The 1153433-nt window shown below is 36.4% G+C and overlaps 5 protein-coding genes and 2 long non-coding RNA genes across 8 annotated transcripts; 3 read left to right on the forward strand and 4 right to left on the reverse strand.

The window, feature by feature from the left end:
* Positions 1–51734: 51734 nt before the first annotated feature.
* Positions 51735–662257, forward strand: LOC124166963. Of its 2 annotated transcripts, none has more exons than XM_046544703.1 (12): positions 51735–52805; positions 169603–169718; positions 209816–209874; positions 267460–267499; positions 347568–347688; positions 409727–409769; positions 504985–505207; positions 558837–559117; positions 570907–571120; positions 653852–654029; positions 656305–656441; positions 660301–662257. In XM_046544703.1, exons 7-12 carry the CDS (start codon positions 505081–505083, stop codon positions 660450–660452), a joined length of 1089 nt encoding a protein of 362 aa, XP_046400659.1. In that variant the 5' UTR covers positions 51735–52805; positions 169603–169718; positions 209816–209874; positions 267460–267499; positions 347568–347688; positions 409727–409769; positions 504985–505080; the 3' UTR covers positions 660453–662257. The 2 variants fall into 2 exon arrangements, with proteins under 2 accessions (XP_046400659.1, XP_046400660.1); XM_046544704.1 differs by having other exon boundaries at positions 660304–662257.
* A 153231-nt stretch (positions 662258–815488) lies between these two features.
* On the reverse strand, positions 815489–827526 carry LOC124167333. Its single transcript, XM_046545321.1, has 7 exons — positions 827372–827526; positions 827041–827213; positions 826708–826737; positions 823902–824083; positions 819856–820050; positions 818697–818906; positions 815489–816641 (listed from the first exon to the last, which is right to left on the reverse strand). Exons 2-7 carry the CDS (start codon positions 827195–827197, stop codon positions 816453–816455), a joined length of 963 nt encoding a protein of 320 aa, XP_046401277.1. The 5' UTR covers positions 827198–827213; positions 827372–827526; the 3' UTR covers positions 815489–816452.
* Positions 827527–856713: 29187 nt separating this feature from the next.
* Positions 856714–867615, reverse strand: LOC124167334. Its single transcript, XM_046545322.1, has 6 exons — positions 867508–867615; positions 867168–867336; positions 864995–865176; positions 863190–863384; positions 860397–860606; positions 856714–857440 (listed from the first exon to the last, which is right to left on the reverse strand). The coding sequence occupies exons 2-6, from the start codon at positions 867295–867297 to the stop codon at positions 857285–857287; spliced, it is 873 nt and encodes a 290-aa protein (XP_046401278.1). The 5' UTR covers positions 867298–867336; positions 867508–867615; the 3' UTR covers positions 856714–857284.
* A 29519-nt stretch (positions 867616–897134) lies between these two features.
* Positions 897135–920652, reverse strand: LOC124166808. The gene is made up of 10 exons (XM_046544499.1): positions 920386–920652; positions 920051–920298; positions 918671–918822; positions 915653–915901; positions 913468–913655; positions 911220–911987; positions 910266–910464; positions 907884–908359; positions 907123–907197; positions 897135–899453 (listed from the first exon to the last, which is right to left on the reverse strand). Exons 1-10 carry the CDS (start codon positions 920423–920425, stop codon positions 899284–899286), a joined length of 2565 nt encoding a protein of 854 aa, XP_046400455.1. The 5' UTR covers positions 920426–920652; the 3' UTR covers positions 897135–899283.
* An 8779-nt stretch (positions 920653–929431) lies between these two features.
* On the forward strand, positions 929432–931396 carry LOC124166639. The gene is made up of 3 exons (XR_006866471.1): positions 929432–929911; positions 931094–931200; positions 931287–931396. It is a non-coding gene; the product is annotated as an uncharacterized LOC124166639 (long non-coding RNA).
* A 32-nt stretch (positions 931397–931428) lies between these two features.
* On the forward strand, positions 931429–934369 carry LOC124166638. The gene is made up of 4 exons (XR_006866470.1): positions 931429–931459; positions 932839–932970; positions 933127–933269; positions 934240–934369. It is a non-coding gene; the product is annotated as an uncharacterized LOC124166638 (long non-coding RNA).
* A 934-nt stretch (positions 934370–935303) lies between these two features.
* On the reverse strand, positions 935304–1015859 carry LOC124166432. Its single transcript, XM_046543964.1, has 12 exons — positions 1015836–1015859; positions 1015401–1015511; positions 1009524–1009749; positions 962496–962779; positions 949771–950108; positions 947052–947472; positions 946274–946472; positions 945350–945678; positions 942052–943891; positions 940815–941049; positions 939209–939328; positions 935304–935669 (listed from the first exon to the last, which is right to left on the reverse strand). The coding sequence occupies exons 1-12, from the start codon at positions 1015857–1015859 to the stop codon at positions 935480–935482; spliced, it is 4317 nt and encodes a 1438-aa protein (XP_046399920.1). The 3' UTR covers positions 935304–935479.
* Between the last annotated feature and the right edge of the window lie 137574 nt (positions 1015860–1153433).

Below are 1153433 nucleotides of genomic sequence, written 5' to 3' on the forward strand. Positions count from 1 at the left end.
TCCAAGTGAAGAACATTTTTTGCATGTGTACTTTTAAAAAACTCTATTTTTTCCCAACTACCACTGGTTTTGTAAAACTTTTTATGCGAAATATTTATCACTCACTCAAATATGAGACTAAGATCAAGAATGTGAAAGGCTTAAAATAATATTACTCTGGATAATGCAAGATTTTATGCTGCTTTGATTCATTCCGTTAGTCAAAGATTTTTTATTTCATATTTCGGATGCATTCATATATTTCTGTCAACATTTTGAAGTACGTAAAGCACAGTACTTCAAAGTAGATCATAAATTCACTCCTATGGTGTAAGAAAGTATTTGCCTGGCGGTAGTATCAGTCATGTCATGGCAAAATTAGCAGTGCCGGAACGCACTTTCCGTTACTCTTATGAGAAGTGAAATATTAATCGGTGTGTTTTCCTTATTACATTTTTTTCACATTTATTACAACATTTTTTGTTTTGGTGACGAATACATTTGTATATATGTACATTTGTATATATGTACATTTTGTATGTATTAGAAGTTTTGAGGAAAAAAATGATAAAAGTGTTATTTGACTATTATGTCTTTTGTTAACCAGTGCTGGGATGGCGTTTCGGCGCATTCAGGCACCGTGACACCACAAATTTATATTCATAAACCCTGGTGGATTCAAATACCTGATACAGCTATATTTCGATTCTTTAGAGTTATTCTCATTTCTTTTAGACCTACCCCTCATTTGTAACGTTTTTAGGTCTAATATTTCTAATTCACTCAAATATGATGCAAACATCAAGGACGTGCGCTACGGAAAATAATGGACTTGTATTATTTACATGTTGCATCGGTTCTTCCCGTCTTTCAAAGATTTATTATTTCATATTTCGGATTTCACATATTTTGCACAATTTTTTGAAGTCCGTAACGCTTCAAAGTATGTCATCCTTTCATGTGAAGTGTGAAAGTGTTTTTAGGACGTCAGTACTCATAAACTCTGATGGATGCAAATGCCTTCTAGAACCAAATTCTCTTTTATATAGGTCCTTCTCATTTTCTTCTCCCCTTTTAGCATATGCCTAATATTTCACATTTAGTCAATTTTGAGGTAAAGATGGATGAATAAAAAATAACACTACACACATGAATGTATGATTTTCATGCTACATTGATTCTTTCCGTTCGTCGAAGATATTTTATTATCATATTTTATTCGAATGCATGCACATATTTCTCCATAATTTTTAAATTCCGTAAAGTTAAGCGCTTCAAAGCGGGTCAGCTATAGTCAAAGTATTGGTAGGACGATAGTATTAATAAACTCCGATGGATGAAAATACCTTCTACTACTAGGTATAGATTTTTAAATTTTCTCTCACTTTTTTATTCTCACCAGTTTTCATATTATATTTATAACTATCAAATATGTTGCTAAGATTAAGAACGTGACGACTGAAAATAAGTTCAATAATGCAGAATTTTCATGCTGCTTTGATTCTTTCAGTTAGTGGAAGAATCATTACTTCATATTTCGGATGGATTTGCGTATTTTTACTAACTTTTTGATGTCTCTAAATCAAATTCTTCAAAGTGGGTCATCCTTGTATGTGAAGTGTGAAAGTATTTGCAGGAGGCTGGTATTCATAAGCTCCGACGGATTCAAATACCTTCTGCGGCTATATTTCATTTTCTGAACTTTTTTTAGGCTACTCTTCATCCGCCCTGGTTGAATCGACTTCAACGCCAAGATGAGTGGTTAGTGGTGGGTAAAAAATAGTTCGCGAAGTGGAACGGGGTTCCGGAACCCGAAGCAAACAATTTCCTTTTTAAAGAGAAACCTCGTAATTGGGCTCTGGCGTCGATTCGGCCTTTTTAGAGTGGTTCAAAGCAGGCTGGCTACTTTGGCAATCTCAATACCGTACGGCCCCAGCCGACTGGAAAGCCTTTTATGAAATCAAGGGTGGTCCTGAGATTTCCTACCTTCCATTGCTAAAATAGTCTCCTTTTTCCCACAAAAATTCACTCCTTCTGCAACCACTAGAAAAACAGTTTTTCATTGTTGTCGCCTCCTTTCCTTTCAAATGTCAAAACGGCGTCAGTATATTAAAAGGGATAGATACTCAAAATAGCCTTTTTGCCGTCTGAAATAACAAGGGCAGGAAAGCAGCTTGTTCAGAGTTCTGTATTGTAGATCAGATTTTTTATAGTTACGCACAGAATTCAAATGGTTCGGGAATAATTTTTTTGTTGGGATCATATTTTTTCTGTTTGAAAAAATATAATGCCATCTCATTTTTCTTTGTCAACACTCACAACCGTATTTCGTAGCGCCAAATACGTAACCAATGGAACATATTTATTTCACAATTTAGAGTGCTAAACGAGAAGTGCTTAAGTTTTCTTGTGTTCATTATATGCTAAATTTCATTTAAACGGTAATTTTACTTGTATTTTTTCTAATTTCTTTTACTCATAAGGTTAGAGTAATATTTTTAACTCTCAACACTAGAATCGCTACGGCGGTCATTTTCACCATTTTTGAATTTCAAATGGTCTCTCCCTTCACATTGGTTAAAAATTGTTGATGTTTTGTGACTTTTCATGAATTTTCATCCTCGGACGTCCCGCCAATAATGTTTATTATCGGCTGTATATTTTATGAAATAATTGCTGATCTTCCTAATAGCGCCATAGCGGTCATTTTCACCAGTATCATTAATATTCTGCATATTATTTGTGGTCTTTAAAGTCAGACTTTTTTCAAGCATTATGATTGACAGTCACGTTGACAGATTGAATTCACCGCTGATTTTCTGCATGCTTCCATTCATTTTTTTTAGTGCAATGCTGTTATATCAGAGGATCATTGCATAGACTACTTCAGAGTTTACCTACCGAAGATAATGCTGAAGTTGAAAAACGAAATTGTTTTATTAGTTTAAATTTACAAATAAATTGTTGAATTTATTTGTAAAGTTTTATTAATTAATTTAAAATATTGTTAATTCGATTTAAAAATAAAACAAATGTACTTCAATAATGATATACGAAATAAATTACACAGGTCAACAGTGGTTTTGGTGCCGGAGATTTTAAAGCTGATTTCAAGTATAATTGGGGTGCTGAATCCAAATATGATATTAGTTTTTTCCTATCAGCTCTAGTTTTCAAGATACAGATATGTTGTTACTTACGCAAAAAAAAGTTCAATATGATAATATGGGATAATTACATAAATGATAAAACCCACATAATATAAAGACTTGATTAATTTATAGGAATGTTATAACCCCTACAATAACAATAGTTTTACAATACGATTGAATACAAATAGTAACATTTTTTTACTGAAATAAAATACTTTAGAGAAAAAGTGTTGAGTGACGTAAAAACGGAAGCTTCTTTCGCGCAATTTTCTTGCGTGCACTTTGTTAAAACAGACTCGTTTTAAGCACCAGCAGTAATCTGCCATCATATCGTTATCCCATCTTCCTTGGTAGCGATCTTCCATTGTTTTGATTTCCTGGTGAAATCTTTCACCTTGTTTTTCACTTGTGTCGTCTAAATTTTCAGGAATACAGACTAATTGTAAGTGACTGTGCAGGTAGTGAACTTTTATGCTCATATTACATCCAAGTGATTAAAAGTTAGTGAGCATATTGTTTACCTACTCGAGATAATTCTCTCCTTTGTGATTTCCCAGAAAATGTTTTATTACAAATGAAAGCCAACTGTTTTTTTTTTCAATCCCATTCATTGACTTGACAAAAGCAGGATCCTTTGTAAGTTGTCTGATTTGTGGCCCATCAAAAATACCAGCTTTCAGTTTTTCTATACTTATCTGCGGCAATTCTATTCTTATGTAGCCGAAGCAATTTCCATCCTTGTCAAGAGCCTTTACAAATTGCTTCATTAGGCCTAGTTTAACATGAAGGGGTGGTAAGGTGATTTTCCTACGTTCAACTAAAGACTCAGCAATTATGTTTTTACCCAACAATTAAGTTTTCTCTCTTTGACCACTCCTTCTTAATCCAGTGGTTTGTCTGTCCCTGCTAGGACAGAGGCACAAGAAACAAGGATATTTTGTGTTGCTAAATTGCTGCCCAAGAAGAAAGTTCACCATTTTTAAATCTACATGAATCACCTAGCGATGTCCCTGGCATTTTATCTTCCAACACTATTGTATCATATTCTTCTTTAATTTCTGTTGAATGGGCGACTGGTATTGAGCAAAAAACTTGTTAATATTGTGAAGAACACATTTTAAACTACGCTTAGGGCTATCAATGAACAAACGCGAATCACTAGCTTCATATTTCGGTAGTCCCATTCCTTTCAGAAGACCTCTAACGTCTAAACAAAATGTAAGATTGTCTTCTTGAGTAAAGAAGGGTAGCAGATCCTTTTCCCTTGTGTGATAAAAATTAATTGTTGTACCTTGTTCCATTAAATTCTTTTCATGCATCCTAGAAGCTAGTAGTTCAGATGCTTCCTTCGATAAGTTCAATTCTCTAACAAGGTCACTTAGTTCATCTTGATTAAATAGTGGAGGATTTGCTGATACTACCTCGTAGTCATTCTCACTGTCGTCAATAGAACCAGGAATATGTTCACATAGCTCATATCCTCACATACAACTGGTAATGTCTGAAATATTAGGATCGGGATTTCTTCTGAATTGGGTACCGGGCGTCTAGCTGAAGGCAAGTCTGGACATTTCCACTTGTGGCGATTGTTTCTATTAATTCCCAAAACATTTACCATGCAAAAATAACAGTCATCAATATGGTTTGTAGGTTCTCTCCAAACCATTGTCACACCAAACTTTAAACTTTTCCTTTTTCCTGTAGTCCACTACCGCTGATGTTCTGCTCATGTTTTACACATAACATGTGGTTCCCACTTTTTACCTTGGTCACCAAGCTGAACACCAAAATATCCCAGGTATGCACGTTTCATAAAGTCTGTAATGTTTTCCTATTTTATTTTAAAGTATATTCCCTACAAATTTAACAAAACTCATCACAATGATTTACACAGCTTCTTCGAATTGAGCTCATTTTTAGAGGTTACTTTACAAAAACTTTGAGAATTTGAACATTTGTTTTCGGAAATCCCCTCACCCATTACTTACTCCAGCCTCTTCATTTTCAAAGACACGCTCTCTTTTTACCCTATCCCCTTTTTTTACTCTTCTCTACTTTTCTGTGATTCTTTCCACGTGTCGTTTTTCTACAGCTTTGACTAGGGTCCTTTTCCACCGTGGGTTTCCCACTTCCCTTAGTTGTATCTTTTCCCTCTGTCTCCACTCTGTACGCCTGTCTCCCCCTTCTTCAAACACGCCAAATCCTCCCCAACCCCTTTCTCTAAGGTATATAGGTGATTTTCCAAGTAAATACTGCAGAGTGGTTATGAATTAGTTTATTTATAGATTGATTTAAATTTGAAAAATATTTTCTGAAATATATCAAATATTTAAAAGAATCTAATCATAAAATGCACCCTATCTAAAAAAGTAGAGCTGTTACATAAAAACGGATATCATATTTGGATTCAGCACCACACATATTGTTAATATCAGCTCAAAAATTCCCGGCACCAAAAAAAAAATTTTTTTTTGTTGTGTATTATTGTTATTTACACACATCACCACAACGAGGGGAAAACATACTGGTCAAAATGACCGCTGCTGGGACTTTTAGGTAAGGGAAAAAGACTTGAGTGTTAAGGAAATCTGCATGATCAAAGAAGGTTGAATTCAAAATTCTTTGTTGAACAACATTTTCCTTACATCTGAAAAGGAAAAAACGCCCCAATTATTGAAGTTAGTGGGAACAGAAAGTGAATGAAGAATATTCTGTGCGATGTCAATGATGATAGGTTGGTTTGAGGAAAATAGTGATAATCCATTCTTTTTCCTCACTAGATGTAGACATTTCTCAAACCCAATGTTTCGTTAATATTTCGGATGACGTTTAAAAAAATGGTTAATATTTAACGTTTTTATTCACATTTTAGTTTCCCCAGAATTAATAGATCATTAAGTATGTGTCGAAAAGCTGAAAGCCAAATTTCCGGATACTTATGTATTTTTTTGGCTACTAATTACTTTTTTTCTGTAAATCTGGTATGGCATTTTGACGTTCAATACAGTGACGTCATGGCAGAATTAGCTGCGTCGGAACGCACTTTCCTTAACTTATTGTAGCAGTGAAATATTGCTCTTAGTGCTTTTTTGCTACACGGTATTATATACTATTTATTATAAATTTTTTGCTTTAGTTACGAATGTATATTTTAGAAATTTTAAGGAACCAAAATTGATAAACATGTTACTTAACTAATATGTCTTTTGTTAACCAACACTGGAACACCTTTCTGGCGTTCGCCGGCACCATGATACCTCTGGTTGAATATGAAAGACCAATGATGTTATAACGAGATTGCAAAGGTAATTCGAAATGAGGGCAAAATTTTCAAATACGATTCATCTTTCACTTTTTTCCGACTTGTTTTACTGACAGAGGTATGAGATTTTTTTAAAATAACCATTATTATTCGATTGAAATAGAGAATACTTTGGGCTTAAAAGTGGATGGATGCATCTATCCCCAATTGCTCTTTCTCTACACTGAGCATCTGCAGACATTACTGAATTCCGATAACATATTCCAGAAATTTCGCGATTGGTTGGAAAACCTGAATTGTTTTTATTTCGTGCAGGTAGGCATATTTTTAGGCTCCTCCGAGATTTTAAAGGATGAATGTCTCTGGTGTTCCTATCCAGAGAAAATATTCGTAGTAAGGAACATTTTTTTAAGCCCATTACGTTCTCGTCTCCTGGATTTTAACGAGGAAGGATATGTGCCTGATACATTCGTTAAATTTCCTTCATATTAATGTGTTTGCCTAAATATTAAAGGGGCTTTATGGGTGGAGATTTTTCTTGTTTTCTAAATAAAATAATTTATAACGAGGTCGTAGAATACTAATTTTGTGTTCTATTTTTTGTTAAAATGTAGTGTATTTGAGTGATATTTACTTTTAGAATTCCAATAAATGTTTTGCGACCACAAACCGGTGGATTTAATCTATTAAAAATGTTAAAAAATAATTTTTGTTGGTATACCACCAGAGTGTATGTGATAGCTTGAATATAAATTATAATGTATGTATATAAAGTTTGAGAATAATTTGAAATATTTAATAGTTAAGTGAGTGGACTCAAAATTTCTCTTCTTTTTCTGCTAAATTAACGTTTAAGAATAATTCAAGAGAAGAAAACTTTTATCAGACAAGAATTGATGTAGTCCACATTTTAGTTACAGTAATTAGACAGAGGTAACTAATGACACTAGTTCTTTTCTTCAGGCTTGCTCAAATGCTCTTTTCAATCTTATTGTCTCACTTGGATGCTGTAAATGTTATACGTTAAATGATAACATTTTGAAGTGAAAAAGAAGCAAAGATAAGATTAGCATTAACAATTGCAGGTGATTTAATGAGAATTGGTTCATATTCTAATTCTCATCGTTTAGTCTCACTGATAATTCTATGAACCAAATCATGCTTTTCAATAAAAACAAATATGTGATTATATGGCATATAAGAGCTGGAAACTCAAAATTTGATAGGAAAAATTGCATATTATAATTTTACTCCAAAGGTATTCTCAGCAATTGCATACGTTTAAGCTTCTATTTCCAAAAAGAATAACGGATTTAAACCCAGATCTGGCAACGGGTATTTTTTTAATGACAGCTCAAGTGAAAAACGGCGAAAATTATAGAGATGACGGAAACACGATGACTACGGTCATTATTTCAATCTAACATGCCCAAGTCATCTTTGCAGAGTATAAATAAATAATTTATAGGCATATTGATGTAAACGAGGGCTTGTTTTTTCGTTTAACTCTCTTAATTCTTTATTATCTTCTTAAAATCAACTTCATTTATCCTTTTTAAGCATATTACGTATTATTGTTCGCTATCCAAAAATGTATTCCATGTTTTATATAACAATTGGTTGTGGTTATGATAAGTCATAAGCCTGCTTAAATAAAGGTTGCAGGTTCGACTCCCTCGTGGTTTTTGACCATCCATTGTTGTCTGTCATTAACCCGAACCCTACTGGGCAAGGCCTGGTTCTGTTTTCGGGGTGACAGAGATAACAAAGTAAACAACTGTACATAAAAAGAATTTTTACTCAAAAAGATGTCATATAGGATCATCGCTTTCTCTTCTTTCAATCTGCTAATTCATACCGCAGATTGTCTCAGCAATTGGCATGGATAAAATTTTGCATGATCTCAGTCGTTGAGTATCGTCTCACGATCTTTGCTATTGAACAGCTCACCTTTCCATGGTTATTCCTCATAGTTATCTGACTAAACTTTATTTATAATATTAAGACACATAGCACATGTCTAAAACCGTACTCCAAGTGCAATTTTTGTTAAATATGTAAAATGGGCTTCATTTTACTCGAATAGACACCACGTGGGGTGATCGCTTTCACTCTAGCTGGAAAACTAAACAGCGAGTTGGCTCATCAATAAGCTCCATTTCATTTACCATTGTAATGCGCATAACCCATATTTATTTACTGTCTCAAAACCGCACCCCAAGTTTCTATAAAATAATGCTATTTATATTAAATATGTGAAAAGAGCTTAATTTAACTCTAATACACATCCCGTGGGGTGATTGCTACCTCCTCTAGCTGGTGTACCATAGGGCGGGTTGACTTATCAATTTCCATAACAGAAGATTTTGCAACTTTCGAGCAGTTTAGTCTCCTTTCTATCGGTATTTGCCATCCAACAGCTCCCCTATCCATCGTTATTTGTCATAATAATATCAAATACATCCTGTTCTAGGCGAATGATTTCTTTCTTTGGATTATTTACATCAAATAGGTTTTACTTATAATTTAAACCCACGTAACGCATAATTATTTACTATAACAAAACCGTGTCAAAAGAGCAATTTTTATTAAATATGTGATAAGAGCTTCATTAAGCTCTCTCTCCCTCTCTCTGCCCTTAATGATTCACGTTTATTGTATCCAACCTAATAGGAAGCATTTTTTTACAGTGGGAAAGTATATTTTTCCATGAGATGATTAAATACATTACCTACCTGATGTCTAATTTAATGGGAAGCTCAATGCAATACGTAATATTTTGAGTATAAAGCCAGAGATTCCATCAGTCAATTTGTCATATCTGTTCGCGCAATTTGAGATTAAAAGATATAGCTCCTAGATTTGCAACACATCTTTAATTTTTGTTTAACTCAAATGTGTTAATAAATGAATGGTTGGCTTTTCTTTGTAACGAGCATAAGCGATCAGTACAACATCTTTCTGTAGTCACAAGTTATTCTCGAGAAGTGGTGGCGATATACGGCATGAAAATTAAAAATTGTTTCCTTTCTACTATTTCTAGGTATTCGATTTCTCTGCTAGGTGTAAAACCAAACAGATAGCGAGTTGGCTCATCCATTACCATGACGGAAGATTTTGCAAATTTCTAGCCGTTTAGTCTCCTCTCAATCGTCCCTTAGCCATCCGACAGCTTCCCCTTTCCACCACGTCCATATCGATTTGCGGAGACCATAGCCTCTCGATTGAATTTTGGGAGTGGTCCTGTTGAACCGGGCCGGGTTCTACGTCGCTGGCGTTGCATGCGCCCCTCTTGTGTCGCTCCCCTTTAAAAAAAAAAAAAAAAAAAAAAAAAAGAGGGTCCTTTTGAACCCTCACCACCAATTCAGACCACTTTAGGGATAAAAAAAAGTAAAAGGAATTAAAGGGAACTCCGGGATGCTGTATCCAATTAGTACCGCTCCGAAACCATCATCGCATACATGTGAAGCTCAACCGACGAGTTTACCACGGCCTAGCGTCACTTTCCGTTTATCCTGTTTCCGTAACTCTTGCGAAATCGCGCAATTATTTGCACCTGTACTTAATAATTTAGGTGAATTTTATGAAATCACGTATGGAAATATTTAAAAGCGGGAAAATGCCTTTATTGACCAAATTGCTATATAACCTACCCTACATAAATAACCTAAATAAACCTAAGCTAGGTTTATTTTAATGGGAACGTCAATATACTACGTGATATTTAGGGTTTTCTTCGAGAGATTGCATCAGTCAATTTTCCATATCTGTACGCGCAATTTGAAAACAAATATTATGTTGCTAGGTCTTCAAAATATCTTCAAAATTTTCGTTTTTCAACTATAACCAATTGGTGTAACAGTGTTTTATTTGATTGGACGTTTTTCTTGAAAAGTAATGGCAACATACATTAGAAAAATGAAAAAGGTGTTCCTTTCTACCCGTTTTTACCGCGTTTATGCACGTTTCACATCACGGCCTAGTATCACTTTCCGTCTATTCTATTTCGGTAACTCTTGCGAACTCGCGAAATTATTTGTAATTGCACTAAACAAGTTACGTTTTATCCAACCATATGTGAAGAAACTTTTAAAAGCGGGAAAATACATTTTTCCGTCAGATGATTAAATACATCACATACCCTATGTCTATTTTAATGGCAAGGTCAATGCAATACGTTATACTTTTGGGTATAATTCGAAAGATTCCATCAGTCATATTTCATATCTGTTGGCGCAATTTGAGATCAAAATATTTAGTTCCCAGATCTGCAACATGTCTTTAATTTTTGTTTAACACTATTGTCATAAAAAAATAAATAGCAAAAATTTTCTTTGTAGCAAGTACAACTGATCAGTATAAATGTTTTCCTTAGTTGCACGTTATTCTTGAGAAGTGGCAATAACATAGATTATGAAAATGAAAAAAACCTGCTTTTTACACGTTTTTTAACATGAGAAAAATGAAAATTTATATAATATTATCTAAAGCACAAGTGACTTTGCTTTTAAATTTATTAATGGCATACTTCTATCAAATAAAGTTTAAGAATCAATGGTTATATTGATTCATTGTTATTTGATACATTGTTCACAGTTTGCGGTAAGTTCTCTTAACTTTCCCTTCACCTAACTGATGCAATCTAGTTCATGAACGTGATTTGGGTTTGTTTCAACCGCGACTATTAATTTGGGTAGCCGTAAGCTGATTGATAACCTTCGCAAGCCATAGTTCTGACATTGAAGGGCATTTCCAGTCTAATAATGGAAATTCAACGGTTTCCAAGGTAAGAGCTTCTTGTAACCAATCAAATCACGGGAATACCGATCCACCCAAACTAGCAACATTGTTTTGCGTCTTTTCAGATATTATTTCCAATGATTTGTTTTTTTAATTTTGTCTCCAGCATTTTTAAACAATGCTTATGTGCATGAACATGCCACACTTTTTCTTACTTTTTAAGACTTTATTTCAATGTAAAGCATAGATGAGAGAACTTTTCTTTCCACTTATCGCAGGGTTAAAATGACTATTGTTATCCGAAAACATCAAATTTAAACGAAAAATGTTTTGGTGTCGAATTCAGCAACATTCAGTGAAGTAAAGACTACTATATACATCCCAGGTACCTCCTAATTAATGAAATTTAGCTGGCTGTCTGTAATTTTATGCTGCATTAAGCGTACAAAACAATGGAAAACTAGCACTTTTCTCTATCAGTAAAATAATATTGAATAATGTTCAATATATTAATTAACTAACATATGAAAATGTAAAATACATCAACAAGCATATTGTGTATTTATAATAACAGCCGTATATAAAAAAGAAAAAGGGATAACCCGTTACAAATCCTCGACAAATCTTGGATTAAAGTTATTTGGTATGTCCGTGAACAATGGTAAAAGAGTTTGCCTTATCCACAAGTTACAAATGCACACCGGGAGAATCTTTGCTTGAATATAAGGATGGCAAAACTAAATGGATTTTGCTTAAAAATTCCCACAGCAGTGATATACTTCAAGTCTTCTAGTGTAAGTCTATCATCGCTTTTGATGCTTTGCAGCAACTCATTCGTAAATATTCTATGAGGGCGAATTGAAAAATTTTATTACGTCTCCTAAGGGTGAAGTTACGACGTACAGTGTAGCTAGGATAATTCGAACATCAAAGGACGAGTTAATAACTTCAAATTATTCAAAAGTTTGAATTCAAGAAGTCCTTAATGAATATGTCCAAGACAATAAAATTCATATTTCCGATCAATATTTAATTGACACTCTTGAAATATCAATACTTTGACTAGCGCCTGTTAACAATATTAAAATTACCTTAAGACAGGAATATATTTATTTCAATAATCTTCGAAGTAAAGTATAGAAGCATTTTTATTCTGACCATAAAATGTCCTCAGCAACATCTGAACTGCTGCTCACTACCAAGTTAACTCGTAATCTTATACGTTTAGACAAGATGTCACAACGTAATACATTGCGATAGAATCATAATAACCAAAGAGATAAAAAACATTGAATACGTACTTGTAAGTATTGTAAAGTAAAAAACATTGTACGTACTTCTTAGTAACGAGGAAGTCCTAAGAAGGGTAGGAGAGAAGAGAAGCCTCATGAAAACCTTAATAAGAAGACGGAACAACCTTATAGGCCACATCTTGAGACATGATGGCGTGATGAAGACAATCGTCGAAGGACAGGTGGAAAGCAAGAATGGAAAAGGAAGACCTCGAACAAAATATATGGAACATGTAAAGAGAGATGTGAGAGAGAAGAAATACGTAGGAGTGAAAAGATTAGCTGATAGGAGAACTGAGTGGAGAGCTGCATCAAACCAATCCTAGGATTGTTGACCAGTGATGATGACGTACTTTATGTATTTACACAATATTTGTCGGTAAAATAACGCTCGGCGCGGCGGGCGGGAGGGGAAGGGTGAGTCATCTGACTCTACGCTGGCACGCATTTTGTCTAACACAAATCTTAAGACAATAGTGTTAGTAAAGCATATTTTCCATTGGTTTCACAATTAGTTCGAGTCGCAGATTATAATTTATACCTTAAAATTGACGCATCAAAAATTCGAATTATCCCAAATAATTCGAATTTACCACGATTTTTTTAGCATTCTTTGAATACAAAATGGTAGGGGCCAAGAGAAATATGCGATTTAAAGAATATTTAAAATTAAAGAAGTTCGAATAATCCAGGTTCCACTGTATTTTGATACGTAGGGAAATACCCTGATGATAATGGGCAACTCGAAAATCGAAACGTCGCGTCGGCCGAGATGGAGTTGGAGATCCTGACCCGGCGGTTTTCCCCAATAACCTTCCACGAAAAGTATTATATATTTTTTTAAGTTTTTTGCAAACGATAGTCTCCAGCATTATGGGATATTTTGTTATATATTCAAATATTAATTGCATTTTTTCAGATTTCATAATGCCACCAGGCAAAAAGTACTTGCGTTTCGGAGTTAGAATATCTATGTAATTAACGTGGCACAATTTAGAAATAGGTTCTATTATTGAATTATGCAGTCACAAAGATATCTCTTAATATAGTGTGAAAAATTGGTATTCGTTGTCTAAGTTCCCTTCTCTCAATCTCCGTGCCAAATTGGCTAGTGTTCCTATCCCTCGGGCATGATCAATTCCTTGGGGTGATGCCTTAACCACAAGTTTCCTGCGTCAACCAGTCAGGAACGTACCATGGGGGCCAGAAATGCAAGACCCAGAGGATTATACTGTCAAATTTTGTCAATAAAGACATCATACAATTATTTGAGTCGAAAAATATAAACAAATATCTTTTTAAGGTAAAGTGGTAAGTGAATCGGTAACATATCTTCAACTTCATTAGTGAATTTCTCGATTTTGGATACACTCTCCCATCTTTGCACTTTTTAATTTTAGTAGGATATATGCCTATCATCCTGTTTTTTATTTATTAAATTTTTTTATATGATAGGTATTGTCCCCTTCAATGATACAATATAAGTAAATCCTGTAAATGCTCAAGCATTTCATTCGACATGCTCCGTCATCTGTCAAATGAAATGTTCGTCATCTGTGGTATCCATGTAGATATAAAGCCAAGTTTATCTGTTCGATTTGATTCCCTCTAACTGCATTCGCAAATTCTCAGCTGCATCACTTTTTTTCATTCCTTTTATTTAGGAAAATTGCCTTTTTTTATTCCAAGCAGTATTGTAGAAAAGAAGAATCTTAGTTTTCTTCTCGAGACACCTCATTAGTTTGCCTCGCTCCTGCCCGTTTCTGAGAGACATTGGCTGGCTTTCCTCTTCCTACGGCCATGATCAATTCATTTTTGGGATTCATTCAGGGGTGATGCCTAAGGAATGTTTTTTTGACTCCATCGATAAACTATCCGGTTATTTTTAAAAAGTATTTTCTGTTTATAGTGAATTTTTTTGCTAATACTAATATCTTTTTAAATAAAAATCAAGTAAAATTATTCAATTGCCAATTTGATTATATATTTAGCCAAAGATGTTATTTTTGTTCATTCTGGTACATGCCCTATCTTCACTATTTATATACCAATGCATGAAAAATTATTACATATAGATACACTGGTCCGTATTCTAGTTTACCTGAAGCTCTAATATTTTGTTTATGCCTTTTATATATTGGTGATTTATTATTTTTATCGAAAAATAATTTCAACAGGTAGAGTCTTATACATGAAGAAATTTCATCAGTCCGCATTATTAGATAGCTATCAAATACTAATTTTCACTCCGACCCGTTTCCGAGCAAGATTGTCTCCATTCCTTTTCCCACGTCCATGATCAATTCCTTGGGGGTGATGCCTAAGCCGCAAGTTTCCCGCGCCAAGCGGTGGGAAACGTGCCATGGAGGGCGAGATAAACAAAACACATGGGTATCTGTATACGACCGAGCTGCGATACACGTTCAGGAGTGTGCGGAAGGAGGGGTGGGAGGCGAGAAGGACTGACGGGCATTGTGGAAGGGGGGTAGCGGAACACAAGGGGCAAAGGGGAAGAAACCTTACACGACCATTAGCCTGTCCTTAACGGCGGAGAGGGGTGGCCAAGGGGTGCACAGGCGCAGGGTAAGGGTAGGCTAAGGGGCCATGGTGAGGGGAACCCTGAGGAGGGGTAGATGGAGGGTTTAAGGGTCAAAGGGCTTTCCCTCCCTTCCCATGTTCACTATCGACAGAGGCGTGCCGAGTGTCGCATTCTCCAGCTACGCGTCACAGTGTACCTCGATCGCCGCTGATCCTCTCCTCAAGGAGATTTCGCCTCCTTAGAGCAAGAATGGAAGCAAATATGTCTTCAGTTCAAAATATTGGTTCATATTATTTTGAAATATTTTTCACCGTTATTTCAATCCTCTTCAAATAATATACAACATGGATGATTCGGTATGAAATAAAGTTTGGTTTCTATATATCTTCGAATCTCTGATCGAGAGATTTAGGTTCGAATCCCGGATAAGCCAAATATTTTTTCGTGTCAAGCTTTATCCTTGGTGTAGACAACTTTGACCCGTACGGGTGACTGGATACAAAATCACTTGTTTCATTCGGTGATTTTCAAATTATCTTTTGGGCTATTATGTGAGCCTAATTTTTTCTTGATCCTTTAATGAAACGAATATCTTCCGATCGAGCAGTCGTATTTTTTTCGGATGCAATATTTTTTTCCTACTTCCCCGTGAACAGCACAATACGGCCTTTACAACGTGGATTCCGAAATTAAGAAAGCATGACATTAACATCCATGCCCACGATAGGGACCTCTTACTCAGTCGGGATTCGAACCCTCGATGTACGTTTTAGCAGGCTCACCCTACCACCTCCGTGGCCGGCAAATTACTAGGGTAAATTTGAAGTACTATCATCAAATTATCATTTCCAATTGCTTTAAACAATACGTAACTTTTATCACAGCCATGAAATTTTGCATGGCCCCGAGCATGCTAATACAGCTTATATGTATCAACTCAATCGCACTGCATGATCATTACCATGGTAAACATAGACGTCTGCTCACGCGAGTAAAAGAAAATCTGCTGCAATTAGTGTAGGACCCTTTTCTTTCCGTTCCATTCATTTCTCGTTCACTTGAATCTCATTCTTGAAATCGCCCTTAAATAAGATTTTGAATTAAATATTATTTGATACCATGACCCGTATATATTTGGGGATAGAATACTGGTTTAAAATGTTAGCTTGTGATCTACATCTAGCGAGTTGGCCACTTTTTATAGATCTAACCACACTTTCCATCGCAAGACTTGCTTTAGTGGTAAATTTGGTAACGTACTTAAGGACCAATCTCTGTGCCGAATGAATTAGAATTATCTGGTAATTCGCTTGTTTGCAGTATGCAATGGGGATTTACTATCAGGTTTCCATCAAATACATTTACCTTCATCGAGAAAGTCGTCAATGACATTTTGGAGAAGGCTTCAGACGTCAATGAAAGGGATTGGTAAAAATTTTTATACGCTACAATCACTGACAAGTAATCATTGCCTGGACCGTGAACAATTTGAGGATTCTGATAAAGATGGAAAGGACAATGGCCAGATATCAGCGTCAAATCAAGGAAATGGCAATAGAGATATAAGTACGCGGTAAGTGTGATGATGTTAGGACAAATATTAAAAAACGAAAACAAAGCCTTGAAGAAGTGAAACAGTTTTATTGCCAAGTTACCGAATAATTAGAGACGGGCGAAGCAAAGAGAAAAACTCTGTAGAATAGCTTAAACGAAAAGAGCATTCCACAAATAGAAGAATCTACTTATAGCCTACAACACAAACTCAAGGAAAAAATAATCAAATGCGAAATATGCATCATGTTTTTTTATGGGACCGAGGCTTTCACGTCGACGGCAGCAAAAATTAAAAGTGGAAGCACATAAAATATGGTGTTGCCAAAGAATTATGAAGATAAAGTGGATGGACCTAATAAGAAATAAGAAAGTTCTTAGACGAGTGGAGGCCTTCTGAAAACCCCAAGAAGAAGACGGGACAACTTTGTTGCCCAAATTATGTGGTTAATGGCCTGATGATAAAAAATCATTGAATAACAAACGTGCGGGAAGATGGGCCATGATTGGTCATAAATGAGTTACATAGGACAGGTTTATAAGGACATAAAAGAGAAGAAATATGTCATGATGAAAAGGCTAGCAGACAGGAGACCGGAATAGAGAGATAGCTGTAGCCAATCTAAAGATTGTTGACTCACAGTGACGGTAACATTTATGCTGAGGAAATGCTCACAAAAGTTATAAAAAAAGGTTGTTAAATGCTAGTGTAAGTATCTTAATTATCAAGATCGTACTCTGAATTCTCCCTTCTGTGCGCCAGAAAGGAAGTTAAGCTTGCGAGACGGGAAGATAGGCGTGTTGTGGTGGCGCGCGCAGCAGTAACATTCAAACCTTCAAGCATTTGAAGCTCCCTTCGTAATTAACCATTAACTACTGGCGCAGTTTTTGGATACGTTATCACTGGCTTGGGGACCTACCTGATCACCAAATTATTTATTTAAATTCTTAATAACTTATGATATTTTGTCAATACCACCATGCATTTTTAAAGTTTAAATTGTTTTCCACAGTTGTAGATTATTATATTTTCAATACGCAATTTTTTTTTCATATTTTCAGAAAAAAACCTTGCATTTTTTTGTGAAAATGTAAAGTCCTACCACCACCTAAGTCGCGGGTCGCACGTTTTAAAGAGTGAGTTCTTGCCCTTGGTGTCGGGAAGTGAATAATCGCACACATACAGTTTAAGTTTTTACTCAAAGTTTATTTCCCTCTAAAATCCCAGTTTCGAAATCAATTCAATGAAAAGACATAAAGTAATATTGGATTTTTGCGTCTTGAATAGCAAAAATCTAGGATATCTTCAATGTCTCGAGAAGGAGAGGAGCTGCTAGTGATGACACGGGTGGATAGCGAGGCGATTCGGTCGAACGGCTCATCCGGCCCGCGCTTCGACCCCCGCCGACGCGACGGCTACATTGTGACTGACGAGAGACGAGTGACTAGTGACCGAGTATGAGTTACTGAGTCATGTAAGTGAGTGAGCGACAATGGCATCTCCACCGTGCCATGAGATTGGGAAGTGGAACCAGGATGTTTTCATCAAGAGGAAGGGGAAACGGTAGGTTAGGCGTTCTCGAAAGTGATAAGGTACAAATCCCGAGGCATAGTTTGACATGGCTAGATATTCTGAGACGTCACAAAAAAACACATTTATGCATATTTTTGAAATGGAAATCTTCCATTTCCGGATCACTACAATATAAGGCATAGTTTTCTACGGACTTGGCATCGTAAATGGAACTAAATTCTGTCGTATGTAAATAAGAAGGTTACTAATTTTAACCTTACAAAAATTACAAATTTTGTGTGTAAGATTTGACTTATTCTCTCACTCATGAACAACCTCTTGTCCGAGTTAGTTATAAATCAAACTATTCTTATTGGAGAAGAGGGTTGAAGAACCCTTCTGTATTATTTTCATGTCAAATTCCGGAAATGGTGAGAAGATTTGCATTCATCACATCCGCGTTCGTAGAGTGAAAAAAATATTTTTGTTAATGTCAATATTAAACTATATGAACAGATATTTCGGTCAAAAATATGGAACGTTTTTTTTGCATCTTATTAATTAATTGGGCATCGAAATGTGCTATGTTTTGAGATTTCGAAACTTTGCATTTAATGGCTTCTGTAGAATAACATAGGAAGCAAATTTCCATGAGAGCCAGTGTTGTTATCTAAATGTATACCACAATGCACCATTGCGTTTCAATACCGATAAAGAAGTCTTGTTCAAAAGCACGAGGAATTTCAAGGATTCCTTTGGTCTGGTTGCCGTTAACCGGAATATGATGACGTCGCAGCCGTAACTTGAGAGCATTTTAAGCTTAAAGCAAAGCAAATTGAGTGAGGATAACGGTTAAATTTGACCAATGAATATAATTGGAGGCTTCGTTAATTCAGGTTTTAATGCTAAGCTAAATTTGGCGCTTGGATATTATGAAATTAGCTCTCAATTAAACGGTGTGAAGACAGAGTTTTATTGAAAACACAAGCGCCCTCAGAAAATAAGTAATATCCCATGTATTCATCGGAACGATCGTGAAACCTTTCTGTGATGAACGAAACATCATCTTTTTTGGAATTGGTGATGATACAGGCTCCATGACACTAATATTCACTATATAGGTATTTATTTTTAAATTCCTAAATATTCCTAATTTGCGCCCGGATTAGAAATAAAACATTTTAATTCCGGTACAAAACCAATTTAGTTAACAATTTAATTTAGTTAGGAACGGTCCTCGTCCTGAACGATGTTCATTCAAAAGCTTCGCTATACTAACAGATAAGTGATAACGAGGGTATCCTGAAATGAGTTTCGGAGGAACTTTTAAACGACGATTCGGAAAAATTTTAAACCGAGTTTTACGGCTCGTCGACTCATCGAACCGTGATACTAGGCTCCATGCAAAATGTATTTAGCCGCGCTGAAGAACTTCGCGTGCTTTTGATGCCATTCTCCGTCCTTTAGCCGCAAAGATATAACAACCGTCGCGAAAATCTAAATAGAAGCAGAGTCCTCTAGATTGCTCTCTCAACACTACTCTCTCAGTTATTATATGGCAATGTAGAGGACTCTGAATAGGAGTGATTTAAGCTGACATCTACTTCTACATCTACGTACTACCTGGCAAGCCGCGTCAGTATGTTTGTGGGGGGGGGGTATTTGGGCACCAGCTGTTTACATATATACACGCCAGCCGTTTGTATATAAAGGATGTGCTCCAACGTAATAACGCATAGCGTTTATTATAATCCTTTATCGATCAGGGAAAAACGAGTTCCCATAGCTATCCATTCGTCAACATATCTCTTAATTTATCGTTTCTGTCTGACCTGAAAATGTGGTGGGGTTCTAATATGATGTTCTCCGAGTCGCTCTTAAAGATTTCCATTCTCAATTGCTTATGACATCTAAACCTAGCCCACAGCCTCCGAGTCTTTGCGGTTCCCAGCCTAATTCGCTTAATATCTGGGTAACGTTGTCTGTTCGTAACAGTTTTTGATGAATCGCTCAGTTTTCTTTAGTTTTTTATTCAGTTCACGGATGAAGTCTTTCTGCACTGGATCCCATAGCATGCACAATGCATATTCACGGTATGGCCGGACGAGAATGAAATAGCACCTCCCTTGTACTTTCTCGTCCGAAAATCTTATCACAACATACTTTTAACATACTCCAGTGTGGAATTGCCCCGTCCCTAAATCGACGCGTCTCAAGTGTTTCCCGATGCCGATTTTTCTTTCAGGTGGATCTACCATGTCCCTAAGATACAATACTAGCATAAAAACCTAATGAATACTCCAAATTACCAAGGGCGTACCCAGGATCAAAGCATGGAAAAGGAGAATGAAATAAAAATTTTAAGGAAACTGTAACAGCTTTTTATTAGTTTTAAAAATTATTTGCTTGAAAAAATATTACTTTCTTTAAAGGCATTTACGATGTTACCTTCTAGGGGGGATATGTCAAATCTCTCAAAATTGATGATTGACATTAATCCGAAAAAATTTTAAATTATTGCAAGTGGAATTCTCTTAGGTCGATCGGAAAATTGGGTTAAATAAGCAGCGGCCCCCTCCTGCCCCTCGCTGGGTACGCCCATGCCAATTACTCATTCATTTGGTTTTAGGATAGCCACTCTTTGCCAAGATACAGTCAGTGGCGCGGACTCCATGGGGCCTGAGGGGGCCCGAGCCCCCTCAAAAATTCGTTATGGGTGTGAGGAAAAAAAGTGCCAGGCTTGTGTGTCCAGATCTCGATATTCGAGTTAACAGGGTTCTAATGTTGATGATATGACTCTTCTCAAATGCTTTAAAAACTTAAAACTCACTAATTATAAACTTTCCCGGGGCAATATCCCCGGCTTCGGCCCCCCTAATATTTTTTGTAAGTTGGCGTCCCTGGATACAGTCCTTTTTTGGTAACTCGCAAGAATAGCCCCTATGAAAATGGTGTCTGAAAAATGGCCGTTAGAAAATACTGGTAAGTGTAGTAAGGTGCAATTGGTTGACAATTTCATTTCTGTGATGTTATACACAAGAAGAAAAGCATCGTTCCAATCATTAATTGCACATTTTAACGCACTTAGTGCTGTAATTATTTGATTGTGCGCTTTAGCCTTTGTAAACTGATTAATAGAAATATTCATATGTGTTTATCCTGCAAATATTTGAACGGAGGATAATTTAATCGAAAAAAAATTAATCCGACGGGAGAACTTTGAATTTCATGACTCAAAATTAATGATTGAAATTAATGGGAAAAAATTAAAATTATTGCAAGTGGAATTCTTTTAGGTCGATTGGAAAATTGGGCAAAAAAGCTACTCTGTTCATTGGAAATTTGATAACGCGTGCCGTTAACACTTTGAGTGCCGGCTGCTAAATTTAAAGCCCTAGTGAAAAATCCAGCCATTTTTACTATATTCGTACATTTTTTTAAACATTGGCATCAAAAATATATTTATATCGATGTGCATTTCAATAAAAATGGACTTTGCTCTTCTTTATGAATGAGTTGAATATATAATTTAACAATGAAAACCTACTGTTTTTGAAAAATAATAAAGTTGCAACATATGATGTACCGCCATAACATGCATAATAATTTTTTTAATACGCTCAATTTGAACTATTTAAAGCATGGAAATCATAAAAAAGCATTGTTCCAAGCAAAGCATTAAAAATCCTGGATGACAAAAAGGGTCAATGCACCCCCAACGAACCCGTTGGCCCAAAGAATTTTCACACTAAGTGGCCTAAGATGAGGATGCCGGTAGCTACGGAGGACTTTTCGTCCTCAAGACATAAAGTGAACTCTTTTTCCATCGAGCAGTTGATTTTTGAAAAACCAGAACCCCTAAGCAGTAAATTGGAAAAGTACCACGGGCGAAATATTACGGCTTCACGCATACAAAGCCAATTAAATGGAAAGACGTAATATTACGTCCATGTCACGCAAAGTGTTAAAAAGAACGATGGGAGTACAGGGAAAAAGCATAGTCCACTTAAAGTTGCTGAAGGATTGGATTAGTATAGCTGGCGGAATATTAAGGAAAATAGTGAATGTTTGTGGTGGTTCTTTTTCTAGATAGCGGGAAAAGGCCTGAATTTTGTGAATATAATAATCTTGTTTCATATTTTTAGGGATTACAAAAGCTAATGATACATAATTTGTTTACACTGCTTGCGTACCAACAAGTTTTACTGGTCTTTTGATCCGACAGCAGCGTCTTTTCCATAGAACTAGCGTATGTTAAACTCCGAGAGGAATACTTTTAGCTGACTGCTATATTAACGAGACATGTCTATAACATGCTATTTGCTTTGTTTATGCACAAATTATGATATTTGTGTACACTTAAAGCTAATTATTACAATTTCGAGACATTACAGTTTTCAAATGGATTAATCCATACAATTGGAAGCCCAATATTTTAATTTTTTTTACATCTAGTAAATAAAGGTTAACTTCACTTTAGCCACCTATGCTGCGTTTCGGCTCACAGAGCCATCATCTGGTACAAGACTTGGACATGGTCAAAAAGTCTTGTTATGCATGACGGCTCAGTGAGCCGAAACGTGTGGTATGTATTAAATTATTGAAGAAATTGCAACTACCTTTCGCTTCAAGTAGCTAATCCTTGCACACCAAGAGCTGCTTCTGGGAGATACTATTAAATCTCGAAAGTTCTCATTTTAAAAAAGTGAAACATTTCTACCTAGTCACAATTATTGTAGCAACTAAATATTTCGCCATTGAACTTTACAGCACAGAAGAACGAGTAGTTTAAATCTTTCCTGAATAGAGCTGAAAATTTGTACATTTCTGATGTTACTTATAGGCAACATTAGATTTTAATGGGTCAAAGAAATCTGCTTGAACGTTCTTCAAAGAACTTCTTTACCATAGAGCAACCCCTGTTAGCAGTCAGCTTATCTCTAAATCCTCAACCATCTCGTGAACATCCCAAATGGAGCTGGTGACCCCTGCCGGGAGTTCTCTCTTGACGATGTGGGATTTGAGATCATAGGCGAGGACTTTACGACATTATACGACCGCGCTACATGAGCGTTGCAGCATTCCCCATTCGTAGTTAAGCGCGGTTATGTCCAAGTCCTTAAACCCCCTAGGTATCCCGTCGAGCCGTGAAGGGCTATGGAGGGGCCGTAGGTCAGTCATCCGAAAATTAGAGAAATGATAATAAATGGCGTAAACACATTCCTTGCGTCCTTGCCTCTCAGCGAAAATTACAATTCCCTTCATAGGCTGTAGTCCCTGCCCTGATGGAATGCAAGCGAATCAAAGGATAGAGGATATTAGGTTGATATGCATGCACGGTGAACTGCTTTGAGTTATTCGGAGTATTAAGTGTGTGTGAATATAATGGGAGCATATTTTGCCTGAAGTGTTTGTAAGTCCGCTCAATAAAAAGTTTGTTTGAATGGGTATATAAGGTGTTAAGAGTAACATATGAATTTACTCAGTTTAATATGGGTGAGTCTAGAACAAAAAGGATGATTCATAATCATATGATGGATAAGTGGAATATAAATAATGTAATGATGAAATATAAATGATGAATCGTACTAATATAAATGATGTTTGAAATTTGTTGTAGGATAAAAAGAAGTCCAAGTCTAGCTCCTTCACTGGGATCCACTTTGGCTCCTTATTTGTGCATTAACTTCCCAGTTAAAACCTTTTTTGTTATCTCCTGATTACTACTAATTTCAATTATTAGATATTAAGCTTATACAAACACTATATTTTGATTCTAAATGGTTCAATCTCCAAAAAAAATGTTCGAGTGCTTCAGTAAAATTTAAAAAATTAAATTTTGTTATATAAGAACCAAAATTGTGTTATTACAGATTCTAATCATACAATCTAATGACGTAAGTGGTAGAGATCCTTAGAAAGATTTTCAATGTTCCTTTTTAATTTTTTCTTTTGTGCTATCTACGGAGATGATGTCCTTGTACACAGCAGAAGAGGAGCATTGTGTTTACTCACGAGAAAAAGTTTGTTATATTTGTCATTGAACATTCTGTAACTAGCCATAATGTATTATCATGATGTCACGGACATGACACTTTCCTCTAAATTAAGTTCTATTATGGACTGAAAATAAGTTAGGAGACTCTCCTTACTACATTGAACTTGCATCTTATAGCTGTAAAAGACATCTCCCTTGTAATTTGTAACATATTTTTACTTTACTAATTTTTACTTGTCCACGCACATGACTGATGGTCTTGGCTTTTGCATAAACTGAACTAAAATTTTTCTAGCAGCGTTACAACATTGGCAGAACCAAGTATAAACTCAAAAAACCCAATAGAGCTAACAATCTTCTTCTCTACACACTGGTTCCATCTCCTGTGAATAGTTCCCTCTTTTTCCTTTGTGTCCACGGACATTGGTTTTTGGGTAGGACAATTTTTTTAAATTTTTTAATAAACATTATGAAATATGAGCACCCCAAAAAGACTGATTTGGAATTTGTAAACGGTTTTAACTTGTTTAATGATAGATTTTATATTAAATTATATGGTAAAAGTTTTTAATACAAAAAACACCTCTTCAAAAATCTATGTGGGACTGCACATGGACATGACGAATCATAGTTTGTCGACAGTAAATTTGGGGATTTATTTTTTTATAATTTTTATCTTTAGTGATTTGTCACTGAAATTAGTAAAAGGGTACACAAAATAATGTGCCAGATTAAGTAGTTTTGATTGAAAAGTTTTGGTTTTTTATGGCAATCCATGGATATAATTTTTTTATGATTATGGGAGAATGATCCCAATGCGGTCGATAATGTTTAAGAGATCTAATTTCAATTTTTGTTCTAAATAATACTCATTTTTAATCATTTTTCATAGTTTATACTCGCACATTCTATCTTCTTTCGAGAAAGAGTGATCGCTAACACCAATGATTCCATGATAATATTCTTCTATTACATCAATGTTATTTCATAATTATCATAGCTTTGTTTCGTTTAGTGGTCCAGTTTTGTTTAGTAATGTTTCCTTGGTGATCTAGTTTTAGTTTCCAGTGCAGAGATATGGTTTTATGAAATCGCCCTAGGCTAGACGTGGAGACGTGTTGGAAAAGTGATATATTTGATTATTAAATATAACCGCAGAGAGGATCCTGGTCAAGGCGAATAATTGTTTTCTCTGCGGATTTTTCGCACAATGTGTGCGTTGCGGGTGACTCCCATAAAGTTATTACAGTGGCTAGTCACGGTATACTTAAATATAAAATATATAAAAAAACAATAGTGATTCCGAAGAGTTGAAAAAGAGCGTCGAAACCACCGTCGGTGGAGGAGTAACTTATTAAAGTGTGAACATTTCCATTACCGAATTATATTTTATCATATGTCTAGTATAACTTCAGTTTAATTCGGTAAGTTAGGGATGGAACGATCCTGCGAGTTAGGCTAGAACCTAGGCTAGGCTAGGCCTTGCTTGATGAAAGAAGGTGCTAACGATCACGTCACTGCGCTGCTTGCTTTCAACTGGAGCAAGCCTTAGTCTCGCTTTCTTCTTTTCTAAACGCTGCGAGGAAGGTTATCTTCGTTGAAGGAAACGGTCCCGAGAAGTACGGTCATAATAAACTATCTTCTTATTTCGAGCCTGAATCCTCGGTATTACCACACTCCCTCCATCTTTTCTTCTGATGAGCAACATTCAGTTTCCTTTCAGCGCTAGTCATTCTCACATCTTGAACCAACTAGAATCCATGTTCCTCCCCCTTCCCACGTGCAGATGTATTTTTTTTAATCTCCAATAATCTACCCTGCTACAATTTCATCCACATCTCCCCCCAACTATCTCAAATAAATCCCACACGCGTTCTCCATCTACTTCCCCCCACGTATTCGCTCCTCACACTTGTGTTCCTTGGGGATTAGCGCCGTATGGGGCCTTATCACCTTGGAGACCGCTTTCATGGGGCCCTGGGGCAAGGCCATTGTGACTTCCTTTAACGGCTGCTAACGAGTGGGGGGCTTCAAGGGGAACTGGAAACGAGTATGCGGGTTGGTGAAAGAAGAGGTGCCGTTGAGGTAGACGGTGTAACAAGCCGGAAGATGGTTTTGATAGTTGAAAATAAGTAAGAAAAAGTGTTGTACCGCGGAACACTCTTTCAAATTTTTTATTTAAAGCAAAATATATGTAATCAAGGTTCAGTCTAGTGGTGAAAACTCAATCCATCAGTATAACTTGACATAAGTTCTAAATTTTAAACTTGTACCTATACCGTTAATGGATCTAATTAAAACTTCTAAAAGTGCTTAAAATTGTTCCTAGGTACATCAGGTTCACCTATGGCACCAAGGAACACAAGTTATATTGGTTGTAGCAGCAATTAAAAAGTGAAAAATGGAAATATATATGATTTTTTTATTAAATATAAAAAAAAATTAACGTGTCTAATAAAGAAAAATTAACTTAGCTGAGGTAAAAACTCAATTTTAAAATATAACTCACTTACAAGTAAAAATAAACTTGGGTTTAACCCTCCTAAAATTAAGAGCATTCTTTAAAGTACAGTTATGTAATGAATTTCGCGCAAAAATCAAAGTATTGAATATTAGACCATAAATTACGGCTGACTACAAAAATCATAAACACAGTAACATTTTCCTAGTGCCAGATTAAGTACCTAGTGTGTTTGCGTTCCTTGGTACAAGAGGTAGCCATTTTTAACGTCAGCTGAATTTACTGTTTACTATTACATCTAAAATACCAAATAAGAAGCTAATACTAATCAACATTATAATGATAAATGAAGTGTAAACTTAGTAAGCTTAAACACTAAGTTCAGTAATACTGTGGACATGCGCCAAGTTTACTCTTCATTTGTCATTGTATCATTATGTTCCACAACATCTCGCCGAACACCGTTGAATACATCAACATTATAAGTCCATTTCACCTATTCTACGATAGCCACTGTTGTAGTGATCAATTTTTGGAAAAAGACTTCGGAATGTAGCCAAAAAATTTTACTTATCAGCGTCAAAAACTTCAAACTAGCGTCTACTTTGTAAACGTAATCTAAATGAACTCAAATTGACCCATACTACACTTTAACGCTTCTTTCACGTAGGTGATAGCTTACTTTAAAGCCCCTAGATCGCAGCACTTTCCGATAGTTTCAAATGTCCCTAGGGACACTATGCCTTAGGCACACCACCCTCCCCTATATATGTGGGGATTTCTAATACTAGCTGCATGGGGGATCGGGTTGTCGTAGTGGCTACAGTGGCTACAGCTAAGGGAGCTATAGACCCCCTTGGACATCCTATTTACATTAGATAGAGAGGCAATTTTTGTTCGGACCCGAAATAGTTCTGGGAGTTTACCTAACACTTAGCCACCCCCTTGTCCCTATCTTGGACCCGCTAATGGCTACAGTGCTGGCTTCTCAACCATAAAAAACATTTGTTAAAACTATCAAACGGGTACGAAAGGGAGTATTTTTGTTAAATATAGTTTAACTTTGACGCAAATAATAAAGTACTTAATCCATTTTATCAAACGTTCTTGATAAATTTTATCAAACATTTCAACATTTGATATATTGTACGATAGAGGTTGGTAAAAATGACTGCATAGATTCAATAGGCTTCAGAGTTTGGTAGCTTTCATCGAAGTGATGCTTTATTTTACGAAAATGCTTGCTTATTTGGTAGTAATCATAAAATTATATTGTTTGGTTTGAAGAATTTTCTACTCCTATTGCGTGATCTATCAGCTAGGCTGTCGTTTCTGTTTTGTATTCCAATGCACAATTGCACTTGAAAGATTCATATATGGACCTTACTTAAAAGATAAGACCTTAACCCTACACTGCATGGTGTGCCATATATGGCACAGCTTATTTAATGACTTGCACATCGGGTATTATTCTAGATACCGGCTTGAAATTTTCAAGCCCTATTGCCTGTAGTCTGCTGAAAACCATGAAGTGCAATGGCTACCGCTACTTTGCAGCACCATTGTTTCATGTACTCATATCCATGTGAATGCGTCAAAATTTTTTTTGCAATTTTTTAACATTTTTACTTTCTTATAAATTGTATTTCTAGCAAACACAGGCAGCCAAAATAATTTAATTATTGATAAGATATGTGTATACTATATTTCTGGTAGTTTGAATAGCACAAAAGTATTTGTTTGATGCGTAAAAGTTGTTATAAGTATCTGTGCCTGATATGGCACACCATGCAGTGGTGGTCCTTTTTTGTTTTCGAGTGATTTCTTCGTCACTGGCCTAATGATATGTATGCTACCTTTTTGTTCGATAGTGACGGTCTGATACCAGCACCGTGATTTAGTGCACTTCGTTGCATAGCTGTGAAATATTTGTTCTGCGTAGTTTTTGCTTTATTTTCCCACTGAAGAGTACTTCCCGTGGGTACAAGTAGCTGAAGCATATAAGTGAGGTACCTCAGTGAATACTGAAATAATGCTGATTTTAATTATTCAAAAGTAATTTTTTTATGCATGGGCAATTATTATAACAGTGAGTGCACATATTTGTTGCCATTTAATGTTGACAATTTTTCGGATGGGCGAGGACTACATGGACCTGCCAAAGTTGGTTTTTTCATGGTACTAGTGGGCTTATGTTATTATGGGTGTATATTATGTTACTCTTCAAACTCCATTATGGATAACAGTACTAATTTTTCCTATCCTACCCCTCCAATGTGTAACGCTGCCTCTACAAATTAAATCAGTTCAAATATCTTTGAACGACATTCCCATTACATCGATGACCCCTGTGACGTCACCAGATAGCTATTTCATCTGCGAGATGGATAAAAAGAAGTAAATTTTGTGGCATAATTAATCGAAGCATTGTAGATGCAGTGGCTCAGTTACATTGAATTAAAACAGAAGATTGGCCAACATGAAACACTCCTTGCACCTTTTTGTGTTCAATTTTACAGTATTTATTACGCTTGGCGAGCACAAAACGTAAACAGGTGCATTGTAAATGCTATGTAACTTTTAGTTGATCCCATCTCTCCACAGGTTTTTAGATGACGTCCTCCCCCAAGTTTGTATTCAATGCCTTCAAGGTCTTTCCAAATACCGTAATATACTGTAAAAAAGGGACGAAACCAATCGGCGTGCTGAAGAGCTTTATTTGGGTGCAAGTGCAAATGTAGTAGTGCGTCTCTGGAGTTATATTCCACAACATAAATACCATAAGGTGTTCTTTGACAACTAGCACATATCATTGCCCTTGGTGGTTTACGTAAACAAACGAGGAATTGAATCACTAGGGACATTACGAAGAAACAGAGTACAATGTCGGAAGCTCTCTTTGGAAATAGATTTGAGAAAAAAGGGACGTGGAACTTTAGAAAAATGTACCACGACAGAAGAGGGTGTAGATGTGTCAGCTGTGCAATGGATGGATAACAAAGATTTCACTCTGCCCTCAAATTCATTGGCCAGCTGTCACTCAATCAAGTCAAAACAAAAGAAAACAAACAAAAAAAAACAAAAAGACACGAGAAAAAGAAAACATACAGCCCACAAATGATTATGATATATAACCATCAAATGGGAGGAGTAGATCTCCTAGACAGCATAATAGGGAGATTAAAATGTGATAAAAAAGTAGTACTCTCGGCTATTCTACCACCTTCATGATGTCATTGTGATCAACTCACGGCTATTATATGGATGAATGTTCATTCATAAGCATATCGCAAAATACACATCTCTAGCAGAATTCAGAACTGAGCTGAGGATTACTCTGTGCAAAGGGGCAAGAAAATAACTTTTTGCCGGGGTCCTCCCTAGGTCACCATTCCTGACATTGCTTGCACAGAAAAGCAAGAGGGAAAAGGCAGTAATCCATCCAAAGATGGAAAAAAAAATGCTGAAGTTATGCAATCCGCAGCACAACAATACGCCATCAGTGCTCTTCATCATAGCGAGGGTGTAGAAGGGCCCATTATTTGGATTGCGGGGTGTATAATATGCAGGAGTGTTCTGGTACTTCCCGTTACTAATATCTCGAAAAGTATTGAGCGTTGGTGGCGGAACAAAAACTGCATCTCATGGGTAACCATTTCCTATCACCTACCCAAATTTGAACGAGATCTGGTGGTGACACTTGAATGGCTTCCTTTGCAAGTCAAGTCGTACACTATTTGTATAATTTCTCTCCTTTACTTACAATTACTGAGTGATCAGGGCCGGCGGCAATGAGAGACAGGTGGGGGTATTCGCCTGGTGGCCTGGATCAAAAATCGATTTAATTATAAATTTGAATGAAAGTAAGTATAAAAACTTATATAAGGTACGTATGAAATAACCTGAAAGTGCCTATATCTCGTCTAAAGTGAGTAAGGGGTGGGGGGATTTAGGATAGGATTTAGTGGCTCACATGCATCAGTAATCCAGGGGCCCATGAAAGCCATCACCGGAAATATATGCTATCATTTAGTCTTTTAAAGTGGTAATCTGTGCTTTACATAGGTTTTTGAAAGCACTAATAAAATTGGGTGACCACTGCATGGTGTGCCATATATGGAACGGCTACTATTTTGCAACTTTAGTACTCAAAATTTTGGAAAAAAATTTTTTCATTATTTTTTCCATGAACATATGCTTAATGTACGTACCTATGATTTATTTCATCAATTTTGAAAAAATCATGCAGTGTAGGGTTAAAGACCACGTTCAATGCTTCCTGAAGGAGTAGTTTCCCCAATTTTTTAAATTTATTTTCCGGAAACTTCAATTAAACTCCTAATTTTATTATTTTCAGCAAGTGCAATGTATTTCTGAGTTTAAATCTTTTTAGTGTTTCATACTATATAGTATGATTTTAGTAGTTTTTATTGAACTGCTGTGGCCATTTTGACAGAGTTTATCAAACCGGTTTGGTAATTGTTGCCGAAATATTTAATGTTGCATATGAACTAAATTTTTAATTAATTTCATCAGAATCTGATATTCCTAATCAAAATATTATTCAATGGAAAGCCTGGGTTCAAATCCCGAGGTGGCAGATATTATATAGAGACCACCATATTCCTACTTGAGTACTTTGTGCAGGGCATTTCAAGTGCAACACTCCGTCCGTCGAATAGGACGTTAAGCCGTGGTCCCCTTGGTGTCATTCCTTAGGAGGAGGCTAACGCCGTCGCTGGGTTACTCTCCACCCTTCCTTCCATACCTTTCCCTCATGGCCCAAACGACCTTAGTTGTTGGTCGCCTCCTTCAAATACCATACCATATTAGTTGAACAGGAATAGTATGTAGCTCAGGGTTTGGGGTTTTAGACGAATCATAGCATCCTGAATAGTAGATTAGCCATGTCGATACTGCAGGAATGTTTTTTTCCAAATCCAGTAATATCATTTAATATATTTACCAGAATATAATTTCATAGAGAGAGAGGGTGAGAAAGGAACAGTAACACAATCTAGAACCGGGGTAACGGCGCTGTGGTAGATGGAAAAAGCCATAAATCAGAGGGGAATGCGGTATGACTGAGAATCGAACCCAAAACTTTGTTGCGTTTATTACGATATATTTATGAAACTACTCTCCTTATATCTCAACCGTTTGCTTCGACGCGAATGAACAAAACTCAGAAGTGTCATCAAAATACCTTATTTCATTCCTCAATTTTTTTTTTTCCTTAAAACAAAACTTTGGGAATCTGCTTAAAATATTTTAACAAATTAAAGTAATTGGTTTGGAATAAATTTCCCTGCGTAACATATGGTCGACAGTAGGAAACTTTTTTCTGGTTATTACAATTTTTTCCTAGAAAAAAGCAGATTTTTTTTACATTATCAATAAAAATTTGGCAAGTGATAGTTAATTGCATTATATATAAGAATATATTCAAAAACAGCAATATTCAAAAAGACAACGGTTCAATTATTTCAAAATGCAGAGATATGCCATTTTGTTTATATCAATTTGGAGTTATTTTGCCCACATTTTATTGTCTTTTAGTTATAAGATGTCATTACGCGCAAGTCGAGATTGAAGTGTGAGATAATGAGTAGATAGAGAAATTTCGTAGATATAAACCCTAGATATATAATATTATACTGATATCAAAAATAGCTAACTAAATTTACGATTTTATATTTCATAGTTCATGTAAACCTTTGGTTTACTTTTTATATTAGAATAACCATTATTCCGTATAGCAAATTTCACAAAACGCAATGCAGTTTGTTGGGAACCCCTATTTCTTTCTGAACGAGGGGCTTCTCTCGTTTTCCTGCGCGATGTACTGGTGGTTTGAAGGAGAAAAGACTCGAGAGGATGAGGAGGGAACGTGTCAGGAGGGCACTTCAACGAAGAGAAGGAAGGAGAGAGGGAATGTGAGAAGAGGAAGCTGAAGGCCCTTTCTCCAGGAGGTCGGGAGAGGGCAGCAGGAGTATTGGGAGGAGGACTCGCTGTGAGAAGGGGAGGGTGGCCTGTGGAGCGTAGTGCACGGAGTGGAAGGGGTACTTTTCGTCTCGAAAGAGGGCGTGGCATCTTCTCCCCAGACGTTCTAAACCTTTGGTTTCCCTGGCTTCTTCCCCGAGGGCTCATGAGATCCGTTCCCTATTCCCTGCCAGTGACGTCTGGTGTTCCTTTGTTGCTCCTAGAGCTTAAAAACATGGGTCTATTCATGGTCAAAGGGTTTAAAGGTGATCAATCGGGGCAAAAACTGATGTCTCAGAAGGGTTGGGTGAGTTTTGCAATGACCGGACATTCCTATTTATCCTTGAAAAATAAATTTAGGCACGCACATCAGAAAATTTAATACAAGCGTTATATTTCTTACATTTTTAACCGATACATAATTAATATATTGTCAATTATTCAAAATATCTCTATTCAGTTATTGCTTTAGGAACAATCCTTATTTTTTTCTTCAATTACACTAATCGCGTCGGAGTTATTTGGTAGTTCCTTATATCTTAGCAACAAGGTTGTATCAGTTATTAGCCCGAATGTTGGGTTGCTTATTATGGATGAGTTCATCAGTTTCGATTTATGAAAATTAAATTTAAAAAATTACATTTTCATGTTCCTCTGGAAACTCTTTTAGCAAGAAACGGATATTATTTTATTGAGCAAGCTATCGAAAATATCAATTTAACCTTTCATGAAAGAATTTAAGGGAGAACAGTTCACTATTCTCTGCTTGTAACTTCTGGTCTTCTTTTTCTGCTCCAAAAGCTTAAAAAATGGATCTATTCATGGTCAAATGGTTTATAGGTGACCAACTTGAGCAAAAATTTCCTCTCACTAAAAAAAATTAGTCTCAGAAGAGTTGGGTGCATCTGTGACTGGATAATAGCGATTGGAGGATCTAAGTCTTATGCATGGGTGCATGTTATACCAATTGTTTGGAGTGATTGGTACCTTGATGTGGCATTCCGGAATTGCGATGAATACTTGTATAGCATTGGGCTTACTGCTACATACGAAACTTAACACACACAGAGAGTAAAAAAATTCGTTACAAACAACATCATTGCCATATTTTTTATCGCATAGACAACCTATCTACAATTAGGTAGGAAGGATAATATCAATTATGATGTATTTATATCCCGGCGAATTGCTTGTGTGTCAAACTTATTCGTTAGGTAACCCAGAAGACAACGACGAGTCGTCCATTAAAACGTTGATGATAAAAAGAGATTCAAATCACTAGAAATCCTGTGAACACTTAAGCAAATGATTTCAATACTTCATCTTCCTTTACCCGCATTTTCAAATAGTAGTCATTATAAATAGTAGGTATAGAAGCCTCTTAGTGGTAAAATTGGTAGATTACTGTATCGTGTACACTATTGAGTAACAAATGTGGATTAATTAATAACCCTTGATTTATGTTTTTCATCATATTCGAATTTTTAGAGTAGCCTAATCTGTTCAAATATCTGGTCAAGTTGAAAGGAAATACTCCCGATGTATACTTTTGAGTGACTTTTGAGAAATTTTATCTTCAATGTGATTTTTAAAGTTCTTTTACATTCCGAAAAATGTTTCAATGGTTTCGGTTTTTTTGTAAAACCAATTATAGCTTGAAAATAGCAATAAAGTATATTAATTATAAATTATCAATCTTATTGTTAAAAAGTGTACTGCATTGGAGATTCGGCTGTTGCTGCAAAAATACGATGTCATTGTTAAGCAGTCAAGTTGGATAGGCTCGCATTTGTCGATTCATGCTATACGGGGATGAAATCAATTTATAAGTAACTCCAAATTCAATATTAAGGAAAGTATTTAAGGTCAATGTTATTTCAAATTACTCATTGAGTTTCATTTATGACCAAAACTGAACGAGATGCTTTGACATAATTGAGTGTAATTGAGGAATATCTGAAGGTCCCACCCCACATTAAACGTCAGTCCTCCTCAACTTAGAAGGATCATAGGCACCAGGAAACCTTTCCAAACACCAAATGCATATCTGTTGAGGGCAGGTAGGTCAGAATCCATCTCAACGGCTCATATACTTTTCGCAGGAGATGTTATTTCCCGGAAGTTGGCCATATGGGAAACAGGAAAATCAATTTCAGGTTAAAAATACTTTTTAAAATAGCTTGGATTTCCTGGATAATTCTACCTACTTACCACAAATTTTTAAGTGGGGAGAATTTTATTTCCGTTAATCTCCACACAAATCTCATTAAAATTAGAGGTATTAGAAGTATTTTACCCTACGATATATTATTCGTATTAACCGAACACAGGGTATTTATTGTTATCAAGAAAGTAATGAGCTATATGTAGGTCTACGACTGTATCTGTTTAACGACCAAAATGCATAACCAAGTTTGTATAAAATAGAGTTAATGGAGATGGAAATAGTAAAAATTGATTGCATTCGCATTAGCTATGGGTTAAATTCCCCTTATTCGGATTCCACGTGAAGCCTTTGGACATTTCCGAAACCCAATATTCGTTTAATCAGTAATATCACCCATTTAACGGGCCTGAAAACGAAATACCATGTCCTTGGCCGTGAATGGCATTCATTCGGTCCATAAAACAATATAAAACGAATTTAATGCATTTTTATGAATTTTACAATATAGAGATGGAGTATCATTATTTGTTGCTGTTATTCTTTGCAAACAGTTGCATCTACATGTATTAAGAATATTGGTAATGATTTAAATGACTATTTTATAAAATACTAGCGCAGAAATATAGTAAATACTTACAAATAAATAACTGCATGTTTCCCTTGTGCTAAATTAAAACACGTGTACTGAGCACCACCTTTCAGCCATTTAAGAATGAACTAAGATTCTTTTCCGCGCTCACTGTGATAATAAAGTGGATTTTTCTTTATTTTGCGCCAGTAGTGATTTAGTATACCTATTTTTTTGTGAGTTGAGTGACAACACGTATGCGTGGCCGACTGGAGAACCCTCTAAAGTAATATCCGTGCTTTTCATGATCGAATACAGATAACAAAGATGAATAAACACTTAAGAAAATCAATACATTAAATGATTATGACATTGCGTACCCACTAAAGAAATTTTGCTGAAATTAGCACCGTGAAACATTACGCTAGTTTTTACGTCGATTTACTCAAGGCTGTCACTAACTTCTTTTATGAATACCGGAAATGATTTTAGGGGACTTAAATCTTATGATTTCTTTCTCCAATGGTTTAGTTTTCGCTAATTTTTTCTATGCAGCGGAATTAACCATGGCAATTAATTAGTTTTGAATAGAGCAAATAAATTCTTCTCGGGATTTCATTCGGGTAATCTCCTCTATCTCCATAGCTGCTAAAGTTTCGGTGAATTCCTGTAGCATCGCCATCGGCTCTCATGAGGGAGGACATTTATGATTAAGTATTTATTATCACCACTCCCGGCAAAAGGTCCTTTGAATGGAGTACCCCTTATCTTTTCCTCCTTCATAAGCAGGATTATCTCCTGATTAGTACCTTGCGGCACCTCAAGGTGTTGCAACAGACCAGTTGGCAAACAATAGGTTTAGAGGCCATAGTTATTGTGTGCGTCTAATTCCAATTCTCGCATCGGCTTCGGGATTATGCGTCTGCATGCGTAGAGGGCGTCTGTTGTCCTCGGAACGGAGGCATGGGCGTCATCCTCCCGATGGTGTCTGGGTGGGTGACACCCGCACATGTGCCTTCGTTCTCACACCGACCCAGTCCACGCACTGGTTGGCTCCGAGCGTTGCCTGGGACCGAAGGGAAGGGAATCAGCAAAGGCGTTGGCTCGAAACTGTCTCCGCGCTTAAGTCAATGGCCATAAATTTCCATTTACATTACCTTTTGGTCCCCGGTGCGACCAAATGGCGTGTGGCATAGTTCGGTCTCCGCAGCGGCTGGGTGCCCCATGTAATTGAATCAGTCCCGCCAGATTTGGAGATTATTGCAGTGGTGCTTTTTTTTCGGTCTCATCCTCACAATTAAGTTTTTTCTTGTTTTAAGTGAAGGCAGACATTTAATTCATCGCCAGTTGAGTAACATCTGTATCAATATCTTCATAATAATTTACATTTTCGTTTTAATGAGGGATCCATATCCCCTCAAGGCACTCGCAGGAATTTAGTATATCGCCAAGTGATACCTGTGGCAATATCATGTATTTATTTCCATTTTCGCTTTAATGAGGGCTCCCCTCCAGGTAAACTCTTATAAACGTTTCTGGCTATGGCCTTAGATCCTTTCAAAGGCTGTATTGGTATTACATTATATTGTTTTGTTAGTACATAAATGAAAAAGTTAATATTGCTGTGTTAAATCTGATTTTATGAGTATAAGTAGGCGATGTGAGTTCGTGAAAATCTTTTAGTGTGATCTTTTAGTCTATTTTTTTTCTTCTTCCATCGGAACATTTACAATTTCTTATATTAGCCATTTCCTTGGAGTTTTTCGCAAACTCAGACGTATTCAATCCATCTCCAGGTGATGAAAAGACGAAAGAATTTCAAATTTCTGTTTCAGGTTTCCTTTGACTGAATGAAATTTGGTAAGAAAATTTTCCACTCTTCTTTTATTTTCCTGTTGACGTGTGGAATAATTAAGTTGGCTATATAACAGGATGACTAATGTGATTCAATATCACCTGATATCATATTGTTTCATTCGTCTTTGCATTATTTTGCCTTTATTTTTACAATTTACATGCTTTTCAACCGAGATTTTTCCGCGGTGTGTGAGAATCAAAATATATATTATATTACACATCATTCAGTTGGTGTTAGCTGGATCGATATCATGTAGTTTTTTTCTGTTTTTCTTCGTTAAAGTTTTAGAAAATGTAGCAACAATATTCTCAAAATCTTTTTCGATTTAAAAATATGGTGTGTAACTAGGTTAGGTCGTCGAAATGGTGTGGTGAGCATAGCAATTAAATTGTCCCCATCCAGTTTCTTCTCCGATAGATTTATTGTTTTCTTCCTTTTTATCATTGTAATAGATCATTTTCCTTGCGTTGATTTTCATCCCATGTGCATATATTTGACCCATATCCACGTGAGAGAGGGAGATCTATCAATTTCAGAAAGAAGTGTCAGTTTTCCTTTTAATGAGGAAAATGTTGCGTGACAGCAAGATTAATGGTATCCTCGACTTTGATTCCACCTCTTGCCTTCCAACAAGGTTCTCAATGTCTATCTAGAAAGAGACTTCAAAGATGATACTGTTGAGGTATGTTTCCTACCTATTGATGGAAGAGTTTATCCTATTAAAGCTATTGGTATTTACAATATTTCCAACGCCGACATTTATTCAAGTGCTGAATCAAGAGGAAAACCTTGAACGTTACGACTCATTTCCAATCCGCTTACTTTTAAGCGGCTCATCTTTGACAAAATACTTTGTAATTATACAGACTCACTCGGTCGTAGTTATGTATTTCCGTTGCCTTATTTTCCATTTTCTAGAAAAACACTTTATCATACGGCCGGTTTCAAAATAGACCTCAACGTCATCATCATCATCACTGGTCAACAATCATAAGATTGGTTTCACGCTTTTACTTTATAAATCAAAGGACTCTCATTCCGTCGTAGTTTGGTATTTTCCTTAGCTTTTCATATCTTTTCCATTTTCTACGAAACACTTTATTTATGACCAATTTTAATATAGTTCTCAACGTCATCATCATCATCACTGGCCAACAACCCTAAGATTGGTTTGACGCAGTTCTCCACTCAATTATCCTATCAGCTTATATTTTCACACATACATATTTTTCTTTCACATTCTTCTCTACCTATTCCATACATTTCAGTTAGAATCAACATCAAATTAAATTTATTATCAAATATTCATGTAAATTGTTTCAAATTTATTGCCTTTCTGCTACATTGATGTGATGCAAATAAACAGGATCAGGCCAGAAATGAAAACTTATGAATTAAATCGGCTTCTGGAAATACCTCGACAAATTTTGTAGCCAAAATTGTATAATTTGTGGCCGAAATAAAAATAAATGCTTCCTTTTAGTCTCAAAGTGTCCCACTTCCCGTCTGATGAAAGAATACTGTCTCTTTCTGAATGAACTCCGGAGGCGAATGAGGATAACGTAATCGTTGTTTTCCTCTCTGTCCAAAAAACCGCTCATTTTACATCTTCTTTCCCCTACGCTACCCGCAACGAGAATTTTATTCAAACGCGAGATTAGGGGAGGGAGGAGGGTATTGCTTACCTTTGAGGAAAAGAATCGCGAGTCCTGTTCCTCTGCGCTCAAACCTCTCTCTACTCTTCCACATGAAAAACCTCACCATGCAAAAAGGCTTGTTCCGTTTTAAGCCCCTCGAGACGAGCAATTATAGATTTAATTAAAGATGACAATATATTAAAGCTGTGTATATTGGGGAGATGGTGAAGAAGGGGAAAACGGCAGATAGAGTCCTCTTTGAGAATGAGTGCCGTGCGCTAGCGTTGGACGGTGCTCCTTAACGAGTTGATTAATGAAGGACTTGGATACGAGGTAGGGGGAGGTTCTCCAGGACAAAAAGGGGAGTTTTTGGAGGGAGTAAAAGGCAGAGGAACTGGTGGGATAGGAAGGTAGGTTTGGGATGGGCGTAGGGAAGAGTTCGTTCGTCGCAAAGGGTGAAAGGAAGTGGGCGAGATTGATGGTTAGATAAAAGTCTTTATTCTCTCTCGTCTCTCTCCGGAGGAATAACGGGGTTGGGAGATGAATGTGTTGGTGGTGAGGGAAATGGAAAAAAAGGACAATGTGGGGGAAGTCGCGAGGGGTGTAGTGTTGGAGGAACTGTTAAGGAGCCTTTTGGGACGAAAGGGAGGGCTTGGGAGAAAAGATATACCAGCGTGGTAGGGGTGGAAATACGGAAAACAGGAAAAGGAGTCCGCAGGGGAATGGGACACGGAGGTGGTAGGAAGAGGGTTTGTTGTGTACGGGACGGGTGCAGGTGAAGTCCCCAAACCCTTTTTTCTTCCACTTTTCTCCGTATCGGCGGAGAGAGAGAGAGAGTTTTGCGTCCCCCCTGGTGACGGGAGTGACGTGTTTTTCCTAGCTGGTTTTTCGGCTGATGGCGAAATTGCGAAGCGTGAAGGTCCAGAAGATGGGATGGTGGTGTTTGTGTGGCTGAGATGAGGCATAAACATGTTAGGCAAGAAAAAAAATTTTCTCAACTGCTATAAATTATAGTGAAAATATGTCCTCGTAATGGAGAGTTTTCTCCGACTGTATCAATTCACTTGCTTCGCTGGGTTCATTATGGTCAAATGTATCAGAGCATGTTCATCTTGCGATAACGGTTTTGTAGGGGTTTAATGTTTTCACATATGGCTACATCTATTGAAAAATATTATCAATTACCAGATTTTTTATTACGGTAGCGTATCATCCATATGCTCTTAGGCATCTATGCTAGTGATATTTACCATCTAACACCCTCCGGAGGACCAGCCGTGGTATGAGCAAGAAGAATAATTATTTAAACCGCTATAAAATGCATTTTTATTCTGAGCCTTCTGTACTCTTTTAAGAAAAATAAATCAATTTATCTGCATAGCAGTTATTCTTTTCCTATCCATCTTTAAACAAAAGTTTTTCCATATCCATTTACATTTTGTAGCAGGTGGTACATCGGTTCTAAGATTTTGTGCTATGTTTCATGCTGCTCTGCGGTGTAAGTGCAATGCTAATCTTATTGATGTATGGCATTTATCGTTATTCATGTAGTCAAGGAATAGGTTACTTGAAAAATGACCACCGTGAAAATATATTACTAGCCTAATCGTTGATACATTTTTAGTGTTTCAAGTGTATTGCATTCGATGGTATCATGTTTCCTGATTTTTATTTGAAATACGTGAGCATCACCATTGATGAAACTTAAACTGACAGCGTGAGAAAATGGGTGTTCATAAATTCATTATGAAATCCTATGACAACGTTCTCTATTTTTCTCTCCATTTGAATCATTGGATATGACAAGTAACTTTGCACGCGGTCATGCGAACGGGTAAATTTTACCCCAGGAAGAAAATGTGTCATTACAAAATATTTTCACCGATATTACACACTAATTAACATAGGTACAGGAGAATACTGTTGAAAGGTCCTTAATAGTACGTCCCACATTTAATTATCTGCAGAGGTTATTCATTTTGGTCTTTAGAAAAATAAATTACCCTAAAATATAAACAAATCTCGCCTTGGAAGCAAACAGCTTGGTGTAGCATACCTGATCTGATGATGAGGGTTAAAATACCACCTTAGCCGAATGATGCTTCCCGCGAATGATGGCGAATTTTATCCATGGTCTCCGTTTTGGCTTAAGTGGAGGATACAAAATTAATATTTAACTGACTTCACGGTAATTACATCATCCTTTCATTGGAATGAGTTGTAGATTCAAAGTGACTTATAGTGTTAAAACTCTCGTTACGGGTAGTGTCACCTGTACAGAAGGGTAGACAAATTTTATCCCCCAGCTGGCCTTGATTTCTGGAGACTAATTGGTTTCTTGGGGCTTGCAAAGCCAGGGTAAAGTCAGCTGTCCAGCAGTATCACCTGGATTCCACCCGCAAGCTCATGCCAAGGCACTGCTGCCCAGCTTCGTTAGAAATCCCAGCCAGACTGTTACTGGGAAATGGAGACAAACCCTTAGGATATACTGATCACCTGATATTTCATTGAAACTATTTGTATACGAGTTGACTATTCGGAAATTTAATTATATTAATTAAATTGATTAATTAATAACATTTCGGAATGTTCCACACTTCGATGTATTTGCTTCGCAATTTTCAGGAGGCTACTCTTCGTATTAGTCTAAATAGTATTCTGATTTCAAGTCTATTTACATCCTACTCTGTTATTACTGCTTTTGCATTAGAATTTTAAAATAGTCATTGTAAGCGTAAGTTATTTAATTAAAATAATCGGTATCTAAATTGACATATTGCACTGATGCGTTAACGGCAGTGAAGTCATGGAAAAATAAGCAGAGTCGGAACGCACATTCCTTTTTTTGCAAGTGATATATTACTAAATTTTTTTTTCAAATTATTATTCACATTTGTTACATTTTTTTGATTATGTTACGAATGCATGTATTAGAAGTTTTGATGCAACAAAATTGATAAAAGTGTTGTTTGACTAATATATTGTACTATTACGGCGTTCCAGCGAGTTCCGGCACCATGGTACCACTGGGTAACAGCTCCAAAAAATTAAGGCCAGAGTTACACAGTCATTTTAGAAAAAAATATGATCCAAGGACATTACTTTTTTGGTTGGTGGTGCAATCCTTATTCTGATACTAATATATTTTAGAAGGTTTATATCTGAATAATATTCCGCTCATATAAAATTGGACGAATTTGAGGTACTTTTAATAGAGATATTCAATTACCATTCAATTACAAATTATGTGATACGACTCTTATGAATCATATTATAGAATTTTTTCAGGGTGTGTATTCGCGCACGTGATACTGGCGTCTTGTGTTAAGAGATATACTTTTCTTCATAGGTGGCCACAGATCATCACCAGCGTGCATGGGGTTGAGGGAACTACCACAGGCGGGAGAAAACCCCAGCGGAATCGAACTATGAGTTATTTATGTGAATTAGGTTAGCATGTAATATTAAGACAGTTATAATTTATTTATTTATATACCATTATTAGTAGAATATGCTACAGCTGTGCTAGATTTGTTCTTGCATTCCAATTTTTGATACACCTCTTCTAGGACTTAGGATCTATCCTCTCACTGCGTCATTTGACGTCTTGCCTGCTATTAAAAAAACTTACATTTTATTTAGTTATCCATCATTAATAGGGAAAATACTACATCCTCGCAGGATTTTCTCTTGCTTTCCGAATTCTGAGAGATCTCCTCCAGGGATAAGGAGTCTATCCTTCCATTTTCCTCAGTTATCGTCGTACTAGCGCCACTCTTAATGTCCTGTGAAGTATACATTTTTATCGTTGTGTTGCTTATTGCTTCAAGTTTTGCTACTCAGGCCAAATTAATATTTTTCCTAGGTTGTCAACGTCAAGTTTTCTGTTTTCAATGTCGTATTTCATTTCGCAAAACATGAAGTTCATTCACTCTTCCATCAATACACTTGTCACATCAACAATGTCACATTACCTCATTACAATTGCATTATTAATTAAATTCATAAAAAATGTGACATCAAGTGCTCCTATCCGTCAGCATTCAATTTTCGAGATCCCAGTGAGGAGAAATATCTATTCAGAACGCTTGGTCACGCTGCATTGGGTTTTCGTCTCGTAGGCCTTAGAGATGAAAAGGAACCTCCCTGTTTCTTGCTCGAGGCATTAGTGGAAATGATGAAATAAACCGTGAGGTCCTCAGCTGCGATGAGGGTTGACGCAGGGAGGAACAGCGGCTCGGAGCAGGCGTCTCCACTGCTGGACAGAGACTGGCCGCAAAAACGCCCTGGGCTGGTGAAAGGGCGATGACTAATTAACTCAGGTATGGGGGGCGAAAACCGTGCAGAGTGGGAGCATATGCCCATGAAAAGCACGTCCCTGTTTTAATTATCTGCAGAAGTTATGCGTTTTGGTCCTCGAATACATAAATCACCCTGAAGTATGAATAAAGCAGAGGAAATTTTATTTCGACGATGTTGCAATCCCATGTACAAAATTTTGTCGAATTGGCAAAGGATTGGAACAGTGCTAAAATACTGAAATATTACCTTAGGGTTCTAATTCATGAACTTAAAAGTGGATAGCCATTTCATGAATTGATGATTATGCAAGTATTAAGTGGCACATAAGTTTTAGACGCTGAAAAACTTTCTTCCGTATCGTCATGTTATGGAGATACTCATAGATTGACTATTTGTTATGTATTGGTTAGCTGCTGTAATGCTATGTATTTGTTTCTTACCTGTACTCCATATCATGGTCGTGGTGTATTAAGTACTAATTTATGCAGTGCACAGCATCATCTAAAGACTGGATAAAGCAATAGAGTTGTTTTATAGACTAGTAAATGACTTTTTCACTTAAAAGTTCGGGTACAGATTGAATATAATACATGTTGGTATACAAGCCTCATAACTTTTTATTGAGCTATGTGCCTAATTACTAAATTTAATCAGTGCATATAAAATGGGCATACTATGCGCACAGACTGTGAAACTTATTTTTTCCCTTCCTTGAAAAGTTTTAATACATATTCTTTTCTCGAGGTATTTCGAGATGACGAACCATATACAGACGAATGAGCTTGATTCCACCGAATTTTTGGGTATTATAGAAACTGAGTAAAACACATCTTTATCACCTGATTACTGATGAGTTTGTTGTGTTAGCTTGATCATAAACCATGAGGAACGTGACGGCCGAGGTTGTATCTGCTTGAATGTTAAAGCCTTTGATGAAATCTATGTTTGGCCTTGCATGTAATACTCGGGCGTTCTTAATCTCCCTTTAAGTAGATTCTTTCATTTGCCTCACCTGGTATGCATGTCAGAAATCAGTGAAATCCATTCATTAGGAGCCAAGGTAGGAAGGTGGAATCCAGGTATTATCAAACAGATCGATCGATTTCCATGTCTTGTGGAGCTCTGTTATTAATATTCAGCGACATCTCATTGGTAGTTATGGACTTCCCTGATTCCCTAGAATTCGTCCATACTTGGGTGTGCAAACAAAGTCCAGCTCTCCGCATAGCCTTAAGGGATGATGCCGAGCATCGATGTCATAACTTTCCAAATCTTTGGCATCGCATTTCATCTCGAAGAGGGACGCGCATGCCCCAAAACAGAAGCCGTAAATTTTTACTCAGCTATATCTAACATTTTTATTAATCACAAAAATATGAAAGCAGCTCTCTATAATGCCTGTGATTGTAAATAAATAAATTCTTACATATATTGAGCATTTATAATGCTTGAAACTTTGCTTACTTTTGAGTAAAAAAAAACTTCAATTTATGCCGAAATTGGGTAGCTTTTCTGTAAAGGCTCTAAAATATACCTCAAGCCTATGATAAATTTTTTCTCCTGCATCCATTAAATGGCTTATTTGGAAAACATATTTTTGAACCACAAAATAAAAGGCTTAAGTAATCCAATACGTACTTTTTCGAAAGAAATGTTTTGCATTGGCAGAGGGTAATGGCTACCCTGGTTTCACGTTGTGGACTACTTTTGAGGTCATTATTGTAATATAGTATTATACCTATATTACGAAATCAAAATCTTAGATTTATTCATCATATCCTCGTTCTTTCTCATTGAAATCGTCATGGTATAGGCATTCCAAACGATTTTCCTGTATGCATATCCTTTGAATCCATTAGGCGTGGCTTATCCTATGACCAAATCAGTAGACCCCCATTTGCAATCATTACCTTAATGACGAAGAACACTCTACGGTGATATCGAACCCAGGATCTCAGGAGAGATGTAAAACTCTACCTCACTTACACTTTGTGGAATAAAAAGTTTTTATGAAGTATTGGCAGTGGTTAAAGTTAAAGGATCTGGATTTAGGATTCTCATAATATTTGGATAATATTTGGCTGGAAAAACACTTCATTAACGATAGTAAGATACTTTGGCTATCTTCAGTGCTTATTATTTAAGATACAGAGCAATACCACTTTTTTGAATGATATGTATTTTCAACCTGAGTTGCAGCCTTTTGTAGGTATATCTCTCATTTCCTTATCTAAATGATCGATGTTGCCATAGAAATAGCATCTTCATAATTTTTTGAGGATGCATCTTAATTTAAAACGTGGAGCTTACTCACCACAGAATAACGCTTGCATGTAATAAATTCATATTTTATTTTTCATTTTTACTGGGTGCAAGCTAGAGTAAAACGTGACGGATATATTGTCCATTTCGCACCTGTTGGTTTAAACTTTTATTGAACTATTCACAGTATCTTTTTTATTTCAATGTTATCACATTATTTGTGTTGTTTTTCAAGACTTAAAAAATAATTTTTAGCTCATTAATTCCAAATATGTTTTCTAATATCTTCGATTTTAGGGTAAAGTCGCATAGTAAGGGGTAAAATCAGTCCCAGTGAAACAAATTGGTGTTTTATGACGGATAATATTTATATGCTTGATCCGTAAGCCTCCGTTAAATATTCTGCTTTGCACTGATGTATTTACTCACACTTTTCTGATGATTTATTCTACAGGGACGCGATGATTTCGATGTTCTGATTCGATTAGGATATCCTTATAGAATAAAATGAATTTAAATTATCATTAGAATTCCAACAAGGAGAATGCAAAGAAAGCTATGCCTCACATTTTATCATCAACTAAATCATTTGTCAACCAAAGAGACAAAAAACATTATTGTGTATTAGGGATTAAAACTCAGAAGCAGAAAATTATGCTATGAAATTCTCTAGAGGATATAAATGAGATTTTATGAGCCAAGTTTGTGTGAAATAGATTTTATCGTTCACTGAGTAAAAATAATCGCCAAGGAGACCAAGAATGTAAATTGTATTCTTTTATTTTAAAAAGCCAACGGTGAGGATTCTTAAGGCAAATGGAGCGATAGAAATTCCTTGGATGGTGGTGAATGAGGTGGGTTTTTGGAATATCGACGCATCGTCTGCTGTGCGGGCTATTTATTCTCATACCGATGGGAGAAACGTATTCACATATCTTCGTGAAAATCTAGAGCGTCCTAGATATGCGTCTATTTGAGTCATCCATCGTCTCTATTCGAGTGGTTCATCTATGATGGAAGATGTTAAACGCCCTCTCCATCTCAGATTTGATTTTTATTTATTTTTTCCTGGTGAAGAAAAAAGCCATTTTCATCTTTTTCCACTTAAGGAAGTAGTCTTTCAGGCTGCATCTAAGGCGAGAAAAGTAGATCTATAACCCTCGGAAAAATTTTGACGTGACATTATATCTATCTCCTTGTTATGACATAAGTGTTCCGTCTGCACATCGGCTTCATATATACTCATCATTTTTCCATCCTACATCTAAGAATGCTTTTTTTCACGTTTATTTTATGCTGTCAACAAGTGGGATTTAGAGAACATTATTACGATGAATTTTATCATAGGGATCACAACCTTACCTTTTCTACTGTAGCTAGCACATTATTATCTAATTTTTACGCATTTAGTTTATTTTTTTAATACCGGGTCTAGCCATGCTGATAACTTTACGTAATCACCCGCAATGTAAAGAAAAAAATCATTCGCCTTGATCGGAATTCAAACCCGGATCCCAGGAGTCCCGGTCGAGTGCTTTAGCCAGTTAAGCTACCGAAGCTTCATTCTCAGGGGAGAAATTTCCACAGGGGAGAATGACGCCTCGGTACCTAAACTGGCTAAAGCACTCGACAGGTAATCGGGGGATCCGGGTTCGAATCATGGTGATGGCGAATCATTTTTTTCTCAGTGGATTTTCGCATAGTTTATTTTAATGAAATAAAAAATTAAATTGGGTAAATGCAGTTCATCACAAGCACAATAGTTGGTGCCTTGAATAAAGTCAATAATGAGAACGAAATCTTAGTCAAGATCTCATTATTGTTTTGATTTCATTAAGATCGCGTTTATAGGAAAGATAAAAGGTTATATATCATTTCCCAGAAGATAAACGAATTATATAAGATAATAGCTCTGAAGAAAATACGTAGCTCACAAAAGCCCCTAAGATAAATTTTGAATAAAGTATGTGATAAAGATTCCCTATGTAATGAAGCAGTAATAGTTTGTCATATGAGAGGACTGCTATGTGCAATACCATTGGTTTACATATCCCTGAAAATGCTTTTTTTAATTACTCTAGTGGTAGTTTTCTTTTCGTGCAGACACTTGTTCTTTAAGTCTGTGATCAATCAAAAATAGCCGGAAAAATTAAAATAAATTAATTCGTAACTAAAAATTGAATTATTATTTTTTTATTCCATTGTTTTTTACCAGTTGGGTTTGAACATTCGATTTATTTTGTCGTTCGTCAAAAAGACAGCTTGGAATAGGCTGAATTGAGTTATTTTCTCAGTGAGGCTTATTTGACCTTTAGCAAGCTGTGAAGGGTGAGAAACATTTATTTTTTTTTACGATTGTGATGCGTATCAGAGATTCCTTCGTGAGGAGGAGAGATGAAAACATCGTTGTATAAATAGCCGCAATGTATTTATACGGTAATTCAGTTTTAAAATTTGATTCTCGCTTTGCCTTAAGTCTGCCACAAAATGAGATTATTTTTATCTAATAATTTTAGGATTATTTCTAAAACTACTCATTATTTTCGATTATTCACGTTGTCAGTGTGAAATTTCTTTTAAATGATATTTTAAGCTTTTAATTAGCATAAATTTATGATTCATAAAGTTCAACTCCTTCCCAACGGACACGGTACTGTGTTCTATGGTGACTTTGTATAAACAGTTTCAATGGTAACTATGTAAAAGCCCAAATTATCCCCGGTGGCGGCTTCTGTCTTTTAATTAAAAACGCATGCATGGATGCCAAAAGAGCTGCGAAAAATAATTACAAAAATTCTTAGCTCTGATTTGTTAACTATGCAATTTTTATTTTATGATGTGATATCGCGTCAACCGCAAAGAGGGGTAGACACGTGATGCGGGTTGCATAATGTTGGCGCCATCGTTTGTTTTTTAATGTTTTCTCTGCGCGATGTATTCAAACAAATACGAGTAAAATGAATTAGTAATGTTCTTATGTATGTTCTTCTGGTATATCGATTGGTATTTTGCCACTGCCATAGCAAATTTTTGGTTTAAATGGATGGAATGCAAATTATAAGTACAAGAAATCGCTGTGAACAGCTGTTTGATTGGGATGATGATCAGTGGCGCCGACTCCATGGGGACTCAGGGGGCCCGAGCCCCGTCAAAAATTCGTTATGGGTGTGAGGAAAAAATATGTCACGCTTGTTGATTTTCCCCGGAGTGTCCAGATCTCAAGATTCGAGCTATCAGGGTTCTAATTTTGATCATATGACTCTTCTAAAAAGCTTAAAAAACTTAAAACTTTCTACATATAAAATTTCCCGGGACACAATCCCCGGTTTGGGCTCCTCCAATATTTTTTGTAAGTTGGCGTCCCTGATGATGATTCCACTCACGAATTCCGGCATATTCCTTTTACTTGTAAGTCTCAGTATCGGGGTAGGGCTCTAGAATATTGAATAATATCTATAATTTCTTCTCATCACAATTTCCTTTACTTTTACTAATTAACCGCAGATCATGCGTGACAGATTTCAACGCCCAGATGAGGATATCTTCCATTGATATCGCACGAGAAGCCAGCGGTGTTACTAGGCATTGCACACATCGGATTCCTTGTCAGAATAGAGCGAGTGTATACGCGCTGCGGGGCGCAGAGGTGGCGGTAGAATTTCAGAAAGTTCCCACCGAAATGAATCTCTGAGAATCCCTCGACCCTGGACCACCTCTCCCGTCCGCCGCCATATATATGTATGTATACACCCTACTCACGCCAACCCTATCTCTTTCGACCTCCCAAGCCTCGCACCCAATACGTCAAACGTGTCCCCCCCCCAACACACATTTTTCCCTCGTTCTCACGAGAGAGGAGAAGGGACGGGAAGACCCTGTGAAGACCGTCTATATATACGGAAGATAGGCTATGTTACGCGTTTGTGGGTGGGTTGGATCTGTGTCGTTTAAGAATGAGTCGTTCATTTTGAACAAAACCTTGTCGTCTTCTTACTATTTTGTAATTTCACGGTGACATAAGGCGTATTTACAGTAGATTATGAAATCAATAAGAATAGTAATTATGAAGTAAATAGATGGTAGCATTTCAGGTGAATCATTTTATATTTACACAGTTAAATTAAAAATTTCACATTTTATCTTCAAAAACGCGCTCTTACGAATGCACAAATATTCAACTCTGAAAGCCGTGCTGTAACTATAATGATAGTTACGATATTTAACTGTTTATAACCAGGGGCGCCGACTTATAAAAAATATTGGGGGGCCCATATCGGAGGTCTTGCCCCGGGAAGAGGTTAAATTCAAAGTGTGTCGCAGCACCGAAACACTACCATGATTCACATCACTTGATTCAGTTAGCCCTTTATAACCCAGAGCTGCTTAAGGTAGAAATCAAATTTCAAGATTTTTTATTCTGAATAGATGAAAATTTTGCACTCGATCATAATTGTCGAGGCAGATAAATATTTCGTCATCAAAATTTACACCCCAAAATAATACGTAGTTTAGATATTTCCTAAATAGAGCTGAAAATTTGTACATTTTTGACGTTGCTTTGAATGAACATTGGGTTATAATGGGTTATCCTGCTTAACCTTATAATTATTTTTTTCAGCACACGTTGTTGAATTTATTTTAAAAGGTAACTATTGTCAAACATGGGAAATAAAAATCACCAATATATTTTTGTGATTTCACAAAGCATTATATTACTTAATTATTTTCTTGAATTATTGAGGGGGCTCCGCCCCCCCCCAAACGAATCTTTGAGGGGGCTCGGGCCCCCTCAGGCCCCATGGAGTCGGCACCACTGTTTATAACCTTTAACGGAACGAAGAATAGTGTACATTGTTCGTTATATAATTTTGTATCTCATTTCGTTCGAACTGTGATTTTTGATATTGGTTAAGAGTTCATTGGGACTTTGGTTAGAATATTCATTCCCCGTGTACTTTTAGTTCGCGGAAGTTAATTTCATAAATAGTTTTACTGGTCAGTACTTAGGACTTACAGTAAGTGAGACGCTTCACTGATCTCATCCAGCAGATGAACAGGCCATTCAATGGATGCACCGGGAAAGTTGGATATCATTCTTATGTATCCATTAGGTTCACCTCTTTCATTTGAAATAATCTGTTTCACAGTGTTTTTAGTAGCGGATTCAAAGTAAACTCAAGGGGGGGGGGGGCGAAAGATTTCTTGAGTTACCTACCTTTACTTTTATTATAATCAAGCCACTCGTAAAAATTAAGAAAGTTTCAATTAATGTGTTTATACACATATGAAAGGCAATGCTATTTTATGATATAAAAAAGTAACAATTTTTGGTTCCGCGATGCTTGGTATTACAGGCGGTCTCGCAACGGGGGTGCGCCCTTTATATGTGTCTGCTATGGGTGCTTCCAAGTGTCATTTGGCTCAGTGTAAAGTATTCACTTTAATGAACCAAATTTAACATCGATATGAGTCGCGAATCCCCGTCCAGTTCATTCATGCAATGCGCCGTGAAAGTTATGGATCATTTTTGTGAGTCCGTTCGATTCGCATCGTTCATTTGAATTCATCAATTTCGCTTGATTCTATTTCACAAATGGGTAGCTTTAAAAATTTGAAAAATAATTTATTTATCACTATTCGATGAAATGAAACATGATTGAGATGGTCAATGATCGTGACCAGTGGCGTGAATAGGAAAATGGTTGTGGGGGAATGAGGGTGATTTGGGGGAGAATAGTGAATAGGAAGTTAGTGGGGGCTACCCCCCAGGAAATGGGGAGTTCAGGAAAGATATTTAAAAAATGACTTGCCTGTAAATGCATTTTACATCATATTGGCACTTTAAATTTAACTTTAAGCAGACGCAGTTATTATGTATCGAATTATGACTAGATATTTAAATATTCTTTTTATTTCTTTGAGGCTTTGGGGGGGATACATCCCCTCATTACCCCCTCCCCATAGTTACGCCACTGATCGTGACAGCCAAATGCAACGATTCTTATGTCCTAAGCGAGTCGAGAGTGCCACCTACAGCGGAAAGACCCTTAAAAATATCTATACATATACATATAAGCCTTGTTTTCGTGTGCGTATCCGCGCTGAGACTCCTGCCCCTACACCCTACCCCCACCCCGCGCTTCCCGCGGAAAAACCCGAAGTTCGGCGACTTCACCCGAAGTCGGGTGGGGGAGAGAGAGAGCCTCGGACTCCGACCGGAGGCGGCGCTGGGGGTCCGCGGACCTTGCAGTTTGGTTCGTCACACGCTCCGGACCGCTCCTCTTTTCCCGAAGTGTGCGCTCTGCTCCCTCTTTCTCTCTCTCTCTCTCCTGCCCCTTCTCTTTTGCACTCCTCCTCTCTCTCTGCGCTTGGAATTCGCGATCTCTGGGGCGTGGGAGGAGGAGAGGTGGAGGGAGAATTTCGGGGGGGGGGGAAAGAGGGGTGTTTGGAGGGGGTTTTACCCTTTCTCCCTTCTCTTATCCTGTCTTCTCATCTCTACGCTGTGCTCAGTCTGAGGCCCGGGCGAGTGCAGCGGTGATCGAGACAATTGTGAAAGAGCTCGCGGACGTGTTCTCAATTTCGTTTCATCCCCCTTCCCCTCCTATTATCTTTCTCCCCCCTTTAACCACCCCTCTCTTTCTCCGTCAGAAAAAATAACCTTCCCACACCTTTACATAATCTTCACTTAAAATATTTATAAATCAGCAGTACACAGATTGTGGGGATAAATCACATATATATACCGCTCCGGAAGAAGTAACGAGGATGAACCGTGCTAATCTCATTTTTGCTCTGAGAAATGAAAAACTTTTGGGAGAATAACAAGAGAGAGGGTTGAAAATAATATTGTTTTTAGAGGCAAATACGAACATTTTGTGGAAGTTTTCGTGGTGTTTTTTTTTTAACCGAGTGCATTCCTTAGGAGGATGAAAATGTTTTAAATTGGTATCATCACGACGGGATCGTCATCCACGGAAGGTTTTTTGATCTTCCGGCGCTGGAGTTTTGTGACAATACCGGCGTTCAAAACCTCGTAAGGGGGTACCGCAGCCCCAATTGTTCCGGGCAGACGACTCGGAGAGTGATTTCCTTCGCCGCTGGAATCTAATGGATCCGTTGTTTCCCGTGTGAGGACTTCTTCGAAAATTGATCCTTTTTCTTCCCACATTCATAGGATTTCGTCCTGTTTTCTTTTCCCTCGATCGAGAAAATTTGTGTTCAGTGCTGTTGGTGAAATTTGAGACGGATGTGACGATTCCGGAAAAGATTTTTTCCGCTCCAATCGTAAAAAAAGTTTTTTCCCTTTTTTTTTTTTGAGAAAGTTTTTATTCCTTATTTTATTTTATCCCCTTCTTCCGGCGGAAAACAATTCCCCAGCCGTATGTTCTTCCCCATATCTCCTCATTGACTCGACTTCTCCAAGGATTGTGATCCCCCCCCTGTGACTGAAGTGAATACGTATTCTCCGTTATTTTCCGCTACACCGGGAAAAAGGATACGCTATCGAGAATATATTTGCTGAGGATAACATCGTCACAAAAGGTGAGATAGTGTTCCAAGATGTTTCCCATAAAATCGCTCTGACACACCTGCTCCGAGAGTTATTTATTGGTTGTAGAACGTGGGTTTTTTGGTCTTCCATCAGGACCGGGATGAAATCATGTTTCTGTCAAGTTCACTCTTCGGAAGATTCATCTTTTTGGGTGTATATTTGTTTATTGCCCTTTTATTCACAAATTAGGTAATCTTCCCACGCATTGAATGTTTTATTATTTCATATAATAATTTAATGCCATAAATATGTGACGCAAGTTTTGTTGGACGGAGGAAATAAAATTCAACACTGGAATTTTGCTCAAAACCCACCCTAGAAGCAATATGAGAAGGACTGATTGTTTGCTGTCCTTCGTAATGCGAGTGCTGAAATCATATCACTCTGTGATGATGAATATACGAGACATTATCTCAATTTTCTCGAAAAATGGGGTTAGTGAATAATCGGCTATTAATATATCGTCTGTTATGTTTTCAGATTCAATTTGACTAGCAATTAGACGTTTTTAAGAACTTACTGACTATATTGACCTATTATGGGTTAAAATATCGGACCCTCTCTTGTTTTCTTAGAGCCCCTGGTCTATAATCCTTAATGCTTACTTTTTATATCAGTTGTGGTACTTCGTCCATGTGATGTATCGCCAAGTTAGGAAACCCGTAAAGCCCGTTGCGCTAGTTAATTTATTAATACGGGTTCCACTTCATTTTTCCTCTATCACCTTCGTGTTTAGTTATTCACCAGCCAAATTGGACATTTAAATTATTTACATGGATTCTTTGGTGATGAATAACCAATGTGGAGTCTAATTATTGAGGGCCAAAACATCAATTTTTCTCCTATGTATTTTTTCTCTTGATACTGGTGAATAGATACCAAATGTTTTATTCATTACTTGTGGACCTTATTACGTTGCGGTTATATTGTGCCCCGAGATTGTATTCAAAGGAAATGTCGAAGCGTACTAAACAAAAGCCGGGATTTTCATCATAATATCTACTTCCATTCGGATATTTTCAAGAATTTACTTGACTAATAACGTATAAAATCGTATCCGGCTCAATTTTGTGGAATTTCTTAATATACATGATAAAAAGAAGAACACAATGGTAATTTCCACGTTTTTAATATTACGACTCAGCACCGACCATGGTTTCAACACATAAGTGTCATTATCAAGGTATATCTTGATAATGACACTTAGGTGTTGAAACCATGGTCGGTTCTGAGTTTTAATATTAAAAGTGTGGAAATTACCATTGTGTTCTTCTTTTTATCATGGATATTGACTAATAAGTATGGCTTCATTTGGTTTTAAAAATCCCCAATTAACAACTAGTGAATGATTCTTGTATGCGTTGGCGTAGCCAGGAAGGTCCGAGGGCTTGGGGTACTTCGCATCATAATAGAAAACAATATATTGAACATTCGTGAATGTACAAAAGATTTCTTCGAAAAGTGAAGTTTATTTCGATTGTGATAAGCGTTAAAATTAGTTTAAAACCCAGTACATCATACCCTGTTTTTCAAACATTTTCTCCCCTGATTGGACCCCCCCGCCGAACGAAATTCCTGGCTACGCTACTGCTTGTACGCGGTATATGTCACAACGCTAGTATATCTCAGTGTTCGGTCCTCTTCGGACATGGAGTTAACATTATCCTTTCTAAGTGCCATATGTCTTTTTGTTATTTGCTGATAATTTAGCAGTGTGCTTTCTTTACTGAACTCTCAAACTACTGAAGATTAAGAAGTTTTTTAAAAGTATTTGTTGAGGGGGTTCTGTTCTATTACCTTTCTTTCTCATAGGATTATGCATGATAAAAGTTTCCAATTACTCACCTCATGGGTGTAATTTAATGGTAGTAGTAAAAAACTCCAGAAATAACGGCGGGCTAGCCAACCAGCCATAGGCGCCTTTATGGGCATGTACGAGGGATTTTGGCGTTTTGTGCCTGTTAGTGTAAACCATACTGTCCTCCAATGTTAATGGAGCTACGCAGGAGAATATTTGCGTTGGGAGTTATTAAGGAAGAAAACCTAGCACAAAGTCAGGAAATCCAGGTTTGAGTCTGGATTGATTGGTCCTCAAGAATATCCGCACATTCACAAACTACTGTCCGGCTGTAAGCTACGTCAACTTACTCGGCAATTTTCCTGTTTGTGGGATACACTTTGGTAATTTTTAGCAGTTTTCAACAATTGAAAAAACCACGAATGAATTTATTGATGGATTCCTTTGGCAGTAGAGTTTTCCGCACTTTCATTAACTGCCATTCATCTATGAGCTAGAAAATATAATTCTATGTGCATCACCAAACTACTCGTCAACTTCCCTGTTTATGAGATACCTAGCTATAATTTCGAGCAGTTCTCAACCAATAGAATAACCACGAATCATTGTTTTCGTGAGTTGCTTTGCCAGTGAACTCGTGGAGTATGAAGAGGCACCACCCTTTTCCGCGCTGCCTCATACGGTGGGGATGTGTTCCGCGAACGCAGTCATCTCTTCGCCCGGCAGTGGCCCCGTCTCCTCCCGCCATCCAAGAGCTCCTTCCCTGGGGATTGTTTCCACTGACTCTTACGACCGTATCCTCATCACGTATAGTCTCTCTACCCACGCTTGAAAAAAAGTCTGCGTGGCAAAGAAACGGTGAAGATGAAACGTCAGTTAGGGATGTTGGGTAAAGAAAAGATCGAGGTTAGTGCTTCCGAAAACTCGATACCTTTGATCAACGGGAACCGCTTAAAAAGCCCTTGTTTCTAGATAAAAAAAGCCCGCACATCAAAGTGTTCTCCTCGTTAAGATAGATGTAAAACTTGAGAGCTCACAGGGTATCTTATTACCTATTCCGTTTACCTACCGCCTCCTTGGGTTCCATTACCCATTTTTCTTCGGTGGATTCCTTTTTGACGCGAAGGCAATGTCCTATTGTTGAAGGTTAAAACGAAGTGGTTCGATTACTCTATCGTGATTCTTTGGACTTTTTTGTAAGTGTTTGAACGATAACTTTGAGTTTCCAGTTTTCTTTTAAATTAAACCCAGTTTTTTGATCAGATTTATGAATTTCTATATGCTAACTCTGGGCATGTATTGTATGGTAGAAGAAATGAGCAAGAATAGCCGGTGAAAAGTTTCATATCGATATGGTTACGTCAGGGAAGTGAGAAAAAATGGACAAATTGGAGGAAAAATAGTAAAATTTAGTTTGACTGACTACTATCGCCAAGCAGTGTGAATAAATATTTTCAATTTAACTTTTCTTCAGATTGAACTTCTTCGGTTCCATTATGGTTCTTCTGTGGTTTTATTTTTGAGTACAGGACAAGATACTGTTGTTAAAGTTAGAAACGAATTGGTTCGATTACTCTATCGTGATTTTTCTCTACTTTTAGTGGATGTTCGATCTTTTGCGAGTGTTTGACGAATAACTTATAGTTATTAATTTTTTAAATTTTGACTGAGTTTTATGGTCAGATTTATAAAAATTTAGGTGATAAATTTGGTCGTGTACTTTACGGTAGAAGACACCAGAAACAATCACCGTTAAAATTTTTAGTATTGCCATGGTTACTTCATTTAAACGAAAAAATAGACTAAAATTGAACAAACCAAGTTAGAATTAGTTTAACTGGCTATAATCGTCAAATAATCAGGAAATATATTTTATGAGTGGCTTTTCTTCAAACTGAGTGTCTTTGCTTCCAATAATCATTTTTCTTCTGTGGATTTATTTCCGGCAAACATGACATGCACTGTTATTGAAGGTTATAACGAAATGGTTTGATTACTCTATTGTGTTTTTTATACCGTTGTTGCTTATTCAACCTCTTGATTTTGAACAATGACTTGAAGTATCATGTTTATTTTTTAATGTTTTTAACACAGTCTTTGATCATATTCATGAACCTTGGAATTAAGTAACACTGATGCAGTTACGCTCACAGAAGCAAAGTTGGTCAGGCTAAGTCACAAATATTTCATTGCAAATATCATCCTTGATGTATATGACAGAATTGTGAAAATCCAGCTTCTGCATTTGTCCAGATATTTTGTGACTGAAAAAACTAAGAAAAATTAATCCTGAAAAGATATTCTCATCGTCACGTTAATCGAAAGAGAAAAAAATACGCAAAATTTGAGGGAACCTACTTTATGTGATCGGTATCGTAAAATAGTCATGAAATATATTTTCACACTGAAAATTTTCGGAAATTTCTTTTCAAGTTAAAATTTATATGCATTATTCTGTTTATTACTTGGATTTACACCCTAAAAGCTAATCCACAAGCCATTCCTACAGCACTAGAAACTTACCCACGCAGTTCTGGAAAGCAGTAAATTAAAAATGTATCGTACCCATACTTTTTACATGTAAATATATTATAGGAAATGAATTGTTTGAAATTGAGTTTCAGAAAATTCTATTCTTTTGGATATTAGCATTTTTCTTATTGCCCACGATATTTTTGTATTGGTATTTTCTCAATGATGTGGTTTTGAATTTTATTCGTTACTGAGACGAAAAATGCATGGATTCCTGTTCCTAGTCACCGGCAGATAAGATAAAGCACCGATTCACATTCCTCTTCTCTCAGCACCACAGCCTTTTCTAGTTTACGAATTGTTATTAAGATGCACGTACGGATTCTCTCATTTGAGGCGAGCCAAATTTTTCCTCGTCCAAGCGATATATGCGTCGAAAAATAACATTTTCGTGCCTTTTATTTTTTTCTCTTTCGGATTTGCAGGACGTCCTAGATATCAGATTGCCGGACCATCCGAATGGAAAGAAACACATTGCTACGAAATATTGCCAACAATTTCACGAGAATTGGAGAGAAGTGTATCTGACAGGCATGGGCATAACATTGTTGATGGCCCAGCTCCGCGCCCGAGTCCCCTTCGCATGCCGTCCGCAAAAACCTTTCCGTTCCCACCTCCCGATGCAAATCAAGAGCGACCACGGGGGAGAAAGAAAGAAAGCCCTCGTGAATTCTTCCCTCCATGCAATAATAATGCCATCCCCAATGTGAACTATATGGCCTCGTATGTATGTATAAGGACGTTATCTTTCCCGCCTGGCCACTCTGAAAAGAAATAGATATATTTGCGTGCCTATACGCATATGAGAATACTTTTAAGTAGCCATAATTGATGTGATTTTTCTTTTTCTATTGTGTTTAAGCTTTTGATTCTGTACAATTCTGCACTGCTTCTCAAATAAATTGGATTTTACGATTTTTTGCTTGAAATAAGGCTGCATTTTCAACTCAATCATCTCACAAGCAAGGAATAAGTAACTTTCATATGTACCCCTGATTGCCACTCGGAAAATAAATCGTTCATCGTGCGACTGTGCGACTCACGAAATCGTGCAATTACATTAACGTGCTCATATCCATACGAGAATTCTTGCGAGTAATGTATGTAAGTAGCCAAGATTGATGCGATACTGCTTTTTCGTTTCGGCGAGCCGTTTTGCATACGCTTATGATGCTTCATAACCTAGTATTGCTTAAAAAATCGAATTTTATGATTTGTCGCTTAAAATAAGGCTTTAGCTACAAGATGATAACTACACCAATTCCATCTAAAACAAGAGGTATCTCTTAGTTCATCCTATAAGAAAGTAACTTGAAAAAGAAGTAGATACATATACGTGCTCATATGCATATGAGAATACTTGTATGCAAGTAATCGGGATCAATTGATGTGATTCTTCAATTGTGCTTCTTCAATCCTTATCTATAAGCTTTTGATCCTTATCAACTCAGTATTTTTTCTGATAGAATGGAGTTTGACGATTTGTCGCTTAATATATATGCGCATTTTTGATGATAGCTTACATGTCAGCGACACAATTTATTCGTTACACCTACAACAAAAAGTAAGTTCAGATATATCATTGATAGCACTGAAGACGCACGAATTTCAAAATAATGAACCTTAAAATTTTGTTTTGCGTAGAAGAAACACTTGATGAGGATAAGTTACTTTTTTTATCAAGCACTGTTGCTGTATGAAATATCATGAATATTTTTTCTTGTTTTTTTCTTAAATATAACCTTCTTTTCTCTGACAGGTAGTTGAAAAATATTTATGATTATCTTTTTTTAATTTTTGCCTGAAATTTTCATTTTTAAGGGTACAATAATCCATGAGCTTCTTAAAATTATAATTGGTTCTAGAGCTTTTGTAAATGGCTGAGTGATGATTTTCCAAAGCATAGAAGAGAAAAAATAGCTCTTGAATTTAGCGTTCGGTGAAATTAAAAAACATCAGACGCTCGCCTAAAGTTAAGATGGGGAGTAAACTTTGTTACGGCACTGAGAAAAGGAGACAATTCTGCTTAATTTGCTCATAGAGGATTTATTAGATTAAGCACGCCTTTCAAACTAATTTGCTATGGGTAGCAGTATACGGTTCAGTAAAGGTTGGGAGGAAAAATGTGTTAGCGGTTATTTGCTAAAAGAAAGAGGTGGAAATTGCAGTTAAGGATTAAACCATTTGTAGGGCATGCATAATTATTTTACTAGCTAAAGAAAATTTAGGATACATGAGGAATAAGATTCTCTCCATCCGTGTATATTAGTTTTATTCCCTGACGGGCACTGCACTTGTGAATGTGAAGATATTTCCTCCCATTTGGCCACACAGATGGAGAAATGAACGTGAGGATAAATGGATTTGTGCATATATTCAGGAACCTTTCCGTCCATCTCGGTCTTTTTCTGAGCTTTTATTATTATTACTTTGGCCGGGGAAACTGCGGTTCGGAGGGTACCATTAATGCAGGAGATGAGGTGGAAGCTCAATCCCTTTGCCGCCCAGTCTGGGAAGAAACCCTGACAAGAGAAAGAGGGGTATAGATGCTAAATTGTTATTTTTTTGCTATGAGCGTGATCTCATTTGTATGGCTGGCAAGGTCGCTTATTTTTACAATATAATTTTGGAGGCATAAATGTGAAGGGACGGGAGAAAACACTTTCAATTTATTTTCATTTCATCTATCATATTTAATTTCCGTCTATTGGCACTCAGACCTGATCGGAAGAAGTGATCAGCATAGGCCATGAAACGTCGTCAGAACTCAACTTCGACGCAGCTAACCCGAAAAGCAATGGAGAGAAATGCAATGCAGCGCTGCAAAAGCCTCGAGCAGAAATTTATTTTCATTTATTCGTAACCTTGTTGCAGAAATTATTCTTTTCAAATAATACGGCATTTTATTTCGGTCGTCGTTACATTAACAAATTATTTGGCTGCATTTGGTGGCAAATTGGCCTCTTTTATCACTAGCATCTATCACTATCGAATATGTGTACAGATAGTATAAATATGCATGATGAATTGATAAATCGGTGAATGGATGCATCCAGGAACCATTACATTTATCTTTCCCTTTCAGTTGGCTCTTATTATTATTTCTTTTGCTGGGGAGACTATCGTTACGACATTAGCATTAATTCAGGAGATAGCGAGGATACTCAATTTTTTTATCCTCAAGTCTGGAAAGAACCCTGGTGAGAAAACTAGGAAGAATTATCGAGAATATTTTGGAATAGGAAGACGGTGTTAGCGGTATCTTGAACCAACACATATTTGCTTCCCTCAGTTTTTGCGATTAGACTCTGAACACCCGCTGTATAATTGTTCTTTTTCATAAGGAAGGAAAGCCTTAGGTATTTTTAAAGGAAGCCACCGACAGGCCTTAATCTCTTTTTTCAATTAATGGCGTTATTGTTTAAATTCACCCTATAAAAAGTTTTTTTTTCAAACTATCGTTTTTCCATCCTCATGGAGTTGTGATTTCTTCGATCATCGATTTTACTTAAGGTATTTGTTGATTATTATGCAGCATATAGAGAAGGGTGTTTCAGATCGTATAAATAGCGTCAGTATGATGACATTGTTCTGATTAATAAGCAAACTCCTGCTTCAGCTGAACTACATACTTGCTGAAGTTAAGGGGTTGCAAAAACTTACAGCCTTTCAGTATATTTTCTGTAACTGATATCGGAGTCACAGTTTATTCATTATTATAAAGATATAAATTTGAAATTCTACTCAAGCATTTCATTTTAACGTATTGATACATTATTCTCATCAAGTATGTTTGTACTTCCACTATCGGTTAATGATCCAATTCCTTTTCCATAGTATATGCTAATCGTTCTGAAGAATTCTCCGTAAAAATGGCAATATATGAATCCACTTTTTATAATTTGCCTTAATGTGTTATCACACAACGAGCGATGCGATATGTGCGACGAGCAGCAAGACACATATTTACATATTTCAAAACAATTAACGCCAAAAATACTAAACTTTGATCGATTTGTAACATAAAATAAGGATATGTCTTCTTTTCATCCTTTGAGACTATATTGAAGAATTTTGAAATTTTACTACTCCATATACTGTCTGATCAATGGCACTTTTCCGCTTATACAAGGGAAAATTGAATTTATTCAACAGTACACGTTGGGTCCGCTTCATCTGGTTAAAATTTGAAAAAGTGAATTTTCCTTTAAAATTTTCATCCAAATCCTCATGTGCATAACGCCGCGAGGGTCATTTCCATAGACATGCGAACTGTACTAGATCACAAACTTTTACGGTAGCATTTGTATTTTACGAATAGGTTTAGATTACTTGAATTGAAGCTAGTATTTTAGAATGAAACTAATTTGCCAAGGAAAAAACGAATTTATCCATCTCAAAAATGTCACCCCTCTCTATCGTTGTAATAGTTCACAAATCGATTGAACATATTGTTGAATTCAAATGTATACGCACTCTGCTACATAATCGCGGCGATAACTAATTTTTTTAATGTTAATTTCACTTCACTGCAAATATTTGCTGATATTAATACACAAATGTTATGGGATCGCACTAGAGATGCTTCCGAACCACCCCTCTGAGAACTGAAGCTGGGAACATGATTTTATTGTTATGTGCGTGATGACTCTGGCCTGGCCGGCAACAGGACACATTTTTTTGCGCTCCATTTTTGAAAAAAAAATTATGGAGCGTAAGGGTGGAAGGGAAAGCCTTTGATTGATGTGTTTGTTTCGGGGTCTGTGCGCTTGAGAGGGAATGTGTGCATTCGCTGGAGAGGAGAATGGGGAAAGGACGGCGCGAGGCGGAAAAGGCGTGAAGTTTACGATGCCGCAGCGACGGCCCGAAATCACACGGGGTAAAGGACGGGAGGAGAAGAAGAGATATGGGGGAGAGTAAGAGGGTCAAAGGACCGGACAAGGGTGTAGAAGGGAAAGGGCGAGAAGGATATAATGCAGAAGGGGAGAAAGTGTGAAAAGGGACTGAAAATTGGAGGAAATTTGCTGATCATATTGTATCTTGTCCTACACTTTGTTGCACACTATATATCGCAGGTATACTATCGGAGCAAAAAAAGTAGAACTGAACATATTTGTACGAAATTCTGCCAAAGCTCCAAAGGTTCGTGTAATACACCGATTTACTTATTGTTTATTCGACAACAATGAATCATTTAGCCATTATGAATCATTAACTAGCCCCGCGGCTATCAATATTATCAAAATGGCGATTTTCATCTCTGAGGTTTATTTTAAGTACATTTCCCTGCAGCTTTTCATGCAAGGAAATATTTCCTTGCAAGAAAATTTAAGAAATATATTTCCCATAAAACATAGGTAACTTCAATATTCATGTACTTTTCTTCGCATCGAAATTAGAAATCTACATTCAGGTCGTTGATGGTTTGAGGCGTCACTTTATGGAAGTTGCTCATGATGAATGAAAATTGTACTTTGTTTTTCCACGTTTATTTTATGTGGAATTGTTATAATATAAGTTATAATATATGTGGAATATCAAAGTACAATTTTCATTCATACTTTCAGGTCATTTGAAAAATCAAAGAATAAGTAAAATTTAATTTTAAAAAGTTATTTGTAGTGTGAAATGTGTTCTCTCTATATAGTAAAAGCATTTAAGTGCACCAATTGAATGTTTTGCTCGTGATGAGATAAAGAAGACGACCGTTTCGCTGTTCTCATAGTTTGTTCGCGTGTTATTCTTCCCTCTTTCGACTGTAGATGCTAAACGTTTACGTTTAGAAATTGTTTAATGGTTCATTATTGTAGTGTAACAAACAATGAGTAAAATGATACATTATTTCGACAGAATTTTAACAAATGTTTAAAGTTCAGCGTTCTACCTTTTTCAGAGCAGTCAGTGTGACAGAAATATCGTATAAGTTTTTTTCCGAAAACACGTACATTGGTATATCTTCGTATTCATTTAAGTTAGACAAATGAAATTAGGTGATGATATGCATCTTGACCTACACCATGTACCATACTATAGAACGTAGATCTAAGTAGGCTCATTTCCGATATACATTGAATTTGTGTTATCTTGAAATATATGAAATGGCTATGACTAATATGAATTATCATCTACCGGAGTTTTAATGTAATTATAAATGAGAATGTCCATTTCCTAGAAGAGAAAGCTATAGTGCCGTGAATTTTTAACTACAACAGTCAGTATGAAAGAAGAATCGAATAAATATTTTTCCGAAAACAAGCACAATGGTATATATTCGTATTTATTTAAGGTAGACAAATGAAATTTAGTGATGATATGCACCATGCACTTTGCCATGTCGCACATTATAAAATACAAATCTTGATGGACTCACTTTCAATAAATATCGAATCTATATTTCATGATAAGTATCGAATGGTTATACCTGACGGAAATTATCATCTACGGGGATTTTCAAATGTAATTAATATATAGAATCACCATTGCAGAGAGGGGAATCCTAAGCTGCCGTGACTTTTTCACTTCAGCAGTCAGTACGACAGGAAAATCGATTCGATTTTTCTCGACCGGACAAGGGCGAAGAAGGGGAGAGGGATATAATGCAGAGGGCGTGAAAAGGGACTGAAAATTGGAGGAGAAAGCAAAGAGGGTGACGAGGCCAGGATTTTGCTAGTCGTTGGGGAGATGTTATAAGGTCCGCAACCAAAGTACATACATGGCCAAGGGTGAGGAACAGGTTTTGGGATGGATGACGCCAATAACAGGAGCTGAGGGAGTTGGAGGAAAGTTACGGTCAAATAGGGGTTGAAATATGATGGATACAGTCAAAACCACTCTGGTGAGTGGCCTCATTACATGGCGACAGGGGTTTGAAAGTCATGTGTGGATTACTTATTGAGGTGACATGGCTGGGAGACTCCAATTATGAGCGAACAAGTGGGATTGATCCATCTTCAGAATCTACTTCAGTTCCCTTAGGAAGATTATCGTAACCGCTTCTTCCTCCGTTAACTTTATCTTGGTATTTTATAATCAGGGGTTTAAAATCTACCCAAATTCCCTGATTGGTTTTGGAATAATTATAAGGCACGTTAATTTAAGTTCAACAGATTCAGGCTTCAATTGGTGGAAGTTAGATATATTCAAATAAATAAAAGATTGAAGCACTTTTCCACAATTTCTTTTTAACCAGATGATGGCTCTGTGAGCCGAAACGCGTTGTACGCAGTTAAAAAAAAACTTGTGGAATAGTGCCACATTCTTTCATTTATTTGAAAAAAATACGTTTATTTGTCTGCCTCTTTGGCACAAAGTTCGAGGCGTAGTAAAGATTGATGAAACTATGGACGTATTTAAGTAAATAAGTTGAAACAATATTCGGCGGATATTTACAGCATTATGAATTAAAATTATAATCTAGCTAAATTAAGATCAAAGTAACATCATAGGAATTTTCTAGTTTGGTATCCTTTTAATTTCATGTTACATGCCAGGAAATTAAGGTTTAAGCTAGGTATTCAAGGTCAGTAATTGAATATTTATCGGGTAGAATATCCTAAATTAAACTCACTTCATGTTAAATAGGTTTGATGACTATTTAACTGACCACTTTAAAAATTAATGACTGTGCTTAAAATTTAGAAATATGAGTTGGACGGACTTAGTCACAGGCCTTGGTTATCATTAGATCTCTTCTTTATTACCAATGGCTTTAGCCCGCATTAATTTTTTTAATGCTATTTGACTTAAGTTAAGGCTGTGTTTAATTCAAAGTGTTCACGACTGAAAATATACCGTCAATCAAAGACAATAGTTTTATTTTTTTGCATTTTTGAGTACCTAATGAATTTTATGAGTTCATATGCACAGACGTAGTTAGTGTAATTGTTTAAAAAAATTATCTGGACGTGACTAAATGTTTGCATTTTCTAACTTTTAGCTAGAAAAATTCCCTCTCGTGTTAAACACGAATGTCATTGGAGATTTCGTTGGATTACTTTCGAACTTTTCATGGAATGCGTTTAATATGATTGGCAGCTCATCAATCACCTTTTTATTGCGATTATTCAAGTGCTGATAAATTTGAATGATGGGGAACATGAATGAGGCCCTCCAAAAAATGAAAGCATACGAAACCATACCAACAAAATGTGCAAGTCAGGCGGAAATTTTGATATCCGTCGGACGAATTACTACCATGCAGCCTGTCATTTTCCTTTGTTTGAGGAGAATATTTTTGTAAACTGGCTAATCCCAGTATGACATGAATTTTCCCCACTCACAATGCCATGCCGTCTGTTGGGAATCGATTCTTTAATAATTCCCATCTTTTTTCGTCTCGGTTATTTTTATCAAAAACTTTTTTAATTTTCTTATGATTGCGTTGGCAGGTTTGGTTTGGGCTGGATAATTTAGATGCTCCCTTGAAATTTTGTGCCTCTTTATCGCCTCTCTTCAATCAAGTGCTGAGAAAAATTTCCCTTCGGGTTATTTTTATGCAAAGCCTAATTGCTGATATATCTTGATTGATGGTCCTCGTCTGAAGACTTACCCCTTTTATTCTTCATGTCATCGCTGCCATCTCTTTTATCTCTGAAATATCAGCGTTAATTTTTTCTCTCGTCACAGCTAAAGATGATACACTATTGCACTCTCATGAGGAGGAACCTGCAATTATTTTCCTACGTTTTTGTTAAAATATCATTGAACTACATCCCGTCATAAAAATGTGATAAATTTGGTCCTTGGTTTATTATTTTGAGGTGTTTGCCATTTCAATTGCCTGGTGAATAGTAAGTTTGAAACATTCATTTAATAAGAAATGAGTTGACATCCTATTTCATATGATAAAAAAATCAACGTGACTTCTCCTAACATGTATTAAAACAATAACGGCATATTACGGCCGAAATTAGACGGATTTTTAGTATGTAACTATCAACGGGAAAATTAAATTTTCTAGTGAAATTCATTGTCATTTTTCGACCAAGATATTTAACCGCTAAGAATAGTACTTATCAATTTTTAAACGAAATTTTCGGCAAAGGTGTTGATCTCAAAACCACACCTTTGAGCTTCGTAAAGCGTCTTTGACTAATTTTTATACTTATTCTAACTGAGAGCTGCCTGAATGTTAAAGGTTGATAACCAATAACGGCATATGTTTTAGTATGATCATTATCGGGTCACATCCTCATAATATATCCAATGACATTTATTTCTGGGGGACTGTGGCGACTGATTACGGATAGATGTGTGCCACGATGTTAAATCAGCTCACTTAATTAAAAAGCTCATAAAATTTAATTGATATTCGTGGAAGTATCAAGAAATATTAGCCATTCTAATGCCAGACTCATGCTAGAATGGGAAAAAACAGACATTTGAACCGCATTTGCCGCAAGTGGGCAGACCTTGCTAAAGAGGCTGCGAGGAAGGAATAGGTCCATGACTTCTTATCTTCACAAATGGATACGTGGAGAATATGGTGTGTTGACTTCAAATTCTGTGGGCCCAGAGTCGTACCCCTGCGATAGCGGGTATTTGCGGTTACTTGATATCTTTGTCATATTTGTTATATTTTTTGTGAATAAGTGTTGCATAAGTGAGAAGTTGCTTAATAAAAAGGATTAAAGGCTTTTTAGGGAACACTACCTTTCGGAAAGGTGGGGATACACTCAAGCGTTATTTTACAAATTCAGTGGCAAAACGCTCGTCTAGGTTGGTCCTTAATGGAACAGAAGCGGAAATACCTAAACATATTTGAAGCGAATATAACATTGGTAACAAAAATTTCAATAATTTCGTTCCCGGGAATGAAATTATTGAAATTTTACTGGTTTTGACTTTCGTTTCGTTTCCCTTGCATTCCCTAAAGAAAATGCTTTGATCCCAGTTCTGATCAGGATATGCAATGGGCGTTATAAAGGTTTGATGGCCGAAAGGAAAATAGGCTTTGTATCCAATAATAAAGGCTCATGTGCTACGGAAGAGTATTGAGCTTTGTTTTGAGATAACTTAATTTAACCCCTAGCTCGTTATCCATAGATACAAGTTCAAGCCCACTGCATAATGAACGCTGTGGAAAGTACGAAAAAACGGCTAATAGTAATTATTATAAATAGTAAATAGTAAATATTTAGTAAATATTTAGTTTACTAAAGAAGGATTTCCCCTACCAATATCCAAATAAATCTAATCCCTATGTTTTCCTAAGAAGTGTTTACATATAATTACCATATTGAAAAGTAATATGGCATTTTCATTGTGTGGGACATTTCAATCAGTGAGTAGCTGGAATGATATTTGGTCAAACATATTTTTGCCAGGTTGAAATTCTGCTTTTTTAAACTAATAGTATCAGAAAAAGGATACAAAAGTCATCATTATTTTGTTCTAATTATGGCAAATGGACTAGAAGGAGAGAAAATAAGTAAAGAAATCTTTACCCCTTCCACAGTCTGACGTACGGAAACCCGGAGAACAAGATTTTAAACAAGGATGTATGAAGTACGCACTACATGCTAATACACTGCCAAGTCTATGTAGGTAGCTAATTAGAAAGTTCAGAAATTCCCTGCGAAAAAATATGGAAATTCATAACAAAATTTATCTTTTTTCGGATAGAAACCTTATTTAGCTTACAGAAAACTGGAAACTATAAGGTAAAATTTTTTTCCCACCACAGCAAAATATTTTAAGACAAAAGCCTTTTACCCTCAACTAATATGCTTAGGAATAAAAATCCGGTGATATTTTCTTCGAGATATTTTTGAAGAAAAAAATTCGAATTCTTTCCTGTCCTTTTTCAGTCAAGACGTAGTATCAGTCTACTAAAGCTTACCTCACCCTTAACGATCAGACACCGTTCTCCCCTGACTCACATATGCCTTCGGGCAGTGAACTTATTCCACCGCTGTGAAGTGATTTCCTATTCGTCCTCGGCTCGAGGCCTGTCGATAATTTCATCCGGAAACTGCTCTGCTCTCTCCCGGGGGACCGGATTACCTGGCGATGGAGCTCTCGTTTTGACCGGACTTCCTGCCACCGGAGTGCTCAGCATCGGAGCTCTGCGCCGTCCAAATATTGCATTATCTCTCGCCCGACTGGCGCAGTGGAGCCAAAGCCATTGCGCGTAGCAAGTGGGAAGGGAGGCCAAATTGTTTAGAAAGCCGAAAGGTGACTGCAGGCAATTACGTTTTTAAGCCTTCCACCTTGCGTGCGGTCGTTTGAACGGGACCCCATCGCTGTTTTAATTTGCGAATGTTGTGATTATCATATCTGGCTCGTCGGTAAACTTTGGAATCGAATTTGGAAGAAGGAATTTGAAAACACACGATGACCTTTGACTTATTTGCGGCGCCTTTTTCATTGATCGGTTCCTTTTCTCAGGTCAAAGTTTCAAGCCATTGCTGTCAGGGTTGGGCATTAGGTATTTCAAATAAAATTATTTTAAAATACCTACTTATATAGCTATCTTTGTCATTTTTATTAGGTATTTTAATTACACGATGTGAATGTATGTTGTATTTTGTATTTCAGATACAGATATTTGGTATTTTCCCATTGTAAAATAAAAATACACTTAACGTAATATACATTAGAAGTAGCTCGAAAAACACTTCCGTAACATCATGCTTTAGAGATTACTTCGTTTTCGTTATAATCGTTTCCCTCATGTTTGCAGCTATACATAACGAGCCAAGGCAGGATTGTCTTTAAGATCTCTTAGTTTCCAGAAGAATGTATTTTGTATTTTAAAAGGTATTTGAAATACCTACTATTTTATAGTTTTTTTTAAGTATTTTGTATTTTCCATTCGCAATTCATTTGGATTGGTATTTGTATTTCAAAAACTTCTCGGCATGCATTTTCCCCAGCTATGATTATCGTTAATGTAACCTGTACTATTCCATTGCTAATGAAGATCAAGTTACAAGTATACTTTATGGAAATGGTTCCTGAATATGATAACTATCCCATGAGGTGCTATATTAGTTTGCCACAGAGATTTTTATGTAATTTTGTTTTTAGGAAAAGAGATATGAAAATATAAACTTATGTTTATGAGAATTGTGTAATAATTCGATTTAAGCCTCCCGCATTGTTTTGTACAGAATTGAGAGGCACCATAATGTGGCCTTTTCCTGCTAAAATTTGCTTGACCTTGTTTTTCTTGGCTTCATAAAGACCAAAATAATATATCATTAGCACATCATCAAATTTAATCAAAATGCCAAAATGTTATATAAAAGTATTTAATTCTTTCATATTAACGGAAATAAATATTTTAGATATTAACAGATATAAACGGAATATTTTCTCAATTTATTCCTTGTTTAATTATGTTTCGTAACTAATTTCGTGAGCCGATGGAGCGAATCAATCGCTAAAAATACGCCCGGTATGCCAATATTATTTTCTCTCAAATTATCAATGCCATGCCCGATCTTATACCTCGAAATTAATGCCGTTGCGATATTTTTTTTATTCATCCTAAGAATAAATCACGTTTTTTTTATATCCATAATTTATATTATTATTATATGCGTTGTAACTAATGACGTAACCTTAAAATAGGGAAAAAATGATGTCGTCCAAATTCATAATTTTCCTTACATTATTTCCATGGGATAACTAACGTATTTTTTCGTTTCGTTTTTCTATATAATAGCTCATTTATCCTTTCTTGTACAGTTAATCATTGTTATGGAGCTATAGGCTGCTATCCGAACTATTTAATGCTAGTAGCTAGAGTACTTATTTTCCACACGAAATGGCTTTTAAGAATTGTAGCTCTACATATGGAATTCAGCGTTCAGGCATGTTGATTCTATTCAAACTCCCACCAATTTGCTTTTAAAAGAGTTTTCACAGGTACTTACGCCAGCTTTGTTCTGCTTCGTTGGATGCTATCAAAAGATTTTGTATGAGAGTACTCGCGTTAATCTAGATCGTTCTTCCATTAACAATTTTTTTATATACACTGACCGTTTTATTGTATTACCCTGGGGTAATGCATAATTAACATGACGGGACTTTAGGGTATAAATAAAATGCGATGAGAGATATCAGTTAAAAATCCGCGGGCTATTACGAGGATATCCTTATCAAAGCTCTAATCCGGCAGTTATTAATTGCATATACGTTTCCTCTGCACGAAATTTGAGATTGAAAAGGCGTTCCAATGGCGGTAAATCCTTTGTGTGTTTAACGACTAAACCAAAGCTTACGGTTTGATTGCAGTTTTGTTTTGCGTACCTAACCTTTTCATTCGCTAAAAGGGAAGAATACCTGAAAAATATTCGACTTCTATACAAACGCATGGGTAATTGTTTATGTAAGCGTTGGAAGCGTTGGAAAAAAGTTTGATTTATTCCGCTGGTAATCCCTAAGCATAGCTCTCGTACTCAGCGATTCCTCGTGTTTGTGATTGCGAACGCTGGAACCGCTCATGTACATCGCCGGGAATGAGCGAGACGCTTGTTTCAGCGAACAGAAAGTCAATCGCAATGGGACGCCACGGGGACGATTTGTGTCCAGCTGTTGATCATAACTACCACGGATTAATCACTCGCGGGACTCGAAGCCTTGTTGTGCATTGTTTGGGCTTGTTTTCGGCCCTGTTGCCACGAGACCTTTCCATCTTTCATTGGAGGAATAGATCTAGTGTGCCACCCATTTGCAGTCGTGAAAAGTCTTTGAAAAGGATTTTTTGGCATGAAATAAAGAAAATAATTATCATCAACGAGTATTTCTGCAATTAAATATGCTTTTCAAGCTCCCATGCTTGTTATGAAAGTATTGAGTCTTCTGATCTTAGGATCCAGGGTTCCAATGTTGAGTAAAGTCCTCTAGCACCCCAATTTAAATCCCATAAGTAGGGTATCCCTCAGGCCTCATGGCTGTATGGACATGATAATGCCTTTTTCATTATCAAATCATGCAGTAAAAATGAAAATAGAAGAAGATAAAGCTGTCAACTCCGGAAGGACAAACTTTAGGCTTAATTATAAGTTGAGGTGTATTAAATATTTTTATATTGTAAATTATTGCCCACTACAATACTAATATGTTATTGCCTTACATAATGATGATTTCATAATATTTTGGACATTCAGTTGACAATGATTTGATCAGAATGGCTGGCTGATAAATTTCCAATTTTTGTTAAAAATTGCATTAGGTTTTTTCTCCGTTAATATCCGTATCTCCGTTAATTAAGAGTCACATCAAATGGCAGTTATGGAATAATATAAATAACTTGCTTTCTAAAATACGCTCTATTATTGCTTGTATTGTGCTACGTTTTGCCGTGGGCAAATTCAAGAGTTAGGATCATCCCTGGGTTGATGAAACTAATATTTTGCAGACTGCTAACGAGAATCGAGCATTTAAAAAATTTCAATACCCTACTTTTTTGGAAATAACGGAAATAATAATTAAATTCTAATTTACTGCGTTGAAATGTGCGTGCAATTATCGCTATTGAAAGCCTAATTTACATGCAATTATATTGAATATGATCCTCATCAATTCCTACTCCATTACAACGTATGCATTGTAAGTAATGCAATTATGCAAATTATATCTAATTTTAAATTGAATACATTTACATGCTAACAATGGATATGTATATACATATATATAGCCAAATTAATAGCTTATATGTAGGAATGATTAAAAAATAGACAATACTGGTAGCTATATTTGAAAGCCCTCAAATAAATTTGGAGTGGTAAAAATGTTGATTAATAATATGGAATATAGATTCAATCGTAGAGTGAAGCGAAAATGTTAACAGAATGACCTAATGAGTAACAAATTTAAAAGTAGACTACATGCCCATCTATTTCCCTGGAGTACTATTATATTATTTGATATAGACACCAAATAACTTCCTTGCAGTAGCTGTTTTGAATTCAAGTTCTAGGCTCGTGACTGTAATATTTTGCTTCTAAATGCATTTCATGACGGAGGTCCCATTATTTATCTATCTTATCAAAACGCTGATGTGTCAATAACAGGAATTAGAGATTTATCTTTGGTGATTATTAGTGTAGACGTCCAAACCTTCATATCCATGAGTGTTATGAAAGCTCAAACGCACGTAAACTATTGAGTCATTATTTAAGCTTCAATGATTTTGGATCCATCGATAACGATCTTATAACCCTGTAATTCTCTCTCTCCTATTCGCTTGAATCAATACAATTAGTACAGGCATTTTACTCATTTGTGGGAAATCGGATTTGTGTTTTAATTAGATTTCGCTCCCTCTTTCCCCGTCATAACAAGTCATTATCAACAGTTGAAATCTAAAGCCGTCAAATCCATTTGACCTCTTAAATGCGCACTGGCACGAAATGCTAGGAATGCAGCTAGCTTTCTCTAGATTTAGCGCTTATTTATTCCGTTTAACTCGGTAAAGTGAGAATTTAAAAGAGGGCAGTGAAATTATTAGCCGTAAATAGCTATGAAATTGAATTTTTATAATAACACTTGTAGGTAGTGGCACTTTATATGCGGAATATAGCGATGATATTATTGCATTGAAAAGGGGAGAATGCCTGTATTATAGGGCTATTAATTTAAAAAATTATTTAGTGTTTATTTCATGAAATATCCAATTACTGCCTTATGTATTCAAATTCTATGTTGGCTAAGGAAGAAAAAAAAGAGAAAAGATTGGAGTTAATACAGAGTAGCTCGTGATAATGCCACATTCACTCGTTCATTCTTATATTTAGAGATCATAAAAATTATTTGAAGTATTTGGAACCATTTTAATGAAGTAGAAATCAAATTTTTGAGACAAATTGAGCACTTTAAGTTCCATTTATGAAGAAGTTTTAATAATCTAGTAACTTCAAATCACTTGGGTTAATAGTTTGTTTCATGTTTTTAACTATGTTCATCAAACTTAAAGAAGATCAAATTATGTCATAAGAGCTAAGTATTAGAGAAAGGCGTTAACGGCATCAGTTAAAAACATAACAAATGAGGTGGAATCTACCTTAATACCAGTTAAGAAGGAGAATTTTCAACAGAGGAAGGGACATTAACAATCGTAATTTTCCAAAAATAAGTTGGAGATTTTTTCCTAAAAAATAATTTACCAATTTTAGTTCCAAACACTCCTAAGTTTTGCAGTGAGTAGCGCTAAAATTAATGAATGTAATTTTAGAATGAGAGAAGAATTAATGAATATTTTGTGAAGAGCAGTTATAATAATTGAAATTGAATCTTATGAATCTTACCTCACTCTCATGTACCTACTATCATATGCCATTGATTCTCTCAGTAAAGTTAGCTTGTTCAGGATTTCCATTTTTAAAATTTCAACTGTCATCATTCCAATTGTTGGAGTACATATAAATGCGTAAGGTTTTTTTCTTAAAATATATAGATTTCAATTATCATTATGAAACTACCTCTGATATAAGTCATTTCGCGGTAGGAATTTTTTAAAAATGTCATCCATCGAAGTTATATTAATATTTTTTGCTCGCTTTTCCTCGTTTTACGTTTGCTTACCGGAGAATATCGTAGAGATTCAATATGATTTAGCGAATTCCAATCGCAACATTACTAGTATTCCAGAATAGTCTGACTTGGCTTATATTCATCAGTATATCGACAATGGTTGAACTTTTAGCAGCATTACATTGGAGAAATATGATTATAATTTTTCTTTTGCTTTAATTTCAACACTTTTAAGTCTAATTTTACTTATTTAACTAACATACTTAAGTACCTTTTTTCTAAGTACAGGGAAGGTTAATTTTATTCTAATATATTTCAAGTAGGAGTTTTGTCACTCTGCTTGTTGCCATATTTCAACCAAAATTCTTTTTGTAACCAATACAAACCAATGCCGCGATCTTTCACGGAAAATCTTCAAACTATTAAAATCCTTCTATTAATATTTTCAAATTATACCCATAAAATTATTTAAATATATATAATAGGACGTAGAATTAACACGTAGCTAAAAATAAGTCATATTAATAGTCGTTAAATCTAAGGAAAGTGTTGATTTTAACTAATATTAGTAAACTAGGTGATTTGAAAAATAATTAAATTCGCTGGTGTAAAATTGGGTTTCTTTATATTTCTGACATGTTGAGTTCCTTTTATTGCCAATTTATAAAAGTTGACCATTCACGCGAATGCCCCAGTTAACTGTTCCAGGATGCAACCCACCGCCTTTTCGGCGAGAATTTAACGCCACGAAATCTCCGCTTTAAGCCATTTATCAGTTTTGGAAATGGATTTAGGTGAACGGAGAGAATTACAGCTGCCGAAATAAATAAAAAATTTGGCACCAGTAATTACTCATGGCGGGATAATTTGTGCCTACAGCAGCAAATGTGAACACGGGGTAGCGAATAATGGGAAGGGATCGTGTGTGTTATCTCATTCCGTGTAGAAAGATTCATAACGATCTGGTGGGTTGGATCCATCGCAGCGTTACCTCCCCACCGTTCACCGCCCACGTCTCGTTCTTGCTCGGTGAGCTGCTGAGTTCTCAAATACGATGATTTATGTGCCATCGATTGACGAACGCGATCCTCGGTGTTCTAGAAATCCCCGTAACCATGTAGAACTCATATTCGTTCCCTATACATCTCATCCTTTCCTCCAATATTCCCTTATCCTTCTCCATGTGTTCCACCCTACTACGTGCTATCAGAATCAACAATGAAGTGTCAATTCGGTCAGCGTTACCGAGGCGACGACCAGCACAGTGTCAACTCGAATGATATCACCCGTCTACTGTATAGATGCGCGAAGAGTTCATCGGAAATGAACTACAACCGATGACCATTTTATGCCATTGGAGATTGACAACCTTAGCCTGTGTTATGCTGATTAATTTCTTCGGAAAATGTCGTTGGCGTGAGCAGATCAGAGATGGAGGTTAATGAACATCCAGTGAATTCAGAAGGAAAAGGTGTTGAAAGGTGTTGTAGTTGTTCTTTGAAATCAAGGAAAATATTTAAAAAATTAAATTCGTTGAAGAAACTCTGAAAATAGGATTTTAAAGTTCAATTTACGATACTTTGGAGGTTAATGATAAACAGTGTGTATTTTTAACAAAGCTTACGTATAAATGGACTTATTATTATTGGACATTCACAGTATCGCAATTTTAACATTAGAGTTGAATTTACATTTTTGTAAAAGCCTAGAAAAAATATTTATTATATTATATACCACATGACTAAATAACCTGCCCCTTTCATGGTTGTCAAGACGATTCGGGGGTTGACAATGAGGGAACCATTAAAAAAAAAGCCAAAATTCTTGGAAATTCTTTTTCCCTTAGAACGATTCCGTAAGTTTGGCATGAGAGGAGGTACTTCGAATCATTTTTTTGTGAAATTTATACCTTCGAATGAATGACCTTATTCATAAATAGTAAATCCTTGTCTTCATTAGCGATATAATTACCTTTAAAGAGAGTAGTGGAAAAATGCTACATTTGAATTACATTATGAAGACCTTATTTGCTATCTCATGTAATTCTGCTGTCAGCTCTCTATGGTTTAAAACCTGGCTTTGTCAAAAGGATATCATTGCTGCTATGGTAGTATTCGATTTCTTCGTATTTCATGAAATGTTATGGAGAGCTCAAACTGAGATGTGTTATTAGGAAATTTAGTTTTACGAACTGAATGCGTTTATGCAAAATTTATTCTTAGTCCTTTCTTAGAAACGACTAAAGTATAGAAAATAAGTTTTTATACTTTTAATTTATCAACATTTTCTTGGAATTAAAACAAATGGAATGGAACCCAAGCTAAAAAAAAATAAATTATCCCACATTGAATTTTTTCCTGATTAAAATTTTAAAATATTTTTTGCATCTATAATTCTGTGGGAAAGCTGGTTTGAGGGAGCTATGGCAAGGTGCTGTATTGAAATTTTTGCTCACGGGCATAAAATATAATTCTGTGGCTCTAGTCAAACTTTCATAGCATACCAATTTTTGCTTTTTAATTTTTCAGTAACACATATTTTCATGAACTTGAAACGGATATTTATTCATAAATATCTCTCTGACTTGTACAACGTGTTTCCTCTTTAAAATCAACAAATTTTACTTTTTTTCCATATGCATAAAAATTCTTTTTCTTTTATGCATTTTGTTATACAATACAAGGGGAGATTTGCAGTCACATGCAATGATATCCATCACTTCTTTCCACTGCACTTTCCCTTGAAAAGCAAAATTGTACAGAGAAAGTAAAATTATATATTTTCACCGAATAGGAATGGTGGGAGGAATAAACGGTGATGCGTTATGAAAAACGGCAGAATAAACCCGGCACGCGTTTTTGGATTCCACTTGTAAAGAATCCTCCAGCGCTCGAAAATGCAGCCGACATGTTACACTCTGAAGATTTTTTTTTATATTCAGACAGAAACTCGCACCTCACGGGACTCCCATGGAATTTTTCACCGAATAAGAAAAAACTGAGCCCCGAAATATATATTCCGTTCTGCGTTTATATTTTTTTCTGGGGCGAGAGAACATCGCGACCTCTGTGAAGCTTATTGGACCGCTGGCGAGAACCACCTCGGAAGATATTCCTATAGCTATTCTCTAAACTTTTCGTGGGGGTGAGACGACAGGTTCTTTATAGCACGAGGCAGTCTGGCTGAAAAATGGGAAAGAGATAGCGACACAAGGCACAGGAGAATAAATACGAATCGTTGAAAAAAATGCGTTTGGAAAGAATTATTTTCAATAAATATTTATCTCATCAATTCATTGGAGAAATTTCAACTGCTAATTCTCATGCTACTGCAGCAAAATTCGTTTCAAACACGTCTTCTCACTGTCTGAAATCTCAGTTTTATTCAGGACTACACCTTTTATCAATTTAATTAATATGGTTTGGCAATACCTGTACACTTCTATTCACCTATATAAGGCATTGATAAATTCAATATTATGCCGAATACAATAATATAATTTTAAATGATATTTTTTATTCCTTAATTACTTTGTTAAAACTCATTATACCACGAGGATTGGGAAGGTTATCGTTTATTGGCTAAATAAAACTCAAAATACGCCAATAGGCATGGCTCTAGAGGGAAAGAGTAAGAGCGAAGGTTTTTAGTTAATCTCAAGAAATTAAGCGAACAATTAAGAGAAATCCGTAGCAGAATTAATTGGCAGACATTATTTACTTGACTTCTTTCACGAAATTCTCCGGAAAGCTAATTTACTCATCACTCGTTTTCTTCATATATCATATTTAATTATTGAGGCTTGCTATTTAGATGATATGTTGATCAATTTCGTCTACCTCAACACCATATTATTCCATCTGCAATGTCCTACCCGAGGAAAAAAAACTGTTTGTTATGCGAGATAAAGCCAATTGATAATTACTCTTTTGTCGACTTTTTCTAATGGATAATTGCCGGATACATTCATCTGCAACCAATCAGCTTCTAAGCACTGCGGGAACAAGTGACCTTGTAAGCAGTCACGCGCACGGGTGCAAAGATAAATGCACCAACGAATGAAGCTCGCCATGAAAAAATATTTGACTTAGCCGGAATAAGTCAAATATTTCTTCATGGTGAACTTCATCCGTTGGTGTATTTAATTAGCTGCTACTTACATTCACGGCCACGAGAAAAAACTACATTTTTGAGGTTCATTATTCGACAAATTTTCATGATACTTATTCATAACTGACAGTAGTTTTATTAAATTATTTTAACAATTCCCCCAGCTAAATATTCATTTTTACTAACTCTATCAAAGTGCTCTATCATATTCTGGTTGAGTATTCTTCACCATCACTTCACAATATTCTTCACTCAACTCTTAGGCGCGTATCGGATCTGTTGATTTTTAGTGTATGATCCACTGGGAAAACGACTCGGGAGAATTCCTTTCCCCTGGGTCCTTCCCATCCCACTCCCTATTGCCTATTCCCTCTCTCTCGCCAGTCTGGTTGGGAAAAAATATGAAGATCCCCTGTGCGGTATGGATCTGTTTGCATCTGTTGCTCGGGGAAGGTGGCGTGTGCGGCGGGCCGCGGCTTATACATCAACAGGCAGCCGGGTGAAGGGCTGAGTTGTTCGGGGGGGAAGTTAGGTGGCTTCTGAATGGAAGGCGAGGTTTGCGAGCACCTCTTCAAGGGGACTTGGCCGCGTATATGAGTTTGCGTGCATCTCCGTCTGTGTTCTCAGCTTCGCGCCTCAAGCACGACTCTTCTTCCTGCCTCGATCTTTGCCTTCGTGTTTATTTTTCGTTTCTTTTTTCTCACTTTCATCACTGAGAACTCTCTCTTTCCTCAACCTGTGTTTCATTTTCTCCGTCTCTTTTTTTCGCCGAAATAAATGAAGCTACAGTATCTGCGTCTTGGTATCTACTTATGTATCTTTTGCTTTTATTTTGGTATCTACCAATGTATCCACCCGTCACAATATTTTCCTCCTGTAAATCTTTGTTACTTGTCTTGGATCTCGTTTATCCCTTCTGTGATTGCGCGGGTTAACTCAATTACCCCAAATTATGATTATTCTGTATATTTTTTTACTTTTTCACTTTGTTTTTTTTTTGTATTTTAGCTCACCACTTTGCCGCTTTTCTTAGGTGACGAATAATTTTTTAAACTGATTTTCCCCACCAATAAAAACTTCAATTTTTATTGGTGGGGAAAATGAGTCATCCCGCACAGCTGTTGGCTGGAAGAAAAAAAAAATTGTTTGTTATATGAGTACTAGGGTAAACCTTGAATGCAAAAAATTTTGTAATTTTATAACATCAATAACGTTAATAATTTACATGATGGCACCTTTTGTACTTGTTTTTTTCATACCATGTTTGTCAAAATACAGTTACAATAGCAAAATATGAAAGATTTCTGCCATTTCACCCAAAATCAATGCATCAACCAAAATGTAGCCTACAATTTATTTATAAATTATACAAAACAAGACATTATATCATTAAAAAAGAGCCATGGTGTTTAATTACAGGAAAGACTTAAATGCAACACATAGTATATGAATTATAAATGGGTATACCTGAGATACTCCAAAACGTCCTTCGCTTAAGTTTTCTAGGCACAGTCACGGAAGGGTTACTACCCCATTATGTTCTTAACCCTTACACTGCGGGAAAATTTTTATACGTTTTGCGCGCTAACTGCAGTATTTACCTAAAAATTTTATTGCTACCTGGATATCTTGTACTTTGACACTTAACCTCACCATATGGATCGCACAGGGGATTAACCTTACTACACCAGCCCTGGTGGCAGGGGCTACCAGGGAATATTTTCTGCGCAGCCTGGCTGCTATAATCGTGAATCCCGCAGTCAACGGTTAATGGACAAGTTCCAGAACAATATGTCATATTATTATTATTTATATTTATAATCTATTTATATTCAAAAGTGAATACACCTCCTTATTCGTTGAATTCGTCAGGATCCTCGAAGGGCGCCTTCCAGGCATTCTATGAGCTAAGTCTAATGCTATGCTAATCAAATATTTAATATGCCAAGGGTTCAGTGCAGCGATTACGTTTTTCTGGTTAAAATAAATTCAATCCTGGGATATATTATAATGAAATGAATATATTGGATGAAATATATTTATTGAATGGCCACAAATATGCGATTTTTCTTTTGTTCAATTGATTTGCTTTACGATCCTTTTTTTTGGAAATTGTTTTATCATGAAAAATACATGATACTTTTCTCTTGAAAAAACAGAATATTTATAGGACAGCCAGTTATTAAATTAATTTATAGTGATGGACAAACCGGTGCAATTCCCTTTCCATTTGAGTTGTGTTGAATTTTGGTCACTTTCTTTAAATACCATATCTTTGTACCTGATGACGACTCAAGCCAATTCAAACAATTGTTGTAATTTTTTTAAATTAAAGTAAGTAGACAATAGGATATCTTTGTGTATCTTTGCATGATTACTATAACCCATAAGATGTCGCCACTCGCGTCGCTGGCGGACAAATCCGAGTTCCACGTGTAAATAACGTATTATTAGGGGTGTCAACCAATTTTTACGTTCATGATGATGTGATTTCTCAATTTCATAACTTTCCAATGCTATCCTTCGAAATTTCAAAAATTATGCGAAAAAAATTGGAAATAAAAGTGGATCGCATTGCACTCATACCGCTCCGCGGACATTTTTTGGAGGAGGCGGTGCCCCAGTAATCAAATAATATGAATCTAACGTAGCAATATATTCTTTTTGATGATTGTTTCCGATTTATTTAAATATAGTTCCAGTGTTTTCAGAGTTACAAATTCATTGCTCTGTAATAGTCCATAAACATACTCAATACTGTACATAAAATTAGCTTTTTACGAAAACACTATGCTTGTTTGTGTTTTGTTTCTTTTTTTAAAGCCAGAAAAACGTGGTCGGATCGTCGTAAGTTGAGTTTTTGGGGCTCAAATGTTGATCATATGACTCTTTTAAATTTTTGTTATCCAATGTGACCTAACTGGCAACAGAAATCAGCCTTCTTTGTTATAGAGTTGGGCCTCATTTATGGGGTCTCCTTGAAAAAATCTTCCTCGATTCTTACCCCTTTTCACGGGTCGCTATTTCTCTCCAAGTCTGGAGCCGAACGGCCCTTCCCTGCCGACCTATTGCAGTCCATGCGCACCGTTCCGTGGCAAGAATCTGTTCTCGTTGCACAACGAGAGAGAGAGGCGTAAAACCATGCCCGCATAATACTTGGCGGCTCCCGACCACTTCACATCCCCGCCAACACCCGAATAGCGGCTCCCTCCCTCGGCAATCGAAATTCAAAAAGTCGGGAGATAAAGCCGATCGCTTGGGCAATAAATCTAGCGGAGAGTTCGATCGTCTTTTTTTTCTCGTATTTTATACATGCCCCATGGCTTGTTACCCAAGTTCCCTCTGATGTTTGAGGCCTAGTTGAAAGGGGAAAAAATGTGTCGATACCTACACTCTCGTATTTATTTTTGCTATGCATATATTTATTCTGGTATTGGTAGCCCATTTCAAAGGCATACATTTATATGAGCTTGGGGAAGTCTCGGATACATATTTTCAATATACTATCGAGGGAATTCAAGGAAATTTTCGCCCAAAAATCATTTTTTCATCCTTACATTCACCATCATCTCTTTGCATAAATGAAAACTTCTACCTTCATCGACAATTTAAACTCTTTCATGCACAACGTATAAGCTGAATATTACAATGAAGGTGTTCTCATTGTTTTCTACCTTTTAAATACCTTATTCATTGAAATAACTTTATTTTCTACGAACACAGTCAATAACTTTCGTATCCGTCTGTTGATAGATTTATATTATATTATGTGGACAAAAGGGTTGGGTAATGGTTTGTAATTGAGCGTATGCACCCTAGTAACTATGTAAATGATCTTTCAAGGATTCTTTCAATTGAATAGAAACAGATGTTTAGATTCATATCAGATTAAATTAATTTGATTACCCTTTCAACCTGGAGATCTTTCTGTGAGAAATAAAATTTCAAGGTATCTCTTTTTTTTTTATGTGAACATTTTCAGCTCATCCATAAATATTGTGGCAGCCACATATGTCGCCATTAAACTCTACAGCATAATAAAACACTTAGTTTGAATATTTCCTGACTAGAGCTGAAAATATTTCCTGTTTTTGTTACTTAGAAGCAGCATAGGGCTATAATGGGCTAAGCAAGACCTCTGAGTTATCCAATACCAATTCAGCATTGATGTCCTAATAAAGATATAGATACCATTCCATTACATTTTGGGTTAGGTTCCTTTTTGTTCAATCAAAGTTGCATTTAATGCTATTGCAAAAGCTGGCTCTTACTTACCATATTCTATTGCGTTTACCACTAACAGATGAGGAAAATATAAAAAAGACGCTATTCTAACCGTTCACTACACTTGAAATATTTGGGAAATGTCGTGTTTTTTAGTGTTTTTCTTATGAATCTACTACTGTTACTCATAAGCATATTTCTTCTGTTCCTACTCATTAATTTACATTTCTTTAAGCGAATTGGTAGTACTGAATTTTAAGGAACCTCCTTGAGGATACAAATTAATGTTTCAATTGAGTGGTAAGTATCGCATAAATGTCAACTAAGTTTATACCCGGGCATACATTTAAGCACATTTGATGTGCCAATGACTTTTGTTTATTCTTTTGAACATACATTCTAATAATGATTTATCCTTTGCTCAAAATCATAAAGAGTAGTTTCTCACTGCGATGATTCCCTCCTATTAACCTCCCTTTAGACTTTGTTGCCTTTCATGCAGCATCAGAAAACCTCTCTTTTCTTCCTATATGCCTTTATATTTTCAAGGTTACTTAATATATTTGCGGATCTAGTTATCTTGTTTGCTATCATAGTAGCCCAAAATATATTTGTACTTTTTCTGAACATGTATTTTCATCTTTTTACCCTTTATTGGTAATACTGAATTTCAAGGAACCTGTTTGAAAATTTTAATAACTGTTTGAATTGACGGATGGGTATCTCATTAACTCTCCCCAAATCCTCTAAAGTGAAGCTTATACCAGGGCATACATTTTATCATTTTTGATGCGCAAATGAGAATTGTTCATTTTTTTACATTCATAGTAATCACAATTTTTTTTTCTGAACTCATAGTCATAAAGAGTAGTTTCTCATTACAAATATTCCGTCCTGCTTACTTCCCTTTTAGGCTTGGTTTCCTTTAATGTATCTTCAGAGAACATCTCTCTTTCCTTCCTACATGTCTTTATATCCTTAGTGCTGGATAAAAACCTCGAAAATAGTCACCATTTCGTATCCTTTACGCCAACACCATTTCATGACAGACAAGATGAAAAGCCGAAATTTCTCTTTAATGTCCCTGGCTGTGTTTTCAGAGTGAAAAACCTCGTCATCTATAGGGCGTCGCTATGCGGGGAGAAGATTATACGGGCGGCGCTTCGCGTTTTTTTATTCGTCTAATCTTTTTCCCTCTCTTTTTTTTTGAACATCCTTCCTCCCCCTCCATAAAAACTAATTTATTTTGCATTCCAAAAGGGTGGTGGTGCCTTTAAGGACTGCCATCCGAGGCGTAGACTTGACTCCCGGAGGGAAATCTCACTTTAATAAGCGGATGCAGTGGCGCATCCTGGCGGATTACTCCAGCACTCTGCGTGTCCTGCCTTCCTCTCCGGGGTCCGGAGGATATTCATTGATGTAGTCCTCCTGCTTCCATACTCCTGCCCCACACTTCGCCTTCCACCGTGACTACTCCGTCCTATCCTCGGAATCGAGCCCCTTATAGCGGTCTATCCTACCGGTAATGTTCACACCGTAGATTTTCACTACATTTTCTGATTTTAGTCATAAATTTATGAATGAAAACATTGAAAATTACGAGGAAAGCACACAATTTGACAACAAAGTTGGAAAATTTAAGTTTCAAACTTCAATTAGCCAATAAGTGTTCATTTTTAGTTGAATTATTTCTACTTTTTGCTTCCAAATTCCGTGGTATTATTTCAACGCCATTTGATTTTGGCTTTTTGACGTAAGTAAAGTAGTTAATTGATGTGTACAATTTAATGATTGAATATCATGCCTGAAATCATGTGAATCATTTGCAAAAAATTGCTGTGATTATCCAATTTTCTCATATGCTAGTAATATTAGTGAGTGTTGACCTTTTTTTCGATTGTTGAAAGGAGTGACCTCCCTTCGCACTTGGATCAGAAGTATATTCATTGATATAGTTCTCGCACCTTGTGTCTTAACCTCTCCGAAACCCTCGTTCTACCACACCTTATACCGTGAATCATCTATCCTCAGAATTTAGCCCCGTTACGCGGTCATTCCATCCGCATGATAATTTATTCAATTCGCAATTTCCTTACTGGCGTTTCCCCTTTGACTTAATCGATGGCTTTCTCAGGGGAAATATTGAAAATAACAGAATAGAGGACACAATTTTAAGTGATTGTGTATTGAACAGTGGCACCGACATCATGGGGTCTGAGTGGGCCCGAGCCACCGCAAAAATTCTCAGGGGCAGGCGGAGCCCCAATAATTACGGAAAATTTAATCATTTGAATCTAATATAGCAATTTACTCTTCCAATGATAGTGTAGGACTTATTTAAAATTTTCAGTATGTTCAGAGCTACAAATTCACTGCTCTGCAATAGTCCACAAACTTACTAATTTCCGTACATTAAATAACCTTTTTACGAAAATACCATGCTTGTGTATGATTTGTTTCTATTTGTAGCCAAAAGAAAATGTCAGGCTCGTCGAGTCATCGTGAGTCGAGTTTTCGGCATTCTAATTTTGGTTATATGACGCTTATAAAATGCTTCTAAAAACCTCTAAAATTCACTATTTTTTATCTAAAATTTAGAAACTTACCTGGGACAAGGCCTCCGATATGGGCCTCCCAATATTTTTTTATAAGCCGGCGGTCCTGGTATTGAATGAATTTTCCAAGTGGAACATGAAAATAATTCTTCATTTGTGACGACATAATTCAATCTCATCCGTTTTAGTTTCTATTTTATTGGAAAACCCATTGAATTTGGCTTTTAGACTTTAAGTAAATTTGTTAATGGATGTGAAAACGGCAAATTAATTGTAAAAAATACCGAAATAACGGATTTTTTTCTTCATAATTGCAATAAGTTTCCAATTGTCATGTCTACCAGTGATATCAACGATCCGAAATGAGAGGAAAAACTTTGAAATACGCCACCAATTATTTCTCTGGTACCTTAGAAACAGAAAAAAGTAAGTTATATCTCACCAATTTATTCACAGGTAGATACCTATAAGAACATTATTTTTTATATACGATGAAGTGATCTTCGAGAAGGATGAGCCTGAGACGAAAGAGATGATATATATGTTTAAAAAAACCGATGGTTAATATTATTCGTGTCCTACATATAGGTCTGGAGTATATTCATTCATGTAGTGGTCGTCATGAATGTGAAAAGAGTGAATTAACTGTAGAAAATACCGAAAAAATGGAGTTTTTTGGTAAGAAATGCTGTGAGTTTTCAATTTTCATGTCTACCAGCAATTTCAACAATTCTATGTGAAAAGAAAAACTTTGAAATATTCCACCAACTATTTCTCTGGTACCTTAGAAACAGAAAAACTTAGTTTTATCCCAACAATTTATTCATAGGCAGATAACTATAAAAACGTTTTTATTTTTATTTAGGTTAAAATTATGTACCTTCAAGAAGTCCTATTTAATTTTAAATCTAATTTCATGATATTCATTGATTGCCCAAAAGTAATATACGTCAGGCTTCAATGAAAAAGTTGTTGGCAAACGAGATAATGAATATGTTAAAAACAATCGATGGTTAATCTTGGCCGTGTTCTATACATTGGTCCGAAGTACATTCATTCATGTAGTGGTCATACCTTGCTCCTCGTTCTCTCCCTAACTCTGTTCCCACCTCACCTTCCACCGTGGCTTCGCTCTCCCATCCTCAGAGTCAAGCCCTCTTACATGGTCAATCTACCTGTCTGACGTGGCTCGGAAAGGGAATTCTCCGGGTTCACCCGGATTTGAGCCAGCCATAGGAGGATCCTCGTCTTCCTGTTGTGGAGGAAGGGTCTTAAGGTCGCCTTGCGCTATAAGCGATGCTAAGCAAGGCAGCCGTTCCAGAAATGGACGTTAGCTATGCCCGTACACTCGCCGGAGTCCAATCATATCTCGGCATGTAGATGTACTTGTAGAATGTCAGGGTTGGAAATCAACTTTAGTTTATATAAAAAAAAACATCACTTATTCACTCACAAAATTATTGATTCACCCGATAATTCATTTTCTCAAGCCTGTGGTGGGGTCTCGCCTCACCAACCAATCCCGATGGTTCGTGTTGGAGTTAGGTTTACCGGCATGGTTTGTTGGTAAGGGTAGAGCTCATCTCAGACTAAGTCTTGGGCATTTTAATGAAAGACAATCCGGATCGGGTTGGGAGCAGTTTCAATCCCTGGATTTGGCAACTTTTTGACGCGGGTAGTCAGTAACGAGAATTTTACAACTATTCCTTGCGAATAATGTTTTATTTTAAATGTTATATTTCAGTGAGATGGTCTATAAATTAAATCGATAATTACTACAAAACACTGGATAGTTTGAAATCATATCCCTTGCTACATCTTAGGAATGCTGCACCACGTAAATGATTTGAACCGAAGGTGTCTATGGATAGGTGAGGCAAGAGAGTAGCCCAGACTAAGCCACAAGTGTGAAATTACATTCGCGGTTGTTGGGTCATTTCTTTTCCTGGGCGACATTATACTACGAAGGACTGTAGGAGTTCGAGATGTGGGTGCACAGGAGATTGGAGAAGTTGAAGTGGACGTAGAGGAGGAGGAATGAGGATGTGTTTGATATGAATGCCGGACTCACCATATCCCTGCGTAGGGAGAAGGAAACAACTTTGCTGGGAATCGAACTATAAAATATATGCCTTCTGTGATCACTCACTACGGTCGTCTCTCCGCAATTAGGTTGTAGTTAAACAAGCAAAGGTTTCAGCAGTGTCCTTCGGGATCAACTCCTAATTAAATACAAATAGCCACAGTAAAAACAGTAGCCACGGAATTACAACTATATTTTAGTATGATAGACACGTGTTTCCGCATTCGCCAAGTCATACGGTTCATTAACATTAGTATGTTCTTTTTAGCGGAAAATGTGTGAAATTCTGGAACAATTACTTTTATTTGAATGAGTTTTTAGAAGCTATTTCCAGGTGAGAAATTTGCCGGACCTCTCTTGAAGGGCACGTGTCATGAGTCTTAAGCGAGCAGGCAGCAATATTTCCATTTTTTTATTTCAAAATACGTATCTGGAATAGTTTTATGGCCTAACTACACACCCACTACGTTTCAATAAATAGGATGGGCTTGGGAGCCGGTGGCAGAGGCCGTAAAATTCTCCTCCCTGGAATACTAAAAAAAAAATTAAAGATAAGTAAATCGCTGGAAAGTGAATTATTAGCCGCACCTTGGAATGTATCTTGTCTTCTTTGCTCACGTAGAACTATCACCCATCCACAGATAAGTGAAGGTTTCGGGCCTGACTTAAGAAATCAGTATATGCTGTTATCCTAAACTAATAGTAGTATATTTCCATGCTTAACGTTGAGTTCCCTATCTGGTCAATGATTTATATAGCCTTCTAACATGAGATATCTTATTACTGATAGTGGTTTCTAGCAGATCGATTAGTAGGAACGCGAAGGCTACGTATATGTCTTGGGTGAAAGAAGATTGCTACTTTGATTACGAGACTAGATTGCTACATTCCCATTTTTCTGATTACAGAATAACGTTCAAGTATAGCTGTATTTCTTTGTTATGTTCTGGGTACGATTCAAACATTACGATTGAGTTTTAATGCCATATTTGATTAGTTAAGATTCACCATTCTATAATGCTTGGGTGGACGAAGGGGCTTAACTGAAAAAAGAGCTTTCACCCGATTCATTGAAAGGACAAGAACTCTAACAGTTAGTTTTAGTCTCACAGATTAACCATTCCTTACCACGGTTTAGTTATATGGATGTAACAAAAGGTTTCAGATGTGGTTCATTGGATCAACCAATGTTGAAATGTAAAAAAACCTTTTTTGCCATGTAATTCCAACGGTACAAAAGGTACTGATTCAGATGTTCGTATCTTAAACTAAGAAATGAGGAGTAACCCTTGAGTATGAGAAAAATAAGCTCAACACTTAGGCCCTATGATATCCTTCAATGAAAAAGATTTCAAAGTGGAACTTTTTTCTCTCTTTTTTCAAAGTGAAACTTTCGAACAATAAGTGCAATAAGAGCAATAAGTGGAAGGGAGGTGGCTCTAGGGACGGTCTCATAGCATGCGTTTGTCGTATGGAGACTGCGACGTACGTAGCAAGCATTGTTGTGTTGCTTAGCTTCGCTCTCGGTACGATTCAGGAATTAGGATATTGGCTTGAAGGTCGGGGTCGTAAGATTCGCCTCTCCGGAATGCCCGCTGCCTGGAGGGAAGGACTCGCGTGGAAAGGGAACTATGGGCCGTACCCTCGAAAGCACCCTGCCTACTCACGACAGTCGCCTCTTCACGGTTATCCCCTCCGGCTCCAGTTAACCCTTCCGATCGGATGGCAGTGTGTGTGTGGGTGTATGTGAGTTGCATATGCATGTGTTTTGGCGCGCCTGCATGTGTCACTTCCCCCGACCCCCGGACGACGTGTGGACGGGATGATATTGGAGCCAAGCCAGGGTTTGCTGTGCGTCAGGAACACATCCATTCTCGGCCAGCCTCCTCCAGCGTCTTTTTTTATTCACCCCATTCCCTTCGTCACCCTTGCTATGGTTACACGTCTCTCTTGTCGCCCTGACTGCGGTGACTATTTCCACTCACAGACGCCCAAGAGGGAAGGTGTCGCATAGAATATCTAATGTGGCCAGTGGAATATATATTTTAGGTCCTAATCTACAGTCCTATGTAATTTTATGATAGTCATTGATTGCCCAAAAATAATATGCGTCAGGCTTCAATGACAAAGTTGTTGAGCCTGAGTTTAACAAAGCCAGTTGAGTTTATGTTTTTAATACCAATCTACAATCCTATATGAGATTTTTAAGTACCATCAAATAATCAATTACTGATCTTCATTGAAGGATTTGACTGCCCAACAAGAAGCTACCTCAGGCTTTAATGAGAAGGTGTACATTAAAATTTAGTTAAACCTTTCGTAGGGTTATATTTTTGTTTAAAATAGAGTAATTTCTATCCCCTAGCTATCCTTTAGGGCCTTAAATACCCGAACGAAGTTCCTTCAAGCAATATTCCACCCTGAGTGTAATGACTAGTTCTACTCACCGATGGCCGGAAGGAGAGTGTCGCTTAGACTCCAGATGTGGCCAGTGGAGTTTATAGGGCGATTCCACGCGTCACAGACTGACCGTTACAATGCGTTTTTGAACTTTTAAGAACACACTTAGCGCGGACACACGGACACACTTAGTTGCAGACACTATTTTTCAGAATACAAATAAAATAAAAATAGCAACTATGGGCGGATATATGTCATTAAAGGAATAGAAAAAATGTATTCCTAATTGTAATTTATGATACTAATTTTTTAAATGGAAGTACTCATTAAATTTAGCATGTGGCTAAAAACTATAGTGAGCACATAAAAGAATGTCTCATGTCAGAGACACACGCGACTCATGCAAGTGTCAGCACTTGATAACGAAAGTCTAGACTTTAGAGCACAAATTTTGATCCATAACAGAAACTCCAACCAATTTTTTTATTTGACCAGTCAGTATGATATTTACGTGGAATCGCTCTATATTTTTTACCTCTCTTAACCATTATATATTAATATTGTTTGAAATGCCATCAAACACCCAAGTAATAATCTTCATTGAAGGCTTTGATGCCCAAAAAGAAGCTATCTCACGCTTAAAATGTTAAGGTATTTATTAAAAGTTATTCAAACCATCCGCAGTGTTAAATGTGCCTTAGGCTCTCATTGAGAAAGTACCCATTAAAGTTTATTTAAACCATTCGTAGTCATACATATTTGGTTAAAGGAGAGTATTTTTATTCGATAGTCATCCTTGAAGACTTAAAATATCTTAATAGAGTTTTTTTAGGCTTTCGTTACCACTCCACTCTCTTTTTCTCCTCCTCGACGCCAGAAGGAAGGGTTTCGCACAAAATTTCTAATGTGGCCAATGGAATTTATATTTTTAACTCCCTTCTACCACTCTATTTGTGGAATGCCATCAATTAGTGGTCATTACTGAAGGCTATGACTGCCCAAAAAGAACTTATCTAACGCTTTAATGACAATTTTCGTATTTAATTTTTGTATAATTGATTGGCAGTGTTAAATATTTGGTTAAAAGATAGTTGTTTTCCTATCTCAGACACTATTGAAGTTGCTTCAGGCTTTCATTACCATTCCATCCTCTTGACACCCTGACTGCTGTAACTAGTTCCCCTCTTGACGCGATAAGGAAGGGTGTCGAAGAGGACCTCAAATGTGGCCAGTGGCCAGTTTTATTTATTTTTTCCCAGTATACAAGCCTATAAAATAAGTTTGTGAAATGCCATCAAACTCTCACGTACTGATCTTGGCTGGAGGCATTGACTTCTGAAAAGAAGCTACCGCAGCTCCAATGAGATGTGAGTTGAGAATTATGGAAACCAGTCAAAGTGCTAAATTTTGGTTAAAAGAGAGTTATTTTCCCATTCTAGCCATCGTTGATGATTTTAAATATCCGAATAAAATTACTTTAGGCTTTCATTACAATTCCTCTCTATTGTCACTCTGTTTATGGTTACTTGTTCCCCTCCTCAACTTTAGAAGGAACGTGTCACATCAAACGCCTAAATTGGCCTGTGCATTTACGTTTTCAATCTCAATCTACCACCCTTGATAAAATCAAATACTATTAAATATATAAGACTTCGTCGAAGGTTTTGACCATGTAGATAGCCTCAGCCGTCACATTGTGAATGTCCATTGCACTTTCAGAATTAGACTATGAACTCTTCCCTTGACACTGACTATGTATGGGGTATTGGAAACGGTTACATCATAAATTCATGATGAAACGATGAAAAGTTTTTTTTTCAAGTGGAGATTTTAAATGCCAAAAGAAGAGGTAAAAGTCTTAAGACAAAAAGTAGCTTTTCAGATTACCATTCAAGCCACAAGAGCAAAATTTGTTGCTGTTCAAATTACCTTAACGTTGAAGATTTTAAAACAAATTATTGAGGACTTGACTCCATACTCATCAATAGCCATGCTTTTTTCCCTGAAATTTCACTCGGTTTTGGCTATTAGATCGTGATATTTCTTATCTAACGGAAAAGGTCTATTTACAGTGACATAGCGATAGATATGCAACGTTATATCTGGCTACTTATAGGTGCTTTATGATAAAATTTATATTTTAAAACCCAAAATCAAATTTTCGGTAAAAATGGTCAAAATAGCGAGAGGTCATTTAAATAAATGAAATTTTCAGGAATCAAATTAAATATCCGGCCGGCTTTTGATAGTTCAAAAATTCAGTATCAATAAAAACACGAATAATTTAAAGAATATCAGTTTAAATGGTCTCTGGCGTGAATTAAAGAAATAAATTCCAGAATGGACTTTTTTGCGTCACTCCACCATCACCCCCGTAACCAGAAATTCCATTCCAAACTCCAACGTCATGGATACCGAAACTCTCACTCACTACCTTTTTTTTCCATCCAGTTCGGCCGTTATGGTCACCGACGGGTGTCGATCCTGCTATACGACCAACTCCTCTTCCGAACATCCCACTTTTTATTCTTCAATCTTTTTTAGACCATTCACTCTGTCCAGACGTCCTCTCGTTACTCACTCGCTCGGATATCTCGCTCAGGCGGGTTGGTGGTTCTGTTATGTACCCCAGGGGCTTGCGGTACGTACGCGAAATTGAAAGGAAGCCGGCATGTCGTTGAGAATAAAACTTATGGGGTTGATCGAGGACATAGGGTGAGTAAGGTTGCTGGTAAAAATTGTACTGAAGCTAAACGCTGGTTATAGTCTAGGCAGAGAATGGGAGAGGGGCACTGCGATAAATGAAAGATGATCATAATTTATGTATTATGTACAGTATTATGTGAAAGAGCGATATTATATATTTTTGAATATGACTCACTGGTCACATTACGATCCAAATTTGAATGAAGAATGCATTTATTATTTTTCATAATAGGCAGCTAATAGGTGGGTAGGTTAGGTAGCACTAGCACATCTCTACACAATTGCACCAGCTTTTTTAGTTCCTCTGCATAGAAGCTCGCCGCCTGAGAGTTGAACCAATTAGCAAAGCCCTTCTTGATTTCTTTTTCGGTTTCAAAACGTCCACCGATCCACTGCTTCAAGTGCAAGTAGAGGAAGTAGTGGAGCAAGTAGAGGTAGGTGCAGGAATGTACGATGGCTGTTTAAAGAGTTCCTAACGACAATCCTTTTGCATGCAAGAATCGTATGACAGAACGCACATCACAGTTTGCGGGATCAACGATTGTCGCGGACATTGTTGTTTGCATGCACGGGTGAGCTAAGGACTTCTGAAACAAAACAATGCTGTTATAGCTTCTCACTGAATCAGCAGATGGCGCCGCCGGAGTAAAATTATGTTTTGAAGCGCCAATATTTAAATACAAGCTAATGGCCCTTACTTTATGAATGTGTCTCGTAGTATAATGAACGGCGATAAGGGATTTGTACAACTATCGATAGGGTAAATAAATATTTCATAAGCACTGATATTGGAAACTTTAAACTTAAAGAATAGCATAGATCATTCGTGCCGTGCATCTCCAAAGAGTGTATTGATAAATGTAACATGTTCACTTCCTCCATTAGAGACATGTTCATTTGCCAGTGTGATGCCTATGCTCGCAATAAGAGGAACTGATCGATCATCTTCTCGTGAAAAGTCTAGTTATTTTGTGTCTATGATTATTTGCGTGAAAATTCGTGCATGAAATCCTTTAATTCACGTTTTCGAAAAAAACGATCAAATATATACGTTATTATTAAGTTTCAGGGTCCGAATAAAATCAAGGTGATCAATCAACACCGCATTTAAACCCAAAATCCATTTTTTTAGTTTTTGATATCACTAGAGTATGAGCTTAAGAACCAAGGATATATGTTAATTTAAAACAATATGCATGTAGTTTTAAATATTAATTTAAAAAAATATGCATTTTTTTTGCCCTGTTTTATTTTTCCGAAAAATCAATGGATAGCGATGATTATATAGGAAACTTTTAGGAATGAAAAATAAAAAAATATGCTTCCCATCTTAATGGCAGAAAAGTCGTTGAAGTAGATGGATATTTGTTATTTTCACTTCATTTCGAAGGAATTGCATATAAATGGATGCAGAGTGCCTACTGTGGTTTTTCACATCTCCTGAAATTTGACAAGCAAAAGAGCGGCTGTGTCAAGTTGGTGTATTACGTCTGTACCTTATCAATATCCGAAAACGATGAAGCGGATAAAATCCATTAAAAAATACTGGGAAACGTATGTACTTCAATAATTATCATCACCTTACTTTTTAATTATTTCTAATCATAGCCTGTATTCAAAGGCCCGAAATATTTATTTCTCCCGTGAATTATTCGAATACTATTCAATTTACCTCCTAAAATAGATTTTTTTACTTGTTTCATCTCGTCTTTATGTCTCTTTAACGGTTCAATGTTCTAAATTTGAAATTCTATGGAACACTTTCATGAAGCATCATTTGGCATTTTTGGTTTGTATCAATATTCATGTGTTTACCTCAGTTTCAAAATGCTTTTAATCCAGTAATCGCGCACGGCTCCTAACCTTGTCACTAATGGTTCGTAAAAATCACCATGAATAATGTATTAGGCTTTTGCCGGAGAGATTTATTCCTTTTTTCGATTATTACCATACGAATTCTGCAGTTGGAAACGTTTCACGCATGATTGATATTTGTCCCCTGCTCTCAACTCGTATGTGTGCTCTAATCCCGTTGTCGCACAAAATTATTTAAAATAAAATAACAATAGCAAACATACGAAAGTAATATTTGAGTTTGCACTGAAATATTTTTTCTTGCCTCAACAATGGGACCAAAAAAATGTCACCTCTGTATGATGTTGGAAAATATTAAGTTTATAAATGTCGGTAAATATGTTAAGCAACTAGAAAATATTATCAAACACACCGTTTAATTTGATAGCAAATTTATTATAAAATTAAAATATAATTTTCTCTTAATTGGCGCATTCACTATCATATAGTTTAATTATTAAGTTTTTTAATACTTCATTCAATAAATGGATTGATTCGGCTTTCGCCTGGTGGAAATTCTTGCTGAATGAAGATAAACAACTTTGTAAATTTTCACAGAAATTGTTAATATAGTCTTCTTTTTTATTATTACTTTACGAATCCTACATTTGGAAACGTTAAGGAAGAATCAAATTGAATTAAGAATTATTATTTCACTAACGAATGTAATGTGTCTTTGACACGGATTTCCCCAATCAGGCATGGTATCTAATTATATAATCGAGAGAGGTGGCCACTTCTCCCTCTGAAGATCCTCCATCCATTTTTGTGTTATCAAATCACTAATAACGTCACCAGTTAGCCAAACGTGTCCCCCTACCCGAAAATTTCGGAAACAACAAAACTAGGAGCGAGAGAGTTTGGTGAAAAGAAGGAAGGTCCAAACCTCCATCTGCATGCAAATGTAATACACGGCCGTTCCCCTATTTTCAATCCCGAGATGTGGGTGTCCACTCCATCCCCGACGCTGCGACCGCACCCGCACGGACGGCACGTCACCCACAACTCCACAGAACCGCTCACCCACACCAGTGGCTCTAACCTCAGACCGCCACCCTCTATGACGTCACAATGGACTATGCATTGCCAGCCTCCATCCCATCTGCTGATGTCGCATCTGTGTACTCTTTCTCCGTTCCTGCCTCAGGGTAAATGTGAAGAGAGTACCCACGCTGTCTGCGCCGTAGTCGAGGACAATATTGAAACCAAAAACTTCAATACCACAATGCCAAGTGAGACTACAAATGTCATACCTGTATAATGTTGGAAAATATGTTTAATAACGAGCAAATCTTATCCAAATATACCTTTTAATTTCGTAGTATGTTAATTATGGAAAGGTACCTAAATATTTTCTAGAATGGAGTAATACACGATGGAATGGAATGGAATAGTTCACTGGTTCTAGGCTAAAAATTACTTCATCCAATATTGTAACATTTCTTCGGGCAGGCTTTATGAATGGGAAAAGGTAATAAAACTAAGCTCCAAACTGAAATCCCAGTATACATTTGTTCTTTTTTGTCCTCCAAAATGAAAAAGAATTTTTCATCGGAATCATCATCACTGGTTAACAATCGTAGTATTCGTTTGAGTCAGCTCTTCACTCTACTCTCCCATCAGCTTTTCTTGTCAAACTCACTTATTTCTTTTCTTTCACATCCTTCTTTACCTGTTTCATACATTTAATTTGAAGTCTTTCGTTGCCATTTTTGCCAGCAACTTGTCCACTGACGATTGTCAACGTGAGACTATCATGTCTAAAGATATGGCCTATTAGGGTGTTTAGTCTTCTTGTCAAGGTTTCCATGAGGCTTCTCTTCTCTCTTACTCTTCTTAGGACTTCCTCGATACCAAATCGGTCGATCCATTTGATCTTAATCATTCTTCTGTGGCACCGCATTACGAAGATCTCTACCCTTTATTTCTCCGTCGTTGTCATTGTTTATTCCGTTCTGTTGAAATAAATGGCTAAAATGTCGCAATAAAAACGGCACCGTTAAAGTCACCCCGCGATCGGGCGCCCGTGTTAGTTTCAGGGCATTGGAGATGCGGATGGGGATCACGTATTCTGTGTATTTTTTTCCAATTCTTTGAAATCTATAAATGATCTTCCTTTAACGTTAGGATTATAAAGTGCGATTTTATACTCCTGCGCATGAGATAAAGGATTAGGTGGAAAAAATTTACATTGCATGCCATCTCCACCCCTGACATTTTCGTGCATCGAAGGATTACTGATTCCGCTGATAGCTGCTTGACCGAAAGCGGAAAATTTCTTTATATAATGTTAGAACGTATGTTTCCGCGGCGATGGTTTGATCTCTGCATTTTTCAGGGTTTCCTTCCGCGTCAGCTTGTTTGTGGACAACAGTTTCTCTGGCTATCCTGCCAGCGTCTTCAGGTCGAAGGTGTCGGTTTCTGCCTCGCTTATATCCCGTAGGCTGGATGGGAGCTGCACTGTGATTGGCTGTCTGACTGGGCACTTTTCTCTGATTGGCTCCCTCTTTGATTACTCTTTTCCACGCGCTGTGCAGGAAGTATCCATCTTCTCTATTGAAATTCAATGGTGTTTTTTTGAATTTCTATTGCTTCCCTGATTTGTCTTGGGAAGTATCGGCACTCCTTAACTAAAAGTTTCTTTTCCTCAAATTTGATGTCGTGGCCAGGTTCCGACCATGCATGTTTGGCGATGACAGATAGCTGAAATTGTTTGCTCTTGGTCGCCCTTTGATGTTCTTTCATCCTCACATGCATGGAGCGCAAGTTTCCCCTATGTAGGATTTCCCGCATGAGCAAGGCACCTTGTTTATATAATATTAATTTTTGTAGAACATTTTGTATTCAATGAAATACACGACAGGAAATTAGAGCACCAGGATTTAAATAAAATGCATTCAGAAAAATTTAATCCACAAACATTTCCTGTATACATACTCGTGTGGAATTTCTGGATGACCTCGGCTTTTGCCTACTGCACATCCATCCGACTGATCTGCTTTGTAGTTAATCTTCATTCCAACACAATGGCACCGTAGCAGTTTACCAGCTTTCCTTTGATGCAGTGAATTAATACTCTCTTCAGTGAAAATAGCATAACAGCCTCCGTGTTAATAGGGTGCAGAAGTAGTTCAATCATCATGTAATCCGCCATCATTTTAAAAAATTTATGAAATTCAATGCCTTTTTTGTATCATTTTTTTCCTCCCCAGGCGCATAATATACATTTATCTTTCTAGATTTGTATCAAATCAAACACTTGCAGTACTCTATCGTAATTCATTGCAAACCGACCCAAATTTCGGTGACTGAAGACAAAAAAACATTGAAAATGGCACTAAGCTCGCGAAGTGTACATTTCATCAAATCATTTTACTATTTAAATACAAGTATTGCTAGTATATTTACTACAGCTATTACATTTAATGCCATACACCGTCAACAGAGTTATTCTGCGATCGATTTTTTTTAAATTAGTAATTTCACCCAATTCGTTGTCCAAGGAATCTATTTTCACCAAATAGGCCCGTAGTATGGCACAATAGCGTAACTATGGAGGGGAGAGAAGGAAATATATATATCCCTACAGAACCTTAAAAATTTTGTAGTAAAAAAACTTATGTATGTCAAACAAGTAAGATTGCGGCGAGATGTATTCTCACCGCAATCTTACTTGTTTGACATACATAAGTTACATATAATAGCCTTAAATTTACCACTATTGTTTATTCAAATCAGTGAGTTTCTCTAAAAATAGTAAAACTCAGCCAATTCTGCTCTGTTTTCTAAAAAAAATGTGTGGTATGCTGGTCAATCTGATTTAATGCAATCCCCCATCCCCAGAAAGTAAATTCCCAGTTACGCCGCCGGTGTGACGTACTTAGCAGATTGAGTGACCAAATGAATGTCTCCAAACTCACGTCCCTCTTCCATACGTGGACTACTTGCCTTCCCTGTCTCTCCTCCGAATTCCTGCTCGGCTCCGAAATCTCGGCTGGAATTGCTCCGAATATGGCTCCATTTTACCCTTGATGCAGCGCCCACGCTGGCCCAATTCCCGGTCCCACGTCCACGGTCTCCCATCTTACTTAACTGGCGTCGAGCACGCGAGCTTCTCATTCCGAACGCCACCCTAGCCTTCTCGTAACGGACACATCCAGTTGCCCACCCCGGAGGGAGTCGCTCCTTAATGCGAATGCGGTGAGCGAAGGTGGGAGGATAAGGAATAGGCTAGCGGGCGGAATCCGTCCCCGCCCCCCAAGTGCCAATCCCCTGGGGCTTGGCACGTATGCCGAGGGTATCACGGCAACTATGTCCTCAAGCATCGGGGACTCGTTCGTGGAAGATGTACCCGGTGTGATTTGAATAGGGGTCGCCCACTTTATTAAATAAAAGGCACCAGAGTGGACAGAGAGAGGGTTTTTAACATCAAAAACTGGTTTGGGAAGTAATGGATATTGGATTATATTTATTTCTCTTGACATCTACTTTTAACGATAATTAGTGACTTGGAGTGTTGGTCTTGAAGAATTAAAATAATTAATTTTGCCAACATTTTGGTGTATTCATATACCTTCATTAGGGCTTTTTTCAATTAATTGTTGTTGCTTATTTATTTCTTTGTTCGATGTAATTTATATTGAAGATATTCATGTCATATTTGTGAATATTAAACATATTTTGATGGTCTGAAAACATTTTCATCCCAATATTTCATTCAATTGATAGTCAAAATATTAACAGGACAAAGAAGTTTTACTTAAAATAGCTGTTTTCAAATATGATAGTCGACTTATTTGAACTTCTTTCGAGGATAAAATTTTCCTGCTCGACTGGGTGTATTTTTTGACGCATTCTTTGTTGAAAGCTTCTATCATCTGGATATTTTAAAGCATATTGGTTAAATGCTTCCTTAAATTTTCCTGCGTTCCCATTACAGAAATTAAACACCTCATTAGATACCGAGGCAAATTAGTATAAAATATAAGTAAATATAGAAAAGGCATTTTATTCGTACTTTTCTAAGTCATAGATTACGTTGTAAACGAGAACTGCATAGCAAGAGAAGACAGGACGAGCAGGAGTGATGTATTCTCTCTCATTTTGCATTAACTCCAAGTAAATATAAATAATCTAGTGTGTTTGGAGCATTGCAAAGTCCGTATTTTAATACCTCGAGAGTATTTTACGCTTTTAATGTTACATTGGTAGAAATTTATTTCGCGATTTCAAAGTAAACACGTAGTTTCCTTGCTTACGGAAATTTTCCTGAGTTAGTGCCTGAAGAAATCTCGTTTTCCAGGACACACACCGCTCATTTATTCAAACGATTACCGTTATCCGTTGTGATTGCTGCATAGCCGTAGGCGAGCTTTCAATGATCATGTGAGGGAGATTTTGAGATGCTTACCAAGCTTACATTTGAATTTCTGGGAGTAAGTGTTCCATGTAGTCCATCAAATTAATTAAAAATTTCTGGAATGATTTTTTTGATCAATAATAACCGTTTATTGCAAAATGAATACTTTGGCGGGATTAACTCCGTGGATACAATATATTTTCATCTTCTCCCACTATATATCCTGTCTTTTATGTCGTAACGGCGGTCCAGTCATTCGTGCCATAGTTTTTTTTGTCATCTTTGGAGTGGTTTGGATATTATCAGCGGAGTAATGCTGGCAGCTAAAAAGCTTTCGGGGATGACTCTCTTCGACTTCTCTCTTCCTTCTAAGCGAAAACCTATCCTCACAATTGCTCTCTGAATGTGAATTATACCAGACGTTCCTTACGGAAACTTCTTTGTTTCCGGCAGGAATTAACGTAATTGAATTATGTGGTCGTTTGGGTGGATGCTGACCTTCTGGGTACGTTTGGGGATAGTTGGAAAGCTTTTTGCGTCGCAGACCGGCCCTTGAGGCACTCTAAGTGTCGCTCTCAATTGAGACCTTTGAGCCTGAAGAAGACATTTAAATAAGGCATACTATTATATATGCTCACGTCCTTTCTACAGCTATGTGGAAGTAAAGTCAAATCTGCGATAATTGTGCACTTAATCCCGCAGCCGTTTTATGTTGCACAGTAGGTTTGCTAGAATTGACTCTATAAGCAGTTTATTGTTCGATGTATTGGTTTTTGGGGTAATTGTTTTACGTTTTTAAGTGGTATATATACCAGGCTATGTATAGATAATTTTGCGCATAGTTAGCAACGAGCAAGGGAAAATATATAAAATACTTTACCCCCTTTGACGTAAATTTATTGGGCATAGTAATTTAATTTGTAAATATTAAGGTACTCTTATTGATTTCGTAATAGCAAAAGTAAGTATTGTGCCGGGAAAGTGTTTGAATGGTTTTGCCGTTTTTTTCATGCTGGAGAGCCCACAAATTGTTACGCATCTAATCATCTAATTAATGCTTACAGTTTCCTACGTGGAAACAGTGATTTTTATAGATAGAGAAATATTTCGTGTTTTTGATATCTTTAATATGGTAAATCAAATGTCAGTCAAATTTAACGAAGAGAGCTCAGAGCGGCCAAAGAATGAGTTAGAATTTCATAAAGAATCTCTCTTTAAAGCTGTTCCAAGAAAGTTTTTGAGCCGATAGTCATCATTTTATTTCGTTAAATTAGTTGCAAAATGCCTTTTGATGCACTGTAATTTTAATTTTACTTCACGTAAAGCACACCAATGAGCTCCAGATATTATCCTGATAAATTCTGGAGATCATCTCTGCAAATTCATTTCTGCAAAGAGAATTATTTTCTGCATGATTTTATGAAATCTAATAGTGCTCTGCAACCGTAACTTTGCTCTGCAATGCATAGTTAATGGTTTGGAGAACCAGCTGCAATATTCGTTGCGCGACTGCTATTTACAAACCGTTGACCCACGCAAATTCTTGAGAATGATCTCAAGAGCCTCGGAATGTGAATGAGGGGAGTAAATATATTTTCCACGCATTACATCACGTTTCGTGAAACTCAAGGCTGAACGAATTTAATGGTCCCATTAGAGGTCTTTAGGCTGAAGGAATTAATTATCACGGGAGATGATGAGGGCCTTTGTGAACAAGCTCGTCGCCGGTTTTAAGGCGTCGTCTCTCCATATCCTATCCGCACTTGCCTTCTCGCCCTTGACTGATTACCGTTATGCTTAGGTGAGGAAAGGGAATATTCACGGCCCGGTTGAGGTGATGTGGCAGAACACGGGACCTTCCTCCACAGAGGAACTGAAATATGCTAAAAGGGCGTTGAGGTATGGAGGAAGGAGATGTTGAGGAAATCTGTCTGCGGAGGTCAGTGTGAAGAGAAGGGAAAGGCGTTGCCTAAGCACACGTACGTGTATTGTGAAGAATAAAGTGACGGACGGGTTTGGATAAGTGTCTTATCCGTTTCTGCCAGAAGGAAAAAGGACTTCGTGATCAAAGTGACGAGTAGGTGCTCTTCCATCACAGTCCTTTTGTACTTAACCAGCTCGTCACCTACTGAAACGTTTTCAACATTTCTTCTTCTCCTTCTGTTAGATTCCCTTAAGGACTCTTTCGTAAGAGAGAGAATACGTTGCATTGTATGTTGAAATTTGTGTGCCATGTCATATCAGAATTTTAGATAGTAAGCAATAAAGTCATTAAGACACCTAAATTCTAAAATGTTCTTGTTGTGTATGTATACTATTTTCATTTGCTCTTGAGAAATATTTTGGCGGGTACTAATTTGCGGCTTATATTAAAAATTATATGAGTTAGCGCAGTCCCGGTGAATAGAATGAGTATACTTTTCTCGGATTTCCGCGCGGGTAAGAAAGTCTAAGTTATCCATAAAGCTCCCCCACTACAATCGGGATGCGACCGATCCCGCCCCTCATGACGCCGTGCTTCAACGGTCATTTCAAATTTTTAATCAGTAGCCTTGACAATGGGTGACGAGTCGGAACCCGAAACATCGGCTGCCTTAGATTTTCTAATTCCTAAATAAAGGTATTCCATTCCAGTATATTACAATTCATTTTTAATGTTATTTAATGGAAATAAGTTCAGGTAATTGCTCATATTGTTACTCTATAGTATTACCTCAATATTCTTCTCTTTAAAAATTTCCACCTTGTCAGCTCTCCAAGTAAATTGAAATTTAATTTTCAATGATCCTATTTTGACGTAATCTCATTGGAAGTCACCTTGAACCTGGTAGTTTCAGGTGATATGTGGGATAATTATTAAAAATAAAAGAAATCTTATAATTTCTAATGGAATTCTCCTTGTTCCACTTTTATTTTCTGTACCTGAGCTCCAGATCTCGTCGTTACCTAGGTGATCTCGTTATCTATAGAGTAGGGTCGACTAATTGCGAAATTTCATGCTGCAGCCCTCCCAATGAACGGTGCCTTGCTCTTAACAATTGCCAGTGATCAACGCGTCAACTGTTTCAAGTGGAAATTTCAGTGCCATGTTGAACTACACGCATTCCATGAAACATCCTCGGCCAAGCTCTGCGTAACATATAACTAGCTCCATAGGTTATCTTGGTCTGAGTAGCGTGTGACAAGTTTTGAGCACGTTAAGGAAGTTGCGAAAATTTACTGGTCCAGCTGTGATGGATAATTTCTTGTTTCTGACGTTTGGGTTGTGTCACGGTGATGTAGTTGGTGGAGCTATGAGATACGGTCAAAGAGGCACTGGTAATTATAGGCACGTGAAATTATCAGAATTTTTTGGGGTAAAATTCATGCCTTGATGACTCGCACTGTCATAATTTCTAGAGAAATCGTAGCTTCTAAAAAAGGCTGAGATTGTTAAAATGGAGCCCTCATGTATTGCTCATTGGAGAGATATTTGCCACGCACATCACAATCAAAACTACTTTTTTTCATCCGATATAAGAATTAGTAAGTTGAAAGGTAGGAATTTGCCTAATTTTCAGGAGTCCGCGTTGCGTTCTTCAGCATGGGGCATAATGGGTGCCTATGAGACCGGAGAACTTTTTTTATATTTCTACTCATTTCTTGGTAACACATAAACATAAGTTATATATTATTTCCGTTGATTGTTCCCAATGTTTACATTAACTTAATTTAGTTTCACATAAATAAAAGTGTGTTTGGGATGAACCGTTTCTATGTATCCACCGTGGAATAGAACCTTTTTCTATACATCACCTTGGGGCTAAGGTACTTACGTCGCACTTGTAATATTGTTCAAAATGATTTTCGAATGAATTGTTTTATGACTAAGGCTTAAAGGGGTGGATAGTTGTAGGACGGAAGGAGATTTAAAAGTCATACGGGCATGTGAGACAAGAATCCGAATTTCAAAAATTCATTAGAAAAAGAATAGAAAATATGAATGATGCAGGAAACTCTTGCTCAGTCCCCATAAATGAGAATATTAGAGCACATATTTACACAAAAATTGAATTGAGAGTTGATAGTTAAAAGATCAGGTAATCAAAGACTGAGCCTATTGCAAAAATATTTGAGAATTCGACCATTTCAGTGGCTATTGATTTGTTTCAAAGTAATAAGATATTATTATCCTGCATGAAAATAAATGTTTCAATTTTTCCGGGAAAATATCTGGACTCAATAATAATAGAAAATATTTCATATTATTTTTGAGTGAGATGAGGAAGAAATGACTTTTTTCCTCGTGATATTGACGATATCTATACATACACATGATATTTTCTCAGTAGTAGATATTATTACTGAAGTGACTTTATTGCCCTTAGTGCCTATATAATTTAATGAGCGTGATGCGCCCGCTCCCAGCGGGCTTCCCCCGCTTTTTTCAATGCAGGTCCACAGAGGGATAGGCGCGTTTCTAATTTTAAAATGTAGAAAAAAAGGCAGGGTCTTATGAACAAATTTAATTGGAATGTTCATGTACCAATTGAGGTCAAGGACCTCTTTAAACACATCATTGGAATTAATTACACTATCCTCTGTTAATGCTTGTTTAGCGTTTTCCTTAACATTTGCAAAAATATTTTGAAAAGATCTTACCCTAGAGAATGCTACATAAAGTTGTCCATGAAAGAATAGAGGGTCAGGCAGGATTAAGCCAGCTCTTTGCAAAGTCTGACCCTGAGCCTTGTTAACAGTCATCGAATAGGAAAACTTTATGGGAAAATTCTCTGCGTGTCAAATTAAAAGGTATAGTGGGATCCGACGGCGTCAACTGTATTCTTGGGATGAGGACAATCTTGCCAGAATCGATTATTTTTTAAATCGATTTTTTTTTTCATTTTTTTTTATTTTTTAAAACCAATTTTAAGAAACAATAGCAACATTTAGGAAGTAAGATATGCCGTCGAATATTCTCTGATAAAGTCTGTGCATTTTGGTACCTCATTTGTAGAGTTTGGTTGCGTATAAGTTGAGAAAAAGGTATCTATACAGTAAAAATAATATAGTAGATAGAAAAAAATAATAATAAAATGAAGTTTGTATGGAGGAGAGATCACAGATGTGCTCAGGTAGACCTTTATGCCATTTAAGTAAGATTTCGCTCCCAAGACACAATTTCAGAAATAGTTTGTTTTCATGGCTTTCATTTTCCCGGAAAGACATTTTTCTTTTCATTTGAGTTCCTCGGAGAGATATTTACCAGATGCCTTCGAAGCTGTTTATCGTGGATATTAATATCGCTTGTTTGTTACTCAAGTAGTTTTTAAAGGAGAGACTCCGTAATAGAAGCGAGCATTTAAATTGTAGATTACTCCATTTATTTTCCAATACGACTATTCTGAAGGGCAAGTTGTTTTCAATAGCCTTATGATGATTCAAGGTGACACTGGTGATGGTACGATTTAGCCATAGCCTTTCTTCTCGTTATTCATAATTCTACCAGCAAAAGAGTACCACATTTTTTTTAGCTTTCAACATTGTATTGTGGAATTAAATTTTGGTATGGTTTACAATCATCAATAATAACTTGAATGCAATCGCTAACAGAAGGAAAATGAAAAGTAAATTGCATTTATGCAAGTTAATTATTTTTTCACACAAACATCTATTACTGGGAAATTTATTCATCATAAGTATATTTCCAATTATTATTTATGTAGATTTGTCCTACATTCGGCTTATCCTTACGAAAACTAGGCCTACAATTTTTCATGTTTAACACGCAACCGAGGACTTTCACGTTTTCAGGTTCGGAAAAAAGATTTATCTCGCGCAATTTCTAGGTGATGGAAATGAGATGCTATAATGGAAACAAATTGTGCAATACCGTAAAGAATACCAAATATTGGATATAATGGAGCCCGGACGTTTGAATTTTTTTTAATGAAAAAAATCAGGAGCGATGGACCAGGAAACTTTCCATTCTCTTGATTTTGCATGAGTAAACGCGCTGCGTGGGATTTGAGATCGCCATGTGATCTTTTTTTTATTTATGCCGCACGCAACGCTTAATATTTGAAATTCCATTTCCTCTATTGCGGTAGCTTCTGCATTTCGCGAAATTGAAACCAACCCGAGTTTTACTGAGTTCGTACCAGCTCTCTACTTATGACTCGGCCGCATACTTCAGTATTCTTTTGCTGACGGCCTTGGCTTTTTTCTGGTTCATTTAGCCTTCCTTCTAGCTCCCATTTTTTCAACATAAAAATCTATTCCCTAGTTTTAAATAAGTATTCTTGGCTATTATTCTACTGTTCTCTTTCTTCAACCCGCAAGTGCAGTGTTTTTCAGCCGCTAATATTTGATACCAATATCCCACGACTCAGGTTAATCTATCAGCTCTATTATTGACTGTTGGGTCGAAGATAGGTCAGTAATGAATAATGCAGAGACGCCTGTGGTCTAGAACATCTAAGGTCGCCGGTGATAATTTTTTTTTGCTGGACAAACATTGGCGTGAATATCCAGTTTTCGAAGATGATCACCTGTTTTCGGCTTAAAAATTTTATTCGCTCTTGATTATGAAAGCTTCTTACTATCGGTAAATTTTCGACATCCGCATATTCCTGACTATTTTTCGCTATCTTCATTTGATATTTTAATATCTATGATCGAAAATGGATATTTATGGATGATTTGATGAATTATATTTATAAAATTTAGTTTGATATAGCGTTTTATTGTCCCGGGTTACTCATGATCAGCTGTAGTTGGTTGGCTATTGTAACTTGGTAAGTGTTGAAATAAAACTACAGCTGCATTCCGTTATTAATTTCACTAACTCTTGCATTTATTTCAGCTTATGTACATAAGAAATAATAGAATCATGTAAATATTTAGAGTTTGGCCGTCTTCTTTCGGCTGTGCCAGTATTAATATCAGGGGGAAGCTGCGTGAATGACTGAATATATAGCGTGCTTAGGCGAGATCCCCTTAATTTAACGATGAATTACATCATTCATACAATTTCATCTTTAGTTTGTTCACCAGGTCAGCAGAAAGCCCTCATAGGTACTCTGGTACGATTCCTCTCAATAGTTTTTTCTCCACCATTTATCATGCGTTCTTGTCCTGATTTTTTCAATGTCCGCTCGCCTTCATTCTCCTCCTATCCTTGACGTTTGCGAGGTTGTTTCCACCGCTTGGCTTTCGCTAGGACGGACGCCACAGGCTCATCCTCCCGGCGGAGGAAAGCACAAACGCACACTCATGAACAGAATCTCTTTCCTTCAACATCTAGTACCTCGGGCGCTTAGCGGACGTACTGCATCGATATCAAACTTTGCCTTTCCACGCGCGGAGCTTTTCCCCGGGCGATAGGAGGAGGAAAGAAGCTTTTCAGGTCGCATCAACGGCAGGCAGTTTCCCCTACGTGTTTCCTGTTTAATCTTTGATATTTACGCTAGAATAGGGGATGCATTAAAATCACGGTACATACAATATTTCGCTCGAAACATCCGGGTACCGGAAGCTCACGCTTGAAAGAGGCCAGTTGGAAATATACGTCCATGAATCCGGTATATTGTCCTACATGCACGTATTCTCTTCATAAAGTTCCAGAGAAGTTGGGTAATTTTTCGCAAAGCCGATAAATAAGTAAAGGCATATTTATAATATCACAATTATCTTGCTAATAGTCGTCTATACTTATGCTCCTCATGAGAGGTAAAGCACACCTTAAAATTCCGTGTATCGTAATATTCTGGGAAATAATAAATACAGTAAAATAATGTATCGTAACAGTTTGAAAATCAGTGGAGGGCTTGAATATATCTTGAGTGACGATGCCGATCACCTCACTCGTGCCATTTTCTTTTGAAAACGGCCTGGGCGTTTTAGTCAAATATATTATGAGGACACATTTCCTGTACAATTGCTTTTATAATATTATATTGCACTTATAATTAGTCACTGGATAGTGTGGTGCTAATGATCAGAGTTGCCAACGCACCCGAATATTTAATGCTACTACTACAATTTTGAGCATAGTGATTAAGTAACTAAATAGCATGAGATTATTTACGTGGATACCTTTAGAAAATACATGATAAACAAATAATTTCATTCACATTTTCTATATATTTTTTAGATCACGAGATGTGGGTCAATTGTAAATATTATTTATTTTTACCAAACTTTGCTAACGTTTCGGACATTATATTTGTCCATCCTCAGGGCTATAAAAATGATAATTTATGATACAAAATTAGTTAAATACAGGCAATTTTATATCATAAATTATTAAAAATATTATAAATTATTAATAAATATTATTATATTATAAATTATTTATTTATTATGTATCATAAATTATCATTTTTATAGCCCTGAGGATGGACAAATATAATGTCCGAAACGTTGGCAAAGTTTGGTAAAAATAAATAATATTTACAATTGACCCACATCTCGTGATCTAAAAAATATATATATAATAAGGGGTCGTGAAGCATAAAGTTTGAATTCACATTTTCCAAAAAAAAAACTCACAGTGTGCGTAAATCAAGTTTTGAGGGCGAAAATATTTTTAAATACTGCACTACTGAACACTATCTGCCCATATTTTAAGTCTAAGAACATGATTAGTAGATTATTTATCACCTTTTTGAAAGCAAACTGGAAGGAACGTTGTATTACATACATGTAAACTGAAAGACGTACGTCGGACGTTGTTAGAGAACCATATACGACGAATATAGTAGATAGTAGGATAGAATATTGTTGGTAGTATCTGATTAGAGAGGGGAAAAGTAATTCAACTTATAGAGAGCTGCCAAGCGAGAATATACCTATCTACAAATAGATTGATGTAGTTCTATGTGTGAATATATTTGCGAATGGGATTGCTAATCTCTTTGCAGATACTTTAATTGGTCTAGAGTACAAAGAGCCTCTTAAATTAAAAAAATGCCGTTATTTTATTTATTTTGATCATTTTAGCAGTAGTACGAGCTTTCGTTGGAAATGTACCGTCATTCAGAATAACTTCAAGTTGCATGAGGAAACTGTATTTGGATTTTATTATTAGCTTACTGAGGTATATTTCATGCTTTCGTTTAACATGCCATCCATTCAAGTCTGCCATATTGGCTTGAAAACCTCACAATTTCGTGAAAATTTCTAAGGGAATTCTCTGTTTTGCCTCTCAAGCATAATGGAATGAATTATTCTTGACGATAGAGTTGGAGAGAAAGCGTAGTACAAAATCAAAGGTCGACTTAGGTATGTTTTTGACTCGGCAGTGGTATAATGTTTAAGATGTAGTAATCTCATTCTTTGTTACCAGCTCATTCTTACGCAGGGAATAAGTGAGCTACCTGAGAAAAAAATTCTGCTCCGACTCTATGGGAAAAACGTTGAAAGACTTGCTTATGTGAATGAAATATCATTTATTTCCTGCCATGAGCATTATTCCGTAAAATGAGCGTACTTCGCAAAATTTTCAGATAAATTCCATGCTGATTTTCAGGCTCTTTCTGTGCTTGTTGACCTACCTTGCTGACAAGTATGCTTGGGAAAAATCTTATATGGATTACTTGAATTCCTTCATAAAATATCCAATGCAATGACTCCAAAATTATTAAATGAAAAAAGAACTACAGTTAAGCATTCGGCTCAGAAAAGTTCAAGAGGCTTTGAGATACTTATTCCTATACTGAATGCTTCGCAGGGAAAATACATTGAGGAAATAACCCAACCCCTATTCATATACCTATCATAATTACTTCTTCTGGTCACGAGTGAAATATTTTCATGTACGAAACTTTTTTTCTTATTTTTCTGAATATTTTTTATTTTTAGCGCTCTCAAATGCGATTGAAAATTCATTCGAAAGGTAATAGTAATTCTACATGTAAATACTCGCATCGGAATATTATCAATTGAGTTAGTTCCTATTTATAAATATGAGAAAAAATTCGAGAGAAGCCATATCGCTAAGTAGTCACCCAGGGATAAAAAAAATACGAACCAGCTGAAATGGCTCAGAAGAGAAGTGTACCTTACTAAGTGAAATTATAAAATCATAATTGCAACGAGCAATTACTCAGATGTGTTCATCGTCCATAAAGTGATTATTCACGGAGCGCTTGTCGTGGAGTAAATGTGAATGTGGAGCTCCTTCAGAATTTCCTCGGCTTTAAACGGAAGTATTCTCGCCAGCTACTCGAGTGGAAAGTGCTTCGTTCCCGATTCTCCACCGTTGCGCCGAACTAGCTTCAGATACGCTAGATATGCATGAGCCGAGGAGATTTTTAATCCCCCAAAAATGCCTCTCAAGTGGGGGAGAGAGAGAAATTTATATATATAGAAAGAGGACGAAGTCACGGGAAGCACGTGATTGCAATTATGATAATTGCGATCACGTGACGTCGTCGGTGGCGCTGCCTGCTAAGGGGGGATGGTGGGGGTTGGCTCAGTGGCGCCACTTTTCTGGGTGGCGGACGGCGTTTGAGGCGATGGCGGGAGAGGAAGATTAAGTCGTTCGGAAGGATGCCTCGGAAACCTCTCAGCGCCTTCAGGCTCTCTATTGCAATGTGCAAGCGTCATGAAGGCTCGGAGGTGTGCATCCTTGCACGCGAGCATGTAAATTGGGCTTGTATATTTATTTGCATTGCTTCAGGCATGCAACTGCGCCTAAGGAAGTTCCATTACGATTTATGCCCTCAAAAATGAAGTAATTACGCATAAGTAACTTATTTTCTTTGAGGAAAGCTTGCACGAAAGGATGTGAATTGGGTTTACATATTCATTTGCATTCATTCAGGCATGTAAATGCGGCTAAAGTGGTTCAATTTCGTATTAAGCACTCAAAAATGGAGTAAAGATGCATATGTAATTTATTTCCTTGGGAAAAATTTCACGAGAGAATGTGAATTGGGTTTGTATATTTATTTGTATTTCTTTAAGCATATTCCTGCGGCTAAGAAGGTTACATTGCGATTTAACCGCTCAAAAATGAAGTAGTTCATCATATGTAGAATATTTTACTTGATAAATTTCGCTTTTAAGCATGGAATCCATTGATGCTGAAATGAGACATACGGGTAATTGAATGTGGATAATTCAATTCTAATACCTTTTCACTAATATTTTTTCAAGCTTTTTTATACGACCAAAATGATCAATTTGTCACCTAAGCTGATTTGACCTTAATCTCTTTTAATTCGACGACAACTTTAAATTTATGCAATAACTTACCTACGGTAGAATTAAATCATGATAACTATTTTAAGTCGAGTAGCCGCCATTTTTTGTCAGAGCAATAGATTGCTTGAATCATTGTCAATTTCATTCACATTTTTATGTGGTTAAATAAATAACGCAACGAAAACTTATACAAAAGTCTGATTTTAAAAATCGAGTCATGGAAAATATAGTGATTGAAAAGCATTTTTTTAACATAATTCAATGAAGTACAGTTGGAATTGCCTGTTTACAATTTAAACCTATAGAAACAGGTATCTGCATCGGTTTTTGTGGAAACTACAAATATTTCGTAATGCAGTTTTATAAGGAATTGGTAATATGAGTGAATGAAGACGTGGAAACGTAAACAAGATTTTAATCTAATATTACATATTTACATGAAACGTATGCGTTTTTCGTGTCCATGTAATGTATTGGCTCCTTCCGAGGGTATTCTTGTTAATGGTCATTTCGCAAAGGGGCATGTAGTGCGCACCGATTTGCATAATTAAATTGTATTTTTCCGCTGAACAGTGATGACTTTCGGGTCAGGGGGACGAGATATCAATTTATTTTTCGGAGAGAGTAGAAAATATGTATCATTATTCAGGATTGCCATTTCTTTTATTTCTCTAAGTCAGTTCGCTGTTCCTACGCGTTTTATGTCCAGGAATTATCTAAATTAGGCGTAAGCAACTTCTAAAACAAAGATCTTAATCAACCCCTTTCGCTTTACAGACTTCTGGTATACTTGCATGGTTGTATCGTACGGATAATCAAACGACTAAAAGTCATTTACAACTTTCGTTTTTCAAAGTCACACTAATTAAAGAAGATTGAGACTGAGGTATTAGATTTGTGCGAGAAGCCCTTAAACGGTTTAATATAAGAAGTAAATTCATAAATATTCCTGATTCTTTTATTTCTGAAGCTTTACTGACTACGTTTCTCAGTTCATTTTCAAGCAATTACAGTAAGACCATTGAAACTTGTTATTACACTGAATTTTAAACATGACTATGTACTTCGCATTAATTTTATTTATCTTCAAAATTGAACTTCCATTTATTTTGTGCACCAAAGCTTGATTATTCAATAAGCACTTTTATCTACTAGCCATTCCAGCTGAGTAAAAATCAGAAACTTAATTTTGTAAAATACACACTAAATTATCACCATTATGGTACCTTGTACGTTTTATAATTTTTTTTATTTAATAAAAACAGATTTAAGTGGTAATGAAGTGGAAAAATCGGCAGAATCTGTAGATACCATAGCTGACCATAGAAATAATGATGCCGAGTCATGAAAGAATATTGAATAAATCCAAATCTGCACAAGTCTACATGGCTGAATTAGATATAAACTATTTTTTGGCTTGCTACAACTCATAGTCTAACTGTTTTCCATGAATTAACATTAGGTCCAGGATGTATTCATGGGAGAAAGTAAAAGTGAAGGCTTCAGCAACTTTGAAGAAAGGTGGAGAGAGTGGATTATTTCAAAACTTTGCTCAATGTATTCTCAAGGAATCAATACCTTCACCTGCGTGAGGATTGAATTCTCAAGCATGATGCCTGGAGAAGGTGACCAACTGCTGTGGTCATTTACGCCGCGCGGGAAGGGTAGATTGCGAAGGATAGATAGAAACATGCTGTTGACATAAGCCTGCTATTTGCGAGAGGCGCCAAGGCAACCGCGGTTTAACGTTCCATCCGGCGCACGAAGTGAAGTAGTTGAAATGTTCTCCAAAATGTTCTCAATCAGGGATTTGAACCACCCGGATTTGATTCCAGATGCACTGTGTGGTAAGCAAACTTTCTAGCCACCACACCAACGCCATCTCCCTGAAGTATGTTTAAGTTTTAATGTTAACTTCGTGCATGCATGTGAGGATAGAAAGGATTCTCAGGTTTTCCACCCTGGTAAATTGTTCACTACGACTTGTTCTTCATCCTCTGGGATCTAATGAATGCCTTTCAAGGTGTTCTGGTATATATGCATGGGTAAGAACGTGTCAGAACTTGTTCAGACTTGTTATTCATCATCAGGGGCCCCTCGTAACGTCGTTCTTCGAAACGTCGATCTTCGAAACGTCGAAAGGTCTGGAGACTTGCGAACAATTACGCGACGGAGACCCCGAAAATCCCATATACGATCTAGCATGTGAGGTTAATTTGTCCTGTACAGGTGTGCACGTGCAGCAATGTATGCATTGACTTGCATCAATTACTGGCTGAGTCAGTGGGAAGGGTGGTTTTTAGTTTTGAGCTTTCACTTCGCATTTCCTCACGTTCTAATCTTCTCGCTTCCTCAGCTTGCCACCCCTCGCTTCCTGGAGGAAACGACCCCTTTCTTCCCTGGTGCGGAGTTTTGCTCTAATTCTCATTCAGCTCCCATAGCGTTCGGATCCCTCAACCCAGGGCACTCTCTCCATCCCCACCCTACAGTCTCCCACGTACTCTCTGTCTCTGGACCTTCGTCCCTTTCCCTCCTACTCTCAAGGATGTTGTCAGAGCCTTCTTCTCTATCTCCACCGTTCTTTCCTACCCCTTGCATCCTTTCTTTGGTGGTGCTATTAACTCCGTGTTTTCGTATTGTTTTCTATGTGACGATGATTAACATGCGGGAGTAAATTTGAGGGAACGATCTGTAAAGCCTTAGTTATCCTGGCGTTACAGGTTAGAAAAGAACAACACAGCAAAATATAATTTAGTTTTAATTTAATTAATTAGTATCAGCTGTAAAAAAAATATGTATTTATCAAGATTTAAAGAAATCATAACGAGCACTTAAATTTTTAGAATATTTTGACAATACCAAGAATGGAAAATGGTAAAAAAAACTTGCGGGTCTTCAAAGAACATCATAATCTATTTGAAAGCACTGATGGGTTTATATTGATTCAACGTTTATCTGTAGGAAATTCCCGAATTCAGAAGAGGTAAGACTAAAATAATTCAAATATATGTTGGTAAGGGCTTGAGGAGTATGGATTGACGTAATGAAAGGAAGCAGGACAATATGACTGGAAGAGGGAATAATAACAATGGGACGGCGAGAATACTTTAACCTTGCTACTATATGTTTTACCCATTCTGCTCTATGCTAACCTTAATGAACCGTTACACCGCTCTAGTATATAAAATACGAGTGTGCGACCAGCATTAATTTCAAGGTATATGCAATAGCATATTTCATTTTATACCAGAAGTAAAAGATAAGTCACATTGAGGTGCACTTTAAAGTCATTTATTGGACAGGATAAAAACTCAACGTTACCGATTGTCATGATACCAAAGTATTATTACAATTGTTATTTATGAAAAATTTATCATATAATGTACTTTTTCACAGTTTTTTTTCGGAATTTTTAGTCAATGTTTGTTCTACATGGCCTGAAGATATCTAACCTTGCTACTATATGTTTTACCCATTCTGCTCTATGCTAACCTTAATGAACCGTTACACTGCTCTAGTAAATAAAATACGAGTGTGCGGCCAGCATTAATTTCAAGGTACATGCAACAGCATATTTCATTTTATACCAGAAGTAAAAGATAAATCACAATGAGGTGAACTTTTTAGTCGTTTATTGGACTGGATAAAAACTAAACGTTTCCGATTGTCATGATACCCAAGTATTATCACAATTGTTATTTATGAAAAATTTATCATATAATGTACTTTTTCACAGTTTTTTTTTCGGAATTTTTAGTGACTGTTTGTTCTACATGGCCTGAAGATATCTAACCTTGCTACTATATGTTTTACCCATTCTGCTCTATGCTAACCTTAATGAACCGTTACACTGCTCTAGTAAATAAAATAGTGTGCGGCCAGCATTAATTTCAAGGTACATGCAACAGCATATTTCATTTTATACCAGAAGTAAAAGATAAATCACATTGAGGTGCACTTTAAAGTCATTTATTGGACAGGATAAAAACTCAACGTTACCGATTGTCATGACACCAAAGTATTATCACAATTGTTATTTATGAAAAATTGATCATATAATGTACTTTTTCACAGTTTTTTTCGGAATGTTTAGTTAATGTTTGTTCTACATGACCTGAACGTTAAAAAAAAATAAAAAGAAACCTGTTCTCTTTTAGACGGAGATTCTTAAGCAGTATTTTTGACGCATTTTATGTCAGATATAAAATAAAAATAAAACCCTTCAGGTGGAATTCTTAAGCAGCATTTTTGGACGCATTTTATGTCAGATATATAAGAACTTTGTGGCGCTGCGCTGGCGTTTACACTGAGGTCTATGCCCTTTCTATGACCAGGTCAATGAACACAACCCGATACGGTAAGGGAAATCCTATATATTCACCCACTTCCTCAGTTCTTTTTCTTGTAGATTTAATTTTCTGCAGTTCATGACAGAAATACCTCTGAGTTCTTGAGATCTGAAGAGGCCTTATTCCGACTGTACTGCGTCTGATTGATCTTAGTGGAAAATCGAGTCGTTTTACAGCTGGTTTAAGATTACTTGTGAAGCCTGGCACTGCCTGGTATAATTGACTCTTTGATCCTTTTTTCTACTTCTAGGCTCCATATCACAAAATAAATCCGGAGTGCACTTAAATAGTGCTGTACTGTTTTTTATAGAATTCATTGGTACAATCAAGGAACTTAGTAATATTTTAAAATCTGAGTTTTAGTCTCAATATTTTTTCATTGTTTAATCCACGTGGTTGTTTTCAACTACTTAGGGTACAGGACGGACAAAAAAATTAATATACAGGTATATTTAATCCAGGTGAAAAAAGTTTTAGAGTTACATCTCTTTACCTACAGGCTCTTTGAAACCTGGTTTTTTTACCTTATTTAATTTCAGAGTATTTAGTCATTTAACTCCTATAATGACACTGATTAAAGTTATTTTATTTATTATTTAACTCTTCTGAAGTTCTTTTTATTTCAGCTACGCGTAAAATTCGATCTGAATAATAAGCATGTTGGTGAATTTTAAATCATTTATGAGAGAGCACACCTCCAATTTCTGAAGGAAATCTTGCATACATGCACAGCATGATTTTTAAGAAGAGCAATAACATTTTTCCTCTATTCCTAACTTGGAAAGTCAAAAATTGATGAAAATAGAATCACTTAAAGTAATGATTAACGATATTTTTGTTTTATTAATGAGTGATGGCTTTATATTAGCAGTATGTAAGTAAATCCGCTGAATTTACTGAATGACAAGGAGTAATATTGTTTATTCATTGACAAATACTCGTTTATTTTTGCTCAAATACGTATAATTCCCGTGAAGTTTTTAGGTTAACGTTTTTATAAGTCTATTCTATGCGTGGTGAAGAAGAGTATATACGAGAAGGGAATTAAAAACGAAATTTTATTCTATTTGTAGATATTCTGTCGATATTTTTACCATGATGAGGCCGTGGAAGTAAGCGCGGATTCAACACATGAAAATGAAGTTACATCTCTCTTCATCAGATCACGAAGTATGGTGAATGCGTTATGAACACGGCAGTGAAGCGAAGCGGGTCAATAATAAACCCCTGTAGTTTTGCTTTGATGGGAGAATATCATAAAATGGAAATGATGAAAGCGTAGATATATGCTGAGTGCCCAGCAAGCTTCCGTTGCATAATTATTAGCTTCATTACTTCTCTTTGATAATTCATTCTGGCTTCTTTAAATCTGGGTTTTTATTCAGTTTATTATTCAATGAAACGGATTTTACATCATGCTTTACCTACAAATTATTCATTTCATTATTAGGGTTCTTAATTAGCTATTGACAGAGTCGTTTTTGGGTTTAAATGAGGAGATTTGAAGTTATACATAGGTTTACCTGCATTTAAAGTTAGTGGCGTGAACAGAATCCATACACTTACTGTCTTCAGAAGCTAAGCACAAGTTTTTCTCAAGGAAGATAGTTGGTTAGCCTTATAATGGATCTTTAATTGATTCACAAAAATAAATATTTATCACTAAATCAGGCCATTTTTCGCACTAGTATGAGATGAAAAGTAGTGAGCATATAAATATTGTCCAATAATGCCTGTACTGCTGTTGTGCGTACACTTTTAATTGGAAATAGGAGGAAGTTACATTTTCACATGATGACATGCCTACTAATCCTATGAAAACATGAACCAACATATTGCAAAATATTTATGTGATAAAGATGCTGAATATCGATAAAAATGAAACATCATTTTCTAATGCCATTCTTGATTACCAGAACTAGCGACTTCAAATGGCGTCATCGGCTAAATTGGTCTCTTAAAACGATAAATATAGTTTTAGATTCGTCAGTATCAACAAGTTAAGCAACAACTACTACACATAAAGGAATAGGTACTTACTTAGTACTTTTCAACCATTTTCCGATTGTATATATTACTTACACTCTAAATTCTGTATGAACGTTTAACGCATCTTAAATGATGTAACGTAAGAGAAATTCATATCCATATGATTGTAAAAATATTGCGCGTATGAAAAAAATATTCGCCATAAATGACCTTTTTGAGGAATTAGAAATGATTTGCGACATAAAATAATATCTAAAATAAATATTTTAAAAATCTAGTCGCGGGAGGAATTTTCCAAGAAGAGAAGGAAAACATCATCTTAAGTTATGACCTTGAAGTACCTTATAGTATATAAACTCTCGTGTGCTTTACATGAAGGAATGATACAAAACTAGAATTCAATGGGAAAAGGACATCAAGTAAGATGAAACCAAGTGAGAATATTCCCTTTCAGGTTAGATATAAACATGTGGCATAAAAGCTTTACAACTTCTACACTTTGAATGGAACGAAAGGAAAACTACCTGAATTTCTTAAAGCCAAAATACTAACTCGTCAGCTAAACCACTATACCTGAGGAAAGACTTTCGCAAGCATTGGAACGCGTTGGTGTGCTTCTTTCCTTCTTTTCCACGAATCTCTCTTTCTCCAGCATCTTTCATCTTCCTCACTCAGTTTCCGTCTGCTTCATTCTTACCTCCTATTCATCCCTCATCTTTCGTCGTACGCCATCCGCAACCACCTATTTCCCGTTTTCTTATTGGGCTGTGGTCCTTCATTGACTTTGAAAATTAACTAGCATATACTGTATATCAATACATCAATAACTGTATAGCCCAGCCATGCATCAATAACTGTATAGCCCAACATGCATACATTATAGAAACCCCGTGGCAATGCACAATACCAACAAAACAGTTTTTGTCTTTTTGGTATATTATAAGTATAAGGAACAATATAAAAATTTCCTCACATGAAAAGTTTAGAAATATTTTTACACATACCATATGTGACTTTGATATTAGTTTTCTTGCTGCACCTCGGAAACAGAAATCTACCTTTTGACCATTTAAAATATAGGAGAATGGTTAAAATTCAATTTTAAAAAGCTAGTCGTAATGCCAAAATGTTGTTCTCTCAATTAAAGACACTAAGTACACTAATAAAATATTTTTCCCGTAAAGAGGTGAAGAAGACGACCGTTTCGACGTTCTCATAATTTTTCGCGTGTTATTCTTCACTCTTTCCACCGTTGAATCCATATATTTACGTTTAAAAAATATTGAATAATTCATTGTTGCAGTCGAATATACAATGAGTAAAACGATTTATGACACGACCCTACGGAGCTTCGGCTTGCAAATGCTTATAGTCCAGCGTTCTACCTTTTTTTGAGGTGATAGTAGTCCATAAATTCCTTAGCGTTTGAAGAAATATTGGCAATCGATCATCCTGATACTGGCTCGGGATAATATACGAAAATACAATAACTTATTAAATGTAGCATGGATTATTATATTTATATAATAAAATCTAGGCTAGGGAGGATTGTTTCAAGTTGTGAAGATTTACCTTCTGATGTAAGAACTTCCTGAAAAACTTAAATCTTGACGTATCTCTGCATATTGAATCGGAGAGTAAAAAAAACCTTTTTTACACTATATACACTAAAATTTGTCTTTAGTTGATCGCATGATGGCATTTCACTCCTGCATACATTTTCCTGGTTCATCAGTATATCAAAGGAAGAATACAAAGGTTCTTTTTCAGGTTTGAAAATCAACTTCCACGCAGTCAAGGCTGAAATAAAAATGCTGTAGCGCAATGCGCTGTATACAGTAATGTGCTGCAGCGAGTCTGACAGGCGGGGAGAAAGGAGGGGAAAGGGAGGAGGGGCAGACACGACGGCTTCTAAACACATGAATTTGAAAATGCTTAATATGAATGGCATATTCACCACTTTATCGCAAGATAAAAATGATATCAGGAAATTCATATGGTTTGTAGTTCCAAACACGGACCCGTAAAATTAGAAATGCCTTCAAAGTCTCGCAAATATTAGCCTAAAAGCGAAATAATTATATATCTAAGCCATCGATTGATTTTAATTAATTATTAACATAAGAAGAAATAACCTCTTGGAATATTACTATGAAGAAATATTACTATTTGGCGAAAAGACACGCAAAATACTTTAAGGAGTCAAAATGACTCCCTTTGATAGTCAAAGGTAAATTTTGAAAAATGTGTACTATTATACTTTCTAGAACTATTTTGATCACAAAGCCTTATTTTGTGTCAAAAATGAATAAAAGTCACAGAATTTCAGGCCAGAATTTGGAAAATTTTAGTCAGGGCAGAGAAATAAAAATCGCGAGGAGTCAAAATGGTAGTCATCGGTAGTTCTAGTGTTTAGTTTTTTTTTGTTCCAGGAGATATATTTTGCGTGAATTCGCGATGACAGTCAGAATGTACTTTGGAGTATTATAGAATTTTAATGTAAATAAAGTGGATAAAATACCATCAGTACCAGATATCTAAAATTTTCCCATGCCTTACCTCTAAAAATAACTTTCAAAAATATTTTAGATACCAGAAATTCTTCTGAAAACTTTTAATACCTTGACTTTATACCTTCATTCTATACCCATCTTTTTCCTTTGGCACACTTTCTCCTGTATTTTTATCCTTGCCTCGTTCCTTGCTCAGTTTCCCCTGCTTCCTTTTCGTCTCCATTGTCTCCTTCCTCCCCAACTTTATACGCATTCGGTATCCACCCCGTTCCCGGTCTCTTATTTGGCTACGGTTCTCCTCGAAATTTCCATCAAAAACTTTATTTTCTACTTTATATATATTTTTGCGAATTGTACCATAAAGTAACAAAATTACTTTAATTGACTACCGGTTTCATCCAGCCGCAGACATCATCCTTTTATTGCGTACTTCGTTCGATAGGCCTTCATAACAATCAGCTATTAATCCTCCAAAGTTGAGGCTAAAATTTATGAATCCAGAAAATGAAATATACCAGAAAATATTCCATAGTTATTTTTACAAATCTGTTCAATAATTTAAAATGTTTTTTGTTCCTAAAGTTATGCGTTTTTCAGTATGGGAAGGGGATTTTCGAAAATTACTAGTTTTCCTTTTCGTGTATGCCTTGCGTTTATATAGGCTGTTGAAATGCGAAGTAGTACACGAACTGAATGCGTATAAAATTGGTATAATGCCACCAATGTATAGGAGGTTTTAAGTAATCTGCATGGCTTCCTTCTGACACAATTGTCAAAAAGCTGAAAGTTACATGAAATATTTATCGAAAATTTCGTTCTTTAACCACATTTTTCCTTAGGCTCACTTCCTCTAGCATTTTTCTCCTTACCTCGTTTCTCACTCACTGCTTCCTTTTCGTCTCTTTCCTCTCCAACCTTATACGCATTCCGCATCAATCTTTTTTTCCATTTCTTATTCGGCAGTGAGCCTTCCCGTGCCATTTCCCTCCATACTATATTTTCCTCGTCTTCTCAGCGCTACACATACGGTAGTATCTTGTAAAATGTATCCCGATAAGCCTTTATCAAATCAACTATCAGTTCTCGTGAATTGAGGCTAAAGAAATGAAGCCAAAAATGAAATAAACCTGAAAGTTCACCACATTTATTATGAAAATCTAATGAAAAATACAAGATTTTTTTTGCTTCTAGAGATATATATCTTACGTGTATTCGAGATGACGGACAGGGTGAACTTTGAAGTGTTACAGGAATTTAATGTGTATCAAATTGGTGTAATTCCATCAATACATGCGATCTAAAATATTTTTTCCTGGCGTTTTTCCGAAAAGAAGTGCATGAAAATGTCTTGCTAGTCGGTAGGTTGCACTGCGAAGTATTATAATAATTTAATACGCATGAAATATTTATTTACCACCAATATATGAGATATTTAGTATTACTAAGCTTCCATTTGAAAAGAAAAGTTTATGAAATATTTTAGATACGCGAAATCCTTCTCGAAAAGTGGAACCCGTTGGCTTCTTTATCCACCTTTTTCCACAGGCTCACTTTCTTCGAAATTTTTCTCTTTAACTCGTTCCTCACTCACTTTCCACCTGCTTCCTTTTCATCTCCTTCCTCTCCAACCTTATACGCATTCCGCATCCATCCTTTTTTCCATCTCTTATTCGGCCGTGCGCCTTACCCCACCATTTCCCTCCACACTACCTACCTTTTTTTTTTTTCGTCTTCCAAGCGCTACGCGTTCAACGGACCACCTCCTCCACTCCTTTTCCACAGCGTCAGGCACGTCCGAGCGACACCCATAGAGTAGAGAATTTGGTGGAGAAGAATGAGAGGGGTTTTTTCTCTCCGTGCGGAGCTAAAGGAGAGAGAAACGTAGGGAGAGGTTTGAGAGATAGACTCGGCCTTGCTCAGTTCTAAGGGATGGGGAAGTATAGAGTAGGAATGGTTTTGATGCGGGACTTCCCCTTCTCTTCTCTTTTTTTCCTTCCTTTCCGCGTTTCTTTTTTTTTTTTGAAAAAAATAGAAGGCTCACGATGCGGAAGGGGTGGTATACTTTTGGGAGAAGGGTATGCCGTGTGCTCGTGGTGCGAAAGAAATGGAAGGTTCCACCAAATACGTGGGTTTTTTCGTGCAAAGAGATTGAAGGGTTAGTTTTGTGGCGGGGAGGAAAAAGGTTGGGAAGTTACGGGTTACCGTCTGAAGGGAAAGCATTCATGTTTTTGCCATGAACTTTGTGATAAATATTTTAAAAATAGCATCAGGAACGGCTTTGGTGTTTTTTATTTAATATTATGATATTCTCGTTGATTTATGCATTTAATATCTCATTCGCTAGCACATTCATAGTATATTTTAAATTAACAACATAAATTCTGGTCATATTATTGTCCACAAGATGACGTTAACCGTAGATACCATGATCTTTACTTCATAAATAATGCTGTGGGAAAACAAAGTTCTAGTTATCCATTCAAAATGTTCAGCAAATTGCGCAAAGTAAAGCCGGAAACCACAAACTTGATCCATGGTAATCTTCACCAAGAGATGTGAACCATTGTTCCAATTATCTGCCATGTGCTTTGTTATTTTCACTCTTAGTGAGTAAATAATAACTGATTTTGCTCTCGCTTGGTTTCAGATCGAAGCGTTCAACTATTTTCATTGGTTCTTGCTAAAAATTCAGGCTTTAACTTACTTTATTGTTTTTTTTTTCAGGAGTACTATTTTGCTTGCTTTTGCGATGGCAGGAAGGGATCACTGTGAAGTATTATACTAATTGAATGTATATTAATATTTCATTATGCTATAGTTCAAATGATAGGAATAATTATTCCAAAGATCTGTGAACACTAAATAACCTATGGAAGGGTTTTAAGTTTCACTTATCAGTCACTTACATGATTAAATTTATATTGGTGTCATGGCAATTGCCAATTTCCCCTGCGGTTTGAACTCATGTGGAAGTTCTTCCCCACTTATCTGATTTTACCAGATTTTACCAGCTGTGTGTATACATATATATCTATTGTTGTGATAACACAGGAAGCTAGTAGTTTCTCATTTCGTCCGAATGAATGATATTCATGAATAGATCATCACTCTTCTCCTACTGTACAACATCCACGCGTTGAGGAGGAGACCCTTTTCACTGGGTACAAACATCTAGTTCGGTACTTTGAGAGGAACCCTTGAATTGTGGATCTCTTACTGGCATTGAGTGTAGCACGTGAGGGAGAAACTTCAGGTTTAGTGGTAAAGTTAGGCCGTCAGACACTATCTTAAACACTGGAAGCTTGAAGTTACAAATGTCACTTGTTTCCTCTGGTATGAATGCATTCAATTCTGGTTTACAATTATCTCTGTATTAAACCTTGAGAATATTCATATTCGGTAAACATCAATTTTGTTTCCCTGATAATCTCTGGTTTCATGGTATTTCAGTTGGCATTTTCGAAGCACAGTTAAAAACTTTAGAAAGTTTTTCGTAGCAATCAGTCATATAAAAGTACTTAATAAATTTTCCAATGTTAAACGGGTGCGAAAAATCCACAGAGGAAAAATCATTTGCATTGACCGGGATTCGAACCCGGATCCCTCGATTTCTGGCCTAGTGCTTTAGCGAGTGGAAATTTCCAAATGGGAAAATGACGCCTCGGTAGCTTAACTGACTAAAACTCTCGGCCGGAAATCGAGGGATCCGATTTAGAATCCCGGTCAAGGCGAGTGATTTTTCCTCCGTAGATTTTTCGCACAATTTGTGTATTGCGGGTGACTCCGTAAAAGTTATCACCTTGGCTTGTCCCGGTATACTTAAACAAATAAATGGGTATTTTATCTATAGGTAAATGCTTGAGGCTAGCATATTTAATATTTTCAACAGGTAGTGAAGTTGGCATCTAATTTCGGTCGTAATTTATTCTTCGATTTATTTTTCAAAATATGATTTATTCATATAAACATTGTTATATCTGTTAGTGCCTACCTAATGAAAACCGTGTGATAGTGGCTTTTTTCAAGTTTTCGCTCCAATTCAAACCCGGTATGAAGGTACCCGGTAGACTTGAAGGTTAAAAAAAGAAGGAAGGAATTTTTATCACTCATTACTCTTTTATTATCAGTACCCATTCAAGCCGTTTGAAAATATGGTAATTCCACGTACCCAGGGTAATGAAGGAACATTTTTCTTTCTATAAAATATTATTTTGTTTTAAGCAATGAGAAGTTATAGGAGGGCAGAATTTTTGGATATTTGAAAGCTGTAGGGATGAAAATGTAATTTTTTTCGTGTCTCCGAGAAACATCATATACTACCATTCGATATGTTCGGCCTATTCTTATATTTAGCCATGTAGATTTTGGTTAAGCCAGGCAAACATTATGTAAATGTGGCTAATATTACATGAAAAATCTGTAGTTCGTTTTTATTCTATCATTGATTCATCACTTGTCACTCGCAGGAACATTGGGTAAGGGAGATATGGGGCACGTCTGCTTCAGCCCTTGCGTTAAAACTGAGGATGGACAGCTTATGGCCTCAATATACGCACGAATCTGTCAAGCGCATGCTAGGTTTTGCTATTTGACCTCGAGGTACTTGGAAATTGATGAGAAGATCGCAAATGAGTTGGGAAGGATCTGTAAAGAGATTTCTCCCCGTAACGTGAAATTTTTATCCCTTGACCTTACGCGTTCTTGAACGAGTGTAGTCTAATATCGTAGTTTTCGAGCAAGAGTTTCAATGGAAACTAAAATGTAAAAGTGCCAATATTAATTAAAATTTGAGCATGTTCTCTGGAAATTTGGATGTTTGCTTTGTAAAATGCAGTGTATGAGCTTTTATCAAGCACACTGGCATTATTTCCGTTAATATTTTGACTAGGGATCTGTAAATATAAAATTTTGTGTATAAGACAGTGAAATCATTTTTTAAATTCTATAAATTACTATAAAATTCTCATTGTTGCAAAATATGTAAGGCGTAGTAGTAGAAACTTTAAATATAATAAGGAATACCTTTAAATGGCATGTTTTTGTACTTAATGCTCTCTATACAGATGTAATCCATGCACAATGTTCTCGATTTAATTAAGTTTATAGGTCAAAGTAAAAATAAAGAAATATTTTTACTAACTCCGAAATAACGAGAATCATAAAATGCGTGACATAAACCTGAGATTCCGTGATATCATGGGAAAAATACGCTAACAATCATACTAATACTAATGTTAGTTTCTTTCGTGACTACCTTAAATTCTTTGATAATAAAATTAACCGCTTGTGAATACAAAGAAAAGGCATGCGTCCATTAAAAATAAGTGAAGAAATAGCATTTTTTGACTTGTCGATGACATTTCATGTGAAATGCATTAGACGCGTATCTGTGGAGATCAATTTAATTGAAATATGCTCAAAATTGAAACTTTTTTAGTTATTAAACTGTTTTTCATATTTTTCATGCAGTGAAATTTGTTTTTAGGGGTTAAGTAGGAAAGTAGAAATTACAAATGGATTACGCAATGATTTAATCTCTCTTCAGTTTTAATTTACGAGTGAAAGAAGTTCGTATCAATAAACAGACTAATCCGGCCTATGACTTAACCTAATGTATCGAAGTGCGTATCAATTTAAATTAATCACTCAAAACCAAATGAAATGACTTTCTAATTGCGGTGAATATTTAAATTCAATGAATAAATAAATAGGATTTGAAATTTTAAATATTATTATAAGGATTGTGAATAATCAGGATTTTGTTTTCACACAAATGAAAAATATTGAGAAACAAATGTTAGCGTTAAAAATCTCAGTATTCGGAAACACCGATTCGTTTTAAAGTACATTTACCCTAAGGTATATTCACCATATGCCATTACTTTTGAGGCACTAAAGTTCCCTGGTGTTTAGAAAATGGCATTAAGAATTGGATGAAGTAGTATTTCAATTTCGGTGCATCATAAGCGATTCACAGAGATAGTATCTGCGGGTATTGATTCTAAGTTGCATTTATATTTCCAGAAAAATGTTTTGCGTATAGTATTATAGTTCTTCACATTATTATAAGCATATGTTAGATAGAAATAAGCAGTAATAGAGGATAATATGTAGTGTTTCGCTCTAAATTTAAAAAAATACTTTTAGATTAGCACTCCTTTTACTTATGAAAAGCAGCTCCTGGGAAAAAATATGGAATTTATGCCGAAAAAATTATAGGAAATGGGGTATCTTTACCTCCTTTTCTCAGGGAGAGTTTATGTATTATCATCTGTATTCCAATGGACGATTCATCAGAGCATTCATTAAATTTTTATTGGAATGTTCAATTCAATCTTTCCATAACTCTTGCAGAATGATTGGCTATTTTAAAGAAGGAAGCTAAAAGTTGAAAGAATAATAAGTTTTGACCATTTTTCGTGGTTGCAAACAATAGCTTTAGAGGTTAAATTGTCGTCTTTACGAAATAAGAAGTTGGTATCTACAATAAATGTCTCACTAATATCCACATGACTGAATAATCACTAAACGAATGGTGGAAAAATCAATCGCAGTAACTGTTTCACTTAGGTTATTTATCCGTGAAGTGGGATAGTGAAATCGTATAATTATTTTGAGGTTAATTCTGTATTCTCTATCCCTCTCAATAAAATCATTAAATCAATGCAAAAATTCGTCGAAATTAAAATTCACTACTCTTGATCACTCAATATTTATTTATTTCCGTCGTATTTGTTGCTCTATGTGATATCTCATTGGAATTGTTCAAAACTCTTGACGTATTGATTTTCGTACGGCCACAGTTTTAATTGAGGACCTTCCTTGTTTTCCACAGTTGGCGTGACGATAACAATCATGACAGTCACCTCGGGCTCATTTTAATTTGCAATTACATTAGTCTGGGACGCGGGATTTTATCAGAGCAGCCATTCACTCAATGCAGATTAACTCACGCCGGCGTAATTCTTTCCACCAATATCGCGTGACAGTTTAAAGTGTGCCCGGGGCTTAAAAAGTCAATCAGTTATCCCTCTCTCCTCCCCCCTGCTTTATATCCAACCCCCGCTTCCATCAGTTCGTTTCAAACGGGATGCCAAGCCGGACGCTCTCGTTACACCTACGGTCTGGGGTGAACCTCGGTGAAGGGCGGTAATTGGTTGGACTAATGGTCGGTCTACCGTTCCCGCCCTGCTTTTCCTACGTATCCTTCCTTCCTCTCCGTAGTGTCGCACCCCTGAAGGCCAAAACCTGTGTCTTTCCCCCCTGTTCAGTGGCCTACCATTTCCCCCAACCCATCCCTGTGTAATCTTCCTGCACCATGTGCGGTAAATCACTCGGTTTGTCCAATTCCCCTTCCCTTCTTCCTCACCTTCTCGCACCATTATCTCCTGTGGTTCTTCACCGATGTCTTATATCCCGATGTGTTCGCTACAAACATGCCCTATCGGACCTGGACGTAGCAGTAATTTAGCCGTGGTGGTGGTATCTTGCGGTTAGTGTAATTCAAAGGTAAATGCACGAATATTATAAATGGGGATCCTCAAGTCGGCTTCTAAATGTATTGTCACCCATCGGGTGCAAAGGGGGCTATAGCCCACTCCATCGGGTCGAAACACACACTGAATGAATCGAAATTCTAGGAGGTTACAAAAGTATTTAGGTATATTTTCCTACATATTTACATACTTTAACGATTGTAAATTCAACTAATGTTAAACTTAGGGCATATTTTACACGCTTTTTGTGGCAGATCCAAAGAGGGCTATTCCCCCCTAGGGTATCCAGTTAACTCTAGATAGAATGGTAATATTGCTCGGACCCCCACTACTACTGAGATGGTACTCCCCAATTAGCCTCCCCCCCGCTTATATCCTTATCCTGGATACATCGCTACTACCAACATGCCTTGTTGGACCGTAGCGTGGCAGTAATTCAGTCGTGGTGGTGCGTCGCGGTCAGTACAGTTCAAACGTAAATCTTTATATCAGTATTAAGATCCTCGCTGTTCCAAGGTACCAAAGATTATGGTCTGATTCGGTGTGGTCTCTCTGTGTATCCAGCAATTTGCTTTATTTCCCTATCTATCTAAAAAGTTCGGAATTTTTTCTAGGGAAATACTCGCAAGGACATTGAGTTGTTCTCCATTTCAGCCATTATGTATTTCGGACTATACGATTACGCATTCGCTCCTCACCGAGCTCTTACACCCCGATGTTTTCACTACCAACATGCCTATAGGACCGTGACGTAGCAGTAACTTAGCCGTGGCTGTGCCTCGCGGTTAGTGCAGTTCAATTGTAAATGTATATTTCCGAATTTTAGGTCCGCGTGGTTCAAAGTCCCCTTCGTTTATGGTCTGATACTGTCACAACGCATGTGGTCTCTATATTTCCATCAATCTGTCTTATCTACCTATCTTTCTCAGAATTTCAGAATACTTTCCTGGGAAAAGTTCCTCAGGATATTGAGTAGATTTCCATTTAAGTCCATATACATGGTTTTCAAAAAGGATATACGTAGTTCGAATGCATATATTTATGGAAGTAGAGTTGGTGTAATTTAGTGTTGGAAGTATTTCAAAGCTCTTAGTCGGTGCTCCTCCAAGATCTTAGCGCTAATGCTTTCTTTTGGTACGGCATGATCACGTTCTATCCACATCTTTAGTCATTAATAGTCAAACAGTCATTTTCAAAATTTACCTTTGGAATATCTTATGCGCCATAAGGACCTTTTTTGTCAGTGATATGTTTAGGGTTAAGCCTATCTCTCGGCTTCCTAGGTTTCTTTACCATCCTTGTCGTCATTCCGCGGCTTTTTTTCCTGAGACCCATCACTTTGTCCCTCATTTTCAAATGTTTACTCCGCCAATAGGTCCTATGTGGATGTGGCTTTAGATCTTTTGAACTTGTTCAATATAACGACAGAATTATGGTTCCAAAGTTTGAGTGGAAACGGTATGCTGCGTTATGGTACCAAATGCTTAAACCTATCCTATCCAACCAATACTAAACCTATCTGTGTCTCACATTCGCAATTTTCCGTAGACTGATATCACGCTGAAATCATTTTGTTTCTCATGGTGATTTTTTCAAATGTGGTTTTCCTAAAATTTCTATACGCCATATCTTAATTAGACACATCTTATGAAGTGCAAAGCGAAATAATATATGAAATGGAATAACTCGCGGGTTTTCGGTTGCCTCGTTACAATTGTTCTTCCATAAACCGCTTAAATTAAATATAAATTTCATTCATGAACCAACTGTCCAATTTTGACATCTTCCACCTCGTGCTTTTTTTAGCAAGTCAAACTTGTGATCCCAGAGTAGTCGCACGGATTGCCAACCAAACGACTACATCCAACATTCTCCCGAATGGTATCAACCCAATTTCGTAAGCTGACCGCCTCCATGCTCGGTAATTCGGTTCTCCGGGCAAAATTTTCCATTGTGGTTGTCGCGTTCATTTGCTCCGCTGGTCACGATATGCTAATGTGTTTCCAGCTCGGTACAAGTGGGCACATGCCGAAGATTATCGATAATTCGATTTCGAGCTTATCTAGCTGGCTTGGATATTAACGCGATCGTTGCTTGGGGCCCTAGTGACACTCTCTAATCTCCCTGCTGGCGTGGATTTCATGCTATAACGGTGGAAGTATCTTACAGAAGGCTTTTCTGACGGTGAGTGGTAATTTTCAAATCTCGCTCCTGTTTGCGAATTCAATGTATAGTTCCAATATTTCACTGCACGAAGAAATGGGTTGGATAGTTTATGCTCTCTGCTGAACTTAGTGACGTCGACATTGCGTGGCAGTGATACAGAATCGCTGGGTTTTCTCATTGATGTAGTGTTAGGGGGATGGTTTCAAAGAGATGAATGCCACGAAAGGTTGTTGCAGAGGATTTTGTTCATTTCCTATTCGTTGACTTTGAATTGGGAATCCAGAGTTGCGCAATTCAGCTGAGTATGAGAGACCTATAAAACCTCGCTTATTACACACAAAAGATGTATAAAATTATAAATATTTACGTATAATTTAACTTGAATAACATAAAAAAGAAATTTCAATTTTTTTAACAACACGCGAATGCATTATCTCCTAAATTAGGGGTGTGTTGAATAGGCCCAAAGCACTTTATGGACGATATATCCCAATTAATTTCAAAAGAAAGTCGCACAAGTTTCACAAATATTAACTTCCGACAGAATAGCAGTGGTCTAGAAGGTCTGAAAAAATTTGATAAAATATCGTAACGCATAAGTGGTGCCCCGAGTTTAAACCCAAGTTAGCCAATAAGTACCCCTTTCCTTATATGGTGAGGCTAAAAATCATATATTTTTCAATGGCAGATATTAATGATCTAGAAGCTAACACGCTATTCTGGAAAAATCCCATATCGTACCATTAGAATAGGTTTTGTAGTAATAAAAGTGTCCAGCATAAAGAAACAGATTTTGCCCTATCGCAATGTTCTCCGCGATTATCAGGAGAAAAGTAATTGTATTACACAGTCCTCAAGATGACATATGATACTATTATTCATTAATACTTTAATGCTACATGCAAATAAAATCATTGATCATTTTTGCTTCCCATTACCTCATGAATACCTGCTCTGAATTACGAGAAGTAGTATCTAATCCGAGCTTGGATTTATGGTTAATGGCTTTTATTCGTGCCATCTTTCTTGTCGGACGCCTGTGGCAATTTAACCATGATTAGTGGGGGCATTAATAATCATATTCTGTTGTAGTATACATTTCTCTATATCCTTGGCGAGGCGCCTTTGTTGTGGTGCTTCCTAAAGTGGGTTATTTGAATTCTGAGAGAACTTTAATGAAAAGTAGTAAAAATGTTAACGTAGGTACTGGAATATGGTTAGGCCTTTGTAATGTCCTCAATCTTGTTTCAATTTCCGTTCCACGTTAAATTTTAGCTGCCATTTGATGCGATAACCTATATTGGGTTTGTTATCAGTAGTTATCGATTTATTGTCTATAAAAAGGATTTTATTTAAGCTCTATTATGGATGGGAAATTAAAATAACTGATTCGTGGTTAAATTTCTAAAATTTTAGTATTCCTACGCCTTATTTAGTGTTATTTCCCTCTCCACACAGAAAATAAAACCCGTCTCACAGTCTCCAGGTAAAATAGTCAGTCGTTTTTAATACTGGCAAGTTCGAAAGAAGACTACGTTCACTAACCTTTTTATTGTGATGTCATTAAGACACGATAAATTTCTTCACCGGCATTAATTTGTTCATTGCTTCTATTATCTTGCAGCTTACGAAGAGTAATGTTTCAAATTACATTCTCCAAAGCACCGATTTTGAATCAGATTCTGTCGTAGCCTTAAATGTTGAGCTTCATTTATTTTCCGGGATTATTTGAAATTACTCGTGACGTGATTCTTTTTGACCGGAAATTTAAAATGCCCTTCTTCATTCCTAGGAGCTTTCAGTTTTTTATTCAGCTCATGTTACCAACTTTGAAATCTGTGAAATTTGATTGAGGTGTTTCTTTGGAAATACACTGCACTATCATGAATTATTTTATTAAAGGAAAGCAGTTATGTTTCAGTCGCAATATCAAGTTGTTGCAGCAAACATTTTGTGGTGGCGAGTTTTCGAGTCATAAATGGGAATCTTTTGTAAATCATAAGCCATTATTTTGGAAGAAAAAGCTTCAGTTATAAAAATTTTAAAAATTTTCAAATTATTATTCTATATTCATTTTATTTTCGTGACTGAACAAGTAAAATCCGGAATAGATGTTGATACTTCCTTTCAAGTACCAATTAGGTGGAATTGGTAGAAATTAGGTGGAATTAAATGAAATATTCGATCTAGAACGGTCTCGCCTGAATATTTTACATGGATGGATATTTTATATTTATAAATCCTCAATTGCTCCTTTCCTCAAGAAAGTTTTCCTCAAGTTTTACCCATCTGGCTTTCCCGCATAACTTAAATTTCGAATCGTATGCCCCGCCGTTAATGAAATGTCACAGTCACACTTAATCGTTCCAACTTCGGAAAGTTCAGTGCCGCCATTAACCATTTCCCAGGCCATTGCTCCGGAAGGGTAAAAGTGGCAGGCCCATAGCTTCGGGCAACACGGTCGAAACCAGAATGAGAAACCCCGAACGCGCGCTGCCTTCAGTCTCAATGGGGAATAACGAGTATCGAGCTGGCGTTTAAAACGGACGGACTTCTTGACTCTTTGACCCTTCCGAGCCAAGTTGACAACCGACTTAATTCCAAAGGGCCCGTCCTTGAGCTGCCCTCTGCCTTTTAGACCAATTCCCTCACTCATTTCTCCTACTCCACCTAAGTCCGCTTGCCGTAGCCCTTCAAACCCATCTCCCAACTTCGCATGGAGAGCTTTATTCTTCCCTCTATTCGCCACAGTGGCCATTAATGCCTTCTCTTGCCCTATTCAGAGAGTCTTTCTTTCCCATATATACCCTCAACGTCCGTTATCCACAGCACAAACTTCCTACTGTCTTTCCGAGAACCCTTAAGTGGTTTCCCTTCTGTCCAGCATTTTCACGGCTGCAATAGGGGTATCGCTGGAAAAGGGTTGTCACTTTCATCGTCACTAATTGTCGTCGTTAATTGTTGAGTCTTGCCGCGCTGGTCCGGTTTACTGCCCAATAAAGTGTCATCGGCTTCGTTTTCTTTCCTTCTCTAACTCTCCTCTAAAAGTGTCCGTATCTCAGTGAGAGCTGAGGGTGTGAGCGACTAATGTGGAACCCCGGAAATTGGTTCCGTCGCTGACGGAATTTTATGGTGTGAGATGTTTAAAAAATATAAACTGAGGCAGCTGGGGCCCCTCGTCAGTCACCCCAAATAAATTACACGCTTAGACATAGAAAGAATAATGTAGCGTATATTTCGTATTGATATCTTACCCGTATTTACGACTTTTCAATGTTAATACGTGGAATCTAAAAAGAGTTTGTGCAATAGTTTCAGTAGAATAAATATCTACCAGGTGATTTTCTGTTAGAATTTATTGAGGTACAATGAATTCTGCATTATAATACTTTGGGTCTATCAAACGCAGCCCTAACTTAGGGAGTAAAATAAAAATCATTATAAATAATATAGGCACCCATCAGCTCGAAGGAACTTCGGGGAATTCAAATAGAAGCACCTTTTTGGAGAGATGTAGTGATTGTAATGCCTTGCTCACTGATTGTATTGGAACTTGGAATTGGTACTGCTCACATCCATGGTGGTCATAATTTGACATTTATTAGGCTTTATAAAAAAAATATGAATGATTCTCTACATTGGTGGCTTAAATATAAACATGGTTTCATGTTTTAATTAATAGCTTAGCTCCATTGAAAGTTTTCAATTATTGGCTCTATTTGTGAGTGTTATGTAAAAATAATCGCTGATGTAAAAGGAATAAATGGACGGCGTGGAATTCCGATCATTTTTAATGAATGCAAAACTATTACTATTATTTGTGGGGGATAAAGTCATTAATTTCCTTTAATGAAATGTTATCAAATTGATATTAAAATGTAGCCTTACCATATTTGTTTGGAAAATTTAAATTCAAAGTCAACTTTTTCTAAAGAGATATCGTGGAAAAGTATATCAAATGATAAAAATAGATATTTTACTTCCTACTTATGTAACTCATTCTTGTTTCACATATACGTATTTCACATAATATTCGCTAGGAACAAAAGATTTATCTCTGTTTTTATATCTGGTGCAGATTTCAATGAAAAATTAATTGATAAAAATTCAGGTACCAACGAATAATCGATTCTATAATATTTTCGAAATAACTTCAGGACTCGAAAAATATTAATCGCTAAAAATTTCACCACAAAAAAACAGATTTCATATTTCCGGAGTTGTGAAAATGGCAAGTATCGCAGGAATGAGCACGATGAAATTTCTCCGAGCCGTTTTTGCCGCGGTTTATTTTATGCACGCGCTCCCCTATGCGGTTAACTGATAACTTTTTTCCGGTCGAATCCATTGCGATCCTTTTTCCGACTTCCTCCCATCTCGATGCTTTCCAATGCAACCCTTTTCAACCACTTCATCCTCGCCTCCCATACCCCAATCACCTGGCATCCAGCAGCGAACTAGCCCGTTTGCCGATGACGACTAGTAACAAACACGCTTATCTACCCTGCCTCATTGCCCTGCGCCTCGGTAATCACCAATCGGTCGTCGCAGAAACTCCGTGATACAGTAACTCCTGGCCTCGATTCTACGGCCCATCTGCCATTAGCCCACATTTCGCTCCGAGAGACTTACTTTTTCTTTTTATGTTTCTCTCCACCGCTGCCTCAGAGATCCCAACTTCTCCGCACCGTTCTTTCTCCTGACCATTACTTTATTTTATTTTTTCTCCCTCTACCGTATCTTTCTCTCTTTTTCTACAGCAATAACGCCCCCACCCCTTTTCTCTCCTATACACTGCATCATTGATATATCTCTCTCGGTTATCTCGATGAACTACTGCGGATGTGGAAGAAATAACTCAAATGTTCAGTGCGATAATGCTGTGCAATCTTGCGTACATAGTGCCCTACCATATCTCAAAGGAATGTGTAGCTAAATCTTTTTTTTTATTTCCACCTGAAGGTGGTTGAATTTTTTTAGGGTACCTCCGCGGGGTATATAATGGGAATGGCTAGCTTAAGTAAAGCAATACTTCAATGTGAATGTAGAAATGAAAAATTGATTCACGTTTTTGTCGTGAGTGAATTATAATTTGAGCGTTAAGAGCATTTTTTTCCCTCTCATGCATTTGGAAAACATATTTTTGGAACGCCTTTTCACGTATAATTTATCACTATAAAATGCTGTATTAACCATAACTATTTTTTGATTCCCCGCATAGAACTCTGAGGCTTGTTGCTTTATCTTTTATTATCGTTTTACAATATTTTTATTTGGTAATAAAATTATTAATTGTATATCTAAATACATACTCGTCATAATATCCATAATAATTCATCGATTGGCTAGATGATGTAAAGCAATATCACAATGTGAATGTAGAAATGAAAAATTGATTCAATTTTTTTTATGAATGAGTTATAGTTTATACGTTAAGACCAAATTTTTCCCTCTAATGCATAAGGAAAAAATTATTTAAGAACGCCTTTTCCTCATTGATTTATCATTACAAAATTATTTGTAAAATAGGATTCTCTATTGTTCTCCATGTAGGACTTCGAGGCTTGTTGCTGTACATTTTACTTTCATTTTATATAATGTGTTATCTGGTAATTAAATTTTTATTGCATACCTAAATATATGCTTGTTACTATTTTTTGAGTGATTGGCACAATTAAACCTTTAAAATTTCCATGTTCAAAAAAGTGGGATATGAAATTAATTGGATTGTCAAGAATGTCAGGAAAATCCATATATTCCGCAAATATTAAATGCCTGCCTTATATAAATAATGATTGTACATTTTTCAATGACCATTAAAAACTTCATTTGAATCAGTTTATTAAAACATTGAAGCTAAATTGCCGACTGAAGTACTCCAGTTACATGAGTTATTTTCACGATTGATTCTTTACATAAGTCATTAAATAAATATTTTGTGGTTGGTCATTAAAAAGGATAATATTTCATGAATAATTTGAGTGTAAAATATTCAGATGAATTTTGAGCCCATAAAAATTTAAATTTTGGTCGGCAAATGAAAAATGATGACTTTAACGTTAAAGTGGAAAATAATACCAAAATATGAACATTTAAAACTTTCCCTTGTTCAAAATACTAGGTATATATATCAAGTTTTATTAATATATTCTTTATTAAATTTTTAATAACGGCCATTTTATTTAAATTAAGACTTATACGATTAACTAAATTTTCCAATTTGGTTATTAAAACCGATAGGGATACATTGATTATCGAAGTGCTGGAGGAGAATCTTTGTCTTGATCGTAGCTACAAAATTAGTGAAGTAGGACGCTGGAGCCAATATTTTCATAGTTTTTAACGGCGTATATTGTGTAGTATTCACTTGCCTGTGGAGTCGTTTACTATGGGACGTTTACTATAATATGGTTTTAACTAACTAAAAGCAGCAAATACAAGTAGCGTTGCAGCATATGACATATATAGCATATACGTTGTTTCAAATTTTCATAAATTGGAATTTATGAGATTTTTCAAAGGGTGCCTTTCACCCGTTAAGTATTAATTAGTTTTGCCATCCTATTTTCTCTGCAGAATAAATATTAATTATCATATATTTATGCTAGAGCTCCTCCGTCAGAAGAGAGAGCGCTCGATACAAAACTATATATATTTTCATTATCTTCCATATTCTGTTAGTGGAAGTACATTTTCATAAAAAGCAGGTTTTCATAAAAATAACGGTGGTAAAAAAATATAGAATATCTACAAAAATTAAGTTAATAATCTTTATGTATTTTAAAAGAAATTGTCACTGATTTATCATCATACAGATGCAATCTTGAAAATGAATTTTATAATTACATTTAGCATCAAAAATTGCACTGGATGCAACAACAAATAGAAATAATAAACTGGTTTTGTAAAGCCATAAAAGTGAATAACATTGGCTTTCATTTGCTCCTCGTTCCTAAACGAATATTCTGTATTTAAAAAAATAAATCATATTTCTTAAATCAAAGTGAGATTAAAGATTTTCATTTGGTAAATAAAAGGTTTTCACTGGCGTCGAGGAGTAATTATTGATTGAATCTTAGTAGCAAGAAAAATATTTACGGAAACGGGAAATGGAATGATTAATTTATTCATGAAAACGTTGTTGAAATGAATTTTTCTGCCTCATAAGTTTTGATATTATTTCCGGGAATTGTAAGAACACTTTGACCTGCACGTGAATTTGATCATCACTGTACCTTATTTTGCATAGAATATTTTACTTCTTATGAATCAATACTTCCTATGCTTAAAAATTATATCCACTCTTATTAATTGGCGGATGAAAATGAATGGCTATGATGAAATACATTTTTTTGTATTTTATTAACTAATTCCATTCCCTCTTTTACCCTCAAAAATGAATTATTGGTTTTAAAATTTTCTTTGGGATAGAATTTCCAATATTTTGACCGCTGTTGATCTCCTAGCTGCTATTTACTTTGCCTTTTTGAATAAATATATAATAGCACACTCTCCTTATTCTGATCAAAATTAAAATATTTCTCTACTTAATGGCTGTATTTCCAACAATTGGTAAGTGAAAATGTTGATATAAAAGAATTTTGGCATCCCCCTCCGATTTTTAGCACATTTATTAATATATATTTAAATTTAGTCGATTATTTTATGTGAATTGATCTTGGCTACAAACTCAAACACCGTAAATATTTTATGTAAATACTTTTTTTGGGAACTTTTTTATGGAAACTTTTTTACTCCTCCAAAGTGATCTAAGTGAATTAAACTCGAAGTTATAGTTATTTATATTCTAATGTGAATGCTGCTCATTTAAGGATAAAATTTGAAATTCTTTTCTCGGAATTCTGAGTGTGCCCCATGGCTAATGCTGCTTTTAGTCGGATGATTTCAGACTTTTGCTCAAAGGATAGCCTCCGCACTAATGAGACAGTAATGTTCAATTGCACCACGTGGAAATGGTACTAGTCGGTCTTCCGGAATCCATGTAATTTCGATGACACAATCCCTGCACTCTCGAACATAGAAAAGACAATCGTGATAGTGCGTTACCGTAATCACGAGATGATCTCTAATGCTCCTCTATCGCGCATAACCCGTTTTATGGAGCACGTAGGTACGTTATTAAGAAATTAGAGAAGTAATTAAATCTGCAAAAGTGGAGCCGGCAGTTTTTTTTTTCTGCATAATGCCAAATGGTATGGTCAGAATTCAGTGTCCTTAGATGTTGATTGGGAGTAAGATCGTCAAATTCAGTGTATTTATATTTAAAATGACTTTATCGAATCAGCCGGTGAAAATACAGGCATTGGCCTCACGTGCATCTCCCCTGTTTGATCTTGCTGCCTGTGGATATGCAGCCGCTTTTGATCTCTTGATAAAGGAATGGAGATGAGATATTCTATCAATTCATACTTTCTCTGATTTTCTGATCACTGTGAAAAGAGACCAGAAGGATTTGTGTAAAGATATTTTTTCAATTCATACATACCCATGATCTCGGAATTTTTGCTGAAATCCATCTGAAATATTTCTTGGTTGTGTATACACACTCGCATTTTTCTTAATCAAGCCTTTCTAAATAACAGCTTGCATATGGTGATAATAGTAACTATTTTAATCTCTTTACATCTATTATATTTCTGGGTGTAAAGAGGCAATATTTTTTATCTTACAACATTACTATTTATTTAAAATGTATTTTGACCACAATTTTCCCACTGTATTTCCAAAATATGCTCTCTTGTGACTCCATGACCAGGAATCAATAAAATGCTTGTTTTTTCCCTTAGTTTGAAAATATGAACATGAGATGCATCATTTTATCCTGTTGGGACGTATGAAAATCGCATCCTGTGATGATCTTTCATTCACCCTATCTTTCATTTCCAGCGTGAGATAAGCGATTAAGTAAATCATTCAATTTCTACTCAATTTATTGCCAACATGTCCTTTGATCACCATTCTTTATAATATTTTTATTTCCCGAATCCCATACGCAGCCTTTTTTGGGAGTATATCTGTCGGTTTACATGAAATTTATTTGGCTTATTTATCTTGCCTAAAATCTGTATCTGTCCGAGACCTCTCGGTAAGAGTGGATCATGTCCTTGTCATAACTGCATTGTAAAGAGTTTTTGTGGAGACCAATGTCGTAGTGGGAGTCTTTTCAAATTTTTAATCAACTTTTTAAGTAGCCATTATCAAAAAATCTATCTTCTTTTGCTAAAAATTTCAGGGTTTGAATGATATATCCCCCAAAACATAATTAGTCATAATACGCTCCCAATAATTAACAAAAACTGACAATAGAAGAACTATTGGAGAGGCTACTAGGATATACTGCGAAAGTAGTCTTCCACTGGAGTGAGGACGGCAGGCAATTTCCTCTGTGATCGCTTTGTCGGGGGTTACGTTGGGAGATAATGCCCGGTGACGCGTCGTCCATTGGTTTTTTGCGACCTTAGTCACGTGACGCTCGCCCGGGACCACCCCCGGAGGGAGAGTCGGAAAGAAGACCTTTCTCTCTCTTAATTCCTCCGAAAGGAGTTCTTTACCGACTGTGTGCCTTGGAATTGAATCCGCCCACACGGCTGCTGCCACCGGAAACGAAATGAATCCGGCGCTGCCAACCTATCTTTTTTCATCCTCGCACCAGCGATTATCTACCCCTATCTTCTTGGCCTATTCCTTTCATTCTATCCTTCTTTATTACCTTGAAGCCATCCCTGTTTAAGTAAATATAATTTAAAATTGGTTTCATCGTCTACCCTTTCGAGCACGGATAACTTCATTCACTATCCTTAATACTTATCAGATGGATTGAATCCGTTAGTATATTTAAGACAGTAAAAATCGTGTAAGAAAGATTTGGTGGATTTTTAACGTACCCGTGTGATAGCTACTTCAGGATTTAAAAAGAAATGAATATTGTTTTATTTGTCTGGGTTATATCACACCCGTGGAGCGAAAATGCATCGCTCGTGAAATGAAAAAATTTATCGCTTCTTAAGTCCTGAATCAGCTATCACACGGGCAAGTTTAAAAATCCGCCAAAACTTTTGCACATGATATTTACTATTTTTTAATTTGTTAACGGATCAAATGAACTAGAATAACATTAAAGAGAGTGAATGAAGTTTTCGAGAGATACACCAGCGTTCATGACACCTTTCTGACCACATCCTTACATTCTATTCTCTTTTATGACAGAGAAACCATCCCTGTAAATATATTATAGCATAAGGTTTATCGTCTACTCTTCAAAGCATGCATCAATTCGTTCACTACCTTTCATATTTGACTTGCAAGGTTTTTTCAAATTAATGATATTTATTAATCAATTAAAAACATTAAAAATTATATATAAATTATTTGCTCATTCAGGACTGAAAAAAGGAGGGATTTTTATTTGACCAGATTTTTATGACAACAGAGTATCCACTAGCATATCTTCGCTATCAAATTAGTGTGCTTATTAGGAAATATATATCATTTATAAGGCCGTTTTACACGGGGCACGGAATTGCGCAAGTTAGAGCTGCATTTATTTCTAAAATTGCGTGGAATTGCGCGAATGCATGAAGGAAATGAGAACAGGGGCTAGGGGCTATTTTGCCGTTTCGCATCCACGCATTCCCGCATGTGTTATAGAGTTCACCGCTTTACGCGACGCAATTTTGACTGCGCCTTCGCACGTACGTCAGATTGCGCAATTTCGTGTACCGTGCAAAACGGCCTATAGAACTTTCTTTAGCAATTGTAGGAGGTGCTAATTATTTGTGAGGCCTCCAACTTATTTAACCGGGGCGATCGATGAGCAGATATAAATATAAATTAATGTTCTCCAACAGAAAAGACATCAAAATCACCCATATTGGCCATAAAAATAAACATATGTAGAATATAGATTTATTTCTTCGCCATTTATAGCGTACACCCTTTTTCTAAAGAAAAAGATATTATCTGAGGGTGAGTATTAGGTTTTCTTAGAGGTCTTAATAAGAATGTAGCCTGCTTCTCGATATTGAACTTATCCCCTTAGCAAAGTTCTTTCTCTTCTTGACTCTTCATTTTTGCCCCTTGACCTCAGTTTCATGCCCAGAATAAGGCCACCTTCGATTCCTTAACTTCCACCTACCCGTTCTGCAAACTCCCCCGGCTAAGAGATTTTTTTAGTCCCCCAAGCGAAAGAATGAGGAAAGAAAAAAATGAAGACCCTTCTCCGATCAGCAATTCCACTTCGATTTTTACCCCCGGATATATCCAACGGGTTCCCTTCAGGAATGAGAGGACGATTCATCCTGCGGGGATACAGGGAAAGTAAAAGACAAATTGACCGTTCCCAGAATTTTGTCGGGTTTTTTTCTTCCCTGATACCCTTCTTTGGAGATTTTTTTGTATAGAAACTTCATTTCCTACACGAATAGATAGTGATGCAATAAATGAAGTCGTGAATTAACGTTGAACAAAGTGTGATCAAAAAAAGTTCCTAGTCATTTTATTACTCGTTAATTTCTACTTATACAGCTTCATCGAACTTGTAGCCTTCAAACAACATGCCTTGGCTTACGACATACCATTGCCAACGATTCTTATAGTCTTGAACCCTGCCTCGTATGCCGCCGTAGGGGTCCTTCTCATTTCCGTCGTACAATTACTGTTTAATTTCCGCAACAAAGTCTCAATTTTCTCTGTGAAACACTAAACAAAGTTCACGGTTAATGTCCGGTTATTAAGGATAAGGGGGATAATAATTGTTGGGTACTTTGCTAAGGTAATTAATTAATTATACGTTAATAAACTGGAAAATCATATACAAATGATTTGGCGGAGTTTTGCTAGGCGGAGCTTGCCTTGTTTGCTTGTAACTTGGGTGTTCAGCTAATCTAATAACATTATATAACTAAGTCAATTTTTTGGTGGAAGTTTTAAATATGCCATATAATAGGTGCTTACGGTGCTTGTAAGCGTTTACGGATCCTGGAACTTATGCATTTTAGCAAGTCAATATTGAACGAAGGTTGTGCATTCTACAGGATATGTATTGTGGATACATCCACGCTATATTTTTCAAAATCGCTCCTTTTTTTCGTGAATTGATTAAAATATCTTTGTTTTCATAAAAATACATAGTTTTTTTGAAAAAATACTCAGATGTGTTGGGATTTTGATTGTATTTACCCGATAGAAAATCTGTTCAACATATTTCCTTGGGTTTTTATTTTACAGCTTTCTCATGTCTTTTACCAAGAGAATCTCAGTATGTATTCAGGAACAGTGTAAAAATATATCGGACTCTCAAATAAAAATAATATTGGCAACAAAATAAGTAAGTCTCTATTTGCGGGGGGGTGGGGGTAAGGTTTTCTCAATAAGATATGTCATTCCCCAGAATATTGATGGAGTTGTGATAAATCGAGAGTAATCGGTAAAAATTTTCTACTTTGGACAATACCTACTCGGTGACTGAACCAGTGGATAGTGACTATTTTTTCCTATTTTTACATCAGGAGGTACAATTATATAACGTTGAAATATGCGCCTAATTTTTTAGGCAATTAGTACTTTATTATTAGAGCCCATGGCCGTAGTCTAACCGATACTTTGAATTGGATAGGTAAATGAAAGAGCTGTCCTGCTTCCTCGTTGATCTTACCTCAAAACACTGCAAATGTAGGTTTTTCATACCTAGGCCCCGAAAATGACATTAAATTTTTTTCAGAATCCGTATTTAGAAATTCAAATTCTGTTAACACAGCTATGATTTCAGTAGTACCTACTATAATTTCTTAGATTACTAAAGTTTCTCTAGAATGGAAATATTATTGATTGGCATTGCATTAATTTCCTTAGCCCCCTTGTAACGTTACGTCGTAAAATCTGGTTGATTTTTCACGTAAGTCCAGACAAGGGAAATACTCCAACCGTCGGTCACATGCTGGATCAGGGTAAGACTCCACAAACAAGAAAAACAGCTCACAAGAAAAAGGTAGCCAAAAACAATTTACGAGTTATTACCGTACGATATCTATTCAAAGTAGAGTATTCAAAAAAATCAGAAGTATTACAGAAAACAATGATAGTAAATTCATGGTCCCAAAGGAAACATTACCAGCTAAATACCAGCAGAAAATTGCTCTAAAAATCTCATGCCTCACAAGACATGTGACTCCCAGCAGGTCACCACCAGAAAGAGAGCTTGCCTATGCAAGGCGAGACAGCATTTGAGGGGAGGGCTTCTTCCAGGGAGTGGAGGGGTAGCCAGGCGAATTCAACAACCGCCCACTGATGCGTCACTGCCCCTGCAGAAACGGCCGCTCCGCAAAACACCATTCCCTGGTTTTGAGACAACAGCCAGCACCCAGAATTTTCCCCTCAACTTCTGGGTTGGAGATATCAGAGGAATCAGAGGGATAGTTCATTGGAACACATGGAGGGGAAGGAGATACTGGGGTGAGGTTTTGGAGGGAGAGAGAGATTGTGATAGGACAATGGTAAAACTTCTCACTCCAAGTGCAATACTAAGGCCTTAGCACCGATTTCCCCTTGCTTGCCAAGGAGAAGTATTTCTCCGCAGTAGTCCTATATAAGTCTTGCATTGCAGGTAGGCTGGTTCGGGGCTGGTTCGGAGGCTGTTTCGGAGGCTGTTTCAGAGGCTGTTTCCAGAGGCTGAGTTTCCAGAGGCAGGGTTTTCAGAGACAGGATTTTCCAGAGACAGGATTTTGCGAGACAGGATTTTGCGCGAAAATCCTTTGCGCGAAAAACCTTAGCGCGAAAAATCCTTAGCGGGAAAAGTTCTGCGGATAAGTTCGGAGGAAGTTCGAGGAAGTTCGAGGAATTTCTGGGGGGGGGGGGTACCAGAAATTTTTGGGGGGGGGGGGACACTAAAAAATGCCACATCCTCTGTGGGAAAATGACCACAAAAATTGCTTGAACTTGGGGACCAAGACACGTCCACCAAGAACTGATTAATGCCTAGAAAACTTATCGAGGCATCACAGGTCCACTGGTTTTCACTGGATGAACCCCCACTGTTTAACCCCCATGAATTTCACAAAAACCATTATTCAGTGGTTAGAATTGAACTGAATATAAAAAGTTTATTGATTGAGACAATAGATTTCAAGAAATATCACTCAAAAATAGTTTTGACAAGAACATACATTTTTATCACTCTGTAAATAATAACCTCAGGAGTGATGTTTGGAATTCAACAGAATTCTTAAGTGAGTAACATGACATAATTACAAGAGTGAGACAAGAAATATTGCTGAATTGATATAGAGTAGATTATTTAGTATTACATAGCAAGAAAATAAAATTAATAATCAATATGTCATAATGTGATGCTTGTTTCGGTGTACAGTGAATCAAAATTACAAATAATTATCATCAGCGACTAGAAGGAACTGGGAAGATTTTTATTGGTATAACACCAGGATATCTTTACCAAACTCAAATGTTCCTTCTCTCATCAGAGATATTTTGTGGTTTTTAAAACCAAGTAAAGCAATACAATAACCAACCACTTAGTAAATGGGCAAGATTGGGTTGGTGAAGCAGTTGGGTTCATGAGAACCCTGGGTTGTCCCATTAGTTGGGTTCAACCACCTTATCAAAAATCAACGATTGACAAAAATGGGTTTTAACTTCTACCCAAAATTCATATTGCAACCCAAGAGAAAGTTAGGGTCGACCAACAAAATATATATCCCAATTTATATAAACAATAAATACAAGGTTATTCAAATATACGGTTATTCACTAAATAATTATTAGTTATCAAAATAGCAGCAAAAATATTCAGCATAATATGTGTCTCACTTAATTGATATACTTTGGCATTATTAATTCTCCCTTTAAACCCTCCATGTTTGTAAATATTATCAGTCCATAATTAATTATCAATAAAGAATCCTCCAAAATTCAACAAGATTTACATAAATGACAATAGATTGCACTAATTTCCTCGATTTTCCAATAATTATTAACAATTTACAAGGCATATGGTATTCATGTCAGCTATTGATCAAGTACTGACTAAATTTAATCAAGATGTGTATATATATCTCTCAGTATTAATTAAACAAGTCAAAAAAGAATCATAGGCGATGCTAACAAAATGAGAACTGCATATTGCATCAACAAAAGAAATCACTCTAAATTTCACTCTTCAATTAACAATAGGAATGAGAGCTACATGCTGGTTGCGACAAGATGAAAGTTCATACTTGTCGGGCGATGAAGGTCGCAACTCAACGCCAAAGCCACACTAAAACACAGTAGGCAGTCTTAAGATCAGCTGATCAATTCAATCACTCAGCCATCGATAGAATATCGAACACTGCGAAATCACAACACTTATCACTGTCAAGAATTGTGAGAATGTCCATAAAGTCTTGGTGGAGGAAAGGTGACACAAAACACAATTGAATCTTAATAACTGGGGCCACCTCCACAGCTTATCTGGAAACGAGCCATCTCGGGGATTTCCCCCCAAGTTATTCTCCCGTCCTCTCCCTCCAAGCACCCATAATTCCTCCACCTTACCCCATCTCACAATCACAGTAGACCAACACTAAATTACATGAGTGAATTAAGCAGATGAGAATAAGCAAGTACAATACAATATTTCAGAACAATTTCAATTACAAGCATAGAAATAGACTTATTATTCATTATTCAAAACAATATTATTAGGAATCAATAGAAATACAACACCGAAATCAAGCATCAAATAGTATTTGAGAAAGCAACATTAGCATTCATTGAGAAAAATAAAAAAAATAAAAAAATCAATGATATTTCTCTCCTTTTAATTACTGGAATTAGCAATGCCACCATGATATGCCTTTAAATGAGAAACATGACAAATTTTCTCTTTCCCAGGAGAAACTTCCAGAATAACTGTTACAGGAGAGAGATACTTTTTAAGGACGAAAGGTCCGTTCCACAGAGGTTCCAGTTTTGCCATTTTCTGTTCACCTTTAGAACTGACAGGATGGTTTTTGCAGAGAACAAGATCTCCCACACAGAAAGTGATTTGGGAGTGAGATTTATCATAGTATTCTTTATACCTTTTTCTGGCCTTTTTTAAATTAGCAATAACATGATTCAGACATGCTTGTCTGTCATTATCGCTGAGATCATTCTCGAATAAAGATTTTGGAATGTCCCACTGATTAATTAAAGGATGCTTAAGTTCTCTGCCGAAAATTATTTTGGCAGGAGAATAACCACTGCTCTCATGAGAGGCAGTGTTCAAGGCAAAATTTAAGTCAGCAAGCATAGAGTCCCACGTATGGTGAGCATTATTGCACAAAATAGCAAGTGCAGATTTTAGATTTCTATGCAATCTCTCTACCTGATTAGAACAGGGATAGTATGGAGAAACAAAAATTTGCTTAACCCCCAGTTGCAAACACATCTCCTTAACGGCATGAGATTTAAAAACTTGTGCATTATCAGACACCAAATATTTAGGAAAACCGAATTTCGGGAATACTCTTTGAGTGAGTATTGAAACAACCGAACCAGCAGTAGCCTTACGAACTGGCTCAAGAAAACAGAATTTAGAAAAACCATCAATAAGAGAAAGTATATATTGGTGTCCACCTTTAGTCAAAGGTAAAGGTCCCACAAAATCAATATAAAGTCTTTCCCAAACTTCAGAAGGATTGTGCGACGATAGCATGCCAGGAGGTGGAGCATTTCTGGGTTGACAAGTTTGACACAGATGGCATTTTCTGACCATGTCATAAACCTCTCTTTTCATATCCTTCCACCAAAAGTGTCTGCTAATCTTATCATAAGTTTTAGCCATGCCCAAGTGAGCAGACATACTAGAGCAGTGAAAATATTGAAAAATCATAGGCCTCAAGACCGTAGGCAAAACAGCTCTTCCTCGCTTAATTTTAGAATTCCCATAACATAATAGCTGTCCCTTCAGAAAATAGTTTTTGTCGTTCAAGGAATTATTATTAATCTGATTGAAAATATCCTTTAGAACGAGATCAGTTTCTTGGTGTTTTCGAATGTCGACAAATGACAAAGGCAATTTATGTAACACACAAGAATAAGGAACAGCTGACTCCTTATGAGTGTTAGATTCCACATCTGATTGACTATTAGTAGATGAGGATGGCTGAATGCGAGAAAGACAATCTGCGACAGAATTAGATGATCCTCGAACATGATGCACAGTGAATTTATAAGAGGATAATTTAAGAACCATCCTGCCTAATTTGCCCAACTGCTTAGGATGAGAGAAAAGCCATGTCAAGGCACCATTATCAGTGTACAAGTGAAATGGTTTTACTTGTAAGTAAACACTGAATTTTTGAATTCCAAAATGAATTGCGTGACACTCCAATTCATAAGAAGAAAATTTACGTTCATGTTCCAAGAGTGCCTTACTAGCGAAAGCCACAGGGACAAAATCACCATTTACTTTGTGATTCAGAACGGCACCAACCGCCAAATTACTGGCATCGACAAATAAATGAAATTCCTCGTCAAATCGAGGGAAAGATAATACTGGTGGATTGGTGAGAGCTTTCTTCAACTGGCAGAAAGCCTCATTTTCAACGGCTGTCCATTGAAAAGGAACATTTTTACGTTTCAAGCGATTCAGTGGCATAGAAATTTCAGAATACCTTGGAATAAACTTGCAGTAAAACCCACAAAGTCCAATGAATCTGGCCACTTCCTTCACATTTCTGGGAACTGGGAATTGTTCAATTGGTCTCACTCTCTCAGGATCAACTTGCAAGGTTCCATTTGTGATGAGATGGCCCAGAAAAGTGAGTGATTCCACACCAAGCTTAACCTTGTCCTCGCACACCGTCAAACCGGCACTGCGTAGTTTGTTGAGGACAGCATTAACATGAGATACATGGTCTTCAGCAGACTTGGAATAGATACACAAGTCATCAATATATGGATAGACACATGAATATTTCAAATCGCCCAATACTTCATTAATGAGACGAGTGAATATTTGAGGAGAATTAACAAAACCAAATGGCAATCTATTATACTGGTACACTCCGAACGGCGTCACAAAAGCAGTTAATTTCTTAGAATTCTCAGATAATGGTATTTGATGAAAGGCAGAATTGAGATCAAGAACAGTGAAATATTTTGCATCAGCAAGATATTGGAATGCATGTTCAACAGAAGGTGTTGGATAACCGTCTGATTTAACAACTTTGTTCAACTTACGGTAATCAACCACTAATCTTTCAGATCCATCCTTTTTAGGCACTAGAAAAGCTGGCGAACACCAGTTTGAATTGGAAACCTCAATCACTTTCTTATCAAGTAAAGATTGGATGTGCTTCTTCATTAAATTAGCCTTTGGAGGTGACAACGAATAAGGATGGGATCGAATCGGAGTTGAATCTAGCAGTTCAATTTCGTATGTCATAACAGATGTGACCCCCAATTCTTGAGAAATCACATCAGGAAATTTTGACAATAAGCCCTTCAACTTATCACACAACGTGATTTCAGTGGACGACAGAACATGTGATTCGGACGAGTTACTAACTGGCGCCGATTTAAACGCTTCGCAATTGTCCGTAAAAGAAAAAAGAGAATTCGGGGCAATTTCAAAACTGACGTTCGCCGGACGAATAATCATCTTTGAATTACAAATGAAATCCACACCCAGTAACACGGGAAACGGGATTTTAGCTAGATAAAACACATGGTTCCAAGAAAACTTGCCTATTTGAACCTTGAGTGAGACAGAGGAATTAATATGAAAAGGCTGCCCCGACACAGTGATTAAATCGACGTCAACATTCTTACGAATAACCTTTCTCCGGCAACATTTCAGAGAAGCAAAGAAATCTTCATCACACAGTGAAACTGAACACCCAGTGTCAATTAAAGCCTGGCATGGCATAGAATGAAGATTAATAGTTAATATTGGCAATCGAGTCGAACACTTGTCACGGACACTCATCAAACTCACGGCAGGCTGAATAAATCGTCGTCTTTTGCGACACTCGTTCACTTTGTGGCCAGGTTTATGACAGTAAGAACAATTAATAGGAAAAGAAACTTCCCTAGGCGCACTGGAAGAGGCAACAGAAGACGGATTCCTAGAGATACGATGGAAAGTGTTGGAATATTCAGCACAGTCCATTAAATGTTTAGAAGCCTGCGTGATAACAGAGTCCAATTCTACAAATGTGTTAGGCTGATTTGAGAACATAATTGCAGATTTTGTTAAAGGATTTAACCCTTGAATAATGAGTCGTACAATAGAAGACTCGGAATACTGCAAACCCAGCACCTGAGTGGCATTACGCACAGAACACACGAAATCGTGGGGCGTTTCGCGAGGGAACTGAAATCTCTTAACTGTCGTAGTGATCAAGCGATCAAACTCTCTGTCACTAACAATTCTAGCCCAAACTTTTTCTGTGATTTGAGACCATGCGAGATTCAAGTTTAACATAGACAACCAAAAATGACGAGAGCTGGCAGGTAGTTTAGATACTACAAGGTACAATAACGTTGACAGAGGAACCAAAGACAAAGAAACGATTTCATTAACTTTTAACATGAAATTAAACCAATTCTCACTGTTTGACACTTCAAATGGCGGAAAATCACTGAGTAATTGTTTGACAATTACTAACCCTTCAGAAACTGGCAATGTCTGAGAAGCAGACATTTCGTGAGAGACGTGAACATCACTGCTTTCCTCGTGCGTTGGGCGAGGTGGAACCACTTCTAAAGAAGATTCCCGTTCATTATTAGAAACTTCACTTCCTACGGACACATTAGCCGTACCCCTTGCCTTACGATCCTCGCCCGTGGTTAAATAAGTTTTTTCGTACGGGTTGTCAGTACCTCCAGGCATTTTGAAAAGTGAAGTGACGACAACGAGAAAAAGAGAGAGAAAGAGCGAGATTTAAAACTATCTATCTCTGCTGGAAGAGTCCAATCACCAAAAATAGTGCGAGAATAACTAGCTGCTATCCAAACTATCAAGAACATTACGAGCATTACGAACATTAATATCAAATGGCATATGACCACGAGGAAAAGTCGGCAACACTAGTCACGTAATCCCACACGAACCAAAAAGCACTTAATGGAACATATAATAACTCACTTTTAAGAGGAGAAACAACCAGAAACTGCAAAAAGTGGAGAAATAGTGGAGAATTGTCACCATTGTCCAGTACTCGGAGACCTCGACGAAAGGACAGGAAATCGAACCTCAACTCTGCTACCAATATGTAACGTTACGTCGTAAAATCTGGTTGATTTTTCACGTAAGTCCAGACAAGGGAAATACTCCAACCGTCGGTCACATGCTGGATCAGGGTAAGACTCCACAAACAAGAAAAACAGCTCACAAGAAAAAGGTAGCCAAAAACAATTTACGAGTTATTACCGTACGATATCTATTCAAAGTAGAGTATTCAAAAAAATCAGAAGTATTACAGAAAACAATGATAGTAAATTCATGGTCCCAAAGGAAACATTACCAGCTAAATACCAGCAGAAAATTGCTCTAAAAATCTCATGCCTCACAAGACATGTGACTCCCAGCAGGTCACCACCAGAAAGAGAGCTTGCCTATGCAAGGCGAGACAGCATTTGAGGGGAGGGCTTCTTCCAGGGAGTGGAGGGGTAGCCAGGCGAATTCAACAACCGCCCACTGATGCGTCACTGCCCCTGCAGAAACGGCCGCTCCGCAAAACACCATTCCCTGGTTTTGAGACAACAGCCAGCACCCAGAATTTTCCCCTCAACTTCTGGGTTGGAGACATCAGAGGAATCAGAGGGATAGTTCATTGGAACACATGGAGGAGAAGGAGATACTGGGGTGAGGTTTTGGAGGGAGAGAGAGATTGTGATAGGACAATGGTAAAACTTCTCACTCCAAGTGCAATACTAAGGCCTTAGCACCGATTTCCCCTTGCTTGCCAAGGAGAAGTATTTCTCCGCAGTAGTCCTATATAAGTCTTGCATTGCAGGTAGGCTGGTTCGGGGCTGGTTCGGAGGCTGTTTTGGAGGCTGTTTCAGAGGCTGTTTCCAGAGGCTGAGTTTCCAGAGGCAGGGTTTTCAGAGACAGGATTTTCCAGAGACAGGATTTTGCGAGACAGGATTTTGCGCGAAAATCCTTTGCGCGAAAAACCTTAGCGCGAAAAATCCTTAGCGGGAAAAGTTCTGCGGATAAGTTCGGAGGAAGTTCGAGGAAGTTCGAGGAATTTCTGGGGGGGGGGGGGGTACCAGAAATTTTTGGGGGGGGGGGGACACTAAAAAATGCCACATGCCATAGAACTTGCTGAACTGTGAAAATAGGTCCGAAAAAATTATCCCAAATTATGTCTAGCTAATAATTTCGCCTAACTCAGTAATATATTCGTGGCATCGTACTAGCGATAATTTGTACTAATATCACCTCCCATAATAACTGGTGAATGGAGAGAAAAAACGTTCCGAACGGTCGGAAATGTGAATAAATTAGTTTTGCTCTTAAGCCATGGATTTTTTGTCCGCCACGGTTTAATGAGAGGAGACATTCCGAGTGATTATGGCCAAAGCGAACTCATCTCAGGATCTTCGTTCAAGGGATTATATGCGTGGGTAGGAATTATTCCCATTTTCATTGGCATTGGGATCCGGGCTGGATCTTCTGGGTTCTCATCAAGCCAGCACGAGCGACCTTTGTTAGACTTTCAGACAAAAAATGGCCTTTTTGTAAAATACGCCTACCATTACCGAGCGTTGCCCATAAATGAGGAGGTTTGCACATGTATTTTCGGTAAAATATGATCCCATTAATCACTGGAAAAATTACATTGTTGATATTTCTCATTGCATACATTATGCTCTAACTTTTCCCTGAAAAATATTGTGTTGTCTAGTGCTTGGACAAATATTTTATAACAAACCCATGTCTCTGCTTTAATCTCTCTGCTTTAATCTCTCTGCTTATTTAAGTCAATGAATGCTTCTATTTTTAAATAGCAGAATATGGAGGTAGCTTTCATTCATATTAACAAAACTTAACTTTTAGATCAGCACGGAAATGGATATTGAGCTTTTAAGATTGAGCGTATATGCGTAGTTTACTACTCATTTGGTTTCGTACGTTACACATTATGGTTATAAATCTTTCAGGTTAACACAATGCTACTCTTAGAGAATGAAAATTATTCTTTATGCGAATTATAGGAGACTTTACTGCGTATAGAATGCCCACAGTGGCCCATTGGGACGAATATGGCCCTTGCCGGCAAAAACCACTGATATTGAGGGTTAAGTCATGAAATTTTCAACCCTTCTTCTATGAAAGCTCAGAGATTATAAGGTTGATATGTTGGCCTCATAAGCTTGAGCTTTAGTTTGGCTAGTTAAACTACTTTTTTTTAAGAGGACAAGTGTTTACGAAAGAAACAGTTGTTCCAAATCCACTCCAACGCACTCATCTTTCCTTGGAAGTGATGTGCAATATGCCGATATATCATTGGTACAGCGACCTTATTATTGAAGTTGAAAAAAAATTGATACCATATCCTAGTCATGAAGTAATTCCTATTTACTCTTAAAAGTCAGTAAATAACTTTCAACCCTTGAATGTACTTGAACAAATTGCGGTGATATATCGTGCAAAGAAAATGTGACCTTTTTTCACGTCGTGTTATCAAGTGAGCGTTATTTAGTTTTCATTGTCCTCTCGAGTAAAACGAAATAATTTATCGGAGTCATGACCACTTGGGAAAAGCTGCAACTATAGATGCTTGGTTTACCAGCACTTGGTAGCAACTGCAAACTAAAAACGTCACGATTACATACTCGCTAAAATGTCATTTTAAACAAAAATCATACCACAGCCTACACATTTAAAACTTTTTGTTTGCAACCTTAAAACTAATCCAAAAAATAGTAATTTTACTCCAATACCTTTCCAAAGTTCAGTGTCCGTCCACAACGTACAATAAAGTACTGTATTGGTGAACTTAAAGAGTACAGCGCTACAGTAAAGGATAATTCAACTACTCAAGCATAAAAGTCCTACTTGGCGATTTACGGAGAAGTTTGGACTCTTTAGTTTTGGTTACTTTGGTGGAGCTGGGTTCCCTTTCCCGCATAAAAATGCAGTGATTTACTGTGTACTGTTAGCATGTATCGAAACTTAACAGTCATTGGATTGTAATTTTCAATAGTATTTGAGAGTAGGCAGTAGAGTAGCAGTTAATACTTCACAGAAACAACGCTATATTTTCACAGGCTCAAAATTCACTAAACAAAAAAGATTCATCAAATACAACATCCTCATACCGTGGCATCATCTATATTGGTAAATTATCTGAACAAATTATGAAGGTATTCAAAAAAATAAATTATAAAATTGCGCACAAAAATCATAATACTCTAAACAAGCTCCTATACACAAAATTAAAATCTGAAACCCCTAAAAATCTGAAAAGTAACATAATATATAAAATTTCATGTCTCGATTGTAACACTTGCTATATAGGACAAACATCACAATATTTAAAAAATAGGATTTCACAACATAAATCAACAGTAAAAGGTGGTATAACACTGTGTGCTCTTGCTAGCCACAGCATAAGCAATGGCCATGTTTTCGATTTTGACAACGCCGAAATTTTAGATAATGAGATTATATTGAAAAAAAGACTTTCCAAAGAAATGGTTTATATATCTAAAACAAAAAACAGTTGTAATAAAAAAACAGACATTGATAACCTCAGTAAAATTTATTTTTATTTAATCGATCAAAATTAATGGTAACTAGTTGTTGCAATACCTTACCTAACATAACATAAACGTAACATAACATAAATAAATATGTACAAAGTTAAGAGGTATGTCAAAATTTTTTGTGTATTATATTCTGTTCTTATATATATATATGTGTGTATACTTTAAATTGTATTACTGTAAAAAAATGCGATCGTAACATTTTTATGTAAAACTATTGTATATCGTTGTCATCTTTGTATTTTATATTGTTCATGTTTTCACTTTCATAGCCCTGAGGATGATTTTACATAAATCGAAACGTTGGCTGTAACTTGGTTTCAATTTTGACCTAAACTCATGAAACATCAAAAAAAAATACCCATGTGTTCATATCTTTATTTTAAAGTGAATATTTTGTAAATTTTTAGCTGCATTTATCTCATCAATTTTGATAATTTTGTGTCAGTGAACGACACGAGTTTCAATCGCATTTAGCATTCTTTCAAATTTATTTTTGTCATAATTTCACTTACGCATGTATATTTCTCAGTAATTCAGAGCACGATATTAATAATACTTTAACCGCCTCCTTTCAGCGACTTCGACAGCATACACGTTTTAATAGTTGAGATCCTCGCAAGTGTGAGAATGTAAACGAAAATCATGATACTTTCTTGTCGAAAGGTAATATGTTAAAGCATCAATCATAAAAATCGGATTTTTTATAAAAGCATTCTCTTCTGCAAAATAGCCGTTAATTTTTTCTGTTCCTTGTGTGTGTGTGTGACCCTTTTTCGTCAGCTATTGTTCTTTCCATGGAAAGTTTTGGAGCATGCTTTGGGTCCCTGAGTTTTAGAACGTGTTGCATACTATGTGCATTCGACCTTGCTGAAGAGCCAACTCCCCCAGACATGTCTTTACGAAACTCGCATATTTGCCCGGTTGTGCACAGAAGACCCGTCTCGGCGATGTCCTTATTTGTTCCCTGATTTCAGGAAAACGTGCTCGCTCGCTCGGAAGAAAAGTCACGCGTTGCCTTTGTATTTTCCAATCGTGCATCAGGAGTGACTACACCTGACAAGGCTTTTCGAATGTCATAGATCACTTCAGCGTCGATTTCGAGTCCAAATACTTGCAATTTACCCGTACTGAAAAGCTTTTAAACACCTTTGCAGTTTTTCTTCATGAAAACGTTTTAATAAATAAGAAGAATATTTTTGAGTAAAACTTGATTAAAAGTTCCACGCCTTTAATGAGGTGAAATTTTCGCAAAATTCTATGACTAGATATTTTTTCAACCCGTTTCTTCCGCGTGAAACTTAAAAGTGATTTTCATCGGCAATCAGCAAAAAACATTGAACTAACGAAAAGTCTTGAAAATAGGTGTTTAATGAGTGTACAGTTTTACTTCAAGCTTCTGCTTATTGTATATTCCTAATTGAAAATAGTTAATTGGCCTCTCCCACAACTGCAGTCCGAATATTAAATGCTTGAGTTCATACATTGATGCATTTTAAGATTTTAAATTGAAAAAATAGCGAACGAAACGTAACTTTGTTTCACAAATGATATTACCTTGATTTAATGTGAGCTAAGTTACCTCTGGATGGATATATCATATAAGTTGAAACTCATTCCCTGAATATTCATGAAATATCTCCTTGAATGTATTCATTTCAACAACGAGAAAAACAGGTTTTAATTCCTGGAAATTTACAGACCTGATTTTGGGTGATCGCTTTTGCGTTCTATCAAGTGAATAACTTCTTTCATAGTTCCATTGCTTCTTATCATAAGTTCACTTTGGTAACTTTGATTAGTAAACTTCTCGGGGCGCAATGCTAGCATACATGTTCAAAAACTGACTTTTCTAATACCTCGAAGTATTTCTTCAATTTTTACATATTCTCTTCTTTCCATAAAGAAGCATTTTCTAGTATCTCTAAGTATTTTTCCCATCTCTAAGTCCCCTCTCACAGAATGCAGTGGAATCTAGAGGCATAGGGCTGGGAAAAGCTGTCTTTTTTTAGTGGACGAATGGAGCATATAAGAGGGCCTATGAAGCCCAACAGAAGTGTGCGACCTTGTAAAGCGGTGGGTTTTAATAGGTGACATAAGTGGTTATTAGACATTTTGGGATAGGGGGTTCATATTTATCTCGATAAAAAATTATCAGTAAGTCAACTACGTTCGCTAGCTAGAAATCAAAACTGCTCACCTTAAAAAAGGATACCTTGTATATATTCATAAAACAGCTAAAAATTCCTACATCTTGGAAAACTACAGACCTGATTTTGGTGGATCACTTTTGGATTGTAAACTCCACAATATCACCATGAAGTATTTTTGACATGCTACCTTACCCTCTACATTCTGAACTATATTATTCCAAACTTATAGAAATATGATTTTCTAATAAAAAAATATTAAATTCTAAATACCTCAGCTGCGGTTCGAGTTTTAGGTCATATTATGACGTAATTTAAGATTTTGAACAGGAAAAATGGCGTACGAAACTAATATTTGTTTATAATATAATTTTAAATTGATAAAACATTAGTTAAGTCATTAACGTTTAGATATAACCTAGACATTTAAATGTCTTGCTTTACCCAAATAATTCCTTGAAAATATTCATTCTAACAAGGAAAACACCCTGAAAATCTACAGACCTGATTTTGGTGGATCACTTTTGGGTTGTATAACTCATATCACCTTGAAGTATAACTTCTATGCTCTCTTTATCTCGCCTCATCATAGAGGAAAGCTTCAAGGATTTCCTTCTCTTCTTTAATTACCTCCTTGAGAGGGCAAGACAACTCTTTTTCTAATATCCCAAAGTGATTTTCTAATATCAAGATCATTATATACCCTCTTCCAAAGCCGCAGGCCAAGAGTTTGGTTTTTTAGGTCGTATTATGATGTAAATTTATATTTTGAGCTCAAAAATGTTTATTTAACCAAGATATTGAAACTTCTTGCCTTAATAAAAGGAGTTCCATGAATTGATTCATAACAACAACAGATAAACTGTTCTAATTTCTGGATATTTACAGACAGATTTATTTATTTATTTTTTTGGTGGATCAAGTTTGGGATGCATACCCCACTATGTCACCTTGAATTATTAATTAAATGCTCCCTTCCTTTCACCTCGTCATAAGCATCAATCATTTCACCCTTTTCTTCAATTTATACAATGAGCGGGCAAGACACCTCATTTTCTAATTTCTCAAAGTGATTTTCCCCGTTTCTCTAAGAACCCCTTCTCAGAATACAGTGGAGTCTAGCGGCATCGGTCGGTCGGGAGAAGCTTTCTTTTTTTTAGTGGACGAATGGAGCATATAAGAGGGCCTATGAAGCACAAGAGAAGTGTGCGGCCTTGCGAAGGGGTGGGTTTTAGAGGGAGAAAGAAAAGTGGTGGTTAGACGTTTTTGGATTGGAGGTCGACCGGATGAAGAAAAGAAAAAGAATATAAAAAGAAGTTCCCCCAAGCATCGGGAAGAGTGAATATAGGAGAAAGGAATGTTGAAAGACGTGGAAGAGTAAAAGACGGATGAAGCCTTACTCCCTCTGGGCATCTCGGAGTTTTGTCGTTTGTGGGAGAGGAGATTTGCTAAGAGAGGAGTCGGTTGGAAAAAAAGGAGTACGGGGCGTCCACAATCGAGGAAGATAAAATGGAAAGGGATGAGTTGGTTCTTTTAAAGAAAAGGGAAGAAGGAATCGTGAAAGGCTTCGGGTGAGACCGGATGATAAAAGATTGCGATGGAATGCTATGGGAGATGAAAGAAGGGCTCGGAAAGGTGGAGGAGAGAGAAGGAAACAATCAAGGAGGAGATATCAATGATGTCAGAATGCTTGGGAGAGGAGTAATGTTTGTTTTTATTATGAGAGCATGGAAAAAGAGCAATTAGAGATTTTTGGGGTCAATAGAGACGGTATAACTTTGATGTCATTCTTTTATTTCATTATAACGTCTTTTTGAACTATCAGCCGTTTTTTAAAAAACAAATTTCAGGAATTTATTCTAAATAATGGGAAATAAAAAGAATTTGCAAATGCCTTTCTGCCTAAAACTTGAATCTTCATACGACATATTTATGCAGAAAATCGAGTAATATATCCTACGATAAGAAAAATCATAATTAAAAATAGGAAGCGGTATTCTATCCAGCTTTATTGGCAAACTTATTTTTCTCCTAATCATCTATCTATATATGTATAAAATAAGATGTCAGTTTGTCTATCCCCTATATATTTCCATAAGGCTCCATGGATTGCAACCACACTTAGTGCGTAGGTATATTTAATGCCTCCAAATCCCTTGGTGCAATTTCTGCAACCTTAGCGTCGTTTTCTCATTACAGTTTGTAACGTGGCGTCACACAACTTAGAAGTCCTAACGGGTAGACACACCTCTTGACACGCTCAACGGGTAAAACAACTAAAGGATTCTAGTTTTAACTATTAATCCTCTTCGTGCGTTCACACGGCGGTATTGGTCTTATTCATTTGCCAAAAAATCCCACCTCGTGACCATGAATTTCAAGTTTCCCACTTCTCTGGGAATTATCATTACCGAGGAACGCCGGGTGGTCTGCTAGCAGACAAATAAATGGAATATAACTGTTATTTATAGGACGCTGTGAGTGGAAGCATAAAATATGCGATTTAATAGAGATGCAATGCATTATTGATACCAAAACTACCTAATCGATAATAATAAATTTTTACAGTTGTCTATCACGAAAAACATAATCGGAACAATCATGCGAAATATTTAGTGTTTCCATTCTACATTTTAAATATTTTGCATTCCAAAGTCATTCCAGGCATAAAATTTTCAGTTAATATTCCGTCAAGCATTCAAGTACCATAAGCTTGAGTTGCTCGATCCCTCGTTAACTCCCACGCTGTGAACTCTTATTCAATTCGAAATTTTTCAACCATTTAGAAGCGCAAGTGCCTTTGGCTTTTACAAAAAGCTAATATCCTTGGACTTGGACAACGGAAGTGTCCCGGTCATTTTCTAAAAATGACCCAAAAAATCCTCTTGATCAAAAACCGAAAGTAATTTCTTTTGAATAAACTTTTTCCCGGAGATCCGGGGCACGCAACACTTTTCGAGTTGTACTTGTGTGAGAACTGAGGTGCCTTTGAAGTGTTGCGAAATGTTCCCCATTCCACGTTTCCTTTACCCGGGAGTAGAGCATGTCGCACCTACCTGACCGTGTTGGAAAGAGGTCCCAGGATACGTGCAGTTGCAACACCGCGGTGACAGATTTTTCATTAAAAAATATATTAAGGTTTCTTTTTTCTCTACGTTTAAAATTTATTGCGTTTTATTCATCCTGAAATAGCGTGAATTTCTTTATCAGAAAAGGAGAGATACAAACTGGTGAATAGTAAAGTCTTTTCGGTGCAGGCAATCGAAATTTCTTTGCATTTTTTATCTTTGAAAACAAAAATAGCCTCCGCAGTTTTCAGAGGTCCATGATGAAATAAATTATAAAATAAATTTGTATGGATAGATTTTTAAAATTATTTTGGTTTCTTTTAGTGATTGCATCTCTAAATTAATTTCAAAGGAACAAGTATAGATATCATAAATATTTATTGCATGTATTCCATCAATGAACATACATTTTTGGTCCCTAATTCATGGAGTTCAGTAGCTAGTTGTATATTTTTTGAGACTAGAATAAACTGCAAGTAGCAAAAGAGGGATGAGTAGCATAAGCACAGGAAATATATGAGAACTTTTATCTATTTTTCATTTACAGACCCTTACTATTGTTGCACTTGGTGATGTTAATTTGCAGATCAAATCACTCTTATTTTATTCTATCAAAAAAAGCCCCAAGCAGTGAAAATTGAAATTATTTTTCTTTATCAATGTTAATTAATAACGGAATATTGCCCACATTTTGCATCGTGATACAAAATGATGGTAAATGGTATCAAGTAATATGTTTATTCTACGATAAAAATAATAACTTTTGGATAGAGAAAGTGGAGGATATATTCCATCTGTATCCATTGGCAGGGTTGTTTCAACAGTAGAAAGGAAAGAGAAATCGGAAAAAATTGATAATTCTATGCTTATATTTTTAAATGTTTTGCCAGAGTAACAGCTTCGTGAAAAGCATGTATGCCCATACATTTACAACCACATACGTCTATTTGGAAAATAAATTTAATACGTGACGCTATTAAGAGGTGAAATGTAGAACTAGCGGCATTTATAAGTGCGTTAAATAGTCGAAGTATATATTTAAAATCCTTGAAAACTGAAAGCAAATGGCTAATTAACGCATAAGAGAGAGTTCTTCATCATTTTTCACTTTTTAGTTTAAATTACATTTTTTATGAATTGCGCAGGCGAGAGCGTTTCTATTGTTCCCGGCCGGAAAGAAGCCACCGTGTGCGACCTTCTTTTGTCCAATATATTCCTTCCCTTTGTCTGTCAAATGAATGACGTTATTCATTAAAATGTCGCCAGCATTCTCGTTTGCGCAAGCTCCAAAAGCCCCAAAATAAGAATTTTGATTTTTTTTTATTCGTTAATTGTTCTTTAACCTCCACAGTTATTATCACTTTCGCGTGCCGAGCATGGGTTTTTGTAACTTTATTTACAAAGCGTAAAAAACTTTCATGGAGAATACTAAATGGTATTTTTGGATTGGAGTGATAAGGTAACCATATTTTGCGAGGAAATAATGGTTCCTGTGTCCCCAAATCCCTTACATGCTATCCACGTGATGAATGCAGGAAAACTAGTGTCAGAGCTCAAAATATACCAGCTCATCATAAAATTTGAATCACTACATCTTTTTTACGCTCAGGGGTCTTTAGTTACAATTTGTTTTAAATTGTGTCGGCAAATTTGTACGCAGTATATGTTAAGCGTAAATTGATAGCAATCTATATACTAAAACATTTCATCATGTGATATATTTTGCTTTACTGTGATCTGCCACATGCTATATCTTTGTATTGTACACAGAAGGCTGAGTTTTTAAGCGTTAATAATTGATAAGGGGTAGGTGAAGTGAAAAGAAGCTAGAGTCGTGGCACAGTGTGCCTCACTAATATTGCGACTAATTAGGTTATTTTTAGCTAGCTACTACACGAGAAAACTATAATATAAGAAGGGGCAATGTATTCACAAAATGGTAAGCAGAAAAATAATAAATCTATGGTGGATGCATTTGATTTTAACCAAGGAATACTCAGCGCAAATGAGAAAGGAAGAAATATCATATCTCTCAAATGTTGGAGCTTGATGCCAATATTTAAGATTATTACTCCTGATTGAATGTTAAAATATGATGCTTTTTTCGATAAGATTTTATTCTTAATTTTTAATTATGATAACATTTAAGAACTTTTATCACGGCTTTTCTCTTCTTTTGTAAATACGTACTATATTAAGTACTGCGTTTTTTTATTTATAAAAAGAAATGATTTAACTGCTTCCCACATTTATATTTAAAAAATATCTTTAGCTAGTAAACATACGGATGCATTTGAGCTCTACTATCATTCAAATCGCTCTCACTATCCGGCATTAATTTTCAACGAAGTTGCATATCAGTTACAAGATACAAAATAATATCCCTTTCTTCAATTTTCAAACCAGACAACACGTGCGTAATCAGCGCATTTCCTCGATTTATCAGGGCATCATTCTCGAGGGTGAAAAAGCATTCCTGAGGTGAACCTTGACTGAGGAAATTGCTCGCACATGAATTGGAACGTAAGGTTGCGGTGGAATTGAGGGAATTCTCTCCTCACTGAGGCAAGAAATATTTTTGTGCAAGCTTTCGGGCATCACGGTTACAACGCACGTCTGAAAATTGGATTTTGAGAGGGCAACCCGGTGAGAGATTGCCAAATAGATGGAAAGAGGAGAGTTAATTCGCTCGAGAGAAATTTCGCTGAAGCATTTCCCCAGGCACTAGGATGAGAGTCGGTCTTGAGATGAGTTAAATCGAGAGCAGATCTTGATTTGTGTGAGGGTGTACAGAAAATCATCAATTTTGCTTGAAAATGTTCTCTTCCAAAACTTGTTTATATCGGAACGCTATGGATTTCATTGCATGAACTATGTTGAACCAATAAGATCACTATAACCGATTGCTTCCAAAGTACGCTATTTTTTCGAGTGGATTTTTTTGTATTTATTTTATTTTGATAATTTATGCCTTTTGAAAAACTTCGTCTAACAGACATTCTCTGGCCAAGTCATGGTATAAAAAAATTCAGTACAGTCCTACTAACGTGTTGTTGTCGACCTCTCCGAGGCTATAACGTCATCCATAGACATTAAAACTAATTGAAAGCAATATTATGTTTGTGCAACAGCACTGTGTTTTGTATTCTGCCATAAAAATCTCCAAGCTCTACCAAGTCACGCCAAAATCATTTGATTTCATTCTCTGGCCAAATCATAGTTTCGTTAACTCGGCTCATGAGACAAAAGCCAACTTTATTTTTGAGCTAATTAACTGATTACGCATACTGCATACGCACTGCACGATCAGTAGACATACTCCTTTTTTAGTTTGAAAATAAAGTTGGATGCAGCACCATAAAATCGGTTTCCGAGTGTAAAAATCATAAAATTCGGTGCACTTAATTTTTTATGAACAAGTAAAGGTAGATGATATGAAAGAGCTTACAAATTTCAAAGCCTCAATTAACAAATTCCAGTTCTTATGTGTAGGATCTAGCAGCTACCTCGGTCGTTACCTATCATATTATAGCATTTTTATATCTTCTATTGCCACCTATTTGCAATGCAATGCTTTTTATCAGATCTATTCATCGTACTCTCATGGAACGGTTTGTAAAACTGTAGAGGCAAAGGCGATACAAGAATGAATATCTTTAAATTACTGGCCGTATCCCTTATCATAGGTAGAAGGGAACCGCATCGGGAGTTTAGCAGGAGTGTGAAGAGGGATGCGAAGTGGCAGATGAGATAGTTTGCGATAAGAATGATCGCAAAATGGCTTTTGGAATGTGATAACTTCCTTCTGCCGAATGAGAGAGCAGAGCTTATCTCCCCGTGGTTTCCCATAGGAACCACCATTTCTTCCATCACATTTACACATCATAATTCGGTGGATATAAAGATCAAACAGTAGATGACATGGTCATGGAGGGACGTACAATATTTCATTGAAATTGATAGCCATGATTACTGGAAAGAAACCTCATCTAAGGCTTAGGATTTTAACTCAGGATAAAAAATTACTTTATCCCCCCCATGCCCGTGCTACCTAATTTTGTTAATACACCCACAAAAATGCGTTAAATCTTGAACCTCAGCTGATTTTGAAAATATTTTTTGCTAAAATTCGAAAAAATTAATGTTATGAGTTGAATTTTTGAGCTTTGAAAATATAAAAAATGCCGGTAATAAAGGTTTACAGTGGATTTTATTTTTTCAAGAGTTTCCTTGGATGTATTACAATTAGTCTTCAATTACACATTGATTACGATTTATAAGACTTGCTACCTTCAACCTCACTACAAAAATCCTGAAACTTATCATTTAAGCGGTTTAGAATTTCCTAACCGAATACCTCTGGATGGAATTTATTAGTTGTACTATTCATTGTCATAATCGCTCTTCGATTTAAATTTCCTTTTCTACATTTCATACTAGTTGTCCTGTTCTTTTTATCGTCCGTTGATAAAGACGCATTTTATGTCTTCGTTTTATATTTTCCTTCGTTTTTAATCGCATTAGTATTCCTCTGGATTTTCCATTATATACAAAAACGAGTAAAACAAAGTTAAATTTTCGTGATCTCGCGTGACGTGACCTGCTCAAACAGGTGAGACGAGAATGAACGTTCGATTTTATTTCAATAATGAATCCTAAAAATAAATACGACACGTTTCAATCTCAAGAGGTAATTTTCAGTACTTGGAACTACCACTTGAGGTGGAAAATGTTGTACCGAGAATGCATATCCGTGGAAGAAAACGAAGTCGTTTTACCAATTGTGTCCTCTATATTAAACTGTTAGACCTAATAGTGTTATGGACGAACAAAAGTGAACGTTCTAGGTTAGTTGTGCATTAGATATTAACCTATACAATCAAAAAAACATTGGTTGACCGAGGGTAGATAATTCTCGTGCATCGGATCTTAATCTACACTATGAAAACACCTTTAGACGATGTCGATTTTTTTCTGGAGCAAAAATAATATGGTAAAGGATGATGAGCATGGGAATGAGATCAGTGGAGACGAGAACGATCGCAAAATGGCTTAGCGAATGTGACGCCTTCCATCTGCCAAGAGGGGAAGGAGGCATTGAAGGAAAGAGAGAACATCGACATGGGAGTGGGTGGCGAGAATGCTGCGGTGTCCCTGGTGGTCTGATCTCAAGGGTGTGGTCTGGAATAGGATAAGGGCTGGTTTTGCGTGGAAGGAAGTGAGAAGGAAGAGGAGTGAGAGAGAAGGGAATTCTGGCCTCGTGTGAGACTCTGGAATTCAGTATTCCGCGGCCCTCGTCGGAATAAATGAGGCGTTTTCGGGGAAGCAATGGCTGTCATAAAACTGGAAGTCCTACCCGCCCTTTCTCTCCATCTTCCACGCCCATTCAGCGGCGCTAAGAGGGATAAGGCTCTCTCGTTGCGAAGCAGCCCGTGAAGTCTGTCTGTTGAATTGAAGGGAGCGATGATGTTGGGTAGCAGCGGATAGTAACGGAGCAAAAGTAACGTCGTTACTGCTATTGATTGCGTTTTGGTATATTTCACTCCTAATTGTTGGCTATTGTTTATTTCACAACGTAATTGCCTTTATTAGTATATACAACTTGGTCCTTCTAAGCCCTAAGACATATCAGAGGGTCCCATTTATCCCACATAGTGACACATTGAAAGCATAGCACTTATATAACATTTCAAAGGATAAATTTGAAATAAATGCGAGTAAATTGCAATTCGTTATTGAAATAAATAAATGCAATTTTTCACGATTATGAAATTCCACAAGACTTGGTTTCAATGATCCTATGTAATTTTCAAGGTTCAGTAACATTTCACTGCATGTAACAAGTGACTTTGCACGCAGTTATGCGCACGGGTGCAAAGTTAAATGCACCAAAGGATGGAGTACGCCATGTAAAAATATTTTATTTAGTCGGTATTCGGACCCGGATCTCGGCAACACGCCTGACTGGCAATCAGGAGACTCGGGTTCGAAACCTAGCTTAGTAAAATATTTTTTTGGGTGAACTTCATCCTTTGGTGTGTTCAACTTGACAGTTACATTGTTACAATGTTATTACTTAATCTTCCAATGGAAATCATTGAGATATAAAATCATTCACTACATCATTAATGAATTTTCGGTTTTTATTTGTTGTCTTTATGTTATCTTAGTATTGTTTTCAGCATATTCCTTATTGATAACGAAATAACATTGCTGCCTGAGCAGATAATTAACAATTAATTTCATATGGTAAAGTCAAATATGCATGCCCAATGCAGAGTGTTGAAAATAATATTAAAATATAACATTTAGGATAAGGCACTGGATTAATGAGGCTTGCGATTAAACTCCATGCAAACTTTTCCATGATTTTTAAAAAGATTATTACCCTGGAAGAATTTGCTAATAATTTATGCTGAGAGATAACCTACATTTCCATGGAGAGCACCGGAATATAGATTGAGATTATGCTAATCACCAATATGAGAATATGCTAAACCAAAAAGAAATTCATCAATTTAATGCTCTGAAAATAATTGAAATTATCTATATTTTAATAATTTTTTGAGACGGATACAAGTTTTAAACCAAGCTGTTAAAAATCTTGATTTTAAAATGATACTTGATGATTTTAACGTATTACAAGTAAAAGTTGTAACTGATCCTAATCGTATTTTTGTACTCAACCCTTTTTTAGTGGCTGTGAAGTTTTATTAATACGTAGAGCTCAAAATTATATTTATCACCTTGATAGACAATGCGAAAACTGCACTGAAATGATATGCTCCTAAACCACTATTATAATTTTGGTTTCCTCACGTGTAGAGCATGGATGGTGGTAAATGTTACTCGATCATGTTTTTATCACGGTGAATGTAAAGAGTCTGCGAACAGTAGAACTATGCAGGCATAGGGTTCAGTAATGAGATGAGTATTCCATGTATATTGCGAGCATTTATTCTTGCCGGTAACATCTTTGTTGCATATCACTGAAGACACGCGGAAAATATATTTGGAAAAAAGGGAGCATTTACTATGGAGATTTGTGGTAGGTAATTAATATTTTCGTTTCAATTTCAAAGCACAGAAGTATTTTCTTCTCGCAGTCCTACAATTAAAAGTTTTTAAAGTTATTTTTTCAATATTTGATTAACAATGCCTGTTTTTCATATTCACATTGATATTTTTATATTATTGTAGTTGCAGTCTAAAAATTTTCCTTTTCTTTCATCTTTGCATGAAAGCATCGCAATGGTAGCAAACGTATTTTTTCCGATGTAAATAATGCAAAATATAGCGGTGACAGCCAAATATATTTGAATGAATTTAGGGAAATGTAGTAAGGCTGGTGTATTTCAAAACCTTTGCTGAAACGAAATATTGCTTTTTTTGTGGAATCTCCTCAAATGGTAAAATCTTGGCTTAGCCTTACGAATGCGCTGTATTCGCCCGAGTCAGTGAACTAGTAGTGGCCTGGCACCCCGTTAAGAGGGATTGTGGAGAAGAGCTTTGGTGGCGAGGGAATAAGCGAGGTGGAAAGAGGGTGGTTGAATGTAGCTTTTGGGAGGATGAAGGCATTGCTTGAATGGCAATTGCTCATTAGACGTCATCTTATGCTCAACCGGTCTTAATTCTTGTCTTTCATCTTGAGGTACTCCGTATTTGAAAATTACGCTGTGATCTTGAAAGGCTCAGATTATGTAGATCACAATCGTTTTAATTTTTACCACTTTTAAAGGTGTAAAAAATGTATTCCCAAAACAATGCTTCAAAATGTAGGGTTGGATAATTGTTTTAATGAAAGTACTGTACTTTTATTGACTGTTTTAAGATGATTGATTACATTCTATTAAAAGTATTATGTCCGGAATAATTACAGATACATATCGTAAATGATGAGTTATAAGGTGGTTGATGGGAGAAGCGAAAAAATGGCACTTTCTTGAAATTAAAAAAAAATATAACCTTTTATAAGTATCTCGGACTTAAACATTGTAGTCTGCGAAATTGCTGCGGTTTCAAATATAAGATAAAAAATACAAGTTGGGAAGGGAACCCTATAAACCCAGAAAATTATAATTTCAAAGCGTTGATTTAAAGAAATAACTAATCCGTCAGGAAAATATTCTAATGTATCGGGAGTAAAGAATATCCTCAAGAGGTTTACGACTGCGGTTAAAAGCTAAAAATTATCACCTAAATTGTAAAAATTATTTTTGACATCCTGAACGACATCGTCTGATGTTAAAAATATAAATTAAGGATACAGAGAATGTGAATGTTTCACTATTAAAATTATACAGTTTACACTTCTTCCAGCTATTTGAGGTGATCAGAGTGCTATTTTTGGGTTACTTGATATGATACAATGACTTCAATTACTGAACTCCATTGTTATTAACATTAACTAAAAATAAGTCATCTGTCGAGCATATTTCTTTTTTATGATGAATTATATGGTGTAATGAACAATATATCAGTTGTTCCAAATAGTGTGTATAACATTTAGCATTCTCCAATACTTATTATGATTAGACGTTTTTACGCGGTTGGAGTAGGTACTTTCTCTTTTTCCCTGATTCATGGCATGCTTCAAACTTGAATTATGACCATAAATTTCACGGTAACATAAGCACAGACGCTTGAAAACATTCCCTTTAAATCAAATAAAATAAAATACATCTAAAAAATATTTAGATGAAATGTTGATATTTTAGATCAACGTTGGCATGATACTATTAAGTCTGAAGTTTTCGAGGTGATGGTAAATGTTTTGAACAAGTACCGATATTGTTATGAATAATTATTGATACCTATTGTACTTAAACGTTTTACTTTGCTAGATCCCTCATTATTCTAGCATTTTTATGTGAAAATATCTTTTAGAATTGTTTAGGACGTAACATATTCGATCAGTCGCAGCAATAAATCTACATCTCAAGTACCTATAACAATTTTACATCTGACGTGGTACTGGGGAATCAAATTTGGTTTTGAAGTAGATACCAGCAGCAATGTATTCTAAATACCTTTAAAATCTAAGCATTACAGCCTCGCTTTTGAATTGATAATACGTCTGGAAAAAATAAAGCGTCTTACTGGAGAGACGGATCCTCGTAAGAGTGCGCTATAAGCGCTCAAGCTAGTAATGGAGTGGCATTCCTTTGAGAGAGATCGGGAATATTACCGCAGAGGATGTTGTCCTGTTGGCCTCAAAATTTTGCTGTCACCCACCGAGAATTTTTATTGGTTCACAAAAATCGCCACTTGTGTTCCACATAGATACTACTGTCATGGAAAATATCCTTTAATAAGGTCTCATCATCATCACAAATTTAAGATTGGTTTGACGCAGCTCTCCACTCAATTTTCTTATCACTCAATAATTTCTCACCTGTGTATTTCTTCTCTTTCATATTCCCCTTTACCTGTTCCATATATTTCACACAAGATCTTTTTATTCCGGCTTTACATTTGTACCAACTTTTTCCTTGACCATTGTCTCTATCAGGCCATCATTTCTCAAGATGCGGCCAATAAGGTTGTTCCATCTTCTTGCTCTGATACACTTCTTACGACCTACTCATTACTTACTCGTTCGAACCATTCGATCCTCATCATTCTTCTGTTAAACCATATTTCAAAGGCCTCTATCCTTGATTTCTCCGCGGCTGTCGCTGTCCATTCCTTACCCGTAGAGAGCATGCTCAAAACGTAAGTTTTGATTAACTTTTTTATCACTTTATTTAATTTTCCCGCTGTAAGTAGCTCTTTGGTTGATTGACCTCTACGCCACGGCTATTCTGCTGGTAATTCCATTCTTGCTTCTCGCATCGCTAATCATTGCAACGTTTGTAAAAATCATGTTTTAAACATTGAGAATAAATGTATCGCAGTCATGCTCGGGGCATTTTTAACACAGGATAGAATGCAACGAAAAAAGGCAGCAAAAATCAAGCTTCGACTGGTCGGGCTGTTACCTCCCTTATGCGGTCCCCTTGAGAGAAATCGTGAAACGGAGCGATAGTGAAGGCGCGAGGTGTTAGCTGGGGTTTTCGGGAGGATGAGGGAATCGCTTGAATGGCAATTGCTCATTAAGAGGGTCGCGGGGACGAATGGTTAGCGGTCGGAACCGTTTCCCTTTCCCTTTTCCCTTTAGCGCGACAGTGTTCGAGCGAACCCTCTTGCTTCGCCTTTGATTTCTTCATCCACGGCCGACGTATGGGGATTAGGCCGAGGGAGCGATTTGCGGAATGTAATGCGGTGAGAATGGAGGTGTGAGATGGGAAAAACCTCGTTCCATTTGCAACAATCTGGTAGTTCCCCAAAGCTGTTAAGGATCACTGTGCTGATGGCTTAGATAGATTCTATCACAGTAGTGAGGCTCAATTCTGCGTCGTCAACTGAAAGATGTCGGTGGCATACTTCCTTAAGCTATATATGAGAAAGGTTGCCAGTAAATTTCTCAGTTTAAATTGGGTTTTAATGTTCATTAAATGTGGGGAAAATTTAGGTTATCAATTTTGTGACATTTCAATGTCTCCTATGTTGACACTTAGGTAATTGTCCTCAAGCAAATGCCACATGTGCTCCTAATTTGATTTAATTTCATCTATCCATTATTCACCATTCTACTAATTGTAAATCAGCCTTGCCACCTTTTAAGTAACTTATAATAGGTGGTAATGAGTATTTTCTATATTGAGTATCTTGTTAAAATATAATGTATGATTTTATTCTATTTGCCAAGTTAATTCTTATACTCAAGACACAGATAAAATGATACTCCATTGTTTTTTAAACTAATGCCATACAAAATAACTCTTATTTGAAATTGCATGAGTATATTATTAGAGCAACCCTTTCGTCAATGTTCACCACGCGTCACAGTAAAAAGTATTATTTTGTTTGCTTATTTTAATTTATTTACTGAAAGATCAATGATGTGGCAGAATACCACAAGTACAAGTTTAGCATTTTTTTGAGGGTATTGTATTAGCAGAAAATAAAGTGTCAAGTTGTCCACGTGGAAAGGCCGTTAAAAATTTTAATAGAATTTCTTCCGGATTACCTTCCTTGCTCCCCAACCGAATGAATATGAAAGAGGTAGCCTTTGAGGTACAAATGTGGTAACTCTTTGGTTTATCTTGGTGAAGCCTAAATTGCTTGAAAAATTTAATGAAACCATGATTGATCTTTGGTCATCCATTTTCCAATTTTGTTCGTTAAGGTTTTCGAAGTCTGCTCAGACAGAGTAGGGTAGATTCCGTTTCATGGGTCCACCGGTTACTTGGGGCAGCCGCTTAATTGGGGCAGATTTTGAAGCCCAGAAGCCAATATAGGAATATCCCAGAATATTCTCCGCTTCATTGGGACAGTATGCCGCTTTATTGGGCCATGAGTCGGCGACATAGACTCTATACTCGCAACGAAATTAAAATTTTTTGTTTTCAGAATACTATTTTTATATATTCTCCTCATTTGATTTACTCTTATTTTTCACCAATGTTCCTATTCTTGCCCTATTTTGAAAGCTCTTGTTGTTATACTATCCGCAAGATGATAGGACTATTATTTTATAGGACTTAGTAAAAGACATTCATTCAGCGTCGCCCGAGGCTGTGAAAAATATTTTTAACTAAATTGTTATAATTCTTAAAAATGATAATAAATTAACTAAACTCGCTGATTTATTAATAAAATTAATATTTTAATAAACTTATGTTGCGCTATAAACATTCTTTAGTGTTCTTTCCATCATTTCAACGTTTTTTTATGCTCATATGATTGATAGTTCGCCTAATTGGGGCAGCCGCTTAATTGGGGCAGAGTGAATAAGTCCCGATATGTCCCAATTAACCGGAATCTACTGTACTTCATATTTCTAGAGGTTTATTGCAAAATTAATAGGTTTTCACATTTTTATTTTTTCAATGAAGTATTTGTAAATATTTTCTCTATAAATATTTCTTCTCTGTATTTCAGGACTATTGGTGGATTATATTGAATTAATATCCCGGCAAATCATGAGTGAGCCTGATCACACATTTTGAGTCTCACCAAACAGCCATCTTCATAGCTATTGAAAGCGTCACATGCAGGTAATTATCATTAAATATATGTAATCAATTTTATTAAATAATTATAATATTTTACTAGGACATTTATTAAATACTATGGGTAAAAAAATTATTTTGGAATCAATCTTTAAAAATGGAGTAATGTGGCTCACCCTTTATAAACATAAGTAACATTTTCTATTACTTTTAAATTGTATCTGCAAAATATTTTTATCCTTCAATATCCCAAGTGTCGCGTATGTACTAACACTTACCTCTATATGTAATTTGAATACCGTCTAATATTAGATGGTATTTTAAATCATCCTCTTAAGAGTCTATTCTGGGCATTCGAAATTCTATGGCTCCTAAAAACATCGTTGGTAATCACCGGTGTTATTTTATGAAGTATATGCTTCATTTCAGAGTCGTTATAAATCATTTATTTTTTATGCTATATTAGTCACTTATGCCTAATATATACTGATGGAGATCTTGTTTTTTTTTGTTATCCTTTTGTGAAACGGCTAATGATGTATCTGACCTGAGCCGTCACATTTTGACTTCAGTTTTACAAGAACGATGCAGTTTATTACCCACAATTGAGATGTAAACTTATAAATATATTTCCAGGATGAATATAAAATATATGTATCCTGGAAAATTTCCATACGTCAAGGTAAATCTGCTTAAGATACAAAAATAAATAGTTCTTAATAGAACAAAAGTAAATAATTTCCTTCTTTATATTTTCCTTTTTTTTAATAATAATAAATAATTGTGATAACAGTCGCAAAATATGTAAGGAAGCGTTTATGATAACTATCAGTGTTTTAACGAAAGATTTTTTAGTTTTTTTCCGAAAACAATTTCTTGTACTTTGGCTATTTCAATTGTTTTCTTGTGCAGTTTATATCCATAAAATATTTTGTGGCAGAAGGAAACAAATCGAGGAAGTCTTTAATCATCCTGACGATGAATAGTGTATTTGAATGCATGGATATAATAGGCATTGAACGTAAAAGCTTCCTTTATCACCCATCGTAACAACCGATCGCGATTAGCTATCGTAATTGTAGACCTATCTCAGATTTAAAATTGCAGGTAGGTGCCATTACCAAAGGCCTTGATAATGGCACAAGTTGCCGAAACCATGGTCGGTGAAAATAAAAGAGTGTGGAAACAGACAAGTTTTTTTGATAAGCTGATTATCAAAGATTTCCACCGTATCACGCCGGTCACTGTATCTTTTAAGTGCCCTTAATGTTACACTCGCCTTTTGATCCATCTCATCCATCATTTTATACCTTCAGATTCATGAAAAACTATTGTCAGTGCCGGAATAAGTAAAGTTCAGTAAGTTAACATATAGCTTAGGGACTACTAAACCAAGCAATTACGTAGCTAGTAAAGCAGTGTTCTTTACATGTCACTCATCGCCTTACGAGGCAATATCATCAGTTTTACCCAAGCCGATCGAGAAAGCCATTAGCGATCCTTTTTTTATAACTGAACTAAGGCATTGAAATAAATACCTGAAATATCCACTATTATAACATCTATATGGTACAGCATAGGTTTCAATGTTACTGCATAATCTTCATCTTCACGTAGTAACATGAAACCAATGGCGTAACAAATTTTTAATCTTATAAAATTGCAAGTATTTATTTCAATATGGAGAAATTGTACTCCATCATGCTTGAATCTTTATGTTTATCAAGCTAAGGTCATTCGTAACTGAAGTATCTCTGGAAAGAAATTCAATAAAAGATGCCTAATATATAATTCGTCAGCACAGGAAAAAAGTCGTAAAACAAATGTCCTGCTGTCCTACAACGTTATCCTTTTGTCCTACGTTAAAAGGTAGTGACCGTGTTCATGACAGAAATGTCACCAGTTCTCGGAACGAGTGAAAGTGTTTCGTATTTCACGCTCACTCTACCCGTTTAGAAAACGTTTTTGGCAGAGGTAAAAAATAATGGAAATTGAACTTGAGGGGTATAAAAGGGAAAATGTTTAATTTAGCTCCCCGTTCTTCTGTCCTTTTTGTCCTGAACCTATATCATTCCCTTCACCATCTCTTTCTTGTACGTTTCCAGCCTTTAGCATCGCTCGCATATCCCCCACCGCTGAGAACTCAATGGTCTCTTATAAGCCGACATGCTAAAGAGGTCGGAGAAAGAGGAAAATGGCTAGGGTTCCGGGGAGGCTTGGGTGGAGGGAAATGAAAAAGTTTGAAATGGCGCGAAAGAAGAAAAAATCTCACTTTTCATAATCCTCCCCTAAATGCTGCAGCGGGGAATTTCGTAAGTTCTTCGGATCGGGAGAGAGGGAGTGAGTGCACCAGAAAAGGATATGGGAATATTAGGACCAGGATTGCGACTCTGGCTTTGCGTATTTTTCAGAGACTATGCAGTGTATTTCACATGAGTTACGAAAACCCCGCTGCAGCGATGTGACTTGAGGTAAATTTATTGAGTAAAAGCATAAAAGGCATAAAAGCGAAATATTCCACTAATCACAATTCTGGAAGTGTATCATATCATGGAATACATTTGAGACAAACTTTTTTTTGTTTTTATGATAGTCAATAGATATAACTACCTTTTTTGATAATGATTACTTTTTAATTGATGCTGGGCTTTTCTCAACTAATGACTATCAAGTTGCGCTATGCCGCTTAAAGTTTTTGAGAACCACTACACATTTATTACAATTCTTCAGCTACCTTTACACTTCCAATCAATTTTTTTGTGAACGAGCACACCTTAGAGGTTTTTTTCTCAATTTTACTTGCGATTGTTTGTGATACATCAATTGAAATAAAAACTTAAGCAATTTTATTTTAACGCCAAATTTTTCGAAAGTTTCTTTCCACGCTTTGATCTGTTTGTCAAAACTCTTCATAAAACAACTTATTCAGCCCTATTTCCGAACTCAAGCCAACCAACCAATGTCAGCTAATAGCTTTGCCACTTACCTATGATGATTTATGAACCTTTCAAAGTAAATTTTTAAAAAGCGGATAAGTTTTTAATCGGGGAAAAGTGAAAATATTTTAAACAAGCTTTCGTAGAGTAATTGCCATGGCTAACGTGAGAGCTATTTAGCAGAAATTTAATGAAACACGTAGGACGTAAATATACAAAATTTCGCGAATGAAGTCTTTGAGGTGCAAAAGAATCTTCTGCTATTTATAGGTGCATTAATAAAATTCATTAGATTAATAGATATTGATATTTATAAATGAAATGGGATAACTATCAGAGAGGTGTTTTTTATCCAAGACACATTTTGAAACACCCTGTTTAACAGTGCCAGGGAAGAAAGTATAAAAACCCTCTGTAGTCCTACTATTTCTTTCCCTCCAAGTCGGAACCATCTTTTTCGTCCTCCCTTTAGTTCTGCTAACAGAAAAGCCTTGGGCGGTAATCCCCTCCGACCCCAGTTTCACCTACAGCCTCTCTCGCGTCCTCGAGCGCATTAGGCCATTAAGGCAGGGCCTACTCTCCACTTTCTCTTCCCTCAAACACCTCCCTAACCTCTCCAAAGGGTGTATCTTTCCCTCTTATTGTATGACAGTACGAGAGCAGGGAGGGCTAGCTAGAGAGGACAATAATCCTCACCTTTTCCATCTCTATCCCACTTTCATGGTAATCCTCTACTCTCGCCCCTTGTATTTCGGATGCTATTCTTCCCCTACTCAGAAAGCTTTGCCTATTTTTTGCTCCTCTTTCCGTGTTATCCGCCGTCCTTTCTGTTCCATATCGCCGAGCTATCCAACAATGAGGTATTGTACGTCGGAAAGTCTTTAATGAAATATCATGATTTAAAAGCGCTATTAATGAAAAGACATTTTTATTGCTCCCAAAGTTGCTTTGAGATGTCTAATTTAAAGTTTCTACATGATATTCCTATATGTAGAGTCTTAATTTAAGCAATATTGAAATAAATATTTTAAAGCAATCAGTGAAGAAAATTTCCGGAATTATATACCTATATATATATTTTTTTTTTATAATGACAAGTTTAAGAACAAGTATACAAAATAAACATTCTTGTATTTATATCACGTAATTAGTTAACACAGACCATACATCAATATCTCCTATTGAGAAAAACATCAGGTACATATTCGTAGCATATCATAAATATTATATTTCGCTAGATAAAAGTATATGTATACAAAAATTCGGATTAACATGCATGGTAAAAATGATAGGGTCCCGCTAAGCCATACAAGGCTTGTCAGCAGGTGCCACTTTTTATCTAAAGATCGGACTATTACATAAAAAGTCAACTGGTATTAGGTGAACGGAAAATTTTACCAGTGAATAAGATAGTTTGTAAAGAAAAAAAATACAGAGTTACATCAAATATTTTTCGTAATTTCACACCCACAAGAAAACTTTAAAAATTTTAATAATGGAGGATCACTATGGCTGTAAAAATAAAGGCTGTAACTCTACGTCTGAAAAATTCTTGACTGGAATACTTTCATGAACATTCCGGTACCGGTAAATTCTATTGGCAACCTCAATATTCCCCAAGTGTTCAAATATTCTCCAATGTAACACCCACTCCATTATTAATTTTCAATTTGTTACTATCCTATCCTAGCCTATCGTTCTCATTTACACGAAACTAATGCCTTGCTATTAATACTATTCTAAGTAGGTTCAAATCAAGCAGTCATATTACCATGAGAAAAGTCCTGGGCGGCGTGTGCTAAAACGAAAAACTTCCATGAAAATTTGCTATCTAAATTGTTTTTCTATTTTTCTACCCTGCCATCGCTTCAGTCATCAAAAATATATTGCTGTGAAAATTTTAACTTTTCCAATTCAGAATTTAGGTACTCATATAGTGTATAAATTCCATCTACTCCAGCTGAATGAGGAGAAACGACTTGTCATGCTCCTACGAACATAACGTGCACCATCCCTTATCTTCATTTCAGCTAATATTATTTTGATTCAAAGCATGAATCGTACCTTCATTTGTGAGCCTTTTCTGCTTAAAAGGTCATAATTTCCCTACATTTTCCACAGGAATAATTTTCTTATTGCCTTTTAGTATTTACTTTCACTTGGTGGAATCTCTCAGACTTCTCGATTCCAATAAAAGTAAACGTATTAGCTTCGTCATTTTTTTTAAGTTCCTTGCGAAATGCCGATTATAGGATATTAAAAACATTTTCTTTCTCTTCCAAATAAAGCATTTTTTTCATCTCGCGTTTTTGTATAAGTTTTAAAACCAGTCGAAATCAAAATGTGCCCAAGAATTTGATTATTAGTCATTTAGAAATATTATTATGAGAAATATTTTTCTTTAGAAATATTATTCTTAGAAATATTCTTAGAATATATTTAGAAATATTATTCTTGGAAATTAATTTATCTTCATGTAGGCAAACATGAACTCACTGCAAAAAGTATTGAAATTTCATCGTACATATTATGCGCGTATTTTATCTAACTGCCATTGTTTAGATTTATTTAAAAATAAGTAGGTATTATTAAAATTTAAATGTTCTTTATAAAAATAATTTTTTTTATTTAAGTATTCATAAATATTTAGATAATTATCCTTTTAAAAATGTTTTTTTTTTAATTCAGCACTCAAAAGAAAATTTTGAAAATTAGGGTTTGTTGTTCGACAAAAAGTACTAAAAATGAGCATTTGAGTATCTTCATGAAGGAATTGTAACAAGTTTAAAAAGCAATCATCAATTAAGTGGATCACCGCTTCGTATAAAGTGAAATTATCGAAGCAATATCGATTTACCTCATTTTGGTACCGCACATGAAGTTTATCTATCTCTTATGCTGAATGTGATAAAAATTCATTAATCCCCTGAGTAATTATCTTGAGTTATAAATACCCATATGTTTCGGCATGACATTGTTTTCACTAAGTCATTTTATCACGGATTCTCCTCTCATCCCCACATTGCCTTCTCGTCACTTTACCTTAACGTTTTGAAACGCCGTCTTGGGTCTTTTCTCTCCTCTTCATTCATATCCTTCCAAGATTTCGAAATTGCTCTTTTTCCCTCCCAAATGCTCACTAGAGCGTCACCTCTGGCCACTTTCTAACAAAGCCTGGCCAACCAGTCTGAGCTTTTCTTCATTTCTCCTCAGATTTCAGAATTAGCTATGGAATAATGAAAGATCATTTATTTTTGAAAGAGCATTTACTTGCATGATGTGTCCTATGAACTGCAGTTGCTCAGCCATTTTTAAGGATGAAAATAATTTGGATAATTAAACACCTGGTTTGGCGTTTCTGGTGGGACGTGTACGTTCATGAATATTTTCCTTGAAAACGGTTGCGGGTGTATGCCTGAAATTTGACTCAATACGGCTGTGTTTCTCAGAAACCTGATTAGTTATCCTATAAATGATATTTTTTTTCGTTTGAAAAAAATAATTCTTAACCGATTGAGTCTCTTGAGTGGCCAATATGCGCATAATAATCGACCTGATTATCATGATGTTGGATACTCTCCTCATATCTGCTAAAGCCGCTATACACGGTGAATGATCATGCTGTATAATCATGGAAATGAAATCATTCGCCGTTTATAACGGAAAAATTTGCGAAGGAACGGTAATGCGCATGATCATTCAGTAAAAATAATAGCATTTTCTATTTTGCTCGCATGATCCTGTGACTGATCACGTGATCAATTAGCATGATCATTCACCGTGTATAGCGGCCCATATAAGTGATTGAATTTTCGTTTCCCAGGATATTTCAAGATTATATACTCCCTAATAATCATTCTCCTATGGTCAAATTAATTTGTAGAGATGATTGCAACTTTAATAGTTATTTCCACGAGGAACCAAGTTAGATGCGTGGATGGCAATCTGGTATATCACAGTATTTGAAGTAAGGTATTTAAGTATCAAGTATAGTGCTCTTCTACCACCGATCAATAGTGCAAATAGAAAGTGACATATGATGAGTAGTATCTTGAAAAAGACTTTTTTACAATAATATGCCATCGACTCTTAAATCCATTTTAGTACCTTACATTTAGTATATTTAGTACGCATTTAAAATTTCTTTCTAATATTAAACATTATACGTTAGAAAAATAGTGAAAAAGTATGTTGTACCTCGTACCTTAATTTACCTGCATACCAAATACTCTGCGTGATCTGGGTAAAAATGGTTAATTAGCGTAATTATAAGCGTTTTATACCTTAAAATAACCTAATATTTATTAGTAATTTCCTAATTCTGTTTCAATATTCTATAGAAACATTTTGTATCATATTATTTTCATTGAATTTATATATGACGTTTTAATTCAAAAGAGTAATTTTTATGCAGAATATTAAACGCTATGCTTGTAATATGACACTGTATAACATAATAGTGAAACCTACTTATAAGCCTAACCATTTTGTACGACCAAGTTTGTATGGTTTCAAATAAAATCATTCCCTAATTTTAAAAAAATGTAAATTCCTCATTTTAAAAATTATCTTAGCAATATTTGTTTCGGCTGAATATTCTTGAAGTACACTTTTATCGGTAACCATCTTCAATGTTACTTCTTTCCTCTGAATATGCCCATATTTTTTTTTATCTCTAGAAGAAAAAGTATCTAGAATTCTTTTTTAATCTCTAGAAAAAAGATAGAAAAATTAAAAACATCGCCAAGTTCTTTCTTTTAACTTTCCTCTCGAATGAACGAAATAATCCTAATGAGAGTATCAGAAGAAACTTTGAGAAAGACTTACATTTTTTCATGGAAGTTAAAATACCCTGAACTCAGTCCTCATTGTACCATTGAGAAAGGAAATTTGGAAATAAAAAAATTCATGGAGTTGAAATGAAAGTAATTAATCTTCTTTAATGAGGCGTAATATTCAGTAATTAATTGAACGAATCTTGTTGATTCAAAGTTTAATTTTGCTTCATTTATTTCGCACTCTATAAGATTGGCATCATTACTATCGCTATATCTATTTTTTAGATTGTCATTATGGTACTAATTGAATGGATTTGAACTTAGAGTGGGCATGAACTATTTTTGTTTCTGAAGTTTAGTGAAATTAATGATCAGAAAAAAGGAGGCGTGGAAAATTATTACCATGACAAAGCTATCAAATATGCGAATGAATCAGTATTTTTGGTATATTGATATGAAAACGGAAACGATAGTAATATTTAGTAATCACTGTCACTGGTCTTAGTTGATAAATATTTCGTTTCAATAGATGGCGCGAAGGAGATTAAAAAAGCGAAATAATGCAAGAAAAATCTGTGAAACACATCAGTGGCGTAAACATATGGATGTTACACACTTTTCTGAACCCACGTTTTACCTCTTTCATGGGACAGATATTCTAAGCGATAAACATGTTGCTTAAAGGTAAAAAATTTTTTATATTTAGAATTTTTATTTCAGGAAGATTTATTCACTCTAAACGTTCTAGTGCAAGGTATTTTGAAAATTTCCATTTTAAATATTTTAACAAGTAATTCAAAAAGATTTCAGGTATACAGCTTCCAAGCTTCTATCACTTTGCCTACCTTCCTCCGAGTCATTAAGGTCACCTGTTTCCAATTTTATGATTTTAAACTCAGTTTCCATTAGATTTTTGGATGACACCTGTAAAAAAGTATTCGGCTGTCATTTCATCTCCACGCCATCGTCATATGCTTGTGTTCCTGTCTCGTTTTATTATTTTTTTCCGGTTGACCGTTTCGTGACATTTACCTTGTTAATTCTGCCGAATATTAGTATAACACCTCAATGTAACATCATTTTGGTCAATTGTGGACACCACCAGAAAATCCTCGATGATCGTGGTAAACAAACAAAAAAGGAACTGACCTCCATTCATTGTTTTGGTACTTTGCACGCATTGGTTCTATCCGGGTTAAGCTCTTCTGTAATCCATAAACCTCAACTTATTGGCTCAATCACTAGGTTAGTGAATAGCTTATGAATGAACTATAAATCCATAACTGTTTTTAGATAATACGATAGTATGTCAATAATTGTGGTATGGTAACGATAGTGAATGTCATTAGTCATGGTTTATAGTAATAAGCATGTATAATAATAATAATAAATATGAGTAATAAGCCATCAAAATCATCTTTGTCCAAAATATCAGAACATTTTCAAACAAAATTGTGAAGATAGGTAGTTTTCACTCAGTTGAAACAAAAATGTGATACGAAGACTTCGACGAGGGCATATTTATTTTACCTCCTCGAGTGAGACATGGTGCTTTACTGGTGCGGAGCCGAAAGCGGTGAAAACAATCGATGGAGCGCCCAGATTAAAAAAACGTATATCCCCGACTGATGAGAAAGAATAGCTTTCCGAAAAAAAACGAACGCAATTTCTCGCACCTAAAAACCATTGCTGCGTGAATTCTGCGTCACTGACGGAACTGTCCGAAAATAATATCCCCCCTTTCCCACAAATGCGCCGTGTGTCTTCCGCCGAAATCGAAAATTTGCTCATCTTGCCGAAAACAATTCTTCTCCCCTGTTGCGTGCACAGGACGGGGGAAAACACATAGAGGCGGCGGAGCAGAGCGAAGCTGCTTTCCCCTGGCCTCCACTCTGATGAATCTCCGGACCGGAGCTACAGCGGTGTATTGGAATCTCTCCACTGCGTCTGCCAGCCGCCACGTTATCAAAATGAGTTCATAAACCCCGATATTGGTCTCCCTCCTGTGTTTTAGTACCACCTCTCTCTCTCTCTTCGGCTGCGGTATAGCCTACTGCTTCATCCTCCTCAACCTAGTGTACTGTCGGAACACGTTCCATTTTGGAAATACGAGGTTGAGAGTATCCTTTCCCTTGTGTTCACGGCCTTATATTACGATTTAGTACCGCCCGTAAGGTAGTTAAAGTAAGTAGCCGGAATGATGCGAGAAAGTTTATTCCTGTCGTGATGCTTGAGGAACGCGTTTGAACTGATGTGCTCACGCATCTGCAGGGTAGAGCTCTGGCCGGATTTAGATGAGATGAAGTCCTAGGCTATTCCACTTATGAGGCCCTTTCACCTTTCCTTTTTAAGTTTACAAATTGCCAAAGAGGTAATGAAATACATCATTACTGCTTTATACAGGTTGGAGAGAAATTGTGTTCAGAAATTTTAACCCTGGATGGCTGATGCCAGTAGGAACTAAAATTAATATTTCCTTCATCAAAGGAAACAAAAGGCATTGATTGCGATTAGTTACCCAACATTAATTTATTTATAATATACAAATTATTAGGTTTTAGAAATCCTAGTTTAGACGAATGTCAATGGTCATTTTTAACCTCATTTGCAAAAGGCCAGATTGGCTTCCATGCGATGCCACTCCACATGACGTCACAGGGACCTAGGTTCTATACGAGTAGTCAGTAAAAGTAGTTTTACATCGTTCTACAATACTAATGCATGCATGTGGCCCAAAGCTTAGGGAAACATTTCTTAATAATGACCTATTAAAATTGCCTATGGTCGGAAAATTTCCTTCGTTTGATAGGGTGATAATAATCCTTATTTAAGCCAAGCGCTACCTGCTAGCAGGGTACACTGCTACCTGCAAGCAGTCTGCATTGTATCGGCGATCATAGCCTCGCACCAAGGCGGTCTCACAGGCGGCAGCTGGAACCAGAATGACGTAACACGGGCTTTTACCAGCATTCATACGTAGCCGTCGCGTTTTCGCGCGCTTGAAAAGTTTCACTTTTCATTTAATTGTGAAAAATAGATTTCGTCATTTAAAAATCTAAAAGCGTGACATACGTACTCCAGGAGTAACAGTCGTTCGATTTAAGTAATTTAAAAAAATTGGAAACTACCCTATTAGGTTGTAAACGCACCATTTTTTAACCACAGTAGCTCTGAGCAAAACGCTCCGATGGATCACGAGTTTTCCCTGTTGCCGTATGTTCCGGAAAATTCATGACTTCGAATGCTTTGCCTGCCGGAGATTGCGATGTATCCAAGGCATGTCCTAGACATATCCTGTAATGTGATTGGTACCTTAACTCTTCAGTGACTGTGACGAGAAAACTTACGCGAACTACTATGTGGGTGTATCAGGCGATCAGGTGTTTAAAAGGCGATTGATTTTGTTTAAATTTTTGTATAAATACTTTGGTTAGTTATATGGGTGCCATTACAACCAATCGATTTAATACCAACCAACCAATAACAGTTGAGTTTCATACAAAATAAAATACTCACCGCCTTCTCTAAATAGGTTATATAAGTTTTTTTATGATTATTAAACCTGTTCCTATTTAAGTTTTATAGGTTGACTTGAATATTTATAAAACATTGATGCATATTTTATTTTCTAGTAATTTTTACGCCCTTTATCTACATAATCGTTCTTTCAAAGACTCCATCCCATTAAATCGACGACGGAATCGTCCATCTTTTTTCCATTGTTGCCAATGTATCCCCCGGAGAGAGGTATTACGTGTAGCGAAAGCCTCGAATGAAAAGCAGCTCAGAATGCATTCCCGCCTACTTTGGACTTCTTTCTTCGAGAATTGTGCGATTCCAGCGGTAGGGAGGAAATTTAATCCTCCGCTCAGGGAGAATTAAGCGGACTGTATTGTCGGTATCGCCATTCCAGAGCCCCCGGTTTCATTTCAACGCAACTGATCCACTTTCTTTCCGAACCATTCATATTTACAGCCTCCTCGATCACCTCTTTATGCTATCTACTCCCCTTCCAACTCATCCCATACTTTTAATTTTCAAGCCCAATATCTTCTATTCTAATTTTCGTATACTTAAAGTGCTGCTGTGAGGAATGAAGTTAATGTAATGTTGATGAAAATGACATGATATGCTGTACCTCATTTCTGATAATACTCAGCCTTAAATTATGGGATCTTTGTATTATTTTTCATTTAAAAATCAGAGCATAAAAATTAGTTCTTGGTCCAAGTAATTAAAAGATGTTGATTAATGTCACCGAAAATATTGTTTTCATAAGGAAAATCATTATGTAATGCACGTTATAACCTCGGAATCTTTAGTCTTTTTAATAATTTTGCCGAACTTCTTCTGGGAATCTTTTGCACTGTCAATTTTGCAGTCCATGTCCATAGTTATCAACAGATGTACAGCTCAAGATTCAAGAATCCTCCAAAGGTCATGTCCATTTTAATGGACAGTTTAACTGAAGGGGTCAATGTTGACTGTTTGGGTAATATTTCATTTACATTGGTTCTGATGCCAAATTTTGGTCTGGAAACATAAAAAATGTTGATTAATGTTAACAATAGTATATTTTTCATATGAAAGCTGTTGTAACACCACTTATAACTTCAGAATTATGGTAAAAATATCGACTAGGTGTGTCAACTTTATATTTTCTTTTCAACTATAATTGCTATCGTTCATGGTGTAAAACCTTTCTTTAGGCTCTGGGTTTTTATCTGACATTCGCGATTCCAAAGACCTCGTAGTTAAATTTCAACGGAAGTGATCCACTTTCTTTCTTAACCATTCATATTTACAGCCATATCAATCTCCTCTTTATACTCCACACCCTACTGATCCCATCTATTTTACTTGCTCCAGCCGAAGCCACCTCATACATATTAATTTTCATGCAGAAACAAAGAGGTTGCAGTTAGAAATGAAATAAATGTCATATTCATGAAAATTTCGTGATATCCTATACTTCATAATGGAAATCTTGCTGTGTTAAAAAAAGGCTTCTTGGGTAATATCTCATTAAAAAATCAGGGCATTCCCATGTTTTCTTACGCCAATTTTTTGTTTTATAATACATAAAATGTTGATTGATATCAATAATAATATGTTGTTTTGGTATTAAAATACTTGTAATCCTCGTTATAACTTAAACTTTATTACATTTAGGCATTACGTGGTTTACCTTTCGGAATTTTAAAATCGAAGATAAATCACGTAAACAAGATGGAAATTGATGAAAAATTTCTCGGGATTCCCACCGGGTGTGGTATTGGGTTAATTCTCCCAACGTTTCAAAGGCTGAGTCTGCCATCGCCTTCAGGGGTTTACTCTTAATGGTACTTTTTTGCGGTACTTGCCGTAAAAAGTACCATTAAAAAAAGTAAAAGTACCGTTAAATCTACCATTAAGAGTAAACCCCTGAAGGCGATGGCAAACTCAGCCATTGAAACGTTGAGAGTATTAACCCAATACCACACCCGATGGGATTCCCGAGAAATTTTTCATCAATCTATACGCCAGGAAAACCTAAAATTTTAAGGTGGAAATTCTCAATTTGCTGTACCTAACCGTTATGTTTTTTATTACAAAGAATATAGGCATGTTAGCTCCTTTAAGCATAGATTTAATCTGTCAAGCAGTATTAGCGAAGCGGGCGAGATGTCGCGGAGTACAATAAACGAGGCAACCAGTGAGGGCTCAGGGGAGCCCTTCGAGGATACAACCACCGGGGCCAGGAACCAAGGCCGAGCCTTATACGCCCGGTCACCCGGGGAGGGGCTGGAGGGGAAGGAAAAAAGGATAGAGGCGCCGTCGCGATCGGAGCCCGCCGACGCCTCTGGGAAAAGGATAGGAGCGGAAGGGAGTGGACGGGGAAAAACACCTTAACGCTACAGAGCGAGAAGGGCCCACTAAATAGCGAAACCAAGCATACGCAATTAATCTACCACCATCCCGGGGAGATTTTCCTATGAGGAAGAAAAATCCCAGATAGGAATAAACGAGGCAATTGTCCTACTTGCACTGCAGTTCAAAAGAGAGAGAGAGAGAGAGCGAACAGGCGCTCACAGCAGTTACTAGAGTTACGGACACGTTGCACCGTTGTGTATCCCTAGCAGCAAGAGCTTGGACTAAAAAGTACGCTAGGGCGCACATTTGAACACGAAAAATCCGTAACACGTTATAAACATAAAAATACTTTTGAATTTGTTCTATGAAAGAAAATCCAAATACCAATCATAATTTATTGCAAAATATTACAAAAACCTGTTTTTCGGTTGTTATAGGGAATGGAACCAATCACTCGTAATGTCTCCATTGGAGGGTTACCACCAGTTCTCGACAAAGATTATGATTGCCAAAGATCAATTTAGAACTAATTAGGGTGATCTTTTACCCGCAACTTAAATAAGAATTTTGTTTTCCGTTTCTGACACATTCACGTTAGCTGACTAGCAAATCAAATTTACATATCCAAAACTATTATAATTGAATTCCCATAATTCCCTTAACTGTAATGGTTATCTCTCATCGTAACAGTTTTTTAGAGTTTGAGTTACTATTTAAAATTCAGAATGAATCTTACCGTTCCAACAAATACTTTTCAAAATGCAAAAACCACATATTAATGCAGATATTAAAACACATTTTTCGTATACTTAGACCAAAAATTGACATTAACTACAATGGTAAAGCTCCAATTTTTTGATAAAATAGCTCAAAAGTAGAATGTTTGAGCTATATTTTTGGGCTGTATTCCATCCGAAAATCAGAGCTTAAGCATTGATAAGCCAATTGTTGGTCAAGTCATACGCATAATGCTAGTTAATGCCAGCAGTATTACTGGTTCTGACATTAAAATAAAAGATTTTTATAAAATAATTACTCTGAATTTTTATAGATCTAAGAGTAAATTTTTGTCATAATTCTTTTCAAAACAAATTATTATGAAAGTACTTATTTTGAATCGCATAGTCACTAATCTACCTCCTTATAGAACATATTCTGTTTCCGCGTACTTATTTTTCATGTCGTTCTCTTTTCATATTTCCCAGTTCTAATAGCCCATCCAAAATTTTTCTTCATTCACCCCCATTGTTCATATTCTTTATATATTTTTTTTCTCCTTCCACTGCTTGTAACACCCGCATACATTCAAATCCCCCCTTTTTAATATCCCATTCGCACAACATAATGTTCTCCACGCTTACCCTCTGTGCTCCCTTTTAAATACACGAGCTTTCTCTTCTCCGACTGGCATTCTTGAAATTAAAAGTTCCAAAAATAGCCAAAAAATCTTCAGTTTTCTGCGTAGCTGCTCATTCAGAGGTAAATAGCCGTGACTTTCCAGCACGTAGGTGAAATATTTCGGACGTCCGAGGTCTGTGCTCGAACTGATTAAAAAGAATGCTTCTGTAGCTATATTTTGGTGCCTTAAAGCCGTATTAATTTGGAATACTAGGGCAAAAAATGCAAATCTGGAGCGAAAAAATCCCGTACTACCGAGTTAAATCAGTAAAATCAGTTAAAAAAGAATAAAAATCCAGTCAATGTACGTATCGAGGCAACTTATAAGTAATGCTAACTGCAATGTCATTTATGAAAAACATGAAGAAGTTCTAGAATAGTTACTTACTGGTCAGGTAGTTTGTATTTTTACGGTAAGTGTCTTCTTTGCTGCAGGCAATAGAAATGGTAACGAAAAGCTAAATATCAGGATTTGCACTATGTTTTTACCAGAAAGTCAATTAAGTCTCGTTTACTCAAACAATCCATGTATTTTAACTCAGATCTTGTAACGGTTGTCAATTTTACGCCCTAATTATTTTTTAGGGCCTGTTATAAAATGCATATGTGAATGGCCACTTCAAAGCTTTTCCTGCATCCTCAAATACCAGGGACCGTTAAGACGGTTAAAAAAACATTTTAGCAACTCCTAAAAATGAATGGTGCTTTATTCTTCATGAAATTTCTCAGAAATTTATAATACCACATTCCATTTTTTATGAAGTAGTCTGGTACAAATTAATTTTTAGGAATAAATTAATAATTTGGAGGATTAATTTTTGACCTTAAAATGCTGCTATTTTATTGTTCATAGTAAAAAATCAACTGGTTGTGATATTATGCATGTTTAATCAAAGATTTCCCTCTGAAATTATCCAGTACATGATATTTCTTGGAACAATTTCCTTGTATAAACGCTGCGCCGTTGGCCACAAAGAGTCAAACTACTTGTCTGAATATTGTCTGTTTCGTAATTCAGATTTATCATACCTGAATATGCATTTTTTCAAGTTGGATACAGGGATCTTTATTTATATCGATCAATTAAGATGATAGAGAGGATATCTTGAAAAATTAATTGACATACATCGTCGTTGATGAAATTTTCATTTCAGAGGTAGATTTCAAATCTATTTTGATGCAGAAAATCTATGTTATTGTAAAAAATGCACAAATATATTATTTAAAGCATTTTTTTCACTGCTTTGGTAATAATTTTATATCTTATAAAGTTTTGATGAATATCGCCAGCCAGAAAAATGTTGGTGGCCCGCAGATCGGAGGTAGGCCGCCCCTGGTTTTATGTCACAACTAAGCAGCGATGGTTTTACTTCGACACTGATTTGCCGCTCGCAGGAAACGGATCATGGAGTAATTTGAGTCTCTGGAGTTGAAAGTGACTTGTCCCGCCGAATGTGTAGGTAACGCTAATGCTGGGACACATTTTCTCACCCGAAGAGAGTAACTACATGAAGTAACCAGCTCCCTTGCTAACTAGGAGAGTCTCACTAAACATGCAACACAAGCACTCAGTTCAGTCTGCATTGCACAGCTTAATTTACTTTGAAATCCTCGCATTCGCTAATAGGCGCTTTTCCTTAAATATTGTGGATGTAAGTAATAAGCAAGGAGCATAGTTTCTTGTAGACATGTTTAAATACTGAGAATTCTAATAGAACAAAAGGTAATCACAAATATCTCAGAAACGAAGGACCCTTGAGATGGATCAAAAAAGCATTAAGCTCCTCCCAAACATAAATTCATCAAGATAAGGCCAAGGATTATTGAAAGGGAAATTACAGTTTGTACTAAATAACGTTTCAGTATCGCAGCAAGGACAGAAAGATGGATCTCAGAAAATGTTTTATTTTAATCTAGAATTGTCAAATGCCTAACTTAAAAAAATATTTAAGCCATAAATTTGAATCAGGAGTATCTTATGATTTTCAGTAATCTAGTGATTTTCATTTTATTTAAATTTTGGAGCTGAGTGTGCTATCTGATATGTGTATACGTTGTGGCGGAGGCAAATATCTAAGTATCTTGTTCCTTATCGTGTATAATTTTATGACTTTAACTTTGAAGATTCTTCTTTTTTCACTTTATGCTACACCACCTACAAATTACTCCTTACCCCAGAAATAGACCAAAAACGAAATTCACAGTTGAAAATGTTTTTAGGCGTTACGCGACAGTCGTAGGCGTGATTAAGGCCGCACGAGTCGAAAGCCCTATCCCATTGTCGTGCCCAATTTTCACTCATGCTTGCACTGGTCCATATTTCCCAGCCCTTTAGGGAGTAAGTAAGTAGAGGGAAGGCGGAGGAACCAGCTCCCTTGTCGCCGGTCCAGTTTGCTTTAGAATACGACCATGCCCAGCGGGGGAGTCCGACTACAGTCCTGACTCGAGCACTCGGGTCCAAAGGCGCTGGATTAGGGCATGGTGTCGAAGGGAGAGAACTCCATATCGCGAGCGTGGAAAGCCCTTATTCCAACGAGCGTGAAGGGTGTGGCTGTATTTGCTCGTATTCGAATAGAGACGTGGCGTTGGGCCCACCCAAGGGTATAAGAGGCCCATTTGACTCATTGTTGTCCCTTTCAATGGACCTTTCCCTGGCACAGTCCGCCGACGTACCAAACAGCAAGCATTTTCCACTGCTGGAAAATCCATTGTGTTTTATTTTTCTTCGCCTCACAGTCGGAGTACGTTCCCTAATTCTAGACAATCCTCATCAAAGTACGCTAGTCCTATCTTTTTTCCATTCCTCCTATCCGCCCTTCCTGCGGGATTTCGCCACAGTTTCAGTACTGTATCGAGCTTACCACCCTCCCAGAAACTCAATTCCCTCATCACATCGTTCGCGACACTGCATTCATCGCGTAGGATGAGTCTGTTAGTGCGTTTGTGTTCGTTTATTCAAATATCTTTATACATATTTACCGTCTGAAACAATACTTGTGCGTATTTTTTTCGTGTGTATCGCACTTCCTTTAGATTCTAGCGTGAATGTATTGCATGATATTATAATAGGCACAAAATAAAATATTATTACAAATAATAATAAAATTATTATTATTAATATTCAAATGGGCATAAAATTGTATCTCCAATTGCCTCCAAAATTATTTCAGATTCCTCCTAAAAAACCTTAGACACATACAGTTATTACATACATGTATAGAATTTATTTGAATGCTTGCGCTTATGGCGTCGTGTGAATGTATGAAGGAGTCCATCGGCCATGTAAGGTTGTTTCACTTGGTCTCACCGTGCCCCGTATTATATTATTATTACCTTATATTACTCTGATCGCGGCGGCGCCTCTATCCTTTTTCCTACCTCTCCAGCCCCTCCCCGGGTGATCGGGCGTATAAGCCACGGGCTTGGTCCCGGCCCCGGTGTGTTGTATCCTCGAAGGGCTCCCCTGAGCCCTCATGCATTATATTACTCTAAGCTCTCGTTTAATTTTCAAAGGTTAATCGTTTCCTACAATTATAACGTACATGAAAATCCAGTGTTTAGTAAGATTTCTAAAAGGTTGGAAACCTAAGAAAAACAGTTTTCATGGTAACTGCACAGTGCATCTTATAAGAGGCACAGAGAAATTGGAGGAAACATTTACGTGGAGAAGGACACCACTGGAACCATCACTGTAATCCATCTGCAACACGAATCTGACGACCTATTATACACTATGTTTAAGGAATCCGCAATACTTCAGGAGACATTTCAGCATTTTTTGGGGTCATTGTCAAAACGGGTGAGGTGGTGGAATCAAATTGTTGATACTCGCCCAAAGCTTTCGTTTAATTCTTTTCAAAGATAAGGAAATTATAATTACACATTTTCGTCAAAAATTAATTATTTTATATCCATTAAAATCCAAAGTATATAATAAAACGAGGAAAAGGCGGGATATCCAAGAAAAGCCGTCTTCGTGGTAACTACAAAGTGCTCCAAAATACGTTTGCCTTGCCATAGCTCAGTAACTAAGAAGTTGTGACCCCGTGTTTATGAATAAAAAATTCATAAAATTGTATCTCCTATCACCTCCAGAATTATTTAAGATTCCTTGTAAAACACCTTACACACATAAAGTTATTATATACATATATAGAATTTATTTGAATGTTTGCGCTTATGGCGTCGTGTGAATGTACATATAATGCGGTGAGCGGTTAACTGCCCCAGTGCCATCCATTGGTTACTCCTGTGCGCCAAAATAAAGGGAGTTTTCTGTGTATAAACCCGCCGAAATCATAGTGTATGTAAGCGTCCTAATAGACAAATTGAAGGCCTCGGGCTCGAGCCCCGCCTGAGTAGGTTGCTCCTATCTATGGCATAGATGTTCGTGTAGGTAGAATTATTAAATGTTAGAGAAGCTCCGATATGAGAGGGCAAATAGAGCTGTTTTCGCTGGTAAGGTTACAAAGAAATAGATATAGGTAAATGAACACAAGTGCACAAATAGACGTATATGTACATATATCTATACGGATACGAACCGATTTTTGTTTTTTTAAGAATGTGTGGGCTACAGTGAATGAATGCACGTGTTGATCCGGAATCTGAATGGCTGGCTTTTAATTAATGCAGGCTGCGAAAATCTTCTCTTATTCAGGGCCTCGGTATTAAAAGGCTCTAAAATGCTGGCGCCGCGACGCCTATAAATCATTCGTGCAAAGCCTCTCCAGCCATCAAGCTCTTTTTTGTCCCATCGCATCCCGCTACTTCCGTCAAGGCAAACATAGACTGTGATTAAATTCCAGTCTCTTCTTTATTTTTTTATACCCATGTGTTCAATATTGATTGAATGGAAACCTGCCCATTCGGGTTGACTGTTATTCCTCCGCGTTTTGTGGGCGTTGATGATATATACCGTTCAGAAACCTCGAGAGCGTGTGTTTCCGAAATTGGTTTCGGATTCGCCGCGTGATGAGAATCTCAAATATGTCTCCTCCGATCGCTTTATATTAATTTCTCCATCCCACGACAAATATTAGCACTAGGCGTGCAGGTTTTCCAACCATCAAAACCGACCCGTATAATTAGGCGGATTTGGATTCTGAGGTGATCCGCAAATCATCATCAAACGAACGATGCGCATATCCCTCGCGGCAAATAGAGCGCGATGCAAGCTAATTAGTTTGAATTCATCAACCTGTCGATGGGCCTTAATTGATAATTTTTTTCTGATAGTGATTGATTTCATCGCCAAAGTGTGATTAAACTCGTGATTTTTTTCTCTCTCTCTCTCTCGTGCTCGTATCTGTGTCAACCTGTATCACTGGCACGATATCATTCACAATATCAATTTCATAGTTGTCAATTCAAATTAGAGAATTTAGGATCGTGCCTATATTACCCGTCGTCTAGCTGATGTCTGTGGGTTGCTTCACCTCGCTAATGATAAACCATCATTTTTCACGAAACGTGTTGGTGGTAATGGGCACAGGAGGATCAAAAGATTTATCGTGGGAGGTATATTATAAGCATGAGCTCAGGAAATGGGTCACATCATAGCTAATACGGTATCACTGCAGAAATTTAGTTCACCTGGCCACATTTTATCTGTACAAAAGCGTTTCATACGCATGTCCCATGAGTTTTTGAGCAGTATTTCTGCGCTACTGATAATGTGAGAGCAGTTTCATGTCTAGTTTCATTACTATATAAATACGCCCACTCTTAATTGAAGCAGGAAAAGATAAATAGTATGAGGGATCCTTACTTTCCTTTAATATATTTTTGCGGAAAATGTCGAGTGAGATAGTATGACAAATTAGGTTATATATTTAATTTGATGTTTTTTTACCACCATGAAGTACTAGGCCGGTGATTATTTTTTCAATGTGATCCGATTTAAAAATTCGTGGTCTCAAAATGTGCAAAATGGTGAGAAAAAAAAGAAAAAAGGTTTTAGGTTGGTGCGACGTCGGTTAGCCGTGCCTTATGCGCCTAAAGGAGCCTACAGGGTCTTGATGCAGTCGTACCCGACCGTTTTCCCGAGTCGTTTTTTCCGACGACCTTTTTCCCGAAATAATTTTTTCCCGAATCGTAACGCGTCCTCTTTCCCGAAAGCTTTTTTCCCGAAACCCTTTTCACCGAAACATTTTTTACCGAACACCTTATTTCCCGATTGTATAAAAATGAGTTCATATTATTCATAACCAAATATATTCATACACAAGATGCACCATTTTTTTAGAAAATTATATTGTGCGCGATAGCTCTGAAAAATTCAAGAAAATTCCTATCGTTCTTGTAATCTTCATATTCTTCTACAACCGATTTCAGCCTCTCGTGCATGTCGTGCCATTTCTTTTTTGGCTTGCCCTTGATACTTTTCCCAACACTTAATTCAATCAAGGCAATCTCTGTGTCCATTTGTTCTTTCTGCAGCTCTTTTACAGCTGAGTATAAATCCGGGTGGTTTTTCCCGACTAGTAACCTAAAGCGGTTATTCCAACCTTCAGATGCATTATTTGTTGTTGCATAACCTGCTTTTGTAGCTTCATGTTGATTCCATAGACTAGGAGGATATCGAGGAGGAACAGCGCGTCACCTGCCAACAGCTTTTACACCAATAACGTATGTTTCGAAAAAAAAGACGTTTGGTATAATTGACTTCGGGAAAAAGGTTATTCGGGAAAAATGGATTCGGAAAAAAAATCGGGAAAAAGGTCGTCGGAAAAAACGATTCGGGAAAAAGGTAGGGGATCGATGCAGTTATTTTGAATGCTGAGTGTTCGACCCGGATAAAACGTTTTCTTAGGCAAACATAGTATTGTAGAGGACTTAAGGGAAAATTTTCAACCGTTTAATTGTACCTCGATTCCTTCACGCCGAAGCGCTGCCTCAAATGTGCGCACCGCACGCCCCCCGTCTCCCTGCCGCTAGGAGCGCGGCGCGTTTCTTGATTCGCGCGGCACTCCTAAGTACCGTGGATCTGACCTCCTTCCCCGTACATGCCGGCAGATTGGATCTTTATTGAGTGATAATGACAGGCCGGGAGCCATAGCATTCATTTGTCAATGCTATTTTATAAAAAGCTACACTTTAACCGAAAAGAATGAGGAAAACTAGGATTTTAACGAGGTAAATACGTTGAAACAACTGTGTGAGATCTCGTTACCCTTCATTTCTAATAATAAAATTTAGCATTTGAGTTTTTAAATCGGATAATTACGAAAAAATGAGCGCCACAATAATGGAATATGGGTGATCAACAATAAATATTTTTGAGCTATATATGACTTCACATGGCAATTATAATTTAAAACTAAACGGTTTTTTAAATTACAGAGAAAATACAGTGATTGCGTATGAAGAGGAATATCTTTGAAGACATTTATGAAAATCAGTTTTACTTTTGTAATTCGCAGTTGATACATATAGATCAGCCTCCCCTTCAGCGAATAATAATATCCTTTAAATGTAATTTTCCTTTATTGCTCGAATTCCAAGTTTCTAATTGGATTTAATGGTTAAAAAAACATCGAATCGTTACCATTGTTATCATTACGAGTCTTGATTTTAATAACGTGGAGCAAACATTTACCTTTAGAATGAAAATTTCTTCGATGCCATGCATATCTAATAATTTGCTTTTTCACTGCATGAGATCCGTTAATTGGACTTGGATCGATGATTTCGTATCTCATTAAAGTCCTCATTGTCGGAATAAGGTTCTAGAATCCTCAAAGAGTAACTAATGGTACACTGTTCTTACATGTTGATATCATGAGTTTCTATTTGAGGATATAATGTATCTTTAACTTATGGTGCATCCTATAGTAAACCATTAACGCCACCAGGAATAATTGAGCATTCATATATTTGCATAAATAATGAAAAGTGAAGAGATAATGCATCAAACACAATTTGGACCAGTTTCAGGAGTTAGTTCGCTACTGCGGTTGCTCCAACTTACGTGGAGTACGGGTCTGCCTGACGTTAAGTTTCTAATGCAATTAATCCATTAGCCAAGCCACAATAATGTTAACATTATTTTATCTCTATCCGGACCTGTTTCCTTCTATGTTAGTAATTAAGTTAATGGGAGTACGGGAAATCTTTATCAGGTGATCCCTTTTCCCGGAATCACAGATCATTAGACCTAGTGTTCTCAACCAGGCTCTAATTTAACCTGCAGAATGTTAAGCGTGTGTAGTACTTAGTCGCAATAGTTATTTCTAGAAATTTGATTCCATATCTAAACCCAAAAATCTCGTTTTACCTCAATTGTAATCATTAGGGATTTTTTGTATTATAGCCGAAATGTGTAGTTCATTTAGTAGATGCCGGATAGAAAACCCACAGGATTCCGCTTTTCGTCGAATATTTGATACAATTATTGGAAGTTCTGCCGGATATTAAAAGACTAAGAGCTATTTTGTAATGAGTGGCCTATGCACCTAATGGTTCCATTACAAAACTATTATCATATAATCGTATATTCCGTGATTTTGATGAGTCTAATTTGAATAAAAATATGTTCCATATTTAGTTGTTTAATGCTAATAGCTATACCATTCATCTAGGGTCTTCCTTTTTCAATTTAGCGTACACTCACTAATTGTTACAATAAAAAGTTAAATTTCATAATTCATGTGGGAACTAATATCGAACGAGTTTGTAACGGTGATTATGAATTATATTAAAAAAATGAGATTCCTCATAATTACGGCTTACACGATTGTGTGCTTATACAACTTTTGTAAGGGAACCCTTAATTGAAAGGTCACTCATAGAAAAACAGCACATATGTATTTTAATATCTGGCAGAACTTACAATAATTGATGCTTTTGTTCAAGGCAATGCGGACTCCCATGGGTTTTTTTACTCAGAATCTGCCTAATAAACTGTACGTTACTCCTATACAAAATATAGAAAACTCTTAATGATTATCCTACAGCTGAAATGAATCTTCCGGGCAAGTGGAATCCTGTGGGTTTTCTATCCGGCATCTGCTAAATGAACTACACATTTCGGCTATAATACAAAAAATCCCTAATAATCACAATTGAGGTAAAACGAGATTTTTCGGTTTAGATATGAAAATCAAATTTCTAGAAATAACTATTGCGACTAAGTACTATACACACCCTTAACATTCTGCAGGTTAAATTAAAGCCTGGTTGAGAACACTAGGTCTAATGATCTGTGATTCCGGGAAAAGGGATCACCTGATAAAGATTTCCCATACTCCCATTAACTTAATTACTAACATAGAAGGAAACGGGTCCGGATAGAGATAAAATAATGTTAACATTATTGTGGCTTTGCTAATGGATTAATTGCATTACAAACTTTACGTTGGGCAGACCCGTACTCCACGCCAGTCAACTCACCGCGGAAGCCTCCGTAATAGTTTCCACGGATTGTTTTGAACCGGTTTCAGTATTTGATGATGTAAATTTATTAAAATTACATCATATGATTTTAATTCGATAGATACTAGATTACTCTAACGCATGATTGGTAACGGTAGAGGCCGGCTACCTTAAATATCTGCCTTTGGGTCCATATTTTAATGCGAATTTAGGTGAGAAAACATGTGTGAAATTCATGCATAAATTCCAAGATGTATCGGATCATCTCATCAGAATTATTTGACATGTCATTGCTGTTCAAGATAGCGCAGAAAATTCATCGCCATTCAACGCAGTAAAACATGCTAGAATTATTAATGTCGTTTTATATCTCATGCATAGTATTCATCTATGTTTTTTAAATCCATTTTAGCACTCTCTCGTATAAAATATTCTCTCGAGTTTCTGCTTGTACGGTGACATTTCTGTTACGTACATCAACTTCACGTCCTTTCATCATTAGCAATTCATGATCTTGATTGCAATTATGCGTACATTTAAATTACGACACCATTCTTCCGACTTGAAGCCTGGTGTAGTCCCCTCTCTTGATAGCCTAAAAAGCGCTGGTACTTTATTTTGGTTCCCAGAATATCTCCATTTCCATATTCTACCATCTCAGTTCTTTTTCGACGGATCGCACTGACGACGAAACTCTTCGGAAGTTTTGGAAAGTTGACTCATTTTAATTTCTCACGTCCCCGGCCAATTCTTCAGCTAGTCAGCGTCGCAGATTTCCGAAGCTGGTCGTCGCCAAATTAATTCATAGGCTGGAGGAATTATAATTTTTTTTCCACCATTCTTTTCTTTATCCCTACTTTGTGAGGACCCTTCTTTCACTTTGGTGAAGTGAATTCTTTGTGCTTTAAACTGTTTTGCATTGGAATGAGTTCAAAAAGTTCTCTCTCCCCCATTTTTGACTTCTCTCAAGATTTGTGTCGCAAGGTTGAACAAAGAAGACCGGTTGAAATACGCCGCGGATATCTGTCGTCTCCTGGCGAAAGGGCGAGAGAAGGCGCCCTTGTCACAAAAAAATTGCCCGGGCCGAGTTTAATAGACCTTCCCATCCTTTCCCAAGGTTGCTTTCTAGGAGGCTTGGTGTGGGAGTTTTGGGAAAATAGGAGAGCTTTCACAGCTATCGCCTTTCCACACCCGCTGACTTCTTTAATGTTTTTCCAGCACCCTGAGTTAGCTTCAGTCTTTTGAAATGCATCCCGCAGACCACTTAACGAATGGGGCGTGAGTGAATGTAATGAATGATAGTCTCACCAATAAAGTAGAGAAATTTTTTTTGGAATCTTTCGGTCCATTGTGAAAAAACTGGCCTTCTCTGCATTGGAAGTGATAACTTCTTTGCTGCTCCTTTTCTTTCCTGACTCTAGCGCATTGCTCTATTGGCGAGATAGTAGGTTGCAAAGATGTTATTTTATATCACACAAATGTGTGTATAATCCCTATGTTTGTAATGCCACTAATCAGAATATATAATTTCATATAGTGAGTTTTCCTATCAAAGTTCATTGGGTGCATTTAATTTTGATGGAAAAAGTACGAGTACTTCTATAGCACGGATTATTTTATGCATGTAATCGTTTCTGCCGCATTGTGAATAGTTTAAAAAGTACATTTTATTAGAAAAATTATCGTCGCATCGTAAAACGCTTCTTCAAAAAACAATTCTCTAAAACATTTGCTCAAAATAGCGAATTTACTGACTATGGACACAGTTTCTAGGTTACAATTCACTAAAATGCTTCCATTTTGTTATTCTATCAATTTTTCACCCAAATTTCCTCTTTTTTAGATTGAAAGTTATAGGTGATGGTAATTTTAATTTTTACTTTGCTTCATGCGTTTAGTAAGTATTTGACTAAATTGATGATTCTTGTTAAGCTCATCTAAGTTTCCATTTCAAGTAAAGTGCATAAATGAACAAGCATGCTAAGAAAGGTCAAGAGTAAAAACCCATACAATTCTGTAGAACGAGTTCATTCGCTTGGATAAAATAAAATCATAATTTTTTTCCTTTGATTTATGAGAACTCTTTATATACATCTCATATGAACCGCCATGCAATCTTCTGCTTTCCAGCGCCAGTCGAAATTATTTATATGATATAAATATTTCTCATTATTATAATCAATAAAAAATTATTTCTTTAAATTACTCGGCATCCTGAGGGGCACTTGAAAAAAGATTTTCTTTTTTGTGCTTGGTTAAATTAAATGTTTAAAAAAAGAATTACAACATTGTGTTAATTGCTGCAGAGATAAACTATAATGATGAAGTTATGTATCCAAACTTTACTGCTTTTAATCTAGCAAATGCAATCTGATTTCAAATTTAAATTCGTTCGAATCATGAGTAGAATATTGAAAACTTTTTTATTTAATCATGCTGCATTGTTTTCTTGTAGATGCTATGGCATAATCAAAAAAGGCGTTTTATTTGCCACCTTCCAAGATCAAAGACATGCTTACAACTTCGAAGTTTTGAAATCCATTTTAAAGCTAGGCAAAGTTATACCTAAATATTTCTAATATGGTCTTCAATTACCTCCTGCGATATTTTTCCTTCCATTTTCTTGAACTTGTTCCAATCATCTTATTTCTTCTACGATTTTGGTAAAATTTCAAATTCACAACTACAATAGCATACATTAGGCTGAAACGTGTTCATCTATGTCCATGCTTAGCGTTCACAGTGCTCCATAGCCTTGACTTTCTTACTACTCTTCGTTTGATCCCAGAGATCGTTTCTTATTGCAATGAGATAAACCTTTATAATATTATCTAAGAGATTTCCCTGCATATTTCATTGCCATTAATCTCACAGTATAAATCAAGTTTATAGCTAGCCTTTTTTGTGGTAAGGGGTATGCTGTTTTAACTGTCCTATTTCTGCGTTTGGCGGTTGTTTTGCTTGCGGATTTTCCTCCCTAATTTTCAGCGGCCTTATCTTTAACACCCTTGGAGTTCTGCGACTCTGTGCCTCGCGTTATGGATGAATTTTAAAACAAGTTAAAAATTCAGCCAAACTCCAAACCTCTCCTAACACAAGTACGACCTCACCATACCCTTCTCTTCCCTTGCGAGATCCAGTTCGCATCAGAGTCGGAGCGCTTTCAAAAGCGGCACCAAATTCATGTTTTTGAAGTCCTTTCTTGGTTTGTGGGCGGAGTCGAATCTTGCTGGAGTTCGGGTGGGGGTAGTTTCCCCTGCTTTTCCCCCAACCCCTCCTACCCTCCTTGGTTTGCCTGGCTCCCTGCCAATTTGCCTCCCCAGCCGCATGAATTGCGCCGGCAACTTTACCGTTCTTCGGGAAAACGTTCTTATTAACGTCCCCACCAATTATTCACTCCGCGCCCTGATCTCAAAGTCCCTTTCATTCACAGATCCACCTCGAAACATCTTTCTCCCGAGCTGCCACGCACTGAGCTGACCTCCATTCATAGGCAGGCAGCTGTCGCGCTTTGCTCCTACTTAAATGATTCATTCATCTTCTTCCCCCCGCTTGTATGTACAAACATGCCCGCCACAACCAACATACTCTTTTGCACCCACAAAACTTAAATTCTCCTCTCATCCTCCTCTGCCCTTCTCTCTCTCTCTCCCATGTATTTCTCTTCGTGCCATCGCTCACGGTGATTTAGGCATTAGTTTGAGGTAAAGAGACTGGGAGTCATCGCGACAGAATTTCTTTGAGCAATTGAAAACAAGCGTCCTTTGCTGTGATATGAACTTAACAAGGCACTTTGTGAATTCTTTTTCCAATATTTTGTAGCATAAATGACAGCTTTGATGTTTGTTTTTTTTTGTTTTGGATGGAAATTCTATTTGCATATTTCTTATGTTATTTTTGTGTGTTATTTTTTATGTTATGTAATTCGTTATGTTACTTTTCCGTTACACAATTTAATTGAAGAATTCGCACAGAGAAATATTTCAGATATGAAGACTTATTATATACATTATATCGCGGAAAATATTTTATAGCAATTTAAAGTTACGATGTTGTTTTTGTTTTTTTTCTAAAGAAATTCTGCGTGTACATATGTTGAAATAGGTACATTTTCATGTTGTTTTGCCAGTGTACTATTAGTAAATCAAGTGTTCAACGACACAAAATTGATAAGTGATATCTTATTATATGGGTGATATTGCAACTAATGCTACAATGCGAAGTGTTGGGTTCCCTCTTTTTGTCCGTTGAGATGATATTTTGCCTTCGTAACATCCAATTTTTCATATTTATGACAATATTGCTCTTACATTTTTAAGAATAAATCACCACTTGGATTTATAACACCTCAGGTTTTTAATGCACTAAAATGAATTCCTTATTTCAGATTGGCATACATGATAATTTTTTCCAGTTACTACGTTTTTTCTCCTTGCATCCCTAGAATATGGTTTTATCCGAGGTTGACTGCAATCTAATCCTATAGAAACTTAAATATAAGAGACGCATGAAAACAAAATATACATATTTTTTTGGAAGACATTGAATGCCCACGTTTAAGATGATGGTTAGTGAAAACATTCCAATCCGCTATGTAAAGACCTTATTTTATGTAAGCATAGGTATATTACGTTTCCCGTTTTTTTCTCATTTTTTTTCTCCATAGCTCTATAGCATAATGTGTAATCCGAGGTTGACTGCATTGTTATAAATATGCATCTATCCTCTAATCCTATAGAAACGTAAATATAAGAGACGCATAGAAACACAATATACATATTTCCCAAAGGTATTTAATGTCGATGTTTAAGATGATGTTGAACCTTCCGTCGGGCGCAATGGAGCTCAAAGGCACATCGCAAGTGTTTTTTTTTCATTTCTCCGCGTCACTATGCGGCATACATCTTTGACGCTTATAGTAGCTGTTTGTTCTAATACAATCTATGCAACCTTCTGCTTTTCGCATTTATGCCGACAGATGAGCGGCGGATTGTTTAGCATAGTAAATCAAAATAATGACACAATAAAACAAATATAATATCATCATTAGCTAAATAAGCGTGCAAAATAAAAATCGTTCATTTTATATAGTTCACATGCTAAAATACATTACATATCATAATACATATATAGCCTAAAGAGCACTTTAATTTGCCCCTAGTTTGATCAATCCGGGGCTGTATGACGGAATTTTAACGGTTATATGCATATTTAGCATGGAAGACATCTTTTTATGTGCTTGTTTACTCTGATAATGGTGCATTAAATTTGAAAGGTGTACCACTGAGCCATGCTAAGAGTTAATAATTTTTTTCACATCTGTGCCTGTCAGGCACATTACGCCTAAACTGAGCAATTCCAATATTGCGCCTAACGGAAGGTTAATAAAAACATTCCAATCAAAACTGCAACGATAAAAATCATATTTTCAGCTTGTTTTAGAAGTCTCCCTGCCACGCATTCGCTAAGTTAGTTTGCAGCTATAGGTTTTTACAGTTTCCTTGCTACCGTAAAACCCTTTTCCAACGTACCCCAGCTTCGTCTCATAATCCTACCGCTTGTGTCACTTTTTTTACGTCGTGTTCGTGAATGCCTCTCTCCTTTTATGTCTTTTTTTTAGGTCAGAGGATTGCCCTGTTAATATTTCCGATTACGAGGTCCCCAAGCGTTTCGACGCCTCAAACGCTACCTTCTTTTTACGCCTTTATGAGCCGCAAACGAATCTGTCCGTTTCCCTGCGTGAAATCTGGCTCTCTTCTACCAGTTTTATTTCGTGCGTCGCCTTCTATTTTCATGCCTAGTACTTTGAGGGGTTATATCAGTAGGGAAACTCTTGTACTGGGAACGTTATCTAAGTTTCATGTTTCCACGTCTCCTGAAGTTTTTATCTCAGTGCACAAGGCAAAGGCTCAAGCCCTCAGCAATTTATTTCAGAGATTCCTAGCTTACGTTTCTACGTAAGTAGTTATCTTTTTACGATAAACGAGGGATTTTTGAGTTAAAAATGATTCAATCAATGTAATTTTAAGATATGAATGTAGAGAGAATGTGCCCAGTATATCTAAAGCAACTATGGTCTGCCATTATACTTTCAATTGAAGACTAAAATTGTGTTTCGCACCTTTTTGTGATTATTTTACCTCGTACAAATAGTATATTTATCTTTGCACCATCTATAGCACTCTCTTCCGCACATAATTACTATTTTATTTTAATTTTAATGATGGAAAATCCATTTTCCATACCTTTGAAGTGATAAATTTCCTGTAGTTAGTTTGTGACCTTGTGACCTTTTGATTTTCCGATTACAATTTTAACCTAAAAATATTTATTGACTACCCCAGCGTCATTTTTCTTTCAGTTGGTTCTCTTAATAACGCAGCTTGTAATTAAATAGCATGTTCGATGTTTTATTTGCAAAAATATTGTTTTTAGCACCTTTTTTGGACAATGCATGACTCAAAATACTAAATAGACGATTTTATACTTTTTGTCATTTCAAGCAGCTTGATATGTGATGTGTCAGAATTTATCAATCCCTATTGATTCCTTAATTATCATTATGTTCGTTCTCGCCAAATCTCGTGACTTAAGACCCATGCCCACCACATTTCAAAGGCGTTAAATTGAGGGTTTTATGTCTTCTACCCATATCTGCGTCAGTTGAGATTTCATGAATGATTCCTTTGAATTGATGGCATTGAGAATCGAAGTTAAAATATATAATTACCCTGGTTTAGTGAGAGAGAGTCAGATGAATAACACATTTTACGCCAGAAATGAGATTTAGTCCCTGAATTATAATTTTCTGTATGATAAAGGTTGAAAAGAGGGAGAAAATTGGCACTGCACGAATAATTTAAGATATTGATTGGTGAATGGTTATTTGGTTATTGCAGTACTGAGTGAGACGTTTAGTGTCAGGCGTAAGACATTTGAGTGAAATAGTTGATATTTTAGACTAAAGAGAAAAGTTTGCAAATAATCAACATGTATTGCCAGGTTGTTTATCGCCTTTACTTCGAAACTGACGACCTCAAGAAAGAACTTCAGAATGTATTCAATGAAGTCGAATGCGAAAGGGGGCGGATAATAAAATTATTTACTGGTAAAAGATACAAGATTTGTCATTAAAAATAGGTGAAACTATTTGAATTTTACGCGAGGCACATTTCGGATAATTCATATTTCTACATATACCTATCCATCATTACACTTCTCTAATGGTGGAAAAATTGGTTTCACTCACTTGTGTTTGTCACGGACATAGAATCAATTTTCTTTTCTATCACCTCCTTTTATGAAAGGAGCCTGTTCTGACTATGCATAAGAAACATTTCATACAATTCAGCATATACAATATACTTTACAGTATATACTTAACCCATTAATGCCCAGACGTATCTTTAGATACGTCATACTTTAAAAATTCCTAAATACTCTTTAGTTTGTTGTTTATGCAATTTTTTACGTAATATGATAGAAGAAAGTATTCAAATGGTATACTAGTGATTTAGATTATTTAACCGTATATTTCCAACTTTTATGCTTACTTACACATGGCTGGTCATGAACTACTCAGAAATCGCTATGCAATGGTCATGTGAAAATTGAATTTTCATATAAAGCATTGAGTGATCTGAATCCAGTTTTTACCTGTTTTATTTAAAACGTATAAGGAATATTATCTCTTTAAAGAGATTCGTTTTTCTTTCAAGCTCATCACAAAACTGATCAGTAAAGTTTTGACGTATCTAAAGATACGTCTGGACACTTGTGGCACTAAATATTCAAGTTTTGACTTATAGGTATGTTTCATTCTATTTATTGATTAAATTTATAAACAATTATTTTATAAACCTAATTATGTGATAGCTCAAAGATAATTTTATATTTCTGCCGTTTCATGAAGTATAATATTGAACAATTAGGTAAATAGAGCAAAAATTGGTATTTTATCAGAATTGTGGTTTATCCTCATTTGAATTGTAATAAAGCACTTTCATTGGAAGCTGATAATGAATCAGTATTGGATTTCTGGAAGCGCAAATGCTCGTGATATCAAGTTTCCTATCCTGTAACAGTAGCGGATAGAGAAAGAATTCAATGGGGTCGTAAAAGATATCTTGAGCTGCCTTTACTTGTATCCTAATGAAAAATAATCAAGTCACATACAAAGTTTAGGAAAGTTTTAGTTAAATTTATTACACACGCATACAAGGCATTGCCATCTTATGGTATGAAAGAGTTGCGATTGTAGTTCTGCAATGTTAGGCAATGCGGGCGGCCACGGGGGAAGGGGGCGCGCGCCCCCTCGCCCCCATATCTATCCGCCACTGTCCTGGCATCACTTGTATTCTGTATCGCCGACGGTGGAATATATTGATTGCTTTGTTTCTCATTACACTTTCCGCTGGCAATGAAATCTAGATTGCAAGCCGGAAATCAGTGTAAGAAATAAGTAACCTTGGTGAACATTGGTAAGGAAACTATTTACTACATTACGTCACCCAAAACTTTGTAATTTGTATTCAAGTTCGAGTCTCCGAAGGATATACCTGACATCAGGAGGAATCGCCGCTTTAAAAACTTATCAACCCCCTCTTTTGAAAATGATTTTTTGTTACTTTTGCTGCACATCCCTTGCTATATAAGTCAAGAAAACAGCTTAGGGGCTCCCATTTACCACTGAGAAGAGAAGACGTACCTTAGTGATGAAGCAGAGGTGAAACATATCTGAAATAGCTCTACCATCAACGCTGTATGCATAGTTTCTCAGTCAATGCGAAGGAACAGGTTTGAAGAAATTTTAAGGTTTCTTCATCTGGCAGGTAATTATTATAATGGGAAGAATGATGGCACGGATAAGCTATATGAAGCTCAACCTTTGTTTGAGATTTTGAACAAGACAAAATTGTAAGCGCTGGAATATACTGTTTGGTGGATGAATCAATCAACCCCTACTATGGTAGATATGGCTGCAAGCAATGTATCAGAGGGAAACGAGTAAGATTTGGGTTAAAATTATGGTGTTTTTCCGAATCAAGTCAACCTTTATCATGCTGGAGCCAACCTTGAGAGAACAGATCTTGGTCAAGGAGGAGATGTAGTTTTAGGACTCATGGATGAGTTTAAATTACCACCAATTAAACATATTTGTTGAGAACTAATTCACATCAGAAAAACTGCCAAGAAAGTTGACTGGAAGGAGGTGTGGCACTGAAAGACTTCATGAAAATAGAATCAATAGTGTATGTAACCTTCCAGAAAAAGCTGCATTTCAAAAATCAAAATGCGAACTGCTCAAGTTAAATCGAATAGTTTCTAACAATGATAAACACATAGTTACCATTAGTACTAATAGCATACATAATAGAATGAATACTCCTGTTTGTTATTCTGTTTCCAAAAAGAAAAAAAAAATGTTCCAATGCCAGTGGCGATCGAAGAATGCAATTCTCACATGGGTGGAGTGGACCTGGCAAATTACCGGACAACAATCAGGAATAAAAATGGTGGTTCACCTATTTAAGATGAGACTTGGATGTATCAGTTGTACAGGGATGGCTACGTTATAGAAAACTAGAATACAGGGTCACACTGCCGTCAAATTTCAAAATTCAAATGTAAATTGTTCACGTAATAATACTATAATAATACTAAGCATTATATTATTTGATGCATAAAAATTCAAATTCAAGTATTAAATACTTCTGATGAAGGCATGAGTATTGAATTATATAGCAAAAACGTGCATCAACAAAATTAAATGATAATCTACATTTTTGACCCCATAAGTGCCCAGATGTATCTTAAGATACGTGTAGGATTAAGTACTATGCAAATGTTAGACATTTTTTTAAACATTTTTTCCAGCATCAGGTATGCTGTCTTATGATAATTTAAGTGAAAAAAGTAAAATATTTTGAAAAAAATCTTCTGGGCATTAATGGGTTAATGTAATACGGTGTAAATAATTTTAGCAAGGATGAAATGGTAAGATCACGTATGTTTCCTCCACATCAGATTCTCCTGTTTGTGGTTTTAAAACCATATAATCTCATAATTTCATCCGCAGAGCTGCCGAAAAAGTATTGCTGCAAGGATTTTTGCTCGTCAGCTTTATAAAATACTAGCTGACCCGGCGAACTTCGTACCGCCTAACAATCAATGAACTTACAGTTTACTTACACCATTTATAAATCAAGAGCGGCTGTATCGTTTTTAATCATGTTTAATTTATTATAATAAAATAAGGATACAAATTCAATAAAACTACGTAAATGAGTACCAAAATTGCTTGTCAGAAAGACATTTTCTTTATTGAATCTACATGGGGTGGATCGGAGCACGTTTACGCTGATTTTTTTCAACAAATTTTATTACGTTTTGGCTTAAGAAATTTTGGGCATTGTGGTTTAATAAAGCAGTTTATGAAATAAAAATTATACGCATTCAGTTGTTGGCTATTTGCGTTATTAGCTGTAAAAAAATATTTTTAGGTCCAAGTCTGTTGCATACACTTGGCCCTTTCAGAGGGCAGGTTGACACAACCCCAGACCGACGCTTGACTGATGCTTAAAATCGTGCAAGAAAAGCCCCTATGAAGCAGCATTCGCATTAAATGACTTAAGGCGCGCCAGTTTTAGTATCTCTATTTGGAAAAAATGCACTGCGTAAACGTACTGCATGCGTAAACGCACCACGGTGAGCCCTACACATTCGGGTTTAATGTCTTGCGTCAACCACCTTCTGATAAACAACAGTTTTTGTTTTGTATCAGGCGCAAGATGAAGCGGATGAAGCTAAATAAATATAGCGAAGCAAAGCAGTGACGCAGCGAGGGGAGGCTTTGGGGGATAAGCCCCCCCCCCCCCCCCCAAGAGCTTAGAGAATTTTTTTATGAAAGATTTTGTAATTAATATTAGGGGGACGGATGGCTAACAAACAAAACATATTTAACTATTCACACAGCCACAAAACCCACTATTTTGAACCATTTATCTTAAAAAATGTCTGAGGGAAGTGCCCCCACACTTCCCGCTTACCTTAGCGAGTTTTCTATACCCTACAGACCCGTGGTATTAGCTGCGCCCAAAACCCCCTATCCTAGCTACGCACTTGAAGCGAAGGAAGAAATACAGAGGATGGTTTATCGACTCGTGAACATAGCACGCTAAATTGACCATGAGAAAATCATGGGTTTTCATTAGCACATGATCACAAACAGCACAAAAACTGAAAGAATGACCATGCGATTTTTTAATCGTTATCACGAATGCATAACGAATTTGAAATTGGATACGTTTAAGCTCAAAAGGGCATATGAGTTGAGATCATGGAATCTACGGAATGAGGACTTCCTAACCTTTGAATTTTCCTTTGAGTAAAGTTGCGTGAATCACATTCATCACCAATTTTTTAATGATCACACACGTTCCGTTGGATAGTTATGGTTGGTTTGGCTTCGAAAGATCATGAGCACAGAAACTACATTTTTCTGTAAATCGTGCCTTGGTAAGCCAGGTACGTCCAAGGACTTCAAATATTCAGATAGATAGTTGGTGATTTCGTCTTCGTTTGTTACACATTTAAAAGATTCGAATCCATGCAGAGTACGAACTATTTGAATTTACCTCGTTTTAGTCATCCACATCTTCGTTCTTGCTCGCTAAATCAACCATCTTTGATTCGGAACACGGACATTACCGTTTGTCAACAATTGCTTGGAGATTTGTTTACAAACACGGTAGTGAAGTGTCAACTCGAGCTGGGCCACGGCTGGGCTTACAATCAGCACGAATTAAATTTAAAAAATTTAATTTCAATTTAACTAATATTTTGAATATATTTAGTAATTAAAATGTTATATTGTTACTAAATTCAGTTATTAAAGTGGTAAAAACAAAACAAATTATTTAATTTGTAGTTTTGACCGACTTATCAATTGTTGTGTTACTATAACTCCTAAAAGCATGTCCATATGAAAGAGATGAATTTTTTTTGTGAAATTATCCTTTTTTTAATGGCCTATATGTTAACCCCGCCTGAGACGAATCCAAAGAACCAAATCTCATTGAAATCGGTGCAGCCGTTCTCGAGTTATAAGTGTTCTAACTAACACGATTTTCGACTTTCTTTTATATATATATAGATTATTATCAGAAATGATAAAATTGACATTATTATTGCAAAAACTGAACAGAAGGCAATCGTAAAATGAAACGCATGGATCTTTCGATAGATAATAATAATAATAATATAATGCCTTTATTCGGGCGAGGTTGAGACTAAAAAGTACCCTCTTCCACCTAACCCCTCATTAGCGTCAATGTAAACATATTAAAAAATAATAGACAAACGTTCACAATGCAAAGGATATACAATATATGTGAAATGTCAAAAATATGAACCACTTTTGTGGAAAGAAGAATTCTGTTTGTGGGAAAAACATGAGGATAAGAGTGTAGTATCCTTCAGCGAAAAAACCCACTGCAGGAAAACGTCCACACAAGAAGGGGGGCGTGAAAAACCTGCGAAAACCTACTGATTGTGAGTGAAAGATGAAGCCGTGTTATTTGTAAAATACAACATAATCAATGAGGTACAAAGTATACACAAATATTACACGATAGATGACCCAAAGGCTGCGTCAAAAAAATATCAGGCCAGCGATAAATGATGCCGATAGCTGTAACGCAACCCAATGTCTAGGTTTTCACGTGGAAACGTTTTTCTTTTCACGCTCAGGCTATCTTGCAGGTGGTTTTAGGTTATCGAGCTACCGCGATCTGTTTCTATTTTTATCCATCGATTTGCGATAAAATTGACCGGGTCCGAATTTATCTCGGCCTCTGTCCAAGTGATTGCTTGTCCATTTTTTTTTTTGGGAACGGCGGTAGGCGTCCGCAGCCTTGTGGTTCGATCACGCTTGTCCCATTTCAATGGTTGGCATACTTTCACACAAGATAAAGAGAAACCCCGCTTTGAGTCTCCTCTTTGGTTGAAGACCCTAATGCCTGCAATAATGTGAGGCATTCGCGCTGTCTCAGGTGGGGAAACGAGCTCTACTCTGGACGGTTGAATCGGCTTTGTTTCTGTCCCGGATCAATGCCTTACCTAATTCCTTGCCCGTTCTGTCCATCCCATTTGGTTTAGTTTCCTCTGCAAACTACGGGCCGAATGACCTCAACATCGTATCGCTTTCCGTGACTACGGTACTGGTGTTGCCGCATTTGGATGTTAAAAAAACATTTTTTTTTGCTCTTTTCTTGACCTCTTTTAATTAATGATCAAAAATTCCTAGAGTATAGGTCATATTAATATAAAATGTTTCATACCAACTTTGCGGTTTATTTTAAAAACTTTCTCAGGGCTATGAATGAAAAAATGACAGTACAATAAAATACAATAATATACTATATTGATACATAAATAAAGGTTACAAAACAGTTTTTTTACAATTATATAATATAAAAATAAGATGGGAATACACAATAACTTTTACATACCTTAGTTTTGCACATATTTGTTTATTGATAGTAGGTAACTAAGCTATTACCTAATTAAGTTATCATTAATGTCGGTTAACTAAATAAAAATAAACTTTGATAAGGTTTTCAATGTCTGTTTTCTTTATCACAGCTGTTAATTGATCTAGATATAAGAATCATTTCTTTGAAGACTCTTTTTCTCAAATAAACCGAAACGTTGGAAAATAACATCTTGCATTTTATGACCTATACCATAGAGTAAGTATATTCCTAGTAAGTATATTCCTAAAATTGTTCCTAGCCATCTGGTTAATTGTTCTAGAACTTCACCAAAAACGTATACGATTTTTGTACGTGTAGTGAGCTCTCTATATATACTAACTCTATGCCTATACTCAAGGAATTTCGATCATTAAGAAACAGATTGTGACGGAAATTTTCCTGATAAGTTGCTGTAGAAATCAACATATGGCTAAATGAATAGTAGCTTTAGTAGGCTTTTAATAATGCTTTTTTCTGGTTGCTAACGTTATTCCCTGTGAAAGTTAAGTCTCTTTTTAACAAAACTGGGACTTCAAATGGACTCTTTGTATGATTTTGTTTCAACACACATTACCAAGGCTCTTTTGTGATTCAATATTCTCGCTGAAATAAAGAACACATAAGCATTGCCCATCCAAAAACTGAATTAAAAAATCATACAATCATTGTTAGGTATTGAAATCCTAAAGATGATTGATGGAACACATTGCAATATTCATTCCAATTAAATTCAACGAATTTTGTCCCATAGGGTCAAGATTTCGATAAAGATTTCTTTGTGGGTCTATATCCAACTCAAAAAAGATACTCTGAGACCGTTGTGTGAAAAAACTGCGGTGCGTTTTATGCGGATGTAATTTTTTTCTCATTTTTGCCAAAAAAATGATCCTTGAATCCTACGTTTCCCTCTTTTAACCATTCAACTGCCATAGAGCCCTGATTTAAGGATTCTTTTAAAGCTAAGCCTTTGTTTAAGACTGAAGCAATTAAATATTCTTGAATGATATAGGCCATTCCGAACTTTTCATCGAAATTTGAGACCCCATGGTACAAACTTTAAATGAATTGATGGCGGATGACCCAGTATAAGTTTTTCCTTATTTTAATCTTGATAAAATATTACCATGCTTAAATATTTATGAAGTAGTTACTAACTTGTAATTTGTCGAATAAAGGCTATTTATTATTATACTGTGGGTCAAATAGCCTAAGAATAGAAAACTAACACGATTCCTAGCTTTCAATGTTACCTCTCGAGAATTATTTTATAATTAAATCAAGGAATTTCCTTTGAAAATAATTAACTCTTTGCATAATATTATTCCTCTTCATCAGTCAATATTTCTTCAGTGCAGTAGTTACTGAAGGAGATGGAGGATGACGTATTAGTTACTTCTTTTTTCACCCTTTACTATTTTTTAAATAAATCAAGATTTCATAGCGATTGAGAACCTTAAAATCCGACACATCATGTATTTAGGTGATGAATTTACCTTTATTTTATTTTTTATGTGACGCATAAACCAACTCCATCGTTTCACCTTTGAAATCATGTGATAGGCTTATAATTTACGGACCAATTTAAAAAAATATTAAAAATAAATCCAAGTGTGGTGCTGTCTATAAAATCATGAAGATGGATTACAATAAGGACTATTAAACTTTTGGTATGAAATTTGCCTCCGGTGCTAAAACTTGAAAATTTATCATTAATTGCCATTTATCTCATAAAATTAAATTCACCGTCAACATGAAATAGTATTTGGTTTACTGGCTTACTGACTAACGTGGCCAATCCCATATGAATTCACAGAGGCTAAAGTAAGCCTACATTTTTTAAAAGTAAGCCTACAAGGATTTTTTTGCCTCCTTGAATGCCATGAGTTCATTTTACTATTACCTCAGTTCTTAGTTTAGAGTGAAAGAGGGTATATGTCATTGTTTGTATTCTCTTTGAAGAAAGGGACACATTTTGGATGTCATTTTAGTTGTTAAAACATTCAAATTTGATATTGAAGGATGGATGGAATATAGAGTGTCAGGATATAAGTGAGTTTTATAATCTTGCAGGGGAAATTTGGAGCACCTATTCGCTTGGATCAGTTTTTTTTTTATTGATTGGTATCCTCAATATGTTGTGTGTGGAGGGAAATTGATGCGAACATTTAAGCTGCTAGAGATGATGAGTGTAGAGAGATTTCATTTTATATTATTCCATATGCTGGTTCCGTCGAGCAAATTTCAACAAATATATATTTATATTCTAGGACTCCTCTGAAATGGATATTTGCGGTTACTGTTGACTCAAACCACAGGGATTGACTAGGTAAGTCCTTCATTCTTTCCTATTTTATTCTTACTTTAACACTGTGTTTTTATTTACTGTACTCAATACCTTTAACGATGAATACGAATGCTTTTACCACCATCAGACGAGATAAATGGGTGTGTGAACTACGCTGAAATCGAAACAAAAAATAGGATTTATCTCCAGTGGCATTATACTTACGTCTAAAACAGGCATAGAATAGCTCTCGGCCGCTGACCTAATGGTCCAGGGACAATTAAATTCTGTAGCCATCGGATACCCCGTTCAATAAACCGCATATTAAGACATGGCTAAGGGAAAGGACCTGGCCGGCATACTTTGAATACATTAATTTTACTGACATGTGGCTATGTCCAGGTTTGTGCTCTACCCTCACCTACCGAAATCAAACTAGCGACAAACAAACGGGTAAGTGACTAATTCTGTGACAACACCCCAATTTTAAATGGAGTTGAAATCAGATTGGTAAAGACAGCTTGACTTATTACTGGAACAGTGCTAATTATTTCTCTCGCCAATTAATAATTTATATTTCCATCCCCACACGGTTTGTTGATACTGGAATATTGATTTTTTCTTCGCAAACCTTCAACTTACCGAACAAATTTAAATTCAATTCGGGTGAGAATATAAAATATTGACCAAATTGCCGTACTTTTAAGGAACCGTTGCTGGTGATAAAGGGATATAGTTGAGGGTTTGATTTGATCCTGTATAGAAATATGTATTACAAACTGATCGGAATTTTAGTGCGACATAGTTTTGTGATGTATAAAACGTAATTGCTAAAAAAAAGTAATGTCTATAAATGAATTTATAAATTTCTACATAATTTTATATCTGGAAGAGTAAGGCAGATGTGTTTAGATTATAGAATAAAAGTTTAGGCCAATTCCGAAATATTTTATTTTGTCACGTTACCAATTTTATGCGTTTAGAAAAAACAATAATGATAATTTCTTTTACCCACCCAGTGCTTCAAACAAATTCTTAAAAATAGCCTTAACTCAGTGGTCTACGATAACTCATGGTAAAAAAGAAGGAATCGTATGATATTCGCAGTAGATTATTCTTGCTAGAAGATTGAATTTTTCTTAAAAAAGCCTTCCAATTTTCCAAAAAAATATTAATTTTGGGAGTTTAATTTTGTGAAGCGTAAAAGCTTGACAGGCCTGTCGTTATTAGAGGACCCCTTTCCTAGCCATATAGGGGTGTAGTTGAGATTTTATGCTCATCCTACATAAAAGATACGGTTTCAAAAGTGGTAGGGATTTTAGTGCGACAAAGGTTTGCAATGTATGAAATTTAATTCTTAAAAAAATTAAAGCCTAAAAATCCATTTATCAGGTGCCACAAAATTTAATCTTTGTAAGAGTAAAGTAGATATGCTTAGTTTATAAAAATAATTTTTGGGTGAATCCCGAGATATTTTGTATGAGATAACTTACGCAACAATTTTAAAGCACCTTAATAGAAATATTTAATATTTTTTTACACAGCAGGTGTCTTAAAATAAGTCTTTGAAATAGCCTAGAATGAGGCCTCATTAATCGTGAAATATCAGGAATCCTATAATATTATAGTTTATTGTAGCTTAAAAATGTCTTGAGTTTTTCTTTAAAACCGTCCGATTTTCCAATAAAAGTTTACTAACCCAGAAACGAAACCAAAAACTGTTGACACATTGATAGTCATGCAGGTTTATATTCGAGGTTTTGTATTGATCCTGTATTAAAATATGCGTTCAAAACTGATCGAAATTTTGGTGGGACATAGTTTTTTGGAACAAGTGTAGTAACGATAGGAGATGAATGAGGAAAGATAGGTTGGAAACATCAAGGGCGAGAATTGATTGGCTTGGGCCCGAGAAGCAATTTTCTCCATATATCACGCCGCCGCATTTACGGCTGTTGGATGACTAGCGGAGAACTGCCGTCATATTTTAAGGGCGGAAATTTACCCTCTATCTACTACTTTTACGCGAGAGTGTGACACAATATTATTTCTCGGCGCACGAATGAATACAACTTCAAGTGCTTTTAGTATTCATCATTTTTAAGGTGGAGGGAAATGGCTCCTTATTTGCATTGGGATGAATGCAGATAGGATCATTTCGGGATGGTAGTGGCCACGAATACTACATAAGGCGATCTTTAAGTCGGCCTCTGAATGTTTTTTGATCTTTCAACTCACGGAGCATTTAAAGGTGTTTTCAAAAGTTGCAACTAGTGTCGCTTAATGTGCGTTTACACTGTGTAACATATCATATTAAAAAAGTTACATATTACATGTAACTTTTTATATAACACATATATATACATATAATTTATATTATATGTATATATAATGTATATATATTGCGTTACAAATCAAATATAAATTATATGTATATATATGTGTGTGTAACGCAATATTTCGTTTTTTAGCACATTGTTAAATGTAAAATGTTTCACGGATTTGTAGCTTTTTTGAAAAACATGTAATATGTAACTTTTACACACACATATATATGTATATATATGAGTGTGTAACGCAATATATATATGTGTGTGTGTTAAATTCGCCTTCATGGACAAAGTGATCTGAGTTTCACGGGGTTATAGGTATAATTAGGGGCATTAACCGAAATTTATATAAACTAGGTAACTCGTGCGAAAGTTTTGCATTAATTTATACATTTTTGCCTGCTTATTTTACGTTTCTTCGGCTTATTTATAGATTTAACGGGTTATGAAGTCTTTTCTTGAAGTTTAGAATGAAAAAGAATGTGTCAAGTCGTTATGCCTCGAGCGTGTAATCGACACGAAAAAATCGAATACTTTAAGTAAAATTTATGGGTAACAACTATTGTAATTTGTAGATTGTATTTTTCGTCAAAAGCAGGTAATTTAAAATGATACAATTATCTCTGTAAGTGCGGTATTAACCCAACATATACGGAATGAAAGAAAAAGTCCTTTCTGTGATAATTTATGCAAATGAAGATGTGATCTATACATTTAATTGCTTTTCAGTGCTAATAATCGCATATGAAAAAAATTATATTATACAACATTGGATGAAATAGTAGATCGCATTGCACTGTATACAGCGCCGCGGACATGTTCGAAAACCGATAAAAATGCGACCGAAGTGGCAACAGAAATCAGTCTATTGTGGGATGGAATTGGGTCTCCTCTATGCAATCCCCTTGGTAGCGGACTTTGGAGCTCGTGACGTATTTTTACCTATATGCAGAAATAAATCTTTATCCATTGAAACGGCACGAGAATAGTGACAGGAAATGAGAATCTCTCATTCTTTTTCCCTTTTCCTGATAGATGGAGACATGTTATCCGGATATTACGGAGTACGAATCGGGCGATTGACTTGAGTCGAATCGGATGCATTTGGAGACTGATCTGTACGGTCCGGGAAACAAATTATTCTTTTTTAACATATTGATTCACTATATGCTCCCCGTTTTTTTAGATCTACTCCTTTAGCTTCTACGTATATTTCAAATACTCGTATTTCCTCTGTACCCTAATAATAAGTATTTGATCGTCTATCGGTATTTTTTGAATATTCATCGTAAATATTTCTCTGAAATGATGTTGTGGGTTTAACTATATTTTCTATCGTGCAGTACAATATTCATCGCATAAAATTATGCATGGAAGTTTTCGAAAGGTGGTAGCTATTACGCAATTATAAAGTAGGATATGTGATAACGATGTAATATCTCTAAAGTTTTTTTTTTAACAATGTACATATCTGAACAATAAAAAGTTATGGTACTTTTTCACACGATGTATTCAAGACGACCGGTTTCGTCGCAGAGGCGACATCATCAGGTACAGAAATATACATTAATAATAATAATAATAATAATACTGTTAATATAACGACTTCTGTACCTGATGATGTCGCCTCTGCGAAGAAACCGGTCGTCTTGAATACATCGTGTGAAAAAGTACCATAACTTTTTATTGTTCAGAATGGATTTTCACAAAGTAAAGCCAGAAACAATCGAGTTTAATGTACATATCCTTCGGCAAATTATGGCAACGGAAGTCATATTTAAGGCGAATTAATTTAAAAATGTATTTCGGAAGTCTATCGAGTAAAGCATTGGCTTCTGCTCGAGAGGTCCTGGTTTCGAGTTCTCGTTGAGACAATTATTTTTACAATGAATTCTCAAAGTGTTAGGTAGAACCAGCTACCCTCTACTAAGAATGTGTGAAACCCTGAGGCTTTATGTTGATCCGGGGTAACGTGAACCTAAACTATACCAAACCAGCCTTTGGGATGAAGTACTATGCGAATAAGTGAAATAAATATTACCCTCATGATGTTAGAAACATTAAATCACAATTTTTCCCTTTGTGATTACTCGTATTATGAACTCCCAATTGGGAATATTAACAGTCATAGGTACTATGTAATCATGTATTTGTAATAGAATAATATATAACATGCGAATTTAGGACTAGTTAGTCCTTTCTTAAAATTTACTTGTTTGATAATAACATACATCGATGCCCTAGGTGGTGGTAATGCCGACCAAACAGGATTTAAACCCGCGGACATTACCTTGGCATTTTGCATGCATTACCCCGTTGACGTATTTTGACGATTTCGGCGTATACCAGTGCAAATACCAATTGACCTATATGATTAATCGACAAATTATGGAATGCCAATCCATTTCCTATCATCCAGTAACCTCTCATGAAGCTATAGTTGCAACTGATTTGTCATTTTGATTTTGTGCATAAATTACTTAAAATATAATTAGTGCATTTGTACTTTTCTGGATGAAAGGAGATTTAATATGGCAACCCATGATTTTATTTCTTTTCGTATTGAAAAGTATGCTCCTGGCATATAAGTGCATTGAACATTACCTGAATTAACCCTAAATGCGCCATCGAAATGCTATCATTCGGTGGATGTAAACTTGAGCTTGTACGCCACATACACTGCGCGAGTTCATAGTCAAGAATAATCTGGCAAGGCGTTGTTGGTTCAGCCGGCTACCAAACTTATGATGTGGCGGTATAAGAGGATTTTCTCCGCCTCTGATCCGGGGATAGGGAAACCCTTGATACGAATTGTATTGGTATCAATGCTGCAAAAATACGAGGCAAGGAAAATGGTGTTGGTTCAATCCTTGAGAGTGTGTGTTGCATACTGACAAGGTTCAGCGCTTATTGATCTCGCTGCTGGAAGCTCTCATTCAAGTACATGTGAAGCTCGGGGTTGTGTTTGTTCTCTAGTTTCAACCTTTGTTGGTTATCTGACTCACTAAAGTGAAACTCTCGTACTTGTTTCCTATTTATTTATTTTTATTTATTGTTTTCGTTTTTATTCAACCAATTTAACAATTAACGATCAAAGAATAAAACATAGAAGAAATATCAAAGAAGATATTGTTGGCACTAAATTAACTACAGAGGTATGTGTCACTGGCCAATTTTCCCACGAATTGTCCAGTGACAAATATCTTCGTATATATTTTATACCATTGGCCAAAAAAGAGCTCCCTACATCCTATTGTTAGTCCCAGTCAAAATCATGAGGCAAAGCTAATGCAATATAAATAAAATTGAACTTTAATAAATACCAATTTTTCAAACACACAAATAAATTGTCCATTCTACCCATTAGGAACTTCAGCTCTGCGTGATTAGATTCTAATTAATCTTTCTCTCTTAAAAATGTATATTTATCTCAATTGAAATTTAGATTTTTACAATATTTTCATATACAATTCATTATCTGCTAACAGAAAAATTTTCCTATTCACTATTGAGTATCTTGGAGTAAAGTGTCATCATATTTATACAATTTCAGGATAAAATGTGAAAATCGATTTCCACAGCATATCATATTCTCCTTCATTTATTACAGCATTGTAAAATAGGAGATAGTTCGATATTCTTCACTAAATTAATTTATAAAAATGAAAGTTTTCCAACATATTTTCGTTTATAATGTGCTTTCGCCATAGGATAAACGAGATATCGAAAAAAAAAGTACCGGAAAAAACTTTTTGAATTCATTTAATAATGTCAATGTAATTTTTTCCATACGGGATCTATTTAATTAGCAATATTCTAATTCGAAAACTGAAAATGCATTCACTGAATTTGACATCCATTCAAGATGTAAAAATACCTAAGCAAAATCCAAATTGATTGGACGGACAAAATATCAACAAGAAACACCTAATATGATGAAGATTGAAAAATTAACTTATAGCAATCAGCTGTTAACCGGAGAAATTATATAATTTTTTTTAGACGAGGGTTTTCAGCAGGCAAGTAAAACGTATTTTTTCTTAGCTAATCATCGATAAATTAGATTCAGTTATCTCAAAATTCCTCATCTCATTTGTGTAATTCATGATTATGTAACATGGTGCCTGAAAAACGGTGGCCATTGCAAAGTGAGGATAATTATGATAACAACTTGAATGAAGGCAATAAAAATAAAAGCATATTATCAATAATTAGCATTTTAATTTTGATCAATATCCAACTTACCTACATTTTTAAACATAGAGAAAAAACAACATTGTATTCTATTATAAAATATCTTTTGTGCATGTTTATGGCGTCATTCATCAGAACCAAGTCTGCGTTGCAACGCTTCTTGTTATGTATATATGTTTCGTGGAATACCAGTAATATCGTATGCAAAGCAAAATGTTTTGACCTAGTATTTTCTGGTACGTAGGATTTATGACTTCGGGGAATTTGAACCGTATCGTTGACGAGTAAAATGGGGACAATGAATAATGGATAATGGTTAAATTGGGTTAGCAGCGAGGTGGAATGTAGTTAAAATAATGCTTGTTATCTATGTACAATAATGTCCAATATTGAATGAGATAACAGACATTAAGCAATGAGAATATGCTATTCACAATGCCTGCAATGTCGATCGCCACTTGGGCAGGAGCGGGATTGGAGGAGAAATGTATATATTTGTGACAGAAATTTTTTACCATATAATTTGGGGCAGTTATCATTTGGGAAAGTAGATATATGATTTTTAGAGCAGGTAAAAATCTTCAAATTAAAAAGCAGAGGAAGTATGAAATTTGAGAATATTTAAAAATTCAAAATGAACAGCAAACCTTTATTTTATGAAAGAAACAAGATATCATTTTCAGTCATTTCGATTTTTTCGTTTCTTACAATATAGGTAAAGTTTAGGAATTTCCTACCATAGATTTTAACAATTGATGATCAAATAAAATTGTTGTGATTATTCATATAATTTTGCGGGAATGTGGTGTTACATTTAGGGTTACGACCCTATTACTGCACGGTTGTCGAAAATAACTTTAGAATTAGTGAAAGTGACTGCTTTCAAGCAATGATTATGTGTTAAATTATTAGACTTTAGAGATTAAATTAAAATTTGCTCTTCAATTACATTTTTTTCTCTATATTTTGGTAGCGTGTTTATGTAGTACTTGTTTATGAATTAAGAGTAATTCATCTCAACTTGCAATGATTATAGTATTGACCGGATTTGTTATGTTTCTTCTGATTGCGAAAAATTGCTCTCGTAACATATACCAGTTGGGTGTTTCATGTGGAAAATTTATAATAACTTCATACAAAAGCTTTCAAGAACAAAGCGTATAAGCATCATGATGACTCCCTGAGATTTAAAGGAATGCAATATTGTATATCGAATTAACGATTACTTGCGACTTTTCAGTGCGCCTATTAATTTTAAATGCCAGTAAACATGTTTCCACTATCATCTGGAATTTATGAAAATTCAAAATAAAAAAGATTCCATCCTTGGCATGATCTTCCATTTGGGCCATTTACTTGAGTGGCTATTGCCAAGACTTATGAATACGAAGTGTGCACCTACAAATTCGAACACATTCCGTAGCATAGAAATAAAGTGGAGCGTAGCTGGTTTTCAATATACGTTCATACCCTATTACCTGACTTTTAGCCTGAATAAGTTTTGATGGTATCCGAGTCGAGAAAACATCTCCTAAATACAAGGTTGTTTTCAGATCTTTTCATGCGAAACAACCGTGGAAGTAGACTTTTAAATTCTTCGATGATTTCAACATTGCCACTCGGGAATCAAGCACATTGCCGATTCGGCTGTTACGAGAGCTGTTTGAAGGAGAAAGTTGGGAAAAACTCTTCCGCTTTCGACCTCTAAAACCAACATCTCTTCATTCCCTATCGTCGAACTCACTCGTCCACTTCATTAGACCCCTTGAATCTCCTGCGAATTATCGTACTCCCTTGTGAAACCGCACATTCCGATCTCTCAACCTACTCCATCAGCCTTTAACTCTCACTCCAAACATTCCTACTACTCTGGAGAGCATTCCAACCTTTAAATCTTTCCAAACCATCCATTTATGTGCAAATAACCAATTTTTTCATTTCCAAATTATTGCGTTAAGCAGTAAAATTTTCAACTTTAATGTACCATTAATTTTTCACTAATAATATCAAACTTTATCCCTCGAATCTTAGAGTAGACTTTTGTAGTAAAATTTTGCATGTTATTTTTCGCTACTTCATTGCCAATCGTGAGAGTTTCAGAGAGAGCTCTTCAAACTGTTGGACTTGCGGGCTGCTATAGGCTCTGGAAGAACATTGAGGTCATCATAAAGAGCATGTTTCCATAACTCTAGGAGTCTTGTTGACGGATAAGTGTTTTTGAACGTTCAGTGGCCTCCGAAGTATTTATCTAAACGTTATTAAAATTGCGTCGGGAGAATTCCTTTCCTTTCTCACTATTTTCGAAGTTAGCGTTTGATTGTAATTTGAAGTTATTAAAGGTATTTTAAATGTAAGCTGCTTAGTTACTATTATATACCCTTTCAATAAGCAAAAACAATTCAACCCTATTTCCTAGCGTGTTATTCCCCTAAAAGAGACATGCTATCATCTTGTATGTGGGTTTCAATATAGACCTCTTATCGGGATCCATAAACCTGATTTATCAAATGTTGCTAGTATATGTTTTATTTCGAATGGATTAAATGCTTTTATATACTTAATAATTTGATGAAAAAGTCTAAAGAGGTGTGCATGCCTAAGTTTACCTGCTCATTTCAGTATCATAAAAAGAAAGCAACTGCAAGCAGATTAAAAACGTAGCTATGGAGGAGTAAGGGTGTTTTACGGGTTGCAACCGTCCCCTTTGAGTCTTTGAAAGAGGTACCAAAAAGGAGTAAGATGACCTAAATAAGTAAAGAAGTACTTTATTTTAATAAGTACTCGTGCCAAATTACTGTTATTGAGTCCTAAAAATCAATTTTTCAACATCAAATATCCCCGTACCCATTTTCTGTGATGTCTTTTCCATGCACACCAGGAAGGCCCCGAAATCTCAAGTAAACTTTTAAAATCCTGTCTGCGCCACTGTTTTAAAGAAAACTAATTATTCACGGTTATTGCATTCGGTGGCATGTTTTTTAGTCCATATTTGTTAGTCCATAGTCCATTGAAATAAGTATGTAAAAAATGTATTGGTTCGTACCATAATTTTTCCGTGTTAACAATTATCTGCATGTATATCATTAAATGGGTTGAATCATTTGCTGTTATAATACAAACACCTCCAAAAATATTCCTATTCGTTTAATCGCATTAATACTTTACGATATTGTTATAGAAGCTTATTAGAGCCTTATTTTGATACTACCTATCTAAAATTTGACAACGTCACTCCGTCCATATTAATGTAACTCTATTGGGTGTTCTAGATTTCAGAACGTGTTTCATTACTCTCTTTGACTGTGTATTTGTTTTTATGTGTAATTTTCCGTCAATTCAGCATGCAATTGGCTCTAATGTTCATATATTATGACCAAAATTCTGTTATGTATTTGAATTTACCATAAAGAAAACGGAAATAAATCGTTCGAATCCTAATTATTTTAACTTTTACTACGTTTCCCTGAATTTAATGAAGAAAATGCCTTGAATCATATTTAATTCTATGTCTCTCCATAAAATTGTCATATATCCATAAATTGTAACTTATTTTAGAGTAATAACTAGCTTGTAAGATCTAATATCAATATATTTGACTGAAATTTATTTATTTACTTATTTATGTATTTTTGATTATTTAATCTAAGAATGCATTTGTCTGAAGTTCCCTTTTTGTTGAATTTTATGCTTTCAAATTTTTAAATTTATTTTTGAAAGTGCTTCTTCAAAGAATCGATGGAAATTCTTTTTGTTATGAAAGAAATATTGAAGCATATTTGCCATATTTCAATTCAAACAAAATTATTACAAATGGCTACGTTTCAATGAAACCTTTTTGACGCTCTCATTTTTCTGTAACTAAATATTAGGTTAACGACCATATGTAATCATTCCCTTGAGGATGTTAAACCATTTCAAAAACCACACGACCCTAGGTTTTTTTCCATTTCTTCCCACATTGGAGATTCCTTTCTCCCTTTTAAGGAAGACTTCGCCCTAATTATCCCACTCCCTTACCTCTCTCTCGCCCGTGACCCTTTTAGTTCTTTCTCCACGAACTTTCCGAATCACCCAAGTGCAGCGCATACACACACACGCGCGTTCGCCCTAATCCTTTATCTTTGACCCGCCTCTCTTCTCTCGGCTCTTCATCGAACCTCCGGCGAAATCGTGTTAAGGGCGAGCAGTTCCGTCCCACCAATTCCTCACCCGCACCTCAAACAACCCCTCTTAAATGAGTTCCCAGGATGGCCTCCTTTCAATGTCCTCCGAAATTCTCTCTTCCTTGCCCTCTCCTTTCCTCAGTCTTGGTTCCAGGACCTCTTTTCCTCAACCCTCGGGCGTTTCCGAAGCTCAAACTCGCTCCCTCGCTCATGAATCACCTTTGGCAGACCCTGTGTGGGCAGATAAGGCCGTAGGCTTTTTCGTGATAACAATATAATTTAATAATGATATGATTTGTTTTTCTCAATTTTTTACATCCAATTTTAGCACTTTTTATGCAAGGTTACAGTTCAGAAATCAGATTTATGTCTTGCTATAATAATAGATTGAAATTATTAACAAATGAAAATATACAACAGCAATACAGATCGTGCATATATGAATAATGAACAATAGAGACACTAATAAAGCAAACGTGATACTGATTGCTAGCAAATGAAAATTTGAAAAATCCTTTCTTATATTTGTCGATTTAAAATTGCTCCGTTTCGGAAGTATAAAATAAACTCCGAAATGCTACATTGAAGTATTATTATTGCTTGTAGTATTCGCATTTGCGCTCCCCTTCAGCTTTACTACGATTGATAACATCTACGAAATGGTAACTAGATATGCTTAAATTTACTCTCTAGCCCAAATCAATATCATTGATGACGTTTGGCAATAAAACTTATGAAAAAATATCGTGAAAATTATTTTTTAAATGTATTATCAAACTACTCGCTCGAAATGCGAGTTTTGAAGAAAGCGGTTCAGAAATATTAAGAGAAACTCAGAAATGGTGCATTAAAAGATAAGTGTGGTTAAAATATTTTCATGTATGTATGTACTTCCCTTTTTTTTACTTCCCTTTGAAGTTTCCTGCGAGTGGGGTATTGACCACAACTACGGAATCAAATATTGCCTATGAAAAAAATATCTAGAGAGTGGTAAAAGTTATTGTATTATCAAACTTCTCGCCTTAAGTGTAATTTTAAAAAAACTGTTTAGAAATGTTTAGAGAAACTAAGTAGTGGTGCATTAAAATGTAATAATGGCTTGCATTATTTCCATTCATGTTCCCTTTGACCTTTCCAACGAGTTATTCATATATCACATCCACGGACGCGACGAAATAGTGGCCACGTCTGCCAAAATTCACTCTCTAGCCCAACTCAACACCCCTGATGAGGACTACAAAATACCTTCAATCCACACGACCAAACTGTGAAGTGCTCGTCTTGGTCTCGGGGGACATTCCACCGAAAATTTCCCTGCTTAAGGCCCTTCCCGCAAAAAATCACCGTGGGGGGTATGCAGATATTCAAAGTATTCCGTTTGGCATTGAGGAGTAGACAGGAAGACCGAGGTTGTTAATGCGAAAGGCATCGGCAGTGAAAGGATTCGTGTGTGCGGGGTAGCTGGAGGAAGTGAAGGCTAGCAGGGGTGGAAGTTCGCGGTTTGGGTTTTGCGGAGCAGCGAAGGTTACCAACGGGATTCCGGTGCTACGGTTGCTCCGGTGATGGAAGGATGGGTGGCCTCGGGTGGGCGATGTGGTGCGGTTTGGTGTGGAGCGGTGGGAATACGTTTGGAGGACTGAAGGTTGAGATATAGAGTAGGGAATTGGAGGGGATTTTGGGCGTGAGGTATTGGAGCATGTTGACTGGAAATATAGCATTGCAAATGGGAGTGCGTTTAATATTTTTTTTGATAAAATCTTCTTGGGTTTTAAGCAGGGATGGCAATTGGAACGAAACGAAAATGTTTCGTTTCCTCCCGTATGGAAACGAAAATACGAGGTCAAGGTTAAGTTTTGTTCCCGCAGGAACTTAAAATAATCAAGGAATTTAGTTTCGACTCGGGACGAAACTTTACTCACGGGAACGAAACTAAATTAATCGCAAATCCGCTGCTCATAGTTAAGTTTTGATCCCAAAAGTTGATAAGAGAGAATAGTTGCGACCCATTACGTTGACTTTGAGCTTAAAAATCGAATGGCCAGTTTACCGTTACCGTTACCTGTTAGTTGCAAGAATATTAGTTCCCTATGCATCTAATGGCGGTAGGCCGAACCTCTACTTCATTCAACCATACTTCGTACTCGGTGTGTGGGTCGAAACTAAACTGTTTGAAGGTGAAGCACCTGGTCACTCCGGTGCAAAACGTTATCAGTGTTTTGTTTCGCCCCAGAGTTTTATTTTGGTTTCTTCCCGAATAGTTTTGACTCCAATGTCGTTTCGACACTGAGTTATGCTCCCAGGGTTTAAATCCGTTTCGTTTCTACATTTCGCTCCAGCGAACGAAACTATTTAAATTTTACTGGTTTTGACTTTGGTTTAGTTTCTGTTGACATCCCTGGAATTTAGTCAAACGGTTAAGTTAAGTTAAGTTTTAAGTCTTAGCCCTGATGGCATTCTTTGTCAGTTTTATCCCTGGCGACGATAAGGGGGTTATTCATCGAAATGTTAGCCTTTAACGACCTCAACCGGTGCCAAAGTCGAGAATGTTTTATGAATAGTCTTCGCCAATAAGGCCTACGATTTTTTTACTTAATTTCTTCAGAAAAGTTTCCATCCCTGCATACTAGATAAAAATGTCAGATTCACATTTTCACAATCAGCTCTCATATCCGCACTAACTTAGAAATTTTCTCTCTGTCTCTTTCTCGTAAATTTGAATTGTGAATTTTTAAAGAATACATGCATGATAATGTTCATCTTCATTGCAATTCTTACACATTCCCATGCACGCGACCTAACTGAAGTGTAGTATTTGATAATCATTAGATACAAGTAAAGAAATACTACTTTCAATTTTAGGTGAAGAAGGTCATTGCTCCGCCGATCTATTTCAACTATCCCCAATAGAACTTTAAGGGATGCATTTTAGTATGTGCAGAGACGTCTTTATTTGGTCTTCATCCTACATTTTACTGAGACACTTGATATTTATTCATATTCTTAAATATAATTTTCATTTTAAACTATCAGAGGAATTTAATTTAGCCTTTGATCTGAGTAATATTAAACTCATTCGGGATAATCAACTCGGCGTTGGAAGGCTGGAATAGGCGCCAGAAACATGCGGCTTCGGTGTGGCTTAAAGAACTGGATGTTGCTATGTAGAGCAAGGAATATATGTGGCTGAGATATTGGATTATACTACATGGAAATAAAATTAAATATAGAAAATACTTCACTTATTGTTTTTACTGGCACAGGAAAATTTCCTTATGTCCCCGTAAAATTGATAAAAAAAATTCCCGATATCCCAAGTACAACGCTCATGCGCTCATATCTATAGTCGTCGTTCAAGCAGTCCTCCAACCGGAAGGTAAATATCTACGCCTAAGAAAGTAAAAAATGGAATATGTGTATTTAAAAAGGATGTAATTGCAAAGTATTTGTTTTTAGTGCATATTTTTTAGTTTTCATCCGATGAAGCTCACTTTTTTCATTATTATTATTATTATCCTGATTAGTACAACCTAAATATATTTTAGTACATCTCTACTGTTTGTATTAAATTTCTAATTATAAATCACTATCTTTATCCAAAGTCATCGATAAACTATTTCCCTGTCACCATGGATTTAAAGGACTTATGGCGACTTAAGCCTCACTTTAAGCCTAAGCTCTTACAATTCACCTTATGACAAGCGTTGAAAGCTAAGGTTTGGAAATGCACTGTCGCCTTCTATTCTTAGGAGTAACTAGTTTTCGGAGAAAAGTGGAGATCAAGTTGTTGACTGAGGTAGGAAGGAAAAAGCTTTGGAGGAAATGCTTTGTAAAGGGTGCGAAGAAATGAACTGGGTTGCAAAAGGGAGAAGAGAGGGGAAAAAGGTTGTGATGTGACACTGGATGCCGAAGTGCAATGGAGGCTTACGATAGCGGGGTTTTTGGGGAATCGAATTTCCCCGAGTATGGAATAATAAAGGAGCTCCCAGCGGTTTCCATAGTGTCCAAGAGATGAGGTGGCACCCTGGCTTTGGCGTATTTCTGGGCGGAAACGCGAGAGTTTGGGGAGGTAGCTTACAGAGCCGGTCGGTGTTTGTGTGGAGGGGTAGGCATGGATGAGAAACGTAAGGTGTGGCGAAATTCGTGGGGCAAAGGTGGCTTTAGGAAAAAATCTGCGTTCTTCGACCTTCCTAACCTTATCTATTTTCTAACTCAACTATGTCTATGCACTATGCCTTTCAACTTATCTCATATAATCCTATTTATTACTACAGAAAGGTCTTTTTCTGCCATTCCTTATATGCTCATATACTGCACCTACAATAAATGAGGTAGGTACTCAATAAATGATGTATCATTTTAAACGTTGAATCACCGGCTTCTGGCGAAAAATACAATCTAAATCTCGAATTTCACTATTTACCCATTCACTTGACTTTAATGTTTAGATTTTCCATGTCGATTACTAGCTCAAAGTACATTGACTCTTCATACTTTTTTATGTTCTGGAGTTAAAAAAAAGGTTTTAAAACCCGTTAAATCCATTAATATAGCAAAGAAGCGTAACATTAGCAGCCAAAAATATTAAAAATAAAATCGAAGAATTATGAAGAATGTTAAACGTTCTCTAAAAGAGACAACGTGTGTAATGAACTTGAAAGATAATGTGTATCGCGAATAAATAAAAATATCGTGTTGAAAGTACTCAAGAATTGCTGACAACGGGAAATCAAAACAAAACATGAAAATAATACGAAATAAGCATAGTGTTTGTAAATGGGTGAATTGCATAAAAGTTTGTTTTTAAAGAGTTTTTGTAAATTGCATGCCATTATTCAGGAACAGACGTCACGTATGATCTTACTCGTGCCAAACTCTCTTTCCTGTAATGTATTCATGTGTTTTACAAATTTTTGCAAGAAAATAGTTTTTAAAAAGTACTTTGTGATAAACCGACTTCTCTATTTAAAACTCAATCACACCGTTTCCTTAATATGCATCATGTTGTCATTCCCTGATTGCGTAAAAGAGTCAAATTTTCGCTCGGCTTACCTAGTACATTCTTACACAAATTCCTCCAATTTCAAAGTTCCTGTGGTTTTTTATACGTTGAAAATACTTTTTCATTTAGACATTTCTTTATTTTAATCGGACCAGGATTCAGTACATATTGCCACTTTCATGGTGGACGAAATAGACAAGTAAATGAGAATAAATAAGTATGCAAGAACTCAAAAATAGATTAGATGACTTGTATTTTAGCTTGCTTACTTATGTGTATACCTTAATGCATGTTTCTGAATTTCCTTATTATTCCTAACTGCGTATTTTGTGCATTACAACTTTTTTGGCAGAAAACCGTATTGAGTGATGGCAAGTTTTGCCTCGAATGAGTTTGGTGGCATTATTTGTTAGCATGCGTAACGTTTTTTGTACTATTTGGTGTATATATGCGAATCCTATTGCATTCTACATGCTGGTGATTGATCACCCTCTGCCAAACATCCTATTGGTGGCTCGCAGGGTATTATGTGGACGTAGAAAACACCGACTGCCTAGGATATCATTGAAACCACACCTAAGCCATTCATTTATATCTACTAGAATATAGAATGCACTATAGCCAGGGGTGTAGTTTTTCCAATTGCTTGGACGTTAATAATTAAGGCTGCATCAAGTTTTTGAGAGTCGATGTCGTGACCTAAGAGCTGAGATCTGAAGAAAAGTCTGCGGCTTTTATAAATGGTCATTAATACGAATAACCGCGGCTAACCATGACTGGAAAATGTCTTAAATGTGGTAATTTGTGTTTTTCAGCTGTGTTGGATATATAGCTCTTTATAAGGTCTGATTAGTTATTCAACTCATTCTCTTTCACAAAAAGCGAATAAATAATCTTTCTTTGACATCCAATTTGTGGTTTTCTGTGGCTTTCAAACGAGATGAGGTCAGTAACACTGAATCGGTGGCCTGATTCAAATATGTCCTCCACAGACCGTGGATCAAAAAGCATATTTATGGTAGCCGTGGATTGAGATGAGCAAAAGGAAATTTTAGCTGTTTACTCCGTTTTACCCGCGTGCGATGGAGATATTTTTTCCTTGATCCTTCCTTTACTGAATTTTTTCTCCTGTCAGGCAGATAATGAAAGTAAAGGAGTCCCAAACTGTGCAAATAGTTAATTTCTCTACCTGCTAAGTTTTCTTCCCATCCAATTTTACATACATTTCTAGCTCGTGATGCTTTACGAAACCGCACAACCTTGTTTTTTGCGATTTATTCTCATGTGATGCTCTTCAAAACGCTTCTCTAACTCATATACCTGAAGCCCGTTCGCCAACTAGGTAATCAACGCCTGATTATCCGCGAATCTCACTAATTTTATCCTCATTCCCACTAATACTCCAGTTTCAAACTCGTCGCACATATCTCTCATTTATAGTTATTTCGTCAAGAAGTGATCATTTACGAGCAGAAATTACTTATTTTAAAAAGTAATCTGTGAAATTGCCGTTCTAATTACAATTACTTCTGGCAATATTGTCATCTAATAAGACCACTTGCCAAATGTCGAATTGTACTGTAAAAATGTGCAATAATTGAGTGTTAGAAATTTTGAAAGATAGAATTCACTTGCGATACACAAAACTATAACTGCTGTAACAACTTAATGTCATATTTTGTACACATCATAATTAGGCAAATACAATATAAAGGTGGCTGGCCTAAAAAAAATACAGATTAAGGTACTCAGGGATCCAAACTCATTTGTAAATCTGTGAAGGTAAATCAGTGAAATCAGTAAAATAATGGCCGCCTACCAGCAAGTGACGATTCATCTTTAACCGCAAAGCCGCATTTACGATATACAACGATTAAAAAATATACAATTTAATTAAAAAAGATGTGTTAAAAAGTTATATAGGACATTTTCAGACTTCCGAACTATAATAAAGGCATAAAAAATAAATAAATATAAAGAGATAATAAAGAACAATAGACTATTACAAAGTTATATAAGATTGTTACATGACGTTCTTTACTGAAAATTGTTTGTTACATAATGTTTTTTGCAACTTCTATAATGTTTTACCGACCCTCTATGGGAAACATGTAATCCTATTTGTAACACAATTTTGATGTTATATAAAACCTTTTGGTTTGCCTAGTGCATTCCTTAAAAAGTGTTGCATAAAAGTTTTATATTGCATCTCTATTTCGAGACACCATATTTCAGTGCAAAAATTTACGTATCATGTTTAAGTAACAGTGTTTTTTTACGTGATGTAAAGGTGCCTTAAAGAGAGAACTACCAGAAAAAATATATTTTGTAAAGATTAACCTTTACAAGTACAAATCACTACAAAAGTAATCGTTACATGTTATACTATTACTTTTCCTAGATAACTTACCAAGACTGGAGAAGGCATAGGAGAATATCCTAAAGGATGTAAAGGGAGACTGGAAAACGAGAAAAGCTTTGCGAGTGAAATATAGATACGATGCAGCGTTGTCACTCGCGTAACTCGGCGGCTTATCTCTTAGGAAAATATGTTTCCAGGATATACCGGCCGAAACATTTTTTTCCCGAATGAAATGCTAAAAGGAGTGGTGTAGATGGAAAAATAGAAATCCATATTTTAACGAAAGGATTATTTTCATCTCTCTCTAGGAAATGGTGGGCAGGATCTCCAAGGAATAGCAGGCGAAATACTGGACGATTTTGGCGAAGGCAGGGCACTTTCACCCATTTTCGTGGGATTACCATCCCAATGCTATGGCACGACGTCTCTTTTTCCGGCGTAACTCAGGTTTCTTATACAAACGCTCACAAGATCGCCTTTTCAGTGCAAAAACGTGAAGTATTGTGGAAATATCGAGGCTCAATGTTCTCTTTTTTTTAATTTTGTAATTTTTTTTCAATTTCAAATGCATATCGTCTCGTTTCAATTCCATTTTCCTCCACAAAAAGACGTAATTTCAAATAATAGCAATACGTTAGTTACAAAAATATATAATTAGTTTTTCTTTCTTGTATGCGGGCATAAACATATGTATGAGTAGTCGCGTAATTTGACGTGGGTGCGGCAAAGATAAAATTTTATTGCCTGCGATACACTGCGGGTCTATATGTTCCTATTGTACTAAATTGAATATAGAACTTTCATGCAGCACTGCAGCAGCCGTATAAGAGAAATTGTGAGGTAGGGAACGAAAACTATAATTCCACCACGGTTTTATTTTCTGGCTGAGACACTCATATGGTTCACTGCTATATGGGTGGCCTACTCCCGCAAAAAATACAATAATTTAATCAGCATTTTTTAAGAGCAATGTGACTTTCTCATATAATTGGAATTTTATTTAAATTCCAAATAAATGATCAATTTATAATTGAATTAAGATTCTGTTGAGCTGTTCTCAGTGTCTCAGCCATGTTCCTCAATATTTTAATTATTACTTTTAATGATAAAATTATGACTGCTGGAGTTACTTCAATGAGTATTTAATCATGTGAGGAGTAGTTAACAGTTACATTGGAGTGAAGGTAAACTATATGTGGTTCCTTTTTGAAGGAAAACATTGGTTGATGATAGAATTATGGATATTACTTATTGATGTTAGTCGATGAGAAACCGAAGAGGAAACATTCCGCACGGTTATAAATATATCTTTTTTTTAGATATTCAGATAATCGTGAATTCAACTCTAGGATAGACGCCATTGACTCTTCGACCCCTTTTAACAAGGATATACTGCCATAAATTTTTAGAACGCCACTGTGATTAATTTGAGTTCAACAAAGTCCTCGTACTACTCGAACTGCGACCCCCTCTGACGTTAGCTTACTTAGATAAAATACGAGGGTATGTATTGTGTGTTAGTTTACTGTCTGATGAAATAAAATCTAAAATATCAATGTTTTAATTAAGTAGCCAAGCATTTAATTTTTTTACTGCTATTTTGCATTGTTACCGCATATTATAGATCACAGAAAACGTGAAATATCCACGTGGATCCCGCACGTCTCACCCTACTGAAATACATGTAAACTGATTTCTTTAGTTTTTTTAGTTCATTAGTTTTTTTAAGATATCCTGTTTTTCTTTACTCCCACTTCAAGAAAGAGGAATTATTTGTAGTAATGTAAGAATTCATTTTATACGCATATCAAATGAAATCATAAATGGATACGTCAAGTTTTTTTGAGCAAAAGTTGCCATTTTGGGGATCCAATGGTAGTAGTTGTTGAAAAAATTATAGGAAACGTAGGAATTTTTATTATATCTAACCCGACGGCATGTATTTTTAAATACTAAACTATTAACGAAATTCACTAGATAGTATCAGTACATATCCAAGAGACGCACATTTATGATGCACGTATATTTTATTTACATTTTGTAAAAGGGTCTATTTTTGTGTTAAAAATTTTTCATTTTTTACACTCGTGTTTTATTTAAATCATTATAAATGAATTCACATATCGATTCCCTTGTTGTCAACAACAGCAAAACCTTTTTAATGAGGAAGATACTGAATATCAAATTATGATACCAATCTTTGATGTGAGCGTTTTCGACTCCGGTCGAGTTTATTGATGAATTCAGTAAATGACCTTGTCGTTCAGAATTCATTTTTAATGATGATTGGATGTTTTACATTGTTATCACGGATTATATACCACAGTGCGGGGAAAATATTCAGATGGATTCCGTATTAATAAATTATTTATGCCTCCATTCCAATTAAAGGATTTTTGTTAACAATGTTTGTTTTGGTTTTTAAATATAAATTTATTATTGGACCAAATAATGCTAATCCCAATTATCAAATAAATTTTTATTTCCCTATGAATCAAATATCAAATTATTTAGACCAAGATGAATAATTGATACTCGGTTCATTACCTAAAATGGCATATGATTTATTTAACATGATAATAAGCATTAATTGTATCTGTTGCTTAAGGTTAAACTTCGAGTGCGCGTGTACATCAGAAAGAAATATCCTTTTCTTTTCAGTTAAGACTTGTGAAGCGCAAAATCATTCAATCCTTCAGTAAGGTATCTCAGTTTTAATTATACAATAATTATGAACGATTTTAATTTAGTGTGTAATAGGAATTTAAAAGAGCAACACGGCCTTGAAGATTGGTCTCTTAAAACGTTGCGTCGGCTCATGTTTAAATTAACCTGGCTGAGAACCCGAGAAGAATTCATCAATACAACTCGATGATAAAAATTGATCTAAAATTGTGCCTGCATGTGTGAGATCGGTACCATCTCTAACTATATAAATTATTTAAAACCAACATATTTGTTAACAATTTAAATGACTGGTTATGTTGACATTCTTGGTAACTTGGAATACTATTAGCAAGTATTTTACATTAGAATCATGGATATCCATGGATGTAAGTTGTTTTTTTAACAAAAAATAAGTTTATTATGATAAAAAGGCTATATAATATTAGGAATAAATACGAGGGGCGGCTAATAATTCGCATACAATGTCATATTCATATTTTACATAGAATTTAAGCATAAAGTGAACTGTTGTTCGCTTTTTCCGAAATTGCAGTTGTGAAATGATTCTGGTTGATGAAGATTAATTACATTATGATACTTGGTGTTCGTATTTTCAAGGAATCGAATTATGTGAAATGGTGGAAAAAGTTGTCTACCATCATAATTTGGCCATTGATAGCGTGTCGTACATATGCATATAAGTTGTGCTGAATTAAAGTGGATGCACAGGTATTGGTCGAGTAATAAAAGAAATTGGCTATGAAAAAGATTAGTAAAACTGAATGAATTAACTTCTTTACTCTACTATGGTGAAGCGAGTTTGCTGTTGAATCACATGTTTTTAGGAAAGATTGCAAGGTTTAATGGTTATGTTTCGAAATTATGTAAACAAAAATTGCTGAAATGAAAAAATAAACGTTTTTAGAAATGCATGATGATAATCTTTATGCTCAAGTTATACTTAGTTGAGAATAAAGATTTTTAGGGAAAGGAAACAAACTGGCTGGCTTTGGAACTAAAGGAAAAATGTTCAAAGGAATTTGTAGGGAACCGGTTCGGTTGAAAACTAATTTTGGGAAAACTTACTGCCTCGCATTGAGGACATAAGTGAAATGAAAGCTGAATGATATATCAAATGTAAGATAGAAGTCATCGAGATACAAACAACGTATTTTATCACTGATAGCCACTGTAATAGTTTCAGTGAATCGCTCCACGTTTGGTTAAACTACTCTGATTCATAGATCCTTTTTGACTGCCATCCCTCTGCTGTAATGCAGTCTACTTGTACCGATGTGCACAATAGAAATCCATTCATTCCTCCTTCTTTTACGCTTTCCCTTTATGTTCAATGGGTTTTGTGCCTTGGTTCGTCGCGTCTCTAATGCGTTCACTATGTGTGAAAAGTAAGGAATGCCATGGGACAAAGTACTGCAAGGGATTTGTGATGGGCTGGCTGGGGAATTTTTACGGCCCAAGCAATTACCTCTCTCAGCAGAAGCTCAGCCAGCGATCGGAGAAGAATAGGGACATATCTCGTCTGCTCACTGCGATATATCTTCCTGAACAAGATAGTGGTTGTTTTCTGCTCTTCTTTTTCAGCTACCCAGAGAAACCCTACTTTTATGATATCTTTACGTATTATATTAATTTAAGTGGTGGAAATATAAGGCATTGCGTGTTTATTCTCCGAAGAAATATTACCAATATCATCCATTCTTTTCTTCATCAGCCTTCCATTTACTGATCAGCTTGTAATTTTTTTCTCTAGACTGTTGGTTTATTAATTTGAGCTGGCTTATGTACTTTATTTTGAATGTGATTTTCATTTACAATTTTAGGTTCCGTAGATCATTGTTCACTGACGGCGAAATACAGCTGGGGTACTTTTTAGGATCTCAATTGGACGGAGTACTATTCTACAAACTGCAAAAAAGGTGGCTGTCTAGTATCCCAGTGACTTTTTTAATTGTTTCCAAATATTTACCTCATTCTAAACTTCATCAATAACTTAGGTTGTCGCATAATAGATTGTATAAATTAATTAAATAACATAATTATGAACGAAAAATGTTTAATGCAAATAGCAGAGCCTCTGTTAATTACATATTTTCGAGGAACTGTGAAGTGATTTATGAAGAGTGGATTATTAAAAACACTTGCATTTGAAATTGATGTTTCTGAAGTCATAAAACATATTTTTTAAACCGTATCAATTCCAAAATTTTGGGACAGCGTTCTAATCCTATTTTTATTTGGAGTACTTCTTTTTAGGAGATGAGTTCATAGCGAGTGGTCTACTTCTCTTCTTAAAAGTATCTTCGAAGGTGAATAGGCATCTACATCTCCTTTTCCCCAGCGCAATGCCGGATACCGCGGGATATAAAAATTGGAAACGTTTCGTTGTAAAGTCCTTTCGGATTTCCGCCGAGGAAAGAGAAGCGGTCGGCTCTAGTCGCAAAAAGATCTGCTTTGCAGCCCACGTAACATTTTCCCGGGAGGTTTTTCCTAGCTTTCAGCGGAACCGCTAGCTCTCCTCGGCGATATACACACACCGCTTTTATTTTGGTGGGAGAAAAGACTCGTAGAAACGTAGTATCCATTCCCTTTATCACCCGGTCAAGTGTTTGAAGGAGTGGGAACCGAGTTAAGGTACGTTGCCCAGGGTTGCTGGTTTCGTAGGATACGGTCCGCCGTGGTCCTTAGCGATACTTACGGACAGGTTTGCGAGTGTCCCACAAGGTGGCAAGGAAATGGGGTATAATGAGAGCATCTCACTTTTTCCCCCCACCTGGCAGCAACTCTGTAGTGTCTCCGCACTGCGGTTACGGTGAATATTTCAGTTCTATGCGGACGGAAAGAGATGGGGTGGTGGGGTTGCAGGAAAGGTGAGGAACAGATGAAAAGCGGAAAGGCGAATGGTGGGTAAGGAAGCAGGGAGAGAACATTGTATTTCGTAATCCAAACACAGAATATTGAACATAAACTTGTCACATACTCCGAGGCAGGGCTAGGCAGTATTTCAAATGTAGTGGAACCTGGATAATTCGAACATCTATAATTTGAAATATTCTTTGATTCGAATATTTTCCACGGTCTCTAGCATTTTGTATTCAAACAATAATAAGAAAATTGTAGATAATTCCATTTTTTCAAATTTAGTTATAAATGATAATCTGTGACTCAAAATAATTGTGAATGCATCGGAAAATATGCTTTGCTAACGCTATTGTCAAAATAATCTGTGAAAGTCAAAATGAGGGCCAGCGTAGAGTGTGACAACTCACACTTCCAACGTGTCTAAACTTATACTATTACGAGTTAAATTGGTAGGGCACAGCAGTTCAGATGTTGCTGTGGACATTTTAAGGTTAGAATGAAAATGTTACTATACTTCGTAGTTTGTTAAAATAAATATTTCTGTTTTAAGGCTACTTTAATCTTGTTAAAAGGCGTTAATCAAAGTATTTTTACTTCAAGAGTGTCAATTTAATGAAGAGTTTTATTGGAAATATGAATTTTATTGTTTTGGAACTATTTATTAAGGACTTCTTTAAATCAAAATTTTGGATAGTTCGAAGTTTTTAACTGCCCCCTTGATGATCGAATTAACCAAGTTCCACTGTAAATAGTATTTTGAAATGCGCATTTGAAATACCTTTGTAATTTATATTTGGTATTTCAAATACACGGTCTGAATGTATCTTGTATTTTGTATTTTAAACACAGATTTTTGGTATTTTCTCACTCTAATGTAAAAAATACATTTGTAAAATACTTTTGAAGTGGAGAGGATATCCCTTTTGTAACATTAAGATCCAGAGACTACTTCGTTTTCTTTAAAATCGTTTCTCCATCATTTTAACAATCCATAACGTGACAAGGTAGGTTATATTTTTTTGATATATCTAAGTTTCCATGCAAATGTATTTTAAAAGTTATTTAAAATTCAATTTTGTAGCTTTTTTTCAAATACTCAAGTCAAAGGTATTTCGTAGTTTGCCTTTCAAGTATATTGGGAGGAGTATTCTATATTTTGTATTTCAAATACTCCTCGGCCTGTATTTTGCCATTACCTGCGCGGAAGCTACTCCGCCTCATATGAGCATACTATTAAGTTACAAGTGAATATTTGTCAGCATCGTGCAAATATACCAGTATTTATTGAACATTATTTTAAGCAATATTATCAAAACAAGAAATGATAAAGTGTAACAAGAAAATTAGCAGGACAAGTTATAAACTATAAGAGAAACAAAAATGTTGTAACCATATTGTATTAGTGCAGTGCATTAAATTAAATTTATTTCTCATGAATATATGTATAAACTGATGCAGAGATGTAGTTTTGTAAAAATATACCAAAAATTGCATTAATTTGCATGTTTTATGGCATGGCCAGATCAGAGCGTGAACTGCGTTGCATAAACTGGTAGATAGTTATAGTCTTTGCCCAAATATTCGGTTACTTTTGGAACTAAGTATATCACTACATGAGACATTCCATAAATATAATGTTCTATCGTTGTCGCGTTTCACTGTTAGACTTGAACATTTTTTTTTAGTAAAAAGTCGTATTATTTCCACCGTGTGGAAATTTTGAGCGGCTGGATTCCCTAGTATCCCCGCATTCAGGATACAAGTGTATTTTATGTTTGTACGGGTTAATGTTTAGCTATTTTTCTTTGTTTTTTATTTGTTTTTGTCTATAATTGCAGCAACTGAGCCTTTTTGTGTTTTTTGTACCTCTGTCAATTGATTTTTCCTGGGTTTTTGTGTGGATGTAAAATATCTCGTGGACTATAAGGGCCCATGATAATAAATGAATTGAATAATTCTATACAGAGGAGGTGAGGATCACAAGAAAAGCGGAAATGCGTTTGGTGAGAGAGGGAAGGGGGAGGTATAACGCTCGCTGGGGTAGAAAGAGAAGGCGAGTAGTGAGCTCAGCGAGTATTGTGGAGGAGTAAAATTTCGAATCAGTGGCATACGGTGCTTACCTTTTCCGCGAATCGCGTCTCTGCCGCCCGCATTTGGGCCATAACGGTATCTCCTTTTCCATCCACTCTCGTATATCGTGAGAGCAGTCTCGATTTACCGCAATACCGCCTTTACCCACCATAAGCCAAATCTCTGCAAGTCTTCTAGGGCACAAAAACGTACTTGGCACATATCCGTAGGCTCCGTGAATGATATTTATCGCTCACCAATATGAATTGGATGAATGTAGCATTTATTTCTAGATAAAACTTAGTTAAAATTGTATTAAAAAGTTATAAACCTAACTTACTGACTTCTAGAAAGTGGCATTTATTCAACCCTCTCGAAATTCCCTGAATTTTTAAAATCTAATATGCTATATACTATATTTTTTTAACTAATATACTAAAAAACCAACTATATACGAGTCTTCTAGGGACCAGAAAAGTACTTCACACATATATGTAATATCCCTGAATGATATTTATCGCTCATCAATATGAATTGGCTTGAGAGAGGAAACGCCTTCAAGTGAACAATGTAATTGTTAAATAAACATGAATGCTCACATTGGTCTCAATGTATGTCAATTTGTCATAAATAAATGACCATTTCCCACCACAAATAAACTCAGTTTTTCATCTATTTGGGTACACAAAGGTATTTCACGTCCCCAGGCTACTACATATATATCCCCATATAATATGAATTTCTTCGCAATATTAATAAAATTGGAAAGGAACATAATTGCTTCAAGATAATAATTTAGAATTAGTTGGCTCGAATCGAATCATTAATTTGTAACTTCTTCAAATGTTATGATAGGGTGTCTCACTTATTTTTTTAAATATTACCATAGTTCAAGGTAAATATTATTAAATCCTTCTTTAAACTTACGGTGCAGAAGTAGATGAAAATCAATAAAGCCCTGGAAATGAGGAGTTCAAAAATATTTAGTAAAAAAAATAGAAAATATAGAAAAAAATGAAAAACTAGTGTTGCTGCTTTGGAATAGGAATAGATTACGACTAGGAACTCTTTTTAGGGGGATCATATTGTAATTTAACACGATTAGTATTTCATTGCATTAAAAACTAGAATCATTGAATATATTTGGTTTGAAAAGCACATGAAAGACCATGTGACATTCTACTTGTTGTCCAACTGTCCACCCCGATTTAGGATGGTGAGGTACCAATTGATTTTTTATTGACATTGTTTTTAGGAATTCTCAGAGACACTTTGTGCCCATACTCCACATATATCTGCTCAGCCTACACCACAAGTCGAAAAAAACGAAATATTCTCTCCGACATGAGTTACAAAAAAAACTTGCCTCAGTGAACGATGCGGACCTGGGGAGAAGGTTTATTGCACGCGTGACTGAAAGCGCGTGCGTGCCACTGTGCAACAGTGTGATGATCTTTTCGAGCGCCTGTGTTGAGGCATAAGCTACTGCGCCACCACAGGCTCGGAGCAAACATTTTTTTTACCGTCCCATATTTTTTTTCCTTTGGGCCGGGGATTTAGCTCCGCAGATTGAGTCTTTATCGGTGGCGCAGTCGATTTTCAGGCCGCGTGGAGATTGGATAGCAGAGCTCGCCTATCCGCGGGATACAGAGCACTGGAGAGTTGAACAAAAGCGAGCGGGAGTTGATGCATAGGCACAGGCAGCATATTTTTTTCATCCCTTTTCTTCTTAATTCCGCTTCTATGGATTACCCGACGTCGATATGCCTCTCGTCAATCGTGAGGAAATATTCTCCTTTCAAAACTGAGGGACGTGGCCGCGTGAAAGATGCGCATGGGCCCAACATTTTAGAGCAGCATCATTTATGTAGTAGCTACCAAACGCTTTCTATTTTCGCATCGCATTTTTTTCGCTATTTTCGCATTTTTGGTGAGTTTTCGGTCCTGATTTTTTTTGCGTGACTGACATGAATTTCAGTGAAAATTTTCCTCCGGGTTCTTTTTAGTGATACGTGCCTAATTAGTTGCATAATAAAATATTTTTGTTTTTAATAATAAGATGTTTTTGGAGCATGAACTATTAATTGAGGCATTAAATTTTCGTGAATAGAAAAGTCGTAGATTTTCATTCTGTCTTAGTATTCCATCAGAGCCATATGCGATGCTAAATAACAGGATGGAATTTATCTTTGTGAGATTATTAAGTAGATTAACGAGATTATGTGCCTCTGCATGACCATTAGATATATATTAATTCTGTATTGATGCATAGGAAGAGGGAGCATACTTTTTTCATCCTTTTTCTTACGGGGGATCGGGTTGGTGTGGTTGCTAGAGTGTTGGCTTCCCACCCGGCGGGCTCGGGTTCAAATACCGGCGGTGGAAGAGAATTTTCAGAGACTACCCGATGCCTGCTTGAATGTTGTGTGGAGGACATTTTAAGCGCAACACTCCGTCCGTCGGATGGGACGTTAAGCCGTGGTCCCTTTGGCGCATTTCGTTAAGAGCAGGCTAATGCCGACGCAGGGTTTCTCTCCACACTTCCTTCCATACCCTTCTCTCATGGCGCAAATGACCTCAGCTATCGGTCGCCTCCTCCAATACCATACCATACCCGCTTTTTCTTACTATTCCGCTTCTGTGGATCAACTGACGTAGATGTGACTCTCATCAATCGTCAGGAAACATTCTTTTTTCAAAACTGAGGGACATGAGTGTATGGAAGAGACACATAGTCCAAATATTTTAGATCAGTATCACTTATATAATAGTAACCAAATTTTATCTATTCAGTCATCATGTGAGTATACGGTCCTGCTTTTATGCGTTACTGACATGAATCTGAGTGAAAATTTACCTGCGCGTTCTTTTAATAATATGTGTCAAATTAGTTTTAATGTGAAAAGGGATTTCGTAACTTATAATTTGTAGATTCGACTCGTTTTTAAGGATTAAACTATACATTAGGGCACTAAATTTATAGAAATGCTGATGGGATGCTAAACAATAAGAGCTTATATAGTTTAGCTTATGAGTGAGATTATTATTATCTGCAGACCTCTATATGATCACGCCATTTTTTACAAAACCTTTTTATGAGTTCATTTTTTAATTGTTCATGATAAGGCATTTATTCATTTTTAATTCAAATGTTATTTCATAATTACGCCATGTACTACTTTATCATCCAGAACTCACCCATTACTATGAAAGTAATGTGCCACGTAAAGTATTTGCATGACACATCAACTTCACTGGGAAGGCAAACAGATAATTAGATAGAGCAGTTCTAAAAGGAGTCTATTTAGTGAAAATGATCAAAAATACAAATTATCACGAGTATGTGTAAGAAAAATAAAATAAATAAATGATACATACTTTTTTCCTTGCCAGGGTGTGGGCTTATGATAGGGATCTCATTTGGTTAAATAATAAACTACGTTGGCTGAAATGAAGTCGTCATATACTTTAATTTATTATATTTACTAGATGCATTATTTGAATAATTGGGTCTCTTTTTTTCCTGTTCTCATCGACGTTTACCGTCGTGATTAGTTGATATGATTCTTTGATAAAACAGATAATTAGATACAGCAGTTCTAAAAGGAGCCTATTCAGTGCAAATGATCAAAAATATAAATTATCACGAGTATTTGTAAGAAAAATAAAATAAACAAATGATACATACTTTTTTCCTTGTATAATTGGGTCTCTTTTTTTCCTTTTCTCATCGACGTTTACCGTCGTGAATAGTTGATATGATTCTTTGATAAAAACTTACGATTATAATAATTATTGAGCTCAATTTTTTTAGGCTCAATAATTATTGAGCCTAAAAAAATAATCTGATAGGAAGAAGCTTATACTACCTTCCAGAACTTTGGTATTTCACCATCGAGAACAAGCTCCAAGATTGAGCTCCCTCCAAGGTATCTGAGATCGTATTTTGTCTTTGCTGTATAATTTTTCCCAGATAACTTCTGCCATATTTTGTTTTATGACAACTTCTACCGTTTAATGTCGTTTAAAGTTATATTTGTAATTTTTTATCATTATGATTCATCTCACTTGTGCCTTTTGGCACTTAATTTTTTTCTAAAACTAGTTTTTTTTTCATTTACCTTATTCTTAAATCCCAAATAGTAACATTAGCTAAGATCTCTCCGTTATCATTTAAACAATTGATTCCCTTTCTCTTAATACCATAGACTTTACAGTTCTGCGGAATATTTATTTATTGAATATTGCTACAATTAGGCTATTACCTGGTGGCACCATTAGATAAAAATAAATTAATGACAAGTCTACCTAACCTAGGAAACAGTAAATAAACATAAAGTACACCAATAGTATAAAACATACATTAATTCTAAACTCATACCACTATTAAATGAAGGTTGGTTGAAATAACCCAGTTGCCAACTCTCCATCATGAACCACAATAACATCAACCAAGAATATTAAGAAATGAGCACTTAAAACTTTGGTATTTGCGGGGAAGATCTTAGAAATATCTCCAAGTGGGTCGTTTCACTCCACCACGTAGGAAGGATCTTTGGAAAATGCCTGTTCAAACGCGGAGGCGATACGTTTGGTCTATATTTGGTGCTTTTAAAACTTACTTTCGTTGAAATAAATCAGCGGAGAATATATTCATCGGACTCATTTGAAATTTCCTTTCCGTAAAAAAGGACTGCCGTTGTTATTTTGCGTATGCATGAACTGCTCGTCAATTATTTCGGCCGGGAACTTCCTAATGAAGTGATGCGTGCTTAAATGCAATGGTATTACTACCTGTTTGAAAACACTCATACCATTTGCTGACGTCGCTCCAATTTAAGCCTGCCCTCAATGTGCACACCGGAGAGCATTCGCACGTAATAGCGCGGGACTTAATGAACATTTATTAATGCTCCGAGAAAATGCGGAACCCAGTCTTGATAACCACTAGACTTCAGTACAAGATGGCGTTCGCGTTTACTTTTTCCCTTCCCTGCTCTCAGCAATCAAGGAACAGCATTGCTGCCTCGGAAAATCTTTTCCTCTTTATGCCATATGCAAAGAATCTTTATTTGCATCGCAGCGTTCATTTTTCTCAACAATATTAATGAGAGGCTATATGAGCTACTTTTACGTATATCTTATTCGCGTGCTACCAATAGGAGACCTTTTTGGTCAATGTGATAGAATAAGCACGAAAGTAAATAATAATAATAAATTTGACTATTTAAGGGTGAATGCTAATTTTCTTTATGAATAAAAACAGCTTTTACTTTATCTCTTGATATTGTGAATAGTATTATTTTTTTTAAGGTATTCCCATTATATCTCTTAACTCTCAAAATTCCTTTGCATAGTCATTTATCAAGAAATATATATTCGAAAATTTTCTCCTTCAGTTATTTATGCATTGGTCTGGTAAATATACTTAAAGTGTTAGCCTAAAAAGAAAATATGATTATAGTCATCATAAATTATTTATTACTTAAAATACTTATAATTAACTATAGGGAAGGTGAGTACAACGTTGGTTGCCGTAAATATCTGGTTATGTCTCATTATTTCCTTTATTATATTTAATATGAAATGATTTTCCATATAAGTAATTTAACCTTATTCATTCATCATTTACAGTTACAATCTCAAAGACCAATTTTTAAACAGACAATCAACTTCAACTCAAAATAAAACTACTAAAACACCTTCCTTAACTCTTAAAACACCACCTCTCCCTAACTTTCAATAAAATCATGAAATAACAAGTGTATTACAACGAAAAGGAATATTCAAGTGTCACCATGAACAAGATTCTATTTAAATTGTGTCAAAGACGACGGCTGGCATGTGCCCGTTAGCTGCGGTGAAAGTGATCTCGTTATGCTAAAGAGAATAACAGGTTCAAGTATTTCCAGGGAGACAGAAAAGTGCCCGGTAATGTAGTTGGGAAGGAAGCCGTGGGAAGAAATTTTCGAGGAGCCTGTCTGTATAAGTGCATTGCGGAGATATTGTGAAGACAGGGGAAGGGGGGCGTGGAATGTCGAGTTGCTCGAATATCTGAGCGACTGTGTGGGAGGAAGACGACGAAAGAGAACGGCCGTTCCAAATGGAATGTGGAGATTGGATTAAAGCAAGGGGAGAAAGTATGAAAAAATCTCTCGGAGGAGAGAAGGCAGCGGAAAGAAGGGCCTTGACCTATGGAGCATTTATTTGGAGATAAAATTTTATTGTTCGCTCATAAAATTATTTGGGTTATGCTGAAGTGTATCACTAGTATAACCACAGTAGGTATAAACCGTTTCTAACCCAGAGCTGCTTCTGGAAGAAATTAAATTTCAAGACATTTCATTTTAAAAACGCGAAAATATTCTTCTCAAGCATAATTAATTAGACAGCTACATATTTCGCCATTAAACTTTTAAGCAATAAGTAAAACGTAGCTTATATCTATCCTAAAACAAGCTGAAAATTAAGCTGAAAATTTTTTAAATGTAAATTAGAAGCAACATTGGGTTATATGGCCTTTAGGCTCACTAAGGACTAGATACAACCATTTCATTTCATGTATCAACTGTATATGTGATAAATGCACACACTTTGTTAGATTTCATACTAAAATATACATTTCATATAAATGGAGTGTTTATTTAAAAGTAAGAAGGTGTGTTTGAATTGAGAATTTATAGAAATACTCTGGTGTCGTGTTTTTCAATCTACAATCATTGATATACCCAGGAGTATACCTATATTTCAAGAAATTTTTCAATCAGATTTTTTACCAGCATTTTAAAGAAAATTTTTTATAAGTAACACATTAACTCTTATCCAGTTACATGGAAATATACATACTTAGAGCTATTTACTTCTTTTTAAAGCTGGTGATCTAGTTTTACATAATTTGTATATCCAAATACGCTCCAAGTATTGTGCTTCTTATTTGAGCTCAAACGATTCTTAAGTAGCCCACAAAATTTACTTGATAAATTGATAATCATTGAAATAAAACACTAGTCACAAATTATACTACCTTGAACAATTTGCTTTCCCGAGTTTTTCGGAATTTTCATCCGGTTTACCTGAGTGCTTGACCATTTTTGGCATTCCACATCATTGGATTCATCGCTTGAAAGCATTCTTCTCAAGTATCTGGGATCGGAATAGGACTCTCTCCAAATGTGGTAAACACTCCTTGACTTCAGCAGCAGGCAAATTTCGCTGAGGTGAGGGAATCCATGCATAACTGTTGCTGAGATTGGATTGAGTTCATTCAATATGCAACTTTGAGAAGGTACAATCTCTTAAAAAAGGCCGTTTTACATCTGTCTGAAACAATTTCATTTACAATCAGTCCTGAAGCGATAGCGTAAGAGATAAACTTGTTGGGAATCATATCATATTGAAATATTTTTTTTCCAAATCACTATTTTTGCGAAATTCTCAATTGTTCTCCTTAAATTACTCATATTCTGGTTTGGTAGAAATATCTAATGGGTTAACCCGAAAGAAAAATGTAATTAAGGTCACCTATCACTACCTCAAAATGCTTATTGAAAGCTGTGAGGAAGGTGAGAACAGCGTTGGTCCCCGAATGTTTTTTAAGTTTCTTTATTGCCTTTTTTTATTTGAAATATGAAGCAATTTCCAAATGTACCACCTGAAACTAATGAAACTTTTCAGAAAATGCCCGATCTCTACTTGGGTGTTGTATAATGCATATTATAGTACCTTGCCCGTCGAATGGGATGTTAAACCGCGATCCCTGGGGCGCCTTTTGCCAAGATAAGGTGCCGACGTCGGGTTCCTCTCTTCTCTCCGTGACCTATCCATCCCTCATGGACCCTAGATGACACTCACCTACTCCATACTATTTATTTATTTTTGATATAGTGCAAAAACGGCACAAGTCCGATAACAAAGAAAAAATAATTACAAAGGAAACAATTAGCAAATAGTAATTAAACGTAAAAATGCAATTAGCAAAATTATATTTAAAAATTTTATCAAACTAGAATATGGTAAAATGTGCGCACAGTATTGAATGCCCACACTATGTGATGAATTGAACTTACGCTACTTATGAACATTACTTAAGTTCCCTGTCTTTCTTATTCTTAATTGTAGATGTCGTGCGAGCATTTTCTCTCGATTTTAGAACTATCCTAGGGAGTAAAAAGTAAAAAGGTGAGTTTATTTTTGTAAAGAGTTAATTTTATTACTTTTTCGCTTTCCTTGGAATTTTTTTTTCAATCACGCGGAAAAAAAGTAATTCGGGTGTTATTTCATCCCTTCATTATTTTTTTGTAGCGGATTCATAAATAAATTCATCGTTTTCTTCATTCATATCTCTCTTGGTTTTTCATTCATCCCACAGACCGTCCATCTGCAAGCACGTGTGGTGTAGTGTGAGTTTTTTTTATCTTCTGTATTCAGACTCCTACGCTTCCCTTGACTTTGGAGTGAACACAAAGTGAGGAACCTCTTACATCCAAATCCTTTTTCCTCGCGCCGAGGCCAATCCCGTCGTGGGCCTCTTGAAGTGCTCAAATACCAGAAAAAATATATAAAACCGCTTCCACCCCTTCTCAACCTATGCGGACTTACCGCGCTACCCATCTCATCCTTAGCTTTCTCATTTATATCCTCTCCACGTATAAACACGCGTGGATTCCCGAGCGCAAATATACGAAAAAAATATACCGGGTTCTCTCGCAGGTGGAACCGGACACGTTGAACGAACTTATCCCCTGCATTTTTTTTGGTAGATTAATTTTACGTTTATTTGCGTGGTGGATTTTCCAATGTTATATTTTCGGGTTCAAATATTTAATGGAATGTCGCTAACCTTCATTTTCAGTGAGGTATTCTTAAAGTCATTCTTAATTTCCATTTTTAACATTTTCGTGGAATTTTCTAATGTGTATTTTTTGTATTTATCCTATGTACAGTGGCATTTTATATTAATAAGACCTGAGTAATCTAGAAATTACTGACCATATTATTTAAACGGTTCGTTATGGGCAATAATTCCGTGATTTTCTCCTGTGTTTTATGTAGGGCTAACGTTGCTGCGTAAAGATCCTCTGGAATGATTCCTCAATATTTTAAAATTAATAATAAATATTTTTGTGAGAGTCATTTGGTAATTTTATTAAATATAAAAATATCTAATATCACGCCAGTCTCATGAGAAGTACCAAATTGATTTATTTACTTAATTACTTATTCAAGCGTAGAACTATCATAGAAATTTACTAGGCGTTTCCTCTATTTAGTTGACGAATTCTTAATGCTGAGCACTAGTAATAGGATCAATGTCTTATAGAAAGGAAAAAGTTTTTCATGACATTATAAGCATTAAATTGCTTAGTTGCGGCAAATATAGCAACTCTAATGACTGTTAAAATAAGTAATAATAGAGGTCATGGTGGATTAACTCCCGCGGGTAAATGAAATATCCTGCATAAATTAAATTGTATTTCCATTTTTGGACACGTAGCGTGATCATCTCGGAGAGAGTCCAGAGATATTATTGAATCATTCATTCTTTCCGTGAAGGCATTCGATCTCTCCGATTCCAACAGACTTATCATGATAGTCGTTTCTGGTCCTTTGAGAAAATCTATTTCACTGGCATTCCCTTTTTGTCTATCCACTGCCAGCGATATATCTGAAGAACAGCCGAAAAATATGTACAGTAAAAATGCTAATCCATCAAACACCAGCATCAAATCGTATCTTGGGTTATATATTTTTGATTGCTTTTGTTCTGTGCCCCGAAACCATGAAAAAACTATCTATCAAGAAGATATCGGGCTCAATTAGCTAGAAAGAAAAGTCAGCAAGTGTATGAATTCCACTGTAGATAACAGTGTCCTTGTCTTCTGTGAATTTCCTACTTTCCTTCTTATGAATAGCAAATGTGTGCAATCGCAATACAAATAAATAGATAATACTTTTTTATTATTATTTTATTACCTTTTTTATCAAAATTAGTTCATTTCAACCTAATTTCAATTTGTGATTTGATAACACTTGTTCTTCAACTTAATCGAATCTCATTATTTGTCGTAGCATTAAAGTGATTGTAAATCTGGATCAATGATGCGATAAGTATAAAAATCTAAATTTGTTTTTAAAAGAGAAAAATATGGCTCATATAGCTCGCTTAAAGCACCAGAAATGTTGATTTTTTTCAATGCGCGAAATGTAATATTTTTCTTCATAAGAAATATGAATTATTCTCTACATAATTAATGTTTGAAATATTTACGAGTAGAATCAGTTCTAAACATTTCTGAAGCGAATAATGGCATCCGCAATCATAATTTCCAAATGACACTTGAGCTGTGTGGACGGATTATTTACGTTTCTCTGCTAGAAAATAAAACAAAAATATGCTTCCTATAAATGATCATGAATGGTCTAATGACCATATGACAACTGCTAAATAATGTAAATGGTGTGATGAGATGGGGAATGGAGGCGCACAATTTACCCCATATACCACATTTTACCAGATACCAATCGTAATTAAAGAAATACCTCGCTTCTCTGCTTTCACTTCATTTAAAACATTGAATACGCAGCTTTGGACAAAACACAACTAAACTTAGCGGTAACTACATAAGAATCAAGGGTTAGGATATTATTCAATTCCATTTAAGCATTTTGTGTGAAAATTATATATTGTGCGAGTTATTTGCATGCGTGTTTCTTTTCACCGTCCAACATCGTTGAATTATCGTATTGTCCTCATGATATCTACACCAATGAAATATTTTGAATTATAATCGTTCAAAAAGGAAGATGAAGTTTCATAATTTCCTTCGCATTGGGTAAAAAAGCGTGTTATTCGGGTAGCTAATTAACGGAAATTAATCTTGGACCGAGTCAATACTGAAGAATTAGCATTCTTCATAATGGTGATGGTATGCAATATGCGTTTATTTGAATATCTTTTTTCTATATTGATGTATCCTGTATACAGTGTACAGCCTTTGTTGATATCCTATAAAAATATCTTATATAAGCTTATTTGGTAATCTCATTTTTGCTAGAAAACTTATATTTCCCATTGCCATATAAGCATAGTATATTCTTCATCATATCTACACCAATGAAATATTTTAAATTTGATGCATTCAAAAACGAAGATAAAATTCCATAATATGTTTCAGAGTACCAAAAGCGCGTTATTCGTGGAGCTAATCGTTTAAAATGCATCTTGAACCGAATTGATGTTGAATAATTAGCATTCTCACTTGCGGAGATGGTATGCCATAAGCATTAACTTGATTATTTTTCTTGTTCCAAAATATCCTTCCTATCCTATATGAAGTGATTTGATTACCTTTCGTTGTCCAAAATATTCTATCCTATATACGTAAATTTAACTTTTTTATTTTATATATCCTATCATATATTAGGTAAATAGATTGTGTTACTAGTTTAAAAATATATTTTCCTGTATGCATTAGTTTCATTATGTTTCTTAGTCTAAAATATTCACCCTTCCGCACATAGTCATATCTAAGAATAAAATTAAAAATACTCACAAAATTACTATTCCATATAATTTTTGTGATATTCTGCTGTTTGTCTTTGTCACGAATACGAGGAATTAATGCGTTTTTCCAGGTAAAGTTTGTTAGGGTGCACGTGCAAGCAGTAATGTCATGCAGAAAATCTCAGTCGAGCACAAACATTATGCAATAAAAGGAGTTTGGCTCTTAAAGAGAGCAATTTAATACCTCACCATAGAAATTCCCTTGTGAGCTCTCTTGAGAGGCATTGTGTATCCGGCTCAAATGAAGAAAAGGTGTGCCTTAATCTGAGCAGTGGATAAAATTTCGGAGAAAAGGTTTTTACTCTAAGGACGCAGAAAATATAGAGCATGGAGGCGCGTCTAAGTGAATTTTCGCGCAAGAGAACTCCATAATGGAAATAAAAAATTATACCGAAACTGGGTGACCGAATGCATAGCACCAAAATCGCATTATCTCCCTGCTAGCTTTCCCCTTGAGTGAAGAAAAAAATGTTTTTTGTCCCCATACCTATTCCGGAGATATAAGTATGTTTTTAAATCTATTTTGTTGCATTTCAAAGATACCATAGATGTATTGTAAAAATAATTGGATTTGTGATGACGCTAGAAAAATATTCTGCATAATTTTAGGCAATCATCATTCCTCTTTGATGTTAGTTATGAATATTTCGAGCACAATCATATTGCAAGTAAATTCTCAGCTTTCGTTTTTCTATAATTCTGATACCTTGAAAACAAGTATTTTCAGTCCTCGGTGTTTACCTTTATTTTGCACTAGGATAATTTTATACATTTTTTGAACAGTGTGTGCTTTTTCTAAGAATATATAGGCCCCATTTCACAAACTAATGTTGAAGTTTAGTAACTGAAAGGGGTCTCTCCCAGATTACTCGCGCTGCTGCCATGCTTTTTCTGGCCTTTCATTAGCATATGGCATACAAAATCAACCTCATTCTTTGGATAGGACGCTAACTTGTGTATATTTCCATATTAATTTGTACTTTAAAGGTGGAGGCCTCCTTGTCAAAATGAGTTGCAGCAATCCCGTCCATCTACAATATTTTTTTATTATCCCATTTTCTTTCTCACCTTTCAATACATTCTCCAAGTCCGTTGCAAATTTCTACAAGTAACTCGCATATAATTAAACAATTATCCGAACTAACATAGTATTTTACTGGATATACAGTGTATAGCAAATATCTAAAGTTATAATATAGTTTTTGTTATCAATTTCGAAATGGATAATTATTCTTTTCTTCAATCCATGGAACTCCATCATTATAATTATTTTTGGTTTAGTTTACGGTAGCGATCGTTTTTGCCAATATTTGCGATGTTTTTTTTGCTCCTTTATTTGTATTATCTTGCCTTCATATATTTACACCATCTCTTCTTCACCTTTTTTCCCGTTTATTTTTGCTATACAAGGGGATATGAAAGTATTATAGTATGAAATGTATTCTTCTCTGTGAAAACTCTGCGATGATATTTTGAAATTATTTCAGGAGATTTTCTTACAAGATATTTATTTATTCACGAGATTTTTTTTTAATTTTCTGGTTTTAAATGACATAATTAACGCAAAAGGAATTCAAATAGAGACATGATTAATTTCGGGTCAACAGAAGAACTTCTTCACGGTTCTCTACAAAGATGAAAATTTTTCTTCTTTGACTGCAAGAATCTCCAATTTCCCGCATGTGTAATGTATTTTTTTCGGCCAGCATTAAATTCTGTGTAGTTTGTTTACCACGGATTACAATCGAAGTATGCCATAAATACGCAATGGTTTATGTAAAAAGTGGATTTGCCCATCTCCTTACACTGCGATATAAACTTCCTTCAATCATTAACCCTGAGTACAGATACATAATTTTAGCCTTTCGGTCATCGCTAATTTCTGTGTAGTTTGTTGACCACGGGTTACAATCGCAGTATGCCATAAATACGCAATGGTTTATGTAAAAAGTTGATTTACCCATCTCCGTACATTGCGATATAAACTTTCTTTAATCATTGACACCGGGTAAAGATGCATAATTTTAGCCTTTACTCCAGTATTTGTCTTTTGCTCTCCAGTTACTTCCAGAAAGTGTGCGTTAATTTGCACACTCTTACTTGTAACATACGCCAACTGGAACTACTTCCTTCTTGTCGTTGCCTTGGCCTTTCCGTTGGCCTTCAGCTCTTCCTACGGTCAACTTAGGTGCATTTCTAATACCTCCTAGAAGTTTCTCGCTTCACACATCTTGTAGAACATTTAGTTTCTCGTCTTCTCTCATTGCCGCTGGCGTTGATATTCATGCATACATCTGAAAAGCCTGTTGTCAAACTTCATCTCACGTTTCATGAGAACCACTCAGGAATGGAAACTTTTTCGCTCACCAAGCTTTATCTTACTATTTTGGAAATATATTTCGCCATAACATTAACTTTTTAGGTGAAGAGGTACCTATTTGAAAAGCGCTGTTCTGCCTGTGATAATTATACTCTTGCGCAATAGTAATTTATCTTCATAAGGGATTAGACGAGACAAAATTTTACCGAAAGTGCTCGAAAGAAATATGAATGATCTTTGGGTAGTAACTGATAACCGGGTCATTCACCAATTCGAATGTTCTTCTTACGCAAGTAAAACTCTCCTTGGCCTTAGGGAGTGGGAAACTATCTAGTTTTCTATAACGACGAGGAAACAATTAGAACCATAGGAGGAAAATAGTTTATTAACATTGGTATGAAACTAAATAAATAAGAATTAGATGTTGAAAACTTTTCAATGCAAGTTAGCTTATGAAAGAGTCGGTTACTTAATTTTGAAGAAGACAAGAAATGCCTTTCAATTTCGTCTAAAATGGATGATAAACACACAAGAGCATTCAGGAACAAAGGAAAAAAGTTGGACTACTGTTAAAAAAACTGAAAATGCTAAAAACAACATGATATCAGGTAGTTAAAAAAAATATAATCTAATATTTTCAGTTTGGTCGTCATATTTCAATGCTTTTCTTCGTAAGCATCATACTTTTTGTTGTAGTTTTTTTGTTGTTGAATCATTTTTATCTCCAAAGAAGACGTTTGCTTCACAATACAATTACGGTCGGTGGAAATTATTTACGGTGAGAATTTCATGCATTTTCGGTTTAAAATCATCCTTTACTTTTTAATAATCTGGGTCTTAGTAATCTAAGCATTACAATGAGCATGTTCTCTCCGGAGCAAAATTCAGCTTAGGGTCTCCCGTGGAGTTTTATCATGGAAGCGAGTCTAATTAAGCCCGGAGAACTTGTCTAATAAGCGGATGATTTAAGAACAGGGGAAGAGATTTATAGCCCTTGTGGTGACATTGTGTTTTAGTTTTATTCCAATTTTCATCTAATAAGGATAGTATGTTTCACCAATCCCTGCTTTGTAGTCTACGGAGGTTGAAATGTTCATATAAATTCATGTCCCTGGGATTTTCAGGGAACCCTTCCCACTGTAGGAGTTACCTAATAAGGGTGATCAGTCAAAATGAATCATTTTTGGCGCGTGAAGTAATTATTCACGCTATAACTGTATTAAAGCTATTTAATTATCTGAAAAGCGACTAAATATGTTATAAAAAGGCCATGCAAAGAGTTACATAAGTATGATTGCTCTTTAATTTTGTAATGCCAAATAATTCGTCTATTTCTGCTAGCTGCATTTTTATATTTTCATAGCATATAAAGTGATGTGATTAACGCATTCTTATTGAGGTGAAATTGTTAATAAGTATAATCATACGCTTGATGAAGAACTATAGAAGTGCATCATCTACGATACTACCGGCATGGGCTATCGGAATTTACGTAATACAGACAATAAAGAACCAAACAAGCAACTGAGAAGCTACTATCTATTACATTTAGCCCTAACACTTAACTTTGAAAGTGAGCTTTTTAAGTTTATTCTGAATATTAGATCAATTTATACGGCAATCGTTTCATTATACTCTAGCTGGGTGCGATAGATACATTTTAAAATACATAATTTCTTTCTTAAATACGGGGGTGTTAAGTTAAATAAACTCGAAATTAATTTAAACGTGTCGTCAATATTATGAAACGCAAATGGTAACATTTTTATTTTGTGATGTCTCTTCCATGGAACTCAGCTCCCCTTAGAAGGTATGCTGTTTAGGTAAATTATAGAAATCTTCCAGTCAGTCTCCATTGCATTGTCAATAAAATATTAAAGACTAGAGATTGATGCAACAAGGTGTTTATTAAGATAATTCAATAGGCATGTGTGGTCAGCAAATATAATTTCGCCATAGTTCTGTAATCACTGAACTACTCGGCAGATAATTGCTTTGTAAGCTGAGAGGACGGCTTTGCTTTCGTGTGCAAACAAGAGGCGACCGCAGACAAACGCTTAGGCACGATCGCAGGACTACATTCACACACCCGATGCATAACTATGGAACTGTGGGAAATCCTTGCTTCATCCATCCATGGTTGAGAGTTAGTTTCGGAAAATTACACGTTGATAGAGAGGAGAAAATTTTTAACGTCAGGAATGCTTAGCTTCAAGAGAACATTAACCTATAGTACAACAAGGATTAGTTACTGCATGTTTAAAACTTTAATGAGGAGAAATATCAAATTATTTGTATGGAAGTGTCAGATGCAACATGGAGGACTTATTGCATGTTAATGAAACGTAGAAATGACATTTATTTGATATTAAGGAAAAGATTTCCATTTTTTTTCACTGCAGTGTTATGAAAAAAATTTTGGGTGAAAAAATAGTTTAAAAAAGTGTTGTAATGAATAAATATATCTATTTAATATATAAAATTCCTCGCGTCAAAGTTTTTTGCAGACAAGCTTCCCCGAAACGGCAGCAGCGATTCCAATGAAATTTTGTGTGTACATTCAGTAGGTCTGTGAATAGAATATAAACTATTTTTCATTATTCCGCATGGCTCATGAGGCCGCGGAATGGGCCCTGAATCATTTCCTTAAGAAATACATGTAAAGTTCATAATTAATGCCTGCAGATCTTTTTTTCTTTTCCTTATTTACATTATTAATAATAGTCAAATACAGTTGCGACATATACCATTGGAAATAAAAAAAATGCACATTCTTATTCTTGCAAACGATTTGACTTCTTTGAAATTTGATTTCTTTGAAACGTGATTTACGGTGAAATTTGAAAAACAATGGAGAACTTGCAAGGATTTTGTACAGGCAATTTAACTCATGCATCGTATAGAACAACAAAAATCTTTAAAATGTACACTTCTCTTTAACCTGAGTGACGCATATTAACTGAACAATAGCGCCCTGAAAATAATGAAATCGTTTTACGGCATTAATGACGCGTGACGTCATATATGCCGTTCCGTGGCATGGTAACCAGGCATAACAAAGTGTTTATCAGTTCGAGACGCTGGAAAGTGGATTTACCTTGAGATATACATCTCCTGCGCTAGAATACAAGTTTAAAGAAGTACGCTATCTGTTTTTATTTTACACTTAAGAGAATTATCGGCATGGAAGCTGGATATATTCGTGCGGAGTCCGGAAATCTGCCCGAAGTCGATTCTCCCATAATGATGGAGTACTTAATGAGCTGTGACAAGTAAACTTCAGCTGAAATACGAAATGTAAAGGCTTTGCGGTAAGTATTTTATGTTATTTACAAGATAAATGAATATATAAATTGTTTTCATGTGAATTCTGTTGCACTAGGTCGTCATTATTAGCAAAGTTGTGATAATACATGTGACCTTTTCGCAATGTTTACATTATGAATCTCTATTTCAGATCTATGAGAAAAAAATACATTGAGAGGGCGACTTGACGTGTGCCATTCCAAAGATCTAATAATTTATGCCGGGTGAAGTGTTTTTCTGGAACGTAAAGTTACGGCCAAAAATTATAATGCCACCATGGTGTTCGATGAAGCGTCGAAGACGATTTTGAGCATTGTCTGTCACGATTGCACAGCGTCGTCGGGTAATTATAATGCTTCGGCGTAATGATTCATTAGTACTAGTTATTAACTAATTCATGCATATCTTTATTAGTAGCTGTGACCACAGTTAATGGCTTTATAAGTACCTTTATGTTATGATGTTTATTTGTAATGGTTTCAAGTAACTCTTAAATTTATTGTAATTTCATCAAAGTTTAGACGTATACCGACGTTTTTATAGACGAAATATGCAAGTAGAATCGATGGTAATATGTAAAATAATAATTTGTAAAAAATAAAATGTGAATTATTTTTCTGGAAGATGACTAATGATGCAATGTTTACCACTTCATGTTTTAAGGGGGATGCAAGCATGCCTTCCTTGGGTTTCCTAGTGTGGCTCCACAACAAGAGCTTAGAGCCTTCCCCAACTGAAGTTTAGTGCTATTGGCGCAAACCACCTTTGTCTGGTGTGAGAAACCAACTCCTTATGGCCACTGATCTAGGAAATTTGAAGCCTGTGGACCCAATTCTTGGAATTGGTGATTTCAAGGACCGGGTATAGATGGACTGCAGGGAAAATAACGATCAATGTGTTCTGTTGGCTTACAACTCTCCCTCTCACTCCCTTGAGCAGTTGGACTTATTTTATTTGGGCGTTTTATTTAAAACTCAAAATTTGACCCATAAGCTCTATGAGGATTCAGCTGACAGGTTTTCGGAGTTACTACCGCGTAGGTTCATCTCTGCAGACGACAGTTTCATCGGCATTACAGCAGGCTTCTTCGGGTCAATGAAGTGGAGATCCGTGGTATCGCCCGTCTCTTAAACACCCCGTCGGAGGCCGGTGCAAGAAGCCTGCTGCAATGCCGGCGAAATTGTCGTCTGCAGAGATGAATCTACGGGGTAGTAACTCCGAAAACCTGTCTGCTGAATCCTCACCACACCGCAAAAGCCTACACAAGGAGCTCTATGAGGACTTTATTCAATTTGCTAAGTCAAAAAGACCCTGCCCCTATGTTTACAAGCATCATCATTGACTGTTGGGCAGGCATCATGTCACCTGTGGCATAAGTTGAGGTATGCACGATTGGGTGCCTCAATGATTTATACAGAGGCTTACTGTAAGATGGATGGTGGTGGTACCCTGGCAGAGCAGCTGTTGGGTGCTCGACCCTTTAAAGTCACAGGGCCAATGAAGAGGGGGGAAGACCTAGAAGGTGATGTAATTAAGTCATTAAGACGAGAGTTGGGTGTTAGTTTTGAAAATACAGGACTTTTATTGAAAGCTGAACTCCCTGAATTTGTGGCATCGCCTGATTAGTTCTGAATATGTGGTAAAGGTGAAGTGTCCCACATCTGAAACATGCAAGAATTATATTAGCAAATGTGGGAAAGTGGGTGGTAGATGCCATGCACAACTGCAACTCCAAATGTTGTTTTATGGGAAGGAAAAAGGAATATTGTGCGTTGCTGACCTTAAGTACGAAGTCATTTCCAAAATTGAAATTAAAATTGTCAATTATGATACAAATTTAGCGAAGACACTGGTTGACTGGGCCAGAGAACTCTGGAGAAAAAATATATTCTCACTGTTAATTAAAGCCCTTTGATTTCAATAAAATGTTTAAATGGATTTTAATTTACAATTTCTTTTAAAACCTTAATCCATTTAAATTTCACCAGAAGTCAACTGTCTATGTTAACAACCTATCTCTATATTCCATAATTGGAATGGTTGGATTATGGATGGCAAAATGTAAGTAATGTGAATATGAAAATATGAGTTACCTGAGAAAATATGAGGTGCTTCTAAACTTATGGTAAAATACTGATTTCAGAGGTTTGTAGAATGTTTTTAATGCTTTTATTTACAAGTATTGCTATAATAATAGACAAGCTCTCACTGACTCATTAAATTGCAATACCTAATCACACTTCTCAATTATCTTATTTTATAAATTTATCAATCCTGCAGCTATTTTATTGACATAAATTTTACGCAATTTTTCTGACAATTTGCCATTTAAGTTACATTTCATTACCATATAAGGCTCCGCTGCCCTCCCCAAAACTCCGCCCGTGCACCTTTTCCCCGTTAGTGCAGCCCAGAGTCCCGGAGGAAGCGGCCGGAACGGCGGCCCCCGCTGCAGTACTACCTCGGAGTACTCGGAACGGCATATATGACGTCAGACCCATGGAAACAACCACGCCCCCTTTCGAACGCCGTTTTTCGCGCCATTGGATTTTCGACAACTTTGAGAATTTTTATCTCGAGAACGAAGCGTTACCTAGCCCTCGGGTTTTTTGCGTTGTGCAAGATTCAACGTCCTCTATCTCCTCTATTTTTTTCAAAAAATGTGCAAGTTCTCCATTCATAAAAATGCTGAAATTTTAGCGTTTTTGGCTTACTGCCCCCTTGACGACCGTCAGTATTGTTTATGTTGTGGAACATCAGAAAGACCATGTAGTTTGCAGCATCATAGACTACCTTAATAGGAAAGACTAAGGGCAGCCAATCATGTGTGAATGTCCAATAAGAGTGAAGGATTGAAATTTGTTAATGGAGATAATATTTTAATGAATTAAAAAAATAAATGTTTGGTGCATTGTTATTTTTATAGATCGTCAGCGTTTACAGCGTGCCATTCCTCTTTCAGATACCACACCCTCGGATTCTTAAAAAATACCTATACAAGAAATGATTTATATGGCAAAACAGCGTTTGCCGGATCAGCTAGTATTCCACATACTATTCAACCTTATACGCTGAAATAAATATATTTAGCTGACATACAACACATGTGTGAATCAGTTATCAACATAGAGTATGAATTTTTTTCCCCCAAGATCAGAGTTACAAAAAATAAAGCAGCTAAACTTGAATTCAGCGTAAGGAGAATTTTATTAATGAGAGATTTTTAGTAGAACGATATAATAACGTATAACCTTACTCAGATGACTTTTGTCCAATGATTTATTTAGAAATATAATAAAAGAATCAGTCTCATCATAGATTCCCAAATTTCCCCTTCTTTATACTGCGTTACCTTCCCTTTTTACTTTCTCTCCATAATGTTTTTCATATTAGCCAGTTTAATTAACCTTTCCATCGGCTCCAGTGGCACAAACTTTTCCCCTATCGTGAACCCGCCCACCATTAGATTTTGATCTTGCACCCTTGACTTTCCCTTTCAAGATCATATCTCAATACGCAGTGTTCTCCCCATGCGATCAATACCATCTCTTCCTCGTTGACTCAGATTGAGTCTCTTTTAGCCTCTTAGATATGATTATACCCTTATCACTTCCTGTGTCTCTTATCCTTCATCATCATAAGCTCTCCATTGTACTCTTCTCTCCGCTAGCCTTTTCATATTGACGTATTTAGTTTCGTTTACATCCTTAACAATCCGTCCTCTGTAATTCATTCGAGGATGTTCCGTACCTCGACGATTGTCTTTGTCATCTATGTCTGGCCATCGCCTCTGAAGATGTGGCCCGCTAAATTGTTTCGTCTTCTCCTAAGGGCTTTTAGAAGACTTCCCCTTTCACTCGTCCTCTTATCCTTACCATTGCCCGTGTAACTAAAGGCAGTTTTTGTCTTCTGATCCCATTCAAAGCAAGTTCTCCATTTCATTTTACATACGTTCCCCTTTTCTTCTCGAGGAAGTGAGTCCGTAGGATAAAATAATCAAAGGCCAAGAGGTGATTTTCCATGTGAGTGTCTTTTATCGATATTAGTTACAGTAAAATTTTGGGGAAACACTATTTCTTTCAGCTTTTGAAATTTGCACGGTAAACGTTAGTTGGTTGGAGTTTTTTCATTAAGAAATTATGTAAGTTTTTAATCAAAAAGTTTAATTTCAAATATTATCTAAAAAAAACTGATAGTCTGATATTTTTACCACGACTTAATTCGATGGGATTTTAGGGATTATATAATCACAAGTTTACTATCTAATATTCATTGTTGTCTCAATTATTGACTCCACTTCTACACTACATCGACAGTCAGCAATTATTTTGTACAGAAGTGGTGGAATGATCTCTTTGCTCTTTGTACTTACGTTTAGATACGTAATTATGTAACTGCTAAGTCGTGTAAACCAAGTTTATGTTAATTCTCGGATGAACTTACCATTACCCTGGGAACGCTTCAGATATTGATTTTTATCTGTAAAACTAATTATCGGCAAAATAGGATACTCATAGATGCATAAAATGCTAAAGTTGCTTGGAACCTGGTAAAGGATGTATTGATTATTATTTCTTCGTACGCATCACACGTGTATTGAGTGCAGCAATTAGAGCGGAAAATCAGCGGAACGGAACCGCTCAGGGAAATAGAGTCGTCTCCGACGTTTGTAATACTCGACCAGTGGAATCCACTGAAAATTTTAAATTTTATTTGAATTGCAATTAAAAACAGCGCTATGGTATCCATTGCCCTGGAGATATTTGTTTCATTTTTCAGGCACAAATGTGTGTATATGGCTTCTGAAATTGTAAATTTATTTCTTGAGTAACCATTTTATAACGTATAAAATCGTATCCGGCTCCATTTTGTGGAAGTTGCAAAATATAATGCAAAATATAATGCAATAAAACTATTTTTGCATCATATGCAAAAATAGTTTTATTGAAATTGTTTCCATACAAACGTAATGTACCTTCAAAGTCTTTTCTTTTCTGCAATAAATACCTACTTTTGTTTTTAAGCGGGTAAAACAATTTGTATGTGTGTATTTAAATTTATTTATTTGTATTCATCACCCCAAAAACAGCATATGACATCGAGGTGCTTTAACATATCTTAATGGGTGACCATAAATAAGCAAGCTCTGGTTAGTTGTAACTTCGGGGGAGGCGGATCTCGAACCCGCGATCTTCAGCTTGGCACGCAAGGACTGAATCCCGCCGCCTCCAAGGCCGACGTTTATATGACAGCATTCGTTTATTAAGGGCAAGATCAGGCTGACAAATTCACTCAAGACTTAACAATAAACTAAAAAAATCTTAAATATTCGGAGTGTTATATTCAACACCACTTTCTGCGAAATCTTTTGAAATGTTCAATTTTTAGTGATAGCCACATCTTCTCTTCTGAAAATGTATTTGTTTTTGGATGAATTATTTACATTCTTATATTTGAGTCAATGATATTATTGAAACCCATCGGATCACCCTGATTCTATGTAATAAAGTGTTTATGGCAACAAATTCAAGTAAAATATTCTTAAAAATAACAATTTCATTAATGATGTACCATTTTTCCTACCTCTGGATATTTGGTATAGTTTCTTAATAATAGTGTTTGATTCCAGGTTTTTAAGTGATTTTTACTTTATGCATTGACAGATAATTCAAAATTTTGATATTCGAAAGCGTCATATTATATTCTTACGTTTTAATACGTTGGAAAGTGGTATAATTTCTTCCTAAATTATTCAGTTGCTCACACATCGCTCCAGTTATATAGAATGATGTTAATCACGCGGTAAAATTGATCGTAAAATTTCTTTCATTTTCATTTCACGTACCAAATCCGTGAGAAGAAAAAGGAAGAAACAGTGGGAAAACCGCAATGGGTTTTACCCCTAGTACCACGAAAAGGACGATAGGAGAGAGCTCTGTGTGTTTGTGTGTGTGTGTGCAATTGTCTCATCGCACTCACAAACACAGCGTTAAGGTCCATCAATCTTCTCTCTCCTTTCGACTCCAACCGTTTTCCTTTTTTATTATTATTTGCTCTCCTTTTGAAGGTCCCTACTCCCCGCCACGTTTCCACCACCGCCACCCCACCCCGAGGTCGTCTCCGATGCTCATCTCTGTTCATCTAAACCTCCCCGCTTCCATCTCACGCGAGGGAAACGACAAGTGATGGAACCCTTCCCTCGTATTGGCGCATGGACCTACTTCCAAACCACCCCAGCTTTCCGCGGCATGCCACTTCCCTTTTGTCCCGCGGAAATTAAAACGCGACCTTAACCCCGAAACGTTTTCAGCATTCGAAAGGAGATTTTCCACACAAACCCTGCCCCCGTGGTGGCGCTGGGATCTCATTGCTTGTCTTTCCTCTATGCCGAGAGCGGAGGTAAGTGTCGAGTGATGTACTGAAATCAGCTTTTATTTGCTTCTATCGAACTTTATTCCATTTTTCTCTACGTCTGTCTTCTTTTTTCCCCGTCTTAGGCCCTCCCAGCCTATATTTGAGGACACAACTCGGTCCTTTTATATCTATCCCAAGTATTATTGTTTTTCAGTCTTGTCTTTCCCCTACGGCAAGCACACCCTCCCATTCCTCCCCTATTGAGTGCATGAATACTTATCCTATTCACCTTTCTGAATATAGTTTAGGTTTACGATCATACCTCCCACCGAGTGAGGGAGTTTGCATAGGGTACGAGATTCTGAAAGAGTGGGGAAAACTAAGGGGCCTAGACATTTTGATGACGTCGTTATCTAAGTCTTTGATTTTCGATGTATAATTTGATTTCAAGTTTTCAAAATATCTCAAGTACCGTTCTCTTATGATTGATTCCATCTTTTTTTATTACAATCTTCATGTACATGGTTAAGTTATTATGATCTTCCTGCCCCCATTTTGTTTTTAGAATTGCCCTCAAGCACGTTATGTATATTTTTCGTGGTTGGATTTTAAAGGACCACACTTAGGTACGTGTAGTTATGTGCACTCTTATTCCGGGTGATGTAGAGTTATTTTTTAAAATAGTTGCCTAGCCGGCTTTTGCAAAAAGTGCCTTTGTCGTAATGTTTTTTAAAATGTTCTTTGAGTGATAATTTTGAGTCCAGGGTCACCCCAAGGTATGTGGCCTTGTCTTGGTATATTATCCCCTGTATCCTGATTCGAAGGAATGGGCAAATGTGGTTTAGAAATGTAAGGTCTGTTGAAGATTACTGTTTAAGTTTTCTCAGTGTTCACTCTAATCTTCAATTCATTGTAACAGGCGTGTAGGTACTTCGTTAAGTTTGTCTTGCCCCATTTCAGCGGCTGACTATGGATCCTTGATCTTTGTGAGTATAGCCTCGTCGTCCCCAGCTTTTGATGGATTTTTTCTAAATATGTTATAGCGTTTATATTTATATTTTTTTTGAAAATACAGTTTTGCTGAGTAAGCGGAGGCGTCAGAAATTATGAGGGGTGGGAGCCGTTATCGGACCGTAGTGGGGAGGGGAGAAATTTTATGCCGGGAGACGATTCACAACAAGTTTAATTGGCCTCCAAGAATTCGCAACGAGGGAATGGAGTAAGGAGGATTTTAAGCTCGCCTTTCTCAAGGGGGTTTTTGGTTCAAGATGAGAGACGTGCCCGGGCTTAGAAGGAGAATGATGCTGAAAGCTAGCTTCGTGTTTGTGAACGGTTTTAATTCGTGGATTAATTGAAAAAGCGAATTTTCTAACGGAGTTTTCGCCGAGTCTCCTCGAGGATTTATGGGACCGTTTGGAGGTCGTGGACTTGGTAGCGAGGGGGGAATCTGGAATATATTTTGGGGCTGCTTTCTGGGGGTTTGAGAGAGAGGTTTGGAGCAGCCAGTTGGTTCGGCTGGTATTTTACTGAGTTCGCGTGAGGGGTAAGGGCGGGTTTGGGAATGATTTGGGACGCTGTCAACGCAAGGCGTGTCAACACTCTGAGCCATTAGCGCCTTCGGAAGATGAATATAGAGCGGTTGGATGATGAGGAGAAGAACGAGGCTGAGCTCGTCGTCAATTTGCGAGCTCTACCCTCTCTCGTACATACGAGCACAAACAGGGGTGCGAGGGCATGATGCGGTTGCGAGCCTGGGGGAGGCCAAAAGGCTGCCGAAAACTGGATTCTGGGCCACCGCAAGGGGAGACTCAGTCCCTTGCTTCTTTTGATTGGTGCTACCCGGAGGTGGAATTTTTTCGTCTTTTTTTTCTGTCACGTGGGAAAACACTCTGCAAGATTTATGACTCCCTTACCCCTCCCAACCCTAATTCCGTCCAGTTTTTTTTTTCCTCTCAGGGGGTAATTTGGCGTGAGTGGCAGGTAGGTATGCCTTCAGAACCCGCTAAGCTGTCAACATTGTTTTATTAATCGTAGAAAAAAACACTCGCAAGTACCTCTTTCTTGGTTGGTCCCACCCAGTGCTTAGCGAGCAAAAAATTATCGGTCGGTGGCATATAATCGTTTCGGTGAATATTTGGGAGTCACAAATATGTAAGTGATTATTGCATATCCCTGACATAAGAGCCTTTTGCCGGGAGCGAAATATCACTTCGTAATATCCTACTTCGTATAATTGAGAGTTTAATTCATAGAGACCGTAATTTTAAAAAAACGAGAGAATAATTAAAATGGATAACTTGTTAGAAAGAAAATTCCAGAATGCACAAGATGTCATTCCTGTCACTTAACTAAGCCTTGAAATAAATATTTTTTAACTATTCCACAATATTAATCATACGAATTTTCTCATATTCAGTTCACTTTCTTTGAAAGTCATTTAATGGTTTTAAATGGCTAAATTATGAGATTTATTAAAACTTGAGATGCCGCGGCGCCGGCGCGCCGGTAAGCAGTCAACATTGTTTTATAATATCTGGAACACGTAGGAGAAAACATGGAAAAATATACTCACAAGTACATCTTTCCTTGCTGGGTCCTGCATAGTGCTTAACGAGTATAAAATTATCCGTCGGTAGGATGTATCGTTTAAATGAATATTTGGGAGTCTTATATATTTGAGTGAAGGCTTCAAATTCTTGAGGAGAAACAGTCCCGTCACTCAAATAAGCCCTGAAAATAAAATTTCATAATTATTTAGCAAAGTTGGTGATACGACTTCTCTGTTTTACAGTTCAGTTTCTTTCAAGAAGTTAATTAAATGTAATTTTTAAGAAATGAAAATACACAACCCTGGTAACTTTTCAAAATTATTTATTGGTACGACGCGTTTCGACGCTGAGGCGTCATTCTCAAGTACGTATTCGCCTCAGCGTCAAAACGCGTCGTACCATTAAATAATTTTCCAGTGAAAAGTTACCGGGGTTGTGAATTTTCATTTCGACTTGGAGTTTCACAAAGTAACAGCCGAATCGATTGAATTCGTCGTTTTTTAGTTTGAAATGGCTATTTTTTTACTTGAGACCCCACTAAGCCGTAAACATTGTTTTATTAATCATGGAAAAAATACTAGTATCCCTATCTTGGTTGGTACCACCTAGTCCTTAACGGTGAAAAATTATCCGTCGATTGCATACGAACTTCATTTTGGCAGTACAATTTATTTTAATAACTTAATTAAATGTCATATTAAGGTTTCAAATTGCTTCATTTCTAAGCTTGAGCCTGAGTTGGTAAAAACAATCCTGGGGTCATTTAAAATTTGCCCTTTCATTGTTGCCACTTGATCGAAAAACATTATCTATTCTCTCAAATATATGGAATGAAACATCTTAAGAACTAGCTCCATAATATCCAATCTATTTCCTTTATTCGATATTCCCTTCAGTATAACACATGTGACGCTCCATGGATGGGAAAGAGAAGAAATCATTTCATATTTTACTACGATAGTTAATATTTCAAACTATATAGATAGGTAAATGGTGTTTTTTCAATGTGCAACTCACTAAAACAATGATTTTTGTAATTCATCATTGATTAAATTCCTTGATTTTTGCGTTGCCATGGAATAGATAAAAATGACTTTTAATTTTCTCTGAGTACTTTAACTGTTAACACAAATGAAGACCAGTTATCATAACATTAGCACATAAATCTCCATGGTGAATATCATTAATTGAACGAGAATACATTCAATGCGTCCTCTGTGGAAGTTTTTTCATCTTCTGTGGTCGACTCCGTTTGCCGCTTCGTTCAAGGTCGTTTCCTGCTAAAGTGAACGCCATCTTAAGTTGACCCGCATATAAAACGAATAGTTGAAACTCGAGTCGTTGATAAACCACTTTCCTTCATTGTGAAATTTAGAAAAAAGTTTTTTTTTCGCTTTATCATACCATCAGTACCGGCTGACTATTACTTCTAACTATTACCTGACTAACTAGAGTATCGACTGTACCGATTTTCTAATGGGCATCATATTTATTTAGTTTACGAGGCTTGTCTTAGCAAGTGAATCTAAATACAAGCACTACGAATATTATTACTATTTTCAGGTACTTGTAGGTGGAGCAAAAAGGTCTTCTTACGGCAGTATGCCTTTTCCTGATTTTATCTCTCCCTTTCCCTTAAGTTAATTCTTAAGCTTCTCTCGGGACAGGAATTTCTATTCCCACGTAAACGTAATGCAAATATAGTAGGAAGAGAAAGGCATAATAAACACTAAGCATATGCCTTCAGACTAGCTACAAAGGAAAGCCACCAGGAACTCCCTTATTTCCTTTTGGAACTCTACAACGAGTGGGGTACCAAACTGAAACAACCTAAGTTTTTGCTTAGTTTTGACTCAAAGGCGTAATTATTTAGCAATAAGTTATTTTACCTGGTTACCTTGTCCTGAATTACTGTTTCTTGTAGTTAACATAGCCTCACCGTTTTTACACGATCAATTCAACTATCAGTTCTTTTTGAACCTGTTTTTTTAATGAATAATCCCTGTGATTTCGCTGCTGGTAGTCCAAATCCGGTAAATTTTAATAAGGAACGTTTTCATCAATGAGTTACCTGATTTCGATGCCGTCGTATTTTGTATGGTAACCAATTCTCTAATAACTGCTAATGCATAGAGGATCTTCAGAAGTAACGCAATAATTTTATCGACGAAGTAAAATCCTTTTGCTCCAGTATCCCTCACAAATTCTGCCCAATTTTTTTTTTTAATTGTCTCCTGAGATAGCTATTTGAAAAGAGCAAAGTATGAGTTTAAACTGACGAATTGGGCTAACTATTGTAATCACGTCCGTAGGAAGCCTTAAATCGAGAACCATGCAGTTCAAAATATGTACTTCGAAATATAAATACGTCGTCTAAACCTTTACCTTGCATATTTTGTGGCCAGTAGCTTTCCTATAAGACATTCCAAGCTTGCAGGAAAGATGTATTTCGTGTCTAAGTCAGATGAAAACCGAGTTACGAGTCATTGGAATAAAACGAAAGTAACAGAAGGATAAAAAGCGCAAAAATCAAAATAATTATTCTCCAAAATTAACCCAATTCTAAGAGTTAGTGTTCGAAGTACCTTGGTAAAGTTAAAGATCTTCACAAAAAGATTGTCACTGAAATATTGCTCAGTCTAACATCTCCTCACCATTCCAAGCTTCAGAGTCAGCATTTAAAATCTATTAATCGAAATAGATTTAAACTACGGACCTGCGAAAGTGAATACTATTTAATCTTGACTTACATATAACATGAATTTTTGAAAATCCTACTTTTAATTGCCTATATTGTTCTCTTTACATCTCTATTTTTTCCTTATATGTATAAGTATTATAAAAACAGCTAACATACGATGTGAATTTTGTGCTTTTCTACTGGAAAGTTGATGAATGGGCTTAGTTTCATTGATAAAATGTTTTTCGGAATAACTCACATAAAGTTTAAGAAAGAAGGTCGAAAAAAAATTATTCGCTGCGGGCTGCGCGAATCCCTCATTTTGTACCTCGATTTTCGGACTGCGTCGTTGGTCCCCAAAACAATTTAAATCCGTCAGATAACCAAGCTAACTTGTCTGCTCAGAAAGCGGAATTGGCGGAGACATTCTTCCTTCCTTGCAAGCGCAATTCATCTTGCTCGAAAACCACCGTCGTTTTACACTGCTGTCACCAGGTCCTGTGTGCAACTAGTGACCAAGCCACCTGCTTGTCACAAGAGTGTATGGAACAAAAACCACGGTGTTATCTGGGAAGTAAATTGATTCTCAGTCCCAATGTGAAACAGCTTCACCTTATATTGGTCATTACCTTGCACATTAAATGACTCGAATTATAAAAGTAGCAGCCAAATACATTAAGACGAAATCCTTTATAATAACTCTTTTTTCGTCATCATCATCAGTCAACAATCCTAAGATTAGTGTGACGCCGCTCTCCATTCCTCTCTTCTATCCGCTAGCCTTTTCATAGCGCTGTATTTCTTCTCTTTCACATATTTTGTAACATTCCCTCTATAAACCATTTTTGGCTGTCCCTTGAACTTCTTCCCTTCCACCTTCCCAACTACGATTGTTTTCATCATGGCCATGGCGTCTCATAATGTGGACTACTAAGTTATTTCGCCTTCTCCTTAAGGTTATTAAAATAATTATATATTCTCCCACTCTTCTTGTCACTTTCTCATTACATAAAAGGACGATTTATTTCATCTTCATCATCCTCGGTAGCACCACATTTCGAATGCTTCCACTCTTTGCTCATCTGCTGCTGCCAACCTCGAAACCTGGCTTACGTATACAAAAACATAGAGGATCTGATGAATCGTTTTTCTTACTTTTACGTTGATATGAAGATTTTTTACTGCACACGAAACCACTCACGCGTCGCAAGGACGGAAACTGGATTTTCACTTTACATTATTTCCTAGTTTTTTTTGCGATTTATAGATGGTATACATGTTCCATAATATCATTTTAAAATGAATCTAGGTTAGTTACTTATATGAAGGGTAATCTTCTCCAACCAATACTTAGCATCAGAGTAAAGCAACGCTCTGTATTTTATTTTTCATTACCTACTGAACCCGAGTTTGTTCCATTTCTTACCTTTAGTATTCGTTATTTTATTAAATATTTTTAATAAGAAAGAGGTTCACTTAGAAGATGTTTGCAATATTTATGTCACCTAAATACTGCTTTTAAGCAGGAATTTTCTTCAGCCGGACACTTCGAAAAGTCGACGAAACAGTAAGCAGCCAGTATTGATATCCTGGGATTAGTCTAGATTAGAAACGATATTTCAAATGAAATGGCCGATCAACCAAATAATTGACAGGTAGGGGTCAATAAATATCATAACATGTAATCTTGGACCACGTTTCCAGGATTTAAGTTATTTTAGCATATTGCTACTTAAGATACTGGTACCTTTTGCCTTCAAGTTGAGTTTTGACCTAAATCAGTAACAGCATATTTTGCTAATCAACATGTGAAGCAAAAATTGAGTTTGTCGACGGCGTGGCAATTTTCAGTCACTTAACGTGTTCCTTACTTATAACTCAAATCCTCTCAACCCACCAACTCGCTTGTTTGCACGCGAGGAGTTGGTTTCCCACAGAAATTCATGCGTTGAAAATCTAGGAGCGTAGATCTAAAAGTACGTATTTACCTGTGCTTCTAGATAACTCAATCAATAAGTTTATATTTCTTCGAAACTATTCTTTAAAAGCCAATTATTCCGTCAATAAGTAAATGTAGAGCCATTCCATCGTTTTCTTCACTGTTAAATCTTTTTTTATTGTCGTTAGTTAAGAATTTTTATGTTTTCCATCATATATGCAAATCCTTCACCATTTTAACCTTAATATATAACCTGATCTGTTTATAAGGATTTCACTTAGAAACGTCATTTTTTTGATTTTTAAAATGAGACTGCATAACAAGTAAGTGGTAATTTTGTATCATTTCCCCTCTGCACCTTTTTTAAATATTCCCATGTGTTTTGCTTTCGCCTGTTATTTTTCAACGTGATACTTTCAAGACAAGACAATACGTGACAATATTTTTGCTATGCTGATTTTATTACACTCTGCTATACTTAGATAATCTTTGCACTTTTTGTGAATTAAAAAAAATCATTTTTAAATTTTTTAGGTTTCCACCTAAATTTATATTCCTAAGGGCATTCATCTGTATTATTCTATGTCATATTTTTCTAAGATTAAGCTAGTATGAGGGGCAAAATTCTTTGATACTTGACTTCTCTTATTTAATGCCCAACATTCCGGTCAGTGGCGTCAGTTCGTGCTAAGCCAACTGGATCTAAAGTGAACATCCCATGACCTTTATAGAATACCAAGGCACTATCAACACATTTAATGATGATGTTGTTGTAACATGTTCTAGCAAAATCTATGAATAAACAAATAGCCTAGCTAATTGTAGAGGAAATACAGAGTTAATCCCTATACATGATCTTATATTTTCAAAGTATAAATGTAGAGTTTCAAAATATTTTAATTCAAATTAGAAAAACATGCTGGATATCTCTTAATTGCATCAGTGCACAAATTTCTGGAATGTTTAGCGGTTTTTAAGAGAGGGTGCAGTTGTTTCTTACGAGTGGATAAAGTACCCAATAAAGTACTGAAAAATGACTCCTTTATGCGCCGTCCAATTTTTCAGGCAGGATATTTTATCATCACTTTAGAAATACTCATGTGCTAATTAGATAATATATCAATTTTATATCAAATGGTGTCCCATCCACATTCATCCAGAGTATTAAGTAATATTCGTTAAAATTTATCGATACGTGCTCATGAAATTGTTGCAATGTCCTGTTAATTTGCATTTATTTTTCTATTTCAGGAGTTATTTCATCGCTTGAATCTTGCAAGCAGCACTTTGGGTGAGTGCATAATTCAAACTTTACAGATTCGTCATTTAACTTTTGCTCAATAAGTGGACAGCAGCTAAGCATAAGTTTCCTCGGCTTCACCAAATTTCTAACATTGTAAATGATACTATGTAGGTTACTAAATCAGATTCTTGGTGCTACTCGCCCTGCTGAAATTGCAACCTTATTGGAGGTGAAGAGATAAGATTAATGAGCAAACTTCATCGGTGGCTGTGTCATAGAAATATTTTGAGAGAAACGTGAATGCAGGAGTGCGAACTTCCACACTTCGGCAGGTGAACCCGAGGTGAAATTGCGACAGTATGGCCGTTTTTAACGGTAACTTTCAAATTTTCCGCTATGCAAAAAGCTTAAAAAATTATATGCAGCCCGTGGGACTTTTCATCGCTTTAAATCCCTAGCAGGATGCCACCTCGACTGATTTAAATGAAATGAGCGCATATATAATCGAGGCAGTGAGTGCTGCAAACTTTCCTACCCCCACCATCTTTTTGGGAAGACATTTTTTATTTTTTTCCTCGCGTTCCCCGTGCTCACGGCAGATGACAGAATAAAAATAATTTTTCCCGCCTGGCCGACGCGACTCTTGCGCCACCGGCGAGACCATCCAGAACTAAAGCCTTCCATCTTCCGAATTTTTCGAGCTCTCATCGTCACCGGCTTTCCTGGCATTAAGGTTTTTGGGAACCCTGCCGACCTACGCCATAATCATGGGGCTTTGAAATTCATTCCACGCGCTGCGTGAAACGAGATCCATCCCATGGCGAAAGAGGAGAAAAAAAATATATAAATGAAATGCGAAGGGCGGGAGAGAGAAAAAACTTAAAATCGAATAAGTGAAAAATGAAATATTTATTTTATTCCGCAATGATTTTTTTGCTTATGTTCGCGTCGTCGGCGTCTTTTGTTTTCCGTTAAAATATGAAAGCGGGAGGGGATGTGGCCTCCCCTCACACATCTCACCCCACCATCCTACCCAATTCCGTACGCATCCCCTCTCGACTGCTATCGTACCGTATCGGATGCGGGGCAATGACGACGCTCCCATCTGCGCATGCGCGCGGTACACAAAATGAGCCGGAAATGGGACGAGGCCGTAGAAGATGATGCCCCTCCTGGAGTGGGGAAGCTGTTGGTGAATCCTGGGAAAGAGAAATGGGTAAAAAAAGAGGGGAGTTTGAACTTGGTGCCATCACAGGAGGGAGAGAGAGAAGTGAAGTGAGATGTTTTGAAAACAAAACGCAAAAAAATATATATGTATGTATATGAGAGATCCTCCGACAGAGATGAGTGGCGCTGTGGGAGTCGAATGCGGCCGGGACGTGATGTTGGTCGAATGGCACCGCTGCTGTTGCTCTGCGATGGGGGAGGGAGCTGGGATTGGCATTGAAGCGAGCGAACTCATTAGTGACGCGTAGCGGATTCAAATCGGCAGCCATTGGATCCGAGCGTTATAGGAGTGCCTCCGATGCGAGTTATGGAATTCGGTGATGCTTTAACGTCGCTGGCGCGGTGGAAAGGATACGATTGGAGATTGGTTGATGTGTGATCACAGTTTGGAATTACGATCGTGTGGTGTGCAATCCGGTTTATTTAATATACTCCGCGAACTGGAAATGGACATTTGATGATGAGTCTGCCGAGTTAATCAAACAATCGTTCGTCTTTTCCAATGTGCGCACGTGTTACTTTTTCCTCTATTTCGTCGTTTGGATTAGTAATTATCGGATGAAAAATAGTCCCTCTCTACATTTTTAATTTTTTTTAATCCACTGAAAGCGATACCATTTCAATACATTTGATCTTTACCTTTTAATTTTTCCATAGTATTCAAAAATACACAAATTTAACGTTACCAATATCATTAATCACATACGTATTATTTGAAATAGCGATAGAGGTATGCATTAATGTCAAAACTGTTCCATGACTCGATATAGTCCCATTAGCACTTAGTCGCACCAACCATTTTCTTAAATCCGTATTACAACCGTTGCAAATATTTACAAATTATTAGTGGCTAAGAAATCCGTAGCTTTGCTTTCAACATTTTTTTCATTTTGCCGATCTGAATTTCCCATCCTCTTGTAAAACTTTGATATTACCTTAATAATGACTCAGCACCTCTCGAATCGATCGGCCTTTTAGGGGTAATTACATCAGTACATTTGAATTTTAAATTTTTTTTTGTGAATGTATTAGATGTTACCTATTTACGCAAGATATAACAATGCTTACCAAACATGATATCCTCGCCTTCTTGTTTGTTTCAGAACATACTCGGAATACATTATAGGTAAATTATAATTGCTTAAAATTGGCAGAATGTGAAGAATTCGTTGTGCTAAAAAATTAGTGTTAACTAGTTTAGTTGAGAATAAATTTAATCATTTGGTAACGCACGTCTTTTAATAATGTTGTCAATACAAAATGCTTTTTCATATATAGTTGATAAAAGGTTGGGCAAACAATAACTTCTGAACGGCATCTTTAGGATAAGTTATGTTCAAAATGGAAAATGACAGAGATTCCTGAGCTAAGACTTCCTACTGCATTAAAGCAATTATGGAATGGAAAAAGTAACGAGCATTTTCCTTGAAAAAACGTAAGTATAGCCAGTAGCACAAATTTCTCCTAGTAATAAGGAAATACGGTGACCATTATGTGAACATATTTCTGCCAGCGGCGTCTGTGAATTAATGACGCAGGAATCCGAGAATGCAGCAGGCATACCAACCCCACCTTTTCCTGGAAACCTATTCGTTACAATCACATTGACTTTAACCAATTTGAATGGAATTGAATTATGGCCACATTGCGATCCAAAGAATGCATTATGTTTCGAAATTTTACCCCTGATGCATGAACGAATCGATTCCAGTATCCCTGAGTAGAGTGAGTTCATTGATGCGTGGCTGTATTTTCCTGATTCTGCAAAGCACAAGACTTATATTACCTTCGAACGAAAATCTTCGGCGATGAAAATATGAGCTTATCCACGTCAAGATTGATGCTTACTCGCTTGTCCCAATTTTCATGCCCCAAATCCCAGTTTATTCTCACGACAGCGGGCACTTTTCTTCGCAGCGAGCGTTTCAAAGTCGCTCGCATTCCCTGCACAATCGTGCAGAATTATCCCTTCATCCGACTCCTTGAATTTTAACTCTCTGAAATCATAAAAAGAAACGAAAATAAAACTATGACGCTACATATTTTCTTCGCGCAAGTGCCCTGAATATTCTCTCTTATACTCTTCAGCATCTCCTCCTTGTACTTTTCCGCTCAAATGGACGAAAAGAAGCAGAAATATCCCGCTTAACACTATGTGCGGGCATTACTTACCGTTCCCTCCATCTGTATTTCTGTGCGAGTGTTTTAAAATCCTACCGCCTCAACGCTGGCATAACTTTCATTCTTGGATTATTCATCGAGACGCAAAAGACGCTCAGCTTACTCATTCACTTTTAATGTTTTTTATTTCATATTATCCAGAGTACACGCTTACAAACACACAGTACATCAAGACTGCTCGTCTTTGCCCACGATGAAATGCACCTTGAGGTGGGCCTAACAAGTAAAAGGGTACATGGAAAACCAGAATGGAGTACTTGGTTGGATAAAAAAATGTTCTTTATTTTTCGGGGGAGGGAAGCAAAGCTTTCGCGACTAATGGGTTGGCACGGTCTTCAACAATGGATTGGAGAGGCCCATTGGTAGGGGTAGGCGTCAATAAGGATAGAGAGCTAAGAGACTGGGATGGGAAGCATGGATCTTTACGCCCGAAGAAAGTGTTTTACGGGCGTTTGTGCTGGCTACGTGCTCACACGGGTGAAACGTTTGCTTCTTTTTGTATTCTATCCCCTGATACACTGGTATCCATTTCAAAGAAAGAGAGGGCCCAGTGAATAAGAATACTCCGGCAGATTTCATATCGTCGCGGATGAAATAGATCGCTGAAAAAACTTATAGGGCTACACCATACAATTCCTTTTTCTGGGAAGAAACGGACGGTCTTAATAAAGATAAAGCACGCCTCAGTTGTCCACACAAGATGAGAAAATAATGAAAAATTTTCCACGTCATGAAATGAATTGAAGCATTTTAAATATGAGCAGGAAGCTGTGTTTTAGTTATATAGAAGAATAAAATTAAAATAGAAGAAAATGACATTTCTTCTCATGAGGAACTATTTAGAATATCAAAATAAATTTATATGGGGTTATTTTTAAAACATATTTTGTACGGCTCAGGGTATAGATCCGTGAACAGTGACACCAATTGACATTTGGTTCCTCGTTCTGCATGCAAATAAGTAATGTAAGGATTCGAAAAGGACGAATATCGGCAACATAGTTCAAATGGATTTAATTGTAAATGTTAAAATTAAACAGAAAAAGTAACAGAAAATTAACAAATAAATATTTTAATGCTATGGCGGCTTGGGAACTGGCCAGAAAATAATTTTGAATTAAATACCTTAAAACAACACCTTACTCTTAAAATGTTCAAACTTTTCAATTTGTTCTTCAAGCAGTCGGGTAGATAAAGACTTTCCACGATAATATATATTCTAGTAAATAACAATTCGAGGGCATAAAAGAAAATAATATAAAATTTTACCTAGAAGTTGTTACAAGTAAGGCTAAACCAATGATTGTTGGCGTATCCTTTTCTTCATTGTCGGTAAAGGATAAATGTATCTATTGCATTGAACTGGATTGGGAAACATCTTCACTATTAGCTGGGCCCCCCACGGAAGAAGGTTGTCTATTTTAAGTAATCGATTCATGGATGGGTATCGTGTCATAAATGATTAGAGTCACGTATAGCTCGCTACTTTTTTCCTATAAAATGAGTGGGTTATATCACGTTCACTAAACCTAATGTCAAAGGCTAGTGACGCATTTCGTTGAACGCCAACGTTTATCACGTTTCCTCTGATCAAGCTAGAGTATGTGCTCGTCGATAACTTCTCCCATCTACGCAGTAACAGTTACTTGTCTACCGAAGGATATTACGGCATTCATAAAATTTTACTTACCAAAAGCGACACGTAGAACATCATATTAGAAACCGACTACATTTCCAGGTCCATCATAAACGTTATATTAAGAGAGATATTTTACCGAACGGATAGGTTTGAGAATTCAATTTTCCTCCGCCTTTTTCACACGCTAACGGTTTGTGTCCTAACACCCGCCGCCACTCGCCAATTTAGGCGGCTTGAAGGGTCGTAGTTATATGTAGATAAGCAAGTCATTTAACTTTTGCTTGAGACTCTACACAAGCCTTTATATGAATGCCTTATTGTCATTATGATTATACAGAAGGAGAGGACACATATTTTGAGTTCATAGTCACCGATCTTGTATGCCACCATGGCCATCTGCAAATTTTCTTCATTTCATTTCTAGTTCAAACCTCTTCATCTATCACAAAAGCATAAATAACTAATCTATTTGTTACATCAAATTTTAACTAAGGAATAAACTTTCGGTTTTGGGAAAGATATTAAATTTCCAATTCCATCACTCAACAATCTGTCGTATATGGAAATTTAATACTCAAAGTATAATTTTTTCGTATATATGTCTCGGGTAAAATATTCCACTGTATGGCAATGTGATGCCTTTAGTTTAATACTCAGCTCAAATTGTTTCCTCAAAAACCCACAAAATTTACTTTGAAGTGTGAAGTAGCCTTGACCTTTACCGTTGATTCATTGATGTCGTATTGAAAGTGCTGCAAGTGAAATAATATACGGGTAGATGAGCATAAAAAGAATGGAAAAATCAACTGGTCAAATAGAAAGAGCGAGAGTCATGGAAATAGAAAAGTGGTTATAAATGAGCGATCGAAGATAATTTTGATATATATGTTGAAATTCTTATTCCAGATAATCTGTAGCATGGGGAATTGATTCCTTGTTTATGATATTGAACACAAGTTCTTGCGTTGACATAAAATTTTTGAATATAAGTAGTCGTTATTAATGAGCTGTGTAATCTAGGTTAGGTATTACCTGTTAAAGATCAACGTTTACTACTGAGTCGATAGAGCAAGCGTTGAAAGAAGTGCAATAGAGAAAATTTCCAGAAAGGATGGCATATAGAATAAAAAAGTTCTAGTGGTAAGGTTATTTTTAAATCGTATTTATTTAATTTAAGGTGAAAGAAAGCTATTTCTCAGATATGTTGCAAAGGAAAATCTGATAAATCGCATAAAAGATATATATTTTAGCAGATGAAGTCATTTAGTAAAAATATATGTTGTAGAAAAATTGATAAATGCGAATTAACATGATGTTTTTTTCCACACTTGGGTCATCGATTTTCCCTAGCTACTAGTGGGTAGTAAACTTCGATTTTCAAGTGACCTTGACCCAGCTACGGTCTATTTTGAAATCTATTCACTGGAGCAACGTTTTTATAGGGGAATGGTTGAAGTTTACAACTGTGCTGGGTTTTCATGCATCTCATGGAAATTGAAAAGTGAATGCTTTCACGAAAAGGTGAACTTTAGATCAGTAGGTAGTCTCTTGGAAATGGATCCCCTCTCTACACTAGCTTAAGGGTTATCTCTTTTCATTGTACCTACCTATACCTGGCTTTACATATCCACAAAAATATCCAATTAAAAAGATTGAGCATCTACTTGTGAATTAAAAAGTATCCGTTAACCGTTTGATATTTTAATCATTTTTATGCATCCAACTCCATGATTCTCGTTACTCTTAATTTCCACCATTCCTCTGATTTCACTCTTCGATCATTGTCATGACTAACTTCAGTGGTTTTGCAATAAATTTTGTGCTCAATTAGGGTAAACGTTTGCACATGAAAGTGATATAATAGGTTTTGAAGCATTACCAGTCCATAAAAACAAGAAAAACAATTAAGGTTATTTTGTTTTCATCTATAGTGAAGTAATTATACGAACAGATTTATAATTGTGTTTTTATATTTCGATGGGGGACGCCCCGGACCTTCCCCATTGCTACGCCACTGCCCACATGACTATGGAATCCATATTCTAAGATTACGATTACTCAGGCTTACGGTGCTAGATTATCATAGGCCATCGTGGTCCATGATGGTTCTTAACGTAAGGGAACTACGAACAGCTAGATGGTAAAGTAATGATTAACGAAGATATTTCCCACAATTTCATTTAAAGGTACTACACGTGTTTCAGTTGCTATATCATGATATACTAACAAAAACTAGCTAAACTGATGATGGCTTTATAACAATTGGAACACGCGTAGTACTATGTTAATAAAATTGTGGCAAAACGATATCTTCGTCGATCATTAGTTATGTTGTTCCACAACATCTTTCCACGAAAAGTCGACTTTATTCAATGGCTCAAGGTTCGATTCCCGATCCAATTGTAATTGAAATGAATCCCTCATTTATTGCAAAAAATGGAACTCCTAATTCAGAAAAAAACTGCGAATACTTTTTTTATATCTTTTATCAGAACTATAAATATAAATGTGTGAATTATAATGTGAGGCTTCCAAACGGATTGAATTATGATTTGAGCACGAAACTTAAGAGACAGTCTATTACCAGGACGAAAAAAAAAACAAGTGAGCAATAAAGTTCGTAATATTACGAATCAACAAAAATGTGTATATTCCTCTCCAGCTCTAAGTTACTTTGTGCAACTGTACGTTATACGTACAGGCTTTCGCAATATGAAGCTCAAATTATAATGTACATACAAAAAATATGCATATAATCCACTCCAAAAACTTCGGTACTCTTAACTCCTATACTATACTTCCATCTCCATTTCAACGTCACTAAAACCATCCTTCCTCCACGGTGTTTAAAAAGAGACCCATTTCAAATACTGCACCCGACACTCAAGGAGCAAGCAGACACGAGTCCGCACTTGAAGCTCCCCCATACATTCCATCTTCCCTTTTGCAATGCGAGCTTCTTTTGTCCGGAGCTGCCATTGCGTCCGTTACCCCACGATGCCGCCATTTCATGCGCTCAGAGAAGAGTTCCCGCCACCCTTTCCACAAAGTGCCTACCGACACTTTTGCTGCCTTGTCCAAATGCTTCTTCATCTTCCCCCCCCCCCACATTAAATTTATTTCACTCCTTTTCTACCACCATGAAAACTGTTCCTTTCTACTAATGTCTTTTATGTTTTCCTTGTCCTCGTCTTATTATGCGAATCGATCACCCCGCGATGCCGCCTTCTCGCATGCACAGAAAAGACGCAAGAATATATAATTTTGTTCTTTCCCGGCGAATGATAGTGGTGAAATCCTCTCGTGGTTTCCTCCGGGTGAGTTTCATGTAAGCCGACGCTACGTTTCAATAGCTCTGCATTCGTGCACTGAGGACGATAGGTACCCTGAGGCGGATGCCCATCAGACGATGTCAGAGGTATCTATCGAATCCTCGGCCTACAAGCAAGTCACCCGATTTAAAACCTGAGAATATTTCACCAAGACGTAAAAAAAGTCAATTTCCAGCCTAAATGCCCGTGCACGATAATTTTCAAAGTATTACGAATCGAAAAAAATTGTTTTACTTGTGGCGATCGTAAGTGCACACCGTGATAATAATAATACTAATAATATAGTTTACTTACGGGCATAGAAACCCAGTAAAAAATTACAATACATCAAAATTATAAACCAATACAATAATATGAAACAAAAACAATGTAAATATGATGCTATTTGCAATGTTACCTATGAGGCCGAGATTTTTTTATCATGTATATATGTAAGACACTGGATTTGTAAAGGCCCTTGATAAATGACATCTCCACATGCTAAATGTATATATAATACAAAAACATGGAGAAGTTCCTCACCAATGCGAACAGAAGAGGACACGCCACTTATTCCTCCACGTGCCAACCACGTATTGCACTCATCACCGCACCACGGACAATTCTGATAACAGACTAAAATGAATTGGTAAAAGAAATCAGCCTTCTATAGGGTGGAATTAGGCCTGCCATACGCATTTCCCTTGGTTCTAAACAACCCTATTCGAGCGTTCTCCAAATGCTCCTTCATTTCAATCCTCCACATTGAAATATTTCACTACTTTTCTACCGCCACGAAAACTCCTCCTTTCTGACTAATCTCTTTTATGTTTTCCTTGTCTCTCCTTTCTCTCCACAGTTCCCCCCGTTTCTCGCCATCTCCGCAAAGCCCAGACTCATATCTTGAACGTGAATAATTTTCGTACTCGCACACATACAAACAGATAAAACCCTCGGCCCATCCTATTTCTCTCCCTCCCCGGCCGGAGCCGTCACATCAATTTTAACGCCGCCGTGGAAAATTCTCAGTTCTCAGCGGCGACAATTGAGGATATAGGGAAATGTGACAAAATGCGCAATCCACATAGTTCGTTCGTACTTGGACTACTGGTGGATCTATGGGGGGAGGGGGCCTATGGGTCTTTAGCCCCCTCCCATCCCAATTGGGTCGAAACACACTCTAGATAAAATAGAAATTTTTGAGGCTGCCACTCACAATACAAAACAATAGAAAATATTTAGTAATATTTTCCAGTCAATATCAATAAACATAGAAACAAAAAAAAGAAACACTCCCACGGGAAATTAACTTGGAAGCTTTCGAATGATTCTTACTCAGGTTTAGAAAGTACTTCGAAAGCTTCCAAGTTAATTTCCCGTGCGAGTGTTTATTTTTTTGTGTTTCCATGTTTATTGATATTGACTGAAAACTATTTATATTGCGTGCTACGTGCATCTCGCTTTTCCTAAACATTGTGTAATTATATTTTCCGATATATTTAACTACTTTAACCAATTGAATTACAAATTAACTCCAAGGTAAGGGCCAATTTTACAGGCCTTTTGTCTGTTAAAATCCAGAGAGACAAGGGCGCAGTTAGGAAATAAGGCTAGGGTGCTTTTAGGTGCAACTAATACTCGGAGGTCTAGAGGGTATGGAATACCCGCTAGGGTAAGCGGGAGGTTTCGGGGGCCCTACCCCAGAAAAAATTAAGATGAATGGTTCAAAATGGTTAGTTTTACGGATTTCGGTGGAATAGTTTATTAATATTCACACTATTCTGTAATTAAAATTGATGGAATTCAGTAAAATGGATTAAACTAAAAGATATCTGTATGATCTGGGGCGAGGTGAGGTTTATGGGTTGAATTGCAATTTTGTTAAGAAGCCCACTACTGCCGGTAGGTTACCCCTTTGTCCCTATCCTAGACCCGCCACCGACTCGGATTTCAGAATGCTGTTACAGGCAGTATCATGTAAAGTATAGCTAAGTACAACATTTTGCTTTCAAGACGATAGGCAAGCCAAATGAAAAGAAATATTTGTATATATCTATAGCGTATAGACATTTTCCATTCCACGGAACCATATCGACAGTATTGTTTAATATATAACTGTATTAGACCAAAGAGCCCCGTGAACTTTATTTGCCACTGACAAGAATTCAGCGCATAACACCATAATCTTATTAGCTATGACATTCATTCTTGGATAAATAAGTTTGTTAATAAAATTCCTTTTTAGAATGGAAGGATTTCCCATTTTGCTGGAATTAACATTAGATGGGAAATATTTGTAGGGAAAAAGGAATTGTATGCAGCTTCAGTAGCATTATTTAGAATAGTTAAGAAACGATTATTAAACTCTGGCAGGTTAAATAAATAAAAGTATGTGATTGGCGTTTGCATCAACTAAACATGCGTCATAATTTAAAAGATACCAGGTCCAGTATATAAATAACAATTTGCACAAACGCTGTGTGTAAAAAATACCTAATTAATTGGTTTTAGGGAAAACATAACATTAAATTGATAGCGGCCATTAAAAATATATGATAAATAAAAATGGCTGCACTGTAGATCATATTGGTTGCTGATAAATGAGTGAGCACTGAAAAAATTACCGCTACGAAATATTATTTTCCAGTCATCAGTTGAAGTCACATGCGGCATGAAAAAATTTGTGCTTAATCGCTAATTATGCTTAGTTTAAGTAATTGCATAATCATATAAAAACATTAATTGTTGTAAAGGACCGAGAGATTTGTATTAGCTTATTATTTAACCGTTATTATTTATACCTTTCATCCACTTTATATTTCTTTAATTATTATGATGTAACACATTACAGGCAAGCATTATAGTTGCAATACCATTTCATGGCCAACTTCTTTAGTAATAATGTAGGAGAGATTGTAGAATAACGCGATGGAGGATAGTTCACATAGCGAAGTAAAATTTGGTTTCTACAGGTACTAAAAAGTAGTTGGTATGTTCACTTCAGATCAGGGAGTGCGTCAAGATGGTGTCGCACATGGTGGAAAAATCAATAAAATGCTGTTTTGCTTTATATCCTGAAGTTTAATGCTGCTTTGAACGTCTACTCTTAAAATCATTGGAGTTATCACCGCGAATATTTAGAGAGAGCTGACGTTTGAATCTAATTTCGAGAAATTTGCAAATTTCCAAAAATATTTGGGAAATGTGAGGGAAGAGGCGAAGAGAATCTTCAAATATACTCTTAAAAATGCTTCTCAAAATTTTTCGTGGATGGCTCAAGCGAAAACAGCTCACGTACTTTCGTTAGCACCGCTACATTTTCAGCTAAAAGGGACGACAAAACCGTGCATAAAGAGGAAATACCGGATCAATCTACAGGTTACTTCTTTCAGAATTCAAAGTGAATCTCAAACTTTCTTCCGCTCGGAACTTAATCTGATGGGTGCTAATCGAATCACTTCTTTTTCCCGACCCCCTCTGTCGTCCTTAAAGAGCGATCTTCTTTTATTTTTGCCCCGGTCCGACATACGCAGCTTCGATTACCATTTGTTCTCCGGCACCTTTCGGTCTCAACGAATTCCTTTCACCATAAACTCCACCCCAGGCTCTCTCTCTCTCTTTCCTTTCCTTCTCCTCGCCATTCTACATTTCCTCCAACCTTTATAAGAAACCTTGGATTTATATTTTTTCCCCTTCCTTCTATTTAGTCGGTGTTCAATTCAATCCACTGCCGCTCACCTTAAAGTTCTACGGAGAAGCAATCAATGCCGTTAACAACCCCACACGTGATCAAGATACGGTACTGATACTCTACTTATACTAGATCCCCAATTTCTTGGCTAATCGGAACTTGAACAATTTAATAAATCTAAATACCTTGAAGACAGACTTTAGAAATACGATGAAAATTCTATGGTGACTCTTGTACACTATTATTTGACTATTACACTATGATGCGCCGGCCTCGGTGGCGACGGGGTTAAGTCCTCGCCTGCCAAACAAGAGGTCACGGGTTCGAGTCCCGCCTGGGTAGGTTACCGCTATCCAGGGCATGGTTGTTTGTGAACGTGTATTTGTTAAAAATTGTTGAAAAATCCCCGATGTAAAGGCCAATACGAGCTGTTTTCGGTGGAATGAAAATAAATAAATAAATGTTCACGAATACATGATTTTTTTTCAAGATATAATCGCATGGAAAAGAAAAGGGGTGAGAGTTATTCATAACGTTTACCGCCTTAAATCCCAATGGAATTCAAAAGGTCTCAAAATGTCTGAGATAAAGATAGATAATTTTGCTATTTAAATAACTAATGGTAGTCATAATTTTACGATTGAAACCGTTCATTATCATTGCACTGAAAGAGATAACCGTCCCTGATCGAGGAGCTGTTGTTGAAAGCCATGCTGTCGGGAATAATGCTTGGTGAGCGGTGGAGGGTGAGGATGAAAATGGGACTTTTGGACAGAATGAGAAGGAGTGAGCCATACTGAGATTTGAAGAGGGCATTCCCGGTAGGAAAGAGGACAACCGGAGGAATTCAAGAATTCCCCATGCAATGCTAGCTTCAACAGAAATATACTTTAATATTTATGATCGCAATCGACGATAAAAGAGATTGATGTACGATCCTGCTGTAAGAATAGCATTGACGAATAATAATAATAATAATGGCAGTATCAATAGTAATAATTATAATATTTATTCCATGTATTCAAAGATTACATGCAAGTATACACAATAAATGAAACATTAAAGTAGAATATAGGTACCCCATACTTTATCTGAATTGGGGTAACCGTCATATCTCAAAGCAGTGACTGGTGCAGATTCATGGACATGTAAAAAAATTAGTTAACACAAAAACAATTTTTGTATTCAAATATATAATGCTTGCTGTACAAAAGTGGAATGAGGAAAAGAAAATTCAAGAATTATAAGTTACAACAGTGAAATTACAAAGTAAACCATGAATTTAAAGAAGAAAAGAAGAAAAAAATATTCACCCTAAAACTGGCGGAGAAATTGAGGAAATCACATCGTTCGGATTTTATTTTCATACCTAATATTTTTCTCAATTTTTAAATACCTTCTTTCTCCGAAGAATGCCCACAGAATTCCACTCTTCGAGATTTTTCGCTTTTTGCACAAGATCCATTCTACATCGTCCTCGTTCTAATTTCTTTCCCACACTCACTTTCGCGTTCTCTATGTCATGAAACGCGCACCCACATCTAAAACCCCTTTCGTTCCCTCTTATTTACCCATTCACACAAAGATCTCCCTCCATTTTCTTGTGTGTACTACCATTCCCATTTGCTGAGGGAACAATAGGAAAGGCAGAGACCTTGGTACTACTACTACACCCGCCCTTTTTCTTCTCTACCACCGCTGCTATTTTTATACCCTGCTGCGCAAGAGGTGTCGCGTAAACAATGCCTGCATAAATCTCCTCTACCGAACCCTATTCCCTCGCGAAAGCCATTCTCTAAAGCAATCTCTCCCATGCCTTCGCTGTAGTTGCGTACTATGCGCGGAGAGAACCCGAAGCTACCTTACGGAGGAGCTCCAATCCCAACCGACTAACTGGCTTTAAAATCCACTTGCCCCTCATAAAATCACTTTCCTTTTTCTATTATACCCATGACCCTTCCAAGTTCCTCTCATCTATCTTGCCCTACGATTCACCTTACTCTTAACTTCCACCGTTCTTCTGATTTAGTTCTAGAGTCATAGTCATTATCACCTTCACTGAGTCGGCTACATATTATGTCGTTGTTCTGTAAAGGCGTACTTATAATCGACGTTTATTCCCTTGAATTTGTATAGAAAAACAGATACAGGAATATAAAAACAGTTAACCAAACACCATACAGGAATAAAGCTCCAAATATACTCAAAATATCTAAAGGGGCTTAAAATACTCTTGAATCTTATAAAATCACTTTCATATATCCATTTTACCCATGACCTTTACAAGTTCCTTTCATCTATCCTGCTCTACAATTCACCTAACTCTTGATTTTCACTTTTCCTTTGATTTCGCTCTTCAATCATTGCCAATGCCTACTTGAATGAGTTGACTACAAATTACATTGTTGGTGGGTAAAAGTGAATTTTTGATAGACGTATATTTGCTTGGATTAGTAAAGAAAAACAGGCATTCAAACGACATGCAATAATAAAGCTCCAAATTTGCTCAAAATATCTGAGAGGGCTTAATATCCTCCTGCCCCTTAAAAAACACTTTCCTTTTTCCATTATAACCATGACGTTTACTACTTCCTTTTATCTATCCGACTCCGCAATTCTCTCTTGGGGTATATCCAAGGAAGTACAACTTCTCGAGTTCCTTTGATTTTGCTCTTCAATCATTGTCATTACCTGCTTCAGTGAGTTGACAACAAATTATATCGATGTTGGGCCAAGGCGAGTTTATCATCGAAGTGTACTTCCGTGGATTTGTAAGATAAAAAACCGAGGTAGTGTTTCTCTTCCAGTAGGCAACCAATGCATAAGGACCGATTTTGCTAGTCTCATATTATCAATTTCTTTTTCAATGCTATATTAAAAGAATGTTTTACCTAGACTGTGTGGCTTTACTGTACAGTACATGAGACAAAGAAACTCATCGATAGATGCCAAAATGTGTAGAAGAGATGTGCAGGGACTTTCCAGTGTGACATGTTGCGTAAAGGGTGGGGGCGTGACAGAAACAGTTGAAGGCTCGGCGGGGTGAGATGGTTAAATGCGTTGCGGGTTTAAGGGTCGAATGCCCCTACTCACGTGGGAGGAGGACTGGCACACCGCGCAGCGCAAGGTCTGGAAATTGCGGGGGTTTGAGTCCCTTAATGGCGTCGACTATCCGAGTTGTTTGCAAATCCGCCCTTGCTTTCAACCCCTCTTAGAACACAGAGAATGAGTTTGGGGTCTTTGTGAGGATAAAGGAAGAGGTTTTGCCACGGAAAGTCAAAATGAAATTTAGAGGCGCAAAGGTTACCATTCAGGGACTACAGTTACGTTGTCCACCTTTCCAGTGATTAGTGACCGGTCACGGAACAATTGAATCTCCAGTGGATTTCTGACTCTGCGCGGACCGATTTATAAGTCATGGATCGTAAACGAGTGATCATTTGTCATTGTTATTTTTATGATTTTATTACTCAAATAAAAACCAAATATACAAGGATAAAAAAAACACTTTTTACCAAAAACAGTTTTAATTACAAGAAAAAGTTTAAAAAATAAGCTTTTAATCATGGAGAATGTGGGTACTCATTTGGTTTAGTGGAAATCAATGTGGGAGAGCCAGAGGGGTGAGCAAGGATTTTCACGCCTTATCACCATTAATTCTCCGAGTGATGAGAGAAGCTTACTTTTTAATTTTTTGTTTATTTTATACTGTCTTTAGAAAAAGTTTGTTTAATAACCTTTTGAATTTATTGTTATTTTCTAATTTTTAGTGGTCAGTCGTGTAATTAATTGAACAAGAGCATTTCAAGATGTCATGAAAAAAGCTAGCGTCATCAATTAAGAGAATTTAGCACTATTTCTCCATTTGGAAATATGTATAACGAGCGTGCTGCGCCCGCTCCCAGCGGGCTTCCCCCGCTTTTTTCAATGCAGGTCCACTGAGGGATAGGCGCGTTGCTAATTTTAAAATGTAGAAAAAAAAGGCAGGGTCTATGTACAAATTGAGGTCAGAGGACCTCTTTAAACACAACATTGGAACTATCCTCCGTTAAACGCACATGATGACTCATACTTACGTATCAACAGGAGACTTGATTGTGGAATCAGCGGCATTTTGATAAAAGTTATTTAAAGAATGCGAGATATCGTTGCAAATGAACAAATGTATCAGTTTTTGTGCCGTTAACGTCAGGAATATTTACCGGTTTTTTTTCTTTTTTTGTTTTTTTTTTGTGTTTTTTTTTAATTATTTAAAAACAAATTTTAGGAAACAATAGCAATATTTAGGAAGTAAGATATGCCGTTGCATGTTCTCTGATAAATTCTGTGCATTTTGGTTCCTCATTTGTAGAGTTTGGTTGCGTATAAGTTGAGAAAAAGGTATCTATACAGTAGAAATAATATAGAAGATTGGACTCCCAGTCAAAGGCACTATTGTGAGGCATCACTATACTCCAGAAATGGGCTAGTGTAAAAAAAAGGAAAACGTGACATATTTCTACATATTCGTAGATGTATTCAGTGCTGTAATAACACCGCTATACGTAATTAATTAGAGTAAAAAAGGGATCTTTGAGAGGAAAAGGAAGACTTTTTTCGTGGAAAGCCAAACTGGAATCTAGAGGCGAAAAAGTCGCTATTCAGGGGCATTGTAACGTTGTCCACCACGCTGCACCGGTGATAGTGACCGGCCACAGATGGATTGAATCCCCACTGGATTCTTGAGTTCACGGGAGACCGGAACCAATTGTTAAGCAATGTACATTAACCAAGTGGTCATTGTGATCTTATTACTTCAAAAAAGAGCAAAACTCATTTAAAAATTTGCCCCAAATGATATTTTTCCTTTTAATAAACCAAATATGAGACCCAAAATAGCCAGTAACCGACACGAAGAACATTATCTTAGAACCACACTATTGTTCCAGGTCCAAGAGAAGAGATGAATTAAATAAATACCGCCATTCTTTGGAATGAATTGAACACGAAAAACCTTTCGTTTCACCTGAACAATGAAGGAATTTAATGAATGCAAGGTGGGACTCGTAGAATGAGTACTTTTCTTTTAATTTTTTTAACAGTTCAACGTTTCCTAATACCTCAATAATACTGATCACGCGCCTATTGAGGTAGCTTGTGGGGTAGTATGGAGGAGTAGGTAGAACACACGAAGTACACAATTGATAAAAAAAACACCTTTGGAGTCACAGTAAATATCTAATTTGCCAGATAACTCGTTAATGTCGTAGACTATTTTAGTAGTGTGCAAACTCCCTTACTTATTATAGTATACCGGGACTAGCCACGATGATAACTTTTTACGGAGTTACCCGCAATGCACAAATAGTGCGAAAAATCCACAGAGGAAAAATCATTCGCCTTGACCGGGATTCGAACCCGGATCCCTCAATTTCCGGCCGAGTGCTGTTAAGCTACCGACGCGTCATTCTCCCCTGTGGAAATTTGTCCGGTATAGTCCACAAATTTCCACAGGGGAGAATGACGCCTCGGTAGCTTAACTGGCTAAAGCACTCGGCCGGAAATCGACGGATCCGGGTTCGAATCTCGGTCAAGGCGAATGATTTTACCTCTGTGGATTTTTCGAACTCCCTTACTCTTAACTCCTTCTAAGGACTCCTCGAATGAAATTTGTGGGCGTTGTAAGGAAAAGGAAGAGCCATAGTTAAGGAAGTGAAACTGAAATTTTGAGACAAAAAGGGTCTTTATGGAGTAAGAATGACATTGTGCTCTCTCTGTTTCCTACTAACCGACCTACACACTCTCTGCTTTCATGTTATCAAAGAGGGGATCTGATAAGCCTTCATGAATGCTCCTTTCAGCTGATTATGGTTTTCCTCCTTCATTAAAATCACTTCTCTCTCACAATTTAGGATCAAAGAGTGTGGGATCCGTGGCACTGATTGTTTAGGTCAGACCAAAAAATTATGTATTTCTTTTCATGACGTAGAATTGTCTTTGTATACTTCTTAAAGGGTAAATTAATTATCCACAAAATTTAATTCAATACAATGTGCTACAAGTTCAATGGGCCATTTAATTTCATTTGAGGTTTTGTGATGAGATTAGGTTAATGACACTAAACAGTTATACGATTACTTATAGCTACTAATGCTGTAAAGTAGTTAGATTAGATGAAAAAAATAAGGCTCTCAGGTCTTACTTTTTGACTACTAGCAATTATTAACTAACGTATTCTGATGAAATTCCTTTTTGAGCGGGAATAAAGGGATTGCAGTACGTCTGAATAATTCTTTCGTATACTATCGTTTCTTTTTGACCTGGAAATTGTGTGATTCAAGGACAATTTTCGTGTCACTTGAAAGTCATATGTTTTTCATAATTTCTGATAAATTTCTCAGCAAGCCATACTGATCACTTAGCTTCCGACTCTAGCGACTCGATACCTACTTCATGTGTATTTTTTTTATTCCTATGCCGCCGAAATCAGTACATATTGGCCTTCTATTCCGGGGATTTTCAAAAAATTAACAATTACACAAGCACGTATGATCAAACCAGGGATAGTGGCAGCCTACCCATGTGTGGCTCGAGCCCATGACCCGCGACTTTATCCTGCCGTCACCGAGGCCACGAATTTGTGTGACGCTCTCTGTAAGCACGTTGCATTTTCATGAATCGGGAGACTCCCATAGATGTATTTACACACAACAAACACACGCTTTAGCTAAGGTTTGATTGAAAAATCAATCATTCTACAACTGTAGATGCGGTTAACTTGGCTAGAATTATCAGGAAACGAGATCCGTCGCGGAATTTAATTGTGCATGACTATGAATATTCCACATTGCTTATGTTTAAATTTAATGGGACAATATTTCTGCTAATAACAGAAATTAACGAAATTCGCATCGCTATTGTGTTACCCCTTGATCATCTAGCAACTTTTAATCGGATATATGTTTAAGTTCTAAGCCGTCTGCTAAGTTCGCGGTATTTTCCCACGGTTAGCACAACTTAACTTTGCATTTTGACTTAGCAAGGCAACGCTTTTCGCTGGGATTTTGTGAAAATCAATCGATCGTATCCGCTGTATTGGTAACAAATTATGCTACAGTTATTAGGAGGCAGCGTACCCGTCGGTACATTGAACGGTGTACGTCCGATGACGTAATGGAAATTTCATCCCGGACCTCGAGAGCTACCTACCCTACGTGCAGGTAATTGCAATTTTGATTCGTCGCTGAATCAATTAATACGAGATCATCCTGGGAATAGTTTCCTGGTCGGCCACCCCTCCATCCTTTCGGCCGCTTAACCAAAGAGGGCGTGTCATCGGAGCAGTGGATTCCAATCCATCACAGTGGAAGATAAAGGGACCTTCATAGCAATTGGTCATGGGAAAAGCGTACCGTGGGGAATTTGCGATGAATCCGTCGTGTATAAAAGGTTAAGCCTGTTAATTTCATTGCCGACAAGTAGACTTTGACATATTACATTAATTATTCCTTTACAAGTGTCTGGATCATCAAATTCTTCCTGAAAGAGCATGGAATATGCAATTATTCCTCATTTATGTAAAAGATTAGAATTTATTTTGAAATAAAATCAATCGTCAAAATTCGTGGTGTAAATGATGGAATCCTAAGGATCATGAAAGGAACGGAGAATAACAGGGTCGTCTAGAATATGAAATATTACATAAATGACAATACCAATATTGTTTATTAAGTAAACGGAGAGCGTGAAACTTGCAATATTTTTATTTTTAATATTTTTGCGCTGTAACACCCTCATACAGGCAGAATATTTTTTCCATGATCCTGCAATTTTAAATTTTCCTAATACTCAGTTACATTTTCAGAAGCATTTAGTATCATGTATTTTGTACTTGCTATTTGTGACGTCTCATCAGTCAAATTCTCTCTATCATAGCATTTAAGCCAGTTTATCTCATTGCCGGCTAGTAGATTTGGGCGTTTTTCATTAATTTTTCCTTTACAAATACCTGTGTCATCACATTTTTCCTGAAAGAGAATTGTTTATGTAATTATTCCTAATTTACGTAAAAGATTAATATTCATTTAGAAATAAAATCAATCATCAAAATGCGAGCTTTAAATGATGGAAGTGTGAGGCTTACTTGAACTAGGGAATGTATCAGCCACAAGAAAAAAACAGCATCAAGGCCATCGAGCGTTTATTTACGGTTAATTTAGCTAGAATTATTAAGGAACGAGATCCGTCGCGGAATTTAATGTTATATTGGGTATGTTTTACCCTTCAGTGAGAGCATTACATTTTTTTGGCGGTTGGGCGTGCGGGACACACTGGTGGCAAAAATTCAGTTTTCTTTATTTACATCAGTTTTCAGCATTTTACATGCTGACAGAAAAATGTTACACAGTTAGGCGCGAGGGCGACTCACGTGGCCCAGTCACGCCCGCTTGCATTATAGCGATATTTTTTGCTAATCTTGTGCCTGTGTCGAACAAACAACTATGTGAGGCTTTCGGGACTAAATAATGTGCATCTACTGAAAATTACATGCATATTATGCCGTCATTAGAAAAATTTCAAACGAATGGAACACTATGGGCAACCCATGGGTCCCACGCGCCTACTGAAGGGTTAACTTCCGAACACGAATGGAAAGTGAAACGCAACGAAAATGTTTCGTTTTGACCCGGAGGGAAACGAAAATGCAAGGCCTGGGTTTAGTTACTTTTCCGAACGAAATTAAAATCACCAAGGAGTTCAGTTTCAACCCGGGACGAAACTTAACTCCCGGCAGAGAAACTAAATTAATTGAGACTCCGCTGCTCATAGTTTTGATCCCAGAAGTTGAGTGGAGGGGTACAAGAGGGGATAGTTTCGACCCATTACCTTTAAAATGCGTGTAGAGAGTTTAAAATATTGAGCGTAAAAATCGAATGGCCAGTTTCCGTTCACCGTTCTCGTGTTACTGGTAAAAATATGAGTGCGCCATGCATCTTATGGCGGTAGGCCGAACCTCTACTTCATTCAACCATACTTCGTACTCGGTGTGTGGGTCGAAACTAAATTGTTTGAAGGTGAAGCACGTTGCCTCTCCGGTGCGAAACATTATGTGTGTTTCTTTTTGTCCCCGATTATTAGTTTAGTTTTGAACCGTAGTATTTTTGACTCCGATTCCGATTTCGTTTCTACATTTCGCTCCCGGGAACAAAATTTTACTGCCTTTGACGTTTCGTTTCACTTGCCATCCCTGCTTTGGAAGACAGAAGTTTTACTCCGAACACCTTTAAGGTGAGACGGCATCAAATTCGACACGTTACCTCAACTTGCGTCACCACGCCGGATCACCCCTGGAACATAACTAATCCCTGTCCCGATCCCTTTATTGTCTCGTCGTGATGCGAATTCCGTACAACCGTACACGCATAAACGTAAGGAATAAGCAAAGTATATAGACGTGGCATACGGGGTAGGGAATCAACATATCCCTCAAAATCGCCTTTGGGGGCGGGAGGAATGGTTTGCCTTTCAAGAAGGTCGGATAGGGTCGTGGGCGTAGCCACACCAGGGGCTATACCCTAAGGGAAAAAAACGAAAATTTAGGAGGAAAAGTAAGGGTGAGGGTTCGGTTTTTTTCTCTTTCCTCGGTATGGCAAAATCCATACCTGATTGTTGGGATATTCTCTTTTAGGATGGCAAAAGATAGATCCCGTTGCTAGGGGACGTGAGTGGGGGTGGCTCGGATGTAAGAAATAGTCTGAATGCCCAGATTGAGGTGACTTTCGATGAAGGTTTAAGAGGAGCAGGTTGGATGTGACGATACCGAGTGATGGAGAAATATTATGTGGGGGATTTTGAAATTGGTCGGGGTATTTTGCTGGAGCCTTTCATCCATAGGACCCTGAAGACCTTGCTGTCCGAAAATATCTCAGAGAAAAGAGTTCTATCGACAATACGTCGTTTTCACGTCAATATCTTTTTCGCAATGAAGTATCGTGATGTGAAAAAAAATCTGACTTACTTTTGTCAGAAGTGAAAAATGCACTCTATTTCATCGGTAAATGTAATCAACAAGTACTTAATTTAATGTAGTTGATGTTTTATTTCATATAACAAGGGCGCCTGCTATTTATTTGTATAGTGTCAATTTCATTAGAACTAGTGCGACGAATTCTAATCAAATCAGAAACTTTGAATGTCATTAGTACGTAGTTTTGACGTCAGTAGATGTTTCGCAATAAACTACCGTGAAATAAACCATACCGTGATAAAAGTACAGTAAAAAAGGTGCAACGATATTATTAGAAGTGAAAGAAATTATCCTATTATCCGCGATACTTGGAATTGGAAAAATTTTAGTTCAATGTAAGCAATACATTATTTCATCATTTACATGTACACTGTACAGTACTGTACTGTACATTGTACAGCATATTTCTAAATATATAGGCAATATAATTGGAAATGGGGAGATGGCACTAATGCCACGCTTTCCAAATGTAACACCATTTGAAATGTTTATACATGAATATATATGTTGCTAATATTTATAAGATATAGTTAAAATTCATAAAAATAACCCGGACTAGGAGGAGAGCTAATTTTATAATGCCATACAATGTCATTCTTTGTCAATTTACCCTTTGAACTCCTCTTATCATTTCCCATATAGATTCATTGTGCTTTTATACCTTGTGATATAAAACTATGTTTTGTGCACAAATTGCAGGACCATCTGATGTGAAAAAATTACTGGCAGTCCTGTAGTGAAGATACGTCTCTTTCGGGTAATACACCGCGTGGGTCCATTGTTCTCGGACGACAGTTTCGCCGGCGTTACAGTCGGCTTCTTCAGGTCAGTGAAGTAATGATGCAGTGAATTGGCCGCCTTATATATCTGTCCGTAGAGGCTAGGTCATCTGTGATTGGCTTAGCTTATTTCCGAAGAAAGGAGATATTTTCCACGCCTGATACGGGAAGCCATCGAAATAAGCAAGACTCAAGATAATTTAAATAGGGAAGACGGCTATCCCCTTCCGCATGCCTGGAAACGAGTTTTGCGTGGAAAAAGACACAGCAGCGACAGCCAATCACAGATGACCTAGCCTCTACGGACAGATATATAAGGCGGCCAATTCACTGCATCATTACTTCACTGACCTGAAGAAGCCGACTGTAACGCCGGCGAAACTGTCGTCCGAGAACAATGGACCCACGCGGTGTATTACCCGAAAGAGACGTATCTTCATACTCATCGACCCGCGGAAGCCTGCATGAGGAAGTCCTGTAATGAACTTTGCATCAATATTTAACATCTTTTGTATCAATATTTTAATCTTTTTCAATTTCTATTTAATCAAATTATGAAGACAATATTAACACTAATGTGGCTTGATGCATAAAGGCCCCAGTTTTTAAGGAGGTAGAAGAATAATTAATAGACTTAAAGCAAATTTTAAGACGAAAAATTTAGTACAGTATAGCCTATGTACCAGATGATAAATACGATTGAGTTTCTCAGTTTCACAATAAAGGAAAATGTGATATTATGGTATTACTGAACTAACCCTTAGAGCTCTATATACTTACATTTTATAAATAACTCCTTATATCATATTCTTTTTTTCAATCATACTATATAATCTTGTGCACCATTAGCACGAAACTAAACCCGTTTCGTACACCTGTATAGCAGGTTAAGTATAAACTTACTACTGTTCATATACATTATTTTGCCATGAAAATAAATCCCCTGAGCCGGGAATGGAACCGCGGACCCTTGGCTTTCCGGGCCTTTGCGCCACCGTGGTTTCTATTCCTAGTCAACGGGAATTTTTTTCTTAAGGCAATTCGTGCATAGTTATGTCATCCTTTATAACATGCAACGGCCTTTACGCAGCAGGCTTCGGAACATTGCACTTACTACAGCTCATTTGAATATTTTTTATCATGAATTAAAATTTTATGCGACAGAAAAGCTACGAATTACGTTCTTCAGAATTGTTCTCTGATGAAACTCTCGATGCTGAAATTCGAAAAGGATACTGTCTGGAGTGGTGAGCATGGTATTTGTAGTTCGTGGGGGAAGAGGAAGAATGGGAAGGCTCGGTCGCCCATGCCTGATACGGCTATTTGGGTCCCACATCCTACTTTCAAATGCCTCACGCGCAAAAAGCCCAAAATCTTTACTCCTCGCCCCAACCATATATATTTCCGGCCAACCCTTTCCTTCCTCATCGCTACAATATCGCCTTCCACGTTCATTCTCGTCTACTTCCCCGCTTTCGGCCATCATCTCGCCATCTTCCACCCTCTCCTCCGTCCCTTCCTCTAGCTTCCTTTTCATTCCATCGTACTCAGCTCCGTCCGCCCACGTTTTTTTATCAAATTTTCTCAGTACGAGCACGCAACGCATCAGTGTTTTGTTCGTTGAGTTTTTTTTTCACTCTCATTTCCTATCCAGCGTACGAGAGCATTAGGTTGCCTGTGGATTCACCTCAGTGAAAGTATTTGGATGGATGAATAAAAATAATAACTTCTCAGGAGTGAAAATTCAGATAGAAGGAAAGGTTTTCGTTTTTCTGAACGTTTGGAACCATTTGCACCTGTTTAAGATAAAAAATAAGGGCACTTGATAAAAAATTAGTTGTTTTTATAAATCCAGATTGGCTTTGGTCAAATGCTTTGTTGAAAATTTCCATTAAAATTTAGAAAATCCAACTTTTCCAAAAAATAAATACTTATGCTACTTACTGTATATTCTCGGAAATGGGTGGCTAAAATTTCTGATACAATCGAGCTTTCCTTCCCATAAGAGCGATAGCCACACCATATGAGAGGCTATATGGTGTGGCTATCGCTACCATATATTCAGATAGAATGGTTTTGGTTTATTCAAACGTTGGAAACCATTTATGCCTATTTTAGGTAAAAAATAAGGGGGATTGATAAAAAATTGATGTTTTTTAATACAGATTTAAGGTACTCTAGGCATACTACGAGGTTGAGCAAGGAATTTACATGCCCGAGAGTAATGTTCTTAACGTTTACAAATGAGTAATATTAATCGAACAATGATTATCCCTGGTCAAACACTCTGTTAGCCATTTCCCATTAGAATTTAAAGTATTAAGCATCTTATAGCCAATTCATAGGCTTCCCATTTTCTCGGAGATCGGTGGCTAATATTATCAGGCTCTACTGCCCATAACAGTGATAACAATCCATTATTCTTAAACTCTAAGCTAGCCAAATGAGATTACCAAGTATTTATAAACTCTTTGTAATTGCTAAGAATTTTAAACATTGAATTCACAAATATTTCACTCAATGGTAATATTTTTCATTATTTCCTACTTAATATATACGGTGTGCAAGTGATATTCGGGTTGTGTTGAACCTCGTTACTTTATAATAATCCTGTAAAAATAAAAAGCTTTATTCTATTAAGTTTCTCACAATACTTGGCCTCTTCATGCTTCGGTATATCACATCACCTTCTGGATCTCTCTAAATTCTGAAATATGGTGGTTATCAATGTGTTTGTTCGCCTGCGTGTAAAACGTGTCCGTGTATATTTCTTTTCTCCAATACTTTGAGGTCCAAGAATATTTCACAGTATACGTATATTCAATGAGAAAATAAACTGTGGCGATTTTTTTGATCGAGTTGCTTCACAACGCTAGCATCTTAGGTTTTACTGCAACGTTATTAGGGTTTACTAAAACCGGTAAGGATTTGAGAATACTAGTCTTGAAGTTTATTTATTTAACTTATAGGAAGGAATAGGGGGTATTTATAGCGGGTTAAAGAGTAGGTACTGCACCCAAATCAGTTGAACCTACTTAGACTTTCTTTGAAATATTATATCATAGTTTAGGAGAATCACCATTGTATATCCTGAACAATATCGATATTTCACAAAACAAAGATCTTACTCCGGTCTGAATAGGAATGCATCACTCTGGATTTTCACAAAAATACGAGTATGCAGGAATTCAAATATTGACTGATTGTGCAATAACGACGTACCATTAGAGCGATGGAATCCACTTCATGGATCCCTGAGAAGGCAATTCTAAGAAAAAAATAGTTTCATAGGTATGGGAGAGGCAATATGGATTTATTTCGTAGATGGTGATAGGTATTTCTACCGCGAATCTAAGCTTTTATTATATGTGATAGCTACGAATGTGCAATTCAAGATAAAAGTGGGTGGGAAAACCTAGAGCAGGTAGAGCAAATCAACTCATTGGGCAATGAATTACTGTAAAACAGATACAGCAGTATGGACACCAAGCAGACTAATTAAAGGAAGCGTTCATGAACAAGAAGGAGCTTATTAGAGGATCGTTATGTACGAGTTTAAAAGAAAAAGGCTAATATAGAGTTTGATCTGAAGTTCAGCTCTTTGCGAGAGGGAGCCATGGACATTTAGGAAGGAGGATGTTAAAAGGCTGGATTATATGCATAGACGTAGAGTATATGTATATTGATATAATCATTTAAATTTCATCTCCAATTTCTCCATCCTACGTGGCTCATGTGAAGGGGCTGTCGGTTATGTCGACTGATCGGCAATCACCGAGCGTCCAGTGCTTAGGGGGGCCCAGAACGTCACGTGTATTGTGAAGCGTGTATAAAAGGTGTAATAAAAAACTCATATTAATTGAAACAACCTTTTTTGCATTTATAAAGTTCTACATTTTTATAAGTTTCTCTATTTCATCCATAATTTGTAAGAAGGTGGAAAATAAAATATCAATAAATGGATGTTCATACTGTTTAAAAAATTATATTATTATTACTATTATTAGCACGACCAAACCAACACGATCCATTATCGCAATATTTTGTAACATGACTTCGCATAAATTGTTGAGCTCCGTGCTTTTTCGTTAATATTAAAAAGTGTCAACATTTTAATTTTTGTATAAATTCCAATTTCACATTACATTGGTCATTTTGTATAAATTTACACTACATTGTTATTTTTACAACGAAAAAAATTATAAACAAATAAATTATTGGTAATACTTTTATTATTATTTTATCATTAATATTACATATGTTGTTGCTATTAGACTAATGTCTGGTGGCAGATTAACACTTTCTGAATAACGAATCTACCTACGTAATAAAAAAGTAAGAAACGGAAATTTTGACCATAGGAAAAAAAAATTACAATTAATCTAATATCATTCAACTAACATAAAAATAAATTAAATAAAGTTGTCAGAATATAAATGAGAACCTGATGATTTTTGAAAGGGTTTTTCTGTTGAAAGTATTGTTGAAAAGGTTATTTTAGAGTTTTTTCTTAGAGCTCAGCGCATTTTCAAGGAAGAAAATCCCTAAATAGATAATTGAACTATCATACATAATTAAATTAAGCTTTAAAATTCTCACTTTTCATTTTTAACACAATATTGCTATTTTAATTAACTTTTATCTAGGTTTGCCAGAGTACGTCAAAATCCATTTTCAATTTTCAAATTTCAAATTTAAGAGCCAGAATACGTCAAAATCCATTTTCGGGCGTGCAATTTTCCCCTATAGGTTATGCCCCTTTCTTGAGCTCCAAGCCAAGGGCCCCCAAGTAGGTACTCTAGACCACCCCTACTCCTGTACCTCCCACGCACTTTCAATGTCTTCCTTTACTCTTCTATCCTCATTTCTTCGGCTTGCCAGTCCTCCATTCCTCCCACACGCCCGTGGGCCTACAACGCCCCCTTGCTCTTCCCCGGCACACATTTATAACCCAGCCCACATGCCCTCGCGTTCTCCAAACCCATTTTCATGTCCCGAGGCACCGGAGAAGGGAGAGGAAAGGAGCCTTATACCGCGTTTTTCCTTTTATTCTCATTCTAATATGAACACTCTCCGCTTCCTATTCGTAAATACTTTTAGCGCGCTTCCGTTCTATTTATATCCCACGTGTGTGACCTCGAAAAGGGCCACTCATACCATGCATGTGTCGCCAGCGTATCCTACGACTATATATTGAAAATTCCTCGGTATCGCAGGAATTTGAATATGGAATGGTGCGTTTTTCGTCGGATTCATTCTTTAATAGCGAGGCTCAGTCCGTCTAGGATGCTAGAAGAATTCACACCACCCCACCCGATACAATTCAGTCGAATAGTTCCATATGTATTTGAAAATATTTTCAAAAATTCACTCCTAGTCATTCCAGATTTTTCGGAGGCATTGCGTTGAATCTACATATCATGCTCCTACTATTTATTGGGTCTTTGGTATAAGCTTATTTTCGATGGAGCCAGTCTAATAAGGCTTGCAAGATTATTGGAAGCATATATTAGCTAAATTAGGTTGCATTGCTTCCTCAATTATACGCATGATATTATTATTAATAATAAAATATTCCACCGATTTAGATAGGTTTTCATGAAGTACTTAAAAGCATTCTTTCGTTTTCATTCCTAAGTGTCCACCTTACTGCACCGTAAAGCGCTACACTCTAGATCATACTCGTCCAACCATTTCTTTAAACTCTTACGTAACGTTCCTCACATAGGTTTTTTCCTTTTCATTAAAATCTGTTTTTCTTACTCAATTGTCAATTGCTGACGCACGAGACATTCATAGAAAAGAAAATCACATTTTAATCGATTAAAATCAGTGGGAACATTTTTTTTTTCAATATGACTGAAATTAACCTAATAGAGTCACAAATTAGAGGGTTTATCATCTTACAAGTTGAAATTAATAATTTCCTTTTCTGACAAGATCATAGTTTATTTTATAGCAATCATATTTTATCCTCAGTTATGTCAGTTCACATCTACATCTACATAGTACTACAGGAACAGTATATAAAGCGTGTGGCAGGGGCTGTTAGGAGACCAACCGCTTATGCAGCTCTAGGGATACGTATTTCTTTACAGTCGAGTATATAACGTAATTTTACTCATCAAACCATTGCTAGTTTGACGCCACTCCGAATTGAGTGTAGAGAATGTGGACTTAATATTTAAAGCATTCCGGTATGTTTGCAATGTTAACTAATCAGATGGTGGTTGCTTTAGTATTTTCCCACTTTTTTCCTTTCGCTAAATAACCCTTCACGTTATTCCATTAACGAGTCAGAGTTCCTTTATTTATGCTGGCCAGAGCAAATATCTCATTTATGAAGGAATTCCCCCAGCTTCAAAACGCTAACCTTGAGCAAGTCCATCTCGGTGTTTCCACGGCCGTACGATGCGTGAGGAGTCGGTTTCAAAAGTAGAGAGGACACGTTTATCGAACGTGAGCCTCATACCAGGCACACGAAAAGCTTTTTGCGTTACCAAAATTCGTCAAGGTCTTCGCATCTTTACATCTACACTATTTTAAAGCAATGCCAAAAAATTTCCTCGAGCAAGCGAGCAAACAACAGAGGTCTTTCTGTTACCATGCCACGTGTTTGTCGGGCTCTGATGATGAAAATTTCTTTTTATCTCGGCCGCAAAACCTTTCTCGACAAACACGTGACTGCGGTACCGCTATATCCCGATGGAAGTTGTCCCTCGGTAAACTCAGTGGACGTTGCGCTGAGTTTACGCCATGAGTCAGGCATTAAATCAAGGTTACTTGATGCTATTTCCTCAATGTTCCTTCTCTTCTGTTTTGTGTGCTCAGATCCTGGGAGGGGAAGTATTTTACTTCTCCTGGGAATAGCTGGAATCGCAATAGTTTTCCACGGATTAAAGGCGTCAGAGCTGTCCAGAGTGTTCCTACATTCCGTTTACAACGTTTCAAGTTGACTCAGCGTTCGCAGAAATAAATATGCAGACCTATGTCACTCCCAGCGGTATCCATTTAATGTTCGGCTTACTTATACATCCCAGAACAGTACAGAGCAACATCCAGTTAAAAACGCCAAAAGTATTGCAAATTGAACATATCCTTGATGATAAATATCAATGGGAATTTACATAATATATTAATGTGCTTGAAATGTGAAATATATTTCAAAATTAATCTTTTATCTCTTTTCCTAGTAAAATATCGGTTATTAAATGGCTTTAGCTGAAAAGATAATGAAAATAAAGTAATCGTAACTTTAAATTTTGCGAAATTCCTTTACGATTTTAGTTTTGACTTGAAATCAGCTCTATCAAATTTAAAACCCCTGGAGAGCGGGATAATTTTGATTAGAGAAATTTAGGTTTTATCATTAAATTCAAAAAGAGTCCTTAAATAAGTTTGAAATTAAAAAAATATTCTTTGATGATATCATAATATTATTCTTATATAGGTGATATAATAAATTATTCTTTGGTAATTTCATTTTGAAAAAGGAGATTGACACGTGATAAAAAGGGTGATTAGATACAGATGCTCCCATAAATACACAATTTAAATGTATTAGCTTCGATACATTTGGTGGAAGAAAAGGTTTTTGGTGGCTGAGGGAAAATTATTAGAAAATTGCTGAGTCAAGGGAAATTATCAATGGAAAAATGATTGCTCATAAGAAAACTACCCCAAAGAGAAAATTATATTTTTTATATTGGGAATATTTAGATCGAAGAGTTTCGATCACCATTGCACGTGATGAAATTGTGACTGAAAGGAATCTTCGTCCTACAGGATCAATACATTTTTTTTAATTTTTTTCAATAGCCCATTGGTAGAAATCAAAATTCAACCCCAGCTTTCATTTAGTAAAAACATTTCATTATTGAGATAAAATCTCTCATGGAGTCCCGAGTGAACAAATTTGGACTTCACCATTGAAAATTTAATAAATTTCTTACAATTTGGCATCTTTTCCATTTTATCATCCAAAATCTTCCAAAAAAATGGGTCTTGCATCCATTTTTTTTTATATTTCGTTCACAAGCACAGCTCTTGCAATGCCATGTATGTTAATGAAAGCATATAATTTCGTTTGATATTACTTTTTTTATTGGCTTTGTGTATTACATGATAGAAAATGAAATTAATATCCTTATGCTATCGATGGCCATTGATTTATTTCCGTTTCAGGATAGGTGTCATACTTGAGGGCACGGAGAGAAAGTCGAGCCTTAAAAGAAATTCCAAGTTTCAGTACTTTTAGTCAGAGGCAACACAGTTGTGTTTTCTATTTTTTTTCTCCTCTGTCATTTGCCTTCGTTGATTTTACCTTCTATTTACACATGCAAAAAGACAGATATAAGGTGACACTCACATTGACCCTGCGGCCATAGAGGTTAAAACAGCCGAGGAGGGCACAGCAAGTGAAGTACTTGAGTTAGTGCTTTCGTGAAAGGAAAGCAGGCGAGACAAAACATCAAAATTTAGGTGGATGTGACCTTTGATCATTGCTTTATAATGCCTTTGAAAGCAACGATTAAATTTTATGGGATTGTCACCAACTCCGGCAATTGAAAACGAACCAATCCTTTCTCAGTATCGTATTACGATTTGACTACTCTGGTGGAATTTTTAAAATGTTATAAATTAAATCGTTCTAGCAATTTTTGACAAACCACTCAAAAATTTTTTGAATTTAACATTGTTTTAATATGTGCAATTCCCAAGCCTTGATGGGTATTTCGTGGGATATCGACGACTTTAAACATTCGTTAGTTATTTACCGTCAGTTGCCATTAATTGCCGATATCAGTTGATGAAAATATGAAATACGGTTTTTAACTGCAATTTTGCATTGTCATAAGTATATTTGTAGGTGTTCGGTGGCGAAACTTGGCCTTTCCTGATAGCCAACAATTGCTATTAATCACCTTCAATTGATTGTTAATCGTTTTCCATTACCAAATTTTATCGAGATATTTTTTCGAGAGAAAAGACCGGCCGCATGGAAAACCAATAATTATCGACAATTTAATATTGCCAACTGCTAGTGTGAAATGAATGTCGCCGGATAGTCGATTATCGATGGCTGCCGATTGCTGATGGTTATTATTACTGAATCTCCTTTGTTGACGGTCACAGTTGGTTACCGTTTTCAAATGTGATTGGGCGCCAATTACCGTTGTCTGTAGTAACACTAGGACTTTCATTGCTAGTGGTCAAAAATAACAAACGGTCGCCCATTGTTGCTTTTTCAGGCTGTTTTTGTTTAGGTCGAAGTTATTTTATGGGTCAAGTCTTACAACATTTTTTTCTGTATTTTTTATTATTTTCGTATCGATAGAAATTCATTGTTATCGTTCATGAATTTGGTGGAAATCTAGTCAATCAATGTGAGATTCTATGCCTTCGATTTGAATTTATCCTGTGACGTATGCAACGTACCATGTTATTTTGCCCACAGCGGTGCAGAGATTTTATAACATTATATAGAGCTGCTGTATACGTTTTTACTATTTTTTCATCAACTGCGAAATCAATTTACACATCAGTTTCCGTAATAGCCGTGCACAATTTGATTCTATTCCCAATTTTAATGACTATCTTTTATCAAATACTAGCTGACCCGGCGAACTTCGTACCGCCTAACAATCAATGAACTTACAGTTTACTTACACCATTTATAAATCAAGAGCGGCTGCATCGTTTTTAATCATCTTTAATTTATTATAATAAAATAAGGATACAAATTCAATAAAACTACGTAAATGAGTACCAAAATTGCTTGTCAGAAAGACATTTTCTTTATTGAATCTAAATAGGGTGAATCGGAGCACGTTTACGCGGATTTTTTTCAACAAATTTTCTTACATTTTAGCTGAAGAAATTTTGGGCATTGTGGTTTAATAAAGCAGTTCATGAAATAAAAATTATACGCATTCAGTTGTTGGCTATTTGCGTTATTAGCTGTAAAAAAATGTTTTTAGGTCCAAGTCTGTTGCATACACTTGGCCCATTCAGGGGGCAGGTTGACACAATCCCAGACCGACGCTTGAATGATGCTCAAAATCGTTCAAGAAAAGCCCCTATGAGGCAGCATTCGTATCAAATGACTTTAGGTGCGCCAGTTATAGTATCTCTGTTTGGAAAAAATGCACTGCGTAAACTGCGTACTGCATGCGTAAACGCACCACGGTGAGCCCTACACATTCGGGTTTAATGTCTTGCGTCAAGCACCTTCTGAGAAACAGCAGTTTTTGTTTTGTTATCAGGCGCAAGATGAAGCGGATGAAGCTAAATAAATATAGCGAAGCAAAGCAGTGATGCAGCGAGGGGAGGTTTTGACCCCCCCCCAAGAGCTTAGAGAATTTTTTTATGAAAGATTTTGTTATTAATATTAGGGGGACGGATGACTAACAAACAAAACATATTTAACTATTCACACAGCCACAAAACCGACTATTTTGAACCATTTATCTTAAACAATGTCTGGGGGAAGTGCCCCCACACTTCCCGCTTACCTTAGCGAGTTTTCTATACCCTACAGACCCGTGGTATTAGCTGCGCCCAAAACCCCCTATCCTAGCTACGCACTTGAAGCGAAGGAAGAAATACAGAGGATGGTTTATCGACTCGTGAACATAGCACGCTAAATTGACAATGAGAAAATCATGGGTTTTCATTAGCACATGAGCACAAACAACACAAAAACTGAAAGAATGACCATTCGATTTTTTAATCGTTATCACGAATGCAACACGAATTGTAAATTGAATACGTTTAAACTCAAAAGGGCATATGAGTTGAGATCATGGAATCTACGGAATGAGGACTTCCTCACCTTTGAATTTTCCTTTGAGTAAAGTTGCGTGAATCACATTCATCACCAATTTTTTTAATGATCAAACACGTTCCGTTGGATAGTTATGGTTGGTTTAGGCTTCGAAAGATCATGAGCACAGAAACTACATTTTTCTGTAAATCGTGCCTTGGTGAGCCAGGTACGTCCAAAGACTTAAAATATTCAGATAGATAGTTGGTGATTTCGTCTTCGTTTGTTACACACTTAAAAGATTCGAATCCATGCAGAGTACGAACTATTTGAATTTACCTCGTTTTAGTCGTCCACATCTTCGTTCTGCTCGCTAAATCAACCATCTGTGATTCTTTTGGTGATCAATCATATTCTGGAACTCTTTGTTGATGAGCTCACTGAAACTAATTTGCAATCATTCCAAGGAAATTAGTTAAAACTACTCGATTCCTCGACAGGAACACGGACATTGCCGTTTGTCAACAATTGCTTGGAGATTTGTTTACAAACACGGTAGTGAAGTGTCAACTCGAGCTGGGCCACGGCTGGGCTTACAATCAGCTCGAATTAAATTTTAAAAATGTAATTTCAATTTAATTAATATTTTGAATATATTTAGTAATTAAAATGTTATATTGTTACTAAATTCATTTATTAAAGTGGTAAAAACAAAACAAATTATTTTATTTGTAGTTTTGACCGACTTATCAATTGTTGTGTTACTATAACTCCTAAAAGCATGTCCATAGGAAAGAGATGAATTTTTTTTGTGAAATTATCCTTTTTTAATGGCCTATATGTTAACCCCGCCTGAGACGAATCCAAAGAACCAAATCTCATTGAAATCGGTGCAGCCGTTCTCGAGTTATAAGTGTTTTAACTAACACGATTTTCGACTTTCTTTTATATATATAGATATCCTTAAAATCCCCCATGAAAAACCTAATTTTTGTCATTAGCTTTCTAAAGCATAGACTTTTCGAGTCATTGCTAGCTGAAAGAAGTGTCAACATTTCCTGTTTACAAACGAAAACTACCCTTGAAAACTATATGTCAACTTTTTGTGTGCATAAGGCTCTCTTTCAGATGAAAAGGCTTGTGGATGGATTCCTTTATTATTGATCCCATTAATATTTGGTAACTTAATCCCTCCCTTATTCCGTTTCATCCAGGGCTTATACCATATACCTTATACCATATATACTTGTACCATGGCTGACGAATTACTGTTTCAAACATGTCAATCGTTATAAAATCCCTCTCATATCGTTCATATCGATCGCCATAACTGGGAACAGCTACTAATAGCCCACCGTTATTTGAAAGGTCATGAGATAGCGAAAGGTCATTTTTTATATTTGATTAAAAATTTATATGCATTCAATTTGGTTCCCTGGCTAAATATTCATTTTTTTAAATGAGTTATTGATGCCAGAAGAGAGGCCTGGGGGCCTGCAAGCTCAGATCTGTGGAAACAGTTTAATTTTCACTGTACGGATCACTCAGGTTATACCTTTTTCAGTTTTTATTTCAATTTTTACCTGCTGATATCTCATTTATACCTGATTTAACGATTATTTTAGCTTCACGTATCTAACTATTACGATTTTTCCAGTGTTATAAAGTATGTTTATTCATATCCAATTTCCATTCCAGAAAATTATTTTCCTTGTAATCCACTAAGCCGTGGTGAATACTTACGTTTCTGTTCTCAAATTTTCTGGGGGGAATGCCCTTTACACAATTAGCTGCGCAACAATACTTCACTCCTAAAAAATATAAATTAATACCTTATCAAACGAAGGAAACTTTCCGGCCATAGGCAGTTTCAATAAATGGTTATTAAGAGATGTTTCCCTGATCTCTGTGCTTCATGCATGCATTGGTAATCTCAGACGATGTAAAACTCCTTTCTACTCCCATAAAAACTATGTCCCTGTGACGTCACGTGGAGTGACATCGCATGGGCGCCAATCTAACCTTTTTTAAATGCGGTTAAAATTTACCATTGCCATTCATCTAAACTGGGATTTCTAAAACCAAATAATTTGAATAAATGAATACACTTATGGTTGCTAATGAATCGCAATCAATTCCTTTCGTTTTCTTTGATGAAATAAAACTACCCTATTGTTGGCATTTTTACCACTTTTAGGGTTTCGTGCCTCGCATAATGAACTTGGTTGTTATGTTCAGACAATATCATCATGTCTATCAAAGTGACATATATGCATGTTACGGAAATATGTGATTTTATGTAGGTTAGACATGCTTGAATAAGTACTTGTCTCATTGGTAGAATCGATGAAAGCGTCTGTAAATCAATAGAGCCTTGTCATGTGGACTGGGTTTTGCAAAAATCCTCGTCTGTCCATTGTAAATTAATGAAAAAAGTAATCGTGTTAGCATTCTCATCAACCTCATCAATCAACCATACGCACAAACAACCCATTCAGAGGATTGTTAGGACATATATGAATGAATATTTTCGATATATCTTGCTAAGTTCACCTAAGACCCAAAATTTATACTTATATCTTCGATGGAAGCGACAAATATCATTTTTATATCATTAGAGAATAGCTATTTGAATTAGTTGCTGCTGTATGCCTCGTCTGATTGAATATTATTTAATAAAAATCTTAATGCCTCAGCATTTCATTCGTCTTCAGCAGGCAAATATATGCATTACTGACCCATTCAGTGGATCGTTAGGAGCCTAAAAAATTGGAGATTTCTGGAATGTGAGTTCGTTATGTCGTTACCGTCATTTTTATGAATGAACCCTTATTTACACGACGCGCTCTGAGGTATTCATAGAAAATAGTTTCGAAAGACATCAGGCTTTCATCAATTTACTCTCTTAGTCTCTTTATACCCTCCCATCTTTGCACTCGCGATACATTTCCCATCGCAGGGGTTCATCTTATTTTTTTTTCTCGTCCTTCGTCTTGTGGAGCGTCTGCGCGACTTGCTCTCCTAACTCATCTATCATCTAACGTCCCCAAAACCCTGGGCCCCTCGTCTGAACGGAAAAAGGCAAGAAAAGAGAGAGGGGAGAATAGTGGGGAAAAGATTAAGTGCCCTGGAGATGTCGCCCTTCAGCCGTAGCCTTTCCATCAAACAGCTCCGCATGGGTGCAAAGAGGAAGGAGAAGGAGCCGGCCTCATAACCCTCTAGCGGCGTTGTCGAGAATCAAAGTAGGAAGGAGGGAGATAGTTGCCTTGCGTGTGTGTGTTTATGCTCGGGTGTGTGAAATCGGGCGACACCGCCAGGGGCGCTGGCGTAGAGGGGCGATGCTAGTTGGCAAACAAAGTGTTGGGGGGCTATGTGGGATGAATCAATGATGTCACAGCTGGCGTCTAAATGAATTTATTCTGGGTAGAGATGGAAGAGGATATACAAAAATAAATAAGGACCTCGGTGTCACTGTACCAAAGTAAATATGCTTTTCCAGCCTTGGTATTACCCTTAGCAGTACCCATACGTTCTAATGTTTTCCTACCTTGAGTGCCACAAGATGTGACGTCAGTGCCTTCATCATGTTCATATTTTCGCACGGTACACAATCTGGGGAGGTCCCTACAACCTCTATTGCATGGATACCCACCGGTGGCGTGCGATTTAATCACCATACAGGAAAAATGATTGATTACACTCCAGGGCAAAATTTATTGCCAATTTATTTGAGTTAATCACGCAATTCGACCCTTAGAGAGGTTGTAAATCATTGCGTGACGGAGGTCAGAAAAATATTGAGGATTGCTAGTATTATTTCTCTTATGCATATTAACTATTGTAATTTGAAAATTTTGCTATACTAAATGCTTTGAAAATTAATTTTTATAAATTAAACATACATCATGACTTTTTTTAAAGGAATATATGTGAAACAATAGATTCATGGTTTACTTAGGTCTCCGCATGCTAAATCTTCACACGGTGTTTTCAATAAGATTAAAGTTTGATTAATTACATGATATTGCATGAATAAGGCAACTAATATTTCCGGAGAAGAGGAGATCTCTTAATTTATGAAAGCATTTATGTATGAGTTCTAGAAGTTTAAGTTTAATTTTCTTCTCTTTCCTCATTCATTGAGATATGTTACCAGCATTTGTATAAGCGGTGATCTTTCATTAAGAATGGAATTATTTGGCTTACCCAGTCACTTGATAAATTTTCGATAATTTAAGAAAATACTTAACACCACATACAAGGGCATTATTAAAGCATTTAATTGAGTTTTTTTAGGACAATTTATGTTTGAAGTATTTCCAGGATAATGAAAAAATTTGGAGGTAATTAGAAGTACAAAAAGAATGTAGGAAAAATTTGGATAGAAGAAAGCCGGTTGCGTTGTAGACATGGTTTTTGTAAAAAATGTAAATATCTCTCATTCCGCTAGAAGAGAGCGCAAACTTGATCCTTTTCTTGGATAAAGTCGTGCCATGGGCGTACCAACCTCGGGGCAGGAAGGGGTAGCTGCCCTCCCCCTAGAAGCAAAAATCACAAAAGTCTTTAAGGAAAAATGGGGCTGAATTGAAACGAAAGTTTTGAACAAATTTTCTTTAAACCCACGAAAAATGATAATAGTGTAAGACACCGAATCATAATTAATGAACTAAATGAACTGAAATAATTCTCTAATAAAATATTGGTTTTATTCATATTTTCTATGCTAAAATGTGACAACTTGAACAACCCTGGCTTGCCCCCCTCCTCAGTTTAGATCCTGGGTATCCCCATGCCTCGTGCCTTGAGAATTTGCTGCCGAATTATCGAAGGAGTAGCCCGCAATATGTATATAGGAACGCATCATTACCAGGCAACAAATCTTCCCTTCAGATTTCGTCGAGGAGCTAAGGAATACTAACGCATTTTGCACATTGTTTTGTAGTAGGTATGGTATAAAGACCTACAAGTTCGCTGGCTTCAAGTTACTTATCACCTAGGCAGTTACCAACGATATCTTTGCAGAATGGTCATATGTATTCTAATCCATGTGAGTATGGTGAAGTTAATAAACTTGTAAACATTACACCTTTAAGAAACTGATAAGAATATTTTTTAATTTATTCTTGATGAGAATGGTATACCCGTCGGAATAACTGTTCTGTCATGTTGTCGTTTATATAAACTCGCTTAGTTGTTTGTCACCTTGTCCGGATCAAATCTTGCCACTTAATTTCAACTTACTTTCCGATAAACTCAGAACCAGATGAAAATGCAATATTCTGACGATTTTATTATGATTTTTATTGTATTTCAATTTAAATCAGAATTTTTTAATTAAATTTGTAGATAAGTTCAAAAAATAACCACCAATATCTGATGGCAGCGCTGCGATCATTTAATGGAGCGATAATAATAGAAAGTTATAACAAAAAATTAGTGTGCATCAAATTTCATAGAAAAATTGATCGAACAAAACTTTTTTAAAAAGAAGAAGATGGATCTTAAACAAATTTGATAAAAAAAATTTTTTAATTTAATATTTTTTATTACTAATACTTATTTTCTTAGAATTAAAAAAATTGTTTCTTCCACTATCGGAAAGTCAGGAAAAATCCATAAGGAACGTTTGTATATTTTCAAATAATAATATGTGGTGCAAAAAAGACCGAATGGTTTATCAACGGGAATGATGATATGGCAATGAGGTAGAATAAGCTAAATAATGTATGGAGAATGATTATTTACAAATATTTGTTTTCAGTGCATTACCCTGCTGCAAAACTTCCTGTTAAACATTGACTGAGCCAATGACATATAGGCAACTTTTTTCACGGAATTAATCCAGATGATCCAATCTCCGGAGCTAACACTCATTAAGTCAACTTAATACCTGTAATATTGAATAAATTCAGTTTATTTGCATTAATTTCCTCAAAAACGCATTGCATTATGTTTGTTCAACCTGTCAATTGCATTAATCTTCATGTTTAAACTGTAATAAATCGTAAAATATGTTTGTAGATTTTAGTTACCTACCGAATTTATCCTCATCTAATGAATAACACCCTTTAATTATAGAATGTTACCGATTGTGGAAATATATAGAAATTAAAGGTTTTCATTGGAGAGCATGCAAGTTCCCTTCGGCTGTATTTATGAAGTTTCGTTCTATCTAGGGTACAACTCGGAGTGAATAGTGAATTATCCTTAGGTACCATTATTTCACGAATTTTGATTCGTTGATTCTTGAGATTTTTGTATATTTTTGCATACATTAATGCATAGATTACAATTAAAGTTGAAAAGAGAGTGTTTCGCCATTAATAAATCCGTAAATGGGAAAACTGTGATATTGTAATCTTTAACAAGGTATTTTATACTACAGTTATTTTTATGTGGTATGTGCCTAGAATTGATACCTTCATTGATGCGCGATTTATTAAGAAGCTAAATCAAGTTACAAATCCGAAGAGCAAATTTATCATTGTGGTTTTCGCTCTCAAGATTGTCCTAATTATAAAGCATGCACCTTTATTAAAACTTTTAATTGGGAATACTCGATGAAAATTTCAATTTGGCTCGCATGATCCCTCGCACAGTCTTCATATTTCGAGTCCGTTATTACTTGCAAAATGGAATCTCTACGCTCTTTAAAAGCTTTCAAAATTTAATTCAGAGTAATGCTTTATTATCAACCAAAATCTCAATAATAACTTATATATTATTTTGGCACATCTCAACTGATCGTCGTCAATACTCATAACAAAATTCACGTGCTTTAAAATACTGTCATATATTTATTAAAATTTCTTGCGTAAACCACGGCTAATAAAAAAAAATTTGACACGCAATAACAAATTGAGTATCTTGGCAATTACTACAATGAACATATTGTAGGTATTAAATTTATTTGCCTCGGGCTATTCCTTGAGAGTTGGTGATAAAAGCAGGTTTAAAAATTAAACCTATGTAAAAAACCTAAATTTATCTCCCTATTGATACTATAATCTATGTTACATTGGAGCCATGACGATGTTTGTCTACACGTACGTAGTCGAAGCCCTTCTGCTGCGTATCGTGGACATGGTCCCTTGAAATCGTAGCCATATCGTCAGTTGATTAGCCGCATGTTAAAATAAAAAAAAAAAGGCAAGTCCTAACACTTGGATCACAATTGATCTTCAGCTGGCCATTAAAGGAAAATCTTCTACCTGAATTCCCAAATATTTATAGCTTCGAATATCAGCCGTTTCAGGAATCAAAAACATTATCCATATACCTTTATGCTTTGGTTGGAAACATTGATAGATAAGCATATTTCATTGAAATTGCGGTATTTTAATTATATACCCATGATTCTCAGTTTCTCAATCATCCGTAAATTGAATGCGTTTAACTATATTCCGTGAAGGCCATAAAATCCATAAGATTTGCGAATAAAGTACAATGTTGCATCTGATTATGATGGCACTGATGAAATATGATGTTCCTTTCGATAAAAAAGGAAAATTATATCCATGCTCTACCGCATAAGGCCTCTAATATTTGAATAGTAGATTCACTAAATGGCGTTTAGCTATGCAATTAGGTATTCGCATGCTAAATAAATACATTACACTCCTGTTCTTCGGATCTAGGTCAACTGGGCTCGCCACGAATAGCTATATTATCCGCGAATATTTCATAGTCAACTATGAATCTCTACACTCCGAGCCCATAGTTTTACACGTTGCATTGATATCGCACGGTGGGAATGTATAATTAGAATAGCTCCACATCCACTTCTCAATAATTGGATGCCTAATACGTTTACAGCTGCTGAGCAGTCTGGAAGCATAACATGCAACAAATTTGTCGGACCGTGAATCTCAAATGAGATGGACTCGGACGCGTCCACGATTGAAATATTCGTAATTTCTGCGTTAATTTTTCCATCATCATAGTTTTAATGGGATGCGTGATAGTCTGCGTTTTGGAAAAAAAGAGCCATGTTTGCGTATGCAATACCGCTGAGTTATAATGCTCATTATTCATCATTTGTTCACGTCTGCATGCCTAATGACAGGGAAAGTGGATTCATTTTACAATTTATGGCTCTCGCATTCTCGATTACTATGTTAATGTTCTCGTTATATGCATAGAAAAATCGGAGCATTGAGAGGAATATTTTTGCAGCTCTGCGCGTAATGTCGTCGCTAGCTGTGAATAGATAATTTTAACATTATGAATTATATTATCTCTTCTAACCGTAACACATGACTTCTAGTAGGGAAGAACTGCTGACTGGACCAGAACCTGATAAGTTGTAGGCATGGATATCTAGTGCATACTTAGGCATAGCACTTTCTTAATCCAACTGAGCTTGATTTTTTATTTAGATTCCCTAACTGCCTACGCCTATTTAAAGATATCTCCTAGTTGACATCGATCGGTGGACGCCACCTCTAAATTGTGCTATAACGTCTTTCACCGTCTATAACTTTTTTGATCAAGTCATTAGTGCTGAGTTTTCTAGGTCGAATATAAAATAGGCGTAATTTTATTTCGGAAAAAATGCCTCTGACAGCCTTAAAAAGCTACAATTACAGGTATTTTATGAAAATTTTATTGGTGGGGGATTGTTGTTCGAGAACCTTCGGTAAAATTAATCCTAAAGTAGTAGTTGTAGAAATATAAGTTAAAACTTATGTTTTTACAAGTACTACTTTAGGATTTATAACAGTACTCGTACTACTACTTTAGAATATAGAAGACCCTTGTAGTCACCTCCAGACCCTTTTTCCAAGGCTCCACTGGGAGGGCCCTGGAAGCAAGTTGATGGAGTAGATAAAATTTTAATCAAAGAGTCAATTATTGTAGTAGTAATGTATAAAGACATAATTGAAATACTGTAGTTAAGTACTGTAGTAGTTGTAAAAATACAAGTTAGAAACTATATATTTATATTTTTACCAGCATTAAAATCTTTGCGTTAACCTAGTAGGCAATTAAGATATCCGTCAACGGTGCTACATTCCGCCTAGCATCTTTGATGAATAAATTTTAGAGGGCCTGGAAAAATGTCCCACGCTATAGCTTACTGCGGCTTTTGTATGCATTTATGGAAGTAATTTGCATAAATATAATCAAATGCGACTCCATCCCATTATGCTCCCGCGGGGCAGAAAGAATCGAATGGAGCCGGAGGTGGAAGGGTGAATATACCCAGCGAGTTGTGCCAGCACAATTTAACCGTGCGATGGAGCGAAACTTATGCGCTATATTTGTCGGAGCTGCAAATCCTGCCAGCGTTCATCGTATACATAGTCGGATTTAGGAAAGGGGTGACACGGGGGCACATTCCCCCCCCCCCCCAGAGGCTTAAAAATTAGATAATATTTTTAGTACGGTCGTCATTACGTTCATTTTGCTTTGTTCATTACGGAACCTTGATCATTTACGCCTCGAACCCAATGGTCAATGGTCATTCGCTTCTCAGCGCTTGCAAAAATAACTCCGCCCAAGTAGGAAAGGTAGTCGATGACTGTAGTAATTTTATGTTTTACTCACTAATTTTTTCCTATTAATAACTTTCATATTAGGGTTAGTAGAATGTTTTGAACAGTTATTTTTGTATGCTATTTTTAATCTCAAATATGTGAAGACCCTCTCCAGACCATTTCCCTCTCAGACCTTTGTGGCTCCCCGGAAAAGAATCCTGGATCCACCCTTGATCGTAAACACTTCATCCTAATTTATGATATCTACCTAGTCTAGCGTCTCCTATAGGTTAGATTCCAATAGGATACCTGATCTCGAATTTAATGATTAGCGATGGTCCGTTTGTTCTTTAGGTTGGTCGACTGTAGCGAAGGTTCAGCTTAATGTGTTTATTGAATATCGCATTAGGATACGTTTCATCGAAAAAGTAGAGCTAACGTCGAATGAAGGGACGGACTTGGGAGCTTTGGAGCATTGGCGCGAGGTGGAAGTTGGGAAGTTGGCGCGAGGTGGAAGAACTCTTGGGGCCGTATCTCGGGAATCACAGGTCGCAATTGGAAAATATTTTAGGTGCAGTATTGCAAATTTCAAACGTGTGGTTAGTTGCCAGAGAAAATCAGCTGAAAAATACCTTCGCCTCCTTTTCGCCATTCACGTCCGAAAAATAGCCAAAAATGCCAAAATGTCTCAACCTTGAGTGCGATGCGGTACGTCTTCTCGTTATCCAATTGCATAAATATTTTACAGGATTTATTTTTTACATCAATTGGCATAAAATGAGTGGGTGATCATAAAAAAATTCGAAAAATTGAAAATTAAGGACCATCCTAATGAGAATTTCATTTCCTCAAAGCTCGTTCTCCTACTGTTAGTTGGGTCCGACGCGTTCTTTGCGTCATTTACTGAAATCCGTTTGTTACGTCACGTCATACAACTTCGGTTTTTGGACATCCTGCTGGGTGTTTACACCCCTTAACACCCTCAAGGGTAAAACGATGCTCAAAGGATTCTATTCTTGACAATTAACCCTCTCGGTGCAAACCTCTTCGCTGGGGTACGCGTTCACACGACGTTTTTGGTGTACGCACTTACGGACACGCATGATGATCTATGTTGTGGAGCGTGGTATAATCTGTTCACGTGCGCGGTATATGGAAAATTATTTTTTCCAATATTTGCATTCACACATGTATACCATAATTATGCCTGCTTTGTTCCTATACCAAAAATTCTGCCATGTGACTATGAATTCCAAGTTCCCCACATCTCTGGTCACTATCCTTGTCGAGCTACGCCGGGTGATCTGCTCGTAAATAATACTTATTAACAACTGCGTGGATGAAAAGACTTACCACTCCACTGTGTTAATTATTAGAATCCTTTGAATAGAAAGGGGATTTATGTAACATGCTGCCGCTCTTGTTGCCGAGATGAATTTTGGAATATCCGTTATGATGCTAAATGCGATGCTAATTAGGGTCCGTGGTCATCAGACCATTAATGACAACATTATTCAGGAAACTGAAATATTCCTCATAATATTATACGTAATTCTAGATTAAATATGAAAAACAATGTTGTACATACTTCCCTTTTTAACTTTAAGCATACATTTTAAATGTTTAATGGTTAATTGGTGGACGTGTATGTATGTGCTGAAAATTTTATATTAATTAGACCAAAATGATTCACCACGTTAAATAAACCTATGATTATGAGCATTCTTAACGTTGAAAATTACAAATTGTGCATTAAAGCCTAATTGGGAATTAATTAAAATCTACAAATTTTATTTGTTATAGAAACTTCTGATAACTTTGTGTGAGAGAATTTATTTATAATAACTAGAGGTATATATATTCTACCGTATATATTTTATAGAAGTTATCTTTATGATTTTGAAGATTGCGTCTCCCTGGAAAAACACACGTCAGTCAGTTGTGTTGTATTTATTATATCACTTACGAGAGCAGCGTGATAAACACCAAAAATTCGCAAATAAAAATGTTAATTAATATCCATAGTTTGTTACATTACTCTTAAGTGCCTGAATAAGCAAAATTATTGTTTTTTTTATTTCTTGATTTGGGCAGAACGAATATGTAACGCTGCCATAGGTTCTGTTATTTCCAAGTCGGTGATAAATAAAAGTTATGGATTTTAATCGATTTCCAAAGGCTTCAATACACAATTTGTATTTTTATACGACAGTGCTGCTCTGTATCGTGGCTTCTACTAACGTAGAGCATTATTTTGATGAAATCAATTCTAGTCTATAAAACCATAGAGCTTTGAGTGTATAGTATAATTCAATATGCCGCTGATGGGAATGTGGCAATGCGCTTCCGCTGCATTTTTCATAACGTGTCGCGTTCCAAGAGATTAATAAAATAGCATCATTTTAAAGTATAATTATCACATCATTTAAAGTATAATTATCAACATTTTGCTAAAATGTGCTCATAGAGGAACAACCTACAGGTTAGAATACTTCAGTATTGACATTCAATTTTAGCAAATAATTCATGGAACGGGACATATGGCAGGCTTATATATTTGCTTTTCCCGAAATGAGATACCTTAATTTGTTCATTGAGGCTTTTCCGAGTGAAATTACCAACTATGTGTATAATTAATTATTGCCATTTGCGAATTTGGAGTGGAAAATAATTATTTTTGCCACCGTATGTTGTAAGTTCATTATATTGAGTACATAACCTTTGGAACGGCATATGATATGATAATTATCCATTGATGAAAACCGTAACTGTATAAATAGTCAGAAAATACGAACTAAGTTATTTTATCCATATAAAGTATTCTCTTTTTGAATATTTTTTCCCGTTCACCCGCCTTAAACCCAACTTCCAAGGCGTACAAATTGCCTCAGGTAAGTCTTTACTCTGACCTGTTTATTAAACAAATAAATCACACGCAAGCAGTCAAAACAAGGTTCTTCTTCTAAGGTTTACTATGCACCAGCCTCTTCGACCTACGCCGTAAAGAAATAGCTCCCGCAGGGTAAAACACCTGGTTTATTACCTTGTCGTAAAGGGGTGACATATAAGCACTGCTCCTTATCCCGGAGATTTTATAGCTGGGTGAGATTTTGAAATCGGTTAAAGAATATTCAAGCTAATTATTGTTTTAATTAATTTGCAGATTGTGGTGGTACTCCTTGTATATTTTATTTCACTAAGCCTACCTCACAAGCCAAGTATCACCCTCTTTCATCCGGAATTTACAAGTATTTATGGTTATTATAACCATTTTAAAATTGACGTTACCTCCATGATCGGTATATTTTGTCTCATGTCTACGCAGCAATGTCAACTCGTCCATGAGTCTCAGCATATTTAGCAGTAAGTCGCAAGAATATATAGGACTTACAGCCAATGCTTTCGTAAACCTTATATCATTTTTATTAGAATATTTCTAGCTGCCATTCGCATTATGCTTACTTTAATTTTCATATTTTTCTGTCATGTATACATTTACATATTTAGTTTCCTTATGTGTGTATAAGTAACATACTATTTTTGCTTTTAATGATCAGTTTCTTATTCGAGAATTTTTAAACAAACCACATATATCACAGAAAGCATAAGCATTGAGCATATGGTTTTTAAACTATAATGCGACTTTTCAATTAATTTTAGACTTTAATAAGATGGATTCATTTTAAAATATCCTTCCACATTTCTTTATATTTACACTTTTTTTCCACTTCAGACTATCGCCTGCCTCTTTTCTACAACACTCGCAAAATATTTATATTGACGCCTGAGATTTACCGATAGGCTAAGACGATACTTATGCATAAAATAACTGCCTATATAGGTTTGTTAATCCGGTTTTTAATGCTGTTTTATTTATTTTTTCGAGTATCTCGTTTCGTAAATCTGTCTATTGGTTTTCATATCTTTATTCATAAATTGTAGTTAATTTTTATACTTGCGTAATAATTCAGGAACGGTTAGCCATTATCACTAGCGTGTAGAGTAAATTCAGCGGTATTCTAGCGAAAATTTGCCTTTATCTTACCTAAATTTTATCTTTAGCTAGGTGGGTTTCACCAACCTTGGCTGATTCTCCTCATTTCTGCTTGCTAAAATAAAGACACAAGCAAAATTCTACCGCGTGTAGAGGAAAATAAGGTAAGAAGTTCCTCTCGGGTATAATAACTGCCTGCATAATCGTAATCCGATTTGAAATACATTTTTATGTATTATCTACGAGAACTGATTCAAAAAATATAAATCAAATAAGATGCATATCAAAATTCATATATTGTAGTTATTTATTATGCAATCAATATGCGCAACAATTGCAGACGAGCGATCAGATATATTCACTAGCGTGTACAGACACTGAGTGGTTTTCTAGCGAAAACTTGCTATTTTTTAGCTTGGTTAGTTTCACCAACCATCGCAGATTTCATTCCTTTACACTTGCTAAAGTAAATATACCAGAAAGAATGTATCGCACGAAGAGGAAAAGATGGTACGAGTGCGTCGTATGGATACGGAAAAAATCCCAGATCCTCAAGAGATACCTGAGCCTTAAAAAAAGTGTGTCGCACGTGCTTTCCAGAATAAAGACATCCGCATATGCTACTACGAGTTAGTAGGCATGGCAAAGGTGGTTTTTTGATGATTCTCTGGATTCGTCGGTGCAAAATTCGGCAGAACTGATTGGAAAATATTATATTGGAGTTGGATATTTAGGCGTTATGTAGACGTAAGGCATTGAAGAAATTCGCTAAAATGAGTTTATTTTTTCATTTTAAATTCATGACGCATGCATGTATTGAGAGGTGCCTACACAGCACATAGGCTTGGTAAAAAATAATGTGAGATTTTGCAAACTACCAGAGACGGTTGGAAATTATTTCTTTAAATGGGAGGTAAAACAACTGGTAGTTTCACGGATGTAATAGTGAATAAACGGAATAAATCTCAAAATTTTTTAGTTCAATATAATTTATGTGTATATTTTATTCAAAGATAAAAATAAGGATAAATGTTGAGAACTTGAGGAAAAATAGATATCTTAGTCCCTATAAGTCCCGTCACATTACCTCTACTCCCATTAGGCATTAAATAATCAACGAACTGCAAAGGAGTGCTGTACTTCGTAATCAGTGTGTTTCTCTTACTTTTCTCAGAGGTTTATTCAAATGGTACTAATACGCATTGCCTGGGTATGGCACTTAGTATGTACGTTCTGTGAGAAAGCATGGGAAAAAAAGTTCTTTCTATTCAATTCAGAGATGAAGGAATATGAAATTCCTTTATAATAGGAGAGGATAAATAATTAAAAATGTATAAAGAAAACAGAAGAAAAGGCGTTAAGTAGCATAAAGAGGGGGAAGAAAAGGTTTTTTTTTCAGATATTTCCCCGGTCAATGCCTCTCTCCAGAGTTTAAACCGAATCGGAATCTAAACTCCGTAGTCTTTCTCCTTAAATTATATTCGCCTTGGAATGATAAAGATAGGTTTGCAAAGCGGTAAAGCTACATTTATGGTGTACAAGCCTAACTCCTTGTAGTTATTATTTCAATTATAACATGAAAATTAATCCATAGCCATTATATATTCTTACAACGACCAAAATAGTGTGAGGTATTTTTCACGACCAATTTATAACAATTACTTGCCGAAAAGCTGTGAAAAAAATGTAGAGTACCAATTTTCAGAGTGCCCACCTAAGGCATTTTCTTAGTCTAAGAAAGAAGTCATGAGGAGTCGGTTTTTCAATTCGAGTCATGCTGTTGGCAAATCATGGAGAATATTTTAAATAATTTAAAAAAATCCGAAAATAAAATATCTGACAGAGGTGTGGAAGCAAAGGGAAGGAACAAAAAACTATATTTTTACTTTACGCCCTGACGAGTCCTCCACTTTTTACCTCAGTAATATTTGCTGCCACAGAGAGAGAGAGAGGCCGACAGAGGAGAGAGGACAGTCACGAAGCCTTTGCGTGACTATAGAGCCGTGCGACTTCCTTCCTTTTCAGTCTTCCGCCCTTTTCCTCCAACGGACCATATCTCCACCTTACCATATACACCACCAACTACACTCAAACATACATTGGTGCAGAAAAGTCGCGAATCGTACAAGTAAAAACAAATGAAAAAAATCAAAATTGGTTAATACATTCCGGTCACGAGTAGGTCCTAAATTTTGACAAGATCAAAAAAAACTTTATTTTTGCGATTATTTTTAAAAAAGTTTGAATCAGATGTTTTCGTGATGCAATACTTTTTGACGTTTTTTAATGGAGCGTTCAAATATTGTGTTTTAATATGGCTTAGAATATTTGATATCTTTCAGTCGAACATGCGGCGTAAAATTTTCCAAAATATAGATAATTTCACATTTTTACGAGTCTTTAAAACGTCTTTAGTATACCGTTTTAAATTAATATTTAGATAGAGTATTTTTATTATTGAAATTAAAAACATAGTATTTTAGTTATGATGTAAATAAATGAAGAACTTCTTGTCGCGCAATGACCTCAATACTATATTACAATACGTGTTATACTTAGCCTCGAAACCAGTATGTGTGTATTTCCCCGCCCTTTTTCCTCCCTATTGCCGCAAAATCTCCCTCCCTCTCCCTTCGAAAACATCCCCATCTCCTCGCCCCGCCCCGTAAATTAAGACGATGGAAGAAGTTGCTTAATTAGGAAGAGTAACCTCCTCTCCGCCAACACTCCTCCCTTTTCTTCTTCTTCTCCCTTCCTTTCTTTACATTTTCGCATCCACGCCACCTTTATTCCTTCCCCTCCTCCTTCTCCCACGTCCATTCTCCTCCCCTTCTTCTCTTTACGTTCCCCCTTTTCCTTTTGGTTATTCCACCCTATCGGAGTTCTCCACCATACTTCACAGCTACTACCAAGGCCCTTCCATCTCCTTGTCTTCGCTCGTCTTTTTCATCGCTTTGTGCCCTTAATGCAAACTCTCATTCTATCGAAGATTCTCGCTAAAAGAGAGTTATGCTCATTTTTTTCTGTCATTTCTCTCTGAGATCTCGTGCCCCATGATAAGGTTACTGGTAGGTTAGAAAATGGCATACTGTTGCACTCTGAAGCAGTAATTGATGTAGCGTTACATTAATATCTTAAGGCAAATTGTTAGATTTAAGGTGGCATAAAAATTTTTTGGGATAACATTTTGGTGCCTCCCGAAACACTTGTCATTTTATTTTTTTATACGCTTTCAATGAGAGGTGAATCAACACTGTGCAAATCATATTGTAGAGGTATCTGAGCACTGATCAGAATGAGAAATATTTTAGTTCTACAATTATGTTAAGGTGCGATAATTTTAGTTGATGATCGTATAGTTCGATACTACTGGGAGAACTGAGATTTTGAAGATGGACGTGGAACTCAAAATTCTAATGGGGTCTACGCAGGAGATATCTTTGTTCCTGACATATGTTGCAATGGTTATATGAAATGGAATTACGAAAAACAAAACGGCATCTATTATATTTTAGTCAAAATGCACATTGGGAATAAGAAGCAACAAATTAATAAAACATTCGTGGTAGATTTTTCCCTATCGATATTTTTAGCGATGTTCATTAGGCTTGTAATATTTCTTGCTGATTTGCTTTCAGATTTTTTTTTGCCTTCAGTAACCGTCAGAAAATATAGGAATTTAGTATGGCTGAAAAAATTGCAATGATAATGACAGATTAAAGCTAACTCCAGCAAAATACTGTTTTGAGCACGCAGGACAAGAAGAAATACTGCCTTTCTTTCTAGCATTAATTAGGAGCGCATAATATTTTTTGCATAGTCTAAAAAAACGGTTCGCTGCAAGGAAATTAACTTTGGCGTTACGTCATCATATTTTTAAATGCAATTTTTGACACATCTAGAATTACAATTTTGGCTACATTGAAGTTATTACTTTCCCCTGCAACTGGCTTCATGCCCAAGTATTGATTTGTTTTGTCCATTTGTCTCTGAGATTCCTTACTTCGGTTTCCTTTCGTGCTCCGTAGATAGTTCACATGTTCTTTATAAAATGTTTTATTTTCTCTCCGAGGAAGTAATTGATCTATCTCCTTATTCTATTCGCTGTATCTAAATCCGTTGGTTGATTTAACATTGTTGGTTGATTTATTGCATTTATTGCACCATAAGGTCTTTAATGCAATAAATCTTTTAACAGATAATATAAGTTTGACGATTGCCTAATCAATGTTTTCATGATGTAATCGAATGTATAAGTTGAAAGAATCATTGTTGAGCCATATTGTGGATGTTTAGTTACTCTTGAGCGCTTTTTCATATCAAATTTGGTATTAAAAATTAATTTTTAACTTATTGCCGTCGACAAACACGTTTTCGCTGGCGTTTCTTGCTAATTAAATTAGAGTTAAACGTTAAAATTATTAAAGAGCAATAATTTTTGACGGTTAGAATTATATTTTTATCCGTTTAAAATAGGCATTAAATGAATATACTTTAATTAGAATGGCATGTGGTTGAAAGAGTACTGACTTTTCTATGACCTATTAATCTATTAAGCAAGTATTATGGGTGGAAATTCCACAAAAATAGATGTCTTCACAACAAGTGTTGAGGTTTGACGAAATGGTTTACCAGCTCATTTTTCCTATCGTGCTAAATCAACGCTTTCCCTAAGTATATTCTACCTTCCAGTCATTTAATTAATCTATAAGGGTCAACTTGCTCACCAGTAGACAGTTTTGGATTTCGTTTGAGACCAGGCAACTAATTCCGTTAGATAGTCCCAAATTATGCTCACATTTTGTTTTACTTTGTCCTTCGCTTTAAACGCTGACCGTTTTTGAACCGTATTATTTTGTGGAGCGAAACGACCTTCTTCTCTCTCTGGTCACTAATTAGTACACCTTTCCTGGCCGCAAAGGGTTCTTTTGCCATCAACTCCTTGTCGTTTCATACTCCTACCCTTTTCTCTGTAAACCATTGCCCTCTTGCTTTAACTTTCTCTTATTACATGCTCTCTCATCCAATCCGCTCAGGCGAGAGGAGAAACCATTTGAAAAAACACCTTGCCTCTCCGATGAACGCGGTAGATGCCATAACATTGAACTCTCTCTGCTCGCAAAAAAGGACCTCATTTGGTGGAAACGCGATAACTGGGGTAATTTTCTGTTCCTGCTGCCGTATACTTTCCCTTTTTCGTTACAATCTCTTATCTTAAACCTCTACAGCCCTTGTTGCGGTATTTATTCGTGTATTTGGATGCATATCAGTGCATGACATCTATTTCATTTCTGCCTTTTATCATTTTTTTGGCTGACTTCTCCCAATTCGTTGCGCTGAATTTCTTTTCCGTATCTTTGACAAAGAAGAAGATAAATAGAAGGTATAATAAGAGTTTTACTGTTCGATTTGCCATCAAGATGAGATAGGGGAAATTGCGGCCTTTGAAATCGTTCCGAAGCGATAACGTGTATAATACGAGAAAGGTTACAATTTCTGCGAGAATAGAAATATGCCTGAGAACTTGAATTATATTTCGAACGTGACAAATCTCAGAACTGTCGTAAACGTTAAATAATAGTCATCAACCATTGCTGAATGGGCTAAAGAACTCAGAAATAGGTTATTTTGAACTGTTTTCCTCGAAACGCTATATGTATTTCCCATTGAATGACTTATGGCGTGCTATGAATGGATCAGAAATGTTATTGCATTTGCATTTCAGAAAATGCTGATTGTGTTTTGATCTAAGCCCAAAAATTTAAATATTTCAGATATCGTACAGGCCAATGCGTTAGGCTTTTCCAAAAAAGGTACACACTCCGCCGGACTGTAGCAGGAATTTTCTTCATATTAACATAAGTAAAACATATTTTAGTGCTGGAATAATTACGATATAGCTAATAATCAAAAAATTCAGAAAATTTCAGTAAATTAACATTTTCGTATCTTTTACACAGAAAAATGTAGGCCTGCTTACGGTGGGAAACTTAAATATGGAATTAAGGAAACAATTTATAAGAACCTACATTTGGAGTATGCTCCTATATTGAAGTGAGGCATGGACAATGACAGCAGCGGAAAAAGCAAGGATAGAGGCCTTCAAAATGTGGTGCTACAAAAGGATGATGAGGATCACATGGATAGACCTAGTTATTAATGAGGAAGTCTTTAGGAGTGTAGGAGTGAAGAGGAGCTTCATGAAAACCTTAATAAGAAGACGAAACGATCTTGTAGGCCACATTTTGAGACATGATGGTCTAATGAAGACAATCGTCGAGGGATAAGTGGATGGTAAGAACGGAAAAGGAAGACCTCGAACAGAATATATGAAACAGGTAAAGAAATATGTGAAAGAGTAGAAATACGTAGGTGTGAAAAGATTGGCTGATAAGAGAATTGAGTGAAGACCTACATCTAACCAATCTTAGGATTGTTGACCACTGCTATAAAAAAATAAAAATGCCATTCTTATGCTCAACCCGCTCGCCTGAAATCTCACTATTTCACTTGCATCATAGGCGTGCACTGTGAACATTCCTGTGATGTTAGCGTTAGATTTTCTGGTAACGCTACTATTTCACGTTGAGATGGCTCAGAGACTACCATCTTTTCTGGAACTCTTTGCATTGCGCATGGCTCAAAGTGCACTCCGACCAGTGATTCGCAAAATTAACTAAATTTTTAACAAAAAATATACTTGTTACAACAATCTGTGCATTTTGCGTTCAAAAATGTTACTGGATGACATGGATTACTTTGGAGATTTTTCATTAATCTCCTGTGAGGAAACTTTCGAAATGGAAAAATTTAGGGCTTCGGTTCATTTTTCATAGGATTTAAGCTCAATGTTTGAATAACAATAGACAGTAAATTTTGCTGTGAGAACTATTTACGGTGACTTTTTATTTGATAAAAAATTTAGTACTGTCAGCTCGTTTGAAAAAATCACTAATGAAATCAACATGTGCTCACAGCGAAATGCATGTGGTTGATGATTTACGATTTGAAATTATTGAGAAATTCATTAATCCTTAGACATTTGCTACTGTAGGTAGTACTGATATACCCTCGGAAAACCCCAAAGCAAATCCTCCTTGTGCGAGGTAGCCCGGACAAAAGGATTGATAACCAACCCTCCTGATTGACTGGTCCTAGCCTGGGTTGACCTCTACCCTCACAAAAAAATCAAATTTTCATGCTGAATCACTGATGCGAGTGGACGAAAAAGTTCTCACGAAGAAGATTTTCTCGTTCGAAAATTTATCTCCGAAACCATGAGCTTTAACTCTTGGAAGCACCAAATATCCTAAAGCCAATAATTTTCGGTACTTACCCAATCTTAAGGCTATTGCTACAGTAAAAACTCTCTTATTAATAGATATCCCACGCACTGGATTTTTTATAGCTCACATCATTGATCAAGTTCATCGAGTTCTCTGAAAATCAATGTTTGTTCATGGGGGCTGTAGGAGCAACCATAAAGGTACTTATCTCATCATGCATTTCACCCATCCTCACTAACTGCTAACGTCGTAATCGTGTAGTTTAAGCCTCCCATTTAGACTCTGTTGAACGATCACATCGCCTGAAATGCATGTGAGCGGTGTGATAAATAAAATGTGAATACACTGTAGCGCTGAGTTTATATGAATCACTGAGTGGGTGGACTAAAAAGTTCTCTTGAAGGCAATTTATCTTGTGTAGAACTATATATCGGACACATTTTGCTGAAACATTTTGCTAAACACACATTTTGCTAAACAAGAACTTATTTCAAACAGCAAGTGAAGCCTTCGGGATCAAAATCCTCCATATGCGAGGTAGCCAAGAGGAAAGGACAGCGCCCCAACCCTGAATGTATGCTATTATGCTCCTGTGGCTTGCTCCGGGTGGAGCTTTAACCTCACATATGAAAATCCAAATTTTCATATTCAGTCAGAGTAAGTAGACCAAATATGTCCCTTGAAGGTGATTAGTCTTCTGGGACATTATTCCGGAAAACTTGCTGAAGCATACTTATATCAAATTTCCCAACATCATATATTCATTAATTTTCGGTATTTACTCAGTCTTTGTGCTATTGCTGGATTAAGCTCCTTCTCTTGTGCAACTATCTATAGGACTTTTCCCAGCCTTCATTATCGTGGCCATAGATCGAGTCAATGATACTCCCTGGAAATCAATGTTTGTTCGTGGGGGTTGTTGGAGCAACCCTGAACGTATCTTAACATGCATTTCACCCATCTTCAGTAACTGCTATAGTCGAGATCGTGTAGTTTAAGCCTCTCATTTAGACTCTGTCGAACGATCACATCGCCTGAAATGGATGCGCTGCCTCGCAGAATAAATTCCCCATCTTACGAGTCGAATGCCGGTCAGAGAAAATGGCATCGCCACATCACGCATCAACTGCGGCTCTCTACCCCTGGGGAAAATGGCCGCCTGGTAGTGGAATGCAATGCGCCGCGCGCCATGATTATGATGATTACACATATCCATAAAGCGGCATTGTTGCCGCCACTGCTGCCATCTCGCGGCGGGAGAGCGCAACGGGCGCATCACACTATGGCGCCCACACACGACTCCACGTGCCCGACTTTAGTCAAAATGTTCGCCGTCGTCAATCCGATGACGGTTATCGACCTCGGTGCTCTGATGGGATCGTCATCCTCCTCCGCGTTGCCACGCTCTGATGAGATGGCCATCACGTTGAAGAGGGACGTTAAGGTCTTTATGAAGGGTACTACCTACTACCTGCCCCCACCTCAATCGTCCTGAACATCCATTGGTATCGAGTGCACTCTCGTGGATGCCTATGATGTAAGAGTTAGACTTATTGGTAACTACACTACTTCACGTTGAGATAGCTCGGGGATTTTGATGTTTTCAGGCATTTATTTTTGATTCACGGGTATCAGCATCCACGCCGATCAGCGCTTTGCATAGATTAGCAAAATTTAGATCAAAGTATATCATTTTCATCTCTGAACATGAGTGCATTTAGAGTTTAGACACGATAGTGAATGTGATTGATTCCTTTAAAGATTTTTCATCAAAGTTCTTTAAGGAAACTTACTAAGCCGAGGGATATAGTATTTCGATGTATTATTTTTAGGACTGCAGTGCAATGAGTGATTAAGAATGAACTATGAGTACTAATGAGTAACTGTCAGTGTTTTTTGTTATTATAACTATTAAAAGTGGCACTCACGTGATGAAAGACTTTTTTAAATATGTGCTTAAACTTTCTTATACTAATGAGGTAGGACAATGGCACCCAACCCACCGCATGGAAAGATTGCGTTTCATATTAAATCGATTTCGCAAGTCATAAAAACAATAAATAAGCATATAAACAATTGTTCCAGGCTTGACTCGGTGAAATATCGATATATCCAAAGACTACAAATGGTAATTTCCAGACTTCCATACAAAATTCAACTACCGACTATGCTTTCAACATATTATGTAATTTTCAAGGGTGACTTTGAATATGAAATTGTACCATGATACCATGGATGGTAGTTGATTTTGTATTAATATGCATAAATTTCCATTTTTATATGTTATATTGGTAAATAAGCAGTTATATTAGAATAGGTTTGTACAAATAGACACTAACCGATCATAAAAGTCAGCTTTATGAGCCTGCAGGGCAATTTACCTATACATTTGGAATAAATAAGTTTGATGATTAATAAATATTAGTATCATTATCACGGAATTTATAATTTATAAAGTATATCTATTCATCCTGATTATTGTAAAGAATTATAATTAAAGAATTATCATCTGTATTGATAGCATATTTCAGCTATCATCTCTACTTTCGGATGAATTTTAGGCGTTTTAGAAATAATATATACATGAACTGAATTTCCAAAATAAATGTTAGTCTCATACTATAGCATTAACTCTTTAATTGTTACTTTTGTTATCTTTTTATTTCCGTTAAAATAAGGCCTTTCGTTTCCCCATATTATCGCTAATTACACATGGCAGTCTTTTGTTAACTAATTTTTTGATGCGTGATTATTATTTCTACATCAAGAATAGTTGAAACTATAATTATGCCGAAACTTATTTAAAGAATATTTATTTTCATCAAATCATCTATTTTTTTCTCGGGCAGAAGTGTCAAAAACATTTTTAGAGCGCTCATAATTGGGGAGTTTTGCGGCTTATATATTTTTAGTAGCTATTAATTAACGCTGGTTGTACTTGGCTTTCATTTTGTTGCTTAATAATACAAAAAATTCATTCTCGCATGAATCCCTACTTTCTCACCGAGATACATATGATACAAATTTTCCCTGTTACCGAAATGCTAATTATTGATAAGCAATTCTCTTTTCACAGCTTAAAAAATCATCTCTGAATAATGGTCAACAAATATCAACGTGTGCGGCAGTCACATGACTTTGTGGATGCGTTTTCAACGTTTTGAAATGCCATTCACCTGAATGCCATTCTGGCAAAAAATGCGATGCTGACTTTCTCGCTAATATACGATAATCCTAGAGTCGATAGTTCCATAATGAGGAAACTATGTCACTTGAGTTCCATTTTAAGATCTCATACATGGATTTAATTTTTCAAATGGCCTCCGAACCACCAATAGAAGTATTTTCCCGTAGTTGGTTTAAATAAAAAGGATTGGTGTAGATTGGATAAACACATCCGCTTAAAGTACTGAAGGTTTATCTGGGTAGGAGTTGATTGAATAGCTATCAACGTTTTGAGCAGCGGCTAAGTGTCTGTGATGACTGAAACACTACCTTATTGGTGAACTCAATAGTGCCTATTCCAGTGTCTGTAATCTTCATCTCACCCTGCTTTATTATCTAACTGCCTCTTTTGCATGCATCGAATCTTCTATCAATATACTTTTAATTGTTGCAATATTTTTTAACATTCACATGGAGTGTTGATATCTTATTTAAAGTATTTGCATAGCTTAGATGCTTGCTTGAATGGTGAAAAAATTGAAAATACTTTGTGTTAAATTTAAAATAAGCCTATAACGTTATAACTTAGGTTTTTATGACATCGGCATTCGTTAGTACCTTAGTAAATTAAGTAAGTCTTGCTATTGAAGTGCCAATGGTTTCGGCCAAAATGTTTTTTGTCGCCTGATCCCTGTGATACCGCCATTTTTTCAATTAATTCTCGCTGGACTCCAACATCTGAAGTTCGTCGGCGCCCCTCAGTAAAGGAGACACCCATTAGCCTGTTCTCTTCCAGCGCTGGTCCTTAACTCTACGTCTCTTCCCAATGGCCCTCCTTCACCTAATTCGCTTCATCTGCACCCTTTAAATGTATATCCTATTCCTCGGCCTGCTCTTCACTGCTTTCATCCCCAAGTCGCCTTCCATGAAGCCTCCAAAAAGCCACACCCCTTCCTGTATACCCTTGCCCTCCAAGAACCTTTAAAGAAAATCTTTCCTCGCTCACCCTTTCCATCAACATAGAGAACCCCTAACCTCCCATCTTCTGCACGCCACGAAAACACTCCCTTGTCCCCTCCTCATTTCCCCAGAGTTTGGGGTTAGAGTTCTCCCCCGAACTTGAGTAAGCGAATAGGCGGTCCTTTTCTGCGCTAATTCCTCGGAAGAGAGAAAGAAGGGGTTGGAATTGAGGCTTGAGGAGAGAAGTTGAGGTAAGGATGAAAGGTGGGTTGTTTAAAGGGGTGAAAAGAGGAGGGTTGTATGGGAGGGATGAAAGAAAAAATAAATGTGGGTAAGGTTTTTTTTTATAGGTGTGGACTGAAGGGGTTAGCTGCGGTGAATGAGTAGGAAGACCAAAAAATTCCAAAAATTCCGGAAACTCCATGACGGAACAAAAAATAAAGTCAAATTTGAATTTTCCTTGGTCTAACTCCTTCAGAAATTCCTCTTCTCTAGTAGACCATGCGAATATAACCTGGTATGAGAGATTGAAAATTTTTGTACAGCAATGGGTGCCAAGATTGTTATAATGTTTAATCTTGATAATCTTTTCTTCTTACAGACACTATAACGAAGATTAGGGACTTGGGAGTTTCATATTTGGATAATATTTATATTACTAGAAAAATTTAGAAGTATTGCCCCAAAATTGCACATGAAGCACCTAATCTTTAAATCATTTACATTTGGTAAAAATCCATGTATCCATTAAATGTTTCATTTTATGCTCCTATGTAAACTCTTAAGGATGAATGAATATAGTTTTTTTAGCATACTTTCTTTTTCATTGACCAAAATTGAAATTTACTCTGAATTTATGGTTTTAATTTGGTGATCTTCACGCAATTAAGTGTTTATTATTGCATTTTTTGCCATCATCTCTGCCTTTTTGGATACAAAAGGTTTAGTTTAGTTTTTAAAATTAAGTGTAGATTTTTTGTCGGCTACTCTTCCCTAACATGCTAAGAGTTCATTAACATTCATGTATCCTCAAGCTTATTTTGTGCTTCTCATGTCAAACTTACATCTTTGGCCACCTTAATACCTATCCTTATCAAAAATGTGGCTCACTGTTCTCGTTAGATGCAGAAGATTTCGTCCGCGGGAAGAACAAGCTTGGTGTAAAAGCTTTAACTGTTGTTTACATAAGATATGCTTCAAGAAATGAATAAAACTGTTGTCTATCCCGATGCTGTTTGTATTTAAAATGAGGAGATCATAAAAGAACAGGCATGGTAACGTGCAGTCACCGTTTATGACAATACTATCGTTTCAATTTTATTGTCCATACGGTGATGCATTCTTATTTTGTACTTATTTCTTTTTAAATAGCATCTTCTATGTATCAACATAATAAAATAACCATGGTCTCTTCTCTTCTTCCTTATCATTTGGATTTGCATTCAAATTAAATAGCTTCATTAAAGTTGAAATATTTTAATACCTAGTTGTAAGCCAAATTTGTGTGCACCAAGCATAAGTCAACTAATTTCTGAATTTTTTAAGGTTACCATTGAAGTATTCTCATAACTTTGACGTCATTTCTTTACGTCATCTCTGTGAAGTAGTTTTTATTGCTTTTTCTTTCTCGTTTCATTCTGAATAGGACTTTCTTTTTCATCAAAACTTCTTACTTTTATATCCCGGGTAATCTGTTTGACGTACGCCATTAATATCTTTCCTCAGAAATTTTTTTTCCAGCCATCCTCTTTTCCATTAATATCTTCATGAGGCATTTATGTCTTGGCAGCATGTGCTTTAAGTTTTGGACTTCTATTCCGTTCATTTTCAACGCCATTGATCGTGTTCTCTTTGACGTCATTTTTCATCTTACTGACTCCATAGGTTTTAATTCCGCTGTACTTTTGCCTCACCGAAACTCTTTGAAGAAGACTAAGGAGGTTTTTATGGACAAATTACATGCCATGATTATTTCTAAAACACTATTTCATGACGATGTCATATTATTTCATGACGCAAAAGTATAATTTATTAGTTGCAGTTGATATAGTTGTAGAAAATATGATTGGTCTCATAAAAATGCGTTCATTTTCCTACGTAGGTACACTTATTCATTTCTGTTGGAAATAGAATTATACTCCATGCAGATCAAAATTACAGACTCAAACACATTCAAACCATATTAATGTGCTGCTGAGATATTTACTCTGTGTGCTACGATTCAGTCACATACATATATTTATGCTACCATAAGAAATGCTATTCAATAATGTAATTAATAAATATGCAAACGAATATGCCTCTAATCGTAGTCTTAATGGATGTATATGCCTAACACTACTGGCATTCCATCCAAGGGCGTATGATAGCGAGGAGAAGGAAAGAGGAATTCAGTAATAAAGTACCCGTTGAGTGCAATTGGTGTCTTGCATCATATTCTCAATATCATCGTCTTACATCAAGGCAAAGTTGCGTATTTCTAATGTATGTTATAATGCGAAAAAATGAATCACGTATTTTCTTCTAAATAATTTTCCTAATATTTTCATGGTGATAAATGCTCTAATTTAAATGTCTATTCTGTACCTAATTTACCACGAATGTACAGTAGTAATAGTGTAAATAAAAATCTGTGTGAAGCAATAGAAATGCTGAAATATAGGAGCTCCATGGTTAGATTTTTGTTTAGTTTTCTTTGATATAATCCATTGCCATGGCAAAAGCTAAAGGATTTAAAGTTATGCGTGACTTTCATATTCTTATGAAATATTCCAAACTTAGAAAGACCACTTTTTGTGAGTCGCATTTAATTTATACACAAATTACTCCTAATTTTTAGATAATACATTCCTAAGCTTTTCCAGATCAGTGAATTTTTGAGCAACTTGTTTTCATTTATGTCGGAATTTTCCGCACGCGGCGATGGAAACACTTTTTTACTTGGATCCACTTTCGAAACCGCATTAAGTGACTAATTCGCGCCTTCTGTAAAAACTTAAACTCCGAAGACAAAAGGGGAGAAAAAGAGTGATAAAAGTGGAAGGAATAAAGGAAAGGAAAATAAAAAAGATTTTTCTTTGAATTTTAATCTTTCACGCACTTTCCTCCCCATTATCCAACTTGCGGAAGACCTTAAAGCTAACAAGTTAGTGGTACCCTTCTCTACAGGATCTTTCCGGAGGAATAATGTGGAAAATTATGACAGCGAGGCCTGAAAGTGAATGTTTTTCCATAGAGCTAGGGATAGAAAATGGCTAAAGAGAGATATAACGGAGCGTAACAGTGGTACTTCAACTTGTGCGTGTAGGTAGTAGAAAGGTGGAGTGGTAGTCGTTTGGAGAGGAATAATATGAGGACTCCAGGCCAATTCGGTTGGTATATTGGGCGAAATAAGTGGCCTCACGAGATGGGAAATGGAATATATAGCGGCCAATAAGGGTCCCTTTAAGAGATGGTACCCTTACGTGAAGGGTAATAGGGACAGGAGGATGGAGAGCCAGACAAACATTGGGGAGAAAGGGAGAGGAATAAAATTTTGCCTTTCGGGAACTGTGGTTTTCGTCGAGTATACCGTGCGATATATTTTTGCTCTTAATCCCATTGTGGGATCCAATCTACGATATGGGAGTGGTGGTGAAACGGCATCTTTCTATTATGAATGCGTGGATGGTGAGGTAATATGTTTATCGGTAATGCAGTATTTTACGTGATGTACTTTCTCTGATTTGGCTGCATTGCCCAACCGCTGAGACCACTAGGTAGGCTGCCTTTATATCATAATAAGGTCGTAACATTTTGCGTCTGAGTTTTGAATTACTATTTATTTACTGCCTCAATTATTTCATATGCATAGTGCCTTATAAAGAGATACTGTATTTCATGTGTGTGTGCGAGAAAAAGCATTCAACCAAGTATAAAATCGTTTCTGAAACTCCACTCTCAAAAAGTACTCAAAAATTAATAGAAATTAAAAAAAAGTACGTAAATGCTTTATTTTGCTACTACCCTCCAGGAAAAACTGGTTCTACTTTCTTATTTTTTCTCTTTTCCAACAAATTCGTAACCTTATACTCTTTCAGACCCACGAATTTGTAGAAATATTATTCTTTGAAATATTTCCGTCGCAATTTTTAAATAAGCCGAAGTATCTTTTCCTCAATTACAGAGTCATCTTTAGTGCAAAAGAAAGCTAGGACATAAGACCTCAGATGGTCTCCGTGGGAAAAGAAAAAGTTTTTGTTGATTATAAGGAATCAGGTATTGTCACAAGGATAGTGAATTACCATGCATGCAAGGATCAAGAAAGCTATTAAGCCTTATATGTGCGAAAAAGTTCCTATTTTTGTTATGAATAGTAATTTATCGTGTGCATAATCACTGTGGAAAATTTTTAGCATGCATTTTCCAACTATACCATTTTTATACCGTCATCAATGGGATCCAAACTTTGTGGGAGAATTTTTTATGGAAAAAACATTTCTGAATATTGAAAAATGGAAACGAGTGCATGATCCTATTTACTCAAATTAGAGTATTTTTTCGTTCTTGATTTGGTTTTTCCCACTTGAATGCCTCCATATTGTATGTACCTGCCCCTGACCTTTGATGGCATTCTAGTTCTATATTCCAGAACGTATTTCTGAATTTATGAATATTTATTTTTCACCAGTCGAATTATAATTGAATAAAAAGTTCTAAATTCAAACTTTTGTATCATAACTTGAGGAAGATAAAAGTGGGGAGTCCAGTGTTCATGAGTGAGAGTGATATTTACTTGACCACTCATGAAAAGTGGGACTTGCTTTTACAGACTTTCAATGGATCGTGAAGTCTTCCAGAAGAGCGCAACTTTTATTCCCGTAGTGGCATCTATTCGTTTCAGGGACCCTCACTATGGTTTTTCCCAAACTTTCCTTTCTCCCCCACCATGGGCATTAAATTTCGGCTCACATAAGAGCTATCCCACGCCAGTTCTCAAGAATACACTCTCATATCCCAAAACATGTTTTAATAGTCACTCACTTATAAACTCAATATTTATTTTGAATAATTTAAGTTACGTATGAGTTTAAGTTTTGCATGAAATGTTACTCATGCAGAAAGATCATATACTCGTGAGAGGTGAATAATAAAAACTTTCTCAAATCTGATATTGAATCAGTCTAACTTTTGCAATTGAGCAAAAATGCTCTCATTTGTACCTAGATTTTGTCAACTCTCTTTCAAATTTAAGATTTTTTTTATTTTTAATTTTTATTAACCATTAATATCGTAAAACTTTATATTTTTATCCATACTTAAACAAAAACATATCTAGCTACTATAAATTGATTTTGTTTTGGTTAATTAAATAATTTATTTCAAATACAAATTACATCGTAGAGCTATTTTACTCTTAATATGAGTAAAACGTCATGGAAATTTAAGAAATACTAATTTTACGACGTTTTCATCTGTTTTTTTTACTCTCATCGGTAATGTGATATTATAGCGATAAAAATAGGTTGATTATTCTTTGACATCCGTTACTCCCGACCTTCCATTAAACAATATAGTTTGCAATGATGACGATGCAATATATTTCCAATCATATTTCATGTAGAATACACATTTTCGAAGTCCTGATAGTTCAGGAGAATTTATGTAGTTGGATAAATATTATATAATGTGTAGATGGCAGTGAGAAGGGTTAAAAATTTAAAACCGTATGATTGTTGATGAAAGTTACAGCATTATATTAGGTAAATGGAATTTTTGCCTTCAAGTATATAGTTAATTTGTTAAAATAAATCCATCGAAGAACTACCTACTGTGAGATTGAGATTAAAACGCCACGTTTTACCTGGGAATATTAAATGCATATTTACAATTTTCTAACCTCAAACCAACAGAAACCTTGTGGACAGTGTATTGAAATGCGAATCTGCCAGCCCATTTGGTTAAAAATTAAGCGGAAAGTAGCGGTTTCTCATTTTATAAAAATATTATCTCAGACACTTTAATGATTACACTGCATTCATAGTTCTTTGCACATCAGAAGAGTCGTCGTTTGCATTTTTCCTCGGAAATCAGGCAATTGCTACTCTGCGTTTCTCTCCAACTTTTCCTAGGTAACTTTACTTCGGTGTGGAAGACCTAGGCTTTCAGTAATGATATTTTACACCGTTCTAATGAGCAGTTATGGCATAACCTTAGACCAAGCGAAGGTCATATAACCCCCTCGTACTTTATTATTAATGCATATTACGTAACGGTGTATTGTTCGGCATAATAAATTCCATGAAGCTCTTAGTAAACTTATTGTTTGACTTAAACTTATATCGATTGGGATAAGTTTGGATTTTTACCACCAACCAAGTTATTTAATAGATAAAAAGTTGAGCTCTACGGCCTCAAGGTCAAATGGGGAAAGAAACACTCTAATGGCCTTGTTACGGCCATTGGAGTGTTTCTTTCCCCATTTCAAGTTATTTAAATTAAGCATCAAGTGTAAAGATAATTAATTATCTATGGTTCTGAAATTTTTGCTCTTTAATATTTATCTATGTATCATAAAATCCCCTTACGACCACTCATTCATTCATTCACTCACTCATACAAATGTTTGGGGTGAACGAGACGAGATACGACAAAAAGTCTTATGAAGACCCCCTCTAAAATTGTCTGAAACCCCAGGAAAAATTATGAAAACAATAAATTTCCAATTATTTCTCTGTCTATTCATATGAAATTGAGTATGGGGATTAGTTAAAAAAATGGCCACCAAATTCCAGTGGCGGCGCGTCAGTCATACAAGCAAACAGAGTCCTCTATATTGCCATATAATAGAGAGAGTAGTGTTGAGAGAGCAATCTAGAGGACTCTGACAAGCAAACAATCATAGCAACATATTTGTTTATGCAAACAAGAGGAGCTAAATTGGGAAAGAAGATAAAGGACTTAAAACGAAAGGATGATAAAGATAAGGTAGGATATTTACTTAGTAATTTTTGAAAAGTCAATCTTTTAATGGCTTCTTTCCGTATGAACAAAAATTTAATCACATCAAAGCGTATTCAAAGGAAAAGAGGAGAAATACAAGGTAAACAAACCTTCCTTTAAAGATAGGTAGGTAAAAATGATTTCATTTTCATTCTTTGTGATGGCGATAACGGTTTATTTTTCTTTACGTCCTTTTTCTTTTACTAACCTTTTTAATGTGCAGTGTTATCCGTGAGCTGGTGCATCAATGACAGTGAATAATAGAATATGGAGAATACGTGCGATTATAGAATCGAGAGTGTGGTTGTTATTAATTCCATAGTTTACAAGTGTACATAATGTAGTTTCCCTCTTGTTCCAATACACGATTGCAGTAGAAAGATATCAAAACAACCTTTCCTTAAAAGATAGGTAGGTAAAAATTATTTTTAGCGTTTTATTTTTCTTTACGTTCTTTTTCTGTTACAATTTTTTTAATGTGCAATTTTATCCGTGAGCTGATGCATCTAAGGAAGTGAATAATAGATTATGGAGGATAAGTGCAATCATAGGTATTTCTTATTCAATTATTTGTCTTACGAAAAGCACGTTTCATTGAGTGACTAAGTTATTTAGCTTAAATATATTCTAAATCATGACATTTATGATGCCTTGCTCATTAAAAGTTGTCATCTGCTACTCACCAGATGATTTAATTTCGCATTGTATTGGATACTAAAGCTGTAAGGAGATGTTTGTGTATACCGACTTATTAAAATATTTATAGAGGTTTTCCTGGAGTGGTATCATTCGCGATCATGACAAATAATTCATGCTAAGGATCTCCACTTATCAATTAAAATGTAGTATACTGTAGTTCATTGTATTTAGTAAATTCCTTTTGTTATGTTTTGTTATGTTATTTTGAGAGTTACAGGAGAACATGCTCTCGACGTTATTTTGTATTTGAGTTGAATAAGTTAGAAACTCTGTCAGACTCATAAAAATCCATTTTATTTTCTTAGTCCCTCAGAAAAACGTTCCTCTTCATTATTGTTTTACTTTTTATTGTAACCCACGTACTATACGCTCGTTTTACTTGAAAGTAGAAATATTACTTATATCTAATCTAGCCAATTGAAAAGTAAAAGATCCGTAAGTAGCAAGCGGCATACAAAATGTATACGACCTTCCATAGCGACCAAAACAAGGCGGAAGGCCTGAGACCACCCGGCTGGAAGCCCAAATAGCCTTTTTTGAAGGCTGAAGGCCTTTTCCGGGGGGTCTGGGGGGGAGAGCCCCCCCAACGGGCAAAGCGAGTATATTTTTATGAACATTTTTCGAAGTAAAAGTAGAAAATTTTATCAACGAATCTACAATATTTTTCGATCTTTATTTTACAGCATATTTTGGGAGGATTATGGTTGCCTTTTCGCGCTTAACCCATACCACCTACGTTGCATGAAGGACATAAAATGCGTTTGAGGAAAAAATCTTATTCTTGTCAACTAAACCTTTCTTACTTTGAGATCTCAGAAGTTCTTTCATTAAATCTAAAATACCTTATCCGCCCACTTTGCGCCTCTCTGCGAAGAATTCTCTTTCTCTGAATGTCGTCAACATTCCCTCTCTCTCACACACACAACTTTCTGCTCACTTCTTCGTCTTCCTAATTTGATTTTTCGTTTGTCAACTTCCTCTCTTCTCCCAAAGAATATTCTGCCCCACGCCACAACCAACTCTTTCTTCTTCTTTCCTTCCGTGTAATCTGCCTTATTCTCTTCAACTTGTCCACATTCTTTCCTCTTAATCTCAAAAGTAACCCTTGTTCCTCTAAGAACTCAGATTTGTGAACATTTAAAAATTCCCCGTATTTATTTTGATGGAGAAAAAGATTCAACACGTGGCATTGTCAGTTCCATTTTTTTATTCTTGTGTAGAGTTTATATGTTTCCTGGGATTGAACATGTCAACGAATGTTGGCCGTGCCATTTATTTTTGCATAGATTTAACTTAAAGAAAGTTGTGAAAGATAAAATGGTGCTTTATATTAACTTCCTTATCCTTCATGCTGTAATTCAAGTGATCGTTGAATGATCATCTGTGGCGGTGTTAAGTATGCGGATTTTCCAACCATATGTTTGCAGACTATTATGTTCTAAACTAAGGATTTCTTAAGCTAGGAAAATCCCATTGTAATAAATAGTCGCTGAAAACTCCATTCGCTGTTTTTTTACTGACAAAGATTTAACTATCTGTGGAAAATAATATTTGAAACTACTTTTTGAAACGTTTAAAAAAAATTTGTGTTTTTTAATACTTAAAGTGGTAATTCCAGTCCGAACAAAATGACTGGGTCTATGTTTTTCATTATACATTTCATGCAATATGTGTATAATCAAATTGAAAAAAAATATTATTGTAAATAATGTGTTATAGGACGCTGCTCTTATAGACAAATTTTCATCCTCAAGATGACATTTACAGAATTAATATAACGTTTTATAATTAACTGCCACCTCAAAGCAACCCTCAGCATTCATTGAATGAAATCGTGACTTATGCATGGCAAGTTAAAGATATCTTGACACTATAATTAAAATACTAATCGCACCGCTACTCAAATTTAGAAAAAACGTCCGATTAAAATGATACTCAAATGCTTTATCAGCATTTCACGTATTAAACGCCTAGAATCACAAGTAAAAAGCTTTAATTATACGGGAGCCTCTTGAATGGTCACTTTTGCCGGGGGTGAAAGGAACATCCACAAACGAGCTGTTTCGTTATCTCTTGCAGGGATGTGCAAATTTTCCTTTCTGGTCGCGAATAATCTGACATCCCCGGGGCGTGAGCCAGGCAGAACCGTTTTGCCGTATCAGTTGGCCGAAACGGCTGACGATTGCACAAGTGTCGCTTGGAATTTTTCTTGCGCAAGATCCATCTCGTTGTTTTGCAAAAGTCCAGTCGAGGACATAATGCCGTGGGCAAAATTTCATGTCGACAAGTGGTGCTCCAAGCGAGATAGCGATATGCCATGTGTGTCGCGCTGCGTTTTAGAATCAAGGTTTCACACGTTTCATCTTCTCGCGACCTTCTTTTCATATAAAACAATGCTTTGTAGCTCGGGGGTTAAATTTGTGTCTTTTTTTAATTACTCATGCCTAAGGAATGGGATTTTTCTATGCCTGCTTTCTTTATTTTCCTGTGGTCTTTTAAATGTCGTTTTTTCAATGGAAGATCTGCGAAAATAAGGACATCTTTGTCACCTTAATGGATGTGTGCTACCTTTTCTCTAGTTTTATAGCCATGCCTTCAGCACGTGAAAAACGCTTTGTTGTTGCTCATAATAGGTCGTAAAGTTACAATTCTTGATTCATGTAAGCTATCTAAATTGTAGTTTTTCATTCCGGACTCCGTTCTTTTGTTTATAATTCTATTTACTCTTTAGTGTAGTATGTAGTGGTAACTATAAGTGTTTCGAATTTTTTTTCATTTATCCTCGCATAAACATTGAAAGCAATTTTATTAGCATTCTTTAATATAAGAAACCCTTTTTGGCATTGCCTGTGTTGGGATACATCAAAATCAATCATGATACCCTCTCTCATGATCATCTTTTTCTTTATTAAGGAATCCTGTACCTATTAATTAATGTCAACCGTTAATCCCCAAGACTTTTTAAATTATTTTTTGCACAATTCACAGTATTTCTATTTCATTCGACAAATGTCGCACGGTCTTAATGTTTGTTTTGTCATGCTGTATTATATCTGCTATTATTTTGCAGGAGCATAAGCCTCTTGTGTTTCTATAAAAAAAGCAGGTCATGTCATATTATATTAAAAGCAAGTGAAAAGTAAATTTCATTGTTATATTTGAGAGCTTTGAAAATTTACAAAAGTCAATTCACTTAATAACGCGCTCAGCTGAATGCTCTCTGTTAAGAGGTTAAAAGTGAATGGGATGCCGCACCTCCGTGTTATAGGAACATCTACAATTAACTGTTATGGCCAAAATGTTTGAAGTTGGTTATTAGCTTGAAGAACAATATACTTTTATAGCTTATATAGAAATGGCGGCGGAACTCGGGCCTAAGATGTAGGAAACGTTTTTAACTAGTTTTTTCTTTCCGACGTAGATATTATGAGGAAAATTGATTGAGTTTATCAAGATTGTGGTTGAAGCCCGTGACATAGAGATAGTTCGTTTTGCCTGCTCGTGAATCACCATCACAATTATGCCGAAGTTGATGTAAGACTCGACTATATGTGATTATATATTAAGAACATTGAAAGGATTTTATTTGAAAGGATTGTATTTTTTAAAATTGCACCTAATTCGTGCAAGCTGCTAAAAAACAACTTGATAAAAAGCATGGCGCAAGCACGTTGAAAGATTAGTGTTTTAGATCTTAATTTTGCATTTGTAAGGCATGGAATAAGGTACAGTGAATAATATTATCTTTGAACAACGTAAGGAGTAACAAAATAGAGTATTTGAAATCGATCATGCGGCCGAATCCATGTCACTTTAAAAGTAGCCTAGTACTTGGAAACTTTTATTCCTGTATGCGTAACCAAGGCTTTAAACGGACCTAATTGCTATCGTTGTCCCTGTTCATGTATCAGGCTTACTTCGCGTCGAGTAGGCAAATACGCCGACTCTGTGTTGTCGTTTTCCGGTCTAGTTCGTCGTGCTTCCATGCCAGCGATGTCTGTCTTTCTCTTGTGGTCTCCCTGCCATTGAATTCTTACCTCATGACCTCGCTGTTTTGCAGCATCTATTTGCTTTTTAGCTCAGCGATCAAAATTTACCGTTTTGCTCTATCATGTAGTTCTGTCATCATATTCCATTACGATGGTTTTTTCCCACAGTGGTATTCACTTGTTAGTGTCCACCCTAACCCCGCTTGTGATGGCCCAGATTCTGAGCTGACAAAGAAAAAAAGAATGCCATTGCAAAAAGAGAGTATGGTAAAATGTATAACAACTCAGAAACATTGATTTTGAATTTTTAGAAATAGAATGTGAATAAGTAATTTTTACCGAACGGAATCAGAATGATGGTAGTGAGCTTTTAAATATTTTAAATTACTTATGACATAAATAGTCAAAGTCATTCCTTGACATTATGCACGCAAAAATATACTAGCGTTTTAAATCTGTTTTCCATTACTTGCTCGTTGAATCAGTACACAGAATATACGATTATCCTTGAGCAACGAGTAGAATATTAAAAGAGTACAGTTAAATATGTCCATTTGGCTGAATTTGTGTCCCTTTAATTGGGCTCTCATATTTAAAAAATTTGATCCAAATATTACTAAGGAACAAAAATGACTAGGGATAATCTAGAAGCACTTTTTGACCTCGGGTATCAAATCAAGTTGAAAACTTCTCGCGAGTATCGAGTCGAGTTTGGTCATTTCTTGTTCTGACAAAATTTTTAATATTACACACAAATAGTTCTCATTACTTCAATTCCGTAATTTTTAATCCCAGAATTTTCTATTCTGAATGGTTAGCTTGATGTACAAAGTAAAGTATAATGAGGGATACTGATGGTAATTAAGTCAGAACTAGGCACATGAGCACAATTGAAATGTATTAACCTCAGGTAAGATGCGGTCAATTATAGTATCCAAACTGCTAGAAAGAGCCCTGAGTAAAAGCATTTGCAGAATTTTAATGTTTTATGATAGCGCTTCCTGTCGGCAGATTTCTAAACTTACTGTTCTCGACAGCTCTGTAGCCGAAACTACTCGACTCGGCATTCGTAATGCTACTCAAATCACTCGAGTACTCGAGACTCGACTCGAATTTTCGAGTACTCGAACATCCCTAAATACATTTCTAAATATCACCATTAACAGTGAATAATATTAGCTTTGAACAAAGCCGAGAATATCAAAACTAGAGAATGTTAATGCGTCGATTTGGCTGCATTTTGCTACGTTAACGGCCGCTCTCACACTTAAAAAATTTGATCTAAATAAGTCAGAGGAACTAAAAGGACCTTTTTAAATGTTTGTCATTCTAATCTTTACTGTAAAACTACATTACTTTTTTAAATGAGAAAACGTTTTTTATGTTTGCATAAGAAGCGAAACAAATCACAACCGGGACGCGCGTCAAAACCTTACGTCATGCGTCCTCGCTGTAGCCTTCACCAACAGAATCTGACTCGAGGGAATGTAATTAATGTGGGGGCAATACTTGATCCTATCTCCGGGCTGTAAATGACTTCGTAAAGGATCCTTTTGAGTTTGCCCTTTGTTTTCCTGAAATATGATCGTATGTACTAGAGTAAGGGACTGAAGCACATGCGTTACAGGCCCAGGCGTAGTGTGTGGGGATTGGGTTTTGGTTATTCAATGGAAGGGGATTATCATCATCCCACCCATCCTTTGCCGCTGCGGAATCCTCTTGATTTGCTGCCTCGAAAGCGTTCTCCCTCCGCCTCGGGCGAAATATACCCGCTCAACCCATCCCCTGTTGATAACATATGGTGCGCATCTCCTACCCTTCCTCGCAAACGCGTTTGTAAATTTGTTCCAATTTATGCTCTCAAAACAAGTACGAGGTGCATTCAAGTTCTAAGGCCGCCAATTTTTTTTCTCCAGACCGGAAACAAATAGAAACATGTCTATTGTTTTTCTAAGGAGAGCGCACTTTTTGTCAATACCTGAAAGAGATGGCTGAACTGTAACACAGACAGAATTCTTTCGGCAGCATCTAGAATGAAAACTGTTTTAGATACTGGAAATTACGACGTTTTTCTCACACGAACTGCGTGCAATCATTCTTTTCTGCACTCGGGTGGTGTGACACCAATTGAAGCTCATAGACAACTGAAGGAGATATGTGATGATACGGAAATGGATATGTCAAAATAGCGTCAATGGGTGCTATAATTTGATGAAGGTAGAACATCGAGTGACAACGAACCAGAACAATGAAGGCAATTTTCCAGTGGTCAAAACAGACTCCTAAAGAAGCCTTCGCCACGGCCATGGAACCTCGGTGTCAACATTGTAAAAAACGTGTAAGTCTGCAGGAATATTACGTCGAGATTTAAAACCAGTTTCATAGTTTTCGGGTGATTAGCCAGTTAGAAAAAAAAATCGGAGGCCTTAGAACTAGAATACACCTCGTATAATCCGAATTCCACCATTTATTTATTTGCTAACTCTAATTATTTTCTTCATGAAAACGTTTTGTTGAAAGGAAGTGGTCGAAAATTATTTATGAAATAATAAGTTTTCTTTCATTGAGTCAATCCCATAGTTCTTTTCCGGTGATTTATGTTTATTTTGTGGAATGGTTAAGCATAGAAAGGATTATTTCCGTTTAATGGAAGTAATAGTGAGGAATGTTCCTACTATTACGTTTATTCATTGATGAAAGGCACTCTAGGAATCATTTTTCTTGGTATCAAGTTCTTATAAAAAGTGGAAAGAAGAAATATAAAAGTGTGCCAGTAATAATAAAATTGACAGATTTTTGATAGTTATTAATTTTATTTGTCATGCACAAATGTCCAACGAAGTTTATTTAGAGCTTAATGGAATTTGAAGGAACTAGTTTAACTTATTATCTCTATAAAGTCAATTTATGTTTTTTTAAACTAGGAATCCGTTATTTTATAAATTTTCCCACTCACCACTTTCCCAGTAATTTTCTTGGTGTCGTTTTCTTCTAAACAGTTGAAAAATGAGATATGTAAAGGTAAAACTAATAATAAAGTAAATAATTTTGTGATATTTTAGAGTTTTATTATTTGTTTAATAATTTCCTAGGATATGCATTGATAAATTAGTGGATTTGGGATTGACTAGTAAATATTATTTTTTTGGTTTTACAATAATTTGTTAGGCTTAAAATATACTCATTAAAATTAGGAAATCGATTTTCTCTCGCATTAATATATGGCCCATGAATATGTTCCTTACTTAATTTACGTTTAACAGGCATAAAATAAAAGGATTAGTCACTACTGAAGTATAAAGAAACCAACATGCCGGTAGGTCTTTTTTATTATATCTTTACACAAAGTTCACAATTAGCAATTAAGTGTAAAATGAGCTAATTAAAACTGCTACAAGTAGAAAAAAAAAACAGGGATATGTTACAACTAAACTATTTCACTGTTTGTATGTGACTGTTTAAATTATTCATTAATCCTCTAGCCTTGAGCCTCAACACGTGAAGGTCATTAAACGCGTGTTAATGGTACTTGATGAGTAGTGAGGTACAACTCCGTATGATAAAACTATGAAGCATAGGGTTTCCTAATTACGACAGGTCAAGGTGGAGTAGTGTTAATTGAAAAAAAGGACCTTTCCACGTTATTCCTTGCACTTCTCTTAACAGTATCTTCATAATTAAATTCTGCACTTGGAAGCACGCTAGTTTATCCTTCCGTTCTATCTCCTTTATTTTTTCCTTTAAAACTATCTCTGTTTCTTCGCTGTGATGTTTGCTCATAACTAGCTTTTTAGAACAGTCAGTATATTTTTTTCAATCACAATTTAGTGACTAATTTGATAAATTGAGAGCTTTAAGGTGACGACTTTCAGTAGCAGATTTTAAAAGTTTTCCGATAACGTTGTCATAAAAGAATTTGGGTCAACACTGGTGACGATATCAGCTTTCTCTTATGCTAACCTACTTAAGAATAAATTTTTAGTAAGTTTTTAGACTACCTATTGCGCTGATACTAAAATTTCATGTATAAAATTTAGTGGTTTATTTGTGTCCCATTACTATCATGCATTAGTTTATTTTGTTCCCACCAACACTTCACAGATACAATTGTTTACATACAATTATCATTTTATCATATAAAGCACTTTTGTTGACGGACTACTTGATACCATCTTTTTTTAATCGATCACTTTCTTTAACGCTTCACAAATTTTACACATTTTTGATCGTAAATCATATAAAAAACATTCAACTTATTTCCAAAAATTTTAAAGCAAAAATGGATTTATTATCATCCTTTCTTCAAAAAGTTTTTTGCCTAATGAAGACTGGTAAGGCTTTCAAGCCTAGACCACAGAATAAAAGTTTTATTCTTCAAGCATTGCGGCATTAAGTAGTAGAGACTTCATGGTCTTACTTAATAAGATAAGCAAACGGCTTATCGCCAAAATTTCGTTATGTAATACGAATCTTTAATCAAAACTTCAGTTTCAAAAAGTTGCAGAGTGTTTCCTTTTGTAAGGACTGTAAATGGAGACTTAAAAACATCACGGGCTTCACTGTTTCTGATCCTTGGTTTTCACACCTATTGTTCCCCTAAAGAGTTTTGGATTTGGACAAGTATTATTCGTAGACGAATTTTTAAAAGAGCACATGTATGGCAGATAAATTAAGTAAAACAATGAGCAAATATTAGTGATAAATTAGTTCTAAAATCGGGCTTTGATTCTAGGGTCTAGGTATGAAAGTCTTGTTCGTCTACATCGCGGTAAAATTGTACAAAAGAAGGAAAATCCGAAGTCTTTTAAGGTTATATAAAATAACGATTCCCGAAACCTATTTTGACAAAATTAAAAGTGGTATATTAAATGTGAAAATAAATATTAAACAAATAAAAATAATTAAAAATCTAAAAAAATAAATAAAAATTAAATTAAATTCATCCACGGGAAGAAAATTTTATGTAAAGCCTCCTATAGCTAAGTTTCAAAGTAATCCTAATATAATATTTCATAATATTCCAAATTTTAGCGTGAAATTTGTCCCTTTGTGGTGAAATTATAACTGCTGATCACCGGATAAAAGCATGAGCCAAAATCATAAAAGCTTTTAAATGAAATTTAATGTGTAGGAATTTGTTATAGCCACCGTATCAGATGATAACCCTACTCTTGGAGTATGCGGAAAACTAGCCGTCCTAGTACTAAAGCACCTCGTCACACGTTCCCTCGGAGGCAATATTCCTATGCAGACGTGGTTCTAATAGGTACTAATAATGCTATCGGATTCCGCAAAGCCGATGGACCCAGTAAAATTTTTGCGTTGTCGCTGATCCTGCCCCTGGCAACACCGCCACCCGACGAGCTCTCACCGTGTGACAGATTGCGCTGTAATTTCTAGATGTAGATTTCGCACGCGTGCCCTAAGGCATGGGGAGTGGCCTTCCACCAAGCGCACGTTTTATGGCACGTGAAACTTCGGATGCCTGCCGTTTTGTTCGCATCGTGGCGATAATTTCAGCTCGCGTCCTCTCTGTAAGCCTTCCCGTATGGTCGGAACAGGAGGATGATGTGTTTGGCTCTTAGTTCCGGGAGCCTTTTATGCATGCTGCATAGGTTGGAGAGACATACGAGGCGGTCAAGCTTATGTTTCACCGCGCGCCTAACGCTATGCAAAGCGTGAGAGCTACGTTGTTGACAGATATGAATTTTGGAGAGCGTTCTGTCATCTATAGCTTAAATCATGCTTCAATCATCGTACACTCAAGAGATACAAGTATTTAATTGTGTGTCCTGTTATACTATCTAAGAACGTGGATATTATTCATCTATTATTCCTGAGTATTATTTCTGAATTTGCCCTTTTCTTACATCATCATCATCATCAGTCAACAATCCTAAGATTGGTTTGACGCAGCTCTCCATTTCTCTCTCCTATCCACTAATCTCTTCATAGCTACATATTTATTCTCTTTTACATCCTTTATAACCTGTCCGATATAACTCATTCGGGGCCGTCCCTTGCCCTTTTTCCCTTCCACTTGTCCTTCAACGATTGTCTTCATCAGACCATCGTGCCTCAAAATGTGGCCAACTAAGTTGTCCCTTCTTCTGCTTAGTGTTTTTAGGAGGCTTCTCTTTTCTCCTACTCTCCTAGGCACTTCCTGGTTACTCACACGGTCAATCCATTTTATCTTCATCATTCTTCGGTAGCACCACATTTCGAATGCTTCCACACTTGACTTCTCTGCTGCTGTCAACGTCCAAGCCTCGCTTCCATAGAGAAACATACTCCATATGTAGCATCTGATGAATTGTTTCCTTACTTCTATGCTGGTATTTTCAGCTGTAAGAAGATTCTTCTTTCTTTAGAAAGCCCTCTTCGCCTGCGCTATTCTACTGTGTATTTCTTTCTTGCTCCGTCCATCGCTGGTAATTCGGCTTCCCAGGTAAGAGAACTCGTTCACCTCTTCAAGCTTATGCTTTTTCTTACGTTGAAACTAAATGAGGAAAGTGAAGGAGACAACCGACCCGGTTTACGAAACGTCGGCATCAATGGAAATCTCCCGGTGAGCAACCCGATTTCAACTTTAAATCCCCAAAAACATTTAACTCAAATACCCACTTTACTGCGTCCATACATCACGCAAAGTAGACATTTTAAAAATATCATGCTTGTATAATCGTAGTTTGAACTGTACGCTGAGCTAGAATCTTATTGCTAGTATTTTCCTTTTTAAGTGAAGTAAATGTTATCTATGATGGGGTGAAAACTGCTGCAAAAATGTTTTGCGGTAAATTTCTATCTTACTCTGTCTACACATTACACAAATAAGGCTTTCTGAAAATATCATGTTTGTAATATTTGCCTGTGCGTTGAAGTGTGAATGGATTTATAAGTCATATCATTGCACTCTATGTAACAGATTGTATCTGAAAATTACCCTTCATTCTTGATAGTAATTTTCATTTTAATTCAAGTAAATTTAACCTTCGGCTGGGTAAAAACGACCCCCAAATGATTTCACAATAAATCGTGCTTTACTGCGTCTATGCATCAGGCAAAGAAGACATACTGAAAACATCATTTTTGTATCATTGTAGTTTAGACTGAATGGATATGTAACTCAGAACATATCGATTTTTATAACAGATTTTCTCTTAAAATTACGCGGTATTTTAGATAGTAATTTGCATTTTAATTCAAGTATGAGCAACCTCTGCTGGGGCGAAAACTATTACGCAATGAAGACATACTGAGTGTAAAATGTTAGAGTCATCGTAGTTCGGGCTCTACGTTGAAGCCTGAATGGATCAGTGAGTAAGGACATAGCGCGTTATATAAGAGAATATTTTCATGTTCGAGGCGCATCAACTGTGAAATACAATTCTCTGGAATGGCTTTGCATCCAGCATATGGCGGTATATGTGTGTAAGAGCGTAGCTAGAGTGGGTTCGCGTAACATCACCTCCACCACACACTGAGAGCGCAGGGGATACGCTCCGTGAAGAGGGGAGTGTTTCCGCTGTGCGGAGGGGATGTAGTAGATGTAGTGACTTGAAAGCACCCCTGTGTGATCACCCATCCGAGAAGCAAGGGCTGACGCTCTTCCAACGCGAGCGTGTTTAATATCACGGGGAGTATAGCCGGATGAGTCTGGTGGACACGTTTGTCAACCCACTTGCAGATCCTGAATTACTGCGTTGGCGAAAAGGTCTCCTCATTCAGCGCTGACGAATTCAAATCCGTCTACGCACTGCCAACTACAACCACTGTCAGCGTAAAAAAGGTTTAACGACGAACTTTAAGCATTTGTATCAAATTCTGCCGAAACTCCATAGGGTTATTAATAAAATAGTTTTACTCATTGTTTAATCAAGTACAATAATCGATCATTAAACATTTTTTAATCGTAAAAGTTTAGCTTCTACAGTCAAAAGTGTGAAGAAGAACACGTGAATAGATATGAGAAGCACGACCTGGAGAACCTAAATTAATGCGTTGACGAAAAGGACTTCTCATTCATCAATCATGAACTCACATCCGTTTACCTGCTGTCATTCATCGCTGACGATTCAAATCTGTCTACGCACTGCCAACTACAACCACTGTCGGCGCAAAAAAGGTTAAACGACGAACTTTAAGCATTTGTATCATATTCTGTCGAAGCTCCATAGGGTCACTAAATAAATATTTTTACTCAATTCCGTTTAATCAAGTACAATAATTAATCATTAAACGTTGTTTCAACGTAAACGTTTAGCTTCTACAGTCGAAGGTGAGAAGAAGAACGCGCGAATAGATAAGAGAAGCGCGGCCTGGAGAACCTAATTACTGCGTTAACGAAAAGGACTTCTCATTCATCAATCATGAACTCACATCCGTTTACCTGCTGTCATCTGGAACTACCATCAGCGTAAAAAAGGTATATCGCTGAATTTAAAGTATTTGTACGAAATTCTGCGAAGGTCATGAGGGTCGCGCAATGCATAGTTTTACTTATTGTATATTCAACTCAAACAATGAATTATTATGCATTGTTTCTACGTAAACGTTTTCCTGCTTTGTACGAAAATGACTCCTCATTCAAGTACTGCACAAATCTGCAACTCCTATAGGCGCAATAAAGGTAGAACGCTGAACTTAAGCATCTATATGAAATTATTTCGAAACTCTATAGGGTCGAGAAATATATAGTTGTACTCAATGTTTATTTTACTATAAGAATAATTCATTAAAACTGTTTCAACGTAAGTGTTTAGCTTCCACGGTCGAAGGAGTGAAGAAGAACACGCGAAAAACTATGAGAAGTGCGAGAACTCAGGTGGACACGGTTTTCAACCCCCTTAGAGTCCTGAATTACTGCGTTGACAAAAAGAACTCATAATTCATCAATCACGAATTCACATTCGTCTACTGACTTACGTCTGCTACTACTATCGGCGAGAAAAAGTAGGACGCAGAACTTTAACCTTTTACTTCATTTTGTATCATATATGAGGGGGTGAGAAGCCAAGGGGTACAAGTAATTTTTTCCAAACATTTCTTCAGACAATAACAATTGAATTCCGTAATCTCCACTTGATTTTTTTTATACTCAGGAATACGAGTTTTTTAAAATATATATATATAAATTCTTATTGCGATTTAACTTTTTTATCCTTATACACATTTGCATGCTACGGTCACTTCATGAGACTGATAATACTCCTCACAACAGGTATACACCTTAAGTATTTGTACCATGCTAACTATTCTCAAAATTATTACGTGAACCTGAGTTATTTAGGACACGATGAATACTTTTAGATACTTGATGACGATATTATCTGAAATAAGTCCTGTTTTTAAATAGAAAATTTATTTTTATGCAAGAGCTTGGTAAATGAATTGAGTCAGAGTGCAATTTGAAAATTGAGTAACATTAACGTAGCCGTTCCAGGTATTTTCATGTCTATAACTACTGTGATTAAATGCTGCAGAAATTATAGTAAATTTTAGTAAACATTAGATGATTCCTGAGTGTATAATATTGTATTTTAACGAAGTTCATTTAAATTTGCCAATAGTTATAGCAATAGTCAAAACAATTATTTGTTGTATTGGTGAAATGGCATCTTACAAAGTTATTGATTTGCCATTTTTTATACGCACTAATGTAATTTTTACGTAACATATACTAAATTAATATTTTGTTTCATCAGGCACATTATTCCATAAAGCATTAAATTTAATCCACCCCATTAATTATTTTTTCAATCAAAAAAACGCAAGAGTATGCATGGATAACAGGTGAATCAGTTACCATTTGAAATTAATGTTTATCTTCAGTTCATTTTCAGACGTAATATTTATATTTTAAAATAAGCAAACAATATTTTTAGGATTTTATAAATGATGATAATTTCAAAAAGTTGTTCGCTTACGGAAATTAATGCAAAAATAACTTGTTCCTCTATTATAGGACCATGTTTTCAACCTGGTTGCTGAATGACGGATTGCAGTCATTTTTAATTTATTAAGAAGTAAAAAGTTATCATTTGGATCATTGGATAAGAACGACATCGACTCTCAATAATGCAGTGGTAAGTCCTTATGATTAAATTATAAAAAAGCACTTTTTTCTCTTAGTTACATTGAAAGCTTATTTTCACATATTCATGTGGTGTTTCTTGACGGCTTGGTGTAATTATAAACATACTTTTACATTTATTTTTATTTTTAATGCTTCATTAGGGGTGATAAATCTGAAACAACGGCATTGGAAAAAGATATTTTAGGAATACCAGTTTACTACCCAAATCATCAGTTTGAAATAATAAATTTGATGCAGTTCATTTGAATAGTTTGACTTTGAAGCAATTGATGGTACACTTGAATAACTTGATGGTTAACATCGTTAATACAATTTTTTTCATTTCGTAATGGAGGAGCAGCATTAAAACATATGTATTAAAATTAATCAAATTTTTTAACTAAGTGATAAACAATTTCTAACCATTAATTTTACTTCTTAAATATAGATTTAATATTTCTTTCCCTAGATACTTCGACTTTTCACATGGGATTATTTTTTACTGAAACGGAAGTAAACTCTGAAAAATTTACTTTACCGCAATGCATCTTGTACAAATATTTCCGCTGGTCACACCCGCGAGTAATCGGAACCTCATGTATGTGATATTTGCGTCTTACATCCGCAATAAATTAGGTGATCCAGTTTGCCAAATAAATACTATGTTTTAGGAATGATGGATAGTTATTCTACAATTGATAAGATTAAAGAATATACATATTTATATTTTGTAAAATCTAGACGATGCTACAAATTGTAACGTAATGTTTTACGAGTCTAATATGAAGTATAGTCGAATTAAGTTCAATGAAATCTGTACCACAAGTATCAAATACTTGCAGTACAGATAGCGGTTAACTACATTTTTCCGCTCGATATTTCTCGTATTATTCACATTTCCATTGTAAAACTCGTAAGGTATTCTAGAGAGTGATTTCAGTTTAAATAGGAATTATTCATTTCTGAGGTTTTTAAGGTATAGTTAAATAAAAAAAACCTTTATCACAAATTTAACTCCTTTCTTATTCATTCCATTTTACTGAAATTAAATCATAATCGGTAAGAAGCTTGGCTAATTTTGATTGAAAAATATCTGAAATACTTATAAATGAGGGTAAAACTAACTCAGTCAGTTATATCATGATGTCATCTGCAGTTGGTGCATTTAACTTTTGAGATAAATGACTCACCCAAAAAAATTTCTCGAGGAGCTCTTAATTTACTTAGATCCTTGAGTAAATAGAAGGTTCTGCGGGTGGTCTTTCATGTCTAAAAAAGAGGTATATTCATTTTGGAGCAGCAAGTCATGTGGCAACTAAAGCTCTTCAAAACAGGGGCCGTCTCCGTAACGGACTCTCGGGGGATCACGGAGACGGTATAAAGGAGGAGAAGGCTGAGGAGGTAGATCGAGGTACCTTTACCTGTGGAGGGCATTATCAGGGGCAGTTTTCTCCGAAATTTCCACGAAAAAAGAAAACCAGCGGGATTTCCATGGGGATGAAAGGAGGAAGTGAACTCTTCCCATTCCACGTGGCACTAAGGCTTTGTAGAAGACCAACATTTGTGCCTCCCCCTTTTGAGATTCTACCCATTTTAACCTTCTCTCTACCTCTCTCTCTCTCTCCATCCCTATGGGAGCCTTGTAAGTATTTATACTACCCTCTCCTCCTCAACTCAGAGCCGTATCGAATGCCTCCACCAAGTCCGGCGGAAGTATTTGCCCTCATTCTCCTGGAACATCGCGAACTCCGTACGGAGAAATCGTTTTGATATCGGTGGAAATTTTTGGTTCCTTTCTTTGGCTATGTATTCCAAAGTGGGGAAAGAAAACATAAATGAATAATCATAATGCATATGATATGGCATCCAAGAAATGATGGAAAATAAATAGATTCATTGAGTCCATTTTCTATGAGTATATTTTCGGTGTGGGTTCCAATTATTTTCTGGGTTTTGATTTTGTGATTAATCTATATATATATAAAAGAAAGTCGAAAATCGTGTTAGTTAGAACACTTATAACTCGAGAACGGCTGCACCGATTTCAATGACATTTGGTTCTTTGGATTCGTCTCAGGCGGGGTTAACATATAGGCTATTAAAAAAAGGATAATTTCACAAAAAAAATTCATCTCTTTCCTATGGACATGCTTTTAGGAGTTATAAGCTTTGTTCGCGTCGCTGCAACTTCTGCACTTTCCTGCACCTTTCTGCCACTTTTGCGTTCGCGTCGCGGAAGTTGCAAGTGACGAACGCTGTTCGCGTCGCGGGTGCAGGTTCAAAAGGTGCAACTTTTATCTGCACCTTTTGCACCAGCTTTGGAGGTGGAGCAAAAGGTGCAACTTCAGGAATCATGGGTAATAGCAGACGAAAACAGGCGGAAAGCAAATGGCCATGATAGATAATTGGAAGGTATTTCATTTTGACGTTACTTCTGCGGAAATAAAACATCTGATATTTGAAATACATCTGACTGGGTGAAATAATAATAATAATAAATTTTTTCAAGTGGTTAAATAGTAAACACAAGCGAACTTATAATATATAGTCAAATGAAATGGACGTTTCTCATTAAACGTGGCGAAAGTGCTTATTCGAATGAAAAATACCTTAGTTTTAGCATAGTAACCTATCAATAAACAATTTTCTAAAACGATCGTTCGCGTCGTCGACTATATACATTTACTATAACTCCCACGGAGGACTGATGCCAATCCAATAGCAATTTTTTAAAACGTACCGTATACGTATATATATACCTATAGGTATACATTCTTTTCTCGTGAATGAAACAGTATCGTGAGTGGATCCATGTAGTGTTGTTAAAATGACAGCTATACCAATGTAGACAAGCACAATGAATTACTCTTCGATGAGGATGGAGTGGTATTTGTCGCTATGGTAGGTGATGTTGTGATTAATAAAAATGTTTTTTTGCCACAACTGACACTTAAGTGTTCTAATTAGAATTATGACTTCGAATAATATGACGTCTTTCACACCACCAACCTTCTCAATGGAATGCACTGATATTCCGTTAGTTCGATTCATGAATGTTAATTAATCTTTCCGCAGTATTGAACGAGTTTTCATTATTTTTCACCATGATTTCTATGAAATAGATGGTCGTTTATAACGATAATAAAATACTATCTCAGATTCTAGATAGGGGCAAAGATTTCTTCGACGATCTTGGGAATACAGAGGATAATACTTATATTATATACGACCCTGAGGCCATTGAACCAACGAATCACTTGGACCAATATGGAATGAGGCAGCCACAAATATCCTTTCATTCATATGGGCAGTATAGGTACGAAGGAAATGCCAGACACAAAAATATTCGGACAATGCCTTCCAAATTGCCTTTTGGTCATTACACTTTCTGTCTTTCATTTACAATTTCATTACGGACCACTTCGTGTTCCCGAAAAATTCGAACGATCGAATCTCGAGATTAGCAAAATTGTTAGTCCCGGTGGTCACGAATCCTTTCAAAAAAGGTGTCAAGTAATTTTCCCTATCTACTGGAAGTAATCGAGTAAAGAAATTAATGCGTAATAAAAATGTAATAGCCTTTAATAAAAACAACCAGCACAACTAAAAGGCGTATATGAAGTGAAAAGGCAATGTTTACATCTAAATGGTAACTTCAGCTCATTGACACCTTTCTCACACCAATTAATAAACTTAGGTCTAGAATATCGATATCAAATTTGCCATAATTGCAAAAGCTTAAAACCTTATTCTTAATAAAGGAAGACGTAGAGGCATTTGCAACGCAATGCCAATACAATCAAACAACAAACAAGCAATAAACAAATGTGTTCAACATTAGTTCAACCAGAATCATAACAAACCCGAGTAAATCACAACAATTACTGGAATAACACGTTATATCTATCCCGCGGCTGAATGAAAGCTGGGAAAATAACATTACAGTCTTCATAAAAATCCTCTTCGACAATGTTTATTATAATCATGTCCCGCGCCATTTTTGTTGTTACGTTGCCGTTCGCGTCGCACGAGTTGAACCTTCCTGCACCCGCCTGATTTTCATTGCACCTTCCGGTGCAGAAGGTGCAGATGGAGCAAGCGACGCGAACAAAGCTATAGTAACACAACAATTGATAAGTCGGTCAAAACTACAAATTAAATAATTTGTTTTGTTTTTACCACTTTAATAACTGAATTTAGTAACAATATAACATTTTAATCACTAAATATATTCAAAATATTAATTAAAATGAAATTACATTTTTTAAATTTAATTCGAGCTGATTGTAAGCCCAGCCGTGGCCAAGCTCGAGTTGACACTTCACTACCGTGTTTGTAAACAAATCTCCAAGCAATTGTTGACAAACGGTAATGTCCGTGTTCCTGTCGAGGAATCGAGTAGTTTTAACTCATTTCCTTAGAATTATTGCAAATTTGTTTTAGCGGAAGGTGAGCTCATCAACAAAGAGTTCCAGAATATGATTGATCACCAAAAGAATCAAAGATGGTTGATTTAGCGAGCAAGAACGAAGATGTGGATGACTAAAACGAGGTAAATTCAAATAGTTCGTACTCTGCATGGATTCGAATTTTTTAAGTGTGTAACAAACGAAGACGAAATCACCAACTATCTTTCTGAATATTTTAAGTCCTTGGACTTACCTGGCTTAACAAGGCACGATTTACAGAGAAATGTAGTTTCTGTGCTCATGATCTTTCGAAGCCTAAACCAACCATAACTATCCAACGGAACGTGTTTGATCGTTAAAAAAATTGGTGATGAATGTGATTCACGCAACTTTACTCAAAGGAAAATTCAAAGGTTAGGAAGTCCTCATTCCGTAGATTACATGATCTTAACTCATATGCCCTTTTGAGCTTAAAAGTATTCAATTTACAATTCGAGCTGCATTCGTGATAACGATTAAAAAATCGCATGGTCATTCTTTCAGTTTTTGTGTTGTTTGTGCTCATGTGCTAATGAAAACCCATGATTTTCTCATGGTCAATTTAACGTGCTATGTTCACGAGTCGATAAACCATCCTCTGTATTTCTTCCTTCGCTTCAAGTGCGTAGCTAGGATAGGGGGTTTTGGGCGCAGCTAATACCACGGGCCTGTAGGGTATAGAAAACTCGCTAAGGTAAGCGGGAAGTGTGGGGGCACTTCCCCCAGACATTTTTTAAGATAAATGGTTCAAAATAGTGGGTTTTGTGGCTGTGTGAATAGTTAAATATGTTTTGTTTGTTAGTCATCCGTCCCCCAAATATTAATAACAAAATCTTTCATAAAAAAATTCTCTAAGCTCTTGAGGGGGGTTTATCCCCCAAAACCTCCCCTCGCTGTGTCACTGCTTTGCTTCGCTATATTTATTTATCTTCATCCGCTTCATCTTGCGCCTGATAACAAAACAAAAACTGTTGTTTCTCAGAAGGTGCTTGACGCAAGACATTAAACCCGAATGTGTAGGGCTCACCGTGGTGCGTTTACGCATGCAGTACGTTTACGCAGTGCATTTTTTCCAAACAGAGATACTAAAACTGGCGCGCCTTAAGTCATTTAATGCGAATGCTGCTTTTCTTGCACGATTTTGAGCATCAGTCAAGCGTCGGTCTGGGGTCGTGTCAACCTGCCCCCTGAATGGGCCAAGTGTATGCAACAGACTTGGACCTGAAAACATTTTTTTACAGCTAATAACGCAAATAGCCAACAACTGAATGCGTATAATTTTTATTTCATAAACTGCTTTATTAAACCACAATGCCCAAAATTTCTTAAGCTAAAACGTAAGAAAATTTGTTGAAAAAAATCCGCGTAAACGTGCTCCGATCCACCCTATGTAGATTCTATAAAGAAAATGTCTTTCTGACAAGCAATTTTGGTACTCATTTACGTAGTTTTATTGAATTTGTATCCTTATTTTATTATAATAAATTAAACGTGATTAAAAACTATGCAGCCGCTCTTGATTTATAAATGGTGTAAGTAAACTGTAAGTTCATTGATTGTTAGGCGGTACGAAGTTCGCCGGGTCAGCTAGTTTATTCATAAAATGCAAACACATGGTGTCATGCTTGACACACGACATCAATAATCTCATGCTGTATACAAATTTACGTAGTTTAACTTCAGGCTGATTGACTTAGAACAAAATGACAATGAATACTCAATTGAGAATAAGTTTGCAAATGATACATTTTTAAATAAATAAAAGATTGTAGCGCTTTTCCACAAGATTCCGCAAGAATTTGTGGAATCAAGAATTTTGTGGAAAAGTGCTACAATCTTTGATTTATTTAAACTTCCAACTTCCGTCTAACTTCCAACAATTGAAGGCTGAATCTGCTGAACTTATGAAAATGAAACCATGCTTTAAAAATGATGAAACACATTTTACGATTACTGATGCGATTTTTCCATGAGCTAACGTATGTTTTTTTCTAATAAATAAAATTCGGTGCTAAAAGTGCTCATCTTATGCAGATAGGAGTCGTTTCCGAAATGTCCGTTGGAAGGAGGGACATGAAGGAGGCCGTTTTCTCTGTAAAATATCTACATATATCTGAATTTGACATCTATTTACATCTCAGACCTTGTTAAGTTTGATAATCGATTGTTGAGTAAGTTGGGTATCGAGGTTTCAAGGCGTTTGTATTTAAGGTGCCATAACACGAAACGGAACTTTTTTTCAGGGCTTTGTTCAATTATTACTTCGATGTTGTGAGGGATAGTTTAGTGGTGTTATATAATTTTCACTTAATTAATTAACCCGGTAACGCCTGAATTAAAAAGTTCTTTGGATTTTTGTGCTGATCATTTACTTAAATATCAATGAAATTCCGAGTCATAAGGTGCAAAATTTACTCTTTTACCACTAATAGTTACGCCTAGCGGTACTATGTGGTACCACCAAAATTTTTTGCATCTTAACATCCCAAATATTAGGCTCACATTAAATAACCATACTCTATATGACATATGCATGTCAAAACAATCATAGTTAATAATAATACCTTTGTATTAACAGTACAGAAGGCGTAAGTTAAGAAAATCGAAATGCTTGGTCAAAAAATTCCCTTTTCTTGGGCTTGTTGATAATTCACAAATTTCAAACGGCTCTAAATGCGTTAATTACGGCTTTAAAATAGCTAATTTATCGGATAAATTTTACTAAAAATATTCTTATTAATTTAAAATTCTCAAAAACCCTAATAAATTACGATAAATGACGAAAAAATTACGTTTAGCGCTGCAATACCAGCTGGTACCATTTGGTACCGCTAGGCGTTTACGGGTTAACCTTCTCGGATATATTCAATGCCAATCGATTTGGACTGTTCATAAAAAAAGTACAAATTAAGATTCGTTTTTACTCTGGGTTTAAAGTTAAATATGCCTAATTTTTCTTATTTAAATGAATGCAGTCATTCTATTGTAATATATAGCCTTACGAGGATGCCGAATCAAACTCTCCCAAGAGTCTAATGATGTTAATTTTCTTTCCCTTTTCTCAGTATATATGGTTTGGCTCTTTCAAGCTGATTTATTTTCTAATGATATTACTCTGTTTTCACCTCGTAAAAATAGAAAATAATGGAGAAATTTATGAAATGAACATTATTGAGGATGTATGCGTGGCAGGAATGATGTAATCATGATAATAAAACGTCAATGCAACGTAACCACTCTGTTTGAAGCTGAGCGTACGCTGTGAGACAGACACCGGAAATACACGCGCGCTTAGAATGGAGACGACGATAAAATAACAGATAAATAACTTCATTCTAATTTTTGTTCCATTTATTTTGATTTTTATTCTTAACTTGATTTCCTGGACCCAAATTGTATTCTTTAGTCTAATACAGTACAGATAGTTGAATATGAATATTTAAAAAAAACAATAATTATTAAAATTAAATTGTGCATTTCAAAACATTGCGTTTTACATTTGGAAATATTGTTTACGTTTTTATTGAGAGAGGTAATTACAACTGGGTAATATATATTAACAAGCTTCAGTTTTAATAAATTTATGCTTAGCTAGGATGTTACAAAGCTCATTGGCATATTAAGTTTGGTACACCAAATATATTATTTAAAATAAAATTTTATCCTTTGAAACAGTTTTTAATGTAAGTACCTATATTTCTTAAATATTAGATACCAGGATTTTGATGCATAATACAGCAACTTTCATTCGGATCTTTTGTTTATCAAATTGTATTTTATATGATTATTACTGTGACTTTAATGAAGTCTAGCCATTAAATGGACTCGCCCACAGCTGCTTACTATTCCCTTTTGGGTAACTCGACTATGCTTTATTTTAACTCCCCTTTAAAATATAGCTGTCGTTGTATTGAAAGTATTATGAAAGGGGAAATCGAATGTTTATGTGATTGAGTAGTATATACTTTCAAATATTTAAATATCATCCAAGCATTTAAAAATATTACACAGTTATTTGGTATAATGTTTTCCTTATCAATATTTACTATGTATTTGCTATTAACAACTAACGTGTTTGCATAGGAGATGAGTATATTACGTGAGAGCTTGGAAATTAGCTTCGGTTTCAATGTTAGATAATTTTCATTACCACATTGATTAAATAGGTGCTTAAATTCACGACAACATAATATCCTAATTCTCAATTCTAACAGATATGGAGGACAAACGATAGCCCAGGCTTAGAACTGAAGTGCCGAGGCTTCGGAGGAATGAGGAAAATTGAGAAGTCAAAAAATGAAGAAAAAATTGTTGGAGGGTGTGTGTTTGCCGAAAAGATTATGGAGATAAGGCACCCCCCGTTTCGTACTTTTTCCAAAAATAAGGCCTCAAGTCTTACCAGTGTGGGTCTTTAGAAGTTCAGAAAGTTCTTAATGCCACGATGAGGAGGCGGTTGTGTTTAAGGCGGAAAAGACGTGAGGTGTGGATGGCACATAATTGGAAAGGAGAAATAGGGAGAAACTTTGAGCGTCCCATATTTTTTAGTAGCCAGGGTAATAGAAGAAAAGTGTGACACTAAGCATCTATCACGAAAAACAGTGTCCCAAATATTGGTTCATATTTGTTTTAGCTATAGTTATGATATCTTCCTATGCTTGCATTGGCGTGGTACGGTAGAAACCAAGTGTTAGAAACCAAGAATATTTTTTACTATATTTAAGCACGTATCCTTATTCATGTGAGTTATCAATCTCTAACTATTTCAATAGGGACTTTAAGTTTATAATTCTAGTCCTTTTTTGTTTTAGAGTAGGTTAACGAAGAATGTTCTATGTGTAGGGCCCCCGAAAGAAACGCTGGCTAAGATTGGGAGTTGTGAATGTAGGATAGCATTGACAAGTAACTATTATGCAATGGACTCGTTTATAACAAAGGCGATAGTAATTCATCACACGTAGCTGGGCATATAGGATTGTTTTGAAGCAATTATTACTATTTTCTAGCAAGACATTATGTCTTCAAGTATACTGCTAATTAACGCTTGAACATCTTGATATATTCTTTTAACTGAGCCGTTAATATAGTCAGTCAGCTTGATTTGTCTTGCTTGCTTTATTTTTTTGAACCCAAAAGATTAGTTCATATTCTTTGGAATTGATGATTTCAGGCATACCTACTTTTTAGAACTTAGAACTCTTTCGAATAACTTTAAACGCTTAAACACATCAAATCTTTTTACCAACGACCATTTTTCGACGTAAGGGCGACATCATGAAATATGTAATACAGAAAAATATTTTTTTTTATTTTAATTAAAGCATACTGGGACTAGCTACGGTGATAATTTTACGGAGTCATCCGCAATTCTCTAATCTAAAATACATAAAATCATACTCCTTATGATTTTTTTCTCTCTGGATTTTTCGCACAAAAATTGGCATTTAAATACAAAAGCATGAAGTAAACGAATGCAACAATACGAGTCTGAGGGGAAATGTTTAAAAATGCACCACAAGAAATGCAAAGTTTTTCAAACCAAATTGGCCGTGCAAAAAGAATGTGTTGTGTTACTTTTTGAGCTTCCTTCGTAATATTTAGTTTAAAAATGATATTTAGAGGCAGCTACTACGTACAAGACTTCTAAAAGTGACATATACTCTTTATCATCTTCTATTCGTATGCTATTGATCACAATTACTCTTTTATTTTCAAGTGGAAGTGATATGTAGTTACGGCATTACACCCAATGGTTCAAATTTTAATCATTTAAAAAAAAGGAAATAATTCCCTGGCTAATTGTACCAAAAGCCTCAGATTAGTGTGATATATTTTTATTTATCATATACTAAAAACTTTATTTTTCGGAAAAAATAGCCTACTTATTTATGAGATCAACTATTCTGAGAATTGTCAGTAATAAACCGATAATTAAACCAAATACTAGTTTGCTAACAGTTCTGACCTTTCATTCGGAGTTGGTATTATCTTGCATTTGTTACAGAATGGGTAGCAAAATGAACTAGATAACAAAAGAAATGGTAAAAAAACCAGTGGAACAAAAACCCCAAACTTTATAATTCTAAAGATTATATGTTTTCATATAATATTTATTTAATCATGCGCCAATATATATTAGTGATTGGGATCCATGCTGATGTGTTACCAAAGTCATACAGATTTTATTCGAGTTCATGAGCGTGTTTTGATTAATAGCTGGATATTTCAAAAGTCGCGCGTATCTTGGTTCTGACATTTTGGAGAGGGACCATGTCGTACTCAAGAGCTTCTCTTATTGATGGCATGTTGGACGATTGTTTCTGTAGAGCACTGCGGAGGCAGTAGCGCGCACTGCCAAGCGTAGAGTGCCCATTGAATCTCTTCCTATGGAATTGTTTCACTGGGCCTTTGAGAGCGAGTAAATATCTGCTAGAGGAAACATTAAACCATGCGCCCTCCAAGCAGTTCAATCCACGACCTCTCGTTACCGAAGGCTACACTTCCGCCGTTAACTTCTTCGTCACATCCTATCTTCACTTGGCCCATGCTTTTTTAGCCTCTGCTCATTTTTTCTTTCATTTAGCTAATTATATGTTTTTAGATTTAGTCTTGTGAACATAAAGATCTGTATGCGTAGGTGTGTTTCAGTAGATTAGTAAGGGTTACTAACGAGAGATTAGAGAGATAGCTACTCTAAACCGCTTTTTGGATTCTTTTGTAGGCAATTATAATGATAGGCATCGTCAAAAAAAACATTTCCAGTTCCTTTATATGAGAGGAGTGTGAGAGTCTTTTTTTATCCTGGTGAGTTCAATAAAGCGGCACGTTACAAAAAACAAATAAAAATATGACTACTGACGGCAAAATAATACTATGAAAATCTATTAATATCTTCCTTTTCAATTCATTCAGTGCAAGGAAATAAATGCTAAACGAGGCATAAATCTATGTGCAGAAGCATTTCTAGCAGTTCATCCCACGACCCTTCATTCCTAAACTTCCTTCTCAGTTCACTTCTTAAACAAATACAATCTTCATTCGGCATGATTGCTACCATTTCTCATCCTTCAATTGTTATAAATGTGCACATTGTAACGTTTTTGATTTGTGAAACGTATTTCCGTCATGGATAGCATTGAGTAAATGAGTAAAAGTTGGCTAATCGTAGAGTTATGTGGTGGGAAACATTAAGCCAATCATAGTAGTTGTAAACGATTATAGAAACATAAGTGGCTACTGCAGTTTTGCAGCCAAAGCATAGTGGAAAAAATCTTGCCAATGAAATAAGGTATCACATTTTCATTAAATTTTACTTGGGTACGAAGCGTCTCTGGTGTAATGATTTATTCCTTATATAATTCTGTGATTTTTTTATAAACTAAAGCCAAAATTTTTAGTAATGTAATGAATGATTTTTTTAATATACGTTAAAAATACGTGAAACACAATTTTCAATATTTTTATGAAACGAAATTCTTTTCTTCAAATGAATCTTTTTTTGTCTAATGCGTGGTTTTTATATATTTCAAAGAAGAAAATTGGTACTTGTCATTTCAGTGCAAAAGTGTGGTTACTAAATGCTTGTTAAGTATCTAAAAAAAATCATATGTGATTATTGTAGACTCGATGCTCAGCTATTATCCCAGTTAAAATTAAGCGCTTATTAGCTCTACCAATTTTCATCACATCTATTAAAGGTCGACCTTTTATAGATATAAACCCAAAAAAACCACCGTTTCATTTTAAACTACCTTGAATGGCCATCATGGTGGAATTTTTCCAAGAGCCTACTGATTTTTAATAAATTCTCATTTTCTCAAAAGTGAGCATCTACTTTTCCTTTTGATCTCAACATGCCAGATGATGAAAATGCCTAAAAAAATTCTCTCAGAATTTAATCTTTAAGAAGACCCAGGTTTAAGTATATATCTCTCATGCTCGCACTTGGAATGGGACAGGGGGAGCCCTTGTTCTCAAACTCTTTTAATATCCCGTTTAGGAATTCAGGGCCACGGAATTCCTCTTAAGTTTGCATCCGCTGTTCTCACCGCCACGTTTGAGGATCAGTTGAGCACACTCATAATCCCGAGTCCCATCCACTTCATTAATTACAATCACCCGCCATTGAAAAAACCCCTTCTCTGAATATTAGTCCAAAGTTTGGTCTCGGAACATCTCCTATGTGTCTCATTAAGGGCTCGGGATTATCGAGTAAGTCCCATTAATGTCGCGGAATATCGACCATTATTTCCCAGTCATAGCTCTCTGTTGCCATACCTCAAGGCTCTATCCGCATCACTAATCATCGCTGAGTCAAGCCTAATACACGGTGGTTGAATTTGGGTCTGGCGCAATAACTAGATTTATGCATCTATCTCGAATGGCTGTGTCATGTCAAGGTAGTTGTGGTGTTGATTGCTCGCTTGGAAATTTCAGATCTACTCTGCTCTGAAATACAGGTTTCTATAAGTCTGTATTTAATCCTGATCAGGATATGTCATTATTCTAAGCTCGATATGAGATATTACATCATAACTGCTATCAGTTGCTTAGCAGAATTGAAGCCACCTGATTACTTTATTCATATTTTAAATCAGATCCAATACGATCTGATCAGAATTGATTTTTTTCTTATTCATGATTATGCTTTAAAAAATAATTTCACACCATATGGAAAATTAATTCACCTAATTCATAGCATATAGACTTATTTTATTTCTATTCGGACCTGATAAATTAATTTTTGGAACTTTTATAATTTGATCATACTTGACTGAAATATTAATTCGACCAAAATGTTAATAAACGTGAAATGTAAGATCATGACTGATTGAATTGATATAGTTGGGTAATCAATCACGATGCGCATTTTATTTAAGCTATAAATCAAATTTAAGAAAATACACTACCTAAACATAGTGAGAAAGTAATTTTTCCGGGAAGTCCACTGAGCTATTATTTAATTATATTATACATAAATATCTTGATTCGTCTGAAATGAATATACTCTATAACATCTCATTACTTTCCATTAACTATGTCTACCTAGGCGTCTGCCTAAGAAATGCGAAACGCAATATGGTAGTGACGTAACGTTGAAACGTAAGGGAGTGGACGTACTCGTCATTTTTTCGGGAAAAGCGGGAGAAATTAATTTTTTTTAGAAAGCTTGCAAAGTGCTCCGGAACATCCGAGTAGAATTCCTTCTCACGGAGAAGCTTACAGGAATATTTTAGATACGCTGCGAGGAGATGGAAGAGAAGAATGTGGGACACGATATACGTCCCGGCGGACCGATTAGGCGCGTTCTTCACTCTCTGCCTCTTGCTTCTCTTCCCCAGGAGACCGGTCCGCCGAATGATTTCCCGATGTTAAGAGGGGATCCACGGCACGAAGCATGATCATGCAGGTGGAGCGTATCCCAGACGGACTGAGATAGCTTAAGTGCTTTAGTATGCAATGCATCTAGGTTATCTGTGGTTGCCATGTGTCTTGCGCGAATTGAATTTTCATGAATGAGGTGCTTTTTTTTTAAATGAAAGTACTCAGGTTCTATCTCTCGTTATTATTTCTCCCTTTCACTCGCATACATTTCCTATACACCATCCACCTAAAAAGTAGATTTACTAGGTCTTGTGTTGGCTACACTCAGTGCAGAACTGGTTTTGGGGTCTCGCCAAGAAATCTAAATACCTAGGTTTCCTACTTGGTGCATTGTTGCCAAGTCAATAGGGAGTATAGGAAGGCTATATTACGTGGTGCTGTAATGGCTACGGAATTTAACTTATAGAGAGATATCCTAGATACTTATGTCGCACATTTCATCGGGGCCCACATACATTTGAATGGAATGGCCTGTAGTAAATTTTAAGATGCTTCATTTTATCCTTGCAAACAAGAGCATATTGATTTTTGTGTCAGGAATAAGTTAAACCTGCCCACCTAAGTGGTCAGAGTAAAACGGTAAGTTATCCCGCGCGCTATTCCATCTAAGAAACTGATTTACTAGGTCATATGTTGGATATACTCACTGCATACTATTGCAGTGCATAGATTGGCTTGGGGTTTCGCCAAGCATTCTAATTCCTTAGATTTTCTACTTTGTGCATTGTTGCCAAGTCAGCAGAGAAATTTGGAAGACACTATTAAGTGGTATTGCCATAGCTAAGGACTTCAAGTCATGTGGAATATCGCAGATGTTTACCCCGCATTTTTCATTGAGGCCTATATAAATTTGAATAGAACGACCCAGAGTAAATGTTTGGGTGACTTTGAAAACAAAAACTTGTTGATTTTTGAGCCAGCACCATGTAAAATTTCCCAACCAAGTGGACAGAGTACAACGGAAAGACATCGAGTATCTGTATTTAGAACGAAACCAGATGATGCTTTACGGTATAATAATATGATATCTTAGTGCGATTAGTGCGACTTTAATGCTGAAGTTAGTACATTCTATTTCATTTTATTTACTGTCATATTCAAGTTGTAATGTTAACACTAGAATATTCCTTAGAGAAAAAGTGCCTGTTTTCTCACATTATTCTTTTCATGTCACACGATCCCCATCGTTGCCAAATCTTTTCGTTTTCCACCAGTGGGTAGCTTGATTCTCCCCTCCATAAATTTGATCCTCATGGATCTGACGTCCACTTTGTCTAATCCGTCACACGGCCTCCATCTGAGGAAACTTTTGGGGAAGTCCGCTGTATTCGTCTCCGTCTTCGCGGACCTCTGTAATAAGTTCTTGGAAAACAATTTCGATTTGTTCCCTTGTGTTATTAGTTCAGGGTTTTCTGAAACTTGTGCTAACTTAGGCCATAAGCCTCCGTGAGATGGGAGTTTCTTAAGGATAATAGAATCAGCATGCATTGCAGCGTTTAATATTACGTCGAGTGAGTGTTTCCTTCAAATCATACCTGGGTCTCTGTTGACATCTTGTAGGGTATTTTGTTACAAAACCTCCAAAAAGGAGCATATTTTCAAGTACAGTATATTTTATTTATGCATTTAAAATTGTGCTATGGCCAAAAAAAATGGGAATATGATTACTCGTAAAAAGAATTCTGATGCTCGCAAATAGGGCAATTTAATATCAGTTTAATTTTCTCTATTTAAAAGCTCTCAGAGAAAATTACAACCCGCAAGTCCCCTAATATCGTTCGCAATAAGGGCTGCCAGGGTATCATTTGCGCTAAGGCCCTAAAAGTTATGATTGCTTGAGCTAAGCCAAGCGCATAACCTTCAAAGATATTCTGATTTCCGATCCGGTTCCTTTAAAACTATTTACGCTCTTTGCACATGTAGCAGTTATGAAATCGCATTCACAATGCATTTCATTTTTCGTAAATCAAGTATTAATGTAAGTACGTATTCGCGGGTCAATATTATCTGTACCGCATGCAAAAAAGAGATTCAAAATAAACTGATCATGAATTGTGCGAAATATCCACAGAGAAAAAATAATTCGCCATGATTGAGAATCGAACCCGTACTCATTACCGGAACAAGCCACGGCTAAGTTTACTTTCACTAGTCAAGAGCGAACACCTCTATGCTAACTCCGGGCCCGGGCCTTGCCCTGTCGCTGTGGCGCTGTGAGCACGATTTAGACTGCTTAAGGCTTCATATGCTCAGCAGCTCATAACACCTTGTCCGGCAGTGTCAAAAAATATCGACAAAGTTTCGAATCATGGTAAAGGCGAATGATTTTTTTCTCTGTTTATCTTTCGCACGATTTCATGGACCTCGATCCTGATTTCATTTAAACGGAAATCTGGCGCTAAAATATACCCTTTAAAATAACATACAATCATATCATTTAATAAACTATGATGTACTCCAAAACTTCAGGGAAGCGTTACCACTTGTTTTGGTATAGTATTTGTATCGTCATTACTGATCGACATAGAATTTTGGGCTGAATTGACCACCCGATGCTCGTGCATCCCGATTGTAAGTAAGTAGACATACTGACCTCTAATTATAAGCACTAATCTTTATTAATAAACGCGGAGACATCCTTAGAACTCAAGTCTTACACTACCTAAAATACAAACCAAACGGGAAAACTGGGGAAAGTTCGCAGTAAGTTAAAAAAAATGAAATGTGACGAAATCCGACAAAAATTCGAAACAAAATGATAAATTATAACTAATGAAGTACCTTCTTCTTTGATTGCATGCGTATTCTAGCACAAACGAAATAATTGCGGTGCATATTCAAGAACAACAGAATGTAGATTTCCATTAGAGGCAGAAGCGGTACCACAAACTATATCCGAAAACGTTTGAAAGTAGCTTTACATGTTTAAATAATAAGAAAAATCAGTATTTAATTAAATATACCCTACAATTCTTTCTTGAACGGTGTTCCGTGAGTTTTTCAGGAATTTTTAGTGAATGAGGCGTAACAATCAGCATGGTTATTTCATCGCAAACTATCATTAAAAAGCGTATTACTCCATTCATTTGAATTTTGCATACCCATGCGAAAACGTTTTCGTTTGTGGCTGTTTTTTGGGTACTATAAACAGCACCCGCGGTATCTGGCCGTATTTTATTATATTTGTAGGATAAACCATTAAAACAATTAGTTACATTATTTTGAATTTGATTACAGATATAATTTCTGCTTCTCTTAAATATGCTGACATGAAGGAAAAGTAAACGATGAAGTGGTACTGATTGAGATAGAAAGTTAGAGACGGAAAACCTTTGAAAATTTGAGCCCAATACAACCTTTATTTGTCAGTATTATGCATAAACCCAGAGTCCTCTAGATGGCCATTATCAACAACATTCTTTATAGTTGCTGTATAGTAATCTAGAGGACACAGCATAAATTTAATGAATAACAACGTTCGCGGTTATAATATTTTTGTCGTTTTGAATACAGCCATGAACAAGCTTTTGGTTTAAATGATACCACACTTCGCCATCATTATTCATAATTAAATTTCCTGATTCAGGACTCTTTTTTGTTCCCTTTACCAAATTTTCTTCCATATAAAAACAAATAACCGTGCATATCAGATATATTTCCCATAGAATAAATCCGTACCGCGTGTTTTTGCATTGCGAAACATCTGGCGTTGGGCGGATGTGTGAACACGAAAAACTAACCCGCACTAACTCATTCAATTATTAAAGCTTCGAGGATTGCCCTGTTCATTCGCGGCCGTGTAAATCTCACTTATTACTTTCCGGAAGACCGTTTTTAATTTCATCCCCTTCCTGTTACCATGCGGCGAAAGGAATAAAATGTTGTCCGCTCTAGATTTCCATGCAGAGAAACCGCAAGATCGTCCTTAATCGTTGCAGTCTTTCATGGCTGAACCTAATTTTTTATCGCGTGGTTTTCGATACAACTACTTGAGAAAGTAAAAAATAAAAAGCTAAACTTATATCGTGTGTTATTACTTAATTAATTGAAATCCGTTAAATGATTTTTTTCATGGATTCCGGTTTCTGTATGTGTTATGGCCTGTTTACGCGGTAAATTAGCTCGTACAAGTTAAGGTCTTAATGTATGAACGCGAGAAATAATGCCCAAATTGTACCGTGTAACCACCCAACTAGAAAATAGAAACTGTTTTAACTTGATTCATGCATTCGTACCCGCTCCGTTCCGGTTAACAGCAATTGTCCATACAATCAGACATCAGACACGTGCGTGTAAATGTATTGTGTTAACACGCTTTTATGAAGTGTATGTTCCTTGTTTTGCAGCATATTATAGGGCAATGAAACTATGCTGATGATTATCATTCAAAATGTAAAGTATTTATTTTACCTTTGAAGGATAACCTTTATCCATTTATATAATTGTTAGATAAGTTCATATTTCTTTAAAGAAAATATGTTTGTTTTATGATGCTCCCAAATGAAATATTCATGCATGGATTTCATTTCAAAGGCTATGAATGTTAACTTCGGGAACTTTTTAACGCTTGCGTCTTTAATTTGTGGAAGCTATGAGTATTAAAATGGATATCTACTTCTTACGACTTTTTCACGAGCTCGGTTTTAATAATACTGTCTTTCGACTACTGCGATTATTACTTACAATTATCTTTATAAGAAGAAACCTTGGATTATAATACAGTGTATTTGCCGTACTTGCAAATTAAATTTCTATTTTATATTAGTTTGAATTTACGCATTCAATCCAAAAACTTTATAACTGAGTCCTGTCAGAAGTTTGATGTGCGTCGGAATTCTTAATGCAGATTTTCCCTTGAAAACCTTGAGTTTTTCATTTCCTCCTATCTCACCTCCTCTTTCATTTTTTTGATTTCTCCTCTCCCACCAGAATACCCAGCGGAATAACCCTCATTATATCGGCCGGCCCTCATCCACGGTTCCGCATCTTCAGCTTCCATTCCATTATTTCCGCTTCTAAATCTCTTCGCTGCCCGTCGCGAATCCTAGCGTTGATCCTCACGGCAATGACCGTTTTCCACGCTCTTCTCGGAGAGACAGTCATCATACTCACTTCATGTTTTTATTCTTTGTTTATCCGTAACGCGTTCAATTCTACGAGCAAATGTATTCACCCTTGATACACCTCATGGGTACTTATGTGGTGAGTTAAGAGGACGCCTCACTTCCACATTACTGGCCTCTTCTCGCTGCGTATTATATCACAGTCTTTCCACACTCTATTACGTCATGCTGTATTAAATAAATAGATGAAGGCGATAATTTGTGATAATTTCGACAGTTAAGCATGCAAAATGAAACAACCCATTGCAATTCTCACATAGCTTTAGAAGCACTCCGATCGATTTCAACGACTAAGATAATTTAAAGAGAACCTAGAACGCTAGCTCCGTCCCTTGAAAACTACGCTTAGCTGTTGAAATGATCGGGGTACTTGCAGAGTTGCGTGTAAAATAAAAAGGGTTGTTACATTAACAAAGTTTAACTACAGACTGTGGTGTTGTGGTGTGAATCCTGTACAATCATCTTGAAATTTTGAGGGTATTTGGGTATATCCTGGCATTTATAGTAACATTTCCCTGCTCTCAAATTTGGAAGTTTTTCTTCCGGTTTCTGCGATTCCTGCAAATTTGAGTGGAATGTGTTTGTATTAAATCAAGGTTTTGAAATGCAATGGAAGGAATGCAATTTTGTGCAAAATATATACAAAGTTAATTCGACCCTATTTTCAATGTCACAGCATCATAATGGGCCCTGAAGATGTTCTATAACACTGGAACGTGGGTCTGGTAAAAAATTATTTTTGTGACAAAAATAATCTTACTATTTAGATATTTCGTTTACATATTTTCAGTTGGAAATTTTTGTGCTTGAAACTGAGGCATAAGTAGAATAATCTACAGTCAAATTATATATTCGACATGATAAAATGCAAAATGTAGATTGCAGTTGGGAAGAAGCAACGCGTTATCTTCAGTGATAAAATTCCGTTGGTTACGCTGAAATGGAAACGAAAAATAGCAATTCAAAAAGTGAATAATTAAAGCACTTACTATGAGAGAATGTCCCCGTCTTAGCTTTACCATAAAAGTGCTATAAAAATTAAAATATAAAATAATTATTAATAGCTTTTAATTTTTTGTTCACATTTAATTATTATACGGAATCGTACCATTTTTTATAAAAATTATTATGAAAAAAATAATGTGATAAAAATATTGGACCGGTAAGAGTTGATGAGGAACCACAGGTAGCAGGATAGGCAGCGTAATTAGAGAATCGCCTGCCATCGAGTTGAGCCTATAGTGGTGGTGACACAACATTTTACAAAAGTCTCCCGATGACCATTTTTTTATACAGTCTGTACAGAAAATACTTGTGCGGACTCAACGTGGAAAGCAGATTTCAGACGGACCCTTTTATCAAACTTCCGCCATAGAGATGAAACCCCCAACCTTTTTAAGATTGGTATATGTGATACCGACCCAACGCATTTCCGACGAAAGTATTCAGCGGAGGATTATACCATGACATTTTTAGATAGTATGCTGGAAATACCGCGATAGTTCTAAATTATCTATCTTTCTAATCGATGTTTTGTCGATTCGATCTGAGCTCGGTCTCTGTATCACTGGGACCTAGTAGTCATCAAGAAACCAATTTCTCATATTTTAAAATTTGCAATAAGATTGCGCCAAATAAAGCTTCTCGTGGCGACATTTCAACAAAACTCCACCAAGCCATGTTTAAGGTAATGGTTCAACTAATTCTAGCATTCTGGGCTTGGTCATAGCTATCTCACGTAGCAAATGTGTGATTCAGACTCGAGGTAGAGAAACATAATGAAATACACTTTTGTATGTTCCACAAGAGTTTTTAATCCCGACCTAGGTTTCGGCAGTACACACTGTCATTATCAAGACAGTGTGTACTGCCGAAACCTAGGTCGGGATTAAAAACTCTTGTGGAACATACAAAAGTGTATTTCATTATGTTTCCTGCGAACAAGTTCCACCAAATATCGCCATCCAACCTTAAGCTGATCGAGGTAGAGATTTGTGTTTGAAGTCTTTGTAATCCAGTTTGCATTCTCGCTAAAGGAGATTTCTTATTCTTTTATTCAGAGTCGGTCAAATATTTGTTGTTGGAATAAGTCAAATGGTGTAACTGCTCCGCGTGTTCCGGTGCCGTGAGAAGACAGTCAGCTTTTGGTCGTCATATGCAACGGTTGAACTTGAGAGCTCTTCTTTTTGTCATAAACTACCAATCTGAAGTATTGCATTTTCAACTATCGTGATCCACCTAATTATTAATGAATATTTATCAAGTGCCCATCGCGCACAATTTGTGTTGATTTGTTTAATATTACAACTTCTTCCGGTCTAAGGGACAGTCAGTACGTTTAAAGCTGAAGAAGTTGATAGTTGACCCATTAAACACCTCTAAAGGGCATGTTACTAAGACAATAGCATCTTAATTGACAAAATCCTAGAAGTGGCTGGTACAGGAAAATCCTAATAATACAAATTATTGGCGAAAAGTTCAAGAAATTTCGTCATTTATTTTGCTTTTTTAAATATAGGAAAGTGAAACTGTGAAAACTGAATGCTAAGAAGTTTAATTTTTGGCTCCTTCGTAGAAAAAAAAACCATAACATTATTTTTTATCCTTTAAATTTTAAATCCAAACTTGAAGGTTGTAAGTGGTGGAAGGTCTCCATATTATCAGTAATAGGCACTTTGTTAATTACTCAATATCTTTTTTTAAATTCGGACCGGTTTCGGCTGTTGCACCATTATTAAGTGCAGATAATATTTTTTATTATATTTTCTGTACTCAATAATGGTATAACAGCCAAAACCGTTCGGAATTTTTAAAAATATATACATTGAAGTAACAAAGTGTGTGTTATTGATAATCTTTAAAATTTAACTAATATCTAGCCGTGACCGGGATTGATATAATATTATTAATTATACACGGTTTCAATTAAGAAAGGCTATTAGCATTATTATACGATACAGATATTTTAGAAGTGGGTAGAGGTTTCAGGCTCCTGTTTTTTTATTGAGAGGATATCCTTGAGTTCGTCATTCGGGGTCTTAGGGCCACAAATCAAATGCTAAGAACTAAAATATTCAGGTTGGAATCAAACACACGACCTAGAGGAGGGTAAGGAAGGATTTTTCCCCATATCCAGAGACCGACGTGACGTAGCGTCGTCTAGACTACTCTATTTCTACTTAGATTTTTCTCCCGATCTTATGTATTAAGCCATATTTTTAAAACCTATCAAAATGCGACCAAAGTGGTCATAGAAATCAGCCTTCTACGGGATGGAATTCGGCCTCGTCTTCTCAAACCCCTTGTGCCTATAATTACATGCAGGCATATGGCTTCGGTGGGCGGAAATAAGTTAATAAGGCAAACCCACTTCCCCCTAAAATGTCTTACGTGATACTTCAATGGGACATTACAACGTCTCGGCTTTCTTAGTTCCTCTCACGGCTGTCTCTCTCTACCCACGCTTCCATGGGGAATACACCCACGCCGAACGACATCTATGTCATCTCATCTTCTGTTTGTGAATGTTCCCTTAAGATAACATCCCTTATATTTACCAACGATAGGTTTTTTCCTATCTTTTCATCCCATTGATCATCACACTTTTTATGCCCTTTTTATCCGCAACATTTTATGCATTTGCTTTAGCTTTGACAATTGTAGAGCGTACATGCTGAAAATTAGCACTCCATGTAATTACATAGCAGTTGATAATTTTGCGCAATATTATAGTGCGTGTTAATTAAAGACGTCAATATTGTAGTTACACCTTCATGCGAATTTTATAAAATCCATTAATGTACCTTTGGTAACTATCGAAACAAATTCGTAAGTCTTTCAAGCAATGTCTTCATACTTGTGTATTGGTTGCTCTTGATAATATGTACGTATATAAATGCAGCTAATATTACTGAATAGAACTAAATTTATCAACTGTTGTAGAATTAAAAAGCTTTCAGCAGTATCATATCAGTACAAGTCTCTCATTAACATCCATATTCTCATTGAAACGTTAGAGCTTAATGCAATTATAACGTACAGCATATTATTGTAGATGGAGTGCAAATATTGCAACATATGTACTCAACTATGTGCGATGAATTCGTGGAAATTGCGACAACATATTTTGAAAATTTTCAAGTTTCATAAATTATTTTATTACAGTTTCTTTCCCATTTTATCCGCACTATTTTATTAATTCTCGTTCGCATTTAGCATCGTGAAGTACAAATGCTAGATTTTGACTTGTATTCACTTGTTTCAATGTAATTACATGTTAGTTATTCTTATTGCACAATATTTTAATATTAAAATTCGTCAATCTGCTAAATGTTGCCATTTAAGATCACATTATTGATTTCAATAGCGCTTGTACTAAATAGATTTATTTTGAATGGTTACAAGTTGTACCTATTTTTACACTTTCTACGAGAGAGGTTTTCTTTTTTCAACCTCAGATAGCTCAGCAAAAACACCATACAAGCGATCGGCGGGTTCTTTGCATGCAGGGCAATTGCGCGTCATCTGTATCACACGCTCAAGTAATTTCTGACCGTAAGTTGCTAGTTTAAGGTTAGTTGCAATCTCATTAATTACACTGCCTCAATTGATTCTCCCGCCAAATGTGCACTGCGGAGCGACAGCTAGAAAACTCTCCGAATGGCTTTAGTATTGACAAGTATTGAGCTTTATTCTGATATGAGAGAATTTTTTTAAATGCACTGTGGCTATATTACAAAGGCAAAATTCATAGCAGGTAATTGGCGGAAACATACTATATAGAAGTAAAGCTTGTACACAGGAATAGTCAATTCCTCAATCACCGAGGTGATTATGTCGATAGGACACCAGGAGTGTGCTCGATATTTAGCAATGAAATACTTTTAAATCAATCATTTCGTCTACTATTCATGGCCCATCGGAGCTTGATAAAGAAACCGCCCTCGTGTTTAACCTGTAAACATTTCGCTATTGCGGAATGGATTATTTTATGCACAGAGAGTCGTTCCTTTCCCTTTCTCAGCTTATGGTTAGCCTAAAGGTCGAATGGCGTCCCCTACCTCCTTCTGTTCCCTTCATATCTGCTGTCTTTGAGATCAAAGTGCTCGAGCGGCGTCAATGCGTGTTCCTTGTGGCGATGGGTGATTAAGTTGGGTGCGTGATGCGTGGTCGTTGGTGGCGCGGTAGTCCCGCCCCCGCTCCATTCGAAGACATGTCGGTCGCCGCTTTCCCTGTGCGTGGGATGTCGATAAATCATGTTTCCTCCTTTTTTTATCGCCTCCATGACACCTTCGTATTGCGTGCAGAGTTCGCGTACACTGATCAGGAGGACCTGATTCGAAGAATTATCTTGAAGGCATTACATTATTAGAGCAACGTAGATGATCATGAATGAAGGAAATATGCCTTCGACCATTTTGAAGGCACTCCTTCAATTTCCTTCCTATTTATGTCTAGCAGAGATATCAATACACATTATAATATATATTTTCCCCTCCTTCTGCTTGATAAGTATCGTTTTAAGTCCTCGCGTGCTTTTATCATGAGTGCGTCATACGAAAAATAATCTTGGAGACGTTAGTCTATTAGGAAAACGTATATGGTCATGCATTAAGGTAATTTAGCAATTTTCCCCTTCAATTTTTTTTCAAATGATGTGTAAGAGTGGTAGTGATATACATTATAATATGTAATTTCTCCTTCTCCTGCTAAATAGGTATCGCATTAAGTCCTCGCGTAATTTTATCATGAATACATCATACGAAGATTAATCTTGAAGATAGTCTATGAGGATAATGTAGATGCTCATTCAGTAATGCAGCTATATAAATGACCATTTCAAAAGCACCTCTTTAATTTCAACCCAACTTTAGGTGATTTTGATGGACAACTAAATTACTACGCGTTATTTATTGTAACGCATTTTGCCTTCGCACTTGTGGAATGGTATACTTCTTATAAATTTTTAGGTCATTATACGAGATGGGATCAATAAATTGAAGCTTAATAATAACCTATTAATATTATTGTGAGGAGAGTGCAATCTTTCATGAAATACTTTGGAAGTGTACTTTTGATGACTTTTTCAAAAAGACCCCTTAATTGCGTTTAAATGGCATATATGCATGCATAATCCACATAGGCATATTTGGAATTTTTTCCACTCTCTCTAAATGGTAGGTATCTGATTTTTGTTGTAAACTATGATCTTAATGACTTGATATGGTGATTTATTCTTAAGCCAGTCAAAAGTCAAAATAACGTAGTTGTTTGCTATTTTATACGGTGATGACCGTTTTTAAAATTAACTACCATTTCAAAAGCTTCCCCTTTTATTCCCACATTATTATCATACAGAACATATGTGTCTATGCTTTGGAAAGAAGAAATTTACGAATTAATTACATATTATATGAAGATATTTATATACATGAAATAATGAATAAATTCCTCATTAAAATGTATTTTGCATGTTGCAGATAAATTACGGCCCCTTTCTATGCTAAAAATAGAGTGGTAATGAAACTGTAATCAAGGATATGGGCTCACAGTTATAGGATTATAAGTCAACGGAAGATTATTGAGGTCACGGCTTAAAGCAACCCATCTCCCTCGTGAAAAGAGGTGACCGAAATACAGGGGCAATCACGACCGTAATGATTGAGCCATAAATTTGGAGAGATGTGATCCCCTGGAATGATGACTAGAGATTAAACACATGTGCCGACGATAAAGAAAACGAACTGCGACAATGGGAAGGATGGAGGTTCGAGAAGGGTTACGTATATATATGGGAAGGGTGGGATCGCGTAACGCTGGGAACGAGCTAAAGAAAACTTCGGCGTGAGGTGGCTGAGAAAGAAAAGGGTTTTCAGTTCGTCGGAATAAGCTCACCGGCTCGAGAAACTGGCTCAGCCCATCTCGTAAAAGCCAAGGCAGTAAAACAGCCGTAGGATTGAGGAACTAAAGGACGTGGGGATGTTTCTGTGGAAGCTGCGGAGAGGAGGATGGGGTAAAAACGAAAAGGTTTTTGGAGAGAGAGGAAGAAGAGCACATAGAAAAGAAGGTAAACGGGAGTGATCATGGTGTGAGGAAGTGAAAGAGATTAAGGAAAAGCACGTATGGCTAGGAGAGAATGAAGTGGAATGAGGAAGGCAGTGCGAGAGGAAAACGGAGAGCCGGAAAACAAGCTAAGGACTTTCCATCGCGACCATTCGGGGGAATTTTAATTCTCTTTCTCCCTCTATCTTCCTTTCTCTCGCACCGCCACTGCATTAATTTTCGTGGGAGCGAGGTGCAGACGTGAATAAGCGATGCCACCCCCCCAAAAGCCCTCTTTAAGGATACATTCGAATGGATTAAAGTAATAAGAGGAAAAGGACTTACTTTTTTTTACCGACATTTAAATGAGAGGATGCGAGATATTAAAACGAGCGGGGTGAAAGGTGTACAAAAAGTTTGGCGGTCGGGAGAATTACCTTTATTATTTTGGAGCTAAACAGCAGCGCTGCTCTAGGAGTGGAAAAATATTTAACTCACGGTGTTTATGAAAGGTAGCGATATTCCAGGGATGTCTTGTCCTGTGGGATCTACATTTGATGCTAAATTGCAATGGGTCTTAAAAAATACACAAGGGGTTTTATAGCTAATTAGGAAACATCAGCAGCTATTTGGTACACCCCATTATGTAGATTTTACGGAATAAACATTTCCGACCATGTTAAAAATAAACTCCACTACAATGGTTATGCATAAAAGCTTTTTATACAAGGGGATAGAAAGAAATTAGCCGTATATTTTTTCTAAAACATTGTTAACCATATTGGGAGACAGTTATGATCAATGCTTTTCAATATGATATAATCTGAGCTGTATTTAGTGTATGGAGTTAATATGAAATAGAAAAATACTCGATTGCAAACCGAGAAAGTTAAATTTTGAAAGTTTCCAACGAAATCAATGGATAATGGAAGTGTATTCAAAGTTATTTTCATGTTACAATGGTTTGAAGCGTATGTGGGAATCACAATGATGTAAAATAAACTCTAGAAAGAATTTTTTTTAAATAAGTCGAATCCCGGTGCATTATGATGGAAAATACGGCTGCAGGCAAATTTATGATGATAATTTGATTTTTTTCACAAATAGAAAAGAAATATGATCACTGAAAGGATTGAAGAGAATGTTAGCGTAAAATATTCAAGAAAAATTATGGTTTGTCATTAGCCATAATAAAGTATATTGTGTAATTCAACGCATAAACTCCACCTCAAACATAATTCGAGCGAAAAATGCGATTGGATCAGAGCACATAAAACGCGTGGCAATCCCACGCGTGCCGATAAATTCTTCCCTCATTCGAAAAGCATCAGCACTTTGGACACTGAATAAATACAGATCCACGGCTATGGGTACGGAACGAAATAAATTATTACCTCCGGCGTGCAAATGCGAGTTTTGAGTTCTGGTCGCAACGGGTGGAACGCCCGCAACAACTCCAATGGAACATTTGGAAACGTTCCCACAGCCAGACAGTCCTTCCATGTCATTTCTCTCCTGCACTTCACAAGTGTATGACTGGCTGGGAGTTTGGGAAGGGGGGGGGGCTATTTCATAAACACCAAAACTGTCAGTGGAAAAGGACGCGAAGCTGTTTTTTTTTTAGGAAAAGACTTTCTGAAATACTAGACCGCTCAAAGTGTGAATGCGGCCAACCCAAAGTGGCAACATCTCTTTTCTATAAAGGAGATAAAAAAATTGATGCTCTTGGTTTTCGAATGGGGTTTCTCTGGTTGACGTTGTGGACTCAAGCACAAGCGAAGATGCTCTGTAGAGGATTATTCAATATTTAGGTTCATTGACGAGACAGAATGAGGGTAAACTGAGTGATGATAGACTAGGGAATGGAGTTAGCCCACAGAAGAGCGCATGAACTTGAAATTTCTTTTTAAAACATATACTTGTTGTTTTTAAGGACTGTGAGGTATGTATTACTGTTGTCTTTACTCTAGCGAATACAGGACTACATATTCCTTTCTTACGAAGTACTTTATTAACAATCAAATATATACATTCCCTGGATTATGGTAAACCAAACCAGGTGATATACGAACCCGTGACCTTTAGGGCTGGTAGCATTGGCATATAGAATCCCATGTTACTGCTAAACATTAATTAAAAGAAGAACCCATATATTCAGTGTATGACTTTCACGTTTTCAATACTATACTGAACATTGGTTCAATTCACTGCGTTAGTGAATGGCATGGATAAAAATATTAAACAAGTATTCTTTTTTCACTGTGCCATCCCGCAGGCTAAGGTCAGATTTAGTTGCTTTATAAAACTTATGAGCTCTAGTGTTACTGAATTCCAGAAGAATTTATGATGCAAATATTTTACGGAGGATGATAATAAATAATTATTAACTGATAATTTTACGTACAATTTTTATGGGAAAATTTTCTCAGTAAGGACAGCAAATAAATATGGCCACAGCAAAAAGCGTATTTTGTCTATCGTACTTTTTACACCCAAACCTCTCTCGAATCACATATTCACGCGAATTCTCTACTATCGAAATATTAAGTAGGGAAACAGGAGTCTTTTCCTCTAAAATTCTCCGAAACGCCACAGCCTCTTTCGGACCGTCTCATTTTGGAAGCCATTTGGATAGATCAGAGGCTATATTAAGTGGTCATATCTTCTCGGCCCTCTGTTATATTAGGTTGGCAACTCGACTGACACGTGGTTGAAATTTTTTATCCGTCTAAACACACACTGCCGCACATCGTGTGACGGTGTAGATAACCTCTTTTCGCCTCTTGACTCTTTCATCATCAGGACAGGACTAATGCCCACATTCCGTCCGTCCCGATCAACCCGGCGGCGTATTAGCAGTCATTAGGCGGACGAAAGAATCCTCTCGTTTCAAGCCGTAATTTCCCGCGCATAATTTTCTGACCCCTATGGCCTGGATTTCGTCACACGGGCCGTTAGTTTGACTCCCACGAATTTTTTTCCGTTCTTTTTATTATTTCGGTCTTTTTATCTGGGAGCGTTCATCCTTTAATAATTGGGAGCAGTTGTGGATTTGTCAGGGTTTTATGCAAATTGATGTCTAAAAATTGAGAATGCGTAGAAATAAAAAAGAATATCTCTCTCTCTCTCTCTATTTAGAAGGAAACTTGGACAAGTAAATAAAATGTCCGCGAGCAATTGTGCTCGTGCGAGCCCTTCAACGTGCTTTTTTCTCTCTGTAGGTATTTATAATTAGTCTCCGTTCGTGTGATAATTTCTAAATTTTTAACGCTCATAAATAGTAATCCAATTTAGCATGTGGGACCCGAAAAATATACATTTTCAAATACACTTTTCAGTTCAAATATCAAATTTTACGGACGGAGATAGCTAATAATAAACTTAAAAGGTTTAAATACTTGAATACGTTATGACTTTCCTATTTCAAATAAAAGAGCTCTTTTACACATCGTCATAAATGGTACATTCATCGAAATTAAAATTCAAGGGAAAAAATGTAAGGGTAACGTTAGCATAATTTGAGCAATAAAACATTTTTGACTGACATTTTAACGGGGCTAACTCCGCTATCAAATTTATCCTCTTGTAATTCAACGTTTAATTTTAATCTTTATGAAATTTTAGAGATAAAATTTCGGATTCATTTAAAACGGGCATGCATCAATGTAGTTACCAGCTTAATTTGCGTATGCCAGCTCATAACTTTGAATTTCGTTCCTTCAACAGTACAGCCATTTTTATAATTTTCATAAATGGTGCGTAATTGTCACTTCGACATGTGCTATGACATTTTCACATTTGTCAATTATGTTGCTGACCTAAATCTGCTATTTCATAGGGATGGAGTTCCATAATTTTTGTACGAGCGTAGTGATGATATGATTTAATATAGAGACTTATTTTTCATGCGTATAAATTTAAACACAGCTTTCAAATACTTAATATTGGTAAATATTTAATTTGGATGCATTGCATGGAATAAAATGTTAAATGCCAGTATGCACATCAAACTGCAACGCTAGCTTTAATTTAAGGAATCTAATAATCAATTGTGAAAAAGTTCATACCATTTTAAATATAATCCATTGAAAATGTAAGCAACTCACCCTAGTTTATTTGATTTAGTACTCTGCGCCAAAAAATGCGTCAGAGCATAATAAATAACATATCAAGGTTATTCTTAATTTATAAATGCTTGCTTTCAAAATTGACCTTTCACCATTTTTATGCATGAAAATCTTATTCGATAAATTTTAATAGTTTTTTTGCTCTAAAATTCTTATATTTCTAGACTAGTATGGTTTATCAATCAATATGCAGGATTTAGAATGTTTTGTAAGGTGAAAATTGAAAATTAAATGCTAAATATCTTATCGCATTGGCTTGCTTCTTCCATTTTGCTGGTCACAGCTGCTTACGGTTAGTAATACTCATATGCTGATATCTTATGGAATAGCGTTTTGTAATATAAAATATATTATATATTCCTTGCGAAATTATTATTAATAATTTTATCTTATTTAGTTTAACACCATGCTTTCGTTCTATGCATCATATGTGTTTTAAAATAAAACTGACTCACCTTTCTAAATGATGGTAATCAATATGGATTGATCATTTTTAAGCTTATCATCGTTAATATTTTGCATAATGAAGGATAAAAGTGATAAACGTCTACAGAAAATAAACCATGGATAACCTGTTGAAATTTAAAAATAATCGATAAATGATGAAAGAAAAAATTATCTAGAAATCGGGTGGTATTTTCATTTGTGGTATACTAAGAGATTCGAGAAAACTCCCATTGGCGTCGACGAAAAATTTCTCAATATTATGGCCTCGTCACTTTACGCTCAGAAGCACCATTGACTCATAAGGTCCCATTGATATCCCTATATGTACCCTAGAACAAAAAAAGAACAAAGTTCATGACCCAGATACCAACTATGCACACTCATTTCGTCCATAATTATTATGACCTCGTTTGAAATAAAAACTTACACAGTCATCATCTCCTACTTAATTTTCAACGGCAGTCTTTTTTCCCACCACGCCAACTCTCTCGAAGATCAAATACATTATCTCTTTCCTCCAGGCTGTGGCATTAGCTTCTATCCCCCGTCGTCATCTCCGATGCAGTGACCTCCTCTCGTGGAAGAAACCCATACTATTATACGTCGTTGTTTATATTTTTCCCCCGACCGAACGGATCCTTTCGTGTCCTTGTTCCTCGTCTTCACCCCAGGCGAAACTCAACTCTCTCATCTCCGATGAGGAAACTGCCTTTTATAACCCAACTGCTGCCTCCACAACGCTGCTCTTATAAACCCGGCCGATGGAGTCTCCACCGTACGGTGGAAATTGCTGTAGAGAAACCAGCCACGTATTCTCGCATAAAAAGTATTTTCCAAAAATTTAAATTTCACAGTAATTTTTCTTTTTCATAATTAATTATTATTACTCATATTTGTAATCGTTACTTTAGAGGAATACAGATTGTATAAAGTAGATATTTAATCGTTTCCGTTACTTTTTTCATATTTAAGGTTTTAAGATGAATAATATCCCATGCAAATGATGGAGTATCCAACTTTTTTCGCGATTTTAAAATTAAAATTGTTGTAAAATGTAAAGGTAACTCATCGTTGAAAGTCTGTAGATACCTATATATTGATTATAACATTGTAACACTTTTTAAAATGAATCCAATGCTTAAATTTCATATTAGGTAAATATTTTAAACATGCAGCTTTCCTTACGAATAGCGTTGACCTATGCAGGGAATATCCTGTTTTCATATTGTATACCCCGAAAAATAATATGCGTATTCAGCTTAAGGGTATTATTGGAGCTCAAAGTTTTAGTAACCAATCGATCTTCTTTCCATGCATTGTTACGAAATATTTAAGCCCGTAAATATAATTAAAATTCAAAATGACTTTTGCAAGTAAATATAAGTGCAAGACATGTAAGATTCTAGACATCAATTGACATCTGGTAATCTGACTGATATGGTACTTACTGAAGAGAGTTATGCAATGAATTTTTTTTAAGAAATGACACTATCAGCGCGTATCAGAAAGATTAATCGATATGATGCCTAAAAATATATCAATTTATGGATTAATTCATATATAAAGGCCATGAATTAACTTCTAAAAACTTAAGCATAAATAAATGGGAAAATTTCGTTATCTATCTGAAGGAATAGGTTGAAGTGAATATAGCTATGAAAAAATACCTTCTCGTGATAGATGTCTATGTTCTTGTTAGAGCTAGCTCCATTTTTGTCAATATATTGATAAATAATTTATTGAATGATGAAATCTATCCCTGCATTTGAAAGAGATGAAGGCTACTGAGTACTCGTTAGACTTACCTTCGTTTTTATTATACCTGAAAAAAACATGATGATTTCCATCACGGATAACAAGGAGGAGATGATGACTAAAAAAATGAAAGGCATCGCATGGAATGCACAGTACCTCTACTCAAGAATGTCTTCCGGTCCATTCACGGCTCTTGAATGAAATATTTGAGAACGATTCTATTCCATCTCGTCTCCCGGGAAGTGGAGAACTAGACGCATGCAAATAGAGTAGGCGTATTACTCCTGATGTTAGACGTCCGTCGCCCGCAGCACTGTAGTTCCTCCGTCTCGACGTGGAGTTTTATGGTCTAGTATAGCTCCCCGAGCAGCGTAGGATGCAGTGTGGGGGTGGCAGATAATACTTTCCAGTCGTGTCATTATAAAGTCGTCGTGCTCTTCCCGTTTAAATATCTTGAACGCCAAGTACGTACTAAATACCGCGAGCGGCGCGTCGGAGACAACCTCGTGGCTCGGAAAAGATTAAATTTCGCGTATTAAGCGGAATGCAAAAAATGGGAATAGCTGGCTGGAGCCCGATCCGATGGAAAAATTCCCCCCGAGATGTGCGGGGTTTCAGCCGGTCATTAGAGGGGAATAACTTCGGTGAAGATGACATCGTGTATGGACACGTATTGCAAGAGCTTATCTGATGGAACAATGCAAACCGTAGCTATGCTGACTCCCAAAGAAGATTTTTAAATTTTTTTAAATTTCGTTAGATAAAGCTCCTCTGACCGAGATCGTTTTTAAATCTCAAAGGAAGCGTATTAGGAGTAATGGAAAGGCATCTTTTGACTTGTAACCATTATAAAATTATCATTCACTTAAGTCGCGTCGCTAATTCTCTTCATGGACACACAGAATGCATATTTATTCACAAAAATCAAATTCCCAAATAATTTTTGTATTTTATTAAATTTCTAAATACATTTTTCAATGTGTACCAAAATGTAAGAATTCCATAAATAATTTTATAAGTAAGTCTATGAGGAAAAAATTAATTATAATATAAACTAGGATTAATTTTCCAAGGTAAGTGTTGCCTAATAGTCCATTAAGAGTTACGTTTTTATATAATTCCTGCGCTGATGGATTAGTCAACATCAGCAGTTGAATATTTAAATAATTAGGTACATTATCTGTTATAATCACTTTACTTGAAACATATGCTTGAGTTTGTGAATTTTATAGTATTCCTGCAAAAGTAGAAGACATGTTTGGTACATATTTATTATTATAAGTTGCTAGTGGCACTTATTAAAAATATTGAAAGGTTCAAATTATTTTAGATTTAAACCTTCCAAATAAATAGCCGAATAGATTTAAGATTTCTGCATTATATGTAAAAATAATTTTTTTAGTGAAGAGTTTGAGAGTTTTTGCAGTAAAGAGTGTCGCGTACAACAAATTGTAGTTACCCTGATAACGGTCGTCAGGAGCCCATGAATTGCTTAAGCTATTGTTTCCCTGTGTAGTATTGAGTAATCACGCGGTTTTACCAGCGTTTTAGTGTCAGACTGATGTATTGCTATGGAATTTTAATGTTTCCATTCCCAAATAGTGATATCTTGAGTAAGGTCAAAATGGTATAGGTATACGAAATGTATATGAAATCGTACTGGTACAAATTTAACATGCCATGTCTAATTTTATTGCTTTCTACATCAAAATCAATTTTTTTTCTTTCAAAAAATACCATCCAGAACGCGGTTGATAAATTACCGTTTGCATTTACTGTATGGATATCCCTCTCTTACCCCATGTTTAATTTAGCGTGTTTCGGGATATTTTATCTGAATTACCATTCGCATTAATTCTCACATGTCAGTACAAGAACTACATATTCATAAGCTTTCTTCATTCTCTTGTTTCGAAATTGGAAATAATTCCAGTGTATAGCCTTTCGCTCGAATTTATAATAGCTTGTAGTGAAATATGTATATTCAAATTAAGACAAGTTTAGAGTCCTGATGTGAGTGTCCACATGTGGACACCAGTCAATTTTTAATATGTCGGCATGGAGGTTGAGCTTGTTTAACAGCGGACGTCATGCCAAGACTGTATTTTTTAGTGAGTATATTTTTTAAAAACATTATATTGCTTTCATTTGAATCCACGATTTTTCCTCGTGAAGTCAATTTTTTTTATTAGTTCGTTACCCGGCAATCAATAAAATATCAGCAACTACTCTCTTGATATTCTCATGATCTTTTTATCTAACGGAGTGTTTTAAAGCACGTTTTCGTGCATTTCTGGTTTTTGCCGATATCCAACTTAAAATTTTATAAGGTACCATGAAAAACCTTTTACTTTTTAGGGTTGATGTAAAGTTTACTGACACTGATGCTAACAAACATAACAACTAAGACGGTTCACTTGCTTGACAAACATTCAGAGATTCAGTAGCGAAACTATGAGGGGAACATATACTAAAATTTGGCATGTAAGTTTTTAAACACGGGCTATATGATCTTTAAGAAATTTATGCCGGGATGAAACGGATCTTTATGCAAAAAGAAAATGTGAGATAATCGACGAAAGGCTAATTATTATCAACCTAAACAGCATGCCTAACAACTAAAAAATAATACTGATTAAAATCACGTAAAACATATTTTGTTACCAATGAATGAGCCAAATTTTAAAACAACGCTTTCAGCAAAAGAATAGAGAATATTTTTTGACCGATAGCACGCTCCCAACACGTTCAAATTTAGTATAGATCCAGCACCTGCGAGGAAGTTAACTCAGGGATAATCCTGGGGGAAAATTTTAGTCACGGCCGATTTCAGCTAATGTCCCTTTCCAGAATTTTTACCTTTCTCTCCCTTTATATCTTTCAGGCGAAGAAAATGCGTAAAATTTTTCGCACACGTGAGCTCGTGCACGGGCTAACGCATGAATAAACCCCCTTAGCTTCCCTCCGCAGCCTTCAGCTGTTTCAGAAGAATCCTCTCCCGTTCTCTGTGTCCCTCAATTCATCAGCCGACCCCTCATCCTCCCTGTATCCAACTCAACACACATGACACATCTCTTCATCCACTTTCTCCTCCCACACGCAACCCTCACTGCCTTTGCCCCTTTAATTTTTTTCCACGTTTTCTCATATAAATCATCGTTGAAGCGTTTGTTGTTCCCAGAGGGGGTGTTACCACGCCGAGCTCAGTCTCGCCCCTCTCTCACGCATATATACAGAAACGCAGCTAGCGTTGACTGTCTTCCTTTTCTTTCTTTCTTCCTCCCTGCATTACATATCTGCTCTCAGTCTCGTAGCATCTCGTATTTTATTTTTTCCTCTCAGTTTTATTTTTCTCCACTGGTACAACCCCCGCTTTACAATCTCGCCTTCAACCCTATCATTTCACCCTTTCCTCCGTCGTATATTTCTTTGATGCACCCCTACCCAATACCATTCTTTTTTACCTCTCACTGTCGGCAATCTCAAAACCCTATCTTGTCGTATCTTTTCATTCACCGAGAACATCGTGACCTGACTGATCTATACCCGATTCCGTCGCGTCTTTTGAAGTAACGATGAGTCTCCTTTACACTTTTTTTATACCAGGCCTCCGTGACATCAGAATTTTTGTATGGTAACAGTGTAGAAAGCAGTTGTTTCGTTCGTTACTGCATAAACTTCGCATTTTTTATGGCATTGTCCTTTGTATCGCGTTTTACATGGATATACCTTTGAAATGGTTTTCCAATTGCTTTCAGTCCCATTGATTTTACGATCATAAAAGGCTAAAGGCTATATAATATAGATGAGGAAATGAACGAAGTATCTATGGTGAAGATTTAGCCATTCGTTATATCTTATAATTTTTAGTCAAACGAATCAGTTCTATTTCTATTGTAAAATATTTTGAGAACGACTCCCACATTTGGCTGTGAATTATCATTTCAAAATTCGAGAACGTGTTTGATGAAAGGCGAAATTAGATGAATAAAGAAGTTAACGAAATATCTTTGGTATAGATTCAGCCATTTCTTATTTCTTTATTATGAACAAAAGAGTCGAAATTTCTAGTGGAAATATTTTGAGATCAATTTATAAATTTGGTTGTGACTTATCATTTCAAAATTCGAAGACGTATTCCATGAAAAATTCAAAATAAGTGTCTTGAAAACATTTTGCATGAAATAAATGTTGCCTTGCCATCGTTGCTGCAGTTTGAATTAAGGCCTGTTCTGTTTTCTGAATTTCTTTTTAATAAAATTTGTTTCTAGTGCGTCAATAGTTAATGTGGTTAAATACCTAGGTGTAATGACATCCAGACTTTTAGCCTTGTACTTGTTTCCTGGCAAATAGCTACCCTTTTAATTGTAAATTCATCTTTTAATTTTTCGATTTCATGTCCTTTTTTGTTTTATGTACCTTTGCTTCGGCTTTGGTGCTTCTCTCCCATTTAGAAGCATTTCTTATTTCTCTCTTCGCTTTTATATCACTTTAGTTTATTTTTCTCAGTTTTCTGAAGTTGCGTTCTTTGCTATGTGCGTCAAGTGCATACGAAGTGAGTGAAAAAATTTAAGAAATCTTTCAATTGATCTTTAGAAAGACTGCCTCTTTCGATATCCGTTGTTATAAAGGCAAACAGTCTTTCAAACCTTTTGATCAAGAAGGAATTCGATTGCATAGACCAATTTCCTTTATATCTCTCTCTAACTTGAGAACTCTCATTCAACAACCAATTATTCTAATACTATTTTAGTCGACTTTTGCCACAGCAGAAAATGCTATTCTTCGACCATCCATCTCCTTTATCAGCTCAGCATCCATGATATTATTTACTGGAAAATCTGTCAGAAAGTTTTATTTAAATATTCAAAAATTATCCTATGCTAAATTATTACAATCTGCTAGACAGTATCATCATAATCAAAATATTAAAGCAACATAGCATTACATAATGAATTCATCGTTTTCGGGGAAAAAGTATTTCCATTTTTTTAGTTTTGTGAATTAGGCTTATGATTTCGCACTTTAGATACAGGCTTAATTGATATGACAACATTATAAAGTGAATTATATCGCACTATAGATATAAACTTATCATTGTGACTGAAACTTTGTAGTGCCACGACAACTTAAAACACTTAGTAGGACGTTAAAAATTGCATGTCAGGACACTCCAAGTTTGGAAAATTGAATCGTAAATTTTTCTTATCAAATATATCTATTCTCAAAAGGCGTATCTTCGAGGAGTAATTTCAAAATGGAGTAATATCATGCAGTTTGTGCATAAGTGGTAAATAAATATTGAATTAAAAACGTGCGTATGAGTAAATAGGTATTGTTTATGCCGTTGGTCATTTTATAACCCGGGGCTAACTTCGTCCTACGAAACCTTTTTATTCTGATGGAATGCCGTCTTCTACCCTTCTCCCAGTTTCGCACGTTGGAACCTCAGTTAGATGGAACCCAATGCCAGTAAACACAATGCAGAGGTGCTGAAGAGCGTATTGTTCTCGATGATTCCCTCCCCCGTTGCTGTTGCATCCAGATAGCGGATCACATGCGACCGTATCAGACGGGTCCAGAGCATGATCTACCTGTGACATTTTTCACATGCTAGCCTTGTGAGCGCAGACTCAAGTCGACAGCATTAAAATGCGCGACACCTCTTGGGAGAGAGAGAGAAAAAAAATAAATAAACGCACTCAGACAAAAGGCTCGGGAGTTTGTGAGAGCGTACCCATCCTGATTCAGTGGGGTCGCCATACTTCTTTGTCACTCCTGCATGTCCTCGCAATATTTCCATTCAAAACTACCCTCACCACCACCACTACGTTACACCAAGCTCTCACCTCTCGTTCACTTCGCTGAGGGTACATACTAGGTTTTTATATTACGAGCGAAACCCAGCAGATTTTATCCAGCCTGTGTTTATTTCCTTAGCTCATTCTTTATAGGAAAATGAATCTAATAGAAATTGACCGAAATTTTCTTAGAGACTTTGCATCCTTCTTATTTTAGGGCTTCAACCTTTTTTATGGCAGGGCCAAAAATGGATTACACATTGTCCGGAGGGCCACAATTCTCCAAGTCATTTCATACTATATCAATAAAATAAATAACAATACATAATTTAAAAGTGTAATAATCTACAATGGTTCAAAAGTCCAATTAAGCAATGAGATTTTTGTCATTGTTTCTTTTTGACGACTGTGGCAAAATTCGGTTCACGGTGCAATACTTCTTTAGTCTTTAGAGGTCGCAAGAAAATAGCTGGGGGGCCGCGGGCTGAAGGCCTTTGTTTTAGGGCTTTAATAATCTCTTCTTTAGTCATCAATCCTTTGAAGCTATTTAAGTTCTGATCAAATTTTAAAAAATAGTTCAAAAACTTCTCAACGTTTCGCTTTATTTTTAATGCTTCATCATGGCTGATAAATGAAGAAAGAAAACGTGAAACATATAAATAGAACTCTTAAAACAACACACATATACTTTGTGCAGTAGTTTTTTATTGGTTTTTTTTAGTTACGCTTCATTAATTTCAATTAAGAAATATAGTAAGGTACTAGAGTAAAATAGGGCAATAGGTTTTTTATTTAACTAAACCCGGCAGACTTCGTCCAGGCTCTGTATATTCTTTAGCTCATTCTATAAATAAAAATGTCCCATATTTCCTTAGAGGCTACGCGTACTAATTAGTCTTACGACAACGTAAAACACTTAGTAGGACGTATTTTACTTTAGTAAATTTATACTTTTTTTTCCTATTTCTGAAAGCTATATAATTTAGAAGTAACTGTATAATCGAGATTTTTTATTTGTGCATTGATGTCATGCAGTTTATGCGTAAATTATTACTAAATAATGAAATCAACACGTGCGTATGAGTATTATGAGAGAGTTTTTATTTAGTATTTTATTTATGAGTATTATGAGAGAGTTTTTATTTATTTCAGGCGTTAGTCATTTACAACCCGGCTAACTTTGTCCAGCCTGTGTCCACTTATTTCACCAATTGACCAAAATTTCCTTAGAGGCTTAGCATAACAATTATTTCATATCTTTATTGATGATACTTTAAACGTATTTAGATCATTTTAAAAATTAAGAAAAATCTTGTCAACAAGACGCCTTATTTATTATGCTTCATCATTGGTGATGAATCAGAAAACCAAAATGAGTTTAGAAATACGCGTACGCTTTGCTGAGGGCAATAGGTTTTTATTAATTTACGAGCAAAAATTTTCCGTCCTTTGTATAGTTCTTTAGGATCTTCACCCCCTGGCTCTCGGACCACATTCTTGCAGCTAAAGAAAAGTTTCTCTCGCAACTACAAAAATAAAACCAAATATGGACGCACTCGTCATAAATAAACAATTTCAAGCATCGCATTAATTAATTGAATTTTCCAATAATGATTATTGTACTTCAAATTTGCATGCCTGTTTTACTTTATTAATGTTGTGGTAAAGTGACGTGGAGCAATGTTGCCCTCCGGACAATATGAAATCAATTTTTCGCCCTAGCATTAAAAAAGACTAAAGACCCCTGCAGTTTAGCTTATTCTCTACATGGAAATTAATCGAATTAAAATCAACCAAAATTTCCTTATAGAGCACCATACCAATTATTTAAGAGCTTTATCGGTCACTTCTTTAGTCACAATTTCTTTTATGTTCTTTAGGTTGTGATGAAATTTTAAAAGTAACTTGTCAACGTTTCGCTTTATTTATGATGCTTCATTGGGGTTTAAAATTTTAAAATATACGTTAAGATATACGAAACATAAAAGAAAACGGGACGCTTATAGTTATGTTTTTGCTATAGTTTTCTGAATACATCTTTAAATTATACATTTTACTAAAACCTCAATATAGAAATATGAGACAACAGTATATGATTGTCATACCGGCTTTTTTAGGAAATGAGCAAGTTTATATATCAAATAAATGTAACTCAGTTTAGCTGTAAATGTGATTTATGGCAAACGCAAATCGTAGAATAAAATCGATTTCGATAGTTAGATTATCTATCGCTCCACAGATTCTAAAAATGCCAGCCCTCTTTCTTCAGTGACAATAATTTTAAGAAATTAAGTCAAATCTGAGACTTAAAATTATTGAATTACCAAAACCTGAAGGCTTCCTTGTATTTATGGGTTAAATGTGGCACAAATGAATTCAAAGTCCCAGAAAACAGAAATTGGCTACTGCTTAATAAAATAATACAGCAAGGGAAATTAGTTACTGAAAACACCGTTAACGTGACTGAGGTTGTGTTTTTGATCGAAACAGGTGTAATGTTTTCAATGAAATGGTCATCAGTTGATCTCATATTTGATTTCACATTTTATATTCATCTCCGTAGATTGATCCTATTTAAATAGCTGACTATCGGCTACTAGCTTTAAGAAAAGGATAATTTTGATGCATATTAAATTCGCGGTTTAAAATATTCCTAATGCAAGTAGTCTTTTAGTATGTGGACTCTGGAGCGTTAGTAAAGAATTTTTTTCTCATAAAAAATACGTGCACTTTTAATTTAAATGGCATAATAAAATATGTATTGCCTTGAAAATAGGAATATTATCAAAGGAGGTATTGGAATTTTGGGAATGGCCTTGGAAAAGGAAACGAGAAAAGCCAAAAGAAGAGAGAATGATACAAGCTCTCTTGGATATGGGATATTGAGAGATAAGAATAAATGGAATGTGAAAATTGGAAAAAAGTAGGAAGTTTAAAGAAGATAGTAGAAGACTGCTTTCGGTTGCATAATATTGATTGAGAAAAAATATACAGGATCATATTATTTCACGTCGGAAAAAGTTTAATTAATAGGAGAAGGAAAACGAATGGTCGAGCAAACAAGTTAAGATTACGAAAAACTTGTAAGCGAAGATTTATGGTGGGAAAAGCTTTTTTTATCCATGTAATAAGCCTTTGTAACATAATCGCCGTCGCCGGTAGAAATTCGTATATAGGTAATAGATTCAAAGATATTTGGTACATTATCAAATCAAGCTTTGTGAAATTTCGCATTCCAAGGAAAAAAAAAGTCAAAAGTACAATCCAAAGAAAATTGATACCTTGACACACCGTGGTTTCCAAGCATAGCCATTATTAAGGAAAACATTAAGGTTGGGACCATGATCCTAGCGTATATACAAATTTGTATGAGTTCATGATTGATACTTACTTCCTAATCCTCGAATACATGCTCCAAAATCTAGTCTAAAAAACCCATTTGTGCAATTATGTCAATGCTTTTTTAAACTAAATACGTGACATACGGTTGAAAACTGAGTTATTATAATTTTATTACATGCATGTTTAAATGACACTGAAATACTTTAGGCGTGATTTTTTAAGGCGTTTTAAGGCGTGATTAACGCATGATAGTAATATGAAGGCATCCAAGTGAATCTCGCTGTTTGTATCGAAAAGAGTTATAGTTTATTTCTTGTTTTGTAGCGTACTTCTGCATACTAAAGCTTTACAATATTTCTTTCCATAACGCAGTAAACAAGAAATAATAAGTTTGACGCTCATTTTATTTAACAGGTAATTATTTAGTGTCGAATATTAATCAAAATTATAACATGTTTTCATTCGTTTATCCTATACATTTTACTTATTTTATTAATTCATTCATTCAGGTATTCTCCTGGTTTTTATACATTGGGTTTCTATCCATTTAGCTAATTGTAATTCAGAACTTGAGTCACCATGTGGTTAACGGAAACTTTCTGCATAATCTGCGGCCCATAAGGTGAAAATAAATACCCTTGCAGTATCAAAAAGATTACCAGTCGATACTGTAATGCGCGTGACCTAGTAATTTTCATGGAATTCACCACTTAGTTAAAGAGAAAAAAATCTCTCCCTTTCGATGTTAAATTCAAAGTGTAACCAGGCCATGTGTAAGCAAACTTATTTTTCAAATACCGCACCCCCAAATATTGGTGAAACGCATAAAAAGTAAATTCTGGCCTTGCGCTGCAAAGCTTCACCAATAAAGCCATTGCAGTTTCTCGGCGTGTATTTAGGTCATTGGTATCGTTGAATGCAACAGTCAGCACGGAAGCTAAATGCCTAATCAGTTGAAATAGTACGAAATCTTGCAATGTGAATGGGAACCAAAGTTATTGATCGGTGCAGTTGAAATACGTAGATGCGTTATAGATATTTTCGATCCGAAAGATAATACTGAAAACTGGCTTCAAACCTATAAACTTTGTTTCTAATTCTGTCACCATAAATTGTAGCTGCATATTCTGGTTTTCTTTATACCACATTTCTATCATGGATCGGAAATATGATCGCTTTGTTAATGGGGAAGTCCAGTTTAGTGTAACAAGAAGATTTATTTTACCAGGAAGCTGTTCATCTTTGTTAATGTCACTTTTGGATTTCCTAAGTTCATTTCCATCATTGAATCATCACTGGGAGTTCCAAAAATGTAATTTGGCGAATTTTAATGTTTCCGAGGCTGGCAAAAAATACTGCGTCATGTTTCTTCTTCTGCATAAATCTATAGGACAACGTTAATAAAGCTATCGAAACAGTAAAAATTGCAAGCAAAATTATTTCATCCATAAATAATTTTTAGGATCAAAATTGGATATATATTCTGAATTTTCATGCGAAAAATCGTCGTCCGCTAAAGAGTTAAAGGTCATTTAAAAGTCCTGAAGTACTAATAGTCATCTGTATAGATTCATTTCCGTGCGCATTGTAAGGTTTCGCCGTACAAATGATTATATCGTTATGGCATGAGTAACATTTAATCATCCATTGTGATCATAAAATATATTATTTAATGGTTGTTATTTTACTTTTATCTACCTCAACAACATGCTTTTTAAGGATGGTTTTGAATATACCTACCCAGAACTAATGTAAAAGTGGTTTCTTATTGTGAATATGTCTGATAAATATTGTGAAAAAAAATTGTCTGATATTCCAAAACCATATCCAAAAAATAATTTATGGATAAAATAATTTTGCTTGCAATTTTTACTGTCTCGATAGTTTTATTAACGCTGTCCTATAGATTTATGCAGAAGAAGAAACATGATGCAATATTTTTTGCCAGCCTCGGAAACATTATAATTCGCCGAAAAATGGGAGTGGATATCAAACTTAGTCCTAGGATTTGATTATTTGAGGTATCTTTATCGATTAGAGTACATCAGAGAAATTTTTATATCATTACTATTATCAGTATTATTTATTTCATTCATGTTATTATAAATTGCAATTATGCAATGATTTAAAGTAGTAGTATTATTTTAGTATGATTCCGTAATGTTATCCATAATCTTAAAACTTTTTAAATTAAAGGTTGTACTTCACATACTATCTAAGCTAATGAAAAACTTTTGACGACTATTGTTATTCGTGAGAAATAAACATAATCTCCGTGGAAACATTAGGTTATATCAACTGTCATATTATTGTATGCTGCTAATAACGTATGCTATCACGTAAACTTTTTGTTGTGGTTTCCATAGGATTGCTAGCCTACATTTGCATTAATTAGGTATGCGAAGCAATTACTTATTCTTCCGGCAGAGGGACTTCCGTATTGTTTATATGAACGGAAATTAAGTCTAATATTGAAATCAAAGGATAAAAACTTAAGATTTCTGTGCATGTTTCCGTGCTAAAGGTCGTTATTTTTCAAAAAGTGTTGCTTCATTGAAGATTTTCAAGAATGATATCATTCGAAGGCTTTTGACGTCAATTCAATCGTGTTTCTAAATTACGTGTCCAATTTTCTGCTTCCATCTACGAACGCTTTGTGGCCAAAACTTCGGTGATGTATCGGCCAGACAACTCTTGCTCGCCTGCTCAATGTAGCGGCAGTGTTAATGGGAAAACGAGGGTGCTATATCGTCGGAAAATAAGGGTAATAAATGTCTCAGCCATTTGGGCAACCCTGATATTATTGCTCCTTCCATTCTTTCTCTCTTGTGTTTTCCATATAACAGATTTTTCGCCGTCTCTGATGTACTTCTGGAAGACATGTTTGCCCAACTGAATAAGAAATTTTTTCTATCTAAATTCAACCATTTCATACCAAAAACCAATTTAATTTACATTGGACTTCGTTTTGCTGACATTAATTCCATTATCTTCGCTTGTATTGACGCAGTTTATTTAAACATCCAATTCCGTGGAGTTTTTCCCACATGATGTTTTTGTAGAAAACTCCTGCTATTCTTATGAATTCGATTTCGCCAAGACTACCGTATGTACAAGAGACATATAGTTCAAGTCAAAGAGAATATCTATTTTCCATATACTTTAATAGAGGGTCATATTCTATGTTAAATAATGGCAGGCATGTGTGGAGGAGATGGTGCCAACTGTTTTGACAATTCTCTCCAAATTGGAGTATGTAAGTGGAGTATTAGTTTACACGCAAGGGTATAGTAAACTGAAAAATTTTATTGGGATCCACGAATGTTTCATTATTTCTAATAAAAACAGCATAATGAATATTAACAATGATAAAAGTAATAATTTTAATTACATTCGAGGCTTTGTCAGTCAAAAAGCTTCATACTCGTTTAACACGAGTTCTATAAAAAATCACTCCTCCCACTTGCATCAAATCCTTTAACTCAACAGAAACGTTCCCACGTCGTGTAAAGGTATTACGGCGGTCCTGTAAAAAATTACATTTCCCTACTTACCGTGCCGGCATTCACTCTGGTCGATGCGAGCTGTTTAGGCGCTTTAATAGTTGTTTCATGTTAATCTCCTTGCCCCTCACGGAATTAGGTCGCATGGTGTTGTAAAACTTTAGGGTTGCTGGAGTTCACCTATCCTTCGCCCATGCCTGCCATTATCTAGCTCCCTAGACTGTAAGGCGGTCAAGCGGAGGAGAGAGACGAAGTATCTCCTTCGGTGCGGCATTTTCCCAACTCAACATCTCCTTTAAATTACGACCCATGCGGCAAGGAACTTGAGCAAAGCCCAATAATAATATCGGTTTTAAGTTTCGGTCGGAGATCACCTCTGCGGAAGCGACGATGCATTTTATGCAACTGAATGTGTTTCCCTGTGTGTAAATGTGAAAGTAGAACAGACTGTTAGGATAGAAAATGGTTGCTTAATAGATTGAAAATATCCAGAATTCTTAAATTAATGAATTTATTATGATAATAATGAAATTTTTATTAAAATAATCAACGCTATATACTTCACACAGGTTATTTTTTCCGGTCAAATTAATGTATTTAGAAAATCAATTGTCTCATTAACCAATTTAAAATACGTTTTTTAGTTTATGAACACATTAAAAATAATTTTAATAGGTAAACTATTGACTTTTTACAAAAATTAGCTTTTTAAAACTACTAAGTATTCATATTTTATAGTTTGAGGTGATTTAGTTTCAATGCAAGCATATAGCTCTAAAATTAATGAATTTGGAAAAAGATGTTTCCATGACTTGACAAGTTTATTTATACTTATTTGGGCAAACATTCTAGAATATTTTTTTGCAATTTAAGGAGTACATTTTATATCTTTCTCTACGCATACTAAAGCACAATTCTAAGGTGAAATCTACGTTTTAACTAAAGTTCCTAATTTTTACACATATATATTTTAATTCGATGCAGTCTCTCGCGAGATGCAGTCTGTCTTCCTGATACATCGATTTTTATAATATCTATAGCGAATCAAACATTTTTTACGTTTTCCCGTTTAACTTTTTATAGGATTGTTCAGATGAGATAAATCTTTATACTAAAGGGACTTATGCTTGTGGAAAAAATCTTCTCAAAAGAAACTCTTCGGCAAACTTTTTTTTCTAATTCTGGGAATTAATATCACATGAATCTAAAAATATTTCTGGCTTGGTTTTTACTCCGTGTCGTTCCAATGTAGCAACTTTTAATACTTGAATTCAAAGCATTTCACTCATTTATGGATATTGCTTGGCCTGTTAATCGTTTTCCATCGCCCATGCGTCCCACTGAACCTTTTTACTAATTATTTTCATATTGAAGCTAGTTTTAAATATTATCTGCTTTGGTGTCATGCTCAATGACTTAATTTTGTGCGCTAAGCGTTTTCATTACTGGGAATTACTGAACCTAGTTAGCCCTTAACGTTTTCTTTAGATCTCGTAAATTTCCTCGTAAAACAAGTGACTAGACCGAACAAAGCTCTTGGTCTCTTACTTCCTGGAAGACTTCCTGATAGATAGCCCCTCGGAGACAGTGTAAAAGAACCAAATAGTAGGACCGCCTTACTGAGAGGTAAAAACCCTCAGCAAAATAGCCACTGCTATGAAGATTGATTGGAATTGATAGTGCTACTCCCTTAGACGTAATAACTTATACGTAACTACCTTGACGTCATTTTGTGAGTGTCCGAGCTTTTTCTGGTAGAGTAATGTAATTTCTCACGTCTTTTTTCATCGAAAACGTAGAATGCTTAAGTCCTCCTAGTAAATATCTACCAACGCATGAATTCTTGCAGGTTATAGGTAAAACGATTGGATTTTTCTTCCCTCTTTCCTGTGATTTCACTGAAATTTAATGGCAAATACACACTTTGGTCCTCGAACCCAAGACGAAAGGCTACATCGTTCGTGGCCGTTAAAACCTTATGCTATGCTTATAAGTCAATGGGGGTAAAATCCCGAGTGAAGCATTCTAGTGTCATTCCCTGAATGCAAGGTACCCTTGTGGAAGTATCTAGTCCCCGGACCCTGATTGCGCAAATGTAACACGCCAGTGGCGTACGATGATGCGAGCTCAACCGTCACCATACCACAACAACCCTCGGGTTTATCATATTTAAATCAATTATTTCCTTTATTTTCTTTCCCATGTATGAAATGAAATATGCAGTGAAATACTATCATCAAGGCAAACCTAACCTTTCTGCTGGTTATCTTATGCAATCTACATCAAATTTATCGTCGCCAAGCAGATTTAAGGCTATGAAATATAATCACAGATGTTTTATGTTCCACAACTGTTTCAAAGGCATTATTCAGGTTTTAACACTATGCACTTTGTAAATCTTTTCCTTTGAGACTGACATTGTAATAATTTCGAAACCTGGTTCAAATCATTAAAAAATATGCGGAACATACAATATTAATGTTTCTTATGTTATGTTTTTTTCAGTCCCACCAAATATCGCCATCCATCCTTAAGTTATATAAGGCTATGATTCAATTTCTGGAATTAGAAAATATTTTTCCACCCAAGCCATTTTATTTCTTTCGTCGTACCCAGGACTTTCTCCTACCGGGACCTCTTGCAATTTCGCCGATAAAATTTTTCTTCGACATCGCCCGGGCAAAAAATTATTCCCCCCAAAATAACTCCTCTCGACACATGCTGAGAATTTTTGTGCAATCCCTCTTTCCCATTTTTTTGTATCCTTTTTTTTTTGAACGTACGTGATTCCCTTACTTTTACCTCGGCGAAGATGAGGGAATCAGAATCCCCGTATTCTGCAGCTACCGATGGAATTTTCGAAAAAAATATATACTCATCACTGTCACGCAATGCAAGGCCACGTAGTGAACTAAGAGCGGAGCTTTCGTCGAAGCGTCCCTCAGGGTACGGTGACTGCGCTTCTTTTGTTCTTCCCGTGAAGTGATCAGAGCCTCGTCTCCGAGGAATGAAATTGTCGGGCACGTATAGCTACTCTGTACCCGGTTTGGCAACAGAGCGTTCGCGAAGCAGACTAGTGTCAATCAACGTCTTTTTCGTGGTAGTTTAGTGGAACTATATTTCATATTTGGGTCAGGCTTATGTCTCCTTATTCAAGTCGAACAAGACCTGAGTATCGACAAGTTATATCGAAAATGATCGACATCGGAGCTCTATTCAATATGCCCTATTCCAATTAGGGAATGAGATTGTGGAAGATAGTAAGTTTGTGTTAGTAAATATGGCCCTTATCGAGATTCATAATATTTAAGTGACACGGCTTTAACGTGCAAATAATATTTTCTCTCCCTATAGAATGCATTTTAGTTTCATTTTAAAAGTACCGATCTCATCACTGAAAGAAACGTTTTCCGTCATAGTTTTTTTGGTGATCCAAGAGTAACGTTATTTTGCTTACAGTCTTACGCAATTAATGAAAATTCAAATTGATCACAATTTATTTATGCAGGAATAAAATTTTTCAACAGTGATAGCGATTTATTCGTCAAAAATGAAAGTTTTGATGATCTCCTTTGACGGACCGTTCATTTCATGATACAGCACCTCATTAGATTGCAAATGGATTACTGCATCTCTTTCATCTCGTACTAGATCAGTTGATCCTAATCACCAATGATTTAGAAAGTTGGTTTGCAAAGGTAAGCTCTTGTTCTGCAAAATATATTGCACCAAACTACTCTTATTTATTCAAGTCTACATTCTTCATGAAAAACTCCAAGGAACTTAATGAATCGTACCATAAATTATTTGATATTATCTTCATTTCAGTTCTGCCTGTATCCATTGCATTTTTTTAAATTTCTCACGATTTTTGATGAACTCGATAAGAAGCAAATGATAGACACGAGGTTATAATATATTTGGCTTCAAAATACAAGTTCATGAGTGTTCGACACAAATAATCGAGAAAAGTGTTTTTACGGCCGAGCTAAGCTTGATTGAAAAGCTTGCTGATTGGAAATGCAGCACAAGTTTCTTTGGATAATTTTTATTCCCCTCGAAAGAAAATTGAAAGAAGAACTCCAAAAGCTCCATCAGTTTTCTCAAAATACAGTTACTGCACATGATACTGTACGTTGATAGATACGGCCATCTCTGTCAGGAAATTAATTGAAAATATTTTAGGGAAAATATGGAATATCTCTATTCTTCAGCTACTGACTCATTTTCCTCGTCAAGTAACAGTACAAGGAAACATTAAATTTAGTTTCAGTAACATAAAAGTTACATGCGTTTGATAGCAAGAAATTTTTAGAAGACGGATGCTGGTTGTGAAACAAAGAAACTTTGAACGATGTAGGCGAGCTTTTGACATGAATCTAACGTAGTGTTCTTATTACTATTTCGTTTGAGTTTTGAAATAATAAATTTTCTCTGCCGGGTAAGTTGATACCCGTATATTGAATTGCCCTTTTTATGAAGAATGTGAATTTTAATTTATATTATGTGTGATTCATTTCATTTTGATTCTTTTTATGAAAGTGCCTGTTATTTTTATGATTGTTTTAATTTTTACTATGTTTAATTGGAATTATTGTGTGAATTAATAAGTGCAGGTCAAAGGCAAAACCAGAAATTCATTAAAATACTGATTGATAACTTTAACTTAGGCGGATGTTATATGTAGTTACGATTCATTCCGTGTTATTCATCTACATCTACATCTACATCTACATAATACCCCGCAAGCCGCCTAAAAGGCGTGTGGCAGGGGGTGTTAGGACACCAGCCGTTTACAGCTAAAAAAAAATTAAGTGCTCATACGAAGTTGGGACTAGCGTTTATTAAAGTCCTTTATGGTTCGGGGGAAAAACGAATTCGCATATCTATCCGTTCGGCAAAACAACTCTCTTAATTTATCACATCTATCGGACCTGGAAATATAGTGTGGCTCTAATATTATGTTCTCTGTGTCGCTCTTAAAGATATCCATTCTCAATTGTTCAAGCAATCTAAGCCTAGCGCGCAGCCTCCGAGTCTCCAACGGCTCCCAGCCTAACTCGCTTAACATCTGGGTAACACTGCTTAACATCTGGGTTATTATTTTGCCTTGAGACAAATTACGAAGGCCACATAGAAGGGGTGTATACCTACATTAATAATTTTAAAAAACGTTCCGTAGAGAAACCTCAAAAAGGATCTAGAAAGCATTGGAGCTGAGAATGTGTAGAAGACTGCTATGAAGGGGCAAAAGAGACTCTGGTAGCTTTGCCGGAGGAAAATTATTTGTGTGTTTCCACTCACATTTTTTTCCCAATCTCGTCTCGCTAGGCATTCCATCTTTCTCTGCCGCCCCGCGTATACTTGATGGGAAATGGAAAAGGTTTTGGACGTAGCGATACAGGAATTTCAAATTAAGCGTTTGAAAGTTGCGGTGCAAAAGGCGGTAGGCATGCCTGGATCGCCAGGGATGGGCCTGGTTTTCTTTATGATTTTTTATCTCGAGGGAACGGAGGGAGAAAGGGGTCGGAGGTTTTCCATCCCCCTGGAAATGGTAGAAGGGGTTAAAGTTGAGGGAGGGATGGGATTTAGAGTGGGGAGGCAAGAGTTAGTGTGGGAATGCTGAGATCGTTGAGAGATATGAGCGGGTTGCCTGGGATGGAAGTATATGGGGCAAATTTTTCTTTTTTTCTTTTTGTATATGCACCGGCGAAAAGGCTAAGAGGAGAAGAATTCGAGGGAGTGCAAAAGGTTGAAAATTCATAGTACAGAAGAATGGAAATTTGGGCTGAGTGCGATGGTTAGGAAGCGGTGTGGTTTGTCTGGGAATGAAAGGTAAAACTTCTGCCGTGGAAACATTGCAAAACTATCATGCTCTACCTTTGCCTTCCCATTTCATTGGCCAATAAACACTAAAAGGCTATTTTTGAATTCTTACACATAAAAAAAGTTTAAGCAGAACTATACTAGTCATATACTAATACTTAACGTTGATTAATTTCTTGGAGTATAGTTTTTAATGAATTTAAATGCAAATTTTTGCCAACGTTATGGTGTATTTTTACACCTTCATGAGGGCTTTTATGCAATCAATTGGATCTGTTTTGAACAACTAAATGTGAATAAACGAGTCCAATTCATAGAAAAAAAGCTCTGACAAAGGTGAACGCTGGCAAAAATTTGCGTTTAAATTCTTCAAGACCTCTACTTTAAGCCACTAATCAACATTAAACATAGAGGCGAAGAGAAAAAAACCACTAAATTTTCTAATACTACACGTGCGGATCAGATATGATATTTTCCTAGGAAAAAATTAGCTAAAACTAAGTTTGAAGAAGGTGTAATTCCTTTTTCTCATAGATGGTGATAGTTGATTGATGCAGTCATTCGAGGCAGAGGCGCAGCTACCAATTAAGGCTAGGGGGAGTTTTAGGCGCAACTAGTACTGGGGAGTCTGGGGGGCTTTGGAACACCCCTCAGGGTAAGCGGGAAATGTGGAGGCCCTCCCCGGGAAAAATTTTAAGATGGCGAGTTTTGTTCAAAATGGCGAGTTTTATGGCTTCCTAAGGGATAGTTTATTAATACTTCCACTCTTCTATAAGTTATATCAATTCAGTAAAATTAATTTAACTCAAAAAAATTATGAGCTATGGGGGGGTTTAACCCCCAAAATCCTCCCTCACTGCGCCACTGATTCTTAGGGATCCGTGCTCTTGGGTGCTGATTTGAAATGGGTTCTATTTGGAAAAACAAGGCAATTTGTTCCTTTTATTCTGCAGATGAAACAACACCATTCCATATATCGGTGATGTTTATTATGTGGATTATATTCAGGTACGTACCTCATTTCATCCATACTCGTGCTTGTTGGCCTTTTTAGCCAAGAATCGATCAATCTCAATTTTCTATGTAAGAAAACTATTTCACAAGATACTCTTGCATAATATTGCCGAAATAATCCATTGTTTTCGCATATATTTTTGGAGATCAATCATTCACCACTTAAAGTTTCAGCCGTAAGCACTTGAAAATATATAATGGGACATAAAAATATAAAATACCTAAATTAATAAAAATTTTACAGTTATCTATTGTGACTCATTAATATCCTGAATAAAGTTCTCCTGTATTACTACTGCAAGCTACGTGTAGTAGAATTAAGTAATACGTCCTCGTTATTTATTTGAATATAGCTATCAAATAAACCAATGAAGGGCTCACTTTTTTTCAAAAAGTTTTTGTTCCATTATTAAGTTGAACAATATTTAATTATTTGATGTCTACCATCTGCATCCTCAGAGTTGTGTTTCAGGTTCTCATTATTTATTTGAATATAGTTATCAAACAATCCATTGGAGCGTTCAATTGATTTGCTCAAAAATTTTCAAGTGTCATTATTTCATTGAAAAAACCTTATTTGATGTTCACTATCCGCATCCTTAATATATCTTATCTCATGATTATGTCATATTTAATTGCCTGGAAACAGTTTTGCTGAGTGCAAAAGGCTACAATTTGCGTCATTGACACAATGTGCCATTTTATGCTCAAGGAGTAAGTGCTCTTCCCCGAAGCTTTTGAGCATGGAGTTCGTAGGCATTCTCGATTCTCGACGCCAGCCTCTTGGATCGGGAGCGCACTCCAAACAGCGGTCTTATAGCGTGGATTTTTTTGTCCTCCTTTTCCCTACTCAGATCTTCCCGGAGCCTGGAATGTAGGGCGTGGCACGTTCAAATACTAAGTGCAAGCGGCAGCAAGGTTCAGCCATAGCCCACATATGCCTCCAAAGACGAAGGCATATTAAAGCAGAGGCTGCTGGAGTTTTGCATGTGAAGGCATGGGAACTAATCAATCACCCTCTAAACCTTGTAAGTTACAGTGCTTGAAACTAAGGCATTTCTTGCTTCCTGGTGGCATATTGGACTAGACTATTTCCTGCTTCAAAGTTGGAACTCAAGTCGGAACTCCTGTTTAAGAGCGATAGCTGAAAGTGGTTAAAGGCTTTCAGCTGTACGGTCGTACGTACCTACGATTGTCCCCGTTCAAACGGTTCCGTGGTAAGGGAAGTTGTAAAAGTTTGAGGCGATGTCTCGGTCCTTTGATCGAGAATATTGATTGTTTTTGCCAACTGAACCTTTTGATGATAACGGCGTGTTCTTTAATCTTTTCAAATTCACATAATACGATTTATATTTTCATTTGCAACACATAACTTGGTTAAAGCAATAGTTTCAATGAGTGAAAAGAGTTCCATCAGTAAAATTTCTCAGTTAACATGGGAATAATCTATTATTTTCATCAACTCGGGTGTTTCCCTATGGCCGACCGTCAGAAATACAGGAAAACTGTAGTCATACAGGATAAATTCATAATAAAATAAGTCTTGCATGTGTAAATATTACGAAATCGTTATTTCTTTAAATTTATCTTGTTTTTACCCTGTAGTTTTTGTAATGAAATCATTAGTAAAGATGTATTTCGGTATTCCAAATGATGCTATGAGTATAGACACATAGGTCGATACAAATGAACAAAATATATGTTGCATGCAACATTAAATCAATAGATTAATATGTCTCAGCTGTTTTAAATTATTTTCCTTCCTCGCACTGCGTTTACTAAACATAATTGGCCATTCATTGCAAATATTTTTTTTCTTAGGCTATTGACATTTTTGGTATTTCTTCGAATTTTTAATGATGGAAAACGTTAAAGAAATGGTAACTAAATTGATAGCTGCTAACAATTGAAAATGGAATGGTAAGCTTTCCTAACAGGTGAAGATGAAGTAAGTCGTGTAACACCTTTTCCAAGTGCAAAACAATTTGCGGCTTACAAGAAGCTATACTAAAATAATAGGTTTTATAAATATGACGCCGTTTACCTTCTTAGTTTAACTTTTTCATGGCAAACCATCACGGTCAAAATAACGATTCAAAATATGCTCGCAACCCCAAGTGCAAAAAAATGTGCAGCTTGCATTGTTACTATGCTAAAATAATTTTTTTTAATATCACGCCGTTTATCTTCTTAGCATTCGTTTTTCATGATAAACCATTACGGTCTGCAAAATATGCACGCATTCATGGATGAAGAGTTCTTTTCTACCTTGACTTCTACTGAGAATATATGTCATGCTTATCTCGTTGCATAGGAAAATAATTCCATTCAATGGCCTCTGAAAATATAAAAGCCATGCAAAACATAATTAGGATACTAATATATTCTTTACAGTCTCATTACTGTGAGATAAGTCGCGGCGCAGCTCTCAAAAGTACTTATAAAGCGTGAAATTACTCTGGGTTCACTCCAACCCTTTACGGGCTTCTCCGAATGCATTCATTCTCGTGTCTTGCACAGCGCCCTCAAACATGTCCTTTGATATACGTTCCGTTTCAAAAGGATATTTGATGCACACAGTGGACAGCCCTCGTTGCTTTACACAGGGGCCTCAAACAGAGTTTGTCCCTGACGCCGGACAACCGTCCAATTCAATGCCAGGCTAATACAACGCACCCCGTCAACTTTTTACGACTTTATACACGTGATGCAGTATATTTGGAGAATTTAGCCAAGATTTTTTCAGCCATATATAAAAATGTATGGATAAGAGAATGCAGGATTGGCTGAAAATTAGTTCAAATAAAATCATTAATTTGTACAATTTATTGCAATTTTGAATAAGTAGGTGGGGATCATGAATTAAGACCTATAATTTAAAGATTTTACCGCTAGGATAAAGTAAATTTCTGCTAACACATTAATCAGTATTGTCGTTGTGCCCCATTTTTTTAAGTTGCTGGATAAGAATATTGCTATTAATTTAAAACAAGAGTAAATGAAAAACATTTTCCACAATAATAGAAGCAAATTACGATTTAAATCAGGAGACATCAAGGCTAGGAGGTGAAAATTATTTTGACTAGTATTACATTTGATTACTGCATTAAAAAGTGTCTTAGAATTTCGCAGCATTAACAACGATTATTCGGTACCATTCCTTGTTAGTCAGTTCAAGTTCTTTATTTGTGACGATAGCAAAGGCATCTAAATTTTTATGATTAAATTAAAAAATATTTTAGTATACTTCCGAGTTAAAAACCGAGTGAAAATCTTTTATTTTTAATCGATGGATTAATTTTTTGTGAAAAAGGGTAGCAGTTGACGAGATCAGTGTTGGACAAAAGTCATTAAAATATATATTTAAGGTCAGTTTATTCTAAGAAAATGCATTTCCTACTTTTGGAATGCGAGGTATTGTGGCTTTACCTATAAAATGATGAGAATTTGATTGATTTTAGGTTACTTATTCTGATCCCAGTAAGCAGACACGAAAATCAATAGTGAAAAGTGTCACTGGGAATATGACTTTTTAATGAAGCTTTAGATTTATAGTGTAAGGTTTTCTGTACTGTAAAGTTACTGATTTTTCAAATTCTTGGTAAAAGTTAGTGAAAGCATCTCATTCATTGACGGATTTTTTATCCCTTTTTAACTGTACTTTGGTATTGCTCTCAAACTTATACATAATTCAGAATATATGCATAGAATGTACATAGATATTCGATGCTGCCTTAGATAATTGTGTTGCAAAGTTTCAACTGGTAAATATCCTCGCGTTTTTACTTTTTTATAGGTATATATTCATTACAGATGCTTTATTATTGAAGAGTATCGTGAACTCACATTCCGCCAATTGCCTTCCGCCGGAAGCGACAGCTTTGGTAATCTCGTTTGACGGACCGTTTAATTGTCTATGGAAAGGCAGGTCATTAAACTTTACCATCGTCTTTATAAGCTACTTCTACACGAACCCTAGCTAACTTTTCGCACTTGTTATCCACCCATTTTTATAGTTCCTCCGTGTAAACACTGTAAGTAATGCGCGCGGTAATTAATTCCTCGGAAGTTGGAAACTGGCAAACTAGCACCATCGTGTAACTCTGAGAGTACTTCATCCCCCGGTTGTCCCAACTCCCGAGAGTTCTCCTTCCTGCAACCAAGGGTTAAGAAACGGCATCACCCTCTTATCACCTCGGTAACCAACCCATGTTTTCTGGGGAAATGGGTTGTAAGGGTAATGTAGCAAGGGGCAGTGAGAGAGAGAATGAGGGGAAGGATGGAGTGGACCCTGGAAGCTGGGAGGGGAAGGGGTCAAAATGGCCAACATGGGGTCACATGGCTTTACGGCCCGGTCAAATGGGGCAATGCGTTATACAGTGTTGCCAGGTTGATTGTATGTGAGTTGGGGGTTGCGGACGTTGCAGGGGCGTCTGAGTCGTTGAGGAGATCAGGGTGAATACAGAAAGGAAGTGGTAAGGATAAAGAGCATTTCGTCGGGTTCCGAAATTTGTTGGGCTTCCTTCTTGCGGTGTGACGAACCCCTCCTTTGCCGGGAGATGCAGCAAATGAGTGAAGGGGGGGGATAGGAAGTGTACGGAGTTTCAGTCACCCACGGTTCTCGAGGAAGCAGGAGGAGGCTAGAAATTGGAATGCGGAGGAAAGTCGTTAGGCGCGGGATAAATTAATGGAAATTGAAGTTCCGGAAAGAATATTCCCTGGGATACGATAGTGTGGGGCATGGAAACACGCCTTATTAAGGTTGAGGGGTGTGTTATGGATTTCCTCGCCATTTTTTATCATTACTGGCCTCGGTTAGTTTTGGAAGGAAATATGTCAATATTTCTGCTGATGAATCTGTTCAATGTATATACATATATTGGTGGATATGATTATAAATATGTTTTGGGCGATGCTGAGGTAGGTTATTTGAGGAAGGTTTATTGATAACGTTTTAACATAAAATCTAATTAAATAATATTCATTTTCATATTATGTACCTACAGCAATCTTTGCTTCAGCACGAACAATTAAATATGTCTTCAAGACAATTAGATGGAAATGTAAGAGTATTAATGTGACTTAAGGCATTTTAGTCAAAATTGTGAAGATTTTACAATGCTCATCTATTATATCCATTATTCTCACTTAACTAACTTCTCACGGTGTTGGGCTATTTATTTGGAATATAATCTACCACCCGAAATTTTTATCAAACTCTAAGATTCTAAGGCGTAATCGTTCGTAGCATTGAAATTGCCCTGATGCATTCTTTTAAACATAAAGATCCTATAAATCTGCTATTGACTACGCTTTTGTGGACGCCATGTGATTCTATTACGGAGCATACACAGATATTTATCGTGTATTTTTTGCCAAAAAGTTTAATAATCCTGCTTCACTTCTCCTCTGCGTATTAGAATACTCTTGCCTAATAGGAGTTGGGGCAGCGGAACTCCACCGAGCCAAATCTCTTTTGGTATTAATAAAAGAATGTACAAATTCAATAATAGATGATTAACCCATTATTAGGAACGTGGTTGTTGGAGGGGCGATAGATGTTAATTATTTGAGTGTGAATGTATACTAATTACTTATATGCTTGTCAGGTCCCAAATTCTTATTCGTAGCCATTTGAACTGGGATAGTAAATCCGTTATTAACGACTAGGAAATAAAATTTTATATTAGAGGTCATACGGATTGTTTTGGGTTCCATATATGTAAATTAATTTAATGTTTTTATAGGCTAATGTCTTAGACGTCCGTCTGGTCCAGATTCATTTTTCGCCCTTACTTACACATGATGCTGATTTGTTTAAATTTGCTCTTCAGGGCAAAACTTATTTGTAAAAGTATACGTTACTTCGCCAGTCGTGAGCATTTATTTCCGTGAAAGCAAATTCTAAGGCGTCGTCTCTAGGCGTCGCAATCTCAAAATTTTGGTAGACATAAGTTTGGTGGCATCCAGAATTCCTGAGTGGTGCGCTCCACGGTCTAGCATCCAAGCGGCGTCTGTAAATATTAGCCGCGAGAACATGGAAAGAAGGTTTTGCGTGTTCGCGGGAGAGACTAAAGGTGACTGGGGGGTTGTTAGGAATAGGGAGGGCTCGTAGGAAGGTCGTAAGGATGGCGCGAGAACCCGGGATCGTCGAACGGTCCAAGTGGTACAGTATGTACGTCGTGATGAGAGGGGTAGGGAATATTCAGGTTTCTTTTTTTTTTAACGTGCGAGCAACCCGGGTCTTAGATGAGGTGTTTGAGGGAATTGCATAAGGGGTCTGGTTTCCTGGGTTGCGGCTATTCCCGAATATTAAATCAGATCCGAGATTCCTTTCAGAATTATTTATGGCAGAAGGATTTTTATTTTTTTCGTTCCCCTTTTTCAACGCCTCTCGTGCTCCTCTTGAAAAAGTTTGGCACTCTTCCTTCGAAGACATTTCCACCCCAAACCTCCCCACACTCAACCATCCCTTCAACCGTAAATACAAACTTGTGCGTGAAAGGAAGAAAGTTTCTGCCTCGAACAAAATCTGTGCCACGCATTTTTTATCTCAACATTTTTAGCTATTCTCTCTTCGTCTCTTTATTTTTTTTATTATTATTAATATTATTTATTTTCCCATTCCTTTTCTACATTTCCTCACCCTTTAGACCTTGAAATATTCACGCACATCGGAGCGTTTCTTAATTTTTCATCGGCGAGGAGAAGTTCTTGCATAATTTTTAAGTTGCGCCGGGAAATTTTCCTTAGAATTTGTTCCCACCCTGCGAAAGCGGCGGCCCTTAGCTGATGGAAATGGACGGAGGCGAAGCAAACGTCTTACAGTGATGGCTGAGTAACTTTTCCTTATGCTAGGACAAAACAAGAAAGTTTCGCAGATGATGGAAATAAGAAAGTATTGGAAAAAGTTTTGCAACGGAAGAGCCCACTTACCTTAATTAGGCATCAAAAATTCAGAAAGCCATCTCGTTTTCACTGCAACAATATTGAATATGAACCAAAAATGAGTGATTTATGATTTAATTTTGATATTCAGCCCCACGGCGGTACATATATTGTGCTTTTTTCCCTGCAACAGCTGTATCCCTTAGCGGCATGGTAAATGGTAAACTAGCAATACCCAAGTAAAAGCAATATTCATAATGAATTAGGCATGAGATTATGTATTGAACTCAGTTTTTGTTGGTCATGATATATCGCGAAGGGATATTTCTCCAGTATTGATATGCATACAATAGTTAGTTGTCATATTTTGCCGTTGCATGTGTACTGATTATTTCGATTTCATTTTAAAGTCTGGGAACGAACAGTAGAGTATTTGCTAAATTCATTTTTGAAAAAACACGTCTTTATTTATCCATAAAATCAGGATAAAAAATAACAATCATGAATATAACTTGTGATACAAGTGTTCCTTTATGATTATAAGTTATCAAATATCGTATTAAAGGAGGCTCGCTTGATAATAATTTCGATTTTCAGGTTGCTTTTGTTTTTGCGCAGGAATAAAAGTAGCATATTCCATAATATATATTCTTCGGAAAATTTCAATTCAACATCTTTCTCATTCATACGCATTATTTTCAATTTCTTTTTTGATTTGACAAAAATATATTCCTAGACTTTATTTCATTTATTTATTTATTTCCATTACCCCATAAACAGCACATTTACGGCCTTTACAATGGGGAATTAACAATTAACAATGAAGGACATTCACACACGCCCATGCCCTGGATAAGGGTAACTTATCCAGGCGGGACTCGAACCCGCGACCTTCGGTTTGGCAGTCGAGGACTTTACCCCGCCGCCACCGAGGCCGGCCGGACGTTAAAATGGAAAACAGAGAAGGACAAGGAGTATATATGAAAAGAGAAGTTAATTTAAAGATTTCCTGCGTCATTTTTTACGTCCATATGGGCATGACCCTCAAAATCAATTTCGCTATATACGCCTGCCAAATTTCATTTCTTTTAATTCAATTTGCACTAAAATTTGCCTATTTTAAATCACTGTTCCAATCGACATAGAATCCAAGAGCCATTAAATGTAATTAATACAATGCCGCTAACCATGTGTATATTTATGTTGAGTATGCAGATATAGGTTATTTCGTATTTCGTATTTCCCAGTTATGATTTCTGATGAGTGTATACATAATTTCTAAAGACATTTTTAAATAAGCAATTCTCTGGTAGTGAATGTTTTTCTATGCAGAGCAAAAGCTTATGGTTGATGAATATTAAAATTTAGTTCTTTTTCGTAAAATATATGCATACTTCACATGGATAAATTCCTTTAAGGATATGTACGATTTCCAAAGACATTTTTCAATACTTATTGTCTCTAGTTGTGAAAATTTCACTATGTAGAGCAAGTTATTATTTATCATTTGAATTTCGAACGAAGGAATTGAGGAAGTTTTCGTTGAGAATTCCAAATTCAACATTCGCCAACCGACGCTAACCCAATTTTTGAAAGCTCCGTGAGCTGTTCCCAAAATACCTTCTTACACGAAAATGGAGCCAGGCCATATTCAAAAATCGTCGTACGCCTCCCACTACTCTTGAAAGCCTTAGCCTCCATTGCGAAGCGGCGCAGCAGTGGCAATATCTCGGAATATGAGGATCCCATTACACATTTTAGTGGCGGAATCACCTGCATTATAACATTATATAAGGGACGGGAAACTGCGAGAGACTTTGCGGGATCTAATTAATTGCCACTAGCAACCTCGACTTTTAAACCGGTCCTTTGAATTCTCTAGGGCTCACCCACCAAAAAAAAAACATTCCGGCGAAAGCACAAAAGGCAGCTTCCCCTTTTCACCGCACAAGAAGACTCCATCTTGGGGAAGTCTTCCTCACCGTGATTCCGCAGCTCCGTAATCCATTTAAAGACTGTGACAAAAGAGGGAGGGTAGAAAAAAGGGGGCGCTTGCCACCACAGAGATGCCAAACCCTTGGCACTCCATTACCAGGGGTACATTCTATTGAGAGCTGTAAGTACCTACCCTACCTACCTTCCTTCCACCTACGATTCTTTTGTTTCGAGCTAAAACTTCTCCATTCCTCCACCGTTCCTCGTGCAACTCGACTTCCCTCTGTGTGTGCCTCTAGTAGGAGGGACCTTCCTCTCGAATGTCCTTTGTTTTCGTGTACACAGAGCCCCTCCCCCTAATACGGATTTTCAACCCCATACCTCTTCCCAACCCCCCCGAGACTTCGGAATGTCGCTCCCATGTATATTTATAGCGCGATGCCAGCTGCAAGGTTCATGGCGAGAGGTGCGGCGAGAATTACGTTTGGGGATGGAGAAGTCGAAGTGTCTCTAGAGTAAGGGAATATAGGGAGAAGGTCTAGGGGGTTTAGGACCGGCTGTACGGGGCAAATCGAAGTCTTTTACGGGGTCATCCATTGTGTTCGATCGCGGCAAAAAAATAAACGGTCGGTCGGGGAATGCTAGAATAGTTTTGGTGGACCAATGGAGAGTATAAAAACGTTGTCTCAATCGGAGTAAGTCGAGTGTTAGGAAGAACCAATGAGAGAACCTCCCACGCAATTGATTGAGTCTCCTTCATCCAATGAGTACCCTGGTATAGATCTCTTCCACCAGTAAAAGAGATTAAATTTAATATAAAAGGATATGAATCAAATCATAAATAAATGCATATTAAACGACAGTTTGTGCTATCTTTATAAAATCTCTCCTCTTTCTTCATGAAGACGCATCACTTCCTTACTACTGGTTGAAATTTTTGTTTTATCTAGAAGTATTTTAGTTTAGGTATCAAGGAGCTTCAGCTGTGAAATGATGATAGATTAAAATGTGTTTGGTGCAAGTTTATATTTTTGACAATTTAACACAAATCTGATATATTTCAACTAAGCTTTGCGTTGGAAATAATTTTATTCAAGAAAATTTCCAAACATTCTGCTTATATCTTATGTTTTCTTAACTCTAGCCATATTTCCACATAACTTAATTCTTAGCTGGAGTTAAGAAAACATGATATAAGCTGAAGTTTTTGGAATTTTTCATTAATAAAATTATTTCCAACACAAAAATTAGGTGGAAAAATATTAGATTTGTGTTAAATTTTCAATAGCTGAGTGAGTAAAAAACTAAGGGAAAAATATTCATTACTCGTGAGTATATACATGTTATATAATATTGATTGCTCATTCTATGCTCTATTTCTTGTACAGTTTGATAATTAAAACATTCTTTGTTTCAGGTCAATCCTCAACCCATGCATCTGAAATTTAGGCTGTACTCTGGTAAGTATTTCATTAATCATCAATTTTTAAACTTGCAAAACATTATATGCTATAAATATCTTTTCCAGCGGGTGCACTAACGCCGACGGTTTTTTAAATATAGTGTATTCTTGTTATCATATTGGTTTTATTTCTTTTCTACGTTGTATTTTCAAAGTAGACAAAAATCTAAACTTTTTTGGGAACAGAAAGAAGCAGGGTGATTTTTAATAAAATATAAGCGTAAATTATTATCATATTTAATCTGGAAAGAATTATATCCTAAATTATAAATGTTATACTCCAGTTCTTGATGACATCTGCTTAATTTTAGTGATACATGCCTCCAAAATAATAATATGTTTCCTTAGCATGCGTGCACTTGATCTCATTGCCGGCGAATTGTGCCTCTGTGCCACGATGCTGGAACGACATCAACTTATGTACACAGGAAAGAGCAGAACTGTGTTCGCCTGTCATTAGAGCAGGCGGCTAGTTATGACACAATTAAAAAACACGTGAAGCTTACCAAACAGTTTTAATATATATATATTGTGTTACGAGTGATGTCACATTGTTGGTCATTAGGGATTCCCAATTTCATTCGGCTATAAAGCGTGGTAGTATAATAGTATCTTATTAATTTTAGAGGCACATTCCATTTATTGGCATAGTATCATGACTTTTGAAGAATTATCCGTACCTTTATTTTCGTTCTGAGCAAGATACCTGAACATTTGCTGTACCAATTAACGAGGTTGATAACTTTTTAAGGGTAATAATGTTTTATTGTAATTGAACTGTCATTATTTATTTGAACTCAACCTTGTCCTTGGTGTTGTTCCGTTTCTCAATATTTTCCGTTTGTAATTAGGTGTTTGGTGCCCGTATGCTCAGTTAACACACAGAGCGCATTCTCAGGTTAATTGGAATAAAAAATTGTTTTGTCTGAGTAGATATCATGTTATGCTATGAAATCTAACGATATTTTAAATTATTCACCAATCATAAAATGTTACATGCATATTGGTATTGTCTTAAAATCGGATAAAAAGACGTAAAATTGTTTTCTGACCACGAATGACTTTAAAATTTAATCTCTTAGTCTGCCTTGCATTATTTAAAGCCCATCTGTTCAAATTAAGTTCCCCTTGCCTGACTCCACTTGGTCTTACGAGTGTAGTCCATCAAGGTGTACAATTTATATATTCTTTGCGTCAACATTTTTCAAATCATTTCCTCATTTTTCCGTTTCAACTTCCTTTTAACTTTTTTCCTTTCATATCCTTAAGTTTCAAGGGCCACACGTGCATCTCTGTCTAGCCCAAGCCTCTAGCTCAGCTTTCTCTAGGTCAAGGTTCTGTTTTGTAGACAGGCAGCGTCACTTGTGCATGGTAGTATATTAATATCTTTCGTCTTAGAGTTTACATTTCCTTTAAAGTATCTCTATGTTGTAAAAGTCATCTACAGAATTTTCCATTTAAATATCTTTCATTATCATTCATATCTATTATTTGCTTAGTAATGTGCTAACAAGTTTGAAATATATAATGGAAGTATAAGTTGGTATTTTACTGTTTCTTTTGTTGCAAAGTGTCACGTTAGGTTATATAATTTAGAATTTTTTCCGGAATCGTGAACGCTAAAAAATACCGTTACCGATGCAAATTACATTAATGAGTAAACAAAGAGCCCAAGTTAATTTAGTTTATAATTTACAAAATTATCTTTCTTTTATGCCAATTTCTTTTAAAGATTCTCTCCTATATTTCACGTGCTATATCAATATTATGTTGGCTATACGCACAAATATTTTCAAGCAAGGATTCCGCAAGGTGTTTAAAACGTCTTACTTCCAATTCATAGAATTCTCTGACCATTTGTTAATTCGGTCAGCAATACAAAAGAATGTGCTTAAGAGAATTTGAAAATGTTTAACATTTCCTTATTAATGCCTTAGTTTGTGATACAATCTGGTAAGAGATTAAGTTATGATAACCCAAGTTGCTTCTAAGAAAAATTAAAAATGTATACATTTTAAGCTCTATTTAGGAAAGATTTCATCAATCTACTCGAAGATCTCAACTACGAGTTCCTTTGTGTTGTAAAGTTTAATGGCGAAACGTGTTCCTGTTCTGATAAAATATGTTCTCCCACAATAATCACGATTGAGTATGTATTTTTCACATTTTTAAAATGAGAAGTCTTGAAATTTAATATCCCCCAGATTCATATCTGGGTCTAAAAATGGTTAAGTTCCCTGATTTGAACGTAACTTGTAACTGCGTGACAAAATAATTTAATAATGGTCTCTGATGCGAACAAAATTAACAACTCCGTGAAATAAAATTTACCTTGTGTTGGCATTACTGATGAGACATAAATGGCACATCCATAATTAACACTGGTGTGCTTGGCGAACATATTGTGAGTAAAATGCCGATTCCAAAGCGGTGCTATTTAATTTGTTAAATAGTCAGCGGAAGCGTTGATTGCATTAATCATTCCATTCAAAGTTATAAATTCCATTCCACACCTAGCATCCGGGGCTATTTATTTTGCTCCCGTGATTGCAGCGTTCTTTTCCCGTTTTTAAGTTACAGCCGGTTTTTCGTGAGGTTTTTCCGAGCAATTAAGCAAATATTTGCCTTTTCGATCAATTCGCAAAATAGCTATCTTGGTTTAATTTTTGTTGTGTGAATTCCAACGGGTATGCAGCAAAATACATCGTGTTTCTTGCCATTGGTGATATAAATTAAGTGGAGTGGATTCTCATTAATTAGTAACAAGGGAATTACATGGCATTGGAAGGCCTGAGGTTACCACTTTAATGATCGCAAGTATATACGAATTTTAAAGGTCCTCATTGGCATTATTATAATGAATATCTCTAAAACTCAAAGCTATTACTTAATTTTATTTTATATTTTTAATGAATAACGTGTACATTACTGCTACTAATTTAATGTAGAGAAGTAGAGAGGTATTTGTTTTTTACGTTTATTTTATTAGAATTTAAGCCATAAAAGGATTATGATGCAAATATTTTATGACTTAAATATATCTCTGTCCATCTCTTTATAACCCTTTATTGTACCTGCCTGAGAAAAATAGCTTATTGCGGATGAATTATTGCCTGTCATATGAGAAGCTTGGAACTATGATAATTCTTTTGATAGCCAAAATTATTCATAGCTTTATGAACACATATAATATTTAGTAATGATATTTCCGGCCGTTATTAGCATGGCCAACTAAGTTGAAGTTCCAACTCGCTAGATAAATTATCTTATTATCCCATTATAGGAATTTTCCATTTTTTATCACGCGTTAACAAACTTATCGTAACTTACATCACGTTAACCTCTCTCACTTAAATTTATGTTCTGTATATAGTGCTCCTGTCCTCTATTTATTTTCTCTGTTGTTCCTTTTTTTTTAAATGGGATTGTAGGTAATGTAATTATATCTTGTAGTTTGTAATTAACGCAGAAAAGTGTAATAAAACGTGATTGTTATTTCAAATTGTAATGTATCTAGTTAAATACAATGAGAACGCAGCTATCGCTCTTCATATAAAATCATTTCATTACTTCAAACGTATCATGGTGCATGAAATTTGAGCTCTTTATAGGATGTTTTAACATTGCTAAACTTTCAAAGTATTTGAATTGTTTCCTAAATAGTGATAAAATTATGGAAATAAGACGGCATGCTACACTCTTGCAAAATAGTGTAAATTACGCTATTTGGCAACGGAAGTTTATGAATTGAATTGAATTGAATTGAATTTAATACTCCAAGCTTGAATGTACACTTTTTTTAACAGGACAACACAAATGTAGCTTTAGGTAGCTCCAATGGTTAAAAAACCAGCATGGGAGCTACCATCTTAAAAAATTAATTTCACGGCAGACCAGAAACAAAAGAAGTATATATAATTTTTTGAAACATTATCACTATGAAACATATATGTGATACAATAACTTACAATAGGCAAGAATTAAGTATAATATGTGGACAAAACAAATAATATGTGGACAGAGTAGACTCTTCATTTCAACGGAAGGGGTTAAATTATTTTGATAAATTATAGTGTTGGTTATTGGTTGGTTAGTGGTCGGTAATACTTTAATTGCGGATATTGCTAGCGGTTTACCCGCAAATACTCTGTTGCTAGGTTCTACTGCAGGCTGCATCTAAGGGGCTATGTTAATTGGCGAGGAAATAGCTCACCTGCTTCTGAGGCGAGCCTCGCACGGCGTTCCCTCATCAGATCTAGTAGTAGCTCCTTTACTCTTGCTACTCACGGTTTACCGGCAAGATCTGTTGCTCAGGAAATTAATCAGCTTGTGTTCAGCTCTACCGGGCCTGAGAGGTTACCATGGGGTATGAACTCCAATATTGATTCCAAACACTTGCTACGGTAAAATACCATCGCTTACTAAGTTTAAACGCTTTCATGACCGCCACGCCTATTTTTCGCACTAGAACCCTTTTATGATCTATCTTTGTTTCAAAATAAATGGTAAATATTAAGTTGAGTTGAAATATGCAAGGAAAATGTAACGGCCTAGATATTTTTTACTACCTATTATGTATTGATTATTAAATTATTGCGATTAAAACTCATCCATTACCTTAAAACAGACAAATATGAAATAGATAAAAAATAATTAAAAAATTTTAAAGTTGAACATGAAAATTAACAGCTACATTATTTTTTGAGTTTTGACTGGTAAAAACTTATTTCAGGTAGCATAGTGCCAATTTCCAATGTGTTACTCGACGAAAAGATGTTTTTTCAACATAGTAATCATAGAAATGAGTTAAAAGTCTTTTTTGGTTATAATTATTTTGAATGAAACTTCTTGCGATCAGTTCTATACGTTTTAGTTCACACCAACGATTAAATAATGTATATTTATAAAATATACGCATTGCCTTCCTAAAATTAAATAACGGAAAGTGCCTCCGAACATTTTTATTGAAAATATATTTAGTAGACTTCATGCAAAACGGACAAATCCACCGTGTAGGATATGCTCTTTTTTTGAGTCAGCAATTTCCACCAAATGAAATGAAGGTGATTTGAAAAGAACAAATGTGACATGAGTTGGATACAGCAATCTATCAGAGGCAGGAAAGTAAGGTATTTGAGAATGATAAGGTTTTTTCATGTACGGGAGTTTCCTTGGCTTGCCCAACAAATATTATATTTTTTTCCTCACTTGATTGCCCCTGTACGAGGAAACGACTTTGTGGGTATACGAATGAAACTTGGATGTGACAAAAAAACCAGACAGAGCAATGGACGTGCTATCTGTCCTTTGGTTCAGTTATTTTTATTACGCCATGTCGGACGGAAAGGTCAAAACCACGGGATTCATTTATATCTTACTGTAGCTAGAAGCTCGGGATTATCCAGCCATTTTTTTGCCCGAAAATCATACAAAACATTTTTTCTGCGGGGTAGGATGGGGGTAAAGATCTTAATAATTCATGGCACACACGCGCGGTGAACTGCTTTCCAAGCCGATTACATCGCTTGGTCACCCGTAAGTTTTTTTCTTTAATTTTATATCAATAAGAACCTTTCGGATTTCGGTGTTCGAAGGACGAGAGACGACGGATGTGAAGGAGGAAGAGTTGCCCTCAAAGGGCACCAGTTCAAACGCTTTGATGAATGTAGCTTAACGAAAGGGGAGAATTTTTTTTTCTCCTGATTCCTCTCTTTTTCCATTCCCCCACACCCTTCATAACCTCCCCATTCAGTTTCCCTTCATGCCGACAGAGCGGCAGTCACTCAAAGATTAACGAGTTACGCTTCCATTTTGCGGTGACTCTCGCACAAAAATGTCAATAATTAACTCATTTAAAGAAAAAAATATGGTTACCAGCGTAATTTGTTGATAATCTTTGATATTTAACACAATTAACTTACTTGTCTTTTTTTACACTTATTCATATCTACTCACCCATATTACAGAATAAAATCGGCCATGAAACTAAAAATGTACAACATTTAAAAGTCGTAATTTAAGGAAATGTGAAAATACAAGTGCTTTCGTCATGTTTAAAAACAGCTTTCACATGTTTTTTAAATTCAAAATTAAGTACTTTATTACATGAGTAAATCTAACATCAAGCTAAATTTTTGTTAATCACTCATGATGCCCGGGTGTTTAATGTTTTAAATTCCTTCTTTAAGAGGAAAAGTTACCCAATTCTGTGAGAATATTAGAGCTTGACACTCAAGAGACATTCAAATCGCGGTACTAATCTAAATAGCTATTGTTTTAAATAACCTGATATTTATGAACTTCAATTCATTCCAAAATGTATCATTTTGGTTGTATAATATATTGTGAGCATATTATTTTACCTTTCTAATCATTTTACATTTTCCCATACTGATTTTCTTTTATATGAGAGATAGTCATTCAAAGATTAACGAGTTATGGTACCATTCTGTGGAGAACTTCGTGCAAAAATATCAATAATCGACTGCTAAAACGTTGTCCTGTGTACTTGTAATCATACATAGTATTGCATGACAAAATATAAGAATAATATAATTTTTTATCGATTGATCATGATTCCTGAGAGTTATTAAAGTTCTAAATTCCTTTTTTGAGGTGGATAAACTACCACATTCTGCGGCACCACTAGACCTTGACATTCGAGAGAGACATTCAAATAGCGGCACTAATCTATTTAGTCATTGGTACGGAAGCTTCCGCGGTTAAATTGATAAAAGTTTTCCGGACCGGGTATTTTATTTGATATAGTGGTACTAATGAGCAGAAAAGTACTCTAGCCTTTAAAACTATTCTGTGTGGGCATCCCTTAAAAAGAAAATAAAAGACGTAATAATCATATGCAATCCAAATTGAAAGATAGTTTTGATTGTTTGTATGGATGGATAAGGAAAGCAACATTTAAAGAACGCTAGAATTCAAAGTAAATCATGTAATGAATATGTAAAAATAATATTAAAGTATAAAAATAACATTTTTATAAAAATTATGCCTTGTTAAAAAGAATAAAATAAGTGCCAACGGCCCCTTAAATTATTAAAAAATTCAAATGTGATTGATGAGAAAGTAATATAATTTTTATAGTGGTACATTTCAGATATCAAAAACGAAAAATATGGTGTGCATTTGAGATAATAAAATTAATAAATGCCTGTCAGTATATATCAGATTTGTCTCATTGCGAAAGCGGATGTAATATTACATGCGTAAATCTTTTTTATTCAAAGTCAACGTGAGCTAACCCGGAAAGCATGTAGTTAGCTTATGTTCAGACTTTTATGAGATTCAAGCACCTCTATTAATGCTAGCAATGGTTTCGTCTTGGTTGCATTATTATTAGTTTGAACGTTAAATTTCGCCTTTCTTATCATTTTTTTCTTTTTATATGCGGATTAACTTATTATAGGACACCTCAATATGAAAACTTATTGTATTAATTATCCATGCACGTGATGGTAGCTTGGTGATCCGAAACGAGTCGTACGCTAAAATGTAATGTAGGGAAAAATAATTTACCCTCCGTCATAATTTGCCTACAGGCTGTTCAATTTATTCATTTTTTTAATGGGTTGACGAAACTTTTATCAAATATGTGCAATATTATTCAGTCTGAGTGAGCCAATTCAAGGTTAAAGATTGTTAAGATTAAGGTAAACCTGGATAGAGAAGATAGTGATGATTCGCAGCCAAGTCAAAGAGTGGAAGAATAGAATATTGGTCACAGCACGACAGGTGAACCAAATCTTGACAAACGAAGATTCTTGCACAGGTTCCCTATTTTATATCTTTTTACGCATACATAGTGTAACTCACTCATGTAACTCAAATTAGTGAGTTACATGGTGATGCATATTGACAAGATGTATCATTCTGATAATTCTATAATAGACATGGCACTGCCATTTGCTTTGTTACGTTTTTTGTGGTAAAATGCGATCCAGAGGGCTATATTATTCGTACCAACTAATTATTCCGGTTATGAATATGCGCAACGATTGTGAATCATATCCATAACATGGAATCTGTACATAAACTTACATTTATGGGGTTATGTTAGTATCAAAAATATACGTTGTTATATTCCACACTGTGTTTATTGAAACCTCTATCTGTTTCGACCTTTTCAGGATATAATAAGGTGGTAACAGAGCCTATATTCCTCTCGTGCTTTTTCCGTTACCTAATGATTATGACCCGAAAAGGTCGAAATTGGTAGATTTTCTTTTAATAAATACTGCGAGGAAGATAACAAAGCTTATTTTTATTCTATCATGTCACAATGCCACCGAGTGAACTCGCGAATCATTGATTTGCTATGGTAATATGTTCGTAAGTAGCTGACATGAACTTCCTTTTTTATCAATAAACGATTAAAACCACGCAGCGTATGTCTTTCGGGAAAATGCTTAAAATTATGTATACTAACAACTGGAGCACCACTATTTACGGCGGAAACCAATGAAATCTCGGTAGTGGAGAATAGTGAGGCCTCCTTCAGTAATATTAACTCTATGTGTTTCCCCATCCCCCTCCGCGATTTCCTTCACCACCTTCAACGAGGCGCCCTCTCTCACACTGGTTTTGTGGGCCAGGATCCCGCTTTACAGGGTCCCTATAGGATAGCTTTCGGCGCATGCGCACTGCTCGAGACTCAGAGGACGTGAGGAAACTGCTCGAGGTTTTTCTGGGGATAATACTCGCGGGAAATCCGGGACCACATACCTATCCACCCCCACCACACCCCTAGGGCGCACTCAACCCTCTCCCACCCCGTACCATAGCACCCCATCCTACCCCTTTCCAACACTATAATCTCATCCCCCTTTTCCCTGATCTCATTTCGCATCTCACAATCCTCAAAACCCCACCGCGTTTTCAAGGCTTTTTTTTCGTCCTCCCCCTCTGCTACTCCATATGAAATGTCTATTGGTTTTTCGCTCGTCAGCCTTTTCTCCCCATCCCATCGGAGAGGCGTATCTCGGTAACCGAAGGTGAGAGGCGTCGTATATAAAATTTGCCTGATGGTGAGCCTCCTAGTTCATTTCCTGGGCTTTCTTCTCAATATTATTTTTCTTTATTTTTATAATAAGGTATTCCCGCGGTCTTTTTTTAGGGTTGAGTAGACGTGTGCTTCAAGAGTTTTTTACGTCATAGGAGGTTGACGGGATAGCCAGGTACGGTTAATTTGGATCCAGTTGCAAATAAAATAAGGTTGGAGATTTATTGAAATGTTATATTTACACTAGACTTGTTATCAATAAATTCACTATTCCCAAAGCAATGACCTAATTAATGGAAAATTACTATGCAAGTAAAAACCTAGTTTAGAAGTGTACCACTAGATGAAGTAAACCCATAGCTATGCGCGCCCTGCTTGACTCAATCTTCTTGTATCTCGCCTTGTTGCCGAAATTTTTCAAGTTATTAAAACAGGAAGATCCGTTTACGAATTACATCAAACCTTCAAGAACGGAGCTTGTTCAAAAACTGTTCGCTGTCGTTCATTTGATGTTTGCCCTGGGATGATTGAGGTATACGACAGAGACTCCGATGTGCTGTTTTCGGGCTGATAAATAGAAAGGAAATGATAAATGAAAAACGAAGGTTATATATCTTTATTAACTCTTTTGTGGCCCATGATGATTAAAAAGAGACATTGGGATAAATACTACGCGGCATACAGCACTATGTCACTTTTCATTCATGAAGATTGTATAATTTCGAAGTTATAATGGACTCTTCATCGACAAATTGCTTTAAAAAATCCGTTGAAATGAAACGCCGACTTAAATCGCTAAAGGCGTATGTCTTGTGACATAAATCCTTTCTCAGGCTCATTTCCGATATTCTCTCTCAATCAGTCATTCAACCCATGTTGGATTGCATAGGCTACGGTAGAGGTCACCTCAGTCTAAGCCATAATCGTGAGAATATCACACCTTCAGGATGGGGGGAAATCAGTTCTTTTCTCTGGGAATATTCGAGGATTATGATATTTTACTTATTTCCAATGTTATAGAGTGTATTTCATTTCTGATGGAGTCATCCTTATTGCCTAATCTTCAACCATTCTTTGAATGATTTATTCCCATTCCGCTGTTGATTTCAAGCGTTATTTACATTTTGTTTCGCCCTTTCATATGAACAATCAAAAACTGGTTTTCCATTTGATTAGTATATTTTTATTAGATCTTTTATTTTCATTTTTCGGTACGTCCACACTGAAAGGCATTAAAATATGGTCATTTTTTGCTCATTAGTACCACTGCTTATAATATAATGCTGATCGATTTCCAGAAATTTTAATTTTAACTAGCTATTGTAATAATGTCATAGAACAAAGAGAAAAAATTTTCCGTGAATTTCAATACTTATGGTAGCAACATTCGACGAAATTGGGATGTAAAAACCGAAAAATATTATTCATTTTATAAATCATTTTTGTTGCCCAAATTCGTTCGAACGAATATATCATTATAATTACAGCGTTATAAATATTGATATCGTTGTTCGTAGATTGATTAGTCATTTAAAATTACAATTAAACAATCCATTTAGAGAAAATAAGAGGAGGTATATTGTTTTGGAAAAATTTATTTATTCGTCTACATTAATGTCATCACCTTCAAAATTGTTCCTATTAGATGTTATTCGTTTGTGCCAGCGCTTCTTTCAATCCTCGAAACAGTTCTAAAAGTCGATCTTTGGAATAGCATTTAACTCTGTCAACGATTTTTTAATACAATTTATGCTGGTAAAACGACTACCCTTAAAGGTTTTTCTTGTTATTGGAAACACACGCGAGGCCGTGTCTGCCGATTATAATTATAATTATGGAGGCTGGGGTATGCCACTGCATTGTTTTTTACCAAAAATTAAGTGTTTGCCATTCGTATAAGAAAACAAGCTAACATTAAGAATTGAGCGTTAGCCGCTGTTACTTGTAAATTAAAATGTGAATACAGATGAAAATTATATCATATCTACTTCAGGAACCAAATTTTGTAATTATGTATAAGAAGATAATACAAAATTATGACGGCGGATTCTCCAAACAAAATTTAAATGTTGCCCATTATTTTCTGAAGATGCCTAGTAATTATATCAATAAAATTAGTACTACACGCCATTACATGAATTAAATTAGAACTATTAGTACATTATTTACTGAAGATACCTTGTAATTATATCAATAAAATTAGCACTATCCGCCATTACATGAATTAAATTAGTACTATTAGTAATTTATTTCCAGAAGACATCTTGTAATTATATGAATAAAATTAGTACTATCAGAATAAATATAAGTTAGGCATGAGAACTCATTATTTTCCCATCAAAGATCTTGCTTGTGCGGTGATGAAATTTATTCCCAGGTGATGAAAACCACTCGCTTAGCGAAACGGTCTCCGTGGAAATAGCCGCTCCATTTCACGAGGCTTCACGAGTACCTTGCCCACCTTCTTCTCCTACTCATCTTGCCTCTCAAGCCACTCCCTTCATTCCTTTTTGCGCCGCGCGCGTCATTTCCGCAGGCCAGAATCCCAGACGTCTCACTCACTCGGCTCAACACTCCACTTCAACCGTCTTCCGTCTCTCACCACTCGATATCCACGCTACCTGCCTAATAATATCCAGAATGCCACCAAAGGGTTTATTCCCACTCTCTTCACACCAAAGTGGAGGTATGAGCTCCCTATTTATGCCATTATGTTCGAAGCCAGTGTAGAAACAAAATTAAATTTTAGTTTTTCTGCATTCAAATTATGTAGTTGGTAATTTCACAGCTCAGTTACTTACATCTACATCTACATACTACCCCGCTAGCTAGAAGGGGGTGTTAGAACGCCAGTATCTACACATAAAAAGCAAATGCTCAATCAATATTTCGTCTAGCATTTATTAAAGTCCTTCATGGTTCGAAGGAACAACGAGTTCTCAAATCTATCCGTTTGGAAGAATATCTCTGTTAATTAATCGCTTTTGTTCGAGCTGGAAGTATTGTGGAGCTCTAAGATGAGGTTCTCTGCTTCAATCCTCAAGATATATATATTCTCCATTGCACAAGCAATCTAAGCCTAGCCTACAGCTCCCGACTCACTAGCGGCTCTCAGCCTAATTCCACTAGCATCTGGGGGACGCTGTCTGTATGTCAGTAGCAGTTATTGACGAATCACGCATCTTTAGTTCGCATATTATTTAGCTCACGGATTAAATATTTCTGCACCGGATCCCAATGCACACTGCAGGTTCAAGCTGTGGTCCGACGAATGCACAATACTTTATCTTTTTACTAAATCTTTTACTTTCTCTTCCAAAAAATCTTCCACAATTTGCTTGACGAAATTTCTTCAGGCTAATACGTTCAAATACTGTGTATGTATAAGAATCCCTGTAGTAAAATCATCTCACGTGCCTCGATAATATTACTTCAAGATTCCGGATTAGGTCTTTTAAACACTGTCCTCTTTTTTATGTGCTTGGTAATTGCATAGCTATGTCATAATAACGGTTTCCGCGATGATGGTTTGATCTCTGCATTTTTCACGAGTTTTCTTCCGCGTCAGTTGCCTTAGGAACGATAATTACATTTGATTAACCGAAAAGTACTCATATAAGTATTTTACCAACAATTCAAGTAGCGCGAAATAAAACCCGATAAAAATGCAAAAAACATTTCTTAGCTTTCTCACGATTCAAACAATAATAAAGATGTGCTACTCATAAAATCTTACATGTTCGAATGAAACGCAGAATTTGCTGCAAAATATTGAAATGTTAATGCTGCATTATATTTAGGATGATGGATATTTGGATGGGAGGCAAATCATCTTACGAAACGTCGGCCTAAACCACAGAATTAACCTGTCAGAGAACCTGAGAAGAATTTCTCAAATTAGGTAGCTATGTAATCACTCATTTATGGATATTTCATCCGTAAAATATTTCCAAAAACCTCCGAATATACTAAATAAAAAAGTTTATTTGAAAAATATCGAATTTTTATTCTCAAACGGTTTCATGGACAAATAATACAATGATAGGTAATACCCTATTTTTGGGGACCATTTCTTGGAGGAATAACATAATGATAGTTAATATACTATGTTTGAGGACAGAAATATAGGAATGGCTTTTATAAAATAAGAGCTTTCACTACGAATATATTACCATGATTTTTTCCCGAAATAGGAGAGGTAAGGAAAGATGAATAAATTCGTTAACTAACACCATCAAAATCATCGCTGGTCAATAATCCTAAGATTGATTTTACGTAACTCTCCACTCAATTCTCCGATCAGATAATCTTTTCACACCTACTTATTTGTTCTCTTTCATTTTCTTCTTCACCTGTTCCATATATTTTATTCGAGTTCTTCCTTTTCCGTTCTTACTTTGTACTTATCCCTTAATAATTGTCTTTATCAGTCCATCATGTCTCAAGATATGTCCAATGAGGTTGATTAGTCTTCTAAGCAATGTTTTCATGAGGCTTTTCTTCTTTCATATTCTTCTTTGAGCTTCCTTATCAAACTCGAACGCTCCATTTGATTCTCATCATTCTTCTGCAGCACCAAATTTTATATATTTTTTTCTTGATTTATTCGCTGCTGTCATTGTGATAATACCTCTATCCTGTTTTATACCGTGTACGAGGAAAATCAAATAAGGGCTTATGAAATGACTATTAGAAATAATTATCGACAAAAATAAGATACTAGGTCATGACATGTTTCTCAAATTATTTCCTTGTTTGTTATATCTACGTGCGCCCTAAAGTAGCCTATTCTTTCTCACAAACCTTTTTATTCTCATGAATTTATTTCCGTATAATGCATTTTGAATTTTAGTAAGGGATTGCTAGCATCGTACTATCCCATAAACATACACATGTCAACAGGTAACTAAGATATTTCACTCATATAAGTATTATTGACTTTAGGTGCGCGAAAATATGGGTTTGTTCGTGGAACTTACATCGGTATACTGGAGGAATATTTCACACAGCACATATATAGATTTAGAAATTCCACAGAATGACGTGTTAGAGGCCTACCTAAATACGCAAAACCTGGAGATTATACCGCAGTTGTGGCTTGGCAAAAATGTTAATAACAGCATATTCTAATACGTAAGTCAGTCATGTTTTAAAGGGAAACACCATAAAATATATCATAAGCCTCTAAGACGTCATTCTGTGGAATTTCTAAATCTATATATGTGCTGTGTGAAATATTCCTCCTCGCTCCTCGACTCCTCGCAACTTATCATGAAAACTTTTGCTCTAGTGAAGCACATTTTACAAGTATTTACAAGGTTGAAGTTTCTCACTCCCGCTACTTAGTATCTTAGAAAATATCAAGCCATGAGATAAACCAGTGATTGAGTAAATTTTACATCACATTTGACTGCATTGCATATTAAGCCTACGGGTTGTCCGATATAATTGGTTCCAAAATTCAATCATACTTTGTAGTGGTATAGTCCGTCGGATGTTGTCCCCGAGAATCATGTAACAAATTTTTCTATAAAAATTCATTTCAAAATATACTGATTAAATTTATCTGTTTAAAGTATATATTATTTATGTTCCTTTGTCCTTAGTAGTGACTATGATGTTCGATTGCTATGGCGATGTTCCCGGACCTTGTCTTGTGCACTTTTTTCATAATTTCTTTCTTTTATTTTACAGACCTTTTAATACTTTTGCCTATTATCTATTATTCTATTATCTTACCATTTATTATTATATCTATCTATGGCTATTCATCATTTGCCATGATTTCCGCTGAAAACCATATTTTTTGCGTGGAAATATTTTTTCTGCAAATGTGGCGTTTATAGTTTTTTTTACAATTTTTTAACACGGAAGCCTTCTTTGTATTAATCTTTGTCCGTTTCGCAACCCGAAACATTTTTGCGATACAAACGTCATTCATAAGTTTACATTTCAATTATTTGAATGTAACTGAAGTGCACTTTTATTATGCTAAAAACGGAATACACATGACCTGTAAATGTTAAAATGCGTTTTATGTTTCAACTATTGGTTACACGAGCCATATTCACAGTTAAGGGCGGTTTGCTTACATTTAAATATTGGCACTTCAGAACACAGTTTTACTCTTGCAGCGCCATATACTGATTCATTGAGAAGATACAGCAGCATTTGTTTTTTTTTTAAGTCGTTTGCTTGCCCGTGCATACAAACAACAATGTCCGCAACGATCGTTGATCCCGCAAACTGTGAAGTGCATCATACGATTCTAGTGTGGAAAAGAGTTGTCGGCTGTTGAAATTCATCGGGAGTTATTCCCAACTTCTGGAACTACAGTTATGATCGAAGGAAAGGTTAGGTAATGGTGCCGTAAAATCATCTTGATACAGTGGCTCGGTGGACAACGTTTCGAAACCGTAGAGGATCTCAGGAACGGCATAGTCAATTGGTACAATGGGGTACAAAGAAAACGAAAGGCAATAATCCCGATTCATTACCCACCATTAGTGTATTCATAATAAACTATTTATTTGGTTTCAAAAATCCCAGTTTAGACGAATTTTAGAGGTCAATTTTAACCTCATTTGAGAAAAGTAAGATTGGCGCCCATGCGTTGCCACTCCACGTGACGTCACAGGGATATAGTTTCTATACGAGTAGATTGGAGTTCTACATCGTCTGAGATTACCAATGCATGCATGAGGCACAGAGCTCAGGAAACATCTCTTAATATTCACCCATTAAAATTGCTTAAGGTCAGAAAGTTTCCTTCGTTCGATAGGGCATTAATAATCCTTATTTAAGCCATGCGCAACCTGCTAGCAGGGTACTCTACGCTACCGCCATGCCCGGCAGCAAGCAGCCTGCATCGTAGCGGCGTTCATAACCTCGCACCCCAGTGGCCTGAAAAGCGTGGGGGCCTCACCATAACATATTACTCCATTACATAAAAATACTACTCCACTAAATTTCTATTACATTTTATATATAGAACACACCTGATGACACCATATGGTGAGGCCCCCACGCTATTATTTTTAGTGAAAACATTATAGATTACCCAGGTTCTTTGAATTATAATTTCAAAAATTTATTAGTTAAAATATTATGGATTACCCAAGTTCTTTGAACTATTCATATAAAAATTTATTTTTTACTTTTTCGTCCATTTTATGAAATATTTTTTTATTACTTGTTCCGAGCGAAATAAAAGCGTTTTTTTTTAAGTTTTTTTTTTAAGAAGTATTTTTTAAATCCATTTTCATGCACACAACTAGAAGGCTTTCATTTAAATCGCTACAGATGCCGCTACTAATATTCTCTTATTGTGAGGAAACAGTTACATTTTGAGTCTGGCAGATGTGGTTGGTGGTTTACTATCATTTTCTCCAAAAAATTAATTAATTCCGGAGCCAATTCGAGTCTGGCTTGTTAAGCGCCTTAGGTGCTTACTTATCTCTCTCAAAAGTTGTGAAAAAATCATACCGGGGCAAATTAATTTAGCATCTCAATTTTCAACAGGGTTTAATTTGAGTTTTCCATCCTTTGAGAGGGATTACGTTGAAAGTAAATCTGCCAGGTTTATTTTGTTTTCGAGGAAAATTGCGTTCTAAAACTGTTTTCAGATTTAGATGTGGGAGTTAATTTTCTTTTTCTCGACGGTAACATCATTAAAGCAGAATTAATATTTTAGTTATATTCACTTTCAGAAGGAAGATACATGATGGATACTGATGAAAGGGTACAATTATTTTGCCAAAATTTAACTTTTACTGAAAAATTTACTATTTCTAACAAAAATGTGTTCGTCTAATATCTGTTTGTTAAAAAATCTGCTTCTTTATAAAATATTGAGTTTCAACTATATTTGGTTAAATTTAATTGTTATGCGATGGTATAAAAAGTTTCTACATTTTAATTGGGAACTATGAAAAATGGTCATTAAGTTCTGAGTCATTGGCTATTTTACTAAGGGTATAATATGCCCCATTTTATGTGAAAAAATCTGGATCTCCTTTGAAAGTAAAAGATATATTCTGACGAACGTTATAGAGTTCATAGTGGCACGTAATATTACTAACGTGCCTGAAGATATTGATTTCGTAAAACAGAAACTGTAATCAGCAACATTGTAATAAAGGTACAACATTTAGACATCGACAACGAAACAATTATAAAAAGTAAACAAAAATGTCATACACAAAGAATATACTATTTTCCCCGATATTAAGTCGTAAAATATTTCTCACGGAAAAGCATTAAAATTTAAAACTTTCAGCTGACAGTGAAAGATATAAAATATTAAAGTTTGCTGAAAACCTAAAAATATAAACATATAAAAAGAAACTGTATTCATCCTATTGATCAAATCATACCAAGTAAACCTTTATTTGTAATAACCACAAGATAAGGAAAAAAACAGTAGCACACTCGGCTTGTAGAAAATATTTCGGTGTTATAATAGTACCTCTTAGCATGTAATACTTAGGTTCTGTGTAAATACAACGGTTGACATCTAGAAAATCGCCAAACTCATCAAGTGAAACTCAGTTCGTCACATTGACCACGATATACCAAGTACGCGTTTCTTTGTAATGACGATATTTAGGAAAATGCTGGAACAAAATATTTCGAGGTTCAAAAAGTACTACTTCGTATGTAATAGCGCAAATCAGTACCAATACATCGGTTTATGATAAAACATTAGCAAATCCATAAAATGAAACGCAATTTATCATACCACGAGAGATTAAAGTAAACGTTTCTTTGAAATTGTTCCAAAATAAAAGAAAAAAAGCATTGCCTGACATTACTGGCATCAAATATTTTGTGCAGGAAACATTGCCATATAGTGCCGGTACAACGTAAGTATATTTCGAGGTTCAAAAGGTATTGCTTTGTATATAATATCTCAGATCAGTAGAAATATAACATTTGGCATTAAAAAAACTCACAAAATATGTAGCTCACGGGGTGAACGTATTCGGTATGTTTATTTTCTCCGAGTAATAAAGTAATAAAATTCGTCCGCGTGGCACGGGCACATCACTCGGAATCATTTTCATCATGGCCTTTTTCGCATGTGCACAAAGGAGATTCCGTCGGGCGAGGCCGAGGAGAAAAGAATGAGTGGATTGGAATGGAAGTTTGACAAAAGACATGGAAGAGAGGGATCACAGGAAAGAGACAAGAGGGGACAGGTCGCATTGTGGAGAAGAAAGACCGCGGACGCCAAACAATAGGATGGAGACTCACGCCGTGTGACAGAGGAATGCGAGAAGAAAACGATGGGTCGCAGAAGATGATTCCAAAAAAGAGGTAGAAACGTATAGCGAGTTTTTTTTTACGTGCACGTATGTGTAAGCGTTGTCTACGTCGCTATCCACGTTATTGTTTTGCATCCCAGTGGGGGAATGTGAGAGAGTGTGGTCCCTGGAGACGGGATGTACAGAAACGCGCATTCGCGCAACGCGCCTTCCGTTCATGGGACCTAGGTTGATATGGCCAAAACCTAGGTCACGTGATATGTCTGATGAGTCAGACTGGCTAAAACTTAATTATTAATGCCACGTTTTTTCACGTTTGATCTGGTGGAATTCTGACGTACTACTAACTACAGATTTGCCGTCAATTTTTCACATTTTCAAAGAGGATGTGTGGAATATTGATAATAAATTTGATTTAAGGCTTTATTAACTAAAACACAACTACACCTAACGTTTGATCGTTTTATTTCTTAATCACCGCATTTCTGATTCCTGGAATCCATTTCAATATATGATGAGATATTTTATCCATGCTTATTGGTGGTACAGCATTTTAGGTTTAAAGATGAGAAGTCATATTGATTTATGTGCTCATGGCTTTTTTCGTGTTATGTTTTTGGTATGGATTCTCAGAGGGAATGCGCACTTGAGTACTCATCGGCTTCTGCAAATGAAGAAAAGGATTGAAATGACCAACAACTTTCGTCATTTGATGAATCGCATGGATGGATATTATTTTAATGCACTTCTTCAATTGCCAACTTTTCGAAAAAAATATGCTAATGAATTTTTTACGTGATTTCCAAAATATGGTGTTTAGCAATTTAATTTTGGAATTGGTATTAATTTATGTTTAATTTTTCACCATTTACTCATGTCACCATTCTCCAAATTGATTATTTATGGTGCTCAAAAAATGGGGATTGCTCTTGTTCTTAATGGGTGTAGTTAATAAAATATGCATTCATTAAATCTTATGTTTAAGAAGTAGGAAATATCTGAGGCTTCTTAGAACTGTATTCTGATTTAGCTAGCTTCAGATTTTCTATAACAACATGGTAGTTGAGCTATCAATGTTGGCCACGGCTTGTGGTTGTAGCGCTGCCATTCATGCTCGCTCTTATATATATTTCATCTAAAGTGGGTCCTCAGTACTGAATAGTCTACTGGAGGATTTTGTAGGTGAGATTGATTCATTCAAAGCTAGGGCGACAGTGGCGCCGCAGAGTGCATCCCGGGCACACCCGAAAGCACGTCAGCGAGGTTACTGAAGAGATTCATCTCACATTTCCCACCTATGTGGCGAGCGAAATGAAAAAAAAAACGAAACGAAGCCTTCCACGAAACAAATGTACTAAAGTACATAGGTGAAAGATGAGAGCGAGTCAAGCACGTATGCAAAGCCTGGCCAGTGAGCCTGGAACGTAGAAAGTTGATAACGAAAACTAGGTTGGAAAATATCCCGCGTCACTCCCCCCGGGGTATGACGCAGAGTGAAAAAAAAGGAATAGGAAACAAACTGAAGGAAATAGGACCAGAAAAATAAAAAACAGGAAACAAAAGAAAACGGTTGGAGTTGGGTAGGAAATTAGGAGGAGAAGAACTGACCGCCACGGAAACCAAGCCGCTGAAACAAAAATAAATAATAAAAGAATCATTCGAGGAAGGGAGAGAAAAACAAAAATAGAGAAGCATGGGTGACCGTGCAACTCGGAATCAATATAAACTTTTTCTTGCAGGGCCGTTTGTTGCTAGGGGAGACAAAAGGGGTGGTAAGGGGAGTGAGTGGCGGTTGTTGAAGAGCCAGGGGACTCGGGGAGAGATGGGAACGAAAGGTCCTGCCCGGACATTGTTCTCAAGTCTGTTCTTGTTTCTCAGCGACGCAGCGAGCCGGGAACACAGGGCACTGAGAATGGGAGGCGGAGGAGCAAGGAAGGGTGAGGCGGAATGTATTTCTCCGGGAAAGGGGGTTGATTAGATTTTGGGGAAATTACGAAGGAGAGTATCACTCCATCCAGTAACAACGACGTTTTAGATGCTTTAACGCGATTGGGTGACAGTTTGCGTATTACGTGATTAACTGTATTTATGTGTTAGTGTTTATGTGTTTATAGTGTTTACGTGTAAGTGTTTTGATGGTTTTTCTGGGAAAAACAAATAGGTATAAAGCATCAGTATTTCCAAGTAGGCTTCCGAGGAGATTATGATGATATTTAGTGATTTTTCCGGGTATTCTTCCGCGTTTATCCATTTTGTAGGACAATATTTCGCCAACGTACCAGTTGGCTTCCTCAGGACCACTGAAGTGATTACATTACGTGACTTCAGTGGACCTGAGGAAGCCAACTGGAACGTTGGCGATATATTGTCCTATAAAATTGATAAACGCGGAAGAATACCCGGAAAACCCACTAAATATCATAAAGCATCAATTTTTTCAAAATCAAATAAAATCATTAATTAATCGATAACATAAACGCATTTATAGCTACAAGAGATTCACATAGTGAGTTTTAGGCAGAGAGTATATGTATTTCTTTCACGAGAATTATTTTTAGATTTATAACGAATTGTTACGAATGCGAGTTCACATCATCCGCTAACAGGAACAATGCTTTAACGCGATTGGGGGAACGGTTGCGTCTCATACGATTACCCGTATATTATTTCGCAGTGCTTATGAGTAAAACTTTTTAGTATATCGTTAGAATGTTTTTTTCTGGGTGAACATATATTTTTGACAAAATTGGAGGTAAAATGTATTTCTCCGTGAAGGGTATTGATTAGATTTTGGGAAATTACGAAGGCGCGAGTCTTACGCCAACCACTGGTAACGACATTTCAGACAATTAAACGTAATTGACTGAAGGCTTCTTGTTATGGAATTACCTAAATATTATTTCGTAGTGCTTATAACGATTATAATTTACCTGTAAAGTGATAAAATAGTTTGTCTACGTAAGAAGAATATCAAAAAAGACTTCCCCAGTGAATACTATTGATAAAATGTTATCGCTTTTGGCACCAGGTAAGGCTGTTTAGGGCAAAACAGCCTTCATTCATACTCATCAGGACTAACGTTACTCATCTTACATCAATTATGACAGCTGAGAGAACTGTTTAAATTAACTGTTTAGTGGGGTCTTAAGCAGCCTCACCCGGTGCCAAATCCGGGAAGATTATATCAAAAAAATACTTTTGGCGAACTTAAATACAATCAGAAATTAATTGATAATACATTTGATTGCAGTGTAAAATTAGGTGCTGCAAAGAGCTGCTTAATCGGAGATATCGATCGAGATTATAGTTGTGAATAATATATATTCACGATCGTGATCATTAGATTTTGTGAAATAACAAGGTCATTCACAGCAACTCCCAAGTCTATATTTGGACGCGATTGGCTATGGATACTATTTTCGTACTGGAATGCTTAAGAGGAGGTTAATTATATTTCGAAAATTAGTTATATGACAAAACCATCTTTTTCCGAACAAATTAATTCTTCTCAGTCTCTATGATACAGTTTCTTGGAAAGGTTTTGATGAGGCTTTCTGGAATGTTTTCATGATTATGTTTTGTTGATTAATTTTGCAAATAAGTTATGTGGCAAAATCGTCACCCTCAAAAACAAATTTATTATTCTGTCTTTGTGATACACTTTCTTAGAAAGGTTTTGATGAGGCTATCTGAATCTTTTTCATTTTTTTTCATTCATTTAATGTATATTGAATGAAAAAGCTTTCATTCACTATACATGATATGCATTCAAATCCTCTTACCATTAGAAATATTTTGTATGAGCGCTGTAAGGATTGATAAGGTTTTACAATCATGTTGTCAAGTAAAATAATCACAGAATTATCAGCTAAATAACATCTTGGATACTGTTTTACAGCAAGAATTTTTGCGAACAGTGATAGTGATTTCCGTCCATTTCAACAACGTTCATGTCCATACATCTGACATAGATCTAATACCATATCCACGCAGTACTTTTGACTTTTTTATTGTCTTTATTGCAGTAAGTTAGAGAACAGTCGTTTAAATAAACTGTGATTTATGACTAATCGTGTTAAGTAGGTGCCTTTAACTATGATTAAATTGCTGATAGTGCGAATGACATTCAGAAGAATGCCCGCCAGCTATTGAGGTAGAATATCTAAAGGTTAATGTGTGTAGTTTCTTTCGAGAATTTATTTCACGAGATAAAATTTAAATTATTCCGTAGAAAATGGGTAAATTCTATGTTAGCACCAAGGAACGTTCCATGAATGACGCGTTTATAGAAAAGTAGTAAAATTCGCTCTTATTTTTAGAGTGGCCTCATCCGTTTGCCAGCACTCTCCTATAAAAGTAACACTCTTCCCTGAAGCCTCTAAGGACCATTTCTCATATCATTCTTCTATTACTCTGGGGGCGTATCTCACTCTTTCACCTTTTACGTCGGCCATAGTTTATGCCTCTTTAACTCTCCAACAGAAACGCAATATCTTTCCGCCACTAAGAAATAAACCAAAGGTATCCCGTTTCTTAAATCTTTTAGCCTCACCCTGATGACCCCAATATAATTTTATCAACGGAGGCATGTTATCTTTATGAGTGATAATTGAATAGTTGAAAATTTTCCGGTAACTTAGAGAAGTCATGGTGTTCTTAAAATTTTGAAACTTTGATAAAAATTTGAAAAACATTATCTAATTAGAACATAGATTCGTCACAGAAGCGAGTACAAATAATAAGTGCTTATCAATATTCCACAAACTCTACATTTTGTATAAAAGTACAAATTATTATCAAGAAATGTCAACGAATTATAATTATGGTATTGACAATGGCCAGTGAAATACTATGCTCAATGTTAGATTTATGACTTTAATGCACAAGTACTTATCATTAACTGACCCATTTTTCAAATTAAGGAATAATTGTCGATTGTAACCTTATATCAATTATTTTTAGTGACAATTTATCTTCTAGAATGTTGGATCTGACGATTAATATTATTTGCTACGAAAGTTTACCATATTTACTTATCATACTGTTGCAACATCGACAATGTAAATATAGTTCTCATGCATCCCTATAGCTATTATTATAAATAGTAACTATTACTTAGAAAGAAAAAAGAAAGAAAGAAGGTGGCTGGTGGAACCCGACGCCTTACAGTAAAAGGGAATAAGAGAAAGAAGAAGAGGAAGTAACTATTACTTTGAGCGCTTTATCTTTTACATAGTTGGGTCTGACCTGACTATTTATATTGTATGCCGTTAAGTTTTATCCAAACACATTATCTTCCCCTGTTGATTAGAAATTAACAATAGGTATAAAGTTTCTTAACTCTTCTAGCCTCACCTCGATAGCTCAAATACAATTTTGCCATCGGGGATATGTTAAGTGTATGTGCGGCAATAGATAATAGAAAGGTTTTCAGTTACTTACGGAAAACATTGTGCTATTAAAATTCAGGAACATTGAGTAAACTTTTAACAAATTATTTTGAGAATTTTTTGTCACCAGAACAACAGCAATAAGTGCTTGTTATAATTTTAAAACTGCATTTAGAGGAAAATTACAAATGGTTATCGTCGAAATTTGACGAATTTTATTTATGGTGTGAACTGTGGACCACAGGCGGAATTAAGATGGGGGGACGGGATGCAAGTGCCCAAAATAATTAAAAAATAGACTGGATTTTTAGTACGGATATCATTGTGTTCGCTTTGTTTCGTGTATCACGTATCTTTTATCTTTAAACATCATATTAATAACTTTTTTATTAAAATATAGATAGTATTTGAACGGGAATTGTTGTACGTTTTATATATCCCAAATATGAAAAAGCCGTTAGCATGTCAAGACTCTTGTGGCCCCCCCAGATAAAAATTCTGGATCAGATCTTGATATGGATAGTAAAATACTATGCACCATAAAATATTTCATGATTTTAATGCGCAAATATAATTCATAAACCTTTACTGATACAATATATTTCGGGGCTCAAAAATTACAGCTTTTAAATGATATTTCAGTCCATTATAAATTGAACATTTCACGCATGAAAATATCACAAAAAACGTAGCAGACGGGGTGAATGTATTCGGTATGCTTATTTTACCGAAATAAAGTCATAACATTCATCCGCGTGGCACGGGCATATCACTCGGGATCAATCAGATCGATCCACTCGGTTTTCATCATGTCCTTTTTCGCATGTGTAGAAGGGAGATTTCGTCGGGTGAGATGTATTCAAATTAGCGAATACTTTTGGATTGGAATCATGCGGTAACTACTATTAGTAATACGTTATCTTCCGACATACTCGGCCTGACCTGATTATTAATATTAAACAACATATACTCTGATGAAACATTTCTCGGGATTCCAACCGGGTGTGGTATTGGGTTAATTCTCCCAACGTTTCAATGGCTGGCATCGTCTTCAGGGGTTTACTCTTAATGGTACTTTTTACGGTACTAATTTATTTATTTATTCATATCCCTGGTTGTACGTTATTAAAAATTAATCAATTAATTAATTAACGTTTCAGGGATATGAATAAATAAATAAGTACCGTAAAAAGTACCCTTAAGAGTAAACCCCTGAAGACGATACCAGACTCAGCCATTGAAACGTTGGGAGAGTTAACGATACCACACCCGATGGGAATCCCGAGAAATTTTTCACCAATCTATACGCCGGGAAAACCTAAAATTTTACAGCATATACTCTCTTTTCCTGATAATATGCCATGATATGACAGTTAAACCATGTTTACTTCTTATAGGGTTGCAGCATCGGATATGGAAATATCGTTCCCACGCGTCAAGATTCTTCATTTGTTTTCCAATCAAACGACCGTCGATACTCAGCCCTAAGCCGCCTATATATGTCGTTTTGTGCATTAACAACCCCTATACACTCACGCAACCCGCGTGGCACGTCCCCTTTACGCCATCCAATCTGCAGAAGGGGTCGACCCGTGGGAGTGAATCCCAGATGCCTCTTGGCCCATGGGGATGGCGCGGAGTGGACTGCTGCCGCGCGTGGTGGGAGAGGATTGCCACTATGGTTTAGATATGGGGGCGTTAGGACGCGCTGGTTGGTTTGGCGTTAGGAGGGCTCGTGTTAAAGGAGTGGCCTTTGGAATGGTTTGGCGCTGGAGAGAGATGGGGGCGCTAATCCCTAACCCGTAAGGAGGACAAGCTGTGGGCGGGGCCTGGGCGATAAGGGTTTCTCTTATGGGTGGGAGGAGGATGAGCTAAGGATATCGTGTACATCTTCGCGAAGGGATATGAAGGTATATATATACTATAGATCGCTCGGAGGGAAGAGGATAAAAAGGATTTATGGACATGTTTAAATTTACCAGTAAACCTTATGCTAAGTTCATGAAATTTTCAAGGTAGGCAGAAGTGACCAGTTTTTCTAGGATATTTCACTGTTACTTATACCACTGCTTTTAAAAGTTATATTATAATGGAATAAACTTAAAGTATAATGGAATACCTCAAAGTTAATGAGGAGTTAGTGAAATATGTAATTGACCATATTCTTCATTTGACTGCTGCTTAAATATAATTAAATTTAAAAAAAACTTTGTAATTCCACATAAACGTAACACTGTGTTACCTAGGTTTCGACGTGGTGCGTATTCATCTGGTGCGTTTGCATCGAAGATGACTGTACTATATCAGATGTATGCCTTCGATGAAAATCTATCGTAGCAGATGATGGCGTAACACATCAAACCCTAGGGAATACAGTATTCAATTTATGAGAAATTACAAATCTTTTTACATTTTATTATGCTAAGTCCATTCCATGAAGTCTCGCCCGAGACAACGAGTTGTGTCTTGAATATTAATAAGCTCTTATAAAAAAATGTTTTTTAAAAACCAGCCTTTATATTTAGATTACAGGGGATGAGCAACGTTTATATATGACACAAAGCAAAAAAACTCAGTGACCCCGAAAAACCAAAAGTGACGTATTAAAAAAGTCACTATATTTATTAAATTTTCAGTGAATGGTAAGCCCCCTATGTTTCAAAATGCCACCCCTATGCTTTTAAATGCCTACCCCTATGTTAAAAATGCCACCCCCCTATGTTAAAAATGCCACCCCGTACGTTTTATGTAACGGTAAAACAATATTCAAACATTTACAAAACCTTACAATTGTTAATAAATATATGAAGATCATAATTAGCTGTTGTACAGTTTTCACAAATTAAATGTATATGTGAATAAATGAGAAAATTGTAAAGATTCGTGTAGTGTGTACAAAAAATAAGGAAAGGTTATGAGTAAAGAACGTATATGTATTAGTTAGGTTGCGTAAATTTAATTCTCTGATTGGTTACTAACACATAGAAATGTGATTGTAGTGTAAATATTCGTTTGTATTTATGTGTGAAGGTTAAAAAGAGTAACATATTACAGTAATAAGCCGAAAATCGACCATTTGGAACTTCTTAGATCAAAAACATGTTTTGGGGGGCTATAGGTTGACTGGGGGGTGGTTAAAGGGGGGTTGGAGAGAAAAAGTTATATTTTCATGTATTGTCATCGGAAATGAAGAAGTGTGCAAAATTTCAGCGTTTTTGCTTTACAGGAAGTGAGTCAAATTTGAGTTACAATATTTGTACCAGACAAACAAACAGACAGGTTGGTGAGTTGATATAAAGGCTGGAAAAAAAGAACTATATTTGAGAAAGTAATGAAAAGGTTTACTTTAAAGTTATCAAATTTCAGATTCCGGCATTTGTTAAAATCGGTCTGCTTTATACACTGAGAAAATTTCTTCAATGAAGCTTTCGCGTCTCGTGGTGATTAAAAGAGAGACACATACGGGTGACGTAGCGGAGATTGCCCCGACGTTTCATGACCGACTGCTGGTCACTTCTTCAAGGGCCACCGGACACGTGATTGATTTCGAAAAATCAAGAGTTATCGCGAGCGTACATTTCAAAGCCCGACTCATCCGTGAAGCCATAGAAATAAAGAAGAACAAGAATAATTATTAAAACAGAGAACCGGATTGAGAATCAGCAGTACATGGAACCCAGTCATCCACAACATTTCGTCACCTTCCCCCTCCAGTCCTCACCCCTCAAACCCTCCGCCCTTAAATTAAAATGGCATCAAAAACAAAATACCAGCATCATTACCTTGAAGAAGTGACCAGAAGTCGGTCACGAAACGTCAGGGCAGTCTCCACTGCGTCACGCGGCATACACCCGCATGTCTCTCTCTTTTAATCACTCAGAAAATGTTAATATTACAGGTTAAGTGTTAAGCGGGTAATACGTCTCCAATAAAAAGACCAGTTGAGCGGCAGCTATTTGTCCTATTAAGACCATGCGTCAAACCATCTCAAGAAATCGTGTTTTGCTTTTTTCTTGGGTTTTTCTCTCCTGTAAAAATTAAGTTGAAATGTTTCAGGGAACATTACATAGAAATCAATTAAGCCTACGTGGTAAGGGTGCGATAAGGGTTCCTCTTATGGATAGGAGGAGAATAGGCTAAGGATATCATGTAAGTCATCGCGAAGGGATATGAAGGTATGTGTACGATGGATTGTGAGGAGGAAAAGGAAAAAAGTATTTATTGGTGCATTAAAAAGTTACGCTGAGTTTGTAACTAAAATGTATGCTATCATAGAGAAATTTTCAAGGGAGACGGAGAAAACCCTTTTCAACATTTGTCTTGAATATTATCTAATATATCAGAGAAACTAATTAAAAGTAACTCTCTCCAAGTTATGACGATTAGTGCAGTTGGGTGAAGGATATGAGACAACGTGATTATTTAATTCATTCTAAAAGGCTAAAATCCTTACACTTGAATGCATACCTATCCCTCCATAGAATTTCAACAGAATTTCATATAAAAATTTGGGAGGAAGCTTGCATTAGGCTGGTTTATATTTATTTAATGCGTAAAAACGAATTATATCAAACTTTTTGGAAAATCAATTTAAATACAGGCATATTCTGAAAATGGTCTATTTTATGCACCGTGAAAATTTAAGATTATGTGTTAAGTTTTAAGCAAGTCCGCGCCAAAAAAGGATCGGTTGAACGGCAGTTATACATTCTCTAAAGACAATGCGTCAAGTCATTGTAATATGCTTTTTCCCGAGAATTTTCACTATTTCAAAACTTATGTTGAAAATTTTCATTATGAAAAACAATGAAATCTCTTTCAGCATTTGCTTTATCTCAACCATAAAAACATTTTAAATGTCCATAGAATAGTGAGATAAAAGTCTCAAACTTGAGATGCAGGCGAATACTTTTACTTTTTACTTTGATTACTGTTTGGATTGGATTTACTTTGAATGCCCCGAAATCTTTCCGAAATTTTTGTATAATTTTCAAACTAATTAATACGTCAAAATGAAAGACGAGTTTTCTAAAGGAGAATTATCAATCCATCTCTATTTGTCGACTATTGTCTTTTTATTTTGTCTTGTTACTTGTAAAAGATTTAAGCTATTGTCTTCTAAATTTCGATGAATAGAATTGACCCTGCTCAATGGCCGGGTGAATCTCAAATACGGTAATTTTACTATGTGGTCTGTTACATATATTGCGTTTCGCACGGACTGAGATTGTATCTTCAATCCAAAGCCTATGGAATATGCTCTGTGGCAGGGGGGAAGGTACTCTGGATTTGCGATTGCGATTTTTTTGTAGAGTGTCAATAAGACTGCGTATCAGTTCTCCTGAACCGGTTGTTGTTGTGTGTGGTGTTGGTTTATTCGTGGCCATTTATCTCATGGATGTAAGTAACTCTTAAGATATGGTTTTAGAATTTTCAGGGTGGATAGGATAATTTTTTTTAATTTACTTTATCTCACATACATATGCACCCCACATCAGAGAAAATGCTTATTCAATTATTTTAAAATTGAGATCCAGTACAATCATGGCAAGCATTTACTTCTCATACCCCTAATTATTCAATGTGAAAGCATAAGTTTCAAATCAGCATTTCATCTCATTGTCAGTATAAGACAGATGAACTTAAGTGAACGCTTATTTTTAATTCAAAAGTAAATTTAAAACATCAATAAATTCAAATAGCAACAGATGCACTTATCTAGATTCCAGCGAACTACAAATGGATGATGTAGTTAATTCTAACAGGCGAAAAATTCAAATACTAAAAAGCATACAAGCTCCATTATAAAATGTCAACAAAAATTCAGTAGAAAGATTAGGATCATTTATTCAGATTAGGATTCGTGAGACTTGTTTTTATTTTTTTAATTGCATGTACCATTAGTCAATTGGCAAACTTAGGACTCTCTTAAGGTAGTGTTTAGTTTATTTATAGGATATAGTTAGGAAATTTCAGAGTAAAATTATCTGAAGAACATCAGTTACAATTTAAATTGTTCGTGAGGGAGGGAGAAGTACTTCATATTTCTAAGTATTTCGAGATAAACAGGAACAATTAACGTTTAAAGCGAGAATGCATAAAACCATACGAATTAGGTCCTTGTGTTAAAACAGGTAATTGATGCTTGAATGTTACTCGTTTGAAAAATGCCCAATATCTAGTTTGTATATTTTTTGGCGTAATAACAGCGATTTTCAAAAGAATTTTGTACTTTTAACACGCTAATCAAGCAACAGGTCTTTCAAATTTAATTTATTCTTACTGATTAGTAAGGGAAAGTAGTTTTATTCCTTCCTCTAACCATATGAAATTATCCTAAAATACCTTCATTTCTGCATATTGTCTCTGAGAGATTTGGAAATAGGACTGTATGTCCCTCTGCTTGTGATTTCGTTCAATGTCCCTCCGCTTCCATATTTCGGCGTCCACTTTGAGTAATTTCGTTGACTCCACTCCTGTCACTCCGAGTGACGGTGATAACAATGTGAATTATCCACTCTCAAAGGCCGTCAATCAAGACGACAGCTGGTATTGGGGAGAGAGCCCACGTAATAAGAGGCAATACCGCTTCAATAATAATGATAAGAGGCGCCGACGCTTCCGCTGCAATGTTCGGGGAAATTTTCAAGATCTGAATGATTCTAATCCTGCTCTTAATATTTAATATTTATATCAAATATGCATCTTTTTTCTCAATTTAATTGTTATTGTTCATAATAGCGTAATTGCTTCGAGAATTACTGTATTTAAGAGCTCAAATATGTATGTATGTTGCTGACTGTTCTTAGTGGATGAAAACGTCCAACGAAAAAAAAATTAATATGCTATTTTACTGCATTTTACTTTTAAAAAATAAGAATATATATATTTATTAACATGAAATATCGATTTATTTCCACTTCAACTATCGATTTCCCAGTTCAACTTCCGTGATGTGTTGTCTGAAGCAAATAGATTTCAATTTGCTCTCTCAATAAGTAACGGTTGATATTGATTTTAAAGGTAGATAATTTAATTACTCACTACTCTTTTCAGGAAATAAAATATGATATCCAGCATTTACCCTCTCGTCATATATTGATTGTTATATCAACTCGTGGTCTTTCATAAATGATGTTTGCCATCATAAACCTGGGATTTTAAGTCACGTTGAAATTAGTCTTTTTACAGTGGGTGTAAAGCAAAGCTAATTAATAAAAAAAATAAACCGTATCGTAAGCTTTGGCGCTAAATTTTGAAGGTAGTAAATGTTAACGAGGCGTCCAATCAATCATTGCAGACAATGAGAGACATTTATAATATGATGAATGAGTTTTACTTTTTTCCTGATGCAACAATTGTTAGGTGAACATAATGAATTCATAAATATTTTTTTAATTTACTACCCTTCTGCTCTATCATAGGTTTGATTCAATAACTTTTTAATTCATAGATTAATTTTGAATGCATACTTTAGAAAGCCCTTAGGGTAATCTCAATTTTGTTGTAAACCTCTCTGACCCAAAATTGTGTACGACTCACCTGATTAGCCCATAAACCATTGCTTATAAATACTGAATAGCCAATGTAGAAGAGGAAAAAGGCAAACAGTTTCACCTGGGTTATAACGGGTAATTGGTTTGGATTGTACAGGTGGGAAGCCTCGAAAATAAAAGTACATATGTTTTCGCATAATAAGGATATTCCCGAAATCTCGAAGGACATATACCTATGTGAGTCATAAAAAAATATACGCATCGGAACGGTATATGTGGTCATTCTCCCAGCTGTGCTTTCCTTCTGTTTCCCGCATGAAAATACGGCACGGCCGCTTTGGACGGAAACCCCCCCCTACGGCCCCCCCTACGGCCCTATCGTCGACATGGTCAAAACCTTCTGTCGCCCATTCACCAAATTCACGACCTAATTTCCCGGAATTCGTTCCACCCAAAAAGGCCCGGGAAACGGCCTTTGAAACCCATTTCCCAGTTTTTTCGGGCTGGACCACACTTTCCTTCTTTTCCATATTTTTTTGTATCCCCTTATGGTATCTTCTTCTCCACTGCGTGATCTATGGCTATCCCTTTTTGGATCAGTAATGGATATCATCAATGCGTAAGGATTTCTTTTTATCGCCAGATGCAATAGACAAATAGTAAAGCTCCCGACTGTCGTCTTCGGTAAACTACGGATTACACCGGAGAATCCTCTATATTATGTCTACTGTATAAATACCTTTTCCTCAACTTATAAGCAAACTGTACAAATGAGGTACCAAAATGCACAGAATTTATCAGAGAACATGCGACGTCATATCTTACTTCCTAAATATTGCATTTGTTTCCTAAAATTGGTTTAAAAAAATAAAAAATAAAAATAATCGATTCCGGCAAGATTGTCCTCATCCCAAGAATACAGTTAACGCCGTCAGATCCCACCATGCCTTTTACTTTGACTCGCACACAATTTCCCATTAAGGTTTCCTATGCAATGACTATTAACAAGGCTCAGGGTCAGACTTTGCAAAGAGCTGGCTTATTCCTGCCTGACCCTGTATTCTCTCATGGCCAACTTTATGTAGCATTCTCTAGGGTAAGATCTTTTTAAAATATTTTTGTAAATATTCAGGAAACCGCTAAACAAGTATTAACAGAGGATAGTGCAATTACTTCCAATGTTGTGTTTAAAGAGGTCCTCTGACCTTAATTTGTGCATGAGTATTATAATTAAATTTGTACATAAGACCCTGCCTTTTTTTCTGCATTTTAAAATCAGAAACGCGCCTATGCCTCTGTGACCTGCATTGAAATGAGCGGGGGAAGCCCGCTGGGAGCGGGCGCATCACGCTCGTTTTTAACTTATTATCTGTTTACTTCAATTTTTGATCTGGTTTAGGGTAAAATAGGTATGCTAATATAAAAAATGTAGCTAGTTTTCATCTACCACGTCAATTTTTTTCGCTTTTTTCCTTGTGTAATTGTTGGCACTCTCTTCTGGATTGAGGGTCGATCATAGGCGGCATCATTGCTCTCAAATTCGCTGACGTTACCCTTATTGGACTGTCGCCCGGTGACTGACACCGAGGAAGACTAGAGACAGGTACGTAGCAGCCTAGTTATGGAGGAGTTACTACAGTGAGACACAGGCACGCAGCCCAAAATATGCCTCGAAAGGGAGCTTTGGTGTTGCGCGGATTTCCCTCGCGGATATACGAGGGCCGTTTTTTTCAAGTTCCGATGGGTCATGAACAGAAGACGAAGAGACTGATTGAAAATTATTTTGTAGCTAAATATTGAGCACATTGTGTACTTTCAACATGATCACCTCGGCGATTGAGGAATTGGTCGTGCCTGTAGACTAGTTTTACTATGCCTTCCTCATAGGATGTTGCCGCCAATGACTTCCTATGAATTTTGCCTTTGTCCTGAATCTCATCGCCCGTTTGAAAACGCTTCCCTCCTGGCAAAATCTTCATTTCATTGAAAGATCGAAGTCTCACGGCACTATGCTGACATTTCACGCGGTGAAAAGGGTCTAGCAGGTTAAGATGGTGAAAAGTGCCTCCCGATATTTTGAAAAATAAAAATATACACTTAAAGTGCATCCAAAATTATGTGTTTCCCCCAGTTTCAGGCCTCAACGATGGAAAATAACCCCAGAAAAAATTGAAACACTGAAACATTGAATGAAAGAATATTTTTTTCGGCGTGTCTATTGTTTCCTAAAACTTTTAATTAAATTTTGAAAATTTCAAACTTATGTAAAAGTTTCGTTTTCGGTTCAAAAATTTTGAAAAAAATCAGGGTGGTAGACCATATTAGTATACACAATTTAAAATCAAGTGAACGATTTTACAAAAATAAAAACTGTAGATATGGCTAAAAAGGTAAAAATCGTGTTTCAATTTTTTCTGGGGTTATTTTCCATTGTTGAGGCCTGAAACTTTGAATAAACACATAATTTTGGATGCACTTTAAGTGTATATTTTTTATTTTTCAAAATATTGGGGGGCACTTTTCACCATCTTAACCAGCTAGAACCTCTCCCATTGAAATTGCTCTATGAGCAGTTGGGCTGCATCAGCTCTGAGATGACGAAAATTGTCATGGATCAGAACACTTCCAGAGGCCAGCATGGCTCTTCTTTTGTTTCGAATGTGAAGGGAAGTTATGTTTCACAATGAGCAGCTGCATTATCGCAAAAATTCTCTTTCTAAAATATTTTTTTATCGGCATAGAGGTGAAGACGCTGAAGCCAATCGACGAGTTTTATGGCTGTCGCTCCGAAGTGCTCACTTGGCGGAAGAATCAATTGAGGCAGTGCAGTTCATGAGATCAGGGGCGCAGCTAGGAATTAAGACTGGTGGGGGTTAAGGTGCAACCAATACCGAGGTGTGTGGGGGTATGGAATACCAACCAGGATAAGCGGTAGGTGCGAGATTAATAAATTGCGTAATTTTAAGATAAATCGTTCAAAATGGTGAGTTTTACGGCTTTCTGCGGGATATTTTATTAATCCTTACACTATTCTATTAGTAATATCAATCCAATTAATTAAAACGGATCAAACTTAAAAATTTCTCTGAGATCTGGGGGGGTTTTATCCTCCAATTCCCCTCGCTGCTCCACTGAATGAGATTGCTACTAACATTAAAAAAAAACTTACGGTCAGAAATTACTTGTGGTGCATAGGCCTATCCGTGCAGTACCCGCCCGTCGCTTGTATAGTATTTTTGCCGAGCGACTGGAGGTTGAAAAACGTATCCGCCCTCGTATTTTGTTGATCCACACACATCTGTAGATTTGAATAAAATAAATCATTTTGTGGAGACAGTATATAAGGTAAGGTTTTAATTTGTATAAGAAAAAAATGGGTTATTCTGTAGCTTAAAAAGTTGACGTGATCGATATAAACTGAGGTGATTTTCTTATCTAGAGGCCGAACGTCAGTCAAAAACAAGTTACGGATGTTAGAAAATATAATAGCCGTTCCCCAGTGCTATTTATTGTGCACCAGATATAGACCTAATCAATTCTCAAGCATTTCTTAATATCACCGATTAGAAAAAATAATATTGTCCTACCGTGTCTATCCCTGTACGGCCAAAAGAGTGCATTCATAGAGAGGGCATGAAATATTGCTTATTTCTGGATTGAGGGGCAGCTTGGCAATTTGCCTTGACGGAAAGTCATATATCCATCTGCTTCAACCCCGTTCAGCATGCACGCACATCAAAACTCAGGCGTGTTTACAGCTCCAAAAAAAAATGCAAATGACATACTCAAACGTATTAAAGAGTGAACGAGCTCAAATCGGTGACTGCTATTTTTTTCCGCTGACGGAAAAAAATTATGCTCGTTACCATTTACTCTGGTCGCGGAGGCAATACATTCCACGAAAATTACGGCATTTATGGGTGCAGTTAAATGTTTATTGCCGGTAAAACCGTTGATTTATGCCCGCGTTTGGAGGAAGTTGATGCTTAAATATGTTTTGTGTCCCAGCGATGACGATACGCATGCCTTTTTCGTGGTCATTTATCACAAAGCCTTTGGAGTGGCTGTTATGCCTTCTTAGCACACAATGAGTATGTTTACAGACTATTTTCTCTTAGTTGCTTGAAACTTACTTGGTAGCATGGATAAATATAAAGCACGAGAAAAATTGAGTTGGAAAATTCCGCTAGCTCGAAGTTGTAGGTGCGTGGGTAGACGCACCTCAGTACGTACTTTTGACTAGCTTCTTAGATTGTTGTCAAATTTAGCTTACTTATTTTCTTTTGGATTTGAAAGAAAGATAAAGAATTTTAACATAATATAATTGGCATGAAAATGGCTTAGCGTAGTTAATCTGGCAGTACTACTGGTTTATGAGGATGTATATTTCATGATTTACTTGTTGTGTTCTTTTAAATATTAGATTTTTGAACTTTAAATAAGTGTGTATTCTTATTTTGTATTTCTTTAGCATTCAAGTTATCATAAAATTATGCAGTATATATATATATTTTTTAATTATATTATTGTATAAAAAACCCGATTGTACCTTTTTTATGTATAAATATTGTATATCGTTTTAATCTTTGTATTTTATATTGTTCATACTTTTTTCTTACATAGCCCTGATGATGATTTAAAAATAAATCGAAACGTTGGCTGAAACTTGTTTTAAAATTGACCTAAGCTCCAGGAAATATTATATCGGATATATACTCTGTGATCTTTGGAGAAAATCCACCAGTTCAAGATGCATCCATCGCCTTAGACAATTTGACAGTTCTGATTGGAGTATTAACATACAACTTCTTTACATAGGTATTTTTTTAATCCACTCCCAATTTACAGTCGTGCATAAAATTAATTAACAGAGTTAATCTTTTAGTTTGATTGGTTTATTAGGGTGTACTCTTGGAAGGTAACTCGAAAATTCCACCCTGATGCCCTGATGGCGATGTACAACCCGTATATCGAAACGTCGGCCGAGATATGGAGAATCTGACCCGGTGGAATTCCCGAGTAAACTTCCACGATTCTATACACCGGGTACGCCTGCGATCATTCTTGTTTATTTACTGATTAACTTTTCATGTTCCCTTTAGTTTCCGATGCTTGAACATAGCCATGTATTTTTAAATTGTGAAGACTGGGAAGTATTGCTTGGAAAAGGTTTTAAGAGAGGATCCAATTATGAAACTGTATTTTTTTATAGTTCGAAACCACTTGCATCTCTATTCAGTAGCAGTAAAATTTTAAGGTCTCTTATTTGTTATACTCAAATGATAGTTTTATTAGGAAATATGAGACCTTTTTCATAGCTTTTTAATGCTTGAAATCACATGAAACTGCGCACAAACTCTATTAATGTTAGTGAAATCATTTTCATTTATAATTATCATGTAAGTCACTGATAAGGACACTAATTTTAGACACTAATATTAGCCATGAGAAAAAACTAAAATTGTAAACTTCCAAACAATTTTATGTACTTAAGTACCGACCCGGTTTCGACACGTAGTGTCATTATCAAGGTACAAATTTGGCCTTCGAGCAGGAGAAGGGTGGGGTGGAAAGGATAGCAAGGGAGGGGGGAGATAGTTTGACTAAAAAGGTGGGTAATTAGGATGGTCTTTGAAGGAGGGGGGACGAGGGATTACGTAAAGGCAGTGAATAGAAGGTAGGTAGAGAAGTCATAGTAACCAGGAGAGGAGCGGGTGTTGGTGAATGTCAGAAATTAAAAACATCTATGTATTCACAGAGTGGGGAGGAATGTTCAGGGTTAAAAGAGGCGATTGGTTAGAATACACTTCATCGATACAAAGATTATGCGGGCTATTAACAATTTCAATTTTCTCGTAAAAGTCCAGCTTTTGCCTTTTGTCTACCTATGCAATGTAAAATATCAAAATCAAAGTTACTAAAATGTTTAAAATAGTTCAAATGCTTAGAAAAACATGATTTTTCATCATTATTGATATATATAGAACAAGGTACGTTTAGTAAGAACGATTGATATAAATAGAACGAGGAAAGCCAAATTTGTACCTTGATAATGATACTACGTGTTGAAACCGGGTCGGTACTTAAGTAAACAAAATTGTGTGGAAGTTTACCATTTTAGTTTATTCTCATGGATATAAAACATTTCCACCAAATATCGCCGGACGCTGTGAATTTCTTAGATTAGCTTTCCGCAAAACTCTGAAGCATACTCTTAGGCGGTAAGGAACATTTCGATTTTAATGATAGGTACATACTTTCTTTCTTCTATAACCTAGAATTACAATGAGCTGAAAACAGTATATTGGTGTGACTAATTTCTTTAATTAGCATCACATTATCATGTAATGCTAAACTGGTTCCAACTTCAGAAAATTTAGGGTCCATTTGGTGACAGAAGTATAGCCATGAGATCAAAAACATTATTACGCATAATTTTCACATGTAATGCTCTTTCACGAACTTTTAAAACCTTATTATCAGTAAATCAAATATATTATATTGATATAACATGTGTTTTAATTCAAGCGTTCATTCATTGTTTTATGCACTATTGAGCCCTTTTGTTTAAGACTCCTATTTCATATCCATCATTTTAGGTTTTTTTTATTTAGGATGGTACTTATATTACGAAACGTTCTTTCCAATTCTTCAAGCTCTATTTATTCTATTCTATTTATTCTTCGATTATACAAAAATATTGCATTTAATTCATTTATTTGTATTTTATTTTCCTTATATTCCCCTTTCTTTTAATAGCCCAAAATACCCACCCTCCGTCTTTAGCTTTATTCTTAGTTTTATTTCTTTTCCTTTAGTTTTATTTTTAGCATTGAGACGTTAAAACCAAATGACTTCTCCGTGGCTATTAATAAATATTCACTCATTTGTTTTCGTTCACTCATTTTCTCCAAAGGATATTTTTTTCTGAACACAAATTATTATTTTTTTCTTCGTTTTTCTTAGTGTCTGAAAAGAACATCATTGTTGAAGTCATTCTTATTGTAGGGAATTGTGTTGATTTTTCTTAAATTCTCCTTTTCAAGAGAACCAATTATTCCAGCCTAATTATAGAGATAATCTGGAATACGCAGGAAAAGAAAACGCTCTTTATTTTAAAATTAGGTTTTCATTTCCATTCCAAGTATTATCGACTCTTAATTATTCATGAATAGTCCACCCTTTTTATGATTCCGTGGCCATAAGATGACTTTGAGTGAAACATTAGTTTTCAAGTTTGCTTGTAGAAAATTTATTGACTTCAGTTCAAACTATTCAACCAATTTGATGAGGCATTTCTATGTTTTTATTCCTCGGTTATGGCGGTGTTAAGTCTTCGCCTGCTAATCTTCGTGGGTTTTTTCTTGGGTTCGAGTCTAGTCCGGGTAAAACCAATCTATGCAAGGCATATGCGTTTTTTACATTTTATTTGAAACTAAATGTTAATTTTCATAATTGAGGGCACCTGAATCAGTAGGAGAGATGTTAGTATTACTTATACCTATCAACCTAGATAAAAAGTATTGATATATGAGTTTATAAATGGCAAATGGATTCGCCGTCCACGGCTATTAAGTAGTGTGGACGATGCAGACATTAGTTCTTCAGCTTGATTTTAATTGTTGTTTATAGTAAACACACTTTACATAATTAAACTTATTAATTAAATGACTATGGTCTAATGAGTCAAGCTGTAATTTTTTATGCTTCTTATCCTTTCACGCCGTTACGCAAGCTAGTTTTCTTCCTGGTAGTTGGCTAATTTTTACGCCAAATCCTTCCATCACTCCTCTTGCGTACAGTTTTATTCAAATTTATTCAGAGAATAATGCTTTTAAAAAGGCTTGAGTAATGGACGATGAAGGGTAGAAAGGCGTATAATGGAGTTGACTAGGAAAACATCTGACGCATGAAATTGTGTTTTTGCGCGTAAACCAATACACTAATTTCACGCTCTCTAAATTCAATGGGTTCATTCATTCCATGCATACATATTTATGTAAAGGGGATGATCTTTTCTCAAGTTAGGGACTGGGCCTGGCCAGGATTAAACCCTACTTTGAATTAGGGTTCTCAGTTAAGGAGACAGAGTTTTGAAAGAAGCGAGATAGAGCTGTTGGCCCTCGTATACAGCAACATGTACGCAGCGGTATCATGGACCCATGGGTTCGCAAACCCTTCAGAATATTAAGTGAAAGGTCCTTTTCCACGGATTAATATACTAAGATAAGGGGTGAAACGCATGCAATATAATGCTATGGTTTTGTTTTCACTCCTATATTCTTTTTTTTTTGTTTTTGACTTAATGTTTATCCCCCAATTTGGTTTTCGGCCGTGAGATAAAATGAACGTTTTAAGACAAGCGTTTCGGAAAATATTCAACCGCCTAAACGAGTGTACAAAATCACATCACGTTTTGTGGTAATCTGTATTCTACTCAGCTTTGCATACTGATAAACCGTGCCTACCTTCTTTGTTAAAGAGAAGGGAAGACTTTTACGACTTAAAAGCGACTCTATCTGGAAAAGTTACCGCAAGAAAGCTGACTTTTTTCATTTTAAGCAGCTCCGTAGTGATGAACATGAGAGTTGAGCTAAGTTTGAAATAATTATTCTATGGAATAGATTTCTCTTCCATCCAATGTCAATAGAAATATTTTTTTAGGAAAATTTTGTTCAAGAAGAAATAAAGACGCAGACCCCATTGCTTTGTCTTGTCCTTTCTGGGCAGCTTATTTGAAGGAACAGTGGAATTTCGTTTATCCGAATTAATTGAGACAAAATGTGATCCGGGTACGCCGTAAGCAATAGAAATATCAATTAAATCAATAATAACTTATTTACGTTTATTACTTTAATGAAAAAATGTCTATTAATTTATTACGATATCGACCAGAAGTATAAGTCACTACAGAATGAACTACATGCAAATGTATTTTGTTTTGTTTTCAAAGAAATTACCTATCTTCCTCTGTTTTAATCTTGTGCGACGTTTAACCGCTGCAATGGCAAGTATAATCGTATACCCTACTTATAGTTGATTATTGGCTCATACGTTTGATCCGGGTAAACCAGATAGTCGGATAATTGAGGTCCGAATGAATGAGGTTCAAATCTATCTCAGTAGTGTTTAAGAAACTATTGAAAATGGCATTTGCCTGAGTCAGCAAGCATACCTAAGATTCTTTAACCGTTTAAACTCTTTGTTTTTCCATTATTTTGATCAAAGAAATAAGCATAAACTCACACATAATTTCTGTAAAATTTCTTTTGAGGGAAATTCATTTCTCGTGTTACGTTATCTTTTCTGCCAATACATATTTCTTTTTGTTTTTTGCATGCATCACAGTCCCGTTTTTCAATTCAGAATATACCTTTATATAATCATCACACCTGCAGAAAAATTTCCATGACTACACGGTATAAACTGTAGGGTAGTAGTGTACTACTGTGTTTTTTCATTGGCATATTTCACGTTTTATCACATTTTAATAACCTCTTTGCAAACCTTCGTTTGACATTTGTGACCTAATTTTGCATAATATTTATTTTGTAAAATTAAAAAAAATTATGAAAGAGTCGTTAGCAGCAGTGAAATTTCCTCTGGCCTTTTAAACTTTAATTTTGTTTTTTTTTCCGGGTAGCCGCAGTAAATTTAAAATTTTAACTGCACTTTCTGAGAAGCTCTATTTAGGGATACGTAAAAGGTGTTTATGATAGTACACCTTAACTGGGCCCATTCACTACTATAAATGTGGTAGATTCTTGTTTAATATTGTGCTTTTCCATTGACAAATTTGACGTCTTATTATATTTTAATCTTATGCGAAAAATCCATGGAGAAAAAAATTATTCGCCTTGATCGAGGTTTTTCTTTGTGGAATTTTTGCGCAATTTTTTGAACTGCGATGACTCCGTAAAGTTATCACCGTGGCTAGTCCCGTTATACTTAAATTAGTTTTTTAACCTCTATGCAGGACTTTTAATCTCTGTTCAGGCCTTCAGATCTCGTTTGTGATCTAGCTTTCTACGGGACCGACACAATAAAAATGAGATAGATCAAGAAAGAACGTCGTGAGTGGCAGTGAAATTTCCTCTGACCTCCCAAACTTTATTTCATACCTCCACCACAATTCTGAACCCTTTTCATTTCTGGAATGCCATCACATTTTCGCCACAATGACAATGTTGTCATTCCCTTTTCCCATTTGACTAATCCGTTTTTTCCATCACTCTCATTTAACCATTTTTGCTCTGTCAACCTTCCTGTCCGACCCTGAGATTTTCCTGATTTTTCAATTTTTTTTCACCAGTGGACGGGGGAGGAGGTGAAAATATTAGGCGTGACGACACGTTTCAAAATTTTTTCTTTCTTTCCACATTTTTAGCCTTTTTCTCTCCCTTTTCGCAGTCAGGAACTCCTTTTTTTCTCTCTTGGAAATCTAATTCTTTATTCTTCTCCCTTCGCAATTAATTACTACACCGCAGAGAGGAATCATTTCGGAGACGTCATTACTTTTTTTCGCTGCCTCATTAGTCGCTTGTTTTGTACTTTCATATTTTTTTTCGCCTTTTTCCATTTTTATCTTCAACTTGTATGTGTTCAGGCCATCGTTGAGAAAAATTTCCTTTTGTCCATATGTGTTCATGCATAAGCTCGAATATTCAGTTTTTTTGGTCCCGGATAACCACTTATTAAGTATATTTTTACCCAGAATGGAGGAAATAATTATTTTCAAAAATGCATTATAATTCTTGTGCATTTCATAGGAATTTGGAAAGAAATTTGCTTCCACTTAATGAGCTTTGCGTGCGGGATTTGGAGAATTTTCGTCGAAAAAACTGCTTTTAATGCAAATAAAAATAACGGTTTGAGAAAAAAATGAAAATTGGAATGCATTTTTCATCGTAAATGTGAATATAATTTTATGGCGTTTCTCTGAAGGTAGCGGTCGGCACGGAACTAAATGATTATCTTTGCTCGGGAAATGATTCCATGAGAGAAGTTTTCTGCCTCCCTCCCCAAAAAAAGGCTTCCTTTTCAAAATGATCGTCTTGGTTCAAAGACTGCGTAAGTACTATCCTCATTAATCATCTTGAAATACGTATTTTACGTTTAGCTGAGGAAAATCAATTACGAAATCCTTTATGTATTCGCTATACCGTGTGTCCATTTTGCTATCCTTTTGCCATTCTTACTTCTTTTGTTTTTTGAATTTTAACCAAATAGAAACTAATAAGTAGGTTTTTAATTATCCTTCTTTATATGTGAATGTGCAGAAAACATTTTTATTTTTTAAGAAACTGCAAATACTCGAACAGTCAAAAAACTACTTGGATGGAAAGTATGATGTAGAGTCTGAACTTACATAAATTCTTACCTCTACTAAAGAGACCTCATACAAATGATTTGTGATATTTACAGTCGCAATGTCTGTTTTTACGCAAGAAAATGTTTTGGAGTCTTATTATTTTAAAAATTGGTCGTACACTTCCCTTCGCAATTATTTCCCGCAACTCTTTTTTCAGGGCGTGTCTTATTTTCCAATAACCTCTACAATACCGTACATTTTTAAAAACTCCATTCTCATTGCGGTTCCTTTTCTCTTAAATTCATTAAGTGCGTGAAATTATGAACTTATATTTTAATTTGCAGGAAATCGTTCTTATATTAGCATTAAAAATTGCTGCACTTAGTTTTTACTACATAAATTCCATGTTAAAAATTCTGGAATTTTTAAATAGACGAAGGCCTCTGATAAAAGTATTGTCTCTCTTCGAAACATCGCCTCGATCGTTCACGCAAAGTTATGATCGATGCATCTATAGCTAATATTTAAATTAAAATTAGTATGCGATATAATGGTATATTTTTTTCTTTCCTCAGTCTGCAAATTATTCTTTTTCATTCATCCAATTCGTTCGTGACAAGGGTGTTTGCTACGAATAATATGTTAGAAAATCTGTTCTTAAAATATAATGTAATGTCATAACAGGTGACAATCAGGACATAAAGAGAAGCCATATTTTACATTTCGCGACACAGCATAGCCATATTTCCAGTAACTGTGCTGTGACGGACGAGGAAGTGTTGAAACTCTGCTGTCAAAGCATCCGTGTGATGCAAGCCGTAATCATTTGCGTGTGATAATTACGTTATCCTCTGAGCAATGATTTGCTACGCAATGATCAGTTGTGTATTCAGTGGTGCCCTGCCCTGGAGTGAATTGGGATATGCTATGCGCAATAATGTGTTTAATGTTCAATCTTCAATGATGTATGAATGAGGAAATTCAGTTGGTATGACTGAAAATATTTTCATAAGGATGCGAGTATTATGGACACTGTTCAGCACACGTTTGGCTTCTTTCATTTGTTTTTGTTTTTTTAGTTTCCTGTTTCATTAGCGGAATAATTTTGGCGTGTTTTCTCCAGGATCAATGGATCAGAAATAATGTTACCTCAGGCTGCAGTCCCTTCATTAGCTCTACTAAGAACTAACTAAGTATACACATATTGCTCCTGGGCTCATATTCAAAGGATTTGTAGTGCCAGTTTCGTTAGAATAACCTTTATTTCTGTTTACAGTCGACGAATAGCTATGTGATTACGCATTATAGTTCAGTCTATGAGAATTATGATTTTTTTTAATGGCTTTGACGTTATCCCCCACTATGTGCTTGGTGTCAATTTTCAAGTACTCCAAGACTTTTAAAGCCACAAATAAAAGAAAATATCAAATGCACTGATGATTAACTGTTTTTAAACCATCTATTGATTATATAGCTAATCGATGAATGAATAAAGCTATAATAAATTGAATTTTAATTTTCCATCGTATCTCTCTCATCGCATTACTATTTCAAAAAAATATGGTAGTCACAAATTCAGCCAACTTTAACGTCAATTCACAACTTATGCGTCACATTTTAGCTATAACTGTACTAAAATGATATATACCGTTAGCATTTGAGTATTTTCCAGGGAAATTTTCTTCATTCCTACTCAAGCCGACACGTCGAACCAACTTGTGGCTCTTCAAAGAGCATGACTAAATTTGATGAAAACAATCCTGGGACATACACATTAGAACTGTTCCTTTCCACTTCTGTTATTTTTTTGTCAAATATCTTTGAGTTTTCCACGTATATATATCCCCGTCTATGTGCTTCCTGCTTTATATTGGCTATCTTCCTCATGAGGAGACCGTATAACCAGTCCCTAACGTTACCGAAGTATTACTGCGGTTAAATTTCACAAAAAGTTCTATGTCATCTTACACTTTGATAACTTTGTGAGTGTCTCCAGATGCTGCACTCGGAATACGAACCTGAGACTCCTTGAACCAAACGCTCTACATACTGAACTGCCACGCCCCCAGTATTAAAATATTTATTTGAAGCTATTTTTTTATTCCCTTATAATTATTTGTAGCTTCGCCTCATACCTGTCTGCTATCAACCATTATTTCAGCTTCATAAGACACTCATCAAACTTAGAAGCGATTATATTTTGAGTACTATCGTATGACTGTATTTTATCGAATTACCTTTGTATTTTATCTATAAATGCTGGTATCACTCTTTTTCTACATTAAAAATTACACCGCTGTTCTGACTTCGTACTTCGCCTTTGAGTTTCCCATGTCCCTAGACTTCCCTTCACTGTACCACCAGTGTCTGTTCCAGCTTTATTTTCAGCAAATTTGGCTGATTCTAGACAGGTGTAACAAAGTGTAATACATTAAAAAAATAAAATACAAGCAAAACACAACTACTTGTTTGCAAATGAATGCTTCTTTTTCAGTTTTATAAACTTTGGTTTTTAATTTCAGGGTGCAAGTAAAAAAATAATCGTTTTTTTCTCTCCTGAAAAGTTGCTATTATTGACATACGTGTTGCTAGAACGTAGTCATCGATGTGTGTATATTTTATCACATAAATTAATGCTGTCGTAATCCGTATTAATCCTCTTTCTATACATCCTTTGCCACGGTTTGTAACCAACGTATGGTAGCTAAGGGGAAAAAGTGAAGTTCTAGTATCCTGAGAGTGCCTACACCCGACTACTCCGTCTATTTTTCTAATTCACTTAAATACCCCGTGTATCTAGACCTCTTATCTCTTTATAACCAGTTATTGATTCAAATTCCTTCCTCAGGCGGCTATCATTGACCCCACCACCAATTCCTTGCAATTATACCTAATCCTTAGTTTAAAGCATTACGTAATTCAATGGATTATGTTATTCTCCCCGTGATTCTTGGCTGCTCTGAGTGGATTGTTGCCTAGTGGATGTCACCACAGAAATAAACTTGCGTGAATCTTGCAAATCCTTTAGCTAGAAATACTTTGGCACTGTTTGCAATCAACTTATGGTAAATCAAGGCACATTTACCAATGTTCCACCGCTGTCCTTTTTCTGAACCCAACTGTTTTCCTCACTCTCTTTCCTTCTCTGATCTGTTTCGTCTTAATCCTTGTAATTACAGCTGAGCGTTTAGAAAAAGGAATGTATTAGTTCCATGTATTATCATACCCGCAATCATAAAATGCCGAGAGTTCTCTGTTTTTTTTATTTTATAATACAAATAAATCCTATCTTAAAACCTACCAAAAAATTATTTTAATAGAAATATTTTTGGTACAGTGAGTAACCAACTTATAGTAAATTAAATTACATTTGCAAGTGTAACACTGTCGTCCAAATTACTGTACCCAACTGTTTTCCTCTCTCCCTGTCCCTCTATAAGCTATTTCGTCTTATTCCCTTGAATATACCGAGCATCAAGACTTCCCATCTCTTTTCCACCGGTGATTATTTCAACTTCCTTACTCACACGACCTTCGGGTCACCGATCGAGCTCAAATTTTGCGATTTGGTAGTTTAAGGGTACAAATGTAATATGCCGAAGCGAGACGACGCACTTCTCGAAAAATTCCGAGAAAAAAGCTATTAAAAATCGTAAAAAATGAAGCTACGCAATATAAATTGTTTAGAACGTCTTGAGTAACAAGTTGGTTACAGTCCAGTGGATACGGTGTCCGACTGTGGATGAGATGGTAGCGACTTCGATGCTCGATCACGGAAATTTTTTTTGTTACTTTTTAAGGTTTCCATTGTTTAAATTTTTAAAGTTCATTTTCTTAAAGTTGTCAGTCGACAGCCATTTACACCGTCATCAATTTCTTTTAATTGCACCTGAGCCTTGATTAAAATAAACCACCAACGTCAATTGTGTATGTTATCATTCTCGTAATCCTAAACTGCTGTGAGTAGATTTTTGTCTTCGTTTCACCATAATAATGAATTTTGGCTTAAACTTGGGCAATCATTCTGCTGTATATTGTTTTGCGCGGTTTGTAACCAACTTATGGTAAATCAAGATACTCGAGTGAGTCATTTTTAGTGGAATACAGACCTAAGTTAATATTATATAAACGCTGTTTTCTTTACATAGGGCCAAAGTTATTCACTTACTGCCCGTTTGAATTAAAAAAATAAATCCTCAAATGTTATGTTAAGACTTGGCAAAGGCTGGCTTTTCTCGCAAGAAGTAATTGAAAATTTATTTTGAAGTTATTCATTTACAATGCTCATGCATGATTTACTGCATTATAATTTTTTTTATTGGCATATATTTTGTTATTTGATGGTGGCTGAATTCTGGTCCTATGACCTTGGATACCACCCACAGCTCCTTCTCTTGTTATTTTTGTATTCAGATGTAAAATTAAATGTTGGGGTAAATAAATTATTACTATTACTTGTACACCACTTGCACATTTGCGTATCACTGCTGTTCTATGTCTGTGTTTTGCCCTATTTCTGTTACCAACCAAGTGATTGTACCCTGTGAACTCACTGGGCTGTTTCGTCTTATTCCCTTGAAAATTCCGTGTATCCATACTTCCCATCTCCGTACCACCGGTGATTGTTTCGGCTTCCTTCCTCAGACGACAGTCATTTCCCCCTCACCCCTCTGCACTTCTTGTCATGCCTTCCTCCTCTCTCAGCGTTCTCCCTAAACTTCCTCATTGCCATGCAGATGAGATCTGAATGAAAGGAGGTTCCCCTCCGCCTCAAAACAATGGCGTCAGTGTCCCATCACTAATGACAACGGTGCCTATACCTACGCATCTCGTTTCGAAATGTCCCCATCCACACTCGCTTATCCTCGTCTCCTTGCGTACGTTTCAACCGTGAAATGAGCCCAACGGTAAGTTGCCTTGGAGTAATACACTGCTCCATATCGAAGGCTATGGCGGTAGTTTTAACTTTCCTATTACCTAATGGGCATGGCATAACAGAAGGCCATCAAATGCTAGGTCTTGGTACCGCTAACTGTGATGTCGCAACCTTTTTTTTAATCTCTAACAATAATAGACCTCTGTACTCTCTGGAGCTTTATTCTCTCTCCAGCCTCCAATATGGCTTTCTTCATAACAATCAATTATTTACACTCCGATCACCATGGCGCCCTCAACTCCCAAAACAGCAATTTAAACATAAACATGCATGCAAACAAAATTACAATTCAAACATAAATGCATAAAACTCAAAAACAGTAGGATCATCATCCAACATCAAGGATGCGACGTTACAAAACCCACGTTTTATGTCTCTAACAAACTTTGTTACCATATTATTAAGGGTTTTTTACCACAGCTACAAAATTTAAAGCTAATATTTTATCCCAAATTTGCGTGATATAGTAGAATGCTATCAAATCTCAGGTCTCAGCGTCGTTAACGGAGATTTAATGGCTCTGGCGGCCTTTGTCACAATATTATTAAGCGGCTTTCACCACAGATGAATGTTTCATAGCAAATATTTGATCAAAAATTTTCGTGAATTTCGAGTCATTGCTAAAAATACACAGAATGTGTGGAAAATATCTATCGATTAAACTTTCGCATGATATCATTTAGCAGAAAAATTAGTTTTTTTCTGCAAGCAAAGCATTGAATTATACATTTTCACATTTAGATGCGAATCGCTGAAGAGCAATATAATGCCTGTCTCATGCGTTGAGGTAATTTTTTTCTATGCATTATAATGCACGGCTTTGCCTCGAACACTAGGAGGGTACTTTTAACCTTCCTATTTCCGATTATACGTAATATAATAGGATGCTATCGAATGCTAGGTTTCAGCATCGCTAACCCAGAACCTAGATTAGGTACTGTGGGACTTTTTTTTGATCTAATGGGAGTTATGGCTTTGTCCAAATATACGGAATGAAATATATTTCTCTTTCAATAGGCCTTTGCAATAGATGTAACGTTATTTCCTTATTTTATCTAAAATCGCTAATTCCTGCTAAGGTTATATATCTACATAAGATTCAGACTTTTAGGCCAGTCATTTCATTAAATGGTCATAAGAATTCACTCATATAAGGCTTAAAAATGACAATTTCCAATTCAATGATCGATTTTGTGAAGCCATTGTCATTCAAGTTTGGCAACATTTAGATCAGGAAAGGCTTAAAGCAGTAAATAAATACGATAAAGAGGTATGGGCGTTTTAGGATTCTCATAAAGCCTTAAAAGGAAATAACTATGTGAAAAACATACTAATTATGGTGCTTAAACGTCAAGAGAACAGAAAATTCCTAGCTAAGTCATTTAATATGATTAAATATCAACTTTGAGTATTATAATTTGGATAATTCACCCTCAAAAGTTACTGGGCCCGTAAAGTATTAGGCCGGTAAAAGCAATATTCTTTGACGTATTTGCGCTTTTGTCTCTTTTGGATGTCAGAATCCATCACAGATATGGTTCCAATTACCACATATTAGAATAAACGGATGAAATATATTAAATTCAAAGGAGGAAATAAATACGATACCTAGGAATATTTTTTCTTGGTAGGAAACCTTGCTGGGACAAACATAAAGCTTGAGTACAGCCTTCCTTACCTCACTACTACAAGCTGAGACACGTTTGTGCACGGCTTCAAAAACCTCTCATTTCCACCAACGCCCACCTCACCGGCGGAAAACGTCGTCAAATTGCTGTAATTCAACTGCCTACTTTCATCAAATCTCTTTGACAAAACATTTGATCCATTAAGAAAATTGCTTTCCCGTCGAGCGGAGAGATGGCGTTAGCATCGGAGGAAGGAGCGTGTGTAACGTTTGTGAGGTGGTGACTTGCCTTTTTTTATAAAGGGTTTTTAGGATAAGGGTTTCTTTCTATCGTTGTTATTTTTTTATGTATATACTTCCTTGGCGGTAGATGAAGTTCTCCACCTCCGATACTGACGGTCCAACGAACCGTGTCTCGCGGGCGACTTGTGTTCCCTTCCCCCGAAAACACAATAAACAGGCTGAGTCGTCTGTCTTTCAAAGCCCTTACTTCTTTCAGTACTTCCCCTTAGCCATCGGTTGCAATGCTGGCGTGACGATAATGCACTCGCCCATTCCCTTTAGAGAGAGTTCTTTTGATGTTAATTCGCATTTTTAATTACACGGCCGTTTTCTCGTCGTAGTCATTTTCGGTACTCGAGAGAGCCTGGAGTGGCGTGGTATTTAATTTCTCCACTTTTTTTTAACAAGCAATTTTGTAAGGTAAAGCGTTCAGCAAAATGGTGTTGTCCGGGCTATAAAATTAACCATTATCCCCCGTATTTTTGGTTCAATTACTCAACTGAGTTTCTCGCAGGCGAGCAAGAGGTTCTGAAACGTGGAATTTGCCCAGTTCCACTCACGACTTGGTTTTCGGTCGATTACCCTCAGTGGTAATTTTTTGTGTGTCTGTAAATTATTCTCTTTCGCATTTTTTTCTAAACATGCACTTTTGTAATTCACACAATGTGTATATTCTCTCCTCAACTCCTTCCCGTCCATGTTTGCACAATTTAATTTTGGAGATGTTTTTAAGTATTCATGAGGGTTTTTTTTATTTGTCTCCCGTTCAGCTCTTCAGTGTCACTATGCCACGTTTTTACTGTTGATATTATTATTTTCAAGGAGTACAAGTGGGTCAAGTCATTTTTTAAAGTAAACTTATTGAAACTAACTGTGTCAGCGCGCAAAGCCCACTAAATCGTCGAGTTAAATCGTTAATGCATGAAATATTCCCCTCAAACAGGATTTAATGGTGTTTTTGCATTTCATATCATTTTAAAGAGAAGAAGAAAAGACATGAAGAAAGTGGTTCTTCCACTTTTATTCGTCGTGCTTTATTTAGTATGTAAAAATCAGATATATGCATACTTAATTCTAACTTCATCAAAATAGTTTCTTTTCTCTTCAGCAAAAATTAATGATTTTCGTTTTTATACATCAGCCTTTATCAGTGTGTGGACATAATGTATTTATATTGTTAACTTAATTTCCCTTTGATTTCCTTTTTGCGAGATTTTTAAATTGATATTATCCTGGGAATAACTGCCTGGCACATCACTAAAAGATATCAGTGTTCGGGGGATGGAGTTGGTGCAGTGGCAGGAATTTTGGCTTCCCATCTCCTACGGGTCCACATTTACCTGCCTAGATTTTAATGTCCAGAGCTAATTACTGAGCTTGGAGAATTATAATGTAATGAAGAGATTTCTTGTGCAATTCATTTGTGTTTTCATAAATTGCTCCTTGCCAATTGCATTTATCTATCTGTGTATTTCAAGGCATGGTCTCAACCGGTAAAACCATGGCTCATCGTTTAACATTTGTTTAGCATGTATTTAGGGAAATGATTGTTTCAATACGGCTATCATATGTTAAGATCCTATGCATGTTTTTCTAGTACAGATTCTCATTTATATCACCTCGATAATCTAATGAAAATTTTTATGAGGCGATGACATTTCCATCCTGAAAAAAAAACAAATACTTAAAAGTTTATAATATAATGATCCTGGCAAATTCATCAAATTTGTGTAATAACAAGCTTGAATAATATAAATGATTCAAGAAAAGGATATTAGAACGTAAGTAAGAAAATTATTAAAAGAAATGCCGAAGTGATTGATTAGATATTTTTAATTAGTCACACTAACGGATTTGATGTACTTGCCTACTTTAATTTTCTAGGTAGATAGCGATTATGTCTTGTATTCGATGTTTTAATCCAAATGAATAATAATAAAACAATAATAAATGAATGCTCTTTTGTTTCTAATTGGTCAAATTTCCTCTTTCATCTCAAATCGTGTAGTCTTTCTTCATTCATCATCACCCTGACAAAAATTTCAGTGTGTTTGAGTGGAATTCTCCTTTCAAACGTTGGAAATAAATTGCACCCCCTATTATCTGTGTCACCTGCAATGGCTTACCTGGAGTCCATCATTCAAACTCTATTTGAGATGATGCTTCACCTGTTTGGAGCTCACTGTTGAGCATGACATATCATTGCGTAAATGCTGAATGATTTGCGTTGGTTTTGAAGTGAATGATCACGAAACGAGGCTCTGTCTTTAACATTTATTTTTTTAATAATGACATTGCACATTACCCTGTTGTATCGGTTTCCTGCATTCCTAAGTATAGTTTTTCATTGATTTCGCAGCGGAAGTATCCCATTGTCTCACTGATCTGTGCAGTCTTCCGCACGAAACCAGGGCAAACGCTGCACCGTAGGAAAAAGGCGTTTGGGTCGTATCGTTCCAACGATTTACGAACGCGGCAGTGGAGCAGTTACGCGGTTTTAGAAAACCCCTCACGAAACTCGCTATTACACCTTCAGATTGAAGTTCTGAAAGAGAGTTAGAGGGAGATATACACCTCGTGGCCGGTCTTTCCGGTATCGCTTTCCACACCGGCGTGGCGGAGGGTTCATTACCTCGCTCGGGGCAAGATTTTTTACAGCCGTAAATGCCCCATTACCCGACCCAAGGCTTTATCTCGAACCCTTGCCACGCACAGTACTTGTAAAAGCCACAGCTCTCTTGCCTTTAGGGTAGTTTTTAGCCCCACCCACGTTTTTTGCTGTCTGCCTCGGGCAAGCTCACCAGGCAGATTCCTCTTCGAGTCAATGTTAGACCCATTCATGATTTCTCTCCCGTTCCAAATCCGTGCGAGCCTTCCTTTCAAGCGGAGGACTTTTTGTTCTCCACATTATTGCTGCGGAGCCGATGCTATGACTTCATTGTCTACGCTGCTAGATCTGTCAATAGGGAGAGCATAGGCGTCGGGGTTATTCCCATAATGCACCCGATATAGTCCGCTCTGAGCATAAAGGATTTCATATCTGGGATTTATCGTCGCTCACCTTGCCCCACAAGCTTTGAGCCTCGCGTTCTATGATTTCAAAGGCTATCGCCTTAATGCATTGTGATATCAGGACAAGAAAAATGATTCATCACCTCTCGCCTCTGGCAAAGCATTCCGGTTAAAGTTCATTTGGGCTCCATAATAAATTACTGCGTCAGTGGATGCTAAGTTTCTGAGCTTTTTTGCTTTTGCTACATTCAGAATAAAATACATGTTATTCATATTGAAAACATGTAAAGAAAAAATGTACGTATCGAGAAAATAGTGTTGTTTTTATCATAATGCTATGTATTATATTAAAAGGACAATTAAAACTTTGGTTAGAAATAGGTCATTCGTTAAATTAGATTTTAAGCTTTGACCTACGCAACGTGTTGAGTAATTTGGCCACCAAGAATAACCCTTTCGTATTTCTACATCGTTTAACCTTCATGTATACGTTTTATTTATCAGTAAATATACAAAAAATATAAATTTACTTAAGTTAAAGCATATATCAGTCGAATTCATCCTTTTTTGTGTTATTCATGGACAGAAAAGTCTCTAAGTGTGAATATTACTATTGAGGCGTCTACTTTTTTCCAGCCTTTATATCAACTCACCAACCTGTCTGTTTGTCTGTTTGTTTGTCTGTTTGTCTGGTACAAATCTTGTAACTCAAATTTGACTCACTTCCTGTGAAGCAAAAACGCTGAAATTTTGCACACTTCTTCATTTCCGATGACAATACATGAAAATATAACTTTTTCTCTCCAACCCCCCTTTAACCACCCCCCAGTCAACCTATAGCCCCCCAAAACATGTTTTTGATCCAAGAAGTTCCAAATGGTCGATTTTCGTGTTTTGCGACCACAGTAAAAGTTATCCACTTTAGGCATATCCACATAGTAGGCATTTAAAAGCATAGGGGTGGCATTTTGAAACATAGGGGGCTTACCATTCACTGAAAATTTAATAAATATAGTGACTCTTTTAATACGTCACTTTTGGTTTTTCGGGGTCACTGAGTTTTTTTGCTTTGTGTCATATATAAACGTTGCTCATCCCCTGTAATCTAAATATAAAGGCTGGTTTTAAAAAAAAAATTTTTATAAGAGCTTATTCTCTTTCATTCAAATCGAATAAAACCTTCTTTTATTTTCACAATTGGGAACGTTTGGAGTGAGAAATCGTCAAATTGGTGCTTGAATTGGAACATGATCATTCAGGCTATATTGAGCTTCGGCCAAAGAATGTACCGTTTCCTTTTGTTTGGGACCAACATATTCCCGCGTGACGCCATTTTTTCGCCTTTTCGTCCTGAGAATTATACCTTATTTCGTGTTTGAATCCAACGGTATTCTGTATTATAGGGTGAGGGCGAGAAATAAAATGATAATCAATTCTGCCAACGACCGGGAGGTGTAACCTTGCGACGGAAAGTGTGTGGGCGACTCCGGAGAATATTTGAATGTAAAAGTAGGGTGCGCATTCAGCTTGGGAAGAGGGGGAAGTTTTGTAAATCTTCGAAAACATTTTCGGCATCGTCGTCATGGCTGCGATCAATCTGTAACTCACCAGGCAAGAAATTTTTGAGATAAGTTTACGCGACTATGAATGCGAAACACATCGTGGCCCTCGATAAGCTGGTGTCACGAACGGTGAGATAGCATATACTTTATCCTACTCCAAAAAAATGTTACAGGAATCGAAACAATATTGGAGCAAATTTGTTTTCTTTTTCTGGCAAAAGCATTCGTTGACACGCTTTCCTCACAGATATCGTTTTATTCACACACCCTTCTGATTCAGAATTGTCCTGCAGAAAAGTGGATTCATCCACTTCCAAGCACCTTGGTCACACGCTATATATTATCGAACATACTGCTAGGCTGGCCCAATTATGGAAGTCTTCGAGGGCCATCGTAGAATTTACGAGTGGCAGAGTGACAAAAGGCGTAGAGGAATATGTCTTCATTAAGCCTTGCACCTAAAACGCGGAAAATTGAGCACCTTGTCCGCTAGTCTATGTCGCACAAGCTTATAAAAGCAGTTACATTTTTTTAAATATCTTTGCTTGCAAGTCGAGTTAAATTTTTGTTTTAGAACCCTAAAACTATCCTACATATCACACGTATCCTGCTTTTTTAAATGCTAAGCTACTAACTACCCTTTTTCCTTTGTGGTCTTTCTCTTTGCCAATTGAGGCAAAATGTGCATTTTGGATGTGAGAATGGTTAACTGGCAAAGGAGTAGATGGTAAAGAAAACATTTATTCGCCATTTTAGCTCTAATAAAAGCAATTTCATTAAGAAATTCTATTATACACAAAAATATCTAGTAGACACCTTGCTGTCCTTGAAGATATAAAGTGCACCTGCACGCACATTTCCGTCCGTTTGACAGTATATGAGTGGAATAAAATCAAAATAACATCTCTTTATAGTTTGAAAAATGTTCATAATTTCGCATCTCAATGGATGCAAAAAATTATAACTTGGAACATATGTATTAATTATAATATTTTATAACTATACAAGTGGCGTCTTACTTTTGGAAGCGAAATTTTTCCTGGAATATTCAAGTTTTTTAGGATAGAATGGGTTCATATACTCGTCAAAACATGGTTTTTTGGTCCATACAAGTGGTTTTACTTCATCAAAATAATTAGAACCTATTATTTCCGCATTTTTTAAGTTCAAAAATATTTTAAATTCATTTTTCATTTTCCCTATAGTTCAAATTTGGTTATGATGCGAGAAAACCCCTGAAAATTTTGATCCTAGAACTATGCTTAAAAGTCCGAGCAGCGTTAATTGTGTGAGGAAGGTGGATTTATCAATGTGTTTTCCTGTAAACTTAAGCCCCACACTCTTAGTCTATTAAAAGTTATGCTTGCGTGTGAGAATTTATTCCTTGCTTTTATATTCTGTAACTTTGTCACACGATTCATTAGACACAAAGACCAAAAGACATAAAATATTTGTATGTATACATTTTGCGTTCCAAAAAATAAGTTAAATACGTGTAGTTCCTCTGGATATTTATATAATACCAACACACTAACTCATCAATCAAAGTCATCTTAAATTCGAAAAATATTGAAAATCATGCCTTATTAATATCTCACCTAATTAGTGGTTGAAGATCTGTTTTAGTATTTTCTGTTACTTAAGTATTCTTTATATATTCACTAGATATAATTGCAAATCTTGTTAAGATTCGATGTTTTCTCTTTTTTTCCATTTTTGTGTTCTCTTAGCACTTTATTCTTCTTCAGAAAGACATTCAATGATATTAGGTCAGTTTTATGCACCTCCGTGACAAATTTAGTGGCAGTAATAAATTTCTAAAACCACGCATTATTTAAGTTATTACTCCTCTTAATAGTTCACACAGGGTGTTATCGATGGCATTCAGGGTACCATTTGTGTTGCAAAAGATTCTTCTCGATAATTTCTACACAGTTAACCTGTTTCAAATATTCAGTAAAGCCCCTTACATCATTATTGTTTATCCTTTGGTCTCAAAGTGTTGTCTGGCGCGCAACGTCCAACTTCCAAACGCTCTACTGCTCCTGCCTTTTAAGGCTCTGTGTCGTACCATCCCGTGGACTTATTGGCTTGGCCTACTGTGAGACTTCCTCGATGAAATGAGAGCCGTTGATTAGGCTCTCGCTAATTGTGTTTGCGATCAAATTTCGGCCCTCACAGTAGCCACCTCGTTCTGCCGGCCTTGTTTTGGCATTAAAAATAAAAAAGAATGTCGAAAAAGGCACAACCCGGGTCGCGCAAGTAGATTGATATTGACAAGCGTTCGCGTTTATTATCCTCATTACCCTGGATTCATTGGATTTGGGGATGATTCATGCGACCCATTAAGCAAATTGCATTTTCACCACTTCTGCGCTACAAGCATCGGGGTGGAGACCAGTCTGCCTCGGAATAACTGCCATCTGGTGCGTGTATTTCTTTGAAATCCACACTTTTCATGTCCACAATTCCAAATGGTTTTGCGAGGGAAAATTAAATTAACTCGCCGAATTGTAATTAGGTGACGATAATATTTTTTTGAATGTGAAAGCTCTGTCTGATAGTGTATGAACATTCCTTCAAATTACATTACCAACAGACCGAAATGTGTGTTTGCATTATCTTCGCCATTGACATTGAACATCAAGTAGGATTTCATCACATTTCAAGGGCCAATTTTTTAGGGATGGCATCTCAAACTTTTTGGGTTATCGAGAAGTTTTATTGAAATAAAATTACCCGTCGTGATTTATGGAATAATGTAATGGAGATTGAAATCAAAATATGTTGCCAATCAATTTGGCAAAAAGCGCAGCATTAATATTCAAATCTGGAAGCCAATTTCCGGATTTAATTTTTTCGTTTTTAAAAGCTTAGCAATTTTACGGAAACAATTATTTTCCAACTGTGCAATCACGCGAATGGGATATGAAATAATAAATCATATCTCATAGAGCAAAAAATAAAATGCTGCAGTAGCAGTGTTTCCTATTTAGTAGTAAGCATACTGCATTGGCGTGGAAATAATATGGTGCAATATTGATCTATGGGTTAGATACCTATGTTTGGTGAGTTGAAAACACGCATGATTTAGCAATATTTTGAGCACCATGTTTAATTGAAAGTAACCGGAGGAATAACGTCATAATTGCATGCGAAATAGAAACGCCGATGCACAAGCCTAATAGCACTTACTCCAGTAATCAGAATACGTAACGGGGTACTTATTAAGTATTCATTCGATAGGACTACAGTAATAATGCTCTTCGCCAGTGCATGAACACATAATTGCCAAAAGGTGGGTGCATTCATTCATCTAGAATTTTTTAAATCTTCATATTGGGATTCTTTGTTAAATTTGAAGTTTTGAAACGTTTTCTATCGTGGTAAATGAAATGGATATATTATAAATAATATATAATATTTTCTTCTTATTTCTTTGTATAGTGTATTTGTATAAAATTCTTCTTCTCCTAAACCATTCACCTTTTTCATTCATGCAAAAGCAATTCCCCTGGGATGTATTTTTTCAAAATTTCAATTTTTTATTGCCTTTGATTTTTATTTTCTTCATAAAGTTTTCAGCGTTCCTTCCATTATTTGTCTGTGAAATTTTTAATAGTATTACTGTCGATAATTTCATAATAAAAATTGAAATCGCACTAGATAGTTTTATTCTGTGGTAATAAAACCTTTTCAGGTTATTGGTACGGAAATCCGTGACGTAATTGACGCGTTTCATGAAATGAAATTGAATTTTTAATTTCCTAAGAATTTCATTAATTCAATTGCAAAATTTAGACCAAGGCGTAAAAATAAATCAAACATTTTTTAATAAAAATTTAGTGCGCATTGTAGTGAATACACTTAATCTCTGATTCTAAAAATCCTAACCCGAAACTGGTTGCCATTTTCCAAAAAATTTATTTTAAAATTGTAACTCAAAAGGTTAACATAATTTATTGAATTTATTCTCTTAACTTAAGTTGTTTATATTCTTATATATCAAATGTTCAGTCTTCACTTAAGGGAACCACACACCAATAGTACGAAATAAATCACTTAGTTTTGTTCCACAAAAAATTTAATGGTTTTTGAAAATTATTACTGAGTAGTTTAATGTTTCACAGAAACCAATAAAGTTTTTATGGAACAACTTTAAGTGATTTCTTTCGTGACTTTTTATCCTTTGTAAAAGAAGTGTTACTCTTGAGTAACCAAGAGTTAGAAGGGGGAAAATGGGGAATATTCAAACAAAACTAATAAAACCAATGTTATTTTTCCTCAAAGCTGTTTCTAACCCCCGGAAATTTTTTTTTGCATCCAGATAGTCGACGTCACGCCGTATCTAAATGGAAAAAAATGGCTAAGGAAAAAAATCATCCCTATTAAGACCCAAAATCATGCATACTATGCGTATTTATTTTGGCTTCCAAATCGTGGATTAATTCATTTTTTTATACATGAGGCGTGGCCTGGGATACTTGGCTTTGTTAGCTGAAGCGACTATAGTTTGTAATTGGGGAAACACCTTCCGCATGAGAAACCTAATTAACGTCAGGGGAAACCACTGAACTGTATAAACGCCGGTTGCGGAGAACCGCGACTGTATACCTACCTACGGCACCTTATTGGCTATCCAGTTTGTAAACATTGTGCTAATTGCTTTAAATTGATATAAACCACTGAAACGTAATTATAAGGCCAATAAATGCTAATTGATCAGGCTTAATTTATCACCTTTAGGCATGTATCGCCATTCGTACTCCTCAAAATCTCTAACTATGCTAATCTTTTTATCATTTGATGATACAGATCAAGTTTGCGAAAAACTTTAAAAGTGAAAGTAAGGTTAATAAAAAGTAAATATACTCAATTTATGTTATCTCCTCACAAGTCAAAAACGATTACCCATTTCTAGAACACAGACACCAAAAAGTATACGAGATTTTTATTACCGTTTCATTGAGTAAAGTTTGATGATAAAGCATTAGTTATAAGATCAACAGAAGTGATTATAAATATGAATAATTCTCAATAAGACCATTATTTTCATTGGTTGTAACATTTATCTTCCCTAAAATGTCCCTCAAATGAACGTTGAATTTTGTTTGATATGTAAGTAAATGTATAAAGACACATGCAGAAATCTTTAATTAATTCCTACTATTCTGATTCATAATTAGGGGAGACTGGGTACGGTTATGGCAATTTTCATTTGATCGCCCATAATTCTACAATCAGGCTACTAAGCTGAACAAAGAGTGTTTCTTAATGTAATTTGTACATTATTACATATTTAAGTCTTAAATTTGTATCCATGAAAACAATTGTTAGCTCATAGGAGCAAAATTATAAGTGTCACAACCGACCACACCCCAAGGGTCGTTGGGATAATGCTTCGGTTCGGTAGTGACAGGTTTCCAGAATACTCTAAAATGGTCTGAAATCATTATAATTGAATGAATATTTGACAGAATACAGCATTATCATATTTCTGGAAAAAATCTACTTAATAAAAAAATAAATAGAAACTGGGAACGCAACAATCATTTACAACTAATAAGGCAGCATAGCATCTAAAATTATTACGTATGTCTTCACATATACTCTCCAGTTAATGAATGACTGTCACTACCGTACCCTGGCACAACGTTCTCAGTCCACCCTACTTTTCTTGCGTTGAATATTTTTTAATCTTCAATGCGTAAAATAGAATAGAATACAATATTAGGACGTCTTCCTCATAACAGAATGAAATGATAGAGTAAAAGGGAATTTTATTAGTGCTTATGACAAGGATCAGATTCATAAATTAACAACTCAAGCTATTTCTGTTCTTTATCATTGCATTTTTGAGGATGGAAAAAGGAAAAACTTATCGCTATACACCCTAACGATAAATGAAGCCAATTGTTGTCTATTAAACAACCACCGTCCTCAAAATATTAAGCTTATTTTATGCCATTTAGTCAGATCGACGTTCGAAGCAATTTTGGAAATAAAGTCCTTCAAGGTAATGTTTTTAATAATTTGAGTAACTCAGCTATCATTCTCATTAACGATTATATTTTCTATCGGATTTTTTTTCAGAAAGCCAGATGCCGAAAATCATTGTTATATGTTATATAATGTGATGAAGTAAGCTGATGAACTAATGTATAAGAAAACAGTGAAAATGAAGTCCTAAACTTGATATGGGTAAAAAAAACAATTCGGAGCTTAAAGAAATTAATATTTTCTGCCATGTATTAGTATTTTAATAAAAGGGCAACAGCCGAAACTTACTCTCGAATTCTTGGGAGTAAAAACTTTCCTCGTCTTTCAATTAATATCTCAAGCTTGTCTAATTCAAACTCAAATTTTCAGTTTTTATAGCTCCATTCAATCAGGTTGAGGTCCAAACAGATATATTCTCACATCTGAGGCTGTTTGATGGTGAGAAAATAAATACATTAGCTGAATTATTTCACAAATACTAAAATTATTCCGTTACAATCTCATAAAAGATATAAGAATCATACGTATCCCATTGTTATGTATGATTTTCAAAAAGATTTGTATGACATGACATGTATGCAATTAGAAGTTTCGGAAAGGGATCGATTTTAATATATTATAAAATGACGTTGTATTTTTACGGGAGAGGAAAGAAATATATTGCTTGATAACCTCCGTCTTAAACGTGTCGCTTTCATGGAATACGGTTGTCGGACCAATATCCTGATACCATCCATTAATTGCGGCATAAGTATCTAATTTTTATTCTTTCAAAATACCTGAACCATATATTATATATTTACCATATATTTAACCTGAACCTACCAATACCTAATACCTGAACCATATATTTAACCCAAGCATACTTGTCTTATATGAATCCGATACACACACCTATATAATTAATGAAGATATATAATGATATGTAATGTAATATCATTATATTTATCGGTCGTGTAAAGAAAATGATTTTTAATTCATTGATAATCACCGTCCTGATAAAATTCCGCTTCCATAGGATCATTTAAGTAATATAGTTGACATTCAATGCAATCCGTGCTCATATATGCCAAAATCCTTCGAGCAATTCAACAGCCGTGAGTAGGCGGTCCAAAAGGGTTTCCATCCACCTGCTATCGACCAGCCCGAAGCATGTTCCCAAAAAGGGATTAGCGGAACGCGAAACAGTTCAGCAAGGGATGGCGTGTCTCATTATGCTGCTGCCTTTTCGAAACAAGAGAGCCAACTTCCGCAGTGTGAGACGGGGAAAAGAACTCCATACGCATGGGAGCTACGTATCCGGGGGAGTTTTCAGCTTTCTTTCGCATGGGCGGCATGTACGAGAAATGACAAAAAGGTTGAATCGGAACCCGTTATGGATATTTTATTTTATATCAAATTTTTCCCATTAAATATTGTTTTATTGTTGTCATGATGTGGGAAAAGGTTCGCATACTTTTATTCACTGAAGTAAATTTATATTTACAAGCTAATTTTTCGCGATTAACGTACAGTCTGTACATTTTGTCTATCAGTGCAGTTTTGTTGATTTTTATATTTATTTTATTTTAAAGATAGACAACCAAATACAGCGGAGTAGCTATTTCAAAGAGGTCATGTGGCATTACATATATTTGAGATTTGATAAATTTAGTCAAATTATTCTTTCATATGTTAGTCACAGTGAAATTAACAATGAAATATGTGTAGGGTTCCCTTTAAATAGACCTAATATTTAAATATTCTTCTTCATAGCCAGAGAATAGCGACTTATTTATTTCATCTGGGACGTACATGAACAGTGACATGTGCTCTCCTAATAAAGGCAGGACGAGGTGCCCTGTGACGATGCTGAGACTCTCTCAGTGTGAGACGGGGAAAAAGAATTATAAACGCACGGGAGTAACGTATCCGGGGAAGTCTCCCGGTTTCTTTTCACTGGATAACATGTGCGAGGAATGACGAAAAGAGTGAAACGGAACCCTTAAAGGATAATTTATTTTATTTCAACTGAACTTTTTCCCATTTTATCCATTAAAATTTCTTTACTGTTGTCGTGGAGGGAAAATAGTTTCACATACACGTCGGGGCGAATTTATATTTACAAGCTAATTTACGACATTTTAGTTGGGAATATTCAAATTCTGTTTATTAGTGCAATTTTATTATTAATAAATATACTCTAGCTTTATTCACTATTATATTCAGAGAGAAATTCACAATAAGCCACTCATAATATTAAATCTAAATGTACCTAATATTTACATATTCCACTCCATAGCTAGATGGACGACTTTTTCATTTCATCTGGGACCTCTATGTCGGTTAAAACGGTAAAGTATGATCTCACAATAAAGACGGATTGTGATTTCATGTGATGATACTAAATATCCTGCATGATAGCTAAAGCATGAGTCAAACTATATATTCAGATTCCTTGGAGAGAATATTCTTGTAGACCCATTTGCGTTCTTTAGATAACCACAGTCCCTAACGTATTCAATGTTAAATGGTTAAACAACATATTAGGAACTACGATTTGCACAAGATATAATCGTGATTACCCAGATTCAATGAATATGAATCGATTGCAATATTTATTAAATATTCCTTTATCAAAATTTGCGATAATACAAGGTCAAGGAATGCTTGGTGAGACATTCAGTAGCATTTATTTCAGTTCCCGATGGCGCGAAAAATCGTGGTTTTTGAGGGTGTAATTTATTGGACCTTAACATGAGTAGTTTATTCCAAACTTTTAAATGACATGGGATTTGATAGTTAAATTTTTACATTATTATTTACACGTTACAGCAATATTTACACGTCAGAAGATGTTGCTTCCAGTTTTTTTTAAGGTTACTTTGTAAACAAACAGAAATATGCCAATGCGTTTTAATAAACGGACATTTTATCCTATATTTTAAGACATTATGTGGAGGGATAGTGGATTGCATATGACATCATGACACACACTTGTGGGTGTGTCTATAAATTTATGATTTTCTCAATGCTGTGTGGAAAAAAACCTGTCGTAAATATTTATTAAAAGAGCTGAGTCGTATGAGCAAGACGCATTTTATTGCCTTAACTGGCTATTTTCAAGAGGTATTGGTGGTTTAATAATTACTCAGCCATCTCAAGTTTTTCAGGGTCTACATTTTTTACTCTTGCAAAATTTTTATTGCTTAACATATTTGGAAATTTCATGGCAGTATTAACTCAGCAAAGGAGTAGTTTTTATATTTGGGATGCTGGCTTATTCTGATATCTGAATATTCTATGTACCCTAAATATTTCATGGTAAAGGTATGAGGTTACAGCAAGTACATCGAGGCGGAAAAACAAAAAATATGACCGAACGTGCGGGAATGATTCAATCTGTTAACGCTCTTAGTAACACGAAGCGATATCATCTCGAGCGTAGCTACACGTAGACCAGATTTTAAATCATTATGAGTTACTACAACTTGCTTTGTCCTTTATATGAGTACAGTGCATTGGAATATAATAACCAACAATTAATTCATTTTCATTAAAATAAAAAACATAGCATTAATATCTAAATAAATCGAAACTTGAGGCTTGTGCTTGGTGGAAGGGCTCCATATTAGCAGTGAAAGACACTTCGTTACTTCCAAAGTTGCTATGATTATTTGTTTGTATCATGCTTTCAATGATCTCCGCGCCGCCATTGGATTTTGGTGGCAATTTTTTGAACTAATCTCCATGCTCAATTTTTAATGAATTGACAGTTAAATAATGGGAAATTTAGTGTTTTCATAATTTATGCTGGGGATTCAGAAAATTTCAGAGGGGGTCGCCATAAGACTTTTTGTCGTATGTCGTCTCGTTCACCCCAAATATCGGAATGAGTGAGTTAGTGAGTAAGTCAGTCAGTCAGTGAGTGGTCATTAGGGGGCTTTATAGAGGGGTATTAGGGGGCTAATAGTTATATCTAAAATAGTAACTTCATATTGAGTTTTTTCATAAAATGCTAAAAAATTCTAAAATTAACACTTTTCACATTGATAATGACACTTTTCCCTCGCACCACCATATTTGGTTGGCAATAAGAGGGTAATGATGTATTTATTTTACACGAGTTCGCGGTTTGAAACTGTTTGTACGGAGATAAGCGTCAGCAGGAGTTTTCTCGGAAGTTTTCCGGGAATGCTATTTCCCAAATCTCAGGTCCCGAAGGTCCCAGAACATCGGTCGGGAGCACACGGAGACCAGTGTGTGTTGCGGATCGGGTTTGTTTTGGTCGTAGAGGGTAAGAGTGCTGGAAAGAAGAGAGTATAAAGAATGGGAGAGTGGGATTTATGGTCCTGATTTCGGCGCCAAAAAGGAAAAAAAAATAAAAATAAAAAAATTTTGAGTGGGGAAGACCGTATATCAAATTCATGAGCGCCACCCACTCTCTCTCTCTCTCTGCTTGCGAACATATATATTGTATCGCACTCTTGCTTTTTCCCCGGTCTGCACTCAGGAAACCCTTTTTTGGGACCGACAATTTAGGGATATTTCTCGCTTAAAGTGCCCCCAAGCCATTATTGGCTTCATTTTCTTTAATGGATTTTGCATTTCACGCCATGCTCTTCTGGATATCTCTCTCGGGTGTTAAATTTTCAATGAGGACGCCCATGCGAGAAGACCTTGCGGGTTTCCACGCGCTTGGATGATTTGAAGGTGGACATTGAGAGTGGGTAATCGAGATGCTGAATATTGATTTCCATCACTCTAAGAGTGGGAAATGCTTTAATGGAGATTCGGCTCAAGGAACAAAACTAATCATATACATTTGAGGATTCGAAAATTAAATTGCATTACATTATTAAATTTAACAATTCAACATTGGCAAAAACTAATCTTACAGATGGATGGTGAGATCGTAGGGGATAGTCATAGGCACATTGTTGATTCAGATAAATGTCAACAAATTCAGGTCTTACTACGATTCATGTACCTACTATGAAAAGAGTACTATCCGACCTATCCGACTTTGACAGAAATATGTGGTAGCAAAATAATTAATTAAATTAATAGAATTATTCTTAAATCAGCAATTTAAATTACTAAAATATGTACAATCTGCATTATTCCAAGAAACTTTAGTCTTTTCATCAGTACGAAATGTTTTAATAATATTTTATACATTGGCGTTCCACAAGTTAATAATGCCAAAATACTTCAACTTGATGTCATTAACTATTTGCGTTCGTTGCATGACTGTTTTGTGAAATTTAACGTGTATTAAGGTGACACATAACTCAAATGCAACCGATCTTTATTTTGTCTTATTACTTCCGTTTCTTCAAAAATGAAGCTTTATGAAGTAAATTAAATTCCTTGTAACTGATGAAAAATATAATGGAATATCTCCCTCAATGGCTCCTTTTCTGTGACGCTATCATAATGATATTTTCAGGATTTATTTTCCAACTATAGTCGGATATGTTTAAAGAAGATTCATCTCATAGAGCTTCTCTTCTACATCAGTAGCATAAACAATGCTGTTCTATAATTTAAATTAACTATTGAGCATTAATAAAACACATTCCGTGTAATTCTACGAGACTTAGAAATCTCTTGGAACAGTACGTAGTGTTTTAGTAATTTATTAATGCATTATTGCTTTCCACGAATTAAAAGCCAAAATACTTCAATTTGATCAACTTTATTATTTGGGCATTTTGCATAAAAATCTTCGTGAAATTAAGTTAGTATAATGAGGGCCTATTATTCCCCCTCAACGGGTCCTTTACGTTATTGCACCCGTTACTTCAAAATTAACCCAACCCAACCCGTTACTGCTCACAAGTTAAATAATATTCCCTGTAAATTATGGAAAATTTATTTAAATCATAACTCTTGCTTGATGGCTCGTTCTGTTGTGCCATTAACCCATTATAACCCAGTGTTGATATTAAGTAACATTAAAAATGTATACATTTCCGGCTCTATTCTGGAAATATCTAACCTGCGTGTTCTTTTGTGCTGTAAAGTTTAATGGCGAAATATGTAGCTACCACAATAATCTTGATAGCGTATTACATTTTCACATTTTTATAATGAGAAGACGTGAAATTTAATTTCTCCCAGAAGACGCTCTGTATTAGAAAGGGTTACAATTAAATTTTTAGGATGTCTATTCCAGCATTATCCTCCGTATAAATTATCTCGTTGTGACATTAATACTATTGCAATTTCATATTAGCCTTATTTTATAGCTGAACAAAGTTATGTTTTTCTCAGTTCTCATATTCTCCAGTTAAAAATTTCCGGTCGAAAAAAATTTCCAGTATAAATTAAAATATATAAAAGGGATACTGCTACGTGTGTTTTTCATGTATTTATTATTATACAAAATATTAGTGTCTAATCCGGATATATTTGTTGACATGAGAGGCATGTGAATTGTCGTAAGAATTCAAGTTTTAAATTTTTATGAATATTCTTACTTGCCTCTGAGTATTGCCTATGTTCTCACCAATGGTACTTTAGCAGCTATAACTCTCCATGACATTTTTTTTGACAAAGTTTTTAATACATATATATATCTTTTTTTGCTTTTCGATCCCTAAATCAGCCCAATTCGTCATCATATGGAGCAGCTTGTTTTTAAACAGCAGCATATTCTCATGCACTACTTAAATTTTCATGAAATATAACATAATGAATGCATTGTTTATCTGTAGCTATTCAAGGCTGATCAAGTTCCTTATGTGGTTGGCATATAATGAAGATTTTTTTAAATCAAGTATTTAAAGAACTTATGCCAGATACCTACAGTGCTTGCTTCTATTAACCAGCCCCTAGTAGTTCATTTTTCCATGAAAGTGAAAGAATACTTATTCTTTGTTGATTCATGCAAATTAAAAATAATAATTATACATGGAATTAGAATTTCTCTCATCCATAATTAATATTTGAATTCCTTGCGAAATATTTATCTTATATTTACTGCTAATTAATTCATTTGCTTTCTTGATTCACTTAGTTTTTAACAATATTTTTGATATTTACACCTACCAAAAGCACCAAAGCTTATAAAGATGTATAAGCAAAACAAATAAAAAATCATAGGCAAAGATAGCAATTTATTAGTAAAGATCTTAAGAGATAAACTCTTTGATAATATATATTGGTGGTATTGGAAGCAATCCCAGCCAGAAGATTGACCTTTACTAGACGTTCGAAATACATTTAGATTGGTGGGAAAAAATTTAGGATAGTTTGGAATAATCTTATGTAAAATTCAAATTAAAATTGTCTTGTTTCGGTTTAGGGAAAAAATCAAAATCATGCCTAGCATGATATTCTCTCTAAGATGAAGATGCTTTCGATTACATCATTAATTTATTCAGGGCTCTTTTTGGACCTTCACTATTTTATACATCGCTGAGATAAATTTTGAAAAATTAATGAGCATTGAGTATTTAAATAAGAAATTAAAAGCGCGGCAAGTTTTGAGGATTCCTTAACTTTAAGCTCAAAGCAATTAATTTAGTTATTCATTTTCTTTGTGAATGAATAAATCTGTCGGAGGAAGTTGAGGTGAAGGTGTTTCTTTTTGAATCCCGGAAAAATGATTTAAGACCTTACACCCTGCTACAAATATTTTATTAAAAGTCACTCTGTTTCTCACGCTTCATAAATATTTCCCACGACGTAATCTTTCATCTACATGTTGATTTGTAGCACATTTCCCCTGTACCGGTCCGCAACAAATATTTCGAAATATATCATTACTTTTTCCTTGTGGATTGGAAAATGTTTGAACGTATCTCATCCATTATTCTTTCTGTAGCATTTGTCTGAAAGTTAAATGTATCGTATTCAATCCGCTCTTGAGGTATTGTGGAAATCGTGAACGCAGAATCAGGTCGAATTTCGCGTGATATACTTCAGTTGAATAACATTTTCATTATTCCATAACATCTCCATTATTCCTACAACTTATTTAATGTACGGCATGCTAAAAGTGTGCCAGGACATTTGTTGAAGTTATAAAAAAAGGAATTTCTTGTTATTGAACTTTCAAATTCTGCTTGGGAAAATAGTATGCGCAGGGACGCAGCTAGGAATTAAGACAAGGGGGGGAGGGTTTACGCGCAATTAATACTAGGGAACCTAGGGGATATGGAATACTCGCCAGGGTAAGCGGAAGGCCCTTCCCCAGAAAAATGTTATGATAAATAGTTGAAAGTGGTGTGTTTTACGGATTTCTGAGGGATATTTTATTATTTCTGACACCAGTCTATGAGTAATAATAATCCAATTATGTAAAATGGATTAAACTTAAAGGATTTTATAATTTTAATATTAATAATAATACCCTCTCGGCCTAAGAACTGTCCAAGTGGGTTCTCTGAATAGTTTGATGTTTTTTTTGTGATTCATCTGTCCTATTAATAGATAAAAAAATTGCCACATTAAAATATTTTTATAAAAAAGTTCAGGGGGGTTTTGTCTCCCAAAACCTCCTCCTCTCTGCGGCACTGATTATTTGAGTTTAACTGGTTTTAAATGGTCAATTGAAGTTTTGCATAACTCTGCCTATGTTTTGGCTAGAAACCGTTAGCTGAAATAGACTTTTTTTGTTTATTTTTTAAGTTTTATTGACTCATAAAACACGTTGATTATTTCCCTATTTATTTTAAATTGGTCCTGAAGTATATACTTAAATTTATACGAATCTAATTACAGGATATTGTGTGAACAAATATCAAATTCACATTATAATGAATAAATACCAGTCGTTTGTACCTTGTTCAAGGGGAATACAATAATTATTATAATGAAATAATAATTTTATTATAACGTCTCAATTTTGGTTTTCTGCTTAGAACTAACGACTTGTGTTTGAATTGGCTTGGTTTTGTCATTAAGAAGACCTCGCTAAGTTTTATCATAATCAGTAATTAATCTTGCATGTAGTATTGCATTTATTAAAGGGGATGTTTTCATTTCCTGGCATCATTTAAGGGTTTACAAGTTTCCTTATTTAAAATTCTTTGCTTCAGAGCCATGGCTTTAAATTTAATTACTATTGTGTTTAATTGCAGAAACTTTTTTTTTCATTGTATAGTATAAATTTTGAGACACAGCACTGGAAGGCGGTAATATGTATTAGTCGAAGGAATATTGCACCATTCTGTTATATTACATGATTTGCATTCTGTGCAGTCATTTTTTTCTCGTTTTAGGTAGTTCCTCTTGATGAAATTAAAATAATAGTTGCCTTTTCGTAATTTTAAGTGTGAATGCAAATGTACCAACTGTTCCATGAGTTGAGTTTTTCGCCTATTTTTTTGTTTTTTCTCAATTCTTTGTACTGTCTCAACTGTGAGCAAATGTAGTTTATTTTCCCTCAAAATTAGCTTATTTATTTTCCGTAGCACATATGCCCGCCAGTAACAGACGGGACATCATTACTCGTACCAATATCTTTTTCGCTGCTCATCGGTAGCGTACGCGACTTGAGCCGATATTATTTTTCCATTGGATCGAGCCACGTTCAACGGTAGAACGTATCTGTTATACCTGGGTGAGTGATTAAGTGCGTATCCACAATGTATTCTCATAGGAGAGGTGTGTATAGACATTCTCAATTCCCTGTCATCAATTTCTATGCTGAATATTGAGGCTAAAAGGGGTCTATACCAGTGGGGGATGAGAGGATGTGTCCTCCCCTCCCGAAAGCCTCGGAGAAATCAAACAAGCATTTAAAAATATTGTCAGGATTTGATGTATAATAACTGTATCTGCTTAAAGTTAAATTTAAAGTGACAAAATGATCTAAAATGCATTTTTAGGTATGTTATTTTCAACAATTTTCCTGAACTCCCTATTTTCAGGGGAATAGCCCCTACTTATCCCCCAAAGCATATTCCTAGTTACGTCACTGGTGCATACCATGGAAGTGTGAAATATGCGTAGTATGGCGTATCGTGTTATTTGCTTCTTGCTTGTGTGTAGTTTTATTTCAACTTCCCATACCTGTTAATATTTTCATGCTATAACGTTTTGTTTTTTCATTTTCTTACAAATATAAAAGTTTCAGTAAAATAACGCCTCTTTGTATGATTTTGCTTCATCCATTTGAAGCAAAGAAATTTTAATAATGAAAAACACTTTTTTTCTTTAAGTTTATCAAAATCTATATTTTATTACCGTTTTCGGCTGTTACACCATTATCTATACTATATGTATTTGATACTAGAGGTATTTTATAATGGTGTAGCAGCCGAAAGCGGTGATGAAATTGAAATGTTTATAAACTAGTGGAAGAAACAAAGTGTCTTTCGTTATTAATATGGAGCCCTTACACCACGTACGTGCTTCGATTTAAGCAAAGAAATTCTTAATACCAGTCCGCTTTGCATTCATCTTAGACCAGGAATACTTGAATACTTTTACAAATAGTAACACATAAAACGTTAAAAGTCAATTAAATATTTTAAAAATATTAGGAAATTATTATTTAGATGCATGCAAAGACAGTAGCAAACCTCTATCGTGCCTTAAATAGGTTTTATCCCTATTGTTTCCGCAGTAACCGGGTTAATGCAGAATTGGCTAAAGATAGAATCATACCGAATGAAAGCATATTCACAAAGGGGTCTACAAATTCTTCTATTAACTTGCATTACGCTGGTAATAGAGTTCATACCGAACACGCGGTGTATTAGAACACAACAAAGCTTTGGTAATGATTTTTACCTGGAGGAGATGAGAGAAATTTACCGATAAAAATTCGCCCCATCGCCGTCGGCCCAGGCTTCTGGGGGCACATCTTATGACGTGGATTAAAAATAATATATTAAATTTATTTCCGCTCGCTTTGACTCACCGGCTCCGTGAGCAAAATAGTTTATGAAAACGGTTTCGGGTGGAAGGGGGAGGGATGCACGGCTTCGTCCTGCGTCGCGTCCCTTTAGTTCACCTGGAGAGCGGTAGATGGGGTTGAATTCTGTGCGGTGACCCATGTCTGGACCTTACCTGTTCGGTCCGCTTCCCTTCCTCTGACCCCTACAGCTTCGGTCCTTTTCGTCACCTCCACTGCGCCGCGTTCCAGTTTTTCCCCAGCATCCGGGGTCCAGACTTTCATCCCTTTTCATCTCTGCTCCTGTCGCCCCCTGCTGACTTTGACCGTTTCATTCTGCGAGAGTCCTTTTCGCTCTCCTCCCTAGTTCAGTCTCAGCACACAGGTCTCGTTCTTCCAGTCATCTCCCCATGCGAACTTCGATATACCTTTTCTTCCTCTACGATTCAATCTTCGCGCTATCGTTTGAAGTTCTGGGGATCTATCGTGATGATAGGATAAGATTACTCCCTATTTATCAGGTAACATTATGAACAGTAAGAAATACTATAAACTATCACTACTATCAGACCGTTAAAATTATCGCAAAAACTTAGTTAGGTGATATTATAAGTTTTACTTTAAAAAAATCAGAAAAAATCGTAAGGAGCAAGTACAGATTCAAGTAACGAGAATCTTGTATTCATATTAGATAATATGTCAACGTCTCTCTAAGGCAGCGGTGATTTATTTTTAACATTTATAAACGTAGATAAAAATATAAATGTTAATAAATGTAATTATATTAAATGGCTAAACCTAAGCCCATTTTATAATGAAATGTACGACTCTTCCCTTTCTTAAAAAAAGAATGCATACATTGATAACAAGAAATTCGTCGTTCGTGATACCAAATATTCCACTTAAAATCGTAGGTTATGATTCGATTAAATAGTTCACATAAAATGAACAATAAAACGGTAAAAAAAAGAATAGGGCATGATAACTCGTATTTTTACCTCATTGCGATCATTCCTACTAAAAATTAAAAATTGAATTGAATTACAAATCGATACGACATTGATGAAATACTATTTAGAGGCACAATGCATGTATCATTTTTGAATTATTTTTGAAGTTTGAATGGACATCTATACATTCATCACCATGCCAGCAAAATTGTATGAGGTTGAGAAAATAACTGCTTTATGATTGGAAAATATTTCTATGGTAGTTGTCAGATCAATAACCAGCGTAGATAACCTATGAAGTTAAGTTTTAGGCGACGAAATCCTTAATAAAGAACGAAAACACTTTGTCATTTTTTTTTACCCACATTAATATGCACAATAACCTTTCCCGTCTCCGTCACTGTTTTTTCATGTCACGTCTTTTTGTATTTTTTCGGTATGTGATTGTTTATGTCCCTTGTGACTCAGATTCAAGGCTGTGGAAGATAACTTCACCTCAAATATTCTCCGTTTTTTACGTTCCACCTCTCATTTTTCTGCTTTCATCTTCTCCAAACCTTTCCGCGTCCCTTTTGCTCACCATCCGTAGTGGAAGCTTTTGAAGATGCCATTCAAAGAAGCACATCAAATAGGTCAAGGATGGGGTTAATGATAGAGTACAGTCGTATTTCATGGTTATTCTACGCTATCAACTGCCGGCCTTCTTATGAGCTAGTGTCTTTGTCAATTCTTATTCCATCCTCTTTTGTCATTCTTTACTCTTTTCTCTTATAGTATATAACTTGAAACTAATATTTGAATAGGAATTTTTGACAATATTGACCATAAAACTGTATAGTAATGAAACAACTTATTGTGAAACACCGATATATTTTCATGATTTAAATTCAGCTCTAATCTGCACACGCAAATTACCAATATTGAAACCGTAGTGAAAAAAACGACAGTGATTTAAGAATATTTATTTTTTCTGTAATTCAGTGCCCACCTCCGTAACTGATAGTTGTTCATTTCTTATTCTGGCTAGGAACATGCTTGCTGGTACAGTTTCAAGATTTTTTGTTGGCCGTAGTGACTGTATTATTCTCTTTCTCTTTTTCCCCTAATTCTCCACACTTTCTGCTACCTGTTTTTCTCGCCCTCTCCACTCACAGAATTCCCATTTCTCTTTGTGTCACCTTCCCATGTTGGAGCTCTTAATGAGATCTCTTTCCTGTGAAACTTCAGGTGGTTTCTGGTGCGTAAAACAGAATAGGATTTCAGGTCACGAGTAAAAACACATATCCCTCCTCTCTTCATAATGTTTGTATATACCTCTGTATCTACCTTGCTGTATCAATTCATGTCTTTTACACGTCATGCAAATCTCCTCCTTTGAAATATCTGTGACTGACTGGCTCAAAATTTAGAATTATCAATATTGCAATATATTGCATTGGATAGTGTAAAACAAAAACTCAATTAATACACATAATAATCAAATTAAGCGATATATTTTGTGTGCCATTCTAGTTTTTCTGAGGTTATTGCCGTATTACAGCGTTTTTCTACACTACCAACTATCAGCCTTCTTATGGGGATAAGTGTCTTTGCTCTAAAATCTATTTTATACACCTTTGATAACTACCACATAGCTTATTTTGATGAATGAATTCAGAGGAATTTTCATTCGTTTAGTAGAGAAATACTTATTGAGGAAAGAGGCAATCGATTTTACGAGCTACCTACCTTTTTCCAAATGCCATAATTTTTGTATTATAATTATTTGGCAAATATGGTGAAGGTAGCAATCATTTCTCCGTCTTATTTTCATATCATCTTTATCTTCATATCTTTGTATCCCTCATTTTCTATAACTCGGTATCTCGAAAGAATATAAAATTTATTTTGTGGCTGTCGGTTACCCTTGGTTTCAACACGCCTCCCTACTTGTTTTTATAGCTGACGAAGAAGGTCACTCAATGCCATGCACAATTTCTATTCTCCACAATTCCTGTTTCTCCTCTTGCCTTTCCTTTCCTCTGCCTCTTATGTTCAGCATCCCGCGATTCAAAATGACCTCTCTTCTCTAAAACATATCAGGTGGGCCAATAAAATCGTGGAGTTTGGTCATCTACAAAAGCACTCACATGCTATCAACTAAACTTGAATGATTATTTTGTGGTTTTCAACTAAATTATTTGACAATATTCTATTTAATATCTATGCTTTAGCATCGCGCCTTTATTTGTCGAACACTTTTTCGGTTGCATTGAATATTTTGTAGAATTTTGGTTTTCTTTGGATTACGTTATCCTTTTTGTCACCAGGTCGTATATTTCCATTTCTTTCAGTTCCCTCATGTTCTCTCCTCTCCAATTTTCCCTGGGCTCCAACCTTGGCGATAGCTTTCGAAAGTTCCTCTTCCTCCTAGACTTTACTTAGGCTCATGTGATCTATGGATTTCGGGTTGTTGATTTCGCTATATATTAAAAGGAATCTTACTGATTTTCTCCTTAAAGGGAATTTTTTTCTTAATTGCTTGTAATGGTGATTAATATAATAAACTTATTGGATTATAAATTTTCCTTGTGCAGAAATTATTCGCGGGTATTCAACCGGGTGAGTGACTATAAAATCTATAGAATACAAAAGTATGTGGACTGAACTCTAACGTCTCGGCAGCTCAATGAGTCATGCATATATATTTGTAATTCGATTTCTATTCATTTTGATTGGCGATTATGTCCCCTATAATGTCTTTTCTCTTTTAAGTCTCTTATTTCTTTTTTATCTCCAAGTTCTCTGTTCTTCTCTTCAGTCTTTCACTGTTCCTGTCATTACCAATGACTTCCTAACTTATATATGTTAGGAAGTACATGCCCCCCTTGTTTCAAGAATTCCTAGCTTGTATAGGAAATTGTGTTTTATTCCATGATACCCCGATCCTGATAGTTAAAACAGGAGCAAGGCAATTAATAATGATACACTTTGCAGTTACCATGAAAACGGTTTTTCTTGAGTATTCAGCGTTTTCGACATTTTATTTACATTCTGGATTGTTAAGGGCATTAAAAAATTAATCTTGGACGAAAATGAGCGATTATTATTGTCGAAAAATATTTATCTTTGAGCTTAACATAACGAGAGATTTGAGCCAGTATCAACAATGTGGTTGTGCAATCTCTCCTATTTTAATACTATAAAAAAATTCCGTTAAGGCTGGATACCAAGAAAAACCGTTGTCATGGTAACTGCTAAATGAATCCAAAAAATGTTTGCGTTTCCATAGCTCAGTAACTAAGAAAATGCGAACCCATGTTTATGGACAAAAAATGCTCAAAATTACCTCTCTGCTTAAAAGTATTGCAGAATACTCCTAAAATACCCTGTATAAAACGCCGTCTGATACGTTTTGCAGGTGGATGGCGATGGCGGTTCCTGTTGTGTCCTTCTCAACTTAAGTGTCCTTCTCTACTTTAATGTTCTCTCCAATTTCTCCCTGTCGCGTATGTGTGCCCACTCTCCAAATCTGTCTTTTATCTCTGCGGCTCTTTTAAATAGCATTACGGGCGGAAGCTTTTTAAAACAAATCTCTCCTTTGACCGTTAACCAGTGACGTGCAATTCTTGTTAGACTACCAGTGAAGTGCGGTCTAGGAGACCGCAACAAATCAAAAATTCATAAAATGTTGCAACATCGTTTCTATTGCTTAGTTTAATGTTTTTTAACTGCTTAACTATTCTAAAGCTTATATTTAATTTATGGATTCACAATACACACCAATTTTTCAGTAAATATTGCTATTTGAAACACGATCAAAAAACTGATGTCAAAAATACTGGAGTTATTATTTAAGTATCAATATTTTTCCAGATTAAAAAATAAAGCCTTAGGACACATTAGGTGGGTCCATGAGAACGAAGACTCAAGGATTTGGGTTCTTCTTCAACCAATGTACAAGCTATGAAATATCTGTCCCTGAGTTTACTGACGGCATGTTTATTCATTGAAAACAGAACTATCGTAAAAGTTTTCAATTATCTTCTGGTAATTTAGATGAATAGCCAAGTTGTTTATGAGATCAGATGGGTACCGATTCGGGATTTGTCAAAAAGCATAGTAAAAATACGCTTTGAGATCCGTTTTTCTAATTGTTACTGGCTATTTATTTTAGATTCTCTTTGTTTCTATATTCGAAATGACTTCCGGTAATTAAGGCTATACTACGTATTTGTTTATCAAATTGAATTTTATTTAGTGTAACGAATAATGTATTGATTTTGATAATTCAAATGGGAGAACAACTATAGGCTATGAATTGTATCTTTTTGTATAATTCGCCGTCTGACTCGTATTACAGGTAGATGACGATGACGTTTCATTTAGTGTCCTTCACCACTTAACTGTCGTTCTCTACTTTAGTGTCCATCCCTACTTTAGTGTCCTCTTTTGTGCTAGTGTCCTTTTCTACTTAAGTGTCCTCCTCTACTTTAGTATTCTTCTCTACTTTAGTATCCTCTTCAATTTCTCTCCGTCTCCTGTGCTCCTCTACTCTCTAAATCACTCTTGTATCTCTGCGTCTCTTTTGCCCAGCATCCCGGGCGGAAGCTTTTGAAAAGACCTCTCTCTCCTCTAAAACACATCAGGTGGGTCCAGGAGAGCGTGAAGAGAGTATAGGGTTTGGGGCGGTGGACAAGGGAGGCGAAGCAGCAGCACCAGGGTGAAAAAGGGGGACAGGGCAGTCCGCGAGTCGACGTCCTAATGGGGGCATATCCGGAATTTAAACAATCCTCCCCTCACCTTCCCACTTTGCCCTCGCTTCACCCCCAGCTCTTTCTTTTTTTTCTGGAAAAAAAGTACCCCACTCCTCTTCCTCCTCCTTCTCTTCCCCTACCCCATTCACAATGACTCAACTTAACTCAACCTAACTTAAGTAAACTTGACTTATGGGTCAAAATTAAAAATAAAATACTTTGCGTGATCACTCCGGAAAATTACTCTTCCAAATTTCGTTTAGTATTCGTCATCCATCTTCAATTCGACTCGTCGTAATGTTTAATAATATTTTTTATTTCACCTTTTTAAAGTTTATAAAGTATATTTACACAATAAGTAAAACAGTACTGTGGAATAAAGATATGTTAATCTGAACTTGGATTACCATCATATATGGTCCAGATTTATAAAAATTTTCAAAATAAAAAAATTGGATATTCTAATGCATAGTGCTTTGAAACAGTGGAGTAAAGAAAAGAAAATTTAAGGATTATAAAATAATGCAATTCAAATACAAAAAATCATTAATTCAAAGAAGAAAGGAAAAACTGTAAGAGTATTAACTTTTAAAAATGAAAATTCAAAAGAAATAACCAGGACGATTAGAGAAGCAGGAAAGATCAATATTCCAAGCATCTTGATCTTTCCTGCTTCTTTTACGCTGCCTCTAAACGACCCGAGTGTTATTGATAGATGTTTCTAGATCGAAAAGGGCAGAGAATTTGTGCACTTTATATATTTTTACTATGCTGGAATGTTGGTTGGCCTTCCATCTGTAGTCTCATGTCAGCGAAGCTTTTTCCAGTCATCGCGCATCTGTAACCTGAGGCTACTCGCTCTAAATATCAATATTTATCGTACAGGGTCCATCCAATATTTAAAGATGTTGGTCGAATTCTAGAGGACAGTTGCATCCCTGACTATTCTATGAATGAAATGAATTAATGACTGACAGTGAAATTCTATCTTTTGCAAGTGTCAGCTTAACTCAAACTGTACACTTCAAATGTTTTCCTTTATATTTAATGGCGTTGACAGGGTACTAGAGCTTCATCCGCTTTTTCTTTCAAGTGAAATTTATCCCAGTACAGAAATTTTGATGAAAATCTGTGACAATGTGGAGGGAATGTGGAACGTTTGTTGAATTCATTTGAAGTGGATTGTTCCACTTGTACTTAATTCACCTGGATCCCAATAAGTCAATTTTCTTCAAGTTAAGCTGTTGTGAACGGGGCTTAACTTTCTCTTACAGGACTTTCATTCGCCTTACTCCAATTTCAACTGATTGACTGATTGCAAAATTAACTTATTTTAGAATTAGCTGATTGGAAAATTGACTTATTTTAAAATTAACTGATAGCAAAATTAACAGATTTCTAAGTTAGCTGATGGAAAAATTAACTGATTGCAAAATTAATGGATTGCAAAATTAAGTTATTCTAAAATTAACTGATAGCAAAATTAAGATATTCTAAAATTAATTGATAGCAAAATTAACAGATTTCTAAATTAGCTAATGTCAAAATTAACTGATGGCAAGATTAATCGATTGCAAAATTAACTGATGGAAAAATTAACTGATTGCAAAATTAACTAATTGTTGAATTCATTTGAAGTGGATTGTTCCACTTCCAGTAAATCGATCTGGATCCCAATAAGGCAAGTTCCTTTAAGCTAAGCTGTTGTGATCGGGGCTTAACTTTCTCTTACAACCCCTTCCCTCCCATTCCAACCAACTCACCTTTTTAGTCTGGCTGTCTCTTAGTCTTTTTTTCTCTCTCTCACTCCTAGCCATTCAGTAACCTTCTCCCTCTCTCATCCATCTCGAGTTCCCATTCTTCTCGCCTCTCCTAAACCACTCCAACCCACGGAGATCCCTCTCTAAGGATTTTTTTATTTTTTCCTCCAGGGTTTTTCATCGCCCCTTTTAAACTCACCATCTCCATCTCTCCTCTCCTCCGTTTCCCTCTTTTCCTTCACTTTCATTTCCTCTATTGCAACATCATCCCTGTCTTCCTTTCTCTGTTACATCTTTTTGTCGCATTTTATCCATCTTTTGGAGTTGTTTTTGGTTGATATTTACCATCCAATGCGATAAAAAAGGAAGTGTGGATGCCAAAGGTCGTATTCTTGAGCAGGAGTGCAGAAAAAGGAGGTAAAATACGGAGGACAAGCCAAGAGCTGAGAATGTAGTGGCAAAGTGATTTAGCAATACGCTTATTAGTAGTGAGTATATGATGCACTGAATAGTAGAGGCCTTCACGTTGTAGAAATCCATCTTACTGATTTTTTAATGAAAAACTTTGCTGTTTCTACAATTTGGAACTTTATTTTCCTGACTAGTTACGATACACTGTATCATATTCATAGGACTAGCCTATAAAATGAAGTTCCACATTGTAGAAACAGCAAAGTATTTCATTAAAAAATCAGTAGTAAGTATATATTGTGCGGCCTGACTGGGACTGGAACTCGGAACCTTCCGGTTACCGGCCGGTTGCTCTAGCAGTTGCGCTACCAGGACTTTTAGATTTCACCTTTATTTCGGCAGTGGTTTATACACAGAAAACTACCTCTGCTTTGGCCCACAAGTGTAACCAATAAATGGCACTGGGGCAGCTCACCACTCACCAACAGAAGAAATGGACGAGGACACAAGGATGAAAGGAAAGATGAACACTCACACGATAGCAGGAAAGGGACAGGAGCATTAATTTCAGGGCACGCTGAGCCCAAATTAAACAAGCCAATAAGGGCGATACACTCCATTCATTCCCATGATTCCTTAAGAATCCCAAGAATTACCATGATCAATCAATTACCAATCCCGATTAGAATTACCATGGTTCCGTCGGAGGTTTATGCGTAGAAAACTCCCTTTGCTTTTGCCCACAAGAGTAACCAATAGATGGAACTGGGGCAGCTCACCACTCACCAACAGAAGAAATGGACAAGGAAACAAGAATGAAAGGAAAGATACACACTCACACCATATCAGGAAAGAGACAGGGACATGCGTTTCGGGGCTCGCTGAGCCCAACTGAAATAAACCAATATGGCCGATACACTACTTCATTCATTCACACGACGCCTTAAGCGCAAACATTCAAATAAATTCACAGGTAAGGAAAGACAGGAATAGGAACATAAAATCTTGGTAAATCTAATCGTCCTCGTAGAGCAACTGAAAGAGCACCCAGCCGACAACCGGGAGATTCTGGGTTCGAGTCCCAGTCAGGCCGCATTTTCACCCTCTGATTTCTGGCTTTTTCCATCTATCACAGCATCGTTGTCCTAAATTGCCATCACTCTTGTCTTCCTTGCTCTGTTGCACATCTGTTTCAAATATTTTTATCGTTTGGAGTTTCTTTCCATTGTATCATCCAATGCGAAAAAAGGTCATAATGGAAATGTAAAATCTGACAGGTCGTAATCTTGATCGATTAGGGGTGTAGAATAAGGAAGGAATGTTTAACTCCTATCACCCCCAATCATTGTGGTTTTGTCAAAAACAGTGACTCTAGTGAATCACGAACGTCTAAAATTAAAACCATTTCTCTTTTGCCACTGACAGAAATAGGTAAGAACAAAATAGATAGGTACAATTGAAATTTAAAATTTAAACACTAAATTGTTCGAATAAATTGAAAAATAGTGGCCCACTTGTATCACGAAAACGAGTATGCGTATATGTAGTGGTATTTTTAGGTTCAAATTGTTTTTTTATTTGTTTCTTTGACCTTGATATTCACTGAAGATAATTTGGAACCTAGATGGGCTGTTAAAAAACTCTAAACCTTACATAAAATTGCCATTATAATTCCACATATCTCGAAGTTTCAAAGATCGGCCTTCTTCAATCCATTCTTGCTTATGTGTGAGTAATGAATATATCATGTAGCTGTTGCTCTTTTCACGTGATATTTCTGATTGATAATAATAGTGTGTGCATACGTAATGTCAGTTCACCGCTAGAGGGACTTTATAAATTGGTGGTCGATACTCCCCTTGCTCAAGTGGTATTTTCTCATTTAAAATGTGTGAAATATAATCATCGTCATCATATACATTATCAATACAAAAGGCTTTTAGCCGCGTACAAAACCAGTCCGATTTACACTAGAGGCCAATTTGAAATGAAAATATTTAGAGTTATAATCCAATCTTATCTTTAAGTTTGTATTATTCATAAAGGAATATTAGAGCTTCCTCATTGCTCAGTTACACTTCATAATTATTTTTTATCGATGAAAAGTTGCCATTCATTATCTTTCTTGTGGTCTTTGTATAATTCTATTGTTTTGAAACAATTTACAATAGCTATCTAAAGTGAGCATATGTGATGAATGACGGGTAAAAAAAGCAACTTGTATTCACTCAACATGCTCCAGTGAAATGTTATCGCTTTTTAGGCATATAATCAGCTTATAGTTGACCTCATTGTCTATACATGATATGTGTTATTGAATGAGGATATGTAGTCAGTATTGCTATATCGTAGACTAGCTATGTATCAGAACTAGCAATAGACTATGTCGTAACACGTATCTGTCATATCGTAACACGCATATGTCATGTCTTGTGGTAACACGCGTGTGCCATGTCTCTGCCGCTTATGTCTCAGGTTGTTTTTCCTGCATCTAAAATTTGATTTCCTCTCCCTTATGTGGTGTTAAAATTGTAAGAACAGCCCCAGTTCTCAGAAAAGCATCCTCGAGAAAAATATATGAGTTTAGACGACCGACGTCGTAATATCATCATGAAAGCATAGTTTCCGAGGAAAAAAACTTCATTCTGAACTATTTTAATTTCTCCTGGTGTATAATATTGATAAATTGTTCTCGAGTTCTCATTCCGGTTAATTCTGTCGTATAAGCCGACGTTGTGAAACCAGAAATTTCAGCCGTGGCGGAACACAGCATTGATAAAGACCATACTATTAGATGGGGAGATACAAAAATTCTTTGCCACGCACAACGTTACTGGGACCATATAATTAAGGAAGCCATACAGATCGGCCTTAATCCCAAAAGTTTTAATCGTGACACCAGCTTTCATCTTAGCAATACATGGAGACCTGTAATTAGCTGTATCAAAAACATGAGAGAAGAACATGAAGGATTTCAAAAGACCTGCTGCCAAACGGACGACACCTGGGCCGTATTGTTGTCCACGGTAAACGGTCGTATCGGTTCAGTGTGAAATTTGACTTTCAAAGAGTAACACGACCTTGAAAATGGAGACAAGTCTTCTCTCGAACCCGAGAGGAATTCGTGAACTTAATTCTGGTTTAAAAAGCGTAAAGCTTATTAAATAATTAGATTTTTTAATCATCTTTGAACAGAGTGCAGAGAAGTATCGAAAAAGGGAAAACTAGATAGCTTATGATTTTTTGCCATTGCTGAAATAAAATCCTAGTTCCTCTTTATTCGACAACTAATAGTACGGGAGCCATTTTCGGAATATTAAATGCGTTCTACGAAATTCTACGAAAGTAGTCGGAAAATACGATTTGAGGCATTTGTCTTCAAATGTCACTTCTTCTTAAATTCTTTATGAGGTCATTTCTTTAATTTTGTATTCTACATACCATTATTATTTCTTGATTTCCGTGGCTCTTCTCTTTATTCGCCTTTTCATTGTGTTATATTTCCATTTTTACGTCCATGTCATTTCTAATTTAACTCCTATGTAGTTATTTATTCTTTATAATTTACCATTGCGAAGCTTCTTCATTTCTTTCATTATTTCCTGTTTAAATTATTCATCATCTTCCTTTCCTTCTTCTTTTCCGCTCAAGTTTTCAATTTCAAATGAAATTAATTCTAGGCATCTTTCCAAATGCTTTTTCACTTGTGATATGGAAAGCAAATTTAGGTTGGTCAAGTCAGAATTTTATATCTTCTAACATCGTGCGTAACGCAAATCTCTTCACTTTCAACAGCCTCCTGGAGTCAGTGATCGCGGCATAAGTACCTTTGAAATTGAATGCAAATGTCTCATGTGATTCGCCTTTTACTCAGGAAAACGTCTCCTATTTGATTCAATAATTTAACCTTCACTTCAGAAAGAGTTTCTTAATCGTTTCAAAGTCTCTTTTCTACTTCTAAATGCTATATCTGATTTTATTTGAAGAGGAAATTTTAAGGACTAAAGAAATTGTGCTTGTCCCGTTTAACTTTTTGGTAAAAATTATTATAGGGGCATCGCGCAGATGTAAGATTCTTCGAAGCGAATGTATTGAGCTAACTTAATTAAGTTGATCCCTATGGAAATTTCATGAATGGAATTTTTAATCTCTTGTTTTCAAGAACATCCATGAAGCATTTATCCTCGATGCTGAAAACTGCATTAGACATCAGTTTGCAGTTTTATTCTTAGCTTTTGCATAACATCATTGTAGAAGATTTTTTGTGTCGCCATGTCAATGTCGCCTAGTAAGCTTCTTTTAAGCTAAATGCATGGTAAATTCTCCTTAATCTCAATAAATTTGTGTGCCGGGAACAAAACTGATGAAAGAAATAGTAATTTTTTCAATTTTAAATTCTTTATTTTTGATGACATTTAAGAATTGAAAAATCCATTTAATCTCATGTTACCTTTGCTTAAGTGATATATCAGTTTGATATCAATTTCTGCATTGACAGCAAGGATAAATACACTACCATAAGAAAATAACATTGACATGGCTTAATCGATATGTAGCTACAAATAGCTGGCATTAATGTTATTAATTTTATGGCATGATTTGTACCAATTTCTCTTAGAATGATTCCTGTAATATATTTTTATAATATAAAGTATCCCTTCCCAATTAGCATACTTTACCACTCGTATCTCACAGAATACTAATTGCTATATTTCAATCGAAACCTTATAACTAACAACCAGGAATCTGAAAGATACAATGGCATAGTTTTAAAAAATGAGCCCATTTTTTCCTAGAGATAGGAAAAATTTCCCTCTGACCTTTTATCATGCTACAGTTTCACCATTTTACCGACCGTTAATTGCTACCTGCAATACAACGGCTTTCCTCTCACAATTATTCCCCTGAGCTAAAGTTCAATAGTTCATGCCGCAGTACCTCCATTGCGCGCGTCCAGAATCACCTCCGAAATCAGAGCGAGTCAAGGCCCCTTTTTTAATGGACAAATATTTGACCCGCCTGCTGGGGAAAAGGAATAGTTTGCGAACTCGGGAGGATAAAAAAATAGGGCCTGCAGGAAAGGCCTTCCTCGCCGACCTCTCTACAGTTATACGCTGAGATGGGGGAAGCCTCGGTGAATTATCATTGTGGTCCAGTAGCAGCAGCAGCAGTGGTGGGAGAAACTTGTCTTTTTTCTCCCTCCCCCTCAGAGCTCCCCCCCTCCGAAATTTTCCGCCCGAAATTGCCGGCATAATTTACCTTCCTTGTCTCTCCCTACTACTCCCTTCCTCCCACCTATTTCTCCGTTCCCTCTCCTTCCCTATCCGCACGACCTATCTGACCTCTCCTACCGCCCACACTCCAGACTTCTTTTCATCCAACCACTTTCGGTCTCTTCTTCCCCATCTTAGCCTTCAACCCCCCCCCCCCCGCCCCTTCTGCTCACCACTTTGTGGACCACTCCTCCCCCTCTTAGCAGTTTTCTCTTCTTTCCTCCAACCCCCCCCCCCCCACAAAATCTCTTTCCACGTCTCCAGCGAGAAGAGAATTGGTTCCTTTTTCCAAGTCAAATATGACATTTTTCGCTCAGATTATTTTCGTGTGTTAGATTGCATAGATTTATTTTGATACTTCCTGCTGCTGTAAGTCCAAATGTGCTAGGCACAATTTTGTTACTCTATCCACGGTGTTCAAAATTTAAGTTGAAATAAGCTGAGTAAAATAGTGCGTAAAATTTAAGTATTTGTTAAATTATAATAATATATTCCTTCTTTCATTCATACGACCCCATAAGCGCAAACATACAAATAAATTAATAAGGTAGGGAAAAATTTGATAGGCACACATAATAGAATAAGGATGATGGCAACGGTGCTATCGTAGATAGAAAAGGTCAGAAATCGAAGGATAAAAAATGCTGCTTATTTTATAGTAGTATTTGTTAAAGTATTTGAATATGTAAACTCCGATATTTTAAATGTGCACTTACACTTACATGCTGTTGGTTGACTGGCTCCCTTTTGGGAAAATAAGGCATTTTTAAAACCTTTGTGCATTGAATAGCATGATAAAGGTAATAGGAACGGAGGTTGGGAATAGTAACGAACGCTTTTTCGGGTTATCTCTGTTTTATTACAGGAGGGGAAAAAAGTCATAAGATTTCCATTTTTCTCTTTCGCAAGACTTCATCCGTATCTCCTATTTATTCTGTCATGTTACCCACTCTATTCACCACTTAGCGTTCTAGTCTCTCAAAATCTCCTACTGGTCTCTCTCTCTCTCAAAATCTCCTGCACCGAAGAGAATTGGTTCCTTTTTCCATGTCAAATATGACGTAGTTCCCTCGGATTATTTTCGTGTGTGTGATGGGAAAGATTTTGTTGATACTTCCTACCATTAAGAGCGTACATATGCTAGGTTCAATTTTGTAGCAAAATCCAAGCCAATTTTAATTTAAGTTTCGCAGTATCAATGTACATGCATTAGGTATTTAAAATTTGTACACTGTTTTTTTTAACTTTTTCACGTTGTTTATCAGATGAAAATAATCTTTATCTTGAGACAGAATAACAAAAACTTAATCTAAGATTTTGTTTATATTTTACCTACTGTTTTGGGCCGTAATATGCCAATCCTTCTTTGTAACCTTATCCACAGTGATTTAAATTTTGTTATTGCAACGACGAATTAGATAAAAGATATTAAAATTTGTGTACTGTATCACTATTTAAAAAAAGGTATATTATTATGTAAAACAAGTTTTTTAATACGTTTTAACGTTTTCTACTAAAATAAAATGATCTTTAAGCATCGTAGGCCTATATTCAATGCAAAAAGTTATGCGAAATGTGTTGCATGTAAATGCATTATACAATTTGCTTTTTGGATAAATGTATGCACAGGAAGTAATATTGGTGATATAAATACCTAGTCATTTTGATCTTTTTCAATTCTTGAAAATGACTTTTGTTTCCATCTCTCTACAAAATCTCTTTCCAGGTCTCTAGTAAGAGGAGAATGTGTTCCTTTTTCCAAGTCAAATTTGGCGTTGTTCACTCAGATTATTTTCATGCATGAGGTGGTAAAGAGTTTTTTAATGTTTGTGATGCAAAAAACCGATATTACGTTGGAAATATAAATAGTTTTTGATATGGATATATGTGTCCAAACCTGGTATGAATGTGTTTTTCTATATCATTGGATAAATATGGATAATACTATAATTGTAGTACATTATGAAAGAGAGAAATAGGGGAATTATCAGAATACTGTCCATAATATATTTTTCATATTGATCAGAATATCGACAAAGAAGTTAAAATTTCATCTACGTCGTTTTCGAGCACACTTTGTCTTCTTTAAAATCAATTTTTAATTTTTTTTCAATATATTTATCAAAATATTTCCATATCAAAATATTGTTAGAAATTCCTCTGCCTGGTTTTAATTACACCTGTTATTTTTTTATTGTTCTCTTATGATTCCATTTTTCGTTCTATTCCATGTTTCGTTTTTACTTTCATGTGGAGTATAGTTATTAAATGATTGTAATTGGAAAGCTGGTTGGAGATGTCAGAAAAGATTAATAATGTTATAAACTTTTGGTCGACATAAGGCCAGCATCTCTCGTCCTTCCATCGTCACATTTGCTCCAATTCTTTTCCCAGCCCCACCTCGTCAACCGTTAGTAAGCTACCATCTCCCTACTTCTAAGCACCTCAACACTCCATTTCTCTCCCCTGCCTTTTATTCCTATTCCCATGCCACTGCTTTTATTCTCACGCCCCATCCTGAGCTGTTATGATGGCTACTTGTCCTTTTTTCTTTTTGTTATATTTTTTTCCCGTGTTGACTCCGAAAATATAGGGAAATCGTTGAATTGGTCGCGAAATTATATTCCCTGTCGTACTCTGCTTTTTCATTGCCTAAAAAAAGGTGAAAATAATAAATAATTGATAGTTTCTATCAGAGAGTAGAACACAATTTTGTCTATTTTTCAATTACCGAGCACATTTTGCCACAAAATATTTTTCTCGGCTATAGAGGCTGATGCTACAATAATATGCATATTTCATATAGCTCCCGTCAAAATAATTCCATCATGAAATTCTGGTAATTTTATTAAGTGATACATTTTGGAATTATTAATTACAGCTACTATTTTCTAAGTCCTACTAACATTCTAGAAGTGGGAACAAGATTCAACTCTCTCCTATTTTCTCTTCATATCTTCCACACCTACCTTCTCTAGCCAACCAACTTTTCCACCCTGCTGTATGCACCTCTCCTTCATACCCTATCTCTAGAGCCGCTAATCACCACTGGTACCAGTGGTTGCCGCGATGGCCACCACTCATGATACTAATTTTTACCATGTTGACTCCGAAAATATGAGGAAATCGTTGAATTGGACGCAAAATAGCATTCATTGTCTTGCTATGCTTTTTTATTGACTAAGCAAAGTGTGAAACATTAAAAATTGACAATTTATAAAAGGAAGTAGGACGCAATCCTGTCTATTTTTCAATTACCGATTGTATTTTGTCATTAAATATTTTTCTTGAATACGAAGATAGGCTGATATAGGCTGATACTACAATAATATGAATTATGCATTTCCCGTCGAGTGACTTCCATCGAGCCGCTTCTGGTAATTATACTTATGACATTTTCCGGAATAATTAAATACAGCTAATATTAGTGTAAATATATCCAAAATTCTAGAAGTGGAAAACAACTTCAATCTTCTTCTACCTTCTAATAACGCCTTCAATTCTTTATTCTCTTGCCAGGATCTTTTCCTACCCCATCCAGAGCACCTCTCCCCCATACCCTATCTCTTGAGCCACTAAGATGGCCAGCACTCATGATCCTTAAGGAACTGTTTGTTCTTTGCCCTGCGGAGGTCGTAAAATCGGGTGGAAAAAAAAAAGAAAATCCCCGTGGGTTGCTTTGCACACTGGGTGGAGGGCAGGCGAGGTTTGGCCGGTTAAGGAGTTGAAGTTCTCCATGGGAATGCGGTGGGAGTGGGTTGGGAGACTGGAACTCTGTTCTCAAATGGAAGGTGGTGACGGTCTACGCTGTGGGTGGGAAGGGGTCGTAAGCGGACGTGCTCATTTAGGTCGATTTAATTGCCCGGAGAGACGTGGAAGCAAAGGTGGGAGAGGTTGTAAGGGGGGGAAGAGTGCTTCAGGATGTGGAGGCGAGAGGAAACATTCATTTGTTTTGGGGGACAAACGATTATAAATCTCTCCCGAGGATCGGAGCAATTTTTTTCTTATCTCAGCTTTATATTTTCCCCTAGAATAAGCTCAAAGTTTTAGCGCCTTAAGTCCCGTTTCCACTATGGTGGAATTTACTTCAAATGCTACTAGAATTGTCATTATTATCTTGTACCATATCGACTTGCCATACCAGCGAGCTAAAATGCTTTTTTTTCTAAATTCTAACATAATATAAAATACGATGGATTTGTAGACATTAATTGCGTTTTCGTTTCATTTATATTAATCTTGTTATGTATATAAAATGGTTTATCTTTCTTATTTATTGCTTATTTTTATGTAATTCATTTCAAATAATACTAGAATCGTCCCCATTATTCTTTATTAAAAAATCAACTTACTCTTATAGCAAACGAGAATGCGTTTCTTAATGAGTGTATAATTTTAAACAAATGCGATACATATCTATAACATGAAGCGTGTTTTTTTTATCATGTATATTAATATTTTTTCGGCATGGTTAATTGTTCAATCCTCTTTTGAGTCATAGGTTTATAAATATTGTTCAAAAAATTCTTTTATTCTGACCATAATCCTTTTCTCAAAATATTTTTGAACTTCGATGGAATAGTTCTTGCATCAAGAGTAGATCCTTCGCTTCCCAAAGAAATAACAATGTAACTTCAATTTGTATAAAACGGTAAAACTAGATGTTAATTTTAAATCTCTCCTGGGGATATGAGCATTTCCTTTCTCATCCTCACTTTATTTTTTCCTCTAGAATAAGTTCAAAGTTTTAACGCCTTCAATTTTATTTCCGCTATGAGGGAATTTACTTCAAATATTATTAGAATATTCCTCATTATTACATAGCAAGACGTCAACTTCAAATTCCTTCAAACTAAAATTACTTTCGCTTTTTAATTAGTATATAATTTTTAAACAAATGTGATGCATTTTAGGCGCATCAATCACGATTTAGTATCATTTACAATTGGCTTTTCAAATGGAATCGGCAATATTTCAGGAAGTGGTAGAGGTGACTATTTTTGCACATGAACATGGCGTCGTAACTCCATAGTTTCTGAGCTATGCTTGAAGCAAAAATTGTTTTGGATACGCACTAAAGTTACCATAAAAACAGTTTATCATGGGTATCTTTTTCGACATTTCATTATATGCTCTTTTCGATTTTTTAAGGATATTTAATAATTAAGGTTGGACAAAAATGTATGACTCTAATTTTCTGAAACAATTAATCTTTCAGTTTAATAAAATGAGAACTTTGAGCAAACATCAATAATACGATTGTGCAATTCAATCCATTTCGAGATGAATTATATTTGGCATGGTTTACCGTTCAAACCTCATTCGCTACATGGATTTCTAAATATTTTTAAATATAATTTTATTTTTGACATTTACAGTTTTTTTATTATTTTTAAGGAGTTTATTGGAATAATCCTTGATTTAATAGCAGATCCTTTCAAATACTATAAAACTGCTGGAAACTGCATTCTTCCACCTTTATCGCCAAAGCATACACATATATTTCTCATCTACTGTATTCGCTGATTCTATCATGCAGTCATGTTCTGAGGAAGCCTAACGTATTTCCTCTCCCTCGCAATATCTTTCCCTTATTTTTCCGTGACATTTGGCCTTTCCTCTGATGTAATTCACATGTCTTTTTTATTTGCTCTTGTATTTTTTTCCTTTTTTTTCGAGGAAAATTCAGCAGAGATACCTCGGAATATCAATTCCAAAATTAGGAAATCTCGAATTTCTTGTCATCCCTTACCTATTTTTTTAGTTCAAGCCCTCCATTTCTGTCAGTGCTTCCTATTAATCTAACTAAATATGGTCATTCATTCATTTAATTAATAAAAATCTAATGTTTTTTCACTCCTCTAAACATTTTCCTACATACTAGTGAGACTCTATCAGGAATTATTTCAGATAAATTTATAACATTATATTTTTGTCTCCATAGTTTCATAGCCAAATGAATTTATCCTCAAATTCTGTCACTAGGTATCCGTGAGCTCTGTCTCCTATGCATGGGTTTTAATCATTCATCTGTCTATAAAGTTAAACATTTTTCCACACATGATTCATTTAATAGCGAACAGAAATATTCATAACGTTTAATTAGGGATGTGCGAGTAGTATTTTTTGACCTCGAGTTTGATTATGGTACCTCTTGAACTAGGCAATAAATCAACGCATGCTTCAACATAATCTCATTTCTTTCAATCCCTTTGCGAATTTTTATTATTTTTTTGAATGCATAGCTAGATGTAAGAAGGAAATTATAATGAGAAGCGTTGATGGTAATCGAGTCAAAATTAAGAAATGAATGAAAGTTAATGTGTCGTAAACAGTTCCATAAGCACAATCGAAATGAATTAACTTCTTGTAATATGTCAATGTATGTATCCAAAATACTCAGAAGAACCCTTCATAAAGATATTAGTACCAATTTAATTCAAATTGTATACGCATACGTATCATGTAATATTTGGTTCTTTCAAATTCTCATGCAGGAAAAATCAATTGTCCTACACGCTCAGGCAGCAGGTTTTGACTTCTCCAAGTTAGAATATTATTGACAGAAAAATATCTTTCGCAACACACTTTTGTAGCCGGAGAATTACTTTCTTTACAAAGTTGCAAGGTTTGGGAACCTTGGGAAGTTATATTAAAAGTCATATCAACGATTTATGTGGATCTTGAATATTCGTGGAATTTTAGTGGACGAAGCGAACGAACTATAGAACTTAGCTTTAGCTTTGTAGATCAAAGAAAGTTTTCTTTATTTCTTATTTCGTTTAATTAACCATAGACTCTATTTTCTGTTAATTTAAGGGGGAAACTAAACGCAGCAAAGGAATAAACGAAAGTTCAAAGTATACCGGGACTAGCCGCGGTGATAACTTTTACGGGAGTCTCCCGCAATGCACAATCGTGCGAAAGATCCACAGAGAAAAAATCATTTGCCTTGACCAGGGAAGAAGCCTCGGTAGCTTAACTGGCTAAAGCACTCGACCGGAAATCGGGGGATCCGGGTTCAATTCGCGGTCAAGGCGATTGATTTTTTATCTGTGGATCTTTCGCACGAATAAACGAAAATTAACATTGGACGTACTTTGTGCTCAAAAAGGTTAAAAGATTTTTCCCTCGGCGTTTGAGTAAAGAAAGTATATGAGGGTATAAAAGTGTCACATAAGAAAGTATGAGCGATGCTGTGGTCAACCCCGATTACTCCGAATACGCCGCTGGGGCAGGCGACGGTCGGACGCCGCGGCTGACGAAAAGGAATTCGGCACCCACGGTGACTACAATTGTAGTTGACTGCTATGTATGCAAAACCTGAAACTCCTAGGCCAGGGCATTGGAACGACTTTGAAAACGATATTACTACATGAGTTTCATGATGAGCTTTCTGTCGCCAGATTTCTGAACATCCTGGCCTCGACAGATCTGTAACCGAAACTACTCGACTCGACATTCGTTACACTACTCGAATCACTCGAGTCGAGTACTAACTACTCGACTTGACTCGAATTTTCGAGTACTCGCACATCCCTGGCTTTAATACATGTTATTTTTCGAGATAAATTAATTTTATCAGATGATACTTTGCGGAAGACACTTAAACATTTCAATAATAGCAAAATTCTTGTTATTTCACGCAAAATTAATTAGCAATCAGGTCCTGATAGTGGTCTAAAATTCCGAATTCGGTCGCGAATAAATAGCATCATGATTTTGGAATAACATAACTATCGCTTTTACTTTTTTAATGTTATAATAGTACTAATGTTTATAATTTCATATTACATGGAAACAAAAAAACATGTGCTTTAGGTCTCCAAGTAGGCAGCTTTTTGTTTAGGTTACCATCAGTATATAATTATCTTTCACGCATTGTTTTAAATAGCGGAAAAAATAACATGTACTAACAGAGGAATTAATAATATCTTTGACTTCATACATAATTATAATTATCACATGCGAACTAAAAAAGACGTTTTTCAATTCTAGGATAAATAAACAGCCATTTTTTTCAATTCTTTTGAATATGAAGAATTCAAGTAGATGCCTATCGTATCACATTTTCCTGCAAATTATTGTCCCCTATTCTCACCATAAATCCTTATACAAATCTCTAGGTTGCAACACGGTCGTTTCAGTAGATGTTATGGAGCCACCTCAAGAATTCAAGGGAAGAATCTCTTTCGCACCGTCTCGTCCCAGTCTCCTCGATGGTGGTGAGAATATTTATAACCCTCGTTTGGTCCCAGATTTTTGAGGTGTCTCGGGCGACATTTACCTCGTCTCTTACCGCGAGAACAGCCCATTCCATCGCGGAGTCGTCGATGTGAAACGGTGGAGTCTGATTTCTCTTTCACCACCAAGCCCCCTTTATCCAAACGGCGTCGTCTTGAGTCCCTTCCCAACACTTTTCTTCGAACGGCAGGTTGCCTTTCACTTTTTCACGATTCTTTCCCCGTTACCAATTTTCCCGCACATCTTTATTTCCTCGGTTGTATGAAGCATCTTATTTCGTTTTCTTCTTTATTACTCCTCATTAGCAGACGAGAATAAATCCGTATTGAGTTAATGACTAAGTACTTTCGCACAGGATTTTAATGACTTGAAGACATAATCTACCATGATTTTCGTCTGTATGTTCACATCAATTTTTCATAGTACACCCTCCGAATTAAAATTGAGTCATTTCCCAGCACCGCATGAACTATATCTGATGTTCGCAATCGTGCTAAATGAGGTAAGTACCAGATTTTTTCTAAAAGATACTTTTTCACAATTCATATCAACTTCGTTTAACTTCCATTAGCCCTAATCAACTCTTAGTTTTCCCAATTATTGAGTCAATATATTTAGGTACTTTAGAGAAGTTTACTTGTGTTACGTAATTTTATGAATAGCCTTGAAATCTGCGATGATTTACGTTAGAATATTACGCAGCTGAACTTATTTTCGACCCACGTAAATTTCGTGAAACATTTTAGAAATTTTTACTTAAGTATAGTTATTTTTTTGGAAGATAATTTTATTCATAGCGATACTGTAGGCATGTTCCAAAGCAAATATAGTTTTATACCAGTGGATATATGACTCACAGGTCAGAAAAAGAAATAAAATGCAGCGGTTATTTTTTTTTCGGAACCGAGTCCAAAATATGTGCAAAAGTACATCTATTCGCATAATGTCATGTTTTAAATATCGGAAAGGAATTTCATGCTTCGAAATCTTTTCCCTACGATTTATGACTGGAGTTGCTAATATATGGCTGGCAATTTTAGGCAGAATATTACAATATTCTCTTATCCTCAATTCGCTGTAGTGAGATGGCTAAATAAATTTAAAACGATTTGTGTTAACTATAGAGAATAGCTATTAATATTTTAACCTCTAAATTTATAAGTGAGCTGATATCTTAGTCTCACATAAACATTTTCTCCGTTTAATTGAGGAAGATCTAATTTCAAAAAGGATGATTCATCTTTTTCATCATCATTTATCTCTTGGCTTTGCCATCTACCATAAACGAGGCTTAAAACAAGGAAAGACAATTTGTTGGAGGCGCTAAGGAACAGCGTGGGTAATCAAGAAGTGATGGAGTGAGGCAAGGATTTGTGGATGGAAACGGCCTTCGTCTTCACTCATTTCTCACCAAGCGGAGATGTTGAGAGACCCTTCCACATCGTTTCCCACCTGGTCCACATACCTTGTATATTTTATGATCGAAGAGAGGACCGCTTTCACGTCAAAAAAGGATTGTAATAGTGGTATTTTTGTTACTAATTACTTTTAATTGCTTGCGGTCCATTTTTTTCTATTCAAATTATCGGGCCCAAATTATTTTTTTAGGAAAAAAGGAATAATTGACAGGATTCATTACTGCCTTTCAAATTTTTTGTTTTGTTGTTCAAAGTAAACTTCAATCTACCGGCTATAATATTATTCTATAAGTTCAATTGAATAGTTTATTATTTAACAATTATCTATGCGTGACATCTCCTGAAGCATTATTCTTGTATACATTCTCCATAAATAACCTTATGATATTTAGCTCAACTTTACGTTGGAACTGATGCTTGCACCAAGCTTACCTAGCCAGCTTCGACGTTGGACCGCAAAGGCTCAACAACACATTAATTTTATTGGTTATTAAGTAAACTTGATTGTATTCCACACAGTATTTATTTAAAATAACTCAAACGGTATTGATCTTTTCAGGCCTCTTTTTCAAAATACTCTGAAAAATTGGAAACCTGTTGAGTTTTTTAAAATAGCATTTATTCTCTTGATAATGAGTGGAGTACAAAAAAGTTAACTCTTGAATCTATCGACAGGAAACTCATATCAATTTTTTATTATTGCTCTTATTTTTTAAGCTTTAAATTAAAATTAAAACATTATTATATATCTATCATGTCACCGTTCCACAAAGTGTAAAGTCACTACTTCCATACGATAATAAATTTTTGTAATTCATCAGATTGAATTAATTTTCATAGAATTATGGTGGAACTTTCAATGCAATGTTGAGTAATGGTGTATCCTACTTTTTATATCCTTGTGGTAGATGTCTCTGATCAATTTAATATTATCGTACTTTTCCATTCCATGACTTGGATGGGCTTGCTCTGAATAAACATCTAAGAGTTAGAGCAAACACATTTTTATAAGGGAAATATGCTATGGAGAGGGTTATTCTATCACAGTAGAGGTACAATCGAGGAATATCCCGGTTTTGCAGGAATGTTTTACAAACACTGTTTATGGTTTCGGCACTCTCCCCCCTCATCTTGGTCCATCGATCTGGATAGAGGCTTGATAGGGAGGTTTTCGAAAAAATACTATGCAGTTTTCATAATTTCTCAGCTAAAAAATAAAAAAATCGGAATATTAACTAATGAAATTTGTAAGGGAGGGAGTTGGATTCTTCACTAGAATTAAAAATGATAAGCATAAGGATGGGCGGAGTTTTCTGCTGTTGTACCAGCAATCCTGCCGGGGGTTTAAGAGCTATGTAATACCTCCCAGGTCTCATGACAATTTGTTTAAATAAGTCTCTGAAAACATCATTTTAAGGACTACATAAGACTAAAATGCTAAGCATTGTATTTTTTGGGATAAAGGCTCCCCCTGATCCCCCAAAACTCCGCCCATGAGGATGAATATAGAAGGATATTCAATACTAAAAATTAGGGGTCATTTTCAATATTAGTGTATTATGTTTTATGTAAACCAAACTATACCAGCATGTTTTCTAAATGAAGTGGACAGTTATGCTTGCCTAAGGAAGCTTTATGAAATTTAAATTGGCTCGTTATACTTAAAAAATATTTTTCTATTCTTTCTTTCAGCTTTGCGCCTTGAGGGTCGCCGCTGGTTGTCATAGGATGAGTGCTGTCGGGTAGAGAGGCCCTGTGCCTCGATTGTTGGGTGAAGGAGGCTGAGAGATGGACGCCCCGTGTGGGCCTCCCAAACCTCCCCGCCTCCTCAGTCTCTTCCTCCTGCTTCTATGCCTCCTCAGCCTGCTCGCCTTGCCTCTGCCACCCGTCTTCTGCGCCGACTCAGACAACAACCGTGAGTACAATCTAAATCTACCCAAAGTATCTGACATGAGGCTTATCATGGAGTTTTCCTCAGTTTTTTTTTATAAAACAGTTCCTCGCTGAGTCTGATAAAATTTGATTCAGAATAAACCACCACCTACATTGTAATTAATATATAGGTACATACGTTTATGTTGAAGCATATAATATACAAAATTATATTACCATGCTCATTCAAACAATAATATGTTAAATAGAATATTCAGTTTAAATTAAAAACATATTTAAAAATTTTTCTCATAACACGTTATTTCAAAAAACCAACCGAAATACGAGTTAGGATAGAAAAATATGGGATCTAGAATACTATTTGAAAAATAATTTCAGTGATTCTTTTAATCGAAAATTCTCGTGGGAGATCGTTACTGAAATTGATTAAAAAGCGCTTGCGCTCATCGTGGGTTTAAAAGATGATGCATATTTTAATGAATTATTCCTAAAAAATGATGTTGTTTGGATGATTTCTATTGGGTTGACATTTATGCAATACACAATACTATTTTTATATCCTTTCCCACCTCTTTACGCAATGACGATGTGGTATTACGGTGCTTTTTATTTAATTGAGTTGATGCAATTCACAGCACTGTTTAAATATTTTGCTCGAAGAAATATATTTTTCTCAACTATCGCGAATATTATCAAAATTATTTTATCATAGTAACATACATAATGAGTGATATTAAAGTAGTTTCAAATCAAAAACCTAGAGAAAAACCGTTTGTTACCTAAAAATCAACTAAATTATAAGCTACTTTTATTTTTTAGAAAATTTAGCGTAATCATAAAAATGATATCGTACATTTAGCTAATTTAAAATAGCACATAGGCATATAAATTCTAGAAAATGTAAATAATTTAACAATAACGAACATACATAGAATAGGTAAAATAGTTTTCGATCGGTTTGGAATATATTTTCTGATTGAAGAATGGTGATTTAATTGCATTATGAAAAATAAAAATTTTAAACTCCAAGATGACGCAAGATGGCAACCCCACTTCACCAAAGAAATTACTATATGCAGATTTATTCGGTTGTGTCCTTTAGTAGTCATTTTGGAATCGAATAACAAAAATTTCTGAGCTTTACTGTTTCTATTTTGGGCGCAGAACGTGTCCTAGAGAGTAGGTGTAAGCTAATCTTTTATATGAATATTTCCTGGCGCGTTCTATTTCTACACTGCTTTCCATACTACACCATACTTCGTGCACTTTCGTATTTGACCTTTCTGTGATTATTCCCCGATAAGATGTTTTTTTATCCCTCTTATTTGGTAGGATATTTTTTATATAGCCTCTGCACGTGCTGAGGCAAATAATACTCCAATACACTTTCTGGGATAATACTTTTCTTCTCTCATTCATTCCACGATTCCGACCATTCTCCTTTTCTCCATTTCGCATTTTCTTCGGGAGAGGAGCGGAAATAAGAAATTGGCGGACAAAAGACGGTGATATTCCTTGTTGGTAGAAGGAAAGGAGAAGGTTGCTAGACTAATTTTCCTTTCCCATCTTCTCTCCAAATCCTGCGGAAAAATGCCTCTAAAAAAATCCTTTCCTACCACGCAGTTATCTCCAACTTCCTCTCCTACCAACGGAGCAGAACGCCACAGTCCTTTTGACAACAAAGTCCAGAGGGCACATTCCCCTTTGAGTAAACAGCGTCCGGAATATGCGCACCAATTTAAACTTTGGCCACGGGACCTAGAAATACAGGCGGAGTGGTATTCCGGTAAAATCCATGTCCTTGCCGCATCCCAGTATTCTTTCTTGTTCATTTTTGCTCTCTAGGCTCGCCCGGAATGGAAACCGCGAGTTGAAACTGTTTTACAAGGGTACTGTCCCATGTGGTGCAACGGCACGTCAGGGATCGTTGTGCACTGGTTCCTTCTCGCAATCAAATTATGAGAGACTGATGTTAAAAAAATTCACGGAACGAAAGCAGTGCAAAGGAATTTCGCAAATGTGTGGGCAACGTGCGAACAGGTGATGTAACCTCACGTCATTTGGGTGCTAATATTATGAAGCTGGAATTTTATTTTCACGTCATACAATGAAATATTCGTGGTGTCCCAGTAGGCGTTCTTTTAACCAATCTGTAAAGGTGGAATATAGGAAAGCAAATTAATATGATTAAGAGATATATAAGCGATAATTGAAAAATTTTCGAGTAATTAGTAATAAAAATTATGAGGAGAATTTTATTTTTATCTCAAATATATCTCACCTCTGAAAACGTTTTCCTCTAATGCACACTACTATTTCATTGTACATAACTCTTCAGTTGTCTCCCAAATCTATGTCATATAAGTGGGTGAGAAGGTAAGGGGTACAAGTGATTTCTTTTGTCTACACAGAGTTAGGTACAGAAATTAGGCGTAGAAAACAAACAAGATCAATCAGATATTTAGAAGTGCATTTGATTTCCCACTCGATATCATGACAGAACTGAGACTCACTCGTATCCCTTGGCAAACGATTTTTGTGTATTTCTTCTAACAATTAACTTTACCTAACTCTGTTGAGACAAAAATCACTTGTACCCCAAGGCTTCTCACGCCCTCATTTATAATAGTCACAGTTTCCAAGATAGCATAGTAGTGAATACATGGATTACTATGAATTATGTTTTTCTTACTTTAGATTTACGCAGCACGTTTATAACACTTATTGATCAGAAGACAAAGAAGGTTTTGATATTCTGAATTCTCAAGGTAAATCAATAAGATACTATGTCTTTATACGTTCTACGGTGGTTTCTTCTGACTTATGATTTAGCAGGATTTTATGCTCTTCATAGGAGTGGAAAGTCGGAAGACACTAAAATCTTCCACCATCAGTAACATTAATATCTACCTTCAGATTCTAAAATCTTTTGGAAGGGTTGAATAATGAATTAATCGGTAATATAAATCAATATAAAATACCATGCTATTGCGCTTATTTCCCGTGTTTAAGAATTGTCTCAACCCTGTTGGACAGTATAAGCGATTAATAAAAAATATATATCCTCGTGGGGTAAGAATAGAATAATTCATGTTCAGATAGATCTTTATTGATTACAGTCACATAAATTGGATATTAAATAACATAGCATAGTCTCCCTACCAACCTATATAATTTGAGTTTGTATTTCATTTGAATTAAGGCTGAAAGTAATGAGTAGTAATAAATTATTTTCAAGTTAAATGATTTACGATAGCAAAGTCTAAATTGCACTTGGGGAATCGACCGTTTTGTAGTTATTATGGTAAACCATATATAAATTACTTTAGGGAAGCAAAACATGTTCCATTTACTAAACTCTTTTGGTAGACCATGAAATGGTGATTTCATTAAAGATAACCTGAGACTCAGTGCTCCCGTAAGAGATAAGAAACGATTGCCAGTAAGGAAAATATATGCAGATTAGCCTCACGCATTAATTCGCTGTATGCTAAGCTAACATTGACTTTTGCAGCGCAGGTCAGCAGAAGGCAACCATCTCATAACAAGAACTTCTTAAGAAAAAGTTTTTCTTCTCCGCAACGTTAAACTCTGCTTGCATACCATCCTCTTGAAAGTGGTATGCTTATGATGTCCAGCGCGTGAGGAGCAATAGAAAATTATCAAAATTAAGGTTATCTTTCTCTGCCAGAAGAAAATGTTTCTATGGAAACTTAAGAAGTCATGCGCTCATTATCTTATTTAAGTTCTGGGAGTTTAAGTAGCTCAAAAATTGAGAAATCAAACTTTAAGTATTCATGTAGGTATCCGTATTTATTTCGTGACGTTATTCTTTGGAGCGATGACTATCCTTCATATTTATTTTTCAACATGGTTATTGGATAATTTCCGTACCGAAGAAATCGGTTTCATTATGAAATTTGTTCCATTGGAGGTTTTTACTTCTAGGTAATTGGTGAAAAATATACATTGCCAAGCGATTTGATTAGATAAAAGATGTCATTATTTCTTTGTGTGATGATTTTCATGAAACCTAATTGATATTGTGCTGTGTTCATTCTTGAAAAATAATATTTAATATTTGAAGGGCTTTCTCTTATTAATGCAACGTCAGCTGCTCCTATGGGAATGACTGTGTTCAATATCACTTTTTGATTTATGAATTTTAAATCAAAACATAGTAATTGTATCGATTTAAATAAAAAGCAGTTAAACCTTTCCACCATTAATTATGCGTAAAACCCGTTTCGGCTCACAGAGCCATCATTTGGTACAATATATACTCGTCTTGTCCCAGATGATGAGAATTGGGAATGTGCAACTAGCTTTTATTTCAATATGTCCTACTTCCACTATATCACGCTTGAATCAGTTGAGCTTATTAAGAATTGGATCGACGTATTAATAGCACTACTTGTGAAGTAAACGTGTGCTTGAAAAGTATTAAGGTACCTGCGGGTACTGAAATGGAATGACAAGCGGGAGTTTTAACGTGTCTGAGTGGAAAGAGATGGATTTGGTTAATTGAAAGGGAACGGGTGGAGGGAAATAGCTGGAACTCGATGCAGGATGGCCCAATTCCAACGAAATAGTCAACGTTGAAGAGAGTACAAGGGTTGAATTAGTAGCGTGCTGCTTTTTGCCCCGTCTTCGCGCAGAGAACATCAATAGGATTTAAAGGGAATGATCTAGTATTCGTCCTTGTTGCCACACCCTGAGACCTTGAAAACCCATCGCATTTTAAGTAGGTACATGCCACTGTCTCCAAGGATTTTTTAGTTGCCATAAGAACCACTCTTCCCTTCAACAAATGTTTAAGGCTAAGATTTTGGGATGAATATATGTGTACCATTCATGGATATATAAAATTAAGCGATACAAAATGCATTTTGTGCTAGTTTAGAAAGAAAATGCCACATTTTTACCCAGTTTTTTTTTATATATAAATCTCTGGCATTATATAAAACGAAGATAGAATAGATCGACATTGATGACACAGTTTTATAGAGTACCCAGTCTTAAAATATTCTCCTGGTATAATATTTAAGATAGTACCGTTGCACATTTAAAACGAAAATGTATCCTTTTAAATCAAACCCGGGCATTCTAATTTCAATTGATATTGGTTCAAATATTTTTGAGGCACTGTTAGAGTACCTATGTATACATGTATAACTATTTTCAATTTTTATTTTCATTTTGACATTTATTTTTTTCAATTCTAGATTAATTAATTAGCATACCAAATTTGAATGCACATTTTTTTCTAGAAACTAAATTTTTAACTAACCAACAGGGATGCGTTATTCCTATTAATCTCCGCTAGATTACCAAGCGCTTATCTTTCTCCGGTGAAGCTGTTTTTCTTGCAAATACGATGTATTTTGGCATTAGGTATTTGTAAATCTTGAAGTAATGTTATCTGACCCAGTACTATAGTTAAGGACCATGCGTTCATATTTAGGAATCCGAGGATGTATGCTTTTCGAAGGTTACATCTGTTACAACAACTAGCCCAGTTTCCAGAAACTTCGTGAATATTCATAGATGCAAAAGGCATTGAGTAACTTATACTCAGTACCCACTGAAATCTAATCTAGCAGCCGTAGCCCATTCCTACCGCATATTTCATCTCTTTTGGCCTAAGGATGATCATGAATTTTCTCGAAGAACTAGAAATACGAGTTGGCATGATTCAACATCACTCGAATTTGGTAATTTTATTTATATTACTGGTAAATTAGCTTAGTAAAAGTGTGATTATAATTTATCCTGGAAAATGCATGTTTTTCTTTAAAATATACCTAAATAAAAATATTTGTGTGATTGGTACTGGTAAAATGAAGTAAAAATATACATTGATTCACGTAACGTATATTTAAATTTTGGTTGGAGCTAATATTATGATGATTAATATACTGGAAGAGAACAATTATATATTATCTTAATCCGCCGAACTCTGTTGCTCCTAAATATTTTGAAATTGTTCTCTGTAATTAAAATATAAAATAACTCGAAGAAAACATTGAACAGCGTAAAATATTTACTGAAGATATTTAAAATACAGTATTGATTCATTCAAAAATTAAAGAAACACTGCTCAACCATTATTTAAATTATGTAAATAGCTAAAATTATGTACATATCTTCCCACCCCATTAACAGAGTTCTTATCGATATATTTCCAATATACTCTTTCTCATTTTTTTCAAGGCCTTTGATCTAATTTTCACAGACATAGTAGAGATTTATATTTTTAAATTACTGTTTATAAGTGCCAATCAATCATTATATATTTACTTATTTCAAATTCATCACTTGTTTATGGGTTTTGAGGGAAAGGAAAACCACATAATTATCCATATCATTTTTTATATGCAACTCAATTCACTCCATTTTGATATTTGGAAAGTGGATAATTCATGGAACTGATATAACCCCACGATAATAACGGTTATCCTTCAATTCGTATTTTCTGGTTTTCAAAGATCTGGACACGTCTTGAAGTAAGTAACTAAACGTGATAATGGAGGGTAAACAGCCTCATTTACGATTATGATTGTTGGAAAAAAACACTAATTATGCGTTTCAAAATCTTCAACTTTGTACTTACCAATTTTTTTTTCCAGTTGAGAAATGTGGATCTTTTCTGCGATCAAGCGGATGTAAAGGGTTGAAATATCTACTGAGTAATGCTGAAAAAATTTTAATTATTTTTTCTACCGTTTCTTCGCATCTAAAGCTTTCTCAAGTAGTGTGGCTTCCTGTTAAACAATAATTTAAAAATTTTCCTTGTGAAATAATAATTTTTATTCAGGAGTTCCCCCTTCATTTTTTTAACTCTCTTTTTTATCCGAGTAAAAGCTATTGGATTGTTAATTTTATGCGCGGAGAAGAGTTCCAATAATTTTTCAGTGGTAAACGATGCATTTGTCTACAAATTCGCGCTAATATTCAGTGCTTACCTTCTGTGAGAATTTCATTGGGTATTTACGCGCATGAAAATCAGCAAGCAATATAATAGAAATATTAGCTCTCATCGTTACGTAGCACCCCAAATTTGCCTCAGGTACAGAAAAAATTGTATTCCGTATAATCTTCTACAAGATTCCACCTACCCGATTCACCCGATAGTGTAAAGTATGATAACTCCATAAATTTAATAACCTCCTTCACGAAATGTTAAATGGAAAAATTTTTAAATATAACATATAATTTAATTAACAACCATTTTCGTCGCTGTACAACATCGTCAGGTTCTAATACAAAACAAGAAACTACTAAAACTTTGCGTAAAAATATATCTCGGCATCCATCAAAGCTGGAAAAGTTAATAAATTGGCAAATAAGATTTTTTCGTGCTTCAGAAGACAAAATGATAGAATGTATTATTATATTTGTAAAATGATTTGATTTTTGAAATTTACTTTTGCAGCTCTTTCTTTTAGAGATTTCTAAAGCGTCTTTGAATTAAAATTTCCAAACATTTTTTACTACAGCTTTAATATCTTTGCCCTATTAGGCTCATTGTTTTATTAATTCAAGTAGTTTTTTCTGTATCGATTTTTAAGAAAAAAGAATTAATTAATGTTATTGGTACTTTTACTTTTTAAATGGTCTAATTTTAATGTTAAAAGTAAAATTCTAGTGGTTGTAAAAATGTGTGTTCAATCAAAGAATTTATTCTTTGGAAAATTTTCAATGCGTGATATCACTTGAAAGATTATCATTGTACAATCGCAGCATCTTGTCATGTCGAGCTCAACTCAACTTTGGAAGGGATGGTCGCACAAAGCTGGCTCGACAGGCCTGACTGACAGCCAGCCTCGACGTTGGACCGCAAAGGTTTAACCATTCTCATTTGGCAGTTGTTACGATACGAATCAAGCACCCTGAGGTACTTTTTGAATTCATGAAGATGATATATAAGGGCGTGAGACGCTTAGGTGTACAAGTAATTTTTTTTCTCGACAGAGTTTGGCAAAGTTAATTGTTAGAAGAAATACACAAAATTGGTTTCCAAGGGATACGAGTGAGTCTCAGTTCTGAGCTGACATCGAGAGGAAAATCAAATGCACTATATCAAATACCTTATTCATCCCTCAATATCATGATGCATAATCTTTTTGCAAATGCGCATCAAAATGAACGTCGGTATCTTTGATTTTAATAGCTGTTGATAATATTTCCCTATAGGAGTAAGCATTTGGTTATTTTCTTCTCTCAGTAAATAAGATGAATTCCATTCCATAAGCCTGAACACCTAAAAATCACCTATTTTTTTAACTTAGGAGATATACAACGTTACACCTACTCCATGCATTTAACCCTCATATGGATTTACAAAATTAGTTACGTCGTTGGATTCTCGGCGCCGCAGCGGCGCCGCGTCATTTTTTGCTATTATCTTTCAAAGTTAGCCTGAATTTACAAGTTTTTTGATTGATAATGGTAAATACATCTATTATCTTTATTTCTTACCGTGTTTTGCTAGATTTAAACCCTTATTGTTGAAGTAATAACAAAAAAAATTGAACGCTGCATTCTTTTCCATTTCTTGCCGTAATGCTCTTTATTTCAGTTCCCTTTGTATGTTATTTTTGAGTGAAAGTTTTAATTTCGTGAGTAATTGTTGTTTGAAATATTTTTATGATATGCAGAGCTCGGCAAACTCCGCTTTTTAATGTTTATATTGTTTATAATTTTATGTATCTAAATGCTAAAAATGATGACCAAATAAAATTCGTTTATGCCCATATGACATAATTTTGCTTCAATGCGTCCACCCATATGTTATATCTTTGCAGTGTATATAGAAGGATAAGTTATTAAACGTTAATAATGGAACAGATGTAGGTTAAGTGTGAAGAGGCGAGTGTAACTTTCGTGATTTTTACAAGATTCTGGCGATCAAGACAAATCTTACGAATATTCTGGGAGCTTATGTCCTGAAATTAAAAAAATCAAGTCTTATGGCTTTTGAAATATAAATAATATGGGATGATAAGCGGCGTGTCAAAGAACTCAACGCTTCTTTGGAGATGGAGCTAGAAGAGTCGGTACTCTTTTCCTACCGCGGAGCCCCATTCCCCCACTGGGGACGTGTAGCCCAAGCGAAAGGTTTCCTTAGATATGGACGGGTAAATGTTTTGCGTGGGAGTGCATAAGATTAGGTTTTACTCCTGGATTGGTGGGAAGTCCAAAAAAAATAAATTCTTAGAAGTATGTGTTATTGGTGGTAGAGGAGAATGAGCAGCTGCCTTTTTTTCGTCCAAATCTGCGTGAGAAACTGATGATAATATGCTCTGGGGTGACAAAAATACCCTCACTTTGGAAGGACTTCCCTTACATTTTCTTTCCGTTTCCTTTCTTAGCGTTTCACTGACCCAAACATTGAGACTCTCCATACTTTCCCACTAAGCTCCCTTATTCGTCATTCACCACCTTCTTACCCCCTCCCACAAAACTTGGTTGAACTTCTCACCACCCTAATGACCCACCGAGCTGGACCTTCTTGGAATGAAGGGAGGGCCACCGCGGGGCGTTTTGACAAGGCTTTTGTTCCCTGTCCTTCATGCAGCGTTAGAAGGATGAAGAAAAAGCAGGCTTTTGTATCTAATTGCCTCCTTGCACTCCCAACCTTTTTTGCGATAAGGATTTTCTACTTCTACCTGTCCTAACGATCTGGGTATTCCCCGATCCTTGGCAGTCTACACACTACCGCCCCTTCACCTCAAAACAACCTCCTGGCATTCCTTCTCCTTTCTCCTTCTCACTCATCCCTTTACGTTAGTAACACCCCCAATGCATAAAACATCTGTACATTTCAGTACACATAGAAACGAGATATATGTTTACAAATTTTTACCTCATGGTAAATTGTCTTTTCATCTATTTATAATGAAACGATTTTTACCATGTAAAGTCTAAACTCATCGTCAGGAAAGAGAAATTATTTTCTATCACGAAATTAGTTGGGTAGTTATCTTGATTTCACCTCAATGGTAAACTGTCACGTCATCAGTAGCTATATAAACGCCAGCAATTTTGTATAGACTATCGTAGCCGCAAAGGGATTTTTTTCGAATGAAAAGTACAAGACATATAACAATAACTGTGCGATGTGTTCTTCACGGTAGTCGGTGAAACTTCTGAATCTCTTGGTAAGTTACAGTTACTCATTCAGCGAGAAATATTCACACAACGGTGAGGAAGCATTATTCTACGAATTCGGATAATGCATTGTGTTAAATTTTTCTTAGAATTGCTGCTTGGAGTAATTCTAAACAGAGTCACTCTAGTATTTACCGAAAGCTGACTATCACCACGGCAGTAACGTGGACGCGGAGCGGAGAAGGTGCCCAAGCAAAACTAAGTCGGAAGCCATGGAAAAACAACTTTGAATAGCCATGAGTTTCTATGAATAATTCTCGCAAAAAGATGAAGTTTTGTCAATGAACATTATAACGAAGCAAACGTAATGATTCTTAGCTAAAAGAGAAAGCACAATTGGTATTGTAATATTTTCCTTTTGTTAAACAATTTCACTTGGTTTATAAGTTAAAAATTAAATAATAGGATTAAAATAGATTATAGCATTTCATATGAAACATTATTGCTTTGACATTAGCGTTGAAAGTGCAGACCCTGACGTAACGATGAGGAAATTCTCGGTCCAAGCAAAACTAAGTCGGCGGCCCATGAGAAAACAACTTTGACTAGCCATAAGTTTTTATGAATAATTTTGTAAAAAGATGAAGTTTTGTCAATGAACATCATACTGAGGCAAATATTTTGATTTTTAGCTGTAATAGAAAGCAAAATAGGTATGGTAAAATTTTCCTTTTTTTAACAATTTCATTTTGTTTATAATGTTTAAAAATATAAATAATATGATAATAAATATATTATAGCATTTCATACGAAACATAAATGATTTGACATTAACATTGGGAGTGCAGTCAATGACGTAGCGACGAGGAAATACTGAGCGCCGCAGCGGCGCCGAAAATCCAACGACGTAACTTTTTCCATTAGAGGCCAATAAAATGTAAACTATCGACACTATGCTAACAAAATTTTATACGTAGACGAAGAAGGCAGAAAAAATAGACTACTGAAAATTTCAGAATGATCCATTGGAATGGAAAATTTTTACACCACTTTTAAAACCGCGAGCGCCGCTAAGGCGCAGAGAATCCATATGAGGGTTAAATGAAAGTTTATCCAAGGATGGCAGTTCTCACGTTTCAAATATGAAATTTTCCTAACCCCTAAATTATGATCTGTTCGTCCTAGAATGCATCATGCAATTCTAAAGAAGTACATTTCTCGCTCACCACAACATTTGTAATCCAAGTATCACACCACTGGAGTGCTGAGAAACTACCACAGGTTGAACCCTAAAAAATACCATTTACCTATAGTGGAGAAGACTTACGTATTCAGACTCACTGTTTGTAAAACATGATGTCATACGAAGGAATCGATTTTGGAGAGGAAAATGTATTCCTACGCCATGAAGAGTAGAATACTTACCGGACGTGACTGAAAGTCCAATGGGTTCCGTGAAGATTGAGGAGAGAAGAGCCTGTTTTACGTATGATGATGGTAGGATGTGCATTTTATGATACTAGAAATACATCATGTGCAAAGTTTCGGCGAGAATGTTGGTTTTTTCCTTCCTCCAAATTTACATCGTCCTCCATTCTTCAGCTAATATCATGAGATTATAATATCAATTGCAAGTTCATTTTCAATGAGCTATTTCGAGAGAATCTTTAATATAGCAATCACTTTGAGCTTCAATTTATTCATTTTCATTAAAATGTGGAGTATTAATTTAATACTTGGAAACTAAATGTTCATTTCCTCTATGATAACATTTTAGTCGGTTTAATTAACTTTTGAGATAATTCATTAAAAATATTGTATGGTAATAAATAGGTATTAGGTAAATCATCCATTCTCAAAATCTCTTATCAATACCTGCAAAAAATATTATTGATTCGTTTGAGAGCTATTTCTTCTTCAATTTGGCCGTATTCAGTCTAATGATAGTGGTCCTTTTTGGTTGTCTTTTAGTTGTTTCAATTCGTGGGTAAGAAATTAGTCATTATTGACGTTGTTTTTTTAGAAAATCTGAATCAAAAACCATCAATAGCGGACAGTACATTATTCTTACTTCTAATAATTTTGGCTTCTCAGTCGTTTTTGTGACATCTCCCCGCCTTCTCACTGATTTTCTCCAATTTTAAAGCTCCTTAAGAACATAGCCGTTTATCTGTGGTGAACCCCAAGGAACTTGTCTAAAAGGTAATTTTAACACTGTCTAAAATTTTATTGACTAAATTCAGACATTTTCGCACCAGTATTTTTAAAACTTAAAATCTCTCCAAAATTTTTCTTTTCTATTTTCATATTTTTAACCGCGCCATCTTGGAAAGTCGCATGGTTTACCTTAACACTATCGTAATCACTTGATATACAAATCCTCATTTGTGCTTTGGTGAAGAAAATAATTGAATAATGTATTTTGAACTAAAGTTTTAACCATCAGTTCTTATTTTAACAACTCCTTATTTGTGCCCGATAGCTTTGGTGAAGAAAATAAATTAAAAATATACTTTGAGCTTAAGTTTTAAGCATCAGTTCTGATTATGATTTACGTAATAAAGCTGAATTTAGCTTTTCTTGTACCAGGAGATAGCTGTGTGAGTTAAAATGCGTCGCACACAGTAAGATAGTTGTGGAAAAGCGACTACATTCTATTTCAATATGTCAGCTTTCTTTTTATTGCGCATGGGTCATTTAAATTTATGTTAAAATTAATGCCTTCATAATTTTAAAAAATCGTCTGGTTTGCTTATTATTTTGCTATCGTTTAATTTTTTAGCATCAATAAATGAATGTGCTGAATGAGGTGTTAGGCTAAAGAGCAAAGTTGTTGTGAAAGAGCTGCACTACAACTGAATAGTTACAACGTACAAAATGCCCATGTAATTTACTTTCGCGCTCCTCTTTACATATGACTCACACCTTGTATAACGTATTTCTTTAAAGTCTGGATGCTTTTAAGGTTTAAAAGACATCCAGAATCCAATTAAATCTGGCTTCAAGAAGTCCAAATACTTCTTAAAAGAAATGATCACGAATCGTAGCTGTGAATATAATTTTCCGTATCTCCTTCAAGACCATCTGGACGAAAATAACTCAGATTTAGAAGCATCCAATGATACAGAACTTTCTTGGCTTGTATTCCCAATACCACCCGTATCCTTTTAAGGTAAGGGCGTTAAGTTTATATCAAGCCGCCCTACTTCCAAATGCCCTTTCACTACGCTGGCTTCGGCAGATTTCTAGAAGCAAGTACCTGAACTAGGTGGATCCTTCAACTGAAATCCAATTTGTAAGGCGCTAGGCATTTTTTAAATTCTTCGAAGGGTTTTGAGAAGTTAAAGCGTACCAGTGTACATTTAAGGGTATATTTGTAGAACGGGAAATGAGATTCTGGGGTACTTCGAATTTTAGGATATTTGGCAAATACTTTGCATCAATTGAAGAAAATTAAAAAAAAATGTTTTTATGCTAACGTCATGCAGTGAGATAAAACTAAATTACTGATTTGTAGGAGGGGTAAATGAATGGCTTAAAAAGTTTGATATATTTTCAAATGGGATATTGAAAGCTAAATGTAACGTACTGCGGTAACATGGATTTTATTGGTAGTCTTCTCCATCGATCAAGAATTATTTCTTTTGATGGCTATAGAGCTTTGCAAAGGAAAAATAATGGTATAAGTAAAAATTTACATTGACTCGATTTTTTTAAATATTGCTTCGCTACTTTCCTGGGTGTTGCATTTAATTCCAATAAAAAAGTGATACATGCTTGCTACATTATAATTTAGTTTGCATTTTTCAAAACGCCACGAGTATTACGTTGCTACACCTCATAGCTCAAAACCCACGCAGTTCGATTCTATCCTTCATCTAACCGGCGAAGTAGGGAAAAAAAGTCAAAGGAAAATATAGCAATATTTTAAAATGTAGAATTCGACTGTTTAGTTATAGAGTACCCGAAATTATTGATGGAAAGATATGCTTTTTATCACACCCACGGCATTACCTTCGGAGGTACCGAACGAAACATTTATTACATTTTTTATTATGAAACATTCACATTATTTAAAATGTGGTGTGATCCCGTAATGAAATACCGCTCAAAATCACGTGATAGATTTCAATTCCATCTATTATTAAACCAACAGTTTCCACCCTTAATATCCAATACTCATATCCTTCGTCAAAAAAAGATGTTCTCTCATTTGAACCGGCATTTTCCTCCATGTCTTGTTTGCTTGAATTACAGAAGTTCAACCTATTATGTTACTAAAGTCGCAGTTCCACTGGCACTCACCCAGGCCTTCTGGAGCTCTGTATCATTATCTCTCAACCTTACCGTCGAAAATGAAAAAAAGAGAACTCTCATTAAAACAATTTTGATTGAGATTATTTAAAAATACGTTACTAAGTCGCTAATACCTATGCCAGCATTATGGCTTTCCATCAAGTAGACAGGCAATTTCCTCTCGTAGTTCCACTGATACTAACTCAGGGCCTACGAGACTCTGTATCTATCTCTCTCCCCATAACAGGGTGGTTTCCTTTTTTTATTGATTAAATCGAAAGATTATTACTCCTGGAGTACGCATTTCACGCTTTTAGATGACGGTATCTATTTTTCGCAATCAAACGAAAAGTGAAAAATTTCAAGCGCGCGAAAACGCGATGGCTAAGTAGGAATGCTGGGGAAAAGTCCTTGTGACGTATTTCTGGTTCCAGCTGTCACCGTGTGAGATGACCTTGGGGCGAGCCTCTGATCGCTGATACGACGCAGGCTGCTAGCAGGTAGCAGAGTGGTATGACATCGATTTGATATTATTTCAAAAGACAGTATTAAGTGGTCAACAACTATCCCAAATTTAAGGCTTCCCATCTTGTTGACTACTATTTTCCTCTATTCATGGTTAGGCTACAAATTCACTCCTAAAGTGATACAAATTCATTCTAAAAGTTGCATAAGTTCATGCTATCACGTCACTAGGATCACAATGCCACGCCTACTACCCAATACTCTAGTTCGCAGGTTTATTTCCTACGACCGGGCGTCGCGGAGTCACCTAATTGCAGTGCTCGTGTCTACGTCCCATTCCTCCGGCTGACCCGGTCGAGACCTCCGGCTGGACACACTTGCGGCTTTTCGCGAGCGAAACTGCGTGCAAAGGAATTCCGTGCTTGTGAGGGGAGGAGAGGGTCAGGGGGACGGGGGTGAGGGGTAGGTTGGATGGGGAGTGGGATGAGAGTGGTGCTGGTCGAGCGAGAGAATGCAGCGCCAACGGCCGTGTTAGTCCTATCGATCTCAGTGCGTTGTCCGCACGCAGTGCAGGAAATGGATATTTTCCTCCTCTTGTCACCACGGCTGCGAGAAATAATGGTGGTGGACATTAGGTTTAGTAACGTCAGCTTCTTATCTTATAATAGATATTATAGTTGACTGATTTACCCTTTAAAACCAAATGTTGCTTCTAAGCAACATAAAAAATATTTAAACTTTCAGCTCTATTTAGGAGATATCTAAACTGAATATTATTTTGTAGCGTAAATTTTTATGACGAAATATTTTGCTGCAAGGATAATTATCATTGAATGTAAAATTTTCAAGTTTTCAAAACGAAAAATCTTTAAATTTGATTTCTCCCAGAAACAGCTCTGGGTTAGAAAGGGTTAAGGCGAAATAAGATGATAGGACTCTTTTCGAATGAGAAAAAAATTTAGGAAAAGAAGCTGGTCTACCTGTAATGACATGTCTTTTAAAAGCATCCGTTGAACCTTCTTCAAATAACTAACGTTATTGATAGTTTCTGGCGTGTTTTGTGGTTGGTAGAAGAAATCTTGAATAAATGTCGTCCCACTCTACTGATACGTAAACCAGAACCACCAACTATCCACCCTTTTTGTTTATGAGTGAACATTTTTATGCAATATCAACCTGATGATGGTGCCATGATGCCGAAACCATGCATGTGGAAGAATGCAATTATGTAAAAAATACATCTATTAAAGTTTTTCAAATGAGTGGCTAACGTCGATAATATAATTCTATTTTCTATCTTTATTTTCCAAATGCAAAGCAAAATTTATAGAATGATTAATTTTGCAAATACCGATTATTCAATTTAATTCACTGTTCCTGGCGTCTACACGTTTTGTAGCTTTCCAGAAGTTTAGCGTGGTTCAACGCCTTACAACAGTGTTATCTTACCCATCTTATTATGAACCCAATGATGACCTAGACTCGTAGTAGCTTGTAAAACTTGGGGAAAAAGTGCTATCCTGTATTCGTAATACAAGATGATATAGTATTAAAATAATTCTATAACCTCATAATCATCAGAGTTTACAAAATAACCAATTTTAACCTTTTTCCTGCAATTGAAGAATGAATGTTGAAAATGGAGTCATATTATGTGCGTTAGCAACTCATCTTGAATAGAGATATCTTTTGTATAATATAGATTTTTACAGAAAATGTATTCCTCAGCAGCCTTGGTTTTGAGGTCAGGGTATCATCGTCATTAGGCTCATATTGTAGAAAAATGTTCACTAATATATAAAAGGGCGTGGATACATGGTGATAGAGGCTTTGATGTACACGTCAGCGGGGTGGGAGGAATAACATTCAAGATGGCTTAAAACTTCCACGATGAGACGAAGCCAGAAAACATCTATAACTTAATGATCACGAAATAGAAAATAAACTATTCTGTACATTTGCCTATAATTTGCCTATAATGACACATTTTTGCTCATGATATGATAGCAAATATTAAGAAAAGTGGAAATTTCTATGAAAATAACATTATTTCGAGTAATTCGTGGCATTAAATGAAAAAATAGTCGGTCGGGGGAATGATGTCAAGTAAAAAAAGTCAGTCAAAAATATTAAATTCTTTTTGCTTAAAATATTCGTATTTCATTTTTCAACATTCGGCGTACCGTTGTTTTGCTTTTTCACGTCGATGGACGGCCTGAGTAAAATTAAACTCTTTCGTGAAAATTGCGGGAAAGTATTTATGATGTGTTCGTCAGGGGCTACGAAACCTTCTCATGTTAACTATATTTCGTTATCTCTAATGCTTGTCATGTTTTTGCAGATATTCTCCTTTTCACTCAAGAATGATTAACTTGAACCTCGTAGTATCTGCATTTTTTCGGTTTCACGTTGTTCCCCAATGTGTAGACTAAGTCAAGGTTCGTGTCCACCAATTTTTTTTTTTAAATCAGCGGCCATCTTTAGCCTCCGAAAATAAGTTGTTTCTATTCAAATTATTTTTGGATGTTTCGAATCAAAATTATTGAATTAAGAGGAAACATACTTACCTCACCGACCGGCCTTATTTTATTATTTGTTTAAGTAGCATGAAATTTTCAAGAAAAGTAAACCTGATCCTGTCCAACATTTTCCTGTGTCTAAATTGCTAAAACATCGAATCTGAGAAAAAAAGGCAGGTATTCAAAATTGAGACACAAGCAAATTTGCGCAAGGGTCATTTTTGCATCCACATTACAGAGTTCAAGGATTTTTATCACTGTTAGATTTTTACTAAATTATTATTACTGATATCACTGTAAATTTTCTTTTGGTAACAGGAGGAATATTTCAGAAAGGAATTAATAAGAGTGTTTTGGTGTATTCAACTATTCTCTATTCTTGTCGGAATAAATTCAGAACTAGAGCTAATCCCTTAGGTTCTTTTACATTTAAAAATCGATTAAGTATCATCCAATATACTTTTATTTTTCACAACGGTCGTCTAGCCACAACTGTGCCTGGTCTTCAGATAATTTCCACAATCACCAAAATACGTAAATTCCTCCCTAAAAAAACTGCGAATAATTTTATCCACATTTACTCTGAAATTAGGTTTTCCCAGACCACAGAGCGAAAAATATTATGTCCACCAAGAGAGAAGTTATAAAGAAACGAATTTTTTGAGCGGCTTCATGATTCTTCACTCCCTTGCAGCGACTAACTCAATAAATTCACCGGTTTAATATGTGAAGAATAGTACATTACAGAAACTGCTTTGTTCTTCTATGAATAATAATGATTTCTAAGACAGAATACGTCCCCAAAATCTTTCGATAAGCTTTTAGAATCTTAAAAACATATTCTTGAAGGTTGTCAAAGGCTTTAGAATAAACTCCTCTAATACAGCACCGTCTTCGGATTTACATGCAGTACTATATCCTTATTTTTCCATCGAAACATGGAAAGATGGAAAATGGTCCATCGACCAAATTCATGGACTTAAGCCAAAGGGGCTGCTTTTGGTATGAGGACGTATTGTGCCGCAAGAAGACTACCATGATATTCTGGATCGTGGCGTTATTGCTGTCGTTTTTACGATGTCGTTCCCTCGCCTGCGTGAAGCTCCTCTGCGTGGAATACAGTTCTCAGAGGGGAGAACACGCACAAGATATATAGAAATAAGGGAAACGGCGTGAACATAAAATATAACAATGCTGGCGAATTCAATACAATGGATATAACACCCAAAGTGATGATAAATATAAATTGTTTCGGCAATTTATAGCAATCATCACCATTTCGATGGTTGTTTACGGTACAAGAGCTTCTTTCCCACTTCTCCGATCTGTACCTTTATTTGATATATTTCGTAAAAAAAACAAGAGTTCATCCCCGGAAAAGTACTTCAGCTCCAGCTACGGCGGTAGCTGGAGCTCAAGTAATAATTAAGTAATAAGGACAGAATTTCTAAAAATCAATTTGTGTGGAAAAACTATCAGTGCCATTTGCCAATTTTTCTTCATATGTATATATATTCGTGTTGATAACTATAGTTTGTTGTCGTTCGTCAAGTAAATCCGTAACCTTCCTTGAATAAATTATTTCCGTGACTCTGACTGAGTCCAGACATTCGCATTTGAACTTGCCGAGTTGTCCAATTTGCTCTTCAGGGATCATTTGCAAAGAGATTTCATTAAGTACATTGCTTCTGCAGCACAAAGATTTTTGTAAATAATATCCTTGGGAAAGTGTGTTAATAGTAATAATGTGTAGGCATCTATGGATTTTAATCAGATTTATAGTAGTGAGTTAATAATCTTAAACATCAAGAGGAGCAAGACTTTATTCAGTATGCTAGTGTTTCCTTCTCTATCAAATACCTTACGTCAGGAAGAAAAATATTCCAAAAGTAATATTTTCCAAAACATTTACAGTTTTTTATCGAATTGTTCTCTTGGAACTTAAAATCATCTTTGAAATCATAAGCATTTTTAAATAAAAGTGGACTTTCATTATTTGATACTCTAAAGGAATTATAGGCGGGTGATTTTCCAAATCTTGATTCAAGAAATGGATTAAGGAGTTAAGAAAACTACGTTCTTATTTTTGTAATTATCATTGGATGTAAACAGTGACTGGGAAGAATAATTAATGGATAATTTGATAATAAACATAGCATTATGAAAGGCTGGAGTCATCCTGAGCAGGATATGCAAGTAGGTAAAATTCGTTGCAGATTTTATGCAAACCTTTCTCAAAAATGAAAAGGCCAAAAATATGTTGACTTCTCGTCAATTCCTTATTTAAAAATTAAATGGAGTAATGTAACTACTGACTTTGTTGATCGGTATTGAAGGTTAGTTGCCTACGTTAACTGAGCACTATCACGTTTACATTCACGATTGGCCAAAATTAGTTGAACTCGTCATTTGTATTAGTTAGAAATAATGTCCATTTTTTCTTGCACGTTACTGATTATGCATACTTCCCCAGATCAACAGCCATATCTTCAACCTGAAATCTTGAAATGTGTATATCAGTGTCTGAGAATTTCAATAGTATGAATTTATGAAGCTGTTATCAAGTTTCAAACGGCTACCACGCACTAAGGAAGATATCTGGAAGTTATTTTAAATACGATATACTTAGGGGTGCTTACCCCCGACTAAGCCGTGGGGATTTCACAAATCAAGTACATAGTTTCGCATCCTTTCCATGTTAACTCAAGGGGTGTTGTAAGGGCGATCAAAATCATCGCCCAGATTTCAAACTGAACCCTTTCGATCCGAAGGGAAACCCTTTACCAACAAGGACATTTTCTTCCCACTTACTTAGTACATTCGTTTTTATAAAGATCAAGAAAAATTTATGTGTCAAATATCGTGATTATTTTTAGCCTAGTATAATAATAATATATCTAGCTATTTGCTTCAGGACCACATTGAATTATTTTATGATGCACGGGTTGCTGCTCCGTGGAATAATGCCGACTAACCGATCAAGGCGAACTAAATTCTTAGAATAAATTAGGATATTGTTTTACAATTTTATTCAGTTTTCCCTACTCATAGTGTCTGAGATGAGAGAATAATAACTTCGAACGTGTATATATGTACGTTTAGATCTCAACTCTAAGGTGTACATTTTAGCCGCAGCTGGCAGCACAGTCTCTATTTGGACATGATGTAAGAGTTAAGTCTCGTTTCCGTATCCAGGTGATGACAATCCTGTGATTTATAACCTTTGGGAGCTTCCATTGGGAATCAAGTCTCAGAGCAAACCAAATAATACGTTATGAATCGTTGCTTCTGCGGAATGCTCTGCATTCAATGACATAACTGCACGTGAATACATAGTTTCGAAGGTACCAAAAAAATTTTATACAATATTTGCAAATACTGAATGCGTTTAAAATCGGTGCACATTGCATAGATTGAATTTTTATTCTATTAAATATATATTTTTATTCAACACATATTCCAATATCCTAGCTACCATCATAAATTTTATTTCAAAGTGAAGAACTTCTGTTTCTCTTAATACGTATTATAGAAGCCCTGTAGATATAGGCGATGAAAAAGAAAACTGTGGGCACTGTAGATATACCATGCTAACGTATACCATACATTTTTTCAATTAAAAAATATGCAGATTATAGTGATTAAATCGTATATACTGAGGCAGGAGCATGAAATAATAACACCTTCAAATTCCACATCACGGATCCAAAATATTATAATTATATTTCCGCACCAAAATGAGGAGCTAATTTTATTACATTTTCTTATATAGTTTTATTCTAATTAAATTAAATATTTTTATCATCAAATGAACTTTTTAGAATTTACCAAGCGTTTTTTTGTGAAAATTGCAATTTCGAACTGCAACAGTATCACAAAATAAAGTATGCAATTCAGAATCAGTCCTTAATATCGTTGGTGCATCAATCTGCTTCAATGGTCAAATACTAAAGAAACGAACTGAAATTAATGTGATTTGCGTTTCAAGCATCAGTAGTCTTCATTTTTATCCTTGAATCCCAAGGAAAAAGAGGCGTCATATAAAACGGCGAATGAATTTTGATCCATTAGTTTTGATATCGCACAGTCACACAATACATAGGGCGCAATGATTAACGCATACAAGTTTAAATATTCAGATTATATAGGTTATAATAAATAGATTTATCTTTTATAATTATTCCTTCGCTTTAATGTGATAATATATATCTCCTAGTCCAATTAGTATTGAATGATGGTAAAGAGTAAAATTCATTCCATTTATTATTAGTGTCTATACTCTAGATTCTATTATAAACGCAGTAATTTAATTATACGATTAGTCAGAAGTAGTTTTATACCTTTAACGGAAATGGGATACAATTAAGCTATATATTTATTCCCTGCTCGTAATTTTCAAATACAGAGCAGAAACTAAACCTTGACACAAAAATAAAGTTGAAGAGGTGAATATATTTCTATGTATAGCAAGTATGTTTCATTCACATGGTTTCACTGTTTAATGAAAATGAAGCTCCTTAAGAATGCAAGTAAATCTATGGGCTTTGCATTAAGGCTAACGAGTCCCGCTTACGTATGCTAAGCTACCAATACTTTACAATATTATAAAATGGACGTTTTTGGATTTTACTCGAAGAAAGAATGCCTCAATGGAAGAATTGTAATAATTTATTGCAAATAGGTTTTTCCAGGCTGATAATCGAGATTGAAAAACTATGTTACCGCGAAAACGTTAACGAAAATCTTTATTTCATTTTTACTTCCTTATATCTTCATCCTTGCATTTTGATAGGAAGACCTTTGATCTGTTAATTAGCTCTGTATTTTACCTTGACCTTTGAATGGAGGATTTTATGCCACGAATAATTGAAGACATTTTGAAATTTTCCTTTGGTTACTTGCATGATTCAGTGTAAAAGAGGAATAGCAACCACGAAGCTTTCTGAGTTTATACAACGGATATTGAATGACTTTGACAGTGAATTGGAATGCGAGACAAAGTTTTGCAATTTTTAAAAACAGACTTTGGAAGTCTGAAGCTTTTATCATTATTAGATTCCTCTTTGAAAGGACTTAAACTTTAGGGCAGCTTGCGCCATAAAGGTCATGCCGCTCATAGCACGTTTTTCAATGCATTTTTTTGCGTTTGTGCCAATTTTGCAACAAGCTTTCGTTTGTCAAAATCTCCAAAATCAATTCCATTTGTCACAATTGAATAGTACAGGTTGACTAAAGTCCTTGCGATTAAAGCCTTTGGTACACACATCTAATCAGTAATTACGTGCCTTTTGGATTACTCTTGGAAGTCCCTGGCTCTCATTGTTGACATTGCTTATTTAATGGCAATTTATTCAATTAGCTTTCCACTCTTTTTCCTTGTATTTTTGTTTTTTGAAGTGAAAACTTCTTAAGCGGCGTTAAGCACTTTTGCGGGATGGGGAAAAAGCATAGAATTTGCGTGAGCGTCACCGACCCGACACCGCGATCGCTACAGCGAGATATACATATGTATAGTGTATACAATGGCATAGGTTGCGTCACCGCTATACTTTTACATACTGAATACTGGTATCTGTCTGCTTCTAGTTCTATACTGTACATATGTACTTTTTCTATACAGTGCGTATTATTTTGTAGACTGTTAATAGAGATTAATATATACACTTTGTTAATATATTGTTAATATATAGACTGTTAAAGTCTTTTTGTTTTAAAAATATTAAAATTGAAAATAAAAATCTATAGTGTATATTGTATAAGTTCATGAAATATAAAGAGCTCGTGCATGAACGTGCAGAAGAGTGTACACGCTATAAAAATACAAATCAGTACAATTTAATAAAAGAAATAAAAGCATATTATATTTTAATATATAAATGATGTTACTTTCTATTCATACACATCGTATTTTTAATATATATTTAATAATAAACAGTTTGCTGAAAAAAATAATTTCAATTTTAGTTGAAAAATGAGTATTACTGGAAAAATTAGTTCTTTAATAATATTAAATCTATATAAAAAAATAAATGGATAATAATTATTTCAGTTTTCACTTCTGTTGGCCAGTCCCACGACTGCCCCGTTTTTTTTCACTAATCTCATTAATTGCTCTTTTGGCTCTTTCGGCGTTACTCAAGACCCATAGTATCACTAAGCCTAATCCTTACCTTTGAATGATACCTTTACATTTTCTATTAATTCAGTGCTTATTTCGAATCTCTTCTAATACTTTTGCGATATTTTTGTCCTTTTCAATGTTTCTCCCAGCCCTGTTTCATAAATTCACCTGTCATTTCCATGTTTAGCACCACAATTCATAATTTTATAGAGCATGTTCACTCTGTTGCTGGTAATACCTGGTTTATGTTATTCTGCTCATCATATATCGCAGATCCGTAAGGGCTTATAAATCACAGCCTGTAATCAAAAAAGCATTTTATTTCTTATTGTACATGCTGACTTGATACATTAAATAATTTATTTTAAGACCTTAATTTCATAATGCATATTGTTCATTATATTGAATATATTATTGTTGTTATCACTAACTAGGAATTATAGTCCAGGTTTTGTGGAAAAATAATTTAACTGTTGTCCGTAAAGTTTATCCTAATTTTTTACGCCAGATGACTAGCTTGATTTTATAAGCCTTTCTTAAACATTTTCTGTCGCATTTCTCATATTTTTCGAGGCCATTAATTTATCATACGTATCATATTTCCAATTTTGCATTTCATCTATCGATCATTTTTGATAGAGTGGCAAACTTATATTTGAGCTAGATATTTGTGAATTACACCTTCTCCTGAACCAAATGAGGCGCTAGGAGATTAAATTTGTCATCAAATAATATATAAATGTGTTTTTTAAATAATTTTTATGTCCATGGCCAAGTTTCTATGAAAGAAATTGGATAATGATACCTGTTATTAATTAATAATAGGTATCTTATGTCCAATTATGTATTTTCTCTATTCATCTCGATTCTCTTTCGCTTGCTGCAATTCCGTGTTATTCGTGTTGGTATTCACTTTTTAGTGCATTTTTCATTGTTTATTCTTACTCCTGAATGCATATGAAGGGAAAAATACCTACCTTTACTAAATTTTTCATACGAATATGCTGAAATGAATTATATTTTTATAGTTGACCTATTTATTTGAGAATAAAACCTTATTTTAAACAAAATGACGAGCTATTGTCGTTACAATTAAAAAAATGTTTGGGTCCATTACGTGTCATTCGTGTGGATTTCAATTTCTAGTGCATTTTTCAACGTAAATTCTGTCTTCTGAATGCATATGAATGGAAAAATACCTACCTCTACTTAATTATCCATTAGATTCTATATGATGAAACGAGCGATAAATTTATATTTGACCTAAATATTTGAGAATGATACCTTCTACTGAGCTAAGTGATGCGCTGGGTGATAAAATTTTGCTTGGTAATGAAATTTACTTAAAAAGTATAAAAATATGACTATGTGTTGTTTTTTTAATGATATTTGTGTTCATTGACAAGTGGTTTAATAAGAAATCTGATAACGAAACCTGTGATTATTTAATCATTGGTCTCTTATTTCCGAGTTTTCATTATGTCTATTTTACTATTGGCTCTTTCACCAGCTAACATTCTATGTTATTCGTGTTGATATTCATTCTTTAATGCATTTTTTAGTGCTGTTTCTTACTACTGAATGCATATAAATGGAGAAATACCTACTTTTATTTGCCCTTTGAGTGCGGCGGGGCGATATATCGGCTTTTTCGCTCGGGCTAAAAGTGCGGCGGGCCGATATATTGGCTCTTAGAAATACATTATTTAATTTTCTTTCACTTATTACATTGCTATAACTTATTTCAGCAAGCGTAAAAATATTTTGTCCATATTTATATAATCAGTTCAACCACAATAATTAAAAAACCGCTTATGGATATGTATCACAATAGCTTTGTATAGTTTTTTTATATTTGCTACATATTATTATGTTTTTTATATAATTTTTGCGTCCATTACCAAATGGCTCTATATGTATAGTCTGCGGTAATATGCGGTGATATGTGGTCTCTATAGTCTCTGTAAGCGGTCTGATAATGATACGTCATAAGTCTTCTATTTCCGTTTCCCCGTTATGTTATTGGTATCATTTCTCTTTCGCTTGATACAATTCAATATTATTCTTATCGGTATTCAATCTAGTGCATTAGTGCATTTTTCAGTGTTAATTCTTACTCTATTATGCAAATAAATGTATAAATATCTACTTCTTTTAAATAATCCATATAACTTTGGGGAAGGGAGTGGTAAATTTATACTTGGCCTAGATATTTGTGAATGATACCATCTCCTGAGCCAAATGACGTGCTCAGTGGTGAAATTTTAGTCATAAAAATATAGGTAAATATGTTTATTAAATAATTTAGTAAATATTGCCAAGTGACTCGATAAAGAAATCTGATAACGTTGCATGTTACTAATTAATAATAGGTATATTTTAGGCATCAGTAAACATCCTTCGATTCTCTATTTTGTCTATTGAACTCTTTTCCCTTTTGCTTGCTGGAATTCTGTGTTATTCATGCTGGTAGTCAACTTTTGGAGCATTTTTCAGTTTATTTCTGACTCTTCATTGCATACGAATGGATGTACCGACCATTACTAAATGATCCATATGGCTATGCTGAAACGAGCGATAAATTTCTATTTGACCTAAATATCTAAGAATTAATACATTTTCCTGAACCAAATGACGCCCTGGGCGATAAAATTTTAGTCATAAAAATATAAGAATTTGTTTTTTTAATAATTTTTGTGTCCGTTGCCAAGTGGCTTAGTGAAAAAAAATTCTTCGGTGATTTTCCATCGAACTGAGTGCTCTTAGAAAACAAATCTCTCCCCTCAAGAAGAACCATCCGAATGATTTCCCTTTATATTCTCCCCTGCTCAGGATCCATTGTTGGCGATTAGTTTGCGCCCATTTCCATTTTACGGCCCCTTGAATCCGGTTTCGCCCTCATGAATATTTATTCCCCAACCCTCTAATTGATTCTATTTTAAAATTTTCTCTCCGAATGACTATCTCTCTCCCAACCCTCCCTCTAGTCTCTTCTTCCTTGGCGTTCCACTATAGAACGCACACAAACACGCCGCAACTCTTTTCTATTCACTCTCCGCCGTGCGAAAATTTGATTCCATCGCCTTCGCAATATCGATCGGGAGAATTTCCTATTCCATTCAAATTTCCCTCTGTTTGTTGTTTCACATATTTCGGTCTTTTGAACTTTGCTTTTTGGGGACGGTTAACGGGAAATTCGAACCCTTTCATATTGGATTAAAACTTTTTCTGATATTTCCGGTAATTTTCAGAGAATCAAATTTCGAAATTTTATTCTGTGTTCCAGAAATTTATTGCATAGACGACTAGGTTGATTATATACGCCTTTCTTTTAAGTTTAGGGTCACGTTTCATTTTTTTTAGGCTATTTTTATTATGCTTCGATATTATCTTCGGTAAATTTTCGAGGTCACAGGTCTCCTTTTTACGGTTTTTTCATTTCTTCTATCGACCTCGCTTTTATTTCCATTGCTGCATATTCCATGCTATAAGCCAAAGGACGTGTTAATTCTTACTCCTGAATACAAATGAAGGACAAAAATACGTACATCTACTAAAATGTCCATACGACTATGCTGAAACGAGGGATAAATTTATATTTGACCTAGAAATTTGAGGATGTTACCTTCTATTCAAACCGATAACGCTCTGGTTGATAAAATGTTAGTCCCAAAAATATAAAAATGCGTTTTTTTATTATAAGTTTTACGTCCATTGCCGAGTGACTCAATGAAAAATAAATATTCGGTGATTTTTCATCGAACTGAGTGCTCTTAGAATGCATTTTTAGTGCCAATTCTTACTCTTCGGCGTAACTATATAAATCGGAATATGCGTACTTCTATTAAATCGCCAATTTGATTAAAATGTGGTTTATAAATAATGTTTCAGCCCTCTGCAAAGTTCTCCACAAAAAATCTGCTTCAGTGATTTTCCATCACACTGAGTGCTCTGTCTTGGGATTGAAAAAGTCGAACCCTGAAGTCACATTGAATTAATATTATTTCTGATATTTTCGCTAATTTTCAGAGAATCAAACTTTAAAATTTCCATTTCGTGTTCCGGACATTTATCAGATAGATGTCTAGCTTGATTATGTGCGCCTTTCTTTTAACTTTGGTGCCACGTTCAATGTTTTCCGACGTTATTGATTGTTCATAGGTCTTTTATTTACGATTGTTCTTTTCATCAACTTACGACATTTCTATTCCCCTATCTGAAATTCAATGATGTTCGTATTTTTAATCATCTTTATTCCTTTTTTTGTTCTAATTTTCTTACTCATCAATGCATATGGATGGAAAAAATACCTAAATCTATTGACGTATCTAAATTACACATAAAAATAAATTTTTAAGTAATTTTTTCCCCATGACCAGGTGGCTATGAAAAAATCTGCTGCTGTGATTTTCCATTGTACTGATTGTGAGTGCTCTTTCTTGTAATGGAAATATTCGAACCTGATCATTTTGTATTAAAATTATTTTAGATACATCCGCTGATTTTCAAAGAATCCAACTTTAAAATTTTATTTTCTGTTCCAGAAATTTATCGGATAGATGGCTTGGTGGATTATATAAGCCTTTCTGTTACTTTCGGTGTCACATTTCATGTTTTCTTAGGTTATTTATTAATCACAGGTCTCCTAGTTACGATTGTACATTTCATCTGTTGAGCTCACTTCTATTTCCCTTGATTAGACTTAGATTCCTTTTATACGCCTTTTCTTTTAACTTCAGTCTCACGTTTCATTTGGCACATCACGACGCATTTTACGTTTTTGAGGCTATTTTTATTTTTCTTCGATATTATTTTCAGTAGATTTCCTAGGCCACAGGTCTCCTAGGTATTTACGATTTTTTTCAGTTCTTCTATTGATCTCACTTTTATTTCTCTTGCTATATATTCCATGCTTGTCGCCTGATGAGCATTTTTCAGTGCCGATTCTCATTTTTCATCGTATGTAAATAGAAATATTCCAACTTCTATTAAATTGCCAGTTTAATTAAAATGTGGTTTTTAAATAATTTTTATCCTTTGCCAAGAGCTCCACAAAACATCTACGTCAGTGATTTTTCTATCGAACTGAGTGCTTTTTCTTGGGACGGAAAAAGTCGAACGCTTTCATGTTGAATTAAAATTTATTCTAATATTTCCGGTAACTTTCGGAGAATGAAACTTTAAAATTTTATTTTGTGTTTCAGAAATATATCGAATAGATAGATGGATTATATAGGCCTTTCTTTTACCTTTGGTGTCACATTTCATGTTATCTGAGTTTATTTATCACAAGTCTCCTGGTTACGATTGTTCATTTCATGTATTGAGTTCACCTCTATTTCCCTCGTTTGGGGCAATGTTTATTATATACGGTATGGTGTCATGATTCATTTTACACATCGAGACATATTTCACGTTTTCGAGGATATATTTATCACGCTTCGATATAATTTTCACTATATATTCGAGGTCACAGGTTTTCTATTTACGATTGATCATTTCTTATAATGAGCATTTTTTTTTATTTTCCTTGCTGCATATCCCATGTTGTCATTTGAAGTGCATTTTTCAGTGGCAATTCTTACTCTCCAGCAGCAGCAGGAATATGCCTACTTCTATTAAATTGCCAATTTGATTAAAATTTGGTTTATAAATAATTTTTTTTTACCTTCGGTATCACATTTCATATTTCTGAGGTTACTTTATAATCACAGCTCTCCTAGGTACGAGTCTTCATTTCATCTATTGAGCTCACTTATATTTCCCTTGCTGAATGCATATGAATGAACAAATACCTACTTCAATTAAATTATCCATGCAACAACACTGAAACAAGTGGTAAAGCTATAGTTAGCCTAAACATTTGTGAACGATCCCTTCTTCAGAACGATATGACACGCTGTGTGATGACGTTTTTGTCACATGAGGAGAAAAATGTGGTTTAAAATAATTTTTTAATTAATAATTTTTCCCATTGTCAAACTCTTTTTATAAAATCTGCTTCCATGATTTCCCAACGTACTGGAACAGGAAAGTCGAACCTCTTATTATTTTATTAAACTATTTTTAATATTACCGATAATTTTCCGAGAATCTTAATTTAAAATTCTATTTTTCATTCTAGGAATTTATTTTCTAAAAATTCCTTCGACTAACAGTAATGAGCCACCATCTAATTGAGATTCCTAGAACGTGGGCCTCTTGGAAGAATCGTAGTACTTTGAAGGGTAGAATTGAGGATATAAATAGGGTATCCGGGAATAGCAAAAAAATTAAAGCAATATTCTTCTGACAAATATTTTTAGTGCTCCTATTCATAGTGCACGTTTTTTTAACCAAAAGAGTTATTTAAAATATACGATTTTATTCATGGCCTATAAATAATCAATTAAATTCGTAGTGGCATTAATCTATTCATTTGGATGTATTAAATAGATTTGACGAAGAAACGTTTGAACAATAACACTAAAACAATTTTAGATCTTTTAACAAATACAAATAAATCCTGCTGAAAGTTCTCGAGCTTTCTCGTTAATATTCTGAAGCTTTATGACTTGTCATCAATCAATATCTGCTTTTGCTTTTCCGTGATACTTCGAGTTACGTGTCATCGAAAACAGATTTACCCCAACTCCTATTTTTAAAAGTCATACGGTTGGTTTTTCAATGCTTTGTGAGTGCTTGTTGCGTCGGAGTAAAATACATTTTAAAGACTCGTCAAATAATCATCACCGGTGTGTTATTCATTGGTACAGTTTGTACATCTGGATTGCATTTTTCTCAATAAGAGTCATGGATGCGTTGCGATATCAAAGGTTTTCAAGAATGGCAAACCTGCTGTCAACTTCTCCTTTTTCCGCTTCGCGCGAGCAACCGATAAAGACCCCCATCTGTCGATTCCATTCTCATTGAGGTGTAAATATGGGCGGAATCAAATTCAAATACTCAGTTTTATGTCATACCTCTGGAATTCCGTAACATCGTGTATGCTTACTCAAACTATAATAATATAAAAATAAAATTTTTTCTTACCCTATATTGTTGGGAACTGAAGATTGATTGCATGGAAATGATCAACTTCAATGAGTTATGGTCAATATTAGTGAAAAAATATTTGGATTATACATTTTAGTTAACCTTAATTTGTAATTCAAGGGGCTACAAATATGATTTAGGCCTAAACCTTGTCTTTAGTGATACATTCCGCTAATTTTTCGAGATTATTGATTACTCAATGGCATCCTGTTTTCAAGTTCATAATTTCTCCTATTGATTTAATGCTTTTCAACTGCCTTTTCGGTGAATATTGCGCCAGACTCACGAGTTAGACTGGAATAGATTTGAAAGATCTGTCAAATAATCGAGTGATACATTCCACTAATTTTTCGAGATTATTGATTACTCAATGGCATCCTGTTTTCAAGTTCATAATTTCTCCTATTGATTTAATGCTTTTCAACTGCCTTTTCGGTGAATATTGCGCCAGACTCACGAGTTAGACTGGAATAGATTTGAAAGATCTGTCAAATAATCGAGTGATACATTCCACTAATTTTTCGAGATTATTGATTACTCAATGGCATCCTGTTTTCAAGTTCATAATTTCTCCTATTGATTTAATGCTTTTCAACTGCCTTTTCGGTGAATATTGCGCCAGACTCACGAGTTAGACTGGAATAGATTTGAAAGATCTGTCAAATAATCGAGTGATACATTCCACTAATTTTTCGAGATTATTGATTACTCAATGGCATCCTGTTTTCAAGTTCATAATTTCTCCTATTGATTTAATGCTTTTCAACTGCCTTTTCGGGGAATATTGCGCCAGACTCACGAGTTAGACTCGAATAGATTTGAAAGATCTGTCAAATAATCGAATGTAGCGTGACAGTGTTTGGCGCAGTCACTATTCCTGGACCGAAGTATTTGTAAATGAGAGCCATACCTACGCTCGCGATGTCAAAGGCTTGCAAGCATTTCCAAGCAAACTTCAAATCCCATTTTTTCCGATTTGCGCTTTGCAGCTGATCGCAACGCCATCTGTGGATTCCATTCCGATTGAGTTGTAAATATGCACGCGGCATGCGCGCTGGTGAATGAATATTCATGATTCAACATCGAGGGTGACCATAGAGATAGAATGCGACACGTTATATCACGGTGGGTTTGCAGTTGGCAAAGACCGCGGATGAGCAGCCACAGGAGATGTGCATGAACGAATCATTCACGCTGCCTTTGCAAATCTGAGTGTAATTCATCGCTTATTGCGAGGAAAAGTCGAAACAACCTCACATGCCTCATATGACGGGTGTTCCCTTTATAGGGACTGATTTAAAGATGCATCAAATGAAACCCTTTTGAAATATTATCATTTATGAACCTATATATAATGGAATTCGTATGTAATGGAATTATGATCATGTAAACAAGTACGTGTTTATATACTATATTTATTGATATTTAAAAACTATACTTAAAAAACTATATTTAAAAATTTCATTAGAAACTCGAAATATCCCGTCACGTTCAAATACGCTGCAGAAAGTGGCATAAGTTATGTAAAGGCTGAACTCAATAGTCTTCATCTTTCATTTAATGACGATCTTGTTGTTGTTTTCGAATATTTTTCTAAAGTACGCTAGCGAAACTACTGGAAAACTTGATCTGTTGATTCCTAAATGTTATTGTTATTCTACCCATTTTATTATCATTGGAAATGAATTCATCGATTTATTCTTGAGGCTTAACCAAAATAGGAAATATGAGGGGAATTATAAGAGGCGGCAATTTGAAAAGGCCACATAATAAGAAATGATGGAAATTATCGTTTAACAGCTGCTGGAAGGAAAGATTGGCCGTAGTAAGCCAATGCTCATGGAGCAAGTATGAATGATGAAGACCAGAATAGTTAGGATGATGTTAAAGGATTATCCAATTGGATAATAGCTGAGACAAACCAACCTTAGGATTGATGACTGTTTATGATGATGATGTATCTACAATTAGAACCTATCCAAATTAAAGTATCGATTTTTCCACTACACCTATATTACGCCCGCATATTAAATTAAAAGAGGGCTCCTAAGAGCAGCTGGATGTGATGCACGAAAGACTTTTATTGGTTTATCAACTCTATATCCGTATTTTAAGAAAGGTATTGAACAAATATTTCCCTATAAAATTAAGAAAAACTTAGTAAGCATCCAAGGTAATTGAAGCATCAAATATTTGTCGCAGAAATGTATGCTTTCCTAAACCAAATTAGAATTTTGTGTTCTGAAATGAAGTGTTTAACGACAGATTAAACTTTGTTAGGTTCTCAAATACATTAGAAAAAGCACGACCATATTTCGATATGGTAAATGCTTTCAAAATTCAAAATTTGGCCCCGCTTGGATTCATTTAATTGCTTAATTGGGTTCACGTTGATATAAGATATATTTTAAACAAATTGAATGGAATAAAATATCCAGATGAGTCATAGTTTCATTTCATAGATTCGGGTTTCATGGCATAGTTACGTCATCAGGTGATAAGGTTATACCGTCAGGTTACATCGTCACGTATGTTATGAGACCCGGATGGCGCTTTTTCCAATATTGCCTGTTTAATATTTTTAATAAGCCTGAAATCATTAGAAGTACCATTAACGTTGATATTATTGAAATCGATCCATCCGCAGATATTACCTTCCCAAACCAGTGAAGCGATTCGTTCATACCCCAACTCAGTGGCGTAAATAAGAGTATGCTTTCGGAGGAAGGGGGTGGGATGGCTTGGGGTGGCGAAAACGGGGTCGGGAAAATTTAAAAAAAATGGCATGCCTGGAAATACATTTTACATCATTTTGGAACTAAAAGTTCACTTCACTTTAAGCAGATGCTGTTGGGCAGTTCCATGGTGTCGGACGTAGAATATATACAAATATTCTCATTGTTTTGTAATGTTTTAATTACTTAAAAGTATTAAAATTAGTTGTGAGTTATATCACTTGAAAGACCACTTTCCTAGGAACATTTTTACACATAAAACATTGCGAAAATATGTTTAATTTTTAGAGGAAAAATATAATTTCGTTGGTGTCGGACATAAAGTGTACAAGTTTTACTTTATTCTTTTTCAAACTTTTATTCAGAACTCTATGATTTGTGAATGCCTATTCAAATCAAAAACATGATTATTATATGGACTATAAGCTTCAAAATGGGACCAATTTCACCTTTATTGATTGAGTAGTTTTACTTCAAGAAATATTTTTCTAAGGTGTCGGACGTAGGATTTTTGGTGTCCGACGTAGAATGTATACATATTAAATGTATTATTAAATGTCAAAACTAGGTCATAGTTAGAGATCGGGTTGGTGTGGTGGCTAGAGTGTTGGCTTCCCACCCAGCGGTCTCGGGTTCAAATCCCGGCGGTGGCAGAGAATTTTCAGAGACCACCCGATCACTGCTTGAATGTTGCATGGAGGGAATTTCAAGGGCAACACTCCGTCCGTCGGATGGGACGTTAAGCCGTGGTCCCCTTGGCGCCTTCCGTTAAGAGAAGGCTAATGCCGCGATTTTGGTAAATGAAAGAATTAACATTGTTAGGTTCACTAATATATTGGAAAAAGCACCATCCGGGTCTCATAGCATACGTGACGATGTAACCTGACGGTATAACCTTATCACCTGATGACGTAACTATGCCATGAAACACGAATCAACGAAATGAAACTATGACTCATCTGGATATTTTATTCGATTCAGAATGTTTAAAATATATCTTATATCAACGTGAACCCAATTAAACAGTTCTCGCGACGCCGGGTTTCTCTCCACCCTTCCTTTCACACCCTTCCCTTACGACGCAAATGACGTCAGCTGTTTGTCACCTCCTCCGAATACCTACCCACCTACGGAGAAAACTTATTCAATATTTCTTTTAACAACCACGAAAACACGCAATAAACTATCAATAATGCTAGTTATGTGAAGAAGGTTCAACGAATGGTTTAAAAAGACATGTCCATACCGCTAGACCAGCTTCTTTTCCTAAATTTTTACTTATTCGAAAATAATGCTATCATCTTATCTCGCCTTTATCAGTTCACTATATCATCTATTATAAGATACGAAGCTGACGTTACTAAGCCTGTTCACCACCATTCTTTCTCGCAGCCATGGTGTCAAGGGACAAGAGGAGGACATTTTTTTAATTTTTCTGAGACTTAGGGGGGGATTTATCCCTCATCCCCCCATAGTTACCCAACTGCCCCAAATATATGTTATTCGCATGGAAAAGGAGGCTGGTTCATTCTTTCCCCTAAGAACTTTAAGGGCAGAGGCGTGATGTGATGAATTCGGTTCGGCTGCTTGATTGCTTTGAGTGACCGAAACCGTCAAAGGATTTCTCGCCCGGCAATTTTCAGTCTTTTTGTGTCCATTCACGGTACAGTATGTGAGGCATTCGTCTCTGGAGATTACTCGAGAGCTTTAAAATCTAACGACCTGTTCCAGGGTCCTCTTTGATCGTTGGACTTCAAAGCTGTTTCGACTAAAACGGCCAATTTTTAATGTCTAGAAAGAGTTGAACACCCTGTTTCAGGACGGGCGGGGTAATTTCCGTTTCAAAATGGGTCAGTTTGCGAATTACTGCGTGGAATTATTCGTCAATTTGCAGCACCAATCAGTGTCGTTAAGGGAATCGTTTCTTTCTAAATCGATTTTAAAGCTCTGCACGATCGAATGAATTTGTGCGCTGTCGGTACACTGGGTACCGATTCTGCATATCGTTAGCATATCTTCCAACTCAGGATATCCGTGCTTGAATCAAGGTCAAAAGTTACAAAGGTCAAGGTCAAAGTATTTTAGTCGCAGTTTCCTAATCGTATTTTTATTTTTTATTTTAATTTTCCCTCGTTGAAGGATTGGATAGAAACTCATTGACGATGTAGAAAGGAACTCTCTTATGTCAAGAAGGATTTTCGCATCCGCCATTATGTATATTCTGACTATACTGGTGGTGTATATCTGTGTCCATCAATTTATTTTAAAAAAAAAAGAATTTTTACACATTCCATTATTTCAGGATTAGGAAAATTGAGTCATCGCAAAGTAAGTAAATATTATATTTAATACAATTGCCAAAATATCCATCTTAGTTTCCAAAACGTACGTGCGTATTATTTCACCAAGAAAGTAGCGCATATTAGGTTGTAGGTTTGCGGGATGTTATGACGGGCATCGTTATTTTTGTGGTACCATAGCCAACCATTCATTCATTAGCTCATATATTTATGTCACTCCTTATATCTGTAATGATTTTCTGAACCGTTTCTGTAATTGAAATGTTAGTGTGTCATTTTTTGAAGTGGGCGAGTGGATTTATTCCATAAATGCAACATTTGTTGAACCTAGAGTCCCAAGGACTACCTTCTTCAAATAAATATAATTACTCTGATCCATATAAATGGAATCAACTCCAATAAAATAGCGAAATCTATACAGAAAATATTTAAAAAATGAGAAAGACAATTAAATATAATTTTCAATCTGGGTATTTGAGATTAATTTTTGAGTGCAGTTTTATTATATTTTATTCGATTCAATACGTTTGTAAGTGTGCCTTTTATCAACATAGATCCAATTAACCAGTTCAAAGGGCCCAAAAGGGGTTATATTCAAAATGGTAAAAAATGTGAAGAAAGACGTTAACTGACTTTTACTGCAGAGTATAGCATATTAAAATATGGGTTTTGGGCCCGATTAAATCAAAAAAGACTGTTTTAGAACAATTTTATAATCTTTAATAGATATATTTGAGGATTCTTTTCGAATTTGAGAGCATCCATGACCTCATAATATCACAAATTTAGTTATACTTCAGTTCATCACAATTTAATTCAGTTTAACTTTTCCGATTTCATTCCTGGACTATAATTACATCACGTATGCTTATTAATCATCTTCCATCCGCTCCATCCACCGCTTATGACATTATATTTCATATCTGAATCCAATCTAAAGAGGATGGCATAGTTAACAAGGAACCTTTACTTTTTTTCACAAATCAGATTCACAGACGCATACGCTACATATATGTTTTATTTACTGAATGGAAAGTAGCAACATATTTAATAATCAATATTGAGCTTAAATGATTCATAGAAAAATATCTGACAGAACGGAAAAGTCTTGTCTATTACGCGAGAGCAAAGGCCGAACTGGGACCTTTTCTATGACTGAAAAGTGTGAGACACTAGTTCACATCTGTAACTGTTTTCTCACAGTTAAAAAGAGATAGGTTATTTTGAAAATGTATTTACCTACTACTCAAAAACTTTATCAGTAATGCGAAATAAAATTCATTCTGGTTATAGAATTGTGATGTTATTATTTATCATCTATGAATCACGTACACCTCTGGGAAAAATTGTCTCACCCACAGCAATCCGTACAAGTAACCCAATTTAAAAGGAATTTGAGTTGCTTGATTGCCTTTATTATTTTTTGTCTGTTTCCATTCAATCAAAAATATAAAGCATTTTCGGATGAACATGGATGCTGGAACCGTTCGAAAATGTAGGGCGTAAGCGTGCTCCTCATTTTTCGAACACTGAATTATTTTTCTTGCCTTGCTTAAGGAGATGTATTCAACCGTGAAGAATTTTTACATTTCCTTCAAGTTAATGACGCTATTGTTTAGAGGATAGCATAATTAACAAGAAACGTATACATTTTTGCACAAACCAGATGCACAGACGGAAAGTTATTCGGAAATAATTTTTTAGCATCAATGCCAAGCTATATTTTTATCTGTTTCATTTTCATTTTCATATCAGTTTAATTTATGTTCTACTGAACGGAAAGTAGTGACTTATTTCAGAATAATTGTCGACCTCATATGACTCATAGGAAAATATCTGAGAGAACGCAAAAGCCTTGCCTATTTACCACTTTTGGTTTTATTACTGTTATTGGCATTTGACGAACTAAATTCATTTTCAATACGTGTGTCATAAATATGTTCCTAAACAATATTTTTATAGGAAAATTACTTTTTTGCTACCGCATTTTTTATTCAGGAATTAATATCGCAATCCCTATTGTAATCATTGCCATCCATTTGTTTTTGCACATTTCTCTATATCTATTGAATGAGAAGTAAGATGATATCCTTTCGGACGTCATTCCGGAATGTTTTCCCTGCAGGGTGAAGAAGATGATCAAAAATCAAAATGTCCAATGCAAGAAGTTTCGAAAGTGGATTCGGGTAAAGCTAGCAGAATGAGGATTCCCAAAAATCTCTTTCTCTCCTATTTATTTACCAATCTCTGGTCCCTTCCCAGTCGAAAAAAGGTCTCACCCATTTCCTCACTCCGATATATATTTTTTTTTATCTGCCCATCCAGGGATCGTCGCAAGGGTGGATGATCTTCGTTCCCAGGGGGGGCGACCCCTGTCCCTTGTCCCTATTGCCACCCTCCGTCGCCCTCAGCTCACTAAGAGACGCAGTCGGGCGACAGTCCTTCACTATTCCTTCTTCAGACCGCAAACCCTTTCGCCTCTTTTTTCCATTCGTCCGACTTTTCCTTTGTTCTGCTCTTGTCTAACTGAATCGCCTCGAGGAAGAGGCAGAAACAAGACGCAAAAGGGTCTCCAAAACCTTACGTTCTCCCATCCCCTCATCCGACCAATGGAATGACAGCTTTACTAAGAAAAAAGGTCGCCATAGTGTGATAGATTGTGGGAATAGATAGGATATTTCCGGGTGTTTATTAATGAGTATCGGGGTTTTAACACTTTATAATGTTTATTACATTATACTTACAATGCATGAGGGTTCTAGGTGAACCCTTTTAGGGATACAACACACCGGGGCCAGGAACCAAGCCCGTGGCTTATACGCCCGGTCACCCGGGGAGGGGCTGGAGAGGTAGGAAAAAGGATAGAGGCGCCGCACAGTGGTCCCAAATCAAAAAAAGCTGGCCAAAATTAATAACGTCGTAATTTTAGCTAAAACAGCAAGAAAAGTGGATGTCTCTTACTAATTTTGATCGTCTGAATCTGATTTTGGCATTATTTTTACGATGTCTCTTCATTTTATAATTATTTGAGCTGCTATTATTTAAACAATTTTTAGAAAATCTCGATATAGATGTCATCGCGATTGGTGATAACTTGGTGTTCATGGAAAGTTTAAAATAGTATAATTTTTAGGTAAATGATGTATAAATTGTTGTTAAAACCCTTTATAGAATTTACGACATGAAATTGGTGAGATTCGACCCCGTGACCATCAGCATAGTTGGTGAGATACCAAAATCGGAAAAAAATACACTCACTCATTTTTGGCTCCCATATATTTGATAAGTCACATAAGATGAAATAAAATGGCTGATATTAAGAACATTGAGGAAATTAATGTTCGAATTGCAATAAAATCGCTTTCATTTATCACAAAGAACAAATTTTAAAATAATCGTCGTCCGATGTCACCCCATCGGACTCATTGTCGCTCTGCGAATCACTTAAAATTAGCTAATTTTCACCTCACCTGATAGGCTGACCTCGTTTTTTGTAACTCCAGGTGTAATTAAAATGTATGATTCAGATATTTAAGGAGTCTTCGAAAGATATCTTCATAATTTAACATTCTTGGGTATTTTCTTGTGCCATGCTCTCGGAATTTCCTCATGTCTATGTTCCTGGCCTCCAATGCTTCCTCCGTTAAAACTTCAATTGTAAGAAAGGATTCTTTGGAAATTGCTGTTCCATGTATCAGCACTTTATGTACCATGAGCAGGATATAATACCAACCATAATCGATGCACATCTCAGCTATTTCAATGCAATACTGGCTGAAGGCTTCATTATTTATCTCATAGCCGCAGGACAGAGATTTTAATATCACTGAAAGTCTATGAATAAGTCTTTCATCGATACCTGTCGTGAAAATTACAAATCACATTAATAATTACATTTCATACACATAAAGCATTTATTCGTAGATTTTTCAAAATTATGGAAACGGGTCCAATATTTCTTACTTATTGATTACAATTTAATATTTACACGTAATTTCATCTTGTCTGAAATGAAATCCTGAATTAGAACTTAACTTTTAAAAATATGATGATTGAGATTAATGAGTGATTATTTTTATACGCTGCATATATTCACCGACTGTGCATACACGGTAATCATTTGCACTCACTAGATGCGAGAGGGAGATATTGATATGCTTCAGGAGGGAATTTCATTTCCTTCTGCAACCAGCTTTTGAACATCTCTTTGAAATGCTCATCTGCCCTCGAGCTTTGATTCCACTTTCTCATGTATTTCGAGAAAACATTCTCCGCACAAAACGCGTCATAATATTTTTTGCATGCTTGATTTTATTCAGTCGAAATCTAGTTTTCAAATACTTCACGACATATTCCTTCTTCTTCGCTTATTAATATTCTTTTCTCTCTGAATTTTTATTGTACACCGCAAGGTACGAAAAAATTTGCGGCACCAATTATTCGAATTTAACAGGAGTATTTACGGCTGAAATGATGAATGTGATATCTAAAAGTTGTCATTTTTAACCAATAACCAACCGGAAATTATGAGTTGACATTGACTAAAAGATATACAAGTTTATATAGACTTGCCTCTGAGTTTCCGGCGTATCCTAAAATTTGAATGCCAAACATTGGCAAACCAAGTGCTTTAATTATCTGGACAGGAGAAGTTTCTCTAGTTGGTCGTGTTAACACAGTTCGGGGCACAGAACTTTTTCACTAAGAAAATCATTAAGTAAAACTGAGTGGGAAATATTCCCCACATCCATGCAATGGCAATGGTGAGGGAGGCCGTCATCCTCATTCCATTATTATTAAAAAATGCACTTGCAAGATTCACGCTCCATTGGTGGGTTTAGACGAATTTTTCCCCCCGAATTCAATCCTATCTACGTCTATGGGCTGTTGAAATGATTCAGTGAACAATTCTTGGCATTAGGGAGCATTTATTTCTCTTAGCGCCAATACCTTATTTCGGAATAACGTGCTGACAACGCTGTACAGCATGTAAGGGATCTCTTCTCAATAAAAATATGAGGAAAGTTTTGCAGAGAAAAGCATCTTGTGGTTACTGTAAGGCTCTTGCATAAGGACTTAAGTAGTCGCTTTTGATCACTCATAATGTTTCTCATTAAGAGCATGAAAACCGGCCCTCATTGGTTTCATGAATATTTGAAGGTGAGTGTGCAAACGAGAAGTGTGCATACGATAGGCGTGAAGCACTTGATTCATGAAATCGTACAGGATGTAAAGTTATGCTAAGTATACACCATGCAAGTTTGACCACCGGTACAGGAATATTTGAGCGATAATGTCACTGTCTCCCGCCGGCCGCCGGCCAGCCGCCCTCAGCGGAGCGGTGCACCGCTCAACTTAAAAAACCTCTAGATGTCGGATAGGCTAGTATAGGCAAGATTTTTTTTCTTCGTCTTGTTGTACATACTCTTCCTAAGGATTCAGCATAGGAGTCTTCGAGGGGCACGGAGGGGCACAAAACTATATCGACACATTTGACTAAAAATAGGCCCAAAAATAGCTAACATTATAAATAATTAAATATTGTTATAATAAATTCTGAAACGAACAAAAAATACTATAATACTGAGAAAAAATATGCAAACTTACCGTATTAAAATTGACAGATGAATCCCATGAAATTAAAATAGTCATTTATTAAGTTGAATTTCCCTAAAATCGACTATTTCTACTTTCTTGCCAGCTTTTTTCGATTTGGGACCACTGTGCGCCGCCGCGATGGGAGCCCGCCGAGGCCTCTGGAAGGGGATAGGAGCGGAAGGGAGGGGACGGGGAAAAACATCTCAACGCTATAGAAGCGAAAAGGGCCCACTAAATAGCGGAACCAAGCATACGCAATTAATTTTCTACCAATTCTAGTGGATTTTCCAATGAGGAAGAATCGATCGAATCGGTATATAACTTTATACTTACAGTTATAAATTATATGTCAAATGAAAGAGCAACTCAAACAAGTTTGTTTAATAGCAACAATGCGCATGTGCGTGAAAGTTTCCGCCGCGATCCGAAAGAAAGCGGTAGAAGCAAAGATGGCGACTAGTGAACAGAAAGAGTTATGTGTTTTACAGAGTGCAAAGACTGAATGCAAAATGCGTTCCGCATTAAAAGTCGGTTGTGATCCTCCAAGTGACAATAACATCCGTAGATGGTATCATCAGTTTGAAGATATAGGCTGCCTTTGTAAAGGGAAGAGCACGGGACGACCAAAAGTTAGCGATGAGACTGTTGAGCGAATCACAGAGTCGTTCACTCGTAGCCAAAAGAAATCAGTTCGGAGGGCTAGTCGTGAATTAGAAATTCCAGTGTCGGCTGCTTGGAAAGTTTTAAGAAAACGTTTGTAACTACGTCCTTACCGGTTACAGTTATTACGGGCTCTAAACCTACAGACCACGGATTACCAGCCAACTTCACCATGGAAATGCTGTTTCATGACGATGATGATTTTCTGGATCATGTTGTCTTCAGTGATGAATCGACCTTTCACCTCAGTGGACATGTAAACACTCATAATGAGCGTATTTCGTTTAGTTTCGACGCGGGACGAAACTTTACTCGCAGGAACGAAAATAAATTAATAAAAACTTCGCTCCTCATAGTTAAGTTTTGATCCCAGAATTTGAGTGGAGGGGGATAAGAAGGAATATTTTCGACAAATTTCATGACAGAATATAGAGCAGTTAAAGCACTGAGCTTAAATTATCGAATGGCTTGTTCGTGTTCACCGTTCCCCTGCTCGTGGTAAAAAATATAAGTGCCACATGCATCCAATGGCAATAGAAAGAACATATACTTCATTCAACCATATTTCGTACTCGGTACGCGGGTCGAAGCTAAACTGGTCGAAGGTGAAGCACGTGATCCCTCCAGTGCGAAACATTACCTGCGTTTCGTTTCGTCCCAGATTTTTAGTTAAGTTTCGACCCGAAGTGGTTTTGACTCCGATTTCGTTTCGACCCTAAGTTTAGCTCCCTGGGTTTTAAATCCGTTTCGTTCGTTTCTACATTCCGCTCCCTAGAACGTAACTATTGCAATTTTAGTGGTTTTTACTTTCGTTTCGTTTCACTTACCAACCCTGCCTGCAGGCGTACACATTTTCGCAATTTCGACACCATGATTCCATGGCCGCGGCGAAGACTTAGATGTCTGTTATGACAGCTGGAAAATAGTATGTATTTTTTGTTTATTGTCACTCGATGTTTTGCCTTCATTAAACTGTCGTACCCATGGACGAACCAACGACAATTCCATATCATCATCACCACAAGTCTCCATCAACCAAAGAAAAATTTAGAATGGTTTCACTCCATGATATTTCAGAATAATAATGATTGCACGCTGTTCGCGTAAGGAAAACATCATCTTTTTCCGTATCTAAAACAGTTCTCTTTCTAGACACTGCCGAAAGAGTTTCTATCTGTCTTACAGTTCAGCCATCTCTGTCACGTAGTAACAAAGATTTCACTGTCATTTTTAAAACAATACTCACGTTTCTATTCATTTCCAGTCTAGAGAAAAAATGGAGGCCTTGGAACTGAATTCACTTTGTAAAGTGTCAGGTTATTGCTAACCTTAAGGCCCGTTACATACACACAGAGGGCATGGGGCCTTGCACACTGACCAACCGCGCACCGGCACTGATAAAAAGCCGGTTATTAACCGACCATTTCCACTGTGGATCACCGGAGCCAGCACAACATCACACAACAATCGTTTGACCGGTTAAAAAAGAGCGTGTATGCAAGCAGCGCTCAAAGGGGTAAAATGTAAGCCGATATTTTGCCAGCCGTGCAAAATTGGTGCAAGTGAAAGGGTCCTAAGACAACTGATTTCAACTCTACATGGCTTTGGCTAAAATTCTGGTTAGCTTGAACTTTGATCTTAAAGATAAGATAACCAGAACTTTCAACCACCTCCATGTGAAGTTAAAAGCTGTAACATCTTATGGTTAGCGTCAACCAGACATTAAAAACCGGCCCTAACCGAGGACCAACTTCTGTATTCGTTACGTTGTATAGACGGGAATGTGAATTTTCAAAAGTTAGTTCTATCCCAATTATTTAAAATGACATTAATTAATAATTAAACAAGGCTACTTATGATGAAAAGCAAATGGAATACCGTTCACTTTTTTAGCATTATTTCCTTAATTTTAAGTAAAATCTGAAGGCACCAACTTTTATAATTCAAATGCCTCTAAATTCCAAATTATGTAGTATACATGGGCACTGAATTTTTACTGTCGATAATCATCTTTTATTTGACATATTTACTGGTTCATGGAGACGTAATCAAATGAGATTTTTTTGTTTTTTTAATGCTATAATACTGGATAACTAGTGTTTAAATGAATTTTTAGAGGGGTTTAACACTTGATACACAGCCTTTAATTAAGAGATTAAGTCGGTAAAATTTATTTTCTACGCAAAATATCACCTGTTGCAAAGGCGGAAATAAAATACTCTATGCTCAAAGTATTTCACAGGAGAAGGAATTTGACCTAGAATGCCAGCTTGTGGAAACACCTCAGCCAGAGCCTTGCCAAGACATCACAACTTACGCATGTGTGTGTGATATATGTGTGTTTAAAAAGTAAATTCAAAAACTCAAGGGTAAAGAATTTTTTTCCACCTTTTTCTCTCGTAAATTGCAATAATTGCCACAAAAAATGTATTGCGTAAAATACTACTGAAACAGTAACTATAGCTCAATAGATTTTTCTTACAGCTCAATAGATAGTCTTACATAATGATGATAACATGCGGTAAATGCTGTAATAGTGGATAACTAATGTTTAAATGAATTTTTAGAGCGATTTAACTCTTGATACACAGCCTTTTATTAAGAGATTAAGTCGGTAAAATGTGTTTTCTACGCAAAATATCACCTGTTGCAAGGGTGAAATAAAATACTCTATGCTCAAAGTATTTCACAGAAGAAGGAATTTGACCTAGAATGCCAGCTTGTGGAAACACCTCAGCCAGAGCCTTGCCAAGGCATCACAACTCGGGTAATGAATTATGAATCTGTGATAGGAGTGGCACAAAGTACAAGCCAAGAAGCTGCATTGCAATTCCATACATTTGAAATGCTGGGCGGTCAAACTTTCAGATGGTGATTCGAATAAGGTGGAGGAGTAAAATTGATGAGTGTAACTTACGCATGTGGGTGTGATATGTGTGTTTAAAAAGTAAATTCAAAAACTCAAGGCTAAAGAATTTTTTTCCAACTTTTTCTCTCGTAAATTGCTATAAGTGCCACAAAAAATGTATGGCGTAAAATACTACTCAAACAGTAATTATAGCTCAATAGATTTTTCTTACAGCTCAATAGATAGTCTTACATAATGATGATAACATGCGGTCGTTTCGTTAGTTTTCATTCCTATGAAAACATGACCTATTTTTGGAATAATTTTGCAAATATTTTCATTATATATATCCCAAATCTTCAAATCAAATAAAATCTTTTCAGAAATAGGACTCTTGTTTCTTCTTCTTTGAAGTAAAATAAATTTCGTTTATAATACGAGAAACTGCGTGGGAAGCAATAAAGAAATCATAATAGCTAATTTTTGCCACTAATACAATATCAATATATTAATATCAATATATTTGCACAATACAATATCAAATAATTTTTTATTATTAAAACGCCTACTATTAGCGGGAGTTACTACTATACCCGGATATTTTCTTTTGGCGCGATAATTTATGGCGTTTCTTTGTCACATAAGTTTTAATGTTTTGCAAGTGCAACATATGAAGATGATCACAATCACTCTCTCTCCAATCTATTCATCACTTCACTTATATCATGACATACCTGCCCATATTTTAGCCATGAAACACACTTGCCAGTTCGAGTCTATAAAAATATTTTCGATCAGCAATAGTTGAGCAATTTTTATATGGCTATGGAACAATGTATGTACATTTGCGGTATATCCGTAATCCCGGTAAAAAGGGGGCGAATAATTACCGGAATGTACTGTATATAGTATCATTATGCTTCCTCAAATAAATTCCGATGAGAATAATTAAAACGATTCTTTGAATGTGAAGAAAATTATCTTTAAAGAAGACATCCCATGGATAAATATCTCGAAAGCCGGGAAATACAAGACGTTCCGTGGCGTTTATATTCGGATTATGTCCTCATTTTGGTGCCTTTTATATATTTATTCCAAATGATTCCGAATTTTTACAAGGAAGGAAGATTTTCCTTGTAGTCAAGCGTGAAATTGTTGTTGTTTCATGTAGCACTCAGTCACTTAACATACATCAGTGGAATAGGAAAGAGAAACGGTTTTTCTTAATTAAAGGCCATCTTTATGTCAATTGCTATATTCTTACCAGATAATTTTGCAAGATAAGTTCCCAAAAACAAGGAGAGAAAGCCTTAATAGTGTAAATATTTTTGCATAATATCCATTATAATTTACTAAAATCCAAAACCTCACAGCTTTTCTATGTTAAGTATGGCTATTTAATTAATTCATTGGAATTTTAGTTTGATAGTGTATAATTTTTTTAGTGTATGTATAGAAAAAGAATATCAAAATCCAAATTTGTTTTAGAAACTTTCGAAATCTGAAGATTGTACTTAGTGCTTTCCGGCTTTTCCTCTAACTTAATTTTCTCTTAGTTGTGATTTCGCAAAGTATAGCTTGATGCATAGTATAATGTTTTTGAATATATATTCTCATGAATGAATATTTCTAAATCATATTTTGAATCTTGTTAGGGTTTATATTAAATTAACAGTGACACAAGAAAGTTATAATTCAACATAAATTTACCAATTTTTCCTAAAAGTGGATTTAACGAGGCAAAGTGATGAAAATAAGAAAAGGAAGTCCATTTTAACGTTTAAGTATAGGTTTTATCCCCGTTTCGAAAATTTTCTAAACCTAAAACAGCATTAAAATATTTATTGACAGGTAAAATGAATAAAACTGCGGGGTATAATGAAAGACACAACACATGAATAAAGAAGTTCAGAGAACTAGTTTTATAAGAGCGGGAAAAAAACAATATGCTTACAAATATTATGGCGTTTGTTCGTTAGCAATCGTCTTTATCATTAGTATTTTCATTTCGAAGAATATACAAAATAACATGAGATTTTCCTCATGACAACACAAAAACCGAAGCACTAAAGCAATATTGCGGCGTTTTCCCATGAGCTACTGCAAGCATTTTTTTCCTTAAGTATATTCAAAGAAACGTGAGTATTCCGTGCTGTCCAACATGAATCAATTTTAAATCACATTGCTAGATATTTATTTTTAATGCAATAGACGAATAGTGTGTGTGTCTCCTTTTGTATAGAGTCACCAAACCGTCAAGAGACTTTTAACAAGAAGACACGATCCCAGCAGTCACGTAAAGGATACAATCCTGATATGTTTATTTGTAGACTTTTGTCCTCATTCAATTTATTACGTACCTTACACTCTTCTTGACTCGCTAAACATTTCTCGCTCGCGCAATAGAGTTGAAAATTGTGAAATCCTAAAATAACATTAAATTATTTATTTAGAGAAAACGTAAAAAACAACACGCGAACAGCTGTTACTCTCATAATATATGATAAATTCATTAAAATTGGAAGGAGTAGTTCAGATAAATAATTTCACTAGAACACAAAAACCGAATTTGTCAGCAAAGCTGTGGCATTAATTATATAGCTACTGTCATTATCTTGATTACTTTTTAACTCCGAAGTGCATTAGAAATAATACGAGATTTTTCCTTTCAGTCCCCATACATGTTAAAGGCTTTTGGGTTTTTTGCTATTGTGAAATTACTTTACTGAACTGCTTCATCTAAGATTATGAGTTATTCATATACTATCAGAGTAGCAAAAGTCTGGCAGTTTTTTGAACTTTAACTCCCGATATATATTTTAATGCTGTTTTAGGCTTAAAAAAGTTTCAAAACTGGGATATAATTTGATTTTTCCTAAATAATTTCAACTCACGCTTTGAGTACTTGATTTTTAATAAATAAATGAAGGAGTTTGAAGAAAAACTTTCTCCTCTTATATAGAGTCACCGAATTGAAAGGACGCTTTTGACATGAAGACTCCAACAGTCGCGAAAAGGAAACAATCCTTTGATATTTATTTGTAGCCTTTTGTCCTCATTCAATTGTTGTACGTATAGCTTTTAACTCCTCTCGATTCGCCGTGCATTTTTCGAGCACTCAGTCAAGAAGACTAAGGCCTCAGAAGCGTAAATGAGAAGGTCGAGGAGGGTTAAGATGAAGAGGACTCGAATACAATGGGGTGAGAATTACAGGATGAGGATTGCGGATCGTCCTTTTTAAGCCTCGCAGGAAAGGATCCGGATGCCGTAACGGCTCCGTGGGTCTCGTCTTATCTTTTTTTATCATCTTTTTTTCCTCATCCACCTTGTGGTAGAGTAACCAGGAGACCCTGGGAAGGAATGGGGGTTGGTTGAAAGGCGGCGATGTCGTAAGGGTTTGGGGGAAAAGAAAAGGTTGTTCGTGGTGATCCCACGGAAGGATCAGCGAGGGTGACTAACGAAGGAAGCGAGAGGTGACAGAGAAAGAGTAAAGCACAAGGTCGAAATGGATCCGAAATTAGAGATTCCGCGAATCCGGATGGATTCTCAAATCCTTTTTCCGGGACGGAGGAATTTTCGCTTTCCTGCGGGAGACCTTTTTTTTCGACCTCGGCATAGGATTAAAAGGCATTGAAAGCTGGTTCTCAGCCTTTGATTCGGAATTTGAATATCTTTTTATTTCATTTCCCTGAATTATAAATTGCAAGTTGCATTATTTCACCACATCTGAAATTCTGAAATAAAGTGGTTTCCCGTTTTGTTTTATCTACAGATGGACCTACATACATATACGTCAATTAATTTTTTTTCAATCTGTATGCCCAACCAAATATAATAAATCTTTTCATCCAACTGCGTCTAGATTCTGGAACTCTCTTCCACCAAATATAAAGACGTCACAATCACTTCAGTCGCTTAAAAGAAGGCTGCACTCCTGTTTGAAGTCTGGGGCTTAATTCAGTCTCCTCAGCTCATTACAGTTATCATCTTAAAGTTGTGATGTTATCAAAACTCTCTACATAAATGTGTATATGTATGCATGTGTTCATTACTGTGTAAGTTAAAACTTATATTTTTGTGTTATTAGTATTGAATATTTTACATTTTTTGTATAAATATCTACCATTTGTTAGCCTTGCAATAATCTCCATAATGCCTATTTTTGTCAAAATGCCTTTTATTAAGAGTAGAACATTTCCTGTATTTTCTATTTTTTGCTCTGATAGGTTTTACCTAGAGCATAATAAAAATACTCAATCTTCAATATACCTGGCAGAGTGAATTTCAGCGTCAGTATGAGTTTACTAACACATTTAGAATTTCTGTATCTCTCCTTGAATATAAGTACGAAAGTCGTAAAGTGAGGTGCATGTATTTAATTATCGTTTTTTACTCTACCAGCAAACAAATTTGAGAATAATATGAATTCTCTAATCTTAACAAACCTTTCATATAATTCAATACAATCCTCTGGGACATGGCTTTACTTCGCAAAAAAAACTACTCCTCCATTGATAAATTGCGGATTTTGAACCAATGGTAAATGTTTTTATACAACTGCTTCATCCCAGTTTTAAGAATAAATTTTAATAATTTTAGTAAGTATTGTAATTTCTCATAATACAATTATGCATGAAATAAAAATAAAAGGTGACGTGGAATTAGACACCCTTTCGAGACACCCACCTCGCTCTTGGGTTGTATGACTCATGAAGCAATAAATAATCCCAAATTTTAAAATTTGATTTTTCCTGTGCTGCATACATATTTTAATGTTTTGCTTTTACCCAATTATTCATATATTATCAGATTAACACCAATCCAGCTGTATTACGCACGTTTATTTTCAATTATTATTTTAATGTTTTCTTAAGTTTAGAAAAAATTTTTAAACGAGGAGAGTAAACCCATTATCATACTCAAAAGCCTTTATAAACCTTTATAATAAAGAAAGAATTGCACAAAAATTTGGAAATACTTAATTTTAAAAAAATGGAATTGAAGTCAAAATACAATGTTAAAAATGTAAAACTGTACTAATGTTTACCAAACATGCATGTAAAATTACTTCAAGTAGTATACATGGCAGCCTATAGATGCATAATTACACTCTTATGTAACACTATTGGCCTTCTTCGGTCATTACTGATACTGGATTATATAAATACTCATACAAATGTTTAAGTATTCGTCCTTTGGTATGTTAAAGCATGAATCATGGGTTATTGAAATTTTCCGTAGCCGTGTACCTGAACATCACCTTTAAATATACCGTAGACGCTCATGCGATGGATTCTTACAGGTGAAGGACTCAGTTGGATGGAAGGAACGGAAAATGCGAGTCTTTGTCTTCTATCGCTTGTCCCTGACCCAAATATTTTCTTATCCCTTGGAATCTTCAGCTCTTAGAGTTTCTATATTTGCCTGATCTCATTCGGGTATAAAATGAGAAAAACAATGTTAACATATTAAAGACCGAATGTTTTTTTCGAACTTACCCCTGTAGCCGGATATGTTTCCCCGGAAGTATTTTTTTGCAGTCAAAATTAATTTAATTAATAAATAACTTACGAAAACCCAAAGGCAATCGAGTGTAATTCATTGTCTACCAATGCAGTTAGTGCTTGGACAAAGTAGTTCCGATATATCATTACAGGTGACATATAATTACAGGCTGTGGGAAATACGATGTAACTAGAGACCCGTCTACAATGTGTTAAGTTCAAATTTGAAGTAAGTATATTTATTTCTTATCGGTAGATTGTTTAATGAAAACTATTAGATACAATTCTTTTCGATTTTACATGCTGAAAACATTCCTGACTCATTCTAAACTATGAGATTTACATTTTTTCAAATTGTGTTCTGTTGTCTAATAGTGGAAGGATAGTTATAAAATTATTCGGTTTTTATAAGGGAATAGTTAAAATGGGAGAGTGTTATTGTAAACAATCTTTTGTGTTAGAATATACAGTGAGGCTGCAAACAGATGTAGTACATAAGAGAATTTACATTTTTTCAAGCACTTTTATTTCCCGTAGAGTGAAATGCACCCTCATTATCATTTAAGTAATAAATTTTGACTTTCTCAAACTGAAAATAACGACCAAATTTGTATAAAGTGTATGCATTTAATTTAAATTGTAATTTTTAAGTTGTTATGGCATTTTCATTGGTTTCATTCTTAGCTTATCTTTGGCATTGTTGCACTAAACGTTAAAGTTAATTTTTATATTAATCTTGTCCTCTAAAGCCAGTAAAAATCCCTAGAGGGGTAGTTAAAGTTATCGAATAATTGGTTCAATTTCTGAAGATTTGGATTCGGTAGATCGCATGTAACCCGGGAGAGGGTGTGCGACGAAATGAAACGTTAGAAGGCGCGTGGGCTGTCATCGAAAAGATTTTTTTTCCTCTCTTTACTTGGAATGATACCGTAATGTTGTGTTTTTTATTAAATGGGTCCACCAAATTAGATTAATACAAAATATTTACTTTTACACTTTTACCATAAAATTGATAATGGGATAAATTTATTCAACTGAAGTTTTTACTTACATTGTTTGATGTTCGGCTACATACTTTACAACTTTAAAGCTTTGGATTTCAATGCGAGAAATGTCTTATTAAATATGCTGAATATAATGTTCTTCGTGCGAACAGAGAAAAAAATAATTAGCTCTCATGAAAGGAAAAAGCTCAAGGGAAGTTCTATGGCTGGGAAGAGGTAAGTAGAAGGACACGTGGGGTGTAGGTGACACCCCAGGACACTTTAACTCGTTTAGATCCCGAAGCAGAATAAAATTTTTTTTGGGTTACTGATATTATTTTTTTCAAAATGTATGAGACTTGAAGGTATAAGAACGAACAGCACTGTAGATACCACGATGCACGTATAATGGGTCAAAGTATGGGTGTCAGAAACACCCCACGCGCCCTTTCCCGGGATAAGGTTGGGAAAATGTTATAATGAACATATGAAGACTTACTTTCGAGTAACCCAGTCTTGCCCTAACTATCCTGTTTCCTTGCCCTATGCTCAGCTAAGTAGGCCGAAGAATAAAGGTCTTCACTCCGTTTCGTTTGAACTGCTGTTTCGCGATAAGAGCGCCACGGGAAACAACCGGGCTTATGAAGCAGGAAAGTCTGAGGTGCGAAATCCTTCCATAGCCTCCATTTTTTTGGCCTTGCACTCCCCCCCACGTTTTTCCCAATCCTTAGACGGGGTAACAAGATAGGGGACGCATACACTAGCCTCATGACCTTGTAAGTTAAGGCCACACTTCGGCGGTTGGTGTTCCCTGCGATCGTAAAAGAAAACTTTCATGAAGCTTGATTCGAAAGGAAGAAAGAAAAAGAAAGTAAGGAAAGCGAAAGCATCCCTTTCTTCCTCTTACTCACCCCATTCCCCTCCATAGCATCTTCCCATCTCTATGACCTGAATCACGATCATTAGTTACAACCTTTTTGAGGGACAGCTCTAGCTATCGCTCCAAGGATGGCGGAAAAAGTTACCGTTTCTAGCTATCATATTTTAACCGAATTTTCCGAACTAGAGACAGATATTCTACAACTTAAACTTCTCCCGTAAGGATTTTAATCACTTTAGACGGACAAGATAGTAATGTGCAATATGCTTGTAGTCAAATAGCCACGATGGATCGAGGGATTGAGTTTCCATCTAAGTCTGAGATAAGTCTCTTAAAAACCTTGGGAAGGAGACGGGACAGCTTACTCTGCCACATCATGAGGCCTGATGAAAACCATCGTTTAAGGACGTGTAGAATGGAAGAACGACAAGATGTCTAAGATGAGATATATGGAGCAGGTGATACAGGATATAGAACAGACGCATTATGTCTGAGCCTGAAAAAAAATCGATCGTATTGGAAGGACATGTTCAATGATGACAAAAAAATGACCGTTACGATCATTTTCAACGTTGACTCGAGGGTTGGGATTCCCATCCCTTTTTCCATCACTCGGCACGTCCCTTTTTCCGTCACTGAAACCATCGCTGGCACCGCACTTCGGCCAACCAGAACACAGCCGCTTACAGCGACGCGATAAAATTTACTATGAAAAGACATGATTAATTTTATCCTGGGTATAAATTGCCATAATTATATTTTTCCGTAGAGTACTGGTCGCTCTAAACTTCGGCTTCGCGAGTAGCGATCATTTTCAACCCATTTAGAGGCGCGATAGGTAACAGACACTCGGCCCAATAAGTTATTAGTGGCCTCATTGCAGTACTCACGAATATTACAAAAAAGGATCCTCAAGTCGGCCTCTACATTTGCTGTCAACCACAGCACATTTAAATTGGTTTACAGATTCCCCATTCGAGTCGCTGACGGACAAATTGATCCGAGTTTCAAGGGGAAATAAGGAATAATGAAGGTGTCATGGTGCCGGAACGCCGCGCCGTTCTGGTACTGGTTGACAAACGACACAATAGTTAAATAACACTTTTATCAATGCCTCAAAATTTCAATGTACATTCGAAACCAAAGAAAAAATTTGGTAATAAAATATAAATCATATAATAATTTTTCATAGAAACATAAGTAAAGAATAATATTTCACTTAAAAAATTTTTCTAAAAAAAGTTGAGGAAAGTTCGTTCCGTCACTGCTAATTTTGCCATGACATCACTGGGTATAATTAGGGGTTTCAACCGAAATGTAAATACATGATAATGTGATCTATCAAATTCATAACTATCGAATACAGTTCTTTGTGATTACAAACATTATACTGTAAAATATTGGAAAAAAGTGGATTGCATTGCACTCATCACCGCGCCACGGACATTTTTGAAAACCGATTAAAATGCGACCGAAATGGAAACAGAAACCAGCCTTCTATGTGATCGGATTGGGCCACATACATGCAGTACTCGCGTTTTCTGATATGATTTTCGATGCGCTATTTTTCATATTTTTCGCTTCTCTTTTGCAGCGCTGAAGACGAGCGACCCGTTCGACGCTTTCCCAAAGAACTACTGGCACGACTTCACGTCGCCGTTCACGGAGGCATACGAGGACGAGGGCGGTCCGGTGGCGAGGGTGCGCAGCGGAATGGGACGTCTGGAGGACGAGGAGGAGGAGGCGGTGGAGGAGAGCACCACGCCCGAGCCTCTGCCCTTCTTCGAGGACTTCGCCAACGCCACCAACATCACCACGCAGCTCGGAAACACCGTCTTCCTGCACTGCAAAGTGAACGACCTGCGGGACAAGACGGTGAGTGATATTAAAGACCCCACCACTAGTCGGTATTTATACTTTGCTTTAAAGCTGTGCCTTTCATGAATGAATTGTTCAAAATGAACGATTCAACGGCATGAACCGAATGAATTGAATCCACGTTTTCCACTCGAATCGTTCAAAATGAACGATTTATGTGGAAGATTCAAATCCGCCTAATCCAAATCATTCAAAATGAGCGATTTACGTGGAAGATTCAAATCCTCTAAATCCAAGTCGTTCAATAAAAACGATTTGAATTCGGCGTCACTACGTTGATGCTGCTGCCCATGAAAGGCGGTGAATCATCATTAGATTCTGGCTAATGACAATACACCTTGGCTATAAAAATGAATTCTTCACTATAATTACTATTGATTTGACTAGTAGGTATATGTCGTATGTATTTTAGTATGACGGAACTAAATATACACTGATTTCGTAGAAAGTATTCTTCTGTATTCTACTGCCTATACCAGTGAAATGAAAATTCTTGAGGCACCGGAATTTTTTAGATGGAATTAAAATGAAATTTTCACTCACAATTAAAATTTTTAGTCAATATGAAAGTCTTTGAGAAATAGTCATGCAATGGAGCAGTTAAAAATGTCTGTAATCTGACGGATTGAACTTCGTTTTAGAGTTATTTACATTAAGAGTAATAGCATTTCACAATTAATTTTACGTGGACAACTAGTTTTGCGTAGCATTATATTCATACAAATTGAAGAATCTTTATAATCTGATACAAATTTATTACAGATGCCTTTTAAATGGAAAATAATAATCACTGTGAATTGCTATCTGCCAAAATATTTGAAATGAAGTAAGCTGACAGATTCTCATGGGTTTAAGATTCGAGATTCAGATGGATTCGATATTCATATGTATTCGATATTCAAATGGATTCGAAGTTCCCAAGGTTCATTCGGTTAATTGTGAACAATTTAAAAAACCGATTCATTGCCACAAATCAAATCCCATGAACTGAATTCAAAAAATGAACCGAAATTCTCACCTCTACTTTGCATACTATGACCGTAATATTACGCCATGATAAAAAGAAGAACACAATGGTAATTTCCACACTTTTAATGTTACAACTCAGTAACCGACCATGGTTTCAACACGTAAGTGTCATTTTCAAGGTCCTTCTTTTTATCATGGATATAAAGAACTTCCACAAATTCGAGCCGGATACGATTTTATACGGTAATATTACGCCATGTGAAACCCTTTGATGTTTGCCACACATTTTCATATGGCACGTGTAGATCTTCATTTGTATATTTTCCTTTAGCCGCCTGGACAATTCTAAGAGGACCTTTTTTACTGAAGACCCGCGAGTTAATTAGCTATCTCTGCCTGTTGCCGACAAGGACAAATGTCCTTTCTCAACAGTGTCCTTACAGCCCGGTCAAAAAAGACATTGACCATTGCATGAATTCCAAACAAGCTGAAAATTTGAAGGAAGAAGAAGAAGAAGCTAAATAAGACCTGATTTACCAATAAAATAGGCCGTGGAGTAAGCCTGCGGGGAAACCACGCTAATAAAACGCGCCTCGTACAATACCACATGGGTGGCTAGGAAACGTGTGCATATCATGAAATATAATATGGTATTTCCTGGAGTATAGGTCATTTAAACAAAAGTTAGCAGCCAACGTTTCGATTTATTTTCTTAAATCATCTTCAGGGCTATGTTAGAAAAAGTGTGAAACAATATAAAATACAGAGAATAAAACGATACACAATATTTATACATAAAGAAGGAACAATTAGTTTTTTTATATAATACAATATAATTTAAAGAAATATGTATATAAAAACATATATATAAGAACAGAATGTAATATACAAAAAAATTTGACATACCTCTAAACTTTGAACACATTTATTTATGTTTTGTTTCTAAGGTATTGCCACAACCTAGGTTACCATAAATTTTGATGTATTAAATAAAACTAAATTTTGCTGAGGTTATCGATGTCTGTTTTTTTATTACAACAATACTATGATTATTTTTTGTATACATAGTTAGTAACCAATACGGGTGTAACGCGACCAATGATGTTCAGAGAGCGCAACAATGTGGTCCTGCTATTACGGAGAATACAGCTCACTTCCGAATGGAATTTTCTCAGAAATGGTAAATTTTAGGGGAAAAAAATATAGTGCCGATTTCGTAGATCTTAGCTACAATTTATGTCTGAGCAATTTTTATCGTAAAAATAAACCTTTGGCGAAAACAATTATAAAAGAACACTTTTGTCACCTTTGACGTTGAATAAATTTTTTTCGCACGTACGGGACACTTGACTGGATTTTATACGGGTGGTATCCCCAAGATTTCTGCAAATTTTTAGCTTGTTGTGAATTTATGTAAGGGTTACCCCTATTGTTTGGGCTAATTTGGCCGGGCTATTAATGTGAAAAAATAACAAGAAAAAAAATGTTCTTTATCATCTAACCATTTGATATCACAATCCTCTTAAGTTTCTCACCCTATTTTATACGTGGGGTCAAGTATGAATTTTCACAAAAAATGAATAGATTTTGATTTATGAAAACAATGACGCTTTTACGTTTCTCCTTAATATCATACAAGTTGATAGTAGAGTCATCCATCAATTTAGTATTTAACGAGAATTTAGGCTTGAAAATTAGAAACGACTATTCTGGGAGTTGAAACAACGCTGTATTTTTTTGGTATCTTCCGTACTTGTCAATCGCATGATGCATTCATGACAAGTAGTACTCAGTACTCTGTCAATTTAGTGCACCTATCCCTTGTATCAAGCGCAAATTTGTAGAGAAAGCTACGGGACTTGAAGTTGAGCAGAACATGAGTGCATCAATCTGTCGCAACTAAAGCTACAAGCGCCCTCCTCAGCTGTTAACAAGATCGACGCGGGTATATATTTGACCGGCGCGAGTTCGTCTCCTATCTCTACCGCTTCTATCTACTTTGTACCTTGCCTTTCATGTAAGAGGTTCTGCAGTTAATTGAATCGCCTATACGATGCATCGCAAGCTCTGTTCACATCTACGTAAACCATTAGTTACATGATTCCCGTAACCTTACTATCCTATTTCATTGATAGGCTTCGCAGAAATGTAAATTTCTACTTACACCATACACCGAAATATGGGAGCAGCAACGATGCAAGGTATTTGACCTGAACACGTATATGCCGATCCGATGCCACAAGAAATATAATAACCAGAAGTATACTAAGAAGAGTATAGGTCAACACTGCTTATAGTTACCACCAGTAAATCTCACATCCGCGCGAGTTCGTCAATATTTTGTAATTCGGATCACTCACTCACGAGGATTCTCTTTGTTCCGTTCTCTCCTTGCGAGGTTTTTAAAATTAATTGCCAAGAAATTGCCGCAATTGACTGCAGAATATTAGGTCCTACAATCTATGTTATTCACAATATAAACATAGTTTCGCTATCTGCATAATTTATTTTGACTTCATTTCGCAAAATTACCCGCAAAAATTAAAACTCAGACAGTGAAAATTTGATGGCCTCGAAGTTGGTTGGCTACAATCCTTGACTGCCAAACCGAAGTTCACGGGTTCGAGTCCCGCCTGAGCAGCTTTCTCCTCTCCAAGCCATGGATGTTTGTGATAGTTTATTGTTATTTGTTTTAGCTCCCTACGTAAGGGCTTAGTAGTGCTGTTTTCGGAATAACAAATATAAATAAATAAACTCAAGTACTAACTTTCAAGAAAATAAATATTTTCTAAACTTTACCTCCTCTAATTGTCCGTATGAATATTTCGTAACACCTATTTGTGCTAAGTACCAGTGGCGCAGCGAAGGAAGGTTTGGGGATTAACCCCCCCCCCCCCCCCAGAGCTCAAAGAAATTTTTATCATTAATCCATTTTACTTAATTGGGTTGATATCGCTAATAAATAGTGTAATTATTAATTTAAAAAATCCCTCATAAAGCTGTAAAACTCACCATTTTGAACCATTTATCTTAAAATTCCGCAATTTATTAATCTCGCACCTGCCACTTATCCTGGTAGTTATTCCAAACCCCCACACACCTCGGTATTAGTTGCACCTAAACCTCCCCCTGCCTTAATTCCTGCTTCGCCCCTGCTAAGTACCACTAAAGTAGAACCTCGATAAGAAGTGTCACAAAGGGATACAGTCGTGTTATCGACGTCCCTTTTCGTTGAGGGTCGTGTTATCAAGGTATATTGTTAAGGTTATCAGTCGTGCTGTCGAGGGTAATGGAATCACCAAATCCCTGCACAACATATATTTCATTGCTATGGAAATAAATCCGTGTTATTGATATATTGTATCGTTTAGGTAATAAAAGTTGCGTCATAGAGGTTAATTTAACATTATGAGTTACGACAAACTTAAGGGAATTTGAAAACTGTACTTGTATGATCAACCGGATAAGTAATGCGGAAGAGCTAAGAAGAGTGGTAGAAAAGAGAAGTCTTCTACAAACCTTAAAGAGAAGACGGGACAACTTAGTTGGCCACATTATGAGGCATAATGCTCTGATATGAAGGCGTAGAATTCCAGAAAGACAGGTGAGAGGTAAGAAGTGCAAGGGACGGCCTCGAATGAGTTATATTAGATAGGTTATAAAGGATGTAAAAGGGAAGGAATACGTCGCTATGGGAAGGCTAGCAGATGAGAGAGAGGAATGGAGAGCTGCGTCAAACCAATCTTAGGATTATTGACTAATTATTAGAGATGCGTGACAATCGCAAATCCGATAAATACAATATAGATGCGATGTGCACACATAAATGCGACATAGATGCGATGACTGGACTTTTATGATATTTTTACGCAAATTTGCCTTTTCGACGGCAAAATTCGTGCATATTGTGCCGAGCGCAGTTTAAATGCTCCACCGACACTCATCGCTTAAAGCATGTGAGCGACTGGCCAGCTGCTGGTTGGCTGGGACTCTACGTGGCCGCAAACTACAAGTGGTTTTGTCATATAACTGTGTTTCACTACATATTATCGTCATCTACCATATAATGAAAATAAAAAATAGACGCTACAAAATGCGATGAACTGTTATTGAAAGTGCGATTTTCATATATTTCTACTAATTATGATGATGAAATTGAGATTGTCATGTTATTAAGGGTCATTTAAGGGAGTTTATACAGAATATATATTATGTGTAAATTCATCTGTGTATTGATAACAAGGAATCTAGTTAGTGCAACCCGTCCATTGAACCATGAACCAAAATATAGAGACAGCTGCTAGACAGACGCTTAAGAGAACATGAACGTGACAATCTGTTGCGACTAGGGTTACAAGCGCACATTTGCCTTCCGCCTCTGTTCACAATAGCCGCGTGTATATTTCTGGTCCGTGCTATGTGCCACCTGATGTCTGCCCAGTCGCAGTCTCCCTCTGCCAATTGAACCGTCGAGTGGTCAGCCGCAACAGGACATTACCTCGGACCCTCCCTACCGGCGCGAGGCGGGCAACAACCTTTCCAGCCACGGAACTGTCTGCCGCCTTAATCGCGGGACAGGATCATGAGTGTGAACGGGTGTGATTCAGCTTGGTGGCTTTAAAGGGTGCGAGATTCATAGAGTGGTAGCAGCTGCCGTGTAGTGAAAGGGGTTTGACGAAGCGGAGAAACCCCTTATGTAGGTATCAGATATAAGGGCGCTGCTCTCGTTTCGGTACAAATTGTACTACCAGAAAAAATCTTGACTACCCGAATCGATATTTTGTGAATATTTTTTCCAATCGGCAAATATCTTCTGTTAATTATATTTTTACGACGAAACGTCATCATGGAATGGTGTGGATTTTAACATGGGTTCAATGAAAATAGTTTCGATTACAGCTTAAGGGGATCCTCAATTTGAAGCCTGATTGTTTTTGTAGTGCGAGGCGCGTTCATAAAATAGCGGGGACTACATTTTTCAATTTCTCGCTAGTTTGGAGAGTCCGATCACTGTCTTTATATTTTTTTATGAAAATCATAATAGAGAATAATTTTCGTGGACATGTGGTAAAGCTATATTTATGACCGGTAAAACTTTTAAACCCATATTGAAATTTAAAGTTTGTTTTTTTAATTGATATATACTAACTGATATTAATCTAACCTGAATTTTTCAGATAATTATACTGATATTTAATGGAACATATTTTTGTATCGAATATCACTAAAATGATTAAGTTATTATTTATTTTTATTTGTAAAAGTGACCGTACTTCTTGGGAAGGCAAGATGATACATAATGAATATTGAAATTATAACCTCGATGTACCAATTACATATCTAATTTTAAACAATTGGATGAGTTAATTGGTGTGGATTTGAACATGGGTTAAAATAAAATAGTTCCACTTACAACTTAAGTGGTTCCTCCATTTGAACCCTGAAAATTTGTAGTGAGAGGTGTGTTCAGAAAATAGCGGGGATAACATTTTTCAATTTTTCACAAGTTTGGAGTGTCCAATCACAGTCTATATATTTTTTTACTTTCGAATTTGTCATCACAAACAACCTCTTTGTGTAATATATGTATTTCAATATGAGGGCCTTTATTCGCTCGAAGGAAAGAAACTCGACGAAGACGTTAACTTACTCCTAACGAAAAGTGCCAAGGGGACAACGGCTTAACGTCCTATCCGACAGACATCCAACGGACACCTTTGAAGAGGCTCTCTCTAGTCACTCAAGTAAGGATCGGGCTGCCTATAAAAAATAACTGCCACTCTATCCCTAACATCTTTCTATGAGTTATTGAAACCGTAGGTACCATCCTTTTATTTTAACCCTGTATTCAAGGGTTCCTCGTTCTGCCCCTTTTTATTCTTGATATAAAATTGTGATAGCAGAAAAATCTTGCCTACCCGATTTAAGTTACGTTATTTTTTTCTCAAACCAATAAATATCCTCTGCTGATTATTGTTTTAATCCGTAGGCTTTAAATAACGACGAAAACAGCATTTATATTTTTACCAATTACATGTCTAATTTTAAACAATTAGATGAATTAATGGTTTTTACCTCGATGCCATCCAGGTAAGCAATTAGTAACCAGTTGAACTTATTTTCTCCATATCAATATACTTGAAGGCAGAGATATTTACCCAACTATTTCTGTTGACGGGAATTTAAGCTGAGTGTGAAAAATAAGCGCGCACCGAATTGAACAAGTGTATTTAACCATTACAGTACAAAATACCTTCATCAAATATTATATACGGCTTGAGTATTTGGCAGCGAAATGGTGTTAAAACTTTGCCACAAATGCAACTGTTTAACCAATTGAGGTGGCTAATCATGTATTGAGAATATTCCTGATATTCGTCATTCGCCGATATTTATTATGGAAATTCAAAAAATATCCTGTGATGAAAGAGGATTATTTACAGCCTCAATTTTCCATACGGAGGGAAATTAATCATCTTGGTCAGTTGCCGAAACCAACCGATTTTTTCTCCATTAAATCACAATTTTTTCACATTTTTTCTTCGAGGCATTCCAAAGTAAGCAGAGCCGCAAAGCACGATAAAGCAATCTTTTATACATCGGCAGAAGTTGTCTTTGGAGAGATAGCATGCATTGCATGAGTTTAATTGAATTTCAGATTTTTTTCATCTTGTTCGGAATACGTCCCCCAAACGGCAGTCATTTGTTTTCTCTTAATTTCGTCGCTATGGAAACTATATTTTTTCTCACGCTGTCGTCAGCTTAGCTCCCAGAGGAGATCCGATCCCCAGTGGTACGGCACTCATTTTATAATTTCAGTAAACGTCCTTGACCATAGGGAGATGACTAATTCGTCGAAATTTGAAAAATGCATAGAGACTTAAAACTATGTGCATGGAAATACCAATGAAAACAAATAATGGCCTTTAGTCAAGAAAAATTCCAACAGAGAAGTTAAATGCCAACAAATGATGGATATTTATTGAGAAACCCACCAACAATGGCAGGAGTCAGTTGTGAATAAAAGCCAAGTGTATGCTCTACAAGGAAGAGCATTTTTATATTTATAAAGTTTACATATAAAAATAGAATGTACTAAATTCATTTGTTTCCATAAAAATAGATTTTTTGGAGGCTCCATACAAAAATTCATATTACGGCCGCTCCCATGTAACTCGCCGTTATAATGTTGATTTTTTTGTTTCGTATTTCTATTGTTTTGGCACGTGACTGGCAAAGTCAAGGGAGCAAAAATATTTTTTTTTGTTTCATAGATATAAGGTTGGACATTGGTGTCATTTCTCCATCATTGGATAAAAAGTACCGAAAAAATGTTATAATTTGCAGTGTTGGTATCTCCATTAAAATTCTCCTTCATATTTCTTCGTATTGTCATTGTTTGTTTGTATGTTAGTCGAAATTTATGGAAAATGTCGCTTAGTTTGACTTGAACTTTAGGATAATTTTATTTATATCGTTTATGTCTTATATCTGGAGAATAGATTATGTTTTAATAGGATCATAAAGTTTTTATTGTAGTTTTAGATCACTAGAGGTAGGAAACTTAATTTGAAACGAGGATTAAAAAATAACTTCGCTTCTCTATGTGATTCTAATAAAAGAGTTGAAAAATCCAAAAATAATAACAATATTAATGTGCGGTCAATAACATGAGTCTTTTCCTTGAAAACATATTGCCATTAGAGAGAGATAAACAGAAATATAGGATGTATATTCGGTTAATAGGAGTAGTCAAAAAATTATCATCAAAAATTATATTTAGGTTATTATTTTTGGAAAATAATATACAGGTTTTAGTCTTAACGTTAAAACTGAGAAATGGATTAATATCAACTTAGCACTGGTCTTTTGATCAATATAATAGGTTTATGATAAAAACTCCGAGCTAAATAAACCGAGCTTTAATTAGAATTGGCTATATTGGTTTATTTGTCAATAGTTAATACAAATTCTATTATCTCGTAATCCAAAAAATATATTTATTCTCCGATAATCGATCAAATAAATGACTTTTGCTATGTACAAAATAACTCCTTTCATTTTTTCGCATAAAGATATAAATTTTAATGATGTAGGAATATTACATACTTTTCATTTAACTCTAGTGATGTATTACAAGTTCTTTTTGAAATTAATGAAATTTTAAATGAAAGAAAACTAGAAACAATATTATGACTTCACGAGTATATGGCGAATGGCGTATCGTTCAGAGGTACGAAAGTTTGAATAGTCTAATATTAAAGTAAAATATTTGATTACTTGAGTCGAGGCAGGCTGCGTTTGATTTACTGTTTTCATTTATCTCTTTAAAATGTTTTCAATCTATTTACAAAGAAACATCTATTTATGGCATCCTCCCCAAATTATGCATTTATTCCCTTCTTTAAATGGGAAATATATTTCTTTGTTAGATACATATAATTAAAAACATAGCACTTCTACGAATGTTATGCCCTTAATGCGCGTGGCACTTTAATTTTTGAATTAACCTACCAATTTGAGGAACTCCATTCCACTGGAAATAGACCAGTATTTTTTGACAAACGGCTCCTTGGTCACCAGCAAATTACTTGGCATCCTTTTAAGTGCCGGGAATATTTGAGGATATTTATTTTTCGTCGAATGCACCGTGAGTACATAGACTAAGCAAACTCATCTCGCCCTGAACTTTTAATTACACCACTCCCGCGCCTTTAGATTAGTGTGCGCGGGAAAGTTGACCTTTTCAGCACATTACTCAAGACGCATGATGTTTACCGATTTTTTAATGAATGCAAATTTTCATTTTTCTATCCAAAAAACATGGTTTAAAATAACAACAATATAACATCGTTGAAGCTTAGTATAATAATAGTTTGTCACTTTCGTTATGTGATTACTACCCTATTAACTTGGAAATCATGGAATATTAAACGGAAAGAGATATCAGATGATAAAATAACATGAAATATAAATATTACGTCGTAATAAATAATGAAAATGAGAGGCTATACTGTGCGTAAGAATGGTTTGCTCATTTATAGTTTCCGATAATCTATTTTTTTATTCCTTATTTGCTTTGGCTAAAATTGCTATTTTTCTTTCCTAGTCCTCCTAGCTTTCCTTGTTGTCCTTGTTTACCTTCACTAGTTCTCCTCATATTTGCAAGTCCATTGCGAAAAGTGGTTGCACAGTCGCTAAAAGCTGAGGTTACTATTGAGTCCCTCAAATTAAATATTCGAAATTTAAAAAAATTAAGCGAAATACTCATTAATGGATTTTATTTAAATTCTAGTAAATATCCTTCTTCGTGAATTTTAAATTTGATATAAATATGTTTTTCAATCTAATAAATTATATATTAACGAATCTTATTGTCCACAACATCCAGTTAAACCCATCGGGTGATCTGTTTTATACATTTATTACATGGGAAACAGCTAAAAATCGCTCACATTTCAATATTTACACTCTCCCCTTATGGCCTCAGAATCTGTAACAATTTGGCTGAAAAAGTGCGCGGCATACAGCGAACGGAAGCTACTCATAATGCATTCTTTTTTTTGCCTATGCATTATTATTTTTGCTATTTGATGTTCTGTTTATATTGTGAATGGTAAATTTCGAGCAAAGTGGGCGAAAATGAGATCCGAGTTCGAATCCCGGCTAAGTCATATATTTTTTCATGACGAACTTCATCCATTGGTGCATTAAACTTTGCACCCGTGCGCGTGACTGCGTACAAAGTCGCTTGTTCCTGCAGTGCTATGAAATTCGTCTTCGCAGACCAGCGGCAAAATAGGGGTTATCACCACGACAGTGGCTTAGTAAGCACGACCCTCGCCCCAAGTGCCACAGTGTGGACTTGTGACGTCAAAATCTTGTTCGGTAAAACCTATCCCGAAGTTCGTTCTGAGAAAATGGCTTGGTGGTGTATGTGGCTAGCACACCTGACCGGCAATCGGGAGATTCGGGTTCGAATCCCGCCTAAGTCAAATATTTTTTCATGGCGAACTTCATCCGTTGGTGTATGTCACATAGGAATAACTATTTGCCTTGGCCGGGGTCAGACCACGCTCTGGACAACACATGACTACGAAAGCTTCACCTGCATTTGCCTTTCCCTTTGTATAGAACAGGGGTTCCCAAACTGGGGGGCGCGCCCCCCTACGGGGGCGTGGAGAAAGTCCAGGGGGGGCATGACACCCAAGGTTACAGTTTTTAAAACTACAAAACACACAAGATTTCAAGGTTCTCAAAACCGTCCCCCTCCATAGCAGTTACTGTTAGACGCAACGGTCAGTCAGTTTTTCATGTAATACTTGTTTTAATTTTCATCATACGTACAATTATTGAATCTTTCCATTCTGCGTTACCGCATTCAACAGTGAACAAAAAAATCTACCTACTCACCGTATCAAGTAGGAACATACTTGTACGAGTACAAGTACTTGTACAAGTAGGGGTTGGTATGTACGGCACCGTGGAAATAGGGTATTGCAAAATGGAAAGCTGATATGTGTAGTGGGGGGGGGGGGGCGTGGTACAAAAAAGTTTGGGAACCCATGGTATAGAACATTAGGCAACAGCAACCACGTGGTCAATCAAAGTAGGTACTTGGCTTAAAGTTTCTGTAGCTTCAAAATTGTGCGTTTTTGAATTAAACATCACCAGTGAATTTGGTTCCTAATGGCATCAGCTATCAGGGGTTAAATATACGAGACATAATTTTTCTCCTCCCTCTGTATTATGTATTTATATGGTAACATTATATTTATAGGTTATATATTCATTGAACTTATTCCTTCTTCCGGTAGGTGTCCTGGGTGAGGCGGAAGGGAGATAATATTCACTTGCTCACCTTCGGCCTACACACCTACAGCAGCGACTCGAGGTATTCGCTCAACTATCAGCATCCCAACGACTGGAAGCTCCAGATCAAATTCGCCAATCAAAGAGACCAGGGCCACTACGAGTGCCAAGTGTCTTCTCATCCCCCTCGGATATTCTACGTTCTTCTCACGGTAGTCGGTAAGTGGACACTTAGAAATATAGTTGATTTTCTGCCCCTAAAGTGTTTTCCCTTAGCTTAAGCGCATTTCCTGGGAAAATATGATTATTAGCGTCGGAAGGTAAGAATATAATATTTTTTCACCAATTCACTGGATATTAAAACCTCCCCCTTCTGCCTAAAAATATCGTTCCCCAAAATTTATTTCTTGGCCTCAATCAATTCTTCTTGTTTATCGTCTATATATTTATATATAAACAATATCTCATTTACATACACCATTAATCCTTTCTATTATACATGTAAAACTGATTTGATCGTTTCGAGGGATTGCAGTGCCAAAAAAAATCCTAAGCACGTAATTGCCGGGAGAAAAATAATTATATCAGCCTCTTCATTTTGAACATCACCACCTTTTAACGTGAACATCGAAATTTCGTTTTGCTTGAATCATTAGATTTTTCTCTCTTACAGTTTTGAAGGCAGAGAATATTGCCAAAATATAACGTAGAGAGCTGCAAACGTCTATGTTAATTTCATTGGATGTATAAAAACATATCAGGAATGAACGTCCTTATGGGTGTCTTGTTATTAAAAATGCATAAAATACATTGATCCTACTCTTTTAAGTACGCCACTGAAGTTGCTCAATTTTCCATTGACGTTTTATTCGAGATGGACAGACAAATGAAATCTCCCTTAATTTGGAAGGGGAGACAGCAGAAACTTAGAAGCGCAAAAACAAAGCGAGGCTATTCATAAAACTGTATGGAATATCAAACACGATGCCTCGAATCGCGTACTATCCGTTTAGTGGCAATAAATATGAATGCACCATTTTCAACTGCGACTCCCAACGGTGATGGAAATGCATTTTAAGAGTTTTGAAAATTGAGCCAAGAGCCTCCCGCGAATCGCGCGTGGTGGGGAAGGAAGGAAACTTATAGCAATGTTTGCCGTTTGAATTCCGTGAAACTCTGGTAGTGGGAGGTACGAGAACTTTTTCCTTCCCCACGCGTCGCACACCGAAGTGGGAATCGAATTGAATTGAACGAAACTCAAACGTATTTTGCAAACATCAACGAAACCCGTGTTTGCGTTCCTCTTCTGCCGGCACTCCACGGGTTTCCCAGAAGAGCTCCTCGTCTTTCGAGGAGGTAAGATCCTTTCCCCCCCCCCCCCCCACGGCAGCTGCATTATCTCGGCTCATCGTTCTAGGGAGGGGATTGGGAAGGGACTGGCTTTAGACAGGCGACCTTATCCCATCCGAAAGATGCGCTCTCCTCGATGTGCCTCGCATAACCACTCTCTTGCTTGGCATCTCATTAAATGGCTTTCAAGATTACGTGCAGGAATTGTCGTTTGGCCGTGAGGCCTTTCCTGTATAGAGATTTTTATCTCGTGGAATATTGGTCAGAGTTAGCTTTGTTTATGGTTCTGCTTGGGAGACATCTGTGGCAGGGACTTAGCCTAAGGGATATTGTAGATGATTTCTCTCCATTGAGTTACCGAACATGACATCTGTCCCTGAGGGACATATTAGCCGATTTCGTCCATTAGATGGCGTGATATTCACCAACTATGCTTGGGTTTGACTTTTTTCAAGAAGATATAGGAAGGGCATTAGTACCTACCTATGCTATGCTATTATCCTATGCAAGGGTATCCTATGCGCTATCTCTTTATTTTTTATTGAATATGACGTCGGTGTAGGCAAAAAAAAATTAATTTTATAAATGGATAGAGATGTTAAGCCTGAATTAGAATTTTGTTCTCCCAATCTATGCACGAAATAAAAGGTTGATGTAAGTTATGCCAACGACTCATAAGTTAATATAAGAATGTTAAGTTATGCCACGACTTTTCATGTTGTTACCAGAAGGATATATTCATCATAGGAAAATTCATTGGGTCCATTACCTTGCAACCTTAACTTTTAAACCACTATAATTATTGAAAAAAAGGAACACGAAGCAGTTAAAATTTATACTGGAGGTCAGAGCTTACAGCAGGCATCGGTTACTGAACCATTTTACCAAAATTCATCTTTCATGGCCGAAAATATATGATGATATTGTTTTTCTCCTCTTGCGGATTCTAATCACCATTTTTGGATAAATTAAAACCCTTTGATCAGTGAAAAGACTGGTCTAGGGTTCAGCGCTTAACGATGATGAAGCTTAGACTTTGGGGAAATGAACATCTTACTTACGAGAAAAAAGACTGAAGGTGTTCTAGATGTGATTGAGGCCGAGGAAATAGAAGATGAAGTGCACAAATACGAAGAGGGACAATGAAGTGGAGGAGAGGATGCTTCCAGATGAGATAGAAAATAAAATATAGATATAAAATGTATTATTCCGATACAAGTGTGTCTCTTTGGAACATTTATGATTATTACATACCTTAGAGGCAACAATTATTACTCATAATAAGAAGATTTTAATGATACATCAGTATCAAAACATGCGACACAATTATCTGGTTTTTTGCAGTGTAGCTTAGAATTTAGTTCACTTAAAATTTTTTTCACTTTTATTAATATTTCATGGTATTTCTTTTTCGATAGGCTTTCGACGTCAGATAAGTGATTCCAAGCTTCGCGACAGGTGATATGGAAAGACCTAGCGTAGACAGATGTTCGATATTGAGGTACAGTGGCGTTACTAGGAATATGCTATGGGGGGGATGGGATAGCCTGGGGTGGTGACCCCCCCCCCCCAGAAAACGGAGAAAATTTTTGAAAAATGACGTGCCTTGATATCCATTTTACATTATTTCACCAATGAAAATTAGGCTTTAAGCAGATGCAGTCATGAAATATATAAACTAGACAATAATTTTAAATACGTTTTTTATTTCTCTGAGGCTTTGGGAGGGGATCTATTCCCTCGCCCCCCCCTCCCATAGTTACGCCACTGCTGTGGTGCATAAATTTCTTCCATACGGAGTGTTGGACTCATTTTTATTTAGTGTGATATTGTGCATTTTGGTGTAAATATGTAGGAAGTTCTGTCGTTATTGACTTGTACATGAATTTTGCCTTATGAAGTAGGCATCTATTCTCTATTTTAAGCCATCTCAGGTTTACATATCAGAGATACCGAGGAGATAGATGCTTTTTGGAGTCATTACCCAAAGGATTACACCGTGTAAAAGGGACTAATTTTATGTAAGCTGGGAAGTGGAAGGAAGATAATAGGTAATACAGATAGAATGAAAGGGTAGTTAGTGGAATTGAAGAGGGAAGTTTAATTTGGGCAGGGACGCAAGAGACAGGCTGGTTGAATCGAAAAACCACTGCAAACCTACTGTGGCCAGAAGAATGCCTTAAATAAATATTAATTGCATATAAAGTAGATTCATTTAATGTCGCAGATGGGATTTTGTTCATTAAAATCAATTCTTATCTTTAAATACTCCTTCCTTGATTAAAATAGGCATCAATATGTATTATTGCCGAATAAAATGATGAATACTCTAAGCACGTATCTAAGAAAAATATTATTTCTCCTTTGATTTGATCCATATATTTTCATTTTACGAACACATACGCGTTCTTTCTATTCCCAACTCCTTTGGTATCATAATTAATTAAAAAACGAAAATCTGTATCTCTCCTTGCAAATTTATTCTCTACTTTTTAACATCCACATCAACATAAACTCTTCAAACCACATTTTGGGGATAGGGGGTGGCTAATAACCAGTATGCAGCATGTAATACAGTCCTCACATTCATATCACAGTAATAAAAATATAATACATAGTAACAAAAAATACTCTCAAAGGGTGAACTCGTCAGCGTTTCCTATTCCTATAGCAAATCCATTCAAGTTATAACAATGGAAAAATTAAAAATATATTCCCGTCGTACCTAGTAATGCCGTTAAATTTTTTTAAGCGAAACACCTTTGCTATCTCTCACGGAACGAGGAAAGAATGGCAGTTTTAATCCCTCTATTTTCGAGTCCTTTATTTTCAACTCTTGATCTTGTCTATCAAAGTACAACGGTAAACGAAGGAAATTTTTCAGGTCGTATAAGAAATAATCTTCTTCCGCTATTGCTTTGTATAAATAACTCCTGAAATACGTTTTTTTAATATTGTGTGTCGGTCTGATTAGGAGTTTTTCGTGGATAGAACGGAATCATTTCTGATATTATTTCATTTTTGTTCTCATGGCTAGCAAAGACTGCTGTGAAAATAGGATGTTATTAGCTCGCCTTGCTTGGAGTTTTTAGTGTCCATATAGATACTCAATTATCCTGCTGAAGTATCTCCGTGGAAAAAAATCTATGAAATATGAGCGGACGTATGGAACTAATCCTGGATATACTCTCTTTAGCCAGTAATGCGTCTTTTTTCAAATTCTAGTCATCGTTGAGTCGCTACTCTACTCTCAATGCAGTAAAAACGCTGAACTTCCTTATTGAAATTACGTCCATAAGCACAATAGTTGCATTTCCTTAAAACTTAATGCTGATATCAATATTAGATTTTATTGCTACCTTCTCAACCTTACTTTTGATTACTTTAAAAAGGAATTTCCTATCGTCAACCAGTGTTTTAGAAAATTGTGGGAAATCGATCAAGCTTTCAGCGTGAGTAGCTCATTAAGAAATACATTTATGCCTAACGTAGCCCCTAGTTTCACCCTAGAAAACAAAACGCCTGTTATTCAATCCTTTAATAAGATTGAAATAGATTTAAACTCGCACAAATTAGAATCCAAAAATTTATATCCATCTTAAACATGCACCTTCATCTGAAGAAACATTAATTTGTCGTAATAAGTAAGATGGATGTTTGCTGGTTAACCTGACTTTATTTTGGAGGCCCGAAATCGTTTTCTGATTAATTTACAATGCAATCCGGGATACTTCATTTCAGCGATCAGTGCGTGAACCATTCTATCAATTGCCAATGCTATCTAAAATCATTAAATCCAGCAAAAGTTGTTTCCGCTGACCTACGACTGCTACTGACTAAAGAGTGTGTTTTAGATGTTTTGAAAATATTACTTATGCAATATTGCCATTGAAAGCAGCTTGTATATATTTCCTTTTACAAGTATCATAGAGCAGAAATTAATCCTTACCCATCCTTAATTTTGGGCAATGATGAGAAGCATTACCGTCGGAATTAGTAGATGAAAATAGGAGACTAATAAAAATATACTAATTTACTATATTGACGAATAAAAGAACTGTGCATCAGATGTTTTTTATGCTCATGGTGGATTTCTTTAATTTAAAGTCTATAAAGTAAAACATTCATTAAAATTATAAATTATCCTAAGCTCTATAGGACTTAGGAGACTCGGAAATTACTTTTGATAACTTATTTGCCTTTTCAAGATGTCTAAATTGAATATTTACGTCAACTGAGCATGGAGAAGGTAATGTTTGTCGTCTAAATTGAAGCGACGACTCAAGAGAGGTATAAAATTTTATTGCTTAATTTTTCTGCACTATTTTGAAAGCCATAAGTAACCATAAATACTTAATGGACAAACGTCAAAATTACCGTCTTTCGAAGTTTTTATGTTGCACTGCTTTGAAAGCTATGAGTAACCATAAATAATTAATGGACAAACGTCAAAATTACCTTCTTTCGAAGTATTTATGCCGCAAAAATTCTCAGGAGAAAAACGCTCTATCTTCATTAACTAGAAAATTAATCTCGCTAATGATGGTCAACCTAAAATCACGCTAATGAAAGAGGTTTCTGTTGATACAGGGCTCTATTTCATTGATCAACGCAACGTCATGGTCGCGGTCTGGATCCTGAATCCTGGTGGACACTTTTGAAACGCGTAAGGGCTATCTGCGAGTGGACTCGTGAGGAGTCCTACGTGCTCCCAGCATCTAGATTAAAGACTTTGTTCATTCTGATGAGAGGCAGGCGTACATAGCTGATCCTTTTATGCTCTTCCCAGTGAAGCTCAAACTGCATGAGATACGATAATGAAAAAAAATTCCAACCAGGTCCTCTCTCCACTCTCCATTTTCATTCTCCATTTTCTCCAGATTTTGCTTTGTGATGCTACCACAAATTATCTTTCATTAAAATGGGCAAATGTAGTGCACACAGGTTACCGAGAGTACAGAATAGAATACCCACTTGGGCACATTAAGTCATGGGGGCCATGAAATAGCAAACTTGAAGCAATTACTGTTGATTGACAATGCTGCGCCCAGGCGCAACTCGCCCTGCGACGATAATATCAACTGGGAGCGCGATTAGTAGCATTAGCTACTTCGAGGGAACTAAAATGGGAACATTTTCCACCGGATGAAGAATTGGTCTTGATTGTTATCGCAAAAAGTAATAATTTCATTGAATTTTTTATTAAAATTTTATTTATGTAATGGTAGGAGCTTCTTCAACTTCGACGATATGAAACTATGAAAATAAATGGCTTAACACTTATGTGTGTGTTTTTTATTACAGATGGTTATCTCAGGAGACCAACATTCTACCTTAATTTCCTAGAAAATTAATCTCACTACTGATAGTAAACCTATTACTTGAGATATTGGGGTTTCTGTTGATATAGAGCTCTATTTCATTGATTTCCGTAACGCCATGGTCGCGGTCTGGTTCCTTACTTTTAATGGACAGTTTTGAAACGCATAGTAGCCATAATGGAAAAATTTTTATCTTAAAATGTTGTGATTTTATAAAACATTCAATCAAAATATTATAATTTTTACATATATCCTACAAAAGGAAATTTTGTTGCAATTATTTCCCCAAAATTTGGAACTTCATTTACTTAAAGCGTACGAAAACAAGTGAATAGATGACCTTACGTCCCTATATGGTTATTATCAGTCTAGAGTGTGTTGACAGAAATATGTTAGTTGCATAGTTATTGTTATCTTTAAATCCCCAGTAAGCCAGGCCTGAGTGAGAGGAATACATTTTTTCTTTGACATTTTTCAATTCTATTGATGAAATATTGGGGCTGACAAAGGGAAAAATGGAAAGAGCTAGTGAGCAACATTAAAATCAACTCGTATGTGCAGAAATTCATTGCTGAAATGTGTCTACGCATAGTTTATTAAGCCAAGCTATTTTATATGCACGCGTATCATGCTTTTATTTATTTTAATTAAAGTATTTAAATACTCTACGTGGAAATATGTATGATTGAGTGTCTGTAATGATGATACATAAATGATGTTTAAATGACTGTTTGATTCTAGTGACGAGTTTTCCGGGAAAATAAATTAGCAAATACTTAAAATATTTTTGTGTAATAATTTTAATCACTTCAATTCATTTCATTCAATCGTGACATACTCTCCCGGAAGTGAGTATTCAAAATTGCCATTAGCATGTTCAGTTTCAAATAAGGCCCGATAAAAGTGAAATGTGTCTCTTTTCAATAAATAGTCAATTATTGTCATAAAATTTCTGTGATCCATTACTTTAATCAAAGGTTTCGTAATAAAAGTTAGATGGAACTCAGGTTTTCCAATACCAGAAAATATCCAAGAAAGTACTTGATGAAATCAAGGGGAAGGAATTCAAACGTTGAGTGATAGTGACTTAATTGAATGAGCTAGCTTAGCCAAGCCATCGCGCTAAATTACATTCGTTCTCACCGTCAATCCCAGATAGCATCGTTCTTTGATATTCAGTGTAAATTTAATCTTACAAATTCGTGTATTCATAAAGTGGCTATGATACGATTGGACTTTTTTATGATGCTTTCAACTAGTAATATAATATTAAACGTATTCAGTTTGCTTGCGTATTTCGAGTGGGAGAACATGAGCATGGTCTCTGACTATGTGCTTTGCTTTATTCTTCGACTCTGGAAGGAATAGTTTTCCTTGTAGTCTTTGAGTCTAAAAATGATGTAGAATTTATGTTGATTGTAATATCATAAACCTGTTTTTAATACACTTTTCGTTATTTATTACGTTTATTCTTTTTCGGGTATGTAAGTTTGAATCGCATTAACTCTCAACGTGGTGTATATTTGTTGTGGTTTGTAATTCTAGGTAAAATTTGAAGAAGCTGAATATTTAATGGAGTATAAATCTGTGATTACAGCTGATAACAAAAGCGGTGGCGCAGTGAGGGGGGTTTTGTGGGATAACCCTCTCTCTCCCAGAGCTCAGACAAATTTTTAAGTTAAATTAATTTTACTTAATTATTTTTATATTACTTATAGAAGAGGGTAAGAATATAATATCCCTCAGAAGGCCGTAAAACTCACCATTTATCTTAAACATTTTCTAGGGGAGAGCCCCCGCACCTCCTGCTTACCCTGGTGGATACTACATACCCCTGACCCCCGTTAAAGCCCCCTTAGCCTTAATTCCTTGCTGTGCCCCTGAGCAAAGGGTCATAAATATATTTCACAAATAGATTATATCTTTAAATAAAATTAAACACATTTGATAGCAACTCCGCTCTCAAGAATGCTATATTTTCTTCTATGTTCATTTTATTCCCTATTCTCGCCGGATGATATTTCATAGGCCAAAGATTATTGTACTCTCCTATGCAGCATCTACAAGAGACATTAAATGTATTTCATTTCCTCTGTGACTGTCTTTCATTCCACTAATAATGTCATTCGTTTATGTAGTGACTCTACTTAATCAGGCTCTTCGTTGATGGGATCAAAATATGTGAGTAAAAATTATAAGCTTGAAGATTGATACTGATATTGCTCTCACTGTAATGCTTTGACTTGAACACACACTTTGAAGAATTATATCGAATCATTTTTTACGTGTTTATTGCCGCAAGCTATCCCAATGTCCAATTGGTAGAAGCCTCGTTGCAGTGCACTGGGGTTTCCAATATAATTCTGACGTTCAAAGCACCCTTTGTCGTAGTACAATTTTCCTACCGTTATCTATTACTCAAATTTTCTAGTAGCTCTATTACCCAAATTTTCGTTATTTATCCTTTTATGTTGCTTTCAATGTCATGAAAGAAATATTTCCAGGGTGAAAATTTATTCTAGCTACTCTTAAAACAATTTTGAAGCGAATTTTCCTTTTCCCTCTACCTTCAATTCCCATTTAATTAGTAGCGCTATCTGTATTAAAAATGTATTCTTACGTAATTTTATTTGCAGGAGAGAATTTAAGTATATACATTTATATCATTGGAACGTAATATGACATATATTATACAGCAAAAGACTCCATGGGTCAGTTTTATAACTAAAACTTTTTGGTGTATGAAATCGGAAGATAAAAACTTTCCCCATTCAAAGTGTAATGATTATCCAAAAGTTATTCTGATCTAATTTGTTTTTCTGTAAGTCTCAATTTTAATATAAATCTCAATACAATGTTTTAGTTATCGCTAACCAGATACTATACAACCGGCCCTATCTGTTACTTCCTCTACATAAAACAGAATATATTGTTTCTATAGCGTTTGTAAAAACATATATTTTTTTCGCTTTGCGATATTGATTTGTTGGAGGGCTGTTTTATCAACCCCAAAAATATTATTTTGTGTTTGCGACAATTGTGTTATGCAGCCACCAACAATAATTGTTGCAAGTGTCCATAGAGTTCGCAAATTTTAATACCCCTTTAGAGCAAACCTTATTTGCCGGGAAATGAAATAATTTCATGTTTTTATGATAGGATGACAGGTGTAAGATGAGAGATGGAATCTCTTGTCTCTCAGTCTTTCCCCAAAAAAATTTATCTTTATATTTCCCTCGAGTTTATTCAGTTATCTTTGCATAATAGCCCATGTTACATTTAATTTTTCATTTCAAGTTCATCAGCGGTAGATTCATATGGAATATGGCTGCCCCATCTTAATTTCTGGAAAAATTGACAAATATCATTCAACGAAGGCACTTCTCGAAAGAAATTTTTGCAATCGCATTAGAAAAAACAGTTTTCAAAAATAAATAATAAATATATAAAAGAAACTTGACTACGCATATAAGAGCTCAGACGGATAATCGCTGGAAGGTATTGTATACCACCAAGGCACCTGAGAAATTGATTTACACCCCCAAACAACGATCAATATCCACCCTTGAAGTCTATTCAGTTCTTTTGATTCACGCACAAAACATTGACGTTTGGCGATTGCAGAAGAAAATTCTAGTGGTAGGGAGTTATAAATAATTATTTTATTATGATTACGATACTTTGAATTTGAATTCTACATCTACATCTACATAATACCACGCGAGCCGCCTAAAAGGCGTGTGGCAGGGGGTGTTAGGACACCAGCCGTTTACACCTAGAAAAAAAATGAAGTGCTCTAACGAGGTTGGGACTAGCGTTTATTAAAGTCCTTTATAGTTCGGGGGAAAAACGAATTCCCATATCTATCCGTTCGGCAAAACATCTCTCTTAATTTATCGTTTCTATCGGACCTGGAAATACAGTGTGGCTCTAATATTATGCTCTCTGTGTCGCTCTTAAAGATATCCATTCTTAATTGTTCAAACAATCTAAGCCTAGCGCGCAGCCTCCGAGTCTCTAATGGCTCCCAGCCTAATTCGCTTAACATCTGGGTAACACTGTATGTACGCCCGTATCCGTTTTTGACGAAACGCGCAGCCTTCCTTTGTATTTTATTCAGTTCGCGGATTAAGTCTTTCAGCGCCGGATCCCATACGCTCGCTGCATATTCAAGGTGCGGTCGGACGAGAGCGAAATAGCACCTTTCTTTTACTTTCTCATCCGAAAATCTTCCCACAATACGCTTGACGAATCCTAATTTCTTTGGGGCTATGCCGCAAATATTCTTTATATGTGTTCCCCACGTGAGGTTCGAGGTTATCGTATTCATAAATGACAGGGGAAATGAAAAAATAAAGGTGTGTTAACAAGATGGATACCACAAATTTAGATTGAAAGCATTACTCCTTGAAAGAAATACAATTGCTCATCACATCTCGGGTCATGTGTGTACGGCAAAGTTTAGTCTTCAAAAGTTTAACTGATAGAAATCCGTGAGTGATTCGTAAATATCTTCCTAACAGCCAACTTCTTTGCTTCTGAATTTCATTCAGCTCCTATATTTCACCCAAAAATCGATAACATTGCCAAAAGACTATTCTGGTGGTTGAGAGTTGAAAATAATCATTTTATTATGATCACGATATTTTAAATATGAATCAGTTAATTCTACAGGCAATGAGAATTTAATGTGCCATATGTGTGCATGAACGTTTAGTCGTGAAATTTTGGACTAATATAAATCCGTAAGTGATTGGTGAATATATTCTTCAGAGCCTACTTCTTCGACCCTGAAGTTAGACAGTTCCTATAATTCACGCATAAAGCGACAGCTTATGAATTCATCAATTCCTCAGGCAATTAAAATGTTCACATGTCATATGTGTGCATCAACGTTTAGCTTTGAAATGTTGGACCGATAGAATTATCTGTTAGTGATTGGTAAATATCTTCTTCACGGCCCACTTCTTCTTTCTTTCGCCTTTCTAACGACTTAATTTTGTGAATCACCTACACCAACAATCATCGTTATCTGTCACACATTGTCCTACCTCTGTAGTGCACTGGTTCCATCTCATGTGCAACGCTTCGCCACGGTACCCACAGTCTGTACTATCCTCGCTTGCAGCCCTCCCCAAGTGCCTCCGCCACCATCATACGCGCAATTTAGTTCCGCTGTGCTACCGCTTGAGGGCGCAGTCAACCAAATGACAATCGCCTCGGGGCAATGGTAGGGGAAGGGGAATTGTTTGGAGTGTGTGGAGGTTAGGATGTAGGCAAGTTGAGGCTTCGCTTCGGCGCCCAGGCCGAAATTAGGACGTTTGTGGTGGGGATATCGGATTTGTCCTTCCTCCTCGGAGTAATTTCTCTTTCTTTTTTTTCTTCGTTCTTTTTTTTCGGTCCCCAATCCTGAATGCCAAATCAGTCTCCCACTGGGGTGATTCCTCGAGAAAATATTGGCGCGTCACAGGGTTTATATCTCGTAATTTTTATTGGCTTTATTTTAAAAAAAACGGGGGAATGGGGTTAGAGTTAAGAATGGTGCTGCAAATTGCGGCCGCCATTTCCTTGTAATGAACCTTTATTATATTATGCTCGTCAAACCTATCTCGGAGGGGTTGTGCAATTTTTTTTGACAGCCAAATTCTTGTGGATTTTCGCATTTTTCGTTGTCATATTCTTTTAAATATTTCTATGGATTTATCTTATGATGCGCTTCCTAGGCATGACTTCGACCACTTCAGTCGCGGATCGAGAGAGAGGCTAGGGTGGTCTATAGCGTATCCAATTTACAGTAGATAAAATGGTTAATATACAATTACTAAAAGATTATAATCGTAATAAAATTACTACGATTTTATGAAATGCCTTAAATAGTTTTGAAGATGTACAAAAAAGAGGTTAATCTGAAAACTTTTGTACTAGATTAACGTGGTGAATGTTTTTGGGACTGCTAAAGCTATAACTTGGATTATTCCTATGATTCTTTCCGGTTCATAGAATTGCATGTCTATAGATACGGAAAATCAATGGCTTTAATAGCTTGGAAGATGTACATAAAAATAGGTTGATCTTGAAAATTTTTCCATATGTTGTTTTTCATGAGCCTTCACTACCGCCGTAAGCCCTATTGCTGGTAGGTTACCCTCCAGGCCCTGCAACTATCCCCCTCGTTGTCCCTATCCTGAAACCGCGGATAAACCTCTTTTAGGATAGCTATATATTTTGCGTGCTCAATTACTGCATGATCAATCGCGGATTTCTTTGTTTTAAGTCAATACCTTTACTACACAGATATCAGCGGTCATATGGTTAATTGTTTTAGCATTTCAATATACCATGTTTCAAATACCAAAATAAAAATGAAAATTGTAAGGTGGCTAGGGGTAATATACAGAGCCGTCCTAAATAATGCTTGAAATTCTCACGATTGTGATTGAAACAACGGTAAGTTCTATTTTCATCCATACGAACCAAGCCTTTGGTGTAACATTTAAGATGGTGAATCTAATAAAAAAGGACAACAAAACTTTTTCATAGTAACACACGAAATAATTCTTCCCGAATAAATACGCCTGAAGCTGGATCATTATGTAACCATTGTGACTGCGGCACAATATGCTTTGACCAAAAGCGTAGACATGATTGTTTACATTATTTTCAATGTTTGAACCTGCTATAAAATCAGTTATTCTATTAAAACTAACAGCCAAACTCATCGCAAAACGGTTTTCTGCAAATCCATATTGTTCAAACTTAAAATAGAACCGAAATATAGAGTAACAGCAGCTTTTTCATTTAAAATGCGTTCAGTGTTTTCGTCCAGTTATTTTTTTTTTGTTTTCATTAATGCTTTGTTGTATAAGGCTCATAATTTATTCTGCTGATTGTAGAGTAATGTGGATTCTAGGAACAGGTATTATAGGAATAAGGGAACATTTTGTGACTTTTGAGTTGCTATCAACTGGTAATCATGTTAAGATAAGTTAGTTTGGATTCTGCAAATCAGATTTATTCCTCGTGGCTATTAAAGCAACTGCGTTTGGAATTCGAAGTCGGTGGTTTATTTTCATGTACTCGTGCACATTAAGTCCGTCTAACTGATAATTCCATTTTTTTTAGTCAGTTTGGTGAGGAGAAAATCTAATAATGGCAAATAAGAACAAAATCCAAGGGGTCTGCAAAGAGGAGCCCCAATTTCATTCCATGTCGATTTCTGTTACACCTCGGTCGCACTGAAATCGGTTGAAAACATGTCCGCAATGTGTTCGCATTGCACTCATCGCAAGTTATGGTACAACATACAGTTATATCTAATATTTTGCGATATAACATTTGTCATTGCGAGGAATAGTTCTGTATATTAATCAGTTTTATAGATAACATCATCGTGTGCATAATTTCCGTTTACGCTCCTAATGATACCTTAGTTTCTCCGTGAAATACGGATCAATTTGTCCGCCTGTGAGACGAGTGGAGACTTTTGAAAATACATATAATTGCGCGGTTGGTGACACTTTTAGAGGCCGACTTCAGGATACTCTTTTGTAATATTCGTTGCACAATCAGTCAAAAGTAAGAGTTCCAACTACATTTTTTTCAGAAGTGATGGGTAAACGTCGTGTCGACTCATTCATAAGGGTTAAAATCTACTAATTCCCTGCATTTTCGTGTTACAAAGTAAATATTTCCTCATTATCCCATTGACTTAAGCCATGATTTTCACAACCCCTTTTGTCCGTGGAACTACTAAATCTGCTACATGAATTATTCCAATAATTATCCTAAATCCTTAGAATCACATATCCATACAAACGAAAAATTAGAAGAGTAATAGATTTGAAGATGTACATAAGAAGAGGTTGATCTCAAAACTTTTTCCATGTACTTACGCTGATTTGGAATATATTGATTCAATTATCTATTTCGCGCTTAAAATAACTCCAGATGATGAATCTCTTTTAAGTTAATACCTTGTTCCAAGAACTGAGAGCTACAAAAATGTGTAAACATTTAGTTCCTGTTATACTTCCTTTTAAGGTTATGGGGCTACCAAGAATGTTACGTGGTTTTTTTTCTATGAACCAATAGTACATAGATTAGCGTATCTATTAATAAGGTAAGCTCTAAGAAATGGCTTTGATAGCTTTGGAGATGCATTGCTGGCAAAGTAGTCAGCTTTAAAATTTTGCTGAATGGATTTTTACTGCTTTGGAATTCACGTCCTCCAATGCTTTAGAACATTTTATTTTTAGAAGTTAAACTCTTTGTTAAAAATCCGGCGACATTCCCTTTAATTCACCATCGATCGTCGTGTGCTTTTCATTGATCAAATATTTGATAGACTTCTACGCATGTGAATCTATCAAAGCCTCGTTTCCCATGGAAATGTTTCATTAATCAAACCATTTTTCGAGCATAAAAGCTTTATGCATTTTGTATATAAGCCGTACATAATTTCTTCTGAATAACCTGCCATGAGCCGTGTACAGGGAAGAATATATACTTAAAATTTTGCCATTAGTCATAACATACTCCAAATGAAACAGATTTAACCTCCGAAAATATATTTTAGAATAACAAGGAAAATTTTAGCTTGAGGAAAAATTCATCCTATTAGGAGAACCGATTCTCGTATAGTAATTTCTACCCGGCTGTGACTCCGGAGAATATCTGACGAAAACGATTTTGTGCCACTTTTAGTTGAACTAGTCATCTTTCTTTTGCTAAAATGCTCAATTAAGTTTCCTTTATGGATTTAACGCAGGTGACTGCACCTCCTAATGATATAAAATTGCCTTACTCGTAGATGTAACTTGCCTTCGTGTCTTTTCTTTGAAATTAGTTTCCTAAGTTTCATCTACTAACATTGCCCAACTCACAGCTGCAGGCCTAGTCTTCAAGAAAATTAAGATTTCTTAGTCGGCATTCATTCTTAATTTAATAAATACTCGATTTCAAAGCAGGAAGAAAATCTCAAGTCACGAATTGCCAAGATGACCTAGTCTAAAGATATGTTGAGATACTAAAACACTCTTCGTGTTTGCGCATTCTTTAATCTTTGTGAAAATTTTAGGCTCATCATTTCACATTAATATCATAGGGTATCACATAAGCTTTAGCCTTTTATTTTTAACAACATTCTGTTATCAAACAATTATCGCATTCTATCAGAAGCATTTTAAGGGAGATGTGATCCCTCTACTTTAACCTCCTCAGTCCCGGGAAATATGCCAATATATTTTGTCTAAATTTCATGTTTTCTGGCTAATTAGATGTTGAAAAACATGCATTAGAGATTCATTTGCTCCTGTAAGATGCTATAATCTGTTTTTGCAGCAAAGCTTTTCGATACTTTCTTTTGAAATTTGTTCAATTCGTTGAAAGGTATCGGTCTATCAGGGTTACAGTTCCTAAAATTCGTTGAATCCATTAAAATTTATGGAAATTAGAATTTTATTTATAACATAATTTAGAACATTAAAATTTATGGAAAAGATCCCTCACTTATTTAGCAAGCAAGCGTATTTATAAATTTTTCTAACACAGCTATCACTTTGAGATTCTAGTGAAAAAAATCATCATCTACTGTTCAACACCTAACAATAAAATGGGACCAGAGGCTTGATAATATATATATTTTAGAAAAAATGAGTTTTTTGTTTTGATAGTGATAATGAAGCGTTTGACGCTGAAAAATATCATTGATTACCATTTAGTTCAACTTTATCAGAACATTAAGAAGGTTTTAGTGCCAATTATGATCATAATATCTACAGGTCATAATGTTTTTGAAATTGCCTAAAAGAGTATTGACACCCCCAAAAGCAACCAATTGCAGGATAATAACAGTTGTATGCAGTTGTCGTAGTTTTAACTGTACCAATAATGACATGGAAGACTATTCCTTGGTACTGTGTATTACAAAGGTAAAATATTCGTAAACAACCCGTTTTTAACCGTGAAAGAAATTTTGTGCTATCTTAGACTTCCGGAAGCAAAACAGAAAAGTGACTTTAGAAGTTTTATGTAAAGATGATAGAATGGATAACAGAGGTGCAGAAGATAAGGAAAAAAAGATAAGAACTGGATATTGCGTATACTCGTGCACTAGAACTAAAAATACCACGGAAAGATCTTGACATATTCCGGCGAGTACTCAGGTTCTAGAGCCCTCGAGTTATGCAGCGGAACATGGCATTGATCGATACCGACGTCTCAACAGCTGATATTGGCATTCACTACCAAGTGCATGCCGATCCTCGTGAATTCAAGGAATGATAATAAACATAGGATTTTAAGCAACGAAATCGATCGATCACATCATCGGGAACTACCCCAGGAATCTCTCATGAAGCTATATGTTATTTATTTCTGATTTGAGGAAATCCAAATAGTTAACTGATTAAACACTTTTCCTATCACATTGACTATGATTTTATCCGTCATAATTTCATTTATTTTTATTACCTCAATACGCATTTTCAATAAAACGATTAAAATGCATGTATCCTCTAAATACTTACTACTTACTTCCTTGGCACTACAGCCCGGTATGGGCTTTGGCCTCCCTCAAGACGCCTGTCCATTCTCTCCTGTTCTGCACTTTCTCCCACCATCTGACAATCCTCATAGCCTTTATGTCTTCTTCCACATCCTGCATCCATCTTTTCCTCGGTCTTCCTCTTTTTCTCTTTCCATCCATATTTCCATGTAGAATCTTCTCAGGCATCCTTTCTTCACTCATTCTTTTTACATGACCTAGCCAAGCTAGCCGTTGGGTCTTCACAAACCTCACTATGTCTTCGCCTCGGATAATATTTTCTATTTTCTTGTTTGTTCTTATCCTCCAAGTTGCCCCATCTGTCACGGGACCATATATCTTTCGCAAAACCTTTCGTTCAAATATCCGCAGAGCTTGCTTGTTTCCAGCGGAGATGCTCCACGTTTCTGCTCCATATGTCACGACCGGTCTGATAAGCGTCTTATAGATCTTGAATTTCATCTCCTTAGATAGAAGAGTTGACTTCAGGAGCTTAATATTAGCAAAGTAAGCCCTATTTCCAGCCATTATCCTCTAAATGAGATACGTAAATAATGAGGTCCCTTTTATTATTTTCATGTATAACTAGTTGGGTCATTCTTACGTCATCTCCCGGCACTCATGTTTTCGGGTTGTGAGAGTATTTATACTATATTCTTTAGTACTGCATTTGAATCATTATGTTCAACAACAGATCACCTCACACCATTGATATCATCCATCTTCCACGTTTAGTTGTGAAACTCTAAACCGATTACGTGTGACCTGAGAGATAGCTGCGGTTTTAAAATTATGAATACCTCACATTGAAATTTTCAAAATTTCTCTCACTCTCGTTAACTTGCTTGAACAATAAGTGTGTAGAGCTCTTGAAATTTTATGTATGTATCCTGTATTCCTGTAGAAAAGAAAATGAAAACGTTCCGAGAGATCTCACGTCTCGAACTTGCAAAATACTTTATGAGTTAGTGAGACTGGATATCATTACGAAACTTATTGCGATGCGAATCGAAATGTAGTAATGAACCATATAATTTGAAGTATTTTTTTTACCATTTCTAAGGATGATTAATTTATTTAATCTTTTAATTGGATAAATTGTTTTTGTCTGTACTCCCAGCAAGAAATATGCTAGAACATACGTGGAAGAAATGATGAAACCCTTTACGCAAACATTTTATCGGATCCGAGGTATGGAATGGTTTCGAGTGTAACTATGGAATTGAGTTGTGATTCTTCTGATATTGTTGTCAACGTAAATTTTGTTTACCTGTCAAAAATTGAAACGAATTTATCACGAATGACCAAATATCTCTTTCGATAAATTGCATTTTACTAGGTTTTTAATGCGTCATTACATTGAAAATTTTCTTAATTAGCCCGAATTAATTACACGAGCTGACTCCATCATCAATCACCGTATCTATGGAAAACCTGCAATAAATCAGTCATATTTTGGTACTCGCTGCTTTGCATTTTTAATAACGTCACGTGGGCTATAGCTTTGTTATTGTGTTAACATTTTGCCCTTTTTGTCATCCTCTGTAATATTACTTTTGCGAAAGAACTTACCAGTATTAAGGAACATGTTTTTCGGAGTCAATAATTAAAACGCATGGTATAAATATTCGTCTCTTTTATACTCTCTCTTTATAAATTTGATAATATCTTGCCCTAGGGATATAATAAGTCAGGTTGGGCTAATTTTTCCCCTTTTTGAAACACACAAACTTTTATTTGAGTATTAGTTGTGTGGAAAAAAAAATTCTGTCTCTTTCATTCTTCCTGGGAGAGAAAGTCGTTTCGGCCAGCGACCGCGGAAAACGAAATGATGATGATTATTTCAAACGAATGAAAACAGAGGAGGAAAAAAATACTTCTTCTTCCCTTTCTCTCTCAATTTGCAATTGTGGAGTTAATCTTTTATATGAAAAGGTCACCTCTTCCGCCGCTTTAAAGCTGAATTATGTATCAAAAACTCATTATGATGCAGATGAAAACTTGGTGAATAATTGAAAAAAAATATCCAGATATTTTGATACATTTTCTCTTTTTATTTTTTTATTTTTTCCTGGAGGCTCAGCTGGGAGATAAGGTTGGCATTTAGAATGGGATAAGAGAGTGGATGGGATAGGTACAATAGAGAGAACGTGCGATAATTTGGGGAAAATGGGAAAGAAGCTCAGCAGGCCCGTGAATGGTTCATCCCGGGATAAAGGGTGTGCAACTCAGAGTTTTACGTGGGGACACCGAATACAAACTCGCGCACGCCCATTCCTTGTTCTCCCAGAATTCAACAGCTCTTTCTCTTCCCATGACCACTCTTTAGCCCGCTTGTCCTTCCTCTGACACAAAACGGTCCCTGTCTCTCCACAACCTACCCTTCATGAAGGTTACCTCCACAAAGGACGACTTCATGTGGGTCTCCACCTTAGGTCATGTATAGCTGGAGGGGGACACACAGAGCGGAGAAAGTTGTTTATTTTGGGTAAGCCAGGAGACACTCGAGAGAGCGCGCTGGCTTCAAGGAGGACAATTTGATTATTTTGGCAATGATATGGAAGCTTGGGAAAGTTGGATTTAAACTCGGTGCGGAGCTACAACGTCTCATATTCTAAAAACGAAATCTCTCGTAAAAATAACTAATTCCAATGATAATAACAGTTATAACGCATTTTTCTGATTTTAATTGCACCAATAATCACATATATAGTGATTTCTTTATGTGATGATTGACAAACATGAGATACTCATGAACAACCACTTATTCTGACAAAGGAGATTTTGTGTAATATTAGACATCCGAAAGCAAAACAGGAAGGAGACTGTTGAAGTTTTATGCAAAGATGGTAGAATGGATCATAGAGGTGCAAAAGATAAGGAAAAAAGAGAACTGGGTATTGTCTACGCTCGTGCACTTGAACTAAAAAAAACGTCAGAAAGATCTTGACATTTTCCGGCGAGTACTAAAATTGTAGAGCCCCTGAGTTATGCAGTGTAATATGGCATCAATCAATGCCGGCGTATCAATAGCTACCATGAGTGATATCGTACTCCAGAAATGTTAGTTTTTGATGAGCAGGAGACCATGATTGAAAAAAAAGGTTATGGTAAATACATTGCTTCGAAAATTTTACGACATTTACGGTAGTTGAATTTTGTTGAATTGAGTTTTCATTTTAAAATACGAACTCTTAACTAAGCTTCAATCTGAGATGCAAACCCTGAAGTAGAGTGAGGAATCAAGGTAGAGTCAAGTTCTGGATTTTTTAATAATACTGTTTTTGCTATGTGTAAAGATTACGCCCGAGGACTTAACCACTTCTTGATCAGACCTCATTTTGAATACGCAGAATAGAAATTGTAATTGAAGTAGAGAAAATGTAGAAAAATAATAAGAAATAGAACAAGATTCAGGTTCATATCTTTTACAAGGTGTACTCGAGGCTTGGCTTTTTTGTGGAACTACGTGCTTAATTCAATACAATGCATAAGTATACTTATTAATTTCATTTATTTGTACTTGTTTTTGTAGATTGTTTCTTCTGAGATTCTTCTATTTTCGGGGTTGCGGTCACTCTAGAAATTATTTTTAATGATTGAATAAAATTTTTATTACGGCTATACTTGGTGCCAGTTTTGCGTCCGATAAGCATCAGATCAATATATAATTTATATTATAACGAATTTATTCCTGGTGCATACATTTTAAATTTCAAAATAATAATAAGTTCCTTTTCAGTAAGTATCATTAGTACAGACATTGACAGATCTCTTCATAGTATATTGACGTTCTTCTATAGGTAAATGGTTACTCGTCCTAATTTTTAGCGTGTAATAAGTTTTATTTTCCTTTGCTCCCTCTCGCATGGCTGCAAAAGCCGTGACTTTCTTAACAACTACCAGTAATTCTGTACAAATTTGATGTATCTTAACCTCTATCTTAAAATTTAAGCCGCCAAACTTTCATTACGAAATTTATTACTTCGTGGAACCCCAAAAAGACGTACAACCTGACCTGTCCAACACGTAGAAGTACAAGTTCCACGAGACCAACCGATTTGCATAATCGCACTAACGATGAAGGATGGTTAGTTTAGTCTTTGTGCATAGTGGTTTTTCAAATCCCGGTCAATTTAAATTATTTAAGTCCTGTAAAGTGTTTTCACTGCGCGTGTAATTTCGCGTGACTTCGTGAAAGTATGCCGCTTTTGCCATCCCACGGGCATTAAATTTGAGCATTAACTTTTCCTTTGGAAAGAATTTTGCACGTAAGGGATAACTACAAATTCTTTCAAAGATTTTAATCATAAATACTGATTGAGTAGATACATTGAGCAATATCAATGCGATAGTACAGTACATGTACGTACCGATTTATGACCATACGACTTACGAACGTCCTGAGTCAAGACAAAATTTATGCATAAAAATAAGTTTTGAAAAATCTTCGAAATTTCTTATTTAAAATGCCTCAGCAATCGGCCGCATGTTTTGGCAACGTGTTCCGATAACCATATTATTCTCAGCAGTGATTTTACCTGCACAGTGGAATACAAGCATTCTTCAACATAGTTTAATAAAATTTTAATTATAAAAGTTTATTTAGAGGTAAGAATCTAGCGTAGAGACTGCGTGTAATTCCCAGAGCTAATCGACTTCACTCGCCACAGAAAAGTACCTACAAAGCAATCGGAAGATTCAAGCCTGATGGAGTGAGATTTTTCCATATTGAAATAGATACTTACAATCCACGATTATATAATTAATTACGACGTAGGTTTCAAAATTGCTACATCAACTTCAAGGTGATGCTTGTGTGCATGTGATGCTATCAAAGTCTCGTTTCCCATGGAAATGTTTCATTGATCAAACCATTTTTCGATTATAAAAGCTTTATGCATTTTGTATATAAGCCGCACATAATTTCTTCTGAAGAACCTGCCATGAGCCGTGTACAGGGAAGAATATATACTTAAAACTTTTGCCATTAGTCATAACATACTCCAGATGAGAGAGATTTTATCTCCGTAAATATATTTTAGAATAACAAGGAAAATTTTAGCATGAGGAAAACTTCATCCTATTAGGAGAACCGATTCTCGTATAGTAATTTCTACCCGGCTGTGACTCCGGAGAATATCTGACGAAAACGATTTTGTGCCACTTTTAGTTGAACTAGTCAGCATTGAAGTCTAGGTCCTCAAAAAATTTTTAAACGTGGAAAACAGAGAGTATTTATTTCAATTTTTGTCACTTGAACTAATGAGGTCGTAATGTTGCTCCACGTGAAATCCTCCGACTTTTGCTACGGACATAATATTACGCCCTACTTTTTTTGAAAAATTCTTAGTTTTCCGTTTTTGAACAAAGTGGTAATAACCTCTAAATAAAGAAATGAGAAATATTAAAGCGAAATGTACTATTCAAAAGGATACCAAACATATTCTTCGGATCAAAGATTTTTTTGTTGGTAAATAGCACAAAAATATTGAAAATAGCCAGCACTGGGGTAGTGTACAATATTAAGGGTTAGCACGGTGTTGATTCGGATGGAAATAAATATCATTTATGGGCTTGGAGGAAGTGAGATAGACAAAGAGGAAAAAGAACAATTTAGCATTCTACCCATTCAATGGATGTGGATAGGAGGCTGATACGATTAGTTCTAAGTTGTGAATAGATTACGTACGTATAAGTATGGTCAAAGGTTTTTTGTTAAGAACAAGCACAAAAATATTTAAAATGGCCAGTACTGGGGTACAGATCTGCAATACTAAGGATTAGTATGGTAAGTGTTAATTCGGATGGAAATAAAGAGCATTGAAAGACAGTGACAGCACTGACGAAGAGTACAAGGGATCTATATGAGTTATTTCCGTCTTAAAAGACTTAAGTCGCCGGAGCGTACCCTGTTCATAAGTTAGAGGAGTAATACCTGTAGTACTAGTGTTCACCCTTTCCTAGGTCTTTGAAAACCCTATTTTTCTCCCGGCTCATCCCCACACCCTCCAGTTTTCCATTCTCTTCTCTCTAAACCCACTCCCCGTTTCCCACTCATCGCCGCCTGTTGTCTCACTCAAAGAACGACAACCTCTGTCATCTCGGCTTTGGCCAAAGAGAGAGAGAGAGGTAGCATCCCAGGGATTTCTCTCCTCCCTAAGGTTCCTCTCTCGCCTCTTATCTGCCAAAACTTGCTCTTTTTTTCTTTCCATCCTCCCTTAGCCCCCGTGCCGACGCTAGCGCCGCCACCAACAACTGTGGCGATAGCGCGGCTTGCTGGCTGGCTGGCTGGCGAGTCTATCTATGTGTGTGCGAAAGAAATATCCTCAAGGGGAAGTGCCCAAACGTTGTCGTCTCATCCAATCCACGAGATTGGATGTCAGGTTACTCGCAGATACCGTGGGAAAAGAGAGGATAGGTTTAGGGAACCCTGTGATTGAGTTTTTCCGAGGCAAACACCTTTAAAGCTAGGCCCGAAAAGTATCGCGAGGAAAAGGGAACGAAATGGTGTGTCAGGAAGTGAAGATAATATCAAAACTTCCCGTGGTATTATCCTTCGTGATTTCTATACATCCTTTCTGCTTGCATCCACGCCACGAAAGACACGTCCTATCTGTATCTCGTGAGGGAGAAAATCCTATTCTGATGCCATTATTACGAATCTCCGGGGAATAAATTTCTAACATTTATTCCCTAAAGGATTGAGAGAACTATTTCCTGCTCTGGAATGTCGAATTGTACACTCAATGTGGTTTTCATGTGTGAGTATACTGTTTGGAAAGAATTTCTGGAAATGGAAATGTACGTTCAGTGCTCAGTCTCGTAATCGCGGCATCGTTTATGCTCTCTTTGCTTTTATATCATACTTTTTTAGCAATAAATGTTAACTATAGGGGGTTACAAATCTATAAAAACTAAAATTCTTACTTGATATGGAATTAAAACGCATAGTTACCACAATTAGTGCTCAGAATTCTCAGTTTCTAAAACGAATTCCACGTAGCAGTTTTGTAAAGGCATACTTGAACAATGCCATCGCATAAAAGCATTAAAAAAAAATAAAAGCCCATAATTTTTTCTTTTGATGTGTTAGCGGTAGATGGTAAGGATTGGTGATGTCAGTTCATACAGTTTTATATCTGGATCAGCTCTATAATTATTAATTATTAAATCCATTTATTTTTTTCTGCATGAGGTATCAATAATGTAACTTATAGTAGAGAAAGTATGTCAGATTTAGTTTAGCTTTTACTCTAGTAAAACGCATGAAATCTCGTTGTGACCCAGAAAACCTATGGTATGATAAATACATTGATATCATGTGCTATTTTTTGAGAATGTAACTTTTCGAACGATTTTCAGTGGACAACAAATTATATCCAAGATACATTTCAACGAAGCCGTTGAGGAGTAATTTATTGGCAGATGAATTACTAATGACGACAACTGGGTCATTCCACCCCAACTCAACCAGGCTTTGGCCCCTTAGAGCACATATTTCGACCAAATTTAGCAACATTTGATTAGAAATGCCTTCTTGTAACTCATGTCATGCTTTACAAGATATTATAATGCTGTATAACTGCAATGCTACGAAAATGTCTTCGCATTAAACAATATGTCTCAGGAAATAAGGAAGCTATAATAAATCCGAAGTCTTAATTTAAGGCACTGAATTGAATTAGACTACTATTGCTCTCTAACGAAATTAAACAAAAATAATATTGTTTATTACAAATTCAAATTTCAAATTGATTTTTTACCATGTAGCTAGCCCTTCGATTTTTATCATTTTTTGATGCAGTAGATTCAACCCTCCTCTACAAGCCAAGGGGTAATATTTCGGTAGGGGTAATATTTCAAGGAATGAATGAAAATAAAATTAAAGGAAGCCTCAATACTGGCCTCCAGCTGCAGTGGCTTCCGGCTCTTCGCTTTATACGCCATATCTCTATTAATAAAAAAAGGTAAGCTACTTTCAGAGGCTCATTTTAAATGCCTTGCATTGAGAAATAAATTAAATGGGTCAATTTACTAATTTTAATATAATTATGACATCTTTTAACAAATTCAAACTCATAAATCCAGTTTGGACCATGAAGCTGCCCTATCGATTTTCCTCAATTTATCCTGCTACTCCATTTTCCTCGCATACCTGTCATTTTGTTTTGAGATGTATGTTTACATGCATTACGCTCAAAATCCAACGCGGCTTTTGCACTCTACGATAAACTTGCAGCAGTTGGATCTCTATATCATACCAGCTGATGGGTTTAAATGCACTCCAGGTTAGGAAAATTAATGAAAACTAAATTAAGAGTTAAAACTACTAAAATCAACCGTTTTAATAACAAAATGCTTTCATAGATTAAGAAAATATTGGGCAAAGCTTTTTAAATATAGTCGCTATTGCTATGATATCATGTCTCCAAATGATTACTTCCGGGTAGGTCATATTGTGATCGGTCTAAATAGGTCGATTTGATTATGCTTAGCTCAAACATGGCTTCTTGCGTGGGTCCAAAACGTCAAATAGGATTTAACTTGATCAAGTTAATGAGAGGAAATTCGAATAATTTTATACTCATGTTACTAAATGATAAATTTTAAGATAGTTTAAACAGTAAAAACTATTTTTAAACAATGTGAAAATTTTAAATTAAGGGCATAATAGACATTTTCACGTTCTGGTTGAAATTTGTTTTTTTTTTAAGTGATGAGAAGAGGCTAATATTTTTTTAAGTACATACGTTTTTTATACATAATTCGCAAATATTGCAAAACTATTTCATTACTTACCCCGTATTACTAAAAACTTTGGGTTTTTAGTTATTTAATCGAATAAAGACCATTTGCGAAATATGTATGCATTGCATACACGGTCCCTCTATGGCGCAAGGCTTTTCAGAGCGTTCCACACGCATACACACCATGCGGCAGATTGAAGTATGATATGCAAAACACTAAAAAAGCATTATATTAATAAAAATGTGAACTTTAAATATTGAGAATACATTTAAGCATTCTACCTTTTGAATGCACAAGCATTCATACCAAAAATAAGAAATACTAGCTGGCCACCCGGGGTTGCTCGGGAAATAAAGTACCCAAAGAAGGGGGAAAATTAGAACTCGGAATCAATTGTCACATGGTAGTATTTTTAGGTTAGGAGCAAAGAATAAATGATGATGGTATGCATATGTTATTGCAAGCGAAAGAAAAAGAACGATTTCCGGATACAGCTTACAGCCCGCTCCACAGCATAAATTATTATGTATCATCGTGTGAACGCATACCACAGTAAAAAAATTAGCCCTTTTTAATTTTTTTTTCCCCCCTTTTACCGAATCACGAGGTGTGCCTACCCGACAGGATGTCCCACCAAAGAAGCTGTATGACGTGACGTAACTAACGGTAACGCGTCGGAGGCAATCACAAGTAACGTATTAGATTTTGGAAGCATGTGATGCACCTATACACTAACTTCGGTTGCAATCTGTGCAGTGAAAATGCATACCGGACAAACAAACAGACAAACAAACTTTTATATATAGATATATCTTAAATATTTCATTTATTTCGATTGAAAAATTAATAGGTCGCATTTTAATGCATAGTTTGATAGAGACGAGCCCAAACTCGGTTACCTCGATTGTGGGTCATGAGTGGTTTTTAAGTCACGCCTACGAGGTCGACCTTGTCAGAGGTGATCTGGCTCCCGACGCTGGCTTCGCCCCGCGCCATGTTACTAAGCACTCTCCAGCTGGTTTGCTCGCCGGCTTTGGCGCTCCTGGAGGGCATACGCCAAGTCTGTGCCAGCGAATATGTTGGCCCTAGACACTTGAGACTCGGGCCTCGACGCCTGATTAAAATTGAGTGCCCCATAATCGCTCAGGCAACGCCAAGGCATTTTCAAGAGGCAAGACAAATGAGCACCCTAGGGCGTGTTTAGCATACGTGATGGAAGGCAGCACGGGTTTTCATCTGGTCGTGGCGAGTTGTGAGGCAGGCAGCGAGTTCAACTTACCCATTGTTAAGGCCGATGGTTAATGAATTAATGGCGTGAATATGTTCTTGTTATCCTTCCATTCAGAATATTGCCGCAGCATGTGTCTAGAGAATAATTGCTAGTTGAATATTACGGTGAGGAGTGGAATGGAGTTGTAAAATATTTTGATATCGGTGGTATTTTGATAGAAAATATAAATTGAAGGCCTTTTTAAATTATCACATTTTTTAGAATCAATTGCTCCTGGTTTATTTTGTAAGTGTTAAAAGCTGGTATGTTGACGGAGTTTCCTGCTAGTGAAAGTGAAGATTTTCCAAAGAATATTACAGGAGCTGAAAAATTTACTCATTGAATTTCGGGGCGAATACGCTCTTCCTATGCTTAATACTCAAAAGATGTGGATGTGTAGTGTGAATTTTCCTGCAAAGTCTGGTGGTGAAGGTAAAAACGCGAAATATTTCATCATAGAAGTTAGCATATGACAAATAGAAGTTGAAAATGGTTGAGTATTGGTGCATACGTGTAGAAAAAGTATGAACTGCAGCAGCAACCTGAGTTTTCAATCAGGAATTAAATCGGAGCTCTACCGTAACACCATAATGTATTGGTTTAGCATTCACAACTAATAATGACTGAAATTCATGGCATTTTTATGAAAATTAGCAAGACATCGGTAAGAACCAATGTTTTTTTTTAATCTTTCCTCTTCATATTTGATTATAGCGATTTTTTATTACATTCCTTCGAGATAATAATTCAAATCTAATTCCTGAAATATGTGGTTTAGTAAATTTTAACTCCAATATAACAACATATGTTGAAATTACTGTAATAAACCCATCGAATGACTTAAATTTTTTACTTATCTCACAACCATTCGTTGAGTAATTTTTCTTAAAAAATGTGCCACTCAAAGTAAGGAATAACATTATCCTTTTAAGATGCATTTCTTATTCATGCGATTAATTCCTATGTTCCAGAACAAAAATGTAAGCGCATACATTTTTATTGATGAAATTTACTATGAAAATAACAATTTGAGGTTGCTATGGAGATTGAATGGAGTTTGATTACAATGTATGTTAGATTTCCTTTAACTTCCCTCGAAGTGGCTTTTACTGACGAAGCAATTTCACTTCGTACTCTGTTAATTTCCATTCCAAGTATTTTATCGGCCGTTCGTTCCTTAAGCCCATTGTGTATCTGTGGGTCATTAAACACTCGATTACCGGTGTTTAACGCAAGCATTCTCTGTGAGGTGCTTACCATTCACATTCACTCTCTCTCATTTCTACGTACCGAGGTAGTAGTCATTATTCGCAACGCCAGCGTTTATTTTCTTTGCTATTTTCACAAGCTGGATGACCACAAAAAATCCTTTTCCGTGTGAATTTCGCAAGTAGCCATTCTCAGTCACATGAGGTACCCTTATCTATAATAAAACCCATGTAAAAGGAGCATTGTGGAATTTTGAACATGTTCTATTTTGCTCACATGATCCTGTGAATGACCGTGTGATCGTTCAGCATAATCATTCTATGATCATTCACCGTGTATAGCGGCCTCAATGATTTAATGCTATAATTTCAAGACTATCTTGAAAATATATTCCTCTGCAAATATTTAATCTATGACGAGGGGTTAGATGAAATAAAGGGCTTTCTGGTCCAAATGTCGCCCAATATAGACGAATTATTATTATTATTCTGACTATTTCCCACGCGAAACGAGACGTTTAAAATTGCATAAAGTCGTATACCGGATGGACGCTCTCGGTAAATTCCCTTTTTCCTTTCATTTTTATCATTTTACCTACTCCTCGCTCCCGTCATATATGGCTGGCGCTTCAATATTCCACATCACGCGACATTGCATCGCAAGTGAACGCTTTTCACCCATCACACGATCGTCCAGGTTTCGGATTTGCTACACTCTGCCCATCGGGTTGACATCCTCTACGGTGCTTAGAGACAGGCTCTAACTTATCCGATCAATTTTCCGATGAGTTTCACAATGTAATTTAACCGCGCGGAATCTGTCGACATGAGCGGCTTGCATCGCAGGAAAACCGTTGCCGAAGCTTATCGAACTTTGAACCGGGGAATCACGAGTGCACCAGAGGGTCACCATATGTTTCGGCCAATGGCGACAGAGATTTATGGATATTTCGTCGGCACATGGAGAGAGTTCAGACGGAAATGCGCGGAAAAATATATTGTCCGTCCACGCAGCGCTCATAGAACACAGGGCGTGACGTCGCGTCGGAGTGAATAGCCAGCGATGGGGCGTTGTTCTGAAAATAGTAGGAGCAAAAAGGGAACGAAGGCGTTTATGTGAGCATGGCGTCAGGTCGTAAAAGTAAGGGTTCCAGAGTGCTAAAGCTGCAAAAGTATTGTTAAAATGCAGCAGGTTTTCTAGTAAGTAGTCTGTTAAGTGCTTTTTCTATTTAACATGACAAGAAAAATAGTTATCTGCATGCAACAGAAGTGTAATATAGTGGCCGATATGGTACATATATTTTTTTCTCAACAATATCAGGTCGTAAAAATAAGGGTTCCAGAGTGCTAAAGCTGCAAAAGTATTGTTAAAATGCTGCAGGTTTTCTAGTAAGTAGTCTGTTAAGTGCTTTTTCTATTTCACATGACAAGAAAAATAGTTATCTACATGCAACAGAAGTGTAATTTAATGGCCGATATGGTACATATATTTTTTTCTCAACAATATCTTTTATTATATATCTATATAGATGATAACAGCAGGCTAAACTGTGTCAAACCTTTTCATATTGGAAAATGAAGAATAAAATTTTTAAGGCTTGGTAATACATTTAAAAAAGCAAGCCCTGGGATTCATTGTATAGTAACCTGAATATATGCCTAACTATGTTATGAAATCCGGGTGGTCCTTTTTTAATTATAACTGTGAATATTGCGAAGTTCATTCTTTTATGGATATTTTTCTCACAATTTTGCATTCTTCTAAGATCTTTTGCTGAAGATTTAACGATGTTATTAAACTCGGATTGTGATTTCATAAATATATTAGTAAACCAAAGTTTATTTTTTTATTTCCCATAGTATCTTTTCTACTTGAAAGACAGTTGGAAGGAGAAAACGACAAAAGAAAGCCTAGTCAGAAATGCATGCAGCAGGTGATGAAAAGTGTGGAAAAGAAGCATTGTGCTTGCGTTAAAAGATTATCTGATTATAGTGGGATACTTCAACAACACCAATCTTTGGATTATTGACTGATATTTCTAGCCTAAAATATCTGGATATCACTCACTGGAATAGTTTTAAAAAAACGGTCTTAAATAACGGTTTCTGAAATAAGTGCCTCTTTTATCCCCACTAAAATCGAAAATGATAAATTCTGATGATTTGGTGATAATAATTAGTTAAATTTTAGCATCAATTATTTGTGACATCATCGATTTTGTCAGTTTAATTTCGATTTGATAACATCGCCGAAGTTTGGAGTGGGCGGTGAGGAATATCTCAATATTTTGGTATATAAATTTAGTACAATATTTTACCTATTTTTTACTATACAAAGTAAACCAAGAAATTAAATTATCTTACCATTTACAAACAATTAGCCCATATCTTTCTGTCATAGTTTTTACATCGTACATGTATGTAAATTTTATTGTGCTTTCACTTCATAAAATCACCGGAAGAAGCTGCTATATTTTGGCAAAATAAATTCATTACGTTCTTATGTAATCAATACTTCAACTCTAGGAATTTTTTAAGCAAGGAGTACAAAACCAGTACCCCTACTGAATCCTTCCTAGAATGAAAATGTTATGCTTATAGGATCACTAAAAATATTTCTAAGGACATATTCCATCATTCATTTTGTTTTTTTCATGCCTGAAGTCCACGGAATTCTATTCAAATTCATGAATGGAGAGGAATCCAACGATTTTATTATTAAAATTATTTTATTTATCTACGATATTACCTTTATTCAATTGTTACATTATAAAAGTCAGATTTTAAATTTCTTTTTTGTAACCATCGAAGGCCCCAAATGTGGATGATACGCATCTTATTTGAATGGATGATATGATCTCGTACTGACTTCAAAATTTCTTTTATATGTTGCGCGTCATAAGGGACATTGCTCTCTCTGATAGATAATGCTTTATGCGAACGCGTACAGAGAACTTCCTTATTCGAAAATAACGCTACAGTGCTTTCATAGGAGTCTTATCTTTTCACTCATGAGTGGCATGTATCTCCCGAGGCAGGAAAACTTATTGTGTTCATTTCCTGTATCACCTTGGAGTGCTTCACCAGGATATCGATATGGGGGCGATGACCCTTTCTAATTCTCTTACTAGAAACTTGCTGGTGCATAGAGCCCATGCAATAAACGTTATTATTTCTGCTCTTTCGAGCATCACTATTTTTTCAGAGCGTACGACTCGTATAGCTACCTATTTTCCTTGCAGTGCTCATTAGAAATATTCTCCTTTAAAACGAAAACGCGAGCCGTAAAAAAAAGCATTACGAGTAAGAAAACTCCTTCATTTCGCTTCATAGAATGGTGAATATCAATAGCGTAACTAGTAATATGCTTTGAGGGGAATGGGATTGCCTGGGGTGGCGACTCCCTCCCACAGGCAAAATCGGGTGAAATGTTTGGAAAATGACATGCCTGTAAATACATTTTATATCATTTTGACTGTTAAAATTGATCTTTAAGCAGATGCAGTTATCATACGTCAAATCTAGACAATAGTTTGATGTATGTGTATTTATGACTGAAATCACTTTTGAATATCTTTAGTTTGTTTTCATTTCTTGAGTTCATTTGTTGTTTGTTTTATTTGCCTGTGAGCATGTTTGTTTTTATTTTTATTTCTTTTTGCTGATTTGATGGTGGTGGCCATGGTGGTGAGAGATAAATAAATTATTGTTATGCAGAAAGCCATCTTGAAGTGAATCGATATTAAGATTAAGATTAAAATACAGTGTGTCAAGTGATATTTTCCTTGTGTTTAATCGCTTTGATACGTTAAGTTGTAAATGTTTTTTTTTTCTCTTTGAGGATTTGGGTGGGAATATTTCCACTCATCCCCCACATAGTTATGCCACTAGTGTATATGATGAAATGAAAGTAATTTTCATGTTATTGAAATGTGTACAAACCACACTTACTTTTAGCTAATTTCAGAGAAAATGGAAGCTAATGCTTGATGCTCTACATTTATAAAAAGTTGATGGAAGTGGTATTCTGTGTAATTTGGTAGGTATACAAATAGGTTCATGTGAGCTATCTCTCTACCAGCTATCAGCGATGGTGGCTGTCATAAATATATTGATAACATCTGATATAATTTTTTCGCGGCGAATTATTTGCATAAAGTCTTTTTGGGATCTGAACTAATTTAAATCCTTGTATTTCGCCAACGATTCAACAGACGACTCGCCCATTGCCATTACGGTGAATCTACCGATTTGATCGATAGATTTTTCTTCCTTATAGGAAAATCTACTAAAATTGGTAGCATATTAATTGCGTATAGCTTGGTTTCGTTAGTGGTAGGACCTGCCCGCCTTTGTGACGGTGCAGGATTCCTCGTCCCGTCCTTCCTTCCCCGTCCTTTCCTTGGAGGCGTCGTCGGGCTCCTATCGCGGCGGCGCCTCCTTCCTTGTTCCTTCCAGTCCTCCCCCTTCTGCGGTGCAGAGGTGATAAGCTAACGCTTCAGACCTCGGCCCAGGAGAGTAACCCCGCGAGCCCGCCCAAGGGTTTCGTATCCATTGCCATTACGGTGAATCAATATGTTTGACTGAACAATAATCGTCCCTTGATAATCGTCACTATTTAGAGCATATCCGTAAAGTTTGTTGAAACTTTAGTGGCATACAAAGCGTTAAATAGGTGGAGATTCAAAGAAGGCTTCACGGAAATGTTGATAACAGTTTCAAAGGAATTTGGTAGTTTGTGTTGATTTTTCAACGTTATTTTAATTTAATTTCGTTTAATTTGATGTCGATGTATCACTTGTTTTACGATATAATATTTCTTGGAGTTTAGGTCAAATGACCTAAACTCCAAGAAAAATTATATCGTATATTAAACAAGGTCAAGAAAAGAAAAAAAAATAGTAATAATTACTTGTTTTAACTAAAATAAATTTCCTCGGTAATTGGATTTCAATGAGTCAATCATTTAGCAATACTTATTAATGAGCGTAGAATTTAATAATTCTTCTCCTCTTCCAAGAAATTCAAGTTAATTTTGTGCCATGTAATAATCACCGCATGTTATTAATATTGCAGGAGCGTCCGACTTTCCTTTCTGGTATTCATATCTTATTAGATGAGCTATTTATATCTCCTTTTTATATTTAATTATAAAAACAAATGATTTAATAGATAATTTATCTATTGAGAAACTCAATGAGGGCTCCTTTCTTACCTCGAGTAGCATTGAAATTTGAAAAGAATTTTTTTTCTATTCAGAGGCTGTAATTACCACACAGATGAAATTCCCATATTACTATCCACCATAGACGTTTTTACTGATAATTATCCATTGGAAAGCCAAACGAGGTCTATTTTTTCACCTTCTAGTCTCATAGAATTTTGAAAATATGGTTTTAGCTATTCAGGGACTACAGTTTGCAGAAAAATAGCATATTTACTACCATAGACATTTTATTGATAATTTATCAATTGGGAAGCCAAACGAGGCCTATTTTTTCACCCTCGAGTCAAATGGAATTTTAAAATACGAAGTTTTTTATTTTCAGAGACTGTATTTTACAGAAAAATAGCATATTTACTAACACTGGCGACACAATTTATCCAATGAGAAATGAAATCAGGGCTATTTTTCACCCTATAGCATATTTACCAGCACATTCATGCGTATTTTTTATTTATTAATTGAAAAACTAAATGTGGCCAATTATTTTCAACCTGATTTGCCATAGAGTTTAAGTTAAAAAATAATTTGTTGCTATTCAGAGATAACAGTGTACATAAAAAATAAATTTACTATTATAGACGTTTATATTGACAATTTACCTATTGGGAAGATGTACGAGGCCTATATTTCAACCACTAGTCTGATGTAATTTTGAAAAAAAAAGTTTTTGAAACACAGAGACTGTAGTTTACAGAAAAAATATATATTTGCTATTATAAACATTTGAATTGATATTTCATCAATAGAGAAACCAAATGAAGGCAAGTTTTCGCCCTCGAGTGTAATGGAATTTTTAATAATTGCTATGCAGATACTCTAGTTTACAGGAAAATAGCACATTTACTACCACATACCTTTTTATTGATAAAATATCGATTAAGAAACCAAGTTGGGGCTATGTTTCGCCCTTGAGTGTCATAGAAGTTTTTTAAAAAAAAATTTCTATACAGATACTCAAGTTTACGGAAAAATATCACATATACTACCACAAACTTTTGTATTACTGATATAACTATTGAAAAACCAAGCGAGGGAAATTTTTTTTCGACTTCGACTGACGTAGAATTAAAAACAGAAAGTCGTTGCTATTCAGGGGCTGTAGTTACCAGAAAAAAACCCGAGCCGACGCGGAAACCTTTCCAAATTCAACCTCTCCTTTTTCGTCCCACGGCGAGTACCCTCTCTCTCTCTCTCTCTCTCTCTTTGTTTTATTAATTACCGTGACTAGCACGGTCGCGAGGTACATCCGGAACTTTCGCAGCCCATTACGGATCCGCACTCCGCGGCGTCCGAAAGATACGACGCATTACACGCGTCGACGACCGCCGTTTGTGCCTGGCAAAGATTACGCCGCTGCAGAACCACCCCACGTCCATTCAAAACTCCTCCCCCCTTGCCACTCTACATCCGTCCGTACCCCTCTATAATCCAGGAAAACCTTAAAAAAAATGCCTCGGCTACGACCCCGTGAAACTTTTTTTTAGCTAGGGAGCGAATTTTTTTCTACAACTTGTATGCAATTTAAGAGTGTATGTCGATATTTGTTGGAGCTATGTTACGGAAAATGTAATCACAGATACACTAATATTGTATGTTTTTATTGTTAGATTTTTCAATTTTTTTAAATTTTTTAACCTCCCATCGGGCGCAATGGATCTGACAGGCACAGCGCGAGAGTTTTTTTTCGTTTCTCCGTGCCACTAGTTACTTTTTTAAGTTATGTTTTAGCCGTTATACGGTATGTTTTGTTTTAGCTTTCGACCATTCCGTTATTTATGATGGGAGCACTTCGTGTTTTATATCATTCTTCTTAGCTTTTTTAGTACTTTACAAATATGCTGTTTAGATTGATATAATATGATAAAGTAAAAAAAAAGAGTGTTAAATATTCTATTAGAGGTGCCAGTTGCCTTCGTAGGGGGGAGGAAAAAGGGACGGGCGAACGGACCCGCCAGCTACCTGTGCCGGTCCCATATAGTTTTTTTGTCGGTCCTTTCCTTCCCTCCTTTGCTCACGGCTCGGGTACCTCGCGGGCCCGAGCGCCAACTTACGGTATACACACTATAAAAAGTTTAGCTGTTTGTACAGCCTTTCGCTTTTCGTATTTATGCTGACAGATCAGTGACGGATAATTTAGCATAGTTAAACAAAATACTGGCACAATAAAGCAAAAGGAAAGCATTGTTAGCTAAATCAGTTAGAAAAAAACACTGATCTTATAGAATTCATAGGCTAAAATACATTACATATAGCGATACTTAATAGCCTAAAGAGTGCGTTAAATCGCACTTTGCTGGACCGGTCCGGGGCCGTATGACGGTGTGTAAATACACAGAAAGTGTGTCTATATACACAGCAAATAAGGCATCATGTAAGTATTCGACTGCCTAAATAGTTTTGCTTTAAACTTTAAAGGTGTACCGCTGAGCCATTCTAAGAGTAAATAATGTTTTTTTCACATCTGTGCCTGTCAGGCCGATTGCGTCTAAACTTAGAAATTCCAATATTGCGCCTAACGAAAGGTTTATGGCCTGACTCAGGTGTTGACACTACACACCAGCAGCGGATAGCAGCTCCAAGTATTGTGGTTAATTTAGCTTTAGATTGGAAAGAGGAACCCGACACCCGTGGCGTATAAATTACGTTGCGCGACCGTCCGTGTATCACCTGTATACCATTGTATTTGTATCACCTATAAATATAAAAGCTTGAACTAATTTCTACAAATAAAGATAAGTTTTAACAAAAATCGAGTGTTATCATATAAATGCATATATCGCGGACAAAGTACGCCGCGCCCTCGGTCTAGTAAAAATATCAGGCGCGCCCGCTCGAGGGCTGTACACCAGCAGCGGATCCAGGATATGGACATAAGTACTACGGGGCTCTCCTTTCATTAATATGAAACAACTGAAAAATACCGTTTTATATAGTGTATATATAGTATATATATTGTTAATTGGATACCTATCCCCGCTCTGAATCCATCACTGCTATACACTATGTATAGAGTCGGCAGAGAATAGCAATAACGATCGATTAGAATAACGTTTTATCGTAGTCTTCACTTTTGAGAATGACGTAATGGATAGTGTGAAAACCTGAGTAATACCATTAAAAATGTTGTAGGACATACACTGTCAGTGTTTCTGTGATCATGTTTTCTGTTACATGGCTCCAACAATTATCGCAATCCACCCAATCAAGTTTTAGAAAAAATTACGCAATTGAAACATACATTGCTGGCGTATCTTTGATTATGTTTCCTTGCCAGCAATTTTTTGCTAATAGAAACCAATCTGTTATTCTTTATCACCAATTATTAAATTGTCCTTCATCCAATCAGAATACAACAACATTATAATCTGAGATTGGCATATTGATGGAGGCTTCCGCTGAGTGGTGCTGTAGGTTTAGTTTGGCTTCCGGGTTGTCTTCCGAGTCGATTCGTCTTCAAGACGACGTTGAGAGATCGTCGTTGTTGAAGCAGGCGTCCTAGTGACGACCTCGGGAAACATTCATTTTTTATAATATAAGCAAAACATTTTCAACAACAATTTGCCTGCAATAGTTGAATAATAGGTACTCACATGCTTACCATTATCATTATGGTTAGAACGTAGTTTTCTGCGGCGATGGTTTTATCTCTGCATGTCTTCAGGATTTTCTTCCGCGTCAGCTTGTTTGTAGACCAAATAAACTGACGCGGAATGAAACCCTGAAGAAATGCAGAGATCATTATCATTATTGTTCATTCAACCAGACTATTGTAATTTATGGGGTGAGAAGCCAACGGTTACAAGGGATTTTTTTATAATTAGAGTTAGTTATAGAAATTAGGTGAAGGAAAAAAACGAGATCAACCAGATATTTAGTAGTGAATTTGATTTTCCTCTCGATGTCAGCATAGATCAGGGACTTACTCGTATCCCTTGACCACCAAGTTAGTGTATATTTCTTTTTATCTATTTCTGTACCTAAATCATTTAAGACAACAATCACTTCTCCTTAATGAAGCTGGTTTCTCAGTTTCCTAATGTTTTCATGCTCTTTTAGCTCTCTAGATAAATAATTTGCTGTTATAATTATCTACTAAAAATAATTTTCTTAGATGCGATTACTGCTTATGGAATGCATGGATAGAGCTAATAAAATAGAACGTGTTATGGGATATCGCGTCATGTATCAGTCGGAGGAATATTTTTAGAATGTATCTAGTACTTAAAGATATAGTTTTTGACGCATTGTGGTCTAGGAATGTGGGGCTCAGGATAGAATTAGGCAATCACAAACTTGAGCAATGAGATTAGCCATTTGGGTAGCACAATAAAGGAAAACCGACGCAGCTGAAAGGATATCATGGAAAGAGTTGCATTTGCAAAAGAAGGCGTAAACAGCGAAAAACCTAGTGAAGCTAATGCACGAGTCAGAGGAGAAGACAATTAGTGGTTTCCCGCTTGGTAAGATTTTGTGACGTCATCGACTTTGCAGGTAAGAGTATCGTAAAACGGAAAAATACGGATCTCCATATTTAATTAAAGACAACCACTCTTGAAATTAATACAAAATAGTTCGCAAGCCCATTCTGACGCCAGGTTTTCATTCTTCTTTTTTCACACCATGAATGACCTAAACTCTCTATAGCCTCTTTGAATAACCATACCTAACAAAGCCGCACCTATTAATCCTAGAAACTTCTTTTATTTTTTAAAACATAAACGTAGACGTTTTACAATTTGAAAATTAATAATAATTAAAAAATTTTATCCATCTATAATGCAAAACTCTCCTTTCTGTGTCAAAAATTCCTATTGTAGGCATCACCACGCTCTTGAGAATACTATTATAACTCTTGGCATGGTTACATAAATCAGCGAAACTAAAAAATATAATAACATATAAACCGACAAAAACTCCGATTTACTTTTGAAATGGAATATTTCACGGTATCCAAATTTTTTATGATAATTTATGGCTCCTGTGTGTTTACTGTATTTCAGAAAGTTTTCTGGACAATTTTTTTGTAATATTTTAATTTTTTTGAAACCAAATGTAAATCCATGAGATCATAAATTAATTTTCTCTTTTACAAGATCCCTTTTTTATTCTCCATAAACATTTCTTATATTTTGGCTCAACCATCATGTTGACACAAACGTCATAGGACTTTCTCATAGCGTAACAACTTTATAAATATTATAATATATTCTTAAATTCTTCAACCCTTATTCATCGAAGGTAAAATATGTGAAATTTAAACCAAAAAACAAATTTTAATAAGATGTTCGATACAATATTTCGCAGGAGCCATTTTCCGTGATGATAATATATAGGCTCCAGAATGTTCACTGCATCAGGGGAAGCTTTCCAAACAAACGTTTTTTTTCATTTTCAAATTTTTTTGTGAAACAATGTATGAATCCCTGGATCATAAATATATTATACCTGCAAGCGTTCTCTTCTTCCTTTTTTGCTCTCCGCCCCACCCTATGGCACTTATTTGTATTTTATTGTTGAAATTTGAACTTGCACTGAGCAGGAAAACACGCCACTTTGTGGTCGACTGATAAAATATTAATTGCCTGTGTGCATACGTAAACTTTCCAGCATGTTATATTTCCCACAAAGACAGCTGAACACACGCAATGTCATGTTTTAAATCTACTTTCCCGCTGGCAGGTATGTTTTTCCATGAACGTAATCGAATATTCCGAAAAATGAATGTAATTGACATTTATTAATTCTGTCCAGTTTTGATGGGAACGCATTATTGAAATTAATGCTAATATTAACCATAATTTTTCCAGTATATGCCTTGACGCATGTGGCAAGTCCAGTAAATTTTTATGCTCTCAAAACCGGAACTTTCCGGATATTTTTCAAAGTAAATATTTTAATAAAAACTGGTGATTTACTCCGTGTTTACCACGATCTCAATCCCTTAGTTTACCTGCTTTTAAATGAGGTTTAATCAGTAAGAATGTATTCTTAAAAGATCAAGGAAGCTTTGATTATTCCATATGAATGTGATAAGGCTTTTTCCTGAATACTTTTTATTGATTTTACCTCCATTTCTTATGTAACCATGTTATTTTATACGCTGGCGACTTAATTTGTGGTTTATCATTCAGCCAAATTTCATTCTGAAAAAATGAGAATAAATGATAAATAAGTTATAGAGAGTATCATTTTTTAAATATTTGTCGTGTTAAATACTAATATTACCACCCGGTATCAACATAACGCCACTGTTTTCATCTATTTTACGACTAAGAGTCCAAAATTATTTACTCAAGGCATTTTAGGTGTCAGTGCTGTTTAAAGAATGAAGTTTTGAATAAATTATTAACATGCCCTAGATAAAACCCTTGTACCTCCCATTTTAAGGTGCTTATGACATTGGGATAAGATTAAAAGCAAGCTTACATTTTTTTACTGTTTTTGATTCATTACACTAACTTGTTAATTTTCCTTGGTAGATGGAATCAAGTGGACTTTTCAGTTTTCTTCACTTAATTACATCCACTTCAAATAACAAACATTAATTTTCAATTATCCGCTAAACCACTTATACTCCGAGTCTTATACTGATCATGTCATATCGTCTGACTCTTGCCACCCATGGTCCTGGAAAATCTCAGCTTCTATCTACATTATTGATAGAGCTTTGAAATGTCTTCAACTAATCTCCAGATATAAGTAATTATAATAGACGAACCAAGCCAAAAGTAACGGCTGCGAAGAAATTTAGTCAATAAAATATTGCCCAAAAATATTTTCCCTGGTGCATTTCTCTCTCTAAAAATCAACAAACGACAAGAAAGAAGAAACATAAGTGGGTACGGCTACCTTTTTAAGGTGAATTTTCTCATGAAGCATGTAAAAGCATTTCCAATAAGTACCGACTACGTTTCTATATACCAAGGATTTCAAGATCTCGTTTCCACAATGCCAAGGACTCACACGACCCCAAGCTTCAATGAAATATTTACGAGCAAAAATGTGATTCATGTGGAGGTGTGAGTGTAGGTCAAGCTGGGAGGAACTTTGAACTTGAGTGTCCGAGCACAAAAGGTGCTTGGCGAACCGCTACCCCAAATCTTACTTCGCCAAGAGCCTAATGGGAAAAAAAACACGATTCCATTTTTAAATGTTACAATTCATCGTTGTCAGAAAAACGGGCCAAGGTTAGAGGCAGCCGAACAGTGGAAAATGGTTCAAAGGAAAAGAAAGAATGCTGAATTACTAAATGAAAATGAGTATGCAGTCCTTCCCCTATTTTTGACGTAGACCTGCCTCATAACCCCACTCCATTCCCCAATAAATTCACCTCAATGCACTTCTCCACCTTCCCTCAACCTTATTCCTTGTGACATGACGTCTAAGCCCAGAGTTATTATTTATTGGTTAATATGCAGGGGCGGATTTCGGGGGGGTCACAAGAGTGAAGGCCGACCGCGCAAATTTTATCATTTTATAAATTTCATTAGTTTAATAATTTTTGTATGATTTTAAAGGAGTGAAGGATTAGATATATACAAATGTTTGGCATTAGATTCCCAAACGTGAGAAAAGTTTGATTTGTATTAATCGTAGAGTATACCACTCCCTGCGGTTAAAATGTCTCTCTGTAGAGGGGTATACTCCCCGGACCCAGGTCATGACCCCCCCCCCCCCCCCAAATTTGAAGCTGAATCCGCCCATTCCTGTACGTCCCGAATATGAGAAACGGAAAGTAATTTTCCGAGACCCTCCGTGTTTTCGGCCGCTCTCTGACAAGTTTCCGTGACGGAAAGATCGAATGCACCTCAGTGTATAGCTCATTCCGAAATTATGACGTCTTTCCGAGAACCAACCACGAAATATCCGAGAGATTGCCTTAGTGGATAGGACTCCAGGTGGTAAGGGGCCACCACGGTGCGAATCTCGGTAACGATCGAGGTTGCGTGAATGGAGTGTTACAATACCTTATGTGCGTGGCCTTTGTATTACATAGAATAATCAAGGAGGTTGTACATATCTGGAGGGGGCACCACTGGCTTCGAGCGTGGAGCGAAGTGTTGCCGGAATGGGGGTGCTTGGGTAGGACAAGCCACGCCCACTTTGATCAAAACATTGACAATCCCATAAGAGTCAAAGCTTACTAATAGGGTGGTTTCCTATTATTTTTCATTGCCTAAAACGAAAGATTATCACTCCTGGAGCACGTATTTCACGCTTATAGATTTTTAGAGAAAATTTTCAAGCGCGCGAAAACACGACGGCTAAGTATGAATGCTGGGAAATCTCCGTGTGACGCCGTTCTGGTTCCCGCTGCCACAAGTGAGGTGACCTTGGGGCGAGACTTTGAGCGCTGATACGACGCAGGATGCGAGCAGGTAGCCGAGTACCCTGCTAGCTTAAATAGCGCTTGGCTTAAATAAGGATTATTAATAACTTATCAAACAAAGATAACTTTCCGACCTTGGCCAGTTTTAATAGGTGATTATTAAGACATGTTTCCCTGAGCTCTGTGCCTCATGCATGCATTGGTAATCTCAGACGATGCAAAACTCCTATCTACTCGTACAGAAACTAGGCCCGTGTGACGTAACGTCGAGTGGCATCGCATGGGCGCCAACCTGGCCTTTTTCAAATGAGAATAAAATTGACCATTGCCATTCGTCTAAACCCGTTTTTCTAAAACCAAATAATTTGTATATTATGAATACACTAATGGTGGGTAACGAATCGCAATTAATGACTTTTGTTTTCTTTGATGAAGGAAACTACCCTATAGGTGAAATTTTTGGTCATAACCCGTTAATACATTAAAATAACTTATGGAACGCATAGTGCATACTTTCTTTTCTTACTTCATTGGTAGACGTCGCGAAGTTATGATTCAAACATCTTTTTCCGAGGAAAAATTATTACCAATCGCCACGGTAACGGTCTGCAACCAGCTCAGCTGAAAATGAAATTTTACGAAAGTAAACTAATCATTTACCTGGACTTGTACTGGAATTTAATTTTATTATGGCCAACGGAAATCTAACAATTAGCGTAAAAAAGTATATTTTCAACGATATCTCCACCAGTGAAGTGGGTGACAGACGCAGAATTTTGTACATTAATAGAAGTATCGCAACTGATGGGAAAAATCCGATGACAATCACCGTCGAAGTACTAATGATTATGGTAGTATTTTTCGACTAATTTAGTTCATTTCAAGAACAAAATTTAGCCACCTAAAAATATCATTCGGAGACAAAGTCCAAAAATTGTCAAACCAAGATGGCAGAACTTTGATTACGCTTAAAACTCGGAAAGAACGCCTCCAGGTATTACAACCGCCTTGACTATAATGGAGAAAGTCAAATTTCATGCAATAATGGGAAACACCCATGGTAAATATATTCTCATTTCCGTAGATTTGGGCCAAGATTGGGTTCGAAACATTCTACTCACCACTTGACCACATATTCAGTGTACAATCCCACTGAGCGAACTCAACAGTACGCCGAGTTGAGTGTTTTCGGAGATTTTCCGGCTAAAGGTCTTCCTAGATCGGTGCGGCTGGAATCCCACTATGACTTCCGACCTAAATTCCTGTCTGCGGTGTCACGACCTTCCTACGCCTTCAACCCCCATATATTCATATCTTATTAAAATGTCTACTTATATCTCATGTGATCAGAGAAATAACCAAAATCGTGGTTCCCTAATCCTAGAATACCGATTCAAGATATAGTCTTCGCGTATGGAAAATATACGAAATGTATCCGATTTTCTCATTTTAGTTGTGGAAAATTGAAGAACTATTTTTATTAAATATGCATCATTTGTATTTATTCATCATTAAAGAAATTTTATTTGGTTTCAATTCATTGCCTTTATCCCATTAGCGTGGAAAGAGTCAATTGAATTTAAATTATGCCCGGACTTTCTCTTATCAATAGCAACAACGAAAATTCGATGGTATTCTTGCTCCTGAAAACTCAGCCTACGTAGTTTATAGTACTCTGAAATATATTCCCATAAACAAGCTGCTGTGTCAGACAATTTGAAGCTTTATCTAACGATAAAAAAATTTCTATCATCTTTTTCTATTTCAATACGTACTGTAACCATATTCCAAAGGAGACGTTCCATGATCCATACGTAAGTAACCTGTGCTAAAAGTGCAAGGAATGGTGCAGAGGTATTTTTTATTATTATTGATGAATTTTACTTTAACTTTTGTAAATTAACAATTTTAAATACATGATACGGTAGACCCTCATTTATTATGAAAATTTATTTATTCTAATATTTTACCTCCCTTTTTAGATCCACTCGCTTGAATATTAATCGCTTTTTCATCGATCAATTTTAAAGAAATGAGCTGTTCACTTGAATCCGTGGTGATGTGTTCCTAGGAGAAAAGCAATTCTCTTAACTCTACCATTCCATCTTTCGGCCTAACCGGCTTTCTCCGTAACACAAGCCTTCACGCTCACCCCACAATCCCGTTGCTTGTTTCCAGGGGAGCGCACTGTATTGAGAGAGCCGATAACAGCGACAACATCGACCGAAAGGCAAATGGTGGAAGATGCGAATAACCTTCTTCCCTTGAGTTTCAACCCCATCCCAACTACTGCTCCTGACGGCAATGCAATCTCTAAACCCTGAGCTTATACACATCTCCTTTCTCTCAGGACGCAAAGCGACTGAACCCCTGTCGTTCCAAACCCTTGTATACCCCTTCCTCTATCTTCCTACACCCTCTCCCCAGGGACCATGCTCTTACTTAACACGCTTTCAGCCCCTACGGAAAAACATCTAGGACCGTATTCCTCTCCGGAAATCCTTTACTCTCCTAGCTTGATATCGGCGTGGAGTGAGTGTTTGGAGTCTTTCCTCCTGTGTAAGGAAGAAATTGTGTCCCTTGTCTATGTGTATACATAGATTTCTTCATTGTGAAGCCGAATCATGTGTATATATTTGGCTTTGCGTTTGTTGTTTCCGTTTTTTACCTCAAGAGTCATTGTGGAAACTGTTTTATACACCAGGGGAAAAATTTTATGCATCCTGTTGACCCATTATTTTTATCAACATTATTAAAAAATCCTACGATTGGTTTAACACAGCTCTCCATTCCTCTGTCCAATCCACTAACCTTTTCATAGCGAGGTATTTCGCATCTAATTCAAGACTCAGAAGTAAATGAAAACTACATTTATTTTATTCTTCCTGTAATTCTTTACACCATTTTACATTCGCCTAAGTTCAGGCGATGTTTTCCTTCCAAGGCAAGGTTTTAGTATATCTTCAGTATGTAATGTAATGGCGTCCAAAATTTAGCTAGGAATTAATATATGTATATTACTGAAAATTTTTTGGCCCAATAATAAGGAGTTTTTGCACCGAAATTTATTTACACTGGAAAAGAAATGATTACTAGAGGCATAGAAGTTTGTTCTTCGGGTAATTATAATGGAAAAACGCTTGGCAGTAAATTTTGAACATTGCTAAATTTATGAAATACTTGTTATTCAAAGGCAAAAAATAAAGGTCTTACGACACCAGATTGAATAATTGAAACCCAAAAAACAAGTAATATGGATCTATCCTCCTACCTACCTGCATCAATTAATGCTTCAGCACTCTTTCAAAAAATTCTTGTGTCCACCGATATTTTAGAGTGTATTTCTAAGCGTCAAGGTACATCTATATACTATAAAGCCCAGTTACGACCACTCACTCACTCATTCAAATTTTTGGGGTGAACGACACGAGATACGACAAAAAGTCTTATGACGACCCCCTCTAAAATTGTCTGAAACCCCAGAAAAAATTGTGAAACAGTAAATTTTCCATTATTTATCAGTCTATTCATTTAAACTTTTGCATGGGGATTAGATTAAAAAAATGGCCACCAAAATTCCATGGCGGCTCGGCTATCATTGGAAGGAAGATACAAACAAATAATCATAGCAGCATATTTGTTTATGCAAACCAAAGGATAAAAATTGGTAAAGAAGATAAAAACCTTCCTTAAGAGATAGATAGGTAAAAATGCTTTAATTTGCATTAGTTGTGATGGCGGTAACGTTTTATTTTTGTCTACGTTCTTTTTCTGTTAATATACTTTTTAATGCGCCATGTTATCCGTGAGCTGGTGCATCAAAGGCAGTGAAAAATAGAATATGGAGGATAAGTGCAATAATAGATATTTCTTATTTAATTAGTCTTACGAAAATCACGTTTCATTCAGTTACGTTATTTACAGACTACGTTATTTGGCTGTAAACATCTTCCAAATATTGATATTTATAATGTCTTATTCATCAAAAGTTGTCATCTGCTACTCACCATGTGATTTTACTGCACATTATATTGGATATTAAAGCTGTAAGAAGATGATATGCCATGTCACTATTTCACGAAGCCGCGAACCATTGATTTCAGGCTTTTGAAGTTTTCTGACTCCGTGACCTCATATTTTGAGAACATGTATAGGTATGTATATTGTTCCCATAGGCAAGCATATTATTCCAACCTATTGCAAATTGTGTCATTCCAAATCAAACGTTCAAATTTTATTTTTATTTTTACAAATAAAATGTTTGATTTCCAGTCTTATTAGCAAAAGGCGTAAAAATGTATGTACCATTTTGTGCTGTAACGCTTTTATTGTTTCGGTTTTAGAGTGAAATCCCTAATTTATCAGCAACAATATTGAGTAAGTCCTTGGGGTAAACTGGTTTTATAACAAAAGGCAAATAAGAATTCTGGTATAGGAGAAAAATATTTTCAAGCTCGATGAAAAATAGATTAATTGATTCTTCTCACTTCCGCGAGTGAGCGCATATATATTCCATCATAATTGTGACATAGGAATTCTTTAGCTGGATTGAAATTGGTTCCTGTGAAAATTTCGATGCCCAACCAAACATTGGGAGACACGCTGCATTCGTTTATTATTGTGTCCAGCCCGCAGTTGAGTGGCAGTGTTGGATTGCTCGATTGATAATTTTCCCAGTACTTTATTTCGCTTTTCAGAGGAAACTTTGACTTTTCGGAGAGAAGTATGTTTTCTTTCTCTTGAAGTAAATTGATAGAGAGAGGTTCAAAGGGAAAGAATATTTTTTTCGCTACGCAAATATCAAATCACCTTGAGTAAAACTATTTAGGGGTGAACAAATTCTGATTTTTCCGTGTTACAACTTAAAACAAAATAGATAATTTTTTGAAGTGAAATGATAACGGTTTTTTTCTTTTTTTCCTTTGGGATAATTAGCCAAAATACCCGTTATGATAATAAGTGTATATAAATTGAGTTCCATCGATTTTGAATCACGTATTTGCAGATGCTTTCCTAACTGAATAGCAGATTAAAATTGAATTAGAAAGGTCAATAAACCACATTCCTCATGCAATTATTTCTCTTCATGGGAAAATTTAATAAAAAAATACAAACGGTTAGCATGGTCCAACTGCCCAATTATCACAATGTTACTAATGTCGAAAGTACATCTTTTGCAAATCTTAACGTCGAGATTTTTTAATAATTAAGGTAGGGGAGAGTGGGGCAAAACCGACTGGGCGGGTCAAACCGACCCCTTTAAAATCACCCGGTAGTTGTTGCTTTCAAGCAGCAATATTATAAATTAGCTGAAGTGGCCGCCATTACCAGCAGATCGAGCTTGTTTTCGTTTGCGTAGTGGCCGCCGTTTAGTTTCTGTGAAGTTTTCAAATTGTATACAGTTTTCTTAAGAATTTTTATTACGTTTGTTTTGGATCTGGCTGCTATACTGCCGATCTGATTTACCCACGGTAAGTTAATATGATAATTTAGTGTTTTTAGTTGTGCTTTAAGCCCGTGTAGCTGAGTAGTTGATTGTGGATACGCTTGTATTGCCATATTTCTGATGTTGTGTGTTGAGGGGCAAAACCGTCACCAGAGAGTGGGGCAGGACCGACAGAAGTTGGATTCTCTAAAAGATAGGGATGATTGTGACGAAGGAGACGAGGAGGCTTGGAAATTTTGCAATGAGTTGTATTCCAGTTCCAAGAATAAAGTGGGTTGAATACAATCTTTGAACTGCAAAGGGTGGGCTCATGAGGTGTGTTCAAATTGTGAAGAAGAAGATGACAATGTCATTTGTGATTAATGTACTTCAGATCATATCCAACCTCACATATTGTTAATTTACTATTTCATGTTGAGAAATATCACACACGTGTTAAAAGAGTGTTTGTAAAAAAAATTTTCAAAATGGTACAATAAAGGTTTTGTAAATGCAAATTCAATGGGTGTCTGTTTTGCCCCACCTATGGGTCAAAATCGTCATTTTGTCAATGTTTGAAAAAAATCGTAAATATACGTAATCACTATCATAAAATGCATTTACATTAATATTCTACACCCTATATGAATAAATGTTACTATTAACCACATTTAAAATAATATTAGCAACAGAATGATCAAGTTTTAAATGAAAAAAGGTTAACCGGTCGGTTTTGCTCCACTTTCCCCCACAGGAAAAGTTTACATTTGACTGTCTATAAATCTCTAAAATATGTGTTTATAAGTATTTCCTGGTCTTATGTACGTATTGATCATACTTTTTAGATTGCTTGAAAATCTTTTTTCATGATGCATGACGTGTTTGGTTGCCAAAACAGCGAATAACCCTGTGGGTCATATTTGTATTGAAGTTTTCCGCTGTGTTTTGATTCTGTGATTTACGATCACCATCCACACGGCACTAAATGACCTCATCGAGCAGTAGCCAACATCCAAAGGTCCATATCATTCTATTTGCGCCGTCAAAATTTGCGCAACGGCAGCTGTATAATCATGAATCCCGAAATTTGCTTCGCACGGTAACTTTGCTGCGTGATCTCTGAAAATTGGAATATATTTGAATAAATAGGTAATTGCTTTATCGGCTTCAAAGAAGAATGGTTCCCTTGAAATATTGGATTTTGTTTCCAAACAGGTTTGAATTTTCAAAATGAGCGAACCGCGAAATAACCAAGGGACGCCTATTTCGAGGAATAATGATTATATCTTTTATTGGAAACGCACGAGCGGTCTTGGCTTTAATTTATTATTGGTTATTTTCAATTTTCTCCATTTTTGTTTTGATTTAATACAATGGCAAAAACATTAGGGAGAATGCAATAGTTAGTAGGAACAATAAAATAGCGAATTTGATTTTTTGATCATCTTTTATATCCATTCTAGGCTTTCAACTTTTTATGCAATCTCATCAAAATCTATTTCTTGATCTGTAGGGACTCGTTATTGATATTTTTGTGATTTAACCAGATTATATGTTTCTTCCCTTTTAAAATAATTAAAAACATCATCTCATCAAGACTCAAAACTTTGTAAAAGGACATTTATCAATTTAAAAATACTGGATAAATAGCATTTCAAATTCATTGTACATAAGAATTCGCTACCTAAACACTCAAGCTCAGGCATAAGTATACGAATAAGAGCCATTTTAATCCATATCAGTCTAGTTCTTTATTTAGATATATTTTTATTTATTTTGCGATTTTATGGAAATTTTTACTGTTTATCAATAAAGAATTATCATTTGGTAATAAAAAACGTATAAACAACCCAAGTGAGTAATACATCACCTTCGTTTTATTTAATTGTATACTTGTGCAATGCTGAAAAATTATGTTCCTGAAAGTGGAAAATCAATTCATATCTATCTTATCTGAGGAATCATCAGGTCTCGGAAATTTTACACAGCGTCCGTATATTACTTCAGAAGCAATTACGCCAATATACGCTATTTACGTTTCAAATTCATACAGGTACATTTAGGATCAAAAGAATACTCGGCTTCCAATGAGCCGCACTGATATGAGCGTATTTTGTTTAAGCGTCAGACAAGGCCATAATGATTTGAAATGACGTTTCCAATTAGACTACGGAGACCTCATTCAGATAACGTAGATTGATACGGTCAATTACTTCAAAATCAACTCTACCAAATCAATTCTGCCTCTAAAATAAAACAAGTGGCTGGTAAATCAGGTATATGAATATGTGAGGTTCTGAAATTGATCAAATATTAAATACGAGTATCAAACACTAGTAATAAAGGGTTTCCATCTCGTTGAGAAACCACAAGTAAATCTTGGGTGAAAAAACACCGATGGATTCACTCATGCTCACAAAAAGGAAATAAATAGAGGAATGACGAAAAAGATATCCTTTTGAAAACCATGATGGAGGAATCAGAATAACAGTCTTGAAGGATTTTTATATAGTCCTAGAGTTGAAGGGGGATCAAATTTTCAAAGAGGCATGAATAGTGGCCTCAATAGTAAAAAAAAACATTGATAACATTTTCTAGCAGGCAACATTAGTCTTTTCGGATGATTCTATGAAAAATTTTATGTGTAAATTTTATGATATGGTGTGAAAATGGTGAGAATATGCGAAAGTATTGCCTAAATGAATATTCACATAAAAGAATCCACTCTTACTTTTTAAAATGCGACCAGTTTCAACTACATTGTCATTTCAAAAAAGCGTAAGTATGCGCATAGCTTGAATGGACTCCAGTTGTTCGAAGTAATTACCACATAATGCAATGTTACTGGGGATAAGAATTCAATTAAACGTTTACCTTTGTGAACAAACATAAAATTATGTCCTATAGCTTTGTAAGAATTATCGTAAACTGCTCATGAAGCTAAAGCGTTTCATTGGCAATAATTTACTCTAAGTCTCACTGTTCCTAACACTTAAATTTATCAAATACATCGCTTGGTATATTCCATTTCCTCCTACCTGAATTTGTTTTAATTGACTCGCAATTTTTCATCCTACCCATAAAGCATCTATAAAGATGCTTACCATCTACTCATGTTATGTTGCAAATTCTAGTAACATTCAACGAATTTTATTACCATATTTTTATTTCAGTTTTTTCTGTATCAGAACACTCCTTCGAAAAATTGCAAGTGATTTGAATTTAGCCGTTTTATGAATGGCTGAATCCGAGTAGCTTACCATTCTTAGTAGACGTTTGGTACAACAATATATGGGATTTAAAAATTTTTGGAAGGCTATACTGTGCGATGCACATTTTTTCGCCTCAAATGTATATGGAAATGATAGAAGACCTATTATGGTGACCCTTTCATTGAGTTGTTGCTTTTAATTGGAATCAATTCACTCTTAATTTTACTAATGTTACACTTACTAATAATTACACTTGATTTTATCAAATACATCATTTCAGGTGGCAACTGTCTAGAATTAACTATGGAAATAGGAAACTACTACTGTAGCAACTGTTTGTGAAAAGTGATTTTAGTAGGATGAAACCATGATATCTCCTCACCCTAATCTCTATATTTAGAATGTTACTTCCGTCCTCTGACCTTTAACTGTTGGTATCACGTAGTTCCAACCAGCATTTTCCACCACGTTTCTGAACTTGCAATGCGTTCAACCCGTACACAAATGTGTTTGATCGAGACACGAGAATACAATATAGGATGATTCGCGATCAGCCCAATTTGCGCGGTTGAAAAGTCACTTGGCTCAATTCGAGAATGAAGCCGTTCAAGTCATTTGGTATGCAGTGAACCGTAAGAGTGGGTCTAGCTCTTAAGATGTGTTTCACGAGCGTGAAATTGACAAATTTCTTATTTTATTTGAGCGCGAGTCCTTTGTGAGGAATATGGGAGAGGTTTCGGAAAGCATTGGCATTTCTCAGAGCACCTCATTAGTCATCGGGAGGGGTTATTTTCAAATCCACGCAGAAGGAGCTCTTTAGTCATTATGGCTTGGAATGAGCGTTGATACGTAACGATATGGTATCAACGTTAATAATTAGGGCCTATGTAAAAGCCTAAGAGAGCTCTCTTAAGAAATGTGAGACACATTTTGGCTGGAGAGTTTTTAAAGCCATATAAATTACCCTCTATTTATATTTGATCCAAATATTTCAGTTATTTCATCATTTCAGATAGCTATTACCCTATTTCCTATGGCACAGCACAGAAAGTCCGTTTCAGATTCCGCTTCGGCATAGTCGACAACCCTAATTTAGTATGAATTCAAATGGCTAAATGATCTTAAACTTAGGTAATAAGCCGTAAGTTTGACAACATATGATAAAAGATACAGTGTCCGGCGTGATACGGTGGAAATCTTTGATATACAGCTTCTTAAAAACACTTGTATGTTTCCACACTCTTTTATTTTCACCGACTATGGTTTCGGTAACTAGATAATGGCACAAGTTGCCGAAACCATGGTCGGTGAAAATAAAAGATAGTGGAAACAGACAAGTGTTTTTAATAAACTGAACTTATGATATGCTAAACATCTGTCGCACTATCCTACTCTTAATAATAAAAACTATTTTAAGGGTACCATAAAAGTTTTTTTTTCAGTGAAAGACATTAGGCTATGAAACCCACTTGTCCAACACTATATTTTTATAATAATTAAATTATACTGAACTCTATTTCCTTGCCACAATGGCGATAAAATTTTTCCTTCTGATAACGCTTGCGTAAATACATGGCGTAATGAGTTTAAAATCCGTTAACATTTAGCTCACTCGAAAATGAAGTACTCTAATGAGGACACAATTACCAGCTAGGTAATTAAAATACCCACGTTATGTTTTGGGCTGTTTTTTACCGCTTTTATTAATTTCAAGTTCTATACGAGTTGAATGCATGTTTTGTTACCTATAATGACATTTTAACTGTGAAATAATACTGCAAATTAACTCTCAGATGAATATTTTATACACTCTTTTCCATTTCCTCCTTCCTGAATTAGTTTGAATTAGCTATTTTTCCATCGTACCAAGCACCCATAATGATACTCTCTATCCACTAATGTTAAGCAGTGGATTCTAGTAAACTTCAAAATATTTTATCGCCAATTTTATATTGCAATATTTACTGTATCAAAAAGCTGCGCGACATATTGCAAGTGGTATGAAATTACCCGTTTTATGAAGGGTATACGCCGAGTTGCTCACCTATATTCTCTGTAGATTTTGGGTACAAAATTATATGGTTGATAAAAACCTACTTTTTAATGCATCTTAACTCTGCGATGACCAGGTTTTGCACACCTCATATGTACGTGGAAGTGATACAAAGAGCTAATGTCGCAACCTGTTCATTAAACCATTTTTTTCCATTGGTAATAACTTAATGACCCTGTGATTAACCCTTAATTTTTCGCACCCGAAAAATTACTTATGTCACTGGTCACGTTGGGTCTTTGTGACCCGAGTTGATTTTAATATTTTATTGCGATTTACAAAAATATTTCGTGAATATATTGGTGTCATTTTACTGCTACTCACTATGAAAGTTGTGCGGATAAGGTTTATTCGTTTTTATTATTAAATTTGCAGCTACATACACAATACACATTACATAAACTATGGCCGATGCATAGAAAACGGTATCAATATTTATGCTAAGAACATTTATGTAAAACCTTGGATTTTATAAAAGGAGGGAAATGTATTCAGCTTTACAACATTTGAAGAAATCAGCCTGCGATATAAAACAGACTACATTAGACCACAACAGAATAAAGCGTCGGGTAAAAGAAGGGAAAAATCTGATACGCTCACGATCGCGTCGGATCAGCAGCGAAACAAAGCAATATTTTGAAAATCCAACTCAACTCAGCGATAGAATTACAAGAAATAATAATAAAGACCAGAAAAAAATTTCAACCTCGAAGGACGTTATTTTATTTTAAAAAATTGTCCAAGTAAATCAATATGTCCCGGCGAGACCAAATAAGGGTTAAGCAAATGATGGGTTTGGCGATCACTCTCTTGGTCCCTGAAAACCTATCGCTGTCACTATCATTCTGAGGGACGTAAAAATGATCGTGTGATTCCGGTTTTATCCCGAAACAGCTGATGCCTTTTTAGTTTTATGCTAATACGGATCAACGGTAATACTGCTCGATTTTCGACTCTCCAATGTTGGTGGACGCGGTCAGATTCTATCCAGCGCAGCGGAAAGTAATGCGTTGACTTTTTTGTATTCGCGGGATGGGTGGGAAAAAATAATAAAACTGTAGCATGGGAATATAAATTTTAACACGATCATACGTTATGGGTTTGGATAGATTGGGAGGCTATTTTTTTCCATTGGCAATAAGTTAATGGCGATGCGATTCAGAAAATGATGAGTCCACCGATAACTGTTTTGGCTCCTGTAAACCTATCGCTGGAGATATCTGTCTAAGGAACGTAATAAACGATAGAATGATTTCGGTTTTACCCCAAAACAGCTGATGCCTTTTTAGTTTTACGCTAATGCGGATCAACCGTAATATTGGTCGTTTTTCGACTCGCCGGTATTGTTGGACGCGGTCAGATTCTATCAAGCGCAACGGAAAGTAATGCCTTGAATCTTGTTGTATTCGCGGTAGGGTTGGGAGAATGGGATAAAATTGTAGTGTGGGAAAAGGGGTATAGGTTTGGATAGAGTGGGAGGCGTGTTGTTGGAAAATAGTTCGCTGCTGGGAGAGAATGAAAGCGGGCGAAATTGTTCAGGATGTCCGGAAGCAATCGTGGTGTAATTGTGAGATCAATTTGTACGTGTACACTGAAACAGAAGGGCGGTCCGTTTAGATCGCTTTGTTGGGGGATGAGGAGGGCTTTGACCGGGGGACTAGTGATTAAAAAGGAAGGCGAAGAATGAGTCAGATTGAGGGAGTTGAAACAATTGCTCGCAAAGTGCTCGGACAAATAAAAGCAAAAATAGCCGTCCGACCTCTACCAACCCAACGTAACAGCCTTTTCATCCCTTTTTTTCCTTTTTAGTCTCCAAATCCTCCCTCAGAAAATAAAAAATGCGTGGATTAGAACTTTTTTCATCAAATCGGAGAGTAATGAAAAGTAAATAAATTAAACAGTTTAAACATTTATGTGTGAGGCCTGATCTAGACCATAATGCGTGACTATTATTTTGAATATAGCGAATGTAATAGTCACGCAACATGAGATATCGAATGTAGAAATATTAAATATCGAATAAATATCGAAATATGGAATACCGAAAAAATATCTAATATATATCGAAATATGAATTATCGAAAGTATATATCGATTCGGAAATACTTAAATGTTCACTCCAAACAGAGGTTGTGAATTTTCTGTGGCCTATTTCAATGATTATGACTAACGTGTCCAAGTATTAAAAGTGCTTGGTATTTGTAAATTGATAGATACTCACCTCGAAAGCGATCAATAAATTTTTCGTCGGAAAATTGGTGCTCCTATTAAATTGAAAGGGACGGACAGCGCTGAAAAGTATTGAATATCCGCGTCTTATTGTTGAAAGGTCGATTGGCATAGCTCTAGTGCCGGATTTATATTGGCAAACTTTTCATGTTATTTCTAATTACATTATAATAACTATTTCTTTGATGGTTATAGCTAATCGGTGAGATTTTTTTATCAGGTGGTTGATCAAATAACAATTCGTATGTTGAATCCTTTTTAACATATTTTCAGTTGGACAGTCGAATTCCTTGTGTATTCAAGGCTGCTTTTTCTCTTTTCATAATCATTCTACCAGAACTCGATAGCAGATGGGTAATGTTCACGTCTGCCAAAGTGAATTTCTCGGATTCGAATCCCAAATTAGTGGTTTTCCCACCACCCAAGGCATGGTTGTGGAACAAGTAAACTGTACGGATTTTATAGCCCTACGTTTACGCTTGTAACTAATAGAACATTACTATTATTATGCATTATTATAATTAAATTTTTATTATTTTTATTCTATTATTATTATTATCTAATATTATCATCATTTCATTCTGTTTAGAAGAGTTTTTGTCCTCTGTAATTAGAAATTATATAGATTAGAAAAAGAATGTCTGAAAATGTGTATTGCAGTTCTCATTGCACTGCCGTTTTATACAGAACCAGTAAAAATCTAATTAACACATTATTACCTTCTCAATCTCAAAGATATTAATTAAGCATGAAATTAACAAACCACTCAACTTTATGCTAATTCAATTATCATGACCTACTCTTTTTAGTACTGTTTTTCTTTAGCACTAATTAACTTTATCCTTGTTTCTGACATCTAATTTACGCAAGTTCACAAACGCATGGTATACTTCCGGAAAATCGCCTAAGTTGATCTTCCTTTCCTCCAAACCTAATTTTGATGTCCTTTGAAGTAATTTTCATTGAAGTTATGTTGCATTACTCATTGGAATAACCTTAAATACGAGGGTAACATTTTAAGTGTCGGGAATGAGGAAAACCATAAGAGGTACAATAAAGAAATTTTTTACTGTTTTTCAAAGTAGTCTCCACGATAATCAATGCACTTTTGCATTCGATGGAACCAGTTGTTATAACAAATTATATATATTAATTATATATAACAGTGCTAAGGACTTAATTCCATTCCGAAGTAGGGGTAGTCAAAATGGTTGTGTTTTGGCATCAACCGCTTCTTCAGAGGTCTGTAAGCGCTTTCCTCGTAGATTCTTTATTCTCGGGAATGTGATATAAAAACATTGGGGCTTAAGTCCGGGCTGTATGGAGGATGATCAAGAATTTAGACGTTTTGCTGTTACAAAAACGACTTTGTGACTCGAGCGGTGTGTGTACTTGTATTGCCATGATGAAGTTTAATGCGTCGATTTGGCTTATCTTTCCGAAGCGCGGCGATCACTTCCAGCAAACAATTCGCCGTATACCATTGAGCATTAACTGTTCTTTGATTTTCAAGAGAAATCGTCGCTACATGCTCTGATTTGGCTACGAACGATGTGACCATATTCGGAAACACTGCGAGAGCGAACAACTTTTGTCGGTTTGAGCTCACTTGGGAAGACCCATACTGAAGATTGGCGTTTTAAATCAGGCTCGTAGCTATAGATCCATGATTCATTACCACTTACGATGTTGTGAAAGTTTTTTGACGCTCCTGAATTAAATCATTTTAGAGTATTTCGACAACATTTGACACGAGCTGATTTCTGTTCTTCTGTGTCTAACTATTCGTGTATATCCTTTGAACTGAGGTCTCTGAGATATCCAATGATGCTTGAATCTCACGGTATGTAACATGACGATCTTCCATAGTCATGTTACGCATAGCATCCACGTTTTCTTGAGTGACGGCAGTTTTTGGTCGCCCTTCACGCGGTTCGTCACTGAGACTAGAGCGTCCTCACTGAAACTCTCCATACCAGCGATAAACGGTTGTCTTTGATGGTGCTTCTTCGCCAAAAACAGCAAAAAATTCAGAAGCGCATTCTTGCTGGTTGAAGCTCCTTCGAAAGTTATAGAAAATTATGGTGCGGTACTGTTCATGACTTAATTCCATCTCGTGAGGCGACTTGAGAACTTTGACACGCCACCGTTTTAAAACTACCAGGCCGATCTTAATAAAACTTTGCATGGACATTAACCAACTCAAAAAGTTGCTTATATACACCATTTATAGTTGCTAGGTGATAAGGAACGTTCTATTCCCGACACTTATATGGCTACCCTCACACCGAGTGTTTCAAAATGAATAGCTGGGTTTTAACTGCTGGCTTTCTAAGTTTTTCTACGATAAACTTAAATCTAGAAATCATGCATCAAGAGACATGAAAGAGCAACTCAACCTTTTTACAAAAAACCTACCGGTGTTCGATGTGAGCACCATTCGACACAGCCACGACCAGTGACACAGCACACGTCAAGATTATATGCGAGTTCTTCCCATACGTTGATCAGTGTCTCTCGAGTAATTGTTGCAACAGCTACTTCAATCCTCTTTCTTAATTCTGAAAGGTCAGCTGGTAGCGGTGGAGTTGATGCTATTATCACCGTAAGGATTAAAACTCTACTTCGTATGGAACTCATGTTGCACAGTAACAATAGATTCCGTTTTGCAAATTGTAAAACAAAACAATTTCTGCTCAATAGTCGCCATCTTTGCCACTGGCGTTTTCTAAAGGCCTGTTTACACGGTACATTAACACGTACGGGTTAATGCCTAAATGTATGAACGCGAGAATGAACGCCAAAATGCACCTTGTAACCACCCAACTTGTGCGAATGCATGCACAGAAAATAGAACCTGTTCTAATTTGGTTCATGCATTCGTACATGTTCCGTTCCGGTCCACAAAAATCATTCACGCAAACGTACATTAACTCGTACGAGTTAATGTATCGTGTAAACAGGCCTTAACGGATGGCGGCAGAAAAATTAACTGCACATTTGCATTATTGCCAACTAATAAAACTGTTTAGCTGCTATTTCATATTATGCATAGCTTACACGTGTGAAAAATATTGTTGCGTGTTAAAACCCCTCTACTCTTTTTATATTACCCGGGTATTTTCTCTCGGCCTAGCAGTAAATCTAAGGTAGGTACTAAGAATAATTGCCAATAACATTTCTTAGAGTCAGCCATCTAAAAGCATTCTGATTAATGTTTTCAGCAGAGATAACTTGGGTTATCCCCCTAAACTATTGAAATGATCATTAAATATATGTTTATTTAGATAACCTTGGTCCCTTGAGTGCTTCATTTCCATGAAGTCTGTATCTCATACAAAGCAACAGGAAAGCTTTAATAGCATGATATACCATGTCACTGAGAAGCTTATAACTTACGACTTCTGTGAGGGATTTCATTGGTTGAAGATCTTGCAGCAAAGCATATTTGACAGTCTCCTTTACCGATTTAATGAAGGGAATGTATGAATGAAACGCTAAGGCTTAAGAGAGTTTCGCCAATTCATACGAGTCATAAGAAACGAGGTGGTGGAAGAGTTCAGATAGGGTTTGTGGAGAAGCGAGTTGGCTTTACTACAGCTAATAAAATAAAGGAGATAACATGATGTGTGGTAATGCGTGTATACATAACTTCACAGCACACCATCACTATCGACATAAATATGTATATTTCAATATAATTTCATCAATCTACGTGAAAATAGTGTCTCCTAAATCTCATTTTTTTAATATTTAATTAGGTACGTAATTTCCAGTTGAATTCTGGAGGGGCACTAAATTAATTAATAATACTTATCAATACTTTCAGTAAAACTGAATAATATACCACTTCCTTAACAAAATAACTGGCAATGCATACAGTTTGGTAGGTTTTGACATAAGATAGCAGCATCTGGCGTTTGATGAGATGATCTGTACATTTCAAACGCATATTACATGTTTGTTCGTAACTGCTGTATTTTAAATTGCCTTATGTAAAATCCATAGCCGCACAAAAATATATATATATATATATATATATATATATATATATATATATATATATATATATATTATTATATATATATGTATATTACGGTGCAATGAAGCACAACTGTCAATACCTTCCATTTTCTCCGGAAGTACTTAATATTTCGAAATAATACTCCATTATCACTTATTTTTTCGCTCGTAATAGGAAAAAACGCTGAAGACTTGTGATATTTTTGTCCTTAAGTGTATATATATGCTAACTGTGTCGCAACGGTACCATTACGTCCATTCTTCAAGCCAGATGAATTCTGAAGGGTCACTAATGAGTCTTTGAAATATGCATAAGTGGAAATATGGTTACATTGTTTTCAAGATATTAAGTGGAAAATTGCATAAGAGCAAATTTTTGCCATAAAATTTCCACTACTGTTTCAAAAAATCTGAGTTAAGATATATTTTAACTTTGAATTATAGTAGATCTTTATATTTTTTCCTCTCATTTGATGCAATGGAACATAGGCTTCTTTTTTGTAATTGAAATCCTACAACGAAAATACTTGTAAGACTGTAATTGCTCGTCATATATCTATACCACTACTCAAAGCAGGCCTTTTTTGTTCTTGGATTACTTTTCAATTCAATGCGATATTTTCCATATTCTAAATGGATGGTAACTTATTTGAAAAGCTAACTCATAGTTTGCTTGTCCTTTTCATAGATGAACAAACACCTCCCGATAAAAGCACGTTCAATTTTTATGAATTGGTAATTATAATATTTTTATATCAATCTTTTTCTGTTCTCGGACGCATTCTCAAGGAAAAATAGCTAAAAAGCTTTCTGGCACACTCTTCGCAATTAGAACCTGAACTAAATACAGCCTGTTGTAATTAATATGATTATATTATCGATAATAACAAAAATATTTTAATATCAAAAACTTAATTTCCATGTCAGACGTTCGAATTTTGGTTAAATAAAATCATTTTAATTAGTATAACGTGGATTCAACTCACTCTCTCGTCAACGTTGGGTTTCTCTTTGTAAGATATTCAACTGTAATATTCATTAGCGGACATTTGACAATAGTCTGCGCAGCTAATCATTTTATCAGTCCGCCCTTCTAATAATGGAAAGGATATGTTCACAAAGGCGTAGGAAAAAGCCGGATAAATACAAGTGGGCCCGGTCCGAAAGCACCTCTTGGAAAGGAAGGTAAAAAATTTTAATATTTCTCACCAGTTGCAAAGAATTTTCACGATCTCATTTGTGCTAGGAGTGCTTGGAGACGTAGAAATTTATTCTCGCTGAAGTACTGCCCTCTCGGCGGTTTAAAGTGCCCCCTTTGGAAAGTGTGTAGAGAGACAGGTCACCCTATATCCCTTTTCTTCTCCATGTCCCTAGTTTTCTTTCGCACCGTTACCTCTCTGTGTATATCATCGCGGATAGGGCGGTTTTTTGCCAGCAATTTTCCTTATTAAGGCACCGACTAATCCATCAATTATAAAAATTTTCTTCATCACCGCCGTTATTTCATTACCGCTTTTCCGTGCGATGTTTTTTTTCTCTCTTCTTTAATTTCCTCAATTTGGTTGAAAGCTATTTGAGTCTAGTGTTCCTTCATTGAGGGAGGAGGGGGTAAAAAAAGATAAATCCTGGGGAGTATTATATGGCAGCGGCGCCCCCATACCAAACAAACACTCTCGTGAAAGTAGGTCACTGCAGTGGCAAATCCTCCCCCCCCCCCCCCAGATACTATTTCCCCTCTCTCACCCCTCTCTTATTTCTTTCATCTGTCTATTCCCAACTCTTGTCACTCCGCACTCTTTCAATTCTTAACTCAACCTCCACCGCCCGCATTCCTTCCGGTCCTCAGGATTTTCTCTTAATCCTTTCCTTCTTCTCTGTGCTGTGTCCTTCTAGTTCCCATTTTAGTTGTCGCGTCAATGGTTTAAGTGGACTTTATGGGTCAACTGCAGCTATAAATTATTTAAGTTTACATACATTTCTTCCAAATTACGTTTGAATTTCTGATTAGCTTTATTAAAACTTGAACACTTGCTAAAAGGTTATATAATGGTAAAAATATTTTTTCTTCTAATATTTGAAATATTTTTGCTTTAGATATATTTTTTCCTTTCTCTATGCCCTATATTCTTCTACTCCCCATTTCAATTGCGGCATCAGTGGTTTAAGTAGACGCTTATGGTCCTCTGGATCTATTAATCACTTAAATTTACGTACATTTATTTCAAATCACATTTTAATTTCATATCAGCTTTATATCCTTCCTGAAAATGTGAACAGTTACTTGCAGCATCTATGGTGATAACAATATATTCCAGGTTCCCTTTCAGTCGCTATATTCTATTCATTCGACGTTATTTTTTTACAATATAACCAATTATCTTTCTTTCCTTTTGACTTTTGATACATTTAGCCTCAGAACAAGACAAAACGCGCTAATCATTAGCAGTCAAGCCATTTATATCGTAACTCTGTTCACTACTATAATCCCTCTTCGTTCCTTCAAGTCTTATCTCTACCGCCAGTTTTAATTCATGCCTTTAAGATTTTATCCCTTTACACTTGTATCTCTATAAAATATTTTAAGCCATTCAAGACATTTAGTTCATCTCTCTGGTCCCAACTCTTGCCAATCCACGCTCAAGTTCAATTCTTAACTCAAACTTCACCACCGGCATTCTTTCCGGCCTTCAGGATTTTCTCCCCATCCCCTTGCTGATTCATACCCTGTTTTCTTCTACTTCCCATTTTAGTTGCAGAGTTAATGGTTAAAGTAGACGTTAGTGGTGCTATTAATCATTAATTTGTTTCAAATTACATCATCATGATCATCATCACTGGAAAACAATCCTAATACTTGTTTGACGTAGCTCACCACTCAATTCTCTTATCACACCTAATTATTTCTTATCTTTCACATCCTTCTTACCTGCTCCATATATTTCGTTCGAGGCCTTCCTATTCCATTCTTGCCGTCTACTTGTCTCTGAACGATTGTCTTCACCACATCAAAAGTTATAGCCTCTAAGGTTTTTTCGCCTTCTTGTTCAGGTTTTCATGAGGCTTCTATTATCTCCTACTCTTCTTAGAACTTGCTCATTACTAACTCTGTCGATCCATTTCATCCTCATCATTCTTCTGTAGCACCATATTTCCAAGGCCTCTAACCCAGATTTCTCAGAGGATGTCATTGTCCATGCCTCAATCCCGTAGCGTCAAATAACATATCAGCTTTATATACTTTCTCAAAGTGTGAACACTAGCTAACTGGTTTTATGGTAATAGCAGTAATCACTTTTTCTAATTTTTGATAAGTTTTAGCTTTATAAAAAGGCGTATCATGCTAATCACTAGCCATACAGTATTTTATTTGATCTTTTTGTTTCCAACTCTATTCACTCCACGTTCTTTCAAGTCTCAACTCTACCGCCAATATTGACTCTGGCCTTCATGATTTTCTCCCTTTCCTCTTGGATCCCTATGGCCTGAGTCCTTCTACTTCCTATTTTAGTTGTATCATTAACGGTTGAAGTAGATGTTAGTGGTCGACTGCTGCCAGTAATCATTTAACATTTATTTAAAATTGCATTTTAAGGCTGTATCAAACTTATACCCTTTTTGAAAGTGTAAACACTTGCTAACAAGTTCAATGGTATTAACAATATTCTTTTCTTCTATTTTTTACGAATTTTAAGTGCAGAGCAAGACGGGCCATGCTAAATAATATTCAAGATTATAAGAATTCAAGAATATAATTAAGATTTTCTGCCTTTCCTCTGGTATCTCTATACCCTGAGTCCTTTTTCTACTTCCCATTTTAGTTGCGACGTCAATGGCTTATGTAGACGCTAGCGGTTGGCTGCAGCTAATATCGCATAGTATTTTTATTTAAAATCACATTAGAATTTTAAAACAGCCTTGTGCCCTTTCTGAAAGTGTGAACAATAGCTAAGAGGTTCTATGGTAATGGCAATATTATTCGATTCGAATTTTGTATTCATTTTAGCTTCATTAAGAGACGGTTCATGCTATTTATTAGTCAATCGCCAAATCATTAGGCCATCAAGTCATTTATTTCCTTTTTCTCTTCCTATCTGTAGTCACCCCACGTTCTTTCAAGTCTTCTCTATCGCCAGTATTCATTCCTTCCTTCAGAATTTTCTCCTTAACCAAGAAAAATGTTAATGAATTAAGCGAGTTATTTTGGCGTGCGAATGGTACCAAACTTGTCGGAATTCCTTTCTCACTTGCAGCTGATCTTTTATTTAATAATACAGGCCAACAAAAATATTTTGTTTGAAACCTTTTTTATTTTAATAGCTGATCTTTATAGATTTTTATGTGCCGAATCCAAACCTGGCCTTAGTTTTTTTGTATCACCCATAGTTTCCAAGCAATATGTATTTAATATTTAGTCAAATACCCCTATATGGTACACAGGAAGATCAATGAAACACTGTGTTACATCTTAAAATTGTTTTTATTTGATGTTCACTACATCGTGATAAAAATGCTTATATATACCACAGCGTGATAATACAGGGTTCACTTGTCAAATGGAATTGGCCCACATTTTCTTTCCCTTTTTTCCTTGAAGCTTCTTGTGTAGCTTTTTCTGCGATGAATCGCTTGCTAAACCTCTCGGATAAGTACCAACAGTAATCCCCCATTATCTTCGTTCATTAGACCTACTTTTTCAATTTTATTAAACTATAAAAAAGCTGTTAAATTCTAAAAATATTGCTTGATTTCATAAATATACCTGCAACATGTGAATAAATGGTGGGTGATACAACTTTAAAACCATCATATTTGGATTCAGCAACTTCAAAAACATAAGAATAAGGTATTTTCAGTAAAAAAGATTTCTCATTGTTGGCCTGTGTTATCCGTATTTGTTCACTCCAACGTGACTGATTATCAGTCGAATTATACAGTTAAATAGCAATTTTAGAGTCGTTTCAGTTTAGTATTCTCAGTGAATGCTAAATCAATAGATTATCATAAACTTAACAACTGGTGATTCTTTCTGTTATTTCCTGACATAGCAGCCCCAGTGGGCGTTGGCTTAAGTTCTCACCCGTCAACTCGAAAGGCCACGTGTTCGTGTCCCGCCCTGGTAGGATTTTTTCATTTAGGGCATGGGCCATCGCGGCAGCCATATATCGTTGTTTCAGGCCATTTATATGCAAGGCCTAAAATGGCTGCAATGTGCAGTTTACGTTAAAATTCAACGAATTTGGGAATTCGGGTAAATCATTTTGTTCGAGTTCGGTATGCAAATAGTGTGATTTATGATAATTATTATTAATCTTTTTGTTAATGTGCAGTAATGCATGTCAAAGTTTTTTATTTTTTTTATGTGATAATAATATCAGTTAACTGCACCATTAAAATACGGCACGTGAGCTTTTTCCGTGTGGCGTATTGTCCGTTGGTGAATGAACGAGAGCGTTTGAAAACCAGGATTTTCGTAACTCGCTAATCATCCCCTAACTTTTTGCAGCATCAATGTCACACTTTCATGATTCCCAAACTCCATCGGTCAATTATTTTAACATGCATATCCCTACTTGTCATTTCCTATTGAGTACAACAATTTAAAAAAATATCTCTGAGAGAGGCTCGTCTAATGAATGCGATACTATGGAATAAATCAAGCTCTACACGTCATGAAAACGCTCGGATAATTAGCCCTCTTGTTCACACTAGTTTCCTTTTATATAAGAGCCGTATATTAAATTCTATGGTGATTAAAATCAATGCATAATGTGCCAGATTTCATATTTAATGATTCCTGGAATTGACTTTGTCACACATTCAGTTTCCGCAGTTTAATCACATGCAAAATTGCTTTTTGGTTTAATGAAACCAGGAACTTTTATTAAAAATGTATTTAATTAATTACTACTTCTTTTCCGGCTCTTATATTCTCATAATGTCCATTCATTTTTATAAACATGAGCGTTCGTGGATATAAAATATTTTACTTTCGTAACTATATCGGTTTGCGCATTAATATCGTGGGACCGAGAACTGCATCGATTATATCGTTAGTTAGTTATATATTAGCTGTGGTTATATGAGAACAAATCTGAGTTTAATCCCAGTAATATCAACATATTGGGTGCAATGATTATTTTGTAAATTGGCCATCAAAACTTGTATTACAATTAATATGAATCTGTTACAGCAATGAAATAGCTGATCTTGGGGCGAAAGATGGCATACAGATGCCTGGAGAGACATGAGTGACTGAGTGGTACCCCAGAAGGAGATGGAAAGTGCTTAAGGTGCCCGGGAGGGGGGTTGTACTGTTAAGGGTGCCTCGGAAGGGGAAGGGAGAAGCGATAATAGTGTTTGAAGGGACTGGAAGGGACGACGGCACAAGCAACAGTCACAACAGAGCGACAGCCGGTGTATGGTGCCTACTCCACGAATGTACGAACGATTCCAAAACAGCTGTAACAACGATTTAAAAAACCAAAAATACAGTCTATTTTAAATCTACGACGTTTTATTTATGTTGACAAGCCAAAGGTGCAACAGGATCTGAACATTAAATACTCTTTATTTTAGTGTACAATTTATCTTATTTGCTCTGCATTCTAGTTTTGAATTTGAAGTAAACAATCATTGCTTAAAAGTGATACATACAACTGTTACATTGCCAATTTCAATTAGTCTCCGGCACTCAAACATTTAACATTTCAAATGATTTTCTAGTTTCAGCTATGGGTAAATATTTTTTAAATCCCTTTTGAGCTAGTCATTAATGTATTCTGAAAATTTTCCTCTCAATGGATTTTTACACTGTATTCAATGATACTTCACATTATATCGGCCCTTTCCATGCTTTGGTGAAGACGTAATCACATCAAATTACATCCTTTTGAAGGCCTTCACTGAATTGAAACGCCATTACTTTCTCGCGGTTTCTCTTCAATAGGACTTGACCGTAATCAGCTTAAATTAATGGCACCTATTATTTTTTTCCTCGCGAAATCTGTGGAATACTCTGACAACTGCTAAGTTATTTTCATTACGTCCGGAATTAATGGTGGAAAGTGGACAACTCTTGACCCTGTTCCCATTTATATCGGACTTTGAGATGCTTAACTTATTAAGTGGTGATAACCTTTGGGGGCAAGGAGTAACCCTAAACCTGAATTGATGGTCCGTGGGAAATATATCTTGTCTCCGTCCTCAGCGCCACCAGGACTACTTCCTGTGACCCCTTGGTGGCGTGGGGAAGTTTTTTAAGCTGTTTCTCCCTCTTGTGAGGGAAAAGCAACAAGAGTGGGTGAAAAATAATCAAAAAAGATGACTTATCTTGCTACTGAAAAATGTATGGGGCGTTTCATTTGTAGTATGTCGCAATAATATTTAATCCGTCCAGGAATCCAAATTATTCTGCGTCCGAAAAATTAATCTTTTATGAAGTTGTTCATTTAGCGTAGTATGAGTTCTAAATATTGTCTCCCTGGCAGGGGTATGAACTATTGACATTTCATAATGGAGGACTCCAGAATCCAAGGCGTATAAGTAGAATTTTCGTAATTTTGGAAATAAGTAAGTACAAATATAATGGTTGGTGAGGTACACAATTTTATTGTGACAAATGGAAACAAGTGAATCACTGGTCTTCATACCCAAAGTACACACACGTGCTCCACCACCTTTTTTTCATAACTCTTCAAGTGTGATTTATTGAGGTTCAAACCCGCTGCTGCACTTCATTGTGCCTTGTAGTACACGGTTCTACCACTACATGCCACATATATTTTGATTTGCTTCCGTAAAACAGGATGGATTACACAACGGCAAGTAAGATGAGCATGCGTCGTCAAGTGTTTTAATTAAGCTATGCAGTGGCGTAGCCAGAGGGGTGTCCGGGGGTCTGAACCCTCCCCCCCCCCCGCTAAATATAAAAACACTATTATTTTCCTTCATAAAAGAAAAATAAATGTCGAAAAATCATGGAATTACAAAATATTTATTCAACAAATGAAGTTATTTCGCTTGTGAAAAGTGCTAAAATTAGTTTAAAACCCACTACCAAGTACCCTGTTTTTTAAAAATTTCCCCCCCTCTGGTTTTGGACCCCCCTCCCGAACGATATCCCTGGCTATGCCACTGAAGCTATGTAATCAGTTTTTAAACTAATAAAAAATTAATTTTTATAAAGATCGTATAAATTGAAAATAATGAATGATAATAAAGTATTCTTGACGAGAATAATTTCTTTGTATTATCGTAATTCATTCAAATGTTGCCGTAAAATCCCAACGTGCACAAATGTGTACAATATATTTTAATAAATATTTCTTTCAAACTTCACTGCGATGTTATTTTGTCCAACCACTCTGATTATGTGAGGAGCATGAAACATTAATGAAGCATCTCATAGACTCATGGGTCTGATGGATGGATATATATATATATAGTCCAAATCGTTCGCACAGCCCCGCGGCCTGAGACCAAAGCCCGAACTTTGACCACAATGAGGTGTTCGTTCTAGACGAATTTAAGTATATAAGGATATTTTTAAAGTCCTCAAATTTTCACAGAGAGGAATGACGCCTCGGTAGCTTTACTAGCTAAAGCACTCGACCGGAAATCGGGAGATTCGGGTTCGAATCCTGTTCAAAGAGAATGATTTTTCTCTGTGGATTTTTCGCACAATTTGCGCATTGCGGGTGACTCCGTAAGTTCCCGTGATTATTCCAGGTATTCTTAAACTAAAAATATCGTGTACTACTCCTTCATATTTCCAAAATTAAAAGCAATGCACTTGTACCCGTTGGCTTCTAGGGTCCGCTATGAAGCAATTGCTGCTTCTACTTTTCTTTTTGATCGTTCAATCAGAGCCAGACGCTCTTTAATTGCTCTATCGAACTCAATAATTAAAACGAATTATCTCTCGAATAATGTGAGAAATCACTATTTTATCTTTAAAAATCAACGATTTTAACTTAGAGAATCTACGACAATCTCCGTAGATGCAAGATCAATGGTAAACTATAAAGAGCAATTTTAAATTTTAAATTATAAAAGACAGCCTTCGTTGCAGAGAAAAAAAATACGGATAATATTTTATGCTGACGTTTACACCTTTATGCCTCAATTGTACGTTAAAAATTTAGCTTAAATTTAGCATAATGCCTCCTTTATTTTTTTATTTACAAATTCGATTTTTCTAAATTAAGGCATCAGACCTCGTTGGCATCTACTCGCCTCCGCCTCGTCGGTAGCGAACGTAGTATCTTTTGATCTTGACGCTGTTGCTGATTAAGCCTCACTTATTGATTGACGCTTCCACAGAAAAAAAAATTTTGATTGCTTTATTGAAAAGCAGAAACTTCTTCCCCAGCTTTTTTGGTGATGAGATTTTGTGAAAAAAAATCTAAGTTTTACGTTTTAAATTGACGGTTTTCCATCTTAAAAAAGGCTGCTTGGTTCTCGTTCTTAATTCATTTCCGTAAGAATCTAATTTCGTTTAATTCCTTCGTGTTACCTTGATAGAAAGGATGAACCTTGAGGACAAAAATATTTTCGGATGAAGGAAAGTTAAAATCCACTTCCTATTTACTTGTGTTTTTAAGTGTACTACGTAATATTGGATAATCACTTAAGAATTCATAATTGTTACTTATCTTTGAGTATTTATTTTAGCAACAAGGTACGCATGAAAGGTATAGCCAGGGGTGGGATCCGGGGGGTCAGGAGCCCCCCCACCCCCCCGAAATATAAAAACACATTTATTTAATTTATAAGAAAACGAAATATTGAAAAATCATGAATTAAAAAAAATAATTTCTTTAACAATTAAATTGTTTCAATAGTTAAAAGTCTTAAAATTAGCTTAAAAAACATTACTTTGTACCCTGTTTTTCAAACATTTTCCCCCATGGTTTTGGATCCCCCCCGAACGAAAGTCCTGGCTACGCCACTGTTACGCATTGTTTGATACGTATCTATATGTTATAGTTCGTTTTAAAAATGTTTGTCACGTCGTGTAAGAAGTAAAAGTAAAAGTAATAAGCAATTATTTATTCATTCAATAAATTTACTAAATCATACCAAATTACCAATAAGTAATTGCAAGCTTCAACTACATATTTTTGGCAAGTTGACAGCAAAAAGGAATTTTCTTTCAAAGCCTAATATGCTCAGAATAGTAGGAACTAGCCGTATTGCCATATGCGGATTTACGGAGAAGACACGGGGTACGTCCCCCTTCTCCTCGGACGCTTAAAATATGGACGAGATTTTTAATACAAATATCTATAAACTTTATATTAACTTTATATTTTTTTTAATATTATTATTTTCATATCAACAACTTTTATATTGAAATTAATAGTTTAAATAGTAGAATAGTTCAGAGTAATTGGTGCATGTAGTTTCTAATCCCAAATATGAGAAGACCGTTTGCCTGTCAGACCCTAGTGCCCTCCCCTCCCACCCTTCAAGAAAAAATCCTGAATCCGCCCTAGCATATGGCAACGGTTGTTGACAATGGGTAAACGGAAGACAAGTAGAAAAAAATAGTCTATAATGATAAAAAATGAAGCCGAACATTCTTGGCTACGAAAAAAAATTTCCAACTATAACGTCGGCGTCTCACGGCATTTTGGTTTCGTACCAGCGAATTCTCCCAGTATCCTTTATCGCTGTCCACTGCGGACCATTTTACGACCAGCCTTTACCCTCCGGTATCCTGGAGTTTCTCGTGTAAAATGTGTCCCTAGGTCCCTTCCGGCGATGCCTTCCTGTCAGGGAAAGGCATTTTATCTCGATGCTCCTGTAAGTGACCTTGCCGTTTTGACGGCCGTGATCGAGTACCTTGATGGCTTCACCTCTGCGACGGAGCTCGGCCCTTTTTTTATCTTATTGAGGGATGCCTAAAGGTGTGCGAGGTCCTTAGGGCAAAGGAAGGGAGAAAGTGGTGCACCTATATAATTCACCGTATCCGACGACGTCAGTGTGAGGAATCCCATTCCTTCGTACCATATAAGTCATTTGAATATAGTGGTGGATTGAACCAGTGCAGTGGTAAGGAGCAGGTTAAATTTCGAACAGTAAAAAATTCATATATTCTATTGCAGAGAGTATATCATCCGTTTATACTGCACCTACAGTGAAAAATGACTAATCATTTTAAACGTTGAATCATCGGCTCGTTCGGCGGTGCTCTGACGGAAAATACAATCTCAATTTCAAATTTCACTATTTAACTATTAATTCGACTTATAAGTTTCCATTGTTTCATGTCGATTACACGCTCGCTGTATATTGACTTCACACATTTTTTTTATCCTAAACTTTAAATAAACGTTGAAAAAAACCGTTAAATCCATAACTAGAGCAAGGAAACGTAACATTAGCAGGAAAAAATATTAAAAATAAAATCTAAGAAGTATGAAGAATGTTTGACGTTCTCAATAAGAGACATAGTGTGCAAGGAACATAAAAGGTAACGAGTATCACGAAAAATTAAAAATACCATGTTGAAAGTAATCAAGAATTATAATGAACGGGAATTGACCATGGTACCAAACTCCCTTGCCTGTATTGCATTAATATGTTTTGTATATTTTTGCAAGAAAACTAGTGTCAAGAAAGTACTTCATGATACACCTTCCTTTCTACTTAAGCACTGAAGTTGCGGATGAAAGCTCAGATAATTTAGTTTTTTTATGACACCAGAATTGTTTAAAGGCATGAGTGCAAAATATAAGGTATGGATATACGTTACAGATATTTGCTTGGTGATGGTGAACTTCAGTCCAAATTGAGAAAAAATCCTAATGAACATCCTAAATTTACTATCCACTACGATGTTGCGCATTATTGAAGTCATCGTTTAGCGTTCATTGTTGAGATTCAATGTTTATTTAATAATAATTAGAGTAAAATATGGCTTTCGGAAACAAACAAAAATATGTAAGCGTTTCACAGGTGTATAAATGCACGTAGTTCATAGCACGTAAGATATAGCAATTCCATTACATTGTGTTTCTGACGCGCGGATGATTTCAGCATCTCACTTAGCAGTGAGTGTACTATCCTTATAACTTAGTTCATTCAATCATTGCTAACTCCTTAAAAGTACTCTGTTACGTTGATTTTGAATAATAAATTCCCTACTCGCAAAAATTGGGGTTTAGCATCTTATTTGCAAGCTGTATTTAGATTTGAGACAAATATATGATTTTTTTTAATAATTCAGATTGTTTCCTGTGAGTAATTGAGATCAAAATTTCGGGTAATTGTTTTTTTTACTCTATTCGTCACCTATTTATATATTGATAAATAATAACATCAATCAAGGGTGCATCCATTAATTACAGAAGGCGTTTAGAGGATGGAAGGGGTTAAGCCGATTCTCATCCGATCTCATGTGGGAGAGGGAGGGGTCCTGGCAAGTATAACGTATTTTTTTCCGCCAGAAATAGAGTGTATTTGCGATATTAGTAATCTTGAATAGTAATCCTAACCAATGAAATAAAAATAGTGAAACAAATTGTTTTTTTTTAACAAATCCAACGCAATTAGGTATAGGTTAATGCATTAATTCAGAAAATACGCCTTTTGAAGAATCCCACGTTAGATGAGAGGGAGGGGTTCGAGCCAAATCTCACGATATCCCACTGAGGGAGAAAGGGAGGGTTCAAAAATTGCCTAAATTATCTCCGATAATTATAGGAGGCCCCCTACTCGCACAACTCAGACTAATGCGCCAAATGATTATTTTCTTATAGCTTACTGGCTGAATGATTTGAGCATGGATAAAGAGAAAGCTTATAACGCACCTCGGCCGCGTCAAGTAATGTGATTCGGCGTGGCGTGAGATGTGGAACAAATGTGAAGGATATATACCTAGTTGACGTAGATATGAACAGACTAGCTGATATGAAAGTTAGGACGGAAGCAGAGTCAATCCGATCCCGTGATTTGCTGACCATAGGCAACTATGATTCCAATTCATGCTTAGCAAATGAAACTGCTTATGATACAAATGGAGGAGTAAAAAATCCAGCACGAGGAAAGTCATGAGGATACACGCGGTTCCGGATCGGTTTCTACTTTTTGGCTTCCTGTCGCTTGATGACGTAATTGCGATCTGGTCCGTGCTCGAATCAATCGGTGGCCTACGCAACTCGCAGACTGAATTGTGCCGGTGCGTTGATCTTCTTTACATGCTTGCATTTTAATTGGTAAATTGCTTTACTGAGCGTGGGCATTATTGCTTTTCGGGTGACCTGGAATCATGTTCCTGGTTCACTGAGTGCAAAAGAGGTGATTAAGTCCCTGAAACCGCCGCTACTAGCTCGAAGACATTACCATCCCTATTTCCTATTTCCGTCCGTAAGCAATTACCTTTTGCCGTAGTAGGCTCTATGCTTTCTCCCTAATAGATGCACTGCAGCTTACTTTATCCGCAACATATGTTTCATTTATGTGGGTTAAAAATTCTCTTCTGTTGGCGTTCCCCCACAGTGGTTTTTCCCGATAAGGACAAAAGTCAATATCCTTAGGTTTTTCCAACGTTAGTTCACATCTTATTACACTTTTTAAAATGTGACTTTGTTCACTTAACATTTTTTGTTGCTATTTAAAGAATATTTCTGGCTCTCTCGTTGTATTTTGACTTAATTTAATTTCAAGAGTAATTTTAAAATGTATTCCTCTGCAACTTTTTAATGGATGACGAAGAATGAGATGGAAGATGGGACTTTCTAGTCCCACTCTTGCCCTATAAATACGACTAATAATGTTATTATTTTTTCACGGCATTTTTGCTGGTTTTATACGAGGCACCAAGCACTTTTGTTCTTTTTTTCTCTGAGTTTAAAATTTTTTTGACTGTTCGACCTGTTAGATAGATCACGGGGGAATCTCTACTGTTCTGTAGATAGGTGAATCAAACAGAGTCCTCAAATGTCCGTAAAATTTTACACCACTCGTCAAAAAAAAAATTTAACCAGAATACCCTCCTGTGGCAGTTTACGGGAATTACTTCCACGCCAGGGGCTACCAGGGACACAAGCGCACCCCCGAATGGACACCTTCGCAAGGCTAATAACCTGGTATCCTTAGTAGAGATCATCCATCTCTACGAAGGGTCCCAGGTTACAACCCAGGGTCACCTTAGCGAGGTTTGACAGCCTTTTTTTTTTGACGTGTGGTGTCAAATTTTACGGGCATTTGAGAACCCAGTTTGATTCACCTGTTCGACATGAATTTTAAATTTCTGGTTTCTGTATAATAAGGAACGAGTATTTCGGTAATGCGATATTTTTGAGGGCTTGATGAATTAAGTGAGGCACTCCACCTGTGGGAGAGTTAATAATTGGTGTGATGTATACTTTCTCTGATTTCCATAATCTCTTTATTTCCTCTTTAAGCTCATCATATTTTTCCATTCTGGTGTAATAATTTATGTGATTTTTTGTGTATCAGGTACAGTAGCATCTATCAAGCATGCTGTATTTGGTTTTTATCGTGAATCACCAGATCAGAGGTATTTTGCTACAGATTGTTTTATCGGTGATAACTGATCGGTCGTGATAATCTTACAAAAATCCTTTTCAATGATATTTTTAGGTATTTGACTATAGTATGGTTTTAGGTTTTCTATTATTTTTTATTTAAAGAGCTTTATTATCTGAGCTGATTTATAATTTTTGCTCTATTTTTTTTTCTTTTTCACACCCCAAATGTTACTTATTAAATCCATTGAAATGTTTCAGACTCCACGTTTTATGATTCTGTCCATTCATCATTGTTTTACATTGGTTTATATCGAAAAAACATTAATGTAAATGAAATTATCCGTCCCATTTGAATAAAAATAATTTAATTAGTTCCTCAGCACCAATCAACGAAAGGGTGATTAATCGCTTCGGTTTCAACGTAACCTTCAATTGCCCGACTCATATCGTCGAAGAAAAAACTTCATCGCTATGCATATTAATGTCACTTTTAATCCAAATATGCGGTGGCCGTAATAAAATTATCTTTTGAAAACCACAATATAATACTTCATTTAAATTTTGGGACAGTTGATGATCCTCTCTCACTCAGTTGTGGTTTAAATTTAAAGAGGGCTTTATTTTCGGATATAAAACGCGTAGTCACTCACTGAACCTTCCTAGCTCACGTAGGGTTCAATATTGTCCATTTTTGCCCCTCTTGCTTAGTACCACTAGTTTATACTGCAGTACTCCCTTGAAGGTCACTGATGCAAGAAAACTCTTTTAAAAAAGAGTTACGTATCAACCTGGGATTTCTGAGACTCCTACCACCGAGTTGAACTGCATGGAATTTAGGATGTTTTTATTTCAATATGCACACGCCGTTAAATATTGAGCATCAACCATATTTTCCTTGATCTAGATTTATTTTCCGTTGATCTAGCTCCTACCACCGAAGTGAACTGTATTGAATTTAGGATGATTGTATTTTTATATGCACTCGCCGTCAAGTATTGGTCGATCATTCATATTTACCTTGGGGTAGCTTGATTGAAGCAAATTTTTGCGTATTAAAATTCGATTTTCATGGTAGATGAGTGTAAATTCATTATAAACTTTCCAATCTGCATTGACAGAAAATAGCCAAAACATTTTAATTAAATTCTATACTCGTATATTACAATGACAACTTATTTTGCCTATTTGTAGCAGGGCTATCTTGATTTTGAATGACTAGAATTGTTAAAATATTGCTCATGTTCACCGTATTGCTACACTTTCTATGTAAATTATAAGCATTATATTCCAAATACGTTCACTCAAGGCACTTAGATGCATGCAGATGAGACAGGTGCACGCCTCATTTTTTATGTAAACATTCTTATTAATGAGCAGTGATCTGCGCAGCCAGAAAACGCCCTATTGCTTTTGACTAAATCTGTTCTTTACTCACGTACCATAATTAATATAGCGTATATCTAACCAGTGTATCTTGCATACTGCTATCGAGCTCACCTTGGACGCATCGTTGCATTTTATACTTTGATTTTTTTAATTGAGTCTCTATAGTGTATAGTATTTCTCCACTTCATCTACCAAATATAATGCGATGAATCCAAAATATGTTTCCTAGAAACCACTCAATCGCATGCGGACCAGTGCCCCATTTTTATTGAAAGGAGCTTGCACGTACCACCATACAAAAAAAAAGGTGGCAGTGGTAAAAAAAAATGTGGCAGTTGTTGGAAAAAGGTAGTAGTGGTAAGTTTTGCATTTTTTTAATATTTTATAAAGCATAAACTGGCAGAGGAGGTGGTTATAAAACAAGATAATATGATAACTCTACTGTAATGATAGCAAGAAGTAAAATGTTTTACAGTTTAATATAATAATTTATTTCCAAGCTATAATGCCCGCTTATAACTTTTGAGTTTTACATTGAAATTCTTTTGGAATGCTAACTGTAAATCATTCAATGCCTGAGCTTTTTATCGACGCTTTGCTTAAATAGATTGTGCACATAAACTCGATTCAAAGGTTATCTGTTATCAGTATGCACCTGAACTAAATATTTCGACGGCAACAGCCTACCCACATTCGTTCATCCGACTCGAACGTGAAAAAAAAACCTTTCCTGGGATTACACTCTGAAGCGTGAAAGCCGGTGTTTGCTTTCATCTTGGCCAGATACCCCGTCCACTCCATTTCATATGCAGGATTTATTTTAAAGTAGTGGAAGGTGCACCGGAGAGCCCGCTTCGGGAGCATGCCTATTTACCGAATGACCATAGAGACCTGTTTTTCAGTGTCGAACCACGAGCTGCGGGTTGGCCAATTCTCTTTTGTGAGCAGATTCCGTGTATCATTCGCATTATAACTCCAGTGAAGTCTCTGGGAATACAAAATCGCGTACTTATCCATCCACAGAATCCACTTCAAATCGAGTATCTTCTACTCCTGATTTCGCTTCAATGTAGTACCATCTATTCCTCTTACCATTTCCCGATGTGCCTAGCGTGGGTCGGCGAAGTTGTTTTGTGCCCTTCAGCACACGTTAAATTTACTTGTTCGACAGTTGGATTCATTGTAACTTCACGATTACTGTATTGAAATTTTTATTGTTGTAAAAAGGTGGAAATGGCAAGTTTTTTATTGTTTTTAATATTCCAGAATAGATTAACTGGTAGAGGAGGCCGTCAAAATGCAAGATATGATATCATTACCGTACTACTAGCACGAAAGAAAAATCTTCTAAAGTGATAATTTACTTCTAAACAACAACTGCCCGCTAATAAGTTTGATTCTTGTAATTAAATTGCTTTGAAATGCTAACATTAAAGATTTCAATGCCTTGGCTTTTTATTAACGCTTTACTTAAATATGTTTTTCACATGACCCCGATTCAAAGGCTATCTATTATTAACATTTATCATCATTATAATATTCGTGTAGTGGTAAAAAGTCTAGTTTCATGCACTTGTCATGTCTAAAGGTGAATTGAAATGAAAGTTGAAATATCGAAAAATTTAGTTTTTACGTTTATGAAGTTCGTCTTTGTTAATCATGTACGCCGAGAGCCATACAAATCCTTTTGGTAGTTTACTACATTCTTTTACATACGATTTATGGCAATAAAAATAAATATCATACATTGAAAAAAATATTTATGCCACAATATCACTCATAAAATTCTATCTTTCACCGAACAAATACGGGGAAAACTTTTGAAATGCAAATGAAATATTTTAATTTACAAGTAACTTCGCTATCGCAATTTTGGAGTACCTACTAACTCCAATATTGCTGTAAAATTTCTCGGTAGGGAAGTTATATTTTTCCCGAAAACATTTTACCTTATTTTCCGCAACATCAAAGTTTTGAGGGAAAATCCATTTGTTCGTCGAGCATATTTAGGGTGAGGTGGTTGCGACAGCATTAATTAATGCTTTAAAACACCCTGTGAATTATAATACGTGAAAAATCGCCTTTTAAGCATTGTCTCTCGAAAGGTACGTTTCACCTAAGTCGGCCATGTGTAGAAGATTGAACGTGTCATTTGGCTTCATCCGAATATATTACCGCCGTTACCATAGCACGTCCCTGATTTTAAACAACCGTTTTCGGTGTTACCTTGCTATCAATTCTTTTGACATATCGTGACGAATGCTGGCGACTATTTCTGCGGGAATGGTTGATATATTAATGGTTAATATCAACGTAATATCGAACTGCTGGCCAATGTTTAACTAACAAATCATCAATTCCTTCTTTAAGAAAACATTTTAAAAATACCAACGGAACATAGAACTTCGGGAAAATTATTAACTATGAAATCATAAAACTATTTTTACTCCCAAAAATATGATTATTACTGTAATTTCAGGGTGAAACATTGAAATATGTGTAAAGTTTATTTTGGTAATTGAATTAGAAAGTCATTATTTTTCTTTTAACTTTTCATATGAAAATTCTCGAAGCACTCGCGTTTTTAGAAAGGAAAGTCTTGTTTTGACGTGGAACTGGCATGAACTTTGCGACAAAGACAATCTCCTCTTCAAAGGCTACCATTTCAATGGATTACGTAGGTGGAATTGGTGGCATGACTTTTCAGAAATAATCATTTCACATTAACTTTGGCGATTTCTTCCTGAAAAGTAAGGTTTTTTTAATATTTTGAGTCAAAATAAATTGCAGCATTCACTGAGACAAAGGTTCAAATTTTCAGGAAAATCTCTTAATCTAAATGATTACAGACAAAGGATACAGAGGACAAATTAGTCTTTATAATTAGAAAAAAATATGTATGTAGATATGAAAAGAATTAACGTGGTAATGAGGTAAAAATAAATGTGTAATGAGCTCTTTTGATACCTGACGGTTCATTAAAAGCAAGTCAAGGCATTGAATTTATTACAGTTATATATTTATACATAGCTGATATTTTACTTGACCATAATGCATGGCAAACTAAATTATTAAATAGCCATCAATATAGTACGGACGTACAATAATGTTTAAACTGCAGCCACAGACGCCTTTGATAAATTAGGTCGATATTTTCAACTCGACCACGATATTGGGAACCGATGTGCAGCAACAGCGTGGCCTGTAATATGCAATTATGGTGCTGCAGATTAAGTGCCTTTATGCTGAAAGTAAAATTTCCACTTTTAAAGCCAAATGAACCAGAATTCGAGTCGATAAATTCCCCTCATGTTTCGCCCTTTCACCTGATTTTATCGGATACTCATGTGGTTAACCCCAAAGAGAACGCTTTGAACGTTAAGCGAGTCAAAAATTCACTTCACCCATTCAAATGAATTTCACCTATCAGAAGGCATTAATATAAATATTTCAAAGTGTATTTCAAACGTTATGAAATCTGCTCGGCTACTTTATGTACCTTAGTTTACGTTCCTGGATCATTTAATCTCATGGCATTCTTTCATTTAGATTTCGGTGTAATTCTTTTTTCCCCGCATTCTCTCCTTTGTATCAAAGGTTAAACGTGCATTTTTTATTCATGATTGCATTCAGGGCCTTTCATCCTCTTTGGGGAAGTTTCCCTGTTGATGTTCTTTTGTTTAAAAAGGCACTCATTTTTGTCTCCACCTATATTGCTTTACAATTTATCTATCTCATAGAGCCATTACGAGATCAAAAAATCATGAGGAAATCAATAAAAAATATAATTATCCACCAAAATAATTTAATCAATCATTTTCTCTACCTAAAAACGTATTTTGATGAATAGCAAATACATTTATTTCATAAAAGTATGGTAAGTGCATGTATATAAGAAAAGTTCTTCGTAATTGTAGCTATTTGTGGACAGTTATAACATAGTATTATCCTTTGAATAAAAATCTAAATTAGGGTTTGTATCTAGAAATACAAATCTATCAAATTATTCTGGCGGTATAATCTCTAACCTTTTTTTGGCCGTTGTGTTCATAAATTAACATTTCACTATCTCCACTGCAATCATCAAAACGGTATTTGTGTACTATCTAGTATGATATAAATTTCAATTGGCGAGACGTTTGTAGCCTTAAAGGCATTTTTTATGTGTGCCAATTTCTCTAAAAACTGTCATACAAATCTAATGAGTATTAACACCGATAACAGAGATTTAGAAACATTTTAACGCATAGACAGTCAAAGAGTAATAAATACTAATACACAATTGACCCTACTTCCAGCCCCAGAATGGCATAAAAAGAAAAATACTTGGTTGTTAAAATGAGCGAAAGATGTTAAAAATGCTGTACGATTTTACACTATTTATTTTTTGTTAGATATCTTGAAATAGATGTAAAATTTGCATAAAATTTGAGGAACATTATGAAGTGGCATGCGTGTAAATGATACAAATAAGAGAAAATATTCAAAAATTCTAAACATTTACAGGCCTAATATATATTCCCTTGGAAACAGGTCATAGGCAATATTGAAATGTAGCCTAGTAGTTACGGTGTACGACTCTTCGATAGTACAACCAATGAGGGCTCAGGGGAGCCCTTCGAGGATACAACACACCGGGGGCGGGAACCAAGCCCGTGGCTTATACGCCCAGACACCTGGGGAGGGGAAGGAAAGGAAGGAAAAAGGATAGAGGAGCCGCCGCGATAGGAGCCTATCGACGCCTCAGGGAAAGGAAAGGGAAGGAAGGGACTGGACGAGGGAACGACACCTCAACGCTATAGAAGCGAAGAGGGTCCTACTATTAGCGAAACTAAGCATAAGCAATTAATGTTCTAACGACCTTGGAAGATTATTCTATGAGGAGGAATAATCCAACGATCAGATCGTTAGATCTTCGATAGTACAGAGAGTTTGAGGGTTCGAGGTGAACCCTTCGAAGGATACAACGCACCGGGGCCGGGAACCAAGACTGTGGCTTATACGCCCAGACACCCGGGGAGGGGAAGGAAGGGAAGGAAAAAGGATAGAGGCGCCGCCGCGATGGGAGCCCGCCGACGCCTCTGGGAAAGGATAGGTACGGAAGAGACGGGACGAGGGAAAAACACCCCAACGCTATAGAAGCGAAGGGGGCCCTACTATTAGCGAAACCAAGCATAAGCAATTAATGTTCTAGCGATCCTAGTGGATTTTCCTATGAGGAAAAAAAATTCATCGATCGAATCGCTTTCTTCGATAGTACAATAATACTGTTATGATGATTGGAGTGGAGATAATGAAATGTTAATTTATGAAAACAACGGCCAATTAAAGGTTAGAGATTAAACCGCCAAAAGAATTTGGTAGAGTTGCACTTCAACCCAGTTTTGTGACACACTCCTTGTAAGGCTAATTCTTAAAATTCTTATATACATGTACTTACAATATTTTTAATGAAATGATCCCTATTTATCGAAATGCCTTATTTTCGGTGCAGAGTAAATCATGAATTACATTATCTGGGTGGATTAATATACACGGTGTTTCCAAAAGAAAATAACTTTAAAAATCTATAATTCTGCAGAGAATATATGGAGAGCTAAGCTCTATCCGTCGTCTAATTAAGGAAGCTCTTAAATTCTAAAGCGCAAAAGTTCTAAAATTCTATGCTCATTGCTCATTTGCTCGCTTGAGGCACTGTTGACGTCAGCCAATGACAATGCAGTTCATCACTGGCGTCCAAGAAACCCCGAACTCGTTCCCTGACATTTTTCCTTATACTACTTTAAGGATGTGGTATTTCGACCACATCTACCATTAAGCATTGATGACCTGAAACAACTAATAGCAGCAGCTATCCAAGTTGTTACGCCCGATATGCTATTAAGAGTGTGGAACAAGTTTGAGTGCCTATCGGGTTGATATCGCTCATGTGTCTGGGGGGTCATATTGAAGATCTGCGAACTTATTTTCACATGTAAAAAAGCCTTTTTAAATATTCTTTATAATGATTAATAATACAAATTTCTATCCCGTTTCTTTGATTAAATACATGTTTTTAAATCCGTGGTATCCTTTTGGAATAATCTTGTTTTTTATTTATTGTTATCATTAAAATATATTATCATTATATTAAATAAATAAATGGTAGAGCAATGTAAGGCTGCTTGGTGGATTACTATAAGTTATATTTATAATAGTGGTGTAATTAAAAGTTAAATAAACGAAAAACCTTACAATTAAGAGAGTCCTATGCTCTATGGGTACATTTAACGTACCAAATATTTAACCTTTGGCATATGAATTTTCTCTTTAAGACACTGTGAAAAATAGTCTTGAAAACATGCGAAGAAAAGTTAAGCCTAGAGTTTCGCGGTGGCTTTGCTATACGTCGAGCAGGTAAGTGGCTCCTTGTTCGTCTTCTTGGGTTTACCCTGTGGCTTAAGATCACGTTAGGCCTTGGCAAGGGATTCTAAAACCAGCTAAGTCTCTAGTACTGCTTTGAAAATTTCTAGGCCTATGTCAGAGAAGTGGGTCATAGCCTTCGTCTTTCTCTAGACGGAAGGGAATTTATACTTAGTTCAAAGCTTCTTACCTTGCATTTTCTTCTACCTAAGGCATATCTTCTACCGAAAGATACAGTTCGATTACAATTTAGCTGTTTTTAGTGGTTTTTGTTTCCTCCTCTTTGATGAATGAAGAAGTAAGGCTTCGAAGTATAATCTTTCTCAGGTTATCCACTCATCTGTGGTTTCAGAGTTGAAGCCACAGATGAGTGAATTTCATTGATTCAAGGTAATGGGGTGTGAGGCCTGTTGCTTTCCTTACGTCGCTAGGCACTTCGAAGATATTTTTGGGATGTGCGAAATCCTCATTCGGGATTTCAACCCGATATAAAGAACTCAGATCCTTTCGGTCGGAAGTCAACTACTTTACCTCCGAGGATCCCCTACATTTTACAAGTAGCAAAATTTAGACACCGAATTATCGTGAATATTAATTATAAATACAATTTAGCTCAACAATATTCATATCCACAGTTTTAGTACAATCTTTAATTTATACTCTCGGAGTCTGCGTTAAATTCCAATGCATTTACAATTATACAGAGAAATATCATGTAGCTGAAATCTGCATTTTCACTATTCACGAAAATTCTATACCTGCAGCGAATGGACGTTGATTAAAAAATGATCACCAGTTTTGGCTCATGAGAGCTTTAGAGGTTTAGTGCCCATAAAATCACCTACCCTAAGGGAGTAACTGCTACACATGGTTCACTTGTTCGAATTATTTTGGTGAATTTACAATTTTTTCATCTTCCAAAGTTTCCATGGCTAAAGTTTATTTACATTCTATATTAGGTTGAGTCACATATTTTCCTAATTTTTTGTGATATACGGGTGATTTCCTGTATAATCCTCTGGCGCTTTTTTATTTATTTCCTTAAGGTTTTGTGCTAATGACCACTATGCAAAAATAATTGGTTGATTACTTTAACCCCAGTGGTTTGGTATTACGTAGTTTGATACCCTGTCTGGTTGTAATGTGACTATTTATTGTATTGATATAATAATCATATCCACAGTTTTAGTACAATCTTTAATTTATACTCTCGGAGTTTGCGTTAAAATCCGATGTAGTATCAATTATACAGAGAAATATCGTGTAGCAGAAATCTGCATTTTCACTCTTCACGAAAATTCGATACCTGCAGCGAAGAGACGTTGATTAAAAAATGATCAACAATTTTGGCTCATTAGAGCTTTAGAGGTTTAGTGCCCAAAATATCACCTACCCGAAGGGAATACCTGCTACACATGGTTTAGTTGTTCGATTTATTTAGAATAATATACTATTTTTTCATCGGCCAGCGTTTCCATGACTAAAGTTTACTTATATTCTATATTAGGTTGAGTCACATATTTTCCTAATTTTTTGTGATATACAGGTGATTTCCTGTATAATCCTCTGGCGCTTTTTTATTTATTTCCTTTAGGTTTTGTGCTAATGACCACTATGCAAAAATAATTGATTAATCACTTTAACCCCAGTGGTTTGGCATTACGTGGTTTGATACCCTTTCTGGTTGTAATGTGACTATTTATTGTTTTTCTTTCTTTTTCAGTTCCCAAGGTGGAAATAGTGGATGAGCGTGGTGTGGCGATCGTGGACAAGTTCTACAAGGCGGGGAGCACGATTGAGCTGAAGTGCGTGATCAGCCAAGTGCCGCACCCATCGAGTTACGTCACTTGGAAGCACGGGCAGAGGATGCTCAACTACGACACGTCGCGGGGAGGCATCAGGTGAGAAAACCTACCAGCACAGAGGAGACTCCAGTAGCCCACATTCAATAAATATCATTCGTTGAATTGTACGCGTATAACTTCCTTGATAGTAAAAAGTATCTGCTGTCTTATGAAATCGTTTCAGGCTTCATTTGGTGGAAGTTTGAAAGAACATAAATGGTAATTTCCACGCTTTTTAATTCCAAAACTCAACAACCGACACGATGTGTCAAATGGGTCACACTCAACAACCCAAAAACCGACCGTTTTTTACACAATGTGTCATTTTCAAAATGAAATGTGCCTTGAAAATGAAACAATGTGTTGAAACCTGGGTCGGTTGTTGATTTTTGCAATTAAAAGGGTGTGAAAATTACCATTTATGTTTTTTTTTCATCGTGAAACTTTTTTCTATGTCTAATCACTGCTACGTTGTACAATTCTATCAGTTAGTAAGTAAAAATGGAGCATTGCAGGAGATCCAGAATCAGTATCTATTTCTTCTTTTAAGTAACATATAATTAAACCAACAAAAGAAGTTAGAATTTGAACCTATCGCCAATTATTGGCACATATATTTGATCCAGTAGCAAAGAATAATTAATATATAATAATAATATATATAATTTATTCCATTTACAATCAAATATTACATTTTAGAACATACTTAAATAATTTTGGAATGTATAGGTACCCCTTTGAGTAGTTTTGGGGCTACCATCTTAAACTTTTTACATAGGTCTGGTGCTAGCACACATGAGAAGTAAAATTTCTTTGTATTCAGTTATTTGTTCTATTGCCGATTGCATTCATTATTACAAAACGTATTTCAAATATTTGGACAAGGATAACTATTTTTCTTATATAAACGCATAATTACATGTTAGTATTATAATTCTTCAGCAATCAAGCACACAAAGAGTAGGGTAATATTTAAAGACTTGGCTTCGGGTTTCCTGGAGTCAATGACTGAAAATAAAAGGGAATTGCTTAAAACAGAAAGGGAATATTGGTATTTTATATTATGATGCGTATTAATACGTAACAAGCGAATGAACTGAAAAGCGCATAAACGAACATCTATAAGCTTAATAGCTCCGTAAATGTAAAAGTTTAGTCTCAATATGGATTTAATTTACCTTCATATAGAAATTACTTTTTTGGATTTATTACACTTTTTTGTGAAAGAGAAATATATTTTGCATGCATTCGCTCTTTAAATTTTATTTTCCAAACGCATGTAAATTGAATTGAAAATCATTTTTCATCCTTAGAGCGCAAATAAATAAAGTGAATTAATTTATATTTTTTATGCTATGAAATCAAAATAATATAATGATCTTTGTTTTCATTCCGCTTCTCATGGTTTAGTAATTCATTTCTTGATACAAAATGTTTTAGGCCTGACATTTAGTTTTCCGCATTTGTTTGTTCTGCTTTCAATATCTTTCATTGTCCTTGGACACACTGCTTTTAATCGCCCCCAAGCAGTCACGTAGGCGGAAATTTGGTCCAGGGGGTGGGGTGCTTGGCTGGTATTCTGGTTGCATATATTGGTATTTTTTTATTTATTTTTTTTTTCAATTTCCACGCTTCGGAAAAAAATAAATTTCATCAAATAAACAAAATGTTGTCTAAATAATGCTGAAATTTATATTTAAAGTTGAGCCTCACTTACACGACCCTCGGTAACACGAAAGCCTCATTTTCGAGTGCAATTGTCAAATCCCATGTTGAATTAACCTCTATTACGCCACTATTATTATTTAAACAACCTCAATAATACAAATATTTTTTCAATTCACAAACAAACAAACAAACTGTTTCCGCGCAAACTTTGAGAATAAGGCCTGATATAGTAAATTAGTAGAGTAATGTTTCACTCGTTGCTTTTCTCATATTTCTGTTGACCTCATAAAAACGCAAATGTCAACGAAAACAAGCTAATTTCCATGGCTTTCCAAGTTATATAAGATATTTAGTGATTCCATTCACCTCAATAACACAAATGATAGCCTAAGTTACATTTAGACACTTTTTATCGAGGTTCTACCGAATATATATGCTTTACCGAAACTCCCATACTACCAGACCGTTACTTAACATTTCCATGCGTATTATTATTGTTGTTTAGTTAGTAATTAATATTGAACGCGAACACATTTTGGAAGAGGGATATATGTTCCATATTCGTTTTAAATATGTCCTTGATATGGGCATGTTTAACGGAATCCTAATTTACTAAGGACCTTGTGTTTTTTTCCATTTCATGAATATATTTCCCATTTTTTAGCGTCAAGACGGACATTCTCACGGGAGGTGCTATGAGCCGTCTGTACATCGCCAATGCCAACAAGCAAGACTCCGGGAACTACACTTGTGCGCTGGCGGACGTCGCTGAGACAACGGTCTACGTCCACGTCCTCAACGGTTGGTTGAATCAAACTCTTAAAAACTCCTACTCAGCAAACAATGATCATTCTTATGCTAAATTAGGATGGCTGAGAAAAAAACCTTTTTTTGCAATTTACCAGTGCGGTTCAATTTTGTGTTATAGTTTCCCTAGGAATAAAACTACCGAAAAAGATTACACAATATTTGATCCGGCCGAATTGCGTTTGAAAATTTCGGTGGTATCAAATCAAAAATTACCTAATTTTTCTGGTTTTTGTCCAGGTTTCTACGGTAGGAAATTCGGTATCAGTAAATAATTAACTAAATTGTTCTAAATAATACTGTTTCTATTGACATTTTTTTAAACTAACCTTTCTAATGAAATTCATCGCATCCTTCTAATGAAAAAATAATAAAAATTGAAATGGTAACATATTGTTAAAAAGTAACTTTATCTCAGTTTAACTACATTATTCCCATATTTGAGAAAAATTGTCACCGGAAGTCACAGTAGTTCGTCATGATCATTATTAGCATGCGTCATCTTCAGCGAAATGTCTTTGATGAGAAAAAACGCCCTTACAGGCAGTGAAATTGGCAATTTTATGAATTTCATGAAAATTTTAACCTCATAGGTTGGTATTGCCTGTCATAGTGCGATCACTTCTCCAAACATTGTAACAAAGACTTGGCTAGTGCCCGAAACGTCGTGGAATGAGAAATATCTTTACAAGGGATTGTAAATTGGGCTTTGCTAGATATATTGCCGAAGTAAATTATGGTAGAGGTAATATAGTTTTACAAAAGTACTCACTAAGCGTAATATGTAGATATAAATGACAAAATCAGAGGTCAGGTGATAGATCTGATGTGTCTGATAGGTTGACAACGACGAAATCGTTTGTTTTCGTAATTCTTCACTTGGATTGGAAACTTAATTCTCACTGAAAGTAAAATTCATTGTTGTAGAGGTTGCATTGCCAAAAAAAATCTATTTGTAACTCTTTACTAATTGTAAACATTTTCTTCCATAATAGCACAGGTTTTGCTTGGAATTTTTCATCTGCTTTTGATTACTATGAAGCCATCAACCTCCCTTTTTTGTATATTTCCCACCGAGATCCCAAAATCTTATCTAAAATGCTTATTACTACCGGGTTACTATTTTTGAAACCAAAAGCTACTCTAATGAAGGATTTGTGCATAGGTTGCGATGTACTTGCATGATCAAAGCCACAAATAAAATCACCAAATTTTCATCGTATCCTTCTCCAAGAAAAATCCATATCCAAAATGTTTTAGCAATCTGATAGTTCCTTTGAGCGTATCAATCTCACTACAATTCAACGGCAATAAGTTTTCATTCACGTGATACTTGCGCGGCGTTTTTAAATATTATTGATTTCTTAATGATCCATCTGAGATTCTTGAGGAATTCCAGGTAGACAGTAATTAACGGTACTTTTCCTGAGTAAGAAGTGGGACAAATTTTTCCGCGGCCTTTATAGAGTCAACGTGCGCAAATGGTAAATTCCAAAATTTTTTGTAAAAAAATTGTAAAACTTTAATATGTGCTTTCACGAATTAGAATTTTATATAAATACTACCGTTTATAATGAAATTTGTTTTGAAAACAAACCATTCTAATGAAAGTCATCGAATTTTTTCTAATGAAAAAAATTAAAAAATTTAATTGATTACAAAATGTTTATAGCAACTGTATCTCAGGTTAACTACCTTATTCCTATATCTGAGAAAAATTGACACCAGAAGGCACTGCAGTTTGTCATGATAATTATTATCATTATCTTCAGAATAGTACTTGAATTTAAAAAATTAATTTAATTTAAAAAAGGTTAAATTTTCGGTAAAATTTTCTTTGGAATCTCTCCCCAATCTTTCACTAATACTGCTCTTGGCTTCCTACTTATTTATCAAGTGAAACTTCCTCAAAACGGTATCGCTCTCTGTTCAAATCACTCACTGTATGAAAGTGCTTAAATTGTAATTCAATTTTTTCACATTTTAATTGTAATAGACATATCCTCTGGGTCCTAGAAGCTAAAGTTTCTATATCCTGACCTTATTTTCGGACTGTGGCATGCAAATCCATATTCAGTAATTTCGAACTTAAAGTTTTAAATATATCATCATAAAGCTAGAAATTAGCTTTGGATGAAAACTTATCGGGTTTCTGATGAGCCCTCAGGATGTTGGGAAAGTCTTTCAACGAAACGTCGGCCTGCACCATACACATCCTGACCCGACTGAAAACCCGTGAATCTAGCATCCATTATATTCACCGGGAAAATTTCAGATTCTTCAAATTAACTATGAAAAAGGAAAACAACTTAAAATGTAACTCTCAATATTTATTGGTGTACTTCTTCCAACGCCTGGCTATTTCAATATGAAATCTTAGTAGAAATAAGAGGTCTCAGGATAAAATATATCGATGGCTAAGTTCTAACAACACGTAGGTATCTCAAAATTTGGCCTTTATGAGGTAATACTGTTAGTAAAAATAAAATTCAAGGATAAAAACAACTCCTTGTTTGCGAATGTAGGCTTCTACTTTAGTTTTACGTATTTTCGGTTTTTTTTTCAATTAAAATTACATGCAATTTAAAAAAATAATTGTTTTTTTGCTCCCGTGTATACTTGCTATTTTTGAGATACGTGTTGCTAGAACTTAGCCATAGATATGTACGTTTCAGTAGATTTAAATGCAGATGTGTTTTACTCATACAGTTATTTCCTAAAATGGATGAGAAAAGTCTAGTTTGTTTAAAAAAAAAAAACACGAACACGCAAACCTCTACGCAAATGTCATTTATTTCCTTCCCGCCTTCACAAGGCGAAAAGTCCAGTTTGTCATAAAAATAAAGTGGTCATGCAATTTCCCACGAATATGCCATTTTCTCAATTAAAAAGAGATTAATTAAATTAAAAAGAAATGAATCATGAAAAAGGAAAGCAAAATTAAATTTTTCTTTGAATTTTTCATAAAGTACGTAAGGTAATTTCAACGCCAGGTTATTTGAATATGAAACCTTAGTTGAAACTAGTTACATTATCATAGACTGTAAATAAAATTAATTGGATTTAAAGATCGTTTTGTTTGCCCTATGCAGTAATTTCCTAAAATGGATGAGTAAAGCCAAGTCTGTATTTTTTTAATCGGCATGCATATTTCCACGCAAATGTCATTTACTTCGCTTCTTGTTAAATTAAAAAGAGATTGACTCTAGAAACTTAAAATTAAATAATTTTTTCCTGCATTTTAATTATGTACTTATTTCAACGCCTGGGTGTATTAATGTGAAATTTCAGTTGAAACTAGAACTATCAACTAAAATACAAATAAAATATATTTGTTTCAACATTGTTGTTTTCCTTCTCCTGTAATTTCCTAAAATGGATGAGAAAAGTTCAGTATGCTATAAAAGAATTCGGGCATTCAAAACTCCATAAAGTTGCCATTTTTTTGTTTCTTGTTAATATAAAGGTATTAATTAAATAAGAAAAAGATAAATTAAATTAAAAAGAAATAAACATGTAAAACGAAAACAAAATTAAATTTTTCTTTGCATTTTTAATACTATACTTAGACGCCTGGGTATTAGAATATGAAGTCTTTGTTGAAACTAGCAGTACCATCATACATGTACAAATAAAATTCAACGGATTTTAACATTTTTATGTTTTGATCACCCTGTCATTTCCTAAAATGGATGAGAAAATTCCAGTTTAACGTTTAAAAAAAACTCTAGCATACAAACTCCACGCAAATGCCATTTATTTCCCTTCTTGCTGGAGCCTTTACGAGGCGTTGGCAGCCTTAATTTTTTTTTACTTAGGAGCGCCGGTCTAATTACCCTCATTACCATTCAAGCAGGTGAGAACCCGGCGGCAATGCAGCATGGTTGCGGGAACCGGATCGGAGGTTGGAATACGTGCCTGGCATTGTTCACGGCCCTCGCCCATCTTCTCCTCTGCAGCATTGTACTTCGGAGACCCAGCAGATCGACCGCGGTTTTTAGGTGATGGCCTACGACTTAGAAGGAAACGCTTAGCATACCAAGGAAAAAAACAAACGGAAGAAGGATTGAAAGGTGAAAAAAAGAAGGTAGACCAAAGAAAAAGGAACATTCACACCAAGTTGTAAGGTGGCCTGTTTGTGTCTAATCCTTCGAGGGAACATTCTTGTTTTACTCTTTCAAACAGATGAGATGGACTTACACATCAATATCCTTCCCGAAAATTCAACACAGAAGTGCTCCCTTCATGACGGAAGGATTTTATGAGTTGGAAGTGACTCGAGCGCTATATATAAACGTGCTGACTGATGGCGTTGGTAGCGGTTGGAGTAAGCCGAGCGCCAATTACTGGGTGGTAGCTTAGAGTTCGGTGAACAAAAAGACATAAAGCGAAACGCCTAAATATCGCAGCGATTATTTGCTGGGATTCCACAATGCGGTGCATATTACACCGATATAAATTCCTGAATGAAAAGAGTGAGGGATATTTTTAAATTATTTATGTGGTGAATGTCTTTTTTATTTTAATTTAATCGGGGCTTTAGATTCTCCTCCATGTCTTAGTAGCGTCTCGTCAACAATGCTTGGATGCAATTCTGAGACTCCTAGGTCTCAATTGTCAAAGAATATTTGCCGACATTCCTCTTGAGGTGTCGTGAATATGAGGTTGGATGAATTTCTTTTTAGTATGAAGAAGAAATTGTAGAATGATCTCTGATTCGCACTGCCAAGCACAAAATTGACCTGGTTTATTATTCCTTTTTTCCGCGGTCTTGGTGCTGGTAAGGTAGATTTACTTGTGAATTGAGAGTATTTGTTGCTGACAAAAAAATTGATCCATCTACGGATTTTTGGCAACGGAGCAAGTGCGACAATGGAGTTGACTTGTCTCCACGAAGTAAAAAGTTCATTGGAGTCTATTGATTTCACCGTCCATCAGAATTTGAGAATTGGCAAAAAAATATTTAATCAGTTAAAAATGAAAATTGGTTCTGATTGGTGCTTTGAATGGCTGTAATGGTGGAAGTATCAGTGTGCATTGAGAGACACAAAGATAGCGAAATAACTCAATTTTGGATTCAGAGGCAAAAATCCTTTCATCTCCAGTGAAAATCTATTCTTTAAGTTACCGTATGGCATGTCTGTCGTTTTAAAACGCATGATTTTAGTTGTTTTTGCTAATTAATGAAAAGATTATTCCGTTCAAAAACCGTGTGTAAAGGACATGAAAGTCAATTACGACGACTCTTGGAATGTACTAAATATATATAAATATGAAGATAGAATGCAAAAAAATTATGAACTAACCTTGTGCATTTTTTGGTAAAAATTAAGTTATTTTGGATGTTTTTTGCAGTATAATTTCATATATTTCCTGCTTCAATCCGCTGTCTCTTATTTACGTTTGCTTTCACTCAAAACTAACTGTGCAACCAATGTGAATGTGTATCAATTAATGGCAGATCGTAAATCCCTATGGAAAATCAAGGCTGGTGGAGATTTATCATTAAAAAAGAATCATCTGTTTAATCCGCCGAAATTATTGGCTGGTTAAATAGTTCTTCAAACTTGATCAATTCATGGACTAGATTTTGGCCGTGCTCAAACTATGAAAAGAATTACTGTTATCTGTAAATGTATTCCTTTTAATGTGTCGGATTCCAATTGAGTAATTCAATTGTTAGAGTTTGTCAATATGTGCCGATCCCGATGTAAAATAAGAATAATTTAGTATATATTAAGAATTTGTAACATCGAATTGTTTGTATATTAAAAGAAAATATTAAAGGGTCCCAATACTGTGGATGCATGTATATGGCCTTTTGATAAATTTATCTGTAAATCCTAAAATACATATTTTAAAATCTATGAACCAAAGGTGACTAAAGTTAATCAATTCCAAGCCGTGAAGAAATGAATGAATCATGGTGTTTCCGATAAAATCGCGATTGTTTCTTTTATTTCAGCAGATTCACATTTACTTATTCAGCTTTTCTCTTGAATAAATACTTGCAAACTACAGCAAAACAGTGGACAGAGTGGACAAAAATTGGCGCTCATTGGTTGAACAATGAACCAAGTAAGTGTCTAGTACATCGCCCACCCAAGTCTTACGAAAACCGTCCACCTTCCTCACTCAAAATGAAATCCGATACGTAAAAGTAACATAAAACCATTTTAGAGGAAGATATGTAACTCTTCCCGACTTGGGAATGTAAACCAGTAAGGAAAAGCAATCTGATACGTTTTTCCAAAGAGAAAAGTTAGCTCCATTTCATCCATCAAAGCCTCGGAGAATCGGATAGGATTTAGAAAGGGAAAATTGATATCCATCTTAACCACTTACGCTTTCGCAAGTATAGCCCATTGCAGAAAGGTAATCTGATAAAGTATCCAAGTGAAAATGCCCTTCTGACCGCTATATACTGCACGGTGAACACGCCAAACAAGTGTCTTCCAATGGTCGTGCTGCTCAGTCTAATGTGTCTTGCCGTGAAGTGATAATGTCAATTAGCAAATAAAATATATTGGTAGTTTTTTTAATTGATTGCGTATGTGATAGTGAAGTACGGAGAAGAAAACGGGAGATTTGTTGTGAAGGTTGTTTAATAAAAAAGGAAGGGTTTTCAGATGTGAACTTAGGGAACTGCTGTAAAAAAACCATAGGACTACAGAAATTACCTAGAGGACTCTTGTATGCTTCGATAAAGTTAGGCAAAAAGTTTACTGACATAAATGGGTTTGAGTGAGCCATGATTCCATAAAAAATTGCACAATCACAAACAATTATCGAAAACGCAGTCACAACTGTCCCATCACCACGATCACTCTCGCACGTGTCTCACACTAGTCATTACACGTGACTGATGGCAGCGCTCGTCGTGCCTAAGTTTCTTACTAGTCCAGATTTCTAACCCGTCGTGCGGCGCACGGTGTACTTCACACACAGGGATTTTTCGTCCAGCATTGCACGAACGTGCAGCGTAAGCGTCGCTTTAGGGGTATTCGAATACCATCTAAATTAAATTTAAAAAGAGATACTCCGTGGATTTTCTGTCCAACCGGTTCGACTTGTGTATCACCTGGGCGGTTCAGAGGGGAGCGAAAAATTTCCAAACGCTCCTCCTCGTAGCGGCGCTGACGTCATAACCAGGGCGGATCCAGGATTTTTTCTTAGGGTGCAAGGGCCTGGAAAGCAAACGATCATCTCATTTTTCAGATTATAAACAACGTAAAACAATTATAGTACGAAATATTCTCTTTATTTTTATATGAAATTCAATAATGTTAAATTTAATGATTGAGGGTTCGTAATACGCAAAACAAAACGAACGTAATTATAACCGTATTAAATATCTTGTAATTTTTTTAAGTGTCACGGGGATGCCCCCTTTAAATCCACCGGTAGTCCTAACGGCACGATAGTCGGAACATAGCCAACCAACCTTCGTGTCGATTCACTGAGTGAGTTATCATAAGTTTTAAGCGTGTAATTGGTGGAAAAAAAAACCTGTCCAGTGGGAATGTTGAGTCCTCATAACTGCCCAAATCTAACACGAAATCTTCGAAATAATCTTCGTCATGAGTAATTGCCTGGTATTTCAACTTCCCAAAGCCGCTTAAAACAGTCCCTTCCTAGGCGATTTTCTCTTTGCCCGCCAAGCCTTCCGCCGTCACCATTTGAAGCAAGGAAACTGTATAAAGGAGGCCCAATTCCATCCCATAGAAGGCTGCTTTTTTGTTGCCGTTTCGGTCGCATTTAAATCGGTTTTCAAGAATGCCCGCGCCGCGGTGATGAGTGCCATGCGATCCACTTTTTTCCAATATTCACATTTTAATGCTTTTGGGTGAGTAATGGCTTTGAAAAGTAATTAATTTGATAAATTAAATCATCATGTATAAAAAGTCCGTTTAACCACCCTAACGATACCTTATTTTCCCGTGAAACTCAATCGATCAATTTGTTCGTCAGCGACGCGGGTTAGGACAATTGTAAACCCATTTAAGTGCGCTGAGGGTGACAAAAAATTTAGAGACCAACTTGAGGATCCTCTTTTGTAATATTCTTGATCAGGAATTTAAATTTCGGTCAGTATCCGTAGTTATGGTTTATATCTCCGAGAAATTCGGATCGCACTGTCCACAGGGCCAGCGACTTGAGCGGTGAATTTCGCAAGCCCATGCACGATTGGAGCATGACGACGACGATTGGACAACTTAAATGCACGATTGTAGAAAACACGTATAGAAGCGTACTAAAGATTCCTCTATTGTAATATTCGTGGTGACCAGTGGCGCAGCGAGGGGCGGGAGTTTTAGGGGATAAAAACCCCCCCAGAGCTCATAGAAATTTTTAAGTTAAATCTAAGTATTTTACTTATTAATTGGATTAATATTGCTTATAGAATGGTGTAAGGATTAATGAAATATCCCTCAGAAGGCCGTAAAAATCACCATTTTGAACCGTTTATCTTAATTTTTTCCGGCGAAGGGCCTACGCACCTCCCGCTTACCCTGGCGGGTATGCAATACCCTCAACCCTCCCAGTATTAGTTGCGCCTGAAACCCCCCTAGCCTTAATCCCTAGCTGCGCCCCAGGTGGTGACTGCTTTGCCACATGTAAGTTCTGCTTTCCTGAGCCGCTCCAATATTCCACGCCGACCCTTCAATGGCTACCTTTTCCTCCGCGATAAGCGAGTTAAGATAACAACGGAAGTAGGTACACAGGAGCCGCATCAGAGTGAAACTAAACGGCATAAAGCGTGCCGTCCACTCGGGGACGCTGGCTCGTTCGGAGTTCGACGCTCCACGCGGGGTAGCTTGGAATGATGTCCACCCTTTCGGTATAACTCCCACGTGTACGGAGGCCGATTGAATTGGTTTTGGAGTACAAGGGAAGCTGTATTGAAAAATGCACTTCCTCAGTTTGGAGGCGCACTCCTTTCTCGACTGTCGGTCACGCGAGTTCCCGAAGGAAGGACATGGAGCTGCCGGAGCCTTCGCCACTTATCCACGGCAGCTGCTGGTCATACCTTAGGTAAGTGATTCTTAACATTCTGCGCCCATCTTACCTTTTCCCGTATTCCATGGGATCACCCTCAAGAATAATCCTCAAGAATTGTATAGTATCGTCGCCGTGAATCCTACGAAATTAGGACAATGCGTAGTTAAGATTAAAGCTGGACATCGAGGAGAAATGGGGGTGTACGCTTCCACCCTCCCCCCCCCCAAAATTGAGAAAAATTACCATTAAAGCCGTCTACTTCAAGCCACTTAGAGCTACCGTAGCATTTCCCTCCATTTTTGGACTAACGTAATTGTTTTTTTTTTTAATTTCACACTTACTTAAAGTTATTATAGGGCGTTCGTCTTTCAAAATATTAACTTAACCTTACACTAGTCTTGCCACCCTCTCCCTTTGAATACATATTTCCTTATGTACATACTGATAGGTTTTTATATATTTTTTTAAAAAGCGATTGACAAAAGAGAAGCATCGTCATTACCATTCACGATTTTTGATTCAAAATACTATGTTTTCCAAGCCAAATCAATCTGAATAGTCCTAGCTACTCGTAACAGTGAATAACGGTCCGTAAGTCGCTGAGGGGATCTTTTCACAATTACCTACCCGAGGGTTTTGGTCGGCCAAACTACAGCGTAGTGATATGTATGAGTATTTACAATTGATTCCAGGCGTTTTTAGAAAGTTATGAGAATATTTTTTTACACATACTTTTCGTCTACATTACTTTTTTCGCCTTCAAAATAGTCGCCATTACATCTTCATCATCATCATATTCATGAGATAATGCTCCTTGCACATCTACCATACCTTGCATATTTTATCGGTTGAGCGCTGCCTGCATCTACGCCGGATTTTAACCGGTCAAACGACCACTTGCTTGGTTGTCATGATACGAAGTGGCAATGGGCGACTGCTGACCGGCTTTTTCTGTCTGTCTGTCTGTCTGTAAGCTCCTATTTGGTGCCCTCAAATTGTTCACTACAGGAAATTCAAAATGTAAATTTCGATCCACAACCCTAGTTGTAACTTATTTCTTTGTGAATTTCGGAGCGCTCCGTCTGTCAGTGACACTAGTGGAGACTTTTGAAAACCCATTTTAACGTGCATTAAGTGGCAACACATTGAGTGGTCGACTGAATCTATGAACTATGTCTTATAATATTCGTCGCCGCAAGCTTTAGCAAATACTGTTGCTCCAAGTTAAAATTTCCGCGGTCGTGACCGTGAGAGTTAAACGGATCTACCCTTTCCTTGCCGTGGCTTGAGGTGCTTATCAAGGTGTGGGTTGTCCGTTCTCACTGCGGAGGTAAACTTCCATTCCCGATAAGACTGTGTCTCGCTTGAGTCAATAGCCCTTGAGTACGATAGATAAAACTCTCAAATTCTTAAGTGTAGGCTCTCGGGGAGGCCAAAATCAATCATGTTAGCGTTGGCATTCAAAACTTTCTACATCTACATTCAACCCCGCAAGCTATCTCAATGAGCGCGTAGGAGTGGGTATTAGGGCACCAGTCGTTTAGGCATAAAAAGGAAATGCTGTAGCAAAATCACACCTAACATTAAGTAAAAGTCCTTTATAGTCCTTAATAGTTAATTCCCATACCTATCCATTCGGCAAAATATCTCTCTTAATTTATCGTTTCTGTCGGACCTCGAAATGTAGCAGGGATTCAATGATATGTGTTTTGTGTCGCTCTCAGAGACATCCATTCTCATTGGCAAAGCAATCTAAGTCTAGTGCGCAGTCTTCGAATCTCTAGCGGCTCCCAACCTAATTCGCTTGACATGTGTGTAACGTTTTTAATCCGTCGCGCGCTCTTGTGAGTAGTGAGCATGTTTCCATCCCTCTTCAGTGCCACTGGAGAATAATATAATTTAAAACCTTAAAAGTACACCATATTTTTCTCTATTTTTATTATTTTTTTCTTAATTTGCGCTCAAAGCTTCAAATTTGACATTTTTTCATATTTCTCTCCTATCCATAATTAATGTATCCATGTCAATTATACTGGAATTCTTATTTTTTATATATTATTTCACGATTGTATTGTGACAACCTCATCGGCAATGTCAACTTAAGTATCTCTACTGGCATGGTAAATCTGATCCACATTTGATGAAATAGCAGATATCCACTATTTTCAAAGAAGTGAGAAATTACCGTTCCCGTTTATAGTGTAGTCGTCTTTAATGGTATTACTTAAGTGAGAGTTTCCCTTTTCACATACGAATATATCCGTAGCCAAAGTAACAAGCGAAGATCAGTGTTTGTTGCGTGTTTCAATAATATTGCTGCACTAATCTAATTCGTGTGCCTTCATTCGGAATTGGAAGATATTCTGTTGCTGCTCATCTTGAGTAATTAGTTCTAAATGAAGTTACGGTACATATAGCGACTGCCAATATTTCCCCGTAGTGAAACGATAAATATGATGAATTATGCTTTAAAATAGGATGTAATTTTATCTACGGAACCAGTTTATATTTTAATTGATATTTTAATAGCTTATTTTTATCACCTTCTAAAACATCTATCTTTTTTCATGAAAATAACTGTGCAGATGTGGATTTTTTTACTAATGTAGAAATTTTATTTTTATTGCATTTTTTAAGAGAATCAATACCATAGTAACCGATATATACGATGATATACCAATTAATTTCATTTGAGGCTTTCTTATTTTGTTAATTCTTTTAAATTATTTTTTTATCCCACCTTTCCCCAGCGAGGGCATTATTGGAGAGACCGCTACTTCTGTGATTTAACCAGATGGGCCTAAATGGAAGGGGATGATTATTCCTCCATTCAAAGACGCGTGAGTTCGAAGCTCCTTACGAGGTTTCCTAGAGGGTTCCCATCTCGAAGCTCTTGCGTGGATGGAAGCTAGTTGAATTGGTGGACCTTGGTTACGGTGGTTAGAACGTTATGGAGGATGGGGCCCACCGTATTGGAAGAGGCGTTTCACTGGTTCTGATTCCGGACTTCATCCTCTCTTGTGCTTGTCGTTGTACCAGTCCCCAAGGAAGAGAACCAGTACTCCACCGGTGACCTTGCTGTTCTATTCCTCGGCCGCTGCAGCTCATGTGATCGGTGAGTAGATGATTTTGTCAGATGGAACTTGTGTCGTTATTTTTCTGCTGAATCAATACCCCCCAATGGCCCTTCACTGGCTATTAACTACAGGGTAAATAGGATGCGAACTAATACACTTCATTATGTGAGAACAACCACTCGACTGACTCCTTTTATGCTACTATAGGTGGCAGCACAAATACAAAAAAAAACAAATGGCAAACTAAAAGTGCAATGATGAAATACATATTGTTTGCGATGCTTACAATATTATACATGCAACAACTTGGTGGGTATGATTTTATGCTTTCCCGGCGAATACTGTGGCTAAACTTTTCTCGGAATTCCCACCGGGTTAATGTTTTTATAACGGCACTAATTATTTGAAAAACATGAATCGTCAGTACGCTTCCCACGAGCAAATCACACCTATCACATGTTAACTGCGATGAAGACTCATATTCTACCCTCTGTATATTCCCACCGAGTGGTTGGCCGTTATAAAAACGTTAACCCGGTGGGAATACCGAGAAAAGTTTACCAGCTTGGTGGGTATTTTCATAAATTAAACAAATGAAGCGGAAGCTTTCAGTTTTGTATCAAACATTTTCAAGCAGCTAGAGAAATAATGTTCGATTTGAGATCGAAAGTTAAAACTTTAATTATTAAGTTCAAACCGATTCAGGCGTAATATAGTGAAAGTTCAACGTATTGAAATAAAGGTAGTTAGACTTTTCCACAATAATTTAATTCTTGCGACACGTTCCGACTAACAGAGTCATCATCTGTTACAAGACCATTACCAGGTACACCATCTAGCACAAGATATACCAGATGATGCCTTGTCCTAGGTTCTGGCTCTGAGGGCCGTAACGCATCTTACGCATTAAATAACTGTGGAAAAATGCACCTACGTTTTATTCAGTAAAAATTTAATCGCTTGATGGCAAATTTAAAAATCAAATTTAAGTACCAGAGTATCCTAACAGGAAAAGTTAGTGTCATACGCTGCATTGGTTGGAAGAGGTGGAAATTTTGAAAAGCGTCCGTCACGTTGAAAAAGCAGAAAAACGAATTTCTGTAGTTCTTCCACTTGACGATACATGACCTTTCACTCTATTGCTCCGAAATACCTTCCATTTGAAGGCATTGCAACACAGGGTAACCTCCCATTGGGTATCTTTTTCCCATTCTTTTAATTCATGGTTCATCATCCATCTATCACTTACTCGCCCATTTGTACTCGATCACCTTTGATAAAGTATCTAAGGCTTTCCCGGGGAATGGTTCGGGTGAGTTCTTCTCTGGTATCCAACCGCGTTGGCGTCAGCCAAAATCTGCGCATATGCGTAAGTTTCCGAATGTTCGAAATTCCACTGAGGAAAAATCGCTCTTCTTGACCAGGATTCGAACCAAAAATCCTTGAATTCGACTCCCGGTCAAGTCAAAAGATATTTCCTCCATGGAAGTTCGCAGATTTGTGCATTGCAAGCGACTCCGTAAAGTTATGGCCTTGGATATTCACGCTATACTAGAATCACAAAATTCCCAGATTTGGTTTTGACGATACCATGCCATCATGTCAAGGTATCAATCAAGGAAACTGTATTGCAGCATTATTGAGGAATTTAAAAGTTAATTTCCACTTCATATTTCGTTATTCCTTAAGTAAAGGCCGTCATTATTTCACATCAAACCGAATGCTTGCCCAAACACCTACTTTAATTATTTGAAAAGCATGAATCGTCAGTAGGCTTCCCCAGAGCAAATCATACCTATCACATGTTAACTACGGTGAATACTCATATTCTACCCTCTGTATATTCCCACCGAGTGGTTAGTCATTCTGAAACGCATTTCAGCTCCAGACCGAAATTCCTCGCGCACTTTGGGGAAAATGAAGTGAAATAGCGCGCACTCCGAGCCTTTCACTCGCGTACTTGGTCCGATCATCAGCCAAGGGAAAAGCATTCCACCCTTCTCTCAACCTCTTGACCTTCATCTGGGAATGCATTGTTCGCGATGGGCCTAAAGTACTCTCTCTTCCCTCTTCTCCACTCAACAATTAACCTGCGTCCAGCCGTGCATTCCACATTCACTCCGACACGATTAGTCATGATTACATTCCGCACTGTCAACCCCAATGACCTCGGAGCTATTCTTCCCATCTCGTTATCTCCATGGCTACAGCTCATTTGTCTCTCCAATGCCACATTTTAATTTCATTTCTTTTTTAACTTTGTTCTCCCTCTCCACCTGTAGCACCTTGTATGTCTGCGAGTGTTCCCATGGTTACAAACAAATGGACTGCATAGAGGAGGCCCAATTCCGTCCAACAGAAGGTTGATTTCTGTTGCCACTTCGGCCGCACTCTATTCGGTTTTCAAAAATGTCCGCAGAACGGTGATGTGTGCAATGCGATTCACATTTTCTCCATTATTTCGCAGTATGGTCGTTACAATTGCGAGGAATAGCATTGAAGAGTTATGAATTTGATAGATCACGTCATCATGTGTATGATCAATTTTCCCGTCAGTGACGCGATTGGTGACTTTTGTAAACCCATTTAAATGCGCGGTGGTTGACAACACATTTAGAAGCCTACTTGAGGATCCTCTTTTGTAACATTCTTGGTTACAAAAGAGTAGAAAACAAAACCCTATCGCTAATATTTTAAGAGACGATCGGTGAAATTCATCGAGGTAAACCCTATACATTTGATCAACATATTCATTTTATTAAATATGCTAATTACTCAAAATATAGCTTGGTATTCTGTCAATAAATTCAAAATTAGGTCACTTAAATTTTCACAGGCTTACTATATTTTAGGATAAACTACCAAGCGTGAAACTTCAGTCTGCAAAAATTGAGGAAAAATTAAAAATAAGCGGCACTAAAAATATTTTGATCAATCCGAACAATATTTAATCACAAAAATTCGCACTCGCAAAACTGAAGAAGTTCAGCGTGACTATGACTCTTATGACACAACAAAACATATGTCAGTTTTTGACAAAACTGCAATCTTTGAACACTTAAAATCTGGGTAATTACATGGTGATCAAAAAGCTGGAAACAAATACCTATCGCTAAAATTTTTAAGAGAAGTTTTACTTTCATTGGTAAAATTTATTGATGTGAAAATATAAAATTTTTAAGTCCTCAGAATGTGGGTAGATACATGTTGACTAAAAAGCTTAAAATGAAAACCTATCGCTAACATTTTTAAGAGAATTTTTACTTTCGTTGGTGAAATTTATTGATGCTTGAAAAAGGCCAGATTGGCGCCCATGCGATGCCACTCCACGTGACGTCACAGGGACCCAAATGCTCTACGAGTAGTCGGGAGTTTTACATTGTCTGAGATTACCAATGCATGCATGAGGCACAGAGCTCAGGGAAGCATTTCTTAAAAGCACCCATTAAAATTGCCTATTGCCGGAAAGTTTCCTTCGTTTGATAGGGTATTAATAATCCTTGCTTAAGACAAGCGCTACCTGCTAGCAGCCTGCATCCTAGCGGCGCTATCATAGCTTCGCACTGAGGTAGCCTCAAAAGACGGCAGCTGGAACCAGAATGACGTCACACGGGATTTTCCCAGCATTCTTACTTAGCCGTCGCGTTTTCGCGCGCTGGAAATTTTTCACTTTTCATCGTGAAAAATAGATATCGTCATTTTAAAATGTAAAAGCGTGAAATTCGTACTCCAGGAGTAATAATCTTCGATTTAGCCAATTAAAAAAACATGAAACCACCCGATTGGTTTCAGAAGGCTAATGCAATTTTATTTACGATTTCAACATTATTCACACGATCTATACATTTGAACAACATATTCATTTGGTTAATATGCTAATAACTCAAATTATAGCGTGGTATTCTGTCAATAAGTCATAATAAGGCCACCTTATTTTCACGGGTTTAATATTTTTTAGCATAAATAACCAAGCAAGAAATTTCAATCTTCATAAATTGTGGAAAATTTTAAAATAACGTCACCAGCAATAAAAGTGTAAGGAGCAATCCGCACAATATTTAATCACGAAAATTCGCATTTGCGAAAATTAAGAAGTCTTGCTTAACCATGACTCATATGGTATAGCAAAACTTGCATCATTTTTCGCCGCAAACTACCTCTGAATTCAATTAACAATGAACTTTTTTGCTATTCTTACTCAATCATCGTTATAGAAGTCTATGTAACTTCATATTTTTTCCTTGCAGTTTCCAGAAACTATAAAGAAGAGTGCAATTATCCCAGTTTCCAGTCAATGAATTAATATCAAAGGAGTATATTTAATAGTATTCTTGAACATGGTTTTACCTTCGTTTTCCGTTCAACCTCCTTAGCCATGTTAGATTTTCAAAACGTTGTCTTCATTCGAAGGATCGCAATAAGTATCAGCACGTACGTCAACAATTATTAGGATGAACAAAATAAGAGGCTGGGGAAGAAGTATTGTTCAAGTATTGCAAAGCATCTCCACTCTAACACCTGAAGTTAATTTAGCTGTAGGTATCCCCTCGCTAGGGAGGATATAAAACCACGTATAGTTTTTGCAATCATTATCACATTTTTTATCTAGTATAAATATTAAGCTGTCCTCATGAATACGGCATTCCAATTTGGGTAGGTTATGAGTTGTATCCCAATCTATCAAAACTACAACACTCTAATATTTTATTATGAATACAGCGTAAAGTTTATCGAAACAAATGGGGATTACTCATAGCTATCTATAATAATTCAATCCAGAAACTTTAAAAATTTATTTTCAAAATAAATCGTTTCAATTTTTAAAAACTGTTGAAGATACTGAAGTCAAAGGTTTATTAACGCCTGAGTACTCGTATAACCACGAAAAATACCGCAACATGCGCTGATCAGTAGTTGTTGTGAGGCAGTTTTTTTTAGACTGGTGAGCAAGCCTTTAGCTTGCATTACCTTTATTGTTTGCTCATGTATGTTTTTCCTCAATTACTCCAGCTCTTGTTATTTTCCGAGCGTTTGGTCAATGATTTTGTTTCTTTTTTCATCATTAATATTCTCCATATACCCAGATCATATAAGAGATGTTGTGCGCATTTTTTCATCTTATGGCAGTTTTCCTTGAACTTCGAGTAATATGCTGCATCACTGTCAATTATTCTCTCAACCTTTTTCAATTTTTTCACTCTTATACCGAAGCACCCTTATATTCTTGCAACCTTTATTCCCATAAACCATTGTTGATACCTATCAACTGGCAGGAAATTGCAAAATAAAATCCCATTTTAAGTACTTTTTTTTTTAAATCTCAATGCGTCGCATCTCGAAGAGCCCTGGAAATAAAGGGAGCTGTATTTTTACCATCTTCATGACCAACCGATCTCACTTAAACACAATTACGTTGATTTGAGATCTTTGCCATTTTTTTATCATTCTGGTATCCAAATGCTGGTAGTCACAATATTGCTCGAAATGTACGGTTATATCTCCGCCTTTCATGAGAAATTGCTGCGACTTTTACGCAAAAAGCAAAAAAATGTTTTATTTCACTTTTTCTGCGATATTAAGGCAATATTAGCTCTCCCTTTCATCAAAAGGAATGGAAAAGAAGATATTGCAGAGATGGCCGAGAGCTTTGGGTATGAGTCGGAAAGGCATAAGGACGAGCCACTTTGAAATCCGAATACTGTGCTGTGCAAAAGAGCAAGAAGATTAAAACAGAATGAAGAGGAAAGTGTGGGGGTGAGGAGTCGAATTAAATTTTTCCCTGCGAAACCTTGAATGAAACGAGAGGGGAAAGAAGTAACGAGCAGAACCCGAGATACGGTTTACGCCGCTTATGGTACCATGGAATATTCCTCTAGTTTCACCTTTAAAAAGCTATCTATATTTATAAGGTGTTTAAGTAAGAATACTCGTATTTCGAATGTATATATTTCTTAAACTTTAAGACACGCGAATATAAAACTTGACACATATATTTACGAACCTCTCAAGTTCAGATTACACATGTTCAATATGTCCTCCTTCAGCGACACTAAAATTATCACATACGTACATACTTACATTCCTCCCAAACTGGGGCAAGCATGTCCTTCGTCGCTGATGTTTCTATATCTGCATCTACAAAATACCCTGCGAGCCATCTCTAGGGTGTTTGGCAAGGGTTGATCAATCACCAGCATGCTGCATGCAACTGGACTCCCTGATGCCTACGTCACGTATACTAACCAAATATACTCCCATATGCTGTTAGAAATAATAATAAAATTCAAAAACATGCATTAAGTTTTACATAAGTTAGTAGGCTACACTACAAGTCATTGAATCTATTTATGTGCTCTAACTCTGCCGTTATAATCTCTTGTTGATCGTGGAAAAAATACATTCTGAATCTGTCTGTTCTACAGTCTATCACTCTTATTTTATTTATATGATCTGATCTTCCGTACTATGTTGGCGTCCGTAAGATATGTCTAACTTCGTTAGAAAAGACACTGCTCTTGAATTTATCCAAAAGGTTTAGTCTATTTTTCAATCGACGGTCCGACAGAGATTCCCATCCGAGTTTATCTAAGAGGTCAGTTACACTAACAAGACTATCGTAACGACCTTTCAGGTACCTGGCAGCTCTTCTTTACACGCGTTCTGGCAGCTCTAAGCCTTTTTCATGAGGGTCCCAAACACTGGCGGCGTATTCCAAATGGGGACATATTAAACGTCGCACCACTATTAATTGATTTGTTCTGTATTGTCCTCATTTTGGGGACCCTGGATTCCCCCGTTGTTGCTTGGTTGCTGAATATGTTGGTGAAAACCAGTACCCCATACGAACCACTATTCACGTAGCTCGAAGATAATTGCTTTTATCGATTGCCTTCGATCGCCTATTGATATGGATTACTTTTCCATTAGCCTCGAATATAAGCGAGGATGGTTGTCAATCATTCGTTTTAAAGTCAAGTCGTTCCTACTAATGGAAACCCTCGTCTTGTTGTTACACTAACAAGATGTTATAGCAGTACGGATCCGGTTCCTCACCTCTTCCAGGTTATGTGGGAGTGGTGGTGCAGAAACGAAGTGTTTGATTTTTTTTACTCACAAATGCAAGTAGAGACCTTCATTGAGGCAGTTGACAGCACTGTCATAGGGAGTAAATGGAAAATTTAGTGTTTTGGCAATATCTCCTGGGGTATTAAATGATTTTAGAGGGGGTCGATTGCATGACTTTTTGTCGTATTTCGTCTCGTTCACCCCAAACGTTTGTAAGTGCGTGAGTCCGTTAGTAAGTGGTCGGAAGTGGGTTTTATAGTACCTATATATATTAGTACCTCAGTGGAGCTAAATACGAGAGGTCTGTCGGCTTATGTGCATGAGACGAAGATTTAGATGGCAAAAATCTACTCAGTGATTTATCTGTTGAATCTGCTTTGCTGACTACGACGATGGGTTTGTTTAAGTTGAGGCATATTCCTTGTTTTTTGAGTTAATCTACAAAAAATAACTACAAATTCAGGTTCCCAGATAATAGCGGTAAATATGACGAACTGACTCTTTCAGAAACACACAAGTATCGCCTGTATCTGTCAAATCAGACATCTTTTTACTGCAGAGCGCATCATTTGGTCTTAAAGTTGGCTGTTATTTGACATGCTTGTATGAAAACACACATTTAATTTGGGAAATACTGGAAGGTTAATATATATTATGTACCAAATAGCATGCGTCGCAGTCCATTACATAATATACCTCACCAGGCATAAATAAAAAATAATAATACCACCAAAACAAAAAATAAGAATACCAACTTTTCCTTACTATATTTAAAATGTCATAATTATTCACAGAAAATAATAAGTGATACTCGCGCAATGTATCTGACGATAATTTGTTTACCTTATCAAGAACTCTGAAGTCACTATCGACCTTTCTAATAACTTTCACCGCAGACCCGTCACTGTGACCATAAGGCAAGCCCATCGGCATTTTTGGGGCTCCTTATAAGTTGGGTTGAGTGGATGGAAGTTGATTTTTTTCAACGCAATATTGAAATGCGAAAATTAATATCCCAACACGCCGGTTGTGACACCGCTGATGTCTAGACTCATTTCGAAGTCAATTTGTATCTTCTTAAGAAGTCACGTCTTGTCTGCACTTCTACCAATAACCAATTAATCGATGTCGAAGTATTCTTGATTTTTTTAACTTTATCTCATATTTGTCGGGCTCCTGGGAAAGTTTCTATCCTCTGCTTTGAATCTTAAAAGTCTTCTCCGTTACCCCTTGTTCACATATGCTGCATTCATTTTTTTTTTGGTCCATCTTCCGGGCAAGGCACCTTCTGGGTTCCCAACTTGCGAGGAAAAAAATCCATATTCTCGTAAGGGTTCTCTTTCCCTCGATAAATAAAGAGGCTGGAAAGAGAATAGGGTATCCTCGGCAGATGAAAAAAATCAGTACTACCTCTCCCTTATGGCAACCATCTTTTTTCATTCCCCAGCATCCCCGTTTTATCTTGTTTCCATTCGGCACGCCATGAATTACGTGTCTTACACGTTGGATTTATGCGAAAATTCCATGATAACTACATCTATATATATTAAACTACATTAGTCTTCAATGAAAATTTACCGGAACATAACCCTCCTGAAACATTATATGCTTTTTCTGTAATTATGGAGGCTAGACTACATTGACCAATAGTCCAAAACGGAACGTTCGAACATTTCTGTAAGATTTAGTATACTGGCTGTTTCAGGAAGATTTAGCAATACTTCAGGGGGTGGTAGGGAGTATAATTTTAAGCCTTTTTTTTGTTCGTAAACATAAGGTCGCAACTCCAAGGCAACGTACACAGAGCATGGCAACGTACACAGAGTGTTTGATTCGCTTTGTAGTGAGCATTAAATCTATTTTACTTAGATATCCATCATTTGTCGACACTTTATTCTATAAACTTAAATATTAAGATTTAGGAACATAGGTACCTATAACATAGGTAGGTTGGAATTAAGACTCCGTTTTGGGGTTACCCGTTTGACCCCTTTTACGTTAGAAGTGTTATGAATATGTTGCCACACAATTGAACAAAATTGTATCAATACAAGAGAAATCTACGTGTTGAAGAAACAAATTTGAATTTTCGTGTGAAAATAATATATGAATGGGTGAGAATTCAAGGGGTATAAGTGATTTTTTAAAACAGAGTTTGGTACATAAACTATTTTAATATAACAAATCAAATGCATTACTAAATATCTAAATTAACAGAGTTAATTTAGATATTTAGTAATGCATTTGATTTTCCTGTTAAGTCAACACAGAACAGAGACTCACTCTTAACCCTTGGCAACCAATTTTTTTTTTATTTCTTCCAACAATTAACTCTACCTAACTTTGTTTAGAAAAAAATCACTTGTACCCCTTGACTACTCAATCCCTCTTGTGAAAGCACTAAACTAGGACAATTAACATTGCTCCGGGCTACCTCATTCCATACATTATGTAATCAAATTCGATACAAAATTAAAGGTAAACAACTAATTTCTTACACTTTTACAGAACTATATTCATTCTTTACATCTGTCATAAATTTAGGCAACGCACAATATATTATGGGTTCCAGAAATTGAAAGCATTGCTTAAAGATTTCAATAAACTCTTTGGTTTCAGGCTTAACTTTGTGAAAATCCATTGTAAAGAATTAAAAAGGTAACGTACTTTTTCACACAATTAAAAACCGGTCGTCTTAAATAAATTGTCTGAAAAAGTTCCATACATTTTTAATTGCTTAAAGATTTCTGTTCTCGGCCTGGGTACATCTATAACGTTAAAGAGACGGAGATGATGCACTCTTGGAGAGTTATTTTCGCCACCGCGATTGTAGACGATCATAAAAAATAGATAAATGAATGCCTCAAAGGTAAGTTGTTCATTTTCATCTACAGGGTGGTATCCAGAAGTAGTAGGACTGACTTTTTTCCGCGCGGACGGAAAGATTGAGGGGGGTCTGCAAGATTGGATATTGTGGTGGGGAGTCTTGGGAACAATTTTCGACATGCGGCAGTCGCCTGCGTGCACTAGTTCAGTGTGGAAAACTGTTTTAGTGACCTCCTGTTTAGACGCCTCGTCGTTATTTGCGATGAAGCAAAATTTAGAGCAGCGGTACGCCATCAAGTTTTGCTGCAAAATTCGAAAATCAGCAACCGAAACCAAGAAAATGCTTACGCAGGCCTACAAGGATGATACCATGAGCCATTCCTCGATATTTGAGTGGCACAAGTTGTTTCGAGATGGCAGGGAGCTCGTCGAGGACGACCAACGCGCCGGGCGTCCGTCAACCTCGAAATCGAAAGTGAAATCGATGTTGATTGCATTTTTCGACCGTCATGGAATTGTCCATAAGGAGTTTGTGCCTCCTGGACATTCTGTAAACGTAAGATTTTACGCGGAAGTGCTGCGAAATCGGATCACACGCGTGCGATCAGACCTGTGGGGCATTGGAAGCTCCACCACGACAATGCACCGTGCCACTGCGCGTGGATTGTGAGGGATCTCCTGGCCAAATTCGGCGTTTCCATGTTGCCTCACTCCCCTTTACAGCCCTGATGTGGCACCACCGAACTTCTTCCTGTACACCAGGATCAAGAGGCAGCTCTAGGGGTATCGTTTCGACACGGTGGAAGCGGTCCAAGCGGCGACGACGAGGGCGCTGAACCGCATTCCGGAGGACGACTTCCAGAAGGCCTTCACGACGTGGAAGACTCGCTACCAGAAGTGTGTGGATGTGGGCCGGTTTTGAAGAGTATTTAGTCGGTATATCAAAATGTTCGATAAATTAATTTTTTTTTAAATCAGTCCTACTACTTCTGGATACCACCCTGTATAGCGGGATAATGCGTTTAAAAATTATAATACGTTTCAATATCATCAAAAGTTTTTATCCATTTTTTTATCGACCTTATGTAATAAAACGCACAACCAGCGTTATATTTCCAACCCTACCTCTCCTCTCCTTTCTCCTCCCACGCATCGTATTCACGAGCGAACAGAAATGGATGACCAATACATTTCGCAAGACATTTCCCCTTTACCCGCAATATTCTCGCTCCCCTGAAATATGAGCGCAGCTTCGCTTTGATTTATCTGAGGCAGCCACACTCTGCGTGGTGGTGGGAGAAATTTGACGAAATGGGCAGACGGAGGTGGGGTAGGGATAGTTTTGGGCGGGTTTTCGATTCTCCCAACACAGGGGTAGACGGATACGGTATCAAGGGGAAAAACCACACCCACATCTTTGGCATGGATAAAAAAATTCGTACATAAAATACTATGCTGCTTACTAGGGGGATATAGGTGGGAACTGGGATGAGAGAGGAATGAAGAATATCATCTATTTAATGCAAGAATTCTTTCCCACTCACAACGCCACTTGAACCGTATAATTAAGGAAGCCATCGAGATCATCCCCCAAATCCTTTAGTAAAAGTTAGTTTTTGCCAACAATCATTTAAAATGCTTATTTCATCTCAGTTACTTTTCATTAGTTTAATATATGAATTAAAACCATTGATATTATTATTAGCTTTAACAATTTAAACAAAATTGTGATAGCAATTACACCAGATCTCCTTAGTTTTGCTTATAATGTCAACAACATCCGTTGCTTATATATATTTAGACTAATATTTGATACAATCGGATAAATTTATTCTATTATGATATTCATCACTAATTGTAATTGCTTGAGCATTAGGATTTTTTACTAGAATTTCTCCTAATTTTATCCAAACACTTTTGTAGTGTTTCCCTTACATTTTATTTACATATAATCTTTTATAATTGTTTTCACATTTTAAGAGTTTTCTTTTAACAATACATTCTTCTCATATTATTCTTATCTTTCTTTTGCCTAAACTTGACAGTCATCTTAATTTTTCCGTCTTCATTTTTTCTAGGAAAAATTTATATCTCATACGCGTCCTTAATATACAGCCAAGTCATCTATACAAATGGTTGTAGCCATATCATTGATCACATCGTAACAACTCTATTTTTTATATTAACTCCCACAGCAATAATAGTAATTTTAAAGCCTCATAATGTAAACAACAGTTGAAATATTTATAAACAAAGATTTAGAATTTGGCCATCCTTAAGGCGGCTATACATGGTGAATGATCATGCGAATTATCATGCTGAGAAATCACGTGATCATTCACTGGATCATGCAAGCAAAATAGAACACGTTCTAATTTTCACTGAATAATCATGCGCATGACGGTTCATTCGCGAATTTTTCCGTTATACATGGCGAGTGATTTCATTCGCATGATCATTCAGCATGGTCATTCACCATGTACAGTGGCCTTAAGAGACTGCAGAAAAGTTTCTCGGGTTTTCCACCGCTTAATGTTCTCCATCTCTACCGACGTTTCGAGCAGTGACTCGCTGTTCATCCTCAGGGTATATTTTTAATCTTCTGCGACCTTAAACCTAAGACCTTACACCCTTAGAGACTTCTGCCTCGCCTTGGCGATGTCGCCTCACTCATTCGCAAATAATCCCATTTTTTTATTTTAAGTTGGCATGCGCTGCATAACGCTCGGAATTTTCTCTGTGCCCCGACTTCACTTACTTGAATCACTGCTATACCATTTCCTCATCTTCGTGGCTGTATATAAAATGCAAGGAAATGCGTAACGAAAATAATAAAAAAATGAGAAAAAGATGTAAAGCTAGTCATGCCTTGCTATTTTCCTCCTACATCTACATACACACACTACTCCACAAGCCGCCTAAAAGGCGTGTGGCAGGGGGTGTTTGGACACCAGCCGTTTACACATGTGAAGGAAATGCGAAATTACGACTAGCATATATGTTTTGTGGTTCGGGGGAAAAACGAATCCCCATATGTATCCGTTCTACTAATAATCTCTCTTAATTTTTCGCTTCTGTCGGACCTGGAAATATAGTGGGGCTCTAATATTATGTTCTACGTGTCGCTCTTAAAATTATCTAATCTCAATTTTCCAAACAATCTAAGCCTAGAAGCAATCTAAACCTATCGATCATTCTGGTAAGAATGCTGGGCGAAAAAAGGTTGACTTCAACTACTTTCCCTGCATTGCGTCAAATTTCTTGTATTTTCTTTCTTTTATTTTTCTCTGCGTTACCATTGGAAGAATCTTTCGTTGGACCGATGATTTTATCTTATGAGAGTTTTTTTATTGTTTTTTTTTTGTCTGCTAATCCGATTTGGAGACGTTGATCGTTCATTCTTCCAAATTAGCCTTCCTTTTTAATTGGCCCAAAAATGGTTCGTCGCTTTCATTTCGGCGTGTCCTCGCTTCAAATTAATGGGAAGATTCTTTATTTTTTTCGCTCGGCTTAATCCAATAGGCTGCTTTTCCATCTCTCGTCCGAGTTAGACCTGTCCGAAAGAAAAGAAAATGAAGCCAGTATCGTAATCGCTGCTCTCATATCTAATGGTTCAGTGCCGACTTTAATAAAAAGAAATGGACTGAATTGTCATCGCCACAAAGTGTTATGGATTCCGATATGCTTTGCCCACGCGTCCCAAAGCAATCAACTTTGCCCTGTGGGATCTGTTTCGTACCGGATGATTTCTGAGCATCTTTATTAGGTGTGGTCCTCCGTTTTTACTGCCATATCTTGATGCCTACCCTTATGTTCTCGATGAAAACCTATTCGCGCTCTAAATTATAGCATCCAGATAGATAGTCTATTATTGAGATGATAGTTAGCATTTATTTATAGACTAAATTTCGGGTTCATCTTCTGTTTATTTCCAAAAAGGTGAAGGCCTTTCTTAGCTTATTTCTTGGAAACTCATATTATAGGATTCTTGTATTTTTTCTCAATGTTTTCAAAGGTTCCGGACTAAACACAGATTTTAGTTGTATTTTATTTGCTCGATGCTATATTTCAAAAGTATTCGGTACATTTTTGGTCCGATTGTGCTGTTGCAACTCACTGCAGCAGCAAATTAGATTAGCTATATTTTTGCTATTTATCCTTCGCACGTGAAGCACTATTTTAAACTTCTTTTAGCTTTTACTGGTACTGTACTTAAAGACATGGTATTTTAGGATTTTTTTAGGTTTTAGGAAAGTTCATCATTTGAGTCGCATTTTTTTCCTTTAATCAATATATTTGGGGAATTTTTTTGGCTATTTCCGGGTTCGACAAACAATTCGAATAGAACAGAACAAAAATTACTAAATAAAAAATGAGCGAGGATACATTTCATTGAAGTTTCTAAAGATTGAAAATCCCAAACATGATATTTCACGATAAGTACGATAATTCTAGCTGCTACATGATTCTCAGTGTCAAAACTAGAACAGTAGTTAAAGTAAATTAAAAACAACTCCGTTAGCTTCGTAATGAAGAAACGCGTCAAAATTATTGCACTCCAAGCCGTTCCATGAACCATCATGCGATACTTGCATTTGCTCAAGATGTTCTTGTGTTCCATCATGTGATATATTTTGGATCTCTTTATGAAAACGTTTTATTATATATCAAACCCTTGCTACTTAAAAACTTCAAGGAATATAAATATTGAAGTAGGTGTTGAGTTGTTATGTTCAAGAAAGTTATAACAAATCGGATGAATCGAATAGTTGTGAAAGGAAACTTTAGAATGAAATTCTTTTTAGATGAATTTCGTTATTAGAAACTTTTAAACTGGAAATACATAATACACTAATTATGTAGTATTATTACGTAGACTAATGACGCAACTCTGCAACATTTGTTTAAAATCTTAATTTCTAAATCTAATTTCAATGCTTCACACATGCATTTAAATTCTTGTGTGGGCCTTTATCTTTATCCTCCAATGTATGAAAAAGCATTTTTACATCTAAAAAATATGAAAGTGCTATTTAATTCATCAGTATATGCTTACTCTCATGCCCTCTATCGAAAAAAAATGATTTGGCAGGGGAATTGATATTTACTACGCCGAACATTTAAATTGCAAAGCTTATCTGAAAATACTTCCTACTTTTTTGTCTTTAATGTTTAAATTAAAGTCATTTAATGAAAAAGAGATATGGCAATTTTTCAAAATTTATTTTCTGGTAGAATTTAAATTTCAAACATTCTCATTTCAAAATTTGAAAATTTTCTATTCAATTTTATCATTATAATGGTAGGTACATATTTCGCCATAAAACTTTATCACACAAAAACGCGTAAATAAATTCTTTCCTGAATAAACCTGAAAATGTGTATCTTTTTGATGTTACTTAGAAGTAAAATTGGGCTACAATGGGTTAATCTTTCATGCCTCAAGTAACTTACTTAAGTTACTAAATTAAGTTACTCAAGTAAGTTACTTAAGTAAGAGATTGAAATAACAATGGATTATAATGGTTTGAATCAGAATGTCATTTCATTACATTTCGTCTGCCTCAGTATCTTCGATATTTTTATTGATATTTATGTTCATATTACCCTATATCTATCCGCAGTCCATTTCCTGACTATTTGATTCTCTATGCCTCTATCAGATCGCTTCCCTACGATTCCCTAGCTTCTCGCTTTCCAGGGTCCGAAGTTGCCCTTTCTCCCGCCAGGGCTTCGACAAACGTTTTTCGCTGAGGTCATCGAGTCGGAGTATTTATGGATTTGGGTCGCGCTAGGCCCCCAATGCGTTTTCAAACTGTCTGGGTGCGTCTTCGTGTCATGGATGTTTTACGCGATAGCCCCGGGAGCTCGTGCTTCCGCAAATTTATGTGCGCAGATATACGTATTCGGTGATACTACTTCCACGATATCGACATTTTTTTTCAAAAATTTACCTTCCTGCTTCTCACAATCGAATAATAAAATAATAATAATAAAAGTATTAATAATTATTGTAAAAATAGTAATATTTTAAATGATAATAATGATTTTATCACGTACAAAAGTTATGTATGTTTAAAAAATATAACGATAATACTTTTAATACCAAAAAAGAAGACAAAGAGAATACCAATTTATACGAAGTCATAACAATATATCAATAATATATAAGTCATGATGGTTTGGTCCAGCCGAGCCATTTAAGGCTTGTCAGCAGTTGCCATTTTTAAACTAATTTAGTGATCGGACATTGTAAAGCAAATTGTATGGGATAAACAAGGAATAACGTTTATAGTAGGTAATTGTAAGTAATAAATATGAAGATAACACTCCAAAGCAAAGTTCACTGCCTAAGAAAGTTTACAATGCAACTTTTTTATGTTTTACATCTTTTCTATAAAAACATAAACTAATAATAATAATAATAAACACTCCTCCAAAATTAATAAATATTTTAAATTTGCTGAATTGATTAAAGAATTTTAATTTTGAATGTGCAGAATTTGCTGAATACGTTAAAGCCTTGTGGAAAATGAAATCGTTGGATGTATGCCCCAAGCAAAAGCAGGAATCAAACCATGTGGAGTGCTATATCAATTAAACATGCTAAATCTGGAGGGCATACCAGGAAAAATACAAAAATTAGTCAGCCTGGAACCCTGTCTTATTTATCAACGATTCCTATCTGTAGAATGATAACTGGATAACAGTAGAATAATAAATGAAAAATTAATAATAAAAAAATATAAATTACATTGAGTTTAACATCGAAATTTATTTTTGATATTGCAACAGAGAAAATTTATATTCTCTTGATTGAATTAAACACTTCGTAGGTGCGCATTATAATTTTACTTTGAATTTATAATTACTTTCCTGGTATCATCTTCGTTGTTAAATAAAGTATTTACAAGAAGATTTTTTCGTTGTAATTTCGTAAACTCTAAGCGAAGTAATTTTTAACAAGCAGTTTCATAATTCACAAACTCATCCTTAACTATATGATATTCCAGTATAAGATTTCATTGGATTGATTTTAAAATAAAAATTTTAAAATTATGCAACGACCGCCGCGAATTAGATTCCATAGAGCAGTTAGAAATTTTAAAAATTATTGAAAACCAGGAGAACACTCTCGAATACGAATATTTTTAGCCATGAATGAATGAAAACAACCTTTCTAATTTCTATTAAAACTAGCTTCCACGCCGTAGCACTCGAGAATAACGCCTCAGCGTCGAAACGCGTCGTGCCGTTGAAACCTTTCTTTGAAAATTGCAAAAGTTGTTTTTATTCATTCAGCTATGAATTTCCACAAAGTGAAAGGCGAGCCAATCGATGTCATCTTCGCCCATCCTTTTCCCCAATTTTTGCATCCGTTTCAGAATTCATCTCTTTTATATAAAAAAAATTAGATGTGTAAATAATAGTAAACTAGCCCTGAAACCTTAAGCAGCTTCATTCTTGACTTAAAGGACATTCATATTGATTGAATATATATTCGGTGATTTTTTTGGTGCACTTTATCCACTTATTCCTCCATTTTCCCGTCTGAGAGCTCAAAATAAATCGTTCATTTTTTTCACAGATATATATTTTTACTCTCAACTTTCAATCTGTATTAAAGTTTTTAGGGCATTGTCCCGATAAGTTCGCATTGACTCGAGACGCTCCGTGGGTACTCTTTTATTTTCTTCCAGCGAGTGATCGGGTCAGTGCTCCCAATAGTTTCTTATCCTACAAAAAAAGCTAAAATAATTCTTCCGCGACTTTCATAAAATAGGCAGTCTTTGTGCTTCTTCAAGATTACAAATTGGCGAAAATTGAAAAATTTCCAAACCATTGTTTCTCTTATACCAGAACATTCTCACTAACAATCCACATTCCACTTTTGAGCAATTTGATTTAGAATAATATTCATGAAATCTTATCCATAACCCAGCTTCTGATAAACGCAAAAGTATTAATTGATTAATTGATTGATTCATCCCTTAATTATTGCGTAAACACGATGCTGAAAATTTTCTTAGATTTGTACTTTATTGATCTTATTTTATGTTTATTAGTTAATTATTTTTGTGGTATAACTTTTGTTTAGGATTAGATAAACAATGTTCTCTCAATTATTACCGAATATATTTTTCACTGCCTTTCTTCATAAAAAGGAAATGAGCTGTTATAATAATTATAATAATTTTAATTTATTGAGCCAAATGGGGACTAGAAAGTCTCATATTCCATGTTGCCCCTCGTCATAGATTAAATATTTGCAGTTTAATACATTTTCAAGTCACTCTTGAAATTACCTGCAGTCAATTATGACAAAAGAGACTTAGAAGTACGCTTTTAAGAACCAACAAATAAAATTCAAAGTGGATAAAGTTATATTTACCAAAGTGTAAAAAGATGTGAACGAACATGCGAAAACCCTAAGGATATTTACTTTCGTCCATATTGGGAAAAACCCACTGCTGGAAAACTCCCACACAAGAACGGGGCCTGAAAATCTTGCGACAAACCTATTTATGTTCCGCAAAAGAAAGGGTACGGAATCAGTTAGGAACGTTTCACAAGGAGCACAAAAACGCAAACCCTTTTGTTTGAATTAATCTGAAAATTTGAAAAATATATTTCCGAATAACAAATAACCACAATAGCTAATAATGACTCCAGAAATTGATCATTATAATTGAAATTATTTCAAAATGACGTTATCAACATCAAAGTGAAGTAGCGATCGATAAGCATAACAATTGGTTAACATTTTTTGAGATATTTCGCTTGTTTTTTAAGTTATGCGAATGTCAGGAAATAATGGAGATAGAGAATTATATAGTGAAACACGGAATGTTATTTGATCCTGGAACTGACCGCTTTCCTTTCAAATAGAGTTGCTTCCTTTCATTTTTTTCTTCCATCTCTCACCCTCTGGTTAAGACCCTTGCAAAGGTATAACGAAATGTGCAAAAAAGTATTTTCAATGTATAAATTTCCCTGTAATTGCACCTTCCATTTAATTCTACCTTTTGTATGATAGTTATTGCCGAATATCTCCCAAAAAATTGTTCATGAATCCAGTTTTTGTGCCCGTAAATCTGTCTCGCTCTTCTAGAGCAGCTACTGAATAAAAATAGAAGTTGAACGAATGTCCTTCCCTCAAGGCAAAAGCGTACCATCAGAAACTTATTTCTATTCATATTCCTTTAAATTACTTAATATTAGTTTGGTATCATTAAAATATTTCCCTCTTCTAAGATCTTCTCGATAAATATCATTACATGGATGTATTTGAAAAACTAATCGACCATACTTTTTATGAATGATCATCGTATAACGACATACGAGGATGACATTATATTCATTTATTTCATAAATGTATAAGTCTATACCCCAGAGAACTATTATTAAAATCTAGAGGAGAAGATGATATTATTTTTCTGAGGCGTACCACGAAAAAAATACCGTATTAAGTCTTCAAAACATTTTGAGCTGAAACAGATTAATAAACACATTTTACTCCTAAATCAGAAAACAAATTTCTGCATGTGGCTCCTGCAGCGCTGAATTACAGTTCTCCTCATAGTTTTTGATTAGCTGCGTAGAAGTTGTTTTCAAGATGGCGTTTCGTGGCCTATGCTGGTCACATTTTCATATCACGTCTGAGTGACACTATATTCAGATCAGGTCACTCAGTGGCACTCAGACCTTATATATAGATGTGGCCAGCATAGGCTACATAACGTCGCCTTGAAAACAACTTCGACGCAGTTAACCCGAAAACCACCAGAGAACAAAATTTTTAGGAATGTGAAGAACTCAGAAATATTCGGTATGAAAATCCCACGAACGAAAATAATCCTTTCATACTTATGGGTACTCAGCTAGCACCGATGCATCCTGGTTATGTTTAATGAAAGTTTATGGTTTTGAAAAAAAAATATATCTGTTCACATAAGCTTCCAAAGATGTGATGAATGAATAGTTAATATTTCGGAAAGATGGGTACAGTTAAGATGCATAAATTAAGAATTCAATGGAGTAATGAAAACTTTCACTAAGGCATGGATAAGAGCCAAAAAAGACGATATGTATTCCTCTTTAATTTCTGTGCACTCATATGGCACAATTTATTTCCCTTACAATTTCCGCGATAATTAGGAGAAAATGTCCGGCTATCTGAAAATCCACCAGTTTTTCTTAATTAATGTCACTCCTGAGAGTAAAATCGCCTCGTTCGAAGAGAGTGCATCTTACTTGCAAAAAAAACTAGAAATGCCTCACTTGAAGCAGCATTGTTGTAGCTGTAAGAAATTTCGTTAATGCAGTTTCATATAACTGGCGAAATAAGCGCAATTTCACAAGAGAAATCTGTTAGTCGAACAATCATGTTCATTTATGCGAGATGAAAAATGCACCCAAGTAGGCTGCGAATCCACGGCCCTTAGTGTGTGCAAGGCATAATTAAATTGGCCGTCAAGATTGGCAATTTTTAGTTGCATCAGAACTCGTCAAAACAAGGAAAAAATATACCCCAAAAAAGTTCATTTTTTCCATTCAGGCTTACCACACAACTGGAAAGAAACGTATGAGGATGTAGCTTACGCTATTTGACATGTTATTTACACTTTATAAATTACAAGGGTTGATGTCGTGAAAATAAAGCACTTAGCTCTCAATTCATTTTTTCCGCAGTAAATATTCTAATATTCCTGAGGGTATATCGTTGTTTAGGTACATATTCGGCTCATGAATGTTTATAAATGTCTTTATAATATGAACCCCCTCAATTTACCCTTTGTTATGGTATTGGAGGCTTTTGCAAACCCTTCCAGTAGCGCCAGAGGCAGATTGACGGTGGTTATTCCCTGAATTTCATGCCCTTTTACGAGGGGAGAAGATTCTTCAAATTTGCTGAGGGTTAATGGAACATATGTCTGGATTACCCCCAGAGGGTAATTGGAGGTACACATGAATCCGCTTAATACACAACTAGCGAATATGGATTATATTACGATAGAGGTTCCGACATGAAACAGTATCTGACAAGAAAACAGCCAGAGAAAGATGTAAGGCCTGGTAGTAACCTGTGATTTTATCGAAGTAATTCGGTCGCTTTATATCCACAGATATCCTTGTAGATTCTATTTTTATTATGACATATAGCATCGCCACATTTAGCCAAAAAGGAAAAATGTTAGCTCGTAATCTTAGTTACTTGACTTTTGCCCCGCTTATTCAATTTTTTTGTTAGAAAGTAATTATATTTTATTCTTCAAGAGACAAACTCTGCGGGGATGTTCCGATAATACTGATTGTTACGTAATCGCTTATTTTTCATTAACTTTACGCGACTATTCCATATAAACATACTTGAGGACTTTTATGCCATGAATTTTTATGTACAGCGTGGGTGGTATATACCTAGATATTATAAAATAGTTGCATATTTTTATATATTGAAATAATCATCTGACGATAGTGTATACATGTGGGGCATTATATAATTTTTTGATTATCAGATGGCCCACTTCATCTGCACGGGATGACATCAATGACAAAATTTTTTGCAACATGGCGCACCAACGCTCTTTGAAAATGTCGTCCGTGCATGGTTGGATGAGAAGTTTTCAAGACGCTGGCCTGGGAGACGCGGTGAGTGACCTGCAAGAAGTCCAGGCCTTATGCCATATGGCTTTTTCATGGGACTGGGCAAAAGATAAGGTACACTGGACAAAGCCACGCACATTGGAACAATTAGACGCAGGGACTCATGGAGTTATCAACAATATCCCACGCGACTTCTTTCAGAAAAAAACATGAAGTACCTGGCCGCTGCCATAGAGGCTTTAACTGAATTTTAAAGTATGCATCAAAATTCTTATCTAATACTGTATGTATGATATCAATTTATTTTTTAATAGTGTCATTTATATAGAATTTATAAGTATTTATCAATACTTACTTATACCAGCCACCCTGTACATAATCAACGATAGATTATCACAAACATACATGGCCAAGTAGAAAAATTACCCAACCATAGCGATACTCAAACCAATATCCTGGCGGTGGCTTAGCAGGTAATAAATTTACATCATTAACCATATTGCTGGTAAGTGACAAAACATATTTATTTCTCCCTATTTTACACGGACTTGTACCATTACGTCATCTAGGAGAGATCATTGATGACAGATATTTTTCAAAGGCTCAAAATTTCAAAGGCTCATTAGTACTTATACGTTGCTGTTATTGGCTCCACTCTGATACCTCCACTTACCCTTATTAGGGCAATGATTTGATGATACCAATTTCATATCCTGTTAGAAAAATGAAGAAAGAAAAAATACATTAATATGAAAAATACATAAAAATTGGCCACATAGTTAAACAGAAATAATGGTTGACAACCATCCCCAGAGAATTTGTGTGGTGATTGAAGTTAAATGCTTTTATACTTTTGAGGCAAAATCCTCAATTAAAGTTTTTCGCCGTAAATAAAAATGGCGAATAAAACGCCTGTTACATCAGTTAAATGGGCATTTTAAATATTCACGACAGGCATTTAAGGGCTTCATTAAAGTCTAAATGAATCACTTCAGCAGAGAAAAAATTAAAGATTCAGGAGACATTAGGCTCGAAGGATAAAACGGTGTGTAATGGCACCCATTTTACGAGTTTCAATTATGGTTTCCGAGCGTTGAAAATTCCGAAGACTGGAAAAGCGCTCAATCACGCAAGCAGGAGTAGTGAAGGGAAAAATTTTGAAAATCCGTTCGGGAAAATATATTTATCCCATTCTATGCGCACTTTATGTTCTAATGCTCATTTTCTCTGCGTCTCTAGGTGAATATCCTCAGGGATTATACGACTTTGGAATCATGGATCACTTCTCAAATACAATCAATCGTACAATTTACGACTGTTATCGATTTAAACAGGGAACGTTTGAATTGGGTTGTAAAAAAAATATGACATTCGATATCCGCCCGGATGTACGGAATGAATTGAGATGGAGGGACGAGAAACGAATGTTCCATTTCATCTGTCAGATAAATTTTCCGGATGACACTATGACGTTGAAATTTGCTCGTGTTATCCTTTGCATCCATTAAATATATGTCGAAACGTGTCGAGACTACAATTTCGCATAGCATATTTGAGATTTGTTAGAGAGAAAAAACACCTACAGATCCCCTGCTACCTAATAAAATCCGGGCATAAATTACGGATTCAGCATGCATGAAACTTTAGCGCCGCTAATTTTTGTTCCCATATTAATTAGCTTGGAGATAATATGAGACAATAACTGTGATATACACGGCAATGACGTACCACTCGGTAATAAATGTCCTCATCTTTTTATGTCTTTCCAGCATGAAAAAAGAATTTTTTCTAGACCTTGAATTTTTATGACACTATTACAATTTTTGAATTGGATGGATGAGGCAGATACTTTGTGGATATCTATTATGAGATAATAAGTGAAACACTTTGCACTTTGCACATAAAAATTTATTAAACTTGAGTCGACATGTTTCGCTGCACTGCAGCATTATCAAGACTCTCAGCAGCGAAACATGTCGACTCTAGTTTAATAAATTTTTATGTGGAAAGTGCAAAGTGTTTCACTTTTTATCTCATTACAATTTTGACTGACCTGAGAAATCCGGATGAGTTGTATAATACTGTTCAATATGGAAAAGACATTAAAGCCAAAGGGAACTTTGTTTAAAACATAGAAATGTACACCGATTAATTATACTGGCTGATATCCTAAAATCGTAGTCTTTTAGACACCCAGTGAGAAGCCATGAAAACATACTCAAGGAGACATCGCCAAAGTGATGTTCGGGATCTGCATGCAGATTTTATTAACTGAAACTATATAGGTAAGGTAGAAAAAGTATCACGGCTTTCTTCCACATAGGCCCGGGTTCGAGAGATATTCGCTTGTAAAGATTTCGCGCAGTATGACGTCCCTTGAGTAATCACTAACCTCTTTACTACGGCCGTGTTTTTCTCTCTTCTAATTTTTGAAGTCACTGTTAAATTTTATCCCCATTCGTTTTATTTAGTTACTTCGCGATTTTTTAAAATTTAATATCAATTTATGGATTGTAAACGAAACTCCGAATCGTGCCTTAATACGGGGATTACTCAAGGGATGTCATGTTGCGCGAAGTCTTTACATGCGAATATCTCTCGAACCCGGGCCTATGTGGAAGAAAGCCGTGACGCTTTTTCTACCTTACCTATATAGTTTCAGAAAATAACATCCGTATCCAGATCCTGAGCATCACTTTGGCGACGTCTCCTTGTCACTATTTTGAACTGATTGCATTTTTGTCCATTAAACTCTAGAACCGCCAGACGTAACAAAACCTTCGGATGGGACAGAAATACCCTATTAGCAAGCTTATGTGCGACTCGAGTTATTCAATATTTTCCATCTATGATATTAAATTAATTCATTGAAACGATAGTATTTAATATTCCCTACCTTCTTTTTACTAACTCTTGTTTTTGATTTATTGTTTAAAAATCGCATTTGGTACACTTTCCTCCCATTTTTAAAAGAATTGTAATTTATTTACATTAATAGTACGTACACCCTTTTTCGTGCTTATCGATTAACATTTTCATTGGGCAGTTATTTAATGTAGATAAATGTCCATATAATGCATTATTGATGAGATCATTCCAGTATAGGAGGAAGAGAATATTTCGATGAGTATTGAGACTAATTACAGATAGGTCTTGTCCTCACTTTTTTAATATGTACGTAATACGAGCACATTATTTGGAGTAACACAGTCACTACACGCAATGAATCACCACGAATACCCCTGCCACGCGACGTACTGCAGTGATTCTTTCCAGGGGTAACCTGTTCACATTTGTCAAACGGGGAATGGGGTTTGCGATTATAAAAGTTAAAAATAGTAAAGGGGAAGACGAAAAATATCCAAACATTCCTGAGTTTGGAGGTTACTAAATGAGAAAAACAATACATTTATTCTCTCTTTCTTAGTAACGGAATACGTTATATCATGAATCACTCTTGTGTCTAGAAAATACTTTATCCGCCATATTTATAGGACCCAATATAACGTAACCCCATATAACCTTATTGTGATAAGGGTCTCTCGACTCTTATTTACATAAAGGCCCTGAAAATTCTTAAATGGCTAAAAAATAAACACATTATTCCGCATGTGTGTGAAATATGAATAAGTATGATAAGCCAGGCACTTTTGAAATTATATCGCTTACCCCTTACCGTTCATAATGGCTATGCGGCATACAAAATCGCCTGATGAAAAGGCAGGTAAATTAATTTCTTGTCCTCACTATTTTAAATGCGTAATACGAGCACATTATTTGGAGTAACACAGTCTCTACACGCAATGAATCACCCCGAATACCCCTGCCACGCGACGTACTGCAGTGACTCTTTCCAGGGGTAGCCTGTTCACATTTGTCAAACGGGGAATGGGGTTTGCGATTATAAGAGTAGAAAATAGTAAATGGGAAGACGAAAAAGATCCAAACATTCCATTCGATAAATCACGGAAGGATTCCTGAATCCAAATTATGACCCACAGAGAGAGAGAGAGATTTTAAGTCAAAATCTTTTTGGGAAGGTTCCAAGTGAATCCATTGGAGAGGGAGTATATAAATAATGCGATCAACGAGAGCATCCTCTAGCGCTCCCGAAAGATAATCACCTGGGAAAGATCCACTATCCCAGGCGATATTGCGAAACTTTACGTCTCCACCGAAGAACAATGACTCATCGTTCATTTTCTTAAGTGCTAATGTGAGCTCATTTTTGGACCGGGACGCACTACAGCCGCAGAGGATCTGTTTACGTATCATTGCGTGTGGGATTCTTCGGGCTAAGGGATGTTAACCGTTGGGAAATAAAGGGTTCGTGGAGGCGTATCAGAGCCCTTATAATAACCGAAATTATCTCTCGACCCGAATCTTTATTCACTTTAAGCATTCATCGCACGGTGGAAGAGGAGTTGGCGGCGAAAAAGGACTCCGCCAACTCAGCTAGTAATAAATCCTACCACGCCTCATTGGAGAAGCGCTGGGATCGATTTCAAGGAACTGGATGAGTTAGCACGGGTTGGAACGTGGGGAGGACGTTGGAGTATTGGGGGGGACATTTTTTTTCCCACGCAAGAAGTCAAAACAATCGAGAAATTTCCCATTTCCGTCAGCGTCTTTTAAAATGCACTACTTTATCCGATGGAACTAGAAAAAAATCTGAAAGTAGAGTTATGGAATACGTCATACAACGCTTTTTCAGGAGTGTCATGATGGCGGAACGCCGTTCCGGCACTGGTTAGAAAAGACAATAGTCAAATAACGCTTTTATCAATTTTGCTGCCTCAAAATTTCTAACGTACCTATAAATTCGTAACCACAACAATAATTTTTTTTATAAAATGTTAATAATAACTTGTAATAAACAGAACACACAGAGTAACATTTCACTTAAAAAAAAGTAACAGAAAGTGCGTTCCGGCACTTCTAATTTTTCCATGACGTCACTGCGCTAGTTGAAAGATTTCTAAAGACTTTCGACAGTTCCTATGATAAACAATTGCACTTCATCTTTCTCCTTCCATCTAAAATGAAAATAATGTTGGTATTTGCATAAAAAAGGATTAAACATGTCTAGTTATATAGCTTTAATTTGCTGTGAAACATAAGACGCTATTCTAAATTCATGCCTCACGCAAACGCTAAAATTTTGGACATTATCGTTGCATTATTAGCTAAATTAAATTTTCAGTGAAATTGTTTGAAGTGGTGAGGATGCATCAATCCTCAACCGGTCTTATTCTACCTTTATCCCGCATCGAATTAACTGCTTCATACTTACAGTATGGGGCAATTTTATCCCACGAAAATTATAATGTTACAGCGTGGATATAACGAGACGAGTTAAAAGAATTTCTATTAATTTCATATAAACGTGTCAACGAGATTTTATGGAGGTAAATTTAAGAAAGATCTAAGTATTTTTTTCCCTCCAGTAGTCTCTAACAAGCCTTGTTTAGCCGTTGAAACTAAGAAAGAAAGCTATCAGATCAGAGAAGAAAGCTATTTAACAACTTCTCTTCAAGCTCTAATCAATTTATCGGCTCGATCAGTGGAAACTAACGTCTTCGAGTGTCCTAAGTAGAGCTAGTTTACAGTAATCTGTAGTGCCTGGGTGAGCCGAAGGCAACTATTTCAATCAATTAATTACGGGGAAAACTCCTTCAAGTGGTAATCGGTTAATTAAAACATTAGGTATCACAGATTAATTCAAAAAATAAATGAATGAACAAAATGAGGAATTCCAAATTCCCGACAGCGTCTTCTAGAATACAATAATGTATCCATGATGTCATGGAACTAGAAAAAAATCTAAACCTAACGATATGGAATACCTCAATCGAAAAGCTAAAGTTTCATGTTGACAATAAACGTTGAATTATTTACAAAATTAAACTTTCAGCGCAAATTTTTTTAGTGAATAGGCTGCATCCATGGTTGTGCTCTACTTTTTGTCCACATGTATTTGACTGTTTTAAACTTAGTGCATCGTCTTAAAATTGTAGGGCTTTTGCCTGTATTTCTCACGTAGATATTTTACACCTGAGTGATTATGGAGGTATAAGTTTAAAATGTGGGATACACGCAATGAATCCTGAAAATTTCTGTTATCATTTAAAATTTCTTATATGTCACGCTAAAAGTCCAATTGAGTGGAAGTGATTCATCTACTTAATTAATAAGCTAAGTGCAAAACTACCCAATTATGAGTAGCTGGACCCGTTATGGCAAAGTTTAATACTTAAAATACTCTACTATTTAGGCCTCAGATAAAGTTTGTTAAAATATTTCGAAAGACTATCGACAGTTTCTATGATAACGAATTGCAATTTATCTTTCTTTTTCCAGATAAAATGAAAATTATGTTGGAATTTTCTTAAAAAATGTATGAACCGAGTCAAGTCACGATGCTTCAAGAAGCTGAGAAGCATGAGACACGATTCTCCATTCACAAGTCGTACAAAGTTAAGTTTTAGCGATTTGATATCATTGATTAGGACCGTATTAGTCGCATGTAAATAAATCGCTGCTCACCCTCACTAGTTAGTTAGTAAAGAAATTTTCTCGTCATAAATTTGACGTATTATGACGTCTTCATCTCCAAATTCTTTAACAAACTCCATGCAAACATTGATACGCCGCGGCCTCGAATTTTAAGCCTAGTCGACGTTATGGTTGGAATATATGCACAAGTTCAGTTTCGCTTTCCGCTATTTTTTGTTATTCGAGAAAGATCTGCCCATGTGGAAAACTATGTAAAAGATATTCTAGTAATAAATGATCTATATAAGAATAAGCTCTTATAAAAAATTTTTTTTTTTAAACCAGCCTTTATATTTAGATTACAGGGGATGAGCAACGTTTATATATGACACAAAGCAAAAAAACTCAGTGACCCCGAAAAACCAAAAGTGACGTATAAAAAAAGTCACTATATTTATTAAATTTTCAGTGAATGGTAAGCCCCCTATGTTTCAAAATGCCACCCCTATGCTTTTAAATGCCTACTATGTGGATATGCCTAAAGTGGATAACTTTTACTGTGGTCGCAAAACATGAAAATCGACCATTTGGAACTTCTTAGATCAAAAACATGTTTTGGGGGGCTATAGGTTGACTGGGGGGTGGTTAAAGGGGGGTTGGAGAGAAAAAGTTATATTTTCATGTATTGTCATCGGAAATGAAGAAATGTGCAAAATTTCAGCGTTTTTGCTTCACAGGAAGTGAGTCAAATTTGAGTTACAAGATTTGTACCAGACAAACAGACAAACAAACAGACAGGTTGGTGAGTTGATATAAAGGCTGGAATAAAAAGCCATCAGTTCATGCCTTTTTCCCATTTCTTAAGTATTCGGAGTTGTATTACCAATTAAAGCAACAGGGGGCGACTTAAATTTTCAACGTGGTACCTGCCTGATACCTGCTGTTTGAATTTACAGAGAACTGCTTTGAAGGAGTTTACCCCGTAATTAATTGACTGAAAGAGTTGCCTTCGGCTCACCTAGACACAACAGGTTACTACAGATGGCTGCACTTAAGATACTCCAATACGGAAGTTTCCACTGATTGAGCCGATAAATTGATTAGAGCTGAAACAGAAGTTGTTAAATAAATCAGATAGCTTTCTTTCCTAGTTTCCACGAGAATACAAGCTTGTTAGCGGCTACTCGAGGAAAAAGTGCTCAAATCTTTCACACGTTTACCACCGCAGCAAAGAAATTCTTTAATTCTTCTCACTTTAGTTAAACCACTACAAATTGTCTGGTTCCTAATATGCGGCTAATGTTCTAAATAATTAAACATCATTGCATTAATATTATAAAACTCACAAATCATTGTTAATAACGCATAAATATGTATATACCGAAATGAATATGCATGGTATCACTTAAAAGTTACATAGAGTAATATCAAACTTCTACACTCTTAGAGTTTATAGAAATCCTCGGAACCTTTTTAACACTTCTATTATTTCTTAAACACTTTTAATCACATTTTCTCTCTCTCAAACTTCTTCTCAGGCATTCTTCCTTGAAATGTCTACCCTATATTTAAGGGCTTATATTTTTCATATTTACATTCGTTCGTATTTAACAATACCTCTTATTCATCATCATCCGTTCACAACGACAGTTGACCGTTAAATCCATAAATTTACGACAGCATAAATTATATTTCTTGTTATAGTAACTATTTCATAGCTGCCAACTTAGCTACTACTCTCTACCCTCAGGCCAACAACAGTACTCAGAAAAGGATTTAGATAGTGTTTCAAATTTTTATTTAACAAATTTAATTTGTAAAAGCTATAAATTGAAATAGCCCTAATTACATTGGAATATATTTGTCGCGTAGATTATAGTCATGTATAGAAGTAAAAGCTCATTATTTCTCAAGAAAAACTCGTTGTAAAAAGTTATTTCTATTTTCAGTAATAAGTTCAATTCCAAGAATCCAACACATTACTTTTCTTTCCTTACCGTTGGTTCCCGTCAATAAATTGTAGAACCTTATAATCATAGAAAACTGACATGCCAGGAAAAACATTTTAAACCTTTTTGGCACTCAAAATTTGGCTTTCACTCATAGTTCTGCGGGAAATCTTAACAGCAGGGAAAAAATTAGTATCCTACAAAATTTTATGAGGGTTTGGGGAGGGATCTATTCCCTCATATTCCCCCTATTGTTACGTCATTGTTTTTTTCCCATAACTTGTGATCACAAATTTTTTTAGTTCTTAAAGATACGATTACAAGTACGTTTGGGGTAAAATATCTCGACAAAGTTTGTGAACCCACTACCGGTGTCAGATAAAATCGTTTACTTTTCTGATGGCGTTTTATTCTGGAGCGTATATTAAGACTGGGGAGATTCAAGTACGATGAATCTTGTCCCTAGTTCAAACTGGTCAGGTCACCTGAATGAGGTTGCGCATTTGAAAATGCCTCTGAAACGTTCTATTTAACTCTCATGCAAAATTTTTCCCGGGTCTTTCCCCTTCATCTGTCTTCATACCGAGCATATTTTCTGGCACTCATGCAAGGGTGAATGAATAACTCAGAGCCATTCTCCGCTACAAACCAGGGGGCTGCATAGAGGAGGCCTAATTTAATACTATATTAGGCTGATTACTATTGCCACTTCAGTCACATTTTAATCGGCTCTCAAAAATGTCCGCGGCGCTGTGATGAGTGCAAATGCGATCCACTTTTTTCCAATTCTTTGCGTTATAATGCCTTTAATTACGAGGAATAGCATTGAAAAGTAATGAAATTGATAAATCACACCATCATGAACGCAAATATCGGTTGACATCACAAATTATATCTTATTTCCTCGCGTAATTCGGATCAATTTTTAAGTCAGGGCCGCGGAGTGGCGACTTTTGTAAACTCATTTAAATGCGCGGTGGTTGACAATTCATTTAAAGAAAGACTTGAGGGTCATCTTTAGTTATATTCGTGATTGTAATATTGAACTCAATTAAATGTTGATTAACGTACAGAATGCAGTATATATAATATTCCCTGCCCGACAATAATGCTGAGGTTTCACTCACACTCAAAAAAGTCCCCGGCGCGGTGATGAGTGCAATGGTATCCACTTTCTCCAATTTTCTGCTGTAAAATGTTTGCAAATGCAAGGATTGGCATTGAAAAGTAATTAATTTGACGTATCACATAATATCATGCATAATAATTTCGGTTAACACCCCTAATTATATCATATTTTCCCGTGAAACCCGGATCAATTTGTCCGACAGAGATGCGAGTCGCGACTTTTGTGAACCCGTTTAATTGCGCGATGGGGTACAACCAGGGATGGCAAATAAACGAAACGAAAATGCTTCGTTTCGACCCGGAGAGAAATTTATAGCTTTTACGAATTAAATTTGTTGAATTAAAATTTGAATCACTTTCAAAATCCTTTTTCTGAGTACTGTTGTTGGCCTGAGGGTAAAGAGTAGTAGCCAAGTAGGCAGCTATGAAATAGTTACTATAACAAGAAATATAATTTATGCTGTCGTAAATTTATGGATTTAACGGTCAACTGTCGTTGTGCACGGATGATGCTGAATAAGAGGTATTGTAAATACGAAGGAATGTAAATATAAGCCCTGAAATGCAGAGTAGACATTGCAAGGAAGAATTCGTCTGTGGAGGGGTTTAGAGAGAATAGTTTCGACCCATTGATATACGTGTGGGGAGGTTAAAACATTGAGCTTAAAAATCGAATGGCCAGTTTGGTACACCGTTTTGCTGTTAGAGGTTAAAATATGAGTGCCCCATGCATCTAATGGCGGTAGGCCGAGCCTCTACTTCAGTCAACCATACTTCGTACTCGGTGTGTGGGTTGAAACTAAACTATTAGAAGGTGAAGCACGTGGTCCCTCCGGTGCGAAATATTACCTACGTTTCGTTTCGTCCCAGAGTTTTACTTTAGTTTCGACCCGAAGTAGTTTAGACTCCGATCTCGTTTAAACGCTGAGTTTAGCTCCCCGGGTTTTAATCCATATCGTTTCGTTTATATATTTCGCTGCCGGGAGCAAAACTATTGAAATTTTACTGGTTTTGACTATCGTTTAGTTTCTACTGCCATTCCTGGTGAATCACCAGCATGCAAGCAGGGATGGCATTGGCAGGGGCCAAGCAAATGGCTCGCAGGGTAGATGTAGAGCACATAAGTAGTCATCTGGAGGTATTGATAAAATATTTAAAAAAAACTTTCTTTCACGCCAACGCACAAAGACTTAAAACGATGTGCGAACACTTTATCAGGCAGTCTCTGAGAAATCTATGCTACTATCAGGATTGGAACCGTGGAAGGCCGGCCCTGTGGCACAGGTGCATTGCGGCACCGACAAAGAGTAGGTGAACTAAAGTAACTATTGGATTACTTTCTTTCACACCAACGCGTTAAAAAGCAAAACGATTTGCGAAAAGTTTATAGATCGGTTCAGGCTCTTCAGGGGGCAAAATTCATTGAGCTGATGTCTGAATTTCAAATCGTCCTCATTTCTCAACGAGCTCAAGCTCAACTAAAGGAAACGGATAAATTGCTTCCGCCCCATTGGCGAAATTCGTGCCTTCAAAACGGCAGGAGATTATATTGGTCCGACAGAAAGAACTGTCTGGGGAGAACAAAATCGTGTTATAAATGGCGAAAATAGAGTGATCGAACGGTGGAGTAACCTCTTCTTTGGCTTTAGATTTCTAGGAAAACTGAGGATGGCTATTTTTCCCTCGAGAAACAGAGTGGGTTCCCCTCTAGGAAAAAAGAGGAAAGAGTACCTACTGCCACAATAGGGTAGTTTCCTTCATCAAAGAAAACGATAGGCATTGATGGCGATTCGTTACCCACCATTAGTGTATTCATAATACACAAATTATTTGGTTTTTGAAATACCGGTTTAGACGAATGGCAAGGGTCAAATTTTAACCTCATTTGAAAAAGGCCAGATTGGCGCCCATGCGATTCCACTCCACGTGACGTCACAGGGACCTAGTTTCTATACGAGAAGATAGGAGTTATACATCGTCAGAGGCTACCAATGCATGCATGAGGCACAGAGCTCAGGGAAACATGTCTTAATAATCACCTACTAAAACTGGCTAAGGTCGGAAAGTTTTCTTCGCTTGATAAGGTATTAATAAACCTTTTTTAAGCCATGCGCTACCAGACAGGAAGGTACTCAGCTACCTGTTAGCATCCTGCGTCCTATCAGCGCTCAGAGCCTCGATCAAGGTCACCTACCAGGCGGGAGGGGGAACCAGAAATACGTCTAACGGAGAGATTTCCTTACCCGTCGCGTTTTCGCGCGCTTGAAATTTTTCACTTTTCATTTGATCGCGAAAAATAGATATCGTCATTTAAAAATCTAAAAGCGTGAAATACGTACTCCAGGAGTAATAATCTTTCGATTTAGGCAATAAAAAAATAATAGGAAACCACCCTATTGGCGCTTAAAGAAGTGTTTCCTTTAATTCGATCACACCTCGACTCCAGAGGTGGAAGCATTTTGGCCTCATTTCTCAACAATGCCCTTTTTTCCTCCTCCGAAGAAGAAGGAAGGAAGAAGCGCTTTATTTTCCACCTGATGCATGTACTTTGAATGACCGACGTGACTTTAATTTATATGTTTTATATAGGTTTTCATTCTTTTCATGTTTCACTTTATGAAGTTCATTTATTGTATTTTCTTTTTTTTTAATAAAGGAGTAAAACTTTGTCAGGTTCACTTTTATATTAACATGGGCCAGTAGCGGATGCATAAAAAACTCGAGGGGGGGTGCAAAAGATATCTTAGTTACCTTTACTTTTTTCCTAATCAAAAATAATCAAGTCATGCAGACTCTGCATTACAGAGTTTAAGAAAATTTTAGTTTAATTTAATACACGCATTTACAATACAATGCCATCTTATGACATAAAAAGTTATAATTGTGGTTCTGCAATATTTTGCAATACAGGCGGGGCCGAAAGGGGGGGGGGGGCTCATCTGTATCCGCCACTGAGCTTACATGTATCTTATATTTATACATTAATATTGAATACAACAATGGCACACGACAACGAAACTGTAGTATTCAATATGTATGCATCAATATAAAATACATTTAATATCAGTCATTTGAAGATGTAACTACGTTACGAAACCCGCGTCGTGCCCATTATAATATAATAGTGAACCTGAAAAAGTTGTACTACTTTATTTCCAATATGGAGAGGTTTCACAAAGTCAAGCCTGAAGTTATCTGTTATATTTTCTTTCTAATTTTTTTAGTGCTGTGTATTGAGTTCGCGCCTTTGTTACAGAGAGAAAAATAAGGGATTGTTGTGGAAGATGTCATATTGATATGTAAGGGATGAAATTGGTATAAATAGTGTCAAGTGACATTGAAGTTTTACTTTTATAAAATCGCTTTGATACATTAAACTTAAGAGGCTTGCGTTGAGCTTTGGTACACGTGTTTTTTTGAGTGAGATATTGACCAATACGAACAATATTGCGATACGCTGACTTATATTTTCATTAGTTTTTTTTTTCATTTAGGTAACCATCAGTTTTACCTATGGCCTAAATTTACCTTGAGTCACATAACGTGGGAATTTTTGATGCTCAAAATAAGACGTGATTTCTATTTTAGAAATATTGTAATGAATTTTGCAAAGTTTCATGAAGGTTTCCCTCTTTACTCCCAAAGAAGGCTTTATTGTTTCTATTAGTAATTATAGGTTTGCTTGAAGCTACTTACACGTATTCTTTGTGAGATTGTCGAAATCTAAAATGCTGAATTACACTGGCTTATTATTTTCTTCGAAATTTCGTTTCCTTTTTAAGACGCATCCGTTTGACCTACAGCGTAAATTTACTTTGAATCACATTACTCGGCTGAACATCATCAGCGGTTTACTTTTTACTCACAAAGAAGATTTAGCGATGTTTTACTGCCTGTAAGTCTACACTAGGCTCCGAGCAGGTGTTCGTTTTAATGAGATTTACAAAATGAAGAAGATTGCATTACAGTAACTTATTTTTTCAAGCCTTTATTTTAAAACGCATCTTTGGTATTCAACGTATTTATAAGCTTTAAACGGTTCACGACCAATGACATCAACATTCTTTGCGATAAATTATACTATTGATATAACACCTAATTATCCTAATACTTATCGTAATTATTCCATTATAAATACTTAATTTAAATATCTATATGATTTTTACGACTAATTTCACCAATTATAACATCTTCAGTTATATATTCAAAGGATATGTGAATTCAGTGCAAAGTGAACATTTCAGCTGATAGCTTTTGATAAAAAAAAAATGCTGTGTATTTTTCAAAATTGTACTCCATCCAATAATTCTCTAAAGGCTTGGTAAAGTTTATTAAAACCCAACGCATACTACTGCAGTCTGATTCACTTGCTAGGAGTGGATAAGGTGGGTCTCACTCAATATAAATTTTTTTGAAATTGCATACTTTATTTGTGGTAATGCTATGCGTTGAAGGTGAAATAAATGGAATGGCGTGAACGAATATGACGGTTATTAACTATAGAGAGATATTCTTTTTTAATAACCGAAAAAGTTATCTTAGTTCCACGAAATTTGAATAAAATCCGAAGATTCAATGAATTGAATGATGAAGTGAAATTTTTCCAAATTGAAATAAATAGTTGCAAATTTCCTAGATTATAACGGTGGAAATAACAATTAGCGGTGAAATAATGAATAATTGTGCCATAAGGCAAGAAGTTGTTGTCAAGAATTGTTTTCAAGCGATGCAAATACTTTCGTCTAATTCTTTATTTTATTTTTTATTTATTATTATTTTAAAATTACATAAATTATATACACAAAATAATAAATTATAATATCTTATACATTATTTTTCTTTATTTATTTAATTTTAATTTTTTTTTCTTAAAAGAAATCCTCATCGTAGAAAATTTGAGAGGCAGATATCTCGGGTGGGTCGCTTATATATCACAGCAGAAAACACTTATACGTTGGCTAAATCTTTTTGGCAGAAGAGAATATATGCTGAAAACCCTTCCCATTAAGATTTTCCAGGAAAAGCCCTTATTCAGCATAATAGAATTTTGACGGTAAGATCAAAAAATATCCAGAAGACATCTCATGCAAAGGACCACTGTTTAAATCTTCCAGTTCCTAGAACAACTCCCCCTCAAAAGAGCGTTTGTGATTCCTCTCTCCATATTTTGGAATTCTCTTTACGAAATTTTTAAGCATTAATGTTCCATTTATTCGTTTAAAATTAATGAAATCTTCTAAAATTATTTTTCATCCAATCGCAAAATAACTATTGAGCGAAAATTACAACTGGTAGTATTTATTGTCAGGCAACAATTAACATGGCATCTTCAAAAATTTACTTCTTCCAATAATTTATTTAAAATCATGGCAATATTCAACAACGTGCAAAAAATTACTACTGCATACATTTGGAGAGAGTAGGTAAGATTCAATCAGTATGAGAAAAAATATCTTGAAATTGAATATTCGACTTTTGGTAATGCCACGTATTGGAGGTGAAAGGTCATGAAGGCGAGTCATGAATTAAATTTTAAATTTAATTAAATTCATGTCTAAACTCAGTACGCAGTACGGAATAAAAGTTTTCTACGTAATTAAAGGCGGTCTACAAATTTTCAATACTAATATTTTTTCCTTTGACTGCATAATTCATATTATATGCAGGTTCATTTCATGTATATCTTTGATTTTTTATTGACCAAATGTTTTTCTTGTTGCGGAATCAACTCTTAACGTAATTCAAGAAGTATAATGAATGTTCAATTATATTCTCTCGTACAACTCTGTTATTTGGGAATCAGGATAACTAGCGATGGGAGAAGCAAGAAAGAAATTATCCGCTGACTAGCTTAGACGAAGAGAGGAAATCACCAAAATAAAGGTCTATTTACAGCGGGAAATTTAAACATAGAAGCAAGAAAGCAGTTTATCAGAATTTACATTTGGTGTTTGCTTCTCCTCGGAAGTGAGTCGTTGATAAATATACCAGCGAATAAATCAAGCGTATAGGCCTTCGAGATGTGGTGCTAAAGAATAATAATCAGGATGAAATGGATCGACCAAGTTAGAAAAAAGGAAGTCCTAAGAAGAATAGGGAAGAAGGAAAGCCTCGTGAAAATCAAGACAGAAGGTGGACAAGAAGACAGAACAATCTTATAGGCCATTACAAGAGGCATGACGGTCCGATGAAAACAATTGTAAAGATACAAGTAGATGACAAGAACGGAAGAGGAAGACCTCGAATGAAGTTAATGGAGCAGGTAAATACGGATGTGAAAGAGAAGAAATCCGTAGGCGTGAAGATTGTAGCTGACAAGAGAATTAAGTGGAGAGCTGCGTCAAACAATCTTAGCATTCTTGACGAGTTATGATGATGATTATCTCGCTATCTCAAACGATTAACGAGGTAAGTAATCAGATAGACACAAGCATCCACGCCTTCACATCATTTCATTCGCTGCTGACTTTTAGGTTTTTGCTAACTTTTTCGGGGTACATACCTACCCGTTGACTGTAAATTAACAGACGTGAACTTAACCCCTTTTCGCATTGAAGATTGGCACACTAACGACAATTCAAAGAAATGCCATGACCCACAATTACAGCTTCGTTCACTTTAATTCGGTCACACCTTCATCGTCCTTACCACATAGGACTATTTGGGGCGTATTCGTTCGGCCACTGTCCCTTCTTTTTTTTAAAAAAAGTAAGGATTTTAAGATCAACGGTATGCATATGTGATGAACGCCACTCGTGAGAAAAAACTGACGATGGGGTAAGGAGCGGTTAAGTAGTGAAGATGGCCTTAATTTATCTATAAAAGAGGAAATATTTTCCCAAGGGATCAAAGAATATTTCTTAATAGCAGGGATTTCGTATCATCCGAACTTGTTACATTCGGGGAAGTAAAGATTGGCTACCATTAGAAAGTCCAAGGAACTAGGAACTCACCACGTTACATGCGAGATCGTTGTAAGCGTGATTTACTGTATTTCGTTCAGTGCTGAATTTTATTCGTTGCTATTTTTTGGGATTCAAACCGTAGGCTATAAATTAACAGGCGTGAACGTAACCCCATCGCTCGCAATGAAGGTTGGCATACTGAAGACATTTGAAAGAAATGCCATGACCTACAATTACAGAACCATTCACTTTAATTCGGTCACACCTTCTTCGTCCCAACCTTATAGGACTATTTGGGGCGTATTCCTCTTATTTTTTTCACAAAAAAAAGAAGTCCTCACCTCCTTGGGCCCATTCTCCTCCTGCTGCTCCAACTCCCTTTCAAACAAGAGCTGGTGAATTACGGCCTTGTCAAGAGCTTCCGCGTGCAAGAGGAAGGACCTCTTCGGGGATGGTGAGGTGTTGAGCGTTGGGGGTGAAATAAGAGGTGTGAGAGAGTTTAAGGATTTCGAGAAAGGGTTTTTGGGGAAGAACACTGAGGGGAGGGAAGGGTTCTTTATTTTTTAATCCTTCTCCTCAGAGGTGGCCGTGCGAAGTGAAAAAGAGGATCGGGAGAACGGAGAAGTTTTTTTTTATTCATCATCATCTTTTATTTATTTATCGTTTTCAGAAAAGAGTAGTGGATAATAAAAGGGAGGAGCAGGGTGAAGGAAGAAGAGATTTATAAATTGATCATTTTTGAAGGAGACAGGGTTACATCTCCCTTTATAGAGACGTGGGTGTAAAGGATCTTCTCCGACAGTTTATTTATTTATTATTATTATTTTTTAAATTTCAAAGATAATTTTTATGCTCTGTCATTGTTATCGTAAATAACTCTGAAAGAGTTTTGTACGAGAAGAGTTCCTACAAGAAACATTTATTATATAAGGTCGTTTCCCATACATATTTTCCTTTTATGATCGGAGAAGGGGAATAATGTTTCCAGAAATGGAAAACTGAACGTCGTCATTTGAATAATGTTTTATTTTTATGCACACGCTTTGTCTCAGGCATACATTCACATAATCAGTCTGATCTAAACCCGGTTTCCGCAAACCGTTTATGAACGATTTTTTTATAGTTCTTAAAAAAAATTTTATGCACCGTTTTTAAAAAGTATTTGAGGCTGATTTGGGACAGACATAAGCAGATATCAATGCAGGAATTGAATTCGGAAAATCGAAGTTTTGCACCCATCAAATGCTAACATTTGATAATAATCAAACTCTTCTTCTGCGGAATAAAATTAATGCTTCGAGCAAAATTAAAATTGATGAACAAAGGGAAACAATTACGTATTAATTAATGCAACGAATTATTGGAAACAAATATTTCTATGATTTGTCGTTTTCGGCACTAAGAGCATAATTTCGGCAGGAATATTAACAGTATCATCACCATTATAACGTAGTATATTCTCTTTAATACAGTAATTAAGGTAGACAGATTAATTAATTGCAAATATATCAATTTATTTATACATATAACTCTAAATTAGCACTTTTACAATACTAATTAATGTGCGTCGATATAACAAATAAAGTTTAAACTGAGTTTAATGAGGCAAAATTTCAAAATTATTCTTATTTCATAAATATTATCATTGTATAAATGAGTAGATAAATTCCAAGTTGCCTAGATTATTCAGCAATAGCGATAGTATTTTTTACCTAGATTAAAAATATTTGTACTATAGATAGATCTTTCCATATTATTCCAAATATTTCATAAAATTTCAATTTATATTACGTATGCTGGCAGTTAGCATTATTTATACAGTGAAAGGGCTCACTTCAGTGCCTTTCCGAATCGAAGGGGCGTTGTTATTTAGGCTAATATGAGCTGGGTGTACCTTGAGTCTTCTTGCCAAGAGTTCGTTTTAGTCGTTTCAGTTTTGAGCGATTGAGGAACAAATTGACAGATACACAAACAGGCATCACTCAATTTTTATATAGGTAAGTAGATATAGGTAAATATTTTCCCTAGCTCATGACAGGAAAAAGGCGGTGATTAAAGGCTTTGATTCAGATGGATAAAAATATAAATAGAAAAACTTCATTTAGAGTCGATGGCTCCCAAGTATTTCGAGTATTTCGACACGCTGGTTGATGACTCAGTAATGGGAACTAGTGTCGAAATCATTACTTGGAAAGAGGATTGGATAATCCCGATGGTGTTCAGTAACAACTGCAATCAAATACATTTCTGTCATTGGATAGCTTCAATTCTGATACCAAAGCACTCACTTTGGTGTAAAGGATCTACATTGTATATTCATTTGCCTCAAAAATGAAAACCGAACTAGCCTGCAAAAGTTTTCAATAAAATTAATCATACAAAGGGAAAATTTGGCATTTTTTTAGATTTCGGAAATCAAAACTTGCTTTGGTCATGTTATCTTTTTGCGATCAGTTGATGATTGAATATAATTCTAATTATTAATTTATTATGTTAAACAAAATACTCCATTTAATTTCTACTAGTTTATTATGGCTAATTACTATCCACTTTCCTTGGTAAAGTAATGCTTTGCAACATAGTATAATGGCATTCATAGCCGATATATTTACCATATTAGCCTTTTTCCTTTGTATTTGTGTCCTCAGTGTAGATTAAAGCTATAGGCAATTCAATTATATCCATTCAGCTAGTAAATATTCTGCTATCTAGTCAATTCCTAATTGTATGCTTCTGCCAAAATATTTCTGAGCATATATTATTTTATTTTTATACGGGTGTATTATAGCGCTATATCAATGTAAATGGAGGGACCATGTCAGATGGATGCTGTTCCCAGAGTACGGATTTGGCATGATATCCTGGAATAATTATTAATTAGAGACATTAGTATTGTTGCAAATCATTGCCAGCCATTATGAAATTTCACATTGCAGTTGTACTGCATCAGTACCACTTGAGCATGAGATTTTTATGGATAATAATGAGTTAGATTGCACCTTTTTTGAAAATCCAAAAATACTAAACAGAATACAATTTTCCGGTACGTCTAGCTTCACATCTTTGAAAACTTATAATAACGATATAGAAAAAATATAAATTCAGCTTTAAAAGTGGTAGCGATCAAAATGAAAGAAAAAGAACTAACTCCAGTGATATTCAACTATTAAATTGAAAATGAGATAAAAACCGGGAGGAATTACTAAGGATGAGAGGTTAGTAAGAATTCACAAGGAAGTCGTTAACATTCTAAATGATATCCGGTAGAATTCATAGTAATTATTTAAATTACCTTCCAAAATCATTTTTTCGCTAATAACTGTTATTTGATACAGAAATACCTCCTTCGTGCTAAAATCTTTACAGCAGAACTGCTTACCGTTTTCCATTCAATAAACCTATATTAAGAAAATATTTCTTACGACGCCAGACGATGAATGCAGTGCCATTTCATATTCAAATTGTTTTATAAGGAGGATTGAGAGACCAAACAACAAGCCAGCTTTGGGTTCGTGCCAGCCTTGGTCCGACCCAAAAATTATCTTCTGAGAATATTACGGCGACCATACGGCGTACCATAGCTATATGATAAACAAGAGTATTCATAGTAATTATACGCATACACCTTCCACAATTCACTTTTTTTGCAAATGGCTATCAACTTACATAAATAGAAACTACATGACAGCTTATGATGGAGGGAATTTAATCTATTGACGAAAATATATGCTTAGGAAAATGATGCATCCAATGACCTAATGAGTAGTTTTTGCATTTTTCTCTCAAAGCAAAAAACCTTATGAAGATGATAGAATCTACTATTTCCGACATAAGGGAGAACTTTTAAGAAGATGAATTACTCCCTAACCAGTCATTTTACGCTGCATTGGAATCAACTGAAAACTGGATGGCGATATTTAGTGGAATTTGGAGACTGGAAACATGTTAACAGATACACCGAGTTGTATATTCCACAAAACTTTTGTGGAACATGCAACTCAGTGTATCTTTTATCATGTTTCATGAATTTTAATTACGTGGTAATTGTTTGACACTTGACTATCTTCTTCAAATTTTCAGGATACATAGAGGACATGAACATAGAGGACCCAATTGTCGCCAAGTCCAAATTCCTCAATGTTATTGAGGATCTTATTCTATTCCACATTATCGAATTCCTTTTCAAAGTCCACGAAGACTATATGAAACGACTTGCTTCAGTAGTCCCCAGCAAAGTATTACGTATCTTAGCTTACCTCAGATAGGCAAGTAAGGGTGGAGAGAAATCCGACGTAGGCATTGGCCTGCTCCTGCTCCTGAAAGGCGCCAAGGGGACCACGGCTTCACGTCCCATCCGACGGACGGAGTGTTGCGCTTGAAATGTCCTCCACAAAACACTCAAGCAGAGATCGGGCAGTTTCTGGAAATTCTCTGCCACTGCCGGGATTTGAACCCCAGCCCGCCGGGTGGGAAGCTAATACTTGTAATTTCTTACTAATAAGTGGTCGAGTAGGTCTATTCTGTGCGCCTTAGTGCGGTAAAGTTCCTGGGTGCCTCTATATATAATTGAAAACGATAGCACATGGGTGTTGGACATTTACATATCTAACGGTCATGAGGATATGCAAAGAAGATATTGAAAGTGGTCATTAAAAGTGATATAGATTATATTTTAAAGACATTTTCTACACACCTCGGCATGAGTCTTTCAGACAATGATCAAACGGAAGAAACGCTCTGTAATGATCCCGTAGAGGCAAGATTGGAATTGCAAGACGTGTAGTAATTATCATAAGTTTTAGAGATTATGCTTCTTCACCATGAAATTCCATTACAAAATGAGCTACATGATTGTAAGTTCTGCTAATTAACCAGGAAAAACGGCACTTACAGATCTTGGCATTCACCCCACTTTTACTTTTTTGCTTTTACTGTTTACTTGCTCGAGCAGGCACTTACTGTCCACAGCCGTATTTTATTTTTTATTTGCTCTTAAGATTCTGTCCCTGGCTCGTTTCACTCATGCAATCCCAGAAGTTGTAGCTTTATTTAGGTTTTACAGGTAGGTATCGGGACACTGTTAATTTTACGCATACCCACGTCTATAGTGATGTGACCCACTTGGAAGGGATTCGAACCCGCGACCCCAATATTAGCAGGCAAGGGCTTTACCCCACCACCACCTGGGTCGGCAAATATGTATATCTACAGCTACATAATACCATACGAGCCACTTATAGGGTGTTTGGCAGGAGGTCATCAATCACCAACATGCAGCATGCAAGAGGACCGCCACATGCACACCACACGATAATAAAATATTTCGCATAAATATAGGCATTTATCTTGCACCCATGCATTAATATATCACTTAATATCCACGTTCGTTTTTTTATTATCGGGATCATAGATTTAATTTTCATCCCAATAATGACCGAATATTATTTTCCTTTGCGATTTCTAGGATGTGTTTTTGTACTCACAATCAGTAAAAAAAATTGTTTCAAATGAAAAACGCGGCCGCTTCATCATTTTTTTATTTCTCCCCACCACTGCACGGTAATAAAATATTACACCCATGCATTAATCAATCATTTAACATCCACTTACATTTTTTTTTAATTATCGGGATCATAGATTTAATTTTCGTCCCAATAATGACTGAATATTATTTTCCTTTGCGATTTCTAGGATGTGTTTTTGTACTCACAATCAGTAAAAAAAATTGTTTCAAATGAAAAACGCGGCCGCTTCATCATTTTTTTATTTCTCCCCACCACTTCACACTAATAAAATATTACACCCATGCATTAATCAATCATTTAACATCCACTTACATTTTTTTTAATTACCGGTATCATAGATTTAATTTTCATCCCAATAACGACTGAATATTATTTTCCTTTGCGATTCCTAGGATGTGTTTTTGTACTTACCAAAAAATAAACATTGTTCCAAATAAAAAAAAGTGGCCGTTAAAATCATTTTTTTTCCTCCCCACCACTTCGGCTCACGGTCATTCGGCTTCGCGTCTCGTACCAGCGCTTTCACGTACTCGCATGAACGACCGTCATTTTAACCTTGAGCCTCTCCCCCGCGAGAATTGCTAAAATTTTCAGCCCTGACCCGCAGCAATTAGGCACGAAACGGAGAGGCATTCGAGGCGGAAAATCATTACTGGACCGTCGAGTTGCTAATTTCCTCCGTTCGCCTTTCTCCTACAGCGAAATGACACGCAATAGCCCTTACCGCCACGCATCCTTTTCAACGCCCACGACGAACGGGGTATCAAATGCGGTGGCTGAAAAGTAGCCCTTTGGCAACTCGCACACGACGCAATGTTGTGCTGCAACGGGCACCTCTCATTACGCGTATGTTCGATATAGGGGAAGGTTGCCTCAATCGCACCGATGCTGGAAAAAAACGAATTATTCCGTGTGTGTGTATGTACATTGTTAACTATAATGTATGTTAAGAGGAACCTAAAAAATTATACTTTGAATAATAATAGTCATTTTCTCAATTCAACCCAGTTTTTACGCAATATCACTCCGTTTCTTGCGGAAAAATTTACGTGATATGAAGCACATAGTCATTTTACAATTACGTGATTACGTTACGTTATTACGTGATACGAAGTACATAGTCATTATACAAAATCTCATAGTGATATACATCATAATATTGTACGAACAAATGTTGCTAAAAGGGGGCCCTCTGGACGAATAAAATAATAATAATAAATGACTCAACATTAATTGACGCAATAGAAGTTTTTAATGCTGCTTAACGTGAGGAGGAATGTCTTCTTCTCTCACAATTTTTGGGAACAATCAATTCCAACTTGAACACATGTATAAAAATTCAATTTCAAACCTCTGCAAACGGTGCGATTTAAGCAACCATTGAATCGTACCATTGGAGGCAAAACATTGGGAAGTGATGTTTCAACGAAAACTAGAGGGAGAGAGGTAAGTTATTTTTTGGATCCCTTAACAAAGCAAACATGTGCATTAAAATACCCGTAACATAAGGAACGAAAAATTTTAAATAATATCATATCTTTGACATTAATAATAGGTGTATTTTTTTTTGCTTGATAAAAAATCTGCAATTATAATTGAAACAAAATTTACATGTCTTTTGAATAAGTTTTTATGCTTTTGAATATCTTTTCTCGTCAGCTTTTTAACAACGTTACACAGCTACAAAGTCATGCGTCTAGATTGCCTACCCGCCGCCTACACCTAGACGGTAGCTAACTCGCTAGCACTAACACGTACCTGCAAGACAGCAAAAACGTAAGGAACCATGATTTGTGACAGGATATTGTAGCCAACGGTATGTAGCAATATTTAGAGTGATTTTTACTTCAAATGTAATAACTCTCAAATACTATATTTAAATGGCAATCCTCAGTCTCTAAACCTCGTTTTTTATCAACTTCAAGTATCAAAATTGACTTATAAAATATTTACGTCGAGGTAGGATTGCGAAACCTTCAAATAAATGTAGAAATTCCTTGGAACTATAAATATTTTTATCATATTTTGCACCTACTGGCGCCTTTTGACAAAGATGCCGTTTTTGTTCCATGAAGTTAACAAATGAGAGCCGATGAGACGCGGGCCAGGGGCATACTCTTGGAAGACAGCTGGAATATCGGGATAAATTACGCTAGTGGAGGAATATTTTTAATTTTAAGTGTCGCAGTTTTGTACGGTATACATTTATTAATATTTATGGCATAGATTTTACATGGCTTAAAAGTTATTTTTAATTTTTATATCGATAGGGAAAATCACGTTGCATTCAGAGAGATTCAAGTTACCGGCGGTAAATAGCATGGAATTGTTGGAATTGCTGCAGAAGAATATACTATAGATGTATGTGAATGAGTGGAATATAAAATAGGATTTGAAAGTTGTAATAAAGATACCTCAAAGGACACCAGGAAATTTGTGACGCTATTTAAAAGTGATTTTGATTAATAGTGGAAACAGTGCTCCAGAAAATACGACAGATGTCTGTCTCCGAATGGGTAAACTGTGAACTTAAATTCCCCGATACCGTCACTCAGAAGATAGAACCACGTGAAATTCTATTATCAGCACATATTTCATCAAATTTTAAAGTATGAAGAACTCGAAAATCCCTTTCTGAGAGTAGTCTGAAAACTAATCTTAGATGCAGTCTCTTTTGTAGGAAATATCGAAAGAAGGACTTCGTTTTACAAGCCAGCTTTCGTTGCGGAGCTCTGGGAAGAAAGAGCGGCTGAATTATAAAAGAAATAACTGAAAACACACCAAAAAGAGCTATGAAGTATAAGAAGGCTTACTTGTCCCCACCTTTGACTCCAATACCATATACATCATTAGAACCTTTGTCCTTTTTCGTGTAAATTAACCTTACTAACCTTGTAAGCAAAAGTACATAAACATCAGAAGAGAGGCCAACCAGAGACGGTGCGATATTTATCTTTCAAATAAGGCAATTTTGAATTTAAAGTTATCTTGCTAGCCCATCACAAAAACTCACCATTACTAATACTTCGGCCGAGGTCAAATTACAGACTCTAGTGAATCAGGTTATTTTGCTCAGAAATATGTTGTCGCCGCTTTCCTTCGGTCTCGTATTGAATTTAAACTTACGATGATATTTAGGTGGGGTCGTGATGGAAGTAGTGGGCACCAGCAATATTGGAACAGATCTCTCAGCTGATGCTCGTGGTCATCGAAATAAACGGAAAGAAATTGTACATAGTTTCAGAATTTTGACGTTTGAAGATTCCTGACATTTTATCGGACATTACTGGAATGAATGAGAAATTTTATCAATGGTTTGGAACAATTCTTAGCGCTCTTTCCTGCGGAGAAGCAAGGAATAAGAATATTCGGGAATTCCAAGATTTGTTATTCCCTCTCGATGGATCTCAGACAGCTTCAGGGAACCAATATTACCTGTGCCTAATTAACTGAGTGAAGACGAAGAGATGGAGGACGTGGAGTAGGTAAATGTAGGAGATGAAGAGAATTGGTACAATAATAATGATGAAAGTGGCTAATATTCCGTAGTTCAATTTCTGTGAAAAACGATTTTATGTTTAAATCCTGTATTTTGGAGTATATTTTTGACGTAATTAGTTCATTAAATTAAGAAAAGCGCATTACCAGATATTTTTTATGATTTTGTGCATATTTTTCTAAGTTTTGTAACATGAAAATTATTTAGTAAAGAGCATAAAAATAAAGTAAACATCATAAAAATCACCTTGAAAAGACCCATGATAATTTTATTTTGTGTTTATGTCTCTAATTTGGCTATTCTGAATGTATACATGACAAGAGCTCTAAGTTTATTGGGAAAAAATAATTTTTTCTCGCAAGATTCGCAACTGGAACCACTGTTCAGCTGTAAGAGGTAAGAGGAAAATGCGGATTCGGAATTAAGAAAGGAAGGACTTCAAAGGAATTAAATCTAGCATTTATTTTAGAACTTTATTGTTCGGGGTAAAAAACTAATTACTATACCTATCCTTTCGGTAAACTATCTTTGTTAATATGCAGTTTCTGTCAGACCTGGATATATGATGCGGTTCTGAAATGAATTTCTCCGTGTCGCTCTTAAGCATATCTCTTTGGAATTGCTCAAGCAATCTATGGCAAGCCCCCAAGTCTCTAGGAGAACCTGTATGAGTTTAGAACGGAAAAATCTTGAACCGCAAGTAATTGAAGAGGTCAGTGAATTCGATAAGGATGATGATATAGGAACTTCAATGCTAAGATAGGAATTTGACGTCATAGTAAAGTACTCACAGAGAGATGAAACACTTTGTATTGAAGAGGCGAAGGAATTCTGCTACTTGGTTAGCAGAGTGACCAACGATGGGCAAACCAAGAAGAAAACAGTCAGCCGAATAATCCAAACGAAAAGATCATTCCTATGAAAAAAAAGGAGTTCTGAAATAATTAATTCATCTCAAAATGGTTGATATTGCGCAATCGTATTGTTGATACTCGTTCAAAGCTATCGTTTAATTAAGTTCAAAGTTTAATTGTTTCGGAAAATTATAATCGCACATTGTCGTCCAACCTTAATTATTTAATGCTCTTAAAAATCCAGAGTAGAAGCCAGAATAAAAGGTCAAAGAGGATGGTTATCAAAAAAGCTGTTTTCATGGTAACTGTTCCCTGCAGGGAGCATGCAAAGAAATTTTTGTTTCCATTGCTGAGTAACCAAAGAATTGCGACCTCATGTTTATGGACAAAAAATTCTTATAATTATCTCCCCCACCACCTTCAGAAGTATTGCAGATTCCTCCTGAATCACCTTAAATTTGTCAGTACAACGTTACACATATATCTGGTATAACCATACATTCCATAAACGTCTATGTTATGTGGTTAAAATATAACTTTTATTCCGCATTATAAATTTTATTTCCAACGGGAAGCTTTAAAATATTGCGTTTGCATATTTTTGGGCATTTTTGTCACCACCCCTCGCAATGAAAACTAAGCATTTGCCGAACCACTCACCTACTTGCTCACGTTATATTTTTCATTTTTTCATCATTATCATGATTAGTCAACAATACTGAGATTGTGTCTCCATGTTCCTGGGTTTCACCGCGTGGATTTTCTTTGTGACGACAGTTTCGCCGGTATTCCAACCGGCGTCTTCAGGTCGATGGACGATGAAACTGTCGTCACAAAGAAAATCCACACGGTGAAACCCAGGAACATGGAGACATCATCTAGACAACGCCGCGGAAAACTACGCATCAACAATACTGAGATTGGTCTGACGCAGCTCTCCGTTCATCTCCCCTATCCGCTTGCCTTTCCATTATGACGTATTTCTTCTCTTTTACATCCTTTACAACCTATCCTATGCAACTCATTTTGGGCCGTCCCTTACCCATCTTCCCTTCCACCTGTCCGATACTTTTCACAGTCCATCATGTCTCAGAATGTGGCCAACTAAGTTTTCCCCTCTTCTTCTTAAGGTTATTAGAAGAATTCTTTTTCCCCCACTCTTCTTAGCACTTCCTCATAACATACTCGGTCGATACATTTTACCTTCACCACTCTTCGGTAGCAACAAATTTGGAATGCTTCCAAATCTTGAATTCTCTGCTGATGCATCTTTTCGTATTTGCTTTATTTGAAGAAAATTAATTTTTTTACTTTTTTGAAGAGTTTATATATCGATGTGGACCAACGAATTCTCCCTCTTTTCCGTTTTCATGTTCCTCCTCGCCCCTTGTGCAATAATTCTTTGCTCCACATTCCCCGATTTCGTCTTTCCATTAATCAACGCTATCTTTTCTATTGAATCTCCTCCCTTTTTAACTCTTCAAAAATTCCTTCCCTGTACCTCTTTAACTATATATATATTTACAAATCCTCCCTAAAATACCATATGAAGGATTCACAACAGTCTAACCTGTAATCCACCTTCTTATATTCAAACGATTTGTTTTATGTTTGTTTTTTATTTAATGTGATATCTTTAAGATGTTGATTATTTATTGAGAGCAGCCAATGTAAAATCCTTTGTGCCGTTTTCAGTAGTGCAATTAATAATTAAAACTTCTCCCCTGCTATTGCCAATTTAGAATTAAGAAAGGAGTAGAAAGACTGATGCGTAGTGCCTACAGCGATTAGATGGCTGTCTTAAATGACATCAATAGCTACCACCGCCTCTTCTAGAGCATGGGTTAAGAAATCGAAATTTTTGATGCCGATGGCGAAAAAAGCGAGAAATGGGTAAATGAAAATAATATCCACCTTTTTATTTTTCAAATCAGGTTTGGCGATACAACGTTATTAGTTAGCGAACCTATTCATTCCATTCTGTAATCCAATCAATGGCTAGGAATCCGTTCCTCACAGTTAATCAACTGGGTCAAATCCGATATTCTGTGACCTACCGCGAGTTAATTATTTGCGGTTCACCGCTAACACTCTAATCCGCGCCCTTGCTCAATAACCAGCATAATATTTATGCCCCATCGCGCTTTAAGGATATCCCGTGGCTGAGCTGGGTTCACTGAATTGGATTTAATTGTCTAAAATAGATAGTTAAGCAAAATAATTGTCAGTTTAATCTCACATTTCAATGGCATTTTGAGCACAGGTTAGCGGTGGACTTCACAAATATTTGTCGAAGTTCATTGTAGCTCCATGATAGCAAAGAAGTGGAATTAATTATATATTTTATTTGGGGAAATTTAGGGATAATATCTATTACTTTTAGATCACTAGCGCCTATTCATTAATATGTATTCCCTAATTACCTTTTAAATTACCCTGAAAGTAATGGTAATCGACTATACGGTATGCAAAATGACCGCAAAAAGATCAAATTTATACTATTTTGAGTATATTTCAAATAAAGGAACGTGATGATAATAATATTAAAGTTCCGTAAACCGGGACAACTTTGCCAATTGGGACAACGTTGCCAGGCTTTGAAAAATATTATCTTTGGTGCACTACTAAGTTCCCTAATTATCCAAGAGAGGGCCTATGTTTTCATCACACAGAAAAGATATTGAGTGGTAGTCTTTCCACACACTTGTAGTCTTACGAGTTGTTTACCGGTTTTTATTACCCAGTGTATTGCAGTGAAGTTTTCTCGGGTTTCGCACCGGGTCAGGTCCTCCATTTCTCCTTCCTTCCTGGGACTTGACCCGGTGCGAAACCCGAGAAAACTTCACTGCAATTGTTTGCCGGGAAAAAGCCAAAAATTATATTACCTAGTGTATTGTTTTCGTCAGGCCAAACTGAATATTTTAGTACACTGTTTTAGTGTCTCGCTCTGCCCATTTTCTCAAACGTTAGTAAAAACTTCCGGTATCGTTCAATAGAACATATTATTTACTTTCAGAATAGCTTTAAATGGTAAAATGTTTGATGTACTTAGGTTTAATAATGTAACTTGGCAATGTTGCTCCAGGAAGCTTGGTGGAAATGGGACAACTTTGCCAACAGACAGTATTGTTATATCTCAAATTGTAGTGCACTTTTTCCTAAGGGTGCGTTTTTCATATTCGTTTTTTAGACCGTTCAGATGCCAAGACGATTTAATTCCAAGTTGGGAGGCCGCAGGTATCGAAATTATTATGACACTACGATGCAACTTGCTGTCACTGCAGTGATTAATAATGAAATGAGCAGTGGAAAAGCAGCCCTGAAATATAATATTCCACATAGAACAATTGACAGTAAGGTAAAGTGTCGGCATTCAAAGAATCCAGGGCGCCAGATGGCATTGAGCAAGGATAAGGAAGAAGAGATCCTCGAACATGTGCTTATTTATGCAGACCGGGGAATGCCTTTCATTCAAATGTCATTCATTGATGATTGATTCGTTTTGTGTTCTTACACCATCGCCCAATCCTTTATGACAACCCTTTGATGATTCAATCTTCGCTCTTTTTAAAAAAATAAATGGAGAGCCATACTGATAGACCATAAATTGTGGAACTTTACTCGCTATGAAACTCCCGAAAATAGTGCATTTCCAACACTTTTGGCTAAACTTCTCAGTGCTTTGGATGAAGGAGGTAAAATGAACTCAAAAATCATGTCAGGGATCGAGAAGTGTGGTATCGTGCCACTCAATCCCATAGAAGTTTAGTCTTGAATTCCGGATGGATAGAAAACTGATCGTAATGACACTCCTACAAGAGTAAGTGCTTCATTTTTTGGTTATACTCAAGACTGTAGTCGTAATCCAAACAAAAGCTCGCCATAGAGAAGAAGACGGAAAATTTATGTGGCCCCAGGAGGAACCGTGGAAAAATCACACTTGATCACTTCCAAGCACCTCCACACAGAATCATATTGGAGGAACTTGTAAATAGAAGAAAAATTAGGTGAATGACCATAGTATTTCATGTTCAGTGCTTTGAGTATCTTTGTGTACCATTGTATATATAAGATTTTTCTAAGTTAAATTATTAATTCCATTGTTTAATTGAGGTTTCCGCTGGATATAACTTCATTGGCAAAGTTTCTCCAGTTTCAGAGAATCTTTGCCAACTATGTTTTCAATTTTTTTTAGCATATAAACTTTTACTTTAGTTGTAATTTTTTCACACATATTGGAAGTAGAGACCAAGAGTAATGGCTGATAATGGTTTTAAATCATTGTCGTACATGAACTTACAAGAATGCAGTTGAAAAAGAAAAAAAAGTGGCAAAGTTTTCCCGGTTTACGGTACGATATATTGAGCGGGCTGATCAAATCAACTATGAGAGTAGCAAATTTCAGGCAAATGGACATTGCAATATAATATTGAATTATCGTTGTTTATGATTACCTACTAAAATTTGAATGAGAAAACCAATGTGCTTGATAATGAATAAAATGTTTTAGGGAGAGTTAGATATACATCTCAACGCTGAATGTCACGGAAATAAAGGTCATAAGGATGGAGCTTAAGATAAATCGGAGTTTTATATTTTATTTTTAAGATTTAGATAAAATATTATAAGAATGAAATCATAAATATTAAAAATTTAATTTCAAATTTGATAGAAGCGGTCTTGATATGAAATTCCTTACTTACCCGATCCAGTAAATAAACAAAAATTCTAATGACGTCACCAACTCATGAAAAGACGTCGATGATTCTAGTGTTTTCTACAAGTTAATCTTACAGGAAAATTGCTGAATGGGGAATTTTAATTTTTCGTCGTAACTTTTAACTTTCGTTGTAACGTCGTAACTTAGCTTTCTATCCTACCTATTGATTTCTTTAAATTAAATGTGATTTCGGGTTTGAGGGATTGACCCCATATTTGAACGAAATTCAATGGTGGAATGTTAAGTGATTACTAAAATACTCCACTGCAAATTTACCAATACCGGGAAATTGCGTGTTATGTAAGGGAGTTGTTTGAGCTGATTTGATTACTCACAATCGGAAAAAAATCCAAAATGCAAGATCAATCATTCATAAGTATCAGTTTATCTCCGTTTTTTTCAAGTGAAGTTAAGAAATATTTGAAATCCATTAAATGAGTCATTTTAGTACGGAATGTATACTGTCATCTGTGCATCAGCTTTACCTTAATCACGACTGCCTCATTAGTTATGCGCAATTATGTTTTTCTATAATATTCCCTTCCAAGAAATTTGTATATGAACGATTTGAGAAGGCAAATTCGTAATGCATTATCCATCTTAAGGAGACTGAAGCCCTTATTTTATATTACCCTAAGATATTGGGTAGTAAATGGATCTTCCAGGCGTTGTAACATGCGTTGGCTCCATCACTTATTCATGGAAATTAACCCCTAAGGCGGGCATTCGCAAACAAACTACCCCTCACGGAGATATTCTCCCTGAACAATTCAAGTTTCTCTTCATTATAAAGTAACAATAAGTAAACAAATTCTTAAAGTTATCTATATCGTATATAGTATGATAATAATTAATGGCACTGCCTTGAATATAGTTGATGCGTTTTTAGAGATTTGCAAAGTTATTATTTTACCAGAAGTTAATTGCTCAATATGCTTAAATAAATCTTGATGATCATCAATAGTTAAATCATATCTCTATTTTCACGTACGAAGAATTCAGGAAAGCGTATTCACGACTGGTAAGATATCATTTCCCAATAATTTCCCTAATTTGTCGTTTGTTCTTCAGCCTAAGGGTAAAATCCTTGTCTCTTTAATATACTATTTTCCCAGAAGAGCGAGATTTAACTGAAAATTCGAGATCATTTTAAAGTGCATTATCTTCTTCAATCATGGAGATCAACTCTGCTTGATGTCAATATTTTACTTCGACCAATGTAGTACTTTTAGTGGAGCAGTTAATAATAGTTATTGAACACTGAGATATCTGGAGGCTTCTTCCTTGTATTGAGTTTGTCGTCAGAAATTTCTGGGAGAGGAACGATAAATAGCGGTCAATGTTTGTGTTTTTGCAACTGTAAATATCACATGACCTTTCTGTGTCCAAAAGCCAGTGAAATGAAACTCTCAAAAGGAAATACTTGCTTGGTAAACATATTGGACAGCTCGATTGAGGTGAAATTTCCGCAGAATATCCTTACGTTCCTTTACTTAGAACAGCCAATGAAAATACCATCTTTAAACAATGTAGATGGAGGTTTCCAAAACAAACATTAATCCTAGAGTCATCCAAGTTAGTGCCACATGAAAATCTTCTCATCAGTCATCTTCAGCCAAAAGGAAATTTGAGGGTATGCAGATAAAATTATTCCTGGAAGCTTAAATTTCTGCTGAATTTAATATTCTCATCAAAGTGTACTAATTGTTAACACATATTTGGCTCGACGATCAACCTTCGTTTGACTTGGCAGGATATTTCTTGCCTTTGATTCACCCGGCACACATGACGAGTCAATATGGATAGCATTCGAATCGTAATCAATGAAATTGTTTGATGGTGATGGAAACACAATTCACAAGTCCTTCGTTCAGGTTCAGTGAAATATGTATATTTCGTATTCAGTAGGCCATGGCGGCATCCCTCTCGTCTAAGATCGGGAAGAGTATGCGAAAGTTTGGTGAATGAATGAATAAAGATTAATGAATAAATTTATTACTGCAACCTTAAATGTACACTTTTTTTAACAACACAAAATTAATGGAGCTTTAGGTAGCTTCTATGGTTAAAATAAAAAACCAGCATGGAAGCTACCATCTTGAAAGTTAAATTCAAGGCAGGCCAGAAAACAAAAAGAAAGTATATATAACTTTTTGAAACATTATTATAATGAAACACATATGTGAAAATAACTCACAATAAACAAGAACAAAGTATACTACATGGACAGAATACATGAAACAAAATTTCTTTTTTCTCCTTTCACAAAAAATAAAAATAATATATAATAATATGTACGTATTCACAAACACATCAAAAAAGACCATTTATATTATCATGGGATAACAACCAATCTTTGGCCTTTTTACAAAATTTAATTATATTCTTTAGCTCTTTGATCGAACAAGGTAATTTATTAACAAAGCATTAGATATAACACTCTCACTCAGTGTTTCAACCATGAGGTTGGTTTTGATAGGTGAAGGAAGAAGTCACCGCAGACTTAGTCATATGCGAATAAGTTCACACGTTTAGAGAAGGTGGAGTCATCTCCCTTAGGCCAACTCACTCATCGAGACTTTTATCAGGGGTCCGAATGATTCACTAGGATCAAAGCATCTGAAAGCCTTGGATACCTGATATATAATTAATTTCATTTTGAGGTATAACACTTGGCAAAAGCGATGTAGAGATGAGTTCTGAAACCACAGGCATTTGAACCCAAGTCCACGAGGTGAGAAGCCAAAACACTATCCACTACTCCGATACCACTCCCTTTCAGGTGGTTGTCAATTACTTTGCCTATCTGAAAATTTGGAAGATGTTCACGGGGACATTGTTGTTAAAAAAGGAGAAAAAATACAAGTAATGTCTGGTTCACTAATTTCAGTTTGCTTTCGATTGTGACTAAAAGTTTTAAAATAAATAGACCCGAATTTTCCATTTTCCGATCCATCACTTACTTCTCGAGCTATTTGCGATAAAAACTCGACGACTTAAACCCTTTCGTAATATAAGTTGATGACGTCACCAACTCAGGCCGAGTTTTTCGCCGCTTCTTCACTACCCTATGGCTTTGTGCTTGAGCTTATCGTGCTCCGTTGTTGTGTATATTCTTGAGAGCGAATTCTTCACTCAAAGAAAGGCTGTCCCAGAATGAGTAAATGATACACGACTCTTGTGAGATCAGAAGCTCATGAAAGTTGGGCGGCAACATCTGCGGTTATCTTCTTTCACACTTACGAGCAAATGGGTAAATAGGGTATATTGACTATGATAAAATATAAACAACAATTGGTAAAATCATTTTTTGGTTTTGAAAACTGTTTTTCCTAAGTATCCAGCCTTTACGAATATTAGGTACGGCGAAAATAAAACTTTCCCGTTGAGCCATTTTCATGTTAATTTATCAGAAGAAAACACGAGAGTCGCCACCTTCTTTTCATGCATTGGTGTTTTCATTAGATTTTTTGTTTATTTACGCGATCGGGAAAAACATATTGCTGAGAGAAGGAATCGCTCACAACAGTGTAAAATATAACGAACCATTCGAGTCAAAACTACTGATTTCGGCGGAAACCGGTGGAACGATGTAATTCTCATAGTAATAATAATAATAATAATGTCGTCTTTATTTCACAAGTGAATTTAGGACTAGATAGTCCTCTCTTACAATTAACTTGCTTGACAATCACATACATCTATGCCCTGGATGGTGGTCAAACCACCCAGGCGGGATTCGAACCCGCGACCTCTAGGTTAGCAGTCGGGGACTTTACCCCGGCGCCGAACGAAAGCAAACACGAAGCTCTGTTTCAGAAAGTATTTTAACGCTGCCGACTAGCTTCAACAGCTATAGTGTAATTATCAAGACCAAAGGAAAAATAAAATACAATCTTGAGCGAAATAAAAGGTGCTTCAGAAAGAATCTTCCATACTTCAGGAGATGGTAGGGGTGACAATTATCAGGATAATTTGTATATTATTTGTCGGCCTCCGTGGCGGTGGGGATAAGTCCTCGGCCTCCATACCGAAGGTGGTGGGTTCGATTCCCGCCAGAATAGGTTACCCCTTCCAGGGCATGGACGAGTGTGATTGTTTGTTGTTGATTGTTAAAACTCCCGATGTAAAGGCCTCACTGTGCTGTTTTCGGCGTTAAATGATATTAATAATTAATGTGTAAACATTGGGTCGTAACTCTTTAGTTACTGAGCTATGGCAACGCATTCATTTTTAATGCACTTCGCAGTTATATGAAAACGGTTTTTCTTGGATACCAAGCCCTTTTGGCATTTTATTTAATACTCTGGATTCTGAACGACATTGAATGATAAAGTTTTGACGAAATTTGCTATTAGATAATACATCTTTCAGCTTAATTAAACGAGATCTTTGATTGAGTATCTACTATATGATTGCGCAATCTCACTCATTGAGATTAATTGCATCTGACAAATATAACCTTCACCCATACCTTGTTTTTTTCTGTTTTATGTATATTTTTTTGAGTATTTAAGAAGTACTTTGAAAGTCCCTCCCCCTTTCATGGGGTTCCCTATTCAATTCATTATAAGGCCCACTCCCCTTTATTCTATTAAAAATTCCTATTCCTTTCCTTCCTCTCCCTCGTTTACCCAACATTCTACCCTCTAACACCGTTTTCAAATTCCCCTCCCCGCTAAGCACTAGCTCCATCCATATATTCTTTCCCTTCCGTATCTCATCTAGAAGCTGCCTCTCCTCACCCACCATGTCCAGCACTTCGTCATTCCTCCTCCTTTCCGTCCACTTCTCCTTCTCCACCCTTTGCCACACCCACATCTCGAGCGCCTCGTTTTATCTACTACTCCTTCGTAAGTGTCCATGTTCCCGCACCGACAAGGCGCAACACTACTAGTCTTTCCATTCAACTCCTACGTTAAGATCCTCTCATAAGCTCCTTTCTGTTCATGCTCCTCTTGCTAACGCAAATGTCTTCCTGATATATCCTGCTGTACATTGGGACCCAGAGAAGGGCTATGGGGGCAACAGCCCCCCCCCCTTAGTGTATTTGATTTACAATATATAAAACGGTAGTTATGTTCATTTTTCGAATATAGATAAGAGAGGAGAACCCCCTATCCTCCTTGCCCTATCCTGGTATTCAATTTAAATTATATAAAATGGTATTTTTTCAGTTTGAGAATATATACAGTGGAGAAGAACTCCCTTAACCCTATCCTGGATCAGCTGCCGTTGTATTTGTTTTCCTCTAATGAGCTGCCCAAAAATGACATTTCTCAAACATTACGTATTACGTTGCATTACCCGATACTATTCAAATTTATCATTCCCCTAAACTTATGACGTGAACATATTTACCTACTTATGTGATACAAGGTCCTACTCTACCGGTAGAATTAAAAATACTGGAATAGGAAAACTATGCTAAGCATCAAGAAAGGAACACTCTCCCAAAATTTGCTTTCATTCGACTTTTGACCACGCGTTTATTAAAATGCGCAAAACGATGTGAGATGTAACGATGGGACCCAGTCTGGATTCCTAAGCATTTTTATGAATAGCTTCTCTTATCTGGAGCTTTGCAGCTGTTTGCCTTCCCCTTTCACTATTCGCATTCGTTTTCGAATGGGTGCGATGGAAATTCATTACTACGCTACGCTTGTGTTGAATTACTATGTGAGATTAAGATTTATTCACATTTTTCAGAACGGTGTTATTTATTCACGCCTGGATGGCTACATGACCCTTTAAGAGCTATTTTTTTCTCTGTTGACAGTAGACTTTCACTTTATAGCAGTTAAAAACTGAAAGTTTTTTTTTATATTTTATCAATACCTTCAGATGACTACGTATGTGCACTATATCTACATAATACCCCGCGAGCCACTTCTAGGGTGCTTGGTAGGGGGTGATGAATCACCAGCATGCAAGCAAGGATGGCAACAGAGACTAAACGAAAGTCAAAACCAGTAAAATTTCAATAGTTTTTTTCCCGGAAGCGAAATGTTGAAACGGAACGAAATGGATTAAAACCCGGGGAGCTAAACTCAGCGTTTAAACGAGACCGGAGTCTAAACTACTACGGGTCGAGACTTACAAATTTGGCGCACACCAACCCCATGCTAATGTAGTCGTCGTATCTCCGTGTTGAAAATGACACTGCTTAAATATCTAAACGTCATTATGGTGATAAAAAAATAGTCTCATGTCTATGCTTGTCGCAATTAAAATTAATAAAAAAGTTGACGCCGTATGATCACAATGGAGGCAAGAAAATAAAAAGCCATCGCGGAACCTTGAACCCTGGTCCCCCGGATGGCAGCCGTAAACGCTAACCACTACTCCACCTGACCCGCTTAGAGTATTTGTGATATCATGGGAGTATATGGGGATTGTGAAAAGTACCGCATAAAAATTAATTAATTACAGCCAAACTAAGGCCCATTCAACGGAACCACTACTAGTTCAGGGATGTGTTCACCATTCCGAAGGCCATAAAAAATACGGCATCGAAAAAGGCGGAGCAACTTTCGTGGTCTCCCCTTGTTAGCCAAAATCCTGGGACGAAACGAAACGCAGGCAATATTTCGCACCGAAGGGAGCGCGTGCTTCACCTTCGAACGGTTTGGTTTCGACTCACACACCGAGTACGAAATATGATCGAATAAAGTAGAGGCTTGACTCACCGCCATTAGATGCACGGGGCATTGTTATATCATAGTTTTACTCCTAACAGGAGAACGGTGAACACAAACTAGCCATTCGATTTTTAAGCTCAGTGTTTCAACCTCTCTATATTCTGTCATGAAATGGGTCTAAAATATTCCTTCTTATCCCCCTCCAATCAACTTCTGGGATTAAACTATGAAACTTAACTATGAGTAGCGGAGTTTCGTTTAATTTAGTTTCATTCCCGGGAGTGAAGTTTCGTCCTGGATCGAAACTAAACTCCTTGGTGATTTTGATTTCGTGCGGGAACGAAACTATGCCTCGTATTTTTGTTTCCTTCCGGATCGAAACGAAACATTTGCCGTCCTTGAGCTATACACTACACTATACGGCCATAAAAATGTTACGCATGCTAACAAAAAATGCGTGCTAATTTATGAAAGGGAAGATACTCATGGAGGTAATCTTCCAGTAAAGCTGGAATACATAAAACATGCTCTAAGAAATATTAAAAATAAATGTACAAACATCAGTGGCGGATACATATGGGGGTGTATTTCGTACCTGCGTCCATGCGTATTACTATGTTATGCACGTTCAGGTATTTTCATTATCCACGTATCGTGGTGCTTTCATTGGTAAAAAAATATTACACGTAAGGGATGATATTTTTATGTTACCGCCCGGTAACCATCAGTCTAAATCTGGAAATATAAAAAAACTCCCTTACGGGGCTGACCGCATTACCGAACCATAATTGTAACTTTTTTATATCATGAGGTAGCTGTCTTGTATATTCGTATACTCAGTTCAAATAAAACTATCATAAAATTTGCATGTAACTTCATTATTTTTCATTACGATAAAAGTATAGGTAGCTCAAAATATCTTTTGCGCCCCCCTTGATTTTTTTCTGTTTCCGTTACTGACAGACATGATCTATGGCATACATAAGTTAGTAGGCTAAACTACAAGTCAACTGACCCATTTGTAAGTTCAAACGCTGCCGTTGTAGTATCTTATTGTTCGTAGAAAAAACGGTATTCCGAATACAACTGTTCCACACTCTTACTTTACTTATATGATCTGATCTACCGCAGTATGTTGGCGCTCGAAAGATATGGCTAACTTCGTCGGATAATACACTGTTCTTGACTTTCTATAGTTTTAGTCTACTTTTCAGTCTACGGTCTGACAGAGATACCCATCCGAGTTTATCGAAGAGGTCAGTTACACATACAAGACTAGTGATGTGTTTAGTTAAGTGGAAAAAATCTCTTTTCAAGTTTCTTCTAGGATCTCGAAATTAAATGAGACAAACTTTAAAACTTACCTTGAGTGAATACTGTAGACCATGAGATGCCTGCATCTGACTCAGGTATTATTAAGGAGGCAAGACCCTGATTGATTGGAATTTTCGGTCCTAAATTGGTAATAAGGAGACCTCGGTTCGAATCTGAGTTCCTTAAAATTATTTTTGTAGTGAAAACTTCTTTAGCGGCGTTAAGCACTTTTGCGGGATGGGGAAAAAGCATAGAATTCGCGTGAGCGTCACCGACCCGACACTGCGATCACTACAGCGAGATATACATTTCCCTCTTAAAATTCGTCTCTTAGTATCACATCATCGGTAGTATAGTGGTCAGTATCCCCGCCTGTCACGCGGGAGACAGGGGTTCGATTCCCCGTCGGGGAGGTTTTTTTTCTCAATCTCATACAATTAAAAAAAATTTACAATGGATATTTCAACTACGCAGGCTGACTAGGTATAGTAAATAAACTTTGTTAATATATTGTTAATATATAGACTGTTAAAGTCTTTTTGTTTTAAAAATATGAAAATTGAAAATAAAAATCTATAGTGTATATTGTATAAGTTCATTAAATATAAAGAGCTCGTGCATGAACATACAGAAGTACGTAAAATGTGCGTGTATTCTTTCTGCTTTCAAATTTGAAATGTAATTAGAACTTTGTTTAAAGTCTGCAATATGAAATTTTTGAAGTGAAAACTTCTTTAGCGGCGTTAAGCACTTTTGCGGGATGGGAAAAAAGCATAGAATTCGCGTGAGCGTCACCGACCCGACACCGCGATCGCTACAGCGAGATATACATATATATAGTGTGTATAGTGTATACAGTGATATACCTAGGTTGCGTCACCACTATACTTTTACATACTGAATACTGGCATCTGTTTGCTTCTAGTTCTATACTGTGCATATGTCCTTTTTCTATATAGTGCGTATTATTTTGTAGACTGTTAATAGAGATTAATATATATCTACACTTTGTTAATATATTGTTAATATATAGACTGTTAGAGTCTTTTTGTTTAATAATATTATAATTGAAAATAAAAATCTATAGTGTATATTGTATAAGTTCATTAAATATAAAGAGCTCGTGCATGAACGTGCAGAAGAGTGTACACGCTATAAAAATACAGGTTAGTACAATTTAAGGCAGTTTCTTTTATGTGCATAGTGAATAATTATACGTTTAAAGCATATTAATAAAAGAAATAAAAGTATATTATATTTTAATATATAAATGATGTTACTTTATATTAATATATATTTAATAATAAAGAGTTTGCTGAAAAAAATAATTTCAATTTTTGTTGAAAAATGAGTATTACTGGAAAAATTAGCTCTTTAATAACATTAAATCTATATAAAAAAATAAATGGATAGTAATTATTTCAGTTTTCACTTCTGTCGGCCAGTCCCACGACTGCTCCGTTTTTTTTATTCACCATAAACGTCTTACGTCGCTATATTCACATACGTTTGCAAATGTACTTGCAACTAGTCGTAGTAAGATTTCTGCTGTTTTCATGCAGCAGTTTTTATATAGTCTGACTTTGTACTAACAGTCAGCCTGCCTGATAGGCTGGTGTGAGAACCATCTTTGAACCCCAGCCGAATGAATGTATCACATCCAAATATCGTACGTACTACATATTTTAAACTTCGGGATAATAATGTGGTTTTTCCCTTTGCCTCCTACATCGCAGACGCATTGTAGTATTATCATACTACATATTTTAAACTGTAACAAGGGTGTGCCCAAAAGAAAACCGCTTTTATCATACTAATTTTCAATTCGTTAAATGCACCTAAAAGGTTTTTAATGTAGAGAATCAGATAGAGACCCCTGTTTAAGGACATACAAAATTTTGGGAAGTCGCTAGATAAAGGTCAAGGAGTGAAAAGACATTAAAACAACTATCGAAGGTGGGATGATTCAGAAAGTAGAACGCCAGCCTTTTTCAAACTCATCCAATCGAGAATTATTTTCAATCAATTTTAACATTGACATTTGAAAAAAAACAACAGCTGGAGGGTACTCAAAATTAATGAAAGAGCGTTATAAAGGGCATCAACAAAATATTCGCTTATCATACGGGAAAAACAAAAACACAATTTAGAGTTTTGACAAATGAAGATCAATTTTCTCAATCCTCCCTCATGCCTTTTTAAATAAAGTCCCTCGATTAGCTAAATATTTATGGATTAATCTAACAGTTAATCCGTTCAGTAAATTATACTATTCATAAGCAATCATTTATTTGTTTTAATCTCTTTGGTTGTTTGATATCTCTAAGCATTTTATTTATTTTGAACAACCAATTTTTATATTTAATAATTAATCTCCAATGAATCATAAATTCTATTAACTTAAATTTCATTAATAATGGTTGGAATTTGTTAATAATTATTACATACACATGCACATCGCCAGCAGGTTTGAAAGACTACAAAATCACAAATTGAGCTTTTCGGTATGCACGTTGATAAATCATTTATTCATAAATATTCGATTATACAAGTAACAAATTACTGAAAGCTTGTTAAATATTAAACGTTAAAATTTTAATCCGGTAATAGATATTCAAATTCCAATCCCATTCCTCGCAGTTTGATAGCTGGCGGTGATGAAATCATCATAACGACCTTGAATGAGGCTTAGAGACCTTCACCGCACGTGGCCCGGATTGTTCATTATACGTGCACCATGGAGATATTGGCAGCCTACCCTCAGTAAGGCATTATCGTGAAAGAGCAGCTTTTACCCAAAGTAACCGCACTAACTTCGCCTTTGCTCCCCATCGGTGGCCGTCTCATAGATCCTAATTTGCCACTGTGCTAACTAGTCGCTTCCCTATTTCGTTTGACACAAGAGATACTACGTATTTAGGTTATTGGACTAGGGAACATTTAATTGATCGCGAATGGCCCACGACTACGGCATGATAAAGGACACTTTTAGCCCAAGAGTTCTGCTTTGGATTTGCTAAACCACTTTTCGAGCTTCGTTTATGAACTTTTGGTTTACCCCTTGGCTTTCAGCCATGAAAATACTATCGTAAACGCCCCAATATTTTCTTTCGTGGTGAAAACCTCTACGATTTTTTTAGATACTGTCCAGAATGTACCCCCTCCAGATACCCTCCTCCCAAATTTACCTCTCCAAAAATAAAACACCTTATTTTTTCCTGACAATATATCTTAATTCGAGCTCTTGAGATGAACACCTCATGTTCAAAAAACATTTTAAGTACACATTTCAAAAACTTATAATCATTACTGTCTTATCGGGAGCCTTGGACAAGGAAAAACTTTTGAGCTCAATTTTTTTTTTCATTTAAACAGTTCGGTCAATAACTTTATCATAAAAAAGCATATAGTAAAGGGAGAAATATTATACTATTTTCATTTTTAAATTGGGGATATCTTTTCTATATTATTGCGTCTTTGCTTTTATCCTTAATTGTGCATTTTTATGACATTTGTACAATTTTCATCTGTGGTTTTTTGTCAAAAAATATGCAATGCGCATCAATTAAATTAAATAATTTCAAAATAATTCAATTCTTCTAACCTTACTTAGGGAGATTTTATGAAACGTGGGCTGAGTTGATTTGAGAGCTCTTTGCTAAATCTCCAGAAAAGATCAATATCATGACATTTTTACTCGGAATAACGTACTGATATCGACTGTTATCCAGTAACTTAAGTTTGACATTTTACGCCATCTTCATAAAAGAATATCACGCTTTCACAGGCTTAGTTCTTAGATGGTAATGTGGTGTAAGAGTGTCATTTCTAACCCTACCCCTTGCTATCTAACGCCGCTTACTTGTCACCAATCTCTAAGTCCAGAACCAAATGGAAAATTACCTTTAGTTTTTCTTATTTCCTTGAGCAAATAGCCGTTCACTTGTCTGGCCTGGGATCTTCATAGAAATTAAGAACTATACAATCGTTCTCATAGCAAAGACTTATCTTTTCTCCTTCCCCCAGAAATTATCATGATTTTTCTCCAGTTCATTCAGTCAAAAAGTTTTATTCAAGGTCAAAAAGGGCATCGCATGACATTGACAAAGGGTATGTAAACATTTCGATTTTTTTTCGAGGTGGCCATCACTACTGTGCGCTCATGTCTGTATTGAGACGGGAACGCGACACATGTAGAATGCAACGTAATATAAAGTCCTCGCGCGGCTTGTAATCTATATTTTTCACATAACCCTTGGCTCGTTCAAGAAATGCAAATTTTTGATAAAAAATTAATATTTATCAGCATCATATTACAAAAATTTTCAGATCAAATCTTCTGTCATCCCAACATATTTTCGTTTATCTTGTATACATTAACATCATTATGACCTCGTAATCATCAATCGCGCATGCACAAATATATTTATTACTTTTCCAACGATAAAATATTGAAAAATCTTCTCGGGATACCGCGCGGGTTAGATTATTTAAGAGCGCCGACGTTTCGGCTACCGACTCGCTACCCATTCTCACGGCTACTCGCTACTCATTCTCGGTGAGAATGGGTAGCGAGTCGGTACCCGAAACGTCGGCGCTCTTAAATAATTTAACCCGCGCGGTACCCCGAGAAGATTTTTCTAAAGTTGTTCGCCGGGAAAGTGTAAAATCATAGATAAAATATTGGCTGAAATATCAATTTAATGGCAATGCACAGGATATGGGTTTAATTATTCCATGCACAAAAGCGGCAGAGTTAACAAGGCACAAGTACCGGGAATACAGTTTTTATTTTAAGGAAAAAACAATGGTTAAATTATATCATCGGAAGCAGATCATCTGTAAAAATAATTAGAAAAGCGCAGTACTTCAAATCTTTAATGGTAAAAGCTAATATTAAATATAGTAAGTAAATACAAAAATGATAGGAAACATGAAGGTAAAAAAAAACTCAATACCAATACAACACCACATCCACGATAAACTAAAAATCGAGGGTAAAAACTCACTCTCATAAAAATCATCACTGCGAAAACACTTAAGAATATTGTTGAGGGTAAATAAAAATGAATATCAGTGAAATCATATATGATATTGCAAATCGCTAATTTGAAAAATAAATATTGCAGATACATTTCCAATTCCAGTGACACCTATTGCAAAAAGATCAAATTAGCTCACGAAAAAATTAACAACCGTATCCATATTTCCTCTCAAACATTGTAAATTTATATAACACAAAAATATTAGGAGACAGGACTAATCAGGGTTGATTTATGGTATTCAAATCAATTCATTTTCTATTTTATGTGGCATAAGATATAACTAAATGAATTGATCATTCATTGTATGTAAAATAAAATATTAAGTTATAGTATTAAGTTAGTTAAGCATTCTAGTATTAAGGTCTATCACAGTGACTGCCTGCATATATCATTACACTGATTTAATTTACAACGTAATTTCGTCATAAATGAAAATCGTTATAATTTTTATTTATAATTTAATTTTGATATGTATCTGAAGAAAAAAGAATAAATAATATCACGGAGTCTTCCGCGGTTAGTTGATTGGTGATGGTTTTCCGGGTTTACACCGCGTTGATACATGTTTTACGGACGACAGTTTCGGGCGCGTTCCAGCTCCCGTCTATCAAATATCAAATATAGTAAGTAAACACAAAAAATGATAGGAAACATGGAGGTAAAAAAAACTTAATACCAATACAACATACCAATATTGATAATATAGTATATTTCCCGTCAGATTTGGACCCGAAGACGGGAGCTGGAACGCGCCCGAAACTGTCGTCCGTAAAACATGTATCAACGCGGTGTAAACCCGGAAAACCATCACCAATAAATAATATCGTTACATGTCAATAAAGGATTGATATAAATCCAATGAATTTCAATTTTAATGTTCGTGGTGAAGACGAACAATGAAAAAAAGTAAACGAATACTGGAAGAAGGGAATGAATTTTGCTGACTAGGAATGAAAATTACTAGTGATAGAAGAAGAAAGAATGGTATTATTTGTTTGCCTCTCCGATATTCAATCGCTTTCATAATTCCATAAGATACAAGTAAATTATCTCCTATCTTATGAATTATTCAAGCACAAACATAAAAACCTTACCACTGCCAATACAGAACTTTCAATGGCAGCAAAGAACAAAATTCTAATGGGTTAGATCAAAATACCAATATAATATGAAAAAAATTAAATTTCATGTATCCCTGAATAATTTTTCCATTAGTATTTCATGTGAACGTTGATGAAATGAAGACTCCTCGGTGAGATATGACAAAAACCACTAAAGATTATTTTTTTTTATTTGCAGATTCGTTCCCGAGATAGCAATCACAAACTTGAACCATTGCAAAGTGGAGTAAACTGATTCTGCCGTCGTAATAAGAAATGGATAGCAAAGTGATTTATTGATTTATTACGGGCAAGAATGTGCCTCTCTTATCAAATCAAGATATAATTTTCCTGTGAAAGGTAATACTTCAAGGTAAACATAAGAAGCTTCTCAAGGATACGATTTCTCTCCGCCAGTCTAGATGCTTCGTCTTCACCGTCAACTCGTTCCCGAGGTAAGTAATGTCATTTTATCATCAGCATTGACCTGTTTTTCATGGCAAAAACATTCTCTCATGTTTCAACAATGCATTGGGAAAGAAGGAAAAGCTTATTTACATCCCACAATTAAATAAGTTTCTCGAGTCAACCCATTTTTTTCTTGTGATTATTCAGCTTTTTCATTCTTCTTCCCCTTTTTTTAATTTTTCACTCAACCAAGATCAACTCGGTTTTCTCACATTAACTGCATTCCAAGACACTTTGATGGAGTTTCAACCTTTGAGAATAACAACGCAAAAGTTCTAAATCTATTATAGTGTAAAGAAATTTTATTGAGTTTGAGAATGTCATTATATTTTCCAAGGCATCGTAATAAAATTAGCTCGAGCGTGTAACAATTCTTCACAATGCCGCACAGAAGTATAAAAGATAAATATGGTATTAATACCTATTGAACTAACCTGGCAATTTTATTTTTTCAATTCAGTTCCGCGATTTCACAAAATAAAACACTAATACCAGGTTTATCAAAAAAATATATTTTCAAAATAACGCTGCCTGATGTAAAAGAATTAGCACTCATATTATGTCATTAAGGAGAAAGATAGGAAAGCCATCTAAATCCTTACAAAATCACCCATCACTATTGTTGGTGAAATCGAATGAAGAACCAGTCAAACAGGGCCGACATCACTGCCTCACATGGGCCAGCACGTCAATTTTACGAGAGCGCCGTCGAGAGAGGGGAGAAGCTTATGTATTTCCCCAAACTAAATAAGTACCTCACGCTAACCTACTTTTTCATGTTGTTATTCAATGCTATTCTCAGCCACTCAATGTTCACTCAACCCATGTCAACTCGGTAGGCTCATAACATTTTCGACTAAGAATTAAACGAAAAAAAAAATATAAAATTAAAATGTCAACAGAGACACCGGATATTCGATCAGCAGCTCTTGGAATAGAATTCTTAAAAGAATTATGATTACCAAAGCTAAGTCTACGCTGGTCCTCGGTCGTCCGCAACAACAATCGGGACTCGACCAATCCCGCCCCTCCTAACGCTGAGCTTCAAAGGTCACTTCAAATATTCATTCAGTAGCCGTGAGAATGGGTAGCGAGTCGGTACCCGAAACGTCGGCGCTCTTACAAAATCTTACCCGCGCGGAATTCCGATAAAAGTTTAAATCTAAGAATTAACGTTTTTTGCTTTAAATGAACGTTCCACCGTAAATAATAACGCATGACTCCTGAATCTTTTACAGGGTAAAACATTCGATGTCGGAGAATAAAACATGTTCCATGGCACCGTAATTCAGCCAAGAAGAACCTATAACATTCAACGAATTTTTTACGAAGAAGTAAGAAGATGAATATCGTATTTTATGCCTATAGAACTATCTTTACAATAATTGTATTTATTCAATTCTAACCCACGATAACACAAAATTAAACACCAAATCCAAAGATCACAGAAAAGTTTATATATGAGATGATCTAATCATCATTATTAGATCTACGCTAGCTATTTTTAAAGTACGAGGTGAGTCCTCAGAACAAAATCACAAAAATCATGTGTAAAATTTTAACGAGAAATTGATTTAATTTCCCTCGTTTTAATTTAAAAGTAATTCAAATTTTATTTTTTCTCTGCGTTGTTTAAGAGTCTCGATTCTAAGTTTCGCTTCCATCAGAGATCTTGAATTTCCTTAGTTTCGCATGGAAGAATAGTTTTTATGGTGCGGGTGTGTATATGGCGGGGTTTTCGTTGCCAATGGAAAGCAAATTTTCATTTTTGCTTATTGTACAAAATTAACGCTCATGCGCGGAACCAGAGGGGGGGGGGGGGTAAATGAATCTCAGAAAAATCATCACTAAATATTTGGCGTAAGGCGTCTCACTATCCGAAGATATCTACATACACAAATATAAATAGATGTCATGGGCTTGACATCATGGTGTCAGACGAAGTCGAATATCTGGGGGTCAGGATAAATTTATGCAAAATGTGGTTGATCTCTTTTTCTGAGTAATGTCTTTGCAAGAACCTGTTGAGAATCATTCAAATAATTTAATTCATTTAAATTATCATCGAAATAAAATATATCTAGAGGAAATTGCTATGCTCCATTGGAAAATACCTTTTCTGGAAGTAGAAAAGTCTTCGCTTGCTATTGGCTAGAAAAAAAATATATAATCAAAAAATTGGATCTATACACACTAAAAAAAAACAAGAAATGACTTATGTTTCGTTATTCAACGGGAACTTTGGGTGGAAGGCTGGAGAGAAACTCACAGTTTATCTGATCTTAGAAAAGAAGTTGTTGCAAAATGAATAAGTAATGGAATTCACGTTCTAAAATGAGGCAAGAAAGTAAGGAAAAAGAAATCCCTCGACTTCTAAAAGACTTAGTGAAAAAAAGCTTCAATTATGAAACGAGAATTTCTGATATTTTATTTTAGTAAACTAATTATACTAACAACAAGTATATAATACTAACATTTTACTAACAACTCAAAATTCTATTTTAAATACTACGTTTAATTTAAAACTTTATTTAGAGATATTAAGATTTTTTTTGCATTTGTTCATAATATTTCCTGCATATTTCCATGCTATGCTCTTTATTATAGTAACCTCACACGATTCCATCTTGTTTCTTCAGCATTACCCACGAATAGAAAGAACAACAACGACGATCTATCCGTAAATATTCCGGATGCTTTGATGCTCTTCTTTCAATTTCGAGGAACCAAATAATAAAACTTGCATTCACATCGCCGAAAGAATGAACACAAGTTGGGATTCGGAATATTTTCCTTCGAGCATGCTGCAAACAAATACCCACCGCATCCATACTCGGTGTTTGCATTTGAGTGAGAGAAGAAAATTGGAGGGGAATGATCATGAATATAAAAAAATGAGCGTGCATAAAAAGTAATTTTAAAAATCCTTTATCTTAATTTCTAAAACATAAAATTATGTCGATAACATTTAATGTTCACCAGTAAGTATTACATTGAAAATTTTATAGAAATTGCTCAACATGATATGCTTTCATCTTTATGTATCCATATGTATCTTCCTTAAACGATTTATATGTTTTACATTTATGCTAACATTCCCTGGAAAAGAATATATTGGGTCTGCTTATAAAAGCCACGTAGCTTAAAACAATAAGTCCATATTCTAGCAATTTTTCATGCTATCGTCAATGATGAAGTTAAAAAGTAGCTCATCAAAATTTAGGGATTTCTTGTTTGACTAATTTACAGTCATAATTAAAATTTCTTTCATAAATAAAATCTATATTAAAGACTCTCAATAGTGGCAAAGCTTGGTGAAGATGCTATATCTATTGAATTAATAGGAAATGGATATGAAGAGGTTATTGGTTATTTACATAAATTAATATCAAGGGTATGGAGATCAGAAGGAATGCTAAATAAATGGACAGAGGCAATCATTGTTCCTTTACACAAGAAAGGAGATAAATTGGATTGCAAAAACTACAGAGGAGTATCATTAATTGATACAACTTACAAAATATTATCTATAATTGTGTTAAATAGACTTAAAAATCAAGAGAAGGAAAAGATAGGAGACCATCAACCGGGGTTTATGAAAAACAGATCTACAACTGATGGAATATTTACCCTGAAATAGCTAGCCTCCAAATACTGGGAATAAAATAAGAATCTGTTTGCTTTTTTTATAGACTTCAGTAAAGCATATGACTCAATAAACAGAGACAGATTGTGGGAAAGGTTAAAGAGCTTTGGAATACCTGTAAAACTTGTCAAACTAGCTAAAATGTGTATGAAAGAGTCCAAAGCCAAAGTTAATGTGGGAAGAGAATTCACCAACACATACAAAATAGGGTTAAAAACGAACGAAGAAAAACAAATTACATGAAAATTAGCAGAAACGAGGACGTAGAGAATTATATACCAGTATTAAATTATAAATTAAAAAACTAACCAATTTAAATATTTAGGAGTGATACTAACGAACAACAATAAATAAGATGTATAAATAAACTCCCGAATAGTAGCAGCTGAAAGATCATATTGGAGCTTAGGAAAACTGTTTAAAAATTAACTCTTGTCATATAAAACAAAGCTTAGAATATATAATAATAGAAACAATAGTCATGCTAATATTATTATATGGCTCTGAAAAATGGGCTTTTACAAAAGTAGCACAAAAGAAGCTCATAAATTTTTAGAACAAAGTTTTAAGACAAATATTCGGCCCAATGAAGGAAGGAGAAAGATGGAGAATTAGGAAGAACAAAGAGTTGGAGTAATTAATAGTAGCGGGCGTAACATGGTGGAAATCCATAATCGCAGGAATAGAAGGATCAACAACTTAGCTATTTCCACATAGTAATTTATTGACATCGACCACGGTTTCGTTACAGAGTAAAATTGCCAAAAAATCAACATTACCAAGGTGTCAATAAATTAAATAGCAAAGTTTTTGATCCTTCTATTCCAGCAAAGAGTTGAGAGACCAATACAATGGACCAGATATTGTGCGAATAATGAAAAGCAAGAGGATAAGATGGCTGGGCCAACTCCATGGAAGAAGTGAGGACACAATTCTGAAAGAAGTTCTGGAAGGCAAACTCGAAGGCAAAAGACCGGTAGGAGGACCAAGAATGCGCTGGGGCGTTGAAGTTAAGAAGGATGCGAGAAAGATGGGAGCCCAGGTGGATATGGCAGGCGACCGTAGAATATGGAGGCGCCTAGTTGGTGAGGCCAAAGACCTTCTAGTGTTTGAATGGCCACAGGAGTGAGTGAGTAATTAAAATTTCTTCGTATGATTCCAATTATATTCCTTTGAACAAGCTGTGACATTGCCAATCATTTAAACAGTACCAAATCATTTTTAACACACTTTTTGAATGCCGAAAACTTTATAACTTCAGTATTTCCATTGACTAACAGAATGGTTGTACGCTAGAGGTTTGCAATACGATACTCGAGGATAATTTTATTTTTCAATCCGGTTGACTGTGATGGCGAAGAACGCCAAAACCGGGCGGTGGAATAATTTTATAAATACTTCGCGAAATGTGAACTATTTTACTGAGAATATAATTTTTAGTATAGAAATCATAAAATCCATAGCATAACAAAATTCTTCTTATTATTATTATTCACTTTCGGCTGAACATAAATATTCCGAAGATCTTCGTCCGTAGTCATTTGTTTTCAACACGATTCAGTAATTAATTTATCCTCTTTTGAAGGAGATGTGACATTTCCATTATTTAAACAGTACCGAATACTTCTAACACACATTTCGAATGCTCAAGACTTATTAATTTTGGAATAACTTATTACTTTCTAGATACTTATTCCTTACACTGCTGATATTAAAAATGATCTGCGTCTTTTCTTCAACTTAACGAGGGGACTGCAAAGTTTACAAATTTTAAAACTTGCATTAGATTCAACGAATGTTGAAATGATATTCTAATATGAAAATACATTTCACCATATCACTAAATCACCATTATTATCGAACGGCAATCCTAAGGCTATTTTTGCATCTTTGTACTCAATTCTCCTATCAGAAAATTTTTGCACACCCACGGTGAGTTCTCGTTCTCATCATTCTCAATCTGCTCGATATACAAGGTGAGCCTAAATTCTTGCCTTGATTATAAAAAAATATAACAGAATAACCGTTTGGCATAATAATTTAAATTTGATGCGGTTAAATAAGTAATTGTTACTAGTTCTCTTTAAGATTACTTCCGATAATAAACTTCAACGAGTGCCCTCTTAGTAGCTCGGAGGATATCGAAGCGGTATTCCACTTCCCGTCAGTCGTTTTGTAGCATGTGTTCCGTCACAGTACTAGCAGCAGCTTGTATCCTAGCCTTCAGTTTTTCGACGTCAGCAATTAGTGTGGTAAAGACTCTGTCCTTGATATAGTCCCAGAAAAAAATTATTACACGTCAAACGATTATTCTGTAATAAATTTTTATAATCAGGGCAAGACTTAATGCTCGCCCTATACTTTATTTGAGGTCTTTCTTTTCCATTTTTGTCATTCACCAGGTCATCATGTCTTAAGTTTGAATGATAAGGTTATTCCGTCTTCTTTTTCGGACTTCCTCATTACTCTGTCAAAGAACCCACAGCAGCTTGTATCCTAGCCTCCAGTTTGTCGACGTCAGCAACTGGTGTGGTGAAGACTCTGTCCTTGATATGGCCCCAGAAAAAATATTACACGTCAAACGAATATTCTGTAATAAATTTTCATAATTAGGGTAAGACTTTATACCCAACTGCCTTTTATTCGATGTCTTCCTTTCTCATTTTTGTCATTCACTTATTCCTCGAGGATTGTCTTCACAAGGTCATCATGTCTTAAGTTTGAGTGATAAGGTTATTCCGTCTTCTTTTTATTTTTCGGACTTCCTCATTGCTCTTTCACAGAACCCAAAGCAGCTTTTACCCTAGCCTTCAGTTTGTCGACGTCAGCAACTGGCGTGGTGAAGACTCTGTCCTTGATATGGCCCCAGAAAAAATATTACACGTCAAATGATTATTCTGTAATAAATTTTCATAATCAGGGCAAACCTTTATACCCATCCTACCCTTTATTCGATGTCTTCCTTTCTCATTTTTGCCATTCACTTTTCCCTCGACGATTGTCTTCATCAGGTCATCATGTGTCAAGTTTGAACTATTCGTATACGGTTATACCGCCTTCTTTTCGAGGTTTTCTTAAACTTTTCTTTTCTCCTACTCTTCTTAGGACTTCCTCAATGTTCACTCGGTCGATCCATTTGCTTTTCATCATTTTTCTGCTGCACCACAATTTACAATTCTTCCTCCCTTGAATTCTCTGCTACTCTCATTATTCATGCCTCACTGCCGTTCTTACTCCCAAACGTTATGTTCCGAATATAAGTTCTGGTTTTTTTTTCCTTACTTTTGTGTTAAAATATTCCACTCTAAGTATATTACTGCTGGGAAACAATGTAATCAACAACGTTTTTGCTGAAATTGTGCATATTTAGGTCAAGTTAAACTACCTCATGTCGATATTCAAATAGCTCGTGGGGTGATTTTAAAACAACTTTGTCAATATGTATTCGTAACTTCCGGGTATCAAACTTTCTGTTTGATTAAATAAGCTGTTGCCCTATTTATTATCAATGAGCAATATTAAATATTTCAAGCGTACGCCGAAACTAGGGTGGAACGAAAAAATTTTTGCAAAGGGATCAGAAACGCAGACTAATAAGGTCTGACGTGAGCCGCATCTGGATATTAAAAAATATATATGTACATGTGTGAAGTTTCGGAATTTCAATGAAATTCCGCGGAAAGGCCAAATACATTTCCAAGGCGCTCCGTACGCATAACCTAGATGAATAAAACGGCTTCTATTATTGAACTCATATAAGCTTGACGAAAAATATGAGAATGAGAAGTTTAATTTTGGATCCCGCCAACCGGGAACTCTGGCTTGTTTCCCAAATAAGTGAAATCCCCAAAAGGAAACGACTCCGGAGATTTGCAAGATGCATGTTATTCTTTTAATTCATTTTCATCAAAAAGCATGAATTTTTTTAATCATACCAACTTTTGGGATTAAAAATATTTGATCGCGTACACCCAAAGACTTTTTCTGTTTGAGAAATAAACTTATCATATTTGAAATACAGTAAAACCTCTCTAAGGCGACATCTGCTGGTTCCAGGAAAAAAATGGCCGCTTGGTGGGGTTGCCAGGGTTTCGGGGTAAATTAAAAATTACTAATGAGCATTTATAGAATATGGGTTTAATCATATTTTTTTAAACCACCGTTTATATACCTTTTTGAAAAAAACACATCGCTTATTTTCATAACACACTCGTTTGACGATTATATTTTCGCGGTAAAAGTCAGATAATATACTAAATTTTAAGCGGTTACGTTTCCTTTTAATTTAAATATTTTCCAATCAATTTTAAAGTTTGTCGTAGTATTCCATCATATTGACATTGTGTTCCTTATTGTGTCGCGCGCACGCGACATGAATTGACGGATCACTCCATGACGCTGCATACACATTTAAGGGATCTTGCCAGGTTGTCAGCTGACCAAAGATTAAGAGTATCTCAATCAAGTTTTAAAATAAGTTTTATTTCACAACGGCAGTTTGTACACCCAAGTAGTGAAATAAGGCGGGGAGTGCAAATCTTCTCCAAGCAGAGAGAGAATCGACTGTCTTAAAGTGGGGCTTCTTATTGGTTACGGCTTACCGTGGGTTTTTCTTCAGGATGGCGGAACTAACCCGCAATAACTAACACCGAACCTTGATGAAGATGAACTCCCCCTGTCCTTCTGTGCACTTCCCTTTTATTCTACATCGGCCCAAGCTGGAAGGGGAGGGCCTCCGCTAGGCGTCCACACCTCCAAGATTAGAACCGAAAGTTGAACAAATATGAAAGGGCACATCATGACACAAGGCAACGGAATCCCACGGGACTGCGGGGAAAAGCAAAATAGAAATAGCTCCCGCTACAAATTGGGAAACGAGGTTAAGTTGTGAAAACAGGCAATGCTCTCTCTTTCTCTGCCTCCTTCCGGCAAACGGCACTCATACACACCGCACCTTGTGCTCACAACAATTGCATTATTGGAATAAGGCTTTGAATCACGAGTCAAATTTCTAGAGTCATTTCTTAATTCATCGATTTTCACATTCACTTTGTTTCATTGTCCTATAAAATTAATTATCTAAATTTTCATGTAAAGAATGGTTTTAAATTTTCTCAACAGATGGTGTTAGTTATAAAGTTGTTGCATTAATTTCTTTAACAGCTCTGGTTTTCCCGATTGCATGATTCACCATTAAAAAGTAGGTAAATAATAAAAATAAAACACAGATTTAAAAAACAATCCTTTTAAAAAAAATTGCTTTTCACCGCTCGAAGAGTAAAGGGTAGGCGCTGATAAGAATTAGATGCTCAACCTGCGTGCCAATCCTTAGTCAAATAATAGGCTCTTCTACAATCATAAGTAATCAACGCAATCATCAATGACAACTTCGTTCTGTAGTAATGAGAAGTTATTTCTTACTTAGGGATTATTTTATAATAAATTTAGTAAAAGAGCGCTTTTCATCTTTTTTTGCCTTATTGCTTGTTATATAATCAAGATCGAGGCTTCTTCAATGTATAGTTGGAAGCTTAGGCTAAGGATGGTTATTTTATTGATCAGACGCTTGAAGTACCTCAATCCTATGATCAACTCTCATTTTGAATGCTTGACGCAATATTCATTCGCCTAGCAGTTCATTTGTGTCGATGCTCACGGCAGGGTATAGAGGACTTGAATCGTGCCAACATCTGCATTATTCCCTAGAGGGTAATTGGCGGAGGGTGACCTTCCTTCTGCATCAACATGGGTTCACCCTCCATTGTTCCGCGATGCAATACACAAATGCGTTCGTTTTGACCTCGTACCTAATATTCGTTGCTCCATTCACGGCACAGAACGATGAAACGATGAAAATTGATTTTAAAGCAAGAGTGCAGGCCAATGATGTCTGATTTCGTATGAATTGACGCGCATTATTGAAGGAAGAACGTCAGCGGGGTATTATGTCCACTTCGGGACGAAAGAGGAGATATTTTGGGGTAGTTGCTTACACTGATTGTCCCGTTAATCGGGGGTCAATTTTTATATGCTTTTTTATTAGTGTTATTAAAAAAATAGTTGCAAGTCAAACACGGGGTCGGTTGGTAACATCAGCAGAAAGCTATGCAAAGTCCAAAATATAAATTTATACATGATAAATACATAAATATCATGTTACCAGGTGGTAACAAATAGCACAAAGATATTTATAATCCAACGCGCACAATATAAAAAGCAAAATTCAAAATATACGTATTAACAACACATAAAAGTACAAAAAATACATAGAGGCCCTCGCAATTCAATTATTATTGCTGTTATTTAGCCTCCTCATTAAACCTTTTGAGTGCTAACCGATTTTCTAGGTACTATGCTAAAAGTGCCGCGGCATTTTTGCTGATTTTGCAATAGGTTAGGAAAAAATTAGGTCTCAAAAAACTAAAGGTATGTACTATGTATTCAAAAACTTTAGGAAATCTTTATTACGTGTGGTTTCACCTTTTTATTATTTAATGAATTTTTGGTAAAATGAGTTTATTTTTATAATTTAAATAAAAAAGTGAATGTTAAAATAAAATGAATATTGACTACTAAATGATTAGTGAATTATTAGCATCTCATAGTGACATTGAACATATATCTTTGGTTGTTTTTTAGGCCTAATTTTTTTCGTAACCTACTGCAAAACCAGAAAAAATGCCGCAGCACTTTTAGCATAGTACCTAGAAAATGAGTTGGCACTCAAAAAATTAATGAGGAGGCTAAATAATAGGAATAATAATTGAATTGTGAGGGCATCTGTGTGTTTTTTGTGCTTTGGGTTGTGTAGCTTACACGTATATTTTGAATTTTGCTTTTTATACTTTGTGTTTTGGATTATAAATATCTTTGTGCTATTGGTTGCCACCTGATAACATGATAATTTTGTACATCGGACTTTTTATAGTTTTCTGGCGATTTAACCACCCGACCACATGGCCAACTTGTAACTATTTGTTTAATAATAGTAACAAAAAAGCATGTAAAATGGATACCTGACTAACCGGACAGTAAGTGTAAACAACTACCCCAAAATATCTCCTCTTTTGTCCTGAAGTGGGAATTATACCCCATGGACACGTGGCTACGTGGAGAGATAGGAGGAGCGTGTTAGTGAGAGATCACGCGATAGACTAGCACTTTATGGGTAAATATCAGACTGTTAATTGGGAAGGGGTCCAGTTTCTCTTAACCTGCTTCGTTTTTTTGTTTCATCGATAGAATCTTTTAATTAATTTCTAATCCACTTCCCATTTTCGGATAGGAATATGATAATTTATTCTCACACTATTCCACTGTCTTCAGAGGCACAATGAGATATTATTATTTTTTGCCTGTTAACATTTGAAATGATCACTCACCTTCGGGATAAGTATTAGTGATTCCCTTCTTCGTAAATCGAGTAGGTGTCATCTGGCGTTACGGTAACGCATCTGCTTAGCTAATAGGAAATTACAGGTTGGAATCCTGGAACAGTTTATTTTTTTCTTAACTTTTCAAATGTTGTTTACAAATTGACTTTACGCGTCCTGCAACGTTTTTGGCTTTGCTATTTTTCACTTTCATAAAATTACGAAAGTAATATAAAAATGGATTTTAAAAAATAATTTGTATCTCACATTTATATTCTCACCATAATACAGGAAAGAAAAACTAAAAGATAAAAAAAACACACTTTTACCAAAAACGTTATAAAATGCAATAAATAGTAAAAAAAAATAAGCTTCTTATCACTCAGAGACAAAACCTTGGTTGCCAATCCTTACGCACCTCTATCAGTCTCTTCTAAACTAATGTCTGTTGAAGCTAATCATCAGTTTTTTTAATTATAAAGTAAATTGAATGCCTATAGGAAATTATTTCTCAAGAGAAACAACTCATTTACATAAATTATAGTGATAGAGAGGTATATGCATTATTTTGCATATAAAAACAATTTTTAGAACATTTCTATTCGTAGGTGAATGTGAAATGAGAAAACAAAAACTTCATTCTTTTATCCATCTAGTGACATAAACATAAGCTTCTATCTTGAAACCCATTCATGAAATTAAAACGGAGAACCAGCACACTCTCCAAAATGAGTATAATACTTGAAATCCTCTTCAAAGTCATTCAAAATGGCACGACGAGCAAATTCAGGCCTACAGTTGCTAGTAGTTAGCATTCATTAAAGCATTTATTTATTATAGCATCGCTTTCAATTATTAGTTTAGTAAAATCTACTTTTGTATTATCTATAGCTATAATTGTAACTATAAAATTGGCTGCACCATATGAGTTAAATTAACCATGATTACGCAAGGTTATTGAAGATTCCATGAATCTGCTGTTAAGAATAATCCGTGGTTCATTGAATGAATTAACATTTCAGCTATCGTTTACCCATATACTCCGAGGAAATACTGAATTTTTAATAATTCATTTATGACTTACATTTTCTAAATTGGTTTGCGTAATCTTTTTAACAGGAGTATCTATTTATGCATAAAATGTTCCGAAAGCAATTTTCAATATATTTGGTTTCGGTTTAACGTGAATTAGGTCAACTTCTATTTTCCCCGATACGAGCAAAAGATTACCAGCCGAACTCACCCAACAAATTAGAAATGCAGCCCTGTTTGACGTTTCGGTCTCCATATTTCTAGATGCTCTTGTTGTTACTCTGTGCTATTTATACCTGTAACCGATATATTATCAGTACCAGTTTATTCTGTATCTAAGTGATGTGTGGAGCTAGCCATATGTAGACCATCCGAATCCTTATATTTGCTCAAGGGTGCTTCATCTTTTTTAGATCAAATGGAACCAACAAGAAAAAAATCCATGGTCGTATAATAAATAATCCTTTGGAAGTCAATATTAATGGATTAGGTGTAGCCAGCGTCAAGACTTAAAAATGGACAATGTTTCCTCTCCCATGATAAAAACTTCAAATGGCATTTTCCACACTTTAACTAAAAATACACATTAGAACATATTTGGTAGGTATTTCGATAGTTAATTTTGTTTCTGAATATGAACATCACCTTAATAAACGTTTTTTGATCCTGCACTGTTAGAAGTTTTGCAATTTTTTTGTATTTCACAAATTTATCGAAATATCCTACCGGATAGTTTCCTCTGAAGGTAATTCCGTCTCAAATGGAATTGCCCTAATAAAAGACGCACCTACCGACAATGGTTTCAACATATTAAGTCATTTTCAAGTGGATACAGCAATAGCCCGGATGGACTTTGTAATGATGTTTTATTTTGTACTGACACACTTTTGTTAAAGTTTAGCGTTCCCATGACGACAAAATCCTGACCTTCACTCACGCCCCCTATTTGTTTCTTGTTATCGGCCTTCATTCATTTGTTCACCCAAACTGTTTCCCCCCTCCCACTCCCTTCATACCAATTCCATTTGCCCCCACCTTGGCTGTGGGCATCAGGGGCGCAGCTAGGAATTAAGTTTGGGGGGGTTTAGGTGCAACTAATTCCGGGGTGTGTGGGGGTATGGAATACCCACCAGGATAAGATGTACGTGCGAGATTAATAAATTGCGGAATTTTAGGATAAATGGTTCAAAATGGTGAGTTTTATGGCTTTCTGAGGGATATTTTATTAACCCTTACACTATTCTATCAGTAATATCAATCCAAACAAGTAAAATGGATTAAACTTAAAAATTTCTCTGAGCTCGGGGGTGGGGGGGGGGTTTATCCCCCAAACCCCCCCCCCCCCCCCCTCGTTGCGCCACTGGTGGGCATAAATACTGAGAGAGTGCTTGCTGTATCATCTTCAAGATGACATTTTATGTTGAAATCATGGTCGGTAGGTGAGTTTTGTATTAAGGTGTGGAAAGTACCACTTGATGTTTTTGTCATGGATATATCGAACCTCCACCAAATCAAGCCCAAACGATTTTATACGTTTCCTCTCCCTCCTCATCATGGTTAATCCAATGGAAGATAGCAAAGTTTTTTCCATTTGGTTCTGCAAGAGTAATTCTTTCCACAATTTCACACCGTTTGACCATCTTATTTATAATCATATATATTTTCTCTCAATACCATATAAATTATTATCCTTCCTTGATGAACTACCAAAATCATAAGAGGTCAATGTTAATGGATTTGGGGGTTAAGAATTTAAAATGATCAACGTTTCCTCTGCTATGCCCAAGAACTCATCAGGGCTAACAAGGGTGTATCCAGGATCATCAGGACAAGCCATGGTCTAGGGGAGGGGCAAGCCGAGTTGTGACATTTTATCGTGTAAAATTGAATTAAACCAACATTTGAAGGAAATTAAAACAGCGCTTCATTAGTGTATGAGATTATTTCCTTGAAAAAATAGTTTTATTTTAGTTACATATCTTATACTAATACATATGATTTTTCGTGGGTTTAAAAAAATTAGTTGAATACTTTAGTTTCAATTCAGTACTGATTTTGCTTTTCTTTGAAAATTCTTTCTTCTGGTTCTGCATGAGCAATGTATTCCACGAATTCACACCGTCACACCATCTTATTCATAATCATCGATATTCTATGGCAATACCATATAAACTATTACAAGCTTGCTGCGCCCGCTCCTAGCGGGCTTCCCCCGCTCTTTTCAATGCAGGTCCACAGAGGGATAGGCGCGTTTCTAATTTTAAAATGTAGAAAAAAAAGGAAGGGTCTTATGTACAAATTTAATTGGAATGTTCATGTACAAATTGAGGTCAGAGGACCTCTTTAAATACAACATTGGAAGTAATTACACTATCCTCTGTTAAACGCACATGATGACTCATACTTACATATCAACAGTAGACTTGAATGTGGAATCAGCCGCATTTTGATAAAGGTTATTTAAGGAATGCGAGATTTTGTTGCAAATGAACAAATGTATCAGTATATGCGCCGTTAACGTCAGGAATATTTACCGGTTTTTTTTTTTTTGTTTTTTTTTTATTTTTTAAAATTAATTTAAAAACCAATTTTTAAACAATAGCAATATTTAGGAAGTAAGATATGCCGTCGCATGATCTCTGATAAATTCTGTGCATTTTGGTACCTCATTTGTAGAGTTTGGTTGCGTATAAGTTGAGAAAAAGGTATCTATACAGTAGAGAAATAATATAGAAGATACTTCCTTGATGAACTGCCAATACCATTTTTCTCAAACCTTAACGTTGCCATTTTCATTTCCCATGTTTTTCATTCCCAGTTTGATAACTGCCTCGTCAACGGTATGGTCCATTTCGGCGCCGCCCGGATCAACTCGCCTTTTGATCACATCGGTCCAACCTGAATGTGCACGGTCTACATGAGCTGGACATGTAAAAAAATACCGTCGTGCACCGGTCCCGACGTGAGGCTTTCATCTCAAGCAGGGCAATAAAGCCAGTTACCTATCCCGTTTTCAATTCGAGTCTCGTATTGAGTCTGTAGCGTGCAGATGCAAAACCGTAGTCCTTTCGCGCGGAAAGATTGATATCCCGGACGTTGCCCGCGAAATGGAATCTCAGGGAAATATGGACCTCGCGAAAACCTATCCGTTCGCTCGCCGTAATGTCCCAATAGCATTTCAGCTAGAGGGACACAGAGCGTGTATGGAACGGAGTAATTATCCCTGGGGCGTCGCAGGAAAAGCAGGGAGATGAGATCGATGAAGTGAGAAAGTATACGTCCCCCAAAATGGTTGGTTTTCGGAGAAGGTAAAATGCGTGAATATCGCTATAGAAAAGTAACGAAATATATTGTCAAGAAGGTAGTGATTATAGTATTCCACGTGAGACCATAGAGTAAGTATACATTTTTAGAGGGTTCACCGCACGTACAAAAATCGTACATGTTTTGATGCAGTTCTGGAAGAATTGATTAGATAGCGAGGAAGAAATTTTGGCAGTTTTTTTCTATTTGCTCGTTCCACAAGCCCATACATAAGAGCAAGCACGTTATAAGTTCACGATGATATTTATCCCTAAGATATTTGTATTTATTTGTAAATATATCGGCAGAGATAATCCTTGCATATTAGGTTATTTTTATGGAGAGGAGTGGTGGAATGTTGTTCGCTTGCTGAAAAAAATATCAAGATCCGGCCGTGATATTAACGTAATAGAAAAAGATTCCTGACGTAATAAAAATAGCTAAGATAACGAGGCAACACCCAGTTTTTTTATTGAGGGAACGAAAACTCTTCCGCTGTAGTTCCTAGAATGTCTCTGTTGGTAGTATTTCAAGTTTTAGAAGACGAACTGGCAAAATGTTAGGGTATTACGTGCCTCGCAAATATTTCAAGTCATATTCGATTCAAGGGCTTAGTAAACTGTTCCTATGAATCACAATTATTCTTTGGGCGTCGCTGGAAAGCAAAGAAATGAAAATGAGGAAGCCGGAAAGTATACGTCCCCCAAATGAATGATTTGTGGAGAAGGTCATATGTGTGACTATCGCTATAGGGAAGTAAGGAAATAGAGTTACAAGGAGGAAGGGTTTATTGTTTTGGACTCAAATCTCCATGGAAACAGTCTCAGCTAATTGGAATTTCGATAGATTTCTCTCCATCCCTAATCCCTATATCTCCCCCGCAACCCTATAACCTGCCTTTTTTAACACCTTATAACCTGGCGTTATTTCTGGGAACATCAAAACTTGAAACTTTGTCATTAAGAAAATGTAAACCTTTTCCGGTCAATCGCGATTATCAACAGCGGCTTTATATTTGACCATTCCATTTTACAACATAAAAAAACAAGTATAGTTGATAATTCACCGTGCACACATTTGTAAGTTTTCTTTATGTTGCTCAGAAGCAACACTAGGTTAGAAAGGGTTGATGATAAGCATATATTATCGTGGATTCATTGGTACTTTCGGCATTCATAGCTAAAGAACAAAAGAATACGTTTAAAATATCAACAAATAAATAAAACACAATCAAAAATACAATTCAAAGATCCTGAATAAATTTGTACATAATATTACATAGAGTGAATGATAATTTGTAGGTATATAGTATAATTCGATCAAACTCCACGTTTTCAGGGAAGAGATAGTTGATAGGGTTTCCCACTTCCATTCCAACAGTGTTTTTTACGTGACACCATCACGTGTACTGCATTTTGCCTGTCTCCTATCCTTACACCTATTTGGCATGGGTGGCTCTACCGGGAATAATTGCGATTTAATCGAATGAATCCCGCCAGCGCAGCTCATAAGAACGCGCAAGCCTTTCCACCACGACAAGGTTGTAGCCCAAGGGAAAGGTGTATATTATCGCAGAGTCCATCAGATTATCATCCAAAAGATACAATCATCAATTTCTCTGTTTATTTCAACATGTTGGAAGTTATCAAATCGAAAACTTTTCTTTCAAAATTTACTTTGGATTTAAATGCTTTAACAACATCAGGCAAAAATTCCATGTGCGAGAAATAGACACTTAGGGCCGTATTCTTAGTCGACCCTGTAGGGTCAACCGACCCTGGATACGTCATCAGCCCCTACATAAACCGATCTCGCCCTACATACGCCAAATCGAGCCCTACATATGGCCGTTTTTGGAACTAAACGGGCCCTACTTGATGTAGGGTACCCGAACCAACCCTACACCCTACAAAAACATGGCGGCCAAATATCGTCTGCTGATCACTTCGATTAAAGAATCTACGATACAATGGATATTAAGGAAGACGACCTCACACAAGCCATTTTAAAATGTACAGTAACAGCGGAAAGGTAATAATACTACCACTTTATAACCACCAAGTTAATTAAATTATAAAATTGACTGAACTAATAAGAACGATATAGCGGTATACATCACCTTGTTTCTACGAATATATAATAATATTTTTCACGTTTGGCACTCTGTATACTTTTGGGAAACCAATACTTCTTTTACGTATATACATAGAAAACGTATTTTCATGCCACTGTTTGCCACATAATAAACTTAACTACGGAAGGTGAAAAGGAATGACGAACCTTGATGATGCAACGTAAGTTCCCACGTCAATGCTCATATTTGCTCCGTACTTATTACTGTCTTGTGCATACCGCTTTTGAAATAATTTAAAGACAATTAGGGTCTACTTTTGGCTCGATATGAGAGTATTTGTAGCGATAATTAAGGTACCGACTCGAACTGGCGGACGACACCTATTGTTTATTTACCTTGAGCCGTTACCCTAACAATACGCCCGAAAATTATCGGACGTCTTTTCATAGTTTCATAGTTAGTTCCCATTACGCCACCAGAGTGGAAAATGGCGCTGCGCCATCATCTGCGTCATTTTAGAGAACTTGACGACGGAATTACCCCCCACCACTTATGTAGGGTCGACTGAGAAACGCATGTAGGGGCCTTTTGTTATGTAGGGACGGATATGTAGGGTCGACTAAGAATACGGCCCTTAGAACGATCTTTGATAAAAATTTTCTGTATGATGGTTTCTTAATGGATCAGGAAGTGAGTTTCCATGGTCACCCAGCTGCCCCAACATGTTTTCTGTCTACCTGGTAGTACCCATTCTGCCTATATTGTTTGTGCTATCTAGAAGCCCATGTAAACGTTCTTGATTCTCCATTACTCCTTTTCAATTATTCCCTCAGTACTATAAAGTACACAGATTATAGGGTAGTTTCCTTCATCAAAGAAAACGAAAGGCATTGATTGCGATTCGTATCCCACCATTAGTGTACATTCATAGTATAGACATTATTTGGTTTTAGAATCCCCAGTTTAAACGAATGGCAATGGTCAATTTTAACCGCATTTGAAAAAGGCCAGATTGGCGCCCGTGCGATGCCACTCCACGTGACGTCACAGGAACCTAGTTTCTATACGAGTAGATAAGAGTTTTGCATCGTCTGAGATTACCAATGCATGCATGAGGCACAGAGCTCAGGGAAACATGTCTTAATAATCACCTATTAAAACTGGCTAAGGTCGGAAAGTTTTCTTCGTTTGATAAGGTATTAATAATCCTTGTTTTAAGCCAAGCGCTACCAACTAGCAGGGTAATCTGCTACCTGCTAGCATCCTGCGTCATATCAGCGCTCAAAGCCTTGCCCAAAGGTCACCTCACTGGCGGCAGCGGGAACCAGAACGACGTCACACGGAGTTTTCCCATCTTTCATACTTACCCGTCGCGTTTTCGCGCGCTTGAAAATTTTCACTTTTCATTTAATCGCGAAAAATAGATATCGCCATTTAACAATCTAAAAGAGTGAAATATGTTCTCCAGGAGTAATAATTTTTCGATTTAGGCAATAAAAAAATAATAGGAAACCATCCTATTAGCTCAACAGGTTTCAAAGTTTATACGTCATTTTCAAGAGTTGTCTTGAGTGAAGGTGACGTTTAAACGTTGAAACCGGTTGATTTAGTAAATGATTAATACGACAGTTCGTATCCTATCACGAGTATGATGAATTTCAAATATGTAAACTCGTCGAAAATCGATCTGACACATAATTTTAACCTTCTTTAAGGCTTGGATAGGGGGGATTATGGCCCAGATGGTTAGAGCTCATGGCAGCTAATATAAGAGTCCCCGGTTCGAATCCCGGATGAAGCCTTCGGACACCCCTCAGCAAATGTCGTCGAAGTGCTTGGTAGCCAGTGTTAAGAAATACCCCTTTTACCCTTAACGTGTGAATTTCACACACTTGTGGCTCATCCCGAGGCGTCCGTTCCCCTCAGCCAACCCAATCTAGGGGATGAATTACTTTGTGCGTGGGGCTTAAATAGATGCATTTTTTTCAAATATAAACTATAAATATTCCTCATCTAACCGTCTGAAACCTTAATATGATCATTGACCAAAATATCCTGACATATACGTTTCGTCATTAATTATTAGCGCTTTTATGGTTATTTATAAGTGACAGCCGATATCACATCCCTACCACCACCCCTAGCACCGAATGACATCCCTAAATATTCTGAAAACAATCAAAAAGCTTTGAAGATGGGATGAGATTTGTAATTAATCTGCTCGTACCCCCCAATCATTGTATTCCTATACGCTTGCTAAAGTTCATAAACCCATGGAGTCTCTATAACTGCTCCACCTAATTAATCCGTCTTTACCCATTGCCCATACCTTTACGGGAGTTCCAATTATTCGTCGAAAGTGTCACGCGACTCCTCATTTGATTTCCTCATAAAATACCTCTTCCATAGTATTTCTCCATAGCCCTTCAGCTCTCTTTGATGTCTTTACTATGGTACCTATCTTCCTCTATAGCCCTGAAAAGTAATTGAATCGATGCTTCAGGATTTGACCCAACTTTTAATTTTAGTTCCATTTCCTTTTTAAAAAAACACCATTGCTGCAATATTAAAACCTTTACCTTTGCCTAAAAGCTTTTGATAACTCCATAGCTATTTCCCGAATAACGAAATTCACAGTAATATGAAAGAAAATATTTAATGAGGCCTCCATTAGGTAACCTGCATTCATGATGTCGATAGAGATGGAACCAAAGCGACAAAGACAATTACTTTGGCTCAATATGAACTAAAAATAATTGATGTTGCGTTGAAAACAGGAAATTCTTCTGGTGCAAGAAAGTTCGTATTCTGAGAACATATTAGTCATTTGAAGACAACTCATGCCTCATTTTTATTTCAATGGAAATTGCATTTAGGATTCATTTCTAACCAATTAATTATTAGGTCCTCTCTATCATTACGATTGAAATATTTTATTATTTTTACAAAGCAATTATTAGTCCTGAATAATAGAGTTGTTATTAGTGTTTATAGTTGCGAAACTTTTGCCTGACAGCAAGTTGCGAAATTGTGAATCTTTTGCTTGCCTCCGTGGCGGTTGGCCCTCGTCTACCAAAGTCTTCGGTTACCAAATCGATGGTCGTGTGTTCAACCTGGTTAGGTGGTCCAGGGCATGCATTTTTTCATTGTACATTGTTATTCGCAGTAAAAAAAACTGCTATGTATTGTTCACGCGAAATTTGGAAAAGAAAAATATCATAAGTGATAATAATGATCGAACACCCGAAGACGCAAGAAAAAAAGTACACTAGGTGAACTATAAAGAGTTTATTTTTAACTTCATTGCCTTTTCTGACGTCATTACTTTAATGTAATTGCTTTTTTGAGACCATTCACATGATTTTAACCTTCTTTAAGGCATAAATAGGGAGAATGATGAACTGGATCGGTAGAACTCCTGGCAACTGACGAAGGTTCAAAGGCCTTTCGCAAAAATCCTGAAAATGCGCCAATATGTTAACAATAATAAGGTATGGTCGAAAAATAAAATGCAATGTATCTACTAAAATAGAATTGATCACTATCTCTTTGGTTTTTAAATTATGTCCCCAACTGGCACGAAATTTCCATTCGAAAAAGCCTCACCGCTCACCCTTAAACACAGGAGGCGCTTTAAGCCGACAGGGGGGCTTTTGGTTGCAAGGATTTTATCCTCGCGCTGTTATACGTTCCCCCTGGGAATACAGAGAAGGAGTTCCCTTAGCGTCACTGTACTGTGCGAGGAGGCAACCTACATAAGGAAGACCTTTCCAATCCAATTCAACTCAATATCCCTCTCTCTGATAGTTTATCCACCCCCACTGGGAACGAAGGTACGTAACATATTAGCCATTTACAGAAATAACGCATATAGCATGAATTGTCAACAACCATCTCAGATTTTTATGGTTTTATAGTTTATATTTATTTCCGATTTAAGGATGTAAATCTTTGTGTCATATCATTCGGTACTTATGGTGGGTAAGTTGTTTTTATAGTTATGGAAGTTTAAATTGCAATTTATTTTCTCAAAGAACGTATTATGACCTTCCGTCGTTTAATTTTTGGCTAAATTTTGTTCTAACAATGTGTTTTTATGTATTTTAGGTAGTTATCAAAGACCTGTAAATGTAGCTCTCTCAAGCTTTCGCAAAAATGCAGGATTTTTCGTCACCATACTGTACTAAAGATCTATTTGCTCTTCATCTATGAAAAAGTAACCACCATCACTAGAAAAATTAGACATCGTAATTAAATGAAAAAAATTTATATATAATATCTAATTTTACTATCAATAAGAACTTCCAACACATCGTGCCCCACATCAGACAGCGTTTAAGCAACATCAGATCATATTCCTCATCAGTTTATAATATACTGTTATAACTCTGAATCACACAAATACAAAGAATAAATTTCATTGAAATCCAACTGAAAAATAATGTAATTTTACAAAAATATTGTGTTTTACACGTGCACAAAGCATAAAGTCAATAAACTACATAGTGGCTGGAAATTCATTTTCGAGTGCATAAAAAGTGATGCATGAGGTTTGTTAAAATCTATTTAATTGAAAAACGACGGAAAATACGAAGCAACTCCCGACAACGCCACTGTAAATAATCCACTCAGTAAAAATCTTCTCTACGCGTAAATAATGAAAATCTGGGCAATTTTTTAAACGCACAGTATTTACGGACAGGATATTATCAAGAAATCAGAAAAAAGATGGACAAAATGGTATCAATATTTCATTTTTTGTGTACAATGCTCAAAATCGTCTGATACCCCATTTGCATGCCCTCTAACTATTAAAAAAATCCTTCATCCTACTCTCTTTCGTTCATTTCTCTTTGTATCCAATTTTTTTCTTGGTCTGCCACTCCGTCGCATTCCTTTTGTGTTCAACTGCAACATTAGCTATTGGAGTCTTCTCATGTCCCATATGTTGCACGCATCCGTACCATTTCAATTGCTGTTTATTTATTTAATCGACTCTTATTCATTAATATCCATATTTTTCCTGATCCATAGATTCCTCATTCTTTCTTTATTGACGTCTGATTTTCCTCAAAAGTCCATTTCAGTTGCATGCAGTTGTTTTTTCTGACGTTTCCGTTAGTGGTCATACTTCACTGCTTTAGTTCACTATCCTCTTTACTATTTCATTGAAGATTCCCTTTTTATTTTCATCGGATATTTTCAGATTCTATCACTAATCACATCCTATTCAATAGCCTTATAACCCTGATTAATTGCCAGTAAGTTAAAAGTTACGGCCAATTTTTCACAAACACTTGAATTCACCAGCGATATCTACACCTTTTGCATTACCTTATTGTTGACTGTCGTGAAGTAGAATCATTTTATTTGTGGAAAATTGCATTTAACTTTTAATATACTAATACTTCATAATTAAATTTTTAATATGATTTAATAATATAATTAATAAAAATTCAGACTTAACCCAACAGATTAAGCCTGAAACAACCCTAATCCTCTACATATTTATTGCCTTTATTAATAAAAGGTGAATTTTCCTTGGTGCCACACAATTTTTGATACCCCGTTAAACGAGGTGGTCTTGAAAAAAAGATCGCCTTCTACTGTTTCCAGTGCCTCTTGGGGATCCTCACAAAGTTCCCGCATGACTCTGACGCTCTGTTGTTCGTGGAGTTGATCCGTAGGGGCCAGGGTTTTGTTAAAAAAAAAGAAAACTCCTTCTCCAATCCCTATTCCCCTAGTAACGGAGGTTGAAACGAAACCAATTGGATTCGATAAATCCCGTTCGGCAAAAGGGGTCCGACCCTTATTTGGGGTTTTCGACCGTTTGCCGACCAGGAGTCTTGCCAACGGTCGGAAGATCCTTATTTCCCGCGACCATATCCTGTTATACTCCAATTCCCCAAGCTGCACTGTTACCGTTCCCAGACCACTACTATACGTCCCTCCTACGAATGCTTTCTTTTCCTATTTTTCTCTACGAGTGAATAGTAACGATTTTCAAACAGGAGTCCACCCATCCCAATATACACAGTGTTCGCCAACGGCCTTCATGGTCAATAAATGTCGCATTGGAACGGAAAATAAGCTTTGCGAAACATGAGAGTTACTCGATTGAAAGCGATGTACAGAAGACTACGCAGCATTAGCAAACAACTGCTTTCAACGAGGTAGAGTTGAAGATTTGATAGAATTCCGAGACATACATGTGGGCAATTTTAGAAGCCAATAGTACCTAATTCTATCTCAATGTAACATCCGATTTTCATTGATCTGAAGTTTTGCTAACTTCAATTATGTTTAGCTGAATACAGATTTCAAGGGAAGAAAATTGGTACTCATTTTTTCACATTTAAATTTACCAAAATTGGAGTTTTTCGTAGACAAATATAGCATCCGCTTTTCATTAAAGGGCCAATCTAAAGGTTTAGCTAACTTCAATTATTTTTATCCGATTTCAGAATTCAAGGGGAAAAAACTGGTACTCGTTCCTTTGCATTTGAATTTACCAACATTGGAGTATTTGATAGATATAAATATTCATAAGATTCAGGGGTAGAACCATTTATTAACTTATGGCAGAAATTGGAATGCTCCAGGTACTCTTCTACAGTTTCCTGTCTTTTAAGATTCTACGACAAAAATTGTCACGTTGCTCTAGAAGTGAGTGTGAAATTAAAAATGTACAGTAATAAAGTGAGTGCGACGTACCTAAGCCATTATTACAATTTATTGATCACAAAAATTATTTCACCATCGAGGACGAAAACATGAACATATAAAAAAGGAGATAAAAATAGGTAAAGGTTAATAAAAAAATTAATAATCCCAGTTTTTGACAAAGAATGCGAAGAAATGCAATGATTAAAGAATAAATAAATACTTATAAATTATCCTTTCTTCATAAATTATTAAGGGAAATATTGACTGCCTCAGGCGCTGTTGTAAAATCCTTAGATCTAGGAACAATCCGCTGACCTAATGGTTCTTGTATCTATATGAGTTTCTCCCAAACTTTCACAGAAGTGTAAGTTGCTAAAACAATCAATGCGTTATATTGAAATATTTATTGGTTTCTATCCAATTTTACTCAATATACGAGCCCATCTTGTCCATGAACTGCTTAAATATATTGAAAATGCCAGTTTTTTATGACTAAAAGTTTCTTATTCCTGTTCTCCAACTATTCCGTTGCAATGGAAAAAAAATTCTTTGGTTTTTTTAATACTAAGCTGAACTCAACTTTTAAATTTTGATTTAAATTTTTTCCTTCTGCTGCACAATTTCATCTTCAGATACTATGCTTTAGCTTCTTCTATAGCTAACAATAAGACAATAACTTTCATGATATTGAAAATATTCAACATACCGTGAACTCAATTTTTTTAACGAAGAATTAAATTAGACTGGGAAAGAAAGGAAGGACGGAGTCATTAATTTCATATTTTTTCACATCTTTTAAATATATACTTTCATTAATATTATCAAATATGAATACTTAATACTGAGACCGACAGTAGAAAAACAAAACAAAATCGCTCTGTAAATAATGACCGGAGGCTGGTGCCCGATAATGGAACAGAATCTGTTCTCAATAAAGAGTATTTTGCGAACGTTACATAGTTCAAATTTAACAAACGTTGTCGTAAAGGAATTTATTTTTCTAGTACCATAGAACATTAGGGCGGGGCTTATTTCTCAAAAATGATCCGATTTGAAAATTTGCTGTCTCAAAAATTGCGAATTGGTGAGAAATAAAATATAAAAAAGTTCCAGGTTATTGCGACGCTAGATAGCCGTGCTTGAGAGGCCTAAAGGCGCCTAATGGGCCTAAATGCAGTTATTTTTAATTTTCAGTTTTTCAATCAGGATAAAATTTTTCTAGAGTAAAAATGATATTTTAGAGTCCTATGATCTACATGTTCTATAAAATTGCTTAGACAAATGAGACATGTCGTCCCCGGCTTGTCATTATTAGCCAATCTAGATCCACTCTGTCAGCGTGTAAATATTAAAGGATGGAAGATTCTTGGGACTGAGGAGTGTCGCGCGAATCAAGCAATGCGCGGCGCGGCAGGTGGCAGGGAGGCGGGGGTGCGGCAGGCGCCGTTGAGGCAGCGTTTCGGCATGAACCAATCAAAATACGACCAAATAGTTGAAATATTTACTCATAGCACTCTAAAATATCATTATTACTCTAGAAACTAGAACTTGGATATTTGTTATAATTTTTTTCTCACCAATTCGCACATTTTGAGACCACAAACTTTTAAATTGGATCTTTTTTTTAAATAAGCACCGGCCTAATGAAACATGTATAATAAGACTGTTACACAAGGAATTTACAGTTCAAAGTCAAAATTTAGTATTTTAGCGTGCTTTTTTCGATTTAAGCCTGCAGCGTGCAGCGTCATTGGTCTTGTATCGACCTACTTACTTTATGATGCCTTCCGTAGCCAATCGCTGAAATCCGGATTCTAAGTGGAGATGAAATTAAATTAGGTTAAATTTTAACTTGGGTTATATTTCAAACTTGCAATTCCCCAGAATAGGCTTTATTGGCAGCCGACTTCGTTACACTGTAACATCAGTGGGTATTCTCTGGATTAATTGACGATGCTTTGTAAACTAATTCGTCAGGGAAGCCTGATGAAATGCACCGTTAAAAAGGTTGCCCACAAAGCTTATTATTTAAATCTTAGGTTATTGCAAAGTTTAACATTAACTTAAGAGTAATACTTAAGGAACTCCGTGCAGTAGAGGTAAATATGATTGATGACGATTTTCTACTGACGGTTAAAACATTTGAGTTATTACTACAAGGTCAAGATGAAATTAATTTAAGAAATATTTAACCTTTTTAATCAATTCAAAATATAATTTACATGCAACCGGTGTCGTAGCAGCGTAACATCATAAAGTGTGCGTTGATGGATTTTATGATACTATTGGTAAGTGATAGTGGAAGGCTGGAATCTAATGATGTTACGTGTTAAAAATTTTTGTCAATAAAGAGAATTTTTTTATGTGCCAAATTTGAAACTCAATCCAAAAATAATAACGAAGGGAGATTTATGCATTAGAACCAAGTTTAATACTTTGCGTGCCATGGGCGTAATATTACGTCTTTCTATTAAATTGGCTTTGTATGCGTGAAGCCGTAATATTTTGCACGTGGTACTTTTCCAGTTTACTGTTTAGTGGTTCTGTTTTTTCAAAAATCAACTGCTCGATGGAAAAAGAGTTCAATTTATGTCTTGAGGACGAAAAGTCCTATGTAGCTACCGGCATCCTTATCTCAGGCCACATTATGTGAAAATTCTTTTGCGTAAAGAACCGTTCGTTGAGGGTGCAGTGACCCTTTTTGTCATCAAGGATTTATAAAGGTTTTCTTGGAACAATGCTTTTTTATGATTTCCATGCTTTAAATAGTTCAAATTGAGTGTTAAAAAAATTATTATGCATGTTATGGTGGTACATCATATGTTGCAACTTTTTTATTTTTCAAAAACAATAGGTTTTCATTGTTAAATTATATGTTTAAAAATTAGCAATAAATGTTATTCAACTCATTTATAAAGAAAACAAAAGTCCAGTTTTACTGAAATACACATCAATATAAATATATTTTTGATGCTTATGTTTTAAAACATATACGAATTTAGTCAAAATGGCTGGATTTTTCAGTAGGACTTTAAAATTTTCAGCCGGCACCCTAAGTGTTAAATTTCATATTATTTTAAACAGAATTTTTTTCATTTTTCGATGAATATATTTAAAAAATGGTGACTCGACTGATGACTAAAAATCTTGAAGATATTTTTATCAGGTGGGGATAAAATGAAGTCATTTTCTTCCTTTTTAAGATTCGTGAAATGATTCGAAAATCAAGTTCATGACCCGGATGGTTGGTTCGACGCAGAAAAGGGGTCGAGGTCAACTCGTTCTGAAGCCTGTGGAGCATGAAATTCGGGGTCACACGGGATCAGAGACCAATTCCATTACGCCTCCTAAGATTTGCGACATTGCTTTGACGCGAAAAAAATCACGCATCCTAAATGTAACGCTGAACGAGAATGCATGGTTCTTTTTTTGTAGTAGCCTCTGAGGCTTTAATGGAGTTATTTCCCTCCCAATGACCTAACCAAATCTACTGTTGTTCAAAAAGGCTTTTTAACCCGGGTTCAGAATTGCATTTAAAAAATTGGCAAGTATTCCCTAACAATAATTGCATGTCCGATCGATCAAATTTCTTTTTAGAAAATAAAAATTTTATTTAAAAGTGCTTCCTCCTTTATCAATAAATTTTTCATTTGATTAGTAAATTATCTTTGTGACTCCAATATAAAACTTATTATAAATCATTGAAATTTATCGTTTTGTAGATATGACTGGCTCCTTGTGCCGAACTCTACCAAAGTAAAATTATTCAATATTGTATGTAAATTTTAAGCGAAGTCTTATTATTACTGCTAAATGTGTGAGTAACTGAATACCCAATGGACTCATTTCAGTTAATAGGATTACCTCGAGTAACTCCCGTTTATTTTTTTCACCACATTATTTAGTCGTGGGGTTTTGTCGCCTAAAACAGATACTAAATTGACTTATGTCATGAATAGGTATCGCAAAAAATTCTGGATCCCATCCAGGACCTTGATTAAAATTTAAGTGCCTTCCGACCGGCATGATAGTATTTTCTGCGGCTCTCCTTGCTAAGGAGACTTAGCTTTGAATAATGAAAATGTGATGCTAACGTACGTTAGCAAGAAAACTTTCCTGATTGGATAATTCTGTCGATTGCAATGCATTTAGCTGTTGCCGACATATATAGTTAAGTGTGGAAGGTATTTCCAAATAATAATTTTTATTTACCACAGTGGATTCCTTTGTAGATAACCTATATTTTAGGGATGTGCGAGTACTCAAAATTTTCAAGTCGAGTCACGTAGTTGGTACTAGACTCGAGTGTTTCGAGTTGGATTACAAAAGTCGAGTCGAGTAGTTTCGGTTACAGAGCTGTCGATGCCAGTAGTTCCAAAATTTTCCGGCAATAAGCGCCAGCATAAAATTCATGTAATGATATCGTTTTTAAAGTCGAAACGCCGTCCTAATGCCTTGCCATGGGAATTTCAGCTTGCTGTATATGTAGCAGTCAACCACTATAGTCGCCTAATACCTTTTTCGTCAGCCGCGGGGGCCTATCGTCTTCGGAGTAAAATCGGCGTATCGGCGGGGGCGTATTCGGAGTAAAATCGAGTAGACCGCTACATCGCTCATACTTTTTATCCAGTAATTTTGTACCCTGCCCTACTTTCGTCATTCAAATGTCAAGATAATAGGTAAATTGTTAATATTTTTGAAAGAAACAAGAATACGTCTTTAACTTGTAACGTTAAGTTTATGGCGGACAATGAAGGTTTTTCCCGATTTTGTCACAATTACCATCAACGTTGTTCATTATCTATTCCTTTTCAAATCAGGCTAAGGATTCAGAATAGAAATTTTACAAGAGCATTGGAAAAAATGAGAAAATGTTGGAGAATGCATTGTTATAATGCCTGGACCAAAAATTACAACACTCGACTCGTCTCGACTCAATACTCACGAGTAGTTATCAATTCGACTCGATACTCGAGTCGAGATCAAAAAGTGCTACTCGCATATCCCTACTACATTTTCTTAATCGGTTAGGTATAGTGATACATACACATTTAGTGAACTTTTAATTAAACACGTATGACATTAAAACCATCGTAATACCGGATTACAACCGATCTTTAGTCAGAAAAGCTAGAAAATCAAACCCCGTAACACATTTCCAGATAACTCATCTTCTACTTTTATTCAAAATTATGTATTATGTCCAGTTAAATATCCAGTCGAGATGAACAAACTCACTGATAGAAGGAAAAAGATCATCTATGAAATCACTTAGGCTCTTCCCTGAACTACTTTTTGAGTTAACAGCAACTGAATGTTATGAATGAAGTCAGATCACGTTAGTTAAAAGACAATAGTATAACCATCGACTCAAATAGCTGATCAACTGTTGACTTAAAATAAGGATTATGTCTAATGCTTCAATTTATTGCCTTGGTTTTTTGGAGTTAATTTTACGCGTATTCTTTCCCTGACATTTAAAATTTATTTTAAGTCTTAGATGCTTACGGGTATGAATACATATTGAACTATTTTTTCTCAGGCGCTGAGAGTAGTTTCAACATTAAATACGATTTTGCTCTTATGCTTATTTTTCTTCTTATCCTGGCTGTTTATACTCTCCTCGATAACTTTCAAGTACGAGCTCTCATTCTCTCTTTCTCTTTCTCTATACGAGTTCAACTCGTATATAACATATTTGGAATTATGAAAGCAAAAATTAATTCGGTTGTATATCATCATCATCAGTCAAAAATCCTTAGATTGGCTTGACGCAACTCTTCATTCCTCTCTCCTACCCGATAGCCTTTTCATAGGGATGCATTTATTCTCTTTTACATCCTTAATAACCTATCCTATGCAACTCATTCGGGGCCGTCCCTTGCCCTTCTTCCCTTCCACCTGTTCTTCAACGATTTATTTTTTTCAGGCCAACATGTCCCATAATATGGCCAACTAAGTTGTCACGTCTTCTCCTTAAGGTATATAGAAGACCTCTTTACTCCCACTCTTCTTAATATTTTCTCATTACTTAATGATTTGTAAATTTTGGTGCTTTCTCGAGCTGATGAGTATTATATTATTATAATATTCTTTTTTAGCCTAGGTTATAGTTGTTTACTTAGGCAAAACTTTTCAAAGTTTTTTTTAAATTCATAAATGATATGTATTACATTAAAATCGTGCAGTAGAGTACTTTATTGAGGTTGCGATAAGATTAAGTTTTCAGGACCACTTGGAGATATCTTTAGGAGAGTCTTCGTATGTATAAGGCCTACATAGATTTTAAATTATTATATTATTTTGTTCTCCATCCTCGATCAAAGTATGAAGGCAGGGCTTTTTTTTAACTTTTTTTAAAATACATATCGATGGCTAATTTTTAACAACACGTATCTCAAAATTTGGCCGGTTTACACAGGTATCTTAAACAAAGCGTAATAACAATAAACAATAAAATTTATGCAAAAAACAACTCTTGTTGGCAAGTGTATGCTTCTTTTTCAGTTTTATGAATTTTTGGTTTTTAATTTTAGTGTACAATTAGAAAAAATAAATCGTTTCTTTGCTCTCCTGAGAAGTTGCTATTTTTGAGGTACGTGTTGTTAGAACTTAACCATCGATACGCGATAAGTATTTCTTTTGAATCGTGCGTACTTTCTTAAGGGTGCGATAAGAGTAAGTTCCCGGGACCGCCGGGAGATGGCTTTGAGAGAGTCTTCGTATGTATATAGCGTACGAATGGGGGTGAACTCAGCCGAGAAGGAAGAGGGTTTATAGGGGGGGGGGGGGGTAATTTGCCAGTCGGCTGAGGAAGGGTGGAGGAGCGATAGGCCGGGGCAGTTTTTGCGCGGGGAAAGTGTGGAAATAAAACGGTTGAGTACCAAGGGGTTTTCCCCCTTTCTCGGCCTCCCCACTCGAGTTGGGAAGGGTTAAAGCGAGAAGGTGGGGCCGGGCCCTCAATCACAGTTGGCGGAGACAGGACCATCACAAACCGTCCGTGATAGGTGGGCGAGTTATCTGGGCAAGAGGACGTACTTCTCCTTACCTTTTAGAAGACTTGTCTTTTATCCCACTCTAAAGAGTATTTCCCAGAGATAATAAGTAGTACTCGTGTATAATTCTGTTTTTCAGCCTATATTAAAGTTTTTGTGGTGGCATAACTTTTTTTATTTTTTTTAAATACATAAGTGATAAGTATATCTTTTTATTCGTGCAGTTACGTACTTTCATGCCTCGTTCAGATTACGAATGTTCCAACAATCGTTGAAACTATCGTGCATTCACAGAACAATGGTTAAAACCTGTGCTACCTTCTACTGCTGACATCTAAAGTGAACGAGAAATTGACGGTTAGCAAAGATGTTGAGGGATGCAGGGTCAAGATATTACTGTTTTCAACGTGTATTTAACGAAAAAATTTTCTTCCGCCCATGTTCTTCCTTGCCTGGACAAGTCCATGAAAAAAAATTGAGCGATGGGAGCTTTGCGAAATTTTCGTCCTTCTCTTGTCGCTTCTTCTTCCAGTTTCGCAGCTCCAAACCATGGTAAAGTGGTAACGTTAGGAACTACGTGAACTATTGTCCGGACATGCATTCACACGACTAGTTCTGCCAACTATCGTTAGGACGATCGCGTGGACAATCGTAATGTGAACGGAGCAAAAAAGGGGGAGGAAAGGGGGAGCGGTTGCGAATACAGTAAGTTCCCGGGACCGCCGGTAGATGTTTCTGGAAGGCAAAACTGCGAGTTATCTGGGCAAGAGGACCCATCGACCACTCAAGACGAAGGGTAAAGTCCCGTTCACTACAACTTAACTTGGCGTAACTTGACTCTTTATGAACCGGACTAATTGGCGCTGTAAGGACCACTCCCGTCATTTTGACATGTAACCTTCACTTAACCTTAATAGTGCCACCGAAATTTGATGGTTCCAGTGAAAAGTGCCCAGGTGAAGTTAAGAATTTTCTATCCCTATATGAAAAACACAATATAAAGTCACTATTTAAGATATCAATGTAACGTATTTTTACTCTATTAAGAGGGATTATTTGTTAGTCATAATATTCTAATACATTAGATAAAGGATGACGCTAAATGCATTAACTCATTATCTTTTTAAATCCGCTCTAGGCTTCTGCTTGTGGCAATTTTCGCCAGTGGAGCAAAAGCCAATGCAACAGCCCATGGCACTGAGAGGGTTGATCGTATTGCCCAGAATTATTTTTTCTCTCGTCTTAATCTTTTATGACTATACATTTTTATGGTACGTTTTCTTATAAAATATAGTTTGATTTCTTCACATGGAAATGAAGTTATACCACCTGAAAACCTTAAAAGGCCAACATCCGCAACGCGTGTTATGTTCAGTAAATCACTACACTATGTTACGTTTGGCCATTTTGATGTTTTAGTTGGCAAATTCATGTACTTAACATTCTTTATTAGATTTTTAATGGAAATAAGCAGCAAGTCTGCCGTACCGAGTGGCTAGTGGTAGGCCACGCCAAGGGAGGCAGGAGCCACGTGACCGCTGTTCATTTTAAATTTTTATTGCAAAATGATTTGTAAAAACATTTTGTGTTGATAAATAAAAAAGTCTATGTTTAATGAATTTATCAATTGTTTTAAACCTAAACGAAGAAATATTTAAAATTATTGCTACCCATAAAAATGACGGATTATGGTCCTTCTCGGGAGTCTTACAACCCTGGTCCATCTGGTGTTAATGCCGTACTCATCAATTGCATCACAAACTGCGCATCAATCGTGAAATCGATTTCGGTGGTCCCACATTACTTTTTATCTCGATAGGAAAAGAACTGTCTTCATTCTTACGAGAATACTGATGTTTTCTCTGGCAACGATTATCCTAAGTTAAGATACGCTAAGTTGTTGAGAACCAACGGACGTTCTTCTCGAGTTTTCAGATGCGTAGTTACGCACAATTAAGTGAAGATAAGGTAATTGAAAAATAAAGAAGAAGAAACTTTGTGTTTGCACATGAAATATTCACACATTTGCACGACCATGGTTTCAACATAAGACGTCATCATCGTTACCTGATGATGACGTCTTATGTTGAAACCATGGTCGTGTAAATGAGTGAATATTCCATGTAAAAGCACTAAGTTTCCTCTTTTTCATTTTCCATAATGAATTGCTTTCACAAAGTTACGCCACAAACCATCAATTTTATTTAGATTATTCTTATTTCGCGTCACGTATTTGCAGCGCCCTGAACGAGGAAACAAACCAAAACTCTAGGGACGTCACCAACTAATATGAAAAGTGGGCGATAACCTATATGAGGGCGGGAAAACTGGACGTTTTTGCATATTTTGTATTATACATCCACGAATCATTTTAATGAACTTTGATTCTAGGTCTCACTGAACAACCCCACAACCGTAAATATATATAATTTCATTGAACAGGTTCTGTTGGCATGACGGGGAAAGATGGAGACCAACAAGCGAGAGGAATATTGCTGAGTTATCCGGCAAAGGTAAGAGCAAAATTACTATCTGTTAAAAAATTTGTCACCGCAAAAATTCTGTTGCCGCTGCAAAATTCCGACCGATATCGTTAATGCCGCTGATTCCATTTTACATCAGAATGCATAGCATTAAAGCCCTTTTAAGTTAGCGCAACCAAATGGCATGATTGCTATTTTGATGTGAAAAACAATTGAAATGTGCTTAGAAACATACTTTTTGCTATCTTTCTGGTTACCGCACGCATGCATCGCATTTGTGGCAGTAAATTGATTGAGACGTCAAATTTTCCTTTGCAAATGTTATAGCCAAGATAATGCAAAATAGCTTTGTGATATTTCATGCTATTATGCTAATTGGTATTTTAGTAATTATTTCAGAAGCACATAGTCGTTATTATCCCATTCTTTCCCTAGAGTTCATCGGTCTATATACACAAATGATATATTTACGGATGCTATAATTAGTCGATATCGTGTAACATTCATTTCGGGTTACGGACGCTCTGAACTGCCTGAAGTCGGCCATCAAATACTAGGGCGCCTATCTCATTCCAGTTTAATATCCTATCCTCTCATCTGTTTTGAGAGCAATAGCTAAATTTTAGCAAACGAAAATATCTGTTCTTAACTGTAAGTTTCAATTTATTTTGAATTCATAGAGGTTTAATTCGGTGTCCTCTGAAGTTCTAAGAGAAAACCTCATGCTATTAGATATTGGTTGCGGAGTTTTCTTTGCAAGAAAATTTTGATACTCCCCACATAACTACAGCTGAGGACAAATATTATCAAGGCATTCTACTTGAAACTGTCATCTTAAAAAATAATTGCGATTGTCACAATTTAGCTTATCATCAAATCGATTGAGACTGTTCCTTCCCTATAAAATTATGCGTCAGTTCCAATAAAGATTCATTTCACCTCTTATATTAGCTTTTTACAGAGACAAATGGCGTATTCTTACAAAAGGACCAAAATATTGACGTATTTAGACAAGCATAAATACTCAGAACTTCTATTCGGCATCGAATAATTATTAAATGACACATCCTCCCTTTTTTTTCAAAATAATCAACTTTAAGTAGAGTCAAAATATTCCATATATATTTTATTCTAAGAATATTAACCAAAATTATTTTGCTCCAACAAACTTATAATTGTATTAATTATAATTTATCAGGCTTCTTCAGCATTGAGGACAATGAACGGGACGGAAATTAATAGCGGTACATAAGGTAAACCATATGAGTTCAATGTAGAATACTGGTCCTACGTCACAAAATGCTTAAAAACTATCACTCTATTGGCAATATGCTATATCTGCCTGATTTCTTGTTATGCAAAGGCGGTGAATGATCATGCGATAGTATCATTTGCCGTGTATAACGTAAAAATTCGCGAATGAACCGTCATGCGCATGATCATTCAGTGAAAATTAGAACATGCTCCATTTTGCTCGCATGATCCTGTGAATGATCACGTGATCTTTTGGCATGATCATTCACCGTGTATAGCGGCCTTAAAAAGGTGATCTACCAGTAAAAAATATGAAAACATTATTTTCCGGAAAAACATATTACTCAAAAATCTTTTCTACGTTGACGTCTGAGTCCCAGTGAAAGTATTCCTCGCCCTATGTCACTTTCCACATCTGTTATCTATCTGTGACCTCACAGCCACGATACCTTCCTTCGCAGTTCTTTCTTGTATTTTTATATCTTTCCCACGTAAATATTTCTGCTGTGTACCTTTCCCGACCGCTCCAGTTCAAAAATCTCCCCTTGAATCAGGTCTTTAAAATCCTCTTATTACTAGCATCGTCCTTTCCTCCTCATTTGGAATTTTTCCCCTCGTTTTCTTTTATCCCCCGTCCTTTTGACATCCGTTGCGTTCATCTTCTTCTTTGTCCAATGTTCCAAAAATATCTCCATATTTCTGTGCTCTTTCAAGACAGGCAGTCTTATCATTCAATCTCATGAAGTAAAAGAAATTATAGCGGAGTATTCCATTGCTCCTCTAGCGTTCACCTGCTAGTTGAATTCCAATGCTAGGAAAATATCAAAGGACTATGATTAAATAGTTCAGGCTTCACTGGCTTGGTTGTTTTCTTCCCGGGTATTACACAGATCAGATGGTCCATGTGGGCTGGGTCATACATTATTAAATTTATGTAGAATTACAATTTTTTACGTCTTACGATTTCTCGTATCATGTTGAAAACTATCCTTAAAATACCGAATAATACTTACAAATCTCATTGATTGCCTTGAGAAAAAAATCTGGTTTACCGGCTAAAACCCTTTCCGTAAGTAGTTTACGCTATACATGTTTTATAACACGGAATTGACTTTTATCTCAAATACGGCTTATTCCACCGCAACTACAAAAATAATGTGAAATCAGTTTGGATTCAGATCAAAAGGATTATTGGTTCTTTTAAAGTGCGAAAAAAGTGTTCTTTGGCTTCTATGTACACATTTAATTAGCACCTTAACGCTTTGATGGCCTTTGTTCACCAGCAGTCGCTACTAGTGTACTTCTTCACTCATTATTTATACTATATGCCAAACTGTTGATGCGGACGAAATGAATAGGAGTCTTTCGAAGTCAAATGGGCGTATTAATAAAAATAAAAAAAGGAAAAAAATCGAATTTTTTATATACACACGACGTGTACAATTATATTATCGTTTTCAATAATGCATATACACCCACGAGTTCCATATTTTTATGAGGGGGTCGGGTCGGTGAAAACTTGGAAGGTTGGCCCATGAGGAAAGCTGCATTCTTTACATTTACGCCACCTTGAACCGACGAGCATGGACGTGAATGCAGCTGACCTAGCGAAACAGGAGTTAAACTCAAATTTTTAAAAAACCCACGGGAGTCAATACATCGAGGAAACTCGAGTCCACGCACGTCTGAAAAACGAGGATGGTATTGCAAGTTACTTTTGACTTCTCACCAGCTTCTGCAGCACCACTTTCGTGGTAAAAATATTCCATAAGTTACCAGCTGGCACATCACTTTCCGATTCCGAGAAACGGAAAGTCATTTTGCGAGACCCTCTGTCGGCCACCCTCGGATGAGTTTCAGTGACGGAAAGTTCGGATGGACCTTAGTGGATAGCTCATTCCGAAATTATGACGTCTTTCCGAGAACAAACCAGGAACTATACGAGAGATTTCCTTAGTGGATAGGGCCTCTGGAGTCGAGGCACGACGGAATTCGAAAGTACAGGGAAATAACTCTATACAATTTTCAATGGAATCTCAATTAGAGAATACCTTTCGTAGATTATTACCAAGTAGGTACATCCACGGGTTTCTGCAAGAGAATTACAGGATAGCAGAGAAAAATTACCGCGAGGTGTTAGGAATCTGGCAATAAATGAAAGGTTAGCCTGTTATAATGAGGAAAGCGACTGCATTGGTACCGAAATACATACTAATATAGTGCTGTATTATAGTTTTTACGAATAGAAAAACAGTTGAAATAAATATTTATTTGAATTATACCATAGGCTATAATAACTATGTCCGTTGCGGTAAACATCACCGATGACAACACACTTCATCACTATGGAAACGGAATCGATAACTTATTTAATGAAATATATCGATAGCTAAGTTCCAGCAACACGTATCTCAGAAATAGCAAATTTTCAGGAGACCAAAAAAACGATTAAATTTTTTAATTGTGAATAATTTCAATTGAAATTAAAAATCAAAAATACATAAAACTGAAAAAGAAGCATATATTTGCAAACAAAGAGTTGTTTTTTGCTTGAATTTTATTTTTTGTTATCATTATTAGCAGTATTAAATCAGATCGGCCAAATTTTGAGATACGTGTTGTTAAAACTTAGCCATCGATATGGTTCTTGGATACGTTGTAACTGACAAAAAAATATTACCATTACAGGCCATCCACTCAAGCCCTTCCCGCAGAAAAATTCCGGTTACGTACCTGCCTAGGCTGACTACATTTCCACGGCGAAAGTTCTGAACTTGCAAGTTTCAAGCGGACTTCCTTCTCACATTCGGATCCGTTCTTGCGAATGAGCTGTTACTTGACCGATCCATTTCCAGGACCGAAAGTTTCGGAGGGGGTTGAGCGAAGTTAAAAGGAAACTCGACCAAGTCCGTAAGAACGGGATGAGTGGCGCCATTTGATTTCCTCCTTACCCCTCCCTGCTTCTTCATTTTACGTCCTCCTCCTCCGAAGCGTGAATCGTAAAATAAAAACAAGATGGAGGGAAGAAGGGGAGGAGGAGTGATGGAAGTGAACTTAAAGGGAACCATGATAGCAGAAATGGGAAAGTGGAAGGGTAGGCTGTTTGTGTTGAATGCGGCCAATGGTCTCTGGAGGGATGATGGTGCCGGAATTACGATTGAATGCGCCCGTAGGATTTTGATGTCGGGGACGAATGGGCACAAAGAGAGATTGAGGCGGTATATTTAGGGTGGTTTTGAGAGGGTACCACTGATTCATACAGTTTCCGCTGAGGCGCCTCTGACGAACTCCTTTATCGTGGGCTCGCTGTAAAAAAAAGTTCTCGATTTTTTTTCCTTCTTTATTTTTTATTAATACCCCCATTTGACTTCGAAAGGCTCGTATTCATTTCGTCGTATCAACAGTTTGGCATATAATATAAATCATGAGAGGGGAAATAAACTTGTGGCGACTGCTGGTAAACCAACGCCATCATAACGATTGGGTGCCAATTAAATGTATACATAGAAGCCAAAGAACACTTCTTTCACTCTTTATAAGAACCATGAATCCTTTTATACAATTTTTGGTGAATTTATTTCATGAAGGAATACCTTGCTTCTGTACAGCAGGATCTAAAAATTGTAAAATTTTCCACAAAAACTGATTTCACATTATTTTGGTAGTAGGCACAGAATAAGCCGTAGTTGAGATAAAACGTCAATTCCGTATAATAAATAAAATTATGGTGTAAACTGCTTACGGAGAGGGTTTTAGCCGGTAAACCAGTTTTTTCTCGAGGCAATCAATGAGATTTACAAGTATTATTTCGTAATTTAAGGACATTTTTCGGCATAATACGAGAAATCGTAAGATGTAAAAAAACTTTATAATTCCAATAAGTTTTATAATGCACGAGGTTTCGACGTGGTTAGTCTCCATTTGGCACAGATGAATCGAAGTTTATACACTTACATTTCGTTATTTTCAGTCGATTCCATAAATTCACGCCCGAAATAACGCATATCATTTTCCAATGTTTTATCATAGGTACCCTAATATGGTATATTTAAACTTTAAAGCTATCAAAATATGAACATTAGTTTAATAAAATATTGCAATATTTCCACTGAGTTTTATTTTGACACTACGCGTTTCGTTGTTACGAACAACATTATCAAGTTTAACATAAAGACACCCTCGAAATGATGGAAATACAAAAAAACTAAAAAAATCATAACACTCTCCTCATGAATGAAAATCTTTTTCATTCTCTCTCACCGTTAATGGCACTAAAATTTCAAGAACCGAGACGCACATATTTTAGCAATTTTTTCCTTGAATTTTAAAAGCCATTTTCTGCCAACCCCCTTATCTCCACATGTGTGAGGTTGGACACTAGATTTCCAACCGTCCTCGTTGACTCCGAAAAAATTCGCTGGAATCCAAAGGTTTTTAAATTCGTACCAACCCTTTACACACAACCACACCCCCAACGCTTTAATAGACACCCCCTCACACCATAGAAGAGCAATGGAAGAAGGACACGGGGTCATCCACCCAGGAGAAGAAGATCATCTGAACGAGGACTCCATCCGGACGACCACAGCACGAAAGAAGACAGTGAAGACGTGCGTGGTACCCTCCACCACCCTAGAAACTTTCGGGGGATCGGGTTGGTGAGGTGGCTAGAGTGTTTGCTTTCCACCCTGTGGGCTCGGGTTCGAATCCCGGAATTTTCGGAGACTGCCCGATGTCTGCTTGAATGTGGACATTTCAAGTGCAGTACTCCGTCCGTCGGATGGGACGTTAAGCCGTGGTCCCCTTGGCGCCTTTCGTTAAGAGCAGGCTAATGCCGACGCCGGGTTTCTCCCACCCTTCCCTCATGGCGCAAATGACCTCAAGTGTTGGTCGCCTTTTCCAAATACCGAACCATACCAACTTTCTTTCCGCCCCGCCCCCCCCCCCTACCCTGCTCCTCTTCCGAACCCCTAGGAAACAACCCTTTCTCTCACAACCCTCAATATACCCACCTATCGACACCCAAACCCCATCCTCCATCTTACCATCATAGAGTAAGTATCCCTTCAAGCACCAAGACCTATATAAGGAAGAACAGTTTAGACTTATGTTACCCTCGATAATGTTGTCTGTAACAACGATACGCGTAGCGTCAAATAAATCTCAGTGGGAATATTGCAATGTCCAATTTTACAAATATGTATTAAGACTTTCCATCACATCGTGCCTCACATTATACAAAATAACCCTGCATAACCCTTCTTCCTTCCCCCCCCCCCCCCTGCCAGAATGTAGGTATATATTGGATTGTCGATATTATAAACAGGGTACTTAAGAAAGACGCCTCAGCGTCGAAGCGCGTCGTACCAATAAATAATTTTCCAGTGAAAATTTACCAAGGTTGTGTATTTTCATTTCAACATGGATTTTCACAAAGTAAAAGCCGAATCAATTGAATTCATACAAAATCCACTTCACGAAATGTTTTTGCGTTCAATCGACGGAAGCTTGCAAACCCTGGTATATTTAATAGGGGATAGGATATGAAGGAGGGTGGATCATAGGAGAGTTCATTTTTCTCGCACCCAACTTGGGGTCGCGCGACCCAGTTGGAGCGAATTACGCTGACGAGGCCGACCAAGGGTACGGGAGGGGTTTTGCGACTCCCGTGCGCGCCTAGTGTCGAGTGGTAACGGAGGAGAGGGAAGCGGCAATCCCTGGTTCCGGTGACAGGGCTCACGGAAAATTTATCGCTCAATCCGCGGGAATGGATGGAACTCTTGCCCCTAAACTCCAATCTGCAGCACCTTCATCTGAATTCGTTCCGCGCGCCGCCGTGACGGGAAAAGTGTTGACTGACGTTTGCAAAGGAGACTGACGTTTTCGGATTAAAATATGGGGACATCAAGGCAAGGCAGCAGGTGAAATTCAAGCAAAAACTTTTAATAACTTTTTGTGGATTTTTTTATTTACAAATATTTTCCACAAAATTTGCCTTTTTTGGAATATTATGAGCAAAATGGTGATGGAAAATTATTTTTTTTAGTATATAGATCATTGCCTTTATTAGCATATACAACTTGGTCCTTCTAAGCTATCTGGCTTCTCAGAAGGTTCCGTTTATCCTACATAGTGGCACATTGAAAGCATAGAATTTGTAATCAAGTTTCAAATTCATAAACAGGAAGAAACAATAACTTGACACAAAAAGTTTTAGGAACTTTGAAACCAAAATATGAGAATCTAGTATAATTTGTACATTTCAGATTAATTAAAGAAATTACAAGTTTACAGTTTCACTAATTAACCATTCTTTCGCTTTTCTTTTAATTTCGCCAAAAGATTTTAGATTACATAGGGCCTTTAGCATACAATAAAGGTATGAGCATAGAGTAAGTATATACTTACTCTATGGTATGAGGTACAATACACTTCAGCAACATTTTACCATCCATGTTATTGTAAAGATGCGTTTTCAACAAAGGACTGTTACGTTTACTCTTATGATGAACGGGCTTAGATAGAATTTTAGTATCCCGATATGTATATTAATAAAATCACAAAGAGCACGATAGGCGGGATTTTTCACTCTCATTGAAATACAAGGTGTTACAGTTTTTTTTTTGCTTTGGTATGCTTAGCCATGTGCACTGGCGTTTGAACCTCCATTATTAAATAAATACACAAAAATGATTAGATAAAATTTTTCTTTCGTTTATTCTCGTTGTAATTTCAACATTAAAATAGCCGTTACTGCGGTATAACTTGAAGAGCTTTCGGTATTTTAATATATAAAAATTATTTATATGACAGTAAAATATGGTAAAATATCAATAATAATAAAATTCATAATAGGAATGCTAGTTACTCAATGTATGCAACATCTACTTAGACATCTTATTGATTTGGAACGTATAAAACTATTTCTTGGTAATACATACACAGGAAAAATTTAACTAATAATAAAATAGTATTGACACATTAATGGCAGCGTAAAGCATGTAGTTTTATATATCCTGAGGTACGTGTATTCGGTGGAGCCGTTGCGAGGGAGTGGGCTGCCTAATTACAACGGGGGAAGCTGTACAGAAATAAAAGTACGTCGGCCATTTTTTTATTAAAGCATGGCAGGGCATGTTTCCCGCGCTGGCGTCATTTGGATCGAAATTCGTGCGTGCCAATAGCTGTGGTACGAGTGCAAATATGAAAGTGCGACGGCTTTCATTGCCGTGTCTGATGGCTTAATGAGGTCCTCCTGAGGCACTGAGTCGGAACAGACGCGTGACGATGCCAAACTTTTCGAAAAAGCATCGCCACAAAGTTATCTCATATTGCAAATGGAATGCCCAGAGCAACAAAAGGTGGAGATTTTCAAAATGAGCTGAGTAAAAGGTTAAAGGTAAAATAGTTAAAGAAAACTATTTTTATCACTACTTTTCAGTCCAGTTTACGCTTCACGTTTTGTGCGAAACTAACGTTGTATTCTTGATATATTACCGTAAATTGTCCAAATTCCAATTACAAGTACCTTTTTCCCCCGTAGCTAAATTTTAGGAATGGTATATGGAGTAGGCGGCGGACAGCTAAGGTTATTTGCAATAAAATATCGTAAAGGACGCGTCGAACGCAACTAAAAGTAATACTACGTGCTTTGAGAGCATGAGATGCACCTATGTACTAACTTTGATCGCAATCCTTTACCTAGTTGATTCCCCTGTGCTACTAAAAAGAAGAGATCCATGAAAGTTCCTTCTTACTCCACTAGATGTGACACTCTTTTTGACAATAGCCATCACTCACGCAACAACACCTACTTTTCCCCATTACAGAAACTAATGCGTGATGGCAATTTGTCTCAAAGTGGACCTATTTTTTTATCCTTTATCTTCTATAATGATGTACCTGAAAGGAATACCAGATAAGATGTTACCTAATACTTAATTAACCATTACAATATGTATATGATTGTTTCTGTTATGATATTTTATGGCATTTTATAAAGAATTTTTGCTTTGTAATTGGGCCTTGGTCCGTTAATTAAAAAATATGAAAAAATATGAAAATATGAAAAAATATGAAAATATGAAAAAATATGAAAATATGAAAAAATATGAAAATCTGAAAAAATATGAAAATATGAAAATATGAAATATGAAATCCGTGCAGTCGTCTGGAAACGCATAGACAGACAAACAAACATCCTCTTTCATATACACAGAAAAATATTCCTGTTATTTTTCATTCCAAGATGCTCATGATTCACGGTTTTTAATTACATAACACGCGTAAATATCGCATTACACACTTAACTAAATGACTACTACCATAGAGTAAGTATATTTACTCTATATATATACTTACTCTATGATACTACGCTGCGCGTTCCAAAAGGTTCACGCTAATATTCTCGTCCCAAATCGGCCAAACCTGACGATAAGTTCACCAAGTTCCGCGCTATTTGATCTATTGCCTCTGCCATTGACTTTTTGGGTACTACAATCTTACAATAAGTAGTAACACGGATGATTTATTGTCAAATTTTTTCTATAAGCCGTCCTTAAAATATGCAATCACACGCAAAGCATCATTGACTAGTAATACTCATTTAGAGTGTAAAAATAATTGCTTAAAAATACTTGACATGGTTCCCAGCGCCCTGACCCTTGGTAACATCTTTATGTAATTTCATAAGAAGTAGCATTAATTTATGTATATCTGCGTCTGCTTCGTTTTAAAAATTGGAACGTGTTGACTGACGTTCAAGAGGAGACTGAATTTTTCGAATAAAATGTGGTGAATTCATAGCAAGACAGCTGGTGGAATAAAAGCAATTTTTTTAAATAACATTTCCCTATCCTAAGAAAAATTTTCCATAATTTCATGAGGAATAGCTCAAATTAATTTGCAACTGCGTCTGCTTCATTTTAAAAATGGTATGCATTTCTTAAAAGAAAGGGACTTTTTTATATTGTTGAGTCCAGACTTTTTTGCTACCTAACCCAACTCTCATGTTTTCCGGGTGAAAAACAGAGTGCAAAGCTTCTTCCAAAATGAAGGCAAGTAGACGAGTGGCAGTTTATTGAGTGGAAGAAGGGAAAAAGGTGGTACAAGTTGCAATGCACTCTCCTGTTTAGTGGTAAGCAAGTCACCCTTAAAATATGATCATACAAGAGCGCTAGGATCTCATCGCTTCCCCTAATAAGTAGACAAAGAGTACTCTATGATTAGTTTTTCGTGAAACTAATGCTTAAAGAGACTAAGTGGTCTATGGCGACGAAATAAGCTTAAAGATTTTCAGGATGGAATTGTCGCATGAATAACACATGCATTTGCGCTGAAGAAAAAGCTAGGATAGTCAGAAAACTTAGTTTTTTTTATTTGGCTTAATTATTCAGGCGAAGATGGTGCTGTCATCGACAGAATAAAGTAACAAGTGGAGAAAACGTTCTTATTTTACACTGTTCGAGCAATTCCAATGTAAGATAATACTTATTGCCCTTTTTTTCTTTTTTATTCATTAGATAATTTCATCGTGAATAATTTATTTCGTAATTTTCTCAGCAAGAGAAAGGTACCTACAGTCCGTAGAAAAAGATAAAATTTCAAGAAGGCGCAATGCAAAGTGAGCAATGTTCCTGCCAACGACATTCCTGGCCACCAAAACAAATTTGCCGGAAACGATATTTTTTTACCGAGCATCTATATTCTTATCAATCTACCGTGATTAATCAATTTAAAGTCAATAATCATCTTCTTCCTGCCAGGATATTTTGGACGGCCAGTAAAATACCGGCCGATATTTTACCGGCGAAGCGATGCTTGCACACACGCCGGATTTTTACCGGTCAAACGATAAGTTGCTATGTTTTTGAGCCGGCGCCGCACAGTGGTTCCTAGACCCTGTTTTCATGGACAAAAGTGGAATTTTTCGTTTATAAATTAAACCAGTGACTCTAATACCAATGCGTAGCCAATATATCAAAGTACTATTAACTGATGTAATTATTTTTAAATATCTATTTATAACAATGTTCTGACAGCTGAAAGTGCGGAAAATAAAAATGGACGACATTTTACATTTTGTGAGACTCATAACAGGATGATTTCTTGATGACTAAACATAGACATTCGTCTAATAAATGGGTGTATTTGTGCCAGTAGAAGTCTAATCCGTTTCTAGGAGTTGTTTTGGTAATTATTTCGTAACAATTGTTACCCTAGATACGTCATTTTAAGTCAATGTCATTTATAATGAGAAAAATTATTTTAAGTAGAGCTATAAAAAATCCTGTGCAGAACATGTTGCTCTGATCAAATGGAAAATCCTTCTCATTACTTCCTTTTGCAAATGGTAAAAAGTTTAGCTGCGCCTACCTGCGCCCCTTGGTGTTCAGTGATAAAATATAATGGCTGTTCTTCAAACTGGGCTAAATAGAAAACTCTCATTTCAACTGCCATTCGATTTTACGTGGAGGAATATGATAGTAGACTTATTAAATTGTACTAAGAAGCTAAAAAATAAAACAATGAAGAGAATGAGACTTATAAGTTACCACCATTGTTGTTTAAAATTGTTTATTAGCGACCGGACTATTTATGACAACGTCCACCGTCCAAATTCATCTGATTCAGGTGCATTGTAGTGGAAGTTGAATAATGAAAACAAAAATCGCTCTTTTCACAAGTTTGAGCTACAATACGACGTGTTTAAACAAGAGAATCATTATTCGGTACCGTACTTGAAAAATAGCCATCACATTTCGCGTAGACCATTGTGCCGCGCGCATCCATTTGTGTTTAGTCCAGGGGCGGCTCCAGGATTTCCTTGAGGGGGGGGGGGGCGCGACGGGCTGCTTACCCCTCCCCCCACTCTCGCTCGCTCTCTCTCTCTCATGATGTGGCATACAAGCGTCAAAATAAGATAAGAGTTTCGGCATTATAGTTGAGAAAGAATGAAGGAATTGGTACAAATTGTTGTACAGTTGTAAAAGTAATTTCCGATTTACGTGTGGAATTTCAAACGATCAGTAGGTATATTTTTCGTTCCAAGCGGGAGACACAAGCTTTGAATAGACGTTCGAACCGTAGATTTCGATGGAGAGTTGAGGGAAATAGGGCGAGAAAATAAAAAAAAACGTTGTGCAATCTTATGGGAAAATTGTGAGTATAATTTACGACTCATGTATTATTTATGCACTTTCTATTATGATCAAATCATGAAAACAGAGAATCCACACCAAATGCAGCAAACCCCATCCCTGTAGATCAAAAATTGAGAGAGAAAAAGCAGACATAAGCGTAACATTTATAAATAGAGGGTAGTCTACGGTACGTGATGCGAGTTCGCATTTTATACCCCTTGACAAAAGTGCTTAGCGGGCGAAATGAAGTTTTCTCTTCAATATATTAAATTCCAATTTTACCCATAAGTATTTAGCTTTTAGATTTCAGGAACTACTGTATGATTGATCAAGAAAATACAACTGAAGTCGACAGTAAAATCATTTGCCGCATTTCATTTGAGTATCTTGGAAAATATTCTTGAGAAGTTATTATAGAGATTATTATCAAGTATTTATAAATACAATCATGTAAACACACAAAGTTCCATGTCAGTTTTCATTGGTTTCATGTCATTGAATTCCGGAATTTTTTTTCAAAAAAGTTATCTCAATATCTAATTCCGTTAATATAGTACTTTTATTTTTTTTCAATAACGGTGCATATTTATCACAGATTTTTTCAAGCATGCTTTCTAACGAGTCCGAATTTTTTATTTCCATGAAAACAGCTGGGATTGGTGTATTCAACTTGAAGCACTCTATTGACTCTCCAGCAAATCTGTCCTTGATATCCGTATTTACGTAATCTAAAATGGGAATATAGATTATTTTTTCCCAATACGCGATTATATCGTCTTCATCATTGGTAGCCGGGTAATTTGCTTGATTCTTTTGCCGATTGGCTGCACGTGGAATACGGATTTGAATGTCCATTTCCTCCATAATTTTCTTAGCCTTTGCAAAAATTCCAGAGAAAATTTTATAAGAGTTCATCCGCTTATCCTTTAGTACTTCAAAAGTGTGGTCAACTTTTATTTAGCTTGAAAAACATCTACAGTCTCATTTTGCAAATATCTGCTTAAAATATAAATTGCACTCAAAACATCACTCAGACTATATGCAGTTCAAATGAATTCACAATTACAAATTGATAACAATAAACATCTTCCATAATTTACCGTTTTATAATCATCCCACTTTGACACTTTTTCGAGAGCTTTGGCAATATCATGTAAGTCGTCTCTAAAAGTTACAATAGATTTATGCCTATCTACCCATCTAGTCTCACAGTTACCTGTCATTTGATGAACTAAGAAATCAACAATGGTTTTATTACGTTCACTTGCTTCTTTAAAAAGTCGCGGGAAGAGATGTCGAATCTTGTTCCTATGAATCATTTTCTAGCCGAGGCTTTTTCCTTATTAGCCACCTAACCATTTTGCATATCTTTGCAAATAAATTTAGATCTACACGTACACAAAGAAAGAGAAATCAGTGTGATAACATAAAAAAAGAATACAACCCCAAAACGAATGCAACTGTCCAAGCTCACGTGTGATTCATGAATTACTCCAACCGTTTCAGAGAGAAAGTCTTCAACTTTAAAATGTGTCGTCAGAGGAAATCTTCAACAATTTTTGCTCGTAATTGTACAGAGCTCCAACTTCAAACAGCAGGCCAGCAAAACAGATACCTGCGCTCCACCTTTGTGCTGCTTGACCGTGCGCGCGAGTGGAAACGACCGATGAATCTGTTGTCGGAGTTGCAGACTTTCAAATTCGAATCATAGATCTGGCAAGCTCATCTAAGGAATATATAGTTGCTGAAATTTTCTCTAAAGAAAATAAACTCGCCTGCCGATAGTGAAACAAATTATTCGGAACATCTCAACTTCGAGAAAAACTCTTCCTGGCTGTAGGAACGTATGTACCGTAGAATGGGGTGACTTCGGCCACACGCGCTTCGCTTCACAAATTGATACTTGGTAGCACAATGGGTGACGAGCCATCATTTCATTCTCGCCTTTCCTGGCATAGGTAAGAGGAGACTGCAAGCAGCAAAAAAATTCCGTCAGTCACCGACCAGGGGGGGGCGCGCGCCCCCCGCGCCCCCTGGCTGGAGCCGCCCCTGGTTTAGTCTTTCATTATTAGTGCTTGGAAAACTGAAAGCACACTGCTTGACGCCACAGAGTAATATCTCTATATGTTAATACACTTACTCTAAGATAACGTCGACAAGCTGCTCTTCTTAAGGCCTTTGTAAGTCCTTGTCGTTTTGTGATAAGTATGAGCTTGAAACGCAGGGAGCTATTTCTGAAGTTGTACTAGAACTGGTCAATCTGTGATGAAAAAAACAGCTTTCTGATTATCTAATGTGTTTGGTAGTGAACCAACTAAGACAAGGCAGTGGTACGTTTAATGATAGGAACTGTGCCCGTCATATTTTTTGAAAATACATAACATCCAGCATACCTGGAATCGATGCGGATCTGATTTTTCGTCTGCTCGCTATTTTGAGAGCTCTCTCTAGTGCCTATGAAATAAACGTAAAATCGCTCGGAAAGTATACTTTGGCAGTGCCCGATAGTTTTTTCTCCCCATATATATTGTATGACAAACCTGCGTCCCTTAAAAAATGCTCATTCACGGATCGCGCATTATCAAAGTCGAACCCCTCCCGATCGGACAATTTTCTGAAGAACTACTTGAGGCTGGACACAAAGACTGTAGACGATATAGAGAATGGACCACACGAAAAATATTCCAAAAAGAATGCAATGAAGACTTATTGCATATACTTCCTTTATCATCCGATCCCTTAGTATCCAGCTGACATGAAACGCCTATAAGAAAAGCTGGGAGCATACCTAAGGAGGTGTTAATGATACCACAGCCCCTTGAAGATGATTCGGAGGTGTTTGAAATACAAAATAAAATAAATAATAAGATGATGACAAAGAAATAATTAAGGTTAACCTAATAATACAAAACATTATTTGCATTAATTTGTATATATGAATTACTTATTGGTAATTTTATGTTTTTAATAATTACCTTAAGATTTTAATGATTTCAAAATGAAAATGTTTGCCCTTTACAGCTTGTTAAATCAATTTATGATTATGATATAAAGTGAGCTAAAATAATTATTATCTTTGATAAAAATTGAGCTTTTCTAATATAAAAATTATGAAATCCAATGGAACTTTTTTATAAAATATTAATGCCACAAACCCCGTTTCACAAATTTACCTCCAAGTAGATATAGCAGACAGGCGAGCAAATGACCTGGGCCACGAAGGATGCTTTCCCATGCGTAACACTTTTCCATAATTTATTCTCAATTAAAACATGCATATTTTTTAAAATATGCTTAAAATCAACTGCTGAAGGATTCTAAACTGATAAACTTGAATTTCTTATGATAAGATCCCCTCTATAAACAATCAAACATGCAATTTCATTCATTTCTAGACTTTTGTCCAACAATGCATGGTCTGGGAACCACTGCGCGCCGGTGATCCACAGTGACAATGGCCGGCAGCTAACCGGCATTTTGCCGGTGCGTGATCGGTGTATATGAAAGCTCTCATGCCCTCCCATTGTCACTATTGGCATGTGGACAGCCGATGTTTTACCGGCCTTCCAAAATTGGTGTGTGTGCAAGGGGCCTAAGCCTTTTTCGGCTCCACATTACCATCTTTTTCTTGGTCTTCCAACACTTCTCTTGCCAATTGGTTGATATTCCATTGCTTGTTTTGGAATTCTTTCATTTGGCATTCGAAGTATATGTTCCTTCCATCTTTGTTTGTACCCTTGTAATTTATCAGTAACTGCCTGGACACCCAGTTCATCTCTTATTCGAGTATTTCTTAACCTATCCAATTTTGTGCAGCCTTTAGGCTTTAACTGATCTTAAAAATATCATTTCCGACGATTCTATCTGCCTTAAATCATTCTTTTTTTTTGGTACCTAATATTCTGATCCGTAGTGTACAGTAGGGACTGCCATATTTACAATTACACATTTACAATAACAAAAACGTTTATTACGGGCATAATCTCATTTAAAATATACAATTATCATTGCAATAGAAAAATTTAAATCAAGGATGAATTGTAATATTAAATTTGTACGTAATTAGGACTACCATTTTCATATACAGTAAGGATTGGTTCATTTTTTCCGTAACAGTTCAGCACACCTCGTCTTAACTACATCAAGAGTATCACCATGTATATCTACATTTGTTATAACAAAATTATATAATCGAAAGAACCTTGTTATTGGAGAATAGAATGTAATTTATACCGTATTATTTTATGCATACTAATTTATAGCTTCTGCTGGAGGGAAATGTGGTTTTAAATGGTATTAATTCAACCAGCGGTGAACAGTAAATAACTTTATTACATAATTTGTACTATAATATCAATTTAGTGAGCTCATTTCGGACGTGTATTGGGTAAAGATTTAGTATCCGCATTGTCTCTGTATAAAGCAAATCATACGTAGATAAACCAGCATTAAAATTTACAATTCTAAGAAATTTATTTTGGACTCTTTGAGCACTCTTTACATGATTTTCATAATTTGGATTCTATATAATGAAGTTATACTCTAAAGCCTGAATCACACGATCATTTTTTTTTCGTCGCGTAAGTGATCACTATCGAGATCACTTTTCCCGTCGCGAAAAGCAATCGCTCTAGTGATCATTTTTCTGAATCACACGGTCACTCCCGCCGTCGCTTTTCGCATCATTTCCAATATCAAAGCTCGTTGTCATAGAACCCACATCACGGAAATATATAGCGTGTTTGTTTATCTATGTCATTCCCACAATTGTCAAACGCTGCGCTGCAATCACACATTACGGTCATGCGTTCCGATTGGCTGATATGGCATTTTAGGGACGGTTTTAGCGACGGATAAAGCGACCGGACGAGTGATGAAAAATAGCGACGGGAATCCTCATCGCGATCGCGAAAAACAATTGCCGCCGACGATCATTTTGCGCAGTGATCGCGATAGTGATCACTTTCGCGACGAAAAAAAATGATCGTGGGATTCAGGCTTAAGATACGACGAACTAATGATGCTTATAAAGTTTTTAACACTTTCTTATATCAAGAGCTTAATATTGAGGAATAAGATTCAGTGGAAGTGAACTCAAAGGCCCTTGTGAGCGATGTGGGTATGGAGGTTTAACCTCCCAAAATTATCCGTCGATAGATGCCAATCTCGAGTGTTCTCACAGTCTTAGGCTTATCCCTTTAAATTAACCTCCCCCACGAAATGTACCTCTATGTGAATAAGAGAATCTGAGCTCTACAGCCTTGAATAGAAAAGGTCGGGGGCGGATCCAGGATTTCTCTCTGGGACGGGCACAATCAAGGCCATATCCAGGATTTTGTTCTGAGGGGGGCACAATGATACCTCGTAATACAAAACGAACGCAATGATAATGGAACCGTATTAAAAATCGTGCATATTTTTAAGAGTCTGGGGGGGGGGGGACGTGCCCCCTAGATCCGCCTTTGGGTATAATGAAGTTCTCCAAAAGCTGTAGCGTATTGCACTTGTCCGCTGTACACAGACCCGATTTATGCTGCATTGGTTTGAGAGGATGGAGCAAATGACTTCAGGGAACAAATACAACCTCTCTACGAGCAAGCCTTGACCCCTACTCACTCACACAAACAAAGAGACGTACACAGGCTAAAAAATATGCTAGGAGCAGTGGCGTAACTAGGAATATGCTTTGGGGGGAAGAGGGGGCCTGGAGGGGCAACGGGACCCCAGACAACGGGGTCAATTTTTGGAAAATTTCATGCCTGGAAATACATTTTACATCATCAACAGATGATCTTTTACTATAAGTTGATGCAGATAAAATATGTCAAATTAGACATTGGTTTTTAACTTTTTTTTCTGAGGCTTTGGGGGGATTCTATCCCCCCCTCATCGTTACGCCACTGCCCAGGAGAATAATAAATTTGTAAAAACTCTCGCAGTCCATATTTTGCCAATGAATATAACTTTTGGGTTAACCCGGGGCTTGTTGCTTAAAAGTAAAACGTTTTTTCCCACTGTCGGGGACATTTTCAGGATTAATGTGACATTATTCTGAAGAGGTCCCTTAGCAGAGGGGAAGAAACGTTAACTTTTAAACCACAAGGCAAGAATTAACCTAAAATTTTTATTAATTGCAAGGAGAATAAGCTCAAAAGAGCTGATCAAGATGTATATTAAGACAAGTGAATTCCGTACAGCGCTATTTTGGCCTCCGAGAGGCCCTTTTCAACGCGGAAGTATAACCTTCTATAATCTTCACAACAACACAGGGATGATGTGTTTTTTATGCAACCCTCCGTTCAAAACCCTTCGAATATTTTTTTCTGACAAAGGCTTGGGCAAATTCTGATTTAGTCTAATGCAGTTACAAATACTGAAGAAACTATCGAGATCGCATACCTCAATTTTTCGTTTAAAATAGAACAACAATGCCGCTTGAACGGCGCACAGTGGGGCCAAATCTATAAAAGGTGGCCATAATTAGAAAAATAAAAGTTTGGGGTTATGATTTCTTTTTACATGGTTGGGAAGACGCTTATTTGAGCTGCTGAGAAATAAGTTCGAGAAGCAGGTAAGTGCACCTCTTCGTAAAAATCACTTTCAAAGTGACAGGTGCGCTGCTGGGATACATAGCCTCCCTCTCGCTTCGAAATACCCTCATCTTCTAGACTCCTCCTCAGCTACCCAATTGGCTAAATTTAAAATTTAAAAAGTAGAATCAACGCAGCAATGTGCATAGATAACAAATGTTGCTTTACCATAACACTGAAAAATAAAATAAAATTATTATTAACATAAATATTAACCAATAAATTGCACAACTTTTATTCAAAAATAAAAATACGAACATCATTAAGTTATATAGCAGTGCTCTGCAGTGCTCTTATATAGTTATATTATTGCAGCCACAACTCTCGGCTATCAAAACAAAAAAAAATTAACCGCCCCAACCCGCCCCTTCGTGAATTAATGAAGAAATACCTAAGTAACCTCCAACCGTATGGACGCCGAAGCGCGCAGCTCGTTGACACGTTGCATGCTGGAGGGAGCACTTACTTTATAATCAGCGTAACAAAATGAGTTCTTTTGAATAAATTGACGCAACAAAGACTCAAGACAAAGTATATACAAAGTTGATGCTATAATATCTCGTCCAGTAAAGAATGCTATACCTAATGTAGTTTAGCCACGTTGCATGCATGGATTTGAAATTTCGAATGCTGCTTGCAAGTGGCTTTCAGAATGTAAGTTAAAACCTGGCAGATCTGCAATACAAACGCTAAAAAATTGGTGGAGGAGCCTAAGAAGGAGAAGGACTTAAAAAGGAGCTTAGTTTAAACCGACCAAAGCAGGTGTATGGTAGTAGTAATGACGACAACACAGCTCGAGAACTCTGAAATTTCCGCCAATATAACAGGCCTCAATTTGGAGCTTCTTCAGAGATTTAATACTGCTTTACAAGCTGTCTTCTGGCTATAGAATAAATATAGATATCTGCGAAGTGTATTCTATCTAAACAGCACGGCTATTGTTGAATTATATCACTGGTTTTGCATGCCAACAATGTTTACACTAAATACTGTTGCACGAAAGGAAGGCCATACAAAATCCATTGTTACCAATCGGAAAAATGTCAGAGGAAGCGCAGGAAGCGTACAACAAACTGTTGAGAAAATTCAGGGAAGTTTTTACCCGAAAGTGCTCGAGGAAAAAACTGCAGTGGACTTGGTCGTGAGATTGATGTTACATTCCGACTCGATTATTGTAAGCCAGATTGTGATGCGGTCCAAGTCATCGACAGTTTTATGTTCCGGAGCCATGAATATGTTGTATGAATCCTACCTTATAGAATCAGGATCTTCATCGGAATCGGTAGACGATTCTTTGGATGGAACGAAGTCTGATTGAAATTTGTATTTACGTTTATGAGCCTGTGTGCGCAGCTCTTTTCATATTCAACGTAGAAAACCTAGTATATAATAATGTGTGATGTAAATGTATTTGTTAACTTGTTATATATTCTTAAAAAGACATTTAAGTTATTAGTTTTCATTTAATATTTAAAATAATAAGTGGGTTTATTCAATAATGCAGTTTTGTGCTTAGATAATTATTCATGGGACGAATTAGAGACGGATTATATTTAGTGTTTGCATTTTTTAAGTGAGTGGTCGCGGGCCTGTTCATATTCTACGCAGATTGACTGTTATACAAAAATTTTTTATAATTTCTTTGCTACCTTATTATGTTCCAGGATATATTTTTAAGCCATAAGTATGTATACATGCTTATAACGTGTACATTAGGATACATGTAACAATATCGGAAATTAATTCGTTTAGAATGTTTGAAAATTAAAAATAGCCATAAAATGATGATATTTATTTGAAATAATTCATAAAATTATTAATCGATTGCCTTAAAGGTTTGAAATGTATTTCATATAATTTTCAAAATCAGTTTCATATTCGTAATATAATATAATTAAAAATATTCCCCCCTTTTTACTGGACATAAGGAACAATTACTGTCTTATTTTAGCAAAAATTCCAATTTTTTGGCAAAATAATAATTTTCTTTATATTTCAATATCATATTCGGAATTAGCGACCTCGAAAACTGTTATATTCCAAATTTCAAACACATTACATGATATTTAATAATTATGTCCACCTTTTAAGCATTTGGCCCCACTGTGCGGCGGTGAAATATACATAAATTCCCATGAGAAAAATATCTAATGGACCGGGAATCGAACCATGGACCACAGGCTTTCCGGGCCACTGCTCACACCACCACGCTATCTAGACTCTTAGATTAATAATAAATATAAATTAATAAAATTGCCATAGCAATTGCCTGGAAAGCCAAAGGTCTATGGTTCGATTCCCGGTCCAGAGCAATTTATTCTCATGGCAATTCATGTATAAAGAACAAATACCAGATTTTCTTTCGTTCCAAGTTCAGCCTAATAGAGAGGCTCTTTCGATTAAGACGCCCATAACGTCAAGATCCCTCGCTATCAATCTCCAAAGGACCGAACACTTTTTTTATCAACGGAATTTGGGTATAAGGAAAACGGTTTATTTTCATTTGGACAAAAGATTACCCAGCGATTGATGATTACTACTCAAGAGCTCCGGCGAACCAATTACTCTCTCTCCCTACCCGATTTAATGGCCGATGAGAGAGGGGTTTACTACAATTTCCATCTGATTGTGGAAGCGAACGTCTAAAGAGCCCATTCATCGCAAGACCTGCCTCTTAAAATTAGTCTCAAAGATAAATCTATCCCTCTAGTAGTCACACCAGCTCTGTGAACCATTCAGTCACGAGAGTCAAATCCGTCTCATTTGGAATTAATTTGGGTTTCAGCGATTAGTCGGCAGATAATCAAGACCGTAGAGAACGGGGTTGTCCGGGATAGAGGTGTGTGCCGCCGACACCGTAAGATATCCAACGCCGCGTCGGCTGAAAATGAAGGTTTTTAAATATATTGTGCAGAGAAAGCTCAAAGCGTAAGTTAATTACAACATGAAATTCGTCACGAAAAAATATTTGACTTAGCCGGGATTCGAACTCGCATCTCCTACTTGCTGGTCAGGCGTGCTAGGCAGTTACACCAGTGTAGGCAGCGTTTTCTCAGCTGTTTCAAAGGCAATTCTTATGGAAAATTTTGATAAAAGTGATTTAAAGTTACGATAGCTTGTTTTTAAAATATCTAATAATTAGCGTGATATTTGGTCGATTTTGAATGAACGGGAAGATATGCGTGAATATTTTGAACGCGCAGTGTCGCAGTCATTTTTTCATGCGCTTTTCATCCGTGTTTTGTAAGCTTTGAACTAAAAATTTGTCTTACCTTGAAATACTGCAACAGTCAGAAAGCCTGGAAGGTAATAACTGTATGGTATTCCGAGGATACAATTCAAATATGTTGAATGTCACCGAAAAAAAAACAATTCTTAAGGAACAAATGACAGACAAAAGTTGTAAGAACTGACAGCAAGAAAGAAAGTGAGTTCCATGATTATAATATTTATTGAACATTCGCGTCGTAGCTATCACTGGCGTGGACGCGATAGCGCGCCGCAAAAAATACCCCAGGACGCAGCCGGCGCCTGGAAAGTAGGCAGACATTTACTTCTGATAGGGCTTGGGTAAGATGCGGGTTGCCTATAGAGGAAAATTGCTGCTAAAGACAGGTACATATAGTCAATCTCTATATTTCATCAAATAAGTTATTAATTACATTTATATAATTCTGATATTTAAAGACATCATCTATTACTAATGAAATGTCCATAGTTATTAGGGATTAGTCTCTAAAACAGTGGTTCCCAACAGCAGAGTTAAATGTTCACACTCCTTTTTTGCTGAAAGTGTTATGATAGCTATAACCATCAATCTTAATGTGGTGTGGCTTTGGAATAACAGGAAAGAGAGGAAATAAAAAATTATCTGCAAGCATATGCGGCACCTTTCCATATGCTGGGAAACTTTTTTGACCTGTAGTACATGAACAAAGATATTTAGAAATTGTATAGATTTAGGTTTTTGAATATGTAGATAATTAGGAAGAGTGCTGACTGAAGACTATGGGCCATATTCCAGAACGTCACTCGAGTGTTGATTTCCCTCACTCGTCACTCCAACTGCACTCGGTCGCTACTTTGGTATTCCAAGATGTCACTCGAGTGACGTTGCTCCCTCGGACTGCCCTCGGAAACGAGTGACCTGTGTTGGACACTCCGAGTGATCACTCAAATGGAGTGAGCAAAATTCAAGATGTCTGCCGTTAGCACCTCGCATATTTAAAGCGGAATATTGGGAGTAAAACGATATCCACCAGCAAAATTTCATTCCAGTGATTTAAATAAAGCATGATTAAACAAATATAATTTAGTTTAGAGGCGTCAGCCGTTTTAATTAAGTTCAACTAACGTTCCTTCCGAAACCCCATGGTGTCCACGGGTCCGTGATTTGGCATAATTTATAATCAGATAATAATTACCGATTTTATGAATGGAAATCTATGTGATATAGTAAATATATAATCCGGAAATACTAATCCAAATTTTGATACCATTTTACTTATGTTATCGGCTCATATTCGAAATAAATCGGAAAAATTACGGAGACCTTACTGACTGGTTTTGATTCGGCTTGGGTTGCGATTTTTAAATCAACTTACAATGACCATATAAACCTCTGTTAATAAAGTATGATGATATTAAAGTAATATAAAAGTATTTTGACCCCCTGCATGACATGTAATGCATCATTAATATTCCCCGAAGAAATATATTTTCAATTAACTTCTCGCGTCGAGGTTCAAATTTACCGCTCTTTACTGCCGCGAGTCTTCTATTAAAGTTTTGCTATTGTTTTCGTCAAGTAAACAGATCGTCGAACAGCCCAGAGGAATCACATTTATCTTAAAATAGGTTTACATAAAGTATCCTCAAAGACTTTCAGCTTTAAGGAATGTATTAAAATGTTACAGGTAATCATGAACTAAACTTTGTCAGTGTGAAATGAGCAGGTAATATGAATTCGTTCCAAATTGGCGTTTCTGTCATAGGAAGTTAGCTTGTCGACAAATTTTGAGTTCTCAATTCACTATTTCAAGAAATATAAGTGCATGCAGAAGGACTGATTGCAGCTTAATCAACAGTGTTTGTGGTAATGTGATCGTGTGTAACTGAATATATTTTTGTGCAATGAAGCAATAGTTACTAAGTTTTTGTGTACTTGTGGCTAAGATTTTCAAGTTTTGGACTAGTTTAAGGTTTCACGTTACTTTCTTTCATGTCATCAAGGTTTCAAAATGTAGTGATTATGATTACTGCTATTGTAACATACTGTGTGTAGCATTTGTCAGTGGACCTTCGAATATGTATTCCTTTTCTGATAGGAATTATCGTTTTATAATACTCATGAATTTGTTTATAAATTGAGATAAATCATCGATGTGAAGAGAAGAATTTTGATGTTACAGGATAGTGTTTCTTTTCCTTGTTCCTTGCTCCTATTGGATCATAAATGTATACAATTTGTGTATCGTAGCATACAACGAGGAAACCTTATTAATTTTCAATGTCCATTGGGTATATGTGAACGAAAGTTGGATGGGTAAAAAGTTGGTTGGATCTCCACGATTGCGACGATTATTTGCAAGTTAATGGTAACGAAGCTCTTCCTCTTGAAAGTAGGCGAATAAGGGATCTTAATAACCATATGTAAATGTTCAACGACAGAAGTCCGCGCAAGATTTAGATTTCCTAAAAAAATGGTCAGAGTTTTCATCATCCCCATAGCTTCGACACCACACCTTAGCATTCTTTAACTGCCAGTGCCAGTAGCAATTCAGACATTAGTGTTTCTACGATTTGTAGCCATTTGTTGTTTTTAAGTTGGTTAAATTATTAATTGCTGGATACCACATTATGTTTGGTGGTGCATATGGCGTTAAAAATATAGAAGAATTTTTATTTCACTTCACATGTCTTGTCCTAGGTTGTTTGTGGTGATTTATTCAGAATTATTCTATCAAAAAGATCCAAGTTTGTTAAGGTTAGTTTTTTTAAAGGGTACCTATTTAAATACACAGGATATTTTCACTTATTCAGTAGACTTGAATCTATTGTGATATAATATAACCAGGTTATAGCATGCAGCTCACCCACCCTCTCATCCACTGGGTAGGTATGCCAGTTGGTTATTAAGAGTACAATTGACATTTACACAAATTTCACATTTTCCTAAGTATGTACTTAATGTTCAGGAAAGCATTTAGAGTACCATTTTCTCTTTCACACCTTTTTTGATTATTTGAAACCTACATTGCTGTCTATGACGCTCCCTTTAGTTCATATGAATTTGAAAATATATGCTCCAATTTATGTGTGTGTTACACTCACCAGTCTAAAATGATTTGTAAAACTTCCTGCTAGTAAGTATTGAGCGTAGTAATACACCTATGATATTGCCTACCTTTACTTTCAGATGTTCTGCTGAAATGAAATGTTTAATTTTTAAGTGTTCAGGGATTTTAACAGAGAAAAACATAGGAAAGCCAGAAATGAGTCAGAATTGGAATATAAAACCACTCCCTTTATCAAGTTATATTACTGAAAGGAAATATATGACCTATTTTTGCAATTTTTGAACTAACTTCTTAATATGGATATTCCACTTCAATTATTAAGCCTGCAAACTTCATGTCATGTATTTATTCCATTTAATTATCTTAAAATAAAGGTTATGTACGAGGAATTTCTCTTTTTTTAATATGGATAGTAGGGTATTAGCTCATTAATTGATCTTATTATGGTTAGATTATTGTGCTAGAAGCTGTGAAGATTTGCTTAAATTATTTTATAAGAAATAGTACCTTATGGCCCATTGATAACAATGTATATAATACAATGTTTTCACTTTTCAAAGCTGTTGAGGTAATCACTCATCTACAAAAGAAATGTGAATGGACCTGGGTTGCTAATTGAGGATTGCCATATCCATGAAATTCTTTTTGAAAATTGCAGACTGAAGTACATGTGATTGTCAGTGACCTTTGGAAAAATATTTCTTCAATCCTCTATTAAACTTAAGCTGATCGCATAATTTTAATAGATGATATAGGCCCCGAGTCATTAATCTATGCAGTTGATCAACATTTTATAGCACAATTATGTATACATATTTTGTTTATTGGTTCCTTTGAAGAAATATTTTATAGTGAATAATAGCCATTTTAACATCCACCCTGATGGTTCACTATCTCCAATTTAGAAAAAAAAATTATGTAAAGAATTCAGTTAACCATGTTTCTTCCATTGTACTAATGATTGCTCCATTAAATATGACTGCATCAATATATTTTGTCCTCCTTATTGAGCATAGGTAGCTGATACTAAGCAGAGTCGTCTGCTGCCCAGGTTGAAAGTCAAAGAGATTATAAAGGATTAACGTTGAGGAAGATGGTATAGGTGTGGCTAGGATGAACAAAAATAGTACATGGTTAGCAATTTATAGGTCCATTTTGTTGGATTACATGTGTGACTGTACTAGCATGAGCAAAAGTGCACTTCAAGCATTATGGTAGCTAAAGAATGTATGATATGTACTTAGATTTGTAAGACAAGGGTTTGTATATGCCTCAAATCTTAGCCATAGCTCATAGTTGTTGAATTAATATTTACTCAGCTAACTCAAATTACCCACGAGTCTTTTGACAATCAATAATGATCATGCCTATCTTCAATAATGCTAATTTTCTGCATGGCTTATTTCTTTTCTGTGCTTTTAACATTTTAACTGCTTGGTTAACTATAATTATCACTTTAAATAGAACATGAGTATTATGTTCACAAGAGTGCAGTTAGTTTGGTCTCCATAATTGGAAGGGCTGGCTGTGCATTTTTGTAAATCATAGACAAGATTTCTGATTCAATAAGTAGTTTGGAAAATCTAGTTATTTCTATTTATTTAAACTAGATTTTGCAATCAACATACTGAATATAATCATCGGTATTGAATTGAAATAACATACATAAACAAATCTAAAAGAGTATAAAATTATAACTTGAGGCAAAATGAACATTTCTTAAGAGAGACAATTTATTTTAAAATATCAGAGATTGTTTTTATATAATACATTTTTTTGGCTGAGGTATTACCGGTCGTGGAAGGTGGTAAATCATGTTCTGACTAGTTCTGAAAGGTTCTTTGGCTAGTGGCTGAAGTAGAGTGCAGGGTGGCAGTGATGCTGGTAAGAGTACTGATGAAGGTGTATCAGTATATTGTTAGCTGTAGACGATGTTGATGAATTGAGAATAGTAGTTGTGGTATTTTAAAGGGATGGAGCTCCTTCTTCATTAGCTTCATCATTAACTATGGCTCTCTTTGTGGGTGAGTGGATGGAGGTAATGGTTGGTGGGTAGTGTTCAGAGTTTTTAGCTTTGGTTGGTGTCTGAAGTAGAGTGCAGGGTGGCAGTGATGCTGGTAAGAGTACCGATGAAGGTGTATCAGTATTTTGTTAGCTGTAGATGATGTTGTTGAATTGAGAATGGTAGTTGTGGTATTTTAAAGGGATGGAGCTCCTTCTTTTTTGATGCAAGCCATTGTATGAAAGTCAGCACACAAGTGAAGGCAATGCAAAATAATAATCAAATAACATAATTAACAACTTTTGAGAAAAGAACTTTAAGACTAAAAATATGATAATGCAATTTGAGTATTGCATCTCACTACTACTATCATTATGTACATCAACAGGGGCAGATCTAGGATTTCTTTCTGGGGGAGGGGGTCACAACCTGACTGTATCCAGGATTTTGTTCTGGGGAGGGGGGCACAAGGATATCTCACAAAACAAAATGAATGCAATGATAATGGGACCGTATTAAAATCTTCCTTATTTTTTAAGGGCCTGGGGGGGGGGGGGGGGGGGGGGGGGGGGGGGGGGCGTGAGCCCCCACTCGAATGAGTACATCCACCTATGTATATCAACTATATTATCACTATCCCCTGTATTTGGGATGTGGTATGAGATGCATGGCACTGCAATCTCCAGCAAGGGATCAGTAGTCGGGGGATTGGAGTAAGGCCCTCCACAAGTGCCCATTCTCTCCTGCGTCTACTTTGCTAAGGTGGCTTTCCTTCGAGCTGTTATATTCTCCCATACTTATATTTTGGCTGTCAGACATCACGCTAAGGCAAAAACGAAAATCAATCCAATGGATATCCTTGTTATAATGCATTTCGTACCATACAATTGGAATTGAGGAAAACGAATGTTTCATATATCATTATTTACACCCCATCGCCTGTATATTAACTTAAGTGAGTGTTCAGTATGCATTATTCATCAATATAATAATGTTTAACTGATCGTAACGTAGCTCATCCATCCGCTTTTCATAATTACATCTGAAAGACTTAATTTATACATATTTTTTTTCGTCTCGGCTATCGGAATAGATTATAAAAGCATTAACAAACATACCCCATGAACGAAACTGGGCGCATTAAATTCCTCTGCTAGCTTCATCCAGCTTTTATTTTTTGCTGCTGATGTTTGCGTGTCAGTTATGTTATTTTATAACGTTGATTTATATTTGAAACCCAAAGAAATGACGAAAATGTAGCCCTGTTGGACATTTTATTTACAATCAGATTTGCCGCTGATTATTATCGCTCGTCATTTTTTTGGTGTAAATACGTCATAGTAACTAGCAATCCCCAGTTACTTGTATCGATACTGACCCTCAAATGAGTGGAGTGTGAGTGTGTTCTTGGAATACCGATCAACAATCACACTCATTCTGAGAATGAGTGATCACTCGAATGAGTACGAGTGATCACTCGGAGTGAGTGACGTTCTGGAATATGGCCCTATGATGACAGTGGCATAGCCAAGGGAGAATTCGGGGGGTCCGGATCCCCTCAAAATATAAAAACGATTTTTTTCCTTCATAAAAGAAAACAGAATATTGAATATTCATGAATTTACACAATATTTTTTTAACAAATGAAGTTTTTCTATTATGAAAAGTGTTTAAATTAGTTTAAACCCCATTAATTAGTACCCTGTTTTTCAAAAATTTTACCCCCTTAATTTGGGACTCCCCCCCCCCCCCCCCAATTAAATTCCTAGCTACACCACTTGCTGGAGAAGTGAGACAGAGATAAATACAGGAATAATTAAAGGCAAAGGTAGCATTTAATAAGAGGAGAAAGGTGTTATGAAGCAGCATGAATCTAGAGCTGAGGAAGAGACTGTTGAAATGCTATGCATGGAGTGCTGTGCTGTATGAATGCAAGATGTGGACCTTGGTAAGAAGAGATAGGGTTGGGATCAGTGGCGCCGACTCCATGGGGCCTGAGGGGGCCCGAGCCCCCTCAAAGATTCGTTTGGGGGGGCGGAGCCCCCTCAATAATTCAAGAAAATAATTAAGTTATATTATGCTTTGTGAAATCACAAAAATATATTGGTAATTATTTTCTCATGTTTGACGATAGTTACCTTTTAAAATAAATTCAACAATGTGTTAAAACAAATAATTTTAAGGTTAAGCAGGTTAAATGAATCAGGTGGTGTGAATCATGACAGCTTTTCGGCGCTGCGACACACTTTGAATTTAACCTCTTCCCGGGGAAAAACCTCCGATATGGGCCCCCCCAATATTTTTTATAAGTCGGCGCCCCTGGTTGGGATCAACACTTTTGGGATGCGGGTGTAGAAGGCTGGAGAGAGTGAAGTGGGTGGGTAAAGTGAAGAATGAGGAGGTGCTGGAAAGAGTTCATCTACATCTACATAATACCCCGCAAGCCACCTAAAAGGCAGGGGGTGTTAGGACACCAGCCGTCAATGCATAAAAAATGAAGTGCTCTACGAAGTTGGGACTAGCATCTATTAAAGTTCTTTATGGTTCGGGGGAAAACGAATTCGCATATCTATCCGTTCGGCAAAACATCTCTCTTAATTTATCGCTTCTATCGGGCCTGGAAATATAGTGTGGCTCTAATATTATGTTCTTTGTGTCGCTCTTAAAGATATCCATTCTCAATTGTTCAAACAATCTAAGCCTAGAGTTGGGGAGGAAAGAACATTATTGAGAACTATGCTAAAGAGAAAAGGGAATTGGATGAGGCATATTTTAAGAGGGAATAGAATTTTAAATACAGCAGTTGAGGGAACAGTGGAAGGAGGAAAGAGAAAGTAAGAAGAAGGCTGAAGATGACGGACACGGTGAGGTTAGGAAGAAACTACAGGGAAACTAAAGGGAAGGCCTCGGACAGGAGGAGGTGGAGAAGACTTTGGTGTTTGGGAACTGCCAGCAGAAAGAGAACCAGTTGATGATGGCATGAATATCTTCCTAATTACTATCCTACAAACCATCTCAATAAGCTCAGTGGCATGACGTGGCGGTAGTTGCTAGTACACCAGCCACAAACCTGTGTGAGGATGTTAAAAAAAATATGGTGCACATTTGAGGAGATTTGACTTCTGGTGTTCAACCTAAATTTCATTAGTCCTTAATTGCTCATGGGAAATTAAATACCAACACTCATCAATTTGGTAAAAAAACAGGAGACCCTTGCGTTATGATGAATTCAAATTATGATGGTTTCAGCATGTGATCTGAGCTCATTTTGCTCACCCTTGTTTAAAATTCCAAATTTTGCTGAATTTTGTTTCCACACACATTATTTTATCAATCATGTATTTATACCATACATACTTAACTACGCCTTATTTTTTAATGACACACATCTTTATCATTGCATTATTTACATGCCTTGATGCTCTTTAAATTGATTCGTAGTCTGGAAATAATGCAGATGCAACACACGATAGAATTGCTTTATGATGTTTCATCTAAGATGGATTAATATCGTGAATTGAGGATCTACTGTATTTCTCTTATTTTATCATCAGCTGGACCGAGAAATACAGTGTGATTCTCAGATGATGTTCTCTGTGTCGCTCTGAAATATACCTTCATTGTTCAAGCAATCCAAGCCTACGTGACCACTCTCCCTCTTGAGGCTTCCAAAATTAATCCACATTAAAGCCTTGTAACACACTATGCTCCTTATTAGCAGCTTTTGTGTACCCTTGCTGCTTCTGTTGTATTTTATCAGTTGTTATCAGAATTTTAGTTCAAAGATTTTCTCTGCTCTTTGCCTGCCGGATACCATGTATGCACTTGCATCATATTAAAGATACAGCCTGACAGTAGCAAAGTAGTACCTACTTCTCTTTTACTCATTCATTCACAGACTTTCCAACGATTTGCTTGACAAATCCTAGCTTCATTAGGGGCTCTGCCTCGAATATTTTACATGTTAGTTCCCCTTTATAGTATTTACTACTTATAATAAATTGTAGAGGGAAGTAGATGATGGGAGGGGAGACTGCAAGAGTGCTTCTTAAATACTTCTTGAAAAATCTACCTTAATTGGTAGAATTTGAGGTAGAAGGGGCATCAAAAACTGCTACGGGCATATAGATAGAGTTGCGCAGATGTTGGGCGAACTAGGCTGGGAGCCGCTGGAGACTCAGGCGGCTGTGTGCTGGGCTTAGATTCCTTGAACATTTGAGAGTGGATATCTTTAAGAGCGACACGAAGAACATAATGTCGGAGCCCTATTATATTTTAGGTCTGACAGAAGCGATAAATTAGGAGGCATGTTTTGCCAAACGGATAGATGTGGGAATTTGTTTTTCCCCCAAGCCATAAAGGACTTTATTAAATGCTTTTCGTAATTTTCTTAGAGCACTTCCTTTTTATTTGTAAATGGCTGGTGTCCTAACACCCTCTGCCACACACCTTTTAGGCGGCTTGTATGGTATTATGTAGATATAGACATAGGTTTATAATTATGTATTCATTCCTAGTAATTCATTTGTCTGCCTTTATGTTAACTCCAAGTTAAAATGTTTACAATCTATGAATGGGACAATAAATGCACACAAAGAATTTAATGCCATTCATTAGCTGGGATTTAGTTCTAGCTCCTACTCATGGTCTACACACTGTTGTTTAGGGCTGATAAGAGGATTTCATAGTTGGAGTCTTCACTAATTTCTCAATAAATGTCAATGTCACCATCAAATAAATTACTTTTACCACCAATTTTAGAAATGATATCATTTCTGTGAATAATTAACAAAAGCGGGCCAATTGGGTTGTTCGATGAGATCCAAAATCTTGATTTCATTAGGAGAATTTAGCAGATGGAAGAGAAAGATACATTATGACAAATAAAATCTTCCCCATTCAGTCACTCTCTCTAAAGTTTTTTAAAATGAGAAAACATGAAAGTCGCCACCCAATTTTCATGAGTTGATGTCTTCAAAGTTGTAGTTCACTTGTTCAGGGAGAACCTATCTTTCACGGAAGGAATTGCTCACAAGAGTCTAAAAATAATAAGGTGCCCATTCCCAAGGCCAATGAGTTTCAGAAAAGCAGTGACATGCTCAGTATGGGCTAGTAACATCTTAAACTTAACTCTTAACAGCTGGTGAGTTGGCGGCAGATTTAAAAAAAAAGAAAATACAGGTCTCTTTTTTCCATAAACTATCAAATTTTAAGAAAAACTAGCCCTTTACACTTTCTTGTGATACTTAAGATGCCAATATAAGTACATCATAGCAAATTTTGTCCATAACTACTATCAGCTTACTGTCACTCAAAGAGTTGCACAACCAATTAACTATGTATTTATTTTACTGAAACCATACTACAGAGATAAATAAATTTGTATAAAAGTTTTTTGAGAAGTTCAGAATAATATGCTAACTTGAAATAGAGAAGTTACAAATCCTCTTATTAACAATTTTTCCACTCACCTGATTTGAGAATATCATGAAGGACCACCAGCTGTGCTATAACAAGATCTACTGATCCCAGAGCCATGCTGCCATATAGAATACATGCATACCTCCACCCAAAATCTCTGAGATTGGGCCCTTTATAGCGGTACCACAGACATTTTTGCCTGCCTGACTCCAGCAACATCTTAAAACTACATACATTCACTTTCATGCATAGAAACACTCGAACCCAGGAGCAGTCTAGCCAGGTCAGCGATCGCCAAGGACCCCGAGCCTTGGAGGCCCACACCAGGGGCGCAGCTAGGAATTAAGGCTAGGGAGGATTTTATGCGCAACAAACATGGGGGGGTCTGAGGGTGTGGAATACCCACCAGGATAAGCGGGAGATGTGAGGGCCCACCCCTAAAAAAGTGTTCAGATAAATGGCTCAAAATGGTGAGTTTTAGGGATTTCTGAGGGATATTTTATTGATCCTTACACTATTCTGTCAGTAATATTAATCGAAATAAGTGAAGTGGACGAAACTTAAAAATTTCTCTGAGTTCTGGGGGGTGGGGGTTTATCCCTTAACCCTTTCCCGTCCAAATTTTTTAAATGTATGTAATATATTTTTCAGAATAATTTTTAGGAAACTAAATTGACATGATTGATTGTTGCCCTCTAAATGTTCTTATTTCATTGTTTCAAGTAAAATTCCACTTGTTTTAGCAGTATGCATGTTCTATCAAAGAGTTTTTTCTTGGTAAATTTTCGGTGTGTGATATCTCATGAAATAATGTAAAAATCCTTTGAGCCCTTGAATAATCGCAGTGCCTTGTGATGTTGATCTAAACTTGTCGTTGGATGTGATGCTTGCATTAGGACTGTCGAGTCAGCCTCGACGTTGGACTGCAAAGGGTTAAACCCCCCCCCCCCACCATCCCTGTGCCACTGGCCTACACAACTCTCGAGTCTATCGTGAAGGGTGTAATATGAAAGTTATGAAAAAAGACTCGGATTACTTGAACCTAAGTTATTTTGCAATTATAAAATTCTATGCTTTCATTTGTTGCTTTATTTACAACAAATTGTAAAAATATTACATAAAAAATAAATGAAGACGTCAGAAGATAAAAGAGAACATGATGCTTTTTTGAGAGGGTTATTCGAAAGGGTTATTTTAGAGGTTTTTTTAAATTTCAATGCAGTTTCGTGGAAAATTTTTCTCAAAATAGTTACTAGAACTATAATACATTTTTCAATTTTATAAGCTGTGGAATTCTCACTTTTCATTGTATTATTTTTTTCAAAATTTCTATTTTATAAACTTTAATCTAGTTTTTAAGAGCCTGAATCACGTCAAAATCCATTTCCGGGGATGCAATTTCCTAAAATTTTCCAAAGGTGGATCCCCAAATCCCCTAGAAAGGAGGGCCCCACCATGAGCCCTATTATTCACCCCACACCGCCCCTGTTTTAGCCATTTCTACTTTCCATTGTTCCCAGGAAGGAAAATTTGCTACATACTTTCCCCATTATTTTTTATGTTTACATCGAGAAAGCCATCAATGAAATCAAGGAGAAGGCTTTGGGCGTCAATATCCACGGAGAAAAAATTAGCATGCTGTGATTTGCTGACGACATAGCACTCATAGCCGAGACAGAGAAGAATTTGAAGAAGGCGTTGACAAATATGGAAAAGAAAATGGCCAGATATCAGCTGAAAATCAACAAAAAGATGACTAAGATATAAGTATGCAGCAAAAGAGAGGAGGCTAAGACAAACATTAACCTGGGAAAGCATAGGCTTGAAGAGGTGAAAGAGGTTTCTTACCTGGGAAGCCGAATTACCAGCGCTGGATGAAGAAAAAAAGAAATAGTCAATAGAAGTATAATGCAAGTGAAGAGGGCTATCTACAAAAAGAAGAATCTTCTTACAGCTGAGAATACAAGCATATTAATAAGGAAACAATTCATCAGATGCTACATATGGAGCATGTTCCTCTATGGAAGCGAGGCTTGGGGGTTGACAGCAGCAGAGAAGTCAAGAGTGGAAGCATTCGACATGTGGTGCAACCTAAGAATGATGAAGATAAAATGGATTGACCATATAAGTAACGCGGAAGTGCTAAGAAGAGTGGGAGAAAAATAATAAAAAGAGAAGTCTCCTACAAACCTTAAGCAGAAGACAGGACAACTCAGTTGGCAACACATTGAGAGATGATGGCCTTATACAAGGGCATACCCAGGATCAAAACTGGGGGGGGGGGGGGGGGGGGCAAGCCATGGTTGTTCAAGTTATAGGTAAGTTTATTGCATGGAAAAGGTGAATGAAACCAACATTTTAAGGAAACTAACAGCTTTTTTATTAGTTTTTGAAATTATTTGCTTGAAAAAAATATAATTTTCATAAAAGACATGCGATTTTTGCTCCTAGTTTTAGCCGAGACAGAGAAGAATTTGAAAAAGGAATTGACAAATATGGAAAAGACAATGGCCAGATACCAGCTGAAAATCAACATAAAGAAGTCTAAAGAAGAGGGGCAGCTTGCCCTGCCCCTCGCTGGGTACACCCATGGCCTGAGGAAAACAATCGTAGAGGGACGGGTGGAAGGAAATAAGTGCAAAGGATGGCACCATATGAGTAAGATAGGACAAGTTATAACGGATGTAAAAGAGAAGAAATATGTAGCTATGAAAGGGCTAGTGGATAAGAGAGAGGAAAGGAGGGCTGCGTCAAACCAATCTTAGGATTGTTGACATAAATTCCCTTCTCTTCTAACTCCAATTTCATTCTTCTTCTAACTCTAATTCTCAGGATGACAAGTGCAGAGTTAAATGAGGACGGAAAGAGAAAGATCAGGGAAATATAAAAGACAATCTGGAAGAAAATGAGAGAATAGGGAAAGAAATAGTTTCACTAGCATGGATAAATTTCCATAGATTTCATATGACCTTGTTCTTTCCCGGCGAATGATAAAGGTGAAGTCTTATTGGGTTTTCCAAAAGGTGAGTTGACTGTAGGGAAACATTTGATGGCTGTCAACAATCAAGTCATATGATGAAATGCCCAAGAAGACTTCTGTAGCTTTCATTTCTAAAATTTCATCTGTAGGTACTTCTTATGATTCTAAATTTAAAATAGCCTGTCTTCTTTTGACACTAGGCAATCTGATCACTCTACCCCAGGGATTGACTGAGAGAATGGGTTATGAAGTGGACACAAAAGAATATTTTTAGTTTCATATAAGTTTTATTATAACATTGGTTTTCATTATTTTTTACAAAGCCTTTTTTTCACAACCATTCCAACAGTAGGACTTCCCATTTGTCTTCAAACTTGCCGTTCATTCTAGGGATAGAATTACTTTAATCAATTTAAATAACTCTTCAGTAATAATTAGATCACTTCACATTAGATGTATTACTCTGGAAGGAATTATCAAGTACATATCAGCTGTGAGTGCAGCTACATTTAACAATCTCATTAGAGATTTTTACAACCAACCTTTGCAGTTGAAGAAATATGTGGGTGAAAAGCAAAAAAAATATTCACCCAAACAATTTTTTTCATTTAAATATCCAATACCCTTACCAGGTAGAATTCCATAATATCATAGCATTTATATCCAGCAAGCACATCACCAGCAGGCATCACATTTTAATTATGAATATAAAAGTCTCCCACCAAAATTTTCTTCAGCATCTATTTCGATTAACAGCATACTGATGGCAGATCAAAAATTGTCATGGTAAAAACAAGTTTTTCCAACAATACATACTTTACTGCCAGTTCAGAACACAAGGACTGGTTACCTTACACGTTAATCACTGGAATCGCAAATCCCTATGAATTGACTTAAGATTATTTATCCAAATCCCAGTATATAATTTAAATATGTACTACTTTTACCGAAATTTACATGAAATTTGGAAGAAAATATAATATATACATACAAGAATATTAATACCAATATATGCTGTGAAAAAAACACCTTCGCATCAAGGAAAAAGGTTGAAGATGCAATTGCAACATTTGCAGGAAACCAAAGCATAATCTCACCAAGACATCATTCTTTAAACAACAGAACACATATCAGTTCTTGAGAATGAAAAAAAAACAAGAGATTATTTACAAAACATAAAATGCAGGAACTCACTGGCTGAAATAAAGCTAATTTGGATACTGGACAACTCCACTTCAAATGTAATCACATGTCTTGTTTGCTTTCTCCATTCCAAATGATATATGATGCTTAGATTCAATTCTCGCAGGCTAAATAACGGAATAAAAAAATGTCACAAATGATGCATAAAATACTAATCTCTGCTAAATTTAGCATAGCACCACAATTTTATCTAAAAATTCAATCGATTAGGAAAGTCCTTTTAGGATGTCCAGCCAATCAAACCAGAAAAATACATGCATAATTTCCAGTTTTCCAGGGAAATTTCACAAAATTCCAGGTTAATCTTATGCGATTACTATGATAGATAAGGATTTTAACCCTCCGTTTGGCACAATGGATCTGACAGGCACAGCGATAGTGCTTTTTCATTTCTTCCTGCTATTAGCCGGCATAGACCCTTGACCAACTTAAGGCTGGAAGGCCATACTTTGTGGAACTTGGTGACAGTAAACATAATCAAGATACACTTTAACAAGATCATATTTAGTATGTTCCACAGAAGTTTAAAACTAGAACTTGTTTTGAAACGCTCTCTGCAGCCTTCTCACTTAGTTTGACTTTGGCCATCCCCACGGGAAGTTGTTTAAGTTTGGATCAGAGAAACTCATTGCACCCGAACTCATCACAATTTTAAAGGTATGTATTTTTGATAGGCAGAATATGTTGCACAAAGGTTAAGAAAAGACTTAGCTGTTTCACAAAATAACATTATGTTGCTGTACTTCAGTACTTTTAAATAATATTATGTATGTTTATGTATTTACAAGGACAAAGAATAGTTCAGTTAGCACACATTGGATTTTAAATTGCTGTTATTTTGTGAAACAGCTAAGTCTTTTCTTAACCTTTGTGCATCATGAAGGAGTTTCACCATGTTACGCCAACCACCATCGCAGGCAGAATATGTTTTTAAGGCATTTTCACTCGATGCTTCTACGATGTTTACCACTCGATGCTTGAATACATTCAGTGAAACATAATTTCCTAAAGAGCACGTTAAATCACACTTAGCTGGATAGGTTTGGAGCCGTATGAAGGGGTGAAAAGGGGTGTGTATACTACATGTAAGACATCATTTAAGTGTTATGCTACACTGATAATAATGCATTAATGTTTCAATTTGCAGCTCTGAGCCATGCTTTGACTTAATAATGTCTTTTCGTAAATGTGCCTATCAGATACATTGCGCCTAAACTCAGGAGTTCAAATATTGCACCTGATATAAGGTTAAAACAAACAAAATTACTTCAATACTTTTAAATAATATTATGTTTATGTATTTACAAGGACAAAGAATAGCTCAGTTAGCACACATTGGATTTTAAATTTAAATTTATTCAATGCAAGCCAAGACACTGCTTCGACCTCGTATGTAGATAAAATAAAAAATAAACAACCTTGTTAACTTTTCACTGGAAAATTTTTATTGGTACGACGCTTTTTAACACCGAGGCATCATTTTCAAGTTCAGTGTTTATTACTCAGACAATCCATTAAATACCCAAATTCTCACAGGGGGGGAAATTCAGGGTGGAGTAGGAGGGTGGGTGAGGGAATGGTTGGGTTGCGTGACTAAGCTCCGGCTAGGAGAGGCAGGGAATGTTCGTTGGCCACGGGAAAGGGTCTGTTTGGAGCGGGGTAAATTGTGGAGATTAAGGGCAGTGGTAATGAGAGTTGAGTTTCTCCCTCCCTCCCTGCTAGAATTTGGGTATTTATTGGATTGTCTGAGTAATAAACACTGTACTTGAAAATGATGCCTCAGTGTTGAAACGCGTCGTTCCAAGAAAAAATTTCCAGTGAGAAGTTACCAAGGTCATTTATTTTTCATTCCAACATGTATTTTCACAAAGTTAAAGCCGGATCGATTGATTTCCTAAGTAGATGTTGACGTCACCTGGCATCTTATAATTTGTGTTTTCGAATCTTACTTGAGTCAGTAGTGCTCAAAATTTCCATTCCACTTTCTTGTCTGACATTCCATGTTTCGAAGCAACTGCAAAAGTTCTACTTAGCAAGTGCACTTAAAATTATGACAAACAAATTTTAGGCCAGACAATGGATGTTGAATAAGCAAATTTTTAAATGAAATGAATTGGAAAAAAAGAATTTTTAAATTCCCGGTTGGAGCAAAAATTCATGAATAACTCAAGCGTAATATCAGGGGCTAAAAATTCACGCAAACTTCCTGATTTTCCCTGTTGCTGAACACCCTGCCTTTTGACTTCACCAAGGACATACAATTTATGTGATATCTAAAGGCTGGTTGATAGGCTAAAATTAGCGATGAAGGGGATCAGGTTGGTGTGGTGGCTAGAGTGTTGGCTTCCCACCCCACGGGCTCTGGTTCAAATCCCGGCAGTGGCAGAGAATTTTCAGACTGCCCGATCCCTGCTTGAGTGCTGTGTGAAGGACATTTCAAGCAAAACACTCCATCCGTACAATGGGACGTTAAGCCATGATCCCCTTAGCACCTTTCATTAAAAGCAGGCTAATGCCGACACAGGGTTTCTCTCCACCCTTCCTTCCACACCCTTCCCTCATGGCGCAAATGACCTAAGATGTCATTCACCTCCTCCAAATACCATACTTGGCAATGAACTATCTGAAGGAAGTATTTTGAGTGAGATTCCACCATGTCGATGGCAAAATTTGCGAAAAAATACGCACATAATCTGGTGAAATTAACCCTTAGAGTGTGGGAACATTTTTATACGTTTTGCACACTGACTGCCGCATTTACCTAAAAAATTTTATTGCTACCTGGATAGTATCATGTACTTGGGCACTTTCCATCATCATAAGCCACGCTAAGGGGCTTTGCTCAACCAGACAAGCCCTTGCGACAGGGGGTCCCTTCTGCACTGGCTGGCAGCTAAAATCGTTAACTCCCACAGCCTTAGGGTTAATGTGAAAATTATCATGGGGTTTCGTCAATTTTGAATTAAAGGGACAGTTTCACATTTTGCAGTAGCTTCTACAGAAGAATGATACACTTTTGAGTTTTCATACGTTTTTTCCTACTAACCTGCAAAAGCTGTGTTGATATATTTTCTAATTTACGCTGAATTGAATTTGATAGCTAATTTTTTTTCTAAAAACCTGCCTTTACACATTATATGATAGAGGTTGGAATGGCAAAATCATTAGATGATGAAATGATTACCCTTTGCAAATAAGGCAATGAATTGTGGCCCTAAGGCTATAAAAATAAAGTCACATACTAATAACGTGAGCAAAATAAAAACAAGAGAAAGTCATCACATAAAGATTCCATGAAAGTCGGACTCAACTTTCAATTTTCCAATTACTATGAACTGCTGTTGCCATAAAAAAAATACCATCACAAAAAGACAAACAATGCTCATGGGACTAGAGAGCTAAATTATCAATTAAAATAAGTATAACAACTAAATACATACATATTTTCACATCACAGATCACCCTAAATGTACAGCCATCCATTCTTTCATAATAGGGATACTATTGAGAAACTTCCTGAATCCCAGAAATAATAACTAACAAAATTTCACCACCAAAACCAATATTTTTGATAGACCTTTTAATAAAGTAAATGAGATTATTTTATATGAGACTTACAAATTCCACAACAAATAATCATTCATACTCATAACTGAAAGTTTCAGGATTGCTCACAATTCTGAAGCTTTCAATAACTTAATCCTCTAGCGTAGCTGCAATGTTCCACATCCACCGCATGAATTCAAAAACAAACTAAATAAAAATAAATCAAATGAAATTCAACACCACAGATGATACATTTACCAAAATAATGATACCACAATAATAGTATGGCACTTCCTGTGATCAATAGTATTATGACCAATAGAGCGGAACATAATTTTTCATCCAAATTTGATCTGCCATTAGATAATCAATAGTGCATGTAAAAAACATTTTTGATGATACTCTAATCACCATTTAATAAGGCCCAAAAACGAGTTTTAATATTTGATGGCCATCGCTAAGCTTAACATAGTTTTAAGTGCATGTTTCAACCAATAATAGGTAATGCAGTGTGTCCTCCTTTAATGTTTCCCTAATAAATGTAGTTTTTCGAAAAAAATAATCCATATTTTATAACCTAAATCCATGTAGTGTTACCACTTCATGAAAATGAAATTAAAACAGTGAGTCCTAAAATTGTCAACTGCACAGCCCTAAACCATTTTGCTAGGATTGTATTTTCCCACTAGAACTCACAAAATTCAACATTTTTTACTGTATTATTTGATGTCAGAAGAAATAACATAGCTCGTACCATTGGACTCCTCATATGTAGATATTGCTGGTGACTAGGATACTGATTGTTAGTAATAGAGAGTTATGTACTGAACAGATAACAAAAATGGATAGAGAAACATATACCATATTTCTCCGAATATAGTCGGAGAAATACGGTATGTATATGTTTCTACTTTCCCCCACTAATTTTGAGACTTCAGTTTCAGGAAATAATTTAAAAAATGCATTTGAATATAGTCCTCCCTTTACTTTTACCATGGGCATTTTTGGAAAAAAAGGGGGAACTATATTCAGACAAATACGGTACTCATTTGACATTAGGAGCGGTTTCTCAGGGGACATAGTGCTTCTCAAGTTTGCCTTAAAAGACAACAATTTGACATAAGGTTGGTAGGAATGTGTACCTGTGCGCACTAATTCTCCAGCAAATTTTCCAGCAAACTATCCATGAGTATTCCAATTAAGTCAAGTAAATCCTCATACCTCTTCTCATTCGTCATTATATTACATACTAACTTTAGGCCGCTAAAAAAATTTATTCACACCTTACTTTTAAAATTTCTCCACACCGAGAAGGGGGCTAATCTAAGATCCCCTGAGATCTGCAAAACATAACAAAAACCCATAAATCCACTTTAGTTGGGCAGTTAAAACTTATATGAAAGGCGATTATCCTAGATCTGCTATTCTTTGGGCTAGCCGATGATATTCAAGGCGTAATTGAGCCAAATCTACTGGTTCACGATTCAACAGCTACAAGATGAATTCCTTCATTACAGTAAAAACATATTTGCAGTTTAAGTTGTGTCTTGGTGCATTAGTCAACTCACAATTCTTGTGATGATTTCATTAAACACAAGCAAAGTAGATTTCACGAAATGACAAAGAATGTTTGAGTATGAGTAGGTCGATCCTAACACTTCTTGGTACGATGCCCTTTGCATTTGTTTAGCCCTGGAGGCCGGCCATTTTTTAATTTTTACGCAAAAGCTACCAGCATTCAATTAAAGTCACACAACTCGAGAACTAATGCATGTTTGTTGCATGAACATAAACGTTTTTAAAATGAACATATATTTTTAATGTATATGTTTTTATTCATTTTTTGCAAGAACAATAACTTGGTCAAACAGTTCGAAATAATTTCATAGAGGGGAGTGACCAATAATAATACAAAAACATGAAAAAATAGGAACACTACCACTGGATGAGGAAACACGTAGTTTTACGTGAACCAACCACAATGTGTTAAAAGGACTTCAGAAATTCGAACAAAGTTTAATTCCGAGCTTGATTTTATGTAAGCCCAAGAACACCCTTGGCATCCATAAAAATCAGTGACAATCAGTGTTTGAACCCAAAGGCTAATTTGGAAAGGTGAGTGTTAAGCTCCAATGACCAAGCCACAGCACATGAATTACACATTTTTAGTTTAGAGGGGCAGTTCCAGTCCTTAAACCTCGTGCTTTGATGATTTTTATTTCTAGGGTGTCTGAAGGATACACTCGAAATTTGAACTTGAGTCCCATCGACCATTTAACAAGCACTTTAAGTTATTGGTAATGAATGAGTATGGAAATGATGATATTTTACTCCGTATTACATAACTTTTTTTCCATGGCATGAAACCGAAAAAGTTTATTAATTTTATTTCAAGATCATTTTTGGGACAGCAAAGTTTCTACCACAAAAAAATCACAGAAAAACAAGGTACTGCCTACAAAAAGTTCACCTTCATGGATAATGATGGAATGAAGTGATTTGCCTACGGCCCACGTCCCCCATTTCCCCATCCCTTCTGCGAGAGACGATCATGCATATGCATATGAGTATTCTGGTAATCCTGCCAAGGGATACGCACAAAAACACTTTTTTTCGAACTTCTTTTTTTCCAACATCCTTCCCTTTGTTCACAGTCCAACTCATATTATCCCACCATTCCCTTTCCCTATTCTTCCCGAAAACCCTACTCTTACATGCAGTGGCGTAACCAGGAATTTCGTTTGGGGGGGGGGGGGGGGGGCGCAATACCTGGGGGGGAAATTTATGAAAAACAGGGCACTAATTTAAGTAGAGGGTTTGAAACTACATTATTTTAACACTTTTCATAATCGAAAAAACTTCATTTGTTAAAGAAATATTTTGAAAATACATGATTTTTTCCATATTTTGTTTTCTTTTATGAAGGAAAATCCTTGCGTTTTTATATTTTAGGGGGGGGGGGGGGGTCCGGAACCCCCAGACCCCACCCCTGGCTACGCCACTGCTAACACGTAAGAGCAGAGGGATTCCTACCCTGCTCTTCTCCCATTGGCACCCAACCTTCCCCATTAGTTTTCTCAAACCCTGAGTAGCTAGCCTTCAGAGGCAACAAATAGTAAAACACAGAGATAAATATCATAGCAAACGAATCTAAAACTAATTGTACACTGTTTTGAAGTAAAGCGGTCATAATGATCACTTTGGTCACCATCCATTTGTAAACAATCACACTACTCCCGAGACCAATCATGGGGGTCAGTGAGTTAAATCTGAGTTATTTCTTGAGTATGAGAGGATTAAACCCACGAATCTTCCCTTAACAAATGACCCAGAGAGGGCAAGATGGGGCAGGGAAATTAACAGTGGCTGATTCAAGACTCACAACATGATATACATACAGTTGAGAATCTCAAATCCGGAAAGCTTGGGACCAAAGGTTTTCTGGACTTCTGGTCTTCAGCACATTGAAAAAGTGGTACACTTTTTTTTAGAAATTTAATGCAATAAAACCATAACTCAGAAATTAAACATGAAAAGGGATTTTAACATCAATTAGCATAAACCTTCTAGCAGTATTTCAATTTAATATATATAACTTTGCTTTAAAATTATTAGAGAAAAAGTAGTACAGTGGAACCTCGTTAAAGCGAGTACGGGCTATAACGACACCCCCGCTATTACGAGAGATAGCCGATGCACCGTCAATTGACCCTATAATAAGCGTGTTAAAAAATTCGTTTTTACGAGACCCTTTCGGTGTTGGCTCTCGCCATAGCGAGGGTTTCACCGCCGGAAGACTTTCATGAAGACTCCTTAACCTCTGTAATTGCTAGCGATCTGTTAGAAATGAAGTTAATGGAGTGCTCAGTCTCAAATTTATGTGGTAAACTGTAGTTCGATAAATATAATGATGACGAAACAATGCTTTGCATGATTTTTATTCAGTGCGGCGCTAATAAATTGTTCGAATAGTTGGTCGTTATTTGAGTAAGGAAATTTAGTGATGCAAAAAAACATCGCCTTTCGTCTGGATTTATGCTTACGTTTATCGGATAGATGTTTATCTGTCGCCGCACCACTCCTGTTCCTGTATATCTGTTCGCAACAGGTATATTGGCTATTATTTGCTCCACCTCCGGTAATGCCACAATTCGCTATAGCGAGTGTTTATTAGTGCACCGTGGGGTGTCGTTATATCGAGGTTTCACTGTACATTGAAGGAGGCAAAGAGGGCTTTTAAAAATTTTTTTTTACTTAGTATTTGTTTTGTATTTTGGTTTATGTAAATTTTTGAGTGTGATGTACCTGATTATAGTATATGTCTGAATATAGTCCCCCCCTTTTTTCGAAAAATGCCTGTGGTATAAGTAAAGGGGGGGAGACTATATTCAAACACATTTTTTTAACTTTTCCTGACACTGAAGCCTCAAAATTAGGGGGAAGACTATATTCAGAGGGGGACTATATTCAGCGGGGGACTATATTCAGAGAAATATGGTATCTATGTGACCTATCAGCCTAGCTGGTACTTTGCATTTTATATTGTTTTGTCTTAATGTACTTCCTGACTTTATGTTACCACCCGACATCATGGTCGACTTTGTAACAATTTATGTAATAATACAGTAAAACCTCTATGTAGTGAACCTCTTTACCTCATAAACCTCCATACTTCATACCACCCTTACGGTCCCATCTGATTTACATGTAAATTTATAGGCAAACCTCTATGTAATGAACCTCTTTATATCGTAAAACCTCTACTTATCATACCAAGGAGACACCCCCGAGACTGCCTAACTACCTCCGCAAATCGTACCAAGACAACAAGAGACCATTAATGCAGCCACGATTACGCACATGGAATGACATTTTCAGTAATAAATGTTTCACTTTTTTTTCTTATACATATACCTTTAATATGCAGTAATTTTCATGTTAATCATTAGTTGTGGGCATTTTGTTCAATATGAGAGCATACCTAACAGTAAATAAGAAAAGAGAAATCCAACTATCCTAATCATTTTAAGTGACTGTTGAATTGAGATAGATCACATCATTTCCTCTCGAATCATGGTAAAAATCATGTGATAGCACTCCCTTTCTGGAATTATTAAATAATAAATGTATGTATACTAATGCATGCAAGTTTCTTTAAACACATAATTATAATGGTTTAAAAGACAGTACTGCCTTTCATTTCCGACGGATGTGAAAAAATGGTGCCTATCACTAAAACCTCTCTATAGTGAACCTCCATACATCAAATTGCCCAAATTTTGGTCCCCTCCATTACGATGTAAAGAGGTTTTACTGTAGTAATAATAATAATAAACATTATCGAATCATGACCGTACCTTCCGCAGCATAAACTATACGTTCTTAGTACTGGATAAGAAGGGACAATAAATGCATCTTTTTCTTCATGCTCAATAGCTTTTGTTGATAGCATTCACTAGCAGACGTTGCAATATCTAGATAGCTTCCTCAGTCAGACAATAAGTCTGTGCAAATGCCTCTATATTTTGTTAATTATTTAATTTATAAATGCATTCAGGCTCTTGTGCTCAATATTTGAGATCCCTACGTGTCCCTGCAAAGGTTGTTAGCGTATGCTCATAGCGTGAGCTAACTTCCTACTCGTCCCAGAACAAGGCTCGGAAAGTGGTGCGACGAAGTGGCAAGTTGAAACACTACCCAGAGGAATTTTCAAACATTCCGGATTTCTGGTTTCTGTATTCTAGATTTGAAGGCCTCAACTGTAGTAGTGAATGAAATGCATAAAGAGTAATAGTATATATAAAGAATAATATCAGAATAATTATGAAGATTTATTAAACATACATCTTCATCAAGAATATGGATTATTTTTGAGGGGCCAATGGGCTACGATCTCCACTTCAGATTCACTTATCATGGCCACTGGTTGCATTCTTTTTTTTAAGGAATGCATTCATATCCCTAAACAAACTTAACTCTCACAAAATTCAGAGTATTTTTTATCAGATAACCTAGAAAAATTAGGCATCATGATAGCCGAGGGATTTTATGTCCTATTCAAAGTCATTTCACTAAACCTAAATTTCTGGAAAAATGAAAAATATTAAAGGAGGACCCACTGCACATGTGTGACTGAGATAATATTTTTCAAATACATATTCATCTCATTCACTAAGTGAATGAAATCCAGATACCCCTCCAACAGATCACAGATATGTACAACAAATTTTTACAAGAAAATAGCTGGAAAAAAAAGGAAATGACTTGAGTGACTGATAAAGTTACTAAGTTAAAGCTAAGTAAATAAATTTATTGGAGGGAAAAGTAACCAGCTTTACACACACATCAAACTTCATACGAATATACTTCTATTTATGAAAAAAGGTACAAACCATTTTGTACTAACTAGTAAATGTTCAAGGAGTCTTAGAAGTAGCCCATCCTACTTCTTACGTTGGGGGAAAAAGGTCCCAGCTACCTCTTTAAATTCACATTAGCCAAAACCTTGCATCTCATAAATAGAATGAAGGATGAACACAGGGCCGTGGTTATCCAGGCCACATACTAGGAAACCTGACCATCTCACAAAATTCGACACGTGGTAGGCTCTATGAATCATGTGCTCTGAGATAAATAGGAGGATGATAGGCAACACTGGCTTCAAAAATATATGTACATCATAGTAATTGCTAAGTCACAAACTCACAATCAACAAGATTCTTCTCAATAAGCACCAACAGATGTCATTCAGATCTCATAATTCCCACTGCCTCCGATCAAACTTCGTCAACCTTTATGCTCCAAATATCAGAGGTAGACAGGAGACTCTCCTTCACAAATATAAAGTCATTCGCTAGCCAATCAGGATGAGTTACCTGCGCAACCACCTTATATCCCTTGCCTTCCATCCATTCCCTGAGGGCTTCTTTCCCCTCTGGTCCATGGATAAACTCAACAGAGAGAGTCTGTAGGGCAAAGAAAAAATCTCATCAATGCAAAAAGCATGCACAAGATAAACATAAAAATTTATTATCACCTTCCACTTTGTTGCAACTCTCATCAAGGAATACGTTACTGCAGGCTAGCCAGTGGCTTGGCTCTATAGAGTCACACACAAGTGCCCATAGAGTGAGAAAATTTCACAGTGGAAAAATTGAAAATAGTATGCGAATATAATCATGGTGGTCATTAATATTTGCAACTAACCTATAGACATAAAAATATTCCATGTAAGAATGCCTGGCTTACAACTTCGGAGTCAAAATTAAAATTGAAAATCAAAACCGCAGGGTAATTTCTGTCCTTTGCATGCCATTATATGGCAATGGAGAAGAAAAAATAGACTTTTTTTTTGTTGTATCCCACATAAAAATTCACAATCAGTGTGTCAACTCTCTTCAAGGAATAACTGCAGACCATTTTTATGTGGTGTACAAAAAAATGTCCATCTTTTCGTCTAGATTTCCATATATGTAATGACAAACAAAGGGCAGAAATTACCCTGTGGTTTTGACATTGATTTCAAAGCCAGGAATTCTTACATCAAATATTTTTTATGTGAGAAGGTTAGCTGCAGATGTTAATGATACATCAAAGTACTGGTTATAGAATTTACCAAAGAATGGCATCACATCATGCAAGGGTCCACAGGAAGATGAAAAGCCTTCAGTCAAAAAATGTTCCAACAAATGATACCACTATTGATGATTCTACATTCATGAGTAATAGGTCGAATCTTTAAGACCTAAATCCCACTGAATCTTGAAAATATATTGCATAAAATCAGCACCGAGCTGCCTCCCTGTCAATTCTCAAAGGTAACTACATATTTAACAATAGAGCTCCCATGTTACGTCCTTACATAAGGGAAGGCTTCACTATCCTAAAGTAACATAGTAACACACAATTAGGTCATAAGTCTTGGAGAATGTTCTTACGGGACCTTTTGGCATAGTTTATCATCCAGAAGATCAAGTTCTTATATTCAAACGAAAAGCTATAGGGAAAAAAATAGTATCCCTCAGTCTTTATTCGATAGAAGACCCCAATATCACATTCTGGCAAAGTAAAATTTAACTACTAGGTCATAAGCCAGGAGGAATACTTTTGACAGATCCTATGCGTCCCAGAATTAAACCCAGTTTCCATACTTGTGAAAGGGTAAATCCAGGATTTTTTCTGGAAAGGAAAGAGGGGGCAGAAGGGTCTGACTGGAAAACGGTCTTTTCATATTTGAGCTTAAAAACAACATATGTACAACAATTACTGTACGAATTATTATCTTTCTTTAATTTGAAAGTTATTAATATCAAATTAAATGATTGAGGCTCTGTAACATACAAAACAAAACAAATGTAACAATAACAATATTAACTATATCTATTTTTAAGCGTCTGGGAGAGGCACGTCCCCCTGCCCTAAATCTGCCTAAGTATGCAAGTGATATGGTAGTATGAACAGAGACGGCGCTAGCAGGTGCTGGGCTAGGGGCGAACCTTCAGTGCGGGGCCCTTCACTTAAAATATTAAACTCTATACCCCATCTACAAACTCGAGCATTTTGAATCCCTACCACTCTCTGGCTAAGTATGTGTTCCCCTCCCAAATTCAGACTTCGTAATTATGCCGTTATGATACCATCACGCAGTTGAGTTCAAAATAGTATAATACAAATAAAATTTATATTTATATTCATTCATAAAATTATAATGTAAATTAAACATAAAAAGCGCGCTTTTTACTTTAAATTACTGTATTATTATTCCTTTTTCATAATATTATTTTTTGTCTAGCACGGACTTAACAATACAGTAATAGTTGAAATTGCATTTTCAAACTATCGTATATTTTAATTTTTTTCACGAACGCGGGGCCCGGGGAAGTCCCAACGCCCTAAGGCCGGCTCTGAGTATGAATGACAAAAAGTAAAAAGTAGGAGATTTTTGAAGTCACTGACTTTATCTAAAACTTAGAATGAGTTAATATTAACAGACAACGTGGACACTGGGTTGATAATCCCACCTGTATATCCACTTTGTCGAATGGAATGGTCTTGAGTACATCAAGTTCAGCTCCCTCAACATCCAGGCTGAAGTAATGAACAGTGGACACATTGAGTGCCAGCAGTAAGGAGTAAAGTGGGAGACATTGAACATCAACATAACCTGGTATGGGAGAACCAACTTGACGATCCGATATTTTCCCTAAATTTTCTTCCTGCTTAAAGGACACCTGTAAAAAAATAAATGCAATAATTTCATGATTTCCATTTTTTTTAGCTCAAAAAATAAAGCTAAATCGATTGGAAAATAAAATTCCTACTGATCTTCACTCTTTTACTAGCACAACAATAAAAAGAACTACAATAGGGTAGTTTCCTTCATTAAAGAAAACGAAAGGCATTGATCGTGATTTTTTACCCGCCATTCATAATATACCTTCTTCTTAATATACAAATTGTTTGGTTTCAGAAATCCCAGTTTAGATGAACGTTAATGGTTAATTTTAACCTCATTTGAAAAAGGCCAGATTGGCAGCCTTGCTTTGCCACTACACAGGACGTAAAAGTCACAGGGGCACAGATGCTATACAAGTAGTCTGGAGTGTTACATCATCTGAGATTACCAATGCATGCATGAGGCACAGAGCTAAGGGAAACATCTCTTAATAATCACCTATTAAAATTGCCTATGGTCGGAAAGTTTCCTTTGTTTGATAAGGTATTTACAATCCTTAGTTAAGCTAAGCGCTACCTGCTAACAGGGTACTCTGCTACCTGCTAGCAGCCTGCATCATAGCGGCGCTCACAGCCTTGCACCAAGGTGTCCTCACACAGCAGCAGCCGGAACCAGAATGACATCAAACGGGCTTTTCCCAGCATTCATACTTAGCTGTCACGTTTTCGCGAGCTTCAAAATTTTCACTTTTCATTTTATCACAAAAAATAGATATCGTCACTTAAAAATCTAAAAGTGTGAAATTAGTACTACAGGAGTAATAATCTTTCCATTTAGGCAAATTTAAAAAGTAGGAAACCACCCTATTGCAACAGCAATAACCCTCTTATGATCAGATAATTGGTATCATCAGAATTTTTATTTGGTTATTACTTTCACTAGAGCAAAAGAAACTTATAGTATACATTGCATTGACAAATGGTGTTTCTAAGAAATTATCTCACAGTCATGGGATACGGTTTGGTGCTCAGGCAAGTTGGTGAGGACCACGCACGACGGTTGCGTGATACCAGATTTCCAAAATTGTACGGATCTGCTTCAACTAGTAACCCCCTCCAGCCCAGCTCTTTCTCCAGGTAGAGTGTATTGGAACGTGTTTCCCCATCCATTGCTCCAGCCTCCACAAAAAAGCCATTCCTCTGAAAAATTAAAAGCAAAATTCACAATTGTAAACAGGTCATACACGTTAATACAAAATCCCATCAACCTTCATCAATATCACTGAAATCAATCAAGATGACTCAAAAACAATCATATTAGCCAAAATGCTATTAATTAAGGTAGAACACCATATTTCAAGCTCAGGCAAGTATTCAATGAGACTGTAGGCCACTAAGATTCCTCCTCCAATAGGCTACATGAATAGGGCTAATTTCAATCGCAAATTGCTCAAATGTGAACTAGATGATACAGTACATATTTCCATCAAATTATTAAATAAATTATTTTTTAACCAAAAATATTAAATACATGTATGTACTACATTAAAATTTGGAGGAGATGTTGAAAACAGAACTAGAGTGAAGAATTGAATCTGAGGTTTCCATGGGATTTCTCCGCATTGGTAACAGCTCTCCGTCATTCCTCCACATAGTCTTGTCTAAAGGCAATGACAGTTTCTCCAGCCATTCTGCTTGGGTCTTCAGGTCATAATGTCAATATTGAGACAAGAGGGCCTTGCATACTAAAGAAATGATGCAGTGAAGTATGTATGATCAAAGTGTCAACGCATTGATATTGGCCATCTTACATTGGAGCTTGGAGAGTCGTACGTTGGCTATAAATGGTCAGGTTAATGCTACAGTCCCAAGCGGGCTCTGATTGGTTCTCGGCTCAGCTCTTTTCATCTTCACACTAAAACTGTGCTCTGTACAAGAAATTCAATTTTAATTCATCATTTCGCATTTTTTTCATCTCTGCAATTAAACTGCGCTAATTGGAAATTTCAATTTCTATTCATCATTTTGCATTTATTCATCTCCTCACTAAACCTGTGCTCTGTACAAGACTTTAAATTTCTATTCGTCATTTTGTATTTATTCATCTGCTCACAAGAACTGTGCTCTGTACAAGAATTTAAATTCCTAAGCATCATTTTGCTTTTTTTTCATCTGCTTAGCCCTTTTCCAAGCGTTCGCTAATATTTGGGCATCTTTTAAGTTGTAATTTACTGGCTGCTTTGTTTTTTTCTATCGCCTCCCATGTTATCATGGAGTAGTAGTGGCTTTCATTGCAGATGATCTTAAGCTTCTCAAAATCCACTTTGTGGCCAGGTTCCAACCACACGTGCAGATGGCAGACAGGTGGAATTGCTTCTTCTCCATGGCAAGTTCATGTTCTTGTAACCTGGTTTTAATTGACCGCCTGGTCTGTCCTATGTATGATTTTACACAGGAGTATTGGATGCCAGCAGAATGGCTGGAGATACTGTCGTCACCTTTAGAGAAGACTACATGGAGGTATGCCCGAAAGATGTTAAAAAATAGAGGGTAGAATTTTCGATAAAGGTGGGAGAGGAAAGAATAGAATTTTAGCAAGAATGAAAAGGGATGGGCCTTATGGTGAATTGAAAAGGGAAGTATTAGTCGATAGGCAAGACAGGCCAGAGTGATCGGCAAAAATGCTCCATGTGCATCCGCCCTCACCCAGTGGTGGATCTAAGGGGGCTATCCCATTCCCCATTGGAATGAAACACACACTAGATAAAATCGAAATTTTTGGAGGTTGTCACTTTGTACAAAAGTATTTAGTTACATTTTCCGCTATATTTGCCTACTTTAATGAATTGAAATGCAAATTAGCCCTAAACTTTGGGACCATTTAACACACATTGTGCGAAAAATCCACAGAGAAAAAAAATCATTCGCCTTGACCAGGATTCGAACCCAGATCCCATGATTTCCGGTCAAGTGCTTTCACCAGTTAAGCCACCAAGGCGTCATTCTCCCCTGTGGAAATTTGAGGACTATACCGGACAAGGTGGTATGGACTGCTGCACATATGATGCCACAAGCAGTCCAAATTGTGCGCACAGCCAAAGCCCCAAATTTAACCACATAGAGCCGGACACTCTTGACTAATTTAAGAATACCAGGATCTAGTGGCAGATGCAGAGAGGATCAACCAGGCTTCCCACTCTAACTAAATTATAAAAGTCACAGTCTTTTCCAGGTTTTCACGGTCTAAAATGCGTCAAATTCACGGTCTGTTGATAAGCCATTTTAGGAGGAAATATTGCCCACATAACAATCACTGGCCGCATGTTAACTAAAAATATAGCAAATGCTATAAACGCCGGGAATGCAAACACAGCAATGAAAGTGACACCGTCTATGACTCTCTATGACACCGCCAATTGTTAGCAAAATTCAGGGCCGGCTAAAGGTTGTGAGTGGGAAAATGGAGGGAGTAAGGTGGCAGGAAAGTGAAGAAGCATATATTTTTTTTTGCCAGGGTTAATGATCACTTTGGTGACCGGTCTTCCAATCACAGGTTAAGGTCAATGTGTCGTCATGGCAGATGGGCCAATGATTGTGCTTCGAATATGCGTGTGCAGATAAATGTGTGGACAGCACCTGCACATGACTGACCTTAAAATATGATCGACATATTGATTTTTCTTTTGATCTGTCAATTATAGTCCTATTAAGTATGAGAGATTTTTAAGGTTTTACGACAAATTTCACGGCTTTTTCCAGGTTTTTTTCATGGTAGACGGAAGTCACGGCTTATTCATGGTAATGAGGTTTCCATGGTTGAGTGGGAACCCTGATCTACAGTGGGCTGTAGCCCCCCCCTTGGGTAACCAATATACAATATGTAAATGAAATGGTAATTTTGTTCGGTTTAGGGAGATCGGGTTGTTGTGGTAGCTAGAGTGTTGGCTTCCCACCCGGCGGGCCCGGGTTCAAATCCCGGCAGTGGCAGAGAGTTTTCAGAGACTGACCAATCCCTGCTTGAGTGTTGTGTGGAGGACATTTCAAGCGTAACATTCCATCTGTCGGATGGAACGTTAAGCCGTGTTCCCCTTGGCACCTTTCGTTAAGAGCAGGCTAATGCCGATGCCGGATTTCTCTCCACCCTTCCTTCCATACCCTAACCTCATGGTGCAAATGACCTCAGCTGTCGGTCGCCTCCTCTAATTACCATACCCATTTTGTTCGGACCCCCACTTCTGCTGGGAGGTTACCCCCCACTTGTCCATATCCCGGATCTGCCACTGCCTTCACCAGTAGAATACTTAAATGATAATACAGCAGACTCCCGATTATCCGGCTGCGGTTTATCCGGGTTGCAGATTATCCGTGCATGATTTTCAATCTCGCTTAATTTTTTCCGCCATCTTTATTTTAAAAAATAAATAAAATTTGACGCAAAATCACCAGAATTACTGAATTAATGCTAGGATACACCGGGCTTATTATTTCTGTTAGAATACCCTTTGCAAAATGGAAGTGATAGCACATTAGCTGCATTCACGGGAGCACCATGTTCCTGTTTTCCAAGCCTCGCAGCACGCGACCGCGCTCCGTGATCACGGATAAACGTCCCGCAGCAGTTGCAAACTGGGCAACTTGCGCGAGAGGCGACTACGTGGCATGGTGCCAGACAGTTTAGTTTCCTACGTCAATACGTGGTTTTGAAGCATTCGTGCAAACCTCTTTTCTGTGTCCGTGAGCATGCAGCCACAGAGGAGTGGTTTTCGAAACTAAGCCTTACATGGAGCATTAATAATACGAGAAGAACCATGTTATTGCTGCTAAAAAGATCGCGAACTGGCGAAGAAAGCTCTCATTGAGTCTGGGAAGCACTCTAAATTAACAGAATAACTGCATGAACAATGATATATCTTTTGTTTTAGGTAAATTATGAACATAGCAAGACATTTGAGAGAAAGTTTGGGTTATCCTTGTTTTCCGATTATTCGTGTCATCCCTCCCCATCATTAACTCGGATAATCGGGAGTGTACTGTAATAATAATAATCATACCTTGTTTTTAAGAAACTGGCGAATCAAGGAAGACTGTCCCATTGATGGATCAACAATGCTAGGTTTTTTCAGCTGATATGGCTGAGATGAAATGGCAGGTGGAACAAGAAAGTGCCTCCTAATACTGGCAATAAAAGAGGGGTCATCCATTTGGACTGTTGGACCATTAAATATAATACTATCTGTAAAAGATAATCCCAAAAATTAATTTGGAGAATCTCATACACAGAAATTTAATCATATTAATGCTCTTTTCCTCTATACAGGGTGCCCAGAAAAATACATGCATAATTCCCATGTTTTCCAGGGAAATTTTACAAAATTCCAGGTTAGTATGACGTGATTACTGCGACAGATAAGGATTTCAAAACACACAAAATTAATTCAATGCTTTAAAATAGTATTATATTTATGTATTTACAAGGACAAGGAATAGGTTAGTTAACACGCACAATGTCTGTAAAATTTAAATTTATTCAATGCAAGCCAAGAAGCACTTATGACCACCTAATTGGATGCTGACGTCACCTGGAATTCTATTCATCATGGTTTCGAATCTTAGTCAATTCAAGAGTGCAATAGACATTTTGATTCTGTAGCATTGCCCAACATTCCACATCTCGATGTGGCTGTAAAAACTCTACTGAGCTACTGCACTTAAAATTAGGACAAACACATTTTAGGCCAGAACATGGGTGTTGAACTGGCAAAATTTTATGTCAAATTAATTATGATAAGATATTTTGAAATTCCACGTTGTAGCAAAAAATCATGAATAATTCCCAATTTCCCCAGTTTTTCCAGTAGCCGGACACCCTGTGTATTGTAACAATGCTATCCCAAAAGAATCATCCTAATTGGTATTTCACACTATTCTATAAAATCAGTGGTAATGGACCTTCTAAATATCTAGCTATGGAATGCCTTTTCTAATTTTACATTCATGGAAACAAATATTGAAAGTGTTGAGCCAAAACCATTTTCCCGCAGTGAAAAGAATTTGGGAATTCAGGTATTTACATTCACAAACAATTCAATCAGCAATCATCTGCACTGTAGACCACAATTATTTCAATAGATCAATTTTGAACTACTCAGACAATTTTTTTGAAAAGCATGCTCAACATATGGCAATACATAACTGCCAATTTTCACTACTTTTAATAATATCATTTCAAGAGAAATGAGTTATTACAAAAACTACAACCAACACCTTTAAATACAATGCAATGTTAGATAACATGGACAACATTTCATGATGAAAGGGGTAAAGAAATTCTTTCGTCCACCAAACCAAGCGCATGATAAAGGCTTTTTTTCTTGACTAAGTTGCCGGAATGCAGTGGCTTAACTATGGAGGGGGGAAGAGGGGATAGATCCCACCCCCCCCCCCCCAAGCCTCAGGGAAAAAAATTTATTTAAAGCTATTGTCAAGTTTTGACATATAATAACTGCATCTGCTTAAAGTTAAATTTTTAGTGCCAAAATAATGTAAAATTTATTTCCAGGCAAGCCATTTTTCAAAAATTTTCCTGCACAGATTTTCCCAGGATTTTGCATGGGGGGGGGGGGACCCCACACCAACTCATCTCCCCCCAAAGCATATTCCCAGTTACGCCACTGTTGCAATGTAACCCTTAATGATTTCTTATATGTTTGACTACTCATGTAAAAGATTTTCACCTTTAAAATATGTAAGTGTTCTTTTTCAAAGGCATGACAACCTATGTATGCATAGTCAAAAATTGAGTCCAGTATTACGATCATAACTTGTTCCAAGTATTCATGATAATTAAATCATGAGGTAATTTGTGAACATCATACAAGTTTCTTTTAACACTAAGTTTGCTTTTTTTAGACTACGTTAGGGAAAAGTAAATTACAGAAGAATCATTCAGTGCCAACTAATTTTAATGCAGAGAAACTAATTAGATATCCACACAATATTTAGCAACAATATTCATGTTTATGTTACCAGTACTAACATTAAATATTTGGAAAAATGTTTTATTAGGGTGTAATATAGCTAATTTGGTGCTAAGTTAAAATGAGATTTTAGATGAAAGGGGAGAGATACCTACAAAACTTCCATAATTGAAAGAAAGCATAGAGACCAGTTTCCAATGTCCAATAAAAACAACAAAGTAATATACAGGTACCCTCCTCAAATTACCCAACTGATTTCTGAGAACAACGATAACATATCCAAACCTCAGCATAATTCAATAAATACAACCTTCTGCGATTACATCGAAAACCAGTGTTTTGTAAATTTGCCACCAACAACCGATACCCATAACTAACCACCTATTGTGCTTCATGCAAACTTAAATGTAGTATTAAGCCACCTTAGAAGAAAAATTACAGTGAAACTACAACGGTGACATAAGCGGCAAACCTGTTAGTCAGTTAAAATACACCAACCAAATACATACCAAATTTAATCATTTAAGCGAATGTGATAATTAATGAGTTAATCATGAATAATTTCATAATTCTAACTCCATGTTAATGGAATTGGCTACAGAAACTACGTTTACACTGTTTCATAACAACCACTAATTTCATCCTCTAGGAAGTGAGCATAACCGCTCCCAAAATCGACCCATGTTAGTGAGAAAGCCATTGGTTGAAGAACTATTTACAAATACACAAAATTAGAACCACTAGCCAATGATACACTGAAAAAGCAAAGATCTTCCAGCCCTGATTACATAAAACCAGGATGTAATGTAAGCATGCGCGTCCACAACACATGGGTTATACATTATTTTAACTGAAGAGACACCCCATAAACCACACTCACCCTCGGAGTAGCTGAACCACTTCATGAGGCCTGTAAAATATGGAGCTCATATGAATACAGACAAAAGTAACTTCCCATAAAGCATGAACATTAATATACTGCAGAAGCAATGCAACTTCCTTTCAATCGAAAAAGTTTTAGAAACGCTGAAAAAGCCTGCGATCAATCTGCTACTTCATAAACAATGCGAGAAGTATACTTTACGTCCTGCACGTAGGTTTCAATGTCTTAAAGGAGGCCAAACAGGCGAATGCCGCTTTAGCTGACAGTTGCTGTTTAAAGCTAATGCAATGACAAACATTTTGGGCTACAGAAATTTTCATAAACACTCACTTTCTTTATACTCCTTCGTTCGGTATTTGGCAAATGGATCCACCTTCCAGGAAAACGTTTCGAGAATATCATTATCCCCAAGCATATACTGAATATACAAAATCGCTGATAGAAATATCAGCACCGCTCCAATAACTACTATTTTTCTTCGGACCATAGCTGGTCTAGAAATCCTACGAAAAAAAACAAACAGTTAGATGATAAAAAATCAGATCTTAAGTTACAACGCAACAAACAAACACTGATCCCAACAGGAGGCCGACTGCCAGCTGCTTCAAAATCTCCCATTATTATATAGCTCTATCTCATATTAGTTGTTATTTTAGCTGACCTTTTTCTTCTTTGACAACTAGATAATGAAACATTTGGATCGGGAGTTCTGCTCTACCCCCACAGCTGTCATGAATTAAAAAGCTTGCAGACACATCAAAATTATGGGCACACTCGGGCAAAACCCAGCGAAAGACAAGCGACCCACGTAGGGCGTATGCGGCGTGTGGATAACAACAAATGAGCAACATTTACATATGAATGGCGTCATATTTACTTGAATGAGAATGCTGACTTTCTGTTAATTTTGGATCCTTAAATGAAATCCTTTGCCCTGCTCAATAGATTTACTAGAATATGTCACAACATTTGTTAGCCAATCTATTTATTCATCTTCTGCTCCAAGCTAACCGCTATAATTCAGCCAGGAGATTTTGGTACACACTACTGCAGCTTGGAACTTAAAGGAATTCAGCAAAATCTGGCCTACGATGAGGCAAGTAGTCGGTATGCTCTGTGAAAATTTTTTCCATCAGTATTTAGGCTTTAAAGAATGAAGTTTACATAAGATAGAACTGTTCTGGATACGAAAATCCGTAAGTCGATATCTTCATTGCTGTTAATTATAGACTGATTGCTTGTATTATTTTCACCTTTATAGATATTATCTTATTGCCGAAATATGAAATTGGTAATGTGCGTTCTTAATAGGTGAAACGTCCCTACCTGATAACCTACAAACTCTGGGAGACTTATAAATTTCAATATTAAATACTCTAGTGAATGAAACCTAGTGAGTATTCTACCGTTAGTTAAACGCTCTTTTATTGCTTAAATTACTGTTTATCAGTCTTATTGTGACGTGATGACCTAACCTTCTTAAAGAGCTTCTACTTACGCACTACAAGTTTTATGTTATAAAATTGGATGAGAATGCTTATGTTTAGTTTTATTGATATTAGTTTTCTTGTGGATATCTCTTTCAAATCTGCGTGCATTAAGTATCTCATGCGATGAAAAATGAATTCCACAGTTTGTAAAACTTTGGGTTTTGGTTCTACTATAGTTACTCTCTTGCAAAGCTCATTAGAGCGTCAAACTGCCTGTTGTTTTGTGATGTATTTCAGATAGTCTAGGATAAAAACCAAACCAGTGTCGAACTATAAATCAAATCAGTTTCATCAAATTTATCATCAATTGTGCATTTGTAATTATTAGAGTTGCTTGAAGTGATAAGTGTAAAATTTGAGTCGGTCTTAAAAATACCTAAGAAATTTTCTATTGGAGATAAATATTTTGGTAGTGAGACTGTTGACTTCATATCCAGTGGGCTTGGGTTAAAATCGTAGTAGTAGCAGAGATTTTCAGAGATTTCTCAATCCCTACTGCATTGTTGTCTAGGGCATTTCAACTACAGCACTGTCCATAGATAGGACATTAATTCGCAGTCCTCTTGGCAGATTTCATTAAGATTAGGATAATGCCATTGTCAGGTTTCCCTCCACCTGCCTTTTCCAGGTTTCTATTCCCTTATATATAAGTACATAATGGTACAAATGACCTTAGCTGTAGGTTGCCTCCTACAATACCACACCAAATTTCCTGTATGTAGAAGTGGGAGTACACATTTAAAAATATTAACATTATTCATGGTACACAAATTATTGTTGTGCACTTGATTTTTTATTTTCATAAGTTAGTAGATGAGGGGTAAAATAATGTGTTGCCAGGCTTCATATCAAATTGTGCTGCATTTTTCCTTCAAATGTTCTGTTGGTCAAAAATTTTAGTTTGGGCACCATTCTCTCTTTCCCATTGATGCCTTTGGATGAGCGTCTCATTTGGTTTAAATATGTTTTTTCACTCTTCAGAGGCCATGTTGACAATTGATATATCTACGAATGCATGTGGAACACAAGCCTTATTCAGAATTTTTTTGGGAGCAAAGGAAATTAAAAGGAGTTATCTGAAGATTATTCCCAAAAAAATTTAAGATGGGGCTGGGTTGGAACCCCTTCATCTCCTGCAGGCCATTGGCTGTGTTGTTCCACTAATAATATAGATTAACACTCATGTACCGGGTGCGTTCCAAAAGTAAGGCAATTGAATTCTCTGCACCGCTCCTATTGGTTTAAGTGGGATCATACCACTTGGAGTTGGTGGGGTCAACGCTAAGCTTACAACAAAAACAGTTTCAGTGCCCTCTAAGCTGTGGAAGCGGCAGGATTTCATTCATTGTAAATTTCTGCACGTCACCTATATCACGAAAAAAATGGAATTGACAATCCAGCAAAGTTTATAAGTCTAGCACAAAACTGAAAAAATTTCTTGAGGAGACAAGCAAAATGTTTTGCGTGTGCAGGGACGCCGACTTACAAAAAATATTGGGGGGGCCCAAACCGGGGTTCTTTCCCTGGGAAATTTTATAAGTAGTGAGTTTTAAGTTTTTTAAGCATTTTCGAAGAGTCATATGATCAACATTAGAACACTGAGAACTCTAATCTCGATATCTGGACACTTCGGGGAAAATCGACAAGCCTGACACTTTTTTCCTCACACCCATAACGAATTATTGAGGGGGCTCGGGCCCCATCAAGGCCCACGGCGCCACTGTGAGTGTGAGTAAGGCTTATGGGGACTCTGATCTGTCCTACTAGCAAGTTTTGAGGTGGTTAGCACATTCAGTACAGAGCATGTCAATTGACGTGCTCCCGTCCAAGCCGAGATACAAAGCATGTCAATTGACGTGCTCTGCCGGTCAGGCTGGGAGCCCTTTCTTCCCCTCCATTTATGACTTATATCCACTTCTGTGTCTTCCGATCATGTGTATGGCCTTCAGCAAGCTTCCCTCTTTCGAACCATGTGCACCGTTTGTAAAAAGCAGCAGTATTTGAACGGAAGTTATGGCACAGAAACCTCCCTCTATTTTTCTTTCTTATTTTAACGGCCGATTTTCACGACTTTAATGAAGATCGGGCCTGCACTGAATGTGTTAAGAAGGGCTGGGAAGAGGTAAATCCCCAAAATGGCAAGAAAGAACAAATAAAAAGTGAAATCAGTGTTCATTGTCTCCAATCCATCAGCTTTCTGTGTGGGGGTATCGGATGACCTCTCCTGGGTTTAGGAAGTTTACAAATTCCAGTTTTTATTTAATTAATAAATTTGGATTAATGCAGTTACAGTAGACTCGTTATTACGAAGTTCGCGGGACCGAAAAACCGGAGGTTCGTAATAACGAAGTTCGTATCAACGTTTCTTTTAGGAATCATCGGAAAAAAACCGTATTTAATAAACACGATTTAATTTCGCGGAAATTTGTTTAAACAGGAAAATTCATTCCAGTTTCTCAGCAGAAGAATGCGGCACGACGCAATCGAGGGTTGATATCTTCCCGAATACAGTAAGTCCGATATACGCACTGGTTGCGTTCCTAGACCTTGTTCCTAAGTTCATAAACCTACAGCACGGCCACTGAGAGTTGTCCGATGACACACAGAATGGTCTAGGTCGGGGTGGGACAGGGTTGCCAGCTAAGAAGGGGAAACGCCTACAAAGGGTTCCACGAAGAAAGGATGCGGAAGGGACGCCGCGCGTGATGGACCCAGAGGAAGAATCGCTTGTTTTAGTGATTCGAAGAAAGGATTTTTTTTATGATCAACCATATTTCGGTGCGCCTTATGCAGTTGACGACGTTGAGAGACAAGGCGAGGGTGTGTTTGGAGGACAGCGATTGACTGTAAACCGTGCTGGCGTAGGGTTATCCGCCCCTCCTATTGTGCCGTCATTCGCTACTGTCGCCGGCCGGACTGTATGAAATTGCATCATGAGAAATACGGTCATCCTACTAAATGCAACACTGAATCACAATCGTGCTCTAGCTCACGATATTACGAACTGATCTAGCTGGGCGTGCAACGCAGCCGAAGCCTAAAAAAATCACTACTCGCGGTAAAGATGAACGGGCGAAACGCTGAACAGTTCCTAAATTCACACCGGATTCAATGATACTTTGTTCAGATTGTGCCCAAAGTGAGAGTTCGTCTACGCCAAGCCAAACCGCGAAGCATCGGTCAAATCGAAAGGCGCCAAATTCGAAATTTGAAAATTTTGAATGCTCATATCTCTGAAAATTCGTAAATCGAATGCGAGTAGGAAGAGGACTTACTCTACGTCCAATTTGCGAGCGGTTACGAGTGGGTCACCATGGCTCTACAGGAATGAAACTTATTACATGATGTTGCGTGTACACTGAAGAAAGAGCCATAATTGACGCTCTTGGGCATAGTTCACGAGAAGAACTTAAACGCGGCGCGGTTATTACAACTCAGCTTAGTGAATATGCACCTAAATGCCGTTGCTTATGCGGGGAACTTCGTAATAAAGTTCATTTTATAGCCGCCAGGACCGGGACTGAGGTTCGTAATTTCGTAAAAACGAAAATCTCGCAATAACGTTTCTTTTACTATAGTTAGCATATGCCTTTTCGTCAGGACCAACGATTTGCTTCGTAATAACGAGAACTTCGTAATAACGTTGTTCGTATTAAGGAGAGTCTACTGTAGATTTTTCCTCTTGTCTGATATTATGTTTGAGGCTTAAGAGCATGGAAAAAATATGGGGTTGAATATCATTTGTATAGGGAAAATAATAGCAAATTATTCATTGTTATTGGTGTAAAAAAAATGAAATAGGCTGATGACAGTTTTTGTACATCCAGCGAGGATTATGTGTCAGCCTCCTGACAGCAAATGGTTTGAAAAACAATGTTCACTGAATTTTCCACTTGAATACTCAGTAGCTGACCTTAGGCAACCACAAAAAAACATTATAAACTATTCTCTTGCATTCAGTGATATTCATTCTACTCACCATTACTCCATGAATGACACTTACTTCAATTTCTCTGTTCTGGAGTTGACTTTATCCCCAATAGACACAGTCATTATTGAGGCATCAGACTACTCTCGCAGAATCACTGTATTCTCTGAAGCAAATTTGATGGAATAGCTCACGAACCTAGCAGGAGAATCATAAATAGAAAATACACTTTTTTAACATGCTCAACTTAACAGCACCTGCTATTTGTAATCAATGAAAGAAAAAATAGTTTCCGTAGTGAGTAATATTACCATTATCTTTCATCCATCCGCTGAGATGCAAGCAATTTTATATAGTGGGGTAATATTCAAAGCTGTGTGACTTTGTGACATGTAAGCTTGTCAAAAAGTCACCCCGCCATGATTTTAGGGAAAATTTTATCATGTTTCTTTTGTCTTTGCAACACTGAGAGGGAGATGAAGACCTATAAAAAGAAGTGGGGTGCAAGGGCCTAGAGAAATTTCTGCAACCACTAGATGTCGCCATATTTAGAGTTCTAACACTGATTTGGCGTGCAATTTTAATTGGATTGGTAGCAATCAACGTCCAGTAACCGGTTCACGTCCATTCCAAAAGGCAAACTGCCTAGTCTGTTAAAGAATATTATGGACAAGCTGCAGGAAAACAGTAAAAATATCTCCAGTTAGGATGCAGGAAGACTGGAATTATTCCGCTCAAAAGAATGGAATTTTTCCGAAGACTTTTGAAGGCCGTCTTGGAAGAGAGCCTGCCGTCAGTATCAGAAGTGATTGGTAAGATGTTCATAGAAGAGCTAAACAAAAATAGAGAAGAGGTTATAGGATGGCGTGCCCCCAAGAGAAGGAGAGGCGAGGGTCCTTTGAGGTGAAAAATATCAATTAGGGAACACCCAGTTCATTGCTTGTAAAATTCTTTACCTTTGCCAAAGCATAAAACACTTGTAAATATAGTTTTTTTATTTGTCAAAATTGTGACATTATTCTTTTAGCGTACTTTGTAACCCAAAAAAAGATTTGTCACAAAGTCGCCCCACTCGATAAGGTGACTTCGTGACAACGTTTTCCCTTTATATATCTAGTTGTTCATATTACAGATTTTTTAGGACATTATTTTTAATGGGAAGGTTGAAACTATCATATGACGTCATTCGTTTCAGTTTATGTTAAAAATTGATCAGCGAACAAGCAAACATGTGCAAAACTTGTCACAAAGTTACCCCTCTCTGCAGTAATTACTTTGCTTCATAAAAGAAAACAAAATATTGAAATATCATGAATGAAAAGATTTATTTGTAAAATGAAGTTTTTTCGATTATGAAAAGCGTTAAAATTAGTTTAACACCCTCTACTAGGTACTCTGTAAAAAATTTCCAGCCCTGGTTTTGGATCTCCCCAAACAAAATTCCTGGCTACACCACTGTTTTGCCTCATTGAAAATTTTCGGAAATGAATTGAAAATTGGTTGTAATTTACTAGCAACCGTAACTGGTTTATTTTTGTAAATTATGTTTGGTCCTGAATGATAACCCAATCAAACGTGTTAGTTTACCACTTGTTCGATAATTTAATGCTCCAAGTCATTCATAGTCAGACTTCTCTTTACTCTCCTCCATAATGCTCCTCTCATCAACTTCTTCCTACTCATATACGTACAATATTGATTTCACTTATAAATATTTTGTTGAAACTGCCGCAACAACACCGGATATCTGTAGGGTATCCATTTCATGTCCGCCATGTCCCATATAGGTCAGCTTGCAAGCGGGATATCCGTCGGATTTCCCACGGATATCCTGAGGCAGTTGATCCGAAAATCGTCCGAATGGGAACTCTGTGGGATATTCTGTTACTGAACTATATAACATTAATTTTATACGATTGTAATGATTGCATTAACCATGGTTGATCAACAAATTTAAAGCGTCGGTAAATCTCGTCACTGTTCAGCATGAGTTTGTTCTTTTTCATGCCGCCACTAACTGTATAATTTTTTTTCATTCGCGGACCTAGAATAATACCACGAACCTCAGATTTTTCGATCAAGGAGCAGCCCAATAGACGCTATCGAGGAATCTTTGATTATCGTAGTTATATTCGTAAAATTTGAAGCCGTCGAGCGGTCGGATAACGGTCACAATTTACAGCTTGATTTTACCACAATATTATAATACTCAAAAGATACAATAATAAGTCATTGGCGTAGAAAAATCGGTATCTTTGGCCAAATAATGAAAGATATGATACATGAATGCGTATTATTTTAAGCTAACATAAAAGCGAATTATAAATCATTCAAAATAAGACCCGAATCAATTAGACGCTCCTGCGTTATCCATCTTGTGATTTTCAAATGAAACATTCCCTTTTATGAAAAGTGTGTCGTATCTATGCAAATTTTAGTTCACTGGCAATGAAAAAACATATTGATATCAATTATGAGTTCTTATAAATTATTAAAAGCAGTAAGTTCCCATATAAAAAAATCTGCACTGTAACTGGACTAAACTCTGTGTTTAGCACAGTCACAGTACACTTTTCTGTACTATGGCAGCTAGAATTTGAGAAGAACTGTATTGTAACAGTGCTGAATAACTGTGCTAGAGCTCAGACTGGGCTGGGTAACATGACTGGAGCTGTACTATGGCTCAAACTGCACTATGACAGGGCTGGACTTTCACTAGTCATTGACGGGAGAAAGTATTTCCTATATTATTTCATATTTCGATCAACTATCATTTCCATGAGAAAATGAATGCGTCAATTATATAAAAAAATTATGTTGACATTACCACGTGGCAATGCATGGCTCCAGCTTGCTTATTATTTTGGTAAAGTATGGTCAAAAGAACAACTTCCGCCGATACTCAGCCATCTTTGTTGAACAGCATTGGTGTTGTACCGGTTGTAATATTACTGTTTACGTGCTATCATCCTCTGAATTCAACGCTGTACGATGGATGCGTCGATGTAAGATCGATGCTAATAACGTGAAGAAGTGAACGTTACTTCAATTACATCAAAATTAGCTACTTAGCCGGGAATTTTTCTTGCGATTGAAGTGATATCGTCGATTTTGCTGAAATCCGTGAGGTTCGCGATGAATCAACTTTCCTCGATTGATTCCGACGACTCGCAATCTACTCCTTGCGAAGCACGAGAGAGTTGAAAAAAGGCATATCTTTATTTTTACTCTGTTAAGAGCACAGCAACAACTAAAGATCATCGAAAGAAAATTTTTACTTCCATACCTCAGCTCTGCAGTTTTGAGGACTTTTTTCACTCCTGCCGCCCCTTCTGCTGGTTTTAAAATGCGAACGAAATGTTAGCTATTAAAAAGCGTACTGTTCCGCAAGTATCACAGAAAAATTCCAATGGCTGGTTTGTGTTAGCAACATTTTCCGGTCCAAAGAAGCGCGAATATATCCTTGGAGGCACTTAGTATGCTTACACGAGATATCTCACAAAACTGTGCTTACGACTTCAAGCTCGCCTTCACGTCTGAGCAGAATTTCTAGGGCGCTCGGGGGAACTTCACTTCATCACGTCTCTATGCCACAAACAAAGGTCTTGAATAAAACCCGCTTTCCGGGGCATCATTAGAATCATATCAGGAGCGAGTAAATAGAATGTGGGAAAGAAAGATAAGGAGCACCTCCTATTCTTGGAAACGCATCCGCTAAGAAAAATCTGCTCTGAATTCTAAAAAACGAACTCACTGCTCTGCAGGGAATAAAACTGTGTGCATATCCTTTCTTCGAGGAATATATTTGGTTTAAAAAAATTTGCTTTGCATTACTGGAAACGAACATATCGACCGACCAGTAGAGGATAATTGCGGGGGGCGCGTCCCCCCCCCCTTATGCGGGGCCGCCTGCATTGCCTGACATTGCAGCACAACAATGGTAACTTTTTATATCATAAGATGGCACTGTCTTATGTATGTGTATAATCAGTTTAAATAAAAATACATTAAAATTACATGCGACTTACTTTTCATTACGATAAAAAAAGAGGTAGCTCAAGATATATTTTGCGCCCCCTCGAGTTTTTTTCCGTTACTGCGACCGGCAGGGATAGGAAGAGATTCAATTAATTTATTATTACGCATTATTAAAATTAATAATCATTCAAACACGTTGTTTCACCCGAAGTTAATAAGCCGCAGACATGTTAATACGGGGATCAGGTTGGTTTGGTAGCTGGAGTGATGGCTTCTCACCCCGTGGGCTCGGGTTCAAATCCCGGTGGAGGCAGAGAATTTTCAGAGATTGCCCGATCCCTGCTTGAATGTTGAGTGGAGGGCATTTCAAGCGCAACACTCCGTCCGTCAGATGGGACGTTAAGCCGAGGTCCCCTTGGCGCCTTTTCCCTACTTCAAATCAGTGAGATTCGCGGATGATCAGGCGTTTATTAGCCAGTCAGCTAGGGGGCTTCAGGCTCTAGTGGATGCGTTATACGAGCGTTGCGAGGAGTATGGGATGAGGATTAATCAGAAGAAAACTAAGGTAATGCTGTTTTGTAAAGCATCACGAGCGAGGAATGTGAGACTCAAGATAAAGGTGGGTGGTGAAAAACTTGAGCAGGTTGAGCAATTCAACTATTTAGGCTGTACGTTAGAGGAAAACGGATACAGTAGTAAGGACATAAGGAAGAGAATCGCATTAGCGAAGGAGGCATTCATGAACAGGAAGCAGCTTCTGAGAGGATCGTTGTGTAAGAGTTTAAAGAAAAGGTTAGTGAAGAGTTTGATCTGGAGTGTAGCTCTCTACGGTGCGGAAACGTGGACACTGAGGAAAGAAGACGAGAGAATATTGGAGGCATTCGAGATGTGGGTATGGAGAGGGTGAAATGGACGGAGAGGAAAAGGGATGACGAAGTGCTGGATATGGCTGGCGAGGAGAGGCAGCTTTTAGATGAGATACGCAGGAGACAGAAGGCATGGGTGGAGCGAGTACTTAGCGGGGAGGGGATGTTGAAAATGGGGTTAGAGGGTAGAATGTTGGGGAAACGAGGGAGGGGAAGGAAAAGAATATGATTTTTAGATAGATTGAAAGAGAGTAGGCCTTACAGTGAATTAAAGAATCTAGTGCTGGAAGGAAAGGGAGGCTCCCAGCTCACTTCTTGAATACTCCATGAAAACCTATCTTAATCGGTAGAATACTAATAATAAAAATAAAAAACACGTATGCATATTTACGTGTGAGATTTTTCTTGCCAGGACAACGAAAGCCGTATACATACGTTTTCTAGCTCTCCCCCTTTTAGGACGGTCACGGGCTTACGTCGTCTTTGTCTCGCGACCCAACCCTGCGGGGTTCAGGATTTACCCTCGGAATCCGGGAGCAGGTACCCGGACCCCTCGTCTTTTATAACCCCTCTTAGCTGTTAAGGACAGCGGTCGTACAATTGTTTACCCAGTCAGTTTTCGAAATAAATAGTTGTTCACTTCTCATAAAAAATAAACCAAGTATTGAATTATTTGTCTTTTGAGCAGCGTTTACAATTTTTAAACGAAATTCTACGATAAGTATTAACTTATATCTCGAGTTATGTGTAAACATCAACATGGAAATCGTTGCTGCATTAAATGCGTTAATATTGACCTTAGGACTTCCTTTAAAATTTGACAATGCTCAGAAAAAAATTAGGAATTCAATTCAAAGTCTGCAATTTACGTGCAAGCAACAATTATCCATTTGCTAAATACATATAAGCAATACATAAGTTGACCGCGAACCAATGCCGCAGGTATGGTCGTAAACCCGGAAAGGAGAGAGCACAACTACTCTCGGAGTCCGAGATAATGCGAAGTCCCAGCGTGGAGGGTTCAAAAAAGGTTCAGCGAGACCCTTCTTAACGAATGTCCTCTAAAAATGCTCCGTATCACGAGAAAGAAGAGTCTCTAGGGGCTCAGTACAGCAGTCATGCTAAGACGAAAACTCCGCCGTCTCGAAAGGGTTGAGAGCAGGCAAATGCCGACGCCATGTTTCTCTCCACCCTTCCTTACCTACCCTTCCCTCATGGCGCAAATGACCTCAGCTGTCGGTCGCCTCCTCCAAATACTATACCATACATGTGAATGATACACATCCTGGGTCCGAAGACATTTTAGTGGGCCTCCTCGCATTTCGAGGATTTTAATTGGAAGTGTACGAAGGCTTTACCCTTGATTCGAACCTGGGACCCTTTGGTCCAGTGGCTTAGCCAGGAATTTCATTCGGGGGGTGAGAAACAAGGGGAGGTCCGCGGAAATTTTTTTAAAAAACTGGTTACTACCCTATGTAGTGGGTTTGAAAGTAATTATTGTTACACTTGTCATAATCGAAAAAAAATCATTTTTCAATTAAATATCTCTTGTAAATTCATGATTTTTCAATATTATGTGTTCTTTTATGGTGAAGCAAAGTAATTTCATTTATATATTTCGGGGGAGGGGGGAATTGGAACCGTTCCCTCGCTAAGCCGCTACTTCGGTCATTACCATTGTGCTCTATCCGCTGGGATACTTCACGTCGAAAAATATGTACATTCATGTAACGCGTAGAATATAAAGACGTTATGACACACACGGATAAGTTGCATCTTAAGAGGACTCCTCACTCCCACTTAACCGGTCTTTTTGGGTCTCGCATTATTTGTTTAATGTTTGTTCGCTATCGTAATTAAATATTCAGAATATACATAGAGTGGACCCTTTAAAAAAATCCTTTCGTTTAATTTTTCATTTTACCTCATATTTTCCTTGATGACAAATTTTTATATTTGAGATACAAACAAACGTTGAAAATTGGAACGAACGTTTTTAACAAATTTTCTTTAAATCCACGAAAAATGATATTAGTATTAGAATAGGGTAGTTTCCTATTATTTTTTTATTGCCTAAATCGAAAGATTATTACTCCTGGACTACGTATTTCACGCTTTTAGATTTTTAAATGACGATACCTATTTTTCGCGATTGAGGGGGCGCCCTAGCGTTTGAATATCCCAATTTAACGGCTCACGAAGGCCTCTAGCCGCAGCGCCGGGATATGGAGACGGAAGCTGAAGCGCATCTAGGGAGAGAAAGGGGGGGGGGAAGGCAACTCCCTTCCCATCTTCACCCGCGACGACTCCTAGGAGAAATTTGATACTCAGGATAAACTTGATACGGGTCGTTGGAACAGGGTTCGCAGTCGGAGTTGATATGTGACACCTAAGTGGCGGCGAGCCAATTAAAAATATAAGAAGCCAACTTCTGGTTCCTCTCTCATGCGCTGAAAAAATAGACCTGTGAATGCGAAGATCCTTTTGAGGTAACACCTTTTCCGAAATTGTTGGTAATGATATCTTCATTACGTAAACAGGCATGTCGTCAACATAACACCGCCGACCTCGATGTCGGCTGGGTAATGTCCTCGCCTGCCAAACAAGAAATCGCGGGATCGAGTCCCACCTGGGTAGGATTCCCATATCCAGGGCTTGGTTGTTCGTGTAAATAATTGTTAAACTTTTTGAATACTCAATGCAAAATGGCTCAATTTGAGCTGTATTCGGTGGTTTTGGAATAAAACAAAATTAAAAAAATAAAATTTCACCATTAAATTGTGGTTTATGATGTTATTTTAACGGAATGTAGAGTCATTTTACGTAATGAAGACATCATCGCTCGCAGTTTTCGAAACGGAAGGGAAAAAAGGGTGGCAAACGAAAAGTGGAGAGGTTTCTCATTTGATATATCCTTACGTGAAATATATTCAACTAACATAATTAATTATTAATAAAATGTAACAATATATGTCAGCTAACTTGCTTGAAAATCACACTTGGATGCGAAAAGCAATGGTTACTTAAGTTACAGCTAGAAATATTTTTTTATTAACACCGATGAAAAGAAGAAATAAAACAGAACATGATGAAAAAAACTCCGTGGGAGAGCCGAAACCTGCATTTCAAGACAAAAGTAGTACTTCATTAATTGTTGAACTTTGTGTCATAATTTTCTCTGATATAGCACTCATCAGAAATCACCTCGCAAACATTTCATTTTTTGAAAATGCAATGGAAAACATGAAATTATATATGAACCATTATAAATTAATAAAAGTATTTAAATCATAAGAAAACATCAATAATAAGTTCACCGGCTCCTCAACTAGTTTTCATTTGCATTCAAGGGAAAAGTTGACCCCGTGATCATCACTGAATTTTGGCATTGATGCTATGATGCGCGAGGTTGTGTGATTCATAAGCCCTTGAAGGTCCACTTTGAATTTTTTTCTTCCACTTATGTCCCCTCTGGTTATGAAGATTTTTTTTCGTCAAGCCCTTGCATAACTAGGATAAAGCTGATACCCACGGATCTTGGCAGTCCTACGAATAATTTTGGATAGAAATTTTGTTAAATTGCCATCAACAATCAGCGAAATAGTTTCTTCTGGCGTCAGTTCATTTTGAATTGTAGGTATTTCGTAGGTATTTTCCTCCATTTCTGTAATATCCATTTCTCTCGGGTGGTCGTGGTCATTTCCGTGATTTTCTTCGCTGCCGCATCATTCCCTTGCGAGCGCAGTGTCACAGATGTGGCTAGCGATAGCTCAGCTGCTGTTGCTTTTTCAAACCAGTCACTTTTCTGCTCTTATTGTTAGACCTATAACTATACCTCTCAAAGTCTTTCTTAGGCCTTTCTTTGCTACTTTACCCAGAAAAACCAGGAATTAGATAGCAATAATGACATAAAATCGCCAAGGAGGAAAGTAAAGCAAATACGAATACGTTAAACAATAATAGGTTACAAAGTGTGCAAGGAGTTTCAAGGAGATTATTATACATGTCAGGTGGGTATACCCTTCTCTAACCAACATCGACGTTTTATTTCAAACCTGTCGCTGGTTCTCTTGCATTCGTCCCATTTCTGGAAATACATTTGGAAAAAGAATTTGTTCATGACATTCTGCATTACTTCCTTCGTATTCACTTCCTGCTCCCAGTTAAACTTATTGAGAAGATATTGAACGGCAAATTTACGTTTTGAGGACAACGAATTTCCACTTCCATTAACAATAAAGTCATGTATTTCTTTTCGTGTTACTTTCACTCGCTCAATTTTTCTTATCCGAAATATCAGATCAAAGATGAAAATCGAAATTAGAATATAATGCCCTGGATAATACGACACACGAAATCAGTGAGATATTAATCTTGGAAAACATAGGAACCTTTTTATCGTTGCAAGATATCCTCCAGTAGTGGTAGTTCGTCCTCAATGCTGAAATCTCACGCTCTAGGGAAAATAGACCTTGGTTCCTCGCTTCCGTAGCACAAGCACTGATATCCTTTGACACTTACTAGTAAAAGTTGACTGATTTGCTCGGTAAAATCGTGAAAGGAAAATTTTTCAATCAATTGGGAATATGCATTTGTGGAAAACTCCGTGCTAGCCAACTCGTAAAAATCACCTGTATCGAAGATAAGCGATCCTCAAAATGGAAAAAACCCTTCATATAACGAGGCAATAAAGCAGTTAGCGGCATTTCTACAAACGCACAGCTATGCTTTTAGTAGAAAACTTTTTAAACGCTACATAAAAATCGTAAGACTGAAGTAAGGTTTACGGTCACAATAGGGGTTACCGCGGTGAGCCCGCCGCCACTCTTGAGCCCTTTCCAATGTTTGAGCTGATGGGAGCTATGAAAGACCTAGGAGAATGTGGTTAGCAAAATGCGGGTGCATTGCTTTAAGATATGGGTTCTCCAAGAATAAGAAACTATTTCCTTGCAGCCGCGCCCTTTCCGAGACGAGCGTCTGACTTGCCAGCGCAATCGTTGAGTCCGTAATATATATCTCATGAATAAAATCGTAATTTGCACATTAAAAAATTAAAAAATAATACGTATATGGAATTTATAATGTATGCAAGTGTAGAAAACTGTAATTTCGTCTCATCTTTAGCGACATATCCTCAACTATAACTAATGCAGAACAAATTTCCGCATCTAATCATCGCCTCGGGTGGTTGGACACTCAGGCACATAACTTGATAGGAGAGGTGGGGTGGCAGGTTGGTGCAAGATTTCTCTTTTGAGAATCAAAGTTGATAATTTTTTGTCATGCGGTGTAAGATCTTATGCGTAGCAATGTGAATAAACATGAAGTTTTTCTCTCACCATGTTATCAAGACGTGAAAAATAAAACATTTTCATCGTTTCATAAAAATAATAGAAACTATCAATGGAAAAGAAATGTTCACTACAACGGAATCTAACCATATTCATTCTTGCTATGGCATCCTTAACAATTACTCATATTAAAACAAAACGCAACTGCAGACATATACTTCAGACAATTTTATCAAAAGATAAGAAAACATTATTGAGATCATTTTATGTTAACTTGACAGAAGTCTCTGTTTGTTGCACTTCTTCCTTTTCCAAGGCTTCCATTCTTTTCGACGGCGTCGTTTCCCTTGGGGCTTGCTAGACACTTCCATTGCACCTCAAAAAGAAATACGCAAAACGAAAGAGGGACGATGCGACCGCAAAATCAAGCAGCTAAGAAAACGTAGGACCAGCCGACTGCCGGTGTTGCTGTTGAGGGGAGGGCCTGCGCGCCTCGGAAGGGAGGGCCAGGAGGGGAGGCAAAGAAGTGAAGGATGACTCGCGGAAGGAGGAAAGGTGTTTAGGATGACTCAAAACGACTGCGCGTTTTCGAAAAAACTGGCTGCAAGGTCTCACAATTTCCCAAATTGTAGGCTTGATTTACGACGTGTGGCATACCTGCAGTCTTTGCTTGTAGTTGAAGGATTATATTATGATTTGGCTGGTTGGATTTTCTTTACGCGATTTTGCGCCGTGGTGATAATCATTGAAAGAAATCGAAATTCGTGAAATTAAGCGCCAAGTATCTCCTTTAGGCAACCTGGTAAAAGACCCGTCTTTGTCTCAAGGCACAGATTTAAGCTTTATAAATATTCTGAGTCAAGAAACCGCTATGTACCTATAACGAGCGAAGTACAAACTGGTTAATACAAAGGGTCTGCATCGCCTTCCGCGACCGTGCTAGGGCGCCCCCTTAAATGAAAAGTGAAAAATTTCAAGCGCGCGAAAACGCGACGCGTAAGTAGGAATGATGGGAAAAAGTCCTTGCGACGCATTTTTGGTTCCCCCTCCCGCCTTGTGAGGTGACCTTGATCGAGGCTCTGAGTGCTGATAGGATGCTAGCGGGTAGCTGAGTACCTTGCTGGCTGGTAGCGCTTGGCTTGATAAAGGTTTATTAATACCTTATCAAACGAAGGAAACTTTCCGACCTTAGCCAGTTTTAATAGGTGATTATTAAGACATGTTTCCCTGAGCTCTGTGCCTCATGCATGCATTGGTAACCTCAGACGATGTATAACTCCTATCCTCTCGTGTAGAAACTAGGTCCCTGTGACGTCACGTGGAGTGGAATCGCATGGGCGCCAATCTGGCCTTTTTCAAATGAGGATAAAATTTGACCCTTGCCATTCGTCTAAACCGGTATTTCAAAAACCAAATAATTTGTGTATTATGAATACACTAATGGTGGGTAACGAATCGCAATCAATGCCTTTCGTTTTCTTTGATGAAGGAAACTACCCTATTGTAACTAAAATATATTTTTATAGCAAATAATTTTAAAAACTAGTAAAACGCTGTTATAGTTTTCTTAAAGTGCTAGTTTTATTCATCTTTTCATTACTTATATGGTACAAGTGAACCATCCTGGCTTGCACCACCCCTATTTGTGATCTTGGGTACGCCCTTGAGTGGGACCCCTGCAAAGTGCGTTTTCATTAGTTGCGCTATTTACAGCATACTCAGTGTAAAATATTATATGAAAAATAAAATAAATGTGTCAGAAGATAAAATAGAACCTGATTCTTTTACGAAAAGGTTATTTTAGTGGTTTCTTTCAGATTTCAGCGCTTTCTCAAGGAACAAATTCACTAAATATATAATAGAACTACAATACCTTGTTAAATTTTATAAGCTGTGAAATTCTCACTTTCAATAGTATTTTTTCTTACGGATTTTCTATTTTTATCAACTATTATCTAGTTTTAAGAGCCAAAATAACGTCAAAATCAATTTCCAGGCATGCAATTTCCTATAATTTTCCTGGGGAGGGACCCCAGAATTAAGATGAGCCTCAGCCGAGGGCCCCCAATCACCCCTAACTCTCTATCATATGTATAGAAAATTGAATCAAGGTCAGTCAGTCGCAGTAAACTACGATTGGTTTGAATCGATTTGTCTTGGTGAAATATTCTTTACGAGCGTGCTGCGCCCGCTCCCAGCGGGCTTCCCCCGCTCTTTTCAATGCAGGTCCACAGACGGATAAGCGCGTTTCTAATTTTAAAATGTAGAAAAAATATGCAGGGTCTTATGTACAATTTAATTGGAATATTCATGTACAAATTGAGGTCAGAGGACCTCTTTAAACACAACATTGGAAGTAATTACACTATCCTCGCACGCACATGATTGGGCACATGATGACTCATACTTACGTATCAACAGGAGACTTGAATGTGGAATCAGCCGCATTTTGATAAAAGTTATTTAAAGAATTCGAGATATTGTTGCAAATGAACAAATGTATCAGTTTGTGCGCCGTTAACGTCAGGAATATTTACCAGTTTTTTGTTTTTTTTAATTATTTAAAAACCAATTTTAGGAAACAATAGCAATATTTAGGAAGTAAGATATGCCGTTGCATGTTCTCTGATAAATTCTGTGCATTTTGGTACCTCATTTGTAGAGTTTGGTTGCGTATAAGTTGAGAAAAAGGTATCTATACAGTAGAAATAATATAGAAGATAGAAGTTACATTAGAGAAGTTTTTTCTGAAATAATCATGATAGGGATTGACACACCTCACAGTTCCTTTTGTGACCGTCATCATGGCATGGCGAATATGATGCCATGATGAGGATCTTTGCCTCGATCGTCAGTATGTACAGGATGGCCCATCAGACTCACAATCTGGAAGCTTAGTAAATTGACGTGGTTGAAGTTGCTTAGCGTAACCAGGTGGAATGGACTACTTTTTCCATGAAAATATGTAAATAAAAATGCTTAAATTTGCAATTTTATTTTGTTTCCAAGTCATACATCTTGGTGGTATTTCATTCGGAATGAAATCAATTATAATCCTATTAAATCAGGTCTGACAAATTTAATAGGTCTGATCAGCACATGAAAAAGTATATCCCAATTAAGGCTGAGGTTTCATCTTAAATTTAGAGCATGAATTATCAATAACTGATACTTTATTTACTTCCACATTATATTTTTTTAAATTTCTACCGGTTTCGGCTATCACACCATTATCAAGTATAGAAAATATGTGGTGTATTGATAATATTGATAATGACGTATAACAGCCGAAACCGGTTGAAATTCTTAAAATATATGGTGGAAGTAACAAAGTCTCTGTTAATGATAATATGGAGCCCTTCCACCTCGTACAAGCTCCAAGTTTCGATTTTAAAACGAGAAGTTGGCTAATTTAAATACCGATCTTATCTGAAATATGATAATATGCCTTGTACAATTTGTTCCTATCTTATCAGACCACCCCATCAGGATTTGAACCAGTTCATAAAATTTTTAATCAGGCCTAATGTAAAATTTCCATACTGGACGTCAAAGAATACATTTCTTTGGAATTAACGACTTGGCAAACCTAAGATCCCTAGCAATCGGGACAGTGACGTAACTGTGATCTAGCTTGAGGATGGAGAACGATGAATATCACACCTCACCTGGTAATAATGCACGAAACTTTGTTTAACATCATGATTTTTTTTTGGAGTTCTAGGTAAGTACGTGTACCACTCGCATCATCTCCCTTTCAGTTACGACATTGATTTGGGAGAACGTGAAAAAAAAGTACTTGCATTGAAAAAAAAGTGAATTGGCTTCATCCGTTGTAAATATCTGTTGTACACGAAGTATGCCAACGATGAAAAAATTCGGTGAGGCTAGTTTAGCTTGGGTGGGACCCATGGCTAAAGCAAACGGCGGCCCCGAATAAAGAGATCTGTAGATTCTTTTGTCGCTGCCTTCAGAAATCCAATAAAAATATTTACCGTGTTTTTATTGCTGCGAAACCTTATCTTATGTGCTAGGTGTAAGAGATTAGTTGCATAGTTTCAAAGGTGTAAGAACATAGTAGATTTCCACTTCAGGCGAAATTTTCGCGCAGAAATCATCTCCTGTACTTTTGAGGGCAATGAGTAGTCGGGAATGGGTCAGGTATCACGAAAAAGTAACTTAGCTTTGTTACAGTTACTTCTTAAAGAAATGCTCTGTTACAATAACTAATTAGAAGTATAATGTTATATGGTAACAGTTACAATTGAGTGCTGGCCACAAAACTTTTCAGAAGTTATCTCATGAGGTTAATGCAAGTATTTACGATGGCATGTTATTATAATGATGCATGATAATACGTTAATATTGTATAAGTTCTGTTGGATCCTACAATTTTAGCAAACGAAATTAATTGTTCACAAATAATAGAAGAATTTGGCTTAGTATCTTTAATATAACAATCATTTGTGGATTACGGTTATCGTAACTTACTCAATCTCATGACATTTCGGCCAAGGGACGCTGGTATAGTTGTACATTCCATCGTGCGTTGGTACGTCTATTTCATCGATGGAATCATGTAATTGATTTTTTAACCCACTTCCCCGTGTCGGATTGGCTTGAAATTTTGCACACTTGCTTACTTGTGATGAAAATAAAATATTCAACAAACAGACTTTTGAAGTTTTTTCCACTTTGCTGTTATTAATTAACTTAATTTCAGTATGGATGAATAGTTTAAAATTTTCGCAATAAATGGCATTAGATATTTTAACATTGAAAGTTGTCGGATCAACGAGTTTTAAGCAGGGATGGCAAATAAAACGAATCGAAAATGTTTCGTTTCGACCCGGAGGGAAACGAAAATACGAGGCATTGGTAAGTTTAGTTCGCACGATATTAAAATCACCAAGGAGTTCAGTTCCGACCCGGGACGAAACTTGACTCCCGGGAACGTAACTAAATTAATCGAAACTCCGCTGCTCGTAGTTAAGTTTCGATCCCAGAAATTGAGTGAAGGGGGATAACAGAGAATAGTTGCGACCCATTACGTACACATACGTGTAAAGCAGTGGCGGCGCGTGCGTATACGCATGTTAGCAAGTGCACACCCAAAGATGAATGAATTATAAAAGAAAACTATTCCTTTGCAGCGAGAAGGATAAAAATCCTGTCTGCATATGCTAGAAACATGAACGCTACAGCTATCTCCTTTTCGAATTCACCGCTCTACAAGTGTGCGAACCAGTGGCATCGCGCCGGGCCAAAGGCATTGACCGGGCGCATTTTCGGTCTATGCGATCGCTTGAGGGTGCTCTGGCGGGACGAAGTATGCGGGGGGGTATATGCAGTTCAAATGGGTGATGGGAGCAGACTCAAAACGATGCGAGTGCGCAGGCGCATGTTTTTGGTGAGTGACTCGCAGGTAGTGTTGTGGTGTAGCCGCCACGTACACTACCTGCGCCCAGGATCCTAGTCCGTCTACAGAGTCATCTGTATGGCCGTTTTTTACACTACTTCCTCATAGGGTGTAAGGAAAGGAGAATGAATTTCGCCTACCGTCACTTGTAAAGGCGTGTTTAGAATAATTATTTTCATTCATGCTAATATTATTTCTGTTCATGCAATTTTAAGGTTAGAATATGCCAGTTATATGTTTTGCGTGCGATGTATTCTATTACGACGAAATATGATGCTCATGGATTAGCATTAACATAATATAATTAAATCATCCTATATCTGCTCTAAAGCCGATGTCCCACGGTCAAATTTGCGTCAAAATATTTTGATCAAAATTTTTGTCCAAAAATTTTGATGCAAATATTTTGATACAACTGGACTGGGGGTGTCCCACGATGCATCTCATTTTGATCAAAAACAAACGAAAGACGATATTTATGTAAACAACTAGGAAACTTGTGGAGGTGGAGGATTCTTTCTTTTTAAGCAGGCGAAATTGTTTGAACAGGCCTCTTGAACATTAAAGATGCGAAAAAAAGAAAACAGAAGGAATGCTGAACTTGGCCTTGGCTGGAAAAGGGGTATGAAAGCGTTGGAATAAGCATGCTAAACATGTTGGAGAAGGAGTTGGTCGCCGATGTTCCCGTTTATTATCGATAATAATTGACGACAAGTCAGGATATTTTCATGTCCCTTATCAGCAAGGTTGAGGGCAGAATAAAACGCCAGGATACAAACGTGAGGCAGTTTATTCCCGCGAGGAAAATGTTATTAATAAATGATGGACATTGTGGTTGAGGAGATGTTATGAATAGTGCTGTAAGCGTGCATTTAAATCACATTTTTCTCTCCTAATCTAGCAGTTTCTAAAATAAGGTCCTTATCCTATAATCATAGTAATAGAAACGGGCAGCTGTAGTGTTTCACAGGTACAATCGTCAGTTCATACCAGTCATTTCTCCAGCTGCTCGCTCGCATTGTATGCCTTCCATAAAGCGTAAAATTCGGCCTCGATACCTTAAGTAAATCTTTTATTATTTCCAAAACATCCCTCCTGGTATTGCGATTCTAAAGATCGCTTTCTTTCTATTTAAGATCAACTGATTATTACGGATTTCCTATTTGAGAGCTTCCATCGCCTATCACTAAGACAAATGTTTGCTCATATTTACCTTTAGGGCCACACCAGGCGATGAAATAGACGATCACGAACGTATATATATATTTGAAATAATGTTTTGTGAATTCACTTCGTGGTATGGTGATATTATAAATTTAAAACTAAACCTTTTAGTATTCCATACAATACTAATGAAAAAAACTCAACCGGTTTCGATCTTTTCAGGTCCTTATCTAGAGGTTTACGATTAAGATAACGACCTGAAAAGGTGGAAACCGGTTGGGTTTTTAATGCATACAATGTGGAATACAACAAAGTTTATTTTTGTGTCCATAAATATACATAATTATTAATTAAAATACTCATGCAGACGATAAATAAGTTTAACGTATTTGGCCTGTGTGTCAGCGCTTGGCGATGCTTTTTTGTCAAAGGCCCTGTGATTGGTTGGTTTCATCCAATTGGATGAAAATTTAGAACCTGTCCTATCCATTTGTACAAATCGGTGATTTGTACAAACGATAGGACCAAAAGCCAGTTGGACAAAATTTTGACCGTGGGACAGGGTGCGCGTCAGTTGCATCAAATTTTGATCAAAATATTTTGACGCAAATTTGACCGTGGGACATCGGCTTAATGCACACCCTAGATAAATAACCACCAGCCGCCACTGGTGTAAAGAGGTTAAAACATTGAGCTTAAAAATCGAATGGCCAGTTTAAGTTCACCTTTCTCCCGTTAGTGGAAAAAATATGTGTGACCCATGCATCTAATGGCGGGAGGCCGAGCCTTTACTTCATTCAACCATATTTCGTACTCGGTGTGTGGGTCGAAACTAAGGGTGCCTTCATAGCTCGGCGTTGCGTACTTGGGGGCGGAGCTAACTCATCGCAGCAAGTTGGAGCCCTTCACAGCTCTGCGTTGCGAAAACAAATGAAAGGCAAAAAGCGTCGGCTCCTAAAAATCAGCCTGTGAGCATATCATCTTATGATTTCGAACTAATCGCACAATACATACGTTGTTTTCTGCATGTTAACACAATTTCATTTCTTAAAATATTCTTCTTAACTATAAATAGCATTTGAAGTTAATATGGCGACCATAAAGTCGATAATAATGCATGTAGTGATGGCCCTTGCCTATGCATTATTATGACCTTTAAATTTTATTTCCTAACTCGGAATATTCGACAAATAGCTAATTACATACACTCAATGAACATGAGTAACGTGGAATCTTATCAGGAATATTTATTAATGATATCTATTGTTCAAACAGATTGTCCTAGTCATGTTATCTAAATAGCTCTAACTGAGTAGATCATGAGGGCACAATTATTGGATATAAAATGGAATTTTAACTACCTTAGCTACCAAAAAGCACCTCTCACGCTGTATTTAGCTTTTGATACCATTTACGGGTATTAGTTACGCTAATCTATGCTCCTCAGTGATTGTAATCTAATTTAGGGTTAACATTTGTCTTATGTTTAGGAAAGATACGAAATATCTAAGCTGAACACTTCAATTTAATAGTAAATAATGAAATAAATAGCATTTGCCACTCCCATTAGAGCTAATCTTGCATATTTGTATACCCAGAAACAAACACCAATTCGAAATCGTCGGCGTACTGCCGCCTTGACGCAGAGAAAATCCGACAGGTTCAGTTTTTCTGCGACGACGCAGCGAGCTGGAGACGTGACGTCATCAATTCTCAAAGACGGACTCTGATTGGCTCGCTAGCCGCGGCGTCAACGCAACGCCGAACTGTGAAGGCCCCCTAAACCGTTCGAAGGTGAAGCAACTGGTCCCCCTGTTGCGAAACATTATCTACGTTTCGTTTCGTACCAGGGCCGGCCCTAGCAGGTGCGGGGCTAGGGGCGAACCTTTAGTGCGGGGCACTTCACTTAAAATATTAAACTCTAAACCCCATCTACAAACTCGAGCATTTTGAATCCCTACCACCCTCTGGCTAAGTATGTGTTCCCCTTCCAAATTCAGACTTCGTAATTACGCCGTTATGATACCATCACGCAGTTGAGTTCAAAATAGTATAATACAAATAATTATTTTTTGTCTAGCACGGACTTAACAATACAGTAATAGTTGAAATTGCGTTTTCAAAACTATCGTATATTTTAATTTTTTTTCACGAACGCAGGGCCCCCCAAAGCGCGGGGCCCGGGGCGGTCGCCCCGGTCGCCCCGCCCTAAGGCCGGCCCTGTTTCGTACCATAGTTTTATTTTAGTTTCGACCCGAAGTAGTTTTGACTCCGATTTCGTTTCGACCCTGGGTTTAGCTCCCCGGGCTTAAATACATTTCGTTTCTATATTTCGCTCCCGGGGACGAAACTATTGAAATTTTACTGGCTTTGACTTAAGTTTAGTTTCGATTGACATCCCTGGTTTTAAGCCCTGTCCATTCCGAAATTTTGTTTTTCAAATTTTAGTATTCATTTTCACTATCAAATATTACTAATAAAATTACTATATACGATTGTTTTGAGATTCAATATTTTCCGATTCAATCTCAAAAAGTAAGCGAGTAACAAAAATCGATAGCGTGATGCGCTAAGCGGAAAATAGAGAGCTGTAATAGCGCAAACTTAAAGCCATCACAACTCAAGGCCCTCAAAGGCAAAAAGTTTAAAATTTTCCCCAAAAGGAACGAATATCTCCATTTGCGAAAATAAAAAAAAGATTTAATGAAACCGCTTTTTCTAAGAACATTGTAAAATGGTCTAAAAAGTGACAAATGAACATTACGCAGTGGTGGATACATGTGGGTGGTGCAGTGGGCGCGCGCCCTTCCCTTGCGGGAATGACCGCATTGCCGAACTGGGAAGAGCCGCAATAGGGTGGTTTCCCATTATTTTTTTACTGTCTAAATCGAAAGATTATTACTCCTGGAGTATGCATTTCACGCTCTTAGATTTTCGAATGACGATATCTATTTTTCGCGATGAAATGAAAAGTGAAAATTTTCAAGCGCGCGAAAACGCGACGGATAAGTAGGAATGCCGGGAAAAGTCCGTGTGACGAGTTTCTGGTTCCAGCTGTCGCCCTGTTATGTGACCTTGGGACGAAGCTTTGAGCGCTGATACGACGCAGGCTGCCAGCAGGTAGCAGAGTACCCTGCTAGCAGGTAGCGCTTGGCTTAAATAAGAATTATTCATACCTTATCAAAAGAAGGAAATTTTCCGACCTTAGGCAGTTTTAATAGGAGATTGTTAAGAGATATTTCCCTTAAGTTTGTGCCTCATGCATGCATTGGGAATCTCAGACCATGTAAAACTCCTATCTACTCGTATAGAAACTAGGTCCCTGTGACGTCACGTGGAGTGGCATCGCATGGGCGCCAATCTGGCCTCCTTTAAATGCGGTTGAAATTGACCATTGCCATTCGTCTAAACTGGGATTTCTAAAACCAAATAATTTGTATATTATGAATACACTAATGTTGGGTAGCGAATCGCAATCAATATTTCGTTTTCTTTGATGAAGAAAACTACCCTATTGTAACTTTTTATATCATAAGATAGCATTTTGTTGTATATGCGTATAATCAGTTAAAATAAAAGTATCTTAAACTTTGCTTGTAACTTGATTATTTTTTATTACGATAAAAGTATAAGTAGCTCAAAGTATCTTTTGAGCCCCCCCTCCCCTTGAGTTTTTGTGTATCCATAGCTGGCTTTAAATCAGTGGAAGAATAAAGCTTGAGTGTGTATCCTCATTCACCCATCTGGCTTACTTACCTATCCGTCTAAACTCATATCTAATAAACCGAACAAGCTTCAGTCTCCGAGAGATGAAAAGGAATAGAAGGATCAACAACTTTGCCATTTCCACATAGTAATTTATTGACACCTGTGTGGAAATAGCAAAGTTGTCGATCCTTCTATTCCTGCGATCATGGATTTCCACCAAGTTACGCCCGCTACTATTAATTATATAATTATATGAGAGATGAAAAGTTAAGTTTTTTATTTGTAGTGCATTTTTTCCTCTTTTTTTAAAGGTTGTTTTTTATCTTTTCTATTTCACTTTTATTTATCCCTTAACTGTGGTCAAAGGCGGATTTAGGTGCCCCCCACAGACGGTTAAAAATAGACAAGATTTTTTATACGTTGGTATTGCGTTTGTTTTATTTTGTGTATTACGGAGCCTCAATCATTTAAATTAATATTAATAGCTTTCATATTAAAATAAAGAGAATATTTTATACAGTAATTGTTGTATATTGTTTTCGATCTCAAATGTGAGAAGACCTGTAAGACCCTTGTCACCCCCAGAAATTAATCCTGGATCCGCCCCTGGATGTGTTGACTAGGGCAACTGCCAGGGTTAGAATTCAAGGTAAGTGTTATCGTGCGATTTTTTTTACTTCTGCGCATGCGCTGAAGATTGAAATGGTAAATTTTGAGATCATGTGAAGGGTGTTGTTGGTTGACTACGGCGATAGCGTTTGTTTTCCCATTCTTCTTTCGATTGGAAGTTTTTGTTTCCCAATTATAATTAAATATTCACGCATAAGGAGAAATGTTAGTATTTGAATAAAATCTATTGCATTATGTTTCATTTGCTAGCTTTAATTATCCGTTTTCAACAACTAATTACTGTCGTGTTTGTTTCAATGCAAACCTCAGCATTTGGTTTTTGTTGCTACCTTCAGCGTTGTTGTGCATGCTTACTGCGTGGATCGGAATAGGCTCTATAACGGCGCCGAGGACTTAAATGGAAATATTATGGCAAAAAAAGCGATTTTCGATTTATTTCATCGAGCCAGGCCAAAAAATCCACTTTCTTGAATATACAAGTTATAAAAAAACTGCAGTTTATTTATTTTCAAAGGAATTCATAAAATTATTACAACTCGTCAAATCATTAACAACAAATAAATGTTCATCTATAGTGTGCAGTTTTTGAGCCAGTATCAGTTGTTTCCACTAGTTTATTTTTGTTTTTTTTTCATATTGCATAGCGATTCAAGATAGGAGAACCTGTTGAAATTTGAACTATTTTTGAAATGTGAATGTGATATGCCAAACCAGTTTGTAGAATAACTATTGCAACTTATTTTATCAGCCTTTTTTCATTGCATTGAATTGAAAATTATCTTTCGTGGGTTTAATTGTTTTTATTTTATGCTGAAAACCATTGGGATTTTTGGGTCATAGTAAATAGTTATAGCTTATTGACTAGAAATATGCTGCGGCTTCAAGTGAGGAAATCCATTCATTTTCCAAAAGTATTTGTATGACTATCAACCTATCTTCACAATGACTTGATGGTATTTCACTTTTAAGTCAGATATTGGTCCCGTCTTCGCTCATCATCTTTTTATGAGTAAATTTCACTTTAAAGATCAAACAAGCCCAAAGTCATTGAAACCATTACTGGCGCACTGGACTCAAAACAATGAAATGCTGGAACTCTCTCCCCAGGTTCAGGTAAGGAATTCGATACCTCCAATGCACAAACGCTCAACAATCACCCACTGAATCAAATCCGCTCATCTAGTGGCCCAACCACGAATATTACAAAAGAGGATCATCATATGTACCAACCTCCAAATGTGTTGCCACCCATCGCACATTTAAACAGGTTTACAAAAGTCGCCACTAGTGTCGCTAACGGACAAATTGATCCAAGTTTCACGGGAAAATAAGTTATAATTAGGGGTGTTAACCGAATGGGCACAGCTGAATAAGAGGGTGAAAAGTCCTCTCCTCGGGGATTTTTTCTGTACTAAGGGCATACGATTTGGGATCAAATAGGACCAGTGGCGCAGCAAGATGGGAGGTTTAGGGGGTTACCCCCCCCCCCCCAGAGCTCAGAGAAATTTTTAAGTTTAATTCATTTTACTAAATTGGATTGATAGTACTAATAGAATAGTGCAAGGATTAATAAAATAGCCCTCACAAAGCCGTTAAACTCACCATTTTGAACCATTTATCTTAAAATTCCGCAATTTATTAATCTCGCACATACCGCTTATCCTGGTGGGTATTCCATACCCCCACACACCCCGGTATTAGTTGCACCTAAACCTCCCCCAGCTTTAATTCCTAGCTACGCCCCTGAATAGGACTAACCTCCAAACACTTCCAGCCCGCTAGAGGCCCACCAGGGCTCGATACAAACTACGATTTTCACTCTTTTTTAGATATCTCGGTCAAGAAAACATATTTTTAATGCAATTTGCGGCATTTGAAAGCTCATTTAACGGAGCAAATTTACAATTGTTTCCAAGAATTTTCATTGGGAAAAGGAGAAATTGCGTCGATTTGAAAATTTCTTACGCATGTATTCATAAAATATTTTTTGAAAGGGCCACGAAGAAAAAATGTTGCCCGGGGGCGTTTTTTAATCCCTTTCGGCTAGTGTACCGGAAATTGTTTTTAGGTGGTGGAACATCGCGAAAAAAAGAAACATGCGATTTTGGCCGATTTTTCCTGTTTTCCCGCAAGGGGGACTTTTCACCATCTTATTCAGCTATATATTCATGGTCATATGATCCATCAAAGGCATAACTTTTTAAAACATTGCAGCGGAGCACTTCAATTGACGTGCTCCGCCAGTCGGTCGGCCTTCTCCGCCTCCGTACGTAACTAATATCCACTTCCGAGTCTTCCGATCGTGTGCATAGCCTTCAGCAAGCTTCCCTCTTTCGACTCATTTGCGCTGTTTGTAAATAGCAGTATTTGAACGGAAGATATGGCGCGAAAACCTCTCTCTATTTTTCCTTCTTATTTTTTCGGCCGATTCTGACGACGTTCATGAAAATGGGGCCCTCGTTGAATGTGTTAATGCTACTTCTCGCAATTGAAAACATCATGCTGCAAAACATTGGAAAGAAATTGGATCGCATTGCACTCATCACCGCGCCGCGAAGAGTTTTGAAAACCGATTAACATGCGATCGAAGTGGCAACAGAAAGCACCCTTCTATGGGATGGAATCGGGTCTCCTCTATGTAAAGAGTTCCCTTGATGCCAACAATTACGAATCCGCTCAGATAACAGAAGCCGGAGTATAAACGCTCGCCTCCAATTCTTCTAGCTTCGGAGGTGAGAGTTTGTGCTCCGGCTACTGCCAGCTGAGCGTATTCGTATTGTTGGGCTCCTAGATGAGCGGATTTGACTCGGTGGGCGAATCGAATTGTTCCCCTGGACATGTTGAGAGGGACCTCGAGCATTGCGCTACATAGAAATGCATGGAAAATGCCACAAATTTGAAACTTTTTTTACCTAGTATTTTTTGAATGAAATTGCAACTTGGAAGATTAGCAAAGAATTATCTAACGGCAATTTTGACATCTGTAACTTTTCTAACCTCAAGCTTGAATTTGCGCATATCCCCATTTAAAACACGTGGCCATACGCATATCCCCATTTTTTTTGAAGTCCCGGACTGACCAACTGTTATCGTGGCCGGCGTTTAGCAACCAACGTTTGTTTAGAGTTCAATGCATTACTCTGATCTTCGGTTATAATCAATGGTTGTCAGTTCACGGGTGTTCTTAACTGTGCAAGGGCAGAATCGAATAGCATGTGCACGAATAGCAGGAACTTGTAGTATGGATTCCTTTTCCCTTGATATTATGAGCTATAATGGCCACTAAAGCCCTCTTTACACGGTGAATTAGCTCGTACAAGCTATTTTCAAATTGTGTAAACGCGAAAGTGAACGCCGAAATGAACCATGTAACACTCAACTTGTGCGAATGTATGAACAGAAAACAGAACATGTTCTAATTTTATTCATTCATTCGTATATGTTCCGTTCCGGTCCACCAAAATCGTTCATGCAATCACACATTAAATCGTACGCCTTGATTTATCGTGTAAAAACTAAAAAGGCCTTAACAATCGAAAATTGGCAGCAAAAACAGCTATGAACTATTTTCAAATATCAGTACTAAAATAATTGACCGTCAGCGGCCATTGAAACTCGACGTCTATTCACAATGATAAACAATCTATTGTCGATTCTTTCTTCGATGATCGACGATACCGATCACCATCGACATCGAACCTTTCCGATGAATTTTCGCGTCTGAATTAGATGGCGTAAGTCACTCCTAGAAATATCCGAGTATACACATTGTAATTGGCTTTGGTCGACCAAAATAAACCATATAGGAAACTGGAACACATTCAAGGCACAAACGTCATCACTATTCACTGATTACTTCCCTCGTAAAACTGATTAAATATCACTGCTTTATCACTTACAACCAGGCAATCCTTTTGGGCTTTCAACTGAGTGAAAGTTTTTAGAGTTTTTTTTAGATGCGAAGGCATAGTATACCATCATCATGAAGGTAGTGGTTTTAGCCGAAGCGTTCTTGAATTAGAACCATATTAGGCATTAACGTCTGAGCCCTGATCTACCACGAATCAATATGTTTAGCTCTTTAAATCACATTCAAGGCATCACTCCGGGAAGAGGGTTTTCTTCACAAAAATGAAGTCGTTCGCCAGATTTTGTGGATGAGTTACCTCTGCATACACACGATACCCTTTTTCTTCCATCCACTTCCGTTGGTCGTTCTTGTTCATTTGTCCGTGAAAGAATTCCACCGAGAGTGTCTGTAGGATTAAAGAAAATAATTAAGCCAACGATAAGATACAAACAGTCGTAGTAATTTTATATTCTTATTTCAAACAAGCAATAAAATTCTTTGCGAATTGATATCAAATTTCAGGATGATAATAATTAGCATTAAGAGAATTTATCTCGGCATACCTGCAAATATCGTTGATTATATGCAGTGCAAAAATCCCATGGAAAGGAATCGTTTGCTTTGACCTGGATTCGAGCCCTGATCCACCACGAATTTGAGATATTCCGAGGGGCACTTTCGGGTGACTCCGTAAAGGTACGCCGCTATGGCTATTCCACGGTTATTTCTTAAATTAATTTGTCCTTATTTACCACGTTTTTTTATACTCGCTTTATTGCTTGTTTGATAACTGGTTTCAACGTTTGCAAGTAATTTTCAATAGCTGTTTTATGTTTCAGTGAATTTCCATAAAAAAGTCGCCTACAATCGATCTTATTACGCTTCAAAAATTTTATCAGGAACAGTGAATAATTGAACTGGCTGGTGAATTCATAGTCATAATCGCTTATTTGTAGAAATAAGTTTTAATCGCGAAGAAACATGATATACACCACCCATTGAGGATTAAACTGAAATGTTCCTAGCATGCCTAACTTCGCTATTTTTTGCAGATTATTGGCATGTGAAAATGAAAAATTTTCATGGAGGGGTCACTCGAGATACATGAAGTGCAATCGTTTTTTTTTCAATTCTGTGAGGAGATATAGAAGAGTAAAAAATTGAAAAGCTTTTTCTTCTCTGATGATGATTCGATGCATGTAAAAGCAATTCTTTTGTTTCAAATGTAGTTCACGAAGTTGCTCAAGAGGGCAAAATCAACCTTTTTTTATTTTACAAATCGTTAAACCGTGATAACGGTAACATTTTGCAAATCCTTGTAATAATGCATCGCATTAGTTCCCATAAGCATGAGTTCAAGACCTATTATTTTTTTGCAACATTTTGTTAAAGATATGTGTAGTGGTGCGTTTTATCGGCTAGCTTTTATTATTCCTCTGTAAAGATAGGGAATGTTCGGGAATTTACCAAATAAGAAGTATAATTTTCGATGTAGGAGATTCATTTTATTTATTTTCACCAAACGAAAAATGCTAACGATTGATATTTTTGCACTGCCATGAAACTTCAAATTGTGGCGATTTTTGGTTGTCGGAACAATAATTAAATTGTACTGTTCCTCGTAGAAATAAGAATTTGTTTGTTTACTCCCAATCGAAATATTTGATAATTGGTATCAAATGTCAGAATAGTTGGCATTAAGGGATTTTTTTAAATATCTCTAGATACTTTCGATGATGTGCTGTACGAAATGTCCATGGAAAGAAATATTTGCCTTGACCGGGACTCGAACCTGGATACGCGAATTTCAAGCATCAGCTTTTTCGAGTGACTCCGTTAAGGTAAAGTGACGCCGCACAGTGGTCCCAAATCGAAAAAAGCAGGCCAAAATGAATTACGACGTTATTATTTCGTATATATTTGACCAAAAGGTCTAATCTAATTGCTTTTGACCCTCTAATTCTGGATTTATAACTATTTTTTTTATGTATTTGCTATTATTTTATTGGTATTTCACATTTTGTTTTAACAGTTAATTTTTTTTTAACAGTGGAATTTGAGATTATCCAAGCGATAGTAAATACAAATTATACATCTTATTAAATTACAAACTATATATCCTAATTGTTTATTTCCTTGGAGAAGTTGGACCCTATTTTATCACGTTTTATCATGCTCGCTTTCTTGTGTATTTTCCCGTCCGGGAAAAATCTTGCAACATTGGAAGCGTTATTTTAAGATCTGCGGTAGTGTTAAATTAACTGCATCTTTCGTGATTCATATCAAATATCGGAATCGGTTCTCATTTACCTTTGGAAGAAATAATTCTTTCAAAGAATAGATATCGTTTCATCAGTATTTATAAATTTATCCTCTACTAAGCTTTTTCATGGTAGCTATAACAGTAGGAGATTTTTGTGTTGCATTATTCCGGGAACAAAAGTGTTGCGAACCTGTATTTTGGGGGAAAATAATCTTAATGCTATAATTTAACGCCCTAACCAAGGGCGTACCCAGAATAAAAAATAGGGGGGGGAAGTCGTGGTCGTTCAAATTGTAACATTTTAGCACAGAAAAGGCTAATGAAACCAAAATTTTAAAGAAATTATGACTGCACTTTATTAGTTTATGACATTATATGCTTGGACAAATAATTATTTTTATTTTAAGTCTCTGTCTTATAATATTTTTCTTCGAAAGAAAATTGGTTCAAAACTTTGGTCCAGGGGGGGACTGCCCCCTTCTGGGCACGCCTATGACCCTACCTCTCCTAAATTATTGCGAATTAAGGTTAAGCTCTCATCTTCTATATTATTTCTACTGTGTAGATTCCTTTTTCTCAACTTATGCGCAACCAAATTCTACAAATGAGGCACCAAAATGCACAGAATTTATCAGAGAACATGCGACGGTATATTTTACTTCCTAAATATTGCTATTGTTTCCTAAAATTGGTTTTTAAATAATTTAAAAAAAACGGTAAATATTCCTGACGTTAACGGCGCACAAACTGATACATTTGTTCATTTGCAACAATATCTCGCATTCTTTAAATAACTTTTATCAAAATGCGGCTGATTCCACATTCAAGTCTCCGGTTGATACGATAAGTATGAGTCATCATGTGCGTTTAACAGAGGATAGTGTAATTACTTCCAATGTTGTGTTTGAAGAGGTCCTATCTCAATTTGTACATGAGCATTCCAATTAAATTTGTACATAAGACCCTGCCTTTTTTTCTACATTTTAAAATTAGAAACGCGCCTATCCCTCTGTGGACCTGCATTGGAAAGAGCGGGGGAAGCCCGCTGGGAGCGGGCGCATCACGCTCGTATACCAATTATTTACTAAATTCCTCTTACCTGAATATCCACTTTATCGAAGGGAATAGTCTGGAGTACTTCCAATTCAAATCCTTCGACATCCAAGCTGAAGTAATGCACGGTAGACACATTGAGTGCCAAAAGGAGAGAGTACAGCGGGAGGCATTGCACGTCAACGTGTCCTGGGATCGAAGCTCCGACCTCGTGATTCGATATTTTACCAACGTTTGCTTGCTGCTTGAAGGAAACCTACGAAAAAAGAACAAAAAACTAAATGATTATTTAATGTTATAATGTAAGTGGGATCAGGGGTGCCGACTTACAAAAAATATTGGAGGGTCCCAAACCGGGGATCTTGCCCTGGGAAATTTTATAAGTAGTGAGTTCTAAGTTTTTTAAGCATTTTAGAAGAGCCATAAGACCAACATTAGAACCCTGATAACTCGAATCTCGATATCTGGACAATCCGGGGAAAATCGACAAGTCTGACACATTTTTTCCTCAGACCTATAACGAATTTTTTAGGGGGCTCGGGACCCCTGAGGCCCCATTGAGTCAGCGCCACTGAGTAGGATTGATAGGATTTTTGATAATAATAATAAATTTATTAACCTTCAATTTTACAAGGCAAGTCAATAGTAATGATCAAGTACATAAAATGTAATAGTCAAGTGCATAAAGTCAGTAAAGGATATATACAAGTCAGTACACTATGGTGTACACCAAGGCACAATATACATTACAATCAAAATACAATATTACATTATAAAATTGACATCCTACAAATATTTGGATTCGAAATCCTGTGGTTTATAATTATACCTATAATGTGAAGGCATTTTTGTCATTTATGAATTCATTTAGTGAATAAAAACCCTTTTTACAAAGAATTTGTTTAATCACAGAAGAGAATTTCTTATTATCTTTCATTGTGCCTGGTACTTTATTGAAATACTGAATTCCTGTGTAAAGTACAGTGATGTAATGAAAGGCAGTACGCCTTATTATGAACTGAATAGGGAGAGGAGACTGACGGTATACTGCTTAAATACTCCATGAAAACCGACTTTAAATTGTTAAACTACTGATTATAATTTAAGTAGGTTTCCCGCCTTTTTATTGCAACAATACAGGGGCATAATTAAACAGAATTGCGATAGAGCCGTTCGCGGCGTAAAGCGACGCGTGTAAGCCAAATATGCTTTCACGGCGAACTTCATCCTTGATACATATAACCCGTGCGCGTGACTGCGAACAAAATCACTTGTTTTGTGTAGTGCTTTGAAATTCGTCCACGACGAATAGCGACAAAGTAAGGTTTATTTCTCTGACAGTGGCTTAGTAAGCACAACCAATTGATCCCATTCCGACAAGGAGGTTGTAAATATCTGGAGGCTGTGTTTCCGAGTTTTTGGCGTGGTCAAAGTTCCTCCATTTAAATAATAATGACAATAAATAATTTTATTACTCCACACACAAATTACATGACAGTAGCAAAATTGAGTAATTTTAGGTAGCCGCGAAGGATAACCTGTTTGAGGCTACCATCCAAAATAATAATGCATTATGCTTTACATATAGTGTAGCTCATTTCGTCTTACCTTGATAATCTATGCTAACAAAGCTTCAGTGCGTACGTGAAAAAAAAAACAACTAAAGTAGTATTTATAATTCATTTAGATCAATATTTTACAACAATATTTGCTCTACACTTTCTTTAGTGAGAAGCCAAGAATGTGCATTTTACAAAAAACTTTTTCAAAGCCTTTGAAATAAAGCATGACTGGGGTAACAAATTAAAAACCTTCGGTCCTACGTACAAAAAACATCTTTTAAACAAAGTCAAATTCGTTTGTGGTAAGGGCACAATTTTCGTTTGACAATATTTGGACTTTGTATCCGACTGATATTTTGAGGTGGCTAAGTTTTATTCTGAAACTGCGCTACATCAAGTGAAAAATGCTACCCTTATCACAAGTATTTCGCCGGTGATTGTCGACAGATTTTCTATTCGATTTTCATTCGCGATTATTCTAATAATGTATAAACTCTTGTGACTGTCAGCCGTTTTATTTGTGGGGTTATCCTTAAAAATATACTTTATTACTGTAATTATTAGATTTCCGTTGGCTATAATAAAATTCAATACCAGCATTTGTGCAGGTAAATAACTAACTTACTCTCGTAAAATTTTATTTTCAGCTGAGATGGTTGTAGAACGTAACCGTGGTGATTGATCATAATTTTTCCCTGGGAAAAGATATTTGAGTCATAACTTCACAAAGCCTACCAGTGAAGTAAGAAAAAAAGGTTCACATTGTGCGTTCCATAGTTTATTTTAATGTATTAACCTTTACCCTACTATACACGTAAATATACGTGTGGACGTTTCCTGACCTGGGAGACGACGGGCGTATATTTGCGTGTGACATTTTCCTAGCCAGGACAACGAAAGCCGTATATATGCGTTTCCTAACTCTCTCCCTTTTAGGACGGTCGCGGGTTTACGTCGTTTTGTCTCGGGACCCAACCCTACGGGGTTTAGGATCTACCCTCGGAATCCGGGAGCAGGTAAGCACTATCCCTTATGGAATTGTCAATGTTTTGGTCAAAGTGGGCGTGGCTTGCCCTACCCAAGCACCCCCATTCCGGCCACACTTCGTACCACGTTCGAAACCAGTGGTGCCACCTCCAAATATTTACAACCTCCTTGCATTCCGACCAATTGGAGCGACGCCAGAAATTCAATTGCATTACTTTCAGAACTCACCTGGTAGGAAATCCTTTAGGAAGCATAAAAAAATATCTCACGGAGGTAGCCAGTTATCTTACCTTCATGGGGTGCGGTTTGGTGCTGAGACAGATGGGAGTGGACCATGCACGACGGTTCCGAGTTATTAATTGGGCAAAATTTAAGGGGTCAGCCTCAACGAGCAGTCCCTTCCATCCCAACTCCTTCTCCATGTACAGGGTATTGGACCTTGTTTCGCCATCCAATGCCCCTGCCTCAACGAAGAAGCCATTTGTCTGCGAAAATATTATGAAAAATAAACAGAAATTAATTCCAGTATTTTTTAAGCAGGCGTAAGCCATAGGCTATAACTAACCACCATAGGTGTGAAAATAATGAAGGGTTGAGAATCCATTAGGTACGAGTGATTTTTTTCTGAACACAGTTATTATGAGAAGTACAGAAATCGTTACAATAGACAAACAAAAATTTGATGGCCAAGGGGTACGAGTGAGAACGAGTCTCTGTTTTGTGCGGACATCGAGTGGAAAATCAAATGCACTACTAAATATCCAGTTGATCTCGTTTGTTTTCATTACCTAATTTCTGTACCTAACTCTGTTTTGGAAAAAAATCACTTGTACCCCTTGGCGTCTCACCCCCTCATATGATATACGAGAAATGTAGAATGAGAAATGCATTCACCGTTCTAGGAGCTAAAGCCGCTGTATAACCAAAATTTACGATGAAATGTGTCAAAGATATTAGTTAAGTATACTAAATAAACAAAAATTGAACAAGATGAAGCAATTGTCTCTCTAATATAAAAATATGAATGTAACATTGTGAATCGTGTGCCCGTTAAATACATATCAGATACAGATTATTCGAACAAGTTGTACGAAAGAGAATGCAAAGAAAGAATAGATCAAACATTTTATAATATCGAAGCAGTTTCTTGGAACAGGTCATATGTTCGTTTATGAGCAAGGGTGGACCGAGGAGTTTTGGTCTACTGAAGTCTATATTTGAATGGTGGTAAATGAACACCATTATGGTCAAAATCCCGACGTAGGACATGTAGCTGCTATTAAATTCACTTCAAGTATTATCCCTCGTTTTAAATATTACGGTTTTGGCTTTTTTTTAAATCAAGTGAAGGTAATATTTACTCCGGCAGTAGATAAAGAAACGTTTACTGATTAAGAGGAATATAGCCGAAAATATAAAGGTAATGCCCTAAAAGTTGCTTGCTGAATAGAATTAGATGTTAATTGTCGGCTTATATAGATGGCTAGTTAGTCCTCTTTCCCAAATGAAGCCAAAACCATTCGATAAATCAGAGAGATATGATTGCTGCCCATGAAGGTGCGTTCCACCATAAATCATTGTTAATTATTTGTTGGGGTAGCAATCCCCGACTGCCTGAATCAGCAGGGTTTTTTTTACCAGCCATATGATTCCACACTGTATCCACATGACTTTCTGATATTTAGCAATCCTATTTGCAACAAAAGCCTATAATAAAGGCGCTGGAGTATTGATCCATGCTAGGACTGTTGTGGAGTCAGTCCAGGCGTAATATTTATTTTCTGTGAGAGAGACGAAATACTAACTCCATAATATAGAGAAAGTTCTGAACAATCGGCAACAAACTCAGTAAATTTGATTGTTACTTGGGTGTTAAGAGAGTGTAAAGCATTTTCATTAAATTTGTTACTTATCACAGCCCTTAATAGGTTATGAAGATGTTATTTAACTTAATTAGAGAGGCGAAAATTGAGGTTTTCGCTATAAAAAGTGTTTTATATTTCCTGGCATCGCTTGGATTTGTCTTCTGGTATAGCAGATTTTCACCCTCGGGTAACCATAAAAAATTTTTCTGTGATTCCACATGCATACATACCATATTTTTAAGAACCTCCCGAATCTTTGCTGCCTGTCCCATGGACGTATCTTTAATATTGGGTTTTTGAAGCGCATAGGGAATAGATGAATCAGCCGGTGGTACTAGAAAGTGCTTCCTTATCCCATCTATCAGGAATGGGTCATCCATTTTAACTGCTGGTCCCTCAAAAATAAATTTATCTGTAATTGACAAGTATAAACATTTTTGTTGCGTTGTAAAGGCGGCAGATGTATATTGTATCCCTCCAGAATAATAGACTTCTATTTCTCTTTCCATAATTTAAAGTTGTATCATCACTTAAAGGCATAATATTTGACTCACCTCATCTTGAAAAAACGGAATCAAGTACATTTCACATTTTTTTCTAATCAATGGAAAAGTAGCACTCAAAAAGACTAATTAGTATTGGTCAAATCAATACCATTCTGCTGAATATATAAGTGAATAAATAAGCTAATACATAAAGGCATCGCGTTGTCTCTTATATCACCTGTGGCTAATTGTTGCGGCTATTTTGTCCACGTAGGAAAAGTACCAGTGTAAAATATTGAAAAAAGCTGATATTTTTACCCTTGGGGTATATTTAATAATTTTTTGCTCATGATGATTTTTTTTAATGATTTGCTGAATCATGGAACGAGTGAATCATTTTTTCTCTGAATTTATATCAGTTTATTCTAAATTTTCTCACGTTCACTAATAAATAGTGACCAAGGCGTAAGCCTAAACATTATTTAGAGGGTGGGGACATTCATTGGTAGGGTTCAGTGGGGTAGCTAGGTGGATCCGGGGGGTCCGGACCCTCCCCCCCGAAATGTAAGAAAACAATTATTTCCTTCATAAAATAAAACAAAATATTGAAAAATCATGAATTTACAAAATATTTCTTTAGCAAATAGTTTTTGTGATTATGAAAAGTATTAAAATTAGTTTAAACCCATTACTTAGTACCCTGTTTTTAAAAAAATTTCCCCCTAGTTTTGGAACTGGTAGGATTGCCCTTTGGTGGAGTCATTTTGAGGGCGCACACTTAAGAATGTTTTTTCGAAAATGTTTTGAGTGTTTGAACCACTTAACCCCAACATATTACCCACGGCCTCGATATTAGCTTCATTTATTTTCATTATATATCGGATCATGAGGTCATATGAGGACCGTAGGAGCCAAGGGGTCCAATTCTAATTTTTATAAGTTGCAGATGAATGCAGATAAAGGTTGGTGGGGTACACAATATTGCTGTGGCAAAGGGATACAAGTGAATCAGCGGTAAGTACACGTACTACGTGTACTTACCACTTGGCTATTCACTTGGCTATAACTGTAATGAAAAAATCCCACTAACCATTTTCTGTACTTATCACTAACCGGCCACCTGGCGTTGCTCTGGAAGGATAGTACCCAGAGAAGTAGGACATTTGGAATTTTATGGTCACATGGCAGGATATGTAGGTAAAGGAACAAAGCAGGTATGATGATGGTATAGAAACGACACAGCAAACAAAAGAAAAAACGATTTCCGTTTACCGCGCATGGGATCAGCTTATACCCCCCTCCACAACATTGATCATTGTGTCCCTACGTGCGTAGACCAAAAACGTCGCATGAACGCATACCACAGCAAAAATTCTTGCACGAAGAGGATTAGTAGTTAAGTGTAGAATCCGTTGAGCTATGTTTTCCCATTGAACGTATCAAGAGGTGTGCCTATCCGACAGGATGTCCAACCACATAAATTGTATGACGTGACGTAAGAAACTATAATGAGAAAATGACGCAAAGGTCGCATTGTACACAATCAGAAGTCGCACCACGGGCTTTTTCATTATGAGATGCACCAATGTAATGACTTTTGTTGAAATCTGTCCAGTCGAATGCAAATGCATGGCGGACAAACAAACAGGCATCCTCTTTTATTTTTATACATATAGATATATTTCTTCGTTTGCGTCCCTTTACCACAACATTATTAAGTATCCCACCAACCATTTTCTGTACTTATCTCCAAAATTATAAGAATTGCACTTTACTCCTTGGCTTCTGGTGTCCTCGTATATTCTAGTATAATCACTTCATTTATTTCATCGTCCAAAAAAGGATTTTTCGTCGTATTTCAATGTGATAATTGTGATTTTATGCTATTTACAATCTCTGTTTTCTCCGTGAGACTGACCTTCAACAGGATTAACTCCTAAGGATTTATTCTCCATTGTATATTCATTCTCCCCGAAGAAAGCCACATACATCATCGCACATGAACAGAGAAATATAATTCCTAAGGTAAATGACTTTAGTCGGAGCATGTTTTGTCCTTTGGAGTGTCGAGGAACAGAATATGTTACCTGAGAAAATAAAAAGTGATTAATAGCAACCATATATTTCACAAGTTGTTCATACATGCTCATTAAATATTGATACCATTTGTGTGATATGCCAATGCTAAAATGAATGACTGCCAAAAATTATTTCACATAATAATAATAATTTCACACTGCAATAAGATAACTATTTACCTAATTATTTATGCTCAAAAATCCTTTTTATACAAACTGTAAATAGTTCTGCATGAAATCATTTGCACAGGTAATCCATACCACATGAAAAATTGATCTCATCAAATAGAATCTAGAATGAAACGAAGAATAGAATTATTATAATTAGAAGATTTTTCCTTTTCAGTAACTCCGGACAAACCACGATTTTAGAAGACAAAGATAAACTATATCAAGAAAATGAAGAGAAGGAAATTTTTTTTAACACTCCCAACTCAACTTCCAACATTATCATTCTTTGACATGATTAGCATTTATTATGTGAATTCATTTTTTATTGTGGTCTAAAACTTAAATGGTCACTCAATCAGAGGGCTTCGATGCATGGATTAAGCTTCTTAGAGGCTAAAGTTCCAGAATTTTGAATTTGAAATATTGGCTTTTTCATTGTACGGAGTTCAGTGGATTGATTTTGTCGACATGATACAAAATCTAATTCATAATATGCTGCCTGAGAACAAAAACAGTGATTATTTAGCAACCATATAATTTTTAAAAAAATTGTTCATATATGCTTATTAACTATTGATGCCATTTGTGTGATATTTCAATGCTAAAATAAATAACTGCCAAAAACTCTTTCACGTCAGCAGTTTTAAGAGGAATAGTAGATGATATTTGAGTATGACGCCTTAGCATCGAAACGCGTATCAAAAAAAATCAGTGAAGATTTGAGGTTTTTATCTTCATTCAAAATCTAATACATTCAATTGATTATTTGCCATTCAATAATTTTACCCGAATGTTCACTCGCGGCAAAATTCATTTTTGGCCCAATTTGCGCATCTAGTTCTGCTAGGGCTATTATATGATCGGACTTGATTCAGTGGGCGATTGTTGAGCGTTTTTGTAGTGGAGGTGTTGAAAATATTTTTGTGAGTAAAGCACTTCTAATCATGATTCTGGACCCTTATCCGAAATTCGATATTCACGGACTAAAAACAACTGCATAACTAAAAAAATAAATGAAATTTAGGTATCAGATCCTGACTCCACAGATTGATATACCTTCTCTCCACTCTGCATAAAAATGGATGGTGAAGCTACTAAGCGATCTTTCCGGGTCGGTCTCGTTTTCAATATTGTCACGTTTTAACACTTTTGAGTGGCTCATACGAGTAATATACGAGTGGCTTACAATTCATAACATTTTGAGTTGATACGCCGCAGACCTCCTGATAGTCCTGACATGTCATAACACTTCAAAATTCTGGTTGAGAGTTCTATTATCCTTTTGTTACACATTTCTTGTTTTGCTTGAATTAATGATTACAAAAATCCAAAGATAAAGCGAGACAAAATTTGTAGAATTGGGCGTGGAACCCAACTGGGTGCAAAAGCAGCAAAATCCCCCTGCCGGAAAACTTTATTTCATAGTTTCTTTTTAATGCAGCCCGTATTTAATGGCTTCAATGTAAAAATAGTGCTAACGCAGCTTACTAATTATTATCCATCCGAGTTATTTTTATTTCTATTAATTTATATTATTATCTGTGTATGGAAACTATGAGTTATTTAAAAAAATATTTTTATCTCCATGAGGGAAACTTAAAACTTTCTACCTATCCCTAAAATACCTGCTCTTTTACATTGCTTAAGTTTAATTACAGAAAATATTCCCCCCGCCGTTGTTATCAAGCGTTTTTTTTCCTCTGATTAACATCAGATAACCATTTTATCTGCCTATTGAAAGGAATAATAAACACTTTCAAATATCCACCAAATATTTTATCCCCACCCCTCTCAAATGTTTTTGCTGTGGTCGAAGTTACGCCATACCTGTGGGCGGCCCCGTCTGAAAAACGAAAATATTTAACTTTTACTAATCTATTCCGTCACAAATTTTAGGTTTTCCTTCTGCGCAAATCCTGGCGAAACATAATTTTTTCTATTAGCTTGTTAAAGCCGCAACCATTGAATTGTCTATTCGCATTCAATAATTGCGAACTTATGAAGTTTAAGAATGGTATGTGAGGGAGAGGTATTATAACACTCAAATACCTATGCGCGCATAGGCTGGGTTGTCATCTAAGTCCTACGAAATCGAGTCTGTTTTATTAGAGTTGCGACGCTTTTTTTTATCAACGTCCTTATCTTTTTTCCATTTCCGGCGGTAATCCTAAGGGTATATTATCAAAATGACTATAGTTTATGGCCCAGTTTTTACGATTCATAATCGTATTTACGTCAGTATTTCCTACGCTGGGTAATGAAAATGTGTTAAAACAGGTGTATTTCACTGATAAAGATATATTTCTGACATATCGATTCCTTTATCGCATACTATCATGAGCAGCAAGTTAAAAGTAGGTAGTAAGCATACCCGGTGCCGCAAAAAAATTAGCAATTTTTTTGCCCAACCTCTTCGAATTTAGGTTTACGCTTCACAGTCGTCAAAAACACCAAAAAGTCGGAATAAACTGAAATGTTCCTTTGAATATATTGAAATTATAATATTGCAGTTTGATCGATCCATCTACCGGATTTCCAAAACTCGAGTCATTCAAAAAGTGCTTAATTCTCACTTCCAAAGTTGGATGAAAATCTTAGTATATTCGTGACATTTTTTGTGTTGGCTACATCCTCGCGGAGGAGAAGCTCTTTCTTATATATTGAAGCACAATGACTTACAAACATACTCTTTGATACGATACTGGTGACATATGCGTGGTATTTTGTCAGGTACAAAAAATTCAGCTGTCGTTTCATAACGATTTTAGCATTTTTAACAGCGCCGCATTAAAAAGTCTTGCGAGATCATGTGAAACGGTTACGAACGCGCAAGGGCGGTCAACCCATATACTTTGTTTTATCATTTAACTCCCTTTTCTATCTTATACGTTAGGTCGCCCCCTAATTAAGTATTCTGGTATATTTAAGATAATTAAAGGCTACGGACGCATGGCAGATCGCCATGTGATAGTAGCAAAGATAAATCGATTCCTTTTTCCTGACCTCAATTATTTACTGATGATTAACGTCTCGGAGTATAGGTCTGAGAATGATATACAATTTTTTTGCCAACTTTTCGCTATAATTCTTATTAGTATATTCTTCAGGACTACGAATGATAATGGATAAAACGCGGTGATAAATGAAGGCATGAAATATTGTCACAATGTTTTTTACAGCAATAAAATGAGCAAATATAAAAAGAATTCAATTGTACATACACGAAAAATTCTTTTCTCTCCTTTTTATTTTATGTGCAATTGAATTTTTCATACATATTGTTATTTGATTATTGTAAAAATAACATTGAAACAATATTTGATGTATCAATTTATTGTTACCATTATCATTCATAACCCTGAAGGAGATACAAGAAATATATCGAAAATTTGGCAAACAATTTTGCATGTCATTCTCATACCTACACTCTGAGACGTTAATAATCATTAGCAGCAAAGATTACAGCTTTTACCACTGATTTGCAGCTACTGTCATTTTGAGTGCTATCAATTTGACAGATAGCTTTGTGGATCAGGGATCATTGATCGGAGAGGAGTTGGGCATTTCTAAATCATATGCATCCCGGGAGTTCCTTAAAAATTTCCGTGTCCACAAAACTCTCATTTTTTCGCAACTGGAATAATTCGAGGAATTAATTGAATTCAGTGACCCTTTAACCCATGCTAACCCAGAGTTGATTCTTGGAGAAATTATCTTTCAAGACTTTTCATTTTTTAAATGTGAAATTTTTCTAGTCTTGGAAATGGTACAGTGTAACCGAAACTAGTCGGCAATAAAGTGTGTGTTTTTGTAGAAAAGCAAAGTAATTTCCTTCCAACTATGAAATTTTTTCTACTCATTCATAATTATTGTGACAAATACATATTTCGTCATTAACCTTTAAAGGTCCATAAAGATTGCAGCCGTTACAAGGCATCACAAAATACTTTTTAGGCTAATATTAATGCGTAGGTTCCAAAAATATTTAATTTAAAGCGATATCTCTAATATTTTCTGAGATTCAGTCTGGGACGTGAAATTATACCAATTCTCGCTTCCATATGGACGTGTGTCTAATGACATAAAAACATTAATTTTGTGAAAATTAAAGCACAAATGTGGAATTTACGTACTAACTCCACTATGCACACATAAAATATAAACCGAATGTCCTGTTATAATTGACCTTCTCATTGATTTCTTACAAATATCAAATTTCCTCTTCGTGTACAAAATTTCAAGGGAAAGTTCTTAACAATGTGGAAAATGCATTACCTAAATATATCACAATAGGAATTTGAAACTAGAAACCAATAGCCTATCCATGAATAGAACCAATTCTCACAAACCTTCTCATTTAATTTTGAGTGGATTTCAAAAATTTGGGACGCATATGTCCCTTGGATCTTAAAGAGTTAAACTCTACAGCACAGAAGACACGTAGTTTAAATCTCTCCTGAATACAGCTGAAAATATATACATTTTTGTGTTACTAAAGGTATAATTGGGTTGTAATTGGTTAACCATGCATGCCAATAAATTTGACGGCCTTTGATAAATTTTCGATACTTATGGGTCAAAATTTCATGAAAAAACATGCTTAATTAATCCAATCAGAGGTCATAATTTAATTCATCAGGTGTCAAAACCCTCGAGAACCGAAATTCACTTTTTTTACTCAAAAAATTCGGCCTATAAGGCGGTTATTTTTCCGACCTAAAAGCATAATCGACCACTAAATTTGTCTCCGGCGACTCAGGTCTAACCGAAATGAGGTCGTGAATCTCACAGAATTTGTTAAGTTGGATGCATACTTAATATTTTATAAAATTTATGCATATCTCAATTCTTGGATCTTGACCCATGACGAAAATTGAAAGACACACCATTGTTTTGAAGTGGACAAAAATTCAAACCCCTGTGCATCATTATTTCTATTCACTAGGAGACTATCATGAAATGAAATTCATTTTTCAGGACAACAATTTTGAAATTATCTCAAAGTAATGTTTTCTTATTTTCCAGCGTCTCTGCTTGGCTTGAAAAGTTTTCGCTTTTCCCTGAGATTTACGCGAGCCACATAAATTAATATTTCTTTTAACAAATGAATGATAAAACTAAAAATAAAACAAGGAATTAATGAATGAATTCTTTGTTTTATTTTTATCTCCCATAGTTATCTTATACCTCATATCGCCCTAATTAAGTGTCCTGGTATAATTCAGATGCAACCTACACCTACGTTGGCCATCATCGACCAATAAGTTTGATTATAGAGGTTTTGGCTTGATTGCTTCATTTTCACCCGCTGTGCGTTACGTAAATTACCACAGAATGCCGCCGCCATCGAATTCATACTGTCTTCGCTCATGTCTACTCCCAATGCAACGCCTCTGTTTACTTTCTCTTATGCCATGGTATCCCAAACGACGTGGATACGTGATGATTCACCCCAGCTGTTCACCCAGCAATCATGACTTTCTACACACCAGTGAAATAGAAAGTGCGCCTATTTCTTTCCGCTCACCGTTCAAGGCCGATGGAGTACTCTCGACATTCAAGTTCCTTCGCGTGCGATGGGCAGAACTTAATGCATCACGTAATACGCTACTGTAATCACTTAAATAATTCAATGTTTTAATATATGATATTTTATGTTCACTTTATGGTGAATCAAATATTTATAAATAACAGTTTTTACTGGTTGATGTGGGATAAAGTATTATAGAGCATAATGAAGTTATATAAGATGCGTTAGCAGTGGTTTTTATGACTACGGTTTTTATGAGCTATAGTCAAACTATACGAAATAATATCTGTGTAAAAATTATAGATTGATGACGTACGTTTTAGCGTGAATATTTTTAATCTGGTAATTAATACATCTCTATTTTTATTTTGGAGGTTAGGTCAGTTAGTTTCTCACAAAAAAAATCATCTAGCTAACGTTTCACAAAATTGATTTTACATCATTTTACTGATTGTGAGTACTAAGTGGGAAGCTTTATCTCCGCCAAGAAGATTTTTCGCCGAGCCAGCGAAGCCCTTCTGCGAGAGCGGATCCACCACGCACGGCGGAACTTACATCAATGTTCCGTTGAACTTTTCAGCACTCACTTGAGGTTGGGCGCCACTCTGTCGGCTGGTGATAGGAATACCATTGACAAAATTCAGAGAGAAGCGCCCAGTCAGACAGCCAATCACAGAGGAGCTCCCATCCAGCCTACGGTATATAAGCGAGGCAGAAACCAACAGCCGACACCTTCGACCTGAAGATGCTAGCAGGATAGCCTGCGAAACTGTTGTCTACAAACAAACTGACGCGGAAGAAAACCCTGAAGAAATGCAGAGACTATGTTTTAATTGTGTTGTTGCCGTAAAAATAACTAATTGCTCCGTTCCGGGTTTTGGCCTCTTTATTCTGTAGCCAACAAGCGACTTTACAGCTGGATGGTTTTACAGCAATAACTCCCCGATGCCGCAAGACACGGCCTTTTATACATGTCGCTCTCGCAGCTCCGCGTCCTCGGCGCCCGCTGCCTTTCCGGGGTTGTGGTTAATGGGGCCTCCGCGCGAACCCGCCACATTAATGATGTCTATTTAGTAGTTATTGTGAACTGACTTTGATATTGACTTGTAATAATGAACACTTTTCTGTGCTAATCCTACATCCACGCCCCGGAAGGATATATATTACATAAGAAGCATGTTTACCAAAAACTGAATCCATAGAAATTTGAAGATGAAAGCATAAAGTGAACTTAAAATTGCCTCTACTTTTGCATGAAATTCTTAAATTGATGAAAGTTTAATTATTTATTATATAATATATATCTCAGGAGAATATATAATATAATAATACATGTTTACCAAAAAATGAATCCAAGAAAATTTGAAGATGACAGCGAAAGTTTTACGTGACTAAATTGTCTACAAAAAAAACTGGTGGATATGGAGGCAATCGTGCTAGAGTTGCCTGAACAACGAGCCGGCGCATGTCTTACCAATTTCTTCCACTCTTGGAATTCGATTTCACAATCTCCACCACTTTAGTCGCACGTTTACTCCACTAGTCCACCGCCGCTGCTTACAATGTGAGTATTAAAATACGGGCAATACTAACCAACAGTGAAAACCGGGGCAAGCACGCAGTAAATGCACACGAAATAATCATTAAATCCGACATAAATCTAAACAGAATGATCAATTTGCAAGTAAGAGATTTGCGAGTAAGCAGAGAGCCTCTGAGAGTGAGGGCATTTATCTTCACAGGTAAATGAAATATTTTCGGTGAGTGACCAAGATAAACAAAAAGAGAAAGGAAAACTAAAATTTCTCGAAAGGCAGAAGTGGCGCCACAAAATTTGTCCTAAAACTTATGAAAGCGACTGTACCTTCAAAATTTCAAGACGATAGCAAACGTTTTAAGCAAGTAATCTTTCTCTAAAAAAAACCGAATGAGGGGTAGATATGCATCATCTTAAGATTATATATTTATCTCGGCAAACATTTATTCTCCTCTCGTCTGGTCGAATTTTGATTCACACTTCTTTTGTCTCACCCTTCTCTTTATTCACTCTTTTTTTGAAAACTCACTTCATCTGCCTGTTTCATCGATGGACGCTTGAAATAGATTTTTAACCATTGTCGGATCGACTTGAAACCTTACGCTCTTGCTTGGTTCTGATAAAAAATATAATATTAAATGATCAGAAATTTTACATTCTTTTCCATTTTGCTATAATAATATTAACTAAATTTAGACATGGCAGACAACTTGCCCTGTGAGATTCATAAAATGCACATAGTAACCCTACCTGCAACAGTGGAAACCGCTAACAATTCAGACAGAAAGTATCCACTTTTTTATTTATTACAGGAGACAAGGTCTGCATTATTTTACTACCAATGAAAATATTTTTTCTCCTCGAATGTATGGGAAAATATAATAAATTTTTGGCTTATGTTTTCTCCCTTCAATATTCGAGAAATCTGCGTCTTATAATGTTTTTGCTGCATTCTTTGCCTACTCAGTTCTGTGAATTGCATGTTTTACATTTATTTGTTTGCGCCAAAAATGTAGACCTTTGTAGAACAAAAAATAATATATAGGCCATATAAATGCAAAAGTCGCCATCTAAAAATGTAAAGATCATTGCCTTGAAATGTCACTAAATGTTTGAATAAGTACAATCCAGGAAATTTACTGTTAGGTTTTAATTTTGACGTGAATATAACCAAAGTACACGGCTTCAATCTTGATACGCGTTTTCGTAGTTAATATACGCTTTCGCCAAAAAAACACACAGGTAGACATTGTTTAGTTTAAAAATGCTTAATTAAAATCCAATATATGTCTGATGAAATAAAATTTAAAATCCAACAATAAAATCTAAATTTTAACATATGGGATCAAAATTTGTCGAATTTTAGTCAAAAATCACTATTTTACCGTATTGAAAATGTATTGTGATGTATTTTATGAAATTTTACGAGTGATCTATACAATTATAAATCACGGTTTATTTTTACTTTGCAGATAATTTTCCTAGGAGGCGATGTGTAAAAATCTTTAGCTAAATTTGTGGGTGAAGTTTGCTGTTCTGCTTTTACTTCTATCGCATAGCACATGCGTTGAGGGCGTATGTTAGGGAGAACAATGGGATTGTTCGCCGATTTTATTCTTTTGTCGATTGTGATAGACTTTGAAAAGTAAAGAGACGCGTTTAATTTCGTTTTCTGGCCCTACGCAAGGCGGGCTGAAATTGAAAAAGCTGGAAAAAACCTCAAAAATGTCACTGTTCAGATAAATATTCATAAAAATTGCGCCAAAAGTCTACAACTTATTACCATCTGTGTACAATGGGGCGGCAGATCTTCATATTTTTCTATAAAAATATAAATTGGCTTTTACTTATCCTAAAATTGAATAAATACTTTGTTAAATCAAACTTATAATAATTAATTTAGTCAAAGGTATTACTTTTATTAACTATAGTGCATGCAAAATTTTGGTTTTCGGTAGTTTAAACAATATACACGCCAAAAAAATATATGTCGTTTCCTTTACATTAAAGTATACCCTAATACTAATTTTTTTCAGTTAGAGTCAGCAGGTATGAAAAAATCATTTTCAGCAGACGTTGCACATTTTTCTCAAAGCTTTGAAGAAAGAAGAACTATGGTAATAAACATTAATTACGATTATTCTTAGTGTGATAGGAATTGTTAATGTTAATATTTATTCTTAATCAATAATATTACAAACTGATCAAAAATCGTTGCTCTCAACAATCAAATCAAATAACATAGATGCATATGGCGCAAAGAGGTTATTCATGTTGTTGACCGTGTTCCGCCAATTTTAAAAAGCTGAAAATTTTAGGATTATACTTTGATGTAGAGGTAACAACATATTCAATGTTCAAATTTTCAAACTTACGTAAAATTTTAGTTTTCGGTCAAAATATTTTGAAAAAAATCAGGATGGTAGAACTTAATAGTATATACATTTTAAAATCAAGAAAACGTTTTTACAAGAATAAAAACCGGAGATATGCTTAAAAACCGGAGATACGGTTTTACAGTGGCTGTGACGATGGTAATCACTACGCAGGCGTAGGAATTGCTGTAAGAAAAACATTTATAGAATCTGTGATGACCTTTGAACCTGTAAATGAAAGATTATGCTACATAAGGCTGAAAGGGAAATTTCAGAACATATCTGTGATTTGCTTTTATGCACCTACAGAGGATGCAGAGGATGATGTAAAAGACTTTTTCTATGACAATCTGGATCAGCTGATGACAAGTATACCAGACTATGATATGAAAATTCTACTTGGTGATGCAAATGCAAAAGTAGGAAATGAACCAAGCTGGAAACAATGTACAGGAGGAAACAGTTTGCACGAAACAACTAATGAAAATGGAATGAGTCTCATAAGCTTTGCAAGCGCAAAAAATCTCAAGATCATGTCGACCACCTTCCCAAGAAAAGATATTCATAAGTATACATGGGTCTCTCCAAATGGACAAGTAAAAAACCAAATTGATCATGTCTTGACTGAGGATAGACATAAAAGCTGCATCACAGACGTTAGAAGCAAGAGGGGAGCAGAATGTGGAACGGACCATTACTTGATAATAATAAAAGTAAGGCAAAAAGTGTGCAAAAACAGAAGAGATATACAAAAGACAAAACAAAAGTTCGATCTCAAAAAACTTGATAACCCAAATATTAGGAAAGAGTTCATGATTAAACTTTCTAACAGGTTCCAAGCCTTAGAAAAGGAAGAAGAGGATTCTATAGAAGGAAAATGGAAAGTTATTCGAGATTCAATTCAGGAAGTAGGGAAGGAAGTAGTTGGGTTCCAAAATAATAGAAAGAACAAGAAAACTTGGTTCAATGAAGACTGCCGGCAAATGATAGAGGAGAGAAAAAAAGCCAAGGCAGGACTACTTACAGATGACAACCATGAAAAAAGGGAAGAATATTTAAGAATTAATAGAAAGACAAACAAGACACTGAGGACCGCTAAAAGAAATTTTGTGAAAGATCAGTTAAAGAAAGCGGAAGAAGACAGAACAAATAACAATTCTAGAGAATTTTTCCGTTCGGTGAGATATTTCAAACAGGGTTTTAAACCTAGAACATTTGGGGTCAAAGGTAAAGATGGTAAAATTACCTGTAACCAAAAAGATATCCTTAATATATGGAAGGATTACTTTAGCAACCTCCTTAATGCGGGCAGGATCCCAGCAGAAGAAGAAGATGAATTATATATATATCCTCAAATACAGATCCAAGATCCATCTGAGGAGGAAGTATGCAACGTGATAAAAGCTCTAAAAAACCACAAAGCTCCTGGAGAGGATGGTATACCAGCAGAATTCCTCAAGGCCGGGGAAAATGCTCTCTTAAGAAAGCTGCATGCACTAATAGTGAAAATATGGAACGAGGAAAAAATACCAAAAGAATGGAACCTCTCTATAATAGTCCCGCTGCATAAAAAAGGAGACAGGTTAGTATGCAGCAATTATCGGGGAATATCTTTAATAAACACGGCTTACAAAGTACTGTCCAAAATACTGTATAACAGAATACAGGAATACTCGGAAGAAATTATAGGAGAGCACCAGACAGGTTTTAGAAAACAAATGTCTACGATTGATCAAATTTATATCATTAAACAAATCTTATCAAAGTATTGGGAGTTCAATAGAGATGCGCACCTCCTCTTTATTGATTTTAAGAAGGCGTACGACAGTATCAACAGAAACCAAATGTGGAAATATCTCAGGAGAATGGGAATCCCAAACAAACTAGTCAAACTGGCTCAGATATGTACAGAAAACTCAAGTTGCAAAGTACAGATAAATAATGAATTTTCAGAAGGTTTTGATGTAGTCACGGGGGTACGACAAGGAGATGCACTCTCACCATTGCTTTTTAACCTGTCATTAGAAAATGCACTTAAAGTCGTAAAGGAGCAACAACCGGGGATTGAAGTCGGCAAAAAGATAAATCTGCTAGCTTTTGCAGATGACGTGTCCTTATTGGCGGAGGATGCAAATGGGTTAAAAACTCTTGCAGAGTCTCTGATAAAAGAAACCAAAAAAGTAGGATTAGAAATTAGCGAAGAAAAAACAAAATACTTAATTGTTGGTCGACACGCAGAAAATATAGAAGCAGAGGCTTTAAAAGTCCAAAATTATACCTTTGAAAGGACAACAAATTTTAAATACTTAGGAGTAACCATAGAACAGGAAAATAAAGAGGAGGTAGAGATAAATGCAAGGTTACTTCTCGGGAACAACTGTTATTGGGCTCTTAAATCATTGCTAAAATGCAAACTTCTGTCAAGAAAAACTAAATCAAAACTGTACAAGACAATAATACAACCAGTAATACTCTACGGATCCGAAACCTGGACTTTAACAAAAAACCAGGAGAGGAAATTGATAGTTTTTGAAAATAAGATCCTCAGAACAATATATGGTCCTATTAATGAAGATGAAGTATGGAGGATTAGAACCAACAAAGAGCTCAGAGAATTATATACAGATCCGGATATAATAGCGCAAATAAAAAGCAGGAGATTAAGATGGGCCGGTCATGTAAAGAGGAGAAAAGATGAGTCCATGCTAAGAATGGTATCTGAAAATCAACCCCGAGGAAAACGTCCGCTTGGGCGACCCCGACTAAGATGGCAGGACCAAGTGAAAAGGGACTTAGGGAAGATGAGAGCAGATGCAGAATGGATGGCGGATAGAGATAGATGGCGACATGTTGTTGGTGAGGCCAAAAACCTCCTGAGGTTTGAGTGGCCACATAGGTAAGGTAAGGTATGGTTAAAAAACTAAAAATCATGTTTCAATTTTTTTTGGGGTAATTACAATTGTTAAGGTCTGAAACTTCGAGGGAACTCATAACTTTTGATGCACTTTAAGTTAATATTTTTTTATTTTTCAAAATATCATGGGATACTTTTCACCTTCTTAACCTGCTAGACCCTTTTTCATTCTTATTTGGGTGGCCCATCCCTAGCGCCGCCACTACCGTTAGTGAAATAATCTGTTGAAATATTTATAGATTGCTTTGTAAAACTACCAAAATTTTACCGTGGAAAGCATGATAGTATATGAAGTGCTTTTATGTCAGAGGAAGGATTTATTGATTTTTTGTCATGAAAAATGAAGTACTTTGGAGACTGCGTGATCGATAGCACGTAATTAGAACAATTTTCCCTTCATTAATGCATTCTTAAACAATTTAGAGCTGTTGGATTTTACATTACGTAATTTTTACTGCATCTAAACTTATGCAATAGATTGCGCAGTCCCCGCCAGTTCAATTCATACACTTTTTTCCTAAAAATTATATATTAATAAACTACCTTAATGAATCATTTTCATGCATACCTTATGTTAACACTTAAACATTTAAGCTTGCGCTCCCAGGTTAAAGGTTCAAGTAATTTTTATCCAATATAATGGGACAGTCTCCATATAAAAAATGAAGAAATAAAACCAAACATGACGACTAAATGATAACCGAAAGCCTAGGCCAACATTCCAAACCTCATATTCTGTACTATTATGGGAATTGGAAACATTGAAGTAAATATCCATGCATTTCATTTGAAAAAAAATCCTATGGATAAAATATTGAAAACAAGTATTGTCGTCGCAAAGTGTCGTGCTCAGCCAATCACACCCATCTGATTCGTCACGTGATCCAGGTTGACACCTAAGTATTCGCCATTTCAATCCGTCCCATGTTCAGAAGTCGTTTAATCGCTGTTGTTTATATTTTATCTGTGTGTACGACGGTACTTTTCGGGGTCAACAATATTCCTCGAAACAATAATCTGCGAGCGAAAGCAGTAAAATTTGGAATTTTAACAATCAGGAATGCATATAAATGATAAATTTGGGTAGTTTACTATTATTTAATTTTTAGGAAAAAGTTTAATGTTTTCACTTTGATTTGATTATGTACCACCTCACATTATGCATGCGTTGCGAATATCAATTTCGTGTCTTACCTGAAAATGGTAACCAATTTTACGCAGGAACGCGGTAAGTAAGTGATGTCTGATGGCTGGACGAACGCTCACACTACTGCCGATCCACGTTATTCCCGAGGTTATGTTCCGAGTTGAGAAAGCGAATTCTATCGTCTCTCAACAAGAGACGGTCTTGCCGATACCGCTGTAAGGAGACATCGAGGACGACCAGTATGGTGTCATCGATGGCCCACCGTCGGTGGCAGGTAACGTAATCAAAGTTCCCGAGAAGAACCTCCGGCCGCTCTTACATGGAGTACGTTAAAAATGAAGTCATCGGATCGTTATAATGCATATTCCGCAGACATCTGGCCCATAGACCTTTGAATACGGCGCGTGAGGCTTATTCCTGTGCTCAAGAATAGGCGCTCGGTGAGGTATCTCATTGTAGTAATAATAATAATAAAATGCCTTTATTCGGGCGAGGTTGAGACTGGAAAGTCCCCTCTTCCACCTAACCCCTCGATAACGTCAATGCAAGCATATTATAAAATATTAGACAAACGTTTACAGTACCAAGAATATACAATATACACTGTTTGTGAAATGTCAAAAAATATAAACAACTATATGTGAAATTTTTGTGTAAAAAAGATTTAAGTTGGTGGGAAAAAAATGAGGATAAGGGTGTAATATCCTTCAGCGAAAAAACCCACTGCAGGAAAACGCCCACACAAGAAGGGGGGCGTGAAAAACCTGCGAAAACCTACTGAGTGAAAGCTAATGTCATGTTACATGCAAAATACAACATAGTTCATGAGATACATAGGATACACAAATATTACACAAGCAATTAAGATATAAAATATAACATGTATATATATACAAGCATTCAGTGATGCATATCACTTTATCGCAGGTGCTGCTCAGTGTCATGTATACCTACTTGTTGTGAGGTGAAAAGTGCTTTGTGTAGCCTCCTCTTAAAAGATGCCAATGATGATGAGTTCCTAATTGAAAGGTTAAGATTATTCCATTCCCTACATGCAGTAACGGTAAATGATTTGTTGTAAATGACAGTTCGGTGATGAGGTATAACAAGATTGTGATTCCCTCTTGTGTTAGTCATATGGACAGTGTCAAGACTCCTGAATTCGCATGATAGGTAAGGAGGTGTTTTTGTGTTTAGAATTTGATATAGGAGAGAAAGAGTATGCAGCCGGCGTCGAGAGTCAAGTTTCAGCCATGACACATTATTAATATAATCGGTTATAGATCGGTTATTATCGGTTATATTGTACGGGGTAATTCAGGAGGAATATGCAATACTTCAGGACAGTGGGGGATGCAGAAAAAATTCAAGGGCAAAAAAACTATGGGGGGCGAAAAAAGATAACTTGAGCCCCATTTTCTTCTAACGTAATAAAAAGTAATCACGTCACATGCAATATTTAACCAAGTTTTATTTGAACTGATTATACACATAGGGGTATTTCCATGAGAATGTCAACTTTTTCTCTCGAATTAAAATTTAGGGTGGAAATATTTTATCTTAAAAACATCTACAGTAAAATAATTCAATTGTATGCAATCACTATGTGAAACATTATTCAGGTCCTTATTAAAAGTTTTCAAATAATACTTCATTTCACATTTTGAAGATGTTTGAAATCATTACACTCAGGAGGTTGACTTGACAGTAATTCCCTCACATGTTAATTTTGGGCATATTTAGAAGGTATTTCGATAATTTATTTTGTGTCTGTGTATGAAAATCACCTCCATAAATGTTTTTTTGATCATGATTAGCTAGAAGTTTGACATTATTTTGCATTTGGAATTGCCCATATACAAGACAACTTTTTATGATATAAAAAGGTTACAATTGTGGTTTTGCATTGTTCGGCAATTCGGGCGCGCGGCTCCGAAAGGGGCGGCGCGACCCCTGCGCCCCCCATATGTATCCGCCACTTCTTTAGGAAGCGGTAGGGAGACAATTTTGAGCATTTTTTTGTCCTTTAAACGTGGGGTAGCAACTCCTTAGTTACCGAGATATGGCAACGCAAAAATATTTTGGATGCACTTTCCTGTTACAATGAAAGCTGTTTTTCTTGGGTATTCAGCCTTTCCGACATTCTATTTAGTGCTCTGAATTTTTAGGACATTAAATGATTAAGGTTGGATGAAAATTGGCGATCATCATTGCGGAGGTGAGAAGTCAATGAGTACAAGTGATTTCTTTTTTCTAAACAGACTTAGGTACAGAAATTAGGCAATGATAAAAAACCAGACCAACCAGGTATTGAGTAGTACGTTTAATTTTATATCCGATGTCAGCTACTAACATAGAATTACTCTTTTGCTTTGTCAACCAAGTTTTTTGTATATTTCCTCTAACAATTAACTGAGCCTAACTCAATTTAGAAAACAAAAATCCCTTGTACCTCTTGGCTTCACACTCTCTCAATTGTATGAAACAATTAATATTTCAGCCTAATTAAAACATAGAAGATTAGCAATACGGTTGCGCAATCTTATCCAAATTGAGATTAATTATTTCAGGCAATTATAATGTACATTATCATCCAACCTTAATCATTTTATGACCTTAGAAACCATCCAGAGTATTAAAATAATATTAGTTGCGACCCAATATTTTTTGGACAAAAATGCTTAAAATATTCTCTCCTACCACCTCCTGAAGTACTGCAGATTCATCTTGAAACAGCCTGTGCATGGAGACTGCCCCCTTAACTTTATGTCATTTTTTGACCTCCGATTTGAGGCACCTAAAGTTGTGCGATTTTAATTAAATTTAACGACATATAAGGCCGTACGTTTTATTGAATGCAAACGAAATTTCAAATGTTTGACCTTTTCGATCCCATGATGACGATCCGAACGCAAAATTAAATCTCAATGAGAAAATATTCGACTTTTTTCTATTAGCCAAATGGTTATATACTACCCTAAATACATATTTTCTAAAGTCTTCGACGTTGAAAAATGTTAAAAAGTTTCCTGAAATTTTTAAGGTAAAAAATGAATTTGTGCAGTCAGTACGAGACTGTTAATTTTCTACCAGAGTATGAGCCCTGAGTCGGAGATGGATGCGTTGGCTAAAATGGAGTTTAAAATTCTAATGGCAATCCTAAAAAACATTTACCAATATGTGGTTATCTATTCAAAAAATAGAGCGAAGCGCTAACTGCCGAGGTAGGGTATCCCTTACGGATCACAGTTTTAATTCCAAGAAATGCCTTCACTCACCTTATTTCGACGGAGGCAGGACAAGCTCGTCGGTTTTAGTCCGCATTCTATTTTCTCCTTCTTTGAATACCTTCCCCTCGTCAAATAGAACGATAAATAAGACAGCCAAATATTTTTAAAGTTGGCTTCCATCAGAAGGCTAATCAAGGAATTATTCAAGGAACCTTATCGCTTTTTAGTTAACAATTTTGCCGTAAATGAGGATATCATTCGAAACAAGTTTCTAGAGCAATTAGCATACGCAATTCAGGCGAGAAAGGATCAATTTCCATTAATTTCATCGTAAAGCCCCAAGACTTGTTGCGATGGCCCTTTTTTCTTGTCCTCATTCAGGTTATGCGCGTCGTAAACGTGTCTTTTAAATCAGTCTTGATAAATGCCTGCAATAGAGAATTTATCTTTAGTTATTTCTAATACAGCATGTGGTGTACAACATGGGGGTGAGACCTGCGTTCCTCGTTACGGCGTTATAGGTTCCTCGGATACGAAAATGATAATTACGAAACTAAAATTTCCATCTATCGTATTCTCTCTTCCTCAGCGCGGATAAAATATTGTCATGCATTTTTAAATTTTGCGTCATTAACTCAGGGAAGCGCTTATACATCAGTGGTATTCGTTCAATTGTAGATATTATTATGCCATCCTCTAAGACGCACATTGGGCTGAAATCAATAAAAGTGGACAAAATTATAAAAAGACGTTTTTCGAGGTACGAAGCTGAAACGTCGCGACAATATTCAGAAATAGATGGCATGAAGTAAACGAGATGCCAATTACCAAGTGAATTCGCCGTTGTCAAGATAAAGGCGTGCACGACGAAGCTTTCATTGAAACGGCGTATTTCAGTTTTCCTGTAAAATCTTATACATAGTTATGGAAATGGAAAATCTTAAAGTTCCTTCTAACGAATTCAGAATATTTCAACGAGTTAAAAAATGGTATCATTTGTTAACATGATACTTTGCCTGTAATTCTATTTAGTTTCCGAGATTTTCAACTGATTTGAGGGCCTTTTCGTCACAACATGAGCTATGGAAGCGATTTAACAATTGATGAAGGGACAAAAATTTTGGTTCCTGACTCGAGCGATGGAAGACGAAAAATGTAGTGACGCGTCGAACGATGCCTGGCGACTATGCCAACTGCGTGATATCAGCAACCACCCGTTCCCCATAGCTGCCGTTCCCCTAGTAGATTTACAGAGTTTAATACTGATAATTAATCATTAAAATTATATTTACATAAGATTTTTCATCCCCTAAAGTAAGAAAATTTATCATATTACCCCAGACATTAGATAACCAATTTCTTACATTTTTGCAATTTGGAATGTTAGACTGACTGATCAACTCAGCGGTTTCGGACATTTTTCGTGCACCTGTGATCACTTCCAGGTCTGATCACCTTTCTTTCCTCAAGCAGTAAAAATGTACCAGTGGATCATCAGCAACATCTCCGATAAGTTAGAATTCCGTTATAAAAATATTTAATAGCATAGGCGTAGTTGCAATAAACCTAAATTTTTTGAGGAGCTTGGACATAATTCTTCAAAAGCAAAAAAATTCAACAACACTATGGTCAATGGCTATTCTAAGGAAGATCATACGCAACAGTGTGTGAGCAAATAGCGAAAACAAAAAAACTCAAGGGGGGGGGCGAAAATATTTCTTGAGAACTTTTATAAGAATGGAAAATAAGTCGCATGCAAAGTTTGAGAAAATTTCATTTAAGGTGATTATACATTATAAAAGATAATGCTATCTAATGATATAAAAAGTTACACTTGTGGTTCTGCTATGTTAAGCAATGGAGGTGGCCCCGCAATGAGGGGGCGCGCGACCCCTGAATCCCCATATGTTTCCGCCACTTCGTGGCGATGAAGTTTCAAATCTCAAATATTATGGCTCTGGGACGTCAATTTTGCCTTAAAATAAGCCATTTTGGAAGACAGGTTTAAGTGTCGTATGTTTTGTTGGAAGGTATCTTCGTAGATGGTATCATTAGATTTGTTTGCGTTTAGAATTTGTTTACGTTTTTCTCGCGTACTGCAGCTATTGTGGTTGTTGACTATTCACTGAACGACTGACTTATCGTCCCATACCACAACTGCTGGCCAGTCGTAATGAACCCCCTCGCTCTTCCTCTTCTCGCTGAGTAACTCGCCGAACAATGGCAAACAAAACATAGAGAAGGATTATGAGTATCGGCCCCCAGCGCCAACAGCTCAAGTCAAGTGGGGCAACTTACAGGTATACATTCTTACACGTTATTATCGCCGTGGGGATACAAGCCGAAAATCTCGAAGATTTTGCCTCTGGGACGACATTCTTGCCTGTAAAGAAAAGCCATTTTGGAAGCTTGATATTAGCGCTGTATGTTAAGTCAGAAGGTATCTTCGTAAAAGGTATCATTAGAATTTGTTTATGTTTTTCCTCGCGTTCTAGAGTTTTCGTATTTTTTGGCTATTCACTCATCGCCTTATCGTCCCACACCAGCCGGCCAGTCGTAATGAACCACGTGCGCTCTGCCTCTTCTCGCAAAGTACCTCGCCAAACAATAGCAAATAAAGCACTGAGAAGGAGGGTGAGTAGTCGTCCCCCAACGGCATCAGCTCAAGGCAAGTAGAGTTACTTACAAGTATACGTTTTTACATGTTATTCTCGCCCTGGGGATAGCAGCGGATACAAAAACAAATATCAACGGGGCGCAAAATCTTTCTCCATAACTTTTATTGGAATGAAAATAAGTCGCATGCAAAGTTTGAGAAAGTATCATTCAATCTGAATATACGCACACAAGATAATGCTATCATATGATATAAAAAAGTTGCAATTGTGGTTCTTCTACGTTAGGCAATGCGGGTGGCCCCAAAAGGGAAGGCCACCCGCATTGCCTAAATGCCCACTCCGTCCCCCATACATATCTGCCACTGGTAGGGTCTCAATTCAGTTGAATCGGTGGTCGTGGGAAGATGTCGATGGTGAATTTACCATTTTTTTAAATTGTCATAAGTAAGTATTTGTTGATAGATTTGAAATACTAATGCTTTGGAATGTTTTATCACAGTTGCTTTGCCGGTGCTGTACCCCAGAATGTGGGGTCGTAGGAATAGAAGGAATAATAAAATAGAAAAGTTATTTATCCTTCTATTCCTACAAAAATAAATTTTTGTTGAATTATATTTTCTTTTTTCTTTAATAAGCTATACAAGTTGTACCATTCGTTTTCCCTCATCGACTATTGAGAATTAGACGAATTGACGAACTCGTCTAATTTGATTTCAAGAGAGCTAAAACGACCAAATCTGATGCTTACTAATAAATGTTATTTTAAGAGATCTATTGATATAGATATCTATTAGACATGAGACATGTATTAGATAAAATACAAACACCTAATAGATGTCTACATATAAATTAGATAAATAGTTATCAAATAGACATCTACCGTAGATATCTATTAGACATGCCTCTGTTTTGACAATAATATATCTAATAGATATCCATGGTAGATGTCTATTAGATAACTATTTATCTTTATGTAGATATCTAATAGATGTTTATTTTCTGTGTGGGTTTATACTCGTAGTAGCTGTTTGTTTTGACATGCTCTATGCAACCTTTCACTTTTCGCATCCATGCCAACATATCAGTGGCAGATTATATATTCAGCAAAATTGAGCAAAATAATGGCTCAATAAAGCGATATAAAACCATTATTAGATTAGTAAGATAAGAAAATAAAAAACACTGATCTTATAGAAATCACATGCTATCTAATCAAATATATCTCATAGAGTAACACTTAATAGGCGGAAGAGTACGTTAATTCACACCTTGCTGGATCAGTCAAGGGCCATATGATGGCATTTAAAGGGGTTTAGACGTTGTGGCAATGCACTCACATGAGTGTTTCTTTTCGTTACAGCACAGCAAACATTGAGGTGAAAACCACTGCAGATAACTCTTGATGAATGAAAATATGGAGCCTGCAATCAAGACGACCCTTGGCTTGAAAGAAGACGGGGATAATATTGAGAAAAGTTAAAGAACAATCCATCATGGCAAAAACTTCTTGCGACGGAGAAGGCATGGCAGTAGAAGCTTGTATCAAGTGTGCTTTGTGCTTTTACTTTTCTCTGAGATGGGCAAAATGCTTCTTTGAAGTCTGGTATAAATAAAAAAAATCGTGTAACATGGAAAAATATGGATCATGATGGGAAATAAAAACATTTACAGTACATTGAAGTATAAATTTATTCTTCATTCCCTCTTCCCGAGAGTGTCTGAATAGTCTAGGTGGTAAGGTCGCCGACTGGCAATTCTAAGATTGGTGGATCCAGGGGCACAACTAGGAATTAAGGCTGGGGGGGGTTAGGGTGCAACTATTACTGGGGTGTGCGGGGGTATGGAATACCCACCAGGATAAGCGGTAGGTACGAGATTAGTAAATTGCGGAATTTTAAGATAAATGGTTCAAAATGGTGAGTTATACTGCTTTCTGAGGGATATTTTATTAATCCTTTCACCATTCTCTTAGTTATATCAATCCAATTAAGTATAATTAATTAAACTAAAAAATTTCTCTGAGCTCTGGAGGGGGAGGGGGTTTTATCTCCCAAACCCCCCCCCCCCTCGCTGCACCACTGGGTGGATCAATACTACTGCTACCTTTCTTAATGAAAAGTAAATGTACCAAAAAAAAACGGTTGCCCAAGCTAGACTGATAAGAGAGTTGACACATGAGGCTAGCTCGTGCTTGGCCGACTGATTTAATTGGCTTGCACAGCGGGTGAACATACGCTATTTCATGGTATGGTATTTGGAGGAGGCAACCGACAGCTAAGATCATTTGAGGCATGAAGGAACGGTATGGAGGGAAGGGTGGAGAGAAACCCGGCGTCGGCATTAGCCTGCTCTTGACGAAAGGTGCCAAGGGTACCATGGCATAACGTCTCATCCGACGGACGGAGTACTGCACTTGAAATGTCCGCATTCAATCAGATATCGAGCAGTCTCCAAAAATTCTCTGCCACTGCCAGGATTTGAACCCGAGTCTACCAGGTGGAAAGCCAACACTCTAGCCACCTCACCAACCCGATCCCTAGGCTATGTGATACCAAGGGGTGACGTTACTGCCGGCTTTCAAACCGCGGTGTCTGGAGCCCTGTGGCTGCTGTTGTTATTGCACAGTTCCTGGGAAAGCTCACAGTGTCCAAGTTCTCGAAAAGGGGAGAAGGGTTAATTAGAATGTAATGATAATAATAATTTATTACTCCACATTTGTTTTTTTACATCTTAATACAATGAAAAAAGAAAAGGAGCTTTAGGTGTTCTCGAAGGTCATAGGACTAGAATTGAGCCACCATCAATTAGCAAAAATGTATGCCAATAACATAATAATGCAGTACATGATACATTAAGTTTTATGTAAATAACATCAAAATAAATTTTCAACTTATTCTTGCGAGAAGAGCCAGTCTTTAGCAAGTCTCAACATGACATTTGTGGTTTTATTTTTTTTAATTCTAGCGGGCAGTAGATGAAATAATTTCGGCCCCATGTAAATAAAACAGCGTTTATATACAGTTAACTTGGGTCTATTTGCAACCATAAATGACTCATTCCTTAAATTATATTTATATTTGTCACTTACACTCGGCATATTTCCACTTCTGGCAAAAAACAATTTAAGCACTTTGTATAAATACAAATGCCTTAGTGGCAACAATTTTAGGGCCACAAACAACGGAAATGAGTGCTCATAGTAATGTGTTGCTAAAGAGACGGGTAAGGTGGAGCAGTGGCGTAACTAGGAATATGCTTTGGGGGGGGGATGGGATGGCCTGGGTGGCGACTACCCTTCACCCCAAAGGCAATGAGGCATCCAGGAAAAAAATGACATGCATGGATACCCATTTCACATCATTTTGCTCTAAAATTTAACTTTTTTTTTATTTGAATTTAATACTCCAATCTTGAATGTACACCTTTTTTTTAACAGGACAACACAAATGGAGCTTTAGGTAGCTTCAATGGTTAAAAAAACCAGCATGGGAGCTACCATCTTAAAAATTAATTTCACAGCAGACCAGAAAACAAAAAGAAAGTATATATAATTTTTTGAAACATTATCACTATGAAACATATATATGACAATAACTTACAATAAACAAGAACAAAGTATAATATATGGACAGAACAAAATTAATTTCTTTTTCCTCCTTTCACAAAAATATAAAAATAATATATAATAATATGTATATTATTCACAAACATCAAAAAGATCATCCATATCACCATGGGACAACAACCAATCTTTGGCCTTTTTACCAAACTTATTTATAGTACTCTTTAACTCTTTGATCAAACAAGGTAATTTATTAAAAATCTTCGGCCCCAAATAAAGAAATGATCTTTTAAATAAAGAAAGATTAGGCTTAGGAACTAGAAAACTTACATTCCTACGGAAGTTATAACCATGCTCGGTTCCAGAAATTGCTGGAAAACTACCACTTTAAGCAGATGCAGTTATCATATGTCAAAACTAGACAATGGTTTTAAATATTTTTTTTATTTCTCTGAGGCTTTGGGGGGGGGGGGGGGTGGGATCTATCCCCTTATCCCCCTCCCATAGTTATGCCACTGAGGTGGAGAGTTAAGATGAGCGCATGGCAATCAGTGTGGGCCAGTGATGGCGTAAATGACTCTTTTTGGTGAGCTGCCTCACTGCTCAAAGCACATTTCGGAGAGCCGCTCGCACAGTGTGACTCAGCAAAGCATTTCTGGGTTGTGGAGAAAGAGGGGAGTAGAAAAAAGGGAGAGGAAGGTGGTGAGCGGTGGCGCAGCGAGGGTGGTTTGGGGGATAAACCCCCCCCCCCCCCCGAGCTCAGAGAAAGTTTTAATTTTAATCCATTTTACTTATATGGATTGATATTACTAATAGAATAGTGCAAGGATTAATCAAATATACCTCATAAAGCCGTAAAACTCACCATTTTCAACCTTTTATCTTAAAATTCCGCAATTCATTAATCTCGCACCTAATGCATATCCTGGTGGGTATACCATACCCCCAAACACCCTGGTATTAGCTGCACCTAAACCCCCCACACTTAATTCCTAGCTGCGCCCCTGGTGGTGAGGGGGGATTTTTGAGCAAATATTTAAAATGTAAAATATCCTAGATCACTATTTGTATTATTTATTTCAAATTAATCACATATGTATTGCATAATCACGATGTTTAACAGGAAATATAACTTACCATTTCTGCCGATACGTTACATCTTTCATGGAAGACGGACAATATATTTCTTCTCCTGTGCTTAGAGATGACGACAAATTTAAAAATTTTACGGTATCAAAATATTCTTTCCAAAACTTCATGGCCATGCTAACAATTCATAATGATTTTCCCTGATTAATCTCCATTGTTTGTGCTAGAACTAATTTTCATTTTTGTCTCGTATTATTTTCACAAATTAGCCGATTACGAAAACTTTTACCCTTTTTCACTCACAATGCAAAAAAATGCAGGAAAGAGAATTACAGTAAGGGTCACGAAGAGATTCTTTATAGAAATACCCAGAAAATCAATCAGAAGAATCTTTCCAGTGACTTGAAAAGGTGAGGAGTTAGCTACCCACGAAAAGTGTTCCCTAAGGCCCTTCAAACGCGTGATGAAAGCCTCACACTCCAGCCTGCAAAATGTATGTGGAGAGAGTCATGTGCCCATGGACTCCGACACACAAGGAGTGCATGCAGGGAGTTGTGAACGGATGGAGTCGCGACTCACCAAATACGGCTTTCTTGCCTCACAGCTAAATCTGTAGAGTTGCACATTTGAACTGACTCTCGCACACAGTGCCCATCCCTAGAGCAGACTAAAACTATAGCAGGTAAGGGAAGAATTTTTAACTGCACCACCAGTGGCATAACTATGGGAGGGGGATGAGGGCATAGATCCCATTCCCCCAAAGCCTCAGAGAAATTTAAAAAATGTTTAAAACTATTGACTAGTTTTGACATATAGTAACGGCATCTGCTTGAGGTTCAATTTTTAATGACAAAATGGTGTAAAATGTATGTACTACCTGGCATGTCCTATTTCAAAAATTTTACCAGATTTTGCCAGGGAGGGGGAGGGGGAGAGGTCGCCACTTCAAGCCATTCCACCCTTCCCCAAAGCATATTCTTAGTTTCACCTCTGCGCACCACAAATTTTGTATTCTCTTTTGTGGAAAAGACGGTCAGCTGACAAGGCATCACCTCCATCGCTACAAGGGTGAAATATGAATTAAAAAGATAACATTTGTTAAAGGTGCTTTAGCACTGGGGTGGATTTAGGTGAGGGGAATACTCCCATCCCAAATTTTATCAAAAATTTTTAATTTTATGAGTTTAATACATTTTGTATCCTTTCAAAAAATACAAAAATAAAATGCATGGCTATAAGTCCCAAAAATGAGATAAGTTTGAGTTGTATTTATCGTAGAGCACTCCCTACTGTAAAAATTTCCCTTTATCCTGGGAGGTATTCCATAATCCCCGGACCCAGGAAATGACGCCCCCACAAATTTGATGCTGAAACTGCTCCTGCTCTCCAATGAATGCTTTTTTCATGAATATTAAAAGCTTTTCTCACCAGCTATTTAAAAAGAATGTTTGAAAATAATTGATTAATATCTAGAAGTCTTTGCTAATCAGGCCTCTGTCGCATTATCATTGAGAGGTCACGGCATTTCTCCAAGGCTCTGAGGAAAGTGATGAACTCCCTCACCCACTGCTATCCCTGAATAAACAGCCTTAACCCACCCAAGTAGAATAGAGGTTTTTATTTCCCATTTTAAAAGTTAAGCTACTCCATCTTGAATGATTGGTCAACAAAAAAAGTTTTTCTCTGTCCTAGACATGTTGCTGGTTATTGTTGGAGGTGTTTTTCATGCTGATTCCGAATCTGGGCTCAGATATTTTCCATCGCATCTAGTTTTCTTAGGACAAGTAGATTAAATATGGGTTCAATGACGTCTCAGCAAATAAATCGTGATTTTCAAAAATGTGAAAAATGGGTACTTCTGTAGGATTTTCTTGCATATTTAGCATCAGGCAAGTCCCTATTCAGTGTCCAGCAGTAATCTGATAACATGTTGCTGATTTTTTCTTGGTGCTATTTTTCCATGTGTAAAATATCCTGGTGGGAGCGCTCACTGCGTTCATCACTAACAACACCGAGGTTTGGTGGAAAAAAGTCAAGGTGTGAGCCAAGAAAGTGAATTTTGAAATTCATATTGCAGCTCATTTTTTTGTATGATTTAATTAGATTAGCCACCAGATTGTGATAATTTTCTGCCATGAAATTTCCTAGAAAATGTTCAAATACGTTTTATGAATGCGTTCCATGTGCTTTTTTCATTGAACTCGGAGGCCGTTGATTTTCAAATACATACTTGTGGCCCAATACATATTTCTTCTTTGATATTTGCCTCATTGACTTTAGGGAATTTTTGTTTCAAATAAGTAAAACCAGCTCCATTTTTATCCACGGATTTCACAAAATTTTAAAATGTCCTCATTTGATATTTAGAGGTGGCAAAAGAATATTTTTGGATCGACCAAATACTAAAAAAGGACATTTTTGGATCCAGGAACAAATGCTTTACATTCGGATCAATTTTTTTTCAAGTATTATTTTTTTCTGTCACTGCTACTACTGCTATTACTTTTCACTCACTTGCAGATGAAGCAACAATATTTCATGAGGCCAAGCTGTAAGCCTAGTAAAATTGAAATTACCTGCAAGACACCACAAATTTTCCACTTATATTTTTCCTAGTGAATTTTTCTAATAGTTACTGCATATTCTCATAAGATTCTTGCGTGTCAGTTCCATAAGCAGTCAATATTGAGGGGAGCACATTACCGTTATGTTAGAGAATAGCCTTTTAAATAACCTTGGAGGAACTAATGCACAAATACCAATCTTTTGCATTGCATTAAAAATTAAGAGTATCCATAACAGAGAGAACATCATTGCAATAATTTATGTTGTTTTCTTGAGAAAAAACTAATTTATATTTGTCATGGCGAGATTGATACATAGAAATTTGTGTTGTTGGATCCAGCAATTTCCAACCCTTAAATCGTTATCCTAATATTTCACCCTGCTTTTTGGACAATTTTAAATTCGCGCACTAGATCATTTAAATCCCTTTGCGTAATAAAATGAGGTACATCAGATATACTCGGTCCAAAATTTGGGTCCTTCTAATCCAAACTCTTCATTCTCACGTTCTTGATTACTTTCTCAATCCCTGCTAAGAGTAACATAATCCATTGGTTCCAGAACCTCTAAATTATCAGTGAGTGAGGGATCAGTGGTATAGCTTATTACAAGTTGTTTGGATATTTTATTTTGTGTTTTGACCTTGGAGTAATTCCTTTCATTTTTCAAACAAAAATGGGTAACAGTCTGAAAAATGGTCCTTAGGATCCCGCCAAATCATGGGGACGGCAAAATTCTTATGATGTTTTACCTCAGTCCAACCAAAAAGAAGCCTTTCACAGATGCCACACATCACTTGGGGATCCCATCCTCTATCTTGGTCAACCAACAGTCAAAATAAAGCTTATGACACTGTCTCGAAAAGGGAGTAATGTTCTGCCTTTGAGCCTTAATGGTAATTTCACTGCACACGTAACAAAAGTCATCAGAATGGTTCACGCACTATCTAGGCCTGATGAAAGCTAAGCCACTTCTCAGAAATTACTATCTAATAAGCTGTAATTTCCTGTGAGCAATAAAATTCTCAAACCATCTTCAGAGAAAAAACAAACGTCTTCACGAAATCGAAAAAATCAGTTGGCAAGAAGGGGATGATTATAATAATAATAATAATAATTTAAACTTTTAAAGTACTCATGTATCTCAGTGGCCATAGATAAACCAACACTGGATTTTTAAAGATTTTAAATGCATCCTGCCGAGGCAGTACTCGTCAATAGAGGAAGGCTGGCAATATGTGCTGCAAGGTTGTCCGTTCATCAGCGAAGCACTTGCTGGCAGGTCGCAATCACAATTTTTAAAATCTTGGATAAATCATCCTACTTCCTCTGAGGTACATATTTGAAAGTATGATTTCTAATACATATTTCTCCACTCAAGGCGACAGATTTTCTTTATGCTATAGAATCTATTGCATTAGGCAATGGAATCACAGGTTTCAGAGACCGTTTTGTTTTTAACCTTTTTTAACCCAATTTTGCTTTTATGCAACATCAAAAATGTGTAAACTTTCAACTCTATTCAGGAAATATCTTAACTACCCATTATGTTGTAGTGTAAATTTTTATGATGAAATAAGTAGCTGCCACGATAAGTATCATTGGGTGTAAAATTTTCAAGTTTTCAAAATTAAAAATCTTGAAATTCCATTTCTCCCAGAATCACCTCTGGGTTATAAAGGGTTAATAACTACCAAAGTATTGAAAATTAAATTTTGAAACTTTGTCACTCAACAAAAATATTATTACCCTTATTAATGGAAAAGGACATTGTACTATGTGAGATGAAAATAAAGTTACATGCCAACAAAGTTACACCTTATGCCGCAGAGTCAAAAAACGTAATTTCTTCTCATTCTGTTTTCAACCCTGGCACAAAAACATTTAGCATGAATGCAATGAAACTATTTTTAATCCAACTAAAAACATAAACGAGCCTTCTATTGATGCCTATTTTGTATCAATGAAGTAAACATTAGAGTGATAAATTTGAAATATAGCCAACGAATTCACACTTACCGTCAGCAGATGTGTCTAATATAAGTAGTTCTCCATATAGCTCCCTCTTAGTTTCCTTACTTAAGTGACTCAGTACTGAAATACTCTAATATAAAGATGATGATACCTTTCTTGCCAAATTCCTCTAAATCACATTTTGGAACATTCTTATTGGCAAACAATCGAGATAATGAGTCACACTTCAGCAAATTGGTTTATCAGTCATCTATATGTGTCAATTAGTTTTTCTAACAACCTTAGAGATTCACTTAGAATCAGCTTCATCACTGAATAGGAATTCAAATCATTGATACGATATCAAAACTACGTCTGTAGTCAAAAATAGATATATATCTGATTGTGCGACTGACATGCAACATAAGTAAAACTATAAGCCCTTATGTGCCCCGACAGAGAAGAAATGCAGGCTATTCTCACAATTAATTCCAGGAAATCCAAACATAATTATGGTTAACATAAGGAAACCACCTATTGAGAGTTTCATTACTCTGACATCACAGTCTCAACGCTAACACATGTTAAATGAAATGACTTTGCACTTTTCACAGTTTTAAAAGTACCCGAACGATTTCAACAGCTAAGCATAATTCTCAAGTTTCACGGTGGTCGGTGAGGAAGTTGCCACCTGTGAATGTATGACCATAATTTTCCATTTAATTTAATACCAAACACCAAGAAAAATTGTCGATATTTCTTTCTTTCACAATAACTGTTCCTTTACATTGCTGCCTCAAGCATTGAATGGCTCACTGAAGGTTTTATCTGAATTAACAACAACTCCCTGAAAGTGGTCTTTCTCGATGGGAAAAACAGAATAAACCCCAAGCTCTAATAAATGAATCACTGTAGCTCCAAGTGGCTGCTTGCCAAATATGCAAAATTATTTTAGAAAGTCCATTGTAGATAATCAGAACCGTAGCAAAAAAAAATTGAAGGCAAAAAATAGGAATATTAAAAGAAAAAAAGATACTAATTTGCCTTTGAAATAGGTGCTGAATACATATATAATTACATTAACAGCAAAATGTGATTTTTCAATAAAAATAGGAGATTATGAATCATAAACACACTTTATTGCTTTCTATGAGTTAATGATTACACAAATAATAATAAAGAAACCTTGGGGGCCAGCTTTGGATCCATAATTCTTCCAGATTTAAAATAAGGATATCACAAGTCTATCCACAAAAAAATTTGTTTCATTTTAAAACTATTAATTACTCTCCTCACAAATTGATGCCTTACCATGGCATCATACTCTACTAACCCATGGTACAAGTAATAAAACCAACACAAAATCATATCTGCATGTAAATCTTAGGTGTCACACAGAAAGAAGCTGTCAAATAATCATTTAAAGCTAAATGACCCCTGCCATATCCTATTTCTTAAAAAGGTCAAAATTCAAGTCAAATTACATATTTATAAAATACGTAGAATAAGTTAAATATAAATATTAAAAAGAAAATCAATACAATTAACTAAGAAACAAGACAATTAACTAGAATAACTTTCAAACCAACATATTACTCTTCACTGAGACATTACCTCTCCAGTAAACAGTAAAGATGAGTAACAAACAAATGGGCAGTTCCATTACAAATCATGCAGGCCCATATATTTAATGTGGGGTCACCATCATGAATGCATTAAAAAAAATATGCAATAGATCCGTAAGAGTGACTAAAAAGTTTGCCACATTTAACATCCTAATTAAATATTTTATGAAGTGACAGCCGTTTAGAAAAAAAACAACATTCTGGCGAGTATGAGGAAATCTGTTAACATTTCAAAGTTAATTATTAGGTCAAAAATGAAACTAGAAAATTGAAAATATGTTTACTTAGAAGTGATTTCTTATTACTTAAACTAAATAGGAAGGATTAAGTTTTAATTTGAATAAAAAGGCAATAGAAATGTCGCAATTATTTAAAAATTACAAAATTGTGCTATCTTTGGCAATGTTTTTAACAGCCAGGAAAAATGCCCTAAGAACAAAAGTCGGCTTGATTGAGTACTTACACATTTGGAGCATATTATTTTTCAATGCCTGTGATATTGCAGCACTCAAGCAAATTGTTGACGTTTGAAAATATGTATGTACTATTTTCACCACGCTAGCCAGAGCGGCCATTATTGAAATTATTTTAAAATTGCTGCAACTACATCAAATATTTACAAATCAAAGAAAGTAAAAATGGAAAATTTTTAAATCACTCTTACAGGCATAAAATATAATTATTTGAGAGATGGACTTGCTTCATAGTGAATAGATACATGTAGCCACCAAGACTGAGTTTCTTGTCAAAGGACTATTGACAAATATATTTCATGATTAAAACATAATTATATTAACAATATCACAGAATATTAATTCCTTCAACAGCTACTAAGTACAAAAAGGCCATTTGATGCCGTAAAAATGTAATATATGTAGTTATTTGTAGCATTAATGCATTATATGGACGGAAAGATGAGTTATCAAAAACATTTATTAATTAATGTTATAATTAAAAATTATGGAGTGAGTCTGAGGGTATGAAAAAGATTACTGGATGAATGACGTGAGAGAACATACCCTCTAATATATTACCTATCAAAAGTGTAAGGTATTTAAAAGTCCCCAGTTTGACTGGATCATAAGTAAAAACTCAATACATAATAAAAATTCAGCAAAAAAATGAGATTCTTTCTAACATTTGAACATGAAAACATGAAAAATAATAGGAATGCATCAATTACAAAAAAATACAGCACTGCATTACATACAAATTGTAAAATATTGCAAAAAAGTGAGTCACACGTTACAAATTGATTAAAACCCGTTAAAAATTCATTTTTATCTCAATTTAAGTGGTATTGATCATAAGGAAGAATTATTCAGCGAGTTAATAAACTTGCAGATGCTTCTATCTTTGATCGTATAAAATTATGTCTTCATTATGAAATAGGCTTATAAATTCATAAGATCTTGGCCTCTCCCATACATAAATACACAAGTAAGAGCAAAAAATGATGACTTCATTAACGACAGTAAGGCTAGCCTTGTCTCATTTTCTTAAAAATAAAATCACACCAATCAAAAGAGTGCAAGAATAAGTTAAATAATGTTTTGCAGGTGCAACTATAAAAAGTTACTCCCTCTTATCACAGAACTGTTAACATATGGTGAAAAGCCCAACAAATATGCATTTCTTTCTTCAAAACCTAGCAGCAACACCACCACCCCTGGAATCAGCATGAGAAGCTAGAGTGTCCACAATTTCTTCAATACCATTCACGCTGGCATAAGGCTGCACGAGAGGAATCCCTCTTTGTTTTGCTGCGTCTTTGGCGTCATCATCACCCCATTTGAATGATTCAGGACCCACTGTCAAAATGATGAAGTAGATAGATAATCAGATTAAATGAAGCTGAAATTCAATTCATCTACATCTAAATCTACCATATTTGTCGGCATGTAAGACGCATCTTTTTTGCAATATGCGAGGGGGTACCCACAAATAACCAGACAGATATCGCTGCATTTGTTGCTCTTGCACTTTGAACTTTTCCCACTAGATGTATGCTTTTTTATCATTTCTGAGACAGTATGCAAAATGGCGTGGATATAGACGGTTGCAGCAAGCCCCTGTGACAGTTTACATTCAAAGAGTTTTTTGACCTCTTCGATTTTTGAAAAGGTTGATATTTGAGAACATAATGCAGCATTGAAAATGAGTTCTCTACTTGGTAAAATTTTGTCGGGCAAGGTTAATATATTGTCTACAGCAAATAAAGAACACGCTTTAAAGGTGTTTCACATAGTGGAAAAAACATTTTAACCAATGTAACAAATGTAAATGGAGAGTACTTCGAAGGTGACTAACATTTGTAAGGCAAAATTATAAATTTTGAATTTCTTATAAATTGTGTCCAGTTATTTTTGGGTCCCCCTTGTACACGGCATTGCGCATGGCTATGTGGGTGCTCCAACCAGGGCTTAGCAAAGTTGACTAAATTTTTAACCAAAATATACTATTTTTAGCATATAAAATTTGTGCATTTTGCATTCAAAAATGTTACTGGATGAGATAGATTCCTTTGGAGATTTTTCATCACACTTCTGTGGGGAAACCTACGAAATGGAGAAATGTAGGGCTTCGGTTCGTTTTTCATAGGATTTTAGTTCAATGATTGAATAACTATAGGCAGTAAATTTTGCTGTGAGAACTATTAATGGTGACTTTCATTTGATGAAAAATTTAGTGCTGTCAGCTCGTCTGAAAAAAGTCACTAACGAAATCAACATGCCCTCACAGTGAAATGTATGTGGTTGATGATTTACAGTTTGAGATAATTGAGGAATTCATCAATCCTTAGAAGTCTTACATTTGAAGGTTTGACTTCAATGGTCAAACCTTCAAATGTAAGACTTTATGGTTAATGTTCAATACTGTTTTCATTATATTTACTCGTATATATTTATTATTCAAAATTTAAGAATACTGTAGTTATTAATATTATTCCCATTAAGCCCATTGCTACTATGTGATGTTATTTATCATTTATTTTTACAATAGACATGTGTTACTATTGTTTTACTCCCTTCCGTGATATTGAAGGAGTTGTGAGTGAGATATCGAACGAGCTTGATATACATACATGATCAAGCACTTAACCCATTATTCCCCAGACTGCACATAGGGCTTTTACCTTCGGTTATTTCGTATTTTACGGTTTATTTTGGCCTGATTAAGATTAATTTTCAGAAAAAAATATTATATTCATCATAATATATGATTTGCATAATGTTGCGTTTACGCAACGCTGGGAAAACTCCGGTAAATAGAAACAAAAAGAACTTTTCAAAATTTAGGTTGCATATTTTATTTTTCATCGTCTTTTCTGATGTAATGTTCAATAACATTCTTCTTGGAATTAAACGTAGCACTTTTAGCAATATAACTTATCTTTGATTTGCACACTCGAATTCTTTGCCGGGAATTATAAGTATGCCTGCGGATGAAATGCATTATTCTCCCATGACGGGCAAGCTGGGGTATGCCATTTTTCCTAGGGTGTCCTCCATGTGGGCACCGATTTTTATGCCAAATGTCATCAGCAATTGTATCGGAAACGATTTCTTGTCTCACAATCAGTAAAATTTTATGATCTCGGATCGAAATTCTAACAATTGAATTGCTTGGCCCGTGACTTTGGCGTAAAATCACCACGTATTCACCACAGCACTATCAATCCCTTTTCGGAATAGAGTTTTTTTGCCGTTAATCTGGATACGGTAACATGCAACAAAATTACCGAGTAAATCTACCCCTCCCATTTCCTGATTGTAATCGTTGATGATATTTCGATTTTTTTCTGAAATCTTCGTGCCTTTTTGTCCTTACTATGGGTTTCATATTCCCGTAACTTGAGGCAACAGCGATGACTTATTATACCATCTCACTAAGAGAATATGTTTTGACCCGTCAAACGAATAATAGAAATCCCCGTTAGGTTTTTTTGTCAAATCTCGCAAAGACGTGAGTGCGCAGTTTTCCGTTCGATTTTCTCTTACTTTTTCCGTTGAAAAATAACAATTATCACTTAAAAGTTGCTAACAGATTGTAACTGGTGAAGAAATTTAAAAAACACGCGGTATGATATTTTGTATAATTACAAACATTCAGCAAATTTAGAACATCCCTTTCTCCCAGTGAACTTAGAGATCCTAGAAATATCACTTGCAAGTTCCGCCTCTCCATATGGCAAAAATTGATAGAGATGAGACCAGACACCACAATGTATAACCTACTCTAAATTTTCCCCACGAATGAACATTTATCTGCGTGCCACCTGAAATATGGAACCATTTGTTGGGAAAATTCCTAACTGAATGGAATTTGGTATACACCCATGTCTCGTATAGCGCAAGGGATGCGTTCCTTGGGGTCTTTGCGCTATACGAATTTGCGTTATACGAGAGCGTTTTAACATTGGGAAGATAGGGATGCGTTCCTGGTAGCATAGGTCTTGGGTATTGAATTTCCTCTAAAACATATATATTCCCATAAATAGCCTTAGAAAACATTATTTATATAAATGTTTATAGTTTAAAACATCTTTAAAGATAGTATACACGCATTTGAAGACTTTTATTCACGTTAAAAAAAATTCTTACGAGCTTTTGAAATTCCCTCCTGTCGTGCGGGTGGGCTAACATCTGCTATCTCAGGGGATCGTAATGCATTGCCGGTAGTTGACGATTTTTCAAACCAGTCTAAAAACAACTATTGTGTCACCCAGGCCCTTTTGTCGCTCATCGAAATGACAGGCAAATGCTACTTTGAATGCCATTTCATAGCTAGCGGAGTTTATGAATGATAAATCATTTTAATTTGAAGTCCTCCGAGTCATTAGCAGCTACCTGAAACAGTCTTTAGATGCCTTGAAACCTGACCCAGGTTTTCCTTCCCTGAAAATGAATGAACGAGAAGGCATTATTTTCCAAAAGAATATCGTCTCGTCAACACTAAAAACTAGTTGAGGGGGAAAGGAGCCACTTTCAATCACAGCTTGGAGTTCATCAGAAAATGTTGTGGGGACTGCGCTATCAACACTTGCAGATTCACCTGATATCGCCGCACTGAAAATACCTGCTTGCCGTTTAAATTCTGGAACCAACCGGAGCTTTCACTAAATGTCTCGGAGCGATTACCACTCTCGTCTTTTTGTACTGATTCATTATGAACTTTCCGTATGTGTAGACCGCTTGGTTGAAGTTGGTGCGGCTGAGGTCACTGATGTTTTAACTTCGTCTTTATTCAGAATAAGGCATCGTGCGTTTAAACTTCCGCGCAATATCGCTTTGACGCTCTCCATTTTCAAAGCAATTGACCTATATCAATTTCTCTTCTAGATTTATGGTTTTTCTTGAGAAATTCTTGATTTTTCTACCCGCATTCCTATTTTTTGCCATTTTCTCTTGGTTTTTACTCTGCATGGCTCTATCGAAATCACCTTCTACTGCTGAACTGTATTCTTGAGAAGCAGAGGGGCTACGACTGCGGGGAGGGAACGAAGCTATTGTGTTTGAGACTCTGTAGCGGAGCCTTTTATGTGTTGATGCTATTCATACGCAACTCGGCCACCGCTCTCTTTCTCCCCCGTGAATACCGATGACCTTGAAGGTTTTAGGGTAGACCCTCCACCTGGAAGTCAATCGCCCGATAACCTATGACGGCAAAAATTACGTCTCAACCAGTATTGCTTAAAAAAACTCATTTCCACTAGCCCCACGCTTAATTTATGATCTAAATTAACTCATTCTGTTAAGGAGACGAGATAAATTACTTCGGTAGGCCGACTATCTGGACCCAATGACGAGTAATGCTTTTGGCCATTGCACAGCAATAGATTTCGATTAATACATAAACAAATTATAAGATTTGAAGCAAGCAATACTATTAATATGCGTAAAATGATAGCAATTTCGTGTGTACTTAGCGCAAGTTCACGTTTTATCACGAGAGCGTTTAAGATTTTTGATTAGGCTACACTGCGTTGCAATGTTTCCCCGAGGAACGAATTTGCGCTATATCGAAATTGCGCTAATCGAAATTGCGCTATACGAGACATGGGTGTAATCTATTGAGAAATGATCCGACTTTCAAACATGTATTACTTTGTGTAGTTGAGAATTACTGAAGAGCTGTCGATATTTTTTCAATTCGTCAAACCGAATCCGCGTCATACATTGCCTCACGATGCGACATACATCTCCTCTTGGCTTGTCCAGTGCAACTTAGTGCACGGTAATATCTGTGGAGTAAAGCCTATAAGTGCCCCTTGCCAGGTCCCCACAATCTGACATTGTCTCCAAATATCTATTTCCCTACAATAGACTCTCGTTAATACGAACAACGTTATTCTGAAGTTCTCTTTTGTACGAAGTAAATCAATGGTCCCTATGAAACGGCTAATCTACTCTATAGCAAAAGAAACATAATTAATAAATTTTCATAATTACTAAATTAAGAACATCAGTCCTTGTCCCGTCGATTTTAAAATGAACTTTATTATTAAGTTCCACGGGTAAGCAACAGCATATACATAGATATACAGTACATCCCGATTATCCGGGCTAGTGATGGGGAGAGATGGCACGAATAATAGGAAAACACGGGTAACCCAAACTTTCACTTAAATGTCTTGCAATATTCATTATCTGCTCTGGGAGTCTGCTGTACACCCTGCTACATTAACCCTTTCGCTGCTACAAGCGGGAATACCCGCAAAAAACATTATGGTTATTGCCTGCGACATGCGGTGATATTCCACGACTTTCAAAAAACTTTTCCTTTCAACACGACATGCGGGTAAATATCTACGTTTTCGAAAAACCCTCCCTTCGGTCGTAGGTGCTGTCATCTGCTCGAAATTCTAGCGGAACTACGTCCATTTGTGCGGCGACATTCAGCGACGTCAAATGAATGATTCAATTAATTTTTTTCTGGATAATAGGCAAAATAATGGAACCGATGAAAAATCTATTGAAGCAGCAAAAGGGTTAACACGTTGCGTACTGGGGTATTTAAATTCCTAGGAATTCTGGGTGGAGGTGTTGAGATTGGAAATATGTGCCTATTAGGGCGTAATGCCTTTGGTTAAAACATGGTTAAAAAGCTAATGTTTGGAATATAACTTTACCCAATCAAACGTCATGATGCATCAATCCATTATGAATAACGAACAACAACTGAAAACGTACTAACGAACACGTATTGTACGCTTTAAAATTGTTTAGGCTGATGCGCCTAAATGACGAGAATCTTCGTCATCCGTCCGGAGCGTTCGGGAAAAAAATGACGAGAATTCTCGCCATCCGAACGTAACGTGTTAAGTTCTCCTCATGCTCTGTGCCCAAGAGCGTCAATTATAGTTCTTTCTTCAGTAGGAGATACTTCAGTACTCATAGAACATCATTTAATAACCTTCATTCCTGTGGAATAACGATGACCCACTCATTTAGAGATACGAACATTCAAAAAAATCCGTGCGCGCCCGAAATTTCAAATTAGGCGTCAATGGAGTTGTCAGATGTGGCATACAGGAACTCTCACTTTGGTTACATTTTGAACCGGTGGCGTAACTAGGAATATGCTTTGGGGGGGATGGGATGGCCTAGGGTGGCAAACCCCCTCCCAGGTAACCCAAGGTCTGGGAAAATTTTTGAAAAATGATATGCCTGGATACATTGTATCATTTTGACAGAAAAAATATAACTTTAACAGATGCAGTTATTAAATGTCGGAGAGGAAAAGGAACGACGAAGTGCTGGACATGGTGGGTGAGGAGAGGCAGCTTTTGGATGAGATACGGAGGAGACAGAAGGTGTGGATGGAGGGAGTACTCAGCGGAGAGGGGATGTTGAAAAAGGTGTTAGAGGGTAGAATGTTAGGGAAACGAGGGATGGGAAGGAAAAGAATAGGATTTTTAGATAGATTGAAGGGGATTAGGCCTTATAGTGAATTGAAGAAGGCGGTAATGGAAGGAAAGGAAGGCTCCCAGATCACTTCTTTAGTACTCCATGCAAACCTACCTTAATCGGTAGAATACTCTAATAATAATAATAAAACTAGGCAATAGTTTTAAATATTTTTTAAATTTCTCCGAGGTTTTGGGGGGATCTATCCCCTCATCCCCCCCATTGTTACGCCACTGGTTTGAACGAAGTATCAATAAATCCGTTGTGAAGTCAGCAGCTGTTCAGCATATTCCCTGTTATTCCTTCCAGTGAACAGCAAACATTTTTCAGCTCCTAACTCATCGCACTCACAGCTAGATCAATTCGTCACAATCACGAGTTAAAGCAAAATTGTAATGCAGTGTTGCACTCTGCAGGATAACAATACTTCTTGATGCCTTGCTTCAACAGTTAATTGGGACAACTGTTGAATCCAACAGTAACTGTTAAATCCAACAGTAACTGTTAAAATCCAACAGTAACTGTTAAAATCCAACAGTAACTGTTAAAATCCAACAGTAACTGTTAAAATCCAACAGTAACTGTTAAAATCCAACAGTAACTGTTAAAATCCAACAGTAAATTGGGACATCTAGTAACAGTAACTGTTAAAACTAACAGTAACTGTTAAAACTAACAGTAACTGTTAAAACTAACAGTAACTGTTAAAATCCAACAGTAACTGTTAAAATCCAACAGTTTTTTCGCTAAGGGGTATATCGAGGATTTATAGTATTTGTTCATAATATAATAGCCTTTATCATACACATGACTCTGAAGCTTTTCTGCAGCACGACTATAAGTATGGGAAATTGAAGAGACAAGGAATTTTAGCGAGGTATGTTTCCTTGCGATGATTCCTAAAAGAAACGCCCTTACGATGTTCGTTATCACCATCCTCTGGTTTTTCGGTCCTGTGAACTTCGTAATAACAAGAGTTTACTGTATTTTTCTTTCACAACGAGGTTTCTTTGGATTAATTTCAACTGAAATAGTGTAATTGAGGATGGCACTAATTATTTCTGTTCTGTTTTACCACTTAAAATTGTTTGTAGACATTCAGTCTGAAAATCCTCAACAATTAGGGCATATCACAGCCCTAGCCAGGAAACAGTTTTGCTAGCACTTATGTCTGCCACTGGAGGACCTTAGCACAAATACTTAAAATACACACAAGCCTGCAATCCCAAAGTATCCCAAAGCAGGAGTATGCCAAAGTCAAAACACAGCATTTAAGCATACTTTCAGGTTTCCACCCCTAGCTTTTACAAATTTCCAAATTATATTGCTAAGATTTTTATTGTCAGATGAAGAATCAGCAATGACACACAAATTTGGATGACAAATTTGAAGTCTTTGTTCCAACCATTTCAAGATAAAGCAGGACATTAGGCAGTTGCATTTTTCAAGAAAATATACCTCCAAGCAAATGTTTAGGATCTAAAAAATAATATTTTTCCAAGAAAATCACTTAATTTACCCATACAGTACAAGCAACTTAGCCAAAAGATATTTTTAAATAATGCATTACCTTCAATTCCATAATTCTCTGAGGATGCAAGGGGTTTCACTCTGGTGTATTCAATTCCTTCCACCAAGCTTGTGCCTATATTAAAAGGAGAGAATTTTTATATTTACTGCCAAAACTCAATATTTTAATATTACTGTTCATAGCAATACATATACATAGAGTGTAGCACAATACATTAAATGAGACATAATTTGTATGAAATACCCAGTTATACCAGTAGTGGAACCTGGACAAATAATATATGTATAAGGATTATTTGTGTAACGATTGGGAGAGTGGCTTCCTACTATTTAATTCTATATATTCTTATGGTTATGAAATGTAAACTGTAGCTAACCTTTCCCAAAAAATAATAATAATGAATGCCCTAGGCTCAACTTCTTAGCAATTTGAACCGTTCATTAAGAAAAATTTTAATCCTATCGTTATGTCACTTTTTTTAATGATTGCTTTATTGGTCAAAACTAATCTTCCCAAAATTGCAACTTAAAGGTTTCCGTGCTTATTTATATTTTTTGACCTTGACTGATTGAAATGATCAAATTAGCACAATGAATCAATACTTTGTACCACAAATCTTTTTCAAGATTGGAATGTCCTATGTATCCAGAGTAGAGTAAGAAATTCATGTATATTTTCAAAGTAAAAATCATTAATTTTTTCCAAATTTTCAGAATTTCCGCGACAATATACACAATGGCAAAGCCAAGACGCTCCTTGAAAACATCCCCACAAGAAAAAATATAATAAACAGTACAAACCTTTTAAAAGGATCTGCACCAGGACTTGAGCCACGGATAAGGCATCAGCTGACCCTAGGACAACTCTTTGCCCACATGCTCCAACACCCTGTTCCGAGCCACTATCAGACTGCTCACTCCCTAAGCCATTCCTTGGAACCACAAATGCCACCACAGAAGATGAAAGAGGCCGTTTACCACTTCCGAACTCATTGCATGTGAGTGAGGAGCTATTCCCATCGGCACTTCTTTTCGAGATTCTCTCGTGACGCTGTGATTGGCTTGCTTTGTGGTTAGGTACGGCTGCCATTTTGCTCTTGAGGGTTGGGAAGTTGGGTGGGACAGAGGGCAGTTGCAGGCTAAGAGCTCCTGGAGAAGGTGGAACAGAGGGAGCTGAAGTTGGTTTCCCATCTTCATAATAGAAGTCCATCAGAGCGTCATTGAGTACGTATCCACGAGACGTCAATATCTGAGATCCAAACCAAGAACCAATGCCACTGAAATGGATATGAAAAGCTTCATGAGAAACAAAATATGGGTTTGCATGATTAAAAAAAAGGGTGATAATAAATTTAAAATATGGGTAAAAATATTTTTGGGAGCCTTTTCCTATGCTAATTGTACCATTTACAATTCATTGGATGTACTATCAAAAAGACTACATTCGCCTAAAGCATTACAATTTGTTCAGATAAAGAATTTTAGATAGTTTTTAAAGGCTTATTTAAACAAAGTTGCACTACTAATCATAAAAATTTACAGTAAAATCTTGATTTTTACTAACCATGATAAAACAAAGTTTGGATAGTTTAAAGAAAAACTGTCAGTCCTATGCTTAATGCACAGTGAATTCGAAAATATGAAGTTTTGCAAATATGTGATATTTTGAAATTGCAAACCTTGACTTTGGTCCCCAGGATGAATTATTATTCGTTTTTATTAACAAGGGCAGAAAATTCAAAAATACTACCAACTACATATTTATTGTACATTCATAATGGGTACCGTGGTGGGCTGCTAATTTCTTTTTTGTTGAGCTGTTTGTTGATACTTGGAGTTGTATTTGCACACCTGTGTACTGTTTCGAGCAAGCAAGTTCTCAGCCACTAGCCTAATATGTACCTACATGGAGAGTTGTATCCTAATACATATAGCTAATATATTTGTTCTCATCGGGTTTAAGCTCCGTTACTTCACGTCACTATCCCATATTACAACATTCATGATGGCTGTATAGCTTATCTGCATAATTTTAAACATCTTTCATGTGATAGAAAGACTGGAAGATGTAAATTACACAGAATGACAGGCAGCAGACTGAGGATGACGTGGTATGGGATCACACTCATAAAATTCTTATAACTTTAGTAACACCCCGATACTACCCCGAAGGATGGAATATGACTCGTACCCCGAAATGTAAGCGGCCAAGAAGGAGTGGAGCACCCGAACAGCCTTCACTACAATACTTTTGGTCATTGTGCAGCAATGGATTTCGATTAATATATAAACAAAGAAGAAGATTTGAGGCAAGCAATACTATTAATATGGGTAAAATGATAGCAATTTCATGTATACCTAGTGCAAGTCCAAGTTTTATCATGAGAGCGTTAAAATTAATTGATTAGGCTACCCTGCATTGCAATGTGTCCCTGAGGAACGAATTTGCACTACAGGCATCCCCCGAGTTACGTAAGAGATGCGTTCCGGCAGACTATGCGTAAGTCGAAATTTACGTAAGTCGAACCTTTGCGTTGGCGCTTCAGAGATTGCTGTATAACAAGTTGTATCGTACAGGAATGAGCGCAACCACATACGCCACCACATCCATCGCTGGAACTGCAAATTTACACGTTGATTGCTGACTTGGGATTTATAAGCGATTTTTCTACAGAAATTAATGAAATTTCCTTCGAGGAATGACAAAAATGGGTCACTTTGTTATTTTTAGCACGTAAAAAACTCTGTAACTATTCGATATTTTTTCTACCATAGGTTGTACGAGCGAATATCTACTTCTTCGCGCTTGCATTCGAAAATTAACGTAATCATTTGAAATACGGTTATCGCTTACGTAAGTACGGATTTACGTAAGTCGAGACATACGTAACTCGGGGGATGCCTGTATATCGAAATTGCCGAAGTTGAAATTGTGCTAAGCAAGGCATGGGTGTGTGTTCATTCTGCACACTTAACTGTAAGTGGATTTCTTCAGCTTAAGATCCTAAAGCCTTATGTATAAAAGGAATTTTTAATATGTAATATAAAAAAATCCCTAACAGTCAGGGGCTTATTTAATATGTATGTATGTATAAACATTCAAATGAGTATGTATATCTTAATTATAACCATGCAACTCTTCACATGTTGATCAAAACAAAATTAAGAAGTTTTTTTTTTTACCTGACAACTGAAACGTATAACTCATTCGAATCAACAACAGCAACATTAGATCCTGCAGGTCTCAATGGTTCCTGGATGTTTTGAAGCAGTAAAGTCTCATCATCAGAGGACAATTTCTTCTGCAACATTTTTAACCTTTCCTCTGGATTTTTTGCTATTCCACGGTCATCATTTACGCATCCAGGATTTCCAGGGTCTCCTACAATGGAGAGAAACACATAAATTCTTTGAATTACGTAACGGCTGCCAGCCTCCATAATAGGGTAGTTTCCTTCATCAAAGAAAATGAAAGGCATTGATTGCGATTTGTTACCCACCATTAGTGCATTCATAATTTACAAATTATTTGGTTTTAGAAATCCCAGTTTAGACGAATGATAATGGTCAATTTTAACCTCATTTACAAAAGGCCAGATTGTCGCCCATGCGATGCCACTCTACATGACGTCACAGGGACCTAGCTATGCTATATGAGTAGTCAGGAGTATTACATCGTCTGAGATTGCCAATGCATGAATGTGGCACAGATCTCAGGGAAACATCTCTTAATAATCACTTATTAAAATTTCCTATGGTCCGAAAGTTTCCTTCATTTGATAGGGCAATAATAATCCTTATTTAAGCCAAGCGCTACCTGCTAGCAAGGTACTCTGCTACCTGCCAGCAGCCTGCAGCGCAGTGGCACTCATAGCCTCACATCAAGGTGGCCTCTAATAGCGGCAGCCGGTACCAGAATGACGTCACAGGGGCTTTTCCCAGCATTCATACTTAGCCGTCGCATTTTTGGGCGCTTGAAAATTTTCACTTTTCATTTAATCGCAAAAAATAGACATCGTCATTTAAAAATCTAAGAGCGTGAAATGCATACTCCAGAAGTAATAATTTTTCAATTTAGACAAATAAAAAAATAATAGGAAACCACCCTATTGACACATGCATTAATTCTAAACTCACCCTGGAGGGAGTGCAACAGAGATGCTTCCTTCATGGCCTTCAGAAGCGATTCCATCTCCTCGAAGCTTTCTTCAGCAGCACTTTTCACAGCGTGATCGAGTCCAATGCCATCATTTTCTGCAGGCTCCACTAACCTTTTCCTTCTCCTCTTACCCAAATCATACGGAACGACTGTTGCCTTTCCCACTGCAATTACACCTTCTTTTCCCACTCCATCTTTCCCAGCACCCTTCTGAAACTTCGATGGCCTAATCTCTTTCGGCCCTTGACCTAATGCAGGAGCTAGGAGGGGAGTTTTGAAAACGGAAGCTGGCTTCTCGGATTTCTCTTTAGGAGCAGGAACCTCCTTTGATGTATCCTCGGAGCTTCCAACCTTCCCCTCATCTGACATATCTAAACTAAAACTACTGTTCTTTTTTGGCACAGGAGGCTCGTTTGTTGTGGAACTGCTGCCTTCTTCGGTTGTACTTGATGTGTTATTGCCCACCAAGGACTCAGAGACTGAATCGTCAGTTGTCACAACTGGCTCAGTACTGATTCCAATCCCTGAATTCTGATTGGTGGAATCAATAAGGCTGAGAGTAGAAAGGAGTAGAGGCCCCCCAGAGGGAGAACCCATGGAGTAGACCCACGAGGCAGGGCCAAACGGAACCCTGATCAAAGAACGTCTGACTGCTTTGTAGGCCAAGAGATCTTCCTGGGTAATGGAGCCTCCTGCATCTGCTACCGACTCCAAGAAATCCCTCGTCAAAGATCCATTGTAAAAGGCTGCAATAAAGAAGCATATAAAAATGACTGCCGCAAAAAATACCTTATTTCCTTGATCAAAGTTGTAATAGGCATAGAATGTTCTCAAAGAAAAATAAACACTTCCCATATAAGCTCATGTCAATCTGGGAAAGTACTTATAAGAGAGATGCAAAAGTTAAGGGCACAAGAGGTGTACATATGGCTGCTACACCAGTGGCGTAGCCAGAGGGGTCCCGGGGTTCCGGACCCCACCTCCAAAACATAAAAACACAATTATTTTCCTTCATAAAAGAAAACAAAGTATTGAAAAATAATGAATTTATAAAATATTTCTTTCACGAATTAAGTTTTTTGATTATGAAAGGTGTCAAAATTTATTTAAACCTATTACTTAGTACCCTGTTTTTCAAAAATTCCCCCCCTGGTTTTGGACCCCCCACGAATGAAATTCCTGGCTATGACACTGTGCTACACCAAGATAAATCTGCCCAGTCTATCTGAAGATTATATAAATTCCTTTGATGAGGCTCATAAGATCTTTACTGAGTATGGGTAATCAGATTGTCTCCTTAAGGAAGTTATTGAAATCAGGCTGGAGAGAACAATGTGAATCAAGGACTGATAAACCTTTAGCCAGGATTGGAAGCAGTTAATTCAAAAATTAAAGAATATGTAGAAAACAATGCTACCCAGATTTTATAGATATAAAAACACAGGAAGAGATCCCCACAAACAATACTGCTCTAAGGATGATGGAAGAGTGTTCTGTAGACAAATTTCTTAAACTGACTCCCAAATTCAAGCTTTTTATGAATTCTATGCTTGATATGACATGCATCTCAAGGTGCACAGTTTTACACTAAATATGCTAAGTCCCTCTGTTTTCAAAAATGTATTTCCCATGCAATTTCTCAGCTATGACCACAATGATAGGAGGATCGCAGAAAAAATAGCAAAGATCTTTAAATTGACTTCTTTAACCTGTTATTTATTTGTTTAGCACTTCATTTCAACAACTTTAGTTTCAAAATATGGACATGAAAAATTTTCCATTACCATCCCAAAGGTGTCCACAAATTTTAACAATTTTTTTCAACATAAGTATAGTCATTTGGTATTTATTTCATCCCAGGAAATCATAATAATGGCTTTTCTACTCTAATTTGAAAAAGTAATAATAACGTGTGAAAAATCCACAGAGGAAAAATCATTCGCCTTGACCGGGATCTGAGTTCGAATCCCGGTCAAGGCAAATGATATTTTCCTCAATTGATTTTTTGCATAATTTGTGCATTGTGGGTGACTCTGTAAAAGTTATCACCGTGGCTAGTCCCGGCATACTTAAAAACGTATTATTATGTATTTAACTGTAATTAAATCAAATCATGAACTTGGTCTAAATAACTATTTAAATAGCATCACATGATTGGCCCTCTAATGAATATTTTATTAAAAAGATTTAAATTTATTATATGTGTTCACAAGCTGGCTCACAAACCTTTAGGTCCTTCATCAGCAATTGCTTGCAGAGTGGAAGCCATTTTCAAATTGGTTATGTCACGACCGGCCTCTAAACTGCCAAAACGATCCCAAAATAATGGATTTTCATCTCGCAAGTTTTTATTGCTACTGGCAGGGAGTTGACTTCTCGCAGTAATCAAGCTGGATGGTACCAAAAATCCTGAGCTGTGAAAATAAGGCCAATTATTATTGCAAGGAAAACACAACACATGATGGTATACATAACACTGACAGTTTTTGAAAATAGATGTATACAGTAGACTCTTGTAATTACGAAGTTCACCAGACTGATAAACCGGAGGTTCGTAATAACAAAGTTCGTATGAAAGTTTCTTTTAGGAATCATCGAAAGAAAAATAACATACTTTGTCAAAATTTGTCTCTTCAATCACCCGCACTTATAATCTTCAGAGTCAAGTGTATAACATACGCGATTACATCAAGCAGAAGTCCTCGATACCTCGCAACGCTTCTTTTACCATAGATTGAATAGGCCTTTTTGTCGGGACCAACGCATTGCTTCGTAATAACGAGAACTTCGTAATAATGTTGTTCGTATTAGCCAGAGTATACTGTATACACTTGAGGACCTCAAATCTGGAAAGCTTGGGACCAAAGGGTTTCTGGATTTCTGAACTTCAGCACGAGGAAAAAGTGGTAACTTTTTTTTAGAGAATTTTAATGCAATACATATCAAATCACGAACGTAGCTTCCACAACATAAACTATATGTGCTTAATACTGGATGAGAACGAGCAATAAATACATCTTTTTCTTCATGCTCAATAGCTTCTGTTGATAGCACTCATTAGCAGACGTTGCAATATCTATCGATACCGTCCTTAATCGGACAGTGAATCTGTGCAAATGCTTCCATATTTTGTTAATTAATTCATTTATAAATGCATTCAGGCTCTTGTGGTCGATATTTGGGATCCCTACGTGTCCCTGCCTAGGTTGTTAGCGTATGTTCATAGTGTGTGCTAACTTCCCAGATAAAGGCTCGGAGAGTGGTGCGACGAGGTGTCACGTCAAAACACTATGCAGAGGAATTTTCAAACATTCCAGATTACTGGTTTCCCAGGTTACTGGATTCCGGATTCGAGGTATTTTGTATTTTTTATTACAACTGTATTTTGATTTTTTATTACAACATAAATATAAAAGAAAAACTTCAATAATATTATTTCAATGTGACCAGGAAATAGTGACTTCTTTTTTGAAAGAAAGAGAAACACTGGCCTGACGAGGACAATCATCAAAGTATAAGTGGATGGGAAGAATTGCAAGGGAAGGCCATGAATGAGTTGTATGGCACAGGTAGTTAAATATTTAAATGAGTAGAAATTCGTGGCTACGAAAAGGTTAGCTGATAGGGGAGCAAAATGGAGAGCTGCATCAAATCAATCTTAGAATTAAAATTAACTAACACATTACTAACTTTGTGGTAATCCATTATAAGTTTTCTCGGATATTACACTTTTAATATCACTACAGGCATCCCCCGAGTTACGTATGTCTCGACTTACGTAAATCCGTACTTACGTAAGCGATAACCGTATTTCAAATGATTACGTTAATTTTCGAATGCGAGCGCGAAGAAGTAGATATTTGCTCTTACAACCTATGGTAGAAAAAATATCGAATAGTTATAGAGTTTTTTACGAGCGAAAAATTACAAAGTGACCCATTTTTGTCATTCCTCGAAGGAATTTCATTAATTTCTGTAGAAAAATCGCTTATAAATCCCAAGTCAGCAATCAACGTGAAAATTTGCAGTTCTAGAGATGGATGTGGTGGTGTATGTGGTTGCGCTCATTCCTGTACGATACAACTTGTTATACAGCAATCTCTGAAGCGCCAACGCAAAGGTTCGACTTACGTAAATTTCGACTTACGCATAGTCTGCCGGAACGCATCTCTTACGTAACTCGGGGGATGCCTGTATAATCTTAGGATTTTTGACTAATGATAATGGAAAATACTGAATGTGGCAATGAGTAAAACATGTTCCAATTAAATGAAATTGGTTTTCAGGCACTTCTAATTGTTCAGGATCCCTTTCTTTAGATTCCAAATTCTGATCCAAAGTCATAAGCATGGTACTGGGGAAATTTATCCATAAGCTGGTGGAGTAATTATGGAAGCAATGGGTACCTAACCTGCAAAGATTGATGGTTGGTTTTATTACTTCGGCCCATGGCAGGCGACCATGCAACTCATGAGCCAGTCCAAGACCTCTGAGAAATCCTGGGATGCCAACAAAGCTGCCTTGAGTCCAGAGGGTCTTCTTCACAGCGCTAACATTGCTCTGTGCCCCAGGTGCTATGCTGGACGGAGCCTGCTCACGAAAATCAATAGCATCTACAACACGTTGATGGCGATGATCATATATTGCAAGGAATCCACCCCTGAAAGAAATATCCCAATGAAATAATGGTAAGGAATAAAATAGAACCATAGAAATAACTTTTTGAACATACCTTTTTAGATAGTTATGGTCCAAATTTTATAAAAATTGATGAACACCATTTGGTCTTGTAAGTATAAAGTTTAAGAAATTTTTATAGGGCTAACAATTTTGCTAAATGGATAATATTAAATTTTTCCATAATCCTCACATACTTGCAGCAATAATTTGACAATTTTCAACAGAAACAATGAGCAAACAAGTGAGAAAGAATTTTTAAGTAAATAGTGCACCTTGAAAATAAATAAATATATTATCTTTTAAATCTTTGGGATCAAACTAGATGGCATCAATTTTGACTGCAAAGGGAACTCTGAAGGAAAGGAAAGTCTTAGTGCTCTTTGCCAGGGGTGGTCTGGGGTGATGGAGGGCTCTCGGCTGGAGTTCATGATGGGGCCCTCCGCACCGGGGCATTTGGGGGTCTTCCCTAGGAAAATTTTAGGAAATTGCACGCCCGGAAATGGATTACAATGCTTTTCCAGATCTTATGACCCATATGTAAGTCGATTAAAAAACAGCAATTACACACGAAAAAAAAAACTGTAAAGAGTGAGAATTTCTCAGCTTATAAAATTTTATAATGTATAATGGTTCTATTATCTATTTATTGAATTTGTTCCTTGAAACTTCTGTGAGATCTAAAAAAAATCTCTAAAATAACCTTTATGCATACCCTTTCAAAAAAGCATCAGGTTCTTTTTATCCTTCTGACACCTTTATTTCATTCATTTTGTGTATGATCTCTAACACTGATTATGTTATAAATAAAGCAATTAATGAAACCAATCATAGAATATTATAATAGAAAAAAAAACTTTGGTTCAAGTAATCTGAGTCATTTTTATTACACCTTTCACAACCATTTCACAACAGATGCCAGTGTTGTAAGGGGTCAGTGGTGCAGCAAGGGGAGTTTTTGGGGATAAACCACCCCTTCCAAGCTCTGAGAATTTTTTTATAAAAATGTTTTAGCATGAAATATTTAGTAACTAACATTAGGGGGACAGATGACTCACAAACAAAACGTCAAATTATTCACACATCTGTAAAATACACCATTTTGAACCATTTATCTTAAAACATTTCTGGGGGAGGGCCTCCGCATCCCCCGCTTGCCCTGGTGGGTATTCCATCACCCCCCCCCCCCAGACCTCCAAGCATTAGTTGCACCTGAACCCCAATGCCTTAATTCCTCGCTGAGCCCTTATTGGGGCCCTTAGTGATCGCCGACCTGGCCAAACTGCCTCTGCTCTTTGTCCATCGCAACGAAACATGAGATGTGAAATATTTCAAACCCTGCCGCGTGAACGGCGGTATAAAAACGTGTTATATATGAAACATGAGATGCTGATATCGTGAATTTAAATAGTTTGCAATTTCATGAAGAGAAATGTGCAATCATTTGCATTAAATTCAAAGAAAGAGCACCAACAAATACAATTACAGCAGACTCTCATTATTACGAAGTACACAGGACCGAAAAACCAGAGGTTCGTAATAACGAAGTTTGTATGAGTTTCTTTTAGGAATCTTTAGTTCATAAAGCTATGCAAGGCATCAAAAAGTGCGGTTATACTGCAGAATGCAACACTGCATTACAAATGCTATGAACTCACTATCGTGATGAACTGATCTAGCTGGCCTAGCGACGCAGCCAGAGCCAAAACAATTGCTGTCCTCAGGAAGGAAGAACGGGCGAAACGCTGAACAGTTCCTGAATTCATCTCAGATTAAGTGATACTTTGTTCAGATTATGCCCAAAGTGTGAGTTCCTTTGTGCCAAACGTCGCATCGCCCAACTCGAAAGGTGCCAAATTTGAAATTTCGGGCACGCTTGAACTTTTCAAATTTTCATACCTCTAAAAGTTCATGAATCATATTGTAGAGGACTTACTTTACATCCAATATACAAGCAGTAATGAGTGGGTCACCATGAATTCACAGGAAAGAAGCTTATCATATGATGTTGCGTGCATACTGAAGTATCTCCTACTAAAGAAAGAACCATAATTGATGCTCTTGAGTGCAGTGCATGAGGAGAACTTAAACTCAGCTCAATGGTTATGACGTAGCATAGTGTATATCCACCTAAATGCCGTTGCTTATTCATGGAACTTCGTAATAAAGTTCTTTTTGTAGCCACCTGGACCGGGACTGAGGTTCTTAATTTCGTAATCACATGTCTTTTACCATATTTTGGATAGGCCGTTTCGTCGGGGCCAACAATTTGCTTCGTAATAACGAGAACTTCGTCATAAGGTTGTTCGTAATAACGAGAGTCTACTGTATCATACGTTGCATTCAAAGGGCTACTATTCCCAGCACACCATTGTTCACTCAGTACTCATTTTCACTACTACAAAATGAGTACAGGAAGCATATGTGGTAGCAGGCTCAACATCAACGCTCCTATAAAATGGCATAAGAACTCATGATTTTTCTGTTACCCAATTTTCCCGAGTATTAAGCAGTCTTAAAAGAATTATTTAGTCTATGGTAGTACTAATCCAGAGAATGCAAGTGAATGCCACCTCTACAACATTTAGTATAACTAAGTGGCCCAAGTCAGGATATTAACTAATTTTGAACTGGCCTTTTCAATTTAATGATACTTAAGGATACCATAGATTCTGCAACTAGCGACCAATATAGCAAAACCACAGTGGACCATACACTTTATATCTTCTATAAGCATGTCAAAGTAACTAACCCTCCAATGCCAGTAGCATGAGGCAAAACAACTCCCAAGCAAATAGTAGAGGCAATAGCAGCATCAACAGCATTTCCTCCTTTCTTTAAAATTGATGCACCAATTTGCGAGCATTCACGGCTATCACTGGCAACACTTCCATGTGGAATCACCTTGAAATAAAACATTAAAATATACATACATGTATCCATTTCTCAATACATTTACAGCATAACGATACCTCCACTGCAGAAATAGTCAACAATCGCCCACTGAATCAGATCCGCTCGACCAGTAGACCAACAATAAGAATCTGCTCAGCTGGCAGTGTCCCGAGCATAAACGCTCACCTCCAAGCTTAGAGAATAGGAGATGAGTGTTTATGCTCTGGCACTGCCAGCTGAGCAGATTCGTATTGTTGGGCTACTAGATGAGCAGATTTGATTCAGTAAGCGATTGTTGAGCGTTTTTGCAGTGGAGGTATAGATAAACAAGTCTAAGAAAGCACGCTCCAACAGGGAAAAAAGTTTTGTTAAAGTAATAGAGCCTGAGAGAGAAATTATGCCAATGAAAATGTGAAGTATTCAGTGAGCTAAAGCCTGTTACAACCCTTAAGCCATAGATCCAGGATAATTAATTATGGTATTGCCAATAACCTTTTCATTTTCATGAATTGAATACATAGTGTTGCTTCAGAACAATTAATTTTTGAGCTTAAATGAAAGCTTTCAGCAAGCATCAACAATACGATTACGCATTTTCACCCATTTTGAGATTGTTTAAAACAATTATAATCACATATTTTTGTCCAGCCTTCATTATACAATGTCCTTAAAAATCCAGAGTATTAAATAAAAAGTCGAAAAGGCTGGATACCCAAGCAAATCTGATTTCCTGGTAACTGCTAAGTGCATTTTAAAAAATGTTGCTCAGTACCTAAGGAGTTGCGACCCCATGTTTATGGGCAAAAATGGTTAAAATTGTCATCTCCTACCACCTCCTGAAATATTGGAGAACCCATAGTGTGGATAGTATATTGGACTCAGAGCTGGGTTAGTATGACTATGTGATATTTACTTGTGAAAGGTCTACGAGTCTGACCCCTGGCTCTACATTGGATATGTTAATAATAATCGTTTGAAGGAGACTGGTTTATTGGTTCACAGCCATGATTTCACGAAATTACGGTCCAGGATCAAGACTCAGCTTAGAAATTGCCACAGGGGTCATATTAAAAATATTTCGGGAGGTCAGTCACTGAATCCAAGGTAGGCCATGTAGAAGTAGGCAAATATTAGACGCTCAAACGGCAATCAAAGCTTTCTGCATGTATATTAGACACTCTTGAAGGGCGCCAAACACGGCACTGAAGTGTGGCACCTTAGTGGCAATCATACTGACCTGTGGTTCTCCCAATCGTATTTGAAGAACTAAGGCGACGGTAAGAGCGAGTGAAAATGTGAAAAAACAGGCAATCACTGGTCTTAAGCCGCTACTTGCGTCGACCCCATGTTTCGATGCAGGGCAGCACGGCCAAAAGCAACAAAGAGTGCATACTCCTAACCTTCCAGGATTTTGTTTGGCTTGCAATGGATAAGATTCCGTTTGTTCCGGACTGAGATAAGGGCCAGGAATTTCGGTAGTTGTTCCTTAGAAGGATAAGATAATACAAATTATAGGTTCAATTCACACCTGTATACTAAAACATGATACTATCATAACTTAATGATAATCACCACTGCGGGGTAGAGGCACAGCCTCTTTGTTTTGATTCATTTTCCTTCAGATTGAGGAAATACGTAAATCACTCAAAGAGTTCTATTCATGGTATATTTCATCTACCGAGGATATAATCCAAGCGAAAGGGAAATTTTTAGACACCCTGGCTTGCAACACATACTCCTTCAACCACGTCCACTTTCTCTACCTGACGATAACAACGTCACGTTAGAACACCTGTTGCGCTCGCTGCGTGGCAACGTTTCCGCATGAAATTAGAACAGGGGAACAGGTAAACAAGTCATGTGATTGGCGAGTCTACACTTCAGGATATCTCAGTTGATAAAATAGAGAGGAAATGGAAAGAATTTGAATAACGGGTATTGTAGAGATAAATCACGCCCGCGAAGCCTTCCAAACCGCGTGTGAACGGTATCAATCATTTGTAATTACTTACCAAACTATTTCTTGAGAGTGAAGGTGTGCTTCAGGTGAGGTCAAATTATTCTGTCATATGTTTCTCTGGTTAAATTTTTGCCGTTATTTAGATATTTTAGTAGCAATATAATTTTAATTCCTGGAGTAACAAGTGATGGAAAAGATTTCCATATACCCTATACATTTAACCGCATTATTTATTCTTGAAACACTGGGACCTCTATTAGGTACAGAGGTTATTAATGGCACAGCATTTTATGAAAAATCCGTGCACGGATTTACATTGAACTGTAGTTATCTAAAACTTTTGAACTGTCATATTCAGATCATATACATATTTCAAAATCTCTGCTTCTCTTTGTGGATAGTTATGATTTGAGATTTATTTCCTAGTTTAACTCAACACTAATACTGGCATAATCCGCCCCTTAAGAAAATAAATTGTAAGTTATTTTCTACAATGATATCATTTCGTTTGTCAACTACAATGATATCATTTCGTATAGATATATGTCATGTGTTCGGGCTACACTTGGTGCAACTGCATACTATCTAATGTGTGAAATGTGCACTTAGTAATGTTTCTAAAAAAACTTATTTTTCCGACGTAGGGTTTCGATGAGCGACCTTGATAATGTCTGTGTACCTAGTCTGTGTCTAGTCAAAACCATGTGTTGGAACAATTAGTTTCTTTTGTGGAATGTTGGTAAGTGATTTATTTTGCACGTTCGATGAAATGATAGTTAATATTTTGATACAGTTAATAACGTTTCGTGTCACAGAGGTTAAGAGCTCCTGGTCGGTCTTATGAGATATTCAATTAACTATTTGACTGTTAAAAATTCATACTACATTACAAAACCTGGTAAGCTGCTGAAGGTGATCGGTTGACTACAGATGATGTTCGGTTGCCTACTGATCCTGGTTGGTTACAGATGATGTTCGGTTGCCTACTGAACCCGGTTGGTTACAGATGATGTTCGATTGCCTACCGAACCCGGTTGGTTACAGATGATGTTCGATTGCCTACCGAACCCGGTTGGTTACGGATGGGGTTCGGTTGCCTACCGAACCCGGTTGACTACAGATGATGTTCGGTTGCCTACCGAACCTGGTTGGCCACAGATGATGTTCGGTTGCCTACTGATCCTGGTTGGTTACAGATGATGTTCGATTGCCTACCGAACCCGGTTGGTTACGGATGGGGTTCGGTTGCCTACCGAACCCGGTTGGTTACGGATGGGGTTCGGTTGACTACCGAACCTGGTAGGATGTTTCAAAAAGCATATAGCCTACCGAAACCGGTAGGAAAAATTTCCAGCTGGGCTAAAGGAACTTTTTAGGCTTGAAAGTAATTAAGCCCACTGAAAAGTTTCTGCCTTAAGTTATCAGCTCCTACAAAGTAACAACAGCATGCTGTTGTTACTTTGTAGGTGCCGGCATGAGGTTTATCCGTCCACAAGTTCACACTCCTTTGATGTGTTCCGCAACCTTTAAGAAAAATACATAAAATCGCTTGCAAAGCACCAGGATATTTGTATTTTAATGCAAGGCTACTCCGGACTTATTGTTTACATTAGATTCCCCTTCGTAAAATGGAATTATTTTATTTACGATCACTTATACTCCTGAGTAATGTGGTATTTGGATTTCTTTTTGTATGGCATGATAGTTGGAGGTGGCGACTGACAGCAGCATGGGTCATTTGCATCGTAAGGGGCTATCCATTAATTACATAAGGCATCTAGGTGAGATGGGAGTCAAGCCAATTCTCACCCAATCTCACAAGGGGGAGAAAGTGCGTCAGCAACTATCATGACCAAGTAACGGTGTAAAATGTGATTCTATAATACAATCTTAGTAATCTTAAATACTAAAATTAGTTGATAATATTAACCTTTTCTGCCGGTGCCTACAATAGGAAAACGTTTTTGTGGTACGAGTAGCATGAGATTATTCCTCCGTACCTCTCCGTACGGATCTCATTTTTGGGGGTGAGTCCCCTAAGTATTTTCGTCCCGCAGATTTGGGACCCAGCTCAACAGGGTGCCCGTCCCTTACCCCGTCCAATGGACTATATCTTCTAACCCTATCATATCACAAATCCACGGCCAACTTATTGAGTTACCAGTGTTTTTTTCAGCCAAACATTGTATTTGATTTTCAATAATTTACTCTTCTATAAGAATTACTAACATTTTTTAAGCATTGAGAAATTTTAAAAGGGTTTCTAGCATTAATAACAACAAAGTTAGTAAATACAAGGTAATAAGGCTATGGTGTCCAGAAGTACCTTATTTTTAATGCTAAAATTTCTTTAAAAGTTGCTTACACATAGAACAAAACGTAGAATTCATTTCAAAGTATAAAAAAATTTTAGTATGCACAAAATATATCATTGAAAAACTATTGACAATATAACCACCTTGCAACGGAATCCTGCGGTGAGAATGACCATAAATGAGTGGGAGGGTTGGGCTTAATTGCCGAGGAGTGGCCCGAAGGACTCGCTCAGCTGGGTCTCAGGCCGGGCCTGAATGCATCTGACAATTGCTACCTCACTTCCCTTCCCTCATGTCGGCCAGAGCCGACATCCGGTTGGTTGCATTGAAAAATCCATGACAGCTATACCCGACGTCAGTTCTACATATGAAAATGCCCGTCAGCTCTACACGACGTCCGGCGCAAAAGGGTTACATAAAAATAATTGAACAAATATTTTTTTTAATAAATCCAATTCAATGAAGCATAGATAACACATTCAGTGTGGGCCGATTTTCATTAAAGTCGTGAAATACGATTGTTAAAATAAGAAAGAAAAATAGAGGGAGGTTTCTGCGTCATAATTTTAATGCACCCCGCCATAGTTCTAGAAATCTTCACCCATTTGTTGTTAATTACCGCAGAACTAATTATGCCTTTAACTCCCCACTATCCAGAATGATGAGGAATTTTAACAATCTCGGGCAAAGTTTTGATTTCTCCATGTCTCTTTCTAGATTTCAAAGTCACTTGTGGCAAGGATGAAATCAATTTAAAAATTCTACTAGGAGAAGATATTAATACCTAAAAATTTATATTATTGTATCTATACCTACATATTTTATCCATTTGTGTGCAATTTTGTTTTGATTTTTTAAATTTTATTATTATGGGTTTATTGTATGTGTGTTCATTATTTTCTATTGTCTGTGAAATTATTTGAATGACTATCATTAATGGGTTTTCCCGTGAATAAACAAAATGAAATAACTTCCGTTCAAACACCGCTGTTTACAAACGGCACACACGGTTCAAAAGAGGGAAGCCTGCTGAAGGCCATACACACGATCGGAAGACTCGGAAGAGGATATTAGTCACGTACAGAGATGGAGAAAGGGCTCCCGGCCCGACTGGCAGAGCACGTCAATTGATGTGCTCCGTATCTCAGCTTGGAGGGGACCATGTCAATTGACGTGCTCCGAACTGAATGTGTTAATGCTTTTAGACTGAAATTACGCATTTTGAAAAATCTCACGTGAGATTATTGGCTGGGGATTGAGCCAAATCTCACAATATCTTAATAAAGGGGAGGGGGAGGTCCAAAAATAACCAAAATCACCTCACATAATTAATGCACGGAGGTGGGGAAGGATGAGTGGAGAAACCCAACATCAGTATCACCTTGCTTGTGACTAAAAATGTCTCGGGGACTGTGGGTTTTTATCCCATCCAATGGACGGAGTGTTACACTGGACACACTGGATCCTGTACACAACATTCAAGAAGGGGTCAGGTTTTCTCTGTAAATTTTCTGCCCTGCCAGAATATGAACCCAGGCCCATAGAGTACTCAGTGTGCTCACAAGCCATTCTCCTTTCTGCAACTCAGAGGATGCTCCTAATACTTGTGAGGATGCATGACTCATTTTAGTCGCGACTATCCTTCCAGGTACATCAGGCACAGCAGTTTTCTAACATCCACTCAGTGACGTGTGTACTAAGACTACTTGGCATCCAAGGCTCCCCCTAACGCTAAAAAATCCAAGGTTGAAATTCCAAGCAGGCATATAACCTGCGGGGGTAGGCTTTAGAGGCTTTGGCCTCCCAGAAATTGTTTCTTCTGTGGCAACTGTGGTTGTGAAGATGGTAAATCCTATGCGGATGTAAGTTTTGCTGTAGAAAATCCTTATTAGAATCTGTGATAGTTAATGAAGCAATCAGTGAAATTATCGGAAAATTTAATGACATTTCTATGATAGGATTCTACGTGGGAGAAGATCATAGAGGTAGACAAGGATTTGCTGCACGGTCAGCTTGAAGAAATAATTACAAAGTTACCAAATCATGATTCCAAAGTTCGTCTAGGAGATGCAAATGCTAAGATGGGGAAAGGAAATGTTTGGAAGAGGGTGGCTTCCAAACAATGCCCTTGTTAGGCTAAATATATGTGATCTCATCCGATTTGGAGGCCAAATTCATAAATACAGAAAACCCCCCTGATGGTCAAGGGTTTACGTATTGCCAGGGTAAGATGCAGAAGTCCAGAGTATGAGCTTTTTTATTTTCCATCATTTACCAGGGTGTACTTATCTGTATCGTTAATTTTTACCCTCCAATATAAAAAAGCCCAACAAGACTTTTTTGTGGGTCCAAAAACAAGTACATAATTGAATAGTGTGAAGTAAAGATTTAAAATATAATAAAGATAAAGAAATATCCAAATTGCATTCCTGAATCCCTGATGACAACGGTCAAGTTGCTCATCAAAATGTTGGAAGGAGACATGGAGGACCTGAACCAGTGCGAAACCTGAGAAATCTTTACCACAATTGTTCGCTAGGAAAAAAAACCAAAAATATATATATATATTCAATAGTGAGGGTGCATATCATACCCATTATGTCCCATACTTTTCTATTGCACCAGGAGAAAAAAATCTTAAGATAGAGGGAATTGAGGACTCATTGAAATGAAGTATTTCCATACATATTGTTTCATATTTAATATCATAAATTTGGCACAAAGACAATGAGAAAACAAAAGATACCAACTTTGAAGGCTCCTTCTGATGGAAGAAGGTATTCATGTATTTTATGCATGGTTATGAAATATTATCAAAATAATTTTTACAAGCACAGTTTTTCAACGTATAAAATAGGCTGTCTGTTCAAATTAAAACATCTTTTTCTTAAAAAAAAACTAACTTTACAAGTCAAACAATATTATGTCCACATGTGAAATTTCCTGATTTAAGAATGACAGATGAAAGTATGTAAAGGCAGAAAAGGTACATTAAACGTACAACTTGGCCAAAGAAGTTTATTCACTAAAGTTCAAGTTTTGCATTAAGAGAAATTCTCAATCCTAATTCACCTGAATAAACAGGGAATTTCTATTGTACTGAGATTAAAAGATCACCATTACTAAAAGTTACGATGAAAATTGCTAACATATACAAAAATAAAAATACTGCTACAGCATGCAAAGAATGAATTTGGCCAAATACCTTATAAACCTGCAAAAATTTTAAGCACTGTGATTCGGCTGAAGTTTGAAGGTTTTAATTCATGTTTGAGATAGTTATTTATGCTGCCTCTTGTATGTATATCCCTTTTTTCTCTTTTTAAAAAAATATCTAGGCTGCTCAAATACAGAGCTGATTCTCATGTACTCTAAGTCTACCATCTGTGTTTTAACTACCTTTTTTTCTTTAATTAAAATATAGGCACACAACCAGTATATTTTAAAGGCTTTTAAACAATATCCCTCCTGCTGTAATCATTAAATAAGCTGTATTTAAATATTAATAGATAAATAAGCAATGAACTAGATAATTACATAGGTACCTAACTAATTCCAAGAGATAGGAATACATTATTTTCCAACCATCTCACAGTGCCTTCAGGAATGCATAATTTTTTCTATTGGTATTTGGGAAATTAACATCTTTATTCAATCTGCCACCAATCCTAGATCTTAAAGAATCATGCATCGTAATTTACGACCCTTATGTGATTCCTTGCTTCTCATTAGTTGAATAAATGGCACTTCCATTTTGATACATGGCATGAAAACAATTTGAGCCATGTTTTGGTGCCAAAAGACTAAATATTGATGCATAAGAAATACATTTCAGTACACCAAAATACTTAACAGCATTTGGATATGTCATTTAAATTTGGAAAAAAATTAACTCATAAAAAATGGGTGTTGATGTCATAAACAGCTACCATCAATTGATGTTTCTCAAAATAAAAACAATGTAAGAACCTCGATAAAAAGGTCCTTAAACAACAACAATATTAACAACAAACAAATTACATTGTAAAGAAAACCCCATTAGCTTATCTTGGAAGACTTGCGTAAAACCTTGTAAAATCTAGGCGGGTTTGTAAAAGAAAGTTGTTTATCTAACAAGAAAGAAGTACTTTCTAGACTCGGTGTAGCTTCTCTCTACAATAATCTTCCACACTGATGCATCACATTCATAGTTTTGCGATTATTTCATAAGCCATCGTCAGGTCTTAAGTTTTCAACTGAACAGTTAATATTCATTCTTGAACCCTTGGAAAAAAAAATCATCCACATTACTGGCATCAGGAATTGCTGACATTGTGGAAACCATACATAACGCAGGAAGTGTGTCTGATTGATGAAGAACTTGCCCTAGTACTTTCAACTACCACTGAGTAATCAATGAAACTGTCGAATGAAGGATCTGTCAATGCATTAGATGTCCTAAAAATGGGATGCACCGACCATATCTTTCTGTAGTCCTTCATCCAATAGAGTTGCTTAAACTCTACTGTGCCAATTATTTTCATCCTAAAATTGAACATCATGTATCACCTTGCAGATCAAAATTAAGTATGTACCTACCCAGACGGCACAGAATCCTCCGTATCTATTTCGTATGCAGATAGTATCCATTGACGAAAAGCGACAGAGCAGTAGTCAATGGATACTATCTGCATACGAATTAGATATGGAGGATTCTGTGCCGTCTGGGTAGTTTAGCACAATATGGCATGCTGATAGAATATACTTGGATTTTTAGAGTCAGGAAAAAGATAATCTGCCAAGATTTTTTTCTATAAAATTAATACATAATATTTTTTTGCCAGGAAACAAAATGTAATTGTTAAAACATTATGAACATTGATGAAATATCTGACAACGAATCATTTTTGCAGCGTAATATTCCAGGGGTACTCTGAGAAATACTTCAAGAGTGGGGAGACACTTCCATAGAGTAAAGTCAATGTGGAATAATACAAGTCAGAAACAAGCTTCAAAGGAAGATTTTTTAGGTCATTTGGGTGACAATATTTTTAATTTTCAGTCGATTTGCTTGTGCTTCGTAATAAAGGGTCTCTACGTAAGAGTGAATTTGGCTTGTCATTTACATACATGACACTTTGTTTCAAAGGGCTAAATAGCTTGCTCAGCTAAAAACTTCTTCTCTTAGATTTGAGGACAGGAAGACATCTCTTACATTCGCCAATGTAACATTCAGCACGGCTCATAGTAAATGCCTTTTCCATGCTTGAAAGCCATGCACCGCCTAGGTTTTATGCTTCCAATATTGAACTAATGAGGGTTTGCTATTACCTTAAACTCAATGACAAATATACATTAAAACTAATCAAAAAAACAAGCTCATTTCTCTGTCTTTTCAAAAAGGAAGTAACTTCCATTGACTTTGAAGTGATGCAGTCAAATTTTTCAACCACTAAAAATTATCTATCCAACATCTATCAAATTGATGAATTATATTCATGACTATATATCATAGATAACATAAGAATAGAAAAAGAATGCCATGTGCTAAAACTTATGATGAAGGTAGACAAAATTCACAAGCGAAGTAACATCATGATAAAATGTATATAATAACAAACAGAAGTAATGTTTCAGGCTTAAGCAGAATCATAAGTTCAGCGAAGGGAAGAGCTCATTAACATATACTTTTAACAGAAGTTTCCAACAAGCAATCATGATATAATTTGTAACTGTAATCATGTGAAAATGTGGAAAAAAGTGAGGTAATCAGGTTCTGATCAATTCTTCATATTAAATCCAAATTTTCCGGTTTATGCCAATCATTTTGGCTCATGATTAAAAAAAGGGAGTCTAAATCAATACTCTATTCCATACAAATTGATGAATAGATACCTCCATGATAATTTAAGTGGAGTATGGAAGGCTTCTATAATGTACACATCACATCAGACAACCTGATTATAAAGTTTTTGTGCACTCTGAATCTTTAATAACTCTGCATGTATATTAAAATGTAGAGGTGAACTGTATGGATTTCAATTTTGATACATACATGGTTAAACCCATAGGACCATAGGTATAGGTGCTATGATAGTACGGTGGCCTATTGGGTAAGGTGCTCGGCAACTGATGAAAGGGTCATGTGATCAACTTACAGGCAAAGCCTTCACACTGCCCAAACACAAAAATGTACTTGAAGTCTGAGGTGCCCAAGGGAGTAGAACAGGCCTTCCGACCCAGAATGTGCGATATTAACGCATCTTTGGCTTATTTTAGGATGAGGCCTACCCTCACCTAACCATACAATCCTTTGGGTTTAATATCTGAGAGAATGAAGATGCTGACTATCCATTTACCCTACAAGCACACGGGAGACTGTCTCTTGACGACAGGTAAGAGACCCCGAGGAGATGGCCGCCCTCTCCCCCTTCTCCCTTGGTTCGTCAATTTTCGAGTGTTCACCCCCACCCACTTCCGCTTCTTTCCGAGGTCAACACTTCGCCTTTCCGAAATTACATTATCTTCAAGAGGCATTATGCGGATACCGAGTGATCATGGCAGTATATTTAATTATTTTCTAATTTAATATTGGTAATTCGTCGTAGTATAACACGAATTAAACATAAATTAGTATATTATATCACTGACTACGCCAATACCGGAAAAGAGCCCTTCCTCCCCCTTGCAACATCCGCTTCGTCTCTTTCACTTTGCGCCATAACTCGAATCTGAGAGGTCCTGCCTTCGAAGTTACGATCACCGCACGTGTTTATCCTCATTGTTGGAGCTTGCCGGTTCTTGCAATCGCTTTTTCAACTGCGTCCATTTTCACCGGTTTGAGGTAAGTACTGATTAATTTGTATCCCTGCTAATTTTTATGGCATTATCATATTGTCTTCACGTGTCCCAAAGGACTTGGATTTTGTCATTTATTCGGTAGTGTATTCGTTTCGCTTATGGTTGCCTTTTACATGTATTTTCATGTGTTACTCATTAACCTCATTAAGGATAATATTCGTTATCTAATGTACCTACCTCAGTGTTGATCCCAAATCGCCTCGTGCAAGTCGAAAATATTCACGAAGCATGGCCGTTATCCTTCCGACGCTATTATATACTCTGTGGACTATTATTAAGTTTTGTTGAATTCCCGATAATAAGGAAAATTAATGTAAACAGCAGATTTATTTTGAGACATTAAAATTAATGAAAGTTGATATGTTTAATATTCGGCTAGCCGCCATGTTGTTTGGCACGAGGTGCATTGTCTCATTTACTGATATTAATTATAATAATGAATTGATGTCCTTTAGTCTCGCTAATACTCGAGAACCGATTTGGCTCATTTTGATTTTAAAATGTTGGTGAGTGAAAGTTCAGGGAAGGTTTAAAAGGTGAGAATATTATGAGGTAGCGTTATGCATTATTTACCGTGAATTTGGGGAAAGTATTCGAAAAAATGCTGAAAATTTAGTGACATAGGCTCACTATCCCCTTAATTGTTGATTTACCTCATAAAAAGCTGATTTATCATTGTGGGTAAACTTTTCTAGGGATTCCCTCCGGGTTAATGTTTTTATATCGGCCAACGTTTCACGTACCGTCTCGGCACTCATCTTCAGGGCTGAATCTGGGCTGAATCATAAGGGCAGCTCATTTATCACTGTTTATTCACAAATAGGGTGCGCGAAATGATTTTCACATACTTTGCGTTAATTTCGTTGCTGTCAGTTCATTGTTGATGTTAACGTAGTCAGTTGATTTTGTAGTTTGACATAGCGCCAATATTTACTTGTAAGTGCGCGAGAAATTTTAATACTTTGATCATTCATAATGCTAAGGAGATGGCGACCAAACTTAGGTCGTTCAATTCAATCAAATGTGCAAATCAGATTAATCGGTTAAGACGCAGTGCTCATGTGATCCTGCAATGATTAGCATTTAACTATGATTGGGTTGTAAATTATTGTACCGATAAATCAGTGCAGTTGGGGACATACTAATCATTTGTTAATATTGCAAGGCGTTTCTCTTCTGACTTGGTACCTATCATAAATAAATATGGAAAGTGGAACTGGTTGATTGGCATCTCAGTGGATGTTCCTGTTAATAGTGGTGTTTTTAAGCTTGGTGAGTTCTTCTTTTGATACCTTTTTATCCACCCTTACAGTTTATATGTATGGACTTACAGAAATTTTTTACATCTTCATTAATAGGTGGTGAAGTAAGGATCTGACGATTTGATCATTGTTCTTCTGATTCTGGTGGGCAACAATTACTCGAGGGTGAATCTCTTCTGACTTGTTATCATACATATCTATGGAAAGTGAAACTGGTTGATTGGCATCTCAGTGGATGTTCCTGTTAATAGTGGTGGTTTTTAAGCTTGGTGAGTTCTTCTTTTGATTTCTTTTTATCCACCCTTACAGTTTATATGTATGGACTTACAGAAATTTTTTACATCTTCATTAATAGGTGGTGAAGTAAGGATCTGACGATTTGATCATTGTTCTTCTGATTCTGGTGGGCAACAATTACTCGAGGGTGAATCTCTTCTGACTTGTTATCATACATATCTATGAAAAGTGAAACTGGTTGATTGGCATCTCAGTGGATGTTCCTGTTAATAGTGGTGTTTTTAAGCTTGGTGAGTTCTTCTTTTGATACCTTTTTATCCACCCTTACAGTTTATATGTATGGACTTACAGAAATTTTTTACATCTTCATTAATAGGTGGTGAAGTAAGGATCTGACGATTTGATCATTGTTCTTCTGATTCTGGTGGGCAACAATTACTCGAGGGTGAATCTCTTCTGACTTGTTATCATACATATCTATGGAAAGTGAAACTGGTTGATTGGCATCTCAGTGGATGTTCCTGTTAATAGTGGTGGTTTTTAAGCTTGGTGAGTTCTTCTTTTGATTTCTTTTTATCCACCCTTACAGTTTATATGTATGGACTAACAGAAATTTTTTACATCTTCATTAATAGGTGGTGAAGTAAGGATCTGACGATTTGATCATTGTTCTTCTGATTCTGGTGGGCAACAATTACTCGAGGGTGAATCTCTTCTGACTTGTTATCATACATATCTATGGAAAGTGAAACTGGTTGATTGGCATCTCAGTGGATGTTCCTGTTAATAGTGGTGGTTTTTAAGCTTGGTGAGTTCTTCTTTTGATTTCTTTTTATCCACCCTTACAGTTTATATGTATGGACTTACAGAAATTTTTTACATCTTCATTAATAGGTGGTGAAGTAAGGATCTGACGATTTGATCATTGTTCTTCTGATTCTGGTGGGCAACAATTACTCGAGGGTGAATCTCTTCTGACTTGTTATCATACATATCTATGAAAAGTGAAACTGGTTGATTGGCATCTCAGTGGATGTTCCTGTTAATAGTGGTGTTTTTAAGCTTGGTGAGTTCTTCTTTTGATACCTTTTTATCCACCCTTACAGTTTATATGTATGGACTTACAGAAATTTTTTACATCTTCATTAATAGGTGGTGAAGTAAGGATCTGACGATTTGATCATTGTTCTTCTGATTCTGGTGGGCAACAATTACTCGAGGGTGAATCTCTTCTGACTTGTTATCATACATATCTATGGAAAGTGAAACTGGTTGATTGGCATCTCAGTGGATGTTCCTGTTAATAGTGGTGGTTTTTAAGCTTGGTGAGTTCTTCTTTTGATTTCTTTTTATCCACCCTTACAGTTTATATGTATGGACTAACAGAAATTTTTTACATCTTCATTAATAGGTGGTGAAGTAAGGACCTGACGATTGGATCATCGTTCTTCTGATTCTGGTGGCCAAAATACTCTTTGAGGATGTTTTTCTTCTGGTATCGTAGCTGAGAATTGGATGACTTATACATAGGGAGTGGAAAGTGGTATTGATACAGCTTACTTATTTTTTAATGTTGCTGTTATGTGTGTGTTTACATGAGATGATGGTTTAGAACTCCGTAGGTTCTTAGTTGTCATTATCTTGCTTGGTTATTGTGTAACTTAATTCTGTAGTAACAGATATTTTTCTTTATTAATAGGCGGAGTTATCGGTGTCGGAGTGATGTATCCTGTTTGGTTTCTTCTGCTGGTGGGAGACATTCACAATAAGGATTATTCTGCCGTGACAATCTGCCTGTTATACCATTTTGGTTGAAGAATCTTTGGAGGCACAGCTTTATACGTAATCTTTGGTTTTATTTTATTCATTATCCTCTCATATTTGGTTGATATTTAATTTGTTTTGGTTAATGTACTTGATTGACTATCTCATTCCTTTTTTATTGTCATTTTTATATTTGATGCAGTTTAAAGGAGTAATAGGAATTTCTTAATTAATTTAGTAGGTGACACATAAATGGTTCATTTCCACACCCGTTTGACCACATATCTGCATTCCTCATGCAGTAGCCGTACTGTTTTGGGCATATTAATCTAATAGAGGAACTATTATCGATGGATTCTTTGGCAGTTGTTCCCATACTTATGTTGTTGGGTGATTATGTGAAACTTGCCAAGTTCTCTGCTAGTAAATTCTTCGTCAATATTTTGAGTGATTACAATTTTTTTAATGTCTTCATTTTTAGGCAGTTTGTTCTTATTACCTTGTGATGGAACATGTTAATACCTTCTGATGGTGAGCATGGTTCACAGCCATGATGAATCTCCACAATGTTGTGAAGCAGACATGCAATTTTGCAGTAGAATTAGAAGGTTGTGCACTTAATCCTTGGCAGAGATGCCTGGTGTTTTTCTGTTGATGTTTCATTTAAGATATGGAACAATGGAAATCCCTCGTGTTTTGTTTATTCTTAAGTGTGGGTTTAACATATGGCATGGTGACATTCTTGGGATATTGCTGTGAGGATGAAGATGCTATTTTCTAAAATGCTTAGCTTTGTTATTGCGATTCTGCAGTTTTTAATTCAGGGAGGATTCTTTACAATTTCCTATTTTGTTCATTTTATCTTTAAAATCTCATCTTGTTCTTGTGTATCAAGTATGTTATTTTCATTACGTATTGGCTCTATTAATTGGGCATTGCATAGTATTTTAGCCTGAGAGAATACGTGTTAAAGTTCTCAAAGCATTATTATTGTTTTTGTGTAGTCATAGCATTTTCTTAATGCGAGTATTCTGCTTTTTCTTTTCAGGTGTTGCTTCAGTCCCTTGATGCCCAGTGGCCTTGTGAAAAGCTGTTTCTATGTAATAGGAGTTCATCTTTGAAGTTTCTCTGACATTCAATGTGGCTTGTTCTAATAATTTTTGTAAATAAACCAATATTTGAAAATGCCTGATTTTCTTTGACATTTCCTACGTTTCTGTCACCGAGATTTCTGTTTGTGTGTTGTCATCGCTGTTGCTACCAGTCCATTAACACCATGTTCGTAAGTAATATGCTTTAATGTCAATTCGCATACGCCACAGATTTATAAGTGGCCGGTTAATGTATCTTGGAATAGTAAAGTAGCGGTCGGCTGTAGCTCGCTGCTCGTAGTGCTGATAAATGACAACAGATGGCGCCTCCGTCGCACAGTTAATGTGTCCGACGTAGTTCGCGTGGTTATCGCTTGATGGCGCATCAATCGGAAATCGGAGACCGTCTCTTGAGTAGTGCGGACATTTCGTCATGGGTTCGTCATCGTATCGTCCGGCCGTCTCCTTGTTGTCTCCGGAGACGCTTACCGCTTCCGGGAGGCGGTCTCTTTGGTTTCTGTGGAGAGTCTCTAAGGATTCGGGGGAGACAGTCTCCCGTGTGCTAGCTGGGTAGTCTGATAGAATAATCAGAGGAAGATGCAGGCATAATAAAATACATAAAAGAAATATGTATTTGTCATTTGATTCCATCAAATATAAGATTTGAAATAGCTAAATAAACAATAAATTCATGTTGCCATATGCGTTTAATAATCAGTCGCAAGATTTAGCTCCCGTTATATCTTTGCTTATTATGGCATCATCAGTTTCCTTCTACTCATTAGAAAATATTCACTCAAAGTTATTAAAGATCAAAGTCTTTCACATGCACTTTATTTAAGCCTTGAATATGTATAAATATTCAATGCCACAAATGAGTCTTTTTTGGCCAATCAAATACCACCAGCCTCCGAAAGGAGGCACGAATACTATGTTTGCGCATACATTAATATATATGTATACATTTATATATTATTTATATATATTTTATATGTACAATATTTCACAGCTTTTCTTTGGCTTAAAAACAGAAAAGTAGATCTCTTTTCTTACTGGAATGGTTTTTTTCAGCGCACCATTTCTGATGTGCAGAGCTGAGGTTGGCTTGTAGAAAAGACACCCGTTGGGTTTAGAGAGACGGAAGGAGAGGGGACGGGCAATTATGCAGTGGGGAGGGAAGATTCCTCCGAGATGAGATTAGAGGAGTTGCTCAATGACTGGATGTAGGAGGCACATGTGCTCAGCTCCCTTGATGGGCAGCCGGTTGGCCGAGTAATACTGGATCATGTCGGGGATGCTGCAGAAAGGCTGGCTAAATTGCCCGAGCACGAATCTCCCACTATCCTTGTCTTGCTGGATTCTCATGTGCATGAACCCTCGCGCACTCCTGAGAAGCCATCCGTCAAACGCCATCGTGGTTAGTGGGTTAGCGTTGGAGAAGGAAGAGGAAAAGAAATGAGTTAGTGGATTAAGAGTGCAACAGACTGTCAAAGATGGGCAATCATGGAGAGTTAGGGGGGGTTAGTTGGCAGACCTGGGATTTTTTTTCAATTCACACTAAATAAAATGGTAATTTTGTTCAGTTGTCGGATATACTCAGGAGAGGAGAGCCCCAAAAACCCAAAAGTTCATGGATAAATCTATGTGCCATGGCACCGATTCAATTTATGCCACCACTGAGCACCCATAATTTTCATTACCTCCCGGACCCCCACTACTGCTGGGATGCTAATCTTTAACCCTTTTAGTGCCAGCCCATTTTTCCTGATTTGTTGAAGAATGCCAGGCCTTTTATTGCTGAATTTGTAGGTTTATGCTAAAAAAACTATATAAAGCCTAATATGCATTTTCTGAAACTAATTTTTTTTTTCGTTGACTCTCAATACTTACGGGTATGTTAAAGCATGATAGATACTAAAAAATAGAGACAAAATCTACACAAAGCTCAAAAAATAAACGGCATCAGTGCAAAATAAGGCTGGCCGATAGATCTGCCCTTGGCACTCTTCGCATATACTACCCGGGCTGATGGATCGGCCCCCTGGCACTAAAAGGGTTAATCCTTTCAGCAGCAGTGGGGGTCCAGGAAGTTACAAAGATTATGTGTGTTCAGTAGTGGCATATAATCCGATTGGTGCCGCAGGGTGCATATTTATCCGTGAACTTAAGGGTTTTTGGGGCTCTCCTCTCCTGTAATAATTTGATAACTGAATAAAAATTATCATTTCATCTAGTGAAACTTTGAAAGCCTCAGGTGGGATATATAGCCCCCCTACCCTCTCTCTGGATCTACCACTGAAGATGTAAATAGTAGCAATAGAAAATAATTGATGGAAACAGTAATTATGAGGTTTGTTCAGAAAAATGACAGGAATTTTTAAATATGTATTGCAGGTTTAGAGAGTGCAATCATTAATTTTTTTATTAAGTTGGTATACAAGCCACTGAGATATGACATTATATTCAGCTGTATCCATTCTTTACTTTTTTAAGAGTTCAGCTATTTTCGGCTCACACTTCAAGGCTTCTTGGTGAATTTTTGGCCAAAAAGAAAACTGTAAGAACAGCTCAGCCTCCATATTCACCAGACATGGCTCTGTGTGACTTTTTTCTGTTTCCAAAAATAAAGGGAACCTTAATAGGCTGTCATTTTACAAGCATAGATGACATTTACAAAATCACTGACACAGCTTAAGGCTATCCAATAGGTCAAGTTGGAGAAAGGTTTCAAGGATAGGAAGAAGTGCTGGCATAAGTGAATATGTAATATCTAATGGGAACTATTTTGAAGGTGACAACATTAATGCAGACAAGTAATATTTTTCAAAAAATTAAAATTCATATTATTTTCTGAACATACCTTGTATAATCACTGCAATCATAATTTAGTGATCAGTTACAATTACAGATGAACTTCGTACACCCGTAGAGTAAACTCAAAGCAATAACTTCATGAGATGGAAAATCCATTCATCATTTTCTCAGCAATACATACATACATCTGCGTAATGCTTTCTCCATATATTTTGCATCTGTTCCATTGAAAAACAAGGTGTTATGAGGTGGAGAAGGGTAGAAAATAGAATGATAGGAAAGCGAGAGAGGGAGAGTGGTTCAGAGGGAGTGGTGGGTTCAATGAACATTTGATCAAAGATACAATAAATGAGGCTCTACTATATTATGATGTAAGGAATGGGTAAAGAAGAAAGAAAAAATAATGGTGAGTATAAGTTACAACTGCTTCTTAAAATTAGTAATCACTATACCTATTTCTTAATGTTAAAAAGGAATTAGTCACACAAGTTTTTTTTTGCTTGTGTTTGCAGAGGCAATCAGCATATGTTCAGACACTCACACCTTTCTTGATCGACTGTGCTAACACCATGTTTTGTCTGCTTGCCACTTTCAGACTGGGTATCTGAGCACATACGGGGAGGGCACGGGGGCACGTGCCCCCCCACCCCCCTCCCCAAGACTCTTAAAAAATATGCAAGATTTTTAATACATTCCCATTATCATTGCGTTTGTTTTGTATTACGAGGTATCCTTGTACCCTCCAGAACAAAATCCTGGATACGGCCTTGCTTGTGCCCCCCCCCCCAGAAAGAAATCCTGGATCCGCCCCTGTCTGAGCATCACCTTTTGCGTTTTGTTGGAAACCCATCCAGCCTTGGGCCCAACCAATATTTATGGGTCTGACATAACTCAACGGCTACCAAGAGAATTCAGAGGAAAACCACCCAATGGGGTTAATCAGAAAGCACTGAGCAAACCACGTGATCTTGATGCTTAAAGGAACTGTGCTAGTCTGCTCAGGCATTAATTCAGGCCAGATTCTAACCTTTTTGCACAGTCCTCACGAATTAACCTTCAGGGGTTCACCCCCTCATCCTTCATCTGAGTTCTACCTAATGGCAGATTTGTTCAAACTATTGATTTCGTCACCCCATAGTTAAGTGGGGTGACTTATGGACTAAATAGTGCAAAGTTTGCAATTGCAAGCAGTTAGGCCAAAGACTTGCATCCAAAATGCGAATTGGTATTGGTGGACTGTATTCATTTATAGGTGGTAGCTTCATACCATTGCTTTCTACAATTTCACTGATTTATCTAATGAAGGAACTTCATGCTAAGACCAAGGCTCAAAAAATAACTGGTAAGGTACCAGGAAAGGGAGACTGCTCCTTTTGAATTAAAAATTAAACTTTGTTTTTCCGCAGAATACATTATTAGTGCACTACCACGGTTACAACGCTCCGCATCATCCTCAGGCGAGGAGTACATTGGTCCATCATCTTAAATACCTGATGTATAAAGCAGAGGGAGTGGGGGGGAAACTGTAGAGGTAAAGGGAGGGTGGAAGTGGAGGGGTTGGGTCTTCCCCAGGTTGTAAAAGCCAAGGGGATGTGGGAGGATGGGGAGGTAGGTAGGGCCTCTGCACTCAAGCTGACTAACTGCAGTGAAAGGTGGACAAAAGAGGTAGAGGAGGTTAAAAAAATCTGTGGAAAAGCAGTTTAATTTTTCATTCAAAATGAGTAAATTCCATAAAGTATCGCCAGAAACCATCAACTACAGACTGCTCCTTCCCAACACAATCATCCATTTAAAGGGCTTCACAGCAATAAAAACTCGTAATTAGGAAATTTGATAGTGGGGAAACATATTTTGCACTAAAGGCAAATTTTGAGACCATACACGTGTACACATGCCTTGTACAAGGCATGTATGAATTTCAAGACCTGGTAATCTGACTCTCCCATTATTAGCATGTACTGAAGTCTCAGATTATAATGAGGCTTTCAACTAAGGGAAGAGATGCATATTCATGAATAGATTATGTCAGCTGTAAGTTGGCCGTACATTCATATGCATCAAATATTAGCTAATTAGAGATGTTGAATAAATCACATCATAGGATTCACTTACTTGAGAGACAATGAGTAGTCTTGGCGTGTGGACTCACTGTTCCTCACAAGGTAACTCCCCTCTTTCCGTAATCTCAGGATGCTCTCAGCTTCCACCCTTGTAATTGCTCCATGATACCATCTATTCAAGAAATGAGAAAATAGAATAAGTTCAGCAAACCATCGAGCAAATGGGTAACACATACAGTCATATGAAAAGGATATGTATATGAAAGCATACATAATAATATGTAGAGCATTATTATGGGCACTGGAATTTGTATGGACTTTATTGCACACAAATACATATTAATTTGTAAGCATTCAAGTATGCCATAAGCATATGTAAATATGGAAAAGGTGAACAATGAGTCACTGCATGTAGACATCACTTTCAAAAACATCTATTTTTGAGAAGTATTTATTTATTTATTTAATCCAGTCCAAAAACAGCACAAGCCCAATTACAGAGGACTACAATAACAGGATTACAAAGGTTATGGCTTCTGAGAAATGAAATAATTGTTCCCAAAGATTTTCTCATGCCAATCTCAGGTCAATTATTTTTATGCTTGGAGATAATGATGAGTGGATAGCAATCTACCCATCCATAATTTTTTCAACAATATTCATCAAAAATCAATTTTCACCATTCCTTGGCTTTTGAATTTCATTTCATTTATCATGTTGTCAATTTTGGAAACACCCATTAAGAAAAATTATGAGGCGCTGAAGACAATCCAATGGAAGCAATATCAATAAGTTTAGTGAATGCATATGGATATCAATGTGTGTTAGGACATTTTCACAATTGTGGGTAAAATACAGAGGAGACTGTGGGTTCCGATGGAGCAGTTACATACTCAGCAGGGATGGGATGTGAATACTGAGCTAGATAAAAGAATGTTTGATAGGTGTGAAAGGGGGAGGAAGAGAATAGTATTTATAGATAGAATAAAAGGGAGTGTGCCTTACTATGAATTGAAGAGGGAACTATGTGATGGGAGTGAAGATGGCCAGAACAATTTGCAAAGGCTTCATGCAAACCTAATTAGGCCTAAGTAGACCTAGTTTTATAGTTAACCTAAAGTTAATTTAATCCATGGCTAAATTTTGGCCGGAATGGCATTCTGGCACCTTTAAAGGAACATATGGTCAAGTAAAAAAAAATTTAATCTATTTTTTATATTTGGTGAGGCATGATTCCTCCTTGTAACTTTTATTACAAGTGTAAAAAAATTGGAAGTTTTAGGGGGGCTAATATTTGAAAATGGTATGGATTAATGAGTTGGTATGCGTTCCGGTACATAAAATTCGATAAATAAAGCACTACCTTAACGAATAGAATACATAGCACTTCTTAACACGTTGCATATGGATGGCGAGAATTCTCGTCATTTTTTTCCGGACGGGTGATGAAGATTCTCGTCATTTAGGCGCGTCAGCCTAAACAATTTTAAAGCGTACAATACGTATTCGTTAGTACGTTTTCAGTTGTTGTTCGTTATTCATAATAAATTTATGCATCATGATGTTTGATTGGGTAAAGTTATATTCTAAACATTAGCTTACCCCGGTACGCAACATGTTAATTATGCTCAGCACTTCTTATCCCAAGAATCACTCACCCCTGCCTCTCAAGAGGAATCGTAATGTCAACTGGCTCCCCACTGGCTGAAAAGGCAGAGCATCCAAGCTCAAGGCTGAGGCCTGGCCTCTTCTTGCGCGATGAATGCGTAGATGCGGAGGTTGGTGCAAAGGCAGACCCCCAGGAATTAGGGCCACAGAGATTCAGGGTGAGCTTTGGCCTCACAATTTGAGGCTGCTGGATCACTGGAGGAGCAAGCAACAGAGTTTGTCCGGCTGACCAGAAGAAAAAAAGAGATTTTAGCATTTTCTGAGGAAGTTTTAGTAATTTCTAAGAAAGTGATACAGGTAAAATGAACTTTTTCATTGGAATTCACCTAATATCATCCATTAAATATTAACAACTGTAATATTTCTCACACTAAATTTGTAAATGTCAATCATATCATGAATATTTTCATACAGAAATATTTTGAATATCAAGACAACATTAATGTCTGTTGCTCTTACGTGGGTTATTTCCAGAATGGCCACTTCAAAGTTGCCAGAGGAAATCATGGAGATAATAAACTATAAATTGTACTCCTTCAATTTATTGATTTAGCTGAAATACAATGTTTACCATCTTCTGAATCAATGTAATTTAATAGAAAAGCTATCCATGCAATTATAGTAAGTAGCTATGTACATATATAATAATACGGTGTTTCCTGAATATGAGTCACATTTTTTATACATCTTTGAAAACTTTTTATTTTGGGCCCTTGTACAGCATTCTGGATGGTTAATATTTTGACCCTCGAGCTGATAAGGAAATCTCCATTCTTAGCTAAACTCAAGGTTATATTAGGAGAAGTACAGCCATCATTAAAGCAAGAAATTTATAACTATTGTTTTTGAGCTACAATCATTCACACTTAGAAGTTTTTTCGGTATGCACTGCCAAAAATATAGAATTTTTCTTGTGAGAAGATTCAAAATTGCATTCTTAATTTCCAGGTTATAAAATTGCATTTATTCCAAGAATAAAATAAAAGTGTTGAAAAGTAGAGGAAGTAGATATTAATTGCTGGCATCTGACGAAAAGAAAACATATAAAAAAAAGCTGAAAATTTAACTTTTAATATGTATCTTTTATTTTAATAAGTTACTTATTCAGATAGGTAACGTATGTGTAACTTTAAAAAGTTGATTTATTCAGAGATTTATTTTAACTTTAACAAATCAATTTCTCAACACCCGTATGCAATGTATTAATATGACAACTATGGTACTGACCACTCCGAGGATGAGTATCCAGCTCCAGGACACTCTGGCTGGAAGATGCCTGGGACACACCACTGGAAGCATCAGGCTCTGGACCATCATCGCCCGTCTGCTGTAACCTTAGTCTCCGCCTGAGCTTGGGCATGTCAAATGGTAGAGCCCTCAAGTCCTCAGGCCTCGAACTGCTAGCCACAGAGGTAGAACTGCTACCAGAAGCATCTGCTGTGAGCCTTCTTCTCAGCTTTGGCATGTCGAACGGAAGTCCTCTGAGGTCCTGCTGTCCCGTTGCCTGGGATGTACCCTCGCTACTACCACCCCCACTTTGACCCCCAGACTGCCCACCACGGGAGGAAGATTCCACTGATATCCCACTGTCTGACCCCTGGACCTCAGCCTCACCGGAAGATGAGGTAGCGGCGGCAGCAGCTGCAGCAGCCGCCTGGACCAGGGCACGGTTCAGCAGGTTCTTGTTCTGCAGCACGAGAACCCTTCGCTTCAGTTTAGGAGCAGACTCCCAGGGCGTGGGGGCTAAAAGAGTCTGGGTGGATGAGGAAGACGTCGGAGGAGGAAATGGGTCCTGCCTTGGAGGGGAATGCTTGTGGTGGACGGGGTCGGGAGGGGTGGTGGTGCTCGTCTTCGCCGATGACGTCGCCACCGTCGCCTGCTGGACGGAAGCTTCGGAAGTGGCGGTGTTGTTGGCAGGATTGTTGTCGACAGCTGAGATGCCCTCCGAGCTTAGCCTCTCCTCCGGGGATGCCCCCTGGGATGAGTTGTTGTTGCGATTGTTGTCGGAAGTCTCCGACGCGGGTTCCTGAGACTTATCCGATATGGGGGAGAGGATATGCAGCTGTCCGGGCTGGTGCCCGGCCGATTGGGAGGCCATCTGATGGTGGTGGTACGAGTGGTGATGGTGGTAATGATGGTGGAGGTGGAGCCGATGAAGGTCCAGGAGGCGCGTAGACCCAGAGTCAGAACTGTGCGAGCTCAGAGAGCTGCTCCGCCGGCTCCCGGAGCTGCTGGTGCTCCGGTTGCCCTCGCTGGTGCTGCTGCGGAGGGATTCAAGGCTGGACATGGCACTACTGCTCGTGGCCATGCTCTCTGTGCTGGAGTACTTGGGTCGAGCACCAGATGAACGCACAACCACTTCCCGATGCTTCTGACCCCGTCCCACGTTGATCACAGTGCCATCTGCCGCGGCAATCACATCCCCTTCATCTCCAGGCCTTCCCTTAAACTCAAGGATGGGCCCATCTGGGCCTCTGCGGGAAGACGAACATGCTTTGATGGGTAACCTGGGGTCCCTTGTCCGTTCGGGCGAGGCTCCAGGGAGCATGCCCTTGGCTGGAAGATCTGGGGCACTGTTCATCTGCAGGAGCTCCCGGGTATTGTGGAACTTTGCAGGCAAGGGTGCAGTGGACGGGGGCGAGGGTGCGTAGCCCCTCAGGGGTGGGGGCGAGGGTGCGTAGCCCCTCAGGGGTGGGGGCGAGGGTGCGCCTCCCACCCCTATGGGACCCTTGGCGGACGGAGGTGTTTGGAAGGCAGGGTGCCTGTCCTTCAGCTTGGGGTCATCAGGACCCTGTGGGAAGTTTGCAGGGTCCAGGGCTGTGGTCAATGGGGCAGGTGAGGGTCTCCTGTCCGGGGATCCATCCGTAACCACAACCAACCCAGACCTCCGCTTGTCACGGGATAAGGTCGGGGGAGGCGTGGAGACCTCCCTTGGTGGCAGAGACGACCGAATCGACTTGGGGCTGGAGGTGGACGTTGCCCGAGACAGTGTTGCAGGCGCCATGCGCAGGACGGGGTGGTTGGAGACCCGATCGATCTCGTCAAGGTCATCTTGGGAACGGCGGACCTAAATTATAAAATGCAAATGTATTTTTATCTTCTAAACATGTTTTTATTTTGTGTTTATATTTTCAGAATATTTCTCAAGAGGAACTAACCATTGAGGAAAGTGATTAACATATTTGAAGGCATATAAGATGCACCCTAATTTCAGCAGGGCATGCAAGAGAAAAAAAATCCGCATGAGGTATGAATCCCCAGCAACTTAAGTTAGTTCCTTTTAGATCCTATATGATTGTATAAATCGAAGTGAGATATCAAACTAACTTGATCAGACATGTATATCTTTTCTTATAGCAAGCTTCTTTGTTATACCACTCACAACTTCTTCCATATCGCTGAAGTGAGCAAGACAATGGTAATATATAATATAAGAAATACATTATAAATAATGTCACATAGTAGCAATGAGCTTAATAGTGATGATGACTACAATTTCTTAAACTGAATAATAAATATTAATGAATTAGTTAGTATAATGGAGTCAGTATTGAACATTGACCCACAGAGATCGAACCTTCACGTGTAAGACCCAGTTAATTATTTTTAGCTAATATTTTGGAAAAAAAGGTTGTCTAAGATGCCATCAAGTATGCATAGTAAATTTCTCTATTAAAGCCATTATATATTATAGCCTTAAAATGTGGTAAATTTAGGAATATGCCAAAAAAGCATCTTTACTGATGAAGGTGAGCAATAGGGCTAAAAAATCTCACCCTCACCCTACCAGCAATAGAGATATTGTTTATGAAAGTAGAAGTAGTAAATAGCCAGAACAAGCATCAGTTCCTTATATGCATGCAAGGGTTTAACTTCCTCCTCCACCAATGCAAGCAGATATGCAGACACTATGGCTGTATTCATAAAATTATCAATAATAACTCTGTTTTGAGTCAGTTAAAAGTAAGAGGTTTCATCTATTTCAATGATGGCGATTCTTTCAAAAAATTAAAAATACATATATTATATGAAGGCTTCTACTTGTGGTAAATATATGCTGATCAGCATAGAAGTTTTCAGAAATCCACCTAAAAGAGTTTTGTTATCTCTTCGGTTGGTGATATTTTGAAAATAAATTCTCCCATCATTATCTGTTAAATTAAATTACTTTTCATATAATCTAACCCAAAATATCACTCTGTGACTTAAGTTCCTTATAGACTGGTGATAGTGGAAATTTTCACTCCATAGATTTTTCATTCATGAAGGAATATTTTCACTTAAGGGGCATGCTCCTATAAAAATTTTTTTGAAATACCCATTTTTTAATGCATTTTGGAGCCTAAAATTTCATTTTTATTCTTAATAAGAGATGAAATTTGTTCGAGTGCACCAAAAAATTTGTATTATTCCAATAAAAACTAAACATTTTTGATAAAATTTGGGGGGGGTCATAACCCCGGTGACCCCTTCCCTTAATCCACCCTTGGTTACTTCAAGGAGATATTCATTTTGAGTTGCATACTTTGCAGTCGAAGGCCGTCTCATAGAGGTGCCTCTGCCGGCCGCTCATCTCCCCGTCCTCGTCGTCCTCCTCCAAATCTCCACCCAAAGAAGAGGGTGTCCCCTGGCGGACCACACCCGAGGCCGCTACCCACCCATCCTCAGGCGGCGGCGGACCTCCACCGCACTCCCCAACTCCTCCTCCACCTCCCTGGAGATGGCAATGATAAGCAATGTAAAAAAAACCATTATCTATAAATAATAGGGGAGAGTGGGGCAAAATCGACCCCTTTAAAATCACCCGGTACAGTGGAGCCCCACAAATCCAAAATCCGGTAATCCAAAAATCCGCTTAATCCGAAATCAAAATCAGGTAATGGGCGGGGCTTCTACAACGTAGGTTGTGCTGCTACCTATCGGATTTCTTTGCAACTACGAACTCAAGCGGTAGCCGTGCAGAGCGTTGCCGTACGGCATACATAATGAAGTTGGTTGATTCTCATACCGTATGGACGTGAAACAGCATTTCGGCGATTAATTTATGTAGTTGCACGTTGTATTTAATAATTTATCGTTAAATTAATAACAGTCTGCTTAATCCGAAATATTCGCTAATCCGAAATGGGTCCGGTCCCAATTATTTCGGATTAGCGGGGCTCCACTGTAGTTGTTGCTTTCAAGCAGCAACATTATAAACTAGTTGAAGTGGCTGCCATTACCGGCAGATTGAGCTTGTTTTCTTTTACGCAGTGGCTGCCATTTAGTTTCTATGAATTTTTCAAGTTTCAGACAGTTTTCTTAAGGATTTTTATTAGCTTTGTTTTGGATCTGGCAGCCACTATGCCAATATGTTTAACAACGGTAAGTTAATATGATAATTTAGTGTTTTTATTTGTGCTTTAAGCCTGTGTAGCCGAGTAGTTTATTATGGATACGCTTGTATTGCCATATTTCTTATGCTGTGTGCCGAGGGGCAAAACTGTCACCGGAGAGTGGGGCAGGACCGACAGAGGTTGGATGCTCACAAAGATAAGGATGATTGTGACAGTGGAGATGAAAAGGCTTGCATATTTTGCAATGAGTTGTATTCCAGTTCCAAGAATAAAGTGGGTTGGATACAATGCTTGAACTGCGAAGGGTGGGCTCTTAAGGCATGTTCAAATTGTGAAGAAGAAGATGACAATTTCATTTGTGATTTCTGTACATAAGTTCATATTCAACCTCACATATTGTTCATTTACTATTTCATGTTGAGAAATATCATGCATGTGTTAAATATGTGTTTGTAAAAATAAATCTTCCAAAATTGTATAAGAAAGTTTTTGTAAATGCAAATTCTATGGGTGTCTGTTTTGCCCCACCTATATGGCAAAATCGTCATTTTGTCAATGTTTGAAAAAAAAATTATATATATATATTTGTAATCAATATCATAAAATGCATTTGCATTAATATTCCATACCCTATATGTATAAATGTTACTATTAACCACATTTAAAAGAATATTAGCAACAGAAGGTCAAGTTTTAATTGAAAAAAGGTTAACCGATCGGTTTTGCCCCACTTTCCCCTGCCCTTGATGCGGTTGCCCCCCACTGAGTATGCCCATGTGCATAACATTAATCTGGGATAAGACTTCTTGTTACTTAAACAATGTTTTTTTTTTCGATAGAAATATATTTTTTCATGACAAAAACCTCCATTCCTTTGCTCATTCCCCTCACCTCCTCCTCCGCTTCCTCTTCTTCCTCCTCCCCTTCTCCCCGGCCGATACAGCTCCCGCCTCCGGGCCGGCAGGAGCACGAGGCCCTCAGGCCTTTAGCCACGCCTCTCCGGCCCCCGCAAGGGGCCCCGACCTCCTCTGAGTAGTGGTGCGCCGCGGCCTCTGCCGGCGTGGCGAACACAAGGTCCCAGTGACGCAGGATACAGGCAGCCAGGAAGGCCCCTCCCTCGGGCCCCCCCGGGGCCTCGGGGCCAAGGCCCCTGCCCCCCCCAAGGCACTCGCACACCCCCTGGGCCACCTCAGCGCCCGGAGACGATGGGCCCAAGGCGGCGGCCGCTTGGGCCCCGCTCAAGAAGTCCTCAGCGTCCCTCGGATGGTCATCGGCAGAGCCCTCCTCACCAGACCACGCCTCCCTCGCGACCCTGATGCATGATTTAAGAAGACATGATGGGAGTCAATACAATGTAGCACACAATGGGTTGTTTTTATCATATTGAAAGGAACACTTGCAATTTTCCACAATTATAAAATTTATTCTCATCTAGGTTTTGATGTTTACTACAACATATTTAGGGTACAAATTGGTTTTATTCAAGGTACTAAATCATTTTGTACCACAACTTTGTATGCACCACGTACACACCTCGACCTTGTACCTCAAATTTTTTGGACCTCGGTATAAAGTTACTACATCTTATTAAAGGTACAAAATGGTTATGTATCTTTAAGATGATGAAGTGACATCAAAACCTAGGTTAGTATAAATTTTATAGTTGTAGGAAAATGCAAGTGTTAATATCAACATGGATTAATTCCACTCCATCAGCCTTGGGTGGGAGACGTAGTATTATGTACCTCTGTTTAAAATTATTTTTTTTCTGCCCAATATAAACAGATGATTCAATTTCTCGTATTATCACCTATTCTTAGGAATTAAAATAAAATAAAAATCTTCCAGACAACATTGGAAAAATATAACTGACGGATTTTTGAAATTATAGCAAAAAATATCTGGACCGGTAGTCACGACTAGTAACGAGTGAAAAAAAAATTGAACAACTAACTACTATTGACCCTGACCAGTTGAGCACCTTTGCATCATTTTGAAGAGTATCTTATTGTTCAGATTCTCTCAAATGTACAGTTGCTTTGCTGCTTCACTACATCGACCAATAACGGAGGATTACACACACAAGTGTCTTCCGGTGTCATCATGTTCAAAAGGTGCAGATATGAACTGCAAATAAAGAAATTTGGGGCAAAAAATTTGATTTTGCAACAACATATTTGATGAATTGGATGGATGAGGCAGATACTTTGTGGAGATCCATTATGAGTTATGAAGTGAAACACTTTGCACTTTCCACATAAAATTTTTATGTGGAAAGTGCAAAGTGTTTCACTTCATATAACATATTTGAATCTAGATACGTGGCAGTAGATCTTAGGAAACCGACCTTTATCTCTACTATTATGCTAGAAATTTAATTATTGTGAGAGTTGTTGCGTAAGGTGTATATATATGTTATGGGCGGTAATGTCATGGCAAAATTAGCCGTGCCGGGACGCTTTCCTTAACTATTTTTTACTAGTGAAATATTACTCTGTTTTTCAATTTTTTCAGTAAATATAGAATGAATCGAAAAAAAAATTTGTTTTGGTTATGCTTGAGCGCCATTCCAGCACCATGACACCACGGGTTATGGGAAATTAAATGCCTGAATTTGACCTAGGATTTATTTAATTCCCTTATTGTTTGGGAAAAAAATTAATTTCTACAACAATCGGGTCAACTGGCTGACCTCAGCGGCGGCAGGGGATTATATCCCTACCTGCTAACTCAAAGGTCATAAGTATCAAGGAAAGGTCATTGGAAAGGAATCTTGCTGGAGCGGGATAAAGTATATGTTTTCTCCAAAAACAAGTAAAATGTAAGGCAGGACTTCTTAGTCCTAAATTTGCTTCTAAATAAAGATGATATCATGTTTGGAAGTGGCAACCAACAGCTGAGGTCATTTGCGCCATGAGGTAGGAATAGGGGAGACACCTAGCATTGGCATTAGCCTGCACATAACAAAAGGCATGATATGGACCACGAGCTAACGTCCTATCTCACAGACAGAGTGTTTCACTGGATATACCCTCCACAAGGCACTCAAGCAGGGATTGGATAACTTCTGAAAAATCTTTCTCTGCCGAAATTCGAACCCAGGCCCATGGGCTGTGAAGCCATCACTCTAGCTATCCCACCACACCAATCCCCAAAAATATTATTGTTACTTTTAGTTAAAACAGGCATAACAATATTTCCACAGGATTTATTCGAACAATATGTGTTTCATTGTTACAACAACATAATCAAGTACAGAAGGATATTTATTATTAAAGGAAGAATTCAAAGACAGATTATGCACTTGATAATGTTATTGCACCAACGAAACGCACTGTGTTGGAATAAATCCTGTGGAAATATTACAACAAATATCAAGATCTTCCACTACATTGTGCCGCACATCGTACAAGATATTATTATGACTATTGAATGTTCACTGGTAGATCGCCATCATAATGATAATATTAATATGGTTTATTGCTCTTGGACATTGTCCATTAAGGGAATATTGGGGTTATACCATAAAAAAGTGCTCACAATACATAAATTACAAAATTTACGTAATATTTATGGATACAAAAATTACAAATTGCATAGATACACTCACTCAAAGTTGTTGTCCCCAAGCCCCACAGAGTCAGCGGACGCAGAGCGGTGGTGCCTGGCACAGTGATGAGGTCCACGGTGGTGGGCAGAACAGCTCGGGCCACAGGACGAGCCCCTTCGGCACCCCTCGCCCTCGCCACGGGATTTGCGGCGGTGCTTGTGTCGGTGGTGGTGGTGGCGGTGCTGCCTGTGGCGATGATGGTGGTGGCGGGGGTGCTTATGGTGATGGTGGTGGTGGTGGTGATGGTGAGGGTGGTGATGCTGGTGACCCTCCCTCTCTTCACCCCTCACTTCCTCCTCTAGTTCTGCCTCCTCCCTCGAAGGGCTCTCCTCATATGGCTGCATTTAATAAAGAATAGAAAATCATTAACCCTTTTTCGTGCGGTAGCATGGCCGTATCTAGCGGGGGGCATGAGGGGTCAGCTGACCCCTCTATAGAAGCTACGGTAAATTTATTTCAAAATGAAATTTTTGAACAAAAATTCTTTAAATCCAATAAAAGTGCTATTAGTGTAAAGCATGTGATTGAAATAAAAATAATTTAAAAATAAAGGAGCGCTATTATAATTTTCTTGATATTTTGGTTTCATTACCTTTTCTGTGTTATATCTTGAATGATCACGGCTTGCCCCCCCTCTAGTTGTGGGTACACCCATGTATGGCGGGCTGATATATCAGTTTTTGCCGCTCGGGCGAAAAGTGCAGCAGGTCGGTATATCGGCTCTTATGTAGTACGTTATTTAATTTGCTATAACTTATTACATTGATATATTTTATTTTGGTAAATTCAAAAATATTTTGTCAATATTAACCAGTATAACATCAGTAAAAAAAACTGCTTACGGATATGTAATAAAATAGCTTTGTATTGTTTTTTTTTCCTAGTTGCTACATTTTATTAAAATACCCTCCACATTTCTCGCCAGTACCCCTGGAAGAAGGATAGCACTGAGAGGGTTAAAGTTAAAGCTACCACAGTCAAGAGTAAAATACTGTGCCAAAATTGGACATACCCTATCACTGATTTTATTTTTCCTGATGTAATTATCCTTGTATTCCATCAATATGAAATATTTTGGGTATCAACAATAGACCCCTGTCAACAACCCCTGCAAATCATATTCTGTTTTTGTATGCATGGGAGTAAATGGAAGGAGAATTTAGAATAGAATAGAATATTTTTATTATGCTCTAGGTAAAACCTATCAGAGCAAAAAAAAAAAAAATGGAAAATACAGGAAATGTTCTAAATCTTAACAAAGGCATTTTGACAAGTAGTTGATATTTGTACAAAAGATGTAAAATATTCAATACTAATACACAGAAGTATATGTTTTAACTTAGACAGTAATAAACACACACATACATATGCATATTTATGTAGAAATTTTTGTTAACATTACAACTTTAAGATAATAACTCTAATGAGTTTAGGAGACTGAATTAAGCCCAGACTTCAAATACGAGTACAGCCTTCTTTTAAACGACTGAAGTGATTGTGATGACTTTATATTTGGCAGAAGAGAGTTCCAGAATCTAGGATGGGAGTAAAGAGAAAGAAAATTAAGGCTGAGGATCACAGTGCCTGGTGCTGCACTGTCACAGAGACCTAGGTCTACAAAGGCAGTAGTGCCAAAGAGTAAGCCAGTAAAATTGGACATAAACAGGGCATCAGTCTCTTTCAGACTTCATTACAATGCAAATGAATTGCAAGGTTCTAAGTCTCACATATCAAAAGATTAAAGCTCTCCTGTTCTCTCATTCATGCACAGAATGCTAATTCATTGCAACCAGCGAAGTTGCCAAATGTGAATTTCAGAGGTGGCACTCCGTGTGTGTTTCCTAAAGAAATTTAATTATCATCGCTGCCACTAGTTCAATCAGCTGATGACAAGAAACGGATTCTCATCACCATCTTCTCTTCTCAATGGATATCCCTTCCAATTCTGGGGTTACCACCTTCAGAGGGTAGGGTATGGGATACATGATACCTCTCAGGTGAAACAGGGGTTCAGGGAAATAAGAAAATATAACCCTTCAAATGATTCTTTCAAGATGTCCTGGCCATTGACATTCCCTTGTGATGAAAGTAGGCGATATAATTGCAGAATTAGCTGGAGTTAAACACATATTTATGTTTTTATATCAATGGAGGGTGGTTCCCTTATAAAAGAAAATGTGAGAGAAATTCCTTAAAACCACCCTGGATATGTGTACGTACCAATGAGAAGGTATTTTAAACAGTTTCTCTGTGGTACTTGGTATACTGCACCTGATTTTTAAGGGAGGCTTTGCTCATTACTTCACCAATTCTTAAAAATCCTCATACAATCAACTTTTGCAAGATTTTCTAAGAAAAGTAATAAGTGAACTTTAGTGATTTTTGGGCCACATTATATAATGAACAAAGAGATCTATAATCAATAACCTATATTTCTGCATTTAGTTACCGTTCATGAGTACACATGCTAAATTTCAAGTCTTTACCTAAACAAGAGGCAACTATTGATAATGAGTGCCATATTCTGACTGGTGACTGTTCTGGCCTGGGCCAAAAGTTCAATGTATGCATTCATTTAGGATTTATTACTCATCACTTAACAACTTGGTCATCAGTTTTATTTCAACAATCGGTGTCAGACAAAAGGATAATTTTTCCTGATTTATGAAAAAAGCAAAATTGATGGGTATGTATTTATCCAGGGGCAATGAGTTTCAAATTTAAAATATATAGATTACAATTTAAAAATTAATTATTAAATTACATTAAAATTAATTGATCATTTAAAAACTAATTTTTCAGATTAATATTTTATATGATCACTCATTTTCATAGCATAAATTAGCGGAAGCAAAAGTTGAGCCTGAGTTAAGTTAGAAAAGAATTTATATCCACTCGAAAATTACCATTTTAATTGTATGAAATCAAATTAAAATAGGTAATAGATCCTATAGTAACAATCTACTCGTAAATTATTAGCATAAGAACTAGAAAAAAACACTTATTAAAGTAGCAAAGGCTGGCACATATTGGATTCAAATTTTCACAGCTCCGATAGGCAACGGAATAATTTTATATCCTGGAAGTTATGCATCTAGTGAGCCATGCATGAACTCCAATGAAAATGGTTGCATTCGAGCATCTGTAAAATTTCACTCTTTTCCGGCGGCGTTTTTCCAAATGCATTTTTTGCTTTTATATTTATACAGTAATAAAAAGGATAATTTATACTTCAATTCATAAATGACATTACAAAAATGTTTTGCGAAAATTTATGCGAATCAACAAAGTGGTATTAACTCTAATCGCACATTTTCACGCAAAAATTCTCCTTTTCTAACTGTAGCATGAAAAAATTAAGCTGTCTCTATTACTTTTTGTGGCGGTTTGGCTAGAGATAAAACCAAGTAAATGCCGAAGAGGTCGCATACAACGCACGTTCAAGACCGACCGTCCATTTTGAACACTTGCTTGCTTTTGATGACACTACAATATTCAATTATCACATACTTCAAATTTTATTCCATTGTGCTCTAATTAATCAACAAAATTTCCATATGAAAAAATAGTTTCAAATTTTCTCTCAATAGATAAAGATAGTCATAATTTTTCTGCCGATTTTTTTTTAACAGCACTGGTTTAATTGATTACATGATTTACGACTGAAAAGTAGAAAAAATAAAATAAAGAAAGATTGTTTTTAAACACGCTTTTTCCAAAATCAGTATAAAATGCATTAAACAGTCAAACAAATTAAGGTTGAGATAATAATATTGCGTGCCAATCCTTACTAACCAATCAGGCTCTTCTACATTAATTTATTATATCCCTAATCAACAGCCATGTTTTATTCTCCCAGAGATGAAATGGTTATACTGTTTTTGGAAAAGCGTGTTTAAAAAATCTTATTTTCTTTTTATTGTCAAATAAAGGGGCCTAGTTGTTTTTTTAGGTGTATTAACGGCTTAGCTCATACAGCACCTTCAATGCACCGTAATTTCTGCAATTCTTTATTTATAATCTTAAATAGTATAAACGCAACGCAGTATGGAGCGTATGTATCGAGCAGGAGAATCTTTTTATTTTAGAGATCAATGCTGTCTCATGGAGGAACATGTTACACACACTGTATGTTTTTTAATCATCACTTATGGTTTTTCTTAACTCATGGAACTGTAAAAATATTTTTATAGCACTTGGCAAATCATACAACCGGTGAGTGCTTGCCTTAGATTCAAAATAAAACTGCATTGTGGACATACAGATGGTTCTTTCTCGGGCGTAAAGAGAAGCAAATGTGTACCTAAACAATGGTCAATTCGCAGCCTTGCAAATACTACACGATAAACGATAGTTGTTGAACTGAAACCAATTTATTCCATAAATGGTAAACCCATATCACGAAGTAGTTTATTCTTGGATGCCCGATTTCACCCCAACTATCACCAGCAAACACCGAGTTTCAGCAATAAATGATTAGTTTTTACTCATAATTAGCGGACCTAACTAGTGGATAATCGCTTTAATAGGTAGCGGATTGTTAGAAAAACAAGAAATTAGCGAGTTTAAGTAATAACTGATTAGTTTTTCCCAATGATTAACGGACTTAACTAGTGAGTGATCGCTTTAATAGATAGCGCATTTTTAGATGAGCCAGAAAATAGCGAGTTAAATAGCTAATGTTTTACCTATTATTAGTGAGATAAACCAGTGACTTTTATATTTTACGAGTGACCAATATGACTTGACTTGTTCCCCTCTCCTGCAACTTCTTGAGGGTTCGCCGCATTTACCCCCATTCCGCCTTCGGCACTTGTGACGAGAGTTGTGAGGGCAAGCAGCAAGCTGGGGTCGAAACAGCCCTTTTCCACAAGATCTCACCTCTACAGTCGCAGAAGCGGCCCCCTCTTGATGCCATTCCTTGAAGAGGTCTACGTAATAACGGGACAAGGGGTAGCTCCCTTGAGACGAAGCCAACGAGCCCGGTAAGCTTGGATGTTTCTCAATTTATAATCAGTCTATTATTCATCGGTTCTTAATCAGTGTTATCTTTTTAATTTTTAGGTAACTGATAAAAATGAAGAAAAATTTGGTAGTTTCCCGGCGAATAAACTGTAGGAAGAATTCTCGGGATCGCCACCGGGTCAGAAAATACATTTCTGCCGACGTTTCAACGTCCGACTCGGCCATCTTCCTAAGGGCTATGAAATCACTTATAGCCCTGAGGACGATGGCCAAGTCGGGCATCAAAACGTCGAAAAAAATGCAGTTCCTGACTAAGTGAAGATCCCGAGAACTCTTCAAACTGATAAAAATGACCGGTAAGTAAAGGAATTTACCACGAATTAATAGGTTTAACCACTAGCTGCCAGATTCTTACGGTAAAAGTGGATTTAATCAACTAATTACGGTTTTTATTTATTTCCAGTGGAATAAACTAGTAGTAGACGTATATCATAAGCTAGTGTGGGAATTATCTAGTAACCAATGGATTTTACTCGTTGCGGGTAAATTAAACCAGTACATGATTGCAAGTAATTTCACGATAAAATTATCGGATTTTACAGTAAAAGAATGCCTTGATTGATTGTTTAACGAGTTACTGCAGAGTTAAAGCAGTAAATGATAGATTTAGACAGTATATGTATTCGGTAAAGAATAAAGGAGCCGTGAATTTAACCGACAACACACACTTTTTACCATTGTTAGCGTGTTTTAACAGTACCTAGCAATCAGAGCTCACCAATAACTAGGAGCTTTAACTAGTAACTGACTCACGTCATCCATAACTGTGTAGGTCCTGACCAGCTTCACTCCAGGATATTTCGCAAGGGTGCACCCGTTTTTACCCCTATTCCGCCATGTGACGAGAGTGGTTAGGGTCGGCTGCGAGTGGGATCCGAGGCAGCCCTTTTCCACAAGATTTCGCTCCTATGGTCGCACAAGTGGTCCCCTCTTTTACCGTTCTTTGAAGAGCCTGCGTAGTAGTATGAAAAGGGGTGCCTACCTTCCGCGCGTCATGACAACCGAGGACATCAAATCGCTGTTTAACCATTTGTCTTTTAAAGACCAGTTTTCCATGTATTCATAAGGGCTTAATCATAGTTATATTTAATAAACTTACCATTAAATGAAAGGCCAAGAGTAGAAGCATTCGAAATGTGGTGTAGCCGGAGAATGATGAAGATAAAATGGATTGACCGTGTAAGTAACGAGGAAGTGCTAAGAAGAGTTGGAGAAAAGAGAAGTTTCCTAAAAACCTTAAGAAGAAGGAACAGAAGAACGGGACAACTTAGTTGGTCACATTTTGAGGCATGATGGCCTGATGAAGACGATCCTTGAAGGACAAGCGGAAGGGAAGACGGGCAAGGGACGGCCCCGAATGAGTTACATAGAGCAGGTTATAAAGGATGTAAAGCTATAAAAAGGTTAGCGGATAGGAGAGAGAAATGGAGAGATGCGTCAAACCAATCTTAGGATTGTTGACTAATGATGATGGCCATTGACAAATGAAAACTGACCAGTAAGTGAAGAAAATTCACTAGTAACTGGAGTGTTTTAGAAGCAGTTTATAGAATTCGCCAAAAACTGCAGGATGTAGTCAGCGTCTTATGGATTTCATTTTTATCAAATGGGTTAAATCGGCAACGAAAGGGTTTATGAGCGTGAAACTAACAAGTTTGAAAAGTAAGCGATATAGTATACAAAATGTTGGGTTATTTCATTGAATAATTGATGCTTAATCGGTTAGGGACGTTTTGATGAACCTGTAGCTACTAAAGTTTACCGATAAGTGATAGGTTTTTCGAATAATATACGGGTTTGAACGGTTAGCGATATATCCCACCATTGAATACATCCTTAACTGGGTGGAACTTGACAAATTCTATGCATCACTTTTTGTTAAAGGTTCACCACTTTCGTCCCGATTCCTTGCCCACCCACTCGAATGACAAGGGGGAAGATGAGTGGGTAGCTGCAGTCGTAGCAGCGGTTCCCTCTAGCTGCCGTTTCTTGAAGAGGTCTACGCAGTAGCAAGGGGACGGGTGCCTCCCTTGGGTAGTGAACAAAATGCCAGCAAGTCACCACCTGTGTGTTTTTCAGTTACGTATTTCTGAGTCGCTGACCAATGTCATTTTTCATTTGTCAGTAACCGAATAAAACTGTCCATTAAATGAAGGAATTAAAAAATAACTATTGGATAAACCAGTGACTGATGTTTTTAATTTGTAACTATTGAGGCTACTTGGTAACGGATGGATAGATGAAGTAGATACATGCTGTGCCACGATATCTCTCCGGAAAAAAGTTAACTTTAATAACAGATAGATTTTCACTGAGAATCAGCTGGATTAACCGGCAAATTATGAGGTTTAACCTGTAACTAATTGATGGATGAACCAGTGACTAGCAAGTTTAAGTAATAACTGATAGTTTTTACAGCTACTAGGCGGGTTTAACGAGTGAATAATCGGTAACAAATTGATTTATGAGCCAGGTTTAAATGGTGAAACATAGAACTGATAGAATTTATGTGCAGCTTATATATTTGAACCGTATCCCTCCACTATTATTTCTTAAGGGTTTTGTCTCCCCATTTTGCCCCTAGAACTCATGAGGGTGGTGGGCAGCTGGCTGAAGACCTCCTTACCTCTACAGGCACAGAAGCGGTGCCCTCTTTCTGCCCTTCCTTTAGGAGGTCTGCGTCGTAGTAGGGGGATGGGTGTGGCCCTTGCGTAGTTAATAAAAGGCCAGCAAGCCGCTATCGATACGTTTTTTTAGTTTTTCTTCTTATTAATTCTTAATCAGTGTTATTATTTACTCGCCAGTTACTGAAGAAAACTGTCAATTAAAGGAAGGAATTCACCAATGACTATTGGATTAAAATAGTGACTGCTGTATTTAATTTTTAAATGATAGGTTTACTCTGGACCAGGTAATAACGAATTTCAGCAATAACTGTTAGATTTTAGAATCGAGAATTGAATGAAAATGGGGTGAAAGAACTGAGAATTAGCCGGAAACCTGTGAGGGGCTGGTTTTAACGGGAGTCAAATTGATGGATGAAACAGTAAATAGCATAGAGAGTTTAAGTTATGACTGATCGGTTTCATTAAGAATTAGTGGGTTTTAGGAGTGAATAATCGGTATCAGATTTATTGATGAACCAGGTGATAGATGGATGGTTAAACAAAGGACAAGGACATATCAAAACATTACATTCCAAAACCAAATAACGAAATATTTAGAAGGTCATTGAGTAAAGGTTATTCTCTGATATATTGTTGTTGTATTGAGTTTTTTGTGCTCCAGCAAATCTGTTTTTTTCCTGATTTACTAATGTTTAGATTTTAAATTTACTTTCTTGCCTCATCATACATCTTGTTAAACAAAGAGAGATGCTTCCTTAAAATGTAATAGATTGGTCATTTGAAATCAAGAAAATTATGTTTTTGTGTTGATTTTTTGATTCAGCAAAACTGCAGTGTGTTATGTATAGAGCGCGGAAAAAAAGTCTTTCGACTTTTTGTAAAAGTGGGACTTTTGTGGTTTTAAATACAAATCTTCGCCAATCTCATTAAATAAAACCGTTTTTAATGATTTTCTTAGAGACTTTTTGGGACTTTTTTGATGTGGCGTGACTTTTCCGATTAAAAGAGACTTTTCTGGGACTTTTTATTGAAAATACTTGCCAAAGTTAATATTTGGCTGTTGTAACCACACTTGTTCAACTTTGTGTCGGACAAATCTTGTTAATTATGCGGTGCATACTACGCGAAGCAGATATTTACCGTAAAATGTAAGCTACTAACAATAGGGAACTTGCATATATTTCAGATATAATCAATAGCCCCAAAATTATATAAAAATATATGTTTTTATACCTCGGTGAAAGTTTTTTTTATTATTTTATGACGTGGTTTGCGATATTTAATGCATCAAAGTTCACGAGAATTTTCAAATGCAAGTGAGAAGCGAAAACGCCCGATGATTGGCTGGTAGAAAAGTGACGTCATAGTTCAGTACGAGGAGGCACGGCGGCATGATAACGGGGTATTTTAGTGAAACTATAGACTTCGTCGGCGCGGAAAGTCGATGCCGAGAAATGGAAAGGTAGCTGATGTGCATCTGAAATGTTTTATAGTTCATAACAAAGTGAGACTTGCGTATAATATTGGCGAAAGCGTATACTCATGTGAAATTTGTATTCTTTTGGCAGTCCGGTAGAGTCTTAATTTGTAATAAAATAAATCAGAATTTAGGATAAAATTTCCTTTAAAATGACGTATAGTTCATTATTATAGCATGCAGTGAAGCCAGGATATAAATTTGCAAAATACAGCGGCACATCATTTTCACGGCGACAGTAGAAGAAAACGCTGTCTTCTTGGCTGGCATTCGAATGCATGAGGATCAACGTTGCTCTATATTTTCATATTACCTCCCTTGATTTTAAGCATCATGGAATTTTCTATGTCCTTCCGTAACTGAAATTGAACAAGTGCCATAAATAATTTGAGTCCATCGTAACCATCGAGAAACACCTATCTCGATTTTTGTTGAGAAGTTGAGTTTTTATTCTACGGCGGCCGAATTATCGAAAAATCTCAGTTTTAAGTTATTCAGTCAATGAAATATGGAAATATTATTTATATTAAAGTTATCTTCACTCACATAGCACACGGGTTTATCATTCCGTTTATTATACTCTTATTTTTCCGTAACGCTCATCCCGACAGACGTCATGCATCGAGGCTTTTCTTCTAATTTCCTCCGTGGGAATGCAGACGAAAATTTTTTCTGGGGTGTTATTGCACAGAGGAACAATGCACCACTTGTAATTTTTCCTTACTTCACCCATGTTCTCCTTTAAACGCAACGTGGCTCTTCCAAACCTGCAGTTACTGGGCTTGGATCTTGGACTCCTACTGAACTATGACGTCACGGCCAAAGATTAGTGGGGGCGGTATTTTTTAGCCCGCGAAACTCGGGAGACTTTTGGGAGTCATTTTCTAATGTATAAACTGAATTTTAAGCGGAAAAAAGTATATTGCGGTACTAAATGTTTACTGTAGTATATCAGCATACTGTTTATAAAAAGTATGCAATTTCCCTATTGCTGACGCGGAATTTTATTAATAGCTCCGGAAACTGCAATGAATTCTTTCGATTACTCCACCGTTCATGAAGTAAACCCATGCAGTGCTTCAACTCGAAGGTTGTTTGGCTATGTGAGGGTAGAGCTCACCACGTACTTATCCAATTGCATGTTAAATTCTCGTATTGTTTCTTTCCCTGGGCCACCTCACCCTTTTTTTTTTGCTAAGGGTGTCCAGAGACTTCACAAAGGGACATTATGAACCAACTTATTTGAACCCGGGTGGTCTGCTGACAAGGGGACAGCGCTACACTGTATGCGAGCTATCTATCTATGCATGCTATCTACATATGTATGCTATCTACACTCTACTTTTTTGCAGGAGATTAGTGAAAAAATGAACAAAGTTAGTGGAAATACAAATATATGAAAGGTTATCAAGAATTTCCGACGAAGTGAATGTCTCACGTTGAGTGTAGATGGTTACGAAATGAGCCTACATTGTAGAGAGGCAAACAATGCGCTCTTGGCACTCGGTCGAAGAGGAAAAATGAAGGCTCAACAAGTACTGGAGAATGTTTACACATTGTATAAACACAATTCTATGTATTCGATTAAGCCGCGTAAAGTTTCAGTCATTTGCTGAGGTCCCCAAGCGTCGCAAGACCATCGTCCGCTCATTTGTGCAGCCCAGCCCAAGAAAATGTACAAGGTGAAAGGACAGACCAGGACAGACGTCTTCAGAAGCCAAGCAGACCGTGTGTGCTTCACTATGCAAGTACCTGCAAGTAAGCTTCCTTGTTTGGAGATAATAATGCTAGAGATAATTTACTACTTCTACTAACCGATGGAGCGGCGTACATGGTTAAAGCCGCATGTTTTGGCGTTTTTCTACCCTAAAGTGATTCACATCACTTGCAAAGTGCATGATCTTCACAGAGTATGCGAAGAAATTCGCAAAATATTTCCCACTGCAAATAAGTGGGTCTCTACCATTAAGAAGGTAGGTACTAGCTGTTAAAAAAATAAAAATAAAATTTCCAATATATTACTGCAGAAATAATATTTAATATTTTCGTAGGTATTTTTGAAAGCACTATCCCGCGTGGAAATATACAAAACATTTTGCATCTGCCATACATCTGCCATTGCCTCCGAATCCAGTCATCACGAGATTTGGAACACGGCTGGAAGCTTGCGTGTTCAATGCACAACACTTCGAGAAAATTAAGAATGTAAGCAATTATTTGTAGTTATGATTGTGACTGGTGAACCAATTTCATTATACGAAATAGAATTCCTGCAATTTTGCTCAGTTAAAAATAACTACAACTACACGTTCTAAATAAGAAGAGGAAAACTGTTAATTTTTTACTTCAGTTTATACAGAATATTGACCCTGAAGACGATGCAGAATGTATAGTAAATGCTCTAGAACTCTTTGAAGATAGAACACACCCATTGAGTATGATATGTATTTCAGCATCCTTTGGGTTGTTGGTAGAAAAAATCAAATATCTTGAATCTTCCATCCTGAGCCTCAGTGATTTTGTGTCAACAATAATGGATGAGAAGAAGAAACTTGAATGTGTAAAGGGTGAACAAGCCGTAAGTTTTTATGGCAAATTGTGCAATGTTTTGGATAAAAACGAAGGCTTCAAGTCAATGACTGGTATAGCTCAGATTCTCAACGGAGAGGTCAAGGGGCAGACATCTAATGTTTTACAAAAACTCACCTTTAGTGAAGTGGCTACGCTGCGATATGCTCCTATTACAACATGTGAAGTTGAGCGATCGTTTTCGACGTATAAACTTATTTTCACCGAACGTCGCACAACATTTACCATGGAAAACATAGAAAAATACCTTATCTATCACTACTTCATTAAATAATTTTTTGGTAATACAACTCAAAGTGAATGAAAATAAGTTTTTTTCCTTTATTTTATATCATGTGATTAATGAATAAAATCTGTTATCCATAGCCTTTAACTTGACTTAAATATCCCTATTTCAAAATGAAGATAGCTATTGATCAGCTAAATAATTACAGGGGTCAACTATATTCTTAAACAATTGCTGATCATAAAAGCAAGTGTTATTCAGAATTTAACAAAATATTTTGTAAATTATGGCAATCTCCTGTCTTAAAAGTCCATAATATAACACGTAAACCCACGAATCCGCATCTATACCCTCTTTTCTCGATTAATTCAGTTAAATTCAGCCACTTTCTCATGAAAATAACTCAGACTTTTCAAGAGACTTTTTTCAAAAATATTGACGACTTTTTAGGCGACTTTTTTTGAAAAATTGGAGACTTTTTTTCCGCGCTCTAGTTATGTACTTTGTGTTATGTAGCTAATATCTTAAAAGAACGACTTTTGAGGAGTCGGTTATCTCCAAACAGGAATTATCCTAAGGGGGACCTAATGTTCCTTGTTTTATGTAAAATTTTGTATTACTCAAGCTCTGTATATTATACAAGGAATAAATTTCAATTTACGGGTGGTTAATACGTTTGGCCCTTCTACTATAATTTCTTAAGTGTTTCACCACCTAATTTGTTCCTGGACCTCGTGACGTGTGCTAAGGATGGTGGGTAGCTGGATGGAACCCTCCTTACCTCTACAGCCGCGGAAGCGGTGCCCTCTTGCTGTCCTTCCTTGAAGAGGTCTGCGTAGTAGTAGGGGGACGGGTGCCTCCCTTGCGCGGTGGGCTGGCAGGAGGTCGGCGAGAGTCCGGCTTGGACCCTTCCTACCCTCTCCCCCTCCCTCCCTTCCTCGTCCGCCTCCCCTCCACCCTCGCTTTGCTCTGAGGAGGACGCCGATCCCCCCAGGGACTCGTACGGCGTCGAGGTGCTGGCAGACGCCGCCGCAAACTTCCTCGCCCACGCCGCTGCTAGCGATGCTGTAGGAAAGACAAGAAAGGACATCAGAATGGCATGGAATAAACAAAAGTAGCGGCGGATCCAGGATAAGGACAAGGTGGGGGCTAAGTAGGTGGTAAACTCCCAGCAGTATTGCGGGTCCGGACAAAATGACCAATCTATCTAGTAGTAGTAAAATTCAACGGGGGGCTAAATACCCCTTAGCCCCCCCTCCATAGATTCGCCACTGAACAATAGTAATTATAAATCTTTTTATTTTGTTATAGTATTCTACCGATTAAGGTAGGTTTCCATGGAGTACTAAAGAAGTGATCTGGGAGCCTCCCTTTCCTTCCAGCGCTGATTTCTTCAATTCACTGTAAGGCCTACTCTCTTTCAATCTATCTTAAAAAATCCTATTCTTTTCCTTCTCCTCCCTCGTTTCCCCAACATTCTACCCTCTAACACCATTTTCAACACCCCCTCCCCGCTAAGTATTCACTCCATCCATACATTCTGTCTCCCCGGTACCTCATCTAAAAGCTGCCTCTCCTCGCCAACCATATCCAGCACTTCGTCGTTCCTTTATAAATCTTTTAGAGGTATGAAATAAATAATAAATCTTTTATTTGAATTCAACATTTTCAGGCTTAACCTTGTGAAAGATCATTATGAAATGATGATAAAAGCAACGTTTTAAGCCACAAAGTTTTACTCGGTACAGCTTGTATCGAAGTCATCATCAGTTGCACACTTAAAAAAAAAGGAAGCAAGTGGTATTCGGGGTGGAGAAAAATTATGTTACGAAATTTTAACCCAGGATAGCTGAAAACAGTAGGAACCAATTGGCCGCGAGTGGAGAGCCATGGGTACATCGCAATCTCCGGCAAAGCCATAATAGAGTTTATATGAGTATTTAAGGGCAAATCATTCGAAGTCATGAGTTGCCCACAGCATCCGACAACAGGACTTAACCATTACTTAACTTACACTATATAAATCTTAACTTATACTTTAAAATACTTAACCAATCGAAGCGCTTGCCTTAAAGTTTCTATACTTTAAAAATGGTGCGTTCTCCACCTAAACATCATCAGTAATTTGGTTCCTACTGGAATAAGCCATCTATGTTTAAATTCCGTGGCATATATTGCTCCACCATGCATATACTGGGCTGGGAATGGGAACGATTATATCGAAGTCAAGTGGTTTTAATGTTGGCCTCCGCTTTCAGGTACTGCCCAGCCAATTTGAGGCCTCTCCATATATTTTATCTGAGATTGACAAACATGAGCAATCTACGGTTTTGTACAATCCAGAGAAACGCCTAAAAACCTTTTATTTCCGGGTTTTGTGTTAGAATTACATCGAAGTCAAAGAATTTTACTAATTGATATAATTAGAATAACTGAACAATCATAAAACTATACCAAAGATAGTTGGCACAGCAAATTCATTCATATATATGACATATTTTTATAGGGATACGACTTCCATATTCCCGTTACTGTTTTAAGTACATTTTTCCAGATTTTGTGTTGGAATTATATCGAAGTCAAGTGTTTTTAATGTTGGCCTCTACCCTCAGGTACTGCTCAGCCACGTAGAGTGCTCTCCTTATATTTTATCCGAGATTGACGCACGTGAGCAATTTACGGTTTTGTACAAGCCAGAGAAACGCCATAAGGACGTGTGGCGAGGTATGTTAGGGCGACAGCTGCACAAGGGAAGAGGGCGAGGGGGAACATACATTTGGGAAGGGAATGGATAGGGAAGGGGGGGACTGCTTGCCACTAAGGAGTGAGTCGGGAGTTGAGAGCGTGACTGGAATGCAAAATAAATGGACAATTTCATAAATGGAATGCTAAATTCCACCCTTAAATATTTTATCCATGAAACAGCTTTCTGTAATGATTACAAGATGCTAGTTTGTATACCAAGATGATGTCATGATGACATGGCGTTATTTTGTACCTTAAAGATGATATTGTGATGGCATGATGTTACTGGGAAAAGGAAAATTGGCATAAAAAACAAGTGTTGTATTTGAAGGAGGAAACTGATAGTTTAAGTCATTTGCGCCCAAAAGGAAAGGTAGAGAAGGAAGGACAGAGGGAAAACTGGCGTCGGCATTAGTCTGCTTATCACGATAGACTCCATCGGGACTAAGCTTAACGTCCCGTAAAGACGAAGCTTTGCACTTGGAATGCCATCTACACAGCTATCAAACAGCGAAAGGATTGCCTATAAAATTTCTCTTGAATAAAACGCAAATTCATGATCGGTAAATGTGATCAATTACAGTTTATTGACAAGAGAAACACTTATTACGCACACCACAGAGGAAATAAATAAAAAACTAGATGAAAAGTGCTACTGTTCGATGTATGAGATTTTAAAAATGACGATTCAGACTCTATTTACTAGATATAGTTGTATGCATAATGCTGGTAAGGCAAGTATATTTTTGATATTTTACTCCTACTGTAACATGTATATTTTTTAAATTTCAATCCTTCTTTTCTATGACAAGACATGAGTTAACATGTAGCAGTACATAATGCTATGAGCGGTAAATCTATGAATACTTCAATATTACCCGTAGAGCAAGAGATGGAATCAAAAAAATACTGAGAAAAACTGTGCGCTAAAAGAAAAGCGAAGATAAATGCAAATTAGAAACGTCCAAGAATTACAAAAACTCTTCGCTTCGCAAAAACTTTTCGCATGAAAAACATAAGAAAAAGGGCCTTTTTTTCTCGGAACTAAAGGCACACGAATTATACACCTTCATTTAAAAGAAATAATTTTAAAAGAAAAATATAAATGGGGAAGTCTTGGCGAATATAATATAAAATCAAAAATTCTCAACAACTGTCGGAAAGAGAATCCGGCCGGAAATTATTGTAGAAAATTATCGACGATGGGAAAGGAAAAAAGTACCTCAGGAATGAAAAAATCTTGAATATATCTTAACTTATTACCATTTTAAGTGGTAGCAGATGAGAATAAAATGGGACACAGAAGTATAAAAAAATTCGACTCTTTAAAAACAAAATATGGGACTGAAGCCTTCAACGATTATTGGTTGTCTACTGGAAAATCTATAGATTTTACGGGTAGACAACCAATAATAATTCGGCTATCCACCGATTCAGGATAGACAGTTTCTAGAGCAAACAAGCAAATAGAATCATTGTAACCAGAAAACAATGTTATTTCATAGATGCGTCAGTAACTCTTTTAAAAATATTGGAACCCTCGCCTCACACTCATCTAGATATTTTAATTATGAATGAGATTAAAACGGGTAACAATGAAACACTAAAGGCAGTCGTCAGTATTAAGCCAAATTATAGGTTTAAACGTAATGCCAAAAAAAATATCCATAAGTACTAAGGGAGAATCTAAAAATAATGTGCATCTTAAGTTGTTGAGGGAAATAATTCTCTAAGCCACGTTTCATAATTTATACGGAAAAATGAAACAAGTATTGGATATCGGAAGAAAATATTTAAAACGGCGGTTTCCTCATATAAAACCACAGCGAAATAAAAAGGTCAAACTCGAGGAATGTTACCCAGGAAATATTGCTGAAAAAATCGATCCTTTAATATAAATGAGAAAATAAAAAACTTTGCATTAACGAAACCGCTGCATTAATAACGGAATCTCTTAAAAGGAATGAGAAGAGAACCGCTGCCGAACAGAAGATTTTCATGAAATGCATTGAAAAAGATATACGAAAATGGTGGAGCAGACAATGGTAACGAAACCCTTGGGTCGGGTTCGCGGGATACACTCCTGAGGCGAGGACTATAAGCGATTAGCTTTTTTCCTCTGCCCCCAGAAGGGGAAGGACGGGAAGGAATAAGGAAAGGAGGCGCCGCCGCGATAGGAGCCCGACGACGCCTCCAAGGAAAGGACGGGGAAGGAAGGAAGGGACGAGGAATCCTGCACCGTCACAAGGCGGGCAGGTCCTACCATCAGCGAAACCAAGCTTACGCAATTAATATGCTACCAATTTTAGTAGATTTTCCTATGAGGAAGAATAATCCAACGATCAAATCGTTAGATTGGTGGAGCAGACAGTACACAATGGAGAAACTGAATAATAGACAGTGGGATAAAAATTAATGGGCTATAGCAGGGGTTCCCAAACTTTTTTGTACCACGCCCCCCCCCCCCCCGCTACACATATCAGCTTTCAATTTTGCAATACCCTATTTCCACGGTGCCGTACATACCAACTCCTACTCGTACAAGTTCTTCTACTCGTACAAGTATGTGCCTACTTGATACGGTGAGTAGGTAGATTTTTTTGTTCACTGTCGAATGCGGTAACGCAGAATGGAAAGATTTAATAATTGTACGTATGATGAAAATTAAAACAAGTATTACATGAAAAACGAATATAATTACCTGTAACCTTCTTTGATAAAGTTTACAACTTTATTGAAACTTTACGAAAACAATTATGAAAACTTAGAAAGACTTTATTTCAAAGATCTGAGGATATTATTTTTGTAATTTTTTTATTTGTTTCATTTGGGTGTCACGCCCCCCCTGGAATTTCACCACGCCCCCCCAGGGGGGCGCGCCCCCCATTTTGGGAACCCCTGGGCTATAGTATCAGAAATGAGAAAAATACTGGAGATTTGGAGAGCACAGAAGAAATTTGTGGTGGACTAGCTGGAGAAGAAAACTGAAGAGACCAACGTGATGGAGGAAAGGCGATATAATGACTGTGGAATGCGAAAAATGAAAAATGTTAAGAACTTCAAAAATAAAAGCAGATAGCGGTATCCATGATTATAGAGAAAGAGATATGACTGCAAAATACATTTAATTTTTCATCTAAAAATAGTTTGATATTTTTCAGTCATAGTGATTCGAAAACATAGTTATAACTTTACATTAATATTTTACTAAATATCATATCTAAGTTTTTAATTTGTTTCTCTGACAATAAAAATTCATTTGAGTATGAAATGTATAAGTCCTCCACGGAATATCTTTTGGAAAAATAAATTTTGCGATATATTTTATCCTTATGGTGCTACACCTTTTCAAACTCTAGAAAGGTACTTAGCAAGAATAAAACCTATTATCGAAAAAGAAAAAACACTCTTCTTTCATGCACAGATTTAATTTATTTAGCTAGTTATTTGGTTAATTAAAATATAAAAATAGCTGTGAAAACTATTTTCTTTAATTAGATCAATAGTTATTTGAAATAATAAACAAACAATCCGATAACGTAAGATTTATAGCTATTAATAATGGTAATTCTTTCTTGCTTATAATGCAAAGGATAAGGCAATTTTCTATTTTTCACTATAGAATTGGAATTAAATGCTGCGACAAAAAATTAATTATACCGAAAAAATAATTTTTTTGCATAGCTTAATTATTAATTCCAGTCAAGTCTATAGTCACTTCTTGTGGTACGCTTTTATGACAGTTTCGAAGTAAAAGTGTGAGAATCAAGAACGTGGTTAAACTACAGGGAATCGTTTATTCTACTCTAAATTAGTGAACTGAAGGAACCAGTGGCTTACTTCAAGGTGATCAACCGTTTATGACGAGATAATTAAGTGAATATTTACACGCTTTCATTTAGGAACACCATTTACGTACCATAAAATCGTTATGCCGAAATTAGTTAGCCTTTGAAAGGCAGTGCAATAATAGGGCGAACTTGAAATCCTACGGATATTGGCGGTGTCTCCACTTCTCCACAAATAAAAAAGATGGGTAGCTTAACACAATTTACTTCATTTTTTCCGCCAACGCGAGGCGTCGGTGCTAGTGAGGAAACGGAAATTTAGCTTAATAGGAACTCACTGCCGCATGGTGGGCAAAAAAAAGTTCGCCAACAGTAATAACTCTAATAACTTCCATTCCACGCGCAGCTTCAAGTGCATTTCCAAGGTTTTTGGGCTGATTCATATGATTTTATCATTATAATTTCCATATATCTAACGGATTCAGCAATATTAGTAGCATAAATTTTAATAATGAAATAATATAGCTTATTTAAATGATCAAGAGGCCGATGCAAATTCAAATTTCGCGTGATAATTATCAAAATACTGTATTTAATAATGCTAGTAGCTATGGAATAGAATATTGTCGAAGAAGAATTTCAATGGAATTATCATTATTTTATATTATGATTACTGCAATGGAATGGGAGAAATTTTAGATTAGAAATTTTACAAAAAATCTTAAATTGCTTCATCATCATCATCATTAGTCAACAATCCTAAGATTGGTTTGACGCAGCTCTCCATTTCTCTCTCCTATCCGCTAATCTTTTCATAGCTACATATTTATTCTCTTTTACATCCTTTATAACCTGTCCTATGTCACTCATTCGGGGCCGTCCCTTGCCCTTTTTCCCTTCCACTTGTTCTTCAACGATTGTCTTCATCAGACCATCGTGCCTCAAAATGTGGCCAACTAAGTTGTCACTTTTTCTGCTTAATGTTTTTAGGAGGCTTCTCTTTTCTCCCACTCTCCTTAGCACTTCCTGGTTACTCACACGGTCAATCCATTTTATCTTCATCATTCTTCGGTAGCACCATATTTCGAATGCTTCCACTCTTGACTTCTCTGCTGCTGTCAACGTCCAAGCCTCGCTTCCATAGAGAAACATACTCCATATGTAGCATCTGATGAATTGTTTCCTTACTTCTATGCTGGTATTTTCAGCTCTTTCAGTATTAAATTGCTTAAGTTTAATATTTCCCCAAAAAGAGGTTTTATCAAGGTTCATTGCAAAATTAGTTTAAAATTGGGAACGTTCCAGTCAATTGTACTTTGCTTTAATTCTGTCGCAACTACTTCAAGCAGGATTCATTATAAATGTAAACCAAAGGTATAGACCACGATCAATTATTATTTATATTTGATAATAAACAAATAATAAATTATTATTCCGTTTGCCAATAATGTCAAGGTCAAAAACTTGAATTAATATTTTGCATAACAATATTAGTTAAAAGTGTTCAGATATCCTCTGATGCAAGTTGCAAGATGATCTGACTTCCGGTGCAGAAAGACTTCAACCGTGAACTAAATAACTTAATCAAATACAAAGAAAAGCTTCACGATTCATTAAACAGTATTATGGGTGTACAGAAAGCGTTACACATGTGTCAAACGAATTGGACTGGGAGCCGATAGAGACTCGGAAGCTGCGCTAAAGGCTTTGATTACATCTTTAAGAGCTACACGTAGATCATGATATTAGAATCGTACTATATTTCCAGATCTGACGGAAACGATTAATTAAAAGAGATATTTTACCGAACGTGTAGGTATGGAAATTCGTTTTTCTCTCGTACAATAAATGATTTTAATAAATACAAGGTGGGACTTCGTTAGAGCATTTCATTTTTATTTGTAAATGGCTGGTGTCCTTACACCCCCTGCCACACTCCTATTGAGGCGGCCTGCGGAATAGTATGCAGATGTAGATGAACCCTTAACCACCTGGCGCGGACGCCTGCTGCTGCACGTGCACAACCACGAGACATCCCCTTAACCCCTCGACCACAGCCAGTCCACGATGCCCGAGAGAGATTCGCAATTCACGCAAAATCCTTTCAAATATATTTTAGCCCAAAACTCATCTGAGTAACCTCCCAGCGATCTCCTCATAGTAGAATCGCCAGTCAGCAGCACAGAAATTGCGATTTGCGACATTTTTTACGTTGAATTTAGCTATTTACGCATAAAAATGAGTGTTTGAAAGTTTATTAATGCTCTGGTTTTCTTCATAAGAAAAAAAAACACATGCAAGCGTTACACAGATGTTAAACTAATTAGGCTCGGAGCCGCTAGAGACTCGGAGGGTGTGCGCTAGGCTTAAATTGCTCGCGCAATTCAGAATTGATATTTTAAGAGCGACACGGAGAAAATATGTGAATCAACATCTGATCAAACAACAAAATTAAAAATACAACTGGTAAAATTTTCTTGGTGACAAAAATTAGAAAAATTACACCAAATAATAAACCCCATGTGGAAGTGCAAACCATGGGAGAATACGGAAAACAACAAGAGGAAGAGAGAAAAATAAGGCAAAAAACTTCCAAATAAAATGCACATCATAAAAATAAATGTAATTTACTGACGTGCTTTATCGTTCAGGTAATATTTAAAAAACCTTTCTTTGAAAATACACCGAATGTATCGAATTATTCATAAAATATCAATTCAAAATACCAATGTTATTAAAAAAGCATTAAAGCATTCCGTCCTCATTAGGCGCGGAAATCTGCGGAATTTACTTTCTCCACTGGTCACTCCAAAGTCCCCATTTGTGTCCTAAGTGGCCGAGATGGTTTTAAATAAATATGGTTGCTAAAATTAGAGTCGCAATTTATCGCAAACAGTTCCTACTGAGCGCTGTTATATATGTATTTGTTCATCACGGAGAGGAAATAACTCCGTGTAGCCTGAAGTCGATAGTTACCATTAAACATAATATTTAATGAAAAATTACCTCGATAACATATATATTAATTAACAAGCGTATTGGAAAAAATATCTCCATTCAATCAATAAAGAACAATTTTGTGGATAAAATTACTTTGAAACTAGCATTCTCTGTAACAACTAATAGATAAAACCATTTGGTAGAGCTGTTTTCCATGGAAAATTTTCGGTCGCTAAATCACTCATATGTTCTACTTTGACCAGCTGTAAAAATTATATTGATGAATTATTTTCTCTTTATGGCACTCTATCTTAAATACCATACGCTTAATAATGAATATGAACCCCTTTTGCCTGTTTTGCGCTATTCTCATTCTTCGACATTTGGCCACAATAAAGCGATGGCATGAAACTCATAAAGTCTCGCAACTGTTAATTTACATACGTGCACGTTCATAAAATGTTGAAAATACACTATCCTCGATTTTTGTGCATTAGAAGGATTTTTATTTCCACCTATGGTCTAATTTTTTTCTTGTGAAGAGTCGCATTGTTCTTACTATATCTCATTTATGACTTACCAAGCAATTTCACTTAAAGATACAAGAATAATGGATAATTAAAGTAACAAACGGGCCTATTTTTGAGATTCCAAGTATCCAGCAATACATTTCTGTGATTTTAGATACAAAATAATGCTGGAATGAGATAATCAAAAAACGTTGATTGCATTAAATCGTTTCAGGATTGAAGTGGAGGAAATATATCCATGATTACATATAAAACAGCAATAACAATTTCCACAGTTTAATATACAACTCCACTACCGACCTTGGTTTTAATACTCTTTGTCATTTTCAAGGAGGGATCTTGAGAATGACCTAAAAGTGTCGAAACTATGGCCGATAGAGGAGTTATATGTTAAATTGTGAATTACTGCAGCTGTTTTAAACTTTATCATGAATACAGTACATAGATTACATGAAAGAAAAGTAACACTAACGGGAACTCTGATAAATATACGTGAAACGTTAACGTTCTGCTCATAGAATATCTCCATCTGCTGCGCAATGATAACTTAACATGTGAGTATAAAGTTATTTAAAAGGGCTGAGGCTAAGTGGAAGTAAGGGGCATCATATCGATCCGTTAATTTTGCACCGCAGTCCCGGTTGCCAGAAGCAGAGGTTTAAAACAGCAGAGGTGATTTGAGCTTCGCATTTGCTCTCGGTAAATAACCCTATAAATACTGGTACTGGGTGAAATTTTCTTGTATTTGTATACATCTATGTTTACATTAGCTCTTTCTCGGTAGGTTTTCGCCGATATTTCAAGAGCCCCCTTCCTGTGTGGGTGTTTTCCTGCAGTGAATTTTTTCCAATAAGCACGAAAATCAATATCCTCGTTTTTTTTTACACGTTTGTTCACATATTTTTCACACTTGGTCAATTTAAATTTATTTACTCAGCAATTTTTGTTGTTTTTAAAGTATATTTCTTTCCCTCTTTTGTGAACATGTCAGCCACAACTTTCTCCATACCTCTTTTGTTCTTATTTTTATTTCAAGAGTAACTTGACAAGGCATTCCTCAGCAAATATTTTATGCCTGACGAGGGGTTTAAGGGAAGATGGGAATCTCTAGTCCCAATATCGCCCAATAAAGACGAATTATTATAGTACTATGTAAACATTCTATTTAATGAGGCTCCATCGCAATTATCGAAGTACTAAAGTCATCAAAATCGGGGCTATCAAATCACTTGAGGAACAGATTCTTGCCGTAACATTTGCATAACTAAAATACATCCATAGGTAAAAAATGAACCAATTATTATTTTTCTCCAGGTTTTGACACCATTATCTAGGAAAATTCTCAATGAGAACCCTTATATCATATAGAATAAAATGTGATTAAATATAAGGATCTTGTGATATGTTTGGAGGTACCGGTTATTTTCTCTCAAAAGGAATAGCTTTTATTTGATACAGCAGCTAGAATGAATCTTGATTGGCAAGGAAATCGCCGGTAATTTGAAGATTCTGAACCTTGCCAATGTCTTTAAATGAAGCCTGAATCACGCAATATGTTGTTAATTCACTCATATTTGACGAAAACAACTGTACTTATCATGAAAATGGTAACCAAGCTTAGTTCAGTCGTTTAAGCTTTTGAGATGGAAATGAAAAATGTTCGCTGCATTCACAAAGTTCATTCAAGGGAAACCATAAGACCGTATAACTTGAGTATCGCCTGTAAAATATTTCCAGAAAGTTCCTTGGATATTTGAGAACTGACATCTTTTAGGCTTCCCTCGCATCATCAAAGTTTGTTACGAAAAATGTTTGCAGAGGAAAAGCAAGGGAAGCCAGGTATTACGTTTTTAGGCTCTGAATGGAAGCATATGATCCTTAAAGTTTGACAAAGCGTAGAGCCACTGGGTGGAAACTGCTGGAATAAATGCATTAAAAATGAAGCACTGTCGCATGAATAGAATTAAGTAATAAAGAATTCACGTCTCCTTGAGGAAAAGAAGATAAGTGTAGTAAAGACTCTGACGTGGAGGAAGTAGGAAAGGAAATACGAAAATTCAAGAGTATTCGAACTTTCAGGGAGAGAATTTTCGATAAGTTTTTTCATTAACAAAAGGATGCTATCTAAAATGTATAGTCCCGTAACTAGTCATAATGTTGTAAAGGTAATGAAACATAATATAGTATCGGGAATGTTTAATATGCCTAACATGAAATGGTGACCTTTTTTTAAGAGTAATTTTGCGATCTATTATGATTAGTTTTCGCATTCTTCAATTGTTTTTAAATATTTATTTTGCCTTTGCAAGTGCTGTTATTTTCACAGGATATGAACTTTCTCTTGATTTTATTACCGCATGTAACGAACCATGTGTGAGTGATTGTACTTGCGTAAATATGTTTATTGAATGCTCATATGAGGCTGTGTAGTCTCTTAATATATTTTAAAACCGTTGTAAATAATTACATAGTCAATACATTTTAATATTTTTAATCTCTCTCAAATGCAGTGAATTGCTATATCGCGTAGAATCGAAGAAGACGACGAAGAAATATGAGAATTGACTCCACATGTTCGACATAAGTGTACCTATATCTGCATAATGCCCGGCCAGCCGCCTCAGGAGGCAGGCGGTGGAGATCGTTAGGACACGAAACATTAACATGAACGAGAATACAAAATAAATAAGAAACACGTTGAGAGATATTTGATTGCCACTTTTTCATTCAATAACCTTCCCAAAACACACTTCAACGACCCAAAAAGTTTTAGCAAACATTCATTATATCTGTTTCCCAAGTTGAGTTTGAAGCTATTTCAACGCAATTTTATCCTGAAATGAATCCGACTGAAACCCGTTAGAGAGAGCCTCATGGCTGGGACCGACGACTGGAAAACCACCGAGATATTTTGGCGTGGATAAGGAGGAAAAAAAGGCCTACTATAAAATGAAAAGATATATAAGAAGCTCTATGCCAGACTAAATAAGTATATTTAAAGCCAGAGGGGTACACGTTGCCGATATTATAATTTGTGTTTCGTCTCCCAAATAAATCTACCATTATCTGTATTGAAAATCTAAAATAATTTCAATTTATAACTGCATTTATCGATTTTTTCACCATACGTTGCTAACTTGATCCTTGTTACAATATAATAATCCAGTTTTAATTGGCATTTATTTTTATTACCACCATCATAGATTTGCATAGTAATCATTACCTATCAGCATGAATCATGTACACTTTTTAAAGCCATCATCAACTATACTGATAGGGTTTTAATCGGTTAAAACTTTGGATCCTCGGAGCTCAAAAATCCTGGTTTCCTGAAAGAAATATTCTCTTCGCTTTTCACCTCTTTTGTAAATAATAATACGATTCATAAATATTTTCAAGTAATTATTCCCTCAATTTTGATGGAATTGAAGATAAGTAACGCGAAAAGTATTCACGTTAATCGTGACGGTGCCGAGTGGTTCCTAACATAATTAATCTAAGTATTTAGCTTGAATACAAACTATTTTATTTACGCTTTTATCACTAAACATCAGTTTACTTTGTTTTCAATTATCTTCCAAAAGATAAAATCTTTCAAAAATCATGCACATATATATGGACACCTAATACCAATTCCGGCAAAGTTTTTGACAAAGCTGTCATTTCCATTTCTTGTTGATTTGCTTAGGTTGCCGATGTTTGGATACGATGACTGATTACCTTGTAATGGCGATCACGAAAAATATTTGGGAAGACAATTCAACGCAGATATTTAAAATATATTGGGATGAAGTATTTAACAAAATGGGCTAATTAAACAACAAAGGCGCCAGAAAATCTCCTACGATATTTGTTTGATGACCAATTTGCATATTATTGCCTGAATTTTTTTCAATATGTGAACTTTTTCAGTATTTCTTCATGCATTACCGTGGATTTTTATTTGAAAACACTAAGAAAACTCACAACAAACTGTATTGACGCAGTCAACATAGCTGTTCATGGGTATATTCAATTTCTTCGCAAGATTTATATCACCAGGTCGACGGATCCCCTACCTTCCATTATAACATCCAATGTTCCCCCTCATCTGCTGTCGCCTCCAAGTCCTTATCCCTTACCCCATTATCCGTTCCAAAACGGCCAGCAGGAACATCCCCCGTAATTACCTTTTCCACCCCTCTCTATTACTCCGCCACCTTGTGACTTCCTCTAGCACTTTCACCTCATCCCCCAACATCCCATTCTCTTCGCTTCTTCGGCGTTTCTCCATCCCGTCTCTTTCCTATCTTTCCAAATAATATATTAGTTCCGATCGTGGAGCAGTAATGGGTAGAAAGGTTTCCGGTTCCTGCAGATATGAGGCACAAATGACAATAATGAAGTTATGGCAGAAATTAATTTCTTCTCCATCACAACATAATATAAATATTTGGGAAGACAATTCAACGCAAATATTTAAAATCAATTTGGTTGAAGTGATTTTAAATAATGGGCTAATCAATCAACAAAGGCGCAAGAAAATCTCCTACGATATTTTGGTGATGGCTAATTTGCATATTATTGCCCGAATTTTTTTTCAATTTGTGAACTGTAGTACACGATTTTCTGGCATTTAAATTTCTCTAATCGAAAGCTTTTGTACAAAAAAGAAGCATCTTTTCACAACTGAGAATACAAGCATGGAAATGAGTAAACAAGTCATCAGATGCTACATATGGAGCACGTTTCTTTCTGGAAGCGAGCCTTGGACGTTGACAGCAGCAGAGAAATGATGAGCGGAAGAATTCGAAATGTGGTGCTACCGAAGAATGATGAAGATAAAATGGATCGACCGTATAAGTAATGAGAAAGTGCTAAGGAGAGTGGGAGAAAAGAGAGGTCTTTAAACAAAACCTTAGCCAGTAGGCGGAAAAACTTAGTTGGCCACATTGTAAGAAATGATGGTTTGTTGAAAACAATCGTAGAAGGACAGGTGGACGGGAAGAAGGGCAAGGGACGGCCCCGAATGAGTTACATGGGACAGGTTATAAAGGATGTAAAAGAGAAGAAATACGTCGCTAGAAATGGCTAGCAGATGGGAGAAAGGAATGGAGAGCTGCGTCAAGCCAATCTTAGGATTGTCGACTTATGATGATAACGAAATGTCTCCACTGATAATGCTACATGAAACAATGAGGAGGACTTATGTTTAGGTTAATCCCGGCACTATAATCCGCTCTCTTTATTTATTCTGCCAAAATTGCTACGTTTAGGACACTTACATACCTTATAAGCTATAAGTCAGTTTTATTTTTGGATTAAAATATATACACAACATGATTTTTAGTACTAAACGTTAATACTAATAAAACGTTATTGTACTTTTCCACACGATTTAATTAATACGACCGGTTTCGTCGCAGAGGCGACATCATCAGGTACAGAATCCGTTATAACGTTTTATTAGTAAGAATGGATTTTCACAGAGTAAAGCCAGAAACAATCAAGTTTACTAAACGTTAAGTTAATACTCTAAAGACGGATTTGGGTAAATATTTATTCATAGCAGATATTTTCTCTAAAGAGTGGTAGATGTCCAGGTTCCACTAGAAAAAACGATGAATGAAAATTACTTCTGAAAAAAAAGGAATTGCTATTTACTCTGACAATTCAGGACTAATTAATTAATATAGCCCCATGAAAATCACTCACGATATTTTATTGACGATCAATTTGCATAATTACTTGAAAATTTTCTAATTAAGGATTTTTTTCAGTATTGGTTTTTAAGTACACCATTATCAGTAAACGTTAAAGTAAAAGGTTAATCTCAGTATTGGCTTTATGCTTTGACAATTTTTCCAACAAAACGTTCAGATATATGTCACAAAAGAAAAAAATGATTTGTCAACTGTAACAAATATTTCTCTTTATGAAAGCCCGTTTGTATATTTAAGGCTTAAACAATTAATCCGCTGCCAAATGGTAAAAAATAAATTAATATATTTTATATAACAGCAACACCATTGTTAAAACAGGTGCCAAAGCGGACGCTACCAAAGACGAAGTAGACGCTAACCATCTTAGTTTTAGCTACATATATCAGTGCATATTATCTGGTAGCCACATTTATTTCTACATTTATTTAAGCCTTACTATATTTTGGAGGAAAAAATACTTCCAATATAAAAATGGGGAAAGTCCTATTATTTCATAAAAATTTGGGAAAATAAATTTCTTCCATTGAATATATTTTTTGACTGATGAAAATTCGCTCATCAATTTTTTTGTAGCCGGAACGATTGATGTAACGGACCAGCCGTTGCTCTAGGAACCGGAAAATTAATTTTTTTTCCTGACTTCAATTTTAATCCTCGTACATTCGAGAAAGGAATCATTACCACTGGCTTGATTTCAAGATGAAGATAGCAATAAGGGATTGAAATAAGACGCTATAAGCTTATTTCGAAAAGATAAGCTCCGCGACGCTTTATTTTTCTGGTAAAATACGTAAAATCCGGATCTCGACTCAAATCCATAAACTTCGCCTCCCTATTGGAAGTACCAAAGTCCAAAAGTTTCGACCATGGTCCTCGAGTAGACAGCTCCATCTATAACAATAAACAAGGCTTAATTGCTTAAACTCTGGAATGGCTGGGAGAGAAGAGGTTTTGCTGGTCACTAAGTAAGCCCCATTCTCCCTTCCCATTCGTCGGGCTGAGTTTTAGGATTCGCCGTCGAGAACAGGGTTTCTGGGCACTCCACCTTTCAAGGGTCCGCCTTAATAGGGGTCTGGACATGTTAGGGTGCGTCTGGTTCCCCCTTCTAATGGGGGTTCCGGTGGCTCCAAATTTGGTGCCATCCTTCAAAATCGACACGCGCCATGCTTTATTCCTCTTTTTTTTCCATCCCATTCAACGCCAAAACTGCTGCATTCAATCTTCCTGAATCCTACTAGACCTTTTCTTCACATATTTCATCATTCCATCTCTGCCCACAACAAAAGATATATTTACAGCGCTTTTGTACGTGTGCATTCATGTTCCTTACAACGTACCACCTAAATTACAGCACCGATTTTCGCATAAAAACCATAGCTTGAACCGCTTGGAGTTAGGTGAGCATAATATTTACCATATTCTATTCTTCTATTTGTTCTTACTACAATTTTCTTAAAATATGACTTGAGCAATCAAGATTGATTTTTTACCCTATTTTTTGCAGCATAATCAACAAATACGCTGATATTTAACCGTAGATATTTGTCAGCGAATATAAAAGTCCATTTCTTATGTCGTCTAAATATGCATCGTTGTTTCAGCTTAGGAAAAGCAAGGAAAATATTAAGGAATTCTATCACGAAAATGACTTATACTTATTATGAACGAAGGAACTTCTGCATGAAGAAAATAATAGCAAAATAAATATTTCACGATTTGATTTTAGCATTTAAGTGAATTAATTTTACTTTTAGCAACATATATTCGTCTGCAAATAAAAAATGTCCTCGATCGCTCGCTTCATCATTTCATACATCGTTGCTACAGCTTAAGGTATCGTTCATAATAAAAAATAATAGTGGTAACTTGACTTATTATGGCCCAGATCAAAATTGAAATATTCCAACAATATCAGCTCAGTCAGGCAATAAATGATGAAATTGATTTCAGAGGATTTTCACTGGTAAACCCTCGTAGACATAAATATACCGCTCATCCGGCATCAAACTGATTTTAGGAGATTTAAGCATGAATTTAAGTCAGTTCATGGGCGTACCCAGCGGGGAGCAAGAGGGGGCAGCTGCCCCACCCCGCTACAAGCAAAAATCGCAAATTCTGTAAGCAAAATAATATTTTTTCAAGCAAATAATTTTTAAAAACTAATAACGAGCTGAAACAGTTTCCTAAAATGTTGATTTCATTCACCTTTTCTCTGCTTAAATCTTACCTATAACTTGAACAACCATGGCTTGCCCCCCTTAGTTTTGATCCTGGGTACGCCCTTGAACCAGTTTACGCTACTTACAGTTGAAGTGAAATAGCACACGCTCCACAACGTTTTTATTTCATATTTACCCTAAGCTAAGGTGCATTGGACAAATTTTAAGGTCTGTCTCGGATAAAGAAATGCATTGAATGCCACAATTATTCGCCTTCCAGCACCGTAACACCTCCCCTTCACCAAAATTTAGACATCCATACCTTGACAGCCTCCGGAATTCCAAAGCATTATAGGCAAACCTTTTTGTTTAAGAATCCTCAAAACAACGTTATAATGTCTAAAAACATGGAAAACTCCCATTATCTATTTTAATAGAAATTTAAAAAGTCATGAGTATATGCGACATGATGTAATTAAAGTAAAAACAAGTACGCGATAAATAATTTTCATAGGAGCAGGGAGAGGAGAAAATCATTTCATACATTTTTAATATCCCTGATTGCATGAGGGAAAATGGCATTGTAAATATTTCTTTACAAATAAATTTAATGATTTGAGGACCTAATTCCTTGATGGAAAGAGTTGATTTTTCATATTTTATCCAAGAGTTGAATCCATTATCTGGCAAAAAAATCCCATATAGTAATGAATGTCTCGAATATCAGAGAAATAATCGTGAGACGTCCAGAAAATAATTCATTACATATTTAAACGCCGTTAACCCCTTACATACCTATTTTTCGGCGCAATTCTGAAGTTTTAATTATAAAAATCGCGACATTTGATGTGGGATTTTTATTTTCAAAAGGTCAGTGCCTATTAATCACAAATTTATCGTAATAATCATCGAGAAAAGTAGGGTGGGCAGACCCGCAATAACTACATAATGAGGCCATGAACTAAGAACTCTCAGACACGTTCCTGGGATGTCTCAGATGCATCTCTAATGCCTCATAAGACACCTCATAAATTTTCCTTAGATATCTCACGTGATATTTCAGATGCATATTGATTATTATTATTTTTTCCTTATCTTGAACTCGTTTAATTCATGTTAAAATATTTCTTGGAGTGCAGGTCAACATATGTTATGCAAAAAAGTTATAGCCTATGTTTTTGCTTATTTTAAACCATCTTCAGGGCTATGAAAGAAAAAACATGAGAACAATATAAAATACAAAGATAACATATAAATATATATATAAGAACAGAATACACAAAAAATTTTGACATACCTTAACTTTGTACATATTTATTAATATTTTGTTACTAAGGTATTACCACACCTAATTTAATTTTTTTAATAGTTACGTCTCGAAGAAGTCTCAGAGTATCCATAATATCTCTGCGACATCACATTTTATGATATTCAAGATGTCGCTGAGATTCTCCTCTCCCTGCTCCGATGAACATTATTTATCGCGTATTTTTTTTACTTTATTTATATCGTGTCGCATATACTCGTGACTTTTTAAAGTACTATTAAAATAGATAATGGGAGTTTTCCATGTTTTTAGACATTATAACATTGTTTTGAGGATTCTTAAATAAAAAAATTCGCTAATAATGCATTGGAATTCCGACGGCTGTCAAGGTATGGATGTCTAAATTTTGGTGAAGGGGAGATGTTACGGTGCTGGAAGGTGAATAATTGTGACGTTCAATGCATTTCATCTCTGCGATATCACATATGATATTCAAGATGTCGCTGAGATGTATCCGAGACCTATTTCTGCTATGTGGGATAGCGTTAAGGGGGAGGTCAAAGAAGATCACATTGGAGAGAGAAAGAATAGTTGCTCAGGCGTCGAAGGATGGCGGCGATCGGAGCGTCAAATTGGCGTAAACGAGGAACAGCGGGGGGCTGCTGAACGAATCGAACGAATCGTGGCGAGTTAACGGAACGAAGAGGGAGCGGAAGTCGGTTGCGAAAACAAAATATTCCACGCAGAAAAATATAATTTTCTGGAAAATCGTAAAATGAATGATAAATCGCAGTCTTCCGTATAAGAAAAAGTATAAAAAACATACCGCAGGACAGTTCCGATCTCGGAACTACCGCTCAGGAGTTGAGTGCCGTTCAAACTGAGCCACGGCGCTCAAAAATGTAATATCATGTAGAGAATTGACTATACTTGCAACTGTCAGACTGCGTCCCATGGACTAAAAGTTCATAACTTTGGGTTGAATTGAGAAAAGCTCAGATTCAAATATCGGACACCCCATGTTCGATGTCAAACAAATAAAGTGCCGATTAATAAAACTTTTGGGTTACTCTGCGTCTTGTGGCTAAAATGTCAACGTTTGTTACCTTCTGCCGGGGACCTCACATTAGTCCTGAAGAGTTCCTCGACAGAGGGGAAGAAACGTTGATTTTTAAGCCACCAGACGCGGGTTAAACCAAAAGTTTTATTAGTTGACAACATATGGACAGCAAAATTTTTAACGACTTCAAATAAGGTGTCCTATACGTATATTACTCGTAGATTCAAAGGAAATACCTGATTGTTGTTTAAAAAATCAACGCATTTTTTTCGTGTTTGGCAAATCAAGGTCTATCAACGAAATCCATTCATCCATCTCCGAAAGACGGTTATGCTATTGACTAAAAATATTACACATTATAACTTCGAGCGTCTCAATATACGCAACTCTCTTGTTCACTCAAGAAGTTTCTCAAAGAACATAACCCTCCTAAGTTACATTAAAAGCCGATTTTACAATGTCTCGTAAGCATTAACCATTAGATAACATAATGCCACTTCACTTGGTGGTGGCTGAAACTTCTGTTTAGCTTGAAGTCAGATCTTATACAGAAAGCTAACCAAAATTGTCAACAAACTCGAGGTAAGGCAAAAGGCTGCTCCTTACGTAGTTTACGTGTTTCATCCTAAAGATAGCACAGACTACAGATTATACAACTGGGCAAAAGTGTTCAGAGAATCGTTTTTAACATAGTGTACACGATAATACCGGTAAACCCTCCGTTTACTTCCCTGGAAGCGTTTCAGTACTGTTCACAGAGCCACGGAAAACGAAGCGCCAAAGAAGCTGTGAAACACTTTGTATTCACTTTTATTTGAGGATTTCGGGGAACGAGTATGAATTTCAGGAATTGTGAAAAGTGACGGGGTAGGAAAGTAAGCTCCTCAGAGTATAAAGAACGCTAAACTGAGTATAGAGAACGTTGACGCTACATCTACACTGGGGCGAACGTCGGAGTTTTGCCAGGGTTACTTGAAAAAAAAACAGAGATATAACATGTTAAATATAATGAAAACGATGGCACTTTTCTATTACGAAAAAAAACATTACTACGATATAGAAAATGACATAGAAAGTATAACCTAGGCACTCACAGAAGCGGCATGTAAGCATGTTTTATCCTGCAGTGAAGTTTTCTCGGGTTTCACACCGGGTCAGGTCCTCCATTTCTCCTTCCAACGTTTCGATGAACAACTTGCCCATCGTCTTCAGGGATTCAGGAATCCAATCATTGGATTGATTCCTGAATCCCTAAAGGATTGGATTCAATCATTGGATTCCTGAATCCCTGAAGACGATGGGCGAGTTGTTCATCGAAACGTGGGAAGGAGAAATGGAGGACCTGACCCGGTGTGAAACCCGAGAAAACTTCACTGCAATTGTTCGCCGGGAAAAAACCAAAAATTTTATGTTTTTATCCTAACAAGTATGCTTATTCAATTCACATGTGATATGCAATGCAGTATACGTCAAGGAGCCTATCTAATAGCAAAGTTTTATATACATACTAGGTATTATTAGGATGGGTGATGGCTACCTATTAGGCAACCGTGCTTTTCGTACTAATAGGAGATATAAAATATTATCTCGTCCGTATTCATATAACCCAATACCAAGTCCGTCAACTGCCGACGGAAAGATCTGACTATTGCTTACGAACGATCGGAATTTGCGATAAATTCTATTTTAACCCAACTAATGCAATGGAAAGGCGAAGTAACAAGACATATTTCGATAATAGCATATAAAAACATATGAAACTACTCTAAAGATGAGAATTCGGCTCCCATTCATTTTGTTGAAGAGAACTCAGGGGTTTGAAGCCAGGCTTCCGATAAGTTTCTAAATGACCGAATGATGTTTGACTATTACCCATGCGATTATTCATTGCAGCAAAGTAGTTCTGCATGCTATTATCTGAATCAACGTGATTCTTTTCAAATATGATCCAAGGGATACGGGCGCGAATTCTTTAGCTTAGTCATAGCGTATTTACCATCTTTGATCTTTTCCGAACCGCATCCATGCCCATCAATTTATGCGCAAAAAGACTCGAGCAGTTTTTTTTTAATTTTCAGTACTACAACCCATGAATTACTGGAGGTTTACCAAATCTTCTAATTGGAAGAATACATGCTTATTATTTCTGCAACGACCAAATTTGACACGCAAGAGTTCTGATTGTTTATACCCTAATTTTAAAGTAAAAAATTCAGTTAAGATAACTTAGCATTAATGTTTGAAATGAATAAAAAGGAACTTCATTATGATGAATATACTATTTTTTACCTATATTGACGAATGTTTTAAATTATATGATACGTCTATGCCACTTCGCGTCAACACGAAAATATCTTTCGCTTCATTAAAAAGTCATTAATGCATGATTATCCGCAAATCTAGCTTAAGTACCTCAATAATCTCTCTTTCAGTCAAAAAATAAAATAGCAAGTATTCCAGAATTCAATTCCTAGCCTGAAATCAGGTAGGTACTAATTCAAAGGGATTTCTGCACTAAGTACATAAGTCTAGCTGAACAGACGTCTGCTTCGTGTCTATAAGCCCGAAATCAATGACCTCAATTCTTTTTTTTAACTCTCTATGACCAGGAGGAATAAAAAGGTAGGCTCACCACGAGGGAGCTATTCAGACTTGCATTTAATTCATTGATGAATGGGCACAATGGCGCTTCGCTTCCTTTGGATGTGTTAATTAAAAATACGAGGGCATTCAGAGTGCACTCTGCCAACCGGGGCGTGTTCTCATGCGTCTCCAAATGAGCGGAATGCCCAGGACGAATCTTTTATTACGTAGAATAACCTGAATACATGGTCGAGTGCCTGCTTTTGAGCGCAAAGCAAATTTTCACGATTTGGCGGACATGAGGGTAGTCACGCATACGACATGAAGGACGATTCAAATGGAGTCCATTTGTATTTTCGATGTCATGGGGAATTTTAGGACGTGTCAAAGGTCGAAGATAACGTAATTATATACATAACTCTTCATACAGATCATTCACTAGGCCAAGCGACTGCATTAAATTCAATGGAATCACTTTTGAATGGCTAAAATGTTAAAAAGGAAATCATATCTAAGAGGCTGTTATGCTATCATCTCTTTAGAGGCTTCGGTCACATTATAACTGAATACATTGTACGCAATTTGACCTAAAAAAATAGTTTTTTATTTTATTCTTCCAAAATTTTTATAGATAAAATAACAGCAGGATGATTTAAGGGAAAAAATGGGAAACACAAATTGGCCTACGGTCAACTTGGTGAAATTTAGGGACCAGGACGAATCTTTTATTACGTAGAATATCCTGGATACATGGTCGAGTGCTTTTGAGCGTAAGGCAAAGTTTCACTATTTGGCGGACGTGAGGGTAGTCACGCATACGTCATGAAGGACGATTCAAAAGAGTCCATTCTCTTATTTTAGATGCTATGGGGAAATTTAGGGCGCATCAAAAGTTGAAAATAAGCTTTCTAAATGCATAAATCTTCACAAAGATCATTCAGTAGGTCAGAGAACGACATTAAATTGAATGGAATAACTTTTAAGTAAATATAATATCGATAATATACTGATAAGTATCTCTTCAGAGACTTTGATCATGTTATTACTTAAAGTATTTTTTTTCTTCTTATCCTGACCTCGTTTAATACATGTTTAAATATTTCCTGGAGTTTAGGCCAACGTGTATTATGCACATAGCCCTGATGATGGTTTTAAATAAATCGAAACGTTGGCTATAACTTGTTTGCATAATATACGTTGACCTAAACTCCAGGAAATATTTAAACATTACTTAAAGTACGCATTTTTAACTGAAATTTTTTAAATCAATTATTTTCTTCCTAAATTTCTTCATCCGTTATAGATAAAATAATATCAGGAACATTCAAGGGAAAGAAAAACGAGAAAAAATTAGTATGCGGTAAACTTGAGGAAATGAAGTGACCAGGATACATGAAAATTTACAGTCGGAGTACCTTGTTCTTCAGTAGGCCTGAAAACTTATCGAATCTCTTTTCAACGATTGAAATGTAATAAATAAAAATATACACCAAGAATGATTGTCTGTCTTCTGAAATGGGCTTTTTCAAATGTTAACTATACGGAGTCCAAATAATCTGAATGCTCCAGAAGAATATTCAATGAAGAAGGATAACCTGAATTCACGGTCGAGGTCTTTTGAGAGCAAAGCGAAGTTTCACGATTGGCGAGCATGAGGGTAATCACGCTTACGACATGAAAGAAAATTAAAAAGAGTCGATTTTTGTTTTAGATCTCATGGGGAAATTTAGTACGTGTTTAAGATTAAAGATAAGGTTTTGAAACGTATAATTCTTCATCAAGATTCTTTGCTAGGGCAGAAAACTTATTTAGTTTTCTTTATTCACTTAAAACTCACACTTTGTTCACTATATGTTCACTTAAAATTCACACTTTATTTACAATTAATTAACAACTGAATGGCTGATATTGCTATTTACGGTACTTCTCTTGATTGTAATGTTACTTTTTACGACGAAATTTTATCTAAAACACATAGTTCCTATCCGATATACTAATTTTTCATCGTACTTCGTTTTACCTCAAAAGAGAAAAAGTTCTGTGATCTATTTGGGAAAATTTAGGCTTCAGGATGCGCAAAGATATAAAAATACAGTTTACAAACGTTTGATTGTTCAATAAGGCTCTTCTATAGGAAGAAAAATCACTAAGTAATACTTATGTAGGAGGATTCAACGGAGAGTTTTACGGGATATGCTTTGCGCGTGTCCATCTATGCAGACAACAGTTTCGCCGCCATTACACGAGGGTCGTTCCATAAGTCTTTCGCTTCGAGAGCGTCCACAATCACAAAGCAACACAGAAATGGTGTGAACGCGGCAGAAGTTGAATCAAGAGAGAATTCTGTAAGAGCAGCAGTAGATGAAGAAAAGATGGTAAATGAAGGGGTTGTTATTTCAGAACCCTTGATCTGAAGGCAAAATAAATTCATTTAATAATAATTGCTGAATTATTAAACAGATTACATTTCTTAGACGATAATTGTTTCCACAAGCAAATACTGCTATCACTTACAGCTTTAACAAACATTTGCATCAACATAGGAACATTAAAAAAAGGTACAAAAACAAATTATATTGAGTCAAATATTTTATATTTCGCATTGTTGTATGCCATCAGCGAAATGAAATATTTCAAAATCTTTAATTAAGCACATTGGCTTTCAGTTTCATTAAAAAAATCAACTTTTTTCTGCGCGTGTTGCTTTCATATTACTTTTTATAGCGGAATTCAAATTAAAGCGGTGAGAAATAATAATAACCACACGTAAAGGAACGAGAAAGACAACGTGACACCAAAAGTAGGAAGATGTCTATAGAAAATTGCAAAGAGGGAAGTGTATGGTTTTGTTAAATAGCTGATAAATGACATAAAGGCATAAGGCAATCAACCAACGTCGAAAAGGGTATGGAAGACTGTTCTAAAGCACGATTAGCATGATCAAAGACCCTAAGAGGTGTAATTGCGTACGTAAGTCTGATTCACCAGCTAAAGCGATATTGAGCGGCAAGCGTCCACAATCAAGCGCAGAAATGGTGTGAGCGCGGCAGAAGTTGAATCAAGAGAGAATTCTGTAAGAGCAGCAGTAGATGAAGAAAAGATGGTAAATGAAGGGGTTGTTATTTCAGAAGCCTTGATCTGAAGGCAAAATAAAACTGTAACAACCAAACTTCTATGATACACTCTTTTTTTTAATTCCAAAGCACGATAAAATGTCCACAATATTTTCTGTTTAAGCAATTATAATTATAGGCATATTAAATACCAATTTTTTAACAAAAGTGAGGAAAATAAAATCAAAATATCATGCATTTAACTTGTAAATGAACTTCCACCACTACATATCTTAAATTTACCTACGAAAGGTAGAGGGTACTGAGGAAAATTTTAGGCATAGTGGTGTTATAAAGCGGTTAATAAAATCAACATTTTTGCATTCAGTTGTTGGCCTATTTGTGTTCTTAACAATAAAAAATGCTTTTGGTTCAATTCTGTGGCGTAAACTTTTCCCGGGAGCGGGGCAAGTTTACGCATTTTTTCCTCAAAATTTACTCCTTTTGACAGGATACCAGTTATCTTTTCAGTATCCTAGACCTAGACAGTGTCCTAGACCAATGCTCGACTGACGCTCAAAACCTTACGAGAATACCCTATAGGGAGCAGCATAATTATGTCATCACTGGTGGCGCGTCAGTTATTACTCTTTTCGAAAGAGTGCACTGCGTAAAAAGGCTCCAAGTCCAAACGCACCCCGGTCTACCCCACACATACACATTACATATGGCGTATTAATAACCACATCATTAGGCTCAAAACAGCCTTTGATCAAAATAAGTAGTGGTATGATATTCGGGAAAAAAGAACGATACTTTTTGCTTCCTTCAAACCCTAATGCAATGAAAATTTAAAGGTTCGAAATCTCACGGGGTCAAATGGTACTTATGGTTCTACACGGATGTTTAGTCTGGTTATTTTTTAATCCACATCTGCGTAAAAAGAATTTGAGATCGTGAGAGCAAAACGTAGATTAGGAATCCTCCATTTTTAAACAAAGATTAATCATAAAAAATGGTGAGAAACATATGTTCTTAAATACAGCCTTAATAAATATTTTGATTAGCATTGTGAAAACCCTGTTTTTTTAGATACACCGCGGTGATTCATTTAATAATAATAATTGCTGAACTATTCAAGGGATTAAATTTCTTAGACGACAATTGTTTCCACAAGCAAATACTGCTATCACTTACAGCTCAAAAAAATATTTGCATCAACATAGGAACATTAAAAAAGTAGGATAAATTAATTGTTTACTTAACTGAAAACTTTGTTCCAATGAAGTTATATATTATATTGCAGATACTTCGTGAAAATAATTCTTGGCATTTTTACGCTGAGGCTGTTTTATTTCCAAACAAGTTTCCCATGCTTAAATATGAGGATGATCCTACTTTTTTCCCAACAATTTCATAAAGACGAAACAGGAGCGGGATAAAAATGGACGATATTACAAGCTACTGAAGAGTACCATCTTTTTTTTGCGAAAAAAAAAAGAATTATGAAACAGTTCTCATCACGGCTCGAACATTCCCCTTATTGGCACACATTGCGACGTTAAAAGAACGTTTTAAAAACGTTATCTTCGTCTGGCGCACGAAATGAGAAACCAACTACTAAGCATTGGAAATGCAATGAAATGGCTGAAGGAAGTCGAAACGTTAATACCAGCGACGGGAACTAAAACTCGCGGCTCCGCGATACACAACGATTTTAGCCATCAGATGCGGAAGTTCTGAGATTGAAATCACGCTCGAGAGGAAATGATATCCACAAAGCTCCGCAGCGCGGCGCTAACTGCCTCCAGGCCTTTAGCTCGGAACTACAAAGAGAAGGATCGGAGGGGACATAGGGTGCGATAGTGGTGTTGGTGGCGTGTATTCCGGGGGTCGGTTTCATCCCACGCACAGCTGCACGACGTCTTCGTCATTTCGCTCTTAGCGGGGGGAATATATAACACTCCACTCCCCCAGTGGGAAGGAAAGGGATGGGATAGCTGGGGAGGAAGTAAAGAAGAAATAAATGGATACAGCAGCGGCGCTAGCATTGCTTCTCAAACTCTTCCCCACTTCCCCTTCATGAGACAGCCACGAAACGGATGCGATGCTAAGCTACGTTACTGCTCTCGAAGCGGACGTCCGCTATGAGTTCATTCACACCAACAAGCTACTACAAAACACGGTTGAAATACATAACGCAGAATATATAATTAATAAAATTTCGCAACGTAACGGAAGGATAGATAGAAACTAGGATTTGAATTTTTACTATTTCAAAGGCTTTAATTACTTATTTTTCCCATTTTTCATACACATTAAAGACCAAATTTTTTTAAAACTACCCTTCGGTGCACGACGTGAAAAAAGGTAAAGAATTCGGAACATGTGGACTTGATTGAATGATCAAACACCATGAAAAATGGAAAAATATTCCTTTAAATGATTAATATGATTAATATTAATAAAATTTCAGAATCATTGATGTGAAGGATAAATTAAATATCAACTATCACAATTATTATTTACATATTTATTTTTTAATTAAAAAATTCACCAAAATGTCGACAATATTTCGATTGCTAAGCTGCGTTACTGCTCTCGAGGCGGACGGCAGCCATGAGTGCATTAACCCTACCATGCTACTACAAAACACGGTAAATAGCATAAATATGGCAGGATATGGTTCTAATCTGACGCACAACTGCGCTGCTGTGCGTGACGTGGAAAATGAAAAAGAATTCGAACGCTGCTGACTTGACTGAATTATCAAAAACCTTACAAAAATGGAAAAAAATTCCTCTATTTCAGTAATGAGATTAGTATTAACGACATACTAGCATACTAGACGACCTCGGTGGCGGCGGGGTTAAATACTAGGCTATGAGGCCGACGGTCGCGAGTTCGCGTCCCGCCTGGGCATGGGTCTTTTTCAATATGTTTTCCAATTATAATTAAATAATCGTAATTAGGGAAACCTATGACCATTGTAGACATTGTCATTATTTCATTTGAGAATCCTTGATGTGCAAGATAAATAAAACTCGTCTACCAAAATTCTACGCAGCGCATTTCTTTTTTAATTCTTACATACATCAATATGTCAACAATATTTTCTGTTTAAACATTTATAGGGACATTAAGAATAAACTTTTTAAATGAAAATGAGGGAAAATACAATCAACAAGAGAGATATTTAAATTGAAAATGAATTGTAGCCACATATATATCTCTTAAATTTACATACGCACGTAAAGGCTACTGGGGCACTAGACCGTACACATACACATGGCGTAATGGTATTTTCCCCTTTAACGGAATATTCCCATCTAGTAAGTTTTACAGAAATATGCTCTAACGCCAAAAGAGAGGTTATTCGTAAAAAATGGAATAAAAATAAATTATAAGCAGATTTTATGATGGAATTTAGTTAATCTTCATAGTTTCAATTAATATTAAACACATTTTTATTTTTTCTAAATAGCTTAAAGACTTTTCTCTCACAAATTCTATATCTTACCCGCGCGGAAACCCGAAAAAAATAATTTATTCTGTTCGCCGGGAAAGTGTAAAATCATGCATAGGCTTAAAAACCAGTAACTTATTTAAGGAAACTTGACCACAGCTTTATTATTCAGTGGAAGCTTCAGCCTACGACAAACTTTTCTAGATTACATATGGGTGCCGCCGAGTCGACTGGAAAAGTAATAGCATGTAACACACCAGATATAACACCCAATACCGCTCTTATTTATAATTTCTCTAAGCTGTCGAAATGAGTCTGAGATGACGCAGCCAACCCATATTAAAACCTAAGAAAACTGTATGCAAGTCTACTGGTATGCGCTCTCCTCCGTCCACACCTAAAATATATCCCTTGCAAACGAGTCAGTATCAACGAAGTATCAAATTATGTTGTCTGAGCCTGAAGACCGTTTTACACGGGGCACGAAATTGCGCAGGTTAGAGCTGCATTAATTTCTACAATGACGTGGAACTGCGCGAATGCATGAATGAAATTAGAACAGGGGCTATTTTGCCGTCTCGCATCCACGCATTCTCGCATGTGTTCTAGCAATTCACCGCTTTACACGACGCAATTTTGATTGCGCTTACGCACGTACGTCAGATTGCGCAATTCCGTGTACCATGTAAAGCGGCCTTTACACCAGCCCAGGGTCATCATGACCGGTCAACAATCCTGTAACTGGTTTGACGCAGCTCTCCACTATTATCACTCTTTTCTCACCTACGTATTTCTTCTCTTTCACATCCTTCTTTACCTGTTTCACACACTATATTCGAGGCATTACATTTCCGTTCTTACCATCTACATGTCTTACGACAAGTGTGCATGGGAAAAACATTGAGATTCTTAAATTTATTGGGATATTTTAGGGCGGAAATCAAAGAAGGACGGGTAAATTTGAATTTTAACTATAACAAAGACTTTAATTCACTTATTATTCCCGATTTTCATATAATATTGGCAACATTAAATAGACAAGGGGGTCCAAAAACTTTCCGTAACTGCGCAGCCAAGTTGAGCTCCATTATTAATATTTACTGTAACATGCTGAACTGCCGTTATATGCAAATTCGAGCACATAATCTTCATTCCTTTCCTCCGGCGGAGCAAATGAAACGATCGATTCCGGTCCACTTCGTCATAATTCTCTCCCGCTCTTCCTTGTATCTCTTCATCCGAGAAGGGAACACCTGCTCGGAGCAAGACAAGAGGGGAACAAAGAGTGAAACAGGGATAGGGAGGAGATAGCGTGAGAAACATTGTGGGGGAAAGGGGAGAGGTCCGTAAAAGGCTGTTTTATACGATCCCCCTTAAAGCACAAGTGGTGTTACTCGCATCATCTTAGTTTTGAGACCAATAACCTTACCATGTTAAGCAATTTATTGTGAATTACGTCCTATAGCCAGCCAAAAAAGCTAAAAAAAAAGATAAAATAGGTTAGTCCTTCAACAGTACACATAACCCCTCCAGGATCTGGTCGTATTTATAGTCTTTTTTTGGTAAAGTTATACTCATTTAAAACTCTTGCTAATATATATAAGTAATAGAAGTGGGCGTGACTTTATTGAAATCCATTATCATGGTCATTTGAATCGCTATTATTTGCAAACTGTCTATTCAATTGGGCGCACAACAATAGAAGAATAATTATTAAAATATATCAGTGATTAAGGTAGGTTTCTATGGAGTACTTAGGAAGCATTTTGACAGCCAACCTCCCCTTCCTTCGTGCCATTCCCTCTTTAGTTCATAGTAAGGCCTACTATCTTTCATTCTGTCTAAAAATCCCATTATCTTCCTTCCTCCCCCGCGATTACCTTACATTCTACCCTCTAACACAGTTTTTAACATCCCATCCCCGCAAAGCACTCCCTCCATCCATACCTTCTCTCTGCTTCGTATCTCAGAAGTGTCTCTATTGAAATAAGGCAGGATATTTTTTTCCACCACGTGCTCATGCATTTACGTATGCCTACATGCAATTCGCGAATTGTTCACTGTACATTTAAAAAATCATGTTCTAACTAGAATGAGAATGCTGGCAATCTTTCTAGAAAACATAAGATCAAAACAGTTATTTTTCCTTCAAACAAGTACGGGAACCGGTTAGTTAAGGCCAAAAATCTAATTTGTTTTCAAGACACCACCAGCGTACCGCAGTACATGCAGATGTGACAAAGGTTACATCGGGGAAACTGAGTTCCCTAAACAACAGGCTGAAGGAACATCGACGCCAACTGTGACTTCGTCAGCTTGAAAAATCGGACATGGTGGTGGATCACTACATCTTAGGGAGGAAACCACTCAACACGGAAAGACTAGAGGTTATTGAGACCGAACAATCAAAGAAGTTTATATAAAGGGAAATGAGCTCTACGGTCTATATAAATTAACATTTAAAGAGAGGGTGTCCATCGGCTGTAAAACTGCCGTATGGCCGTAAAAGGCCGTTTTACGTCCATCGGAGACCCTTTCTTTAACTGTTAAGCAATAGATGGTATGATATTTGGAGGAGGCGGACGACTTGAAGTGTATACATATGGTGGTTTCCTATTATTTTTTTATTGGCTAAATCGAAAGGTTTTTACTCCTGAAGTACGTATTTCACACTTTTAGATTTTTTAATGACGATATCTATTTTTCGCGATTAAATGAAAATTGAAAATTTTCAAGCGGGCGAAAACGCGACGGCTACGTATGAATACTGGGGAAACCCCGTGTGACGTCATTCTGGTTGCCGCTGCCGCAAGTGAGGTGACCTTGGGGCGAGGCTTTGAGCGCTGATACGACGCAGGATGCTAGCAGGTAGCTGAGTACCCTGCTAGCAGGTAGCACTTGGATTAAAAAAGGATTATTAATACCTTATCAAACGAAGGAAACTTTCCGACTATAGGCAGTTTTAATAGGTGATTATTAAGAGACGTTTCCCTGAGCTCTGTGCCTCATGCATGTATTGGTAATCTCAGACGAAATAAAACTCCAATCTACTCGTATAGAAACTAGGTCCCTATGACGTCACGTGGCGTGGCATCGCATAGGCGCCAATCTGGCCTTTTTCAAATGCGGTTAAAATTGACCATTGCCATTCGTCTAAACTGGGAGTTCTACAACCAAATAATTTGTATATTATGAATACACTAATGGTGGGTAACGAATCGCAAGCAATGCCTTTCGTTTTCTTTGATGAAGGAAACTACCCTGTTGAAGTTCCCTCCACAAAACACTCAAGCAGGAATCGGGCAGTCTCTGAAAAATCTTTGCCTCCACCAGCATTTGAAACCGGACTCCTGAGGTGAGAAGTCAACACTCTAGCCACCACACGAATCCAATCCCAAGAAGCAATAAAGATCCGGAATCATCCTAGAAACATGAGTCAAGAACTCCTCTCAGCAGCAGTCGAATACGAGCTTAAAAAAGGCGGGAAATTCCGGACAAAAGAGGAAGAATCGAGAAGGACCACCAATGTGAAGGAGGACATATCTATATTTATACCAATTCACAACAGAAATCGGCAGCATCAGTCCCTAGGATGTTATGAAAATCCCCAAACGATTCGTCGGTATCCATCATGAAGACCATCACGTTTGGATATCCGAGAAGAATTAACGCGTATCGTTGAGCTTAAGTTTCTTTGGTTGTGGGCTGGATTGAAACGGAGAAGGTTCGTATCATGTAATCCACCGCATCTCTTCCGACCCTTTAGTGAGATGAGGAGACCGCTGATTGGCTAATTCCATCGGTAGCATTGCTTTAACTGAGGGGGAAAATTAGTTTATTTTGAACGATTTTTCTTTGCTAATTTTACGAAATACTAGGGAGAGGTATCAGAGGTGATTTGCCCAATTCTGCCATTTTTCGATCGGCATAATAGTCACGTAGTTTAAGCTGGCTTCAGCAATTGGGTTCCATGCAGTTACACTGACCCTCGCGTGTAAAATAGCCTTTAGAGAGCAGCGCTTCAAGTGCCCATTCTGGAAACCGTTTCCGTCGCCTACTCCAGCCACGTTATCTTGCGAGTGAGTCAAGAGGAAAGGGATGGATCCTGCATTCTTTAAATTGAGGCGGTGAAAGAGTGAACTTCAGTCAACAATTTTATTATCAATTTAATATTCACAAGGAAGTTATTATGATGAACATTTAATTCGAAAAAAAAAACATTTTCTTGACTTAAAGAATCATCAATCAGAGTTGGGTTTTTCTGTTTTTGGCCACACCAGCTATTTCTTAATATTCTTTCTCGTCAAGAGGAACTTCATATAATGGCAACTCCAATACTTTTTGTTTACCACAGGGCTATTTATATTTCAACATATGTAAATACCGCTAACGAAATTAGCATGTAACTTAGTGGAAAAAGTATCTATCTGCGTATCAATTAAGTTTATAATGCCGAGGCTGAAATCTATTTTTTAGGCTTTAATTTACAAACTTGGAAAGATTGTCTCCTACTTTCATGCTAGCTTCAGGTATTGTCTATTGAGTAGCCAAACTAACCGCTCTTTTACTAACTCTCGAGTATAAAAAGGCCTTCACAAGGCAGCGCCTGAAGTAGTCATTCTGGGAACCGCTTTCCGTCGCCTACGCCAGCCATATGATCTTGCAAGTGAATAACGAGGTAAGGGGTGCGTCGAGTACCCTTTAAATTGAAGCACAATTGAACTTGTTTATTTCACTTGACCAATGGCGCAGCGAGGGGGGGATTTTGGGGGATAGAACCCCCCATAGAGCTCAGAGAAATTTTTAAGTTTAATCCATTTTACTTAATTGGATCGATATGACTAATAGAATAGTGTTATAATTTATCAGATATTCCTCAGAAAGCCGTAAAACTCGCCCTTTTGAACCATTATTCTTCATTTTTTTCTGGAGGAAGGCCCCCGCAAATCCTGCCTATCCCGGTGTGTATGCAATACCCCACACCCGTAAGTATTATTTGCGCCTAAAACCCCCTAGCCTTAATTCCTAGCTGCGCCCCTGCACTTGACAATCTAGAGTTCATTTCAAATATCTTTGCGACTGAGAGGCGGGCCCAATTTTTTTGGGGCGAAGGGCACGTGACTTCCTGAAAACCAACCAAAATGCGATGGGCGGAGCTTAGCCTCCGGCAATTCAGTCGCTTCGGGACTTCCGTGATGTATGCTTCGTGAGTAAGTTAGCTGTGTTGCCAATTTGGAAGAGTGTTTTTGACTCAGTCTTTCATTTCAATTCACTGGCAAAGTCTTTTGAGAAAACTTGGCAACGTCCGCCTCTTTGTCTCCTCATAGTCCCTAATGTCGCAGGTCCCAACTCATGCCGCGACGCGACTTCGCTCGAAACATACCGAGCTTGCACGACTGGGAGTAGTCTTAAAATTTATAACAAAAAATCCTTTTCAACAAACAAATTAACCCCCTCTATTTAAAATGAATGAGCGGAATGAGCCTATCAGTGGTCTTCCTTCTTGCGTATAGGTCGGAAGAGAGTGACAGACTACAAGATCCGAGCCTTGTCTGATTTCAATCCAGTTTGCATGCGCGGAAGCCCAAACTCAACTATACGCGCCAGTCGCAAAGGTGTTTGCAAAGGATCAAATTATCGTTAAAATGAGTGAAGAAGGCTAAGGCATGTATCTCGCCTATACTGCAATCAATTTGTTACGCCTTTATTTGCAAACTTTTCCCTCTAAAAAATGGTAAAATTGGTCTTTTTACCTCGTGTCTTCATGCTTCCCTAAGATTCGAAGAAGGCCGCATGATCTTGGCGAGAGAATTACGGGGTAAAAGGCTGGAAGAGCATCCTTTAAATTGAAATTTGAACTTGCTTATTTCATTTAAAACTCTGATTACCGTGAAAATTACGAGTCGCGAAGAAAGATAGGCATCACCCCGAGGATAGAATCCATCTTTAAGTCTTAAATTACAAATTTTCTTCTTTAAAACTGTAAAGTTGGACTTTTTTCCTCGTGTTTCCATGCTTTCCTGAGATTGTGGTTACTGCGCAGTTACTGGTAGTACTAAACCTCGAGAGTAAAACGCCCTTTATGGAGTAGGGCTCCAAGGCGGTTGTCCGGTCATCCTTTTAGTTGAAGTAGTGTACTTGCTTATTTCACAAAAAATCTGATTGCCGTTAAAATTACGATTCGTGAAGAAGGCTTTGTATCATACGGAGACTTGAATCTGTCTTTAAGGCCTTAATTAAAAGTTTTTCCCTTTAAAATGGTAAAAATTGGACTTTTTACCCCCTGTTTTCACGCTATCCTCATATTCTGACTACTGATCAGCTACTGGTAATACTAACCGTCGAGAGTAAAACGGCCTTTAGAGAGAGCAGCGCACCAAGCGGCCATTCTTGAAATAATTTCTCGTCGCAATCGCCAGACATATGATCTTGCAAATAAATCAAAAAAGAGAGGCGTAGCACACCCTTTAATTGAAGCGGTGAGTTTGTTAATTTCACTAAACAAACTAAACATCGTTAAAATCCATGAAGAAGTATAGGTATCAGGCCGAGACTAGAATTTATTTGTTATGCTTAAAGTTTTTTCTGTGTTTACCATGGTAAAATTGGTGTTCTTCCCAATGTTTTCATCCTATTCGTACACATTATGGCTACTGCGCAGCTACTGGTAATACTAACCCTCGAGAGTAAAACGTCCTTTAGAGAGAGAGCAGCGCCCCAAGTGGCTATTCTGGGAACCGTTTCCCGTCGCCCACGCCGGCCACATGATCTTGGCGAGTGAGTTAGGAGGGGTGGGTGAGGGGTCGGAGGCCTGCGGTGTGGAGGGGGTAAGCCAGGGAAGGAGGGAGGAGAAGCGATGGGGAGAGAGACTGCGTCGCCATGGCAACCGTAGTGGGGTGCGCGTTGATTGTTGAGAGGGGAGGAGAGAATGGAAGCCAAAGAAGCCGCGCCATCCCTACCCGTTCCTATATCACCAACCTCACACCTAGTGTGCAGTAAATGCTCCGGCCACATGCGGAGCATTTCTCATTCCAGTCCCTCCACAACCTACTCTTTACCCCTAACATTCTACCCCCCTACAACTTCCCGGCATGCGTTTTTATCGTCGGGATCTATATGTACGTGTTCTGCCACCTCACCCCCTCTCCCACCTCACAGCTACCGCAAGGGCATTGGAAGCACAAAAGGGAAGGTGGAAAAGGAGAGAAAAAATTATATATCTCACGCCGCATTTCTTTCCCCTCATTTTTCTTATTTTTCTCTCCTCCATCGAAATGCTCCTACCGTCTCTACTTTTCCGCTCGGGCGACGTTCCTCAATTTTTTTTCCTCGCGTTCACGCTGTCTCTCGTTGGCAGCCGAGTCATCGAGGGAGATCAGTCTTCGGATTGGCTCGCTGCTGCGGAGGTCCCTTTTTCCATTCAATGTCGCGGGGAGAATCGTCCATTTCCAACCTAATTTCGTGGGTTCGCGCCTTCCATTATCTTGCATGATGTATCTCCTCACAGAAGAGGACGTATTCCTGAAAGGGGGCGGGGTGGATCTGGATCATTTTTCTCTTTTAGCAGAGGGTCAAGCGGTACGGCCCAAGACGGGACATATTCTTCGATAGAAACTGGCAACGTTGCCCCGAATACGGTCTCCAGTAAGAAAAAAATGTTTTTGAAAAGAGTTAACCACTCACCATGAGGAATAATAAATAAATAGGTTCAATTATATAACTGTGAAATGAAATGCTAGTTTGAAACATATACATATGAGATATAAAGGGAAAATTATTGCTAAAGAAGACTTTTTTTGTATTTTAGTATGAATACTGAAATCTAAAATTAAAAAAAGTCATTTTAAGAATGAAAAAGTAAGAACCTCGTACGAAATGAGTATAGTTATATCTTTTACAATATCGTTTCACAACTTTTTGACGAAAATAATCTATTTTTCGTCACGTCTATCACCAACTACCAAAAGGACGCCCCCGATTCCTTCCTCAAACCTACAACAACCGACAACTCATATTATAAATGACTATATACTCCACTTTAGCAGCTTACCTATCCTTTTCCTTCTCTAATAAATGGAATGCTAAATAAATAATTGAATAATACTGCCTTGATAATGACACTGAGGTGTTGAAATGCATCGAAGAACAAGTAAGATTTTGGTCAGTTCAAGAGCTTCGTTTTTCATTATTGTATTCGGGAGATATATAATACAGTGCAATTTTGGAAAGAACACAGGTATACGTACCGACAAAGCAATAAGAGCACGATTAAAAAGTAAATATCACATCTCACTTTACTACTTTATTCGTCAATAAAAAATATTTAGTAGATGAAGACAAAGTACGATACTAAAATAAAATTTTCATTCTCTAAATGAGGTAGTTATCGGCGCACCGAAAAATATAGTTATTTAGAACGTAATTTATCATTTAAATCAATAAAAAATATTAGAGGTATTTAAGGACGAAATCATGATTACTGTAATATCAAGACGCCTCACTATTATAATTTTAAGTTATTAGCGAATTGATTGATAGTGGTGGACATTAACAGGTGAATGGAGCATTAAAATGTGCTAATTATATTAAAGTTGTGCCAAGATGGCCTCCAACTGCAGGTAAAGAGTTGACAGGAACATATATACGTTAATATTTAACTGGGGTCCATTTAAGCTTACTTTGCCTTGTAAAATATTAACAGTAATAAATTTATTGATGATAGATGAAAAGTCACATTAGAATTCAGAAAAATTGAAAACGTCGAGTTAACAAAATGGAATTGGCACGACCATTTTCAGCACGCTAGTAAAAACCAACAAAAAAAAAAACAAAAAAATATAATGTGAAAATTTTCCTTGATGTAAACAGATAATTGAATTGGACCAACGGAGAATAAAAACTGCTTTATTTATTTCCATTAGAAAATTCTATGAAATGAATGCCTGTGTGACATTTAAAAATATCACTTGTGAAAGCAGTATTTTTAAAGCAATATTTACATGATACCTCATACTGTAGCATAAGCGCTCATTTTGAATCGCGCAGTCATGATGGAGCATAGGAGAGTGCATCCCTCAAAGAAGGAAAGGGGGATGTACCGAACCATTATTCTCCTTCAGGGCGAGGGTCAAACGGGACGACCCACGAGGAGATGTGACATTACAGGCAGGAAAGAGGGAAGAGAATGAGAAGCCTTTTAGAATTTCGCCCGAGGGGTCTAATAGATTTTGTCCCACGCAGAGAAGGGATTCAGAACACACTCCGCTTGGCCTACGGCACAAAGGGATCCTGCGAGAAAAAAAGTCAAGTCCCTCGTGACAAAATGAGGTTCTACGGAAAGGTAATGCTTTCATGGTCATGAGGACATATATCTTTAAATCTATTCGGATTTGCCCAACTGTAATAGGATTTAAGGTCCATTTTAACAACCTCGAGATTTACCTTTGGTTCAACAATTTTGTGCGTAGAGTTGGAGGCTCGAGCTGTCCTTACAGTATGAAATGGAGACTGAATTTTATTATTTTTTAAAGGAGGTCAGCCCTTTTTATCCGGAAGTCAACCGACAAGTTAACACGTATCAGAGGAATTTCTGGTGATGATATGATGATCAAAATCAGTGGTATAAGAGCAGAATAAAAAGTGATAGAGTAAAAAAACATCCATTCTATGTATTTAGTTCCACAGATGGCTTACCCGGTAGTTAATATTCCATAGGAAAGCGAAAAACATAGATTTACAAAAAAAATAATAAACGGCGGAGTTTCAATTCATATTTTTTCCTCCGAACAATAAAATTCCACAAATGCAATCATCTAGGTTTTACTCGAAATTAATCACCAATAAATTAAAGAATGAAGCGCAAAGAAATATATATTAGAAGCTTTCGGGGTTCAAGGAAGTTTTACATCTCATAAACAGACTTGGTGATGGCTCCCTATGGTCATTCGCATGCATGTCTTTGGTATAATACTTTCTTAAACATTACCCCTTTTAAGCGCATTATCTGGTAAACTTACCAAGCCAAGTGACCTAAAAATGACCAATACTTATAGCAAATAGCACATATTAATGTAACACAAAGGGTACTGAACTCATTTTTTTTTAATGATTCCTCATTTATAGCATAGTAACCTTTACGGAGAAAATGCTCGATTCAAAGATTAGATACTATAAAATGCAATAGCTATTTGTACGTTTTATAACTATTATTGATAGCTAACTCATAGAAGTAGTGGAAATACAATAAATTATCACATTCCCATATGTGAGTTAAAGTAAATCCTATCTATGAACTCAAATCAACTCGTGAACTATCCTGAGTTTCAGGAAAATAAGAATAAATGAGTAGATTCACAACCGGCAGATCGAAACTGCAAAGATTATACCGATGCACACGATGAGCTCGCTCAGCAAGGTAAATGGGAAAGGTACTAATGCCACGGGTCCCAAAAACTTACTCAAATATTTTCAGATATTTGTATAAAAGTATATAATAATGAGCTAGAAATTAAAATATACCATATAAATAAAATAATATAATGAAATTTTGGCGGCATAGCATGAAAATGGGTAAAAAATTTAGAATTTTTTTAAAAGATATGGTGATGCTTTAAGTAATTGGGGTATCGGTATCACGCACGTCTGTCACGTTCGATTTAGGACAGTCACTGTGGTGAAAAAATAAGTAAATAACACTTATATGCTCAATAGTGCATTCAAAGTCGAAAACTGCATTATGCTTCAAATTTCCAAAATAGATCCTTCCTCCGACCGGAATTAAAATTGAAATATTCAGATGCATTTTCTTCCCTAAAATCATGTAAACAGAAACTTGGGTACCTATATGTTGCTTGAATGACCTAGAGAAGTAAACCGCAGGATGCTCCCAAATGTGTGTAGTGATAAATAAATAAACTGAGCTGATTAATCATTAAACGAGCTATAATAAATATATAAACATTTTAGCGAGCGGAAATTAAAGATACTCCCACCCTTTCATTAAGTTACGTAAAATGAGGAAGAGGAAATATTCCAACCAACGCGAAGGAACCAAATTAAAATGGAGAAAAGGCTGACCTTAGCAGGTATAATAAGAAATTCTGACGCACAGATAGAGCGCAAAAGGAAGTAGCCATTGGATGATGAAGAAAATGGGAAGCATTTGACAAGAAGTTGCGTCGGAATAACAAGAGATTGGGGGGACCGAGAGGAAATGGGATACTTAAAGCGGCTATGGAAGAGAGAACTTGAAGAATAACGAATGGCCACTCAAATGGAAAGACAAGGGACCGGAAGTATAAGGAGATGAGGAATGAAACAGCTCCAGGGAGGACGCGCTTGAGGACGGAAGACAAAAGTAATTCTTTATCATGGTCAATTTAGCGTTGGCTGTTACATACAGGGTTAAAATGACAGCTCTAATGAGCCTTGACTGCTTTATATATGGATAATATGCGACCAATATCAGGATTTTCACATTATAAAAATGGGCTCATTTCTACTGACTGAGATGTCGCTAAGACGGTGAATGGTGAGGAAATTTATAAGAATTTCAGGTTGATGACATACCTCAACTTGAAAAAAATGTATTAATCAATTAAACTTGTTCATAGCCTATGAGTCGTTGAAGTATAATTGTTTACTAAAATATGTAAAAAAATTTATCAACGTATAAATTTATCCACGAAATACCATTTAAACAATTTTTGTCCATCGCTAGGATTTAAAAGGGCCGCCATGATTTTACACGATTAATTTTTTTTGGGCAAAAATGCATCGGAGAATTTCAATTTCAATTACGGTCTGGGGTTGTAGGATGTATTTTGGAACGCTGAAGCATAATGCACGTTTTCCTATTACAGTAATCTAATGAGCACATTCACGTTACTTACCATTTTTCACCAATATAACTATCCAGAATCGAATGTACAGATATATGCCATATGACTCATACTATTATCATACCTTCTACCATTTTATCTCGTATTTACCCATTTTAAATGAGAAGCCACGGGGTACAAGTGATTTTTTTCTCAACAGAGATAGGAAAAGTCATTGTTATAAGAAATACACAAAAATTGGTTTCCAAGGGATACAAATGAGTCTAAGGTCCGTGCTGACATCGACTGGAAAATCAAATGCACTACTAAATATCTAATTGATCTCTTTTGTTTTGTATACCTAATTTCTGTACCTAAGTCTGAATAAAAAAAGAAATCACTTGTACCCCTTGGCGTCCTACCCACCTCATACTACACCTCTTTAATTCCATTCACGCCATGTTTACTTTCCTCACACGATGTTTCGCTATTTTATTTTTATCAAAAGTTCCTGTAATTACCATCGTTCAACCTTTTGAAAATATTGGAAAACTTATCTCTTGAATATTTAGATCCTCTTTTCGATATTTATAAAATATGAACTGATGGTTCAAAAATCTAAGAAAATTTCAGCTTCCACAGCAATTTTATATGAATAAACATGCTGTAATCACCAATCGTCGAATTAACTACCTCGATTTATTTTCCAAATTACTGTCATCTGTTAATCACCACCGAAAGCCCCACATTTTCCATAATTTTATTTGACGCACTACGCGTTACAACTCACAGAGTCATCTTCGGGTGTAAGACAGTTTTACCGAGGGAGAACATAAATACATTCACATTTTTACGCAGCCAATAAAAAAGGAAACTAAAGGAAATGCGAGTCTCTTTTGCCTTGCTTCTTTTACTCTAAACCACAGATGAAACATATAAAAGGGGAATTGTCTGCGCATGGCACCAAGATTGAATTGGCTAAATCTGTGATCACGATTCTTGAATGCTACAGCAACGTTTTTTTTATCAGTATTTTCATTTGAAAATTTTTCCATCGAATGAACTGCTCTCAAATAAAAATCTATTACGAAGTATTTCATTTTCTAGTATTTAATAATTTCCCAAAATTATACTCTCATTGCTGTTCGAAATATGGCTTGTATTTAGGTTATTGCGGTCGTTGTATTGCCTTCAACGCTCCACGATCCATAACATGGGCATTCTTGTAAATGTTAAAAACGAGGCCTAGATGCGATTGGGGCATTGTGTACGAAAATTTGTACATCTAAATAGTGGTATTTCATTATTTTGAAATAAATCGACCATCATTACACCTTAATTTTGGTAGAAACGTAAAAAATGAGGAATATAAACTTTCAAGAAGCTTTTCCGACCGCTTTTTACTTGCGCATATCTGGGCTATTTGTCATCTCATCATCAACGATTTTCTTATCTACTCGTTAACTTGATTCATTTGATAAAAAAACAAGACCTCGTTTCCATTCAGTAATAACCAGAAGTGGTGCTTGGTATAAACGAATTTTCATGCAAATCTTTTCGTCCCTGGACATTACCTCTTTCGTCGATCTAATCTTTCTGCTTGAGGGGATGCTGAGAAAAAACCTTCCACTCCCCCATTTCCTGTCTATTTCACTACTAAGCATGCAACCCATCACTTGGAAAACGACAGCCATTAGAGAAGATGCTCTAACGTGCCCTTACGGCATGGGGGATCTCTTGCGCCAACTACGGGTAATTTTCGGGCAGGTAAGGTTTTATGGCAAGCAAGAATAAAAATTCCAGAGAAGCAAGGGGTACGGTACAGGGCTACTTTTATGAAAGGCCTCAAGGGTCATTAGGGTCAACGCCCTCTCCAACTGTCGGAGTGTTGCATGAGAAGTGCAGCCATACATGATACGCGATGTATACTGACGAAAAAAATCCTGCTCCAACGAGAACTCAGCCATGGTAATTGATTCGAGAAGTCAATATCATGGCGAATTCACTCATCCGTGAATCCTTCTCAGCTGATTTGCCGTCATTCGGTTAGTCCACCTTTCTCTCCCATGTTATCTATTTGTATCGTTGAATATCGTTGATTGTGAATATTTTGTAGCGTTGCCATCAAAAGATTTTACTGAAATAAGATTTGATGCTTTCCCGGCGAATAATGTGGGTGAACTCTTCTCGGGATTCTCACATTATTATTTTTATATTCCTCATTTTTTACGTCTCTGCCAAATTAAGGTGTCATTTTAGTTGTTTTGTTTCAAACAATAGTAAAAAAGCATTATTTACACATCCAACATTAGGTCCAAAATGACCACCCTCAGGCATCGTAGTTGATATATACAAGAACGTTCATGATGTTCATAGTTTTTTTCCACAAGAAAAAATGTTTAAAAAATATTTTATTCTTGTGAAGCCACGCTATGACTTCCATAGAAACCCAAAAAAATTTGTATGGCTGATATGGAATATTTTGTTAAAATGATATTTGTTTTGAGAGACGAACAAGATACGTATTTTCTTTTCTTTGCTTTTATAGGTTACCCTTGAGCATACAAGCATTCAGTCATAGTCCTGACGCAGCGTTAAAAAATTCAATACTAGTTATCAGCAAAGACATCACCGGAAATAATTTTTTCCTTATAAATTCCGGATTGTGTATTATAATTTTAGTGCGAATTCGATTTGTGTATTAGATTAAGTGAAATGGATTTAATACGGAAACTATAAAAACATGACATCGTGCGGAGTCAAACGCACGGTGGTGTAGTAATACCACTTTTCATTTCACAAGAAGACGAAATTTACAGCGTAGTCATCATATTAATATACCCAGGTTCGAGCCCGGATCTAATGATTTTCCGCTCAGGGACATCACATATTATACTACCATTGCATGCTGAAAATTGCCTAAAGCATTTAGCGAAAAAAGCTGTTCATCTTAATTGCCCACTACATATTTTTTAGGTTGTAGGGAGACCCGGGTTTTAATTCCGTCCAAGTTGAATGATAATTTTTGTTGCTAAGTTCTTCCTTTGATGATAATACCAAAGAATGGTTTACGCATGAATAGTATGGTTTAATATCATTAAACCATAATGTCTGTAAATGAAGTAGTAAAAACGATATTATTAAAACTGCTGTCAATGACAATGGGGTGCACAAATAATTCAAAAGAATAACGGTAATAAAAATGTACTCAACCAAAAACACATTACTTGGCTAATGTCAACGAATATAGGATACATAATGAATTAAAGATAACAGTTTTTAAAAATACTTGCAATTTTCCAAGTATATATCGTGGAAACAATTCATTACACGATATAATTGTGGAAAATTGCAAGTAATTATTTCGATATGGAAAATTTCCACTCCATCACGCTTCAATCATCAGAATTTAATTCCAGGCAACCTAGGAATAACGGTATGATGGCCAAATTATTTCACTCCTTTAGCATGTACCTTAAAATGTTCAACAGACACACGATGGAGCGTATTATTCCGTTCATAAATGGAATTCCTAGACCTGTAAATTTATCACACTACTATTTCACTAATTTTCCCTCGAGTGAGGAGCATTTTCACCGTCGAAATACCACTTTGTGAAAGAAAAATGAAAATGTATTTGATCTATGGAGGAAAAGAGTCATACTTTAACGAGGACGACTTTGGCTGGAGGAATATATGACAGGCTATGTCGGTCTGAATTGGAGTTAAATAGACGATTAAAGCCTAGAAGAATGAATAGAATCTTCCTTATATGTGAAAAATGAATTAGCCGCTACAAAAGAAAACTATGCAAAGTACTTAAATCCCATTACTCGGCTATATCGCGGTGTAATATGAAGAATTATGCTCGCACCTCGGAGCCAGCAGGAAACACTCCTCTAGAATTTTGACCAAAGTAAAAAGACTAGAGAAAAAAGGTCGGGTAATGTCATCCATTACCCTCTCACAAAGGACACGTAACCTTTTATTTTATCAGTAGATTTGCATTATTTTACCAAGTAAAAGCTACGTCGCAGATTTATATTTGAAATATTTCAACGGTGAATTTTAAGCTGAAAAACACAAGACTGCTGTGAATTTCCACTTCCATAAAGCAGTGCACGGAGAAGATATTCAGAAAGTAATGAAAAATTAATCATGAACTGGTCTGATATGTGGTAATTATCGATAAACCAAAGGAGATAAACCAATTTCAGCGGTAAAGGATGTTACCATTAAATCGTCGAAAATTTCTAAGTATATTTTTTTTATAATTTTAAAGGATTTTTTGGACGTTATATTGTGATGAAAATGCAACAAGATCAACTCCACGAAGTTCCGAGCGAAAAGATCAGACAAATTAACACACGGGAACAAATAAAAGAATTATTTTCAAAATCAAAATCAAATTATCTTCAAGATCCTGACATTTTGCTATTGCTGGCAAAGTTAAATTAATTAATAGCCTTCAAGACTGTACTGTCTTGCAGGCTAATCATGCTGGAGCTGTTAATGTTTGGGTTGCTGATACCATTGGAACTCTCTTTGGATTTAAGTATACCTTTGCTGTTGGTAATGACCATAATGCTCAAGGTTCATATTGGCTTACTATTTGTTTTGCAAGGATTCCTAATAATGTTACCATGAATATTGGTGGCTTGGAAAGTTTTCCTGCATCTGATGTATTGTGTTATAAAACCATTCAAATGAATAATTTTCAATCTTATCAAAAGGAGCATTGTACCACTGTTTCTTCGAATGTATTATCATCTAAGAGGTGTATGAAATTTAAAGCGGAAGATCGTTTAATTGTATTTTGTAAAAGTAATTTGACCCCTGATTCTGCCTCCATTGGAGTTTTTGGTGATGTACAATTTTATGTTAAAGGTTAATAAATAGTTTATTATTTTATATGGCTGAGAAGAAAATTTCATATTCCATCAAAATAAAACCATTTCCAATAAACCAATAAGGTGGAGTGCAGGAAGGCAATGGCAAAAGAAAATGCTATTAGACTATGATAACTGAATTAAAATAATGTACTCACGCAGATTTACGAACCTTAGCATATTAGGTAAAATATTTAATGCTCTATCCTGAGTTGTATGGATAAGAGTGTTGACGTATATCGGTATTAATTGGAAATTTTTCAAATTAAATTAAAGAAAACAATAAATTGGTTTTTCAACTACAAGATTTTATGAGAATACGTAGTTTCAATACATATATTTTTGCTCTCAATAGATTGTGGTCTGTTGAAATTAAAAAAATATTTTCGATTAATTTGTAGAACTTATTACCAAAGTAATAAAGAGAATGCCAGAAGAAATTGGTAAGAGACCTAAGGTAAGAATGAAACTTACACTAAGGAGGGAATTGAGAACCGTGATGGAGGGATAGGACGTTGGGTACGTGAGACAGGAGATGGAGATTTTTTCGAATAGTATGAAGATAAATTGGCGATATGGAAAAAAAACTTTAACATGGTATGAAGGATAGACCGAGCTGGTTTGTAGGTATGACGATACACGCAAGCACACCTTATCCGGAAGATTACTTTAAATAATTAATATTCGATAAACTTATTATAATTATCCTCAAATAACTAATTTAAATTTTAACAACGCTAACGCTGCCGCTAAAAAATTAATTACTTTCTGAAAAATAAATATCAAAAAGGAATCGTTTTTTAAGCGGCGATTACGGTTTTCGACCCCTCTGAATGTAATAGTGAAATGAGTAAATGAATTTAATATGAACGGAGGACAGAAAATTATTAATAAAAAAAGCCACCACCATCGATACTTTTCCTTATCTAACACAAGTTAACAATATAAATTGAGGGGGTGAGAAGCTAATAGGTACACGCGATTTTTTTTAACAAAAGTTAGGTACAGAAATTGAGAGAAAAAATATACAAAAACTTGGGAGATAAGGGATGCGAGTAAGTCTCTGTTCTATGCTGATATAAAGTAGAAAATCAAATGCATAACTACATATCTATGTAGTTTACGCCACTTTTTCTCTTAAGCTAATTTCTGAACCAAACTGTGTTTAGAAAAAAATCACTTTAACCCCATATTTATTTTACTTAATTTATTACGGGTTTTTCACGTCCTCTATTATGCTAATCAGTTTAAGTGAAATTTCAGATGACATAATAATTCGCGAGTTAATTATAGTTGGAATGCATTTAAAAATTAGTTTTTCGGCTGACCTGAACACCATCTACAGGGAATCCTTCTAGATAGGTCGGTAAGGTAGGTCGGGACAAAAGGCTACACTATAAGTTACGGGGTTATATCTATTATCCTCCCCTTAGATGATTTCCATTGTAATCGAAAAACCGGTCTCGCATATATCAATGATTTTTAAATTAAAAAAACATTCACAGTTTCTTTTCTACGGATTTTTCTCATAACTAGCTGGCTTCATTAAACTAATATAAGACGCATTTAAAATTTTTCACGATAAGACTACAGCCACCACTACAGCAAAAAAAACAAATTTCCGCGCAGAAAAAAAATTAATAGCCCAGCGGAAGCAGGCTATTTTGTTAGGGATCAGAAAGGTTGGCGACCCTGCCGAGGAAAAAAATAAATGAGGGTAGCGGAGCGTCGTGCGATTATCGCCGACGCAATGAGCTCTCGAGGAAGGCGACGGAAACTTGATTGCGCTAATGTCGTCAATCACTCACCGGCGAGGTCGTCCACTTGCGAGGAACACGACTGGGAAGGAGCCGCGCCACTAGCGCCGCCGGCAGCCGCCTCGTGAGGCAGGAGAGGCAACGGGTGTCCGACAGGGTAAGGCTGGGAGTAATCCCGGTCAGGACTCGTGTATAGTTTGGCTCCGCTAGGCTCGTCTCCGGGTCGCAGGTAGGCCTTTGAATCCCTGGGATCACAGTAAGTCTCAAGGACCTCAATCTGTAAATAGCGTACGGGTGGGGAAGAGAGGAAAAGGAGGCAATTTATTAGGCTACCCAGCGCTCTCATATTCCTCGACTCGTGAGGGCGTCCCTTAAATTTTAGGGAAGTGAATGGAGTTAAAAGAAGCCCCGGGGCTTGGGAAAATGACATCCTCTTCCCGCCCAGAAGCATATTTATTGCAAGGGTATGCGAAGGTAGAAAGTGTGCCACGAACCACATAAAGTGTGTGCGAGGAAATGGAATTTTAAAAATCAAAACACCTCATTCCATATTAATACGCTGAAAATACACTTAAAATTTCATACTAATATTAACCTATATTTATATTTAACATATTTTTATTTTAAATATTAAATATAGCAATGAAAATAAAAATACTCAAATATTCTATTGTGGTACGCTAAAAATATAGTTATAACTTGTACCCAACATAACTCTATAATAAATGATGAATATTAAAAGTAAATCCAGTACCGTAATCTATTACTCTACCAAATTAGAATCCGTACCTATTCGTAGCATTAATATACACTAACATTTCCGCCAATGTACAGGGGCTTATGAAAACGACACCCAATTCCTGCCCAAAAGCATATTTATTGCAGAGGTATGGGAAGGTAGAAAATGTTCCACGAACCATATAAATTGTTATGGAAATTATGATATGGAATTTTAAAAATCATAATACCTCACTACCACGTTCGTACGCCAAAAATATATACTGATAATTCGATAATAACAATACCCTATATTGTGTGAAATATTTAGAAATTAATATAATAATCCAAGATTAATATAATTAATAACTATAACAATCTATCCCACTGTGAAAATCTAAAAATACAGCTATAACATGTAGCCAACATTATCCTTTAATAAATAATAAGTATTAAAAGTTGATAAAACGCTTTCTTCTATTAGCCTGTCACATTAGAATTCATATGCATGAAACTAATTTGGAATAATATTAGTTTTTTATTTTTATATTTTTATTTTAGTTTTTCATTATAATTTTCACCAATACACTCTTTTTACAGTCAGAATTATTAAGCTATTTGAATTGCAATGTAAACATAGAAATGCTCAATCTCAAGTAAAAAGTATTAAAATTAAGATACATAATGTTGTGATAATTCAAATGTATTAATACAAAATCAATAACTACCAAGGAGAATGTACCCTTTGCGGACCAACGACGAGGCTGGCTCGTCACGCATGGTGAAAGCATCAGGTCCAACGTCAGTTGAGCTCAACATCACAAGGTTACATAAGGATAGTATAGAAGGGCAATGTTTCAAGAGATGTCACAAAAAGATAATTTTTTAATAGCACTACACTCTTTAAATGAACATATATACAGGGTTTGTCCGGAAAGTAATAGGACTGATTTTCTTCCACCGCGACTGTTCTTTGGAGCGTGTCTCCACCGACTGAATTTGGTAGAGGGTGTTCCTAGCTAACGAACGAGCGGCTGGTCAGTTGTCTGCGAGCACCTGGAGAGTCAGGACAGACGTTTTTGCACGACGTGTTTCTGTGAGTGGTGCAAGCCGAAAATGCAGCGTTCGTTACAGCAGAGGTACGCGATTGAATTCTGAGTGAAACTCGGTAAATGTGCGACAGAGACGTTTGTTATGATCAAGTAGGCTTACTCAGATGTTGCTTTAGCAAGAAGTGGTGCGTTTCGGTGGCACTGGGCCTTTTTTGAGGGCCGGGAAGAGGTTGCTGATGAAGACGGTGCTGGAAGAGCTGTGACTTCGGCAAACACCAACATTTTGACTCGTGTGCACAAAGTTTTGAACTCAGACCGTCGACTAAGCATTCGTTTAATTGCCCAGATGTTACATTTATCAAAATCTGTGGTTCATGACATTGTGACGGAGCATTTGAACATGCGCAAGATGTGTGCGCGAAGATGGTCCCAAAAGTGCTCACTGACGACTAGAAATTGCGGCTCACATCGCCTTTCATGTGAACAGCTAATTAACCAATGCCGGCATCCCAACGCTTCCGCAGCCACCCTACAGCCCAGATGTGGCCCCCCAGACTTTTTTTTTGTTTCCTTGTGTGAAATGGCCGATGAAAGGCAAGAATTTTGAGACGACATAGGGGATCCAATCAGCATGCACCTCGGCTCTCGAGGCTATTTCGGAGAATGTCTTCTGTGACGCCTTCATTGGTTGGAAATCGTGCTGGCAGCGATGCATCGACGCAGAAGGAGCCTATTTTGAAAATTTTTAAAGAATTGTAGCGATTGGCTCAATATTTTTTTTTTAATCGACTCAGTCCTATTACTTTCCGGACAAACCCTGTATAGCATAATATTACCGTGTGTGGAAGTTTACTTAAATAAAAACAAAATAAAAAATTTAAAAGGCATCGATGAATCCAGTCAATTATTCCCGTTTTTCTAAAAATTAATTTGGACAAGCAAGCGAAATGAAAAACTAAAATGAAAATAAAATCGAAACGTTTAAGGCATTTGGGTTAATTCCTTTGCACTTAGAGAGCCTCATTGCACTTAGAGAATTCTGAATCGTTTTTTGCTTGTTTAGCGGCATCACTCGGATTTGAAGTCAGAACCCTAGAAAAAGCATCCTAACTCTCTTCCTACCAGACCACTACATCCTCGAGTGCACGTTATATTTGGTTTTGAATTGAAATTCAATGTAAAAATGAGATTGTGGGACGCTACCATAACTGAGATTCCTAAAATTTTGCGACATGTGCTTTCGTCGAATTGGAACGATAATTGTTTTTACGAGTACCACGAGACGCGACTAATTAGAAGCTCCACGTGTGACGCAGAAAGGTGGTTGAAGCAGAAACGAGGACGCAGAAGGTATCTCAGCCCCCAGGCTCTTTGTCGCGAAGTACCATGGAAACAAACATCAGTGCATAGGATTATAGCCACGGCCCTGCGGGAACAGCCAAAAAAATGATAAAAACAAAAACAAAAGACTCTTACTCCGCGTCGGAAACGCTCCTGGCGAATTTGAATGCGCAACTACGTGGCCAGGACATTTTTGAAATTCAGAATAGCCACAAAGATAGTCCCTACTTTCCGTCAGCTGCACCTTACTTCTATGCATGTCCGCAGAACGCCTGAGACCCGCCCTGAATACCATTCTCGAATAAATTTTGCGCGCCTCTTCCTTCTTTTTTTATTTGAGGCTCCCACGGAAATTTTCCTCCGAAATCTAAACAAGATTCTTCATTTTAGAAAGCGGATGCTCTGTGGCCATTATTCTTTTGCGTGTCCTTTTCATTGAAACTCCTGTCATTCACGCTAATTTTAGAGGAGTCGAGGTGTTTAAAAAGAGGAGATACTAAACATCACCAGTTTTGGAAATTTGAATTGAGTAAAAGACCAACTTGAAAAAAAATCTTAAAAATTTAGCAGATGAAAGGTTACTCTACATGAACTGAGAAATCTTGGCTTCTCTTATAAACCATACATTAAAAATTATAAAATATCCAATATCTAAGGCTAATATGATAATAAGATAACTATTGATGCATAAAATACGTAATTCCAAAGCTGTAATAAAAATGGAAATTGAAATGCGAAAAAATAGATGAATTACAGCTGTAAGAAAATAAAAACAATTCCAAGAAAATGATTTTTTTATTCAATGCCATCCCATGATATGTTTCAAAAATGTATATAAAGTCAAACATTTATTTTTTCGGGTAAAGTATGATTTATAATTGAAATGGAAGCAAAAGGGTAACATGAAAATATGAAAACATTTATTAATTCAGTTGATGAGTTACGTAAGGCAAAAAAATCGTATTTCTAAAGAAACTACAAACGAAAGAATGCCAACGGCATAATTTCTAGGATTCTGTTCGCAATTCAATGAATCTGTAAAATCTACAGAGGTAAAGTACCTATAAATATTGCAGTATATTACTTTTACAGTTCTGAGTACACATGAAAAACTTGACTGAACATAATGAAGAAGAAAAGTATGATATACAATATAATTACACAATAATTACATGTAAACACTAATCCAAAGGTTAGTTTTCCATGAGCGTCCAAGAATTGAATAAAATTAATCAGTACAGACCATTCTCGCAGAGTAAAACATGGTACATTGATATTGGAGGAGTGATTTTTACAAAGAAATTTCACGTAAACTCTCTGCCTACTTTTTGGGCTCACATTGGCAGTTTAAAAATAAAGTACGCGCAATTTCCATGACAAATAAAAAATTCTATTATATTTGTTCCATATCGACTGATGATTCCAAAATGGCCTAACCAAGCCATATTTAATAAAATGCAAATTGGAAATGTCAACCGTCTTCAAGTAAAGCAATTGTAAGAATGTAAAACCTTTTCATTGTAACTAAAGCATGAACGTTAGTTTCTCCTCAAGAATTAATTCAGCAAAGCCTCGATCGGCAATCCGATTATGCCATTTGAGAGTAAAAACTCAAGATATTCCCTAGACCAAACCGATTGATTGAAACCGAAAATTGTTGATGATGTTTTTTCGGGGTTGCACGCACATATTCGGTTTGTTGCCCAATGTTTCGTTGCTGGTCACTTTTCTTAAGGATAAGGGCAGCTTTTCGTGAAGGTTATTTGTAAGAGTTCAGAAATTCAGGAGGAAAAGGAGTTTTCATTTTATTTTTGTATAACTTCAGAGCAGGATCTCACTCGTGGCTAATATTTAAGATTTCATTTTGCAGTAAAACCGACGTACATGTTTAAGTTGCAATTTGAATATTTTACAGCCTTCGAATCGCATCATTTTAAGTCGGTTGACGTTTTCCTATCTCTCACTGCAATATTTTGGAATATAGCTTGGTTGGGGGATTTTTTTGTCATCAGTCGATATGGTACAAATATAGGAGCACTTTTTTATTTTTCATGGGAATTGTACGTACTTTATTCTCGGGGGAACAGGCAAAGTGACTTACACCACTAAATACGCAGAGAGTTAAAAGAAATTCCTTTGACGCCATCGCTCCCCACAATCAATTTATCCTATATTACTCTACGTGAAAAGTCTTTAGTTAATTAATTGTGTTCAGTTCTAGGGAATCTCCTGGAAAAAAACCAGAGGGTTATTTTGTACATGTAAATTATCCATGATGTTTTACTTCTCATCGCTAATTAACCCTCTTCATTGTATTGAGCCAAGTTTTTTCACGTGCATTAAGCACTGTGAAAGTTATATGAGTACCACAATCTTTATTCTTAATCTCAGCAGAATTTATAGCTCATTGAGTTGAGAAGTGTCTAAGAAATTATTGTCCTATATATCAGTGCAATTATTTGAAATCGCAATGATAATACTCGTAGTTGATATAGCTGATGATATTGTTACCATTACATCAGAATTGAGTCAAAAGACACTGAAGTCCCCAGAGGGTTATGGCGCGGTTAGCATAAAGCGATTCCAGCTTGAAATGATCTTTGCGGTGATAGGCACTGGGTCAACACGGAGAAAATCTCGCCCTTTCAGAGTATTCGGGAATATCCGGACACACAGGGACTTATTCCAGACCGCCATTTCAAAGATCATAATGTCGATAAGCGGCGGATGAGAAATATGGATCGTCCGAAATGAAGGTGCGTCCCTCAAAGGGCCTTATTGGCTCAGTCCAGTGATCCGTTCCCCACACACAACTCACCCGCTCTCCGCTAGGGCTCGGTGTGGTCCAGTTGGTTAGTCCCACGGCGATGCTGAGCGGACGTTTGTTCACAAAGTCCACAGGGATTGAATAGTCGTCACAGAGGGAAGCCTGTGGGAGAGAAAAGGATGGGAGGATTAGTCAAACATTGCGAAGGGTTCATTTTCGAGAGATAAACCTAAAGAGATAGAGACCAGACGGAATAAATACAAGCCCATAAGTCCAGACCCTGTGAGACAACATTTTTTTAATTAAAAAAGTATTTAATATACAATTGCACAAAAAAATCATAACAACTTTAACAAAAACCTTTAAACAAAAATTTTATTAAATCGAAACATGAAGCTTGTACGACACCCAATGTATGTGGTGGAAGGGATTCATATTAGCAATGAAAAAACACTTCGTTATTTTCACAGTTTATTTAAAAATTACTATCGGTTTTGGCTGACCCGTCATTCGGTAGTAATTGTAAAATTTATTAATTAGGGAAGTAACGAAGTTATTAAGTAATAGTTATTTACGTACTTGAAAATGGCGGGACAGCCAAAACCAGTAGTAATTTTTAAATTAATTTTGGAAGTAACGAACTGTTTTTTCTGCCAAAACTTCTAAGTAAATTTTCAAATGTGACAAATAAGGTATTTTGTGCATTTCGATTACATAGAGATTATAAATGTTAGCAATATAAGTCTTCCTGAGACACATGGCTCTTCAAGAGGTGCTTGCTCAAACAGATATAGTTTGGGAGATGAAAACGCATTAACATAATCCATAACAATAACATATGTAAGATACTAAAGTATTACAATCTATATCAATTTTATTAGGTTATAGCCGACTTTTCGAAGGAGCTTCTCGCATTTCTTTTAGCCCCGAGATTGTGGTTAAATTTAAATAATATTTAAAAATATAATTTTCAATAAAATCCCACGTTTAATTAAAAAGAAGAAAATAATGGTCAACAGCCCCAAAAATCGTGGTGAATATATGAATTATAACCTGGTAGATAGATATTATCCTTGTCTCTTAGCGAAAGCAAATATTATCATACATACGCACCTAGTTATTCGCTTTTGATATCTGAAATTCTTTTCTAAATCTTATAGTAACTTTCTTATCAAACATATTGGAAATTTTCTATTTAAGGATATGTGTACCTTATTTTCTTCAATTTAATAAAATTTGTTCTTAATAAAAATTATATTTATTTTGCAATGTTGTTTTAGACTTTTTTATTTCGTTGAAGTGGAAAAACGGTTAGATGCTCGAGAAAACATGGCTTCTTAATAAAATGTTTTTTTTTAATAAAATGAGATTATTTAATACGCAATATTATTTTAGAATTTTAATTTTTGCTATGGTGAAAAAACCACTATAAGAGAAAACATGGATACCCTAAATCCAAGAGACTGAATGTGCTAGGGTTCTGAAGAGATTTTGTTGCACCTGTAATGATTACAGCGCCTCCATTCGATTCTGGTGGCCATTTTTGTGACTACATATTTAATTTTTAATTATAAATATCAAGATATTGATCGGATCATGGTAAAAGAGTAAGTACATCGCTTTGTTCTCCAGTCCTAAGCTTTACTGAAAATTTCAGCACTCTAGGTAATCAGGATGTGGTCAAAAGTTTAGATACAAGCTTTTGCCCAGAGGTGCTTCTGGGAGAAATAACATTTTCAAGACTTATAATTCTAAAAAAGTGATAATTTTCTATTCAATTATAATTATTGCGGCAGTTACATATTTCTCCATTAAACTTTGCAGCGCAAGAGCACACGTAGTTTAAATCTTTCCTGAATAGAGGTGAAAATGTGTACATTTTTGTTGTTATTTAGGGGCAGCATTGGGTTATAATGGCTTAAAAACCTTGAAAATGTTACGCTGTGACGAAACCATGGCCGGACAAAATAAATCACCTTGTGGAGAAAGTAAAGTAACTCCTACTATAAAATATTCCCAAGACACGCCCACTACTATTACTTAAATTTAAAAATAATATTGTAAAATTAACTTTTATAATACTCTCCGCAATCTTGGATTTATTACTCTATATGACGGAGGATCCCACAAACATTTTTATACGAAAATAATCCTTAAGAAACCCTCAAAATTATGCTTTGTTCATTAAAAAACTCTGTTTCGCTTTTTTTCGGAGCTACAACGGCAGGATTATAGGAAAATTGCTGGGAGCGGAGCCAATATTAATCACGGCCACGCAGGCCGTATATATTAAGGGACGAACATGGAATAGGAGGGATTTTCAAGGATTTCTCTCGTCAAGCTACTACGCACCGGAGCACAAAAGGCGTAATAGATCAAAGTCTCCAATCCCGGCCCCAAGTGCGAGGCAACTGGTGAAAAAAAAGAGACGCGAAGATAGGATGACTGCGCAGGGCGACGCTCTTAGGAGGCGTTTAAGGCCATGGACGAATGATTCTTTGGGAGAGGAGAACTAATTTAGAGGGACAATTCGGGTAAAAAGAGCAAAGCCAGCACAAAAGTAGGCCATCTTGCGACCATAGGGGATCGGAATTCATCCGGCAGAGCTTCTTGGTTCGACTGATATGATGAACTTGATGCAAACTACAAACGTGATGCATAACAAATGATATTAACCCTTTCTAACCCAGAGCTGTTTCTGGGAGATATCAAATTTCAAGATTTTTCATTTTGAAAACTTGAAAATTTTACACTCAATGATAATTATCCTGGCAGCTAAATATTTAGTCATTAAAGTTTACACTAAAAATAATATTTAGTTTAGATATCTCCTAAATAGAGCTGAAAGTTTAAACATTTTTGATGTTGCTTAGAAGCAACATTGTGTTATAAAGGTTAAAAGCCATGGGCGGATTTAGCGGAGGGGCACGCCCTCCCCAGACGTTTAAAAATAGACAAGATTTTAAATACGGTTATAATTGCGTTCATTTATTCTGTGTATTACAGAGCATCAATCAGTTCATTTAATACTAATAACTTTCATGTCAAAAATAAAGAAAACATTTTCTACAGGAATAGATGTATTATGTTTTTAATTTCAAATATGAGATCTATCAGACCCTTGTGCCACCCCCACAAAAAATCCTAGATTCGCCCCTGGTCAAAGGCATATTAAAAATAATTATAAATTCCACTGTAGTGGCTTGAAGTCTTTCACAAACTTTCGGACTTTTTTCGGACTTTTATAAGCATTTTAAAATTTTTAATCATTAAATCGTTTAAATAATTTCATAGTATAAAATTAATGCCCAATAAAAAGCAAATTAACTGAACATTCGACTTAAGCGGTTAAAAACTCCTTATCCTAACATTTAAGGCAAGGATATATTTACAAAACTATCGAAAACATGCTCAGAGGACAGTAAACATTCTTGTCAGTTTGAGTATTAATATTTTTTATACCCGCCATGAATTGATTTCATCACTTCCGTTATCGGACGTCTTTTTGCGAACTGTTGCGTTCTAAGAAATAGTGAGTTACGAATCGTCTGGTTACAAATTGTCACGGTTACGAGATGTCGTGGTTACGAATTGTCCGTTTACGACATGTCGGTAACTAGATGTTGGTTACGAAATAGCCATTAAGGTATTAACGTGGTAAATTCCATAATTGATATAAGACCTATATTAACTGCCATTACGAGCATCAAGACCGGCCAGATAAATAAATTCCCTTAGTTTAATGCCGATTTTTTCGGAACTTCCCCATCAAGTATAACTTCCTTTCTGATTTTAATATGATAACGCGAACATGGAATTTCTATTAGGCTTCCGGACGAGAAACTCCATTTGATACATTATTATCCTTTGAAAATTGCGAGGTCCTTATAGGGTAAGGGATAATCGTTAAGTTTTTTGAGCAATTCACTCTCTTCCAAATAGACAGCAACTCATTAAACCGAATTGGAAATCAATGAATGCAATATTTTTCGTTTTAAATGGATCCGTATAAGTGAAATGCTCGTGCTGCATCATTTGGTAATTTAGGCTTTCCAAAGCATACCATCACTTGACGAAAATCCATGACCGGAAACTTTGATTAAATCTCAAATTCAGAAGTTATCGTTTCCGAGCTCATAAGACTGAGCTGACATATTGATTTCATTGCATATAATCAATAAACCAATAATTTCACATTTTTCAGATCAAAAGGAATAAAAGGAAGAAAATATGGACCCACACATTGATGAAGTTAAATCAATATCTATGAAGTTAATAATAAAATTAACACATTTGAGTTATTAACTAAATATAAGTAATTTTCATACCTATAGATGAAGATATTGCAGAGTTATTGTGATTTAAAAGAGTATACATTCAATTTTTCTTGCTGTCTCATCTAAATTTCTTAATAACTAGATACTTTATATAGCACTCATACATTAACACATCCTGGAATAACATTAATTTATTAAAAGTTAATACACATAATGCGAATTCAATAAAACAGCCTTTATGAATTATTAACTAAACGACCCAGATTCAATTAAGAATATATAATGAAACTCAATGTTCACGACGTAAGCTTGAAACGCCATGGCCATATTAATAGAATTCGTTTAGATGGAGAGATAATTATTATATCATCCTAAGTGTTTCTTAAGAAGAAAAATAAAATTTTCAATGCCTGATTACAATAAAATATTATCATCAAATTCTATGGAGAAAATATCAAGTGTGACTTTTTTTCTAAGCTTGAGATGCCTAGTGTGTGGAATGTAACGATTTTCATCCTCGTGTTTTATAAACTTTTTCCCTGCCACTACGATTCAGCTTCGCGGAGTTTCTGTGCATGGGCATTGTATGGAGTCTAAGCAGCAAATGGAATTCCGGAAAGATAGTACTGCATGAGAAAAGTGACAGACGCTTTGAAAGAATCTCCCATTTACCGTTAAGAAAGGTTGCAGCGCACGCGAGTGACATTAACTTTGGCCAGATGCCAACGTGGATGCAGCAAGTCTTTAAAAAAAATCCCCTCGATTTTTTTCTTCAGACTTTTAACGAGACTAATAACGCTGTATCGCGGTCGTTATGGCCTGGGATATCGGGATCATTGTCGTCTCAAATGCAATGTGGCTCAAATCAAAGGAGGAAGATTCTGCAACAGAAGACAGCTATTAATAAATCCTATTCATCTCATACGTCCAAAAAGCCGTATTCGCCTCTTTTCATTAACTTTTTAACGAGGCAAACCGGCAATCTAATGATGCTATTTAGTTGCATTTCCTATGGAATAGCGATATTTATTTCATGTACTTACCTTTACGTCTAAGGCGGTAATTATGACTGCACCTTTTTTATGCTTTCTAAAATTAAATTCAATCCGCTGCTGACAATTTCTATACACCTTAGCATAGTTATCATAAAAAGTATTTCAACCTTAGTCTGTTTGGTCTATATTTAGCATAAAATTGATTTTTACTGCCTCAAGAAATATGGATAAATTATTTTAATTATGAGGAAACATGTGGCAAAGTTATACCGCAAATAAAATATATGACACGTGTAATGAAGGAAGTGAATAATAAGTACTAGGATATTGTACAATTGTTGGCTCCTAAGAGAACTATATCAAACCAAGAGTGTCCATCGTTGATAGATGATGATATACACCTAAATCAATTACGAAAAGTAATAACTTTGCTCATATACAATTATTTAAGGAATATGGCACTTTCATAGAAATATTAGAAGTCTAATATACACCTTAGCTAGGACCTTTTTGGCCATTGACAAAATTTAAACTCTCAATTAGTGGTACTTTAACTCTTCTTCCATAACGTTATACACTTCCACCACTATTTCGATCCTTTTTGCCACTAGCCAGATGAAATGTTTTTTTACCATTTCGGATAAAATATTGCTCAATGTAACGATCATTAAATTTTAATTTGTACATTTAAATTCGATAGCACGCATACCGAGATTTGAAGAGCGGCAAAATGCAAAATCAATTTTACCAAGAAGATCTATTTTCAATCTTTCGTAAATAAAAAGTTACAGCCGTGAAACATCGATTATCGAATATCTGGAAGTTTTTAATGGTAGGTATTAGGCTATATTTTAACGAAATCGAAAGCTGATCGATGGTGTGCGTTTTCGGCCGCAACGAGTTTGGTGATAAATCAAGCAACGGCTATTGGATTTCGCTAAGTCGAACGGAAGTCGAACCCATTGAAATAACGAGCGTTTTCTGCAAGACAAACGAGGGAGGAATATCATGAAAGCCTAATGTACCCGGCGATGGAAATAATTGGATTCCTACCAAATGAGGGCATAATTGACTACATCAGTTTGAGAGCCGTTTAAGGAATAGGGAAAATACACCCCTGCATTGTTAAATACCTTCGCGATGAAGTGCATAAACGCACATTCCACCAACCTTAAACTACTTAAGGAATGAGTTCCAATTCTTATAGGATGATTGTCGTTCCTGAATTATTTCAACTAATTTGCTTCACCTATCAATCGACCTGCCAAAGTAATGAGATATGTAGTAAATTCAGAATAAAATTAAAAATGGCTAAACATGGCTCATTAGTTACATCAATAAGCATAAAGCTGATAGATGGTGTATATTTTCGGCCGTAATGCGTTTGGTGGTAACTCCAGCAGCGGCAATTGGTTTTCGCTTTGTCGAACGGAAGTCGAACGAATTGAAATAATTTCGTCAATTAGGATATATTTCTCATCGAAGACAAACTTAGCGTTTCCCAAAAGAAACAAAAGAAGTTAAATAGTTTTAATGGTTTTATTATATTCATCTCCCCAGATTTAACGACTTAATTGAGAATTCAGCTGAAAAATGGTGGAGTTTAAATCATTATAAAATTATTTCAAAAATTTAAAATGCAGAGGAAAAGTTAAAAACTGAAAGATTTGCGTATTTCCAAGCTTTGTGCAAAAATCAACTGACAATATAGAGCATTTAGCTTTTTATACGCTAAAAATTAAACGAAAAACGTTGTGGCATTTTGAGATTAATAAAGAAATGACTAAACAAAATATTAATTTAAGTAATATTTACTTAGATATCATTAACTGATAAAAGGAATGAACTCAAAAATGTACCCTCTCGAGTTCAAATGAAGCCTTTAGGATGAGAAAACCAAGTAATTCTTTTAATTTCTTCGAAATCGCATATTAATTTCACATATTGCCAATATCTGAGCTTTATATTGAAACTGAGACGTAAATATCTATCTACTCAACAATACACCCTCTCGAAATCAAAAAGCGCCTTTAGGATGGGAAAAAGCAAGTAATTCCTTTAATTTCTTCGAAATCGCAAATAAATTTCACATATTGCCAATATCTGAGCTTCAAATTGAAACTGAGACGTAAATATCTATTCTAGATTGGAATACTTCGCGTAAATAACACCTGTATCTTCTTTGCGCTATCTTCTGTGTCCTATATTTCTACCATCTGCTTCATATTTGAGCATTTTTTCATTTATTCAATAATTCTCTATGCCCTGTGTAGCTTGCGGATTTTTATTCACGAATTTTATGATTCTATCACCTAATTTCATCAAAATGAGAAACTCCCAATACAATTGCAGTGCTAAAAAATTCAGTAATCGTTTTGAATCGATGCTTCCGCATTCCAATAGTCGAAGGTTGAAGATTATCCTATATTGTTTTTATGCGAGACTGAAAAGCATAGAGGTGGGTCATTGCCTTTAATTTCACTGACAATGAGTTTTTTTTTTCCTGATTGCTATCCTCACAGAGCAAACAACACTTTTTTTTAGCCGATCCGGTATCATAATATTTATCTTTACCCCACAAGCGAAAAGGAAATCAAGGACTAGAGCTGAAAATGGGCTGCATCGAACTCCATCTATGTATACTAAATGCTGGGAATATATTATTTAAATGACAGAAATCTTCACTACATTTCACAAAGTGAAAATATTTTTTCATTGAAATCGTAACTATCACTGAGAGAGTTTACACGGTAGTATTACTTTGAAAAATTAAATTACATGCTATTAAGTTCTGCACATTAAAAAAATAGAATTAGATGACAAAAATCTTGAAACAACATAGTGCATCGTTTAGTTTATACCCTGATTAAACATTAACTTATCCCCCGATATTAAAGTTTAAAATTGACGAAAGCATTATATGTTTTTGTGATTAATTTCTCACAGTTACCATAAGACACTTCGCGATACTTTGTTCATTTATATTATCAAATAATTATGTAGCTGTGAAAAATACAATTCGTCTCTGTATATGGTGCTCACATTCGGTTAATAACTTTAAATTAATTTCGAGGCAAAAAAAGAAATAAGCTCGTTTCATATTGAGCACCACACTTCCGTAACGCCTTTAATTCAGTTAAGTTTGACTTTATTTTCCTCGTCAACCAATCAGACTCAGATTTCAGGTTACCTACCGATATTTGTTTGCTATATTTCCTCTCAACATATTTTGGTTCACTTCCCGAGCTTCAATAAGGCTTGACTGATTAATTATTAATTAATTAGTTCATCAATAAGAGTTGGCTATTCCAATTCATTCGCTGCAAATAAATCCATTATGAGAGGCGGCGGTATGAAAAATCTAATCAGTTACACTGTTAATAACTTGTTATATTAATAATTTTCAGACGCCATCCAGAGGATTATCGTCAGGATAGACTGGTACTATTTGACTCTTGATTATTCCATCTAAGCTATCAACGAGCGTATCTCAGGGAGATATTTCAACTGAAAAGGTAAATTAATAAGTTTTTTTGTTGGAACGAGCAAATATTTTATTTTTATTGTTCATTCATTAAATTTCTTGCATTTTTATTAAAGTGGTGACCAGTGGTGTGTTTTTTTTCATTCGTCTTGAAAAATAGTTGAATTCATGCAGTACATTGACCTTTTGACAGTTGTTCTCTAGTACCTCTTGCGGTGAGTAGAGTTGTTGCGCAATAAACTTTAAACAATAAACTCTCTTTCCAGTAGGAGTTCAAATATTGAGATCCATTGAACAGCGAATAGGGAGGAGTTTTACTTAGCTGCAATACCTACAGCAGAGGAGTGATTCCGACCTGAAAGTAACTGCTTAACCTTGTTTCATCTCCCTAGAGACCACGCCTTTTCTAAGTAGTGTGGGTTTACCTCACAAGGTGCGCTGCCATACCAAAGGACACCATTTTCCCGAATTTTTATTACCTGAGCTAGTCTATCGACCAAAGACTCCTAGTACGTAATCACGACCTGTAAATCAAAGTAATTGCGTAATTTGCTCATCACCCTGTAAGTCCAAATCACGCATTTTCTAATGTGGAATCTCACCGCAAGACTACCCTAGTTGCCATGCCCAAGTTTGAGGAGAAATTTTCGACTCTTTATTACCCAACCTTAACTACCTTTGACTCCAAATTAGTAATTCTGACCTGAAAGTTAATAGCTTCATCTGTTTTTTTAATCTCCAGATTTCAAACAATACCTTTTCTTATTAGTGTGGGTTCACATCGCGAGGTGCGCTGCTATGCCAAAAAGAAGAGTAGTAATTTTCGACTTTATACTATTGTGTCTGAAGTAAGTTATCTTCCAGGGAATTCAAATAATTTTTTAATGAATGTGGTTGCACTTTTCCACCATAATTTAATGCGTGCGAGGCGTTTAGGCTCACGGTATTAACTTCGGTACTAAATTACTGTAGAAAAGTGCAACTACTTTTCGTTTCAATATGTCGAGCTTCCACTATGTCAAGCCTGCATCGGTTGAACTCAATGGGGAACTTGCATCAATTTTTTTTATTTCATAGGCGGACAGAAAATTATTTTCTGAATACAACAAAGAAAACCGCATGTAAATCTGAGTTTTCCTTCGCGAGATATTTAATGATAAATATAACGAATTTTAAAGCGCGGGAAAAACTCCCTCACCCCCCAAGCCACTGCCGACGAAGCCTCGATGACGTCAAAGGTGCCTAAACATCACGCGAAGCTATTGTTGTGATTGTTTGTAATAGTTGCCAGCAGTTGTGAGAGCTTCGTTTGTTAGACGTGTTGATTATTTTATATTTAAAGATAAATATCCGACGATAGAGGCTTGGAAGCCCTCGTATTTTGCATTATTTATAATACTAATATCTGAGTAAGGGCATAAAATATAAAACTGGAGCAGTTAAACCAAAAATTTGATAATACCTAAATAACATCGTTGTAGGAGTCTGAGCCACGGCCATTGGAAGGGGGATACGTTAATTGTAAGTTGATGTTATCGACGGCATATCATTTATTTAAGTATGTAATTAGAACGATTTTGATGTTTACTAATGTCCGCTTAGCTTTTATATACAATAACTTCATCCGTTTATTCGTAGGTACCGGAGAATTCGTCGTTTAGGACTGTCTGTGCTTGTATTATGGGGTGAATTCCAGTCAATGCAACTTTTGCTCGCTGATTGGAGACATCTAGGAACATTTTTGTGCCAAAATAGTGTTATTTTCAACGTGACATCTCCCGTTAAGCTACTGCTAATAATCACAGTGCCAGTGGTTGTAATGCACAAAGTTTGACAAGGTTGAAAAATATCGGCCATGAGTTATCAGTGTTCTATCGTGATTGAATTGTAAAAGGTGCTACTACGCTATCGATAAATGTCTAACAGTAGAGTAAAAATTGTCAGTGGCGTGCTAATCTCCGTTGTTCACCGTAGATATGACATTTCACGAACACGCTATTGAAATAAAAACTGTGTGTGAAGTTTGTTATTCCATTATTTCAACGAATAGTAGTGAGAAATGTCACCTGTGTCACTTGTGTGGTATAATTTAAGGGTTTAAATCAGTGAATAAATAGTTGTATTCATCATAACGAGTTCTGTTATTGTAAGTTGTACTTGATGAATATAAGAATGTGATAGTGACATCCAGTTTTTGATAAGAGTATTTGCCTATTTCCCACTATATTATTATGGTATATGCTAGTATATTGTTTATGGATTAACCTATATTATTGAAATAGGTTGTAGCTTGTGTGTGTGTTGGCAGCGGAACCGATTCGCGATCTCACATGTGGATTGTGTGCAGACTGTTTTGCTGTGAATTCGTACCGTAGGACGGATAGGACTACCTTCTCCGTTAATCCGGCGTTGCCAAATTCAACAGCACAGCTTACTCTAATGTCAACAGCACAGCTTACGATCGTTATCCTCCAGTATTACAAGTTTCTTTTACAACTCGATTTGCCGCCGACGTACTATAGCAATAATTTGTCTTAACAAATTCCATGAGGGTCGTGGCATCAATTTTTGGTGTCCTAAAAAAAGGCTGGTGTCCTAACACCCCATGCCACACGCCTTTTAGGCGGCTTGCGGGGTATTATGTAGACGTAGATGAATTTCAGGTGTACTATTCGAACGAGTGGCAACGTTATCATCCATTTTTCTGATAACCAAAACACACGAAGTGAAACGCTTGTACTTCATCATCCCGATGCCGCATTATTAATATCCCAAGTAATAATCTAGGCACAATAGCAATAGGAAAACTTGCCCAAGAATAACAGAACAAAATAAAGTGACGATGAGCGGCTAAATACTCCCTCAAAACAAATTTTACACCATGCGCTCAGCGTATTTCCCTACTCCCTACGGTTGTTTAGGCACCTATGACGTCACGACTGGCCTCGGCAACGCTCGGGTGTCTTCGCGCAGTGGTCGGCTCAGAGAAATTTTTCTCGATTTTACATGCAATTTTTTTATTTCTTTTGATGTTGAATGGAGAAACTGAAGGTATTTTTGCGAGCTAATGTATCCATTTGACTTATTCAAAATAGTTTTTAGAGCAATCTACGACCCATGCAAGTTCCTCATTAATTTCGACCTGAAAGGCGATTGCATCATCTTTTTCCATCTTCTTCATAGTCGAAATTACGCATTTGCCTAAATTACGTAGTTTCGGATCACACCACGAGGGGCAATGCCATGGCAAATATTGATGTTTTCCAACCTTAACGAAGTTATGTGCCGGTGACCGAAACAAGTTATACAACCTAAGAATTGTTCACTAAATATTTACTATTCTTCTCCCTTAACACCACGCCTTATCTATGTAGTATTGGATTACATATAGAAGCGCGTTCCCATTTAGAAGATGGAGTACGATTGAGCAAGTTTTCACCATCCCACCTCAAGTAAATTATCAACCAGTGACCTCAAATGAGTAATGCGGACCTGAAAGGTGATTACTTTATCTCTCTCCACCTAGTCCAGATTCATTATCTCACTCCAAGCAAATAATCTGTTAGTGACTCCTAGCAAAAAAACTAACACGGGCGGCGATTGCTTAATCTTTTATCATCTCCCCAGAGTCCAGATACGCCTTTTCTCAGTAGTGCGAGTTCACACCGCTAGGTGCGCTGCCTTGCCAAGGAGGGAGGAACGCCATCCGAACATTAATCCCATTCTCATTTTCTCCCGACAGTTGGCGCTGCGTGCCAGCCAGATTGGACCGCGTGTGGTGCCCAATAGGTTTTGTGTACACACACATATATATATACTGGAGCATCGCGTGATGGAAGCGGTCTCTATCGCACCCTGAAAGTCTTCTGGCCGTTCCACCAAATTAGCCACACTCTCGTCCCTACGACCAATTCACCAGACCACTCTCTTGCCACCTTTTCTTTCTCCGGGAGGAGCCTTCTCCGATTGGTCGAGGGCCAATCACTCGGGGTAACGCGACTCCTGCCAGTGCTTAGCCGTCATTAAAGTTTGGCCACCGTCCAAATGACCTCGTATGCCACCTAAGCCACTCCCCCCCGTTCACGCATCGCACGTGGGTATATACGGAGCTCATCGGGGCTAAAGTGCTGCCATCTCGTCGTGGTTTAGACAAAGGTCGTCCTGTCACTGTTCTGGCACATGGCTGCCTTCATACTGTGGCTCGATCTGACAATAATGCTTGGTTAAAAATGACAAAGAAAAATAAACGAAATACTTATGCTGAAATAAACAAAATATTAATGCTGAAATACACAAAATACTTATGCTGAAAATTAAGGACCAACATTTTTGGATTGGAGTCCGTTTCTTTTGAAAATAATAAGGCTGCAAATCAAGTCGACGCTTGAATAAAATGAGCAAAAGTTTTTCTATATTTCAGTTGACTAAAATTTCAGTGATTTAATAAAGAATAATCACAAAAATATGCCCGAAGTTACATATTTTAATTGCATTTGTGGATAAAATTTTTAGTGCTACGGTACTACCATATTATAAGAATGATGGGTAAAAGAATTAAGTCTGGGAGAAATGAGGAAGTCTTCAGAACATAGGTAAGAAAAAACAATTCTCCTTCAACTTTTGTTAGAACACCGGACATCTTAACTGGCCACACTACGTGGCAAGATGCCAAGGAGACAATCTTTGTAAGGCAATTTTAAAGTAAATGTATGAAATGTGGGTAAATATCATTACTTGTATTAATATTTAAGAGTTTTCATATAAAAATGATTACTGATTAATTATGAGCAGATGAATGAGCCAGTTGAAAAGGGGATTCTTCCCATTATTATTGGTAGAGAGGATTTGTTCCCTCTCACGAAATGTACCCTATAATGAATACAAAAGAAGTTAAATTAAGTTTGCAGTAAAAAAATCACACAAAAAGAATATAAAAAAGAATAAAATCAATATTTTAAATTTTTTAAATATTTTTATTAAGTCAAAATCATGTCCTTTCTTTTTAATTTATATACATCAGAATTATTTTTATATTATTATTTAATTATTGTAAAAATATCTCTGTAAAAATCGTTCATTCCCTCATTTATTGATTTATTCTAACCATTACTCATAGCCCTGATTAAGGTAGGTATAAGAAAATATCAAAACGTCAGCAAATATTATTGCATTTCATTCCCAGATATATACACCAAGACTACATTAGGCACTATATATATTGAGGTCATGAAAAAGAAATTGTTTTACGAAAGATATTCATAATATATTGTGTTGTGGATGTTCAGACGAATAAGTTCTTATTGTGATTAATTTTTTCGTTGAATATTTTTTTATGTAAAGAAATATGCACAGAAAGGACAACTCCTTCCGGGTTTTACTAAAATTTATGTGTATTTTCGCACGAAGACTCGTCCCTTCCGGTCCCCTCGAGAACTATGCCAAAAAAATTGAAAAACGCCTCTTTTAGTCGAGTTCGGTCATGTCCAGAGATGAATGGTAAAGGGGATTTTTCCCCTCCGCGTGTGTATTTCATCTCCTTCTGCAGCATCCTCTTGTAGAAGGAGTGGAGATTTTTTTCGGATAAGGGGACCCTGGTCGTATTTCCCAGGCCTGCGAAGCGGCCCGCGTCCCACATAGTGACCCCGCCAAAATGTCAGGGGTTCACCGTTGGCCCCCGGTGAGGGAGGGGCTATTTTTGGAGGCGATTCGAAATGTTTCCGCATCATCACTTTATTTCGCGGAAATACAAGAGAGAGGAGCGGGCCCGTTTCATCAATTTAACGTAGGTAAATTCAGTTCGATGAATAAATGGAGGAATAACATTTTCAGAGTTTTCGCGGCCACCAAAACACGAATTTCTATGTTAATAATATGCATGGAGACGGAGTTTCGATAATTAACTTTGTTTTTCCAAACTCGGCAATACTCGCAAATTTTGGTCAACTTGAAATGCAAGATATTCTTTTATGAAATTATATATTCATATTAAGCATGAGGAAAAATATATATTTAGCACCAAACTGTCTCCAAAGCGGCTGTTCTCCCGTCAAAATGCCAAAATAAATTACAACTGAATCCGGAAAATGCTAATTAATTGCCTGCTGTGTTAAATTTTGACGAAAAACGGGACCCATGAGAATAATTTAAGCGTTTCGTGTTATTGACTTCAGCTACGCAGTTAATTAAGCATGACATGATTTCATAAGAGGTAAGACAGGATATCGACTCACTCGATATCTGTAATGCAGGGTTAAAGGAGACAAATAATTGCAAACTCGGAGCTAATTTGAGGAAAAATGATCACATCATCATAGTTTCAAAATTTTCCTTTCCTACGCTAAATTTTTCTGATTGAAATTTTCAAATTTTTATAGGAATCAATCGCATACGTCACACTGTACAATAATATTGAATCGAAATTTCCATCATATTTTTTTGATAAGACTGGCACTTTATTTTTTTGTAACCTATAATTTTGCTTTCGAAAACTTAAATCCATTCCTCAGCTTTTAAAGGTAATTAATTTCATGTTTTTGAATCAATTTATACCTTGTTTAAATAAAAGATAAATTTTTTCTTACGATATGACAAAATAATTAAGAGTATTTTTCCCGAGACATTCACCGTTATATCTAGACCCAGTTGTGATGCTCATACAAATAACTTATCGTTCTATATTCCAATATGGAAATAAACCATAAAGAGTGTTATCAATTAGTATTTTCGCTCAATTAATATATTTCATTAGTTCTAAGTCAGCAAGAGTGATGCTTTCAAATGATACATTACGCGTTAGCAACAAATTCAATCACTTTGGGTAATTAAGATACGTTGCTCAAAGTTCGCTTGAAATTATGATGATGGGTGTTATCGAAATTATGTGATGGGTGTCAAGCGAATTTCAAACATTAATTAAGGGCAATGTTTCAAGTTTCAGTCTATCATTTTAATTAATGATTCAAAATTCCTGGGAAAAGTTTGACCGTTCAAAACTTCACTGCCTCTATATAACGGAGAAAATCATATTCAATGTTATATTTGGAGAGTTACGCATCGAAAAAGTAAAAGGGAGAGTTGGCACGCCGCTCTCATTAAAAAAGTCATTAGGTATGTCGCGATTATTTGCAACCCATGTTGGAAAGTTCATTCGTGGAATGGAAAAATACGAACGAAGTCCTCATATTTGATCAAAAAACCTACAGGGGGTGAAGGTAAAGGTCACCTGGCTTCCAGTGGGGCTGCGGAAGGTGAGGTCTAAAACTCAAACGTTCTCCTTAAGCTAATATGGTAATTCACACCGCAAGGAAATGTCCTGAAGTCTACCAACAGGTCAGGGGTTCTATCAACAGGAGACCTCTGAGTGGTCTTCGGTTAGATGACAGTCTGGAAAATAAACACCTTTCTCGACTTGAAGAAGGTATTAGGCTCTCTTTGAGCGCACTACAAGGTCATTAAAAGTTCAAGTGAATGGAAATTTGATGACGTTGGATGTTCAAATGATTCATTTGAATGCTAGGCTTTTGTAGACATAGCACATACGTCTCTTTTAAGATTTTACGTGTGGGGTTAAATTAAAAATCTTTATTTTAGTTTATAAATTAAAGCATACCAGCACTTTCAAAAATAAATATAGAGTTAGGACGAGATCAAAATATGACGCTTGCAATCAATTTGGCTTAAGATTAAGAGAAAGGCCCCAGAAAGGCAACCTAGGTTGTAAAAAAGAATGATGAACTCGATACTGGTAATTTTTAAAAAGTGACGATTACTTGGCGGGAAAAGAACGAGTACTTCCGATTACCGAAAATTGCCTTGAAAGTCCACCACTAACGCGTGAGAAAGGATTATATTCGCATATCTCAATCAATGGTCGTTTTTATTTTCTTTTCTACATTACGATTATCATTCAATTCAAAAATACCTTTCGACGCTTTTATCATCACTTTCAGAAGTTTTGATAGCGCGACGTCAAGCATTGTTACTAGACTATTGCTAAACGAAATTGTTTAATGTCTAATAAATAATTATTATAATTTTTTTGACGGTGAATGAGCGTGCTCTCCGCCTATTCCGTCCCTTTTAACGATATTTTTAGTTACGAAAGATCTGAGGTTTTCCCGTCGTATGATGATGCTGAAGTTGTTTCGGGTTTCCCACCGGGTGAGGTTCTCCATCTCTGCCGACGTTTCGATGGCCATGTCGTCCATCGTCATCAGGGCTGTGAATCCGTCATCGTCATAGGGCAGGGCGTCATGAAGCCCTGATGACGATGGACGACACGGCCATCGAAACGTCGGCAGAGATGGAGAACCTCACCCGGTGGGAAACCCGAAACAACTTCAACATTTTGAGTTCCGTTTTCGCTATATAAACCGCTTACGGACACAATACTTAGATTGTTTGAACAATTGAGAAGGGATATCTTAAAGAGCGACACAGAGAACATAATATTAGAGCCACACTATATTTCCAGGTCCGATAGAAGTGATAAATTGAGAGATATGTTTTGCCGAACGGATAGATACAGGAATTCGTTTTTCCCCCGAGCCATAAAGGACTTTAACAAACGCTTGTCCTAACTTCGTTAGAGCACTTCATTTGTTTAGCTGTAAACGGCTGGTGTCCTAACACCCCCTGCCACACGCCTTTTAGGCGGCTTGCGGGGTATCATGTAGAAGTAGATATGTAGATGAATACTATAACACGCGTGACACAAACATGTCTCTTTACCCATCGACTACCCGCTTGAAGAGTTCAAGCGTTAATCGACTCGTTCCTCTACTTTAACGGGCTGTGGAAAACTATACCGCTAATATTCTAAGATTTAATGGCCACTGTTGTGGGAAGAAGGTGGGAAACTCCACGTGCGGGTCACGACCAGACTCGGTAGGCGGAGACAAATGGCGCCGTTTGCGGCTTTATGGCGCGATGAACGCAACCCTGCGTCTTAGGCAACGTTCCAGCTGGGAGAGAGAAGTTCTCCTCCATAACCGCCTCCTTTCATATCACCTCCTCCGCATCGTCAATCAAACAGAAATTCCGCTCCATTGATTTTGTCAAGTTCAGGTAGTCGCCATTAACGTCTTTCTATACTTTCCGCACCTCACCCCTTAAACAATGATCCGTTCATCTCCCGAGAAATTATCGGGGGGATTGGATTGGAGGTCTCAGAATTATGTTCTCGGATGCCAAAAACTTCCACGAGAAAATGGCAAAGAACGGTTGTTTTTCGGGGGAACAATGTGAATTGGTTGATATATTGGTGTGGGCTATGGAGCAGTCGACGGGGACGCAACCTGGTGGGTCGTAGTCCACAACTCACGTCGTTTCCTCCGCAGCCAGCCGTCTCAGAAGTGCTGTTCACGATCCGTGTCGGAAAGCGATAGCATCATTCCGGCATATGTACTTGTTGCTTCAAGTTTTGGCGACGTGATTACATACTGAACGAACAACAAAGGTAAATGTGGGATATTTTATTTAGGAACTGATGAACATAAGGAATCATTTTTTTACTGTGACGACGAATCCATGTTTGCAAAGCATTTATATACCAGTGACAGGTCATCAGATTTTAATTTTTAAATTTTACATGTATTTTACAAAGGTACCTACTGGAATTAAAGGAAAATCTTGAAATAGCTAATTCTAGCTTGTTTGGAGGAAAAATGATTAACGAGGTGGTGCCGACGATGAACTCACTTTTTCCTGCGCTGAGTCTCCCATTTAAACCTTGCCCTACGACCTTTTATGGACATCGGCCTTGTATGTGAGTCTCCAACTTAAAACCTCTTATTTCTACTCTTACATTTATCCCACCTACGTAGCTAATCTTTATTTAGACAGCTCTTGACAATGAAGCGTTAACATTGAAACCGGCTGATCGAATAAATCGGTGTGTAAAATTACTACGGCTCTTTGTTTCTTATTAATATGAATTTTTACAAAGTGAACTCTTCCAAAATCGATCTGAAAGGCAAGTTATTACAATCCTAGTAATGGTTTCTTACAACCCTCTCAAGTTCTCCCTATTCCATACCAGTTACTTCACTTCCTTATGGTTCTTCGTATTCCTCTTGACTCACCTCAAGTATCTGACCCTCGGGAAATTTCATTTTTTCCCTATTGTGCTTTCTTGGTAAGCTCTATGCCGCATGACATGGCCAACCCTCCCAGTCCCTTTTGGTGTATCGTGCTCAACAGCTCTTTTCTTCTCCTATACTCCTGTATATCTCCTTGATGCTTGCTTCATATTTTCGTCTCTAAGCGCTGCATCTCATGATATGGTAAATTTACCGTGATTTTTTTGTGTATCGCGCTCAGCTACGCTTTTTCCTCTCCTATTCTTCTCTATACAACATTGTTGCTCGCTTTTTCCGCCCTTTTTATTTACGTCTCTCAGGCTTTTATTCCTTCCAGATCAGTTTTCCAATAGCCTCCGCTTCTGATCACTTGAGGTCCACTACACACACGAATATTTCCACGGACCGTATTTTTTTATTCTCCTACGCGTCCTCATTTTTTTCTCTCCGAGCAATCTATTCCTTGATTCCGTAGTAGCTTCAGCTATTATAAACTTTTCTTCTTCTATTACGCTTCCTTAGTAAACGCTCCGTTTCATTATATGGCAAACCAGTTGTGTTTCTATGGTGTAACGTGCTTATCAGCTATCATTCTTTTCCTATCCTTTTGTATACTTTGTCGTTTCTCATTCCATCCGTCCATTTTATTTTGGTCTCTGAAGGACCGGTAACCCGCAAGAGTTTATGTATATTTGCGTGAATGATTTTTGAATGCCGGAACGGAACATGCACGAATACATGTTCTGTTCTAAATTAGAACAGGCTCTATTTTCTGTCCATGCATTCGCACAAGTTGGGTGAATAGTACACGGTGCATTTTAAGGTTCATTCTCGCATCCATGCATTTACACATTCACTCATACATGTTTATGAATCAAGTTACCAGTCCTTGATGCTTCGTTTATGATGAGTTTTTCTACTGATCGATGCTTCAGATATGTAGAGTGCTGCAGCTCATATTTCCATGACACATCACGTTTCATGCACACACGAAGTAAGTCATTTTTGATAGAGATTTTTCTGTTGCTCAATTTATACTGCGCAGCCACTAGGTTAGCCAATATGATCCAGGTTTACTCCAACCATAAGCCCTCGGGTCCAATTAAACATATCCTCAACTTATAAGAATCCTGAACGCAAAGGACTCATTATCATTTTTCCTCGTATGCGTATATTTTTCTATTCTCCACCATGAAATACTCCGAGCCCCGATTTGCACGTTTTTGTGAAATTACCTAAATATTGCTGTTGAAAATCTGAAGGACGTTGATTGAACCAGAAGTAAACGTGATGGAGATGGGAAATAAATGAGACTGCGGTGACCGGAAGCCTTCTCAGTTTCCGGATGTATTTGCGGCTACTGGTCGCCATGGGGATATTTTCAGTGCAGAAGCCATGTGAGAGAGTACATCAAAGCGATGGAATCGGCCATTAAAAGAAAATACGTTGTTCATGACCAAAACAAAACTTTTTTTCCATTCAACTGCTGAAGCTATACTCTTGTCGGAGAGCAGCCATACGGGTGAAAAAATGCCCTCTTCAAAAAAATAGTAATACTTATTTTCTACTGGCAAAAAAATCAAAATAACTCAAAGATGCAATGAATGATATGGTCAAAATGAAATGTAGGGATATCATCACACGAATTTTCGAGTAAGTATAAAATATATGTCCAATTTAAGGATAAAATACGCAAGATTAATAAAAACAATATTGGCGCAACCAAGGGCTCAAATAACTTGAATAAGTATTAGTTTTAAAATTTTCATAGTTTATTACTTAATAAATGCGAGCTCATAGTAAAAATAAAATATAGGGATGTCACCACGCGTATTTTGGATTCATCAAAACAATATGATGACATACCCTTTTCTTAGTGTTGCGAAAGAAGTAGCCCAGCATATTACTATGGTAAAAATAAAATAAGAATAGAAATGTCATCACACGATTTTAGGAGTTATTATCAAATATATATGACCAATTCAAGAGCAAAATATGTAAGATTAATAAAAAAATTGATGCTACTAAGGGCTGAAATAGCTTGAATTAGTATTAGTTTAAAAATATTCACTGCTTATTGCTTAATGATTACATGATTTTTTGCATATGAAATTGCTATATGAATATTTCTTTGAAAGTATCATCTATCTACCGAGCAGAACTCTACACGTTGAGAATTATTTTGAGGCTTCTGCGCAGGGCGAAGTTCAATGGTCGAGGAAAAGCCCTATGGTGAGCAACGCACACTTTCGCACTAGATTGCCCCTCGAGTCATCAATCTCTTCATTATATTCTAGGTCACGCGCAGGGCAAACTTTTGCTTGCTTAATGGCTCTATGGCATCGAAAAAAAAAATGGTTGATGGGATGAGAATTTGCTAGCGCGTCACACCAGGAAGTATTGTGGATCCAACTCAATCAAGGTTTTCGCGTTGGAAAATTCCGCTGCGATAATCATTTCACGTCAGTTAAGGAGCTTCCGAGGAAGAAAAAACTAAATACCGCATTTTAATAAAAACGTCGAAACAAGCTCTTAAAATCGTAATCTACCTGATTTCGCAAAAAAATACTGAGCTTTTTTTTTAACAACATTCTTGGTAATTACATTTAATATCCTATTATTCACTTTCCTTCACAGCGGAAATGTAAATATAGAAATTAAAATTAATGTGCCATGTTCTTGCACAGCGGCTAAAAGAGTAAGTAGTTCAACATATTTTTACGGCAAAAATAAAATCTAAGGAAGCCACCGCACGATTTCGTTTTAGTTATTACCGAAAATATGTCAAATTTAGGGTTTCCTCTCTGGGGGAATATGAACACTCGGTTAAAAAAGTGTATTTACCAAGATTTTAGTGAAATATGCCCCGAATATTTTTGCGATAGGAGATATACCACATTGAAGGAAGTATGCCGAAGTTTTATTAAAACGCGGTTAAAAGAACGATAAAAAAATTTGGCACCACCAAGGACTCGTCAAGCTTGAATAAGTATCAGCTTTAAAATCTTAGGAGTTAATTGCTTAATTAATATGAACTTATCACATGCTTTTTGTACTTCCAAATTTGTCATCTACATTCCGTGACTACTTGCTAAGATAAGTATATTATTTTGAATGTGCAGTCGAGCAGTGGCGCCCACTCCATGGGGCCTGAGGGGTCCCGAGCCCGCTCAAAAATTCGTTATGGGTGTGAGGGAAAAATGTGTCAGGCCTGTCGATTTTCCACGGAGTGTCCAGATATTTGAGTTAACAGGGTTCTAATGTTGATCATATAACTCTTCTAAAATGCTTTTAAAAAAACTTAAAACTCACTAATTATAACATTTCCCGGGGCAAGATCCCCGGTTTGGGCCCCCCAATACCTTTTGTAAGTCGGCGTCCCTGCAGGAGAGGGAGGAAATCTTCGTGCATCCTTTTGCATGCATGTGTTTAGCAGTGTTCAAGTGACGGTATAGTTTGGCTATTATCACGCTAAACGGCGCGTGAAATTCAAATGAAGGGATAAGGGGGGAACCGCTCTTCGTGCGGTTTCCCAGCAAAGCCACGCGCTCAGGAAATTAGCCCGCACCCGCAGTTGACGCGAAGTTTATCGCGGACGCAACTTCCGGTTCGCAACCTCATTCTCTGCACTCTGGACGTTCGAGGCACCGATTACGGCTTCAAGTGAGACCCGTGTGCGTAATTAACGCGTCGCTCAATTAACAAATTATGCACTAAAATTGTTGAGGACTTAACCTTGTAGATTTCCATTTTAAGATAGGAAAAATACTATGCTTTGTACAACTTCTCTAGATTTTCTTAGTATCATTTTCAAAACCAGTCTAGTCTTAAAAATCTTTAATCATTTGGTAGACTAGTCTTCAAAATGATACAGTGTTGATACAGTAATGATAAAGTGCAGAAGTGATGCAGTAAAATGTTGAAAATAATGTATATGTGTAATGAAACTAGTCGACGATTAAATTTTAAGTCGAAGAAAGCAAAGCTGTTCTTTTTTCTAACTTGAACTAACTATGCCCTGAATTATTGAGGCCTTAATTTGGTAGAATTATATTTTAAGTTAGAAAAAATACTAACCTTGCTTTCTAAAACTTTTCCAGAGTTACACTGTATCATTTTAAAAACCATTCTAGTCTTAAAAAACTACAAAAACTTGAAAGGTTAGTCTTGAAAATGATTCAGTGTTGATACAATATTGAAAAAGTGCAGAATTGATAAAGTAAAGTGTTGAAAATAATGTATAAGCGCATTGAAACTAGTCGACGATTAAATGTTAAGTTGAATGAAGCAAAGTTGTTGTTTACTAACTTGAACTAATTATGCACTGAATTGTTGAGGCTGTAATCTTGTAGAATAAAATTTTAAACAGGGAAAAATACTAACTTTGATTTTCACAACTTTTCTAGATTTTAATTAATCATTTTCAAAACCAGTCTAGTCTTTAAAATCTATAGAATATCATTTCGAAGAATAATCTTGAAAATGATATAGTGTAGAAGTGATACAGTGTGTTGAAACAATGCGTTAGTGAATTGAAACTAGTCTACGATTGAATGTTAAGGTGATGAAAGCACATTTGTTATTTTTCCTCATCTAAACAAATTATGCACTGAAATGTAGAGGAACCTTTACCTCGCAGCATTCCATTTTAAGTTACAAAAATAACAACTTAATTTCTACAGCTTTTCTTGATTTTAATAACTGTATCATTTTGAAGACTATTCTTGAAAATGATACAGTGTAGATATATTAGTGACACAGCGTAGAAATGATACAGTAAAGTATTGAAACAATGTATTGATGTATCGAAACTAGTCGACGATCAAAGGTCAAGTCGAAGAAAGCAGTGTTGTTATTTTTCCTAACTTGAACGAATTATGCCTTAGTTTTGCGCTAAATACAGTTAGAGAACATTATGCAAACTAACTGCTTTAAGTTAATTCAGAAATGAGAAAGAGTAAAATCTACAAATCATTGCTATATAAATTTTTCAACTACTAGTAGTGTGCATTTACTGCTACCGCCGGGATTTTAATCCGAACCTACGGGATGGGAAGCCAACACTATAGCCACCACACCAACCCGATCCCCTTAAAACATCTTAGTGCCACCTAAATTTCCTGGTAATAGCGAAAATTACCAAGGTAAATTTAAGTATTTCGTGGTACTCTATGAAAAAACACAATATGAAGTTACTAAACTATATTATACATTAGTGTAATTATTTTTTATTTTACTTTAAGAGTTATTTGTTCGTTATAATATTATAATTCATTGGTTAAAGTATACAACAAAATGTATCAACTGGCTTATTATCATTTTAAATCCAGTCTACGCTCGGGACCATACATCGGCTCGCAGCACTATTTACCCGTGGAGCAAAAGCCGATATGTCGGCCCTTAGCATTTAGAATGTTAACACGAAAAGCAATTAACAAATTATGCCTCAGTACTACGTTGAAGACAGTTAGGGAATATTATTCAAAATAACTGCTTAAAGTTATATAAGGCATGAGGAGGATAAAATTATATAAAGCATTGCTATATGAAAATTTCAATTACGTGGCTTTATACATTCACTGATTAAACCCGCTTGAAATATGAGCAATGCACTGACAATCTAAATAAGATTCACAAAAGTAAATTTTTTCTTCAAAAAATATATGTTAATTAGAGCCTTAATTAAAATAATACACACTTCCATACAATAGCAATTACTTTAATTCCTTTCAATGCTCCGTACAAACCAAATTCAACAACGCATAACAAATTAGATATGTTTTCTTAACAGTTAATAATAATTAAAGTGATGCATTCTATTCATAATGAAGAAATACGAACTTGCAGACAATAGCGATGGCTTCAATACCTCTTAACGCCCAGCAAAAACGAAATCCTACCGATAATGGCTAATTAGAATACCTAATTAAGCCTATTACTCATTATTCAAGGCGCGAAAAAAGGAAAAAAGGGAAAAGGTTTTAGGCACGAATAGCACGAGACTGCTTTTCACGATGGCGCATAATGTAGTATTCCTGCGGGAACAAGCAAACAAATTCATCTCCATTAACAGGGCAAAACCCAGATGCATCCGGCTCCGTAAATTGCTGCCATTCCACAGAAATCCTGAGAAAAGCCTTGCGAACATAATTCGTAGTAATGTAAGGCGATTATAAGTTTCCGCGCGGCAGAGAAAGAGTGGGAAAAGATTAAACTGTGGATATAAAAAAAAACACTAACGTGGAGCGGAAAAAAGGGAGAGGTGGAGCGGGATCGAAACGGTCATTGTGCTTCGCAAATGGAGGGCGTGTTTTTTTTCTATCTACCCTGCCGCTAAAATCCGTGAGATTTTTAAAACGCAATGCAATCCAATTCCTTTTCCCCCTCCTTTCACGACGGCCTTCCTCTCACTAAATCCAGCACATTCTCCACCAACACTCTATACTAAACCCCTCCACCGTCTATTGTTGTCCGCGCGCCTTTTCAGTATCCGAAGAAGAAGAAAGGAAAAAATGGAAGCTAAAAGAAAAAGGAGACTTTCCTTTTTAGTCTCCTTCATCTTCTTCATCCCTACCACTACCTTTTCCTTCATTCTTTCTCCTTGAATGAGTAGACACAATGGTTTTTTCTCCTCTCCTTCTGTATATACATATATATATCCCGGCATTAACACCTCATCCTTTCTTCCTACCCACACCTCCACCTTTTCCCAGCAATCCCCTCTCCTTATATCCTTCCTCACTTCACTATACTCCTCTCAACTACTTCGAAACGTTCTCTTTCTCTCATTAAAACAGCACCTCCTCCATTCTTCCGCCTTTTTCTTCCCCTCACGCTCTTACCCCGGTTCATCCCTTCTCCCAGCGGAGGGTTTTTCGGTGGATTTGACGTGGCTACAAGGAGAAGAAGGAGAGGCAGGGTTGAAGAGAGAAGAGGAGATTACCCGCCGAGACGCCTTGGAAAATAAGTCCGGTGGATGGGATGGGAAAGCAATCTCGGAGATTTCCCGGCGGGAGAGGGGAGAGAGAAGTTGGACTAGGGGTACGGGCGCTTATCCCCACTCTCTTCTGAAGGTTCATCTCGCTGCATAAAGACATCAGCTGAAAAAGGGAAACACAAAGGTCTGCAGTATGCCGTCCATGTGGGTCCGGAGCTTTTGTACAACTCCATCGTTTCTACAAGGTAAGTGTACGTTAAAGTAAGCAATATTTGGAAGAAAAGTACATTTATTCCAGAACCGTTTTAGAAAAAAAAGTGTGATTGTTTTTCTTACAGCACAGGATCCATTGGCAGCTGATTAAAATACTTGCTATATTGTTTCATCAATTATAAATTAAATCAACACCGAGAATGTTTGCTAAAAACGATGCGATTATGGCTAAAAACATAATATCAGGCAATAAAAATAATTCATAATAATTAAAAATATGCTCAATTCAAAAAATAAAAGGGATACCGACGTTTATCCGCACTCCACATCAGGGTTTCATCTTGTGGCATATTCTCCTCACGAGTCTCTAAGCTGTTTTATATACATTTCTGGCTCCTTTCTTAATAATGGTGGATGGAAAAAATAACACCACAGTGAAATCTACTGGTAAGCGGGGATGATGATCCGGGGATGTAAACCAAAACCCGTCATTGATGGAATCGTCCAGAGGATTCACATTGGTATTGATCTCGGATGAAGTGAATGGTTCTCGGAAAAAAACAGCAAAGCATCAAGCATTTGTCCACCTTCAAATCATAGGTATAACACCGGAAAATTCTCAAAAAAAAATTAATTTAGGATTAAATCAGTACAGCTTGACTCTCAGTTTTCGTTGTTGATTTCATTTAAACAAATATGTTACCTATAATTCTTTCTACCCATGAGAAAGTTAACATGGATCGTTTTAGAAACGGACATGAATTCATATATAATGTCTTGGAAACTTTTCTGATGGCATGTATATGATGCTATAAGACTCTTCTGTTGATGTATGTGACAGAATGATTATGGATTGTGGATATATTTAAATAGTTTTTCAGTACCATTTAATGTCGAAAATGTTCCTTTGCAAACGGATATTCGGATATGGATTCCCATATCGGAAAATTATTTTATGATTTTCCGATCTTATCTCGTCACTGAGCATCTTTCATTTCCGATTCCGGAGTCAATAAATCTAACACCCTCTATCCTTTCCAGTATTATGAAGTGCACGATCCATAAATTCACGTTACGGCGTTACGTTACGATATCCACGTCAACTGGCAAGCGAGATCGATAATCCGGGAGTGTAAACCAAAAACGCGTCTTAAATGGCATCATCCAAAGGATATGCATCGGTATTGGTGGCTGTTCTCGGGAAAAACAGCAGAGCATCAAGCGTTCATCCATCTTCAAATCATAGGTTTTACACGGGAAATTTCTCAAACAAAAATTGATTTAGGATGAATTCAATACAGTTTGGCTATAAGTTTTAGTTATCGCTTTTATTTTACATAAAGATGTTACCTATATTTCTCCCCCATTAGAAAGTTAAAATAGATTGTTTAAAAAAACGGAATGTTTGTGTCATATCCTATTCAGACCCATAATATAATAATAAATGTGTTGTACAAATAAGTGCAGCGGCGGGTTTGAACCACAATAATTCACACTTGAAGGTATATAATAACAAAACGTGGAAGCGCACCTTGGTTCTGTAGAGGATACGAATGTCGGAGGGCAACCTAACTAAAACGAGGTACTTAACCACTCAAAAAAATGTCTACTCAATCCTAGAACAACAAACCGTTCAAAAATGATTATCGAGCTTCAAAACTTAAACTAGCATTCAGAAGCAATCTTGGAGATTTAACGGTGGGTGGGGGAGCTTATAGTTGGACAGGGGATAAAAACCCTTATCCGCATTCCCCTCCAGGGTTTCATCTTGCGGCATAAAGACATCAGCTGAAAAGAGGAAACACAAGATACCTTGCTGGGAGCTCTGCCCGCCTCCTTAGTTACAGGGAGGATGAGGCGTCTGGCCTCGGGCAGTACACTAGAGGCATATCTCGCCCGAGCTGCAAACTCAAGGGGGCAGCCTAGCGCAACTTGAGATTATCGCTTGCATTGAGATTACTTGAAACGCCTGCCGGCCAAGTGAACGACAAATATATGGAGATAACGTTGCTAAATATAAATTAAGTACAGTGGTCTCTGTAATCCGATTGATCTCGGACCAAAGCACTACCGCATTACCGAAAACTCCGGATTACTGGAAATAAGTAATAAAGACGCAATTAAACGGCAGAAGCTGTTTTATTGTATGCGTATATGAATATAATACATTTTATTGCACACTTCATTAGTACACACACGTAAATGAAGTGCTACCGTAAGGTAAAACTGAAATTAAGACATATTAAACCTACATTGGAGTACTGTATTGTTCCTTATCTAGAGACCAGATTATTCCTCTGCAGTGAAAGGCTACCCTCCCAGAAATACTACTTCTCCTATTTTCTGAGTTGGACTAGGCTCACTAAAGAAATAGACTAAATATTGTGAAAAGTCGAGGGAATAAAAATTAAAACGGCCCGAGACTCCAGTAAGCTTTGCTTTTTTATCAATAGTCTGATATTTGAACTCGCTCAACGGCTTCGGCTACATACACTTAAGGATAACTCCATTGAAAAAATATTGTGCCAAATTTTAATGTCAATAGAGTTTCTCGGTGATTTGTGAATTTAGACCTTTATTCATGCAACGATTTCGAATTATAAGCCTATAATATACGTATATTGGTCTTTGATGACCTCGGAAAGGAAAATAAAAACTAATATCACCTAAAAACGCAGTCTAAAATTCTTTCTTCCCATTTTTGATCATTGTGTGCCTCCCATTTTTTTTACATTGTTTCCTTCTCATTTTGTATCATTGTGTGCTTTCCATTTTGCAATTCTGTAACTTATGTGCCTTCCACTTGGGAACTTTGTATGACTTAAGTACCACCATTCCCTCCTTCCTAGTTTCCCCGCCTTGGCCATCCATCTACCCCTACTGAATCAATGTATAAATAAGATCATATTCCCTGTATACTGTACTTAAACCTGACGATGTCGCACAGTGACGAAACTGGTTGTTACTAAAATCATATGTGAAATTTAGTTTTTTATTTCACACGTCTAGAATTCTTTCAAAAGTTGAATTAATGCTCTGATAGCAAGGAAATCGGAAATAAGCAAGTTGAACAAGTAACTCAACCACTCTGGTAACTGTACTTCAATATCTCAGCAAAGATCGTTAATAAACTTTTTTTAATATTCCAGGAAGAAGGCTCTTAATAAAAACTTGGATCCTTCGAAAAAGTATTAAAAGGTAATTTTTCGAACGCAGGCGATGAGCATTAATCGCGGCGATCATTATAGTACAATTTTTTTCACCCCTCCGTCTTGATTTTAGGTGAAATTGGAATTAAAATCCTTTCCTAATTACTAATTTTTTCCACAAAAAATGGAGAAACGTTTTATAAGTTAATTTCCTACCAAGCATAATCTAAAATGGCATTAGCGTCGAGAACTAGAATCCCAATCACAAGGGATGAATAATACTCAAATTATTTATGGATTTGGGAATCAATAGGGAAGTGGAAGAAGGGGGAGTATATAAAATGCGAGCGACTATCAATAAGAAGGGCATTCATTACAGACAAATTCTTCCACCCTTCTTTCATGATCTGGAGCGGAAGTGAAATTTCGACCAGCTCTTGACAATTTTATTTTTTCACAAAAAACGCAGTGATAAATTTCATTCTCGTAAGTTATTACCCACAAAGCATAATTAAAAATGCCATTAGCGTCAACGACTGAAATTCCAATCAAAAGTATGCATAATTTTCAAGTGACTGATGGATTTGAGATAATAAGGGTTTTTTTTCGGAAAAAGTTCGAAGGGGACCATTGTAATACAAGCCTTCCCTTTCTTCAAAAGAGCGTACGAAAAGCTCATAATAAGAGTGTGCTGTACTTTCTTTCCACACCCCAAAGCAAGAGTATGATGACCGTGCACCCGACCAATGTTCGGCATGGTAGACACTTCCCAACCGATGGGATAACGTGATCGCTTTACTTAATGGGACCGACGCCTGAGCCTTGTGGAACAACCGGGACTGTATGGAAAGATGATAACGAAATTGACTTTGAGTACATCGCTGAACAAAATGGACGACATTGTTCCTTTTCATCCGACAGGAGCAGAAACTCAGCACTCCAAAGGAAAGTAAAAAAAACTCAAAGCGACCGTTTCCGTTACAGAAGTACCGCAGAGTATCTTTCAGCAAACATCATCTTGTATCCGATAATAACGATCAGATTAGTTAAAGGTTAAAATATGAAAATTGCACCTATAGGGGAAAATTTAATTCTAATTGAGTAGAATAGAGAAAAGAAGGAAGAATAATTCCCCAAAAATTCTCAAAAGGAGGAAAATAAAGCAATTCTGGGTCATAGAAATAGGAGAAAAGAGAAATCTTCAATAATATAATTTATACCCCTGAAAGTGACATCTTTCTTGTAAAGAACTGGTGTCACTTCTGAAATAAATCAAGTTTTTTATAGCTTTAGTCCATTTGAGGAATAATAAATTCTATTGCAAGTATTACAAACACTTAATGATTGTTGAATTAGTTTCATTCAAAAACAAACAATTAGAACCTAAACATTAAATTAAAGGAACAATGTCATAGGTTGAGTTATTATTAACTTATCTTCTCTAAAATATTTTTACATTTTAGTGAGCTACTACGAATCGGGGATATCAATTTCGTTTTTATAATTATAGGACCATATTAATTTCACACGTTAAATTTCAAATTCCAAAACAGAAATAAGGTTTAGTATTTTTGACAAACGCTTATACGCAATCACTTTGATCTCAACTTAAATACGTCTGACAACTTATCGCCAATTATCATTTATATTTCATGTAATATATATATGAAATATTTTTAAAAAATAAAGATTATATAATAATATAGAAAATCATTTATTTTTTATTATCGGCATCCATAACAAGTCAAGAACTGTATTAAAACTTAAAGAGCTGCCACAAATGAATAACCATTCGTAACGCCAAGTAGAAAATCTCCAATTCAATGTTACCCAAAGACGCTAAAACATTGTATCTTTAAAAGCAGGAAATTGCAATGAATTTGGCTAAATATTGGAAGCCTTTGAAAAATTTCAGTGCACTGAATAAATTATATTGTCAGCACTTATTTTCTAAAAAGAATATCGGAGAGAAAGACAAAGCATACGCATAATTTGGACCAAATTATCAGCGGAGGAATCAATCCAGACATTAGAAAAATAAATGACCAATAATAGCAAACATTCTGATACCACTCGCCGTTGAGTCCTCATTCTTTTGACCACTATCATTAAAAAGCACAAGTGCCCTCATGCAACTAATATTCTACCTAAAGTTCTATACAATTCCAAGTCATTCCAATAAAAGTTTTGAACAATTTTGGCCAAATCAAAAACAATTTAAAAGTTATGCATTGGCGAATGCAATGAAATCAAAATAAGATCAAACGATTTCTTAAAGGAAGGATGGAATTCAATCACGCAAGTTTCTAAGATTCCCGAACTCAATTACAGGGAAGCAGACTCCCAAGTTGGAACGAAGTTTGATTTCCAAGTTTCAAAAAGGGAGACCAATCTGGGAAAATCAGATCAATATTTGTAGGAAGTATAAGGAAGACAATCAGTTTTTATTCTTTCTAAAGAAAACGACCACCATGCTTGATTTTTTCTAAAGCAATGCCTCATAAATTTCATTTCTGAGACGATACTAAGTTAAAATTGAATACTTATACTGCCAGCCTTCTGGTTTCAGTCGAAAGAAAATTATTTATATTTTATTATCACCATTTCTAGCAATTCAAAGCTCTATTAAGAATACATACATATATATAAAGTGTTTAGGTTTGTATTGGTGGAACCATATATCTACAGTGCGAAATACATCGCTCGCTAATGTTCCAAAAAAAATATTGTACTGGTACTTCATTATTTACTAGTCGGAACTCAGGACCGGAACAATTAAAGTTTTTGTACGTATAAAATAGTCGATAAAATAGGCATATAAAATAAGTACCTATATAAAAACTAATATAATCGAAACCCTTAGTCGGCCTTGATACTGACTATATACTAGTAGAAACCTAGGATCGGAGCTATGAAAGTTTTTGTGGACCATTACTATATAATACATTTAATTTGCATTCTATTAAGACTTAACTGTCAAAAAATAATGAGTATTCGTTACGCCAAATAGAAAATCTCCAATTCATAGTTACCCAAAGAGGCTAACCCTTTGTATCTTTAAAAGAACAGGCTTCATGCTCCCATTCATTGCAGTCCACACCACTAATGGAGTTTCGCCGGAAGGCAAACGGTAATTAACTTCCTTCCATTTCGCCTTCCCATCGGCAATGAGTAATTAGCCATCATGACTCGATCCTCAATTATTTTCAGCTGAGGCAAGGCTAATTAATAAAGGAAATTTGATAATGGCACCTCCATTGTTTCTCTAGTATCTCTTGTTATGTGTTTCCTAGTGCACTTCCTTTCCTTAGGCGAACAAATATAAAAAAATATTTCTATGGAGCTTATAATTAACCTTTGCACAAGAGTAAAAATAATCAGAAAATGCCTCGGCTAATGCAGTAAGTGTATACTTTATAATTATGAATTTTTGTTACAAATACAAATTAATTTCAGTACTAGGCACAGACATAACGTACAACGATAATGAATAGCACGAAAAAAGCTTATTGTTCACGGTTTTCTTTAGCACTCCCAGGATTGATTTCCATAGGCTTCCAACTTCGAGGAAAGGATTTAGAAGCAAAACAATATATGTGCTATTTAGCAGAGAAAAAAAGATTCATCAAACATAGCATCAACGTTTAATATATTATCCAGTGCATCCATTGAAGCAATGACAATGCATACTTATGGCGTAAGTGCAGGTCTATGATACCAAGTAACAAAAACTGGCTTATATATATTTAATACTGTTATATAAATCAATGGGCTAAACATTAATATGGCATTGCTTTATTTCAAAAGCCAATACTTTTATAATTTAGGATTTGTGAAATACTTTTGTCCATTACTTTATTTTGTAAAAAAGGTAGTACCACTAATTATTACTACACTATATAAGTCTTTATCAACTTCTTCAGCGTGGTCTATGAATACTTTGAATTTTTATCACATCATCATTACAAGTCATTATTCCGAAGATAAGATTGACACAGCTCTACTCTACGTTTGCTCATCGGCTAATCAGTATCATATTTGCGTAGCTCTTGCCTTTTTCATACTAATAACTTGTCCTGTATTCTGTACTCTAACTCATTCTGAGCCTATCTTCCTGTCTATTTGTCATTCCACTTTAATGGACTGCTATTGTCATGATATGACTCGTTAAATTTTCCATTTTACACGTAATTACAATAAAATAATAAAAATAATTTTTTTATAAAAATACTACGTTTTTATTGCGAGCTCAAAGCAATACATGTAAATTTTTGCTCAATCAATGGGTTTGTCAATGGATTTTGATGAAAACAAAATTGTTGTTATGACTCCGTATCATTCTCCTTCCTTTAAACGAACGCAGCGCCTACATCAGATTTTGGTGGTATTTATTTGAACTAATCTTCACATTTAATTTTGAAATCTAAATAGCAATCGAGATACAGTTAAGATCACAATAAAAGTTAAAAAAAAAAACTGCATTGAAATATGGTTCTGAGTTATTCTGACAGCGTGATAGCTTATCGGAAAGTGGGTTAAAGTTAAAGTTGCAAGTTTTGACCCGGACAAGATGACAAACAACAAAGCGAGTTTTAAAACTTTATAATATAAATTAGAGGAAATAAATTACCCCAGAAACAAATTATGCAGTAGGCGCCAGGGGGAAGATAAAGAATATGCAGGACAAGGAAAAGATGTATACACGGGGCACAGAAAGAAATTCCTGAAATAATATTGAGCCCGAAAGAAATGATACAGTAGAGCCCAGAAGAATGAAGGAGGAGATGCAGGCCAAGGAAAAGATGGATACACGAGCAGCCTTTACTTTTATTAGAGGTGAAAGATTAATCTGTCATTATTGAGCTCGAACATCTGCCCGGTAAGCAGAAGGTCCGTAGTTCGATTCCAGGTCGAGGTGAAACTTTTCCACGTGTTTTCGGCCAACGTTCCATCTCCACGTCACGTCATATGGTCATGTCTCTTTGTTTCGACTTTCATTAATAATTATGTTTGTACATTCGCCTATAGCGACTTGTGTGAATTTGAATCTCTTTATCCTCCCCACTAATTTTGCCGATATATAGGTACATCTGTCTAAAATGGGATTTTGTTAACACCTGATGATTGTGTAACAATCGAAATACGTTTTGTAAGCTCTTATAATAAAATGTGAGGTCAATACGGTATCTTCGTTGATCATTTTTCATTTATATATATATTTCAATTTTATAAAAAAGATTTTTACGTAGAAAATAATCTTTTCAAAAAAGTGAAATGTGTTTCACGACGTCGCCATTCTGAATCAAGGATATAGGAGGCCACCATCATTACCTCGCGTTCAGGTAGGACAATAGGGAGCGCCCTACCGCGCTTAGCGTTACAAGCATGCCCAGGATTTGATCACTTCCCCCACAGAACCATGCGAGAGAGAAAACCCATCGCGTTCGAGATTTAGAGGCAATCGAAGAAGAGAAAGGAGCGGGCGAAAAAAAGTGCCAAATCCTCGTCCGCGCATAGCGTTGAGAGTGCTGTAATGGCTACACATGGACGTGGACTGCATCAGCGCAAAAAGCCCGGCTCTCGACGTCACGACGAAAGGGGCTTCGTACTTAATATCGCCGGGCGATGAGAGGGAAAAGGCTTACGTCGGCATTATTCGGTCGGTCGCTCGCCGTCCGCTCTCGAGGAGTAATCCGCCGGCCAGAACCTCCTCGACTGTCGGCCAAAGTCCACGCCCCTCTTCCCACGCTGGCTGTGTCTGCGAACGCTCAGCTCTTAAGCGTAGATCCACTGCATGGCCTGTCAGAACCTACCTAGAGTACAAAAAGCTATTGCTTCATTTTGACTCGATAAAATTACTAATAAATTAATAGCAATAATAATTTCTTGTGAAAAATTGCCACTAACTTTTAAAGAAGCTACTAGAAATACTTTTAATTTATTAATATGACTAAGGGCCGATTTTAAAATCTATCATTTTTCGAAGCATGAAAACTGGAGTCAACCAACCCTTACCTTTGAGATCATGAGTTTAACGAAACGTTGTTCTGATCTGCTTTTACTTATTGTAACTTCCAAAGCTTCTCCAGCTAAAGTTTTCGCTGTACCATGTTGGGGCTACCGCTAACAAGACATTATAAAACTGGCCCTAAGTTACCGGAATTCGGAGGTATTGACAGAGGGTTCACACGATCGCCTTTTGGGGTTGTAGTCGACCTTGTGGGAGAATTTATCAGTACCAATAAAATTAACGGGATACAACTTATACATGCATAATTAAAGTTTACCTTATGATGCTAATTCGTAGGCTCTTTACATAATGGTCTAAATTGCACGCCCCCCCACTGCACTCTTTTCTTTGGTTTCTCTATATTTAGACAGTAAAACCACGTTTTTATGCATTTTTTTTATCTTTTACACATAAAAGATTGAGACCAACGAGATTTTTTTACAGGAAAATGCGCAACGACATTTGAAGGCAAAGGTATAGCTCATTGTTACTTCTTGAATTTTTACATTTTTTTCACATTGCCGTAGTGTCTTATGCGATTACATTGGCTAGTTTAGGTTTCACCATAGTTGTTATTATGACCTATCACGCTCGCGGAAACAAAATCGGAAATATTGAAATTGTAAAAAGGGCGCACAAAACATAGCCCAGAATCAGCTTAAATAGAAGCACAAAATCAGCTGAAATAGTACAACGAATTCATTGAACCTCAAACCTTCAGTCGTGTTAATTTTTAAACGTGGTCTTATTGTATAAATACCGAGAAATAAGAGAATAAAATGCGGTGAAGAGCCGTAACATTTAGATAATGATGTAATTTGGAAGAAACCTTACTCTTTTACAGATAAGGGGTCTCGTTTAATAAAGTTTCTTCGCACGATAATAAAATCTCTCGCATTGACCATTAAGGCCCACTTCACTGCCAACAAAGAACTCCGCAAACGCTACCTTCTCAAGCGTAGATACGCGACCGAGCTTGTCAGTATCTACCTGCCCCATAGGACACAAAGCCTTTGCTTCATTTTGACCTGAAGCACGTAGGGGCTTAGGAGATATCAACGGGAGTTATCGGCAAATGTGCTCTAACATATCGGAGGCCTCCCGAGGATTCTGTTTCCCTATAAGACGCATTTTTATGCCTTGGAACTTAACTTCGTGCCAATGCGGTTCATCGTGAAAATATTTTAACATAATTTTTGTGCACTAAAATAAGGAAAATAGTTATTTGATTTTGACTTTAAATGTTGATTTACCTATTAATTTATATAAATAGCAAGACCAGAAACCTCATAATATTACTTGATTTAGTTAGCAGCGTATTTTGAAACCACATGTTAGAATAAATATGATTTAAAAGATAAATATCCAGAACTTAAGGAACAATTAAGAAGATTGATGAAAACGCTAACTTTAGTAATATTCCAGGTATATTAAGTGCTTTTTTCAATCTTCATGACTGGAAAACTCCACGTAATAAATCTTGAATGCATAATTTTTATTTATATAGTAAAAAGCCTAAAAATTTTCATCAAAATGTAACTTCAAAGAAAGTTCTTGGATACATCTATTAATGATCACCTATAATTATGTTCATGGATTTTGATAATACTCCGACCGTTTCCAATTAATGTGGAATCCAAATCCAAAAAGCAATCGGTTGAACGTTATTTCAGTACCTCCATATCCCAGTACACATAGTAATATTGATAAATAAAAAATATTTTAAATAGTTCACCATTAAAGGTAACGGGAAATATTCCAGAAATACTTTGCATCGGCCATAGTTTATAACATAAATGAAATAAAACAAAGCTGCTCAACATTTTAGTGCATTATATAGCAATGAAATAAACATCAAAATTTTATCTGTATTGAAATTCTTGCATGAATGTACGTGATTATTTCCTTTGAAAGATAAAGCCAGATTAATTCTCTACAGTATCAAGTCCACTTCACCGCGAAAGAAATTCTGTAAATTTTCCGCTCTTAAGCACGGATTTCGGGACGAAGCCCGTCTGTACCTATCTACTAAAGAGCACACAAAAGTCAGCCTTTCATTTTCGATCCGCTGCACGTACAGGCTGCAGAGACATCAACGGGATTTATCGGGAATCGTGTTGCAATTCTTAGCAGTAACATAGCAGACAAGGCATTTTATTATGCTGTAACGTGAACTTCGGGGACAATTCTTTATCACAAAAATATTGAAGAGAAAAGTAATATTCTATAAAGTCGTTTAGTAATTACGTTTTACTTTCACCTTTTTAAATCTTGTCTACAGATACGATGTGAAATAAGAAGATTTTATACCACACAAAGCCTAGCGCTCTTCGACTTTTCATTAATACATTATGCAGAGAAAACATAATCTTACAAACTGAGTAACTTTGCAGAATAAACTACCGATATTCATTAACACAGTCCCTAAAGACAATTCCTTTATTTATACCCGGCGAACTAACGAGATAAATATACATAAACGGTATATATTGGAAATGGCATTATTTGCCTGCGTATTCAAAGCGTTGAGTTTTCATTTCTTTCATTAAAGTTTGTCCCAATTCTTAATAAAATGAATTTGAAAATAATATCCATTTTTTTAAATGACGGCTCTGCAGGAATGCATTAAAATAATTAACTCTAGAATTTATCTCACACCTCGAAGGCTTCAAAATGGCATCGTCATCATCGATTTGTAAGAATATGATATTTTGTAATAAATATTTTTCATGCTTATTCGCAAGGAAAAATACGAGGGCATAGAAAATTACGGCTATTGTACAATTAACATAATAATATTCTAACTCCCTTTTACACTGTGAGATTTCTAAGATGCATTAATGCAAAAATTTCAATTTCTTCCCGTAAAAAAATCTGAAAATATGATAATGATCAGTGAAGCCGTTCTTCCCACGAAGTGATGTACGTCTCCACTGCATTAAAAATATATAGCAGACGATGTGGCTACTAAGCCCAGATCTCGGAAATCGAGCATTGCAGTACCTACCAACCCCCAGCATACCAATATATTACCTAATTTCGACCCAATGCACGCACAAGGTACATTACATTCACATTTGTTTCGTCTCCTTTGAACATAAATGACAATAAAGCCTGGTTTACAACAAAATTGTTCCCGCTAACTGTGAGAAAAGAAGATATCAACGATTGTTATATTAGTTTTGTGTTTAAAAAGCAAATATCTCTTTCAAAGAGCATATTTGCGTAGACAAAAAGATCTCCAGAATATTAAAACTACCTTCACCAGAACCGTTATAACACTTTTGCCAAAGCAATTCACGAATTACATTAGCAGAAATCATCTGAAAATATCACATGCATGTGTGTTTCCTTCGAGTACTAATGTGTATTTCTCGCAGAGCATTAAATAAATAAAAAAATCTGATTTTTTCTTATGACCTCTTCAGACTCAAGATGCACACACGTTTTAAATATTATTATCCTTCTGGTGTTATTTATTGTCGTTTAAACTCGCCGCTGCACTTCTTAATACCTTGCAGTACACGATTCTGCCACTACATGCCATATGTGTTAATTTTTGCATTCGTAAAATTCGTTTCCATCGTCATTTGTTTCATTAAGCTATTTATGGAGTTGTTTAAACTAATAAATACTGTTTATTAGAATTATATCATTTGAAATTACCACGCCGCGGGCCTCTGGGGCGGCGCGGAGTGGTCTGAAATCGGAAAAGGCTGGACAAAAGTCCAAAATGGCATTTTTTGAGATAGAGACTTAAAACTTAGCATAAATACTCAAGAGACTTTACTCAATACTTTCCCGAGAGCAGCCATCAATACCGATGTATACCCTTTGGATGATGCCATTTAAGCCGCGTTTTGGTTGACACTCCCGGATTATCGGTCTCGCTTGCCAGTTGACGTGGATATCGTAATGTAACGCCGTAACGTGAATTAATGGATCGTGCACTTCATAATACTGGAGAGGATGGAGGGCGTTAGATTTATAGACTTCGGAATCGGAATTGGAAGAGAGAATTTCCTGAATGACAATGCTCAGTGACGAGAAAACATCGGAAAACCATGAAATAATTTTCCGATTTGGGAATCCATATCCGAATATCCGTTCGCGAAGGAACATTTTAGGCATTAAATGGTACTGAAAAACTGTTTAAATATATCCACAATCCATTATCATTCTGTCACATACATCAACAGAAGTCTTATAGAATCATATACATGCCATCAGATAAGTTTCCAAAACATTAAAAATGAATTCATGTCATTATTTTTTCATGGTATGATTTTTTTAGCTCCCGCCAAAATGTCAAGTAACTGTGTCAGAATATTACACCAAGGAGAGGAAGAAAATTATTCCATTAATTCTTGTGTACTCACATTGCAGAAAGTACTTGGGGATCTACAATAAAAGGCAACATATTCAAACAAAAAAAGTAGGTGATAATGAAAAAATACCGACAATTTACCTAAAAATATTCATGAATGGCATGATTTTTTCGGCAATAAAGCATCAGCAAGGGGATCAAAAACTTAATTTTTAGCCGATTCACATATATTTCCTCTTATTTCGAAACAATCGTCATTAGATAAGTCCTTAGAAGTCAAACTAGTAGTTCACATGGTAGTACGTGATATGAACGTGTACGTGATATGCATAGGTAAAAATGGTAGTACGTGCTATTTCCATCATCTGTTTAAAGTTCATAGAAGTTAAATATCATAAGATTATCCATTATTTTGATTAGTGTGAGTATGACTATCACCACCTAAGTAGGGAGTAATTCATGATGTTTAAATAATTTCTGCTGAATATCCTGAGAATAGCTTTTGAACTTACCAACGACCACCTCAACACAGTTATCTACCGCGAGCTATTCCGCGTTTTTTTTTTAATTCGGCGAGTAAAAAGGTAAATTTTATCGACACATTTTAAAAACTTAAGGATATTCTGGCGATTTTACGCAATTATTTACGGGATATCTATTTTTTAGACCACACGAGAACTTCTCAAATAACTCTGTTTTTCATAGCATCTTCGAGTTATGCGCGACTTTAAATGAATATTCTTCAAAGACTCATGCTATTCTAGAAAAATCGAAAGAAGGTGTTATTTACGGGGAAATTCTTGTATTTATTCTCACAAGGGGTCGCGAGTACCTCAGACATCGTGATTTCCCGTCCAGGAATATCTTCCAGGAGAAAAACACGCGGAGTATTCTCTTTAAAAGTCAGTTCCAAAGGTATATAAAAAACAAACCCCCAGGCTCCACGCTGTTACACAAGCTCCTTTAACGCCTTATAGCATTCCTGAAACTACTCGCGTACTGAAAGATAATTTTTCCCTGCGAATTTTATTGATAACATCTTCTCCGGTTTGCCAACGAATTAAGCTATTTAAGCCCAGCGTTACAATTGCCTACATAACCAGGTAAGGCTGCTGAAGGCCATAGATACGTTGGGCTTAAACCGACTTACCCGGTTTCGAGAACCCAGAAGATTTTATCAAAACTCATGTAATGTTAACTCCTACAAAACCTATCGCTGGCTACTCCGTGTTTATTGATAAAATCAACAAATATTCAAATTTCACGTCGTCCTGACGATATAAGGGATTCTTCACGGAATCTATCTTCATAGGCCATAAATAGACACCAAAACAAAGTTATTGACGGGAAATATGTATTTTTTCTCAAGAGAGGGGTCGCGTGTATCCCGGACATGATGTATTCCTTGCCACGAGATATCTCCGACGTGAAAACCATCGAAATTATTCTGTTTAGGTATCATTTCCCATGGCATGTACACACAACCCCTCTGGTTCCACGCGGAAAAGGTCGATAGCCGATCGTGTCTCCGACCGTGTATGAATGGTTCGGAGGGAGAGAGAGAGAGACCCCGCGGAAAGGGCCCATGCATATGTATTCATGCAAGCGGAGCCTGTATCGATAAAATATGTGTCGAGAGGAGAACGTCGACCGCGGAGGCTGGGGTGGTGTCGCGCAAAAATGTCCGGTCGCGCGGTCGGAACAGCACGGTCAAGAGTACCAGCGTGGAGGCCGCACACAGCGAGGCGACCACACATGAGGGCATAAACGTGTCGCCGAATCGTGTTTCGAAGTCGCCAGAGCCCGGCAAAAGAAGCCTTGAAACCAGACCGCTACCCCCCCTAAAAGTTCCTTGAATAATTCATGCCTTCCTCAGACGGAAAGGTTTTTTTCTCTGTTTCTTTCTTCATTTTTTTTAAAGGTACGAGAGTTTGGGAGGGAAGAGGAGTCCAATGGGGTAGGGCAGTCGAATGGGGTTTGAGGAGTCGAATGGGGAGGAGGATAAAATGGGAATGGAGGAGGAAAATGGGATCCGGGGGTACTAGTCGAATCTGTGTGTATATTGGGAGGATGGGATATATATGGGGGAGAAGAGGTTTCCCATCCACGCACCACTCCGACCGGGGATTCTGATTTATGGCGAACCAAGAGGGTAGTGTGGGAGAACGCATCGATGAGAAGGGGAGAGAGGGGGTGGTATAGGATGGTTTTTCGGGTCCTGGGAAGTACAGAGAGGGAAAAAGCGAACACACCGAGATCAAATGAAAAAATGGAGACGTGGAGCAAGGTGGAGAATGGGGTGAATTTTTGGCTCGCAGTGGAGGGGAGGGGGCGTTGAAAAAATAGTCAGAGTAGGGTGACGATATGAAGGGGAAAAAGTTCAGGACGCCCACCCTAAGGGTAGGTTCTTATGAGAAAAAATACGCCGTGCTAAATGATTTTCACCCTTGTTATCATTCAAGCACCTAAACTTGAGAGTTAGAGTCAACGCCGTAACAAGATTAACGCTTATCATCATTATGAAATGAAAAATTTAACGGTCAATAATAACCTAAAAACGAGTTTTCTGAATCATACAGAGTCTTCGTATAAAATTAATATCTTCATTAGATCCTGTTTTTTTTAATGAGAACATATATAAATACACCATCTATGGAATAGGCTTTTAGAAGAAACTCCATTAGATAGATAATATGACAATTATCTATCTTATACGCAAAAATGATTTGAACCCTTCGTAGCATCAGTACCCGATTATATTAATCAAAACAGTATCAAAATTAAGAAATAAATCCCAATCTTATTAACAGATTTGTTATGAAAAAAATCTAGAATGCCTTTTTATATAACGTCCGAAAAATGAAATACAGTAAAAGGAGGAGGAAGAAGTTGAATTTTTGGCTTGCAAGGGAGGGATGGTTTGAAAAATAGTTTGTTTAGGGTGATGATATGAAGTGGATAAAACTCAGGACGTGCCCCCTAAGGATAGGTTCTTAAGAGAAAAAAATATGTCGTGCAAAATGACTTTCACCCTTGTCATCATTCAAGCATCAAAACTTGGTAGTAGGAGTTTCAAAAATAAGATTCTGCACATATCATCATTATGATGAAAACGTTTTCGGGAAATAACCGAAAATACGAAATCTTTCTTAATCATTCATTCTGTATGAATTGAGTATCTTCATGAGGAGTTGTTTTCTTTTTGGAATAAGAAGTTGCTTTGAATACACAAATAAAAGGTTGGTACATATGAATTATATCCAAACAATTGCTGTATTTAACCCTTCGTATCAGTCAAGCATCAGTACCCGAGTAAATTATTCAAACAGAAATAAAAGAATAATGCCCAACATTATTAACATTTTTGCTGTTTTAATTTTGAAAATACTGTTTGCAACAATCTCCGAAACTTGGAAAGTCAATTAAAGGAGAAAAAATAGGGTGAATTTCTGACTTGGAATGGAGGGGGTGTAAAAAAATAGTCAGAGCAGGGTGACGATATGAAGGAGGAAAAGCTCAGGACGCAAACCCTCGGGGTAGGTTCTTATGACAAAAAATACGCCGCGGAAATTGATTTTCACCGTAGTTATCATTAAAGCATCTTAACTCGAGAATAAGAGTCAAAACAGAAATAAGATTAAACTCTTATCATCATTCCTATGAAAAAATGGAGCATGGTTAATAACCTAAAACACGACAGTCACGTTTTTCATAATATGTAATTATCTCCTTCCTTGTTTTTTAGAATAAGAATATAAATACACTTACAGGAAAAGGAATTTTGAAATAAACTCCATAAGATAGATCCTTAACACCCTAACTAATAGTTCACATTGGAAAAACTAACCGCAAGTCTGTGATATTATCATCATCCGTCAAAAACTCACTGAAGGTAAATTTTGTAAGTACAGTAATAAATATAATATAGGAATGTATAATTCACTCTTATTTATAATTAACATATTCTATATTCCCATATTATATTTATTATTCTTATTTATATTTTTCGTAAATATTTATATTTGATATATTCTATGTTCCTACACTATATTTATTATTCCTATTCATATATTTTGTATGTATTTATATTTAATGTATTCTATATTCCTATATTGTATGTATTATATCCAAATATAAATATTGGATAGTAATCGCAAGTTTGGTCCAAAAGAATTATATCTACGAAATTAATGATTTTTAAACCCATTATATCATTTGAGCATCAGTATGTTAATAAATTAGCCAAACAGTAATAAAATCTATACACCTATATAAAAGAGGATGTCTGTTTATCTATTCTCTATACTTTTCCATACGGGCGGCACGGATTGAGACCCTAGTGAGTACATAGGTGTATCTCATGTTCCTAACATCCGTAGTGCTACTTGCGACGCGCTTTTTGTGTCGTTACCTCATCACCGTTTTTTAAGTGACGTTATAAAACTTCTACGGTTGGATATCCTGCCGGGTATGCACACGTCTTAAAACGCTCAAAGAGAAATTATTAAAATCCAATATGGTCATGAAATCCAAGTTTAGAAGTTTCCACCACTCTGAGTACTATCCTTCCGTGAAACGCCGGCTGGCCCACTAGTTGAGAATAAATTTCATTAACACTTTTGTAATGAAAAATTAGGAAAACATTTTTTTACGATAATCTCCGAAGAGTGGAGAAATAAAGGGAGGAGGAACAGGGTGAGTTTCTGATTTCGCCACGAGGAAAAGGAAGAATAAAAAAAAGCTTAGTAGGCAGATGATGAGAAGGGAAAAAACCAGGACGATCACCCAGAGGATTGGATCGTATGCGGAAAAAATACGCCACGATAAATGATTCTCACACCTCTCATAGTTCTACCATCCAAGCCTGAGAAAATAATTCGAAACAGATACAAGATTAAGCTTTCACGATCAATCTGATGAAATATTTGACTGTTGATAACAAATTAATAGTCCAAAATAACTTTTATGCACCAATTTGAGGAAAATTTTTAATATAAAACGCCTTCATCTTCATCTGGCGTCGTTTTTTTTGGCATTACGAAAGAATACAGTGCAGTGTGTGTAAATTTAATCGAAACTTGTACGTGGTGGAAGAGCCCCATATTATTAATAACGGACACTTTATTACTTCCACAATATATCTTCTAAAAAAAGCATTTTTCGACCGGTTTCGGCTGTTAAACCATTAAAAAGTAGATGTTCTGTACGTGATAATGGTGTAACGACCAAGCCGCCCGAAAAAGATTTTAAAATAAATTGTGGAAGTAACCAGGTGTCTGTTATTGATAATAGTTTGTGTGAAACTTAGTAAATACATTTGGTGTAAACAGCTGTAATGTGCGCATGTAACAAGAGGGTTTGCCCAACAGAAAATTTCGCGCCAAATGATTTTCGCCCTTAATAACTTCCGCGCATCAGTATACGAGGAAAAAAAACAGCCAAGCAATCAAAACCTCATCCTCAATCCAATGAACAGTCATTATCAAATCATTATAATCTCTATTCGGCAATTACAGGACATTTCTGAAGTGCGTTGGATGGAAGAGGATATGGTCAACTTCTGGCGTGCAAAGAATGGTGCTGAGGGAAATAGGAACATTAGTGTGAAAAGAAGGGGAAAATCCAAAAGGTATACTCTATGGGTTAATTTTTACGAGCTACAAAATGCCGTGCTAATTAATAATTTCCCCTTTGGTATCATTGAAGCATCTAAATTTGAGAGGGAACTCGAAACAGAAATAAGATTAGGCTAACATTCTGAAGAGGTGTTTGTCGATTGATAATCTAAATTGCCTCCACTTAAGCTAAGCTTTATTAAATCCTCGTCCTTATGAAAAATAATTTCCATAGTAAATATTATTTTCACTCTTCGTATCATTCGACCGTGAAAACCTGAGAAAATCGTCCAACAAAGTTTATACAATTAAGATTTCATCCTTAATCTGATAAGTTTTTCGGCTATCAAAAACCAGAAATATGTATTTACGTTAACTAATAAGAATTAGAGGAGTCATGTAAAAGAAAGGAATATTGTGTATCCCTGGAGCGGTCGGGAGGAGCTACATGAAAAGGGTACACACCGATATAACCCAAAGGGCTGTTTCTTATTAGAAAAAATACGTTACGCTGAGTGATATAAATTTTGGTTTGGCAATTAGATGGTATGATTGGAGCATCAAGACCTGATCACAGTAGTCAACAAATGACAAAAGCAAATTTACATTCCCATCTGGGTGAAAACTTTGACTGTCAATACCTATAACGTTTCTTCTTTTATAAAAATAATGCATTTTTCATAAAAAATTACAAATATTCTCTTGTGTATGAAATTTTCAGACGAAGAAGAGGCCCAGCAATTTCTACTTAAATCCGGAAGGATTGGTGTTTTGAATAACCTATTCCCTGTACAAAATGATTATCATTTTCACCAGAATTTGAGCACAGAAAAATAATTAAAAAAGTAAAGAAAATAATATTTCAATCACAATCTAATGCCTCAAACTTTATGCCTTAAAATATGAGAAAATTATTTTGATCTAATTACCGAAAATAGAAAGTTGAAAAAAAGGGTGACTTTCTGACTTGGTAAAAAGGGTGGGGATGGAAAATTAGCTTGGGAGATAACGACGGGTGAGGGTCAAAAACCCAGTCTAGACACCCGTAGGGTTAATTCTTAAGAGAAGAAATACGCTGCGCTAAATGAATTTCACCCTTGACATCATTCAAGCATCAAAACCTTACGATAAGGATCAAAACAGAAATGAAATTTAGCTCTTCTCCCCATCTTAATGAGAAATTTGACAACTTATACTGAAAATATCTTTTTTGGATAATTTTATTGATTTTTTTTTCGTTCAATTAGCTTTTAGCTTCAGGTAAAGCAGTTTTGTTTGGTAGGGGAAAACAGTACTTAAACATCCCATATCCAACCTGAGGGTCGACGAAAAGAAAAAAATATCACCATATAAAGGATTTTCACTTTTAGCATCTATAGGCCGAATCCAAACAAATGAGGCCAAAAATATTGATTAAGATTTGAAATATTCTGATGGACACAACTATCACCAATGCTTAAAAAAAACATTCATAATTACCCCCTGAGAATACAAATATTGGAATCGTGTGAGCAATATAACTGAGAAAATAAATAATATAGTTTTTTTCCCGAATCTGATGAAAAAATTAAGTTTCGATAATCAAAAGATTTTTATAGCAAATTTTTCAACACCTCTATTTCATTGATATTTCCTCAATCTTTCTTCACGTACGACTACTGTATTATATGTATAATTTCTGATTAAGATAAATATTCCAACACCCCTAGAAACATGAGCACTTTCTGCTATCGAATATCAGAAAAAATATTTTTAAGTAGTTACAGAAAAATAAAAACGTGTTACTCGTGTTAAAACGTATAATAATAAAAGGTGAACTCCTTAATTGGAGGCACCAAAAACAATACTATATGAAGCCACATGGTATCTTTTATCACATACAATGATGTTATTTATTGAAATGTCCTTCTTGCTTTCTTGAAACGTTTTTAAATAATGAGATTAGTTCAAGGACGCTCACTAAAATCCAATTGCGGCGCTTATTAAAAGGTAGGAGAACAATAGAAAATCGTTAAAAAAAACTTTTCCACCAATATTTAATGAAAAATGGTCATGAGAAAATCGTTTTTTCTTTATAATAACTTATTTTTACACTGTTTATTACCTATTTTGATTTAATCAGGGTTTTTAATTATTCCTGCGGACGCTGTGTAATTTCCTTGGGAGTAATCGAGTACATTTGCCAGTACATACTTCCAGATGGACTACATATCCAGCATCCTGCCAATCCTCAAGTGCGTAATAAAGGATAGGGGATGAAGAGGAGGATAAAGTTCCGGCTTTCCATCGTGAGGTCTTGGGTTCTAATCTCGGCAAGGGCGGAGATTGGAATTTTTGCTGCTGTGTACCGGATCAAACCGCTATGTGAAGAGCATTACAAGGGCTACACTCTGTCCATGAGACGGGGAATTAAGCTCGGGATATCTCGGGACATCCGTTAGGGGAAGATGAGTTTTGGCGCAAGTTTCCATTTACCAGTGCACATGAAACCCCTTATTTGCCTCCCAACCAAGCATTCATTCATGATGCAAACATCCTATACTTACACGCTTCCCCCAAATAATGATTCTACACTTTCACAAAAGATTCCTGGCAGCTTAAAAAAATAAATAATTTGTCCTTAAATTAGATTACAAATTTGGATTACGTAAACAACTCGAAAATAAACCTCAAAATTTAATGACTCTCTACCATTATGCTAAACGAAAATAAATACGTTAATAGGAAGGGCATAGGGCATGATTTTAATCACACAATTATTCCCTACAGTAAATGATTTTTATGAGTTAAATTTAGATATTATTTACCGCTCACCATTCAAATTCCATTTGAAGGGAGTCTCTGTTTCACAGTTTAAAATTGTTTAAAATAATTAAGAACCCTTAAATGTTGTAATAATGGCAGTAATACACGTGAAAAAGATATTTTGACGTAAAATGAAATGAATGGCTGGTTTGACAATAACTATGAATTACTTTAGAGTCAATAAGACAATTATGACTTTCCAAGACTTTCTTTGATTTTGCACCCAGCTAATTATCTTGTATTTGCGGAAAACTCAACAATAAAATGCACAAAAAATTTTATTATGACAATTTTTGGCGCAAGTTGTCACTTAAAGCTTCGCAACCGAATAAAATCCACAGATTTTTCCAGAGAAAAAAACATTCCAAAACCTTTAGAAAAAACTATATTCCTGTAATTGATAATGGTGGATGCAAAACTAATACGACATGAAACTATATCCCCACTTTTATCACAAATGAAATCGAAACCTAAATGGATTGATAATTTTCTTCTCGCGATTAAACAAAAATCTGCAGAGAAAAGATCATTCTCACAGACCGGGATTCGAAACCGGATTCCCCAATTTCCGTTCGAGTGCTTTAGCCAGGTAAGCTAACGAGGCATCGTTCTCCTCTGTGGAAATTTTAGGACTATAACGGACAAGGCGGTATGGACCTCTGAGCATACGATGAGACAAGCAGTGCAAATCGTGCGGACAGTGCCACAGCCGAAGAGCAAAGCCCGGACTTTGAATATGTAGAAGTGTTCGCTCTTGACAAATTTAAAATTAAATTCTTGTGGCTAACTATTTAATCTATACAGAGGTTTTAGGTTAAGTGTAGGAGTATTTAGCGAATTCACTGATTTTTTCAATGGAAAAACATGTTTTTTGTAAAGGTTTCCAAGTTATTTGCTCATCTTAGACACACATCCACCAAATTGCCTCCAGCGAACCCCTCTGTATATATCGGGATCCCCTTCATGCATCAACCGCATCATCTACGCACTAACCCCTCCAAAACTGCCGCCTTCTCACCCTGGCGAGAGGGGGAGGGTCTAAGTCTCCGGGCTCGGTGTAGTTGGATTTACCAGAATAGGGGTGGCTGCCTTGAGGGGGGGACGTTATAGGGTGTGTGGAGGGGGGTGTAACTCGCGAACAGAACTGAGGAGATTGCTATTTCGGGATCGAAATGGGATTTTTTCCTCCGAGGGTGAATGTTGGATGCTGAAGGCAGGAGGGAGGCCTTAGTGAGAACAGCTTCCGTCTTTTCCTACCTCCACTCACGCATGACCTCAAGGCGGGGTAATAATGCCTTAAAATAGCATCCTATCGTTCTTGCCCTTCCATGTACAATTTGATAATTCAAAAATTCATAAGTTTTTAGCATAAAACGTAAAATGAGGCAAACGGAGGCCCCTGGTAAGGAAATAAGACACTACGTTTCCTTCCTTGTCCAATTAGATAATTCACAAATACATTAATTTTTAGCATGAAACAAAAAATAACGCATTTTTTTAAAGAGCGGGCCACTGGTAAGGAAATAAGACACTACGTATCATTAGACAGCATTAAACATTGATATTATCTTCTCGGGTTTTGCACCAGGTAAAGCTGTTTAAGGCTAACGTTTCGATGAGGTAAGTTCTCATCGAAAATTTGGTCTTAGAAGATTTTAGCGATAGTATTTTCCGGGAAAGCCTACGATCGTTTAGCAATTAAATAATTAACATACTATTTCATTTTTGTTATGAAGACAAAAAAACGCCCGCTAAGAGCTTGTATTTTTTAAAATAAAATTTTAATTTTTAGAGTATGAAAAGTTTAGGTACCTAATGAATATATTATTTATTTGAAGGAACATTAAAATTGTGCTATTGTGTTAATTTCATTGAAAGCAATGTTTAATCGAGCAGTGGTACAACGGATGGACATAAGTATGTTAAGCCAAAGGTGCGTGCATTGTTCAGACTGACATTAAATGTAAACATAGCACATCGAAGTCGTAAAAAACAATTTTTTACTAACATTGTAATGGAGCCATTAGTTTCGTTGATAAAATGCAGTTTCCGTAGCCACAGAGAAAAACATGAAATAATAATAAATTTAGTAGAATACGAAGATAATACGAGCAACAATACAGGCTCATATTTCTGTAATTATACTAAATAAAAGGTTTAAAAGTTCTTAAATTTAATTCAATTGTAGGTTTCACAGTCCAGCACGTTATTGCAATGAAAAATTAATACGCTGATGTATAATTCCCATGAATTCAGTAGTGAGAAAACGACATGCAAATACTGCCCGTTTTAAAAATCTTTTTGGTCCATTTCTTCAATTTGTAATTATTTTAAATTTTGTTAGCAATAACTTCAACGATAATATGAATGCCTTTGCAACCAACTTCATAGAATTAAAATTACTGAAATAAAGAAAACATAATGATTACATTACAAATTAAAAATTAGAAAATAAGTTCTAAACATCTTCATTTTTTTGGTATCTCACCAGTTGTAAGGATGGAATGAATTTTATTGCAACCGTAGAATAATCCTATAAAGAAATTATTGCAGGTGCATTAGAGTGGTGAAAATACACCTACATGATTCGTTAAAATTCTAAGGGACTGAATATTGAGATGTAACGGTTCCTCTTCGTTAACAAATTCGTTCTTCTGTAGATAGCTAAGTAGTTTTACGGATAAAATTAATTTAATTGTAACTAGTGAACAGTAGCGGTATTAAAAAATATTATAAATGAAACAGAGTGGGGAAAATATATGCATACGATTCTTTAAAATTGGAGGAAACTGGTATTTTTGGAAAAGATTTTTCATTTTCTTCCTAACTTTTTCATTATTTCGTGAATTTCGTACTAATTTCACGGATCTAATGAATTTTTTTGGAACAATAGAACAGTAGCGGAAATACAAATTAGATAAGAAAAAGTAGATTGGGGAAAATGTATTCATTGGGTTTCTTCAAAATTTGAAGGGACTCCTATTTTGGGATAGGATGGTTCCTCTTCCTTTAAATATTCGTCGTTTACCTACTAGCTTAGTAGTTTTACGGTTTAAATGTGTTTTATTGCAGCCATAGAATAACACCACAAACAATGATAATATTCATGGTGAAGACAAAACCAATACTGTTCAAAAAAAAGTTTATTTTCTGTCTACAAGTTCCGACGGCTATAGTGTCATTATCAAAATAAACTTGTTTTTCTTGATAATGACGCTATAGCCATCGAAACTAGTCGGCAGCAAATAAAACTTTGTGGAACACGACTGGGTTTTTGCTTCATCATGGTATATTTTTCCATAGGATTGTTCCTTTCCTAAAAACATTCCTCGTATTGTTGATTTCTCACTATTTTTATGGATCGAATGAATTTTATTGCAAACATTGAACAATAACAGAAGTAAAAATTACTATAGATGTAGCGGAGAGGGGAAAACGTATTCTAATAAATTCTTTAAGATTTTAAAGTATTATTATAATAATTCTTTAAGATTTTAAATAATTATTAGGATGCGGGATCTGTATTTTTTGGCTAGGATTATTCTTTTTCCTTCCTTTTCTTTCACTGGGTGTGGAAGAATGTTTGCATAGGATTGTGCCTTTCCTAAAACATTTCCTTGTATTGTTGATTTCTCACCATTTTTATGGATCGAATGAATTTTATTGCAAACACCAAACAACAACAGTAGTAAAATTACTATAGATGAAGCGGAGAGGGGGAAACGAATCCTAATAATTCTTTTAAATCCTACGGGATCCGTATTTTTTGGCTAGGATTATTCTTTTTCCTTCCTTTTCTTTCACTGGGTGGCGGTGAATGTGGTCGGAGGATGGGTTTCCACGGATGAGAAGCGTTTCCAATTCACCCACACCCCCAACGGAGAACATTCGTGTTAGCTGTAACGCCTGCTGCTTCGGGAATCCGCCGGGAAAATGATCGGCGTAGCGCCCCCACGAGGAGTAGCGTGCGTGTCGGGGTGATTCATTTATTGCCACCCACCCACCGCCGCGTACCCATCATGCCCCGGGGGGAATGCGAGACGCGTGGAAAAGAGACACGTCGGTCGGATTCCGAAAGCGATCCTCGAAACTCGTCATCGAGCGATTCGCAAATGCGATACACATCCGATGTTCCACCACGTAATGTGCTTACACCCATACCCGAGTCATATACTGTTCGATAAATGCCACACCATATTACAAGCCTCCAAGAGCATTGTGCAATTCTTGAGGACAAATATTGGTTTAACTTTATATGTGTAGAAGTTTCCAACTTTTTCTTAAAAGGACATAATTTAAAAATATTTATAAAATTTTTGTAACACTATGCCAATATACTTTAGAACAATATATCAATGGCTAAGTTATTACAACACGCCTGTCTCAACCGGCCGAATCTGAAAATTTGGCAGGTTTGAGACAGGCATATTAAACAAAGTGTAATAACATTTCAAAAATAAAATTCAACGAAAAAACAACTCTTAGTTTGCATAGGTATGAATCTTTTTGTATTTTAATTTCAGTGTAAAATTTTTTAACAAAGAATTGGTTTTAACTCTACGGAAAAGTTGCTATTTTTGAGATACGTGTTGTTAGAACTTAGCCATCGATTTATAAAGTACTATTTATCATTCAAAACTTTGAAATCAAAGTATCAAGAGCCTTTAAGTTTCCTTCCTATATTCCAATGTTTTGTATTTATACATGATTTCACTGATTTTAGCTAATGAGTACTATTTACCATTTGATATTTTAAAATAATTAAAATAAACAATCGTCTTATTGATCGATAAATATCACACCATATTTCAAGCCCACAAGAAATGCGCTAAAATACGAGACTAGTATTGATTACACATCATATGCGCACTAGTTTCCTTCTTTTGTTCTCGCGGATATAATTTAACCTACTCTAGCTTACAAGTACTGTTTACCATTCAATATTATAAAATGAAAATAAAAAAGCGTCATACTAATCAATAAATGTCATACTATATTACAAGTCTCCAAATATAATGCCCACTTCTTGGAGACACATACTGATTACGCATCAAAAGCGTACATGTTTCCTGATTTTGTTTAAAGGTATATAATTTATGCATAGTTATGAATATTCTAGTACAAAAATACTATTTAACATCCAAAATTTTAAAATAAAAATTTAAAAAGCGTCATGCTAATCGAAAAATGCCACACCATATTACTAACTTCCAAAAATGTTTCACACAACGCATCAAATACGTAGAAATTTCCTGCTTTTACCGGATATAATAGTAATAGTAAACGGATATATGATTAATTATCATTAGGGGCAACCTATCCAGGAGGGACTCGAATCCGCGACCTTCGGTGTGGTAGACGAGAACTTATCTTCGCCGTTAGCCAGGCCGAGAGAATATATAAAAATACTTCAAAAAAAAGTTACAAAATATAAGTATTCTACATTGATTTTGTCGATAACACCACACAAATGAAAAAAATATTTATGGTCTCGGGGGAGAAAAATTAAAATGAAGAACAAATATGCAGCATAAATTTGCAGAGACGGTTAAGGAAATCTTCCCTTAGTTTCAAATGACATTTTTGCATAATGTATGAAACAAATGGAAAAATCGCTGACCATTTTTAAAAATACGGTATCATCCTCTTTTCCAAGCCGAACGTTATTATCTAGACGTTCACAATAGCACTCTCAAAGATTCAATTCCGATGAAATAACACTTTTAGCTATTCATCTTGAACGAAGTGAAGCCGAGATTTATAGCGGCTGTTCTCCCAGCATTCCGATTGATTTATTCCAAATGTGTCTGCATGAAATATCTAAAGGGGCCTAAATCATCAAGTAGTCGTATGCTTAAGGAAGAAATAATACTAGGAGTTTTATAGCGACGGGATTGCTTATTTTCGGATTAATTTACTACTATACGCCGTTAAAAAATTCCATAGGGTCAAATTTGTTACTCAGAGGTGCTCTTACTTCAATCTTGGCTCAAAATCATTACTTAACTTTATAGTAAAGCAGTTCTAATCAAAGTATTTTAAAATGGTGATGACAAATATTTAAAGAATAATATAGATGGAAATTCATTCATATATGACTTCGATCTAACAACATATAGCTCGCTAGAAAAGTTAAACTCAAAGTTTTTTTAATTTTAAATATTTGACTTTGACTCCTCTGAGAAACTGCCAGCGACAAATTTTATTCCCATGAAATTACGCATTTGAATACATATGTGCCGAGAACAGAAAGTATATCCCACTATATTTGTGTTTTTCACAATACTTTGAGGCATGGCATAATTTTTTAAAGGCTCAAATACAATTTCGCTTTCTTCTTATATTATACATAAAACGCCATGTACTAACTTATAAAAACTGCAGATTTAATATTTGAATTTGAATTGAATTTATTGGAATAAATATTCATTTTTCTGGGACATTTTGAATGCCATTAAGGTGACCTTCACCACCTTATCTTCTATATTTCACAAAAAACTCTCCCCGTTTATTACAAACGTTCAATAACGAGGATTGTCAATAGAGATATATTAACGATATGTTTCGGATATAAACCACAAAATAAACAAAAAAAAGCTAGCTATAATATTTCATGTCAAAGGATGGCGCGTATTAAAACAATTTTATGTGCACGGGAAAGTTGAAATGAAGTTTTTGTTTTTAAACCTCATGTTCGTGGCGGGACATCACAAAGTTAAGAAAAACTAGCATAATATGTATTACTTTACGGCGATGGAGTATTGAGTTTCTTATAGAGACATTTATTAAGAACATAATTCAAGCGAAGGCTATAGACTAGGGAGGCTATCCCACGCACCTCCCTAGTATATTGCCTTAAGAGGCCCTCATAAAGACCATCTCCTAGCGCATCGCTGGCATAAAACGTGATGAAACTTCAAGAACCCAACTTCGGTTTGAGCACCCCGTGAATGCACGCATCACGCGGTACAAAAATGCGTCACGGTCCGTAAGCCTCCCAGGCGTCTCCCGTCTGTGTCAATTTTCGGCCCATCTTGAAAGCTTTTGCAGGTAGTATCCGATTTCATGCTTAGGTATATCCCAGGTATGATATGAAGTTGAAATTGCTGCGTAACAAAAAGAGAATCAAGCAAAAACTCGGAGATGCGAGGAGAAGATGAGAAGGTAAGCCAAGTATTAACACTTATATTTTAAAAATACGAGAGAATTTAAACAGTGGGTGCAAGCAGGTGTTATTTCAGCTAAGTATTACGTCAATGATAAATAAATGACCAAATCAACCTCTTGTAAAACAAGAATTTTATAAAACAAATCAGAAATTCATACCAACCGTCAAAGGAGATTAAAATATATGACTTTTAAATGCAGTAGTCTTTTCTGGGTACCAAAAAAAGCATCGAATTACAGTATAATAACAATTTTTAGATCTTTTTCACCTAAGTCCGCAAACTATGACCTATCTGTTAGTCATAGATACTGCATAAATTTTAAAAAATGGTTACACATAATTGTTTATCATATTTACGCACGCTTCATATTTACTGACAATTTTATACACAAATACTACGTTACTACGTACTACTATTACGTGTAAATATGTACGTACTACCAATATGTTTATGCACTAATAGCCTGCGTATGTCCACGAGGTGTATATATTCCACAGGTGGAAACATAAAAAATACATTGGGCTTCCAGGATATTATAATATTTTAAAAAAAGGACATGAACAATTTATATATATATGCATATTTAGAGCTTGGCAATATCAGATGAAATACATATTTAACTTATTTGGTTTCTATTGCCCCTAGAAGGGTTGAAAAGGCTGGATGTACACCTAGTCTAAAGGTTCCCCAAAGGCGGCACTGTTGGCCACGAATTTATTTTTGATTTAATGGGTATTTGTATCTCTACTGTGGAAGTTTGTTTGCAGAGGCTTTTTCCCCAGATTTTACAAGTGTCATTAATTTTTTCCAACAGATATTTTTGCCCATAATTGTCTTCTCCAAGGAAAAAATATACAAATTCCGAAAAATAATATGAGAAAATTTCAAACGTAATGAAGGATAAACTTTTCGTAACCGCATCGCATTAATTGTTAGTTCGGCTGATTCTGGTTCAGAGACATTTTATTGTTACCACTTAAAGAATACTTTTCATACTGTGTATTTATACGTATGCGACAATGCAGATACTTATAAGTATGCGTAGATAAGCCACGTGTACTTTATCCCATACCCTAGAGAAGGATAACATGGCATTCTCTTAAGAGGCACCTGACCAATACACAGAACATAATTTTACAAAAGGTAATGTTTAGTAATAGATTGTACTTAAAAGCACAAATGGCTGTGATAAAGGAACTGGCATTATGCTTTTCTAGAAAAGTTATTATAATTTTATGCATCAAATTAATTTTAGGGCAATTCCATTAGTGACGGAATTGCCTTTAGAGAAAATTATGAAATAGGATACTTTGATAATATTGCTAAAGGCAAAATAATTGCATAGCTTCTAACTGTGCATGATCCAGAAACATTTATGGAGGTGATGTTCATGTACAGGAACAAAATTAATTATCGAAATACCTTCTAAATATGCCCAAAATTAACCTGTGACGGAATTACTGCCAGGTCGTCCTCCTCAGGATAATGATTTCAAATATCTTAAAAACTCTGTGTATCTAAGTTTAATTTGAAAACTTTTAATAAGGCTCTGAATAATGTGTCAAATACTGATTTCATGAAATTCAATCATTTAGCTGTTGATTTATCAAGATAAAATATTTCCAGCCTAAATTTTAATTCGATAGAAAAAGTTGACATTTTCATGGAAACGCCCTTTAACAATGTGACTCAGCAACCAAAAAATAAATAAAACGACATTCACCAGCCCTGAGGGTGAGCGCCGAGTAGGAGCTTGAAACGTCGCCTAAAATTGAGTACCTAACCCTGTGGAAATTCCGAGTTGGTCCCGACGGAAATCCCTCGATTGTTGGTAGGAAGAATTTGAAGAAAAGTGACCTACCAATTTCTGGAAGCCTTACGTGTAAAACCTGATCAAAAGTTTAAGATAGATCACCGCAAGAAATACACCATACTGGTGGAATTATATCGGTGCTCCAATTCTGTGCATCAATCCAGAACCAAGTGATGCTTCCAAGAATTTGTTGATGTGCTCTCTTTGGGGAACGTACAACCACTTGGCTTGCATCCTAATCGTTCGGAACTCTCCCAAATGCAGTCACCAACAACTCAAGAACGAATAAAGTGCCCTTGTCTTCCGTAACAAAGCTTAGAACTGAAAAAATAGAATGAAGTTGAGTGGGTTCTCACAGCAGTTGGCCTACAAGCCAAGGATGTTGGATAATTTCGGGATAAAAGCATCGCTAAAGGGTGGTCAGTTCATTACACAGTCGGGTAGATTGCTTGCTCTCTCTTATGGCCTCAAAATTTTGATATTCAGTACCTCAATGTTTCAATCATTTTGAATGAACGGAGCACATTCATCATATTCAAATTAAGTGAATAATATTACGAAGAAAGATGATTTTGCCAAAGTGAAAGACAAGTTATTAAGATAGGCAACATGTGCACGTGAAAATAGGAATACTTTCGAGAAAATTATTTTCTAGAAGTTAAAGATACTTATTTGTGAATTTTATCCTCATTATTATAAAACTCATTACGTTTATAGTTATCTTTTATATAAATGCCTTCACAAATTAGCCTATATTTTTCATTCAACATCTTCAAATAAGTGAACAATATTACGATAAGTTATAATTGCCCCAAGAAAAAGATTAGTTTTTCACATATGTAACTCGTATGCACGAAAAAAATAGGACATCAGCTTGAGAAAATTATTTTCCACAAGTAAAAGATATTGAACTCAATTATTGAATTTCATCCTCATTGGTTTTAGGACTCATTACATTTATACTTCTCTTTTATCTAAATTCCTTTTAAAAAGAGCACATTTTCTTCATTCATCATCTTCAAATAAGTTCACAACATAACGGAAAAATATGACTTTCCCCCGTAAAATATGAGTTTTCCACAAAGACAATGTGTATGCGTGAAACAAAAGTAGGACATACCTCTAAGTTTGAGATAAGAATTTTTATGCAATTACAAGATATTTATCTTAACTAACAAATTGTAACCTCATAATTATGCAACGCATTTCGTTTGTAACTCCTTCTAAAATCTTTTTCGTAATCTTTTAAATAAATATCATCCAATAAGAGCAGATTATTTTCATTTTTTTCTTTCTCCGTCATATCAATCACTTCGACGTTTTCATGAATAAAGCGAGATATATTCATCCGTTATATTTTGAACTTATTTGAAGATGATGAGAATGAAGAAAATGTGCTCTAGTTTGAAGGGATTTACATCAAAGAGAAGTATAAACGAAATGAGTCCTATAACAACGAGGACGAAATTCACTAATTGTGATCAATGTCTTTAACTAATGGAAAATTATTTTCTCAAACTTAAGTACTATTTCACGAGTGCACGTCGCCTCGTCATTATCCAAGACTCTTGTTTTTTATTATTGTGAATCCAACGGTGAATTTCAACCAATTAAGGAAGCATTCAAACTCTAAATATCGACGGGGCACCGCATTCAGGCACGTTTTCAACCTCTATTCGTCCCTTGTTCGACGTCAGGACGCTTAAATCCGCAATATCTCAGCGTTTCCACCAGGCAAACAGAGGCAAAAAGGGCAATACATTACGACAAAAGTGCCTTTTAACGTGTAACAACCGCCCGCAATCGGATTAAGTTCGTAGCAGCAACAGACAAGACCAGGATATGCGACAGCTAGGGACTCCAAATGGGAGATAAAAAAAGGGATAGTACCGAAGGTGTATTCCACATTTTCCCTTTGATGAACTACAACCAACTGCGCCGCTGGTAGTATCAGCTTTTCAATCAACCGTGATTCGAACAATCAAGATCTCTCGGTGTAGCGATTAGGTTAAACTGGCTCCGTCAATCCTGGGTGGATTAGCATGTCCAGAGCAAAATTGAGTTTCCTCATTGATCCAAATGCAATAAAAAAGGGTTCGCAAAAAAAACCATGACGCTGGTGGAGCTCAGTTCACTCCATGAAAAATAAATCCCGTTTCATATCCTATAAACTTTAGCAAAATAAAAAAATACATTCTTTTCTAATGCGTTTTCAATTAGAGAAAATATAATTAGAACGTAAACTATATTCACTACTTAAATAAGTTTATGAAAATACATTTTTTTTTAATATATACGCTGAGTAAAAGGTAATTAAATGGGCCGAATTTATTCACAGGAAGGGTATGAGAATTTCATGCACCCGTTCACAACAAAAGTAGAAGTCAGTTATCCCATATATATGTAATTTAAGGCATTGACAATAGTATGATAACTCGAAATAAATAAGAAACGGTTTCAGAAAAACGTGAGAGAAACGATATGTGACTTCTGGAGTTAGCAAATGAAAAATTTAATCCAAGATAATCGATCAAGAGCTAAATAGACATGGAATTATCGGTGATGCAAAGCATAGACGTGGCTAATGATATGGAATTTCATTGGTGATGAGTTTGGGGAAATCATGGGATTGACGGCGAAAAGGAATTAATCACACTGTCTGATAAAGTTATCGACCAAGGTTTTGGTACATATTTTAAGCCCGGATCAATATCAATTGATGATGAAACACATACAGAAATAGAATGGTTATGGGAACTGGAGAATTACGGTGAATGATAATATTCCAAAAGAATGTGAAAGAGAAGGAATATAAAAGCGGTATGAAAATATTTATGAGGAATTCCATATGATTGGAGCCAAGATGGATGAAAAATAACAAGGCAGACTCTTTTTTATTTTTATGCTTTCTGCTATTAAAAGAGGCTTTAAGCATTCAATGAAATTTGCGCACGTTGCACATTCTTGCAATCAAAATTTAGGGAAATAAAAAAACACGTACAAGTATGTGAATTTTGTATAAAATAAAATTATAAAAGTCTTCAAGTACAGGATTAGTAACTATTCGTATTTCATGGCCTGACTGAGATTTATGCATCAACTTTGAATGACAGACATCACTTTTACCTACGTTTTTATATATATTTCCATTCTTTCTCAATGATATGACTCGTAATTACAAACATGGTACTGCAAAATATTGGAAAAAAGTACTCATTACCGCAACGCGGACATTTTTGAGGATTAAAATGAGACCGAAGAGGCAACAGAAATCAGCCTTCTATGAGATGGAATGGGCCTCCTTTATGCAGAACCCTTGGCAATAGGCATAAATATACCATAGCAACACAGGTATTGCAACTCTAGGCTCAGGGAGAAGCGTGGGTTAAAAAGAAAGTATGACGGAGATCATTGCCAGCACAATTCATCACACCTCATGTTCTGTGATTTTCTATTAGTCCTACGTTTTTATGTTACACCTGAATATATTTCTTGGAATAAATAGTGAGAGTGTTTCAAATGCATTTAATATGTCTGAAAATGTTGTATGGCTAGATTCCCGGTTATCCGCATTCGGGATGCAACTGTAAGTATAGGTATGCTTGTATAGATTTATATTTTGTTTTTGTTTCTTCTCTATTATTTGCATTTACTGAGTCTTGCTGTAGTGTTTTTTTTTCTTTGAACCTTTGTCAAATGATTATTACTTATTTGTTGTGCACTTGTAAATTATCTCATGGGCCAAATGGCCTACGATAATAAATTAATTGAAATTGAATCCAGTTTCACGACCCATCCTACCGTCAAGAAGTGGAGACGGCGATGCACCTGGCCATTGAGGAAGGACCCGTGGGTTCCAAATCCGTCTATGCTGAATGCCGGAACAGCGTGGGACAAAACAGATGGCGCGAGGAAAGGTACAGGCTTCGGAAACTGAATGCAAAGACTTTCACACGCCGATAGACTCGGTTCCGGAAACCATTCGTCTCCTATCTCCCAAGAGATGAAGATTTCCAGCAAGATATTAATGACAATGGGGATCGTGGGACCGTCGCAAATGATATAACTAACAAAACTCCAGGCTATGACTAGCAACCCCAATCAAAACCAGGTGACGCAAGGAGAGGAAAATTCTAGAGACCAGGGTCTTAAGATCTTTTTAAAAGGATACACTCTGCATGACCGGAATACGAAATGAAATCCCACCAATCAAAATCTGATGTGATATGAATAGAAGATTTCGAACCGTGAGTTCAAGCATAATACGGTACTGATCCTTTATTTGTGGACCTCAAAAGAGTTCAGAGTATGAAGAGGATTCCAGGGCACGCCAGACTTTTCACACAATAGAGACCTAGCAGTTATTTTTAGCTATAATTACTCCTTAAGGGCGAGATCTATTCATTTCAACGCGTTAAATATTACAATAAATTTGGCAGTTTTCATTAGAAGTACAGAGAAAACCATTGAAATTGCCAGTTAATATACACTCAAAATCACCATTATTTTTTCGTTAAAATATGATAAAATGAATTGGGTGACGTGTAAAGGATGGAAATGGAAACATTGGTAATACTGATGTGATGACTATTGGTGATTAAAAGAAAATATAAAGAATACGCATGTATAGTATGAGACAAGGAACAAACATTTGACTCATAGTCGCCGTTAAAATCGAGTCTCAACTTTTCGAAAGTAATGTAATTTCATGGTTAAATTTTCAGATTGGTTGTTGTTGTGTGAATGATTAGTTTATTTGGGGTAACAGTTGATACGTATTCAAGAAGGAAAAAGAATGAACATGAATAGGAATAAGAGACTTGTTGGTTAAACTAGGAGGAGTGAGCTGGGTTTTTCTTGATGGTTGAGAGTGATAGAGCGATTGTTTTGGTTAAAAGAGGAAAAATTTGAGAGCGAACGTTGCAATAAACTAAAGGAAGTAAAATAGTTATCCAGGATTATTGTGTTTGCACTTTATATGTTATTTTTGGGTGAAATAAAAGTTTATGTTTCAATGAATTCAGCTGAATTCTGAGGCACGGAAGGACAATATTTCTGGCAGGTCCCATGTATGAAACACTTGTAATTTACCGTTTATGGTATTAATTTTTCTCTAAAGTGAAGTCGCTGCAATAAATTATGCCCATATTTTTGTCAATCATACGTTTTTTCCCAATTTCTCCTAACCACCTTCAGCGTGAAATGTAGTCTCTATAAATGTAATTTTCAATTTAAACATATTACTTTTACAACTGAATGAATGTAAATGCAGTGAACATACATTAAAATAATGAAAACCTAAAGAACTAAAAAGACTTCCGATGACTGGATTGAAATCATTCGATGGTGTAAACAGTTAGGAGAAAGCCATTTATGCTACTTTGGACAAATCAGTCCTAACATAAAGAAATTTTTGTGAAGAGAGCATTAGGGATAAGCATCAAAAAACCAGAGTCGCACATCGCATGAAATAATTAGCTCCAAACCGTGTAATTAATCGACTTATTCAGTAAAATTACATGAGGTGTGACATCACCTGTCGGGAACCTATTGGAACCAACTCTGTCCATGGTAAAGTTTTCATTAGAGCATATTGCCTACTTTTGTGATCCTTATAAGCGGAGATGAATGTGGAATCGAAATCCAGGATTTCGGAAAATAAAGAAATGAATTTACTAGAGCCGTGAGAGAATGCATGTTAACGCGAACATAATTTTTTTCCTAATTTAAGTATATCTCTGGCAATGCAAGCGAAAATATCATTAGAAAATTATAATATAACATACAATTCAGTAAAAAGTTATCTCCCATTTTCAAGCTGGAGACATTTTGTTATTAAATAATCGTGCAGGGTTTTTGAAAATCATACCCTGATTTCTTAGTGCCTTAGGAATAACTTTCCAGCAAGCAATTTCCTTGGGTTCATCAGTATCTTCACGCTGCAATTGATTTTCAACATTTTGTACCGTCAATTAGTGCTGAGTGGAACTGTGATTTTCCAATCACTTCGTTACCGATGGCTGCTGCTCATCAGTAACGCTGATTCTTAACTGTGACTGCGAACACCGAGGAGAATTACGAGAATTACTTATATAAGCCAGCCGTGATTTGTGGCGCTGCTATTTTGTCCAATTCCAATGAATGACCTCTCCGCAAAAGGAAAGGATAAATTTATTGAAAATTGGAAAATTAGGTAAAATATTTTTTGAGGAAATAGTTCTGATTGTGAGTTTATTTTACGAAAATTAAGTAAATTTTATATGGTAAAGGAATTGATGAGTGACAATCATTAAAATGCCGTCGGCATTTTTAAACATATTTTATATTCAAACCGTTAGCTGTGCATTTCGTAAAGGATGTCTTTTCATCGTAAAAGTTTTTTTTTGGATGCACTCTGCAATTACCATGAAAGCGGTTTTTCTTGGGTAGCTTTTCAGCCATTCCGACACTTTATTTACATGCAAAGGATTTAAAGGAAGTTCAATGATTAATGTTGGATGAAAACGTGCAATTATAATTGTATGAAAAGAATTAATCTGAAAATGGGTGAAATTGTGCAATTATCGTCAAGCCTTAATTATTAAATTTCCTTAAAAATATAAAAATATTTACGGAATGGTTGCATACCTAAGAAACATCATTTTCATCGCAGTAGTGGACACAGAAAAAACTTAAGGGGGGGGGGGAACGCAAAATATACCTTGAGCTACCTTTCCTTTTATAGTAACAAAAACATATCTCTTCACCGAAGAGAGGCAACCTCCCCGCTGTGATAGCTGTAATTGCCATCTTACTGTGAGACACGTTCTGGAGGAATGCACAAAATACTCCCTTGAACGTAGGAAACTAGTTGGAAACCAAGATATACGATACGCTCTGGGCAATAATCTGGATAATATCAATAATGTAATACAATATATCATCAACACAGGCATAATTAAACTCTTACGACTTCATATAATAGGAGACCTCTTTTTATTGAAAACGCTTATTAGGAATCAATAAGCTTCCTTAATGTAAAGGAACTATGAGCGGTACAAATGACCCTGTTGTCGACGCACCCCTAAAAACGCATCTCTACTACTATCGTAACAAAAAAAATGAAGTCATATGAAAATTTTAATAAAATTTTATTTAAATTTATCATACACGTATATAAGGCAATGGCATTTTAGGGGATAAAAAAGTTATAATTATGGTTATGCTATGATCGGCAATATGGGCGGCCCCGCAAAGGGGGGGGGGGTCGCGCTCTCCCCCTGCGCCCCCATATATATCCGCCACTGTTTCATAGTAGCTGCTAAGTGCTTCCGAAAAATTTTGTGCACTCATTCCTCAGTAACTAAGGACTTGCGACCGGATTTTTATGCGCAAATAATGCTTAAAATAGTCTACTCTAGCACCTCCCGTTGTATTCCTCCTATAACACTATGTAAATTAACAGGGTTGGCAGCGTAAATGTCTCTCCGCCTGTAGCTCAAAAAGCAGGTGAAGAATAAAAAAAACGAAAAAATGGGTCTTGAATTTAGCCTATTACATCATCATCATTAGTCAACAATCCTAGAATTGCTTTGACGCAGCTCTCCATCCCTCTCTCCTATCCGCTAACCTTTTCATAGCTACATATTTCTTCTAATTTACATCCTTTATAACCTGTCCTATGTAACTCATTTGGGGCCGTCCCTTGCCTTTTTCCCTTCCACTTGTCCTTCAACGATTGTCTTCATCAGCCTCTTTCATACTCAGCAATAATAAAAAGTGACGATCGAACCCGCTACACATCGACCACAAGAAGTGGTGGGAGTTTGAAAACGCTGGATACCCAAGAAAAACCGTTTTTCATAGTAACTGCAAAGTCCATTTTCTTAAATTTTGTATAGTCATTGCATATTGACTAAGTAGTTGCGACCCCATTGTAATGTCGTATTGCAGATTCCTCCTCAATAACCGTGTCCTCAATAACCCTGTACTGTATATTGTGAAAGCCACACTGCCTAAAGCTAACAGCCCTCTCCCATATCGTTACCTATAGCCGTTTTTCAGGTGACCCATAAGTTGATAACATACTTTATGCACGAGCTCTTAGAAGCGACAGAGGAACTTACAGAGATAGAGATTCCGTCTTTGTCTCCTCAGCATATTCATGTTCCCACGGGATAGTTCCAACCCCTATCTGGAAAGACGCCAGCCCAGTGAGCCCCAAGGAGTTTCCCCCCACTGAATGCAGACCAAGCCTCGTGGTCACTGGGACGATTAATTCAATCATGTAAGGGGAGTGGGGAGAGGAAAGAGATAGAAGCAGAAAGGACTCACTTCCAAGGTTGAGGAAGCTCCACATCATCTCCTCCTTCGCCCAACAGAAATCTCTCAACAGCAGCTGAAGCCGCCGATTCACGAGACAAGCAGTAAAAAGAAAGGGGAGTAATCTCAGACGAGTTGAAATCTATGCCGGACAGCAAACGCTATCAACGGAATGCCGACGTACGCTCAAGGGAACCTAGGGAAACGTGGCCGAACGATATTGCTCCAATGCGATGGCGCTACAATTTCAGTTTATAGTTTAATGAAGGACACAAGAAAACGATCACAAGAAAAGGGATGATGGTGGGTACCCATGAACTTAAATAGTTACATTAAAAGTATCGAGAACGTTTAAAAAAGATATACAAACCGATTCGTAAACAAAATGGTTTATTTAGTTTACCCATTATGGTGATAATATTACCCCTTAAAAGGCTAGACAAATTTTGTTGCTAAAGAGTATTCCCATAACTGTGCTACCAGGACTTAGAAAACAGCTGCATTTTTCTACTCGGAACATTTCTGATGGAATCAATTATACGACTTAAAACACAGAATACTAATAATTTCCAACAGTTTCTCAGAATTCTGTTCAAACACAAGTCGGATCCACGAAGTTGGTGTCACCAGAACCATGGCGAGAAAATAGCGAGGAATTCAACGCGCAAAGCATCTTTAGTCTCCTTGTCACGTCCCAAGGAAAGGAATGACATTGTTGCTTGCAACGCGCGCATGTTAGACACTAGAGGGGGAAGTGAAAGGGGGTAACTCCTAACGACACTTGGCAAGAAAACTCTGCGTTAATGAAATATTATCTTCAAAAAATATACGGAGACACGCACAAAGATCTTAGATCTTCTTATATCTTTAACCAGAACGGGTCTGGCAACGCACTGCTGCAAAGCCAAAATTTATTAAATTCAAGTAAAATAAAAATCTTGACCAAAAAATTGACCAAAATTACTTTAAACTAGCATAAACCACAGTTTATTCATTTTCTGCTGAAAAAAAGTAGTCACAGCAATCAAAACAACGCTGGCAACTCAGAATATTTACAATCTCTTGTTAGCTCACGGAATCGAAGTGAATATAAGTGAAAAACAGCAGTGGGAAGAAGGTAAGTAACTGTGGATCTTGGCAAGTATAACACATATTACCTGGCAAAAAAATATACAAGTACTCGCATAAAAATTTGTTTTAGCATTTTATAAACCGAAAATAGCTAGATGAAAGTTTCAAAAGGCAATATCTAAGATAAGGTCTATTTGAATAAAATTTTCTTGTAAATTATCGTCGAACGAATACATCGCTACAGTCTAAATCATGGTTGCATTGATTTTCTATAAAGGATCACTTTGGTAGTGTAAAATATTTCTTTCAGAACGGTAATACAAAAATGTTGACGCATTTAGTTTCCACGGATTTTTATGTTAACAAAACCCAAGAACTACAAAGTTAGTGCCAATAAGAAAACGTCGAGGACATTCAACGTATGAAACAACATTACGCTCAATATCACGGCTAAAGGGGTCAGTAAAAATAATTGCTACTGATGAGCTCTGGTAAGAAACCAGATATAGGAAAAGAAGGTAATTCATTGCTTACAATGCTTAAAGTATAGCTCCTGACAAGTCTATGCTAATAATACCGAGGAATTACAAATTTAGTTCCGGCGAATAAACGACAAGGGAATTCAAAGCACACAACAGCATTACAAACCAAGTCACGTCTCAAGGAATCGGACGAAATTGTTGCTTAAGACGCGCGCGAGTGAGAAATTAAAAATGAAAGGGGAAGAGGGCTAGTCATTGCAAAACATGGAAAGTAAATTACATGTAGTTCACCGAAAAACATTTAAGTGCACGTTTACAAGTATGAATTAGTATTTTATACCCAGTACATAGCTAGAAGTAGGTTTTTTTAAAGCCCAATATATAAGAAAAGTTTAAGTGTAATAAAAGTTTTCTCATAAATCATCGTCCAACTATTACATCAATGCAATCTCAATCGTGGTGGCACTTTCTCTTCAAAGGACCGGTTTGGTAGCGCCAAAAATATTTATTTTAAGATCACTTTCTCCCAGATTACCCAATTTCTTACTTGATGTTTTGCAATCCTAGTTCCTAAGAACTCCATGCTGACAATTTCAACGAGCTACAAAGTTAATACCAGTGAGAAAACGACGAGTAAGGCAGAAAACAACATTAGGAACCAAGTCACGTCTCAAGGAATCGGACGAAATTGTTGCTTATGACGTGCGCAAGTAAGACACCAGAAATGAAAGGGAGGGGAGTGGGAGGGTAAGTCAATGCGGCACTTGACAGGTTGCCTTATTCCCTCCGTCTTTTCCCGATGACAATGACGCAGCGGGGAGCGCCAAGTCTTCGCCGGAGGGCGCGAAAGCACTTCACCTGGATGGGTTCTGCATGCGCTCGCTCGAGAGTCGGAACGAGGTCAAAGGGAAAAAGAAATGAAAGTCTTCGAATTGTGGGCGGTCGTCACATTCCCGCCCTTGAACTCTAGCGTTAGAGGACATGGCCGCACCGCCATGCACTTGATGAGACCCGTGCAAGAAACGTAACCATTGCTTTTAAGGAATGAAAAATGTATTTGATAACTTCAGGCTTTACTTTGTGAAACGTCTCCATATTGGAAATAAAGAATAGAACTTTGTAAGGTTCACTATTATTTTAATATGGGCACGTCCCGGATTTCGTAAAGTGGTTACATCTTCAGGTCTGTAACCACGTTACGAAACCCGGGTCGTGCCCATATTAAAATAATAGCGAACCTTACAAAGTTATATTCTTTATTGCAGAAAAATGTATTTTTGAAATGGCCTCAGTGATGAAAAAGAAGAGAATATGGACGATAATCATATCAATAATAATAATAATAATACTGTCGTCTTTATTTCAAGTGTATTTAGGACTATTTAGTCCTTTCTTACAATTTACTTGTTTTAACAATCAAATACATCCATGCCCTGGATGGAGGTTAACCCACGCAGGCGGGATTCGAACCCACGACCTTTAGCTTGGCTTTCGGGGACGTTACCCCGGCGCTACCGATACCGGCAAAACGTATTGCCGTGTCGAAGCCCCGAACCCGGGTCCCCAGGGTGCGAGTCGACGACGCTAACCATTACACCAATTGACCCATCTATCAGCGAATATTACAAAAGAAGATGCTCCAGTCAGACTCTAAATGTGTTGTCAACCACCGCTCATTTAAATGAGTTTACAAAACTTGCCACTCGCGTCGATGACGGGCAAAGAGATCCAATTGTCGCGGGAAAATGAGGTATAATTACGGATTTTATCCGAAATATATATGCATGATGATGATATATATCAAACTCATAGCTTTTCAACGCTATTCCTTCATTTACAAAGACGTTACGGCTAAATATTGGAAAAAAAGTGGATCGCATTACACTCATTACCGCGCCGCGGACATTTTTGAAAACCGATTAAAATGCGACGGCAGTGGCAACAGAAATCAGTCTTCTATGGGATGGAAATGGACCTCCTCTATGCAGTCCCCTTGATCGTATCTAAGCAAGCCTATCAAACACGATCTTAACTCTGCGTGGGGCCAGGTGTGGCATTCTCAAAATCGAGGCGCGGTTAGCCTGACAGGCACATGACGGAATGAATCCCGAAAACGTCAAGTTAAGTTAAGCCAATATTTACCAATCATCTGCATGATGTACATGATGTAGAAAATAAGGGGAAAATATATTTTTTTCTGAATTATAAAAAACAAAGCAAGTCAAAATGTGAAAATCCCCGAAAATGAACCGATGCCTGTGCCTATCAGATCGGCCGCGCCCTACGCAGGGTTAATAACTTCGAATTTATGGTATCATCAGATGCGCAGCCAACTATGCTTTCATTGGAGGATGAGGAAACCTCGAGTTCAAACATCACATCTCCCAAAGTGTTCGTAAAAAGAGTGACTGAAAAAATTACGTCAAGTAGTTTCGCTTAACTGCACGGAATTACGAGCTTTGCCTTCACTATCGGTTCGCTTTCCTTGATTTATGCTTTCGCAAACTAAAGGCTCGATGTTTTTTCTCTTTCTTAATGTTCATATCCATAGCGTTAATTGCGCAATGCAGGTAACGGTTAACAGTCTATAACTACTTATTTATTCCAATTCGAACTACAATAGAGTCAAGTGAAACGGAAGTCTTCCTTATTCTCCAATATTCGATGAGAGGAAATGCGTAGAAAAGTATGCATACTGGTCTGCGCGGTTTCCAACCTGGAGTTAAATCTCAATTATCGCATTTCTTTGGATATGGAAATAGCAATATATATCAAGAAACAAGATTTTCCTCGACAAGACTCAAAAACGACTATATTGTGATTGAATAATTAATGATAAAGGATACAATGCATTTTTCCAGGTTACCTTGTTAGGCCATTTATTGCAGACATATACGATTGAAAAGCTTTCTTTCTGAAGAAAAAGAGTCTTACTTTCATTCTGTCGCCGCCATATTGAAACAAACTTTCGAGAAGTAAGCAAAAAAAAAGCGCCACCTTAAAAGCGACAGTCCATGCCAAACGTCAAGATTGCAGATTATTAACTATACTAACTCCTAAATTCATCAGTACTGGTTTCTGATAAACACCTATAAGTGCACAAATTTAACTAAGCACGCGAGTTATCATAACCAGAATATTATACATCTCTTAACATAGTAGTCGTATCGCTTTAAAAGCGACAAAAAAGGGTCTTGATTGCTACTGGCGAGGGTTTATCTATTCGTAAAAGTACTATTTCAAATACTTTTACGTTTATTTCGAGAAATATACATTATTTTCAACTTGCAGAACATGCTTGTTTGAATAGAAATTCTTTACCCCGCGTATAATATATTTCGTCAGCAATTTAATTGAAAATATAAGTAAACTACAAAGGCAAATAAAGGAGACGAGAAGCAAAATGTGTTTATGTACCTACTATATAGCATATACACCTAAAAAAGTAACTGCTGGCTGCAGATACTAATTAGTTGATCCAACGACTCGCCGTTCCACACGGAAAATACATATAGCGTTTCTCTCAAGATCCACAGCACCCAACATTCTCGCAATAGCACAAAGCAGCGTTTGAATTCCGGTTCACGCGTCTGCTCCTGGCAACCGACGGATTCGCACGTAGCGGAGAACATGATTCCATTTTCCACCAACGAATCGACGGGTATACAAATTGACAACTCGACAGGTGAAGTGAAGGGCACGACAGATCCAGATAATATTGACTTCTATTGGAGGAATACAGTTCCAGGAAATAGGGGAAACTACATCAAATACCTATTCCACCGCCTTTTGGAGGAAGATATATATTACGGAATAAACACTAATTATATTTGCCTTTTCCTTGTCTTGATATCTATTTTTTAATTATCTTGAGAGTCTTGGAGTTTAGGTCAAAAGATTGCAAAAACTTTTATTCCGACGTTTCGGTTTATTTGTCAACCATCTTCAGCGCTTATTTTTGCACAGGGTTGTTTATAAACTGAAACTTCGGCATAAAAGTTTTGCATTCTTTTGACCTTAACTCCAAGATACTCATGATAATTAATGGAATAAACACTTGTAAATCAATGTTTCAGCCAAACAATCTGCTTAATTAATATTATTCTTACACGTCACGTGGTAAAAGTTCATTACGGCATCTCAATTTTAAATTCCGCGAGATTTTTCAAAAAACACTGCAATGATTTAATTTTTACGGAAACTTTCACACAAATGATTTGCAGGGTAGTGTGCTTAATAGAGATCTCTGTACTTTACCATCACATCATAGCCCAAATAATAGTATCAATCAAACAGCTCATTGAAAACATTTTATACATTTTTGAATGGTACTAGTTCATTACTGTGACCTCAACGATTTTTTCTCCTACTGTAAAGGTCATCGAAAAAATATACTTCCCACTCTTATTCATAAGAAGCAGGTAAAATTTATTCATAAGAAATAAAACAACGATGAAAATAACATAACCATGCCATGTCTCATTAAGTAAAACTGAGCACGAACGCGGATTTCTTCTAAAAATTACCGTAATTATTAAACCTTTTTACCGTGATGAAATAAAACACTGAAAGTTGGGGCATGAATTATGTATTATACTTTTAATGGATGTACATGAAGAAAAATGAACTTACTTTACTTCGAACCAAGGTTTTGACTACCCAGCTATAACATTTAAGGATCATTTACCATGCATACGAGGAATGTATGGGAACATTAAGTACTGACTAGCACATATGACGATTCTACGATACATCCATAAATATGATTGCTTTATAGTAGAGAACCAGCCTGGGAAAAATTTTAAAGCAAGGAATATAATAGTCCAATTTTTTATAAAGCCCGTGATTGTATTTACCAACGATATACATGTAACCATAAATTTTATTTAAAAAACTATCATCATTAACTTAAAATACTATAAAATAAACAATCTTAAATAAAAATATTACATCCTTGCGCAATGGTTTTTCATTACGTATCACGACATGGACCACTGGAGTAAGACTAGGAGTACTTGTTGCAGAAAATATGGCTAAAATAACACATAATTTATGAAAATTAGGAGAAAATATTGATAATATTAGCTATACAAAATTAATTAATTTTCCTTTAAAAGTACCTTAAACACGCCAAAAAAAGAATAAAAAAATCACCAACAAAAACTGAGAAAAATGTGCATACAAGAAGCGTCAGAGTCGACAGATAAAATATAATAAGAAATAAGAAAAAAAATAATAACAAGATAAGAAAAAAATTGAAATGAACAGACTTTGTGACGCAATTTATTTAACTTAGAGAGAACGGGTTCGGGTTCCAAGCTATGTTCAAGTAAATTTTGAAGTGCTTGAAAATGTTTTGACAGCCGACACAGGTCGTTCCATATTAATTAAACTGTGGAAGTCAACAAATGTCTTCATTGCTATAATGAAGTCTCTTTATCCACGTCATAGCATCCCAATTCGATTTAACTATAAGCAGTAAAAGCTCATTTATTTGAACTTTTAATGTATTTACAAATCCAGAAGAATTTGGAAGGTATTTTCGCAATAAAATGCAAGAAAAATCCAGAAATTGTGATTCCGATACAAAATATAAAAAACTGGAAAAAGCATCGTATAAAAGTACATCAAAACATATTGCCCACCCCTGGCAATAAATCCGATGGCCTCAAAATGGCATCAAACCTCACGGTCGTGGAAAGGACCTCAATAATAAATTAACCCTCGCATGCATCTGGATATGTTACTGGAGAAATCGCGCCCAATTTTTCATCGGAAACGACACGACCACGAACGCGGCTCCGCGCCGAGGCAAAATTTTTCGAGGAAACGCCAAAAATAACTAAAAATATGTGAAAATGAGAAGAAAATATGGATTTGTATTGGGTTTAAAAAAATTAATTTATTTCCCTTAAAAATATGATAATCACGGAAATAAAGCATAAAAAATTACTCTGGGCCAATCATACATACAAGAAAAATCAGGGGTGACAAAGAGTAAGCAACAAAATAGCAACGAAGAGACTTTGTGACTTCACTGTTTATTTATAATATAACGTCCGGTTTCAGCTGGCAAGCCGTTTGAGGGATATTTTCGAGTACATTTAAATGTATGTGAAAATGGAGAGACACCCAAAACCGATCGTTCTATGTTGAATAAACTGTGGAAGTCAAAAAATCTCTTTTGCGAAAAGTTAAACTTAAATTAAACTTGTAATAAACTTAAATTTAAAAATCTCTTCATAGCTACTACGGAGCTCTTGCACCACGTCATGCCTTTCAATTTCGACAAAATTGTTCGCAACAAAGCTTATATATTTCAAAATTTGATGCATATTGCTAAGAAAAAAATAATTGCAATGCATTATCATTCCAGAAATGTAATTGTGATACACCATTGTATTAAATTGCAAAATGTCCGAAACAAAGTATTCCTAAAACATACGGCATAACCCTGGAAAATAAATCAAGAACCTCAAAACAGAAAGATTGTCTAAAGAAAATAAACTAACCAAGGCATGCATCTGGATGCGACGTTGGAGAAATCAAGCCTAATATTTCATCGGAAACGACACGCCCATGAACACGCGAAAGCGGCTTCGCGCCGAGTTTTTGGCGGAAAAGCCAAATCTAACTAAATGTTTGCGAGAATTAGGAAAAAATAAGGATTTATATTAGCTTAAAAAGGTAAATTATTGCCCTTAAAATACCTTAATCACGGCAACAAAGCATAAAAATCACGCCTAATTTAGCTAAGCTGATCATGTATCCAAGAAACATAAGGAGCGACAAAAATATAAGCGATAAGGCTTATTTATTCTAAATTTTAATGTAGTTTGAAATGAAAAATAATTTTTGAATGTATTTTTATTACAAAATGCAAGATAATTCAAGAAATTTTAATTCTGATATAAAATAAAAGCATCAAAACTAAGTACTTCAAAAAAAATACTGCCCTTCCCTGGCATTTAATTCAAGATGGCATCAACCCTTATGGTTGAGGAGGATCCCAATAATAAATTAAGCCACGCACGGGTGCGTCGTTGGAGAAATCACACCAAATTTTTCATCGGAAACGACACGCCCACACGAACGCGACTTCGCTCGGAGGTAAAATATTTGTGGGACACGCCCAGTATGCGAAAGTGTCATAATTCCTCCTCCGCCTCCTTGCGGCAATCGTGTGTGAAAGTAACGATGAGGAAAAAGGGAAAGGAGAGAGGGAGAGTTGTCTTGTCAAGTCGGTGAGGGTTTTAATACGTTTCCCCGAGCGCTTCTTCCCTGGCAGACTGCTTCGCGTCGTTCCCACTAGGCACTGCAGAGCAGTGACGCATAGTCAGTCGAAAATTTATGCCGGGAGAAGGATAAGTTTGCGCAACCTTTATCTGAAAAATGGGGTTAAACGTGTACACATATATTTTTTTTCCTCTCTCTCGCCCGCTTCGGGTCAACGACAGGAGTGTTAAAGCGGAGAGGAGTGTCGAAATACTACGGGGATTTTTTTTTACGTCTCAAAGAGCTACGAGCGGCGAGAGATGCTCCAGTTTAGTCCGCCGCCCTCTATCGGGGATCACGGATTATGGGTAAGGGAATTTGGCAAGGAAACGAAGGGTTCGTTGGGGTGAAATGAAGATGCCTACCTCCACGAGATTGCTATCTGAAGATGATGAAAATCAATTTCAAAATCAGCGTGTTCACAAACCGTTAATATTAACTTAAGAAATTAATAAATAAAAATTTACTAGAAAGTTAAATGCCGATATAATCACCGATTCGCTATCAAGATGCGTTAATTTTATTTTACGCAACACGGCTAGTATTTTCGCGTAAGAAGCTATAGAAATTTTATTAATAAATAGTAACTTAAGTGAATAACAATGCTACCAGGATTTGGGAAATAGTAAAGCGTTTTTCTACCTGGAACACCTCTGATAGAATCAAATATACTATCAAGAACCCGGAATACTAAGAATGAGTTACCAGTTAATATATATAGACTCTATTTCACAAAAATCTTACAGGGGTAATTCGTCGTTACTTATCTTTCTTTTCCATCTACCGATTTCTTTCAATGATTTACAATTTCGGGTAAGTATAAGTTAAAGATCCAATTCCTCTGTGAACAAAAATACAAGCAAAAAGGCCTTAGAAATACAAAAACCCCAGTTAAAAGAACAGGAAAAAATAATAAATACATAAATATACCGTAACAAATATTCACATATAATGGTTAAATTTTGATACAGGATGGATCTTAAACTGCAAAAAATATAATTTTCGAAGAGGGATGATTCCGAATTCTAGGACCCTCTCGTAGAACACGGATTTTGGATCGCGGAGAATTTGGCACGAAAACGACGGCTTCGCTCGGGAAAATTGAAGATGCCAGCTTCCAGGAGATTGCAATCTGAAGAGGATGCATCAAAGATTCAAGATATCTGTCCGTAGAGAGTGCCTCCATAAAAGGCCTACGCGTATATTTACTTATCCATCTTTATCTATTTACTGTAAATATCTATCAAGTTGCACAGTACAAAACATAACTAACAGACAAGAGCCATTACTAAACATGAATATAAGGAACAAATACATTTAAAATACAATCGACGGATAGGATGGAAAAATAAATATAATCAATCCCTAGGGGACATACCAATAAGATAAAAATACGTATGTAATGGCAAATTTAAGGCATGATGGTTTATAGATAACTAGATAAAAATAAGAAACTACTTGTGATGAAAGAAAAAGTTCGTGGAATGCGGCCAAAAAAAGATGGTTTCCCTGGGGGGAATTGAAGATGAATTCTACATCTACGTGATTGTGTTCTGAATATGAACCAACGAAAATGGAAATCCTGTGTATTAAGATGCCTCTACGTACAATAGAAGCCTATATTTACTGCTTACTGCTCAGTCGCTTACAATTTTCACCATCTATTACATTCAAAATACCTGCCAAAGGAATAAATTCTCCTGGACCGGAAAATGGAACAGGTAAGCAGATATTAACGTAGGCCATCGAGCAGATATTAACGCTATTCATGTTTAATGAATTTCATCACAATTGTGAATTTCTCCACCGTTAACGCTGCAGTCACGAAATAACTATACCACACATGTACGGCTTGTTTAAGAGTGCCTCAGTATGTAACCTACACCAATGTTAACTTATAATCGCTTACCTGTTTCATTCATGAGTAACTTAGCATCTGAGTCATTATCTTCGACAAATAAAAATACAAGATACACGTGATAACAAAGTTGGTGGAAACTGAAATAAAAGGAAAAAAAATTGGTAGAAATACCAATTCGCAAATATCGAGATACATTGGCAAAATTAATTGCCTGTACACTTTCCGATAAATATATCAGATTTAAAACTACTTTCATTATAGATACTCTAATCTAGTCCTCTTGAGGATTCCGCATTTTAAATTCCCGATAATTTGACACAGAAATGACGGCTACACAGGGAAAAATTGAAGATACCTTGTTCCGGAAGATTGTGATCTGAAAATACTGTGTTCAAAGTCGAAAATCTCGGCCTTACAAAGTGCCGCCATATAAAGCCAACGTCTATCTCAATCCATATATGATTACCCTATAACTTTTAAGCTTGCTTAGTATTCTGAAAAGTATACTTCCAAAGGCTTGGTTGCTCGATTTCTTCCAAGCTCATTTACAACAATGGCTATGAGAGAATGGATATTCTCCGAATGCATTGACAAAATTTAGAGCAGGTCCTATTTCCTGTGCATGTATTCGCGTAAGTCGTAAAACGGTGACTTCTTGCTTTCACTTACAAGTCCATGCGTCCACGTGCGTGTGAGTTAATGTATCGCGTGATCAGACACAGATAAATGAACCTCCGGTGAATAAGAGTAGAGGCATACGAAAGCGCTAAGAGGGAACTAATAGGCGCCCATATTGCACGTAAGTAAAACAAACGTGTAGAATTTTAAGAAGAGAAGACCCATCTGCATTTTAAAAATTCAAAGCAAAAAGAGCTTAAAATGAAAAAAATATTGTATTTGCCCTTGGGACGCATTGAAGAGCTGAGTTTGAGAGGCTGCCGTTTTAAGACATGAGTTGACTGATCTTTTCTTATGCAAAAGCCTAGGGATAGGCAAAGCAGGAGACAAGCTTTCTAGATGGCATGTGTAGAGAGAGAACACATTCCAGCTTCAGGTAATAAATAATGTGAGATACTATGAAACTTGGTCCGAAGAGCAGGGTAGCAAAGGCTTTGAAAAAGTCTGTTTTAATCAAATGATGTGACTCGGGTAATCAATTTTGGTAATTGATGTTGCAATTTTGAGTGATTCCAAAAGATATATTGGATTTTAAGAGTCTTAATTAATAATGATTAGTGGGTTTGATCCAAAATAGTAGTGGAATAGGAAAATGGTGGGACTGGTATGAAAAGGCTATGCAGAAGTTAGCTGCAACATTGATTTTCCTGTTAAAATATTCTGATATTCCTTTCTCACGAGTATAGTTCAATATACATTAAATATACATTATTTGAGTTTTTTCACTCAAATTTATAACTTGTAAATAATTTAAAAACAATAATGTGAAGTATTTTGTGATTTTTTGATACTGATTTCAAGTACTTTGCGATATTATATGAGGTGCAAGTACTTAAAATATTTTTTCTAAAATCTATTCGAATCAAATTACTGAAACTAAGGTATTTTTTCCATTTCTATGACAAATAAGTGAAAGACTGGACGATTATTTTGAAGTAATAAATGAACGTAACGATGTAACATTCATTTTCATCATTCCTCACGTGGTAATGATCCCATCCGGTTTGAAAAATTAAAAAAAACAAGCATTTATGATGATCTATACAAGCTATACACCGTCAACTCCTCGGTGAGATTCTGACGCAAATAGGCACATGGCATAAAAAAGTCCTCTCCTTCAAAGAGATTGACGTTCGACGGCTGAGTCAGCGTCTAATACCATAAAAGAACCCCAGTTTTCTTGGCACTCCTGAGAGTAATCTCGAGTCTGGCTTATCCGTAAGTGACAACAACAAAGCTGAGTCATGATTGACCGGGCTCTTTCCTGTCGTCATACGGTGAAACTCATCGATCAAGAAGAGCACAGCATCGCCAAAGAATCCAATTTTAAGCCTATTCTTACACCTTACCCTACGGCGACACTGTTCTTACTTCACACTTCACTTCATTTTGGTCAAATTTCGAAAATCCTACGATTTTGCGGAATTGCTTGACATTAAGGTGCTTGTGGCAACACCTCTTCTTGAATGTGGTCAATGCAATTCCCATAGGGTTTAAACTTCATACGACCTGAAATTTTATTTGCTTTCCCGGCGAATAATATAATTCCCACTCGCTTAACAGTTTTTCTGCTTATAAAATCGTATCCGGCTCGATTTTGTGGAATTTCTTAATATCCATGATAAAAAGAAGAACACAATGGTAATTTCCACACTTTTAATATTACAACTCAGCACCGACCATGGTTTCAACACATAAGTGTCATTATCAAGGTGAAAAATTCAGTACTCTCTCGGTATATATACCCAGGCCAGGTAGGAGGTGAGGACATATGGAATTGGTGTGGGGGAGTGGGAGGGGAAACGGTTTTTGGTGTTCACGGTGAACAAGTGAACAAGTACAAGGGGTATATATACCGAGAGAGTACTGGATTTTTCACCTTGAAAATGACACTTACGTGTTGAAACCATGGTCGGTTGCTGAGTTGTGACATTAAAAGTGTGGAAATTACCATTGTGTTCTTCTTTTTATCATAGTTATTCTTCTTCCTAATACTCACTGTTATTCTAATCGCAAGCCTTACTGGGGAAGTTACCATTAATAGTGATAATGCTCGTTATTATGGGTAAACTGTTCACGGGGTTTCCACCGGGTTAATTTATCCATATTAGCAAACGTTTCAAGCTTCGACTCTTGGCTCATCCTCAGGGCTGCTGAATGTTGTTATCGACGTTCAGATGCAAATAAAAAAGCTTGGAATCGGAGCTTGAAACTTTGGCAAATATGAATAAATTAATCCCGAGAAGAGTTTACTTTCATACAACCTGCTCAGATTTTATTTCACACATAAGAAGCAAGTGTTGGAAACGTAACGTTCATATTAAGATCCAAATATAGAAAGATCGCGGAAAAAGACATAATGAGTAAGGCTTGAAATTACTAAAACGTCCAGAAACAACCAACGAAATAAAAGACACAGTGACTCCACTTTAAAAATTCTATTCTATTCCTCTATTTCTATTCTTACTGATAAGGTCCAGGAACAGAAGCTTTTTTTTAAAAAAAAAAAGTGGTAAATTTGAATATAACTTCTCCGGCACTGAAGATTCAGATAAACACTGTGACCTAGATTTTTCACAATTCTACAATAACGCAGTCTAGTGTTTAAAAAAATCAGCTAGGCAAAGTGAGATGAATGGCTTAGCCAGACTTACAAAATAAAATAACTCATTTTTTCCAAGTAACACAACCGTCCGATGAAACCTTATTTTACGGTACATCCAAAAAATGCTATCGAACAGAAACAAGAACAATTTGAAAGAATGAATTACGATACAAATTACATGCAAATTGGAAAATCAAGAAGTAAGCATGTAACGCTCGAGAATAGAGGAGAAAGCATGTCATTCCGAAGAGAACGAATGTCTTGCGTCATGAATCCAGCCATCCTGAAAAGATAAAAACGACTTACGGGGTACTTTCAAGCGGCCATATATATTCGCACGTGTCACACGCTATGGTCATCAGGTCTTAAATCATTCTATTTGCCATAAAACCTTCTGCGGTCAGAGAGATACCCTCATATATCCTTCGGGTATTTTCCCAGTCCGAGTAGCATAAAAGCTCCACGAAGATTTTTTCGGGCCCTTCGGCTATCGTAGAAGATTGCTATCGGTTCTTACACCCCAGAAACTCGCCAGGCACAGCGTAAAGAAGATGCAAAAAAATAAGCAATTGTATTCAGGCAGCATGAATAGGTTGTGGGACACACAGTCTAGGTATAATTGAAATGTATGCATATATAAACAAACCACACAAAGCCTTGCTATCTACAACCGTAATAAATTTTTATGGCCAAAAACAAAAGCCAAACAGAGATTCAATTTAGCCAGTGCAATTACTCCTCGAAAAATCAATAAGAACTGCAATACGTTATCGTTTTTGTTCCATGCCTTGGTCACTATTTAATTACCGTCTGCAATTTACGAAGAGGGTAGACTTCACACTGCACAATTGATTCTGCGGTTTTCATCATTATATCCAACAAGAAAAGCACAAGTCAAGGAGATTACGGTACTGCTGCCGTGGAATTAAAACCGCAGACTAATCAAGTAAACTGATTGAATTCAGTGACTGATATTTTGCAGGCTTGAGCGAGAATTGCCACAAAAGCCTCACTCACAAACCTCGCATACAGCACTAATTTCAAATAATTTGGGTGCCGGTTACCTTGATGGGACAACCTAGAGGAAGTCATTAATTCATCCAGTTTTACCCACAAAATTTCAAAAATTACCCCAAACGGTAATGAAATAGCTGTTACGCTTTTTCAAAAAGCAGGAACTAAAAACCACTTCTTTATATGTTCTTATACTTGCTAATTAGAATATTCACCCTCAAAGAATTTTTCAGCCGCAAAATAAAGCAAAACAATGGTTTTAATTCGTTATTTGAGATTTGTTTAAAAGACGAATGTCATCCATATAAAGGCCTTCAGTAAAATTAAATGAAATTCAAAACATACCTACTTAGAAATTATCAACTCCAGCGCAGACATGACAGATAGCGAGTTCTTAGGAAAAGTTTCTTAAAAAGCCTTTTCATATTAGTTTTCAATTCAGTGAGTGGATATTAAGTCAGAAGCAGAGTTTGGTGGAAAGATTGAAGTTGTGGGTGATAACTTTGTGAGTTAAAAATAAGTAATAAACGTATTTATGAGTGAACACTTCCTGAAGACGGAAAGAAGAGATGGTTTATACAAGGAAAGAGAACTAATCAAGTAAAAATATAGACGTCAAGTCGGCAGCAGTGTATGGTAAAAAGATTGTTATGGAAAACCTGCGAATGAAATAAAAAAATACGGTATATAAAAGGGAAAAAGAGAGGGTTAATGTATAGTTCCATAATTGATGAAGAAAAACTATCAATCCTAAGATGGACGGTAAGTCAGCAGAACAGTCTGATCTAAAGATGCCTGTATGATTGAAGGAAATTTGGCGATCGAAATTTTTAAAAATGTTTAAGTTTAGCCATGGTTACCCTGCATAGGAACCTCATGTAACCTCTAGAAAACCTGCACAAACCATTGTCGAAGCTCCATGGTTTGTTAGAAATGGCTATATTGCTGACAACCTGAAAATCCTTCCTCTCGGTCAACATCTCACCATCATAAAAACACAATTTGAAAACTCACCAAACAAAATAGACAACCCACTCTTACACAACATATGCAGCTACGAACCCAACCCTCACTTTAAACACAGAAGACCGAAATTCCCCCTTCGTCTAGAACCTCTCTCAAACAAATCAAGAACACGTAAACAATCACACAATAAATCACATTCCTCGCGCATCAATTAAATAATACGCCCCATTGAAAATACCGCCACATTAAAACAACCAACAAACATGCCATTAGCAGCCATGGCTAAATATCGTATAATATGCGCAGCCAACCGTCCTGTCCTGTATGTCCAAATGAAAGAAAGAAGAAAATGTTTATATTACGCAAGGAGAGTAGATCGTAAAAAACAACGGATATTAATTCGTAGGGCAAGGTTTGATGAAAATATACTGGTAGTCGACAGAAAGATATTGACTGAAATTTAAAATAAAATAATATTTACGCAGTAGCATCTGCTAATGGAGGGATGAGGAAGGCCTTCTTATAAAAAAGAGTTTAAAAAAATAATCGATACTAAGTTGGTGTAAGATTCAGGTAAAACGGTGGCTGTCATCAACCGAAATTTTTTGAGGGAAATTTAAAAAATAAATATAAAAAACTATTTACACCTCTTAATGGAGGGCTGAAGCTAGGGCTTATCATAAAAGAAGAGAGTTAATCAACTGAAATAATGGACGCTAAGTTGGTAGTAGTCAGGTAAAAAAAATTGACTGTCGTAGATGGAGAGTTTTTGAGCGAAATATAAAAAAAATAATGTTCGTATTTACAAGTTAGCAGCTACTGGTTGAGGGGAGAAAGAGGGTTTATATTAAGAAAAGCATCCTCATCGTAGGAGGAGAGTCAGGTGTCCCGGGGGATGCTCTTGGGAGAATAATGAATAGAGGCGCTGGGCGACAGGCTCTTTTCCTTTCAAAAACCCCCTCAAACCCCCCCAACCCCGCCTTATAAGAGCCCTTCCCTCCATTCGAGCGAGGATAGGCCGAACACCCTTGACGCACCCACCAGTGTTTCGCTTCGGCGACGAAAGAGGAGCCACCTGTTCGCCATGATGAATTGTATTATAAATTTAGCGGGCCACCCTTACCGAGCTGACGGGGCAAAAATGGCGGTAAACAGCGGTGCGTAAGACGAGGTCTGTGTGCATTAAAACGAAGCATCGCCCGCGCTGCCTCTTGGTCGTATCTTAGCAACGACTGCCGTCTCGCAGAGTAAACAGGGCGTCCCTCGAGTGCTTTCGCTAATTATCTGCTCTTAGATGTTCCAATTAATAATTTAATACATCAAGTTGTGTGTTAATACCATCATTCAAGAGTTGTATCAACGTAAACATGATCAAGTATTCCAAAGGAAAAAAAAATTAACGGATTTTATGGACGCAACCGCATACGTAGGCCTAGTTATAAGGTCTGATTACACGATGCATCAAATCATACCCGTTAATGTCTAACTGTATGAACGCGTGAATGAACACGAAAATACACCGTGTAACCACCCAAATTGTGTGTACGCATGAACAGAAAATAGAGTCTGTTCGAATTTGGTTCATTCATTCATAGATGTTCCCTTCCGGTCCACAATAATCATTCACGCTAACGGACATTAACTCGTATGGGCTAATGTATGTACCGTATAACCAGACCTTAATAAGTGAATATTGATTGATGTTTCCATTAATAATTGATTCTCTGAAGTTTTATGTTCATTACACCATTCCAGTGTCATAGCAACCCAAACATGATCAAGTATTTCAAGTGTGATAAAAAGTAACGGAATTTATGAACGCAACGTTATATTTAGGCTTAGTCATAAGACGTAAATATAGGTTGATATTCCAATTAATAATTGGTTCTCTCAAGTTGTGTTGATAAGATTTCATTCAAGTGCTATAGCAACGCACACATGATCAAATATTGCGAGTGCAATAAAAAGCAATGGCATTTGTGGACGCAACACTTAATGCGATATGTGTAGGCTCAGATATTAGAAGCAAATATTGACCATGTACTTGAAATTGCTCCTTTACAAAGCATGTGTATTTTGCATACAGAAGTGTAACTGACATAATTCGCTCATGCTGTTTTTCAACATCTAATTAACCAGAAACAATTCAATTCAGGCACAAAATAACAGTAGAAATTTCCCGGAACTGAGGAGGTTACAAGTATCCTTAAGAACGCTTGGATATTTAGCAAATAAAAATAAATTTGCAGAAAATAAATTTATTTTATTATCAAAATACTTTTATATCTTACTGAGGATTAAATCAATTTATTCCGATAAAATAGAAGCGGATAAAAACGGAGAGAAATCGCACAGCCCATTTTCCATTTCCGTTACTCCACTTTTTAGATAGAATTTTATTACGAGGACAAGGAAGAATGCGCAAACGATACCTTCGGATAAAGGAAGGCTTGAAAGGAATAGAAAATCAAGAATTTATTGAAAAATTTGTGAATAATCAATAAATTATGCGCAAAAATATTTCTTTAGTCTCAACGTACGAAATGAGTTTCCAAAATTCTATTCCAAAACACTCCCTCCGCGAGTCTTTATGTAATTATCGTCAAAAAAATTGAAACTGCAATCAAGTATAAAAGGAATATGGGAGAATATTATTTGTACCCTTATTTCTTTATTGCATTACCAGCCATCGTGGAATGCAGGGGCAGGAAATTGAGTTTCACTTAACCCCGTTGAAACTTTCATGAGAGTCACAGTTGCTGCGGTAGCGTGGTGACTATGGATTATGTCCGACAAAGCAAGGGTCCTCGATTCTATTTCCGGGGTAGGTGAGTGTTTTCTCATGTCAATACTAAAGCTACAACATACTGTGCTCGCAATTGCAGTCCAGGAATTATATTTTTGTGAAAATTTGATTCAATAATAACTATGAACGACTAAAAATGTTATGATGGTTCATTTTCTATCCATGCTTTTATTTCCAGCTCTTTTCCTCATGATTACTCCTAGTTTTCGCTTCTTTTTTTCCACTTGCAAACAAAGCATTTCGTCATTTTCAAATTGGTAGACATTTTCCTCGCCGTCAAATGGACCAACATAATTTTACTTTGCCCATAAGTGCATATTATAAAATGTAGGCATTAATGAATACAGTTAGAGCCAATTTCATTTTTAATTTCCATACCTGACTCAAAGTTTTTGAATCCGAAAATGGTATTTAGTTGGGAATATTTGGGTTTGAACCACGCAACTGACGTATCAACTTCACATATTTACGGCCATAGGGAATTTCCAGCCTAAGGATTATTAGAGGCCTACTCTAGGCTACCTCAAAATAATCAGGATTGCTAAAGAGGTAACCGCAATAAAATAGAATTATAATATACTACGAGGTTGTTTCATTTAATGTGAGAAAAATTTACGAAGACAGATATCATTTACATAAACAAGTAAGTTACATATATCGATATGTAGAATCACGAATACACTAAGGTAGTTCTTTTTCTAGACTCAATACCTCATTAAGTAACCCATTGAGAGTTTAAGATAAGTCAAGGATATCGCTTCATAATTACCACAGTAAAACCTTTTGTTGCCAAAAAGAGAGAAGAAATAGGATGATCAACCTACTCACTTAGAAACGTCAGCCAATTTGGGGTAACTTCGTTTATATGGGTGATGGTTTGCTCCATTACCTGCGAAAGAAGGAAAAACAATTAATCTTTGTCACAGAATTGATAGATGCATTTACCAAAGGCGCGATGGCAGAAAACAGTTCCCCGGGAAATATTTTAGGTTTCCCTTGTTCGACGGCACCAAACACTAATGACTCAAGGGGCATCATTGACCTTGTGCAGTGCCCAGGACGTCCATCACTACAAAGGGTGCTAAATTTACTGTCGACCATACGAGCTGCCTTGAAGCGAAACGCACCAATGCCATTAATCAAGACTCGGGTATTCGGATACAGAAAAAAATATGCTGCCAGAACACGAAACGGATTGACGGGCAAAATATTGCTTGCCGCCAGAACAAATTTAACCCTTTACACTATCCTTCTTCGGGAAGACATCTGTGAATGCAGTAGAGCATCCGTCGAAGGACATTGAGAAATCTATTTAGCAAACTGAAACCCAATGTGATCCACCAAATGTCCATTAATTTCTACAATTGTGTCGTTCACCACAAAAATCGCAGTTCATAAAAATTATTCCGAATACGGAAGGACATAAAGTAGCAATGAAATTTTTTTCTTAGCTTTCATTGCGATGAAGAGAAATAAAAAGAAACAAATAAGCATATTTTTTTCTAAAAAGTGCGAATTAGTTTTACAAAAATTAGCAAAGAAGAGCTCGATAAGTGAGTAAAGATTGGCACCAGCGCTTAATTCTCCGAGTAATGAATACTTTATTATTTTACTCTTTAACCATTTTATACTTTTTATACTTTTTTCAGAAAAGCGCGATTTTTGCCTTTTCAACCCTTAGAATACCGGGGAGCGCTATCACACTCCTTCAGCAATGTCACTCTTAGATGCTGAAAGTTCACTAATCATTCAATAGTCAATATTCATTTTAGAACTTACCTTTTTATTTAAACTGTAAAAATTAACTCATAATACCAAAAATTCGTCAAAAAGTACATTAAAAATAAAAAACCTTATATAATAAAGAATTCCTAAAGTTCTTTAATAATATATACCTGTGGTTGTTTGAGACCTAATTCTTTTTCATAACCTACTGCAAAATCAAGTTGATGGTTTGAGGCGTTATTTTATGGAATTTATTCATATTGAATTAAAATTAAACTATGTTCACCTAAACTATGCTAATTTTAAAAAACATGGTAGTGATCTAATAAATATTTTACGTGAAAAAACAGTTTAATTTTCATTCAATGCTGCAAAATCAGCAAAAATGCATGAGCACTTTTAGCATAGTACCTGGGAAATCGGTTGGTACTCAGGGTAAATTTTCATTTCCTACTGTTAAGTAAGAATAAATTGTGGAATTAGTATTAATAATTTAATCCATTTAATAATTATATTAATATTTTTTTAATTTAGGCGTAATAAAAACTTTCTCATTAAAAGTACGGAATTGTAGAGTCTAAAGTGATGCAAGACGAATGCAAGTCGACTTGCTGGCATCTTGACGCGCGACAAGATGCAAGAAAGTCAACTTGTAAAAAACATTTTAAAGTTTAAAGAAAAAATCTACTGTTTAAGGATTTGAGCCTATAATATTCTATTCGGTAGGCAGATGCTTTTACTGTTGCGCTAGATGACACCACCATAATCTACCATGATAAAAAAATTCGAATACGACTGTAAGACCACCTGTACCCTGGATAAATTTGTTATTTTGAAAAGTAGATGGGTATGCTCATGGTTAAAAGGATACTTTGAAAAACATTCCTGAAGCAATCAATTTTTTTTTAATTTCGCCATCAAAATGAATTTCCATTTATTTCAAGTCAATAATTATTAATAGATCTTAATAATCAATGATTTTTATACTTTCCCCGGCATTCTTTATAATTTCGAAGGGTAAGAAACACCCCGATGGGTATTCTGATAAAGAAAATGAAGAGCTTCAAGAGGACTGACGTAGAATATATTGCGGTAAGCTATCTCCATCCTGCTGCGATACAAATCAATTTAGATAACAATTTCTCAAAGCTAGCAATTCTCATGGAGGCACTTTGTAATATAAATCTTCAACCAATTTAATTTGAAATACATCCAAAAAAATGAAGCCTTAAAAAATCTGTGAATGCACACAATATACTGCAATTTAGTCAGGATGAAGTCTATACTTATTATTTTTCAGAGTAGAAATAAGTAAAATTGATGGCATATTCATCTTCAATTTATATATGCTTAACTATGAGTAGAATGGAGAGAATTCCGCTTCAACGCGCTCTTATTATAAACCATAGGAACAAATTTCTCTTAATGAATATAACGAAGTACTTTACTTCCAACCTGCGAGTGAACTTGAGAGCTTAAAGAAAATTGAAATCATAAAAAAAGAGTAGGTACATAGATCAATCATATAAACTGATATTGGTTCTTCTGTGACTCAAGACACTTTCAACTAAAAATATTTATTTGAAAAAAGTTAGTCGTATAAATTTCCTCCACGAAAACGTGACTCAAGCACTTAAAAATTTCTAGCTCAGCTACAAATACCCCTAAATAATTTTTATCAACGCAATAAGTTGCGACATCTCCTACCACACTTTCCAGTGAATGAAGATTCTATAAAAATAATGCAACAAATGCCAATCACATCGAATGCGGAGGAAAAAATAACACTGAATGAAAACGTAGTGGAGCCATAGAAACGCAAAACTAATGTGTGATGCATAATAGAGAAACAATTACAGTATGTATTTTAGAGGAATTTCAGTTTAGTTTTAGACAGCAGCCGACAGAAAGCTAATTGGTAGACAGCCAGGACAGTGAAATAAATGAAATAAGTAATGAAAATCAGATGGGGATGCTATCAACCAAGATATTCTAAGTATAGCAAAAGTACGGCTAGTGAAATCTAGGCAAAGAATACTGGTTGATCACCGAAAGACGACATGATTCATCATTAAATAATATCCAAAGCTCAATCAATATCAGAGTACGACCTCGCCAATTAACAATAAAAATGATCTTTTATTGTCAGTTTATGAATTACAAGTGATATATATGTATAAATCATGGCTCTACAACAATTTTTGGAGTAAAAGAAGGAACTATATGCTTCGAGGAACGTTTATTTGGCATAAATGCGAAAAAAAACTTTAAATACGCCTAAAAAGCACGAAATGGTTTCGCACAATAACCTCAGGAAGTTTAGTTTGAGGTGAATATAAAAATCATACAGAAATAATTATCAAAATCTGATACCATAAGGAAAAAATGTATGTTGATAAGAGGTGGAATGACTCATGGCACTTGGGGACTTCATTTGATAATATGGTACAGGTGAAGGTTGCACGCGAATATTATTTGAATAGTTACTATAAATTTAAATTACATTGGCTCGTGGATAAAGGACAAGTACCAACTGTGAAAAGGTTAATATTAACCAAATTTCTCTCGAGTTAATTGCTTGCTATAGTTCTACAATAGAGCCGGAGCTCTAGCATAAATGAAGCAGGAGAAAATACAGGCTAGACTGGTGGACTGGAGGTGGTATGTATACCAATACTACCAGGGATATGAAATCCAGGGATAATTACGGAGGCGACATGATAATCGCTGGAATGCGGGATCTCGCTGGGCTGAACGGAAACGGTGAATTCTCGCCGACGGGGAAAGCGTTCATGAATTATTAACATTTTTCGCCCACAGCCAAGGCAACGGAAGTGTTTACGTTGCTGCTCAACCCCATGAAACCATCACAAAGCCCTCCGATATGTATTCTGCTGCACCACAGCATTCTATTCCGCCGGGCGATGTGCTTGTATTTTATTTTTCAACGGCCCGCATCCAAACCCTATTGTATATTCATTCCTAAACCCTTGGAACACCATATATATCACCTCCACGTGTGCAGGAAAGCGTAAATTGATACTTTACAAAGCAAGGTGTCATAAAACTTGAGCCGGAAAGTCAAAAATGCCTTCGCTCATCATAATATTTCTGTCGCCATTAAATTCTAATTCGGCTCCGATAAATATTTTCAATTATCATAGCCCAAAACGCATTTAATAAGTGGTTGGCTTTATAGCATTTCTGATTATGCGATTTTAAAGACGATAAGGATGGTCCACTTTGTGGGACTTTATTTGATAATATGGCATAATAGGGTTGATCGCGAATATCATTAGTATACTTACTATAAATTTAAACTATGCCGAGGCACACTTTTGCCTAGAATATTCTCCTAGGGTGGATATATTATGATATTTTTGTTTTGTTTTTCGGAATTACTCAGTAAAACATGATGGTACCTACAAAACCGGTACAGTTAGGTCAGTACGTTTTGCTTTGCTCCAAATCTACAGTAACTTTTCGTCTCTTGTCTACATATGAGGTTTTCCTCAATCTAAAATTAATTATTATACCTCCTTAGTGACTTTCAAATGTTAATGAATCAACAATAAATGTTTAACATACCTAGAGCACATTTTGAGAGACTAAAATTGAAATCCTGAGAAGAAAATAAACCCATAATAAAACGCCACAACCTAGTGTACAGTTTTTCGGACTCGTAATACTTCACCGCCATACGTCACCATTTTGTAGCAAGGATACTCAAACAAGGTGCAATTCATACCGAATATGATAATAAAAAATGATAACCATATCACATTGATTTCCCTTTTGTCTTTCAATTTTAGGTGCCAGCTGGTTTCAACAGTACATATTGGTAATTTTTTCCAAACTCTCTTCCGCGATATTTTTCTATCGAAGCAAGTTTCCCAACCAATAAAAGATAATAAATTGGGAAAAATGGACAAGAAATGATTCTAGAAAATAAAATGCAGTTATCCCTGTTTTAATGAAATTGCGGCGAGGCAGATCGGTAAAATGTGATATTAAGATATCGAATGCTCTGCGCCCACAATAGGCTACACAGATGCTCACCCGAGGGTTTTAGATAACGTTCATAGAAACGCAATATGCATGCAAACTACAGTCATCAAAAAACTACTTGCTATTCCCTCTAGGTAGATAAAATGACTGGTTGGGTTTCACCACGTGATCGGAATGACAATGATCACATCTCATTTATTCCATACTTTCGTATTCAGAACAAAGAATAACCTAATTTTGAATCGCTACTCATATTTTTAATGTATTCTTCCCGCCAGCCACAGGAGAACTAAGGTCATTTGCATAATTTGCTCCACTGGCTGCCATTATAGATTACCTCTCACAAAAATACTTTCAAAAAAATAAAGAAACGAGGAATCAAAACTGAAAAGTTCCATTCCTGAAATCTTCACTTGATTAATTTAAAAAAAAAAGGTTCTTTCGCGAAAATGTCAGGCCTGCATGAAATTAATGACACTCGCTTTGAATAATTCATTTTTGTACCAATAACTTATAAAGGCTTTGTTAAATAGATAAACTTCAACCATCATGCTTCATTTCGTCTCTTAGTAATAAGGATAAAGGTACAAATCTATCAGTGCTGGCGATCAATTATACATTGCCACAACGATGCTGTGGAAATATGTTAGTAACTACATCAGCGGTTAGTTGCAGATATAAAAGAGATTAAGTACTCAAATCCTCAAAATCCATTAAAAATTCGAATACTTCTATCGCAAGTGATAGTATGACAAGGTGATCTTAATTTAACTCGTAATTAGAGGAATAAATCAGTATATTGCAGTCAGAGGCATACACACTTGGTAGGTATACTTCATTACTTCCCAACATAAAGTAGTAGTACAAATTAAAGGGCAGTATAAATAACATCAAACATACCGTTAAAATCAAATAATAACACAGCAAATGCCCATATGAAGTAAATAAATTTTATGCACGGTGATATGACGTATTATCATCATATAGTGTCTGAAAAATCAAACACTATTTTCATCAAATGAAAAAAATTGCTTCAGAAATCCAAAACCTAAACCTAGTAAACTTTCGATAACCCCTTCAGAGAAAAATATATTTAAGGATCACTTTTCATTTTCAATGATCTCCATACAATCACGTTAGATAAATGTGTTCTGAGGACGAGATGTGGCAAATAATAGTTCTTCCTCAGTATAATTTTCAAATGTGTTCCACCTTAACAATTAAGAGGTTTAAAATTCAGTGTCGTTTATCAGATTGAAAAATTGCCGTAGAAAAAGAATATCATTAATTTTGGATCTCATTAGCCGAACCAATATATTCCAATGGTATACAAAATTTTCCTACTACCTCACTTCTGACGACTGGAAACTCATTACATTTAAGGGTTTGATAGCAAATTAATTTCTGTGGAGTAGGTAGGTATATAATTATGATTGTGAGAGATACAAGAAAATATAGGATTATATATGGCATCCACGAATATTACAAAAGAGGATCCTGAAGTCGTCCTCAAAATATGTTGTCACCCACCTCGCATTTTAATGGGTTTACAAAAGTCGCCACTCGCGTCTCTGGCGGACAAATTGATTTGAGTTTATGAGGTATAAATAGGGGTATTAACCGAAATTATGCACATGATGATGTGATCTATCAAATTCATTACTTTTCAATGCTATTCCTCGCAATGACACTTTATACTGCAAAATATTGGTAAATATTGAATCGCGTTGCGCTCATCACCGCGCTGTGGACATTTATGAAAACCGATTAAAATGCGACCAAAGTGGCATTATAAATCAACCTTCAATGGGATGGAATTGGGCCTCCTCTATGCAGTCCCCTTGATGGCATCATTAGAGATAAAGTAGGAATTAATATCAGATTAAAAGGTCAGAAAATTAATATTTGACCCGCTCCCTAGTGTCAAGTGGATGGAAGATAGAATGGTAGCTAGAACTAGAAGTTCTGGCCAGAATACCTAGAGGAAAATACTGCAGAAGAGAAAACTAGTTTTTTTAGCCTATGTAAAATCAGGTAAAATCCACAAAAAAGTAGGGGTACCTATACCAAAAATTCTAATGGCGCATCCTCTGGCCAATAAGTAACAATTTCCCTTGCCTGCCCCTTTAGTCATTCCGACTTCTCCGAAATCTCCGGAAGTGTTTTACTCCCCCACACAAGGGGACTGTATAGAGGAGGTCCAATTCTATCCCAAAGAAGGCTGATTTCTGTTGATACTTTTAATCAGTTTTCAAAACTGTCCGCGACGCGGTGATGAGTGCGATGCGATCCACTTTTTCCGTTATTTAGCAGTATAATGTTTGTCATTGCGAGGAATAACATTGAAGAATTATGAATTTGATGGATCACATTCGTCGTGCTTATAAATTTCGGTTAACATCCCTAATTATACCTTATTTTCCCGTGAAATTCGGATCAATTTGTCCGTCAGCGACGCGAGTGGCGACTTTTGTAAACCCAGTGAAATGCGCGGTGGTTTACAGCACATTAAGAGGCCGACTTGAAGGTACTCTTTTGTTATATTCGTGCTCCACCCAAAGAAGTTATCTACAGCGAAAATTGTGCCGTATATCCTCCTCTGTTGGTGTATTTGGTGATGTTCAATTTTATGTTAAAGGATAATAAATAGTTTATTTCATTAATACGCCTAGTGTGTTGTCATTTGTTATTGCGCCCAGCGCCATTTTGTATCTCAAAACTTCCCTCAAACCCCTCCGAGTACGCTCCCTAGAATAACTTAGGAGCGTACGGAATTACCGAACTTAGAATATTTTTCAGAGTCCCTTTAAAAGTATAAGTCCAGAACTCCATGTAAATTCCCTATGGTGACGTCAGTTTCCGGTCCCCATCCCACTGGCTGTCTCGGCGCTCGCTCGCTACATCCGGTGTAGATAAGAGTGGCCTCTCTCTGTGAGAGAGCTGAGTTTCACTTGTGTCGTCAGTGGTTGTACAACATGCCTAAGTGTCGATCTGTAAGAAGATGGGCTCCTCGGAGACCAGTGGAGGAAATCATTAAGGATTGTACTGTGTTGAAGGCTAATCATGCTGGAGCTGTCAATGTTTGGGTTGCTGATACCATTGGAACTCTTTTTGGTTTTAAGTATACCTTTGCTGTTGGTAATGATCATAATGCTCAAGGTTCATTTTGGCTTAACATCTGTTTTGCAAGGATACCTAACAATGTTACCATGAACATTGGTGGCTTGGAGAGTTTTCCTTCATCTGATGTTTTGTGTTATAAAACTATTCAAATGAATAATTTCCAATCTTATCAGAAGGAGCATTGTAATAGTGTGTCTTCTAATGTATTAACATCTAAGAGATGTATGAAGTTTAAACCTGAAGATCGTTTAATTGTATTTTGTAAAAGTAATTTGACTCCAGATAATGTTTGTGATTGTCCATCAAGTTAATTAGAAGAGAGGACAACAATGTCCTAAATTCGCTTGAGAAAATAAGACGAAATAATAATAATAATAATTGCGCGCCCTTCCCCTTCCCATATATCCCCATAGTGGGAACGTGTTCGTGTAGTGGCTGGAGTGCTGGCTCCTCACCCAGATGGTCCGAGCTCAAATCCCGGGGGTGGCAGTGATTTTTCAGAGGCTACCCGATCTCTGCTTCAATGCTGCGTGGAGGGGTATTAAGTGAAGCACTCCGTCCGTCGGATGGGACGTTAAGCCGTGGTCCCTTGGCGCATTTAGTTAAAAGCAGGCTAAGGCCGACGCCAGGTCTTTCTTTACCATTCATTTTCTACCCTTCCCTCATGGGGAATCAGTTAATTTATTGAAACGGTGTTCAAAAAAGAGGAAGAAATTTTCTTACTTTCTATGCACAGGGAACCCATTTGTATTGTCTAGTACTATTGAAACCTCTCGTCACTCGTTTACAGCATTTATGAATGCAAAAGAAACATAAATACAGAGTTATAGACACATAAGCAGAGAGAATATCATAAACAATACTAAAAGGTTTCTTTTAAAGTGTAATTTTTAATATGATCTTGTTCTTTCCCGGCATATGCTGGTGAAGTGTTCTCAGGTTTCCCACCGGGTGAGTTTAGTGTAGGGCGACTTTTCGACGGTTATCTCCGCCCTGAAGGCTTTACCAGCATGTAATTTCCAACATTTTAAGGCAAGGCTGTCAGTCGGCCTACGTGCCTATGACGGAAGAAGTCTTAAAAAACGAGACCGAACTCGGCAAGCTAAAGTGTACAAGTCAAGGGCTAACGAAATGGACCCTGGACTTGTACAATAACAATGACCGTGAGCCACGCAGTCTTATGATGGGCAATATTGGCCTCCTTATGAACCTATCTCAACCAGTATTTCGCCCCCATGATAATTACGTATACAACCGTGTAAGTACCACCGGCTTTCTTACGAGACAGAAGTGAGCATCGCCATTATGAGCAATGTAAGGCAAATCCTTCCTCGGGATTTCAAGGCTGAACTCGAGTCCCTCGCAGAATACATCGTAAGCATAACCGCAACCACTTCCCCATAAATCTCTCGGGAACCAAAACGTTCTTACGCATAACATCTCGTAAGCTCCGCAGGATTAACGGGATTTAGCCTCGACCCACAAGCTCACAAGCGTGATTGCCTTTCATTTTGTTGGAGAGGGTAGGTCTCCTTGGGAAGGGGTAACAAGACAACCCCCGGAAGCTTGAAACGTCGGGTAATTAAAAGCGAAGGAGAAAAAAAATAATCCTTCCATAGAGAAGCTTAACAAAGAAATGCTACTCGGTGCTTAATGATGTAGATAATTGCGAGGCAAGTTCAGTCACCAAATTTTCGCACTCTATCTGGGTGAGATGTGGGACCCTGCTGTTGAACTGGGAAAAATAAACAGGTTTCGAATAATGACAGAAATTTAATTGAAAAGGGGTTCGATATAAGGCAAGAGAGGTTTCTTATTATATTCGCACTGGGGACCAAGTTATATTGTCTAATATTAATGAAACCTTAATCACTTATTGACCGCAATTATGAATTCCAAATAAAACGTTTAGACTGAGTGTTACTCACACTAGCTTTCAGAAGGCATGAACGAACATATGATATTTTAAAAAGCTTTCCAGTCATGTAAATCCATACATTTAAATGCAATACCGTAGAAATAGAGCCAAACCTTTTCTAACTTAAAGCTCATTTGATTAATTTACCAAAGTTTCAAATTCCTTATATATTATTCCGAACCATTATTTATTTTACTTCATATATTTACGTTAATCTAATCATTCAAACGTTCCCAACGGCCAATACATAAACATGAAGCTATATCTTCATGCATATTTGGATAGGAGAGTGAATACGCCAGGACTTATAGACGGTCTCAAATATTCCCAAAAACATTACCCAAATAGGGGGAAAAGTCGAAAAAGAAATGAATCCTTCGTCAGCCAAAGGCATTATATAATCAAAACAAATTTTAAAAAGTCTCTGAGATGGCCAGTTTAGCTTCACAATGCCCAAAACTGGAGGCCTATGATCTCTAAAATTATAAATTTTTTATCATTGAAATATTAATATTTCGGCAATATTATATATTAAAGACTTATATTTTCATATTTGCCCTCGAAGGTTTCATATGCATTCCCTTCAGCCAATAAATCGGTATGGGCCTCGATCGTCAGGCGTATTTGGACAGGAGAGGAAAAAACATCAAAGAATATATTGTCCCGAATATTCTCCCAAATACTCGTCTCGCCCGAGGGAGGATGATAAAAGGAGAAAAGATGAAACCCTCTGCCTGTCACTTAGCGAAAAGGATGAAAAAATGGCGGAGTAGGTGGAATACTCGGTATCTTGACTCTTCAGCACTTTTTTCTCATCGGCATATATAGCATCTTCCATTTCCTTTCGGAACGACATTTCTGCTAGAGCCAAGAATTGAAGCACTTCCTCTGAGAGATTTTGTGTTTCTTTTTATACGTCGAGTGAGCCTAATTTCTTAATTCTCATTCCGTGAAATGCCAGTTTGCTTTAATAATAAAAATCATGGTCGCGTCCTATCATTCCGGCATAACTACTTTATGCGGAGAGAAGAATGAAAGAGTCTTCAAGCCATTGTTAAAATTTCTACGCTTCGTCTCCCACCAGGAAGTTTTGTTTCATTTTTTTCGGAAAGGGCTTGTTTCCTTTTTTCTTCGACCAGCTTATTACTTTGAGATAACAAGGGCTTTTTCTATGGCTCTGTCTCCTTTGTATTTGTCGCCCTCGTCGAAATTCTTTCCTCACTCGACGTCTCGTTGTTTCGTCTTGATAAATTAAGAAAAATAAAACATTTAAGTTTCATTTAAACATGGCCAAGAGAAAGCAATCAGGCTTCTTCCTGTAATCTCAGTGTAATCATTCATATTCTCATTCCAACTTTCTACAAAGGTAATATTAAACTGCTTTTAAAAGAAATGATTCTGATTTAAGTATGTAACTAGCAAGAGGGTACATAGTCTTCTAAATTCTATCCTTGAGTTGTGCAAATAAATCACCATAATCATCTTTTAACACAATAGTGTAGTCGCGAAAGAACACGTTCTAGAAAGAGAAGTTTCTTTAGAGATCATCAGAGAAAATTCCAATAAAAACTAAAATTCATAATAAAAAACGAAAAACTGAGGATATTTTACATCATTATTTAAAACATAATCATTGAAATGACAGCTGAGTTTTCAGCATGGTTTCACGACTATCTTATCATTTTCCCTTTTGAAGTAGTAGGTGATATCGTCTTACATCCAAGCAGTAGGTACTTCACGCTAAGGAAACTAGATTGGCCCATTTAGCCAACCTGCATCCTCGAAGGTCGTAATCTATATCCAAACGATAGCTATCTGAGTGCCCGAGGGTAATTGGAATTACTCTGTAATTGTGCGAGGTACAAGAAAATGAACATAGTTAACATGGTAAATGCTAAAGTTGACCTTCAAAGACCTTCAAAGCTGAACTTACACTAGAGGAATAAGGCAAAACAAAGAATGAAAATTGTAAGGAGGAAATGGATTATTTTCAATAATTGAATTTTGACGTGCCTTGAATAATTTTGGAAAATTAAAAATTTTTTGTTAAAATCGAAGGTAAAAAAAATTGCTTTCATTGGATATCATCATTATTGGAGAGGAGAGTACTTTTGCTCAATGCAAAAATTCAGCCCTTCGTTAATTAACATATTACGAGAAAAATAAGAAAATAATGTTCAGTAAAATTTTGAATTAGCATTCATTGTATAAGTTTCAAAATAATTCAGATACATTATGAATATTTACCATTATATATTAATTATAATTACACATCATGAATATAATACACTTAAGGAGAATTTAGGGAATCCTGCGCATCAAAATCAAGAGATGACCAACATATTTTTAAATCAGTAACAGATTCCTGTCCGATAATCGCTATGTCTTAAGTCCTAAGGTCAAAGTAACTGCGCCAATATGGTGTTACAAATTCCCGACGAACTCCTGAGCGAGGAATATTTTCGGAATTGCGCCATTTTGAATAAGAGTGTAATGGCAGCAGCAATTGAAAATGTATTTCTCTTTACTATATAAAAAGTAAAATACATGACCGATATCGCTTTGTGCCAAAGAATTTTAGTTATCCGCCATGATGCTCATCAATCCACCTACGTAAATCCCATTCGAGGTTCGGATTCAATAATTATGGGGAAGTATAGCCCCTGCTTGAACAGTATTGTATTGCAACGAATCACTATCTAGCTTAAGTCTTACAGTAGCATTTTACATTTTTTAGGGTACATAGAGTATAACTTTGCCAACTTTCACCTCCATCTCACGTTCGAAAATGTTAGTTCCATTTTTTCTTTTATCTAATAAAGGTATATTCTATTTATCCTGATGATTTCAAGATGATAACGCAAGCTTTAAGCGGGAAATGTGCCTCTCACAGAATTTAAAAAAAATACTGGTATAGAAAGAGTGGCGCGGCCCCTTTAATTCCGGTTATGGATCAGAGTAAACGAAACCATTCCGATCCGGCATATAAAAAAATTCAGATCATTCGTCAGCAAAAAAAAACTTGAACAGAGAAAAATGGTCATGACAACTCTCTTCGTACAGCTTCGCTCAATTTATTATTCCACTTACTAGACGAAAAACAAACCCAACCAAAGAATTCGACCGGGATAAACTGGAAGCCATCGCCCTAAAAAAAATTACGCTGCCCTGTCTTTCTTTCTCCCAGCGTTGAATGAACCCATGAGAGGAGGGGTAAAGCGCGCAGAAATCAAACAGCCGGTCACCCAATACGCCCTCCCCATTCTTTTTAATTGCCCCATTCGACTGGGAGGCGCGCCAAAACGCCAAAGCGAACGGGGAAGGCGGGAACACGGGGAGTCGTGGGAAGGGTGTCTTGCGTGTGTGTGTGTGTGGTTTGGGAAGAGAGAGGGCAGCACTGTGGGTGGCGTGGTTTTTCGCAATGGGTGGAGAAGTCCTAGGGCGTCGTTTGCCCTCTGTCTGCCTCGGTTGGACGAGCCGAACACACACAAGGTTTCCCCCTTTTGTTTCAGCCTGACAGGCAGCAAGGATGCACGGCATTTTGAAGGGAAAATAAAAACGGCCTCTGGTTCCAATGAAGGAAAGAAAAAAAATGCGACGCCAAATTTAACTAACGAGCTTCAATTAAAACTGACCTGCATACTCTCTAATTTTCACCACCAAATCGCCAAAGACAGAAGGTTTGACTGTTCGTACGTGCCTAGTATTCGTGCTTTACCCACTTCTTCTAAAAGTAACCCGGATAAGGACAATAGGGACTCTACTTCTCCTGGATATATATTCCAAAGCTGCACAAAATTGCCATTTTATCTGGTGTAAATTGGATAAGCAAGAAGAGAGGCAATGGCCCCCCTCAGCCCCTCTCTGGATCCGCCACTAGCTTAGAGTATAGTTTCCCTAAGAACTGGTTTAAATTTGTGCACTTGAGTAAAATTTCTCCTTCTTTTGTGCGAGCGACGGGTTATTCCTCCGTTCACATTAAATCGCTACAGGACTACATATTATTTCTCAGGGTTGTGTGATCTTAAGTTCTGGTAATGAATACTAGCTGTTTTTTTCCTAGTTATTATCCAGCCTTCATTTCTTGAATCACTGTGGGGATAACATACCTCATACGACGAGTGAGGAAATACGGCGTTTGAAAGAATGAAGATTATTCACACTCAATTTCACATTGATGAAACTTGATGGAACACGTGAAACCAATTTAATTTTTACCTCCACTATAATTTTCATAGACGTTTCATCATGAATTGGGCATCAAAAATGCATGACAGTTGAGGAAATGCATTGATTCGCATGAAAAATAGGTAATTCACATAAGCAATTAAGATTCAAACAAGGAATAATAATAAGATTCAAATAAGGAATTAAAATTAAAACTAACAACGAAAAGGGTAAACTACAAGGGGCTAATAGGAAAAGTTGTTTAATAATGGGAAAATGAATAAATACTCATTCTTAGAGTTGAGTTTGAGTAGTTTGAAAGAATATTTGGTTACTTACTTAAATGATTTTCAAATTCTAGGAGATCGATTATATATAGCCTCTCTCCCTGAATTTGAGCGCGCGCACAAATATTGTATAGCTTTACCATTGAGAGAAAAAATGGCGTAGGAAAATATTTTGTCAAATTTAAACAAAAAACTTGCTGAAAAACAAAGAAATTTAATGGTAACAAACTAATTTTTATATAAAATGTATACGAAAGTTTGATAAATAAATTTCTGTTCAGTAAAAAAAGGGAATTTCACTTAAGAAGAAGAAAAGAATAACCAACACTAGTGCTGTAATCTAATGTGCGTTATTCTCCTACAAAACTTTTCCATAAATTCATACAAATTAATTCTAGATGTTTCGAAGATAAAACTTATTTCATAGAAGTTCTCTAGAAGTCTACGTGACCCACATACCTATCTACTCTTCATCTCGGTGTCTACCCCTAAAATTGTTCTGAAACAAGTAGGAAAGACGTAGTACGGCATAGCAGCACAGGAGCATATAAAGATATCACAACGAACATAGAGGATTTGAATGAACTCCAAAGACGAGAACAATGCATAACATCAAACACGCATTGAATTTCAATTTATTAGAAAATCATAAAATATGTACATCAATTCTAATATTTTTGGTTACTGCAGTTAAATACACTCTTCCTGTAAGGATTCGCATAAGTCAATTAGTCAGAGGCTCGAATCGTTATACGGATAAAAAATATATTTATATTCAACAAATCAGATCGTTTTCTACACTTGCACCACACAAATATATATACTCGAAAATGGAAAGAACAGTGCCTCGTACACAGAAACAAAAACATGCAAAAAATTAATTCAAGACTTTGAATAAAATTTTCTTATGAGGACACACTTGCTATTAATTTCCGATAATTTTCGTTGATCAAATTTTTAATTTCTGAGAACGATTTCAATTCGTTGACATTTGACATAGATATTTAATTCTATTGTGTGCCGAAACTTAATGCCGTTGAAGTTGCATACTATAATTTCTTAAATTGAGCACATTTTCCTCCCTTTTTCCTTTCTTTTGACTTCTTTGTTGAATGCTGACGCAGTGTCTCTTTATTAGGTCTTTAAAATTTTTAAATGCAAATATCTTCATGCAAACATCTTCAACACATTTATTATTGAATATGATTAAATAAAAATGCATGCCGAAATCCTAGTCTCTTCTTTTTAATTAGTAAAATCTGATGCTTTCTCGGCGAATATAGTCAAAGAAGGCTATTCGGGCTTTCAGCCGGGTGGTCTAGCCTGGGAATGGAACGCGACTCAACTCCGAAACGCAGGCAGAATGGAGAGAAACCACCCGGCAGGAAACCCGAATAGCTTTCTTTGACTTCTTTTTAATTAATTTACAGCTAAATTATTTTTCTTTTTTATCTAATTATTGTAAAATCATTGTTGCACTTTTTTTTCCTTTTCCATATCAAAATTATGTACTCATATTCTTTCATGAGGAAGGTTTATACACGTACCAAAACGATGGCAAAAAATTGTATTTAAAATTCTTCAAGGCTTATAATCCAAGACACTGAATCAGCTCCAGAAATTCTGTAATTTTAATTTGTAATCGTTAAATGGCAGGTCATATTGCTAGTACATCTGGTATATATCTATTGAGCCATTTCGCAAAAATTAATATTATTATTATTATAGATCGTTTTTTTATTTTCTCCACCATTAAACCGATGTTTGAGCAGCAATCATTCTTATGTGGATAAACTATAATCGCTAATTGCACACAGGCGCATGAACGCACATATGCATGAATAGAATCCGCATCATAGAAAACGAAAAATTACGACGGATTCCTATTTTCTACTGATTCGCTTCGCATATTGACCAACTGGTGTTACGCCCTACCATGCGCGCACCATTTGAGTTCTATATCTCGCGACTTTCCCCCCCTTTTCCAGAAAAAAAACAGGAGACAATCGCTGGGGCGAAGTTGGAATAAAAAAGCACTCCCAGTAGATTCCACCCAGACATCATGTAAACATCGTATCACGAAAGCTGAGTTTAATTTTTTTATTAAAAGCTCTTTCCATTCCACTTCGCTTATTCCATTTTCTCGCTCCTTTTTTTTGCTCTCCTCCTTTCCCTCGACGATACTGCTGCCACCTTGAGCGCGCGGAAAAGCATCTCGGTAAAGTTTATAGCCTCCCACCCGAGTGTCTCAGTTTTATTTTCTCACGTCCCAGTCCACCTTTTTGTGCAACTTATTTATTTTTCGAGAAGAAGAAGAAGAAATAAGACGCAATCCCACACCATCTTTTCCCATAAGACCTCAAAACCCTTTCGGTATCTTCAATTCCCCGAGAACGTATCTATTGGTTACGCAAGGGATAACTTTAGTGCACCGAAGAAAATGAATAGCGACGTGGCACGTGGCGTTCATTCACAAGTCGGTAAAGATGTCAAAACTCGGCTTGTATAAATCCATTTCTCAACTGCCGAGCGGGGAATGCGAGGAAAAAAATGCACCAGAGAGGTTTCTCCTCACGTTATGTCGATGGTGACTTTTGCCGCAAATTGCTGCTGAAAAGACGAACTGACTCATGCCTTCACCTGGTTTTTTAATATGATATGAATGCCTAGAAGCTCAAAATTAGACACACCCTTAAATTTTCATCCCCCATAAGGAGTATATACCTACTACCGACATTAAATCACCCTTTCGGTTGCGAATAAAACTTTAATTAAAATTCCCTGACTTACGGTAGTACGCCTGCTAATCCAAGGGGCGCAGGTTTGACCCCTGCCTGGGTGGATTTAATCCCATCCAGAGCATGGATATACGAGTATTTGCGTATCCATTACCTTAACTATCAGATAGAACTAAATAGTCAAACATTAGGTTAATAATTAAATTAATATCATTATTAAAAATATTATTATATTTTATTCATATCATAACTATCGTAATCTATGAATAAGTGAAATGAATATTATTATTATTACTAAAATTTACATCCCAGACGGTTTATTATATTACTTTTAACGCGATTACTTAATTTTGGCCGAGATTGCCCAGTAAAATAAGTATATTTCATTTAATCGTTTTAGGATTGGAAAGATTCGTTCGCATAATATACCAACGGAGCCAAAACAGTTTTTTTTTAACAGTTTCTCCTAAGAGTGAATTTTGAAATTTTTATGACCAAATAGAGGATGGTATGGTCCTTTACCATCAAGCGATGTTTGAGAATTTCTTTGAGTTTCAAACTGATTAGGTATTTCATCTCCCGTCAAAGTTTCAGCTATCGACTAAACTTTAGGTTATAAATCAAAACAAGCACATTTGCACATTAAAAACCCGATGTTTTTTTCGAACTTATCCCCGTGGCTGGGTATATTTCCCACAAGGCTTGGTCTTTTGCAGTCAGCTTAATTAATTTAATTACTCATTAACTAACGAAAGCACAAAGCAATAGTATGTAACCAATTGTCTACTGAAGTAATCAGTGCTTAGAAAAAGTAGTCTCGATGTATCCTTACACGTGAAACATTTAGTTAATAAAACAAATAACTTAATCCAGCTAAATATATAGTAGCCGATACTTATCGGTACTTGATACAGTGATTGAAATGCAATTTGTTTAAAACATAATAATGTTGGCACCGATAGTCATTGATACGTTAGCAGAAGCTAATGACTGGGTCAAATTGGAGCTCTTAGAAATTTAAAAAAACGTGGTCTTTTGTTTGGTATACATTTATTTAACTAGCAGGCCACCCGACGTTACTCGGGAAGGATAGTATCCAGAGAAGTGAGAAACTTGGAATTCATGGTCACATGGCAGGATGTTTAGGTAAAGGAATATAGCAGGTATGATATTGGTGTAAATATGTTGCAGCAAACAATGGAAAAATGATTTCCGTATACCGCGGACAGGATCAGATTACATCCCCCACCGCAACTTAGATCGTTATTTATGTGTCCATACCGCGGCCGACCAAAAACATCGTGTGAACGCACTCCCAGCAAAAAGGTTTGCACCAAGCAGTTAAGTTAAGTTTAAGTTTAAGTAATTAGTAGTTAAGTGTAGTATCCTTTGCGTTAGGTTATCCCTTTGATCGAGAGAAGAGGTGTGCCTACATGGCAGGATATTCAACCACAATGTTGACGTAAGAAACGTTAATGAGAAAACGACGCAAATTACGTATCAAATGCAACCATAAATAGCACTACGGAGTTTGAGAGCATGAGATGTACTTTATTACTAACTTTGGTAGCAATCCATGCAGCCTTATGGAATTTCATAGCGGACAGACAAACATACACCCTCTTTTATATTTATAAACTGCCTTTTTGTAATGCGGTGCATCGAAACAAGAGTGGAGAAACCCTGATCTAAAAAGAGGAAATTCAGCCTCAAATCTGAAGTGTCCCACGTGGATTACCGCAATAAATTCACCGCGAAGGTTGCTGCAGATGTGACGTCAAAAAAAATGCAGCCTCGTTTCCTGGAGCTAGCAACGAATACGACCGCACGGTGTCCTCCTCAAACAAGTTAACTACCGCGGGGAATTTCCGAGAGTCTCCCCTTTTTCGTAAAACCATTTGCCGCTAAATGCGAGCGGTGAAAAAGAGCTGGAGGATCGAAACTTTAAAAAGGGTTGAAGGCTGCAAAGCCGAATGAGAGCTTCACGTATGCACCGGTTTCCTTCACCATGGAACAGCTCGCTTGCTTGTATCATAGCATTTAAAGCACTTCACCTTACCGCCGATTAAAAAAACGTGGATATTACGGTGATAAATCAGATACCTAATGCGCAATAATAGTAACACCCAGAACGAAAGTGGATTTCTTAAAATATTCGCTGATCCCGATAACACCAGGGGTAAAGTTCTCGCGTGCTAAACCAAAATATTTTGCTCAGCTACCTTTACGGTAGAAGAGTTACTCCTCCACAGGCATGGTTGTACGTATAAATCCAAATAGAGTATTAAATATTGTAATTTGCATAAGGACATCATTATAATTATTAATATTATTGGTTTACAGCGGCTCCCAACAAGTCTTACTGCATTCTTCCATGAAAAGCTATCAGCTCGAAATCTTCGGAAGAGAAAGATAGATGGAAAAATATTTATACTTAAGGAAAAATCCATAAGAAAAAAATTAGTACATTTAGCAGGTGAATCGACATTTTCAAAAACATGGAAACGTCTCATAAATTTAAATGTCTATGCTCATAATGTCTTCCCATTTCATAACATAACAAATATATGTGCCAACGTACAAAAAAGGCAAATGGAGTTATACACGAAGACGCATTTCATACAACACAAAACCCTCATATTTTCTAACTTAACAAATAACATAATGGTACAGTAAATAACGAACCATACTAAAATAAACATAATTTAGAAGAAAATAATTGTAATTTATGTTATTCCCGAGATAGTAAATAGTCTTAGTATTATATTTTAAGCGTTTTAAAAGATCTGCAACTATTAATTTCATTTGTCATCTTATCCCACACATGCCGAGCTTATACAAGAAATGATTTACCATACACAGTGCTATACCACATACAGTGCAATAGGTATATCCACTCTCACATTCCTCAAAGACCCCTGCCATTACAACAACAGGGTAAATTAGAATGAATGAAGGATATCCACTACCATTGCCCCGCAATTATGAAAGGGTGAATTTCACATGCCTGTGTAAGTCTGGAGTCTTTACTCTCAACTATCCAATACCAGCCTAATAATCGAATTACTGAGTGATTAACTTGACGTGGTGTTCGTTGGTGTATATCATAAGGTTGCAACGATTAGCTGCTCGTCAGCTTGCTAAAAAAAATAAGCCACGTCATGCATCACACGCTAGCCCCGAAGAGGAAAAACAACACGCCAAGGTCACACGAATGCTTTGATGAGGTAAATAAAATGGAACGAAGGGGGTTTCGTAACTCACGAGGCCTTAATGAGGCAATTAGGGGAAAGAATAAGGCGACAGGCCGCCTGGATGAGCTCCGGCGCGTTCAGAAAGTCATCCTTCTTCATGCCTAGGCTAGTTAGTGCACACTAATCCAATTTTTCTAACCGTCATTCCATGCACTCCTCCGACATTAGGTAAGCATTTGGTTGTGAGAGCGTCATTGAAATGTACCTGATGGAAAAAAAATAAGGGGACTTTTCAACGATGCTGACGTAATAATAGTGACCCAGACCTTTTATGGAGTTCAATCATTTGGTAATTGCAATTGATTGAAAAATTGGGGAGAGAATCGTCTTATTTGCTTCAGAAAAGATTTGTTTTTGACTTGAAGAAAAAATTGCGAATTTTTTTTTGGGTAATCTTTATATTTTTAGAGTTTAGAATAGAGATTTTACAATCTTTAGTGTCTGTTGGAAATGGATTTTTTACGTAACTTGGCGCCAAAATAAATAATGTAAATATCCTGGAAATAAGCCGCATTGAGTCCCTAAATGTATTAGGATATTTGGCAAAAATTTAGCATTCATCGTCAATTGTTATCGAAACAGTACTCAATTGGGGAGAGAACCGTCTTATTTGCTTCAGAAAAGATTTGTTTTTGACTAGAAGAAAAATTGCGATTTTTTTTGTGTAATCTTTATATTTTTAGAGTTTAGAATAGAGATTTTACAATCTTTAGTGTCAATTGGAAATGGATTTTTTTAACGTGACTTGGCGCCATAATAATAATTACTGTTTTTCAACAATGGCACTTGATATCCCTCGTTTCCGTACCGTGATTAACTTCTTCTTTGTATGAAACCTTAACATTGCGGTAAATTATTCGCCCTGAGTTCTTTACCTCCATGTCCAACTTCCGTTGCTTCAGCTAATCACCTCGAAAACTGGAGAAATTTTCAACTCTCTCCCCATCTGAGGAATGCTGGATAATTGTGATGACACCACATAAGTTCCCATGCCATCCGTGCAAATAATGATATAGAAATGATTTTTACTGCATAGAAAGTTGACATTTCTACTGTTTTTCTCAGTTCATCGTTAAAGTAAGCTACCATTCTATTGTAGGGTGGTACAGAATGAGCGAACCACATCTCAAGCACGATCAGCAAAAGTTTCAGATCCCTTCCACCCCTGCACATTATGTTATTCAGCGTTGTTATGGTAACTACAAAATTCATCAAATAAAATGTTTGCGTATCCATATCTCAGTAACTAAGGAGGTACGACCCCATGTTTATTGAACAAAAATGCTTCAAATCGTCCCACCTATCATCTCCTGAAGTATTGCAGATTCCACCTGAAATACCCTGTATTTAAGGTAGTTAAAAGTAACACGAATTTGATGAAACTCTGGTTACATATTCTTTAAAATACGTACTTTCGGTGATTCACATAAAAAGATATTCTCAAGTGCCGTTTTTGAGGTATTTGACGGTAAAATCAGGATAGTTTAACATGGGCTGTCATATATAAATACGGTTTTTTCGAGCTAGAGAAGCTGTTTTCAGCAAGAAGTTATTGAGACGGCATTCATTAGAAGCAAAAGTGTGTGAAAATCTAAATATATAGTGAGCCAGTGCCTGTATTGTTGCGGAATCATACTACAGGAAATTGGTATTGCCACCTTCTATATTGATCTCACTATTTCCTCTGAGATCTTGTTTACGGCGCCGCCCCCTCCAGCCATTATTCCTTCTCAATGGGTGTTAGAGCTATCCGGACCCTTAAAATAGGGGCGTTACCGAAGTTTATTGCACTTAACACAAGGAGTGGAGCACTGCACGTCGAGCATTTTCCAAACAGAAACTGAGTGGGGATCGGGATTACGTTGAGGAGTTCTTAAAGAGTCGTAAAACCATTTCCCCTCTTCCCCTTGCCATTTTATCACGCTTTTATTTTCCGGAGCGTTTCCACAACCCGTATATTATTTCGGATTTTTATATAGATTACCGGGATAGTTTTTCTAGTTTCTTCCCTCTCTCGCTGGATGCTTTCAATCAGTTCTTAGCTTTAAAAGGCAGCCACACATTCTCGTAATTAAGTTATTGTATTTTATTACGTTTATAATACATTAGTAAATAAAATAACACAAAAATTAACCAGTGTTCTATCTTTATTAAATTAAGTTTATGATATAGCTACCTCACTCACTCAGTGATTCAAAAACCGAACGTTGGTTTGGTTAGGTGAGGGTAAACCTCATCCCAGACAGCCACAGGCATGTGAACCTCACACAGTCAAGGTAGGGAGACCAGTTCCTTTCCCTGGGCCACCTCGCCTTCCAGAATTTTGATATGGGATATCCTAATGATTCACCCGAGATTAGAAACCGGGACCACTCGATCAGCAGCCAAATGCTCTAACCACTAGGCTACCAAGGTCCCCGAAGCAACCTATGTTAGAAAAAATTAGCAAACTGCATAGGTTATTATTTCGGATTTTTATATAACAGTTTGTTCCCTTGCTCAAAACTGAGCACTCTCTCTCACTGGATGTGTTCAATCAGTTCTAACTTCAGAAATCAGCCATCCTCTTCATTAAGCTCGTGTATTATTATTATATTTACTCATTTCCATTTTTATTTGATTAGGTTTATAATATAGCTATTTATGCTAGAAAAACGAGATTACTGCATAAGCTACTTATAGAAAAGAGAATCCAAGCAAAGCCACATGATTTTGTAGCGTAAATTCATAGTTAAAGAAAATGACTTCGCACCCGTGCAATGACTCAGAGCAAAGTAAGTGGTTACATACAGTACTTTGAAAAATGTCCGTCTGTGAAAATACGGCGAAAAAAGGTAGATCTCTCCGACAGTGTCTTCATGAGCGCAATTTCCATCTTCTGCACCGCAATTTAATTCGGAAAACCAAGTCAGAGATTCACCTTTTGATAATATGGCTTAGTGGTATATTCGGTAACCATATATGAGAGATTGGGCATAGAATCTCGGGTAAGCAAAATAATTTATTTCTTGGTGAGGACATTCCTCGACGTAAATTAAAGAGATAAAGATGAAATATATCAGGACCACTAAATAAAAGCGTTAAATTCTTCTCCTTCAATACAGTTATTATCAAGCAATATTAGTAGAATTTTTCTACACTTCCCACTCAAAGGATCTTATAACCCCTAATGGAATGGAACCGTATCTTAAATAGCTGGAAAGGGACTTAGAACTGGACACGTAAATAGATTCATTCTCCGAGACCTGCCGACATTTTAAGGGCCTATGTAGAATAAAACGATAAATTTTCACTAATGTATTGAGTTCTTTTCATGATATTTCAATGTTACCCAATGCGTTTTACGCGGAAAATGTGTCGTTTTTGCGTTTAAGTTAAAATTACTTGAATAGCAATCGATGTCCCTAGCGAATTCCCAGCCTCTCTATATAGCTCTTAATAGGCGACCTCATCTGTATAATTCAACATTATTCATTCAATTAAGTTCTAGATATTTGGAAGTGCTACTTATATTACTGATTTTTTTCCTCCGCATAAAACACCTATCTATTCCCTTTTACTTCGTCAGCATATAATAAAATCTCACATTCTCCTGGAAATCTTATAACATCTGGAAGAGGAGATGGTGAATGGAATTATAACATATGAAAACATCTATGAATATGCATGCATTCTCAGACTCCTATCGATGCTTCTAAGTCATACGTAAAATAAAATAACAAATACACAATAATTTATTCAGTTTATTCAAAATATTTTCAGTGTTACCCGATCCGTGTTATATTGAAAATATGGATGTTTGGGAGTTTAAATTTTTACTTCATCTGACAAAAATTGCTTGAATAGCAATAGTAAGTTCCCAGGTGCAACAGAGCTGTAGCTTAGGTTTTACCTCATTAAAATTGTTTGAATACCCTTAGATGTCCCTTACAAGTTCAATGTCTAGCAATTCAATGTCAATTGCAAAGTCCCCTGTGCAATGCCTAAACTTAGAAAACTTCGGCTATTCAACACATCTCTTTCAATTAAGTACCAGATATTTTGAATCAGCATTCATGTGTCTGATTTTTCCCTTTACTTCGTCAGCATAAGATAAAATCTCACGTGCTCCTGGAAATCTGCTCGGTCCTCATTTTATTTCACGAAGGGTGCGAGGATTGAACTCCGAAAATTATTTCTTGGCCACCCCCTGCAAACGCGAAGAGCATAGGAGGGGGGAGAAAGAGGAGCAGGAGGAGGAGGATATATGCCGGAATGAGTAAAAGCGAAAATCCAGCGAGTTATTCGACCATAAAGCGACCTTTTTACGCGGGGAAAAGTGCCACGGAATGCACATATAAAAAAAATACACGGGAGGAAAACTGTTTCCTATGTTACTTTTTTTTAATTTAGAGAGAGCGTGGCGTATTTACGCCACAGCGAACCATAGCCCGTTCGTAAACGACCACTTTGGTCGGAGATCGCTAGAACTTTTAAAACCTTATGATGGGATAAAAATAAAACGGAGAAGATGAAACATTGAGAGGCAGGTTAAAAAATATATACATATATACGAGAGTTTCGACTTCCCTTGCAGTTGCGGAGGGCGGGCGTGCTGTAAACGACAGTCACTCCATGTGCCGAGGTATTCGCTGAAACAGTGGAGAGGCGCTGAGATACGACTGGGGGAGACTGCATGCAACTTTAGGTTGGTTGGGATATCAAAGTGACAGGTTAGCTCGGGAATGGCGTAGTAACCGAGTTGCTGGCAAAGATTGGACTTGGTTCTACTATTAAAACTGATAATTAATTAATCAACTCATCAATATTTGGAATCTTCCACGGATGAATTCCTTGGTAGATATATAATGATGGTAAATACGAGGCAAGGGTAGATCCAGGATTTTTTTCTGGGGGGCACAAGGGTTTGACAGGCCAATGGTCTTCTCATATTTGAGACCGAAGACAAAATAAAACAATCATTTTAAGAAATATTCTATTAAAATATGATAGGTAGTAATATAAAGGTAAATGATTGAGGCTCCGTAATATAAAAAACAAAACGAATGTAATGACAACCGTATTAAAAAAACCGTGTCTATTTGGTGTGGCATGATATTTAGAGAAGGCGACCGGCAGCTGAGATCATTTGCGCCATGAGGGAAGGGTATGGAAGGAGAGAAACCAGGCATCGGCTTTAGCCTGCTCTTAACGAAAGGCGCCATGGGGACCACGGCTTAACGTCCCATCCGACGGAGTGTTGGGCTTGAAATGTATTTCACACAACATTCTAGCAGGGATCGGGCAGTCTCTTAAAATTTTCGGCCACCGCTGGGATATGAACCCGGGCTCACGGGGTGGGAAGCCAACACTCTAGCCACCACACCAACCCGATCCTCCCCGTGTCTATTTATTAAGCGTTTGGGGGGAGGGGGCACGTGCCCTTGTGCTCCTCCCTTACATCCGCCTGTGATACGATGTATATTCCTAAATTAGAGGCCGTTTGGTCACAGGAAAAAATATACTTAAATGAAACATATTTTATTGGCACTTTTAGTTAGTTAAAAACCTTCTTCATTTCTCTCCATAATCGCCGTTCACTTCAAAGCATTTTAAGTACCGCTGCGCCAGCTTCTTTAACCCCCTCTCATATGATCTCGCCGCCTGAGAATTGAACCAATTGCCGACGCCGTAAAGTACCTCTTCAGTTCCGAAACGTTGTCCACCGAGCCCCTGTTTCATGTGCAAGAAGAGAAAGTAGTCGCTAGGTACAAGATAAGGACTCTACGGTAGGTGGTCAAAGAGTTCACAAAGAAAATCTTGAATTTTCTTATTGGTTTTGACAGCATTTTTAGCCTGCAGCTTAGTCCAATTGGTTCAACTCTCAGGCGGCGAACTCATATGCAGAGGTGTTACAGAAGCTGGTGCAGAGGCACGAAAAATTCTTAGAAGTGAACAGTCATTATGTTGAGGAGTCAAGTAGGTTTGTAGTCAAGTAAAAGTGCCAATAAAATGAGTTTCATAACAGTATATTTTTTCTGTGACGAAACGGCCCTTACTTTATGAACTCATCTACCAAGGTTTAAAAATTTGGAAATTTATAAAATATTTGGAATGTTCCACAGATTAGTTCCTTGGTAGGTAATGTAATCATGATGAGTATAGACTAAAATTTCTAACTAACTGAGATATATAGATAAATCTTGGTAGGTATGTAACCATGGTAATTATATAGCTATAATATTACTATACCCGTAATATACATGCATTATCCAAGATTTAACTTTATAAGTTGAGGTCATTGCTATTTACAGTTGATCATTCAGTCTTAGCCCTGATGGCGATGAGGAAATTTCTCATCGAAACGTTGGCCTTAAACAGCCTTACTCGGTGCCAAACCTGAGAAAATTTTACTCGTAGTATTCGCCGGGAAAGCTCACGATATTTTATAATTTACGAACTGTTTTCCTAGCTGTATAGTGGAGCAATTTCCAGCATGTGTACGTATAGAAGTGAGATGAGCAATATCTCCTCTGTCGCCGTGGTCGTCGAAGAACATCCGGGACATTCTCGAAGAATATTCTCAAGCTAGTACTTCCGCATTCTAGAGATTTATGTTATGAACAGTGTACCGTAGCAAAAAAAAACTTAAACCATGTTAAAAAAATTATGAAAAATATTTTACGAGCGGAAAGCTTACGATATTTTATAACTTACGAACTGTTTTCCTGGCTGCAGAGTGGAGCAATTTTCAGCCTTGGTACGTCGAGAGAGATGAAAGGAGTGGTGTCTCCTCTGTCGCCGCGCTCGACGAAATACAACCGAGATTCTCAAACTATTACCTCCGTATTCTCAAGATTTATGTTATGACCAGTATATCCTAGCGAATCAGAAAATAGTGTATCCTGAATGATCTGAAATCAACAAGATTTATGCTATGCTCCTAGCACAAAACTTAATTTAAAACTGCGAGGAGAAAATCGTTAAGTTTATCATAATGTAGCAGGTCTCCCATCGTTGCCCGGGAAGGATAGTATTCAGAGAAGTGGAAAACTTGCACTTCATGACCATATAGGATATTTATGTTTTCTCTTTGAGAATGCCATGAGGTGTGCCTTTCCAGCAGGATGTCCTACCACGGAAGTGGTATGACGTGATATACCGAACGACAATGGGAAAATGACTTAACTAACGCGTCGGATGCACTATGCACTGGATAAAAAGCACCACTGGCTTTGGAAACATGAGATGCACTCACTAAACTAACCCTGGTTGCACTCATTGCAGCCGTATGGAAGCGAATAGCGGACAAACAAACATACATACTCTTTTACATGCATATAGATAATATTTTGCCACTAAATGTTTACAAAAATACCAATTTCACACAATTTTACGCATTGTAGATCACCTCCAAGCTGAAATTCTACAAATTTACGCACTTTTCCTAGCAGTAGAGTGAAGCAATATTCAGTCTTGGTGCGTAGAGAATAGAGAGGACCAATATCTCTTCCGTCACCGTGGCCTTCGAGCTATATAAGGGATTTTCCATCTAGTACTTCCGCATTCCCAAGATTTATGTTGAGATCAGGGTCTCCAAACAAAAAACTTAAACCACGAGAAAGTATGACGAAAAAACATGGAATTTATCGCTAATAATATTTGTTTATCATTAAATATACGTTGCCACTAAACGTTTACAAGAATAACAACTTCACACCAATTTACGCACTGTTTTCCTAGCTTTAAAGTGGAGGAAATTCCAGCTAAAAATCAGCAAGTTAGTACCGTATTTCCAATTTTATTTTAATTCATATTATTGCCAGAGTCCCCTGGCACAAAGCTTAAGCCATGGGAAAGTTTTTAAATAATAATATTTTGCCACTAAATGTTTGCAATAATACCACTTTCAAACAAGCGAACGAGCTGTTTTCCCAGCTTTAGAGGAGCAATTGCACCTCTGTCGCCGTTGTCGTTGAAGTATATACGGGATTCTCAAACCATTACTTCCGTATTCTCCAGATTTAACTTATGATCAGAGTCTCCTAGCACAAAACTTTAACCATAAGAAACTGTGAGGAGAAAATCATAAAATTAATAATATTTTGCCACTTGCCGCTTGCAAAAATACAGCTTCTACACAAATTTACGCACTGTATTCCTAGCAGTAGAGTGGAGCAATTTTCAGCCCCGGTTACGTATAGAGATGGGAGGACCAATATCTCCTCTGTCGCCGTTAAAAGCTCCCAAACGTTGGCGCGGAGTCTGGCCCGCACCGCTATTCCAGTGGGGAGAGAGACGGTTTCCTCGCATCCCCCCGTCAATAGCGGGGCAATATGCCCCCCGTGGGGCCTTAGGGTTGCACCCGGTGGGACCCATAATCCAGAGAGCTATCCCATCTCCCCCTACCACGCACTCACAGCTAACCGATCCTCACACATACACAACCCCCGGGTTCCCTCTTCACGCGGATCAGACATATGATCCACTCTGCCGTAAAAGGCGTGTTTCGTTACAAACTCGCTTCCGTCTTGTTCCGCGAGTCGACCATATCTTCGCCGATCCGACACGGAACCGTTCGGGGTTTTATTCTCCCTACCGTGCGGAGATATCACATGACTTCTCCTCCCTCCTGCCCTAAACGGTGGTGTCGTTTGAACCTTTCCTGCTGGGAAATATACCCGTATTCCCCGTAACATAGTACCTGTACGGCATTGAGGAGGAATATTGGTGGAGGGCTTGGACAATTCAAGGCTACAGGCGATGGTGAGGTAAAACCTTACCTCGCCACGAGGAATCGGGACTCGAACACGCGACCTCTGGTTTGGCAGGCAGTTCTTTACCCCGCCACCACCGAGGTGAAATGTCAACCTCAAACTTCAGTATAGCTGAAGTTTCCCAATTGCACCTGGTCTTACTTTTCGACATTTGATTATGATATTCCATTTAACATTAGATACCTAATCTCCGAATTAGAATAGGGTCAAAGGAATGGGCTTATCCCCATTTAATCGGTAATATAGTACTTGAAAGCATTCAGTAAGGATATAGTAGAAGGGCTTTGACCATTCAATTCCAGATGACTCGATGAGGTAAATTTGGCTACGGGTCAGTCTGACAAAAACAAGTTGATGTATTACCAAAATATTTCACTGAATTATTAAATACGACCATAGGATTAGCCTACCTAAATTAATCCACAATCACAAGCAGAAAGTTTTATGGGAATGGGTCAATTTTATGGTAGTTGAATCAATCTTGGTTTCTTACCTGGAATCAAGGTAAAGAAATAGATGTGATGAATTTTTTCCCCATAATACAATAAGTATCAATCGGAAATTACGGCAAATATCATACATCAGCTGTGTGACGTTAATGCGCCGAGTTATATAGGATACAAACTCCTTTAACGGTGACGGAAACGTGTTGGCGTTGGTGGCCATTTTCGCGCGTGGTCGTCAAGGTGAAGAGGGTGTGGCGTCAACCCTAAAAATATGAATCTAACGCTAAGGGGAAAACAAAGTCTATATTTTCTTCTTGAATAGCGTCAAAACCGCTGACACTACCCCTTAGTGATGACAACCTAAATATATTACTCTACTTTTATCTCTATTGCTCAAATTAACGAGTTTCTATAGTGGTAACACTATATAGCTACACGGTTGACTGATATAGCAGTGGGCCAAAACACTATAAATGCCGTTCTACACGGGGCACGTACTTGAACAATCTGACGTGTGTGCGAAGGCGCAGTCAAAATTGTGTCGTGTAAAGTGGTGAATTGCTAGAACACATGCGAGAATGCGTAGACGTGAGATGGAATAATAGCCCCTGTTCTAATATCGTTCATGCATTCCCGCAATATCCACGCTATTTTAGAAATTAATGCAGTTCTAACTTGCGCAATTCCGTGCGCCATGTAAAACGCCCTTAACATTCGACTAGCACATGCAGACAGTGACAAAACGCTACGCCAGCAGACGGTCCCACGCCAACCAAGCGTGAGCAAATAAATATAATGGCGGCCACCAACTTAGGCGTATAAAACAGACAGTAAGGTCGTTCGATGTATCGCTTACTTCAAGCTCGTCACGAAACGATTCGACATCCCACCCTGTTGTAACAAAACGCCATGCGAGCAGAGAGGGTCCCTCGCCACGCAAATATGTACAAATACATATGTTGTGAGCAGCCAACTTGACGTATAAAATAGGCTATAAGGTCGTTCGATATATCGCTTACTTCATGCTCGCCACGAAACAATTCGATATATCTCAAGCCTGTTGAAAAAAAACGCCACGCCAGCAGAGAAGGTCCCTAGCCACGCAAGCGTGTACCAATAGATATGATTTGGATAGGTAACTTGACGTGTAAAACACGCTATATGGCCGTTCGAGATATCGCTTACTTCATGCTCGCCACGAAGCGATTCGATTTATCTCGACCCTAGTGTGACAAAACGCCAAGCCAGCAGAGAGGGTCCCTCGCCTCGATTAAATATGATGTGGGCAGCCAACTTAGGCGTGGTGAAATCCTCTCGGGTTTTCCCCCGCGTAATTCATTGCGATGGCTGTCTCTACATCGTCTTCATGCTTAAGACAATGGCAGAGGCCGCATCGAAACGTCGGCCTACATTCATATCACTCGGTGGACACCCCGAGAAGACTTCACCATCATCACACGCCGGGCAAGAGTGACATCATATTTCAGCTTAGACGTGTAATACAGCCTTTAAGGTCGTTCGATATATCGCTTGCTTCTCACTCGCCACGAAGCGATTCGATTTATCTCGACCCTAGTGTGACAAAACGCCAAGCCAGCAGAGAGGTCTCCCTCGCCACGCAAGCGTGTACAAATAAATATGATGTGGGCAGGCACCCTTTCTCCAGGGGGGGTGAGGGTGGAATGGTTCTGGGGGGGTTGGGAAAGGGATGCGATGACTCCCGCACATGATTTGCATTCCGAGCCAGTCACACAAGAGCGATAAAAAAGGGATGCGCGAGTTTTGTGGGTGAGCTCGACATGTGAGGGTGTGCCTTTTGCCACATTCCGATATACGCGCACGCGATATATCTATATGACACACTGCTCTCCGCTCCGGTTTTTTTGAAAAGGGTTGGGCTAAACAAAATACATAGAGTGCCGATCCTAGGTATTTTTAACCGTGCAAGCGACCTTTTACGTCACAACTTTCCCTTATGTACATATATAAAAGGTGTGTGTCTGTCTGTACGCTATACGTTTCCATCTCACTGTACGGATTGCGACCAAAGTCAGTACATAGGTGCATCTCATACCCAAAAATTCCGTATTGCTACTCTTGGTGGCGTCCAACGCGTTGTTTTCTCGTTTCTGTTTATTACGTCACGTCACACAACTTCTGTGATTGGACATCCTGCCAGGAAGGCACACCTCTTGACACGCTCCGCTAGTGAGCGATTATAACTTTAACAAAGCATTTTCTTCTAGGCTGTCCTCAGTATACCAGACCTGCTAGCGTTTTTACTGTGCAAGCGACCTTTATCTTCAGAATTTGCCCTCATAAATGCTCTCCAAACGAGAAGCTAATTAGGTATGTACGTACTATTATAGCTTAACCAACACATTTTCTTCTAGGCTGTCTTCAGTAAACCAGTGCTTATCCTAGGCAATTTTGCCGTACAAGCGACCTTTAATGTCAGAACTTTCCCTCATGGATCTTTTCCAAATGGGGGAGCTAATTATAAGCTATTATAGCTCAACCAAAGAATTTTCTTCAAAGCTGTCTTCAGTATAGCCTCTTTGCTTTGATCATGCTCCCATCAACTCCCTTTCTCAATAAGACGTTGTTCATACCTAAGACGTAACAACATTCTGCCCCGTTCAATGATTCAACACACACATTTTAGCATAAGTCGAATTGTACTGAATATGCACAACATCAGAGAGAATATTTCAAACTTTCGTGAATAACAATAAGAAAAATTAATATTAGCGACATAAGTGCTGTACTAAGAGCATAAAAAGCAGAATATAGGCTGACGGTATATTATCTCTGCCACGTAGAAAAAAATCTTCATCATAGATCAAAGCTGATGACTCAATGAAGGTCAAAAATGGTAGGAGTAAGCTTGAGCGTATCCGTGGATTGAAAACGCATTTTATTTATTTACAATAATCACAAATATCCCGCGTAAAATAATTGTTTCCTCTTCTCAATAGACATATCCTAACTTTGCGACTTAGATATTAACAGATGCCTTTAAAATATATGCCATATATCGAGGAAGGAATGTATTAGGTATTCATGGTGAAGCAAAAAACCCAGTACTGTTCCAGAAACTTTTATTTGCTGTCGACTATTTTCGACGGCTATGGCGTCATTATCAAGACAAACAGTCTTTCAATTTTTCCGGAGGGTTAAAATTCCTTAATGATTATGAGTAACGGAATGTACATAACTTAGTGGAAAATTTAGAAGTTTTGACACTGAAATATATATAAACACGAGGAAGATGAAATCACCTATTTAATGACCAGCAACTTAATTTTTTTTTAGTGCTCCATTTCATCTAAATAAAGAATCCAAGTAAATATGACTTCCCGGTGTAGTCCACGCTCCATTCCATTCAATTTAAAACCAGTACATGTGTCTAAATTTATTATTTTCATACCCCTATTCAAGCTTTTGCTAGAACGTAATTCGCACACATGCGAACAAAAGTGTAGGTTAAAGTAAATTTGTAAATGGAATTAAATGATACAATGAAAGGAATGTGAGGCGCTACATAAATTACCTTCATACTGACGAGTATTTCAAAAAATATACTTATATCCAATAGAGTATGTTGGGTAACGCTAAATATAAAACAACGCAGGTAGAATTTTTAATTAGGAACACGATTACATCCTAGTTTCATGACCAAGACCGGCTGGTATAAATGTGTGAAGCCAGAAGCCAGATGATTCACACATTTATGCTAGCCATCTATGAGTAAACATACCGTACAGATGAGAAAAAAACAGCAGGTAAGAGAGAATTCAAGCAAGCTAGACTCTAAGCTGAGTTCTTAGAGCTAGTTTGGAATATAAGCTCTTTTGGAGTTGACAAATATAAGCTCTTTTGGAAAAGACAACACTTAAATTTAATGCCACGGATTTTTCATTTAGGACGCTATGTGGAACTAAAAACAAATTTTCCGCATTAAATTAAGGAGGAGCTTTTCAAAATGATGGTTGGCGCCATGCATGAATAACAACTGAGGGAATTCATTGATGTTTGGATCATAAGCCACTACAAAACAGGGTATTAATGTCTGATAATAATCTTTTTACCAACTTTATCGATGATATATGTTTACCCCGTGCTTGAACCGAGAGTACGACAAGTTTCAACAATTCAAATGATGGCAAGCATCACGCACGAATAGCAACCGTGTGACGCCATTGCTGTTGAGATAATGGGCCACTAAAGAACAGAATAATAATGATATAATGTTTACTAACAAAATCGATGGTATATATTTACCCTGTGCTTGACTCGACAGGTCGACAAGTTTAAAACAATGAATTGAACAACTAAAAATGAGGGATGCGCGCATTTATATGAGCGGTAAGAGATGTTTTCAAAGAGAGAGGGGGAAAGCGACATTTACAAATTAGCATCCGGGAGTAAGAGTGAATCCATTTCTCTCCAACCGCTTCGGCAGGATATCAACCCTCATCAAATTGTGTTTGCACATTTAAAAACGTCCATCCACGCCCCTCCAACCATGACGATCGATTTTTTTCAAACCATGGAGAAAAGTGCATGTCACGTCATCCCAGAGGAGGAGCAGGATGGAAAGCAAATGTATCATTTTTAAATCTTTTTTTTTTTCTTTTCCATTTTTTTTTTTCATTTAGCATCCTCTTCCTCCTCTCCCTCCTTCTCTTCTGTCTCTCTCACGGTTATGTAAGCAAGCAAAGTCAACGTTTTCAAGGAGTCGTGTCTCCACATTCAACGTCACTCTCGCTCTTCAGAGGTAAAATAAAAAAGTACCTCCTGTTTTGGGTCCGAAAATAAGCGCTTGGATCGTGACTGCAAGTCTTCTCTATTCGCGCGAAAGTGAAGCGAGCGCTACTTAAATATTTAATGGACTTTAAGACGGTAAATACAGCAAAATGAATACGCAGAGAAAAAATAGAAAGGCAATATTTTCTAATTAAAGTAAAAATTATAACATTACTTCAATGAAAATGCATGCATGTCTTTGAAAATGCAAAATATCATACAAATAGAGGCAGCTTGATAATAATAAAAATGATAAAAATTAAAAAAAACTCCGCAATAAAAATAAGTAGACAGAAAGAACTCTAAATGCATCGTGATACGTCCTCAATTCTCATATGATGTGAATTTTTTCCCCGTAAGGAAAGTAGAACATAATTCCAATCCATAAATTATATATCTTAATCATTGAGAAGGAATATTGCCTGAGGACGGGTTAGACGTAGGCTCCAAGAAAGCCTGACTACAGCCTATCTAGTCCGCGTGGCAAGCTACCAGGGCAACTCGAAGCCTGGCTGTCTCAATCGTCTTTCCGTAGTCGAATGAATATTGGTCAAAATATAAAATCAATAGCGATAGGGTGATGCCATTCTGAGACACAATAGTTAAAAAAAGTAACATCAGCCGGCAATAACATAATCAAGTAATATCGTCAATAGACCTAATATGTCTATCTTGTCATTAGCAAAACAAACTTATTACTGCACTCCCTATCCACCAATAACTGAAAATAGTTAACAATTGCATAGCACATTCACATTTTTTTCCTTGAGTCGTACTACAAAAAAGTATGCTTCTCTATAGAAAGAAGGCATGTGCATACGACACCAGATGCAGAAAAATCAAGGAAGGAGGTATATGCAATGCAGGGCTACAAAATAATGAGGACAATAAAATGAGTTTCCTTTTCATTTTATCTTGACCTCATTTAATTAATGATTAAATAATTCCTGGAGTATAGGTAATATATAATGAAAAAAGTTGTTTGTCAGCGTTTCGGCTCATTTTAAAACCTTCATAAGGGCTACGGATGAAAAAATGAGAGTTCAATAAAATACAATAATATACAATATTGATGCATAAATAAAGGTTACAAAACAGTTTTTTTTACATAAATATTATTTTTTTAATGAGAAGGGAATAAAAATCAAATTTATTGAACGAGAGAGCAATGGTAAAGTTCCACGAAAAGTAGAAGACAAGAGGAGCCTCATGAAATTAAGAAGATGACGAACCAACTTAATCGGCCATAACATGAGTCATAAGGGCCCGATGAAGATAATCATCGATTGATGAGTAGATGGCAATAAAGGATTAGGGCTCGCATAAAATGTACTAAACCGATAATGAAGGATGTGGAGGAAAAGAAATAATTCGGTGTGAAAGGATAAGGTGATAGGCGAATTGCGTGGAGATTTTCATTAAGCCAGTATTAGGATTGCTGAACACTGATGATGAGGAAGACGAAAACCAAGGAATAATGCCAAACCGTGTTATAGAATTATGGGTTTAAAAAAATAACTGCGTTTCTCGTATTTATTTAAAATACCCACATTCATTTCATCAAAAAAATGTTAAAATAAAAGGATAGACTGTACATTCTTAGAAATATCGGGAGAGCAAACATGATGCGTGTGTTTACTTTTTTCCAGTAACTGAGAAAGGGAGCCTGCGAAGAAGAGAGTGCTGTTGACTTTCACCGGCGTAAACACGGGATGGCCCCCACAGTGTCACGTTCCAAACGTACTTGCGTATCCCTTTGAGAGGTCGTGAACGGGAAATTGGACGTCTAACTACACCTATGGCGTTTTTACCAGGGATTGTGAAGGTATTTAAAACTCGAGGAAATGAGGATAAAAAATTGCAGTTTCATAGCCGCGAAATAAAGTAAATTTCACCTCCATGAAAATAACAAAGTATGAATTACGTCGTCATAATAAACTTCCGACTTCCTTTTAAAAGTTTGGATTTCAGACTAATTTTCTTGCTAACTGGTTTAAAATATTCATATTTTCTACGGATTCAATGGAATCTGATTACAGAAATAAAACTACAAGCCGAAAAAAAAGTATGAGAGAAAAAATGAAATTACGAAGGAATGCTAATTTTTCTATGACAGGAGTGAGTAAAAAACGCAGCATAATACGACAAATATAGCTAAAATAAACTTTGAGTAGTACATCTTCACATTACTCCCTTTTTTGTTGCCGAATAAATACTGCAACTGAGGGAAACATTATTACAATGAAAAAACATGCATGTCTTTGAAAATGCAAAGTAGGCTATAAATTAGGCAACTTAATATTAACTCTATGCAAAATAAATATGTAGACAATAATGACCTCTAAATACATCGAGAATAGTCCTCAGTACTCATATCATGTGAAAATTTCGATACGAATGAATTAAAGGACCCACCCTTAGTTTTAATTAATAATTAGATATTATTCTAAAGGAGGAGCGCAATAAAATAAATCCATGATTGAAATTAGGATGCTAATGTACTATTTGAATTCTAGATGAATTAAGTAACCGTTTTAATAATAATAATAACCTTCAGGAGAAAAATCCACTCTCTCTTGAATTATACCTAAATGAATAAAAGGGACTTGGAGGACTACATAGGATTTTTAAGAATAAAAACATCAGCATTTAGTAACTGAGTACTGGCTGAGTACGACACAACTCTGTGACAATAAATAAAAAACAGCTGAAACTGTTTATTTCCTCCATTGATCTTAAATGTTTCAAGTAAATCTTATTTATGTTTTTGTAAACAGAGCTAACGTGGAGATTAAAAAAAAAACTGTTCGTGTAAGAACTCAAATAATGAGTTAAACGTCAAATTCATCAAAACATTATGTGAATACTTTAACCTAGTTGAAACTATAGACTGAAAGTTACTTCACACGGTTTCGAGCGCTAAAATTTTCAGTCGATCATTTATTAACATTTTTATGAGATTAATTCGAAATGTTATGTAACTACTTCACCTAGATGAAGCTATACACTAAAAGCTTTTTCGTACTGTTTGAAATTATTAATTGAAAAGTTTAAACCCATGATTTATGGACATTTTACAGCCAATCGACAATAATCACAGTAGAATATACTGTCGAGGTCGAAGGGAAAACATCTTGAATGCATTCAGATGAATGAAGAACACATTTCTACTCCTTGGAAGGGGATTGGAGACGCAAGAGTTCATCTTGAACACACCATCGTATTTACGAACCCACGCTGATATTGTTTGCGATGGCAACGCGATGAGTGCCTTCCCGCACTATATTTTTTTAGGCTAAAGCCGGCAGAGGGGGTGGGGAAGGGGAGGAATCCTCCACAAGCCTCACATACCCACCCACCCGTGAGGAAAAAAAATAAAACAACGCAGAGCGAAGGGAAGCACCCCTTCGTATGGGATGGACGCCGAGTAGGAATCCGATAGTTGCACACGTTGTGACTGGAGGGGGAAAAGGGATACATAAGCGGGGAAATCTAGTGAAAGCAAGCACACCGTGGCCACCATTTAACCCGGTAGTGCCCGTATTTGCATGTGTAACGGGCACGAATATCCGCATAATACGTATTTCGCTAAACAAGGGTACGGTTTTTGCTAAATGTAATGCATTTCAATAAGTTTCCTGGTTTGTGGGACAATGTCACGTCATGAAGCCTACATTAATTTTCCTCTGGAGTAAAAAAAGCATAAAAATAATTAACTTGATGGCCAACTTCCGAAAGAGGAACTGAAAGCAAGTTTTGAAGCCATAGGAGGTAATGTCATGTCATGAAGTTTTCATTGAGTTTTTTCAGGACTTAAAAAGGCACAAAAAGTAATAAAATTGATGTTCAACTTCCGAAAATCAAAGCACAAAATAAAGAAAAAATTATTAGTATCCCCAACATTTTGGGAAAGATATTTATTACTCTTGAGACCAAAACCTTAAATAAACCACAAGTTAAACATTTTATGACTTGTTCATGAAAATTTACTGTTTCAAAATAATATTTCTGATTATTTCGACTCATCATAATTTCGACATGATTGGAATCAATCCATTAGGACGGACTCAGGTCTAAATTCGAAGTCAATGAGTCCACCATGTAGGGACAGCATAAACTTACGAGTGAACCTCTAACATATATTTTTAATAGGAGAATCAGATTAAACCTCACCAATGGCAATACGGTTGTGCAGCAAGTTAGTAGCGGTCCAAAAACTTCACTGATGAAATTCAAACTGAGTGAGGTTCGTAGAAAAAAATTTTAATCAGGGCAACCTAGATTTCGAAGGTTTGTGAAAATAAAAAATAGGAAAGACCTTGAGGATGATCATTACCTAGGTCGAAGCCGAGGTCGGAAAAAAATAAAACTTGAACTCGTGCCAAAAAAATAGTTTCAATCAAATGAACCCAGGCGTCGACTGCGAAAAATATGGGAAATACACAATTTTTTCACAATTATCCTGATGCAGTCCACAATTACCTATATAATTTTGATTAAAAATTGCTTGGTTCTCAGAGTAATCCCTCTCAGGACACTCTCTCATCATCAGGAGATATTGAGACCATAAGTTGACGAGGGAGATGACGTTAAGATGACAGAATTTTACACCTATATGATCTCATATGTTAGTTCAATACTTTGACGAGGTAATAGATGAAAATTTTATTTAGATAAGGAATTGTTCTAGAACTTATCTCTAGTAAAATCAAGTCTCTACCAGAATGATGATGTAATTGTGCTCCCCAAGGATTTTGCAGAAAAATGTAACCAGTAATACAGTTATACAAATATGAACTTTCTCATGTCATGAATAATACATCTCTTAGATGTTTTCATTTCAATTTCAATGATGGTATAATTTTGCTCCCCAAGTCTTTTGCAGAAAAATCTAACCAGTAATTAAATTATACAAACATGAACTTTCTCATGTCATGAATAATACAGCTCATAGATTTTTTCGTTTTGACCAACGTTCTCAAAATTACGTGGTTGCAATTAGACCCTTGTCAAACTAATCAAAGTATAAATATACAAAGTTTACTGCAAGCCACTATATTAAAGGTGGTGGAATTCCGGTTCCCAAGTCTTTCGCAGAAAATAGTGACTAGTAATTCAATTGCACAAATATGGACATCATCATATCATGAATAAAACAGCTCTAGAATGTTTGCATTTTGATTACGCATCTCAAACTTAACGTGATTGCAATTGGAATCTTTTCACACCAATAAAATGGTTCATATACAAAATGTACTATATGTAAGTCAAATTCAAAGTATACTGCAATTCAATAACACAAATATGGAAATTATTATGCCATAAAAACAATTTGATGCTTGCATTTCGACTTACGGTGTCAAAATTAATGTGTTTGCCATTAGAACCTTTTTCAGCTAATACATACATGTATACAAAATGTACTGTATGTATTGCTGGGTTAAGTTCTCATCAGTATGTACAGCAAATAACTCAACTAGAGTCAACGCCAAAGTAACCATCAATTCAATTACACAATAATGGACATTACCATTTTATGAATAAATCGGCTCTGAGATGTTTTCATTTTGATTTGTGTTCTCTAAACTGACGCGGCTGCAATTAGAACCTTGTCAAACCAATAAAATTATACACATACAAAGTTAACTGTATGAATTGCTGGGTAAAGTTCCTATCGTTACAGCGAATGACTCACCTCGACTCAACGGGCCAGAACTCAATAGGATCCAACCCCCATTCGAAGATGCTGCGACGATTGTTGTCGCCTTTCTCGAAGATGAAGATGACGCAAAGGGACCGGCCGAGGAGGACCCGGTATCGCTATGGGGTACAGCACCCTTTTAACCCACCCCCGCGTTCCAGAGACGTGGGATCAGGGCGCGTTGCTCTGGAGACGGGGTTGGAGATCGAACTTAGGGTTGGAGTGGGAGGAAGGATGATGAATGCGCGCTGGTGTTGGTGTGTGTTTTAAGGTCTCCCACAACCACCTCCAAGTCTCTCTGCACGCGTCCTCTTTGAGGAAAACCTCCACAAAAACACAACACCAGACAAAGTAGATTCAATGATTATTACCATACATTAAGGGTAAAAAAAACACGGAAATTCCGGCACAACTTCTGCGTCTCATGGTACCGGCGCGACACGACAGAGGCACGACACACTGAGTCTTTCACGAGACGAAGGACGCGACGAGATATGGACAGGACGGAGACACGACGACACGATGATATGTGATCATAAAAAAAAACAAAACAGGACACACGAGACAACAAGAATGGCGACACAATTGATTACGGAGAAAAACACACCCAACTCGAACGTTTCAGACGTTCTTGTTTCCTTCCAGCCTTCACACAGGGATGGTCTTCCCCTTCCACGACCCACTGTCCACACGATCTGAACGGTTCGTTCCTTAACAAGCGAGGATGGATTCGTACACTGAACATTAAGTAGGACGTATATGATGCTGCGGACACACCAAATGGTAAGAGCTTGCTCTGTTTCAGGCAGTGTTTTGGATCGCCATGCGAGCGGGCGGGAACTCTACAACACAACAGTCTTATCCGTTCCCTTTCTCGTGCCTGTCTGTCTCAACTCACTCTCCATATAACCTGTGCGGCTTCCCCATTCTACCTCACCCCCACCTCGCACACCCCCCAGTACGTATACATATATATATACTCCGTCCTTTCTCCCTCTATCCCTATAGAGAGGGTAAGAGGAGCCACGGCAAGGGTATGGGAACATGCAGCATCCGACCAACTGCAGGAGGTGGAGAGCACAACACTGAGAGAGATATGGAGACAGAATGATTTTTTAGCGGGGAAGGTTTTTGGGTAGGGAGGAAACATCCCCAACCCTCCCCTTCCCCGCGCCGGGAATTCTGGGAGAGACGGTGATGTCATCGCGGGCCAATCGGAGCGCTCCGTCAGGCGCCGGCGCCCTAAGGAGAAGATTACGTCACCCATCAGGTCGCATACCGTTAGGGGAGGTTGGGGAAGCGTACCCCGGCATGGGTCCGCGTGGGTTTGGCGAGGTTGGAGTGGGGTGAGGCTTCGCCAAGGGTGTGAGGGGGGTAGGGTTCGTACGTGCCAGGGTACGGGGGGAGGGGAAGGCGGGCCGAAGGATCGATAGGGAGTAGAGAGAGCGGATAGCGGAGCACGGATGATGATCATAGTATGTTCCTCTTCCCCTACTCCTCGCCCTACCCCTCTTTTAGCTGGCTCGGCGATTTAATCCCCCCTGGCGGCGGCTGGGGGAACTACGACAGGGAAAGGGAAAGAGAAAAATCCTGTGCGGGAGAGAGAGGGTACAAAAAAAAGGGTCCAGGGGAACAGGGTTCAGGGGAAACGTGGGGTGAAGGAGATAAGGAGAGTTTTAGGGGAAAAGGGTCTCATTGGAAAAGGCTAGCGGACGAGGGATGGTTGAAGGACTTGAGAGGTAGAATCCCTGGAGAAAAAGGATTTTAACGTCATTTTATGGGGAATTGAATCACTAACTATTTTAACACATCCTTTCTCGAGCTGTTTACTTTTTTATTTCTATCAATGAGAAATATCATATAAGCATGCGTGACGTCCTTTCCTTTTTTGACATTGTTCTTTGTTTTGCTTTTGGGGACTCCTCTGCCGAATGATATAAACATAATGGCATGTTACCGAACATTTCATCAAGTTGGTCGTAGGTCAAAAATTTAAAAGCATGACTTTTAATGTCAATATGCATTATTATAGTGAATGTATGACAACAAGTAATAGAAATTGATTTATTGTATTAATTGAGATAAATAAACCATATGAGGTATTATATGACCTTTTTCGAAGAGTTCATCAATTTTGTAGTTAATTTAAAATTTAAAATCACGACTTTTCAAGCAAATCTGTATTGTTAAAGTGAATGATTGACGAAAATCATTGGGAAGTGTTTTGTTTTAGAATTTTTTCGATTAATGAGCCTTATATGTTAGTATTATACACGTTAGAAATCAAGATACACCCTATATTATCTTTTCTAAAGCCACTTTAAATTCTCAATCAGCACTAGACTTTAAAAATATAATTTCCGTTTTCATCTGAGCGAGGAAATGTTACGGCTAATTCAAATAAAATTTTATTATATAAGTAAATATAAAGGGAATTAAGACTTTTAGCGAAAATACAAATATCAACCCAGAAATTAAAAAAAATCCTTTTTCCAGTCCATTGACAATTGAATATCGTTACCCTTTTGGAGGCAAGTGAAAAATGCATGAAAGAAGTTTACCCAATCACACTTTTTCCTAATATTTGTAATGTAATTGTAATCACTTTTTCTTTTTAAAGCAAAAGGCTTAAAATAAAATATAATAAAAAATTAACTTCATGTGGATATTTTACTTTGAAGCGCTGCTTACTCCTTACAGAGTAACCAGTATTTCGGCGATACAAAATGTCAATTCTGATTTTTATAAATACATAGTATAGCTTTTGATGATTTATTCTTTTCCCTTTCTCCTACAAAGATTGGAGACTCACACATTTCCTTAAAGAAATCGGAGATTTATTGAATATTCTGTCCATTCTCAGTGGATTAGGTTAAATTTAACTACAGAATATCAATTGTTTAAACAGCTCTTCTTTACAAGCGAGCTTAATTGATGTTTATCATAAAATTCAGTGTGAAATTTGTTAATACTAAATAGTTACTTATTTGAAGTATATTACTACAATATTTTTAGAGCTGAAATTCTTTAGAATCGTAATAACTCTAATTCCTCCATAAAATCACATACATTGTAAAAGAATCACATAATACTTACAAATTCTGGATCAAAATTCTGATTCCTCAGCTTAATCAACCGGAAGCATATTTACGGCGGTTAACTCCGATGGGAGTTAAAACTTTCAAAAACTCGGGCGCGGAAGATTTCCCACGAAAGAACTTGCGACGAAGTTTGCTCTCAGCTATATTATCACTGATTTTAGGCCTAATGACCGGGTAAGTTTAATTTTCTGCTGATAAATAAGGATTTGCCATAATTTTATGTATGAGTTATATGTAAGAGGTGTAAAATTTCTTTCATTCAAACTTATAGAGATTCATATTCTCAGCTCGCTTCTGACGCTGGTTTCAACCCCTTTTCTGGATTCCCGAGTTTAATTTATCAGCCCTGTTTAGATTCTCCAGCCCGATGGCACCACTATAATTTTAATTTTCTAAAATTCAGAGAGGTAATTTAACATCATGTCCCACCCGGGAGTTTATATGCATTTCAATCAAATACATTACAAAAACACAGTTTCAAAGTTTTGAATGAAATAGTCATGAATACGCTTAGAATTCAGGGAAACCTTAAGTATACTGTATTCTACGTCCCAGTTACAGTATTACTCACATACTTCCAATAATTTGACATTTTACCATAAAAATCAGTTTTACAAGTTTTGTACGCACAGTTGTGGCTGAAATAAGATCAGTTTCACAGATAAATGAATAGCCCATGCAGACAACCGCCAAATTGGCCCATGAATTAAAAAAAATTTAAATTCCACTTTTTGAACATTTATACATAAGAAATACTTTTTGTAAAAAGTTATAGGTACTATTTAATATTTAAAACTAAAAAAAATCAAATATGCGTTTGTAATCATGCCGAGCTGTGTCAAGTAAAATATAGATATACGATACCGTAAATATTTTTTCCTTTCGACTTGCATCTACCAATGGGAAGCTTGTAATATTATACTGTTTCCCTGGTCTGAATACAAAAGATTCACGACAGCTTTTCATATCTGATGCTGATTACTCTAATGTTGATAAAAGTAACTCCCTCTTTTCAGCTCAACTGACCAACCGCTTAATCCTGGCGGAAGGACGCGATGAGATACATGTAAAGGCGTTTCACGTGCGTGGAAATATAAAGTAAGAGTAAAATTCAGGCAAAGATGATATAAATACTAAACAAATGTAAAAATTAGTAAACCAATATTCTGTTTGTATTGTGAGTACCCCCAACCGTAATGCAATGATTATCAATATTTAAAGAGTAGAACTGCTTTCTCCCAATATTTATTTTTGCGAGGTGTAATGTTATACTCTATCTCTGTCCTCAAGGCAATATATCCAAGAATACTATTCATACCTGAAGTTGATTACTCTTTTGCAAAGAAAAATAACCTCTCCACTGGGCCTAATTTATGCTGCATATTGATAATTTATGCCTAACGGCCGCGCACAATGGTACGAATATAACTTTTTCTTTCGAAATATCTGAGAGACGCGTACCTATATGTCCCACCGGATAACATGCATGGAAATTAAAATCGACTGTGTAACGGGAATAAAATTAGCACGCCTACAACGGTTGAGGGGGCGTTATTGAAATTTATTAGCATACAATTTGAGAATATATGTCTGTATTTATGTCTCCGCTGAAAATATATTTATAAATTTGGAATTATTCAGTTCCATCTCTCAATTTCAGATTTTCAAAATGATTTGTAAATTATAAAAAAATACTGAATTAGGGCTTCTACCATTTAAGTTTTAAGGTCAATAAGGAATACATGGACTTAATATTTACAATGTTAATATTATGGCAAAAGCAAAATTAAACTTCATAAAACATAATAGTAAATGTTTGTCATGCGAGTGAGCAACCTTAACTGCATCTTAAGGAAATAAATCAGCATGCATGATCTTTCATTCACATCAAAGTACTGCTTTAATAAATACTTGGCGCGTTTTAGTGACTACCGTTTTGAAACATTAAAAAAATAGTTAACTTTTTGTCACAATTTCATCTATACATAAAAGTCCACACTTTCAATTACTTCTCCACATAATTTCGGTTAATATTAAGTCATATAATAATGAGAGACAGTTTTGCAGAAGCTGTCAACCAAGGAGATAATTTTGTATGACGACGGAATAAAAAACCTTATGCTGGATATGATAAGTGCCTTAGTAATTTGTATAATATGCGGCACGATTAGGTGAAAATTCTTAATATTAGTAAAATGAGACGTTGCCAAGTTTACATTGGATTTATTTTTACACGGAAAAGAAACTCGTTCATACAAACAACATAATCATGTCAAGGTACTTAATATATTTTTTTTGAAAGAACAAAACGCTTCGTTTTAAAAATAAATCCCGTGGATACATGGCAAAGCCTCATTTTACTAATGCCTTAATAGTAACGGAAATCATGTGGAAATGCAGTTTAAAGCATGGGCTTTTATGCAAAAAAAGCAAATAGTTTACAAAAATTTTACCACTTTTTTATATTTCAAAACGGTACTTGCTTAAAATACGCGACTCGCAATATTAAACGTAATACTTTTACCGTAATACTGGCTCTTTGTCAAAAGGTCTAACGTAAGTATTCATATCTAACATTCATCACTGCACATCTGTGGAGAAAAATGACCTCCACTATAAAGCTTAATTGACCCACCGATAATATACATAAACTCGGGATTATTTAGTTCCTTCAGTTAATTTCAGACTTTCAACAGTCGGTTGTAGCTTATATGCAATATTCCATCTATCATTTCTTGCAATTGGGACTTAAGAGTTATGACCAATTAAAAATAAAAGTACATTAAAATTAAATTACCAATATTGAAGAGTTCGATACATGAAACTTCAGGCAAAATAAAAAAAATTTGTTCAAGTAATAGAGCACACTATATGGTAGCTTAAGAGCATAATCAGCATACACCCTGATTTTTCATTCACGTCAAAGTATTAAATTTGTAAATATTTGTTAGCATAAAACATTACTGCATCTCTGGCTTTCAATCAATAGATCCAGGATAGGTATCCATATATCTTTGGCACCTTAAGATATATAAGCATGTAGTATATTTTTCATTCACGTCAAATGAATGCTTTTATCAATAATTATTAACATAACACAATACTGTTCCTCTGGCTATATTGGTCAATACATCCAAGATGAGTATTCATATCTAACGTTCATCACTCTTGCGTGGAGAAAAATAACCTGAATTAAAGTGTGGGAATTACTATTTGCAGCTTTCATCATGGTAATACTTTACTATTCCTCTGGCTCTTTGTCAATAGGGCCAACAAAAGTATTCATATCTAACGTTCATCACTCTTGCGTGGAGAAAAATAACCTAAATAAGAGTGTGGGAATTACTATTTGCAGCTTTTATCATGGTAATACTTTACTATTCCTTTGGCTCCTCCGTCAAAGGGCTCAAGATAAGTATTCATATCTAACGATCATCTCTCTTGTGTGGAGATAAATAACCTGAATTAAAGTGTAGGAATTACTATTTGCAGCTTTTATCACGGTGATACTTTACTATTCCTTCAGCTCCTCTGTCAATAGGTCCCACATAGTAATCATATCTAACGATCATCGCTCTTTTGTGGAGAAAAATAACCCCCGCTGTGAAGCTTAATTGACCGACCGCCTATACCTGATGGCCCTGCCCCGACGGGACGAATATAACTTTTTTCTTTCGAAGTACCGTGGAGACGCGGAGCATGTCCCGCCGAGGGATCGTGCGTGGAAGTTCAAAAAGGGACCGAGAATTTAAAGCAGTGGGGAGATCAAATATTTACGCGGCCATCCGGAGGAGACTGCCCAGGAGAATTTCCAGACCAACTCTTTCCCCCCTTTTTCCTCATCCCCCGACGTCTTGTAGCAGAGGGCGCAAGTTCCTTGATGAAAACGTGAGAAGTTCCGAGTGAGTTGTCCCAAGTTAAGTTGGCATGCGCGGGAAGGGACGGGAATACGGCTTTTCTTCTTCCCCTTTCCTTACAGACGATGCTGGCTCGTGTACCACCCTTACCCTTTACCCATCTTCTCTCTCTTCCTCTCTCATACTACGCCTTTGATATTTCTTCTTTTTCCGAATCTCTATGTACTCCGAGTCGAGTGCAAGGGGTCTTCTTCTTCTTCGTCCCCCGGTCGTGTTTACCTTCGCAAAGAGGACGCCTAATAGAAAGCTGCACCCCGCCCCCCTCTCCTTTTCAATCCCATCTTTTCACGCGTACGTGGGCACACACATTTCTCGGCCCACGGACGTCTCCTCTCCCTCTCTGACCGGCAACGCCTTCTTTGCCTTTGGCCCCTACCTGCTCTCTGCCTCCTAGTACCTATAACTCACAATTGACTAGAAATCTAGATTCCTATAGTGGAGATAAATCACAGTATTCCTTTTAGCCAAACTATCCCTCTTCTTAAAGCTTTGAAGTTCTTAAAGAGTTAAGTCAAACAAGTTCTCAACTTCTGATAGACTTGATAACAGAATATTGAACTCCTACAACATTAATCTATTAAATTGTTAAATAAAATGTTGAGAAATGTGGATAAATTGTCAAGGAATATTATAATAGAATAATTTTACAATAATTATTATAATAGCCTTGATAACAGACTAATTAATTCCTACAACATTAATTTATTTTACAGTTTATTAAAATATCGAACAATGTGGATAATTTATGATAGATTATTATAATAGAATGTTATAATAGAATTTTGAACGTTTTGGGACGTTAAATGGGTTCATATGTTCTTGAGACTTTGGGTCAGTATCCCAATTAAAAGCTTTAATGATAATAATATATTAGACATAAATGGAATATAAGCAGGAATCTATCAAAAAAATCAAAATAATGTAGTTAAAATATGTTATTGCCTTGCCGCTCTGTCTCTACCACGTCACCTGTCTTACATTCCATCTTTATCTGGATTCAACAGTAACCTTTTCAATTCCACCTTTTCAAGCATACCACGGCACTTATATTTCTCGGCCCAAGTCCCTTTCAAATCAAAAACTGCATCAGGGATGGCAATCGAAACTAAACAAAAGTAAAAAACCAGTGAAATTTCGATAGTTTCGTTCCCTGAAGCGATGTGTAGAAATGAAACGAAATGGACTTAAACCCGCGGAGCTAAAAACAGGGTCGAAAAGAAATCGGAGTCAAAACTTCTCCGGGTCGAAACTAAAGTAAAACTCTGGGACGAAACGAAACACAGATTATGTTTCGCATAGGAGGGACCACGTGCTTCAACTTCGAACATTTTAGTTTCGATCCACACACCGAGTACGAAGTATGGGTGAATAAAGTAGAGGTTCGGCCTATAGCCGTCAGATGCATGGGGCAATCAAATTTTTACTACAAACAGGATAGTGGTGAAGGCAAAATGGCCATTCTATTTTTTGGCTCAATCTTTTATCCTCTCCACTCGTATGTCACACGTGATGGGTCGAAACTATTCCCTCTCTTCCCCCTCCACTCAACTTCTGGGATTGAAACTTAACTATGAGCGGCGGAGTTTCGGTTAATTTAGTTTCGTTCCCGGGAGTAAAATTTCGTCCCGGGTCGAAACTAAAGTGATTTTTAATTTCGTGCGGGAACGAAACTAAACCCATGCCTCGTATTTTAGTTCCACTGCGGGTTGAAACAAAACATTATCGTTTCTTTTCAGCTGCCATCCCTGATCTCCATTGCCTTTCATTCCTGCTTACTATCTCCTTTCTACTTTTCATGGATCATCATAACTTTGAAGGAAACTAGCTTCCTAAAGCGGGAGAATCTCGGAAGTTTTCTTTACATGTGAACACGCGCTGTTATTAAATCATATTAATTATTTTATGGCATCTTTTACTTTTACACGGGAAAAATTAACTTAGAAGTCTAACTCTCAGTTACACGCTAAGCGGGGATTTTGCCGCATTTTTTGTAAAATTCGAAATAGCGCGTTTACTGCGTATAAGTAGATCACTGGTGGCACACCTTGGTATTCTATTTCTGTAATTTTTCCTCGACCAAGAAAATTATCGTCTGCAATTCCTTAAGAAAAATTACTCCAAGTACTTATCAAGAAATTTGCATATTAATATGCTTTATTTTTTTTATAAATGAAATATAAAAATATTTTAGTTAATTTTAATTATTAGAAGTTATTCAAACCGCGTTTAAATACCCTTAAATTTTAATGTATATTTAGGAAAACATTAAAGAGCGGCAAAAAACCCCAGGCGTGTACTGGCGCTGAACTCGCGGGCGCGTGTAGCGAAGGGTTAATAAAATTATCTACAGCGTAGAGAAAAATTAGACTTTTAGTTTAGTTACATTGAATTAAAGCAACTATTTTGCCTGTAAATCTTTCCGTTATCATAAACATACATGGGGGCGTTCCATACTTTCTTATTGCCTACATTTTTTTTCGATCAGAAGCCCAATTTCATGCCTACCACGCCACCTCTCACTTTCCCTCTGTATCTGAATTGAACAATTTCCTCTTCAATCCCCTGTTTTCACGCCTAAGAGGGCAAACAAATTATTCGGACCACGGTCGCTCTCACCCCTCTTTCTGAGCATCCTCTCCCCTGTCTTTCACCCCGACTCTCCGCCTTTATACTCATGCATCACTCCAGCGTGCTATATCATAGAATACGAAAATTTTATTTTCCAAATTTAGGCCCTCTTTGGCCTAGATGATTGCATTAAACAATCACTATCTTAGATTGAAATTGCATTTACTCTTGTGCAGTACTGAATAATTATAATATTCAAGGGGAAAAATGCAGCATTCTTCATCTAATACAATAATTGTGGCGATAAATCAAATATAGTTGCACCTAAATACATAAAAATACACCCGTACATTTATCGATATATTCTTTGAAAACAATATCACAAGTTACAGTTAATTATCTTATTTTCAAGAAAGCCTTCCCTTAAATACTTCCCTGGTGTAACACACGCTTAGGATGGGTGCCAGTGAATTCATGCGGCATTGATCTTTTCGAATAGCTCAATATCACATCCATCCTTTATCTATTCATTGGTATCTGAACATCACTTTATGCCGTTCAATTCCATCTTTCCACGGGTATGCGGGCAGAGAAATTTCTCTGCTCACGCTTCGTTCTAACGGGGAAAAGCTTTTCACCCCCAACATCTCCACAATACTGCCTGCCTTAGTAAAAAAGAAATGTCTAAACTCCTGGCGTAAGTATTTTGTTCAGGTAGGATAACGACCCTGAGCAGACTAAGCCGTGGCCCAGCTATGCGTGAATAGATGATATTGATATAGGAGAGAGAGGTAGGTATTGTTAGTTTATAGTGTATAGGCGTCTTTAACCTATTGATTGATTGCCAAAATGTTTTATCAATGGAAAAATATAATATCCCATACCTCACTACCCTCTCACTTTTCACCTGTATCAAAATATATGATGTAATACCATCTTTTCCAATTTAATAATTTCCCAGCGATTTCCTTCCTTATTTATTATTTAAATTCTTCCCATAGATCCCCTTAGCATCGACTGAAACATTAATTTTGCAGCACTTAAACTGCTGATATCATAAAGTGCTTCATAGGATGCAGGAGATCGCACACTAAATTGCAAGAAATAGAAGCGAAAATTACATATTAAGTAAAGTAATTCACAGGTAGATATTTACCGGAAATGACCGCTTTTCAAGGGAATTTCATTGCCTCAAATTCCGGGGAGATGCCTCACTTTTTATCTGCATAGCTTTCTATCTATTTGAATCCCTTCCTTTCAAGCCTAAGCGGGCAGGCAAAATTAGCGACTCATAGTCATTCCCCTTTTCATTGTTTCTGACCATTATATACTTTCCTTTCACTTCTGCTGTTTTCAACTTTCTCCTCATAACTCGCCGTAGCATAAGATAAAAATCTCGTCACATGGTACAGGCAACTGTTAATTGGAATTCCTCAACCGTAAAAAAATGCTATTTCTAGAGCACTTCGTGAAATTTGGTATGAACACATAAAATTACATGAGGGAAAGCTCTATCATAACCATTAGTCATAAAAGAGAATATTTGTTGGACACAGCTCTCCACTCAGCATTCTGATCGGCTGGCCTTATAAATTGCTATTCTAGTAAACATTCCTCAACACTTGATCTATGCATCTCATCCTAGGCCATCATCCACCCTTAATCCCAATCACCTATTTCCACCTCTCTTCAACAATTCCGCGCGATTCGTCAAAAACTGCTAAGGGCGTACAGACAGCGTTACGCAGATGTTAAGCAAGTCAGGCTGGGAGCCGCTAGCGACTCCCAGGCTGCGCGCAAGCCTTAGATTGCTTGAAAAATTGAGAATAGATACATATATTTACGAGCGACGCCGAGAACCTTAGGGTTCCACTACATTTCCAGGACCGACAAATTAAGAGAGGTAATTTTTCCGAGCAGAAAGGTATGGGAATTCGTTTTTCTCCCGAACCACAAAAGACTTTGATAAAAACTAGTGGTATTGTCGTTACCTTGTTTCAGCATTATTTCTATAAGAAAACGGCTGGTGTCCGAACACCCCCTGCCAAACGCCTTTTAGGCAGCTTGCGGGGAAGTATGTAGATGTAAATTGTTTTCCCCAAACTATCGTGTCTCATGATATCGAAGACGTTGTCCCCTAGTAAAGCATATCATAAGCCTTATGAACAAAACTAAGGTGTTATACAAGGAACAAGAGAGGGTTCCCCAATTTAAATACAACAGAACTATCATTAATTTCATTAAGTTAATTATTTTTTAAAATTTGAAAATTTAATTATTGGTTTATTTTAATATTATACCTCGTCCAATTCTTCAAGGGGCACATTTCAAGTTATGGAAACAACACTTTTGTAGGCTCCGGTTGAATTTCAATAATAGACAGCAGTTTTAGCACCGCAGGTGACACTTTGACACTAGGTCTACAATGCTACAAAATTAATGAGATATTTTTCATAACTAATGTCAAACTCTCAGGTGGTATTCATCACTTACTTCTTCAAGCAAACATACGACAAATGCTAGGCTTAAAGGCCTAAAACTTGTGCATTGATCATTTTTAAAATTTTCAGTCTGGCGCACTGCAAAATAATTGAAGGATTGTAAATACCAGCAAAAAAAATAGATAATTCAGCTATAATATATTTATACCCTTAAATTGCAAGCTCCCTATCATGGTTTTCGAAATAACAGGTATAGGTGCCTAAAAAAATTTATTTCTCATCCATTTTTTAACATTAACTAACACTTCTTTTTCATCGACGCAGTAAAATTACGATTCTTTGGAGACAATTTTCATACAATGGAAATCATTTTTATTCATTTACCCGCAAAGCTCTTAATTTAAGCCTCGTATATCGCATGATAATTAATTTTTTCATTATTCTCCTCTCTTGAATTCGTATACACTCATTAACAACGCATATATATTGTGATTGGTATTCATTTTATGTATACTACTTAATTATAAAAAGATCATCAATATAAATTAAGATGAGAGCCATTTGGAATGTATTTTCTCGTTATTAAAATATCGATTCCCGAGAATTGTATCTAAATGTGTGCTCGTCATTTATTCAAACTTTTATTACGGCAGGCACACCAAATATGAGGGCAATAATGTTCAGCGAATGTATTTTCATTAATATCACACGAGGGAGGTGAAGTTCAATTATTATGTTAAAGAAAACAGCTCGGTGGTGAGCTCACTGTTACTTTTAAAATTTTTGCTCTACAGTGAAAATACAAGGAGACCAAGGTTATGCGATTTTTTAAAGCATCACGAGCGAGGAATGTGAGACTAAAGATAAAGGTGGGTGGAGAAAAACTGGAGCAGATAGAGCAATTAAAATATTTAGGCTGCACGTTAGAGGAAAACGGATACAGTAGTAAGGACATCAGGAAGAGAATTGCGCTAGTAAATGGGGCGATCATGAATAGGAAGGAGCTTACGAGAGGATCACTACGTAAGATTTTCAAGAAAAGGTTAGAGAAGATTCTGATCTGGAGTGTAGCGCTTTACGGTGCGGAAACGTGGACACTTAAGAAGGAGGACGAGAGATGACTGGAGGCGTAAGAGATATGGGTGTGGTGTGGCGAGTTAAACAGGAAGTACAACGCACCGACGCTGATCAGC

Source organism: Ischnura elegans, chromosome 10, assembly GCF_921293095.1.
Source record: "Ischnura elegans chromosome 10, ioIscEleg1.1, whole genome shotgun sequence".
NCBI classification, from domain to species: Eukaryota; Metazoa; Arthropoda; class Insecta; order Odonata; family Coenagrionidae; genus Ischnura; species Ischnura elegans.

Coding starts and splice junctions, on each gene's coding strand:
- LOC124166963 (XM_046544703.1), top strand. CDS start 505,081: ATGGACGCCCCGTGTGGGCCTCCCAAACCTCCCCGCCTCCTCAGTCTC. Junction 505,208..558,836: donor CGCCGACTCAGACAACAACC/GTGAGTACAATC, acceptor TCTCTTTTGCAG/CGCTGAAGACGAGCGACCCG. Junction 571,121..653,851: donor CGTTCTTCTCACGGTAGTCG/GTAAGTGGACAC, acceptor TTTCTTTTTCAG/TTCCCAAGGTGGAAATAGTG.
- LOC124167333 (XM_046545321.1), bottom strand. CDS start 827,197: ATGGTCCGAAGAAAAATAGTAGTTATTGGAGCGGTGCTGATATTTCTA. Junction 820,051..823,901: donor GCCAGTTTCTTAAAAACAAG/GTATGATTATTA, acceptor TTAATTTTTCAG/AGGAATGGCTTTTTTGTGGA. Junction 818,907..819,855: donor CCAAACCGTATCCCATGACT/GTGAGATAATTT, acceptor ATTTTTTTACAG/GTGTCCTTTAAGCAGGAAGA.
- LOC124167334 (XM_046545322.1), bottom strand. CDS start 867,297: ATGCTCCGACTAAAGTCATTTACCTTAGGAATTATATTTCTCTGTTCA. Junction 863,385..864,994: donor GGGAGGTTCTTAAAAATATG/GTATGTATGCAT, acceptor ATATTTTCGCAG/ACAAATGGCTTCTTCGTTGA. Junction 857,441..860,396: donor TCGATAAAGTGGATATTCAG/GTAAGAGGAATT, acceptor TTAATCCTACAG/ACACTCTCGGTGGAATTCTT.
- LOC124166808 (XM_046544499.1), bottom strand. CDS start 920,425: ATGAATCAAAACAAAGAGGCTGTGCCTCTACCCCGCAGTG. Junction 911,988..913,467: donor TGCTGATGAAGGACCTAAAG/GTTTGTGAGCCA, acceptor TCTTTATTGCAG/CCTTTTACAATGGATCTTTG. Junction 907,198..907,883: donor GGTGCAGATCCTTTTAAAAG/GTTTGTACTGTT, acceptor CTTTTAATATAG/GCACAAGCTTGGTGGAAGGA.
- LOC124166432 (XM_046543964.1), bottom strand. CDS start 1,015,859: ATGACGGGTCAGCCAAAACCGATA. Junction 945,679..946,273: donor CACACAGCATAAGAAATATG/GCAATACAAGCG, acceptor TTTCGGATTAAG/CGGATTTTTGGATTACCGGA. Junction 935,670..939,208: donor GACTACTCATTGTCTCTCAA/GTAAGTGAATCC, acceptor ATGGCTTCTCAG/GAGTGCGCGAGGGTTCATGC.